Consider the following 1,153,433-nt stretch of genomic DNA (forward strand, 5'->3'; position numbering starts at 1 on the left):
TGCTCACTCCCCACAGTGCCCCCCAACTCACCCACAGCAGCCGACTCAGCCCCAGTTTGCCTCTAACAACCACACACAAAAGCAGCAAGAAATGGCCATGCTGCCTTCTGGGCAGGACACTCCATCCTACAGAAAGGACCTTTAGGCTGACTCCTCTATCTGCAAAGGTGGGGTCCCAGGGGATGGGGCAGGTGGTTGGACTCACCCTGTCCGCCTTCTTCTTCTGTGTAGCGACAGCAGAGAGAGCCCACTGTAACTCTCCTGCAAACTTCCATGAATCATGCAGGCAGCTGACCAGATCCCTGGACTCTCCTGGAATGACAGACATTCAGATGAGGCCCAAAGGACTCCCCCTAAAGGCCTGTCAAGGTGCCAGGCTGAAGGATGATCGGGTGCCAGATTCGCACCTTCCAACTGCCTGGCAGCATGCGGGCTGTAATAGAGTGCCGTCTGAAGCTCAGTTTTCTGACATGTAAGGATTCGTATGGTATGAACCTGGGCCTTTGGGAGAAAAGACAAGCAAGTGCTGAAAGAGAAGCAAATAAACATTCTCCAGAGGACAGGAGGGAACTTCACACCCTCCACTCACCTCTAGCTCCCTCCTTAGGGCTTCCTGATGTTGGTGGCTTGCCTTCTTTTCCTATAGAAAGAGGAAGACAGAGCTCTTACTAGGGGGAGGCAGAGATGGCACAGCAAGAGACATGCCCCCAGAATGGCACCACTGCCCCAGGACAGGCCCACCCATGGGACAAGGTTATCAGCGACCCTGTGGGGATGGGGTGGAATCTGGGGGGTGAGCCTTCTTCCTCAGCCTGGGAGTGGGTGAGACGAGACTGGGGCCTCTACATCTGAGTGCCCCCCAAACCCAGCAGTCATGTCATGAGCAAACAGAAATCACGTTACTTCTTCCAGTTGAGCTCGGTTCTGTTGTTTCTGTGGGGAGACTCAAAAGAATGCGACTGAGGGTGGCCCCCTTGACTCTATTCCCCAGGCCAGGAAGCGGTAGGCAGGGGCCAGGAATGGATTTTAAAGGCAAAGTTCTCAGACCCAGTGGGAACATGAACTGGTAAACTCTCCTCAACTCCCAAAGAAAAAGAATTTGGGTCTTTGTTGGTTTTTGCCCACAGCCACAGAACTGAAAGTCTGAAACTAGATTCTCTAAAAAAGACAGTAACATAAACCTTCAGAGATAGAGTGTGAGAAAAGCCCACCCTTTTGCCAGCTTGTGATTTAGAAAGATGCATTCACTCAACAAACATTGACTGAGCACATACCGGCGAGGGACTCTTCTTCACAGGGGGGATATAGGAGGGAAAATGCAGACAGGAGCACTTGGCCCCAAGGTTTCCATTCTAGTTGGCCTTTAACTCTCAGACTCTCAGAGCTAACAGAAACCTCTGATACTCTCTAACTCTACCTCAGGAAATGCAAGCCCAAGAAGGAGAGTTTACAGCAGGCCTGGGACTAAGGATTAACATAAAAACAACAATGACATATCTCATTTAAATTTCACAAATGTAAGTAAAACAATACCTCTCCTATTTTACAGATGTGAAAAGAGAGGCCCAAAGAGCTCAAGCAATTTGCCCTAAATCATATCCCTAGCAGATGGAGAGGTAGGATTCAAACCCAGAATTCTTAACTGGTACCTGGCAGTTCTTCCACAATCTTAAAAAATATCCTCCACCACCCCTTGGGCCTTCTGTCCCCAGGAGCCTGGCCAGCCAAGACTCACACCCTCAGATGAGTGGCAACCACCAGAAGTGGTTGTCTCAGGGTTAGTGCCATTATTTATTTTCTTCTTTTTGGTGTTGGTTGCTCCTGTACCAACACTAGGGCTGGTCTGGGGAGGATAGTCTCTCAACTGTGGAAAGGAAGAGCAGTGATACTCATGAGAGCTACAAGCTCCTACAGTCACATCCTGCTTTACAGTTTATACAAAATACTATTATAGACCATCTGATTTAATGCCACCAACAACTGTAGGAAGTGTCACAATCACTTAGTGACTGAGAGGGATTGATACCATGGCTGAAAAAAAGGCAATAATGGAATTTAAACTCAGTCTTCTGACTCTGAGCTCCAGGATTTTGCCACAAATCTTCAGCTGTCAGGGACCAAGACCAGAGGCAGAGGTAGAAAAGCAAATATTAAATAGGCAGAAACTGTATACTATGTGGTTTAGAGTCAAACACCCTCACACATCTGTTAGTGTTAAGAAGTGCACCAGTACCTCTCAAACTTTTACATCAATGTATCCTCATGGCAGAAGGCAGCCTTTCTGTTAAATCTGGGAATTTAACAAAAAGAGGACAACCCAACCCTCATTTCAGAGAGAAGTCTTGTATACTCTTATAAATCTATGTGACTGTCATCCCTAAGTACATTAATGTTTTGTCTCTCAATAGAATCAAGGGAAACTGATGCTTCAGAAAGATGCCCCATATTTATCCTGTGGCACTCAAAGTACCCCAGGTTGAGATGAGATGAGCTTAAATCCCTGTCTCTTGAGGGAAATCAGCCCAGTTTTGGGATGTGCAGTATCCAAAACTGCCCCATCTTCCCTTTATTTTTTATTTTTATTTTATTTATTTATTTATTTATTTTGAGATGGAGTCTCGCTCTGTTGCCCAGGCTGGAGTGCAGTGGCACATCTCAGTTCACTGCAACCTCCATCTTCCGAGTTCAAGTGATTCCCCTGCTTCAGCCTCCCGAGTAGCTGGGACTACAGGCATGCACCACCATGCCCAGCTAATTTTTGTATTTTTAGTAGAGAGGGAGTTTTACCATCTTGGACAGGCTGGTCTCGAACTCCTGACCTCAAGTGATCCATCTGCCTTGGCCTCCCAAAGTGCTGGGATTACAGGCATGAGCCACTGTGTCTAGCCTGTCATATTATTTTTAAAAATTTCAGTGACATTTCAATTAAGTTAAATCTAATTCTTACTGAGCTGATCTCTTATCCTCTGTTTAATGATATCTTCCAGTTGAAAGGTGTTTCCTCTGTAATCACAAGTGCTAAAGGAAATACAACATGTATTCATTAGGTACATATCCACTAAACCACTGATTCTCACATTGTAGTCCTTAGACCCTCAGCATCAGCAACATGTGGGAACTTGTTAGACATGCAAATTCCTGGACCAGCCCCACACTTCCTGAATCTGAAAGTGGGGAAAAGGGACAGCTCTCTGTGCTTTAATAAGCCTTGAGATGCTCCCTGAAGTTTGAAAACTACAGAACTAGAACACATATGGTAGTAAGTGCTCATACTTTATCCAAGGTACCTAGGGACTCTTCCCCTCTTTTCCATTCTCTTTTCTGTTGAAGTAAAATGAAAACTTATTTTGACTTAATGGGTATAAAAAAGAAGGCAATGAGATGACCAGGGTTTCAAGTTAAGAGTTCAAAATTTAATCAGAGGACAGTGACAGGATGCAAGCCTTCTAAGCAGATTACTACAAGAAAGCTGATTATAATCTATACATTAGGTATCATTAGTGTATTGATGTTAAATTTTTTGGGTAGATTAATGGTATTGTGATTATATAGGAGAATATCCTGGTTCTTAGAAGATATCTGCAAAAGTACTTAACAGTGAAATGCTATGATACTGGCAACTTACTTTGAAATGATTCAGGGGGAAAAAGGGCAAATATACAATCTTCCATACGTGGAAGAGAGAAAACAAATATGATAAAATGTTAACTAGTGAATCCAGTTGAATAGAATACAGATGTTCACTGTATGACTTTATCAACTTTTCTGGGTTTGCAAGTTTTTAAAATAAAAAGTTGAGGGAAAAGAAACATCACCCCAAATCTTTCTATGAAATGGAACCATAGAAAAAGCATAGAAGTGAACTGTTTGCAGAAGAGGGCACTGTAGCCATCCGGACAGCATGGTTAAAGTGCAGGGTCTCCTCCAGGAAGCTGTTCTCTGGTCTCTTCTGTGTTGTCACTTCCCCCTGACACTGCCAAAGCTTTTTTCTAATAACTCTTTTTCTAAAGATGTAATTTTTTTCATTCATCTAAGAAAGAGACAAAAAAATTAGTGTACATTTAGAAAATAAAATTATACTTGTGTAAAAACAAAAAATACTTTGAAATGTGGGGAAGCAAGAAATGTTCTGTTCTACAATTCTGTTCTGTTCTTACCATCTTTTTATTCTGCCAATGACTTCCTATTCCTGCTGCCGATGGTGGGGTGAGCTGCAAATTATTTCTTTCCCTCATTGATTTAAAATGTCATGTTTATAATATACTAAACTCCCTCAGAAGCATTTGGGGTTATTTCTGGGCTCTATTCTATTCAAGTGATCTATCTGTTCACAAGCCACTATCAATTTTGATTATTAGAGCATCCTAAAGTTAAGTAATTCTTTTTTTTTTTTTTTTAGATGGAGTCTCTCGCCCTGTTGCCCAGGCTGGAGTGCAGTGGCATGATCTCAGCTCACTGCAAGCTCCGCCTCCTGGGTTCAAGCCATTCTCCTGCCTCAGCCTCTGGAGTAGCTGGGACTACAGGTGATCGCCACCATCACGCCTGGCTAATTTTTCATATTTTTAGTAGGGACAGGGTTTTACCATGTTAGCCAGGATGGTCTTGATCTCCTGACCTCGTGATCCACCCACCTCAGCCTCCCAAAGTGCTGAGATTACAGGTGTGAGCCACCATGCCCAGCCAAGTAATTATTTGATTAGGATATGAGTATTTGATGGAGCTTGACCCTTTTGACTCTAAACTCAAATTCTTATTATCTCTAACTTCTAAAAGACAACAATTATGACTTCAGTGTATAAAATGCCAGCTTTTTCAGCTAACTTACAGAATTATCTTATTTTCCTAATATTGATTCAGTTTATCCATTCAGTTTTCTCTCCAAACACTAATGTTTTCATTTTAGTATCCCTAATCTTTTTTTTTTTTTTTTTGAGACAGAGTCTCACTCTGTTGCCCAGGCTGGAGTACAGCTGCATGATCTCAGCTCATTGCAACCTCCGCCTCCCGGGCTCAAGCAGTCCTCTCACTTCAGACTCCCAAGTAGCTGGGACACAGGTGCATGTAACACGCCCAGCTAATTTTGTATTTTTTTGCAGAGATGAGGTCTCACCATGTTGCCCAGGCTGGTCTCAAACTCCTGAGCTCAAGTGCTGAGAGCTCCTTAGCTCCCAAAGTGCTGGGATTACAGGTGTGAACCACTGCTCCTGGCAGTTTTCCTAATCTCTTATTTTTATCTTTTGTAGTTGCACTGGCTTATGTGGCTATTAACTGTTAGTGTTAATTAACAGGGGCAACTGTAATACTGGACACTTTGTCTTATTCCTGATCTTAAAGGGATGTTTGTAGAATTTCACCCATCATGCATGATGGCAGCTTTTGGCTAGATACATTTATAATCCACTAGGAGTGAAAAAAAAAAAATCAGAAATAAATATTGAATTTTATCAGATGTCTTTCTAACATATATGGAGGAAACCATGTATTTTCTCCTTAACATCTTGCAACCAGGAATCATACCAGATCTTCTAACAGTGATTCAGAAGAATAAGGTTCATGTGGCTGTGTGGCATAATTTTTCCATTGTGCTATGTTTGCATCACTAGTCATGAATGAGAGAGTGTGTGTGTTTTAATGCCACATTCGTCAGGTTTGGGTTTTCATGTTCTAACAGTTTCAAAAGAAAAAAGTTTGAAAGTTCTACTTTATTCTTTATCTGTGGAAATTGCAATAAATTATTTGTGATTTACTGAAAACTTCACTTAAAGGTCTGATATAATTTCAAAGCAAAACCAAACCTTTCTTTCTTTTTTGTGGGCTAAGGGTGGGGAGGAGTAGGATGGGAGGACACTAACTCATTGATACTTTATGGGTTTTTTTCCCCCTTTAGAATTTATCTTCTTGGGACAATCTGACAATGATGAATTTAATTTAGATTCACAGATTTTAAAAATAATTCTTTTGATATTCTTGGTATAGTTTATTTGCCTATTCTCCAGCTCTGTTGCCCAGGTGGGAGTGCCTAGTCCAATCATATAGCTCACTGCAGCCTTGAACTCCTGGACTCAAGCGATCAACCCTGATAAGCCTCTTGAGTAGTGGAGACTATAGGCTCACGCTACCATGCCCAGCTAATTTTTTTTAATTTTTAGTGGAGACGGGATTTCACCGTGTTGTCCACACTGGTCTTGACCTCTTGGGCTCAAGCAATCCTCCCTCCTCAGCCTCCCAAAGTGTGGGATTACAAGTGTGAGCTACTGTGCCTGGCACTGTTCTCATTTTTATTTTAATAAAATTTTAAGATTGGATAAATAATATAGCCAAATTATTGGAGTCAGACTACATCTACTAAAATTAAATGAGATTTCACTTGTCTGAAATCATGACATACTTTGAGAAGATATGTTTGTCATGGTATTAATTAAAATTACAGCTCTTTGGCATTCACCAAAATCTGTGGAGCACCTTAAAGACATAGGCGGTATCCTCTAGAGCAGTCAAAACAGTTAAAAGAAGAGGCTCTCAGGACAGCTTTATCAGGAGAGACAGGCCATACACATAAAGACACAAGGGAGAGAGAAAAAAAACAACTATTTTACACGCAGGCCCCAAATTGAAAGCTATAGGCTGGGTAATGCAGGCACTGATTTCTGCAAATCAGATGCTTTCCATATGGCATCTCTATATAGTGTGCTTTTGCTTTAGAGAGTAGCAGCAAGATGTTCGGTTTTCCGTTTGTTTGTTTGTTTGTTTGTTTGAAGACAGGATCTTGCTCCACCACCCAGGCTAGAAAGCAGTGATGTGATCATAGTTCACTGCAGCATCGACCTTCTGGGCTCAAGTGATCCTCCTGCCTCAGCCACCTGAGTCACTGGATTACAGGCATACACCACCATGCCCCACTAATTTTTTTTGTAGAGACAAGGTCTCACTATGTTGCCCAGGCTGGTCTTGAACTCCTGAGATCAAGTGATCCTCCCGCTTCAGACTACCAAAGTGCCAGGAATACAGGCATAAGCCACCACACCTGGCCAAGATATTTGTTTTCAAAGGATGGTTAATAGTTACAACAAGAAAAATAGGGAAGGCTAGGGCACAGTGGCTTACGCCTGTAATCTCAGCACTTTGGGAGGCCAAAGCAGGAGGATCACCTGAGGTCAGGAGTTCAAGATCAGCCTGGCCAACATGGTGAAACCCCATGTCTTCTAAAAATACAAAAATTAGCCAGGCATGGTGGAATGCACCTTTAATCTTAGCTACTCAGGAGGCTGAGGCAGAATCACTTGAACCTGGGAGGTGGAGGCTGCAGTGAGCTGAGATCGCGCCATTGCACTCCAGCATGGGTGACAGAGCAAGACTCCATCTCAAAAAAAAAAAAAAAAAGAAAGAAAAGAAAATAGGGAAGATTTGTTAGTAGTCTGTGAGTTCCACAATCATGTGAAGCATATCAAAAATTCCTTAAATTCCTAATTACCTTTTCCTGTCTTTTTTCAAAAGAGGATTTAACTTCATCAGAGTTTTTCTTTACATTTAAAACACCTGCATCTTCAGTTGCCTCATCAGCTGGCAAGGCAAGCTTTCTTTTCAAGCTTTCTTTACATTGTTTACTGTCTTCATTTTCTTCCAGGTGGCCATCTTCATCCCTACACTACCAAAACTCTTATAAAAAGAAATATACCATTTTCCATTAGAAAAACAAAAGGAAACATATTTTCCCTTAATAAAGTTCTTCTTTTATATGCCTAATGCAACCAAATACTCAGAACTTCCAAAATCATTCAGGTATTAAGGAAGAGAAGGTATCATTTAAGTGAAATGCTATGTAAGAAACAGAACAAAAAGTGTCCAATTATAGAAAATAAATTATTCATCAATCTATAATACAAACCTCTTATCTCACAAAAATAACAGGATTTTGGGGGCACAAAATCAAATCAAAGTTCCTGGTAAGAAAGGTTTGATTGCTACAGCCAGTAATAATTTTCTTCATTAAATGATCTCTAATGTCCCTTTAAATCCAGTGACTTTCCTCTGGCTATCTTGAGAATATCTGATAGGAGAGAATCTAACTTCTTAAAACAAACATATGTGAAAACCACAAGTACAAATACATGATTGGGCAATTCCAGCTCACAATGTAAAGGATGGTTCAAAATACTCACATTTCAGAAATGCTTAGTTCTTCTGCTTCTTCTTCAGCAATTTCATCATCTTGTTTGAACCCAGGTCTGTTGCGGGAAGTCAGGGACCCCGAATGGAGGGACTGGCTGAAGCCATGGCAGAAGAACATAAATTGTGAAGATTTCATGGACATTTATTACTTCCCCAAATTAATACTTTTATGATTTCTTACATCTGTCTTTACTGCAATCTCTGAACATAAATTGTGAAGATTTCATGGACAGTTATCACTTCCCCAGTCAATACCCTTGTGATTTCCTATGCCTGTCTTTACTTTAATCTCTTAATCCCATCATCTTTGTAAGCTGAGGAGGATGTATGTTGCCTGAGGACCCTGTGATGATTGCGTTAACTGCACAAATTGTTTGTAGAGCATGTGTGTTTGAACAATATGAAATCTGGGCACCTTGAAAAAAGAACAGGATAACAATGATGTTCAGGGAATAAGAGAGATAACCTTAAACTCTGACTGCCAGTGAGCCAGGTGGAACAGAGCCATATTTCTCTTCTTTCAAAAGCAAATAGGAGAAATATCACTGAATTCTTTTTCTCAGCAAGGAACATCCCTGAGAAAGAGAATGTGTCCCTGAGGGGAGGCCTCTAAAATGGCCGCTTTGGAGATGGCTGTCTTTTACGGTCATAGCTGTGGGATGAAATAAGCCCTGGTCTCCCATACTGCTCCCAGGTTTATTAGGACGAGGACATTCCCACCTAATAAATTTTGGTCAGACTGGTTGTCTGCTCTCAAACCCTGTCTCCTGATAAGATGTTATCAATGACAATGCATGACCCAAACTTCATTAGCAATTTTAATTTTGCCCTGGTCCTGTGGTCCTGTGATCTCGCCCTGCCTCCATTTGCCTTGTGATATTCTATTACCTTGTGAAGCATGTGCTCTCTGTGACCCACATCCTATTCGTACACTCCCTCCCCTTTTGAAAATCCCTAATAAAAACTTACTGGTTTTGCGGCTTGGGGGGCATCATGGAACCTGCCCACATGCAATGCCTTCTCTGGACACCCAGCTTTAAAATTTCTCTTTTTTGTACCCTGTCCCTTTATTTCTCAGACCAGCTGACACTTAGGGAAAATAGAAAAGAACCTACATGAAATATTGGGGGTGAATTTCGCCTGATACAGCTTATCATCATGATCACTTGCTATGTCTTCATCACTTTCAACTGGATCAAAAAAACTTTGTACTTCACATTTCTGGGACTTTTACCTGACTAAAATAAAAAGATTTTTAAAACTATTAATTAGGAATAGAAAAATACATCATTAACACATGCATATATATACTGTATGTCTACATTACTTTCTAACTTAATAACACTACCAGTCAAAAATAATTACTAGGTGAAATTGGCAACTAAAAACACTACCATAAAACTACTGTAAGAACAACTGGAACATAAACTGAATGGAAGTACAGATTCATTTATAACTGATAAGATAGAGCATAATATTTCTTAGCTCGAAATCTTCTAACTACAGTTACATCTGTCCTAGAAAAACAGAACAAAAGCTAATCTGAGGAGGAGGAAAGTGCTCTCTCCTCTCTCAAAACTTTACCTTAAGTTTTTTACTTGCAAGCAGTCCCCCTTCATCTTCATCAGAATCAATATCTTCAAAAAAAAATCAGTATCTTCCACCTCATCATCATTATCATCTTTTCGTTCCTCTTCTTTTTCTCTGTTTCCTAAATAGGCCTCCATTTCAGAGAGTTGGAAGAATTTCTCATCTACTATGGACTTTTCTCTTGGTTTTTCATGTCCTGTGTTTTGCAGCTTGCTCTGCTGTTCCAATTTGTTGATATCAAAGTCAAGGTCAGAATCCTCATCACTGAAAACTGGGCTTTTCCTCAGAGCAAATTTGGTTGAGTTTTTAGCTTTCTCACCCACTTCAGGATTGTCACCACCCATATCTGACACTTCCTCTTCCTCCTCTAAATCTTCTAGGTCCTCTTGGCCACCAGCCTCTGTCTCTGAACCATCCTCTTCACACTCCTGTTCTTCACTCTCTGGGAGAAGACTGATATCTTCATCTTTGTTTCACTAACTGCATTTGGGAAGCATTGTAAAATTGGTTTATTTTGTAATTCCAGTTGTTGCAAAAGTCTATTCATCATCAAAACTTTCTATCACAAGTTTTTGTAAAGGGCTTCCACAGATCCTACCATTCTCTAATATTTTATTAAAGTCATAAAGCACTTTTGTTAAAGAAGTGAACTTTGATGCCAATCCATCTTGAATCCTATTGGGAGGAATTAAATGAGATTTAGAATTATAGGTAATAATTTCACAGCCCTGTTAATTAAAAGAAAAATAAAAACCCCAACTCTTCCGTAAAATCAAATTTGAATGAAGTGTAAGTATAGATTCTGGACCCAGCAACATACAAGCTGATGAGCCACAACGATATATAAACCTGTCAACCAATTATTTGTGAATCAGCTGTATAGATTTAGGCAGGAAAAGCATTACAAATCTGCTTGCTTAGAGATGCATAGCGAATTAGCCTTAAAATATCAACTGTGCTACATTATACACCACTCCATTCATTCATTCCCTTATTCCTTCAGTGATCAACATTTGCTTTGGCTACAGTGGTCAAGGAAAACCTCTTTTGGATGTGACATCTCAGATGAAACCTACAGATAAGGATAGTCTTATAAAGATTGGGAAACATGTATTCTAGGCAGAAGAAACAGCAAGAACAAGTTCTCTAAGATGCAATTGAGCTTGGTAAGCCTGAGGAATAAAAAAGTGAGCATAGCTAGAGTGTGAAGGAGGCAGAAGGTGAAGTTGGAGAGGCTGATGGGAGCCAAATTCTGCAGGGCTCAAGGGTAAGAGTTTGCCATTTTAAGTGTAATAAGAAAACATGAGAAGATTTTAAGCAGAAGGATGAAATGATGATTTACACAAAGGAAGAAGAAAGGGAGGAAGGAGGAGGAGGAAAGTAGAGTGATTAGAAGGTTGATGCAGCATTCCAGGCAAAGGATGATGGTGATTTAAGCTGGAGTTAGAGCAGTGAATATGCTGAGTACAGTTTGGAGGTAGAACTGACAGGATTGCTAAGGAATTAGATACAGAATAGAGAAAAATGAAGACATCAAAATAGCAGCCTAGTTTTATGTGTGAGCAACTGGAAAGACAGAACTGCCATTTACTGGGATAGGCAAGGCTTGAGTGCTGGAGCATGGGGAAAGGACTTCAGGGGATGGCAGAGTATAGGTGGGTAGAACAACATTCTGCTCTATTTTGGACACAGTGAATTTGCGATGCTGAGAGTACCAAAATTTTAAAAATTGTTAAAAGCCGTACAGTGCAGATATCCCAGTTGTGTGCTACTGAATTCCAACTAAACTCAGTCTGTACTTGCTGTGAGCCAGGAACTCAAGGGAGAGGTTGGAGTTTGAAATATAAATGAGTCATAATTTTATAGATCATATTTGAAGTTCTTCAACAAAATACGCATAAAACTTTTGTGCTGGGAAGAGACATGAAGTTCTAATTCTCAAGAAGCTTAGTTGGGGTAGACAGACAAGTGACAAGTTTGTACTTTCAATAAAGTATGTTGACAGGTAAACACTGAGTGCTTTAGGAGCACATAGGTGCAAGGAGAAACCAACACAGTTTGTGTGTAGGGGGATGGGGGCAGTAATAAGCCTCCAGGGGAGCTTCTAGGCATTAATAACTGAGGTTAGGTGGATTTCAATAACATCCAACTGAGAGAGCCATACTGTAAAAATTTTAACAATTTTGAAAATTTTGATAGCCTAGGAAAGTATAAACTCTGAAATGTGGGGAAAAGCGATTTACATTTCCCCTTACCTTCCCCCAGCTCCACAATTTGCCAGGGGTCTGCAACCTGCGTCCACGTGCGACCCCAGTAGCATCCGAGCCAGGGATCTGCGCACTTATGTGAGGATGCACTGGGGCCAGCCGGTGGCTTTGCCGACCTCTGTCAGACACCGCTCCAGGGTCCGTCAGCGCCAGGCCCGCGGGGCTATGGCTGTCCGCAACTCCCGACACAAGTTGCAAGCAAGGCAAGAAAGCCGCTGGGAAACCGCGCAGCAAGGATGCGCCTAGCTTGGAGCTCAGAGTCGAAAGTTCCACGGCTCACAGGTTCCAGACTCACCCTCAGCTGGAGCCAATGGCAGCGCCAGCGCTTTCGCGTGTGCAGGGGGGCGGGAAACAAAAATTGCCACTGGTCAACCCAAGCGCCTTTGAACTGTCTCCAAACTTCGTTTTGTACTTTTCAGGGGGCCACAGGGGGTAGGCCTCCTGGCTTTAATTTCTGCTTTAGGTAAAGTGGGTGTGCTGTATGCAGTAGGAAATCAGCGGCCTTCGCCACGCCCCCTGCCGGGTCGCCCCGCCCTCCACCGCGCACCTGGCTAGGTCAGCGGCTAGCGCGGACAGACACAGCGGAGATGGCGCGGGTGCTGAAGGCTGCGGCCGCCAACACCTTAGGTGAATACCGGGCTCCAGGAAGGTCGCTGTGGGTAGGGCATGTGTGAAAGGAGGCCAGGGGGAGAAGGAGACCTCAACGTGGCCAAAGCACCTTGATGATGCGCTCTGTCCCCGGAGGCGCGTTCCATGGCCGCTGCCGGCACTTAGGCAGAGGGATACCTTCCAGAAACACCTCAGCTTAGCGCGGGGATGGCCTGCTTGTGAGTGAGTCCCTCTGCGCTCGGGAGCTGTGCGCCCTGGGCTCTGCACCTTCCAGTATGTGGGCCGGAGAGGCGGGGGATCTTGCCCAGCGGGTCCGACAGGGCATGGACGGAAGTAAATGGAAGCCGGTAGGTGTTATTTTACCGCGCACCCATAAAGATGCTGTGGGGAAACCAGAAAGGAGAGCAAGTCTTGTTTAAAAAAAAAAAATTCAGCTGAACTGCAAGCATGACCAGCATCCTGTTGGGAACACTCAAAGGTCAATGTTGTAAGGAATACAGAAGGAGTTACTTTTCCACGTGCCCTAATAAGTTTATCATTGCGTGCATAAATGGAAAGATAAAGCATGTGGATTTAGAAACTTCCTTGATTTCCCTCTTCCTTCATTTTTTTAATTGTCTAGATACAATCAGTTATGACAGAAACTCGCGTTTTCTGAGTCTCACTTTCTATCTTTTTTTTTTTTTTCTCCTTCTCCTTTTATGAGAGGCAAGTGTTTCCCTTAATCTGAGATTAAGTGCCAAGTGGTAAAGCCCCAGAGTTACTCCGGGACATTCGTGATAAATCCTTCTAGCACCAGAGCCCACATTCTTAACCATGAGGCATACTCACTTCTTAGGTGATACACAAAATCGGAAGGTGAAAATATAAATTAAAAAATGAATATTCTAGAAAAGGTATTTTTATATCTGTATTTTTAGAACTGCACCCTTTAATGATTGACGGTCTGGGAAGAGTATGACTTCCAACAGACCATATACTTACTGCAAGAACTAAATACAGATAAAGATGCATTTTTGTTTTGTAACTTACACATCTTGGCATGAAGTAAAGGAAAAATGAAAATAGTGTATTCCAAAGACTGATTTTGATTCGTCCTATTAAGATACTTGAAACTTCATGGCTCCTTTTTTTGTGTGTGTGGTTGAATATATGTAAAGTTAAATTTAGCATTTTAACATTTTTTAGTGTATAATTCAGTGGCTTTAACTACACTCACTTTGGTGTGCAACAGTCACCACCACCCCTTTCCTGAGCTGTTTCATCTCACCAAAACTAAAAACTCTGTACCCATTACACAACACCTGCCCATTCTCTGACCCAGCTCTTGGCAACCGCTGTTCTACCTTCTCTGTGAATCTGACTATTCTAGATGCCTCATATAATGTGGAATCATATACTGTTTTTCTTTTCTGTGTTTGGCTTGTTTCACTTAGCATAATTCCCTCAAGGTTCATCCATATTGTAGCATGTGTCAGAATTTACTCTTTTTTTTTTTTTGAGAATGAGTTTCACTTTTGTTGTCCAGGGTAGAGTGCAATGGCACAATCGCGGCTCATTGCAAACTCTGCATCCCTGGTTCAAGCGATTCTTCTGCCTCAGCCTCCCAAGTAGCTGGGATTACAGGCATGCGCCACCACGCCTGGCTAATTTTGTATTTTTAGTAGAGACGGGGTTTCTCCATGTTGGTCAGGCTGGTCTCGAACTCCCAACCTCAGGTGATCCATCTGCCTTGGCCTCCCAGGTTGCTGGGATTACAGGCGTGAGCAACTGCGTTCAGCCTACACTCCTTTTTTATTAACACTTCTGTTTTTAAGTATCTTGTGCATTTATCCACACATGGTTGTACACTATAGTTTATTCATGCAAAGCAACCTTTATTGGAATAATTGGAATAATCACAAATTATACATTACAGTACTCAAAATAATGCAATTCTGCTGCACCATTCTGAAATGGGAGGCAGAGAGACCTAAAACTGAAGAGTTGTGAATTTCTACCGAGAGCCAACCTGAAATAAAAATATCTTTAAAAAGTTAGCTTGATTGTCAGTAATCATTTCATAATTTATACATATATTAAAGCATACATTGTATACCTTAAAGATACATAATTTCTATGAGTCCTCATACCTCAAGCTGGAAAAAAGTTGCTACAAGTCAAAGGAGAAAATATAATAATCAAGAGTTCAATTCACAACAAACTTTTCAGGCACACACTTTTATCAAATATAAAGCTCTGTTTTGTTTTAACCCCTTTATTCAGGGTTCTCCACCCAGTTTGCTTGGTCTACACAATTTCACCTTTGGATCTTTATTGTTGGATCATCTCTTCTTTTTTTCTTTCTTTTTCTTTTTTTTTTTTTTTAGGTAAAATTTACATAACAAAATTGACCCTTTAAAAATGTACTTTTTTTTTTTTTTTTTTTTTTTTTAGACGAAGTCTCACTCTGTCCGCCCAGGCTGGAGTGCAGTGGCGTGTTCTCGGCTCACTGCAAGCTCTGCCTCCCGGGTTCAGGCCATTCTCCTGCCTTAACCTTCCGAGTAGCGGGGACTACAAGCACCCGCCACCACGCCCCGCTAATTTTTTTTTTTTTTTTTTTTGTATTTTTAGTAGAGACGGGGTTTCATCGTGGTCTTCATCTCCTGACCTCGTGATCTGCCCACTTCGAGCTCCCAAAGTGCTGGGATTACAGGCGTGGTCCACAGCGCCCAGCGAAAAATGTACAATATAACAGCAATGATCACATTCACTGGGTTCATGCGACCATCACCTTTATCTATTTAAAAACATGTTCACTGGCCGAGTGCAGTGGCTCACGCCTGTGGTCCCAGCATTTTGGGAGGCAAAGGCAGGAGGATCACTTGAGGCCAGGAGTTCAAGACAAGACCAGCCTGGGCAACATGGCAAAACCCCGTCTCTAAAAAAATACAAAAATTAGCCAGGTGTGGTGGTGCATGCCTATAGTGCCAGCTATTCAGGAGGCTGAGGTGAGAGGATCACCTGAACCTGGGAGGTCAAAGTGGCAGTGAGCCATCATCGTGCCACTGCACTCCAGCCTGGGTAACAGAACAAGACTCCGTCTCAAAAAAAAAAAAAAAAAAAAGTGTTTTGTGTGATCTTTTCTCTTGAAGACCAGGAAGAGTTTGTCTTTAAATGTCCCATTTTATTTCATGTGCCCTTAACTACACAATTGTAACTTACTCTTCACCTTTTTTTAAATCCTAGTATGTGCATAATTACATCGATATATTTATTTTTAGCCATAGTAAGTTTTGATGTGCATTCTTGTCAATATTGTTTGGTTCAAAAATCTATAAAGGCTAATGATTTTACTAGCTTATCACATAAAGTTTACTGTTTCAGGAGAATTTTCCCAAATACTCAGTTGACTCAAGTTTATTTCAGCATAAATTTCTTGCAACATACTTTTAAATATTATCTCTTATTAGTTTATTCCATTGTTTTATTACTTTTTTCCTGGGACTCCAACTTTGTGAATAGTGCCTTTACTTAACTTTGAGTTCCACCACGTTTCTGTGATCTCTTTTTTCCTTATGTCATTTTCATTCTCCAGGTGGTTTTTCTACCTTTCTTCAATGCTAGTCATTATATTTGCATTTGAGTCTATTCTCTTTTGTGACTTTGTGGTTCTCTTTTTCTTTAGGAGATAACTTTTTCTTTCCTTCATTTCTCTTCCAGCTTTAATTAACTATATTTTCATTTCCTTGTGTTTTTGCCCATTTTTGTTCTTATTTTTTAGATATCTGACTCAACTGGCTTTTCATACCCACAAATGCTTATCTGAATAAATTTTATTCTATTTGAAGTGTCAGCTTAGTATTTTATCCCGATTCATAGTTATTTTATTTGGGGAGATTTGAATTAGTCAAAGTATATTGGATCTGATTTTTTTATAGTAACCTCTAAAACATGGAGTTTTCTTCTTTTCTTTTTTTTGTGGATTTCTTGGGAGTTTTCAAGATTCCCAGTGCAATGGCACCCTATTCTGTCAGTATAGCGAATTCCAGCTATGTAGCAAATTTGTTCAGGGTTTATGAGCAGTGTATGTCCTCTAGTTGGTTTTCTTTAGAATCTTAGGGTGTTAAAATGCCCCCCCCCTTTTTTTAGGACAGAGTCTCGCTCTGTCCCATTTTTTTTCAGGAGAATTAAATCATTTATTAATTACACATGATAATGTATGATACACAAACTTCATTCCCATCTACAATTTTATCTGATACTATTATTTAATTTAGGTATATTGCATAGGATGTGCCAATGACCATTTTTATAATCAATAACTTCACGATTTTGCTTGGGTGATCCCTTTTAATGGTGAACTTCAGGTCACGACAGTACCTATGAGTTCAACTACACCAAGGTTTCTGAAGACAATGGTGTCTCCACCCAAGCAGGTTGTACATAAATTCCAGATAGAATCTGGCATCACCCTGGAGGAATTCTAACTTCACACTCTTGGGGAAATTTACCAAGATGGCTTCAGAGTAAACCAGCTTTACACAGCACATTTGAAAAAAAAAAAAAAAGACATATTATTCAGGGTCATGATCAGACTATTACATTTAGCAACCAACAGCATGGGTGCAAAAAAAAACTACATTAAAACCCTTTGTTGGAATGTTTTACACTTTCCACAGAATAGAAACTAAAATAACCTGTTTTACAATTAGTTGAAAATACAGTCCTGGAGTTTTTTGCCCATACACATGAGTATTTGTCTAAAACATGTCTTAACATGTCTTAACATGGACATAAAACATGTCTTAACATGGACAGCTTAACCTAAAAGCCTGAGTCAAAAGGTGAAAGTTACAGAAGACTCTGGGAGGGAAACGTGCAAAAATAGGTGCAAAATGCCTTTTAAGGTAGGTCAGTGGGGAAAACAAGGGCTTAGGTTACAGGGCGGCTAATGGGCCCAGTGGATTAAAATGTTCACTTTATTCCTGAAACCCAGACTGGCTGCTGTAAGTTGATCTGGTGCCTTGGTCACTCGAAGCTTCTTTCTTCTATGCCAGCTCTGTCTTCTCTACACTTCCTCTGGAGGAGGAGGCCTTGACACAATTACAAGTGAGTTGATTTTTTTCTTTAACTTCTGAAATTCTATCTTAATTACTCAGTTAGCTGATTTGTGCTCCTTTTTAGAAAAGGGAAAATGGATTAGCATTTGATAAGCACCTACTGTTAGGTACTTCTAGACACTTCATCAATTCCTGTATTTATGTCTTAGGGGAATTGTAAAAAGTAGTTAATTATTTCTGTTTTGAAGGTTAGGGAAAATTTACAGATATTCAGTACTCATGGTCACAAGATGTTAAGTTGTAATTAATATGTAATTTGTGGGAAAATGTTTTGAGGATATTTAAATGTCTTTTTATCAAAATGTCAACCACTACCTATATCATTTCTATATAATGATTCCTATATAAGCCGGTTATTACAATGAAGACTGAAAAATGGTGACTTTTAAAATACTATTCTTTCTACATTTGTAATTGTTTCTTCTATGAGTAAGAACTTTCCCTTCTACTTCATTTATTTATTTTTTATATCAGTAGGAACTCATGGATCTTTATTTTATTCAATAGGTTATGACATGTTACTATTATTATTGATTTTAATGCTGAAATTACCCAGATTTCTTCCATGGAAGTCCATTCAAATTGGCTTCTGTATCCTTTTGACATTTACCTATCACTTATTTTCATTGTTTCCTTATTTTTTTTTTTTTTAGCACAAGATATTTTAGGCTTATTTTGTTCTTTCCTATTCCGGCCCTGGAATCTGCCATTTCTCCAAGGAGCTTTGATTCCTTTTTATGGTGAATGGAATTGTCGAAACCAAATCTGGATGCTAGGTGTACACATTGCTACCAGGGTATCATTGCTTATAGACTCTCCCGGGGGCAAATCTGTACAAACATGCATACACACGTACATATGTATACACACATATGTATGTCTGTCTATAAAAAACATTCATTCATACTGAGACTAGTCTAGTACCATGGAGTTCATTCCGCTCCTTCCTGGCTGCATGTGTTAGTCCTTTCTTCAGAATGAAGAACCTGGGTCCCATTATCCTAAATATATTTACTCATTTGCTCAATCGTAGAATCCTAGTTCCCCCCCACCCCCGCCCCATATGCCGGTCTATGGAAAGCAAACCTACTAACTATAATTTAGTATTTGTGTATGATTCTTATCATTTTTTTTTTGAGACGGAATCTCGCTCTGTCATCCAGGCTGGAGTGCAGTGGCGTGATGTCGGCTCACTGCAAGCTCCGCCTCCAGGGTTCATGCCATTCTCCCGCCTCAGCCTCCTGAGTAGCTGGGACTACAGGCGCCCACCACCACACCCGGCTAATTTTTTTATTTTTTGTATTTTTAGTAGAGATGTGGTTTCACCGTGTTAGCCAGGATGGTCTCCATCTCCTGACCTTGTGATCCACCCACCTCAGCCTCCCAAAGTGCTGGGGTTACAGACGTGAGCCACTGCACCCGGCAGATTCTTATCATCTTAAGATTGAAGGTTTATGGTCAAAATGCTAGTTCAGAAGTTACTGGGCTAAGTTATTTTCTTCTCCTTTGCTGTGTATATGTAATTCATTTGAAATATAGTGTTGTTGTTGTTTTTTGAGACAGAGTCTCGCTCTGTTACCAGGCTGGAGTGCAGTGGTGTGATCTCAGCTCACTGCAGCCTACACCTTCTGGGTTCAAGTGATTCTCCTGCCTCAGCCTCCCGGGTAGCTCGGATTACAGGTGCCCGCCACCTCACTCGGCTAGTTTTTGTATTTTTAGTAGACACAGAGTTTCACCATGTTGGCCAGGCTGGTCTTGAACTCCTGACCTCAGGTGATCCACCCGCCTAGGCCTCCCAAAGTGGTAGAATTACAGGTGTGAGCCACTGCACCTGACCTGTAATATAGTTTTGTTCGTATTCTGGTTATGGGCTGGATTGTATCCCCCCAAAATTCATATGTTGAAGCCCTAAATGCTAGTACCTCAAAATGTGACTGTATCTGGAGATAGGATTTTTAATGAGGTAAGTAAATTAAAACGAAGCTGGCAGGGTGGGCCCTAATCCAGTCTGACTAGTATCCTTATAAGAGGAAATTTGAACACAAGACACACACAGAGGCAAGACCATCTGCAAGCCAAGGAGAGACCCCTCAGAAGAAACCAAACCTCCCAACACCCTAGCTGGTACTCCCAGCTTCCAGAACTGTGACACAACTGGGTAGCTGTTATTTAAGCTACCCAGGCTGTGGTGTTCTGTTACAGCAGCAACAGCCCAGGCCAACTAATACAATTCTATTTAGAAATTTCCCTCTGTTCTTCATGATTTTTTAAAATTATATGTGACCTTAATAAGAATCCACAATTCAGAATTATACAAAAATAATTCATATGGAATTATCATTCCCCCTTTCTCCTTCCATTTCTTCATCATCCAATCTGCTCCTATAGGTAATTAGTCTCATTAGATTCAGTTTCATTTTTTTATTTTTCCTTGCAAAAATTAGCTAATACATGTAGTTTTGTTATTGCTTCTTTGTTTCATACAACAGGTAGCATACTGTATTTTTTTTTTGCATTTTACTTATTTCACCTAACTATATCCTAGAAATCACTGCATATCAATTCCATGAAATTTTCTTTGCTTATTCATTTTTATAGTATCGTAGTATGCACTGATTATGATATTAGTTTGCTAGGGCAGCCATAATTAAATACCACAAACTGGGTTGCTTAGCAGAAATTTATTCTTTTATAATTCTGGAGCTAGAAGTCTGAGACCAGGGTGTTAGCAGGGTTGGTTCCTTCTGAGGTCCTTCTGAGAGAGAATGTGTTCTGTGCCTCTGTCCTAGCTTATGGTGGTTTGCTGACAGTACCATTCTTTGGGTTGTAGACACATCACTCCAGTCTTTGCCTTTATCTTCACATGACATTTTTTTCTGTGTGCGTGGCTGTCTGTGTGCCCAGTTTTCCCCTTCTTATAAAGATACCAGTCATACTGGGATAGGGCTCTCCCTGATCACTTCATCTTAACTTAACCATCTGTGAAGACCCTGTTTCCAAACAAGGTCACATTTACAGGTACTGGGTGTAGGACTTCAACATCCTTTTGGAAGACACCGTCTACCCGTAACAAGTATGTACCATACCTTATTCAACCATTCTATAGAAGAGCATTTAGGTTATTTTCAATATTCTGAAATTCTAAACACACTGCATGTTGTCCATATGTATTTTCATATTATTCGATGTGTGCCTTTCTGCTTCTGTACCTTTCAGAAGTGTGTTTAAGTTTTCATCATATAGTTTTTGTGTGTTTCTAATTAACCTTTTTCTTAAATTATTTTTTGCTACTGTAATGGGATTTTTTTGTAGTGTTGTTTTTTCTAACTTATTAATTATATGTTTGAAGACTCTTGATTTTTGTTTGTTAACTCTATATCATTTTACCTTACTGAATTTATTGTTTGAGCTAGTTTTATATTTTTATTGTTAGGCCTTCTAGATATGCTGTCACATCACTTGCAAAAAGGAATTGCTTTATGTTATATTTTTCTTTTCTTCCTTTTTTTTTTTTTTTTTTTGAGATGGAGTCTTGCTCTGTTGCCCAGGCTAGAGTGCAGTGGCTTGATCTTGGCTCACTGCAAACTCCACCTCCCGGGTTCACGCCATTCTCTGGCCTCAGCCTCCTGAGTAGCTGGGACTACAGGTGCCCGCCACCACACCTGGCTTATTTTTTGTATTTTTATTGGAGATGGGGTTTCACAGTGTTAGCCAGGATGGTCTTAATCTCCTGACCTCGTGATCTGCCCTCCTTGGCCTCCCAAAGTGCTGGGATTACAGGCATGAGCCACCACGCCTGGCCTTATGTTGTATTTTTCAATTCATATATGCCTTTAATTGATTTCTCGAATCTGAGTTTATTTCCATGTTGATCTTGTATGCTTGTATTGGTGAAATCACTTATTAGTTGAAGGAATTATTTTGAAGATCCTTTGGGATTTTCCCCATAGTTCCTTATATTATTTCCAAATAGGGACAGTTTTACATCTTCCTTTATAATCTATATGTTTTTTTCTTGACTTACCATGCTTGCTAGAAATTCCAGTACCATATTGAATAATAGTGGTCAAAAGTGGACATCCTTGTGTTTTCCTTATCTTAGGGTGAAGACATACATTCTTGCTTTAAATATTATGTTACCTATAGGTTTGGAGTAGATGTTCTTTATCAAGTTGTGGAAGTTCTACGCTGTTGATAATTTTCTGAGTGTTTTTATCATGAATAAGTATTGAGTTTTATCGAATGCTTTTTCTATATCAATGAGTATGATCATGTGATTTTTCTTTTTTGACATGTTTGTATGGTTAATTACATTGATTTTTAAAATATTGAACCAGCTTTGAATCCATGGAGGGAATCCCCCTTGGTCATACCACTCGATTTTTTATACAGTGTTGAACGATATATATTTGCTTGCATTTTGCTAAGAGATTTTGCATCTAAATATAGAGAGATATTGGTCTGTAGCTTTGTGGGGGTTTTTTGTTTTTTTTTTCTGGTCTTCACTTAATTTTGGTATTAAGGTTACTGGCCTCATTAAATACATGGGAAGCAGTCTCCTTTTCTATTTCCAGGAAGGCATTGTGTAGAATTGGCATTAGTTCTTTAAGCATTTGGTAGGGTTTGGCAGTAAATATGTCTGTGACTGGAGATTTCCTTTTGGGAGTTTTTAAATTAAGAATTTGATCTGCTTTTTTATTTTATTTTTTATTTTTTTGAGATGGAGTCTCTGTCACCCAGGCTGGAGTGCAGTGGCATGATCTCAGCTCACTGCAACCTCTGCCTCCCAGGTTCGAGCGATTCTCCTGCCTCAGCCTCCCCAGTAGCTGGGACTACAGGCATGTGTCACCATGCCCAGCTAATTTTTGTATTTTTCATAGAGATGGGGTTTCCCCATATTGGCCAGTTGGGTCAAGAACTCCTGACCTTAAGTGATCCACCTGCCTCAGCCTCCTGAAGTGCTGGGATTACAGGCATGAACCACCGCACCTGGCCTGGTGTGTTTTTTACAAACAGGGCCTTGCTCTGTGGCCTAGGCTGCAGTGCAGTGGTGTGATTATAGCTCATGGCAGCCTCAAACTCCTGGGCTCAAACGACCCTCTCACCTCAGCCTCTCAAAGTGCTGGGGGATTACAGGCATGAGCCACTGAGCCTGGCCTTGATTTTCTTAATAATTATTTGAGTAGTGCTATTTAAGTTGTTTATTTCCTAATAATAGATGTTTGTGGTTATTTGTGTTTTTTTGAAATTAGCCATTTCATCTTACTTGTCAGGTTTATTATATCTGGAGAATTATTTGTAATATTTCCTTAATATAATTTTTATATCTTCAGGATCTGGGATTATATCCCCTGGTGCATTCCTAATGTTGGTGATTTGTGTCTTCTCTCTTATTATTTCTATTAGTCATATTAGAGGTTAATCAGTTTTACCGGTCTTTTAAAAAATGCTTTTTGTTTCGTTTTTCTCTGTTTTTCTGTTTTCAATTTCATGATTTCATTTGTATTATTTTTTGCTTGCTTTGGTGTTGCGGGAAGTCAGGGACCCTGAACAGAGGGACCAGCTGAAGCCATGGCAGAAGAACATAAATTGTGAAGATTTCATGGACATTTATTAGTTCCCCAAATTAATACTTTTATAATTTCTTACACCTGTCTTTACTGCAATCTCTGAACATAAATTGTGAAGATTTCACGGACATTTATCACTTCCCCAATCAATACTCTTATAATTTCCTATGCCTGTCTTTAATCTCTTAATCCCATCATCTTTGTAAGCTGAGGATGTATGTCGCCTCAGGACCCTGTGATGATTGCATTATCTGCACAAGTTGTTTGTAAAGCATGTGTGTTTGAACAATATGAAGTCTGGGCACCTTGAAAGGAACAGGATAACAGTGATTTTCAGGGAACAAGGGAGATAACCATAAGGTCTGACTGCCTGCAGGGCCGGGCAGAACAGAGTCATATTTCTCTTCTTACAGAAGGCGAATAGGAGAAATATTGCGAATTCTTTTCTCAGCAAGGAATAGCCCTGGGAAAGGAAAGCATTCCCAGGGGGAGGTCTCTAAAATGGCTGCTCTGGGAGTGTCTGCCTTATGTGGTTGAAGATAAGGGATGAAATACACCCTGGACTCCTGCAGCACCCTCAGGCTTGCTAGGATTAGGAAATTCCAGCCTGGCGAATTCTAGTCAGACCAGTTGTCTGCTCTCAAACCCTGTTTCCTGTTAAGATGTTTATCAAGACAATGCGTGCCCAGTGGGACATGGAACCTCATCAATAATTCTAATTTCACCCTGGCCTTGTGATCTTGCTCTGCCCTTCTGCCCTTGTAATCTTTTATTGCCTCTTGAAGCATGTGATCTTCAAGTGTGATTTACTCCCTGTTCATACCCCCTTCCCCTTTTCAAATCCCTAATAAAAACTTGCTGGTTTTGAGGCTCAAGGGGCATCATGGAACCTGCCAATGTGTGATGTCACCCCTGGAGGCCCAGCTGTAAAATTTCTCTCTTTGTACTCTTTCTCTTTATTTCTCAGACTGGCCGACACTTAGGGAAAATAGAAAAGAACCTACATTGAAATATTGGGGGCTGGTTCCCCCAATACTTTGGTTTTATTTTTCTTTTTGTTTATTTTCTGTATGTGAAAGCTTCAAGTATTGATTCGAAATGTTTTCTAATATAAGCATTTAGTGCTATAAATTTCCCTCTCAGCTCTTGGGTATTGGTATACCACACATTTTTATATGCTGTATTTTCATTTGGTTCTGCGTAGATATTTTTGTTATTCTTTGTTTGTTTGTTTCTGTTTCCCATGAGATGAGACTTCTTCTTTGACCCATGGATTATTTAGAAGGGAGTTGTTTAGTTTCTAAGTGTTTGGAAATTTTCCTGTTACCTTTTTCTTATTGATTTCTAATTTGATTCTATTTTGGTTAGAAAGCATATTCTGTATGATTTCAGTTTTTTTAATGTCACAGGACATAATCCCAAAAGTCCCTGTGGACCTATCTCTTCTGTTTTTGTCTCCCTTGTCTCTGTTGGTCAGGGTAGTTTCTCTTTTCAGGTTCACTGGTTCTCTCCTCTCTCCTTTCCACTCTGTTGTAGAGCCTGTCTACTGAGCTATTTATTTCAATTATCTCATTTTGTTTTGAAATTTTATTTGAGATGGAATCTGACTCTGTCGCCCAGGCTGGAGTGCAGTGGCATGATCTCTGCTCACTGCAACCTCCACCTCCCAGGCTCAAGTGATTCTCCTGCCTCAGCCTTCTGAGTAGCTGGAATTGTAGGTGCCTACCACCACACCTGGCTAATTTTTATATTTTTAGTAGAGACAAGGCTTCATTATGTTGGCTAGGCTAGTCTCAAATTCCTGACCTCAAGTGATCTGCCCACCTTGGCCTCTCAAATTGCTGGGATTACAGGCACAATTATTCCATGTTTTTATTCTTTTCTTTTCTTTTTTTTTTTTTTTAGACAGAGTCTCACACTGTCACCCAGGCTGGAATGCAGTGGCGTGGTCTCGGCTCACTGCAAGCTCTGCCTCCTGTGTTCACACCATTCTCCTGCCTCAGCCTCCTGAGCAGCCAGGACTACAGGCACCGGCCACCACGCCTGGCTAATTTTTTTGTATTTTTAGTAGAGACGGGGTTTCACTGTATTAGCCAGAATGGTCTCGATCTCCTGACCTTGTGATCCGCCTGGCTTGACCTCTGAAAGTGCTGGGATTACAGGCATGAGCCACTGTGCCCAGCCTCATGTTTTTATTCTTAAAATTTTTATTTGATTTTTCTGTATGTCTTCTGTTTTACTTCTATTTTTCTACCTTTTCTTTTGATTCAAGCATTTATGTAATTGTTCACTGGGGCCTTTTCATGGGACGTGCTTTAAAAATCTCTTTTTAGAGAGCCCTGGGTGGTGGGGTGAGCATGGAAGTCTGCATCTCTGCCCCCTCCTTAGCTGAAGGTGGTGGGGATGGAGCCACATTTTTTTCCTGTGGTGTTTTCCTAGAGTTGGGTGGTTACTGTCTAAAAGTTTTCTGGCTTGTTAGGCTGATCCTTTAGTGGGGCTTTTTTTTTTTTTTTTCTCTATTTCCATTACCATTTCCAGGTTGATTCTTCAGCTCCAACTATAGAACACATGAGATGACAAAACCACCCAAGTCCCAGCGGCCTTAGCCAGCCTGCCTTTCTCTACCTTTCATATTCATCTTATGTTTGTTTTAAATATAACTTCCAGCATTGTTATCTACACTTAATAGGAGAAGCAAAGAAAGGTGTTTACTCCATTTTGTCTGGAAGTGGAAGTCCATTGTTTTTATTTTTTAAAGTATTTTATTTTACTTAACAATCAGCAGTACATAGTAGTTTGACAAAGCAGAAAGTGCATGCATTTCCCTTTCAGTGTTAACTTTGAACACCCGGCTGTCTCTCTTCATGAATATTGATGGAGATAAGTGTTGGGCATTGTAGTAAGGCAAAAAGAGAGATGAAAAGATGAATGGATGAAGAGACAGAAAGAAAACTGGCATTGTTTAGTAATAAATAGGTTTAATAGCAAAAAAATTAATGTTACTCAAATTTAAAAACAAAAAGTAACTAGAGAACTAAAGAAATTGTTGTTCTTCAAGAGAACTATATTGAACAAGAGAAAATTCTTGTTTTGTAATATTTCTCTATGAGTGAAAGAAAAAAGGTAAGACAGTTATGAGAGATTCACTGTGTTTGTATCCACATGATTAGACATTCAACCTTGCTTACATTTCTTCTCCCTCTCTTTTGTCCTCTATGGACTGTTTTTTAAATTGTTGTAAAATTATTTTTACTTTGTCAAGATTTACTTATTTAAATTTTTGTTCTGGACCCATATTTATTCCTGTAACTGTTTTTCTCAATTTAACATTTAAATTCTCATTATACCATGTGTTCTACATTGATAAATTAAATGGTTCCAACCACCCTCTTACAAGGACAAAAAAGAAAAAAATATGTCTGGTCTTAACAACAATGCAGTAAGCCAAGAAAGAAAAATAAAATGTATAAAGATTGGGGGAAAAAAACAGCCCTCATTACCATTCATCCTGTAGTAATTTTATTCCCTAGTTCTTCACTCTGATCCTTTCTTTTTTCTTAGATGGGGGGGTGGATTTAAGAATCAAGTAGTTAAAATGTTCTCCTCTCAACCTGTATCTTGAATAATGAGAAGAAAAATGTTCTTCTCTTTGTCTTTGCATGTTTGAGAATCCCTACTAAATTTATTAGCTCCATAATACATTTTTGTTCTCAGAGTAATTCATAGCTTTTCATCTCTCTTTGTAAAAAAATCATGTTGGGTGGTGTGTGTATTTCATTAAATTCATGTCCTTATTGAATTACTCTATAGCACAAGCATTTTTAGAAGATTTCTTGTATTCCTTGGATCTTAGTTTTCCCAGAATGTGTTCTTCCTTTGATGTTTTTCGTACCATGTTCTTTCTCTCCTGTATTGGTGTTATTTCTGTGCATAATGATAATGACAGGATCCTTTTTAAAAAATATTATTGATCCTAACGTGGCTGGTTTTAGCCAGACCTCTAATTGTCTGTAATTAGTACAGATGGGTTCCTGTAGACACTCCAAAAATTTTTGTGACATATGTCTTCTAAGCTGCATCTAATGCATTTGATGTTGCATTCTCTGTTCCTTTTTAATAGCAGAGGCCTTGGGGTAGGGGATGGGAGAACCTGTCTAAGAAAACCTTTAGCTCTTTGTTGTAGGCCTGAAGACTGTTCTTTTCCCTCTCAACTTTGAATAAATACTCCTGGGGTCTCATTCTCCCAACTCTACATATTGCCTCAAAAATTGGCAGGCTCCTGGCAGCCCCTCCCAGTGTCTGCAGAAGAGTAATGTATAAGGGCTTCTGCTCTTGATGGTGTATTTCCTTGATTTTTCCTCTCAAGCTGCCTACTCTACCTACATCTCCCCATCTTTTAACAGTGCCTATTAAATGATGGCCTGTCAATATTGTTACTGTCATTCCTAAACTGATTTTCAAAGGATTCTTTTTTTTTCTATCAGAGATAAATCATTTAGGAAGAGATCCATTTGAAGATTCTTGTTTATAAGCCAAAGAAGGGTTTCCAAAGAGGAATAGTTTGAAGATTGACAAAAATGGGGATAATTTGTGAGAGTGAATGCCTGGAGAGTATCAGGGAACACCTGGAACATACAACAAGAGGATGCATGGAAGGGCAACTTTTCCTTTGATACAGGAAGGGAAAGACATATGGATGAAATGAGTGAAATTATACAGCATTGGAATTTCCCGTCGATGGCTTCTTCTTCAGGTAACCACAAAGTCTGAGCACTATGAAAAACACTTCCTGGGCCAGGCAGGGACTCCTAGTGGATTGCCTGAGCTCAGGAGTTCAAGACCAGCCTGGGCAACATGGTGAAGCCCCGTCTCTACTAAAAATACAAAAAAAAAAATTAGCCAGGCATGGTGGCATGTGCCTGTAATGCCATCTATTTGGGAGGCTGAGGCACAAGAACCACTTGAACCTGGGCGGTGGAAGCTGCAGTGAGCTGAGATAGTGCCACTGCACTCCAGCCTGTGTGACAGAGCAAGACTCTGTCTCAAAAAAAAAAAGGGCATGGTGGCCGGTGCTTGTAATCCCAGCAGTTTGGGAGGCTGAGGCAGGTGGATCACCTGAGGTTAGGAGTTCAAGACCATACTGGCTAACATGGTGAAAAGTTGTCTCTACTAAAAATACAAAAAAGTTAGCTGGGTGTGGTGGTGGGCACCTGTAATCCCAGCTACTCAGGAGGCTGAGGCAGGAGAATCGCTTGAACCTGGGAGGTGGAGGTTGCAGTGCCGAGATTACACCACTGCACTCCAGCCTAGGCAACGAGAGTGAAACTCCATCTCAAAAACAAAACAAAACAAAACAAAACAAAAAACCAAAACTTTCTGTACATCTCCTCCACCTTTCCTGTGACTATCAGCTTTACACATTATGTCAGGAACACTTTCTGTATAGCTAAAAGGGGGTGAATATGCTTATATTTTAGGAGCCAGTGACATTCAAGAATGTTGTTATAGACTTTACTGAGGGGGAGTGGAGACAACTGAGCCCCCCACAGAGGAATCTGTACAGAGAAGTGACACTGGAGAACTGTAGGAATCTAATCTATGTGGGTAAGAGCCCTTTTCTTTTGTAACTGAAAATCTTCCTATTTGAGGGTCCTTGCTTCCTCAGTTATTAACAGCCATGAGTCTTCATAGCATTTTACTCTGCTGGGCTTCTATAGTCCCCAAAACCAAAGGTTTTAAAATCTAGTTGGCCCCCAAGACACAAGATGTTCCTAATACATTTTCCCCCAGGTAAATTGTCTTTATTTTTAAAGAGTTGATATTAGGAGCTTTCTATACTACTCTTCCCTTAAACCTCACAGTAGCCATCATTCAGTGAGCCAAATATTAAGGGGTTAGGGCCCAATTTTCAGATATTTGTTATATCTTTCTATCCCCATGGGTGGGCTGTCATCCCTTCAAAGCCAGTGTTATCTCCCAGCTGGAGCTAGAAGAGGAGTTGTGGATGATGGGCTGCACACCCCTAACAGCCACTTGTCCAGCTGAGAAATAGAAGCATGAAGTTCTTGGAATTGGTCAATGAAGAAGGCATTTCTTACAGTGTTGTCTGAGGAATTCATCACATAGTCATATCTGTTTTCACTTATTCTTTATCTTTCTATCCTATTAGTTTCTCCTTCATATTTCTGAGAGGAAGACGTGTTCTTCCTTAACTAAGTTCACATTTCCTTTTGTTTTCAAACTTCCTTCCTTTCTTTTCTCATGCATCTCTTCCCACTCATCTCTCTACTGTGGCTTTGCAGGCATGATGACTCCTTCTCACTCCAGCATTCTCAGCTTTGTCTTTCACAGCCTCCTTTCTTTAGTCATTTAGCTTTTCATGACTCTTTCACCCAATAAATAGAAATACACATACTGTACATTGTCAGATCTCACTGCTTCAGAGCAAGATTTGGTTAAAACTTCCTAGAAAGGAGTTTAGCCACATGTATCAAGAGTTTTAATAATACCCTTTTAGTCATTCTTCTGACAGGACCCCCGTCTAGTAGATATCATAGAGGTCAACAATGAGTCATGAACAGTTCTGTTCCTTTGGCATTGTAAGTAACTGATTTCAATATCATGGCACTGTTTATGCAAATTATGAAATATCTAAACATTAAAAAATTATAATGTTATTAGAAACATATTCACAGAAATTTTCAATGATGCAGATAGTGCATTATGTAAAGAAAGTAAACTATGAAATTTTAACTACACTTACATTTAGCAATAGAGGGAAATTCTTAAATCAAATAACACTTATTACACATTGACTCTCCTCCCACCTTTAAATGCAGTTATTATGATATGCTATTAAGTGTAATTTTTCTCCTTATTTTATACCCAGGCATTTCCTAAGACTTGCTATTTCTGTCTCTCCTTCCTACTTCAGTGTACTGACATCCCTGTGTATTTTGGTTCTTTTGCCCCCATTTGTTCAGCAAACGTTTACTGGGCACCATGCAGGAAAGGATCTAAAGGGAGCACTCCAGGATGTTGAGGGTAGAGATTGCTGGTGTTGAAGCTGCAAGTCATTTTTCTTTCCTTCTTTATTCTCTTTCATTTCTTCTAAACTTTCCACAATGGGCATATTTTCATTTAAAAATCTAACAGAAAGAAACACTCTGTATGATATATACTGTTACCATGTGCATTTTTCCATAATTCCTTCCTGATTAAATTTCTTTTTGCTTCTCAACCATTATTTTGGTTTCTAAATACTGTCCTTCTACTGAAATTACTTATTCAGAGGCAACCATTAGATTTCTTCTAAAAAGTAGGCTAGCCTTTTTCCAGTTTTCTTCATCTTCAGTCTTTATGACATACTTTGCCATTTTGATTATTGACTTTGGGTGTAATTTGTGGAAATTTTAGAAAATAAAAATAAGCAAAAAATAAAATTTGAAATCAGTGATCTCATGTCTTGGAGAGAGATAGCTCATGGGCATATGCTATGTTGTATTTATTATCTAATATCTAGAATAATCATTAGTCATCATATAAAATAACTGATAGGCATTTAATTTTATGGATTTACCATTACTGATTAAATTAGGTACCTGGGATTGAACATTTAGGTTATTGCCAGTTTCTTCCTTTTATAAATGATACAGATTTAAATATCCTTGTAACTGTCATGCACATTTGTTCTGTCAAAGCTTAGTACAAAATTCTTAGAAAATGAACTTTTTGCAGTGAAGATTATGAATAACAATCACTTAAAGCTTTTGTTAACATGTTGTTGATTTTTTTTCAGAAGGGTGATACTAGTTTGTTTACCTATCCCTCAGTCATACCTGCGTGTGACCTGGAACACGTGGCAGTTCATGGTTTTTCATTACATTTTTATTACTGCTGAATTTTTAAATTTTTCAATGTAGTTACTGACCCTTTACTTTTTATATTTTATAAGCTGTCTGATCTTCTCATTAACCCATTTTTTTCATTAATGTGAAAATATGTTTTCAGGATACAGATCTGCACTGTACAGTACTAACGCATTTGGCTTGTAAGGCAACTGAAACATGGCCAGTTCTCATTGGGATATGCTATGAGTATAAAATATATCCCAGATTTTGTAGACTTAGTAAGAAAGACTGTAAAATATCTCAATACCTGTTATGCTGAATCCCTGTTTAAATGATAATATTTTGGATATATTGGGTTGAATAAAATATATTCTTAAATTAATTTTACCTGTATTTTCTTACCTTTTTTAATGTGGCTACTGGAAAACTTAAAAATAAATGTGTGCATCACAGCACTTGTGGCTCTCATTATATTTCTGTTGAAAAGCACTGATACAAATAGTCGATCCCTGTGTATTTTGACTACTTTTGTCTTTTAGCTTTTTTGAGTTCATTATTATTACAAAAATAAAACATGCTTAAAACATTCAAACCACATAGAAATTTTAAAAAATACAAATCTGCTATAAAAAATCTTTCATCCCTCTGCAGTTCCAATGATAGCCAGTATTAAGCCATTGAATACAGAATCTGGGATATGTTTTGCTCATCGTAAGGTTTATGTGTGAAGCCACATTATTCCTAATTTTCTACGCTGCAGAGGACTAAAAACCCAGCCCTATCTTCTGAATTATTCCTTCCCTCCACCTAAGTTGTATAGGCCACTTAGCCCCATGAGGATTTCTAAACTTTGAGAAGTAATGGCCTTGTTTTTTTCAGAAGAAAGTGATTTTATTATAATAGACCATTTTTTAATACAATAATGAAATACTACTTATTTGTGTTAATGATACCAAGTTGAGTCTTCTACTCATCTGGGGCTTTGCTGATGCTAAGCACTGTTATGTGCTGTTAGAAATGAAGCTTCTGTCTTTCCAAGAATTTGTCCTAGGCTCTAGCTAACTGCTACCTCAGTTGAAGTGGTATTCTATTTGGTGGTGACTATATCTTGTGCATTGGTTTGTATATTTAGTTTATTTATTCCACAGGGATCTGTTGTTCAATGTGGTTGATTTAAATTCCAAGCTTTAATTTTGTAATTTGAACAACACACATGCACACGTGTGCTTATAAAGACAGAAGTCTGCTATTGGTCAGAATCATATAGACTGTGTCACAGATAAGGAAGCACCTGCTACTGATGGCTTCATTACTATGGAGAAGACCTTGCCGAGTAAGTGAAACAGGTAACGGATGGGTTTAGGATGCAGATTTACCACTATTGCACAGGAGAAATCCCAGGTTCTATGCGGACGATGGGAATTTGGATTGAGCTGATAAGGGTCAGTCTAAGAAGAGTTCCCCTAACATTCTTCAGATTTTTCTTATTGCATCCTTCACAACTTGTCTCAATTATTGGTCGAATCTATTTTTTTCTTCCTGATTTGAGATCCCATCTTTATCAAGTGCTGTATTTCCATTAATTCATTCAATAAATGTGTAGTGAGTCTTGCATCTGGAGATATAACAGTGAAGAAGACCTAAAAAGTGCTATCTTTCAAAGAGCTTACATTTGATCTGGGGTAAAGGGGTGCAAAAATATGGAGGAGACAAACAATAAATAGTACGTTAGATAATGATGACTGCCTTGGTGAAAACAAAATGGGATATTGTGAGAAAGTGACTACAGTGAGTGACTACTTAAGACTGGGTGGTAAGGGAGGGCTTTTTCAGATGGTATCATTTAAGGTGAAACATGAATGACAGAAGGGACCCAGCCTTTCAAAAACCTGGTATAAGAGTATTTCAGATGCTAAGGCAAGAGTAAGGGTGGTACTAGAGTGCTAAGAAGTGAGATCCGGCCAGGCGCGGTGGCTCACGCCTGTAATCCCAGCACTTTGGGAGTCTGAGGCGGGCGGATCATGAGGTCAGGAGATCAAGACCATCTGGCTAACACAGTGAAACCCCGTCTCTACTAAAAATACAAAAAAAAATTAGCTGGGCGTGGTGGCGGGCGCCTGTAGTCCCAGCTACTGGGGGGTACTGAGGCAGGAGAATGACATGAACCTGGGAGGCGGAGCTTGCAGTGAGCCGAGATCGCGCCACTGCACTCCAGCCTGGGCGGCAAAGCGAGACTCCGTCTCAAAAAAAAAGAAAAGAAAAGAAAAGAAAAGAAAAGAAGTGAGATCCAAGAGATAGAGAGGGATTGGGTCTCATAGAGCTATGGGAATTCAGGTGAGGATTTGAGATAGGAGGGAGACATCTGGATTATGGGGAGGCAAGAAGGTCCTCAGGAGACCTTTTGGGGTAGTCTAAGTGAAAGATGATGAGGGCCAGGGAAGTGAAGACAGAGGTAAATAGATTTAAGACACAACGGGGCAGGATTTGATAAAGTTGACAGGAATCATCAATTATTAAATGTAGGAGATAAGCTAAGAAAGGGATATAATACTTCTAAGGTTTTGGTTTGAGTAACTGTGGGGATAGTAGTGAAATTGACAAATGGGGAAGAACATAAGAACATGTTTTTAGGAGCTGCAAATCAAGAATTCTGTTTTGCACATGTTAAGTGTGAGATGTTCATTGTACATCTATATGAGTGTGTCAGATAAACAGTCGGGTAAAAGGCCAGAGTTCAGGAAAGGAAAAGGCATGGAGATGAATTTGGAAGTCCTAGTGATATAGATGGTAATTACAGCCACAGTACTGGATGCTGAATGAAATAGATAAGAGGGATTCCAGGACAGACCTGTGGGTCAGCCCATTTGCCTGGGCCTTCTGTTATTCTGGGTTACCTATAATCACTAGCTAAATTTCTAGACATTATTTCTTTTGGATCTTTATGCATATATTTACCTTTCACCTGATTAAAACACCTGCAGAAGCTTTGCATGGCACCTCAACATCTCCTGTAATTTCAGGGCTCTTTATAACCTGGCCTTCCATAATCTAGCCCTTTTCCATTTAGCTGATCATCCTGACATCCTCTGTGGATACACTTCCTTGTGTTTGAGCCTGTTATGTGTCCTTCATCTTTTTCTGTTGTCTTAGAGTTGAATTTAGATTCCATTTTCCTCATGAAACATTTGACTTCTTCAGTCCAAACAGACCACTCACATCTCTAAACTATTACTGTAGTTACAGTCTTACATTTAAATACTTATTAGTTTTTATTTTCACAGATTATAATAAACATGCTTTCTTTTCAGTCCAAAAGAAAAGTTATTTGAATAAAATATACATGTGGCTTACAATCATACATAGAAAAGCTCAATATCACTGATCATTAGAGAAATGCAAATCAAAATAACAATGAAAAACTTTGTATCTAAATGGCCTAAGCATCCTTTAAAAAGGCAGAAATGGTTGGAATAGGTTAAAAACAACAAAACTACATGCTGCTTTTAAGAAATGAACTTTAAACATAAATTCACAAATATTATAGACAAACATGTTTGAAAAAGATATGGCATGCTCATCTTAAAAGAAAGCTGGAGCGGCTATGTTAATAACAGGCAAAGTAGATTTCAGAGCAAAGAATATTGCTAGAGGTAAAGAAAGAAAAATGATATAATCATCTCAATCGATGCAGAAAGGCATTTGACAATGTTTAACATCAATTACTGCAAATAGTATTAGCACCTTCCTGAATCTAATCAAGGACATATGAAAATAAAAGCTACAGTTAACAGCAGCTGACATTATTCTTAATAGTCAAAGAATGAATGCATTCCCCCTATGGTTAAAAAAAAATGGATGCCTCTGTTCTATTCAATAGTATTGGAGTTTCTAGCCAATGCAATAAGGAAAGCAGAAGAAATAAAATACATGGAGAATGGCAGGAAGAAGTAAAACTGTCTTTATTTGCAGATTATGTGATTGTTTACATAGAAAATCCCACGGAATTTACAAACAGGCTGCCTAGCTTAGTGTTAAAGGCATGCCCAACACATACCCAGAGGCCCTTGGCAAAAACTGGGAAACTTTGCTTCCCAGTGTTAAGGGAAATCTCTCCAATTGTTTGCTGACCACTAAGCAAACTGATCCAGGACTTCGTTACAACAAGAAATACAGACTTTACAGATTTAGTTCAGAAATATTACTAAAATGATGCTAAATAATCACAGTAACAAAACCTGGGGCAGGTGGGCAAATCTGATTTCCAGAGTTTCCATGTAATTTAAAGTGTCCAGTTTCCAACAAAAGTATATTAAGAAGCATGCAAGTAAATAAGAATATATGGCCCAAAAGGGGAAAAGCAGTCAGTAGAGAACTGTTCTTGAGGAAATCCAGACATTGGACTGCCTAGACAAAGACTAAGTTGGCTATTTTAAATCAGTTATTTCAAAGAGTTAAAGGAAACCATGTCAGAAGAACTATAGGAAAGTCTGAGGGCAGTGTCTCACAAAATAGTAAATATTGGATCAGGAAAAATAATTAATCAGTAGTAGGCCTAATACCTGGGTGATGAAATAATCTGTACAACAAACCCCCATGACATAAGTTTACCTACATAACAAATCTGCACATGTACCCCTGAATTTAAAGTTTAAAAAAAGAAGAAATAGAAAATATTTTTTAAAAAGAATAAAATAGAAAATCCGGAATGGACAAGCACAATAAATGAAATAAAAAATTCACTAGATGGGCTAAATAGCAGAGTTGAACAGTCAGAAAAAGAATTAGGGAACTTAAAGTTAGGTCAATTAAGATTATATAATTAGAGTAACAGAAAGAAAAATATAATGATTGAAAACTTCCAAAATTTGATTTTTTAAAAACACCAAAAGCTCAACAAATTCCAGAGAGGATAAACTCAGAGGTACCTCATGATAAAAAATTTGATAGACCTAACATCATACAAAGTATGTTCTCCAACCACAATGGAATAAAATTAGGAAACAATGACAGAAGAAAGTAGAGAAATTCACAAATATGTAGAAATTAACCAACACACTACTCAAAGGACAGTAGGTCAAAAAAGAAATAACAAAGGAAATTAGAAAATACCTAGAGATGACAAAAAAGAAAACACAACAAAACCTATGGGATGCAGCTAAAGCAGTGCTTAGCATGAAACACACAGCTGTAAGCACCTATATGAGGAATAAATCACCAAAATTTCACTACAAGAAAGTAAAAAAGAAAGGTCAACTAAACTCAAAGCAAATAGAAGGAAATAGTAAAGATTAGCATGGAAGTAAATACATTGGAGAATGGGAAAATGCAGAGAAAATCAACAAAGTAATACTTTGTACTTTGTAAAGATTAGGAGAATTGAGAAACTTATAGTTAGACTCACCAAGAAAAGTAGAGACAGCAAAAAAAGAGAGAGAAGGAAGGGAGACAGAGATGGAGAGAGAGGGACAAAATATTCAATTACTACAACTGGGAATAAAAGGACATTACTGCTGACCTCAGATAAATAAAAGGGTTATGAGGAAATAAAATTAACAATTGTATTACAACAAATTAGATAACATAGATGAAATGGAAAAATTGCTAGAAACACAAACTACCAAAGCTGACTAAAGAAGTAATAGAAATTTGATTCATACATCTATTTTGAAAAAGTTTGGCAGTTTTTTTAAAGAAATATGATCTAATCATTCCATTCTTAAGGATTTAGCTAAGAACAATATATGTTCATACAAAGATTCATATATTAATGTTCATTGCAACTTAATTGTAATAGCCAGAAAGTGAAAACAACCCAAATTTCTATCAACAATTGAATGGATGTGTTATATTCATACTTAATACTAAGCAATAAAAAAGGAATGAATTATTGATCAATGCTACAATATAGATGAATCTGAAAATAATTATGCTGGATGACAGAAGACAGAAAAAAGTACACATAATGCATGATTTCATTTATATACATTTTAAAGAATGCAAAATTTCACAGAAAGCATATCAGCGATTATCAAGTTAAAGAGCGGGACAGGGATGAGTGGGAAGAAGGAATTACAAAGACGCACATGCTAAGTTTTTGGGGTGATTGAAATGTTTTTATTGTCCTGATGGTTTCACAGATATATACATAGACCAATCTATCAAACTGTACACTTTAATTATGTTCACTTTATTGTATTTCTCTTGTGCTTCAATAAAGCTGTTTAAAAATGACATATGCATGATTCAATCAGTAGCTATAGAAATGCTCATTTTTAACTGACCTTTGAGAAACCATCAAATATATGTTGGGTATGGGTGTCTGTGCCTGTTTTAAGGTTTTCCATTTTTCTCTCTCTTTGTTTTTTTTTTTAAGAGGCAGTCTTGCTCTATCACTCAGACTGTAGTGCAGTCGTGTGATCTCGGCTCACTGCAAACTCCACCTCCCAGGTTCAAGGGATTCTCCTGTATCAGCCTCCTGAGCAGCTGGGATTACAGGCGCCCGCCACCACGAAGGCTAATTTTTGTATTTTTAGTAGAGATGGGGTTTCACCATGTTGGCCAGGCTGGTCTTGAACTACTGACCTCAGGTGATCCACTGGCCTTGGCCTCCCAAAGTGCTGGGATTACAGGTGTGAGCCACCGCACCCGGCCTCATTTCTCTTCTTAATAAAGCATTGTGCAAGTAAAATCTCTGTATCATAATATCCATCTATCAGACACTGCCTTCATCCTTTGAATCTTGGAACTTTTATCCTCAATTGGCCTAGATTATTGTACCAATTTCTCAGCTACTTTTCCTATGTTCCTTTGCTTTCGTTTCATATGTATTTTATTTTGGCACTAGAAATGATAAGAAAGCTAGGGCCTCCTGAGGGCAGGATTATATGGGGCTTCAAATAACTTCAATAGAGTTAATGATAAAGGAAAATATAGAAAATAAAGAATTGATAACAAGTAGGGGAATACTGCCACCTTTGGACTAGAGAGAATAGTTATCTTCATTTTTCTTTTGTCATGCCTTTTTATGAATCTTGAACTTAATAAAAATATTTCTCGTGGGCTGATAGCATGCCTTTTTAATATACATTTTAATTTTAAGTTCGGGGTACATGTGGAGGCTTGTTACATGCCTATGTAACATACATACCTATGTAACATGTGTCATGGGGGTTTGTTGTACAGATTATCTCGTCATCCAGGTATTAAGTCTAGTACCCATTAGATATTTTTTTTTATTCTCTCCATGTATTCTCATCATTTAGCTCCCACCTATAAGTGAGAACATGCAGTGTTTCATTTTCTATTCCTGCGTTAGTTTGCTAAAGATAATGGGAAGACTACCTAGGCAATACCATTCAGGACGTAGGCACGGGCAAAGATTTCATGATGAAGATGTCAAAAACAATTGCAACAAAAGCACACATTGACAAATGGGATCTAATTAAACCGAAGAGCTTCTGCACAGCAAAAGAAACTATCAACAGAGTAAATAGATAACCTACAGAATGGGAGACAATTTTTGCAAACTATGCATCTAGCGAAGGTCTAATATCCAGCATCTATACGGAACTTCAAGCTTACAAAAAAAAAAAAAAACCATCCCATTAAAAAGTGGACAAAGGACATGAACAGATACTTCTCAAAAGAAGAGATGTCTTATAAATTATAAGTGAAAATTCTTTGAGGTACTTCATTTTTTTACTTTCATTCCAAAGCTTGACAGATTTACCACTATAATATCTTGCTATAGAATAACTTGTATAATTGCCCATGAAATTCCCAATTTTTTAGTTAACTATATTTAAAAATCCACATAAATATGCATGTAGCAAATGAATTTTTTGGTTATTCAGAAATTTTACAATAATTTTAAATGTAACACCATCTCATGGATGTATTGATATAGGATCAGAAATATCTTTTTGTGTATGTTTCATCTGCGGTTCAATAAGACTTCATATACCTCAGTACTCCAAGACTTTAATAATTTAGTAAGAATGTATAGACATTGTGGCTGTAGGCCATGCTTCTTTTTTGTCCACAGTCACTGACACATTTTCTTATAACTTGTGTACAACGGGTTCCCCCCATTTCCTTAAGAACTCTTATCTTTTAGGGGGGTACACAATGATTATTTACTAATTTCTACACCCTTTATACTTGTGTTTTTGTTGTTTTGTTGTTTTTACAAGTAGTGTCATTATGTTTTAAAAATACTACAGAATGGGAACACACCTGTGTCTCTTGCCCCCTCCTTTGATTCATTCATTTAGTCATGCAGTAAATATTTGAGTGCCACCTGTATGACAGGAACCCTTCAGGAAATATAGTTATGAAGCTACACAGGTAAAGCCACCATCCAGATGAAGCATATTTTCTAATGAGAGAATATACAGTAAGCAAGTAAATAATTGGATATGTGATAGAATTTTTGGTAGTAATAAGTGCAAAGGAGAAAAAGAAAGCAGAGTGAAGAGACTGGGTATGGCAGAGGGGCTTTTTTTTTTTTTTTCTTTGCTAGAGTATTCTAGGAAGTGCTTTTTAAGGAGATACTTCAGCACAGACCAGAATTAAGTAAATGAAGGAACCAAGGGAAAATCTAGGAGAAGAGTAAGCAATGCCAGAAGGCCAGAATAGAGGAGAGTGAGCAGCGCAAGAGGAAATGAGCATCAAAGTGCATAGACACCAGATCCCTGCAAGCATTTGGATTTTGTTCCAAGTGGTATAGAAATTTTGCCATTAGATCTGAGTTCTACATTAAATGATCACATTAGCTGCTGTATGAATAGGCTGCAGGGAGGCAAGAACAGAAGTAAATAAAAACCAATTAAGAAACTATTCTAATTATTCCAGGCAAGTGGTAATTATAGCTTGGTTAAGGATGCGAGTGTCAGAAATAATGAAAAGTGGCAAGATTGGGAATATATATTAAAGTTAGAGCAGATAAGATTTGTTCATGGCTTGGCTATGCAGGGGTATGGGAAAGTGGAAAGAATTGTAATTTTTAAGTATTTTTGTCTCAGCAGCTAGAGGCTGACATCAACTGAGATGGATAGGACTGAAGGAGGAGAATGTTAGTGGAAATGGATTGCTGTAATCAAGAATTTGTTTGGGAGCATATTAAGCATAAGGTTCCAATTAGAGATTTCAGTGGAAATTTTGAGTTTTGGTGGGAATTCAACAATGGAATACAGAGAAGGGAAGATAAATTTGGGGCGTGTTCTGTTCATATGCATGCTATCTAACTAATGCCTGTGACTAGATGGAATCACTTATTAACATGAATATGAATAGCAGAAAGATCATTAACAGGAACTAAAGATTAATGTTTTCTTATGTTAGGAGGTCGGGTGAAAGAAAAACAAGCCCAGCAAAGTGCCTGAGAAGGAAGGTATGAAAACTTGGAAAGTATTATATCTGCCTCCTGTTTCCCCTGTCCTCTTTCCTTCAAATGAAGGATAAAGACACAGGGATGTCTTTGGCCTATGGATGTCCAGTTGCACCATCACCATTTACTGAAAAGACTATCCTTCTTCTGTTGAGTTGCTTTTGCAACTTTGCCATGTCAAGTACTGTCAACAAATTTAAGAGGAAAAGAATTGTCCATTAGATTTCTCAAGGTGGAGGTCACTTGCGACCTTGGCAAAAATGATTTCAGATGAGTTGTGGGGACAAAAATCTTAGAGTAGACTCAAGAGAATTGAGAGATGAGTCATATAATTTTTTCTACAAAGGAAATTAGGGTAAAAAATTGATAACTTGGATGAATACAGAGAGGTGCATATGTATGTGTGTGTTTGTGCATGCACACCTGTGTGTTTTTGGTGGAGACAGTACATACGGCATGCTTGTGGGGTGATTGGAATGGTGCAGGAAGAGAAAAAAATGAAGATGCCAGAGAAAGGGAAACTATTACAGAAACAAAGTATTTGAGTGAGTGAAAGGGGATGGGATCTAGTGCACAAGGAATTATCAAAGGCCTTTAATACTTTGTAGCAGCAAAGGTGGCTGAGAATGTACATACATACACACAAATAAATATGGATATATATACACACACATATATACGTATATTCCCATAAAAGACTAAGAAAAGCTGTATGATCTTATCAACAGATGCAGGAAAAGCTTTGAACAAAATTCAACACCACTTGTAATTAAAATATCTAAAGAAACCCACTCAACTACAAATAGACAGGAACTTCCTGAATAAAGTATGTGTATGATGTCTGTGGCTAATGTTAGAATTAATAGCAAGAGACTTAAGTATTTGCCTTCTAAGATTATTAAGAAGTCAAGGCCGGGTGCGGTGGCTCAAGCCTGTAAGCCCAGCACTTTGGGAGGCTGAGGTGGGTGGATCACGAGGTCAGGAATTCGAGACCAGCCTGACCAACATGGTGAAACCCCGTCTCTACTAAAAAATACAAAAAATTAGCTGGGTGTGGTGGCAGGTGCCTGTAATCCCAGCTACTCAGGAGGCTGAGGCAGGAGAATCCCTTGAATCTGAGAGGCGGAGGTTGCAGTGAGCCGAGATCACGCCACTGCACCCCAGCCTGAGTGACAGAGTGAGACTCCGTCTCAAAAAAAAAAAAAGTCGTCAAATATGTCCTTTCTAACTCCTCATACTCAACATCATACTGGAAGTCTTAGCCAGGGAAATAAGACAAGAAGAAAAATTATATAGATTGGAAACGAAGAAACCAATTTTTATTCACAAATGAAATGATGGTCTATGTAGGAAATTGAAATGAATGTAACTTCTGGACCTAAGTGGGTATATCAAGGTCACTAGATACAAGTATAACATACAAAAGTCAATTGTTGTCATATATAACAAAGAACAATTAAAATTTGAAATTTAATTTAGAAAACATTATTTAAAACAGTACACACACCAAAAAAATGAAGTACTGAGGTATAAAGCTGAAACATTTTTTTACAGTGTCTGTATGCGAAATACTACAAAACACTGATGATGGAAATCAAAGAAGATCCGATTAAATGGAAATGTAGTCAATATTCATATACTGGAGGAATCAATATTGTTAAAATGCCAATTCTTTCAAACTTGTTCTATAGATTCAACACAATCCTAATCAAAATTCAGGACAGCTATTTTGAAGATATTGGCAAACTTACTCTAAATTTTTTTATAGAAAGGCAAAAGACCAATGCAACATTGGAGAAGAACAAAGTTATACGACTTGCATTACCTGACATTAAATACATCACAATGTTCTATAAATCTAAAGCAATCAAGGCAGCATGGTATTGGTGAAAGAACAGACACACAGATCAATGGGACAGAATAGAGAGCCCAGAGACAGACTCACAAATATAGTCAACTGAGATATATATGTCTACATATATGCATACATCACAAAGGAATTCAATGAAGAGAAGATAGTCTTCTCAACAAGTGGTGCTAAAACAATTAGATATACATACGTCCTCTCCCCTAAAAAATGAACCTAGACACACATCTTATACCTTACACAAAATTAACTCAAAATATATTATAAATTAAATGTAAAATGCAAAGCTATACCACTTGTAGAAGAAAACACAGGAGAAAATCTATGTGACCTTGTTGGATATTTGTACCTTGATGAAATTTTAAGTACAACCCCATGAGACAAAAAATTGACAAAAGCTTTATTAAAAGAAAAAAAAACCCTTTTTGCTTTGTGAAATATTATGTTAAGAAGGTCAAATGGCAAGTCATAGACTGAGAATATATTTTCAAATCACAAAAGACTTGGGTTCAAAATATACAAATGACTCTTAAAATTCAACAATAAGAAATTAAGCAACCTAATTATAAATGAGCAAAAACCAGTTGATCTTTGACAAAGTTGCAAAAGCAGCTCAATAGAGGAAGGATAGCCTTTTCAGTAAATGATGATGGTGCAACTGGACATCCATAGGCCAAAAAATTGAACCTCAGCCTGAACCTCACATTTTTACAAAAATTAACTAAAAAATGGATTATGTACTTAAATGCAAAACTAAAACTACCAAAATTCAGAAAAAAACAGGAGAAAAACTGCATCTAGGGCTAAGTAAATAGCCCTCTTATTTTACACCAAAAGCATGAACCATTGAAGGGAAAATGGGGAAAATGGCAAGTTGGACTCCATCAAAATTAAAAGTGTTTGCTCTGTGAAAGACTATGAATAGGAATAAAAATAATTACAGACCACTAAAAATATTTGCAAGCCAATATTCACAAAAGAACTCATGTATAGAACATAAACTCTAAAACCTCAGCAGAAAAATAAATAATCCAATTAGAAAATGTGAAAAAGACATGAAGAGATATTTCACTTAAGAGGATATTCAGATGGCAGGTAACCATGTGAAAAGATGTTTCACATCATTAGCCTTTAGGTAAATGCATTAAAGTGACAATTAGATATCATTACCTATCACAATAAAAAATAGCAACAATAAAATGTTGGCAAGGATGTGGAGAAACTGGATCACCCATACATTATTGATGAGTTTGGCAATTCCCTACAAAGACAAATGTTCTGTACCTTGACTGCATCAACTTAAATATCAAGTTGTGATATTGTACTATAGTTTTACAAGTGTTACCACTGGGGGAAACTCAATAAAGGCTACAGAGGATCTCACTGTACTATTTCCTACAACTTCATGTGAATCTACAAAATTTTATCTCAAAAGAAAAATTTGATTTTTAAAGTGGGCAAAATATCTGAAGAGATACTTCATCAAAAAAGATATACAGACTGGGTGCGGTGGCTCATGCCTGTAATCCCAGTACTTTGGGAGGCCAAGGCTGGCGGATCACGAGGTCAGGAGATCGAGACCATCCTGGCTAACACGGTGAAACCCCGTCTCTACTAAAAATGCAAAAAATTAGCCAGGCGTGGTGGCAGGCGCCTGTAGTCCCAGCTACTTGGGAGGCTGAGGCAGGAGAATGGCGTGAACCTGGGAGGTGGAGCTTGCAGTGAGTCGAGATCGCGCCACTGCACTCCAGCCTGGGCCACAGAGAGAGACTCTGTCTCAAAAAAAAAAAAAAAAAAAAAAAAAATACAACAAATTAGTATATAAATTTTGCTAAATATCATTTTTTTGGGAAATTCAAATTAAATCAACAATGAAGATACCACTACGCACCTATCAAAATTGCTAAAATCCAAAATCAGGAAAATTGCAATTGCTATTAATAGTTAATCTGTGGGGTGCTGGAAACTCTCATGTATTGCTTGTGGGAAAGCAAAATAGTACAACCACTTAGGACAGCAGTTTGGCAGCTTCTTACAAAGTAAAACATGGTCTCATCACGTGATCCAACAGTAGCGCATTCCTAGATATTTGCATACTGATTTGAAAACTTACCTGCACACAAAACCTGTACACAAATGTTTATAGCAGCCATATTTATATTCACCCAAAACTGGAAGCAAATAAGATGTTCTTCAATAAGTGAATGTGTAAACAAACTGCAGTACATTTCTACAAAAGAATACTAGTCATTAACAAAAAGGAGCATCCTGAAAAACTTGGATGAATCTCAAATGCGTATTTCTAGGTAAAACAAGGAAGTTTGAAAAACCTACATACATAAATTGGAATGACTGATTCCATTTATATGATATTCTGGAAAAGGCAAACTATAAAGATCATTGTTGCCAGAGATTTGGAGGAGGAAAGAAAGATAAAGACTGGGTGCAGTGGCTCTCAGTAATCCCAGCACTTTGGGAGGCTGAGGTGGGTGAGTTGTCTGAGGTCGGGAATTCCAGAGCAGCCTTGCCAATATGGCGAGACCCCATCTCTACTGGAAAAAAAAAAAAAATTGGCCGGGCATGGTGGCACACACCTGTAGTCCCAGCTACTCAGGAGGCTGAGGCAAGAGAATTGCTTGAACCTAGGAGGCAGAGGTTGCTGTGAGCCGAGATGGCACCATTGCCCTCCAGCCTGGGCGACAGAGCAAGACTCCATCTGGCCTGGGCAACATGGTGAAACCCGGTCTCTCTCCTGTGTGTGTGTGGCGGGGGGGGGGGCCGAGTTTCGCTCTTGCGAAACTCCAATCTAGCCCAGGCTAGAGTGCAGTAGTGGAGCGGTCTCTGCTTGCCACGGCCTCTGCCTCCCGGGTTTGGGTGGTTCTCCTGCCTCAGCCTCCCAAGTGGCTGGGATTGCAAGCATGAGTCACCATTCCTGGCTAATTTTGTATTTCTTTTTTTTTTGATAGAGACAGGGTTTCTCCTTGTTGGTCAGGCTGGTCTCAAACTTCCAACCTCAGGTGGTCTGCCTGCCTTGGCCTCCCAGAGTGCTTGGATTGCAGGCATGAGCCACCATGCCCTGCTAATTTTTTGTTGTTGTTGTTAGAGACGGGGTTTCTCCATGTTGGTCAGGCTGGTCTCAAACCCCCAACTTCAGGTGATCTGCCCGCCTCGACCTCCCGGGGTCTGGTGAGAGGTGACAACGTGCTAGTAGCCCTCGCTCACTCTCGGCGCTTCCTCTGCCTGGGTGTCTGCTCTGGCCGAGCTGGAGGAGCCCTTCGCCCGACACTGAGCTGTGGGGGCCCCTCTCTGGGGCTGGCCGAGGCCCCAGCCGGCTCCCTCTGCTAGGGAGGAGATGTGGAGGGAAGAGCACTGGCGGGAGCCCGGGCTGCGCTCGGCTGGGCTTGATCCAGGACAAGCTCCCTCTGGGCTGCTGGAGTGCTGGGCTAGGTGCCACAAAGTCCTGTGGTAAGTGCCATTGCGAGGTGAAGCGGCTGGGCTTCTGGGTCTGGTGGGGACCTGGATAACTTTTCTGTCGAGCCAAAGGTTTGTAAACGCACCAATCAGCACTCTGTGTTTAGCTAAAGGTTTGTAAATGCACCAATCAGCACTCTGTGTCTAGGTAATGGCTTGGAGAACTTTTGGGTTTAGCTAAAGGTTTGTAAACGCACCAATCAGCACTCTGCCAAAACAGACCAATCAGCAATCTGTAAAAACGGACCAATCGGCTCTCTGTAAAATGGACCAATCAGTAGGATGTGGGTGGGGCCAGATAAGGGAATAAAAGCAGGCCACCCAGTCAACAGCGGTAACCCTCTTGAGTCCCCTTCCGGGATGTGGAAGTCTGTTCTTTTATGCTCTTTGCCATAAATCTTGCTGCTTCTCCCTCTTTGGGTCCGCACCGCCTGTATGAGCTGTGACACTCACCGGGAAGGTCTGTGGCTTCACTCCTAAAGTCAGTGAGCCCAGGAACCCACCAGAAGGAAGAAACTCCTGACACATCTGAACATCTGAAGGAAGAAACTCCAGACACACCATCTTTAAGAACTGGTAACACTCACCACGAGGGTCCGCGGCTTCATTCTTGAAGTCAGCCAGACCAAGAACCTACCAATTCCGGACACACTGGGATTGCAGGTGAGTCACTGTACCAGGCCTAATTTATTAATCGGAAAGGAATAAATCAGCCTGGCCTGGTGGCTCACGCTTGTGATGCCAGGACTTTGGACGACCAGGCACGGAGGATCACTGGAGCCTAGGAGTTCCAGACTGGCCTGGGCAACATGGTGAAACCCGGTCTCTCTTTTTCTTTTTTTTTCTTTTTTGAGGTGGAGTTTCGCGCTTGTTGCCCAAGATGGAGTGCAGTGGCGCGGTCTCGGCTCACCACGGCCTCCGCCTCCCGGGTTTGGGTGGTTCTCCTGCCTCACCTTCTCCAGTGGCTGGGGGTTAAAGGCCTGAGCCACCATGCTCGGCTAATTTTGTATTTTATTTTATTTTATTTTTTGGTAGTGACGGAGGTTCTCCATGTTGGTTGGGCTGCTCTCTAGCTCTAGACCTCGTGATCCGCCCGCCTCGGCCTCCTGGGGTGCTGTGATTGCAGGCGTGAGCCACCGCGCCCCGCCCATTTATTAGTCGGAAAGGAATAGATCGGCCTGGCATGGTGGCTCATGCTTGTGATCCCAAGACTTTGGATGGCCGAGCGCGACGGATTGCTTGAGCCTAGGAGTTCCAGACCGGCCTGGGAAACATGGTGAAACTCGGTCTCTTTTTTCTTTTCTTTCTTTTTTTTTTTGTTTTTTGTTTTTTGTTTGAGACGGAGTTTCACTTTTGTTGCACAGGCTAGAGTGCAATGGCGCGATCTCGGGTCACCTCAACCTCCGCTTCCCGGGTTTAGGTGATTCTCCTGGCTCAGCCTCCGGAGTAGCTGGGATTACAGGCATGAGCCACCATAACCGGCTAATTTTGTTTTTTTTTTTTTTTTTTTTAGTAGAGACGGGGTTTCTCCATGTTGGTCGGGCTGGTCTGGAGCTCCCTACCTCAGGTGATCCGCCCGCCTCAGCCTCCCAAAGTGCTGGGATTGCAGGCGTGAGTCACGGGGCCTGGCCTGAAACCGGGTCTCTTAAGAGAAAAACAAAAACCACAAAGATTAGCTGGGCGTGGTGGGCTGCACAGGTAGTCCCAGCTACTCTGAAGGCTGATGGAGGAGGATTGCTTGAGCCCCGGGGGGTCGAGGTGGCCGTGAGCTATGATGGTGCTGCTGCAGTCCAGACTGGGCGACAGAGTGGGACTCTGTCTCAGGAAAAGGGAAAAGAAAAAAAGAAAGTGAATAAAATTGCTAAATCAAGGAAAAGCTTGACAGTGTATTATTGAGAGAAATACAGGCAAAGGTTAGCAGACACCAATGTTCACTTAGTGGGAACTGCAGTTGTTCCCCGGACAGGAGGCTGCTACTTTTCCAAAAGAAATCTATTATTGACTACCAATAAAAAAAAAATTATAGGTTTGTTGCAGCATACAAATAGCTAAACTTTGTGTAGCCATGACCCTATTCTAGCACTGCTCTAAGCCTTTTCCTGCTCTGAAATATCTACTATTGTTACCTCTTGTAGGGAAAACAGATTCCAGAGGTTGTTGTGGAAGGACCAGGGAAACTGACTATGAAATTGACTTATTGTAAGTTTCCGACTTAAAGGTTCTTCCTGCCCTGCTCCTTAGTTGCCACATTTTAGTTAACATACCTCTTAAAATACTGGTACTTTCTATATTTGGAGGGACTCCTCTTGCAATTCGAAGTTTTTTTTGTTTTGTTTTTTGTTTTTTGCACTAAGCATTTGGTCATAAGATCACCTGCATTTTATGTCAGTTTAAGTACCTCTTTAGACATTATTCAGTTAGGAATGTAAATAGGAGCTAGCATTGTGTGTAAAAGGAAAGAACAGCTGCTTACAACCACTTTTGTTTCATGATAAAAACATAAATCAATATGTTACTGGAAATGCAGGCTGGGCGGGGAGGGAAAATATGCAGAGAGAAAAGCCCCATCTCTGCTTGGAGTTCAGCACCGGGTCTCTTTTCCCTTCCACTTTCCTTGGCAAGGCTGCCACAGTGACAGAAGCACACAGGGCTGCCTTTTAGTGACACCTGCTGGGACAGACCTGGCAGAAGGGATTGCAGATTTGCATGTTTCCTGGCTGCCTCTGCTAGCCCCTGAGTCAGCAGTCCACTCCAATTCATGCTGAGGTTTGAAAAATTCCCCCTTCCCTTGGAGCAACCGTTTTCCAGCCTCCTCCTCATTCCTGAAGGAGAATGACCTACATGCCAGCATGGCAGATACCCAGAAATTTATAGAAGCTCCATAGTGAGCCTAAATCCTTAACGGGCTCAAACTGCCAACACCGAATGAAGAGAGAGGTTTTGCAGTAAAGCAGGAAGTCATTAAAATAATGAACTGGGTTTTGAGCTCCTTTCCCACTAATTTAATGGAAAGATTTATTGTCTTTACAATGTACAATGCCATCATCAGTTGAAAATAGAAGCCGAAAATGCATTTAAGCCTGGGTACACTGGCTCACACCTATAATCTCAACTCTTTGGGAGGCTGAAGCGGGGTGGTTCACCTGAGGTCGGGAGTTCGAGACCAGCCCAGCCAACATGATGAAACCCCATCTCTACTAAATACAAAAATTAGCTGGGCGTGGTGGCACACACCTGTAATCCCAGCTACTGGGGAGGCTGAAATAAATTCATAAATTCAGCAGCTGTGAGGTAATTGGCCCAATTGCTGTGCTGCTTTCACCACTTGAGGATGAACAGTGCACAGGAGAGTGCAGGTTTACAGGTCTCTGAATAGTGCCATCCAAAAATGGTGAACAACCACCCTGAAAAACAGCTTGGTGTTTTTTTTGTTTTGTTTTGTTTTTTCCACAAATTAGAAACGTGCTTAACTGTTTACCCACTAACTGCACTCCTGGCCACTTGCCCCAGAGAAATAAAAGTTGATATTCATGCAAAAACTTGTGCGTGAGTTTTCACAGAAGCTTTATTTTTAACAACCAAACTATAAACCCAAATGTCCTTCAACAGGTGGATGGCTAAACAAACCGTGGTACAGCCATACAATGGAATAGTACTTAGTAATAAAGAAGGAGTGAACTATTGAATGATTTGCAATGACCTCAAAGGAATTAAATTTTAAAAATCTAATCTCAGGCCGGGCGCAGTGGCTCACGCCTGAAATCCCAGTACTTTGGGAGGCTGAGGTGGGCGGATCACGAGGTCTGGAGTTCGAGATCATCCTGGCCAACATGGCGAAACCTCGCCTCTACTAAAAATACAAAAATTAGCCGGGTGTCGTGGCACCCACCTGTAGTTCCAGTACTTGGGAGGCTGAGGCAGGAGAATTGCTTGAACCTGGGAGGCGGAGATTGCCGTGAGCCCAGATTGTGCCACTGCACTCCAGCCTAGGCAATAGAGCGAGACTCCGTCTCAGAAAAAGAAAGGAGCTGAGAGTGCCTCCTGGGGGCACAAGGAAGGGACAGGCTGATAGCAAGGAGAGAAAGATTTCATCCTGTCTCAGGTAGACGACTTTACATTTTGAATGATGACTGAGGAATCAGTCCTACCAGCATGGTAGATTTAATCTCAGGAGCACAGAATTCAGCTGTGACCTGGAAGTCAGTCAAGCCAGGTGTTTAGCTTCATCAACTATTTAGTTGCTCAACTGTTCTCAGTTCTTGGGAGAGAAGAATGTTACTGCCCTCCTTAGCCTAAAACCTTAAGTGGCTTCTAATCACCTTTGGAATCAAGGCTGATATTTTCCCCAGGCCTTTGACTTCATCTCTACCCACATCTTGTGCCTTTTTCCTTTCACTTTTTACACTTAAACCACATTCACATTCATTTAACTCCCTGAACCAGCCATGCTTTTCCCTGATTCAGGGTCTTTGCATAATAAGCATGTTCCTCTACTGGAAACAAATCCTCCTCCCCTTCCTTTAGCTATAACTTCCAGATTCCTCCCCAGGGAAATGAAGGGCAAGAAAGAAAAACCTTTGTCCCCTCCTACCTACCCAATCACCCCCACCTCACTCCTTCTCTCTCTCTCCCTCTGTCTCTCCAACACACACGTGGTTAAGGTCTTCTGTGATGCACTCCTATAGCTCCCTGAAGTTTCGCTTTTATGATATGTCGTATTCACATTTGCCAATTCTTGTTCTAGGTCTGTTTTCCCCATGAGATCACAGCTGTATAAGGGCAGGGACCATGCTTGTCTCATTTACTACTATATCCTGTGTCTGGCAAAGTATTTGACATATAGTAGGCACTTACTAAACATTTGTTGAATGTTTTAATGGATGGACAGTAGGCTTTCTGGCTAAATGAATGAATAAATGACTAATCAGACTCCAAGAACCAAACCTCTTAAACTCTATCATTAATGTTCATGTCCTCTACTCAAGGCAATGCCCTCACCCGTGGCCTTTTTTTTTTTTTTTTAATCAGGGTCTCCCTGTGTTGCCCAGGCTGGAGTGCAGTGGTGTGATCATAGCTCACTGCAGACTTGAACCCCTGGGCTCAAGCAATCCTCTTGCCTCAGCCTCCCAAGTACCTGGGACCGCAAGCACGCACCAGAACGCTTGGCAAATTTTTAAAATTTTTTGTAGAGATGGGGTCTTGCAATGTCGCCCAGACTGGTTTCAACCTCCTGGACTTGGGTGATCCTCCCACCTCAGCCTCCCAATGTTTTGGGATTACAGGCATGAGCTACTGCACTGGCTACTCATGTCCTATTCATCCTTAACTTGATACATATTCCCAGACACTTTACTTACTCTGTTTGCAAGTAGCCCTCCCGACAATAAAAGATAGAAAAAAAAGTGTTACCAAGAGATCATATGGTGAGCCCAGTGAAAAGAAACATCTTACAGCTTGAATGCAAGAAGGAAGACAACAGTAGGTAAAAGTGTCTGTGTTAGGCCATTCGTGTGTTGCTGTAAAAAAAAAAAAACACCTGAGGCTGGGCAGAGTGGCTCATGCCTGTAATCCCAGCCCTTTGGGAGGCCAAGGCGGCAGATCACTTGAAGTCAGGAGTTCAAGACCAGTCTGGCCAACATGGTAAAACCCCATCTCTACTAAAAATACAAAAAAAATTAGCCAGGTGTGGTGATGCATGCCTGTAATCCCAGCTACTTGGCAGGCTGAGGCAGGAGAATCACTTGAATCCAGGAAGCAGAGGTTGCAGTGAGCCAAGATCGCACCACTGAACTCCAGCCTGGGTGACAGAGCGAGATTCTGTCTCAAAAAACAAAAAAACCAAAAAACAAAAAAACCTGAGACTGAATAAATTGTAAAAAGAGGTTTAGGGCAGGGTACGGTGGCTCACACCTGTAATCCCAGCACTTTGGGAGGCCTAGGCAGGTGGATCACCTGAGGTGAGGAGTTTGAGATCAGCATGACTAACATGGTGAAACCCTGTCTGTACAAAAAAAAAATACAAAAAAAAAAAAAATTAGCCAGCATGGTGGCAGGCACCTGTATTCCCAGCTACTTGGGAGGCTGAGGCAGGAGAATCACTTGAACCCAGGAGGTGGAGGTTGCAATGAGCTGAGATCGTGCCATTGCACTCCAGCCTGGGCAACAGAGCAAGACTCTGTCTCAAAAAAAAAAAAAAAAAAAAAAGAGGTTTAATTGGCTCACAGTTCTGCAGGCTGTACCAGTGCCAGAGGCGTTACAACCAGAGCAACTCCATCTTGAATAGGGGTTGGGTAAAATAAGGCTGAAACCTACTGGGCTGCATTCCCAGGAGGTGAGGCATTCTAAGTCACAGGATGAGATAGGTCAGCAGAAGATACAGGTCACAGAGACCTCGCTGATAAAACATGTTGCAGTAAAGAAGCCAGCCAAAACCCAACAAAACCAAGATGGCTATGAAAATAACCTTTGGTCGTCCTCACTGCTCATTATATGCTAATTATAATGTATTAACATGCTAAAGACACTCCCACCAGTGCCATGACAGTTTACAAATGCCACAGCAATGTCAGGAAGTTACCCTATATAGTCTAAAAAGGGGAGGAACCCTCAGTTCTGGGAATTGTCCACCCCTTTCCCAGAAAACTCATGAATAATCCACCCTTTGTTTAGCATATAATCTGGAAGTAACAATGAGTATAAGTAGCTAAACAGCCCACGCTGTTGCTTTGCCTGTGGAGAAGCCATTCTTTTCTTTTATTCCTTTACTTTCTTTTTTCCTTTTTTTTGCGGGGGACAGAGTCCTGCTGTGTCACCCAGGCTGGAGTGCAGTGGCCCCATCTCGGCTCACTGCAACCTCCACCTCCCAGGTTCAAGTGATTCTCCTGCCTCAGCCACCAGAGTAGCTGGGAGTACAGGCACCCGCCACCACAACTGGCTAATTTTTGTATTTTTAGTAGAGGTGGGGTTTCACCATGTTGGCCAGGCTGGTCTCAAACTCCTGACCTCAGGTGATCTGCCCGTCTCAGCCTCCCAAAGTGCTGGGATTACAGGCGTGAGCTACAGTGCCTGGCCTATTCCTTTACCTTCTTAATAAACCTGCTTTCACTTTACTCCATGGACTCTCCCCAAATTCTTTCTTGTGAGAGATCCTAACAATGGGTTATTTTAGGTAATTTGACTTAGACTGTGAAGTTTAAATTGTATGTCTAAAGGGATCAGAATCCCTTTCCTGTAACACAAGCATGGCGGTGTCTGCTAGGATTCTGGGGAGGCCTCGGGGAACTTAAGCATGGCAGAGGCGAAGTGCAAGCAGGCACATCACATTGCTAGAACAGGAGCAAGAGAGGGGGTGAGGAGCCACGTGCTTTTAATTGACCAGATCTCATGACAACACACTCACCATCTGCAGGACAGCACCAAGCCATGAGGGCTCCGACCTGATCAGACCTCACCTCCCACCCCTAACATTGGGGATTACATTAGACATGAGATTTGGGTGGGGACAAATATTCAGCTATATCAATGTCTAAAACCTCAGTGCTACAAAGCAGTTGAGGGTAGATAATACCATACCATAATACCACACCACTCCAACATCCTTGTAGGCACCATAAGGCAATAATTGTTTTTTGTTTTTGTGTTTGTTTGAGATGGAGTCTTGCTCTGTCACCAGGCTGGAATGCAGTGGTACGATCTTGGCTCACTCTAACCTCCGCCTTCTGGGTTCAAGCGATTCTCATGCCTCAGCCCCCTGAGTAGCTCGGACTACAGGCACGGGCCACCATGCCCAGCTAATTTTTGTATTTTTGGTAGAGACGGGGTTTCACCACAGGATGGTCTCTAACTTGACCTTGTGATCTGCCCGCCTCGGCCTCCCAAAGTGCTAGGATTACAGGCGTGAGCCACCTCACCTGGCCGTAATTGTTCTATTTGTTTGTTTGAGACAGTCTCGCTCCGTCTCCCAGGCTGGAGTGCAGTGACGCGATCTTGGCTCACTGCAACCTCCGCCTCCTGGGTTCAAGCGATTCTCCTTTCTCAGCCTCCAGAGTAGCTGGGATTACAGGCATGCGCCACCACACCCAGCTACTTTTTGTATTTTTAGTAGAGATGGGGTTTCGCCATGTTAGCCAGGCTGGTCTTGAACTCCTGACCTCAAGCGATCCACCCACCTTGACCTCCCAAAGTGTAGGATTATAGGTGTGAGCCACCGCACCCAGCCACAATAATTGTTTATAATGACACCAAGGGCTAAGAGGGCAGTTTTTATTTATTTATTTTTAATTTATTCCTGATTGCCTGCGTTTCCCTGTGTACGAAATTAACAGGTGCTGGCTTGATCGGAGTGCGGGGCCTGCTCAGCCTGCACCCACCAGGAACCCGCGCCGGCCTGTGAGCCCGCGCGCAGCCCCGGCTCCTGCCCACGCCTCTCCCTCCACACCTCCCCACCAGCAGAGGGAGCCGGCTCTTACCTCAGCCAGCCCCAGAGAGGGGCCCCCACAGGGCAGCGACAGGCTGAAGGCCTCCTTGAGTGCGGCCAGAGCGGACGCGGAGACCAAGGAGGCGTGGAGAGCGAGCAAGGGCTGCTAGCATGTTGTCACCTCCCATTATGATAGTAGAAGTCTGGATCCGTGACCTTGGGAAAAGCTGTTCACATCAAGGATGCCATCTTCCTTTGGGGAGAAATTTTGCTAGTTAGTTTTACCTTAAGGGTTCCAATGGGTGTATACTTCTAAGAGTGTGGAGGGACTCTTCTCAGTTGTAAGATTATGAACCCAGGGTTCAAGGTGTCAAAGTTTTGTTGCAATGTGGATAGCAAGGACAGCCTTTCTCTGATGTCCTCAGAAGATCCAGTCTTCAAGTTCTAGATTGTGAAGGGGTTGATTGTCCTCAGTGAACCATAAAAAATCTTTCTTTACCTGATGAAAATATACTGTGGCATAATAATTTTTATAACCTAAAATATGCATTAAAAATGACAACTGAATGAAATTCCTTAATAAATGTTTAAGTGACCCATCAGGTAGCCAAATGTACCTGAAGGTTTTATTGTCTTCCCAGGAATATGGAACCAAACATTGGTTTTAAACTATTTTTGCATTTTATAAGTCACCACGTGAATATATTTAACTGGGATTATTTTATTTTTTCCATCATGAGTCATGGAAGGCAGAACCCTCAATAACAAAAAGCTTTAAGGACTCAGGAAGGACAAGGCAGCCACCCTGGTTCTCCATGAATCCATGCTTAACATTCAACTTATGTCCTCTTGAATACCAGTTGTTTCCCCAAATTAGGTGCATAGCACTGATAACTAATGGGTTATTATAGGTAATTTGACTTAGACTGTGAAGTTTAAATTGTATGTCTAAACAATTTCAGTATCGGCTGGTTTAACATGAAAATCTGGAAAAGTATTTTCTTGGTATTTAATTTTTTTGTTCTATTTAGGTTAGCAGTTTTATACGAGGAAATTTGGTTATTTCTGTGGTGTACAATAACTTTATATAATAATAATTATAATTGATAGCATATACTTAGACATATAGAATTTTAGAAATTTCATACAATTTTGGAACATATGTTAATACCATTTACTAAAATATAACCTGAAGATTAAACATTATTTTTATTTTGACAAAGCTTCCCATGTAACCTAACATGTCAAACAATTCTGTTTACCTCTCTTTTGGATGCTTCAGGGGCCCTCTGTAGCATTCCAAAGTCAAAGGTTAGAAAAGACCATTTTGAAGCTGAAACTTGATTTTGGGAAGTGTATTAAGTATGATAAAGTTTTAAAACACTTGATATTATGAACAAGAATTCCAGGTCACCATAAGTCATTCATTTAGCCAAACTAATGACTCAAAAATTTTTAAAAGGCAAAAACTTTTACTCATTAATAAAGGGAAGGATTAGTTTTGCAAACAATCTGTCCTTTGCTTTCCCTTTTTTTTTTTTTTTTTTTGGGAAGAGCATTTAAAAGGCATTTAAAAGAGCATGTTATATTATCTTTTAATATAACATGAAAATCTTGTTCAAGAGAGAAAGACAAATTTCACATTTGCATTAGTGGACTATTAATGTCAACCCCAATTGTTAGTAAAATTGTATAGACAAATCTAGCCAATCTTAATCAGTTTGACCATAAGGTAAGATTTTCATAAACCTTTTATAACTCTTTACAAATTTTTGTTAAAGAGCAGATTAGTGCTTTAAGAAAACCTTGTTGTACTTTCATTTGGATGTTCAATTTATGGAAAAATCGAATAATACCATTTTAAATTTAGTCAATATTTTCACACATAGAATTTCTTTCTTTTCTTTCTTTCTTTTTTTTTGGGAGACAGAGTTTCACTCTTATCACCCAGGCTGCAGTACAGTGGAATCTCAGCTCAGCAACCTCTGCCTCCTGGGTCCAAGTGATTCTCCTGCCTCAGCCTCCTGAGTAGTTTGGACAACAGGTGTGCACCACCATGCCTAGCTAATTTTTGTATTTTTAGTAGAGACGGGGTTTCACCGTGTTGGCCAGGCTGTTTGTAAACTCCTGACCTCAAGTGATATGCCTGCCGTGGCCTCCCAAAGTGCTGGGATTACAGGCATGAGCCAACACACTCAGCCAGAATTTCCTTTACAAGGTTAATTTTTACAAATCTTCCACAACTTCTTTAAGCCTATAGCTTTATTTTATTTAAAGCAATCCTTTAACCCTCTAAACTAGGAAAAAATTTACATTCCCATGCCTTTTAATAATCTCTTACAAAAAACATTTTATTCTTCTCACACACCTTGCGTGTAAACCTATTTTTTTTTTTTTTTTTTGAGATAGGGTCTCACTCTTTCACCCAGGCTGGAGTGCAGTGGTGCGATCTTGACTCACTGTAACCTCCACCTCCTGGGTTCAAGAGATCCTCCTGCCTCAGCCTCCAGAGTGGCTTGGATTATAGGAGCCCATCACCACACTGGCTAATTTTTGTATTTTTAGTAGAGAGGGGATTTCAGCACGTTGGCCAGGCTGGTCTTGAACTCCTGACCTCAAGTGATCTTCCCACCTCAGCCTCCCAAAGTGCTTGGATTACAGATGTGAGCCACTGCACCTGGCCAACCTATACCTTTAGTAGTCTTAATTACATGTTATAATGGTAATTCTTAGCAACTTTCACTTTTGGTGCATAAATTTTTCTTCTATGAATCCTTTCACGACTTATACAGAACATCTGTGACATGCTTTGACTTTCTGACTTGTCCTAAATATCCCTCTTTTTAAACAACCAGTCATTTTACTTTAGGACAAGAATTTACCATACCAGATCCTTTCTTGTATAAAATTTATTTTCTTTATAACCTTCTTTGCATAGTTAGGGGGTATGGCTAATTTCATATATTCCCAGGCCTTATTTAGAATTTAATATCTCAAAATAAATTGAATTATTTTTTAAAGTTAAAGCAGTTTATGACCTTAAAGCATTTAGCACACCTAATATCTGATCTCCATAATTTAGACTAATGTCCTTATTTTATTAATAATCTTTAAAGCTATTTTTATTTCCTAAAGATTACTAAAGTTACATTAACTAAAAGGCATTAACATTTTTATTTTTCTTTTAAAACATTTAAGTGCTTATTTTTGCTTAAGCCAATTAATTAGCTTTTATATAAACATTACACACACAGTGCATATATAACTACACAGACAGAAGAAGATTGCTACAGTAGTTGTAAGTTTTTGTTTGCCAGTTTTTTAAGTTTTTTAATTGGTTATTGGCTTTAGGATGGAGTCCTTGGAAGAACAGAGCCCAGAAAGGGTCTCTAGTGCCTCCTGTTTTTCCCAAGGTGTCCCAAGCTGTTAGATCTTGAATATCTACTTTTAATTAAGCTGAATTTTAACCATAGCACTATTTAATAAAATTCTTTTAAAAATTTCTTATTACCTGACTTTAGCCAGACAAAATGGCCAGTATTTCTGGCTTTTAAACTTTACCAAAAGTAACCTCATAGTTGCTCTGAGATAGAAAAAATCAAGACAGTTTATGGAGGGGAAGAGAACTAAAAAATGGCAAAGGTCACCCAAATATGAATCAGAAAGTCTTATCCCATAAGCTAGGGATTGAACCAGGCCACTAATGTGAAAAGAGCCCTCCTGGGGGTCCCTAGAAACTCTACTTCAGATCCGACTTCTGGCACCATCTGATGAAAGAAAAACTTAAGCCAAATTAAATTTAAAGGTGTTTAATTCAGCAATGAATGCTTCATGAATCTGGCAGCCTCTGGAATCACAGCAGATTCAGAGACTCCAGCGAAGCCACATGGGGGAAGAAGATTTATAGGTAAAAAAAGGAAAATGATGCACGGAAATGGGAAGTGAGGTACAGAACAGCTGGATTGGTTACAGCTCGGCATTTGCCTTATTTAAACACAGTTTGGGCCAGGCGCCATGGCCATGCCTGTAATCCCAGCACTTTGGGAGGCTGAGGCGGGTGGATCATGAGGACAGGAGATAGAGACCATCCTGGCTAACATGGTGAAACCCCGTCTGTAATACAAATAAAAAAAAAATTAGCTGGGCGTGGTGGTGGGTGCCTGTAGTCCCAGCTACTCGGAAGGCTGAGGCAGGAGATTGGCGTAAACCCGGGAGGTGGAGCTTGCAGTGAGCCGAGATCGCACCACTGCACTCAACAGTTTGAACACTGAGCAGTGTATGAATGATTGAAGTACAGCTGCTGGGATTAGCCAAGACTCAGCTGTTGTTACAGGCACATACTCCTAAATTAGGTTTTCAGTCTTGTCTATCTATTAGTCCAGTTTGCAGTTTGTCCGCAACGACTCAGATATAGAAGTACGGAGTCCTTGTCAGGCCATATTTGGTTCGCTTTAACAAACTACAGTTTATGCTGGTAGCAACCCATCTTTTAAAAAATATATTTGTGGGAGACACATTAAAAAAAAATTGCAAACACAGTTGAAGGCATAGTTTTAATAATAGTTATCTGATAACTCAATCTGAGAGAGAATAACATACAGTTTCATGGTCACAGGGAATGAATTTAAATTTCATGTTGAGTGGGAATGCCAAAAGATAGAGCCACTTTGAAAAAAAAAAAAGTCTGGGGCCAAGCGTGATGTCTCATGCCCGTAGTCCCAGTGCTTTGGGAGGCTGAGGTGAGCAGATCACTTAAGGTCAGGAGTTTAAGACCAGCCTAGCCAACATGGTGAAACCCCGTCTCTACTAAAAATACAAAAAATTAGCCAGATTTGATAGCACACACCTGTAATCCCAGCTACTTGGGAGGCTGAGGCATGGGAATCACTTGAACCCGGAAGGCAGAGGTTGCAGTGACCCGAGATCATGCCACTGCACTCCAGCCTGGGTGACAGAGCAAGACTCTGTCTCAAAAAAAAAGTTTGGCAGTTTTTAAAAAAAGTTTGACATACACTTACCATACAACATGGCAATACTACTCTGTTTTAGTCTTCTTGGCCTGCCACAATAAAATACCATAGACTGGGTGGCTTAAAAAGACATTGTTTTTTCACAGATCTGGAGGTTGGAAAGTCCAAGATTAAGGTGCCAGCCTGGTTTGGTTTCTGGGGAGGCCTCTCTTCTTGCCTTCTCACTGTGCCCTCACATGGCCCTTCCTCTGCACGCGTGTGGAGAAAGAATGAGTTATCACTCTCTTCTTCTTAAAAAGCCACAAATCGGCCAGGTGCGGTGGCTCACACCTGTAATCCCAGAACTTTGGGAGGCCACAGTGGGCGGATCACCTGAGGTCCAGAGTTCAAGACCAGCCTGACTAATATGGTGAAACTCCATTTCTACTAAAAATATAAAAATTAGCCGGACGTGGTGGCACATGCCTGTAATCCCAGCTACTCGGGAAGCCGAGTATTAGAGACGGGGTTTGACGGGTTAGCCAGGATGGTTTTGATCTCCTGACCTCGTGATCCACCCTCCTCAGCCTCCCAAAGTGTTGGGATTACAGGCGTGAGCCACCGTGCCCAGCCAGAAGAGGTTTACTATTAAGGAGCACTAGAAAACTCTTAGGGTGATGAAAATGTTCAATATGTTGATTGTGGTGGTTGTTCCATGACTATATATATTTGTCAACATTCATAAAACTTTGGGTGAATTTTACTGCATAGGAACAATAACTCAATTAAGCTGACAAAAGATAAACAGAAGGAGACTTGAAAAAATTAATTTGAACATACATTTTTGCTGAAGGGAAATCTGAAAGAAGTCAATACATAACTTTGAAACCCAAAATATGTTAAAATTTTGCTGAAATAGAATGAGAATATGAATTAAAGGAGAAAAAGGAATGACATAAAATTTCTAATTATTAAATAAAAGTTTTGTTGATGTATCTTAAAATGGATAATAGTATTAAACTGTTGTGATATTTAGAGTCCATTAGATATATTTAAAGTTTAGGATCAGTTTTGTTTTAGGTTTATAGTTACAATGCTGGATATTGCATCCTTTGCACCTAATTAAACCTTTAATGAAAAATTTTAGATGTTAAAATATGCCAGGAGGTAATTCCATTAGGGAAACATGACCAAAAAGTTTGTAGACCACTTGTTTTATCATATAAAATGTTTATGTGAGGTTTCACAATTAAGCCATATATTTTAAGGTGATATATACAGTCAGCCCTCCATATCTGCAGGTTGCACAACCACAGATTCAACCAATCATGGACCAAAAATATTTGGAAAAAAATTAAATACAATTAAAATATAAAATACAAGCTGGGTGTGGAAGTTCATGCCTGTAATCCTAGCACTTTGGGAGGCCGAGGCAGGCAATCACTGGATCTCAGGGTTTGAGACAATCCTGGCCAACATGGTGAAACCCTATCACTACTAAAAATACACTGGGCTTGGTGGTGGGTGCCTGTAGTCCCAGCTACTTGGGAGGCTGAGGCAGGATAATCGCTTGAACCCAGGAGGCGAAGGTTGCAGTGAGCGGAGATCGCACCATTGCACTCCAGCCTGGGTGACAGAGTAAGACTCTGTCTCAAAAAAAATAAAATGCAAATAAAAAAATACAGCATAACAACTATTTACACAGCAGGTATTACAAGTAATCTAGAAATGATTTAAAGTACATGGGAGGATGTGAGTAGGTTATATGCAAATACTATGCTATTTTATATAAGACTTGAGCAACCTTGGATTTTGGTATCCTTAGGGTCCTGGAACCAATCTCCCACAGATAACAGGGATGTCTTTATAATGTAAAGGAAAAATTTATTTTTAGATGACTGACACATACGTTCTTTGACATTCTGTTGTGCTATCAGATCACAACATGAGTAAGAATTTTACATCCACAAAATCTGAGGCTTCAATAAGAACAAGATATATCTTGATTATAATCAGTCACTTATTCGACAAGTATTATGGAGAGTCAACTCCATGTTTGGCCCCATATTTGGCACTGAAGTTATAGCCCAGAACCAAACAGCCACTTCTCATAATCTCATAGCACTTAAAGCATAGGGAAGAAAATAGACATGAAACAGTCAAACATGTAAATAATTTATTATGGTTATAATAAGTGTCATGAGAATATTCAATAGAAATAACAGAGAGACATTTAAGGTTGTACCTGACTGTTGGAAAAGGGTGCCTGAAAAAGGGGTGGGGGAAGTGTGGGAGGGCAATTTTCAGTGAGGATGAAGGGGCAAGAGGGAGGGAACTCATGGTATGGAAGGGGTAGACTCTGTGCCAAGAGCAGCAAGGAAACCAGCTAAGTAGGGGAAGACATGGTCAGATTTGTGTATTAAGATAGCCATTCCTGCTTCTGGGAGGACAAGGAGGTAAGATAAGGGAAAGAAGTGTTGGGTAAGCATAGTCTAGGATTCTTATTTTGAAACCATCTTGCAAAAATTATGACAGTGAGAAAATGACGACAGTGAAAGAGATCTGACCTAACCATCTCATCTTTTCTTTAAACTCCAAACTGCCCTTGTTCATTCCTGGGCATAGGCCGAGCTAACTGTAAGAGGGATTTAGTTTATAGTTTTATTTGAAACAAAAATAATTACAGCTCTTTCCTGAAACAAACCCCCTCCTTGCCTGGAAACGAGACTGCCTTTGTAGAACTAACAAATTAGCCACAAGATTAGAAATTACAATTTAGGGTCTTGCAGCCAGAGGCTATACAAGATTCCTAACCTCCCCAATTGCTCTTAGGGATAACATAACTATTGTAAAACCTAAGATTGGTGTTTGAGATATTTTTAGACCCTGCATTCTGATGGAGCAGCTGGCACTAACCAGATGGGTAATCTGGCTCCACCAGTTCTGCAATCCCACCCAGGAACAGAAGACAGCAGAAGGAACCTGCTTAGACTCCCTGTGATTTCATCCCCAACTCCACCAGTGTTCCCACTCCCTAGACCCCTGCCCAGCAAATTATCCTTAAAAAACCCTGGTCTCCAAATTTTCAAGGAGACTGATTTGAGTCATACAACTCTGGTCTCCCATTTAGCTGGCTGTGCATGTATTAAACTCTTTCTCTAATGCAATTAATTCCCCTATCTTGATAAATCGGCTCTGTCTGGGCAGCAGGCCAGAAAAACTCACTGGACAGTTACAATTTCAACTGCTAGCATCTTGCTCAAAAACTAAGACAGAATCAGTTAACCTCCACGATCAAAAATAGCTGTGACTTAAAATCTCTTTCTTTGAAGGAACATTAATGTCAAACATCATTTTTTTTGTCCCACAGATTTCAGTTGGGCAGGGCTCAGTGGGAAGGTTCATCTCTGTTGTATACAGTATCAGCTGGGACAATTTGACTGAAGGCTGGAGGATCTGCTTCGGCTTCCAAACTGGCTTATTCAACACAGCTGAGGGCCAGAGGCCTTGGGTCCTATCCACGTGGTGATAACTGCAGAATTCTTGGCACATAAAGACTTCTTCCAAACCTCTGCACTTAAGAGAGGACCATATCTCATGAGCAAAAGAAAAGAAAAAGAGAGAGAGAGAGAGGATCAAATTTTTGCATTGTTTCTGGGAGCTTAGGGTCAATTCTCTGGAATGATCCTGGGCTCCCTGCCCCCACCCTCCCATTGAAATCATCAGGAAGAATAGGGGTTCTGTCTTCCAGTCTGTGTAGGGGACAGCAGCCTGACTTTCATAGTTGCTGGCTAGTAGACACAATTAGCCTAATGACATTAACATTGACCCACCTTTTGTAATTTTTTACTCAAGCTCTGCTCTCTCCCCCTCCTCCTTTACTCTTTCTTTAAAAGGCCCAGTCACATCTAAAAAAATTGGAATGAAGCTCAGCTCTTCCCCTGCTGTCTGTCAGTAGTTACTGAGTAAAATCTGTTTTTCACACTTTAGCTAATGTTCGGCTTTGTTTATCTTTGACAATAGGTGACCTGGTCTTTCCCACAGTATGTTGGCTGGGTACAAAGAGTGAATGAAGGAATGACTGAAAGAATGAGAGACAGAGAGAGCACATGTGCCAGTCAGGTGAAAGACCGCTTGCATTTTATGACTAAGCTTCGTAAGTCAAATAATAACCTCAAGGAAATTTAACTTCCCCATATTAGAGGCATCCAAACCAGAGTGACTCCATCTTGAGTGACGGCTAGGAAAAATGGGGCTGGGACTGGCCGGGCTGCATTCCCAGAAAGTTAGGTATTCCTAGCCTCTAGATGTTTATAGTTGAGGGAACACATTGATAACATTTACTAAACAGACCCAGACTTAGGAGTGTCCTGATATCCTGATATCTTGAGAACAGAAGCATTCCTAATTTTGCTTTAAAGATAATATCAATTCTTGCCAAATATAGTAATTAGGAAGATTAATCCTTTATCACAAACCCTTGTAGCAGAGCACATCTCCTCATGATCTTTTTAAATCCTATATATAAACAAGTATTGTACCTAGGGTGGATGAATTCCTCCTCCTACTTTCGGGAATGTCCTACTCTCTATGGAGTAACTGTTCTCTCATCACTTTACTTTATTAATAAACTTGCTTTTGCTTTGCACTGTGGACTCGCCCTGAATTCTTTCTTACATGAGATCCAAGAACCCACTCTTGGGGTCTGGATCGGGACCTCTTTCAAGTAACACTCACACCTCCATCCCACTCCACCCCCAACCCAAAAGGCTTTGAAAACTGGTATTAACAAGCAAAGGATATTTTAATAAAATACATATTTGATGGTTTATTGCCACCAATTTTGCTTACATTGCAATAATTACTTAAATTACATTAACTTTTACTAAAAACAGTAAAGATAATTTCACATTGTTTAAGTTAAACAGTTTGAAGTTAAACTTTAATTGTTAAAACAATTTAAGTTTTTGTCTTAGTTGCTAAAAGAAAAACTTTGGACAAGTTAACAGTTTAAGCAAAGAACAATTCATGAATTGGGCAGCACTTAAAACAAGAAGATATTCAGAGCGCTTCACCCTGCAGGTAAGCAGTAAGCTTTAATAGAAAAGTAAAACAATTACTTGATTGGCTATAGCTGGGTGTTTGCCTTGTTTGGGTGTGAGGGCTGGGCCCAGTGGCTCATGCCTGTAATCCCAGCACTTTGGAAGGCTGAGGTGGTTGGATCATTTGAGGTCAGGAGTTCAAGACCAGCCTGGCCAATGTGCTGAAACCCCCCTCTACTAAAAATACAAAAATTAGCTGGTGTGGTGGTTGGCTCCTGTAATCCCAGCCACTCTGGAGGCTGAGGCAGGAGAATCGCTTGAACCCGGGAGGCAGAGGTTGCAGTAAGCCAAGATTGCATCATTGCACTCCAGCCTGCGCGACAAGGCAAGACTCTGTCACCAAAAAAAAAAAAAAAAAGGAAAATCCCTAATTAGAGGTTAGTTGGCAGTTTCTGATTGGTTAAGCTTAAGTTTTGTTTTACTGTTGTCTTACTGTTTACACTGAATTCTGGTTTGCTTACATATAAGCTCCAGCTACAGAGACAGACGATATCAGGCTCATGGCCTCTTTATTTGCTTTGACATAGTAAAGTGTTGATAATGATTTCCAAAGGAAGAAATATCATTATTTTAAAATCAATATCCCCTGTGTATATACAGGTAAAATACTAAGATTTTAATACACTTATTATTTATTAATTTATTTATTTATTGAGATGGAGTTGCTCTGTCACCCAGGCTGGAGTGCAGTGGCATGATCCCGGCTAACTGCAGCCTTTGCCTCCTGGGTTCCAGCAATTCTCCTGCCTCAGCCTCCTGAGTAGCTGGGATTACTGGCACCAGCCACCACTCCTGGCTAATTTTTTGTATTTTTAGTAGAAATGGGGTTTCACCATGTTTGCCAGGCTGGTCTTAAACTCCTAACCTTAAGTGATCTGCCCGCCTTGGCCTCCCAAAGTGTAGGGATTACAGGTATGAGCCACCGCCCCTTGCCAAATTATTTATTATTATTTTTTTGAGACAGGGTCTCACTCTGTTGCCCAAGCTGTAGTGGCATGGTCACAGTTCACTGCAGCCTCCCCAGGCTTAGGCGTTCCTCCCACCTCAGTCTCCCAAGTAGCTAGGACTACAGGCGTGTACCACCACTCTGGGTTAATTTTTCTATTTTTTGTAGAGACAGGGTTTCACCATGTCGCCCAGGCTGGTCTTGAACTCCTGTACTGAAGCAGTCCTCCCACCTTGGCCTCCCAAAGTGCTGGGTTTACAGGTGTGATCCACAACGCCCAGCCTATATACTTAAGATACTTCTAAACCATTTGTGTTCAACTTCTGTTCTTGCCCCATAGTCACCTTGAGACTCATCACTTAGCCAACTCCAAAAGCATTGCTGATTACTGTGAATTTTACTAAGGTTTTCTTAAGACGGTTTCATTGTCTCAAAATTGTTCCTGAAATATCCTGTTACCTGTCTACCTGATTTTCTCCTGTCTTCAGGGTTCCATTTCCTGTCCTCCTGCCTGTCATTATACCTTCCATAAGCCCCTGCTTTTGTCCCAGCACTTTTCCCTCTGTCAGTTTACATACCCCACCAAGCAAAACAAAAATAGCAAAACAGTAATGCCTTCTCAATCCTCAAATTGCTCAATCCTCAGATTGCTCCTCAATCTGGAAAATGTTTTATATCAAGCCCATTTATAAATCAAGGATTGGCAATTTTAAAAATTAAAATAAAGGAGAATTGGAAATAAAATGAATTGGCCGGGCACGGTGGTTTACGCCTGTAATCCCAGAACTTTGGGAGGCCGAGGTGGGTGGATCACTTGAGGTCAGGAGTTCGAGACCAGCCTGGCCAACATGGTGAAACCCTGTCTGTACTGAAAATACAAAAATTAACTGGGTGCGGTGGAGCGCACCTGTAATCCCAGATACTCAGGAGTCTGAGGCAGGAGAATCGCTTGAACCCAGGAGGCGGAGGCGGCAGTGAGCCGAGATCGTGCCACTACACTCCAGCCTGGGCGACAGAGCCAGACTCTGTCTCAAAAAAAAAAAAAAAAAAAGAAAAAGAAAAAGTTTAATTCACGCAGAGCCAGCTGAACGGCAGACAGGAGTTTGGTTATTCAAATCAGCCTACCAGAAAATTCGGAGAATGGGGTTTTTAAAGAATGACTTGGCGGGTAGGGGGGCCAGGGATTGGAGAATGCTAATTTGTCAGGAGGGAGGTGAAATCACAGGGGATTGAAGTGGGCTCTTGCTGTCTTCTGTTGCTGAGTGGGATTGCAGAACTGGTTGAGCCAGATTATGGTCTGAGTGGCGCCAGCTCGTGCATCGGAATGCGCGGTCTGAAAAGTCTCCAGCACTAGTCTCAGGTTTTACAATAGTTATGTTATCCCTGAGAGCAATTGGGGAGGTTAGGAATCTTGTAGCCTCTGGCTGCAAGACTCCTAAATCATAATTTCTAATCTTGTGGCTAATTTGTTAGTTCTACAAAGGCAGACTGATCCCCAGGCAAGAATGGGGTTTGTTTTGGGAAAGGGCTGTTACAATCTTTGTTTCAAAGTGAAACTAGAAATTAAATTCCTCCTGTAGTTAGTCCGGTCTTCGCCCAGGAATGAACAAGGGCAGCTCGGAAGTGAGAAGCGTGGAGTGATTTAGGTCAGATCCCTTTCACTGTCGTAACTTTCTCACTGTTAGGATTTTTGCAAAGGCAGTTTCGTGAACGTACACAGACAGGCCCTTGCTATTATCCTTATTTTTTAGATAAGGATATCCAGGCGATGAGGAAGTTTTACTTCTGGGAACAGCCTGGATACGAAACCTTCACACGTCAGTGTCTTTTGGACATTTTCTCGTCAGTACAGCCCTGTTGAATGTTCTCACGATGGGGAGGTACGTGCTTAAAATGCGGGGAAGGTGCTTTCATTTCACCCCTGGTGAAACTAGGCGAGCTAATTTTTTTAAACATGATTTTTGGCCCCCTTGAACCACCGGCCTGGACTACGTTTCCCAGCAGGCTGTGCTCAAGACTACGGGTGCCTGCAGGAGGTCAGCGTCGTTTGCGGCGGCGCAGGCGCGGTGCGGGCGGCGGACGGGCGGGCGCTTCGCGGTTTGAATGGCTGCGGGCACCGGCCCTCACCTCACCTGAGGTCCAGCTGCCCAGGGGTGCGCTATGCCGTCGGGAGGTGACCAGTCGCCACCGCCCCCGCCTCCCCCTCCGGCGGCGGCAGCCTCGGATGAGGAGGAGGAGGACGACGGCGAGGCGGAAGACGCCGCGCCGCCTGCCGAGTCGCCCACCCCTCAGATCCAGCAGCGGTTCGACGAGCTGTGCAGCCGCCTCAACATGGACGAGGCGGCGCGGGCCGAGGCCTGGGACAGCTACCGCAGCATGAGCGAGAGCTACACGCTGGAGGTGCGCTCGTGGGCGGAGGGGCGCTTCCGGCCTAGTTGGCGTGAACCGGTGCCTTCGGAGCCACGTCGCGCGCCCCGAGAGACTCGGGCGGGTTGCGGGCTCCCAGCCCCGAGAGGGGTGGGGACTCCCTCTGCGCTACTCCGAGGCTCTTAGCCGCTGTGACTGCTAACCCGCTCTTGCCGCGCTTCCCTGCGGCTTCCGAATGGGGAACGCGTCTTGCTCTAAAGTAGCACAGCGAGGCTGAGATCGCGCTGGGGTCCCGTTGAGGAAAATGGGTGTGTGTGGCCCATCTGACCCCCCGCCCGCCTTGTTAGTAGAATGAACTAGTGTCGTTGTCAAGACCACACGGAGAAGGGGAGGGGACTTGCCCTTATTTGCATCGCGATTAACCGGGTTGTAGCACCTGGGTCTCCAGCCGTCTCCGTCTGTTCGCTTCCCCCTGTTAACCAAATTGCCTTTGCCCAGGCGTTTCAGTCAACGCGCTGAAGCGTTTTGGGCTGTGTTTACGTCTGTGTGAACAAATTAAGACTCATTTCTCCCCAGGCCAGATGAAATGAGCCCTCCGCCGACCCGGATATAGATACATGCCCCCATTTGTCACTAGGATCAGGACTGTGGCTACCTCGAGGGCTTTTTGGTCACCCCGGGCATTGCACAGGACTCCTGTTGTTGTCGCGATCCGGGTATATTAGGTCGCAGCCTTCGGACAGGGCTTGCAGATGAGAAAAATGGCCATTCTAGCCAGTGAGGGTCAGCTTTGTAGGCACCTCCCCTTCATGGGCCAATGGGAAGTGACACGGAAGTACGGATTGTTTATCAGCTGTTTCACTGTGTGTGTGGCGTTTAAACCTGAGGCCGTTTGATTTCTCAAGTAGTTTTATAATTAGTTTGTAGAAAGAGTAGGGCAAATAGGTCCAGGATGCAAAGCCTAACCAAGGTATTATTTAAATATGATGTTTTTCGCTATGTGTAGTGATGAGTGAGGTTATTTTTAATTTGTATTTGCATTAATAGAATTTTAATTCAATTTCTAGTTCCCTGTTTGAATTGTTAGTCTGCAGAAGAAAGATAGTGTATGGTGGCTTTAGAACCCGACAGACCTGAAACTGCTGGAAAAGTTCAGTATGGTGATCTCTAAACTGGAGATATTTGTGTTTACCTCACAGAGCTGTTCTGAAGATTAAATAAGGCAATAATGTAGTTTCTGGCACATAAAGCACCCATATGGACAGTGCTTTCAAGTTTACTAAGCTCTTTGTATATTTACATGATCTGGCTGAGTAAGCTATGTTCCTATTCCTCTCTCGGTGCCTTTCTGTAGTCTGGCAAAGAGAAGGACTGGTTGGCTTTTGTTTTTTGTTTTTTGGTTTTTTTTTTGGTAAATGGCCTTAAAGGCTTCTAAACAAGCTTTTATTTTACCCTCAGGATAATCCTGTAAATTAGATAGAACAAGCATTATCGCCATTTAGTTGAGGTATTTCAACTCATAGCGGTTAAGTTGTATGAAGTCTAGTGATACACGAGCAAGTATCACGTAATAGCTGGTTAGTAAATTATTTTTGAAAACACGTTTGATTACTCAGTTCTTTTGATTACTGAGACTTTAGTTTCAGCTTCTTAGCCCAGTTTATTCAGTAAATGATTTACTCAGTAAAATATTCATCAGATATTTCTTGAGCACCTATTACTTGCTACACACTGTTCTAAGAGCTGGATATAGAGCAGCAAACCTGCTCTTGTGGGGCTTACAGTGAGGTACACTGTGAGAATGTGGGATGTCATTCTCATGGGAGTGTAAGAGAAAATAAAGTTCTTATGATATTTAATACAGAATACTGGTTATGGAATTTTAACTTGATTTCTTGTATTTTCTGTGCATTTTTAACCTGTAACTCATTCTTACAGTCCTCAGCCAAGAAAATGCAGCCTCTGAGACTGTTAAGTAATTTCCCCACTGTTATAGCTACTGTATGGCAGAGCCGGAATTTGAAACCAGATCTATTTGACCCTATAAGATATGGCCATGAGATGTTAATTTTGAGGATAACTATTTTTTAGTATTATGGAATTTTTCAACATATATTTTTTAGGACCAAAGATAAACTAGGCACAGAGTCTACTCTTTGCATAAATTATTTAAAAGAGCTTCGCGCTCCATTTTGTCATCTAAGCACTGTAAAATTCTCACAAGACTAATTCTTCTTTTTAGGAATGATATAGTTGTACACTTTCTTTTTTTTTTTTCTCCCTCCACCATCCAAGTAGTTGTGAATTTTCTAGAGCCAAAAGAGAACATTATAGATTCTCTTTTAAACCCTTTATTGAAGCACAGGATAATGCTGTGACTGACTTAACTTTATACTAAGAGATATTGATATAGTAGAGAAATGCAGTAGTTATGCATCTAAATTTGCTTTTACATCATAAATCAAGAATATTATGAAACCATCTCCCAGAGACATATGTAATACACAAATCTTGGCTGTTTCTTTTTTTTTTTTTTTACAATAGAACATCTATGCTATTGATACATATAAGTGGGTTTGTAAGACAGTCTATGTGTAAATGTGAAAAATGAAGAATTTCCAGTTCTTCTCATTTTCATTTAGACCAGTAATGAATACATTGAAGCTAAAGGACATCTTCCATCCTTCCTCGCTTTTATAGGGAGAGGAAAGTTGTATCAATTCTTGAATAAAAAGAATTGTGACAATGGTCTTTTACAAACAGTGCCTTAAAAATTATTATTTTTGAATGATATCTGGTAGTGGATCCACAATAGTCTCATTTGGTTATACAAATAATTTTATGTGTTCATGTATGTGTTTTGATTAGGTATAAAATTAGTGGCTGAATATCCATTCAAGCTTAATTTTGTATTTCTATCACTTTTCTAGATTTTGAGCAAGATTAAAAATATAAACAATAGGCCAGGCGTGGGGGCTCACGCCTGTAATCCCACCACTTTGGGAGGCCTAAGTGGACGGGTCACAAGGTCAGGAGATCGAGACCATCCTGGCTAACACATTGAAACCCAGTCTCTACTAAAAATACAAAAAATTAGCCGAGCGTGGTGGTGGGTGCCTGTAGTCCCAGCTACTCAGGAGGCTGAGGCAGGAGAATGGCGTGAACCTGGGGGGGCAGAGCTTGGAGTGAGCCGAGATGGAGCCACTGCACTCCAGCCTGGGTGACAGAGTAAGACTCCATTTAAAAAAAAAAAAAATAAATAAAAAAAAAAAACCAATAATATTGTTTCCATTACTATGGCTATATAACAAATTGCCTTAAAACTTAGGGGCAGAAAACAATTTGTTTTGGTCACAGGTTCTGTGAGTAAGGAATTCAGGCCGGGGACAGTGTGGATGTCATGTTTCTGCATCAAAATGACTGGTACCTCACCTGGAAGACTTGAGAAACTAGGTACTGGCACAGCTGGAGCTCGTTGGGCATCTCTGTATGTTTGTTCCATGTGGTCTCACCAGCATGGTGATCCAGGGTAGCTGAATTCTTACATGTTGGTTCAGGACTCCCAAGGCACATGTCCTAAGAGAGAGAACCAAGTGGAATCTATACTGCCTTGTATAATCTTTTAGAAATACATAGTTTCACTTCTACCTCTGCAATTATTGATAGAGATAGTTAATCAATGTGAGGGAACGCAGACCCTTGCCCAGGTCCAAGGTGAGGGAACCCTCTCTACCTCTCAGTGGAATAATGTCAATGTCACATTATAAGAAGAGCTTACGGGGCTGGGTACAGTGGCTCACACCTGTAATCCCAGCACTTTGGAAGGCCAAGGTGGATGGATCACTTGAGGCCAGGAGTTCAAGACCAACCTGGGCAACATGACAAAACCCTGTCTCTACAAAAAATACAAAAATTAGCCAGGTGTGGTGGTGCGCGTCTGTAGTCCCAGCTACTTGGGAGGCTGAGGTAGGAGGAGTGCTTGAACCTGGGAGGTGGAGGTTGCGGTGAGCCAAGATTGTGCCACTGCACTCCAGCCTGGGTGACAGAGCAAGACTCCATCTCAAAAAAAAAAAAAAAAAAGAGCGTATGAGATCGGGTCATCATTGAAAATAAGTTTCCCACAAAAGTATAAACAACACTTTCAATTTAAACATACTTTTAAAAATATTGAAATATATATGTAGCTTATTAACTAAAAATCAATTTTCTCTTCTTTTACAGGGAAATGATCTTCATTGGTTAGCATGTGCCTTATATGTGGCTTGCAGAAAATCTGTTCCAACTGTAAGCAAAGGGACAGTGGAAGGAAACTATGTATCTTTAACTAGAATCCTGAAATGTTCAGAGCAGAGGTAACTATGTTAGAGTTTGAGAAGTAGAGTATGGCTAATGTAAGTTCATAAATCATAGCGATAGTAAGAATTATCTCTGTATATCATTTTCTGAGCATTTGTACCTGTGGACTGGTGAAATTAGATGCTAAAACTAGCATCTAATGATTTTCCTTTCTTTATATCACAGTTAATATCCATTATATTTTACTTCTTTGGTGAAAATATTTAAATTTTAATGTTTTAGGCACTTGTATGGCAGAATTTATTTTTAAAGGTTAGGACATTGTGTAATATTGGGAGAAATGAAGGATATTAAGAAACTTTAGGAGATACTCCAAGTTGAAAAGGTAAATAAAATATTATTTGCTATTATACTTAGAAATATGTGCACACGACTTGTGGTCTTAATATAAATGGAACATGTAAGTATTTCTCAGTTTCCTGTTTGGAGGATAAATGACATGATTATAATCCATTTTAGAAAGGGTCAAATATATTTAAAAGAAGAGGCAGAAATTATCTGTTGTGTAATTAAATTGATGACATTTATTTGTGCCTTTTAGGTGAATTTTCTTACATGGCTTATTAAAGATAAGTGGAAAAATGATGTTTAGCATTTTGGGGGAAATTACTACTGTCAAAATTTACGGAGTTAATGGTTAAAAAATCACTTACTAAATTAAAAAATTAACTGGGTGTGGTTGTGCATACCTGCAGGCCTAGCTATTTGGGAGGCTGAGATGGGAGGATCACTTGAGCCCTGAATGATGGAGCAGCACTGCACTCCAGCCGGGGCGACAGAGCAAGACCTTGTCTCCAAAAAAAAAGAAGGTTACTATTAAAATAATTAGCAGGCTGGGTGCAGTGGCTCACGCCTGTAATCCCAGCACTTTTGGAGGCCGAGGTGTGTGGATCACTTGAGGTCAGGAATTGGAGATCAGCCTGGCCAATATGGTGAAACCCCGTCTCAACTAAAAATACAAAAATTAGCTGAGTGTGGTGGCGTGGGCCTGTAATCTTAGCTACTGAGGAAGCTGAGGCAGGAAAATCACTTGAGTCCAGGAGGCAGAGGTTGCAGTGAGCACCATTGCACTCCAGCCTGGGTGACAAGAGCGAGACTCCATCTCAAAATAAATAAATAAAATATTTCACAATGTCATGTTTTAGCTGACATTGTGAATTTTAGTAATCTTTTTTTAACGTTTAACTCCATCCTGAGTTACATTGACCAAAGAATCAGTATCTAGAATTATATAAGAAACTACTAACAGGGTTAATAAAATGAATAAAGAATATGACTTCACAAAGGTTATAATTCACATAGCTAATAGATACAGGAAGAGATATTCAGTGTCACTAATAAAGACTTTCAAAGTAGAAAGATAACATTTCATTCTTTTTTTTTTTTGAGATGGAGTCTCACTCTTTCACCCAGGCCAGGGTGCAGGGGTGTGATCTCAGCTCACTGCAGCCTCCGCCTCCCAGGTTCAAACAATTCTCCCGCCGTGGCCTCCCAAGTAACTGGGATTACAGGTGCGTGCCACCACACCTGGCTAATTTTTTGTATTTTTAGTAGAGACGGAGTTTCACCATGTTGGCCAGGCTGATTTCCAACTCCCGACCTCAGGTGATCCACCCGCCTTGGACTCCCAAAGTGCTGGCATTACAGGTGTGAGCCACCGTGCCTGGCCAACATTTTATTCTTATCATTGGGAAAATTGAAGTCTGGTATACCAAGTTTGGTCACTGTACAGGGAAACAGGAACTCTTTTTTTTTTTTATTTTTCAGTTCATGTTTTTTTTTTTTTTTTTGAGATAGAGTCTCATTCTGCTGCCCAGGCTGGAGTGCAGTAGCTCAATCTCTACTCACTGCAACCTCCACTCCCCAGGTTCAAGTGATTCTCATGCTTCAGCCTCCCAGAGTAGCTGGGATAAAGGCACATGCCACTATACCTGACTAATTTTTGTATTTTTTGTGGAGACTGGGTTTCACCATGTTGACCAGGCTAGTCTCGAACTCCTGACCTCAAGTGATCCACCTGCCTCGGTCTCCCAAAGTGCTGGGATTACAGGCATGAGCCACTGCGCTCAGCCAGGAACTCTATATTGCTGGTGTACATTGGTGAGAGTCAGAATTGACACAACTACTTTACTAGGAAATTTGGTGGTATCTAGTAACATTGAAAGTGCACATTCTCTTACTGTACTTCTTGGAGTAGTCCCTAAAGAAACTCCTGCACACATGTATAAGGATGTTTTCATTACATTTTTTGTTATCATGGAATATTAGAAACAACCTAAATTTCCATTGGTTGGGGAGTGAATGCAAAAAGTCATTGTCTGTTCATATGAAAGAATGTTTTTAGCAATTAAAATGAATATATCTTACATATCAACATTAATGTCAGAAACATTATTGAGTGTGAAAAAGCATTGCAGAATACCACTGAAGTATACCATTTATATAAAATGTAAAAACATGTAATAAGTAATAAGATATTGCTTATTGTTTACACATACATGTGTATGTGTAGTAAGTGTGAAAACATAGGAAGGATTAAGACCAACTTTGGAATGGTGTTTATCTTTGGGGTAGAAGGGTAAGGATGGGATTAGGGAGGAGTATAAAATGGTAATTTTGACTGTTTCTTTTTCTTTTTCTTTTTTTTTTTTGAGATAGAGCCTCGCACTGTTGCCAGGCTGGAGTGCAGTGGCGTGATCTCGGCTCAATGCAACCTCTGCCTCCCAGATTTAAGTGATTTTCCTGCCTCAGCCTCCAGAGTAGCTGGGATTACAGGTGCCCGCCACCACGCCCAGCTAATTTTTTGTATTTTTAGTAGAGATCGGGTTTTACTATGTTGGCCAGGCTGGTTTCGAACTCCTGACCTTGTGAATCTCCCACCTCGGCCTCCCAAAGTGCTGGGATTACAGGCGTGAGCCACTGCGCCTAGCTTTGACTGTTTCTATAATGTTGCTAGTTTAAAAAAAAAATCTGAAGTGGCAGGGGGAGGTGGCTCACACCTGTAATCACAGTGTTCTAGGAAGCCAAAGTAGGAGCATCACTCAAGCCCAGGAGTCTGCAAGGAGCTGTGATCTTGCCACTGAACTCCAACATGGGTGATAGAGCGAAATCCTATCTCTTACAAAAACAAAACAAAAAGCAAAAATGACAAAATTTATTTAATGTGTTAACATTTAAAAAATCTGGCAGTGAACCAGCGTGAATGTTGGTTAGGTTACTCTTGTTAATTTTGGTTTGTATTTTCAAATATTTCATAGTTAACAAATACTTTAGGTAACTTAAACAAAATGGATTAGGAGGATCAGAGGAATATACCGATCTGTAAGAAATTAAGCTAGTCAGAGACATGAGTTGTGATTTTATTTCACTGTCTAAAAGTAATATAATTTAATGAGATAATATTGATTTACTTTTGAATATTTACTTTTGTATACTTTACCCTTATGTTAATTATGAAATATCTTGCTTGTCTTTAATGCCAGCTTAATCGAATTTTTTAATAAGATGAAGAAGTGGGAAGACATGGCAAATCTACCCCCACATTTCAGAGAACGTACTGAGAGATTAGAAAGAAACTTCACTGTTTCTGCTGTAATTTTTAAGAAATATGAACCCATTTTTCAGGACATCTTTAAATACCCTCAAGAGGAGCAACCTCGTCAGCAGCGAGGAAGGAAACAGCGGTAGGTTTTCTTGTTGGTTCATCAGGAATACACATTAGTCTGTGCTGCAGTGTTGATATTTTGCTAGTTTTTTTTTTCTAGTTTTAAAAAAGAAATAAGATTTAAAAAATTTTTTTCCCCAGTAGTTTTCTTTTAATGATGCTTTTTTTGCTTTTCATTGTGGGTTAGCCATGAAGAGTTTGGCTTTTTCCGTATTGCTAAATGTATACGGGTCTTTGTTTCTATAAACTTTCATTTTTCTTATTTTATTTTATTATTATTTTTTCCTCAGTGATCCTTGTTCTGAAACCTTCCTTTTTCATTTAAGCAACAAAAAATGCAGACTGTACAAGTCAGGGATTTTCACCCTTTCGCTGCCTTGGAGATGTATCTGTATCTGTATCTAGATATATATATTTTTTATTGCACAGGGGCCAGGCTAATCAATGTATTGTTCCAATTTTAGTATATGTGCTGCCGAAGGGAGCACTGCCCTAGATATAGATCACTATATTAACCACTGTATTTTCTACTAGTGATTGTATAGACTATTTTATGTCAAACTGAGTAATAATCCCCTTTAAATGACTTCTCTATGTATTTTGATGTTTATAATGAATTAAGAATAGAGAGACTGGATTGGGAAAAGACAGGAGAACTGAAACTATTATGAATTTGTGCTTTCCGATCACTTCTGCAAAGTCTATAAGCATGCTCTGACTCAGTGTTTTCTACCTTTCCTGATAGATAAAGGCAGTTATGGAATACACATTTTCCTTCTTTATCATTGAAAGTTTTTTCATAAAGTAGAAATGAAAATTCTAACAATTAGAAAAGTGCTGACAAGAAAAGTAAAGGGAAAGGAGTTAAAATTATTTGGCTAGAATAAATAATGTTTGCTTCTCTTTAAATATAAAAGTTTTCCCAGACTGTGAAGGATGTTTACAGTAAGAGTAACCTTTTAAAAATAAAATGGGGGAATGACAAACCAGGAGGAAAAAAATTTAAAAAAAAACTAGAACTATTTACATTTTAATATAGATGGCACGACTGATATAGAAGCATCTGGTCTAGCTCACTTACAGTTTTGGGGAATTGACTATTTAAAATGAAGTAGTCTGAGCCAGGCAGGGTGGCTCACACCTGTAATCCCAGCACTTTAGGAGGCCGAGGCAGGCGAATCACCTGAGGTCAGGAGTTCAAGACCAGCCTGGCCAACATGGCAAAACCCCGTCTCTACTAAAAATACAAAAATTAGCTGTGCATGGTGGTGCATGCCTATAATCCCAGCTACTCGGGAGGCTGAGTCAGTAGAATCCCTTGAACCGAGAGGCAGAAGTTGCGATGAGCCAAGATCGTACCATTGCACTCCAGCCTGGGCGACAAGAATGAAACTCCATCTCATAAATAAATAAGTAAACAAATAAAAGGAGGTATTCTGGCTGGGTGCCTGTAATCCTAGCACTTTGGGAGGCCAAGGCGGGTGGATCACTTGAGGTCGGGAGTTCGAGATCAGCCTGGCCAATGTGGCGAAACCCTGTCTCTACTAAAAATACAAAAAATTAGCAGGGTGTGGTGGTGAGTGCCTGTAATCCCAGCTACTTGGGAGGGAGAGGTGGAAGAATCACTTGAACCTTGGAGTTGGAGGTTGCAATGAGCCGAGATCACGCCACTGCACTCCAGCCTGGGCGATAGAGCAAGGCTCCGTTTTAATAATAAATAAATAAAATGACATATTCTCCTAGCACTTTGGGAGGCCAAGGCAGGTGGATTGCTTGAGGTCAGGAGTTCAAGACTATCCTGGCCAATGTGCCAAAACCCCATCTCCACTAAAAATAAAAAAATTAGGCAGGTATGGTGGTGTGTGCCTGTTGTCCCAGCTACTTGAGAGGCTGAGGCAGGTGAATCGCTTGAACCCAGGAGGCAGAGGTTTCAGTGAGCTGCGATCACCTCACTGCACTCCAGCCTAGGTGACAGAGTGAGACTTCATCTCCAAATAAATAAATAAAAAATGAAGTATTCTAAAGTTTGAATAGAAGCTTTGTATTGAGTCTGAGTGAGGCCAATGTGATCATTTATGGGAAGATATCTTCTTTCTTTGGAGTATCTGGAAAATAATTTCAGATTGCACTTGTTTTGATATTTCTTAGGATGTATATACTACTTAATTCTAATTAAGAGAATTTTAAAAGGCCGTGTGCAGTGGCTCACACCTGATCCCAGCACTTTGGGAGGCTGAAGTGGACAGATCACTTGAGCCCAGGAGTTTGAGACCAGCCTGGACAGTATGGTGAAACTTCATCTCCACAAAAAATACAAAAATTAGCTTGGAGTGGTGGCGCACACGTGTGGTCCCAGCTACTGGGGAGGCTGAGGTGGGAGGATCACTTGAGCCTGGGAGGTTGAGGCTGCAGTGAGCTGTGCTCATACCACTGTACTCCAGTTTGGGTGACAGAGCAAGACCTTGTCTCAAAAAAAAAAAAAGTAAATCACTTTATTAGAGATTTTACATTTTTAACACTTTGTATACTTTCTGTTAGCTCTTTCTGCTAACTATAGTCATAATGTATAGCACTTACTGAGCATTTACTTTGGGGCAGGGACTCTTTTAAGACTTCAATATGTATTACTTCAGTTAATCCCTCTGACAACCTTGTGATACTCATACTGTTATTACAGATAGAGAAAATAAGCCGCAGAGAGGTTAAGTAATTTGGCCAGGGTCACACAACTAAGTGTGGAGCTCTTATTGAAACTGACTGCAGGAACCCATGTGCTTTACTGTGACTGTATACTGCATCTCTCACACACTATTTGAAAATGTGTCACTATTTGTTAGCACTTATCCACAGGAAATACTGTTAGGTATTATGTAGGACACAGGCATTTTTTAACACACCAAACCCCACAGTTTCTGTCTTCTGAGAGCTTACAGTACAGTCAGCGAGATGAGGCAGGTATGAAGATTCCAGTGCATGCAATGCAGTGTGTTATAAAAGTCCCATGACTACCAGAGGGAATACAGATGTAAAACTTAGCAGGAAAAGAAATCACTCTGGATGAGCCAGTCAGGTAAGTTTACGTGGAATAAGTAGAAATGGGTCTTGAAAGATGGGTACGATTTTGATAGGTGAATTTGAAGATACAGATAGCACCTTCTGTGTAGAGGAAACGAGAAGACACAAAAGCAGTAAAGCAAGAGGAAATGTAGGAGGTTAGTCAAGTTTTTTTTTCTAGAATTCTCAAGTTGTAGAGCCAGAATTAAGAGTAGCTTAAGTGTTAAGCTAAAAAAAATTGAATTTTATTTTGGTAGGCAACCAAAACTAGAAATAGTTTATCATGTGCCTATGGTAGAGAGGCTACTTTTAAAAGCAGAACACTGACATTTAATCCTTGCCATGGACTGGTGAATTAAGTACAGTATTGTACCCAAGTAGAATAATCTTTTGACAGATGAAATGACTAAGGCCCAGGTGAGCAAGTGTACCCTAGCTAATGGCAGTGCTGGAACTAAATCTAATCTAATCTTCTCCATGGAATTTCGTTCTTCTCGGCACCTTGTTAGAATAAGGCTGTTGGGATGTGGAGACCACAGATTTCTTGTCTAAAAGTTGTCAGAGGTTTTGGTAGAAAAGCCAAGCTTAAAGCAGGTCTGAAACTTAAGCAGACAACTTGGCAATATACAACAGGTACTCTTAATGGATGGAAGTATAAGGAATTATAGGAAGCTCATAATTTATATTAAAAAGGCCTTTTGTGATTTGATATAGTCTGGAATATCTTTAAGGAGGAAGGGAGGGATACAGGTCATTAGCTATGATAAAGGAGAAAAAAATGAGGACATATCTGACTGCATATAGTGGTCTTAAAGCAGCATAGCATTGCTGTGTCATCAAAAGAGCTATTTTTATTCATTTTATTTTCCACCTCACCTATCTTGCCCTCAAAAAACTTTAAAAAATTTTTTAAGAATTTTCTTTTCTTTGAGATGGGCTCTTTCCCTGGATCCCAGCTATTTCCTACTGATATTTTGTTGAGGCAGAACGTCCACGTTTTCCATGTGAAGCTGAATCTGATCTCTCTCCCTTTAACTGTGGGTTTTATTTTACACCTAATTTATAGTCATTTGGGATGTTCTTTTTCTGATTCTTCTGTTGTCTAATGACTTTTTTTTTTCTTCCCCCAAAGGCGACAGCCCTGTACTGTGTCTGAAATTTTCCATTTTTCTTGGGTGCTTTTTATATATGCAAAAGGTAAGAAAATAGTAATATTTATTTAGATTTAATATGTCTATTTACATTTTCAGGTATTAATTTTGTCAGCTTCTAATATGTATCAGGAAAAGATTTTCACTGAAAATTTTCTCAAGGGTTTTAATCCTAGATTCTTTTTTAAGTATTGCCTTTTCATCAAAGGATCTATTGGATTTCTTTACAATATCCAAATCTTCTCTTATTAAATGGAAAGTCCTTTAATTTTGTTGTATACAACATCTTTTCTGCCCAAAGCTACTCTTTTAAATTATGAGCTGAAAACACATTATTCTGTATATGCTTGTATTGTGAACTCTATTTTTCATGAGATGTATCTTATTTAGTTGAACGCAATTACTGATCAACCTCAGAACAGTTCAGATTTTTTTTTTGTATCTTGTTCAGATAAGTATACTTACACAAAAGCTTTTATATACTATTTATTTTCTTTCCCTTTTTTCTCATCTCATTTAACCTACCCAAGGTCTGCATTCAGTGAAATATACATCTCTATTATTTTTTGTCCTTTTTGTATTTATTTATTTATTTTTTTGAGATGGAGTCTCACTCTATCTCCCAGGGTAGATTGCAGTGGCACAATCTCGGCTCACTGCCGCCTACACCTCCCGGGTTCAAGTAATTCTCCTGCCTCAGCCTCCTGAATAGCTGTGATTACAGGCGCCCACCACCATGCCCAGCTAATTTTTGTGTTTTCAGTAGAGATGGGGTTTCACCATGTTGGCCAGGCTGGTCTTGAACTCCTGACCTCAGGTGATCTGCCCGCCCTGGCCTCCCAAAGTGCTGGGATTATAGGCATGAGCCACTGCGCCCAGTTCCTTTTTATATTTCTATGTAGAAATAATTCTTTAAAGTAGATAGGAAAGTGCAGTTATATTATTACATAGCTTTCTTCTGTATACTATGTGGAATGCCTTTGCCACAAGATAGCTCAATAAAATGCAAAGTTAACAAAGAATCATAGAGCTGGAAGGAGTTTCGTAAGTATAAGAGAGATTCTCATTATTAGATTAACTAGCTTAACTTACTTTATTTTATTTTTTTTTGAGATGGAGTCTCACTCTGTTGCCCAGGCTAGAGTGCAGTGGTGTGATCTTGGCCCACTGCAACCTCTGCTGCCTGGGTTCAAGCAGTCTCCTGCCTCAGCCTCCCGAGTAGCTGGGATTACAGGTGCCTGCCACTGCGCCCGGCTAATTTTTTCTAGTTTTTAGTAGAGACGGGGTTTCACCATCTTGGCCAGGCTGGCCTTGAACTCCTGACCTCGTGATCCACCCCTCGGCCTCCCAAAGTGCTGGGCTTACAGGCGTGAGCCATCGCACCTGGCCTAGCTTCACTCATTTACTTTATTTTTTATTTTCATTGTTGAGACAGGGTCTTGCTCTGTTGCCCAGGCTGGAGTGCCGTGGTATGATCTCTGCTCACTGCAACCTCTGCCTCTTGTGTTCAGGTGATTCTTGTGGCTCAGCCTCTTGAGTAGCTGGGATTGCAGGCATGCACCATTATACCCGGCTAATTTTTGTATTTTTAGTAGAGTTGGGGTTTTGCCATGTTGGCCAGGGTGGTCTCGAACTCCTGACCTCAAGTGATCCGCCACCTCAGCCTCCCAAAGTGTTGGGATTACAGGTGTGAGCCACCATGCTCAGCCAGCTTAGTTACTTTAAAGATTAGGCAGCTGAGCCCAGAAACTAGCTGCTGGGAACAAAGCTAAGATTTGAACTCAGATCTCCTGGTTCTTAGTTTCATACTGGCTGTGAAGGCCTCTGGGAAGAGTGTGTGATATTGTTGGTCTCCAGGTTTGATTTGTCCTGGTCCCTCTCTAGCTAATTAGGGTGAGAGCCGCCATCCTTCCTTCCCTGAGCTGCATGCTTGATTCAAGAGAAAAATCTTACTTTTGTCATACGTGACACTGGCATGTTTCTTTAGTGATGATAAAGGCGACATGATCAATGGCATGAAATAAAGGTTTTGGAGTATATAAACCATTTTTACAGCGGCTACAAATTTTAGAATGTGTGATTGCTATTATGTATGATGGTAATCTTTTCATATGATTGTATTGGGCAAGTATGTCTGACTTCTAGGATTTTTATCTGTTTTGTTTGTCTCTTATGGCATATGTGTACTTAGAAGTAAATATATTTGGTACTGTATATAATATGTACAATACAATAAAAAATAATTTCATTGTCCTTATTTTGTTCTCACTGGACCCATTGGGGTGGTTTTTTCTCCGTAATTAACTCAGTGTTTGACTTTTATCTCATTAATTCAGTTTATAATAATTCCACCTTAAGAACCTCTGTGGATTAGGCATGGTGGCGTATTCCTGGAATCCTAGCCACTTGAGAGGTTGAGGTGGGAGAATCGCTTGAACCTGGGAGGCGGAGGCTGCAGTGAGCTGAGATTGCACCTCCATTCTGGGCGACTTTGAGACCATGTCTCGAAAAAAAAAAAAAGAACCTTTGTCCTCTCACAGTCCACCACTGTGATCTTTTATAATACACGATGATCTTTTCTAATAGTCATTTAATTGCTTTAATTCGGTTCTTATTTATTTGGGGGAAAGGTGTACTCTTTTATAGCCACCTTTCTAATGACAAATAAGCCAACTCTGGAGATGAAACATTTCTATTTACTTGATATCTTTGTTGATTAAAAGATAAAATATCTCACAAAGTCAGATTTATTTGTAAGGTCAGGATTTGAAATAGAAAATACGTCATGTTGAGAGAGTCCTAGAATTTAATTTAAATTAGATTCTGATCTTTAGGGTCATTTCAGCTTTTTATTAGATGTTACAGTGTTGCGTTTTTTTTTGTTTTGTTTTGTTTTTCTTTTTGCCTTCTATGGCAAGTGCACACCAGTAACAAGTTTAGGCTTGTTGGTGTGATGGGCTTTGTAGCTTGAAAATCAGTAGGTGCTACTTACTTCCTTTTTTACACATGAGGAACCAAGTATATTTTAATATTAAACCTCTTTGTAGCAGAACCAAGCAAGTTGGTTTGGCTGTATCAATGCACAGTTTAATGTGTTGATTATCATTTGCCTCTTTGGCAAAGAAGAATTTTTTTTTCTCTTTAGTTCATTTAAGTTGATTTGTTGAATGTTTCCGTCTATACAAAAAAAGAATTGCTTTGTATATGCTGAGGTAAGTGGTAACTTTCTTTGGAGGAACAGAGAGAAAGAGAAACCTGAAACAAAGCTGCAGGTGTGTGTGTGTGTGTACATATATGCTTGGGTAGGCATTAAGTGTGAAAATGCTGAGGTTTGGAAATAATTCTTCATATGTATGTTAGCTATTTAAATTGAATTTATCTGATGATACAAGAATGTAAAATCACCATGAAGCATACATGTGCAGTGTTTAACTAAAAAAAGAGATGGGCTTGAAGTTATAAAATAACTAGAAATAATTCTTAATTTCTAGGAAATTAAGATAATAATAAAATGATTTAACTACATGTAAAAATGTGTTCAGTGTTAGAGTTCAGCCAGCACTGCAGAAATGACATGTTGCTGTCAGTTTAGGTTTTTGATTTCTTATTTCCTTGTTACCAAGCATCAGCAATTATTCTTGGGATTATTAGCTCTGGAATTGAAAGATATTTAATGGTACTTCTGTTGCATTAATTTGTCTGAGTTTATATAGAAAAGTATTAAAAATGTTACTGTTGGAGTCTGATAAAAAGTTCTGTTTTTTTAAAAATATGTGTATGAGAAATGGCGTGAACCCGGGAGGCAGAGCTTGCAGTGAGCTGAGATCGTGCCACTGCACTCCAGCCTGGGTGACAGTGAGACTCCGTCTCAAAAAAAAAAAAATGTATATGAGAATAATTATATGAATTATTTTTTCGGTTGTCTTCTAAATATTTCTAATAATTTTCATGACAGAAAAATGTTTTCATGCAAAACAATTTCTTACAGTTTGAGATAATTTATAAATGTTTTGTGTTCAGAATTTTCAAAGAAAAGACCAATGATAAAGTTTTAGTCAGCTACTAGGTATTTAATAAACACTTAATGAATGAATGGCATTTTTAGTAAAGTTATAGTTTTCACTAAGCTGTTAGACATTTATTAAAGGCCGGGCATGGTGGTTTACACCTGTAATCCTAGCACTTTGGGAGGCCAAGGCAGGAGGATCACTTGAGTCCAGGAGTTCAAGACCAGCCTGGGCAACATAGCAAGACTCCCCATCTCTAAAAAAAGTTTTTAAATTAGCCATGTGTGGTGGCGTGTGCCTGTAATTTCAGCTGCCCAGGAGGCTGAGACAGGAAGATCCCTTGAGCCCAAGAGGTTGAGGGTGCGGTGAGCCATGATCATACCACTGCACTCCAGCCTGGGTGACCCACCAAGACTCTGTCTCTTAAAAATAAATAAATAAATAAATTTATTAAGATATAAGAGTAATATCTCAAAATGTAAATTTGCCAAAACACTTATTGTAATGAGTCAATTTTGTACAGTTGTTTTGTAATGTCATAATAATTAAAGGAAGAAATTATTTTTAAAATGTTACAAAGTCAATGCTAATTTAACTCTGTAACTGCTTATAATCCTGCAGGTAATTTCCCCATGATTAGTGATGATTTGGTCAATTCTTATCACCTGCTGCTGTGTGCTTTGGACTTAGTTTATGGAAATGCACTTCAGTGTTCTAATCGTAAAGAACTTGTGAACCCTAATTTTAAAGGTAGGTTTGTAAATCAAAGATTTTTGGGCAATCTGCGTTTCTGTGTTATGTTTACCCTTGGAGTTGTACAGGTTTCCTAGCATCAGTATTTTGAAAAGCTCCTGTCATTACGGTTATCCAGGGTACTTATAACTAAGAGTCAAGCTGCCTGTAAAAATATTTTTGGATAAACAGTTGCAGATACCACAAAGTTTAAAGTCTTAAATGACAACTTTAGAAGTTTTTGAAATATATACTCAACAAGGAGAAGGCATTTAGAAACTCAGAGTTGCAAAGATGACATTAAAGCTGATAGTATTTTTCTACATTGGCAAACTTTGTGCCTGACACATTGTAGGAGATCAAAAAGAATTTGCTGAAAGAATCTTATTTCAAATTTTGGTACAGAAGAATAGCTATGGTTCTAAAATAAAGAAAATGAACTTTCATCTTTTAAACTAACAGATATATGGAAATGATGATTTTGGCATTGCATTTAATAGAACTTAGGTATATAATTTCTATGAATGATAAACAGTTACAAGCCCAAATTATGATTTACAAAGCAAATATTAAAAAGTATGTATAGAGTTAAAATAAATATTGCTGCTGCTATTTGAGTAATATTGTAATAGGATTCTGGGTGATTCTCAGTTTTGAGGTGATTTCAATTAAAATTGCAGCTTGTCTATCAAGGTAGATTTTTAAAATTAGTGGAGTTCAGTTGCTCCTGGTATGGTAAATTTAGTGTTCCTCATATTCTGTTCTTTCTCTCATTTCTATCCTAACTCCCTTTTATATTCCCAAAAAGCTACTTCCTTTCACTTTTATCTTTTTTTTTTTTTTTAATTAAAAAGAATTTTTTTTTTTGAGACAGGGTCTCACTCTGTCACCCAGGCTGGGGTGCAGTGGTGCAATCACAATTCACTGCAGCCTCAATCTCCTGGGCTCAGATGATCCTTTCATCTCAGCCTCCCAGGTAGCTGGGACTACAGACATACACCACCACACCCAGCTAATTTTTTGTATTTTTCAGTAGAGATGAGGTTTCGCCATGTTTCCTGGGCTGGTCTCAAACTCCTGGACTCAAGCGATGTACCCACCTTGGCCTCCCAAAGTGGATTATAGGAATGGAGCCACTGTGCCCAACCTTTACCTCTTTTATTTTTATTTGAATTTTTTTCTTTTGTGCTGAGTCTAGGGCAAGAATAAATTGTAAACTAGTATGAAATACATCTAATACATTGAAATTAAAGTATATAATCTCTGAACAGTGTAATTTTTTTAAAGTGGTGTTTTTTGTTTAAAAGTAGACTTACTTGCAAAGTTATATTTTGTGGTTTTTAGATCTTAGTATCCTAAAATTTAAGTTTTAAGTTTCCCTTAACCATCTCTACATAAATAATTGAATAACTGAAATCTTTTGAGTAATGATACACTTTACTTCTATTTGCCATTTTTTGACAAATTCTTAGCCTTAAAATAGGCCCATATATACTGTTTCCTATACATTTGTATGCTAAGTGGTATACTGATTATACTCTATGTTTTACATTTTAGTTTATTACAAATTGGCTTATTGTGTGCTGATATCTCTGTTTTGTGATTCTATATACCATAGGCCTATCTGAAGATTTTCATGCTAAAGATTCTAAACCTTCCTCTGACCCGCCTTGTATCATTGAGAAACTGTGTTCCTTACATGATGGCCTAGTTTTGGAAGCAAAGGGGATAAAGGAACATTTCTGGAAACCCTATATTAGGAAACTTTATGAAAAAAAGGTTTGTAAGTAGCAAAGAAATAACGTGAAAATGTTTTCTGGAGAAAAACTTGATTTGACATGACGACTTAAGGATCTCTTCTTTCATCATAGCTCCTTAAGGGAAAAGAAGAAAATCTCACTGGGTTTCTAGAACCTGGGAACTTTGGAGAGAGTTTGTGAGTACTTCTGTATAAAATGTTTTAATATTTTAAATTGTATACTTAGGAAACTTCAGAAGTTAGTGTTTTTATTGTTTGTATTCTGGAAACTGAGAATATGTTTTGTGAGAGAATACAGGGAAGCAAAAATTCTGTCACCTAAATATAAGCACACTTTTTAAATGTGTTCAAAATTGTATGGCTGTTTTTGAAGTTTCATTAAGCTTCTGGATTATAAATTTTGAAATAAATTCTTTTGGAACTATATGGATGAAAATTGATGATGTGTAAGTGTGGAAGTCTTCAGGGGTGCCTAGAGCAGCTAGACAGATAGTTAAGCTTCTCACCGGAAGCTGCACCTACCAGCAGCTGAAACACTGTCAGCAAAATACTTGTACTGTGTGATGGATGAGCATGGAGATAGCAGGATTACATGTGATACTATCCAGTTTTTGTTTTGTTTTGTTTTTTGAGATGGAGTCTCGCTGTGTTGCCCAGGCTGGAATGCAGTTTTTGAGATGGAGTCTCGCTGTGTTGCCCAGGCTGGAATGCAGTGGCGTGATCTCGGCTCATTGCAACCTCTGCCTCCCGAGTTCAAGCAATTCTTCTGCCTCAGCCTCCTGAGTAGCTGTGAATACAGGCGCGTGCCACCATGCCCAGCTAGTTTTTGTATTTTTAGTAGAGACAGGGTTTCACCATATTGGCCAGGCTGATCTCGAACTCCTGACCTCGTGATCCACCTGCCTCAGCCTCCCAAAGTGCTGGGATTACAGACGGGAGCTACCGCGCCCAGCTATACTATCCAGTTCTTATAACTACAAGTTACCCTACCAAAGTTTAACTTTCAAAAGATTATTAGAACTTTTAGTAAATAAAAAAATGAAATAATTAATTGAAATGGCAGTTCTGTGAGAGAGTACATTTTGTCTGTATTTGTTTTTCCTATAGTAAAGCCATCAATAAGGCCTATGAGGAGTATGTTTTATCTGTTGGGAATTTAGATGAGCGGATATTTCTTGGAGAGGATGCTGAGGAGGAAATTGGGACTCTCTCAAGGTGTCTGAATGCTGGTTCAGGAACAGAGACTGCTGAAAGGGTGCAGATGAAAAACATCTTACAGCAGCATTTTGACAAGGTGAGTTTAGCCATGCCAGAAGAGTAGAAATACAGGAGCAGGTAAGCCAGGGGTTCTTTTTTATTTTGGTAATTTCATGTTTGTGTTTTACTTGCCTACATTATGAAGGAGAAAATTCTCATCATACTTCTCTTAATTGAAAAAGGTATCTCTACGATATTTGCTTTGTTAATATCAACTTTCATTCATTTTAGTGAGGTCTGAGAAAAAGAAATTAATATAAATTTAAACAAATGTGTCATGCTGATAATTGTTGGTTTTAAAAAGATGGGCCAGTAATATATGGTCTTATATGTAGTGAACATAGTGTAGGCATTTAGAAAGTGATAATTGACCTGATTGGGGCCTTCATTTAAGAGACTGGAGAAACTGAGGATCTACAGTCTTTAAGAAAATTATTTTAAACTGAATTTCAGGACCACGTGGTATTATTTCAAACAGACACTTAGGGTGATGCAGGCCAAGAGTTTCCCTTCTGTTATGTGGTGGAACAGAAAACACCAAACTTCTGGCAAGTGCCCCCAGAGAGACACTGGGTAATCCAAGGGCCAATTCACCTGGAAGTGAGCTGCTTCAGACTTGAGACTGGTCTGCTTATTCATTCAACAGATATTCCTAAAGCATTTTATATGTCAGGTTATGTCCTGGACACTGGAGATAAAAAAGCAGTGAACAAAATAACCATGAGAACCCTGTTCTAAAGAAGCTTATATTCCAGTGTGGGGAGATGGACAGGAGATAAACAAGTAAATATATAGTATGTTGGGTGATAATAGATGAAGAAAATAGAGTAGTAATACAAAATATTGAGGGGAGGGGAGAATGGGATGGGTGGGCTGTGGTAGGTAAGGTGGTTGGGAACGGTGTCACACACCAGAAGTAAGTGAGGAAGCAAGCCATATGAATAGCTGGGTAAATGTGTTTGAAGCTGAGAGCATAACAAATGCAAAGCCATGAGGTTGGAACAGGATTAGCTTTTTGGAGGAACAGTGAGAATGCTAGTGTGGTAGGAATAGAGTGAGGGAAAAAGTGGTAAGAAGTGACGGGAGGCCAGGTGTGGTGGCTCATGCTTGTAATCCTAGCACATTGGGAGACTGAGGCAGAGGATTGCTTGAGCCCAGGAGTTCAAGACTAGTCTGGGCAACAAAGCGAGACCCCGTCTCTACATAAAATATTAATACAAAAAATAAGCTGGCCATGGTTGTATCCACCTGTGGGCCCAGCTACTTGCGAGGCTGAGTCAGGAGGATTCCTTGAGCCCAGGAGTTCCAGGCTGCAGTGAGCCGTGATCGCGTCACTGCACTCCAGCCTGGGTGACAGAGCAAGAGCCTGTCTTTAAAAAAAAGAAAAAGAAATGCAGGGAAGAGGGAACAAGAGAGCCAGACAGACCGTGTAGGCTTTGGAAGCCATCGTAAGGACTTTTGCTTCTGCTCTGATTGAGGTGAAAGCTATTAAGAGGGTTATTAAGAAGAGTGACTGATTTACATTTTTAAAGGTCTTCTGGGAAAGTGGGATTAGAGGCAAGGGTGGAAGTAGGGAGTTAAGAAGCTATTGGAATGATTCTGGCAATAGTTTATGGTGGCTTGCTTCAGAGAATGGTTTGTAGCTGGGCCATATTTTGGAGATGGCACCCACAGGATTTACTGAGGGTTTGTATCTAGGGTATGAGAAAAAGAGAACAGTGATGTCTCCAGTTGGGTGAATGATATAAAAGCTAAAATCCTGACAAGTGCCTGTAATGTTGTAAGTTATCTCGCCCTGGCTCTCTCTGAATTCATCTACTTTCCTCCCTCCTCACCCACTTATGCCACATTAACTTCCTTTTTTGTTCTTCAGATATGCCAAGCATGCCTGCAACACAAAGCCTTTGCCTTTGCAATTCCCTCTGCCTAAACCGTATTGCTTCAAGAGATTCATGTGGCTTCCTTCTCACTTCATTCTGGTCTCTGATAACCCAACTGCTATGTCAATAATAACCACAACATCCTCCCCAACCCTCAGGACTTCTTTCCCCCTGACTCTGCTTGCTAGTGTTTCTCTTCGTATTTATCACTGTCTGACAGTAAGTAGGGAGGTAGGTAGAAAGAATTGTTTATTACCTGTCTCCTTGCATTAGAATATAAGCTTCACCAAGGCTGTGACCAGTGTTGTATGCAGCGCTTGGCACATGGTAGACATTTGGGGAACATTTACTACTGAAATTTATTAAGAGGGAAGAGCAAGTCTTGGGGAAGGGGAATTAAGAGTTAGGGTTATTAGCATGTTAAATTAAAGATGTCTTTTAAGCATCCTAGTAGAGAAGTTGAATAGACAGTTGAGGTATACAAGACCGGAGTTCACAGTTCACAGTAGAGGTTAGGGGTTGTGTATATATGTCCTGGGGTCATCAGGGTACAGATAGCTTTTTTTTTTTGAGATGGAGTCTCGCTCTGTCACCCAGGCTGGAGTGCAATGGTGCAATCTCGGCTCACTGTGACCTCTGCCACCTGGGTTCAAGCGATTCTCCTGCCTCAGCCTCCTGAGTAGCTGGGATTACAGGTGCCTGCCACCATGCCCAGCTAATTTTTTGTATTTTTAGTAGAAACGGCATTTCACCATCTTGGCTAGTCTGGTCTTGAACTCCTGACCTCATGATCTTCCCGCCTCGGCTTCCTGAAATGCTGGGATTACAGGCGTGAGCCACCGTGCCCAGCTGTAGATGGCTTTTAAAGCTATAAAATGAGGAGGGATTACTTAGAGGTACGAATTGAGAGAGAATACAAGAGGACTAAGGACAAAGCTCAGAGTCACTCCAAATTTTGTAAGTCTTCATTTGGAGATGGAACATCCTAATATTTTTAAGATACCGACTTAATATTTGCACCCAAGTTAAAGATTCCTCTTGATCAGAATGAACAGGAAGCTTTAAGCTAAGCACAGTGCTACCAAGAAGCACCATGTTGACCTTGAGGACTCTGGCAGGAAGCTGTTTGTGGTTGTCACACCTAGTTTCCTGTGTGAAACTACTGCTGCCTGTGGGTGATGTGGTTATATGCTGCTGGCTGCTGTTGATTCTCCTGTTTGTGTACAAGGTGTTTTTCCCTCCCAGTGCCTCCCAGTGTAGGCATTGGTTTATGCACAGTGAAGTAGTTGGCTGCAAGAAACCTTGTAAGGCAGGGAGCAGCCTTTTGAATGCAATTAATCTACCCAAATCATTTTATTGACTTAATTATAGAATGAATTTCTTTGAAACAAAGTGAAAGTCTTAGTTGTATTACACTTTAAGACATAGAGAAAACATGTAGGTTTGTTTCTGTATACAGTAAATTTCTCTGCTTTTCTGTATCTTATGAAACTTGAATAGTTGGCTCTGTTGCCAGGTGAAAGTTTCGCTAGGTTTTTTAAAAAATTAGAATAAATACATTTAATACACAGGGAAATTTGGTTTATCTTGAATATTAAAAGACATTGTTAAGCTATCTTAACCTTTCAGAGTTTATTTGAAAAATCAGAAAGATGTTTTACTGGCTCCTTTGACACCAAGTCACATCTTCTCCATATTTATTGTCAAGAATGTTGACTTTAACTTATTTCTCTGAAGACCTGTCTACCTTAGGGGGAAAACCTGTGATAGATTCTGGTAACCAAAGGTAGAGGAGAGGCAGGAAGACCAATGAAGGCTGTTCTGCATCAAGTTGCCTTTTTAGGGAATGTTCAATTTATTATGTCTCTGAAGCAAATTTGAATATTTGGATGGTGGGTGTATTAGTTCATTTTAACGCTGCTGATAAAGACATACCCAAAACTGGGAACAAAAAGAGGTTTAATTGGACTTACAGTTCCACATGACTGGGGAGTCCTCAGAATCATGGTGTGAGGCGAAAGGCACTTCTTACGTGGCTGTGGCAAGAGAAAAATGAGGAAGAAGCAAAAGCGGAAACCCCTGATAAGGCCATCAGATCTCGTGAGACATATTCACTATCACAAGAATAGAACGGGAAAGACTGGCCTCCATGATTCAATTACCTCCTACTGGGTGCCTCACACAACACATGGGAATTCTGGGAAATACAATTCAAGTTGAGGCTTCGATGCAGACATAGCCAAACCATATCAGTAGGCTTTTGTTAAATCATGGATTTTTTTTGGAACCAAATTTAATTCACAATTTTCTTTTATCTTTGAGTGTCTGCAAAAATAGCAGTAGATGGGAATTGTGAAATTCTGTTTCTCAGAGCTGAGAATAATAGTCTTAATTTTTTCAGGTGAGCAGAATGCTTATCTTTGCCTCTGAGCATAAGTTTTACAAGAGGAAATGTAGGGAGCTGTACCTTATTTTAGAGTTTTAACTTTTAAGAGACAAACTTTTAGTTAGCTAAAATACAAATTATTCTTTCACACCTTCGTCTTCACATGCATATTGGCGGCTCTTAATGCTGTTATGTTTAAATTCCAAGAATGGTGACATTTGAGTCACTAAAATGTATTGATATTGTAAAGATAAAGTCTTACTGGCTTGAAGTCCCATTTGTGAAGTGAATTAAAGTCTTTCTGGCCTAAAATAATGTTCTTTTTAAATTAATTCTATGTAATTTTTTTTTCTTTAGTCCAAAGCACTTAGAATCTCCACACCACTAACTGGTGTTAGGTACATTAAGGAGAATAGCCCTTGTGTGACCCCAGTTTCTACAGCTACGCATAGCTTGAGTCGTCTTCACACCATGCTGACAGGCCTCAGGAATGCACCAAGTGAGAAATTGGAACAGATTCTCAGGTTAGTTTGAGCCCTGTCTACTTTCTAAGATTTGGCTATTGACCATTTTCCAATTTCCTATTTTTTCATTATTAATGCCTTAATTCACCCATGAATAATTTTTTATCAACTGTATACTCAGTCCTGTTGTGAGTCTATAGAGGACCTAGCAATAAGATGTATAAGTGGAAGATCTTCTTTCCTTAGATTTCTTTAATATAATACAAGACACAGTAACTAATAACACCAGACACTGTAGAATAAAGCACAAAACTGTCTTATTGCCAACTGTTCTTTCAAGATTTCAGGGAGTGGTGGGGTGGGGGCGGGGGGAAGCTCAGTGATGATGGGAATTGTCAAAGGACTTTATGAAGAGGGTTGAACCTGAGGTAACTTCTGAAGGGTGACTCAGATTTGAAAAGATTAATAGAGTTCCACATGCTCATAAAGCAGGACGAAAACCACTGTAACTTTTGTAAGCTCTATGAAACATCCTTATCCTGGAAAGGAAGTTCACTGCATTTAGTTCCTTTGATCTCCCTGAGACTGGTAGGAGTATCATTGAGTTTTAATTAAAAGCTCAGTAGGCTGAATCCCATCATCTTATGCATAACCTTTGGCAAGTTGATTTGAAAAGTTACCTCCAAGGTCTCTCTCAGTCCTAAAACCTTATGATATGATGACGTAGACCAAAAGGACCCCATTTTATTTCTGATGGTGGTATATCAAGAAGACCCTATATGTACACATAAGTAATTTCCCACTCATAGCCAGGCTTCTTAAATGCCAACTACATTTCCTTTACATTTTCATGAAGTCTGCTTTATTCATAAACTTGATTGTGATTTATACTCAACAAGTTATATCTCTGTGGCCTCTTCCTGAGTCATGTTTTTCAGATGCACCTTGTTTGCCTTGAATTTAGAAGCATTTTGTAAATACATTTCAGAAGCCGTCTTAATCTCTGTATCTTCCAGATCGCTTTACAGTTTCTAACTAGGCATAACAGCATTTTAAATCTTAGGTACCATTAGTGGGGTTAAATAAATATTACCAGTAAATACTAGGTAAAATAAAGGGTCCTATTTTTGTTGAAAGGTATGTGTGTGTGTGTTCCTAGAAAAATTCTGCTTGTATATGTATTCAGTAGTTATCTCTAGCAGGACTATAATTGATTTTTATTCTCTTTATAATTTTTTAAACTTGCTTCATTTTCACAAAGAATATGTATATAATTATATATATATTTGTGATCAAGATAAAAACAGTTGTTACAAAAAGCTTACATGGTGATAATTTGTATAATGCTTCTGCATTGAACATATATTGCATTCTAATAATGAAAAGACTAAAATAAACCTCATTCGTGGGAAAAAAATGTAGAATGCCAGGAACAGTTTATATGAGTCTGTAGTATGGGTTTTACACCCCTTCATTCTATTTTCTTCCAGGTGTTCTTAATGGGAGTTTTACTGCCCTCTAGGGAAATAGTTAAGGGCGAGTTTGGGATCATCAGTGACTGGGGATGTGTAGGACAGGTGGGGGACAGTCATAGATATCGAATGGGCCCAGGCCAAGGTTGCTAAACTTCCTGCACTGAAAGGTATAGCCCCGGCCGGGCGAGGTGGCTCATTCCTGTAATCCTAACACTTTGGGAGCCTGAGGCAAGTGGATCACTTGAGGCCAGGAGTTCGAGACCAGCCTGGCCAACATGGTGAAATCCCATCTGTACTAAAAATACAAAAATTAGCTGGGCGTGGTGGCAGGTGCCTGCAGTCCCAGCTACTCGGAGGCTGTGGCAGGAGAATCACTTGAACCTGGGAGGTGGAGGTTGCAGTGAGCCAAGATTGCACCACTGCATTCCATCCTGGGTGACAGAGCGAGACTCTGTCTCAAAAAAATAAAATAAAATAAAAGGTGTAGCTCCCACAAGAAAAGTTTTTTTTTCATTCAAACTGGTAATACCACCACCTTTGAAAAGGAAGTATGGGATCTCTTGGATTAATTTGGGAAGTGTATAGTTTCTGTTCAGAGTGTTTTATATTTACATGTTAGTGAAATTATAGAAACATTTTATCCCCTTGTGACTTGACAAGACCTTTAAATTATGTTATTTCTCATTACCTTTTTTAGGACATGTTCCAGAGATCCAACCCAGGCTATTGCTAACAGACTGAAAGAAATGTTTGAAATATATTCTCAGCATTTCCAGCCAGATGAGGATTTCAGTAATTGTGCTAAAGGTAAGGTTTAATGTTGTTATTCTGCTTTTATGTTTGAAGTTTAACTAAATGGAGTCATTTCTTACTAACTAAGAAAGATGAGGAAAAGATTTATGACTTTAGACTGAAGGCTAGGATATGGCTGTCCAGTTCTTCAGGTCAACCAACTGATTTCTGAGCCCTTCTCAGTAAGATAGAAATTTTAGAGTGGTATCTTTATTATATTGGACTTCTGATGCTTTTTTATCTGCAAATCTTTAGGTTTTTTTTGTAAACTGGAAATTAAATAAAAGTGTAGTGATTCTTCAACATATTGAGAATAAGGACAGAAGATATCACTGCTATGGGCCCAAACCTGGCCTAGGAATTGTTTGATGTCAGCAATTGGAACTAAGTAGGTGTGGAGTAGTAAGCCAATTACATACCTCTTAGCATTGGTCTGTTTTGTTCAAACATAGAGGGGGAAAAAAAGGGTGTAAGTCTTAAATGATATTACAGTTCTTTATGTGCAAATTTCATTTAATAATTTTAGAAAAATGTGACTGTTACCATGAAGAAAATTAAGGTATCTTAGGGATAATTAAAACACCAATCATAAGAAGTGTGCATATCTAAAGTATTGGGTTGGTTTTTAAATTTTATTTTGTGAGTAAAGGAGGAGGAATGGGCCTTTATTTTCTTTGTGTGCCATTTTTGTGGGTTTTTTTTTTTTTATTATTTCTACAGAAATTGCCAGCAAACATTTTCGTTTTGCGGAGATGCTTTACTATAAAGTATTAGAATCTGTTATTGAGCAGGAACAAAAAAGACTAGGAGACATGGATTTATCTGTGAGTAAAATAACCAATGTATTGATCAGCGCAATGAAACATAATTTCCTTCCTGCCCTATTCTGTGGGTTGTTTTTTTAGTTTATTTATAGTCTCCTTTCATGCACAAAAGTTTTTAATTTTGATGAAATCCAATATATTTTTTCACTAGTTGCCTGTGCTTTTGTTTTATGTATGTATGTATTTATGTATGTATGTACGTATTTACCTATTTGAGATGGAGTCTCATGCTGTCGCCAAGGCTGGAGTGTAGTGGCACGATCTCAGCTCAATGCAACCTCCACCTCCTGGGTTCAAGCAATTCTCCTGCCTCAGTCTCCCAAATAGCTGTGATTATAGGCATGCGCCACCATGCCCAGCTCATTTTTGTATTTTTCGTAGAGATGGGGTTTTGCCACGTTAGCCAGGCTGGTCTTGAACTCCAGACATCAGGTGGTCTGCGTGCCTTGGCCTCCCAAAGTGCTAGGATTACAGGCGTGAGCCACCGCACCTGGCCTGTTGCCTGTGCCTTTGGTGCTTCAGTAGCTTTTAACTAAAAAATAATAATTATTGACAATGTTGGAAAATTATAAGCAAAAAGAAGAAAATAAAAATCATCTATGATTAATGTCATCCTGTGATAAACATATTCACTTTTGGTACATGGTCATCTAGCCAGTCACCTGCCTGCCTGCCTTCCTTTCTGTTTTTTTGGGTTTGTTGTTGAGACAGAGTCTCACTCTGTTGCCCAGGCTAGAGTGCAGTGGCGCAATCTCGGCTCACTGCAACCTCTGCCTCCCAGATTCAAGCGATTCTTGAACAGTGTTGCCCAGGCTGGTCTCAAACTCTGGACCTCGGGTGATCTGCCTGCTTCGGCCTTCCAAAGTGCTGGAATTACAGGTATGAGCCACCTGCCTGGCCCCTTTCAATATTTTTTTTCCTTCTTTTTTTTTTTTTTTTTTTTTGAGCCAGTGTTTCGCTCTTGTTGCTCAGGCTGGAGTGCAGTGGTGCAACGTTGGCTCACTGCAACCTCTACCTCCTGGGTTCAATCGCTTCTCCTGCCTCAGCCTCTGAGTAGCTGGGACTACAGGTGTGTGCCACCACACCTGGCTAATTTTCTATTGTTAGTAAAGATGGGGTTTCACCACGTTGGTCAGGCTGGTCTCAAACTCCTGACCTCAGGTGATCCGCCCACCTTGGTCTCCCAAAGTGCTGGGATTACAGGCGTGAGCCACCGCGCCTGGTCCCCCTTTCAGTTTTTTATAGCACTTACTGTAAATACTGTTTTGAAACATCTTTCCCTGTCATTGTTCTTCTAAGCATCAGGGTGTGTGTGTATTTTGGTTAGAGATGTAATCTCTTTTAAGATACATTTTATAATAGGTAAAGTTTTAAAATTCTCATACATTCCTTTTATATATTTCCTCTACTAAAAAATGGGCTTTATTTATATAATTAAGAAAGGTTTTGTAAGAAAATAAGGACACACTTTGCACTCACTCAGAAAATGAGAGTTTCTTTGGTATTTTCACTGAAGTTCACTGAGTATGAAATGACTTTTTAGACTAAGTAAATGTTTCTAAATGCTAATAACTTTATTTTATAGGGTATTCTGGAACAAGATGCGTTCCACAGATCTCTCTTGGCCTGCTGCCTTGAGGTCGTCACTTTTTCTTATAAGCCTCCTGGGAATTTTCCATTTATTACTGAAATATTTGATGTGCCTCTTTATCATTTTTATAAGGTATTTTTAAAAATATGATACTAATGGGGATATTGTAGATGAGACCAACTTCCTGTTGTTAGTCATTTAGTTCAAGTTAACATCTAAGTACATTTATTCTGTTTTTATTTACATAGTTAATCTCTATTTGTGGCGTAGAAAAGAAATAGAATCTTAAGACCTATGTAAATTCTTTTAATATTGTATGAAAGATCTATTTTGGGTAAAAGCTTTGATTCCTCTCTATCTAATAAAAGTTTTTAGAATACTGTGATTTTTATGAGCTGAGGAGGCTTAAAAAAAGTAGCACACATGTCACTAGCTAATCTTGTATAGCAGCCTTTTTTTAATTTATGAAAATTAAATACCATTGAAAATGTCAGAAAAAAATAAAAAGTTCTCTTTCATGTGTTACAGAGAGGCATAGAGTTAAAGCACTGATTTGGTAGCTATTTCTTTTTTTTTTTTTTTGAGGTGGAGTCTTGCTCTGTCGCCCAGGCTGGAGTGCAGTGGCGCCATCTCGGCTCACAGCAAGCTCCACCTCCCAGGTTCACGCCATTCTCCTGCCTCAGCCTGCCGAGTAGCTGGGACTACAGGCGGCCGCCACCACACCCGGCTAATTTTTTGTATTTTTAGTAGAGATGGGGTTTCACCATGTTAGCCAGGGTGGTCTCGATCTCCTGACCTCGTGATCTGCCCACCTCGGCCTCCCAGAGTGCTGGGATTACAGGCTGGTAGCTATTTCTTGATACTGACTTAGCATATGAGTTTACCTTAACTCTCATAAGATAGTCAAAACTAATTTTTATAGTGGCATAGATTAAATGTTTAGAGATTTTTATATGAAATTTTAAGAGTAATGTTTTTCAACCTCAATGTACAAAACATGTATTTTCATTAAAAAATTTTGAAATACATCACAATGTTAAACCATGTTATATAATTTATAGTTTGAACTATAATTATTTACAAAGACAGTAAAAGGAAGAGCAGCTGTTTCAAAATAATACTTCAACTTGTAATTTTGACCAATTTCTTGTCTAAATATTTTAAAATATTTAATAATTATTCAGTGAACCAAGACATTTTTTATTTCAGGTGATAGAAGTATTCATTAGAGCAGAAGATGGCCTTTGTAGAGAGGTGGTAAAACACCTTAATCAGATTGAAGAACAGATCTTAGATCATTTGGCATGGAAACCAGAGTCTCCACTCTGGGAAAAAATTAGAGACAATGAAAACAGAGTTCCTACATGTGAAGAGGTTTGTGAAAATAACATGTTTTTATGAGAAAAATACATCAATAGCTAATCTATTAATAATCCTTTTGGGGATGGGAGGGTGGCAATTAGGTTTAATATGTTATAATTACACCTTGTTATGAGAAAAATCTTGGACTGTAATGTCCCTCTCTACCCACAAATTGGGAAGGTGCCAAGAGACCAAAGAATGACTCAGACAAGTCCAGCTTGGCAAGTAGATAGGTTTATTAAGACTTACATATGGCGGAGGCAGAGGTGGTGGGGAAAAATAAAAGACTTATATACAGGGTACTCCTAGGTAGCAGCAGGACAGCTCTAAAGATCCTCGCCACCTCCCATCGCTAAGCTGTTTTTACGCTAATTTTCTGGCTCTTTGCCTACTATGTGTGTGCACGATGGGACTGTTTTCCTTGGTAGTTTCTCAGATCTTCTCTGGGATGTTGGGGTTCTCAGGGACACCTGTTCCTTGGCTGGGCACCATGGCCTTGGCTCACTGCCCAGCCTTCAGGGTTTAGGCAGCAGACATACACCCTTAAGTAAGGTAGGCAACCTGTCACACTTCACCCCATGTCAAAGAGGAAATGAGTCAGATAATTTGTGGCTGTCCTAAGATTTTGGTGACAGAGTAAAAATTCAGTGTTCTTTCTTGATCTCCTTATCAAGTTTCTTTCCCACAGAGCGGTGGTCCAACCTTTTTGGCACCAAGGACCAGTTTCTGGAAGACAGTTTTTCCATGGACAGGGTTGGGGGTTGGGGAGATTTTGGGATGATTCAACTGCCTTACATTTATTGCACACTTTATTTCTATTATTATTACATGGTAATATATAATGAAATATACAACTCACCAAAATGTAGAGTCAGTGGGAGCCCTGAGCTTGTTTTCCTGCAACTAGATGGTCCTATCTGGGGGTGGTGGGAGACAGTGACAGATCAGCAGGCATTAGATTCTCATAAGGAGCATGCAACCTAGATCCCTTATGTGTGCAGTTCACAATAGGGTTCACACTCCTGTGAGAATCTAATGCCACCACTAATCTGACAGGAGGCCAGCACAGGCGGCAATGTGAGCGATGGGGAGCAGCTGTAAATACAGATGAAGCTTTGCTCGCATGCTCACTCGCCTGCTGCTCACCTCCTGCTATGTTGCCCAGTTCCTAACATGGTCCATGGCCCAGGGGTTGGGGACCCCTGCTTTAGAGTGGTTGATATTCAAACTCTCCAAACCAGTAATGAAGTTTGACTCATATTTAGTATCCAATTACAAGGTTTTGAATTTTTTGACTGCCAAAAGTTTTTTTTTTTTAACTTTATTATGAAAATGGGAAAGACAGCTGATTTTATTGAGATGGAATAATTGTTAAGATACTTTTTCTGCCTTAGATTACTATTGTATTTCTAATTAAAGTGCTTTTTTGGATACTGGCATTCTGTGTAACCAATTCTTCATAGGTCATGCCACCTCAGAACCTGGAAAGGGCAGATGAAATTTGCATTGCTGGCTCCCCTTTGACTCCCAGAAGGGTGACTGAAGTTCGTGCTGATACTGGAGGACTTGGAAGGAGTAAGTTTAAAATACTAGGCGAATATTTTGGGGCTTACTATCTGGAAATTTAAATTTCATCTAACCCTAGAAGTGAAGTTAATAGGGTATACCTAGAAGAAAATATTCCATGCATTTTTGTGCCACATGGATCACTTAAAAGAAGGGCCTTTAAAGACTAAGAACACAGGAAAATGCATGATATAACAGGTATCTTTTAAAAAGGATAAACTGCTTTATTTATTTATTTATGTATTTATTGAGACAGAGTCTTGCTGTGTCACTCAAGCTGGAGTGCAGTGGCCCAATCTCAGCCCACTGCAACCTCTGCCTGCCGGGTTCAAGCGATTCTCATGCCTCAGCCTCCTGAGTAGCTGGGACTACAGGCATGCGCCACCACGCCTAGCTTATTTTTGTATTTTTAGTAGAGAAGGGGTTTTGCCATATTGGCCAGGCTGGCCTCGAACTCCTGACCTCAAGTGATCCGCCTACCTCGTTCTCCCAAATTGCTGGAATTACAGGCATGAGGCACCGTGCCCAGCCGACTGCTGTGTATTTAATATGATCCCTATTTTTAAAGTGTATGTTTATTTATGAGCATACAAAATAGTGGAAATGGAAAAACCAAACTGTTAAGATCATTGTTGGGTGATAGAATTCCTGGTGACTTCTGTAAAATTTTTAAGGCAAATACGTATTACTTTTAAAATCAGGAGAAATAGAAAAGCCTTCTTAAAGATAGAGCTGCATGATCCAGTTAGGTATAGACAAGCCAGTGAGTTAAGACAACTGAGTATGTTCCACTTTGTTGAGCTGTGCTACCCTAGTTAATGTGACGTTAGTGCTGGCCCAAGAAATACAGAAAAGGGCAGTTTTGCTATCCATCTGGTTTATATTTTTTAGGCAGCTGCTAAGGTGCCTTTCATCTGCAAGGTGAAAGGTTTTAGTTTACATATGTGAGATAGAACTACTTTTTAAAGAGCAATTCAGTAAATCCAGAGAGTTCTGAATCCTTGGATCCAATTAAAAGAATATTCTTATTTCTAGATCAGTTTTATAATGTAATTGATAAGAACTGGCGATAGAAGAAATACCAGTTTTAAAGTCAGGAATCACTCTAGGCTGGGCATGGTGGTTCATGCCTGTAACCCCAGCACTGTGGGAGACCTAGTGGGGAGGATCACTTGAACCCAGGAATTCAAGACCATCCTGGGCAACATAGCAAGATGCCATCTCTACCCCCGCCCCCAAAAAAAATCACTCTGAGTGTATACTTAATACACATGGATGATCCTTATGAAAAGTCCTCATTTTTGAAAGATCTGACAGCTGGTCTTTCTTAGTCTATTTTTGTAGAATTTTCCCTTCCCTAATCTACAGATTAGGAAGACTTGACTTTAAACTTCATTTTCTTTGTACTTATCACTTCTCAGTTTTCCTGAGATCTCTTGATATTTTATAAGAAAAAATGATCATAATCTTATTCTTTCTGATTCTGCAGCTTTGTACCAAATACAAATCTAGTAAGTTTATTTACTTTTGTATCATCTGGAAATAGAAATGTTAAGCCACAGTTTGTTAGGATTTACTCCTATCAGTACTTCTTACAAACTTCCTACGTATATTTTAAATTTTAAAAACACTGTGATGCACAGCTCTTAGAAGTGGACACAGAAGAAGGAAGAAATGCTTCTCAAAAATTCAGACATTGGTGTGAATACTTAAAAATAGACTAAGCCATAATGGGTTGTGTACCACTGAATCATACACTTAAAAATGGTTGAATGGTAAATGTTATGTTATATATATATAACCACAATTTTAAAAAACTAGCTTGTAATACCAGCACTTTGGGAGGCCAAGGCGGGTGGATCACCTGAGGTCAGGAGTTCGAGACCAGCCTGGCCAACATGGTGAGACCTCATCTCTACTAAAAATACAAAAATTAGCCATAACTGGTGGCATATGCCTCTAATCCCAGTTACTCGGGAGGCTGAGGCACAAGAATCACTTAAACCCAGGAGGCAGAGATTGTAGTGAGCCGAGATCAGGCTACTGCACTCCAGCCTGGGTGATAGAGTAAGACTCTGTCTCAAAAAATAAAAATAGTAACAATTTGCCTCAAACCATTGAATTGTATAATTTAAATAGATGAAATTTATGGTACATAAACTGTTTTAAAAAAATAAATTATGCTTAACTGAATCCAAATCATGCATGTCCACCTTGCTTAAGAACATTATTGAGTTGTAATAATTTTTTATATGTGGAAAAAGAGATCAAAATTGATAAAACTGGTGGCAGAATGCTCCTAGATGACATACTACCAATCATGTCCCCTTATCAAATAGTGGCTCTGTAGTAAAATCACATCTTACATGAGTGGTAGGTAGAAAATGGATATGATAGAAAATATTATAGAAAAATATAATATAGAAAAATAGGGTAATTCCTTAAATTGCCCCTAAATCATGAAGGTTCTTTAGTAGTGGAAGACAGAGTCAGGTCTGATTTGGGGAAGGGGGAGTGGAGAAAGGAACACTGCAAGACAAAAAATTCCATTTTAAAATTTTGCTGTCAGTAGTGTTCACTGAACACTAATGAAATTTCACTAATGAATATAGGTAAGATATGACTTCTGTAATTCTTGTTTGCTTTTTGAATTATGAAGTATTTCAAACACTGTAGTTATTTTTTAACATAACAGCTTGGACGGAAGTCAGATCTGAGTCTCCTTGAGTTAAATGCTTTGTTTGATTTGTTTTGACCCTAGGCATAACATCTCCAGCCACATTATACGATAGGTACAGCTCCCCACCAGCCAGCACTACCAGAAGGCGGCTATTTGTTGAGAATGATAGCCCCTCTGATGGAGGGACACCTGGGCGCATGCCCCCACAGCCCCTAGTCAATGCTGTCCCTGTGCAGAATGTATCTGGGGAGACTGTTTCTGTCACACCAGTTCCTGGACAGACTTTGGTCACCATGGCAACCGCCACTGTCACAGCCAACAATGGGCAAACGGTAACCATTCCTGTGCAAGGTAAGGAAGGCAGAGTTGGATATTGAGTTCCTTCTCTGTGGCATGTATTGAAAAGTTACCCGAGGTTTGGCTAGAGTGACATAGGGGACAGAGGAGTGATGGGGAGAGAGGGTTTGGGAGAGCAGAAATTGTAAACCTGTGCCCGGAGAACCTCTTATCATCAACATTTTCTTCATGCTTTTTTTCTCTGTCACTAGGTATTGCCAATGAAAATGGAGGGATAACATTCTTCCCTGTCCAAGTCAATGTTGGGGGGCAGGCACAAGCTGTGACAGGCTCCATCCAGCCCCTCAATGCTCAGGCCCTGGCTGGAAGTCTGAGCTCTCAACAGGTGACAGGAACAACTTTGCAAGTCCCTGGTCAAGTGGCAATTCAACAGATTTCCCCAGGTGGCCAACAGCAGAAGCAAGGCCAGTCTGTAACCAGCAGTAGTAATAGACCCAGGAAGACCAGCTCTTTATCGCTTTTCTTTAGAAAGGTAATTTTTCACATACCCTTATCAGAGCATGAGCTTGGGAAATACAAGTGTTAAACAAAGTTTGAAATGTTTTTGTTTATCACCTAGGTATACCATTTAGCAGCTGTCCGCCTTCGGGATCTCTGTGCCAAACTAGATATTTCAGATGAACTGAGGAAAAAAATCTGGACCTGCTTTGAATTCTCCATAATTCAGTGTCCTGAACTTATGATGGACAGACATCTGGACCAGTTATTAATGTGTGCCATTTATGTGATGGCAAAGGTGAGTACCATTTGGAATTGTAAAGGCAAAGATAGGTCTTCATTACTGAGAACATTTTTTAACCGCTTTCTTGAGATACAATTTACATGCTCTATAATTCATCTATTTAAAATGCACAACTAAATAGGTCTTAGTATATTCACAGATACGTGCAATACTCACTACAATTTTAGAACATAATATTCCATTGTATAGTTATATGAGAGTATTTTTATCCATTTATTAGCTAATGTATATTTTAGTTGTTTCTACTTTTGGCATATATGCATAATACTGCTATTAGCATTTGTGTTTGGGTTTTTGTATAGACATGTATTTTCATTTCTCTAGGGTATATACCTAGGAATGGGTGCTGGGTCATACATTAACTATGTTTTAACTATTTAGGGAATTGCCAGATTGTTTTCCAAAGTACTGTACCATTTTACACTTACATGGCAGTATAATAAAGATTTTAGTTTCTCCGCTTTCTCATTAACACTTACTATCTTACTTTGTTTAAATAACTTACTGAGGAGAAATTCACATAACATAAAATTAACTGGGTTTTTCTTTTTTTTTTTTTTGAGATATTGTTTCACTCTTGTCACCCAGGCTGGAGTGCAGTGGTGCATCTCAGCTCACTGCAACCTCTGCCTCCCAGGTTCAAGCAATTCTCCTGTCATAGCCTCCCGAGTAGCTGGGATTGCAGCCATGTGCCACCATGCCTGGCTAATTTTTGCATTTTTAGTAGAGATGGGATTTGACCATGTTGGCCAGGCAGGTCTCAAACTCCTGACCTCAGGTGAGCTGCCCACCTCGGCCTCCCAAAGTGCTGGGATTACAGGCATGAGCCACTGGGCCCAGCCAAATTAACTATTTTAAATTGAACAATTTAGGAGCATTTAGCACATTTACAGTAGTAAGTGTAATAAATGGTTGTATACTCACCACCTCTATCTAGTTCCACAACATTTCCGTATCTGCAAAGTAAAACTCCTTTCCTATTAAGTAGTTTCTCCCCATTCTACCTCCCACAGCACCTGGCAACCAGCAGTTGGCATTCTGGCTGTAGGGATTTACCTGTTCTTAATCGTTTATAGAAATGGTACAATATGTGACCTCTTGTGTATGGCTCCTTTTACTTAGGATAATATTTTCAAGGTTTATCCATGTTGCAGCATGTATCAGTACTTCATTCCTTTTTATGACTGAATGATATTCCATTGTATGGATAGGCACAATTTTTTTCTCCACTCATACACTGATGGATATTTGGGCTGTTTCCACCTGTTGGCTATAGTGAATAGCGCTGTTGTGAACAGGTATATCATGTACCTGTTTGAGTGCCCATTTTCAGTCCTTTTGAGTTTATTCCTAGGAGTGGAACTGCAGGGTCATATGGTGATATTATGTTTAACTTTTTTGAAGAACCACCGTACCGTTTTCCACAGAAGCTGCACCATTTGACACTGCTACCAGTAATGCACAAGAGTTCCGGTTTCTCCACATCCTTGCCAACTTATTATTTTTATTATAGCCATCTTAGCGGGTATTGGGTGATAGATCATTGTGGTTTTGATTTTCATTTGCCTGATAACTAAGGATGTCAAGCATCTTTTCATGTGCTTACTGGCCATTTGTATATCTTATTTGGAGAAATATCTTTAAATCCTTTGCCCATTTTAAAATTGTGTTATTATTGAGTTGTTGGAGTTCTTTATTTTGGATACAACTACCTTCTCAGATGTATGATTTGCAAATATTTTCTCCCATTCAGTGTATCTTTTCACTTACTCGATAGTGTCATTTGAAGCATAAAAGTTTTTAATTTTGATGAAGTCCAGTTACCTGTTTTTTGGTTTGTTACTTGCACTTTGGGTGTCCTAAGAATCCGTTGCCAAACCCAAGGTCTTTTGATTTTTATAGTTTTATCTCATAGTTAGGTCTTTGATCAATTTTGAGTAATTTTTGTGTATGGTATGAGGTAGCAGTCCATTTCCATTCTGATTATGTGGTTGTGCAGTTGTCTCAGCACCATTGTTGAAGATTTTTTTCCTCACTGAATGGCCTTGGTACCCTCCTTGAAAATCAATTGACCGTTGACAACATTTGGGTTTATTTCTGAACTCTAAATTCTGTTCCACTGGACTATATGCCTATCCTTATGCGATACCATATTCTCTAGATTAGAGAGTTGCTTTCTTATAAGTTTTGAAATTGGGAAATATGAGTGCCCTTACTTTTTTTTCTTTTCAAGATTATTTTCAAAGGCCCTTGAAAAATGAATTTTAGAATCAAATTATCAGTTTCACAAAGGAATAAGCTAGGATTCTGATAGGGTTGCACTGAATCTGTAGATCCATTTGGGGAGTATAACAATTTTATATCTTCTGATCCATGAACATAGGGTGTTTTTCCATGTATTTAGATCTTCAGTTTTTTTTCAACAATGTTTTGTACGTTTCAGAGTATGTTTGCAATTCTTTTGTTAAATTTATTCCTATTCTTGTTGATGCTATTCCAAGTGTAGTTGTTTCATTGTTAACGTGTTCATTGCAAGTGTATAGAAAAAGATTTTTGTATATTGATCTAGTATCCAGCAACCTTGCTGAAGTTATTAGTTCTAATAGTTTTCTAGTAGATTCCTTAGGATTACTATGTAGGAAATCATGTGATCTGCTTATAATTTTACTTCTTGTCCAAACTGGATGCCTTTTATTTCTTTTTCTTTCCTAATTATCTTGCTAGAACCTCCAGTATAGTTGAACAGAACTGTCGAAAGCAGAAATCCTTGTCTTGATCTTAGGTGGAAAGCATCTAGTTTTTCACTATTAAAGTATGATATTAGTTATGGTTTTTTTCATAGATGCCCTTTATCAGGTTGAGGAAGTTCCCTTCTTTTCCTAGCTCATTGAGTGTTTTTTATCATGAAAGGGCATTAGATTTTGTCAAATGCTTGTGTGTCCATTGAGATGATCGTGTGTTTATTTTTTTCTATTCTATTAATATAGTATATTACACTGATTAATCTTCCTATGTTAAACCAGCCTTGCATTTCTGGTATAAATCCCTCTCAGTCATGGTGTATAATTCTTATTTTTTTCTTTTTTTGAGACAGTGTCCCGCTCTGTTACCCAGGCTAGAGTGCAGTGGTGAGATCATAGCTCACTACAAGCAGTCCTCCCACCTTCATCTCCTGAGTAGCTGGGACTACAGGTACATGCTGCCATGCCTGGCTAATTTTTTAAATTTTTTGTAGACAGGGTCTACCACGTTGCCCAGGCTGGTCTTGAACTCCTAAGCTCAAGCAGTCCTCATGCCTCAGCCTCCCAATGTGTTGGGATTATAGGTGTGAGCCACTGCACCCGGCTGCTGTAATTCTTTCATTTATTTATTTTGAGATGGAATTTCGCTCTTGTTGCCCAGGCTGGAGTGCAGTGGCACAATCTTGGCTCACCGCAACCTCCGCCTCACAGGTTCAAGCAATTCTCCTGCCTCAGCCTCCCAAGTAGCTGGGATTACAGGCATGTGCCACCACCCCTGGCTAATTTTGTATTTTCAGTAGGGACGGGGTTTCTCCATATTGGTCAGGCTGGTCTCAATCTCCCAACCTCAGGTGATCTACCTGCCTCGGCCTTCCGAAGTGCTGGGATTATAGGCGTGAGCCACGGTGCCCAGCCTAGAATTCTTTTTATATGTTGCTAGGTTTGGTTTGCTGACAGTTTGTTGAGCAATTTTTTTTCAATTAAAAAAATGATTTATTTTTTCAAGTTTCCACATGCAGCAGTGATTGCTAAGGAATTTTATCCTTATGCATAAGAGGCATTGGTCTGTAGTTTTCTTCTTGTGGCTTTGTCTGGTTTTATTATCAGGGTAATACTGGTCATAGAATTGAGTAGGAAGTGTTCTCCCCTCTTCTATATTTAGGTATTATATTTTTTTCCTTTTCCTTTTTTTTTTTAATTTACAGCTGCCTGAAAGACCCATGGATATGAGCTTCTTGGTATTAATGTTTTAAAGTTTGGTAGAATTCAGCAGTGAAGCTGTTGAGACCAGAGATTTTCCTTGTGGGAAGTTTATTGATGAATAATTCCGTCTCTTATTTGTTATAGGTCTATTCAGATCATCTGTTTCTTCTAGAATCAGTTTTGGTAGTGTATGTCTTTCTAAGAATTTGTCTGTTTCCTCTGGGCTAAATTGTTGGCAAATAATTATAATATTTCCTTCTGTTCTTTTTTATTCTTTAAGGTCAGTAGTAATGTCCTCTTCTTTTGTTTTTTGAGACAGAGTCTCACTCTGTTGTCCAGGCTGGAATACAGGGGCATGATCTTGGCTTACTGAAACCTTGGCCTCCTGGTTTCCAGCGATTCTTGTGCCTCGGCCTCCTGAGTAGCTGGGACTACAGGCCTGTGCCACCTCGCCCAGCTAGTTTTTGTATTTTTAGTAGAGATGGAATTTCCCCATGTTGCCTAGGCTGGTCTCGAACTCCTGGCCTCAAGCGATCCATCCACCTTGGCCTCCCAAAGTGCTGGGATTACAGGCATGAGCCACCGTGCCCTGCTTTTTGTAGTAGTTTGAGTCTCCTCCCTTTTGTTCTTGGTCTAGCTAAAGGTTTGTCAATTTTCTTGATCTTTTTCTTTTAAAAACCAGCTTTTTGGTTTCATTTATCTATTTTTGTGTTCTTTATTCATTAGTATATAATGTATTTCCTTCTTTCTGTTTACTTTTTGCCCTTTTCTATTGTTTTAAGATGGATGTTTAGGTAATTCATTTACTATTTCTCTTAATATCTTTTTTCTCCAAATCCTTTACGTAGATCTGAGTATCTTTTATAAGATACCTTTCTAATATCTCAATACCTTTCTTTCTTTTTTTTTTTTTTTTTTTTTTTTTTGAGACAGCATCTTGCTCTGTCGCCTAGGCTGGAGTGTAGTGCTCACGGCAGCCTTCCTCCAGGGCTTAAGTGATCCTCTTCCCTAAGTTTCCTGAGTAACTGGGACCACAGCCATGCACCACCATGCCCTGCTAATTTTTTGTAGATACGAGATTTTGCTATGTTACCCAGGCTGGTCTCGAACTCCTGAGCTCAAGCAGTCCTCCCTCCTTGGCCTCCCAAAGTGCTGGGATTACAGGTGTGAGCCACTGCCCTTGGCCCTTCTTCATTTTCAATGTAAGCATTAACAACTATAAATTTTCCTCCATGCACTGCTTTAGCTGCATGAGTGTTGGTATGGTGTCTTCATTTCAAAAGTATTTTCTGATTTCTTTTTTTGACTTCTGATTGACTCACTGGTTACGTAGCAATATGTTGTTAACTTCGTATTTGTAAGTTTCCCAAATTTGTTACTGATTTCTACTTTCATTGTGATTGAAAACACACTTTGTTTTATTTCAGTTCTTTTAAATATATTAAGAATTGTTTTATAGCCTAGCATATATGCTCTATCCTAGAGAATTTCGAAGTACATTTGAGAACAGTGTGTATTCTGTGGAGGTTGGGGAGAGTGTTCTGTAGATGTCTGTTAGGTCTAATTGTTTTATATTGTTAGTAAAGTGTTCTGTTTCCTTGTTGATCTGCCTAGATCTTCTCTCCATTATTGAAAGTGAGGTACTGAAATCTGTAAATATTATTGCTGAATTGTCTACTTTTCCCTTCACTTCTGTCACTTTTCGCTTTAAGTATTTTTTGTGCTCAGTTATTAGGTATGTGTATAACTGTTACAGATTCCTGATGGCTTGACCCTTTTATCATTATGGAATGTCCCTTTTTAATAACTTTTTTTGTCCTAAAGTCTGATTTATAGTGTGAGAGAGATATATATATATAGTCACCCAGCTTTCTTGTGGTTGCTGTCTGTATCTTTCCATCCTTTCATTTTCCAATATATTTGTATTTTTTTAATCTAAAATATCTCCTGTAGATAAAATACATTTGGATTTCTTTTGCCTTTTGACTATGTATATAATTGGATTTACATCTGCCATTTTACTTTTTGTTTTCATGTCTTTCCCTTTGCCTTTTCAGCTTTGCTTTTGCATTAGGTCAATATTTTCTAAAAGCATTTTAATGTCAGTACTTTTTTTTCATCTTGTGTGTATGTGTGTGTGTGTGTGTGTGTGTGTGTGTAGTGGTTGCCCTAGGGCTTACCATATATCTCTTATCAAAAATCAGCTTCAGATTATACTAACTTAATTCCAGTGAGATATAGAAGTGTTAACTGTTTCGTTACACATATTACATCCATAAATGTACAACTCCACCAATACATTGTTAAAATTATTGATACAATTTTATGACTTCTAAAGTAGCAGAAAGGAAAGGAGTGTAAGTATGTATTTAAAACTTGCTATAGTAACCTTATTAATAATTTCTGGTTTCCTTTCTTTCTTAAGACTGAGTCTCACTCTGTCACCCAGGCTAGAGAGCAGCGGTGCAGTCTCAACTCACTGTAACCTCTGCCTCCCGGGCTCAAATGATCCTTCTGCCTCAGCCTCCCATGTAGCTGGGCCTACAGGGTGCAGGCATGTGCCACCATGCCCGGCTGATTTTTGTATTTTTTTGTAGAGATGGGGTTTTGCCATGTTGCCCAGGCTGGTGTCAAACTCCTGGCCTCAAGCAGTTCACTTGCCTCAGCCTCCCAAAATGCTGGGATTACAGGTGTAGCCAGTACGCCCAGCCTATTTCTGTTTCTCTTATTCATTCCTGTGTATGTGAGTTGCCATCTGGAGTAATTTCCTTTGCTCAATATGGCTTTGCTCCTGTCTACCTCCTTTGTACTGTTTTTGGCAAATATATTAGATTTTTGTATGTTATGGGTACATTATATATATATTATTTTATATAACTGATTTTTTAATCAGTTAAGAAAGGAGAAGAAATATGCAGTTACACTGTATTTACGATTACATAATTCTCTTTACCAGTGCTCTTGGCTTTCTTCATGTGTAGTGTTGTCCAGGGGCATTTGCTTTTGGCTTCTAGAATTTTGTGTAGTACTTCTTGTAAGGGGTTTGCTAGCACCAAATTCTGTTTTTGTTTATCTGAGAGTATATTTATTTCACCTTCATTTCTGAAGGATAACTTGCAAAAATTTTGAATATTGATATTTCACAGATAAAAATCCTGAGTAACTTTTTAATACTAGATTCTTAGTTTAATATTTTTTCTTTCATCACTTTGAATGTTATCCCACTGCCTCCTGGCCTCTGTAGTTTCTGATTAGAAGTCAAATTTTGTTTTATTGGGGTGTCCCTGTAACTGAAAAGTTGTTTTTCTCTTGGTGCTTTCAATATTTTCTCTTTCTTTGGCTTTGAACATTTTTACTGTGATATATCTGGGTATGGATGAGTTTATCCTACTTGGAAGTCACTGAATGTCCTGGATATGTAATTTAATAAATTTGGGAAGTTTTCAGTATTTCTTTGAACATTTTTTTCTGCTTCTTTCTCTCCTCTCCTGATTCTCCCATTACACGTATGTTGATTTCCTTAATGGTGTGCCACATTTCTCTGAGGCTGTTTTTCTTCATTCTTTCTCTGTTCCTCAGATCACACAATCTCTTTCTTCATGTTTGCTAATCCTTTTTTTTTGCTAGTTCAAATCTGTTTTCCCTAGCTTCTAGTGAATTTTTCATTTCAGTTACTGTACTTTTCTACTCCAAGTCTTTTTTTGGGAGTGAGTCTTGCTCTGTCGCCCAGGCTGTACAGTGGCTCAATCTCAGCTCACTGCAACCTCCATCTCCCAGGTTCAAGTGATTCTCCTGCCTCAGCTTCCCCAGTAGCTGGGATTACAGGCATGTGCCACCACGCCCGGCTAATTTTTGTATTTTTAGTAGATACCGGGTTTCACCATGATGGCCAGGCTGGTCTTGAACTCCTGACTTCAAGTGATCCACCCTCCTCAGCCTCCCAAAGTGCTGGGATTACAGGTGTGAACCACTGCACCCGGCTTCTAAGTCTTGATTCACATACTATAGACTCCTATTGTTTTTACTGAATTTTAACAGATATTCTTGAATCAGTGTATCTTCATTTGCTATATGCCGTTAATACCATTTCCAGAGACTTTAAATAGCTTTTATATAATTTTCACCCCTTTTACTGGGCAGCAGGTTCACAGAGCTCCTCACACTATTATGGTGGAAGTTGCTTTCTCTCTCAGAGCACTCTTATTGTTTGCCAGGTCACAAAAGAAGATAAGTCCTTCCAGAACATTATGCGTTGTTACAGGACTCAGCCACAGGCCCGGAGCCAGGTAACTACATTTTCTCTATGGGCTGAAAAATAAAGCTTAAAGTCTGTGATGAATACAAAAAATTAACCATAGTTGACTCTGTGGCCTTTTTTCCAAGATAAACACCTGGGACTCTACTTAAGGGAAGTTTCTACTTTAATCTTTATTCTTGATGTCACATGTTGATTAAGTTCTCTTTTCCTCAGAAGGCAACAATGTTAAATATTTGATTGCCTTCTTAATTCAGAAAAATCACAAGATAGATAGGAATTAAGAAGTTACTTGGTTTCTATGTCACCTTTCATTCTGGTTTAGTAAACATACTGTAGGTTTAACCAAGAGAGTGTCACATGGAAATTTAAAACCCACTTTGCCTTTATTACCATTCATCTCTGAGAGGCAAATCGGCCAGATCTGTGTATCTTACTTAGAATGACTTGACATTATGGTTAGGTGCTGTTACTGCAGTGTAGTACTGCAGGTAGTACTTGGCATGTGATGCTAGACGGGCTCTGATTGAATCCTGGATCTGTTATAATTTGAGTTATGTTTCTCAACCTCTTCTGAGGACAACTATTGCTATACAGGTTATTGTGAAAACCAAGTAACATATATCAAGGTCCTATCACCAAGGGTGTGCTCAACAAATACTAGTTTATGTCCCCTTCTCATTGTTTCTCTAAAGGTGTATAGAAGTGTTTTGATAAAAGGGAAAAGAAAAAGAAGAAATTCTGGCAGCAGTGATAGCAGAAGCCATCAGAATTCTCCAACAGAACTAAACAAAGATAGAAGTAAGTGGGATCTTTGTGAACTACAAGACAAAATTAGGAGCTTTTCTTACTTTTTAGGCCTTGAAGAAGTAACCAAGCATTACTAAATGAAATAACTATAGAACCTATGAAAGTGTTTTATAGATCAGTAAACCATATTCTAGGTGGCAAAATTGTCCATTACATAGCTTTGGGGCACATATTACATAACATTTTTCTCCAGGAGAATTAGAGCTTTCAGGGAGGAATCTGCTTGCCTGAGTTCCACAAAGGTCTGATATGTCAATTGGAACCATGCTATGGAAATACCATCCCCTACCTGTTGCTTTGTACCACTTAGTACAGGGCTTAGGTCCTAGAAAATTTGGTGTAACTTATTAATGGACACTACTCAGAAAGCCCTTGCTATGGTTATGGCATAGGGATAAAGTTAATATCCTAGCTGAGCTTTGCTTTTTGGTGTGAAGAACAGAGTGCCTATTCACTGTTATTAGCAAGTAGTGCAGGTAGCTGTTCCCTTTCTCCTACTTTTTAAAAATTAAAACAGTCTATATTAGCAGCCTTTGTATTGACACCCTTTGTTCTCCTGGCTGCAGCCAGTAGAGACTCCAGTCCAGTCATGAGGTCAAGCAGCACCTTGCCAGTTCCACAGCCCAGCAGTGCTCCTCCCACACCTACTCGCCTCACAGGTGCCAACAGTGACATGGAAGAAGAGGAGAGGGGAGACCTCATTCAGTTCTACAACAACATCTACATCAAACAGATTAAGACATTTGCCATGAAGTACTCACAGGCAAATGTAGTAAGTATGACAGGGATTATTTCATACTTTTCACTCATGAGTGTTGAGGAATCATTTATGATTTATATATGGACCATTCACCTGGTCCGTATATAAACTAGTTTTGGCCAGGTGTGGTGGCTCACACCTGTAATCCCAGCACTTTGGGAGGCTGAAGAGGGCAGATCACTTGAGGTCAGGAGTTCAAGACCAGCCTGGCCAACGTGGTAAAACCCAGTCTCTACTAAAAATAAAAAAATGAGCCGGGCGTGGTGGCACACACGTGTAATCCCAGCTACTCTGGGGGCTGAGGCAGAAGAATTGTTTGAACATGGGAGGCAGTGGTTGCAGTGACCTGAGATTGCGCCATTGCACTCCAGCTTGGGTGACAGAACAAGACTCCGTCTCATAAATAAATAGTTTTACAAATAATTCTATTAAGTAAAACTGAGGAGGTCTATAATTTACCTAACCAGTGTAAGTTCTACGGTTGTTAAGCATTAAACGAGTAAGATTGTATTTGGAGGAGTCCCTACAAAGTATAGTAGTACAAGAGACAGGCTACATGGGTTCAAATTTTCCAGTACTTAACAGTGGTGGTAACCTTGCAAATCATTAAATTTTATCCGTACCTCATTTCCTCATATATAAAATGGGAATATAACTAGTTCCTAGCATATGGGGTTGTTGTAAGGATGAAATGACAATAATGTATAAAAATTGCTTAAAATAATAACTGGCACAAACTAAGCACTTAAGGTTTGCTATTAGAATATTTTTCTTTAGGTTAAGTTATTGCTAATACATCACTCTATCATTCATAAAACTACTGGTTTAGCACACCTCTTCACTCAATAATCATTTTCAATAAAAATACCTAATTATAAATTTTTTTTCTTAGAATTACTGATATATATTTTTTTTAAACAGATGGATGCTCCTCCACTCTCTCCCTATCCATTTGTAAGAACAGGCTCCCCTCGCCGAATACAGTTGTCTCAAAATCATCCTGTCTACATTTCCCCACATAAAAATGAAACAATGCTTTCTCCTCGAGAAAAGATTTTCTATTACTTCAGCAACAGTCCTTCAAAGGTGAGCCTAACATCAATCTTGGCCTTTACTAACCCCAAAATGCTTCAGATGCTAGAAACAGGGTTTGTGCTAAGCCTAGGCACTCATTAGAGTGATGAGAGCTGCCAGGGAGCAGTGATCAGTCAGTCCTCATGAAGCAAAACCCAGGGTTTGTTTTGTTTTTTTGCTTTTTTTGAGGGGGAGGGGGTAGAATTTTAGGGTGGGAAACAGGGTAAGGGATTTGGATTTCTTTTTATTCCCTCTCCTATTTGTACATTTTGCTATAAACCTGAAGTTTGTGTTTATCCCATTTGTAACAATTTTCCACATTTGTTAGGGAAAGAAATTTTGGATTCCTTACCAAAGGCCTGTTTCTGGGACAGGCAGTGTCCTCAGGACTCTGGCTAACGGGAGAAGTTGACATTTTTGACATTGCAGTGCAATAGTCATATTAGCACAGATGTATGTGGCAATAGCCGCCTCATTCTAAGAAGGGGAAGGAAGCTTGAATCAGGCCTTAATGTTGAAAAGTCAGGGAGCTGCTGAGGTATGGAAGGGCATTCAGCAGGAAGCAGGTTAAGGGGAAGAAAACAGTGTCCTTGAGGCAGACAGTGATCCAAAGCTCGATTACGGGCATCATGCTCTGTTAGCGAGGGGAACTGGATTGTGAAGGCCCTTACATAATGAGATTTGTATTGATAAAGGTTGCTTAGAGGCTGGGCGTGGTGGCTAACACCTGTAATCCCAACACTTTGGGAGGCCACAGTGGGCAGATCACCTGAGGTCAGGAGTTCAAGACCAGCCTACTCAACACGGTGAAACCTCATCTCTATTAAAAATACAAAAATTAGCTGGGTGTGGTAGCACACACCTGTAATCCCAGCTACTTGGGAGGCTAAGGCAGGAAAATAGCTTGAACCCAGGAGGTGGAGGTTGCAGTGAGCAGAGATCGCGCCATTGCACTCCAGCCTGGGTGACAAAAGCGAAACTCTGTCTCAAAATAAAAACGATTGCTTAGAACTACACATACATATATATGGCCTGAACTCTTCAAAAAAAGGTCAGTATCATAAGAGGATGGGGAAGGTATCATAGAGGAGACGAGGGAGACCTGACATCCAAATGCAATGCATGATTTTTGATCCTGCATAGGAAAACGTTGCTATAAAGGACATTTTGAGGAAAATTTGAATGTGGCCTTCAGTGTATTTTTTTTTAAAGTTTCTTTGGTGTTGATGATGCCTACTAGATTATGTAGGAGACTGTGCTGAAAGTATTCAGAGGTAAAGTGTCCCAGTGTCTGCAGCTTACTTTCAAACGGGTTGGTTGCAATATATTTAGGTAGGGAGAGAGTGAAAGCAACTCTTAGACATTAATGATTGGTAAGTGGGTGCTCAATGTACTATTTTTTTCAACTCTTTGTAGGCTTGCAATCTTTTAATAAGTTGAGGAAAACAGTCCAGGCACAGTGCCTCACGCCTGTAATCCCAACATTTTGGCAGGCTGGGGTGGGAAGATTGCTTGAGGCCAGGAGTTGGAGACCGGCTCAGGCAACATAGCAAGACCCCATCCCTACAAAAAATAAAAATTAGCTGAGCATGGTGCCATGCACCTGTAGTCGTAGCTACTCAGGAGGCTGAGCCCAAGAGTTCAAGGCTGCAGTGAGCTATGGTCGTGCCACCACACTCCAGCCTGGGCAATAAAGTGAGAAACCCTGTCTCTTTGGAAAAAAAAGTTGAGGAAAACAAGTAAACAGGAATAGCAAAAATCTGATAGAAAATGTAATAATGGGCCAGGCATGGTGGCTCATGCCTGTAATCCCAGCACTTTGGGAGGCCGAGGTGGGTGGATCACCTGAGGTCAGGAGTTGAAGATCAGCTTGGCCAACATGGTGAAACCCCATCTCTGCTAAAAGTACAAAAATTAGCCGGGCATGGTGGTGGACACCTGTAATCCCAGCTACTCAGAATCACTTGAATCCCGGAGGCAAAGTTTGCAGTGAGCTGAGATCGTGCCATTGCACTCCAGCCTGGGGGACAAGAGCAAGACTCCGTCTGCAAAGAAAAACAGAAAATGTAATAATGGAGAAACTTTTCCTATCATAGTAAAAAAAAAAAAAAAAAAAAAAAAAAAAAAGTGTAAAGGTGTCACGTGCTTTGGAATGAATTTATAACTTTCGAAAACTGGAATAAATGAAGACATACCAGTGTTGCTGAATAAGACGACCAAATATTTAAAAGATATACTTTCTCTGTTATATAGGCTTAGTCTAATTCCAGTGATATTCCTAGTAGGACTGGTTATGAAACCTGGAAACATAAATTGGCAGTAACAGCGCCAAAAAGCAAATGGAGTTGGAGGAAATGATTCTGACGGCTTAAATTAGACTCTCATCCTGTAACCTATAAATTCTAAATGGATTAACAGAGTTAAATGGAAAAAAAGAACAGAATAATATCAGGTAATAGACAAAGCAGATGAATTGGAATCATAATACTCAAAAGGCGGCTTAAAAAGGAGGAAAAAAGGAACATACAGGAAAATAGCATTTAAATGTAAATGGTCTAAATGTACCAATTAAAAGTTAGAATGTATCTGACTGGACAAAAAAGCAGGACCAAACTATATGTTGTTTTAAGTTATATACTTTAAATATAAAAATGTATATCCATAAATGGAATATTACTTGACAATAAAAAGGATGAAGTACTGATACATGCTACAATATGAATGGACCTTGAAAACATCGTTAAGTGAAAGAAGCCAGTCACAAAAGAGAACATATTTTATGATTCCATTTATATGAGTTGTCCAGAATGGGCAAATATCTAGAAGCAGAAAGGAGATTCGTGGTTGCCAAGGGTTGTGGGGAATAGAGTTTCTGCTTATGAACAAGAAGTTTCTTTCTGGGGTGATGAAAGAATTCAAAAATAGAATGTAGTGATGGCTGCTCTGGGAACTCTGGGAACATACTAAAAGCCATGGAGCTGTACACTTCAAGTGGTTGAACAATATGGTATAAGAATTATATCTCAAGCTAGAAGGGTGGAAAAGGTTATACCATGCTACCACTCATCAAAAGAAAGTTGGAGTGGCTGTATTAATATCAGAGAAAGTAGATTTCAGAGCAAAAAATATTATCAGGACAAAGAGAGTCGTTTCCTATTATAAAGAGGACATATAACCCTAAATAAAAAAAAAACAAACTGATAGTCAAGAGATTTCAACATAATTGGTACAACAAATAGAGAAAATCACTAAGGATACAGAAGATGTAGACATTATCAACTGACTGACATTTATAGAACATAGAACACTCTCTAACAAATCAAGTGCAGAGAGAACATTTACCAACATAAGACTACATTCTGGACCATAAAACAAGTCTCGATAAATGTTAAAGGGTTGAAATACTGTGTTTTCACTATCACAATGGCATTAAATCAGAAAGCAATAAAAGAAAAGATACCTGGAAAATCCCCCAATTCTTGGAAACTAAATTATATATTTCTATTGGTTAAAGAAAGCACAAGAGAAATTAGAAAATATTTTGAACTAAATGAAAATGAAAACCCAAAATATTAAAATTTGTGGGATGTAGCTAAAACAGTGCTAAGAGAGAAATACATACACCTATGTTCCAAAAGAAAAAAGGTCTCAAATTAGTGACCTAAGATTTCAGCTTAAGAAAGTAGAAAAAGTGTAGGACTCACTGAAATGGAAAACTGGAAAGTAGAGAAAAACCAAGGCAAACAAAAGCTAGGTTTTTTTGGAGGCTGGGTGCCGTGTCTCATGCCTGTAATCTCAGCACTTTGGGAGGCTGAGGCGGGTGGACTGCCTGGGCTCAGGAGTTCAAGACCAGCCTGGGTAACATGGCAAGACCTTGTCTCTACTTTAAAAAAAAAAATTTAACTGGGTGTGGTGCTGTACACCTGTGGTTCCAGCTACTCCGGAGGATAAGGTGGAAGGATGGCTTGAGCCCAGGTGGTTGAGGCTACAGTGAGCCATGCTCACATTACTACACTCCAGCCTGAGTGACAGAATGAGACCATCTCAAAGAAAAAAAAAAAAAAAAAACCACCTAGGTATTTTGGGAGATGATTTTAAAAATTGATTCCTCTATGTACAGAATAATCAGGAAAAAGAAATGACACATTACTAGTATACATTAAAAGTATAATGAAAGATAAAGAACAACTTAATGCCAGCCAGATGTTGTGGCTCATGCCTGTAATCCCAGCACTTTGGGAGACCAAGGCAGAAGGATCCTTGAGCCCAGTAGTTCAAGACCAGCCTGGGCAACATAGCAAGACCTTGTCTCTGGAAAAAAAAACAAAAACCAGGTGTGGTGGGGTTGGTGAGGTGTGCCTATAGTCCCAGTTACTTGGGAGGCTGAGGTGGGAGGGTCACTAGAGCCTGCGCGGTGAAGGCTGCAGTGAGCTGTGATGGCACCTCTGCATTCCATCCTGGGCAACAGAGTGAGACCCTGTTTCAAAACTTTAATGCCAATAAATGTGACGATGCACATGAAACAGACAAATTCTTGAAAGATACAAACTAAAAAAACTCAAGTAGTCGTAGTCTCAGTAGCCCCTGTATCTGCTAAAGAAATTAATTTGTGGTTTAAAAACCTCCTGTCAGAGGAAACCGTAGTAGGCCCAGATGGCTTCATTGGTAAATGATACCAAACATTTAAGGAAGAAATAATGCCAATTCTATGGAAACTCTTCCAAAAAGTGAAGGTGATAAATCATCTTAGTGTTTGAAGGAAAGCATCTGACAAAATCCAACATTCATTAATGTAAAAACTCTCAAGGAACTTCCTCAGCTTGGTAAACATTTACCAAAAGCATCTACAGATATCATACTTAATGGTGTTAGACTGAATGCCTTGCCCCTATGATCAAGAACAAGGCAACACTGTCCACTCTCACTACCCCTGTTCAACATTGTAACTGGGAGTCCTAGCATGTGCAATAAGACAAGAGAAAGAAGCCATACAGCCTGGATTGTCTACATAGGAAAATCACAAAGAATCCACAAAAAGCTACTGGAACTAGTAAGGGAGGTTATGTGATCAATATACAAAAATCAAATGTATTTCTATATGCTAGCAGTGAACAATCAGAAGTAAAATAAAAAACTGAATGCCATAACATTTTAAAATTACTTAGGGGTAAGTATGATAAAAACTATGCAACACATATATCCTGAAAACTATAGAAGCTTGGTGAGAGAAATTAAAGCCTGAGAAAATACAGAAATGTGTTCATGACATTGAATGAAAACGATACCTTAGTTTCCAATTCATGGAAAATAAAACAGCAGTTTTCTCCCAATTGATCTATAATTTCAAACCAATTTCAGTCAAAATCCAAACAGATTTATGTAAAAAACGGATCCTAAAATTTGTCATTTACAAGGCAAAGGAACTCAAATAGCTAAAATAATTCAAAGTTGGAAGATTCACACTAATTATGAAGGTACACAAAATCTCTGTATTATAACACCACAGTAATCAAGACAGTAGTGTTGGTGGAAGTATAGACACAGAGATCAATAGAACAGAACAGAGTCCTGAAATAGACAACACGTATATGGTAAACTGATTTTCAACAAAGGTGCAAAGGCAATTTGGTAGAGAAAGGATAGCCTTTTCAACAGATGGTGCCGGAACAATTGGATGTGCATATAACAAAATAATAGTAAACTTGTTCCCATACCCTGCACTATATACAAAAACTAAAAATGAACCACAGACATAAATGTAAAATCTCAAACTACAAAACCTCTAGAAGACAACAGAAAATCTTAGTGAACATGTTTTATGGGAAAATTTTATATACAACATCAAAAGCAATCCATAAAATACTGTTAAAATGGATTTTATCAAAATGAATAATTTCTGCTCTTTCAGACACTGTTAAGAGAATTAAAAAGCCAGCCATAGACTATTAGAAAATCTGTACACGTTCCATATCTGATGAAGCATTTGTATATCTACAGTATCTAAAGAATTCTCAAAATTCAGTAGGAAAACCACCAAATGTAAAAGTGGGCAAAAGATTTGAACACACTTCACCCATTACATGCCTGTTGGAATGGCTAAAATCCAAAAAGTGACAAATCGTAAGTTCTGACAACAATGTGGAACAATTTTACATATTGCTGGTGTGAACGCAAAATGGCATCACCACTGTGGAAAGTTGTTTCTTAAACATACCATTATACAACCAGCAATCTCATTCCTAGGTATTTACACAAATGAAATGGAAACTTATGTTTAGACAAAATCATGTACATGACTGTTTATAGTGACTTTCTTCCTAATTGCCAAAAAGTGGGAAACAACCCAAACATCCTTCAGCTGGTGAATGCATAAACTGTGGTGCATCCAGACAATCGACTGCTACTTTGCAATAAAAAGGAACTGATACATTCAATGTAGATAAATCTGAAATGCATCAATGCTTAAGTGAAAGACACTGGATTCAGTAGGCTACTTATGATTCCATTTCTGTGATATTCTGGAAAAGGCAAAACTATTGGACAAGAACATCAGTGGTGGTTTGGGATAGGCTGACAAGGGAGTATGAGGGATTTTTTCAGAGGAACAGTTCTATACGACTGTAGGTATTTCTAGCACAGAATTGGGAGTCTGTCCAGTAAAATGATAGCGATTATTAGACTGTTGGTTGGAGAAAGATTTGTCATCTTGATGTAATAGGTGATAGCTGAAACTTAGGGGGAGAATATTACAAAGCAAGAAGGGGGAGAATATTACAAAGCAAGTAGTAGCTTATGTCTAGAACCAATCTATAACGTACTAACATTTAGACTACTATGAGAAAATAATTATCAAATACTATACAAGATCAGTTAAGATGAATACTGATCATTAGTGATACTTGACAGAGCAGTGTCAGTGCATTGGTATGACTTGCTGAAAAATAAATTATGGTAGCATTGCTTATACACAATTAACAATGTATACAGTAAACAGTGTAAGAAATATTCAAGCAAATGGGAGACTGCAGAGATAGCAAATGCAGACCAGACTCTTAGGAAGGCAGAAAGGGGGCCAGAAAAAGAATTGAAGGAAAGCTTTCCTTAGATGCTTAAGATTTTGTGGCCAGGTGCAGTGGCTCATGCCTGTTACCCCAGCACATTAGGAGGCCAAAGCAGGAGGATTGCTTGAGCCCAGGAATTCAAGACCAGCTTGGACAACATAGTGCAACCCCATTTCTATTGTTAATTAAAAAAAAAAAAAGAAAAACACTTGTGAAGGTACATCTGTTGATAATAAAGAACACTGAGTTTCATTAAAACCCCCAAAACATTTATTACTTTAAAGAATAAAAACAAGAAGTGTCATGATAAAATATGTCTGGGATTTGTTTTAAAATAATCTGGGGAATGGAAGTGAATGAGAGTATAAATCAAACAAGGCTGGCCAAACATGCTGAAGTAGAGGAATAGGTATGTGAGGATGCATTATGCTTCTCTACTTTTGTATGTTACAATTTCCTATAATAGATATCTGTGAATTTGCTTAGTATGCTTTCTGTAAGCAACCATGGATGAAGCAGCACATGAAAAAGAATTTTAACCAACAAACTAGCAGAAAATAATGTGACAGACGATTTTTAGAGGCTTTGGAGAAACTGAATGCTAAAGGTGCTGTACAGCCAGCCAGTCTTTCTGGCATTCTGGCAGTATCTTTCTTTCTCAATTGCAGCTCCTCATCTGAGCCACTGTCCAGAAAACAATCTGAGTAACTTTCCTCAATTCTCCCAAGGATAATCCTCAATTCTCCCAAGGATAGTACCATTCTAGGTCTTACTAATTTATTACCTACAATGGATACCTTAGGGAATTAAGGCCTACTTTTCTAGTGAAATCCCAGTCGAGAATGGCTGCTAAAAACTCAGTAACATTAGACTGAAAAAAAGGGAATATTGTATAAAATTGTACTTCAAAAAAGAGAAAAAGATGTGTCTAAGTGACTGATAGCAATGTAATGCTCCATAATTGTAAAAAAAATCACAAATTTGTGAACTCACAAATTATAGAAATGTATAATTGACCTACAGGTCAAAAGTGCCTGTGGAAGAGCTTGTTAAAAATAGAACTACTCAGCCCCTTCTCAAATAGCCATCAGCCTCAGCCAGCTGAAAAGTAAAGTTGGCAGGTTATGTAACTTAGTGTTTCTTTTCTCTGTAGATGTGTTCAAACTCTTCCAGGTAAACTGCTTAACTCATTTGAGATTCTTTGACTTAATACTGAGCTATGTGCATTTGCATTTTAAAATTTTTATATCTTTTTCCCACCATAGAGACTGAGAGAAATTAATAGTATGATACGCACAGGAGAAACTCCTACTAAAAAGAGAGGAATTCTTTTGGAAGATGGAAGTGAATCACCTGCAAAAAGAATTTGCCCAGAAAATCATTCTGCCTTATTACGCCGTCTCCAAGATGTAGCTAATGACCGTGGTTCCCACTGAGGTTAGTCTCTTGTATTGAAACTTTTCACAAAATCTGTTTAGTAGCAGCCTTTAATGCATCTAGATTATGGAGCTTTTTTCCTTAATCCAGCTGATCATTTACAGCCTGTTAGTAACATGAGGGGACATTTTGGTGAGAAATGGGACTTAACTCCTTCCAGTGTCCTTAGAACATTTTAATTCATCCCAACTGTCTTTTTCTCCCCTACCATTCAGTGATTACTGTCAAGGCTGCTTAGAATCCAAACTTGGATTTTTGACTCTGGCAAAGCTTTTAGAAATACTGCAAGAAAATGATGTGTACCCAAACGTGAGCATAGGAGGCTTCTGTTGACGTACTCCAACAGAAGAAGTGTGTTTCAAGTTCAGTCCTACCTGTTTTGTGGTCAGCAATCCTCATAAAAAGCAAAACAAAAATTAGGTATTTCGTCCTAAAACACCTGGTAGGAGTGTGTGATTTTTGCATTCCTGACAAAGGAGAGCGCACCCAGGTTTGGAGGTCCTAGGTCATTAGCCCTCATCTCCCATTCCCTTTGTGCATGTCTTCCCTCTCCCCATTCGGTGTGGTGCAGTGTGAAAAGTCCTTGATTGTTCGGGTGTGCAATGTCTGAGTGAACCTGTATAAGTGGCGGCACTTTAGGGCTGTAAAATGCATGATTTTGTAATCCAGATTTTGCTGTATATTTGTGATAGCACTTTCTACAATGTGAACTTTATTAAGTACAAAACTTCCAGGCTAAACATCCAATATTTTCTTTAATGCTTTTATACTTTTTTAAATTGTTAAAGCCCCTACAGCCACCTTTTGGGAATGTTTTAAATTCTCCAGTTTTTTGTTATATAGGGATCAACCGGCTAAGAAAAGATTTTAAATCAAGTTGAATTGAGGGGATTAATATGAAAACTTATGACCTCTTCCTTTAGGAGGGAGTTATCTAAAAGAAATGTCTATTAAGGTGATATATTTAAAAATATTTTTGAGTGTTCCTGGCAGTTTAAAAAAATTGGTTGGAGAATTTAGGTTTTTATTAGTACCATAGTACCATTTATACAAAATTAGAAAATGTTATTTAACAGCTGTTGAATTATCTATACATATCTTTATTAATCACTATTGTTCCAGCAGTTTTCAAGTCAAATTAATAATCTTATTAGGGAGAAAATGCAATTGTAAATTGAATCAGTATAAACAAAGTTACTAGGTAACTTCATATTGCTCTGAGAGAAATATGGAACTTACACTGTTCAATTAGAATAGTGTTCTGCAAAAATATTTATAAAACCTCTCAAGATACTTACTGCTACTGTAATTTTATATGAAGATAAGTGTATTTTTCAATAAAGCATTTATAAATTAGCCTTTGTTTGGTTATATTGAGAAAAGGGTAGTTTCCTGCATAAATGGCAAAGGACAATCATTTATTGGTTTATTTTGTCTCTACTAAACACACTAGTCATTTATCATTTAAATACCGGACTTCATTAGAAACCGTTGTAACACTTTTTCTCCCTCCTGCCATAAAAATACAGTAAGTAATTTGCTTAAAAAAACAACACAACACTAGGAACAAGTGTTCTGGTTTCTTCTCACTCAACTAAAGACATCTCTCAGTGATTTCAGTTTGTAAATCAATCAGTAAGACAGTGCAGGCTACAAATCAGTGCAGGCTGAAGACTGAGATTCAAATGATCTTCCTCTTAAAAGTGCTGAGCTATGGAACCTGCTCTCTCTATACCTCTCCATTTCCTAACATATATACAACTGAAACCACTGATTTATAAACTATTAAGTAGTGCTGAATTCTCTCTGCTCTTATTAGTTTAAATGAATGCAACTTACCTTTAGCATTATATTCAGAAAAATACTTAAGCCTCAAGGTCCCCAATAATTTGGAGTACTGAACTAAATAACCACCCTAAGACACTTCTGACAGAAGTAATGCATTACTTAGAGACAGGTTTCCAAACCCTGCTGTTAGAACCTATGCATACATGGAAAACACTGGCAGTCAGTCATTGTTCACACAGTTTTACTCTTCAGGCAGTCCTCTGCCATTGGTCAGCTTGAACTAGGCCAGAGTCCAGCAGGAAAGTGCATGGTGCACCAGATTCACCATCTCTTAAGTTGCCACTGTTTTCTCTTCTTTACTGAAAGGCTGTACTGAGCCAGGCTTTACCCATGACAGGCCAGCAACATGAACACTTTTATTGTGCTGTTCTTCAGGCTTCTTCTAGGCACAATCAAAACAGATATTTAAAAAATTACTGGTGAGGAGATTTCAGCACTGTACAAACTTGTTTCCCAAAAAAGTTACTTGTATGTAATGAGCAGTCTCCAAATGAAGACATTTTAGAAGAGAAACAATGAGTTAGCCATTTTATAAGTAGTTATCCACTTACTTTCTGAGTCAGCATCTTTTCTCTGGCTTCATCATGTACAGAAGGATTCCATGGAGAAAAGCTTAAGGAAGAGAAAAGTATTTAAAAACTATTTGTTGGCTCACTAAATTTCTAGAACATTCATTTTGAAGTAATTAAGCTTTAAGCCAATTCCCCTAACTTAATAAAGCACAGTACTTTTTTTTATTGTTGTCGACATGTATGTTTTAGACATTATCTAATTAATTTTCTCACATAACTATCCCTCATACATGAATGATCTCATGTAAGCCTCACACCAACCCTTGAAGTACTATTATTTAAAGATTAAGAAAGCAAAGCAGAATAAAATTAATTGCTCTGGGTTACCAGAGCTAAAAAGTACGAAAGCCACGTAGTCCATCTGCTGAGTCCAAGCTCTTTTTTTGAGACTGAGTCTAGTTCTGTCACCTAGGCTGGAGTGCAGTGGTGCAATCTCGGCTCACTGCAACCTCCGCCTCCTAGATTCAGGCCATTCTCCTGCTTCAGCCTCGCTGGGACTACAGGTACCTGGAGTGCAATGCCAAGATCTTGGCTCACTGAAACTTCTGCCTCCCCAGTTCAAGCGATTCTCCTGCCTCAGCCTTCCCAAGTAGCTGGGATTACAGGCATGCACCACCCACACCCAGCTAATTTTGTATTTTGTATTTTTAATAGAGACGGGGTTTCTCCATGTTGGTCAGGCTGGTCTCAAACTCCCAACCTCGGGTGATCTCCCTGCCTTGGCCTCCCAAAGTGCTGGGATTACAAGTGTGAGCCACTGCACCTGACCAATTTTTGTATTTTTAGTAGAGATGGGGTTTGGCCATGTTGGTCAGGCTGGTCTTGAACTCCTGACCTCTTGATCCACCCACCTCAGCTTCCCAAAGTGCTGGGATTACTGGCATAAGCCACCACGCCTGGCCATGAGTTCAAGCTCTTAACAGCTATACTCCACTGCCTTCCTAAGCAGTACCAATGTTGCCAAAGAGCAAAATCACCAATTCATCCATTCCCAATACTCCTCCAGACACTGTTCCTTAAATCAAATGTCATAGTGCTTCCGGAACCCACCATTCTCACGCTATTCAGTTTCCCTCCTTTTACCACATCTGAATGTCTATGAGGGTTTGGCAGTTTAAGAGGGGCTCCAGCTAAAACTGCCAGCTGAAAAGAAGAGTCCTGACATGTGAATGAATAAATATATCACAAGGATCCCTGGGAAACCAAAGTCACCAGAGAATGTGCTGTAAGCACAGCCTGTCAGATGTGAAGCTTTCTGTTTAAGAGAAGAGCCTCAGAGGCATCAGAAATCGAGTTGGCACCAAGTTATAAAGGCTGTTGGCTAACAGCTTATGCATGTGCCTTTTTAAATCCCTATTCTGAGACCACCTGGAGAAAGGAAGCAGCGTATTGGAAAGGACAGTGGACAGTTCATTTGGGGGATGCACCACTTACCTAATTGCATAGGGGTCTTCTATTTTAGGTTGGTCAAACAAACGAGCAGTGCACACCTGAACACTGTCAACAACTTTACTTTTAAAAAGCTGAATATCTTTTTCATACCTGTGTTAAAAGTTTAAGTCAAAAAGTTACTAACTTAATCTACTTAGCTGCATCTTCAAATTTATTTTAAATAACAAAGCAAAAGTTACATACAGTACTGCAGCCTCTGGGTTCAGGGGGCTTGCTGTATCAATCTTGTAGAAAACTCTCCTTGCATACATTAATACCTGCCAAATATGATTATGGTTCCGCCTAAAGGGAAACACGGCGTGATTACCGAGGCGTCCTCTTGCTGTATTATGTCATTAAAAGAAACACTTTATTTACTTACCTCCATTTTGCAAATGCTCTCTTCACATCCAGCTCACCTGAGGTGGGATCAACTAGCGGGTGAAAGACAGGAATATCGAACACCAAGCGCTGTATTTAAACAGAGAGAGACATGTCCTTTAATGGAAGCAGTGGCGCTTATGAGACCCATAGGAATCGTGATAAAAAGCTTCAGGACAAGGCAGTCACATTATTTAAAGCTAAAGAGCTGCCTCAGGAGGGCTACTTAACTACTTTTACCATTTTCCTGAAAAACTAAATTTTGCAATGAAGCGGGGAAAACTCCCTCTCCTCCACTAGAGCCTGAGGGCCACCATTCACCTGGTGAGTGCTGCAGGATGGCAGGCAGCAGCCTCCCTTGCAGACCCTGAGCAGAGAAACAAAGCTCTGATGGCATGCTGGAAGCTGCTGCAAAGCACAGAAGTCCCCCTGGACAACTACTGGGTAGATAAATCATAAAGGTACCAGGTCAGGAAAAGAACCAGGAAAGCTGTAAGCCCTTTCAGCCCTTCTCGCTGATCCACAAATGAAGCCAGACTGTGTCTCCAACTTACTGGACAGTCACCATCTGGATAGTTATCAGGGATGTAAACTGTAAACTTAAATACGCCATCTTGGTAGAGTCCATGCCGTATGAATATTACTCCAAACCACACTGTAGGAAAAAATAAAAGAGTTAAGGCCTAAATTTGTGTGGGAGGAACTAAATGTGTCCATAAATTAAGAGTGAATCCTCATCTTACTTAATGCAGAGCGATAAGATGGCTGCACATAGACGCCTGGTAGCTTCTGCTTCACAACCAAGGTACTACAACAAAAGCAGAATAACTTGTGTGGATACAAATGACACATGCAGATCAAACCACCCCACATTCACTTTGAGACAATGAATGGCCCCCTCAAGGGGCAGCTGATGCCCAAAACCTGCAAGCCAAGTTCTCACAATCTCTCACCTGACACGACTCAGAGCCCCAGCCCTGACCGCTGCCCACTACCGGCCTCATAGCAGCAGCTCACAGAGAAACCAGCAGGCCAGGCCAGCAGGGGCCCCACAGTGAGAACTAAAGCCAAACAGGAATAAATGAAGAATCAAGTTTCCTCCCAGAAATTCGCTCTTCCAAAACATCATCTTGGAAACCAGCCTATAGGTAATTCTGAATAGTGCAACCTGAGGTAAGTTCTGTACAGCTGAGGCCAATGAAAGTATTTGTAAAATTATGCTTTTGTGACTGGATGATCATTCAAAAACTTTTAAAATACAATGTTAGGTAAATTAAGATTTCTTGGAATTGGGTCACAGAGTTGTCATTTTACATTTTAATCACAAGATCCCACAGCAGAAGGCAATGTTCAGACTCGCAGTACTGCCTGGGGAGGGCAAGCATCCTTGTGTGGCTCTCACACGCCCTGCTCTCAAATGGACACCCTGATGCAGACACCTGAACTCTGTGGGCCTTGCCAGGGAATGGGAAACTGAGTGCTGAAAACTAAGAAACGACAAGCGTATTGACACAAAGGCCACACTGGTTCTTCCAGGACCCAGTTACCCACCCACAGCCATTCTGATCACATTAACCTGCCAATCCTGGATTCTATCAAGAACTAGTTTATCAGGCCTTAAGTTTATCATTTTTATTACCTACTTGCCATTCACTTACTTTTAATCATTTTTGAGTTATTATCTGGTCCATTTTTAAGTTGCTAAAATTCAGCATGTCAATAGCAACATGGCTGGCAGATATCTACTACAGTGAAGTTTGCCAGAAAAGGCAGTTCTAATACAGATTTAATCACCCCAATAGAGGCCTGTCCAACTCACTGCCCAGCCTCAAACACAAGGCCTCCATTATACAGCCAAAGGGGCCATTACTACCAAATCACACCCAGGCTTTGTATACAGTTAAAAAGTTACACTGGGGCCTCAGACCCTCTGACCATTACAACATTAATACATTGAGGGAGGGGTCAAGGATGCTCTTTTTTTTTTTTTTTTTGGTTTAAAAAAAAAAAAAAAGATGAGGTCTCATAGGCTGTCCGCGATGGCTCATGCTGGTAATCTCAGCCTTTTGGGAGGCCGAGGCAGGCAGATCACTTGAGGTCAGGAGTTCGAGACCAGCCTGGCCAACATGGTGAAACCCAGTCTCTACTAAAACTACAAAAATTAGCTGGGCGTGGTGGCGCACACCTGTAGTTCCAGCTACTCCAGAGGCCGAAGCAGGAGAATCAGAGGCAGAGGCTCTGAGGAGGCAGAGGCTGCAGTAAGCTGAGATTGTGCCACTGCACCCCAGCCTGGGTGACACAGTGAGACTCCATCTCAAAAAAAAGAAAAAAAGATGAGGTCTCACTATATGGGCTACACTTGTCTCACATTCCAGAGCTCAAGTGATCCTCCCACCTCAGCCTCCTGAGTAGCTGGGACTATAGGTCTGCAGCTGGGAAATTTTTAATTTTTTTCTTTAGAGACGGGGTCACTCTATTGCCCAGGCCGGTCTTGAACTCCTGGGTTCCAGTGATCCTCCTGCGTCAGTCTCCCAAGTAGCTGGGATTACAGGCATAAGCCACTGTGCCTGGCTCAAGGATGCTTTTAAAATAACTGTATACAAAGGAATTTTTAAATGATGGAAATTAAGAATTCTCCAAACTTTCTGTCCTTTTAACAAATTCTCAAATGAAATGCCATCTGCATCTGTGCAGTGCTGGAGCCCCCGTGTGTGCCAGGCACCACAGGGTCGCTGCCAGCACTCCGCACCCTGCTTGGCTTCCTGCACTCCACAACCAGGTGCAACTGCAGCCCAGCTGCAGACCTCAGTGACCAGTCAGCATCTTCCTTACATGGAGCCCACATATTTGTCTCTTCCCTAGAATTGCTAAGTCCTGCCTTTGGGGGGTCACATAGAATAAGATCCTTCCTTGTGACAGACCTTCAAATATATTAAGACAACTTTAATACGTGCTTAAGCTGTCTCTTCTCCAAGAAAACTTCTCCAGTTCCTTCAAATGTTGATCCCTAAGGTCTGGCCTTCCTGGTCCCTCCCTGCTAGGCCTTCTCCTCCATCTGTCAGGAGGCTGCCTACAAGGCGACAACCAAATGGAGCACCACCCTCCAGATGGGTCTGACCCAAGAAGGCAGAGACAGCCACTCTCCCACTGTCCTACTCTCTAGAAAAACCTCCAGGAGGCAAATTCCTTACTTCACATAAACAAAGCTAAATTTATTAAGTTCCTAATCTACTGTAGGTTCTTTGAGACGGAGTTTTGCTTTGTCGCCCTGGCTGGAGTGCAATGGCGCAATCTCGCCTCACTGCAACCTCCACCTCCCGACTTCAAGCAATTCTCTGCCTCAGCCTCCCGAGTAGCTGGGATTACAGGCGCCTGCCATCAAACCTGGCTAATTTTTGTATTTTTAGTAGAGACGGGGTTTCACCATCTTGGCCAGGCTGGTCTTGAACTCCTGAACCTCATGATCCAACTGCCTGGGCCTCCCAAAGTGCTGGGATTATAGCGTGAGCTGCCATGCCCGGCCAAGCTACTGTAGGTTCTTAATAAACCTTAGTTTCTTCCTTTTGTTACTCTCCAAAACAGACATGGAAATTAAAGTACCCTCTGCCTTTAAATCTTATTCACCGGAGCTCTAAAGAATCTTTAAGAGAGGCTATTTTTATATCTCTACCTAGGTCTTGGTTAAGAAACATTTTATCACCAGCAATAGCCTACAGTTTTATATTTATTAAGTCTGATACTGGAAAGGGACAGGTTTGAGCTTTGAGATTAAATGTCTGCCCTTTACTGCATCCATCAGAATAAATTTCATTCTTCACTTTAAAGGATCATTCCTAATTTAACCAAATAGTTTGTTAAAGACTTACAATTCTGCAAGAAGAGAGTATTCCAGGTAGAAGGGTCCATAGGACGCATGCGTGCCATTTGTTGACTGTGCTGCTGGGGCAGGAGATGTAGGCTTAGTTATGGGCAAAGCATTTTTGGGAATAGAAGGCAGCTGTTTCTTTGGTGCAGTTCGTGGAGGACTGGTTTTCACGTCCCCTGTTAATGTCTTCTCTTCACCTTCAGATCGCTATACAAGATGAAGTTGTAAGAATATCTGTTAGGATGATTGTCAAATCACAAGGGTACATTATTAGCTCCATGGCCTAAACGCTGCAATTACTCCTTTACGAGCACATTCTAACGCCATGACCAAGATGACTAGAAAGTCCTTTGGGCAGGCAGGCCATAGAAAGAGAAGACACACCTGAAGTAAGATCAAAGCATTAGAGAAACTCTTTCATATAGGGAAACTCGTCCTGTAAGGATGATACAATCAGTGTGTACAGGATTAACTGAAACACAGAAAGAAATGTTTTTTCCTAGTGGCCCCAAAAAGAGGGCAAGGGGTTACTAAGCAATTAGACAACTGTACAAGGCTAGAAAAGTCCCCCAGCACTTAGATGCTACAGAAGGTTAGGTGCTAAGAAGCTCAAAATAGTGTGGATAACTGAAATTAGTCACTGCCTGTTAGCACTTGGGTTAGAAACAAAGAATGAAGCTATTCTCTCACTTGCCTGGGTCTGATTTTGATTTGTCCCTACTGGGTATGTTTCAACATTTCAAATATCACCAGCATAAACCGTCATCCTTCGTCAAAGACAAAGGTCCACATGAGTCAGGGACTAAACTACCATCTCATAGGTACTTCCTTGGCGCAAGTACAACCAAGCGCTGTTTAATTAGCTATATAAAAACATGTATATCATATGCATTGCTCCAGTGATGGGGGCATCTAAAGGCCCTGACTTCAGCACAATACAATATGCCAATGTAGCAAAACTAAACTTGTACCCCATTACTATATACAAGTAAGGAAGAGATGTCATGTATACAGAAAAATAGTAATAGTGGTGTTTGTTCTCCTAGAGGTGAGATTATGGTTTTTCTTTTTTTTTTTTTCTTTTTGAGATGGAGTCTCGCTCTGTTGCCCAGGCTGGAGTGCAGTGGCGCGATCTCAGCTCACTGCAAGCAAGCTCTGCCTCCTGGGTTGACGCCACTCTCCTGCCTCAGCCTCCTGAGAAGCTGGGACGACAGGCGCCCACCACCATGCCCAGCTAATTTTTTTGTATATTTAGTAGAGACGGGGTTTCACCGTGTTAGTCAGGATGGTCTCGATCTCCTGACCTCGTGATCTGCCCGCCTCGGCCTCTCAAAGTGCTGGGGATTACAGGCATGAGGCCACCGTGCCCAGCTGGTTTTTATTTTCTTATTGTTTGCCTATTTTAACCTTTCCTAAAATGAAAATATATTTTTTAAAAAATCATTTTATTTAGAAAAATTAAATTAGTGCCCCTCAAGTCTGACTTAATGATATTAGACTAGCCTTTCCCACAGCTGTTCTAACCGTAGAACCTTGAAGTTTAGTAGAAAACTACAATATGTTACAAATTTCATCATGTGTAAATATAACCTAAATCATCTTAGAATTGTGATGACCAGAACGATTTCTATTTGAGATGCAATCCTAGTCTCAGAAACAGACTTCAACCAACAAAATAATTATTTCTCAAGAGTAAACCCTTAACTAGAAAAACCAGGTAATTTTGTCAAGATTACAGGTGACCATGACAGATTATTTTAGCCTTCATTCTGACCCTGTTTTCAGACACAGAAGCAAATGGTTTCCTTACAGAATTTATCAACTATACCTACTTTGCGTACAGAGCTTGTAGACATGCTCCAGAAAGGGTTCATAACGTGTATTCCAAACAAAGAAATTCAGTGGTGTATCATCCAAATCTTCTGTCTTCGGCATTCACTTTACCTTAAAACAAGATGGGAAAACATAGAAACATGCCAACGCCAACAGTTCAGACTTTTTTTTTTTTTTTAGATGGAGTCTCACTCTGTTGCCCAGGCTAGAGTGCAGTGGTGTGATCTCGGCTCACTGCAACCTCCACCTCCTGGGTCAAGCGATTCTCCTGCCTCAGCCTCCTGAGTAGCTGGGATTACAGGTGCCTGCCACCATGCCCAGCTAAGTTTTGTATTTTTAGTAGAGACAGGGTTTCACCATGTTGGCCAGGCTGGTCTCGAACTCCTAACTTCAAGTGATCCACCTGCCTCAGCCTCCCAAAGTGCTGGGATTACAGGCATGAGCCACCACGCCCGGCCAACAGTTAAGACTTCTGAAATGATGAATAACTAATTATGACACCCCGGATATACAATATAATGTTATATAACAAGGGGTTATAAAAACCTAGGAAAGGGTGTTCAGGCATCTTCAGAAATAATTTCCTTCTATACCCACTTCCTTTTCTGGTTCTAATTTCTTTCACACTTAGATGTCTATAAGAATCTGTGCACCAGGTCCCTTGGCCAGGATTCATATTACTCAGTGACACAGATGAGCTTTGGTGCCAGAAATTCAGAAGATACGGACAACAGTTGTTACTAGCATATCTCGGCATTTAACTAACAGGAAAGCCAGACTCAGAATGCACTGTACCCACATACACAAAAGTTGTATCACTGTTCCCAGGGTTATGGGAACAAACAATAGATACAAGGAGGCTGATTTAAGCGCTGCCTCAACTCACTTGAGTACAAAATGATTCCTCCAGCAAAGTATTAGCCAAAGAAATAAGAGAAAACAGGAAGGCAGAGCACAAGTATGTCACTAAGACGACAGAAGTAGTTACCTGAGTCCTGTCAGTGCCACCCCCCAATAAACTGCCTTCTACAACTTCGAAACATATAGAAACTGCAGGATCATGTACTTAAGGAACTGCCAAGCAATCCAGACAAATGCAACAGAGGCACGCAAGAGAGACATTTCACAAGTACAGATCTTCCAGCCGAAGCTTCAAGTCGTGGATTATGAAAGCATGTCTCAAAGGTCATAAAGTCAGTGGGTCATTTACTAAAAATACAAAGAAGCAAAGGAAAAGCAGCCAAGCCCAGCTGTAAGAACAGCAACTTCCCTGCCCTGGTATTTCCCCCCTCCCAGGCTCTGTTACCTTTAAAGCAGAGCTCCTTCTCTGAATTCCTACTTGCACCAATCAAATGGCTGAAAGTGAAAAGCGTCAAAACTAAGCAACGTTTTCCTAATTTCTTAAACACATCATGAGCAAACCCTGTACTAAATGTCCCCAATCAACAATAATTTGTCTTCTCTGACGAGCTTGTGACATCCAGGGACGTACCCAACCCAGGTCATCCATACCTTGCCAGTGCCTATTACTGCTGTTTTGTTTTCCAAGAGAAAATGCCACCCAGTAATTAAATCAGAGGAATGAAGATCCTGGCTCTTCTACTAGCATGGATAACATGCAATAAGTAACAACAGTTCTCTGCAAATCTGCCTTTAAAGGTGAGTATGACACACTGAATATACTTGGGATATCAAAAATGTGCGGGGGCATGTTCCTGTTTGGCTCAAATGAAGACACTGATTTTCAGATCTAGCAGTAATGTGCAGCACCCCAGTGTCCTCTAGGACACACCTAACACGGGACCCGATCCCTTGGGACACAGTGGTGTGCTCCACCACATACATTTAATGGGTTGGTGCAAACCTGTAAAGTCTCTTAAAGGTCTAACGCGTTAGGATTCTCTTTAAGAATCCAATAAATTTTGTCCCCAGTTCTGCCTGTCATTAAACAGGACGTATTGTCTTCTGCTGCCTAACTTTGCTATGGATCTTTTAATCCAATGTTTCCAGCAGCAACATAATCACGAGAAACTGTAACACACTTTTCAGGGTCTAGTCTAGGACAAGCACAGCATACATGTTCTGAGAGGAATGACATAGATGGAAGCAAGACATGTTACATCCTTCTCACTTGGAAACAATTTTAGAATTTCTGCCTGTTTGGCCACGGCTGCATTCCTTTACATCACCCAGCTGAGGAGTCTGGGTCTTCAGCCTGTGCGAATGACAGTGCGTGGCAGAGCTAAAACTAGGCTAAAACATGAGTGCTGCCGTTACTCTACATGCCACAGCGCACTCACATCACCCCGAATCGGACTTAAGAAATTACACGTTAAGAGGAGATAGAGCAGGGGCCAGAAAAAAAAAGATGAAAACGGCCCGGGCCAGGCTCGCTGGGGACAGCCGGGACCCGCGGCGGCCTCGGACCAGCACCCTCACCGCGGGCAGAAACCCGCCTCTGAGCACTCAGGGAATCTGGACAAACCTGTCTCGAGGTGATGCAAGGCGGGCGCCCTGTCCTGGCCTCGCAGCTAGCTCGATGCTGGCCCGGGAGCCGCGGACCCCTCCAGTACGGGGGCTCTGGGGCCCGGCGACGCCCCCTTAACCAGAGCTCGGGGTCGAGACCCGGCCGGGGAGGGCGGGCACGGGCCGGGGCGAGCCAGCTGTGCCCCCCTCTCTCCCTCGGGCCGGGCCGGCCCAGCTCGAGCCGCAGTCCCCAGCAGCGGTCCCGGGCTGCGAGGCGGCCAGGGCAGCAGGTGCCTGCAAACGCGCACAGGTGCCCGGCCCCGCCTCCGTGTCCCACTGCGGCCGCCGTCGCCGAGTCGCGAGCGCCTAGAAAGATGGACAAATGCCGGGCCCGTGGAGGCTGGCGGCCAGATTTACAGACACCTCAGCTCTCGCGTACCCACCAGCCTGCCGGGCAGTAAGCCTCACCCCAGTGCCTTCAATGCAGAGCTCCTGGCTGCCAAGCGCCGTCGCCACCCGACAGCATCTCCGGCCGCAGCGCCAGCCCTGCCCCTGCTTGGTCCCCGCCCCGACCCACCCCACCCTGCCCTGCCCTCGGCAGCGGGCTCCGCCCCCCTGCTGCACGATCCTGGGGCCCGAGGCTTCCGCCTTGCCTCCCGGCGCCAACTGGCTCTCACACCTGCCAGTCAAAGACGTTCTTCCGGGAGCGTTGGGAAGACCACACTTGGTCCTGCAAATCAAATCACCCCGGTTTGGGTGGGACTGCACTTGACCCTCCCCTTACGTAACAGCGCCTGGGACGGCCTGTCAGTTCTGGAAGTATCGGCCCCCCGGGGAGGGATGGGGCAGAGACAAACAAGCGCCGGGTCACAATTGGCCAGGGCGTCTGCCAGTCACCGCGGAGACCTTCCCGGAGGTTTATTCGCGCAGGCCACAGCGCAACCGCCATGCACAGGGGCTGGGGCACAGGCTAGCGTCTGCGAGCCAAGCTTTTGGGGAGGGCCGGGCCGCGCGACTGCCCCGTGGCTCCCAGTGCAGGGTCCTACTGCGTGGGGCGGCGCTGCGAGGCTCGAGGCCGCCACGTCGGGCCCACAGGGTACCAGGGGTCAGAAGGACACTTGGCATGGCGTCAAGAAACGCCCGTTCTCTCCATCAATGCAGGAGCTGAAGGCTGGAGCTGAAGGGAGCTCAGCTCCAAGTCGGCCCTGGGCACTAGAGCAGCCAGAGGAGCTTTGTAAATCTGTACGTGGCGGCCCCGACCTGCAGCATCCGAGTGGGGGCCGGGGGCTGGGGGGAGGGGGGAGGCTGAGGACCAGGAATCCACATTTGCCACAGTTCCTCTGCTGATTCTGGCGCACACTGAAGTTGGAGAACCTCTCCGCATGGCAACATAGTTCCTGGTCATTTTTTTTTTTTTTAACTCACACGCTCTCATTTGGACCTCCCGTCTCCTTTCCCATGGAGGTCTCTCTCTGGCCTAATTTTGTGACCGCTGCCAGCGGCTTTCCAGGCTTGTTCTTACCAACGGTGCCTCCCCGTGGTTAGTCCCTCCAATCTCCGCACTCCACTTCCACACTTGCGCGAAAGCCCTCTCCCCGCAAGCCCCTGCCCCTTTTCTAGACACCAGAGGCACTGACCTGTCTGTGACACCGCCTCAGTGTCTTACACTCAGAAGAGAAGCCGCATTCTCTGGCCGGGTTGTTTGGTCCATTTTTGGTTGCCTCTGAGATTCTGGTAAGTGACTTATTAAAGGTCAGGAAGCCAAATTCTAATGTTAATCCCAAGGGTTGGTTCTGAAACCCAGCTTCCTCCCCCAGCTGAAAACACTTCTGAGCCACTTCCTTTTGTCCACTTAGGACACATTTAGGAATGTTATAATGCCTTTTAATACGAGTCTTAATACAGAAAGGCAGGCAAGCAGGAAATCCTTTTTTCAGGCCACAGGTGGTGTCCTTTGGCACCTCTGTGGCCCATTTCCTCCCAATCTTCTTTGAAGCTCATTATCCTCTGCAAAGCTTTTTTTCTGCTTTCCTCCTTTCCCCAACCTTCAGTTTTCACCGAGGACCCACATAGGTATTTCTCCAGCTCTCATCTATCCACTGAGCTTCCAATGCATGTCATCAACTGCGTACTTGGCACCGGATGCCTCAGACGCACACCAGCATCAACTCAAACCGGCTTACTTAGCAAGGGGATTTCTCTCCCATGGGAGGATTGTCTCCAGAGGTGGTGCCCTGGTCTTCAGGCTCTGCTTTCCTTGCAGCCCCCTGGAATTGCACTTTCAGGTTGGTAGCAAGATGGCTGCGGCACACCCAGGATCTCACAAAATTAAAAGTATCCCTTTCTTCCAGTGGTCCCTTTTGAAATACATGAATACCTTTCCCAGAAGCTCTGCAGAAGAAATGCCTGCAGGTTTCAACGGCCAGAAAAAAGTCTCTGGCCACAACAAAACCAGTCAACAGCAAGTGGAATGAGTCTGCCATCATCAGCTTGGGCTGAGATTTTCCCTGGATCTCTGCCTGGACTTTAGGCAGAGGAGAGCCACGATCAGATTCGTATTTTGAAAACATCACTTCGTGTGGAAAACAGATTGTAGGGGCACAAGGGTCACGGGGCAGTTGAGAAACCTTGGCAGTAGTTCAGGCAACAGACAATCGCATGAATTTGAAGGTAGAGATGGAGAATTGAATGAGTTCCAGAGATGTTTAAGACGGGATGATATAGTTTGGGTATGGTTTGACCCTTCCAAACCTCATGTTGAAATGTGACCCCCAGTGTTGAAAGTGGGACCTGGTGGGAGTACTTGGGGCATGGGGGCTGATACCTCATGAAAGGCTTGGTGCTGTCCTGGCAGTAGTGAGTTCTTGGCAGTAGTGAGTGAGTTCTATTAGTTCCCGAGAGAACTGATTGTTAAAAAGAGCCTGTCACCTTCTCCTCCCCTGAGCCCTGCTTTCTCTCTTGCCAAATGATTCCTGCTGGCCTCTCCCTCTGCCATGAATGGAAGCTTCCTGAGGTCCTTACCAGAAGATGCTGGTGCCATGCTTCTTATACTAATATACTTAGTTGCCTCTGTCTTCCCTTTGACATATATTTATTGCATACTGATGACATCTAGGCTTTAAATGCTGGGGAGGTGATAGAGAACAAAACAGACATTGTTCCTCCTCATGGAGCTAAGGGAGATAGATGCTAATCAAGTCATCTCCCAAATCAATGGCTAATTGCCCCAAGGAAGTGGACAATGAGCCAAATAAACCTCTTTTTAAAAATAAATGACCCAGCCTCAGGTATTCCTTTATAGCAACACTGATGGATTCATACAGGTGGGATGAACAGAGCTTGGCCGTGGACTAGGTATGGGGGATGAAGAGGCAGATATGGCTGACACCTAGATTTTTAGCATGAGCTACAGGATGGAGGGTGAGGCCATTCACTGAGGTGAGAAACAGTGAACCACAAGCAGGTTTGGGACAGTGGGAAATGGGAAAATCTGGGTTCTGTTTTGGGTAGGTATGTTTGGGGTGTTTCTGTAAGCACTGTTGCCTGTGTACCTGATACCCACTTCTCCCTTTTTCATTGCTGACAGAACCTCCATTTTCTTGAGGAATTTAAGCCCTTCAGTGGTTCCCCATTGGGCAAAGACCAAACTCCTCACCATGGCTGTGGTCCAGCCCCAGGTGGCCACAGACTCCAGCCACTCTGACATTCTTCCAGTTCCTTGGAAGGGGGAGATGCTGTCCTACCTGCCCTGCCACAAAAGGGGCCTTTGCAGTGAATGTTCCCTTTGCCTGGCTCATTCTCTTCAAACCCCTACACAGATCTCAGCTCTAACACGACTTCCTTGGGGGCAATTTGCTGTTGATTTGGGAGATTATTGGTGTCTGTCTCCCACACTGTAAGCTCCTGAAGAGGAACCATTTTTTCGCTTTCTATTGTGTCCCCGGCACCCAAAAGCTAGATGTTGTAGGCATGCAATAAATATTTGCCAAATGAAGGACAAGAAACAAAAGTACATTTGAAACACCAACCTGCACGCCCACAGGTCTGCACCAAGAAAGCAACTCATTATGGAAATCAGGATGATTTATTCAAAGGGAAATGAGGAGGTGGCCTCAAGGTACCATTTCTTTAAGACTAAAACAAAGTGCTGAGAAAAATCTCAATGGACCCAAAACCTTACCTATAAAACATTTTCAATCGCTTCATATTACATTTCCTATTCTAAATTTTTGAAGCATATTTGATATATTTGCACCAAAAGGTTCTTTTTGCATCCAGACTTAATAGATATGTGATCTCTGAGTATTCAGGACTTCTGCTCATGTTCTAATCGGCAAAATATTCCCTGAATCATACATCTTTTGGACTCTGGAAAAGTAATTGTACAAAGCTGTTTAGATCACTGACTTACTATTAAAGACCTTCACAGAAAGAAGGAAAGGATAAAATGATGAAGGTTAGTTAAAATGCATATGTTTTATACACAGGCACACATATAAGCCAATGTTTTTAGCGCAATCCATTTGCCCCCAAGTCCTTTTCTGAAAAGTAGATTCCTGCATACATGTCACTGATTACATATACTGTTCAAAATATGGGAGGATGATCTAGCTATGCATATTAATGTCTTTGAAAAAATATGATTAGCACATGAAAGCCATGACTTTATGGGTAATAATGTTTAGGATGAGACCAAAGTAGGCATTTAATGTTTTTTTTTTTTTTAAGTAAATGGATTTAAGGGAGGAGATCAGATAATTGTCCTATAGTTAATAATGATCCTCAGACAAGACAAATCACAAATTTTTAAGAATTAGTGAAGGTTTAGAAATACTGCTATAGACGGATGATGTGGCTTTTTTCCTTTCCATATCCTCATCGAGCGATACAGTTCTTGCTTATAACATCATAAATGTGCTTCCAGTTTTTGGTTGCATCACGTTTTCCTCCCTGCCCCATTACCCATAACTCCCATCCCTGAGTAAGTGGGTGCGTGGGTGGAGGAATGAATTTTACAGACAGACTACAACATTTCAAAATGAAATCAGGGTAGCTGATGGACCACTGCGAATATTTATGTCTTAAGGAAAAGCAACCAATATATGATATTGCTGCTCATTCAGGGCTGAAGAGAACTGATTTCCTTTTATAATCAAACAGCATTTTTAACATGGTCTGACACCGCAAATAACCCCCACTCCCTCAGCACGCTGATGACTATACCCACAGCCATAAGAGCAATGTTCTCTTTGAATCAGTTTATCTTTGGGAAACCACCTCACTCTGTGGTTTCAAAGCATTTGGAATGATGATAAAAGCTTGAGTTAGTTTTATCTAGAGTGGCACACTCAGAAAACCAAAGAGAGAGAAAGCAATACTCATTCAGGGAAGGGTACTATTCCAGGCACAGAAACCTTTTCTTTCTTGCAATAGGTAAATGGTGATTCCGTGAAAGATAGGGAAGCTCAGTGATCTTGAGAGTCACCCACCCAAAGCAAATGACACCGTGACCATCATTTATTCTAATATTTTACTATAAAAATGTTCAGTCATACCGAAAAGTAGAGGACAACAAACTCCCTTACACTCACCGTCTAGATTCAACAACGTTAATGTTTTGCCGTATTTCATCTATTATTTTTCCTCCTGAGTCATTTAATAATAAGTTGCTGTCATCATGCCCTTCACTCCTTAGTGCTTCCCAGGGTGTTTCTCTTCAGAGCAAGGACATTCCCTTACAGAACTACACTGCCACAGCCACCCCTAAAAAAATTCACTCCACATTCCTAGACTTTGTATGCTTTTTTTTTGTTTTTTGAGACACAATCTTGCTCTGTTGCCCTTGCTAGAGTGCAGTGTCTCACTGCAACCTCAGCATACTGGGCTCAAGCAATCCTCCCCCACCTTAGCTTCCCAAGTAACTGGGACTACAGGTGCATACCACCACACCAGGCTGACTTTTGTATTTTTTCGTAGAGACAGGGATGTGCCCTGTTGGCCAGGCTGGTCTCAAAATATGCTGACTTCGGCCTCCCAAAGTGCTGGGATTACAGGCCTGAGCCACTGCACCTAGGCTTCAGACCTATTAAAATTGCCCTAATTGTCACACACCAAGAAAACACTTTTATGGTTAAGGACGGAATGTTTATCTCTTCAAAATTTATATGTTAAAAACGTAATAACTAATGTAATGGTATTTGGAGGTGAAGCCTTTTGGAGATGACTGGGTCATGAGTTAGTCATACATGGGATTTGTGCCCTTATAAAAGGGACCCCAGAGAGCGATCTTCCTTCTTCCACCACATGAGGACACAGTGAGAAGATGCTATCCCTGAAGAAGCAAGAACTCACCAGACTCCTAAACTGCCAGCACCTTGCTCTCAGACTTCCCAGCCTCCAGGACTATGAGAAATAAATTTCTGCTGTTTATAAGCTGCCTAGTTTATGGTATTTTGTTATAGCAGTCCAAACAGACTAAGACAGTTATTTTTCTAAACCAGGATTCAATCAAGATTTAGTCATTGCATTTGGTTATATCCCTTTAATCTCTAGTCTAGAACAGCCCTCCCACCTTTTTCCCCCCAATAATATTGACAATTTGAACCAGTCAACAGATCAGAGCATTCTGCATTTTGGATTTGGCTGTTTTCTTGTGATGTTTAACTTGATCCTCTATCCTTGTATTTCTTATAAACTGTCAGGTGTGAAGGCTTGATTGGATTCGTCATTTTTGGCAGGAGTGCTTCATGGGTGAGAAGCTTATTGTGGCTCCTCGAGCTGTCTACAGGGTCTCCCTTTGTCCTCCAGGATAAAGTGCAGTGTTGCAGTCATAGCTCACTGCAATGTCAAACTCCTGGGCTCAAGCAATCCTCTTGCCACAGCCTTCTGAGTAGCTGGGACCACAGGTGTGTACCACCACCTCACCCAGCTAATTTTTTTTCTTTCTTTTTTTTTTTTTTTTTTTTTTTTTGTAGAGATAGGGGCCTTACCATGTTGCCCAGGTTGGTTTCAAACTCCAGGCCTCAAGCCATCTTCCTGTATTGGCCTCCCAAAGTGCTGGGGTTACAGGTGTGAGCCATCGTGCCTGGCTGGAGCCACTGATTTAGTAAGAATTGCATCCTAATGGTTTTGCATGAACCAACGATTAAAAACAGAAATGTAGTCTGCTAAGAAAAGTTACCTGAATATCTGGAACTGTACAATAATGAGCAAATAATGAGGCTTCCAGGAGAGTATTAGGGTCATTCCTACTTCCCACTTAAAGACTGACTTCCTGTCAATAACTTTGTTATTATGAATGTCGAGTCCATAACAGACTTATTCTCGTGGCCCTTGCTGCCTACTTCATGCTAGCTAAGTCGAATCCAGTTTTAAAATACGCCGGATGCAGTGCAGGAGACACCAAGTGGCGAACTGCGGTTGCAGTGCTGCTGAACTTTAGTGAGGGAAGCCCCGGCCCGGGTGGGTGGTTACACACTCCGCACTCGGTATTTCTGCATCTGACCTCTGGCCAAGTCAGGCCTCGGGTCCCTGATAACTGATGTGCCCTAAACTCGCTCTGCAGAACGTCCTTTTTTTCTTTTCCTCTGATGTGACAAGGTACGAAACATTCCTTAATGTGCCCGAGAAGAGGAAATAAAGACTGCTGGAAAGAATGCTAAAGCCAGGCACACAGCTTTTTCCTCTGGGAATGTGAATAACACAGCAAACGTGACCGCAGAGAGAGAGTGGCTGTACATCCTACTGGGCTCGCATGAGTGTCATTTGTATTTTTCTCAGTCACAGGCGGCGGCTTCTCTTGACACCATTTAGATGGCCCTTTCAGAAGACACTTAGCGGGTCAACCTTCCCTTGTTCTAACTCAGCTCCAGCCTGGGAAGGTGCTGGGTGCGGTTGAGGAATCCACGGGTTAGGGAACTCCGCCTGGCGGGTGCTTGAGTGCCCTCTGGTGGGCAATAGGAAGAATGCAAGTAGCAAAGCCGAAATTATCTTAAGTTGCTCATACAGATTTTAAACAAACTCCTTCCCTTAAAAGAAAAAAAAATCCTAAGTCTACATTGGCATTCCTAAAAATCATTCCTAAAAGTTTTATATTTTCCTTGACCAAAGGGTTGAATAGTCTCAAGCAGGGTAGCATCTCCACCAAAGGTTTGAGTACATGGAGATGAGGGGTGGATTCAAGGAAAACATTTTTACTGAGCCTTCCACCTAAGACGCCTTAAAGATCCTGTAAGAAGCCATTCCGCAGGGCTGCCACACCTGAGGAAATTCAGGCCTTTATCCCCCAGAATCTCTCCATCTACAACTATATCTCTCCCTCCACATCAAAAGCAAACCTTGGAATCTTCATTCCCTAAATATAAATGACTGAGTTTAATCCTTCCACATACATGAGGACTTAAAGCCCTACATTAAAGAGATCAATCAATAATGGTGGAGTTTCCAGTACTGGCCCAGAGCATAATGACAAATTCTCTCCTCCATCACAGATGGTCCGAGGAAATGAGGGGATGGTGAAGGGACCGGGGAGAGTCTAGGGGCTGTGAGTGAGAAGTGGGGATCACTACACCCCTTCCCGAGGCTCCACGCTTACACTATGTAGGAGCATGGTAACATGGCCTAGGTTGAAAGCCAGCCCCAAATTTGCCCACGCAATTAAGGATGAGGTATGTAAATGGGGACACAGCATCTCTGAGCAAGGTGTGTTTAGGTGGAAATCAGGGGTGGAGGTGTCACTGGGGAGGTGCAACATTTCTAGTGATACAAGTCACTGAGGAGCCAGGCCGTCACCCAAGGGTCATGCGACCCAGCTTCTCAGGACAAATATTTATTTAGTCACTGGCCAAATAGAGCCACTGACTGTCGGTATTAGTGCATTCAGGCAGGAAAACAGATGAAGCCAGGTGGTGAGCCCTCTAGGGCCAAAGAGAGTGTGGGAGAGCTCCCTCAGCCCCCAACCACCACCTGTCCACATCCTCATGATGGGCCCCAGTGCTTCCTGGGGTGCCTCTACCTTAAGTCACATGGCATGGGGCATGTTAGGTGACCCCGTTTAGCCTCTGCTTATCTTCCCTTCTGGAACAGCCACAGCCACCCGTGTCGGAGGCAGCCCTTCTAGAAATGTGAGCTGATTAGAGAGTGTGCCGCTATTGCTTCCTGACCAGAAATATTGCTCTTCAGCAAAGGGCAAGGTCACACATGGACAGAGAGCAGCAGGGGGAGCAAAGGTTACCCCACAAAACAGGCAACCCCCAAATCGTTCCCACACCTCCACTGCTACTACCCTGGTTTGAGCAACTGTGCCCTATGCCCCTTGGCCTGGGTGAGGGTGCCAGATTCCTTGCTGGGCTCTGCCTCCTCTCCATCCTTCTCATGTGCCCTCAGCGTGGCCAGCAGAGTGACCACACTGAACCTGGGTCAGGTCAGGTCACTTTCTGCTTAGACCCCTCTGGAGGTTCCCCATCTCCCATGGACTAAAAGCCTATGAGGGGGCCAGGCACAGTGGCTCACGCCTGTAATCTCAGCACTTTGGGAGGCCGAGATGGGAGGATCACTTGAGGCCAGGAGTTCAAGACCAGCCTGGGCAACATAGTGATACTCTACAAAAGAATAAAAAATTAGCCAGGACTGGTGGCACATGCCTGTAGTCCCAGTTGAGGTGGGAGGACCACCTGAGCCCACGGAGGTTGAGGCTGCAGTGAGCTCTGGTTGTGCCACTTGCACTCCAGCCTGGGTGACAGAGCAAGACCCTGTCTCAAAAAAAACAAACAAAAAAAACCCTGAAAAACAACAACAAAAAAACCAACACAAACACCCCCCAAAACAAAATATAAAAACAAAAATATATATTAGGTCCATTTTCACACTGCTGTTAAAGACATAACCAAAACTGGGAACAAAAAGAGGTTTAATTGGACTTACTGTTCTATGTGGCTGGGGAGGCCTCAGAATCACAGTGGGAGGTGAAAGGCACTTCTTACATGGTGGTGGCAAGAGAAAAATGAGGAGGAAGCAAAAGCAGAAACCCTGATAAACCCATCAGATCTCATGAAACTTATTCGCTACCACAAGAACAGCATGGGAAAGACCGGTCCCCATGATTCAGTTACCTCTCCCTGGGTCTCTCCCACAACTTGTGGGAATTCTGGGAGATACAATTCAAGTTGAGATTTTGGCGGGGACACAGCCAAACTATATGATTCTGCCCCTCCAGATTTCATGTCCTCACATTTCAAAGCCAATCCTGCCTTCTCAATAGTTCCCCAAAGTCTTAACTCATTTCAGCATTAACCCAAAAGTCCACAGTCCAAAGTCTCATCTGAGACAAGGCAAGTCCCTCTCGCCTATGAGCCTGTAAATCAAAAGCAAGCTAGTTACTTTCTAGATACAATGGGGGTACAGGTATTGGGTAAGTACAGCTGTTCTAAATGGGAGAAATTGGCCAAAACAAAGTGGTTACAGGGACCACGCAAGTCCGAAATCCAGCAGGACAATCAAATTTTAAAGCTCCAAAATGATCTCCTTTGACTCCAGGTCTCACATCCAGGTCGCACTTTGCAAGAGGTGGGTTCCCATGGCCTTGGGCAGCTCTGCCCCTGTGGCTTTGCAGGGTACAGCCACCCTCCTGGCAGCTTTTATGGGCTGGCATTGAGCGTCTGTGGCTTTTCCAGGCACACGGTGCAAGCTGTTGATGGATCTATCATTCTGGGGTCTGGAGGACGGTGGCCTTCTTCTCACAGTTCCACTAGGCAGTGCCCCAGTAGGGACTCTGTGTGGGGGCTCTGACCCCACATTTCCCTTCCGCACTACCCTAGCAGAGGTTCTCCACTCAGGGCCCCACCCCTGCAGCAAACTTTTGCCTGGGCATCCAGGCGTTTCCATACATCTGAAATCTAAGTGGAGGTTCCCAAACCTCAATTCCTGACTTCTGTGCACTCACAGGCTCAACACCACGTTGAAGCTTCCAAGGCTTGGGGTTTCCACCCTCTGAAGCCACAGCCTGAGCTATACATTGGCCCCTTTCAGCCATGGCTGGAACAGCTAAGACACAGGGCACCAAGTCCCTAGGCTCCACACAGCATGGGGACCCTGGGCCCAGCTCACGAAACCATTTTTTACTCCTGGGCCTCCAGGCCTGTGATGGGAAGGGATGCCTGGAAGTTCTCTGACATGGTCTGGAGACATTTTCACCATGGACTTGGAGATTAACATTAGGCTTCTTGCTACTTATGTAAATTTCTGCAGCTGGCTTGAATTTATCCACAGAAAATGGGTTTTTCTTTTCTATTGTATAGTAAGGCTAGAAATTTTCCAAACTTTTGTGCTCTATTACCCTTTTAAAATGGAATGCTTTTAACAGTACACAAGTCACCTCTTGAATGCTTTTCTGCTTAGAAATTTCTTCCACCAGATACCCTAAATCATCTCTCTCAAGTTCAGAGTTCCACAAATCTCTAGGATGGGGGCAAAATGCCACCAGTCTCTTTGCTAAAACACAACAAAAGTCACCTTTACTCTAGTTACCAACAAGTTCCTCATCTCCATCTGAGACCACCTCACCCTGGACGTTATTGTTCATATCACTATCAGCATTTTTGTCAAAGTCATTCAACAAGTCTCTAGGAGATTCTAAACTTTCCCACATTTTCCTGTCTTTTTCTGAGCCCTCCAATCTGTCCCAACCTTTGCCTGTTACCCAGTTCCAAAGTTGCTTCCACATTTTCAGGTATCTTTTCAGCAACACCCCACTCTACTGGTACCAATTTACTGTATTAGTCTGTTTTCACACTGCTGTTAAAGACATACCTGAAACTGGGTACAAAAAGAGGTTTAGTTGGCCTTACAGTTCCACATGGCTGGGGGACCTCAGAATCATAGTGGGAGGTGAAAGGCACTTCAAAAGGCACTTCTTACATGGTGGCGGCAAGAGAAAAATGAGGAGGAAGCAAAAGCAGAAACCCCTGATAAACCCATCAGATCTTGTGAGACTTATTCACTATCACGAGAGCAGCACGGTAAAAACCATCTCCATGGCCAGGTGCGGTGGCTTATGCCTGTAATCCCAGCACTTTGGGAGGCCAAGGTGGGCGGATCATGAGGTCAGGAGATCGAGACCATCCTGGCTAACATGGTGAAACCCCGTCTCTACTAAAAATACAAAAAAAAATTAGCTGGGCATGGTGGTGGGTACCTGTAGTCCCAGCTACTCGGGAGGCTAAGGCAGGATAATGGTGTGAACCTGGGAGGCGGAGCTTGCAGTGAGCAGAGATCACGCCACTGCACTTCAGTCTGGGTGACAGAGTGAGACTCCATTTCAAAAAACAAACAAAAAAACTGTCTCCATGATTCAATTACCTCCCCCTGGGTCCCTCCCACAACCTGTGGGAATTCTGGAAGATAGAATTCAAGTTGAGATTTTGGTGGGGACACAGCCAAGCCATATCAAAACCCAAAAAGAAATTTAGACACACACAGAGGCACAAGGGACCTGCACTCAAAGAACGATGACCACAGGAAGAGACAGCAAGGGAATGGCCATCTGCAAGCCAGGGACAGAGGCCTTAGGGGAGGAAACCAACCCTGCCAGCACCTTGATCTTGGACTTTCAGCCTCCAGAACTGTGAGAAAATAAGTTTCTGTTGCATGAGCCACCCCATGGGTGGTGCTTTGTTACCATGGCCCTAACAGACCAATAGGGCCCTGTAAGTATTTGTTGACTGGAAAGCTGGAAATGATGGCCTCGCTGCGCATGAGCCTCATTGTTTTTCTTCTTCCTGTATTAAGATGAGCGTCCACTGTGCAGTCCTCACTCCTGAGGAATCTGCTGACCCCAGAAAGAGCCAAACTGTGATTAGGAGGTTTCCCCACAGTCTGTATCAAAGTGTAGACGGGTCACATCAGAGGCTGTCAGGGCATGACTGTACCAAGGTTTTTTTTTGAGACAGAGTCTGGCTCTGTCGCCCAGGCTGGAGTGCAGTGGTGTGATCTTGGCTCACTGCAACCTCCGCCTCCCGGGTTCAAGTGGTTCTCCTGCCTCAGCCTCCCAAGTAGCTGGGATTACAGGTGTGTACCAAGATGCCCGGCTAATTTTTGTATTTTTAATAGAGATGGGGTTTCACCACGTTGGCCAGGCTGGTCTCAAACCCCTGACTTCAAATGATACACCTGCCTCAGCCTCCCAAAGTGCTGGGATTACAGGCATGAACCACCATACCCAGCAAGAGGTGTCTCTTTGATTGTGAAAGACACTCTCCCCAATGATCCTCTTGGCATGGCCCACAGGCACCCATGACCTGTCTCATTTATTCAGGAGAAGGATCACATTTTGTTATTTAGCACTTTGCAAACCCATGGGCAAAGTGCCAGGGTAAGTATTTAAAACACAGCTTATAACAATGAGAAAATAGCCCACTTAGGAATAAGAGGGTCTGTCCACCAGCTGTGGCCTTCTGTGCATTGATGGCCATTTCTGTGCAGTTCTGCCACCTGTACCTGATAGGAGAGAGGCATCTCAGAGCCTGTATTGCAGGGAGTTAATGGAAATATTGTGGCGCATTGGCAAAGCCTTTTTGGGACCCGGGGAGGCCTCCGACTGCCATACATGCCTCTGCTTGCATGGGTCATAGCTCTTAGCTCTGCTCACACACAGGGCATCTGACTGCATGCTGTGAAAAAGGAGCTGGAGAAAGATGGGTTGCAGCACAAAAACAGTCTGCAGAACAATAAACCCCTGGTGACACTGGGTTTAGTTTGACAGCCCTGGGGACAATGTGAAGAGTCTTTGATTACAGCAAATACGTCTGCTTGTCTCTTCTCTTCTGCATACTATCCACCCAGGAAGCACATCCAATAGTGGAGGAAAAGGCAGAGACATGTCAAAAGAGCAGCCTCATCTGAAATAAGATCATGAGGACGGGCATGGTGGCTCACGCCTGTAATCCCAGCACTTTGGGAGGCTGAGGCGGGAGGACTGCTTGAGCCCAGGAGTTTGAGACAAGCATGGGCAACATAGTGAGACCCTGTCTCTTAAAAAAAAAAAAAAAAAAAAGTCTAAGAATTAGCTGGGTGTGTTTCTGTAGTCCCAGTCACCCAGGAGGCTGAAGTGGGAGGATCACTTGAGCCCAGGAGGTCAAGGCGTCAGTGAGACACGATCATGCTACCACATTCCAGCCTGGGTAAAAGAGAGAGACCCTGTCTCTAAAAAAAATAAAAATGAAATAAGATCATGAAACAAAACACACATATTTTGGCTCCAGAGAACCATGAGCTGAAGGATCATGAGCTAGTTCTGCATAATTCAGGCTGGGCCACAAGTCATTAACTTTGCAGCTGGGACTTAGAGAAGAGTGAGGACTCTAGGAACAGGTGTCTACCTCTGAGTTGCAGACCTAGGTTAACCTCGCACTGCTGCTCCACCATACATGTTTTCTTGGTGCCTGATATGGTTCCCAGCATACCTACACCTCTAGGAGCCCAGAAGAGCTGGACTCATGCTTCAGATTCTTTGATGGCCACACCCTTCATGAGAGCACAGGCAGCCACCTGCATCATTCATGTATTATTATTCTCTTTTCTCTTTTTTTTTTTTTTGAGACAGGATCTCACTCTGTCATCTAGGTTAGAGTGCAGTGGCATGATCACGGCTCACTGCAGCCTCAAACTCCTGGGCTAAGCAATCCTTCCATCTCAGCCTCCTGAGTAGCTAGTACTACAGGTGTACACCACCATACCTGGCTAATTTTTATAAATTTATTTATAGAGATGGAGGTCTATGTTGCCCAGGCTGGTCTTGAACTCCTGGCCTCAAGTGATCCTCCTGCCTTGGCCTCTCCAAAGTGCTGAGATTACAGGCATGAGCCACTGCCCTGCCTGGCCTATGTATATTATTTTTCAAGACATTTAAAGACTCCTTCAGGGTCTGTCTACCCAACACATTGCTCCAGCAACAATAGGAAGACACCTTCCAGCATGGCCACTTGCTGGGGTGCCCCAGAGAAAGGCCTCTGGTGCCTTAAAATCTTTCTGCTTTTGGGATAGAGAAAACTAACCCCAGGCTGCAGGGAAGGGAGGTGTAGTCAAGAATGCAGTCACAGTCCTTGTCCCACCATCATTGCCGCTATTAGCCAGGACCTGTCCAGTTGCTGGTGGAAGAGCCTTCTCTTCCAAAACTGAATTGTGGAGACTGAGCTCCCTCATCCCTCCCCAACTCTAAACTCTGATTCTGAAGATCTCAAGTTAGAAAGGACTTTAAAGACAAAATGGTACAAATCTCCAATTTTGCAGAAGAAATGGAGGCCCAGGAAGATGAGAAGTTTTGAGGGTCTCATGGATAATTAGCTGCACTTGGGAGGGTGTGGGACCTGAGTGTGCAGCACGTGCACTTGTGCGTGTGTGGGGAGGGGAGAGAGGGGTGCAGAGAGAATGCCTTTCTTTTTGCAGATCCCTGTAGAGATTTTCTTGACTTTACAGGTGGAGCTGAAGATAAATGGATTAGCTAGGTGAATAAACCTGTATTAAAAACTTTCTGAAAAATCAATTTGAGAGAGAAGATTTGGGAAAATAAAATATGATCAGCTGTGTTGGATAACTTGAATAAATCGATGCCTGCTAGCCTAGTAAACAATTTCTGATCTACGGCTCCCACTGTCTCCTCCCTGGTGATAGTCACCTCAGTAATTGGACTGTGGGATGAGGCCAGGCCAGAATGAAAGCTGTTAAAAATGATGTTTCTTCAAGTGAAAATTAATTTATTTGCTGACCAACAAAGACCAAAGTAATTTCAGAATTTTAAGGATGGTGAGACATCATAAAAGTGTTTACACTTTTTACCCCGTCTTTAAATTAGACATGGAAATGAAAAACAAACAGACCTCTCTGTCCCCACGCATGCTATGCCAAGCACAGGGGCAATCGACTAATAATAAGAGTGCAGTTTCCCGAGCGTCTGACAATTTCAGGAGCAAAAGTGAAGAGAGGTAGGGCAGGATCCTAGGTCGCGCTACACGAACCAATATCTCCATGTATTGCAGGAGGGAAATCAAAACAATGTGGACAGTCAGGAGGGGTTTTCTTCCCTGCTCTGGATTTTCTCCACACAATAGCAGGAGAAGTTAAAGAGAAGTCACTTTTGGCACTGGAATCCATCAGCCTCGAGAAAAGATCAAGTCCATTGTTGAGATCAGATTAAGACCTAAGGCTGTGGTTTGCACCCTAGCAGGAAAGGCAGGCAGGATGTGGGAAGGGAACAGAAGGAAGTGATGCGGTTGGCCCTGTGGTGACGGTAGGGTAGGCACCTTTGATTTGAAGGGCTCAAGAAAGTCCACACGGCAGCCAGATAGTCTTAACAGGAATCAAAGTACACCACTCTCTGGCTTAACCCAGGGGTATGAGGAGCCACTCATCAGCTTGTAATGTTTTGTTTTATAAAATGCCCTTTAAGTGTATAAAGCAGCATACTTTCAATAAAACCAGTCTAAAGGAAGGAGCCATCATTTTCACCCATGGCTGTCTGTGCACATCTCCTTTTAACTCTGAGTTCAGTGAACACTTTGGGAATTTGAAATTGTCCTCATGGAAACATCTACACCATAGAAGTCGGCAAACACTCTCGGTCAGACTCCACGTCCCCACTCCACAGCCAGTTGAGTACTTACCAGCACTCCATCGCTTAAACCCTTCCCCGAGCTTCAAACTGCAACGAAAGACAATCTGATTCTTCACTGTGGCCTTTGGGGTTACTTCTCCATGCTCAGTTGTTATGTCTCCCCCTTTCACCTACCGTGAACCAACTCACAAGCCTTACTTCTGCTCCTTGGACGCCCTCTTGGACAGCCTGTCCGCTCTGCCTGGATGTTCCTTCCCCAGATCTTGCCTGTCTTCTTCTCTTTCACGCCTCAGCTAAAGCGTCACCTCCCCAAGAAGCCTTCTCTGACTCCGTCTTTTTTTTGTCACTGTTACATCATCCTATTTTCCTTACAGCACTTATCTCTCCTTCTTTTATATATATGTATATATTTATGTATAATATATATGTAAATATATATACATTTTTTTTTAAGGTATGGGGTCTTGCTGTGTTGCCCAGGCTGGAGTGCAGTGGTGCAATCAAGGCTCACTGCAGACTTGAACTCCTGGGCTCAAAGGATACTCCCACTTCAGCCGCCTGAGTAGCTGGGACTACAGGCATGCGCCACCACACCTGGCTACCGTTTCATTTTTTTTGTAGAGACAGGGTCTTGCTACATTGCCCAGGCTGCTCCGGAACTCCTAGCCTGAAGCCATCCTCCACCTCAGCCTCCCAGAACACCGGAATTCCAGGCATGAGCCACTGTGCCTGGCCTTTATCCCTCCTTAAAATCCTCATTTGTTTGCTTGATTATTGTATGTTATGCTACAACATAAAACTTCCTTGAGTGTGGGCCTTCAATTTCTCATTTCCTCCAAGCCCAGCTCAGTCCCTGGTACACACTAAACTCTCCGTCAATAGCTGCTGAATTGAATGAATAAATGGTGCAGATCCTCAAATATGATCATGGGTGAGTCAGCCTTCTGAGGTAAGCAGCGTGCCTCCATTTCTGTCCTCTAAGTCAGTAATTTCAGAGAATATCCCACTTCTGGTGACTAAAACCCTCAAGGGAATATGTTTCTCTACTTAGCTCCTCCTGGGTGAAAGGGGCCAGAACAGCCCTGTAGAGGCTGAGCAATGAAAAGGGGCGTTGCATGCAAACCCAGTCCAGTAACTTCTCTGCTGAGTGACACTTCCGGGTGCCCTGTCAAAAACTACAGGCAGGCCAGGCACAGTGGTTCATGCCTGTAATCCCAACACTTTAGAAGGCCAAGGCGGGTGGATCACCTGAGGTCAGGAGTTCGAGACCAGTCTGGCCAACATGGCAAAATCCTGTCTCTACTAAAAATACAAAAATTAGCCAGGCATGTTGGTGCTTGCCTGTAATCCCAGCTGCTCAGAAAGCTGAGGCAGGAGAATCGCTTGAACCCGGGAGGCAGAGGTTACAGGAGGCAGAGGTTGCAGTAAACTGAGATTATGCCACTGCACTCCAGCCTGGGTGATAAGAGATTCTGTCTCAAAACAAAACAAAACAAAACAAACTACAGGCAGCCCCACCAATGGCAAGAGAAGTGCAGACTGAAATTCCATTCTTTAAAACTCTCAGATGAAAGAGAAAGAATTTGGTAACAGACTATGCTGGAAAATGTGTCGAAACATGAACTCTTGTACGTGGCTTGTGGGAGCTTAAACTGTACCACCTTTGGGGATCTCTATTAAAAATGCAAATACACATCCCCCTTGACCTAACAATTCTGCTTCTAGGAATTTATCCAACGGATTTATATTCACACAGGTGCAAAATTACAGGCAAGCAAGGTTATTATTGCAACAAAAGATGGGAAGCGACGTAAAAGTCCCTTGGTAAGGGGCTGGTTAAGCAAATTATGGCACATGCACAAAAGAGAAAAAAGAGAATGAGTAAGTTCTTTATTTGTATATTAGTACACGATCTTCAAGGAATGGTCTTTGAGATGTGTTAAATGAACAGCGTGTATATGCTATCATTTGTGAAATGAAGGGCAAAGGGAGGAGTGTGTGCTCGCACCCCCTGCCACCCCCATGCTTGTACAGGCATGCTGCAGAGATATGGAGGGATTTAGATCCAGACCACTGAGATAAAGCAACTCATCTGCATTTTTTTGGCTTCCCAGTGCATATAAAAGTTACATTTACAGGCCGGGCACGGTGGCTCATGCCTGTAATCCTAGCACTGTGGGAGGCCGAGGCAGGTGGATCACAAGGTCAGGAGTTCGAGACCATCCTGGCCAACATGATGAAACCCTGTCCGTACTAAAAATACAAAAATTAGCTGGGCATGGTGCCAGGCGCCTGTAATCCCAGCTACTTGGGCGGCTGAGGCAGAAGAATCGCTTGAACCCGGGAGGCGGAGGTTGCAGTGAGCCAAGATCTTACCACTGCACTCCAGCCTGGGCAACAGAGGGAGACTCCATCCCCCACCCGCCAAAACAAAAAAGTTACATTTACACTATACAACTGATTTATATTGTCTTTTTTTTTTTTAAGACAGGGTCTCACTCTATCTCCCAAGCTAGAGTGCAGTGGCACAATCAGCTCACTGCAACCTCCACCTCCCAGACTCAAGTGATCCTACTTCAGCCTCCCTAGTAGCTGGGATTAGCCACCACACCCAGCTAATAAATTAATTAAATTAAATTAAATTAAATTAAATTAAAATTAGCCACCACACCCAGCTAATTTCTGTATTTTTTTGTAGAAACGGGGCTGGTCTTGAACTCCTGGACTCAAGCAATCCTCTCGCCTCGGCCTCCCAAAGCACTAGGGTTACAGGCATGAGCCACTGTGTCCAGCCTTATACTGTAACCTTTTAAGTGGAATAGCACTGTCTAAAAAAATGTACATAGCATACGCCAAGAACACTTCTGGAAGACTATAAGAAGTTGTGGACCTGGTTGACTCTGGGTAAGGGGTCCCCTAGGGGGCTGAGGAGCAAGGGGGAGGGGAAGACTGCTGTGCTTTTTGAACGTGAACCATATGGTGAGTATATCTTCTATCCAAAAATTACATTAAAACATTTTAAGCTAGGCCAGGCATGGTGGCTCACGCTTGTAATCCCAGCACTTTGGGAGGCTGAGATGGGTGGAGCACTTGAGGCCAGCCATTCAAGACCAGCCTGGCCAACATGGTGAAACCCCGTCTCTACTAAAAATACAAAAATTAGCGGGGCATGGTGGTGGGCATCTGTAATCCCAGCTACTCGGGAGGCTGAGGCAGGAGAATCACTTGAACCCAGGAGGCAGAGGTTGCAGTTGGCCAAGATCGTGCCACTGCATTCCAGCCTGGGCGACAGAGAAAGACTGTCTCAAAAAAATATATATATATTTTAAAGCTATAAACTTGGCCCCAATCTAGCGTGCCAAAATCCCTTGGGAGACAGGAAATTCTTTATTTTAGTTCAGTTATATAAAGAAGTCAGCAAATTTTTATTTTATTTTTTTTTTGAGACAGGGTTTCACTCTGTCACCCAGGCTGGAGTGCAGTGGCATGATCTCAGCTCACTGCAACCTCCGCCTCCCGGGTTCAAGCGATCCTTCCACCTCAGCCTCCCGAGTAGCTGGAATTATGGGTACAGGCCACCATGCCTGGCTAATTTTTCTATTTATTGTAGAGACAGGGTTTTGTCATGTTGCCCAGGCTGGTCTCGAACTTCTGGGCTCAAGCAATCCTCCCGCCTCAGCCTCCCAAAGTGTTGGGATCACAGGCATGAGCCACCGCGCCCAGCCCCTAGCAAAACTTTTTTACCCACTTTCTTCCCTATGGAAGGTAAACTCGAGAGGAACAACTTCTAACTGACCTGCCGCTCTCTTCACTGACCTGCTGCTGGTGTCTCCAACTGTCCCTGCCTTCTTAATGCTGGTGAGCTCAGGGCTCAGCCTGAGACCTCACCTATGGTCACCTGCTTGGTGACACACCCTGGGCTCCAGCCTGTCTCCTGATCTTCTTACTCCTGAACTCCAGGCTCTTGTAACCAGCTGCTGCCCCCTCATCTTCACTCGAATTTTGTCATCTCAAAGCCAACACATCTCTGTGCCGCAGCGTACCTCACCCCTGAGGGCCTCCCGTTTTGTAAATGGCAATGCTACGCTTCCAGCTGTTCGGGTCCATAACCCTACGGTCATCCTCTCATCTCATGCCCCACACGTCACTCGTCAGCAGATGCAGGAGCCCCATTTTCGTCTGTATCCAGAATCCAGTCACTTCTTGATGCCTTGCCTGCGGCCATCCCTCCTCCCCACTCCCTTCGCTCACCTGGGTGACTGTCAGAGCCTGTGGATTGACTTCACCACCTTCCTCCCACAAACCCGGCCACCGTGATCTGGTTAAAGCCTAACTCAGGCCGCTCTTCTGTTAAGCTCCCAGAGCTTTCCCATCTCAGAGTGAAGTCCAGAGTGCTTGTGCCATACCACCAGGCCCTATGTGAGTTTCTTCCTCCCTCGCCCTCGTCTCCTGCCACTCTCCTCCCGGGCTCCTGCAGTGGCAGCCACAATCCCAGTCCCCTCTGGCTCTGCCTCCGGTGTACCGAGCACAGGGCATTTGCACTTGCTGTTTCCCTCTGCCTGAAATTCTTCCAGACAACTACTTTGCTTGCCTCCCCACTTCCTTCAGGCCTTTACTCAAACAGCACCTTCTCCGAGAGGTCTTCCTCGCCCCTCTATCTACAGCTGCAAGCCTCCCGCCCTCGGCCTCCTTCTCTCTGCCTACCTCACGCCAACACTCCCTCTCCCGCTGGTTCCCTAGCCCTTCTTGCCATACAGCAAACCGTGTGCTTTACTTATTGTGTATATTACCTGGAAAGGGCACTCCACGAGGGCAGGAATGCTCACAGCTGTCCTAGTATCTGGAACAATGCACCTAGTGGGTGCTGAACGAATATCTGTGGAATGAGTGAGTCCTCTGCTCGGCTCCTGGTCGGTGGCTGCTGGCCTGCCTGTGTCCGTGCTCCACAGTGGACCGGCCCCTCCTCGGGGGCTTCTCTGACAGGCTCACACTGCAGGCCTGGGCATCACACCTTGCATGGGCTACCGCCCTGACTGCACTCCCCAGGCAGAGTCCTAATGTCTGCTCTGCCTTTGGAGCTGCTCTGAAGTTACCCTGGAGCACGGACCAGATGTCCAGATGCCCATGGAGGCCAGACAGGGCACAGAAATGAGGGACTCAGGCCAGGCGAGGGAAGGTACAGACCCAGCCCGAGGGACGGCCACTGCTCAGCTCTGGCCAGCGGGTATCAGGCATGGATGTGTTTTACAGTCGTTAAAAGTCTTTGGTTTCTCCAGGGAAAGTGGAAATCTGGAGTTTTTAAAAAATGGGATGGCTGGGTGCCATGGCTCATGCCTGTAATCCCAACGCTTCGGGAGGCTAAGATGAGAGAACTGCTTGAGCCAGGAGTCTGAGGCTAGCCTGGGTAGTACACCGAGACCCTGTCTCTACAAATCACTTTTAAAAAGTTAGTTGCATGTGGCGGCACATGCCAGTGGTACCAGCTACTCAGGAGGCTGAGGTGGGAGGAACATTTGAGCCCAGGCAGTTGAGACTGCAGTGAGCTGTGATTGTGCCACTGCACTCTAGCCTGGGTGACAGAGCTAGACTCCATCTTATAAAGAAATAGATAAATAAGCCAGGCGTGGTGGCTGACACCTATGATCCCAACACTTTGGGAGGCTGAGGCAGGCAGATCACTTGAGGTCAGGAGTTTGAGACCAGCCTAGCCAATACAGCAAAACCCCATCTCTACTAAAAATACAAAAATTAGCTGGGTGTGGTGGTACATGCCTGTAATCCCAGCTACTCAAGAGACTGAGGCACGAGAATCACTTGAAGCTGGGAGGCGGAGGTTGCAGTGAACTGAGATTGTGCCACTGCATTTCAGCCTGGCGGACACAGTGAAATGGTGTCTCAATAAATAAATAGACAATTAAATGGCTCTTAACTTTTAAAAGCAGAAGACTTAAACATTCTCAACGTGAATATATATACCCACTATATATCCACAAAGTTTTTGTTAAATGAAGTTAGAAAAATTTTCAACACTGAGAGTTTAATAAATGATGTACATCTTCAAGGTCTTTAGTCTGTGGCATCTGTATGGACCTTGACCAGAAAGCTGAAATCTTCCGACTGGGTGAAGGGGAGATGTCCTGTGATAGACTTTATCTGCAGTGTAACTTGGTAGCAAAAATTCTATTTTATTATATTCCATAGTTTTCTTTTTTTTTTCTTTGAGATGTAGTCTCGCTCTGTCGCCCAGGCTGGAGTGCAGTGGCATGGTCTCGGTTCACTGCAACCTCCACTTCCTGAGTTCTAGCCATTCTTCTCCTGCCTCAACCTCCTGAGTAGTTGGGACTACAGGCACCCACCACCACGCCTGGCTAATTTTTGTATTTTTAGTAGAGATGGGGTTTCACCATGTTGGCCAGGCTGGTCTCAAACTCCTGACCTTAGGTGATCCACCCGCCTTGGCCTCCCAAAGTGCTGGGATTGCAAGTGTGAGCCACTGTGCCCGGCCTCTCCCATAGTTTTCTAAGGAGGGTGGGTCCCGGGAGAATCTTGTTCATGGAGCTCAGGACCATCTTCTTTGTTGCATGGCCTTCAATGGCCTTTTCTCTGCTTGAAGAAAATGTGAATGAGTCCATGTAGGGAGGCAGGCTTGGAAGACCCAGACTGAGTTTTAGTGCTTTTGTGGAAAGGAACAAAACTTAGGGAGAAGATTGGGAGGCAGGTGGATGATAGGTTGGGGATGCAGGAGGGAAGAGAGACTGAGAATGAGGGAGGTGAAATGGAGTTTTTTATTTACCAAGAACTGCAGGGTGTTCAGCGTCAACCCCTCCCTTGCTCTTCATACAAAATCTTCAGTAAAATATACGCACTTGACTCAATGTTTGTCCTAGTGGAATTCACCTTGGGGGGAACTTGAATGAGGAGGGGAAGCAACCACTGACATGAGCCACTGTGGCAAAAATTAGTTTTAAATATTGATCAGAAGTTAGTAGCACTGACCCAGCAATTCCACTCCTGGACATATATCCAGAATTGACGACAGGTGTTCAAACAAAAACGTGTACCGAATGTTCACAGTAGCCCTATTCACAAGAGCCAAAGGTGGAAAGCACCTAAATGCCCATGAACAAATGAATGGCTAAACAAAGTGATAGACAGTCATGCCTTGGTATGAGTGAGGGCTTGGGTCCAGGATCCCTAAGTTTACCAAAATCCGTGCATACTCAAGTCCTACAGTTGGCCCTGAGGAACTCATAAGAAAAGTTAGCCCTCCATATATACAGGTTTCACATCCCACAAATACTGTACTTTTGATCTGCATTTGGTTAAAAAATATCTGTGTATAAGTGGACCCTCACAGTTCAAACCCACGTTGTTCAAGGGCCAACTGTATTTCTACAACGGAATATTATTTGGCCATAGAAAGGAATGAGATTCTGATAAAGGCTACAAGTGGATGAACCCTGAAAATATCATGCTAAGGGCAAGAAGTCACAAAAGACCACCTATCATGATTCTATTTCTCTGAAATGTCCAGAGTGGGCAAGTCTATAGAAACAGAAAGTCAATTAGTGGTTGCTTGTGGTTGGGTGGCAGCCTATAGGGGTAGTAGCTAGCTACAGGTAAGCGATTTCTTTTTGAGGTCATGAAAATGTTCTAAAATTGACTGTGGTGATGGTTGCACTACTCTGTGAATATACAAAAGTCCATGCATTGTACACTAAATGGGAGAATTAGCCGGGCACCGTGGCTCATGCCTGTAATCCCAGGACTTTGGGAGGCTGAGGAGGGTGGGTCACTTGAAGTCAAGAGTTTGAGACCAGCCTGGGCAACATGGCAAAACCCTGTTTCTACTAAAAATACAAAAATTAGCTGGGGGTGGTGGCACATGCCTGTAATCCCAGCTACTGGGGAGGCTGAGGCAGGAGAAGTGCTTGAACCCAGGAGGTGGAGGTTGCAGTGAGCTGAGATTGCACCACTGCACTCCAGCCTGGGTGACAGAGCGAGACCCTGTCTCAAAAAACAAAAAAAAATTGTGTGGTATGTGAATTATATCTCAATCAAGCTGTTTAAAAATGTCAAAGTTGGTGGTACACCCGTGGGTAATTCACAAAACACCATGTGCCGTGGAGTGCCCACTGGAAACCACAGCCTGAGACACGCTTAGGTGCAGGGAGGGCCTGGACTAGAAGCTTTCAGAAAGGACTCTCTCCCTGACCAGGATTCAGCTCCAACTCTGGGATTCTGCAACCCGTGGATGGAACAACAGCCTCTTCAGCTATGTCAAAGCAAGGAAGGGACAAGAGGAGAGAAGTCCCCAACACCCTCTCCCAGCCAAACAGCCAACAAGGCCTCATCTCAGCCTTCCACAGCCGCTGCGTGCATGCTGTATTTTATAAACTCACGTCAGCACCCAAGACAACATCTGCATGCTTAGAATTAAGTCCTTTTTAATACTAGAGGTGGGGGGAACAGAAATCAGCCAAGAGGAGGAAGAGGAGGGACTTGAGTGTTCCCTGTATGGGAGTGTTCCGGGTGGCTCGAGCCTGTAATCCAGCACTTTGGGAGGCCAAGGTGGGCATATCATCTGAGGTCAGGAGCTTGAGACCAGCCTGGCCAACATGGTGAAACCTTGTCTCTACTAAAAATACAAAAATTAGCCAGGCGTGGTGGTGTGCACCTTTAATCTCAGCTACTCAGGAGGCTGAGGCAGGAGAATAGCTTGAACCCGGGAGGTGGAGGCTGTAGTGAGCTGAGATCATGCCACTGCAACTCCAGCCTGGCGACAGAGTGAGACTCTGTCTCAAAAAACCATCACCACCACCAAACAAACCTGAGGATCTGTGGCAGCGTAACAGCTGCAGCCGTGGGTCTGGCCAGAAACAGCCCAGCTTGGTAGAGACCAATGTGGGTGTGGGCACAGGACTCAGGGATCCTCTGTATCAATTTTTGAGCACTGACACCTTTGAACAAAGTGCATAGGAAGCATTTTGGAGTCCCAGGGCTTGGCTGCAAATGTTAAAGTGCTACTGAGAGGGGCGATGACATGCGTTCCCTTGGGGATGGTCTGTCACTGGCTTCCTTGAATACTGGACCTTCTTGGAAGGCAAAGCAAGCCTAAGTCCTCAGTGACAACCTGGTGACAAGACTGCTGGTGACAAGCAGCGGCCTGAGCTGCTGTGGCCGCTGCCTCTTTTTCCGCATTGCCGTGCTCTCGGGGCCTGCTCCCGGCCACACCCCTTCCTTGTGTCCCCTTATGGGCTCGACCAGCTGCTTCCAGAGCCTTCATCGCCTCAGCCTCCTTAAATCTCAGCATCTTCATTTTTCATCAGCAGGACAAGAATGACACTTATCTGAGACAGTTGTCTTTATGGATGTTTAATGAGCAGATTCACAGGAAGCACCAACCACAGGGGCCTAGTAAGAGGCTGTGATAGGTGGAAAGTTTGTTCCCACCTGAATGTTACGCTGGACGGGAGTATGGTATCCCGATGTGACCAGGCTCTAGCTGAGCTAGCGAGACAAGGTCTTGGGTGCCACTCCCTCCTTCTGAATATCTGGCTGTGCTCCAGGAAGAGCCCTCCCTCTATGAATACCAAAGCATAACCCTTAACCGCTTTAAGGTGGACTGTGGCTTCTCTCCAGCCATGCCCTGGCATTGCCTTGCCTCCTGGAGGGTTACACAGCAGCCCCGGGGCCCCAGATCAAGTCACCCTACAGCTTCCAGCTGGCTGGCCCTTCCTGTCCCTGCAGGCTGGCATCCTGTCTGCAAGCTTGCCTTAGCACACCATGGGGGTGGGCCACATTGGTCTCCACCCTCCTGGCAGGCAACTGACTTTTCCCAAGAAGTAGGCCACGCTCGAGTGCAGGTGCCGAGTGGGCTCTGAGCACAGCCTTGGGCTCTGCAGCCACCTGCACACCCCTCTCTCTCTGAATGCCAACCCGGGTGTCCGGCCACCATCAAGGTGACTGTGAAGTACTAAGGCTGTGTGCTTTCCATTCCACAAAAATCACTGGGAGCCCCTTTGATTTCCAGGGAAATTGGGGCTCCTTGCTATACTTCCTGTCAGGCCGGCCCTTTGAACAAGCTCACTCCATAATTTCGAGTTTGAATCTCGTTTTAAATGGCAGTTAAAAATTGTATGTGGCAGTTCACAATGAAATTTAGCTTGACAGCTTGGACATAAAACTAAAAATAAATGACTTCACATCCAAATAATAAGTAATAACAATGTTAGCCTGCATAAGAATAGCAGGGCTGGATTCAAATACAATATTAATTTTAGGAATATGAGTGACTGGGGAGAGACAGAGGCAAAGAAACAAATCCTTCATATAGCAATCGGCTCCTCTTATCCCCCAGGCAACTGGCTGCCTTTCACCTCCGCGGCACAGCAATTATGTGGTGTAATGGAGGCAGCGCAAATAAGCAGAAAGATTTTATTAAACCAAATGAGCAAATCATCTGCGTATTATTGCGATTTGATTGACACTGACAAGTGTCGAGCAGACGCGGATGTGAATATGATAAAGAAGCTTGCAGCAAAGCTCTTGATAATGTTACTCTTGATAAAGTTGCCTGGCCACCCTCTCTAAGTAAATAAAGGGGAGAGGAATATGACGCATATTAATTCACCCAGTTTGCAGCCTACTGGAGGACGAGAGGGGAAAAAAAAGTTGCAATGGGTTCAGCGCGTGGCATTTTATATGAATACCAAAATTGCATTCATGATTCACATAGACTTTACGATAATATATTAATATTAAAACTAAAGGTCATTCCACATAACAGTTAAGCTGCCTGAGCTTCAACCTTTATACCAATAACAGACTCTAGAAAGTAAGGAAGAAATATTTGAATACTCTAAAAAAAATTTTTTTTTTTTAATTTGGAAGGATTGCTGGCTAACGCTAGCACAGGTGGCCCCTCACCCACCTGCCTTCTCCGGGGACAATTAAAGGGCTACCTTGAGGATGGCTGCATCTGAGACAGCTGGTGCTGCCGAGTGAGGAAAGGTGATTAATTGCCACAGGCCTTCGGGCCCTCGTTCAGGGCTACGTCTCGCTAATGATTCCCTTATGAGCTGGGGGAGCACCTAGCGTCGTCAGAGCTCCATGGAGTCAGCACAAAACTTTACTCAGCTGCTCAGGGAGCTCTGAGCAAATGGCCCAGCACGAGGAAGGCTGTCTAGGACGATTTAGGGGAAGACCTGCCTAGAGGCAGGGGGCTGGCCGCAATGATCTCTGCAGCTCGCTTCAGGGGGTGGTTTGCTCTGATTCTGTCAGTCAGGCTGGCTCACGCAAAAGATTGTCCTGGGTGGGTGGACAGACCCTGATAATTTTCCTGGAAGAGGGGCTTGAAGAAGAAAATGGAGACAAGGGCAGCCTACTTGTCCACAATGAGGTTCTGTTCACGCAAAGCAGAGAGCCATTTCCATAGAGTAAGTGAAACCAGTGTGAGAGAAAGCAGTATTTATGCTGGAAAGTTGATCTGGCCCTCAGACTCATGGGCACATTCAGAAGTCTTGCCTGTTGAGACTGGGTGGCCAGGGAGCCTGGTGGCTAGAGTCAGCTTGTCCAGGCTCAGAGCCCCCTGTGCCTCATTTAAGATAACTCTGCAACCAGTGGTCTCTACAGTAGCTTGAAATTGGTGGGAGTAGTTACACCACGGAAATTGGCCATAGCGGGAGTATTTACACTATGGAAATTGGCAAGCACTATAAATCAGGACTCCTCAAGCTGATTTAACAGCTTGTTTTTAAACATTTTAACAGCACTCCACTGGCTGACTCAGGGCATAGACACATGGCTATTTTACCTAGAACTGAGTCTTTGTGAATGCCAATTTGGTACAAAACAAGAGGGAAGAAAAAGGCTGAACTCACTCCAGCCTATACAATAATACTAACAACTTCTCTAGGTGATTTTCTACCTCTTTTGGGAAAATAATTCGGGTACTCTGGCTTCTAAGCTCCTCTCTGAGGCTCTGATGCCAGCTCCCTTGCTGGCATCCTAAACAGGTGAACTCACGCTCTGGTCTCCCTTGGCCTGGTCACTCTCTGGGCCTGGCTCAGCCTCACCCTCCCCCAGCCTTCTGGCCTCGTTAGGCCTCCCTCATCTGCTGTGGAGTCTCCCGGCCTGTCCTGAGGGGGAAGTGCCTGGGTTGTGTCCACACCTCGAGGGAGGGGAAGGCAGCTCAGAAAGCCCATGCAGCTCCTCTGCCGGACCACGACCACCCACCCTACTTTGCTCATCCAGGTGGATGGAGAGGGAGCAGGGGATCTATTTCCAGGTTTTTAAGGGGAGTTGGGGCAGAGATAACCTCTTCCTTTAGCCTCCTCTTATTCCTTTATCTTACACCTTTCCCAGCCAAGATGTGAAGGAGAGAGCTCAGGACACACATCCAGCTTCACCTCTCGCCCATCTCTGTCTCTCTCACCTTCCTCCTTCTGCATCTGCCAAGGTTTTTCAATGTTTTCATGCTACCAGTCATGACCCATTCCTGGGGGAGTGACTGAAGTCAGGGGGTTATGACCAGCATTAATACAAATTTAAAAAGAATTTTAAAAATGAGAAAATGTCACACATAACAAGGCTAAGAATTGTTTTCTAAAATTTGTTTTGTGTACGTGTCTGTGTGCACACACAAATGTCTTGCTGTGGGTCATGGAAAAAATATGTGACAGCTACTCTTCTGCATGATATTCTATCACAGAGCAACAGGCTGAATATCCCAAGGGACACAGGGCTGTCTTCTCCACATGGGAGATCTCCAAGCACTAAGGCTCCCTAGCCTAGCTCTTGACACGCTAACTGAGGACATTTTTCTTAAAAAAAAAAAAAAAAAAGAGGAAATCTTCAAGACAAGCCTGGTTTGCCATGCAAAATCCAGTTATGAATGTCAAAAGCTGAGCATAATTCTTTCTCTTGCATTTCCACTGTAAACAAGCGTGACCCCTCCCACTCCCCGAAGATGACCAATGCCTCTGGCCAGCTGGGGAGAGGCTCGTTTTCAGAAAGGCCAAAGAAAAAAGGAATATATTTTTTCTAACAATGTCTCTTCTTCCATGCTAATGGTGTAAGAGGCTGTTGGGCTGACCCCCCCCATCTATGGGGCCCTCCTCGCTTCGCCAGCGGCCCATGGGTAGTGATGGACACTAAGCTACATTTTCTCAAGAGGTACTCAGAGCTATACTGATCTGCATCTGAGAAGCCTCCACTGTCCATCCTGTTGCCAATGCCATGAGCCACACTTGGCTTTAACGAGCAAATCTATGCGCGATTGTGCAAAAGCCAAGTTAAGTGGCTCAGAGGTTCCTTCCACCAGGACTAAGCCAGGTTGTTCTTGTAATCACTTTCTGCCACCTCCCCTTCCCTCTAGACTGTCAGTTTTAGGAGGGTAGAGAATATGTCTGCTTAACTCATCCTCACCCTCAGTCCTAGCAGAGCATCCAAGGCATTTGGTAGGCGTTCAATGAAGTTGTGTAGAATAAATGAATGTGGGCCAGACGCAGTTGCTCAAGCCTGTAATCCCAGCACTTTGGGAAGCTGAGGCGGGCAGATCACCTGAGGTCAGGAGCTCGAGACCTGGCTGGCCAACATAGCAAAACCCCATGTCTACTAAAAATACAAAAATTAGCTGGGTTTGGTGGCAGTTGCCTGTAATCCCAGCTACTCGGGGGGCTGCGGCAGGAGAATTGCTTGAACCCAGGAGATGGGGGTTGCAATGAGCAGAGATCGTGCCACTGCACTCCAGCCTGGGCGAAAAGAGCGAGACTCCATCTCAAAAAAAAAAAAAGAATAAAGTGAATGTGAACTTATGTGGGAGAAGTGACAAATCTCATATATTCCTTTAAAGTATTTCTCTAATGCTGGGGTGTCCAATCTTTTGGCTTCCCTGGACCACATTGGAAGAAGAATTGTCTTGGCTCACACATAAAAAATACACTAACACTACCAATAGCTGATGAGCTTTAAAAAAAATTCCCCCAAAATCTCATGATGTTTTAAGAAAGTTTACAGATTTGGGTTGGGCCTCATTCAAAGCCGTCCTAGGCCACATGCAGCCCATGGGCCAAAGGTTGGACAAGCTTGCTCTAATGGGTTCCAGGGAATATGATTAAGTTTGGTGTCTCAACCATGTCACAACAATACGACCAAAACACTTCTTGTGTGTTCTTTTACAAATTTGCAAACAGGCAGAAACCTGAGAGACAAATTAGGTGATTTCTGGTGTGCCAATCTTTTTATAAAACGTTATCACATTTGTTTGTTGTTTCAGAAGAGTATTTTAAGATCCCATCATTTAAAGTAAGTGTATAGCTCACTGTGCACCACAGCAAAGCATTGCATATCCTTTGTGTCTTTAAATACTACCATTACTGCTAGTAAAAGTGAGATACACACCCATCAATATATTTTATGCCCTTCTGTTTAAGAATACATACAACGATAACATCATTCCCTATTTAATTTTGAATACTGGTCTGAGGGGAAAGTAAACAAGGCTATATATTTTTTGGAGTAATAGGTCTTTAAATTCTACAAAATTTCAAGGGATAAAATCAGTCAGATATATCTTAAATGCTAACTGCCATTTCCCTGTGCTCTTAACAGGATTGAAAACCCCAGTGGTAGGATATTCAGTGTCTATAAGATATATGTATTCTAATCCTTGCTTTATGGCCTACAATAACCAAAACTTTATTTTAAATGAACAATTTTCCCAAAGTACCATTTTCAACACTATTTTCCTATTGCCTACACACAGTGCAGACTTTGTAACCTGGCGCTGAAGACACATATAAGCTGAACCTTTGTTACTTCCCCAATCTTATTGACTCATTTGTATTAAGTTCCAGAATACATGTTAGGACTTTGGCAAGACAGACAAGACCTGTACGAAAGGGAAGAAAAAATTCCAGATCATGGTAGGTGCTGTGAAGGAAATATACAGGGTAAAAACGGACAGACAGCCCTTTGGATGGGAGAGGGTGGCTTTGGGTAGAGATGTCAGGAAGGCCCCAGGGAGGAGCTATGGGATCTGAGAGTGAGCTGTGGGAAGGGCCAGGTAGTCCCAAGGCCTTGGGAAGGGGAGTACTTGGCCTATTCAGAGTGAGTGAGTGGAGGGGGAGGGGTGGCCTGAGAAGAGGTATGTGTGATCGGATCACACAGGCCTCCAGAATCACAGTGAGAAATGTCAGTTTTCTGTTAGAGAAATTTGAAGTTAAACATTGCATAGTGGCTTTATTCATCATTGCCAAAAGATAGGGAAAAACTCAAATGTTCCTCACCTGGTGGATGGGTAGGCAAACTCTGCACATCCATTTAAAGGCATACTACTCAGTAATGAAAAGGAACAATGGGTACACGCAACAACATGGGTGAATTTCAGACACGTTATGCCAAGGGACAAAAGCCAGACTTTGTGGGAGTCGTCCATTGCTGCCAACAAAACTATTCCTAAACTTGGCAGGAGCAGAGAAGTACAATCCTACTGTGTATCTGGAAGGAAAACTTGGAGGGCAGCACAACAGCCTGTTGTAGAAGTTGTAACTGCCTACTCGGGAGGCTGAGGCAGGAGAATTGCTTGAACCCAGGAGGTGGAGGTTGTAGTGAGCTGAGATCGCACCACTGCACTCCAGCCTGGGCAACAGAGGGAGTTTCCGTCTCAAAAAAAAAAAAAGTTACAACTGTGTCTCTGTCTTACTTCTAGGGAAAGTCCTGTGATTCTTCACAAATGCACCTCCTCCTTGGTGCTTTGTGAGGTGAAAGAGACAGAAGCATGCCATTCACAGTACTTGTTATTCACATTACTCATTATTCACATTTCTGGAAGCAAAATATACTATTGTATTGAGTCAGCTGCTGAAAGAGAGGTGTCCCGTGACATAGCACAAGCTGTGACAGGCAGGGAGATGGCAGGGACTGGAGTGACCCATGTGGGGTTGCACAGCCACAGAGTCCTGTGCTGGTTCTCCCACTGACACCTGTGTTTCCTCAGACTCTCAACACTTCATTCATTCATTTATTCATTCATTCATTTATTTATTTTTGAGACAGAAACTCACTCTATTACCCAGACTGGAGTGCAGTGGCACCATCTCGGCTCACTGCAACTTCTGCCTCCCAGATTCGAGTGATTCTTGTGCCTCAGCCTCCCAAGTAGCTGAGATTACAGGTGCGCACCACCACACCCGGCTAATTTTTTTTTTTTTTAGTAGAGACTGGGTTTCACCATGTTGGTCAGGCTGGTCTTGAACTCCTGACCTCAGATGATCCGCCCACCTTGGCCTCCCAAAGTGCTGGAATTACAGGCATGAGCCATCGCGCCTGGCCCCAGACCCTCAACACTTCAGAGCCTCAGTTTCCCTCACCTGCTAAAGTTATGCCTAGGATCTCTAAGGTCCCTTCCATCTATAAATTGTTAGTCATCATTCTGTGATTTAATGACACGCCACTTCTTGTGTGACAAGTTGGGAGCTCCCTCAATCCCTGAAGCACATGCCTGTGCCTCTCCCAGGGTCATTTGGATACCACCTGTGTGATTTATGCCACATCTGCTGGCCACCTGCTCTACTGGTTGCTTATCCTGTTCCTTCAAATGAACTCATTTTTTAAAACAAATTTAAATGGGTTTATTTTAAAAGTAAACTTTTGACAGGGCACAGTAGCTCACGCCTATAATCCCAGCACTTTCGGAGGCCAAGGTGGATGGATCACTTGAGCCCAGGAGTGTGAGACCAGCCTGGGAACATAGTGAGACCATGTCCCTACAAAAAATAAACACACACACACACACACACACACACACACACACACACACACACACCCCGCACCAGGGATGGTGGCGCATGCCTGTAGTCCCAGCTACTTGAGGGGGTGGAGATGAGAGGACTGCTTGAGCCTGGAAGGTTGAGGCTGCAGTGAGCTGTGATTGTACCACTGTGCTCCAGCCTGGGTGACAGAGAAGGACTGTGTCTCAAAAATAAATAAACAATAGTAAGCTTTATTTATTTATTTATTTTTCTGAGACAGAGTCTCACTCTGTCACCCAGGCTGGAGTTCAGTGTTGTGATATCAGCTCGCTGAAACCTTGGCCTCCCAAGTTCAAGGGATTATCCATCCTACCCCAGCCTCCCGAGTAGCTGGGATTGCAGGCATACGCCACCATGCCTGGCTAATTTTTTTATTTTTAATAGAGACAGGGTTTCACCATATTGGTCAGGCTGGTCTCAAAGTCCTGGCCTCAAGTGATCCACCTACCTCAGCCTCCCAAAGTGTTAGGATTACAGGCATGAGCCACCCCGCCTGGCCTAGAAGTAAACTTTATATCACAATGATAAATGGGGGAAAAATATCAGTGAGACCAGCCAATTAGAAGCCAACTAAAAAATAAATACCATGAAAGCAAAGCAATTTTGCCATTTTCTGGTTTGATACTATTACAGCTGGAGACTTGAGTCCCTCTGCTTGCTTGCTTTTTTCTTTTTTTTTTTTTTTAAAGGAGGTGTGATTGAAGAGAGATGTTAAAGACCTATTAGCTCCAAATTAAGACTTTCTCCTTGCTTTCTCTGAAGGCTTAAAAGATAATTGAAAAGGGAATAACTTTGTCCTTTGGTGACTCAGTGTTGTTAATGCCCTGTCTACCTGCTACCTAATACAATTTCCCATTACATACAGGTACACCTCCCACACTTTGAGAAACGTTGAATTTGGCGTGCATTGTAATAATTTATATAGGAGCTGGTTCCTTTGCTTCCCCTGACTGAACTCCTGGAGGCCAGGTGCATTCTGGTTTCTCTGTCTCTGCAGCCCTACCAGACGTCCCTTCTGACCTCCTGGCAGAGGCCTTGGCGGCATCTAGAGCAGGTCAAGCCTTAAGGAGGTGTGACAAGAGTGAGTGAGGGAATGAAGCAGGGGCAGCCACCATCACCAGCAAGAGGAGATCTCAGTCCTGATTGCTATTGCACTAAATTAATGAGCTTTGTCTGACGTTCTAAAGAGTGGGGAAAGGCGCACAGCAAAGGAGGAGTCAGGCCTGAGTTCAAGTGCTGTTTTGCGATGATTTTCAGAGATACTCGAGTCTCTCAGTGGGTATAAGTCTACAAAACAGTAATTACAGAACGATTAAAAGTAGTAAACGTTTTAGAGAATTTTTTTAAGTGAAAAAACACGAGGTTTAGGGTCTATTTTTTTCATGAAAAATTAGAGCTGAGCTGCCCCTGCAATGGGACAAATAGAGGCCCTACCTGGACAGCTCATAGCAGATGTCCTGGGGGTGCAGCTGGCCTCCATAGTTTAAAACCTCCCCTGCTGATTCTGACAGGCAGCCAAGGCTGCGAACATCGGATCAGAAAATTCACAAATAAAGAGAAAAACTTGGCCCAGATGAATGTCTTTTCTCGTTACCACATCGGCCCCCTCTGTACCGGATAACTCCTTGTGCCCCAAAACACACATCTCATCTCCATTTTGTGACCTTTGAAAATAAGTCAGCTATACTCTCAACATCATTCACCATTAGGGAAATGCTAATTAAAACCACAATGAGGTGCCACTTCACACCCAGTAGAATGACTATTATCAAAAAACGAGAAATAACAAGTGTTGGCAAAGATGTGAAGAAATTGGAACCCTTGGTGCATTGCTGGTGGGAACATAAATGGTGTAGCTGTGATGGAAAATGTGGTGGTTCCTCAAAAAGCCAAGTGTATAATTAGCATATGACCCTGCAATTTCACACCTACATACATCCAGAAGAATTGAAAACAGGGACCCAGGCAAGTACCTGTACACACACAGTAGCCAAGTGGTAGGAACAATTCAAGTGTCCATCAACAAATGAATGGAGAAACAAAGTGGTGTACACATATACAATTATTCAGCCACAAAAAGGAATTGAGCATTTTTCAGCCATAAAAACAAATGCAATTCTGAGAATCCTACAAATGAGCAAACTTTGAAAACATTATGCTAAGTGAAATAAGCCAGACCCAAAAAGAAAAATATTGTACAATACCACTTACAGGAGATATGTAGAATAAGCAAATTCATAGAGAAGTAGAATAGGTTAGCAGGGGCTGGGGGAGAGGTTGGTGTCTAATGGGTCCAGAGTTTCAGTTTGGAATGATGAAAAAGTTCTGGAAATAGGTAGTGGTGATAGTTACATGAAATCATAAATGTGCTTGTAGGAGTCCATTCTACATTGCTATAAAGAAAAAGCTCTGGAAATGGGTAGTGGTGATAGTTACATGAAATTGTAAATGTGCTTGTATGGGTCCATTCTTGCTTTGCTATAAAGAACTACCTGAGACTGGGTAATTTATAAAGAAAAGAGGTTTAATTGACTCACAGTTCCACAGGCTGTACAGGAAGCATGGCTGGGGAGGCCTCAGGAAACTTACAATCATGGCAGAAGGCAAAGGGGAAGCAGGCACGTCCTACACAGCCAGGGAAGGAGAAAGAGAATGAAGGTGGAGGTACTACACACTTTTAAACAACTAGATCGTGTAAGAATTCACTCACTATCACAGGAACAGCAAGGGGGAGAGCAGCCCCCAATTTCCGATAACTTCCCACCAGGCCCCTCCTCCAACATTGCGGATTACAATTTGACATGAGATTTGGGCGGGGACACAGATCAGACCATATCACTGCTTAATGCCACATAATTGTACACTTAAAAAGATCAAAATGACAAGTCTTATACACATTTTAATCACAATCTTATAAAAAAAATAAACTAATGAACTGGAAAAAAGAAAAGCCAGCTACAATGGGTCTCTCTAGGCATAGGGAAATCTTTCCAAACTCTACAGGGAACAGACCCATAAAGTCAGTGGAGAGACTCATAGAGTCAGTATGCATCTCCTGGGATCAAACCCCATGGATGCAGTCTGCTCTCTTGATCTCTGTACCTCAGTTCTCTTGCTAAAGTGAGGATACCAACATTGTTCACCTATTTGGTATGTAACAAGACTGAGTGAAATATGTGTTCATATTGCATGAACAGGCATACATAAATATGTAAAGCATTCAGCACAGTGGCTGGTATACAGTAAGTGCTCAATGATATTAATAGCTACCGATACCACTATCATCATCACCCATGCCTACAGGAAGTGTCTACCTTGACCCTGATCTCCATTCCAAAGGCAGGATGTATTTTGAGGGTGACGAAAATATTCTGGCATTAGTGGTGATGGTGGCACGACCTTCTGAATATACTAAAACCCACTGGATTGTAGTATGCTTTAAAATGGTGGATTTTATAGTACATAAGTTATATCTTTTTTTCCAAAGGAAGATTATACGGTCACATAAAGTTTTCTGTGATATAGACAGAATTGTGTGTAGGGCTACATATTTGCTAAGCCTCAAAGTCACGGACACCACACTCAAGGGCGATCTGCCAGCATAGAAGAGAAAGGCTTGCGTGCTGCTGATAGTTTGTAAGAGCTCCCCTGGGGGTGTCGGTGAGCAGCCCGGCTCAGACCCTGGGAGGCCCAGTCACCTCTGTTCTCTCAGAAAAACAAGAAGCCGCAGCACGGACCCATCATCTTGCAACACGTGTGATAACCTCCTCTGAACCTCCAGGCCTGGCATGAAAGATGTCACGCCTGTTTAGCCACCTGTGGGGGTCGATACCTGCCACACATGCAATTGGCTGGGAAGGTGGCCAGCCTGAGTCTGAGGTCTCCCCTTGACCAGGCAGCAACATTAGCAGCCACAGCAGTGTCAACACCTGCCTGCCAGCAGGTACCATGCATGATAGGTGGCTTGTTTTCACGGACAAACTCTGAAGACCGGGGACCACTCACCTCCTGCCCTTGCCTGTTTCCACCACAGCCTCGGGGCCAGCCATACCTGGCTCTTTAGTTACCTACTCAAAGGGAGGAGTGGAATCGGACCTTCCGGTGGCAAAATCCAACAAAAACCCCTGGGGTGTGGGGGATCCTGCTGAAATGGAATCAGGCTCACCAACATCCCAAATCCATAATCTCCCTGCCCCTTCCACCTTCACACACACCGCCTCCAGCTTTTGCCCTGCCTTGTCCCTGGAATCCCTTCTTACCTTGGTTCGTAAGATAAACTTGCAGGGCAAGAGGGATGGAGGAAGATCAGCCATGAACCAGCAATCCCAGCATCACTTCTAAGCAGGGGTAACATCGGCCTTGAAAGACAGCTGGAGCAGAAGGTGGGATGATGCCGATCACCTTGGAGAGGTCTCGGCCATCTTGAAGGAAATGCTCAGAAGGGGCATCTGCTTCACGGTGTTAACAAGAATGGGCAGCACCTGCTTCGGCGCCACGGGGTCAGCATCCGCGCGGGCCGCGCCCTGCACCTGGCAGCTGCTGACACAGCACCGGGACGCATTTCCTGCCTGGGTCACTCAGAGGCGCTCAAGCCTAGGATCCAAGCTGGAGGGCTGGGTGCGGAGAGTATTTGGCAGATGTTGTGGGAAGGCGGGAGGTGTGAGCAGGGGACAGATTCAAAGTTTTCTTGTAACCCGGAGACTGGAATTTTGTGAATAAGTTGGAACTATTTCTTTCTGGGGCAGGAGAGACAATTCCTGCTCATACTGTTTGTGTGATAAGGCAGAAATCTAGCAACACTCAACCCCAATCCATCAAGAGAAGAGTTGGAAAATGTGTGGGCTCTCAGGACAGAGGAAGAGCAAACAATAACCAACATTTCAGTCTGGAGGATAATCTCCAAGGCTCAAATATAGGTATTCAGGGAAACATTGCCCCACACACGAAAACTTCAATGCTACTATGATTATTTAGCAAAGATGTCATGCTTAAATATTCACAGTGTATTGTCTGCCAATCATACCTCAATAAAGCACTTGAAAATTTAAAAGATATTAGCCGGGCATGCTGGCTCACGCCTGTAATCCCAGCACTTTGGGAGGCCTAGGCGGGTGGATCACGAGGTCAGGAGTTTGAGACCAGCTTGGCCATCATAGTGAAACTCCATCTCTACTAAAAATACAAAAAATTAGCTGGGTGTGGTGGCAGGTGCCTGTAATCCCAGCTACTCGGGAGGTTGAGGCAGGAGAATCGCTTGAACCCAGGACGTGGAGGTTGCAGTGAGCTGAGATCATGCCACTGCACTCCAGCCTGGGCAACAGAGTGAGACTCTGTCTCAAAAAAAAAAAAAAAGTTAGATATTATTAGCGACCTGCCCCTTGAAGTTTAGGTATCAGGTCTCATTGACTTCTTGAACACGGAGGTAGGGCAGGTGTGACCCACACCGTGGGGCGGAGGCTTCTGGTGTTCAGGTGATTTGTTGGAGGTCGAACAGGCAGAGTGGTGGAGCTGGGCCTCTGCGAAGTTTCCACGAACATTTATGAGCTCGTTGTGGGCTGGTTGGTGGGAAAAGTGTCAGGGAAATATTACAGGGAGTGTTAAGAGAGGGTTCCTATTCGAGAGTTGCCCCTGACTCGCTGTGTAACTGAGTAGCTGATGTCTCTCTGGGCCTCAGTTTCTTTATCTGTAAAAGGGCTGAGAAAGGTCTCTGAGACCCCTTTTTGCTCTGGGAAGCCAAAGGTGATCTGTGAATAGTTTTTCTAACTTAAAAGCCACATGCCAGGTGCAGTGGTTCATGCCTGTAATCCCAGTGCTTTGGGAGGCCAAGGTGGGCAGATCACTTGAGGTCAGGAGTTCGAGACCAGCCTGTCCAACATGGCGAAACCCCGTCTCTACGAAAAATACAAAAAAATTAGCCAGTCATGGTGGCACATGCCTGTAATCCCAGCTACTTGGGAGGCTGAGGCAGGAGAACTGCTTGAACCCGGGAGGTGAGGGTTGCAGTGGGCCGAGATCGCACCACTGCATTCTAGCCTGGGCAACAGAGCAAGACTCTGCCTCAAAAAAAAAAAAAAAAAAAAAAAAAAAAGAAAAAAAAAGCAATGTAACCTCTCCGTCCCACCCAAATATTGAAAAGAAGGACCCATCTCCTTTCCCAAATTAAGCAGCACTTTTCTTTCTAATTATAACTTTGATTCTGCTCTGAAATCGGCAGAGCAGCATCAAACTTTAGGATCTCTCACTGAGGATCCTAAAGTTATGAGTTATCTAACTCCAATGTCTTAGTCATTAAAGTGCCAGCGAATTATGTTTATGTGAATCAAAGCATACTTTTGGGTTTAAGACTAAAAGCTTCGAATATCTGGTGTGTGTGTGTGTGTGTGTGTGTTTAAGAAAAACGACGAATATCAGCCGTTAGAAAAATCAGCTCACTTTGAGACCCCCATGCCATTATTGCCTCCTTTAATATTGCTGACAGTCTCTTGCAAATGTATCACAAGTTGGCATTTATTAGTGCGAGGCACAAGTAAGGGGCATGTTATTTGATTTGAATAACAGCTCGGAGCTACAGTTTGAGTCCAGAAATATATTAGTCAGAAACAATCTCATTTAATAACACAGAAACTAATAAAAGAAAAGTATTCCAACTGATTCAGAATTGAATTTATGAATATTGCTTTAGCAGGATTAATGATCAAAACCCCAACCTGTTTGTCACGTTATAACTGACTTTTCCATTTAAATGCAAAACCAGAAGTCAATGAGTCCAAAAGATTTTATATTGCTTTGAAGAAAACCAGTTCATTTTACATGTAAGCTTCCAAATTGGCAATAAACTTTAATTACAGGGTCAGATAATCAAATTATAATCAAATAGCCTCACATAAAAATCTATGTTTGAAATTAATGAGACACAAGCCTGCCACTTGGTATCATTGCACCTCTGTAACTTACTAACAGACATTTCATTTTCATTTAAAAGTCACCTTAAGGACTTTCTCCTTGATTTCCACCGTGTAGCTTAATTTGATTTAGAAAACATTTCATTCTTAGACCATGCAGTCCTTCAGATTTTCATATTCAGCTCTGCGTTCCCCCGCCTCCTCTCACCTTGGGGAGGTCTGTTTTACAATTGATGATGGGATTTCCAAATTGGGACGATTGTAACCCTTTCCAACTGAGAGCTGTCTATACTGGGAAGAACCGTTGATCTGGTGTCAGGTATCATCGGACAGAGGCAGCATCCACACCCTGGGACTGAGTGGCCTGGAAAATTTTGCCAGAGGAAAAAAATGTGTATAGCAAGCTTGTCCAACCTGTGGCCCAGGATGGCTTTGAATGCAGCCCAAAAGAAATTTGTAAACTTTCTTAAAACATTATGAGACTTTTTTGCGATTTTTTTCTTTCTTTCTTTCTTTTTTTTTTTTTTTTTTTAGCCTATCAACTATTGTTACTGTTAGTGTATTTTATGTGTGGCCCAAGACAATTCTTCCAATGTGGCCCAGGGAAGCCCAAAGATTGGACACCCCTGGTGTATAGCTTAGAAATACTTAAGTTATTTTGAAATCAGCAAATGCATTGGCAAATGAATGGCATACCTGCTTCACTGTCTCATGAGATCTGAACAAGCAGAATGTGAAGTAATGCTTCAAAACCTCTCTTTTTATCTTTAAAAGTGGTTTCTTTGTCTTCTTCAGTAACAGCAGCGTTTTTTGTCGGCATGATGAACCAGCTGCCGAGCTTCCTCTTCCTGGCAAGCAGGCCACGTGAAAAGAATGAGGAGCCGAGCAGCCCATGGAGGGGAATCTAAGAGGCGCACACTTCTACCATGGTACACTTTCTTCCTCTAAGGATTATACTTTTCTCCTAGCTCTCCCATAGAAGAAAATAAATGGAGTGCAAAGCATCCGACAGGGTCACCAGATAAAAATATATTTTTTGTATATCCCAAATATTGCATGGGATATACTAAAAATAAAAATCTTCCTTGTTTATCTGAAATACAAATTTAAATGGACATCCTATATCTTTATTAGCTAAACTGGCAACCCTGGCCTACAATAAGAATGGCAATAAATGCTCCTTTAAGTGTCCAGAGCTTGACACCTTCTGAAACATTAAAGGATTTCATGGTGATTAACTTAACATTTCCCAAACTTGCCAATGATCACCCAATCATAAGAATCGGCTGGGAGCCTTATAAAACTATAGATGCCCAGCCGGCACGCTGGCTTACACCTGTAATCCCAGTACTTTGGGAGGCCGAGGCGGGTGAATCACCTGAGGTCAGGAGTTCGAGACCGGCCTGGCCAACATGATGAAACCCCCATCTCTACTAAAAAAATACAAAAAATTAGCTGGGCATGGTGGCGGGTGCCTGTAATCCCAGCTACTCAGGAGGCTGAGGCAGGAGAATCACTTGAACCTGGGAGGCGGAGGTTGCAGTGAGCCGAGATCGCGCCACTGCACTCCAGCCTGGGCAACAAGAGTGGAACTCCATGTCAAAATAAGTAAATAAAACTACAGATGACAAGACCCATCCTACAATTACTTATTCAGTAAGACCAGGATTTAGGCTGGAAGTCTGTATTTGGACAAGTTTCCCAGGTGCTTCTTGGCATCAGAAAAGTTTGAAAAACACTGCAAATATTGCAAATATCTCTTGTCTTGTCACTACAACCCTGAGAAACAAGTGGTGATGGGGTTTGAGAGGTGAGGCAAAATTATTAACCTTCACTTCCAGCTGGGGAAATTATGGCTTAGAGAAGTGCTCAGCTGTATTTGCAACTTGGGCCGATTGAAATGCCAGCCTCAAAATATTTTATTTCATTGCCACGTAAAGTAAAAGATCATATGGTTAAGAGATGGACAGACAGGAGGCATCTGACCCTGTAAGTTACTTCTATCAGCATAATTATGATCTTTGCTGTTTTGTCTGGTGTGCTCAAGGGTCCCACTGTGAGCTATTAAAGAATGAGGTATTGACTACCTCTGCCTTGGGTTTTTTATCTGCAGTAAGGAGATCCTCCCTGCCTCAAGCTTTCTCCATGTTTTTAACCCTGGAACAAAAAAAATAGAGTGCAGTGGACCAAAAACCCATGAGAAGTTCCATCCATCAGAGCATGGAGGGTGGAGGGAAGGTGCTATGCAGGTGAGCAACTCTGTCCCCTGGCGGCCACTTTAGCCCCTGTCCCATTGAACATCCATGGGCCCCAGTCACACATGGAAGGCGGGGACAAGTAGGAAAAACAGAACTCCCAAGATAGTCATTTGCACTCTCAGCATGACACATGTTCATTAAAGGGAAACTGCAAGGATGTCAGGGTGATGAGAACATTCAATACAAACTGAGAGGCCCCAGGGTTATGTCCACCCTCCCCGGCTCTGCGCAGTTACTGCCAGGGCAGGAAAACTGGGTTTCAAGTCAACTCTCCTTCTCCTGAGAGGTGTTTGCCTGCAGAAAGAGGAATCAGAGAAAAGACTGAGGTCTGATTTCACCCTCCATGTTCTGCCTCACCCTGGCCAAGCACGCAAGGGAACACATGGTGGGAAATTGTTTCCTCCCAAGAGACTCCAGCCTCTAGGAGGAGCCCTGCTGCTGGTTCCCCTTATGCAGTTGAGTGTCTTCTTGCTCTCTAACAACTAAGGCAGTCACATTTTACTTCTGTAGTTAAGTCACCCTCTTTTAAAATGATCACTGAGCCAGTAGGCAGAAAGGCAGCTTACACCCATCTCTTACCATGACCATGACCTTGGGCAGCCCTTGTCTCTGCCTCAACTTCCACTCATGCTAGTTACATTAGGTGCTGACTTTATGGGATTCTCTGCTGACATTCTTCCTTTGTGCGTGACTGACGGGACATTGTCTACTAGGTGGACAGTAAAATCAAAGCTTCTCTTTCCAAAATTAACCCAAAACTAACTTTTGCTGTGCAATCATACTCTTGTAAAATCTGCTTTTCATATCCCTTGAGTTGTTGCCACAACTCTATATGAACATATGGAAAATGTTTCAGTTCCAAAGAAAAAAGCTCAAGTCTTCCCTAAGTCCGTGTATTGAGTTCTTAGACCACATCTCACATCTGAGAGGGGCCAGGGTTTTTTCTAACACCCACTGGATGTAGTTACCACTGCTCTGGGACCTCAGAGGAGCCCAATTTCACCTTATAAGACATGGAGGAGAGGAAAGGGCAAAGTATCTGTGGGCACAAACTGTGGACAGAATGTGGGAACAGGAAAAATAAGCCAGGGGTGATATTAATAATGACAAGTGGTGGGGTTTGGGTGATGAAAATACATTAAAATAATCCTATCTTTCTGAATCTCCTGAGCCCTCGGTAATGCTCTATTGACTAAATACTTACCAGGTTAAAAACATGTCTTGCTTCCTGCTTTCCTGGAGGCACTCCAGTCTAAATCGTCTACAAGGTAAAGAACTTATCAAAAACCATTCTGATAACTTTCACTACCTCCAGCTGGGATGCCCTGCAAAGCTCCCCGAACACCAAGGATCACCACTTACTATCACACTCTTTCTGGAACAGTGAATGCTCTGGGCTCCTGAAGTTAGATTTTGGTTTCAGATGTGATGTTAAATTCTAGGAGGTTGACCCTGGATGGCAACTTGATATATGTCTCAGACGCCTTGAAGGTACATGCCCTCTTTGATCCAGAAGTTCCAGAGCTAAGAGCGTATCCTAAGAAATGTCGTCAGTACAAACCTTATCGTTTAAAAGTCAGTAATCATGTGTGGCATAAATAAATTATGGTATGCTTATATGAAAGAATACTCTGTAGCCATTCAAAATCATATAGAGGAATATGCAGTGACATGAAAGAAAGTTCCTCTCCTATGGGTTAATGAAAATTATAGTACCATGTGAAGTTAACAGTGGTCATCTTTGGTTGATAGGATTATAACTGAGATTTTTAAATTCCTTTTTGTCTTGTTTTCCAAGTTTTCTGAACAAAGCAAATATTATTTATTTATTTTCAGCAACAGGGTCTTGCTCTGTTGCCCAGGCTGGAGTGCAGTGGTGTGATCATAGCTCACTACAATCTTGAACTCCTGGGCTCAAGCAATCCTTCTGCCTCAGCCTCCCAAACAGCTGGGACTACAGGCATGTGCCGCCGCACCCAGCTATTTAAGAATATTTTTTGGTAGAGACAGGGTCTTACTATGTTGCCTGGGCTGATCTCAAACTCCTGGACTAAAGGGATCCTCCCACCCAAACCTCCCAAAGTGTTGGGATTACAGGCATGAGCCACTGCACCCAGGCTGTTGGTGCAGTGGTGTGATCTTGGCTCACTGCAGCCTCAACCTCCCAGGCTCAAGCGATCTGCCCACCTCAGCCTCCCAAGTAGTTGGGACTACAGGTGTGTGCCACCACACATGGCTAATTTTGGTATTTTTGTAGAGATGGGGCTCTCCCGATGTTGCCCAGCATGGTCTTGAACTACTGGGTGCAAGCAATCTGCCCACCTTGATCTCCAAAAATGCTGGGATTACCACACCTGAACTCAGCTGGTAACTTTTTAAGTAGGAAAAAACTAATTCCACTTCTGAGTAGGAAAAAAATAATAGAACAGGATAAAAATCTTACTGGCCTTTATGGGACTGACTTCTAGCTTCCACTTTGTCATGAAAAGATTCTATGTTCCTTTTGTTTCTAACTTGTCCCAAACACTATATTCACGGGTTGTCTTGGTTCTTCCTCTCTCACTATTCCTGTGGAAATGTTCCAGACATAAAGGACAAGTAGCAAAAATACCCTCTGATGAGTAAATAATAGGATGCATTCAGATCTGACTTAATTATTGCACTTAACACAGAGCCAGACACATAGTAGGTGCTAATTAGCTGTTGAATGAATGAAAGAAAATGCAATCTTAGTATTTTAAGGGCTTTTATTTTTTCCATTGTTAAAATAGGGAAAATGTGTTAAAAAAAATTTAACTCAATTCATAACAAACAGTGGTTTAAAATAGAATTCCAAACCAATTTTGGCTAAAAGGATGCTAGTATATTCTGAACAGCTGCTGTTGTAGACACAGTCTGAAATAAATAACTTCCAGTGTGGTTCCAAGTCTGTGTTGAATAAACAGCACAGATACAGGAACGAGCTTTATTAGCGTTAATTGCAATGAGTCTGCGCCGCTCAAAGGCCGGATTCTTGCTCATGGCGAAATCTAGCAGTGATTATCCTTCCTCGGGCTGTAGATGGAGCCATAACATTACTAAATACGATCCCAGCACGTGCGTTGGGGGTTTTGTGCTGTAAAAGCCAGATGTTTAGAACTTTTCTGGCTTTAGTTTCTGAGTGTGAACAACCAGAAAACTCAGACCTCTATTTTCTCTGATGCTGACTGGGCTTGGAGAAGCCAAGAGACTTGCTGGGGTGGCTTCAGCTTTCATTCTCCCAGCAATTATCACCTCCTCTCACCTTCTTCTCTGACAATTTCTCTGCTTGAGGGCATCCTGGGGCTGTCAGTCCTGCCTCAGCTGGTGAATTTGTTTAGAAAAATCAGACCTGAATCCAACTTTTCCTCCCATTCTCTTTTCTTCTTTTCACAAAAGCCACTCACAAGCAAGGCACCTGGGGCTCTCCAGACTTCCTGGGCCAGAGAAGTTCAGGATGGGTTTTCACACCCGCAAATGGGGGCCTCTGCGAGCTGGGCGGGCGCAAACTCCACTGTCTCCCCACATCTGTTCTTTCTCCCCCTTCCTGCTCCATCTCTCCTCTTTCTGCACCACCCAACCTCTCTCACTTCTTTCTTCCCCGTCTCCTCCCTCTTCTCTTCCCCCCTCCTCCACACACACAGCCCTGTAGCCGGAGTCTTGAGACAAAGGCGGTTTCCACATGTGTCTCTGCATGATTCCCCACTGGCCTGCGGCATCTCATCATGTCACTCCTTCCTCCAAAATATTCCACAGCTTTCTTCCTGCCCTCATTCTGGGGAAGTCCAACCTCCTTGGTTGAGGTTCTAGGGTATAGATCTCCCTTCTCCCTTCCCCCATCCCAGGCTGGGGAGATGAGGCCGACCCAGGCTACCCGGATGCTTCATGCCTCGGGTCCCATTCCTTCTCCACCAGCTGAGATTTTACTCATCCCCTGAGGCCAGGTTACATGCCCCTGCCTCCTTCAAGCAGCCCTCTTTGCTTGCCTCCGGTGGGAATTTCTTTCTCTCTCCTGTGGAAGGACTTTGTGACGGCACTTGATGGCGTTCTAGATTCCCCTTGGATTCCGATTACTTGGGTGCACATCTGGGTGATGAGATGACCATTTGAAGGTTTCCCCATATGTCCTTCTGCACTGCAGTCTTTCCCGTTCACTCGGTGCATTCTTGCGAGGCTCATTGTTGCAAGAGAAGGGAGCAAGGAATTTATACCATGGACAAAGGCTTCTCTTCCCTGGCCTTGGAGCTGCCAAAGTGACTCCATATAGCTTTAGGTGACTGTGTGCCTTGAAAGAGGATGTCGGGCCTGGTGCAGTGGCTCACACCTGTAATCCCAGCACTTTGAGAGGCCGAGGCAGGCGGATCACTTGAGGTCAGGAGTTCAAGACCAGCCTGGCCAACATGGTGAAACCCTGTCTCCACTAAAAACACAAAAATTAACCGGGCATGGTGGCATACACCTGTAATCCCAGTTACTGGGGAGGCTGAGGATGGAGAATTGCTTGAACCCGGGAGGCGGAGGTTGTAGTGAGCTGAGATTGTGCCAGTGCACTCCGGCCGGGGCAATAGGGTGAGACCCCATCTCAAAAAAAAAAAAAAAAAAAAAGAAAGAAAGAAAAGAAAAAGAAGAGAAAAGAAAGAACATGTCTTCACATCCTTGGGCTGGCTAGGAGGAGGGCAGGGGGTGAGTTGAAGAGGATAGGAGTGCAGATGCTGCTGGGTCCTTGAGAAGGTTCCCTGTACATGCCCCATAGACCTAAACCTGGGGGCAGTGGGTTGGGAAACCACTGATTCCCAGACAACTTTGTTGGATCTGAGTAGCGAGCTCTGGAGTCTTGCTTCCTGGGCAGGGTTTGGAGAGGTGAACAGAGTCTCGAGGCAACCCAGCTACTGGATGAGTCTGGGTAGAAAAGGCCTTAGCCTCACAGAGTTTCCATCTCCCATGGTAGCACAGAGGGACTCAGGGACACAGAGTCAGGCCTTGTAGTAGAGGCAGGAGGTCCCACCAGCCCCCGTGGCCCTGGGGCTGTGATTTCTCCTTGCTGGCTGGCTTGACATCAGCTGCCAGAACCCAGGTCTGTCTGCCAGAGAGGTTTCTCTAGTTGCCAGGGCCGGCCCTGCCCAAGCATGTGGCAGGCCAAACTGTTGGGAAATTGATGGAACAACGGCCCTAATCTAATGACCGGTGGGAGTTGGTATATAAATACCCCAGCTCTCTCACTCTTCATGTGGGATAACTCTGAGATGCACACATGCTCTGCAGTGTTTTCCAGAGTTCCCGGAAGAGATTATGCTCAGCTGGCCACAGGTAACTTGCTGAATAACACTCTCTCTGCTGGCTCTTCCTTCCCTTCTCTGTCTCACACCCCTGCTCGTTTGGGGGATCACTTCCTTGTAAACTATCTCATGCTATGGTTCAAACTGATACAAACTCAAAAGAGGTTCCTGGAGAGGAACCAAGAATGCTGCCATTGGAACCCATGGGGACTGATGACAGGGTGGGAGCGGAACTCTCTCGGCTGATTTCGTCACAGACAGATAATGATTGGGACCAGCTATGCCCCAGTTCCCAGAGCTTGCATCTGGTAAGCCCTCAAAAAATCTTCAGAACAACCAGAGAGAAAGGGAATGAGGGCATGTGCTTTAAATTAAGTTGACTTGTGGAAAGAGGAAACTTGTGCTTTAAAAAATCGGAGTTTGTGGGTGCCGCCTCCATCCATGGCTCTCTTCATCTCTTTTAGCTGCTTGAGGGCAGGGAATGGGCCTGGCTCAGTCTGTGGCCTCCCATACACCAGTGTCTTCCACGGGAGTTGAGCCAAATTCAGCCCACCTGGCAATGTGACAAGGCAGGCAGATGGTCTTAAGGAGCTGAGAGTCCCCCACCCACCCCCTGCCAGCTGACCACCAGCAAGGAGATGGGACCCCAGCCCTACGCTGGCAAGGAGCTGAAGTCTGCCAGCAACCTGAGTGAGCACAGAGGCGGCTTCTTCCCAGAGTCTCCAGTTAAGAACCCAGGCTGGCCAACACCTCGCTTTTGGCATTGGCGAACCCTACGCAGAGAGGCCAGGCAAGCCCAAACAGCATTCCGACCTACAGGACTGCGAGATCACAAATGTGTGCTCCTTTAAGCCACCGAGTTTGGAGTAACTTGCTATGGCAGCAATAAGAAACTAATAAACAGGTGGTTAGGGCCAGTGAGGGCCACTATTTGTGGCAACTTTCATTAAAACATTGAAATGCAAGCTCTAGAAATGCGTTTTCTATTTCTGTCCATACTAAAAAGCACGTAGGTCAGTTATGGAGAACTTCGTATCAGGACAGCTTACTGAGAGTAACGAATGAGGCCGGGCACAGTGGCTTGAGCCTGTAATCCCAGAGCTTTGGGAGACTGAGGCAGGTGCATCCCTTGAGGCCAGGAGTTTAAGACCAGCTGGGGCAACATGGTAAGACCGTCTCTACAAAAAGTAATAATTAAAAAATTTAGCAGGGCGTGGTGGTGCCTGCCTGTCATCTTAGCTATTCAGGAGACTGAGGCAAGAGGATCACTTGAGTGCTCCAAGATTGGAGGGCTGAAGGGTTAGAGTTTGAGGCTGCAGTGAGCTATGATGGTGCCACTGCACTCTAGCCTGGGCGACAGAGTGAGACTCTGTCTCTAAAGAAACAAATGTAAAGAAGAATGAAGAAAGTTGACTCCTTTTGGATCTTAAGGGGAGAGAGATGGCTACACATCTAAGATGGCTTTAGGTAGGTTTGGTGTGATCTGGAGGTGAGGTGGGGATGAGGTGATCACTGGGATGACTTTTGCATCGCAGAGTTTGATGAATACCACCACGACTGACTACCCAGTGGCTTTTGGCAGATGCGGGCCCTGGGATTTGCCAGGAAGTCTGGTCGTGTGCACACAAGCCGCCTCCCATGAGCATGTTTGACAGTGCCCTGTCCCGTTTGTTTCTCAGTCTGGGTGGTGTGATGGGGCCGAGGTGCAGCTTCAGGCTCACTAATGCTCTTTTGCTCCTCTTCATCCAAGCAAAGGGTACTTGGAACTCAGGGTTGGAATTTGCTTTTCCTCCTCAATAAAACTTTTCTGTTTCAACAGATTTCAAGCTAATGGTAGCTACAGCTGCCAACTGGAGCTGTTCATATGCGTCCTGGGGGTTGTGGTAGGGACAGGAGTTCACACTTTGATCTTTGCAATGAGGATAAATAGCATTTTCCAGTCCCCAAAATGGAGGAAGCGGGAGCTGGTTTCCTGCCCTAATCACAGAGCTCTGTGGAATCTACTTGTCTGGGATGGAAAACGCTTGTACTGAGGCTTGACTTTCATGTCTCTCACTGGTCAGTATAGAAAGATGGTGAACTGGGAAAGTAACCAAATATTCTGCTTTCTGTTGTGGAAAATGTCAACTCTATACAAAGACACAGCATGGAAATAATAACTGCCATGCGCCGGTTACCCAGCCCCAACGATGATCAGCTCATAGCCAGTCTCATTTCGTCTGTATCCCCACCTACTCACCTATCTTCTACATTCTTTTAAAGTGAATCCAAGACATCACATTATTTCATCCACAAATATTCAGTAAAGCATATATCAGTTTTATAGTTAGAAATAAAAAGAATTACCTGACTCATCCCAAAACTGTGTACCCCACATTCTCCTGTAGAAGCACCAGAACAGCCTGGAAATAAAATGTAGCTCTTCATCTTTGGGGGATTTGGAAGAAATGTGTTCTCTGCCCATGTTTGTTAACAATGTTTAGGCCAGGTGCAGTGGCTCATGCCTGTAATCCCAGCAATTTGGGAGGCCGAGCTGGGCAGATCACTTGAGGCCAGGAGTTCAAGACCAGCCTGGCTAACACGGTGAAACCCTGTCTCTACTAAAAATACAAAAAATTAGCTGGGCGTGGTGGCACACGCTTGTAGTTCCAGTTACTCAGGAGGCTGAGGCAGGAGAGTCACTTGAACAGGGGAGGCAGAGGTTGTGGTGAGCTGAGATTGCACCACTGTCCTCCAACCTGGGTGACAGAGCGAGACTCCATCTCAAAAAAAAAACAAAAACAGGCCGGGTGCGGTGGCTCACACCTGTAATCCCAGCATTTTGGGAGGCCGAGGCGGGTGGATCATGAGGTCAGGAGATTGAGACCATCCTGGCTAACACGGTGAAACCCCGTCTCTACTAAAAATACAAAAAATTAGCCAGGCGTGGTGGCAGGCGCCTGTAGTCCCAGATACTCGGGAGGCTGAGGCAGGAGAATGGCGTGAACCCAGGAGGCAGAGCTTGCAGTGAGCCGAGATCAGGCCACTGCACTCCAGCCTGGGAGACAGCGAGACTCTGTCCCAAAAAACCAAAAAACGAAAAACAAAAAAAACCCCACAACAACAACAAAATAAAACAAAAAATTAGTGGGGTGTGGTGGCACACGCCTGTAGTCCCAGCTACTAGGGAGGCTGAGGCACGAGAATCTCTTGAACTCGGGAGGCAGAGGCTGCAGTGAGCCAAGATCATGCTGCTGCACTCCAGCCTGGGTAACAGCGTGAGACTCCATCTCAAAAAAAAAAAAGTTTAATCCAAAGGAAAGAATCTTTAACAGTGGAATTGCCAATCTCTATGGGACGGGCTATATTTTGGAGCGGTGAATAGGGGAATATGGTCAGCTACTCCTCCGGGCAATTCTAGTCCTGGTAGGAAAATTGCAATTCATTTTCTTCCCCCAAGCCTTCTTGTACCTCAAATGCAAAATCCCTTAGTAAGTACTGGGAAAATTATTTCGAATGATCTCTCAGGAGTTCACCAGCCTCTATCCCCTCGTCAAACAGTGGAAAGGTTTGGCATTCCCATGGGTACAGCATGCCATCCCCCTCATCAAATTGTGCTCAGGCAATGTCCACTGGACTCACAGCCCTACCTGTTGCCCACTGGGCTCTCTCTTTGACTTAATATCAGGCCTGAATTGTCCTCCTGCTTTGTCCATTTGGATTAGAAACCCCATGATGTTCAACTGGGCTTACATTTTCCTTTCCCTTTTTGAAACAATAAAAATGTTTTGGAGAGATTCTGGAGTGCATTAGAGAATCATTTTCAATTTTCATGGGAGACATGTGGAAAGACTCACCTTCACTTACAGCTCATCCCCGGAGATGGTCTGGCTGACGTCTGATCACTGCCAAATGGAAAAGACCTTCCTGGCAGTCGGTGTTGAAGTACATCTCCTGCCTTCATCCTGCATTGACCTCAGCACTGTTGGGATTCACAGGAACGTGGGACTTTAGCTGAGGATCCAGGTCATGGAAACTTTCAGGCCTGGGGCGCCCCCTCCTCACTGAGGCTGGTGCTCACAAAAACTCTACAAAATGAGATGGGGCCTGAATTTGGGGGGTGGGGGAGGGCATGGCGATGGTGCAGGTGTTTCTTTTGGTGGACAGAGAAGGACCACCAGGATTTGTTGGATTTGGCTGTGGTACTTCGTTTTTGTCCACTTGAGTTAATGGAAAAAAGCCATTAAATGCTGTCTACCAGGCGCACTATATTTTCCTTGCAAATACAAATGTAAATGACTCTAGCACAGAGAGTTTTAACGGCTGAGTAAATGTTTGACCTTCAGTAAGATTCCAGAGTTGAGGTGTTTGCATCATTAGAAAACATGTGCTTGCACATTGACAGGTGACAGAGGTAAAGACAGACGAGATCATTCACACGGGCGCGGAGTCACAGGGTGGGGAGCTGGAAAATTGGGTGTCTGCTCTTGAGGGGTTCATGAGCCTTTTGTATGGGGATTAGGATTAGCTGCAGAAGGGCCTGCAGTAGAGAGATTTTAAAGGAATTTTTCAAGTGAAGGAAAGAATGGAAGCAGACCCTGCTCTCTGACCAGCGGGTGGGGGTGGTTTGAGAGTGTGCATACAGCAGGGATGTCCAATCTTTGGGCTTCCCTGGACCACATTGGAAGAAGAATTGTCCTGGGCCACACATAAAATACACGAGCACTAACAATAGCTGATGAGCTTAAAAATAATCACAAATAAATCTCATAAATTTTTTTTTTTTTTGAGACGGAGTCTCAGTCTGTTTCCTAGACTGGAGTGCAGAGGCATGATCTCAGCTCACTGCAACCTCCTCCTCCTGGGTTCAAGCAATTCTCCTGCCTCAGCCTCCCGAGTAGCTGGGATTATAGGCACACACCACCACGCCCAGCTAATTTTTGTATTTATAGTAAAGATGGGGTTTTGCCATTTTGGCCAGGCTGGTCTCAAACTCCTGACCTCAAGTGATCCACCCACCTTGGCCTCCCAAAATACTGAGATTACAGGGGCGAACCACTGCGCCCAGCCTGGCCAAATCACATCATGTTTTAAGAAAGTTTACGAATTTGTGTTGGGCTGCATTCAAAGCCGTCCTGGGCTGCATGTGGTCCACGGGCCACGAGTTGGACAAACTTGGTGTAGAGAGAAGATAAAAAAGAGACTTAAGGCTGTCTCGGAGTGTGGGGACTCAGGAGAAGATCGTGGCAGGATGAGAGAGACAGAGGAATGACTGTTAACACATTTTGCTGTAGAAAAGCCTGGAATCTTTGGGTGTCTCCCCAGGGACTCCTGTTGAGACGGGTCTTCTCCATTGCTCGCAGTTGCCATAGTGACACTGACTGACTATGATGCCGATGGAAGCCTGAGGTGGTCCAGATATATTTGGGTTACAGAAGATGTGCTGGCACACCCTTCTTGAAGAAGGGAGGAGAAAAGCAAAATGCAGCCTTGGTAGATTGGAATGGTTTTCACTAAGAGATGAACTGTGGGGCTAGGTGCGGTGGCTCATGCCTGTAAACCCAGCACTTTGGGAGACTGAGGTGGGCAGATCACTTGAGCCCAGGAGTTCGAGACCAGCCTAGGCAACATGGTGAAACCTTAGCTCTACAAAAAAAAAAAAAAAAAAAAACCGGCCGGGCACAGTGGCTTGTGCCTGTAATCCCTGCACTTTGGGAGGCCGAGGCGGGTGGACCACGAGGTCAAGAGATCGAGACCATCCTGGCCAACATGGTGAAACCCCATTTCTACTAAAAATACAAAAAAATTAGCCGGGCGTGGTGGCGGGCGCCTGTATTCCCAGCTACTCGGAAGGCTGAGGCAGGAGAATCACTTGAACCTAGGAGGCAGAGGTTGCAGTGAGCTGAGATTGCACCACTGCACTCCAGTCTGGCGATGGAGTGAGACTCTGTCTCAAAAAAAAAAAAAAAGGCAAAAATGAGCCAGGCATGGTGGTGCACAGCTGTGGTCCCAGCTACTTAGGAGGCTGAGGTGGAAAGATCACTTGAACCTGGGAGATGGAGGCTGCAGTGAACCGAGATTGTGCTGCTGCACTCTAGCCTGGGTGACAGAGCCAGATACTGTCTCCAAAAGAGAAAAGAAGAAAGAAATGAACTGTGGCCTTTGGTTGGAAGAGTAGAGCCCTCTTTCCTTTCTGATGAGGAGTGGGTCACAGGCCCTCTCATCCAGCTCCTGGCACTTGGATCCAGGACCACATAGCACATTCCGAGCAGCCTTTGGAGACCTGGCCCTGTAGGAAAGCACTGGTCCTTTGGAGCTGGTTTGTCCAGCCTAGTGCTGAGCATTGTGTAGATCCAGCCAGCTATGCCGAGACACAGTGTAGCACGCAGGCAGGGAAAGGGAGGTGGAGAGCAGAGCAATGAAGCACGAAGGCACATGTCAGCAAGTCCTCCATCCCTTCAGTCCTGGGGACTTGGCGGGCCAGCCAGAGTTTCCTGGCATTTGGTTCTGAAGTAGGTAAGGCCAGCTGGCTCTGGAGTTTTGTAGAGCTTATGTCAGACTGCATCTTGGGGTCTTGTTTGCTGCCTGGGAGGTGATGATGATGCTGGCTGGCTGAGTCCCAGCAGTTCACTGGGGGGCCCATGTGGAGGCTCTGGACCCTGATAGGTTCTTTCAAGCCAGTAAAGGAAGGGGTACAGGAAGGTAGGTCTGGGGATGGAAAGTAGAGAGGATCTAACAGCCAGAGCTGGGCTTCAGGGCTTAAGCTCGTCATTGGTTGTTGCAAGAAGGAATTCTTACTGACCTGGAGGCTAGACAGGGAACGTTGCTTCTTCCCTTCCTACTGTGAAGGATTCTGCATGCATCTTAGGCCCTTCCTTGGGGGACAGGGCTCTTCCCCATAGGTGTGATGCATGCTTTGAAAAGGCCTTCGTGACCCCAGTAGCCCCACAAAGCCTTCTTCCTGGAAAAAAAAAAAAAAAAAATGCACCAAAGCCCAAGTTTAATGCAAACCCTGAAGCAGGCAGTCTTTCTGCCTCTTTATATTACTATCACTTCAACACACTCCACTCCAGACCCGGCCTCGGGGGAGAGAGCTTGGGGTTTGCCTCTGAAGCCATGGATCTGTTTCCAGCGATGTTTGTGTACACTTGACTCCCATTGCTCAGGCCTTAAAGGTAACTTGCATGTAAAGTTTCTCCTTCTTTGGAGCAAAGAGATCTTTTTCCAGGGGCCTCCAATTCCATTAATGCTACCGGGAATGAAAACACCCAATCAACCAAGAGTGAATCACAGAGCATCCTCAGCCCAGTGTCTCAGACACACTAAGACAATCCGCCACTATGTCTGCCTTCTCTACCCTGAAAGATAAATGCCCCACAGGCCACGAGGAAATGAGAGTGGCTGATGTCCACTGAATGCTTATCATGTGCCAGGCACTCTTCTAAGTGCCTTGCATGTCATATCTAATTTAACCCTCATAACAGTAACCACTGGAGATAGTATTATTTATGATCCTACTCCAGGGAGGAAGAAACTGAGGCCTGGAGAGACTGTCTAACACACAGGGTTGTGCTGCAAGGGAGCACGGATTTTTCTTTTCTTTTCTTTTTCTTTTTAAAACAAAACAAAACAAAACAAAAAACAGGGCCCCAGTCTGTTGCCCAGCCTGGAGTGCAGTGACACCATTACAACTCACTGCAGTCTCAAGCTCCTGGGCTCTGTAAGATTCTCCCCGGGGCCTGAAAGCTTAAGGAGATGAGTAACTCCTCCCTTCTCAGGCCCAGGCCCAAGGCGCAAGGCCACTTGCATCAGCAGCGTGTGTCAGCAAGATAGCAGAAGCAGGAAGGGAGCTGGACAGAAGACACCTACCCCGGCTGGAAGACACGGACCCCTGAAGATCGAGAAAGAGGCCATCCGGGTACAACGTAGCAATTACGTCAGACTAGGGCACTTCCCGTTTACAGAAGACTATAAAACCTTTGCCCCGTCCTCACTTGGGGCGGACGCCATTTTAGGCCTCAACCTGCCAGCACCCAGTGCGTCTGCTCATTAAAACGGCATGTTGCTCCACACCGCCTCGTGTTGTCTGTTGGTGCACTCTTGGGGTTCGAACCGATACAAGAACTGTACAGGCTCAAGCAATCTTCCTTCCTCAGCCTCCTGAGTAGCTGGGATTACAGGTGCACACCACCATGCCTGGCTAATTTTTCCTTTTTTTTTTTTTTTTAATAGAGACAGGGGTCTCACTATGTTGCCCAGGCTGGAAAATCCTGACCTCAAGTGATTCTCCCACCTCAGTCTCCTAGAGTGCTGGCATTATAAGCTTAAGTCACCAAGCCTGGCCAGGGCGCAAGGATTTGTCAGTAGAAAAATCAAATTCTGTAAAATATTTAAAGAGGTTTATTCTGAGCCAGCATGAGTGACCATGGCCTGGAGAACAGTCTCTAGAGGTCCTGAGAAAGTGTGCCCCAGGCGGCTGGGTTAGTTTGGTTTTATAAATTTTAGGGAGACAGAAGTTACAGTAAAGACATAAATCAGTACATATAAGGTATACATTGGTTCAGCTGGAAAGGTGGGACATCTTGAAAGTGAGGGGGAGTTAGGGGGATGGTGTTTACAGGTCATAGGTGGATTCAAGGTTTTTTTTTCTTTTTTCTTTTTTTTGAGACAGAGTCTCGCACTGTTGCCCAGGCTGGAGTGCAGTGGTGCAATCTTGGCTCACTGCAATCTCTGCCTCCTGGGTTCAAGTCATTCTCAGCCTCCCGAGTAGCTGGGATTACAGGTGTGTGCCACCATGCCCATGATTTAAAGATTTTCTGATTGGCAATTGGTTGAAAGAGTTAAGCTTTGTCTGAAGACTTGAAATCGATGGGAAAAAAATGCCTGAGTTAAGATAAGGGGGCATGTGGAGGCGAGGTTCTTGTGATGTAGATGAAGCTTCCAGGTAGCAGCCTTCAGAGAGAATAGATGGCAAATGTCTCTTTTCAGATCTTAAAAGGTGTCAGACTCTTAGGTCATCTCTCTTAGATCCAGGAAAGACCTAGAAAGAAAAGCCATGGCTGCGTTCATGGAGATTTTCTACAGATGCACGTTTCCTCAACAGAAGATAGCTTTGAGGGCCATTTCAAAAGATGTCAAAGGAACAAATTTTGTGGCAAAATATTTTGATTTCCTTCAGGGTCTGCTATCTGTCATGTGATGCTATACCAGAGTCAGGTTGGAATTTGGTATCTTATTGCCACAAAGAGTCTGTTTTGTCAGTCTTAGGATGGCTCTCTATTTTAATGTTAATGCTGGTCAGCTGTGCTTAACCTCCAAAAGGGAGGGAATATATAACAAGGCTTGTCCCATCACAGCCAGGAATTCAGTTTTTCAGGTTTCTCAGGGGTCCTCTTGGCCCACAGGGGGTCCTTTTAGTTGGTTATGGTGCTTAGGATTTTATTTTTGGTTTATAGATTCCAACCCAGGCTCTTCTTGCTTCTCTCCCCACCTCAGCAAACTCAGGGGCTTTGGTTTTGTGCTGTGGAATCGGGAGCATCTTCTGGGGAGGAGTCTCAGTGTGGTGGTTAATGGGGGGTCTGGGGCACCAGCATACTCAGGCAGGATGGAGTAGAACTAGATTCTTCCTGGAAGGCCTTTGGGGCTCTGGAACCAAACAACTCAGAATGAGCCACATCATAGCTGTGTGCCTGTCCATAATCTCCCACTCCATTACCATCCTCTAGGCCACCCCACTGACCCACACCTAGCAATGATGGATGTGGCGGCTTTGAGCATCTTCACCCAGCAATTTCTCTGTGCCAGGCCCAGCTCTCAGGTCTGAGGATGAAGATGAAAAAGACACAGCTCTTACAACTGGTGACCTTAGGACCTGTGCACAGGTGACTAAATCCTGTACGTGATAGGGAGGGAGAAAAGGGTTTGCATTAAACTGCAGCAGTTGCTGACAGTTGGCTTTGTGGCAAAATTCCACAGAAAGAGGGTCTCCTATATTTGGAGAGAGACCTTTTTTTTTTTTTTGAAACAGGATCTCATCTACCACCCAGGCTAGAATATAGTGGTGGAATCATGGCTCACTGTAGCCTTGACCTCCTGGGCTCAGGTGATCCTCCCCCCTCAGCCTACCAAGTAGTTGGGACTACAGGTATGTGCCACCATGCCCAGGTAATTTTTATAATTTTTTTTGTAGAGGCGGGGTTCGCCATGATGCCCAAGCTGGTCTTGAACTCCTGGGCTCAAGTGATCTGCCTACTTTGGTCTCCCAAAATGCGGGGATTATAGATGTGAGCCACCACACACAGCCTGGAGAGACCTTTTTAATGGGCCTGCTTGACTAAGAGAGGCATATGGCCCATGAGCATGACCCAGAGGAAGAAATTTAGATAAAGAGGTGTTCAATTATGCATTATGGAAAAGAGAAAGAACCTTTGGAATTATCTGCATAGGCCTTGAGATGGGGCTTGAGGTCCCGGAAAAAAAAGATAGGAGTGAAGTGTTCCTTAATATTGTCTTATGTTATTAGGATGTTGATGAAAAGAGCCACACTCTGTAAAACATTTAAAGGGATTTATCCTGAGACAAGTATGAGGGACCAATGGCCTGTAACACGGCCCCAGGAGGTTCTGAGAACATGTACCTAGGGTGGTCAAGCTACGGCTTGGTTTTACACATTTCAGGGAGACATAAGTGGGGATTGCTTCCAGGTCATAGGTACATTAAAAGATTTTCTACTCATTTATTTATTTTTGAGAGGGAGTCTTGCTCTGTCCACTCAGGCTGGAGTGCAGTGGTGCAATCTTGGCTCACTGCAACCTCTGCCTCCTGGGCTCAAGCAATTCTCCTCCCTCAGCCTCCCGAGTAACTGGGATTACAGACACCCACCACCACACCTGGCTAATTTTTATATTTTTAGTAGAGACGGGGTTTCATCATGTTGGCCAGGCTGGTCTCAAACTGACCTCAAGTGATCCACCAGTCTTGGCCTCCCAAAGTGCTGGGATTACAGGTGTGAGTCATCATGTCTGGCCCATTGAAATATTTTTCTGATTGGCAATTGGTTGAATGTTCATCGGAAGACCTGGCATCAATAGAAAGGAGTGGTGTCTGGGTTAAGACAAGGGATTGTGGAGACCAAGGTTGTTATTATGCAGATGAAGCCTCCAGGCGGCAAGCTTCAGAAAGAATAGACTGCAAATGTTTCTTATCAGACTGAAAGAGTCTGTTCTATCAGCCGTAATGTCTCTGTTTTAATATCAGTGCTGGTCAACTGTGCCTGAATTCCAAAGGGAGGAGGGTATCATGAGGCGTGTCCAACCCCCACTTCCCATCATGGCCTGAACTCGTGTTTCAGGTTAACTTTAGAATGGTATTGGCTGAGGAGGGTCCATCTGTCAGTTGAAGGGCTTGGAGTTTTATTTTTGGTTTACAAGGAGGGAGCTGTTGGCTAATAAGATCTAGGAGAGGACTAGAAGCTTGCAACTAAAGCTGTTCCCTGCTAGCACAGCAATTATTTACTATAGTCACCCACTGCCTGCCTGATCTCCACCCCGAGGATCTGAAGTACAAGTCAGTCATATGCAGTCATGTGCACTGGAATTGATGGTGAAGTCCAGGCAGTGATGGGCAAAGGAGGCCTGAGACAGGGCCAGGCAAGACGGTTAGGAGATAAATCACAGTAGAGGAAAAGGAACAGTGCCCACAGAGTGAGGAACAGATCTGTAACAAGCCCTGTCTTCCTCCACTGCCCTGGAAAGGTGAATCTTGAAAATGTAGGGTGGGGTGCGGTGGTTCACGCCTGTAATCCCAGCACATTGGGATGCCAAGGCAGGCGGATCATCTGAGGTCAGGAGTTTGAGACCAGCCTGGCCAACATGGTGAAACCCTGTCTCTATGAAAAATACAAAAATTAGCCAGGCATGATGGTGGGTGCCTGTAATCCCAGCTACTCGGGAGGCTGAGGTGGGAGAATCACTTGAACCTGGGAGGCGGAGGTTGCCGTGAGACGAGATCCATTGCACTCCAGCCTGGGCAACAGAGTAAGACACTGTCTTAGGAAAAAAAAACGAAAGAAAGTGTGGGATGGAGGAGGGGAGGCTAGATCCTGTTAGTGCCTAGCGTGTGTTGCGGTGCTGGGACTAGGGTGAGGAAACAAGGCACTTGCCTTGGGCACAACGTTTTGGGGTGTGCCAAAAAACTCATGCAGCAAGATGATCCTATTTTAATGCAATTTTTTTTTAAAAATGCCAAAACAATCTGTGATAAACTATCAAAATGTTAAATAAAGAGAGGACTGGCATGTCAGGCCTCTGAGCCCAAGCCAAGCCATCGCATCCCCTGTGACTTGCACGTATACATCCAGATGGCCTAAAGTAACTAAAGATCCACAAAAGAAGTAAAAACAGCCTTAACTGATGACATTCCACCATTGTGATTTGTTCCTGCCCTACCCTAACTGATAAATGTACTTTGTAATCTCCCCCACCCTTAAGCAGGTACTTTGTAGTCTCCCCCACCCTTAAGAAGGTTCTTTGTAATTCTCCCCACACTTGAGAATGTACTTTGTGAGATCCACCCCTGCCCACCAGAGAACAACCCCCTTTGACGGTAATTTTCCATTACCTTCCCAAATCCTATAAAACGGCCCCACCCCATCTCCCTTCGCTGACTCTCTTTTCGGACTCAGCCCGCCTGCACCCAGGTGAAATAAACAGCCGTGTTGCTGACACAAAGCCTGTTTGGTGGTCTCTTCACACGGACGCGCATGAAATGGCATTAATGATTTTTCCTTTTACCTCAGGTTCCAGTATGGCTGAGCCATGCTCTAAATCCTATCTTTATTTAATATTCTGATAGTTTATGCATTATGGTGTTTTGTGTTAATTTTGGTCTCTAAAATATTGCGGTACAACATGATTTAACTTGATGGCCGAGTTTTGGGCCACACCCCTAAATATCGCGTCTCACTTGTCTCACCCTAGTTCTAGCCCTGCCTTGGGACTCAACACATTTTATTTGACTATAAAGAAAAGAGTAATCTGGGCCGGGAGCAGTGGTTCGCACCTGTAATCCTAGCACTTTGGGAGGCCAAGGTGGGCAGATCACCTGAGATCAGGAGTTTGAGACCAGCCTGACCAACGTCTCTACTAAAAATACAAAAATCAGCTAGGCATGGTGGCACATGCCTGTAATCCCAGCTACCCGGGAGGCTGAGGCAGGAGAAACACTGGAACCTGGGAGGCAGAGGTTGCAGTAAGCCAAGATCATACCGCTGCAGTGAGCTGAGATTGCGCCACTGCGCTCCAGCCTGGGCAACAGACAGAGACTCCGTCTCAAAAAAAAAAAGAAAGAAAGAAAAAGAAAATCCTTGAGCCAGTAGGTTTGTGGGGAGGGGCAGATACCTGAGTGAAGACACTTTCACAGAATACCTTCAGAGACCCTGTATCACCATTGACAAAATATGTCTCTCTTCCTGCCGGTGAGTGCCGTGACTGGGAATAAGCCCTGTGTTCACACATCACTGCAGGCAGCAATGCTGGGGCCTTATTGGGATTCTGGACCCAGATGGTGGGCACAGCGCCAAGGTACCCACTGGTCCAGGAGGGAAGTGTTTGGGGGGTGGTGGGTTGATTTGATTTTGTCTCAATGGGAACTTTCTTTGGATCTCTCTCCCTGACTTCACTGTACATTTCAAAACAACATTCTTTTATGAACAAGCACCAGGACATCAAATACTTCCACACCCTGTGCTAGAAGCGCTTCAGGCCATGTTGTTCTTTTTCTTTTAAAGGCGTCTATGTAAAATCAGATGTTAACTCTCTCTGAATAAACCCGAGTGGAAAGGCTTTTTTTTTCTTTATTAACACCAAAGACAATCAGAACAGGTGGGAAAAATATGTGTCTCCTACCAAACAACGTACAATAGTCTAGAAGGAAAACACTACGTAGTTACATGTGTAACAAACTGTTCTTATTTATTGATGGTGAGAAAAATGAACAACAAAGCTTCAAGGGAAACTAGCAGGAAATATATTAGCAGGGAGAATGATTTATTTCTTTGAATGAGGCCTATTTCTTTTATAAATGAGTTTTGTTTTGCATCTTGGTCAATGTCAGCATCCCCTCTCTTTTTATTTATGAAAGTTTATGTTGGATCCATCATGTATTGCAGTCAGAAAATCACAAAACAGACAAAAGAACTAGCATGTGGGACTTAAATGATGTGCATGGACTCCCTGGAATTCCAAAATTATAGAATGCTGGGGCTGCATGGTGTCTTGGAAGTCGACTGGTCCAATGTTACAATTCCCACCTTGACCACATCTATATCCGTCCCAATTTTGTTGTGAGGAAAATGAGACTCGAGGGAAAAGGATTAAAGCCAGAATCACACAGTTGGCTGGTGGTGAAAATGGATCATTTTTCAAAGAGATGCTTTGTAGGGGGAGACTTAAAACCTAGAGTTCTGGTCTTTGTTCTTTCCTTTAATTTTTTCCTCAAGTACTGCATAAAAGATCAATTTCATTCATTATTATTGATTATAGTATATGTGGCTTACCCAGAAGCAATCAAATGTTTGTCTCCCTCCAAGGATTACCTTATTCAAGTTAGTGTTCTATTATATTTTTCTTTTCTTCTCTTTTTGTTGAGAGAAGGTCTCTGCTCTGTCACCCAGGCTGGAGTGCAGTGGTGTGGTCTTTCATTTTCAAACACTTGAAGTGCACACAGAGGGCTGAAAGGAACCTTAAGACGAACTCTAATTGTTGCTAATCGTGATCCAAGTGGATGATAAAATGCTGCATACTGGCTGGGCGCAGTGGCTCCCAGCACTTTGGGAGGTAGAGCAGGGAGGGTCATGTGCTCATGAGTTATAGACCAGCCTAAGCACGTGCCTGTCCTAACTACTCAGGAGGCTGAGGTGGGAGGATCACTTGTGCCCAGCAGTTGGAGGCTGCAGTAAGCTATAATTGCTCCACTGCACTCCAACCCAGGCAACAGAGCAAGACCCTGTCTCAATTTTTAAAAAATGCTGCATACTGCTAAAAGGCAAGATGAAGTAGGAAGACTATGTTTCTGTCTGCAGCCCTGGGCCTGACAGAGCTCCAAAAATGTTTGTCTTGAATATTGTTGAGTCTTGAAAATTTCACGCTAAGCAACTGCTTCCTGTTGCAATAACACATCTTCTTCTCTGAGTAAATACACAGGACCAGAGGAAAAAAAGTTCCTACTTGTATTCTTAGAATTCTCCCATGCTCTGAGGGGTGGCCTTCAGTGCCCACCAGGTGATTCAGCATATCATGGTTTTCTGCCTTTTTCCTAGATAGTGTTCATTTGATTCCTGCATTTCCAGACTTCTTCCCCTTCCTATCTTTTGTTGTTGGGCTTGTTTTAAAAACTTTTATTTCACAAATAAGATGTATCCATTTTAGAACCAGAAAACACAGAAAAAGGAAGAAAAGAAATAGAAATCAGCCATAATCCTAGAGTAGTCAGTCAACTTTGACATTTTGGAATATTATTTCTAGGCTTTTAGTATTAATTTGTACACACTCAAGGTCTATGTTCTCTTTCTTTCCTTCTCTCTTTCTTTCTTTCTGTTTTTTTTTTTTTTTGAGACAAAGTCTCACTCTTGTCCCCCAGGCTGGAGTGCAATGGTGCAATCTTTGCTCACTGCAACCTCCATCTCCCGGGTTCAAGTGATTCTCCTGCTTCAGCCTCCTGAGTAGCTGGGATTACAGGCAACTGCTACCATGCTTGACTAATTTTTGTATTTTTAGTAGAGACGGGGTTTCACCATGTTAGCCAGGCTGGTCTTGAACTCCTGACCTCAGGTGATCCGCCTGCCTTGGCCTCCTGGGATTACAGGCATGAGCCACGGCGCCTGGCCTCCTTCTGTCTTTCTTTCCCCCCCTTTTTTGTTTTTTGAGACTAAGTTTTGCTCTTGTTGCCCAAGCTAGAGTGCAACGGTGCGATCTCGGCTCACTGCAACCTCTGCCTCCTGGATTCAAGCGATTCTCTTGCCTCAGCCTCCCGAGCAGCTGGGACTACAGTGTGCATCACCATGTCCAGCTAATTTTTTTGTATTTTTAGTAGAGACGGGGTTTTGCCATGTTGGCCAGCCTGGTCTGGAACTCCTGACCTCAAGTGATCTACTCTCCTCTCTTTTCTTTTTCTTTGTTCTTTTCCTTTTTTCTTCTTTTCTTTCTTCAATAGCCCTTGTCCTAATGTAGGGGTGTATCTTTTCAACAACAAAGATGGGATTATCCTGTGCCCACTGTTGTACCGCTATTCTTTTCACAGACTGTATCCTTGTTTCAGAATCTGCCAGTATTGGCAATGGCTCTTCTCTCTGGGCTAGGCTTTTAATTTGCTTCAATACAAACAGAGTGAAGTTTCCACATACAAGAGTCAGGGACCCATCAAGTAGATTTTCTTCTACCCTTTGCCCTTGGTAGGGGCCAAAATAAAATTTTCCCTTTGCCCTCTAAAGTTTCACTGAAAAAATCAACTCACAAAAAGCAGACTCATTGAAGAAAAGGCATGTAAACCTGTTTAATGTGTACACATGGGAGCCTTCAGAATTAAGACCCAAAGATACAGTGTCCATTTTTTTTGCATAGGTTCAACGAAGTCTGGATGGCCATACAGAAATACACTTGGACCAAAGAGCACTAGTCTGTTAGTCTAGTGCTAACAGACCGCGTGGGGAAGCCCAGCAAGGCCTGTCTAAATTCTTCTTGGCCTCTCTGAGCATGCATTTCTTCCTTCTGGGTGTAGGGGAGGACCTTCTCTGGAATGGGGTCTTATGACCTACAGTCAAATAAGGAAGGTCAGATAACATCTTTATGGCCAGTTTTTACATAGAGAGGCAGAGAGAAAGTTAAAGTAGTAATTTTAGGTTTCATGGCTGGCTTTGGGGAAAAGTGTCTCTGGTTTCTATGACCCGCCTTGGAGAAGAGGAATTCCAGTTTCTATGGCTAGCCTCAGGGGAGAATGAGACTGGGAGAGAGCAGAGCAGAAGATGATCACAGAAAAACTTTAGCTTCTGAGGACTTCATTTGGGGTATTGTTTTTTGAGCCCTTAATGCCCTATTTATGACAATGCAAAGCATTGCTTTCAACCTTGTGCTGGAAGTGGGATTATATCCAACCTTGAGCAGCCATAGATAGTCATACAGTCCTGGATCTCCCACTGCCTCCACTCTATCAGTACTAAGGGAAAACACAGTATAGTTTGCCCACCACTCACAGCCACACTCTATGAATGTGACTGGATAAATTGTCAGAGGCATTTGAACCAGAGCAACTTCATCTTGAGTAGGTACTGGGTAAAATAAGGCTAAGACCTGAGGGGCTGTATTCCCAGGAGGTTAAGGCATTCTTAATCACAGGATGAGATAGAAAGTCGGCACAAGATACAGGTCATAAAGATGTTGCTGATAAAACAGTTTGCAGTGAAAAAGCTGGCCAAAACCCAAAAAAACCAAGAGGGCAACGAGAGTGACCTCTGGTCATCCTCACTGCTACACTCCCACCAGTTTACAAATGCCATGGCAATGTCAGGAAGTTACCCTATATGGTCTAGAAAGGGGAGGCATGAATAATCCAGCCCTTGTTTAGCATATAATCAATAAATAACCATAAAAATGGGAAACTAGCAGCCCACAGGGCTGCTTTGTCCATGGAGTAGCCATTCTTTATTCCTTTGCTTTCTTTATTTTTGAGAGATGGAGTTTCATTCTTGTCGCCCAGGCTGAAGTGCAACAGCGTGATCTTGGCTCACTGCAATCTCTGCCTCCGGAGTTCAAGCGATTCTTTTGCCTCAACCTCCCGAGTAGCTGGTTATAGAAGCCCGCCACCACGCCCAGCTAATTTTTGTATTTTTAGTAGAGATGGGGTTCCACCATGTTGGCCAGGCTGGTCTTGAACTCCTGACTTCAGGTGATCTGCCCACCTCAGCCTCCCAAAGTGCTGGGATTACAGGCATGAGCCACTGTGCCTGGCTCCTTTACTTTCTTAATAAACTTGCTTTCACTTTACTCTATGGACTCGTCCTGAATTCTTTCTTGCGCCGAGATCCAAGAACCCTCTCTTGGGGTCTGGATCGGGACCCCTTTCTGGTAACAAAATGACCCAAGGAGGGAGTATTTAGTGCCTCTTTTTGTGGCCAGAATGGTTTGGCTTCTGCTGCAGTAACAAATCTCCAAATCTCAGTGTCTTAAGAAAGGCTTATCCCTCATGTCCATCATGCTGTACATGCTCCGACTTTGGAACACATGTTGGTAGCACGTTCACTATCTTGAACATTGCCTGCTGGATTCCAAGTCAGGAGGAAAAAGAGTTTTCATTGGGTGAATTTTCTGTCTTCCAAATTATCTAGGAGTTATCACCTTCCAAGTTTTACCAAGATTTTCCATTGCAAATCTGGATCATCGACCTTCCAGGAACCAATAGAAGTCTCCATGAAGTTGGATGCCTGCATTTAAGCCTGTGTCATCTATTTTCTTTTCTTGTTATCACCATTTTCTAGGTATTCATCTTGGTATCAGTCAGGATAGCCTAAGTTACGCTGTGGGAAAAAACAAGCCCCCAAACTCACTCAGACTATGTTCATTGAAGGTTGGCTGGGTCTATGCTGGCTCTGTGCTTTCATAATTGTGATGGTTGATCATATGTGTCAATTTCACTAGGCCATAGGGTGCCCAGGTTAAATGTTATTTCTGAATGTGCCTATGAGGGTCATTCTGGATGAGATTAGTATTTGAATCAGTGGGCTCAGTGAAGTAGATGGCCCTACACAAGGTGGGTGGGTATCATCCAATCCTTTGAGGACCTGAATAGAACAAAAGGTGGAAGAAGGAGAAATTTCCCTCACTTTTCCCTGCTTCACTGCTTGAGCTGGGATATCTCATCTCATCCCCTTCTGACCCTGACCTTGGATATGAATTTACACCATTTCCTCTAGGCCTTTAAATTCAGAATGAATTATATCACTGGATTTCTGTGTCTCCAGCTTGCCGATGACGGATTATGGGCCTTCTCAGCCTTCATCATTGCATTAGCCAGTTCCTTATAATATCTCTCTCTCTCTCTCTCTTCTCTCCTCTCTCTCTTTCAGCTTTTTGCCTGAAGTTAGGCTTCAATCAGCCACCACACAGGTGACTGAAGCAGAGAAACCCTTAGCCTAAGAGGCACGAATAAGCAGAGGAGTTTAGGGTGACCACAGCAGCTGGAAAACAAAGGAAGGGGGGAAATATGACAAAAGAGATGCGTAGATGGAGAGCCCTAAATTTGGTGTATATACTGGCTGTCCCCTGACCTACACATTCATAGGGCAGATTTCAAGAAGTCCAACAGAAGGAGAAAAGAACCAAACTGAGATTTTGTTGCTGCCCACCACAGAGGAGATAGAGTTTGGATTTTGACTACACCCAAGTTAACTGCTCATTAAACAAACAAAAAAAGTCAATAATCTTCAAAAAATATAATGAATGAAGAGTCTTACAACATATCATGCCTAGTATCTAGGATATTATCCAAAATTACTAGACATAGAAACACACAGGAAGACAAGATCCATACATAAGAGAGAAGGTCACCAATGGAGACTAACCCCAGGATGACCTGGATGCTGGAACTGGTAGACAGGATTTTTAATACAGCTACTATAACTATGCTCAGTGATGTGAAGAAAATATGCTTGCAATGAATGACCAGATAGGAAATCTCAGCAGAGAAACAGAAACAATTAAAAAGAACCAATTGAAAATTTTAGAACCAAAAAATGGCATGTCTGGAAGATGCATCAAGAGAAACTATCTAACCTAAAGAGTACAGAGAAAAAAAGATTTTTAAAATGAACAGATCCTGAGTGATCGGGGGAAAATACAATAAGGTCTGATATACACGTAATTGGAATTCTAAAAAGAGGAGAGATAGATGGAGCTGGGAAAAAATATTTCAAGAAAGCAAAAAGGGATAAGAACAAAGTAAACCATAGTTAGCCACGTCCCAGTCAACCTGCTGAAAACCAAAGACAAAGAGCAGCCAAAGGGAAATGACGTAGCACATATAGGGAGCACTGCCACAAATGACTTCATCATTAGAAACCACGGAGGCAGGGAGACACTGGAAACATATATTTTAAATTCTGAAAGAAAAAAAAAAAATCTGTCAATGCATAATTCTATACCCAGCAAAAATACCCGTCAAGAGTGAGACAAAATGAAAGCATTTTCTATAAATAAAAGGTAAGAGAATTTGTTGCTGTAAACCTGCGTTACAAAAAGTGCTAAAGAAAGTTCTTCAGGCTGAAGGGAAGCAACACTGGATAGAAACTCCATTAAACCTGCCACTAATAAGGTAAAAGATTTACGAATGAATATCACTGTGGGCCCATTTCTTCGCCTATTCAGGTAGTAAAGTGTGAGGTAATCACTAGTGCTGTTCACCAAAGATGTCTGGTTTTCCTTCTTTCAGGCATATGGTAGAATTGCCACTCCACTTACTGGGGTGGGGCATGGCCACATGATTGCTTTAGTAAATGAGACGTGGCAGAAACTTTATCAGAGGGTGCAATTTGCCTCATTACCCTTTTTTTTTTTTTCTGGCTTTAAAAATCATTGTATTTGGGTTCTCCAGAGAAACAGAACCAATAAGAGAGTTGGGGCTCAGAAACCAATACCCCCAAAATATGGCATTTTGACCTGTTGACCTGAAGAAGAATTCCCCAGGTCTCTCTGACCTCTGCCTACTCCTGTCTCAATTCTCTGTCGCTCCCAAAGTACAGGATGAAATGGTTCTCTGAAGTTCTCTTAACTGCCTAATGTCTGGACATGCCAAAGAAGAAAACAGTTACCTCTGGTCACTTTCCTGATCATTAACTAAAGTCATATCTCAGGAAGAAAGACTGAAGCCTGTCAACACACCTGGACAGACTTGTCACAAATTACTCTCTGTTCTTTTGGCTCAGCAGACTTTGTTTCAGGCCACTGTATGTTCTTCAAGCTCATTGAATTCCCCTAAAAATCATTTACTATCCCTTTAAAATCATCCATACTTCCCTATCTTCCTCTCCCCTAAGAAGAAGGGTATATACCATCTGTACCCCATTGTGTGGTGGGGCAATAGGACTCTGTGATTCTCCCCTGTGCATGTTAACACATTTGTATGCTTTTTTTTCTATCAATCTGCCTTTTGTCAGTTGATTTTCAGTGAACCTTCAGAGGGCAAATGTGAAGTTTTCTTCTATTTTGTAAAAATCTTCACATATCTTTGGTTCTAGCTGTGTCCCTTCAGAATATCCACACCGAATCATTCATCTGAATCTTCCATACAGGGGAGAAATCTGGCCTTGAGAACCTCTCTATGTGAATCACATAGACCTTCCATCAGCTCTGGACCCTTCTTCTGTGAAGGACAGAATACCCCCAAGTTTGCTGCCTAAAGTCTCCTGATTCTGAATACATTTTTTTTGCATAAGTCTCTGGGCCTGCAATATCTTTCTTCCTGTTTATTCAGTTCAAGTCACTACCTGACTTCCAAAGTTATGTTCCCTCTAGCATCGTTGGGTCCACTGTGACAATAGTCTTGAAAACTTACCACTTTATCACTATGGAAATAAAAAATGGAAAATGAAAATAAATGAATCATATTTTCAAGGTGGAGGTGGTCCAATATTCTTATATTCACATTGAGGTGCAAGATCCAAGGAAGCTGGCCTAATTATGGACATGCACTTAGTTAGCAGTGAACCTCAATCAGTGGACTCAGCTGTTTCAAACTCTTTTTATACGGTTTGAATTCACGTTTCTACTGTCACCCAAGAATCTTATATGAAAGAGCTTTTTAACATCCAAACAGCTTCAGTGCTTCAAAGAGGAGGCATGTGAGGACACATGTAAAGCTCTTCTGTTGTTTTTTTGTTTTTGTTTTTGTTTTTAACAGACTTTGTTTTTTACAGCAGTTTTAAGTTTGTAGCCAGGAGTGGTAGCTCACACCTGTAATTCCAGCACACTGGGAGGCCGAGGCAGGTGGATCACCTGAGGTCAGGAGATCAAGACCAGTCTGGGCAACATGGTGAAACCCTATCTTCACAAAAAATACAAAAATTGGCTAGATGTGGTGGCACATGCCTGTAGTCCCAGCTATTCAGGAGGCTGAGGTGGGAGGATGGCTTGAGCCTGGGAGGTCGAGGCTGCGGTGAACCATGATTGCACCACTGCACTCTAGCCTAGGTGAAAGAGCGAGACTTTGCTTCATAAAAAAAGAAAGTACAAAAGTACATAGAATTCCAATAAACTTCCTGCCCCCACCCATGCACAACCTCCCCCACTGTCAACATGCAACACCAGAGTGGTACATTGGTTACAACTGGTGAATCTACACCGACACATCATTATCACTCAAAGTCCATAATTTACATTAGGGTTCACTCTTGGTGTATGTGTACCCACTATGATAGTATCATATGGAATAGTTTCACTGCCTTAAAATGCCCCTTTTCCCCCAACTCCTGGCAACCCCTGATCTTTTAACTGTCTCCATAGTTTTGCCTTTTCCAGAATGTCAAGTAGTTGGAATCATACAATATGTAGCCTTTTCAGATTGTCTTCTTTCACCTGGTAATAGGCATTTAAGGTTTCTCATGTCTTTTCATTGCTGGATAGCTCTTCTCTTTTTGTTTTTATTTATTTATTTTGAGATGCAGTCTCACTTTGTCACCCAGGCTGGTGTGCAGTAGCATGATCTTGGCTTGCTGCAACCTCTGCTTCCCAGGTTCAAGTGATTCTCATGCCTCAGCCTCCCAAGTAGCTGGGATTACAGGCGCCCGCCACCACACCCAGCTAATTTTAGTATTTTTAGTAGAGACAGGGTTTCACCATGTTGGCCAGGCTGATCTCGAACTCCTGGCCTCAAGTGATCCACCCGCCTTAGCCTCCCAAAGTGCTGGGATTACAGGTGTGAGCCACCGTGTCCAACTGCTCTTCTCTTTTTAGTGCTGAATAATATGCCGTTGTCTGGGTATGCCACAGTTTATCCACTTACCCACTGAAGGACATCGTGGTTGCTTCTAAGTAGTGACAATCGTAGATAAAGCTGCTATAAACATTTATGTGCAGGTTTTTGTGCAGACATAATTTTTCACCTTCTTTGGGTAAATATTTAATATCAAGGAGTATGATTGCTAGATCAGATGATAAGAGTATATTAATTTTGCAAACTGTCTTCTATAGTGGCTGTACAATTTTGTATTCACACCAGCAATGAATGAGAGTTCCTGTTGTTCCACATCCTCACCAGCATTTGGGGTTTTAGATTTTCTCCATTTTAAAAGGGGTGTAGTAGTATCTCATTTTTTTTATTTTTTATTTCATTTATTTATGTTTTTGAGATGGAGTCTCACTCTGTTGCCCAGGCTGGAGTGCAGTGGCATAATCTCGGCTCACTGCAACTTCCACCTCCCGGGTTCAACCTATTCTCCCGCCTCAGCCTTCTGAGCAGCTGGGATTACAGGCATGCACCACCATGCCCAGCTAATTTTTGTATTTTTAGTAGACTCGGGGTTTCACCATGTTGGTCAGGCTGGTCTCAAACTCCTGACCTCATGATCTGCCCACCTCAGCCTCCCTAAGTGCTGAGGTTAAGGCATGAGCCACTGCGCCTGGCCTTATTTTTATTTTTTGTAGAGACAGAGTTTCACCATGTTGCCTAGGCTTGTCTCGAACTCCTGGGCTCAAGAGAGCCACCCCCCTTGGTAACCCCAAAGTGCTGGGGTTACAAGCATGAGCCACCATGTTTGGCCTCATTTTTTATTTTTTAATTTGCATTTCCCTGATGACATATGTTTGTTGAGCATCTTTTCATATGCAAGTTTGCCATCTTATATCTTCTTTGGCGAGATGTCTGTTCAGGTCTTTTGCCTATTTTCAGTCAGGTTGTTCATTTTCTTATTGTTGAGTTTTAAGAGTGTTTTGTCTATTTTGGATAATAGCTCTTTATCAGATACCTCTTTTGTAAATGTTTTTTCTCTGTCTATGGCTCATCTTCTCATTCTCTTGACAGTGTCTTTTACAGAGCAGGAGTTTTTAATTTTAATGAAGTTCAGCTTATCAATTATTTCTTTCATGAATCCTGGTTTTGCTGTTGTATAGTTGGTTCCAATAACAAAAACAATGACAATAACAAGACTGACACAAAGTGGGATGTTAATTGCCTCAAAAGCGGTCATTTGGTATCAACCTGAGTTTTGTGGTAATGTTTTATTTGGCATGTAAAGATCCTTTTATGCAAATCATTTCCATGGACCCGTAATATAAAAACATAAGTATTTCCAATTACTTTATCAGTGTAGCTATTCCAAATGAAATGTCTGCAGCAGCAACAGACCAGACTGCATATGTCAGTCCTGACTGGAGACTAGCAGGCAGCAACCACTCCCCAAGCTGCTGCTCCTGACATCTTGCTTGACTCAAAGCCAGGAATGATCAACAAAGGCGTTTTTCCATCCCGTGGGAGTCTAGTAATGATGTTCTATAGAAGAAGCAGTGGAGACTACTGCTGCTAATGACTGTAGACATGTTGAACATTAGAATTTGTAGCAGGAGTTGCCCTGCCATAGCAAGAAATGACAATGAGCGGACCAAGATAGTCATGCTCCAGGCAGGTGGACTCCAGTGAAACATGTCTCAGGAGACCTTTGGGAAAGGCGACTGGCAGTCTTGTTTTAGAGATACCACTTCAGGCTGGGCGCACTGGCTCACATCTGTAATCCCAGCACTTTGGGAGACCAAGGCAGATGGATCACCTGAGGTCAGGAGTTCGAGACCAGCCTGGCCAACATGGCAAAACCCCATCTCTACTAAAAATACAAAAAAAAAAAAAAAAATTAACAGGGTATGGTGGCAGGCACTTGTAATTCCAGCTACTTAGGAGGCTGAGGCATGAGAATTGCTTGAACCCAGGAGGTGGACGTTGCAGTGAGCCAAGATCACGCCATTGCACTCCAGCCTGGGTGACAGAGTGAGCTCTGTCTCAAAAAAATAAAACAACAACAACAAAAAGAGATACCACTTCATTCTGTTGATCTGAGGCCTGTGTGTTTGTCAGCCAATATGCTCAGATGGGCAGGTAACTGCAAAGGAACTGAAAGGAAATGGGGGACTTCTTGAGGGCTATGCCAGGAGTTGTCATAGCATCACTTCCACTGTATTCTCTTGGTCAGCCACATAGCACAGATTCAAGGCGGAGGGAACGTAGATCCCACCTCTTGTCGGGTGCAGTGACAAATAATTTGTGGCCATGTGTAATCCCCTCCCTGCAGAAATTCTTTTATTCTTTTCTTTTTTTACCTATTGCTCCATTGGCGTGAGGAGTCCAATGAACACACACTCATTGTGGCTTTGGTGGCTCTTGGGTGAAATGGCTCTTCTATCAGAGACCAGGACCTTACGGAACCTACGACTGTGGGGACGGGAAGCACATATTCTGCAAGTAACTCACTGGAAGTGGTGGTAAAAGGGGCATTCCTTTCAACTTTTGGTTTCTGGACCCATATATTTTAGTTACTGGAGACAAAGCACCTTACCAGCTATAGACTCAGCACAAAACTTGCATCCTGGTGGCAACTGACCAGTGCCTCAACTTGCTCAGTTGTATCTGAGCAGGCATTTCAACTGAGCCTGTAATGGGCCATTTCACCATTGTCTTTTTTTTTTTTTTTTTTTTTTGAGACAGAGTCTCACTCTGTTGCCCAGGCTGGAGTGCAGTAGGCTTATCACAGCTCACTGCAGTCTTGACTGCCTGGGCTCAAGTGATCCTCCCACTTCAGCCTCCCAAGTAGCTGGGAGTACAGGCGTGTGCCACCATGCCTAGCTGATTTTTAATTTTTTTTTTTTTGTAGCTCACTATTTTGCTCAGGCTGGTCTTGAACTCCTGGTCTCAAGCAATCCTCCTGCCTGGGCCTCCCCAAGTGTTGGGATTACAGGCATTAACCACAATGCCCAGCCCATTTCTTTTCTTTTTTGAGACAGAATCGCTCTGTTACCCAGGCTGGAGTACAATGGTGTGATCTCGGCTCACTGCAGCCTCCGCCTCCCAGGTTCAAGTGATTCTCCTGCCTCAGCCTCCTGAGTGGTTGAGACTCCAGGCACACAACACCACACCCAGCTAATTTTTGTATTTTTAGTAGAGACAGGTTTTCACCGTGTTGACCAGGCTGGCCTCGAACACCTGACCTCAAGTGATCTGCCTGCCTCAGCCTCTCAAAGTGCTGGGATTACAGTCATGAGCCACTGTGCCCACCCAAGCTCATTTCATCATTTTATTAGGGTGGCTGCTTTGGGCATGGCAGTGTAGGGTGGAACCAATCACATGTTCTCTTTCATAACAGGGGTCCAGTGATCTGAGGCAGTGTTACATGGGATCTCATTGCGTAAATCAAGCCTTCGTTATCCCTCTAATGGTGGTATTGCCAGAGGCATTGTGGACCAGGAGGAAAAACATATCCAGAGAAGGTATCAGTTCCGGTAAGAACAAATTACTGCTTTCTACAGAGTAGAAGGAGTCCAGTGTAATTAACTTGGCATCAGATGGCTGGCTGATCTCCTTGAGGAGTGGTACCATAACAAGCAAGGACTCAGTGTTAGTTGAGTTAGGCTGGGCATTCAGCAGTGCAGTAGTTAGGACCAGCCTTGGGAGAGGGAGTCCATCATATTGGGCCATGCATGTCTTCCAGCTGTGCTACCGTGGGCACTCCATTCACAGGCTTGTTGAGTTAGCACTAGAGTGGCCAAAGAAAGAGACAAGTTAGACCAGTCATCCTATCTACTGGGTTGCTGAAGGCCTACTTTATGGTAGATACTTTCTGGTCAGCATGGACACCAGACACAAAAATAGGTGTTCTTTGTGCCCCTTCCCATGCTTCTTCTCCAGACCTCTTTGTCTCCAGTCTGCCTATTTGTTTCCCATTCTGCCTCTTCCAGGTCCTTGACCAATCAATCAGCCATCTGTCACTCTCTAGGAGTCTGTGTACCTCAGGCCACTTCTTCCTCCATCAGAGTGAATGACCAAGGGTGCTACTCACAGATCTGCCCACTGCTCTCCACTCCCTGCCATCACTGTCCTTTGGAGCCATCCTTGAGTGAGGCTGTTGTGTGGTGCAATCCATTTTCAACTTACACCAACAAATCAAGACTATGGATCCATAAACAAAGCCTGAGTTTTTCTTCCTCTGATATTTGGATGTGGGTAATACCTTTCCTTTCCCATGAGACCACAGGTGTGAGCTGAGAAAATGGCATTGGTATAACACAGTCAGGTGGCATGGCAGTGTGAGCCATCTGCTTGTTGATCTTACCAGCGCTCTTTGGATTTCTCTCTGGATTGGGCTGTTGGACCTGATCCTGACTGTTCCATTTCCATCACATAATAGCTGGCTGTGGCATGTGTACAGGCTGAGTAAACTCCTACTGTTGTGCATAGCTTCACAGAAGTCCTAGTGTAGAAAGCAAAGTACACAGTATGCACCTGAGGCAAGATGTTGTTAGAGTGAAGTAAATGGACACTTTTGCAGAACTGGCCACCAAAGCCACAGCAGGAATCTGAGATGTGGCAGAGGGGATGAGGTAGGCCCCTAGCAGTACCTCATATATCCCCCATCTCCTTCGGTTCTATTGTTACAGGATCTTTGGGTGTTGCTTTTCTGGCTGGAAACCTCTGTGGCTGGTGGTGCCTTTGCCCAAGTTCCTGTTTTGTGTCCAGGAAGAATGAAGTATGCAGACAAGTGGAGGTTAAGCAAGACGAAGAGGAGCTTTATTGAGGTTAGAACAGCCCAGAGGAGACCTGCAGTGGGTAGCTCCTCTCTGTAGGCAGGTCGTCCTGTCAAGTGTTCAGCTCTCAGCAGAGAGGAGGTCTGGAGTGGGTGGCTCCTCTCTGCAGACAGGTCATCCCAACAAGTGTTCAGCTCTCAGCAGAGAGGGTAGCTCCTCTCTGTAGCTGGTCATCTTGATGTCTGCTGCTCTCAGCAGAGAGGAGGCCCTGGAGAGGGTAGCTCCTCTCTGCAGCTGGTCATCCCAATGTCTGCTCTGCTCTGGCTGAGTCTGGAATTTTTATGGTCTTCAGAGGAGGGAGGTGCATGCTGCCATGGGTGGGCCCAGGAAAAAGCAACAGAGTTCCCTCTTCAGTCTGCAGGAATGGCAGCCCGTCCCCCAGGCTTCAGGCCTTCCCCCTGAAGGTGGGGCTTCAGTGGGCACCTGCCCCCTTCTGCCCAAGAGCCTGTCTCCCTCCTGCTGTGGTCCATGGTACCTAGGCTGCTTGGGCCAAGAGGCACCTGCAGGCCACCGCTGACCTGCCTTCAGCACTCCCAACCCCCAGCTTCCCTCCCATGCTTGTTGGTACCCAGAGTCCAGACGGGGCTGAGGCAGCAGGGGGCTAGCACGTCAGCACTGCCCTGAGCATGTGTCCACCTGGCCAGGCTGCGACAATACCTGGGCTCAGCCCCACCCTTGCTCCACAATCAGAGCGAGCTCCGTGAGCAGGGAGAGGCCAGGCACTTCTGAGCCCATAGGGGGTAGGGGGACTTTCTGGGGCCCCCAAGAGCACCAACATGCCCTGGTCCACAGCTGGACTTAGGCAGCTGCAGCAGCACCCAGGGAGGGCAGGGATCCTGCCTGCTGTGCTTTGCTCTGTGGTGCAGGAGGCCTGGGCCGCGCCACCCTGCTGCAGCCGGCATCTTGGCAGCAGCCACTCTAGATGGGTTGCTGCTTTCATCACTATTATCCAAAACTGATTTAGATTCTCTGCCCTCATTCTCTTACAGGTTTTGGAGGAAACACAATCATCAGAGTGGGAAGCAAAGCTAGAGACCTTGACAGATCTTTAGGACCACATGACAGTATCTAGACTGCACCCTCTGTTAAAAGACTTGATATTAAGTTTTACTTTGCTGTTTGTGGCTCCCTGCTTTTAAGGCTATTCTTTCTATACATATGCCCAGTTTACCCCTTTCTGTATCCCTATAAAATGATTTCAAAGCTTCAAATTGTACTTTTTAAAGTTCCCATGAATTTTTTTAAATTGAGCAATCTGTTCCATTTAATGTATATCATTATATTTATCAGTATATTATTATATATTATCCAATATAAGCCAATGAATATTCCGAGGGTTCTTGACATCAATGTCCAACTCTCCGATTCCTCATTCTTAAGAAACTGATATCACTGCTGTTTGTTTGGTTGGCTAAAAAACTAAAAAGCACGCTGAGTGCGGTGGCTCACATCTGTAATCCCAGCACTCTGGGAGGCTGAGGAGGGCGGATCACCTGAGGTCAGGAGTTCAAGACCAGCGTGGCCAACATGGTGAAACCCTGTATCTACTAAAAATACAAAAATTAGCCTGGTATGGTGACGGGCGCCTGTCATCTCAGTTACTCGGGAGGCTGAGGCTGGAGAATTGCTTGAATCTGGGAGGCGGAGGTTGCAGTGAGCAGAGATCATGCCACTGCACTCCAGCCTGGGCGACAGAGTGAGACTCTGTCTCAAAAAAAAAAAAAAAAGAAAAGAAATTAAAAGCAAAGAAACCGATAAAAGTCTAAACCTGTGTTACCAGGAGATAGGTTATGCATCTTCCTTTAGTGTGTCTCACATTGGCCTCAGTCTATTCAATGTATGCTAGAATGTGTCCTGCTTTCAGGGCTTAATTGCTGAGTCCTCAGTTGATATTTTAATTAATGCATCACTGTTTTACTTCCTCCCCCCTTACCTGCCCTGTGTGTTCCCTCCACCCTTCCAAACCATTGTTAGCACTCTTATATGCATCCTTCCATACATTTCTCCATGCTCATACAACCATCTTTCATTTATATATACATGGTGTCTGGCAGTCTTCCCGTTCTTCCTTGCTAGCAGAATCCTGATTTGGAATGCAATGTGCTTAGCCCTGGCAATAGGTCATGACTGGTTCAAGTCAATAATGATAATTTGTACCCCATATTTCCTGGCCTATTCTGCATCTAGTGGTAGCCATGTGACCCAGTTTTGGCCAATGAAATATCAGTGGAAGTTAGCTGAGTGGACATTTTTGCTGACTCATTTAGCAGGGTCTCTTGCCCTTCGCTCTTCTTCCTGCCTAGAATGCATAGATGATGCTTAGTTGGCGCTGCAGGCAGCGTGTGACCGTGAAATGACAAACCAATACATTAAGGATGGTGGAGTCAAAATACAAAAAGAATCTGAGTCTTTCAGGGTCCTACTGAGCTGGTGAACCAGTAACAGAAACAGAAATCTTTAGGGTACCAATCATAGGAAAAAACCCCTATTTGTTCATACCACTGTTAGTGTGGTTTACTATTATTTTGTATCCAAAAGCACTTATAACTGATACAAAATGCATGTGAATGCACACACACAAGTTTTCTGGTGTTCAGTTTACAAAAATACAGCCATATTACTCTTATTATATTTTTATATATTTGTCTGTATAGTACCTTGCTTCAGATTATAATTTGTAATGGAAATCTCTCCAAGTCAGTGAGTATAGCTCTAATTTATTATTTAAACAATGTTTTATTGATTTTCTTGGATAGGTAATACCAGAACATGGTTTAAAATTCAAAATGTATAAATGGAAAGTGGTGCAGCCACTTTGGAAAACTGTTTGGCAGCTCCTTAGAAACTTAAACATAGAGTTACCATATAATCCAGAAATTTTATGTGTAGGTATATACCCAAGAGTAATGAAAACACATTACTTACACACAAAAATTTGTACAAAATGTTTATCAGTTTCATTAATAATGCCCAAAAAGTAGAAAAACTTAAAATGTCTATCCACTGATGAATGGATAAACAGGTTGTGGTATATTCATATAATGGAATATTATTAAACAATAAAAAAGAATGAAATACTGATGAATGCTACAGTATAAATGAACAATGAAAACATTATGCTAAGTGTGATGGTTAATATTGAGTGTCAACTGGATTGGATTGATGGATGCCAAATATTGTTCCTGGGTGTGTCTGTGAGGGTGTTGCCAAAGGAGATTAACATTTGAGTTGGTAGACTGGGAGAAGCAGACCCACCCTCAGTCTGGGTGGGCACCATCTAATCAACTGCCAGTGCAGCTAGAATAAAGCAGGCAGAGGAACGTGGAAGGACTAGACTGGCTAAGTCTTCTGGCCTCCATCTTTCTGCCATACTGGATGCTTCCTGCCCTGGAACATTGGGCTCCAAGTTCTTAAGCTTTTGGACTCTTGGAGCTACACCGGTGATTTTCCAGGGGCCCTCAAGCCTTCTGCCACAGACTGAAGGTTGCACTTTCAGCTTCCCTACTTTTGGGTTTTTGGGACTCGGACTCGCTTCCTTGCTCCTCAGCTTGCAGACGGCCTATTGTGGGACTTCACCTTGTGATCGTGTGAGTCAATACTCCTTAATAAACCCCCTTCATATATACATCTATCCTGTTAGTTCTGTCCCTCTAGAGAACCCTGACTAACACACTAAGTACAAGAATTCAGTCACAAAAACCACATACTGTATAATTCTATTCATGTGAAATGTCCAGAATAGGCGAATCCATACAGACAGAAAGATTAGTGGCTACCTGGGGCTGGGGGTTGGGAGTTGGGAATGGAGAATGACTGCTAATGTGTTTGTGGTTTCTTTTTGGATTGTTGAAAATGTTCTAAAATTAGACGTTGGTGATGGTTGCAAAAGTCTGTGAATACATTAAAAACCACCGAACTGTACATTTTAAATGGGTAGATTTTATGGTATGTGAAATATATCTCAATAAAGCTGTAAAAAAGGTTTAAATGGAAATACAGTAAAAAGCAAGTTTCTCTTCTACCTCTTCCCCTACCTACCCAGTTCCCTTTTCCAGAGGCGATCACTTACCAACTTCTTGGTATGCTTTCAGAAGTATTTTATTTATATTCACGGACATGCTCATAGGTGGTTTTACATACTTTCTTACATATACCATTCACCATTTTTTCCCTTACTTTTTTCACTTAAAAATATGTCTTGGAGACACACACAGACAGAGAGGAGAATGCCCTGTGAAGATGGAGGTCGATTGGAGTGATGGCTCTAAATCAAGGAGTGCAAAGGACTTACGAGTAAGCATCAGAGCTGGAAGACAGGCCTGGAACAGATCCTCCCCTCGGCCTTCAGAGGGAACGGCCCCATGACACCTTGATGTTGTACGTCTAGCCTCCAGAATTGTGAGAGAATAAATTTCTGTCATTTAAAGCCAAACAACAAGCAGACAAAAATGTATCTTAAATATTATTCCATATCAGCACATTTAAGGTGGGTATCTTCTTTTCATAGCTGCATAGTTTCATGATTGTTACATAATTTATTTGATGAGTTCCTTATTGGATATTTGGGGTGTTTCCAATGTTTGCTTTTTCAAACAGTGCTGAAATAATAACCTTGTCCATGCATAATTTCTTACCTTGGCAAGTGTACTTTCAGGACAAACTCTTGGAGGTAGAATTGTTGGATTAAAAGATAATTATATTTCTAGGCTGGGCGTGGTGGCTCATGCCTATAATCCCAGCACTTTGGGAGGCTGAGGTGGACAGATCACTTGAGGTCACGAGTTTGAGACCAGCCTGGCCAACATGGTGAAACCCCTTCTCTATTAAAAATACAAAATTTAGCCAGGCGTGGTGGTGCATGCCTGTAATCCCACCCTACTGGGGAGGCTGAGGCAGGAGAATCACTTGAATCTAGGAGGCAGGGGTTGCAGTGAGCTGAGGTTGTGCTACTGCACTATACAGCCTGGGCGAAGAGTGGGACTCTGTCTCAAAAAAAAGAAAAAAAGGTAATTGTATTTATTATTTTAATTGTCAAATTGATCTCCATAGTGTTTGTAGGAAATTACTCTCCCACCAGCAATGTATGAGTATTCCTGTTTGCCCACTGCTGTGCTAATACCATATGTCATATAATTTTTGATCCTGTCAGTCAGGTAGTTGAAAATTCTATATCATTGTGGATTTAATTTGTATTTTTCTTATTAGGAGCATGTTAAGCATCTTTTATATATTTTCATATCATCGATCATTATCATCATACTCAATAGTATTAATGTCGCATTCACTTCATTAAGTCATTTGAATTTTCTTTTCTGAACTTTTTTTCATATCTTTTACCCATTTTTCTGTGAGTTGTTGCTCTTTTTCTTATTGTTTTCTTTAGGAGCTCACTATATATTAAGAAAATTAGGTTTTGTTCCAATTTTAGCAAATATTTTATCAAGCTTTTTGTTTTTTGACTTTATAATTTCTTTTTTTTTTTTGCCATGAAGAAGATTTCATTTTTGTGCAGTCAAATTTAATATTATTTTCCTTTATTGCTTCTGGATTTTGTCTTATACTTAAGTCATCCTCACTTGAGATTGTAAAGAATTATGTTTATTTCTAGGGCTTTTATGGTTTCATTTTTTACATACAAATCTTTATAAAATTTATTTTGCGTTAAGTTATGGGGTAGAGAACCAATTTGTTTTTTTCTAGGTGTCTTTTTAATGGTTCCACCACCATTATTGGGTAGTCTACTTCTCCCCACTAATTTGATATGCCACTTTTCCAATTTCCTGTATGCATTTGCGTCTGTTTCTAGACTTTCTGGGCCACGCTGTTTGCATTCCTAAAATAAACACCTCTTAATCATGATGTATTCTATTTTTAATGAAGTGTTCAATTCTATTTGTTAATATTTTACTTAGGATTTCTACTTCAATATTCACAAATGAGTTTATAGATTTATTTTGTGTATGTATGTGTAGTGTTTATTGGGTTTTCAAATCAAAGATACAGTCATTTTATTAAAAGATTATAGAATCTAGCCTGGACAACATAGTGAGACACTTGTCTCTTAAAAAAATCTATCTGTTGTTTAAAAGCCTGTTAGAATTCCCCTAAAAAATCATCTGGGCCTGGTGCTTTTTTGGGATTATCTCATTGATATCTTTCTATCTTCCATGGAAACTGATCTTTTAGATTTTCTATCTCTTTTAGGGTCAGTTTTGGTAAGCTGTATAGAACTGTATAACTGAGACATATGATATTTTAGAATATCCTCTGATTCAATGGTTACTCTCCCATTACCATGCTTTTTTTTTTGTTTTGTTTTTTGTGACAGAGTCCTACTCTGTCACCCAGACTGGAATGCAGTGGCATGATCTCAGCTCACTGCAAACTCTACCTCCCGGGCTCAAGTGATTCTCATTTCTCAGCCTCCCAAGTAGCTGGGATTACAGGCACATGCCACCACACCCAGCTAATTTTTGAATTTTTTAGTAGAGATGGGTTTCACCGTGTTGGCCAGCTGGTCTTGAACTACTATCCTCAAGTGATCCGCCCGCCTCAGCCTCCCAAAGTGCTGGGATTACAGGCATGAGCCACCACACCAGGCTCCATTATCATGGTTTAATTTGTGTGTGTCCTCTCTTTTATAATGATTAGATTTATTATTTTGATTATTTAAAAGAATTATTTTTTTAGTTATAAGTTCTATTATGTGGTTTTTAACTCAATTAACTTCGCTTTTTTCTTTATTACTTTCTTCTCTCCACTTTCATTGGATTTACTTTTTGTTCTTTTTCTGACTTTTGAGATAGATGCTTAATTCATCTATTGTCACACTTTCATGTTTATTTTTATAAATATTCTATGTATTTTCTTTTAACCTTTGCTTTTTAAAGTTTTAATGTTTAACTTTTTGAGATGGAGTCTCACTGTGTTGCCCAGGCTGGTCTCAAACTCCTGGGCTCAAGTGATCCTCCTGCCTCAGCCTCCTGAGTAGCTGGAATTATAGGCACACACCACCACACTCAGCTTAAACCTATGCTTTAACCATATGTCAAGATTCTGATATGTATAATCATTATCTTTGAAAGAAATTATACAATTTCCCATCTTTGACTAAAGAGTTGCTTAATAATTTAAAAAATTTCCAGATGGAAAAGACTTCTCACCTTTTAACTTAATTTTATTGCATTGTGATAAAATGATGTTTGCTTTATTTCTACTTAATTGAAATTATTAAAGTTTTCTTGATTACCTCATATATGACTAATTTTCATGTATTCGAAAAGCAAATATATTCTCTTTGATAAGGCTGAAGAGTTCAATATATAGCCATAAGATCTACTTTGGGGTTATGTTGCTTATGTTTTTTATTCTTTTTTATTTCCCCATTTGCCCTGTCTTGAACTGAGGGTGGATCTTAGTCTTCCCTAATTAATGTACTTCCATGTGTTTCTCTTCTTATCACCTGTATTTATACTTTATGAAGGTTGCTGCTGTGTTATTTGATGCATAATTATTAATAACTTTTATATTTTCACTATGAATTATGGATTTCAGTAGTATAAAGTATCCTTCTTTGTCTCATTAAGGACTTTTTTTCATCCATGAATATTTCAACTTGTCGGATATCAAGTTCACAATACCTGCTTTCTTTATGTGTTTTTCCCTGGTATAGTTTTATACTTTCTTTTAATTGTATTTATATTTGTTTTGGGAATGTCTCTTAGAGTACAGAGTTGGATTTTGCCTTATAAGCCAATCTGAAAATCTTTTTTCTTCTCATAAGTTGGTTAAGACCATTTACATTTATTGCTACAAATTAAATGCCTGGTCTTAGATATGTTCTATTATTCTATGTTATATTTACTATGCATGTTAAATTTACCATGTGTTTTTCACTCTGTAGTCTGGGTTTTTTTTTCTTTGCTTCTTTTAATTGAAAAAATTTTTGGTGACTAGAATGATTTGTGTTTTTGTCTTAGTAATTATCATTCCACTAATATATTTATATAATGCTGACATTTTCTTTACTTAGGCTCCTATGATATGGTTTGTCTGCTTTAAATGAGACATTTGACTCTCACCTATGGTTTATGTGAAATCAGTGAATATATTCAATTTTCCATTTCTTTTTTCTTTTCCTCTCATTTAAAAATTTATGTTGTTTCTACTTTGTCAGAGTACACAACTACAATCTTTTCTTTCACCCTTACCCCATCTTTGATTTGTTTAAGATCTATAGTTAAAATAGTCAATGCTCGCTACCAGACTAGTCCTTTTAACAGTTTCCTCATTCATCTCTTAGTTGGATGAAGTTCAACCTCTAGCGAATGTTTCAGGAAGGACTTATTAGAACAATATACACTGAAATTTTTCATGTTTCAATTTTTTTAAAAACATTATTTTTCTATGACTAAGCACATGACAAGATGCTCAACATCATTAGTCATTAGGGAACTACAAATCAAAATCACATGAGATACCACTTCACACGCATAACAATGACTATTTTTTAAAAAACAGAAAATAAGTGCTGCAAGCATGTGTTGAAATTGGAACTCTCATACATTGCTAGTGGGAATGTAAGATGGTTTAATTCCTATGAAAAACAGTTTGGTGGTTCCTCAAAAAGTTAAATATAGAATTGTCACGTGACCCAGAAATTCCATTTCTAGATACATACCCCTAAAAGTTGAAAACAGGTACTTAACCAAATCATTGTACTCAAATTTTCATAGCAGCACTATTCATAATAGCCTAAAGGCAGAAACAACCCAAATGTTCATTAGTGTGTGAATAAACAGATTGTGGTATATCCATACAATGGAATATTATTCAGCCATAAAAAGGAATGAAGTGCTATTACATGTTACAATGTGGATGAACTTTGAAAACGCTATGCTAAGTGAAAGAAACCAGAGGTCATATATTGTATGATTCCATGTGTATGAAATTTCTAGAATAGATAAATACAGAAAAACAGGTAACAGGTTGGTAATTACCAAGGGCTAAAGGGAGAGGAGACAGGCAGTACATGCTTAATGTTTATGGGGTTTCATTTTGAAGTAATGAAAATATTTTGGAACTAGATAGATACATGTTAAGGTTGCACAACATTGTGAATGAAGTCGATACCACCAAATTGATTTTAAAAACTGTTTTAAAATAGTTAATTTTATGTTACCTGAACTTCATAACAAAAATTGTTTTTCTATACTCTTGATATTTGAAGGATAGTTGAGTTAGATAAAAAACTCTTCACATTTTTTGACAAGATTGTTTCACTACTGTCTTGCTTTGTAAGTTACTCTTGAGGAATCTAATGCTCACCTGATTTTATTTTCTTTATAAATGTCTTGATCTTTTGTCTGAAGTAGCAGATAATTATTTTTCCTTAAACTGTAATGTCTAGTAGTAGTTTTAATAGGTTGTTTCAGAGTTGATTGCTTTGAAGCAATTTTCCTACATGGTGGGCCTTTTAAATACATAGGTTCAGGTTTTCTTTTATTTCAGGAAAATTTTCTTGAATTATTGTTGTATATATTAGTTGAATTTCAGTGTTTTTTTCTCTTAAGCATCTCCAATTATATTATGTTTTGTCTAACTACTATATCTATCATTTTCTTACTGATTCTTTCTACCTCCTTCTTTAATTTCATTTTCTTGGCTTTTTTTTCCCCCACTTCTATCCACTATCTATCTTCCTTCTTCCTTAGTCTACTTTTGATCATACTTACTTTCTCTTAAGCACCTTACACTTTAATAATTTCAAGGTTATTTATTTATTTATTTTTGAGGCAGAGTCTCACTCTGTTGTCCAGGCTGGAGTGCAATGGTGTGATCTCGGCTCACTGCAACCTCTGCCTCCTGGGTTCAAGTGATTCTCCTGCCTCAGCCTCTCGAGTAGCTGGGATTACAGGCACCCACCACCACATCTGACTAAATTTCTGTATCTTTAGTGGAGAAGCAGTTTCACCATGTTGGTCAGGCTGGTCTCGAGGTCCTGACCTCAGGTGATCCACCCGTGTCGGCCTCCCAAAATGCCGGGATTAAAGGCGTGAGCCACCACGCCAGGCCAAGGTTATTTATTTCTTTTTCTTCAACTTCTTTCCTAAAATCAGTTTCCCACTTTATAAGTTCTAGTTTGTCCATTTCTGTTTTGAGTTTTAAAATCCCTGATGTGTTTTTCCCCAGTGCAACTGCTTAATTTTATTTAGTTCATTTTGGAATGCTGTGTTACATTTTCTTTTCCATAAGGGCTGGTTTTATTTCTTCTGGAGTTTCTTATCTACTGAAAAGTTTATTTTTATTTTTTAGAGACAGGGTCTTGTTCTGTCACCCAGGCTCCATGGAGTGCAATGGCATGATCATAGCTCACTGCAGCCTCAAACTCCTGGGCTCAAGTGACCCACGTCAGCCTCCTGAGTAGCTTGGACTACAGGCATGTGCTGTCATGCCTGGATAATTTTTTTATTCTTATCTTTGTAGAAATGGGGTCTCATTATGATGCCTAGGCTGGTCTTGAACTCCTGGCCTCAAACAATACTCCTGCCTTGGTCTCCCAAAGTGCTGGGATTATAGGTATAAACCACCACAACCTGCCAAGTTTTTTTAAACTTAAAAAAATTGAAGTATAATAAATTCAGAAAAGCAAATAGCTGATAACACAGAGCTTCACTTTCCCCCTGCATTTATTATACCTTACCATTTATTAATCTTCCACCATTAAGAATCTAACACATGACAGGGTTTAATCTCAACACCACTTACCACAAATAATGTCATTCTTTTTTTTTTTTGCCATCTGATTAGTGAGTGACCCAGTTTCGAGTCCCATTTTGATGTCTACTTTCTAGGGCTATTCCTGATTACCTACTCTCTTAGCCTGGGCTTCCTGAAAGCAGAGCCTGAAACAAGAGCTTGCATGCAGATGGCTTATTTGGGAAATGATTCTAGAAAGAGTGAGGGACTGGGAAGAAGAAAACAGAATAGATGGAAAAGCCAACAGGAACCTGTATTACCAAGTTGGTCATCTCTGTGAGTGAGCGTGGCTTAATCCTGCTAGACCCTCTGAATAGCTATACAGAATGCACCTCAATTATCCATTAGAGGATGGAAAGGAAGAGTATTTATCCACTGGCTCCTGGTTTCATGGGTGAAGAGGATCCCTGGGGTGTTTTCTCTGTTGTGTTTGGATAAAGATGGGGAAGGGGGATGTGAGGTAGGGTCCAAGAGGTGTTTCATACTATTTTCTAATGGCTTCCATTGTTGCAGTTAAGAAGTCAGCTCTTGGGCCTGGCACGGTGGCTCATGACTGTAGTCCCAGCACTTTGGGAGGCCGAGGTGGGTGGATCACCTGAGGTCAGGAGTTCAAGACCAGCCTGGCCAACATGGAGAAACTCCGTCTCTACTAAAAAATACAAAAATTAGCTGGGCATGATGGCAGGCGCCTGTAATCCCAGTTACTCAGGAGTTGAGGCACGAGAATTGCTTGAACCTGGGAAGCAGAGGTTGCAGTGAGCCAAGATTGCACCACTGCACTCCAGCCTGGGCGACAGAACAAGATTCCATCTCAAAAAAAAAAAAAAAAAAAAACCCAGAAATTTCCACCTGGATCTTTAAAAAAATAATGTCCAATTTGATGTAAAATTTCTGAAGTTTGTCTTTGAATTCCATAAACATATCAAACATATCAAACAAAACATTGTTATTTTGAAGTTCATAGACAATGACTATTATCTGAATTATTTACGGATGTTTCACTTGTCTGTTATCTTAGTCTTCATTCATGTGATCTTGTCTCCTTATGTGCCTAGTTATAGTTAAAATGTGTAGCAAACATCATACATTAGTGTAGTGAAAATTTGAAGGCCTGGATATCTTCTTCTAGAGGAGATTTGTCTTTGCTTCTGACAGATGGCTAGGCTAGTTGTTCTGGCAATCTCAGATCACCTTAATCCATTCAGAGATTGAGAAGGTTCAGAACAGGGCTTCAGTGTCAGTGAGTGCCTAGTCTATTTCCTATTCACCATTATTCTCATGGTTTAGCCTTTCAAAGTCACAACGTAAAGCCTGGGCGATTTACTGGGGTCTCCATCTTTGGTGTGCCTTAAATTCCAATCTTGTCCCTCAAAGTCCCATGAGTCTGTGGAAAGCTCCATTCAGCTTCTTTCACCCTTACTTTCAGATTGGCAGAGCCTCAAGGGGAAAATCAGCCTAAGTATCTGGCTCACCCTCTGGGCTTTCTTTGTTCCTAGATCTTGTTCCTGCAATTTACTACTGACTTAAATAGCTTGTGGGCATTCATACCCTTCTATATATAATGTGTATTCTGGTTTTTCTAGTTGTTTTCAACAGGAAAGCTCGTTCAAACCATCACATTTACCATTACTGAGGGAGAGCTCCAAACTGCTGAAAATGTTTTTCTTTCTTTTTAAAAAGAAACATGGACTAATTTATTGTAGAAATTGTGAGACATTGGAAACAACAGTACATTTCAAAAACATTATTTTAAAAATTGAGTGAAAAAAGGCCGGGTGTGGTGGCTCATGCCTGTAATCCTAGCACTTTGGGAAGCCAAGGCAGGCAGATCACCTGAGGTCAGAAGTTCAAGACCAGCCTGGGCAAGATGGTGAAACCCTGTCTCTACTAAAAATACAAAAATTAGCTGGGCGTGGTGGTGCATGCTTGTAGTCCCAGTTACCTGGGAAGCCGAGGCGTGAGAATCGCTTGAACCCGGGTGGTGGAGGTTGCAGTGAGCTGAGATTGCGCCGCTGCACTCCGCACTCCAGCCTGGGTGACACAGTGAGATTCTGTCTCAAAAACAAGAATGAAAAAACACAAGTTGTATAAATAATGCCTGCAGCCTGACATTTATATAAATAAAAAACAAAACAATTCTATGCATATTCTGTGGGTACATGTATATACACAGAATGGTAAACTCTTGGTGGGGAGCAGATCTGGATTAAGGGTGGTATTATTCAAGGGGATTTTAACCATCTGCATTATTCTGATTTTTAGTGAAAATAAGGTCATGTATTACTTGCTATTTTCTTTTATTAAAAACATCATTATTATTAGAGACAGAGTCTCACTATGTTGCCCAGAGTGCAATACAATGGTTAGTAACAGGTGTGATCATAGTGCACTACAGCTTTGAACTTCTGGGCTCCAGTGATCTTCCTGCCTTAAACTTCTGGGCTTCAGTGATCTTCCTGCCTCAGCCCCCCAGTAGCTGAGAATACAGGTGCATGTGACTAGCCACTTGTGTTATTTTTAAAAATGTTACTCATACATAAGAAAAAGACAGGAAGCAAGCATGCCAGATGTTAATGGCTAATTCTGGATGGTGGGGTTATGGGGGTCACTTTTTTTTCTTTTCTTTTTCTTTCTTTCTTTCTTTTTTTTTTAAGATGGAGTCTCAGTCTGTCTCCCAGGCTGGAGTGCACTGGTGTGATCTCAGCTCACTACAACCTCTGCCTCCCAAGTTCAAGTGATTCTCCTGCCTCAGCCTCCTGAGTAGCTAGGATTACAGGCATGCGCCACCATGCCTGGCTAATTTTTGTATTTTTACTAGAGATGAGGTTTTACCATGTTGACCAGGTTGGTCTCAAACGCCTGACCTCAAGTGATCCACCTGCCTCAGCCTTCCAAAGTGTTGGGATTACAGGCATGAGCCACTGCACCCAGCCAATTTTCTTACATAGCTTTATTGAAATATAACTGACAACTACTGAAAAGTTTTGACCTTCGTTTTGTTTTCTTACAGAATATGGATGTAGGATTCTCTTTTTTATTGAAACTTATTTGTTTTGGATTTTTCTGGACCAGGTCAGATATCACATGGGTGATGGAGGGATTTGGGTGGCTTACAAGTTTCTTTCTTTCTTTTTTTGACAGAGTCTTGCTGCGTTGCCCAGGCTGGAGTGCAATGGTGCGATCTCCGCTCACTGCAACTTCCACCTCCTGGGTTCAAGCAATTCTCCTGCCTCAGCCTCCCAAGTAGCTGGGATTACGGGTACCCACCACCATGCCCAGCTAATTTTTTGTATTTTTATTGGAAATGGGGTTTTGCTTTGTTGGCCAGGCTGGTCTTGAACTCCTGACCTCAGGTGATCCACCTGCCTCAGCCTCCCAAAGTTCTGGGATTACAGGCATGAGCCACCATGCCCGGTCAAGAGGCCTACAAGTTTTTTTAGCTCAACAGTGTCCTCTGCTGTTGTTAGTAAAGGGCCATTTCCTTTAATAAAAAATTGTATTTATTTTATTATTTATTTACTTTTTTTCAATAGGTTTATGGGAGAACAAGTGGTTTGGTTACTTGAATAAGTTATTTAGTGGTGATTTCTGAGATTTTGGTACACCCATCACCCAAGCATTTTACACTGTGCCCAATGTGTAATCTTTTACCAATCACCCACCTCCCACCCTGATATGGTCTGGCTCTGTGTCCTCACCCAAATCTCATCTTTAATTGTAATCCAAATTGTAATCCCCATGTGTTGAGGGAGGGACCTCGTGAGAGGTGATCAGATTATGCAGACTGTTCCTCCATGCTGTTCTTGTGATAATGTTTGAGTCTCGTGGAATCTGATGGTTTTATAAGGGGCTTTCCCCTCTTCATTCTGCACTTCTATTTCCTGCTGCCACGTGAAGAAGAATGTTTGCTTTCCCTTCCGCCATGATTATAAGTTTCCTGAGGCCTCCCCAGCCATGAGGAACTGTGATTCTATTAAACCTCTTTCCTTTATAAATTACCCAGTCTCAGGTATTTCTTCATAGCAGTGTGATAACTAACATACACCCTTTCTCCTGAGTCCCCAAAGTCCATTACATCATTCTTATGCCTTTACATCCTCATAGCTTAGCTCCCACTTATGAGTGAGAACATACAATGTTGGGTTTTCCATTCCTGAGTTCCTTCAGTTAAAATAATGGTCTCTAATTCCATCCAGGTTGCTGTGAATGGCAATATTTCATTCCTCTTTATGGCTAAATAGTATTCCATGGTGTATACACACAGACACACACACATACACACACACCCCACAATTTCTTTATCCACTCATTAATTGATTGGCATTTGGGCTGGTTCCATATTTTCACAATTGTGAATTGTGCTGCTATCTTGTGAACTGTGCATGTACAAGTATCTTTTTCCTATAATGGGTTCTTTTTCTCTGGGTGGATATCCAGTAGTGCAACTGCTGGATCAAATGGTAGTTCTATTTTTAGTTCTTTAAGGATTCTCCACACTGTTTTCCATAGTGGTCCTTTTCCACCACATCCATAGCAACAGCTATTATTTTTTGATCATGGCCACTCTTGTAGTAGTAAGGTGGCACTGCATTGTGGTTTTGATTTGCATTTCCCTGATTATTAGTGATGTTGAGATTTTTTCATATGTTTGTTGGCCATTTGTATATTTTGAGAATTGTCTATTCATGTCGTTAGCCCACTTTTTGATGGGATTGAGTTTGTCTTGCTGATTTGAGTTCCTTGTAGATTCTGGATATTAGTTCTTTGTTAGATGTATAGATTGCAAAGATTTTCTCCCACTCTAGGGGTTGTCTGTTTACTCTGCTGACTGTTCCTTTTGCCATGCAAAAGCTCTTTAGTATAAGTCTCACCTATTTATCTTTGTTTTTGTTGCGTTTGCTTTTGGGTTCTTGGTCATGAAGTCTTTGCCTAAGCCAACATCTAGAAGGGTTTTTCCCAATGTTATCTTCTAGAATCTTTATGGTTTCAGGTCTTAAAGTCTTTGATCCATCCTGAGTTGATTATTTGTATAAGGTGAGAGATGACGATCCAGTTTAATTCTTCTACATGTGTTTTGCCAATTATCCCAGCACCATTTGTTGAATAGTGTCCTTTCCCCACTGTTTTTGTTTGCGTTGTCGAAGATCAGTTGGCTGTAAGTATTTGGCTTCATTTCTGTGTTCTCTATCCTGTTCCACTGGTCTATGTGCCTATTTTTATACAAGTACCATGCTGTTTTGGTGACTATGGCCTTATAGTATAGTTTGAAGTCATGTAATATGATGCTTCCAGATTTGTTCTTTTTGCTTAGTCTTGCTTTGGCTATGTGGGCTCTTTTTTGGTTCCATATGAATTTTAGGATTGTTTTTTCTACTTCTGTGAAGAATGATGGTGATGTTTTGATGGGAATTGCATTCAATTTGTAGATTGCTTTTAGCAGTATGGTCATTTTCACATTGATTCTGCCCATCCTTGAGCATGGGATGTGTTTCCATTACTTTGTGTTGTCTATGATTTCTTTCACCAGTGTTTTGTAGTTTTCCTTGTAGAGGTCTTTCACTTCCTTGGTTAGGTGTACTCCTAAGTATTTTATATTTTTTTGTAGCTCTTGTAAAAGGGGTTGAGTTCTTGATTTGATTCTCAGTTTGGTCGCTGTTGGTGTATGGCAGACCTACTGATTTGTGTACATCAATTTTGTATCCTAAAACTTGCTGAATTCATTTATCAATTCCAGGAGCTTTTTGGAGAAACCTTTAGGGTTTTCTAGGCCTATGATCATATCATCAACAAATAGTAACAATTTGACTTCCTCTTGACCGATTTGGAGCCCTTTATTTCTTTCTCTTGTCTGATTGCTCTGCCTAGGACCATTTTCTTAATAAATGGCCTTTTATTGACATTGATACCACTTGATATTATCTTGTTGCACTGGGGCCCATAGTTTCGGGTCATTCCGTCTTTCATTTCACTACCATGTCTCCAAGAGATAGATTCACCTTCTAAAATGCCCCCTTTCTCTTCCAGAAGTGCCTTTCCAAAGCTGCCACCTCTGGTCCTAATCTATCTTTCAATCGCCTTCCTTTTACTTCCCCTGTAGCTAATGCTCTGGTCCACCAGCCCTCAGATCAGTTCTCAGTATTTCCCCACTCAGAGTGGCCCTTCTCCTTCTGTGGGCACCTTAGTTGATATTATTTATGTTCTGCCATTACTAGAATGCTGCCACACTCTCCTCTTATGCTCAATCCTTACCTTGCCTCCCCATCTGGTGTGGGCTTCTGAGCTAATGTGTATTTCCCCTACTTACACATAACACTTATAGAATTTTGTCTCCTAGTTATGTTGTAGGAGAGGGTTATTTCTTGTCCTATTAGGACCCAGAATAGTAATAATACATCCATAAATATATATAACTTTTGTCAACTAAAAATATAAAACACAAATATTTTTAACTTTTAGGTAGGATTGTTTTAGCTATCCTTTTGCTATTGATTTCTAACTTTGTTGCATTTTGCTTAGAGAAATATATATTGTAAGATTTCAATTCTTTGGAAATTGAGACTTCCTCTGTGGCTGAATACATAGTTGATTTTTTCTTTCCATGTTCCATGTGCATCCCATATTCGTTTTAGTAATCATGTTAAGCAAATCTAGACTTTTTCTAACATTTTTGATCTGCCACTGACAGTGAAAAGCTATTACTAAAATGGATGTAGCCATAGTATTTTTCCATAGTTCTGTCAGTTGTTGCTTCATGTATTTTGAGGCTATACTGTTCGGTGTATGTAGGTTTACATCCATATATCTTTAACTTGTTCTTCCCTCTAACAGCATAAAATATCCTTCTTTGTCACTTTTTTTGACCTTGAGTTTTATTTTGTCTGATCTTAAAATGGTTACTCTGTCTTAATCTTTACATAGTCAATATGCCTTTGCTTTAAAGCTGTCTTTCCTCTGTTAGTAAAGTCTTCCCAACCTCTAGGTTGTATGTACAGTCTCTTAACATTTTCTTCTAAAATTTCTTTTTTTTCCACCAACCTGATGAACAAAATTAAAAAATAAGTAAAAAATTTCTCTTATTTTCATTGTTGTTAATGATGAAATGTGTAACTATGACAAAACATTTGCACCAAATCAAGCTGGATTTTAATGCCATATATCCTTGAATTTTCAAAAAACTTCCTTATGCTTCAGTTCCTTACCAGTGATTCCTGAGAGCTTTCTGAGTTCCAGCCTCTGTTACTTCACTATAAAAAGGTACAAGAAGCAAAGATACAAAAATTAGCTTGCTGTTTCCTCAGTTTCATAATGGCTAAGAGTGCCCCTGTCATGTTAAATTAAGACAAATCTTAACACAAAGGAACGTTTTGGGAAGGCCACTGGTCACAGATGCCGGTATCTCAAGAAATGGCTGTCTCACCAAGAAAAGAAACAGTAAAGAGAAAGGAAAAAAACAGCAAAGAGGAAGGAAAAAAATGTGCTTTGACTAGCTAAAAATAAGTAGGAGAATAGACAGATGGGAGATGTTCAGTTGAATATAGATGTGAACAAATTAGATAGTAGGAATATAAAAATCAAGATGTTAAATTTTATTTAAAAAGAAAACAAATGGTGCACAGTGAAGACAGAGGTAATGCTGTTTTAGGGATGAAAAAGGTGAATCTCCATAGAGTGAGAAGAGGCAAAAAGCAGTAAAGTCAAACAGCATCTACCTCAGAAAAGAGGTCATGATCGAAGTCTAAGAGTACCAGATTGCACTTCTAAAAGCCTTAAGGAAAAACATAGCTTGATATATTAGTGAATGTCATATGGAAAATGAAAGGGCAAGAACAAAAGGTATAAGAATACCAGTAATATGGGCCCAATTTTCCAGGCGGTCAGGCTGGAAGGTGCAGTCCACTGGTGGCACTTTGAAATGGAAGTGAAAATTCTACCTTGTAAGATAAAAGAGATTAGGATGAGGAGATGTTTTCTAATTTTATATTTTTAGTTTTTAAAACACTTGTTTCTCTTGCTTTGATATTTTCTAGCTTTCTGGTTGACCTAGAGGTTGTTTTTGTTCTGAACAAAGGGGATGTAAATCTGTATTTGCTCCCATTCATGGATTTAATTAGGCATGTTGCCCAATCTCTAATAAATCACGGGTTTAGTTTTTCTTTGTTAAGGTAGTCAGAGGCCTTCAGGCATGAGTGACTTATTAAAATGTACTCTGATCGTTGGGGATGAATTATCATCCTGATATTGTCAATCACTCGATAATTTTTATCCCAAAATCTCTCTCCTGGTTGTTTTGTCCTACACAAAGATGACATTTTATTCTCATATTTGTTCACAGACATGATTCACATTTTTCTATCTAGTGCATAAGGAAATCATTCTACATTCAGCAATAGTGCCAGTTTGACTAAAAAAAAAATTTTCCATATCCACAAAAATGTTAATCAGATTCTTGTTAGAACATGTGTAAGAACTGGTTTTCATTTTCACAGCTCTTGATGTCAGATTACTAAAATAATTTATGTTTTGTTGTGGGAACATGAGTGCACGCAAAACCTCTCAAATCACATGACCACTTCTCAGCCCACACGTCTTCATAACACATAGAAATTATTTGTGTTTTGTGGTAACGAATGAGTGGCAGAAACAGCAGAATTTCAATGTGGCCTTTCTTTATTTGATTAAACATATTCTTTATTTATTCTTAAAAAAACTAATTTAAGTTAAATGGCAGTAAACCATGATAATTTAGAAAACATGGTGAAACTGAGAGTGAAGAGAAATGTTCTTTACGTAAACCACACTGTAAACCATAAAACTTATTTTTGTCAACTGCTTTTCATGACAGTGGCTGGGAATTTGACATTTCTACTACAGTAGGCAAAAATACATGTAAAATACACTCTCCCACATACCACATCACATCTTTATTTATATTTCCAAACTAAAAGCATTACAGCCCAAAAAAGTGCTGAGTGCATTGGTCCAGTTACACCAAGAAGTGTATGTTCACACCAGCAACACCTTAAGCTGGTATCTGTGTGGCAAGGCCACTGCTGGTGGCCCCTGATGCCAAGCCCTCTTCAATGGATCTAGTTTGGCTCACCAAGAGAAATCCACTGCTCTTTAACCTGAAAGGTGGTAAGCTTTTCAATGGCCTCTAGTTACCACAAGATAAAACAAACAAAATTCTCAAACAGATTATGAAACCCAACTGAAGTATCCACATGACAGCATTCAATACTACCTCGCCACTTCAAAATGTGTCAGCAGCAATTAGCTATGAAAATGAGTGTTGTGAAAATTCGCAATAGTTTGAAACTGAATATTTTAAAACCAGAAATCTTTAATATGACAGTAAACAATGTGACAGAAACATGGCTGTTTCTCTCATCTTGTCTGAGATACACATTCCGTACAGGTGACTGGGTCCCAGAAGTTTTCTAAGAAAAACTTTTCCTTTCCACTTAATGATCCTAAGAAGTCAGTGCAATCTGGTTCTTCTCCCTGCAGAAGGGTTATTTAGTTTGGGATGTAACATTTTACAACAATAATACAAACCTCCTGGGAGAATACCACAATAAATGTCTCAAAAACCACTCAGTTAATCCCAGGGTATAATCTGGCTGTTTTAAATTACTGCAGGGAATATTATGGGCCTTAATGACACTGTAACTGCATAAAGCCAAAGAAAGCTAGAAAGAGGGGCCAAAAAAATGAGCTCAGAGCCAGCCGAAGTGACAACAAACATGTGGTTGTTTACTAGGATTGGAGAGGTTTAGTCTGCAGATGTTTGTGGTCTCTAGAAGGTTCCAGAGGAATGAGTTGTTATGAAGATTTGCAGAGCTGGATGAGAGCAAGATTCTTCTCGGAGATGGCAGGCCCCAGGACAGGGAGGCCCAGCGGTATAGACAGAATTTATAGATTTCTGTGGTCAGATCATACTCTACTGGTCCCACAATGTACATCAACAAATTAATATTGTACGGATGTCATTTCAAAGCCTTCTAAAGACGAGAGTCATTATTGAAGCCATTAGAGCACAGATGGTTCAAACTATATGCAGATATTCATACTTGCATTTTTGCATTATAGCTGCTTTTTTTTTCTATTGAACTGTAATGAATTGTCTCATAATCTATTCCATCTTCTTGCCATTAGCAGGCTTTGAATGTTCACAAATAGGAGCAAAGAACTCATTTTCCAGAGCTTTAATCACACAAAGAGGGAATGCCTAATTCTCTAAATGAAATGGTCTGTGATCACTGAAGCAGAGATTTAATATATCACGGCAAATTAGGTAGATTTTAATAAATTACTTATCTCCCTGAATACTTTACATATGCTTAAGAAGGAACATAGCCTGTTTGCAAACAGTGAAAACCCACAGCCTATAAAAATCCTTTGAAGAAAATGACAAATAAAAAAGTAAATTAAAAAATGAAATGCATTATATCCTAGACCTCTAGAGACAATTCCTTTGCAGCATTGATTCACAGCTCCATTAAAAATATCAATTAAATCCTTCAGTGAGATTGGGTAAAAGCTAGAAAATTAACTTTCAGAGCTGCTTTTCGAGGATCTGGTTACCCAGATACACCTCGGCACTGTACTGGCTTGATGTAAATTTAAAAAATGATAAAAAGATACTCCTTTCACGTCTAACTAAGCATATCAGAATTTGAGTTATACTTTTCACAATTTCTTTCTATGTCATATGCCAAGTTTTCAACGTGTAAATTTCACATCTGTCTATATACCTATCTCCTTTTTATATATACATCCCTGGATCCCATATCACCATTACAAATGTATGAAAATAATACAAATAGAACGAACTTTTAAGAAAGACAAAAAACTTGTAGTCATTGAATAAGTTGGTGCTAAGTTTCATTCTTTATATTTAATTGATAGAAACTGCATGCATCAAAGAAAATGCATACTGAGGTTTAATGTGCATAAAATGGATATTAGCATTTTAAAGAGGAAGATTAACACATTAATCCAAGTAATTTTCATATATTGCTTCTAATAAAATCTTCACAGTATAAAACTCTTAATGAGGCTAATCATAGGCATTCCATTTAGTGGGACGATTAGGGATAACATAAAAGTATTTTTTTTCATAGGTTTTCTAAGATTTATGCTTTTACTTATTAAAAATAAAAATGGGAACTGTGTTTCAGTTCTTCCTAAGAAAATGTTGAAAATGCAAACAGACTTTCTCACGCTATCATGTAGGTATAAATTATTGAGAAGGTACTGCCCATTACGGAGAACTTAAGTCCTGAGAGGTGGCAGTTATGAGAAGGAGGGAATAGAGAAATAAATAAATGAAAAAGTATACAAAACTTCAACACTTCAAACCCAGGTCTCCCCGCTCCCAGCTTCCCATGAATTATAGATTATATACACCAGAGTAATTACAAAAATCTCATGTAGGAGCTTTCATGTGAGCATTTACTCAGAAGTAGGAGATGCCTCTGGAGCATTTGCTTTCAAGCCTCCAAGTCATCTCTGTATTGCTTGTAGACAGACTGGAGGGCATGGAGAGCTTCGACTGTTACCCTGAGCTTGCCAATACCTTCACCATCTGCTCGTGCATCAAAAACTAGGGAGAAAAGAGCAGGAACGTGTTAATATCATTCAACAGATTTTTCTTTGGAAAGGCTCGCAGACAGAAACAGTAGTTGAAAAGATGAAAATAGTTCTACAGAAGTCCAAAGTTCACTGGCATCTTGGTATCTAAAGAATAAACCTTGTCACGTGTGCATGGAGATGTGCATTTGAGATGTACTGCATGGACCTGTACATATTGCTTGTGGAGCTAAAACTAATGAGCTAATCCTGAAGTTTACCTAGTGAAAGCCTCTAGGATAATGACCCTCACACACAATCAGAATATTTAAGCTAGTGGACGGGCATGGTGGCTCATGCCTGTAATCTCAGCACTTTGGGAGGCCGAGGTGAGGAGATCACCCAAGGTTGAGATCATGCCACTGCACGCCAGCCTGAGAGTCAAGAGCGAGACTCCTTCTCAAAAAAAAAAAAAAAAAAAAAAAAAGAATTTTTAAGCTAGTAAGGAGTAAGTCTAAAGGGAATTTATGATAATCTATACAGTGTTTCGGAATGGCAAACCACTGTACAGATGTTACAGGATCATAGCTTGAATTAGTTATTTATCTTTCTGAGGAAAACATTCCATTTAAAATAGATTTTATGTGAAATTAGAAAAGATTAAAATGGCAGACCCAAGAATCTTAAGGTCTGTGGGTTTGAGTATATGTGGGATTTTCTTGGAAGAGGGGCCACTACTTTCAGTGGTGTCCCAAAGGTAGACTCTTGGGCTCAAGTGATTCCCCCACTGTGGCCTCCCCAAGTATTAGGATTAGAGGCCTGAGCCACTGCACCCAGCCCCGAAGGTAGACTATTTGACTGGAGCCATGGGCATTCTCTGAGCTCAGTGGTGGAAGCCAAATGGGATGCCGATTCAATATCTGAGACTCCATCCCTCTGTGGACAATGATAATGGCTAGTGACTCAAGGCCAGAAACCTGGATTTTTGTAAGTCTGATAGCACTTATCACTTATGAGTCTTCATATAGTTTCTGCTTTTTCTTTTAGACAGTGTCTGGCTCTGTCACCCAGGCTGGAGTGCAGTGGTGCAGTCTTGGCTCACTGAAACCTCTGCCTCCAAGGGTCAAGCCAACCACCCATCTTAGCCTCCTGAGTAGCTGGGACTACAGTTGGGCACTATCATGCCCAGCTAACTTTTATATTTTTTTGTAGAGATGGGGTTTCACCATGTTGCCCAGGTTGGTCTTAAAAGTCCTGAGCTCAAGCAATCCACCTGCCTTGGTCTCCCAAAGTGCTGGGATTACAGGTGTGAGCCACCACACCTGGCTTAGTTTCCAGTTTATAATTCCTTATGGTTTTCCTTGAACTTTAATATGTGTGTGTGTGTGTGTGTGTGTGTGTGTTTAATTACAAGAAAATTTGTTAGAAAGCCTTAAAACTTGATACACAAAGAGTTAGGTGCAGAAACTGAGCATTGGGGAAGTCAAAGTGGCATGAGTCGTCCCCAGCTCATTCCCTGGAGCTGTCGTCTCTGCTTTGGGACTTCTTACTTCTATGCTTGCCACAGAACAAAGCATTAAAATCCCAACCTCACTTATGCCTAATCTTTTGGCTCTTTCCCAAAACATGGCCACAATAGCTGACTATGTCAGATCAGTGGGTCATATGTGGTCTCTCAGAAGAAGATGGGTTGCTAAACAACCATCTGGAAAAAATACGAAGAATATAAAGCAGAGATAATTTTGGTATTTTTGTCAGACTTTCTTGGTCCTGGTAGTCTTTAAAAGGGTTCAGATTAATATTTCAATCCTCTCATCTTTTTCTCTGTGCCAAAGTTGTGACCAACTGCCACGTGGTTAGAAATGTATAGTTTATAAAGATTTCCCAGAAGAAGTTTCTAATTTGGTTATTTGGTCTAATTTGGTTAATTATTTGGCTTGAGCCTGACTTTTCAGCACTTGACACAAACCTAGGACAAGCAGCTTGACAATGAACCAGGGCTGAACTACAGCGTAAGCAGAATGCCTGGCACATAAGAGGTGCTCACTTCAGTGTTTGTTGAATGCACAAGTGAATATGTAAACAAGTCATGCACATTTTTCCAAAGATGGCTCTGCTAACTGAACAAATGGGACTAGGAATCAGCCTTATTTCTCTATTTACTACATAAAGCCTAGGCCATCCCTGATTATGATTTTGAAAAGTCTGATTAATAAAACAATTTAGCATGTTCTAAATACAGAAGAATAGAGAGTAGAAATTAGGCATTGTTGGGAATCACAACTAGCGAGTTAAAAATCCAGGACAGCACATTTGTCAGGAACAGATCAAATGTCATTACTCCTCACAAAATCCTGGTGGGAAATAAAGGATCAAAACTACTTCCTTGCTTTGACTGTATCACTACATTGCAACACTGCAACACTGAATTAAAGAGAAGCCTTGAGAAAGACATTATCAGGATCACTCAGAATAACATGCTTAAGGTTAAGTACCTTAATAGAAATAAGGTTTCCATAAACATTAACAGAATAACATCCTTAAGGTTAAGTCTTAGCTGAAATGTGGCTTCCATAAACAACCTTAGAAAAACATGTGGCCAGGCGTGGTGGCTCACGCCTGTAGTCCTGGCATTTTGGGAGGCCTAGGTAGGCAGATCACTTGAGCCCAGGAGTTCGAGACCAGCCTGGGCAACATGATGAAACCCTGTCTCTATAAAAAATACCAACAAAATTAGCCGGGCGTGGTGATGCACGCCTGTAGTCCCAGGTACCTGGGAGGCTGAGGTGGGAGAATTGCTTGAGCCTAGGAAGTCGAGGCTGCAGTGAGCCAAGATTGCACTCCAACTTGGGTGACAGAGCAAAACTCTGTCTCAGAAAAAAAAAATCCAATGGCCAACTTTTTTTCACACCTTCACTCAATACTAAAAAATGAATAATTCCTTGTGAAGCTAAATTAATTATTTTACAATTTCTGTTGATTCAAAGGAAAGCAGTGGGGAGGACAGGAAAAGGATATAGGAAGACGCTTCAGCTTCACCAAGGCGTCAACTTGAGTTGTAAAGGATTCAAGTAACATGTGACTCAGCACCCTTGGAGCCAGCAAAAAGGTTTTAATAAAGAGTTTGGAGTTCAGCAATTGTTGGTTGCACAAACTGAGCAACACTTTCACCCATACCATCGATATTTTGCTCAATGAGGTCCCTCCCTTCCTGAAACATGTCGGCGAGGTCAACGTGAGCCACGCCAATGTCCTCACACTCCAGGTCCTGCTCGTCTTCTGGAGGATCACTGACCACGGTGAAGCGAATGCTGGTAAGGCAGAGATCAGAGAAAGTCACCGCCAAGTGAGAAGAAATCACCACGAGACAAAGCTCCCAAAGGGGGTGTTATCACTAGGTATAAGATATTAAAGTTTCCAATTATCCCAATAAAAAGAAAGGTACACTAGGTTAGATAAGTTATTATATGAACTATTAGAATTGTTATAAAACACCCAACCTTCAAATGAACACTAATCCACTTTCTAAGCACTGATTAACATTTATCTCTATAATCTGAGAAAATTACTAGGCAAAGAGAAGGACCAGATGTTCACTCTATTATATACTATCTGATTATATTTTGACACCTCTCTTTTAAGGCTAAAAGGATGAAGTGAATAAAGACCATGGAGGTTAAATGGTCAGCATTTTCCATAGAAACACAACATTTCCTATAGAAACACACAACTCTGGAGCTGCTACTAAGGAATTTAACAAAACTGTATGTGTTCTACAAAATGCAGAGATCATGCTCCCAGGGTAACATTTTGAATCATGTTAGATAAATGTTGTAACTCTGCCCAACAGCTATATCAAATGTTTGTATTACTTGAGCAATCTTTAACTTACAATCATAGCATCCAAGTTTTATTTTACTTTAAGACATATAATTGTAGGGTTCTGATGGAACTGATTTGAGTTAGTGGCTTGTGCAGAGGCCAAATGCACTTGGATTGACCAAATGACAGGAATTTACAGTTAAGTACTCTTTTGATATGTCTTGGCAGCATAGCTTAAACCATAGATGCTTGTAAACTTTACCATTTTCAACTTTTCAAAATGCATCCATCCCAAATCAGAAACAAAACAAGAAACATAAAAATCTACATCTCTCAGAAATCATGCCTTGAAAAACATAAATAAAATCCTTTCCAAATGCTTATAGGTAAACATGACAATACATTTAACCAACTTGCTGAAAGTAAGTATTCTACATTGAATTCCTTTACTAAGTCTCTGTTTTTAGCTAGCAATAAGAATTTTTTTGTTTGTTGTGTTTTTTTTTGAGATGGAGTCTTGCTCTGTCACCCAGCCTGGAGTGAAGTGGTGCAATCTTGGCTCACTGCAACCTCCACCTCCTGGGTTCAAGCAATTCTTCTGCCTCAGCCTCCCAAGTAGCTGGGATTACAGGTGCCTGCCACCATATCTGGCTAATTTTTGTATTTTTAGTAGAGATGAGGTTTCACTATGTTGGCCAGGCTGGTCTCCAACTCCTGATTTCAGGTGATCTGCCCACCTCGGCCTCCCAAAGTAATGGGATTACAGGCGTGAGTCACCGCGCCCGGCCTGCAATAAGTTTTTATTAGAAAATAGAAATCCTTTAGGTCAAAATCAAAGTTAATGCCTACTCACAAAATAATGATAAAGAGTACAGATCTTGGCCTTCAAGGTGGTATGAAGGAATTTTTATAACATGTATAAGATGGAGGGATTAAGATGGAGTGGTTAAGGGCATCCATTCTGGGCTCAAATTCCTGCTTTCCTACTGCTTAGCTGTGTGACCTTAGACGAATTACTTAACCTCTCTCATCTCAGTTTCCTTACCAGTGGAATGGGGATAATTATACTTATCTTAACAGGGCTCTTGTGAGGATCAAATGAGATGATACAAGTGAACAGTTGCCTGGAACACAGTAAGCACTGAGTAAATGTTTGCCCTTTTTTTAGTAGTATTTTTAATATAGATAGAGCTGCTTATGCTTCTACATTTCTAAGGGGAGAGAAAAACTTGGCATCCGAAAAGCTTGTTTCAATTGAAAATTTAGTTAGATTCCCAAATTATACATTGACTATATCATTCAATTAAGTAAGATGAATGATTGTGAAAGAAGTTTTCCTAAAATGAATTAGGAAAAGAGGAAGAATTAAAACTGCTTGGAAGAGGAGGAATTAAAAGTAATATATAATGCACATATTATAACACAAGACTTACAGAAAAGACTGAGGCTATGCAGACTGTAATAATAACGTTAAGTGTTATCTTCATACAGTGTCTCATATCTAAGGATCATGTCTGTATCACTTTACAAATGCAGACAATTACCTCCACTGAATATATGAGAATTCTGTGGCAAAAGAAAGCCTTCTAAATGCCAGAGAAAGAACTAGAAATTTAAAAATGCAATATTTCTGGCTTTAAATTCTATATAGAGAAAAATGAGATGTCAAAAACAAAATTAAGAAACCAGAAAGTTAAGCTGAAAAGGGAGGGAAAGTACACTAAAATCATTTAAGAATTAAAAGTAATTTTAAAAAAATAACGAAAACACACACACACAAATCTTTTACCTTACTTTCAACAATGCCAAAACAAAAAGGCCAACTTTGTCCCATGTCTGGAAGAACACTTACAGTCTAGTCTGAGGACCTGGATTGACACAGGGGGCAGATGTCAAGCACTCAGGTGGAAGGAAGAACAGGAAGTGCTACCTGAGCTACTCCTGCCTCCTCTTCCCACCTCTTTCTCCTGCCACTCTCTACTTCTCAGTGAAACCAGCCTTGCTAACCACCTCTGCCTGGTCCTGGAACACATCTCTCTATACTCCTTCATGCCTGGAGTTCCCTTTGCCCGAAATGATCTTCTCTGAGCTTTTTGTGACTTGACTGAGTCCTCTCATCCTTCATGAACCAGCTTACGTGTCACTTCCTCAGATTCACTGCTGAGGATTCACTGAATTTGATTCAGCTTTCACTGTTACTTTCTATTTTGGCATTTAACTTGTTTGATTTTCTCTTAGTCTTATTGTAGATGTAATTCGCTTATCTGTCTATTATCATAGTTTGTCTTCCTCAGGGGTGGATCTGTTCAACAGAACACTGTTAACAAGAAAAAACTGAATCCAAAAAAGGACCTTAAGTCAGTGTTAAACTATGACTTCAAATAAATACTGTTTGATGGCACATTTCAATATGTTACCTCCCTTTTAAAGTGACACGTTTATATTCGCAAATACAGCATGGGGTGGCATGCAAAGGTACTATATATAATTTATTATACAATGTCTATAACTTTAGACATGTCGGGGAAGATACATCAAACTCCTCTAACTGTCGCTTTGTAGGTTATCACCAATATTCAACAGGGTTGCTGTCTGAGAAAATAGATTCTCATAAACTAGGAGCTACTTTAAATAATGTGACCTCTGAGTATTTAAAAAAGGTGAGAACGTTTGCTGGAATAACAATTGGCTTTTGGCTGTGGAAAAACATACATGTAAACGCCTCTTTCCCTTAGGAGAATGATACTGTTGAGGGAGAACAGTCAGTGGGGCCGTCCTCTCCCGTGGTGGTTCAAGGAGTGCACGGCCAGCACTCAAACACTCATCCATGGTTGGAAGCCCCGAGCCAGTCACTTGGCACCTGCAATACCTCTCCATCTTTCTCAAAAATGACATGAACATTTCCTTCTTTGGGGGTGTTTGCAGAAAACCACCATGGGGGAGTGGGAGTCATTATAGTTACTGTGGACTTTTCTCTTTTTTTGAGACAGGGTCTTGCTCTGTCACCCAGGTTGGAGTACAGCGGCACAACCATTGCTCACTGCAAGCTCGAACTCCCGGGCTCAAGCGGTCCTTCCTCCTCAACCTTCACAGTAGCTGGGACTACCGGTGCATGCCACCATGCCTGGCTAATTTTTTCTTTTTTAATTTTTAGTAGAGATGGGGAGTCTCACTATGTTGCTCAGGCCAGTCTCTAACTTCTGGGCGCCAGGGATCCTTTTGCCTTGGCCTCCCAAAGGGCTGGGATTACAGGTATGAGCCACCATACCTGGCCTTTAAATTTCTTAATCTATTCTGGTACAAATAAGTGGGTCCTCTGAGGAAAGGCAGGTCTAACACAAAAGCAGAACTTGCTTTTAAATTTTTTAAATAAACACTTTTGGGGTAAAAAAATGTTGTCTCCCAATATGTTATAATATGATCTCATATTTCAGAAACAAAGCGAACACAGAGGCAGACAAATAAGACTGAATAGGCTACTGAATTGCAGCCCAGGAATTGTCCATGGGAACTGAGCTCCATCCTAGACAGCCATGGCGCAGCTTGCTGACTGTAGGAAAGCAGATGCCATGGCCAGTGCTGTTTATTCCCTCGTCACTCATGACCTGGGATAACCCTGGGGGACTGGTGGTTTTGAAGGGGGCCCTGAAAGAAGCTGAAGCAAGTCAAACCTGAGTGATTACCACCCTGGGAAAAGTAGAGCCTCAGACTTAACAGGATTTTACCATTCCTCCAGAAATAAAAACTGAGATCCAAAGAAATGATGTATTTCAGAAGCTAGTGAAAGAATAGTGATAAAGCTATATTATCAGATCCCGAGAGCTAAGCATTCCAGTCTCTCTTCTTCAAACAGAAGATAAAATGCTAGTTTGGAAGCTCTTTTGAAAAATATGTCTTTAACATTCACTTTATGGCCCTCTGGAAAGGAAAGAACTTGAGTCTCCTAAGGTGGCAGAGTCAGCACTGTTTTTGAGGCAGTGAGAGGCTGTGTCCTCAGTAGGTCATAAGGCAAGGAGAAGTGGGCAATGGAGACAGAAAAGGTGTACTCAGGCCGAGGAAGGACGGCCAGCAAGGGGCACTGAAGAAATAAGTTCACGGTTAACAAGCAGCACAGAGGTAACTCCTCAAACTCTGCGGCAGAAGCTCACACAGAAGCACTAACTTTTTAAGATCAGTCTTCTTTTCTTTCTTCTGAAAATTATATACATGTATTTTCTCTACTGAAGCAGAAGTGCAAGGTATCCTATTAAAATTAGAAAAAAAATGCCTTCAAAAAATAATAATGAAATGATGGCTTATTAAACAGTGATAGTAAGATACAAATTAGTCTGAAAGGCTGATGAGCCATTACAAACAATAATATTAATGTCACTACTTACAATGATTGCAATTAACACTCACTGTGTGCTATGTGTCAGGTACTATACTATCTGTGTTACATATATTATCTCATTTAATCCTCACACCAACCCTCTATGGTGTTATCATCTCCATTTTAAAGTTGAAGGAGGAGAGGTGCAAGAAGGTTAGGTAACTTGTCTGAGGTCAGTCAGCTAGTAAGCAATAAGACAAGAATTTATACCCAAGGCATGTGACTCCAGAGTGTACCCACCTTTCAACCTGTTACAGTCTTTACAACTACAGGAGTGGCAATAGGATACTTTATACATGTTGTCCAGTCTTTGGTGTTCCAAGTCCTATAGGATCGTTACAACTACTTTGTATAGTAGGAAGGGCCATTAAATTTCTAGGAGGAAGGCGATCTACAGAGATTCCGTACGCATTCGAGGATACAGAGTGAGTCAGAGAACCCCGATGTTCGGCTTCCTCATCTTGTGCCTTTTATTTTAACCACGTCCTGCTACAGAGATCTACTTTATGTAAACCATTAGATTATTTGGACTGCCAAAACATACCTTCTATTAGGCATCTCTTGTTTTTGTAGTATAGCTTTTAAGATGTCTCTCTTTGCTTGGTTGTTTTCTTTATCCACGTAGATCACTATACCAAAACAAAAGAAAAATTCCAAGAAGGAAGTCACTCAGGAATAGGCTACATTAGTACCATTCTGTATTTTTTAAAATACCTGTTTTTAAAGACACAAGTCATGCCACCTCACTTGCATGCCTGGGAAATGAAAACAGCTCCAGAAACCAGAATCAAATCTGAGTAGTCATGTGATCTAATGTCATGTCACTGGCAGGTTTATGTGCACACTGTCAGAAAAGATACAAGCAACATCTAAGAGTGCCACATCACTGTCACTGTCTATTAATGGCACTGGCAGTCATGACAGTAAAAGTCAACGGTCTTTATTGCTTTGTATTTGAGGGATTTACTGCATTTTCTTTCACCCAAGAAGCAAGTGATAATGATAATGTATGGCAGACTGCTTGTCCTTCCTGACAGCCTCAGTAATTTAATCCTCCTCTCCTGCCACAACATGCAATAAAAGAGGCGTCTAGTGTATTGGGTTGAGGAAATCCACAGGCTGACGCCTGCTGGGGAGGGGTATGGGAGAGAAACATGCAGGGAGAGAAAGGCTTTTTAGGGTGTGAGGTTTTTGGTTTTAAAAGCACATGCTGGCATCGAGGAATGTGGCCAGACTTCACTGGGCTGAAGCATGAGATTAGATAACTGACCTCAAGTCTCAACAGAAAGAAGATGGTGAACACTTGACATTGTAAGTAAGCATCTGCACTTTGGGAAAATGGCATTTCAATGTGCGAACACTATAATTTTCATCCTGATTATTTGTTCTCAGTTCGGCAGACTTTCAGCCATGCATCAGCTTCTGAAGACATTTCTTTTTCATATGCCATTTTGGATGTAAAGGCTCCCCTGTGACCAGATCTCAACTTAGAGATTATTCCTGGTCAAAAGCACACAATGGGTGAAAGATATCATGATAATTCTAAAGCCAGTTCTCCTTAGGCTCTGCCAGGAACACACATCTTTTATGTTGAAAATGTTTCCCTGAACAATTTTAGTTCAATTCCAAATTATGGTGCTATCAATGCATTTGTTTGGCTCAGTCTGAGGGCCAAAGGCACTAAGTAGGCACAAGGTTGGAGAGACATAAAGGTACGGGTATGGGGTGGGTTAGTGGTTTCAGAGAAGAATCATCCAAGACATAATAACCAAGTTAATAATCAACTCTGGATAGCCAAAGTCAAACACCAGCTCCTAGCTTACTGCTCTTTGCATGATATCATATTAGTAAATGTGGCTAGTTATATAGGTTACTGAAGTTTATAGAAATCAATACAGATTCAAAGGTTCAGAGTATTTTTTTTTATTTATCAATGCCAAAAAGTCATGCTAACAGATCACTGGAAGATAGTACTTCGTTTTTTAGAGGTTGCCAGTACACAACGCTAAAGGGGAACTTTTTTTCCAAATGGGATTTTTTTTTTTTTTGCTGTTAATTACCAATTCAAGATGTGGCACACCATATTGTTTTTGACTTCAAAGTTGTAAAGCTTTTATGTCATACTGGCTTCCATAGTTTGAAGACAAGGGTAATCTCAGTGGTCAAAAAAAAAAAAGACTGAATTTCAAATGCCAGCATCCAAATAAAGGGTCTTCCAATTAAACCTAGACCAGATTTGATAAATTTCAATGGCTTAAATCATTTTTTTATTGTGGTAAAATATACATAACATAAAATTTACCATCTTAAATTAACAATTAACATTTAAGTATTCAGTTTAGTGGCATTAAATACCTACATATTGTGGTACAACCATCACCACTATCCATTTCCAGAACTTCTTCTTCTTCCCAAACTGAAACTCTATACTCATTAATCAATAACTTTCCATTCTTCCCTCCTCCCAGCCCCTGGTAACCACCATTCCAATTTTTGTCTGTATGAATCTGACTCCCCGAAGTATGTCATGTAAGTGGAATCATACAGTATTTGTCCTTTTGTGTCGTTTATTTCACTTAGCATTGGTGTTCTCAAGGTTCATACATCTTGTAGCATATGTCAAATTTCATTCCCTCTTAAGGCTGTATAATATTTCATCATATGTATATACTACATTTTGTTTATCCACTTATCCTGTGATAGACATTTGGATTGTTTCCACCTTTGACTATTACAGATAATGCTGCTCTAAACATGGGCATACAAATATCTGAGCTCTTGATTTCAATTCTTTTTGGTATATACCCAGAAGTGAAATTGCTAGACCATATGGGTCATTCTAAATTTACCTTTTATTTTTTATTTTTTCTTAGAGATGGGGGGTCTTGTTCTGTCACCCAGGCTGGAGTGCAGTGGTGTGATCATAGCTCACTGCAGCCTTGAACTCCTGGGCTCAACTGATCCTCCCACCTTAGCCCTTAGCCTCCCCCTGGTAGCTGGGACTACAGGTGAGCACCGCTATGTCCACCTAATTTTTAGTTTTTGTAGAGATGGAGTCTCACTATGTTGCCCAGGCTGATCTTGAACTCCTGGCCTCAAGTGATCCTACCGTCTTGGCTTCCCAAAGTGCTGGAATTACAGGAGTAAGCCACCATGACTGGCCTAATCTTTTCTTTTCCTTTTCTTTTTTAAACATCCTTACCATTGAAATTGGTTTTAAAAAGTGGTGACATTGGGGATTCCCTATGCTTCTGCTTTATCCAGTTGGCCAACACGCTATATTTCCTATTCTCTTAATAAAGACAAAAATGATTGGCACTATTTACTGGGTAATATTTATGTGCTAGGTACTATACTCAATACTTTTACTGTCATCATGCAGGTTAAGTACCTGACCCACATTTTACAGATGATTAAATAGATCCAGAGAAGGTTAGGAGTTTGCCCAAGACCACCTAGTTAGAATGCGGCAGAGCCAGAATTTGAATCCAGCAATGTTAGCCTCAAGAGTCTGCTCTCTTAACCTCCATGTTACATAACCTCTCCTCCTTCCATATGAAGCCAAAGTTTTCCTGTTTAAGCTGTAGTCATCTTGTTAACACAAGGCTAGAGGGTAAGAGAATGTTCCATAACAATATCAAGGGAAGTCACCTCATTTTCTTTTGTTTCATAAAGGAATAATTGCTTAGATATACCTAGTCTAGGTGTGTCAAATCATATTTCTTGGCAGAAAACTTTCAAAATACTCTTTTTGAAAATACTTCAGCTACTTACCAATAAGCTTAGTTCTCCAAAAGTGCACCAAGTTGGAACTATGGCTCTCCTGCTTCCACAAACAATGCCTAGTTTGGGCATCTTTATCTAGCCCAGTGGTTCTCAGTCTTTATTGTATATCACAACCCCTTAAAGGGCTTGTTAAAATGCAGATTGTTGAGTTGTATTCCCAGAGTTTCTGGTTCAGTAGGTCTGGGTTAGGGCCTGAGAATTTGTAATTCTAACACGTTTCCAGTTGCTGTTGCTGCTGGTGGTGAGGGTTCTACACATTGAGAAACATTGTTTGGCCCAACATTCATTTGCCAAATTTTTAAATGGGATCAGGAGCTAGTGAACACTTTTGGGTTGAATACCGTGGGAAACAGGAACACTTTGGCTGCCTCTGATTATGTCATGATATCCTATGACTAACCATGGTTCATTTGGTATTCTAAAACCCTAGATGGTTAAAAAAACTTACAATTTAAAAACTTGAAATACATCCTATAAAAAGTGACTCTGGTGATTATTAAAAGTATCAGAACTCTCCAAAAGTTAAGGTATTTACCTTTCATTCTCCTCAGAAATCACATTTGTTTAGGACTTGTATGATTTTGACATAAACTTACTGAAAGCATATGTCTCAAAAAGGATACAAACTGGTAGTCCAAATACTTTAGTTGATCTTCAGTCATCTACCATTAAAAACATATCCTTTACTTCTGCAAGCTGGATAAATCCTTATATTCTGTTATCAATGTCATACGGCAGAAGAAATGCAGATGGCTTAATTACAAGGAGCCGATAACCCTGAATCTCAGATAATGTTTGTATTAAAGAGTAATCATCCGTATCATCCTTATCTTTGCCAAATTTCTCCTCCTATTAGTCACAAAATCTGATGTTTCACATCATCTTCATTTTTTGAATTAAACTTCAATTGTTCCAAAAGACAGACTGTTCCATCCCTAGAGGCTAAGGGTCCAGACCTGTATAAGTCTCATAAAAACTCTGGATGATTTCATTAATCTTTGTCTTTCCACTGTCAATTCCACTGTAGGCTTCATTTGGCCCAGACAACATTCTTCAGACCTACCATTAATCTTATTTTTTCCCAAACTATTTTCTTGCGTTCTCAGCATTCTCTGAGCAAAATTTTCAGGCCCAATAAAATACAAATGTTTTGTTCTTGCTACCACTTGTCTGGCAAGTAAATTCAATTTTAGTTTTTCAGTGTTGGTATTCCTAAAAAAAAAAAAATGTATATATATATACATATATATTTTTTTGAGACGGAGTCTCGCTCTGTCACCCAGGCTGGAGTGCAGTGGCGCGATCTTGGCTCACTGCAACCTCCGCCTCCTGGGTTCAAGCGATTCTCCTGCCTCAGACTCCTGAGTAGCTGGGATTACAGGCGCCTGCCACCATGCCCATCTAATTTTTGTATTTTTAGTAGAGACGGGGTTTCACCATGTTGGTCAGGCTGGTCTCAAACTTGTGATCTGCCCACCTCGGCCTCCCAAAGTGCTGGGATTACCGGTGTGAGCCACCACGCCTAGCCAGGAGATATATATTTTTTTGTGTGTAGGTTATACTGGTTTTAACACCTCTTAATAAAGACTGAATTCAATTATGAATAATCTAGGGGATCACTAGTCTGCATCTCTCATTTTATGTACCTAATTTGGGCCTGAGCATACAAGTCTCTTTTGTACAGATTCAAGTCACAATGCAGGGTAAAATCGTTGCTAGGTTCAGCTAACCTCTCTACTGCATGGTGTTCAAACAGGAGACAGCATGTACTAATTGTCCTCTAAATTATCCATTTGAATTAAAAAGTCAGCTTGGAAATAAAATTACTTCCATTAATATTTAATGAGCTTTGGAAGATGTAAGTCTACATTATATTGACCTTCTGTATCAGGTAACAAGTGAATGGTAAATCATTACAATAATATACATGAGATAGTTACTTATTAACCAAAGACTCAAGGAGATCCCCCTGCAATGGAGATGCAAATATAATAATTTTAAAATAAACATTTTCATTATGTCATACTTAAATGAAAAATGAAGCATTCAACCAGGTTAATATTAATTATTTCTCAAATTTGCTGATGACCTAGGAGCTCATTTTTTCAGATATAACAGATATAAAACAGCATTAGTTTGCTTCTAAGCACGGAGTACATTCCTTTCCCCTCCTCCCAGAAAAATATCCTTAAAATTATTTTCAATTAATCTTGAAAATTCTACACAGTCAAATTCCATTAGATAGGAAAAGAACCTAAAAAAAGGTATAGTAAACACTTACTGAATTCATTTCTAATAGATTACTGGTTTTCTTGCTGCTATCAAATGATTAATTCATTAAAAACATAAGTAACTGTTAACATACCAATTAGACAATAAAATACCCTGCAGTAAAGGGAAAAAACAAACCAAAATGCACAACCAGGCTGGGCATGGTGGCTCGCACCTGTAATACCAGCACTTTGGGAGGCTGAGGCAGGTGGATCACTTGAGGTCAGGAGTTTGAGAGCAGCCTCGGCAACATGGCAAAATCTCATCTCTACCAAAAATACAAAAAGTAGCTGGGTGTGGCTGCATGTCCCTGTAATCCCAGCTACTTGGGGGGCTGAGGTGAAAGGATCGCTTAAACCCAGGAAGTGGAGGTTGCAGTAAGCCAAGATCGTGCCACTGCACTCCAGCCTGGGCAATAGCGCCAGACCCTGCCTCACAAAGAAAAAAAAAAAAAAGCACAACTAACAAAACACCCCAAAAAGACCTAGAGCTAACCATGTGAGAATGCACAAATTTGGGCCATTTGAGCATATATCACAGTTTGAGCTAAAGAAAGATTTGTATTGCTCTTCAAGCAAATGGAAACATCTACTCCTTGACATGGCCAAGTTTCTCAGTACACAATTAATCTCTAAAAAACAATGTTGTTGCCAGTCCAACCAAATATTCTACTCCTGACCTTTACAAAGAATAATACAAAAGCTAAAGAGTTTGTCATTTTTCTTGGGGTATCTTTCTTAAAATTAGTTGAATGCAACTATTAATAATATTTTGATATGGTTTTCTTTTCTGGTACTCTGCAACTGAGGATTTCCGAGAAGCCTGAGAAAATACTTTTGGAAATGTTTTCTTTATATCAAGTGCATGAAATGAAGGAGGAATCAGATTCTTGTCCTGTCCACACTACTTATTTCACATGTGATTTCTTAACACACCTGTTATTGTAGAATTTAAGCTGGAGTAGATCTTAGAAAGCACCTTACTTTTCAAATAAGAAAACAAGGAATCACGAAATTTAAACATCTTGCCTTAGTTCACATAACAGTAAAAATTGGGGATAAAGGGAGGACTAGACCACTAGGCCAGATCTCTGGATACTTAAGATTACTGTCTTGAGTAATGAACATATTTCTAAAAATGCCAGATGGGGAAAAAAAAGGTTAACTGTGAGCATTTGTAATCCTGCTGATACAACAGCATGGTTATACATGTTGATTAAAATGCAATTTCTAAGATTAGTGAGGAAAAAAATAGTAGTGATGAACTAGCACGAGATGGCCCATTTTGCTAAAAATAACACAACACTCCATTTTTATGGTTTGTTTTAATGTAGAGCTCTAGCAGAACATACTAAGCTGTTTTAGCTTAGGGTCATCGTAGCCTGATATTATTTTTTATTCCTCTCCAATTATATACTAATAATCACACAATAAAGTTGATTGATCTCAGAATTTATAGGATGTCTATTGGGTCTGTGCTGGTCCAGTAAACTTACATGTCAACTGGCTGCTAGATCAAGCCCTAAGACAGAAAACCTGCCTGCTGCTATGAATGGATGTGTGTGCTATATGATGAAAGGTGTAGTAAGAACTTAATGCTTCACTCAATTAAAATCTTGAACATCTAGACACTGAGAGAGATATATACACGTATTGTAAAAACATCCAGGTGATGACATTGATCAGAAAGGCAGACAATAAATAGGACATTGAAAGCTTCAAATCATATGATTAAAAAATGACTTCTTTGAAAGATATTTCTTTGAAATATCATATATTTAAATTAAATTCCTAATTATAGACCTAGCTGACATTTTTCTATTGAACTATTACATAGCAGGACCATCTTAGAAATATTTTTTCACATTGTTCTGTTTTCTCTTAGCTTTGGTATTACTTCAACTTTCTTTTCTTTTTTGAGACAGGGTCTCACTCTGTCACTCAAGCAAGAGTGCGGTGGCAAGATCATAGCTCACTGCAGGCTCACCCTCCCAGGCTCAAGCAATCCTCCTGCCTCAGCCTCCTGAGTAGCTGGGACTACAGGGGCGCAACACCATGCCCGGCTAATTTTTGTATTTTTTTTTGTAGAGACGAGGTTTCGCCATGTAGCCCAGGCTGGTCTGGAACTCCAGAGCTCAAGCGATCTACCTGTCTTGGTCTCCCAAAGTGCTAGGATTACAGGTGTGAGCCACTGTGCCTGGCCCAACTTTATTTTCTTAATCTTTATGCTACTGATTTGACTTTTATTAATCAATTCTGACAAGACTTCCATGAATTTATGTGACTATTAGAGAAATAAACTTTCTCTCTGTTCTTTCCGCTTCTTTCATAAATAAAAAAGACAAACATAAAAGTCTATATTACAAATGAATCATACATACCATTGCTATAGTTATAGTAGACCCACTGCCCACTCTTGGGTTTTGGAAGCGACACGGGTGTCTCTTCAGCAGGAAGACTGTAGAATCGGCACTCAACGAACAGCCGTTGGATAGTGTCATCCATGGTTACTTGAGAATCATTAAGGCTTAGAGCTATGATCTCAATCCGAATTTTTTCTGATGGCTGTTTAAAGAGCAAAAACAAAAAACAACAAAGAAATAAAATAATAGAACAAAAAGATCCACTATTACTTTCCACTATCAATTTTAAATAAAACACGAAGGCCAATGGGCTTCTTTTCTTGAATGCAATGTACACTACTGTATGTTACACATGATAGATTATTCATGACAGAGAGACAGAATGAGATTCTAATGCCCCAGGGTTTGAAGTTAACAGTGTCATGGCAATAGTCTCCTGATTTACATTTGAGGCTATAAATACCCCACTAGTAGTCTACCAGGAGTGAAGATTATGAGATCTTCATCTCCGATTGCTTTCAGAATGACAAGTTGGCCTTGTTTCAAACTATGTAATGAAGTACATGTTTATCACTGCCTTTACTTAATCTACAGTACCTGAGAAAGTTTCAGTTATTCGGAGATCAAAGCCTGTTGAGCACTTTATAGGTATTATGCTAATATATGTAGCTATATGAATCAATATTAACTAGAGCAGAAACTACAGTTCATTCTCTCATTCTGTCATAATATATTTTGTTCAATAAATAATACAGTTTCAAGCGAAAGAAACAATTTTATGTCTAATTTGAACGACATTTTCTCATAATTTATCTTTAATTTTATTTTTACAAAATTAACAACTAAAATGGTGTTTGTTTAATTTTCACCTCAATCCTTGCTTAATAGATTTTGGTGTTATAGACATTATCACGGGAATTACAAATGTTTCCTGAGTAATGATTTCAAATAATTAATAGACTAGGATAAGAAACTGTATCACACCAAGATAACTCCTCAGTTAAATCTGTTTTTTACAATTTAAAGTTTGTCCTTTAGTATCAAAATCCTATTTTACTAAATTCAGAGACATGCTATAAATTATATAACTTCAAATAATAATTAGAAAAACCTGAAAATAAGACCTGTTCATATGACCAGCTTTTAGGAATTCATTGTTAAATTTAAATCAGCGTGTAAATTCACCATAGTGGTTACTTAGATATTTCAAAGCATATAATATAATTAATCAAATTGAAAAGCATAAGTATCCTATTGTAAAAATATTCCCATAAAGAACAATTTCCATTGCTGTCAAACCCCTCAATATTTGATGAAGTAATTTTACCCCCTTCTTTCAAAAGACATTTTCTTTTATTATGTATTCTAAGACACTTTAACTAAAAACCCAAATCTGAATATTTCAATAAGGTTATTTTATTATTCAGTAGATTCATGGAAATTTTACTAGGATGACAGAGAAAATTCCACACCATTCTGTCTCCACTAATACAGGTACAAGGCTGCAGCTGGCAATATTACTAGGATTAGCATAGTATGATGAAATATTTAAAGGAAAATTTTTTCTAAAACCTAATAAATCAAATGACTGCCAAATGTCATTAAAGTGATGGTCTTTGACTTGAATATGCTTTTCATATTCAAATTTGAAAAGAAAGAGATGAAAGCCTGGAAAGGTTACTCGGTTTCAACTAATAACCTCAAGCCCTCTCCGTTCACGTGCATAAAAAATGAAGTTGGCTCTATTGTCTAATCTCACTTCAGAAAACCCCTTCTCTGCTCGCTGAAGACTACATGGTAAAGAAAATATTTTAAATGATTTTTTTTTCCTTAAAATGTATCGTGGTGGTGAAAATACTGTAATACATATATTTTATAATTCTGGTCCAAGTGTAGCATAATGTATAGTTAAGTCTTCTACATAAGTTGGAATTTGACAAACTTAGAATTATTATAGCAATAACATCTTATACAACATTTATGTTTCTGCACAAAAGAATTAAAGGAAAATAGCTATAAAAAGAAAAAAAGTGCTATACATACTTATTTCTACTCTGTGAAAAGAGGAATTTAAAATTGTTTATCACAGAACCTAATGAAGAAGTAAATGAACTTGTAAATAGCAGGGGAATCAAATTTATCTAAGTGGTTATTTTATTAATAATATATTAGCTATACAATCCCCATATGAAAACTTGCATTATTGTAAGAGCCAATTTAGACTGTCAAATAAGACTACATGCAACTCTTTAAAGTTTAAAATACAATCCTAGATAAACTATTCACTTGGATCCCAGCCAAAACACAAAAACAAAATAACAAAACCCCAAACACCAAAACAACAAAAAAGAAAACTCACTGTATTATCAAAAAAATAAAAGAACTTTATTGCGTTACTGCACTCCAGCCTGGCAGACAGAGCAAGACTCCGTCTCAAAAAAAAAAAAAAATTCAACTAGATTTTGTATAAAGATCTGAAGATTGGCCTGGCGCAGTGGCTCATGCCTGTAATCCCAGCACTTTGGGAGGCCGAGGTGGGCGGATCATGAGGTCAGGGGTTTGAGACCAGCATGGCCAACATAGTGAAACCCCGTCTCTGCTAAAATTACAAAAAATTAGCTGGGCATGGTGGCGGGCGCCTGTAATCCCATCTACTTGGGAGGCTGAGGCAGGAAAATCGCTGGAACCCGGGAGGCGGAAGTTGCAGTGAGCCGAGGTCGCGCCACTGCACCCCAGCCCGGGCGACAGTGCGAGACTCCGTCTCAAAAAAAAAAAAAATCTGAAGATTAAGAAGCACATTAAATGCATAATAGACAACTTCATCTCAGCATGTCAGAAATGAACTCATTCCCTCTCCTCTTCCCCAATCCTATTCATACTGTGTTATTTCCTATCTCAGCCGATGACATCACCACCCACCTAGTCCCCTACAGCCAGGAGACATAGCAGCATCCTTGCCTTTCCATTTTTTTCACACCCACTATATCCTAAAGGTCACCCATTCCTGCTCATTTTACTTCCTAAATATCTCCACAATTGGCCAGGTGCAGTGGCTCATGCTTGTAAATCCCAGCACTTTGGGAGGCCGAGGAGGGGCAGATCGCTTAAGCCCAGGAGCCCAAGAGCCCAGGAGTTGGAGACCAGCCTGAGCAACACGGTGAAAACACATCTCTCCAAAAAATAAAACAAAACAAAAACCACACACACACACACACACACACACACACACACACGGAGCCAGGCCTTGGAGTGGCATGAGCCTGTGGTCCCAGCTACCTGGGAGGCTGAGGTTGGAGGATCACTTGAGCCTGAGAGGTTGGGGCTGTAGTGAGCCATGATCTTGCCACTGCACTCTATGCACTGTAGCCTGGGTGACAGGGTGAGACCCTGTCTCAAAAAAAAAAACAAAAAAACAAAAAAACAAAAAAACAAAAACAACTTAATGATTCACTGAATTGTTGAAAGCATATATTTCAGACATTGTTTTAACTGTTGGGGATATAAAGAAAAATAAGATGTTTCTTTTCCATTTTTTATCTCTAGAGAAAATACTAAGTTCTCACGGGGTAACTAATACAATAGCTTTCTAGTTATCAGAAGGTAGAAATTTGACAGAACAAGGAGGGAGAAAATAGAAGGAACTGACATAAGAGATTTGAGAGCGAACTGGTAGCCGATTGATGAGCATTATGGGACTGTAAGCTCAGTGACGGTAGGGACTATTAGATTGCTCATTGCGTTATGTAGTACACAATAAATAAGTGGATCTACTCTCATGACAGAGAGAGGTGAGGCACTCATCTCTAATCTCTTGTCTGCAGTCCCAACCATTCTCCTTATTGTAGCAGAATTCTCTTCCTAAAAACCAAATATCATCTTTCCGCCTGAAAATATTCCTATTGCCTTACACTCTAGCCACTCCTTTAAACTCGTGGTGTGCTGTTTTATATTGCTCAGTTTTTGCATCTGTTATTTATTGTGTGAAATGTTTTCCATCAGAATTCCACTCCTGTGAGGCCCTGAACCACACATCCTCTCCTTTATGACAGCAATACTGATCTCCAAGAGCGAGTTGGTTGTTTCCTCCTCTGGGCCCTTACTGCACTTCTCCATCACATTGTACTACATGGAACTGTTCACATATTTGCCTCTGTCTATAGACTCTGGGCTTCAGGAGGGCAGGACCAATATCTTACTCATTTTTTGCTACTTCACATCCTCCCCAAAATAGGCTGTCAATAAATATTTAATGAAATAGTGGAGACTGTATATCTTTTATATATTCAGAATATCTTTTTAAAATTTTTCTTCAGGTTCTTGTTGTCCAGGCTGAAGTGCAGTGGCAAGATGACAACTCACTGCAGCCTCAATCATCCAGGCTCGAGTGATCCTCCCATCTCAGCCCCCTGAGTAGCTGGGACTAGAGGAGCATGCCAACATACCCAGATATTTTTTAAATTTTTTGTAGAGACGGGGTTTCACTATGTTGCCCGGACTGGTCTCAAACTCCTCGCCTCAAGCAATCCTCCCACCTCGACCTCTCAAAGTGCCAGGATCACAGGTGTGAACCACAGTGCCCAGCCTAGAATATCTTTTATTTATTGCCAGAACTATGTGAAGCTGCAGGTATTATTGCCTTCTCATTTAAAAAATATTTATTATGGCTGGGCGCGCTGGCTCATGCCTGTAATCCCAGCACTTTGGGAGGCCGAGGCAGGCAGATCATGAGGTCAGGAGATCGAGACCATCCTGGCTAACACAGTGAAACCCTGTTTCTATTAAAAATACAAAAAATTAGCCGGGTGTGGTGGCACGTGCCTGGTACTCGGGAGGCTGAGGCAGAAGAATCACTTGAACCCGGCAGGTGGAGGTTGCAGTGAGCTGAGATCGTGCCACTGCACTCCAGCCTGGGTGACAGAGCGAGACTCCACCTAAAAAAAAAAAGGAAATTATGTGCTACTATGTTTTGGGGAGTGGTTATTATTAACTGCCGACAAATATATAGAACTCTTGCTGTTATAGATTTTAATGAAATAAGACTATCTCAAGACAGGTGAATATTGTTGAATCTAGGTGGTAGGGTACTATTATTTCTACTTTTCTGCATGTTTGAAATTTTTCATCATAAGAAAATGGGAAGAAGTTTCAATCAGGTGAATTGGAAGAGGTCCTAAATAATATACTGATGCAAATGACAGTAATTGAAGCAAAGGCTTTTAAAGAGATGAATAATAATTGTTGTTCAGAATTACTAGAGCAACATGACAGGTCATTCCTCTGCAGGCTACCAGCATCCTTTGATACAGGAAATTGGCCAGACAGCATAGGCTTTAGACTTTTCCTGTTTTGTTTCCCCTCTACGTGTATGAATTTTTGTTACCAGGTAAGATGCTTCTTCTCAGTTCTTGTTTTCTTGTTCACCAATTACCCTATTAGCATCCTCAGTTAGCAAGATGTCAGTATCAGCATGTAAAAAGAATATTTATAAATTTTGATTGTGGGCTGGCCGTGGGGACTCACGCCTGTAATCCCAGCACTTTGGGAGGCCGAGGCAAGTGGATCACTTGAGACCATGACTTCAAGACCAGCCTGGCCAACATGGTGAAACCCTGTCTCTACTAAAGATACAAAAATTAGCCAGGTGTGGTGGTGCGTGACTGTAATCCCAGCTACTCGGGAGGCTAAGGCAGGAGAATCACTTGAACATGGGAGGCAGAGGTTTCAGTGAGCCGAGACTGCACTACTGCACTCCACCCTGGGTGACAGAGTGAGCCCTGTCTCTCAAAAAAAAAAAAAAAAATTTTTTTATTGTGGTGAACAGAAGTCATTCAAATCAGAACTCCATGCAACTTATTTTTAGTTGTCTGTATAGATGGACACTATATGTTATGTGATTAAATGACCTAGAAATGTGATGACAGCTTGTATTACTCTAAAAAAAATAAATTATAGCTCTTGTGATTTTGGCTCAATTCCACTATTGCTTCCTGACTGATGATAATTCATACTTTGGATCATATTTTTCTATGTGATCTCAAGTGTTTACTTAGGCTTATTAATGGCATGCTTAAAATTTTCACATCCTACTTCACAGGATTCTTCCTCTGGTTTCAGCCACTACAGGCAGCCATACTGGAGTTGAATTGTTGGGCTTCTGAAAACTAATTCAACCTGACAACCCTTAAAAATAGTACTGCATAATTGAGAATGGCCTATGATAAAGGTCTTGCAACTTGTTTCAGTCAGTTATATTTAAATCTAATTATGGTGAGATTACAGGTGAGCTTAATTTTATTCCAAGTTTCTAAAATGAATAGGCATTTCTTTAATTTTTTATTATAAAACATTTCAAACATGAGAAAGTACAGAAAATAATTTGGCATATTCAACTAGTCAGCCATCTCAAACAGATGTTACCATTTTTCTATAACCAACTTAAGTCTTTTTATTGTTGTTTTTGAAGAAATAAAATATTTCAGATACAGGTAAAGCTACCAGCTGCCAAATCCTTTCCCCTCCCTTCCTCATTCCCCCATGGTTACCACTATCTTGAAGTTGGTTGTATCACTCCCAAACATGCCTTTATATTTTCTACTACATGTGTGTATATCTATAAACAACATACATATTATTTTATGTTTTTCGGTTTTATATTAGTGGTATCATATACTCTTATTAATCATTCTGCAATTTCTGTTTTTTTATACTCAATACTATATTTTTGAGATTTATCATATTTATTTTTCAAATCCAATTTATTCATATTAACTGTTGTACAGAATCCTATTTATATTGCATATATAATCTATAGTACATTTATTTACCTGCTGATGAACAATTATGTTGTTTACCATTTTTTGCTATTACAATGTTGCATTAAATATCCTTTTATGTTACGCTGTTTACAATTTTTTGCTATTACAAACAATGTTGCATTAAATATCCTTTTATGTTTTCTTGTATACATGCATGATTCCCTTAGGAGCAGAATTGCTGGGTAATAGGTAAGAGAATTTCAACCATAAAGTATTATCAAATTAATCTCCAGATAATTATAAATTGGTATTATTTATAAAAATACTATGTGTGTGTGTGTGTGTGTGTGTGTGTACACAGATACAAATAAAGCCTACCTGTAGGAGCCACAGTATGTAGAACTTGTTACTTTGTAACAAAACAACAGAGACAAAATGGAAATAGAAGGCCAAGATCTATGTCAATGCTCTTGAAGAGTACAAATTTTAATTGGGGTGAGCTCTAAGACAAGCTCAAAACAGTTGGTTAAAACAATCAGACTCAACCACTGGTATTGACAGAGCCATATGTAAGTAGGGTAGGAATGCATATTAATTAATGGTGATTCTTACAAGTTCCCTTCTTCAGGCTGGGCATGGGCAGCTCTCAAAGACTCAAAAAAGTCCCCTTCAGTCCTTCACATCAGGCTCCAAAGCTTCCTCTTACATTGTGCATCAAATCCACTCCTCATACAAGTTCTGATTAAAGCATTTTGATTGTTTAAAATAATAACTCTTTAACTGTTTATTTTAACAACTGTTGATTATTTAAAATAATAATAATAAGTACATACAAAGGTGATGTCTCCAGAATCTCAAGCTGTCAAGGTAATAAGGTTTTTAACAAACAAAAGAAAACCACCCAGTTTTCATCTGTGGCAGTAATCTATCTTTTCTAACATGTTCTGTTAAAATGTACTATATTAAACAAATAAGGTGAATGTTGCAAACTTCAGTGATGGGGATCAAAACAGTGCTAGCTTTAAGAGTACTTATTTTTAGAACATTGTCACGGTGTCCTTATATGCCCTATAAATTACTATGTCCTTGCAGTGATTCAGATTATTTTTTTTCCTGCCCTAATATCAAATTAATCTCCAAATAATTATGCCAAATAATTATAAATTGGTATTATTTCATCACCATAAAAATGGTGCGTGTGTGTGTATAAATGTGTATAAATAGATACAAACCTGAGGGATATGACACATTGCAGCAATGTGAAGCAAGGAGAATTTTAAAAATCACCCTCAATTTCAGGTGATTTTGATATGCTACTCTCCTTTCACCATCACTGAGAACAGATGTTGTAGTACAGTGGTTCTGGATTTTGGCTGCACACTAGAATCACCAGGGGAGCTATAAACAAAATTCTGACTTAATTTATCTAGGTGGAGCCTGGGCCCTGGCATTTAACAATGCTCCCCAGACGATTCTCATGTGCAGCCAAGCGTGAAAAGTACCACTTTTTTCTAAAGCTATGGTTCTTGCACTTTAGCACACCCCAGAATCATTTGATAAAACATGGATTGGTGGACTCCATAGAACTTCTAATTCATTAGGTCTCTGGTGGGGCCAAGGATTTGCATCTCTTACAAATTCTCAGGTGATGCAGATGCTGATGCTGAACTCTGGGGATCACACTTCGAGAAATATTGCTCTAAACCAAAAAAGATTCATCTTCCATCCATGGAGACTTCTAACATCTTTATAGAAAAGCTTTCACAGTATGCATGTTAAACGGTTCTTTCGCTATTATTCAACATTTTAGTACAGAATTAGCTAACTACTTCCTTTTTTGAGTCAACCCATGCTCACCATTAAAAATAATCCAACAATATAAATTACCAAATGTCAAATATAAAAGTTCCTTGTTTCATTCTACCACCTAACTCAGGAGTTGGCAATTTTTTTTTTCTGTAAAAGGATGAATACAAATGTTTCTGGCATTGCAGCTATATGGTATTCAACTCTGCCCTTGTAGAGTGAAAGCAGCAATAGATAATATGTAAACGAACGGGTGGCTGGGCTCCAATAACAGTAGAGGGCTGGATTTGGCACATGGGCCATTGTTTGCTGACTTCTGCCCTAAAGATATTCACTGCTAATGCTGTCAGATGTACATTTTCCCAAACATTTTCTTTGCTTACATAAACCTAAATGTCATGTCTGTATGTGCAAATAAAAATATATGTATAGACCTTTTTGTATTTCTTTTGTGTGTGTGTGTGTTGCAGAGACAGGTTCTCCTCTGTCACATAGGCTAGAGTGCAGTGGTATGATCTCAGCTCTGCACCCCTGAACTCCTGGGCTCAAGCAATCCTCCAGCCTCAGCCTTCAGAGTAGCTAGGACTACAGGCATGTGTCACCAGGGTTGGCCAATGTAAAAAAATTGTTTTTGTAGAGATGGGGGTCTTGTTACATTGCCCAGGCTGGTCCTGAATTGCTGTCCTGAAACAATCCTCTTGTCTTGGACTTCCTAAAGTGTTAGGATTACAGGTGTCAGCCACCACATCTGGCCCCATTTGTTTCTTTTTAAATGAAATCATCACTGAGGCAAAATTTATTCATTAGTTTGGCAAAGAGTGTAATAGGAGAAAACACGAATTTTCAAACATTGTTATACATAATAATGTTCATTTTAAGCAGATATATTTGTATTAGCAAAAAATGATAGAAACTTAAGGGTCCATCAAAAGGGGCTTATTTAAATAAATATAGTATAGCCATATAATGGAATATTATGGGTATGTTGAAAGAAATAGAGTATACTGTTATGGAAAAATGTTGATAGTATATTAGTAAGAGTTAGTTAAATTGCAAAGCATAAAAAATAGTTTTAAAAGCAATTTCTACCAGGAGAGTATGTCAACATTTCTGGTTTTACATAAAATATATTTTATTTTTATTTATTTATTTTTGTGACAGAGTCTTGCTCTGTTGCCCAGGCTGGAGTGCAGTGGTGCAATCTCGGCTCACTGCAACCTCTGCCTCCCAGGCTCAAGGACTGTCCTGCCTCCCCTCCCGAGTAGCTGGAATTACAGGTGCCCGCCAACACACCCGGCTAATTTTTGTATTTTAGTAGAGACAGGGTTTCACCATGTTGGTTGGGCTGGTCTAGAACTCCTGACCTCAGGTAATCTGCCCACCTCAGCCTCCCAAAGTGCTGGGATTACAGGCGTGAGCCACTGCACCCGGCCAAGTAAAATATATTTTAAAACCTACTCTCTATCTAGCTTAAGCTTCCACATGTAAAACATTGAGAGTGGCTTATTTTATCCACTGATAAGATATCATATTTGATTCCTAAGTGATTTAATAATTTTTCATATGCGAATTCTAAAGCGAGTGAATTGCTTTCTGCATTGTGCCTTTCAAAGTTTTAAACATACTTTGTTGAACATCGTTATTGTAATCACCTGGGAATGCCAGCTCATTGTTCAGAGAACCTAGTTTCCAGGTGGAACTGCAGTTTAGTCCAATTGAATATGGCAGTTTTCACAAAACTGCTAGGAGTAGGAACAGAGAAAGAGAATGATGTAAATATGCACTGCACAGAAGAGTCCATTGCTCTTTCAGCCTGTAATTTCCCATTCTTACCTGTGGGCACATTTTAAGACAGCTGTGAGTTCATGGCAATACATTTTGTTGTGAAAAATGAAAGCTACACTATTGAATGATAAAATTAGAAATAATGCAAAAGACGGATTGTTAATTTTTTTTAATGCCATGGCAGATGCAAATGTTCAGTTTTGATGTCTATTTTGAGGACCTGAAACAAGGCTTTTAATCAATGTATTATACATCAAATTTATACTGTTAACTTCTGATTATTCAAATTAATAAAATATTCATAGAGAAATGTCCAAAGTTTTACATCTCTCAGACTTCTGTCCCCCCACACTCGCCATTAATTATCATGCCCAGAAGCTTTTTAGTAAAAGCAGCAGTTGTCAGGCTGACAGAATCTGACAGGCCAGCAAGGCCCAATTACACTTGCGCTATGTGGCACTTTGATGTCCGGGAAACGAAGAAAGATAGGGGCAAATAGGGTGGCACATTATGTTAATGACTTGATTTAATCCAGCCACTAAACTTTATGTAGCCTGTTAAAAAAGATGCTAACACTAATTACGCCACTTTGGAAAGAAAAGGAGGGGACAAGCATTTCATACTGACAAAGTGAAGCTCATAAATGTTGTAAATGAAATGAAACAAAATGAAGTAATCTATGATTAATTATACATCACAGACATGAAGAAAAGAGAAAGAACCAAGTAATATGTAGAAGTACTGGGAAATCTGTTAGATTCCTTTTAAGGATCAACATTTCTAAGAAATAACTATGAACTGTCAGATTCTGTAACATGAAGAAAAGAAACTGATCTTAAATTGCTTACACAGTATATCAGATAATTCAAATTCACAGTGTAACTGGCATAAATGATACTTATCTAGGACACTACTTCTAGTCCTAATTTTGTGACATTATAAAATAGAGGCAATTTTTTTAAAAAGTAGGGATAACTATAGAGTAGGGTTATCTAATTCCTTTCTAACTGGCTTGTGCCTCTGATCTGTTTTTTACATTATTGACAGCATGATCTTTCAAAATGTGACCTAAGCATGCAAACTCCTTAAGATCAGGAGCTTAATGTTTTGTATTAGTGGATCTATTCCCAGTCCCTAGAACAAGGCTAGGAACACAGCAAATGCTCACTACATATATATCTGTTTAATGAATGAGTGATCTTCTATCCCCATTCCTTAAAAATCTCAGAGGCCTCAATGCTCTGGATTATGCTTCCCTTTTCAGCCTATTCTCCTGGGCTCCCTAAGCATACCATAATAGGCTCGGCCCATCCTGAAACCATTCTGAATTCCAGAACAAGCCATGCACTACGTTCTCTCAGATTCTCATGCTTTTCATTCCTTTGGCCTATGATTTTCTCACTCTTTTCATGAACTCCTAATCATCTTCAACACTGGCTCCAGCTTTACTGACTCTAGGAAGTCATCCTTGATGAAGGGAAGGCCCCTCATGCTGACTTAGGGACCCCTTCTGAATGCTCCCATAGCACCCCATGCATTCCATTCTCCTGGCGCAGACCACTATGCATTTTAATTGTGTTTCCCCTACAGACTATGAATTCTTTGAGGGAAGGAACTGCTTCTTTTATGCCTGCCTGACACACAATGGATGCTAATAAATGAAGAATTGTTGTGAGGAAATATTAACATAGGATGTACTTAGCACATAACAGGCATTCAGTAATACATTCCTTCCTATGAAAGCTATGTTTCACTCTTCTGAGATTTTTACCAGAAGCAGTTCTTAAAGAGAAGACAAAAGAAAAAAACGAAAGAACCACAAGTATTTTTAAGCTTACAAAAGGATTTATGAAACAACACTTCAACCAAAGTTAACACCATCAATAATTAGGCAAAATGACATTTTCTGCCTCCTGATATGATGCAATGAAGAGGACACAGTATCCCTTCTGTATTCCTACCAAAATGCATAACTGGAATCTGATCTTGAGGAAACACCAGACAAATCTAATGAAGAATATGTTACAATGTAAATGGCCTGTATTAAAGAGTATAACTGTTATAAAAGACTACAAGAAAGCCTGAAGAACCATTACAGATTAATGCAGGCTAAAGAGGCATGAAAACGAAATGCAATGTGTGATCTGGATTGGATCTTGGACCACATGAATAAGATGCTATAAATGGTATTACTAGGACAACTGGCAAAATGCTAATGAAAACCGTAGGTTAGAAAACAATATTATATAATTGTTCTGAAGTGTTTAGAATTAAAGGGGCATGATTTCTGCAACACTCAAATGGTTCATAACAACTATGTATGAAAGAATGTATGTTTACAAGTAAATACCTAAGTATGTGCACTATATGCATATATAGGAGAGAGACTAGAAATGATAAAACAAATAAGAGTAAAGACTTAAAATCTGTGAATCCAGGTAAGGAATATACAGAAGTTCTTTGTACCACTTTTGCAGTCTTTAAAGAGAAAGGTTCTATTATTCATATTAAATGATTTGCTAAAGTAGTACACACAAAAACTGGTAAAATCAATAGAAAATCCTGTATTTCACTCTTAGTCCATTTGTGCTGCTACAACAAAGTATCACAGACTGGGTAATTTATGAATAATAGAAATTTATTTCTCAGAGTTCTGGAGACTGGGAAGTCCAAGATCAAGGCGTTAGCAGGTTTGGTGTTTAGTGAGGGCTGCTCTCTGTTTCCAAGATTGTGCCTTGTTGCTGCATCCTCTTCAGAGGAGGAATGCTGTGTTCTTACATGGCAGAAGAGCAAGATAACTTCTCTTCAATATCAAGCCCTTTCAAAAGGGTGCTAATCCCATTCACGAGAGCTCTGTCCTCATGACTTAATCAACTCCTAAAGGCCACATTTCTTAATAATGTTGCATTGGGGATTAAGTTTCAACATAAATTTTGGAGGGGACACCTTCATTCAAATGATATCATTAGCCATTATGATTTCTTGAGTTTTGTTCCCAGGCTTTCAGATGATACCATTTTACTATATTTGGTATATAATTTACCAAAATTAAATTTCACCTGTTAACAATATGCTATGGTATGAATATGGTTTGTTCGTCTCCACTGAAGTCATGTTAAAATTTAATCCGCAGTGTGGCAGTGTGGGGAGGTGGAGTCTATTGGGAGGTGTTTGGGCCATGGGAGCAAATCCCACACAAATAGATTAATGCCCTCGCTCTGTTAGTTCCCTTGAGAGCTGATTATTATAAAGAACCTGGCAACTCTTACCTCTCTCTCTCCTGCTTCCTCTCTTGCCATGTGATCTACACATGCTCTGGCTCCTCTTATCCTTACGCCATGAGTGGAAGCAGCTTGAGGCCCTCACCAAATGCAGATGCCAGTGCCATGCTTCTTGTACAGCCTGCAGAACTGTGAGCCAAATAAACCACTTTTCTTTGTAAATTAACCAGCCTCAGGTATACCTTTATAGTAACACAAAACAAACTAAGGAAACATAGGATGCTGGTCGGTGACTGCTGCTGAAAACAGAATTTTTTAAAGCCCATGGGAGCTGAAGCATGAAGAATTGCTTGCTTTAAATGGTGTTCACATTTGAGATAGCATCTGAAACCATTATAGGAAATCAAATTTTGGAATGGTAGTGAAGACCATATCAGGCTGTAGCAAAGTAAGACAAATTATTTTCCCTTAGGTAATGAGAAAAAAATCCAGTTTATTAGAAAGAAAAAATATATATGTACATTAGAATTATCTGAATATTTAGAGAAATAGTTATTTTGCTAAACTTCTTTGTTAAATTAAAGTTTATTCTACCTTCGTTAAGAGCAATGTACAACTTCACTGAGATGCTAGCCACATTGCCAACATACACATGGTTCTATTGCAGGTCTAAGTAGGAGTTTTCATAGGTTGGATGCTGTTATTGTAATTAATAAATATATAATAATGATAATAAAACTTTGGACAGATAAAATGTTCTATTTGTATTTATCAAGCACAGAAACGATGGATATCTCTATTTCATGGAGGAATCTGTGACAACAACTGAGATGTTCTGTTCTATTGTTTTGTTTTATTTCTTTATTTTTTCAGAGACAGAATCTCACTCTGTCACCCAGACTGCAGTACAGTGGTGCAGTCATAGCTCACTGCAGCCTTGAACTCCTGGGCTCATGTGATTCTCCTGCCTTGGCTTCCCAGAGTGTTGGGATTTCAGGTGTGAAGCACTGTGCCTGGTCTGTGGTTTTGTTTTAAAGAGAGATTAAGCTAAGAATGTGTGAAGGAAGAGTTAAAAGAAATATTCCAATTCTTATCAATAAAGTAAAAATTCTACAAAAGAAGTACAATTAATCACTTAAGAAAAATTAATGTAGATGAACAGAAAAAGCTAGAGCTTTTTACTCTACTTACATTTACTTTATAAAAACTTTTTCCCTCTTACAATAAAAAATGCTCTGTAAACTATACTTCCCATATATATTTTAAAAAATATAATTCTCTTCTCAAAATTTCAATTTACATACTACTTTTCAGCCATGTGCTCTAAGAAAAGCAAAGTATACCAGCACAAGATTAATTGCTTTCTAAGAAGGCTTCATTTGTTTTGGCAGAAATGAAATAACTGTAACATATTATCAGTGGATATGTCTAGGTAAGAGTAGTCTATGAATTCACATAGGCAAACTATTATAGTTTCAAAGAACATCTCACATTTTGAATTCTTTAAAGTTCAAATCTTCTTCAACACATCTTGGTATGCTAGTCTTGAAAAGGAGTCAAGAAGTCAGCTAGTTTTAGCAAGTAACTATTGGAGGTACAGATTTAAGGTACTCTTTGTGAAAATAATACTTACATGTTATAGTCCATTACATAATGAAACCATAAATAAAAACTTCTTGTACTGGATGACTACTTGGTTAAGATTATGATAAACATTAAAGTTTTTCCAGAAATAGTTTTCCTTAAGATTTTTATATATGAAGACTACATATGTACTGTGAATGAAAGGCAGCCTTATTTCAGAACATTTCTAGTTGGCATCAAGTTACTGACCTGTTTGATATTCTTGGAGATAGGACCTGGAATAATACAGTCATCACTGTCAGAAGCTGACATGTCCTCTTCAACTGTTAAAAAATAAAAGGGTAACATTTATACAAGTTAAACCAATTCTACTTACACCTTGTAAAATAGAAACAAGCACACACCAGAAGATAACCTTAAGAAACATGGTAATTATATCTAGATCTTTTTTAGTAGCAAATTTGTTTACAGACACATTACATTTTAGGAAAAAAAAAAGACTAAAAATTTCAAGGTTAATTTTGGTAGAAGCAAAGGAAATGCCAATAAAAATACATCTTATTGTGAAATTTAAGAAAAAAATTTTAAAAAGAGAAGCATAGGGTAATAGATGTTTTTTAACAGTCCGACCAGTAATGTTATGTAAGTCAATGCTATTCTTATTATTTTAAAGTTGTAAAATTTTTATTGCTTTGTTGAAATAAAACTGACAGACAATAAACTACACACAATTAAACTGCAAAATTTGACACACACACACACACACACACACACACACACACTCTTTAATTATTTTTAGAGACAGGGTCTTGCTATGTTACCCAGGCTGGGGTACAGTGGCTATTCACAGGCACCATCATAGCACACTGCAGCCTCGAAGTCCTGGGCTCAAGTAATCTTCCCTTCTCAGCCTCCCAAGTAGCTGGGACCACAGATGTGCAACACTATGCCTGGCTAAAATTAGATGTTTTGCCGTAAGTGTAACTGTGAAACCAACACCACAGTTAAGATAGTGAACATGTCCATCACCTCAAAAAATCTCCTCAGGTCCCTCTGTAATCTCTTCCCTTCTGCCCCTCCCCGTTCCTATTCTTATAGATTGTTTGCTTTCACCAGATTTTAAAAAATACAGTAAGTGGTCATTTTTGGCTGGATTTCAATTTTTAAAAAGTCAAGACCTCTACGCTAATGCAGATAATAATACTGAACTCAAAGAGAACATAAAACTGTTTAAAACATAAATTGGGAACATGGTCAGCAATAACACTTGTATTCTATTGTGGAGCTCCAAGTTGAAATAAGAAGAGATACAACAATTCCACCTAACTACAACTAAGCAGATGGAACTATATTCTATCATTTCTGTCAAGTAACAGGTATTGTGAAGTAGACGCTACCATTAAATGAAGATGTTCTATGACGCATACTCTAACAGACAAAACAAAGCACAGAGTTAACTAAACAACGTTAGTTTAAATAAGAAAGTCACCTTCTGGTTCCAAGTCCTCTGTTATTTCTGTTTCACCTTCAGAAGATGCCAAGCTTTGTTCTGCAAGCTGACCTTCAGATAGTAAAGACACATCATCTTTTCCTTGGTGCATTTTCTCAGTATTCTCTTTTACCTCATCTACACTGCTTTCTTGTGAAACCTGAAGAAATCAAAGCACACTGGTATATTTATTATTGCTTAGATCACATTTGATAGCATTATTGCTGGAACAGTTGAATAATAAAGCATGTAAATTTGAGACTTAAATATACAGATATGTAATATGTATGAGACTCAGAAAACAACCACTTCAATTTGTACACACGAATGATAATATATAGATAAATGGAAATCTGAATATGTACTAAGAATAAAAAATGTATTAATCTCAAAATGAATTTTACATTAAGACTTTAATTCACATATTCATATATTACCTGCCAATAGCAGTATAATTATGGCTGTTACCCTTGTCATATTTTTGACCTTCTATTCCAAGGAAGTCATATATAAAAATAGGGGAAATGCTATGACTTCCTGAGTCATGTCAAAACTTATAAGACAAAGTATTTAAGAGCCAAATTAAACCTTCCAAAATAATTTTAACACAAATGCATACCTTGGGAACATGTGGAACAGTCAGCATATTAATTTCTATTTCTGGTATATGCTCTACCTCTGGTGAAATTTCCTTCATATCTTCAGGAGGAGGAGAAGTCTCCTTATATTAATGTGAAAATACGCATGTATGTTATTTTTTATTTATTACTAAATCCCAAATCATTCTATCACATACATATTGAACTACTAAAAATTGGCAGCAAATATAAGTTACTCATATGACACTGAATTTACTTAGTATATTTCAATAAAATGGTATTTATATTCTTTAAAATATAAATATATATATAATTTAAGAACTGCAAGTTTAGTTCATTGAAGCACTGTTTACAATAGCAAAAAAAAAAAAACAAAAACTGAGAGCAATGCAAATGTCCAACAGGGCATTAGTTAAATAAAATATGCTATATCCAAATACCTGAGTTCTGTGTAACTATGAAAAAAAAGGATATAGATCTGTGTTTATTAACATTACAGAGAACACATAATATAGTGTTGAGTAAAAAAGCTACTTATAGAACAATATATATAGTTGTATTATGTTTGATTAAAATACAAACAAGCAAGCAAACATACATATGTGTGTATTTCCATGGGAAAAAGTATGAAAGGAAATTCATCCAAACAGTATCTCTGAGTTTTAGATTTGGGAACATTAACTTTTATTTTCACTGTTTTTTTTTTTCTTCTTTGTATTTTCTAATATTTCTACGATGATTATAAACTACTCATGTGATTTTAAAAATGTCATATGCTAGCATAGGTGTGTATTCCTTACAATCAATGTCATCTTTTTATTTCATCAAATATGAATTTATAGTTCGCTATTATTCCTGGGTTAACAAACAAATGTTTAGTTTTAAAATACAGCTTATGACTTTTACTATTTTTAAAAGTAAACATGGCCAATATAGGAAATGTAAAAGATAAATATAAAATAAATCAATATAAATCTAGTACTCAATGGTAATACCTATTAAACTTCTTAGATTTCTATTTCTTTAAAACTAATTTTTGATGGAAATAAAAATTTTGGTTACACAGTAATAACTGCATTATAAATACAATATATCCTGTTACATTTAAAAAATTTAATATCATAACATAAATATTTTCTCCCGATATGAAACTTAGAAAAACATAATTTTAAATGACAATAGAATATTATATTGATGGGTGTGCCATGGCTTAATGAACCATTTTACTACTGTTGGACATTTAACTAGTTCAGTTTTTGGGTATTATGACTAACATTGCAACAAACACCTCTATGTTTATGTCTTTTTAATGTTAGTGGTCATTTACTTAGGAATCAGGCTACTGTGTTCAAATCCCAGTTCTAATACTTGGGCCATGAACAAGTTACTTAACCTCTCTAAACATCACTTTCCCTATCTTTAAATGGGAATAATTCTAGTATCAACTACATAGGGTTGTTGTGAGGATTAAATGAGTCCAATGTATATAAAGCACATAATAAGCACTCCATAAATACTAGCGATAAAACATTTACTGAATTATAATTATTGAATTCATTATTTATCACACACATATTAAATGCTCTGTATGTTCCAGGTATTATTTTAAGCTCTGGAGAGACAGAATATTTTGATGTGGGTGGTAGTTACACAGGTGTGTACATATTTAAAAATCCATTGAGCTCTATGCTTAAAAATTGATGTCCTTTACTATGTTAAGTTATATGTGAATTACAAAGAAGATATATTTTCTAAAAAGTCCACCAGAGAGAATGGTAAAAAACTGAATACAGTATATATTTTTAAAGTACAGCTGACACCTTTTGTGGATGACCTGGGTGTGGGGGTGAGACAAAAAGAGGAGTCAAGAGGATGCCTCCAAAATTTCATGCCTGTGCAATCAAGTGAATGATTATGTCATTTACAGAGAATGGGAAACCGTGAAAGAGGCAAAAATTTTGGAAGAGGGTTGGTATAATCAGGAGTTTGGTTTCTGACATGTCAAGTTTAAATTCCTATTAAACATTCATTGCACATTAAATAGGCAGTAAGAAAATGAATATGAAATTCAGCAGTGAGGTCTAGACTAAAGATTATAAATATGAAAGTGTCAGCATATAGATGCTTTTTTAAAGCCATGGGGCTGTATAAGATCTCTTAATGTAGATATGGATTGAGAAGACGTCTGAGGATTGACTGCAGAGGCACATTGACATTTAAACATATGATCAAGGAGCGTGAGAAGTATAACAGTAAAGTTGGAGGAAAGCTAGGAAGGCATGGTATCCCAGAGGCCAAGAGAAGGGAGGCCCATATTCCACTGTGTCAAATGCTCCTGGGAGATGAAGATAGGCACTTAGAATTGACTACTGCATAAGGCAGAGAGAAAGTCGCTGTGACCTTAGTAAGAGTAGTTTTATGAGGATAAAAGCTTGAATGAAGTGAGTCCAAGAAACAATGTGAAGTGAAGGAGACAGAATTTAGACAATTTTTTGAAGACTTAAAAAAAATAGGAGTAGAGGATTGGGGCAGAAGCTAGAGAGAGGTAAGGGCCCAAAAGAGGGTTTAGATAAAAAATTTGAACAGTTAACACTTATATATAGTGCCAAAACACAAAGTGATCATTTTAATGGGAAAAGACATACTTTATTCACCTGTTTCCATTTAAATCAGGTATGGAATAGTATGCCTATATAATTTATTTCAAATATTTGTTATGAAAAAATCAGTATTTTCAGTGTTTACTACTTACATCACTCTGACGTGGCATGATATCCACGAAAGATACCTTCTTATCTACAGGTGTTAAACGTTGTCTTGGTTTAGGTCTTGGTGCCTAAGACAAACCAACCAATGTGTCAGACTGAGTATGATGACCATTAGATTTCACATAAGACTTTAGCTATTATTATTATTATTTTTTGGTGGGGGTGGCAGCTTACTTCTTAAGCCTTATATTCAAAATTTTATACTTGTAAAAAAATTAAAAGTCACTGATACTCACTACAGCTAGTGTGCTAACAGAGGATGCTGGAGGAAATCTTTGAACAACTTCTGGCTCTTCTCTGTGAATGAAATTTCTTAAGTCTTCAGTTGTTATTGATCCACTTGGTGGAAGGTAAGAAAATTTCCATTTCAATATAACATGGATGGTGCCAGCAGGATGCTTTTGATGGTCTGTTAACTCAAATATTCCTGTCAAATTACAACAATTTTAATTAATGCTAGAGTGAAGTTTTATTACTGTAAGAATTAAAGAACAAAGAACTACTCCCTACTTTAAGAGACTCATGCTCTACCGTCTGAACTAGCCAGGTGGTTGTACCCCCTACTTTAAAAATAATTTTGGCTTTCACTCAGAATTCAGATGGCTTAAAGAGTAAAATAAAGACAAAATGATATATGACAGGTTCATCTCTCAAGTAACTTCCTTCAGAAGTTAAGGCCTCAAAGATAATACTGATTCAAAGATGAGAAAATTAATTTATAAATAACAATTCACTGAAATTAAATTCAGACATTATTCAGAATTCTTAGCCTTCCTTCATGAAGGCTCAAGTATCCTCCATTTTGACTTGAAAGTTTTTGTAAGGCTTGTGGCTTGTCTCTAAAGAAAAATATATTAATACTTTAAAATTTCAAATAATTTACACATCTAAAGGAAACTTTATGTTACCATATAATTCTATTATAACTTTAAATATATTTTGTTGGGATTTGTTAAATCACTCCAAATTAATACTGGCATAGAAAAAGCCCATAAAATAAACGGACCATCTACAACAAATAGCAGTAACAAAAGAAACTTGAATCTGTTATACTGAGTCTCAAATTTTTACAGTTGCACTGGATTTTTGGGTATAAAAAAATCTCTGACTTAAACAAAATCTATATATCTTTTTAATTTTTTTTTTCAAATAGACAGGGTCTCACTACATTGCCCAGGCTGGAGTGCAGTGATTATTCACAGATGCGATCACAGCACACCAGCCACCTTGAACTCCTGGCCTCAAGCCATCTGCCTACTCAGCCTCCGGAGTAGCTGGGACTACAGGCACCGGCTCAAACCTAAATTTCAAGCGTTAGCTTTTGCTTAAGAGTATCCTTTACTTTGCTCTCAAGTGTTGATACTCCTTTTAATGGCTGGCTGGAAAAAAAAAAACCTCCCAAACTCTAGACTTTGGGTAGGATAAAAGGGTATAAGTAGAACATGAGGTGATAAACTTTTATAGGCATAGCAAGACTTCCAGAATGGCTAAGTAAAAAGCTCAGCAAATCTTCTCTAAAAAAATGATAAAACTGGACAAAATGGTCAGAAACAACCATTTAAGGAGTCTGGAAATTGATCAAAGATACTGGATAAATCGAGAAGCATTTACTCAAGAAAATCAACTGCACCTCAGTAAGAACAGTAGGAATCTGTGGGACTGCTCTCATCCTACCCTTTCTCCCCCACTCCCCTTTTGGAGAAGTTCTGCCAGGCTAGGATAGGCTAAGAGGACTGGCAGTCTCTGTTGTAGGGTGCTGACTATATGTGGAACAAAATATAGATAATTTCAGGCCCAGAGGAATTGTTAAAAACAACAGCAACCTCAATGGCAAACAATCAGAGAAGGTCAACATCACAGACAGCCTGAGGTCTCAATACTGGTTGGGGCAAGCCAAAGCACCAGAAAGCCAGCCAACAATTTAAAAGGGAAATCCAAGGAATAAGATATCACGAGTGGGCGCTGGCTGGGTGCGGTGGCTTACACCTGTAATCCCAGCACTTTGGGAGCTGAGGCAGGTGGATCACTTGAGGTCAGGAGTTTGAGACCAGCCTGGCCAACATGGTGGTGAAACCTTGTCTCTACTAAAAATACAAAAATTAGCCAGGTGTGGTGGCGGGTTCCTGTAATCCCAGCTACTTGGGAGGCTGAGGCAGGAGAATTGCTAGAACATGGGAAGAGGAGGTTGCCGTGAGCCCAGGTGGCACCACTGCACTCCAGCCTGGGCGACACAACAAGACTCCATCTAAAAAAAAAAGAAGTGGGCCTTGACAAGAGCCTATTTATAGCTCATGATGTGGAAGGCTATGGGCACACACAAAGCTGTGTAAATGCTCAGGAGAAATCAAAGAGGACCCTGGTAAGCTATCTGTCCCTGGTTGAATGAGAGGTCTAGTCAATTCGGAAAGTAAAAACTGAGGCAGGCTTGTAGACTGAACTTTGATTTGAATGCATCCTCCATGCCACACACTGACCCATAGGCAAAAGGTGGAAACCTACTGGCTCAAGGTGTTTAAGCACACCTTTGAACAGTCACTGACTGACCACTAAGCTATGCTGACCTATGGTTAAAACTGAAACAAAAAGAAAAAAAGAAACAAAACTTAGCTGAAACATCAGTGGCTATACACAGCAGAGGAAATAGATTCTACAGAAATAGTCCAGGCAAGTCACCAAACAAAAATAGCAACAATAACCCCCTAGGAAATGACGTTACAATATATTATCCAAAAATGTCCAGTTTTCAACAAAATACTTATGAGACATGCAAAGAAATAGGAAAATGTACTGCATACACAGCAAAAAAAACCATCAATAGACATTTTTTTAGGATGACCATATGTTAGACTTGGCAAAGATCTCAAAGCAGCTATTATCCATATGTTCAAAGAACTAAAAGAAAGTGTGTTTAAATAATTAAAAGGAAAGTATAATGATAATGTTTTATCAAATAGGGAATATAGTAAGAGATTATAATGTTTGGGTGTGGTAGCACGTGCCTGTAGTTTTAGCTGCTCAGGAGGCTGAGGCAGGAGGATCGCTTGAGCCTAGGAGTTGAAGTCCAGCCTGGGCAACATAGCAAGACCCCTAATTCTGGAGTTGAAAAGTATAATTACTGCAGTGAAAAAATTCAATAGAGGGTTCAGTAGGAAATCTGAACTGGTAGAAGAAAGAATTAATGGACTTGCAGGTTGATTAGAACAGATTATTCAATCCGAAGAATGGGAGGAAAAATGAACAAAAATGAATAGAGCCTCAGAGACCTGTGGGGAAACCATCAAACATACCAGCATATGGTACATGTACTGGAAGTTCAAGAAGGAGAAGAAAAAAAGATGAGAAAAAAATAACTGAAAAAATAATGGCAGTAAACTCCCCAAATGTGGTGCATAACATTACACTACACACAGGAAGCTCAATAAATTCTAAGTAGGATAAATGCAAAAGGATCCACATTTAGACACATCAGTAGAACTGTTGAAAGCCAAAACAAATAGAAAAACCTGGAAAACAACATCAAGTATGAGAGAACCACAATAAAATTAACAACTGATTTCTTATCTGAAACAATGGATGCCAGAAGTAAGTGGTCTGATGTACTCAAAGGGCAGAAAGTTAAAAACTAAACTAAACTGTTGACCAAAAATATTATATACAGCAAGACTATCCTTCAAAAAACAAAATCAAAATAAAAACATTCCCAGATAACAGAATCCTCCCAGATTGAGAGAATTCACTGCCAGTAGACCTAACTTACAAGACATATCACAGGAAGTTCTTCAGGCTGAAGGAAAGAGACACGAAATGGTAACTCAAATCCACACAAAGGAATAGAGACCAACAAAGGTAATTACATAGGTAATTACAAAACACAGTATAAATATACATTTTATCTTTTCTCCTCTTAACTGATTTAAAAGATAACTGCATACAACAATAATTGTTGGGCTCATAACATAGGAAAACAAAATATATATGGTGATAGCACAAAGGAGGGGAAGGAAATGGAGCTATATTGGAATAAGAAACTGATATCAGACGGTAATTCAAGTCTACAGGAAGAAATAAAGAATACCAAAAATGCAAATATGTAGGTAAATATCAAAGTCTTCTATAATTATATATTTTCTCCCTTCTCTTACTTAACTTCTTTAAAGAATATAAGATTTTATAAAGCAATGATTATAACATTGTATTGTTGGTATATAACAGAGAGGCATACTATATACATATATATGATAATAATTGCAAAAAGGAGATGAAAGGATGAAATTTTATTAGATTTTCTATATTGTAATTGAATTAAATATTTAATTAAATATCTTAAGTATTTAATTCCATTAAGTTAGTATTAATTTTAAGTAGACTGGGATAAGATGCACATAGGGCAACTAGTAAGAAAATAATTTTTAAAATATAGTAATATAGGCCTAAAGTTTAAAGACTGAGAAGAGGTTAGGATGATTAGTTACAAACAAATCATATCCATAACACTAAGGTATAATTTTGTTTTGTTTTTACAATTTTATAGATTCAAGAACATAGGCTTACCTGAGATACACCTGTCATGTGCCAACGAAATCAGAGGCACATTGACTTTTCCTATGTAAATATTCTCCTGGGTATCATTATCATCAAAAACATAAAAACTCAGAGACTCTGACTTAAGGTATCGATCCAAATCCATATTCATTGGCACGGGGAAATACATATGATCATCAAACTGTGGATCATTGCTACTGGGAATGATAGCTGTATCATGGTCTGCAAAATCAAAAAACTTGTACACAACATATGGGTGTGGCTGCAGGTGGCTTGCTCGGGACTGCAGGTGGTTGCAACATCTTATTGTAATGTGAAGTTCATTTAAGTTGCCATCTGTGGAATTTGTAGAACTGAGTTGAGCAGTTTTGGGTGCTTGCTGACTTAACTGGAAAAACATACATATTTATATTAAGGAAATAATACAATTAAAAGATGAACAGCAGCTGCCAAGCCCCAAATAAGATAATTTTGTCAATGACAAAAGCTGCATATTTTCACTTCATAATTTCTCAGTAAAATAAGCTTTTATTCTAATGGAAAATCAATATTCCCTAGAACATGTGTGAATAGATGATCCTGTTATTAGCAATAAACCTTGGAGACAGAGCATACATGTAGAGATTGGTGCTAAAATCAAATAAAACCAAGAAAAATGTTAATCTGATGTTCTTCAATTCTGTTAGATAACTAAAGACTATAGTGAGCAATGCGTAGACAGACGAATGTCCTAACTAAAAGACATTCACCTGCCCACCCAGAGTAATGATTCTGTTATATTTGGGTTGGCCCTCATCCTGAACTGTTGGGATTTGAGGAAGCAGATACCTGAGGCCAAATTAGCCAGTATAACAAAGTCTAACTGTTATGAGAAAATGAGAACAGTCAGAGATAAACCTTGAAGAGAAAAAGAGCTAGGACCGGAGGATACTTCAGGAGAGAGATGAACAAAAGGAGTTATTAGGTAGAGTTGGAAACTACTCTATGGTTCCTTTGGAACTATTACGGAGATGGACGGCACACAGATATTAAAGAAAAGTATTGTGCTGACTGTTAAATCTTCCATGGTTGATGTGATCTGGAACAAAGAAAATGCTAGTGTTTCTGTGCTTTGTTTGGTTTAGTGCTGGAGTCTCTATGTTCCACAAAGGCATCCCTCTGCATTTCTGAATCTGGATTGAGCATCTGGGACCCTGACTCCATGAGAAGTTTATTGGAGGAGGAAAAAATAAAGCTGTTGTCATAACCTCCTTAGTGGACAAATCTGGTATGTGGAGAGGAGAAATCTAAGAAGTGAATCACAATATTGCTTTCCCAGAGCTAGTTTGCCCTCAGCAATAGAAGGCTGAGAGGAATGACTGAAAAAGTACCTCCACTTCTCCCTTTCAATCTACGCACCAGAGCTGAAATTCCACCAGGAAACAACTTATTCAAGTCAGAATCTGGGAGTCTAAAAAGCTTTAAACTACAAAACCAGTGTGGTTTCCTTATTTCTAACTCCCATCCCCATAACAGCATTTCCCAAAGTGTGTTGTAAGGAATATTGGCCAGAAAGATGGTCTCTGGAAGCAGGTGCACTCTTTCTTAAGTTTGGAAATCAGTGTGATATTAGTCACGCTTCTTTAACTGAAAGTCATAGAAACTAATTCTATCTAGCAAAAACAACAAAAAAGGGACTTTAAGGTTACAGGCATATTTCATGGAATACATAGTAGAAATATGGTTGGGCCTTCGGAAGGTAGTGGCCTAGAAACCAGCAGAATGTCCTTTCCATCTGATCTCCATTTTTTTCCGTATGTTTGTTCATTACTCTTTCTTCAGACCCATTGTGTTACCTTCGCTGTTTAACATGGTAGATGATGGCTGCCTACAGCCCCCAATTTTACGTGTTCCAGATATGTCTTGCTTTCTCCTGATCTCAGAGGGCAGAATCTGATTGGCTCAACTGGGGTCAAGTGGGTATTTCCAAATCATTAGTTATAATAGGGTGGGGAGTGAAAGAAAATGGGATCTGCTAACACAAGGAGCCCGGCTCCATGGATTGGAGGTGAAGGAGTTCCAAATAAAAAAAGAGGTAAGATAATTATGACTTGAACAGACATACCAAATGTTTCTACTATATCTTATCCCTCTGTTACTCAATGTGAGTGCATACTTTACATTGCCTACTAAAATTCATGTTATATAGACTGGCCGCGGTGGCTCATGCCTGTAATCCCAGCACTTTGGAGGCTGAAGCGGGTGGATCACGAGGTCAGGAGATCGAGACCATCCTCGCTAACATAGTGAAACCCCGTCTCTACTAAAAATACAAAAAATTAGCCGGCTGTAGTGGCAGGTGCCTGTAGTCTCAGCTACTTGGGAGGCTGAGGCAGGAGAATGCATGAACCCGGGAGGCGGAGCTTGCAGTGAGCAGAGATCATACCACTGCACTCCAGCCTGGGTGACAGAGCAAGACTCCGTCTCAAAAAAAAAAGATTCATGTTATATATGAGAACTCCTAAAGTAAAGAATCCTATTTAACCTTGCTCAATTCAAGGCCTTCTGCATTTACTGGATCATGGAACTAATATGAAAATATGGTCATTAAGACTCCATGAAAGATTGTTTGGGAAATGCCGCCCTGAGGAATTGCATTTAAATTCCAAGTTCCCAGAAAGAGAATATTAATTTTGTATTCTACTTTGCACTTCAGAAACTTAACATGAGGAAATAATTTGGAAGCACAATAACTGATAGTCCAATAACGGCTGTTTATTTCCTTAACAGTAGAAATTTTTAACAAAAGTCTTTTGATGTGTGACAGCAGTATTGTGATGATTAATTTTTCAAAAGTGTCCTGAATAGCACGGGGGAGTTTGTGGTGATGGAACAGCTCTGTATTTTGGTTGTGGTTATATAAATCTATACATGTGATAAAACTGCAAAGAATAACTGCACACATACGTGCACACACACACACACACACACAAGTGCATGTAAAAACTGATGAAATCTGAGCAAGGTACGTAGCCTAATTAATAGTATTGTCCCGATTTTGAAATTATACTATAGTTATGCAAGACGTTACAATTAGGAGAAATTGCGTTAAGGTTACAGGGGACCTCTTTGTACTATTTTTACCACTTCCTGTGAGTATATGATTACTTCAAAATAAAAGTTAAAAAAAGCCACTTGATGGCTGTGAAAGAAAATGATTTTAGTTTAAAGCACGACACATAAATATTATAAAATTTCTATGTTATAAAAGGGTCTGAAAGCCAAATGGGCTTACCGACTGCATATGCTCTGGCCCCTTAAAATTTGATGTTATATATCCCAAAGCCTTTGCCCTTTCTCGATAAAGTCGAATTGCTTGATCCATGGGAACTCTTAATCGGAACCAGTATTCCACTGTGCCAAAACTTGGGATGTCTCCTTTTGTTCCTACAAATCAGTACATAACCCAAGGTTAAAATAGTTTCATACGTTAAAATATATAGCAGTAAAAATACATCAATGGCATTATGCATTAAAACTACACATTTTATGCTGAGTAAAATAATATGACTTGCACAAATGATGTGAGATTGGCAAATAACAGATGAAGAAAATAGTTACTTCTGAAGTATGAGTTTCATTGTATATTAAATATTATTAAAGAACTACATCAAACTATGTTTGAGATATTCCAATTTGTACTATTTCATTCCTTCTGAAATACATTTTAAAAATCTAAACATTGGATCAAATACTCCACAGATTCTTTTTGATGCTATAGTATAATACTTTTTTTAAACAAGTTGCACTCAATGTTGTCTGACATTTACAATATGAAACCTCAAAAGTATAAATATGACATTCCACATTCTAATTCAAGTTTCAAGACATCTTTGGCATCTTCCCATTTCTAGACTATCCCACAAGCATAAGGGAAAATGTCATAGCTATGCCAAATACATGTCCCATGCAGTACACCCTTGCACGATGTTTGCCCTGCACACCCTCAGTACTCCTCTCAACTCAGGTAGCTCTTCATCTCTCTTCCATGGGGAAGACTTTCTGTGTGACTCCCAGGAGAGTAGAGCCCTGTGCCTCCTTCATGGACATTGTATGTCCTTGTTAGGGCACTGACTGCTTTGGCCCGTCTGTTCACCAGCCTATTTCTCTAATACGCCGTAAGTTTCTTGAGAGCAAGGGCCATAATTTCCACCAATATACTCCTACTAGAGGGTCTAGTATATAAAGGCTACTTAATATTTGTCAAATAGAGAATATTCTATACACAAACTTTCCTGAACACACCAGATTATTACAAATATTACCCCTACTCTCTCCTACTTTATCAATTTTTTCCCTGCTAATGGATCATTCTCATCAGCGTACAAATGTGACTATCTGCCTGCTATAGTTTGAATGTTTGTACCCTCCAAGACTCATGCTGAAATTTAATTATCATTAAGAGTATTATGAGTAGGACCCTTAAGAGGTGATGAGGCCATGAGGGATCCACCCTCATGGGTAGGATTGGTGCCATTATAAAAGGCCGAGATTGACTCCTTCTTGCTCGCTCCCACCCTCTAACCTTCTGTCATGTTGCAGCAAGAAGGCCCTTACCAGATGTGAACACCTTGATATTGGACTTAGGTATTCTGTTACAGCAGCACAAGACACACTATGACAGAAGTCATCATTTAAAAATAAGTCCTAAAAGAAAAATATTAATGTAATATATATTCGCTTGTATATGCATAAAAGATCTTTCAAGCTGGGTGTAGTGGCTCATGCCTGTAATCCCAGCACTTTGGTAGACTGAAGTGGGGGCACTGCTTGAGTCCAGGAGCTCGAGACCAGCCTGGGCAACACAGTGAGACCCTGGCTTAATGAAAAAACACCCCAATCAAACAAACAAAAATCTTTGAAAGAATCTGCAGCCTTTGGTGAGGGGACCCAGGGTGGCTAAGGAAAAGGGGAGGGAGGTAGACATTGAAGTCTTTTTGATTTTTGAGTCATGTGAATATATTACCTATGCAATCAATCACTCAATTAATAAAATAAAATCTGTCCTGAGACCCTAAGTCACCCTCTTTCCTTCTTCAAATATTTTCTTCACTTGGTCCCTGGGGTACCACAGACTCGTTTTCCTCCTACATCACTGGCCACTCCTCAGTTTCTTTTGCTGGCTTTTCCTCCTCTTCCTGAAGCCTTAATTTTGGAGTTTCCCAAGGCTTGGTCCTTGGCCACCTTCTTTCCTTTATCTACATTCACTCTCTATGTGATTTTATCTATGCTCATGGCTTAAAATATATTCTATATGCTAACAACTCCCACTTTTATATCTCTATCCCTTACTTTCAGATTGGTGTGTCCAGCCACCAGCTTGACATCACCACTTGGATGTCTAATAGGCGGGTCAATCTTAACTTGTCCAAACAGAATTCTTGATTTTCTTTATCAGATGTGCTCCTTTCCCAGTTTTCCCTATCTCAGTAAATGGCATCACCATTCTTCTAGCTGCTCATGCCAGCAATTCTTACTTCATCCATTTCCCTCATTATCACACATTCAACTGATAAGCAAGTCTTGAAGGAGAAGTTAATGAAATATGTACTGAATATGACTACTTTTTATCGCCACTTTCATTACCATCTTAATCCAAGCCACCATCGTCTTTCCTTGATCAATGCAATAGCCTGAGAACGGTCCTATTTTCCCTTTTGCCTGCTTCAGACTATTCTTTCCACAGCATTCAGGGTGATTTTTCTAAAAGCTCAGAAAATCCAGACTCCTCACTCTGACCTACAAGGCTCTGCAATATAATCTAGCCCCGCCTATCACTTGAATTCCCCCTTTGCTGCAGTCACTGGGCTTACTGCTGTTCCTCCCATTGTCAGGCTTGCTCCTCCCTCAGGTTTTTGCACTTGCTATTGCCTCTGCCTGAAACATTCTTTCCCTGGATCCTGGCATGGATCTTCATTCTTTACCCCCTCAGAGAAGCCCTTACCTGAATTTGCAACCTGCCATTTCTCCCTTTAGCCTCTTTCTCTGATTAACTGTTCTGTATTGCCGGTATTCCTCTCTAGAAGGTAAGCTACAGGGGGTGGTTTTGTCTGTCTTATTTACCACTGACCACCGTATTCCCAGTGCCTACTAATGGTGATAACATAAGGTCTTAAAAAATTAATAATTTTATAAATAGCTTATATTATTATTTATAATAGTTATAACTATTAAACTATAAATAATTTAAACTATTATTAGGAACTTAAACTATAGTTCAATACATAAATTTATTTATAAATAAATTACATAATTTAGCCAAACAGAGTATCAATACGATAAACATCTGAAGTTACAAGTTTTAAAAAATTAATAGCCATTGTACTGACATCATCAATGACATTTTTTTTTTGAGATGGAGTTTCGCTCTTGTTATCCAGGCTGGAGTGCAGTGGCGCCATCTCAGCTCACTGCAACCTCTGCCTCTTGGGTTCAAGTAATTCTGCCTTAGCCTCCCAAGTAGCTGGGATTACAGGCATGCACCACCACACCTGGCTAATTTTTGTATTTTTACTAGAGACGGGGTTTTGCTGTATTTGTCAGGCTGGTCTTGAACTCCTGGCCTCAAGTGCTTCACCTGTCTCAGCCTCCCAAAGTGCTGGGATTAAAGGAGTGAGCCACTGTGCTCGGCATCAGTGACGTTTAAGATAGTCCAATTAACTGTGGGTAAAGAACGTTGTCCTTGCTCTAAAGGCACCTTTAATATACAAGAAAAGATAGTAATGTAGAGTACCATAATGATATATAAACCAAATTAGTAATTCAAATACCCAAAGCTTATACATTGTACTTACCAACCAAACTTGCTGTACAAAATATTCGGCCGCTTTTTTCAAGAATTTCGTGAAATTTTAATTGACATGCTGCAATTGTTTCATATTCTGTGCTATAAGCTTGGTGGACCTCAAGGGTGATAGTATTCTTCTGAATATATTGCAAAAATAAGTCATTAACATGAACAAGATATTGAGAAGTGAAGTTATATTCGGGATGAAGGCCTCGCACTACAGGAGTTGTCTGTAGTTCAAAATCATAGAAAGCATAGGTACAGAAAGTGACAGGCTCTTTATCTCCAGATGCCTGTAAAACTTCAGAAGAAAAGGTTACTTTGTTGATATGGATTTCAAATAGATTTTCGCCTCGTTCTAAGTGGATGGTTTCATCAAATTCATCAACAGAGTCATCTGGCATGATTTCTGGTTTAAATTTGTACTGCTTGGTGCCATAGGCAATATCCTTTAATTGGGCTGCAAGAGAAGACACACAGTTTAGAGATTTCAAAATATTGACATAAGAAAATGAAAACTGGCTTTTGAAGTGGTAAGAATGAGTACTTCTGGTGAATAGTCTCTATTTTAAATTCTACGACTACACTGTTTTTCTGTAAATAATACTTTATCGTACAAAAATTTATCATTTCTGTTTTGACATCACTTATTAGGCGGCAACAAAATTGCAACTTCAGTTTTAATATAGCCTAAGCCAGGAAAAAGGGGAGAAAAACATCAAAAGAAAAAAAGCCCTCTTAACGAACAGCTGAGGTAACTACCTGGATTTCACCTGCTTCCCTGTCTCTGCTCCACCCATTGTCTTCTTTCCTATAAAGTCAGTCTCTCTTTCTGCTGCCTCCTTTCCTTTAACTTATTAAGATTTATACTTTTCTTCTTTGTGGGGTGATGGATAGGCTTATTATCCTGATCATGATGACGGTTTCACCGTTATATACACAGGCCAACCAAATATCACCAACGTGAATATCTGCCTTGCTTTTCTGTGAAACTGCTCCAGAAAAAGCCACCAATAAGCAATTAATTGCTAGATGCAATGAACGCTGGTCCTTGTATTACTTGATGTCTTTACTACATTTGACACTGATGACAATCTTCCATTAGTGAACTCTGTCTTACCTGGGCTTCCATGTCGTCATCTTCTCTGCTTCTCCTCCTATCCTTCTCATTCTTTTGGGATTTCTCTTCCTCTGCTAGTTTTCTGGGCTTCTGTTTTTAATTATTTTCTTAGTCTACATATTCTCATGAGTGATCTCATCAACTTTTATGACTTTTGTCATTATTAATATGCTAAAGGCTTCCATATTACTATTTTAAATTCATATTTATCTTCTCAACTCCATTCCTGTATTTCTAATGTTTTGTTTAACCCTCTATGTATCTAGATATCCCACACAACATATTCAAAACAGAATGTATCATACTGCCTTGTTTTTTTGCTTGTTTTGAGACAGATTCTCACTCTGTCACCCAGGCTAGAGTGCAGTGGCGGAATCTCGGCTCACTGCAACCTCTGCCTCCCAGGTTCAAACGATTCTCCTGCCTTGGCCTCCCGAGTAGCTGGGATTACAGGCACCTGCCACCACAGTTGGCTAATTTTTAAAATATTTTTAGTAGAGACGGGGCTTTGCCATGTTGGCCATGCTGGTCTTGAACTCCTAGCCTCAAGTAATCCATCCGCCTCGGCCTCCCAAAGTGCTGGGATTAGAGGCTTGAGCCACTGTGCCCAGCCCATATTGTCTTCTAGCTCTTTCTGTACCTTAAATCGCAAGTGATGATTCATTCATTCATTCATCCAGTTGCCCAAGCTAGATCTCATAGAGTCAGCCTCGATTCCCCGTTTTCTTTTTTTGAGACTATCATAAAACAGCAACTCTTTTTCTTTTATTTGCCTCACATCTATAGGGTCACTACTATTCAATACTATTTCCTAACTCTTCAACAAATTTGTTCTTGTTCTATTTCCACTGTACCTAATTTTATATTTCCAGTTTACTACCTAGATTATTAATAGAACTCAAAATGCTTCCTTCCTTCTAATCTTCCTCTTTCTCCTCAATACCTGTAGCATAATCTCCAAAATGCACTTGTGAGTGTATCACTCCCTACTTTAAAATCCCTCTGTGGTTCTTCAGGTTAATAAGGTTCTACCCCATCAATCAGGGTGAAAACAGGGCCTTCACAATTTTGTTCCTTATAGCTTTCTCTCCAGGTTCTCCTCCTTTTTTTGACTTTCCTGAATTCCAGTTGGATGGATCTATAGTGCAGTTTCTCAAATGTACTGCAATACGTCATATTTAGGGCATCTTTCCCTGCTTTGCTTACTGCCTGGAATGCCTTATATTACTTTTACTTAGTAGTGAATTCTGTCATCTTTAAAGACTCCATACCTACTGTGTGAAGTCTTCCCTGAATCTTGAGGTAGAAATAGGCATTCTCTCCTCAGTTTCCTTGATACCTTTAGATTTTCTTAGCTTTATACTCTTCATAGTAAAACATAACCATTTATTTACTTGTCAACATCTTAGGAGTTCCACGAGGGTGGTGCCTCGGTTTTTCCTATTTGTATTCTCCCTGCCCAGCACTTTGCTTAGGATGCATTAGGGGCTTGATCATGTTTATGGAGTGAATCAATGAATTGAGGGGACAGATAAAATATGATGGTTAAAATTTAGTAAGACTTGAAAGGAATGAAAATCACAAACACTGTGACCTCCCTTTTAACCAAGAAAATTCCATTAAACAAATTTTTATTGAGTACTACTTGGAATAAAAGGTACACATTGCTCCTTGACTTTTGGAAAACCCTGCTTCGTCAGATAAAGATATTTATTGAGCTCTTCTACCCAGATCAGAGTTTCTCAAAGTGTGGTTTGGAAACCCCTCACGGTCTCTGAAACCATTTTGGGGATCTGTGAGGTCACAACTATTTTTATAATAATGGTAAAATGTAATCTGCCCTTTTCATTTTTATCCTCTCACAAGTGTATAATGGAGTTTCTTGGAGGTTACATGATGTGTGACATCACAACAGATTAAATGCAGAAGCAGATATAAAAATCCAGCTGTTTTCTATTAAGCCAGTCTCTAAGAAGATTTGCGAAATGCTAAAAATTTAAAAAATTTTAAACAATGTCCCTCTTCTTGAAGTATTTTTTTTGTTTTGGAAAATATAACTTAAAAAAAGTACTTCAATTTACGTTAACATGCAATAAGTTTATTATTTTAACAAATTAAAAATATTTAAACTTTTTTCACTTTTAATTTGTTATGATAAATATCAATTAAGTATAACTCATGAATAAAGGCCTTCTCGAACCTCAATAAGTTTTAAGAATGTAAAATTACTGCTGGCATAGACCACTGAAGTAAGTATGGTACGTAGTGGACATGGACATGAAAGAGAGACAAAGAACTTATCACTGTAGAACTTAGATTGTGGTTATGGAGAATACGCAAAACTCCAACAGCTGAAGAACACTTATATGCCCCCCAAACATACAGCTTTTGAGTGCATGAGAAGAAAACTGGGTTGGTAAGTGCTGAGCTAGTTTTTTTCAACATGTAGTCTTGCACCTGCATCTGAATAGCTTGCAGTTATTTCTAAATACAATATAAAAAAGCATGGGCCCCAGGACCTCTAGGGGTAGGGCCCAGGAAACCACATTTTAAATGAGTTCCTCAAGTGATTTTCCTACTTGTTAAAGTCTAAAAATCACTGTAAGGACATTTCAAGTAGAGGGATCGCTAGGAATAATTAGAACCAGCTTCCTAGTACAGGTGAGTATTGTGTTAGGTTTCAAAGCAGGGAAGTGTGTATCTTGGAATCATGGTAGAAAGAAGGTTTAGGCAGAGCAAACAGCAAGAACAAAGGGCATGGCAGCGGGCCTGAGCATGACATATCTGCAAAGAGCAGGCGGAGGACCTGTTTCGCTGAGGTGCACAGGTTGCTTAGATGAGAAATTAAAAAGTGGTGGTAAAGTTGAGTTTGTAGTAATTTATGAAGTAATCTGAAATCTTGCTTGCAATACTGAATTTAAAAAGCAGTAGGGAATTACTAAAAATTCTTGAGTAGAAAAGAATCAAGGCCAGGTGCAGTGGCTTACGCCTGTAATCGCAATACTTTGAGAGGCCGAGGCGGGAGGACCATTTGAGCCCAGGAGTTTGAGATGAGCCTGGGCAACATAGGCTCTACAAAAAAATAAAAAATTAGGAGTACTGCTTGAACCCAGGAGGCCAAAGCTGCAGTGCGCTAGCTATGAATTAGGGGTAAACACAGCAAAAATACACTGTAAGTGCGATTTGGATGACATTATCAACTGTTATAAAATCCATTCCTCTAGTTACTGTGGACCAAAAAATTGTGTATGTTGTACCTTCTAGTTTATGGATACGTGCAGCCCTGATATCAAGAAGATGAACATACTGTTCCACTTTGAGTTCATAATCTTGCTGCAGATTTTCCATCTTACGGGTCACTGCCTCAACCTCCAACTACAAAATAAGAGATAATAAGTTTTAATACTTATGATTAGTTCTATTTTCATTATTCAAAGCAACTATGATTCAAGCATCTTCTAGATCCTGGAAATAGTAGGAGCTATGAACCATGGTTTCCTGACCTCAAATAGCTTACACTTTAGAAAATTATGCTTGGCAATATTCACAAATCAGAAGAAAGATAAAACTCCAGATTCCCTTTTATGGAGATGTGTTTTCATTTTGTTAAAAGCTAAGACAATACAGTTATGGCATGACTTCAGGATAACTATAACTTACTTGCAGAATGTGCTAAAGCTAACAAAGGGGATTTCATTGCCACTACTCATTCCCTAAAATCAGGGACTTTAAAAACATTATTTGTGGCAGGGCACGGTGGCTCAGGCCTGTAATCCCAGCACTTTGGGAGGCCGAGGTGGGTGGATCACTTGAGGTCAGAGTTAGAGACCAGTCTTGGCTAACATGGTGAAACCCCGTCTCTACTAAAAATATAAAAATTAGCTGGGCGTGGTGGCGGCACCTGTAATCTCAGCTACTCAGGAGGCTGAGGCAAGAGAATCACTTGAACCTGGGAGGCGGAGGTTGCAGTGAGCCATGATTGCACCACTGCATTCCAGCCTAGGCAACAACAGCAAAACTCTGTCTCAAAAAAAAAAAAAAACAAAACAAAAAACCCCCACATTATTTGTTTTAAAACTATTTATTATAACTAAGTACCTAGTTATGAGGCTACATTCCAGAGATGTGATATGTTAGTAGATTACAATAGATGTTAATAGATAACAGGTGATAACATACGGTATTTAGAAAATAAATCATCAGCAGAATATTATAGAAAACTTACTCTCCCCATTTAGTGTATTACATTACCTGATAATCTTTATTAATTTTGTGTTGCATAATTAGCATGTTTCTTGTCTTTTCCAGCTCTTGCACCGTTTCTGCATGAGTTGCTTGCAGCTCTCTCATAGAGCGTTCTAGATCTTTATTAATTTCACTATCTACTTTCACTAAAAAGGAAAGGTCTCCATTTTTTTGTTCTTTTTGAGCCTAAAATAAAAACATATTTTATGACTGAAACAAAAATTTCTAAGATGTGATTTTATGAATTAATATAGATGTATCAATAAATAATTCATTGATTCATCAATTTTCAATTTCATTAATTGAAAACAGATAAAGGAAGTCCTGATATATATATCAGGACTGCTTCATTCCAGATGGAAAAAATGAAAATTACCTGTTAATCAAATTCGAATATTTGGATATACAATTGGAACAGTTATAAATAAATCAAAAAATAGTTACTTTACGACATATAAAAGAATCATGTACATTTATTTTTATTTCTTCATTTGATTAAAATCTACACTGTGATTTAAAAGGAAAGAAGTTTTTTTTTGTGTCTTATAAATAACAGAATATTCTAGAATTAAAAATTATCTTCTTGAGATATTTATAATTCAGTATTTTACTTAACAGGGTGTGCATCAAGGTCTCTTAGGGCAGAAAATTGTTGATGAGTTAAATAGTGAAGCAGATAAAAGTAAAATGTTTGTTATAATTAAAGAAAGTGCTTTAAATGAGAGTTTTTGAGGTCTGGTTTAATGTAACTTTGATGTCATTATGAAATATGTATATGCTATAACTAAATGTCACCTGACCACTTTCCTGAGTCTTAGTAGTGTTGACATGTTACATACATATTTGTAAAGGACGTACTAAGTTTCAGAAGATGCAAGAATAATTCATTCGCCAAATGTAAGGGTTACAGATAAGGGTCATCTTTATGCTGAAACAGTTGTATGCAGACATGAAAATCACGATGAAGTTCAGAACCTTACCTTTATAAGTAGGAGAGCTTCACTCAATTCATCAGCATTAATATCATTCTCCTGCAATAGATTAAGTAAAAGCTCACAATGAGTTATGAATGGAAAATACAAGAGACATTCCAAGTATTCAGATTATCCCCATGAAACATAAACTGACTGATGCCATGAACTAACAAAGTCTACAAGACATTCCAGTACTTCAAAATGTCCCTATGGAACATAAACTACCTGATAGTATGAGTTAATAAACTGAGTAATTAATGTATCTGTATTCTTTCGCTTTGTAGTATAGTGCTTTCTCTATGCATAAAATATTGAGATACAAATTCTGAGTTTTATTTCTGAAATAAGGAAATAATTCACCTGGTTGTACAATTTTATGCGTTTTTTAAGTTCATCAAGTTGTTGCTTTTGTTCCAGATACTGTAACTGTAGTTCTCTATTCTCTTGAACGAGTTTTTCATTTTGATCTTAAAAATAAAGTCCACACAATTGGAAAGGTAAGTAAAAATCAGGTTTAAGAACACATTTCAAATTACTTTAATTCCTGTTACACACCAATCTTGATCTAGTATTGTTCTGGTCAGAAAGGAAACTGAGCTAGCACCTCGACAAAGACAGCAGGGGAATGAGGAATAAATGAACACTATCATGTGTCTACCATATGATTCACTTGCTCATCAAAAACCCAAGACATAAGTTCACAGTATTAATATAAGGAAATTGTGGCCTCTGGGACTTCAAAGGAATGTTCTATTTAAAATACCTGAGAAAATGTGTTTCTAAATCTATGATTTTTTACTTACTTATTAAGGGTCCTGAAAAGCATGTGAAAAAAAATTGTCTTTTAGTTTTTTAATTGACATCTTTGAATTTTATTTTCCCAACTTAGCATATAGTATTTTTATTAAAACAAGGTAATTTCCAGAACATGGTAGGGGTGTGGGATGAGAAATTACCTGTTGGGTATAATGTACATTATTTGAGTGATGGTTACACTGAAAGGCCAGACTTCACCACTATCTAATATACCCATGTGCACTTGTACCCTCTAAATCCATAATAAAAAAATTAAAAAGTAAGGAAATTCTGAATCTGTATTTAGTCAACCATACTTCCAACAGTTCTATTACATTAGGAGGACCGGATTCTTAAGCCATGCATGGTGGTATCAATAATTCATATGGGTTGGGCATGGTGGCTTATGCCTGTAATCTCAGTACTTTGGGAGGCTGAGGCAGGAGGATCCCTTAAGTCCAGGAGTTTGAGATCAGCCTGGGCAACACAGGGAGATCTCATCTCTTAAAAAAAAAAATTAAAACAAAATTAGCTGGGCATGCTTGTAGTCCCATCTACTTGGGAGGCTGAGGTGGGAGGATCAGTTGAGCCTGGGGAGTTGAGGCTGCAGTGAGCCATGATTGTGCCACTGCACTCCAGCCTGGGCAACAGAGCAAGACTCTATTCCCCAAAAATAAATAAATTCTATTCCCCAAAAATAAATAAATTCACTGAGTTCATGCTACTATTCAGTCGGAATGGACTTGGAGCTAGTGCTAAGAAATGGAGTAATGGTTATGCTTGTCTAGGTACTCAGTTGCTATGACCCACAAGCAGGAGGGTACAGTAGAATTTAGAAGACAGCAAATTCATAAGGAGACTAATTTTTCACTCCCCGCATTAAACATGTTTAGCTTTTTTAAAAAAAGCATAATAGTGAACAAATCCACAGTATTTGATAATCTCACGTTCTTAAGTGTACTCTTTGCTAGAGCTCACTGTCACACTCAGGTATCCTCCTTTGTTGACTCCCTGTGGACTAACTCTAAGCCATGTCATCTAAAGTAACTCTACCAATTTCATCCTGCTCTCAACCATTTATGTTTGTCATAAGTCTTCAATTTATGTTGTACATTTTTGTTTCCTTTTCTTAAAAAAAGAACACATTTGCCAAGAATTCTTTGCACAAATGCATTTGCATACTGACTGCATTTTAAACAAAAATATGTTTCTGACTTTTATAAGGCATTGTGTTCTCAAGCTATAAATACTACATATAAATAAAAATGTTAAATTACACAGGAATAAATTTGGATGTTTTTAATGTCATATAATTCTTGGCAGTCTAAAAAGTAAAAAAATAAAAAAATAAAAATATAAAACCTGTGATCCTAGGCAATACAGAGACATTTTAATATCAAGGCTGGCGCAGTGGCTCATGCCTATAATCCCAGCACTTTGGGAGGCTGAGGCAGGTGGATTGCGAGGTCAGGAGTTCGAGACCAGCCTGACCAACATGGTGAACCCCGTCTCTACTAAAAATACAAAAATTAGCTGGGCATGGTGGCACGTGCCTGTAATCCCAGCTACTCAGGAGACTGAGGCAGGAGAATTGCTTGAACCCGGGAGGCAGAGGTTGCTGTGAGCCAAGATCATACCACTGCACTCCAGCCTGGGCGATACAGTGAGACTCCATCTCAAAAAAAAAAAAAATTCAAATATACTGTATAAACACTTTTGTCTTATTGATAGAAGATTAAAACGTTATCCTAGAGTATAAATTCCTCATACCTAGTTTACTAAAGAAAAGAATATCCAGGCCGGGCGCGATGGCTCATGCCTGTAATCCCAGCACTTTGGGAGGCAGAGGTGGGTGGATCACGAGGTCAGGAGTTCAAGACCAGCCTAGTCAACATGGTGAAACCCCATCTCTACTAAAAATACAAGAATTAGCTGGGCATGGTGGTGCATGCCTGTAGTCCCAGCTACTCAGGAGGCTGAGACAGGAGAAGAATTGCTTGAACCCGGAAGGCGGAGGTTGTGGTGAGCCGAGATCACACCACTGCACTCCAGCCTGGGCAACAGAGCAAGACTCCATCTCAAAAAAAAAAAAAAAAAAAAATCCAAATGTGAACAATACTTAAAAATTTTGAAGGTATAGGTTAAACACTTGTCTTTAAATTAAAAATTCAGATGAATAATAAATATGGATTTATATGAGATAAACTTTTTTGTTAGAGAATAGAATAAGTGGGACTCTGTATGTTGATTAAATTAAAACAACATCTAGATAGAATGGTTAGGTTGGTTAGGTAACAAAAAGAAGGCAAATATAGTCCGAAGTACGTAAAAACAAAGGTACTGAGGATAATATAATTTTATTCTCTGGCCAGTAAAACATTTTAGGGTTTCTAAGGGTGAGCTAAAGTGTAAAGGGCATGACTGTTTCATCTTTATCCAGACACACTGTATTTTGATTATCATTTCTATGTTCTAGTTTTCCTTTTCTTTCAATTTTTCAGAGCAGGGTTCCTACATGTTATTAGGTAGAAATAAACTTATTTATTTAAATGTTTCCAGCCTTTCCTAATTTTTGTTTCAACAATGATATCTCCATTCACTGATATTTTTTAAACAAGGGCATTATTAGTGGAAAAATAACTTAGTGGGAGAAGACATTACTGAGTACCTGTAACTTACCTTCTACTGAATTTTATTTAGAATTATCCACTACATTTTTCCTTTCTCAAACCGTTTATTTGGGACATAACTCCTGGGTCTTTAAAAAGTACTGAAATGCTATAGTTCAAAGAGGAAATATACTTGCTGAATTATAATAGGCAAAATCAAAGCATTCTGTACAAGATGAAAAATAACCTCCTTACCTTATGATTTGACAAAAAGCAGGTTAAACTAAACAGCATTTTATTCAAATGAGATAACATTTCACTCTTTTAAAATTATGTTCTTCCAGCACACCATTAATAAGCAGAGTGCAGAGAACAATTCAACTAAACAATTTTCAGAGTGCCTTTGTGCTAATATCTTCAGCTGTGATCAATATAACCACATGCATTATGCTGAATTATGCATTTCAGCTAAAGATAGAAAGGAACTTTCAAAAGCAAGCCCTTAAACACATGCAGTTAATTTAAGCATTAACCAAATGCAAACTGCATTTACATATCCTTCCCCCACATATTCACACAATCTGAAACTAATTTGTACCTTGAATAAAGAGGTGAGTATTCTCTAAAAATAATTTGCCAGTTAGATGAATGACTACAAGAAGCCAGGGAAACATCTTCTGGCAAAGAACACTTGATACATGAGAACGTAAATGTATGAAGACACTTCAAAGTAAAATTAAACAATTTCAAAATCTGTAATACAAAATGGAACTTTCTAAATATTAAAAGATTTTCTTAAATAGACAGTTTCGGTTTTTTTGTGTATTATTTCCTTGGAAGAAATGGTTAAAGGCTGTAATATTTTTCTTATAACCCATTGTAACATACATTTCCACAAAGAAACGAAAACTTAAATCCTTAGACTTGTAAATCTGAGGTATTCAAACAAAAATAACTGGAAAGTAATAGTTGCATTAAAAGTAAATATTCAGTTCTAGCAATTCTTCTTTAGAAAATAATCGGATAAATGTGTAAAAATTTGTGTGGAAAGATACTGTTTATGATACTTAAAAAAACCGAAGCTATTTAAATATTCAATAGAAGATTGTTAAATAATCCATGGTACATACACACACTGGAAAACTGTAACAGCCATTATAAATGATTCTGATGTAGATTTATATTAAGGAATGATTTTACAATATAGCAAAAAAAGCACATTATATGATTTTACAATATAGCAAAAAAAGCACATTATAAAACTATATCTATCATTTAGAAATAACTCTGAAAGGACATAAATCAAATATTAGCAGTGATTATTTTGCTAATATTTTGTGGGTTGTAGGATTGATTTTTCTAATTTACATACTGGACTTTTTCATAATGTACATGAGTTATGTTTATTATTAAAAAAAATTCCCAAATGATAAAAAAGCCACTAAAAAAGATGAAGAATAAATTAGATAAATTAAAATAACTTAAGAACTGTAATACTTAGTAAGAACCCTCAGAATTAATTCAAAGACAATAAACAGGTCTAACAAAAAAACCAAGATTCTACCCCCCTTAAGAAAAGCTTCTTTGCAAAGATCAGTTCAGATATCCAAAAGATAACAGCTTTAGATTTCTTGATATCTAAGTAAACACAGAAAGCACAGAAATAAAAACGGTTTATTTCATTTCCTTTCCCTTTAAGAATGGGCAATTTATCTGCTCTTGGAAAAGAGAGAGGGAATATACAGCACTTCCACATTTTTACCTAAACAATAATTTATCGAGCAATTACTAAGGCAAAGCACTCTGTTAGGTATTTGATACTGCACGTTAAAATCAGGAACTGTATGTATTTCTGACATGAAAACTTAAAAAAAATCCACCAGGTCAGAAAACCTGTCATCACCATTTTATTCCACTCACAGTCTTCTAGAGAAAAAGTCATAAAAAAATCTATCATCAAATGTAGTCACTTGGTGAATAAACATTGCCCTAGTGTGTTTCATTGAAATTAAGACTCCATTGATTATAAGATGTGTTCCAATTTCAGACTTGCAAAAATGTGAAAAAAAGTCACACTGAAAGTTAAAAATGCCATCACTTATAAGATGCAACTCAATATTAGAGATGTTAAAATATGAAAAGATAATGTTCCTTATAGTCAGTGAAATATGGCATTGTGGTCTAAATAAAAACATAAGAATACTAACTAGAAACATAACTGTTTTTTAGTGAGTCTGTATTAAACTTTTAAACATTCTCATGCAACTGAATTGCAAGTGTTCAAAAGCAGCAACCTTCTTAGCACATGACTCGGTTTATCTAGGGCATGAGCAAACAGATAACAACACTTAAAGCAAATAATTCATTTCCCGTATTGTGCATTTGTGTGTACATCTATGTGTGTGTAACACAGTAAAATTCAGACTTCTTTAATTATAATTCTTTTACTTCTATGAGATCTGTTACTTATACTGAAACTTATTAGTGATTATTATTTTAGCATGGGGCACAAAGCTTCCTGGTATTTAAGGTCACTGTCACAGAGCAGAATTAGACATCTCATCAGAGATTTTCCCTATTTGAACTCTCAAAAACGGCAAGCTACTATTTCTGCCACTCTCTGTCATCTTACACTAGTTTTTGTGCCATTACACTTGTCACCACCTCACATATTATATATTTATTTAATTGTTGTTGGTTTCTCCCTATTAAATTCATATTTCATGAGGGAAAGACTTTTGTTTCTATTCATTGCTGTATCCCCAGAAATTAGAACAATACCTAGCACTAACTGGTGCTCAATAAATACTTGTCAACTGTTGAGTAAACAAAGGCTCAGAATTTAGGAAAATCGAACAATTAAAAACAACCTAAATAAGAATAGCTATGAGAAAAAGCAATTCTTTTGGCATATACACTAGGCTGAATATGAGAAATTTTGAGCAACCACTGAATTCATGAGAGTGGATGACTGTGTCTGTCCCTCATACATCTCAGGGATACTGGCAAACAGTAGGCACCAGAGTAAGTACTGACTGATTCAATGAAGAAACATTAGATGTCTGAAATGAGTAAGGCAGTGGTTATTTCAAATGTACCTCTTTCAGTTTTTAATCTGTCAAGGATTTCAGTTTTGTCTGTTAAGTCAGACTTCAAGGCAGTCTCGAGCTGAGCAATCTGTACTTTCAGCTGTTGCTCCTTTAACTTCCATTGCTCTTCATGGGCAGCACTGAAGGCACTGCAAAACACACGTGACATGCAAGGAAAGCTTGGAAATCAGCTTCAACCGAAAATAATAAAAGAGAAAAGCTTTTAGTGGCACAGAGACCACTGTCATCATGTCTTAGGAATTAAGTAAACATATGCTGGTCTGCTGCTGTTGAAACCAAGGCGCCTTTCTCAGGCTGCGGTTACGGAACATGAAAGAGTTTGTGGGATGAGCAAAGGAACTGGCCTTAATTTAGAGCTCTAAAGTCAGAAAAGTTGGCAGTGTGCAGCTTTTGTGGGACTAGTAAAGGAATTCAGATACTGTACATACTCCAGAGGAATCCACAATTCCAAACCTCAGCAATTGACATCGGACAAAACCATTCTCTCCCACATACAAACCTCTTAATACAGAGAAAATGGACTTCCCACCTGATCTTTAATTCTGTGAAACTTTTAAAGACTCTGTGATAATAACATGTTCACAAAATACTGGCCACAAAATGATAGCATATTGAACCACCAGACAATACTTCTGATACTGACTAAGAAGTAGTGATAATATAGTTTTTGTCAAAAAACAAAAAACAATAGGCTAAAAACAGTTTTAGTTGTAACACATGATTGGAATGAAAACCACTGCTCTGTGCCTGATAAGAATGACGAAAATAGAATCACTATTCCTCAATAAAAGTACAGCAGTTTAAACCATGGTTAAAATTTGCTAATAATCATGACCCAGCATATCAGAAGAAAGAACCAGTTGAAAAATAACTAGACAACGCACATAAAGTGTACAATAAACATTTGTTTATGCCAGTGTTTCCTAAATGCTGACCTAAATACTGGTAGTAGGCCAGCTGCAGTAAGGACACTTAGGGAGATTTTAAAATGAAGATCCCAGGGCCCAGGTATTCATATTTTTAGAAAGCTCCCCAGATGATAGCCAGGTTTCGGAAAAACTGATCTTGATCTGAATTTCAGCAGAAAACCATTATCTATAAAGCTTGATATGACTGAATAATCATCAGCAGCTTTGACCATTCTACTTATTTTAAGCCCAGTAAATACAACAAAAACTTATAAAATCTGGTTTTATACTGATGATGAAGTAAATGGAAAAGAAACATATTACTGTAAATTGCGCTTAATGTTGCTCCCAACTAGTCTTCAGTTTTTATCCCAAAAAAGATACTTTTCTGGGAGGCATAGCTTTTCAAAAGAGAAAAATGGTGTATTCATTTCACATTTTGAATATTTTACTGCCTTTAAGATAACATGACCTTGAAAATAAATGGAATTATGGAAGCTTCTCTAAATATGACATCTGTTTCTTCTATTAGTGTTCTCATTTCACTTATGGAACCTTAACAAAATATAGGATCTATATACCAATTATTTAAGTTGATTTTATCAAAGGTACAATGACCTAGACTTAAATGAAATCCAAATAAAATATGTATTTTAAATACTAAATAATATTCCTTTTTATGCTTGTTTTTAAAATAAAGAACAAATATAATTTCTATGCATGGCCAAATTGTATATATCAAACACATCTATAAATATGCATGAATGTGAGTATATCTGTGTGTGTGTGTGTGTGTGTGTGTGTGTGTATATATATATATATGTATGTATATGCATGTGTCTTATTTTATTAAAAACATGTACCACCCAGAAAAAAAATTAGCATGATGAAATAGGCACAACATACATTATATCAGACGCCAAAAATTAGAAACAGTAGTGTTCCAACAGCATTAGTACCAGCAAAAAGATCACCAACAGCTAATCTGGCAGAAACATCAGAAGCTGTATGTGTTTAAATTAAGAACAATTTAGTGGCCTGGGTTTTCCAAACCCACAAAATACTAGTGTAAATCAGCATAAGTCAGTCTGAATTTAGTCCACTGCTATCTTCCCTCTAAATTTAGGATTACATTCCACTAGAGTTTCATGAGGAATTCCTTTTGAATTTACTGTATTCCTCTATGCTTAGAGCCATCTGTGTAACTATAAATGGTGAACCACATCTGGCTCCATTTTCTTTGTAAGGGCTGTATACATGATTAAATCTGCATATGAGAACAGTCTTTGAGAACTTTTTATTCATGAAAATGTTTTTGTATATTGCCTATAGTGACAACTAAAGGGGGATCATAGTTAGTCTTTGTACACATTTCACTGTTACGTGATGTTGCAGGACTGATCAAATGTCAGCTTGCAGTGGAATGCCCATTGCTGCTTGTGGTCACCGGCATGTCCACTGGCAGACATGGGTCAGCAAACTGTAAATACACACCCTTGATCAAAAACATGATAAAGATCTAAATAAAGCCAAAGAGTTCATCTGCTTCCTAAGATCTTTCCTCCTACAGAAGAAACTCCATTTGTTCAATGTTCAAGGGCATACTAATGTGAGAAACAGGAAAGAATAAACTCTAAATCATCTATAAAGAAATCCATAGTGGCTGGGTACAGTGGCTCATGCCTGTAATCCCAATGCTTTTGGAGGCTGAGGCAGGAGGATGGCTTGAGCCCAGGAGTTCAAGACCAGCCTAGGAAACAGAGAGAGATCCCATCTCTATAAAAAATAAAAATAAAGGCCGAGTGTGGTGGCTCGTGCCTGTAATCCTGGCACTTTGGGAGGCCGAGGTGGGCAGATCACTTGAGGTCAGGAGTTCGAGACCAGCCCGGCTAACATGGGGAAACCCCGCCTCTACTAAAAATACAAAAATTAGGCAGGTGTGGTGGCTCACACGTGTAATTCCAGCTACTCAGGAGGCTGAGACAGAAGAATCGCTTGAACCCGGGAGGCAGGGGTTGCAGTGAGCCAAGACCGTGTCACTATACTCCAGCCTGGGTGACAGGGTGAGATTCTGTCTCAAAAAAAATTAAAAAATAATAATAAAATTAAAAATTAGACAGGTGTGGTGGCACATGCCTGTAGTCCTAGCTACTTGGGAGGCTGAGGTGGGAGGATTGCTTGAGTCCAGGAGGTCGAGATTGCAGTGAGCTATGATTGTGCCACTGCCCTCCAGCCTGGACAACAGAGCAAGATCCTGTCTCTCTCTCTCCTTTTTTTTTTTTTTTAAATCATAGGTACTTTATTTAGGGCCTAATGAAAATTAAATTCATATTTACATCAGGATATTTCACTTAGTGAAAGAAGATGATGCCCCAAATGTACTTGGAGTTTGATTTCTGGGAAGTATAAGCTGCTCATATTTGATCACATGAGATTTTATGGTTTCTAGGTTACAGGGCACAGATGCTCACTTTACAGAAACAGAACACAGAGCATCTATGGGTGTCAGTAGTGCTCTTTTACATTTTGAGAAGTAGATGACTATCACATAATAAAAACTTGATCCACCCAATTCTTAAAAAGGTTAATGTCATCTTAAAAACTAGATGAATACCTTTTAAAAACAGACATTATATTAGTGTCTCTCAAGGAGTTAATACCTCAAAATCACATTTAACAGATTTTTTTGGACCCAGTCTCAAATTAACTGAATCAGAGTTGGATGGTATGGGGGCAGAGGGAGGGGTGCAGATGGATAGGCGAAGAAGCTCTGAAGAGGTGGTGAAATCTACATTTTAATAAGTTTTCCAGGTTATTTGCATACATTATAGTTTAGGAATCATTGCATTTATCAGTTACATGGCCCCAACACTAACTAACTTCAAAAGTGAAGCACAGCATTACCAAATTATAGCATAATAATATAATCCTGTATTACATATCACAGTATAGAGTTTCTCTCTGACCCAACAGAAATATATAACTGCAAAAAATGTATTCTCAACTTTTAAATTGAACATTTATTAAAGTTATACTTACTTCTTGGCAGTGTATCAAAAGTGTTTTAGCATATTAAAAAAGGCTCTTACTAAAAAGTAACATGAAGGTTTTATCTTCCCAGATGATTCTCTAATATGTCATATGTCAAGTAATAAACATATTCAAAATTTATTTGAAAAAGAAAGATGAGAATGCAATCTGCAAATCATATTTTTCTCCTGAAAACTAGTCAATTTTGAATAACAAACAAATGCTGTCCTTTTAAAAACATGTTATCATTATGACTAAGCAAACAGGGAGTATGTGCAGTTTTTGATGAACGTTAGTTGTTGGCAATAATGAATAACAGTGTCATGAAACAAAAGAGCTGTAAAGAATCTCAGAGACAATGTAACTTGTCGAATTTCTCCAACTATACTTCTAAAATGTATCATATATTTCAAAAACACTATATTAGAGAATTCTGTAGTTCTGTTGACTATTATGTGTGTTTGCTGGGTTTTGTGCTTATGTTACATTAATTTTTCTTTTGACATTAAATGTTTGACACTCATTACACACATTTACTTCCATATATCTCACATAAACGTCACGTGTGAGCAGCATAATGAAGTCTGCTTTTAGTGTGACAGGAAAAAAATGTTAGTGCAAGCATAAAACACTGAAAAAAAACCCTTCAAATTTATACTCTTAGACCATCTTCTAATGTGGAAAGGTAAAGTTTTATGGTGGGAAAGTAAATATGAGAAAAACATGACTTTCTCAAAATTTCATTTATACATTATTCCTAGCTAAGTTGGATTTTTTTTTATTCCAAGTAAGTATGTTCAGCAAATTTTCAAACTGGGGAGAAGTAGAAAATTTGGAAGTAATGGCCATATGGCACTATTTTCTTCTATTTAGACTATGTAAATTATTTGAAATTACAAGATACTGAAGATATATGTAAATCAGTAAGAATTTCTGGATGTATAACAGTTCTGTCATTCCATGAATGTTTCCCTTCCACATATACAATTTTCCAATGCAATTAAAATCAGATAGTGAAGCATAACAAAAAAAGAATTCAAGTTTTAGAGTTTAAAAAAATCTGGGTTTTTGTTCTAAACTAGAGTCTCAGCAATGCTGTGTAACTCTGCACAAGTCTTAATTTTTCTGGAATCCCAATTTCCTCATTTATAAAAGAGGGATGATATCTTCTCTAATAGGGTACTGTGCAATTGGTATACTGACATTTAAACTTTTCAAACACACATATGATTTTAACTGGTGTCTGAACCTACTGTTGGTAACCCTTAGTATAATCAGTCACTGTACAAAGATAGTCCCCACAAGTAGGTAAATAACATAGATGATACAAACTACTGAAATAATGCCTACGTTAATTTAGGTAACTTTCCAGAAGTAAATCAAAATAAAAGCCTATCCCCACACTCCTTGGGTATAATTTGTTTAATTTACAAAATGTAAATTTAATTTATAAAAAATAAGACAGAGCTAAAAAGTTAAAGATGCACTTGTAGCTCAAATGGTTATTTTCTGAGGTTTCAGCACATGACCAGTAGAAGTAGCTGTTGAATATCAGCTACAACATATGTATTTAAGTATATATTACAATTTGTTTTCATGTAAACCTGTATTTATCATTTATCAGTATCATATACTAAAAAGACTTAAAATTACACACACAGACACACACACACACAGATATCTGTATCACTTAACCAAACTTAGATGTGGAGTATAATTTTGTTTCTAATATTACCAGAAAGGATTAATTTCTAAAATACCGTAATTATGAAGTAGATTAAGAAACAAAATTGAAGCAGCCCTTTAAAATGTATCTTGAGATAAAGATGCTTGTGTTTCTCTTTATAAGGAACAGAGACAATTTTAAGTGAACACCTTTGCTTTTCCCTAACAGAATAACTCTCAGTTAACAAACTGGGGAGTCTAGGAAAGAGACCAAAAGAGGTTCAAATACAAGCTCTATTACTTTACACATTTAAAAGGTATGGGCTGGGCGCAGTGGCTCACCCCTGTAATCTCAGCACTTTCGGAGGCTGAGGCAGGAGGATCACTTGAGCCCAGGAGTTCAAGATCAGCCTGAGCAACATAGAAAGAACTCATCACTACCAAAAAATTAAAAAAATTAGTCTGCCATGGTGGCGTGTGCCTGTGGTCCCAGTTGCTCAGGCTGCTGAGGTGGGAGGATTGTTTGAGCCCAGGAAGTTGAGGCTGCAGTGAACCACGATTGTGCCACTGCACTCCAGCATGGGCGACTGAGACACTGTCTCAAAAAAAAGAGGTGGGAAGTGCCTGTTAATGTTACTTAATTTTGCTTCATCTTCCTTGTCTGCAAAATGGGAATTTATAATACATACATTTCAGGGTGCTGTGAACAATTTATAACAATAAATGCAGAGTATCTAGCACGGTGTCTGTTAGTTTATAGTTAGTGTTCAATAAATGATAGCAGTTTACTGGCAACAAAGTGATATGGTTTTCTTAGTAGTGATAGGCTACTGCTCAGGTTAAACAACTTATTACCAATGCCTTTAAAAAGCTTGTATTTCCTTTATACAGTTTGCATATTTCTTGCTATCATTTGCTGCTAATTCTTTGATCAACATGATCTATTCTGACAACAGCAAATGCTTACATATAAAAGAGCTCAAACAAGACAATGAAAGAACACATGGAATCACGATTTACCTGTCATAAAGTTTATCATAGTTTTCCTTTAAAAGTTCCCGTTCCTTTTCTAAATCATTAATTCTATCCTGCAGCTGAAATGAAAATGAAATTACATATTAAGTAAATATTATATAAAACCACTTGGGGGTAAAAAAAAACACATTAAAAAACTCTACATGAGAGAAGGTTAACATGTTTTAATCTCGATTGCTAAATGGTAGCTACTAACCAGACCACTTATATTGTCTGCATTTAAGTCAACATTGATTTTTTCCAAGTTGTTAAATAAACGTGAAATTAATATTCCTGTTTTAATTTAGTAGAAACGTATGCACTGCTTTATGCAACATGTGCCAGAAGTCATTAAAGAATATGTTAAGAGCTTGCTAAGTCCCGGGAAACATAGTATTTTTTACTTTTCACCATGATAACTTCTGTCATTATATTCATTTTGTATTAATTTACAATTAGCCCATAAAAAATTGAAAGAATTAACTTTTTTTTAGTTTCATGGTTCAAATTGTGTTGTTAATCATAATTTACTCTGAAGATACAATTTCTCACATTATCTGAAATTTATAAATAGCTACTAGCACCTTTTGCAAATAAATGAATAAACAAATAAACTTATATACTGTTTTAGCCCATGAATAGTATTTTCAGGAATAAACGGAGTAATAATTACATCCCTATGGCTAAAATGTAGATTTCTGTACTCTAGTATTTATTTTTAAGTTTTATTCATAAGTATATTTTGCAGTCACAATTTTTCCCTGTGGATCAGAGTACTCTTAAACTTTATTTCCATTTTCAAAATTCTCTTTTGATGCTAGTATGAGACAGTACAAGATTCTCCCAAGATCAGAACAGAATGCAGGCATCTTATTTCACTTCCATTCTCCTTGGGAACAAATTTAACAGGCTACAGAAAATACTACGATAATAGGAAGATGAGTTTTCAAACAATTCTCTAAAAAAAATTAGATAATTTCACAAAATTACTGATAATGCAGAATACAACAGCCATCTCCTCAGAAACAGATACAGTCCTGTTATTTTGTTTTAGTATCTCAAATGATTAATAAGCTATTATGGTTGAGAAAGTTAAGTTCCATAGGTAATCTGGCATCAGTTTCAAAATGTTGGTTTCATTTTACTCAAGGATCTTTAATCCTTTGGGTAAACAGTGGATCTTGCCACATTTGCAAGTACAGTTAAACACTGATTTGCCATTCACATATTAACAACTATATTTTGCTGTGCTCAAAACACCATGTATATAACTTATAATTTTAAATAAGTAAAATTTTGAAATATCTCTATTTTACTTTTTCAAAACAGTTACCAAGAAGTTGTAATGCAACAGATGGCTAAACTCTTTGGGAGCTTACCTCTTCTATTCTTCTTTCAGAAAACTTCATAGAATGTAATTGTTTCTCAAGACTGCAGCATTTTAAACGCTGCTCTTTAAGTTGCATGTTTAACTCATCCCCATTTGCCATCAAAGCATCATGGCTGATTCTGAGAGTTCTTTGCTTCTAAAAGATAAAAAGAACATCTTTTAAACATTATTTTTGACTAAATGATTACAATTTGACTAAATAATTTGACTAAATGATTATTACAATTCTATAAATGAATTTACTCCTGAAGTTCACCTTATACAGATTATTTTTTACATAACAAATGATGTATATATGCTACTTATCCGTAGGAGACACTCTGAACATGTCTGCGACATGAGGAAGAAAATACAGGGTTATCTTAGCATAGAGTCACATATTTTATTTCCTCCTAGTTTTTGACTTATTGATGGTGACCAGCAAGCAAATTCGTTTTAACAATAACTTTTTTTCTTTTTGCAGTGGTTACATTGGTTGGACATGCTGTCTAAAAATGCTGTAGCATGGGTCAAAAATGCTGACCACAGATAATATTTGAACTGAAGGGATTCGCTGCCACATCGTATAAATAGCCTTGGATGGTTAGCTTTTAATTTGTATACAATTAAGTTAAAATTTCCAATTTAGTAAAATAGTTATGAACTTTTCTTAATTTTTAAAAAATGGCCTATTTATGACCATGCTGTAAATTCAATTTTATGTACTTTAATGTCACAGGTTTTTTTTAAAATAAAAAAGGCAAAGTCTTTTCATATAGACCATATAACCATAACATGCAATGCCTCACCTGCTAACTAAAATCTCTTAAGTCCCACTGAAGTTTTTCTTCACTCATTTAAATGAAACATGGCTACTGAGCCATTCAGGTCAATTTTCGTTTATCTTGGTATTATTATAGAACAGTATCTTCAACCACCTTCTTCTAGGCTCCACACTTCACTGAGGCTGTTGGGCTTAACCTCTCAATTTTTTACCCTATGTCAACTTCCAAAAGAGCTGCCTGTACTACAGCAGACACCTGCCATTGTTGGTATTTAAACTAATACCTGGGTTCACTGTTAAATAGAAATCAAAATTGTCAAAGTGATAAGAGAATGTAAAATCATTTTTCATTTCCTTTCTTAATTCTTAATCTTAGAAATGGCTTTCAACCACAGGGATTTTCAAAATTTCCTTCTTCTAACATCTGTAAATAGCACTATCATTCTCACTCTCTAATCAGTCTCCTCTTTTACAAACTCTCATATTTATGCAGAAGTAATTACCACTTGGCATTTAAAGAGGTTCCCGCAGGATGGAAAACAAAATCCCCAGAGCATGGCTGAAAAATATTTAACTATTGAATTCAACAGTGAATTTAGGCTTCAGATGACCCTTTGCTTTGCATCAATCTACTGCTCTCTTGTCTCGGGACGTCAAAGAAAGTATTACTTCACATAAATTCTGTTCAACTGGAATGTCTTGGAGTTCATTAATTCCAGAACCTATGTTAATTATGCAGTGCCAGCAAATAGCCCTCAGATGGCATATTCCTCTGGGGTCATAGTCCTTGTTAAAACCATGGGCATAAAGAATCCCAAGTATTGTCAACCTGAAAGGTTAAGGTTTAAAATAAATACACTGATAGTTGACATTAAGAGTAATCAAATATTTTCAGGTAATGGTAGTGACCAAAAAAGAAAAAAAATTCAAATCAAAGAAAGTTTCAATAGAACATGATTACTGACCTATTCATTACTTTGGTCTATTGCCAATAATTTTATAAATGCTTAAAATTGAAGATACATGCAAATATAGCAAAACTTCAGTGCTATGGGCCCATAATAAATTCAGATAAAAGGAGTTAAAAATAAATTTCCTTGGTAGAAGATAATTTATAATAAATATGGTTATTATTTTAAGATGACACAGATATTTATAAAAAGTCAAGCAGGTATTTCTTTAGTGCTTGAGTTATAAATAATAAACAATATATTAAGGGAAATGATACAGATTTGTGAATACAAAGAACAATCTTTAAAAATTACGTTTTAGTGTTATGATCATTCTATGTTAAAAAAACAACTTGAATACTACTTTTGAATCCTTTGCATCTCTGTAACATCGTAATAAAATAAATTATCACTGTACCTCTTGAAGCTGAATAAATTTTCCTTCCATTGCTGAAAGAGCATTGCTTTTCTCTACTAGCTGTTTATGAAGCTTAATCATTTCTACATTGTCCCGAATATTTGACCTTCAGAGTTGTGTTTAAGAAAAAGAGAGACAGAAGTAAAAAATGCAAGTTAGAAGAAAGAAAATCTATGGTGGAATCACAGTTTTTCAATTAATGTTACATAGAAAATATTTATATACTTGTACATCAGTCAATGAGGTTTTTGGATTATTATAAATGCAGGACAGATTAATTATTTATAACAAACCAATAATCATTCCTGAACTTTCATAACCTTGAACTCACGAAGTTTGAAGGGAGCCCCCCAAACTTCATGACTATGTTACCTCTACAATTGATAATATGGATTTAAAATCATTTTATAGTATCCTGAAAGATGGGACAAAAACACAATAGTTTTTAGTATAGCAATGGTACCATTACCTAACTTGACACTTATTTCAAGGAGGACTATCACGCTACTTTTCCCTAAATGAAAAATATGCAATACAGCCATTCATCTTTCTACAACTCTCTCGACTCAAATGGCATCATAAGATTACCATTTATTGGAGTTTCCTCTTGGAGTTTGAAACTTTTCAAAATATTTGCAAAAAAAGTGACTTAGCATTTTATACTAATAATGCCCAAAGCTGGCATTTAAATACGTTGCAGATGTGCCTTTAGCTGTAAGACAGCATTTGATGTCCACAGGGTATATAGAAACCTTCTATGTTACAACACTATTTTGTATTTTTCCTACTGAGATTAAAGCAAATGTAGAATTTAACAGGAAGATCTTGTTAAAGGTTAATCATAGATCTAAATGAGTACCTGTTTTCAAAAGGCATTTATTTTCTTGACGGAGAAAAGTTCCTTAATTTAATACATTTTATATTAAAAAATATTTTGTTAATTTTGAAGCTTCATTTCAGAGTTCACTTTTAGGAAAAATAAATGTAAAAAATTTAAAATCAGAGAGTTCAATATTTAAAGTAAGAGATTTTACTTTTAAAACTTATCTAGTGTACACATATTGGAAAAATTGTCATAATGCCCTACTGGAACCAGAAAATGGACTACAAAGCTCACACATCTGTAAACCAGCTGAGGACTTGAAATACTTAATTTTCCTCTTTGATATTTGAAAGTTCATTGTATTTTGGCATTGGACAGTTAGTTGTCCTCACACAGAAGATAAACAAGCCCATGAATCTGAATTTTGCCCAGGGTACAGTCTTAACACAATGTTAAAATAATTATACATCTAGAACATGTTATCTAGTAGTTCTGAGCACATATTCAACAATATACTCACTATTATTCACTCAGTATTACCTTTAGCCACTAAAAATACATATATATATATATAATATAAAGAGAAAAATACATCTTAAAGTCTAAAGTAAATATTCTTTTTTTCTTATTTAGAAGCCAAAATATAATTTACTTATTTGCCCCAGAATTACCTGGTTTGACCACTCAGCAGTGAATGACATTTATTGATATGTAAGGACAGAATGTGATTCAAATAATTTAAAATCTTTTCATATATTTCCAGTTGTCTCTGATATTTTATTTTTGTTTTAAAGTATGATAATTTATTATTTATTTATTTATTTATTTTTTAGACGGAGTCTCGCTCTGTCACCCAGGCTAGAGTGTAGTGGTGCGATCTCAGCTACTGCAACCTCTGCCTCCTGGTTTCAAGCGATTCTCCTGCCTCAGCTTCCTGAGTAGCAGGGACTACAGGCACGTGCCACCATGCCCAGCTGAATTTTTTGTATTTTTAGTAGAGACGGGGTTTCACTGTGTTAGCCAGGATGGTTTCGATCTCCTGACCTCATAATCCACCTGCCTCTGCCTCCCAAAATGCTGGGATTACAGGTTTAAGCCACTGTGCCCGGCCACAGTATGTTGATACTTTTAAGAAAATTCAGATATATTTGAATAATAACCATTAATTACAGTAACACAATTAAATCTCTATAATCCATTCGGGCACATAGGGTGATAGAAATAACAGCTTTTAATTTTAAATTTTTTTGTAAGGCAAAAACCAGTAAGCATATGTCAAAAACTTTCAGTGGTTTAATCGGTGGGTGCTTTCCTAAATATTTTCCTAAACTCCTTGGAGTTTAAACTTTTCAAAATACTGCCAAAAACAGTGACAGGGCATTTTAAACTGGTAATGCCCAACAGGTAGGTATAAATACAACTTACGTAGTATTTAGACAACAGCAGTAATGTACTTTAAACAATACCTTAAGTAACAATGTGGTATAATAATGTTGTACTTCAAATAAAAAGTCAGTTTGCTGCAGAGTACACCTTTCCTGGGACAATGCTCAACTTGTAAGTCTTTAATAATTACTTTTATGTATCAGTTTTAGGGGCTTTATTATTATGACTTTATTTTTTTTTTCATGTAACAATGAGAAGAAGAGGATAATCTGTTAAACTAAAAGTGCTAGGTCAGTGATAACATAAAAGTTTAAATCAGCAATGTGATAAATGTGGTCTAGCCTTTAAGAAGGTGTGCAATAAAAATTACCTCAAACCCGACAATCAGCTCAACATTTTTATATAGATGATATATGGTACGAGAATAATGGGAGGAAGTAAGAGAGAAAGAGGGAGGGAGATGTCACAAAAAGATGACAAGAAATGTGAGAAGGATGTTGTAGGCAAGACGGAGCTAGGGTGTATAGCTAAGTGACCAGTCCTAGACCTCCGTGCTTGTGGAGCAAGGCCTCAGGTTGGTCTTTGAAGAATAGACTTAGGGCTAATTTTATGAGTAATATTTTAAGTGACTTCCACACAATATTTTTTTGTCCTCTTCTACACACTATGACAGGAATACCAAATCTTCAGGATGATGACATTCTAACAGAAAGAATGCATGATAAAAACATTCAGACATTCAGATGAACTCTGACAGTCATGTACCAAATCATACATGCTGCACTACACATGGTGAAATGATCTGCAAACAGATATCAAGCATACTAATTAAGTGCTTTGTAAAAATAAATTTCTCAAAATTTTCATCAAGGATTTTGAAAAAGTCAGGAATGATTAAGTTGGAAAATGCAGTTTCTTTTCTCTTTCCTTTTTCTTTTTTTTTAAAAAAACATGATTTTAAATTATGATCAAATCTTATAAAACTATGAGAAGAGTTGCTGGCCCATCTCTAGATTAAAAACAAACTGAAGTAAATTAGATTTCATGTCCAAAAAAAAGTAATCCAGCTCAACAACCTGTGTGCCAAGTTTCTCTCATATAATTTGAAACAGTCAAGCAATAAACTCTGAAAAAGGAATTCCTAATGGAAGCCTTGAAAACACTTGACTCCAGCTTTGCTACTGGGTGCCATAATAAATCCAGAAACCTAAAACCTCAGATATACTGGAGAACTAAAAACTTTCAGTGGAGCTATGTAATGTATAGTCTAATATGAAAGCTTAAGAAGCAAAAACTTTGCTCCAGTGTAAGTTTCATATCTTTATTCCCCAGGCATTCAACTCCCCTCCCCCACCCTTTGCCAACATTTCATTCCTTGCTACCATATTATGAAAGCTAAAAAAAGCTTGAATTTTTGAGATAAAAATGTCATAGTATTTAACGTCATTTAGAAGAGAAGGCTTTAAAACACAAAAGCTAGGCTATGAGATTCTGGGAAGTAGTTAGGTCAAATATTTACGAGATAGAATGGAGAGACTGTTTTGAGTAATAGTCACAGGCTGACCAAATTTGGGGCATAAGGTTGAAAACAACCTTAGGGTTAAAAAAAGCACTCTAGATTTTCTTTTCAAACAGTGGCAGACATTCTGTAGCTGTATTGTTGAAGGAAATGTAGGTCATTCATAGTTTTTATTAGGGATACACAGATAACAATCACCAGCAAGGCTACCCCCTATGACTAGGGCTACAGAAGGCTGCTAGTAAACTGAATAGAATAAGCTTCACTAAAATAGCTGAGGAAAGTCTATTTGAAAGATAATGATTTTGCTCAAAATTGCTACTTGACTTCATAGGTGAAAACAGTGCTCTCTGATTTAAGATTGCTCAAAGGAAAAAAACTGTCTGTGTATGTTTATTTGCCTCTGAATCATTACTTTCCTGTGGTGTTGGGTCAAACTATAAATCAGAACTCAGTATTTTCTTACTCTTACCACCCACAGGAATGGAGGGGACAGTTTTGTCAGCTCTCTACATGCATAAAATCACACTCAGTGGAAGGGCACTCCCAAAGGCTGGTTGGGGACAGGAAGAACTCAAATCCTGGCTCATCTTCTTATAGGGACCATTTTTACAGTCAAGTTTAATGGATTCCAACTTGAGATTTACAGTAAAAGAAATGGTAATCTGATCTTTTTTTTCTTTTTTTTTTAGACGGAGTCTCACTCTGTCACCAAGGCTGGAGTGCAGTGTCACGATCTCAGCTCACTGCACCCTCTGCCTCCCAGTTCAATTGATTCTCCTGCCTCAGCCTCCAGAGTAGCTGGGACTACAGGCATGTACCACCACACCTGGCAGGAATCTAACCTTACAGTGAACATTTCAGAAAGCCCAATAAGAAACACAGATTTACTGGCAATGAAGTTGCAAAACTGAACTAATGGTTTTGTGTTGTTTTCATTTTTTGATAGAATTGTGCCAATCCAGTGTCATAATGCAGGTTATTTAACAATTAGCAGAAGGAGGGATTGGCATGATACAGGTCTCTTTGATGAATACAAACAGCTAATTTAGTAGGCCAAATCTTTCTGAACACAAGGTCCCTAGAGAGAAAAATAGCTGTTGTTTAAAGGCAGGGAACCACTTACCCATTTCAATCTAATCATTTTACAGTTCAGGTGGCTAACTGAGGCTCACAGAAGTAAAGAATTTGGCCAGAGACCTTAAGTAATGGAGACAACACTCAAATCTCGCTCTAAGAGTTAAATTCTTCCCACTCTTCAAAGTTAAATTTTTCCCACTCTTCTAAGTTTTTTCCTCTAAGATCTTCCTAAGTTTTAACTTTCCCTCCACTATCATGCGTACACTCATATACTAGTGACTATTATCTGTGACAATTTCTGTGGTTTGTATAAAGTGGCAGGAGGATATGTTAAGTCACTATCAAGGAAATATCTTAATGTTAATAATAAAAACATGAGGATAAAAGAAATGGTATTTCAGTGTGAAAATTTTCATTGGGTGAATTCTAACCTGTTCAAAATAACAGTCAGAGCATGGTGAATATATTTTAAAAAATGACAGATCACTCCCCTGTGTAATAAGGTCTGCATGGCTATCCCTGGTCCCAGTTACCCCTCCATCAGAGAACCAGATGTGCCCTTTAAATTAGGGGGTTGGGCAATCAGGGAAATCCAAACTGAGGGACATTCTGCATACAACTGTCAATGGGCTCTAAAAGGGTGGGGGACCATTTGAGAATAAAGGATATTTAGAAGACACGATAACTAAATGCAACAACACGTGACCCTCGACTGGATCCTAGATCAAAATAAAATAAAACAAAAACAGCTATTACAAAAAGACCAAGCTGCAAAAGACATTATTGGGACAATTGGGGAAATTTGGATATGGACTGTGTATTAGATGCTGCGGCTGTATCATTCATTGTTAAGTGTTCTGAATGTGATAGCTGTATTGTGGTTATGTAGGAGGATGTCCTTGCTCCTAGAAGATACTTACTTGTAACCATACAGAGGGTGAAGTGATGTATGCACCTAATGGGAGTAAGGAAGGGAGAGACGTGAAGAGAAGGGAAGTAAGGAATGAGTGAAGAGAAGAGAGAGAGAGAGGAAGCAGGAGAAATAGGAGGGAAGAGGAGATGAGAGATGTTGAGAGAAGAAAAGAGGCTGAGTGAAAGAAGGCTTAAGCAAGAGCAGGCCGAGTACAGAAACAGGCTTGTTGTACCATTCAAAAAATATGCTAAGGGGTGAAAGGTTATGTGAGTGCTCACTCAACTATTCTTTCCACTTTTCTGAGGGTTTGCAATTTCTCAAAACGAAAAGTTGGGCATAACCTAGAGTGCTAGAAAGTAATCTTGTATCTGTGCAGAGGGGAAAGAGTGAGCCCTGAAAGCCAAGCTGTTTCTCATAATGCATGGTGCAAAAAGCCTCTCTGTTGCAAGATTTGACAGTCGGCTGTCCGCCAAAGGGAAGAAGGCAAGTCAGAGTGTCTGAGATACTTATGGGTTAAATTTCCTCCACTGGGACATTATGGCAGTTACATGATTTCTAATTAAGAAGGTAAACACCCTAACATTTATTTTAAAAAAACACTTAGTACAAACTAGTTACACATTTGTAAGAGTATAAATATTTTTGGAGTTGAAAAAGGTCAGTAAATGGTAAAATCATTCTGATTTTAATGTTCATGTACATGTGTTCACTGGTTACTGCTTTGAATTTAATTTAAGACGGCCTTTTTAATAAGCAGAAAATGTGCATTTTTATATTGTTTAAATTTAATATGGATTTTTCTTCAAAACAACACAGACATTCAGGCTACTTGTAAATGATACAAGATTTTTTGCTAATGAGGCATTATGTAGAACATATGCAAAAATCACAACTCACTCTTCCAAAATAGACCACAACAACAGGAAAAAACATGATTTTAATAAAAAAGAGCAGCACTGGGCTTTGACTTCAAAGCAATTAAGGGCTTTGGATAACCAAAAGTTTATGTCAAGCTGATGCCAAACCAAACTGGTCTATTAAACACATACTATGAAGAGTTTCTGTAATATTCTATGAAAAGGCTCTTTGCCATAAATATCAAGCACTGCCACTCTGAAGATTACAACTATGTTAGGTTCATGTTTGAGAACAAGGAGTCCAACATCCAGATCAGACTTCTAGAATTTCAAATCTGAAATAATGTATCCGTGAAAGAAAAGTTTAAATATGTTTCCCATTTTGTGATTTTTCTCTACAGTAAATTATACCAAGTTTTATATTCTCCCTAACATTTTTTTCAACAGTTTTCCATTAGTCTCAAAAAAATTGCTTATATATAAAATTATAAGCCTTGTGTAGACATTTAAAAAAGGCATTGAAGATCCTTATTTTAAGCTATTTCCTCAGTTTTAACAACTGTATTTCAAGCAACAATATGCTATTCACTATAGGTATCTTTCCTTCTAAGCAAATAACATGTAAATTTTCAATTTTATAAAATCAAGTGAGGTAGGGTACACACTGATTTATTTCTCTGGTCTCTGCAATAAAAGTTCCTGTGCCTGTAATACTCATTTTGTCTCTGCTTTTAATTCTTGATGTGACAAAAATAGACTGCTACAGAGTAAATAATATAGCCCCCTAAGGAGGGACTTACCTCTTCTATGTATATATGTTGGTGTCTCTTGTTGGTAATGTTTATAGTAGGAAACTATGTATCCTTGTCTATCACTCTATTTCTTCTGTTGCTCTAGTTTCAGGATTGAAGGACTTTTGGGTTTCCCTTTCAGTTAACACTAGCTCCTAAATGATCACATCCCTTTGGAAAAGGGAATGGCCAACACAGTGTCCACCCTACACTACAGGAACTTGAGAAATGTAACAGGGAAAGCAATCCTTGATAACCTTGCACTCAGTGGTTCAGTAAAGATGGGGACTGCCCTAAGCTTGAGCTTGGCCCCTATATGAATTTTTATATTCAGACAATGACTTAAACATGGCTGTTGGCATTTACTAAGATCACCATATTCAGTGTTGAGGTCTGGTCCTTTAGCACTGTTTCTCACAAGGAACCACTGTGGTTTTTAAAGTAGGCCAAATCTAAATCTTCTTCCTACAGAAATATGAATAACTCGTAGGTATTCAAGCTTATGCTTTAGCCAGAGTTCAAATTATATCCCCTAATTTAAATATGATTCTCAAAAATATTCATGTTTCTTTTGTCTTGCACTTAGAAGGGTATATAATGTCACTAGACATATAGGATTTCTCATATAATTTAATTTTACACATAGTTTTTTAGGAATAGAATTTTTAGAGGTAACACTAATCTGATAAATCTATGAAATATAAAGCTTCTTATATATTTTTAGTCCACTTTTTTTTAACAAGTCTGATATTAAGCATCCTTTCTCAGCTTCTTCATACATTACCACATAAGTTTAGTTTGTTAAAAGATGAATAAACTCTGAATCTGAAATGAAAAGCTAGAAAATCTTACTTGGTTTTTCTAATAAGAACCTAGGCATACAAGTATGATATCAAACTTGTTGGAAAGGAGAAAAATAAGTAGAGCAACTAGGTCGGGTTTTAAAAAAAAAAATCCAGGGAAATAAAAGAGACATAATAACCAAATGCTATGTGTAGACCTTATTTGGATTCCAATTCAAATGAACAGTAGAAGGGCATCTTCACAGAAGTTTGAATATAAACCAGTTATTAGACAATATCAAAGAACTACTGTGATTTTTGTTAGGTGTGATAATGGCATGGTAGGTACGTTTTAAAAAATTCCTCTTCAGACAGAAATAGAGGTTGAAGTATTTATCAGTGAGGTGACATGATATCTGGCTGGGGACAATTCGAAAAATAAATGTGAGGGGACAGATGAAACAAGATTGGTTAAGACGTTGATAGTTGTTAAAGCTGAGTGATGTGTATGTGGGGGTTCAATATACTATTCTCTACTTTTGGGTACGTTTAGTTCAAAAGAAAAAAAAAGAAAAGAAAAAAATCCAGAAAGGGAAAAAATAATTCAAGAAAGAATATTTAAAAAGATAAAGTATTGCTGAAAGCACAATGTCAAAGCAGAAAATGAATGAACAGGTACTAGGAACCAAAAAATGGCAAAGGAGGATGGGAAATAAAATATCATATATTATAAAATGTCAGAGATTACAAAAACAAGCAATCCCTATTTAATAAGTGGTGCTGGGAGAACTGGCTAGCCAAATGCAGAAAATTGAAAACGGGCCCCTTTCCTACATCTTATACAAAAATCAACTCAAGATGGATTTAAGGACTTAAATGTAAAACCTGAAACTACAAAAACTCTAGAAGAAAACCTAGGTGATATCCAGTTAGAATGGCAATCATTAAAAAGTCAAGAAACAACAGGTGTTGGAGAGGATGTGGAAAAATAGGAACACTTTTACACTGTTGGTGGGACTGGAAACTAGTTCAAACATTGTGGAAGTCAGTGTGGCGATTCCTCGGGGATGTAGAACTAGAAATACCATTTGACCCAGCCATCCCATTACTGGGTATATACCCAAAGGATTATAAATCATGCTGCTATAAAGACACATGCACACGTATGTTTATTGCGGCACTATTCACAATAGCAAAGACTTGGAATCAACCCAAATGTCCAACAATGATAGACTGGATTAAGAAAATGTGGCACACATACACCATGGAATACTATGCAGCCATAAAAAATGATGAGTTCATGTCCTCTGTAGAGACATGGATGAAGCTGGAAACCATCATTCTCAGCAAACTATCGCAAGGACAAAAAACCAAACACCACATGTTCTCACTCATAGGTGGGAATTGAACAATGAGAACACATGGATGCAGGAAGGGGAACATCACACACCAGGGACTGTTGTGGGGTGGGCGTTGGGGGGAGGGATAGCATTAGGAGATATACCTAATGCTCAATGACGAGTTAACGGGTGCAGCACACCAACATGGCACATGTATAAATGTAACAAACCTGCACATTGTGCACATGTACCCTAAAACTTAAAGTATAATAGTAATAAAATTTAAAAAATAAAAGAAAACCTAGGTGATATCATTCAGGATATAGGCATGGGCAAAGATTTCACAACGAAGATGCCAAAAGCAATTGCAGCAAAAGCAAAATTGACAAATGGGATCTAATTAAACTAAAGAGTTTCTGCACAGCAAAAGAAACTATGAACAGAGTAAACAGACAACCTATAGAATGGGAGCAAGTTTCTGCAATCTATCCATCTGACAAAGGTCTAATATCCAGCATCTAGAAGGAACTTAAACAAATTTACAAGAAAAAAAAAGCAAAACAACCCCATTACAAAGTGGGCAAAGGACATGAACAGACACTTCTCAAAAGAAGACATCATGTGGCCAAAAAAACATAAAAAAAAAAGCTCAACATCACTGATCATTAGAGAAATGCAAGCCAAAACCACGATGAGATACCATCTCACACCAGTGAGACTGGCGAGTCAAAAAACAATAGATGCTGGTAAGGTTATGGAGAAAAAGGAACACTTTTACACTGTTGGTGGGAGTGTAATTTGGTTCAACCATTGTGTAAGACTGTGTGGCGATTCTGCAAAGACCTATAGGCAGAAATACCATTTGACAAGGAAATCCCATTACTGGGTATATACCCAAAGGAATATAAATCGTTCTATTATAAAGACACATGCACATGTATGTTCATTGAGTACCAGTCACAATAGCAAAGCCATGAAATTGACCTAAATGCCCATCAATGATAGGCTAGGTAATGTGGTACATACATACCATGGAATACTATGCAGCCATAAAAAGGAATGAGATCATGGCCTTTGCAGGGACATGGGTGGAGCCAGAGGCCATTATCCTTCACAAACTAATGCAGAAACAGAAAACCAAACACTGCGTGTTCTCACTTTAAGTGAGAGCTAAATGATGAGAACACATGGACACACAGGGTGGGGGGAACAACACACACTGGGGCCTGTCGGAGGGTGAGGGGTGGGAGAAGGGAAAGCATCAGGAAGAATAGCTAGTGGCTGCTGGGCTTAATATCTGGGTGACGGGATTATCTGTGCAGCAAACCACCATGGTGCACATTTACCTATGTAACAAACCTACACATCCTGTACATGTGCCCCTGAACTTAAAAGTTGGAAATTATAAAAAAAAAAAGTTTTTTAATGTCATAGATGAAAAGGCAGCAAGGAGACTATCTACAGGACCAACTGTAATCTTATAACAGCCAACAGATTGCAATCCAAACTTGGAATACTAGGGATCTTTTTGGGATTACAAACTGGTACCATATTATGGAATTTACTATCTTTTAAGGTTGAAAAAAGTAATGCTGGGCTTACGTACAAGATATGCCAACAGCTGAGTTCTTGTTACCCATACTTCTCTCAGTAGTTATAATCAAATGGTATCAGAACTTCCTGCAATCTTAGCAAATGGGGTAAATGAACAAAGAAAACAAGATGAGGGTGATTTCCACCCATCAGAAGCTGCTTAAAAGCACAGCAGGTTAGGGAAAACTGTCTTTAGACTAGAGTTCTTGACAGCAGTTAGTAGGTCGAGCATAGGCTTATATGAAGAATGTTAAGTAAAAACATGATTTTTAAATAGACTAGATAAACTTATCCTTTTATGGCACATGATAAAGTATTTTAAACTAATTTTGACCTTATCAAAGTGATATTTCTGTTTTAACATACCTTTGATCTGTAGCTTGCTGTTCTCGAAGCTGCAGAAGAGATAACTCAATTTCATTTTCTTTTCTCCTCAACTGAGTTTTCAGGATCTCAGCCAAGTGCTCTAACTCCTCTATCTGGCCTCTTTGTGACTGAATAACGTTTTCTCTGAAATAAAGAGCCTCTCTGTAAGAACTTGTAGTTTGAGGAAAAATTTTCAATAGTTAAGATCAGTGCAAAGAAAGTTCTTCATGAAAAAGAGCAAGCAGAAGTTAAAAAATTTAGCTTAAGTGCCTCTGTACACAGTGAAATAGTAGCAGATTAAATGTGATGATTTGGAAATACATATGGAACAATGCAAGATACTGCTTTTTATAAGATAATGTCCTAGGCAATGGATTGGACTTTGGTTTGATTCAATTGAGTAAGTATTTATTGTGGAGTACATCTACTATGTATGCTACAATCTGGTCTTCAGAATATTTATATGCCTTTGTTCTTTCACATACGCACATCTGCTTATAACACCCAAATAACACTTCAGAGAGACGTGGCAGGAAATTTGCCAAATATAACTTAGTGGTCTCTGGCATGCATTTATCTCTATCATGTCCGGCAGCATCATACTGTAATGAGTCTCAGGAACTGGTATAAATGTTGGCTTTTCAGGTGATCATGAGGTAACAAGATTATGTCTAGTCTTTTATTTTCCTGCAGGCTAATCATTACTGTAGCTGCTATTTAAAATATTCAAAAGGAAACATTTGAAGACCATATTATTCTTAAGCAACTATCTTAAGTATGATACTGTGTGCCATGTTTTCTTTTCTCATGAAGTATTGTTACTTTTTGATGATCCACGTGAAGGCTTAAAGTGGAACCTTACCTTCATTTGTGTAACTCACAGACACTGTAACCATGAGACTTGGATTAACTAGAAAAGTAAGCTAAATGTGGCAGAAGTAACTTTTCTGAAACCATGATATGATGAAGAATGCAGTGCCATAGAATCATACGAAAACAAAATCTGAAATCCATATGTATCTGATAACTCCAAACTTTTATGCCACTCCCCAATTCTTTATTTTTTTTTTTAACCAAGGAAACGGCTAATTGATTCAGGATCTAAAAAAATTACCTGTGATTTTCTGGGAATAAAAATGTTGCCTCTAAATCTTACACTATTCTAACTGACTGGACTTTATGCCATTCCTCTGAGGGTAAAATTATAATAAAGAAGACTATTCCATAAATCCTTCCATTGAGGCAGCTGGATAAGTTCTTCATTTTCCTTTTTCTGAGAACATGTTATATAACATCTGTTGTTACCCTACAGAACATAGCTGTATTTCAGTGGAGCAAACTGTTTACATATAGCCCGGTTTGGTTTAAAATAAAGGAAAGGGAAGGATAAAAAAAAAAGACATTATCAATAACCAAAGTTCTCAAATTACCACAAAAAAGAACACATACAAATTTCTTATTTCTCCTCTGGCTTCTTCAAGTAAACTGTTGCCATATTTTGTAAACATGGGATGTAGAGTTTCTGCTACATCTACATCTTGGAATTTTATACCTAAAAACAAAGTAATAAAATATGATTATAGAATTGAAGTTAGAAAAGAAGGATCTTTGATTTGCTATAATAAGGATATCTTTAATAAAATCTCTTATTAAGTATTAAGAGGTATGTGTTTTATAGTACACAGAATTATAAATACATTGCCAAAGGGAATATGTGATCTCAGCCACCAGTAGGCATTAAATAAAACACAGCAGCAAGTATTGCTCATTTTACAAATCTACTGTAGAAATCAAATTACCTAGAAATAATTTTATTCAACTTAAGATTTAGACTCCTGCAGTAATTTCTGAAATAAATCAGTCTTCTATTCAAGTTTTAACAATGTAAATAGGTTATAAAAACTTGATTTTTTCCCCAGTGTTTGTGATAACGGTTTTTTAAATTTTTAAATTACTCATTCATATTCCTTGCCCTTAAATGTTTAAGTAAAAATGTTTTTTGTATTTTGATTTATTCCACCCCAATAAGAAAATCCCTATTTACGTAAAGGTACTTTGAGAATGGATCATCGCAAGAATTCCTTTAAATAAAACATTTCCCTGCTGCACTTAAAATATAATTTTTCTTACAGAAATCTGTAGAATTTTACAAAGACAGTCCCATTGTTTAAAATAAGGCATATTCTTAATTATGTGAGTTATTTTACATTTATAGAATAACTAAATATTAGAGTTTAAGGTAGATAAAGCATCACAGATGATTAAGGTTTTTAAATGGAGAACAAAACAACAAATTTACTCCTTTAGAGAAGTTAACTTCTTAAAAGTGAGATTTCATTGCTCTGCATATTCTCAGTAAAGAGAAAATTTAAAAAAAGGAAAAAAGAGAATTTTAACTAGAATAATGGAACTATTACTCGCTCTTTCCAAAGTAGTCAATATCTATTGCTGTAATCCTGAAGAACAGAAAAGGCTCTGCCTAAAACATTAAAATAGTTTACTGTGTTAGAATTTGCCAATTGTATTATTTTGGCAGTAATGCTAATTCTTACGATTTTCCTACATATATCGTGAAAAAATTCAACATTACTAGTGGAAATAAAAAATAATCAAAACATATCTTAAAACTTACAGTCTCATGGTGATTTGCCAATGGCTATATATATATATATATATATATATATATATGTATATATATATATAACCTTTTAAAGATTGATACATAATATTTGTACATATCATTGGGATACATGTGGTATTTTGATGCACGAATACAATGTGTAATGATCCAATCAGGGTATTTAGGATATCCATCACCTTGACCATTTATCATTTGTGTTGGGAACATTTCAAATCTCTTCTGGATATTTTTAAATATTCAGTATGCTGTTGTTGCCTATAGACACTCTACTGTGCTATAAAACACTAGAACTTTTTCTTATTCTTTCTATCTAACTGTATCTATGTCCCCATTAACCAACCTCCTTTCATCCTCCCCAGCACCCCATACTCTTCCCAGCCTCTAGTAACTATCATTCTACTCTCTACCAATGGTTACATTTCAAAACCTTTGCTTTACAAAAATCTTTGTTCCATTGGTTCCTCACAATAAGTATTGTTTCTATATTACATTGATCACATATTTAGCCAGTGCTTTCCATCCTTTATCCTGGCAAGGCACAAACAGCAAACAGTAGTATTTGTATAGCAGCTTGATGGTAAAGGTTGCTTGTGGCCAGAGAGGGGTTTTAGGGTTCTTAGCCAGCCATCCCAGGCTGAGATATTTTCCTGACAAGTCTGGCCTGTCTCAGCCTCAAAGGTAGTCCTGGAGAGCCTGTTCAGGTGTCAGTTTTGGTAACGATGCTTCAGGTTTACTCATAAAGACGGATTAAGAAAGTATTCATCACTACCTAATGCTGTGTGTCACTTCCATGTCCTGAACTCTATCCTGCACAGTGAGAAAGGTCTGAATCACCAAGAGAGTACAAATGTAAGGAGAAATTAAAGTATGTAGTCATGTTTTTAAGAGTCTGCTGATCTGTGGCTCTTAATTTCGCTATAGGGAGAAAATTCTAGCAAACTCTCCTGTCTGCACAGCAATTTATAGCAGTAGATTAGCTTGCCATTTTAATTAACATTGACAATATTATGATTTTATCAAAGAGAAAGTCAAAACTTATTTTTCTCTTCCTAAAGACACTTAAAAGCATGAATAATACAGAAACAAAACTTTGTTTTTTTGTGTTAAATGAACTAATAAGACTTCAGTTTAGATTTAATGTAAAATCTGGGCATTATAAACTTATTTATTTATTTTTGAGACCAAGTCTCCTCTGTCGTCCAGGATGGAGTGCAATGGTGCAATCTTGGCTCACTGCAACCTCTGCCTCCCAGGTTCGAGTGATTCTCCTGCCTCAGCTTCCCGAGTAGCTGGGATTACAGGTGTGTGCCACCAAGCCCAGCTAAGTTTTTGTATTTTTAGTAGAGATGGGGTTTCACCGTGTTGGCCAGGATGGTCTCGATCTCCTGACCTTGTGATCTGCCCGCCTTGACTTCCCAAAGTGCTGGGATTATAGGCGTGAGTCACTGCGCCCAGCCTAGACTCACTTATTTTTAGAGACAGTGTCTCACTACGTCACCCAGGCTGGACTCAAACTCCTGGGCTCAAGTAATCTTCCCACCTCAGCTTCTCGAGGACTTTAGGCGTACACCATTGTGCCTAGCTTCAACATTATTTTTATTTAGTATAAAAGATCTTGTAGACTTTAGAGATCATCTTGCCCAGTTCCAGTTCCAGATGGCAAAACTAAGGTTCAGAGAGGATAGGTCACTTTAAAGGTAAAATATATTATTGTGGGAGCCACCATCTCCTGATCTCTTACCTAAGCTGGATTATTATCACTCCATTTTATAGATGGGGAAAATGAGGCTGAGGTCAGTATTATCTTCCATGTAAAAACGTTACTCAGTGGCAGAATGTACTTTCTGATTTATAATTCATTATGCTTACTTTAGTTGTATTCAGAGTCTACTGCCAATCTCACATAGCTAGGAGTAGCCAAGCCCTTTCATCCTGCAGCTGCCTCCTGCCTGTGTGGAGGCCTTATTGACTTCAAAGGAACTCTATCTAGGGAAACGATAGTGCTAACATTTTGGCTTCGAGAGCAAACTACAACAAATTTTTCTCCCTTTCTGTTCATAGTGGGTGTTTTTTTTTTTTTTTTTTTTTTTTTAATTCCTCAAAGAATTGAAACTACAGTTTTACATGCTACTTTATATCCCTAAAAATGTTTGGTCTTTATGTAAACTATATTCTAAACAAAAACCAAGTAGAGCTAAAACCTAATTTCCTTTCCTAGTAGTTGAAATTTTAAAAACGTTACTTAAGATATTTATTGAATTGTGGTTCCATTATAATAAAGTTTCTCTGTGGGTGAAGAGAATTGAAAATATTTATTAGAAATATTTATGTTCTATATTGAGTCTTGTCTACACAATTGAACTACTTTGCAACTTGGGTACATTTTAGGTTATTAATTTTTAAAGTGAATAAAGTGATTGGCCTATGATCATTTTTAGAGATGGAAGAGACCTTTATCGTTACTTGTTTCAATCCTTTTACTTTACATGTAAAGAAAACTCAGGGTCAGATTGATTAGGAGACTTGTCTAAGGTCACCAGCTAGTAAGTGTAGAAATAAGGATCCAACTTTTTAAACCCCTGGTTACATGCACATGCCATGTCATGCTACCGCCATCCAATGAGAAAGATTTCAACACTTTTGCAAATTTTCGAAAAGGTCTTTGGATGAAGAACTTAAATGTGATCACTCAATACAGTAAATGTGGTCATATGTAAGCAAACTAGCTAGTTTCCCCACCTGCCTGAGTACAGTGGGTTTAACCCACTCAATTGTGGGTTTAACTCACTCACTCAGTGAGTTTAATCCAAACTCAATTCAACTCATTTTACTTAGTTTCACACGTCTCTTACATTAAGGTTATGTGGAATGTTTTTACTAAACAAATTTGAGACTGATCTAGTGATTCTTAAATAATCTTCACTGACAATATTATTTTATCAAAGAGAAAATCAAAAATTATTTTTCTCTTCCTAAAGACACTTAAAAGCATGAATAATACAGAAGTAAAACTTTGTGGGTTTTTTTGTGTTAAACAATCTAGTAGGACTTCAGTTTAGATTTAACGTAAGCTTTGTTTTACCTTTCCTGGGGCATTCCTGTAAACCAGCATTTTCATTTGCTTTTCTACGCCCAGTGTTAATACGAGATTGTACATTATTGTATGGAGTTTGCCTGTAACCCTGGGTTTGAAGTTGCTGTTTGGCTGAAATCAGTCTGTTTTTGAGGGCTTCATTTTGTTTTTCAAGCTCATGAACTTTCTCTTGCAGCTGCTCAATCATTTCTTCCATTTCCACATCTCGTCCCAGCCGCTTGGGGCCGCCACCAACCCGCTCATATCTTTTCTTGTCATTAACTAGCCGTATTAACTTGGTGGCCATTCTGGGGAAATAATAAAAAGATGAAAAGGAATGTGAGAAGTCAGCATAAAATGCATTCTGTTGAAAGGAACATAATCACTGTGAAGACTTCAGTGCAGAACCTGAATAATAAATTTCAGGTTTTGATGTAACTATTACTGCCTGTGAAGAATCCTTTGATGATAATTGAAACCACTGGGCAACAATCTGCTTTATAGCACTGACAAATAACAGTTTCCTAAGGCTTATCATTTAAGGTTAGTAAAGAGAGGACACATATTTACTCCATATGTTCCTGAAATGCAATTTTTAACGCATGACCTTATATAGGAATGCTGTACGCACTTAAGTGTGGTTACAGATTGTGGATGTGGTGGGTTATATCTGCAATCCACAGTAAGTTAAAACTTTTGAAAAGTGTGTTAAGACTGTGCAGCATTTAGGTAAGATATTGTTTTCAGTTTCTCCAGGATTAAGACACACTATAAATATAAAAATGTTAGAATGCATAAATGCACACATATAAAGCCCAATGAAAAATTCAAAAGAAACCAAAATGCACCAATAAATGTTGCTTAGTGCTCAAGAAACACTTGTGTTTAATGGTAAAAAATAATTAGATGCAAAAGTATCATTTTAATGCTATCTTTAAATTTGGACATAAATTGTGCTTTTGACATCTCAGGAGTTTATACCTTTGATTCTTTTAAGTTTTGATAAAAACTGGTTAGAAAGAACAAAAGACAGAAAGGGCACATGGGGGTGATGTAATATACACGTACGGAAAACATGCCTGACAGTGAATGGAAAAATCTTGGCAGGACAAGAAAGAAAAGGTGGCTTTGATGAGAGACACAAGTTCAAGACTTTACAAAATTGGTCGCACATCTTCAATAGCTGATTCTAGTTTATAGTGAATCTATTTTTATAAAGACCCAGACAGGAGATTGAAAATACAAACACACTTCATTTTTCTTTAAATGGGTTTTGCTTTATTTTAGCGTGGTTATGGACAGAAGCTTTTACTTAAGGGAACAAAAGTGAAATAAAAAAATCCTTAATAGCTTTGGGATGTCATAGAACAACCTTTTTTCTGCCCTAAGCAGAGTCCGCCGTAAATGCGGTAGTAATACATGTCTATCCACACTCTGGCTACTCGGCCTACAGCATGTGGCATCAGGGAGAGCTATGCATAACATAATCAGTTAAGATTGTTTTCTCTTTCCCTTGAGGCACATCCATTAAGCATGCTTTATAAAGGATACAGGATAATAAAAACCAAGATCCAAGAGTACCACAAACACTCTAGTAAAATAATCAATGGATTAGTTCCTTTTCCACCTAATTCCGAGAATGATATATCACTGGGAAATTTGGCCAGGTATCACAGTCCAAGAGGGCCACACACTCTACCTAGCCCTTTAATGAGTTTAGGGACCTAAGCCCCACCCAATGGCCTGTGCACAAAAGTAAGGTTGTCATACGAATGAGATATCAACCTAAATATCTGAATTTTCTGCTACAGAGAGACTTTCACACATAGATATAGATTACATTCAAAAGAAAGACACAGATTTAATATAAAAAGGCAGTTAACACCCAGATAAAAATAAATGACCCTAATTTTTAAGGCAAGGTATCTTCAAATTCTTCAAATGATATTCAAATAAACTTTGTCAAGAAATATGATTGCATCTGTTTGTCTCGTAATAGCCATACATTCCATTTGTTGGATTTGATTATTTTATCATATTAATGAATCATATGTGATCTGGCAAAGTCTGAGTGCTTATTTAAAAAGGTAGTTTTGGCTAGACAAGGTGGCTCATGGCTGTAATCCCAACACTTTGGGAGGCCAAGGCGGGCGGATCACCTGAGGTCTGGAGTTCATTTGAGACCAGCCTGGCCAACATGGTGAAACCCCGTCTCTACTAAAACATAAAAATTAGCCAGGTGTGGTGGCAGGCGCCTGTGATCCCAGCTACTCGGGAGGCTGAGGCAGGACAATCACTTGAACCCGGGAGGCGAAGGTTGCAGTGAGCCGAGATTGTGCCACTGCACTCCAGCCTGGGCAACAGAGACTTCCTCTCAAAAAAAAAAATACATAAATAATTAAAAAATTAAAAAATAAAAAGGTAGTTTATAAAATCTACATTTATAGAAAATAAACTATTTACTTTTTTGTTTTGTTTTGTTTTTTAGACAGAGTTTCACTCTTATTGCCCAAGCTCAGTCCAATGGTGTGATCTCGGCTCTCTGCAACCTCTGCCTCCCGGGTTCAAGCAATTTTCCTGCCTCAGCCTCCGAGTAGCTAGGATTACAGGCTTGTGCCACCATGCCCAGCTAATTTTTTGTATTTTTAGTAGAAATGGGGTTTCATCATGTTAGCCAGGCTGGTCTTGAACTCCTGACCTCAAGTGATCCACCCGCCTCAGCCTCCCAAAGTGCTGGGATTACAGGCATGAGCCGCTGTGCCCAGCCTATTTACTTCTTAAGGATAAATTTAAAGACAGTTCTACTCATGTATCTAGGTCACAGTCAGTGGTGTGAGACTGAGAGGCATTTAGAGCTTTTGGGTCATAGTGTTCATTGGATCATTATTCTCGTAGCTAAGTAAAATAAACTTCCAGGAGGTTAAATGGCTTGAACATACATATCATAGGCTAGTGGCAGAGAGATAACAGAATGCATACATACAACTTGATTCCTAGCTCAGTCCTTTTCCCATTAAACTACATGGCTCATTATTCAGTTGTTTTTTTATTTTCTGGCTATGACAAATTACTAATGAGGTCAAGGATGTGAATTCAATTCTTTTACTTACCAGTTAGGCTTACAAAGAAAAAAATTGTTAGGTGGTCATAGCAGACTACATGCCTCATTCTGACTGGCTGATGTGTGTGGGATAATGGTCAGAAAAGGAATCAGGCAAGTGAGTCACAAATCTTGAAAACAGCCATCATCATGACTAAAACCCAGCTCAAAGTAAAAGGCCTGCACATAGCAGGTCAGTGGGTTGTTAAAGTCCACAGAGTAGAAACTGAACTGGAACTACTTCCTTAGGATGGATTCTAAGCAGAAAAACCCTATTTTCATTCTTCAATGGTTGTCTCACCTTTTCTTTGAACCTAGAACATAAATATGAATACAGACCTGCTCATGATTACACATCTGAACACACTTTGTTTTTAATGCCGTCCCTTCAGAAGATAGGCACAGAATTTCTGAATAAAAAAGAATGAAAGAGTATCTACTCTTCAGAAATCATTTTTGCCAAGATTTTTTGCACATAAATCAAAAGTGACAATACTGTTTCTTCAGAAACAGTAGAGACTCTTTGAAATCAATATAGAATCTAGTATAACCCAAGCAAAGTTAAATATGTTCCAGAGACTGAAGTGATGTTTTCATTAGTAAACCCCAAATCTTAAGGGAACGTGCATTCTAACAAGTTAGAATAGTTAGTTACTTTTTAAAACTTTCATTTTAAAATCAAGACATTTAAAAAACAGATGCTTTGGCCATTTGCTTATTAAACTATAAATATTAAACCAAAAGTTATTTATAGGTATGATATACTAATGGCACTCTTAACTATTAGCTTTTTTCTTTTAAATAGCAAATTCAGACATAATAAACATTCATAATCTTTTTGGTTTATTATTCTAGTTTGCAAGATTTTAGAGCAGGAAATAAGCAGGATGTACTTATTTACATCCTGCCTTGTTCCAAATAAGATTCAAGGTGGGGTTTTCAATTAAGTTTATAAAATACCATACCCGCCAAATTTTACTGAGTCAAGAAAAAAAGCTAAAAGCTTTTTATCATAACCTTTTAATTTTATCCTCCTGCTTGCGGGCATGCTGTTTAAGTAAAATGTTCTCATCATGCAAACGCAAAAATCTGTCTTCCAGTTCCTCACGACTGACACGTGACACTGCCTGGCGAGACTTCATTGTCCGTGTTGTTGAAGTTTCTGCAAAAATGCCAAGATAATTAATTGTGAGGTTACTTAAAATAGTCTCTAAAAACTCTTGATATTAATTTAATCTCTGATGCACTTATCTGAGATTTTTTCCTTTGTGACCTACAATTAAGATTGCTTTAGAAAATGTTGTACCATTGTTTACATTAATTATTTAAGGTGAGAATAAAAATCTTTGCTATTAATACTTTATATACAGTTTTTGGAATTTGAATAGCAATAGTATCCATTCAAAAATTTATTCAAGTGCCATTCTTTAAGAATATAAGATGGAATTCTGATTCAATAAAGACTCTTGAATTTACATGCTGAAAGTTGTGACAACTAAAAGAGTATCCGAAGGTTATTTTTTTACAAAGGTAAGAGTAAGAGTAATTTAGTAAACATAATATAACTAAGATATTTTTCTGCGCTATGGGTGTCTTAGAAAACAAACTATAAAAGTTGTAAGACCAAATAAAAAACCCCCTAAATTTAAAAATTATCATTTAAAAACTTCACAAATAATTTCTCTATATACTACCTTAGATAAATTTTAAGAACGTTTATACTCTTTAGCATGTGTTTATGATTTCTTTTCACAGACGCTTAAATTTGGTATTTTCCATATCATTGTGAAGTAGGTCGATTTTCAACAATTCTCTAGTAGAAACAAAGAACAAACTGATAGAGACTAAGGTCCTGTGATAGGTTACTGAGCACAAGAATGGAACTTATAGAGTATCAAAACCCAATAAATCGCTTTGCACACTTACAAGTTATTTGTATAATACTTGATACTCCCTGAAAGATCTGCAGAGCAAAGCTTACACATACTTTTTACTTTTAACAATAAAATCTGTGTAGCCAAAAATTAGCCGGCGTGGCGGCGAACACCTGTAAACCCAGCTACATGGCAGGCTGAGGCAGGAGAATCCCTTAAACCCGGGAGGCGGAGGTTGTAGTGAGTGGAGATCGCGCCACTGCACTCCAGCCTGGGCGACAGAGCGAGACTTCGTCACAAAAAAAAAAAAAAAAAAAAAAAAAAATTTTCTGTGTAGCCAAATTTTATCTTTTTCAATAAATAATACATTGACCACTTTTCTGGTTTTCACAGTGGCCATTTACACTGCTCTGATTAAAAAGTGTACATAGATTCCTAAATGGAATGTATCTTAAATCCCTAGCCTTCTCAGGCTAGAGGGGGATTTTATGTTTTCTATGAGCTGTTGATAATCGATACATGCATGACAGCATGGCTAACACAATGGACACACAAAGATAAACACAGCTCTCTGTTCTAAATTGTTCTTTAAAGTAGTGCTTTTCTTTCTTAATTTGAAAGTGCTTTTTAGCTCTACAGCAACTACTAAGTGATAAAAGGATAAAGAAAACCTTTAATCCACATTAATTTGATAAAAAAGTCACTGTCATGTGAGATATTCCACTTAAAAGGCAAAACACTTAAAATATGGCCTTTCCTCCCATATAAAATTTAAACACAAAGAAATGTTTTAATACTGAATGTAATTTAAACCAGGCAATTCAGTTTGGAGGCTTGATACTCTCTATGTAGTTTCTACTGATGTGAGGAATTTTAAAAAGATGATTTATGTTAATTCTTTATCAGAACAGAGGGGGGACTGTACATTTTCTATGAGCTGTTGATAATTGATGCATGTAGTAAAATACCATATGTGTTCTAAATGCTCCATCTTTTTGTTTAGTCCAATCAAGGACTATATAGTTACTTAAATGGTTTGGTTTGTATGAGTATCAGAAATACTTTGAATTAAAAGTAAAGAAGTCAGTGATCAAAGTTCATAACTGTAATAAATAACAGCTGGCCATACCTTGTAACCCTCCCATTCCAAAGAGGTTTAGACCTGTATCCTTCACAGGCAAGTCTCCTGCAGTCTCATCAGTTGGACCAGACATGGCCTAGCTGCGGAAAAAAGAAAATTCAAATAAACTCTTTCCAAGTTATTACATTAACTATGCAGTGGAATGAACCAAATAAAATGAAAAAGGGACTAGGACTTTAATGGGCATCTTATTGTCCACATGTGCTGCTTGGAGAAGATGAAAGCTTCTATTCTAAAAGTACTACTACATTCAATCATGGAGACAGTGTTCCTTTCAACAGTGTATTTCCTATAGTTTGCTTAGGAAATGAAGTAAGATTATCATTGAAGAAATACCTCCTCTCCATCCCTTTCCTCTCGCCAGCCTCCAAAAGAAAGCAGATATCTTGGAAAAAACTCAGGTCAGGAACTTGATTCAAATGGTTGCTCTATCATTAACAAATTAGTCAAGCCACCTAAACTCTCTGAGTTTCAGTCTCAGTTTTAAAAATGGAGAAAATAATACCTATCTCAGAGAGTTATTCTAAGAGTAAATGGGATGAGTAAATTAAAAGCACTGATCACATGTGCCTGGGATGTCAATATTACTCAAATATTAATTGTCTGCTTGATGTACAAATGAGTGGGCAGTTCTGTGCATTTTGTGAAAGTTTTGTGAAAGAGGTTTCGTTGCATAAATTTACCAACTGGGTTTGTGTTTTTTTTGTGTGTGTGTCTTGCCTTTGTTGCCATGAGGCCTAGGTCCCACCCAGGGTTCAACTACTTCAACATACAGGCTGTCTAGCTAATTCTGGTATTTTTATAGTTTCTATTCTTTACAGAAATGCACCACAATAACTCTATTTTGAATGTGGATGTAAGTGGTCCACACAATATCTAGTATGCAAAAATAAAGGATTTTATATTTTCATTTCAATCTACCTAGTAAGCTACATGCAAACTGTGAATGAAGATACTCTAAAGGGCAGAGTTCTTAAGCTCTAGGATATTGGTTCTAGAATGTAAAGACCAAGACAGTAGCAAGCTTCATTGTCTTGTTCAGCTCTGTATTCTTGGAGGCTAGCATAGAGCTTGGTGCATTCTGAGAGCAGGCATTCATTAAATAGTTGTTGAGTGAGTGAATGGAGTCCATGGGGTTTCAGGGTCTGTGAACCCAGAGATGGTTTACCAAATTTTGTATGTATATGTATATATGCAATATCTTTTAAAGAGGATTCATAACTCTTATTATAACTCACAAATGGTGGAGAACCATTGCATTTTGCTTTTACAGAAACAGCTAACAGACAAATCCTTGGAAGATCATCTCCTTCTTTTGGAAGTACTCCTATAGAAAAGGTCAATTTTTAGGATCCTGTTGACACATAGGCCCATATATGAAAATGATTAGTTTTCCATGACAGAGTTAAGGTCACTTTAAAAATAATGAGAAAGACGATGATCATGATGATGATGGTGTTAACATTCATTGAACGCTTATTATGTGGCAGGTACTGTTCTAAGTGCTCTGTTATAGGAATTAATGAAGTGTCTCACCATATCCTTGTGAGGTTGTTACTCAAATGATTCCTGCTTTACAGATGAGGAAGCTGAGACACAGATTAGTTAACTCACTTAAGGTGGTAGTTGAAAGTATTAATAGTTGTGTCTGGTGATATTTTTGGTTGTCACAACAAGGAAGCGGGATGCTACTGGCATCTAGTGAGTAGAGGCCAGGGATGATGTTAAATGTCTTACAGTGCTTAGGAGACATAATAATGAATTATCCAGCCCAAAATGTTAATAATAGTGTGGAAGCTGAAAAACCCTGCACAATGCTGCAATGCCTCTCCAACACCATCTCATGTTATCCTTCTTTGCTCACTATGCTTCACCTACATTATTCTTTACTTTCCTCGAACCCCCCCATACCCTTGTCTTGCTCAAGGCCTTTGTATTAGCTGGTTCCTTAATCTTTGGAGCTCAGCTCACTTCCTCAGACAGGCTTTCTCTGACCATCCTATGTTAGAGTAGTCTTCCTTACATTTCTTCACTGTTTATTTCTTTTCTTTTCTTTTTTTTTTTTTGAGACAGGGTCTTGCTCTGTTGCCTGGGCTGGCCTTGAATTCATGGGTTCAAGTGATCCTCCCACCTCAGCCTCCCGAGTAGCTGGAACTACATGTGCGTGCCACCATGCATGGCTTGTATCTCTTATAGCAACTGCCTCTATCTGAAATTATCAGATAAAATTATTGTTTGTCTCCACTAAAAAAGGATAAACATCTTGAGACGGGTATTAGTCTTGCACACAGCTGTTCAGGAACAGTGCCTGGTACAGGGTGGGAACCAACGTTAATATTTATTGAATGACTGGCTGTGCGCGGTGGCTCACACCTGTAATCCCAGTATTTTGCGAGGCCGAGACGGGCGGCTGACTTCAGGCCAGGAGTTCGAGACCAGCCTGGCCAACATGGTGAAACCCCATCTCTACTAAAAATACAAAAATTAGCTGGGTGTGGTGGCACACGCCTGTAATCCCAGCTACTCGGGAGGCTGAGGCAGGAGAATCGCTTGAACCTGGGAGGAGGAGGTTGCAGTAAGCTGAGATCTGACCACTGCACTCCAGCCTGGGCGACGGAGCAAGAACCTGTCACACACACACAAAGAAGAATGAAGAAAAAACATTTATTGAATGAATAAATGAATACCAGGTACTGAGATTAAAATGGCAAGCAAAACCCCCGCCTTTATGAAGCTAGCAAGTTATGGAGGTAATCACATGATAAACAAATAATATATAATAATATATAATATATAATTAAGCAAACAATAGACTACTCAGGAGGTTTAGGGTCTATTAGGTTTACCAACTCCTAATCCAGGGCAAATGAGCAAACTGTGTTAGGGACCTACAACTTGCAGGATCTGGATAGAGATGGCAATTAGCAGCATCAATTCTCACCTTCATGGCTGGGATATAACATTTCAAGTTGGTTCTGGACGTGGGGATAAAGGGCGGGCTGTGATTCAGGCCTGAGGATGTGGAGGTGTCTTGGGCTGGGCTGCTTTCACGCGAGCAGAACTCTGGGGCCAACTCCAGGGCCTTCTCCAGGCCGCAGAGCGGACCCTAGGACCCCGGCCCGCGCTGCAGTGGGGAGGGTCCGCAACCTCCACCCACCCTCATCCTCCCCCATCCTCCCGAGTACTCACCTCGCCACTGGCCCTGCAGCTAGCTACCGTTGCTATAGCGCCGACAGCGTGGCGGGTGGCTGGCCGAGAGGAGCACGGGAGAAACATGGCAGGCCCCCGTAGCCTCCTGGGAAATGTAGTTCTCCTTGGACTCCAGCCTGTTTGCTCGCTGGGTAGCGGACTACGCTCTTCCAGCTGTCGGACCTGGGAAATTGTCCTGTGCTCAACCCCGTGGCGCTCGCGGGCGTCGCCGCCGTGCATCCTGGGAGTTGTAGTTTTCTCCACTCTGAGAGAGAATGGCTCCGGACGGGAGCAGGACGCTGAGAGAACTACATGCAGGAGGCGGGGTCCAGGGCGAGGGATCTACGCAGCTTGCGGTGGCGAAGGCGGCTTTAGTGGCAGCATGAAGCGCACCCCGACTGCCGAGGAACGAGAGCGCGAAGCTAAGGTATGTCGGGCTCCCGGGGCCTGGAGATCTTCGTGCGCTGTGAGCTAGGATCAGGGAACCGGAAGGGCTTGGTTTGATGGCGAGCGGATGCGCGGTGTTAAACTAAGGGATGACAGGGCCTTGTCAGCAAGGGACCTAGAGACATTAGAGGGGGTGTTACAAATTCGTGCTCTTCAGGATGCAGGCCGAGTCTTGTTGGATCGGTTCAAAAATGAGAAGCAAGATACCCATTTCCTTGTCCTTCTTCTGCACCTATTCCTTGGTTAAATTTGTAGCCATCCCTGTGCCTCAGTTTACCGGATTCTCAGATGACTGTGATCATATCAGCTGTGCTTTCTCATAATGGTCTCTGAGGACTGAGATCGGCTTAGATGAAATATCTGTGCAGTCAGCTGTGTTTCTTTGGAACAATTGTCTCAGTGACCGGCTGATAACAGTTTGTGTCTTTTAGCACTGTGGATGTGAATCTTTAACTACATTGCTCCTCTCTACCTTTGGTGTTCAGCTTCTGGTAGTTGCCATTCCATGGGATGACCATAATAATGGCAACAGCGATTTTAAAAAGCATTTATTGTGGGTCAGGCACTGTATTAGGTGCACAATATTTAAATTATTTCATATCATTGTCACAGCAGATTACAAGATAGATATTATACAGATGGAGTATAAATAACAGCACAGCTTCACAGATGAAGAACTGAGGCTCACAAGCATTGAGCGTTTTCCTTTCTCTCATTCCCAAAGTCAGATCCTGTTGAATTGTCTACGTATATTGGGAATCTGCCCACTTTTTTTTTCATCTCCACTACCTTGGACCAAGCTACCATCATCTTTTTAATAGACTGTTGGAATAGCCTATTGATTGGCCTACACTCACTCTACACCCTAACTTAACTCTTCTTCCACCTTCTCTCTCTCCTCTCAACTACCATTCTCTTCTGCACACCATAGAGTAAGATCTTCATGAAATGCGAATCTAATTATGTCCCCTTCCTTTCTCCTTACTCTGCCAATCACCTGTTTAAAAATATTTCATGGCTTTCTGTTGCTCTTAGGATAAAGGCAAAACTTCACATTGCCTACAAGATCCTGCGTGGTCTGGACCCTACCTGCTTTCACAACCCCATTGGATATGACAGTCTGCTCTCTGCCTACCAGTCACTTTGGCCTTCTTAAAAGTCACTCTTCTCTATACTTCATCGGGCTTCAGGGCCTTTGCACATGTTATTTGCTGCCTACTCTATGTTAGGCAAATATTGGCAGTGAATATCAGTGTTAAATAACGTAGACACAGTTCTTGTTTTCATAGAATTTCATCTTACAAGTGAGTCTGTTTTAGGGCAATACAGCTAAGGATTTAAAATATAAAATCTGCTCTATATTGACCTGAGTTATCGCAGTATTTCATAAGGGACCGGAAGTTTTCATCCTTGAGTCTGCATATGATGTGGATAATATATTAAAGATAAGCACAAAGAGGGTGACCCTTCTGCTTTAGTCTACACAGTGCAAAGAAACAAATGTCACCTCATGGTGTTGTGCATGATGTCTTTCTCATCTTTCAGGTTTATTTTTAAAGTAATTCATTTATTCTGTGAAGATTTATTGAGCACCTATTATTTGCCATACGTTGGGATTATAATTTTGGCTGAAATAGAATCACTGCACCAAAGGAGCTCTTACTCTATTGAAACCATAACCATTGCCTGTGAGGTAGTTATTAGTGTCATCCATATTTTAGAGATGTAGAAACTGAGACTTGTAGGTAAATCGTGACTTGCCCAAGGCCACTTGGTTGCTAGGTGAAACTAGTGCTCTGAGCCAGGTCTTCTGACTCCAAATTGAAGGCTTTTTCCATTTTCTGCTTGTGAAACATGTTGAATTAGTAGAGCAAATTGTCTTCCTTTTTTCTTTAAAAAATTTGCTGTTCATTTAAAATTTGTTTGCTTAATATTATTTGTTAGAACAAAGTATAAGTAGTTGTTTTAAATCTTAAATGTAAAGTGCCCAATGGCTCATGAATTATTTTCTCTTTTTCTAATAATTTTATTGAGGTATAATGTACATACAGTCGTTTGCAACCATTTTTGTGTACAATTTGATGCCTTTTGACAAATGTATATACCTGCAAAACCACCACAATTGGCATAGAGAACATTTCTCTCCTAAGTTCCCTCTCGTTAATTTGTGGTTAGTCCGTCCCTCCACCTTGGCCCCCAGGCAACCACTGATATGTTTTTTGTCTCTGTAGATGCATCTGTATTTTCTAGATTTCATATAAGTGGAAGCATACAGTGTATACTTTGGGGTCTTTTTTTCATTCAGCGTAATTATTTTTTTTTTCAAAATAGAGATGGTGTCTTGCTGTGTTGCCCAAGTTGGTCTGGAACTCCTGGGCTGAAGCTGTCCTCCTGCCTCTGCTACCCAAAGTACTGGGATTATAGGCGTGAGCCACTGTGCCTGGCCAGCATAATGATTTTTGAGATTAATCCGTGTTGTTGTATGTATCAATAATTTGTTCCTTTTTATTGCAAATTAGTGGCCCACTCTATGGAGATACCACATGTTGTTTATTCATTCACTTGTTGCTGGACATTAGGAATGTTTCTGGTTTTGTACTCTTATGAAAAAAGCCGCTTTTACCATTCATGTATGAGTCTTTCCATTTTCATTTCTGTCAAAAAAAGCTGCTATGACCATTCACGTAAGTGTCTTTCCATTTTTATTTCTGTCGGGTAATGCCCAGGAGTAGAATTGCTTAGTTATAGGGGAGTTGTTTGTTTAACCTTATGAAGAAATTGCCAGTTTTCCAAAGTGATTTGACCATTTGTTTTAGTTTCTTATGGCTGCTGCAACAAGTTACCACAAACTTCGTGGCTTAAAACAACAGAAATTTATTATCTTACAGTTCTGGAGATGAGGCATTGAAATCAAGGCGTCAGTAGGGCCATACTCCCTTTGAAGGACTCTAGGGGAAACTCCTTCTTTGCCTCTTCCAGCTTCTAGTGTCCCTGGTGTTCCTTGGCTTGTGGTAGCATCACTTCATAACTTCTCTGCTTCCACCTTCACGTGGCCTTCTTCTCTCTGTTTCTGTGTCTCAAATGTCTCTCTCCTTTCTGTTAAAAGGATGCCAGTCATTGGATTAGGACCCATCCGAAATCCAGGATGATCCTGAGATCCTTAAGAGCCTCAACTTAATTACATTTGCAAGGACACTTTTTCCAAATAAGGTTACATTCACACGTGCCGGATTTTTGGATTCGGACATATCTTTTTGGGGAACAATATTCAAATGCACTGCACCCTTTTACATTCCTACCAACTGTTGGTAGGAATGTAAAATGAGAGTTCTGCTTGTTTCATATCTTTTCATCGCTTGTCAGTCTTACATTTTAGCCATTCCAGTAGGTGTGCAGTGATATTTGATTTTAATTTGCATTTCAGTGATGACTAATGAGGTTGCATATCTCTCTTTTTGTAAATTTTTATTGAGGTATAATTTACATACCATAAAATTCACCTGTTTTCAGTGTAGGACTCAATGGTTGGTAGCATATTTGCAGAGTTGTGTAACTATCACCACCGTCTTATTTTAGAACAGTTCCATTCCAGAAGAAACTTTGTATTCATTTGCAGTTATTTCTCAATTCTACTTCATCCCTAGGGAACCACGAATCTACTCTGTTCTTTAGATTTGCCTTTTCTGGACATTTTTGTATAGATGGACTCATACAATATGTGGTCTTCTTTCACCCAGGATGTTTTTGAGGTTCATCCATGTTGTAGCATGTATCGGTACTTTGTTCCTTTTTATTACACAGTAGATAGAATTCCAGTGTCAGGCCGAGCGCTGTGGCTCACGCCTGTAATCCCAGCACTTTGGGAGGCCAAGGCAAGTGGATCACCTGAGGTCAGGATAACTTAGATCAAGACCAGCCTGGCCAACATGGTGAAATCCTGTCTCTACTAAAAATACAAAAATTAGCCGGGAGTGATGGCACATGCCTGTAATTCTAGCTACTCGGGAGGCTGAAGCATGAGAATCACCTAACCCGGAAAGCAGAGGTTGCAGAGAGCCCAGATTGTGCCACTGTATTCCAGCCTGGGTGACAGAGTGAGACTCTGTCTCAAAAAAAAAAAAAAAAAGAATTCCAGTGTCAGGATATACCACATTTTGTTTATCTGTTCACCAGTTGATAGACATTTGATTTGTTTCTACATTTTGACTATTATGGAAAATGCTACTGTGAACATTTGCACCCAGTTTTTGTGTGGACGTGTTTTCATTCCTCTTGGGTAGATACCTAGGAGTGGAATTACAGATCATATGGTAAATCTATGTTTAACATTTTAAGAAACTGACAAACTGTTTACTTGTGTGGCTACACCATTTTACATTTCCCACCAGCCATTTTGAGGGTTACAATTTTGTCACATCCTTGTCAACACTTGTTGTCTGTCTTTTCTATTGTAGCCGTTATAGTGGGTGTGAAGTGGTATCTCATTGTGGTTTGATTTGCATTTCTCTGATGGGTAATAATGTTATATGCATCTTCTCATGTGCTTATTGGACATGTATATATCTTCTTTTGTGAAGTGTCTGTTCAAAATCTTTGCCCATTTTTTTTGTTGGATTGTTTGTGTTCCTATTATTACGTTTTATGAGTTCTTTATATTTTCTAGATATAAATCCTTTGTTTACTATGTGTGTTGCAAACATTATCTTCCATTCATCTAGGTTACTTAATAGTTTTTAAGACAGGTCCATTTTATCAATGTTTATTTTTATGATTCATGCTTTTTGTGTCATATCTATGCAGTCTTTATCCCAAAGTCACAAAGATTTCTTGTTTGCTTTTTAAATTAAACTTTGTCATCCCCATAATGGGTACTTAGTTTTTATTTTTCTTTTCTCTTTGAAATAACTTAGATCATATTTTCTTTCTTGTGATTGCTTATGCTATGGACTTTTATGCTGTTTCCAAGTCTGGAGGGAGAATAAGAAGGTTGGACCAAATAGCTTTCTACGATTAACATTTATTTAATTTGTGTTAAGCACATGAGAATACTATACGGTATTCATGCATTTTTAAAATGAACTTTTCTTCTAAGGCATATAATAGAACAGTCCAGATTAGTATTTGATGGTTTGAGTTAGAACCATGGCGTCTACTATTTCCTTACTGTTGGGATAGGGGATTCATACCCTGTGCCTCAGTTTCTCCAGTCATTAATGAGGTTAAGAATAGCTGCTTCTGTGGGTTGGTGTGAGGACCCAGTGTGATTAGGTCTAGCTACTATTCCAGGAGTAGAGTAGCATGCCCTTGATTGAGTTTGGTGGCCTGAGGGGTCCTCTGCTGGGGTGGGGCTGGCCCTATGCATTTTTTCCCAGATGTTATAATTTATTATTTTGAAATGATTTAAAACTTATTGAAGAGCAAGAGTAGAACCTAGAGCTCTCATAGACCTGTTTGTCCGTATTCACAGGTTAACATCTTGCTGTGTTCACTTTATTGCTCTCTCTCTCGCCATATATATCCACATGAACAATTTTTTTTAATGAACCATTGCAGAGTAAGTTGGAGACATCAGTCCTCTTTACCCCTAAATAGTTCAGCATATATTTCCTAAGAACATGGACATTCTCTTACATACAAATATAAACACAATCAATTGTTAATTTCAGAAAAAGTTAACATTGATATAATGCCATTATTTCATCCAAAGTCCATATTCAAATTTTGCTAATTGTCCTAATAATGAATTTTATAGCATTTTTTTTGCTGGTCCAGGTTCCATCTGGATTGCATATTACCTTTCATTGTCAGGTCCCTTTGGTCTCTTCTCCTTTAATCTGGTGTCCTTTCATGTCCTTTAAATTGGTTCCTCATCCTTTTTCTTTCAAGACATTGACATTTGTGATGTGTGCAAGCTATCTTTTATGTATTTATTTATTTATTTATTTAATTTTTTTGTAGAATGGCCCTGTATTCTTATTTATCTTATGTTTCCTTATGATTAGATTCAGATTTTGCTTTTTTTTTTGAGACCGAGTCTCGCTCTGTCGCCCAGGCTGGTGTGTAGTGGCGCGATCTCAGCTCACTGCAACCTCCACCTCCTGGGTTCAAGCGATTCTTCTGCCTCAGCCTCCCAAGTAGCTCAGACTACAGACATGTGCCACCACACCCAGCTAATTTTTATATTTTTAGTAGAGACGGGGTTTCACCATGTTGGCCAGGCTGGTCTCGAACTCCTGACCTCGTGATTCACCCGCCTTGGCCTCCCAAAGCGTTGGGATTACAGGCGTGAGCCACCGTGCCCAGCCCAGATTTTGCATTTTTGCATGTATATTTTTGAGGAAAGATGGGACCTCCAGAGGTCGCATATTTATAATCCACATATGCATCCTGGCTGAAGGTAAGTTTTATTCGGCCCAAACAAACTAAAAGTTGTTTCAGAGTTATTTTCTAATATTTAAGAGTTGAGAGATTTCACATAAAGATCTGGGTGTCTGACTCTCTTGAAAAACTCGAGTATCTGGTAACAGTGGGCATGCATTTTCCTAACTTGAATTGAATAGTGGCTTCCCTTTTAGGTGGGAAATGTGCTTTCCATTTTGCTGTGATCCAGTTTTTCCCCTTCAGTTACAATATAGTGGTGTAGTGTGGAGCTTTAGACGCAAATTCCTGAAATTGAATTCTGCTCCCTCATTTACCTGAGCAAGCAATGTAACTTCTCTGAGCCTCCATTTCCTCATCTATCAAATAGGAGTGATATAGTTCTGGTAGGGATTGAGATATTATATACACATAAAACATTGCTGGCATACAGTAAAAATAAACGTTGTTATCATCATCATCATTATCACCGTCATCACCACCACCTTCACTACTGCCTATCTGACCCCAGTAGATATATATTCTGTATGTGTGTGTGTATATATATATATATATATATATATATATGTATTCTGATCCCAGGACATTTATTCTGTAAACTTATGTTGAGTGTCTAGTCAAGTGGATTTTCTCAAATGGGGCTCCATTAACTTATTTCCCATGCAGCCAGAATGGTACTAGTTTTGTACCACCTTTCAGAAAATTGAGAATATAGTCACTCAAACCATTTTCTGTGTTCCGTGGTTCAGATAAGGAACATGATTAAGTGTCAAGTAGTGTACTCAGCACCAGGGTAAAGATGGCAGACACAGTCCCATGGAACTGGCTGGCTGTCCATGGAAGGTAAGTAAGTACCAACAGTAGAGTGGTGAGTTTTATCACGGGAGAACATGGTAGCAAAGAGGATCTAACATGGCCTAGTGTCATGGAATTCTTTCCTTAGAAGATCTGTTTAAAGGTATATCCTTATGAGAGGCCTGGGATTCCTTATGGGGTTTTTCAGAAACATTATAACTGTTTCATTAGTCATGGAATAAAAAGCTATGGATGTTGAAATCCAAGTTAGCTTCAAAGACTCTTATGCTGGCTTAGGTTAGATAATCTTTTAAACTATTAAAAATAGAACTAGTTTAAGTTTATTATGGAAATGGTTATATACCTAAGAACATTTAATAATTTTGTTTGAGTAATGTACATTTTTATCAGTGAAGGAAACTATCCAAAATATGTAACCTACCGTTTTAAGTAACATGATTTAAAAACTCTTCTGCTTTTGGTGATAGTTGTCTTATCAACTTTAAATGATAAGGTTTATTGAGTTATAAAAATAATAACTTGGCCAAATGCAGTGGCTTATACCTGTAATCCCAATGCTTTGTGAGGCCAACGTGGAGGAGGCTCACTTGAGACCAGGAGTTGGAGGTTACAGTGAGCTGTGATTGTGCCACTGCACTCCAGCCTGGGTAACAGAGTGAGACCCTGTCTCTAAATAATAATAACAATAACTCAACCAAAGAAAGTTTGTTATTTATGTTTTTACTGACTGGGTATTTTTACCTTATTTTATATTTCAAATTTGGCATTTTATTGAGGTCCTGAGAAGGTTCTTTTGGAGTCTACTTTTATTATGGGGCCATTCTAGATTATGTCACCAGTTTGTCTAAACTGGACACTAAATATGGGACAGTTTTGGTGTTAGGCCAAAGACCAGGGGACTTGAAAAATGAAAACCTCACCTGACAAATTCTACTCTCTGTTTCTTTTCCTTCTTCCTGAAATCCATTATTATTTTTTGCTTAATCTCTCCTTCAATGTATGGGTAAGCCTTTAATCACTGTTTCGGAGGTTTAGTTGACTTCTGTAAATAGAAGAAGAGTTAGTGTATTTGAACATAGTTTCCAAACCACTTTAAATACTGTACCTTACTTGAAAATTAACCAGCTAAACTATTGAGTAACAGTGAGTTCTTGTTGCTTTCTGTTATTTCCGGGCCTGTTTCCTAACCCTCCTAGTATTGGTTTTGAAAATTAAATTAGCCATTCAAAAAAAGTCTTAGACACTTTGAGCAAACAGTAGCTTCCTTGAAGATAGCATTTGTGTCTGATTCATCTTTTCATCTCTCCATTGTACCTGGCAGGATGTCTTCCACAAAGGAGACATTAATAACTATCTGGTGAAGAAAGATTAAGTGGTTGAGAGAGTCCAGCATCTGTTATGTGATACATGTGACCCTTCATAATTATGATTCTGGATCCTTGGCTGCTAATGAGATTTACTGTGGCTGAGTTTAGTGATACAGATTTTGGCATGTAGATGATAGTCTCCAAAAAAGTAGAGATCATGTTTTTTTTTTCAGTTTTGTCATTCACCATTTTATCCCTAGCCCTTAAGATTTTGCCAGACACATGGTAGATATTCCATACTTGTCAAACAATGAATGAATGAATTCCCAAGAGCATCACTTGTTATTGGTCAGTAGACTTTCTAACAGTGAGAGATGGAACCGGAATTTGAAAGAAATAATGGAAAATGGTTAAGTACCTTATGAATTTTAAATTAACATACCATAGGTGTGGTCATTAATTTTGAGAAACAAGACTCTTCTGTTCAACACATACTTTAGCAACTGTCAACACTTGTTTTCAAGTGTTCTCTTCCAATTTTAAAATGCCAGTTTACCTTTCAGATTTAGAGTATTTTGTTGTTGTTAGTTTATTATGGCAGTTTTCTTGCTAAAGTTATATTTAAAGTGTGACTTTCTAACTTCTAGAGGAGAGGAACTTTTGTTAAGGTGGTACTTTTGGAACCTTAATGAAAAACACACCTTAGAGAAGGTGAATTTAGAGTTCTGCTAAGCACATTCATTTACTCTTCTATTATAAACTGGTTTTGTAATATTTTATAAAATTGTCTCACTGGTTGATTTCACAATGTAAACTGGGAGGATTCTTAGGATTCCTTGGGTTGGGTTAGAACAGGTTCAACAGATGAAGATTTGTGTTGGTAGGGGCTTGTTTCCAAACATTTGTCCTTGGCATGCTGTTTGTTAAGCCATCACATGTTTGAAAGTTAAATCTTGAATTGGTGCCATGGTTTGCATTTAAAAAAATGTATTTTATTATGATAAGAACACAACATAAGATCTACTCTCTTACCACATTTTTAAGTGTACAATAAAGTATTGTAAACTGTAGGTACAATGTTGTATAGCAGATCTCTGGCACTGATTCATCTTGTATAATTGAAACTTTATGCCGCTTGATTAGCTCTTTCCCATCCTCCCAGCCCTGGTAATCACCTTTCTACTGTCTGATTCTATGAGTTTGACTATTAGAAGTGCATTTTTGTTTTTGCTATAAGCATCTGTCCTGTTGCTATGCCGATCATTTATTTACTCTGTAGTTTTGGAAATGACCTGCTTACAAGGTGACCATGCCTCCCCTGATGTTAAAAAACTGCCATGTGGATAAAGGGCAGTTAAGACCTTTACAACTGGTAGAAACCAAGTAGAAAATTCAGTTTGAAGGACCAAATTATGTTGCAGCTGCTCTGAGGAGGAGATTTGTTGCCAGAGCATGAGTGTTTTCATAGTTGTTTGTGATCAGAAAATTCAGAGCTCTGATTTCTGTGTTAGCCCTAAGTCTGCCCTTTGGCACCTTCATTTAGTGATTGGATCATTCAAGGCTGAGCCTCAAGGGCCAGCATTTCTCCAGTAATAATATAAAATGGGCTGATGTTGCAACCTTAACTCACTCTGCTGAATTGGGCATGATTAAAGTCTCAAGGCTGCATTAATATGGATTTTCTATTTCTATGTACAGCCGTCCATTATCTCACTATTTTCCAGTTTGCCATTTTTTGAAAACAAAGATGGAAAATTCTGCTGATGAAATTTTTTTTTTTTTGTCTGTCAGCACAACAGCATTTTTTTGGGCTTAAGAATATGAGAATAGCACCGGGCAAATGAATGCAAACATTACAGTTTATGTGGACTCTAGCCTGTTGTCATGTCAATCTTGTTATTTAGGTAAACAGTGTGCAATTTTTCGCCGAATCAGCAGCCAATATGCTGCGAGCCATTTTTGTTTTAGTTACATTATTGGCTGGTAACACTATTAATGAGACAATAATTGGGAAATAGTAGTCATTGTTCTCATAAAACACGATCCTTGTGTTGGAACCACAGCCAGGCGGAGGAGTTGCATATGCAGACTGTGAGGGAGGAAAGGATGAGTAGCCAGTGTTCCCAGCTTTTAAAATCATCAGACCCCTGCTGCTTAAATTGCCCCAGCTGTTAATGCTGGAACCATTACAGTAATGGACTCAGCAAATGAAGGAGAATGAAGACACGCACGCTTTATTACCAGAGGGGCAATTTTCTCTTCATATGTAATAGCAGCGGTGCCTCATATTGATCAGACCATCAAGATACTAATCCTCTGTAAAATTACTTGTTATAACTGAAAATGTGTTAATCCAAATCAGTCTGTGTCCTGACTGTCTACTTACTATTGAATACAGACTATTAGATGCTTTATTTTTCATGATTTGAAGGCTTTGCCCTGAAAATGGTTGGCTTTTCCCTTGCAACACTGAGTGCTTAATCTTAGCTATAGCCCAGGGTTGTCTTTTTGTTTTAAACAGAACATCACCCACTTAATTAAGGAGTGAGTGTCTGTCTTGCTGAGTTATGCTGGTGTTTTATGTTCCTCTGGATTTATTAAGCATCTTGTTTTACATTCAGTCTGTGGTTTGTGCTGTAAATAAAAATAGGCCCATCTTGCGCATATTAGAAATTTGCAGGTAGCAAATGTCAATAAGTACCAGGGATGTAAGGTTCTTTGATTTATACTTCAGGCACCAGGTTGTGGTTTGTCGATTGAACCCATAGGCAGGATGCATCTTGGTGTCTTCTGTGGAGCAGATGTGTTTTTGCATCGTTGTCTGAGAAAGTTTATGTTTATTTCTGCATCCTTGGTTCAGTAGATTGCTTTTTAGACAATGAGGCATATCCGCTCCCCCTCTTATGTCTTGTGAGAAATGACTACAGCTAAACATTATTATGAGAAGACTCATTAAAAACTGATTTCTATCTTCCTGAATATTTGGAATTTTGGGAACTTTGTAAAATTCCCATTTTTTTCATTATAATCTCTTTCCACATACCTTATATGTTTATTTGTATATAGACTCAGATGCTCTCTTGGCAGTATATTTATTCTAGTATGTGTTATAGCTGAAAGCATTTGTGTGACATTCTCTGTAGTGTTCATTCAGAAATACTTAATTAGTACCCTTTGTGTACCAGGACTTGGATTACAGGCTGGAGACCTGAGGACGAGTAAGATATAATCTTTGCCATTGAGGGCCTCAGTTTAGGAGGAAGACAGGCATATAAACAAATAATTGTAATAATGCAGTATAGTAAATACTAGTCTACTGTGATGTGTACTTCTTGGGAGCATGGGCGCAATAGTAAAATCAGCCTCATTGGTTTTTTTTGCTGTGTTATCAAAAGCAGAATTTTGACATCCACTTTGAGACTTGTTTCTGAATGACTCGTAGCTGTTTGAAAGAAATCTCTTCCTTCCTCACTGGAGACATGTTTACCACCCTAGGGGGATAGTCAAAGTAAAGTTTTCCAAAAATGTTTTGATCAATGACCACATCTTTGGATATGTATAGAGTTTCCCAAGGAGGCTACTTGAAAGGAGATAGTGCTTATGTTGTTTATGTTCTGGCATTTACGTATAAATCAGTCTTATTGCTTTAGAGTATAGTTTATGAGGAGAAACTGTAGCCCGTGGTGGTTAAGAATGTGGAATCCTTTAGCTGTATTTACTGGCTGAGTGATCTTGGGCAAGTCACCTAATCTCCTTGAGCATCAATGTTCATCTGTAAAATGGGGATCATAATAGTTGTGAAGATTAAATGATTTAATATATGTAAAGCATTTAGAATATTGTTGGGGTAAGTGCTATATAAGGTTAGTTATTATTATTATGTATGTGACTATTAAAGTAATGAAATTATTTTTCATATGTAGCTTATGAAAGTCAGCTTCGTAAATATAGAACCACACTGTATATATAAGTATATGGTATATGAGATAGAGAAGCATTTCTTAAATTTCTTAATGAAATTTTTTTTCTGATTATATAATAATTTTTTATTTTAGAAAAACTAACAAATATGGAAAAATATGAGGCAGAAAAAAGTCTCATAACTCTTCAGAGATAAATACTGTTACTTTATATTGGTGTATTGCTTAGAATATTGTTATGCTTATTATATATAATATATACAGTATGACTAATTTTATTTAAATATATTTATTATCTATATTTATGTAAGATATATTTTAAACAAAGATTAGAAAGATAATTTGTATATTTTTTACTCTGCTTTTTTTTTTACCATCCAGTATATTATATTTTTTCATATAATTCCAATTGTATAGTATTTTATGAATTTTTTTCTGTCCTATCATAGGTTATCCTTTAGTCAACATTCTTGTACATAAATCTCTGCAAATCTTTGGAATGTTTCATAGGGTAAATTAAAAGGAGAATTGTATGGGCTAACTTTTGTTAAGATTTTTGGTTCTCATTGTCAAGTTGCCACCCAGGGAAGTAATGCCAGTTTCCAATTTAAGAAGCAATATGTGAGAATGCTTATTGGTACATCCACTCTAACACTGGGAATTATCAGAAAACAAAAATGTTTGCTAATTTGGAGGAGAAGTAGGAACTTGTAGAACTAATTTGTATTTTCCTAATTATTATATTTGGTTGAATTTCCTCCCACCATTCATATTGGCCAAATATAGTTCTTTTGTGATTTGTTTATTCATATAGGCTTTGTTCATTTTGCTAACGTGTTTGTCTTTTCTTACTGATTTGGAAAAATATTTTGTAGATTAGGGATGTTATTTACTAATCATGTGATAGAAATATTTTTCCAGTTTGTTTATTGCCTGACTTTTATATTTTTGTTATTCAAAAGTTTTCCTTCGTTTTTAATTAGAAAAACATTTTCCCTCTCAGTATTAGATTAACAGTCACTTATGCATTCTTCTGGTTATTAATATTTTATGTTTTTTTCATATAATTGTTAAAATGTGTCTAGAATTTAGTTGGTGTTATGGTATGGAGTAGATGTGGAAATTTTTCTTCCCCAAGGCCAATCAGATATCGCTGCCTGCATTTATTGACTTATCTTTTACGTACTGATTTGAATGCTTAAATAATCAGATCTGCTTTTTATCCTGTTTGTTTTTACTTTGACACATCATTTTAATTGCCATCGATTTATAGTATCTTTCTATATTTGGCAGCATAAGGCCCCTATAATTAGTCTTTACTTTCAAAAATTCCGTGGCTCATCTCTTTCTTTGAGAAGACAACCTAAATTTTTTCCCAGGTAAATTTAAAAATCACTTTTTCAAGGTCCCCCATGTGCCCCACCAGTCTTTTGGTATTTTAATTGTTATTGCATTAAATTTATACATTAATTTGGAAATAACTGAAATATTTATGGTAAATCATTTTTGTCATTCAATAATTATCTGTCTCTACATTTGTTTAAGTTTTATGATCTTCAGAAAGCTTTGTAATTTTGTTCAGTTGGGCACTATTTATTACTTTATGTAAAATACGGGGGTATTTTATATTTTTGATTACTATTTTTTGGTTACTATTGAAAATGGGATATTTAAAAATTGTGTTTTTTAAATGATACTTAAGAAAGCTTTTTGTGTGTGTGCTATTTTTGTATTTGGCCACAATACAGAATGCATTCTTATTATTCTAATAGTTTTGGATGATTTTCTTGGGTTTTCTGGATATTTACGAGGTAGATAATCTAATTATCTGCAAATATAATTTGTTTTTTCCTCTTTCAGTAATTATACTCTCCTCTCCTTTTCTTTTTTCTTCTATTATTACCTTGTCTAGAACCTCCAGTTGGTAGTGGTTATAGCAGATAGTCATGTCTTCAACAGTTATACTTTGGGATTCTAGTATTAAGTAAAGTGGTAGTTGTTGGCAGTTATCTTTGATTCTTACTTTTTTGTTTTCAGGGACTGAGGTTGAATTTTACTGAATTTTAGGAACATTTTTTGGATATCTGTTTAGATGGTAGTATCTTTACTTCTACTGATAAAATGTAATTTATTAGACTTTCTAATAATGGTTCCTTGGGATAAAGCCTACTTGGTTATATTATATAGGTCTTTTAATATATTGCTGAATTCAACATTTTAGTATATTTCAATTAGGAAAGTAAGATGGGTCAGTATCAGGGATTCTTATGGAAACTGCAGAGTGGTATTCCAGGGGTTGAGGGTATATCAGAATCTTTGAATGGGGCATATATAACATACATGTTGAACATAATTCAAGCTACAGTTTGTAAAGCCTAATAAAGCATTTTTGGCTGATGGGGCTAAGATCACAGTAGAAGAAGGTAAAGTGAGTAAAAATATTGAGAAACTCCTTTTTGTGCTTTCTTTTGTCAAATTTGGTATTGTATTATGCTAGTATCATAAAATGACTTGCAGAGTTTTCCTCTTCCCTCTCTGCTTGGGAACCATTTACAAAGCATTAGGATTATTTGCCTGTTGGAAGTTTGAACTTTACTTCTTCTTCTTCTTTTTTTCTTTTTTTTGTTTGAGCAGCGTCTTGCTGTGTCACCCAGGCTGTAGTCTTGGCTCACTGCAGCCTCTGCCTCCCGGGCTCAAGCAGTTCTCCTGCTTCGGCCCCCCAAGTAGCTGGGATTACAGGCGTGCACCACCACGCCTGGCTATTGTCTATTTAGTTTTCTACTTGAGTAAATTTTGGTCATTATATCTTAGAATGGGAGTTTTACATTTATTGACATGGCATTCAGCATAACATTCTGTGGTTTACTAGGGTAGAATTGTGTATAGTTTTATAATTTAAAAAATTCCATATTCACTTTTTCCATCTTCTTTTAAATTATAACTTTGTACATTCATGTCTTCTCTTTAAAAACTGACTATATTTGCTGGTAGTCTTTTTTTTTTTTTAAACAAGCTCTTGAATTTGTTTATGCTCTAATTCATTAATTTCTACCTTTGTTTTTATTGTTTTCTTTGTCCTGCATTGCCTAAGCTTCTTTTGGCAACATTTTGAGATGAATGCTTACTTAGTTCATTTTTATTCTTTTTTGTTTAATATGGAAAGTATTTCAAAATGTTAAAATAGTTTTATCTTTTCTGTTTCTCTAGCAATTTGTGCATGTTTTTGTAGCACTTATTTAATATTCTAATGATTTTTTTCATTTTCTTTCTCATACCTTAGTTATATAGACTATACCTTATTTTTCTTTATACCCCAATGTCCGCAGAGCCTTGAACACAATAGGCACTGAACTAATGTTTCCTGAATGAATACCCTGAATTCCCCCATTCCCCTTTTACTCCACACAAATAGTAAGTAGCCTGCTATAGTTAGTGGAAGTTTAGCCCTCCAACTACCGGTGCGCATCACTGGTAGTTGGAGGGCTAAACTTGTAGTCTCGCATTCCAACTACCAGTGCACATCACTAGTAGTTGGAAGGCTAAACTTGGAGTCTCACATATGCCACTTACTACGCATTACCTTATATGAGTCCTCCAATCTCTGTGATGTTTCATCTGTAAAATGGGGATAATAACTCCCTTCCCTGCTTCATCTGAGATGTCATCAATAAGATAATAAATGTAAAAGAACTTTGAATACTAACAGTGTTATGTAGATAGATATAAATATGATTTAAACTAGGTTTTTAGCATTCTTATCTCATCCACCACTTCTCCCTCTCTCCACCGTGTAGAAATTATCAAGTTCTTAGGAACAGAAACTTATTTTGAAATAGACAATATTGTACATATTCATGGAGTACATAGTGATGTTTTGATACATACCGTGTACAGTGATCAGATCAGATCAGGATAATTAGCATATTAATCATCTCAAACATTTATTATTTCTTTGTATTAGGAACACAGAAACTTAAAAAGATATGTATATATATATATCTGTGTCTTCTGAAATATCTAGCACAGAACTTTGTTAACAGATACACAGTAAATATTTGTTGATTGGATGTTTTCTGAGATGTACTTTTCTTTTTTTTTTTTTTTCTTTGAGACAGGGTCCTGGGTGCAGCTCTGTCACCCAGGCTGGAGTGCAGTGGCACAGTCATAACTTACTGCAGCCTCGACCTGCTGGGCTCAAGCAATCCTCCCACCCCAGGCTCCTCAGTAGTTGAGACTACAGGTGTGCGCCACCAAGCCTGGCTAATTTTTGTACATTTTATAGAGACTGGGTTTCACTATGTTGCTCAGGCTAGTTTCAAACCCTTGGGCTCAAGCTATCTGCCTGCCTTGGTCTCCCAAAGTCCTAGGATTACAGGTATAAGCCACTGCACCTGGCCTGAGACCTACTTTTCAAACATGAGTTACTAAGTGATCCTCAATTAGCCCCAGACTTAGGAGCCCTGCCCCAATCACGTTGCTTCTCCCAGTTTACTCGGGATGACCTAGACAGCCACATCAACACAGTCTGGTGAAATGCACATGCGTAACTTGAGGATGTCAACCTTTTGGCGCAATCTCATTTCCTCTGCGGAAGAGCAATTAGAGACATTATACTCTGTTCCTGAAGTATAGACTAATAAAATAGTGGAGTTGATTTAGATTGATAAGAAATTATAAAATTGATAAAAAATATTTCCTATTTTTATACAATTTAGGACAGCTATTAATATTTTTTAAATTTTTTTCTCAATTGGACGAAAAATAAGTGTATGATTATTCCTTCCCTTTCAATTGCAGTTACATTACATTTTCATTGTTTCTCTTGCACTGAGATTTATTTTTACTTTTAATTTATTTTATTTGTTACTACGGAAGGGTGATAATTGTATCAAGTAAGTCTCTTTTACTTACCTGAGAGTTCCCATGTTCTTTGGGGAAATAAATGTCATCATGTAAGTCAGTCTTAGGTTAACAGGTTGTTTTAAAATTGCTAACCACTATCCGAATGCAGAGTGATAGTATTTTCTGGGTAGGTATTTCGTACTCTCTTTTCGAATATTGGTCACTGAAGGATTTCACAAACCACTGACATTTCAGCATTATGACAGTGCAATGTGCTCCTGTCATCCTCTGCCCCCATATTTTTTTTAAACCATTCATTTCAATCGGAAAAAGTACAATTTTTTTGAAAAAGCAGAGATACTTACCCTTTACGCTGCTTTTAAAGATTCCTGGGAGACTTCATATCTCAGATAATTGATGGTAAATTCTGCTTGGTTGTTTATAAGCTCAAACTTTGGAGATCTACAAAAAGAGTTTCATCTGAGAAATAAAAACTATTTTAATGATTATATGATCCACCAGACCCTGAGGTCTTTTCTTAAGTCCCTCCTCTTTCATGAAGCGTTTGAGGATTATTCCTTTCATCTCTTTCCTCACCGACTTTATTTCCTGTGTCAAAAAGTATGATACTAATGGTAAGTTTGTGTATGGTACACTTACTGGTGTATGGTACCATATGTGGTTGACATTAGGTCATATTAAATTTTACATTTTGTGATTGCTTATACATAGTAGTGTTTTATACACAGTAATTCTCTTTTCCCTATGGGGATTATAAGATCCCTCTGGCTGACAACACTGCTATAAATTTGTTTTTTGTGTCTAGTAAGATGCTACAAATGTGGTTGACTCTCAGCATTTCTTGTCAAATGGAAACGTGTATAGACTGGAAGTTAAGCTTTTCGTTTTTTGTTGTTTTTTTTTTTACTTTACTGAATAGTTATTTAACCTTAACTCTCAATCTGCTCTCCATCACCAGTAGAAAATATTTTGTTTAGAAAATGTTTTGTGTAGGCTAAGTGTGGTGACTCACGCCTGTAGTCCCAGCACTTTGGGAGGACGAGGCAGGTGGATCACAAGATCACGAGTTTGAGACCAGCCTGGCCAACATGGTGAAACCCCGTCTCTACTAAAGATACAAAAAATTAGCCAGGCGTGGTGGTGTGTGCCTGTAATCCCAGCTACTCGGGAAGCTGAGGCGGGAGAATCGCTTGAACCCGGGAGGCGGAGGTTGTAGTGAGCTGAGGTTGCACCACTGCACTCCAGCCTGGGTGACAGGGTGAGACTCCGCCTCAAAAAGAAAATGTTTTGTGTAAAACCATATGACAGAATAGATCCAAGGAAACTGCATTTGTAGCCATAGGAGAAATCATAGATTTTGGTGGCCCTTTACCTGTCACTGTGTTTTTTAAAAGAGTTATGTCTGAACCACCTATGTGTCCCGATTCATTTTGCCATTTCATCTACTGCTCTTCCTCCTGTTTTTATTTAAGACTATAAAGTTACTTTAGTGTAACTGCTGCTGTCACCTTTGCCCTTAGCTAATCAAATAGTTTACCTTGAGGGAAGCATTTATCTCCCACTTTCATTATTATTATTTTTGTAGCTGTAAAGATATATATTTTATGTCTGCAGAAGGCTGTAACAGTGAAACGAGGTATTGATCTGCTGTATTTAGCAATTTCTTTCCACCTTGCCATCAATAGCATGTCAGCATCTGTCTGTACCGTGGTTGACCTCACAAATAGCTCTTTATGCTCCCATTGGATTCAAATGATATAGTATGCTGAAAACTAAATCAATGAATGATTATAAAGTTTTTAGTATTATTTCATGACCTGGAGGCAACTGGTACTCCTTGCACTGACAGTTCAGTGTACAATGAATATGGTAAAATGAGTGTGTTTGGCCTTTGTTCTACTGAAGGGAGGAAAACGGGTCACCTGGTTGGGTCAGCTCATACTTCTAATGATCTCAAAGCACTTAGGCACTTCAGTTAAGCATCTCACTTTACAGAATCAGGCAGAGAGAAGAGCAAGACTCCTATTTAACTTTATTCCCCATGCCTCATCACAAGTATGTAGCAAATGTTTCTAAAATTATTTGAGCTATAATCATATAGGCTTTTGCCTTCATTTATAAAAGAAAGACAAAAACCCAAAACTAGATGCTTTGTCACTGTCACCAAAGACCTAACAAAAAGGCACATGGTGGAAGGAGGGAGAGTGGTAACCTTGGTTTAGGTCTAAGAGGACTCTTGCTTGCTGTCAGCACCTGGTACAAATACCAGGATAGGGTTGTTGGGGCCACATTTTCCATTTGAGGAAGTTCCTACTCACCTCCACTGATCTGTGGAACACTGAAATAGCAGGAGTCACTAATTTGCCTGCTTTTGGATGTTGCTGAATTCAGCATCATCTTGAAAAGTTCTCGCCGAATCATACATTCAGATGAAAGATGTTTTAGATATTAAACTTGACATTTGGGATATATGGAAAGATAGAACCAGGTGATGGTGGGTGAACAGGGAAACTAGAACCCAGCAGTTGTCATCCTGATCTTTTGAGGATATGAATCAAATCTATTTCTTTCTAAGAAATGCCATCCTGATGTACTCCTTTGTCCATCAGCCCAGTAGAAAGTTTGACAAGGAGTATTGGGGAGTTCACATACTAATTCATTCCCCAGATATTTGTTGGATGAATAATGTCTGAAAAATAGGGTATCTTGGCTTTATTCCTTACAGATGATGGGTTATCTCCTTTCCCCAGGGTCACTTAAGGAAGAGTGGATGATAGTGATCAGAGCTTAAAGGTGTTGGTCTACACCAGTGCTGCCACGAAGTCAGGCGTTTGAGACCAGTCTACAGTGCTGCCACTGGTGTAAACCAACACCTTTATATAATGTTTATTTTCAAGTTCATTTGTACCACTAAAGACCGTCTCTGATGAGGGCCACTAGGGCTCTATTTGTGATTAGAAATCCTATTGTTGATAATTATTACTGTGTCCTGGGTTAGAGAGAACAGATACGAGGGCTAGCTTCTCCTCTTGAATGTTCATGGAAAACTGTCATGCTTGGCTTTAGCAAATCCAGAATGTGTCTACCTGCCTTTTTTCGCCAATTGCCATTATTCCCCCCAGTAAGATATTTGAATAGGGGAAATAATGGGTGGATTTTATGACCATTTCATGTCTGGTCAGTTTCTTCTCCTACATGAAAGGATGAAGTGGGGACTCTTCATGTAAAGCCACAGAGCCAGAAGCCCTGAGGAAGAAATTCAGCTTGGTCCTCTGAATCTGGGATTGAGAACAACAAACTGAGGCACTATACCCTCTATTTCCTGTAGTATAGGAAATTGCTGATAATTTAATAATTTGAGCATTGAACTTATTCAAGTCCAGTAAAATTTTCTTAGGATCTGCTCAGGGATCTGCTTCTCCTAAATTCTTGGGTTACTTTTGTTATTCATTATGGATCTGTGACTGATTAATCAGCTAAGCTGTTTTTGAAGTCATTTTAACTTTTGTTCTGTATTATCCTTTAGGAATATGAGTACCATTAGCACTCTGTGATTATCTACAGGAGTACTTCCTTTTCATTTGTCCTGTGGTGTCTGAAGGAGAACTTTCTTTTATTTTTCCTGTGTTAGTTCACGTTATACTGTGAGGTTTGCAACTCAGGTCTAAATACAGGCTTTGGGAAAGATGTTCCTGTCTCTCAATTCAGTCTTTGTGAGTTTATGTACATATATGCCTGAATATTAGATAAAGAATTTTCCCACTCAGATTATGCTGCTGGAAAGAGAAGTCACTTCATATTCAAATCTTTCTCAAGTCTTTTGTATTGTAGAATGCTCTTCATTGTGAACAGCATTATTTGGTCAGCTATCCAAATAGTATGTGAGTGTGTACTTATGGCTTGGAATATTTTTCTGGATCAAGACTATATATAGTAATCTGGATTTATGCACCGTAATTTCTATTTTTTGCCTAAGAGTGGAAGGTTGATACATGCTCATATAGTACTTAAAATAATTTATGTTTTGCTGTCTGCAGATGTATATTAGAAACTAGCTATATTCTTGTTGGTAGAGAATAGGGCAATTAGTTGACCTTTGTTCATATAAGCTTTGATAGTGGGGTGTCTTGGCTTTGTTCCTTGTAGATGATGGGTTATTTCCTCTCCCCAGGCTCACTTAAGGACGGGCGGGTGGTGGTGATCAGGAATTAAAGAGTGACTAGTGTTGCCTCTGGTGTAGACCCACACCTTTATATGAAATCATTTTCAAGTTCAAACCTCTACAGGCTGTGTCTGATGAGGGGCACTTAAGGCTCTGTTTCTTAGAAATCCTATTGTTGATGAAAAGGCTATAAGAAGACCTGTCCAACTTAATTCTTGATCCTAGCTAGTCACTTAGTGACAATCATATGGCCTGTAAATGAGATAAGACATTTCTTTTTACTCAATTAAGACATTTCTTTTTACTCATATAATTTACAGGTTATATGTTAATGCACACACATCTTAATGCAATCATGTATTTCTACTACATAGAAAAGCAATAAGAGCCCAAACTTAGAATTGTGTGAGGAGGTATTTGTGTCATATGCTGGACTCTGAATCATTTGTGGACTACAATTTTATAAACAGACTCTAAAAAAATATAAAATGTGTCAATAAACTACTGTGTACCTAAAATTACATTATTTTCATTAAATAAAATTCTATATATACACAATAATATTCTTAGTTCTCATAATAGTATGGTCATATTATGATGAAATTAGTCCTTCTTAAAGATTATTTTCTTTTGTAGACATTTAGGAACTTTCCTAGAAAATCTGTATCCAGCTTTTTTCTGTGCCATTTTGAATTAGAAACTCCCTAAAGAAGAATAAATTAACTTTGCATTTTCTTTCATTTTTTTTAGGATCTGAGAATGTGTATGTGTCCGAAGCTACCTCTGTGTCTAAAAGCAGAGCATGCTTAAAACCATGGCTGAGGAGTTATGCTTAACGGTATACTTTGCATGCATTTGTGATTTGAAATAGGAAAAAAAGTCAAATTTGAGACAGCTTGAATGGCATGCTGTCAGTTTGGAGCTTCATGAATTGGCAATGGTCTCATTTAGGACCTTCAGATGTGTCTCTGCCTGGACAGAATGAGAACGTTTTGCATGTTCAGAAGGAGACAGCCACTCCTTGCTGCTTCACAATAGGCAGTGGTGCATGACAGTTGCCCTTCATTGCTGGCTTCTTGGAGCTTAACCTCTGACCTTCCACTTAGTCACTGTGCAGCAGTTGGAGCAGGTTGGAGATGTTGGTGAATGACGGGCATTGGCCTGCAACGTGCTTGTCATTATTTGACTGTCAAAAGGAGCCTGCCATTGGTTTCCATCAAGGTTTGAAACCTCTGTGCAGCAGTCCATATTACTTAACTTCCAAGGCTGTCAACAGGATGATCAAATGTGCATAAAAAAATCAGAGTGCTGAATATATCTTCAATCAGGATATAGAAGTTTCCCCTTTCTTTCTTTCTTTTTCTTTCTTTCCCTTCCTTCCTTCCTTCCTTCCTTCCTTCCTTCCTTCCTTCCTTCCTTCCTTCCTTCCTTCCTTCTTTCTTTCTTTCTTTCTTTCTTTCTTTTCTTTCTTTTTCTCTCTTTCTCTTTTTATTTTTCTTTTGGCTAAATATATTCAGATGACTTTCACAGGGCCAAGAGGTTGAATCTGTTGCCGCGGTGAGAAAAGTGAACTGTTGTCTCAAGTGGTCTAAGTTTCAAATAGCACAATTTAAATCTGAGCAGCTCTGCTGGCTAAATTCTCTGACTTGTCTGGCATATTCCATCAGCTTTCAGCTGTTAGTTTAAGGGACTGGATGCTAGTCCAGTGGTGCCTGGTGTTAGCTCACAGGATAAAACGTTTACTTTGGTCTTTATGTAGTGTTGCAAAGGGATGCAGAGGTCTGTGTATGTGATTGCGAATGAAAGGGATGATTTTGGATGTATGATTACTATCTCATTTAAGACTCTGTTTTCCACATGGTAGAGTTCAAACTGGAATTTTAAGTGATCTGATCAAGTCTTAGAAACTTAACAGGTCAGTCTTATGCAATTTATTTTTTAGACATAGAAAAATATGACAGCAAAAGCCTTTTTTTTTCTTGTAAATTTGAAACTTTGGTTTGAAAAGCATGTTGAAGTGGAAGAGGATGAATCTTAACAGTATTCTGGAAGTGTATGGAAAGTGTTGGTTTGCTTCTAACATTGTGCAGTAGATGGTGTGGGAGTCACGAGACCTGAGTTTTAGTTTTGCTTCTGCCATTTTCCAGCAGTGTCACTGTGTGTAAGTCACTGAACCCCTTAGTCTCAGTTCTTCATATGGAAAAAATAGAGATACTAATACGGTGAGGATGGAAGGAGGTACTGTTTGTAAAGTACTTGCTTTTGTTAAGGACTGTAGTCACTCAGTAGGCATTCCCTGATCTCCTTTTTATCCTTTTCTTTTACATCCAGTGTTAGCAGGAAAGATATCAAACAGTAGTCAGGGGCCAGGTGCAGTTGTTCATGCCTGTAATTCCAGTGCTTTGGGGGGCTGAGGTGGTAGGATTATTTGAGGCTGGAAGTTCTACACCAGCCTGGGCAATATAGTGAGACCCTGTCTCTACATGAAATTAAAAAATTAGCCAAGTGTGGTGGTGTGTGCCTGTAGCCCTAGCTACTTGGGAGGCTGAGGCAGGAGGATCCCTTGAGCCCAGGAGTTTGAGGTTACAGTGAGCTATGATCACGCCATTGCACTCCAGCCTGGGCAACAGAGCTAGACCCTGTCTCTTAAAAAAAAAGTCAGGAGACAATACTTGAGGTGAATAAACATTCCAGAACCTGACACAGTCAGTCTTTGTGTTCCAACTCTTTTTTTCTCCCATATTTCTGATTTTCGCTTATGACATCACGTTTTAGTCAAGCACTCAAACCACCAATCTGAGTAGCCTGCCTGCCTTCCTTTCTTCTCCTTCCCTCCCTTCCATTCATTCATTCACTCAACAGATATTTATTGAGCTCCTACTATGTGCCAGGCCCTAGTCTAAGTTCTAGGATACAGCCATGAACTAGATAGGTATCATTTGGCTATCATTAGGTATCTGGAGAGAGAGACAAAAAATAAACAAACAAATAAATAATGACTTTTTGATAGTTCTAAATACTATAAAAAATTAGTGTAAGAGGATAAAGAGTTATTTTGGTTAGTCACAGAAGAGCTTTCACTGTAGAGTTCTTTCTAGCAGAGAACTGTTTGAAGGAAGGAGAGGGCCCTGGGAAGATGGCGACAGTCTTCCAGACAAAAGGAGGCCATACTTCTTTTTTTTTTTTTTTTTTTTTTTTTGTGAGGGAGTCTCGCTCTGTCACCCAGACTGGAGTGCAGTGGTGTGATCTTGGCTTATAGCAACATCTGCCTCCCGGGTTCAAGCGATTCTCCTGCCTCAGCCTCCAAGTAGCTGGAACTACAGATGCCCGCCATCATACCTGGTTTTTTTTTTTTATTTTTAGTAGAGACAGGGTTTCACCATGTTGGCCAGGCTGGTCTTGAACACCTGACCTCAAGTGATCCGCCTGCCTCGGCCTCCCAAAGTGCTGGGATTACAGGTGTGAGCCACTGCGCCTGGCCAGGAGGCTGTACTTCTGTCTCCTGCTCCTCATCCAGTTAGTCACCTTTGTCCTAATGTCTTTCCTTCTTTCATCCCTTCATCTTCAGGCCACTGCTGTGTTCAGCCCCTTTAGATTTCCGTAGGCTCTTGGCCTGTTTCCTTTCCACCCACTTCTTCCTTGCCATCTTAAAAAATGTAAAATGGGCCAGGCGCCGTGGCTCATGCCTGTAATCCCAGCACTTTGGGAGGCCGAGGTGGGCAGATCACGAGGTCAGGAGATGGAGACCATCCTGGCCAACATGGTGAAACCCTGTCTGTATTAAAATACAAAAAATTAGCCGGGCTTGGTGGTACGTGCCTGTATTCCAGCTACTCGGGAGGCAGAGGCAGGCTTGAACCTGGGAGGCGGAGATTGCAGTGAACTGAGATCTTGCCACTGCACTCCAGCGTGGGTGACAGACTGAGACTCCGTGTCGGGGGGGGAAAAGAAAGTAAAATGACCATGTCACTCCACTGTTCACAATTTCGTAGAGATTTGCCACTGGCTGCATGTTCAAATTCAGACTCCTAGGCTTGCTGTATCGGTTCCTGTTTTTTCAGCCTTATTTATTGTCAGCTGCTAACCATGCCCCCAACCCCAGCTTTCACCCCCATAATTTATACCTTATACACCTACTGTTGGAAAGTGGTGTCCCCTGAACATATGCCTCTGTGCTTTTCTCTCTCCAGACTCTTCTCCTCCCTTCTCATTGGCACCTAGAGAATGATATATCTTTCAACAATGTCCACAAATGCTACCTCTTCTGAGACTTCTGTGATTCCGCCATCCTCAATGTTGTGTACACTTCCTTAGCCTTCACCTCACTGTAGCTGTTTGTCCATTACTTTCTCAGTCCCTGAGCTCTTTGAAGGCAAGAACTGTGCTTTTATTCCTCTCTTGTAATTGCAATATCTGGCTGAGTGTCTGGCATACAACAAGCACTTTATAAACTCTCACCTGTGATGGCCTAATCTTTAGAAATATTTAGGGATAGATTTATCATGGACTTCAAATGTAAATATAATCAGATTGGACAGTATACATTTTGAAGAGCTCTTCAGTCAAAATATTCCATGATTGATAGAGAGACTTCTTTCCTTGAAAGGAGAGTGATGCATGAGAACATTAGAAACTAACAGAAATATTATATATACTAACTTCCCAAGAACACCAGGATATAGTGTCACTGAGCAAGTTAGCTCCAGATAAACTTTTATGTTGCTTTTTTTTCTATAATCCAACATGTGGTGTATCTTTTTTCAAAGAAGATAGTATTAAATTTTGTATTTCAATTCAGTAAGTAAATTTCATATTTTTTCTATCCGTCCATTTGTCTCTACATTTTTCCAATTATATTGTATAGCATTGTCATGATTTTTTTTGTAGTTTTCATTATTTTAGAAGGTTTTTTTTTTTTTTTTTTTTTTTTAGACAGGGTCTCACTCTCCTTGCCTAGGCTGAAGTGCAGTGGCACGATCATGGCTCACTGCAGCCTCAACTTCCCAGGCTCAGGTGATCCTCCCAACGCAGCCTCGTGAGTAGCTGGGACTACAGGTGTGCACCACCATGCCCGGCTAATTTTTCGTATTTTTAGTAGAGACTTGGTTTCGCTATTATTGCCCAGGTTGGTCTCGAACTCCTGGGCTCAAGCGATCTGCCTGCCTTGGCCTCCCAAAGTGCTTGGATTACAAGCATGAGCCACCGAGCCCAGCCTATTAGAAGCAATTTAATGCCAAACCACAGTAGATTTGTCATATGAATAGAATAATTTATTTAAATAGTTTCCTCTATTGTTGACCAATTAGCTTGTTTCATTTATTTTATCAGCATAAATAATGCTGTGTTGAGTCAGTGGGTTTAAACATTTGTATGTGCATTTTTAAATGAATAAATTCCTAGAAACAAAACAACGGAGTTAAAGATAGCGATTTTTTAAGGCTCTTGATGCATATTGCCAAGTTGCCTTATGGAAAGGTGTCCAAATGTTTGCAGAGATAGGTTGTAAAAAGGATCCTGCTTTAGAATGTGTTTCTTAGATTACTTGTATGTGAATTTGGGATCTAACTGGGAATTTTATATTTGAGAGGACATAGGAGAGTTCAGTAATGGGCATAAAGAGAAGAAAGAGATAGAAGGAAAGGAAGAACAAAATCTAGTTTTGAACTTCTCAAATGGTGTGTAGGCTGTGGTTTAGTGATTTTCAGACTGTGTCCTGGCTACCTATAGGGATCTGCTTCTCCAGGTGGGGGCCTGAGAACAGCTTAGCTTCTGTTGATATATTTTAATATATTTTTGGATAAAAGTATATTAATATTTCCAAATTTGAAAAGTTTGAAAGCCACTTGGTAGGTCTCTATGTTTACTACTACCATTTTCAGACACATGATTCAAAAGGGAATTATCTTGTTCATGCCTCTGTTGTTTGAGATGTCAGCCTCCTAGTTCATTGTTACCTTCTTTTTTTAAAATTTAATTTAATTTAATTTAAATTTTTTGACATGAAGTCTCACTCTGTAGCCCAGGCTGGATGGAGTGCGGTGGCATATTGGCTCACTGCAACCTCCGCCTGCCGGGTTCAGGTGATTCTCATGCCTCAGCCTCCCGAGTAGCTGGGACTACAGGACTACAGGCCTGCGCCACCACGCCCAACTAATGTTTGTCCTTTTTTTTGTTTTTTTTTGTTTTTTTTGAGACGGAGTCTCGCTCTTTCGCCCAGGCCGGACTGCAGTGGCACTATCTCGGCTCACTGCAAGCTCCGCCTCCTAGGTTCACGCCATTCTCCTGCCTCAGCCTCCCGAGTGGCTGGGACTACAGGCGCCCGCCACCACGCCCGGCTAATTTCTTTTTGTATTTTTAGTAGAGACAGGGTTTCACAGTGTTAGCCAGGATGGTCTCCATCTCCTGACCTCATGATCCACCTGTCTCGGTCTCCCAAAGTTCTGGGATTACAGGCATGAGCCACCATGCCTGGCCCATTGTGGCCTTCTTAAAGGAACCATGTTGCTAACCCAAATGAGAGAGGAGTAACCTCCTGAATTAGGTGTTGTTACTGCACTTTACAAATATCCTGTTACCTCTTTCACCTCTGTATGGTTAAGGAAATGTGGTATCAAGTCACTTTCCAGTTCTTACTCCAGTGTGGGGACTGTGAAGTATCTTTTACGCAAAGTAGAGGTTAAGGCACCTTAAAGGCAGGAACTTCTTATCTTGCTTTTATTAGCAGTCGTGTCAACATGCACTAAAATGTGATGACCCACTTTCCCTTCTGATAAAAGGAGAATGACCTGCTTGGCATGGATGGAGAGAGGTGCCTGAGGCAGATTACATTGTTACCGCTCATAATAACAGTAGGCATAAAGGAGGGGGGTGGTGGAAAGGCCAGCAGATTTCTGTTTACCCATGGAAATGTTTGACATTTTTGGCTCCTGATGAAATGTGCTAAGAAGAGGGGAAAAAGGAGCATTGTAGCTGGGGAAGGAATGAATGAGTAAGGAAAAAAAGGAATCTGGCATCGGGGAAGGAATGAATGAGTAAGGAAAAAAGAGAATCGGTCATCATATGAGACATGTGAAGCCGCGAAGGGCGTTAAATCCCAGTCCTGTAGCCATCTATTGGCAGAGCCTTAAGACCTCAAACCATAGAGGGAGCCCCCTTTTCTGTCTTTTTAAATTTAACCTATATTTGTTTAGAGCCAAGATCTCTGACATGGCTTGGCTAACTTTTCTAAAGATGAACTGAGGCCGGGCACAGTGGCTCACACCTGTTATCCCAGCACTTTTGGGAGGCCGAGGCGGGAGGATCACCTGAGGTCAGGAGTTTGAGACTAGCCTGCCAAACATGACGAAACCCCTGTCTCTACTAAAGATACAAAAAATTAGCCAGGCGTGGTGGCGGGCGCCTGTAATCTCAGCTACTCAGGAGGCTGAGGCATGAGAATCACTTGAACCTGGGAGGCGGAGGTTGCAGTGAGCCGAGATCGCACAACTGCATTCCAGCCTGGGCGACAAGAGCAAAACTCCGTCTCCAAAAAAAGAAAAAAAAAAAGAAGAAGAAGATGAACTGAATACAGGGCCATCTGTACAGTTGATAGGCTCTGAGGAGATATCAACATGGAAAATTAGGGACATAATTACCCACTCCTCAATGAAGGAGGATTCTTCTCAGTTAAGTTTATTTACTTACTTGGCTTTGAGACCAGAGTCTGATAACTCTGGGAAAAAGTTGTAGTTATTTTGAGATGGTCGATATAATTTAAGGCTTTTTTAAGAGAGTAATTGTGTGGTTTAACCTGTCATCTTGAAATATGAATTATACAGAGATAATATTAAAAAAGGTTATATGTGACATTTCTAGGTGTCTCAGAAAAAGATTTGAGTTTGTCTCATGTCTACCATGGCAACACTCTTGAGTTATTATAAAGAACATTATATAAGGATTTCCTCTAGAATTTTTAAATCTTAAGATGTAACTTACTTTAGCCAGAATAAAAAGAGGTTTAAATTAATGGAAAAGTGACTGGAAGGGAGATATAAAACAAGCAACAATAACACAACAAAACTTCACTAAAGTACACAATTCTACAAATTATGCACACAAGCACACACATTTTACAAATTGAGGGTATTTGTAGAAATTCAACTCTCTCATTTGAATCAACTCATGACAAAACATATTTACAAAGTAAGTAGAATGGAAAAGTACCAAAAAAGCATTTCTTGGGTTAATGGTATTACCCAGGTCAAATCCCGTAAGGAAGTTCTCTGCCAGACCTTTTCTTTTTTCTTAAGACATGAAGTTTTGCACTTGTTAATATAATTTGGGAGTGGTCAAGAAGCTAGGTGATACAACAAGTTCAGATTCTGGATTTTTGGTCTATTATTTGCTTTCCTTATGAATAAGAGATTCACTCTTTTCTTTAAAGGAAGTAATTTAGATTCCTAGCACTGTCATTTCTGTTCTGAATGTTATAAACTCTCTGTACAAAATTTGAAAGGAACAGACATGCTCTGATGATGTACAGAATCTTTAATGTTTCAAAAACGACAGTTCTCTTCACCTAGAATAGAAAAGTATAGCATTCACCTGATTGCAGATCCCAAATGTCTACGTCTGTGGTTGGGTGGCCAATATCACATGAAAGAGTTTTGTGCCTTTTTGCTCAGTATATGAGTTTGAAAAATGTTGGCTGCAAGTAACAGAATTTCTATGTAACAGTGGATTAAACAGTAATGACATGACTTTTCCCTCATCATAAGCTGTCTGGAAGGAGGAAGTCCTCATGGAACAGTGGCTTAATGATATAATCAAATGCAGGTACTTTCTAGTTTTCTGCTCTGCCATTCTTCAGCATGTTGGCTTTTTGGTCTTTTGACTTGTAACCTAGTGATCACTGGATTATAACAGTGCCAGGTATCATGTCCTCATGTAACTGTGTTCAGGGTAGGAAGAAGAGGATGGGAAGATAAAAGAGAGTTTTTATATTAGGAGGGAAATCCTTCCTGTAAGTCCCCTAGCACACTCCTTATTATGTCCTATTGGCCAGATCTGGATTTGTTGGTCATTCCTAGTTGCAAGGGAGACTGGGAAAAGAAGTGTCTGGAAAAGGGAATGAGATTCCTATGCTTGGCTTAGAGAGCTCATGATCCATTCCTTGGAACTGGGCTCACGGCTGCCCCTGTTAGCAGGGAAGCAGAATGAATAGCTGTTGAGTAGGCAGCCAGTGGCTTCTGCCATACTCAATTAATGTATGACTGGAAATGAGATTTTTATCTTTTGTTCCACACTGGCCAAGGGATATGGCCTCTGTTACCATGTAATATAACCTTTTGAGACAAACACATTTAAGACCAGAATTGGAACTTTGAATTATCCATCCAATACATTTAATTAGCACTGACAGTGTTCTAGGTTGCTAGACACAGGAGATATTGCAGTGAATAAGATGGACAGTCTCTGAACTCATAGGGTTGATAGTCTAGTAGGACTGAGAGATTAGGAAATAGTTTCAGTAGATATGGGGAAGGCACAGTTTGCTGTGCGGTGAATGCAAATCAGCTAACATGGACTCGGAGAGTCAGGGAGGGCCTCTTGGAGGAGGCTACATCCTCGCTAACTCCAGAGACACAGGATTCAGCTCATCTCAGAAAATAATGAGTTGGTCACCCTCCTTTTGTTAGGTATTCTTGGAAATCCAAGCAAAAAACAAATCTGCTCTTAATGTGGAAACTGTGGCAACTTGAGAATTTTATGTGCTTCACGGAGTGGGTAATTCCAGCAGCAGCTCAGGAAGCAGCATAGCAGAGAGTAAATAGCATCGTCTTTGAAGCCTAATTGGATAAGGTTTTTGCCTCAATCTATCTGTGTAAGGAACAGGGTTTCTCTGAAAGTATCTTTGAAATACTCTACCATCAATTCATATTTCTACTTTCACCTAAGTCAATATCGAATCCTTTTGGAAATCTTGGGGTCATCCTTCCTTTCTGTCACCTTCTATCTTCAGTCACCAAGTCTTTCTGTCTGTTAGCAGCTCTAAAATCTGACCCTTCCTTCTCTTTCTTACTGCCTCTGCTTTAGTTTCTTACTCTATAAAATGGAGATAATACATCACTGTGTAGGTACAATAACAGAAATAGCAAGCTCTTATGGCACTAATCATTTTTTAATACATGTTAACCATATGAATAGGTCTTATTATTATTATGTCCATTTTATGGATGGAGAGGTTAAGTAATGTGTTCAAACTGCTCCAGCTAGCAGGTGGTAGAGTTGAGGGTTTGAACATAGGCTGAACATCTGGCTCCTGAATCTGTCCTCTGTATTGTACTGAGAACCCTGTATTGTACTGAGGTATGTCATCTGTGTTCTTCTGTACTCTCCTATTTTGGGCTAAACCAGGTCAAAATCCTATCTTAGTGTCTTTGAAATGCTCAAACCTGCACGTTGTGTACGTGCACCCTAGAACTTAAAGTATAATTAAAAAAAAAAAAAAAAAAGAAATGCTCCACCATCAATCTGTAGTTTCTGCCCTCACCCAAGTCAATATCGAGTTCTCTCTGGAAATCTCGGGGCCATCCTTCCTTTCTGTCACCTATCTTCTGTCACTCACCAAGTCTTTCAATCTGTCAGCAGATCTGAAATCTGACCGCTCCTTCTCATTTTCACTGCCTCTGCTTAAGTTTAGGGTGTCTCAAAATACCTCCTTCCAGCACAGTTGCAATAGTCTCAGAACTAATGTTCTTGCCTCTATTTTTCCCTTCTCCCCAACATCCTCTCTTTTTGCCAATTTCTGTTTCACATTGCTGACAAGTGGTTTTTCTTATTATTTAACTCTGGTTTGACTTTGATTCAATGTAGGTCTTAAATGTATCCCTTTTGGCTGTAGGATAAAAGGCCAAGTGCCACAGGTTTCCAGAGCACTATCTGACGTAACCAGCCTCTCCTCCCAGTTCTGACACTTTCCATCTCCCCTCTACCAGCTCCATCTATTTGCTGTGTAGTTTGTCAGGGATGCAGTCTTCCATACTCATTCACCTCCCCCAGATTTATGTGGGGGAACTCCTTTTTAAGATTTAGCTCTAAAGTTTCTGCCTCTGCAAATCCTTCCCTCCCATTGTGCCCATTTATCACTTCAGTTTCTGGTCACTTTGTACTTGGCCATTGCGTTGGTATACTTGGTATCTCTTTGATGGTGAGTCCTTGGAAGGCAGGAACCCTGTGTGCGCCTGTTTCTGCAGAGCACAGTGCAGTTTCTGCTAACAGAGGGCCTATCATAATACTTATGGAAGGATTGATTGATGTCCTGAGAGTATGTTTTTAATTTTGCATGGTGGACACATTTTATCTATTTATCTGTGGGAAGGAGATTCATGAATAAGTACGTATATCTCTCTATATACATACACACATATACAGTCATGCATTGCTTAATGTCAAGGATACATTCTGAGAAATGCATTGTTAGGCAGTTTCAGCATGTGAACATCATACAGTGCACTTACACAAACCTAGATATGGTATAGCCTATTCTCTACTGCATCAGTACAGTTGCTGTTTCGTACAGTAACTTGCTATACAAGTAACTTGCTATACATTACTGTACTGAATACTGTAGGCAATTGTAGCACAATGGTAAGTATTTGTGTATCTAAACATATAAAAGGTGCAGTCAAAATACATTATTGTAATCTTATGGAAGTACTGTTGTATGTGCGGTCCATTGTTGTCTGAAATGCCATTCTGCAATGCAAGACTGTGCATATATGGATGTAAGAAGGATGCTCCTTGTCACCCAGCAGTAATATGAGCCATCACTTATTTTGCCTATATAGTGCCCCCTTGGGAAACATTTTTATTGGCTCCCTTAGATTAACTTTATGACGAAAGAGTATGTACCCTTCACTGTACTCCTCCCCCAGCCTACCTAATTAAAGATGACTAGTCTTTTAAAAATAGCATTATTGAGATATAACTTACATCATATAAATGGAATCATACCATGTGTGGTCTTTGTGACTGGCTTCTTCCACTTAGCATGATGTTTTCAAGGTTCATCTATGTTGTAGAATGTATAAGTTCTTTCTTTCTTTTTTTTTCTTTTTTGAGACAAGGTTTCACTCTGTCACCCAGGTTAGAATGCAGTTGCACAATCATAGCTTTTTTTTTTTTTTTTTTTTTTTTTTTTGTTGAGATGGAGTTTTGCTCTTGTTGCCCAGGCTGGAGTGCAATGGCATGATCTTGGCTCACAGCAACCTCTGCCTCCTGGGTTCAAGCGATTCTCCTGCCTCAGCCTCCCGGGTAGCTGGGATTACAGGCATGCACCACCATGCCCAGCTAATTTTGTATTTTTAGTAGAGATGGACGGGGTTTCTCCATGTTGGTCGGCTGTTCTCAAACTCCCCACCTCAGGTGATCTGCCCACCTCAGCTTCCCAAAGTGTTGGGATTACAGGCATGAATTTCTTTTAACTTTATAGAGATGAGGTCTGGCTATGTTGCCTAGGCTGTTCTTGAACTCCTGGCATCAGGCAATCCTCCCTCCTCAGCCTCCCAAAGTGCAGGGATTACAGGCAATACTTTATTTATTTTTATGGCTGACTAATATTCCATTATATGGATACACACCACGTTATCTCATTCATTAGTTGATGGACATTGGGTTGTTTCCACTTTTTGGCTATTATGAAAAACGCTTCTATAAACATTTGTAAGGAGGTTTTTGTGTGGCCATATGTTTTCATTTCTCTTGAGCATATACCTGGGAGTGGAGTTGCTGGGTCATATGGTAAGTCTATGTTTGGCAGTTTTTGAGGAACTGCCAAACTGTTTTCCAGAGTGACATTCCCACTAGAAATGTATTAGAGTTCCATTTTCTCTACACCCTTGCCAACACTTGTTATTGTCTTTATAACACCGTGTCACATTCCCACTGGCAGTGTATTAGAGTTCCAGTTTCTCTACATCTTTGCCAACACTTGTTATTGCCTATTTAAAAAAAATTTTTATTTTGAGATAGGGTCTCACTCTGTCACCCAGGCTGGAGTGCAGTGGCAAGATCATGATTCACTGGAGCCTCGACCTCCTGGGCTCAAGCAGTCTTTCCACCTCAGCCTCCTGAGTAGCTGTAACCACAGGTGTGCTTTTTAAAAATTTTGTGTAGAGATGGGGTCTCCCCATATGTTTCCCAAACTGGTCTCAAACTCCTGGGCTTAAGTGATCCTCCAGCCTCGGCCTCCCAAACTGCTGGGATTACAAGTGTGAGCCACTGCATCTGGCCCTTGTCTATCTTTTTAATCTCTCTCTCTCTCATTTGATTCTTATAATTCTATTAGCCAAAGAAAAATATTCCTACTATTACTATTACTATTTATTTATTTATCTGAGACAGAGTCTCGCTCTGTCGCCCAGGCTGGAGTGCAATGGCATGATGTCGGCTCACTGCAAGCTCTGCCTCCCGGGTTCACGCCATTCTCTTGCCTCAGCCTCCCCAGTAGCTGGGACTATAGGCGCCCGTCACCACGCTCGGCTGTTTTTTTTTTTTTTCTATTTTTAGTAGAGACGGGGTTTCACCGTGTTAGCCAGGATGGTCTCGATATCCTGACCTTGTGATCTGCCCGCCTTGGCCTCCCAAATTGCTGGGATTACAGGCGTGAGCCACCGCGCCTGGCCTGCTATTACTTTTTAGATGAAAACCCCAAGGCAACAGACAGATTAAATGAGATGCCTCATATATATGCGAATGGAAAGAAAGAAGTGGTGTGGATAATTCAAAGCCACAGATTATCCAAAAGTAATTTAAAAGTTTTTGAATCAAACACTAGAGTATGTTTGATGTTGGAGATCATATTTCCCACTCCCACATTAAAAGACAATTAGTATGATTGTATCTTTTTTGTCTGTGGTTTTTTTTAATCATTGAGGTATAATTCTAATATAAAATGAACCATTTTAAAGTGTTTGAAATGATTACTCTGAGGATGCCTATTTTTTAGTGATTGTAATAGTTATATTGTCTTCAGAAATATTTGCATGTACTTAAAAACACTTAAAAAAAAGAAGCAGTATAAAGTTTGATCTCCCAAGGAGCCATCATAGATCTATAGAGGGAACAAGAATAGAAGTACCACGAGGCAAACTGAAAGTCACTTGTTTTAAAGTAATTAAGATAACCATGTTGACTTTTCTCCATACTTTATGTATAGCCTTTTCAAAATTAGAAGGCTATGTCTTCCTTGTTATTCTGACATGAATATTTAGCAGTGCCATCTGTAACCCTAGGATCATATGGTAAATGTTAACAAGAAGCACCAGAACTTGTGTTTTCCCTGTCCCATTGTTTTTCTACAAGAATGCTGACAGCTAGAATGGCTTTGTGACATTGTGCCTACAAAGCTGAATATTACATGTGTAGTTACCTGGGTAGGTGTAGAGTGTATTTTTTTTAAAGAGCAGGACATAGTGACTGGATGTCATCAGTTACATCTGTTTTATCATACTAAAAATTTTACGTATATTTTGAAAACAGTTGCAAATTAGAATTTTCTAACTTGTATCTTCGTGTTATGTTCCTGCTAAGTGAAGAAAATATTTTCTGAAAATGTGAAACTTGTAATGTGCATACAGGATTGAAGATGTGCTTATAGAATATTTTCTGGTTTTTCTTGCCTTTCTGCTCAGTGTGTCATAATCTTATTTTTTGAGGGAAAACATGCACATTTTACAGTAGGTTCTCCCCATCTGTTTCAATTCTTCATCTTGTAATGCTTCCTTTCAAATAGCTACATGTTTACCTTCCACTTTAGGGGCACTGAAAGTGTTATCTCTGGCTCAGTTGACAGTTTTTATTGATGATCTGGTGGGAACCAGGTCTGTGGCTTTTTCAGTGCATTTCAGTGTCCCAATACCACACAAGAAGCTTTTCTCTCCCCTGCACATCCCAGATGAACACAACTTTACTGTATATTCTAATAATAAAATACATAACCATAAATTAAGGCTGAAAGATTTAAAGAAGAAAGTAAAAGTCAATCTTCATTTTACTTTCCAAACAACATAATCACTGTGGACATTTTGGCCTATAACAGGGGTCGGCAAACTATTGCCTGTGGGCCACATCTGGCCTGCCACTTGTTTTTTTATGGACCTTGAGCTGAGAATGGTATTTACATTTTTGAATAGTTGAAAAACATTAAAGTAACAGTAACATTTTGTGACATGGGAAAATTGATATGAAATTCAAAATTGTTTCCACAAATAAAGTTTTATTGAAACATAGCCATGCTCATTCATTTACATATTATGTAGACTGCTTTCATGCTAAAATGGCAGGTGTAGTAGTTGGTTGTGGGCCTTGAAAGCCTGAAGTGTTTATTATTACTATCTGGACCTTTACAGAAAAAAAATTTGCTGACCCTTGGTCTATACCCTTCAAGACTTTTTCTGTGCATTTGTGTGTGTGTGTTTACATTTTGAAACAATGAGGTTATTCTATGTGCTTTTGTAATTTACCCTTTTTGCTGAATAGTGTTTACAAGTAACTTCTATTGCATTGTTTGTTTATTCCATTGGATTATAATCTATGAACCACTCTGTTGTTCTTTTATTTGTATTGTACAAACCCATTAGATGTTATCTAGGAACAGTAATAATAATAATAGTAGTAGTAGTAGTACTTACTATATGAATTAAAATTGATTTTAATTGTTTAATGAAATAAAACTTTATTTTTTTCACATAATCTGAATCATGACCTAGGTAGTGGTCAAGCTGCCCAAGAAGGTCATTGAGGAACCAGGATCTTTCCAGTGTCCTCTTCTGCCATTCTCAGCATGCAATTTCATAGAAAGATGGTTGGTGACTAAACTCTGTTATTGTTGAGTATCAAGTTACCACAAGTCTTAGCAATCTGAAACGACAAATATTAATTACCTTACAATTTCTATGGGTCATGAATCCAGATACAGCTTAGCTAGTTGTCTCTGGCTCAGGGTCTCACAAAGCTGTTGGCTGGGAATTCACTTATTTCAAGACTTGACTGGGGTGGAGGGGATCTGATTCCAAGCTCACTCATGTAGGTTTTGGGAAGTGACAGACCCATACTGGCCATTGGCTGGAGAATCAATTCCTTGCCACGTTGCTGTCTCCATAGGGCAGCTCACAACATGTTTGTTAGTTTCTTCCAGAGTATCTGGGGAGAGTGGGGGTAGGTTACAGACTTTTTGTAACCTACTCTGGGAAGTAATATTCCACAACTTCTGCAGTATTCTGTTTGTTAGAAGTGAATTTCTAGGTCCAGCCTATACTGAAGGGGAGGAATTCCAGGAGGGTGGGACTATCAGGAGGCAGGGATTATTGAGGGTCTTCTTGGAGGCTGCTTACTATGTGGTTTCATTTAAATGTGGTGGGTAGACCTTCAGGCATTGGCCTGGCAGGAAGGGTCAATACCAGCCCTTCCAGTTTTTCAATTAGAACTATGCCATATGGCCACCCCTAGCTGCAAGAAAGTCTGGGAAAGCAAGTTTTTTTTGGTGGCACATTGTTGCCCAGGTCAAAATCAGGATTTTGTTGATAAGAAAAATTTCGATACTAGACACTGGGCGGACGACAGAAAGTATCTACTATCCCTGCCTTCTAAGGTGGTTATAAAGGTTCAGTGAGGCAATCCAGCACTGGTCTGGCTTATAATATTCACTGAATTAAACAGGAGCTATGATTATTGCTGTTACTTAAAATCACATAATATAGCTTTGTAAATTAGCTTATTGACAAAACAGGATCCCTATGTGTTGATACTAAAAGAAGTAGCATAAAAGGAAGAAAAAAATACATTGATTGGGTACATAGTATGTACCAGGCATTTTATTTACATGCAGTATCTGAGTTAATCTTCATCATAAACCTAACTAGGTATTGTTTGCCACACTCTATAGATAAAGAAAAGAAGCCCCAATAATATTAACTAGGTTGTTGAAGGAGCGCTTTCCACTAGTGTGCCTTGAGTGGGTTATAGTTTGTGGAGATATTGGTTCCCTTAGTTCTTGGAATGGGCAGATGGGGACAGGTGTAACTGGAGCCCCTGGTCTCTTCATCTCTAACTCGGGGCAGCTTCTTCTGATTACTGCAGTGTGGCCTTAAAAATATAATTTTCTGCACGCTCCATGATGTGGAAAAGGTTAGAGTGTATAACTCTATCCATGAGTAAGTGACAGAACTTGAATTTGAATCAAGGTGTGTATAATTCCAGCTGCCTGTCTCCTTTCCACTGTCAGGCTCTCACCAATCTATAGAAGCCTTGAATTTTTCGTTAGCCTAAAATTTGAAATTCCCCTTCATTTGCTACAAAAATATTATATTTCTACATTTTCATGGATTATAAAGTGATTTAAGTTAACATGATTTGAAGCTTCACTGTGGTCTGAATGGAAACTTACTTGGCCACTAGGTGGCTCCTTTTGGTTCTTTCTCCCAATCGATGGTTGTGGCTTTGTCCTATGCCACCGTCTTAGAAGGAACATAAATTGGACATAAGGAAGCCTAGACAACAAGGAGATCTGAAATGAATGGGACATGCACTCTGATGATTGCAGTTGCCTTTTCATCCTTTACCTTCCACTCCTGTTCCTCCTGTGCTCATAGGCTGATGTTTAGGTAACAGATCTAGTCCCTGGAGCCTCAGATGAGTCTTTGATATCTCTTTCTCACTTATAAAAGTGGGAAAGTGGGGGGAAAGAACTTTTGTCCTCATCTAGTATGTTAGGTAATAAAATAATTGTAACATGTTTGCAGATAATTTTAGGCACAATTTTTAATACAGCTTATTATCGTGGGAATACTTGTGTTACTACACAGATAATGATTGCACTATTAATATTAATTTCCCTATTCTTTAATTTAATAATACAAGCTTTAACTTACATGTATTATCTCCTGTAATCCTCATAGGAACCCTGCCTAGTTACCATTTTTTTCCCCTGATTTTAGAGATGAGGCAATTGAAGCTTAGAGAGATAGGTTAATTTGCTCCAAGTTTAATAGAGTTTGGTTGCTTTCAGATTTTTTCCTCTCCGTTTGGAAGTTGTTAATTCATTGTAGTTGTGGGGAGAGTTTTGACGTAAGTCAATATACTTAAAATTCCTATGAAATAATTCAGTAGAAAGTACTTCTGGAACCATAGTTTGGTTGCAAGTACAGACATCATTTTCTCCATTTGTCTTGTAGAAGTGAGCAGTAGCTGGAAGTGGGCTCCCTTCAGGAAGGCTACAGGCTCTTTGCAGAATTACAAATTATATACACTCAGGGATCACTTCCTTTCTCTTGCCTACAAATGCAGCACCCATTATCATAGAAACTGCAGGGCATTTGACAGCTTAGGTTCAGACTCGGAGCTCATAGAATGGAACATTCTTCTCCTTCAATTACAGACACACTAAAAAGATGGGAAGGCACCTAGGCCTAGGGTTTTCTTTGAGACTGCTGACTGATGTGTTCTCTTTTACCCAAATTTAGATTCTGCATTAATTTCCAGATTTCTCTGGTTGCCTTGAAAAAATAAATCAGCTCATGCTAGGTTTTCTTTAGTCACGAATAATTTAACTGTGCTTAGTATCTCTAGTTGACTCCCCAGTTGTGGTGGTGATTTCTGCAGACCATAGGAAAATGTATAACAAATGTGAGATGAGAGAGCCTTGTCAGGCAGGGGGCACTTACTCTGGGAAGTCAGAGCTGGCAGTGGGAGCAGTCCCCAGCACTAACAGGCACACCCACAAGATCTGCCTCCTACACTGTCACTTCTACCTCTTTGTTCCCCTTCCTGACTCACTTCCTGCCAGTGATTTGTGACATATTTCGTAGCTGATCAAATGAGCCCCTGACACCTGATTGCCGAGTACTTCTTGTTTACAGTTGCTTTCCAAGGACACCTAGACAAGATGGAAAGCTTAACGTGAAGTAATTAAATTTGCATCTGCTCTGTGACAGGACTCAAAGGACTTTTCTTCCCCCCTCACATATGAATCTCATTGTAGAGCTCCTACTGTCTTTGACCATACAACATCTAAAAAAGGGAGGATGTGGACAGGTAAACAAACATTGGTTCAGTCTACTGCCTGTCATTATCATGATGAATATTAAATAAGATCACTGATATCCCTTTCTATAAGGCTTTCTACTCTTCACCTCCTTGTTTTGCCAGATTGGTAACTGATTTTCAATATAAGAACTGTAGCTTGGAGGTGATTTAAAAAAATATTTTTGAAGGAAAACAAATATTGCCAAACAATCTGGATTGGTTTAACACCCTTTGGATTGTACATTTCTCACAAATGCTTATGAATAATTCAGCAAAGCCAAATACAATCTGCTGGTGGTATCTAGTGTTATTCACACTTGCTAATGAATAATTCCCTTTGGCTTTTATAGGGCAGCTCTAAGGAATGACTTCTGAGACACAGATGAGTTATTATTGGGCTATTTGTCAGTGTCCTTGGGGCATTGCGAGCCAAAGCCCAACTTGGCTACCCACTCCACATACCTTCTCCAATTCTTCTGGGAAACATGCAGCTCTCTCTGTCCCAGCTTTTTAGCCCCAGAATGTTGCTATGAAAGAGACTTTAACAGAAGAGGAAATAAAAATAACAGAATTCAGCTCCACTGTGATTGCATTGGTTCAGTTCCTTCATTGTTTCATTCATATAAAGAAATATTTATTGAGCACCTTAAAAGCATTGTATGTCCACAAAGATAAGATAGATTTTTATGTGCAACGTCCTCAAATAAAGTAGAAAGTGTAGGGTGTATAGGAGAGGCATAGGATCCTGGAGGAGGATGCTCAGGGTCTTTTGTCAAAATGATCAGTTACCATTTTCTCACCATGTTCTCAGGTATGCACTTAAATGCATATTTGCCATTTGTGGTGTTGGGTGAGGGTTCCGTTGCTTTGGATAAACCTAAGGTTTGACTAATCTTGAAACTGCTTAAAGGATAAGCCCTATAATGTGATCCCAGATATGACTAAGTGGTGCTTGTTCATTTCTGTTGCTTTGAAGTCAGGAATGTGGTATGACCTGGCTTTACTAGCCTGAACAATCTAAGGATGGTGAACGTGGACTTATTTATGCCTGAGTGGTCTATATACTTATACCTTAGCAATCATACTGCATAATGTATAACCCTGAGGTCAGTGAGTGCCTTCAGCCTTGGTGAAGTTGTTTCTGGCAGCCTGTATCCATTTCAGTTTTCTCTATGCAACTCCTAAGTTTTCCTCTAAAGAAGTGTAATCTTCCTCTGAGCACACTGGAAGATTACGGTTCCCAGCTTCCTTGCAGTTAGGTGGGATCATGTGATTAGTTCTAGCCAATGAAGTGGAAGTGATGGATATCATTTCCTGGTCAAGACATTAGGAGCTAGTGTGCCACTTGCATTCTTTCCCTTTCCCTGCCACAGTGACTTTGGGGGCCTTGTGTTTCAGATGGTGGGGTCTCCATTGGGCTGGTCCAGGAATGACTGTGTGGAGTAGAGTCCATTCACTTCCCCCATCAACATATTAGACAGGTAACTTGAGCAAGACAAAGACCTTTGTTGCATTAAGTCCCTGAGATTTGGGGGTTTATTTATTTACCACAGTGTAGCCTGGACCATTGTCACTAATATAGAGGGATTAGTACAGGAATTGCTATGTGCGTGTTATTCAACATGATTTAGCCAGCTTTAGAGAATGTAGTTTCTTTTTTTTAAAATCATTTTTTATTGTAAATTGCCAAATCATAGTTGTAAATATTATGGGACTCTTGGTGATTTTGAAATGTATAATATGTTATTATTTACTATATTCATCACACTGCAGTATATCTTAAAGTAGAAAAAAACCTCCCAAACTTACTCCTCCTGTCTAATTGAGGCTTTTGGCCATCATCTCCCCAATCTTCTAATACTCCTAGCCTTGGGTACCCACTGTTCTATTCTTTGCTTCTTTGAGTTCAGTTGTTTTCGATTCCACATGTAAGTGAGAATATGCAGTATTTGTCTTTCTATGCCTGGCATATTTCACTTAGCATAATGTTCTCTCATTCCATCCAATGTTGCTGCAAATGACAAAATTTCTTTCTTTTTAAGGGCTGAGTAGTATTTACGGGCTGTATATATATGTCACATTTTCTTTGTCCATTCATCTGTTGATGGACACTTTGGTTGATTCCATAACTTGGATAGTGAATAGTGCTGCAGTGAACATGGGAGTGCAGACATCTCTTTGACATACCAATTTCAAGTATCCTGGGTAAATATCCAGAAGTGAAATTGCTGGATCATATGGTAATTCTATTGTTAGTTTTTTTGAGAACTCCATAATTGCTGTACTGATTTACATTCCCACCAACAGATTGCAGGGGTTCCCTTTTCTCAGCATCCTCACTAAAACTTATTTTTATCTTTTTGACAGTAGCCCTTCTGACTGGTGTGAGGGGATATCTCATTGTGGTTTTAATTTGCATTTCTTTAATGATTAGTAATGTTGAGCATTTTTTTCATGTATTTGGTGGCCATTTGTCTTCTTTTGAGAAATGTCTATTCAGGTACCTTCCCCATTTTTTAACTGGGTTATTAAATTTTTAATGTAGAGGTGTTTGAGTTTAGATATTAATCAGATGTGTAGCTTGTAAATATTTTCTCCCAATCTGTAGGTTGTCTCTTTACTTTGTTAATTGTTTCCTTTCTTGTGCAGAAGCTTTTTATTTTGATGTAATCCCATTTGTCTATTTTTGCTTTTGTTGCCTTTGTTTTTAGGGGTCAGATATAAAAATAATTGCTCAAATGTCCTATAGTTTATCCCCTATGTTGTCTTCTAGTAGTTTTATAGTTTCAGGTCTTATGTTTAAGTTTGTAGTCCATTTGAGTTGATTTTAGTATATGGTGTGAGATAAGGGTTCAATTTTATTCTTTTGCATATGGATATCCAGTTTTCTCAACACTGTTTATTGAAGAGACTGTCCTTTTCCCAAAGTATATACTTGGCACGTTTGTCAAACCCACATACATGCATGGGTTCATTTCTGGGCTCTATTCTGTTCATTGGTTGATGAGCCCATTTTTCACTAGTACTGTTTTAATTATTATTGCTTTGTAGTATGGTTGGACATAAGGTAGTGTGATGCCTCCAGCTTTGTTCTTTTTGTGCATGATTGTCTTGGATATTCAGGGTTTTTTCTTGTGTGTGTGGTTCCATATGAATTTTAGGATTATTTTTTCTATTTGTATGAAAAATGACATTGGAACGTTGATAGGGATTGAATTGAATGTGTAGGTTGCTTTGGGTAGTATGGACATTTTAACAATATTAATTCTTCTGGTCTATGACATGGGATATCATTTACTTAGTTGTATCATCTTCATTATCTTTCATTAATATTTTATTGTTTTCAGTGTATAGGTCTTTTACCTCCTTGGTATTAAATTTATTCCTAAGTATTATTTTCCACAACTCACTCTTCATAGAACTATTTTTTATAGCTATTTTATTTATTTATTTATTTATTTAGAGACAGAGTCTTTCTCTGTCACCCAGGCAGGAGTGCAGTGATATGATCTTGGCTCACTGCAGCTTCCACCTCCTAGGTTCAAGCAATTCTCATGCCTCAGCCTCCTGAGTAGCTGGGCCTACAGGTGTGCACCACCATGCCTGGCTAATTTTTTGCATATTTAGTACAGACAGGGTATCGCCATGTTGACCAGGCTGGTCTTGAACTCCTGACCTCAGGTGATCCACCCACCTTGGCTAGGATTACAGGTGTGAGCCACTGTGCCTGGCCTGTAGCTATTTTATTTTATTTTATTTTATTTTTTTGAGATGGATTCTTGCTCTGTTGCCCAGGCTGGAGTGCAGTGGCGCGATTTCAGCTTACTGCAACCTCCGTCTCCTGAGTTCCAGCAATTCTCCAGCCTCAGCCTCCCCAGTAGCTGGGACTACAGGCACATGTCACCATGCCCGACCAACTTTTTTGTATTTTTAGTAGTGGTGAGGTTTCACCATGTGGGCTACGCTGGTCTCGAACTCCTGACCTCAGGTGATCCACCCGCCTCGGCTTCCCAAAGTGCTGGGATTACAGGCGTGAGCCACCGTGCCCAGCCCTGTAGCTATTTTAAATGGGATTGTTTTCTTGATTTCTTTTTTATATAGTTCACTGTTAGCATATAGAAAGACTACTGATTTTTGTGTGTTGATTTTGTATCCTGCAACTTGTGTTCATTTATTAGTTCTAACAGTGTTTTGGTGGAATTTGTAGGGTTTTTTATATGTAGTGTAAGAGCATATCATCAGCAAACAGCAATAGTTTTACTTCTTTCTTTCCTATTTGGATGCTTTTTTTCTCTTTTTCTTGCCTGATTGCTCTGGCAATACTCTAATACTATATTCCACTTCTGTACTGAATAAAAGTGGCAAGAGTGGGTATCTTTGTCTTATTCTGAATCTTGGAGGAAAAGATTTTAATTCTTTACCATTGAGTATAATGGTAGCTGTGGGCTTATGTATGGCCTTTATTGTGTTGAGGCACATTCCTTTTATACTTAAGGTATTGAGTGTTTTTATCATGAGAGGATATTGAATTCTGTCAAATGCTTTTTCTGCATCTATTGAGATGACCATCTGGTTTTTGTCCTTCATGTAGAATGTAATTTCAATTGGGAATCAAATGGCAGATATAATTTAGGGGCAGAAAGAGAGTTTGTTTCATCAGTTATCAAAGAATCTGTGCGAGAAATAACACTGGTGAAAACAGAGTCATGGAAGTAAAAGAATAAGTGGAAAGAAGAGACAGAGTTGAATTGAGGCTATCATAACTGATATTAATGAATTTTAAATTGCATTTGGCATGTTTAATTGGTAAGATTATGAACCTGTAATTTTTCTCTTTGCTTATAACTTATATCAAAGTCTGGCCCTTGAGCTAAGAATGGCTTTTTTCTTTTTCTTTTCTTTTCTTTTTTTTTTTTTTTTTTTGAGACAGAGTCTGTCTGTTTCCCAGGCTGGAGTGCAGTGGTGCGATCTTGGCTCACTGCAACCTCCGCCTCCCAGGTTCAAGCGATTCTCCTGCCTCAGCCTCCCGAGTAACTGGGATTACAGGTGCACGCCACCACACCTGGCTAATTTTTTGTATTTTTAGTAGAGATGGGGTTTTGCCATGTTGGCCAGGCTGTTCTCAAACTCCTAACCTCAGGTCGTCTGCCCGCCTTGGCCTCCCAAAGTGCTGGGATTACAGGCATGAGCCACTGCAGTCGGCCAATAATGGCTTTTAAATTTTTAAAAGATTATAAAGAAAAACAAAGAAGAAGAAGAATATTTAATAGGGGCCATATGTGGCCTGCAAAGCCTAAAATGTTACTATTTAGTCCTTTACAGAAGAAGTTTGCTGACCTTGGATTTATACCCTTACCATCTCTACAAACTATTATCAAAAAGGATCACACTTACCAAAATGTGAGTTCCTGGAGAATTGGGAACTCATTGGTTTTATTAATCTCTGTGGCTTTCAGTCTAGCGTGGTGCATGGCAACACAGTAGAAGATCAGAGCAATTTTACTTGATTGAATTGCACACAGAACACAGGCAACATGGAAGACAGTTCAGAGGATGAAAACCAAAAACAAATTACGAAGGTCGTAGGTCTAAAGAAATAGAACTGTTCTTCCTCTGTGCTTGCGGATGGTGACATTCCTGGTTTGTTTAAACCTAAGTATGGACGTTTATTTAATTTTCATATTCATCTTCAAATAAAAGGAAGGTTTTAAAGCAGAGGTGTCCAATCTTTTGGCTTCCCTGGGCCACAGTGGAAGAATTGTCTTGAGCCACACATAAAATACGCTAACACTGGCCGGGAGTGGTGGCTCACACCTGTAATCCCAGCACTTTGGGAGGCCGAGGTGGGTGGATCACGAGGTCAGGAGATCAAGATCATTCTGGCCAACGTGGTGAAACCCTGTCTCTACTAAAAATACAAAAATTAGCTGGGCGTGGTGGTGCGTGCCTGTAGTCCGAGCTACTCGGGAGGCTGAGGCAGGAGAATTATTTGAACCTGGGAGGTGGAGGCTGCAGTGAGCTGAGATTGCACCATTGCAATCAGTCTGGGTGACAGAGCGAGACTCTATCTCAAAAAAAAAAAAAAATACAGTAACACAATAGCTGATGAGCTAAGAAAAAAAATCTCAAAAAAGTGTCATAATATTTTAAGAAAGTTTATGAATTTGTATTGGGCCACATTCAAAGCTTTCTGAAACCCACATGTGCACACAGTCCACGGGTTGGATGAACTTGTTTTAAAGCTATGAACTTGTAAGTATTGTTAGAGTTTTCTTTAGTTAGTCTATTAGGTGTTGATATTTTGTTTTCTCTTTTTTCTCTGACAACATTTGCTTTTTTTTTTTTAATACCTTATGCAAGTTTCTGTTTGTTTACTTACTCATTTACTGACTTGCAGGTATATACACACAGAAGTGAAAACATATGTTTATACAAAAACTTACACACAAATAGTAGCATTGTTAGCACCCCCACCCCCAAATCCAGAAACAATCCCAAATGTCCATTAACTGATGAGTGAATAAACAAAGTGTGGTATATCCATATAATGGAATATTATTCTGCAGTAAGAAAGAATGAAGAGCTGGGTGCGGTGGCTCACACCTGTAATCCCAGCACTTTGGGAGGCCAAGGCGAGAGGATCACTTGAACCCAGGAGTTCGAGACCAGCCCAGGCAACATAGTGAGACCCTCTCTCTATTAAAAAAAATTCACCATCCTGGCTAACACGGTGAAACCCCGTCTCTACTAAAAATACAAAAAATTATCCGGGCATGGTGGCAGGCGCCTGTAGTCCCAGCTACTTGGGAGGCTGAGGCAGGAGAATGACGTGAACCCGGGAGGTGAAGCTTGCAGTGAGCCGAGATCACGCCACTGCACTCCAGCCTGGGTGACAGAATGAGACTCCATCTCAAAAAAAAAAAAAAAACAAAAAAAAAATTGAAAAGAATGAAGTATTGGCACATGCTACACCATGGGCTAATGTTGAATAACATTATTCTAAGTGAAAGCCAGATATGGAAGACTACATATTATATGATTCCATTTATATAAAATGTCTATAACAGGCAAATCTATGAAGATGGGAAGTAGGTGAGTGATTGCCCAGGGGTGGGGTGGGAATCAGGAGTGAGGGCTGATGGGTGCAGGGGTTTCTTTTTGGAGTGATAACTAACTTCTAAACTTAGAATATGGTGATTGTTGAACAACTCTGTGGATATACTAAAAACCATTGAATCATATACTATAAGTTGGTGAATTTTATGTTACGTGAATTACATCTCAAAGACACTAACAAAAATAATTATGCAGTGGATTGCCTATTTCCTAGTGATGTTGCTGGTTATTTTTCTCTCTGATTCAAGCTACAGTCAGGATTTGAATCGCTTAAATTTTACCTTCTTGAAGTAAGATCTTCTAAAAACAAAATTGACTTATAGTCAAATCCTCTTTGACCCAGCTATATTCTACTTACATGAATTTACTCCATTTTTTGTACTGGCACATGGGCACAAAGACATATGTATAAGAATATTCATTGTGGCATTATTTGTAGTGGCAGGACACGAACAACCTAAGTATCCATCAGTAGGGAACAGTTTAAATACATTAAGGGAGATGAAGCTAGTGAAGATGAAACTGTCTTCAAGACATAAAAGAACAAGGTGTAGAATACTGTTACTATTTGTGTAAAATGCTTGCATATGGACAGAATATGTTGTAAAGACTCAACAGTGGCTACCTCTTTGGGAGGCAAAGATTGGGCCGATCTAGTAATAGGAGAGGGACAGCCTATTGCAGGGTTGCACTTAAAAAAAAATTATACTTTCTTTTCATGGAAGCATTATTCATAATTAAAAAGTGGAACCAATGCAAATGTCCACCAGCTGATGAATGGATAAACCAAATATGGTATAGCCATCCAGTCACATAAGTAGAGTCAAAGGGGATTTGAATATAAATCAATTTCATTTTGAGGAAATCTTAATTCAAAAGGGTAGTTAGTGTTCAAATATTATCTTTAAAATTAAAAAAGTTGACTCCTAGACTATATCTCAGCAATCAATCTTGCATATCTTTTTGCATACTTCTTTTCAATCCATGTGGAATAATTTGTCTTAAGACTCATCCCTTCAATTTACCCTCCAACCACTAATGATGCAGCAATTATGTGGTTCCACTGTAATTTTAACACTGTCTTCTAACCCAGCTGTGTGGCAGCAGTGTATCTGCAGGGCAAGAATGTGGCTTGCAAGGGTCAATATCACACTGCCCACAATTATTTTAATGTCTCCTCTGAAATGATAAATGAACTTTATAGTTATAATAAAAAGTAAACCCATTCCCCCTAAGGTATAAAGGGTGTAAAATTTACATAGTCAGATATGACTGGCTTTTTTTTTTTTAAAGAATCCTTCATTGAGGGCTTTAAAAAGAAACGGGGTTAGGGATAGGAATAGGTGGCTCATGCCTGTAGTCCCAGCACTTTGAGAGGCTGAGGCAAGTGGATCACTTGAGCCCAGGAGTTCGAGACCAGCCTGGGCAACATGGTGAAACCTTGTCTCTACAAAATATTTGCTGTGCATGATGGCGTGCACATGTAGTCCCAGCTACTCAGGAGGCTGAGGTGGGAGGATCACCTGAGCCTAGGGAGTTGAGGTTGCAGTGAGCCATGATCGCATCACTGCACTCCAGCGTGGGCAAAAGAGTGAGACCCTGTCTCAAAAAAAAACAACAACAAAACAAAATGGAAAACCAGAAAAACCAGGGATAGGTTTTCAGTGTGGGCATTTATTTGATCCAGCCCAATAAACATGATTAAAATATGAAAATGTTATAGGATTTATAGCTGCTCCTCTAGGAACTTACACTTTTTTTTTTTTTTTTTGGCTGTTGTTGGTATAATTGGAAGAAATTCTTCCAAGTTTTGCATCTGCGTTGCTTGTCTTATAAGACTAACTTCATGTAACTTACAAAATATTTGCTGGCATCTTTCCTGGCTCTAGGAGGACCCATAATTTATAACTCCTGCTTTTTATTATTTGGTGCCACTTGTGGCTCGTGTCCTTCCTAATTATTGCAAATCCTCTAGCCTGCCCCCACATTCACTCAGTAAGACTGCCACCTTGAGACATGAGCTGTTGGTGTTTGCAGTATTTAACATAGCACCTACTACCATCATTTAGCTATCTCTGACAGAGCTCATTGGGCCCTCTTGCACCATTTCCTCAGCTGGAAAGTGTGGGATTGTAGAAGCTGTTTCCCTTCTCCCCACATCTGAAGCTTTGTCCTATCATATGAAGCTAGGATTTCCACGCTATCTTTCTAGCTGCAGGAGAACTAGCTGCTCGGGGGGGGGCTGCGTTTTCTACCTACTGACCCACAGCCAGAGGCAGCTCCCACTGCACTTTTTCATTTGCATTACATGGCACTTTGCTTTATACAATTGACATCTCCGTTTAATTTTTATATCTTGCCTGTATCATTAGAGAACAGGGTTTGGAGGTGTTCGTGACTTATAGAAGCCCCACAGTTAGCCCTTTTATGATCCCTCTTTTAGCTAGGCCCTATTTACAAATTTGTAAATTTAGATGGCTTCTTATTAAATGATGTAAACCCATCCATTTGTACTGTTAAAGCTGTCATGAATGGTATGGCATTTTTGAGTCAGACCGTCCTATAGCACAGCTGAAGCACACTGGGGCCCAGAGAGTTTATTGGCTTCTTCAAGATTACAAAGCTACTTAATTACGGAGCTGAATTTGGAATTTAGAATTCCAGGTCCAGAGCTTTTTCCATAAACTGAACTGACGTAAAAGCTCCAGGCTGGGTGCGGTGGCTCACGCCTGTAATCCCAGCGCTTTGGGAGGCTAAGGTGGGTGGATCACTTGAGCTTAGGAGTTCAAGATCAGTCTGGCCAACCTGGCGAAACCCCATCTCTACTAAAAATACAAAAATTGGCCGGGCGCGGTGGCAGATGCCTATAATCCCAGCTACTCGGGAGGCTGAGTCAGGAGAATCACTTGAACCCGGAAGGTGGCAGTTGCAGTGAGCTGAGATCGCGCCACTACACTCCAGCCTGGATGACAGAGCGAGACTTTGTCTCAAAAAAAAAAAGCTCCATGATACCTTGAATTTAAGGGAAAATTAGTGGTGAGTTAGGAAAGGCATGATACACAATGCACCAGACAACACTCCATGAAAATACCTCAACAACGAAGTACTTTGGAAAGACATGACGCTGAGGTATTTAAAATTTTATTTACTTTTATTATCATCAAAGAAGTAACAAATCTTTTTTTTAGATTATTTCTGATAGTCTTTAAATGTTCTTCCAGGTACTTCTGTAGCAACTTAACAGACTGTATGACAATATGCTGATAGTGATTCTTCCTTTTGATAACGGTATTAGAGAAGACAGACAGTGCTAGGACAACTGTACAAACACCATTTCTCATCGCTGTAGGCAAGCCAGAAGCCACATCTTTCCTAGGGAAAAGGGCTGACCTGTTACCATTGCTAGTTGTGTGTAAAACATGTGTTAGAAGAAGTAATTATGTTTAGCTGACTGACTATGACCAAGATTAATAGCTCTTGAAAGGGCTGTAATCAAAGGCTGCCCCAACTGGCTTCCACATTATTCTTTATTTATCCCGCTCTCATCCCTGTCACCTTTGGGAACCAGCCAAATGTCATTTATGTGGGATTTGCCCCTTGGATGTGAAAGGCCTCTCTTTCTTAATGATGCGAGGCGATTGGGCTGCAGGGCTGGAGAGCTTGGACGGTTGACATGACCCAGAGGAGATGCTCCAGGTCTGTGGGAGTCAGAGGCCTAGTACTCTCCCTCCTGAGGGAGAAAGAACATGAGGATATTCAGCTGTCTGATCCAGGCCATTGAGGTGTACTTGAGGGATTACAGGGAGTACTTCAAACACTCTGTTGTCAAGTCCATATATTTCAGTGGCTCTTCAGTTTGGAGCACTTGGAAGTTTCTTATTCTGAAGACCATTTGTTTGAATGAAATCATCAACCATTTCTAGTTTCGTAAAACTTGGAAGTCTCCTTGTGGTAGAGACTGCACAGATCCCTTCTTGCTTCCTTGAGTCATGGACTTTTCAGGCTGGACTGCGCCTAAAATGCAGATTGCATTTCCCCAGCCTCCCCTGCAACTGGGTGTGGCCATGTGACTGAGAGAAGGTGTACTATGGGAGTCTCTGTGGTGTTTCTTTAAGAGAAAGCTGGTGTATGCCCTTTGCCCTTTGCTTCTTAGGCCCTTCCTTCTGTCCCGCTGCCTGGAATGTACATTCTGGACTTGGATCTTGAAGGTGAAGCCTAAGCCTTATGGGCTAAAAGGGGCCTGGTCTCTGAGAACTTCAGGAGAACCACTGTCCCAGCCTGGTTAAGCCACTGTTATTTTGGATTTTCTGTCACTTGTAGGCAAATCTAAACTTAGATAATACACTGTTTCTATACTTGCAGAAGACGAAAATGCCAAACCCTTGGATTGCCTTTTCCCGTCCTAAGTATTAATATCAAAACTTAAACAGGTTCCTTTCCCCTTCTTTCAACTCCTCCAAATTAAAACAACCTACAAAAAGATCATGCAGTAATTTATTTAAAAACTAAAGACATGAGAGAGATCGCAGTATGAGAGATATATGAGAGGGAGATTAACAAGAAGGCTAGAACGGAAAATAACACATTTAGGAAAATGATAACGAGGGCTGGTCTTGATGGCCTTCTGTAATAGGTCAGGGAGCTCTCACTCCTTTCCAGTGTTGGTGGCAGCAACAGCTTCTTTTCTTAGATTATTAGAGGCCCTAGGGATTCAATTTCACCTGCTTTGTTAAGGCCATAGGAAGCTTTTTAAAATTTCAGATTTCAAATGTCAAGTCTCTATTCAGTGCTTTTGGGCCCCTTGCCTCAGAGTGTTTATATTTTGCCTGACTCTATGGTTTCCGGCCATAAAGTTTGCATGTCGTCATCTTTTCTCTAACATTATGTGTATTAGATAACACGTACTACAATAGCTATAGTGGGTTACAAAAGATTCTTAACACAACCCTTTCAAAAGAGTTGCAGAGATGTGTAATTATTTTTCATGATTTTCAAAACTTTTGAAAGAGAAAAGCAGCTGTTTGGTTCACTGTTCTCATTAGCATTTATATAGTGAACTAAGAGAGAGGTTTTCTGTGCAGTGTTTTTCCTTGCTGTTTCTTGCCTTTTAATTTGAAGAATAGCAGGATCTTGTCTTTTGTTCACATGAGTAAAAGTCCATTCAGCTGGAAAAAGAACAGTGCACTCTTTGTGTACTCAGAGCATTTGAATGCTTTTGGTCACACACTAGTTGCTGTTTAACTACAATAAAATTGTGACCAAAGGAGATAAACATTTAAAGGATAAATGACAGGCCTGTTAATCTGAAAGCAAGTTTTGTAGCATTGTTGTTTTTAGCTAATAGGTATATAGCCAGGAGTCACGGTGATGACTTTTAAATCTGAAACTGAGTGAAGTCTGTGTTTTCAACCAGTTTAAAAAATGTTGCCACTGAACCTTTTTAAAAAAATATTTTTAAAAAATTGACAAAAATTTTATGTATTTATGGTATATACTATGATGTTTTGACATGTATACATTGTAGAACGGCTAGATCAACCTAACTAACATATGCATTATCTCACATACATTTTTGTGGTGAGAACACTTAAAATCTACTTTCTTAGCAATTTTCGAGTATATAATACATTGTTATTAACTACAGTCACCATGTTGTACAAGAGATCTCTTGAACATCACTGGACATATTTACGGCTGATCATTTTGTGTTTTAACAATCATTTGAACATGTCTAAACTGTCTTTAGAAACTGGTAGGGATTTCCTTGCTGTGTTTGCTAAGCTTGGCCATGTCATCCACATATATATCTGAATATATTCATATATGAATACATACTATATATATTGTGTGTGTATATATGAATACATAATACCTATTTTATATATATAGTATGTGCATATATAAAATGCCCAAGTATATTATCTAAGAAAAGAGCCACTGGGGCTTTTATAAGTCTATGATTTCAGAACTAGGTCCATCTTTACACCTCTAAAGCATTATGATTTACCTGATTTGGTGGAGGAAAGGCATTTTTGGTAATTTTCTGTCCCTATGGGAATTCAAAGGATAAATTTCAATTTCTTTTTCTTTCTTTCTCTCTCTGTCCATCTTATGCAGCTAAAAACTGGCATATGACTCTTTGAGAAGAGCTCAAACAGTTGTGGTAAGGGTGCTTAGATGTTGAGTGCTATCTATTTTCTGGGGTGTGAAACATGCAGGGTTTTACTAGTCTGTTGTTGCAGAGTGCTGGGTGTGTTTTGCTTTAGCTGACTGTTCCATTGGAGTATTCAGCCTTTCTTTAGGATAACAAAAAATAAAATTAATCAAAGGCATAATCAAGGACCTTTTCCTTTTGTACAGTCACATCTCATTATACCACGTTAGTCTTAAGCTTTGCCCACCTGCCAGGTAGGTGTAAGATGATTAATGAAAGCTGAAACTCTCAGTCTAGAGGAGACAGCAGGGACTGGTGGTGCTAGTGGTGAAGTAAGAAGTACATATGCTGCCTAAAGGGACTCTGGTTCAGTGTGTGAATGTCAGCCCAATGTTGCAAATATTCTGATTTTTCAAAAGAAGCAGGACATCTAGATTTTTATTTGAAAGCTCTTTATTTTAATAAGCCATCGACTAATTGAAATTTAAAACCTGTGTAGTCCAAGTAGACCATATCTACAGGCTGGAAGGAATAGAGGGCCTGCCTTTTGTGACCTCTGTTGTTTGGGGAGGTTATGTAACCATTGTAACCAGGGAAGGATACATGAGGATTCCTCTTCAGGGAAGCTGACCAGCCCAGTGAAAAATATGTAGGTTGACATTTGGAGATATCTAAAAAGAAGGCCAGGTTTCCATCATATCATTCTATAGTGAGGCCCACCAGTTGACAAACTAAGCTTCTGCACATTCAGCTTCTGATCTGTTTCATATTCCCTCACTTGAAATTATGAACTGATGGGCAAAGATCATTGAACATCCAGGAATGCCTCAAAGAGGAATGACAAAATACAGAGCACAGAAACAGAAGAAAAGGAACCCAGAGGAATAGGAAAATGTGGAGAGCAGAAGACAATTTCAAAACAAATTATAATTAATATTCCCAGAGAGATGAGAGAAAATACACGAAACAGGAACAAGATGCTAATAAAAAGGAACCTTCACACTGTTAATTTTGTTAGTTGTGATAATGTATTGTTATACATTTTAAAAAATCTTATACATTTAAAAAAAAGTTGTCCTTAGGTATTAGAGATTTATGCTAAATAATCACAATTTGAATATTGTGATGTCTGGGATGTGATTTGAAATAATTCAGAAAAAAGGATAGAGTCGTGTGGGAGATAGATAAAATGAGATTGGCAAAATGTTGGTAATTGTTGAAGCATAGGGGTTTATTTTATTATTATTTGTACTTTTGTGTGTTTGAAATTTTCCACTATACAACCTTAAAAAAAAGATCATTTAGAAAGCAAGAAAGAGCTCACAAATTGAAAATATGATAGCAGGAATTAAATTTTCAACAGAAGTATTAGAAAATACAGTTGAAGACATTTGTCCAGAAATTACCCCAAAACAAAGCAATAGAAAATAAGAAAGGAAAAATGCGAAATTAGAGGATCAGTCCAGGTGGTCCAGTATTTAACTCTGGGAGTTATAGAATGAGAACCAAAATATCAGAAGGAAAGAGATTATCAAAGAAATAATACAGGCTGGGTGCGGTGGCTCATGCCTGTAATCCCAGCACTTTGGGAGGCCCAGACAGGAGGATCACCTGAGGTCAAGAGTTTGAGACCAGCCTGGCCAACATGGCAAAACCCCATCTCTATTAAAAGTACAAAAACTAGCTGGGCATGGTGGTGGGCACCTGTAATCCCAGCTACTTGGGAGGCTGAGGCAGGAGAATCACTTGAACCCAGGAGGCGGAGGTTGCAGTGAGCCGAGATCGTGCCACTGCACTCCAGCCTGGGTGACCGAAAAAGACTCCTTCTCAAAAAAAAAAAAAAAAAAAAAAAAAAAGAAAGAAAAAAGAAATAATACAGGGTCATTTCCTTGACCTAAAAGACATGAGTTTCCAGATCAAAGGAGCCCAGTGACCGCCCAGCACAACAGATGAAAAATGATCCCACTATGGCATTTTATCATGAAATTTGCTAACCCCAGAGGAAAAGAGAAGATTCTAAGAGCTCTCACTTGCGTCCTGAGCTGGCCTAGGTGCTCTAGGATCCAGGGCTTCCTTGGGCCAATGCTTCAGATAGTTAAACTTATCTTTTGCTTGGTCAGGGATGTGATGGTTGCCTGGCTGTTGGGATTGAGAGAAAGAATCTAGGGTCTAACCTCTGCTCTTGACTTCCAACTAGTCTTCCTGTTTTCAGCTTCACTGTTGAAATGCACCTTCCTTCAGAAGTTCTTGGTTATTGTATTCCTGAGCCTTTCTGGAGATGGTGGCATGGAAGCTCCCTTCTTATTGGTCTTCCCCTTTTCTCCCTCAATCCTGTCTACCAGTTAGTCTTCAGCTTTGGGGGTGTGTGTGTGTGTGTGTGTGTGTGTGTGTGTGTGTGTTTTTTGGAGACAGGGTCTCACTTTGTCACCCAGGCTGGTGCAGTGGTGCGATCTTGGGTCACTGCAGCCTCGACCTTTGAGGATCAAGATCCTCCTGCCTCAGCCTCCCAAATAGCTGGGACTACAGGTATGTACCACCATGCCCAGCTGATTTTTGTATTTTTTGTAGGCATGGGGTTTCGCCATGTTGCCCAGGCTGGTCTCAAACTCCTGGACTCAAGCCATCTGCCTGCACTGGCCTCCCAAAGTACTGGGATTACAGGTGTGAGCCACCACACCTGGCTTTAGGATTCAGCTTTTGCTGTTACATTATTTGCCGTTCCTTTTTCATCTTCTAACATCTCTCATCTGCTTTCTTTTTTTTTTTTCTGAGACTGAATCTGGCTCTGTTGCCCAGACTGGAGTGTAGTGGCATGATCTCAGCTCACTGCAACCTCTACCTCCCAGGTTCAAGCGATTCTCCTGCCTCAGCCTCCCAAGTAGCTGGGATTACAGGTATGCACCACTGTGCCCAGCTAGTTTTTGTATTTTTAGTAGAAACAGGGTTTCACCACGTTGGCCAGGCTGGTCTCGAACTCCTGACCTCAAGTGATCTGCCTGCCTTGGCCTCCCAAAGTGCTGGGATTACAGGCGTGAGCCACTGCACCTCATCTGCTCTTATCTTTCACATTGACTTTGATGATTTATTTTTATTGTTGTTACTGTTGTCTCCTTTTCTTTTTTCTTTTCTTTTCTTTCCTTTCTTTCCCTTTCCCTTTCCTTCTCCCTCCCTCCCTCCCTCCCTTCCTTTCTTCCTTCCTTGGTTCCTTTTCTTCCTTTTCTTTCTTTTCTTTTTTTCTGGAGACAGGGTCTTGCTCTGTTGCCCAGTCTGGTGTGCGGTGGCACAATCATAGCTCATTGCAGCATAAAACTCCTGGGCTGAAGGGATCCTCCTGCCTCAGCTTCCCAAGTAGCTGGGACATCAGGTGCACACCACCACAGCCAGCTAATTTTTTTTTTTTAGTTTTGTAGAGATGGCTCCTTATTATGTTTCCCAGGCTTGTTTCCAACTCCTGGGCTCAAGAGATTCTTCCACCTTGGCCTCCCAAAGTGCTGGGATTGCAGGTGTGAACCACTGCACCCAGTATATTGTTTTAATTTCTTTACAGGCATGCCCGTGAGGTTTTGGGAAGGAGCCAAGTGCGTATTTTGAATCCACCATGTTAGAATGGAAGTTAATTTGTTGTGTTAATCATTAATTTGTATGTCAGAGTTTCTTTTCCTGAGGTTTATTTGAAAATCAACGTAAGAAAACAAAATTCAATATGGAGAAAATAATTTCCTCCTTCTTAAAGTCTCCTTTGACCATCCTCACGGAAATCGGTTTGTTTCTACCTTCTCTGAAATACTGTGGCCCTGGGAGACTCCCGCTCAGTTTAGCAAAGAATTCTCTACTGTTTTGGGTCTTACTCTAAGCACTGGATGTGTGCTTTTCACCCAACTAGATTATGGAGTCTCTGTGAACCTAGGGAGATATCTTAGTCTGCTCATTGATTACCTTACGGCTCCTTATGGATATGAATTGAATAAATACTTCGCTGATCAAAGTATACTACTCAAATTTGTATTACTTTGTTTTTATATGTGTTATATGTGATTCTTTTAATGCCTTCTCAGCCTATTGCTCAGAGATTAGTGGGAAGGAATAAATGTAACAAGTAGACTTTAGGGGTAATACTGATAAGTTAAAAATGTCATTGGTTTATAGCTTCAAGGGTATTTTACTGAAATTGCAAATGTTCTATTATATGTAGAAAGAGAAGAAATGGAAACCTGACTAGTCATTATACTGAGGTCGGGAAATCTGGAACTTGAGTTCTGAATCAGTTTTCTGTAGATAGCCTGTTTCACAGTGGCTTTGCTTCATGTTTTACTGGTAAACAGGCACTCCTGTTTATTTTCAGCTCTTGCCGTTCAGCACAGGATAGCTACAATTGTTCAGAGTATGCCTCTCTTGTATAAATAACAATACTGTCATTTTCTCTAAAGTCATCCTTTTTATTAAAGAAACCCTTTAATAGTCCCACATATTCTGTAGTTATGCATTTCTGTGAGTGCTTACTGACCCCAGCACAGTGTTTAATAAATTATTGAACTTTGAAGAACCTTTGAGAAGCAGGGGCTTTATGTGACTGAGCAGCAGACATGAAAAAACGTTATCCTCCAGAGTATCTAACAGACAGAAATAGAGGCTTGATCAGACAATATAAGCACCGAGTGAATGATGGTAATACCATGAAATATTTACACCCATGGAGCATGCTAGGTGGGGAGGAGAGTGTGGGTTTTTATCATTTTGGGTTGAACCTGATGCCATACAACTCACCACTCTATGATCTTAAAAGCGAAACAGAAAGAGAATGAGAGAAAGAAAGGAAGAAAGGAAAAGGAAAATAAAGAAATGATGAATATTGATTTGGTGATATTTTGTTGTTTGCATTATCTTATCACAAAAGCAAGGCTCCTTTTGTAGACAGGAACCTTATCAAGAGTCAAGTTTTAATCAGTCCTTAACAGAAACTGAAGGTATCTGAAGTGATTTCTTGCCACTATGAGTTTAAAGTTTTAATTTCATCAATATGTCATGATTTACCATGCCTCAAAAGCTGTCATTTTATTATCTGTAATAAATAGAGATTTGAAGAGTAAAGAACTGAATAGCCTGATACAATCTTACTTTTAAACAGAATATGCAATTTATTTATTTTTTCATGGAATGCTATTTTAAAGTGACTTGTGATTTCCTTAATAATGATCCACAGAGAAAATTAACATAAAGGAAGAAGTGTCTAATTATTTAGGAAAGGTTTGGAAGATGTTTATCCCAGCTAATACAGATAGAGATTGTCTAATTTCTTACAGCATAGAAAGGGGCTAAAACAAATGTGCCAACCAATTTGTTTTGCCCCTGTGCCCAGTATTTTGTATATCCATTTTTTTAAATAAGGATGAACCTTTTAAGATTTCATGGTGTTATCTAACATTATTAAAAGTAATTATTGTTGATGATAAATAAAGGTTGACAATAATGTGCTTTACTGAATTTAATTTTACTAGTGATTTATTTTAAAAACCCGCAGATTGTGTTTGGGAGATATTTTAATGTAGTGTGTCTGTTTTTTGCTTTTTAGTTGTGGAAGAAAGAATCAAATTATGTATTAATAAGGAGGCTCAGATTGACCATAGACATTGGCCTTTCAAGGGGATCATCTGGTTTTAGAGGCTTTCGTCTCCTTTGAGTACCCTGGATGTTTGCTATGCATTATGCTAAACTAATGCATGATTACATTGACCCGATGATTATAGTGACCTAAATTGGCAAGTTTCTGTCACTTGTAAAGTCAAGGTAGTAATGTTGGAAGGGAAACTGTAGTGAGACTTTCCTTTGCAACTGTAATATTTTGTCTGTAGATTGCAAATGAGGGAATTTTATAAAGGCTTTATTATTTGTAATGTAGGAACCCATTGCATACAAAGAAATTTTTAGTCTAAGGACCCAGTATTAATGAAATGTGACATAGATCTATTTGTGAAAGGGTGAACCCAGTTGAAACAGCAGGAGCAAGATTTTATTTGTATGTTTATTATTTTTGTTACCGAAACGATGCCCTGGAAAAAATCGGGATTTTTGAGTGTGAATGATGTGATGTGGATTTAAATCCTGTCTTTGCCACTTAGTTGTTTCACTTCTAGCAAGTCCTGAACCTAAGACTCAATTTTTTCTCTCAAAATGGGGCTCATGATGATTTACGTCGCAGATTTGTTAAAGCTTGTAAGCATTCAGCACAGCACCCAGAGTGTGGGAGGCACTCAATGAATATTAGCTCCTTTCTCCTTCCTTTTCAGCTAAACCAAAAAGGCTTTATCTAGGAGGTGAGACTTGTAGAAACTCTTGATTGATGGAAGGAATGAGTCAGTGAACTAGAAGGGTATTCGAGGCCTGTGGATAACCATGTGAGAAGGTGAGAAGTGAGTGTGTAGTGATGGGAGAGTGTGGCTGGACAGATGGACAGATAAAGAAAAGAGGGTGTGGCTGGGCGCGGTGGCTCATGCCTGTAATCCCAGCACTTTGGGAGGCCGAGGCGGGCGGATCACGAGGTCAGGAGATCAAAACCATCCTGGCTAACATGGTGAAACCCCGTCTCTACTAAAAATCCAAAAAAAAAAAAAAAAAAAAAATTTAGCTGGGCATGGTAGCGGGTGCCTGTAGTCCCAGCTACTTGGGAGGCTGAGGCAGGAGAATGGCATGAACCTGGGAGGCAGAGCTTGCAGTGAGCTGAGATCCCGCCACTGCACTCCAGCCTGGGCGACAGAGCGAGACTCCGTCTCAAAAAAAAAAAAAAAAAAAGAAAAGAAAGCAGGGGCTGAATTAACTGACTTGTAGAGGCAAATGTGATATTGGTGTTGGGACACATCATCTGAACTTCCACTGTCATTATCTGCTTCTCAAAATTAGAGTTGAGAGCATGTGCAAACTTGAGAATTTATTCTTCTTGTCTACTTGAGCATCTCTCTTTTAAAAAATGCAAAATGTTAGAAATGTTTGATCCAATATAGGGCAAATAAAAATTTGTCTGTTCTTTTTTTTAAAATTTTTTTTTGAGACACAGTTTCACTGTCGCCCAGGCTGGAGTACAGTGGCGTGATCTTGGTTCACTGCAACCTCTGCCTCCAGGGTTCAAGCAATTCTTGTGCCTCAGCCTCCCGAGTAGCTGGGATTACAGGTGCATGTCACCATGCCTGGCTAATTTTTATATTTTTAGTAGAGACAGGGTTTCACCATGTTGGCCAGGCTGGTCTCGAACTCCCGACCTCAAGTGATCTGCCCGCTTCGGCCTCCCAACGTGCTGGGATTACAGGCGTGAGCCACCATGCCCAACCTGTCTGTTCTTAAATTCTGCCTCTGATCGTAATACTTCGATGGAGAATACATTGCTATTACTTGTAGCATGATGGGTACCAATATGAGATTTCCAGTTGCTTCCCACATGTTCATTTTGCAGATTTTAACTGAGGCTTATATATGCTCAGGGCTGTACTGTACTCTGTAGTAACAGACCAGAGTCCCTTTTCTCATGGAGATTAATATTCTATTAGAGGAAGAATGCCAGTAAATAAGTAAACAGTGGCTGGGCATGGTGGCTTACGCCTCTAATCCCAGCACTTTGGAAGGCCAAGGCAGGTGGATCACCTGAGGTCAGGAGTTCGATTCCAGCCTGGGCAATATGGCGAAACCCAGTCTACCAAAAATACAAAAATTAGCTGGGGGTGGTGGCAGGTGCCTGTAATCCCAGCTACTCGGGAGGCTGAAACAGGAGAATCGCTTGATTCTGGGAGGCAGAGGTTGCAGTGAGCCGAGAGATCATGCCATTGCACTCCAGCCTGGGCAACAAGAGCGAAACTCCATCTCAAAAAAAAAAAAAAAAAAAAAAAGAAAGTAAACAGACTTAAGGTAGTAAGTAAGACCATGTCTAATAGTGATAAACAGTATGTTGTGTTAATGACTGAGGGGAGGTGACTGCTTTAGATACAGTGGTCACCTTTGATGTGAACTCCAAAGGATGACAAGGGCATACATTTCAGCCTCAGGGACAAAGCTCTGAGGTGCTAAAGAGCCCAGCGTGTAGAAGGAACAGAGGTGGTCAGTGGCCAGAACTTAAAGAGAAGGAAATGAAAGGGCAAAGGAATGAGGCCAGATCGTGAGGGTAGGGACTTTAGACTGTGGTAGATTTCGATTTTATTCCAAGTCCCATTGGAAATCATTGGAGTGTTTTAAGGTAGGGAGCGTGTGTGTGGAGTGACTTACTCTGATTTGATTTCTATAAAGATCACTGTGGCTCTGCATGGGGAATATTGGAAGGCCAGAGTAGAATTAGGGAGAAATATTGGGAAAGGAATGTTCTGATGGCTTGGCGCAGATGGTGACCGTGCAGGTAGACTGAAGGGGAAGGATTTAAGATACATTTTGTAGGCAAAGCTGCCAGGATTTACTTTTAGACAGGATAAGAAGTTTGAAAGAAAAGAAGAATCAAGGAAGATTTCCAGGCTTTTAGCTTGAGTAACTAGATTGATTTTGTTTGCTTGTTGTTTCTTTTTGGAGATGGGGTCTCACTCTGTTGCCCAGGCCGGAGTGCACTGGTGCGATCGTGGCTCACTGCAGCCTTGACCTCCCAGGCTTCAGCGATCCTCTCACCTTAGTCTCCTGAGTAGCTGTGACTACAGGCGTGCATCACTACTCCTGGCTAATTTTTTTGTTATCCGTGAAGATGCCTCACTGCATTGCCCAGGCCGGTCTCCAACTCCTGGGCTCAAGTAATCTACCCATTTCGGTGCCCCAAAGTGCTGGGATTACAGGTGTGAGTCTCTGCCCTGGCCTGAGCAACTAGATTGTGACCATTTACTGAGATAAGAAAACTGAGGACGAAGCAGGTCTGGGGTGAATCAGGTGCTATCCCTTTGGAGAGTCACATGACTGGTGTCTGTTCAGCACCCAAGGGACCCTCAAAGAGGCTGTTGTGGAGAGGGAATCCGAAGGGCAGGGCCAGAGATAGAAATCTGGGGAGCCTTCCAGTATATAGCTGATGGGTTAAAGCCTTAGAACTCTTCTTTTCATGAATCATTGTTGTTCTTTAGGTTGTAATGAAGTTTTAGGCCTCAGCTTTCCCTGAACTGGAGTGTTTTTCCTTCACCTTTTCCGGTCTCTGGGTTGCATTGCCAGACTGTCTCTAAGCCCAACAAACGCGTTCCTTCCAGGCAAAAGCAGGAGATAACACACACCATGAGCCAGATTTTCCATGGCAGACTTGTAAGGAACAAGATAATCTCATTGTTTCTCCTGCTACTTAAAATAAAGGTAATATTGATTTTATAGTAGCAGTTCAGGTCCTAAGGCATGATATTGATTAAGTGTCTGATGAGAATTTGTAGGGTAGCCTCCCAGACCTGGAGCTACAGGGCATCTCCCCACTGGGTTAGGCCTCTGTGCTGACCTCCACTGTTATAAGTGGTGTTTTTCTCAGGAATCCTTAGCCCTGTTTAGTCTACGCACTGTCCAGAAGCATTTATTTAACCTGATGGATGGCTCAATCCAACCTATCACCTTAATCTGACCTTAAAGATGGGAACCTAATGTTTTTGTTCTTAGTAAATGTGAAGACTAATTTTGACACTGTTTACAATTATTTTCTTATTAGTAGCAGTAGATTTCATGAATTTTCTGCTGTGAAATTTCCTATTAAAATACTATAATCTAATGTTAAATGACGAGTTGATGGGTGCAGCACACCAACATGGCACATGTATACATATGTAACTAACCTGCAGGTTGTGCACATGTACCCTAAAGCTTAAAGTATAATAAAAAATAAATAAATAAAATAATATAATCTGACTTTTTTATTTTTACTTTTTTAATTTGGAGCCTGGCTTTATGAATTTTTTTTTAAACAGGGGAAGGTACCTCTTTTCAAGGTGTCATTATTAAGCCCATGGGACTCTTCAATTTTAATGTTACATTAAAGAGAGTAAATTTCTTGTGATTATTGTGATATGCATTCAACTTGCAGGTCAGGTTTTATATCATTTATAGATCAGATTCTGAAGATGTCTTCAATCAAATTTAATAACAATCAAGGAATATATTATTCACTGGCCTGAAGTATAGAAATAGTTCCCAGAAATCATCTAAAAATAACTGTTTCATATAAAACATTTTGACTTTCTATTGTAATAAGATTAATATATTTTTCTCCCATGTCTAATTCTGGCTGGATTGTTCATGGGGTTGATGTGAGGATTCAGTGAGTTAATATAGGCTAAGGTGCATAATATAATGCCTGACACATAGTAAATGCTCAATTTATGTTAACTACTGTTAGCTGCTTTAGCCTGATGTTAATTGCAAACTCCTTTTACATTATCCAGCACAGGCCTGGGCACAAGTATGATATTTAAGTAGATGCTTAGTGACTGATCGATGCCTCCAAACATTTGGGATTTCCTTCCACATTTGCCATAGCATAACTTGTTTTATGTCTTTTCTAAAATGGTCTAGGTACCTGACATCCTTTGATCCTTCATATGGTTACACTCAAAAGGAGCCGTATGAATTTTGACCATTTGCACATCTGCCTGTCTTTTTGGTTAGCTGCCAGATAGAGCTCAGGTTTTAAATCCTTTGCAGTTAAAAGAGATAATAAATGTTAACATTCCTAGTACAGTGCCTGGCATAGAATGTGTAAATATCATTTGATTTGGAAACATGACTGCTGCTCAATTCGGCCTCCAGAGAGACAAAACTAAGGAGTGGGGTTGTGGCTTTTTTTGAGGTAGGGGATGGAATAGGTATTTCTTACCCGAGTAGAAGATGATGCCAGGGGATCTAATGCTCCTTTTAAATTTCCCTTTTGATGCACAAAGGGGCAACTCCGTGTAGCAGGACCTTGGTGGGATGGATAGGCAGCTTTGTAAGTGGAGAAATGGCCTCTGTTTAGCTTATGAGCACAGAGTCATTTTGGGGGTGGTTTATGAGTCATCTGAAATATGCATTTAATCTAGATTTGTGGCCTGCTTGGTGAGGCTGCTGCTTTTTTATGATCTCAAGTGTCTTGTCCATGTCAAAACTTGCCTTGTTTTTTTGTTTACTTTGAATCAGAAAAATGTTCACAACCACCCTTGGAATTCCTCCTCAAGTGTGCGTTTGGTCACATCACCCCTGGCTACCACCAGTACATGACTGTTTATTTTGGATGTCCTTTTCTGATGTTCAGCTAATTTAACCCACAATGAAGTTAATCCTTGCTTCTTTGGAAAAGTACAGATTTACTTATTAGCTGCTTTCAGAGACATTTGCATTTTCATGAAAGCGAGTATATAATTACATTGACTTTTGGACTCATCTACCCACATATGTGGTGGGCGCCTTTTGAAAGTCAGGATTCAGAGTAAATCAGAACTGTCTTGAGTTAGCTGAAGTTCTCTTTAAGGTTAACAATAAATGTATCTATGACAAACATGGGGAAGTGGTATTGCATATTCGATTATGTCCATTTATCTTTCCTTCTTCTGGGTGACAGGGGAGATGAAAATGAAGCTACCTTGGGATTCATGTTTTCACCTTGTTTCTCCGCATTTATAGCATACTGATTGAAAGCATGGCTGCCAGAACCATATTACTTGGGCTTGAGTACTAGCTCTGTCACTTACTCATTGTTTAACTTTGGGCGGGGTACTTAATTTCTCTGTACCTCAGTTTCATAATCCGTCAAGTGGGGATAATTATGGTAACCACCACTGAGTGTTGTTATGAAGATCAAATAAGTTAATTCATGTGAAGTATTTAGAGGATAACTTAGTACATAGCAACTGCGATACAAGTGTTAGATATCGTTTTTATTAGGGTTTAGTAATTGCATAAATAAAAGAGATGAAAGTCTAAATTATTAATCAGGGCCATTTATCTATGAGACACTACAGGCATTGTGTCTAGCCCTGTGGGTTTACATTAGTTAGAGTAGGTTACTGCTGCAACGTACCCTAACTTGATATGATTTTTGCTGCAAAAATCATATCAAAATAGTCTATAATGGCTTAAACATAATAAAATGCATTTCTTGTTTATGTAACAGTAATGAGTAGGTAAACAGGGTGGTAGGACATTTTCCTCTCTGTATTCATTTAGGGATCTAAGCTGAGGGAGGCTCTGCCATCTTCCACACAAGGCTTCTAAGGTCACCTTAGGTTATCTCTATTCCAGCCAGCAAGAAGGGGAAAAGAGCTGCAGAAATGTGTTTAGGGATTTTTTATGGGCCAGGCCTGGAAGTGGCACTCATCACTTTTGTTCACATTCCATTGGCCAAAACTCAGCAGGAAGAGGAGGAAAACAGCTGCCACTCATCTCAGCCACAGAGTTTTTCAGGGGTCTCTAAAAATGTATGAGACTTGAAAAAAATGTATTGACTCCAAACTCCAAACATAAAATTGCAGAATTGAAATGAATAAATGTTTAACTAAATGCTTATAAAATGGAGCCTTATATCAGCTTCCAAAGTTGTTACATTTTGTATGGAAAAAAATATAATTTCTTCCTAACTAGCCTCCTTGCTTCTTTCCTTGCCTTCTGTACTATATTTGAAAAGATTTTGTAAGTTGGAATTTGGAATTTCCAAGAATTCCCAAGTACTATCCAGTGATTGCTGAGAAATTATAATTAGTAATAATTGAGTTTCTCAAGGCCAAATAAATTCAAACGAAAAATCTTCTCAAATTATTTTGTATTGCAGAGAAACCTTTTAATGTGAAATATGGATACAATTTAATATGTTTATTTTGATGTTGAGTGAGGCCTTCAAAAGTAGCAGGATTATGGCCTACAGAGGTCTTAACATTCCTATTGTATGCAGACACATTTTGATTGCTTTGAAAAGGTGTATGTTGAAGGTAACTAAACACATTTTGCATTTCAAGCACAGAAAATGTCCCCTTTAGATTCCCTTTTCTTTTCTCCTTTTATTTTCTAATAAAATATTTACTGCTGTGATATCCAAGAACATGAATGATACTGCATTGAATAACCCAGGTGCTTGGTCTGGTGGATGCCAGTGCCAGAGAAGAAAAGTGCCCTGTTTTTTCAGTTATCATGTTTGAAGGCTAGGCTTTGGTCTTCCTTCTGAGTCATTCTTGGCTTCTTGGATGATAGATTTCTTAAATTCTTCTATTCTCCTAACTCAAGGCACTTCTGAATGGGTGTTTGCGAGACGTTGTTTGAAAAACCACTTATTATGATGGATTTTTGTTCTTCTGTTTTTTGCTCTGTTTTACACTTTGCTGTTGTCTTGCCAATTGGAATTTGATTTGTTAATTACAAAAGCAAACTATCCAGGATAGCTCTAAAGGGACTCCGCTATAGGTTGGTGCTATGATAGAGACTTTCGCGAGAGGGATTGGCAATTAAGAAATATAGCAACTGCTTCTGATGATTAAACATTTCAAGCATCTCTGAAGGTAGAATGTGGGGAATCTCCAGAGAAGGAAGGAAATAGAGAGGGAACTAATATTTATTGTTACTCCTACAGTCATCTCCATCTCAGTACAGGACATCTTCATCCTTCCAGTTGTTCAGACCAAAAACCCTGGAAACATCCTTGACTCCATCTTTCCCATTCCACATTTCACCCATCAGCAAATTCTGTTGCATCTGTCTTCAGAATATATTAAGAATCCAACCACTTCTTACAACCTCTCCTTCTGCCATCCTTCTCCAAGCCACTAGCATCACTCTCCTGGATCATTGCAATTTCTTCCTATCTAGTCTCCTTGCTTCTTTCCTTGCCTTTCTCTACATAGCAATCAAAGTTTAGTCTTCAAAACACGACAAAAAAAATCTCTTTTCTGTTCAAACTCTTTTATGTTTCCTCAAAATGTTATACGTAGAGTTACCATATAACCCGGCAATTCCACTCCTAGTTACCCAAGAGAAATGAAAATGTATGTCCACACGAAACCTGTGCATGAATGTTCACAGCAGCATTATTCATGATAGCCAAAAGTGGAAAAAACCCAAACGCCCATCAATGATGAATGTACAATTAAAATGTGGCATAACCATACAATGGAATATTATTTGTCAATAAAAAGAATGAAGTACTGGTACCATGCTATAAAATGGTTGAACTTTGAAACCATATGCTCCGTAAAAGAAGCCAGTGACAAAAGGCCACATATTACATGATTCCATATACAGAATAGACAAATCCGTAGAGACTGGAAATAGATTAGTGATTGCCAGGAGCTGGGGAGAGAGGAATGGGGAGTGACTGCTAATGGATACAGGGTTTCTTTTTCTTTTGCGGTAGTGAAAATGTTCTGAAATTAAGTAGTGGTGACGATTGCATAACTCTATGAATATACTTTCTGGCTTGTATACTTTTTTGAAGGGGAAAATTGTGTGGTATGTTAACGATATCTCAATAAAGCTGCTATTACAACAAAAACAACTTCTTTGGCTTTCTTTCTGATCTTTTTCCCTGAATCGTTTCTGACCTCTTCTCCTACTCTTCTTCTCTTTCTTTTTAACCCACCCAGACTGGCCCCTATTTTGTTCCTCTAATAGGGCAAGTGCTTCCTGCCACGGGCCTTTGTATTTTCTCTTCTCTCTTTTTGTAGAACTTTCTTCCCCCAGGTATCTGCGTGGCTGGTTCACTTGCTTCCTTTAGGTCTCTATTTAAACATCCTATTCTCAGGAGACTTTCTCTGATTACCCGAAAATAGCACTCCCTACTTCATGGCCTGCTGGCGTTCTCTGTTTCTTTCATCCTGTTTTATTTTTCTCTGTATCATCAACATGTGATACACTGTTTTCTTGTTTGTTTTTTGTCTGTCTTCCAACATTAAAATGTAAACTCCATGAGGCAGTAACTTGGCTTTGTTCGTGACTGTATCTGCAGTAATACATACCACACCTCTTTTCATTAGACCATTAGCATGAGGAAGACATGGATTTCCTTGGCACTGGTGTTGAATTGGGACTAACTGTATTTGCAGGAGGAATATTCAGTGTGTCTATTAGATGCTACATTAGAAATCATCAGCTTGGAAGCAGTCTCCATGGGAAAAGTAATTTTGATTCAAAGAGTAGAATGGAACTACTCAGGTTATATGGTCTTTTATTGTCATAGAAATCTTTGTACAGAGTTCCTACTTTTTAAACCATTAGCATTATGCTAATATATAAAGTTTGCTACTTTTCATATTTGTCTTACAGATGCAAAGCCTTTAGTTCTTTTCAGTCTTAATTTACCACCTGTCTGCTCTCTCCTTTTCTCCCTTGGAATGTTCTTAAGATTTAATTTTGAAGGAACTTTCTGTCAGATGATTATTGGTAAAGTAAAATGTATTTCTGGGAAGCAGCTGATTACTTGGGCCTTTTTTTTTTGAGTTCATATTGCGATATACCTATTTGGTGGTTATTTAGAACGGCCAAGGTAGGGAGAAAAAGAAAAGAATAAAATATATGTATGCTTTAAAAAAAGCAAGCATTTAGTTTGGGGAGCCCTCAAAATGTGATTTCTTCTACTCCTGTTTTCCTGCTTCCAAGAGTAGGTGGAAGATATTGTCAGTTTCTCTGAACTCCTAAGTTGAAATGTGCAAGTCGCTAGGTGGCACTGAAGTATCATTCTCCACACAGCCACGCCATAGAACACTTTTGTTATCTTGCTCCAGCTGACTGGATTTCTAGGTGTCAGGGAAATTGTTTTATTGGTACAGGGCATAGTGTAATATATTCCTCTCCACCCTAGGCAGCTATTTAACGCCCTGAAACATGCACCTCTTGTGGCCATGGCCTGTTAACTATGCTTATTTGGTGTAATAATTAGCAGAATTTCTCACTAACAGGGGTACTTACCAACACCTCACATCTTCACTGTGTTTTTGTACGTGATGGATTGTACATTCTGTGGAGAAAGTTGGGAAGGTCAAAGCTTAACCTCTGCCTAACAGGACTAGTTTTCACACATTTGTTCAGAATAGGTTTATATTAACTGGCTTTTGAGCTTCTTCAGACCAGAATTGTGTGTAATGTAAACATATTTGAGCTTTTATGTAAGGACCTAGTGAAGGTTTGTAAACACAACACTGTTAATTTTCCAACTCATAGAATGACAGAAAAATAAATGAATAGCTGCTGGAATAATTGGACGACACTTGTTACTCAGAACTGTTAGTGTTGGAAGCGTGTCATTGAAACAGTGGGCCTGCCACAAGCACCACATTTTAGGTTAAAATCGGAGAAGAAAATTACACATGGAATTTTAATTTTTTCCATGGTCGTAAGTTCGGCCCCATTTAATTCTTTGTGGTTTTTACAAGCCCTCTTAGGCTCCTAATATTTCTATAGCAACAATTTCAACGTTTATTTTAGAACGTGGTCAGAATTAACCGACAGAAGACCAAACAGGAGAAAATAGGTTTAAAGCAGGAAATACTTTAGCTGGGCCACTAACTTACCCTCTATGACCTCAGGCAAACTGTTTGCCGTCTCTGTGCTTTTGATTCTCTCATTTCTTAAAATGGAGATTATAATACGCGCCCTTTTGTGTTTCCTCCACCAGGTAAAGGTGAAACAATAACTTCTCAATATACCTTTGCTTATATTCAAAGCTCCAGGTAAATGTAAGATGTTGCTGTAATTACCTAAGAAAGCTAGGAAGATTTTTCTTTGTTGATTCCAAGGTGAATTGTAGAAATTCCAGAGGATGGCTTAATGTAGTCTGAGGGCTCAGACTTCTGCATCTGTGTAGATAGTACCTATTTTCATACACTGTGGCCTGGCTCTGTTTCTGGCCTGGCTCTGTTTCCAAGGTTTAAGTTCCATTCTTTTAACTGTGTATCAACTATTTTCACTTGGTTGTTCTGCTTTTACTTAAACCCTTTATATATGGCTGGATTTAGTTGTAGGAAACAGAAACTATGTGAGATAGGGAAATAGGTTGATATAAAGTCATCAGGAGAACCAGAGAAATGGGCTGAAGGTGGAGCCTCCAGAGATGGGCTTCTGAAACAATATTACAGACTGGCTTGCCAGGGTAGCCATTCATCTATCATACTTGGGAAGGGCTAAGAATCAGGAGTCATTCCTAGAACTGTTGATTTGTAAGAACACACAACCATAGTTGTAGTTGGGATCAGGAAGGTATCACCATTACAACTGGCATTTGAGAACTACAAAGTGAATGGCCAGATTCTGGAATGTTATTGCCTCATGACTATGTTGCCTGCAAAAAAAGTTGAAACAGCAAGGTGATGGCCTCCATTTTATTTTTTACTTCTGATTCTCACATGCCGCCATTAAATTGGTGAAGCTTATTTCTCATCCAGAACTCCTAGCTGCAAAAGGGTCTGAGAAATAATAGTGTTTACCTTTTCATCCTCTGCACCATAGGAAGGCACAATAAGAGGAGATTGGAAGGGTGCTGAGTGCCACCATATCTACCTCTTCCCCCAGCATGTTTAAAATAAAATATCTTTACCTCCAACTCGTATTGCATTTTCTGTCCAGCACAGCAACTAGCTTAGTGGGCCCTCAGTAGATGTGTTAATGACATTGACTTCCTTATTTCTTTGTATGGCCCTACCTTTCCTAGTCACGTGTCTTGGTACCATATGAGATTTCAGATCCACCTACCTACCTGTAACTCTTGATTTCCTTTTCATTTCCATTGCTGTCTCCTTGTTCAGGTCCAGCTCCTGTCTGCCTGGGCTTTTGCAGAAGTCTCCTTACCTGGCTTTTGGTTTCTTTCACAGTAACCATATTATAAGTAGATTGGTGTTTAAAAATCAGAACAACAAATAACAAACATGCTTCCACTGTGCTCCTGTCCTTCTCAAAAGCTTTTTGAGGCTCCTCATTACATGCAGGATAGAATCCAGACTCCTTAGCTTGACTTTCAGGACCTTCCATAATCAGGGTGCAATCTATCATTCCAGCCTTATCTTCCATTTTCCCCCTCCTGGAACTGAATTTTAGCCAAAAGGTCTAATCACTGATGTCTGAGTGTCTTGTCCTTTACTAACTTTTCAGCTCTGCTATCCTTTTGCCTGCTTTTAATAGTCTGTTTTCTTTCTCATTTATTTATTCCTTTGATCGCTCAGGCACAGAGTTTTTTTCTCCTTTCTTCATACTTATAGCATGGTTTACTAAGGGATTTTAGTTTTATTACCTATATCGTTAGTTTTCTTTTTATGACTATATACCCTCCGCTCCTTTTTATGTAGACAATGTAAATATTTGTTGTGGATTGATTTGTTGATTTTTCATGGTTTAGACATCTACTTGCTTGGGAAAAAGGGGATGGTGGAGGGTCAATCTGGGGGCTGAAGCGGTACTCTAGCTGTGTGATTTTGTCCTTTTGATTACTACTGAAAGGACAAATTAACTATTTGCTTTGAGCAAACTAATGCTGAGTTTTGTGGATTTAGTGTTTGAAAAGGGCCCTGGGAGGGAAAACCCTGGAGTTGAGCTCCTTATCCCCGTTTGCCAGGCTGGATGAGCTCCATGTCCATACCACTGCATTACAGTTTGCTGAAGTGTGTGTTGTGAAATAGCCATGGAATTTGTCTGTGGTTTCTTGCCAGCGAGGAGGAGGAAGAAGGATTCTGAGTAAATCAGACATGCAAATTAGTAAGGCCCATGGGCCTTAAGCGAATTACACAATAAAGCCCAAAGAAATTCACTTTGGCTTCTTTCTGCTTTTTGTGTGTGTGAGAAGGCAGCTATTATGTATTTGCTTTAGGCCAGAGGTTCACAAATGTTTTGGCTTCAGGACCCTTTTATACTCCTAAAAATTATTGAGGACTCAAAAAGCTTTTGTTTATATGGGTTATACGTATCAATATTTACTGTACTAGGAACTAAAACAGGAACTTTTAAAAGCCTTTATTGATTTAAAAATAGCAAAACCCCTTCATTACAAGTTAACGTAACATTTTTTATGAAAAATAACTCTTTTCCAATGTAAAAAATTAAAAAGAAGTATGCCATTGTTTTACTTTTCTGCAGATCTCTTTACTGTCTAGCTTGATGCTTGATTCTTATACTTTTTTGTTTAGTCGTTGAAATATGTTGTTTTGGTTGAAGTATATGAACAAAATCTGGCCTCACACAGACATTAATGGAAAAAGGGAGTATTTTAATTGCTTCTTCAGCTATTAAATGTAGATATTCTTCTTTGATATTATTCCAAAACTTGTCAAGTGATAGCTTCTATTTTAAAACATTTTTGTTTTTAATTGACAATAATTATCTATATTTATGGGGCATGCTGTGATGTTCCATGTACACATTGTGGCATGATTAAATCAAGCTAATTAATATATCTATCACCACACATACTTATTATTTCTTTGTGGTGAGAATACTTAAAATCTACTATTTTAGCAAATTTGAAATATACATCACTGTTTACTAGTCAGCATGCTGTGCAACAGATCACTAGAACTTAGGTCTTCTGTCAAACTGAATTTTTTACCCTTTGACTAACATCTCCCCTTTCTCTGCTCTATCCCACCAAACTCTGGCAATTACAGTTCTACTCTCTTCTTCTATGAGTTTGACTTTTTTAGATTCCATATTTTAGGGAGATCTGTACCTGGCTTATTTCACTTAGCATAATGCCCTCTAGATTCAAGATTCATCCATGTTGTCACAGGTGACAGAATTTCCTTTTGTAAGGCTGAATATTATTCCATTTTCTTTAGACAAGTGATAATTTCTTAAAGCTTACTTGCAGTGTGGAATCTGAAGCTATCTCAATTAACTTTTCTTACTTTGTTATATTAAAATCTGTTGATCTCTTTTGCACTTTGAATGCATCTTTTACATTCAAATGATTTTGTAACATTACGTTTTGATCATTTGGAAAATTATCATGTCACTGAGTTATACAGATCTTCCAAATGTTGATGCATTTCATTATACAATGTAAAAAAAGGTCACACTCATCAGTATCACCACTGATCTTATGGTACAAGTCTTTAAGTATTGAGAAGCCCCAAGCTCAAGGTAGCAAATACAAATTTTCTAAATTTCTGATTTTTCTTGACAATCTGAAGTTTATCATTGGCAGCAAATATGGTCAGTCGTTTTTCTTGAAGTGGCAAGCTCATTTTATTAATTGTTGAGAAAAAGTCTGCCAAATACTCAAGTCTGATTAACCAGAAAAATGTCGGTCAGCTATTTTTTTCAAGTAAAAATGGTATTCCATGGGGCAAATTCAGCCCAGAACTCAAATCACACATGTACTTTTCTTTGAGACAACCATTTTACTTTAGTATTTATCAGAAGTACTTTATGTATGTTTCCTATTTTGAAACTAACTTCCTTTTTCTTTCTCTTTTAAATGGAATGCATGGTAAAGAACATAGCGACTAGTAAGTTTTTGAGGTCTATTACAACAGCCTGCTGACTATAGTTAATAATAATGTATATTTCAAAATTGCTAAAATGGTAGACTTTAAATGCTTTCACCACAAAGTATGTGAGGTGATGGATAAGTTAATTAGCTTGATTTAATCATTCCACAATGTATACAAATGTCAAAACATCACATTGTACTCCATAAATATGTATTACTTGTCAATTAAAAATAGATATTAAAAAAACTGAATACTAGTTTAGTTTGGTACCACTGGCTTGATTAGTGACAAGGCACCTGAAGTTTTACCCAGCATTCTTTAAACCATCAGTGGAAATGTCCACACAGTGAAAAAAGCAAATAATAGTATTATTATGAAAATAGTATTGATCTTGTGGAACCTTTGCCAATCTACTGCACTATACCAATTAGGAAGATTTGAGTAGCTAAAAATTCAAAGAGTGGAATAATAGTTTTATTAGTTATATCTTTAAGGCCAGTCTCCTTTTTTACCCTGGAACTTAGGCTAAGTGAGGCAACCTAGAGGAGAAAATTTCTCTCCTGTCCTGAGATTACTGTTAGCCTAGGGTCGGAATTCCTGGGGCCTGATTTTTTGAGTTTAAGAAGCACAGGGAGGATTTTTTTTTACCTGCCTTTGGTGATAATAAATGTTTAACCTAAATCAATGTGATTGTGGATTTTTTTTTTTTTTTGAATTGTTGTTTCTGTTAGAAAAATAATGAATGACAAGTGCCGCAGAGATCAGTTGTTTGTGAGATGACTGAGAAGGTAATAGGACCTCCTATTTGGGACATTAGGGAAAGCCTTCTCTAAAAAAAGAACCCATTTTGAGCAACATGCGAAAATTCTTTGAGTCAGTTGGCCTCATTTGTAAGCCTTTGATTGCTTTATTTGTTTGTTTGCTTGCTTGTTTATTTATTTATATTTGGAAGGCAATCTTTCTGCTTCCTGAATGGCTGTCAGATCTCCCAAATAACATCATCCCTTTGCTGGTGTGAATATAGCCTAGACTTGAGGCAGCAATTAACCGATCATGTAATAGAAGAATCCCAATCTTCCAGTTTCTTTTTTTAACTTCTTGGGTGGTTGGGGCACATCATTGAAACAATTATTACATTTACTCAAGAGTTTGTCTTTTCTATTAAAAAAAAAAAATTCCATCTAAGTGCCTTAACGGTGAAGAGGAGGAGATTGTGTAACTGGAGTCTTCCCTTAACTGGTCTTTATTGTTAAAGAAGAGTGATCCCTTTGTGTTTCAGCTTGGCACACAGAAACGGTTTTAATTTAACAGTCCAGCTCCTTTAATAGATCAATTCTCTATTGTGGTTTGAATTTGGTGCACTCCCAATTTACTCTAAGCTTCTACAGGCTTCCTTGGAGAAATTGGGGCAGAGATGCCGAAGACTCATTTCGGGTACAATTTAGAGTTTGTTTATTTATATAAATGTAAGGGGTACCAGTGCAGTTTTTTTACATGGATATATTGTGTAGTGGTAAAGTCTGGGTCGTCTTTTAGTGTAACCATCATCTGAATAATGCACATTATATCCATTAATTTACAGTTTTATCTCAAACTTCTTATTAATTAATGCTAGCCATGGAAGCTAACTCGCACTTGTAAATGCCTGCTGTGTGTTAGATGCTCTAGTAGGTGTTTTAGACACCCTCATCTAATCTGCATGGTGACTTTCTGATATATCCTGAACCTGTACAGTTTTCTCCACTTCTGTCACTACTACTACGGGCCAAGCCACCATCATTTCTTGCACAGACTTCTGCACCCCCAATTTGGCCTCCCTACTTCAAGTTTTAACAGTCTTCTCCCTCTCATAATCCACTTTCCAGACGTAAGTTGGATTTATTTTAAAAATGTATATCAAATGATGTCACCTCACTGCCTATAAGACTCTTCAGTGACTTAATGACAAACAGAATGAGATCCTTCTCCTGCTCTGGCTGACAAGACCAGAACAACCTGGGTTCTATAGTTCTGAGAGCTCACCAGCCACTCCGTCCTTGCTCGTCCACTGTGCTCCAGACTCGCTGGCTTGCTTTCTGTCCCTGGAAGCCACCAGACTGGTTCTTCCTTAGGGCTTTTGTACCAGCTGTTCTTCCTGCTTGGAACACTCTCTCCCCAGATCTTTAGTCTGGGCCTGGCTTCTTGTGATTTGTGTCTTGCCTAAAATGACACCCACTCAATGTGCCTTCCCTGACCAGCTGAGCTACAGCAGTTTCCCTCCACCGCATCACTAGATTTTACTTTCTTTTTTTATGAGATGGAGTTTTGCTCTTGTTGCCTAGGCTGGAGTGCAGTGGCATGATCTGGGCTCACTGTAACCACCTCCTGGGTTCAAGCGATTCTCCCGCCTGTAGAGACGGGGTTTTGTCATATTGGTCAGGCTGGTCTTGAACTCCTGACCTCAGATGATTCACCCACCTTGGCCTCCCAAAGTGCTAGGATTACAGGCATGAGCCACTGAGCCACTGCACTCAGCCTAGATTTTATTTTCGTTAAGTCACTTGATGCAGTGCAGAGTGAGTTTCTTCTGTTAGATTTCAATCATGGCCTTGTCATTTACTGGCTGTGTGATTTTGGAGAAGTTACTTAACTTTTCAGGACTTTCATCTTCTTCTTTATAAAATGGAAATATTATTATATTCCTCCATTGTAAGAATTGAATAAGGTAGTACTTAGCATCTTTTATGGTTTCTGACACATTGTACATAATTAAGAACTGTTAAATATTACTATTTTAATGTAATGTTATTAAAATCATTGCATATTTTATGGCTTATTTATTTGGCTATTTTTCTGTCTCTTCTACCAGGAATATAAGCTTTATGAGGGAAAGAATCTTATCTGTCACATTCCCAACTGTGCCCCTAGAGCTTAGAACAGTGCTTAGCACATGGTAGGCATTTACTAAATCTTTGCTGATCATTAAAATCTGAGATATAATTATCCCTATTTTTCCAGTTGAGTAATCAGGGTTCAGAGAGGTAAAGTAACTTACCCAAGGCTATGCAGCTACTAAATGCTAGTAGTTTCTGGTATTTGGATGGAATGCTGATTACAAAGACCATGTTCTTTCTGTTATGCCACAATACATAAGTGGATCTTTATTTCAGATTCTGTCATTTATAGCAGATGATTTTCAGGTTGCTTTTTTATGTAAATGTGACATGACTCATGAAATGTAAACAGCCATTTGTGTGAACATGAAAGGTCAGAGCCAAGAGTTAGGCCCACAGGCAGGTTAGGAAAGTGAGATATAGCACACCCACCACATTCAATGGTGGAAGAAAAGTTACCTGATTCCTGCCTTGGAGATGTGTAGAGTAGTGACCTTGGGGTTGGGCTGCCTGAGGAGGTTCCTATGCTTTGACTTCTGAATGGACAGGATCCCTAAAGTCATCGACCCTAGTCTGGGCTCTTGTACTTCTTCTATCGTCTTATTCTAGTTGGTGGAGGCAGAGATTGAAAAATCAAAATGTTGGCTCCTGCGGCCTCTAAAAAATAATAGGCTTGAATTTGCTTTTGTCACTAACGTGATTATGGTGCTTGGTCTATGGGGGCTTCACTGATGCATTCTTTTTAACAGCCCTGTTTGTTTGTTTGTTTTTTCATAAGTGAGCATAGCACAGAGGAAAAAATATAGGTTTTGGAGACTGGCACATCAGGGTTCAGATTTCTGCTGTGCTACTTCTTGGCTGTGTTTCGGCACGTGAACTTCTGTACACCTCAGTTTCTTTGTTTATGTAATGGGGATTCATATGACAATTAAAGAGAGAGCTTGTCTAAAGTGTCTTGTGTAGTAGTATCCCCAGTTTGACCCTTTTGAGAATCTGATGAAAGTTATGGAACCCTCTCCCCAGACAAGTGCCCATATACCCAGAACTTTGTATTTAATTTCATGGGGTTCATGAAGCCTCTGAAACCCAGCTTAAGAGTCCACACCAACCAAGGTCCTTATAGGAAGAGCTTGTGTTTTTGTTTTGTTTTGGCTTTCCGCAGTCTCTTAATAATGTTTATTGAATGAGAAAATTTAACTAATTTCTGGTTTCCATAATCACTTTAAACTCCATATTTGATTTCCTTTTCCCTGGGACCTGTGACAGTGCCAGCTTCATAGCCTAGTCTAGGCATGCCAGTTGCCCACTGTGGCAATAAATATCTGAGCCTGTGGTTTTTGCCTAAGGTAAAACCATGGAATGCTTGGAAAACACTCATAGAATGCTTGGAAAATTTTTCAGTTTATGATAATGTGTAAATGTCGAGAGCCAATTATTGAGGAATGGCACCTCAAAGTATTTGGGTACTCTAGATCGAACATGACCATCTTGGTGTGTGAAATTTTGCTAATGCATCTTTCCTAATAGAATATACAATCTCAGGGCTAGAAAGTCTTAGAGATCATTTAATTTAATTCCTCCAGATTGATTAAGTGGTTTGTCCAGGGTCATTCAACTGGTATAGTGGCAGAGCTCAGGCTGTACAAATCAGGTGAGTATTTTTCAGCTCCTCAGAAGCCAGTAACTTCCACTGACTTCTGTGTGTCTGAAATTCATTAAACTTTCGACGCAAAGTGCAGCCATTTTAATGCTGAATGATATTCATCACTGTCTGAAATGGGCTTATTTATGTATGAATGTTTATTCCTGTCTCTTCCTCCATTCTCCCAAAATATAAACCCCATAAGAACAGGAATCTTGTCTGTCTTAGTCACACTCAGTATCCTTAGAGCCTTGTGTGTAGTAGGTGTGTAATAAACTTTGGTTGAATGAGTGGCAGTTCTAATAATGTCAGAAGAATTGGAATTTCTTTACAGAAATCTTTATCAGTAATTTAACAAACATCGATTGAACCTACTATGTATCAGGCATTATACCAGGCACAGGTACGAATGAGATATGGTGCTCAGCTTCAAGGATTTACCGTCTAAATACCAAAATAACAGAATCAAGAGCAGCAGACTAAATTGGGCCCACTGTATTTTTTAAAAATTTAATTTGACTGCTGGGTGCGGTGGCTCACTCCTGTAATCCCAGCACTTTGGGAGGCTGAGGCGGGCGAATCATGAGGTCAGGAGTCCGAGACCAACCTGGCCAAGTTGGTGAAACCCTGTCTCTACTAAAAAAAAATACAGGCCGGGCGCAGTGGCTCACGCCTATAATCCCAGCACTTTGGGAGGCCGAGGCGGGCGGGTCACGAGGAGATCGAGGCCATCCTGGCTAACACGGTGAAACCCCGTCTCTACTAAAAATACAAAAAATTAGCCAGGGCGTGGTGGCAGGCGCCTGTAGTCCCAGCTACTCGGGAGGCTGAGGCAAGAGAATGGCGTGAACCCGGGAGGCAGAGCTTGCAGTGAAACGAGATTGCGCCACGGCACTCCAGCCTGGGTGACAGAGCAAGACTCCATATCAAAAACAAAAAAAGAAAATTAGCCGGGTGTGGTGGCACGTGCCTGTAATCCCAGCTACTCGGGAGGCTGAGGCAGGAGAATCACTTGAACCCGAAAGGTGGAGGTTGCAGTGAGCTGAGATCGCACCACTGCACTCCGGCCTGGGTGACAGAGTGAGACTTTGTCACGGAAAAAAAGAAAAAATTAATTTGAATGTATGCTCCATTATTTCCTATGTCTTTTACCTTCCTACTTTGCTCATTTAACTGCCTGATTTCTGATGACATTTAAGTTCAGGTCTTAGGTTCTGTAGATCAGTGGTTTCTAAACATGGTTGATCATCACCTCACCTCATTGGCTTTAGAAACAATACAGACCCTACTTCTGGAGATTCTAAACCAGGGCTTAGGTGGGCCCTTGGAAACTGTGTTGTAAAACAGTAACTCTATAATCACTTGTAATGAGCAGCCAAATCTAGCTAGATGCCCCTGCTTTATGGGTGAGTGTTGAGCACGAGGGTTTTGTCTTAAAACCTGGACTTGATATTCTATATTCATAGCATCTTTCATATTCTTAAAGATTCTGTGTACTTTTCAGCACATTGTTCTGTTTCAAGGGGCTTTGCAAAGTATACTTGCTGTCTGTATATTTTCACTGTGAAAACTCCTTGAAATCATGTAGACAAATGAAAGCTAACCGTCAAATAAATAACCTAAACTGGTAATACTCCCATTTGGCTCTCCTTGTGTCTTTTCATGTGGGTTAGCTCTTCCACCAGATTCAGCATATAAATTGAGTATGTATGGTTATATGGTGACTTTCAAGAGTAAATACGTTTTCTGTGGAACAAAAGAGATGGATCTGTGGTTTTCCAGGATTCCTTTTCCCTGACTTGGTAGAAAGATAGCCAGGCATAGCTCAGCAGACCTCAAAATAGGTGAGCTGTCAAGGTGTTGGCAGGTAGAGGCTCCTCTGGGTGGGACTTGGGGCATCCTACCAGCAAAAAAGAGACTAAGTTTAAGTGATTTCACATTTGGGCTTTACTTATTATAATTGCTGAAGTGCTAAATTGAGTGTGACAGATCTAACAGGTAATTGCCAAGTAGGTTTCATTACCAGTCATTGCATAGATAAATGATGTTCCTTGTGTTAAAAAATAAAACCAAACTAAGGAAAAAAAATTGGACTATATTTGGAGTTACAATTCAGATATTGCAGATACGTTCATATACATCAAAGCTGTTTCAATGTGTCAGTGAACTCAGTTCATTTACCTCTGCCAAGGTGGTATAGTGTATGTGGGGGTGCAGAGTGGGGGACAGTGGGGAGGGGTTGTGATTTATGAGAAACTGCAAAAGAGGTTAGAATTGGGAAACAAGTTTTTTTCTTACAGGAGTGGCAAATAGTAAGTAGCATTTGGACCTCACTCAGCTCTAACAGTTAGAGCTAAGCTTTTTGACATTATCATTATATATTAATAATATATGTGTGTGACCAGCCGCAATAGATTTTATTCATTAGTAACTTGGTTGATTTAATGAAAATAGTTTTAAAAGGCATACTGAAGCACAGTAAAACCTAAGGCTCACATCACTGTCTGGGGAGTCAGTGAGGAACAGGGCAGACTGCCGGTGCGTATGAAGAGGGATTTTTTTGCCTCCTTGGCTCACTGCGTATTCCCAGTAATTCGAATAATGCCTTACATGAAGTAGACATAAAATAATTACTGAATGAAAGAGGAAAGGAAAGTATACTTAGTCTCTGCTTTCATAGAGCTTACATGCTAGTGGGAGAGAGACAAAAATTAAATACAAATAAATAAACAGAATATATGATAGCAACTAGGGTGAGAGTGCTGTTTTTGATAGGATGGCGGGGATTGGGCCATTTGGGGAATGAATTGATGAGAAAGAGAAAGTTGTGCAAAGCTGGGAGAGGAAACATCATTTGAAGGACAGAAAGAAGGCCTACATGATTTGAGAATGGTGGAGAGAGAGATTTGAGGGAGAAACTTGCTATGATTAAGAAAGATAGTCAGCTGGGCGCGGTGGCTCACGCCTGTAATCCCAGCACTTTGGGAGGACGAGGTGGGTGGATCATGAGGTCAAGAGATCAAGACCATCCTGACCAACATGGTGAAACCCCATCTCTACTAAAAATACAAAAGTTAGCTGGGCGTGGTGACATGCGCCTGTAGTCCCAGCTACTCGGGAGGCTGAGGCAGGAGAATTGCTTGAACCTGGGAGGCGGAGGTTGCATTAGCCGAGATTGCACCACTGCACTCCAGCCTGGTGACAGAGCGAGACTCCGTCTCAAAAAGAAAAAAAAAAAAAAGAAAGATAGTCATGATAAAGAGTGTGGATTTTATTTTATGCAAAGTGGGAGCTCATTAAGAAGGTAAAAGTTTTTAAGCAAGGGAATGACATGATTTGACTTACTTTTTAAAGGAGGTTACTCTGACTGCTGTAGAGGATAGACAATAGGCAGGGGACAAGAGGGAGACCAGGAGGAGGCTGTTGGAGTGTGGTAGGCGAGAGATGGTGGTGGCTTGCCCCAAGAGGGTAGCAGTAGAGATGGGAAAAGTGGATGGATTTGGAACGTATTTTGACATGGAGAAAACTGTTGAGTGGTTTCAGAGGGTTGCGTGAGAAAGTTGATACACTGCCCCTACCCCATGCAAACACACACATTCTTTTTTTATGATGACCTTTCTTTAAAAGCATTTGTTGGAATATGAGATTATAGGCCATAAGTGAGAAAACAACTCTTTTTGAGCTGTGAGGAATACTAGGAGAGGAGAAAGTGAGCTGTGTGTGCTGCCCATGGTGGTGCGCTGCTATGGTTCTACAGTTCCAGGCATTTTTGACAGCATGGATTCAATGCAAAATGGCAACACACACTCTGTATCTTTTGGCAGATCAGAACGTAATGAAAATAAAATAAAAAAATTCAAAACTGGCTCTTGAATGAAATAGGATTCAGAAGAGATGATCTCAAATCTACTTTATGAGATGATGTCTTTTTAAAAAATAAACACTAACATCAGTTATGCATTTAGAATGTCTGAATTATTATTCTAGATTCCTTGCGACTGCTGTGAATTTAGTGATGCACTTGGATAGTCTCTGTTACTCTAAAGTTTTAGTAGGTAACAGTCAGAAATGGAGTGGGAGAACATAAAAGCAAACTGAAATGCTAATAGCTGGTACCCTGAAGCCATTAACTTTAAGCTGGTTATTCCTGATCTGCTGTTTGGACATAAGATGGTAGAGAGACTGAGTGTGACTTGAACATTGGTTCCTTAGAAACACCACCCTTGGGATGGGCGCAGTGGCTCACGCCTGTATTTCCAGCACTTTGGGAGGCCGAGGCGGGCAGATCATGAGGTCAGTAGATCGAGACCATCCTGGCTAACATGGTGAAATCCCATCTCTACTAAAAATACAAACAATTAGCCGGGTGTGGTTGCGGGCGCCTGTAGTTCCAGCTACTCGGGAGGCTGAGGCCGGAGAATCGCTTGAACCCAGGAGACGGAGGTTGCAGTGAGCCAAGATCGCACCACTGCACTCTAGCTTGGGCAACAGAGCGAGACTCCCTCTCAAAAAAAAAAAAAAAAAGAAAAAGAAAAGGAAAAAGAAACACCGTCCTTGTAAAGAGAGCATACACCTTCAATTTCTAGGGCAGCAGAGTTTGCTTTACAACTTGTATGTCTTGGTGGGAGTAGCACTATCTATCACCTTATGGGCCAAAGGGAAAAAGTCCGGTGAAAATGGCTCTGATGTTGTTGGAAGTGGGAAAGCAGGATAATAAGTTCTTCTTAATGGAAAATGCAGCCAATATTGGCCAACTTACTTTGATTTCGGTAGTCATAACACCACCGTGGAAGGCACCCTAGATAGAGATCACTTGCTACCACTCATTTTACAGATCAGGATACTAAGGATTTTCCTGATTTTAAGCATTAAGTATAGATATCCCTGTTGGTCGAAGTTAAATTGGTCAACTAGAATTTAAAAGCAAAAATTAAAAAAAATTTATTTTGTATTAGGTTTCAAAGGAATTGTTGTCAGTAGGAGAAGCCTGATTGTTCCTTTTACGCCAACTCATACAGTTTCAGCAGATTACATTTGAGGCCTAATGTTGAAATCTCATCTGTAAGTCTGGTATATCTAACTAATCATATAAACATCTTTCATCTTAGACTGTGTAGCATGTCCCTAGTAGACCAGGTGGGCCAAATGACATTATAGTTAAATCAAGCCAATAAATATATGAGAAAGAAGGCAAATGAGCGTAGACTCCATAGTGAATGATGGAGGTTCCAACGAGTCAAAGACACTGAATTATTCATTGCTATTGGTTTATGGAAGAGCAAACCCAGATATGTGTTATGCTGATTCTGTATGATTGGCTACTTCCAGGATTGACCCTGTTTTCCTGTCCTGCTCAAGTCTCCTTCCTTCACTTAACCATATATTGTGGGTACTCAGAAATGCCATGCTTTTGTTTAGAGTAGCAGGATTGGTGTTGAAGATCAACAAGAAAAAAGCAAAATGGGCTTGTCTGTCCCATCAAGTGGTGTGCTGTCAACATTTGTAGAATATGTGCCCTGAATTAGGAGGAAAAAAGTAGAGATTCCTGAGTTTAGGAAATTATAATCTGATGCATCTTCTTCAGACTCAAGCCTTAACTAAAGTTTGTAAATTCTTTCTCTTTAGTCTTTATTGTTTCTCTAGTCTTAACATTTTTTCCCCCACCTCTTTGGCTACATGCTGTTCTGCTTTTGATACAGAATTGACCTTATTTGGTCGGGTAGGGTGGCTCACGCCTGTAATCCCAGCACTTTGGGACGCCGAGGCAGGCGGCTCACTTGAGGTCAGGAGTACAAGACCAGCCTGGCCAACATGGTGAAACTCCGTCTCTATTAAAAATACAAAAATTAGCCTGACATGGTGGTGGGCGCCTGTAATCCCATCTACTAAGGAGGCTGAGGCAGGAGAATCGCTTGAACCCGGGAGGTGGAAATTGCAGTGAGCTGAGATCAGGCCACTGCACTCCAGCCTGGGCGACAGAGCAAGAGTCTGTCCCTCCCCCCCAAAAAAAAAAAAAAAAAAAAATTGACCTTTTTCATGCCCAACCTCTATCTCCATTATCTCCTAGCTTTTTGGAAAATATTTAGTACTGGCATTTCTTCTTCACTGATTTTTCATTCTACCTGTTTCTTTAGTATCATGGGGGTAGTTACCTCAGTGGGGATAGGGAGACCTTGGGTGTCTCTTACTTGTACATATTCTGTCCTCTATAAGTAAGTGTGTAAATACACTGTATTTTCCCATTCAGACATATTGTGTAAGTAATAGGAACCAGGTGTTTGAATAAATTAACCAAGTGCCAAATTTCATTTTGGAAATGAAATATTTTAGTTTAAGACTCTAGGACATTTGTAAAGCTGAAATACATTGCAAAGTGATGAAAGCTTTCTTAAATTCTGTTATAGTCATGCACCTTAAAATTATTCATTATTACTTATAGTTATTATCTATCTGTATATGCTCATCTACATATGTAAAACATGAAGATATTCTCTCAAGTGAGGACTTCATGTGCCAGATTTTTCAGCCTGGATTGAATTTTATGGATGAGAGAGATACCCTGAAAATGAAACCATTGGCATAACCTTGTGTCTAATATAATAACAGAGCTCTAATGAACTGCAACATGAGCTCAGATCTGCAAAATATTCAGAGGATATAGGCAAAGAGCAGTTTTTTCCTCCTTATGAGCTAGGTTGTTCTCCAAAAGCAACAAGTACTACTTGTCTTTTCAGAGAGCTGTCATGGAGCTGTAAGTTTCTTTGTGGTTTAGACTTAATGTGAGTAAGATTCCTCTGCATTCTCAGCCTAGAAAAGCTTGACCGTTCTCTTGGAATTTGATGAAAGTTTCCTCACTTTGAAGCTAGAGAATACTCTCATTTCAGATTAGGCAATTATTAACATTTTTTTCTGTTCTAATTTCACGATGCCAAAAAATCACGTATGGTTGATCTATTTGGAGAACAATATGTAGCCTCAGACGCTTAAGATCATATGAAGTTTAGAAATAATGTCAACTGCATATGAATGTTTTGATTGTTTTCCCCCAGCCTTTCTGAATTTTTTGATTTCTTCAAATTGTACCTGGTTTTTTATTTTTGTTTTTGTTTTTGCTTTTGACTTTCACATAAACTGTTGATAGTGTCTGGAACATACATACATATATATACATGTATATGTATGTATTGTATACATGTATATATGTACATAAACATGTATATGTATGTATATTCCAGACAAATTATATAAATGTGTGTATATATATACACAAATTATATATATACATATATGTATATACACAAAAATTATAACACAAATTTTATATACATATATTTTGTACATATACAAATATATGTTTATGTATGTATAGTTATATATACACATAAATATTTTGTATTTTGTATATATGTATACGTATACGTTTTGTAATATATATGTATATATTACTATATATTTTTAATTGTGGTAAAATACACATAGGATAAAATTTATAATTTTAGTCCTTAGCCATTTTTTTAACCATTTAACAAGTGGTATTAAGTTCATTCTCATTATTGTGGAACCATTACCACTATCCATCTTCAAAACTTTTCCAGCAGCCCATACTGAAACTGTACCAATTAAACAATAACTCCTTGTTTCTACCTTCCTCCAGCCCCTGGCAACCACCGTTGTATTTTCTGTCTCTACAAATTCAACTATTTCAGGTAACACATATAAGTAGAATCATACAGTATTTGTCCTTTTGTGACTGGCTAGTGACGACATTAATTTAAGATTAAAATCAGGAGAAACAGGGTGGGCGTGTTGGCTCACACCTGTAATCCCACCCAGCACTTTGGGAGCCTGAGGCAGGAGGATTGCTTGAGCCTAGGAGTTTGAGACCAGCCTGGGCAACAGAGTAAGACCCGCATCTCTATAAAGAAAACAAAACCAAAATAAAGCAAAAAAAAAAAAAAAAAAAAAAAATAGGAGAAACAGATGAAAGAAAAATACTGACTTTGATTTTGGTCTTATCCAATCTTAGGTGCTGGCAGGTGAGGACTTTCATGTTATAATATCCTGAAGACAGTTTCAAATATAGGTTTGGAATAGAGATGAGGACTTCAGAGTTATCGGTGATGAACTATTTTAAGAAGATGAGATTGCCTAAAGGAAGAATGTTTTGTGGAGTTAGAAGAGTGGGGTTTATCTGATGATCTTAGGAATTCTGGACATTTATCTTAAATTGCTCTTTAGGAAGTTTAGTAGAAAAAGAAAGGATGCAGATAGTGTCTGCTATTAAGGGCAGAGGAAGAAAGACCTGAAACAGAGACAGAGAAGAAGGGAGCTTAGGTTATAGGAATGAAAGGGAGAGGATGTCATAGAAACCAAGGGAAATGAGGATTTTGAGAAAGAGATGCAAGTGACTGTGCCCAGTGTTCCCCTAATGACCAAGAGGATAGTTATGGGTTTTAGCAAGTATGAGTTGGCCATTGGCCTTGGGAAGAATAGTTTCAGCAGAATGGTGGTGGTTGAAGCCAGATCCTCATAGGAGTTAGGGCCAAAAGAAACAGTAGGAATTCTAGGCATTTATCTTAAATTGCTCTTTAGGAAGTTTGGTGGAGAAAGAAAGGATGCAGATAGGGAATCTCGGGCACATAGAGGTTAAGTAACTTGCTCAAGGTCACACAGTAACCTTAAGTAGGCAGGATAAGCTCTGGTTCTGGAGCTGGTGCTCTTCATCATTATTTTAGGCTGTACCCTCCCACCTTTTTTCCTTGTGGTTGTAGGTGGTTGTAGGCTACTTAAAGAGATACCTATACACCTGCAGTTAAAATCCAAATAACTCAGTGGAGAGCCTGGTCCTTCGTTATTATGTCTCAGATTGAAGTTTTATATCTTACAGCATGATGAAATTACATATATGATAGTTAGGTTAGGTTGCAAGTCTTGGAATATATGCAGAAGAATAACTTTATTACCATGACTATTTACTTTTTATAAGACAATCCAGCAATGGTAATTTTTCATTAGTGATATAATTGCAAGAGGAAACTTGAGAACAGAAAATGCACATATTGAAATAAGATTAAATACATGCTGATGAAGTTACAGTTTTATGCAATGTTTCAATCAAGAAAGCATGATAATAAAGCGTGTATACTGACTTTCCAGAATCTTGAGAATGGATAAATGGAAACAAAGAGAAATACCTATTTTGAATAAAGCGGGTATACTGACTTTCCAGAATCTTGAGAATGGATAAATGGAAACAAAGAGAAATACCTATTTTGTATTATAAACCTCTAAAATAGTTACGAAATAAGTTATTCTTTTAGGTATTTTTCTTTCACTTCTCATCACTATTAGGCAAAACTGATAGTCGATGTGGCTGTGTCAGTAGCTAAGGGATTTTTGTTGTTGTTGTTAAAGTAACATGTCATATCTTGTATAATTTAGCTGTGGCTATACAGGGGGAAGTGTTTAATGTCTGATTATACAGCCTGTGCTTTGGAAACAGCTGAAAGCCAGACAGCGACAGTAGAGGGCAAAGGATTATTAAATGGACAGTCACTGAGGTCACTTATGGTGACTTTACTGCAACACCGTGTGCATCTCCTTTCCCATGGTAGTTTGCTTGATCATGGCTTAATGGCTAAAGCTTTGTAAAATTACAAAAAAAAAGCCAGAAATCCTGCCGATCTCAAGTGTTATTATTTACAGTTGGATGCTTGGCAGGAAAGTGCTAAGTCTGATCATACTAACGCTAAGTCAGGCAGAACACGTGGTGAAATCTCATGGAGCTCTATCCTCTGAACCTTGAGAAGACTACCAAAGTATAAGATTTCAAGGTGGAAAATATACTGCAATATGATTGAGAGAATTTGGCTTTTTCATCTGAACGGGTGTGGCCAAGTGGAGGAGTTTCTCCTCTTGGAAATGTCAAGGGGTGTATCATTAGGTCCTTGGAGCTAGAATGTAGGTAGAATGGCAAGGAAGGAATTTTAATTAGTTCTGTTATCTTTCTTTAATGGTTTGGAATGGTATTTTCTTTGGTCATGTATTCACTTACAAAATTATGGACAGTATTTGATTGTGAGGAAGAATCTTGGGTAAGTTGTTATCTTTGTTTTCAGTAGAATTACTTGGAGCTGGCTCAAGGAAATTATATTAGTAGTTTGCAAGTGAGTTACAGCTAATGGAGTCAAAAGAAGTTTGAATAGAGTCAAAAGAAGTTAGAATTGTTCCATCTGAGTCTTTGGCCCTCAGTAAAGGATCCAGCATTTTATTTTGTTTTTACTTATGTCTTTGATATTAATATATTTTTCAGAATATTATAAACCACCCTTCCCCAAAGTTTTATTTCCACAATCACTCCCTGACCTTTATTTCTTTTTTGCTTCTCATCATATACATTTTTCTCTTCAGGAGACCTTCTTTTCCCTTTTGAAACTTGGACTATGTTCTTAAAATTGACGATTATAGGTAAGAACTTAAGACCAAGTTTGTGAGACAAATAGAATTTGATATTCAAATTATCTGAAGAACTGAAGTACATTATTTTGTACTTGTTGTTTTTATTTATTAAAAAAAATTTCCCTTGGAAGAGAAATTGGTGAGATTAAGGAATGCTATAGCTAACTTTGTAGAATATTTGGAAAACTATGAGTTATAGTGAAAGGTGCTGTCTTAGGGAGTACATGTTAAAAATGCTAGAAAATATAATATTACAGCTTGAATCAAGAGAAGTGAACTCTGCTGGGGACTAAGTACTTCGTTAGAAAGGTGCTCAAAATAGAATGGTGTGAACCCGGGAGACGGAGCTTTCAGTGAGCTGAGATCGCGCCACTGCACTCCAGCCTGGGTGACTGAGCGAGACTCCGTTTCAAAATAAACAAACAAACAAACAAACAGAAAGGTGCTCATAATAAAATGAGAAATAAAAAAAATTCTAACTGATCAAATGGGACAAAACCCAGATTCATTGTCTTTATATGCAAATAAAGTATAGATTCTTAGATTCAGAACACCTTTCTAGAATACCTAGAAAACAATAAACAAAAGGCATGAACAGGCATTTCACAAAAGAGCTACTGCAAAGTCACAAACATATTAAAAGTTACTCATCCTAACTAACAATCAAATAAATGTAAATTAGAGCAGGCGAACTTGTTTTTCCATTTATGAACTTGCCAAAGATTTAAAATTTTGATAATAAGGAATGTTTGAGTATATGAAGAGCTGGGTATTATTTGTTGATGGACATGTACCATAGCATTTTTCTGGCGGGTAATTTCACAATGTGAATCAGAAGTCTTAATAGTGCATACGTTTTGACCTAGTGAATCTCCTGCTGAGACTTTTTATCCTAAAGAAGTCATCTGTGCCTTCTTGACAAGATGGTACAGTAAGCTCACAGTTTGTACATACCTTCTGCTCTAAATTCATAGGAATGGCAGATATAACGCATTAAAAGAATTAAAGAAAAAAGTCGTAGCTGGGCTTACGGACAAGATAGTGTTGTAGACCCGAAAGCTAACTAAACATAAAGGGCTAGTAAGCTGGATTGAAGCGATGGTGCTGCAGAGGCTCTGGGTGGAGAAACAGAAAGCTAGATTTAGCTCCCATAGAGTACTAGGACTGAAAGTTTACCACTTGAAATGGGACCATAACTAAGCTCACTGCTTAAAGCCAGGGGCAGGGATGAAGTTGTCCATCCTATAAAAGGAAACTAAATAAAGGCTCCACATGGAGGCTCCAGTTTATATGGAGCTGTGGGTCTTGAGGGGCAGGAGGAGATAGATTCAGTTTCAAGAATAGAAACTGAATCAGGCTGGCTGATTGTGAGGAGACAATGATGAGGAGAAAATGTGGTGTTCCATGTTACAATTATGAGGTTTGGTCCTGGACAGTAGCACAGGGATCCTGGTGGAGGCAGCTGCAGAAACACTATGGAGGGAAAGGTGAGCACAGGTGGAGAGAAAGGGGAGTGAGAGAATCAAAAAATAAAAGGCTTTCACTTAGAATTAGCCTTCAAAATGCGATACCAAAATACTGGAAGAAAATAAATACCAAGAAAGATAGCTAACAAAATCAACAATGAGAACAAAAATTTATCCCAGATGAGATGAATTTTTACAGAAAAGTCAGTCAAAAATTAAAAGAAGCATGTTCAGAATACTCAAGGGGATAAATGAAGGCATTACATTATAAAAAATGATGTTTAAAAATACTCCCAAGATGTGCAGAAATGGAATAGGAACAACGACCTGAAAAAGAACCAGTTACAAATTTTGGAAATGAAAAATATGGTCATAGAAATAATAAACTTAATAGAGGGGATGGACTTTAGACCTCACACAATTAAAAAGAAAATTGATGAATTAGAAGAGAATACTAAGGAATTCACTCAGAATGTATCATAAAGAGACAAAAGATTTTTTAAAAGGCATTTAGGAGATTTGAAGGATAGATGGAGTTCCAACATATGTCTAATAAGAGAACACAGCCTTGAACTTTTGGCCTCAAGTGATCTTCCTGCCTCAGCCTCCTGAGTAGCTGGGACTACAGGCACATGACACCAGACCCTGCTAATACATTTGTGTCTGTGTGTGTGTGTGTGTGTGTGTGTGTGTGTGTGTGTGTATAGAGACCAGATTCTCGCGATGTTGCCCAGGCTGGTCTCAAACTCCTAGGCTCAAGCCATCCACCTGAGGTCTCAGCCTCCCACAAGTGTTGGGATTACAGGCATGAGCCTCTGTACCTGGCCAAGAAGCAAAATGTAAAAATCCAAGAATTGAGAATTTTCCTATTTAAAGAATGATGAGTTTAGATATATTGAGTAGTACCATCATGTTGACATTGTAGAATTTAAGGGATATAGAGGAAAAAACATTTTTGAGATACAAAACAAAAAAATGCCAATTACCTACGAAAGAAAGATTAGCAACAATAGATGCTAGAAGACAGGAGAATAATATACTAATATATTCATAATGCTAAGGGGAAGTTATAGTTAATTTTGATTTTTAAACCCAGTTAGTCTTTGATTCAAAAGTGAAGGAAAAATGCAGATACTTTCAAATATAAAGAAAGACCAAGAGAGTTACCATCCATGGAATCTCACCAGGGAAACTGTTAAATGCTGCTCTTTAGCAAGAAGAAAAGTGAAACCAGAAGTAAGATTTTGTTTTCTTTCTTTCTTTTTTTTTTGGAGACGGAGTCTCACTCTTTTGTGTAGGCTGGAGTGCAATGGTGCGATGCTGACTGCAACCTCCGCCTCCCAGGTTCAAGTGATTCTCCTGCCTCAACCTCCTGAGTAGCTGGGATTACAGACATGTGCCACCACACCTGGCTAATTTTGGATTTTTAGTAGAGATGGGGTTTCGCAATGTTGGCCAGGCTAATCTGGAACTCCTGACCTCAGGTGATCTGCCTGCATTGGCCTCCCAAAGTGCCGGGATTGTAGGCGTGAGCCACTGCTCCTGGCCTGGTTTTTAATTAAAACAAGCAAACAAACAAGGGTGGGCATAGAAACTGATAAAGTGTATTGGAAAATTCACTAAGTTATTGGTTTAAATACTACTTTTTGTTCTAAAATGAATATAAAGCTAAAACTCTGGAGAATGATGAGAATGTAAGAAGAGAGAAGTAAATTATGTGTGATCCAATATTAGGGACACAAAAGGGGACATACTACATGAATTACTAATATCTAAGAAAATACGATACATTTGAGAACTAACTTAGATGAAGTTGATACATACCTAGAAAAATAGGCATTACTTAAATTGCTTTAAGAATTAGAAAATCTGAATAAAACAATGAAAGAAATTGAATGATAATGAAAAGTCCATCTGTCAAATGACAGCAGGCCCAGTTTTATAGGCAAGTTAAACCAAATTTAAGTAATCCTTACTTACTCTTCTTCCCTTTTTAAAGAGTTTTATTGGGGTATAATTGATATAGAATAAACTGCACATATTTAAAGTTTTGACATATGTATATACTGGTTAAACCACCAAAATCAAGATTAGGAGACATGTTCATTATCACTCCTAAGTTGTGTCCCTCAGAAATCCTTTTCTCCTTCTCTCCCCCAGTGGTTCTAGGCAGCTACTAATCTGCTTTCTGTCACTATTGACTAGTTTGCATTTTCTAGAATTTTGCATAAATGGAATCAAACAGTATGTGCTTTTGCACTTGTTCTCTCTTTCTCTTTCCCTTTTTAAAAATAGATTCTGGTTTTTTAGAGTAGGTTTAGGTTCTGGCAAAATTGTGAGACAGACAGAGATTTCCCATATACTCCCTACCTCCACACATGCTCTGTTATACACACTCCACTGTTATTAATATCTGCCATTAGAGTGGTACATCTGTTACACATCATTATCACCTAATGTCCATAAGTTTAATAAACCATTAGGGTTTACTTTTGGTGGTATATATTCTGTTGCTTGGGACAAATGTATAGTGACATGTACTTACCACTGTGTTATAGTATCACACAAAGTAGTTTCACTGCCCCAAAAATTCTCTGCACTGTGTGCTCTGTTTTGGAGGTTTAGGGGGAGGCCTGTCTTACTTCACTCAGCATTGTGATTTTGAGATCCATCATGTTGTTGTATGCTTCACTAATTCATTCCTTTTTGTTGCTGATTGGTGAATTATTGTATGGATATACCATAATTTCTTTTTCTTTTTTTCAATATACTGCGATTTCTTTATCTGTGCACTTGTTGATGGACATTTGGGTTGTTCCCAGTTTTGGGCAATTACAAATAAAGCTGCTGTGAACATTCATGTGCAGATTTTTATGTAGACATGTGCTATCATGTTGTAGGTATTTAATATATATATATTTTAAGAAAGTTCCAGATTGTCTTCCAAAGTAGTTGACCATTTTGTTTTCATGAGAGCAGTGTATAAGAGTTCTAGTTTTGAGAGCAGATTTTCTTAAATTTCATGAAGTTTATCCTTTTTTTTCTTTTATGGATTTTACTTCTGGTTTCATATCTCTGAAATCTCTGCCTTGTGTAACTTAAACACTAAAAGAGTTTCGTATGTTTTCTAATACTAGTTTTATAGTTTTAAGGTTTTATATTTATAGTTAGGTTTTATATTGATGTATTTATTCATTTTGAGATATTTTTGTGTATGCACAAGGTGTAGATTGGAGTTCTTTAAAAGATATAGATATCTAATTCTTCAAGTACTATTTGTTAGGACTGTTCTTTCTCCATTTGAATCTTTGTCAAAAATCAATTAAACATAAATATCTGGGTCTATTGTGGACCTCTATTTTGTTCCATTTATCTGTTTGTTTAGTATTATATCAATACAGCACTGTCTTGATTTCTGTAGTTTTGTTTTGGTAGTTTTTTTTTTTTTGTTTTGTTTTGTTTTTTTTTGTTTGATTTCTGTAGTTTTATACTAAGTCTTGAAGTTAGGTAGTGAAGTCCTTCAACTTTTACTTTTTCAAAGATGTTTCGTCACTTTAAGTCTTTGCATTTCCAAATGAATTTTAGAAATAGATTGTCAATTTTTACAAAAAAACCTGCAGGGATCTTAGTTTGAGATTGCATCAATTTGGGGACAATGAAATATTTTATCGAGTCTTCCAGTCCACTAACATGGCATATCTCTTTGTTTAATTTCGGTAGTGTTTTTTAAATTTTCTTTGTATAAGTCTGGAAAACCTTTTGTCTAGTTTATCTCTGAGTACTTTATAATTTTTGTTAAGGTACATGGTATTTAAAAAAACTTCAATTTCAGATTGTTGGTTGCTAGCATATAAAAATAAACTAATTTTTGTATATTGATCTTGCAGTGTAGCTAAACTTATTAGCTCTAATAGCTGTTTTGCAAATTCTGTAGAATTTTCTACATAGATGCTTATGTCATATTTAAATAATGACATTTTTACCTTTTAAAAACTTATTCTCAATCCGGATACTTTTCACTTCTTTTTCTTGCCTTGTTGCACTGGCTAGAACCTTCAGTACAATCTAGCATACAGATGGTGATGGGAAACATCCTTGGCTTTTTTCCTCATCTTAGGGTAAAATCATTCACTCTTTTACCACTAGGTAGGGTTTCATTGATTCCTTTATTAAGATGAAGAAATTCCGTAGTTTACTGAGTGTGTTTATCAGGGTCATTGTTGGGTATTGTCTAATGCTCTTACCACATCTATTCAGGTGACCCTCTAGTTTTTCTTTCTTAGCCTGATAATGTGATGGATTTATGTAGATTTTTGAATGTTAAACTAACCTGGCGTTCTGGGGGTAACACTTGGTTATTATATATTGTCTTTTTTATGTGTTGTTGGATTCAGTTTGCTAACATTTTGTTAATACTTTTTGCATTTATATGCATGAGGGATATTGGTCTGTGATTTTCTTGTAATATTTCTGCTTGCCTTTGGGATTGAAAGCCATTAATTTTTTGGATTAATTTATGTAGAATTATTATTATTTCTTTCTTAAATGCTTTGTAGACTATCAGTGAAGGCTTTGGATTTGGAGTTTTGTTTGTGGGAAGTTTTTAAAATACAAATTCAATTTCATTAATAGATATGGGACTATCTATGTCTACTAAAAAGGTGCTATCCTTTTCTTTTTCTTTTTTTTCTTTGAGAGCAAGGCCTATGTCTTGATCACCATTTTGTCCCAAGCATATCCCTGGCATATAGTGGGTCAGGAGTAAATGTTAGGTGAATGGATGAATGAATGAGGCAAACTCAGAGAGAGGAAGTGGGGACTGTGTCTGTGCTTGGCCCAGCGTGGGGTTGTTTGTGGATGACATCTCATTCTCATCCTGTAGTAGAGGGATGACACAAAAGTATGGAGTCTCCGGGCTCCAGAGTCCTCATCCTCTGAGCTACATCTCCTACTTAGCCGAGGTCTTTTCACTCTCTGGGCAAGTCTCCTCACTTTGCTGAAATGACAGCATTCCTGGTGCGTGCCTGGTTTAGCCTAGGCTAACCTCTTTTTGAGTGAACCTAGGTAATTTGTGTCTTTCAAGGAATTTGTCTATTTTATCTAAGTTCTAGAATTTATTAGCATAAAGTTTATAACATCCCCTTATTATCCTTTTAATTGGTATGTTAAAACTTCTGTGTGTTTTTTTAAATCATTCTGGCTAGAGATTTTAAATTTTCTATTCTCAAAGAACTACCTTTGGCTTCATTTTTTTTTAACTTCTCTGTTTTCTATTTCATTGATTTCTGTTGTGGTCTTTTATTATTTTCTCCTGTTTATTTTATTTGTTCTTCTTTTTCGAGTTTCTCCAGGTGGAAGCTAAGGTAATTGATTTGTGACCATTTTTCTTTTTTATTATAGGCATTCAGTGCCATAAATTTCCCTCAGTTTACTAGTTTAGGTGCATCCTACAAATTTTGAAATGTTGTATTTTCATTTTTGTTCAACTTAAAATACTTTCTCATTTCTCTATTGTTTTCTTCTTTGACTCATGTATTATTTAGGAATCAATTATTTAGTTTTCAAATATTTGGGGATTTTCTAGATAATAAAATATCTGTTATTATTTTAACTCCATTTTGTCAGAGAATATATTTTTTATGATTTCAATTCTTATAAATGTATTGAGACCCAGAGATGGTCTATCTTAGCAAATGTTCTATGTGTATTTGAAACAAATGTCTATTTTGCTGTTGTTTGGTGGAGTGCTATCTACATGTCCGTTAGTTCAAGCTGGTTGATGGTGTTGTTCAAGTCTCTTAGGGTGTTTTTGTCTACTTGTTCTACCAGTTATTAAGACAAGGATATTGAAATCTTAGACTATTAACTATGGAATTACCTATTTCTTTTTGTTCTTGCAGTTTTTGCTGCATGTTTGAAGACCTGTTATTAGGTGTATATGTGTTTAAGATTTTTATGTTCTTGATGATTTGACTCATTTATCATTGTGAAATGACTTTGTCTCTTGTAATATTTTTTGTTCTGAATTCCATTTTGTCTGATACCAATATAGCCACTTCAACTTTCCTTTAATTAGTATTACTGGGTAAATTTTTTTTCCAACTTTTTACTTCTTTACAAATCTTTTTTTATTGCAGTAGAATATACATAACATATAATTTATCATTTTAACCATTTTAAAGTATACACTTATGTGGCATTAAATACAATTTCACAATGTCCTGTCCATCCTTTTACTTTAAACCAATTTGTTTCTTTATATTTGAAGAATTTTTTTATAGGTAACCTATGGTTGCATACTGCTTTTAAAAAAATCCAATTTGACCGTTTCTCCCCTTTGATTGGGTTATTTAGATCATTTACAGTTATTGTGATTGTTTCTATGGTTGGATTTAATTCTACCATTTTTGTCTATTCTTTGATCCCTTTTTTTCTTGATTTCTGCCTTTTTTTGGATTTTTTTTATAATTCCATTTTATCTCTTTTGTTGGCTTATTACTTGTAATTCTTTGTTTTTTTAATGTTGGTTTTAGGGTTTCTGGTATCCATCTTTATCATATCGGAATCTTTCTTGAAGTATTACGGCGCTTCACATGTAGCGTAAAAATTTTTACCACAATATACTTTTCATATCTCTTTGGCCAGTGTGATGTTGCTATCATACATTTTATTTCTACGTATGTTATGAATCCCACAATGTACTACTCTTGTTTTTGCTTTAGTCAATTATCTTTTATAAAGACTTAGTGAGAAGTCTTTTATATATCCCATATAGTTACCATTTCTGGTACTCTTCATTCTCTTAAGTAGATTCAGATTTACCTTTTCTTTCCACCTGAAGATCTTCCATTGTCGGTTCTTACCTTGAAGGTCTGCTGGTGTTGAATTCTTTCTGCTTTTCTGTATCTGAAGAAATATTTATTTCTCCTTTATTGTTGAAATACATTATAGCATTTCTCCACTATCTTCTGTCTTCCGGCAACCATTTTTTTTTTTACAATGAGCTATTTGGTGTTATTCTTTTTTTTCTTTTTTTGAAACAGAGTCTGACTCAGTCACCCAGGCTGGAGTGCAGTGGTGCGAACTTGGCTCACTGCAACCTCCACCTCCCGGGTTCAAGTGATTATTGTGCCTCAGCCTCCCCAGTAGCTGGGATTACAGGTGTGCGCCAGCACACCCGGCTAATTTTTGTATTTTTAGTATAGGCGAGGTTTCGCCATGTTGGCCAGGCTGGTCTTGAACTCCTGACCTCAAGTGATCCACCCGCCCACCTCGGCCTCCCAAAGTGCTGGGATTACAGGTGTGAGCCACCACACCCAGCCTTATTTGGTGTTATCTTTATAGTTTTTTGTGTGTACATAGTACCTTCATCTCTTGCTATCTGTGGTTCCAGGACCCCTGCAAATATAAAAATTCATGGATTCTCAAGTCCCTTATATAAAATGGCATGTAGCATTTGCATATAACCTATGCACATCTTCCTATGTACTTTAAATCATCTTTAGATTACTTATAGTACCTAATACAATATAAATGCTATATAAATAGTTGTTATATTTCATTGTTTAGGGAATAATGATAAGAAAAAAGTCTGTACATGTTTAGTATAGCTGCAACCATCCATTTTTTTTTTCAGGAATATTTTTTATCTGTCATTGTTTGAATCCATAAATGGGGAACCCATATATATGGAGGGCCAACTGTATTTTCTTTTGTCTGGCTGCTTTTAAGACTTTATCTTTTTCACTGGATTTAAGCAATTTGATTATGTTGCGTTTTAGTGTTATTTCCTCTTGATTTTTGTGATTGAAGTCCTTTGAACATCTTAAATCTGTGGATTGATGGTTTTCATCAAATTTGGAAAATATTTGGCCACTTCTTTTTCTGTCTTCCAATCTCTTTCCTTTCCTTTGGTAACTCCAATTACATGTATTAAGCTGCTTAAAATCATTCCATAGCTCACTGATGCTCTGTTAACTTTTTTCTCCTGTCTTTTTCCTCTCTGTATTTCATTCTGGATAATTTTCCTTGCTGTGTCTTCAGGTTCACTATTCTTTTCTTCTATTGTAACTAATTTGTGTTGAATTATTATTATCCAGTGTATCTTGCCTCTCAGATATTGTGGATTTACTCTAGAAGCTTGATTTAACATTGTTTCTGTTTCTCTGCTTACCATGCTCAATCTTTTCCCAACTTTTTGAACTTGTGAACTACAGCTATACTTACTGTTTCAGTGTACTTGTCTACTCATTTCATCATCTGTTCTGTTTTTGCACCAGTTTCAATTAGTTGATTTTTCTCTTCATTATCAGTCATATTGTCTTGCCTTGTAGTATTCTCTTAGAAACTTCCATGCCTTGTTGCTTTTGATTGGATGATAAACACTGTAAATTTTTAACATTTAAGTGCTGGATTTTGTGCTTGCTGTTCCTTTAAGTAACTCATTTAAGTTACTTGGAAACAGTTGGATCTTTTCAGGTATTGCACAGTGTGACATTGAGTCTAGGGCTATCGCACCACTGCTGAGGTGAAATCCTTCTGAGTATTCTTCCTGATGTTTTCTAAATTATGACATTTCCTATCCAGGCTAGATTTTTTTGTATGCTGTAGTGTTGGCTCCCATTATTGGAAACAGAACAAGACTTGCTAAATATTAATTAAAAAGATCTCTTTTGAAGGCCTTGTAGAGCTACCAAAGCAGCCAGGACTTGAGGGTCCAAGAGCAGTGGCTGTAAGTATTGGTTTTAAAAATTTATAAGTAGGATTGATTTTAATTAAAAACTTTAAAAAAATGTTGTGTTGTGTATGTTGTTTTTCAGTTAAAAATTAAACAATTCTTAAGACAGATGATTTCTCTTGCCTCAGGGATGGTGTGGTGTAATGGGTGTGGCCTTGTACCTGGGAACTAAGAATGTGAGTTGTGATTCTCTCATAAGCAGCAGTATAGTCTCTTGCCAGTCACTTAATAGCTCTGGATGGGCCTTAGTTTCTTTATATGTTCTAAAATTATGCAATTTTGTCATATTAAAAAGTAGGCGATCACCACAACATAGTTAATTGACACATTTTATATATGTAAACTTTTATGGGAAGTTTTTATACATTTCTCCTGTAGATCACTGAGGCTAATTCACATCTGGATTTGTATTAATCCAATAGTATTAATCTTTGGCCTAAAATATAATTTGATGTGGTACACATAGATTCCTGTATAAGTAATTTATAACTAGGAAATAAAACTGTCCTTTCCAGACATGAGTAAATAACAATAACAACGAATGGTTGCCAAAGTGTATTGAGTGGCTGTTTATGTGCTAGACACTGTTCTTAGAGCTTTAGGTATTAATATCATGTACATCTCACAGGGAGATAAGAAACTAGTTCCAAATCATGCACCTAGACTGGTAGAACTGGCATTGGAATTCAAGAGTTTGGCTCCTTAGGCTATATACACATAACAAAGGAGTTTGCTTTGTTATACAGACCCCTGCCTCACTGTTTGAATGCTATTTGCCTAATATCTGCATAGTTTATAGTTTGCAAAATGCACTAATATGTATGAATAATTTTATTTTATCATCACAACTCTATGAAACAGTGTCCTTACAGATGAGGAAATTGAGAATGAGCGAGTTTGCTTCCGATGTGGTACCACATTGAGGAAGTGAAAGAGTCTCCATTCAAAATTCTACTTTCGCCTCCAAATCCAGTTTACTTTTACTGTGCCATATTTTCATGGAGAGGGAAGTTTTTCGTAGGACAAGGAATGCTGAATTTGTTGAAATGGTTGAAATGCTTTTTTTCTTCTTATCTAAAGCAAATATGATGTATGTGAAATATTTATACTTTTTTGGTTTAGCTAGTTCTTATTGATCTTTTCTTTTTTTTTTTTTTTGAGAAAGAATCTTGCTATGTCACCATGCAGTGGTGACTCACTGCAACTTCCACCTGCCAGGTTCAAGCGATTCTCTTGCCTCAGCCACCCTAGAAGCTGGGATTACAGGTGTGAGCCACCATGGCCGGCTAATTTTTGTATTTTTGGTAGAGACGGGGTTCCCTTTGATGGCCAGGCTGGTCTTGAACTCCTGGCCTCAAGTGATCCTTCTTCCTTGGCCTCCCATAGTGCTGGGATTACAGGCATGAGCCACCGCGCCTGGCTGTTAATGATCTTTCTAGTGTTAGTTTAGATATGTCTTCCTTGCCCACCAAGCACCCTGCTTAAGGACTAGGTCATTTTCCCACTTAAAACCCTCATAAGATCATGCAGTTATTTTCACAATGAACATTCATTAGCCGTTATTCATCATTGTATTTTGAAAAGACTCAGGTAACAAAATTAAATTTTTACTGAACTTGACACAATAGGATGCATAGTTGAAGAAGTATTATGTGGAAAATGATAAATGGATAAAGAATAAGTGTCCTTAGCAGCATAATCTTGACATGGCTGAAGAGTCAGGAGTGGACGAAAAATACGCTTCATTTGTAGGTGAGATACACCCTTACATGATGAGTCATAATCCACTTAATCTTTTATGTAATTACTGTAAGACTCTCAAGCCATATCTCTATGTGACAAGATATACAAGTTCAGATACAGCTTAACTTTTTCACAGTAAAGCAGAGGCTTAGGGCTGGTGTAGTTTCTGATATCTAACTTTAAACCCTTATGAGTTTGAGTTGTGGTGTTTTTTTTGTTTGTTTGTTTGTTTTTAGACAAAGAGTCTTACTCTGTCACACAGGCTGGAGTGCAGTGGCGCGATCCTGGCTCACTGCAACCTCTGCCTCTCAGGCTCAAGTGGATCCTCCCACCTCAGCCTCCCAAGTTGCGGGACTGCAGGTGCACACCACCTCGCCCGACTAATTTTTGTATTTTTTCGTAGAGATGGGTTTTTGCCATGTTCCCCAAGCTGGTCTCGAACTCCTGAGCTCAGGTGATTGTCCTGTCTCCACCTCCCAAAGTGCTGGGATTACAGGTGTGAGCCACTGCAACTGGCTGTGGTGTATTTCACATAGGTCTTTTGTCCTCTTTTACTTTGCTAGAGCTGTGGAAATGGGTGGTAGCCTGTGTGCAGGAGTCTTCATCTGCCCCTCCTGCCAGGTAGGAGAGCTGAGGCTTCACGCTCTCTCTGGCTCTCCGTGTGGCATTTGTGAGCAGCTTGATGTATTTGACACAAGTGTGACAGCAAAGAAGTGTGTGAGCAGAGCAGTGTGCTGCAGGGCCCAGCTGTGTGGATTTATCTGTACATCAGGCCGAGGAGCAGCAGTTAGCCAGATCTGACAGTCAAACGTGAGCTCCTTCTACCTGTTTTCCAGAGCGCATTTTAATGTTGTGTGTTTTTACTGTGGTTGGCATTTGACACAAAGAAAATTGTCAGAGCTGTTTTTTTCCTCCCCTCTTTAGTGTGCTAGTCTGCAATAGTTTTCCAAATAAATACTTCGTTGTACATGGACAAAAGTAGGCACTTTCTAAAACAATGCCAAAAATCATGTTGTCTTCATCTTTATACTGAATTTCATGTGAGGAATTAGTAGGTCAGATGTTTGAATTGGTAATAGGTAAGACGTTTACATAGTGCAAAAATCAAAACAATATAAAATAGAATATTTTGAGTAGTCTTGGCTCTCCCTTGTCCCTTTCTAGTCATTTCCCACCTCTATTGACAGATAATCACTTTAATAGTCTGTCATTTATCCTTTGTGTTTCTGTATGCAAATACAAGCAGAGTTTTGTGCATTGCTTTTTACTTCCCAATATCTTCTGGAGAGCTTTTTAGTTCATAAACAGAGAGCATCCTTGTTTTTGTTTACTGTTGCTTTATACTTCATCATGTGGATGTCCTGTAGTTTATTCAACCGTCCCCTGTGGCTGGAGGTTTGCATTGTTTCTAATCTTTTTGTTTTATTGAGATAATAATTTCCATATCATAAAATTCACCATTTTAAAGTGTACAGTTCAGTGGTTTTTAGTGTGATTCCAAACTTTTGTTCTACAAATAATGATGTAATGAGTATCCTCGTGCATATATTCTTCTGAACATGGTACAAGTATATTAGAAGGATAAATCAGAAGTAGGATCGCTGGCTCACATGGTAAATGCATTTGAATTTTGAAAGGAGTTGACTGTTTACCCTCTCTAAGTATGGTTTTGTTTTGCCCTTCTGACAGCAGAGAATGCAAGGGTCTGTTTCTTAGTCTTGCCCATAGTGACATCGCTTTTCATAAAGCAATCTTAATATTTGTTTTTTATAAAGCAGTTAAGAATTTTAAATTTTGATGTTTATGAGCTACCAATTTACTATTGATATCTGATTGATTTCACCGATGTAAACATGACCAAAACTTCTCTTTATGTTTGTAAATATTTTTATTTAATAATTGATCTTGCCAGTTACTTGGTAAAATTGCAAGTAGTGAGTGTTGATGTTCAGAGCAGATTTTTATCTGTAGGGTCTTAAGTTGGATGATTTTCTGGTCCCCATTCTCTGCTGTCATGTAGATACAACAGTGCTCACAGGATTAAAACGAAAATTCCTAGTGGAAGATCAATTATATGCTGCTTGCTCTAGAGTAGGAAAAATCTTGTCAAATTTTACCCTTTTGATACAGCCTTGTAAGTTACAATGTTTTATACCTGTCTGATATTCAGTTCCGAAATGAACTGAGAAGTGGTGGTTGTTACAAGAATTTAGCTGAAGCATTAATTATAAGCAGAGGTTCAGCCTACATTGGCACTTGTCGACCTATGGGACAGGTCTGTTGCTGTTTCATCTGATTTAGGTGGAGTATGTAATTACTTTTGGGAATCCATGCTTTTGTGCTCCTCTTTATATGTAGATTAGCTTTATTGATGGACTCTCATAAAGAGATCTTAAGGTGGTGTTTGCAAGATGGAGACATTTCAAGGTTTGAGAAATGTGCATTTGAATTATTCAAGGCTTACCTTTTTTGGCATTTATAAATATTCTGGCACTTTGTGTCTATAAAAAAGACTAAGAATTGATAAAATATTCATAGGAAAATGGAGGCTTTTCTGAGCTTCAAGTAAAAATTGAGGTATAGATTATGATTAAATTTATGCTGGAGTGGAGAAATGTACAACAAGTATGGCATGGAAATATCATTGGTTCTTTCTATGGCCCAAATAATGGTTAATACTGAAAAATAGATAAATCAATTAACCAATAGTGAATTATCCAAACTGGTTTGTCGATTATGTGTAATGGTGTGTGTTACATTACTATTATAACTATAAAAGTATCATAATTTAGGCCAGGTATGGTAGCTCACTTCTGTAATCCCAGCACTTTGGGAGGCCAAGGCGGGCAGATCATTTGAGCCCAGGAGTTTGAGACCAGCCTGGGGAACATACTGAGGCCTCATCTCTACAAAAAAAGTAAAATAAAACTAGCCAGGCATGGTGGCATTGCACCTTTAGTCCCAGCTACTTGTGAGGCTGAGTTGGGAGAATCATCTGAGCCCAGGAAGTCAAGGCTGCAGTGAGCTGTGATTGGGCCACTACACTTCAGCCTGTGGGACAGAGTGAAACCCTGTCTCCAAAAAAAAAAAAAATTTCTTTGTTTAACTGGTAAGTCAACCTTTTCGTTGTAAATGAGAAAACACCTATAGTCAAAACAAAGGCTTTGACTAAATAAATATAATAGAATTATGCCTAAGAGTAGAATTTGGTTTTGTGTCTCTTAGGTCAATTGGTTGCTATGCTTCTATTCCCTTTCTCTTTCCTCACTTTTAGGTAATGATACAAAAAAGGTCCAGAAAGAATTTGTGTTTTACCCAAAAGGAAGTTTCCTCTGACTACTCTGATTGTGATGGGTTTGTGAGAGAAGGCTGCTATTTGGGGTGGGAGAGGGTAGTACGCAGGGCCGCCACGTCTGGTTGAGTAGGTTGTGCTCTTTATAAAGACATTGGCCATTGGAGCAGGTGGAGCCTGAAATCCAGTTTGTGTTTACCAAGCCATATTCTTATTGAGTGGGACTATATTGGCCCAGAGCAAGGTGTACGGTTATCTAATTTTTATAAATGTGACTTACTGGCTGACAGTAGCTTTGATGATGCATTTAATTGCATTTTTATTTGAAACCCAGTTGTTTCTGCTGTTTTTGCTTTCTTTCTTACAGATAATGTCTGTCATATGTACATGTCTATGTGTATATGTGTCTGTGAGTGTATATGCACATTTATGCCATTTATATGCCACGTACACACAAAAATTCCATATATTTTTGAATGTAAGGTCAGATATTCTTCGAAAAATATCCCTCAGAAGGACGGAGGTGCCCTATATGTATCTGATTTCTTATAAGATACTTTATAATATGAGATCCTCTTTCAGTTACGTTGTTTGAATAGCACAGTACTGTTTGGGGAAAACATAGTCTCTTGAAACAGCCTCGGACAATGCTGGGGCTTTGAGTGCTTAAAAAGGCTGCTTCATGGAATTGGAAAAGAAAAGAAACAAAGATGTTTAACACAGATTTATTAATTATTGTAGAGATGATAGATCACTCTAAAAAAGCAATACCGTAAGTGGATATGATCTCAAATAAATGTTTACAAGATGAATAACTCTTCCACATATCCTGACATTATGCAAATGGATACTTGTGGCTTGGTTTGGTATTTCCAGTGATAGTACCATAAAAGGATTTACAAGCTACTATGTCTCAAGCAGATTATACAGACAGGCGTTTGCTCTGGAAAACTGTATTGGATGACTTGTAAGCTGACTCTAGTGATGAAAAAGACCCGGATGTCAACAATACATGTGAAGAGTGAATCAAATTGTCTCATGAAATGTGAGAGTGAATAAAATTATTTCTAAATTTATGCTTCATACCATGTGTAATTTAGTATATATGTAATTGACTAGGTGCCATGACTCATGCCTGTAATCCCAGCACTGTAGGAGGCCAAGATGGGAGGATTGCTTGAGGCCAGAAGTTTGAGACCAGCCTGGGCAACATAGCGAGACCTTGTTACTACTAAAAATAAAAAAAATTATCCAAGCATGGTGGCACCCCTGTAGTCCCAGCTACTTGGGAGGATGAGACGGGAGGATCACTTGAGCCCAGGAGTTTGATGTTATAGTGAGTTGTGATCACACCACTGTATTCCAGCCAAGGTGACAGAGCGAGACTCTGTCTCTAAAAGAAAAGAAAAAGAAAAGATGGACGTAATTTAATTAATACATTTTATAATTGAGATTTGACTAATTTCTATCTCTAAAAGATTATAAATTCAAAGTTGGCTAAAATTTGTTTGTATTCTCTTATTGGAAAAATAAGAGAGTGTCTTATTTTGGGTCATTGTATATTCACTTATATGTAATTATTATTATTTTCAAACAGAAACTGAGGCTTCTTGAAGAGCTTGAAGACACTTGGCTTCCTTATCTGACCCCCAAAGATGATGAATTCTATCAGCAGGTAAGGTATTTTAATATTTTTATCAGTTTCAGTGATGTGTTCTGATCAACCTTATTTTACCTATGAGGAAGCTGGGCTAGAGAGTTTAAATGACAGGTGAAAAGGTCAAATTAGATCACCCATGACTCCTCATGGCCTACAGAGCATGTACATTTCTTCAGAATCAGCTTTTTGCTGTGAATTTAATGCTTTAGCATAGTGACTGTTTTTATTTCCTTGGACATTCCACACTTCCTTGCCTCTGCTCATGCTGTTTCTTCTGCCTAGCTCCTCCTCCTTCCTTTTGCTCCTTATCCTGTTGCAGATGGCTAATTCTTCAAGAGTTCAGTTAAACATCACCTCCTTTGTGAACATTTTCCCAGCTTACCCTACCTACAAGTCAAGTTGATTGCACTCCTGGTAAATAACTCTATACCACCTAGCACATAGTATTGCAATTATAGAATTCCGTGTCTCTCTCTCTGAATTAGACACCACTGTTTCAATTACAAATGACAAAAACCCAAATCAAACTCACTGTGGCAAAAAATAAGGGCAATTTATTGACTTGCCTTAGAAGTCTAGGAGTACATGGCTAAAGCCAACTTTACAAAAGATGTCACCCGATCACTGTTTTTTCCTGTTTTTCTTGGCTTAGCTTTCTTCAGTGTGATCTCATGCTCAATAGGCTCTCATCTGAGAGCATAGCAGGACTCTGACAGCCCAAGGGGTATGTGGTCTTTGGCATCTGGGATCTTAGAAAAAGGTAGTGAGTTCTTTTTCCCTGGTTCCCTCAAATTCTCCAGGAAGTAATCCTGTTGGCCTGGTTGGAGTCATGTGCTTATCACTGAACTAGTCATCATGTTCAGGAGAGTCAAATGCTCCTGTTTGCGTGGCCTAGTTCATGCACCTACTCTTGGAGTGGGGTTGGAGTGAGAGTACTCCCACCAAACTGTATGCACTATGTGAGTTAGACATGGGTGGCTTTCTCAAAGGAAAATCGGAGTCCTGTTTCCAAAGAAGGAAGAATAGGCCCTCTGGGCATATAAAAATAATAAATTTTCACCTCTTCTTTCCTACTAGAATGTAAAGTCTTGAAGCAGAGGGTTGCCATGAAAATCGGAATAGGAATTAGGTCACAGCATCTTTGTATCTCTAGCACCTGCATGTACATAGCTGACCATCAGTAACCAAGGAAAGAAGAGAGGAAAGAAGGACTTTCTTTTACCCATCTAGAATCCAGGTCAATATGATTTCTGTGACTTCTAGCTCAATATTATTTCTAGGCCACTGTCTCTTATCTGCATTCCCATTTGATTTGCACCATCTTTCCTCTTCACTATCAGTCCTCTTATAGGTCTGTCTAATTTTCCTCTTTGCCCCCCTTCATCCTTGAAGCTGTGGTATTTTCTAACCAAGATATAAATCTGAGCATGGCAACCCTCTGCTTCAAATCCCACATCATTGACTGGCTCCTACATTTTCAGCCTCATCTCCCCCGCTCCTACACCTTTTTCTCCACACTGGATTTTTGCAGTACTTTAAATTCACTATGAGTTTCATCTTTGGGGCTTTCTTGCTACGTCCTCTGCTGACGTACCTCCTTCTCTTTATCTGTCTCTTCTTTTTTTTTATTTTTTGACACAGGATCTCACTCTGTTGCCCAGACTGGAATGCAGTGGTGTGATCTGGGCTCACCGCAACCTCTGCCCCCCGGGCCCATGCCATTCTCCCACCTCAGCCTCCCAAGTAGCTGAGACCATTGGCATGTGCCACCATGCCTGGCTAATTTTTTGTATTTTTATAGAGACAGGGTTTCACCATGCTGCCCAGACTGGTCTTGAACTCCTGAGCTCAAGCGATCCGTACACCTTGGGCTCACAAAGTGCTGGGGTTACAGGCATGAGCCACCATGCCCAGCCTGTCTCTTCTTTCCTTGGTGAACTTCTGTGTTACCTGTTAGTAACAGCTCATATGTCATCTCCTGTAGGAAGCTTCCCTGACATCCCTACAAGCAGAGAGTTGTCTCTGCTTCCTCTCTTATACTTTATCAGCACTTAATCTCAATTTTTTTTTTTTTTGAGACAGAGTCTTGCTGTGTTGTGTCTAGGCTGGAGTGCAGTGGCGCGATCTGAGCTCACTGCAACCTCTGCCTCCTGGGTTCAAGCAAGTGCGTCTGGCTAATTTTTGTATTTTTAGTAGAGACATGGTTTCACCATGTTGGCCAGGCTGGTCTCGAACTCCTGACCTCAAATGATTTGGCGTCCCAAAGTGCTAGGATTACAGGCATGAGCCATCACATCTGGCATTAATCTCACTTAATTGTATGAATTTTTGTGTGTGCTGGCTTCCCTTATCTTCTGTACTTCTTTCAGTGCCGGGCATCTATCAGGTGCTGAATGAGTTTGCTTGAATACATGCACCCAATAGTTAATTTGGAAAACCAGTTATATATAATAATAATGAGTTTAGTATGATTTGAATTTTGCTTCTACACACATACACACTTCCCCAGGTATTTGGCATCTGGAAAGATTTGACAGATGTGTACAGAAATGTCATACCGCATAGTGATAGGGTGGGTGTTCTCTTTTGAACTTTCCCAGTTTTCCAAATTATCTTCAGTGAATGTATATTCTTTTGCAATCAGGGAAAAAAATAATTTTTAAAAGTATCCTTAAGACAGGTAAACCCACAAAAATGCAATTAGTTCTGAAATGCTTACTAAATTTTCATAGCTATAAGCCTTCTGGTGCATGATTACATGCATTGTCACAAAGCAACTGCTGAGCCATTTCAGCTTTTGTCGTGTGAAAATGGTACAGGAAGAATGAGATACAAAAGGTTATCAGCCCACTATGCTCTGAACCAGCCATCCACTGAAGGATAAAAAGAAACCCAAATGCAAACAGAACAACTCTCAAGACTTCTCTGTTATCTTTCCAAGGCCCACAACAAACCCTGATACTAATACGTAATCAATCTAAGTGCACCTTCTTGTTTTCCTTTTCTTTTCTTTTTTTTTTTTTTTTTGAGACAGAGTCTCACTCTGTTGCCCAGGCTGGAGTGCAGTGGTGCGATATCAGCTCACTGCAACCTCTGCCTCCCGGGTTCAAGCGATTCTCCTGCCTCAGCCTCCTGAGTAGCTGGGATTACAGGCACCTGGCACCATGCCTGGCTAATTTTTGTAGTTTCAGTAGAGATGGGGTTTCACCATGTTGGCCAGGCTGGTCTCAAACGCCTGACCTCACGTTATCCACCCACCTCGGCCTCCCAAAGTGCTGGGATTATAGGTGTGAGCCACTGCGCCTGGCCAAAGTACACCTTGTAAGAAGGCTTAGTACTTCAATAAAACGTTAGTAAAAGTAAACCTCTTCTCTTAAAGATGAAGTGAAAATACTTTTTAATGACATGAGTAAATAGAAAGTTCAGACGTGACACTGAGTCCCTTAAACAGGCCCTCACCACAGGAATGCCAATCCAGCTGCCAGTCGTAAACACAGGAGTCTGTGCAGCTTCCACTTGGGGTCTGTTGATTGACCCTTACAGTGTGCTAGGCTTTGTGCTACATGTTTTATGCATGCTCTCACATGCAATCTCCACAACAGCCTCATTCATTCATTCCACAAATAGGTATTCAGCAACTACTCTTCTTCAGACTTGAGGTACTTGAGGTAGGTATTTCTGTTTTAGAAATCAAGAGAGGAACCAGGCACAACTGTAAGTTTCCACCTACTTGGGAGGCTGAGATGGGAGGATCATTTGAGCCCAGGAACTGGAGTTAAGCCTGCCTGTCATAACAAGGTTTAAAAAGGAGGAAATCAGGAGAGACTAAGTTAGCTATCTGAGTGGGAGAGCTGGAGTTAGCCCATATTTGTCTGACTCTGAAGGCCCATGTTCTTTCTGCTATATTGTCCACCTCTTGGTCTACCATGCTCCAATTCAGAACACCTTCAGAGAAGTTTTGCAGTTTCTTTTAACAGGACCATAGAGAAAAGAAGCAAAACCAAACCACCAAAGGTCAAAGCAGAAAAGCAGAGAGAACTTCTGTTAGCTCATCATGGAACACAAGGAAACGAAGAATTACATAGTCAGAAAACAAACTCCGACTTCCAGAAATATGAATGCAGCCCCTCTTATCCAAAGAAAATGAGACTGTCCTCAGTAACCCCCTTGCTGTCACTGATTGTATGCTAGCTATGTGCCAGGTTGTTCTGCTGCTACTTTAAGTGCATTACACGTGTGAGCTCATTGAAATCTTGCTATACGCTTCTGAGACAGGTGTTACTAAAACCCTATTTTAGAGATGAGGAAACCAAGGGACAGAGAGGTTCAAAAATTTGTTCAAAACTTATGTGCAGGATATGTTGGGACTAGGATTTAAGCCCGGGCTGTTGGCTTTTGGGTCTCTACTCTTAAGTCCTATACTGCTTCTCTCTTCCCTTGTGTCTCTTCATCCTTCTGAGATGACTCTGCTCTTATCTCAATGGTTCCAGACCTCTGTCCCCATCCCAGCTCTCCCTGTGACCTCCAGCTTTCCATTTCCAACTGCCTACAGAGCGGCTCTACCTGAAAGTCTTCCAGCTACATCTAACTCAACATGATTCATATTCATTAAGTTACTTATTCCATTAAACAAATGGATTTCACTCCCCGACTCTGTGCCAGGTAATGTTTTAGGCATTAGAAATGAAGTTGTGAAAACTGACAAGAGATTCGTGTCTTCTTTGAGCTTATTTCTTATGGGGCAGGTGGTGTAGGAGCAAGCCATGTAGATACTTGTGGGAAGAATGTTCTGGGCCTATGGAACAGCAAAGCCTCAGGTATACTTGACAGGAAAAGCACCCAAGGCCAACATATCTGGAGCAGAGGGAGACAGCTGGTGAGAGCAGGGGAGACGGTCAGAGAGAGGGAGAGAGAGAGGGGCCCGGTTATTCGAGAACTTATAGTCTGTAAGTTCTGTAAGAAGAGCATTGGCGGTTACTCTGAGATGAGGAGGCATGAGAAGCCTTGGAGCACAAGTGTGACAGGATGTGACTTACATTTTAATAAGGATTCTTTCTACAAGGCTCCTCCCATTCAGCCTCTTCTCTAATGGTATCCCCTAGTCCCATTCTTGAAATTAGAAAGCTCACCACCCTCAACTTCTACCCGTTGCTTTCTTCCCTCAGTCACTGGGCCCCTGGTGGTTTTACCTCTTTAGAATCTCTCAAATTGTTTTTTCTTTTTCCATCCCACAGACACTGCCTCACCTATGTGGGCCACATTGATCACTTTCTGCCTCCGCAGTTTTAGCATCCTCCTGATTAGTGTTCCTCATGCCCTCCCCAGTGCCATCAGAACTGACTTGTACCTCCTTGTTTTATAAATTTTGTTGAGTCGCCTTTGCTTCCAAGGTCAAGTTCAAATTCCTCAGCATATCCACCCTATAAGGCCACTGACTTTCTTGTTTGTTTTTTTTTTTTTTTGAGACAGAGTCTCGCTCTGTCGCCCAGCCTGGAATGTAGTGGTGCGATCTTGGCTCACTGTAACCTCCGCCTCCCGGGTTCAAGCGATTCTCCTGCCTCAGCCTCCCGAATAGCTGGGACTACAGGCATGCGTCACCATGCCTGGCTAATTTTTGTATTTTTAGTAGAGACAGGGTTTCGCCTTGTTGGCCAGGCTGGTCTCAAACTCCTGACCTCAAGTGATCTGCCTGCCTTGGCCTCCCAAAGTGCTGGGATTACAGGTGTGAGCCACTGCACCCAGCTGCCATTGACTTTCTGACCCTAAACTACCTCTCTGGTGTAATCTCATCCCATGGCCTAAAATGGCACCCAACCATAAACTCTCGTCATAGGGAGTTCTTGGTTCCACCCTGACTCTGCTGTGCCCTCTTATCCTTCCCTGCCTTTGTGCCCACTAGTACTCTCTTCCCTTTTCTGTCTGGTGAGCATCTACTTTTAAAGACTTTACTTAAACACTACATGTTCTGTGAAGGCTTCAGAAAATCCCTTTTGTTCTAAAATGTATGAAAAATCTGACTGCTTCTCACCACCTCTGCTGCTTACACCGTGGCCAAAACTGCCATCATCTCTGTTGCAACAGCCTCCTGACTGGTTCTGCCTCCTTCCCCTGGTCTAGTTTAACACAGCATCCGGAATGATCTTTTGAAACCATAAATCAGCTCATTACACTTTCTTGCTCAAAGCCCTTGAATAGCTTCCCATCAGCCCAGGACCTGACATGCACCCACAAAGCTCTACATGCTTGGGTTCCTAAATGCTTCCCTCACCTCATTTCCTGCCCCTGCCCACTCCCCACCCCCCTCACACTTTTCTTCCTATTCTGGCACTTTACTCTTCCTGGAATAAACCAAGCTCACTCCTGCCCCAAGGCCTTTGCACTGAATGTTCCCTCAACCTGGAACTTTCTCATCCCCCCAGGCATCTGCAGAGATTGTATCCTTATTTCTTGCTTTCTTGTGCTCTGATGTCACTGTATCTAGAGGCCTTCCCTTACCACCCTCTGTAAAGTAGGCATACTTACCCCAGCACTCCCTATCCTACTTTCTCAGCTTTATTTTTCCCCATAGACTTATCATCATCTAAAATACCACATATTTTACTTATTTATATGCTTATTGTCTGGCTCACCTTACTAGGACATGAGCTTCTAGAGAGAAAGTAGATGTTTCGCTCTCTTCCATATTCTCAGCACCCAAGTGCTTTGCAAATAGTATGTGCTCAATACATATGTATTCAGTACCTAAGGGTTTTCCAGCTTTTCCTTCCTAATTATTCCCCACTCCCATAGCAGTCTACTCACACTTCTATTGTAGGACATTCTTCTCTTTTGGTTTCCATTTTGGTCTATACTGTTAAATTATGAGATGCTGTCAAATAGGACCTATCTTTTAATCCTTGTATGTCTGGCACTTTATACAGTGCCTGGTACATAGGAAGTATTTGAGAAATGTTAAAGAAACAAAATGAAATGAAGTATTGAATGAATGAATGAGGATCTCTGTGTCATTTTGTAGCAAAGCACATGTTACCTCAAGTCTTGTGATAGCTGTAGCAGAGTCTGAACAGTGACTCCAGAAGTGTATCCCTTCTGGAGCTCTAGTTTGCATCACGCAGACAGAGTCTGGGTCAGACGAGTGTTTAGCCCGTTAGTCATCGGATGGCTGCCAAGTTGCAAGCATTTTACAACAAAAATTATATAGAAAATGAGTGATAGGGTGCAAATTGCTGAGTGCAGAATAGAAAGTGTTAGGAGCAAAAGCTATTAACAGCTAGATTAGAAATACGCTCCTCTAAAATCAGAATATTCTAGTACTTTTAAGTGAAGGGCATTTCCCAAGTTACTTGAATATTTAAATTTTTTTTTTCTCTCTACCCAAGGTTGAGTTCCACTGGGCTTCATTTAAGTGAGCCTCTGGTAAACTGGTATCTTATTTGTTTAAAAACCATGTCTGACTTCCCTGTGTGATGAAATCTTTCAGAAGCATCTCTTGATATGGGAGGAAAAGGTAGAATTTTTATATAATGGCTTAAAATAGACAGAAAATGAAGCCTGATCTCCAGAGAGCTTAGCTTTCCACATCTTTCAGCCATTGACAAAGGCCTGGCATGCTGGCATTTTATATCTAAAATACCTTTCCAAATACTTATTAAACTATATAATCATCATTTATGCCACAGGATCATTTGTGAATCTCAAGAAATACAGTATGTGACCAGACAACTGCTAATATAAATTTCATGACTGCATACTCATTGGAAAAAACTCTAATGGGATTAAATGAAAAAAAGCCTAGCATATTTGAAAATCTGCCAACAGCTGTTCCAAATTATTGTGTGATATCTGATGTTCTACATGTACCTGTCCAAAATGGAAAGTGAACTTATTTGTTTGACAGAATGAATTAATATTAAATTACTTAATGTTCACTTCTTCTCCAAAGTTACTTGTTCTTTTTTTTTTTTTAAAGAAAAATTGAACAAATGCTACATAGTACGTTTATGTGTCAGGCACTAATTTAATTACTTTATAAACAATAAAAGAGGGCATTTAGGTTGGGATTTTTTTCTCTTACATTTTCTTTGAGATAGTGACAAAATTAGCCAGTTATTATTATTTGTTTTCACTGTGATAGCCTGAAAATTCCTCAGTCTCGAACAACAGATTTAAATAGTACCAGAAGTTCTCTTGAAGATTTTTGACCATTTAGAGCCATCAGAAAGAATCTCTTGGCAAATATAAGAAATGTCATGAAAATTAAGAATTTTTTTAGTGCAGCATCTTCGCTCTGATTTTTCTGATTAAAAATATTTTACATTTATTTTGGGAAATTTGAAAATAATATAGATGCCTAAAGAAGAAAATCAAGATGATGCTCAAGTACATTACTCAGGGATAACCACCATAAACTTTTGGCTATCTTTTTCTCCAATTTTTTTTTTTTTCTGTGAGCTGTTACATATGTACTGTTTTTCTTTTAATGAAACTGAGATCCTCTTGTCTGACTATCTTGTTACTAATTTATTCTATGGCTATAGTTTCCTACTGACTTTCAAACAGTTAAGTTTGTTACTTTAATATTCCATCATGTGGTTGTACCATTTTCTCTTCTAATACCTTCTTGGGCATTTTGGTGGTTTTCAGTTTTTAATTATTATCAATAGCAGTATGATGAATATTCTTATAATCTTTGTGTGTTTAATAACTTCCTTATGACAAATTCCTAAAAGTAGAATAACTGCATGAAAAGATAATGGACATATTTAGGTTCTGATAGATCTTGTCCAATTGGCCTTAAGCAACGTTGTAATAATTTGCATTCCTAATTGCACGCTATCAGAATATTGAATTTTGCCATTATCAACAATATGTATTACTATTATAAAACGTTTTAATGCAAATTTGATAGAGAGTAACTAATTTAAGTATAATTTAACATGAATTATATATTTTCCAACTTTGATACAGTTAATATTTATTTATTTATCTGTCTTTGAGATGGGGTCTCACTCTGTGGCCCAAGCTTAGGCTCACTTCAGCTTCCACCTCCTGGGCTGAAGCCATCCTTCCACCTCAGCCCCCCAAGTAGCTGGGACCACAGATGCGTGCCACCACACCTGGCTAATTTTTTTGTGTTGTTAGTAGAGAGGGGTTTCACCTTGTTGCCCAGGCTAGTCTCGAGCTCGTCAGCTCAAGCAATACACCCGCCTGAGCCTCCCAAAGTGCTGGGATTACAGGTGTGAGCCACCACGCCTAGGCAGTTAATTTTTTTATGTGCTAAGAGGCTTCTCTGTTAATATGCTTGTGAATGTATGTGTGTGTGTGTATTTAAATTTTTAATGGTTCTGCATTAATGGTTCTGCATTCCTGCCATATAGGTTGTACTTTTTTTCCAGTTTGTTTGCCTTTTAATTTTATGATTTATTTTATACAAAAATTTAAATTTTCAGATACATCTATCAATCTTCTTTTTCAAAAAGTTTATTGATTAACTGTATATGTGTATAATTTACATACCATAAAATGCACCTTTTAAAATTGTACAATTCAGTGATTTTTGGTAAATTTCCAGAGGTGTGCAACCATCATCACAGTAGTTTTAGAACATTTTTAGCACCCCAAAAAGATCTCTCATGCCTCTTTACATTTAGTTTTCTTTCCTACCCCAGCCAGGATCTCCACTCATCTGCTTCAGTCTTTTAAAGCTTTTATTCTTAGAAAGGAGTCTTGAGCACTTATGTGGAACCAAGTGCTGTGGCTATAACAGGTACTAATGCTATTTTCTTCTTTTTTTTGAGACGGAGTCTTGCTCTGTTGCCCAGGCTGCGGTGCAGTGGTGCGATCTCGGCTCACTGTAACCTCTACCTCCCGGGTTCCGGTGATTCTCCTGCTTCAGCCTCCTAAGTAGTTGGGATTACAGATGCCCGCCACCAGGCCCAGCTAATTTTTGTATTTTTAGTAGAAACGGGGTTTTACCTTGTTGGCCAGGTTGGTCTCGAGCTCCTGACATCAGATGATCCACCTGCCTCGGCCTCCCAAAGTGCTGGGATTACAGGTGTAAGCCACCGCTCCAGGCCACTAGTACTATCTTCTTTTAGGAGCTTGTGATCTTACAGGACAGATTATTAAACCAATAGTAGTTTAAATAAATATAGTTACAGATAGATAAGTGCTATGAAAGAGAAGTAAGGTGTGTGAGTGATAACAGAAGGCACCTATTTGAGGGTGGAGATTCAGGAAATGTTTCTATGAGAAAATGACCCAGGGATGGGAAGGACCATCCAGGTGTGGAGTTGGGGGAGGAGCCTGGGGGAAGTACTTAAGAGCTGTACACTTGACGACTGAAGGAATAGAAGCACATATGGTCAGAGAGAAAAGGGACATGATCTGAGTGGGGAAAAAATGGAATATTTTCCCATGCCATTATTTTCTTTTTATGCTGTTTTTTATGTCAAGGTATTTACAGATGATATTTATGTGGTTATATGGTTTTCCTGGTCCATAGGATTATAATTTTCCTGGATTAAATAGATCTTATATAGTGTTGAGACCTAGTGTATGTTGAACAAGGGCAGCAAGATTTTAATGGGGGGTGGGCAGGCGTTTGTGCATATGAGTGCATTATTTTCAGTATTCCTTTCTTAGTTCCAGAGGGGAGTGTGTTCAGAAGCAGAGTTCTTGGGAATTACCATACTTTTCTTTATTATTTTATACTAAGGACCATTCAGAGAGTACTGGAGGTGTTAAGACAGTGTGAAGAAATTACCTTCTTCATCACTTCTTCATCATTGCTTTGAATATACTGGGGCCTCAGGGACTTGCTTAGAAAATAACCAGTATAGTGATAGAGTTACTGCTCATGGCTTCAGAATATTTGGTCTCTGCCTACAGGATTGCATTGCTTTCTTCATAAGCTATGTAAATAGAAAGTACGATATCACCGTTTCTGTTTTCCAACGGGGATAACTAAAATATGGAAACTCTAAATCCTTAATGGATCCCTGACAATCTCAATGACAGTCCATAGTGGTATGCCACATGACTCCTCACTTTGTCACTTTCAATTCGTGGTCAACACCTCAGATAGGCATTTTGAGAAGCAGGGCAGTCCTACCACACTTACCTAGTAAAGTTATTTTTTCACATTCAGACTTGACTCATTCATTTTTCTTCTGCATACTTCCTCCCACTTTCTGCATGTCTTCTATAATATCTCCTGCACTCTGCCTCAGTCAGAACAGGCTAGATTATGCTATAGTAACTGATAACTCTCAAATCTCAGTGGCTCCACACAATAATATTTCTTGTCCATTTTATGTATCATTTGTGGGTTGGCACAGAGTCATTACCCATTAAAGTAGCTCAGAGATCCAAGTAGCCACCAGCTGGTTGCTGTGGCAGAGGGGTGCAGAGTATGCTGGAGGGTCTTGCAGTGACAATGACATGTTCCAGGCTGGAAGGGATGGCCATCATTTTTCACTGGACAGAAGTAATCCCATGTTTCATCCATCATGAGTGGACCAGGAGGTGTAATTTTACACTGGGCCCAAAAAGCTGGGTGGCAGCGGAGGAATCCAGAACTCTTTGGCAAATAGCTCTAATGACCAGCATAAATTTTTAGCTAGTGATTCACCTGAACTTCACTGAGAAAGTCAGAGCGTTCTCTAACTACCACCCCTCCAAAAGAAACCCTAGAACGTACTCATCTGCCTACTATTATTACGTTTATCATCCTATCTGAATTCATACCTTCTTTCTCCTTCTAGCCTGTTCCAATATAAGAAGTATCTTCTCTCCTATCCAAATATTTTTGATCACATACTCTTATCAGTAGATAAACACATACAGTGACATCCTAGAAAATGTTTAACAAATGGCCTGTAGGGGGAAAGAACCAGCCTTGATTTTTAGTGTTTTTTGATTTGTGCAGTATAAATACTCTCACTGTGGACAGTTTCAAGCCACTGTCATGGTGTTACTGAATGCGCAGTTGGAAAGAGATGTAGACAGTGGGCTCTCATGAGCCAGTGTGGACTGACTCCAGCACACCACGAGTAGTGTGCTGGTGGCAGTACTCATGTACTTGTGTCTGTTTTATAATAATATTCATATTAAACCTATTTGTGTGTATATGTGTATATATATATATATATATATATGCATACATATTTTAATAATGCTTCAGTTCTTTCATTTTATATTAAAAATAAAGCAGTTCTACCTCTCTCCTGTGCCCCACCACTCTACCAGATCACCTTACAAATCCCTGCATACCTGCCTTGGGGGCTACTGCTCTAGACACTCAAGGTCTCGACTTCTTTGGTTATTCACTCTCTCTGCATCATCAGCCTCTTTCTCTTGTATCATTCTCATGATTGTACTGAGAAACTCTGGTGTTCTCTAGCGTCTTCCATCATTAGAGATTGTCCCTTACTCTAGCCTTCTTCTTTATCAAAAGCTCCATTTTTCTACTCCCCTTCATAGCAGAACCATTCAGAGACATCTCTACATGCCATCTCACTTCCTCCTCTTTCATTCCATCTTCGCCTACTCCAATCTGACTTCCACCCCCAGCACTCTACCGAGATTGCTCTTGTCATTGCCATCAGTGATTTCCATGCTGCCAAATCTACTGGATCATCTGTCCTCATCTCACTTGGCCTCTCAGTGTCAGGTGACATAGTTGACTACCCCATCCTTCTAGAAATGCTCTCCTCTTTTAGCTTCTGCATTAATACACTCTGCTGGTTCTCCTTTGTTGAGGCTTCTGCTGCGACTCAGGAAATAGCTTTGGTCTCCTTTTGGTATTTGTACTATTTCCCTAGGTGATCTCATTCATTTCTAGGCCTTTAAAACCAAGCTGTGTGCTGATCACTCCCACATTGCGTTCCTCTGCCCTGCTTTCTCTTCTGAGCTCCAGATGTGTACATCCAATTCCCCTCCCCCCGCCCACCGTATTTTCACCTGGAGGTTTCATAGGTATCTTCAAGGCTGCAGCTCCAGAGTGTACTCTTCATTTCCCCCTTTTCTTCTTTCTACTATTTCTCTTTTGCCTCAGTTTTCCTTATTTCACAAAATAGTAAATTGTTTATTTAGTTGTTAAATCCAGAAATCTGGAATGTATTCTTAACTTCTATTCTGAGCAACAGGGAGAAACCCCGTCTCTACTAAAAATACAAAATTAGCCAGGTGTGGTGGTGCATGCCTGTAATCTCAGCTACTTGGGAGGCTGAGGCAGGAGAATCACTTGAACCCAGGAGGCAGAGGTTGCAGTGAGCCGAGGTCGTGCCATTGCACTCTAGCCTGGGCAACAAGAGCAAAACGCCGTCTCAAAAAAACCCAAAAAACCCCAAAAGACTTCTATCTTTTTTTATCCCTTACATCTAATTCATAAGCACATCCTTTTGTTCTACATACAACGTATGTATTTCATCTGTCCACTTATCTCTGTCTCTATTTTAGTCCAGACCATCATCACTTTTCTTCCAGATGATTGTAATAGCACATTCCATGCTCACATGTGCCTCTTTCCAATCCGTGCCTGATATTGTAACTAAGAGCGATTTGTATAAGATGTAAATCAAGTTATTTTTCTCCCTTCTACATCCTCCAGTGCATCTAGAATTAGCTGCAGATTCCTTACCATGACCTCTAAGGCTGTGTGTGATCTGGCCTCCGCCTTCCTCTGCCTCCTCATCGCATGTCACTCTGTCTTTGGCTCTTGTGTTCTAGTAAAACAAGCCTTTTTTTTGTCCCTAGAATAGGTTGGTCTTTTTCCTGAGTGCCTTTGGCTTCTTTGGTCTGTCTTTCTGGGAAGCACTTTCTCTGGCTTGTCATATTTCTGGTGCCTTATTTTCCTGAAGATCTCAGCTTAAATCCCATCTCCTTAGAGAATTCTTCCTGCTCTAATAAGATTTCCTACTGGTTTGTTTCTGTCTTAGTACTTAACACAATTTGGGGTTGCTTTTCTTTCTTTCTTTACTTGATTTGGTAGAAAGCTTTGTGAGAGCAGGGACCTTATTTCCATCTGGTGGTGGGTACTCAATAAACAGATGTTGCATGAAAAAAAAAATGTGTGGAAGAATACTGGTCTTGCTCTGCCTATCATGTGAATGGTAATTACTAAATGAAGACAGAGAAGGAAGGTATCTCAACAATGGTGGGCAGCACAATACAGGGAGGACAGGTTAATGTGTTGATCATGTCTGACTCTTTCTTTAAGACAGCCTAAAACTAGGGAGGAACAAATCAGATCAAACGTTACAGAGGTAAATGTAAAATCCTGTGATTTGGTTACAGATAAATCAGTTGCATTATGCAGAATCAGGAAACTCCAGCCTGACACCGATTCACATGCCAAGTCCTAAGGAAAGTGGTAGCCGAAAAGCTAATGCAGCCCTGACCTACATTAATCATTCCATGTATTTCTGTATTAGGGGAGGGAATTGGCTAATATTACTCTCCTCCAGTGACACCAGTAGAATTATTAGAACTTTCTAGAATTGCAATGTAATGACACCTCATTCATCCATCCACGAATCATTTATTCATTCTTTTACCATTTACTGAGTAAATTCTGGACACTCGTATTATAGTCATGAGCAAAAGTGCCATGGCTTTTGTGTTCATGGAACTTAATGTCTAACTCCTGAAGAGAAATGGGTTCTCTTTTTGTGAAAGTGTTAAGCAGAAACCAGTTTGTCATTTACTGAGACAATGCATTCTCATGGTTAAGAACTCATGCCCTGGAAGCCAGGGGTTGGTGTCCAGGGGCTTTAAATTCCAGCTCCAATATTTGCCAGCTCTGTGACTTTGGGCAAATTAATGTCTTTGGTCAAATTAATGTCTCTATGTTTCAGTGGTCTCATCTATAAACTGGAGATAATAATGCTATGCATAGAGTTCAAATGAGCTAATGCACACAAATAACTTACAACAGTACCTGGTACGTAGTAAGCACTTAATAAATATTTTAGATAATAAGCAGTTAATAAGATGGTGTTGAGATTTAGGGTGAGAAAAAGTGGTCACAGAGTAATCCTGGTGTATCAGAACCCACATTATTATTTTTCGTTTTTTATTAAAGATTGTTAGTAATTTGAGCTTGAACTTGAAAATCTTGACTGTAGAGTTTGATGACATTTGTTTTATTTGGTTTCCTGTTTTGGGCTAGGAAGATGTGACTCCTGTTTAGAAATAACCACCAGGTAGTCCCCTCACAACTCCCCAAATGCTTACAAAGAAACACACCTTTGGAAATAATACAATTGTAACTATACATCAACGTCTGTTTTTGCTTTGATTTTGTTTTAGTGGCAGCTGAAATATCCTAAACTAATTCTCCGAGAAGCCAGCAGTGTATCTGAGGAGCTCCATAAAGAGGTTCAAGAAGCCTTTCTCACAATGCACAAGCATGGCTGCTTATTTCGGGACCTGGTTAGGATCCAAGGCAAAGATCTGCTCACTCCAGTATCTCGCATCCTCATTGGTAATCCAGGCTGCACCTACAAGTACCTGAACACCAGGCTCTTTACGGTCCCCTGGCCAGTGAAAGGGTCTAATATAAAACACACCGAGGCTGAAATAGCCGCTGCTTGTGAGACCTTCCTCAAGCTCAATGACTACCTGCAGATAGAAACCATCCAGGCTTTGGAAGAACTTGCTGCCAAAGAGAAGGCTAATGAGGATACTGTGCCATTGTGTATGTCTGCAGATTTCCCCAGGGTTGGGATGGGGTCATCCTACAACGGACAAGATGAAGTGGACATTAAGAGCAGAGCAGCATACAACGTAACTTTGCTGAATTTCATGGATCCTCAGAAAATGCCATACCTGAAAGAGGAACCTTATTTTGGCATGGGGAAAATGGCAGTGAGCTGGCATCATGATGAAAATCTGGTGGACAGGTCAGCGGTGGCAGTGTACAGTTATAGCTGTGAAGGTACAGTCCGCTCTTGGAAAAAGCAGCCCTGTATGTAATAACATGACCCGAGTTGTTCAGGCTCTGGAGATACACACGCATATACATGAACATGTTTGCATATGTGCTTGCGTGTATACATGCACATGCGTGTGTGTATCATGTGTCCTTTTTAGTCTTGTCACACCTGTATGTCTGCAGAATATGCCTCTCTTTCTCATCTAGCCATGCTAGCTGGCTCATTGTTATACTGTACTCAGAATATTTTCACACGTAAGCACTACTGTCATTTGTCTCTCGTGTGCCCAGGAGAGCAGCCTCTTGGTTTCATACAGCCAACTGTCTTCTCTACAGCTCAGAGGAGATTGTACAGTTGCTATAATTAACTTGCTGATAAAGAGCTGGGAAAACAAAAATCTGTCAAATCTTTCCAGGTTCCCACAGGTGCACATTTCCAGACCTGCCAAAATATTTTATTATGGTTGACATCACTATCTTGATGGATGTGATTTGTCAAATATGGACTTGTTCTTGGCTTCATATAGTTTATAACTACTGTCCTTTCTTGCCAGAAGCAGTTGAGGTAGGTTTTGTAAGCAGACAGTCCTCTATTTTCAGGAAACTCCCTAGCCCTCTACCCAATTCTGCAGTTTTAGACCTTGTTGGGTGGCTGTGGTAGACTTGTTCTTGCATTTTCTGATGTATAATCCCCTTGAAACAGAGATCATAGGCTACCTCTTAGTAGCCCACCCAAATTTCTCTTCTTCTATTATTGTTTCTGTGTGTTTATGGCCCTCATTTTTCCTTAGAATAGAATTACAAAAATGGTAGTTGAACAGATGGAGGAGAGCATGACCTCTGTTGACTTTCTTTTGTGCCTGATTATTTGGCAAAGGGATACAAGACATAGTATTAGCTCTCCTGTCTGATTTACTGAAAGATGTTTGGAAAACCAGAATTCTGGATATGCCATCAGGGAATGACTGGAACTTTCCAGGGTAATTATTTTCTGACAACTCTAGTTATTTGATTGGATTTTTGTTTGTTGTTGTTATTTGTTTACTAAAATGACTGTTTTGGAAAAGAGATTTAAGAAAAAAAAGATCTTTAAAGTACTCTTTAAATTTCTTACAATTTCCAAGTCTCAAAAATTTCCTCAGAACTACTAATATTTTTTCTAACTTTACCTTATGTCTTCAGTCTGAAACAAGGAACTAGTTTAGCGTTTGGAAATTTCACCACTTTCTCTGGCATCTCAAATAATGATGCTGACCTAAGAAAATCGCTTGAAGGGATTTAATGCTGTCCTAATGGAAAGAACTGAGATCCTCTGATCTTTAATAAGGACTTGCCAGGGATTTAAGAACTATCACATCCAAGAACTCTGATGTGAACGAACAATGGAGTTAGTTTCTTTCTTAAGGAGACAACTCTCCAAACCTGAAGCAGTGGTATGTGATAGTACAAAGCTCTACAAAGATGTCTTTGTGCTCCCAATTACTCTCAGCCCTCCAGTTTAATAGTCCTATTGTACTCCCTTCGCGTGGGTGATCAAGTAGTTTTTGAAACCTAGAATATCTTTCAGAAAGGAATTTAAATGTCTAATGAATAGTTTCTATGCTCAGGAGTAATTAAGACTGACAAAGTATACAAATATAAATTACATATAAATATAGAAATGTTGGTACTTAAAGAGGGAACTGTAGAATTTGAATCTGTAAGAGTGGTGTGCAAACTCCTTTGTTCTCTTAACCGCAGAAATTCTCAGAACTCCATCTAATAATAATAGCAATACTGGGAATGCTCATTTATTGAGCACCTACTATGTGCTACATGCTGTTATAAGCATTTTACATGCATTAACTCATTTTATCTTCCCAACAATTCAAAGAACAAAATAGTAATGAAGTACTATTGCTATCCTCATTTTGCAGATGAGGAAACTGAGTCACAGAAGGTTGATTAACTTGTTCATGGTGATGCAGCAAGTAATTAGCAGAGTTAGGATTTGAGGACAAATATCCAGGCTTCAGAATCTGAACACCTAAGGCTATGTGCATTATGAGCAGCCGTTTCTTATCCCAGCAGTGTAGCCGTCTCAGGGATTTTATTTTATTATTTTACTTTTTTAATGTTTTGAGACAGAGTCTTGCTCTATCTCCCAGGCCGGAGTGCAGTGGCACGATCTCGGCTCACCACAACCTCTGCCTCCTGGGTTCAAGTGATTCTCCTGCCTCAGCTTCCCGAGTAGCTGGGATTACAGGCGCACACCACTACTCCCAGCTAATTTTTTATAATTTTAGTAGAGACGGGGTTTCATCATGCTAGCCAGGCTGGTCTCAAACTCCTGACCTCGTGATCTGCATGCCTCGGTCTCCCAAAGTGCTGAGATTACAGGTGTGAGCCACCGCGCCCGGCCAGGGACTTGGGTTTTTAAAATGTCCACCTTCTGGAAAGGTTAAGGGGACGTTCCACTTGCTTTTTGTTGCAGGTCCTAGTGTCTTCCTTTCTCCAGCTTTACTTCTCACCCACGTCTGCTGTAGCTTTCTAGCACATACTCTCAGATGACTGGAATGCATCAGATTATCTTATTCGATGAAACAGAACCTTTCTGTAGGTGTCTGGCTGTGTGTCAGACAGTGTACAAAGCATGTGCCTTGAAAACTCTGTGGTGGGCGCATGTCTTCTAAGTGACAAGTGATATCTGTTTAGTTTTCTGGTCTTATAATCCTTGGCAGAATGCCAGAACTATGGCAAAGGTGGACTTGAAGAGAATCATTTGGTTTAAAACCTTGGTTGAGGTTGAGAAGGGCTTAAGGAGGTCACAGAGAGTGGACACTTCAGAGAATTGTATTTTTTTCTATGTCCTTGAACTTGTTTGTCAATGAGCTGTTCTAGACAGTATGGGAACTCCAAAGATAAATCAATGGCTTTCTCACTTTGAGGTAATAGGGAGGTAATAGGTGGGCTCTCGTGATTGTAATTATGAAATGACAAAACATTGGGTTTGAAAGAGACTTTTGAAATCACTTGATTCTAGCCTCTCATTTTACAAATGAAAACACCGAGAAGGGAAGTGGCTTGGCCAAGGTCACATTGCTACTTAGTGACAAGAGCAGGGATTTAAGTTGGAAAGTATTCCTTGCCACTGGAGAGGTTCACGTAAAATGCATTGGGAATTCAGATACAGAAGTGATTGCTTCCTGCTGAAATTAAATTCAGTTGAAGCTTAAGATCTTTCAAGACTCTGCTCTCAATACCTTTTCCCAGGGAAATCTTGTAGATTTATAATGAGCCAGTCATCCCTCTTTGGTTTATTTTCATGAGTAGAGGTCATTGAGAAGTAATTTGTATAGGATACGTGTAATTATATACTAAATTCATTGGCTTTCACATGCCATTCTAGTTAATAGATATCTCCAGTAGGAAGATTGAAATGGTACAATTTTTAATCAGGAATGGCTTCGGGGAACCATATGTAAATAGGCAGAATATTTGATTTTCCTATTCCAGCTTTGCTGGCAATTGCTTGTTACTCCTAGCTATAACAAACGAACTTTAGCGGGGAAGGCATTAAAAACCCAATGTTTAATATGGTCCAGCACCTTGTTCTTTGACTGGAACACCTTCAGAAACGTCACTTAGATCAACAGTAACTATTGGCTACCATTTTTGTTTATTTGTTTGGAAGGAAACATTTTCTGTGAAATTGTCTTTCTGGAAAGAAAAGCAATTCTTAAGATTTTAAACTAGTGCCAAGTATTGCATATTCTTGACATTATTTTCCAGACCTTCCACAAAGAGCCAGGAAGGCAGCTGGGCTTGGAGGCTCACGACTGTAATCCCAGCACTTGGGGAGGCCAAGGCAGGTGGATCACGAGGTGAGGAGTTCAAGACCAGCCTGGCCAACATGGTGAAACCCTGTCTCTACTAGAAATACAAAAATTAGCCAGGCGTGGTGGTGCACACCTGTAGTCCCAGCTACTCGGGAGGCTGAGGCAGTAGAATTGCTTGAACCTGGGAGCCACGGGTTGCAGTGAGCTGAGATCACGCCACTGTACTCCAGCCTGGGTGACAGAGTGAGATTCCATCTGAAAACAAACAAACAAACAAACAAAAATCCAAAACCCAGGAAGGTTCACAAAAGGAAGAAACCGATCCATGTTTCCTGTTGAGCATGTGATAGGCTGGAAAGTAGAGATTTCGCAATAATGTTCTTGGAATTCTAGGATTTCCATTCATGTCTTTGATTTGGGAAAAATTGCATCCCCTTAAGGATGGAAATTTGTTCCCGTAATTCTTGAATCTCTATTTTAACATGACTTGCTCTATATTTCTCAGCTCATCACCGAGACCATGAAAAGCTAGTTTATAATTACAGCTTGGAGTTTTGGTGTATTCATAAAAATGCTGTGATGTTTAATGTTATCTTAGCTTCCCAGCATCCCTGTCTAAAATCTCAAAGCTTATTTGACCTAGCTTTGTTTTATTGTATCATGCTATGCCTTGTCAGTGATTTTTGAAATCACTTATACTGCTCAGTAAAACTTGTTTGGTCTTATAAGTCACATTTTTTGGGGTGACCATCCAGTTATTTATCCATTTAACAATGAGGTCTCCCATGAAGAGGCAAGAAGGCTCACAAGAAGACCAAAGGGGGGGAAAAAACTTATTTGATCTACAAAGTTACATTTTTTTTCATGCCTTTGCTATTATTTTTTCATTTAACAATAAGCATCTACTATTTGCTAGTCAGTTGTCTAGATGCTGAGCATGTATCAGTGAACAAAACAGACAAAAATCCCTGCCCTCGTCGAGCTCACATTCTAGCAAGGGAAAACAGAAAATAAAAGTAGATTGTGTAACAAGGGTGAGGGATAATCTTACAATTTTAGATAGGAGAGCCAGGCAAGGCCTTGTTAAGGGGGTAACATTGAAGCAGATTGGAAGGAGAGAATGAGCCACTGAGAAATTTGAAGGGGGAGCACATAGGCGGGAAGATAGAACATGATTGGGATGTTTCAGAAGCGACAAGTGTGGATGGAATAGAGTGAGAGAAGAGGAAACAAAATGAAGACAAAGGGACAAGTAAATGGGTGGCAGAAGATAGGGCCTTTTCATGTTAGAAAACAAAGTAGTAGGTTTGGATTTGGAGTGAGATGGGGAGCCACTGAGGAGTAGAAGAAGGGAAGCAACACCAGAAACAGGAGAGCTCACAGAGGTGACCAAAGTAATCCAGACTAGGGATATGATGGTCTAGATTAGAAGAGGCAGAGCAGGGGAGAAAGGTGTAAATACAGTCCTGTAACTTTTTACCAACAAAGAGAGTGGCAGTGTTTCAGCACCAGTGAGAAAGGATGACCAGCAGTGGCGTCTCCCATTTGTCAAGAGAAGGCTAAGCCTGTAAGAATGGCTACATTTTCTCCCCTCTGTGAATGGCTTTATTCGGGAATAACTGACATACAATAAGCTATACATATTGAACATTTATAGTTTTATAAGTTTCAACACACCTGTGAAACTATCCCCACTATCAAGCTAATGAACATACCCATTATTCCAGAAGCTTCCTTGTGCCCCTTTGCAATTCCTCTTCCTGACAGATCTGTTTTCTTTTTTTATTGTTTTTGATTTGTTTGTAGAGACTGGGTCTCAATATGTTTCCCAGGCTGGTCTTGAAATCCTGGCCTGAAGAGATCCTCCTTGCTCAGCCTCCCAAAGAGCTGGAATTACAGGTGTGAGCCACTGTGTCAGCCTGGATTTGTTTTCTGTCACCAGATGAGTTGGCATTTTCTAGAATTTTAACCAGATGGAATTATATATGTGCATGGTTTTTTTTGTTTGGATTCTTTAACTTAGCATAGTTATTTTGAGATTCATCCATGTTGTTATGTATATCAGTAGCTCATTCCCTTGTATCCTTTTTTATTTCAATAAAATATACACAAAATTAAGCATTATAACCATATAAACTGTACAGTTGAGTGGCATTAAGCATCATCCCACACCGAATCTCTGTACCCATTTAAACAATTACTCCCCATTTCTCCTTCCCCCATTTCCTGGTAACCACTGTTCTGCTTTCTGTCTGTATTATATTTGACTATTCTAGGTACCTCATATAAGTGGAATCATACAATATTTGACCTTTTGTGTCTAGATTATTGATATGGTTCAGCTGCGTCCCTGGCCAAATATCAGCTTGAATTGTATCTCCCAGAATTCCCACATGTTGTGGGAGGGACCAAGGAGGAAGTGGTTGAATCATGAGCCTGGTCTTTCCCATGCTATTCTCATGATAGTGAATAAGTCTCACGAGATCTGGTGGATTCATCAGGGGTTTCCGCTTTTGCTTCCTCCTCATTTTCTCTTGCCACTGCCATGTAAGAAGTGCCTTTTGCCTCCCGCCATGATTCAGAGGCCTCCCAGCCATGTGGTACTGTAAATCTAATTAATCCTCTTTTTGTTTCCAGTTTCGGATATGTCTTTATGAGCAGCATGAAAACGAACTAATACAATCATTTTACTTAACATAGTGTCCTTAAGATTCATCCATGTTTTGGCATGTATCAGAATTTAATTCCTTTTTAAAGATGAATCATATTCCATTGTATGAATATACCACATTTTGCTGATTGATTCATCCATTGGCTATTCATAATAGCCATCTTTTGGCTATGGTGGATAAAGTTGCTGTGAACAAATATCTCTGTATACAAATATCTGTGTGAGTCTCCGCTTTCAGTACTTTTGTGTATATACTTTTTTTGTGTATATACTTTTGTGTATGTACTTTTGTGCAGGATTGCTGGATCAAATGATAGGTCTATGTTGACAGTTTTGAGGAACTGCTATACTGTTTTCTACAGCGACTGAACTGTTTTACATTCTCGCTGAACTGTTTTACATTCTCGCTGGCAATGCACAAGGGTTCTAATTTCTCCACATCTATGCCAACACTTACTGTTCCCTGTTTTTTGATAACAGCCATCATAATGGGTATGAAATGGTATATCCTTGTGGTTTTGATATGCATTTTCCTAATGATTAATGATGTTGAACATCTTTTCATGTTCTTAGCCATTTATATATCTTCTTTGGAGATATGTCTGTTCAAGTTGTTTGCCCATTTTTGAATTTGGCTGTTTTTTAGTTGTTGAGTTTTTGAGATGGAGTCTCGCTCTGTCGCCCAGGCTGGAGTGCAGTGGTGCAATCTCAGCTCACTGCAAGCTCCACCTCCCAGGTTCACGCCATTCTCCTGTCTCAGCCTCCCGAGTAGCTGGGACTACAGGCGCCTGCCACCACGCCCGGCTAATTTTTTGTATTTTTAGTAGAGACAGGGTTTCACCATGTTAGCCAGGATGGTCTTGATCTCCTGACCTTGTGATCCACCCGCCTCGGCCTCCGAAAGTGCTGGGATTATAGGCGTGAGCCACTGCGCCCGGCCTGAACTTTTAATGATATATTAATGTGATGAGCAAGGGATCAGAGAACAGTGGAATAGACTTTACTGTCCATGACATTGATTAGGCACTTAGATTCTATACTACTGAATGACATCATTCGTATTGGTATTAATTAGCTATGGGACCTTAAGCAAGTTACTTAAATTCTTTGTGACTCAGTTTTCTCATCTGTAAAATAGTGATCAGAGCTGTATCCACCTCAAGTTTGTGAGAATTAAACACTTGTAAAGTGCCAAGAACATAACAGCAGTAATTAGCACATAGTAAGCATTCAATACTGTGCTATTTTTAGTTTTTATCAAAATTATTCATTCATATCATGTTTACAAGTCAAATATTTTTATAAGGTTTGTTAAGGAAAAAAAAGCAGGAGTTTTTACACCTTTTCTTCCCATTTTCATTTCCACAGGCAATCATTTCTACTCTTTTCTTTCAGGTAATGCTTTTGGTAGTTGATAACATACTTCCATTGTTTTGAACATTATATATTGGCTTCCTGATATGGAAGGTGAAGATTTCCTTAGCTCTCTTCTTTCTCCCTGCCTGCCTACACATGTACACGCTTCTGATTCGCATTATAGATTTACTGTAATTTTGATTATATCACTATTCAGCCTTTATAGTTATCATATATATACATGAGAATGCCTTCCAGAACCTATGATCTGTTATCCTTTTCTTTTCAACTTTTTTTCTTGCATTAATGGTAGTCTTGCTTTTTGTGTATTTGTATAGTTTTCTATGTAGTTATGACTAATTAAATCCCTTGCTATCTACCACATCTTCTCAAGAGCTTCAGAACCATCAGATATTCTGTCCGTTTCATTTCCTTGGAGCACTGTCTTCCAGAGTCTTCTCATCTGCTCCAATCTGGCGTTCTATGCCTGATGCATGGGGATCCCCTTCTGTGATCTCTTCATTGTAATCCAGCAGATTCCTTTACTTCTGTCTTTTGTGGACTCCTCACATTCCTGCATTCTGGCCTTGCTCTTTCCTGACTGTTTTCTTATTTTGGTGGAGCATGTCCTACAATGTTTTCTTCAGAAAGGATGCTTAGGAGGTAAATTTTTAAGACCTTAAATGTCTTCAATCATCTTTATTCCACCTTGGCATATGTAGGTTCTTCCAGTATGAAAACCTGGTTAGGAAATAATATTTTTTTCAGAATCGTAGTGACATTGCATTACTGTCTTTTATCTTACAGTGTTCCTGTTAAGAGTTCTGAATTTTTCTTCAGCTTTTATGTCGCTTTTTTTGTTGGATCTTTTTTTGAATGTTTTACAATTTCACAGTGATATTTTCACTCATTTTACTGTCATTGTGTAGGGCTTTCAATCATGCCCTTCAGTTGTTGGACATTTTCTTGAATTACTTTGTTAGTTATTTCTTCCTCTCCAGTTTTCTCATCTCTTTGGAATCCATATAATTTAGTTAACCTTCTGGACTCTTCCTCTAGTTTTCTTGTTTATTCCCTTATTTTCAGTCTTTATGTTTGTTTTTTAGTCTGATATCTGGGAGATTTTCTTAACTTCCAACCTGTCTATTGATTTTTTTTTTTTTGAGATGGAGTTTTGCTCTTGTCACCCAGGCTGGTGTGCAATGGCACAATCTCGGTTCACTGCAACCTCCGCCTCCCAGGTTCAAGTGATTCTTCTGCCGCAGTCTCCTGAGTAGCTGGGATTACAGGCGCGGACCACCACGCCCAGCAAATTTTTATATTTTTAGTAGAGACAAGGTTTCACCATGTTGGCCAGGCTGGTCTCGATTTCCTGACTTCAGGTGATCTGCCCGCCTCAGCTTCCCAAAGTGCTGAGATTACAGGCATGAGCCACTGCGCCGGGCCTGTCTGTTGAATTTTCAGTATTGAAATATAACATATATCATAAACATACAGCTTGAAGAATTGCCGTAAACATATCTGTGTACCTAGCACCCTGGTCAAGAAATAAAACATATCAGCATCCTAGAAGTGCTCCCTTCCAGTGTCTGCTTCCCCACAGCAGTAAACACTCTCCTGACTTCTAAGGCCGTAAATAGTTTTATGTGTGTTTGAATTAGACTTGTAAACTTGTAAGCTCCTTAAAGATGTAATTTGTGTCTTCATCCTTCTTTGTATCCGCATATAGTGGCAAATGAGTATTTTTTGCCCCAAATCTGTTAAGTATTTGTTGTTCTTGAGGAGCTTGTGTTATTCAGTTACATTGTGGCCACTGTTCAGTAACTCTTTGATTTCTGCAACTGCAGTCTCTGTTTAGTAATAGGATTCTTTTGATAGCAAATAATAATTCCAGACCTAAAGAGGCTTAATTTAAAAAGGTAAGGAATTCTCTCACTTCATCCTAAGAACAGGAGTCTCACTGGCTTCAAGTGGACCTTGTTCCAACAGTAATGATGTGATCAGTTTCAAATTTCTTCCCCTTCCTCTTTTGGCCACTCTCTCTTTCTTTTTCCTGAGCTTTGGGGAGGAGAGAAACTGGGTATTGGGTGTGTACTTTGAACTCTGGGTCAAGCTTTACCTGAAGCTAGATGAACAAATAATGACCCTCTTTTGATTAACCCAGTTCGGTTCTGGTTTCTGTGTTATTTACAATGTAAGGGTTTCCTGTGAGTCTCCACAACTCTCTTTATACCTTCCTGAGGTTGCCCAAGGAATTGAAACCTCTACTGTTAGAAGCTCTGGTTTGGAGAATATTGTTTGAGAAGTATCTCTGCTTCCTTACCTGATTTCGTATTTTACTTCAGATAATATAGTGATTTTGAAGCTTTAGCTAATGGCCCGCATAGCAGTTTTTCTCTCCTTTTCATGCTTTCAATTTTTCTCCCAAGTCCATGAAACATGATGTAATGAGGTTCTCCTCTGTAATGTAAATATTTTTATCTTAAATTTTTTCCCCAAATGCTTAATCTGAAAGCTGACAGAGCCAGACATGATGTTGAAGGGCTTTAGATTTTTCTGTAAAGAGTTTTCAATATTTTGCCTGAAATCCTAGAAAACTTATAATTAATTTTACAATTTATCTGTGTCAAGGGACTATGTTTGTCTTGAATTGCTTGTTTCGAGGCATCTGAGAGCAGCTTCTTGTTATAGATTCTGAGCTGGGAATGATTAGGTTTTTTTTTTTTTTTCCTCCACCCCTTCAGACTTTTCTAAATTCTCCATTTTTTCAGACCATTCATTGCTCCGTGGCTGAGAAGGAGTATGTGCTGTGTCAGCAGCAAGCTTTTCTTGCAACCCATCAAGGAAAGCATTTCTAAACTCTAGAACTCTGGCAGGGAGGCTTCTCCTTGGCTAACCTTTCTTTCCTAGTGATGTAGTCCATCAGCTGTGTTTCCTAAATGCTCTCTGGCTTATACAGTACCCATTTGTTACTACGTTGGGAACCTGTCTAGAAAAAGTGTAGTAATTATGCACGAAGAAGCTCGTACCTTCTAGAGAGATCATTCTGAAAACAGATCTGATGGGTGAAAAAGGCTTTAGTGTCTGTCAGTAGCCTCAGTGTAAGGTCTAGATTCTTTCCTATGGTTCATAAACCCATGTCCTGGTCTCCACCCACCTCTCCAGGCTCTTCTTTTGCAAGTCCATGTCATTCATGTGACACTCTTGCAGCTGGGAATTGATTGTGCTCTTACACATACACCATGCCATTTCCCTCCTAGAATGTGTCTTCCCTATGTCACACTTTCCCCTTTTGCCTTCTGTCTCCTTTCGTTCTACAAAATGGATTTCCCGTACCAGACGTGGGAATGTCAAAGATCAGCACTGGACAGATAAGGCATCATTAGACTCCATGGTACCAGCTGGCCATCTACAACTTGTGAGTTTCTCCTGCCTCAAGATCTATGACATGGATAGCAAGGGACCAGCCTTTTAAAGCTCCTCTAGGTGTGGAGTTAAGGAAACAGAGGAAGTAATCACAAGGGTGGGAATCTTTTTTTTTTTTTGAGATGGAGTGTTGCTCTGTCACCCAGGCTAGAGTGCAGTGGCACTATCTTGGCTCACTGCAACCTCCACCTCCCAGGTTCAAGCAATTCTCCTGCCTCAGCCTCCCGAGTAGCTGGGATTACAGGCATGTGCCACCACACCCGGCTAATTTTTGTATTTTTAGTAGAGACAGGATTTCACCATGTTGGCCAGGCTGGTCTTGAACTCGTGACTTCAAGTGGTCCGCCTGCCTCAGCCTCCCGAAGTGCTGGGATTACAAGTGTGAACCACCACACCAAACTGAGAATCTTTTGTATCTTAGCTCTTTGCTAAGGAAATAGAAAGTAGAGAATAAGAAATAGGGCTGTTTTTAACAAAAAATTAGCCAGGTGTGGTGGCACATGCCTGTAATCCCCACCACTCAGGAGGCTGAGGCAGGAGAATCACTTGGATCTGGGAGGTGGAGGTTGCAGTGAGCCGAGATCGCGACACTGCACTCCAGCCTGGGCAACAGAGCGAGACTCTAGTCTCAAAAAGAAAGAAAGAAAGCGGGCTATTTAAATGTATGGTGATGATAAATATATACTGAACCTATGAGGGAAGTTCTTGACATACACTATTATGTATGTTATTAAATATGGTACAAAATTTTTTGTGATACATTTTATTCGAGTATCACTGTAGTCTCTACTGTCATACTCTGGCTTCTGTCTTTGTTTCCTATAGAGCCGTGGTTATAATTAGAAATGTAAACAAAATATTTTGTCCTTTATTAAATAGAATTTTTTTCTCAAAAACTAGCCGGCATAAAACATTGAATGGGTTAATTTTGGGGGGAAGTTTTGGACAATTTAAACTTGACTTTTAAACTTAACAGTCTTTTGTATTTTGTCGCATCTTCTACTTATTTAACAGTTTTGTTAGTGGGAGCTGGGAGTGCACCAAACACACTGAGGTACTTAAAATCTTTTTAATTTTATTGAGGCTTAAAGGCAAGTAAGAACCTGTTGCCTCTGCTTGTTGCCAAAATAACATGGGGCAAGAGTAATCAGTTACAGTTGCTATAGGTAATTACAAGTTGATTTCACTGAGAAGTAAGAACACTATATTTAACAATAAAAAGTTTATCACACGTAAAACTTTCCTCCTCCCTACACAGCCTAAGGAGGGGAAAAATTCTCACCAAACTATCGTTTTACTGAGCAGATTTCAAAGGTGTTGGATTTTTGGGAGACATCAAGAAAGACTAATTGCTATTATTGTCTCTAATTGTCTTCATTGATGCCAGCTTGAGAAGAGTACCAGGATGAAAGTTAGAAGGGAAAGTAGTGAAGCAGACTGTTACCTTGTAAAGATTCCCACTTATTAGACTGTCCACACGCAGTGGCGTTAAAACTTCATAAAAACTGTTCCTTATAGTTTGAAAATTTTTTTTTTTGAAGTCATTATAATTGGTTTTCTTTTTATTTATTTATTTATTTATTTTTTGAGATGAAGTCTCACTATGTCACCAGGCTGGAGTGCAGTGGCGCGATCTCGGCTCACTACAACCTCCGCCTCCTGGATTCAAGCGATTCTCCTGCCTCAGCCTCCTGAGTAGCTGGGATTACAGGCACGCGCCACCACACCCAGCTAATTTTTGCATTTTTAGTGGAGATGGGGTTTCACCATGTTGGCCAGGATGGTCTCAATCTCCTGACCTAGTGATCCGCCCGCCTAGGCCTCCCAAAGTGCTGGGATTACAGGTGTGAGCCACCACACCTGGGCCTTTTTATTTCTTTTTAATTTTGTGTGGACTTTAATGGTAGAAGTTATAGTTCATTTGACCAGAAAGGGACATGTGAAAAACCTTCCTAAAATATTTTCTTTTTGTTCTCTTGTGCTGTTTGCTATATCTGTAATCATTAGTGCCCCCCTAGAATGAAGCAGCCAAGTCTTGGGTTATCACAAATATAAACATAATTTTTATATCCTATTCTTTTGCTAAGGTGATCTGGATATCAATTAATTTAGCATTAATTATTATATTGTATGCTGTCATTAGTCATGTTACATTATTAGGTATTAGTCACATTACATCATAATTATTTTATGCAGCCTCAACTTCTTTACTAAAATGTGCAGTAGACATCAGATCACAAATATCAAGACTGTTGAACAGGGGTTGGCAAATGTTTTTTTGTAAAGGGCCAGAAATAAGTACTTTTGGCTTTGTGGGTCTTATAGTCTGTGTCCTATCTACTCAACCTTGCTGTCTGTGTGAAAGCAGCCATTTATGTAAATGAATGGGCACGACTGTGTTCTAGTTAAACTTTATTTTGCAAAAGCAGGTCATGGGACTGATTTGCCTGTGATCTCTGCAACCCAGCTCTTGAGCAAGGGTCACAGACTTTGCTGTGGTTAGACAGGTACCTCAAATGAGTAAAGTGAAGTGGCTGTGGGGACTGGGACTAGCAAATGTCACATCCTTGTCTAAAATGGGCAGCTACTTCTTCCCTATAGCCACTTGTGACTGGCTCAGTGATACCAGATCTTGTAATTCAAGGGTAGCTGGGAATTTGGATTTTTAGGCAAAGTCCTTTTATCAGTTGGCAACTCATTTAGATTTGTTAAGGAAATATGGTTCGGGTTAAGCTTCACACCTTTGTGAGTTTTTTTCTGGTCCACGAAATCTAGTTTAGCAAATTCTGGTATTTTCAAGTGTAACAATGTATTATGTATCAATAAGAAGTGCCTGTAGAATGTCATAAGACATGGATAGCAACTATCTAGTGCTGGTGCTGCCACTCACTAACCCTTGTAGTGCCCATGACAGACATCAGTAATTGATTATAACACTCTTTCCTGCTGAGCTAAGAGAAAGTTTCAGATTTCTTCTCCACTAGGGCTCAAAAAGCCGCAACTAGCCAATCAGTAATGTCCCCTGATATAAAGGTATTTATCATTCCCAATCTAGAAGGTTTATAAAAAAATGTTTTTTTAATTAACCTAGGAAATGGCTTTGGACTTTTATTGTTATTCTTTTAAAAAAACCTAATTAAAAGATGTTCTTAATTAAAAAGTACTTGAGAAAACATGTATTAGAATGGCAGGTATGAAAAAAGGTAAGATACTGTTAATATGGCAGTGTTAGATTTTAGACCAAACTTAGGGGAAAGAGTATCCAAAGTAAGATGTGTCCTTAAAAGTCACTTAGCAGCATTCCTTCCTTGCAGAGAGCATGAACTTGATTTTAGACCAAACTTAGGGGAAAGAGTATCCAAAGTAAGATGTGTCCTTAAAAGTCACTTAGCAGCATTCCTTCCTTGCAGAGACCATGAACTTGGCTTTCTGATTTGTTCATTCTCACCATGCCTAGTGCAAATTAATGTGAATGAATAGTTATAAAGGGGAGTTTCTTTTTTCCTTCCTTTCACTGCCTTTGACCCTTCTGCACAGTTGGCGGTAGAGTATGACATTCAGAATTTAGGGATTCTGTGTGTGCCATCTGGGATGCATGTATTTTTTAAATAGTTTATGTGATATGTACATGATACAGCCCAGGGAAAGCATGCTTTATTGTCCATTTTGAAAGCTTTGCATCTTTTTGTCTTCCTGCATTACTTCTTATTCTACCCTCTGCCAGTCTAAACACTGTTGTCTTTCAGGTTTGACCTTCTCTAAGAGTTCTGCTCTAGTTCTGTCGTTGAACCTCTCTCCTCTCTAAACTTCTTTAGTACTGAGGACTGTACTAGTTTAGTAGCAATGCCATGCTTTCTTATGTCCTTTGGTTTTAAATTTGAGGCATTTTTGTTTTTTTCTTCCAAATTAACATCTTCTTTCCCTGCCATCTAGCACAAGGACTGTGAATGGTGTGAACTAAAAGAACATTTTGTTTAAGCAAGCCATGGTGTTCATTGAATGCCTTCTCTGTGCCAGTCACTAGGGCTATAATTGTGGATGAAATAGAAAAACAGACTCTGCCCTGGAAGATCAGAGTCTAGTACAGCAGTTTAAAGTCTGATGGAATTTCAATGTAAAATGTCCCCTTCATGGTAATCAGTGATGCACATTTACAGCTCCACTAAAAGGAAAAGCTCCAGTGGGGCATAGCTCTTTGTTTCAGTCACTGACATATCCCACATGCCTGGCGCAATGCCCAGTAAATAGTAAGTGCTCAATAAATAATTGTTAAATTAACTTTTAAAAGTTTTTATGTAGAGTTATTCCTGCAGGGCTGTGATTATAGGCAAATCATAGTGTGTATACCTTCTACCTTTTTTAGTGTGTCTCCCATTCTTGTACCCCAGAAAAATTAGTCTTGAGTATCCTTCCAGAAATGTTGTGTTCCAGTCTTGTGTATACTTCCAGAAGTATTATAAATATTATATTATTATCCTTTCAGAAAAATCAGTCTTGAGAATCCTTCCAGAAATATTATATGTGCTTGATATTTATTTATTTATTTATATTTATTTTGAGGCAGGGCCTCACTCTGTTGCCCAGAATGGAGTGCAGTGGTGCTATCACAACTCACTGCAGCCTCGACCTCCCAGGCTCCAGCAATCCTCCCACCTCAGCCTCCTGAGTAGCTGGAGCCACAGGCACGTGCCACCATGCCCCACTAATTTTTTTTTACTTTTTGTAGAGGTAGAGTTTCACCATGTTGTCCTGGCTGGCCTCGAACTTCTGAGCTCAAGCAATCTTCCTGCCTTGGCCTCCCAAAGTGCTGGGATTACAGGTGTGAGCCACTGCGCCCAGCCTGTACTTTGTTTTCTATATGAGTATAGCCTATTTATTTTTTTCTCTGAAAATATATTAGATAGTTCCATATCTGTATATAGTCATATTATTTTTGGTGACTTCATAGTATTTTATTGTCTGGAGAGATCATAATTTATTTAACCAGAAACCTACTGATGAACATTTGAGTAATTTCTGATCTTTTGCTCTTACAAGCAATACTAGAATAAATATACTTGCTCAACAGTCATTTTACAACCCCTGAATGTAGGACTTTTAGTATACATTCCTAAAAGTGTGATTTCTATAAGAGTCAAAGAGCTTATGCATTTGTAATTTTGATAGTATTGTCAAATTGTCCTCTACAGAGAATGTGAGTGTGCCATTTTACTGTACTCTTACTAACACTGTATTGTTTTCAAACTGATGTTTTCTGATTTGATAGGTGAAAAAATTTATCTCTTTTGGCTTTAACATGCATTTCTTTTATGTGAATAAATTGGAACATATTTTTATATGTTTATGAGCTAGTTTTATTTCCTTTTATGTATTGTGTCTTTATAACATGCTCAGTTTTTAATTTGTCTATTGACCTTTATCTTATTGATGTATAGTTGCTCTTTATATATTTAGAAAAACATTCCTTGGCTATTCTTGCTTGTTTATATTTCCATGTGTGTTATAGAAACAGCTTTTCTAGTTACTAACCCCATTCATCTAAAAGACGATCCCTTTGATCTTTTTATTTATATTATGTCCAGTTTCTAGATGAATTTAGAAAGTACTGACATTTCTGTGATGTTTAGTCTTATTTCCTAAGAACATAATTTCTCTTTACATCTGTTTTTTATTTTTAAAAAGTAAATTTTTTTTTTTTTTTAATAGAGATGGGGGTCTTGATTTCTTGCCCAGGCTGGTCTTGAATGCCCGACTTTAAGCAATCCTACTGCCTTGGTCTCCCAAAGTGCTGGGATTATAGGCGTGAGCCTCCACACCTGGCCTATTTAAGGTTTCTTGATGAAAAAATTAATGACATGTTAAAAATAACCTAGAATATCTTTTTAAAAATATGACATAAAGGGAAGATATATTTCATTTAATATTCATATTTTATTAAAATATCAATTCTTTCTAAAATAACAATTATAAAATTCAGAAGCTTAGATTAAACATTTCCTTTCTGGTCATTTTCTTCTCTTTTGGCAGGCCCTGAAGAGGAAAGTGAGGATGACTCTCATCTCGAAGGCAGAGATCCTGATATTTGGCATGTTGGTTTTAAGATCTCATGGGACATAGAGACACCTGGTTTGGCGATACCCCTTCACCAAGGAGACTGCTATTTCATGCTTGGTAATCTTTGGAAAATCAAAATTATATTGAAACTCTAGTGTCTAAATTTAGATTATAGGATTTATATTTTGAATATGTCTTATGAAATAAACTTTTGGAGTATTTTATATTAAGAGGGAAACTTCTTTATAAGAACATGTAACTAGGTTTTTCTTTTTTGAGATATTGCTAGTTTTTTGAGATGGAGCTTCACTCTTGTTGCCCAGGCTGGAGTGCAGTGGCACAATCTCTGCTCATTGCCATTTCCACCTCCTGGTTTCAAGCAATTCTCCTTCCTCAGCCTCCCAAGTAGCTGGGATTACAGGCACACACCACCACACCCAATTAATTTTTGTATTTTTGGTAGAGATGGGATTTTACCACATTGGCCAAGCTGGTCTCAAACTCCTGACCTCAGGTGATCCACCCGCCTGGGTCTCCCAAAGTGCTGACATTACAGGACCATGCCCAGCCCATTTAAAAGTTGTTTTTCTTTTTATTCTACGTAGATGCAGAGTTCCTCAAATATACTAAACAATTTTCTGGATTCTTTATCAGAGATATTAAATCATCCAAGTCAAATTATAACTTTAAAAAATACTTTCCTGTCTGTATTAGTTTTTAATAGTGAGAGGTTTTTTTTTTTTTTTTCCTAGTTTTGAATGTTGTTTCTTCTCAGGAACAGCTGACCTGACAATGGGGCCTTTCTCTCAACTTGTCATTTACTTCTTTGGGAAGCAATATCTCAGCTGTGGTTAGGCCAGCTGAAGCTGTGGAGTTTGTGAGGCTTTGTTTTTTTCTTCTTTGCTGTCAGTTTTTAATTTTATTTTTGGACTTTCTACTTGTTTTCCAATGTGCAATGTGTAAACAGTATCCTTTTTTACTCACAAAGCTTCTCAGGGTTTATTCTCTACTTGGCTCTTGTTCCTGATTATTTGGGGTTTATCTCACTCCTATCTACCTGGAGAAATCTACTCATATGTTGCTTTTGGAGCCAGGAAGAACCAGGACTGAAGCCCAGTATTTATGATAAGAGTTGATTCCCAGTTAACTGGGTATTTTAGAGTCCACTATGTTCTAGGTACAGTGTAAGGTTCCAGGGGAGATACTGGAGGTGGATGAATCTTGGTTCTTGCCTTTTGGGAATTCAGAGTATGGAATAGCTCTTTAGGCCATTTTGACACTAAGCATTTTCCAAATTTTAGCTCATTGCGTATCAACTTCAAGGTTTTGGTCACATTCATGTACTTCTGCCTAAGTAAAGTAACTTTTAATCTTTCACTGAATTGAATTTATTTGAAAAGGAGATTTTACATCACTATCTTAAATGGAAATCCAGTATCACTAGGCATAGTTAGAAGGGCTTTAGAAATACAAATATAGAGAAACCAAAACAGTACTGAGGGCCTGCTACTTTTGTTTGCTGGAGATCCTGAGTCTGAGTCCTATTCTGTGTTTGTTAAAAGAGGAGATTAGTAACAGAGAGGTGTTAACTGTATAGTGGTACCAGTCTGAGACTTTCTCCTTAATGTCTGCAGGAGGATTGGGAAATCATTATGTAGAGACTCTTTCAAATAGTGTGATTTAATGGCACTTAATGCGGTGTCCCTTTACCTCTTAAATTCTTCTCATGGGGAGATTCCTGAATTTCTTGAACACTGATCTAAGTATGCCCTTCATCTCTTGCCTTCCTTGTGAACATTGCTTTGCAGTTTACACATCAGTTTCACACAAGCAGCCCCAATCTCCTGTCAGCTTTGTGAGGGAGATGGCAGAGATTGTTCTTTTTTTAAGTGATCTTCCTAAAGTCACTTAGTTATGAGGTAGAACAGGGACCAGAATGGGTGGCAGGCATCTTATGTAGTGCTTTTCCTACTCTAAATGGGGCTATTTCAACCTGATCCCAATACACTCAAATCTCTATGTGGGAATGTTTTTAGTGTTAAGGTTCTCTCTTCCCCACTGTCTCTCCTGCCTGATCTCAGGAAGTAAGTTTATTTTTTAAAGTCCCTACCCCATCATTGAGTGTCATTTGTAGGTAAACATTATTTCTTTTTTTTTGTACCACCCCAATACAGATATTTGGCCTGAGTCTTATTAGATGTTAGTATCAGCCAGTAAATCACTTTCCTTTGGATACTTTGTTCAGAAGTTTCTATTAGCAATGTATATCTTTCAAAGAAATAAGAGCCAGAATGTTATCTTTTAAAATAGCTTTTACTTTTTGAAAATATAAAAGTGGCTGGGTGCTATGGCTCACACCTGTAATCCCAGCACTTTGGGAGGCCGAGGCAGGTGGATCACCTGAGGTCAGAAGTTCAAGACCAGCCTGGCCAACTTGATGAAACCCCCCCCGTCTCCACTAAAAATAAAAAAATAGCTGGGTGTGGTGGCACGTGCCTGTAATCCTAGCTACTCAGGAGGCTGAGGCACGAGAATTGCTTGAACCCGGGAGGTGGAGGTTGCAGGGAGCTGAGATTGCACCACTGCACTCCGGCTTGAGCAACAGAGCAAGACTCAGTCTCAAAAAAAAAAAAAAAAAAAAAAAAAAAAAAAAAGAGTAAATAAGTACTCTAAAAATTCAGCTATATTCCATATATTTAACAACATCTTGTGTGTTCTTTTCTGATTAAAAAAGCAATATGTGCTTATTTGAGAGAAAAGAAACTCTGGAAAAAAGAGTCTAAAATGAAGAAAGAATATAAAAATCAGGTTAATGCCTGATTTAATATATTTCTTTTCAGTCTTTTTCTGTATATATATGTCTGGAATTATAGTAGTAATATGAATAAAAACCAGATTTACTGGGAATTAATGACAAACATTCTTTTAATCTTCTCAGCAATCCTGAGAAACAAATATTAGCTATACTGCAAAAGAAGAAATTGAGGTTAAATTTATGTAGTTACTTAACCATGGCTGCACAGCTAATAAGAAGCATGGATTGTATCTTGTCATCTTATCCCACTCGGGGTCTGACATCCCATGTCAGGCCACCCCTCCTTCTCCTGTAGGGATGCCCTCCTCACCCTACTCAGCACTGAACCCTGCTCAGGGTTCCCATGCCTTCTTCCCACCTGGCGTGATGCCTCTGCCTCACCTAATGGCTTTAAGACTACATTGTTCAGGAAGGGAAGAAAAGAAGTTAGTGATATTCTGTTTGTTTCTTTTCTATTCTTCTTAAGGTTATGGGTTTCTCAGGGTTTAAGAACTGGATTATAGGCTGGGCGCAGTGGCTCACACCTGTAATCCCCGCTCTTTGGGAGGCTGAGGTGGGCAGATCACCTGAGGTCAAGAGTTTGAGACCAGCCTGGCCAACATGGTGGGACCCCGTCACTACTAAAAGTATAAAAATTAGCCGGGTGTGGTGGTGGATGCCTGTAATCCCAGCTACTCAGGAAGCTGAGGCAGGAGAACTGCTTGAACCCGGGAGGCAGAGGTTGCAATGAACTGAGATCATGCCATTGCACTCCAGTCTGGGCAACAAGAGGGAAACTCCATCTCAAAAAAAAAAAAAAAAAAAAAAAAAAAAAAAAAAAAAGAAAGGGCTGGATTTTAATGAAAATATTAAATAATGACATTATTCATTGGATTTTGGTGTTATAATGAGTATACACTGTAAAATATACATTGGGTCCCTTGAGCTATTGTACATGATAAACAGAAGAAGTTAGCATTATTTTATAGGAGCTGATATCCAAGAAATAATATAAAATCTACTCTTGATTTCCCATGTCTTATTTTTAGATGTAGGTGATATAGTTGGTATCCTACTGAACTGTGCCAAACACAGCGCAATATATCCCAAAGTCTGCACTTAGAATATATATTTTTATTAGGATGTCATATTTGATTTCTGAAATGAATCTTCCTTCATCTCTTTTTTTAAAAAGTCAAAAGTAAAGGCAACCATGGTCTAATGCTGCCTTTTCTCTTTGCTTTTAAATCCAAATAGCACAAGGAGCCCTGTAGAGGGAGGGACTTCGGCCCCGTGCTGATATCTGAAATCTGAACTTCATAGCACTTATGAAAAGGAAACAGTTTAGCTCAATTTATAATAATATATTGGTCTGCAGAGGAAGTGCAGGCTGAACCCTGCTGTCTCAAGTAAATACTCCAGGGGTGTCTGATGGGGAACGTGTCGGGTGCCTGTAATAAATCCGCTGTCCATGGAAGTGAGTGAAGGCCTTGTTGGCAGTGCCTGAGGACATGCTTAACTGAGGTTGTCACGGTTTTACTTTTAAATTGGAATCTTTGCCCTAATCTCAGAGTTAGACATGACCAGATTTGCAAACAGATTTACAATTTTCACTAATTTTCCAACCAGGACTTCAAAACACACTCAGAGAAAAAAAAATACACTCTGGTCTTTCTCAGAGTAGGATGATTTACTTTGCCACAGATGTTTTCCATAGACTGAATGTAACCAGGGAGTTAGGGACTTAAAAGTGGCTTGGAGACAAACCGTGGGTTTGTTTTTTGTGGAATAGATTATACAGTTCAAGGGACATCAACAAAATTATGTTTATTAACCAGGAGCTGGGTGTGGAGGTGGGATGTTTCAGGACAAAGGTGAGTGCTAGGTAAACATTTGGGGCAAAAACCCTCTCTTCCCCCCTTAATTTAATATTGTTATTCTTTACATGTCACCATTCATGACTCTATTCTCTCTGCTCTATTTACTTTTGTTTCTTAAGCCCAATTAAATCTCACTTTCAAGTATTTGTTGTTACTATAACAATCAGCAGTTTCAAAACTTAAGCTGCCAGGTAAAAATTCCGCTGCAAAAAAAGAAAACTGCAATAGAAAAGTAAATGCATAGCCCCTCTTTTTCGGTTTTTCTTTACCTTGTCAACAGTTTGGGGTAGAGTTATGAAAGGACCATAGGATTTCTATCAGGTAACCGGGTCCCAGACTCACTGCATTGTCAATTGCCTGTGTATTGCTAGTGCCTCTCTGAGTCTCTGCCTTCACTGTAAAATGGGAGCTTAATGATACTTCCTTCTCAGAGTTTTTGGGAGTACAAATAAGAAAATGTATGGGAATAGGCTTTGCAAGCTATAATTTGAAAGTGCAGACTTGTGAAGAGTGGGAACTGGACCATGGCATGTTGGAGAACCAATGAGACGACTGGGTGATAGAAGAATGCTGAATGCTGTGTTCATATCCTGCTTCATGCCCAGAGTTTTGTCACCTTCACAAAATACCATTCCATATGTATATTTGCTACATATGGGAACTACAAGAAAGGGAAGTTTTACCAATGGATTCTGGAGGGTGAGAAGAGTTAACATCTGGTCCATTGGTTATCAGAGCCCTGTAGTAATCAGTCTTACTTTGGTGGAGCCCAGCTTTACTTTTAGAGCCTGGCCAGTAGTTTTTTATAGATTAAGTTCACCTTCCTTGAAATACCTATGGCTTAGAGGCAGCAAGACCCAGAGCACAGAAATATTTGATGTGGTCTAAACTGTAAATTGCCATGCTTCTGTTTTTTGACTCAACATGACCACTCTTACTGGAGTCTGTAGCCCTGTGAGCAGGAAGAACAGAGGTCTCCAGAAGTTTAGACTCTTAAGCGGGGGCTCCCTTGGGACTGAACATGGAAACTGTGGTATCTTTGTAAATCCTCCAGGTGTCCCTCAGTTTTGCCCTGATTTAGACATTTTATTCAAAGGAAAAAGCTTTTGTTATTTCTTTCTCAGACCCCATTCCCTTCCTCCCCAACCTCTGAATGACCAACTAAAGTAAAAAGTACACATAATTTATGGCTTAATCATAAATTTAAAATAATTATACTTTATTACCTCTCATGGGTCTTGAAATGTAGGTGCTATGTTCTGCTTTCTGCCGAGGCAAGGGAATAATACAGAAACCAGTAATAAATTATAACTTCAGGCTGCAGTTGGTAAGCTGGAGAATTGCTATTTAAGTGGAAAGTGCTTGAACAGCCAAATGAGCACCTGTCATGTTTATTTTCACTTTGAAAAGTAGAAACATGACAGTATAGTTTCCACTGCTTGTCCAATATGAACTTCTGGCATTCTTGTTATCTTCTCAGGAACTGCACTGTTTGCGTCTTGTGTTCAATTTTTTTTTTTTTTCCAGGGGTGAGGACGTATCTCTCCTCCTGAAACTTTCACTCTAAAATATGCCCCCAAATACTGACATTTTCAAACTTGTGCTTTTTTACTTGATACCTGATTTTTTTTTTTTTTTGTATTTAATAGGGAGAGGGTCATGACTTGTGGAATTTACTCTAAGGACAGGGATCTGAGCAGGTTCCTGAGTACTTGAAAGGCTTTATCTACTTCTTACACTTTTTTGTTACATTCAGGTTTTTGCTCATTTCTCTATCATTTGTGTCTTGAACTTTACCTGAAATGCATGTCTTGAGTGCCTACTAAGGTCCAGGCATTGTGCTGGCAGATTTGATGTATTTTTGTTTATTATTTATTGCAGAGCTATTAAATAGTAGACTCTCATTCTGACACTCACTTTTTTTTTCCAGAAAAAAAAAATTAATGGAGATTGATTGCTAATGGGTACTGGGCTGCTTTTAAGGCTACGAAAATGCTCTAAAATTAGTTTATGGTGATGGTTGCACAACTCTGAACGTACTAAAATACATTGAATTATATACTTTATTTTTTCTTTCTTCTTTTCGCAGCTTTTGCTCAAAGGAGAATTAGATATTTAAAATTAGTGAATTGTATGGTATATGAATTAGATCTCAATAAAACTCTTTTAAAAAAAGAAACTAAAGCTTAGAGAAGTATAATATCTTGTTCAAGATGACACTACCTGGTGAAGCTTTTGTCCAAATTTTTCTGAGACCAAAGCTATTATTTCTTCCACTGACCCATGCTATCTCTACTAATAATATAGCCACGGCATGGTTTTTCTTTAAAAATATGGGAAAAAATGGCCGGGTGCGGTGACTCACACCTGTAATCCCAGCACTTTGGGAGTCTGGGGTGGACGGATCACTTACGGTCAGGAGTTTGAGACCAGCCTGGCCAACATGGTGATACCCTGCCTCTACTAAAAAAAAAAAAAAAAAAAATTAGCCAGGTGTGGTGGCATGCACCTGTAATTCCAGCTACTCAGGAGGCTGAGGCATGATAATTGCTTGAACCTGGGAGGCAGAGATTGCAGCGAGTCAAGATTGCGCTACTGTACTCCAGCCTGGGCAACAGAGTGAGACACTCTGTCTCCAAAAAAAAAAAGGAAAAAAATAATTGAACAAGTAATACATGAACACACATATATTCTCATTCAAACTTTGTGGAACTATATGAAATAAAATGTAGACATTCTCTTTCCCCTTGCTTTCCCATCTGGTCGTTTGTAAGCATTAACATAAATATAGTTATGTTGACGTATTTAAATATATGTTGTTGCTGCTGTATTTTTAAAAAACATAAATGATACTTTATTATAAATATTACTCTGGTGTTTGTTTTTTGTAGGTAATATGTGCTGGAAATTTTTTTATGTCAGTATGTCATTAACATTATTATTGTTATTATAAAAATACTACATGCACAAGGAAATAAAAATTGAAAGATTTAAAATGGAAAGTTGAGGAAGATCTAAAATGGAAAGTGAAAAACTCCACCTATCCCCAAGTTCCGTTCCTTAGAGGCAACTGCTTTTCACTGTATTTGCGTTTTATTCTTTGATTACCTCCCTAACCCTTCAACATATATGTACTTGTACTTTGTACTTTTATTTCTTTAATAACTTTAAGCACTCTTGGTTGTTGACTGGTTAAGAATGACAGAAGCAGGCAGATTGCTGGAGCCCGGAAGTTTGAGACCAGCCTGGGCAACATGGCAAAACTCTGTCTCTACAAAAAATACAAAAAATAAAAATAAATAAATAACCAGGTAAGCCAGGTATGGTGGCAAACACCCATAGTCACAACTACTTGGGAGGTTGAGGTGGGAGGGTCACCTGAGCTCGGGAGGTTGAGACAGAGGAACTGTGATCGCACCACTGCACTCCAGGCTGGGTGACAGAGCAAGACCCTGTCTCAAAAAAAAAAAAAAAAAAAAAAAGAAAAAGAAAAAAGAATTATGAAATTAGTGCTCTCATACTACCTGTCACTGTTGCCAAATTTGGCTAGTTAACCTTTACTTTAGGGGTTTATTTCCTTAATTACTTTCCTTTAGAACCAGTTTATAGATACTTTCTCTTGAATTTTAGTATGTAATATGGGGAATTAAAGTTCTCTTTCAGCCATATCATTACTTTGACATGATTGAGGTTTACAACTTTACGTACAGATCTGTAATTTTGATAAGACAAACATGCTTATAAGTTGATCTGAAATTAGAAAGCCAGTACATAATGATGTTGATGTAAGTGTTGTTTATTGTAAAACCAGATAGAGTGATGGAATTCATAGGTAGAAAATGTAATCTACTGTAACCATCCAACCTGTGGAAATGAATGAGGAATACTGCACATGTCAGGTCAAGATTTTATACTTCATCAAAAGCTCAAAATCATGTACATTTCAGCTTGCCTTGTATTTGAATCATGACTTTGGTGCGTAGTTTCCCTCTCCCTCTGGAATTTATAATCGTCTTTTTTTACTCTTACTGATAGAAGAAGCATGCTCAATGTCACTAGATGTTTTGTCATGTGACTTGTTCAGTGTTTGATAAATACTGGCTTCTTCAGACGCCACCTACCACAGTTATCATACTGGGATTTCTTCTCATTGGACACCTTTGCCAATTCCATTAAAAAATCATTTTAGGCTGGGTGCGGTGGCACACTCCTGTAATCCCAACACTTTGGGAGGCCGACGCGGGCAGATCATCTCAGGTCGGGAGTTTGAGACCAGCCTGGCCAACATGGCGAAACCCCGTCTCTACTAAAAATACAAAAATTAGCCAGGCATCGTGGCAGGCACCTGTAGTCCTAGTGCCTGTTTTAGTTACTGGGGAGGCTGAGGCAGGAGAATCACTTGAAACTGTCAGGCGGTGGTTGCAGTGAGCCAAGATCACACCATTGCACTCTAGCCTGGGTGACAGAGCAGGACTTTGTCTCAAGAAAAAAAAATTATTTTAAATTTCAGTAGCTTTAGGGATATAAGCAGTTTTTGGTTCCATGGATGATTTGTATAGTGTTGAAGTCTGGTATTTTAATGTACCTGTCACCTGAGTAGTATACATCTGGTAAGTGTTTTGTTTTTTTATTCATCCATCACCCCCCTCCTGTCTTCCTCTCTTCTGAATCTCCAATGTCCATCGTACCACTCTCTACACCTTCATGTGCCCATAGCTTAGTGCCCACTTATAAGTGAGAACATGCAATATTTGTTTGTCCATTCCTGAGTTACTTCACTTAGAATAATGGCCTTCAGTTTCATCCACGTTGCTGCAAAAGACATGATTTCATTTTTTTTAATGACTGAGTAGTATTTCATGGTATATATACATACCACATTTTCGTTATCTGCTCAACGGTTGTTGGGCACTTTGGTTGATTCCATATCTTCGCAATTGTGAATGTGCTGCAATAAACATATGCGTGCAGATATCTTTTTGATATAATGACTTCTTTTTTGGGTAGATACCCAGCAGTGGATTGTTGGGTCAAGTGGTAGAGTTACTTTTAGTTCTTTGAGAAATCTCCATACTGTTTTCCGTGGAGGTTGTAGTAATTTACATTTCCACCCCCAGTGTATAAGCACTCCCTTTTCACTGCATTTCTAGCAACATCTACTATTTTTTGACTTTTTAATAATGGTCGTTTTGGCTAGGATAAGGTGGTATCTCATTGTGGTTTTAATTTGCATTTCTTTGATGTTATGTGATATTGAGCATTTTTTCATATGTTTATTGGCCGTTTGTATATTTTCTTTTGAGAAATGTCTATTCATGTCATTTACCCACTTTTTAATTGGATGATTTGGTTTTTTTCTTGCTGATTTGTTTAGATTCCTTATAGGTTCTTTGTCAGATGCATAGCTTGCAAATATTTTCTCCCATTCTGTAGGTTGTCTGTTTACTCTGATAATTATTTATTTTGTTGTGCAGAAGCTTTTTAGTTTAAGTAGGTCCCGTTTATTTATTTTTTGTTGCATTTGCTTTTGGGGTCCTATTCATAAATTCTTGCCTAGCCCAATGTCTAGAAGAGTTTTCTTCTAGAATTTTTATGGGTTCAGGTCTTAGATTTAAGTCTTTAATCCATGTTGAGTTAATTTTTGTATATGATGAGACACAGGGATCCAGTTTCATTCTTCTACATGTGGCTATCCAGTGTTCCCACACTGTTTTGAATAGAGTGTCCCTTTTCCAGTATATGCTTTGTCGAAGATCAGTTAGTTGTAAGTATTTGGCTTTATTTGTGGCTTCTCTATTTTGTTCCATCAGTCTGTGTATCTACTTTTATACCAGTACAATGCTGTTTTAGTTACTACAGCTTTGTGGTATAATTTTAAGACAGATAATGTGATGCCTCCAGATTTGTTCTATTTGTTTAGGATTCATTGGCTATTCAGGCTCTTTCTTGGTTCCGTATGAATTTTAGGATTACTTTTTCTAATTCTGTGACAAATTACATTGGTATTTTGATAGGAATTGCATCAAATCTGTAAATTTGTTTGGGCAGTATAGTCATTTTCATGATATTGATTCTTCCAATCCATGAGTGTGGGATGTATTTCCATTCATTTGTGTCATCTATGATTTCTTCCATCAGTGTTTTATAGTTCTCTTTGTAGAGATCTTTTATTACCTTGGTCAAGTTTATTTCTAGGTACTTTATTTATTTATTTTTTTAGCTATTGTCAAAGGGATTGAGTTCTTGATTTGATTCTCAGCTTGGTCATTGTTAGTGCATTGCAGTGCTACTGATTTGTGTACATTGATTTTGTAACCCAAAACTTTATTGAATTTGTTTTTCAAATCTAGGAGTCCTTGGAAGCGTTGTTGGGATTTTCTACCTATACAATCATATTACTGGCAAACAGAGATAGTTTGACTTCCTCTTTTCAATTTGGATGCCCTTTATTTCTTTCCTTTGCCTGATTGCTCTGGCTGGGACTTCCTGCCAATTCCACTTTTACTTGGATCATTTGTGTTTCTCTTTCTTAGAATTTTCTAAAAATTCTGTTACATTTAAATTTTCTAAAAATTATACCATATTTTAGATTCTTCCAGACAAGGACTGTTTTAGCTTTGTATCCTGTACAGCACCTAACGCAGTACTTTGAATATGGCTGGTGCTTACTAAGTATTTGTTGAACTAATAAGTGAATGAATGAACCAAGGATTGGCTTTTTTTTCATTTCATGGTAGTGTATCTTGGTTATACAAGCAAAAGGAAGTATTAATTCTATCCTTGAAAGCCCCTGCCTGGGACAGGTTTTGAAATTCCTTCTCAAACAGGTGGCCATTCACCTAATGCTTGGAGATTACCAGAGACAGAATTTAGAATCTTCCATGGCAGCCTGTTCTTTTTCACAGTAACTCATGCTTCTTTTCCTTACATCTAGTCTAACTAACCACGTGACATCACAGAACTTTCTAAAGCGACACAGTATCTGGATCCATCTGTACATTCCCTTCTAAATTTTTTTATAAGAAAACCATCAAAGATAAAAATAATGTGTTGGTTTCTTTTAGGCTGAGGAGGAATGAATGTTTTACTGTGCATTTTGAAATTTTTTTGTTCTCTCATATTTCATTCAATTAGAGTCACACTGTTTTGGGGTAATTCTGCATCTGAGTTTGGTGGTGGAATTTTTCCCATTGGCTAACAGTCTTCATAGGCCCTCTTTGGCCACCTGTCTATTGAACATAATTCCCAAAGGCATGAGCTATAGAAAATGTATTTTTTTAGGCCTTTATTTAGGTTGTATATCCTGTATGTGTTATTTGCCACTCCTGTAAAGACAGTGGAAGAATGACTGTGAATGATGCCATTATTTTTTTCAGTCGATCTTTATTGAAGGTTTGAATTTAGGACTAGGCCGGGAATGAGTTTGACTTTCCTCGTCCAGTCAGTCCCGGCAGCACATTTCAAGGTCAGACTATATCTCTCATGCTGGAAGCTTCCTTAGACTTTGTAATCTAAGCCCAATAAACATCTTAAGTTTTCTTTTTTTTTTTTCAGGGATATTTATTTACCAAATAAATAGGACAGCACACAGCCATCGGTGAAGGTGATAAGAGCTTTGGCTAGTTCTGTAAATCTTCCCCTAAATATAATTTTCTATGGGAGTGAAGACTCTTTTATAAAAACAATTGGGAGACCGAGGCAGGTGGATCACTTGAGGTCAGGAGTTCGAGACCAGCCTGGGCAACATGGTGAAACGCTGTCTCTACTAAAAATACAAAAATTAGCTGAGCATGGTGGTGTGTGCCTGTAATCCCAGCTACTCGAGAGGCTGAGGCAGGAGAATCACTTGAACCCAGGAGGCAGAGGTTGCAGTGAGCCGAGATCGTGCCACTGCACTCCAGCCTGGGCGACAGAGCCAGACTCCATCTCAAAAAAAAAAAAAAAAAAAAAACAAGCATGGAGGTGAAGATGATCTCAAGGTACTTAAGATACATACCTAAAGGTACAAAGATATAAATCATAGTCCTTGGTCAATTCATTATAGTGGTTTTGTAGTCTGTCCTACAATTGGTTGGGGTAACAACCTTTTTTCTTATTTTTGTTCACACTGCTCTTTCTACCCCCTCATCTAGGTGTGTGTATAGCTCATTTATTTAGGGGTGATGTTAAAAAATTGAATGCCCTTAATGGCAAGGGAACCAACCAGTCAATGTGGATGCCACAACTTTTTCCCCTGTGGACTGTAGTTACTGGTATAGAAATATTTTTTTTTTCTCCCAGCTTTTATTTCAGGTTCAGGGGATACATATGCAGGTTTGTTACATGGGTAAATTGCATATTGTAGGGGTTTAGTATACAGATTATTTCATCACCCAGGTAATAAGTGTAGTACCTGATAGATAATTTTTCGATCCTTACCCTCCTCCCACCTTCCACCTTCAAGTGGGCCCTAGTGTCTGTTGTTCCATTCTTTGTGTCCATGTTTACTCAGTGTTTAGCTCCCACGTATAAGAGAGAACATGCAGTATTTGGTTTTCTTTTCCTGCATTAATTCACTTAGGATAAGGGCTTCCAGCTGCTTATGTCACCGACTTATGTTACCTACTACTACTAAGCTTTTTGAGAACCTGGTCTCTTTCTCTCTGTCTTTCTCTCTCTGTCTCTCTCTCTCTCTCTCTCTCTCTCTATATATATATATATATATATATATTTTTTTTTTTTGATACACAGTCTTGCTTTGTCACCCAGGCTGGAGTGCAGTGGCATGATCTCAGCTCACTGCAGCCTCCACCTCCGGGGTTCAAGCAGTTCTTTGCCTTAGCCTCCCAAGTAGCTGGGATTACAGGTGCCCACCACCACGCCCGGCTAATTTTTGTATTTTTAGTAGAGATGGGGTTTCACCATCTTGGCCAGGCTGGTCTTGAACTCCTAACCTCATGATCCACCCACATCGGCCTCCCGAAATGCTGGGATTACAGGCGTGAGCCACCATGCCTGGCCTTATATATATATTTTTATACTACACACAGCATGTAGAACCTTGCACATAATAGAAACTTACCACATATTTGGAGAGAACATTCTTTTTCTCTCCCCAGGTATTAGCCAGAAACCATAACTATCTTTCTTAATTGCTAATGGAAAATTGGATATGAGATAGGATGCGTAAAGAAGGAGGTCAGAAGACATAGAAACAGAAATTGGAGGTTGAAGTGGCTTCTTCTGTTTCATTCATTAACTTTGAAAGATTCTGGTCCTCACAGTTTAGTGGAACTGTGGGTAGAAGTGATGGCTCTGCACATACAAAGGGGAAAATGGAGAAAACCATTTAATTATCTTTTCTGTCAATCTAACCTCTCTCCCTTCTTGTCTTTTTTTCTATCAATCTAACCTCTCTCCCTTCTCATCTTTCCTTTTCCCCGACTCGCTATACTTGGCAGTCTCCTGGGAAGAGTTACAACTTGGAAGAATAAAGGAGAAAGGTAGCCCTGGCTAAAGTGGATTAAAGATCTTTTTGCTTATTTAGAAAGCAAAAATCGGCCAGGCAAGGTGGCTCAAGCCTGTAATCCCAGCACTTTGGGAGTCCAAGGTGGGCGGATCACGAGGTCAAGAGATCGAGACAATCCTGGCCAACGTGGTGAAACCCCGTCTCTAGTAAAAATACAAAAATCAGCTGGGCGTGGTGGCACGAGCCTATAGTCCCAGCCGCTTGGGAGATTGAGGCAGGAGAATCATTTGAACCCAGGAGGCGGAGGTTGCAGTGAGCCGAGATCCCACCACTGCACTCCAGCCTGGGTGACAGAGCAAGACTCCATCTCAAAAAAAAAGAAAAAAAAAAAAAGAAAGCAAAAATCAATTATTAACCTCAAGAATCTATTCTCTTCAAAACCCATCAACAAACTAAGCATTCCACAAAAGTTAATTTAAAAAAACGGGGAGAGGGAGAGGGGAAGTTATGTACCTTGAGATTATCTTTATCTCCATACTTGTTTTTTTGAAAGACTTTTCACTTCCATTGAAAAATTTTATTTTGGGGAAGATTTACAAAACTAGCCAAAGCTCTTACCAGTTTCACTGATCACTGTTTACTGTCCTATTTATTTGGTGAATGAATACCTCTTTTCTGAGAATCTCTTTATTGAACATTTCCATTTGAAGCTTTTTAAAGTTTGTATTGCTTAATTTAAAAGTAATAATATATCATCCAGTCAAAGAAGGCATCAGTTTAAGATGGATTCCAATTTCAGAGATGCTAAATATGAAGAAAAAATGTCTACCTTGGAACTGATGAATTAGGGTACATGCTCATTGTAGAGAATTTGAAACTACAGAAAAGTGTAAAGAAGAGAAAATATTGTTTATAATTATTTGGTCTAATTCCTTCTAGTTTTTTTAATACTTAGTAACGTGTTTATCCTTTGTTTATATAAAATTAATGTCATGTTGTATAAACATTTTGCATCTTTTTCCCTGATACTTTTATATTTTGAGCATTTTTTTCTTATCACTAAACAGTTCTTGAAAATGATTGTTAAAAACTGGTTTAAAAATTAATCCCTTACTTTCAGGCAAGATGTCAGAATAGCACTTGTCTCCTTGCAGAAACATCAATTTGAATAATTATCCATGCACAGAATACCTTTATAAGAGCAAAGGAATCCAGGTTAAAGATTACATTGCCTGGGTGGAGCACAGAAAAGACACATTGAAGAGTAGGAAGAACAGTTTCAAATTACCTACGTCACCTCTCCCTGAAGCCTGAGCAGCACAGTGTCAAGAGGGATACCCTTTGTGTGCGGGAAGGAGAATGAAGTGAGTACCCAACTTCTCTGTAAACCAAGCAGAGGCCCACCCCAGTGAACCCCAGTGATAGGGTGGCCTCCAAAGACGAAGGCTCCAAGCCTACTCTAGCACCAAGTCTGCCCTCGTGGACTCAGACTCCAGGTCAGCCCTCGAAGCCCCAGAATCCAGGCCTTCCTGTATAGACCCAGTCTCCAGTGGACTCAGGATCCAGGTCTGCCTCACAGACTTAAGTTTCAGGACTGTGTTAGCACCAGGCTCACCCCTGTGGATGCAATTGCCAGGCCCACCCCAGTGGACCCAAGATCTAGGCGTATAACCACAGACCAACATTCTAGGCCTGCCGTTGGGGATGCAGGGACCACACCCACCCAGGTGGACTTAAGCTCCAGGTCTGCCTTAGTGGACCCAGATTCCAGGCTCCTCCCAATGGACCCAGGTATAAGGGCTGCCTGCCTGCTGATAAAAGCATCAGGCCAACTCGCCTAAGGAGTCTAGCAACAAGCCTGCTCATGGACTCTACTGGATGGCCCACACATAATCTCTGAGTGGGCTGACTGTTGAAAGGATTTCCCAGCTGAAGCTAGCCTGGAAGAGGTTCCTACTTCTTCAGATGTGCAGACATCAACACACGGCCACAAGGATCATGAATAATCAGGGAAACATGACCAAAGAAAAAAATAAAACACTACTTATTGACTCTAAAGAAATGGAGATCTATGAACTACCTGACAAATAATTTAAAATATTGTGTGCTGAAGAACACAATGACTGGACTGAAAAATTCCATAGAGAGCTTCAATAGCAGAATCAATCAAGCAGTAGAAAGAATCAGTGAGTTTTAAGATAGGACATTTGAAATTGCTCAGTCTGAATAACCAAAAAGAAAGAAAACAAAGCCTGTGGGACTTAGGGGACATCATCAAGTAAATTCATATATACATTATGGGAGTTACAAAAGGAGCAGAGAGATAAGTAAGGAGCAGGAACCTTATTTGAAGAAATAGTGACAGAACACTTCCCAAATCTGAAAAGGGAAATGAATATTCAAATCCATGAAGACCAAAGAACCCCAAATAAATTAATAATAAAGTCAAATTCACCAAGACATATTATAATCAAATTTTCCAAGGTCAAAGACAAAGAGAAAATTTGGAAAGCAGTAAGAGAAAAGTGGATTATTATGTATAAGGGAACCCATGTAAGGCAGTCAGTGGATTTCTCAGCCACAACCTTGCAGACCAGAAGTGAATGGGATAATGTATTCAAAATACTGAAAGAAATGAGACTGCCAACCAAGAATACCAACCTGGCAAAGCTATCCTAAAGAAATAAAATGGCAAGATTTTCCCGGACAAACTGAAGCTGTGGGAGTTCATCAAAACTAAACCTGTCTGTAAGAATTGCTAAAGGTAGTTCTTTAAGTTAAAATGAAAAAGTCCTAACTGACATGAAAACATATGAAACTGTAAAATTCACTGTAAAGGTAAAAATATACTCAAACTAAAAATACTCTAATATTGTGATGGTGGTGCATAAATCATTTTTAACTCTCATATCAAAGTAAAAATGGAAAAGTATTAAAAATAGTTACTGCCACAATAATTTTTAATGGATGCACAACATATAAAAGATGTAAGTTATGACATCCATAACATAAAATGTGAGTGGAGAAGTTAAAGTGTAGAGTTTTTATATGCAGTCAGAGTTAAGTTGTTATGAGCATAAAGTAGACTGTTATTACTATGAGATGTTTTATGTGGGCCTCATGGTAACCACAAAGTAAAACACATAGTAGATACACAATAGGTAAAGACAAAGGAATCAAAGCATACCACTGCAAAAAATCGTTAAATCATAAAGGAAGACAGCAAGAGAAGAAAGGAGCAAAGGACTACAAAACAATCAGAAAACAATTAACAAAATGACAATAGTAAGTCTTTACCTACCAGTAATGACTTTAAATGTAAATGGATTAAATTTCCCAATCAAAAGACATAGAGTGGCTAAATGGATTTAAAAAATAAGATTAAGCTATAGAGACTCACTTTGGCTAAAAACACACATAGGCTGAAAATAAAAGGACTGAAAAATATTTTATGCAAATGGTAACCAAAAGATACCAGGGCTGGCTATACTTATATCAGACAAGATAGACTTTAAGTCAGTAACTGTCACAAGATACAAAGAAGTTCATTATGTAATGATAAAGGAGTCAGTTCATCAAGAAAATGTAACAATTGTAAAGACAGTTGGCCCTTGAGAATCATCGGTGTGAACTTTGTGAGTTCACTTATATGCAGATTTTTTTCAACCAAACACTGATAGAAAATGTAACGTTAATGGAATTAGAAACTCACGTGTATGGACAGCCAACTTTCCATATACACAGGTTCGGCAGGGCCAACAGTAGGACCTGAGTATTTGTATCCACCAATTTGTGGATACACGCACAGTCCTGGAACCGATCCCTCCAGTATACCAAGGGATAACTGTATATATGCACTCAACATTGGGACCTAAATATTTAAAGGAAATATTAACAGAACTGAAGGGACAAATAGTAATATAGGAACAGTAGGGGTATTGAGTACCACATTTTCGATAATCAATAGAAATTCCTTCAGAAAATATATAGGGAGCCAGCAGACTTGAAGAGCACTATAGACCAAATGGACCTAACACATATACAAAACATTCCATCCTACAGCAAAAGAATACACATTCTGTTCAAGTGCACATGAAACATTGTCAAATATAGATCATATGTCAGGCCACAAAGTAAGTACTAACAAATTGAAGAAGACTGAAATCATATCAGGCATCTTTTTTGACCACAATGATATAAAACTAGAAATCAATAATAAGAGGAAAATAGGAAAATCCACAGTGATGTGGGAATTTTCCTGAACAACCAATTTGCCAGAAATGAAATAAAGGGGGAAATCAAATAATCTTTTGAGACAAGTGAAAATGGAAAGACAATATCCCAGAACTTATGAGATGCAAAAATATGGAAATGCAAAACTTATGGAAAAGCAAAAGTACACATATGTGATTGCATCAAACTATCAAGCTTCTCCACAACAAATGAAACATCAACAGAGTGAAGAGACAACCTATGCAATGGGAGAAAATATTCGCAAACCATGCATTTGATAAGGAATTCGTATCCAAAATATGTAAATAACTCATAAAACTCAATAGCAGGTTAACAAGTAACCTGACCTAAAAACGAGCAAAGGACTTGAATAGACATTTCTGAAAAGAAGACATATGAATGCTCAACATGTATATGAAAATGTGCTCAACATCTAATCATCAGTGAAATCTAAATCAAAACCTCAATGAGATATTATTTCACACTTGTTAGAATAGCTATTATACAATAGACAATAGATAACAAGTGTTGGTGAGGATGTGGAGAAAAGGGAACCCTTGTACACCATTGGTGGGAGTGTAAATTGGTACAGCCATTGTGGAAAACTGCATGGAGGTTTCTCAAACAGTTAAAAATAGAACTTTCATATGACCCAGCGATTCTACTTTGGGATACATATCCAAAGGAAATGAAATCAGTATCTCAAAGAGATATCTTTATTCCCATGTTCATTGCTGCATTATTCACAAAAGCCATGATTTAGAAACAACCTAAATATCTGTTAACAGATGAATGAATTAAAAAAATGTGGTAGGTATATCTATATCTATATCTACACACACATACCCACACATATCCACACATAATGAAATATTACTCAGTCTTAAAGAAGGAAATCGTGTCATGTGTGACAATGTGGAATATGTTATGCTGAGTGAAATAAGCAAGGCACAGAAAGACAAATACCACATGATCTTACTTATATGTGGAATCTAACAGTGTTATACTCATAAATGCACAGAATTGAATGGTGGTTTCCATGTGTTTGAGGGATGTTGGGTAGATGTTGGTCAAAAGGTACCAAGTTTTGTTTATGCAGAATGAATAAGCTCTAGAGACCTAATGTACAGCATAGTAACTGTATTAGACTGTCACATTGCTGTGAAGAAATACCTGAGACTGGGTAATATATAAAGAAGTTTCATTGGTTCACAGTTCCCCAGGCTGTTCAGGAAGTAGGATGCTGGCATCTGTTTGGCTTCTAGGGAGGCCTCATAAAATTATGTTGGAAAGCAAAAAGGGGGAGCCAGCACTTCATGTGCCCGGAGCAGGAGGAAGACAGAGTGAGGGGGGATGTGCCACACACTTTTAAACCACCTGATCTTGTGAGAACTCACTGTCATGAGAACAGCACTGAGAGAATGGTGCTAAACCATTCATGAGAAACCGCCTCCATGATCCAATCACCTCCCACCAGGACTTATCGCCAACACTGGGGATTACAGTATGACATGAGATTTTGTGGGGACACAGATCCAAACAGTATCAGTAATTATATTTATTAATACTGTATTTCATATGTGAAATTAGCTAAGAGAGTAGATCTTAAATGTTTTTAACACACACACACACTGTTACTGTGAGGTCATGGGTATGTTAATTAGATTGGTTTTAGAAGTCATTTCACAATGTGTATGTATATTAAAACTACATTTTACATTGTAGATATATAAAATGTTTGTCAATTATACTTCAGTAAAGTTCAGAAAATGTTTTAAATCACAAAATAATCTTCTACTTTGGTTATTCAAGTTTTTTGATATTATATATATTGCTACAGTGAATATCTTTGTACATATATCTTTATTTCCATAGGAAAAATTGCTAGAAGTTGAATGCCTTGGTGAGGTATTATGGTGTGGACATTTACACAGTACATACTCTGTTGTCAGACTGTTACTTAGAGAGATTTTCATTTTCATTCCTACCTGCAATGTATGAAATATGATCATCAGTTACTTCCACCAACCTCCTTTACCCTACTCTATACAGTGCTAAGTGTTCCAATTTACAAATATTTTTGCCGATGTGATGGGTGAAAATATGCTATTATTTTAAATTTCATTTATTTATTCATGAGGTTGAACACTTTGTATTTTTGTTGGCCATTCTTTACTTCTTTCTGTTATTCATTGGCTGATCGTATTTTGCTCATTTTTCTGTTGAGGTGTTAGTGTTTTTCTTAACATTTACTTTATCCCTTCTGCCTTTAGCTTTATCCCTTTAACACTTCTGCCCACTTCCCAGATATCTTCTTATACCCTATTTTCAATTTTGTATTTAGATTTTTAATATTTATTTTAGGTGAAACATCTTTCCATTTAAGTCTTAATTGCAATAGTTGCATTAAATTAAATAACAATATTTGAAATTATTTAACTGCGTTTATGCTTACTGCTAGCCTTTTCGTACTGTGATCTAAAAAAAAAAATTCTTGATTTTTCTCTTGGTCAGCCAAAATGTAGTTTCTAATAATATTTATGAAGACTAATGGCAGGGGAGTCGTCGTGGCATGTTCTTTGAGTCTTTGCATTATGTAAGAGTGACTTCCTGTCCTTTCACTTGTGAATATCTCCTTGATTGGCTATAGGATTCTTGAGTATCAAACTTCCCCGTTAAAACTCTATAGAGGCCGGGTACAGTGGCTCATGCTTGTAATCCCAGCACTTTGGGAGGTCGAGGTGGGCGGATCACCTGAGGTCAGGAGTTCAAGACTAGCCTGGCCAACATAGCAAAACACCATCTACTAAAAATACAACAATTAGCCAGGTGTGATGGCACATGCCTGTAATCCCAGCTACTCAGGAGGCTGAGGCAGGAGAATCACTTGAACCCAGCAGGCAGAGGTTGCAGTGAGCCGAGATTATGCCACTGCACTCCAGCCTAGGCGGTTAGTGAGACTTCATCTCAAAAAACAAACAAACAAAAACCACCAACAACAACTCTATAGATATTGTTCTGTGACCTCTGATATTTGATGTCGGGAGATGTCTGAGGCCATCTGCACTATGGTTTCATTTTGGTAAGCTGTATTTTCTATTTGGACATTTGTAGTATTTTATATTTAATTTTTTAACAGAATATGTTTATGTCCTTGCTCAACCATTTTATAGTGCAGACTCTGGTCTTTTCACAACCTTGGAAAACATTCTTCTAGTGTTTCTTTGATTATTCTTATATCTTTCTGTATCTTACTTTTTTTTTTTTAAAGATGGAGTCTCACTCTGTCGCCCAGGCTGGAGTACATTGGTGTGATCTCGGCTCACTGCAACCTCTGCCTCCCAGGTTCAAGCAATTATCCTGCCTCAGCCTCCCGAGTAGTTGGGATTACAGGTGCCTGCCACCACACCCAGCTAATTTTTTTTGTATTTTTAGTAGAGACAGCGTTTCACCGTGTTGGCAGGGCTGATCTTGAACTCCTGACTGCCCTTAAGTAATCCATCTGCCTTGGGCTCCCAAAGTGCTGGGATTACCGGTGTGAGCCACCATGCCCAGCCTGTATGTTACTTCCGTTCTGTGATTCCTGTAAGTACATTTTGATCTCCAGGATCTGTTCCTCGTGTCTTAGGTTTTCCATCACTCATTTCCATCACTCATTTTCCCTGAGTTCTAGGAGAATCTCTTGAGTTCACTCATCCAGCTCAATAATTTGGTTTTTCTGCAGCATGCTTTCTGCTGTTCACTCCATCTATTGCCATGTTAAATGAAGAAATGCTATTAAAAAAATCAATTGCAAGTGGTTTTTTCTGATCTCATACTGTTCCAGCTTCATGTCTGCTTACCTTATTTTCACAGATGCAGTGCCTTCTTGAATCAAGTGTCTTCTTGAAAAACTGAGAATTTTCTAAAATTTTATCATGTCAGTTTGAGTAAACTTTTTTCAGAAAAGACAGTTTTGATCAAAGTGCCTCCATTCCTTTGAACTGTAGTAATTTTGCATAGTTCTGGCAATTACTCCTTACCTCTTTATCCTCATAGAAAGTAGACTAGTACTGGCTTATAGGCAAGTAGCTGAGATTGGTTCTGTGAGAGATTAGTATGGATTCCTGGCCAAATCCTTTACTTGAAGGTGGAAGAAGATGTGTCCCTACACAGCCACGTAGAGATTTTATAAATTGGGGTGTGCTTAAGAAGTTGTTTTTGTCTTTATGTGGATGCTTGTAGTATGAGCAAACCATGGTAGGTTTTGGCCTGCTCCTGTAATTGCTGGTTGCTCCAGTTCCTTGTTTCTGCAATGCCTGGTACTCAAGAGTCATGGCTTATAACAGCAGCACATCCTGGGGTCTGTGAATATCACAGGTTATGTGCACAGAATTCTTGCTACAGTGAGTATCACAGTTTGTGTGCATAGAATGCTCGCTACAGAGGCAAGAGCCTTGCTCTCTGAGTGCCCTGTAAGCTTGTCTTGCCCTCCTGCTCGTTGCTTTCTGAGTTAAGAGGTGAGCATTTTGCTCAGGATTTGATTGGTATATTTATCAGGCTCGCTGCTCTTTTGGAGAGACAATCACGTGTCAGCCTTCTTTGCCCTTCTTTAATCTAATTCCACCTATACTATATTCAGCACAATCATTTGCACTTTTGGCATATTGAGCACCTTTCTCTAATATATAGTGCCAAAAGAGGTTTTGATCCATTTTTATGTTCCATTGATTGTCTCATTGAGAATCTAGGAATGGGAGAGGGCCTGTGTCTATACTGGCATCTTGCCAGGAACCTTCCCCTCCCCCTTTCGTTGGCTATCAAATTCTGAAAATGTTTTCAGCCATGGATGGCCCACATCTAGGAAAAATAAGGTCATAAATATTAAGATTGAGAGATGAGAATGGACAGGTATGTAAGAATGAAAAGCTTCAGTGATTGAAGCTGGGAAGATTGGATTTCAGTATTGGGCTTATTTACTCCAAGAGTGCCTTTAGCAAAAGTCATGATTGTTTCTCTAAGAAATTTGGGTGAAATGGCCCTGGTAACATACGTGACAGCAAACCCAAGGAAGTAAGGGCTGGGATAAATTTAGGGTGACCAACTGTCCTTTTTGTCTGTGGGCAAGGGGATCTCAGGATGCAGGACTTTCAGTATTAAAACCAGGAAAGTCTTGAACGTGAATTGGTTACCCTAGCATAAATTATAGCATTGCTTCTGTGGTCTTTTATATATGAAATGAGATTTCATGCTACAGTGAATGTCCAGAGCTCTCTTCTCCACTGCCAGGGCACGCAGCATTCAGCCAGCAAAGAGTGAGAGCGTCTTTTCTTTTTGTGTGTGTGTTGTCACATCATCTACAAACTCTTACTCCAGTTGGATACAGTGTCAGTCAAGTTTCAGCTGTATTCTGAGATAGCTATGGTAAATAGACATTCTTTAATTTATTTTTTCTAAAAATTATTAGGAATAATCTTTTAAAGCTGGGAGGGTCTTAAGTATATCCTTTCAGATGCACAATCCATGAAGCTTGAATCGCTTTTATAGATGGAGTTTTCGATAAATTAGAAGCTCTTAAATGAAAATTACAAGTTTCTTTTTTTAAAGTCATAAAGGATTAGATACAGTTGGAAGCAATTTCAAAAGAATTGTTTGATTAGAGAGTTGCCAAGGATTTAAATGAAGGTGGAAGCCTCAAAGTATACCTTCTAGTGTTGTGTTTGCCATTTGGCCTGAGTCACTAGTGACTCAGTGTTCCTCTCAGTGGAACAAAAGCACTTAACAAACCTACTCATTAACGTGGTGATTTTTCCCCTAATTATGTCTGTGGGTCCCAGTATTAATAGCATAGGAGTAATAAGGCTTTTATTTGGGTAGATGAGACTGGCATTTATGTATTTCCTAGACATTGTCCCAGTCTTTTATGGGAATCTATCCTGGGGAGCCCCCTTCAAACTCCACTTTTTATTATTTTGCTTGACTCTGAAACCTCCTTTAGGCAACATAGTCAGGATCAACCAAAACTGCTCAGGAGTGTCCTCAGAGATGGCAAACTTAGCCTTCTAAGAGAGAATGGCCACTTAGCCTTCTTCATCAGGCCTTAAAGCCACAGTTCTGCTTTTTATACTCTATATTGTTGTGTTTATATTTGGATTTAAAACTCCAAGTGTATCACTGATGTTTTCATTCTCACCTCTAATTGCATTTTGTAGTTATTATTTTGCAATGTCCTAAGGTTTTGTGACTTAATCACCTTCAATCAGTTGCTGCTGTGAAAACCCCAAGAGTTGCCCTTGAGTTTATGTTTTCCTGACTTGACTCATCCAGTTCATTACCATGTCCTATTGTCTTTTCCCAGACCATTCTGAATCTGTTGTCTGCTCATCATCTCCTCCCCTGTTTCTGTAGTTCAAGTCACTGTTAACTCCTGCATGGCTTACTGCAACAGCTTCCTGACTGACCTTCTGCTTCCATTCTTATTTCCCCCTTAGTTCCTCCTCTTTCCTATAAAGCTGCCAGTCAGATTAGATTATTGATTCTTTTGAATTTGCTACACAGACAATAATATAATCTGTGAACAAACATACTCTAATTGTTTCCTTCTCTATCTATATACCTTTTGTTTTCTTTTCCTGTCTTACTGTGTCAGCCAGGTCTTCCGATATGATACTGAAAAGAAATGTTGAGAGGAGACATCCTTGTCTTATTCTTACTCTGAACAGAAAAGCTTCTAGTTTCACACCGCTAAGTATGATGTTCGCTGCAGGTTTCCTTACACATTCTTTATATGTTGAGGAAGTTCTTCTTTATTTCTAGTTTACTGAGAATTTTTTTATCATGAATGGGTATCACATTTTGTCAAATGTTTTTCTGTACCTATTGGTATGATCATATTTTTTTTTCTTTGTAGCTTGTTGGTGTGATAGATTATATTAGTTGATTTTTGAATGTTGAATCAGTTTTTTATATCTGTGATAAATCTCACTTGGTCGTGGTGTATAATTCTTTTTGTACATTGTTACATTCAATTTGCTGATATTTTGATGTGGATTTTTGCATCTATGCTTATGAGGTAATACTGGTCTTTAGTTTTCCTTTTTGTAATGTCTGGGCAATGCTGGCCCCATAGAGTGAGTTTGGAAGTATTTCCTGTGTTACCTTCTAGTAAAGATTGTTAAGAATTAGTATAATTTCTTCCTTAAATGTTTGGTAGAACTCAACAGTGAACATATTTGGGCCTGGCGCTTTGGAAACATGTTAATTATTGATTCAATTTCTTTAATAGAGATAGGCCTATTCATATTATTCATTTCTTCTTGTAAGAGTGTTGGCAGATTTTGTTTCTCAAAGAATTAGTTCATTTCGTATAGGTTTTCAGATTTTTGAGTAAATAACTGTTCATATCATTTTAAAATTATCCTTTTAATGTCCATGAGATCTGTAGTGATGTCACCTCTTTCATTTCTGACATTAGTAATATGTTTCTTGTCTCTTTTTTCTTAGTCTGGCTAGAAGTTTATCAATTTTATTGATCTTTTAAAAGAACCAGCTTTTGCTTTCATTAAGTTTCTTTATTAGTTTTCTGTTTTTTATCTCATTGAGGTACATTAACTTTTATTGTTTCTTTTCTTCTGCTTACTTTGGATTAATTTGTTCTTTTTCTTTAATTTCACAAAGTAGAAGCTTAGCTTATTGATTTTAGATCTTCTAATATAAGCAGAGTGCTATATTAATGCTATACATTTGTGGCATTTAATGCTATAAATTTTCCTCTAAGCAGTGCTAATGTTGCTTCCAACAAATTTTGAGAAGTTGTGTTTTCACTTTCATTTAGTTCATTTTTCTTAAGATTTTTTGACCCGCAGATTATTAGAAGTATATTGTTCTATCTCCAAGTATTTGGGAATTTTCCAACTATCTTTCTGTTATTATTTTCTAGTTTAATTCCATTCTGGTCTGAGGTCAAATATTTTTTTAAAAAATATTTCAGACAAATAAAAATTCAGGGAACTTGTTGCTAGTAGACTTGTATTGCAAGAAATTTGTCAGAAGAAAAATGATATAGATCAGAAACTCAGATCTACATAAACAAAGGAAGAGATTTTGAGACGGAATAAGTGAAGGTAAAATAAAAACCATTGTGTGTGTGTGTGTGTGTGTGTGTGTGTGTACCTGCGTATGCTTATTTGTAAGTGAAATTAATGATAGCATTCTCTTAAATTTGGTAATATGTGTTTTATGGCCCAGAATGTGGTCTGTTTTGGGGAATGCTCCATGTGAGCTTGATACTAGTGTGTATTCTGCTGTTGTTGAATGAAATAGTCTATGTATGTCAGTTATATTCAATTGACTGATGGTATTGTTGAGTTCAACTATGTCCTTAATGATTTTCTGCCTGCTGTATCTGTCCTTTTCTGATAGAGGGATGTTGACATCTCCAGTTATAGTAGTGGATTTGTCTGTTTTTCCTTGCAGTTCTATCAGTTTTTGCCTTATACATTTTGATGCTCTATTATTAGGTGCATACATGTTAATGACTGTTATATCTTCTGGGAGAATTTACCACTTTATCATTATGTACTACCCCTTTTTCTCTGTGATAATTTATTTTTGCTCTGAAATCTGCTCTGAAATTAATATAGGCACTCCAGCTTTCTTTAGATTAATGTTTGCATAGTATATCTGTCTTCTTCGTTTCTTTAAGTTTAATCTGTGTGTATCTTTATATTTGAATTGAGTTTCTTGTAGACAGCATATGCCTTGTTTTTTATCCATTCTGATAATCTCTTGTTTTTTAATGTGTGTATTTAGACCACGGGCATTTAAAGTGATTATTGATACACTTGGATTAATATCTACCATATTTGTTAATGTTTTCTATATTTTGTCTTGTTTTTTCCCCTGTTTTTGTCTTCCACTCTTTTTCTGCTTTGATAGTTTTGAGTACTCCATGATTTCCTTTCATCTCTTTTCTTAGCATATCAATTACATATATATTTTTTTACTTTTTAAGTAGTGACCTAGAGGTTGCAGTATACATTTATGACTATTCCAAGTCCACTTTCAAATAACACTATACTGTTACACAGATAGTGCAAGTACAGTAAAATAAAATATTCCTAATTTTTTCTCTCATCTCTTATACTCATTGCTATCATTAATTTCACTTACAAATAAGCATACATAGGCACACACACATACATATATATGTGGCATACATAATTGAATACATTGTTGTTATTATTGTGAATAAATTGTTATCTCTTCTATCAATTAAGGGGAAGAAAAATAATGGTTTTTATTTTACGTTCACTTATTCCTTCTCAAAGTCTCTTCCTTTCTTTATGTAGATCTGAGTTTCTGATCTATATCATTTTTCTTCTGACAAATTTCTTGCAATACAAGTCTACTAGCAACAAATTCCCTGAATTTTTATTTGTCTGAAACATTTTTAAAAAAAATCTTTTCTTTCTTTCTTTTTGTTTTTTTGAGACAGAGTCTCACTCTGTCTCCCAGGCTGGAGTGCAGTGGTATGATCTTGGCTCACTGCAACCTCCACCTCCCGGGTTCAAGCGATTTTCCTGCTTCAGCTTCCCAAGTAGTTGGGATTACAGGTGTGCGCCACTGTGCCCACCTGACTTTTTGTATTTTTAGTATAATGGGGTTTTGCCATGTTGGTCAGGCTGGTCTTGAACTCCTGACCTCAAGCGATCCACCTGCCTCGGTCTCCCAAAGTGCTTGGATTACAGACATGAGCCACCACACCTGGTCTGTTTCTCCTTTACTTTTAAAGGGTAGTTTTGTAGGATCCACAATTCTAGGTTGCTGTTTTCTTTTCCTCTCAACACCTTAAGTATTTCACTTCACTTTTGTATTGCTTGCCTGGTTTCTGAGGAAACGTCAGATAGCTTTTTTTTTTTTTTTTGCTCCTTTATAGATGAGCTGTTTTTTCCTTCTGGCTTTTTCAAAATTCCTTATCTTTGACTTTCTGCAGTTTGAATATAATATGCCTAAGTGTAGGTTTTTTTCCTGAGCTTCCCAAGTCGCTAGTTTGGTGTCTAATATTAATTTAAGAATATTCTTAGTTATTATTACTTCTAATTTTCTTCTGTTCCTTTCCCTCTTTCTTCTCCTTCTGTTATCCCCATTATACATATATTACACCTTTTGCAGTTGTCCCATAGTTCTGCTTTTTTTTTTTTTTTTTTTCAGTCTTTTTTCTCTTTGCTTTTCAGTTTTGGAAGTTTCTCTTACTATATCCGCATGCTCAGAGATCTTTCATCTGCCTTTCCCAGTTCTCTAATGAGCGCATTAAAGGCATTCTTCATTTCTGTTATAGTGTTATTGATTTCCAGCATTTTGTTTGTGATTCTTTCTTAGAATTTCCATCCCTTTGCTTACGTTCCCCATCAGTTCTTGCATGTTGTCTACGTTGTCCTTCAGAGTCCTTAGAATAGTAATCACAGTTTAAAAAACATTTCTGATAATTAATTTCTGCCATTTCTGACTCTGGGTCTGATTTTTGCTCAGTTTTTTCAAACTATGTTTTTTTGCCATTTAGAAGACCTTGTACCTTTTTCTTGATAGGCAGATGGGATGCACTGGATAAAAGGAACTGCAGTAATAATGTGGTGGTAAGGTATGTTGGGAGGGGAAGCATTCTATAATCTTATGATTAAGTCTCAGTCTTTTAGTGAGTTTATGCCTGTGAATTGTGAACCTCACAAGTGCTTCTCATTTTCTTTTTTCTCATTCTTAGTTCCGATAGGATGGCTAGCAGGGGCTAGGAGTTCTAGGTGGCATTGAAGTATGTTCATGCCACTACACTCCAGCCTGGATGACAAGTGAGACCCTGTCTCCTGAGAAAATAAATAAATAAATAAAGTTGCTATTTTTTCCCTTCCTTCTGCCAGAAGCATGAGAAGATGTTTTTGGATCTTCACTGTGAGAACCTGTTAGAGCTTTCGGAGATAAAACTCACAAAAGTGTGAGAGTTCCCTAAGACTGAGCTCCCCTGGACTTTTTAACTCTCAGTCCTGTCTACATTGAATCTCCAGAAATTCAGTAGTTACACTTACGGTTTTTATACCCTGGAACTGGTTCCCATGTGTGTTTCTGCTTTTTGTTTTTTACTCTGATAAATTGTCATTCTCTGTTTCCAGTCTGTCTCTCTCTGCAGAGTGAGGAATGTCAAAATTACATCTCATCGAGAGCCACTGCTCTTGGTTTTATAATATCTTTACATCTTTGACTTACCACAATGTAACTTTGAATGTTGCACCACTTTTCCTTCCATCCTCTTTTGTGCTTTTTCATGTGTTTTACGTCTACGTATGTTATAAACCTTACAATACATTGTTATTATTTTGGATTTAAACAGGCATTTATTCTTTTATGATATTTATTACTTATGTTACTTTTTATTCCTTTGAGCAGATCTAAATTCCTTCTGACATTATTTTTCTTTTGCCTGTAGAATTTCATAACAATTCTTATAGTGTAAATCTACTGAATATAAATTGTTTCAGTTTCTTTCTGAAAAGTCTTTATTTCACTTTTATTTTGGAAAGGGTGTTCACTATGTATAGAATATTAGATTGACGGTTTTTTCCTTTAGTATTTTGTCACCCAGTTGTCTTCTGAGTTTTATAGCTTCTGATGAGAAGTCTGCTGTCATTCTAATCTTTGCCCCTCTGTATTTAATGTCTCTTTTTCTGACTGCCTTTAACATTTCCACTTTATTACTGATTTTAAGACATTTCATTATGACATGGTTTAGTTTAGTCTTAAATCGTTTTTTTGCTTAGAATTCATTGAGCTTATTGGATCTCTGGGTTTATAGTTTTCATGAAATTTGGTGAATTTTGGCCATTGTTTCTATAAAAATGTGTATGTTTTTGTCACTCTTCATTCCTTAGAATTCAAATTAAATTTTCATTAAATGGCTTAATATTGTCGTTGAGGTTACTCATGCCCTTTCATATTTTTGTAGTCTTTTTTGTTTAGCCACTTTATTTTGCATAGTTTTTATTTTTCATGTGTTCTAGTTCACTGATCTTTTCTTCTGCAGTTTCTAAATTGCTGTTCATCTCACTTAGTGTGAGTTTTGTTTCAGATACTACATGTTTAACCTTTAGAAGCTTCACTTATATATATATGAAAGGGCAGATATGTACATTTAGAAGAAAAGAGAGATGTGACTACCTCGCATATTGTGTGTGTGTATGTATCTTTCATTTCTCTGTTACTTTTTGAATGGATGTTGGATATTGCACATGGTATTTGTTGCGTGCCTGATTTTGTTATATACTTCTACATACTTTTGGCTTTTGCTCTAATGAATAATTAAATTACTAAGAAGAAGTTGGATCCTTTTTTTTTTAAATTTTGAGATGGAGCTTTGCTCTTGTTTCCCAGGCTGCAGTGCAATGGCATGATCTCAGCTCACTGCAACCTCTCCCTCCTGTGTTCAAGCAATTCTCCTGCCTCAGCCTCCCAAGTAGCTGGGATTACAAGCACCCGCCACCCTGCCCCAGCGAATTTTTGTATTTTTAGTAGAGACAGGGTTTCACCATGTTGGCCAGGCTGGTCTCAAACTCCTGACCTCAGGTAATCCACCCACCTTGGCCTCCCAAAGTACTGAGATTACAGGCATGAGCCACTGCGCCCAGCCAGAAGTTGGATCCTTTTGAGGCTTAGTTTTAAGCCTTGCTAGGTGGGACTAGAGCAGCCTTTAACCTAGGACTCATTTAGACCTACTTCCTCAGTGATGCTTTCCTAAGGATTTTCTAGTATCTCATGCAGTGGGAGCAATTTTGGCTGCGGGGATCATAAAATACTCATGGCTGTATGTGAAATCTGAAATTGGTTCCACCTGCTGCATTCTGGTGCTTCTTTTTTTGGCCCTTGGGAAGTTTTTATTCATACATGCACATGTCAGTGCTCTTCCAAATACTTGAGGGAACCCTTCTGCAGTCTCTGTTTGCTCTCTCTTTGTATAGCTGTTTCTGTTCCAGCATTCTGCCTTTCGAGGCCCTGTGGCCTTGGCCTCCCTATACTCCAATCTTTGTCTTCTCAACTTGGCAAGAAAGAAACAGAGACTCTGGGTTTTGACTTCCTCTTCTCTATTCTGTGGCATTGAAACTGTTTCCATGGAGTAAGTTAGGGCAATTGTAGGCGTCTCTCACCTATTTTGTTTCTCTTCTCCATGGGATTATATCTTTCTGAAACCTTTGATTCATATTTTTGGCTTGTTTTGTAGTTGTTTAAGGCAGAAGGGTAAATCTTGTCACTGTTACTTCACAATATTCATAAGCGGAAATCCTGTCTTAATATTTTGCATTTCTTTTCTATGTTTAGAGATGATATTATAGGTTGTTTTTGCTGACACATAAGGGGCCTGGTGGCATTTGCCTCTTGGTTTAAGTCATTATCTTTTTTGGTACCTTGATAAAAATCTTGTGTTGCCTATATAGGATGTCATTGCTGGAAACATTACAACTCTTTTTTTTTGTAATAGAGGAAGTCATGTCCTAAGCAGAGGTTGTATAGATTTTGCCTGACTTGTGGTATCATTTCTTAGGATATGCAACAACTTGGTAATTGGTTTTTCTCCCACTGCTTGTGGTTTTAGGAATATTCTTCAACTGATGAATTCACCACCTACTTCATTCTTGGGTTGTGAATCCCTAGACTTGAGTTCTGTTCTAAGAGCCAAACATGCAACATGCTGAGTTGGTTGGTTTATTGCCTGGAAAATTGTTAGGGCAAAATTGATACTTTGATTATGGAGGGAAAGAGGCAGATTTTTCAGATGAAAGGTGTTCAACTCCAAATTCTGTTTTATTCTAAAGATAAGGGTAGAAGTAGATGTGTCATGAGAAAGTGAAAGAAGCTCAATCCATACATAGTGAATTTTATAGTGGGTGGGCATTATAGGACCACAAATAAGTAGAGTGACCCTATATCTCATTTGCTGAGGACAGTCCTGGTTTATACCTGTTGTTCTGGAATAATTGTTAATAGCACCCCCTTTCACTCTTCAAAGTGTCATGCTTTGTATGATAGAATATATACATATTTAATTATATACATATGATTATATATATCTACTTATATATACTTGCGTATATATAAGTATATCATATTTATTGTATACTTATATTTATATTATTATACTTGTTATACATCTACATATATATAATGTCTACTTATAAGTAGATACATATATATTGGAATATATAGAGAGAGTCACCTACTTATAAGGGATTGATTAAAGAATAAAGGTAAGTATTGATTCCTTGGTTATTGTTATTTCTTGGAAGATGGATTTACTGTTTACTTTGTGTTTAGTTAAATAATATATTAGTATATGCTGACTAATAAATACGATTTTATACATTTCTGGTGTTTTTCCTGTAGATGATCTCAATGCCACCCACCAACACTGCGTTTTGGCCGGTTCACAACCTCGGTTTAGTTCCACCCACCGAGTGGCAGAGGTAAGTGTAAATAAAAACGTGATTCACACCTAATTGGATGTGACAGAAGTGGTTGAATGAGCAATTTATCATAGAGCTTTGGAAGAGTATTTGATGGGAAAATTGCTTCCATCTAACTTGACTTTCGTCTCTGTTTACTTGCTTTTTGAGCTTTGGATTGTGTTGGATACAATTTTAGAAAGCGTATTCATGCCATGGGATAAGTGTATTTTGCTTCTTGGGGTTATGTTTCTTGGAAAAGGAAAATGCCATTGACAAGTGTTTATAGTTAGAGCTTTATTTAGAGGGTTGTATCTGTCAAGGTCAAGGGCAGGAGATGACCAGAGGAACTGGGGCAGATTTTTGTGCTTGTGCATGTGTTAGCTGTGGCTCGGTTCGGATGTTAAGAATTTTCATTTCCCTTAACTTTTTGGTCAGACTTCTGGGCATGTGAATGTAAATTAAAGAGAAAGTTACAGTGTTGCCAAGGAGTTTCTGAGCTCCACAGTTGTGTTCATAACCCAGACTTTATTGCTAAATTCTGCCACCACTTGCAATGGCCCATGGTTAGCTGTTCAGACTAGTTCAGAATGGAAAACTAAGAAATGAGAAAAACTCATAGTAGTCATGTTGGGGTCCCATGTACTCAGTTAAGAGGGGTTCCAGAGAGCAAGGCATGAAAGGGATTACAAGTAACCTACCTAAGCTTGCTATCCATGCTTTGCTTTATAGCTTGACCTTTCATGGAACTACAGGGGACAAGTGTGAGAAAATTAGGCGGAAGTGGTACAACAAGGTGGGAGGTACAGGTGCAAGTCTTCCAGTGGCAGTACTGTGTGAGTCTATACGGCAGTGTTGTGTCTTTTGGTCATTAAGTAGCTTTACCAGCGGACCGATCATATTGCTGTGTGGCAGAGAGAGAATTAATGAGTATTTAAACCAAGATGCCAGCAAGCCCATCCAGCACCTCTTTCTTCCTTTCTCCCCTTTCTTCTCTTTTCCATTCACTCATTCGTTTAAATATTTGAGTGCCTGTTATGTGTCCAAAACTGTAGGCCTGGGAGATAGAGCTGTCAACATGACCATGATGCCCACCACTTTTGTGAACTTTAGTTGGGTGGGACAAATTTTAAACAAATAAACACAGAAATAATTGTCTTAGAGACCTAAAAGGAGTTCTGTTAGAAAAGAGGGAAGGGAGGGAGGAAGGTAGGTAAGGACGAACAAAGGAAGAAAAGAAGGGAGGGAGGGAGGAAGGAAGAGAGGGAGGGAGGGAGGGAGGAGCAAGTATTTTTAGAACATCTAGTATGTGCCTTGTATTATACACAAGGATTTCATTTCCCCAGTTATAGGCATCTGTCTTTCTAGCTATAACCCTCCTAAGAATCCCTTTCTTGTGGATCACTTGAGTATATGGCTACTTAAGTGCACCCTTCTACGTCTTTCCTAATCTAATCCGGAAGAGTGGACAGTCTTATTAGTGCTGGGTTCAAAGGGCTGTACAAATTGATAAATAAAAAGCTTGGGAAATATGTTCATGGGGATAAGAATCATACCTACTCATAGTGTTCTTATGAGGATTAAATTAGTTAATACATGTAAGTCTTTTTAGAACAGTGACTGGTATACATTCAAAGTTCACCACTACTACTGTTACTAAATTACTTCTACTGCTACTACTGTCTTTTCATTTTATTCTGTTGAAAAACTAATAGGAGATAGGAACGACTAAAGCTCACTGTGTGGAAGGTTATTCTGTCTTCATTTGTACACTAGAGTGTACATAATAAAGCAAGAGAGATTAAATCATCAGCAAGTTTTGATTGTAGGAATTACTATTCAGAAGGGATTTCAGTTTGTTCTTTCTTCAAACTTTTATTGAACTTTATAGTGTTCAAGGTGTTCTTGTAGGGACTTGTGAACGGGAATGGTTATATTCAGTGTCTTCAAGATGCTTATAGTCTAAAAAGTATGTACAGTGCAGAATAGAATGTAGCAGATAGCCCGGCTAATTTTTGTATTTTTAATGGAGATGGGGCTTTACCATATTGGCCAGGCTGGTCTTGAACGCCTGACCTCAGTTGATCCACCCACCTCGGCCTCCCAAAGTGCTAGGATTACAGACGTGAGCCAATGCTCCCAGCCTAGATTTTAGTTTTTGATAATTGTGTCAGAATATTCTTGGGATTCAATACAGAATGTCTTTTTAAAGAAATTTACATTTTATGAATAATTATATTTTGAATAGGTAGTTAATGCAAATAGTTCAAAATTTAAAAAAATATCTAAAGGTATACAGTTAAAGTCTCTTTCTCCTCAGGCCAACCAGCCCCTCATCCCCAGAGGCAACCAATGTTTAAAGGTTCTTGTTACTCTTTTGGTGATATTTAATATATAAGTAAAAATGTATGTAATTTCAAAAATATTTTTAAATATAAATGGTAGCCTGTTATATATATGGTTCTGTAGTTTTGTTTCAGTAAACTTTGGTAATAATTACTCATCAATATATAGCTCTTATCGAGGAGTAGGTAATGGCTTTTTAGATATGACATCAAAAGCATAAACAACTCAAGAAAAAACCGGATAAATTGGACTTCATCAAAGTTAAAAACTTTTGTACTTCAAAGGGTACCATAAAGAAAGTGTAGAGGACCCATAGAATGGGAGAAAATATCTGCAAATCATGTATCTCATAAAGCACTTGTATCTCAAATATTCCAAGAATTCTTAGAACTCAATAATTCAAAAGAGAAATGATCCAATTTAAAATGGTAAAGGAACCAAATTAACATGTCACAGGCTGGGTGCAGCGGCTCATGCCTCTAATCCCAGCACTTTAGGAGGCCGAGGTGAGTGGATCACTTGAGGCCAGGAGTTCAAGACCAGCCTGGCCAACATGGTAAAACCCCATCTTTACTAAAAATTCAAAAATTAGCCAGGTGTGGTGCCACATGCCTGTAATCCCAGCTATTCAGCAGGCTGAGGCAGGAGAATCGCTTAAACCTGGGAGGTGGAGGTTGCAGTGAGGTGAGATTGTACCATGCACTCCAGCCTGGGCAATAGAGCAAGACTCCGTCTCACACACACAAAAAAAGAAGGTATACAAATGGCCAACAGACAAATGAAAAATGCTGAGCATCATTAGTCACTAGGGAAATACAAATCAAAACCACGATGGGATAACATTTCACACTCACTAGGATAGCTAGAATAAAAAAGACAGTGACAAGTGTTGGTAAGGACATGCAGGAAGTGGCACCCGCGTGCACTGCCGGAGGGAATGGACAGTGGTGCAGCCACTTTGGGAAACAGTCTGGCACGTCTTCAGAAGGTTAAATCCAAAGTTACCCTATGACACAGCAATTGCATGCCTAGGTAGTTTCCCAAGAGTGATGGAAACTTCTACAGGAATGTTCATAATCACCAAAAAGTAGAAACAACCCAAAGGTTCGTCACTTAATGAATGGATAAGTAAAACGTGGCATATCCATACAGTTGAATATTATTGGGCATTGAAATGGAATACAGTAATGATGCATGCTACAACATGAATGACTCTGGAAAACATATGAAATGGAAGCAACCAGTCACAAAAGATACATATTATATAATTCATTTATATGAAGTGTCTAGAATAGGTCTCTCTATGGACATAGAAAGTGGATTAGTGGTTGCCTAGAGTTGGAAATGTTGGTGGAAATCAGGCGGGGTTGGGGGTGACTGCTAAATGGCCTGGAGTTTCTTTTTGGGGTGATGAAAATGCTCTAAAATTAATTGTAGTGATATTTGTATAACTCTGTGACTATATGAAACAACATTACATTATATGCTTTAAATGCTTGAATTTTATGACATGTGAATTACAGCTCGATAAAGCTGTTACCAAAAAAAAAACCTATCTCAAACTAGGCCTGATTATAGATTATTTAAATAAAACAAAACACTATACATCCAGAAAAAAATTATTCCACACCCCACCCCTCTCTCTTTTTGTTTTCTGCAACCATACTTCATTAAACTAGTTTTCCTATTGTTAAGAAATTTAGGTTGTTTCCAATCTTCCATGAAAATGCAATTAATAACCCATGTAGCTCACTCTATACTTGGGAAAGTAAAGGTGCAAGCAGGGAAACCTTCTAGATAGAAGTCATTTTAAAAAGGTGTTGTAGGCTGGGTACAGTGGCTCATGCCTGTAATCCCAGCACTTTAGGAGGCTGAGGCGGGTGGATCACTTGAGGTCAGGAGTTCGAGACCAGCCTGTCCAATATGGTAAAACCAGTCTCTACTAAAAATACAAAAATTAGCTGGGCATGGTGGTGCACACCTTTAATCCCATCTACTTGGGAGGCTGAGGCAGGAGAATTGCTTGAGCCTAGGAGGCAGAGGTTGCGGTAAGGCAAGATCACGCCACACCACTGTACTCCGGTCTGGGCCAGAGAGTGAGACCCCATCTCAAAAAAAAAAAAGTGTTGTTGTAGAGGTTGCTGCGGGACAGAAATGAGTGGTCATTCACCTTTATTCTTTGTGGGGTTTTTTTTGGCAGGAAATTGGAGTTGCCTGCCCTTATGCACCCAGCACTCTGGGATCTTCATATTAAAATACATGCTAGTCAAGCTTCTGTTTCTTGGCACAGAAACTTTGTTTTTCCCAGGCTTGTTGATGTCGCATTGTATAAAATGGCAGTAAATGTGCAAGGAAATTTTATACCAGAGGATTAGCCTTCAAGGTTATTTACAAGGGCTCAGTTTAAATTATAAATAATAAAACCAAAATATTTTAGGGATACATTTTCCTCATTGGGACTGAAGGGTATTTATAGCTGACTTTTTATTATTCTAGGAAATCATTTTAATATCAAAACAGGCAGATGCCCTGCCCATGTGCATTGGCCTCTTTTCCAACATATGATCATTTATAAAAAGGAGTTTGTCCATTTGACCTCTGTTTTGCTCCCACGGACTCAGAGAGGGATGAACTAGTTATCTGTGTCCTTGCTGAGGCCCAGGTACTAAGTTATGCCTTTGAATGTGCCTTGAGGGCTTAAGTCAAATATTCTCCATTATTTGAAGAATCTATTCTGCCAAGGACTGCCACTGCCTAGTGTATGCTTTTTGCAGAAAAGAGAAATGAGTTCTTTGCCTTGTGATTATAACTTCATTTTTCCCCTCTGTCATTATAGACTCATTTATTGTGCTTTTGAACCAGCTCTGCAGTCTGGTTACCTTTCTTTCCTATCGTTAGTCTCAGGGCATTTGAGATAAAAAGTCAGTGTCCTTGACTTCTTGGTTAACCAGTTATTTATCCAATAATTATTTATTAAATTTCGTCCAGTTTTCAGACTCAGTTCTAGATGTTGTAGTATATATAGAAAATGTGTTTAACATATATAAATAGGGCGTTAGCCTCAGGGACCCAAATGTTTAGTTAGAGATATGAGGCCCACGTAAAAGAAAACCAGCAAACTAAGTGGCCCAAGTGAGGCCAAACTGGCAGCACAGAGCCCAGTGGAACAGGCCACTCTAGTAATTCTTGAGTTCAGGAGTATAGGCCGGGCACGGTGACTCACGCCTGTAATCCCAGCACTGTTGGAGGCTGAAATGGGAGGACTGCCTGAACCCAGGAGTTTGAGACCAGCTTGGATAATATAGCAAGATCCTGTCTCTCTCTACAGAATAAAAATTTAGAAAAATTAGCTGGGCAGAGTAGTGCCTGCCTGTGGTACCAGCTATTCAGGAAGGTGAGGTGAGAGGATTGCATGAGCCCTGGAGGTTGAGGCTGCAGTGAAACATTATTACACCACTATACTCCAGCCTGGGTGACACAGCAAGACCCTATCTCAAAATTAAAAAACAAACAAAAAAAAGAGTATAGACTGAGCCGTGGGGGCAACAGGTGAATTCACAGCCAGGGACAAATATGAACAATCCCAGGAAGGGTGGCATAGTAAACTTAGATTTTCCCATAATTGTGATTGCTGGTTCTGTCTCAACAGTGCTCAACAGGAACCTTGGATTATATTTTACAACGCTGTCAGTTGGCTCTGCAGAATGTCCGTGACGATGTGGAAAATGATGATGTCTCTTTAAAATCCTTTGAGCCTGCAGTTTTGAAACAAGGAGAAGAAATTCATAATGAGGTAAGGACTTTCTTTTTTTTTTTTTGAGGCAGAGTCTCGCTCTGTCACCCAGGCTGGAGTGCAGCGGCATGACCTTGGCTCCCTACAACCTCCACCTCCGAGGTTCAAGTGATCCTCCTGTCTCAACCTCCTGAATAGGTGGGGCTACAGGTGCATGCGCCACCACTCCTGGCTGATTTTTATATTTTTAGTAGAGACGAGGTTTCACCACTTTGGCCAGGCTGGTCTCGAACTCCTGACCTGAAGTGATCTGCCCGCCTCAGCCTCCCAAAGTGCTGGGATTACAGTCATGAACCACTGTGCCCGGCAAGACTTTCAAGAATTGTGAAAGATCTGAGATTCTACCCTACTTGCAAGCTAACAAGTTAATCTGCCACAGTTTCATATTGGTATAAGACATGAGACTCTTAGGTCAGAGATGGAGGACAGGTTATTACGTACATCAATAGCAGTCACCAGAGTCTCCATATTTTTGTGTTAGTTCATGGACTTATTCTGTTCAGGCTACAGTAACAAAATTGCATAAACCAAGTTGCTTCTAAACAACAGAAATTTATCCTCACTGTTCTGGAGGGTAGCAAGTTCAAGATCAGGTGGCATCAAGTTCAAGATTTGGTGTCTGGTGAGGACTTGTTTCGTGATTCATAGATGGCACCCTCTCACTTTCCTTAGATGGTGCAAGGGCCAGGCAAGCTCCCTGTGGTCTCTTTTATAAGGCTACTAAAGTCTTTTATGAAAGCAGAGCCTTCGTGATCTCTCACCTCTGCAAAGCCCCACCTCTTAATGCCATCACCTCGGATGTTAGGATTTCAACATAAGAATTTTGGAGGCACGTGGCTGGGTGCGGTGGCTCACGCCTATAATCCCAGCACTTTGGGAGGCTGAGGCAGGCAGATCATGGTCAAGAGATCGAGACCATCCTGGCTAACACAGTGAAACCCCATCTCTACTAAAAAAAAAAAAAAAATGCAAAAAATTAGCTGGGTGTGGTGGCGGGCGCCTGTAGTCCCAGCTACTCGGGAGGCTGAGGCAGGAGAATGGCATGAACCTGCGAGGCGGAGCTTGCAGTGAGCCAAGATCACGCGACTGTACTCCAGCCTGGGCAACAGAGTGAGACGCCATCTCAAAATAAATAAATAAATAAATAAATAAAATAAAATAAAAAAGAATTTTGGAGGGACATACACATACAGACCATAGCATTCTCCCAGCTTCTGTTTCTATAGGGCAATGCAAAGTAGGCCAGATAACATGTACACATTGAGGAGTAACATTATAGGAGAGGAACCATGAGCTATGGGAACCTAGTCTTTTTCAAAGGATAGTAAGCATGCCTGTCTTTTGCTGTAGGTCAAGACACTGTCTTTATCTTCCAAGCCTATATGCACACCTGCCCTTTGTTCTGGAGGGAGAAACTCTCTCTGTCAAGGTTGTTGCTATGTAAACATCCTTGCAATGAGAGTCTGTAACACAGGACAGTCATTCTTACTCACAAGACACGCAGAAGCACAAGAGACTCATGAAGAATAGTCTTCTAGCAAAGACTGCTGGGAATTGAGGGTAGGCCCTGGGAGCAAGTGTCAATGCCTTGCTTTTCACTGATGAAATCAGTTGCAATTCTGCAGTCTGTGAGACCGGCAGGTCTGGATCCCATGGGTCAAAGTTTTGCAAACTCTACTTTTCCCACTAATACCCTCTCAATATTTGCTTTATCTTCGGACTACATACATTGTTTAGTTACTTAATATTTTACTTTAAATCAACTCTTTTTTAACATGTATACATTTCTTTAAAAAGGAAGCTTTATATTGCTACTTTAAGTGGAAATCCAGTATCATTAGCCAAAAGAAAAAGTATCCAGAAAAATAGGTCCAATGAAAACAGAGTAATGTTATTACATTCCAGCAGATATTCTTGTCTGGAGGAGGCTCTGAGCCTCAAGTTTCCTTTCTTCATGTTAAGAAGGGAGATTAGTGGTAATGGTTGCACAGCTTTATACATTTTCTAATAATTATTGGATTCTGCACTTACAATGTGTGAATTTTATGGCTGGTAAATTATACCTCAAAGAAAAAAACCATTAAAAGAAAAAAGGAGACACTAAAATGTGGTAGAGAACTGAAGTTCCTTCACCAATCTGAGACTTTCTTTTTGATATAATAAGAAGGATTGATGGGGAATTTGGAGTTAAAAAATGTTCTCATGCATCCTTTCTATAATTACTGAGCATGTGCCAGACACTCTTCTGGGTGCTTTAGACTATATTGGTAAATAAAATAGACATTCTAGTGTAGGGAGATGATGGTAAGTAATAAACATAATACATTGGTAAATTATACAGTATGTTAGAAGTTGATAAGTGCTACAGAAAAAAGAAAAAAGAAAAAAAAAAACAAACAGAGCAAGATGATGGAAATTGAGAGAACTAGAGAACCTCCCTGTTGAAAAGATGTCCTTTGAGCAGAGAATTGAAGGACATGAGAGAGAACCATCTGGATATCTGGGGAATTGCATTTTGGGCATAAGGAACAGCCACTGCAAAGGCTGTGTGGTGGGGGAATACCTGGAGTCCATGGAACAGTCCAGAAACAGTATGTTTGAGTGGAGGGAGTAAGGCTGCTACTTGTAGGAGAAGAGGTCACAGAGGTAGTTCCAGGAGACTGGGGAGCAGCAGATTGTATAGGTCCTTGGAGGCCCTTGTAAGGACAAGGCGTTTCCTTTTTACTCTGCAGGAAATGGGGACCCATTGAAGAGTTTTGAGCAAAGGAGAAATAATGTCGTCTCCCATAGCAACATATAATATCTTTTCAATGTCTTTATAAGTTATTTAATATCTTGTGAGCTGCTCCACATTTTGTGAAACATTGTCATAATCTCCAGAACCACAGGGGAAGCAATTCTGCCTTTCAGGGGACTAGTAACCACTTCTAATGCTGAGCTCAAGTCTGATTTGCTTCCCTTCATTGTGCCTGATGGGTGTTCTACTTTCTCTCTTATTAGTCCCTGCTGGAGACATTGCTGATAGCCAGAACTTAAGGAAAGAAGACATTTATGGGCCTGATGACCTCCCTGAATTAGACCAGGGAGCAAAGTTATGTCTTTCTCCGTATTTATAGTATAGAAATTCTAATCTCAAAATTTAGTTATTTCCTTCTCAAAAAATCTCACAATTTTCAGTGTCAGACTAGCGGAATGGGTGCTTTCTTTAACATGCATATGGGCTGTCGTATTTCCCTATCCTTTCTCATCTCTTGTGACTGACTGTGATGCTTTGTTACCATCAATGGATGGGAGAAATCTGTAAAATCACACTGTGTATATAACAGAATATTGTCATCTAAGTCTATCTGCTTCAGGCTGGGTGCGGTGGCTCACGCCTGTAATCCCAGCACTTTGGGAGGCCGAGGCGGTGGATCACCTGAGGTCAGGAGTTCGAGACCAGCCTGGCCAACATGGTGAAACCCCGTTTCTACTAAAAATACAAAAAGTTAGCCAGGTGTAGTGGCGGGCGCCTGTAATCCCAGCTACTTGGGAGACTGAGGCAGGAGAATCTCTTGAACCCAGGAGGCGGAAGTTGCAGTGAGCCGAGATTGTGCCATTGCACTCCAGCCTGGGCAACAAGGGCGAAACTCTATCTCAAAAAATATAAAAATAAAAAAAAAAACAAATTTGTCTGCTTCAGAAAGTGACTGGCTGCTTTTGACATTATGTGTTAGGGAGGTGGGGCAGAGATGTACTGTATCAGAAACCTTGGCCCCTGGGGTTGAATAGAGAGATTGATCTTGAATTTAAATAGCGTGTGTGCCAGTCTTCACCATCCCCCCAATCTCTGATTCTTCAAGGTCATCTCCTTACTTTCACAATTAATTCCATATGTCAGGGCACATTGTCAGATATTGTTCTTTTGCCATACAAGTTGGTCTGGGATTTAGCAGTTGCATGCCCGCTCTCTACTTTGTCCTGTTGTTCAATGAAAGCCCACGTGTCCGTAAGAGTTCTCCCAGTTTCTTGCTTGCTTGCCTCTTTCTGCAAGGCCATCTGTCTTTGCTGGACAAATCACAGGATGAAGCCCTTGGTTTTACATACTACAAGCTCTCAGTCTGCGTGGGTTGAGAAGTGGTTTGTTTTCCTTGTCTAGGATGATTTCCAACTAAGCAGTTTCAGAAGTTTGGGCATATGTTTTGGAGTACCTTATTGGAGATAGTTTTTCCAATTTAAGATGCTTAGGAAAGATTCTTGTTTAATTATAAGCGCAGTCTTCTTTCATGTTATTAAATGGCCCACTTTCCTTTTTAAAGATAGTAAAATGTGGAATTCAGCCTCTTCTCTTAGTAGATGTCCCCTAGAAGAATGGAATGTTTGATGGTATTGTTTGGCTCTCATTTTCTTCTGATCAGACCTGTGGCTTCCTTATAACTACTGCAAAAGGGCCTTCATAGGGTATCTCTTTGTAGATAGAGCCTTACCGTGTCTTCCTGGTCTAATTTCTTCCTCAGTGAAGTAACTTCTTTCTGTTATTACAGTGAGACATTAATCCCAAGGGGTGCAGTCACACATCTCATGAGGGAGCTCTATGGCTGACTTGGGACCAAATCAAGAGCCTAAACAAACTTGGTAGAAGAAAAGTAGGTGACATTTGCTGACCTGTTGGAATGGTGGATATGATTTACAACTATATGGTGATAAAGTGGCTCAGAAATATTCTTTTGAAGTCTTATTAGCTTTGCTCTCCAATGCCTAAGTGCCCAATGACTGAAGTCCAGATATGTGGGTTGATTCCATTTCTTTCTCCTCTTCTAGACTTATTTCCATTAAGTGCATGTTCAAAATCAGGGAGTTTGGTTTGTAAGTATCAAGAAAACTTTGAGAGAACCCTGAGAGCTCCTACAGGTCGTCTCCCTGCTATTGACGTCTTCAGGGATGTGTCACCCGTGGAATGTTCCTTGGCCCCATGTCAGCATTTGTCCTTCTGACAGCTTGCCTCTTATTTCTGCTATGTTAGCTATGAGCCTCCTTTGACGGCCTACAACTCTGGAGAAGGGAGGAAGACCCAACCCTTGTCATGGTTACCACTTCATCAGTCAGTCAATATGGTTGGACATTGATGTTTATTTGGTTTTTTAGCCCCAAAGTAATAAGGACTCACTGTATTTTGCATCCTGACTCTTTGGTTTTGTGCAGTGTCCATGCTGTAGCTTTCCTTCCTAATTTCCAGAGTTTATTAACTCAGACTCTGAATCAAGCAGGTGGAAATATTTTTTTGCCTTCTTAATTAATTTTAAGGAGAGAGTCAGCTACTTCTTTCTCTTGGCAGTGGGGGAGCTGGTAAAGGTGGCATTTGATTAAAATCCTGTAATAGTTTTTACCCACAATATTGAAATGAAAAAGTCAGGTCATGGAGTTGAATAGAAGGCATGCCAGTGGACTTGATGTCCGCAGAGATTGTATCTCATGGGCAGTACTTCAACTCATGAATAAAATTCTGTTGGGAGAAGGTCTTCAGTGCTGTTGAACGTTTCTGACTGGCATTAGTGGAAAAGGGTGGGCATGAATTGACAAGGACATTAAAACTTTTCCTGGTCAGAAAATTTGTAAGATTGTGAGATGCTTGAGGGCAGGAAGTCCAAAGCCTTGTGGTCTTGTTTAGTATGCATTCTTGACATCTAGCAAGTGCCTAACAGATAGTAGGCAGTAATTGTTTCTGTCTTACAGATGACATAGCTATTCTGTAGTGGTACCCACTTTTGAACTGACTCCAGAACCCATATTCTTTTTTTCTTTTAGAGACATGGCCTCACTGTGTTGCCCGGACTAGAGTGTAGTGGCGCCATCATGGCTCACTGCAGCCTGGACCTCCTGGGCTCAAGTGATCCTCCTGCCTCAGCCATCTAAGTAGCTGGGAACACAGGCGCATGCCATCACAACCATCTAACTTTGTTTATTTGTTTATTTTGTAGAGATGAGGTCTCACTATGTTGCCCAGGATAGTTTCAAACTCCTGGGCTCAAGTGATCCTCCTGCCATGGCCTCTCAAAGTGCTGGGATTATAGGTCAAAGCCCTTATTTTTAACCATGATACTGTCTGCCTCAAAAGATAGTTTGGCATCCAAGGGAAGATGAAGGCATTATTTATTAAAATAGCCAGGGCTCTCTCTTTGCTCTCTTGTTCAATAGCAGAGCCCCTAGATGTAGCCTTTTCCTTGCTTCCAAGTTTTAATTTACTGAAATCCAGTTTCTAGTGTATCCTGATAGACTGAATGAACTAATTACATATGATAATCTATTTCCAGAGTCACCATGGTTGGCAAGCCTTATCCATTCTGTCCTCTTCAACAGGCATAACCAGCCCAAAGACTGGAAAATCTTTTAAAACCTTTTCAACTCTTTCTAACATAGGGCTTGATGTTTTGCTAACAGGCTCTTTCCATAGTGTGACCAAATTTTATGTGAAATCCATCAAAAAGAACTCATTTTTTTTTTGAAGTAAGTATGTTGTTAAACCTGTATCTTCACAGAAGTTGAACCACACTTGTATTAATTCTTCTTTCAAAGTACTCAAGGTTACATATGTTAACCACTGTCTTTTAATAGCACAGATAAGTTTTAGCAACTGTTGTTTTAATATTGTCTACATTCCTTTTTTGTTTTGTTTAAACAGCTTTAACTGAAATCAGTCCTACATAGCAAACAAACATTTAGTTAATGTAAACTAAAACCTTTTCATATGACTTGGTATTCTCAGGTTACTTATTTGAGCCATTTTTCACCATTGTTAAATCTTCACAAGTTGCTTTTGTTTGCCTCATGAAAGTTCAATATGGATAAACACAGAAAAAAATTCTTTGCGGTAACAGGTGAAGATTATAATAGCTCCATGTCTATATATGGAACATGATCACCTTAGCAAAGCCAGGCAACCCAGCCTGAAGCTGTGGTGGCTCCACATTTCTTTAGCGGGCAGTGGTAAAAAGAGTATTTAAGATCAGTAGCATTGTACCTTGATTTTCAAGTCGATGAATGACAGAAGACTTAGAAAATGGATAGAAAACAATTTTTTATATTTCCATAAGTTAACTCAGCCTCTCATCTAAATATGTTGGGATTATTTTAGTTGCAAGGGGCAAAACATTCAACCTGAACTAGCTTAAGTAAAAACAGCTTCAGGAATAGTTCGATCAAGGGTCAGTTGATGTCATCAGGATGTGGTTTTTGTCTTTTCGTCTTGCAGCTACCCCTGCTATGTTGGCTCCATTCTTCCCATTGCTGGCAAAATAGCTGCAGAGTCTTCTTCCTGTAGTTTCTGATAGTCTTGAGATTTACTCTGATTGGACATATTCCTATTCCTCTCAATCCTAGTTCTGTGACTAGAGAATCTAGTGGGCTGATTGGCCTAGACCTGGGTTGCATATTCCACCCCTGGCATTGGAGCTGGAGCCTCCTCAGACCACATGGGCTGTTTGGGGAAGGGATGGGTGGGATTTGGCTGGAATAGGAGGACTGCCAAGGTGGCAAACAGTTGAAGTTTACCATAGTAGATTCATCGGAATGAAAGTAAGTTACTTGAGTATTTCTTATCTGAAAATCTGAAATTTGAGGTGCTCCAATATTCAAAGCTTTTTGTGCATAAACATGATGCTCAAAGGAAATGCTTATTGGAGCATTTCAGATTTTGGATTTGAAATGCTCGGCCAGTGAGTGTGTAACACAAATATTCTAAAATCAGAAATACTTTTGGTCTCAAGCATTTCAGATAAGAGATATTCAACTTGTACTAATATGTTTGCTACTCTTCTTTTTAACCTATTGTCACCTGCCCTGAGTTGACAAGTGAAAATTTGAATGGCTTTGTCGGTTTAGTGTATACCTTCATAATTAGTTTTATATATATAGGTTAAGATTATCACCAGCTCCTCCTGGCCCGTGGGTAAGTTACTTTAATTTATTGTAATTTAAGAAACTTATAATTAATATTTCCTAATATGTATCTGTGTTTTGCTTTTAATACCAGCCTTAAATAAAGACATTTAATAAAAACATATTCAGTTTATGCCTTTCCCATCAAACATAGTACAGCCTGCTTTATAATTAGGATCTCAGTATTTGTTGTTGATTGACTTATAGTTTCCTCACATCTGACTAATAAATGTGATTGAAAACCCCTCTCTGGCATGAGCTGGGTTGCATAAGAGAATTTCAGCTGTTTAATTATTTTATTTTATTTTATTTTGACACAGAGACTCTTGCTCTGTTGCCCAGGCTGGAATGCAGTGGCACAATTATAGCTCACTGCAGCCTCAAACTCCTAGGCTCAAGGAATCCTCTTGCCGCAGCCTCCCAAGCAGCCAGGACGACCAGCACACACCACTGCGCTTGGCCAATTTATTTTTAATTGTTTTGTAGAGACAGCATCTTGCAATGTTGCCCAGGCTGGGCTCAAACTCCTGGCCTCAAGAGATCCTCACGTCTCAGCCTGCCAAACTATTGGGATTATAGGCATGAACCAACACGTCTGGCCAGACCTCAGTTTTAAGATTACTCTTTTCTTAGCTTTGCAGAAATGCTCTGGAGATGCCAGCTTACACTGGGAACTGGTTAAGCTGACCTTTCTCACCTTTTCTCATCCTATGGCCATCAGGTTACTGGAGGAGAATTAAGAGACGAAGTCATTGTCCTCGCTTGTCTATCACAAGGGTATTAAAACCACCATCTTCTCTTTATGGTCCACAGGTCGAGTTTGAGTGGCTGAGGCAGTTTTGGTTTCAAGGCAATCGATACAGAAAGTGCACTGACTGGTGGTGTCAACCCATGGCTCAATTGGAAGCACTGTGGAAGAAGATGGAGGCTGTGGTGAGTCCATGAGACCTGGGACCGTGTTTTCTGGGCTGCTGTGTTATACAAATCCTCCACTGCCTCATTTGCATAGGCAAATGTAGATTTAATTATTCCTAACTATCAAGTTAGATTCTTCTTGGTAAGGTGATGGATATAGCCAGGATTTTGTCAGTACAACCTCAGTTTAGTTCAATAAGCATTTATTGAGTATTTTCTCCTCATAAGGTATGTGCTGGACATATACTATGAAGTGGTGATCAGAGGATAACAATTCGAAAATACTATTTAACATTCATTTGCATTTTTATATGCATCAGGTGCTACTCTGTTTTCTCAGTATTAACTTTAAAAATTTTTACAGCAATGCTAAGAGGTATAGAAACTTTTCCAGGCCTTAATTTGTAGATGTGAAAACTGAGGGGCAGGGAAATGAAGGGCCTCCCCCAGGGTCACTGAGTAAGTGGCACAGCCAGGTGGAAACCCAGGCAGGCTGGCTCCACAGCTTATGCTCTCAACCACTGTGACCCAACAGTTGAACAAGGAGAGGGGCACAAATATCACCAGGTATGACATTAGCTAAATTGAAATCTGGTAATAGATGTGAAATGTTAAAAGAAAATCATAGTTCCAGAGGAGGGAGTATTACATTCAGACCACTTGAGCTGGCTGGGATGGTGGTGAAATGGCAGATGTGGTTTTTGGGGCCCTTGGATGCTGAGGAGTATGATGGGATGGGGGATCTGGGGAAGAACATTAGAATCCAGAAACTAAAAACAAGGCCAGAAGTCAGGTGTGACCAGAGCAAGTAGTGCAGATGATGTGGGAGGAAATGTAGCTGGAAGGCAGGTTGAAGCCACATGGAGGTCTTGCATTAAGTCTTAATTTAAATAATAGTAATAATAATAATAATAGCAAACACTTACATAATACTTATTAAGTACCAGACATTATTCTATGTGTTTTCTATAAAACTTCTTTAACTTTTATGACAACCCACAACATAGATGTAATATATTCCCCATTTTTCTAATGAGGAGACCAAAACACAAAGGGTTTGTGTAACTTCCTCAAGGTCACCCAGCTAATAGGTGAGGGAGCTGGAATTTGAACTCTAGAAGGCTGCCTCTGGGGTCCTTGCCCTTCACCACCTCACTGTTCTGCCTTCAAACAATTGGATTTGGAATGTAGTAGAAAAGTGGTAAAAGCCTGCAAACTCTGGAGATAGTACCTCAGCACAGAATTTGAAATGTGCTGGAAACAATGAACTAATCTGCAAAAATGGATAGCTATTGCTAATCCCTATTTTATTTTTTTAAAGCCATTTTATTGGGGTATGATTGCCCTACAAAAAGCTGTACGTATTTAATGTGTACAACCTGAGTTTAGAGATACATGTACGTTCATGAAACCATCACAGCAGTCTATGCCATAAACCTATCCATCACCTCCAAAAGTTTTCTTCTGTCTTATTTATTATAATTATTATTATTGTGATAAGAACACTTAACATAGGATCTACCCTAATTCCTACTTTATAATAATGAAAATGTCAAGTCACAACTCTGAAGGCCCCAGTTTAAAAGTCTGGATCAGAATCCAAAAGTCCTTGCTTTCCAGACATCTCAAATCTTTAAATCATACCTTTTCATGGATATATGTCTGGGGAAGGAATGTTATAATCCTTTTAATGTATTAATAGTATCACAAAAATTGATTTCTCTAAAGACCTGAATCGATGCAAAACTGAGCATTGTGAAACTGAATTGGAGTTAATGAAAAGTCTGTGCCTAAATCTCCTTAGTCAGTTCTGTTCCTAAACTAAGCCTGTTATGAGTACTCTCCATTTTTATGGGCTGCTTATATAAAGGCAGCTTCAGTTTCAGGGCAACCTTTTTTCTCCCTGCTGTGTAATTCTGATTTTGTCCATTTACATATGAGTTAGAACCTCTTAACTTGATGAACCTTGGCTCTAAGACATCAGCTTGACTTTGAAGTTGTAATTTGACAACTCTGTGAATTTGAGTTGAAGAGCAAATAAGAAAGGAGCTCTTAATGATTTTTTTTTTTTTTTTTTGAGACGGAGTCTTGCTCTGTCGCCCAGGCCAGAGTGCAATGGCGCGATCTCAGCTCACTGCAACCTCCACCTCCTGAGTTCAAGTGATTCTCCTGTCTCAGCCTCCCTAGTAGCTGGGATAACAGGCGCCTGCCACCACGCCTGGCTAATTTTTGTATTTTTTAGTAGAGACGGGGTTTCACCATATTGGCCAGGTTGGTCTCCAACTCCTGACCTCAGGTGATCCACCTGCCTTGGCCTCCCAAAGTGTTGGGATTACAGGCGTGAGCCACCATGCCCAGCCCTTGATTTTATTTTTGTTCAAGAGCTTTTTTTTTTTTTTAAGTAAAATCTGGCCCAGCATGGTGGCTCATTCCTGTCTTCTCAGCACTTTGGGAGGCCAAGTTGGGAGGATTGCTTGAACCCAGGAGTTTGAGACTAGCCTGGGCAACATAGTGAGACTTAGTCTCTACTAAATAAAAAAAAAATTATCCATGTGTGGTGGTGCATGCCTATGGTCTGAGCTACTTGGGAGGCTGAGGTGGGAGGATCACTGGAGCCCAAGAAGTCAAGGCTACAGTGAGCTGTGATCGTGTTACTGCACTCTAGCCTGGGTGACAGAGTGAGACCTTGTCTCACATACACACACACACACAAATAAAAAATAAAATATTTGGTATTGTGAGCTTACAAGTGATATTCATTATGAATTCATTTAAGGAATTTAGTTATATCTATGTAAATTTGTGTATAAATAATTTGAAGGTGGTGGCACATTCGTTAAGAGGAAATATCTTTTATTTGTTTTGTCGCTCTTGTATAAAAATTACTAAAAGGAAAAGCAATTCTGTGAACTCTGGCACCGGTTTCCCAGCAGTTGGCGTGGCATTCCTGTGTTCTGATGGAGATCAGTGGCCTCAGTGTGTCTCCTCCGCATGCCTTGGGGTGATCTTCATCAGCAGAGTGAAGATTTAGGCCCAGATAAAAGGGATGTTTCTTCCAAATTAAATGAAAGCATTGCTTCAAGCCTTTTACAATGACTTTTTACAAATTCATAGTAATTTCTTTTTTCTATTGGAAAAGAAAGAACAGAATAATTGTTGGATGAGTCTACGGTTCTGTGGTTCTGTTCGTTTAGTACTATCTGGTATTTGTATACTCGGGTGGAATTGGCAGTGGCTGGTTAGATTTCTACTTGGCGCCAGCCCACCTCATATTTTCTCAGTTGCAAGCAGTAGGGGGCAATGTTGAGCTACCAGATTGAGGCCCCAAGATGTTAGCCTTTCAGGAAAATGCATACAAAAATACCATTAACTGTCAAGAATTATCCCTGTTGCTTCAAGTTAGCTGTAATCTCCAAGATTCCATAACACAGGATATCAGTTGTGGGTTAACAAATTCAACAGCAATTTAACATAAAAAGTACAGCGTTTGGTGCACATTTGGATTCTGTAGCATTAGACTAATCCAAATGGAATTTCTGAGTGTCCTCACTTTGCTTCCAGGGACTATCTTACTCAAAATTATTATCATTTTAGACAAATGATTCTTTTTTATCTTTATGCTTTTTTTTGAATTGTAAAATCGTGTGTGTTGTGGAAAGATTTCTTTAAATCAATACATTTTGTCTGTTCTGCAAAATAACATCGATCTCTTTTGCTGAGAAAATAAAAAACCTCAGGGAATATGTGCATTACTTTTCCCCTTTTGCTTATGAGTAAAGCAACCTTTATCGGCCCTTGTACCAGGGAAGAGACTTGCGCTGTGATTTCTGTCTTTGTGCTCTTTTTTCACTTTGTGGCTGGAAGGTGTAGTCTCAGGAAGGATATAGAAGAATGGAAAATGAGCTTTGAAATCGCTTTTCTTCCATTAATGGTAATTGCTTCACATGTCATAACCAGTCACATATTTCAAAAAGTTTAGTCAGCTGTCTCTAAAACTCCCCCATCCTCCACTTCCCATTTCCTGTCCCAGAAAACACCATTTTTATCACACTGTTTATTCTTGCCATTTTTTTCTCCCGGCGGATAGTTTTACTCCGTCCATGCTCTTGTGATGTAAATGTTAAACCTTATATTTGAATGACATTCTGATAAAATATCACATTTTCCCTGAATATTACCTCATGAATTGATGAGCCATTAAGCCCAAAGCAACATAACCCTTTCTTATAACCCAGGAATTTAGTCTGGCCTTTCCCCTCCTCTTTGTTCCCTATTGAGGATGGCATTATAAAACTATAATACTATTCAAATATTTGTTTTTTATTTTAATTTTTTTTAAACCCGATGCACTTCCTACCCCCACCGCCCACCATCCAAGATGATTGTATTATGAGAAGACTCTTCAGGATAAGAGAGAGTTACCATTTGAAAGAAACTGTACAACTGCTTTGCTTTCTGGGTAAAGAGAAATATGAAAAGCTGAAGTCTCCTGTGAGGTGGGGAAGTCTTGCTGTAGCCAGAGATTCAATGGATAGGCCATTCGTCTCTCAGGGTCTGGTATCGCACTTTGCAAAACTGACATTTATTTTACCTATAAAAATGTTTTAACACTATCAAATTCACAGTGATACAGAAAAGAATGCTAGGTGCGAAATCCTCTAAATTGATGACATTTATTCATTTCCTATTGACCTTAAAAAAAAAAAGGTCAATTTAGTATAATGCAGTGGAAATATTCGACAATCATTTCCAGAGTAAACATTTTCAAAAGTAGTGATGATTTCGATACTGGAGAGAAATTCTTCTTGCTGTTTTCCTTGTTTTTTTCTTTTAGAAGAAAAAGTAGATCCTGATGGTTTTGAATGTTTTGAATTGCATTTCCTGTTCTGACAATTCCTTGTGCTGTTATAGCAATGCATTTATATGGCAGTTGGCCTTAATAACCTTTATTGACTTTAGTGGGTAGGAGCCAAGACTGGATTATTTTAATGTATCCGTTTTGAAACAGTGTAAAACACAACATATAATTATGTTAGGTAAGCTATAGGCTACATTTAATTCTATCCATTTATGTTAAAATTTGGCACAGGAGAGCAGAGAGATGTGGAAAATGAGTAGGTGTTTTATTTAATAATGTAACCAGTTTCTTGTTGTTAAAGTTTTAAGAGAGAAATGTACTTAAGAAGGTAAAGGTTGTCCCTGACAAGTTAGTTATAATAGTTTAATTTTAAGATGAGTCATGCCTTTTCCCGTTCTATTTTGGCCTATGTAAATCATCTGGGAGGGCCCTTGCCAGGAGCCTGCCCATGGCTGTGTGGATGAGTCTTCCTCAGCATAGGTTACACTTCATGTAGTTTACACAGTCATAGGGAATGATTGAGCCGAGCAGTAGTTTGTTTATTTTTGGAGAGATTAATGAAGTTCTCATCACAGTGCTTTAGATTAAATTCTTTAAAACTGAATACAGGAACAAGGCTGCTTTTTCATTTACTGAAATTTTTACTGAGTATACTGGTATTTGCTATTGTATTATAGTTCAATTAGCTAAGTTTATTTTAAACTCCCTTCTAGGACTGAAGATTTTTGGGGATGTGCAGAAGAAAGTGATGTAAATATAAATATTGAATTTTTTTGTTTGCATTAATGGGAAAGTCACCAATTTGTGTGTGTGTGTGTGTGTGTGTGTGTGTGTATAATTTTTTTCTCCCTTCTTTTCAGTGTTAATGTGCACATTAAGTTACATCAGCCAACATAATCCAGTCTCCCATTTTTCAGGGTTAGCATTTCTGATTTAGGAGCAGAGTATATTATAGTAATTTAGGATCAGATGTGAGATGTCTAGTGGTTTTAAATTAAAATGTAAATTCTCTTTTTTGACTGGGGCAGTGCTGAGTGACTCAAGATAAGCACAGATTAGAGGTGGATAAAGAGTCATAAGCATCCAAAAATTCAGTTTCTGAAACCGGTGTGCAGACACTGAGTTTTGGGACCTTTACGTTTAGCTTTGAAAATTTGGAAAAACGAAAAAATCACTTGCAGCTGGAGCAGCTTAAAATCTTTGGTTTAAATCTTTGGTTTTTGGTTATCTTAAAAGCGTTGAGGGAAGCTCGGTTCTTTCCATTCTCCTTCATACCCACCCCCTCCAATTCCCCACAGCTATATTGTTCTATTAAAAGTAAAACATCTGGGGAGAAATTTTACATGTAATTTAGCAATGAATTTGTTATAAGTTTTTATTCCTTTTTTGATTATTTTATGAATTTCAGAGTTTTCCATTTGTTTCCCTGAGTGTCTGTACCTTTATTAAGGAATTTTACAAGAAAGTGTTGTGTATCCTGTCTTTTTGGGAAAAAAGAATATACAATTCCAAGAGAATTCAGGCTTAAGCCTCAAAAACACAGTGTGCTTCGAAAGCACAAAGGACTGTGTTTATGATTCTCTTTGAAGTGTTTTTGCAACTGGATAAGGAAAATTTTAGAAACAGTCTGATAGTGTTCAGGGTAAATACTTAAACCCCTTTAGAGAATTTCACACACAGATACTGTGCAGCAGAAAAAAGGGATACTTATGTTTCTTAAAGCTGCTACAGCCTACAGCTTTGTACTTAAAGACAGAGGTGTTGAATAGAATTCTACTGAGGATACATCCAGTGACAATATCTCCAGGAACATCAGAGCAAACCAGTGGGTAGGACTTTCTGTTTTTAACCCTTACATGAGCTGTGTGAGAGTTGAGCTTTATTGGTACCAAGTCCTAGGATGTGTCTGGTACATCTCAGGAATGTTAAGAGGATCGTTCCTAGTGCCTCTGCTCTGCACACAATAGGAACAACACTAAAAATGCTGAAGATGCTGAGACAAAGTGACAGGAGCTAGGAAATTCCAAGTGACAGCCTTGCCATCTCTCTTAACTCTTAGTGTGTGGAGAGAAAAACTGGAGTAAACAGCCAGGGATTGTGTTTTAACCTCGTTTCTGTAGGATTTGGCTAAATTTTGACAACCTTCATTACATATACACACGCACATGTGCACACACACACATACACACATTTCACACATTCTATATGTAAAGAAAAAAAAGATGAATTCTGCTGCTTTAAATAGTTTTAACCACCCTGAAATTCAAATTGATGTAAAGGTGTGAAGATCCTGCTATTTTCCCTGGGGTGCTATTTTAGCCTTGGCTGCTAGAATTTAGTTTGGATTGCTTTGACTAGCAGACTATCATGGCATTTCAGATATGAATTAAGAAACCCTGGTGCAAGATTGGAATGTCAGAAATTTCTATTTTTCCTGGAAAAGATATAACATAAAACAAATTATGTACCTTATTTCATCTAGGGTTTTTGTTTTTTTTTTTTTTTTTGCGGGGAGCATGGTAGAGGGATTAGATTCAGCTCTAGTCTGTTATTTACTTTATTATAATTACGTCTGAAATATCCTAGAAGAATCTCAGTCTAGAAGAATGAAGTAGTGTACAAAATAATAATAATAATCACCAGACCTACAGTTTTGAAAGGAAAACAAGATTTCCAAAGGATGTCGTGCCATTTATGTGGAATATTATCAAGATGTTAGAATCTTTTGCCCCCAAGTTGGTTAATGAATAATCGCTAAAACTGTTGCCTTTTGAAGAATATTGTTATGATGATCCAATGAGAAAGTTTGTAAAATATAAAACACACATAAATGCAAGGTATCACCAGTATTGATTTTAAAAGTGTGGACAGTCTTCAACTGAGGAATCCTTACTTCGAAGCCGATTGACCAAGTCTTCCTTATTGACAGCATCCCTTTCCTTTCCTAATTTTCCTTCCTCTGGAGCTGGGGTTCAGTCCAGGAGCTAAAGGGACTCACAACAATTTGGAACTCAGCACTCCTCTTGCAATGTGTCTATCCACTGTGGGTTAAATACTTTGGGAGGCTGGGCTGGGAATCTTTCCATATTGTACAAAAATGTCTCTATGGAGAAATGTGCTCCCAGTGCCAAAAAATGACTTACCAGAGAGCCCCGGGAACACATTAAGTTGGCCCTTCCGTGCCTTATGGGTAACATAACCGCCATCCTGCTCCCTCCTCATTGACATCTGCAAAATAATGACCCTTTTTTAACCAAAGGGAACTGTGATCTGTTTTCTTTCTGTATTCCTGAAAGGATCTCTGTGATTATTTGTAGATGATATTTTTAATAGCATCTTTTCCCTAACAAGTTAAATGTGATTGACATTTTTTTTTGCATTTTCTTTGCATGATCTCAGTCCATCTGGAACCACCTGTGACAGTCTCAATTGTAAACTTTTCCTTCATATGTATAAAAATCTCAGGCAGATCATCTCCTACTTGTTTCTTTTAATACCACTCAATAAATCTCCTACTTGTTTTTGATTGACAAAATTAGCTTTCAACTAAAAATCTGGAGTCTTCGGGTACTATTCATAATTAAATTTTAATGTTTTAGACATATCTGCATAGCCATTTCTGCATTGGTTATAAAGACTTAGAGCTGGTGGTAGCTTGAGCATATATAGCCCTCTTATTAAATATTGTTAATTGAAATGACAAATTATGAAATATCCAGAATTATGCATCAGATGTTCTTTAATAGATGTTGGGGGATTAAGAGGTTTCAAATTTTACCTAATGACATAAACTTTTCATGCAGTTAGCAGTGACATTTTTTAAAGGATGGGAGTGGTGGCATATACCAATGCTTGTAATACATTAATATGTTCTTGATACTGAAGTCTCATGTCCTGGATACCTGAACATTGTTTGGGAAGGGTGGGCAGTATTCAGCCGTCCAGTAATAAATATCTCAAAGGTAACATATCCAAAACCCAAGTTTTTATTTCTGTAATCCCTAGTGTTTCACAGTTCAGTAATTTGAACTGTCCAGTTGCCCAGACTAAAACCTTGGAGTCTTCTTGATGTATCTCTTGATTTATCAGTGAATCCAGTTAGCTCTGCTTTCAAAATATACTCATGACCTGACTACCCTTCACTACCTCCTGTGCTACCACCTTGGTAAAAACTACCATCGTTTATAAAATAGCCTCTCAACCAGCTTTCCTGCTTCCTACCCTATGTCCATCCCAATCAGAATGTTCCTTTGAGATACAAGTCAGGTCGTCATTTCACTCCCCTGTTTCAAACCTGCTATCATATTTAGAAATCCACCTTCCTTGCAATGGCCTAATGCCCTGCAGGATCTGTCCATTCCTTGACCTCCATCAGTGCTCCCCCTCTTTCCCTCCCCTAATGTCTGCCTTACTGTGTCTAGAACATGCCCAGCCCACTCTTGCCCAGGATTTTTGCATGTGCCGCTGCGTTTGTCTGGAATGTCTGTCCTGTAATTTACATGACTCTCTCCCTCATTTCATTCAGATCTCTGCTCATGTCACTTTCTTGGAGAGAGTTGCTCTGACCAAGCACTCTCTCATTGTAGCAGGGCCTTACTCTTTTCTACTGTACTCTTAACACTTTCCACCAACTGCAATTATCCTATATATCCATTTGTTGTCTGCCTCTACCTGAAATAATCTCCATGAGGGCAGCAGGGACTTGGTCTGTTTTAGTCACTCTTATTTCCCCAGCCTCTAGAACAGCATCTACTGCATAGGAGGTACTCGACACATGTTTGTTAAAAGAAAGAGTTCACGTGAGGTCTGTGTTCTAGTCCTGCCTTTTCCTCCCACCCATGTTGATCAGTGTGGTCTTAAATCTTTTTTTTTTTTTTTTTTTTTTTTGGGACGGTCTTATTCTGTCACCTAGGCTAGAGTACAGTGGTGTGATCATAGCTCACTGTAGCCTCAAATTCCTGGGCTCAAGTGATTTACCCACCTCAGCCTCCTGAGTAGCTGGAACTACAAGCCACCATGCCTGACTAATTTATTTTTATTTTTGCAGAGACAGGTTCTTGCTGTGTTAACCAGGCTGGTCTTGAACTCCTGGCCTTAAGTCATCCTCTCACCTTGGCCTCACAAAGTGCTGGGATTACAGGTGTGAATAACACTACCTGGCCAATAAATTCTTTTTAACTTTATAAATTTTCCTAAAATATTACCTCTTATTACCTGCTTCACAGGAATATTTTTGGGTTAGTTTTATTCTTAAACAAACATAACTCTCAAAATAATACCCCAAAACATCTTTAACTTCTTTTTAAAAACAAAATAATATTGAGGGCACAGGGGAAAGTCTTGTTTTATGCCTCTGGCATTTATAGCTGAGAAGATTGAGCAATCACAGGCAAACAACTTATGCAAATATGGAAAATCTTTTTTTTTTTTTAATGAGAGGATTAAGTAGGTTATTAGTTTCCCAGAGTACCAGTGTTGCTAAAAGTTAGAATCATAGTCTTATTTGTCTTATCATTGTCTTATCATTGTCTTATTTGTTATCGTCTTTCATATTTTAGATTTCCCTCTTCTGGAAAAACTTAGTAAATTGTCACAAAATTAAATGACTTCTCCAACAAAGCTTGGACTTTCTTGTTACAAATTTTCAAAATTATATAGAGAAAGCAGCATGGGCTGGACAGGTTTTGGGCACAGAACTAGGGAGGTCCCTGAGGAGTAAACTGACTTGCTCTAGACAAGCTGAAAACTGATTAAAATATTTATCATCCTTTGGGTATGCAATAGCTTTTGATGATGGAAGGCATATTAATATTCATCTTTGCTGCTTGTCTACACTTCAGACAGATCCCAGGAAAGGATGTTCAAATGACCAGTTTTCTTTCCTCACCAGGAATCCTTGAGAAACCAGTACAGCTTGGAACCAAGAAATGCCTTGTGATGTGGATTGAGCTTTTCCTTTGGGGGACGGGAATAGGGGAATACAAACCAGGGGAGACCTTTGGACTGGAAAGCTTTAAAGGATGACTGCTTTCTCACAGGAAGTCTTTTGCTAGAACAAAGGAGAAAGTTTGGTTGTAATTCTATAAGCAGCAGAACTATTATTGCTTATCTGAATACATGAAGCTGACTTCATTCCTTAGGTAAAGTCGGAAGATCGAAGCCTTATAAAAGATTTTGATGTGAATGCCACTGGGGGCTGAAGATTTTTCTTCCTCCCCACCACCCCACCCCACCACTTTGTTGTGGGAGAGAAATCAGTTGTGTTTGTAGCAGATGCTCAGGTCTTCTGACTGGTTCTAGAGTGCCCCATCTCCCTTTTGTCCTGAGACAGAATTTGAATGCATATGGCGTCCAAATAGTCTGGCATAAGTAGCACAGGGTTGCCTTCTGGGATTCTCAGGATCTGTCTTTTAATTTTTTTTTTTCTTTAATGTGAGAAAGAGTCTGGCTTTATTAGTTGAGTTAATTAAGCAGTGTTGTTTTTTGTCTAGATTGAAATAACCTTGATTACATTTTTGGATGCAAATAAGACCTCTGAAAGAACTCAATCTTTATATGAGCGGTCTGAAAAATCTGAAAGTTAAATAGAATATTCTCAAAAAAAGGGCAATGTGTTAAGACTCTTGGTTTCTGTCTTTTAAATCTGAAAATTCAGAATCCTCTTCTCTTGCATTTCAGTTTTTATTATTCCACACTACTGAGATATTTTGATGAAAGGTAGCCTTAAACATTGGATAATAATTATATTTGAAATCTATTTTAATATAGTGACATCAGAAGTGCTCTTTCTTCACCCCAGTCATTTAATCATTCATATGCTCCTTTTTTTTTTTTTTTTTTGCAGATAAGTGTGAAGTTATACAAAGAGCTGGGACTTATGTCTCCCAGGTTGATAAGGCACAAGGCAGGAAGTAATTCAGAGGAAGAAAAAGGAGAAGAGCAGATTCTGACAGAGGCCTTTGGGAATATGAAGGATTTTGATAGATGGAGATGGGTGGAGAATATTCAAAGATGGCAGAAGCAGGGCCATCGCAGTGGGAAAACACAGACCTGCTCGCAAACTTGATTAGACTGGATGGAGTTTGGTTTGTGTGAGTCCAGCAGCTAGAGATAAGATTAGGAAGATTAGCAAGGACCTTTTTTTCTCTAATGCATTTCTTTGCAAGGTATGGCACTTTCACCCCTTAATGACTGGCTTCCTATCAAAGTCATGGGAAGCAAAGGGCTAAACATGTGCAACTAAAAATAAAATGAAAACCGTTTGATTATCTTGCACTTGCAAAGGTTTTACTTTGAAAGCAAGTCAAATTCATTTATTTGCACTACTTTCAAGACCTGTCTGCTTTGTGAGTACAGCAAACAAGCAACACCATACATTTTTAGAATGAGAATTACAAATGAGATTAGGTAATTTTTCTACCAAGGTTCTTTGTTTTTCTCTGATAAATTGAATACCAGCTTAATAATTTTGGACTTTGGTCAGAAGCAAGTCTTCCCATGTATGAACCACTTATGATTCTCTTCCTTGTTAGGAACCCTAAGTGTATTTCATTTGATCTTTTGCTATTAGAGTTGTGGTTTGGAAGAAATGACATCTTCACTGCCCTTGTCCAGGTGACAGTCTTGTGAACTCAATACTTGCATAAAAATTATTTTGAAATACAGCCAAAGTGTCATTCATGAGCTATTTGATTTGGTTCAAGAGAGTGGATGTGGTCATCTCTCACTTCCACTGCTGAAATAGAGTGGTTTCTTTCCCACACATACCTCTCCACTCCTTGGCTAACAGTCCCACGTTGGTGATTGTGCACTCTCTGCTGTCTCTATTTGCCATTGCACTTCAGCTTGTCAGTCACACCATTTGAAAGACTGGATAAATATTCAGAACGTAAATGGCTGTTGTTCACTCTGGTCTTTCCCACCTTTGCACGTAGATTTCTGCTAGACCCTCATGTTTTCCCTCTCTATGTGATGCTGTTATTTTCCAATGACTGGTTTTATTACTTCTAAGGCACAAGATGTTAATTGTTGAGTGATTAATAACTCTCAGTTTGTTCTTCAAACGTGGGCTTTTGAAAGATTGCCTTTACTTTGATTCCTTTTAGGAATCTAAGGTCTTGGGGTAAATTTAGAGGCCACTATTCTCCTTAAATGATAGTGACATAGAGAAATGTTACTATGGGACTACTGTTTCATTTTACCAAAGAAACTGATGAAAGTCACACCAGAGGGTCATTGCTCCCCTAGAGAAGAAATGGGCTTCAGGCTTTTTAGAATGCCTTCTTCTTTGATATCTCATTATTGCTCATAATGCCAGAGAAACAGGTAACGTCGGCATAGTGATATTGGGCATTGCTTAATTTCTTTCAAGGCCTGAAACATTTATCCTCTGTTCTTTATATATTAGGTATTCACCCTAATGGTACTCAAACTGCTAGGCTCTGACAAGCTGAGGTCCAAATGCCATGGCATTCAGGAATGTCAGTGTTGGAAGGGACCCGAGAGGTGATCATCTTCTCTTCCTTTTTGGAAAGGAAGGACTCAGAAGGATGTAGGCTTTTCTGGGGGGCATAGAGCCAGATAATATAGAACCCCAGATTTCCCAGTTCCCAGTTCAGTGGTTTCTACCACTCCCTAAATATCCCGTGGCTGTGCTTGGGATATTTCTCTGATGCATTCACCAACTTTCAACGGTGTGCCAAGAGCAAAATAAGATAAACTGAGTGTTTTTCTGGAACTTTTTCTCTACCCTGTGTTTGGACCTGGCGTATCAAAATGAGGCTATCTGGTGTTGAGATGGACACTATTTTTGCTCACCCAGCATTCATTCCTCCTTCTCTGGCAGCATCCTCATGTTGCCTTGTGGAGCCATTTTCTTCATTGGCTAGAGGGTGAGGTGCATTGTCTTATTCTGGCTCCTCCATGAGCATATGACCTGAGCCAGATCTTTCACATGAGCTTTCTGAGAGCTGTTTGCTTGTAAATATACATACAATATCATAGACACAGGATGCAGAATTCAAAAGTTATCAACGTGGCCGGGCATGGTGGCTCATTCCTGTAATTCTAGCTCTTAGAGAGACTGAGGGGCGAGGATCACTTCAGACTAAGAGTTCAAGACCAGCAACATAGCAAGACCTTGCCTCTACAAAAAATGCAAAAGACTTAGCCAGGCGTAATGGTACATGCCTGTAGTTCCAGCTACTCGGGAGGCTGGGGCAGGAGGATCACTTGAGTCTAGGAGTTGAAGGTTACAGTGAGCTGTGGTAGCACCACTGTGCTCTAGCCTGAGTGACAGAGTGAGACCCTGTCTCTTACAAAATAAAAATAAAAACAAAGTTATAAAAGCCTATCCTGTGAAAAGCTTGTTTCTCTCCCCTCATTCCTCCAGCCACTCATTCCCGTCCCAAGAGGCTAGCACTATTCTTAGTTCTTTCCATACTTTTCTAGGGATATTCTAGTTTTTTTTTTTCCCTTGAGACAGAGTCTTGCTCTGTTGCCCAGGCTGGAGTGCAATGGTGCAATCTAGGCTCATTGCAACCTTCGCCTCCTGGGTTCAAGCGATTCTCCTGCCTCAGCCTCCCGAGTCACTGGGATTCCAGGTGCCCACCACCACACCAAGCTAATTTTTGTTTTTTTAGTATTTTTGTAATTTTTGTATTTTTAGTAGAGACAGTCTAGCCATGTTGGCTAGACTAGTCTCGAACTCCTGACCTCAAGTGATCTGGCCGCCTCAGCCTCCCAAAGTGCTGGGATTACAGAAGTGAGCCACTGCGCCCAGCTGAGATATTCTATATAGTTACAAACGTTTCTGTATTTTTTTCCCTACATGAATAACACTATGTCTTAGAGATTGTTCCAAATTTGTATGTTCTTTTAAATAACTGTGTAGCTTTTTGTTGTATGGTTCCATAACTTATGTAACCAGACTCCTACTGTCTTTAGTCTTCTGCTTTTACAAATACTGTTGTAGTGAGTATCCTAATACATAACATTTTTCACAAGTGAGGTCTGTGGTAATTAATACCTAGGAGTAAAATTGTTGGATCAAAGGATATGTGTACTTTTAATTTTAAGAGAGATGGTCAAATGCCTTCCATAGAGTTTGTAGCAGGGTTTATATGTGTGTGTGTGTGTAAATGTGTGTATTTATAGATGTATATACTATCTATATGTATGTATGTAGAATTTAGATACATATATAAACGTGTATATTTACATATAGATTAGTTTATGTACACATATAAACATAGACAATATACATATATGTTATCTATGTACATGTGTATATGTATCTATATTTACATATAGATATATGTATATACATATATGTACATGTGTACATATGTGTCCATATAGCTCCAGTTTCCCAACATCCTCACCAGTGCAGTGTATCATCAGACTTTTTTGCAGGAATGATTGGTGAAAAATGGTGCCCCATTTCCATTTGCATTTCTCTCGTTCCTGTTTTACTGAGAAAGAAACTAAGGCTCAGATGTATGAAAAGATTTGTCAGGTCATAGGAGCAGGGAGCAACAGAGCTGGGGTTTGCACTGAGGTGGGAGCAACTGTTCTCTTAATCGCTATAATAATCTTTACCCAGGCTCCATTCTGTTACTGCAACTGAAGAATCCCAATACATATAGCGGTTCCCATGAGGAACACTCATCTGTCCTTGACTGGTAAATGTGGGAAGGCTGTTCTCTTTCACCATGGACTTGCGCGTCAAATCAACTGATCAGTCTGGATGATGAGTGCAGTTAGCGTGACATGCAGTGATGTTATTACATGGTGGAATTGAGTTCCACACGGGGTGTAGGTGGCCCTTTATGTACCCTGCTGAGTTCTAGGGCTTTGTGCTATAACTATTTTTGGCAATGGAAGGTGAAGGGAGGGCTCCTCATCCCTGGAAACATGGCACTTTGCCTGATTTTCTGTTTAAAGTTATGTTCCTGTTGGAATCTATTCAGGTCTGAGTTTCAGTTGTCGCCTTCTGATATGATGAGCCTCCTTGGCCTCTCCTGCTCGCCTCATTCTTCCTCCACCTGTCAGTCTTCATTAGGATCATTTAAACACTGACTCATTCTCTGCTCTGGGCCTTTTCCTGCTTGGCTATGGAACTGCAGGTTGAAGCCTTTACCTTGCACTCACAGTTTGTTAGGTAAGAGTTTTATTTCAAGAAGACTTTGCGGGGAACTGTGATGACTGGAGAGTGGTTAGAACAATATTTTCTAATAAAGACAAGGACGAAAAGAGATCTCGGCAGGGGTGGAGAGCTTTCTTTGACCCCTTACTATATTTGAGTGGGTAGACACTAATTCTCAGGAGTTGGGGGCCTTACTAGACCACATCTCTTGCTGTGTTGTCTCATGTTATGTTGTAAAATGAGCATCTGTTGCTGGCTGTATGACCCATGTGATCAGCCACTCCGTCACCTTTGAAGTGGTCAGGCTTAGATACTCTTGGGTTAAGAGCTTTAGCTTTCAAGTTAATCAGACTGGGGTTTGGGCCCTGACTTCATCATTTTGTTGTGTATGACAGTGGCAGTCATATGGAGAGTCTCAAGTTTCTTCATTTGTAAAATGGAGATAATAATAGTACCTCCCTTAGGAGATTGTTGTGAGATTTCCCTGAGATAATACGTGTAGTGTTTTATGCATTGCTTGGCATCTTTTGCATTTTTGCTTTGAATCTGCTTCTTTTATTCCTCCCGCCATCCTGCTAATTCGGTGACCCCTTAACTTTCACCTGAGTTCCTGTTGCTCCCTTAGACTCTCATCTTATGTTTGTGCATATGTATAATCCATGCTTTCCATTCAGTTCTCTGTTCAAAAGTCACCTCACAGTGGCCCTTTCTCTTTTTACCATGTTTTATTTTTTTCCTGAGAGTATTTATCACTGTCCGAAATTATGTTTTATGTGTTCACCTATTACCTGTGCTATTCTATAAGCACCTTGAGAGCAGGGACTCTGTCTCACATACTGCTGTGTTCTTGGTGCCTGAAACAAAGTCATAACACAACACATATTGGTTGAACAAGTGAAGAAGCAAATGCTTCATGGGTGTACGCTGTCTCTGAGGTGTACCCTTTTATGCTAGTGGTGCTTTGTTTGTGATATTTGTTGAATGCCTTGCTGTTCCTTCTTTTTTGGTGTAATCCATTTGAAAAACTCCCTTATTTTAAAAGATTCAATAATTATCCATTACTAACTGCAGAAATCTTATCTTTTTCACTTTCTCTGGAATGTAATTTCTCGGCATTAGACTCTGTCAACATTAGCATTTATATCAAAGACACTTCATGCAACTTTTTAAAGACATAAGCACCAGCTCCAGGCTTTGGGGTTCAGTAGCCATAGCTCTCGATCTTGGCTGCATATTTGAAACACCTAGGACAATTTTTAAAATTTTTTATCAGTTAGGTCCCACCTCCAGAGATACAGATTTAATTGGTCTAAGCTGTGGGTCCCTTTTGATTCTAATGTTTCGCCAAGTTGCAGTATGGTTCAAAACCTCCCAAGTAATCCTGACATGTGTTTAGGGTTGATAATTACTGTTCAACAGGCACCTGACCTCTCACCAAGTTAGATTTGATTGAACGGATGAATATATGAACAGATTAGCGAATGAACAGGAAGGCTCCCTCACTTTAAACCAACAGAGAGGTATTGAGTGCCTGCTGTGTTTCCTTCATTCTGTGGGGGACTTGGGAGGGAAACAGCTATGTTTATGATTCTTATGTAAGGTGGAAGATGATGTTGATAACTATGGTAGAAACAGACTATGAAAGCTTGGAAGATGGTAGGATACATTTAGGTAGATCCGATTTCAAAGCTTCACAGTGAAGCATTTTGAGTTGATTCTTATAGAATGGAGAGAATTTTAACGGGGGGATGGACATGAGAAAAGAGTGGCTAGTTCCTATGGAGAGAATAACGTGTAGAGTGGTAGAAGCAGGAAGATGCAGATTATATAAGGCTTCTAAAGTGGACCAGTGGCTGTCCATCCCCCCAAACTAGCCCCCTTCTAGAGTTCCCTAACTGAAGAAGCAGCACCATTCCACATCCAGGTCTTCATGCCAGAAGGAGAGGAATCCTTCTTGAAACTTCCCTCTCTCCACCCCAGGTACCCAGTGGGAGAACTCTTACCTTTGAAATACCTCTCAAAGTTGTCCGCTTTTCATCTCTCCTGCCACCAGCCTTCCTCTGGGCTACTGCAGTAGCTTACTCTGTGGTTTCCTATACTCTTCACACAGCAGCCAGGATAATATTATCATATGCAAATCTAATCATACCCCTCTCTGTGTAAACTCATTAACGGTTTCCACTTGCTCTTAGGAAAAAGACTAAAATATAGATGCTCCTCAACTTACGATGGGTCTGTGTCCTGATATACCCATTGAAAGTTGAAAATATTGTTAAATTGAAATTGCATTCAATACACCTAACCTACCCAACATCATAGATTAGCCTAGAGTGACTTAAACATGCTCAGAACGCATTAGCCTACCCTTGGCAAGATCATCTAAGACACAGCCTATTTTATGATAAAGTGTTGGATATCTCATGTAATTTATTGAATACAGTACACTGTAGAGTACAGTATTGGTGGTTTGCCCTCATGGTAGCTTGGCTGACGGGGAGCACAAACTCTCTGCCACAGCCCAGCATCATGAGAGAGTATGGGACTGTGTGTCACTAACCTGGCCAATGATAGAAATGCAAAATTCAAAGTATGGTTTCTACTATGTGCATATAGCTTTTGCACCCTAGTAAAGTTGAAAAATTGTAAGTCAGACAAACCATCATAAGTCAAACTGTCATAAGTCAGGGACTGCCTGTCCTTTATCCTCAGCCCATCTTTTCCTCCTCACCTTTCCTCCAACCCCTTCACTCCCTGTATTCCTACCACAATGGCCCTTTCTCAGGCAGTCTAATCACATCACGCTCCCTTCTTCTTCAAGGCCTTTGCACATGTCATTTGTTCTTCCTGGAATGTCTTCTCTCACCAAGAGAGGAATAGAAATTATTTCTACTCATTTTAAAGATACCAGCTCAATTACTCCTTCCTCAGACAAGACTCCCTTGACCTGTCTGACTAGGTCAGGTCCCTGCACTATACTTTACCATGACTCTCATGAAAGCCATGCTTGAGAGCTCAAGCTTTATTCCGGAGGCACTGAGGTTCTATGGCAGATAGAGTTTGAGAGTACTTACCTGTTTCGTGAAGGTCCAGTGCTGCTAGAGACATTAAAGTTGCTGAAGAGGTTTTTGGTCATTAATTTGTGAATCTTATTAACCATCCGTTGACAAAGAACTGAGAATTGTTGATCATATTGTAAAATAGAATGTAAATGGCCATGCAGTTTCTTTGTACAGATTCTCCCAATTATTGGAATATGAGCCAATTCCATAGTATTAGTTTAGGTCCTATTATCTGCAATAAGACATCCCTCGTCAGATTTTCGTTGTAAGGGGCAAGTCTAAAATGTCCAACCATTCCATGCAAACTTGTAGTAAAGCCATTGTCTAGTTATTAACGAATGATGAGCAGGTGAGTGAATTGACAGGAATTATTCTTTTGAGATGTTTCCTCTGGTAGAACCTCAGTTATGGCCTCTGTCATTCTCCCTTCCTAATTTCATTATCTTCCAAATATTATTGACCTCAGATGTTAAGAAAGGTCCAGGTTCCTGGGGGTCGCCACATCGTTCCTTCTTTTGCCAGATATAAGCAACTTTGGGAACCTTGGCTACCAGCCTTTTCCTGTCGGGAAGGTCTGGTGCCATCCTCTTTGATATCGCCCTGTGCCTGTCTAGGTTGGCAGTCTTGTGACAAATCAGGACCTGTCATGGCCCGTGGGTACTTTGGCACTTCAGAGCCATGCAGAATATGGACAGTGGGTTTGGAATTGTCATTGAGATGCCACTTTCTTATTCTTCTTGTGTTGGTGCCTAGAGTCACAATCCAGCCTGAAGGGCCAGGAGGTTTTCTGGCCCAGGGTAGACCCCCTTGGCCCATGTACAAGAATCTTCATGCTGACTGAGTTGGAATCTCCTGGTGAGAAGTGATTTGTTGTCCTGATGAGAATGTAAACACTTGCTAAAGTTGAGTTTCGTCTCTCATGTGAGTTCTATTATAGCCTTCTGTGTTTATAAACATGTCTTGAGCATGAGGGAGAAATGTGGTAACCTTTGAGCCCCCAAGAAAATGTTCATTTGTTCTCTCTATGGGCTGAAATTAAGATAACTCAGCATCCTTCTCTGAGCATCCCATATCCCTCTTGCTTTTCCTAGCAGGTCTGGTATGATGCCCAGTCTGCCATTTCCTAATTGTTCCATCCTCTTCCAGTAGAGTCTGTTGTCTTTTGAAAAAGTACAGTTCATATTCAGCAGGCATCTAACAGCGGGGCTCAAAGTTCAGGGAAGTCCTCAGTCCAGTCTAACAAACTGTTATTAAATTTTTTTAAAGGTGTAAGGTGTCGAACATTTGAGAAAACAGAGTTGCTGCCCTTGTGCTGCTCACATGTGTGTTAGCACATGTAACAGACATATACATGAATAAGGCATGATGTGCAGTGGCAAATGAGGGGGTAGAAAATACATGTTCTGAGGGTGCTGCAGAGAACAGAAGTCAGATTCAGAAAACTGGGCAAGACTTTATGGAAGAGGCGTGCCTTTCAATTGTGCCTTGAAAGGTGAATTAGATTTTAACAGGCAGATATTTGGTGGGTGAAAAAGAGGGACAGAGAGCCCCCCACCTTTTTTTTTTTTTTTTTTTTGAGACAGAGCCTTTTTTTTGAGACAGAGTCTCACTCTGTCACCCAGGCTGGAGTGCAGTGGGGCAGTCATGGCTCACTGCAGCCTCCGCCTCCCAGGTTCAAGCGATTCTCCTGCCTCAGCTTCCCAAGTAGCTGGGATTACAGGCACCCGCCACCATGCTCGGCTAATTTTTGTATTTTTGGTAGAGACAGGGTTTCACCGTGTTGGCCAGGCTGGTCTCGAACTCCTGACCTCAGGTGATCTGCCCGCCTTGGCTTTCCAGAGTGCTGGGATTACAGGTGTGAGCCACCACGGCCAGCTGAGAGCCCCTTTTTTTAAACAATTTTTTTTAAGGGACAGGATCTTGCTCTGTCATTTAGACTAGAGTACAGTGGTATAATCATAGCTCACTGCAGCCTTGAACTCCTGGGCTCAAGCGCTCCTCCTGCCTCAGCCTCCCAAATAGCTGGAAGTATAGCTCTACCACCACATAGTCTAGCTACTATGCCCGGCTAATTTATTATTTGTGGAGATGGGGTCTCATTTTGTTCCCCAGGTTGGGACAGAGCCCATTTTAGACAGTACAAACAATAGGCACAAGAAGGATGGCTCTGTAACATTAGTAGGGCATATTTGCAGAAAAGTATGTGGTGCCTTGTAACCAGTACTTCCAGTACCTAGGTGGGGTGGAACTAGAGAACAAGTAGAGGGGGCAGAATGGGGCCAGCTGATGAAGAGCTTTGAATGATACACTTAGAAATTTGGCCTTTGTTCTGGAGACAGTGGTTGGAGCTGGATTCAAAATTTTTTGAGTAGGAAAGTGATCCAATCGACCCATTCTTCTAAATTAGAACTGGTAGCAGCATTGTTGATAGACTAGAGAGGAGAGGCTGGAGGCATGGGGACCTGCTGCAAAAATTTTGGTGCAAAATTATGAGGTTCTGAACCAGGGCAATAATTGGAGGGAATTAAAAGGGGCGGTAAATTCAGAGTTTTTGTTGATTGTTTGAGATTCAGTCTTACTGTGTCACTCAGGCTGGAGTGCAGTGGTGTGATCTCTGCTCACTGCAACCTCCGCCTCCCAGGTTCAAGTGATCCTCCTGCCTCAGCCTCCCAAGTAGTGGTATTACAGGTGCGCACCACCATGCTCGGCTAATTTTTGTAATTTTAGTAGAGACGAAGTTTCCCATGTTGGCCAGGCTAGTGTCAAACTCCTGACCTCAGGGGATCCTCCTGCCTCGATGTCCCAAAGTGCTGAGATTACAGGTGTGAGCCACTGCACCCAGCCTGTTTTGTTTTTAGATAGGTACATAGAATTCACCATCAGTTTGGATGACAGAGCTGAGAGATGATGAAGTCACAGGCAATTTTACAAGATTTCTTCTAGTCTTAGTTATTAGATGGATGGTGATACCATTTACCAAGCTACACCCAAGACGGAAGTTTAGGGGCAAGTGAGTTTGAGCAGCCGATATACCGAACATCTCAGAAGAGCTGAAAATACCAGTCTGGAACTTGGTAGAGACGTCAGAGCCAAGCGTAGATTTGGGAGTTTGATTTATGTCTGCAGTAGGCATTCCTTTCATGCCTATCATGTGCCTGGCAGTGTTCTCTCATATGTTAACTCAGGCTTGAAAACACTTAGCACATGGCAGGCATCTCCATAGAGACAGTGGCTGAGCGACTGGAGTGAGTAAGAGAGAATGTAGTTTCAAGGGTAAAGGAGAACAAAGTAGGGTGACCTAGTCTGAAGGACATGCACAGAACAGCCAGTGGAACAGCCAGAGATAGCAGCGAGAGAGGTGAGAAGAGGACTAGGAGTAGGTGGCAGAATGGAGTGGAGGAAAGTCAGTGAATTTAATAGTGTTGAACCCTGCAGGGAAGTTAAGAAGTGGCCATACTGTTGCATTCAGCATGGGAAGAATTTCAGTAGAATGGTAAGGACAGGAGGACAAGGTGGGGGAAGATAGGTGAATCTATAGATGCATTTGTGTCATCTGATCTGAGGGGACATTTCTCAAAAACCATTCTGTGTGGCACTGATGTTTACCGGTCAACCTGGAGGTTCCTGAGAGGAAGTGCACTGTAGCCAGACATGGGGTATCCCGGCTAGCTTTACTCTGAGTTCTCCGGAAATCAGCCTGTAGACATTCAGTTGCCTGGTAGCTGACTAAATACAGGCTAACCTAAAGCCTTAAACATTTTAATTTGCAAAACCTTTGTTGTATTAAATCACCAATGGGAGGCAATTTAGCAATGCATCTCTAAAATTGCACTGGGCTCTGGCTGTGGTTTTGCAATTTATGTTGAAAACGAAAATTGAACTCTGTGGCATAAAAACGGATTGTTGATTTTGTGATTAATTTGGTCTCTAAGGCCAAGGAAACTGTTAATGCTGTATATCAGTTATAAAGTTGTGGTAGTATTTGTGGAGCAAAATGAAAAATCAATATCGTGACTACAGGATAGCTCTTTTAAAATCCAAGGTGTGTTTTGTTGCAAATTGCATGGAAGAAACTGTCCCCCAAAGGGACAAACATACCTTCCTTATTTCACAAGTGTGTGTCTGTTGTGGAAAAACAGAGGAAAATGGTTGGGCATTATTACAGTATAGCTGGGGGTACTGGGAGAAGGATCAAATTGTTGCAATTTAGAGTAAAACCTCACTTACAGTTACCTGTGTCCTAAGGCAACCTCCAGGAATAATCTCTGGGAGGGTTGTGAGTCAGAAGTCCAGATACCAGGGTTACACTTTAGCCTCTGCTAATCAGTTGCTGGTATCAGACCAGCCTCTTCCCCTCCCTGGCATGTTTTGTGGTTTTATATGTTAACTTCAGAGATGCACTGACATGCGTCAGTGAAAAAGGAGTGTCTTCCATTAGCATCATTATGAATACTACACCAAAGGGGTTTGTTTATGTTTTCCATTCCTAGAAGTGAATACACTTCTTTTCTATTAAGCCCGTGTATTTAGAGAGGAGTGTGGGGGAAATTCTTTCTTGTTTTGCTTTTTGTTTTGATAAAAGCAAATGGTTCCCACTCACCATAGCAAAGAATCATCATCAACAGATTGCATGGGGAATGTTGAGGTTGGAGCCTCTTCTTAATGGGGGATTTTGAGAACCAGGACATGACTTATTCACCGGTTCATTTCTGCTGGCCACGATGCTTAGATGAGAAGTAGATCTCTCAACATCCAGGCACATTTGTTCTGCGATTCCTACCATTTTCCTGAGTAGTGCTGGGATTAATTAAGTCTGATCCGCCATCCAGTTGAAATTTACTACCAGCTTCTTAGCCTAGTATATATTATCCTTACAAGTCAGGCCTCACCTTGAGGTCAGAAGAAGATGCAGCTTCTTCAAGAAAGAAAGTGTTAGTGGAAATACGAAGAGTTCCTTCCAGTGAACTGTGCCTGAAGTGGCCTTTGTAAACTGCTTCTGTGTGACTTATAATTATTTGAGTGCTGGGGGTTTTGTGGTAGATTTTCTTTGATGTATGGGCAGTGGTGGTAATTTGTTTCTTTCTTCCCCCTTCTATTTTGCTTTGCCTCATTTCAACTTAAGCAATGAATTGTGTGGTCTTTTATAATATAGAGATTAGTGTAGCCATTTTTAGCCAGTTTTTATCATCTCCCTTAGGAGCTGACTCTATGCAAAAGAAACACTTCTGTCTTGTCAGAATGACAGTGATTACCCCACAGTTTGGATCATCTCCAGCAGCTTTGTTCCCTGAAAAGCGAATTTGATTTGATGAATAAAAGTTTGGTGTATTTGATGAGTCAGAGGGCAGGAGAATGTCCTTGTCTCTGATGAGGTTCTTACAGTCAGACACATTGAACATCAGGGATAAAATAAACCTTAATCTCCGAAGGAAAAACCCTGGAGCATGAAACTGTTCCCACTAGAAATGCTGTAAATCTTGCAAACCATGTAGGTTTTCTGTTTGGGGCAACATCAAAGCCCAGTGACTTTAGAGATTAAAGTGTATTTGACAAGCAAAACTTTCCCTGTGCCTTGCTCTTTATGAGATTTGGCCTGTCTCTTGCCTTTGTTTCACCTCGGTATGATTTCCTTTCTTCCTGAGTAGGAAGTATCACCTCAAGTCTGGGGTAGGCAGCCATGATTTGTTCATTTAAAGCTGGTCGTAGACCTGGCGCAGTGGCTCATGCCTGTAATCCTAGCACTTTGGGAGTCCGAGGTGGGTGGATCACCTGAGGTCAGGAGTTCAAGACCAGCTTGGCCAACATGGTGAAACCCTATCTCTACTAAAAATACAAAAATTAGCTGGGCGTGGTGGTGCACTCCTGTAATCCCAGCTACCCAGGAAGCTGAGGCAGGAGAATCGCTGGAACCCTGGGGGGCGGAGGCTGCTGTGAGCCGAGACCACACCACTGCACTCCAGCTTGGGCGACAGAGTGAGACTCTGTCTCAAAAAAAGAAAAAAAAAAAAAAAGCTGGTCATAGGCCCTGGCCACAGTCCCTCGGCCTTCTCGCATTGTCCTGCCCCAGTGGAGGACAGTGTCTTCTCATGATCACTTCCCACGGACTCTCTTATTTGTGGAAGAGTTTCAGAGCCTTTTGGTGACTCAAAGAACATCAGAAGACAGGAAGACAGTGGTTTGCCTCAGCTTCGACTTTAGCATTTCTGTTTCTTTTAAAACCATCTCCTGTGATGTCTTAGAAGAAATACTTCTTCTTTCTTTCTTTTTTCTTTTTTTTTGGCCTGTTTCTAATTCTATTTTGGAGTTCTCAGTGCTTTCTCTTTCGCACATTGGAAATAAATGACTGCATTTTTGTTGAAATAAATTTTTTTTTTGCAGATAAATAATTGTTTAACAGAATAGAAACTTTTCTTCAGTAGCGTCTTTTTTGGAAAGTAAGTTACAAGATTTTGCTTTAAAAATACAAACTATTTTTAAAGAATTGTACTCTCTAAAGTCAAACATTCCTGCCTCCTGTCAAGTCCCTATAAGATCTGGTCTGTGGCTACTTCTCAGGGTGGTCAGATAGCAAGAGGAGGACAGACTGGGAAGGCAAATGGCTTTAAGGGTAAACCCCACAGCGTAAAATCTCATTACTGGAAAAGTGCTTTGTGTTTAAGGATAGGTATTCCCATGTGGAAGGACGGCCATGGCGAATGCTTAAGGGACTCACTAAAATATCTTAAATTGTCTCCGTTAAACATGTAGCATCCTTAGAGGTCAGACAGAGCTGAAACTTGAACAGCTGTACAACAAGCATCTGAGATTGTTTTTAATTGTGTTTCCTTTCTCTAACAGCAGTAATTCTTGTTTATATTGTCAAGAACCTTTCCACTGAGCACAAGCGCACCATACTTGAAGGTCAAATGCTTAACCCTTCTGCATGGTTACAATGAAAATGGACCCTTTTGTTTTCGTTAACGTATACCCCAGCCATGTCTACAGGGAGAATGGGGGCCCCAAGCGTTCACCAAGCTGAAGTAACTTATTGTAAAAGAGCCACAAAGAGAGCATATTTTTGTTTCCATACAACAGTTGTTTAGCTTTTGCCTTGTGCACCCAACCATAAGACGGTATGCTTACTTATCAATGGCCAGAATTTTGGGGGACCATTTTGTTCCTTTGACCTGTGTTACTTTTTACTGACCCAACCAAATTGCTTAAAAAGTTTCCCTTTCTGCTGTCAGTGTTTAAAGCTGCTTAACGTCTCTGAAGTGATCCCCTCTTTCTTTTTAACACTTTACATTCCTGTTTATCACAGCACCTGTTACTGTAGTGAACCATGAAATCACAAATGCTATGCAGCTCTTATTGACCAGTAATACTTTATTAAATATAAATAGAGTATCCTCCCAGCTTCTGTATGGTGTATAAAGGTCTCAGTATATAGAGATAAATGCACATATGTCCATAGGTGCACATGTATTGTTTGCTGGGCAACAATCGGGAAAGGAGGATGTTTTATTTATTTGTCAGGCAAGAAATATTTCTTTTTCTGCTCCTTAAGAGTTAACCAAAACTAAAGGGGCCAGTTCAGCAAACATTAAATATGAGCCTCCAACATGAAGGCTTCTTTGTTACTGAAACAAAAATACCACAGCAGGTGGTAGACTCGAACACAGGAGGGAGGAGGAGGTTCAGTTGTTGCCCATTTTTCTAATCCTTTCAGAATACCCATTGTCTGAACCCCAAAGTTAACATGTTCCTGCTCAGTCTCATGGAGACAATTTCAGCGTGAAAGGGCTGTGCCCATCACTGGTTTTCGACAACAGTTTAATCTGTGGATATGGAATGTATAACCACTCAACAAGGCAGGAGAGGCAATTGTCTGTCTGAGATGAGCCAATAATATCTGCTTATCAAAGCATAAAACTATTCTGGATGTGGCAAGTTAGAGTTAAGTAGGAATTCATGCCAACCGCAGCAGTAGTTTGCAGGTTTTAGACTGTATTAATCAAGACAGAAACATGGCTTTTGTTGTCCTTGGGGCAGCTCAAAGCATCTTTGTGGTAACCACACTGGCTTTCTAAAGCTAAGGCTAAACTCTGCACAGTCTGCATCTATTTATATCAAGGTGCTTCAGTGGGGATATAGCTTTTAAAATGGATTCATAATTGAAGTTGGAATATTGTTTTCATTCCCTAAAACTGAATGAAATGTAGTTTATAACTCTGGACCTCAGAGTGCCCTAAGTGGGAGGCATTAAAAGATGAGTTAAGGGGCAAAGGCGGGCTAGCGGACTGATGCCTATTACTGCTCATGATGAATGGTACCACTATCCTGTTCATATGCTGGGTCCCTCTGTGTTCTCACTGAGCCATCCACAATAGTTTCTTTTATTCTAAATCACAGTTGGAACGATATAAGAAAATGAATGCAGTATAATGAGAATTAAAAAAATAAATTTGTGAGAAGTATAGAGTTGGAAATCTTGTTCCTATAAACGTAAGACACAAATTCTAATGAGCTTATAGATGGTCCGTAAATCATGTTTTGCTCATGTGAACATTGAACATTGAGTATTCTTTCCTAACCAGAGAGAAGCTACGATTCTGCTGCCTATGCCACACTTCAGATGGAATGATGGCCTCTTTTAGTGGCACTAAGTGTATACACAGAGCACTAAACGTATACACAGAGCAGTATCTGCCAACTTAAGCACTTTTGTGATCTTCTGGATAATACTAGCACTCAGAAGTTAACATTTCATCTGACACATTCCTTTCATATGTAGTATTCATAAATGTGAAAATAGCCCTAAATCATTATTTTCACCCTTGACCTGGGACACTATAGCTAGGGAGAATCTCTGGGATATCTGCAGTGGAGCTAAGGCTCGTCAACTATTTGGTGGTTGTCTTTCTGAGTTTAAAAAACGATGCTGTTTACTGTGACCTCAGGTCTCGGTCTGTGCGTCCAAGTGAGACTCTAGTCGGAGAGAGTCCCTGATTGGAGTCTCAGTCACCAGAAGTCCAGTCACCACTTCTTCCACCAGTGGAGACTGTCTCTGAACCCTAGTCTGTCAGTGAAACCATGGTCAAGGGCGTAGCATCATTAACCCCGATTCTGCCAGCCATCCTTACTCTGCTACCCCATGAGAATCTGGGCTACTCATTGAACACTCTGAGCCTGGATTCCTTCACTTGGAAAATGAGTTTGCTGAAGATACCAACCTGCCGTGTCAGTTTGTTAAAGGGAATACATGAGATGCTGCATCCCTGCCTCACGGAAAGTTCCTTATAGTTTGTCATTTCATAGTTTAGTGGGTAAGAGAGTGAACTCTACTACCCTCTGGGTTTAACTCTTGGCCCCACTACTTATCAGCTGTGTGATCTGAGGCAAGTTACTTAATATCTTTGTGCTTTGATTTTCTTTTCTGTAAGTTGGGATGATAATAAAGCCGATTTCACTGAATTGTTATGAGGATTTAAATTGGGATTACATGAAAAGTGATTAGGACAGGGCTTGGCACACGGTAAGTGTAAAATAAGTAATAGTTATTGTTATGTTTTTGTTATTGTTGTTGACACATTTCTGATTATGTATTTTACGTAGTCACTGTGATGGGTTTTTTTTTCATCATTAATACATTAATAAATGCACTGATATTTCCAGTTACTAGGTCCTGAATTCCTATTTGAGAGCCATACCACAAAATTGAGTGAATGTGTGTGTGTGTGTGTCCATCCATCCGTCTGTCCGTCGTCCATCTCCTCTGGGTAAATATGTGCCGAGTAGCAGGTAGTTCTGACGTTGAAGACTCCGTAGACAGTGGCGTTTAGGCAGGGACTGCATTTGTCTTAGGTAGATGTTATCTAAGGACAAGTACGGCAACTCTGCCCGTGTGATTTTCACTGAATTATCTTTTTCTACCAGATTGTTATTTTATTTAAGTTTTAATAGTTACAACGTCAATAGCATGAGCTTAGTGAGACATAGCTTTGACCTCAGGAATCTTAAGAAAAATAAGATTATTCTTATCTTAATAATAATAGAAAAATAAGATTATTAAGGGTGGGCCAGGTTTGTGGTGATATTTGTTAGTTATATCTTTGTTCCTACAGGTCTACATTTTAGTTCCGTTGTCTCAAAATGAAAAGATAATAGCACAGTCATGTGTTGCTTAATGATGGGGATATTTTCCGGGAAATGTCTCATTAGGTGATGTTGTTGTTGTGTGAACATCACAGAGTGTACTTACACAAACCTAGATGGTAGAGACTACTGCACACCTAGGCTATGTGGTGTAGTCTGTTGCCCCCAGCTTACAAACCTGTACAGCGTGTTACTGTACTGCACACTGTAGGCAACTGTAACACAATGATAAGTATTTGTGTATCTAGAGATATCTAAACATAGAAAAGGCAGAGTAAAAATATGGCATGATAATCTTATGAGACCACCGTCATATATGTGATCTGTCATTGACTGGAACATCATTATATGACACACAACTCTATTTAGCGAATCAGTATTAAATGATAACATGAAGATTATGATAGGCAAGGAACAGGACATTCTAGTAGAGCAGAGTAACTGTTTTATAAATCAAAATCAACCCTAAAAGCTTAATCAAATTTAACAGTTATTTTATGTCCCCTTTGGTCATCCTCCACCCTGTGTATATGTTGTATTTCCCAGCATAGATTGTAAGCTCCTAGTGGCCAGGTATTGTGACCTTCTGGATGTCTTCTGTATAGCAGAGACTCAAATGTCATTGATTGGTTTATCACATGGCAGTTTACCTTCAGTATGTTCCATTCCACGTGTTCTGTATAAACCGTGCTGGGCCTGGAGTTAGAACACCTGGTTTCTAGTCTGAGCTCAACTTCTTTATGAATTTTGATATTAAAGAGTTACTTAATTTAGCTGAGCCTCAGTTTCCTTGTCTATAAAAATGTGATTAATACTTGCTCTACCCAACACATATAGTTAGTATGAGGATCAAATAAGATGAAGTTAATGAAAGCACTTTCCAAACTTTGTCAGTTTACATATATGTTAGTTTCGGGCACAGGCGCCTGATGTCTGGGTTAGATTTGGCTCTGTTGCTTACTAATGATATAAAATTTGACAAATTACTTAACCTTTCTGAGTCTCAGTTTTTTCATCTGCAAAATGGAAATGATAATACCTTTATCTTATAGACTTATTTTTAGGATTCAGTAACATAGTATATGTGAGCAGCACCTGGCATATAGAAAGCGCCCAATAATGTTGGCTGCTGTATCATTATCATCATTATCATCAGTCAGAAAGTGTCGAGGTTAAGAGATATCAGCTTACCTGATATCGGTGCACTCTGCTACCCCATGAGACCCTGGGGTAAGACTGAATAGGGGGTGGAAAACAGTGTGGAGATGCCTTAAATAACTAAAAGTAGAACTACCATTTGATCCAGCAATCCCAACTACTGGGTGTCTACCCAAAGGAAAAGAATTCATTATACAAAAAAAGATACTTTCACATGCATGTTTACAGCAGCACAATTCACAATTGCAGCAATACGGAACCAGTCCAAAGGCCCATCAGCCAACGAGTGGATAAAGAAATTATGGTATATATATATATATACCAAATGGAATACTATTCAGCCATAAAAAGAAACAAAATAATGGCATTCACAGCAACCTGGGTGGAATTGGAGACCATTATTCTAACTGAAGTAACTGAGGAATGGAAAACCAACCATTGCATGTTCTCACTCATAAGTGGGAGCTAAGCTGTGAGGAGGCAAAGGCATAAGAATGATACAATGGACTTTGGGGACTTGGGGAAAAGGGTGGGAGGGAGGTGAGGGATAAAAGACTACACATTGGGTACAGTGTACACTGCTTGGGTGATGAGTGCACCAAAATCTCAGGAATCACCACTAAAGAATTTATTCATGTAACCAAATACCACCTGTTCCCCAAAACCTATTGAAATAATAATAATTTTAAAAAGACTAAATGGGGGAAAGAGAGGAATAAAGAAAGGCTTCATTTTTACGACTCATTTTAGTAGATTTAATATGACTCTGAGTGGCCAGTACTTTAGATTTATCCTAAATCTCAGTAGCAAAATTCTAGGGAGAAAAAGGAGCTAACACTTACAGACTGGCTGCCATGTGTCAGGTACTATGGTAAGGGCCTTATGTGTAAAAACTAAATCCTGTGAGCTCTCCGAAGTAGCTGCTATAAATATCCTCATTTTACATATGAGGAAACTGAGGTCCAGAGAGGATAAGTAACTTGCCTGTGGCCAGCTTGGTCGCTAAGGCAGTTGGCCTTCAGGGCCTTGGTTCTTCCTTCCTGTGCTAAAGTCCTCAAGTACAAGGGAGACCTCTTGAATCACCAAAAATAATTTTTTCTTCATTGCAGCCAAAAGCAGAGAAGTTTATGCATCAGCTTTGCTTTAATTTGAGTTTTTGTACTGTCCAGATCCCAGCCTACATAGGGCGACATATAAAGTGTAGAATTTGTATATGTGTATATATAATTTTCCCAAATCTTTCATTTTTAGATATACATTTCTCTCATGTTCCAAAACGCTGTCTGCTTAATGTTCCAAAGCATCTCCAACTCCATGTGTCTAGTATGGAACTCGTCCCTTGTGACTTTACAGTGGCAGGGGTTGGCATGGGGGATATACTGTGTTTGTGCCTCAGTTTTTTCATCTTTAAAATGGAGATGCTTGATATATGGTGATTGCTGGATTAAGTGAGATAATGTTGATGGAATGGTTGTTGGCATGGCAGGTCATAAGCACTAAATAAACATAGCTGTTGTTCTTATTGCCACTCTGGGGGGACCAGTTCTCTTGGCCTGGGGGCAGTAGTAAGGTCTCAGTAGGACCTTCTGGCTTCACTCTCATGAGCAGATAGAATTTCCACTAAGGCTTTGGTTTGGGTATTGCTGAAAGAGGAGTTGGGTGGGTAGGTGGGTGGGGGTAGATATATACAAAGGAGTGAATTATAACAAAGAGCCTTTTCTGCTTCAATTCTTGTGTAGAAAACATATGTTCAGTGATGCAGGCAGCAGTTGGGTTAAAGACACACTGTAGGGCCGCAGACAAAAGGCCTGTGCCCTTCCTGCATTCACAATGTTTCCAAACATATTCACTTGTCTCACTTGTTAGGGACTGAGCTGTCAGCTGGATCCTCTTGCAAGTGTGATTTCTTTTTCCCGTCCCCTTTCAAAGGCCGTCCCTCCCTTCCCCTCTCCCCCAGTGTTTTACACTTCATATAATCCAGTGTGCCCAACAGACCACTTCAGCCTTTGTGCTGCTGACGTTTAGGGGAAGGAGAGAATTGATCTGATGGAGATCTTGGGTAACTTTTCACTTGTCCAAGGATCGGAAAGTGCTAAGCCACTTTTAGGCCAAACATCATCAGTGGCTCAATTATTTCGTACTTGGTGTAGTTAGCCATTCTTCACCTTCAATTAACAGTTAGGACAATGAACAGATTAGTGCAGTGGAATTCTTAGAAGTAGCGGCTGGGAATTAGGGGCATGTGTGTGTTGTGGTGGGGTTGGGAGAGTTCTTGCTTTTATTTATAAAGTTAATAGTTTTTGATAAAAAGATAAAGATAAGGCAAGGCACCGTGGAAGTATTTGGAGAGAAGTCAGCTGTCATTCTAGTATTAATTATGTGAAATGTACAGGTATGTCCATGTTTAATTCTAGATTCAGGTAGTATTGCTATGTGCCATGGCTGCAGTTTGAGCATTTTCATTTTCTTTATTGAAGGTTTTGTGGCCCTGATGGGTTTATTTTCATCAGTGAGACTTTAAAAAGATATATTTATGTATATTACTTTTTGTTATATATATATATATAACATAACAGTATTAGGTATAATACTTTTATGTGTAATCTACTAACACTACTATTGAGGTAACAGTGAGCTAGAGATTTAAAGAATTAGCATGCTCAGTACTTCCATCACTGATTACTCTTGGGCATCTCACCCTCCCAAAAATGGACAAGTGAAAATCTGCAAAATGAGAATTACATGATCATCATACTTTATAAAGCATACCGTAATAAAATAAAAACAGTTTTATAGATGATGGTCAACAACAACAATTGTCTTGTCTTTGTAGAGATCTTGGATTGTGTCTTCATTCCCATATCATTGAGTCAGTTTTAATGCTCTTGTTTCCTTTTTTTCCCCAGGAGTCTTGCTCTTGCTTTCTGTTTCATGCTATTGTTTATTAGTTGGGTTGTTCATCCTGAGAAGCAGCAGCATATCCCGAGGAAGGAGAGGCAGTAGGCAGGCAGAGAATTTCCCATTGGCTTAGAGCTGTGAATGGGTTGTTAGCTCATTTTAGCTGTGGAGCAATTATAATCCTGCTAATGAATAGGCAGGCAAGTGGAGTTTCCCATATATGGTGTCTTCTGGTGTGAGGATAATTTCAACACCTAAAAATCCACAGACAAAAAAAAAGTCATATAAGTATTTTTTCACAGAAAACGCTAACAAAGTCATCCTCCCAATATGTGTCAGAACCAACAAAGGAAACTACTGATGGTGTTATAACTTTTAGTACTGTCATCTGAAAAATCCTTGAAAGGAAAACACTGTGGTAACGCATACATATTCCCCTCAGACTGAAAGTAACAGCCTGCAAAGATCTTAGTAGTGGGTGAAGCTAACAGACTGCAAGTTGGGATGAATTGCACCTAAGGTGGCACCTTTCTCTTGTGCCTGGAGTGGAATGTCACCCAGAACCAACAGTAGAACAACTGGGAAATAAATTGATATTCTTTCCCACATCGAATGGATTCATTTCACAGAGTTGGGGAGGAAGTGAGGATAATAAGAGTGTGTTTCTGAGGCTCTTCCTTCCAGCAGATAGGTTTTGTTTTCTTGGTTGTAAAGGAGGCTAATGCTTCAGAAGCTAGAGTGATTCCTGGGCTCTCTTGGTAAGACTAATTATGCTGTTTCCTGCTCCCGTCTATGAATCAGCTTGGTTACATAGAATGCATATAATAGTGACGAAGAGTAGACTCTACTGAAACAAACCAATCTATTAGGCTGCTTGGAAAACAGAGGGAGAAAGAAGAACAATGATTTTGTAAACTCCATAAAGGCCAAAAAAAGGCCTTCAGTAAGTATGCAGAGACTAGAAATCAAATCCCATTTCCTATCATAAGAAGCCTGTTGTTTCAGCCGTAGTAGTTAATGTACTGTATGTGAAAGATTTAAGACTGGTTGGAAAGCTCTGCTTCTGTTTTATTAGGCTGCTATTGAAAAGCCAACAGCATAACTTCGACTAGGTGCTTTGAGATTTCTTAATGGGCTGTCAGGGGCAAGACACCAGGGCTGTGCTATACTAGCTCTTTCCTGTACATTAAAACAACAGGGGCCAAACGATCACATACAGAAGTATGAATTACTTGATGCTTTCTCTGTTCCATATGGCCAGCCATGTCTTTGGCAATTAATCATGTACAAAATCAGTCGAGTGCTCTCTGAAGCATTGAAGTCAACATTTAGTTGTACCTGTGCCAGTAGGGGCAGTGGGGTTGCAGGCGTAAAATAGCAGGATGAGGGGCTGCTGGCGCCAAGGCCCAAGCAGCTGGCTTCTATAAATAACACTTTTTTTTCCTCTTTACCTTTCTCCCCCACTTTTTCTTTCTTTCTATTTTTTTTTTCTTTCCTTGACAAGTACATGGGGCTGTTTTTCACCATCATCTGAAACACCAGCGTTGCCAACTGGAGCTCTGAGGTCTAGCTTTCGTACACTGCCCCGACATCCGAGCTTAAACGTATGGGGCAGGCCATCTTTTCCCACAGCAGCCTGAACATTCCAGCGGTCGCCCACATGACTGTCCCCGAGAGTTTCTGCAGTGGCAGGCAGGCTGCTGTGGCTCCATGGCTTTTTGTCAAACAGAGGAGGCAGAGTGATTTCTCTACTCGTAGAAGGAGAGAGATGAGAGATATGGTGTAAGTGCTTTGGGGAAAAAACAAAAATAAGTAGTCATTCATAGTCATGGCTGTGATATTTTAGGATTTTGGGTTTTGTAAATCCATATCCATATATTTCTTCTGTGATATTTCCCCCCAAGACTTCATACATATAATGCTGCTGCCAATAGTCCTAATACCATTTTCTAACATTTATCAAGCATTTTGTGTATGCTGAGCACTGTGCTAAGCACTTTACATGGATTATTTCATTTACTCTTCACAAGAGCTTCACGAGTTCGGTGCTATTACTTATACCCCTTTATGGATGAGGAAACTGATCAAAGAAACATTTTCCCTGAATTCTTTCCTCATAGACATTCTTGATTACTCTCAGCTAGCCCCCTTAGCTCAATAGTACATGATGGAAAAACACTAAAATATGTCTTACTGGCACATTTTTGAGGAGTCATGTGGTGAACTCTGCGGAGATGTTCAGTCAAATAAAGTGGATCTTTGAGATGAACTGAACCAAGTGTGTCTTTAAGGTGGGAACAAAAGCCTGCTTTTGTTGGCAGCCTCTTGAAGACTTCTGCCTTTGTGCCTTCCTTTCAAGACAGTGGAGCTTATCTCCTGCTTTCCTGGGTGAGTAGACTATGAAGGGTGGGGGAGGGGAGGGAAGGATGAAGACAGCAGCCTTAAGTAGTCCAGTAGACGTGGCACCCAGTGGTGACTTGGTGTTATCTCTTAGCCGAGGTCATCCAGGATGCGTTTTCTCAAATTCAGGAAACAGGGGAAAGAAAGTTTTAACATTGTGTAAACATTGGCACCCCCAAAACCTCCTGCTCCCGGAGAGGGAGATAAGGTGGGCAGAAGGGCTGGGAGGAATGTTTATTTGTTCTGCCGCACTGTGGATCCAAGCATGCTGGAAATCTTTGGTGGTGCCCAGTCCAGTTTAGAAAATGTGAAGGCATCACTCAGCATTGAGCCAAAGAGGCCTCACAAAAGAGCCATCTTAAACTGACAATCACTAAATGAAGGAAGACCTGAGATCGACCTTTCTTTGATGGGACTAAGGCTATCTCAGTGGGTTCTGTGCCTTTCTTCTTTTTTTCTTTCTTTCTTTTTTTTTTTTTGGTTTTATACATGAAGTTTTTTTTTTAAAAAAAAAAAAGGAAGGAGAGAAAGAAAAAAAAAGTGTTCCTGGACTTTTGAAGAGGGGAGCCCTGGTTGCGGCTTTTGACAGCCTGTGGCAATGTTGATGTGAGGAAATAGCTTTCCCAGCTGATAACATCTTAAACCAAGTTTCTTCACAAGTTGAACCTTTAGCCCTCATTATCAGTCAGAGCATATCTTTGTAATTTGTGTGTGCAGAGGGGAAATACAGCCCTAACATGAGACAGCTATGTATATAAAAAGTGTTGGGGGTGACATTTTTCCCATAATGACAGTATTACTTCTGTGGTGGTAGTGAGGAAGGATAGATGGGGAGGTCAGAAAGGTACACAGTTCTGGGATCCTGGTGTTTAAATGCCTTTTGAAATTGCAAGAACAGTAGTAGATTTTTTTTTTTAATGAACTCTGTGGAGGGATTACCAGCCATATTTGTAGAATGCCATCCTGTTTCCATGCATTTCCTTGGACAACATTCTTTGATTTGTAAGATGGAGAGATTAAGTCTGAATTTTTGAGTTACAGGCCTATCAGAAGCCGTTGCATCATATCAGAGAGGAACCAAAAGGATTAAAGACTTGCATAGAATTATTAGTAAAGAGTAAATGGTGTAAGTCTCCTTTTAAATTTCAGAGTGGTTCCTCTCTGAAAACCCTATGTGCAACGAAGTCTGCTATGATACAGTGGGATTAGGACATACTGAAAGTTACTGACTGTAGCAATATGCCCCACAAGAATTAGGTGAATTGCTGAGTTTTAATTGAATCCATTCAGAATTGGGAGACTTTTTCCAAGAAAGATAGGAAACTTAAGCCTAAAATTCAAGGCTCCTTAGAGTTCTTGGCTTTTCTTTTCTAATTTGCATTCAGTCTCTCTCTCTCTCTCTCTCTCTCTCTCTCTGGCTGTGGATTTTTTGCTTTGGTTTTATACATGAAGTTTTGAGCCAGGAGAAATGAAAGACTGGGAAATTCTTAGGGGTCCTTAATATGCTGTGTGTTGCCAGAATCCAAACTAGTTTTCTCTACTAAAATGGAGAAAGTGGGACTTCTTCCTCCTATACGTACCCTCATATTAGGAGGGTATATTTTTAGACACATCCATCCAAATGAGTATTGTCCTTTTAAGTAGTCACCTACCAAGGGCATATACTCATTTTTCTTGATTCTGTTACTTAAAAATAGTTTTTCCGACCCTGTTCTTAGACTCATCTTCAGGAATAGTTTGAATCAAATCAAAGCTGGTTTCACATACTGTTTTTGACCTTGAATAGTGCTCTCTGGCCTGATCGTTAGCTTCACTCCCCAGACATGTTTCAGCATGTCATTTGGCTTCATTTATTCCAAAGTATCCATCAGGAGTCCACTTTCGCCGCATGTTGCCATACTAGGCACCTTGGAGATTATTAAGAAATGGGTATGGACCCTTCTGGTCTAATGGAGCCCACACTCTGGAAGAGAAAAATTTAAATGAATATGTAAGTGCAATGGAGTACAACATGGTGGTGCATAAAGAGAATGATCAGCTCCATCTAATCTGGTGGAAGGATGTAGTTTGTGGAAGACTTCACAGAGGAGGTGTTTTTGAGATGTTTCTTGAAGAATAAGTAGTTACTGGAAAGTTATATGGCAAAGGTACAAATCGAAGTATAGTATAGAATAGCCATGTGTTTTTAGGGAATTATAGTTTTATATGAAACAGAAGATGATAGAAGATAAAATTGGAGAAGTAAGCAGGACCTGTATCAAAAGGGTTTTTTTCCCCCAGGCTAAGGAATTTGGATTTTAAAAAAAATCATTTTTTGTGTGTGTCCTCCAAATGCCCATAACCGGAGCATATATAAGCAAAGGTGCTCTGGTTTAGGTGAGATTTTGAAGCCGAAGCTCCTTGTCCCCTTGGTGACCCTAAGAAACTTCGTGGAAGCACTGGGGCTTCATGACGAAAGCGTAAAATCCACTATTATACGTGATGCTGAATTATTTAACAGGAAGTAACATGTTTGGACATATACTTTTAAAAGATCACTCTTGAAGCAGGAAAATTCATGAAGGGGGTGAGATGGACACAGATAGATCAGTTTGGAGGCCATTACATGGTCCAGAAGAGAGATGGGCCTGAACTAAGTCTATGGCGGTGGGGAAGGGGTAAGTTTCAGTCATACTGAAGAGAGAAGAATCACAGGATTTTCTATGTTTAGGTATAGGCAGTGCAGGAAAGGAAAGGGAAGAAGATTAGGGTGATTCTTAGGGTTCTAGTTTGGGTTATTGCATTGATAGTAGTGCAGTCACCACTCTAGGGAAATATGGTGGAAGGAGAGCAAAAATAGTTCAGATGTGGACAGGTGAAGGTCAAATCTTATGTTTGAGGCAGCATGTTTAAGGAAGATAGTCAGTTGTTGGCTGCATGGGACCAGAGCTTAGTGGAAAGGTCCGCTTGAAGGTAGAAGCGTAGAGATGTCCACAGTCTACAGGGAACCCTTAAAGCCATTGGAAGGGCAGATCACCCAGAGAGAGAGCAAGCCGAAGAGATGAGAGGAGGATGAAAGGTATGACCTTGGGATAACAAGAGTTCCTCATCCTAGAATGGGGAAAGGCATACAGGGGACTGAGAAGGACCAGCTTAGTGTCGGGCACTGGCCCAGGAGAGAGGGGTGTCCACTAATAGAGAGATCAAGTAAAATCAGAACTTGTTCTAAAAATAAAACCCACCCTCAAAGGATAAAGAGATAAAGATTTTCTACCACTAGGGATACGCAAAAAGATATGCCTCTGGCTTCTGGTACCTAAAAATTTTATGTTTGTGATTGTTCCGTGGTTGCCTGATTTCCTTTAAAGTTTTTCCACTTAAAGTAATAGACATTTTCAGGGATCCCTTTGTTAAACTAGCATAACCTAGCACAAGGTAGATTGGCAGAGTTTAAGATGAAAGTAAATAATCATCTTGATGGCATATGTACCAGGCAACTAATACTTACAAGAACTGTGGAGAGGTTCTGTTATTATCACCATTTGGAGTTATGGGAAAGACCCACAGCTGGGAGGTGACAGCAGGGATTTGAGCAGCCAGCACTCTAAAGAATATATTAATACTTAGTTCTTTCTGATCTGGCCTGCATTTCCGTAGATTTCTATTGAAAAAAAGTACTAATGAAATGAAATTTAGCCTCCAGTGCACGTTTCCTAAACCTGTGGGGGTTTTCTCCTGTATTTTGGGAGGAGGGGAGGAAGAATGTGTTTTTGGTAATAGGAGACTGTTTAAAAATTGTTACCTGTTTGAAGACAGTTCTATGTCACTACTAATGGGAAAATGGTCTATAAACATTTCCTGGGGAAGTCAAACCTTGAAAAGCTGACACTATTATAAGGAGTAAAAATATCACGTTAATTGCCTTGTAAAAAGAATGCTCTTTTGACACTGAAGTTTCCTTTTGTGCAATGATTTCTTTTCACCCTAAATTTTAGAGTTTGAATGTTCAAAGTTCACCCTTCCTTTTCTAATATTAAAATAGTTTTTTTGTAACAGAATTTGTTTTTGTCGTTAAGTTATATTTCTCTTTTTACTACTTATTTGCTAGATGTGTTTACTTGAAACTTGTTTTCTGCGTTCTTTCTTGTTTTAAAAATGTGATGCAAATGAAGTTTTTGAGTTAAATTAAATTTTATAAAATTTACATACAATAAAATTGGCCTTTTTTTGGTATACAATCCTATAGGTTTTTTATGGTTTTTATTTGTTTGTTTGGGTTTTTTTTTGAGATGGAGTCTGCTCTGTTGCCCAGGCTGGAGTGCAGTGGCATGATCCCAGCTCACTACAACCTATGCCTCCTGGGTTCAAGCGATTCTCCTGCCTCAGCCTCCCAAGTAGCTGGGATTACAGAAGTGTGCCACCACACCTGGCTAATTTTTGTATTTTAATAGAGACATGGTTTTGCCGTGTTGGTCAGGCTGATCTCGAACTACTGATCTCAGATGATCTACCTGCCTCGGCCTCCCAAAGTGCTGGGATTACAGGCATGAGCCACATGTCTTATGAGTTTTAACGTTTGTATAAACTCACGTAACCACCACCACAATCAAGGTACAGAATGGTTCCATCATTCTCAAAAATTCCCTTATGCTGCGTCTTGCCCAACCGAATCCCTAGCATCCAATGTTATGTTCTCTGTCCCTACAGTATTGCCTGTTCCAGAATGTCAAACAAGTGGTTTTGTTCACTGAGCATAATGTCTTTGAGATGCTGAGTGATGGCATACATCAGTTGCTCAGCCCTTTTTATTGCTGTAGTGGTGTTCTTTTGTGTGGTTGTACCACCGTGTGTTTATCCATTTACCCTTTGAGGAACATTTAGATTGTTTCCAGTTTTTGGTGATTATGAAGAAAGTTGCTGTAAACATTTGTGTACATGTTTTTGTTTGAACATAAGTTATCATTTCTTTAGATAAATCCCTGTAAATGAAATTGCTAGGTCATATGCTAAATGTATGTTTAACTTTATAAGAAATTGCCAAACCGTTTGTCAGAATGGTAGTACTTTGCATTCCTCCTAGTAGTGTCTCAACTTTTAAAAACTTGAATGCTATTTTAGATGCTCTTGGGTTGGGGTTGGCAAATTGTGTTTCGCAGTGCCTTGGGGCTTTGAGAAGATGCCCCATGACAAAGGGAGGACTTCTAGGTCCTCCACACCAGCTTCAAAGAGAACTGTTCCAGTTTTGTTTGTTGTATATATTGGGAGTTGCATGTAAGGATATATTTGGGGAGAAAAGAGCTTTATCTGCAAAGTGTTTAAAAACCATTGCAGTAGGGAAGTGCACCCACAATGTGAGATGTGGACCACAGGTGATACAGGGTGATGCTAGGTGGCACTTGGGGACTCTGCACATGAGGACCACACTGTGAGGCAGTGATTCTCTCTTCAGCTCCATCTGTTTATGTGATTATGTCAAGGAAGTCTTCATTTAAATCTGCTACATCGTTATTCTCCACAACTTGTTAATATCTTCCTTTACAAAGAGAGAGCATGCTTTAGTCTCAGAGCCTTCAGCAAGCAACAGTATATATCTAGAATGAAATAAATATATAGTTTTGTTTATACTTACTTTTATGATTATCTTCTCTTTTTCTTTTCTTTTTTGAGACAGAGTCTCGCTCCCAGGCTGGAGTGCGGTGGCGCGATCTTGGCTCACTGCAAGCTCCGCCTCCCGGGTTCATGCCATTCTCCTGCCTCAGCCTCCCAAGTAGCTGGGACTACAGGTGCCCGCCACCACACCTGGCTAATTTTTTGTATTTTTAGTAGAGACGGGGTTTCACCATGTTAGCCAGGATGGTCTTGATCTCCTGATCTCGTGATCCATCCACCTGGGCCTCCCAAAGTGCTGGGATTACAGGCCTGAGCCACCGCGCCAGGCCAGTTATCTTCTCATTTATAAGTACCATTGGTTTTTCCATTTGTCTTTTGAAGTGAACTTATATTTTTAAAAAATGAGCCAATTTTCATAGTATTATTTTTTCTTTTTTTACTTTTATCTAGAAATTACTATGAAAAATGAGTCAATTTAAAGAAAAATATGAAATACTGTATTATATAGTTAATATACAAATATGGCAAGAATTATGAGGATGTGCTAGAATAACTGAAGTTTAGGAAACTCTTAAACTTCTAGAGGATCTGGTTATTTAAAGAAACCTTAGAGTGAATCCTTTTGTGAAGTGAAGAGCTCCTTGATAAAGCACATAACTATTTCTTAGTTTATCCATTTTATGAGTTTATAATTTATGTAATAGTTCTTAAACGAAGATAGCCTTCGTTGTTCTTTGTTTTTGTAATACTTATTTTTCAAGTCCCTTCTTTATTCACTGATTTGACAAATATTTTGTGGGCAATGGGGATACGGTGTTGAACTAAACAGGCAACATCCGCTTTCTTTGTGAAACTTTCTTTCTTACATCCTTGTTCCTTCCCCTCTTAGAGGCTGTTCAGAGCCTATGGAAAACAAGGGCCCCTGGATAAACTGTAAATGATATGAAAGGCAAGGAAGAGGTAAATGACTTTAAAAAATAAACATTTTAATAGATTCACAGAGGGAAATAATTTTGTTTTGATCATGTTAGCTAGATGTCTACTTTGTCTTTCATTTGATGCATTTTTGCATTTTGGTAAAATAATATGTACCCACAGATATAACCATAAACTGTGTGACTTTTTTTTTTTTTTTTTTAAAGACAGAGGTTCACTCTTGTTGCCCAGGCTGGAGTGCAGTGGCACGATCTTGGCTCACTGCAACCTCCGCCTCCGGGGTTCAAGCAATTCTCCTGCCTCAGCCTCCCGAGTAGCTGGGTTTATAGACGCCTGCCACCACACCTGGCTAATTTTCTATATTTTCAGTAGAGACAGGGTTTCACCATGTTGGCCAGGCTGGTCTTGAATTACTAACCTCAGGTGATCCACTCACCTTGGTGTCCCAAAGTGCTGGGATTACAGGTGTGAGCCACTGCACCTGGCCGATAAAGTACTTGACTTTTTGAGGTTCCTTTCAACTTTAAGTACATGAAGTAGGGTGTCACAGACAAGGAGTAGTACTGTTGTTAGAATACCCGCTAATGCTCAGACCTCTCTGAAATTAGACATCCTTTAGATTAGAGATCACAGATTGGTAGCTGCCTAAGTTCTATTCAGCCCATTGGTGTTTCTCATTTGACCCACATGGTATTTTTTAAAAAAATTTTAATGAGTTTACAAGATTTACAAAAATCAGTTTTTACATTAAAAACACACACACACACACGTGCGCGCACACACCAGATTTCTTGTTATTTTGAAAATTCATGAATCTAGCATCGGTGAGCCAGCTTTTCTGAATGGCAGAGCTGGCTGGATCTGAATAGTGCTTGCCTTTTTTAGGCAGAACATGTGCTGTCTTTCAGTAACCTCTGCTTAACTCATTCATGTTATGTGCCTGGCCTAGTGAGTATTTGAATTTGCAACCTGTGGATCCTGGGTTTCATGCACTGGAATTACCTAGAGAAGCTGAACGTTCCTCCTTGTGCTGGAGGGCTGAAAATGTTGTTGCCACAGAAGCTGCTTGAGTGTCCAACTGGGCATATCTTCCAGCACAGTAGATGGAATACTGGGATAGGAGGCAGAATCAGGGTCCTTTTCCTGGCTAGTGTCAGGTGGATTATCCAGGCTCCTTCACAATGGAGGTACTATTTTCTGACTTACCTGTTTGTATCAGTTAACATTTTTGATAAGCAACAGAAACAGGTTCTGATGACTTTTTTTTTTTTTTTTTTTTTGAGATGGAGCCTCACTCTGTTGCCCAGGCTAGAGTACAGTGGTGTGATCTCAGCTCACTGCAAACTCCATCTCCCAGATTTCAAGCAATTCTCCTGCCTCAGCCTCCTGAGTAGCTGTTATTATATGTGTGCACCACCACGTCTGGCAAATTTTTGTATTTTTAGTAGAGATGGGGTTTCGCCATGTTAGGGAGGCTGGTTTCAAACTTCTGACCTCAAGCAATCTGCCTGCCTCAGCCTCCCAAAATGCTGGGATTATAGGCATGAATCACTGCACTCAGCCCTGGTGAATTTAAACAAAATGGGACTTTACTGAAAGGATATTGGGTGACTGACACTATCAAAGGAAAAGCGAATGATCTGGCCTCAGAAAGTTCCGGAAACTAGAGATACTCTGAGGACCATGGGTGGAAGGAATTAAGGGAATTGATAAATTGCCTCAGTATTTTCCCCCGTTTCTTTATTATTCCTCTCAAGAGTCTGAAATCCTGGAAAAGAATCAAGTTGGTCTGGCCCACATCCTTCATAGGCGAAGATAGGATACCTTGGTTGACAGTCCCTCTAAGACTTTATACCATGAAAGAAAAGACTTTGTAAGAAGAGATTTAGGTGATGTTGCCAGACAAAGGGGATGAGGTATGGATTTAAGCAATAGAAACAACAAATGTTCACTACGCCTCTTCTCAAGGTTGTCATGAAGATATTAAATATGCACTGTCAAATGCTATCAAAGAGTAAGGGAGTAGTGTTTCAAGTTACAGGAGAACCAGGTTATGGGTATGCTCTTTAAGTAAACAAGTATATTGGCATCTGTTAGATAAGGAATATATTGAATGACTTAGAACACAGACAATTTCATTCCTTTTAGCAATTGCTTTGGTTATAAAATCTCCAAAGAAGCCACACTAACTTTAAATTATAAAACAACATCTATAAAAATCTAAAGATGTTCTTTGAGATACTCATTCAAAGAAATGGTCTTTCTGATTTTTGTGTTCCCATTTTTTTCTTTGCAAGATCTTGATTTGCAACAGGCAAGGAAAATGAGTGAATCTTCCTTCCCCCTTCTTCCCCCACAAAACATTGCTGGCATGGGTAGAAATTTAAAGTAATGATTCAAATAAGAGAGGCAGAGAAAGCCTCAGCTGGGTGGCAGGAAACAGAGAGTGAAAGTCAGAGGCTGCTCTTTTTTAAAAAGGCAAAACAAACAACTCGCAGTGAAGTGTACGTGAAAATCATTTCTAATAATAGCTCATGGTAGGCAATTCCCAGGAAAAAAAAAATCATTGGTGTGCTGAGAAAATTAGAGTAAGAATGCGCAGTATCTTGATGTGTTACTTAAGGCAATGGAGCTTTAGAGTTTACCTTATGTGCCATGTACATTGATTAAATACAAAATATATGCCGGCCATTTTTGGCCATCATTTACTGTATTGATTTGTTAGCAGGGGAACTGTAATAAAAAAGCCATTGATTTACTGTCCTTATTTGCTTATGGGCTTTTTTTATTATTAATTTTTCACTTTTTCTTTCTCTGTTTTGGATCATTTCTTGTAGACAAATGCTGTGCTTCATGAAGTTAAAAGAGAGGGGCTCCCCGTGGAACAAAGGAATGAAATCTTGACTGCCATCCTTGCCTCGCTCACTGCACGCCAGAACCTGAGGAGAGAATGGCATGCCAGGTTAGTTCTGTTGTGAAATGGGATTTGTTGTTCTTGACAAACAAGAACTATATTTGGCCAAGCCCTTCCTTATGGCTGGCCTCATCCTTTTCCTTTGAGGGCCCATGAAAAATAAGCACGTTTAAGATGCTTTCAGCTAAAGTTAGCTTTCCTGCCCACAGCACCTACATTAATTGTAATGATCCATTGACGTCATCAGTATATTTACACAATTTATTCCCGAATATAACATTTAGCATAAATGTTTGCATTTTGAGCATAATGTAATATAAGTACCTGATGCTGAAGAACCCTTTTTAATCAACAGTCTAAAAGACTAGCATTGCTATTTCATTAGAGCGGATGTCTGGGAAATCCATATAGTGCTCCTGTATCACTCTGTGCAGGGCAGATTACTTGAAAGTATAGTCATGCGTCCCTTAATGATGGGGTTAGGTTCTGAGAAATGTGTCCTTAGGTGATTTCGCCATTGTATGAATATCATAGAGTGCACTTACGCAAACCTTGATGACATAGCCTACTATACACCTAGGCTATATGGTGTCGTCTGTTGCTTGGGGGCTACAAACCTGTACAGCATGTTGCTGTACTGAATATTATAGGCAGTTGTAACACAACAATAAGTATTAGTGTATCTAAGCATAGCTAAATATAGAAAAGGTACTATAAAAATATGGTGTTATAATCTTATGGGACGGGACCACTGACATATATAAGGTTCGCTGTTGACCAAAACCTCAAAATGTTGTTATGTGGCGATAACTGTAGCCTATTTATCAACCCGATTTTTAGGGTTGACCAACTAGGAATGACTCTTGTTTCAACCTGGTCTCTTTCCATGGAGTTACCTGTGCTTAGAAGCGGTGTTACTGGTGAAAACTTTCTTTAAATCATCAGTTTTTACAGAACTGATGCTTGCATAGTAAATATCATGTTATCCTGTTCTTTTTTGAAAAGCAGTTGATATGTGGGAGGCTAGAACTAGTTCTCTCAAATGTTAGGATTATCTTTTAGATCTGTAGTTTGTAAAAATTATTGAATTGTCATCCGTCTGTAAGCCAGAGGGAGAGGAATCAGGAAGGGTATGGCATATTTTGTCTCAGAATCTCATTTGGTGCTTAAAAATTCTATGTGCCTGGAAGTCAAGAACATTTATTGATAGACATAATATTCTCCAAATGACTTCATGCAACAGAATTTATAATAATTGATAGCTTTACTGGTAATAATTATCATAAAAATAAGTTTGTCTGAACAAGGCTGAAGATGAGCATTTTCCAAGAAAGGAGACAGTATAAGTATTGATTCTCATTGGATATCAGAAAGCTGCTTTTTCAAATATGTATTATCTTTAAATTCAGACTTGTATTTAAACAGTAATTTTAAAATTCCCAATGATATTCACTCTCCCCTTCCCCCATCTTTTTGGTGGTGTGGTCGGAGTAAATGGCAGACAGTTTCTTTTTTTTCTTTTTAAAAAAAATGTTTATAAAAATAGACATAGGATCTTGTCATGTTGCCCAGGCTGGTCTTAAACTTCTTGCCTCAAGCGATCCTCTTGCCTTGACCTCCGAAAGTGCTGAGATTACAGGTGCCAGCCACCATGCCTGGCCAGTGGCAGGCGGTTTCAACTAAAGTAATGACTAAATGATTTCCAATTTACCTTTCAATAATTAATTTTAAAATTTTCTTTGTATTATAAGTTAAGCATGTATATTCCTTAAAGTATACATAGTAAGGAATGGAATATCAGTTTGTGGACATCTAAGGGGTTTCTTTGTCTCTGTTTGATGTTTTATGTCGTCCTCATGATGATTCCAATTAAATAGAAAGGGAGGAAGAAAGAATTTCCCTGTAATATCTCCCCTGCTTCCCTTCCGTCCAAAGACCGTGTGGTCCAGTGAGAGCACAAATGGATGTCTTTTGCTGAGTGCGTTTGGTTTGTTAACAATAATTTTTTAATACACCAAATCATTAGACAACATGGTCAAAGTGGCCTGTTTAAAAGGAATCTGCTTTCAGCATTTCTGGCCCTTACTGCTAACAATTTAATCAGGAGCTGGAGCCAGTGTTGAAGTTGATGTAGTCTAGCAACTGAAACAAAAATTCTCAAGTCCTTTGTGTTAAGGGAGGAGGAAAGAAAGAGCTTAACAGCTGACACTGTGCAGACCCCCTTAAAACTAAACACCTGAAAGAAAATTTCAAGAGGCTGGTGTCTTGAGATCTCAGAAGGAAAAGTGTCCTCAGAGTATTAAATAACCATAACCTTCTCCCCACCACTTTTCCACCCCCATTTGATGTTTCCCATCTTAGTGACCTATCTACAGACTCATCCATGCGATCCGTATAAACAGACGGTTACCATACACCTTTCTTTTCCTCATCAAAGTGTCATCTGGCTGTCTGGAATTGGGCATTGCCTCGAGTAGCGATCAAATGGGTGGTGGTGAAAGTTATAAAACATCCACTGCAGTGCTTACTGAGCGGCCTGTGTTTTAGAGATTGGCCTATTGTGTACTTCGGAATTACACAAGGAAAAATGTGCTTTGACAGAAAATAATTAGCACTCACCAAAGGCCAAGCAGTAGGTTACAGTATTTTACTTTCATCAAAGCTATCAGGGGATCAGTTAGATTAGATAATAGAAATTTTTTTCCTCTGAAAGTTAAATACAGATGACTCTAATTACCTTATATTGCACATTAGAGAGTGCATTATGAATTGTACAACTTCAAGAAATTTAGGTCAATGGAGCTGCCGCAGCTGGCAATAACTTTACTTTAAGTCTTTTGTAATAAAGGTTTTTACCTTTCTTTAGCAGGTTCATTTGCGATCATATTAGGGAGAATTTTTAAAGTAAAACTTGTAACCTGGTTATAAAATATTTGTCTGTCTCTCAGATCAGGCGCCAAGCCATTGTTTGGGACTCACTGAAGTCTCTTAAACTGAAGCATATGTTCCTTGTAATTTAGCTTTTTGAGGAAAGTGTCAATTTTGCATGACTTGGGGTAACCGAGTTTGTCACAGTGTCACACAGCCCGGCGACTCTAGAGGCACATCTGAGTGCTGTGGGTTTCCTTCTCCAAGCTTCCTAATCCCATAAACAACCCTCTCCAAATAGGCTTATTAGGGCTGTCTATTCACTTCCCCAGAGTTGAATGATCCAAAGGACATCGGGAGAAGCTGTGTGAATGCAGGGTAAGTGTTAACAGAAGTGGGACAGAATTTCTGAAGATTCGCCTTTGTTTATCCAGTCCCCTCTGCCTGATGGACAGCTTGTTATAGCTTTTAAAGAACTGGGCGAGCCCTCTGATCTGACCCCTTCTTGACCTGCGTAGCCCAAAGGTCAGTCTGCAGCTAATAAACTCTGAGGTTCTTAGGGTCTACTGTAGGAAAAGGCAGAAAAAGAGCAGCTGCAAGGACCGGGTGTCCCAGGATAGGCTACTTTAGGGTCACTCTCTGATAATGAAAATGATTACCAAATTATATGGAAGTTTAACTGCAATCGTGAGTGAGAGGAAGGTGGGGCCCGGCGTATTAGGTTTGATAAATGAACTGTGAAGAGGCCCATCTGGCTCTCAACATCTTTTCTCCCCCTCTTTCCCTACCAAGGGGAAACATTTTAAAATAACAGCAGTACATATAGACTCAATGACCCATGCAAGGAGCTGGAATGGATTAAGATTTAATGGTGACAGTGGAAGAAATTATCATTTGAAAAGTGCTCCAAAGAAAAGGTACAGTTCAATGTCCACACCTGAGTTGTCTTTCTAAATAAAATATAATAAAAATCAGTGCCTTGTTTATTTTCTACAAAGCCCTGGCGTCTTTCCTAGATGGCTGAAAGTTTTGAGGGTGTTGTTTATTATGGAATAATTATTCATAGTTTAGCTTCAGGAACGGAATGGGCTTCCTTTGCCTTGAAGAAGTCAGAATGAGAATCAAAGATTTTGTTCTGCCTGCCTGCTTCATTTCAGTGATGTAGGTAAATCAAGTGTTAGAGAAAATGCTTTTCCAAAAAATGTGTGTCCATGTCAGCGTCTGACCACTGATTATTGTGCACTCTTTAGTACTAAATATATGTGTGACTCTTGAACAGAGTCTTATTCCTACTACAACCTGGCAGTTTTTCCGTAAATATAAGAAGAAAGCACATAATGTTAACTGAGTAGTTATGTTTGGTTCTTTCTTTGTTCTTTTTTTCAAAGAAACATCATAGTGATGCTAATTATTGCCAACAATGGATGGGGTCACTATACGCTATTCGTCTATTTATTTATCGCTAATTAATAAGATTAGTCTATTTAAAGCTCTCCCCCACTTTCTCATGAACACAGAGTCTTGATTTCAGACCAGTGATGATGGAGGCCATGTAGCTCTGTGCTTTTGCAGAGATGAGTGGCACATGCCATGAGTCCACTTTCTGAAAGGAGAATGATTTCATTCAGTGAGCATCGTTTTGTATATTTTGTATACCTACTGCATGAGATGCTGTGCGTAATAGAGAGTGAGCTAAGTGGCCAATTTCAGGGTTTATCTGGGGATGAGAATGTAGAAAGTTCCTAGAAAGAGGCTGTGGAAGGCAGTGGCAGGGAAAGCAATGGAACCATCGTTACCACAACAGAGCGGCAAGTTCTCTGACCCACTCAGGAAAGTATTTAATAGTAGATGTCTTGGAAGACTAGAATTGTTGTGTTACTGAAAACCCTTTGGCCGGGCATGGTGGCTCATGCCTGTAATCCCAGCACTTTGGGAGGCCAAGACGGGCGGATCACGAGGTCAGGAGATCGAGACCATCCTGGCTAACACGGTGAAACCTTGTCTGTACTAAAAATACAAAAAAAAAATTAGCCGGGCTTGGTGGCAGGCGCCTGTAGTCCCAGCTACTCGGGAGGCTGAGGCAGGAGAATGGCATGAACCCGGGAGGTGGAGCTTGCAGTGAGCCGAGATCACGCCACTGCACTCCAGCCTGGGAGCGAGACTCCATCTCAAAAAAAAAAAAAAAGAAAACCCTTTATATTGAACTATACTGTCTCATAATACAAGCCTCACCCAGACAATAATTATGTTAAAAAATCAAAACAGAAGGCTTCTAAACATTATCCAAAGTTGACATATTTTTCATCAAGATTTTGGCTTGACTATCTATGTCTGGGGGCATTTCGAGTGAGCAGAAAGCCAGGTAGAGGATAATTCAGGGAGATGGCAAATACTTTGAGAATCAATTGTGCTTTTTAACTTTAAAACCATGGCCCTGATTTTTTGCTAAATGATGTGTAAATACAAAACAAAGCAAACAAAAAAAAAAGAGACAAAAGCAAGGTCATTAGGGTTTTTAAAAAATTGAGGTACAAGTCATATATAACGTAAAATTGCATATAACAAAATTTATCAGTTTAAAGTGTACAGTTAAGTGATTTTTTAGTATATGCCCAAGATTATGCAACCGTTACCACTATCCAGTTCCAGAGCATCTTCCTTCCCCAAAAATGAAACCCTGCATCTGTTAATAGCCACCCTCCATTCCCCCTTCTCCCCACAGTCCTGAGCAACCACCAGTCTACTTTTTATCTCTACAGATTTGCCTGTTTATAACATTTCTTATAAGTGAAATCATACAATACGTGGCCTTTTATGTCTGGCTTCTTTCATTTGGCATACTGATTGTAGGATGCATCCATGTTATAACATTTAAGTACTTCATTCTTTTTTACTGCTGAATAATACTCCACTATATAGATGTGCCACATTTTATTTATCCAGTAATCAACTGATGGGCATTTGGGTTGTTGGACAGTAATCGATTGATGGACATTTGGGTGGGCTGACTTTCTGGCTATCATGAATAATGCTACTGTAAACATTCATGTACAAGTTTTTGAGTGACGTGTTTTCAGTTCTCTTGGGTATATACCTAGGAATGGAATTGCTAGGTCATATGGTAATTCTGTGTCTAACTTTTTGAAGAACTGTCAGGCTGTTTTTCATGTCTGTTACACCATCTTATGTTCCCACCAAGAACGCACAAAGTTTCCAATTTTTCTATGTCCTCGTCATTACCTGTTATTTTCATTTTTTTGGACAATAGATATCCTAGTGGTATATTATTGTGGTTTTGAATTGCATTTCCCTATTGACTAATGGTGTCGAGCATCTTTTCCTGTGCTTTTTGAAAACTATTGCTTCTTCAATCAGACATTTTAAAACATGGCGGACTTAGAGACTTACCCCTCTTGTTGGTGATAAAGAGCTCACAAGCCTGTTAAGAATATTTGGCTTGTAGAAGGGGTGGGGTTCCAAATGAGGCTGTCATTAAATTGCAGCAGTGCACGTTTCTCCGTTACCATGGACAGGCCTGGCTCTTTATATATTTGCATGTGGCCCCACTTATTTTTTTCTAAAGATTACCTACTTATTTCTCCTACCATTCTCTTACATTTCATTCAACATTGCACACTGGATAGGAATGTAGCCTGATTAAATGGAAACTCGGTACATTTATAGCTCTTTAGCTTTTAGGCTCAAACAGGAGTTACTGTACTCCCATAGGAGACAACTTCATTTGGGTCGAAGGAGCCTTAAAAATGGTGCTGAGATTCATTTCAAATAACGTTTATGGAAGTTTCTTAGAAAAGCTTTTAGAACTATTTGCTTCTACTTAAAAGTGACTCTCTTAAGATCCAGATAACTTTATGTAAAAATATCTTCCTCATATTGGTCTAAGTTCCCATTTTTTTCTGGACTGGTAAAACAATGGTCTTATTATTAGTCATCTTTCTATTCTCTGTGACCCCAGCCATCACCACCTACCCCCAGAATGGATCCACTCTGGACATCTTTGTTAAGGCTGTAAAATCTGGTTGTTAGAACCTAGAATGTGTAATGAATAGGATTTACTATTCCAAGCTAATCAGCTTTAGAACTTTGATCAGGGCTCAACAAGTATAACGCTTTGTATAAGTTACTTATATGGATCAACTAGCACACTGAGGTGTTCTCCACCGGTATCTGTCTCTCCTTCTGCCTCCTAGCTAGTCACGGATTATATGCAAAACCGACAAGTTGGCACCCTCCAGTTTAGCAATTAACTATTATTTATTGAGTGTTTATTAGGTGCAAGTAACTGTGCTAGACACTGTGGGGAATATCAAGATGAGTATGACGTGAGTCTCAACTGTGGAATAATTTACTTTAATGTGGAGGTGGTAGTTAATAAGAATACAATGGCTAGCACACACCCTTTAACTCTTTTTTCTATGAGGCCCTGTGAAACCATAAGGTAATTTAGCAATGGGGTCTGCCCTACGGGAACTTATATTTTGATAGAAGCTTAAAAAATGAAGTAACCTGACATTAATTCTATATGGACTTGATTCTGTATTTACATTTTTATCTCTCCTACCAGAATGAAAGTTTTATGAGGATAGGACATTTGTTTGTTTACCAGCCATCAAACATACACCTCAGGCCAGGTGCAGTGGCTCACGCCTGTAATCCCAACTCTTTGGGAGGCTGAGCCGGGCAGATTGCTTGAGCTCAGGAGTTCGATAACAGCCAGGGCAACATGGTAAAACCCCATCTCTGCAAAAAGTGCAAAAAACTAGCCAGGCATGGTGGCGCACACCTGTAGTCCCAGCTACTCGGGAGGCTGAGGTAGGGGAAAGCACTTGAGCCCAGGAGGCGGAGGTTGCAGTGAGCCGATTGCATCACTACACTCCTGCCTGGGTGACAGAGCAAGACCCTGTTTCAAAACAAAAGAACAAATTTGCACCCCAGATCTTTGTAACATTAAGCTATCTCTTCCATTTGAATAATGCCCTCTATCAAAGGACCTCATTGCCTGTTTACCACATATCCCTGGCATCTAGAAGAATGCCTGACACTCAGATTTATGAAATACCTTTCCTCTCAATCTATTCCAGTGTTTATAAGTACTTTGTCTTCTTTATTAATTTTGAAGAGGAATGACCACTTGTGATATTGGCCTGTTGCTTTTTTTGCTCTTTTTCTCAACCTTGCCTGGTGTGGAAATCTTGAAATTGGAAGTCAGGATGGATCTTTGATATTGGAAGTAAGCATTGGTTATTCATCTAACCTTGCCAAGGGGTGGAAGCTTTGAAACTGGAAGTAAGAAGAAATCTCTATTATGCAGTTCTCTGGTGTTTAAGCCCCAAAATGGTACCACAGGCCCTTATTCCAGCATGAGCAAAGAGGGATGCCATGTGCACAGGCTGACTCCAGCGTACTGGAGGAAGAGAACACCATGGGACTGGGCTAAGACCAGGACAAAAAGACATGGTCTCCTCCCTGAGCCACCATTCCCAATTTGTTGCCTTTCCTGGAAGTGAAATGGAGCTGGGTGAGAAGAGGAAGAACTGGCGTGGCGAGGAAGAAGAGAGTTGTAAAGACAGCCCTGGGACATGCCTCTGAATAAAGGGATGGGTTTTAGTTCAGTAGGGATAGGAACAAAGCTGAGGCTAATATGGCTTCCAGTCTATGGGCAGCTGTTTTTTCCCGGTCACCTGCTAATGTCCTGGTCTGCTTTAGTGATATCAGCACAGTTATGAACCTTAGCATTGGTGATTTGGCATGTGGACTAGAACTTGGAGCTGTGTTCACAGAAAGTGGAGCTCCTCACCTTGAAGATGGGCTATGGGATAATGAGACTGATGCAGTTATCTGCTGAGACAACCTGTGATTGTGTCATCGGACCACGTCAGCTGCTATCATTATTCATGCTCAAGAGACTGGCTGCTTACTCCGGCACAGCTGGTTAGTTGGGAACTAGAAGTTGTGGCGTCTGTAGTTCGGTAGCTGTCAGTTGCTACTAGGTAAAGTTGTTTGCAGTGTTGGGGTGGGCACGAGGAATAAATGGAAGAGATTCCAGGGAGAAGCAAGGAGGCACTGGCCTGCTAGTTGCCATCGGGTCTTTTTTAAGACATCTGTCCCTTCTCTTTTAATAATTACAGTCTCTGCTTTTTGCTGCCCTTAGCAGAAGAAAGTTCTTTGTGTTTCTGATCCAGATTACTCCATAAAACCTGATAACTCCATAAAACCTCCTCATAAATGTGTAGGAATTGAAACATTGTATAAATTTAGAGCAAAGATTAAATGAGTCTAGAGATAGGGTTACTTTTTTCCCCCAAGATACAGCAACTTATCTTAAGGAGGCAAGTGTTGTTAATGTTATTACCATTGTTACTGTCATTATTTGAACAGTTTTATGGGGGACAAAAGCCAGTTGACTTCTGTGCATCTTATTTATAAAATCAACACATGGGCTTTAGCATGAACTCTGTTTCTGGCAGGTTTCTGACTGTGATCAGTTGCTGGCTGGCTGTTTCTTAAGGGAAGTGCTTCTTAAACTTTTTGAGAAAACATTGATTCATTTATTTATCCAACATACATTTATTAAGTGTCTATTGTTTTCTAAGCACTGTTCCAGGTTCTGGGAATACAGCAGTGAACAGAACTGAAGACAGTTCTTTCATGGAGCTTATATTCTAGTGGAATGACAGATATGAACTGTTTTCCTAAGCGGAACTCTGAAAATTTCTTTTATAAAATGTACATATAGTTGCTATGCCCTGTATATTCACGAACACTCAACAGTGACCAAAATAAAGTCATTCAGTTGAGATAAAGATATACAGTTCTCTTTTCTGAGCTTTGTCATAAAGTAATCACTTGTTGTAAAATTTGCATTTCTAGTTGCAGTGGGTCATATTTGGGAAGTAGCCGTGAGATGCCAGTTTTCGGAGGAATACCATCCTAGTGAATCCGTAACATAAATTCTCCTTCAGTTATCCGCACCACGGTTCCCATTTGCTTTTCCAAGACCTGTGTCACTTTAAAGGTCTTCATTTGAAGGAAGGCTTAAATTCAGGCCACATTATATTGACAAATCTCTCTGAAGAGAGAATGGGCAAAGCCATACCTATCTCATAGGTGTTGGGGGATTACCTGTGATAATGCACTCAAGTACTTCATAAATGCTGGTTTTTGTTGTTGGAAGTGATCTGTCAGTCATGCGTTGGTTCTGCAAATATTTCTTAAGTGCCTACCTGGTATGAGGCGCTATCTTAGGTCCTGAAGTTGTAGAGATGAGTAACATTTGATTAGGGGAAATGTATTACACAATGTAGAATCATAAATACCATGGAAGAGATTGAGTCATGATTCCATGGAAACCCACATCCCAGGGAAGAAGACAGGCTCTCCTTAATTGTTCTCATAAGATTCTCATTATATGCCCAGCCACAGTGAGAAATACTGCTCCATTCCCCAATTGTATTGGCTACCAGTAGATAGGTAGCTATTTGTCTCAAAGCATGAGTGAGAAATAGGAGAGAAATTTATACGTGAGGATAGGTCATTGTATAAAAGTTGTGCTACCTTCTTTCCATTGTATAAAGTTTGTGGAGGAAAAATGGTTTTCTTTCAGAGTAAATTTAATTAATATGGTTGGGGGCATAGATTCTGAGTCAGATTGCCTGGGTTTGAATCTTGGATCCACTTCTATAACTCCAGGCAAGTTACAATTGTGGATTGTAGCCAGATGAGTTACTTAACCCCTCTGAGCCTCAATTTTCTCATTTGTTATTTGCCTAGGGGATGATAATAATAGAACCCATTTCATAGGGTTAAGTGATTAAATGTAAAACACCCAGAGCAAGTACTTGTAACGTATTAGGTGTTCAATAAAAATGACCTATCATGATCTTCAGATCAAAACAATAAAGCCAGGAATAAACCCAGCCACCCTTATCCAAATTGGCCTCTCCTTTGGGAGAATGCCCCATGTAGTAGATACCCTAGCCTCCTGGTGGGGGCCTGATATTGCAAAATTGGTGCAGGGAAGAACACCAGACAGAGTTGGTGTTCTGCGCTCAGGACTGTCACACAGAATTGACAGGTGGTGGGCTGGACTCCAGTTTGAATCCCATCATTAGTGGCTATAGGACTCTGGGCATGTCATAGACACTCTGCGCCTTAGCAACTTTATGTAAAAAAGAAGCGACTTGATCTCGATCACCCCAAAAGTGGGAGGCATCTTCTAGCTCTCACAAGGAGTGGCTCCATACGTGAGATCCCCGGGAGCAGGGAAAAGCGGATGTTACTCCTGATGGGTTTCACTCCTCTACTTCCACTTTCCCTGAAATCTGCAATTGTACTAATTTTAACAACAATAGCAGCTGACATTTATTGAGAAGTCACTATGTTCCAGACAGAGTTTTAAATGTTTTATATGATGAGAAAACCGAGGCATAGAGGTGCAGAGTAACTTGCCCAAGGCAACAGCTAGTAAGTAGTGAAGACGGAATTTAAGCCAAGACGGCCCAGGTTGGCCAAGAGCAATAACAAAGCTTTAGTTTTTAATCAACCACTCATATGATTCACTTAGTATTTTAGAGACCTTCTAGGATCCTTCTCAGTGTGGAGATAGGCAGGTATGTATCTTTACATATTTATTTCCTCTGGTACCTAATATGTTTTACACTTTTTAGTTGTGGGTGCATCTCTATAAGGAAATAGTATCCAGCTAATGCATTATCAATCTCCCTGCCATGGATCTTTCAAAGGAAAGTTATCACCTTTATATGCTCTGTCATTTCTTTTATATTGGTTACAGCCTTTTAGAAGGTGGGAGAGTAGGGGTGAAAATTAGAACACCAAAGTTTAGCCTCCAAGAATCTGTAAATCTCTGTAAATCCTCTAAGTCAAGTAATTTTGGGGTTGCGTTAGTCAAGGCTGATTTCAGTAGGTGCCCTTAAGGTGAAAGGGTAGCAATTTATCTACTCCATAATGGGTTAATCACCAGCTGTACAGTTTGTTTATATCTAGGAAACAATTTACCGCACATGAAGAGTAGTAATTTTATTCTATCTCAGGGGTATCCCCAGTGTATTTTACAAATTTACTCTGTAATGTTATAGATAAAAGTTTAACTCTGGCTTTCAGTTGAGGAAGTCATGGTGGAGGAGGATGGGGGAAGGGGAAGGAACAGCTCTGCTGGCCTGTAGGGGACACTGTTGCATCATTTATTAGAATTTTCCAGTCTATTGTCCCAGGACAAAAAAACAAAACCAAACAAATCAGAAAACAAAAAAATAGGTTAATCACCTTGAAAATGCTTATTAGAATTCTCTGAATCGTTCCAATGTGTTTAGAATGTTCAGCACTTCTCAGGTATTGGTCAGACTGTTCAGTATCCATGCGTGAAAGGAATAGGTTAGTGCTTCTTTCTGAGACAAGAGTGTTTGACAGGGATCTTCTGATTAGCTTTCTCTCCATAGTCAACTTTGGATAGGGTGCTCAGGACATTACTTTTTAGTTTAATAAACCTTTAGGTTTAGTTAACCCTCTTCATTTTTTATTAAGATATGCTCATATTAAGTTGTTTTGCTTCCAGAATGTATGCTAAATAAATGTCGCAATCCTTGGCAGGGCGTTTTGGAAGTTCCTATTGTCTTCTTTTTATCCTTATTTTTTTTTTCACTGAAAAAGTTGCTGTTTACTGAAAAAATGAAGTCTTATCTACAAGGAAGGCTTATGTAGGGCCTGGTCTGAACTCCAGGAAGCATACGGCCAGATGCTGTGCTATGGCTGTCTTTCCAGACTGTTGACAGCCATTGTATCTGTCCAGGTACCCCATGGCCTGGCCAGCAAAACCTCCACCCCTCTGCCCAGCTCTGGCCTCTTTCCTACCAGAATACGGGCCTGGGAGGCAACTGCAATGAACCCTCAGAAAGCATAGGTTTTGCTAAGGCAGCCTGCACAGTAATGATATTGTTAGCTTGCTTCATTTCCAGTTTCACCATCAATTACGCCATGTGTTTCATCCAGTTGGTGCTACCCTCCCAGTGTTAATTATAACCTACAAGACTGTTACAGTTAATTTTATGGCAAGCATATTGTCTCTTCAAGGCTCCAGAGCAGCTCATAAATTATCTTGAAGGTAAAATGTAACTTGGGGAACTAGTTATGAAAATTCCATCCATCTCGCTTAGGAGCTGCAGCTGCTACTGTCAGCTGCCTTGCCGCTGCACTGTGAAGGAATTATGGTGGGTCAAGTTTAAGAGGGTAGGCCCAGGCTGTCACTGAGGAGAAAGGCTGTCCTGGCCCTGTCAGACAAGTACCTTCTGCCAATCCCTGGTGGTTTCACTTTGCAGGCAGGAAGAGGCAGGCAGCGCAGGTGGATGGTCCCCAAGCTGTCTGTATTCATTACTTTACAGAAACTTGTTGTAGGTAGGCAGGTCCAGAGACCTTTCCTCTTCTCTGTTGTCATGATGTTAGGCATCATCTGCAAAGTGTGAGATAGATAACTCTATAACTAACTCTGGGCTTGGTTCAGGAGAGGAGGAGAATAAGGGGGCGGAAGCTATTAGTGGCAGCACTTCCCAGCCACCCCTTGCTGGTCTCCTACATGGTAATTTCTATCTTGCAAAAGCCCCTGGCTTGAACGAGCATTTTATTTGTGGTGGTGATTTTTCGTATAATCTGATAAAGTGAGATTTCACTGTGAACGAATGTACTCGAAAATTGCCTACTAAATAAATTAACAGGTTATCTTATTGGGATAATAAACACACTCCTTTTCTACTTCCTCACACGAAGTCTAAGCTTTACATTTCAGCCCTCAGGGCTTTAGCATTATTATTTTTAATGACTGAACACAAGTCTTTCATTTAGCTTGTTTGTATAGTTACTGTAAATGATCTTTCTGCTGTTGGTACTTCATTTGAAATTCTGCATGTTACGCTAGCTTTAAAAGCTTTGAGGGGGCCTTGGAGAATTGGGAAGCTGTATTAAGCAAGCATCTTCTAGCAGCATTGGAAACAGGCTGTGGCAGAAAAGTCAGAGAGGGTGTGTTAAGAAAGTATGCCTGCATGTATAAATAAAAGTGTGAGTTTGAGTGAAGCGTACACAAACAGTGCTGGTTTCGGTGACAGGTTGAGAACTCGCCATTGTAAAGTAAGAGAGCCATTCCCTTAGCTGGTGATTTCTCCTTGTGTGTTTCTGAGCACTTTTATCGCATTCACACATCTACTAGTTTTTGTACCAAGGGTGCCTAAGATCATTACACTGCGGCTGTATAAGAGACCTGGTTTGGAGGGATTTGAAGGACACATGGAATGGTGAATTCATGTCCAAAGAGGCACCGGGCTTTCTGAAGGAAGTATTCGTCCGAGCTCTTGATGATGGGGGCATGAGAGTTGGATATTTGTGAGTTTTCTGGTGAATGCTGGTGAACTCAGACCAGGGATGCAGATTCAGATGTCTGTAGGCCCTGGTAATCATGTATGTAGATGAAGCCAGAGAGGTGAGACACTGTTAAGTTCAAGGCAAAACACACGTGTGTGTGTATGCCAGAATCTACATAGAGCAGAACAATGTTACAAGGTCACAGAGGCAATACCCAGATTGTCTTCTGGTCTCCTGGCCAGTGGGCATTCACACTTTGTCTCAAGTGGGCAGCCAGGCAGCTGCTATCCAGCCTTGCGAGGAGGCAGGATCTATGTTAGTAGGTCTTCCACATTTTCAACAGAAGTGGAACATTTATATTGTATGTGTATGCTTCCGAAGTCTCCCAGCGATTTAAATGTTAGCATGAATTCAAATATTTGTAACTGTTAGTCAGGCTAATCAAAACATGCGTGGAGTCTGGACATTGTGGGCAGGATTCTGCTATAGAATGAAAGTCCTGACTGCTTTGAATTAAAAACCTTCTCCATCTTCTCACACTTCTCAAGAATAGAAGGAATGACCCTGGCTGGGAGACCAGGACACAATCTGTGTATTGCCTCTGTGACCTTGTGACCTTGTAACATTGTCTTATTCCATGTAGGTTCTTGCGCATGTGTGTGTGTATGTGTGTACGTGTGTGTTGCCTTGAACTTGGCACTATTTCATCTTTCCTTTTATAAACAAAGTATGTGAGAGTTTCCAAAAGTGAATGAGGTGTATATGGTGCTCATTGTCACCATAAAAAGGTGTCCACAAAAATGTTGGCAGTTTTGAATTTGATAAAGGGTTTAATTCTCAGAAAGGAAGGGCCGGGACTTCATTGCTAGTGAATCACCATTTGTCCTGTTACACCCTTGAGCTCCTGCTTTAGCTCCCAGCTCCTCCATGGGGGAACCCAGCTGTTCTTTCACTGTAGAAGTGAAGCTTGAACAAAGATGTCATGTGGCCAGAATCATCTTTTAGTCTCACCACTCCACACTGATGGTCACATAGAGGTGTGAGTTGGGAAGTTGTTAAATACAAGAGGGTTTGAGCTTTTGGAGAAGAGGAAAATATAAAAACGTTTTTTCCTTTAAGAAAGATAAAAAGGTAAGCCTAAACCTTGGCGGCCACTGAAGTCAGCTGTTACGCATGTGTAGTTAAATTTCACTGTAAATATTTCATAAGGGTTATTAGAATGGAGCCAGGTTGACATCACAGCCCCAACTGTACCAAAGGAACCATTTCATTAAAATAAGCCAACATTTCCAAAGAAACGTGAATGTCTATGGCAAAGTTAACATAAGGTCAGAAAATCCTCTGGAAGAAATTTTGGTATCAATGTTTATAATCTCTGCATTTATGGATTTGCAGTTTGTGCAAAAAAACTCCCAGTGAGACTTTATTTTGGTTAAATAAGACTAGCTTGTGAAATAGTCTGTATATCCAGATCCATCCTAACCCAATGCCTTGGCAGCCTTTTGGATAAATAATGTCTTTTCCAAAATGTGTGTGTTTGAAAAAGGAAGAGGAAAATTAAGTGGCAAACTGTGTCTCTGGGTTGCCATAAACGAACAGAATCCAGAAACAGAAAGCAAAGACTGACAGTTCATTCATTCTTTGAACAAATTACATAGCTGTACGTTTATTTACTGGTGCATGAAGGGTTGCCGTGAAGAGCAAAATGTTTACCCTAACTACTTTCATTTTCTTTTTTTGGGGGGGAATGTAAAGGTTTATTTAAACATGTACTTTTTTTTTTTTTTGATGTGTAGCACAAAGTCTATATTAGGTTTAGAGGCATTTGGCAGGAAAAAAAAAAAGATATTCACATTTGTAAAAAAAAAAAAAAAAAAAAAAAAAAATCCATGCTCACAGATGGTCCTGTTCAGGTGCTATTTTAATTATGAGATAAAAAAACAGCCCCACACAGTAGGAAGTCGTCTTAATAAATGGACTGGAGCTTTTGTCTTCAAGCGTCAAAAAGCCTCGTTACTGAGAAATTTAAATACTTTGTATTATAGGGGAGAGTCTCAAAATGACCAGGATACTTGGAGAAAGCAAAATGATGGATTCTTCTAAAGATCAAATGAGTATACAAGAAATGTTTTACAATTGTATAGCTTTGAACTTCCTTAGTATTGGTCACTTTAGTGATTTTTTTCCAGTGATAAATGTCATAGATATATTCATGCAGCCAGAGGAAAAATAAACAGAACAAATTGCAAATACATTTAAAAAAATGTTAATCCACGTGGAAGTATTTCTTTCCTGTTCTTAAGCGCAAAGGGCTGCTTTGCCCTTCATGTGAGAGAGTGCCCAGAAGAACTAACAGTAATTCAAATGATGCGGTAACTTACAGCTTGCATTAATAACACACAAATAGAACAGTCTTCTTACTAAATATTAGTAATATATTATAATAATGTTTTACTGTCTTTCCCATAGTGGGGAATTATGAGGACCTCATGTTAGGACCTCAGTGTCCTGACATAGTTAATTATCCGTGGATAATGGCTTCAGCCACCAGAGTTCTCAGTGAGGCAGCTTTGTTGTTGAGGGTTTATTAAGTGTTTGCAGACTCAGGTGTGGTGCACCTAGGCACTTTCCTACAGAAGCAAACAGCTGTGTTTGCTTTACCGTATTATACATCACATAGAACATCTCATTTATTATAACGAAGCTAATGATGCTAGTGGAAACCTTTATGTCCCGTTCTATATAGTGATAATATATTTGCTGTAAAGTTGTTAGCTTGTTTTTCGTAAGTAATTAATCTTTTCTTATGCCAAATGTATCACATGAAAATGGGTTAGCACAGGGTCAAAATACATTTAAACCAGTCTACAGAGATTGGATAAGACCTTTGAATAGAGCGTCACTTTTTTTCTTTCACAAGGACCTCACCCCATCTCCAAGCTACCCCCCAACACAATGCTCACATTACTAGGAACTTAGGCTAATGACAGGGAACTGCTTTCAGTTTTTTAGTGCTGAGATAGGATTCAGACCTGAATGTATGCTAAGCCAAGTAAGCTTCGTGACAGTCATCCATGTTCAGTCCCTTAACAAGGCTATGTATTGTCCATGTGGATAATTTTGGTGGTGGGTTTCTGTCTAATCTACAGTGACTTTGAGTTTGTGCATAGGGAGACTCTATTGAAATGTGCCGAGGCCTAGCTCAGAGAGTCTTGAAGTATAGTACGCTATGCGTGGCACACAAGATGATTCTGTGAGACACTGATGAATACTTTTTATTGGAAAATTTATATGTTTTGCTTTTTGTGTATATAGGCAGACATTTGAAATTCACTCTCAGCAATTTTGAAATCATGCACTCTGTTATTAACTATGTTACATTGCTATGCAATATATCTCAAAAACTGATTCCTCCTGTCTAACTGAATATATTTTACGTTAGGTTAGAAAAGCATAATTAGAATATTGGATCCATGGTTTTCAACTAATATTATTGAGGACAAGACTCAAATCAATCTTTTTTTTTTTTTTTTTAAGTTGATTTAAGGAAAAATGCTAGAAATGCAATAATGTGGGTGGTTCATGGATATGGCTAAAATCATGACAGTGGATCACATCATCAAAGTTTATAAAATGCAGGCCTTATAAACTGGAGGGGTCCAGAAACATATGTTTCAATCATAATTATGCTATTGATTATGAAGAAGATGATGATGATGATCATCATCATAATAATAGCAGCTAACCTCCACTAAGTCTTTACTGTATGCCAGGTACTATTCTAAGTGTTTTGCCCATATTCCTTATTTACTCCTCACACCGACCCAGTGAAGTAGTTTTGTTTTGTTTTCTTTCATTTTATAGTTAAGGTGACTAAGACCCAGAGAGGTTAGGGAATTTACTCAGGATAGCACAGGTTGTCAGTGGTCAAGCCAGGATTTGAGCCCAGGCAGTCAGCTTCTGGTGTCTTCTTCTTAATCCACTTCCTTTTTCTGTATTGTGATAGATTAAGAAATATTATTCTCTGTCTGTTCTCTAAAGAGGAAAGGTGGAGAAGCAACATGGAAACATGCAACATAGCGTATGATAATGCCATGATTATCCATGTTTTCTGAAGGGCTCTAACCTGTGCAGCTGACTGGACCCTGCTGAGCCTTTGGCTTCCTTATGTAGCATCCTGGACGTGTACTGGAGCAGATGACAAGGGTCAGTGGAGCAAAAAAAATCTTTGGCAACTTCCCATATTTTCGTACTTAGAAAAGTATCATAATTCTTTTCCCCAGTCACTTTAAATATATGCAAGCAATATCTAATCTTGTGGGAAGCTGAAAGTGAAACTCTCTAGCAAAGAGCATGGTTATATTCCGAGAAAGAAGAGACAGAGTTAACCTATGAAAATTAATCTTGACTGTTAACAAATGTGCTGAAATGGGTGGAAGAATACAGCCCTCAAGACTGAGATGTAGGTGGGAATTGGATCTGCCAGGTCTCAAAGCTAGACCTAATGCACATGTTTGAAGTTCTTCTGGAACTTGATTTAAAGTTCCAGAAAAATGCTCAAGCAGGTGAGAATTCTCATACTGTCTTTCTCATTTGATATTTTTCTGAGCCAAAGTGCCTACTTTTTTTGAGCGGTATTTATGACTAGTTACATTGCACAAGGAAACTTGACTTGGGTGAGGTGTTAAGGTATGAAGAAATGGATAATTGGGAAACTTAGAAAACCTGTCCAATGAACGTTTCCAAGTCACCCTCCCCACGGGCCCAGAGTCATCATGAACAATTACTTGAGAATTGTGAAGGGCTCAAAGAGGAAAACTGCAGAACAAAATGGGTTGAAAGAATTTATACTTTTGTCATTTCGACTTGAAGCCAGGGGCTAAAACTCATGTCTTACACCATTGTAATCTACAACCATTTAATTTGCTAACAAGACTTAACTGATCAGGATCTGCAACCTCCTTCTCCAGTATAATCAAAACAAGAAGCATTTGGCTCTGGAAAGTAAACGTTGTCTATCTTTTATTGTCTGGCCCCACCATTTTCTTTCTGGCAGGCTGAGATGAAACAGAAAGCTGATATTTGGAGCCACTGGAATTGTAGGCCTTGTAATTTAGAAATATCCATTTTATCCCGTGTAATTTCTTCCCTAAGATTCCTCAGTCTAAATCTGATACAGGTAGGAGCCAAGACAAACAGTAACCATTTATAGTCACCCAGACCAGTTTGAATTTCACTCTAATGTAAAGCAAAAAGAGTTTTTGGCTTCATTTCAGGTGTGTAACAGGGGTAGAAAATGCATTTAAAATTTAGCAGCAAATGTTACCATATGTTTCCATAACAACTGCAAACTTTTATGTTAGAAAAGCAATAATATAAACACATAGGAATCTTGGAACAGCAAACTATTAATTTACCAAATATAAAAAAAATCCAGCATGAAGGGGCTTTTGTAGCCACAGAAGCCATGAGGGGCCCAGCATCCTGTGAATTTCTCCATTATGTGGCAGAAAATGCTGCTGGTTCATTTAAATGAGCAAATCTTTTAAAATTATAGGTACAGTGTCTGTTCTCCACAGTGCATTTTTGTGAAACAATGTGTGGTGGTGCCAGCTATGGCTGAATTCTTCTTACCATATTGAACTAGTAAAATACCCTTCAGAAGCTACTCCCAATGTATATCTGTAAAACAACAGCATTTTCTCCCTTCACTCATAGCTTCAAACTTAATGATGAAGGCTAGGGTCCTGCAGAAAGTGTAGTGCCCAGTAGTTGGCCCTAATGCTTGGCAAGGAGTAGATGTTCATAGATGGTTGATAGATATGAACAAGGTTCTCAGTTTTCTCACCTACCCATTTTGAAATATAAAAAGACAAGAGGAAAAGGGGAAAGGTGGATCTATTTAACCACATCTCAAGAATGAGGAGTTAGTAAGAGTTGTTGAAATCAAATTCACTGTTCTTTGATTTCCCTGTGGAACAAAGAAATAATCTTCTTTTAACATGGCTACCTGTGGATGGGCCTTTCATTTAAAAGGAGGCAGAACTTTTTTTTCCCTAAACCTACCTCAGAGGGTACATAGGGTTTTGAATCTTTATCTACAATAAAACCAACAATGTTACCTTGTCATTTAAGGCAGATGGCGTAACTTGACCATTCCTGAAACTTGGGTTCATGATATCGCTATCATTAAACATATACCAATCAATGAAGGGTAAAGTCAAAGACAAAAGAAGGTCAAAGGGAAGTGGCTGACATAAAACTTAGGTGCAGAACTCTGGGGGCACAGGAGATGCATTCAGGAAGGGTGCTGGTGTGGCTACAGGGTAGACAGAAGGGTGAAATCTTCAAAACTTTAGAAGGCAGAGTAAAGAGACGAGGGTTTCAGCTGTGGCAGGGTTTTCACCTTGGCCTCTCTTTAGCCTTCACAATAGAGCCCATGGTCTGTTGAGCCGGAAGTGGTGCAGCAGGGGCATTGGTTAAGAAGGCTCACATCGTTAGTGGGCCAAAGGAGAAGATGGACGCTAATGTTTAAGGAGTCTGAGTGGATCTGAGAAAACGTGGCCAAGCAGAAGCAAGAGTGAGTGGCATGATTTAGAGTAGCAGAGATGGGACTGGCAAAAGAAGAGCTGCTTTGTGAAGACCTGATTCATTCCCAACCCTTTGGTGGACCTCTATTTTTAGAGCAGAAACCTAATTTCACCCAAGTTACCACCGTCTCTAGTTAGACTAGTAAGAAAGTTTCTCATGTTTCTGTCAGTGCTTGACCAGTTCTGGAGTGTTTTATCCCATAAAGCCTTCTTTAAGCATTAGTGCCACTGGAGTCTAGCATTGACCATATGGGTCCTTAATTTGTATCTGAGTATCCAGTTGCATGAAGATGGATGGTTAAGAAAAAAAACAAGAGCTATTCATTTATTCCACAAATATTTATTGAACACCTAACAGTGTCCCCGGAACTGGGTATACAAGAGTGAACAAAAAAACCACAGCCTGTTTCTTGTGCTGGTAGAGCTTACAGTCTAGTGGCAGGAGGCTGACTAAAAATAAGCAAGCAAGTAAAAAAGAGGATGTCAGATAACGACATGCACTATGGAGAAAGGCAACAGGTAGGCAATTGGGGAGGGGAATGGAACTTTTTAGGGAAGCCTCATTTAAGCTGAGATGAGCGGGAAGAGAAGGAACCAGTCAATATGACAGAGGGAGAAGTAAGTGAGATGGGATGAGAGAGGAAGGAGGGGTCACATTTTAGGGTTGGAGGAAAGACTTCATCATGGAGTTTGCTGACAGATGAAACATAAATCCAAATTCTATTTACAAAGTATACGGAAAGTTTCCACTGTGTGGCCAGTGCTGTGTTAGGTGCTGTGGAAAACACAGTTCCTCTAATCAAGGTTATAGTTTAGTTGTTGAGAAAGAGACATAATTGATTGTGAGATAAATGCCAAATTAAATAACATTGACCGTAAGTATGTCATGAGCTCTTTGAAATCAGTAGTCAGTGTGAGTTGGGAAAGTCTTTATGGAAAGAAAGAGGGCATCAAAATTGGAGCTCAAAACTATTGAGGCTGGGCATGATGGCTCATGCTTGTAATCCCAGGGCTTTGGAAGGCCAAGGTGGGAGGATTGCTTGAAACCAGGAGTTCGAGACTGGCCTGGGCAACATAGCCAGATCCTATCTCTACAAAAACATTTTTAAATAAAAATTGAAAAAAAAATCTATTTTTCATCTCCTATGTGTTGATGGTTTGTGTATATCTTTAAATTTTTTCCTTGTAGTAATCAAACAAAGGTGAGTGGTTTCATCCCCATGTTATAGGTGATGAAACTGAATTCAGAGAAAGTTAAAGATAGCTATTGACAAAACTTCAGCTCAAACCATTTAACATCTGAGAACCTAAAAATCACTGACCACTAACTAAAAACATAATGGGCTTTGAGCATCCCTGTGATATTTCTCTCTCTGTCTCTTTCTCTGTTTTGCAGTTGATATGCTAAATGTCAGAACCAGGAGGATCTGTGTGCTTGTTTTTAGGGCTGTGGGGAGGAAAGAGTGCTCTGGGGAGTGGATGGTCTATTATGAAGCCTGTCTTTGGGAGAAAATTCTCTCAAATCGAGCAGGTAGTGGCAGCTACTAAGTGATGAAGAAAACAGATCTAGTCACTGGAGGAGAAGAGGAAAATTAGTGGAAGAAGTGGGTACTTCTTCCTTACCTTGTAAGGTTCAGGAGACCATCAGGATGAAAAGATCATGAAGACTATTGCAATTAGAACACATCTCACCGGTGTATTTCCCAGAGACAAGCAGAAATGCTATAAAAGGAGGCATAATACAGTCATGAAACATCCAAATTTTCCTCTTTTTTTTTTTTTTTTAAGATGGAGTTTCATTCTCGTTGCCCAGGCTGGAGTGCAATGGCACAATCTTGGCTCACTGCAACCTCCGCCTCCCGGGTTCAAGCAATTCTCTTGCCTCAGCCTCCCAGGTAGCTGGGATTACAGGCGTGTGCCACCACGCCAGGCTAATTTTTTGTATTTTTAGTAGAGACGGGGTTTCTCCATGTTGGTCAGGCTGGTCTCGAACTCCTGACGTCAGGTGATCCGCCCGCCTTGGCCTCCCAAAGTGCTGGGATTACAGGCATGAACCACCGCACCTGGTCCCCCTTTGATTTTAGAACGAAGGCAACCCTATTTAAAATGTATTTCTATAATATGTAGGTGTTTGCTTCAGGGATCCTTTCCTTAGATTATCTTTTTAAGGGTTGGCCTGGGCATAGATAGGTCAACTTTAAGATGACCTTTTTTCAATTGAGGGCATATCCCAATAAAATTTTCTTATCCCCTGGCTTCCCCGGGGCTGGCACTTCTGACAGACGTATAAACAGATGCAAGCATTGTTGCTAATGACAGGTGATTATAAGAGGCATGGCGGCCAAGGTAATTAAACCACGATTTGACAGGGACATTTGGCAATGTGATATTTCAGCATTAGAACTCTCTTTGCAATGCACTTCCTCCATTTGGCTTGGTGAATATAATTCATTTTTATTCTTCAGAGTGTGTTGCTTTGAGATCTGAAACTGTCCTCTCTGAATTTCCTCATGGTTCATTGTAGAACACTAGAAAAGGATTACCATTGGACTGTGTGGGGATCTAGTCAGTATCTAAGACCCTATCCAAGGTTCATCCGGTAGTAGTGGAATAGGGTCTGTGACCCTACTGCTGGCATTGTATTTGACATATTATTATGCCCTGTATGATAGTGATAGTGCCTTTGGAGAGAAACATGAGTTATTTTCATACCACTCTGATTTCAGTTTCTCTGTTACCTGGATTTACTTGACATTGCTCTCATGAATCAAAAGATAGCTTATTCAATTCTCTTCTTCCCTAAATTTCCACTACTGGCAGTAGGAGAAATCTCAAATTATCAGTAACCTGGTATTAGGAGGAATGATAGTAGAAATGATCATCAAGACATGGAATTTATTTATTCATTGGAGTTGAATGTAATTTTTTTAAAGTACCTTCTTTTTGCCATCAGTAACAATGCCTCTTTAGGCATTTAGAGACCGCCTCCTGCTAACCGCTAGTGTGGCGAACTTATGAATATATATTTGGGGGAATCCTATCTTCTATTGTATAAATAGCAGACCCTCATGGACTGAATATTTATAGTTTTGATATTGACTAGCTACATGAATTATATTATTTATAGTGAACATGGTAGTGTGGTTTCATCTAATAAAATAACAGCTCACATTTACTATTTATTATGGTCCCGGCACTTGTCTAAAATAGCAACTTTTCCCAAGTAGGTCAATCCATTCCTTGACTGCAAAATCAGCTTTTTAATACTCTTGGTATAGGGCATGCCTGGCCATTTTAAGAGATCGGTGAATCAGCCCACTTAGAGAAGGTTAACCACTAGCTAGTTAGCTGTTACTTTTCCTCGACCAATTTTGATTTTCCCCAGAAACGGATGTAGAGGGAAATGAACTTGTGAGTATAGTTACTTATGGCAGAGGAGTGCTGAGTGATTGTGCCTCTTCCTGGGTTGCCTCCTCCAGCGTGGAAAGCTTGGGAACACTTCGGCAGGCAGCCTGGGAAGCTGGCGGCTGGCTTTTACGTTCTGCTTCAGGCTGCAGTCTGTTTCTAAGCAGAGGCTTTTTTAAAGCTTTGTCAGATAGGTTAAAAGGTGTCTCACCCCCAGTGTATAAAAAAGAGAGAGCGAGATTAAGCTCACTAAGCCTGCCATGTTCCCTGTAAAATATCAAGTCAAAATGATTTTGAAATCCAAAGTTACCAGGCTTAGGGGGTGTGACCTTGAGTGGAAGCAGCCTGGGAACTGGGAAGGAGAGATCTGTGCAAAAGACAATTGGCCACAGGCTGGTGGCCTCGGGAAAGCTGCCGAAGCCAAAGTGAATTGTCTCATTTCTCTGCCTTGCAGCCAACAGAGCACAACCCCAAATAAATACCCAGCCTGACTTCTAGGCCGGTGGATTCACCACGGAGCTCCAGGCAGCCAACCTTTCTCAGAGTGCCTGCTTAAAGCAAAGCCTGGGTTAAGCTCCAGCAGCTGATGGGGGTGAATAAGACGGGGTCTCTGCCCTCAGGAAGCTTAAACTCAGAAGAATACCACTAAAAATTAAAATCCTCATTGAACCCCTACAAAAGCATCCAAATCCTTTGCATGTATTATGAATGTGTTTAATCCTAAATAACAATAATACTAACTAGTACATATTAAATGCCTCTCTGTGCCAAGTACTTTTTAAGTGCTTTATATGAATTAACTGTTACAATGGTAGGTATGTTTATTATCTCTAATTTTAAGAAAAGGGTACCTGGAGCCAAAATATGTCAAGTAACCTTCCCAGGGGCACAAGGCTGGGAGGCAGGGGAGCTGGGATTCCCAAGCAGGAAGTTTGGTTCCGGAGCCCGTGCTCTAGGCCAGTGGTTCTGTAATTTTAGCATCAGAATCACCTGTGGTCTTGTGAAACACAGATTGCAGGCCCTTCCTGAGTGGGGCTTGAATAGTTGCATTCCTAACAAATTCTCAGGTGATGTGGATGCCCACAGCTCTATGCCAAGTGGGAAGAGCACAGTGGAAACCAGTCACTATAAAACAAGGAAAAGTGAAACATCCTGTTACTGATGTAAGCAGAGTGCTTTGAGAATGTCAGTAGTAGCTAATAATAATATTATTTATTATTATCATTATTATTGTCATTATAACTGTCATTTATTGAGTGTTTGTACTGGACACTTTTGTAACCATGTAACCATTATAACTGTTACTGTGGGTGATCTCATTTAATCCACACAACAACCATATGAGGCGTTAACTGTACTTTGCAGCTGAGGAAACTGAGGCACAGAGAGTTTACAAACTTGCCTAAATGACAGGCCAAGGATTCAAACTACCCCAGCCTAATTCTGGAGCCTAAGCTTTTAACCATGAAGAATATAGTGAAAAGAGGGGAATCAAACACCCATCCATAGAGCAGGTAGGGTACAAGCTGGGCCCTGAAGGAGGAAGATGCCCAAAAAAGGCTTCCCAAATGGAATGGATATGTGCAAAGGCCCAGGGGCATGAAGGTGCAAAGTGTGATAGAGAGTGAATAACATGGAGACTCGTGTGTAAACTGCATGGCAAGAAGTGATGAACCATAAGGATGGGAAAGCAGGTTGGTTGAAAACAGCCTTGAAAATGAGGAGTCAACAGTATTCCAGACTGGACTTGGGGATTTTTGAACCTGTCAGGGACACACTCAGCTTCAAAACTCATTTTTTGAGACTTCCAAACAGAATGACAGTCATACTTTGTTAAAGATGCAATGGGGTCATCTCTTCTCTCCCTTACATAGTTTGAGAGTCTCAAAATATGTTCAGAGAAGAGCTGGATGTCTAAGGTTACTAATCCTGTGACAGTGAGTCACACCCTGCCAGGGGAAGGGTATTTTGTACACAGCCACATCAAAAAACCAGTGGGAACACGTGTGCCTGGCTGTGAGTGTATCCGTGTATAAATCCACTCACTACACTTAGAAAATGTCTGCCGTGCATGGCACTGGTGCAATGGTATCATTGGAGCTGCCAACTTGTTTTATTTCTGATAGTGCTTGGCAGCCCCTGAAGGAAGGAAAGTATGAATTTTTATCTCCCGTTTACTAGACTTTCATTATATTGTGCTTACAGACACAGTGTCAGCACATAAAATGTTAAACATCACTGGTCTGAAAGAGGCTCCCATTGTCTTACCTCTGGTGCTGGGGGAATCTTGCTAGCTTTGCTGTAGTGGTTCTGTCAGTGTAATATGACATGAAGCATTTCTCAGTAATGACAGACATTGAATATGAGTGACAGGAACCCTGACCACAAGGAATGGGTTCAATTACCAGAAATGGGAGGGGGGTTACCTGAGATAAAACCAAAGGGCCCAATTGTGCTTGGTTTTGACCCCTTGACTCCCAGATCCAGAGCAAAGACAAATGGCTGATTAACCAGCCCCTAACCCTCTTTTTCAGTGATAAACTTGTTTGGATTTCTCTGTCTGAAAAAAAGGTCTATGGGTGGCATGGTTTCTAAAGGAAATATGATCAGAAACAGGAGGACTGGTGCTCGTCATTTTTGTCTCTTGCAAGCACAAAACTGAAAACTGTCATTCTATCTTGGACTGGATCTAGGACGGGGTCCAGAAATCAATACAAGATAAATGATTGCTCTCTTCACCCCACCTTTCTTCTGCTGCAGTGCCTACATTGCTCCAGTTCACCTGTAGCCAACCTGACGCCGGTGTAAATGAGAGATCCTGCCATCAGAGGCTCTCCTTTTTATTTTTTTTTCCCTCTCCTGCAGGCTGTTCTGCTCTGCATCGAGTGCAGCTTTGTGCTTGTTTATAGTCCACTGCTTACAGCCCCCAGATAGAGTTATAGCGAGCAGACCAATTAAACTGTCGCAGGCTGCCCTCACTTGACTAGCTCTGCAGAGTCATTTAGCCAGCAGACATTCCTGACTATTAAAGCTAGTAGCAGCATGTCTCCAGTGCTGGAGATAAAATGAATGAAATTTGTTATTCTGGGCTGACACTTGATCCTAGCTGTTGAACTAATGCTGTTGCACCTGAAGTTTTTCTTTATGGTAATTGCTGTCTATGTTATTATTTCATATACTAAATTGGAGAAAATTGCAACAAGTATTAAATTCTTTGAGCTAATTCACGAGAGTTCTATTGTGCATTCTTCCAAGGTAGATCCCAACTTCTGTTGGAAGCCTCGGAAGACAGATGTAGCTAGCCAGATGCACTGGCTTGTGTTTCATCATTATCAGAGACATTTCAATTTCAGGTCTGGCCAGGCGTTTATCAGCTTTACCTGAAATCTGTTTTAAAATACACTTTCGCTTCTAATTCAGTCAGCATATGTTGGGATCTACCCTGGGGAATTCAGTTATGATGACCAACATTGACAGTGATTTGCACTAGTCTGGCTGATTCAGTGACAGATACTTGGTGGTATCAGTAAGTCTCTGGCACAGTATACGCGTAGGTAAATGGGCAGTGTGAAATAAGACTTCCCACTGGGCACCTTTGGAATCCACAGCTCTAACTGGGAGTCCTTGAACACCTCAGGTAGTACCACTTCAATGAGAACCCATCAGAACAGGTACACGCAAGGTACACTGCCTCCCAAAGCATCCGAATCACTAGTCCTCACTGCCCTGCCCGCCTCCTAATTTCTGTTAACTCCTTGTACCAGATCTCTTTCCAGAATTAGGGAGATTATTTTAGACTTTTCAATATAAACCATATTCAGAGTTTAGTGAAATCTCTGAGGCCTCTGTTTCTGTGGTAGATTGCATAGAAGATCATTTCTTTTACAGCATTCATTTGTATGCTTAGCTTTTGGTCAGAGCTCATGGTGAAGGCTCCAGACAGGACCCAGAATAAGAATTCAGGCCTGGTTTGTGGTAGAACTACTATACTTGCTTTCATGTTAATGCTTTGGGAAGACACTGACCCCAATCATGACGTTACTTTAATTTCTACCTGAAGACCACACCTGACGGACATAGCAGGGCTCTGTCAATTACAGGGACATACATCTCTAGAATCCCAAGACTTTGTCGCCTCCCTACTAGGAAACAGTAGGCAGGTTGTACTCCATATTTTGATTAGAGGCAAATGTGAGAGGCTTGAACCTCAAAGTACTAGAAGAGAGACATGGGGTTTTGTTATTATGTTTCATCATTCTACCCCCAAATTTAGGGACAGTCCACAGATAATGATGCATCCTGCATAAGTGCTTTCTCTCTTGACATAGACAGACAACTGTAATTTGAATGATAATGGCTAGCATTAGAGTGTCTGTGGTGGAGGATTTAGATTGCAAGTTGAAGTCCATATAGTTTGTGAGGCCCCAAATATACTGAATGTATGTTGGTCTGCCTTATTTTTGATATTCATAAACTTTGTTTGAAGAAGCTCTTTTAACAACTCAGATCTGCTAAAATTGAATTACTGTAATTTGCAGCAAAGTTCAGCATGAGAAATGTATATTTTCTTTCCCCACTGAGAAAATGAAAGAAGCATTAGTCTTTCGTTTATATATGAGATGGGTAGATTATGTATAGAGTATCAAGTATAGAAGATTTATTTTCCCACCCTCAAATCCAATAGGAAGAACTGGCATTTTCCTCAAAACTAAACTAAGACTAATCTTTGTTCTATTTTCTGAAATTGCCAAATGTACGAGTTTTAGGTATTTTAAAACAGTATATTCGCAGGCAAACATTAACTTGTTCCCAGTGGTCCTTTAGATGCACATCATTCTTGTCTTTGGTATTTGAGGATCCTAATGATACCATAATAACACAAGTAAAAGTTGCCGTATAATAGCTGCATGTGTGCATTTCAGACCCAGAACTAATTCTCCATGTTTCTGTCTCTGTATCTCCCAAGCAGGAGTGGTAAGCTCTTCTCTCCAAATCTTACCTGGACTTATTTTTCTGTATATTTTGTGTTATTGTTGGGGCCTAGATTGACCTGTTTTGTGTGGACAGCACAGAAGAACATAGGGGAGACCTCAGCATGCAAGCTGATTGCCATCGTTTGGATCTGTGTCTCTGCCCAGATCTCATGTCAAATTGTAATCCCCAGTGTTGGAGGAGGAGCCTGGTGGGAGGTGTTTGGATCATGGGACAGAGTTCTCCTGAATGGTTTAGCACCATCCACCCTTGGTACTCTGTAGTGAGTTCTTCTGAGATCTGGTTGTTAAAAAGTGTGTACCACCTCTGCCCCGACCCTTGCTCCTGATCTGGCCGTGTGACGTGCCTGCTTCCCCTTTGCCTTCCACCATTGTAAGTTTCCTGAGGCCTCCCCAGAAGCTGAGTGGATGCCAGCATCATGCATCCTGTACAGCATGCAGAACCATGAGCCAATTAAACCTCTTTTCTTTGTAAAGTATCCAGTCTCAGGTATTTCTTTGTAGCAGTGCAAGAATGAACTAATACTACAAGAGCTTCTTTGGAAGCTGGTGATTTTAACAGTATAGAGTTGGCTCTCCATATCTCTGGGTTTTCACATCTGTGGATTCAACTAACTGGGATTCAAAAATATTCAGGAAAAAAAATGGATGGTTGTGTCTGTACTGAACATGTACAGACATTTTTTCTTGTCATTATTTCCTAAACAACACAGTATAACAACTATTAACATAGCATTTACTTTGCATTACAAATTATGAGTAATCTAAAGATGGTTTAAAGTACACAGGAGGATGTGTGTAGGTTATAAGCAAATATTATGCCATTTTATGGAAGGAACTTGAGCATCTATGGATTTTGGTGTCTGAGGAGGGTTCTGGAAGGAATCTCCCACAGATACAAAAGGATAACTGATTTAAAATAATGGCCAGGGCCAGGCACGGTGGCTCACGCCTGTAATCCCAGCATTTTGGGAGGCCGAGGTGGGTGGATCACCTGAAGTCAGGAGTTCAAGACCAGCCTGGCCAACATGGTGAAACCCCATCTGTATTAAAATACAAAAAAATAGCTGGGCATGGTGGCAGGCACCTGTAATCCCAGCTACTCGGGAGACTGAGGCAGGAGAATCACTTGAATCTGGGAGGCAGTGGTTGCAGTGAGCCGAGATTGCGCCATTGCACTCCAGCCTGGGCAATAAAAGTGAAACTCCATCTCAAAAAATGAATAAATAAAATAAAATAAAGGTCAGAATTTGGAAGATTCTTGAAATGTGAGCGTAGTAGAGAGGATGACTGAGTTTGGGGCTGTCACGAGGCCAAGTTAAAGGAAAATAAAGACCCTTCTCCGTGGTACTAAGAATGGAAACATCCATATGTATATAGACAGTTCACTAAAGTAAAAAGAGTCTTAAGATGGCAAATATTAGGGCTGGGCGCAGTGGCTCACACCTGTAATCCCAGCACTTTGGGAGGCTGAGGCAGGCGGATCACAAGGTCAGGAGATCAAGACCATCCTGGCTAACATGTTGAAACCTCGTCTCTACTAAAAATACAAAAAATTAGCCGGGCGTGGTGGCAGGTGCCTGTAGTCCCAGCTACTTGGGAGGCTAAGGCAGGAGAATGGTGTGAACCCGGGAGGCGGAGCTTGCAGTGAGCCGAGATCGTGCCACTGCACTCCAGCCTGGGCGACAGAGCGAGACTACGCCTCAAAAAAAAAAAAAAAAAAAAAAAAAAAAAAGATGGCAAATATTTGGATGAGGTGAGAGTGGTGCATAAAGAAGGGCTCCTGCTCCTGAAAGTTTCTTCTGGAAATCTTGAAATACAGTAATTCCTTTCCTCTTTCATATGCTTACATTTAGAGCGCATCAGACCTTCGCCTTAAGCACCTTGCATTCATTGCAACGTTTCACTCGTTCATTGAGCTAGAATACCCTCACTTTACCGTGAAGAAACTGGGCCTCTGAAAGCTTAAGTAATGATTCCCACTTACCATTTGTTAAGAAATTTTGGAAGGTGGGTGTTGAACCTGGGGTCTGTTGCTTCTAAAGCCCCTTCACCAGTTTTGAGCGGCCAGAACTTTGTGTTTCTGAAATTAATTGCACTTATCTTAGAAAGTAGAAGAACTTCCAGCAGGAAATATGCAGACTGCTTAAAATCCTGGTAGTTGTTCCTGGTAATGGTGCCGACCCAGTGCTGGGCTTTTGGTCACTAAAGCCAAAACTAAACCCAGCCAGGATATAAACCAATGTATTTTATTTATTTTTATTTTTTTATTGCGACGGAGTCTCACTCTGTCTCCCAGGCTGGAGTGCAGTAGCACGATCTTAGCTCACGGCATCCTCCGCCTCCCAGGTTCAAGTGATTCTCCTGCCCAGCCTCCCGAGTAGCTGGGATTACAGGCGCCTGCCACAACGCCTGGCTAATTTTTATATTTTTAGTAGAGACAGGGTTTCACCATGTTGACCAGGCTGGTCTCAAACTCCTGACCTCAGGTCATCCTCCTGCCTTGGCCTCCCAAAGTGCTGGGATTACAGGTGTGAGCCACCGCGCCCAGCCTACCAATGTATTTCTTAAAATTTAAACTTTAAAACTGTTTTCCTAAGTGTGGATAATTTAGAATGGGTTGAGCTGACATGGTCCTTCCCGTGTGAATTATAGGCCTTTGTTCAGGTCAGGGATCAGCAAACTTTTTCTTTAAAAGGCCAGATAGTAAATATCTCAGATTTTGTGAGCCATACAGTTTCTGTCACAACTGTTCTCCTCTGTTGTTGTGGTTCAAAAACAGCCCTGGAAAATATGTAAATGAGTAAGTGTGGCTGTATTCCAGTAAAACTTTATTTACTAAAAGAGGTGGCAGGATTTGGCCGTCAGGCCATAGTTTACCAACCCCTAGCTGAGGCCAGGAGGAAGGGTTACGTTTAAGGGAACCAGAACACAACCAATATGTTGTATTCTTTTTTCATTTGTTGTTCATGTAAATTGCTGGTGAGAGAGATGTTCTCTCAGCAGAACTTGAAACCATTTTCACTGGGTGGGGTTTAATTTTTTTTTTAATCTCTTGTTTAAGCACATATTAAACATGTCCATGTTCTTTCCATTAAATATGTTGGTTGCCTTCCCAGACTTCAAATTGCAGTGAATTTATCCCCAAAGGATGTTTGGTATCAATTCTCAAGATGCAATTTGAATGTAGTCTGCTTCTATAATGGAAACAGTATTCCAAATCTTCATTATTTAAGTTTCATAGAAAATAATGAATCATTGAATTGGTTATTACTCAACACTGTTACGGCATATACTGAATTCTTTGTTTTCTTGTCTTACAGCCTTATATCAGCTCAAAGGATAAAATAGTATGAAGATTTCATTTTATGGATACATATGAGACATTAGATTGTTATTTTCTAGCTAAATTGTGGTAAACACAAATTATATTATAATGAAGCTTTGTTCCCAATAAGCACTTTATAAGAGGAAAACCTGAAAACAAACAACAATCAGCAAAAACAGTTTGAGTCATTTACCCTAACAATTGTAATAGTTTCCTTGTTACTCCATTCCTGTAGTGATGACCACCCCCTCCTTTTTTTTTGAGATGGAGTCTCCCTCTGTTGCCCAGGCTGGAGTGCAGTGGCGTGATCTCGGCTCACTGCAACCTCCGCCTCCTGGGTTCAAGCGATTCTCCTGCCTCAGCCTCCCAAATAGCTGGGACTACAGGCATGCGCCACCACGCCTGGCTTGTTTTTTTGTGTTTTTAGTAGAGATGGGGTTTCACCATATTGGCCAGGTTGGTCTTGAACTCCTGACCTTGTGATCCGCCCACCTTGGCCTCCCAAAGTGCTAGGATGACCCTCTTTTTATAAAACGTCCCATCATGTTAGCTCCATATAGTAGGGATTAGTGACGTCAAATTCTTTTTGGGAATTAATAGTGGCACTAGGGGTAGCAGTATCATTTAACTGTGTGGCATGTTTGGGTAGGTAGCTTTTCTGTTTAAAAGTCATCACCCTTCCCCACCCAAGGGCAACTGTACTGGGGATGGAGGAGAGGTGTCAGCAGAAATTGCATTCTCAACATCTCGACTTCCTTGCTCCCTGCCTAAGTGCCTCCTGAACCATCGGCTTACTATAACTAAAAGTTCTTGTGTTCTCTTGATTTATCTCACGCTGTACCTGTGAAATATTTAGTTACCCTCATTCTCTCTTTTCTCTCTGTTTTCTAGAGCAACGACATAGGGCAGTGGAAAAAGAATGAGTTTTGGAGTAAAACCCCTGTTATCTTGGAAAAGCCATTTAACTTCCTTGATCTTCAGTTTCATCTTGTGTAAAATCAGAATAATAATGCCAGCCTTATAGAGTAATTTTGAAACTTTTTTTTTTTTTTTGAGATAGAGTCTTCCTCTGTCACCCAGGCTGGAGTGCAGTGGCACCATCTCGGCCCACTGCAACCTCTGCCTCCCGGATTCAAGAGATTGTCCTGCCTCAGCCTCCCAAGTAGCTGGGATTACAGGCATACACCACCACGCCTAGCTAATTTTTGTGTTTTTAGTAGAGATGGGGTTTCACCATGTTGGCCAGGCTGATCTCGAACTCCTGGCCTCAAGTGATCCGCCCATCTTGGCCTCCCAAAGTGCTGGGATTACAGGCGTGAGCCACCATGGCAGCTGTAATTTTGAAACTTAATGAGGATGTATATTTAAGTGCTTCACAAATTGTGTTTATAATGTATTTGTTATTTTTACTGTTTAATTGTCTGCCCCTACCCTGTTCTGGAGAATCTTGTATCATCATTAAAATAAGTAAATCCATAGTGCTATTAATCTTGGAACATTCTATGTGGAGTTGCCCATATGAAAAGCAGTTTAATTATGACAGAATGCCAGGCAGCAGTGTTCTCATTGTGGTGAATAAATGGCATCCCCACAATCACAATCTCAAATACCAAAATCAACAAGGAAAATTCCAAGCAGCTGCCTTTATAACTTCTGATTTGTAGGCCACATTTGAAACCACAGTTTGATTTCTCAGTCTACAACATTTTAATTCATAGAGCAGGTCTTTCTCTATTAGCACATTCTCGAGATCTTTTGTTGATCTTGGTTTCAGTTGCTCTGGAGAACAACTGCCTCCCAAAGCTCCCTTTTAAAGTAAATTTTCTTTTTAATAACTAATTCTATTTAGAGGTGGACGAAGCCAGGAATAGCCTCCAAGTTCAGTGACCATCTTTGCAGTCATATACAAGTGATGCAATCACAAAAAGAAAGAAACTTAATTTTATGCCGCTAGATATAAGAGACAGGTAGCTATGAATGCATGGCTCCAGGACCTTCTGCCATGTCAAATGAGCTAAACCCTTCCCCAAAAGCCAGCCAGGAAAACATATGATACCATTTGCAGTGGTAGAATGTTGCATGCTGTTCTTCTGTAATTATAATGGCCTGATCCGTGTGGAGTGGGTGAGTCCTGCTTAACAATTGTTAATCTACTGAGTCTTAGTATCAGCCTCCCATCTTGAGGAGCAGCAGTTCTTGGCTGGATGAGTCGGTCTTTGATTTCATTATAATAAGGATAGCTTTGTTAAAATTCCGCTGCGCAGTGGTGCCTAAGGATTCTGGGAAAAGAAGGTTTTTCTTTTTTCTTTTCCTCTTTTTTTGCACGGTGGGGATGAATTGTTTCTCTCTCTTCCATCCCCTAGGTTACTGTTTGTGCTCTCCCTTGATCTCCTGCTTGTCCCTTTATTTCTCCACGTTGTGAAAGTTTCTTTCTGTGTGACCAGGAGTCTGTTTAGCAGACCATATTGTGAGTGAAGGGCCAGCGTTTGTTGCCTGATTTTGGCAACGCTGGGCAGTCAGCTGGGATGTAATTAAGACTCTGAGAACAGGCTGTCTTCTCCACGGGAAGGGCATGTTAGGTGGTGCTGGGATTTGGGGCTGTCAGTTTGGCCAAGGCTGGAGACAGAGAGCTAGGGACAGAGATATTTCCTTTCATTTATAATCCCTTTATGTACAGTGTGTGCACTTGGCAAAGTTTACATATAACCTAGTGGCTAGAGCTTACAAGCCAACGCAGTGAAATTAGCATATGTTACATGTATTTTTTAGTAATATTTTAAAGCAAGTGTATATTTCCAAAGTGAATTATGCATGGATGACAGCAATAGGGTTGTGTTGCACTGGGTGTCAAATCCCACAACTTTTTGTCGAGACTGTGGGTTTTACACTAAAAAGGCAGAAAGACTAAACGAAGTAAAACAGTTTTAATTTTTAACAGTTTGGTTCGGCCCAAGGAGCCAGGCTGTGACAGATATAACTGACATTTGAATAATTGGATTAATTTAGAGAAGGGCAAATCCGGTTTTGACGGTTGTGCTTGTGTGTACGTCTTTTTTTATTATTATTTGCAGGAATGGAGTTGTGTGGTTTAAATATGCACTTTTTGTGCTGCCAAGCAAATCTTGAGAAAACATCACAAAATTTATGTAATTATCATTTAATTAATTTGTTTTAATTTATATGTATGTATATGTGTGTGTTCACATATTATGCAGCCTTCATATGTATATAAAAGAAATTCACCATGTATACTTGATTCGGCTCTATCAGTGATATACATATATACACATTGCACATACAAGCACATTGTATGTGCACTTAGGAACTTAGTAAATCCAGCTTGAGATAATGTGCATGACTTCATAGGATGTATAGAAAATGTGCAGACAAGGAAGCTCACTGTGACATTGGCAAGCCCCTTTCCTCCCCATATCAATGTGTTGTAAAACATCACAGTGCAGAAGCAGAAAAGCCTAATTTGGTATCTGGGGTATCAGTAGCCAAATTCTACATGGTTGATTCCTCAGTCCTAAGTTCCTTCAGATTCATATGGCTTTTTAAGTTTCATATATGAAGATAATCTTGGCAACGTAAAACCAATACAGCACCATCATTGCCACCCTCCTCCAGAAATTCTGGTGATGAAATACACCATCTAAAAGCAGCAGGCCAAGTCTAGGACTCGTGGCAGGCAGTCTTGAATTGTGGCTGTGGGCTGGCTCTAAGAGCCTTTTCCCCAGCAGGACATTAATAGACATTAACACTCGGACAAGAAGTGTTGATGTGTGGTTTATAATGTTAGCACCCAGTTAGGCAGGTATAACACATGCTGTAGGAATCTTGTACCAACACATGTGTGTGTTGAGTCAGATTAATGAGAACCATAAAAGGAGAGACATTTCACTCGAGCTGGGGACCTCATCCTGTACTTTTACCAAGTAAACCAGTGCTCAGCTGGGTGGCAGTGTCCTGGTGGGATGTTTTCAATATTAGCATAAGGAGGATATTTGAAAGTTTTGTTTTGCTTTGTTATGTGATCATGAAGCCCAAACTGTTAGTCAGTACAGCACATTCAAACTCCTTTTCATCTAGTACTGTTTGGCTCAGAGGAAAGGAAACTTTCACGATATTCAGAACTACACTGTGGGGCAAAAGTTATTATTTTCCTCCCTCAGATTTACCCGACCCTTCTTCAAGTGTTTCTGAATGATTCTGAGACACTTTCTGGTTTATTTTGTAAATGGGGCAATGAAGCATTCTTATCTCCTGACTGGTTCTCCTTAGAGAATTCTCAAAGCCTTTTAAAATTGTGTGTTTTTCTGGGGCAGCCTTGAAAGTCCCAGGAGTGAAGTTGCCATCTGTCCTTTATATTAAAAGAATCTTCTGTATTGTATACCTGATGTGCTTGTCCCAGAGATAGATGTTGTTAATTAAAGGACAGCATTTGTCCTTTATCTGAAATTAATCTCTTGCCTGAATAACAGTTTCCCAAGCCTTAGGAAACAGGTAAGGACATTCGGCCCAGAGCCCTGATGTTTACTAAAGGTCCTTGGTCCAGTAGCTGTCCCTCAGCCTTCACTAGATCAGACATGTAGACTAGAAAATTACTTGCTTATTTTTTTGGGGGGGCTTGTTTTCTATTAATTCATCTACCAACATTATGGCCTTTTGCATGGGTGTAAGTAAATGAACATAATATATACTGTCATTGGTAGTTTGTGCTTTTTTTGTGGCGATTCACAAACAGCGAGTTCCCAGACGTTCTCACCACACTGCATCTTTATGCAATAGATGTGACAGGACCTATATCCTCCAGTGTCACCTCTCTACTACTGCACACTCTCTGTTTCTATACCTTCTGCCCCTGGGAAAAGAAAAATGCAAACATCCGCCCACAGCAAACAGAGCCAGAGTTCTGCCAGATGATAGCTAGAATATGTATAGGGAGAAAGAAAGCCTCGCCCGTAACCTGCTCCATCTCTGTCTCAGGAAACGCAGAAAATAATTTGTCTCTGTAATATCAAAAAGCAGTTAGGGTAACGTGGCTGTGAACTGCTGTCTAAAAGTGTGATCACCTCTGTAGTTGCTAAGCACGGAGGAGGAGGCTAGCCGGGGCCTTGCCACAGACTAACTTCAAGAAAAGAGGAAAAGAGTGCACCAGCAGACTCTGAACTGAGGAACACGTCCAGCGGAGCAGGCGAGGTGTGGCCAATGGTTCTTTTGTTGATAAGAAAGACCCTGAAATTGCCTGTTGCATGGTGAGGAGAGTAGTAGATTGGACCGTAATTTTCTGGTGACCTAACAAACCAAACTAAAGCGCAAGTTTAATAGGCAATGATTCCCATTTAAAAGGGAATTCAAATTATTTACAGTTCTCTATCATCATTTGCCCCCCTTAATCATATGGACTAGGAATTGGGCAGGTGACATACAAGAGGGAAGCCGACGTGGGTGAAAAACAACAGGGGCTGGGCGCGGTAGCTGAAGCCTGTAATCCCAGCACTTTGGGAGGCCGAGGTGGGTGGATCCCCTGAGGTCAGGAGTTCGAGACCAGCTTGGCCGACATGGAGAATCCCCATCTCTACTAAAAATACAAAAGTTAGTCGGTCGTGGTGGCGGGCACCTGTAATCCAAACTACTCGGGAGGCTGAGGCAGGGAGAATTGCTTGAACCTGTGAGGCAGAGGTTGTAGTGAGCCGAGATTGCACCATTGTACTCCAGCCTGGGCAACAGGGCGAGACTCCATCTCAAAAAAAAAAGAAAAGAAAAAAGAAAAAGACAACAGGGATGGTGGTGGGTGTGGCAAACAGGTGGGCACTTATGCTGTCTACAAGGGACAGTTGCTTCCAACTCCAAACAGTTATTACCTTACAGAGGTGTGGGCCCAGGATTGCAAGACTAGATTTTTTGGTGAAAGCCGCAAATGTGACACTTTGAGTTTTCAGTGTTGGCAGATAATTCACTGTTTTGAAACAGGCAGATAAAACTCAACTGTAGTTGGATGTACTTTATGGGTTGCTAATTTGCACACACTTATATACATAATGCAGAACATAAGTGGGAATATTCTAAATAATAGACAGTGTGGAAACTTTTCTTAATAATAGTAAGAAACTGAGCCCCAAACAACTATTAATATGTTTAGATATTTCCCTTTGGGTCTTTATTTACTGCATATACATTTTATATACATGTTTTAAAATAGTTGTAATCATAGGAGCCTGTGATTTTTCACTTACCATTAGATGCAGTTTCTTTATATAATTTATAATGGCTATTGGATATTCCATCTAGAGGATGTATTACAATATGCAAAATCATTTCCTTATTGTTGGACATTTAAGTTGCTTTTGATTTAACATAGTTATAAGTAATGCTGCAATTACATATTTGCTTATACTGCTTTCTCCTTTTTTGGATTAGATCCTTAGAATCTAAAAAGAAGATTACTAAGTCAAAAGATATGAACGTTTTTATGGCTTTCGGTACATATTACCAGATTGCTTTCCAAAAGCGTTGCACCAATTTACACTGCAATCAGCAAAGTATACATTTATCCTTGAAGCATTATTATATTTTAGAGGTTTTTCCTTCTAAATTGGTAGGTGAAAATTGGACTTCATTGATGTTTGAGTTTGCATTTCTTGAGGTTTTCCCGTTAATCTGTCGACTAATTGTATTTGTTCTTATAACATCTGTATTTTCTAGGTTAAATTTTGTGGAGGTTTTGTTTGCTTTGTGTATATGTGTGTATTTTTAAAGTTCTCATTATAACAATTGATAAATAATTTGGAAACAGCCCCCTTGGCAAGGCCTTCCTCTAGGGGACCCCCTTTCTCAGCAGTGCTGCAGCTGCTACTTTTAACTGTGTGTTAACTTGGAGTTGGGCCAGGGCCTAAGCAGGATCCCCTTCCTGAAGAGGGGCTCTTTTGTGTCTGGTGAACCACAAGCTCAGGGCGTATCTGCCAATATGTTTTTGGCAGAAGCCATCTAATAAAATCCCATCCGCGCTGTTCTATGAAATACAGTCACAAATTTGGATGATGATTACCTGATGCCATATTTTGGTAACAGCTAATCACCATGTCTTAGATGGTTTTTGTTCATTGCCTCCCCTCTTCCCTCCTTCACCACTCTGCTTGGTGCATGTTTTAACTACAAATGATGTATAATCTGAGTTTCATGTAGCATGGTCTAATGGAAAGGCACTGAGCCAGTCATATGGAGACGGGGGTCTTATTATTAGCACTGCCCTTTGTTTAATAATAGCTTAACAACCACAACAAATATTTATCCTGTGCTGAAATGCTCTTTCAGCATTCTTCATGTATTCTTGAATCTTCCTAACAGTCCTGTTAGACAATATCATTATCCTCGTTTAGGTGAGGAAACTAAGGCTCGGAGTATTGGAAATTTCCAGTACTTGTATTGGAAAGTATGATATTGGACAGGTATTTTCAATACTTGTGTTGAAGATATTGGAAATACTTGTCCAATATCATCCTTCATCTCTCTGAACTAAAAATGAGTTTTTTATTTCTAGAAATCTGTCTCCCCATCTGCAAAATGGAGTTGCTTCTCTTCAACTCAGAATGGTGGCATGGAACTAAAATGATGCCATGTAGATATTAAGTTGTCTTAGTATTGAAATCCAAGACAATAAATTGGTAATAAAATGTAGTTATTAACTAGTTCACCTCTGTGGCTCTCAGCTTCTTCATTAATTAAATGTAGCGACTGAACCAGATTCATTTCATTGGTTACTTTCAGCTATCACATTTTCCCATCAGCCACAGACTCAAATGTTGGTGGATAAAGCCTGCGTGGTTCCCAGACACTGTGCATACTGCCTGCATTTCAATCAGCTCTACAGTTTAGGTACATCCATCCCTCTCAGCCAGTGTTCTTAGGAAGAAAGTACAAACTTTTGGGAAGGAAAAATGTCACTCTTCAGTGTTTGTGGAGAGTGCAGGGAAATTCTCTTAATGGAATAGTAGAGATAACCATTGTCTGACAGCCACTGTAAAGCCATATGGAGCTGCTTGCTTTTGGCTCTGGAGATATTGTGACCTCTTAAAATATATTTATCTAAAAAAGGAACATGCCTTATTTCTGTTTTTCTTTATACTTCATCCCCAGGTAGGAATTTAACCAAGGTGGTTAACGGAGAAAGTAAGGCATTGACTCAGCTCCACACAAAAATGCATTCTGGTTTGTTTGCATAAATATCACAAAAAAATAGGGGTTCAGGATCCCATATGGCACTTAGCCTCCTAAGCAAAGATCATCAGCCATAGACAAGAAGCAGGTGGCCTGGCACCAACAGCAGAGGTTATTTTTGCTGCTGGGCTCCCGCCATATCAGAGTTTAACAGTGGCAAGTCTACTCAGCAGGAGGCTGACCCCAGATGCTCTCCCCTTGTCGGACATGGAGCCATCCCATGTCCCACCTCCACTGCTGGGAGTAAACCTGATCAAATCTAGGCCACAGTTAGACTCCCAGATAAGTCTCTGTTTAAGCTTATTCCCATTTGCTACTTAAATACCACTTCCAAATCTGATTCATTTGGGGTGAAGTCACAGACTTAATTGTTCACCCATCCTGGGTGGCTCTTGAAAGCCTGTGATAATGATATCTTGGCATTTTCTTTTAGGTGAACCCTAGTGCAACAGGTTGGAAAGGGCTAGTTTTGAGGATAGTGTTAGAGACCAGAGATGTGGAAACCTGGATTCTGCCTCTGGTTCTGCCTCTCCCTAGAGCTTAGTCTCACTGTGTGTAATATGAAGAGATTTGGACCGTGTCTGAGGTTTCAAATTCAGATGCCAACAGGGAAGTGTAAAAATGAATGAGAAGGGAAAAGAAAGGAAGAGGGAGACCCAATGGAAAGGGGCATGAGGGAACTTTGGGGCGAGTGTGAAAATGCATGTCATGATTCGTTGATGGTTATATGGGCATATACATTTTTCAAAACTTGTAGAACTTATACTAAAGATCTATCCACTTTACCATATGTAAAATAAGTGTAAAATGAGTGAAATGGACTAGGTAGTAAACTGCAGAGCATATACCTCATTTAAAGGGGGCGATGATGAGCTCTAGCCAATGGCTTTTCTTCAGAATAGAGGCCCAGTGTTGCTACATTTTCAAGTAAAGCCAGAAATTCACATATTTATATAAAATCTCAGGATATGTAGCCCTGCTTGGTCAAACAAAATGCAAGTTTTTTGATCTCTGAACTTTGGGCTTCTTAATTTTACTCTGAGGATCATTTTAGCTTCAACATTGAATGATGCCGACTTGCGGTGAGACCTCAGACAAAAAGATTAAACTTGCCTACACCTCAGTTTTTTTCACCTGTAAGATATTGATACTCCATGACAGAGGTCTGATGAAGAGCATATGAAGTACCTTGTACAAAGCCACTTTGAAACATGAATAAATAACATAAAAATGCAAGTCACTATTACCTTTTTTATTATTATAAAAAATTATTTCTGTTTTTAGAATTGTTATTGTTCAGAATTGAAGCACTAAACTTAGGAAAGATGGCTAATAAAAACATCAAGATTCACCATGAGTAAATGACTTGCCTGCAAATGATCATGCAAACCTTTCATTATCCTTAGAGGGGAATGTTTCTGTTGTGTGTGACAAAAAGAAAAGGCATTTCATTTGTACAGCTACTCATATAAATTGCAAAAACCATGGGAGCTGAAGTCCAAGGTACAGCAATAGCATATAACGAAATGAACTTGATGCTATATTAAAGATTCTTTGTCACACACACTCACTGCCTAGGAATCGGAATGCTCCAGCCTTGTCACTGACATTTTGTGAACAAGCAGCCTGTATTGGATGGTGATAAATGGATTATCTTAAATGTCATTCTGCACTGTTTTAGAGTTGCAAAGAGAGTTTTGATATTGAGTTGTTGGTTAGTATATTCTATATCAATCCTTTATGATGAAATAATCTCCTCAAGTTACATCCAGAAATGTCAAAGTTGCTTATTTCTTCAATCACCCGTAGCAATGTTTCCATTACAACATATGCAGAGAAGATTGTGTAATAATGTCAAACTATTTATAGAAACATTTCCTAGGAATCTCTACTCTCCTTGAGTTGTTTGTGTATTTAATACTAGAGATTTGTTTTTATATGTATATATATATTTCTATTTCTAAATTGACTTCAGCTGAGGATGTTGTACTTTAGTTTTTATATAGAGCATGTTGAAAACTTGATAATATTAGCATTCAACAACTAAAACTAAAGCCATGTTGACATTCTGTAAATAGAAAGAGTCACGTATTTTGGTTTTAAATATTGTAAGTTTTTTTTTTGTTTTTTTTTTTTTTGGTGTTGCAGTTGCAGCTGTGTCCTAAAGGTTGTAAGGTTGTTATATTCATAACAAATTTAAACCTATTTATTTAGTCTAAAGTAGTATGGAATACTTTGCCCAAAGAAGTTTTCGTATTTATTTTATGTTAATTTCTGCATTATTTTATCTTTAATATTTTTTGACTTTCCAAATTTAATACAATTATTGCTATTACACAGAATTTAGTCATTTGTATAAAGATTTGGTCCGGTGGATTTGTGTGGAAAGAAGCACAAAGTAGATTTTGAAAGCATATCTCACATTTTACTTGGCAAAGTTATTCTAAATATTGGCTTTCTTCCCTAAAGATAAGATCTTTCTAGATACAGATATTGAAAATACTCAATTAGCATATACAGAGTGGCTCCCTTCAGCCTCTCTGTACTCTACTAATCTTACCCTCATCCCCTCATTCTACAGTCCTCAAAAAAAAAGACATGTAATTTATATTTTAAAAATCAAAACAATATAAATAATATTAGATTGGACCATATAAAATTACTATTTTTGTAGATCCAAATAGTCACATATGAGCAATTTTATATGGCTCACCCAAACAATGAAGGTTTATATTGTATTTACTACATGCCAAACATGTGCTGGATGTATATGAATTCATGTACTGATTATAGCAACCCTATGAGTAGTTACTATTATTTCCCCTAACCTACAGATGAAAACTTTGAGGCACAGATTGATTAAGTAAGTATCAGAACCAGGCAGCCTGCCACCAGAGTCTTTGCTCATCATCAGGACTCTGTGCTTACCTCTCCAGAAAAGCAAAGTTCCCTGGCTCTCCCACCCCAGTGTAGTGCTTTTCACTGCAAAAATTTGATGATGTCTTTCATCTTAACATGTCTTAATGTAGTATTCCTTTCAGCTATTCTAATCAAATATATTATTCTTTTCCTTTATAGTTTTTGTGCATTATATCTTTCTTAAGATCAACTTTCTTTAAAAACTATGTTTTTAAAGAAATTCACTTTAATGGTATTCTGATGCTTTCATAGTTTTGTTTTCAGTGTTTACCTATTTAATCCACCTGAACTTTACTTTTGTGACTGGTTGTTGAGTAGGGATTAACTTTATTATTAGGTTTTTCAAATAGACGGGCAATTGGCACAACACCTTTTATGGAATAAACCATTCTTGCCCCCACTGATTTGAAAAGACACTTTTATCATATACTAAATTTGCAGAAATTTATGTGTCAGGTTTTTTTTTTTGCCTAATTACCAAAACTTTGTGTGTTTTTAGATATTATAGGGCCTGTCCCCCTCCATTTTTCTTTTTAGAAAATTTCGTTAACTGTTTTCATGCCCTTTTTGTCAGATGAATCTTAGATTCCGATAGTCAGATTCCATAAAAAATTTTAAATCCTGTTGGCATTTTAATATAAATGCATTGAATTTATAGATATATATGTTGGAGAATTTTTTAAATGTCTCCTCATCTATTAACATGTTTTATTTCCTCATTTATTTATGTCATATTTTGTGTTCTTAAGTGAGTTTTAAAATTTTCTTCACATTCTCCTTTATTTCTAGATATTTGTGTTTATTGCTGTTGTAATGGAATTACAGATATGTCTAGTAGCTGTTGAGTTTTTACATTCATATAGTTACCTTACTAAATTTTATTAGTTCTGGTAGTTTTTCATTTGATTCTTCTGGAATTTCTAAGTAAGGAATTAAATAATCTAAAATAAAATGATGTTGCCTTTTTCTTTCCAATGTACTTTTGTTGGTCTTTTTTTCCTGTCTTGGCTGATATTTTTTTGAATAATGTTAACTAGTAATAGGGATAATAGGCATCCTTTGATTTTATTCCTGTTGTTAATTAGGTATTTCAAAAGTTTTGCAGTTAACCTGGAGATTTGCTGAGATTTCTGATCAATATCCTTTATTAAGTAAAATAATTCTTATTCTCTTTAATTCTCTTTAATGGTTGTTGCATTTAATCAGATACTGTTTTGAGGGGAGGAGGGTATCTACTGAGATGATGACATGGGTTTTCTCCTTTATTCTTTAAATGTGGCATATTACATTATTGGATCTTATATTGTTGACTCATCTTTCCATTTCTGAAATAGAGCTTACTGTATCTTGATGTAATATATGCAGGAACTTAATTTGGTGATATTTTATAAATAATTTTCTATAGGTGATATTTTTCTATAGCAGTATTTTCTGATGCTCTCTGACCCTGGTTAACAGGTCTCAGTAGAACTCATTCATTCCTAACATTTCTGTGATGTTACTGTTTTGAAGCTTATCCAAAGCTTGATTAGCTTTTGATTATTTTAGCAGTAAGGCTTTTGCATGCAATTTCCCTCAGCTCTTTGAAGTTTATTTCTGTTTATAGCTTTCCTTAGGAAAGGCATGAGTTTACTCTTTCAACTTTTTTTGCTCTTGCCTCCTATCTTCTTTATGGGGAGAGAGTATACATATTTCTTTGAAGCATGATGAGTATAAATATTTCTTTGACATCTTTATGAAACCTGGAATTGTCCCTTTTCATTTGGAAGAATAAACTTTTCTTGCTCATCATTCTTTATGCATAAAACTATAGTTTTAGTTAGTCCTGATTTATATGCAGTGTTCCCCTAGAAAGAGATATTTATTTATTTATTTAGAGACAGGGTCTTGCTTTGGTGTTCAGGTTGGAGTGCGGTGCTGCAATCATAGCTCACTGCAACCTCAAACTCCTGGGCTCAGAGGATCCTCCTACCTGTCTCCCAGGTAGCAAGTACTACAGGCATGCACCACCATGACTGGCTAATTTTTTTTAAATTTTTTTTGCGGAGACAGGGGTCTCACTGTATTGCCCAGGCTAGATATTTAGTATTTTATAGTGAGAAACAGTGATGTTAGAGAAGACACTATTGTTTCATTTTATGCATGTATGTCACCCTTGGCAAATATGACTAATCTCGATGCACATTTTCCTTCTAAACTTGTATATAGCCTTCTTAACACAGCACATCAAATAGCTACTACCAATTGATTGGCACTTGCAATTTAAATGAGACCTATTTGCACCCCCTAGTATGGAAACAGCATTCTTTGGAAGCCAGGAGTCCTAAGCTTTCAGTCTCTAATTTGCAGTGTGAAACATCAAGCTATTTCAAAATTTAATCTTAGTTTTTACAGCTATGCAATAAAGAGATTAAAATGGATAATATAATGGATTTTCTGATTCTGTTTACATATGCTCCTTCATTATTTCAGGGCCAAACATCGTTTTAGGATTCATAAATCTCGACTAAACTGTGTATTTGTAACTTTATTATTACTATTTTGTTGTTTTCTCGTTCATTTGTGGTTTTGAGATTGTAAATACATCTGCCGTTTAGCTAATTCTCTTTTGTGGCCAAGCACTTTCTCTTACTTTTAAAATTATTAAAAGCTCATTGTAGAAAATTTGAAAATTGTGGAAAAGCACAAAAGGAAAATAAAAATTACCCATAATCACTGGGTGCGGTGGCTCACACCTGTAATCCCAGCACTTTGGGAGGCCAAGGTGGGTGGATCAGTTGAGGCCAGGAGTTTGAGACCAGCCTGGCCAACATGGTGAAACCCCTTCTCTACTAAAAATACAAAAATTAGCTGGGCATGGTGGCACGTGCCTGTAATCCCAGCTACTCCGGAGGCTGAGGCATGACAATTGCTTGAACTCGGGAGACAGAGGTTGCAGTGAGCTGAGATAATGCCGCTGCACTCCAGCCTGGGCAGTAGAGTGAGACTCTGTCTCAAAAAAAAAAAAAAACCAAAAAAGTACCCATAATCCTACCACCCAGAAGGTTAACATTTGGTGTATGATTAGAAATATTTGTTTTTAAAATTGTTATACTCTTTTTCATAGAATATTATTACATACGTCACTGAAAAATGATTTTCTTCATTATATACAATCATTTATTTTTATCATATCTCTTTAGGGTTTCACTTTTAAATATTATGACAGACATCCTTTTGTAAGAATCTTTGATGCTTTCTTGAAAGATTCCTAGATATGGAATTACTAGGTAAAGGAGAGTGTACATTTTAAGTTCCTAACAAATTACAGGTTCTTGAAAAATATGTCTGGAATGGATGTTTGAATAAAATATTGCCAATTTGGTTTCTAGAAAGTTGGACCAATTTACAGATTCATCAAGAGTTTTTTAGAATGCCTCTCCTATCTCAAGTTTGGCAGCATGGAATATTACAGTTTGAAAACATCTTTTCCAATTTTATGGACTAAAAGTAACAATTTCTTTATCACTACTGTGATTGGGCATTTTTTATGTTTATGACTGTGTGTGTGTGTGTGTGTATGTGTGTGTGTGTGTGTGTGTGAATTTGTTGTCCTCTACATGTTCCCCTTCCTTTTGTGGCATACATGTTAATGTTAACAGCCGCAGTGCCTGTGAGCTCATTATCAAAGTGTTACTCCATAATTTATAATTATACCTAATCTTGGGGGCAAAATCCCAATTTGGAGGTCAAAATGAGACCAAAAAGTCTCTGTACATCTCACATGACTTCACTTGCATTAACTCTGCCTTCCTAAATTACAGTCTATGATTAAGAAGTACTAGTCTCCTGGCCAACTCTTACGGTTATTTTTGAAGCTCCTTGGACGCTTGCACCCTTCCAGAGGGCTGTTACTTTGCCCCCTTTCTGGAAGCTCATTTGCTTCCACAAGAAGCCTTAAGCCAAAGCACGTTGGCTTATTCAATCTGGTGTCTGGATCTTAAAACCTGGCTTCTCAGTTTATGATGCTCACCAGTAAAACACTCATGGCTCTTCTTGCCATGAAGAGAACCAGGCTTGCTTAGCTTAGCTTCATGTGTGGCCTTCGGGAATCAAAATAAGAAGAAGATAGAACTAGTCCCACCCTTAAGTCAAGAAGAACTGGTTAGTCATGAAGTGAAGCCACATGACTTTGCTCCTTTCTATTGTGTCTTCTAATTGTTTCTGACAAGAATCCCGGGATTTCTCCCACACTCTTCTAGCTTGATGCTATTGGGCTCCTTTTACCAAACAATTGTGAAATTAGTAACTAACCTCTGCTTGCTGATGAGATTGTTTGACAGCCTTTTGCTACCTGGAAACCAGAATGGCTGGAAAGAGACCTGTTTATGCATTTTTCATGTTCAGTGCTAGGCAAAGAGGTTATACCCTACATGTGGACTCTAAGCTAAGGAAGCTGACGCGTCGGGAAGGAAAAGGGCTGAAATCCAATGCATATGCCCCTCTTCAATCCTGGGAGATTGTATTTGCCAGTCAGAGGCACCTTTTTCTAATTTGCCCAGAGGTGCTGAAAAGGCAGCTGAGGCCCTGCTCAACTGCCTGAACAATTTACAGAAGCACCTCTCCTTCCAACCAGGTTAGGATCCAAAAAGCTGTATGTAAAACCTCTTGTTTGTAAATCCAAGGTGGCATTAAGCAGCCACTGGGAGTATGATCTGTTAGGGACAGGCTTTTGCTCCAGTATTTAGGCTTGTTCTTATCAGTAAATCCAAATAGAAAGTTCCTAAGTAAAGAAGCTTCCGTATTTAAATAGCTCAAAATACGACAGGCTTATTTTTTTAATAGCAGCATTGTTTCTCTTTCCCAAAGCAACCATAACTGACACAGGATTAGATGCAAAAACCACTTGCTGATACAGTTTGGAATTGCAAAATTCTAAATTCCAACAGATCCATATTATACACAAGTATAAACAGAGTGTAACCAGTTTTCCTCAAAGAGGTAACATGGGTTCTCCACAGTATTTTTGACCCAACAAACCATTATTAAATTTGGAGAGAAATTTTTGCCCGGGAACCTTGGCTCATACCTGTAATCCAGCATTTTGGGAGGCTGAGGCAGGAGGATCACTTGAGGCCAAAAGCATAGCAATGCTCTGTCCATACAACAAATTTAAAAATTAGCTGGGTATGGTGGTGTGTGCCTGTAGGCCCAGCTAATCAGAATTCTGAGGCGGGAGGATCGCGTGAACCCAGGAGGATGAAGCTGCAATAAACCATGGTTGTGCCACTGCATTCCAGCCTAGGCAACAGAGCAAGACCCCATCTCTAAAACAAATGGGGGTAGAGTTCTAATGGCATCCAAAGGTAAAGGCCCATATTCCCTGGTGTTCCCCAAATCATTGCAACAAAAAAGCAAAGTCATTTACCCTTTAAGTAATGTCAGTAAACATGAAGGAAAACCTGAAGCCTTCCTGCTTAAGAGCCATTCTGAGGCCTGGCATGGTGACTCACGCCTGTAATCCCAACACTTTGGGAGGCCAAGACGGGCGAATCACCTGAAGTCAGGAGTTTGAGACTAGCCTGGCCAACATAGTGAAACCCCATCTCTACTAAATATACGAAAATTAGGGCCGGGTGCGGTGGCTCACACCTGTAATCCCAGTACTTTGGGAAGCCGAGGCGTACAGACCACCTGAGGTCAGGAGTTTGAGACCAGTCTGGCCAACATGATGAAACCCTGTCTCTACTAAAAATACAAAAAATTAGCCACACGTGGTGGCAGGCACCTGTAATCTCAGCCTGTCACAAGGCTGAGGCAGAAGAATCACTTGAACCTGGGAGGCGGAGGTTGCAGTGAGCCGAGATTGCACCACTGCACTCTAGCCTGGGCAACAAGAGTGAAACTCCATTTCAAAAAAAAAAACAAACAATTAGCTGGGCATAGTGGCATATGCCTGCAATTCCAGCTACTCAGGAGGCTGAGGCGGTAGAATCATTTGAACCCAGGAGATGAAGTTTGCGGTGAGCCAAGATTGTGCCACTGCACTCCAGCCTGGGCGACAGAGCGAGACTCTGTTAAAAAAAAAAAAAGACATTCTGAGCTTCATTTCAATATCTCCATCCTAGGCCTTAGAGAAAACTTCAGTCCTCACCTCACCACACTCTGTTATTAGAAAGCATTAAGAAGGAGGTGTTCTAAGTTCTTCTCAACCTTATGGAGGATGAAGGTGAAGGGTTGTACCCTTACAATAGGGCATAGTATACCTCCAATACACCTCTTTTCTTTTGTCTGCCCATGTTTGTGACTATGATGTCCTAGAGCACTTTATGTGAGACTTAGATTTTCTTTTTTCCTGGTGTAAGTTAAATATGAAGTAGTCTTGATTAGGCCTTGTGTTCACATAACCAATGAACTGATGAAAACCTTGATGATATTCATGTGTCTAATGTTATCATCGGAGGGGTTTCAGTAAAACAGCTTAACTTTAGGTTCAGAGAGGTTTCATTCTCACACCAGATCCAGAAGTTACTATTATAATACCTGCTTGCATGAACTTGTTCATGGTACTCACTGGTACAAATTTATGGCTTCAAGTAATAGAATGCTCAATAATATTGCCCTCTTGGAAGCTGTGCCCAAGAAACTTAGTTTCCTAACTGGGCTCTGCATCTGTTGAAACTTCATCACCTTTCACCTGAATCTCTACGACGCTTTGCAAATGAGGAGCTGGTAAGAAAAGTATGCAGCTCGAAGCTGGCAAAGTTTTAAGTGGGTAAAGCTTGTAGTGTTAAGATCATAGCCTCAAATTACTTAAGGGCTTCTGCTAACATGAAAATAAGACTCTTGACTGCTGAGAGATTGGATATTCAGATAGATTTTTTTATGAAGGAAATAAATATTTCAACATGCAAACACTACCCAAGCGGGTAGTGATGCTTCAAAACAGGGTCAGAGGTCAGGTTTTTTTCTGTTTGTGTTTTTGGGATGGCTCCAAGTTTAAAGGTATTACACATCACTATCTACCCCGAGCCTCACATGGTAAAGTAATTACTGCTAGCTAGTGGAAAATATGTACATTCATTTTTATTTCCAAAGATCCTGAGATTTCTCTCTGCGCTTTTTGTGGTCCTCATTATAAAAAATATATCATGAAGAATGATGGTTTTTCTCCATCCTAACGGTAAAAGAGTCAAGCTGAAAATGCGTGTCTGATACTCAACTTTTTTAACAAACTTAATTTTGGAGGAATAAATAAGCATAGAATGTATTTATTCTTTAGAGAATAGTAGAGTTCATTTTTATAGTTTGCCTTTAAAACATGCAACAGACCCCTAGGGTATTGGATAATTTTTAGAGGAGATGCTGACCTGGTGGTCAGCCAGTTTGAGGGAATTGGGACCCAGGATGTCTTCAGGCAAGCATAAAGATATGTGGCATACATTGTTCTGAAACTGAAACACTGACTTTCTCGGTGGAGTGGAATTTGGGTGACTGTTGGAATTGCTAAACAGGACTTAGAGTTTCAGAAACCCTTTTCTCTCTGCCGTCAAGTCGGGAAAATAATTATTTGCTGAGCATTTAATTTGAATTCACACACACACACACACACACACACACAATTATTTGCTGAGCATTTAATTTGAATTCACACACACACACACACACACACACACACACCCTGCAGATACGGTAAGCTCAGATCTCTGCAGAAGCCAGCAGGTAATGTCAACAAGTGAAGCAGGGTTGGTGTAATACATTAGGGAGTTGTGGGGACAAGAGAACTAGAAAGCACACCCCCCCCGTCTAAGAGGACAGCCAGCACTCTGCTCCCAGCCAGCTGCTGCCATGAGAGAATATGGGCCCACTGTTGTGTACGGCTCAGGTTTTTTGTTTTCCAAAAGGAGCCAGAAATCCAGATGTTTGTATGAAATGTATTTTTATAAAAATTTTGGCAACTAATATAAAACACTGCTTGAAAATGTATTTGAGGGCTAGCTTTGGCCTACAAGCCACTAGGTTGTAACTTCAGCTTTCAAAAATTGCAAAAGGTAGAGCCAGCTGCTTAGTGGCCATATCTTCTCATTCTCCAAGGGAGGTGTTTGGAGCCTGGTGCCTTTTAAACAATGACTCTTCTGTGGCTTAAAACCCTATTGTGAAGAACACAGAGTTACTCTGAAATTGAGGGCAGCTTGTCTCATTTATATCATTTCTTTTTAGTGACACAGATCCTTCGTTAAGGCCAACTTTTAAAAGGGAGTCAAGTTGCAGAAAAGTTTACAGGGCGTAACCGCCCTCACCTTGCTTTTCTTACTGACTTTTAACCATCACAAAGTAATTACTTTCCCTCCTCTATCCCTCCCTTGGAATGTCTTTTTTTTTTTTTTTTTTGACTCACTCTCTCACCCAGGCTGGAATGCAGTGCAATGATGCCATGACAGCTCACTGCAGACTCGACCTCCCCAGCTCAGGTGATCCTCCCACCTCAGCCTCCTGAGTAGCAGGGTCTACAGCGCCCACCACGATACCTGACTACTTCGTATTTTTTTGTAGAGACAGGGTCTTGCCATGTTGCCTGGCCTGGTCTCAAACTCCTGGGCTCAAGCCATCCTCCTGCCCCAGCCTCCCAAAGTATTGGGATTACTGGCGTGAGCTACTGTGCCCAGCCAGAATATGTTACTCTTTAAAGTACATTGCGAGGCAGGACAATATTTCACATTGCCTTTCCCAGAGCCCCTAAAGCGTCAACTGAAGATGGTGTCCCTACTGCAGTCAAACAGAAATGCTGAGTAATGACTGGTTTAATAATGATCAGATAGACCAGAAAAGGCCTTGACTAAGTCAGTGATATTGGGATATGATTATTTTAATTATTTTAATATTGATTCTTTTGGTGTCTTTTGGATTGTTTAGCTGTCACTTTTTCTCTTGGCTTTTGAGGTTTCAGGACACAGAGTAAAATGATGGAAATGTGTTTGTTTTTCAGGGCGGAGAGGAGTGGTGGTAAGTAGAGAAATTGCATTGTGTCCTCAGCTGCCATTGATGTCCTTCCAAATAGGTGAAGTTTAGTTTAAAACTTGCCGTTAATTCCTGCCCTCTAGCAAGAGTGGTACAAGGTTACCTGTTTGTTCCAGTATGTGTAGGGGGGGCTGGGGGTTGGGGAGAGAGAAGGGTGGCAATTAGTCAATGACATTTATGACCCATTTATAAAATACAAATGAAATAATTGGTTACAAAATCATGACAAGCCTTCACTTGTCTTTTACAAACTTGTTCTCAACACACTATGAAACTTAATGGACACCCTTTGTAGAAAGTGAGGAACAACAGCCATTCTGAAGAGACGGATTCAAAGCATTCAACCTGAGACTAGCTGTGGTGGTGAAGATTCTCCAAGGATGTTTCTCATTCTCATCTGAGAGACCCGCATTATTACTGTAGATCCAGAGGCAGGGAATTTGTAGATTCCTCAGCCAGGGAATTGCCACAGTTTTGGTGTAGGATGACCAGACATGAGAAAGAAAAAAATTTGCCCACAAATCTTTAAATGCATGGGGCCCTTTGGGGTCTTTGCTGAGATTAGAGCACTGTGTGTTTATAAATAAAAGAAGAATAAACAAAGGCAGCATGCACTAGCAGTCCCCTCCTTCCCGCCCTATTAAAATGCTGTGTGAGGTGGCATCGAGAAAATGAACGCCAAGGTTGACACCAAATGTAGGGCCCGGGTGATTTTTCTGTTTTTCAAATCCCCTTTCAGTTCCCCACCTCTGACCCTTAGTCTTTCTCTCCTTCCCCACCTCTAGAGCGAGGACATTTCCTGAATAAAATGAAAATCAAAGCTAGAAGCTAATCATATTTTTAAAGTCAGATATGTTGGGGGTATAACTGGGAGCTCATTTTTAAAAGAATCCTGCCATATCTTTGATAAGGAAGTTCTTGGCTTAAAGAGTGTAACCCCTAGTTTTAGCGGAGATGTTTCCTTTAGTTTTGAAACATTCTTCAACATTTCAGGTTCGTGATCAAAAACGGCTGACTGGATTTAAGTCCTTTATTTTCTACACTCCTGAGCAAAATTCTGAAAAACTGGCTAGTCTAGTTTAGAGAAGAACGCTGATGTGGGAGTATTTTCGCCATGCATTCCTGCTCTAAATCCTTTGCTTCTAGTGATAGACTATTCTACTTTGGAAATAAGTTCACATTGCTCTAACACTTCATAAGTTCAATCTTTTTCTCATTCTGTTTAAAATAACCACCATGACCACCAAACGCCTGAAATTCGTTGTGGTTAAAATTATGATTGAAATAGACAGGGAAAACCTAAGAGTGAACGTTACCCAGCAAATCTGGGTTAAACAGGTTCAAGTTTTTCCAGAGCACACTGTTTAGGATTTCAGCTTCCTGTTCAACCATCTCAGAAACATGGTGTTTCTCTGCTCCTTTGTGAGGACTAACCATGCGTCCCCGCCACTTTGTACCAAAGCTGAATATCATCCCAAACTCTGGATCCTTCTGATGGGCATTTGTGTGGTACACAGGAAGGGGTGCATTATGAATATGCAATCACTGGCATGTAATGTTGTCTTCTGCTAAAAATACAAAAAGGGTACTCTGATCTCAGAGTTGGGAGCTGATTTCTGATTTCAGCCTAGACAGGTCTGCTTAAAACTATAATCAAGCTGATTGTATTGCCCTGGAATTCTAATTTTCAATTTAGGGTTTTGCCATATAATCTCTAGTAGAGTGTGTCTAATCTTTATGAAACCCAGAGTCTTTGTATAAACTCTATGGATTTTCTTCCATGCGTCTAGGCTGAGCTGAGCTGTGTCTTTAGGCTGAGCTGTAGAGACATTAAATTACTGAGTAAATGAAGGTAACGTTGTTATGTCACTCTGTCTTTCTGAAAGACCAACTCAAATTCTGTCTGCTGTAGCTTTGATCCTTTTCATTTAATTCTAAGTACACTTGTTATTATAGTAACTGTTGTTTGTATGTTATTTTAGCTTTTTACTTAAGTAGCTATTTAGCAATTTAAATGAAAATGTAATTAGGTTACATCTGTTTTACATGCATGTAATACCACGCAGATGTAAACTTCTATTAAAGCCATATTTTCTTTTTGGCAAGAAAAGGCAAAAACAAAAAAATCGTACCAGTCACTGGAATACGTCTTGCTCTAAAAAAAAAAAAAAAAAAAAAAAGAATATACAGAGCACCGTGCCATTATTTATATGGTGGTTAGAGTACATCACTTCTATTTTTTGAAAATTAAAAAAAATGTATTAACAAGTAAAAAACAAGCATTCTATTCCATGTTCCCTCTTATAGTTTATCTGGATACGGTGTTTAAAATGACAATACAGCCAGGCGCGGTGGCTCTCGCCTGTAATCCCAGCACTTTGGGAGGCAGAGACAGGTGGATCACCTGAGGTCAGAAATTCAAGACCAGCCTAGCCAATGTGGCAAAACCCCATCTCTACTAAAACTACAAAAAAATTAGCTGGGCATGGTGGCGTGTGCTTGTAATCCCAGCTACTCAGGAGGCTGAGGCAGGAGAATTGCTTGAACCCAGGAGGTGGATGTTACAGTGAACCGAGATTGCACCACTGCACTCAAGCCTGTGCCACAGAGAAAGACTCTGTCTCAAAAAAAAAAAAAGAAAAATGACAATACAGCTTCCCCCCATTCTATGGGTTTGTGCACACAGAAATACACCCATCCTCCCATCATAAACACTGGTTCTTCCAACTCCACAGATAGTGGAAAGAGTCAAGAAGCAGCCGAGATTCTAACCTAGCTCTGCTTTAAACTGACTTTGGTAAAGCCATTTTACTCTTCAGTATTATTTTTTTAAAAAACCAAGAGTAATATTTGCCCAGTTTGCCTCATAGACATGTTGTGAGGCTCAAGGGAGATAATGAATATGTAGGTACTTTGAAAAGTATAAAATGCAATTGTTAGAAAGTATTATTAGTATATTAGTCTGAAAACAGCATAAGCAATAAGCCCCCCAGATACCCCCACATTTTTGTGTGTACAATGGGGATTGAACTTAGAAAATTAATTCTCCTGTTTTGGGAACCATTGCCTCCCTTATAGCCTGTTAATAGGATTTATAAAACATCATTTCAGACAAAGTCATTTATCTTATTTGCTAATGAGACACAAAATTTGGACTGTCTGGAACCAGGTAACATTTTAAGAGTTGCCCATTTGTTTCATACATGTTCAGCTTTCCAGTGCAGTCATTTTTAATGGTGGTTTTTATAGCATCAATAAAAATATTTTCATATAATTCTTCCTTGTAAATATGGTTAAACTTTTAGCTTTCTGCTACTTGGTGACCTGTTAAATAACTTAATGTACTTTGAAATTGATTGTTCAGTGCCAAGACAATAAGAAGCCAGGAGGAGCCAGCTTTATTTTTTACGTTGGGGCCTTAAGTTGGGCTGTGAAGAAAAAATTCTAGCAGGGTTTGCAACATCCAACTTTTAAGAGTTTTTTTAATCTGTAAGAGGGAACATGGACTAGAATGCTTGTTTCTCTTTCCTGTCTGTCTTAGGTAGTATCTTAGATGGCAAGGAAAGGAAATATTCTACCCATGTAATAACATATCTACCATTTATTGAGCACCTACTATGTGCCAAGTTGTATTCTAAATGCTTCATGTATTATCTCATCTGATCCTTAAGGCAGACTCATAGGTAGGTACTACTGTTATCTCCTATTTTATAGGTGAAGAAATTGAAGTCTAGAGAGGTTAGGAATCTTTCTCAAGGTAAGATAGCTAGTAAATGGTAGAGCTAGGGGTTTAACCTTGGCCATCTGGCACCAAGACATAGGTTTGAACCCATTATGCCTCATCATACTTCATAATACCTAGTATTATAAGGGGTTTTGTTGTTTTTTCTTTGTATTGGTTTTGTCATCTGAATCAAATGTCTTTGACCTGGAAAGAATCTTAAAATATGCTTCTGCCCCCTCCCTCTTTTATCCCAATTCAGAAAACCATTTTTGGGAGACCTAGGTGCCATAAAAATGAAAAGAAATGAGGCATGGTGCTCATGGTACTCACAGTTCAGTTAGTGAGGGGGGTTGGTAAATAAAGGGGTATGGCTAAGTAGACCGCCAAGGAGGATGACATGTGTGCTAAGCTGACACTTGGCTGATGTGCTCTGAGAGGCCAGAGCAGGCAGCAGTCGAGGTCAAGCAAAGCTTCATTTGACCTGGGCGTGAAAGAATGTGCAGGACTGTGGTAAGCAAAGGAGACAGGTGGTGTTTCAAGCTTCAGGAGTAGAATGAACAGGGAGTTGGAGGAAAGAAAACACAAAATGACCTGTTACAATAGTTAAGGCAAGAGATGGGGAAACCTTCAACCTAGTCACCGGCAGACGGCATAAAGCAGGAAATAAAATGACATTGCAAAGGCAAGGTGATGGGATTTGGCAATTGATTAGCAGTTGGGAGGGAGAGCATTGGATGCAGGTACTGGGGTCTTGAACCCAGTAGGATAGTAGGAATGTTAATCATAAAAGGCAACTCCGATTTGGGAACACTCATTGTAGCTGGGGAGGTAGAATAGGGTAGATGGCAAGAACTTGGACTCTATATTCAGATGGTCCTGGGTGGCAATCTGTGCTTTCCCACTTACTGGTAGAGTTACTTTCAGCAAGTCACTTGTTTAGACTCCAGTCTCCTCATCTATAAGGTGGGAATAATCTTAATACAGCTGACACTTGAACAACACAGGTTTACGCTGTGCAGGTCCACTTATATGTGGATCTTTCAAAATAAAAGTTGCACCAAGTGTGCCTGCCTCTCCTGCCTCCCCTTCCACCTCTTCTGCCTCTGCCACCTCTGAGACAGCAAGACCCACCCCTCCACTCCCTCCTCCTCCTCCTCCTCTTCAGCCTACTCAAAGTGGAGACAATGAGGATGAAGACCTTTAAGATGATCCACTTCCACTTAATGAATAGTAAATACATTTTCTCTTCTTTGTGGTTTTCTTAACATTTTCTTTCTCTAGCTTACTTTATTGTAAGAATACAGTATAGAATGTGTGTGTACATGTACAAAATATATGCTAATTGACTGTTTATGTTATCAGTAAGCCTGCCGGTCAACAGCAAGCTATTAATAGTTAAATTTGGGAGGAGTCAAAATTTATACATAAATTTTAGCCTGCAGGGGGTCGAGTGCCCCAATCCCTACACTGTTCAAAGGTCACATATAGTGACCTCATAGTGTTATTGGAGCTAAGGTAATACCTGTAGCATGCATAGCATAGTGCCTTATAGCATACATAGCATACATTCGATAAATACCACTTAGTAGCCTCTTGGCTACTACTCACTCATTTGGGTGAGTAGGATTTTATCCCCATTTTATAGATGAGGATACTAAAATTTGAGTAGGTAGAGTAGCTTTCCAGAGTCCTAAAGCCAGTAAAGCCTGGCAGGGGTGAGTAGAGACCCAGGCTCTTGCCTCGTGGTGTAGTCTCTGACTTCAATTGTAGGTCCCTTGCTGCCCTCACACCAGACAGCGGCAGGCCAAGTCTTCTGGTGCTGTTATGTTGACCTTCCTCTCATAGAGGCTGGATGTAGCAGAGGCAGGCACTGTCTCTTCTCTTACCTTCTGTGGCCATTTACTGAGCATGTATGATGTGTTTCACATGCTTTTACATGCTTTGCATACATTTCTTTTTCCTTTTCTTTTTCTTTTTATTTTCTTTTATTTTTATTTTTGAGACAGAGTCTTGCTTTGTTGCCCAGGCTGGAGTGCAGTTGTATGATCTTGGCTCACTGCAACATCCACCTCCAGGGTTCAAGCAATTCTCCTGCCTCCGCCTCCAAAGTAGCTGACATTTCAGGTGCCGGCCACCACACCTGGCTAATTTATGTATTTTTGTAGAGACAGGGTTTCACCATGTTGGCCAGGCTGGTCCCGAACTCTGGACCTCATGTGATCCACCCGCCTTGGCCTCCCAAAGTGCTGGGACTGCAGTGCTTTGCATACATTTCTAATGACTGAGTATAGGTTTTCATTTTCTCCCTTTGCTTTCTTCCTATAAATCAGACAGTCATTTTTTTCTAGAGTCCTTTTGGGCACCCCAGAGGGAGTTGTATCCTTTTGTGTGTGCCCTGTGGAATTTTCTTGGCAACATAAGTTGTATTTCTTCATGACTCACTGCTGTAGGAAGACCACCCAAAACATACCCTCTTCTGTAACCCAAATCTCAGTATGTGTCCTTATTTTCCTTGTTTTCAGCATGTCCAAGTGAAGCCATTAAGTAGGTAATATACTGTTAGACCCAGATCATGGTGCTTGGGAAAACAACACCCAAGCCTCGTGATTAATAAGCACTGTTAATTGTTAAGCTGCTCTTGCTGGTGTCTGACCTCACGGGGTTCGTGCTGTGACAGCTCTTTCACGTTGATGAGGTAAATAAGTCTCTGCCATCATGGCTGGGAGAAGCCAGGACAGAGTATCAGATCGTGTTTCACCAGGAAAACAAGGTTGATTTACTATGTTACATGAGGGTGAAGTGGACCCAGCACCACTGCACCCCGTGCTTTGATTCCCTTGTCTGCTAAGTATGCAAGCACAAAACAGCTTGAACACAATTTTTTACCTAGAAAGGAGCCTGGGGCTGCATCCAAGTACATTTAACATATGAAAATTGAGCTGCTTTGAACTTGTATGTTTTTGATAACTGCTTGGTATGCTTCCTGGAGGATCACCTGTAGGCTTTTCTTTCCAAATCCTAATCCCTTTGATTGAGTGCCAGGACAGATAGCTCTCATTGAATAACTCCAGCCTCATAATTCTTCCTTCACTCAGAGTTGAAAGGGAACAGCTCCAGATTCAATAGGCCCATCCTCAGATTTAGCTAAAGTCATTCAAACACTTTAAAACTGAAATTGTTTTGTTCTCAAATAGGGTTCAGTTGGGCTACTGAATGTTTACACAAGCTAGTTGCTGCCAGGAACTGTAGGATGGGGAAGAAAACCACACTTCTCTCTGCCTCCACCCAGCCCCCTTACCTTTCTTCTCTCTGCCTCTGTAACCAAGAAGGATTACAAGGACGACTTTGAGCGTTGGAAGTTTCAAAGCAACCTGGCAGAATTGTTTGTAAACGTGGGCATAAGAACATGCTTGACTCTTCTTGTTTCTCTCCTCCATGAGACCAGGCTGAACACTCCTCCCCTCTCCTCCCAACCCCCTTTTGGAGGAAGGAAAACAACCATGTTCTTTTTATCTTTACAAATGTGCCTGGTGGGGACTAATCTAAACCAGTTCAAGATGCTTTTGCTTAAGCCTGTTTAGAGGAACGGAAGGTGCTGCAGAATTGGAAATAGAGTGGCATATGGGCCTCTTTGCCACCCCGCTCCTGAGCTCGCTGCCTCTTTTTTGTTTTTGTGGGTTTCTTGGCACCTACCTGGATTTCTGCTGAGATCTCTGTTTCAGGTCTTTTCAGAGATCATGTTTCCTAAAAGATGGTTCCTTTCTGCTGAACATCCTGTCTCTGTCCTATTTGGCCAGATAGTACTTCAGTTGGGAAAAGCCATCTTTCTCTTCGTGCCGGGTGCCCTATTTCAGAAGGAAGCCTGAAAAGTCATTTCCATATTCTGTGTGTGATTGCGCCCTGCCTAGCTTATCACAGTGGTTGTTCCCTCTCGGATGAACAATTCCTACCCTCCTCTTTGCCCAGCAGATGAAGGCAAGGATTGTAACCCATTATTAGAGTATTGAGGACCTGAGTTCCCCACTCATGTTGAACTTGAGGCAAGACTGGGAGGTTTATTCCCCTCTGGCTACTCTCCCACTTGTAAAATGGGGCGACATCACTAATCATTGACACCAAACAAGAACATAGCTTAATAATAAAATGAATGGTGTTATATGGTCATGAAGAAGGTTCAAGACTGGAATCTACTCCATAAGGAAGGACACAAAAAGATTCAACAGTGATTTAGACAAATCTCATCTGAGCACATTTTATAGACGCCTGTTGAACTAAAAGTTCTGTCTAGGACTGTAGTAAGACTTGACCCTGCTTAGCCTGGGAATTTTGACCCATTGATGGTAGAAGTTTATTAGCAGCCCTATTCATTTAGATCCTTCCCTGTTTCTACTTTTCTCTTTGTCTCCCTGGAAGGTTTTTATGACGTTGTAATCATTTATAATTTTAAAATGTCTTCAATCATGCTTAAAAACAGCACTTGATTTTAATGGGTACTGCTTAACCATAGAAAGATTGTGTCTGTATTACTGTCGGTTCTTACAACGATACTTTGGAACGAAAGTAGAAAGTTTATGACACATTTTATTATATTCCTAAATGTGAAAGAGGATTCTAATTTAAAAATAAGTGGCCATACTTTTTAATTCTTATTTAGCCTCTGTAGCTGTTTTAATATCCCTTTTATGGTTGACTGGTCGATGTTTTAAAACAAGTTCTTCAGGGACTCTATGCCCATTAGTCTTTGGCAATAAAATCTGAACTTTACTAAAATAAAACATGATGCCATGGAGCAATTAAGAGGGGAACTTTTCAGAGATGACCGCGAATATGAAATACAGTGATTTATATTATTAATGGATTTGGGGAAAACCAGCCCACCTCTTTTAAGCTCAACTATGTGTATTTGGGGGGTTTTATATTTTTAATTTATTTCTTTGTTTCTCTCAAGGCAGTAGGGGTTCCATCACAAGCTCTTAAGATCTACCAATCCTCCTTTTGTAGCCTGCTGCTTCTGAATATGAGCCTTTCTTTTTTCATTTTATTTGGAAAATGGGGTGATGTCACTTAAGAAAGCATTTTTCCCAAAAGTGATTTCAGGAACCAGAATCTGGTGAAGTGTTATTTAAAAGCGATAACATAGTAAAGCTCTGCTTTGTGCTTTAAATAATTGTGGGATTTACGGGATATATCCCTAACCTGTTCAGTTTTATGGAAAGACAAAATACAGGGATTCATTTTATCATAGTTTCTTAAAAACTTTGAAACCCAGTTGACAGTCATTTCTCTAGCATTATAATAAGCTCTTTGTGTTTATAAACCAAGTTCATAGTAATTTTTGGAGTGCTGCAATTTGGTAGTTATTTAATTTGCAAATGGGATTGGCCTCTCTAACCTCTAAAGGAACTAGTTCCTTTTAATGCTTTAAAACTTTCATTGGCTCTCAATTGCCAACTACAGGAAAAAGTTCAGGTTTTAAAAGTCCTTACATGCGTTGCAGCCTCCTCTCCCTGTTTCCTCTATGAACAGCCCCCTCCCACTCCCTTTCTTTCAATGGTAGGTCTGCTGCAGAACATTCTGCGTCTCTTAAACTTTATATGCACTGTATTTTTCAGTCTCCATTCCTCTGCTCATGTTGTGTTCTCTCCACGGATTCTTTCTTTTTATTATTTAATTTTTTTTAAGGGATAGGGTCTCACTCTGTTGCCCCAGGCTGGAGTACAGTGGCACCATCATAGCTCGCTCGTAGCTCACTGTAGCCTCCAACTCCTGAGCTCTAGTGATCCTCCCATCTCAGCCTCCCAAGTAGCTAGGATACAGGAACGCACCACCATGACAGGCCAATTTTTAAATTATTTTTTGTAGAGACGGGGTTTCACTATATTGCCCAGGCTGGTCTCAAATTCCTAGCCTCAGGCAATCTTTCTGCCTCAGCCTCCCAAAGCGCTGGGACGACAGGTGTGAGCCACCAGGCCTGGCCTCAGGGATTTCTTCTTTACCATGTCTTAGTCTCCAAAATGGTGCCCTTCCTTTCTGTCAACTCAAGTGTTTCCTCCTTTTTTTTTTCTGGTTTTTGTTTTGTTTTGTTTTTTATTTTTGAGACAAGGTCTTGCTCTGTTGTCCGGACTGCAGTACAGTGGCGCGATCTCTGCTCACAGCAATTTCCGTCTCCCAGGTTCAAACAATTCTCGTGCCTCAGCCTCCCGAGTAGCTGGGATTACAGGCGCACAGTACCACTCCCAGCTAATTTTTGTATTTTTTGGTAGAGACGGGTTTCACCATGTTGGCCAGGCTGGTCTCAAACTCCTGACCTCAAGTGATCCACCCGTCTCGGCCTCCTCTTAAGAGGTATTTTTTACTCTGTATCCAGAGCTTCCTCATATACCCATGCAGCATGTGGAAAACAGCCTGTACTGCTGTATGCAGTGGCCCTGTTGGAATCCTTTTCTGCTTCCCAGAGAATTGCCCACACCCCAGACCATGGCACTGTCTCCAGATCTTCAGCATTGCAATTATCATGTTAAACTTAGCTATTTGTGTATATGATTGTCTCGTTCACCAAACAGTGAGCCCATTGAGGGCAGAATTTGTCTTAACTGGCTTTGTGTCCCCAGCTGCCACCAGGGAGATGCATGGTAACTAGCCAATGAATGAATGTTTTCTTCCCTTAAAAAATACCAACAGATGCCTAACATAAGCAGTTAAGTGAGGGAAAGCTTTTTTGCCATTTTAAAAGTCATTCGTCAGCCCACACGATACCACTGAGGAAACCTCATGTGAGAGCTAATGAACATTAAACCCAGACACCATCGGGAGCTCACCAGAAACCCATGGCTGGCTAGTGAGAAACCCGGGGCTAGAAACTTGATATTTTGGTTTCACAGCCAGGTACCCTGGCAGCCACACCAGTGTTATGCTGGCAGGCATGCTTTGTCTGCTATCTGTGGCCTGAACTTTACTAAAATAAAACATGATGCCATGGAGCAATTAAGAGGAAGACTTTCAGAGATGACCGTGAATATGAAACACAGTTCCTACTCTGCCTCCTTCACCCCTGATGAGAGAATCCAAATTTTATTTAACTGGTGCATAGAGGTCTCTTGATTTGGGGGAAGATGGGTCTGTCTGCCAGCCTGAGATGGTAAATCATGCTTGGGTTAAGCCAGTCATCGAATTCCTGTTCCCCTTTGCTGGATGCTCATTTTCCCAGGTTCCCTTGCAAGTCAGGGGCTGTGTGACAAGTTCTGACCTGTGAGACACAAGGGCAAGTCCACTAGGGGAATTCTGGGAAGGATTTTCTTCTTGGTAAAAAGACAGAGCCTCATGTTTGCCAAAAGAGCCTGATTCTCTGCCCTTTCAGAGGCTTCCTGCCTTTGCACACAGTGACAAGACATGATGCTGGGGCTTTAGCAGCCACCACGAGGTGACGGGTAGGAGGACAAAAGTGATTACATTGATGTTGGTGAAGCAGGATAGAAAGAGCCTGGGTCCACAATGACCAACCTTGAAACCTCCCATTTCCAGACTTCTGGTTCAATAAGAAGCATCCCGATGGTTTCATCTTTTGACGGTTGGTTTTTTCCTGCTTGAAACAGGACACATCCTAACTGATTCAGTTACTTTTAGAAGGAAAAATAAAAGTGGAGACAGCATCCTAAGAGGAAAGGTGGTGACTGGATAAACTATATGGAAGTCGTGACAACATCATATTTAAGAAATTTGGTGACTGGCCTCTATTCTTCTATTAGGTGTAGGGAAGACCCACTGAGTAACACTGGAGCATTCATCATTCAAGAAACATTACATTTTAATCTTGGATATTCCTAGCACTATGCAGGATTCTGAGGATGCAGAAATAAAAGGCGGTTTCTATCCTTAAGGAACTTGGAGCCTAGTAAGGGAGATTAGTGAGTAAACAATTACCTGAGAGTATGAGGATCACTCTCTTTTGATAGGGGTATTGTATTAGTTAGCTCTTATGCTGCTGATATATCTGAGACTGGGTAATTTATAAAGAAAAGAGGTTTAATTGACTCACAGTTCCACAGGGCTGGGGAGGCCTCAGGAAACTGACAGTCATGGCAGAAGGAGAAGCAAACACATCCTTCTTCACATGGTGGCAGCAAGGAGAAGTGTCGAGCAAAAGGGGGAAAAGCCCGTTATAAAACCATCAGATCTCAGGCCAGGCACGGTGGCTCACACCTGTAATCCCAGCACTTTGGGAGGCCGAGGCAGGCAGATCACCTGAGGTCAGGAGTTCAAGACCAGCCTGGTCAACATGGTGAAACCCCATCTCTACTAAAAATACAAAAAAATTTAGCCTGGCATGGTGGTGGGTGCCTGTAATCTCAGCTGTTCAGAAGGCTGAGGCAAGAGAATCACTTGAACCCAGGAGACAGAGGTTGCAGTGAGCCGAGATTGTGCCATTGCACTCCAGGCAATGGGGTGGAGCAAGACTCCATCTAAAGAAAAAAAAGAAAGAAAGAAGGAAAGAGAGAGAGAGAAAAGAGAGAGGGAGAAAAAGAAGGAAGGAAGGAAGGAGAAAGAGAGAGAAAGAAAGAAGGAAGGAAGGAGAGAGAAGAAGAAAGAAGGAAGGAAGGAGAGAGAGAGAAAGAAAGAAGGAAAGAAGGAGAGAGAGAGAAAGAAAGAGAGAAAGAAAGAGAAACCATCAGATCTCATGAGAACTCAATCACTATCAGCATGGGAGTAACTGCCCCCATGATTCAATTATCTACCACTGAGTCCCTCCCACAATACATGGGGATTTGGGGAACTACAATTCAAGATGAGATTTGGGTGGGGACACAGCCAAACCATATCAGGTATGTTCAGGGTACTATCGGAGATCAGATCAGGACCACAAAACCTGGATAGGCTGGGGAATAGGAGAAATCAGGAAATGTTTCCTGGCAGAAATAATGGCTAAGTCAAATCTTGAAGAAGGGATAGGATTTTGCCAGACCAAGAAAGACAAGGAAAGAAGGGGCGGGGCGGGGAGGAGGTGCAGTATACAAAAACAGAGGGGACGTGTTATAAGGCAGAGAGGTATGAGAGAAATAGAACATTCAGAAACTGTCCGTCTTAATATTTTTGCCATATTTGATTTGGGTCTTTTTTTTTTAGGAAAAAGCTGCTGGTGGCTACAAATGTGTCTGTTATGTTATTCTCTATACTTGTTATTTTAAAAATATTTTATAAAAATTGGTGAGTGAATAAATGAGAGGGGAGAAAGGAAGGCAATGAGTATGAACCATCATTCTGATATTAAGCATAATAAAAGCAGGAGGTGACTTCCACAGTCAAATACATTTGGGAAATAATAGAAAATTAAATAGTGTTCATTATTGTGAGAATTCCCAGAATCCTTAATATTCCCATGTTGATTGTTACTGTCCAAGATGGGGCCACTGTCTTGCGCACTTCCTAGGATAGATTTGTCCATAGGCCCCTCTTTTATGTAACCATCTGCCGAACTGAGGCCTTGGAAAGGCTTGATGCAGACCACTCCTTCAGAAAACTTGACTGAGAAGGGAAGTACACTTCTAGGGTGGCGTCAGAGCAGAACATGGGGAAAGGGAGACATTTCACAAGAAGGGAGAGTCAAGATCATGTGTATTTATTTGCCAAGGGCAAAAAGCAGTAGTGAGGAAAAGCAAACAAAAACCAGTTGAAGACACAGCAACAGAGGAGAATGATTGACAAAGTAAGCAAGGTGCTTGAGGTTACAAAAGGGATCAGCTATTAAAGGACTTCTGCTAGTGTCTGCTTGTCATCTTCAAGATGGCACAATTTTTACAGTACCGTGTATCTGTGTTGCAGGAGAAGGTAGGCCTCTCGATCAGAGACTTAGCCTATAAACCAGCATCTACTTAGTGAATCTAGGTATCCCTCAGTGTTCTTCTATTTATAAGAAGCAGAAAACCCAACTTAAATTGACTTACGTAAAAAGAGTTTGTTGGTTGGTGTAATTGAAAAGTACATGGTTAACTACCTTCAGGCATAGCTTGATCCAGGTATTAACTATGTCACCAAGATCCATCTCACTGCTCACAAGCTCTCTCAGTTGGTTCCATTCTTATGTTCCTCATGGCTCCTGGAAACTTTAGCCTCTTTTCTTCTGGTTGCAGGACGGTTGTAGCTCCGTAGACATCACATCTACCCTCACACTGCAACTCCTATGAAGAGGAAACACCTTGTTTCTCAGAAGCCCCACCTTCTTACTATTAGTCTGATTGAATTATATGTCCATCCTTGAACCAATTCTTATGACCAGGAATAAGGCATAGTCCCCACGTATGTAACTTCTTTCTCCTGAGTTGTACAAATTATCAAAGGAAAACCAAGAGGATTATATCTCAAGAGTGGATTATGTTAAGAAAGTAACCCTTTCCCTCCAAAAAAGGAAACTTCCATAACAGAGCCCTTAGATTTTTACCCAATGTGATTTTAAACTCTAAATGTTGGAATGTTTAGGGTCCCAGGTCTGACAGCATGAATTAGATCCCTCCATGTGGAGCACCCAAGTAAGTGAAGGGTGTTGACAGCCATCATGGGGAATGCTGATGCTTGCTGAAGAAGTCATGCAATAAATCCTCTTTAGAAATAAACAAAAAGCAGCTTTTGAGAACCCGGCTTTTACCCAAGACCAAAACCTGTCAGCCACAGGCAGAAGTCATTAGACAGGATTTATATGTGCCGGTATCCAACACTGAGTCAAAAGGAGATCTGTAGAGGGGATTTCTCTCTTCCGGAAACCCAGCAGAGGAATGGGGAAGACTTTCCGGGTAAAGTTTCAGAGAACCTAATGCATAAATCCCCGTAACAAACACTGGGATTTGGGTTTGTAACTCATCTCTCCCAGCTTAGGTCCTGTGGAGACAAGCTGTCATAGGGCTGACACAACCAAATCAAGAAAGGAAAGAGTAGAATTTATAGTGAAAATCAGGAAGCTACTTAAAATGGTGGGTTTCTCGGAATGTGGTACTGCACACTTTTTGCTTGGTAGTCCCTGAACAGTTATTAAAGACACCATGGAAGCAGATGGATGCTGGCCAGTAGGCATTGTCCTCTTTTATATTTATAACTTCACTGACCTTCATTTCACCTCTAATAGAGATTGTACCATTAATTGGCTGGATTCTCCCAAGCTCTGTGGCAAGTAAGAATGGAAAAGTGGATTTTCTCCATACTTCATTGCAGAGGATATCATTAATTTGCTAGGTTTCATTCCCACAGGGAAATGTTAAAAACCAGCACAGTTGGTTCTTCGCCATTCTGGATTGACAGACATTCTTTGTGTAGGTGCCTCTGGCTTTGAGAAACGAGGCCAGAGTCTACATGCAGACAGTGAGCAGTGATCTTCCGTTGCCTACTTGTTGCAGTAGACATAAAATCAGGGCAAATGGTGAGTTCCAGAGGAAAGGATCCAGCATGCAGCCTGCTGAATAAGAGAACAGGAATGATCTCAAATGATGATAAATGTTTATACTCTATTAGAGCTTTGGCCATGGGTTTGGCCACCATTCGATTGCCTCTACAGCTGATTTTTTATATGGCTTTTCTTTTCTTTCTTCTGTTTGGTTGCAAACTTATTTTGACTGAGGATTTACTTGTCACCTCATGTTGACATTTCAAGTTATTGCATTGAGAAAAACAGGAGAAAGCAAACAAGCAAGTATATTCCAATGGTCAACAGGCACAGAAGTCATACTCACATTTCAAAGAAAAACAGGAGAGTTGAAATAGAGAATGGAGAACTGATATATTTATGAGGGGGGAGATCTTCTTGGCGTTTGGGCTCAAGTCAGATTCTGGATTCTGGATAGTTTTCTCAGCTAATGGTGATTCCTAGGACCACTAAGCAGGGGACATTCTGGTCCAACCGACGTTGCCATGTAATTCTGTGGAGTCATACTAACATTTTGATTCCTCTGATTATAAGTGACTGCAGCAACAAAGAGAGTAACTCTGTTGTAAGAACTGTTTCCACAGTGTCTCTAGGGACAGTTTTGCTTTAGTCTGTAAATTCTCCAAAGGCAAGCTGAGACTATGTAAATTAAAGAAATAGAGCCAGTGACAACCAACCCTGTGGTTTTATTTGATTTTCCAAAACACATGTCCATCGGTATGTCTTAGACAACACAATATAATTAAAGCACGGTAATAATCACCCATATATTGCATTTTAATTGGTATAATGTGTGATTAATAGTGAAGTTGGAACCATTGGGCATATTTTTACGTTTAAGGTATTTCTTTGATTTATCAGAATTTCTAAGAACATAAAATAGAAGTCAGAAAGTCTGTTTTCTGAGCTGGGACCTGCCACTCATCAGCTGTGTGATCTTAGATATGTTACTTTATTTCTCTGGGCCCCATTTTCCCCAGCTATAAAATGAGGGGTTTAAACTAGATGAGCTCTAAAGAGCTTTTCACTTCAGAGTTTGGCTATTCCAAGACCTTTTCTAATCTTGTGAATTTAATTACTGAATTCTGGGATCTTAAGTCTCTTTATCAGTTGAGTCTCCTCCTTTGTGGTCTTACAGCAAAGATGACTGTTGGCCAAACTTTGGATTTCTGAGACTGATTTCAGTGAATTGCATTATACATATTTTTAACTAGCTTATATTAAATGAGAGAAAGTGCAAGGGAGGAATAGCAACCACAATTTAAATAGTTTTTTCCCTGCCATTCTATTCCGTGAGCACCTGCCTTGGAGTAGGTGTGAAACAGGAGTCAGGAAGTCTGTGCATGCCTCTCAGAGGGTGGTGTCTTCCTGTTCTGAGTATGATTCCATACCATGAATATGTTGGTTACGGATTTTTCTTTTCTGTACAACATGAGGCCCCTAAACATAAGGAAACTACTTCCTTTGGTGCTTAACCTAGGAAGCATCTATTCTAATGATGGAAGAAAACCTAGCTGTATTGCACATACTGAAAGCGATATAGTGGGTTACAAAGTGACAGGTAAATATTTGTGTTCCATTTAAGTGGTTTGTGAGTATAATTTTGATTTTTCCTAACTGTTGCTTTCTCTAATGATTTTAGAACTGGATACCCCCTCCCCTTTCCCCTACTCTCCAAGCATAGGATAGAGCTGATCTATAAAATTCATTGGATTTTGTGTTTTTCCTCTTCTAGTTGGTCTCTGAAATGGTCAGAATGGAGTTGGAAATGGGACAACCTATTAGTCCAATCTACTTCTAAGGCTCCTGAACAGCCTCACAAGACTCCATGCATCCCAGCATCCCTTGGGACCTGGGTGATTAGTTTGCGATCAACAGGTTGTACTCTCAGAAAACGTGCAAGCCACCAGCCTCTCATTCAAACTGTTTATAGGCCCCAGAAGGGGCTTCCTTTGGGCCAGATGATTGGTCACATTTTGTTTCAAACACCCGAGGAAAGGTACAGCAGCTTTCTACTTGAATGCCTGCTTTTACCACCTAAAGGCAATTGGTTGGGAGAAGATTTGGGAGAAGGCGTTGACAGTGTCCAGCAGTCCTTTTATCTGTTATAAAGCTAAATGCATGTTTATCAAGTTTTCAGCAAAGATATACGTTCCACTTTAGCCTCCTTATTCTTATTTTCCACTTAGAGGTAGAGACTGGGTCTCACCATGTTGCCCAGGCTGGTCTTCAACTCCTGGGCTCAGGCTCAAGTGATCCTCTGACCTCGGCCTCCTGAAGTGCTGGGATTACAGGCATGAGCCACTGTGCCTGGCCACAATACACACTTGACTGTCATTTATAAACTCAAATGACTCAGCTATCAAGATGCCAAATTGGATTTTAGAGAGCCTCCTCCTGGGCACCTGATACTTTCATGCTTGGCTTATTGTACAAAGTAATTCCACTTTCTGTTCATCTCAAAAGTGTTGGGAAGTGTTTGCAGGTTACCTTCCTAGCACCTGCGCGACCTTCTAGAGAAGTGGAGAAACCTGTGAGGAAAGCAGCACAGGCGTTGCCACTTAGGGACAGTTTCATGGAAAGAGATCTCTACTTCTTGATGTCACATCACCCTTTAGAATTCCAGAATCACTTCAGATCTTCAAAGCTTTTAATAAGCAGGGATGGCCTTTTACAATTATTTTGTAAAGCAGTGATACTTAAAATTTTATTAAGTGCTCTCCTAGAAACTTGCGTCTACAAAGGACAGATAAAAACAAGTGCTGATGAGGATAGAGAAAAATTGGAGCCCTCATACATTACTAGTGAGGATGTAAAATGGTGCAGCCACTCTGGAAAACAGTGTAGAAGACCCTTTTTAAAAGTTAAATATAGAATCACCCTAAAAAGCACAGGCTTTTGTTGACTTTCCCTGGGGGCCAGGTGGGCTCACCTTGGTGCATCCTCCCCTTAGGGGCTCTGGTGTGGGAAGCCAGCTTTCCTACCATTCTGCATGCAGCCTTGTACTGCGTCCTTGGGGAAAGAGAAAGACTATGAAATAGATGTTTCCCTTTTCCCAGAAATACCAACCCAAGATCCCCAGCAGTGACCCCTTATGGAATTCTGGGAAGAATTAAAGAGATAACAGTATCCTTTCCTGCCTTTTATCAACTCTGGATGACAGCAGGGACTCTGGGGCTTGGGACTGGCTGCCCTTAGGAGTTCGTGGCCTAGTACTGATGCCAAGGGGCAGAAATTTGTGAGAGAGAAGGCCTCCTCCAGGAGCTGTTGGTATGAGCCCCTAATGGGATCATGAGATCCTACATATGCAACTATGGGAAGAAGAAAGGATCTAGCCAACATCTGTTATTATATTTTAAAAAGTAATTTAATTTGTTTACATTACTTGTCATTATTGTCACCCACTTGTATTTGATTATCCTTTAAGCACATATAGAAAGATGAGGTTTATGTTGATTTTTCTGGTATTACATTTCCCTAGGCTACATCTCCATATAGAACTTCCCTTTTTTAAAATCTGTTCTTTATTTTTTATAGAGACAGGGTCTTGCTATGTTGCCCAAGCCAGTCTCAAACTTCTGGCCTCAAGTGATCCTCCAGCCTCGGCCTCCAAAAGCTCTGGGATTACAGGCAAGAGCCACTGTGCCCAACCTCCCCATATAGAATTTTCTATAGCAATCTTGTCCTAGGAAATATCATAGAAATAGTTCAGGTTTTAAAAAGAAGGGCTGTATGTCATCTCAACTCTTATTTAACCTATGGTTGACAGCCTTGCTATTAAAAAAAGATCTTAAGTTGTTTTACATTTTATAGTTTTTTTAAAAAAAGAGGATGAGACATCTCTTTAGTGGTTGCCATGTTTAATGTTGTTACTTCCTAAGAACAAATATAATTTTGTGAGAACATTATATTACTCTGAAACAGAGAACAGTACTCTCTGTCCTTTTAGTCCCTCAATTTTTGATAGGGTAAAATAAGATTATCTTCTATGACTAATGTATACTACCTTATATTTGTATGACACTTCATGTTTTTCAACGACTTTCTTCCAGAGGTTTTGTTGAAACACAAAAGGGTTTGTACCCAAACTGACTTTACTTTCAATTCTGGATAATAGATAATTATTATTGCATTACAACTTTTAAAAATAATTAAGAAATCAGCTTAGAAAATATTTGATGATTTTTACTTAGCATGGTACATCTTTAGGGAAAAGACCGTATTATGAATTTAGGAAGCAAGTTGAGCATGGTGACATCCGCCTGTAATCCCAGCTACTTGAGAGGCTGAGGCGGGAGGATCACTTGGGCCTGGGAGTTCCAGACTACAGTGAGTTATGAAGGGACCCACTGCACTGCAGCCTGGGCAACAGAGCAAGACCCTGCAAATAAATAAATAAATAATTTTTTTTTAAATTTAGCAAGTAAAGTAGCAGAATATCCTATGTTGGATTAGTCAGCGGATAAAAATATCTTTCAAATCGCATTTGATGTTTGCTCACCATTATTATGAACTAAGCTACTCCATGAAACTAGAGCATAGCTGTCAAGTAATTATGAAGCGCCCATGCTAGGGACCACATGCCATTTAATGAGTTTACATCAGTAAAAGGAGAGGACAGATTCAAAAATGGGACATGTCACACATACATATGAGAATTTTTCCATAGGCCAACGGGCCTCTTTCTTGGTTTTGATATCAGGCACCAACTCTAATAGGATGAAGCTATGTAGCTTGATGAAGTAGAAATTCATCGGAGTGGCCGGGCACAGTGGCTCACACCTGTAATCCCAGCACTTCGGGAGACCAAGGTGAGTGGATCATGAGGTGAGGAGATCAAGACCATCCTGGCTAATACAGTGAAACCCCGTCTCTACTAAAAATACAAAAAATTAGCCGGGCGTGGTGGCAGGCGCCTGTAGTCGCAGCTACTCGGGAGGCTGAGGCAGGAGAATGGTGTGAACCTGGGAGGCAGACCTCGCAGTGAGCCAAGATCGTGCCACGGCACTCCAGCCTGGGCCACAGAGCGAGACTCCGTCTCAAAAAAAAAAAAAGAAAGAAATTCATTGGAGTACCTTAGCATTATGGGATATCTCTAGGCAGCACCAGGTTTCTTGTCTTCATAGCTAAGATAGATGTTAAAGGAAGGGGAACCTTTTTCTATCTCATTTTTCCAGTGGCCTTTATAGGACTTGGCTTAATATTTTTATTTTATTTTATATTATTAAATTAATATATTTTTATTTTATAAAATAAAAATATTAAGCCAATTCCTATGAAGGCCAGCAGATTTTATTTTATGTATATAAATTTTGTTAAATATGAAATAAATATATAATACATATATAAATATATTTTTAAAATATGTAATATACATGTATGTATGTGTACACACAGTGTGTGTTCAATTGTTATATTATTACTTATCCTAGTATATTAATGGCTATATAACATAGCTATGTCCCAAATACATGTAATACATATTACTTTTCATCTCATTTAAACCTCACGAGAGTTCTTTGGTGAAGATATGATTACCATTTTACAGATGAGAAAACCTGAGAAGAATAGAAGCTAAGTAGCATGCCAAGCTTACCCAACTAGCTCTCATTCATTCATTCATGATTCATGAAGTATTTATCAAACAACTACTATATACTGTCATTAAAGATACAAAAAGGATCAAACATAATCCTTGCCTTCAAAGAAGCCACAGTCTAAGGTTAGCAAGTGGGCTGGAGCGGAATTTGGTTTTATCATTTCAAAGGCAAAGGAACCCAGATTGGAGAGTTTTCTGGCAACTGCCTTAGGACTTTTTGGCCAAGATTATTGTAATATATAAAGGTAAGCATCAATGTGTTGGTGGGAAGAAGTATCCTAGAAATTTTTTTTTTTTTTTACTGTATCCAGGACTCTTATGAACTACTAATTCATTATTAAGTTATTTGATGACACAGATTATTGTTCAAGAATTTCCTCCCAGAGCAATTGATAAATATCAAATAATTTGTATGATGAGCAGTTCCAGAAAGGGTTAAAGTTAGCTTCTCTGGGACATATGACAGGAAAGTAGCTGAACATGATTTCAAAGGGATTTTTTAGGAGAAAATTCCAATTACAGAGAAGTAATTTCCCTTTCTAGCTTACTAAGCCCTATTTCAGACTAATGCAGTTTCAAGATCATCTCCCTTCTCCCCTTATTTCAACAGATATTTTGAATGTGAAAATCTTATGTCAAAACTTAGCTGAAGCCTTCATCAGGCTTTTGAAAGGCTAAGTAAGAATTCTGTTTCTAGGAATAAAAAGATTTGGATCAGAAAGATTCTTTGCTGGCTAGAGTTCCTTTTCGGATGGTAGTTCAAGCAGTCTTTAATCATATTTTTGTTGATTATTTATTAGTTTCCCTGGGAAATCAAAGACTCAGTAACGTAAAATGTGTTTTCCTTAAGATATTTTATGAATCAGAACCCACAGTAAAGAAATAATGGGAAATACATTTCCTTTGCTGATATGGACTAATTGAGAATTAAAATCCCTTTCTCTAGTCATTATCCCACATGGAAATGCTGAATGACCCAACTGGCCCAATTGCAGCAACCACAGTTTCTGCCTAGACAAAACTCTTATGCCACTAGTAGATAAAGAGAGAGCTTTCTCAGTAAATCAAAACTGCAGAGGACTAGAACTAATTTAAGTGAAAGGATAGGCTCCAAGCCAGCTGTTTGGGTAAATCCACACTGAATCAAGTGAGCGACTGATGAAACTTAATATGTGTGTATTCCAGTCATCAGCCTGGAGTATGTGTAATGCAAGCCCGTGGTGTTTGTCACTGTGAGAAATGCAAAGGCAGACCTTCATTCTCAACTGTGTGGGGCTGCCAGCCTGTGACTGCTTTGGTCAACATCGGGCTTGCTTTTGGGTGAGCCAGACTTTGGCTGGTTTCCTGATGGAGGTTAGGGGAACTGTGAAGTGTGTCTCCTTACACAGATCGTCCTGATCAAATGAAATAAAAAGGTATTTTAAAAATAATTTGCTTAGTGAAATACAAAGGAAATAGGATGCATTTCATACTATTAAGGCCAATATGGTTTTGGGGGATACGAGGTGTACATACGTGAAAAATTTGAAAACAATTCAGAGTAAAAAAGAATGGTCGTATAACCTAATGTAAATGACGAGTTAATGGGTGCAGCACACCAACATGGCACATGTATACATATGTAACAAACCTGCACGTTGTGCACATGTACCCTAAAACTTAAAGTATAATTAAAAAAAAAAAAAAACAAACAAAAAGAATGGTCGTGTAATAGAGACAGTGGTGAAGAGCAGGACTCTGGAGCCACATGTTCTGAGTTCAGAGCCCACTCTGCCACTTACTAGATCTGAGACCTGGAGGAAGTTATTTGCCCTTTCCCTGTTTGGCTCTTTTGTAAAATGGAAATATGAGAGTACCCACCTCCTAAGGTGGGCTTATGAATTAATAGATATAAAAGTATGTAAAATTATTGCTATCATTAGTTACTGTTATTAATAGATCAGAAGTCACAAGCTCCAATGCCTGCAGTGCCCATGAATACCAAAACAGGGATCACTGGCAACAGAGACATGGCCCCAGTGGCGTGGAGATAAAAGAAAGTGGTAGGGACAGTGGCAGACAGCCATCACCCTACTCCCCACTGATTGTGACCTTAAGGGAATGCTGGTCCTGTGTTGCCAGAGCTTCTGATATTGCCAAAGAAGCTTGAAATCTGGACTTGGTCAAAAAATCCCTCAACTTGTAAAGGTGGTTGCTTTATTTTAAAATACTCTACAAGCCAAATAAAACACTGTCTCCAGGCTATTGGCCACCAATGAATGACCTCTTTGGACTAACAATGAAACTCAGCTATGGAAATTCATCTGATTACTTTATTGTCACACTGTGAAACAGGGATTCATTGTCATTCCAGAAACAGCCATTGAGTCCCTGCTTGTGTCCACCCCTGTGCTGGTGCAAAGGATATGCCCAAGAATCAGGCAGACAATCCAAAGAAGCCACCTGCTCTTTTACAAGTTGTTGACAATTAAGAAACACCTAGCACTTAATAGATATTTCATAAATGTGGGTTCCAACTCCTTCCATTATCTTTCATAAGTCTAGACCTGATCCAGTATTTGAGGGCCAATCTCAGTTTCTGAGTAGGAATAGTGATACTGTTGAAAACTAATGAACGCACCGACAATATCACAGAAATACTCCTATACTTCTTCAATGTGAGTTTCCTGCTTTTTGTCTGATTTATCATCCCCTTTTATTTGATGTCTCTACTCAGGACTTATGGACTCGGGCTGTGATATTTTGTATGTTACCTCACAATTTTTTTTCTGTTTTTTTTTTTTTTTCTTTAAGTGTATAAGCTTCCTTTATACTTCCAAAGTATCTTCACTGGAACTCTGCTTCTGTGAGCTAAACCAGTGTCATACTGCAATGAAAACTGCAGGTGATAAACATTGTCTAAATAAAATTTCCAAAAAGTATTTGACCAAGAAATACCTTCCCCTTGCATTCCCCACTTAATGCATCTTAATATGCCAAGTTACTGATATTGTTTGACCTATTTGGGGAAATGCTGGCTTGCCAAATTATTGCCCTTGTTAGGAACTACAGTTTCTTGTAATTTCTTCCCCACTCCAGCATCCACACAGGTATCTTCCAAAGCTCAGACTTTATTTTCAAGAAGTCTATCTGAGACCAGTCTGGGTAACAAAGTGAGACCCTGTCTCCACAAATAATAATAATAATAATAATGATAATAATAATAATAATAATAATAATAATAAATTAGCTGCATGTGGTGGCATGTGCCTGTGGTCCCAGCTACTTGGGAGGCTGAGGTAGGAGGTTTGTTTGGTCTCAGGAGTTCGAGGTTGCAGTGAGCTATGATCATGCCTTTGCACTCCAGCCTGGCTGACAGAGCGAGACCCTGTCCCCTCCTAAAAAAGAAAAGTCTAGCAACTTGAGTGTGGCAGTGGCCAACTTGATGGTACCTAACAATGGGATTGCAAACTCTTTGAGGAAAGGAACTGTCATCCTGAACTCAGCATAGAACCAAGCACTGGGTTGTTACATGGTGGGTGGTAAGCAAATGCCATGGAATGCAACAGAGCCCTTTTTTTGCTGCTGTAAACTGTGGTATTTTAACCTAGTAGTGAATGGCCCAAGGAAAAAAATACTGCAGGAAATATAGTAATAGATGAATTTGGATAAAGGGTATATGAGTGTTTTGGAGTACTATTCTTACAACTTCTCTGCAAGTTTAAAATGATAATCCAAAATTTAAAAACTTATTTTCAGTTCATCAAACTACTCTTAAAATGTGTAAAACTATACCTGAATTTAAAAGCAACAAAACTCATATTGCAAGTCTTGGCAAACTGAGAGATAGGAGCAGAAAACAATAGTGGATGCCTATAAACGGATCAAGAAAATGGAGTGAGAATTTACTGGAAAGAAGGACAAATGAGCATCAAAATCAGCAGGTTTGGGTTTTTCCAGAGATCAGTGCCTGATACTGGTTCCCAGATGATATCTCCCAAGAGCCCGGTTCCCAGGGTGCGTTCCAGCCTCTGTCCGCCAGGCTTCCCACCGAGTCTTGTGCCAATAGTAGTTGCCAGCACATTCTGCCTCACAAGTTGCCGGCTCCACCACTACTATCCTGTCCCACCTACGTCCAAGATACGCATCTGGCTTTTCTGCTTTGAATTCAGCAAGTCATCTCCTCTCCTGTCATGTAACTCCCTCTGTGACTCAGCCTACCCAGCCACACTCCTCAGTGCTTTGTGGCAAAACTCAACCTGACCCCCCCTTCAGAGAAAGAGAAATAAGTGTCAGGGTTGAAGTTTCAGCTGTAAAGTGATGTTTCCCATACTCATAAACTTACGTAGCAATGAGGAACTGGAGTCTATTTTTGACTGTTGTAGTGACCTTTGTGCATACCCCAAAAGACAGAGGAGCATTGAGCTAATGTAGCCATCCCATGAAGCCTCAGTAGCTCTAATAGTCCTTTTAGTTGTTGCTGGGTGCCAGTTCTTGCACTTTAATACAATTCTTGGCTGGGCACCATGGCTCACAACTGTAATCCCAGTACTTTGGGAGGCCAAGGCAGGAGGACCACTGGAGGCCAGGAGTTCAAGACCACCCTGGGCAACATAGCAAGACCTCATCTCTGCAAGGTCAAAAAATTAACTGAGCGTGGTGGTTCATGCCTATAATCCCAGCTACTCAGGCGATGGGAGGATCCCTTAAGCCCAGGAGTTGGAGACTGCAGTGAGCCAAGATTGCGCCACTACCCTCCAGCCTGGGTGACAGAGCAAGACTCTGCCTCAAAAACCAACCAGCCAAACAAACAAAAAATGTAATTCCTCCCATCCTAACTCTTCATATTAGTAAATCTTCAATAAAATGTATATGGGAAATCAATATGGCACCCTCAAACCTAGTTGTAATAGTCAGGAGAAGACCATTCTAGCCTTTAAAATCAGTCCTGTTGACATCAATGTTTTTACCTCCAGTTCCTCTCCACCCTTCTCGACCTCCTGATTTCATGTAGGCGAGCAATTTAGGACAATGAGAGTCACAGGATTTTAAATAACTTAATTCCTAGGTGTGTTTGGTATGAAAACAAAGATAACCCTGTTCAACAGTGAATTTGTGCCCCTGGGTGAACGGCCAGGTGTTCTTTCAACTGAACTGTGAGACTAATTTCTTCCTGGCCTCTGGAAACCAGCTGAAGCAGGGGGCCAGCTGGTCTATCTTCAATCTTGCATACCAACATCTTTTTCTGATTCACAGATTTCCTTTATCCCCAGCACTTCCTCTGGTATGTGCATCCCAGACAGTAAGTGATATCTATTATTGGATTTGGGCGTTTTAAAATCATGAGCCTTCTGGAGGGGAGGGAAGAGGAAGGAGGCTGGACGGTTACATTAGAATATTTCCAGAGAGAACCTCACTTTAATCTCATCCACCTCTGACTTCTGTGCCCCAGATAACCCCCATATTTGGGAGGCATGACATCACGGTAACTGACAATGGAATTATGACCATTGCTCTTTTTAATATTTAAATGATACACAGACTCAGAGAAAACAAGTTTACATATAGTCATAATATCCATAACTAGGAATATAAAACAAGAAGCTATGGAGAGTCTTATCTAGTGAAGAAATCTCTTTTAGAAAGTTTCTGATGACTTTCAGTGGCAAAGCATAGCTCTTTCATAATTTATCAACCCACTTTCAATGATTTGAGATTTGGAGAGGACCCAGCCATAGATTTACCTGGTGAGTCACAGAGTAGAACCTGATATGAGAAAGCAGGACCCTATATCTATCAGCCTAATGGTTCTCAGAATACCAGGTCATAGCCATCATTTCTTTTCCCAAATAGCTGTAACAGGCATACCTCGTTTTACTGGGCTTCACTTTCTTGTGTTTTGGAGATGGTATGTCTTTTACAAACTGAAAGTTTGTAGAAACCTGCATTGAGCAAGTCTACCAGTGCCATTTTTTCCACAACATGTGCTCACTTCATGTCTCTGTCACATTTTAGTAATTCTTGCAATCTTTCAAAAGTGTTTATTAAGATAAAAAACAAAAGAAAGGATATGAAAATAAAGAGAAAAAGGAAGAAAATTTGTTATTATTATACCTGTCATAGTACCTGTGATCCGTGATCTTTCATATTACTATTGTAATTGTTTTGGGGCACCATGAACCTCATCCATATAAGATGGTGAACATAATAAATGTTGTGCGTGTTCTGAGTGTTCCACCAACCTGCCATTCCTTCATCTCTCTCCCTCTCCTCAGGCTTCCCTATTCCTTGAGACACAACAGTATTGAAATTAATTAATAAAGTTATAGCGTCCTCCAAGTGTTCAAGTGAAAGGAAGAGTTGCACATCTCTCACTTTAATTCAAAAGCTAGAAATGATTAAGCTTAGTGAGGAAGGCATATCAAAAGCAAAGACAGTCTGAAAACCAAGACTTTTGTGCCAAACAGCCAAGGTGTGAATGCAGAGAGAAAGATCTTGCACCAAATTAAAATGGTACTCCAGTGAACACATGAATGATAAGAAACGGAAAAACAGCCTTGCTGATACGGAGAGAGTTTGAGTGGTCTGGATAGAAGATCAAACCAGCCACAACATTCCCTAATGTTTGTAAGCCAAAGCCTAATCCAGAGCAAAGCCCTAACTCTTCAATTCTATGAAGGCTGAGAGAGGTGAGAAACTGCAGAAGAAAAGTTGAAAGGTAGCAGAGGATGGTTCATGAGATTTAAGAAAGAAAGCTGTCTCCATAACATAAAAGTGCAAGATGAAGCAGCAAGTGCTGAAACAGAGGCTGCAGCAAGCTATCCAGAAGATCTAGCTAAGATCATTGATGAAATGGTTGCACCAAACAGCAAATTTTCAATGTAAACAACCTTCTATTGGAAGAAGATGCCATGTAGCATTTTCATAGCTAGAGGAGAAGTCAATGCCTGACCTCAAAGCTTCAAAGGACAGGCTGACTTTCTTGTTAGGGGCTAATATAGCTGGTAACTTTAAGTTGAAGCCATTGCTCATTTACCATTCTGAAAATCCTAGGGCACTTAAGAATTATGCTAAATCTTTTCTGCCTGTGCTCTCTAAATGGAGCAACAAAGCCTGAATGATAGCACATCTGTTTATAGTATGGTTTACTGAATATTTTAAGCCCATTGTTGAGACCTGCTTCTCAGAAAAAAAAAAAAAAAAAAGATTCCTTTCAAAATATTACTGCTCATTGACAATGCATGTGGTCACCCAAGAGCTCTGATGGAGATAAATGAGATTAATGTTGTTTTCATGCCTGCTAACACAACACCCATTCTACAGCCCATGGGTCAAGGAGTAATTTCTGCTGTTAAGCCTTATTATTTGAGAAACACATTTTATAAGGCTATAGCTGGCATTCCTCTGATAAATCTGGGAAGGATAATTGAAAACCTTCTGGGAAGAATTCACCATTCTATACACTGTTAAGAAAATTCACGATTCATGGAAAGAAGTCAAAATATCAGCATTAACAAGAGTTTGGGAGAAGTTGATTCCAACCCTCATGGATGACTTTGAGGGGCTTAAGACTTCAGTGGAGGAAGTTACTGCAGATGTGGTGGAAATAGCAAAAGAACTAGACTCGTAAATGGAGCCTGAAGATGTGATTGAATTGCATAATCTCATGATCAAACTTAACAGATAAGTAGTTGCTTCTTATGGATCAGCAAAGTGTTTTTTTTTTTTTTTTGAGATAGAATCTACTCTTGGTGAAGATACTGTGAACAATGTTGAAATAATAACAAAGGATGTTGAATCTTACATAAACTGAGTTGATTAAGCAGTAGCAAGGTTTGAGAGGATTGACTCCAATTTTGCAAGAAGTGAAATTGTGAGTAAAATGCTATCAAACAGCATTGCATGCTACAGAGAAATCTGTCACGAAAGGAAGAGTCAACTGTTGCAGCCACCTTCATTGTCTTGTTTTAAGAAATTGCCACAGCCAGCCCAGCCTTCAACAACCACCACCCCGATCCATCAGCAGCCATCACTGTTAAAGCAAAACAATTGTGACTTGCTAAAGGCTCAGATAATTGTTAGCATTTTTTAGCAATCGAGTATTTTTAAATTAAGTATGCACATCGTTTTTTACCCTATATTGTAGTCTGCTATGCATGCAATAGCATTATGTCTAAAAAACATAATTTTTATATGCACTGGGAAACCAAAAAATTCATGTGAGCTACTTTATTGGTGTATTTATTGTGGTGGTCTGGAACTGAACCTGCAATATCGTCAATGTGTGCCTGTATAAGATTCTCCATGCACTTAAAAGGACATTTGAAAGTCATGAGTAAGTGATAGAGGAACTCTGGTGACTTGAAGCTTGTTTACTTTTAGCAGTATGTACCTGTTGACACTTCTAGTATAATTTATATTCTTTCTCTCATAAGTATTTTACAGGAAATGCGTTTTCCTTTGCTAGTGATATATGCACTTTGGTTTTCAGGAAGCTGCGGTGCTTTGGTTGAAGCTCTCTGTCTGTTTTAGAGAAAAGACTTACAATGACCTCCTGATATAGTTTGGATATTTGTCTGCTCCAAATCTCATATTGAAATTTGATCCCCAATTTTAGAGGTAGGATATAGTGGGAGGTGTGTGGGTTACAGAGGCAGATCCCTCATGGACAACTTGGTTCTGTCCTCTGGGTAATGAGTGACTTCTCACTCTATTAGTTTTTGCAAGAGCTGACTTTTGAAAAGAGCCTGGCACCTTCCTCCCCTCTCTCTCTCTTGCTTCCTTTCTCTCTCTCCGTGTGATGCCTGCTTCTCTTTGCCTTCCACCATGAGTGGAAGCTTCCTGAGGCCCTCAGCAGAAGCTGATGCTGGCATCCTGTTTCTTGTACAGCCTGTAGAACTGTAAGCCAGATAAACTTCTTTTTTTATAAATTACCCAGCCTCAGGTGTTCCTTCATAGCAAGGCAAACAGTCTAGGACACCCCCCAAATGTGAGCTGCACCATAAGGCAAACTGGGAAACCTCCTTTAGTTTTGCGTATGTGAGAATTTTGATTGACTGAACCAAGGAATCACCCTTGTAACCACTGCAGAAGGCCATTCTCATGTCATTTGCACACATTTAGCTTGCCTGAAGTGTGTTCTATAAAATGCACCCAGATTTTCAGGCATTTAAAATTTATTTATTTATTATTATTATTATTTTAAACCTCCTACTTTCTCTCTCTCTCTCTTTTTTTTTTTTTTTTGAGATGGGATCTTGCCCTGTCATCCAATCTGGAGTGCAGTAGTGCAATCACAGCTCGCTTCAGCTTCCAACTCCTAGCCCCAAGCAATCCTCCTGCCTCAGCCTCTCAAGTAGCTAGGACTATAGGTACACACCATTGCACCTGGCTAATTAAAAATTATTTTTTCTTTTTAGAGACAGGGTCTCACTCTAGGTCTTGCCTAGGCTGTTCTCAAATTCCTGGCCTCAAAAGATCCTCCTGCCTCAGCTTCCTAAAGTGCTGGGATTGCAGGCATGAGCCACCATGCCCAGTTGCATGTTTTAATGGAGAGAGATGTCCTGGGCATTTGAACTGCAGATTCCCTTAAACTGGACATTGTCAGCTATTTACGTATTACAAAAACAATTGTGTTTCATGTAAAGTATTAAACATCAACATTACGTCACCACAAGGGTGATTACAGCAACCTTCACTCCTAGGTGTGCGTTGCCTACACAAACAGAGTTGTTTGTCTGCAGCGTTGTTTTCATTTGGTAACAATTGTAAGAGTTGAAGTAGCACCTTAAGGAGCAATTTTCAGAGGTGAAGAAATCAGTTTTCAAAAGTGAATTCCTTATAGTTAATAACTAACCAATAAAAAAATAAAGCTATCCCCATGGCACAAATGCCCATGGCAAAAGGAAATAAGACAAGAGTCGTTTTAAAAAGTAGCTTTGAAAAACAAAAAAGGATTTAAAATTCAAAGACTTTGGGAAAATTCAACTTAACCAATAACATGAGTAACGACTATTACTATTTCCTTAGTGCTTACCATATGCCAAATACCATTGTACCTGCTTCACATAGATTATTTCATCTCATTCTCACAGCATTCTGTGAAGCGCAGGTACTTTATTATCTATCCCTGTTTGCCAGATAAGGAAGCTGAGACTTCATACAGTGACTTACAAGTTCAGACAGCCTCCAGCAAACACAGGAAACAGGATTCGAACCCATGCAGTCTGCCTCAGAGCCAAAGCCCTTGGCCATTTTTCTATCCTGCCTTCCACAGATCATTTCTGCCTACAGCAGAGGTCAGAAACTGACAACCGGCTGGCCTTACCTAGCCTTAGGTAACAGTAATGGCTATTGAGCACTTACTATGTGTCAGGATTGTTTTACACACATTCATTTGTTCCTTCATTTAATCTTCAAAGCAACTCCATGAGATAGGTGGCAGTTATTATCCCCATTTTACAGATGAGAAAACTGAGACCAAGAGGAAGTAGCACTTCCCAAATGTTAGCAGAACTAACATCCAAATCCAGACTGTCTCATTCCAGAATCTCCCCCTCTTCACCATTATGCTAAAAATACAATTGTCTGCCAACATGACAAACCTGGATGTTTCACAAAAAAATTGAAGGCTTCTGACTTGTCATGAAAAAAAAAAACAAAAAACAAAAAACCAGAAGACTTGTCCTCTTGGACCAAGCAACAGTCACTTGTAACAATGGGCAGCTGCCCATTTTAGATGAGGTATCTCCTACCTAGTTGCCACCACCCCTCACTTAGGCTGCTTTGCTCTTTGATTGCCGGCCTGAACTTTGGGGACATTCTATTTTGCAGTCTCAGTCTAAGGTATCCCTGATAGTGGATCTGCCTCACTTAACAAGCTAAATGTCTTGTGTTTTATGTTTTTTATTGTAGCACAAGTTGTTTAACGTTCTCTAAAAAGCACTCCCCACAAATAGCAGTAAATGCCTCTTTCCTATTTTCTTCCCTGTCCCTTGCCCCAAAAGAAAGGCAGCTCTGCAGAACTAGTATTTGTGCCCAACCAAGTGAGAAGATATGAGGCTGATAGCCTTTTCTCTCTCTTCTTGGTTGGTGGCACTCTGGTAGTGCTTGGTTAGCAATAACCAAGCATCTCCCGGCTTTGTTATGTGTCATAGTAGGCTATTGTGTGACATAGAGACACCTGGCTTTTGTACACACCAGAGCAAAATTCAACTACAACATCCAGAATTGAAGAGAAGGATATTGGCAGGTACGTGCCTCCTTCTCAAACCAGAGATTTATATATTTAAAAAGGGCTTTTCTAAGAACTCAGTCTTGATTATTTGTTCCATGTTGGGCCAAACCAGTGCATTATTGGGAAGATAATGAGTGGCATTCACCCAAGGGTAATCCTTTCAGGGATTTTGATGATGCAGTAAATCATGAGTGTAAAGCCTGAGTGGTTTATGCCATTAAAACCTCAAGATAGAATTAGACTTGTAATCACCACTTGCCCATGTTTTGTCATTTATGATAATTATAGTAGTAATAATCCATGTATTGTTGAGAAGTAGCAGTCAGAAGCATCCATCAATTTTTTATCGACACCAAATCAAGTTGATACTTCATCTTTGCTGCAAAAATGTAGATTGCACCAATTAGTCTAAAGAAATTGGGCAGTCATTAGCAATGAAGCAAGCAGTTAATCTACAGAACATTTCTGGCCCCTCTGATGCCAACAATTCCTCTTAATTATGTGGAATATCATGAGCTTCTTTGGGACTCTGTTAACAGTGCCATTGTTGGCTTACATTAGAAGGAGCATCTATGTCCCTGCTTTTATTTAAAAGAATGCAGTGCCTTCCAGCCCCCACCTTGCACTCTTAGGAGCTTCTAGGCAAATTTATTCTGAAGCAGAACACTTGAATCAAAGCAGTTCGCATTTTCTTTCTTATTTAGAAATAAGAATTTTCCCCAATGGGCTTCTTTCGGTGATGGCACGTTAGCTCACCATCCCATATGTGTTAACTATTTTTGTTCACCTTACCCAAATCATGGAATAATCATCTCCTTTAAAAAAAGGAAAGAAAAGAAAAGTCAGAGTTCAAAGAAAAATCCAACTAGTTGTGAAGAAATCCTGGTGCTAATGAGCTTTCTGCATCTGCTTCAAGTCTTTTCCCCAGGCTAGCCCAGTCTCCCTCTCTAGACATTTTCAATCAGCCTCGCCCGCAAATTGTACTAAGCAGCTGAATAATGCAGGGTAGAAATTTCAAATATAAATATTATTTCCTATTTAGGAAATTTGGAAAAGAAAGAGCAGGAAAAAAATAAGTCACCCCCTGGTCCCCCACCGTGACACTACCTCTGTGAACATTTTGGTAGATATTCTTTGGGCTCTGACACATACACATGTTGACTTTTATCATCATCATCATCATCATCATCATTATTCTAGTACTCTCTTTTTCACTTTGCTAACAGTTTGAATCATCTTTTGTAATGGATGCATAATATTCTACCAAATATAGAGTATATATTTGTCCATGTTTTGAATTATTTCCCTAGGATAGCTTGCCCAAAGTAAAATACTTGGTCAAAATTTATAAGCCTCTTCATAGCTCTTGGTACATACTGACAAACTCTCTCCAAAAGGATGGTACCAACTTTTAAAATCTCACCAGTAATATATGCAGATACTGGTTTGATGTTAGTGAGATTTAAATTCAGTTGTGTTGGCATGGTTACAGCTAAGATAGATAGATAGATAGACAGATAGATAGATAGAGAGATACATACATACATACATACATACATACATGTGTTTGTGTGTGTGTATGTGTGTGTTACTCCTCCTTAATGGACAAATGGTGATATGATTTGGCTGTGTCCCCACCCAAATCTCATCTTGAATTGTAGTTCCCATAATCCCCACGTGTGATGGGAGAGACCCAGTGGGAGGTAATTGAATCATGGGGGTGGTTCCCCCGTGCTAGTCTCGTGATAGTGAGTAAGTTCTCGTGAGATCTGATGGTTTTATAAGGGGCTTCCCCCTTTGCTGTGTTCTCATTCTTCTGCTTCCTGCTGTCATGTGAAGAAGAATGTGTTTGCTTCCCCTTCTGCCATGATTGTAAGTTTCCTGAGGCCTCCCAAGTCCTGTGGAACTGTGAGTCAATTAAACCTCTTTCCTTTATAATTTACCCAGTTTTGGCCTTTCTCTATAGCACTGTGAGAATGGACTAATACAATGGGCACAGTATCGAATTGTACCCTGACTCAAATTACTATAAACAATGGCAGTTGTTATCTCACATCACAGGAAGTTTGGAAATAGGACAGCTGTAGGTGTGATATGATCATAGGCTCAATGATGTGACTGGAGACTTGAGTTCTTTTCTTCAGGTTCTGCCATCATCACCACCCTCATGCTGGCCTCCTTTGGGCCTCAAAGGCCTACAGTAGCTCCGGGCACCACATCCAGATGTAGAAACAACAGAGATAGAAAGAAATCAATTCTTCTTGTGTCTCCTTCTCAAGAGTGAGGAGATCCTTCCTAGAAGCTCCCAACTGAAACCCCTAAACCAAGACTGGCAAGGGAAATGGAAGCACCATTATCGACTGATTAACCAAGATTTACTCCTGATCTGGCAATGGAGTCAACTTCCTTTGAGTGCTGAATACCTGAATAAAATAGATTCTGTTAACAAGGAAGAAGGTGGGAATGGTTGTTGAGGCACCAACAGTGCCTCCCATAGGCATCATGATTTTTTTAAGTCTCTGCCATACTCATAGAACCATATAAATTTCTTTAGTAACAGTTGATGCATTTAATGGGCATATACAAAAGTTGTTGGCATATCTACCAAGTACTGGGCTTTGTCCAATGTGGAAGGTCCTCCCAGGTAGTGATCATACTCCACAATTCCTTTACATTTTCCTAAAAACCTATCTCAGTGTTGGGCCCTTCAGGTAGAAACCAGGAATACCTCGGTTTCTAGATTCCTTTGGCATATAGGTTTCCTATGGGAAAGAAATAGGAAAGCTGACTTTCCTCTTTGAGAATCTCCTGTTTGGTGGAGATTTGACATCCAGGATACCATTGTTAGGACTTCCGCTGAGATGAAAGTTTACAGCCTGATGAAACAAATCTCACTTTCCACTTTGAATTACTCAGGCTCTGTGCATCTCTTTCCACTGCACAGCCTAGCATTTTGAACACTTCACTACTCATTAGCACCTCCAGTGAAAGATCAGAAAAGAAGGTGGCTGGGAGGGGAGGATTGAAGAATGCAGATTAGTCAAATTGTTTTTTGTTTTATCTAGTTAGAGAAACAGCTGAAATTACTGCCTCAAAAAAATTTGGAAAATTATCTAGCTTATAGTTTATTTCTATAGTTATTTTCCCACCAATTGTAAAAATTATTAGGAGTATTACATTTTTGAGTAAAATAATAAATAAACAATAACAAAAAATGGCTACAACAGAAGAAAATATGTTCCTGGATTGAAGAAACCAACCTAGAAATTATACTGTATGCCTCAGAAATTTAATACTATTTTGCCTTTCCTGTATAAAGTTGGATTATAGAGTGAAGATATTGTCTCTTTATTAATGCATGATTTATAAATATTATTTGGCACTAGGGATATCAAGGTGATCGTGGACCAAAGCTGCCCATCCCTTCACCCTGGTAGATGAGAACACAAAATATATCCATTTCCTATATACCATGAAGAGTCATTGCTTCCAGTAGGTTTTCTTCCTGGAGACAAAAAGAAAAACAGAAGCACCTACTGTACTCGTGCACTTTCTGTTTTATAGTTTCATAAGGATTTTTACAACATAAGTATGTGCTCTATGATATTATATGCCTTTCCACCACTTATATAATCAAGTGCAATTATACTGACTGCTTGAATAGATGATGGGAAAAATGACTTGAATCAAAAATTACACAACAGAACGCTGTTTCAGAAAGGCTTTTGGAGTGTACATGCCACAGACCCCAAAAAGAGATGGATCAAGATGATTATAATAGCCTTGAATTTTCCTAGGTTGGTTGGGCGTGGTGGCTCATGCCTGTAATCCCAGCACTTTGAGAGGCTGAGGCAGGCGGATTACCTGAGGTCAGGAGTTCAAGACCAGCCTGGCCAACATGGCGAAACCCCATCTCTACTAACAATACAAAAATTAGCTGGGCATGGTGGCACATGCCTGTAATCCCAGCTACTTGGGAGGCTGAGCAGGAGAATCCCTTGAATCTGGGAGACAGAGGTTGCAGTGAGTCGAGATGGCACCATTGCACTCCAGCCTGGGCAACAGAGTGAGACTTTGTCTCAAAAAAAGAAAAAAAAAGAATTTTCCTAGATTATGGCACCAAGAATAACTTGTACCATTCTGGAAGATTCATCTTTTTTCCCACATAACACAATGTAGCATGTAGTATATGTGACACATACCATAGCTACCTGTGCAGGAGCTCGGTGAGTTCTGGTTTTGTCTTTCTTCCCCTCGCTTTCTATCCCTTCTTTTCTTTGTGCTTCTTCCACTCTCCTCTTTCTATTCTTCTACTATCCTCCTTATCTTTTCATTTAGAGGCTTGGAGAAGAGCTTAAAACAATAGGTGATGGGGAGAAATGGAGTTTCTTCATGCAACATAATTTCCCCCTGCAGTAATCCATGGATCAACACATTTGAGGGCAGCTGGTTTAGAAGAGGCCCTTACAATTGTCTTAACTTATTCCTCAGAGGATAGTCTGGGTGTATAGCCAAGGTCTATTAGATTACATGGCCTTGACAAGGAATTTTTGGGTAGTTTTATGCTTTGTTTGTTTGTTTGTTTGTTTTTGAGACAGAGTCTCCCTCTGTCACCCAGGCAGGAGTGCAGTGTCGCAATCTCGGCTCACTGCAACCTCCGCCTCTTGGGTTCAAGCAATTCTCCTGCCTCAGCGTCCTGAGTAGCTGGGACTACAGGAGCACACTACCACACCCAGCTAATTTTTGTATTTTTAGTGGAGACAGGATTTCCACATGTTGGTCAGGCTGGTCTCGAACTCCTGACCTCATGATCCACCTGCCTTGGCCTCCCAAAGTGCCCAGATCACAGGTGTGAGCCACCGCGCCTGGCTTGGGTGGTGTGATTCTTATGTAGGAGAAAAAAGAGGAACATAAATGCAGAACACAATTATGCAAAATTAGGAGCCTTTAAAATGAAATATGATATTGTAGGTAGTTTCTTCAAAACAACATACTAGTTTTTTATACTTGTTTATTCATCACTGAAAATAAAACATATGGAAAAGGCAATTTTTCTCCCAGCCAACCCCTTTTCCTTGGGTATTTTTTCAAGAAAAATTTTACAGCAGATGTTTTCAAATAGATTTCTATTTATTTGTGGGCTACCATTATATCAGTAGGATTTCTCTAGAACCTTTCCATCACTTCACCTGAGTTTTCTTTATTGGAAGAAGAAAAAAAAAAAAAAAGAAATGTTTGATCACCTGCCCTAAGTCTACAATTGAGAGCAGTTTTGGGGACTAGTAAGTCATGTTCTCTTAAGGACAGCGTCTCCTAGGTGAGCGGCTCGTAGTCCATATGGAGCAAATTAGACAGTGAAAGAATGGTGCTGCCACTGTTTCTGATTGGTTATAGTAGTATTAAAAAAGAACAACAACTGACTTGCCCAGCTCTGAGGAAGAAAGATGGATAAAATACTCTTTGAACACACCAGTCTTTTTTTTTTAATGTCTGTACAGAAGGGTTGCATTTATATTTGGCTTTCCAGACCTGTCTCTTGACCTTCTAATTACTTTATTTGAAACAGCAGTGAGGGTATAATAAACCTGGAGGTTGTCTCTCCTTTGCTTTATCATAAATTAAAGCTGCTGGTTTGTTGAGGTGAAAGTGGAGGCTGAATGTTCATTACTGCTCAAGTGACGGCTTGTCAATAGCAGTGCTTTTTAGTTTGTTCTAGTCAGCACTTGCTGTGCATTTTGTTGGACCACTGGGAAATAAATACAACAAGATTATACATTTGGAATACCACAAGAGTTCACAAAAAAAAAACCCACAAATGATAAATTATACACTTGGTAGAAAGTGACATGCTATCTTGTGCTATTAACAACCAAAGATAATTGCAACGAATTGTAATTGCAGTTTGCAACTTACAGTACAGTGTGTCCAACATCAATCTTAATAGTGAACAAAGCAATTTATATTAAAACTTAATTCACTTGGTAACTTTCTGCTGTATACACGGGAGCTAACAGATGTAGCTTTTCAGAAAGTTCAAAGGCATTTGAAACGTGCAGAGAAATGCTAATGCAGTAAGCCTTGGAGAAATATTACATTACTACTTGTAATGAAAACAAATGTATGTCATTATCTCCTAGTTTGTGTTTATTTAATAAAATATGCAGTTTGCACATTGGTGAATTCAGTGTTTCTGAATGGATATGGAATAATGTTCTGTTCAGAATCAAAGGCCAAACAGGACTAGCAATTACGCATCTTCTGTAAATAGTCTGCTGTAGCGTGCACCTTGATGCTTGAGTGGGTTTTGTATGAGGTGTAACAGCAAACCGGGGTAACTTTATTCATGACTTTCCTTAGATTGGATGTCTTTGAAGCAAGAAAGGGAGATCTCCTGGAATTACTTAAGAGAACAAGCATATTTGTTTTGTGAGCTTGACTGATAGCCGGTAGAGCAGTTGAGTGAAATCTCTAAACTGATTAGGGCTTTCGTTCAAATAATCTTCTACCGTTTTCATTAATTTATTCCTTAATGCTATTTTGCTGCTCTTCTACCAAGGATAATAATCTCACACTCGCTGACCTCCATGAGTGGATGACCTGGAGCTCATAACTAATCTTATTTACTCTTCTGACCAGCCCAACTTCATTTACCTTGACTGGATAAAGAGCCTTGCGTTGCTAAGTCTCCCTTACTTCGTAGCATTCTCGTTAATCTACAGTGAAAGGGGAACGATGGGCTTTCCCAATCAAGATCCCAAAGCATGCTGGGGCATTGGGAACTTCGTGCGATTTCTCTTCCTTTCTTGAAAGCATGTTTCCACTTTATTGTCCCCCCTTTTTGATTTGAAAATAATAGAGAAAAATGGGGGAGTGGGACTTCCCCATGGTCCCACTCTCCTAATACAGCTATTTTTACCTTGAAAGTTAATTTCCAGCCATTGACCATAGGAATGTGTGGGTTAATTTAGGTGTTGTTGTTGAGTACATGAAATTTTATATCATGCTTTTTTATTTAATGCTACATTGTTTCCTGTGTTGCTTCATAATTTTATAATTATGCATTTTAAAGACTGATAATGCATTGTTTATATACTATTTTGGATTTAATTGTTCCCCAGTATTGAAGTTAGGTTACTTCTACTTAGTTATGCTATTAGGAATAATGCTGCAATGAAAATCTCTGTTTTCTTCAATTAGATTGTTTCTCTTGAATATAATATTACAAATGGAATTATTAAGTAAAAGGTATAAGTGTTTGTATGGCTTTTACTATACATTACCAAAAAAAAATGTCTAGGCTGGTTTTTTTGTTTGTTTTTTGTTTTTTGAGACAGAGTCTCACTCTGTCACCAGGCTGGAGTGCAGAGGCACGATCTCGGCTCACTGCAACCTCTGCCTTCCAGGTTCAAGAGGTTCTCCTGCCTCAACCTCCCAAGTAGCTGGAATTACAGGTGCATACCACTACGCTCAGCTAATTTTTTTTTCGTATTTTTGGTAGAGACGGGGGTCTCACCATATTGGCCAGGCTGGTCTCGAACTCCTGACCTAGTGATCTGCCTGCCTCAGCCTCCTAAAGTGCTGGGATTACAGGCATGAGCCACTGCACCCGGCCTGGGCTGGTTTTATATTAGTTTATATTGCCACCAGTGATAGAGAAGTATATAATTTTATCACAGTAGCTTTGAGAATTATCCTGACTCTTCCACTTACAAACTACATGGCATTGGGCAAATTACTTAACCATTCTCCCTCGGTTTTCCCATCTGAATAAAGGGAATAATAGCAATGCTTAACTCATAGGTTATTATAGGTATCATATTAGTTTATATATTTAAATATCAGGGAGTAGTGTCTGCCACAAAAGAAACACTCCATAAAGGTAAGCTGTTATTATTCCCCAAATTTAATTTTTCACCCAGTTTAATATTACCTTCTATTTAAGCTGCCGTTTTTAGAGTAAATGTTTTAATAGTCCATTGAAGCTAACTAGTCAATAGATTTTATAATCAGTAACTTCTGTTTTTAATGAAAAATTTAAATCACTTAGGCAATAAGCCATTAGGAAGAACTTCTCAGTAAGAAATGTTCAGTCTGTAAGGTAGAGGCTTTTAGAAATTCCATCTCTTAATTTATAATAAAACAGCTTTTATTCCAGAATCATCTAAATGAGTCTTGAATCCTTAATCAAAGTCTGAAGGAGTTTAGTCTGGATCTTGTACCTGCCCCTCGATTAGAGGAGGCCAGAGCCCCTTGATGACAGTCCCACTAAGACTGCACACTATAGGGGGAAGAAATTTCCCAGAAGAAATTGGAGCACTGTTAATACTAGAAGATAGAGAAATGGAGGCTGGACAGCTAAAAATCACAAAGGTACACCAAACTTCTTAAAGACCTTATCACTACAGTATTCTCAACACTAGTGATTGGGAAAACAACTAAATGATTGTAGACACCTTGAAGTACTTGGGTCACCCAGTAACCACTGCCTATGACATTTATCCTAGAGATAAATGTTACTTATTTTTGGCCAGGTGTGGTGGCTCACACCTATAATCCCAGCACTTTGGGAGGCCAAGAGGGGAGGGTCACTTGAGGTCAGGAGTTCAAGACCAGCCTGGCCAACATGGTGAAATCTTGTCTTTACTAAAAATACAAAAATTAGCTAGGCTTCGTGATGCACGCTTGTAATCTCAGCTACTTGGGAGGCTGAGGTGGGAGGATTACTTCAACCGGGAGGCAGGGGTTGCAGTGAGCTGGGACCGCGCCACTGCATTCCAACCTGGGTGACAGAGTGAGACTCCATCTCAAAAAAAAAAAAAAAAAGGTGGCTGGGTGCAGTGGCTCACGCCTGTAATCCCAGCACTTTGGGAGGCCAAGACAGGCGGATCACCTGAGGTCAGAAGTTTGACACCAGCCTGGCCACCATGGTGAAACCCTGTCTCTACTAAAAATACAAAAATTATCCGGGCGTGGGGGCGGGCACCTGTAATCCCACCTACTCTGGAGGCTGAGGCAGGAGAATTGCTTGAACCTGGGAGATGGAGGTTGCAGTGAGCTGAGATCACGCCACTGCACTCAACCTGGGCAACAGAGCAAGACTGTGGCTCAAAGAAAAAAAAATTACTTGTTTTTATTAGCACAACATTGAGAACTCATATAATTAGGCATTTTGCAGGAGAAATGGTTCATGTTTGGCTGCAAATATCAAAGACTGGAAAAACGGTAACTTAAACAATATCAGGATTTATTTTCCTTCATCTGAAAGAAGTTCACAAAGAATAGGGTTATTCCGGTGGCTCCACAACATCACCAATGTTCATGGCCCCTTTGGTCTTGAGGTTCTGCTATACTTTGACTTGGCTTCTGGCTTCAGGTTTCCCTCATGGTCACAAAAGAACTGCTGTGGCTCCTAATGGCTCACCTACGTTACAGGTAGGAAGAAGGAAGAAAGAGAGGGAAGGGTAAAATATGCCTGGCAGCTGAGCCAAACCTCAACTCCTTTTTAAGGAACTTCCCCAGAAGCCTTGCCCAACAATCTCTACCTAGACTCCATTACCTAAAACCTAATCACTTAGTTATATCTATAGGTAAGAGAAAACTGAGAAGTGCTTTTCAGCTGGGTACATTGCTGCTCTCAACAAAATCAGGCTTGTGTGAGAGAGTAGAAAGGGAAGAATGGATGTTAGGAAGGCAACCTGCAGTTTCTGGCACAGCTCCCTTGTGTGAAGGAGACAGTCTTCAGCTCTGTGAACTCTCCTGGAGGCCCTTGATGTCGGCCAGTATTATAGACGAGAAGCCAGGAGAGTCATAATGAAGCACTTTCTGGGGTAGAGAAAAAAGTAAGTGGAGTGAATGATGAAAACGTTAGGTCATTAAATAAAGTTCCAACATTTTCTTCTTGCCCAAAACATTCACAACAAACTCTGTGGAGTAGGAATTGAAGGAAAATGTGCCATGCCATTTTTCTTTAGTCTTTTTGCAATGCAACGCACAATCAATACAAATCTTTGCAGTAATCATATATTGATTTTCCTAGAATATAACTCCATTTAAAGCACTTTTATCCCCAAGAGTAGAAACATTGGAGGCTATCAAAGGAGGAAGTAGATTTCCTTGACCCCATCTGCAGTGCACAATTGATTAACAGGATAGTTATGAGAGTGCGAGAGAGAGACAGAGAGAGAGAAGAGAGAAGTCACCGAAAGGTTAATACCAGCTAAAGAGAAACATGATTATAGAACATTAGGCTTTTTGTAAAATCATAAGGTCAGGATAAGATAATGATACCATCTAAAATTACACAAGATTTTGAGTACTTAGCATCCTCTGACTGCCCCAGCAACCCAACCCAAACCCCAACAAGCATAGCTGAATTTTTGGGGTTGGCAAAGCCACGAATGGAATGATAGGTTTAGGTTCAGGCCCCATGAGCTGGCTTGATAAGGGAATGAGAAATACTGATTCGATTTATCCTGAGTCATAGCTGTGTACTAAACTAAAACTTCAGCATACACCACATCGAATGTTTCTTTGCTTCAGACAAAGCGAAAAGAAAAAAGGACATTAGGAACCCTCATTTTTATTCCTTTTCTTAGGAAAGTTAAACACTTCCTTTCTTCTACTTTCCCTCTTCCCTATCACTTTACTCCCTAAAAATTGAAAAAAAAAAAAAAAATCTGCTTTCTGAAAATCCCATGAGTTTAGGTCTGCTGGGTATTTCTACGCACAGATGTCTTCATTCCAGAGACAAGAAGAGTAATTGGATGGTAAGTTGCAAAAAGCATGCAAGTTCTGCTCTGCCTCTGGCCTGAGTAACTGGGATGTAGCCAAAATGGAGAATGGTACCCCCTGAAGCAATCCTGAGTTAATGTCTCTTACATACTCCTTGCTGAAAAGGCAGAGGGTGTACTCTTGTTTATAGTGTATTGTTCTCACTGTATTTCTCTCCCTAAGTCCCTCTTGTTTTTTTGTATCAAGACTGAGTTCTCACAAACAAGCTCTTTATTAAATTAAATGGTGCATGTAGCCTCATTATCCTTCTCAATGTGCAATACTTGATAGTATATTTTACTAGCAACTTCCGGAGTTTGTGTTTTTTTTGTTTTGGGGGGCTTACATTTTGGCTTCAGGCAAAGCAACTAGTACACATTGTTAGATAAAGCATCTTATCTGTCAGCAGCACCCTTGTGAATTAATCATAATTCAATAGGATTACTAATCAAGATTTGAGATGAATGTTTTGATAGAGCTATCAGATTTGTCTAATCTATCATTAGTTGACAGTCGCTGCAGGCAGAGTGCAAACTTGGCAATAGTAGACTTGTTTCTGATCCCTTTGGCTTGGCCCACCAGTTGGGTAGCTTCACTGATTATAGCAGTGGACCCAGGCATTGCAACTAATTAAGTTCTGTTTCTCACTCTCCAGGATCCTCCCTCCTCCTCCCACCGTTTTCAGAATATGTCGGGTGGAGTTCAGCTCTCATGAACCTGCCCATGTAATGAACAGATTTGGTAACAAGGTGTTCCTTTTGGTCATTTTCACTTGATAACAAAGATGTGCCAAGCCAAATGACAATCTCAAGGGTGATATGGTGTCACTTGCAAAAAGTGGTCAAAGAAAAAAGAGAAACTTAACCTGTTGTTAAACGATACTACCGATTACAACTCTTTTCATGTCACTAAAATCTGTGTCCCATTTTACCAAGTTGTACATTCTTGGAAGTAATTTATAGCATATCTTGCACATTTATTCAGTTTGATTAGATAAATGAAAGCTTGTGATGTAGATTGGTATTTTATTGTATACACTATATACAGTATTTAAAATTATATTAAATTTTGAAATAATAATACATTATGCTCTGCATATTATGTGGTACTCATTAATACAAAGATGGGATCATTTTATAGAGGAGTCCTTTACCAATTTTTCTTCCTCTCTCTACATTGTTATTAGTATAAAGATATTTCTTCATTATAGAAAACTTGGAAAATTCTAGAAAAATCTAAAAGAAATTTTAATTTATCATAATCTCGTCATCTCAGAATGATCAATATTAACATTGTATCATCCTATTAAAATTAAATAACAGCACAAATACCTTAATTAGTAATTACTTGACAGTATTGTCAATAAAATATGATTCTACCTGGCATGGTGTCCTGGAATCTGTAGGCAACCCAAAGGAATCCAGAAAGATCATACTTTCTCTCAAGGCTTCACTTTCTACATGAAAACCATATGGGAGAACTCATTTAGGCTGTTAGTGTATCCCACATGTTAGAAGTGACAACTTTTTAATTTCACAAGCATGTCACAGGCTTCACTAAACGAATGCTAGCCACACTGAGAGATTTGTAGCTTGGATGATTTAGACAAGGGATAGTTGAGAGTTACCTAATTAGACTCCAGGTGTAATTATGTAAGGCGTTCCAGGCAGCAGTGTGCTGTGTGTTAATTAACTTTCATGCTGAACATGCAGTAGCCCCTGAACAAAGAACAGTTCATGGAGGAAGAAAAGCTTCCTTACTTTGCCCTAGCTTTAGTTATTCTCCTACTAAAGTTAACCTCTCACGCTCCCCGTTTTTTCTAGTTGAGAGATGGGCCATAAACACAAGCCACTTTGCAAAGTGTTCATTAGTCCCTGTAACTGTCTTCCTACCGTCTTCCATTTCCTTAAAACATTCTTTGGAATGATCTTTTAAAAAATAAGATGTGTATGTATTTATTTATGTACAACTCTGTTACTGGTTTTAAAAATCCAAGTGACTTCTAATCCTGATTTTTTTGCTGCCCATTAAACTCCACAAGTATCTTTCTGTGGTGACGGGGAGAATGATATTTACTGAACCACAGGATTAGCTAATATCCCATCAATAACTGAGTGCCACAGACTTCCTCAGTTCATCCCATTCCTGTCTCTAGGTAGCAACAGTGAGAAAAGCACTGATTAAAGAATATTTTTTCTTCTACTAAATTAGTCCATGACTTCATTTGTGCTGGTCTCTGTTTGTCAATTGCTGCCAAAAATTTTTAACTCGTGCAATAAAGTAAGCTTCGTAAATCTATATAATTCAACTCAACACTTGCATGAGAAAATATTTCAGGTAACCAGTTAAGCCCTGTGTATGGATGGTAACTGATTGATTTTCCAGTCCTCTCCCAGTTCTCGAGTGAGAAAATCCCATTTCGAGGTTCTCTCTTCCTCCTAATCCTGTCACCTTGACACCTCCTGCAGGCTTTAGTTTTCTATGAATAACGTCTAGAATGACACACAGGACCACCTTGTTCATATGGAAGATGAATAGTAGTTCTAGAATTCTGTCTACAATAGCATGAAATTAACGTAGATTAAGGATTTGCCTGAAACATTAAGAACAGATAGGATTCAACATTTTTTTCTTTTAGTACCTCTTACCAACTATGAGAAAGAAACTGCTTACTAAAACAGTCTTGATTTTTATTGTCTGTTGGAAGAAAGGTAAAATAAAGACTTTGTTGTGTAAAAAGCATTATCTGGCAGCCCTTATAGCTATATGGGAAATGCCTCAAAGAGATGCATCCTAGTGAAGATGAGGAACATTTGGACAATTTGAGTGTTCTCTTTCAGTTGGATAATTTTCAGTTGGATATCTAGCAACACTTGGTCCTCATTTTTTTTTGTTTGTTTTTCCTCTGATATGCAATGTAGACTACATCAGGCCTTTATAGTCAAAACCAGACCAACCAGTTTTGACCAAGCACTTCCTGTCTTCAAGGTTATGTTTAGTGCATCAGGAATCGAAAGACGTCTAAGACATAAACCCTATCCCCAGAGAGTATACTATCTGTTAGGGAAGATGAGACATTAAAAACATGAAAAGTAAAACTCTAATAAAGGATTTAAAGAACAGTTCAAGATAACAGTAGGAAAGATATGCCACATGACAATACATGATTGTCAAATGCATTTACAGATTTCCTTTAGAACAAAAACTATTCTTGAATCCTTCTAATAGAAGGGGTTCATAGAGACCATTATGAAGCCTTAAAATATTAAGAAACTGAAGTATTATTCCATAAGAATGCCTTTCAATTTAGAAATTTCAGTGCAAAGGAGAAATCTGGTTTATGTAACTGGTAAAGTCATTATTTTAGGTTATCACTGAATTGAAAGTGTAAAATGTGAAAATTCTTATATAACCAGCAGATCTCTGAGAAAATGCCAGTGGACAACCCCACAGAGCCAGGAGAGGTAATCAAATCATTTCTTTAGCAAGTTCCAAATATGATGAGGTTGTTTTAAGCTACATACATAAGATCTTAGGGAAAAAATGGATTTTTTAGTTGTCTAAATGACACTGCAATTTGTTACAGCCCAACGGATACTTCTTGCTTGCTGCACAGAAAAGCCAATGCACTGAAACAGTGGTGTTGCGGCAGAAAAACAGTTTAATAATCTCAGGAACAGCTAAGTGAGGAGATGGGAGATATTTCTCATATTTGCCTTCCCAAGAATTTGGAAGCTAGGGTTATTAAGGAAATTTGGTGGGCATGGGGCTAGGGAATGGATACTGCTGATTGGGTGGGGATGAAATAGCACAGGTGTCAAAACTGTCTTTGTGCCTGAGTCAGTTTCTGGGTGGGGCTTACAGAGCTGGTGAGTCAGTTCCTTGGTGTGGGTCACAGATCTGGGTGGCATCGTTGGCTCATCAGAATGCAAAGTCTGAAAAATACCTCAAACACCAGTCTTAGGTTTTATGATACTGATGTTTTCTATGAAGCAATGGGAGAAGTTACAAATCTGTGACCATGAGCTATGTGACTCCTGAGCTGTAAGCAATTATAGAAAAGCAAAGCAAAGCAAGTTATGAAACAATAACTGGTTATGATTTAACTATGCCCATACCTTAGCAAACCTTAAGTCCTTATCACAATTCTAATCTTGTGGGCTTTTACTAATTTTTTTAAGGTGGTTTCATAAGACATGGGCAGACAGATGGAAAGAGGTCATTCCAGTTAGGTAGAATTCCATATGAGAGTGGGAATAAGGTAGTGTACAGTAGGTTTAGTGTGTTAAGCTATCTGGCTAAAACAGAAAATTCAGGAAACTTAGACCAATATATGGGAGGCATCAAAAGATGGCTCCATTCTGGGAAGCCTTCAAAGGTTTCCAAGGCTAACGGTGACATGATGCTGGTGATATTACAGGCAGATTAATCTAGTGGGCAGTGTCTACAATGGATTTGAGTTGTTCTTGCTTGAGGCAAAGGAATGTACCTAGAGAAAAGCAGTGTTCCTGAAATGAGGTGATGTGAGCATGCATCTGACAGAGCAGTTTTAATAGAAAAGACATGTGAATTTCAGAGGACTTCTAAGTTGACAGAACTTTGTAATCAATTCGTTCGGAGGATGAAGAAGAGGAACGAGCCAAGAGTGATTCTCTGATATCAAACCCAGAAACAAGTGGACATTTGGAGGCTCCAAAACCAATTTGAGTATGGGAAGAGGTTTTAAAGATACAGCCATGTAAATTAGCTATTGGGAAGACCTAAAGTGCACAACATTCTTCTGGCTGTGAAAATTATGAAATTATTCCCCAAAGGACTACTTAGATCATTATGTCAACTCAGTCATCTGAGATATATTGATATCCAAAGTACACATCCAGTAATTAAAAGAAAAAAAAATCCAAACAGTTTGTTGATTTTGATATTTTGTTATGGGTCAGTAATTGCCTTGACTATCTTCTTGCAGAGCTTATAGTTAAAGGCTTGCTTATTTCTTCATCAAGTAACAGCTGAATTTCTTCTTTCTTCCTATTGATATAGTTTAGACACTTGTCCCCCCAAATCTCATGTTGAAGTATGGTCCCCATTGTTGGAGGTAGAGCTTGGTGGGAGGTGTTTGGGTCCTGGGGATGGATCCCTCATGGCTTGGTGCTGTCCATGATCTCATGGACAGTGAGTGAGGTCTCACAAAATCTGGTTGTTTAAAAGTGTGGCATCTCCCTCCCCTCCACTCGATCTCTCTTGTACCTACTCTGGCCATGTGACAGAACTGCTCCCGCTTCACCTTCTGCCATGAGCAAAAGCCCTCTGAGGCCTCCCCAGAAGCCAAGCATATTCCAGTATCAAGCCTCCTGTCCAGCCTGCAGAACCGTGAGCCAATTAAACCTCTTTTCTTTATAAATTACCCAGTCTCAAGTATTCCTTTATAGCAATGCAAGAATGTTGTCACACGCCTACTTAGGTTAAAAGGTTTTCTTATCATCTTGGTTTTCAGAAATGGACAAATTGCCAAGGGCCTGTCAATTCTGGACTGACATTTTTTCACCTGCTTGAAGAGATACTGTTTTCTCTTAAGAACTAGTGATTTTCTTCAGTTGTGCGACTGACTTACATAATACTAGCAGAATTGGCCACTTAGTGTCCAACAGAGAAATGAAGTTGAGACTGTGGGGCTGGGAAGTCTCTGGGGCAATAGCTTCAAGTTTGAAAAGTGAGGAGAAATGAAGCAAAAAAATAAAAACACTGTACCTTTTGTCAAACCCTTTGCTCAGATCGAGGAATCTAGATTTGGCCAAAAGGTTGAATTTAATGCATACAGTTGTGTGGTATAAATTTGTCTTTGTAAAGGTCAGACTTGGCCAGGCACAGTGGTTCATGCCTGTAATCTCAGCACTTTGGGAGGCTGACACAGGAGGACCCTTGAGGCCAGAAGTTCAAGACCAGCCTGGGCAATATAAAGAGACCCTGCCTCTACAAAAAAGAGACAACTTAACAGGGTGTGGTGGTTCATGCCTGTAGTACCAGCTATATGGGAGGCTGAGGTAGGAGTATTGCTTAAGCCCAAAAGTTCAAGGCTGCAGGGAACTATGATCATGCCATGTACTCCAGGCTGGGCCACTGAGCAAGACCCTGTCTCTTAAAATAAATAAATAAAGCTCAGATTCATCCGATTCCAGGGAGTAGGGAAAGTTCCACATTGATCAGAACTGAGTCCTGTAAGCTCCAAACAATATGACTCGCCTTTAAAGTCCTTCTGACTATAACTTTCCGAGTGTCTGACTTATGATGTGTTCCTTGTTGTATAGACTTGTACATACCTGGGCTATGTAAGTATCACTTCTGAGGGTACAGGTAGGAGGGTTGCTGCGAGGGCCCACTGTCACTTCAGGAAAGTGTAGCAGTACTTGCCAAATTTAAAAGCCATTGAAACAACTGAAAATAAAAATTAAAGGTGGTTATTTCCCCCATTACTGAAAGGTATATGTGAAATCTTGCATTTACTTTTTTTTTAATAGACTTTAAACATTGACTTTCCTTTCTCTGGGAAGGCAGATGTTTGTGTAACCAGGAAAGAAAGCTGCTCTCAACAGCAGTTTTCTAATAAAAGGCCTACTTGCTTTTCCATTTTAAAACCAGTGTTTAAGAGCTTTATGATTCTAAAATGAAAAGAATTCCCTTGCTATACAAGGAAAAGGAAGAGTGACGGAATATTTTTGCAAGAAAAACGTACCTTAATTTGCCACCTTACAGTAGCCTGTTGGCATGAGTACATTGGAATGAGGAAGCTTTTATTAGGAAATAATCATTTCCAGTTCTGTTACAGTCATTATCCCAAAAGTTTCCCAAATTTTGTGTACAGTACTGTGTCCTGGAACCTGTTTAGCCACACGTGGGGAATGAACTGAGCTTTTGAGACCAATAGGATGGTGTGAACATAAGACCAGGTAACAGAGCTGTTCTCCTAGTAGTTTTAGGGTCTTAAAAGGGGTCATTAATGCTTTCAAGTCACAAAACAATCTTTAAAGTTCTGGAACTATACTTTCCTACAATCATATTTCACATTTGCACATAAGTTAGCTTGAATGAATGTTTAATAAAAAGCTGGCTACACTCACAATGTTGTGCAAAAATAAAATAAAAAATTAAAGCTGGTCTCTGTAACTACTTATATGAGGTTCTCAGCCCCCACTGACAGTGTGTGTTTTAGGGAAGGAAGCACATTGAGTCACTAGCAAAACATAATTGGGAAAGTGCATCCCTTCCAAACTAATGATGTACGGTCACTACTCTAAATAAATAGGGGTTGGGATTATCCATTTTGATAACCTGTTTTGTGTTGCTGTAACTGTTCAGTTTAGAAAATGCAGAGTTGATTCCAAATTTTTCCTGCTGGTTTGAAAGAATTCATACATCTTTCAAAGTGTGACTGATGCTCAGCAAGGAAGGGCCTCACTAGTTGAACAGGATCTGATTTGTCATTCTTGTTTTTGCTGTAAAGCAAAATCTACTTTTAGTTAAATCAGTAATTTACAGGTATATAAACTAAAGCATCAAGAAAACAGCAAAGAAGTTGTTTCCAAGATCATTGACATCCAGAAATGAAATGAAACCCCTAAGAGGCTCCTTCTTCATTTTGATGGGGCCATTGTGGTTCTGGCCCCTCAATTTGGTTGAGGGCAACATGCGGAGTATCTCAGCTGAACACAGATCCTTCATTTGATGTCCTGTCTAAACGTGACTTCACAAAGATCTTTTAGTCAGACACTGGCTAGCACAGCTCCTCCCCTGGGAGAAAAGGTCTTTAAGGTATTTTGAGGGGAGGAGAAGGGTTAAGAGGTCTAATCCATAACTCTAAATCCCTATGCTTGGAGGAGCTCATTGACATAGTCGGTTTTAAGGGCTCCTTTGGAGCCATTATGGTGTGTCACACTGAGACCCACTGGAGAACACTTAATTGTAGATCATTGTCCCAGTGTGTTTCAAGGCCTTTTCAGGGTTTTGACAAAGCAGCCTCCTCCGCCACTTCCAGGAAACCTTGGGAAAGTTTTGATACTGACAAACCCAAGAATATTCTTCAGGTTTGTGCTTTTAAATTAAATAACTAGAATTAACAGAGGTTTTTCTGTCTTCCTTTCACCCCCTTCCTCTTGAAATGAAACCTCAACTGGACATAGACCCCCTGGCTGCTGGATATGTGTTGGCTACATTTCTTTCCTTTTCTAATTTCTTTGGTTTTGAGGTCGGGATTTTGTTTTTGTTGGTGGCAGAGGTGGTATAATGAGCGAACACAATTATCACATGCAGAGCCTGTAAGCTTTGATTTCAAAATGTAATAGAAATCACATCATTTCATATGGAACCAATTTCTTCTTGCCTCCTTCCCCTGAGGAGTGAAGGAAATATCTCTGGTATATCGCTAAATACCTGATAGATTAGACCTTCAGATAGGTTGGTGGATTAAGGCAAAGCACAAAAAAAGCTCGTGTTTTCAACTGTCTATCCTATTTTAAGGTTCCTATTGGCCCTCAGTATTCTGAATTTACCACATTAGTCCTAATCTAATATTTAGCCCCATAATGTTTTAAACATTTTGGCCAGACTCAGTTCCCAGCTTCCATGTTGCCTATCTCTGTTAACATCTCTGCATGCATAAGAGGGTGTTCATTACGGCTGGATTGAGGGAAAACCACCAAAAAACCAATTCCCCTTTCTTGGGCCTGGGAATCCAGGGCCCTACCAGTGAGATCAGAATGAATTGAGAGAATCCCTCTGGGTCATAAAGGTAGACTCAAAACTCAAAACCTTGAGATTCTTTTTGCTTAAAATTCCAAACTCATTCAAAAATGAGTTCATTTCTAAAAATGCTGCAATGCCTTCTCATGGTTTTTCCACACTGTAAAACAGAAGTTAAACTCTAGGGTCAGAAATAGTTAACAAAGAGAGCCTTTGTGCTAAGCAGGAGTCTGTGGATTGAGTTCTGGCTCAGCCAGTATATTTCTGTGTCATTTGGCTTTTTATAAGCTCATTGCCTCAGTTTCTCTTCTATAAATGGAGGCAATAATATTATTGCTTTTCTATCTTATAAAATTACCAAGAGGTATAGATTTGTAGTAATACAGAGGACACTTATGAAGACTGTTAACCGTGAGTCCTTTTTGCTATGTGAGATATACCAGTAAAATAAGGGACATGATTGTTTTGGTAGAACTCTGTACGGATGCAGGATAGCTCATTGAACCCGATCTCAGGAATTATAGATTAGAAAGTTGTCAGTCTTTGATTTCTGCATCTCCCTATGTGTCCACTTGCTCCTCTCTTTCAGCAAACTGGGCCACGTGACCAAAAAGATGGTTACCAATGGGTTTTGAGTTTTCATGTCTCAGGTCCAACAACCTGGGCAGAGACAGAATCTCTTTAGGATCTCAATTCTAGATTCCCAGGGAGAGAATTCTGATTGTTTCACCCACTTCTGGAACTAACAGCTGTGGCTAGGGAGTTCAGGCCACCCTGAGCAAGCATGGCTGCCTGGAACCTGCTACTTAAATCATATGCATATTGGGGAGGTCAGTTCCCAAAAATGGAGAATGTGGCACACACCCAATGTATTTCCACTGGACCACTCCTTTAAGGAGTAAGTTGAAGTACCCAGAGTTCTTTGTATTCCTCAGAAGAAAGTTGCTTTAAGGAATGAACATAAAACTTTAAGGCAGGAAGGGATTTAAAGTTCACCCAACTCTACCCTCCTTGTCACGTTGATGAAACTAAGGCAAATGAAAGAGATTAGTTTTCCAGAGGTCCTAAAGCTACTTAATAGCATCCAGTGCTCATGCTTTTAGTTAAGAGCATCTAGTGTATCTTTTATTCAGTTTTCTTCTGCCATCTCACAGTTGTGCGTATTTCAGATGTCATTTTTTCTTATTGCCTAGATGTGTTTCAATTATAAGAGATTTATATTTATAGTCTCTCATTTAATAGGTGGTTTAAATTTTATAGACTCTTCTACTTTAGAAAAACATAGATAGTATTTACAAAGACAACATAGAAACATGGAGAAATGCATATGATATACCATTACATGGAAAAAGCAAATGAATGCTTATATGTAGTCATTATGTTAAAAAATATGTAAAAATTACGTATGCATATATCAACTAGGCTTGTTAGAATAGTAGTATTACATGTAACTTTAAATTTTCTTTAACACCATCATTATTTTAGCAGTTGATTTTAGAAAACATATTTAATACAAATACACCCTACACTACTTCTCATCTTAGAGCTACCTGAACCTGTATACCTAATGTTCTTGTGCACGAAGGCGAACTTTCTCTAATGTAAGCCATATATATTTTGGGCACAGCTGGAACCTTTACTCCAGCAGTGAACACATTGAAAATGGAGTCCTCATAGCTGTGGCTAAAGCTGCATTAAATTATGATCTTAGTAGAGACTTAGCCCCAGACAGGATGACCCACTAGAGGCAATAATCAGAGGATAAGATGTTTTCAAGCATGAGTAGAATCAGACTCTAGGAGCTGGGAAGAACCTTACCTCCTGTAACCTGACCCTTGTGGGCTTCAGAACTGGCAGTGGAAGCATAGAATGTTTCCAGTGTTTAGAGGTGGAACTTGGCTAAAGTACAGAGAGAGGACTCTCAGTGAAGTTCCTTCTGCAGCCATAGCAGCTGCCTTGTGATTATGCCCAACCTGGAAAGTGCCTTCCCCACCCATTTGGCTGCCTCCCCCACCTTCCCAGGAGCCTCACTGTCTACCTCTGATGGCCAAACCTGGGGAGAAAATCAGTGTCTCAGATACCATCTGCTATGGTTTGGATGTGTGTCCCCTCCAAATCGCATGTTGAAATGTGACCTCCATTGTTGGAGGGAGGCCTAGTGGAGGCTGTTTGGGTCATCTGGGTGGATCCCTCATGAATGGCTTCACACTGTCCTTGCAGTAATGAGTGAGTTCTCACTCTATTAGTTCATGAGACAGCTTGTTGTTTAAAGAGCCTGGCACCTCTCCCCTCTCTGTCTTGCTCCCTCTTTCGCCATGGGACATGCCTGTACCCCCTTCGCCTTCTGCCATTAAGTAAAAGCTTCCTGCGGCCTCATCAGAAACCAAGTAGATGCTGGTGCCATGTTTGTACAGCCTGTAGAACCATAAGCCAAATTAACCTCTTTTCTTTGTAAATTATCCAGTCTCAGGTATTCCTTTATAACAACACAAAACAAACTAATACATCATCTCACTTTTAATCTGCCCTCATGTAAATACATCTGTTCGCATGTAAAGCAAGACAGGGACACAAGAGCAGCCAGCAGGGCTTGTAGGGGCAGGAGCAACCCGAGAGGTGGGCAGCCTCCTGTTAACACTGCTTTCTTTTTCTCCTTGAAAAAGGCAAACTGGGTTTTCAAGGAGAATGAGAATTTCAGGGAAGGGATCAGAGAGAGCAGGCACTACATGTGCCACATCTGTCAGATGTCTTCAAACCATTAACTCCCAGACCCCAGGAAGCTGCTGCTCTTTCTAGCATTTTCTAGAGCATCTAGCAGAGCACTAAGTGGTAGTGGCTTAATGATGGTAATGTTTTGTGAACTTTGATGAGGAGGGAGATTTTCTCAAGAGCAACTTCAGAGGTGCCTATACTTCTCTGTTTCAGAGTGGATATAGAGGGGTGGAAGAAGGAGGCCAAGATACTTTGCTTTCTGCAAGAAGCTATAGAGATCAAGAAGGAAACATAGGGATGGAGGTAGGATTTCCACCTATGAGGGGTTATCAAGCATTTAAGTCCTACAGGGCCCATGTGGCCCATTCATTCATTGACCAGTTTATTCATCCATTGATGTTTTTCATTCAACAGACTACTACTGTGCATCTTCGACTATGCTAAGTCCTGAGCAGACAGTGAAGAACTAGAAAGACATGGCCCCGCCCTCATGAAGATTACAAGTTAGGCCTATTCTCCACACTTGTTCTAACTCAATCTGCTACATATACCTTGAGTACCCAGTATGTGTTAGGTACTAAAAGGAGCTACAAAGATGAACCAGACACAGTCTTCAAGAACTTCAGGGATCAGGGAAGGTTTATCCTGATTATAATCCCTCCAGAGGTTTTGATCATTTCTCTAATCACTTATTAGGCCTCTTGCTTCCTGTAGGAATTTGTTCTCTATATTGGATTGAAATCTGCCTGTTCTAATTTCAACTTCCTTTCTTCTGGCCCTGGCTAGTCCTCAGTGTACAGAATTGCCATTGGTACCTGCTGGTCAAGGCCAAGTGTTGTGAGCCAAGGTTTCTAACCTTGGCTGCAGTTACACTTAACTGCTCCTCTCCGAAGCTGGATTTAGCAGAGATTTGATGGAAGCCCTGCAAACCTCGATTCAAATCAAAGTTCAAACCTAGTGACTGGTTGAGTGAACTGCTTTAATAATAACAGTGCAAAAATTGAATTTAAAATAATCCTTTTAGGGACGCAAGATGCAGTGGTTTAGCCTTTTATTAATATTCTTTTCTTTCCACTAATAAAGGTTTTAAGTCAACATCTCCTTAAATTTGATTAATTCCATTAGGATCACTCCAAAAAAAGGTTTATCAGTGGCTTTGAAATCCAAATGGGATGAAGAAAAAATCATTTATGTGGCAAAATCTCAGTTACACTAACTAGATTAAAGACCTTCTGCTGAATTAAACAAAAAATCAACACACAGATTATTTGAAACAAATTGTAAATATGCAACTTTTAAGCACATAGAGAAATCTACCCTAAAGTTGATGTTTTTTCAAGTTCTCTTGGAGCTTACATTCCAGTGGGAGAGACCCGTGTTAAACAAATACATAGAAGACAATTTCAGTTTGTGAGCTAGGAAATCAGGGTAGAGGAATGGCTAATATTAGAGAGATCAGGGAGGCTTCTCTGAGAGGTGACATTTGAGCTGAGATCTGAAAGACAAAGCCACAGTCACATGAAGACATGGAGTTAGTGTTACATGCAGAGCAAACGGTTAAGTGCAAAGTCCCTGAGGCTGGAACGGGCTTAATGTCGTGGAGAAACAGGACGAGAGTGGAGGAGTGATGCGAGATGAGAATAGTCAGAGAGGAAGGTAGGGCCGTAGGAAGAAGTTTTGATTTTTATTCCAAGCACAGAGAACACTTTAGAAAGCTAAACACTGACTTTTAAAAGCCATCAACAAAGGAAAAATATGCCTAAGGTGTGTGTTTTATATGGGACTGAAGAAGAAAATACCGAGGCTTCTCCCCATTTTATTCTTCCACATTGAGTGTACAGCTATTAGTAAAATGAAATATTATTTGCAAAAAATGCTTTGAAAATGTTAAAGCACTATTCTCCTTAAATTTAAGAATATTGTCATGGAAAGGTTTAAAATGACTAAGGGTACTATTACTTTATCACAGAAGAATCATGCTGTGTTAGTCCATTCTCACACTGCTATAAAGATGCTATCTGAGACTGAGTAATTTACAAAGGAAAGAGGTTTAATTGAGTCACAGTTCCTCATGGTGGGGACGCCTCAGGAAACTTACATCATGGTGGAAGGCGAAGGGAAAGCAAGACGGCAGGAGAGAGAGCACACGGGGAAATCACCACTTTTAAACCATCAGATCTCATGAGAACTCCCTCATTATCACGAGAACAGCATGGGGGAAACCACCTCCATGATCCAATCACCTCCCACCACTCCCCTCCCTTGACACCTGGGGATTACAATTCGAGACGAGATTTGGGTGGAGACACAGAGCCAAACCATATCACATGTTAAACTTTAAGCAAACTCTCCCTAGTAGACCCACCTAGCGATTCAAAGAAATACATGGCTATGAGGATTCCGTTGCCATTTTCCTTATCTCGTATAGGTCTAAGGAAGGAAGATTTCCACTGTTTAGACCGGAAGACCCTGAGGACAGTATCCTTTCTGGCTGTCCTGCTGTCATATGAGTCCATAGGGGGCAAAGGTGAGGCTTTCCTGGGCTTGTGATTCCCAGGATGTCTCCACTTCTAGGGCCACATTAGCTAAATGGTAATTATGAAAATATCCAGGGCAAGAAGCTAATAAATAAGAACTGACGGGCATTGCATAGTAAGGAATTGTTGTACACACTAGCTCTTCTGCAAGACACACGATGGAGGTTGAGAGTGTCTAACAATCCTCCTGAAACATGCTGCCCGATGTGCTGATGATACAAAAGGAAACCTGCTCAAATAGAAGAGCACGGGAGAAGATTGATGTCCTGCGGATGGCTGTTCCTATTGTCGTGGATCCCTGGGATGTTTCTAAGAGCTTTCTTGTGACCTTCGGTTTCTAAGTGTAGAACCTGGCTGTGATCTCTGGGAAAGAGAAAGGAATATGTCCTAGGTTTGTTCAATGGTATCAGGAATAAAGAAGCTAAGATTTGAGTTGCTTGAGTGGAGTAGGTACAAGATGGTGATTACCATTCAGGTTGGCTGCCATCTGGGTAGGGCTCCCTTCACGGAAGGCCCCAGCAGGGAGGCTGTAATCATGTGCTCAGTGAAGGCAAAAGTCGTTTTGATATCTTTTTACTAAATCATTCCACCAACGCTGTGTGAGCCATAAATGTGGCACAGATTAATTGAGCAAAAAAAGTGACTTGCATACAGTTGGCACTTCTGTTCTTATTAGGATCAGAAAGAACAATTGGGTGAAGATCACTTCAGGAAAAAGAAAAAAGCATATGTTACTTATTGTTTTGGGTGAATGTTTTTATGAGAAACAGGGATGCCGCGTCATTAATAACTCTGGCATGCCATCCCAATTCTGGTCGGCCTGATAGATTAAACATGAGCCCTCTCTCATTATTCCAGCAGCCGTAGAGCATTGACTTTGCCTCCAGCCTGATATGTATTCCATGCACATTCAAGCCTCTGAGTTGACATCTTCTTCTAAAATTGTTTGGCTGTAATAAATATAAAACTTTCACCACTAATGTAAAGCATTGCTGGTTGGCATCATTTCCTACCCCCTTTTAATTATTCCTGACACTGTGGAGAAACATCTAATATAAATCTGTAATGTGCACTGATGACAAACTACACGGTTGAAGGACCATGTAATTTCTCCACAATTAATTAAAGTGCATGGAGATTTTTTTTTTTTTTCTCTTTCATTCTTTCTTTCTTTTTTTCCCCCCAGCAGCCAGATGCCACTGACTGGCTCAAATAACACTGCTGTCAACTGTAAAAAATTAAGATCCAAACCGTAAGAAAGGTACTTAGATAAAGAAACCAGATGCCAGGTTATTTGTGATACTACCACATACATCTTGATGGAAGCCACCATTGTTCAACATCTGTAGTTCCACAGCCTTAATTACGCACTTAACTCAGCAAGCCTGTCAGCAGTTTATTTCCACAAGTACCGTCACTTTTGTAAATCTTCCCTTAAAAATTGAATGCTGCCAATCAGCACAGGGAAGAGAGACAGAGACCCTGGAAGACCTTGTGCAAAAAGAGACGGCCGCCCATTTACGCCGGTAGCGCATGCTGGTGTTTATGGGCACGTGTGTGTGGTCACCCAGAGAGGAAAAAATGCTCTGCTACCATTTCAGGCTGATCTACCACCTGGAATTGATCAAAAGCAAATTAATTTTCATTTTCAATTAGGAATACAATTAAATTCAAAGTGGTGAGGGGGGGAAATGGCCGCGTTTACATATAGCTCCTGCTGGTGGGAGGGCTTGAGGAAATACCAGATGAAATGAAATACTTGTCTTTGTATCTTTGCATTTAACTCATTCAAGTGTTAAGGTGGTGGCTGGGGCTGCTGCTGCTGGGACTGCAGTTTACCTCCCCTGGATCTGCCCCTCCTTCCCTTCAGGCAGAATGTAGGCAAAGGGAAGAGGGAGGGCAGTCAGAAGGTGGGCACTCTGAGATGCCCATTCATGGGCTGTTTTCCCAGGATTTGGCCGTGGATCCAAGATATGGGTGTTTTCATGTAGAGCCTGAATGAGGAAACGGTAGTTTGGCTTTGCATTCTACTGGCTGTCAGCGTCAAAGCATTACCTGGCAAATGGATCCACGTCTGGCCATCGTGAGAGATATTGAGTGATTGTGTGAAAACAATCTGGCTGTTGAATGCCTCATGTCACAGGATCCCGGACGTTTTCACTTGACTTTTCTCTACATTCAACTGCTGCCTTTTGTTGGAGTAACTGAGTGGGGGCCTGTGGGGCAGACAGGATTCCTCCTGGCTGCCTGGGGAACAGTTGACCCAGTGTGTTCATCACCAAGGGTGGTAATTTGGGGAGCTTTGACCCTGATTTTAAGGAAAGTCAATTATTTGTCAATTATGAGTCCCCAGAAATCCTGATATGGGACTCAGATATTAAAGGCCTGGCTCTCTGGTTTCGGGATAGATCACAGTGGATCTGAGAATATGAAGCGGTCATATTCTCCCAGAGCAGTGCATGTTGCTTGCCATAAGCCTTCTGTCATGCTGATGAGATTCTTCTAACTATCCATCTTGGAGATCAGCTTCTTTGAAAATCAGAGTGGGTGATAAATATTTGGTCATATGAATAGCAATGAAGTAGCTTCAGATAATAGCTTACATCTTTATAAAATCCTCTGGGTGATGGATGAAGAGGAAGAGAAGGTTCTGGGTCATGGAAACAGCTGCTTTGGGTGAAAGATTATCCAAAGCAGTGTGGTGACCAGGAATCCTTGCTGCTCCAGTCCACACTTTACCTCCTACCCACACCCCCAACCACCTTCCTTGTCCCAAAGCAAGGGTTTACGTTTCCTCCCTGCATGGTATTTGTGCTTTAAAAGAAGATTTTATTACTTCTGCTACAGTGGAATTTCTCTTTTTACTAGACAGTTGGCATGACCGCAGCCTGAAACCGCAATGGAGTTGTTAACACGCTGGGATCAGTTTTTCCCCCTTTAAAGCTATTCTTTTCTTTTCTTTATTTTTTTAAAGAGAAAAAAACGCTCCAACAAATCAACAGAACTATTAACTTTCTGATTTATTTGCTAGAGAGAGCAAAAAAAGTCAATGTGAAGTGACAGAAACGCCAGAACAGACAGTATGAAAACATTCTATGTGAAAGTTTCCAACTGAAATCGCACCACAAGCAGTTGGTTATCTGGAGATAGACATCTTCAATTTCCTGATTGCATAATAGAAATGGGATTTCTTTTTCCTCTACAAAAAGCGTTATCCATAATGTTGACATAAAGTTTTCTGTGCCTTGAGTTCCAAAGAGTACTCTTCTCAAGAACAGCCCAGCATCTTCTCAACTGCTAACGGTTACTGCCATTTCTCCTCCTTCAAGGGAAAAGGTAAATGTTGCTAACATGACGAAGGCCAGAAGAAGAAATCTTCAAGAGCCTGGGAGATTAACTCTGCCCAGCTGGCCGGTGTCATGGCATCTAGTAAATAGGCCGATCCTCCACTATAAGGAGAAATAGCCCTGAGAAAAATTAATCTGGTTATGGGTTGGCAACCCAATAGCTGCCTAGCCAGTGCACATTTCTCCCTTTGCAAGTACCTCAGGGTTAGAAATGTCTAATGATTTGAGACTGTGATTCTGGGAGGTTCAGGACGGTTGTCCTGGCTGGGCCTGGGCCAGGCTTTGCCATGGATCTGCCCACCTCAAGAACTGGCACAGGTGATAGGTAGTCTTCAAATCTACATGGCATCCCAATACAGTTGGTGAGAATGCACTGTATTTTCCTCACCCCTCAGTTTCTGAGGACCCATTTCTGAGATGGAAAATTCTTGGCCCTGGCTTGTAGCTTACATCACTTTGGTATTTTTAAATGCCCATGATCTCAAAAGCAGTCCTCATTTTAAAATCACCCTTTATGTCAATACTTCATTTTATGTAACATAGTGTTTTAAAATTATATTTAAAAGGCAGCTTCTTTTGTCTTATGTGCCCTTGGCTAGGAAACAAAGGAAGTCTCTTTTAAGAGGTGTTTTACATTTTATGACTACTGAGAGAGAACATAGTTCTTTAATAGGTAGATATGTAAGAGAGTTTCACATTATAGATTTTCAGAGATTAGAAGTTCTGGAACAAGGTTGTTTGATAACATCTCTGAAGGGCAAAGGAGCAAACGGAAACCTCAGAGGACTGGATGCCAAAACAGAACACTCTCTAAACTTGTGGGCAACAGGAGCTTTTCTGAGATCGTATTATTCTCACCGATAATAGCATCCTGCCTTGACTGCGGGTGAGGGTGTGCAAGATGGATCATTCGTGTCTTATACTTCATGGTTATGGGCATGTAATATGTTCTTCATTGAGCCAGGCAATTGACAGAGACGCCAGTGCATTTAAGACTTGAGTCTACTGGAAATGAGACTTGCTCTCTTGCCAGAAATGGATGCTTTTCTGTGTCCACCACTATCACACATCTTGACTTTTTTTTAATCCTGACTCTTAAAACAATAATATCAAACAACTCGAGGGGGAAAAAGTTAAATATTTCCATATGAAGAGCTGATTAAATTTGTATGGTTTTCTTTTCAGTAAAAATTGATATGTGATGAAACACAGTGCAGCTGGATGGCTGGTTTGGGTTGATGCTGTCACATCCTCTGATCTCGCTACCCGGCTGTAAGGGCCAGCACCCGGTGAGCTGCCATGCTGCTCAGAACGCCCATTCCCAGGCACTAAACACTAATCACTGATTACCTGGCTGAAGTCTTTCCCCTTAAGTCTCATCGTTTTTCTGTGTCCCTTCCTTTTCAAGGGCAGGCTGAGTCCATGTGAAGCATTATGGTTGATAGGCATGAAATGCCCATCTAAAATATAATAAGAGGAAAGGGCTTCTCAATTATTGGTGTGGATATGAGAACTTGACTTTTTTTTTTTTTTTTTTTTTTTTTTGAGACAGAGTCTTGCTCTGTTGCCTAGGCTGGAGTGCAGTGGCACCACCTCTGTCTCCTGGGTTCAAGAGATTCTCCTGCCTCGGCCTCCTGAGTAGCTGGGACTACAGGTGCATGCCACCACGCCCAGCTAATTTTTGTATTTTTTAAGTAGAGATAGGGTTTCACCCTGTTGGCCAGGCTGGTCTCAAACTCTTGACCTCAGGAGATCCACCCACCTCAGCCTCCCAAAGTGCTAGGATTACAGGTGTGAGCCACTGCACCCGGCCAAGAACGTCACTTTTGATTTTCCCAGTATTTGGAGTGGGTGGGCTGCTTCTGCTGTTGCCATCGGTGGCCAAAGGTAACAACAGTATGTTTTGCTGTAGCAGATTTTACAGAGATGAAACCATCTTGCCACTTCTATTCTTAATAACTGTGTCCATCTTTCGTCTCTGCAGAGATGAAATTGCCAAAGAGTCAGAAGCTCCTCCAGGCTTAGCCAGCTTTCACCTTTGCTCATCATACATCTTTGGGGCTCCTCTTAACTCGCAGATGGGCTAGCGCCTGTTTTCAGCCTTTATCCTGATCCTTCGTATCTCCATCCCCACTCCATGTCTCTCTCTCCAATGTCCCTTATCTCTGTCCTGCTTAACTGGGACCAGTTCTTCCCCCTCCCTCTTTCAGTTTCCAAAGATCATCTCCTGCCAGATCTTGGCCTTAAGTTAACTTGATTCTCTGGCCTCGCTTACAGAAGCTGAACTGCTCTAAACCACCCTTGGTGGCAGTGACTCCTTCCTGAATGAGGTCAGGCACTCAAAAAATTGATAGGCGACACTCACTCTGGGGCTTCTCCCATATATTCCTCAGTCGGGAATGGCAAAGGTCCCCCCATTCAAGGACTTCAATTTTGTGACAGAGAAAAAGACAAATTTGACTGTCAACATTTGTTGGGCTCCAAGGAAGTCACACGTGTAACTGAGCTATTTCAGATCTCTATTTGTCAAGCCCAGTGTTCACTGTGGGTTTCCTTACATCCCTCCCCTGCCCAAACCCCCACCTAAGAGAAACAGTCTACAAAAAAAGCATTTACCCTCTGAGGATTGCTTTGTAATTAAAATTTTACAAATGCCAAATAAACAAGGGCATTTTTGAAATGTGAATTTGTCATTTTTCGTAAGCAACTTAAATCAACTCCACCTGCCTTGAGACTGGTTTCTCCTTCAGCACAAAGCAATATGCTCCTAGGTTCTCTTTCGGCTCCTGCAGCTCCGATTCCCCATGCACTTAGATCCTGGTGTCGATTTTTTTTTCCTTGAACACTTTCTGCAGTTTAGTTATTTGTTGTAATTATCAAGTTCATTTTTCTCTAATAGATGTGATTAAGTATATTTAGCACTGTGTAATGAGTTTTCTGCCTGGTTGCATCTTAGCTAATAAGGAATTCCTTAGCGGCATCTCTGACAGCTGCTACGAGTCCCAGGTCTGCGATGCCACAAGAGACTCCTTCCATGAACTGCTAGCATTAGAGAAATTAACTCCATTACACTAACCATAAAATTGAGGCTGAAATTTGATTACTAATAGATCCTCAATTCAACTAGAAACTGTAGAAACGGGGTGGTGCCAGTGGGGAGGAAGGTGAATGTGTGTGAAATGCCAGCATCCACATTTTCATCAGTGCGTGTGTTCACCACACTTCCAATTTATTTCCTGGGCAGGAAAGAGAGAATAGAGCCAAGCTGATAGACTTAAAACTGCGTGATTCAGCCGGTATAAGACTGGAAATCTTTGTTACTGCCATGATGGTAATACCTTGTTATTAGTGCCTCTGTCTTCGCTGAGCTGAGAAACCTCCCGGTGTGTTTTTGGCCATCAAAACTACTTGCCATTGTCACCGGCAGTCCAGATTTGTAAGGCTAAAGTGCTGAGGACAATTAGTAATTGGTGACTGGCTGCTATGATGTATAGTTGCTTAGCAACAGTCCCTGAATTAAGTCTCTGGAAGTGGTATACAGGAAGAGACAAGACAGGAAGATGAAATAGGTACCATTTCAATGTGTAGGTGAGTCAGTAATGAAAAAGGAGTGAAAGATATTTGTAATCATAGAGACGGCTGAGTGGAAAATTGGGGCTAAAGGAAAGAAAAGGCGGAACTTAGTTCCTCTCTTGCTAAGTAAAATAAGAGTAAATGGCAGTTGAATCACCCCATTGATACAAGAGCTCATTCTCTTTCTTTGACACTATACTGTGAACCCAATGCTAGCTGAACTCAGGGTGCATTATTTACCCAAAATGCAGCATGAAAATTCATGGAAGGAAGAGATGGAGAATGAAGTTGCACTGGCTTGAAATCTTTAGAACAAGATTAATTCAGCTTCCGTTAGTTCATACCAGTGAACTAGGATTAAGTGGGCGACAGGGCCCAGGTTTGATTCAGCCCTGCTCGCAATACTGGGTGGAATTGCTGCTCTGATATACTGATGTTCAGCCTTGCTCTGTTTGGAGTAGAGAAGTATCTTGAAGAGGCCATGAACAACATATTCATTTCATTAGACTTGGCTGTTTTGAGACTCTCAGCAGACTAAGATATCACCCTAAACTACATGATCTAGTGAGCTGGTTTAGCCTCTGGAAGTCCAGATGAGCAAAAGAAAGTGGAAAAGCAGTACAAGACCTTGATCCAGATACTGAGCCTTGTTAAGGGGCTGCCTTATCTATGGCAACGAGCTATGTCTAGAGGTCTGCAAAGGTGCGGGGGCTCATTACTGTTAGTGAGGGCTGTTTTGCAATTAGTGTTGAAACACTGAGATAAAGAAAGGATATATGGGAATTAAAAACAGATAACGTAAACACTAACAAAGAGTCTTAATCCCCTTGGCTGAGTGTTTTGCATGTTTACCTCTGATCAGAATTCTTAATAATTTTGAGTGTGTTCCAACTCAATAAAGATTCCCTAGGAAGAAACAAGTCGATTCTTGGATTAAAAAACAAAACAGAAACAGAAAAATGTATGCCCATGTCTATTACTTTAAAAATAAAAATTAAGGAAATTAAATGACACAGGAAGGTTTTGTTTGGGTTTAGTTTGGTTCAGCCTACTCATGGGCACAATTCAGTCCCCCATTATCTACTGATTAGCAGGATATCTTTAGGGCTCAGAAAGCAGGTTTTCTGTCTCTACCAATGACTTGTTTTCTGGCTGAAGAATGAAGGTGTTTTGATACAAAGTTATTATTGTTCAATTGAGAAAGTCTTTGCCCTCCTGGCCTGAAGTTCCCCACTGGAGAGAGGAAGCTGATAACCATCTCTGGTTCTTGCCTAGTACCTATAAAGGGCTCATCCTCACTTACAATAGAGCACTGTATTTTCAGGACAATGTATAATTATTTGGGAAGAAGCCAAAATGATGACTAGTGGGTAACAATAGCATGCATGATATCACAATCTGTCTAATGGCTGATGGTTCCAGTTTAAATATCTTAAGCTAAGGGTGCTCCGTACTCTCACATTCATTCCCACAGTCCCACCACTGCTGTCCCTTAGGTACGTAACACTCAAACTCTAGTTGTTTAATACTCAGCTTCCCTGTGACTGTAAACTCTGTGAGGGCGGGGGTCATATGCCTTGCTTCCCACTGACCATTTATTCCCAGCACCCAGCGCAGGGTTTATGGCCCAGAGGGCACCCAATAAACGTTGGTTGAATTAAATTGTTAGAATTTCCAAGATGGTCCTTAGTGAGCCCCACTTCCTGGTATTCACAGCCTTGTGTAATGCCCTCCCTGTCAGTGTGGGCTGACGCTTCTGATGAATTGAGTAAGGGGGAATAAACTAGGTTACAAAAGGCAGCGTGGCCACTTTTGATCTCTTTCTGTCTGGACTACTCACTCTGGGAGAAGCCAGTTCTACATTGTGAGCAACCCTATGGAGAAGCGCTTAAGTTGCTGAAGCCTCCAGCCAACAGTCATGTCGGTGATTTTGGAAGGTGATTTTGGAAGCTTATCTCACAGACCAAATCAAGCCTCAGGTGACTGCAGCCCCAGCTGAAACATTGATTGCATTCTTCTGAGAAACCCTAAAACCAGAGCCACCCAGCTCCCAAATTCCTGACCCACAGAAACTGTAAAATCATAATGTTTGTTGTTTTAACCTGTTCATTTTTGGAGGTAATTTGTTACCCGGCATTAGGTAGTGAATATACTGGCCAGTTACCACATGTATCAATTCATTTATTCATTCAGTAGTCATTGAATGACAACTTTGCCAGGGACTGTGCTAGATGCTGGGGATACCAAGACAAATAAAGCAAGGTCCCTGCCTTCAAAGAACTCACAGTCTAGGAGAGTGAGATGGACACGGAGGCAGAGAACACTGACGGTTGGTTTATGAGTAGCAGGCATATGAAGGAGGAAGCTGGAGTGGAAGGAGCCGTAAAATTGACAAAGTGGTCTCTAATATAACCCTTCCCCGACACACATACAAATACAACACTTTCTTCCTAACTTTCACTTAGCTTAGCTGTAGACAGTTCCAGCAAACCTTGTTTAGCACTGCTCCATGCTACGTTGACTCCTTATGGAGCTGGCTGACCACTGTGGAAGAGAGAGCACTATCCTACATTCTCAGCCCTTGGCTGTGGGCATCCCGTGATCAACGTGACTCAGTTTGAGTGACTCTTGCCAGTCTGTCAGTTTTCTTTCGTCTTCCCTGGTCTCTCTGTCATTAACACCCTGTTACCTGTGGGTGTCTTCATTAGAAGCAAATGTTGTTTTTTGTTTTTTGTTTTGACACGGTCTCATTCTGTCGCCCAGGCTGGAGTGCAGTGGCACGATCTCGGCTCACTGCAACCTCTGCCACCCAGGTTCAAGTTATTCTCCCGCCTCAGCATCCCGAGTAGCTGGGACTATGGGCACAGGCCACCACGCCTGGCTAATTTTTTTTTTTTTCTGTATTTTTGGTAGAGATGGGGTTTCACCATGTTGCCCAGCTGGGCAAATGGTTATTTTTTAAATGACCAAAAAAAATGAGATTATTTTAATGCTTTGTATGCTTGCCCGATATATAAATGCAAGTTTCACTGTGGCTTGACGCTGAACATGGTTGGTAGATGTGAGTCATACCCTGGGCCCAGCTGCGTCCACCAACAGAATACTTCTAAGGAGCACCAGGAAGATAAAGACATCAGACCAAAACGCTCTAATATGTTGCTGGTGAGCAGTAAATCACAGTGGTAAGAACACATCTCCATGGGGACCCTGCTATCACGGCCCCTCTCATGGCTGATTCTTTAGAAGACTCATTCCCACAGCCTCTTCCTGTGGGTGACACAGTGCCCTGGACATGGATGGCACTGTGTAGTTGACATAGGGCCTGAGGGTGAGTGACAGATGCTATGGAGGAGAATTTATTTTATTTTATTTTGTTTTTTGAGGGGGGAGAGAGAGTCTCGCTCTGTCGTCCAGACTGGAGTACAGTGACACAATCTCAGCCCACTGAAACCTCTGCCACCTCCAGGGTTCAAGTGATTCTCCTGCCTCAGCCTCCCAAGTAGCTGGGACTACTGACACACACCACCACGCCCAGCTAATTTTTTGTATTTTTAATAGAGATGGGGTTTTGCCATGTTGGCCAGGCTAGTCTCGAACTCCTGACTTCAGGTGATTCGCCCACCTCAGCCTCCCAAAGTGCTGGGATTACAGGCGTGAGCTACCACGCCTGGCCGGAGGAGAAACTCCAGTGCAGTAAAGAAACAGCCCTGCTGGGACTGGGTCCTTTACCCTCCAGAGTGGGGCTCAGAAAGAAGGAACAGGACCAAGTACCAAAAGCCCCAGTAATACCGTCAAGAGGTGCCCAGGTTTAGAGATGACTTCAAGGAGGAAGAAAGCCTACACACTCTTTTTCCATCTGCTGCAGGCCGCAGTGGCAAAGCAATAAAATGCTGATACCATCCTCCTACAGGTATAACTGATTTAAGTGGGGAAAGGCAGACAATCTGTGAGAGACACCAAAGATTACTTGGCTTTTCCCCGACCTCCTGTGCCTGAACCGGAGAATGATGGAACAATTGGTTGTGTTTGGGGCCTTTATTTGCTTTTTTCCCTCCTCTCTTTAAAAAAAAAAAAAAAAATTCTGCCTTTGTCTGCTGCTACTGTGTCTGTTTTTGTTGTGGTGGTGGTTGTTTTAAATAGGAGAACTTGTGAAATGAGACTGCATAAAAGATGGACTTGTTTTATATATGGGATATTGCCTGTCCTTCAGATCTATGTGTCTCGCTTATGGAATGAACCAAAGTAGGAGAGATAAACTAATATTTTGTATCAGCTCAGCCAGACAATACAGATGATAAAGATGTTTCATCTTCTTATGCATGCAGAAAATATGAAAAATCGTAGTTTACACACATTTGCTCAATTCAAGTGTAAAATTGGGCCCCTCGATTGCCCTGGGCCACAGTGGCTGTGTTAAGGAAGCTCGATTTACCTTGCAGCCGAGTGAAAAATGATCAGAATATTAGACTCATCTAGCCCACATTAAGGAGCCATTGCATTTTCCGACAATTTTATGCTATCTCAATATGAAAACAGAGCAATTTCAACTCATATCAGGTTATGATCGGCAATTACAGTTGCATAATTCACCTAGTCATCTCTTTGCAGGGCCTTTATTTTCCCTCTTGGTGACATTCCTGAGAAAGTGCCTGATAAAAATGTCATATATCATCCCAGCTTTAGAACTCGTGAGGGGGTAATCTGCTATGCCTTGCTGAACCCATATTCATCACTGGATTTTTGACTTGGAGGGGTCATGGCACTCATAATTTCCTGTTTGATATTGTCCTCACCAGCTCTGACAAGGGGCTGTAAAAGCTCGGTTGTAGGCAGTGGTTAAGCGCTGCTCCAGTGGGGCCCATCACCAGCAATAAGAGTGCATTACTGTGGCTCGTGCTGGAGTTGGCCGTTTCGAAGATAATTAGATTTGATGTCAACATTTCTTTATCACCTGCATCCTTTTGTGCATCTGTGTGTCAAGTTGTTCTTTCCGGATTTATTAGCACCCTCAGAGCTACTCTCTATCTGTCAGCTTGTGTGCTGTTTGTGTTGACAGTTGTAAAGTTAATTACTAGTACTAATGAGCATCGGGCTTTTGGTGGACATGGCGTTTTGGACATTTAAAACTATAATTAGTTTTTTTTTTTTTTTCTGTGTGTGGTGCTTCAGTACAAAATAAAACGTGTTTTAAAAAATACCTCCCTTCCATTGCATTTTGACATTCTGTGTGCAGTCAACTTATCTTTTATTCAAAGGCTCCAAAAACTCAGTTCTGTTTCTTTTCAAAATAGACTTCCTTTTCATTGTAACTCCATGAATAATTTCTTTTGTTCCTTACTTCTCTTCCAACTTGATAACGTGACCATTTCATATGCCTTGAGAATTAAGGATAGTGATGGTGGAATGATCAAAAAATGTGCTGAGTAAATGTTCATCTCTGCCCAATCGGTGGACTACAAATTTTCCACTTTTAACTCTCCTCTTTTCAAATCGTACTCTGGGTTTAACCGAACGACTCAATGAATGAAGAAGATTGGATAAAATGAAAAGTGTAATAAATCGTTCTCTGAGTGGCTGGCCCCAAAATAATAGTGATAGCTCATATTGGTGTAATGTTAACTCTCTGCCAAGAATCATGGTAATCTCTTTATACAGATTACCTCATTTAATCCTTGCAACAAACCTAAGAGGTCAATACTATTATCTCCATTTTACAGATGGGGAAACTAAGGTTTAGAAAGGTGAAGGGCCTAACAACTAGGAAGTGGTGCTGGGATTTGAATCCAATCAGTGTAGCTCAGAGCCTGTGCTCTTAAACACTATTCTATAGACACAAAGTATGCTTTCAAGGAAAATTAGCAGACTCCTGGGCATGTATTCTAGAACAACAAAAAACAATCACTTACTAAATCAGATCGGCTCATTTGTATTTCACTCCCAGCCATACCGGGACGCTAGTTTCAGTGTAATGGCAATTATCTATGGCATGTACTTTATGGAGGTATTTTGTTTGGTCTATTGCGGCAGCAAAGCACCACTCCCTTGCTGCTATTCATATTTACTTTCTATTCATCATTATCTGCCATTTTGCTAAATAACTATCCTTCCCAGACATAAATCATCTATAAAAAATACTCTGGCTCAGAGAAAATTTCGCCCTGGCCCTGCAATGATGAGATAACCATTTTCATCTCTTGTTGAAGCATTGAGATTTATTGGCTTTCGATGGGCAACAGACCAGGCATCACTCTCTGCTAAACAGACTCCCACTTGCATTTATTCTTATTGCATTTAGTGATTCAAAATGGAGCTCTCGGAATCCCTCGAGGGTCCATTCCCAGCCTGGGTGGGGTGTTATTACTTTATATTAGATAAGGGAAGGACACACAAAGAAACATGCGGTGATTCGGATGATTTTTTATTTCCGTTTAGCAGTGATGACAGAATGTCATAGTGAAATGACTTCAAAAGTCATTTTTCCCCACTGCCCTGCTTCTGCAGCCTTGTCCCTTGAGGGCTCTTCCATTGTACAGTGTTATTAATTCTGCTAACTTTCAGACTTCATTGCTGACAACAGGCCTCTTGGCTTTCGCAGCCTATTACATTAAATTTCCCATCAAACCATGTCAGCCTCTGAGGTCACAGATTTCGAGAGAAGCTTTAGATATTTTGCCATCTGACTTCACGGGCAGGTGTTTTCTAAATTGCTTTTAGGTTTGTTTTTCCAGTGTCAGAAATCAGATTGAACCTATTTAAAAAAACTCAGACAGTGAGTGCTCATCAGGATAAGAACAAAGCGGAGTTTGAGGCACGCCTGAACTGGTGTGTGTGTTTGTGTGTATGTGTGTGTGTGTACAGCCGCACGCGTGCACTTGTGTTTCAGTTGACCTTTCAAAGGCAGAGCAAAGCCTTCCGACTCAACTTCATCCCCGGCCCCACCTGGTGAGTACAGTGTCTTGTTGACTATCTATTTTTCTAATACTTACTGAAGCCCCAAAATATAGTGTGACTGCCCTGGTGAACAGAGATATGCTCTACTGACCTTGACTTTGGAGGGCTCTGTGAAACTGTTGAGTAGCATTAGAAGGTCACTTTGGGCAGGCCAGTGAAATGACAGAGGACCTGGTCTAGGGCTAGAATGCCTTAACATGGACTCCTCAAGCAAGTTCCTGGCGGCAATAAAATTTCAGTGTGTCCCTTGACGCCTTTATTTTGGTGTGCTGTTGTGGGATCAAAATAAAGGAAAAGCAGAAACCTTCTTTCCAAGTAACATGGCCACAGGCATCACGTTGCTGTCAAAATTACATTCTGAAGGAAGCCTGTACAGGAATGTGGAACTGGGGCTCCATTTAAAAACAGAAAAGAAATGAGATGTTATTTTTGAAGCAGTCAACTCGTGGAGATGATTACAAGTCATTTGGCAGACCCAAAGTCCCCTTGAAATTCTTATTTATTATTAGTTCCAGTTAATATTTCTGCTCTGAAAATGACAACATTCAAATCTTGGCTTGCCGTGATAGTTCAGATTTACAGGCTTGGCCGTTAACAGCTTTTTGGTCTTCTGAACTGGGTATTGTAGTGTGCTCGGCAGGGGGGGTGCGGCAGGAAAGCGACAGACCTTGGAAGCTGAAGAGGAGGGAGGACCCACACGCTGGCTTACTCAGTGGTGGGTATCTAAGCACTACAGTGCCTCACCTAAGAGCAGGTGACAAGAGCTTGGTGGTTTGCAGGAAGCACTGCAGTTAACTCTAGCCCCGCCCCCTTTTTTTCTTTATAATTTTTAGAGACCTCGGAAGCTGCTGTTATCTGAACCCATCATTAGCCAGCTCTACCTGCAGGAGGAGATGCTGAACCAGGCTAGGACCAGAGAAAGATGAGTGAGGCGAGGTAGTGTCACTGTGTTTCCCCCTGCTAGCAGCCATAAGGAGAGAGAATCATTTGTGGCACTCTGGGGACAGTTTTGTCACCCTGACAGTAATGCTGTTATGCGCTGGCTTGACACACAGGATGAATCCATAAAGACAGATAAGTAACTGTGAAAGTGGCTGGGGATCAGGCTGAGTGCCACCACTCACCTGCAGTGACAAATAGATAGTCATGAAGGATTGGAAATCCTGCCCAACACAGAGATCTGTCAGCAGAGAGATGGACTGCAACCCCAGTGACACAGGCAGCTGGAGCAAAGTGTGTGTGTGCACACATGCGCCCCCGCGGGGTGTGCGGGGAGGTTAACTTCAGAGCCTTGTTTCCGAGAGGGCGTGTGTGGTGGTGCAGGTGGGATGAGAAGATTTCAACACTGTTTTCCTTTATGAAGTAGAACTGTGGATGTTGTGTCTTTTTGTTGGTAAGTTCAGGCATATTTCGTTTAGAAGGCTGTGCTTACATTCCGTTTTCCCCGGAATTTTTCTGATACCAATAGGGGTCCCCATCTGCAAATCAAATGAATCCAAGTTATTAGAGCAAAGTACTACTGCTGAACTGTTGATGTCGGTGGCACCAGGCAAGGGACAAGCGGAAGCAGGGGGGCCCTTATTTATCTTTTATGCTGGAAAGGCTTGTTCTTCCTGGTTGGAAATCTGCTTTTTCGTCAATGAAAGAAATTCCAAGGGAATTGTTTGAAAAAACAAGCACAATGCTGGAACTGCTGTTTCCCACTTGGGCTTGAGATCCGAACAGCGCTGCGTTTTACAGTTTTGAAATCTGTTACTGTTATTATGCAGAATAGATCATCTTTGTTGTAATTATCCTTGAGATCACAAATGCCGTATTGTGTTCTATCGTCTTTCTGGAAAGTTATGAAATAGATTTGAGGCGAAAAGTAAACATAAGCGATAAGAGTCAAACCTCATTGGGTCACTGTCAGCCATTTGGACAGAAGCCCTAAATGGCCCAGAGGCACAGCCATTTAGAGCTCTTTTCTTTTTTTTTCAATAGAATATTTTGACCCCCAGAGGTATGCTTAGCTATATCGGGGATCCAAAGGTTTCACACAGGATGGGTCATGTGTCTACGTGCAGCGTAGCAGGAGCTGGGAATGGAAGCAAACCGATATTCCAGCATCTGCTTCTAGAACAGTGATCAGGATTGCTATCGTTAATAAGATCGGTGTATGTGGGACCCAGGACTCATCTATCAAGCCTTTGTTCTGACTGCTTTTAATGTAATATTTTTAAAAAACAAGAAATAATAAGCTTTTTTTTTTAAGTGAGTCTTCTTGTCCTATTCCTTTATTATTTTTGCCACCTACCGTTATCATTGGTGGAATTGTACTTCATCTATTTCAGCTTTACTTATCCTGCTAGTTTTACTTCTAGGAGCTTTACATAGGATACTGGTAATTCTAGAACTGGTTCCTGAAAAATGGTTACATGTAGCTTTAAACTATTATCACCACTGTTGCTTCTGCTGTTACTATTACTACTTCTACTTGAGTGCTATATATTTAAACATTTATTCTTTCTATGTAGGCAAGCCCTTGCAACCAGATATTTCTTTCAAAAGCCCTGGGGTCTATTTGTTAGCTTTAAGATTCTTTATTTTAGTTTATCATTTTGCGAGACTAAGAATATTTTAAAGCAGTTCAGCTGTAATGAAAACATTTTCTTTTTGACCCTAGGTTCTGAGTTTGACATGTTTTGACCCTATCATTCTAGCCATGATTTAAATTCTGAATTTCCAGAAGCCTTATTAAAGATGTCAATTTGTGCACCAGAATGGTAAATGTTCCTGTGAACTTTGACTCCTAAAGGAAACTCTATTTTAAAAGAATAAAAGATATTCCTGATAAATATGTTCCTCATTTTGGGCTAATACTTTCAGTCTGAACTGGGGAATGGGGCAGGGAGAGACCATTGCCTGACCCTACTTGCTCCCTCATTCTGTGATCCAAAGCTATTTTACAACCCACAGCATTCGATTTTTATTTTGCCAAGAACACGTTGGTAATGGGATATAAATCTCCCGGTGCACACCTGATTAAATAGGCCTGTATACGTGAATTTAAAAAGAGGGTGAGCCCCTTGCCATCACGGGGTGACAGGGAAGCACTCCAGATAACCGGAGCTCAGTTGGCTGAAGGGAGCTCGGTGGCTGTTTTTATTAACTTGAGAGCTAAGGTCATGCGGCTTCTTGGGGCCTTGGTGAGGAAATGTAAGTGAGAGGTCTTTCCTTGGCTGCAGATCTCCTCATTCTGATGTGGAAGGATGCTCCTGGAAGTGGTCCGGCCCCCACCCGCCTGACTCATTGGCCACAACGGCCACTGTCAGTTAGGCACCAAGGCAAGTACCACTGAGGCTGGGGACAGCTGAGTGTTAGCGTAACACTTTATTTTATTTTATTTTATTTTATTTATTAATGTACTGATTTTTGACATGGGTTCTTGCTCCATCATCTAGTCTGGAGTGCAGTGGTGCAATCATAGCTCACTGCAGCCTCGGACTCCTAGGCTTGAGCCTTCTCCTGCTTCCGCCTCCCCAGTAGCTGGGACTAGGGACTACAGGTGCACACTATCACACTCAGCTAATTTTTAAACTTTTTGTAGAAATGGGGTCTTACTGTGTTGCCCAGGATGGTCTCAAACTCCTGGACTCACGCGTTCCACTCACCTTGGCCTCCCAAAGAGCTGTGATTACAGGTGTGCGCCACCGCACCCGGCCCACAGTTACTCATTCTGCTGACCTCTATTGCTGCTCTCCTGAGTATATTCCAGCTTTGTAGTCAGGACATCAGATACTAGCATTTGTCAATAAAAAGTGTCAAATGATGTGAACTTCCTCAGTTTTAGCGCCAAACCCTACTTTTCAACGAGAGTGCCTGCAGACAGAAATTTCTTCCGGAGGGTTTGGCTTGCCTTGTCACTTACTGGTTCTCCCTGTCTTCACAAGATCAAACTATTCACAGAGAAAACCGGGCCACCTCTTGGACCTTTCTGGGAATGGAAAAATTATTTTGGTGATAAGATGTTTCCAGCCCACTGTTAGGGATCATGGCACTGTGCCCATCAACACTTGGTATTACCCCAGCCTCCTTGGAGTCGTCCCCATCTCCCTCTGACCTGAGTAACTTTGAGGAACTTTAGTATATTTGGAACCCGTATGCCAGCAGCGCCATTGGAAGCTATCAGTAGGACACCTGGTAACTAACTAACTTACTAGCTAACTTACTAACTTATACAGCTCAACTAACTTATACAGCAGAGCTGTTTAGACTAGCCACTTTTGCACACAGTACTTCTCTTGATCCTCCTAACCCAGTGAGATGAATGAGGTAGATATTATTGGTCCTGCCTTGCCTTGGGGACACTAGCAGCTGAGGAGTTACCACTACTAGTGAGTTTTGGGACTGGGATTCCCCATAGCATTTTTACTGTCCCAGGAGACTTTCATATGTGTTGTTTTCCTGGGTCCTTACGGTAGTCCATGCAGTAGGTGAGACAGGTGATGAAGTCTTGGTCTGCAAATGGGGATGCTGAAACTCAGAGAGGCTGACTGGCTTTCTTGGGGACATGGCAGCTGACAAGTGACACAACTGGAAATGTATCCCAGCCCTTCCAACTTTTAGACCGACACCCTTTCATTACACCAGGATTAACTCCACAATTATGAGAATCTCAAAAACAAAGCTACTCTGAAGTCTCTATATAGCTTCACCCTTCATATGATTCCAAATTCCCATGCCAATGAAGCTGCAGTTCCCGGGAAAATTCCGTGAAAGGAAAGTCTTCTTTGGCTAGCTATTCAGACCAGGCCAGGGAGGGCTTAGCAGAGTGCCTTACACCCAGCACATGTGCTCACCAACCCATTGGCATTGAAGGTGCTGACAGTCTGGACTCAGATCCTGGCACTGCCCACCATTTGCTGACTCATGTCCCAGGTATTTGCAAAGTGTATGGGCTGTCATACAGAAATAGAGTGGATGTTTGGAAGAAGAGTATCAGGTGTAGCTCAGGACCAGTAGGAAAGGTGTCCCTGCTAGTGGGGACAGAGAGCAAAAGCAACCATCCCTCGGGACAAACATTGAAGGCACAATACTGCACTGTAGAAGCCTCCCATCTCTGCAGCCCCAGCTTGGATCACAAGGGAAGTTACCGCACAGCCAAGTATGCTGCATTTGTAAAGGTCAGGCTTTAATTACATGCACAGTTAAATGGAAATACTGTAGAGAAATCACACTCATATTTCTTTGGCTTTCATTAATGTTATTGCTCTGTCACTTTCTCTCTCCTTAGGTTTGTAAATGAAAGTTCCTTTAGTACATTTAAAAGCATTATTTATTTTTAATTGTCTTACCTCTGGAGGGAGAGGTTACTTCTTTTTGTTTTTTTTTTTTGGTTTTTTTTTTTTTTTTTTTTTTGAAGAGACTTAAAAAAAAAATTTTGCCTATGTATTTCTGGTTAATTTATTTCAAACCTTTTGCTTTTTATAGTCTTATCTACTAATGCTTTTGATTAAAACACAAGCAAAAACCAGCCAACACGAACAGGTTGAATGCCACATCTGTGCAGAAGATAGCAGCTCACTTATTTATGGCTCAAAGAAATGGAGCCTAAATTAAGCTAGCTATTGCTGGAGAGTGGATAAGCGGCCATTATGAATTATCCTTAATTATAGCGATTTCCTAAACTAATAAACCTACTAAATCTTTATTGCAAAGGTTAGTTTACGCACTGCATATAAAATCCGCATGTGCTCCGCATCAGCCACCAGCTGTCTGACAGTGTGTTGCTATTGCAGTGAGTGTTCACATAAATTTTATGTTGGTTATATTAACAGTCAGTCCATATCACTACCCACAGATGCCAGTAGACATAAAAATTGCTCTCTAGTGAGCTTAAATATCCCTAGAAGCTAGTTGTGTCTAATGTTCCATGTAGTATTTGTACGTGAAAGCACCAGATTGGAGGGTTATTTACAGATGAATATTTCAATCCAGTTAGTTCATATAGGCCTACTTAGCCTTCTTTGCTGGTTTATTTGTATGCTAAATAATTCACCAAAGGTTCTTGTTTACTTTCTATAGTAGTTTCTATGAAATGCAAACAAGAGAGCCAACTTTAGGTGTTCAAAAGGCTAAGCAGCTCTGTGTTTAAATGCAGGTCAGAGCAGCAAATGCAGTCTTACTGACGGGCTGTCACTCAGTTTTACACATTCCTCTCTCCTCTCTCTTTTTTTTTTCTTCCTCCTCCAGATATAACTGGAGCTTGCTGCTTTCATAGGAATTTTTAGTTGGACTATCTGTATTCTAAATTTGTCTTTTTCAGTACCTGCCTGTGTGCTACCTTCAGCTTGCACAATTAACCACCCAATGCCAGCAGCAAAGAACACATCCCTGGCTTTGAGAAGCTTCCCCACGGTCCTCTGGGCTAACAAGAACAGGTCAATCCTCAGCTCTTGAAATGTCCTTGTTTTCTTCCTTTTTTTCCCTTCTCATTTTCTTATTTTTCTTTTCTTTTTCTTTCATTTCTCTCCCATGATTTTTTCTAGTGCATTTCCAGATCTCAAGATTTGAAAGGACAGCAAATAGGACTTTTTTCCTTGAGAGCCCTGAGCTCGCCCAGCCTCTGTCAACCTGAAAGCCAGAAGGGCAAAGTCTAGCTCTAAAAGATGCAGCCTTGAGAAGCCCTTAGAATATATGTTCACCCAGGGGTGAGAAGGAGCATTGTTTTCTAGCAAGGTAACAGTTACCTGGCCCTATCGTTCACATGTCCCCATGGCTCAGTTTATGAATGGAAAAATACCTATCTGCCCCCACATTTTGCAAATGTTTAAAATCCTAAACATTTGCCCCCAAAGAGATGGGAAAATAGCCTCCTCCATTTTCAGCCAGGCGCTGCCAAGATCATGAGCGAGTTCAATAGCGGTGCTAACTTTTTATTTAATAATATTGATTTTATCATTTTTACTACTTACAATGGGGATTGGTCGGCTGATAGTTATTTGACCTCCCTTTGTGCATGGCTGTGGACTGCTTCGTTAAGGCTATTGACATATATCTCTCTTCCCCACTCTTTTTCCAGCAGCCCATCTCGGCAAATAATATTGAGATGCAGTAACTGTTCCCTGATATTGATTTCAGATTGTGTTCATCACACCCTTCTCGGGGCCAGGCAGAGAGCAGCAGCCCCAGTTCTGCAAATCCTTGATGGCTGCAGGCTGAAGTATCATTTCCATCTTTCAAGCAAGAACATCAACCATATATATTTCCAAAAAATTACCCAAGAAAATGAAAGCATTTTTTGATCATGATTATTTTTTTACATATACATAATTAAACTGATCTCTCCAGTTTTATGTTGGGCTTTTTCTGCACTTTTCTTTTTAAGGAATGCTAGAAGATCCATGGGTCCCTGAGCTGGTAGAAGGAACTCTGATTACATTTTTAAGCTTCTGGGATTCAGGAGTTGGCACACTCGGCCAGACGCAGGGCCTCGTTGACCTTCAGTTCTCAGCCAGCTGGGGCTGTTCGCACCACCTGGGCCTAAAAAGTTCCATGTTTGGCCCCTGTGGAGTCAGTTGAGATGGCAGGGTATTTAAAAGAACCAGAGGTTTAACATTCAGGGAGAGCCTATCTAATCTAGTGATTACAATCAGACGTAGGAAGGACATGATGCAGAGTTTAGGTTTGCATATTTATTTAAAACACCAAACACCAAGCAAATACTAATAATATCGGAAATTATAAGTTCCACGGGGAAAAACAGTAGAATTGCAGGTTATTTATATTTATATTTTTTCTCTCTGGGCATTTCTGTGTTTTCTTAATTTTCTTTTGTAATTAGAAAAAAAGAAACTTATTCATCAGTATTATTTTTTTTTTGATGGAAAGATTAGTAGGATTGGAGCTCCAGAAGATCCCTGTCCACCAAAGTGAATGCATTAGCCAGGGTTGAAATTGACTCACTGGCCATGCTAATCTCTGCCCCAAGGGACGTGGGACAGACATCACTCCTATCATTGTGCACCTGCCAGTTTTCATTTTGTAAATCCAGTGGGGGTTGTGCTAGCCCTTGCCACTGAAGCAGACATACAAAATGGTTAGGAAGAAGGGCCATGGTATCAGATAAGCCTGGGTTTGATTATTGGTTCTTTCTCTTGCCAGCTATGACTTCGGGCAAGTTACTTAACTTTCTCTATGCCTTGGTTTTTTCATCTGGAAAATGGGTTTTTGATAACCCATCTCATTTAACAGGTTATCTCATTAAAAGAGATAGTGTATAGTAAGCTCTTAACCTAGTGCCTGGCATCTAGTAAGCAATCAATAAGTGTTAATTATCATTACTGGCTTCTGTAGAGCAATTTCCTCTTCAAACTAGACTCATAATGAGAATTAGCATAAACACAGTCTACAGAATGGTCATTTTTTTTCTCCCTAAGCACAAATGAGACTGAATTGAGATCTGCCCTAGTGCCTAATACATATAAGATTTTCTAGGACATCCTGATTTTATATAGCATTCTTTGATTAAAGGTAATTCATTTTAAAATGTATATCTAAATGGAAGTTTTTTGAAGATTTTAAAATAAATATATGTACGTATCAGGAGAAAACCTTAGAGGTCTTTATTCACGGTTCTGAACATATGATTACCATACTGATGGCTCTTTGACATAGAAGGTGCTCCTCCCCACAAAACACACACATACACGTACACCTTCTATCCAAAGCAAGTATTATTCCAGAATAATACTGGAAACCTGTCAGGAATCTTTAGAATATCGTCTCATTTTTTTAGAGTCAGTTTTGCTATTCCCATGCATTTCTTACTTGTAGGGTCAAAAACACTTTCTAATACCACGGATGGCATGGAATCCTTCCCTGCAGGCAGCCATCTTCAAGACTGAAAGCAGAATATAAAAAGCAGCTAAATTAGAGACTTTACACAGTTGCTGGATCCTGCTTAATGAGAGACAGCGAACATTTTGCAGGCTACTGAACTTCTGAAATGTGACAATCCAAGCAAATGAAATCATGGTACCTTTCATTGTAGTTTAATTGGACTCAAACTCAGCAAGAGGGGCTGCTGAAAGCTGTATTCAAAGAGACAGACAGGAATTGTACAACAACTAATTCAGCCCACACAACACATCTTACAACTGTCCAAGCTCCACACGTGCTCTCAAGACTGACTCTTTTGGTCGAGAGAGAGATAGACCTGCAGTGAACAGAAGCAGAGATTGTAAGGCAGGCCAAATACTGGCATTGGGAATGGCATAGCTGTCACCCCAAGTTATGCATTTGAAATAGCTCAGCCTTGTGGCAGCCAGTACAGGCCAATTTATTTTAAAAGGAAAAGAGAAGTGAAACAAACTTAGGCCCTCTCTTCTGCCTGTTAGGGTGTCAAGACATCAGTGTCAAGGAGTCCTGTTAACAGAAGGGTGAGGATGAGTTGAGCATAAACACTAACAAGAGAAGAACTTAGCACAGGCCTCCTGTTGAGTGGAGCTAAATGGCAGTCCCAGTTGAGTAACCCAAAAAGCAGAGAATTACCATAGCTGTCAGGAGTGGGCCAAAAATTCTGTCAGGCAGCGGTAAAGGGAATGGGAACAGTTTGAGGGAAAGGTGAGTTTTGTAGGGGAGTGAGGTCAAGAAATAGACTGTTTTAGGGCATGCATGTCTGGACTTAGGAGGCCCTTGGACCATTTAGGAGGGTGTCTTGGCTTCCTTGTTTTGTTCTTGTATCATTTGAGCTCTGTGGCCTGAAACTGATTATATCATCTCAGCCTCTTCTGGTGTAACCATCCCGCCTGACCACTTGAGTCCACGTTTACTGTTATTATGGCTGTAGGTTTAGCCAGTAAGGCTAAAAGAGTGGACAAATTGGGGGCCTGCATGTAACAGGCCATCCTGGACATTGATTTTTGAAGGTTCATTAGATAAATGCTGACATCACAGATTGATGTCTCTTTAAACCAGTACCTAGTGCAGGACCGTCTGGGGAATCAAAAATATTGATGTAACATGTTTGAGTAGAAGGCCCACTGGAGAATTCCACTGCCTAAATGGGATCCATCAATTTAGGCTTTCTTTAATTATTCTAATTGTGTGCATCACGTCGGTAGGGGAGTTTGTCTGCAGAACCGGTTTTTATAGGGGGTGCTGCCCCTACGTTAGGGGCAAAGGAAGGCCAGACAAGGTATCCACATCTATTTTTCATTGTTGTTTTCAGTTGCTGTTTAGTAATTAAAATTTTTGATCATAGACTAATTTTCCCATACCATGTGGCCGTGCGATTGACAAGGGACTGATTAATGGGCTGACCCCAGGGCCAGGAGGCTGCTGGGCTGTTCTCTTGTGGAAGGCATGCCGGCAAAATAAAGTTGATGGTTTTGTTTGTGTTTAACCCTTCACCTTGGCACTATCAATAGATTGAAGACATCATTTGTATCTGCAAGTGTTTCTTTAATTAAGACCTCCTAAAAATCTTTCCTATTGATTCATTCCATTATCCTATTGATTAACTGCAGTGGATCATGTGCTTGGTCTTCAGTGGAAGGCAACAGCCTCAGCCGTCTGTCATGACTACAGATGCAGACCACAGGCAGCCAGCAGTGAGCGCCCAGGGCTGGCAGGAGTGTCTCGCGTTCTAATGAGGCATCAGCGGTGGCTCACTGAACACCACAGAGAAAGCCAGTTGTCTCCTGCTGGAGGGGTGGCCAAGCATAAAGCATTCCTTCCAGTTATTTATACTGCAGCCACTTAGCTAACAGTACGTACGGGGCTACTGGCAGTCTTGAGCTGGGGGAGGGGAAGGATTCTGCTGCGCATCTGAATTTGAAAATCTTGAGCTTTGAAATAAAAGCAGACTCTGAAATCTAGGTGCAAGGTGTGGTTCAGAGGCTGACTGTTCATGTTCCTTTCCCCAGGCTATAGTTTTGTGCCCCACCCCATCCTCACACTGTCCCCCATCCTATCAGCCTCCTCACTAAGCTGGCTAACTAGGAATTACCACAGGGGGCTTCCGTTTTGGAAGGAGCTTCCCTCTGACTCGGTCAGAAAGAAGGGCTGGCCCTTGTTTTTACCATCTGCCACTGGACATACATCTAAATCATCCCCTGCTGTTAACAATGAAGAAACCTGTGGCTGGACTAGTTCTTAAACTTCATGTTTTGTAATATTCCTTAACATTGACAGTTACAAAGAATTATTCTGGTTGGAGTTTAAAGAGAGAAGGACTTTATAAGGCTGTAGTCGGGTATTCTGGGATATGCAAAATCAAGCGAGGTAAAACACTAGGCACATACTAGGTTCTCATTCAATAAACCAATAATTGTTGATCCACCAAAAATTCACCTTTCTTCCTCTACTACGTGTCCCGTTGCATCCCTATTCAAGCATTCTCTGCCTCCCCATCCTTCAAGTAGACTCGAGAAAATGGCCTTCTCAAGGGGTGGGACACCTTTCTTCCCAAATGGAATCCAACAGGAAAGAGAAAATGTAGAAGTAAGGGTGCCAGGCTGGAGGCAGATTAAGTTCAGAGAATCTGATGGCTCTCTTCTCTGACTCTTTAGTAGGCAAATTAATTAAGTTTTATTTTTGGAGTGAAAAATTCTAAGACTTTGAAACATCTCTCCTAAGCAAGTTTATAATGGTCTTCATCTTCAGGATCAGGCTGGCGTGGGTTTTCAGGAATGTGTGTGGCCCTGAGTTAAAGTCGGTGGCTTTTTTAAAATAGTTCCCAAGAAAGGAAGGCAGAAAGTCCCAGCTCCCCCATGTGTATTTTGGGATTAAGAAAGCTGGTGGTTACTGGGAGGAGCTCTCTCTCTTGTCTCTCTCTCACTCTCTCTCCTTCTTTTTTTGTGGGGGGGTTGGGTAGAGACAGTCTCATTGTGTTGGTCTCAAACTCCTAGCCTCAAGCTCTCCTCCCACCTCAGTCTCCCAAAGTGTTGGGATTACAAGCATGTGCATTGCACCCAGCCCAGGAACTCTTCTTTCTAATATGAGTATTTATAGAATACTCATGTACAGAATTTTCACTCTATAAATTTAAAGAATGAAAATTTATAGAATACTCATTTATAGACTCCCATCTATAGAATATTAAAATCAAAATTGAGTGCAAATTCAGGGCTGATTTGTGTTTCTTCTATCAGCAGTTGTTAATAACCAATTGTTTGCACCAAACCCAAGGGCTTGATTTCCCTTGGCACTAAATGTCATGTTTTGGGTGTCTTATAGTCTGTCCTGTGAGTTAACATTGTACAATAAACTGTTTTATCAGGCCTTGGCTGATCATCCTGCCTGCTAGTTCTACCCTCGAAAACTGTTTTTTTAATGCTTATTTCAATACTTCTGTGAAGTTTGACATCATGAAGATATTCTCAAACTCTTCTCCAAAAAAAAGTAGAAATTTACTTAGATCTAAGTGTACTTTTCCTAAGCCAAGTGATTTAGAAACTTCTAGGAAATAATTTTGAGGCTAAATATTTCTGGGTTTGCTTTTTCAGTTAACATGTTTTAAATTAGCATTTAATCTGTCTTCATTAAAGACATGTTTTGAAAATTCAGAGAAGTATAAAACAGAAAGGAAAAGTCTCCTGTAAGCCTACCACCTTGAGTACCACTAGGAATATTTGAGCCTGTTGCCTCCCAGTCTGTTTTTAATGCATATATACTTGTATATATACTTTTTAAAGCAATATTAGGATCATAATATTTTATAACTTGCCTCTTTTCACTTAGTATATCATGAGCAGTTTTTCTTATCTTTAAATATTCCTTGGGAACATGATTATTAAGGGAAACTAGAATTCCCTTGTATGGATATGCCATAATTTATTTAACTTTTCTCCTTATCATTAGACATTTAGGTTGTTTCCTATTTTTTTCCCTATCATATAAAATGCTGGGATGAATATCCTTGTCTAAAAATTTTGTGTGAATCTTTATCACCTAAGGATAGATTCCTAGAAATTGAATTACCGAGCCAAGGATTCACACATTTTTAAGGCTCTAACACATACTGCAAAATGTTCTTCCAAAAAGTGGAACAAGCTATATAGGCTCCCCAAGTAGCCAGTCAGCATACCTGTTTTTCTGTAGCTTTAACCAGAACTGGAAAGAGTGTGTGTGTGTGTGTGTGTGTGTGTGTGTGTGTGTGTGTGTGTGTAAACTGTTTTCATTTGATAGTTTAGAAAACCAGCACGGTATCTGTTTGATTTAATTTGCATTCTTTTGATAATGAATGAGGTAGCAGTATTTTCTTATATTTAATGGCTATTTCTATTTCTTCGTTTGTGAAATACTTGTTCATGCCGTTTGCCATTTTGGGGGAATGCTTGGCTTTTTCTAATTGATTCAAATTTTTTTTTCTTTTTAATTAAGAATTCTGGCCCTTTTTCATAGATGATCACATTAGACTGTTAGAGATCATTAGATTGGATTTTTCATGTAGACATTAAGTTATACTTCGAATATCTGTTGATAATGGCAATATTATTAATGTACTTTTTACTTTTAAAAATGGTTTGGTCGCCTCTGATAAAAAAGATATATGAAAAAGAATCTGACAGTGTCAATCCAGCTCTCGTTAACTATCCCAGGACGCTACCAGCATTTTATTACAGTTGTCAAGAAAAAAGAAAACCAACAATTTTATTGTTTTGATTATTGAGATCCAGCCACAGATCAACTGAGCAATTAAAATCTCTAAATAACATTCTCTGAATTGTCAAACAAAGGATTAGTTCCCGGTGGAAAGGACTTTTTTAAAAGATGATAGTTTTCTCTGTAATGTCTGTGCCAGTAAATGGTTGCACTAATTGGAGTATACAGAAATATTTTACCAGTTTAACAATGCATGACACCCTAATAAGATTGTGATGACAAGCTTTTCTTTTTATGAAAGGTGATGTCACTGCACGCTTCTAATATACATGGACTCATGTGTCTTTTTGTGACATGCTATAAATGAAATTTTTCGATGAAATTAATCTGTTTTACTAAATCTTTACTGTATGTGAAATTATTTTTTAAGCAGGAAAACAGAGTCTTGATGCTTGTTTTTATTTATTATTATAGTATAGAATATACTATAATTTTCTATTATATATATAATATAGAAAATATATTATTCTAAGAACAATATATTTTAAGGAATCTTAGAGTTGAGTAGAAAGGATCACAGTTAAATGCATATTAAAGTGCTTGTCCCAAATCCCATGAATCTGTCACTAGACTGTGTGAGGCCGGATTCCCCATCTTCCCCTAGCTCAGGTGGCTGGCTGAGTGCAGACTTGGTTCGGTTAATGACAATCCTCCAAGACAAGCAGGACTTAACATCAATATCCCTCTTCCTGATAATCTATATACTCTAGAGGTGGTGAGCTCTGGCAGGGTTTTGATGATTTTATGATGGCTTCTGTATATTTATAGTGTGTTTAAAATACTCTTTTTAATTATCATTTGAGTGACAAAACTTAATCTTTCGATCTGTACCTGCACCTCCTGGTGATGTATGTTTGTTAGGTAACTAAAAAGAGGAAATTAAGCAAAGCCAGAGCTTTATGCCAGCAGTAGGACTGAGGAGTCAATAGATGATTAACCTGCCTTTCTCCTCTTCATGAGAATAAAGGAGTCACTTTTTCAGAGCAGCACCCTAGAAACATATAATAGCTATGCAGAAATGGGCAACATTGGAGTTCCACAAATCAAGTATACAGGGAAAAGAATAGCAGGAAATCATTTGAATGCTGTTCTTTAAATACACTGATGTATACCCCCGTTGAAACTGTCTGTGACAGTCAGAGTGTCCTTTGCGCTTTATATGCACATATGTGTTTGTGTGTATATGCATATATATGTGTATACATATATGCTATATGTGTATATATTATGTACATATAAATTATGTGGGTGTAAGCAGCATACGTGATTGGATGCTGATATTTTGTTAGATTTTAGGGACTTAAATAAACAGGATATAATCATTATCTTAGTCTATCAAAGCCACACCTTAAATATGTCCCTGTATCATTTCATTTGAAAAGGCGTGAAAGGCCAGGGTAATTACTCCTTACTGAAGGTGAGTAAAGGCATCTGTGTTAATAATGGGTGCTTAGGATTTCGAATTAAATATTGAACCTCTGGCTTGCTTTTCCCAAATGATGAGGCATAACCACCACTCTTTTTGAAAGCTCTTATTTCTTGTATTATTTGTCAAAATTTTAAGCAAAAGCTGAGGAAAACAACTTCAGTTAATCGGCCTATGTGATTATTTGACATATGTGATTAACTGACCGAGGTAAGGAGCGTTGTTATTATATCATAATCATCATTATATATAAAGGAACTCCGGGCTAAGACTGCCCTCAAAGAATTCTTAAAAATCGTGGATTGATTTGCAGATTTAGTGGGATATGAAAAGCTGATGTTGTGCCTGGATAAGATAAGCATTCTTTATTAGATTGTACTGGAGAAAGCCCTCACGTGGCCACGTGATTTTATTGACAGCTCAGAACCAAAGACCATAAATTCTGTCAGGCAATATACTGTCCTAGGAAATGGACATCACAGATGCCAAAGTGGCCTTTGGGGGCCCAGTAAACGCCGTGTGGAGTCAAGTGAAGAATTAAGCCCCAGACCAAGCCCAATACCTGCATGGTTATCTTTTTTAGCTGGTATTGGTGAGGCTTGGCTGTCGTTTGTAACACATCGGTGCCCCTGGAGCAGTTTTTCTCTGACATCACCTGTGAGTCACAGTAAAGACTCAGTAGTCATCCTGAAGCCACCTCCCCCACCAAGCTACTAACATCAAAATGATGTTTATCATATGATTGCCACTTTAAGATGCAGGCAGCAGTAGGACAATGTGAAGTTTGTGCCGAAAGTTCAACTAGACAGGAAAGGAAGCTTCCTGAGTCCCCTCAGTCAGGCAGGCAAGTGTTCATGTTCAGAGAAATCATCAAATGCAGAGAGGAAAGAATGGTGAGCTGAAAAAATCAGATGGCAAGGGGGCAGGTCAGGGTGGGGAGCTGAGTCAGAAGGAAGAGGCAGGCAAGGCCTAAAGGCCAGAATGGCAGGCAGTTGGATCAAGAATCCAGATTAGTGGATTTGGGAAGAGAAGATCAGAGACTCAAAAGGGGTCAGGAACCCGGACCAGAATGACTTAACCATAAAAAGTAGAAATCTGGTTAAGAGTTTGGCCATTAAGAGAGTGACATACCAAGGATGGGGCAGTGGGGGCAGTCCATTTTAGCTCCCTGGCCCCACCTCCATCCATGCTGGTGACAAGGGGGTGTACTGTCTGTTGAAAAACTTCCAAACAATAATAAAACTAATAGTCAGTCTGCTTTTTATTATCCCCTTTCACCATCAGTTGTGATCAATGTAATAATCCTTCCTAACAAAATCTTCTGTTGGTCTAAATTCTAAACAATGTTCGAAGTTACTTCTAAAGTTTACATATACAAATACACATATATGTATATGTAAACTTATAAACTTTAGTAAAGGATATGTTACTAAAATGTGCTAATTTGAAGTGTGTGTGTGTAAATATATATATTATTTAGTAAAATAGTATATAATTATATATAATATTCTAAATATATATTAGTAAAATAATAAATATAATATAATATATATAAATTATAAATATATATTTGCACACACACACTTCAAATTAGCACATTTTAGTAACATATCCCTTACTAAACACTGTGTTCTTCATGGAGGCAGAGTTGTCAGTTACACAGTCAGCTGCTGACACACACACAGTCAGCTACACATGCTCGTTTCTGGAGTCAATTCATTACCATTTGGATTGTTTGAGTGCACTTCAGATAGAGTTTGTGTCTCCCGTGACTGTAGTGCCACATCTTTCTGCATCTGAACAGTAGATTCAAAATCAATAGTGATTAAGATGAAGAAACAACATTTGGGGTATTTCAGCTCTTTCCTACCATGTGACCACTTGAAGTTTTTCTTTTTGTTTAAACTCTAAAACAGAAAGGCCAGGTATGGTGGCTCATGCCTGGTGGGTCACTTGAGGCCAGAAGTTTGAGACCAGCCTCAGCAACATAGCAAAACCCTGTCTCTACTAAAAATACAAAAAATAAAATTTAAAAATTAAAAAAAATCTAAAACAGAGAAACAGTTTATAAACTACTCAGTGTAATATTTTCATTTGGTAAATGAACATGTTAGTGCTGTACATAAAATATTTAGCTGAATTTTAATAATGTTTTTAAGTTGAAATTTATTTTTCAATAGTTAGAAAATTGTTTTTTAACAATTAATTTGATTGTTAAAACTAAATAATAAGTTTTAGAAAACATTATTACTGATTATTATGTGACAGTTATTGGGAATAATTTGTTATAAAAGACAGATAGGTAAAAAAAAATCTGCTTGAACTGTCAGATATGCTAGGTACGCCCTTAGAGATGGGGTAGTATTTATGAAGATCTAGTGAGTTCAGTGCCTGCTGACATAATCAGTGGTAATAAGGTAATATAAGCACAGGATGGCCAAACCAAGAATGAAGCTTGATTCTGAGCTTTATGAACTGGCATCTTCCTACATTTTCTGGGTCTGAACTGGCCTCAAAGTGAAGCCAGGGCTGAAGCCACAGAAGAAAATACATAAGTAAATTTTACTAGAGTTAGGGAATAGAAACAAACGACGAACAGACTTATTGTTGATGGCAGTCACTACAAGAAAAACACATAGATGCTACCCAAGTAATTGCTGCGGGATTGGGAAATGCATAAGACTATGGTAAAGCAGCTCCAAGGCCCTAAACTAAAACTGCAGGAAGTGCAATAGAGAAGCAACCCACGGGGTGAGGGGCCACACTAAATGGGCTGGCTCTATTACAGCCCAATAGACTGAGCAGGACCTAGTGATAAATAGGAATGAAGCAGGCCACACAGAGAGACATTGGACTAGTTTCAAACTGGAGCATGTACGTCCTATCTAAGGAGGCAGTCGCGACTCAGCTCTGGCCAGTTATTGTCATGGCAGAGTATTGGCCCAGATAAGCAGATCTTCCCATTTTTCAAGCAGAGTCAAAAATCTGGACTTTTTATTAACATCTCTATTTATTTTTCTCTTCTTTTTAGGAACTAATTCACATTTTTTAAATATTGCAAAAGTCATTACTATTTAGGCCAAAATAAATATCTGTAGGCTAAATGTAGCCCCTGAGCCACCATTTTGTCTCCTCTGAGCCAGAGCCTTTACCTGTTCCAGTTGAATCTGTTGGTCGCTCTCCATACCAATCATTAAGATAGTTTTCATGCTTAAGGCTATTAGAGAGGTTTAATAATCTTAAGAAGAGTAGGCCAGGCATGGTGGCTCACGTCTATAATCCCAGCACTTTGGGAGGCTGAAACAGGAGGATTGCTTGAGGCCAGGCATTCAAGACCAGCCTGGGTAACAAAGCAAGACCCTGTCTCTAAAAAAAACAAAGAAGAGTAGAAGCATTCCTGAATATTACAGACAGTAACAGAGTGACTATCACAACAACAGTCGCAGCTTGCAGACACCAAGCTCCTCAGAAAATATTCTACTAATAATAATAGTTGTCATTGGGCTAGTTACTGAGTACCAGGCATTGTGTTATACATTTTGCATTCACGATCGCATTGAGTCCTCACAGTAGCTCTATGAAATGGATACTTGTGTCTGCATTTACAGATAAAGAAACTTAGCAAAGTTTTATAATTTTCCCACGTTCAGTTGTACAGTCAGGACTTCAATCAAAGCCTTTCTTGAAATGAGCCTAAATTGCCAATGGTGAGGGGACTCTGTTAGCTAAACTGAGGAACCACAGGCTGGGTGGCCTTGAATTTCAGGCCGAAGGACCCATCACCCAAGAGTCTTGGCAGCTTCCTCAGCAAAGATGAACGGGCTTGTTAGGTGGTTTTTGTTACCTGATCAGTAATTGTTTCAACACCAGAGTTTGTCGTTACTGTTGTCCTGTTATGAAGAATTCTCTTTAGCAAAACTCATGGGAAAAGGGACTGACTCATGTGCAGTTTGGCCTGAAGGATTTGCGTCAGTATTCTGCTCCTGGAAGAGTATACTTTGACTTATGCATTGCTTGCTTAATAGACCACAAAAGTCAACATCCCTCTGGAAGAACAGCTCGTGCTTGGAGGCGTCACAAGCTCCAAAAGATCCTGTTAAGGCAGGATGTTGTGTGAAACCCACAAGCAAAGCAAAACCCCGTGTCTCCCAATTATAATGTTAATATTTAAGAAAACTTCAGAGGCTGCCTCTGTGCTTTATACCAAAAAAAGGGTTGGGATTTTTTTTCCCCCTTTTGCTTTTCAGACCTGGAATCGCATCAACATTTTTTTTCAACAAAAGAATGTGTCTCTTGTCCCCAGGTATGGCAAGGGTACAAAGAAGCCAACTTGTAGAGGGGAGAGAGAAGAGGTAACTGACAGAGACAGAGCACGTTGGGAAGTGATACGAGAATAGGGGCTTATGGTTACAGCCCTACCCCCTTTCCAAAGAAGGCAATTAGATATTATTTCAGACAGTTTCTCACTGTGTCCTTATTCCATTTTCCGACAACCCTGTGGCAGGTCCCCAGTTTTTCTTGGGCTTATGTGATTAGCTAAACTAGCCATGCAGGTATTGGCATTACACTCACAGATATGAAATCCAGCCTGACACCCAATCAGGATGCATTCTTGAGTGGCTGTGTGGCCCCAGAGTCCCTGTGTGGCCCCAGAGTCTCCCACTGTCTTCCACTTATGCACAGTCTATCTAAATAGACACTGGCCATGTTCAGTCCACCCTAAACCCTTGTGTCAATAGCCAAAGAGGAATCAGATTTGAAGCAAAAATAACAAGCACTATATATAAATTACTAAACGCCCCCAAACACTATGGCATTGTTTGGAGATAGGGCATGTGTAGGAATAGTAGGAGGCACCTAATCAGAAATTCAAAATGAACAGCCTCACCGAACAGATGGGCAGAGTCTGTGGACTTTCCTTCCTTCAGGAGAGGATGGGCCATTATTTAAATTTATATACAGTGGAAGCCACTAGAACCCCATTCTGATGATTAAATCTGGATGATCATAATATCCAGATGCATTAAACAGTGACCTTCTCAAATCATAACGGAACAGAGATGTCACATGGCTCTGGCCAAGGACGTAAGTGAGTTCGTTCAATAGGCATTTTAGTTCTGGTGCCAGGTCATTGGGGACAGAGCAGAGATACAGCCTGATTTTCCTCAGCATCTACCGCCCCTTCAGACAAGGGGCAATAATTCTTCTCCCTTAGTTAAACTCTGCCCCACACGCTGTTTATCTGAAAAATTACTTCAGTCAGATTCTCCTACTTAAATATTCATGAAGACGTTGTGAGAACTATATGAGGTCAAGTAAAGGGACATGGCTTCTGTGAAATTCTATTTGAACTGTTGAAATGAGGGTGGTGTCACTCTCTCCAAACTTTCCAGTTCCCTCCAATAAACCTGTAGAAAGCAGACCACCAGATGTTTCAAACAGTTTGGATCCCAATTCCACTTGATTCTTGCTCCAGAACCTGAGAACTTAGGAGCAACTTCCTGTGGAAACCAACATTCCCACCAATACCAAAGTTTTATAATATGTAGAAAACATGACCTCTAAGAAATGCATGTCAAGTGCAGCCTGGGGCTTGGGGTGTCCAGTCCAGAAATCTGCCTTTGGTTAAGGTATTAGAAGATTAGGGAGTTACTCAAATTGTCCTTAACATTGTTTTCGTATGTGTTATGGGCCACGCATGCTCCACGACTTTTATAACTTATGTACTCTCATAGACTTACAGGAGAGACCTGCTTCCACCTCAGGGTTTGCTGATAGCCTATACGGTAGAATTGCAGTAAGGTTAAACAGATGTAGGGCCTCATGTTGCTTCTCATACAATTTTAAGAATCCTTCAAGTCAGTTTTCGTGGTAAGCAAACTTTAATTTAAAAACTTTGAGATAGGAGGGATCATTCTTCATTCCGTTCATCCAGGTTCAAGGACTCCTTTTGGTTGCAACTGACCCGCCATGCTGCTTCAGAAGAAACCCTTTAAAAACAAACTTTATGAGAAGAGAAAAGGGTTACAATGTAGGGGCTTTTTAAAAATTACCTTTGGATTTTTCCAAGCTCTCATTTTGAGTAGAAAACAGAACATGTCACAGATATGTATTTTCTTAATTGTAAAAAGTAAATACTCTAAAATGTTTTTTTTTTCATTGTGATTATGTTACAGCGGTTTCTATGTACCATAGATTAGATTTTTATTAAGGGTTTTATTAAATAACTGGTGTTTCACCAACATCTAATTAAATCTTCTATCTAAATTGAACAGAAAATTATGGGGGAAAAGAAAGCATTTGTAGCAGACTTTATTACAGATAAGACTATTATTTGTTCATCTTAAGAATTTGAGATCAAATTTACAAGCAGCATCCTCATCGAATTTCTTTTCTGGGCTGCTGAGCCCTGGCCCCCTGAAAGCAGCCCATTATCTCCCCACCTCCCCCCATTTTATTATAGTGTCCTGGTTGTTGGCAACACGCCCGCTGTTTAAGGTTACTTTCATTAATTAACCGAAAGTTAATTTCTTTGCAAGCAAAATCTCTGATCTCATTATGTTGTCTTTAAAGCTGAAAGCTTCAGGTTTTCTGGTCTCCTTTGATGACACAATAAAAAGCATGCTCTTTATCTTAAGGGAAACTGTCTCCAGGGTTTAATTTAATAGTCCTTGAAATGGTTACAGCACAGCCAGGCAGACTACAATAATATGCCAGTTTTAGAAAACCTTGGCTTTGTCATGGTTAGAGAGCCCAGTGACTGATGTGAGCTACGATGGATCCATTTCCAAAGAAGTTCTGCACTTTGCCTGGAGTCCCATTTTTACACACGACACCGCCCTCCCTACCGCCGTTATGGAGCCTATTTCAGAACAGACCAACACCAACACCAGCATCCTTCCAAAGTGCACCACTGCCCAGCCATCTTACTCTCTGGGATTTCAGAAAGTTTGTGGGGGGGCTGGCATTTTGTCTGTTTGCCTTTACTAAGCTGTCTTTTGTTCCTCTGGTGGAAGCAAGGCAACAGTGGGTGGTACAAAGAGTTTGGGGTAGTGCTTTTGGAGCCTGGCAGGCCTGGATTTGAATCCCAGCCTTTCCATGTACAGGTTAAGCATCCCTAATCCGAAATCTGAAATCCGAAATGCTCCCAAATCCAAAACTTTTTGAGCACCAACATGATGCTGAAAGGAAATGCCCCACTGGAGCATTTCAGATTTTGGATTTTGGATTAGTGATGCTCAGCCAGTGAGTATAATGCAAATATTCCAAAATCTGAAAAAGTCTGAAGTCTGAAACTCTTCTTGTCCCAAGCATTTCAGAGAAGGGATATTCAACCTGTACTGGCTCTCTGTCCTTGAACGTATTATTTAACCCCTCTGAGCTTCGGTTTCCTCATTAGTAAACTTTAAATGATTATATAAAGAGAATTAAATGAGATAAAACAAAGTAGCAGGTACTTGACAAATGTTACTCGCCTTCCTTTGACAGTCCTGTTCTAGGCTTTTCCAAGGACAAATGTGTTTCTAGAGATGGAGTTCATCCTGATATTTGGGGGCTGGCCTACATACAGATTGCTATACCAGAAGGAGCAGTTTGGGGGAGAAAGTCAGATTCCACAGAGCATGTTTTGGTGTGGATTGGATGAGTTAGGTTCTGTATTGCCCCAGATGCCCTTTTACAGACATGGGGACTTACACGGTGTATTTTCTTTGTCTCTCTGCGTTAGCTTCATCTTCAGTGATGAAATCTTGTTGCTTCCTGAAGCATTAAATTCAGTGAGTTGAGAGTGGCCAAAATGTCTTTTCAGAGCCACCAGGTGTAGGTCACACAGAGGAGACAGAACTCTTCAGGTGGCTCAAGTCTCAGGAGCAATCTAGATACACGGAGAAGCCATTTGTATCCCACTGAGTCCTGTGATGCTGCACACACAGAGCTGAGATTTACAGAGGCCAGGCAGGGAGGGCTGCTGAGAGGGGGTAATGGCATGACCTACCATGCTGCTTCAGATGCCTGGGAGACTGGGTCTGTGCCATTTGCATATGTCCTCTGTACCCATTCCTGATGAAGGATGCAATTGACTCAACTCAAGCAGGTCAAAATCACTTAGGCAGAAAATCCCAGGTCTTGGGAAGAAAAAGTCATGTGCCTCTTGGGCCCTTGGCAGAAGTCAAAGGTCCAAGGTAATGTATTGGCAAAGATCCTGTCTGCTTTGGTGCCTTACTTACTGCTCCCCAATGCTTTTAGGTGGAAATATTGTCAACGCTATTGATTAGTTGATCTGATAATCCAGCAGGCTCCCTGATGTGTTAAATTTCCTACTTTTAGAGGACTATAAGTATGGGCAGAGTGTATACTTCTGTTGGAAAGAACTCTCAGTGGACCTTGCTAAGACACTGCTTCTACAGCGAGATTGCTACAGGCATGCCAATTCCAATTATTCTTCTGGCTGTGACATTTAACCCTTCCCAAGACAAATTCTCTATAGTTATCCATTTTTTCCAGCCTTCCTTTAGATTTTGGAAAAACAAAATCTAATGCCTACGGGCATTGGGCCCGTAGGGTCTCTTGATTTATTAGCATAGTTTACCTGTACGTTTTTAGAGTTTTATTTTATTTTTTAGTTTATTATGAGTACATTCCATTATCTAGATCTTTCCCTCCTTCACATGCCCTCCATGGCCAAAATCATATTTGCCTTTCTCCTTGTCTTTTACCATCTTTAAACATTCCATCAGCCATGTCCCTCATTTTTAAAGTATATAGCAACTTCATGAAGGATATATAATTCATAATGTGTAGATATCAAAAGAAAAGGTGACCTTAGGCCAAGGCAGTGGAATTTTCTGTAAGTAAGGAGCATAGAGATGATATATAAACATAGTGATGACAAATAAGCATTGAAGTTTGTTTGCAAATTGTTTGTTTAGAGCTTAGTCTGGAATAGCAAGAAATCTACATACCCTCCAACTCGTCTCGCTGTAGTTGTTGGTTATTCACCGCACCCTCTCTCTGGCTTCAGTCTCCAAGCCCTTCAGCCTTGTTGGAAGGGTCTAAAGGCACCCTTGCACATCCAAAGGCCACTTGGACAAATGATGCCTTCAGCTTTTGGGGTCCACAGTGCCATTTCTTCTACATCCCAGCTTACTATGCTTGACTTCAATTACATTCCCCGGTACCAAGAACGCAGGAGGACTACTTTAATCCCCTTTGCAAAATAACGACAACAATAAGGGCTCCAGGCAGAGCACATTGAGCCTAATTCAGATTTTTTTAAAGTGGAAAACAAATCATAAATACCTGAGAAATGAGGTTCATAATGGAAGCCCCACGAAGCCCCTTAACCTGGGCAAAATCCTATAACACAATTATATAAAATTTCACACCTGACTGAAGCTGTTATTGAAACAAAAATAACCATTTTTCTGCTCGTGCTAAATGAACCACAAGACTCATGTATCCAGCCGCAGAAAAACACAGGATTGCCCATTCCGTCTGCATATAATCAGTGTACTTGCTGGCAAGGGCACTGTAGGATCAAAAGAGTTAATAATTGGATCCTGCCCACAGCACCCACACAATTAAGGACAAGATTGGCAGAGATGAGGAATTTATGGTGAAAATGCAATGATAGTCTGAAAAACAAAATGATTTCACTGAGCAGTTGTTCTGTTGCCATAATCCTAATGATCAACTCTATTACACTAATAATAGGAGAAAAACTAATTGCAGTGAGGACAGGACAAATCTTTTTAAATCTGCATTGTCATCCCAACTAAGTCCCAACCCATTTGTATTAACCTTTGCTGACAGAGTCACATGATGGACATAATTTCTTATAATTTACCAGCTATGGATCTAACTTTTCTTCATCAAATATTCATAAAGGCAGGATTCTCAATGATTTTCTGTCTCTCTTCAATTTAGAGCTTGTTGTCTTCTTCCTTTTTACAGTAATTTGGACACAATTGAAGTCAAATGGAATTAAAGTTAAATGCCTTTAGCAACTGAGGTGCCTAAAAGCAAACACTTAGGGGAGGGGTCGTGAACTGAATGGGGAGAGCTTGTATTCCCACGACCCTCCACGTCCCAAAGGAGTTCAGTGGGCTCCCGGCCCCCAAAAGGAAAAAGCAAACTCAGCCAGAGAATGAGATGCCATTGCTTTCTCTTGGCCTTGCTTGGGCTTCTTGTGCTGGGTGCTCTGTAGCTGAGTTAAAACTGAGAGCCCTAGGCCTTCCCCTGTCTTCAGGGCTTGCCAGGAACTTAGGCTGCCATGACCAGGCCCTGTTTGAGCATGTGTGGCCAGCAGGGTGCAAGGAACATACCAGGGGCTGGAATAGTGGACAAGAAAATTTGGTTGGTACAGTTACGTAGAAAACAAGCATGAACACCTAAAACCATTCCTGAAAGCATTTTTGGTTTCTAGAAAAACATCTGTTTCCATTTTGCATCTTTGTTGCTTTGACACTTTTCTTAACAGGGTTGTAGGTAGGAAAAAGTCTTCTAAAGCTTAGATGTTTAAAATAAGTATAGTAAATGATCCTTTACTCTTCCCGTCACAAGGCTTCAGTTTTATTGGAATGACAGAAGTTTGGGGAAGGTGAGATAGACAATCAAAAGAACTCCCTTTTTCTACTCCAATCCTCAGACAACCCTACCTTTACTACAATGACAAGGAATGTTGTAAATTCTCCCTCAAGATGCAAAGGAGGCCGAGCACAGTGGCTCACACCTGTAATCCCAGCATTTTGGGAGGCCAGAGAGGAAAGATCACTGAACCAACAAGTTCGAGACCAGCCTGGAAAACATAGCAAGACCCCATCTCTACAAAAAATTTAAAAATTAGCTGGATGTGGTGGCATGCTCCTGTAGTCCCAGCTACTCAGGAGGCGGAGGCAGGAGGATTGCTTGAGCCCTGGAGTTCACAGTGAGCTATGATCACGCCACTGCGCTCCAGCCTGGGAAACCAAGCGAGACCCTGTCTCTAAAAAGAAAAAGAAAATTACAAAAACAAGATGCAAAAGAATTGTTTCACCTAGTTGACTTCAAAGCCCTGTATTGACCAAGCCAAGAATTTACTTCTTGCTAAGTTCCCAGAATTTTGTTTATTAGAAAGGAAATGAGAATTGAAGGCAGTTATAATCTTTAACAGCTGATTCATGTCCCCAGCTAAGGTATTTAGTTCTAGTCACCACCATTTTTAGCATCTTTATCAATATTTAACTATACAAGTAATGCACAATACATTCACTTTGTAAAAATTAAAACTTTATAGATAAGGGTAAAGTCTTTTGACCACTGCTTCCAAGCATAGACCTTCTTGCCCTTCCAAATATTCTTCTGTGTATTTACAGACATACATGTATCCAACGACAAATATATGTTTTCCTTATTTGTTTTACATAAGTGGTTATTATGCCATACAAATCAATACCCACATTGCGTTTTTACTCAATAATATGCCTTATGTTTAGAAATCTTTCCATGTTAGAACATATCAATCTATTTAATTCTTTCAGAGAAGTCCATATACTGTAATTTAGTATCATTCCTTCAGTGATGGATTTTGCTTCCAGGTTTTCAGATTATAAGCAGTTCTGCAAAATATCATTATCTGGTTGGAACTAAGTTCATATAATTGTCTTAATGGCATGCTTAAGTAGCTTTTGCAAGTACAGTTTTCTTCAGTATGTTTCTACTGACCTGATCATTCAAAACACTCTTTTAATGTTTTCTACCAAGCCACACTTCCTTTTTGATGGTGAGGACAAAAACAATTGTGAGATATTTCGTATTTTAAATGCCCCACAAATAAACAGATATTCCAGATATGGCAGTGAATTAAATGCTTTCAATAGGGGGAAAATGAGAATCTGCTGTCAGAAATGCCCAAGGAAAGGTTGTTATGAAAGGAAAACATCATTATGGCAAGTTTCTTATTACACAAATTCGGTTTTACAGATCAGACCACGTCCCTTGAACTACCACTGCACACTGGGAAAATTCATTCATTCATAGTAGCGTCCTTCCACACAGTATTGAGTTTTCCATTTACCTTGTTTGCTAACACCCATGTTATAAAGAGTTGTCACTGATTACCTAAAGGATGGTTTGCCAGTCAGGATATGCATACATGGCCTCAATAACCATCCCTCAGTCCAATATTAATATCTTACAAATCCAACAGGAGAAGGCAGGAAGTTCTTTTGAAGAATGAGAAGATTTTTCCAAGAAGGTTTGAGGGCGAATTCCATGAGAAGTTTTTCGCTAGGGATCTCAGGTACTGTCATTCCTCTGGACAGGAATTGAATAGGTGCTGAGATACTCACCAGTTAATTGCCTTTGGGTTAGTGGAAGAAGTAAGTTACCTAGCCAGATCTTATGCGTTTGCACAAGTAGAGAATGGAAACTTCCAATCTGAGTGAGTTTAATTAAAGATTCTAGAATATTTTTAAAACAGTTCACACTAATTACTTTTAGTTTAGGGAATAGCTCAAAGTTGGGTTAATTGTGTTGTCAGTAGAGGTTTTGCTTTAGTGAAAACCAACAACTGACTTGAGAATGGCAGAGATAGGGAAACAGTCCTTCCAGAGTGTAAGAGAGACTGGATATCTCATATTCCTTCACCTCCAATTTGTGCTGTCAATTGGCTCAGTCTTTCATTCTATATTGAGCACTCATATCTGCGTCTTATGAAGAGGGAAGTTGGGAGACACGGTTAAGAGTTAATGGAAAAAACAGATAAATTGGACTTCATCAAAATTACAAACTCTTATGCATCAAGAAGATGAAAAAATAGCCTATAGAATGGAAGAAAATATTGCAAGTCATATAATCTGATAAAAGTTTAATGTCCAGAGTATATAAGGAGTGCCTAAAACTCAATAACAGGAAGACAATCTAAGTTTTAAAATGAGCAAAGGATTTCATTAGACATTTCTCCAAAGAAGATATATAAATGGCAAATAAATACATGAAAAGATCCTTAACATCATTAGTCAATAGAGAAATGCAAATCAAAACCTCAAGGAGAGATTACTTCACACCTACTGGGATGGCAATTAAAAAAAAAAAAAAAGAAAATAACAAGGCAAGCATGTGGAGAAATTGGGCTCCTCCATTATTGGTAGGAGTGTAAAATGGTGCAGCACCTTTCAAAAACAGTTTGGTGGGTCCCCCGAAAAATTAAACATAGAATTGCCATATGACCCAGCAATTCCACTCCTAGATGTATACACAAAAGAATTGAAAGCAGGGACTCAAACAGATACTGTACATCAGTGTTCATTGTAGCATTATTCACAGTGGTCTAAAGGTGGAAACAACCCACATAGCCATCAACAGAGGAATGGATAAACAAAATGTGTTATATGCATACAGTGGAATATTATTCAGCCATTCTAAGGAATGAAATTGAAACACGTGCAACAGTGTGAATGAACCTTGAAAATATTATGCTACGTGAAATAAGCCAAACACAAAGGACAAATATTGTATGATTTAACTTACATAAAATATCTAGAATAGGCAAATCCATGGAGACAAAGTAGATGATAGGTTACCAGGGGCTGGGAGAAGGGAAATGGGGAGTTTATTGCCTAACACGTACAGCATTTCTGTTTGGTGTAATGGGAAAGTTTTAGAAATAGATAGTGGTGATGGTTGCACAACATTGTGAATGTAAATGTAATAATGCCACTGAACTGTATACTTAAAAATGATTCAAATGGCATATTTTTGTTATATATATTTTGTCACAAAAAAAAAGTTAATGGAACCAGATACAGAATTAAAGCATATCATCGACAGTTACAAAGGCATCCAATGAAAGATCTCATAATATGGAAAACACTATTTCAGTTATGCATTGCAACATAACAAATCACCCCAAAATGTAGTGAGTTAAAACAACCACAGTTTATTATTCCTCGTCTAAGACTCCGGCCTTCTGGGGTTGACTAGGGCTCAGCTGGACAGCTGGTTCTTCTACTGGGTTCACTGAGGGTCTTACCTGTGACTATAGTCAGGGAGCAGCTGGGACCAAAAAGCTGGTTCTGCTGTGACTCTGAGATTTCTGGGCCTCTCTTTCTCCATGTAGTCTCAGGGCCTCTTTCTCTCCAAGTGGCCTTTCCACGTGGGCTCTCCAGCAGGGCAGCCATGCTTCTTATATGGCAGCTCAAGACTCCTAAGAACACAAAAGCAGAAACTGCCAGGCTCTTTTAAGGAAATGGCCCAGAGTCACCTCTGTCGCGATCTGTTGTTGAAGGCAAGTCACAGAAAGGGCCAGTCCAGGTTGAATGTAGGAGTGAGTGCTGGAGGTGTGGTCCATTGGAGGCCACGTTTGGAGGCTAGTTACCACAAACACCACGTGCATATGCATGGAACAAGTGAGAGCAAAATCCTCATGAAACATTACAGGAAACCAACAGATAATATCTAAAATTAATCAATCAAGAAATGGTATGCCAGTACAGTGGCTCATACCTGTAATCCCAGGACTTTGGGAGGCCAAGGCAGAAGGATTGCTTGAGGCCAGGATTCAAGACCAGCCTGGGCAACACAGTAGGACCCTGTCTCTACAAAAATAAAATAAGCCAGAAATGGTGGTGAACCCCTGTAGTCCTAGCAACTCAGGAGGCTGAGTTGGGAGGATCACTTGAGCTTAGGAGTTCAAGGCTGCAGTGAGCTGTGATCACACCACTGTGCACTCCAGCCTGGTGACAGAGCGAGATCCTGTCTCTTAAAAAGCAAACAAAGAAATCAGGGTACATGCATATTAGTTAGAGATACAGAAGGTAACTACCATATGAAACAAATCTGCGGGTTGGATGGATGGAGTGGAACAGTCTTGTTCTTTCATTGTGAACCCTTCTACGTCATTAGATGTAAACCTGTGAGTGGGCCATGTTTCCATCATATTATAGGGGAGGGGTTTGGAGCATGGGCTCTGGAACCAGACTGTCTGGATTCACATCTTGGCTACATCACTCACAATCTTTGTGACCTTGGGCAAATTACATAACCACTCAGTGCCTCACTGTTTGCATCTGTAAGGTGGGGATAATAATCATAGCAACCTGATGGGGTTACTGGGACTATTACATGAGTAAAGCACTTACGATGCCATCTGGCACATAGTAGATGCTCAGAAAATGTTAGCAATTAATAATTACAACATTAGAAAAAAGAAAAAGGGCTGGGCGCTATAGCTTATGCCTGTAATCCCAGCACTTTGGGAAGCCAAGGTGGGAGGATCCCTTGGGGCCAGGAGTTTGGGACCAGCCTGGGCAGCATAGTGAGACACTGTCTCTACAAAAAGTAATAAAAAAAACAATTACCTGGGCATGATGGCACATGCCTGTTGTCCCAGCTACTTGGGGGGCTGAGTTGGGATGATCACTTGAGCCTGAGAGGTCAAGTCTGCAGTGCACCATGATTGTGCCACTGGACTCCAGCTTGGGCAACAGAGTAAGACCCTGTCTCAAAACAAAACAAAACATTAAGAGGAAAAGGGAAAATTTGCAGGCAGGCCCATAGTGAACTAAGGATCTCAAGACCTGGATTCTAGTCTCCTGACTTGACACAGATGGGTTGAGCAGTCTATTAAACTTGCCTTTAAACTGAGGGGGTAGGAGAGAAGATAAGAACCTCCCAAGAACAGAGGCTCTACCAAATCTGAAGTCTAAAAGAGCAAGTCATGGCTGTCCAAAATTACCTTGCTAAAAAATGAGAATTCCTTCTCTTTGAGGAAAGAGCACTAGATTCTTTACAGTTGAACCTGTTCCTTCATCCTCACACTGTACCCACTATGGAGAAATAATTCACAGACCCACTCGCTGCCTGCCCAAAAGACCTTTCTCCTGGGAAAGAACCTTATAAATCACTTTAAGGTAGCAACCGTAACTCCCAGACGCTTACATGAGACCCATTGAAAAAGGACATTAACTTGGAACCAATTAAATTGCTTCTAGTCTTTATTTGCTGGCCTCCTGTACATCTCTTGCAGAAGGCTATTCACGTGATCAACCCTAGGTGAGACTGTAAGGAAGTTTACCTCTGCTTCTCACCCAGGGACTGCAGAGGTCATGGGATTCTCCCTTCTTCACACCAGGAAGCAGCATGCTCTATCCAAGAGGTGGCTTAAACTATTATCCTCCTTAGAGGTAGTTGCATTGTAAAATACCTTTCCCTCCTTTCCCCATACATTTGAACAAAATGAATTAATGATAGACTTCCTGGCATGAGTTGAAAGCCAGAGCAAGAGTGTTCCTGGAGGGAACACTGTCCTGGGACCTGTCCATTCATGCCACACAGGCAGGCCACTTGCTGATGGCACTTACGCATCCAACCCTGGCCCCGGAACTTTCTGGCGGATGCCTTTGGGCACTAGGACCTTTGCGAGTCAGTCTCCTGCTAGAAAGAACAGTTTAAATTAGGAATAGCAAGTTCTCCAGGTCTCACAGTCTCGCCCATGCTAACCTATCAGCTAGCGCTGCAGAAAACGCATAATGGAGCCTCCGTAAAGTATTCTGTGCCAACTCCCAGGTGGTCTCAGCTGCAGAACTGTTCTTCCAAAAAGTGTAAATTCTAACTTAGCAGTCTGCTGAGAAGCCCGGCTCCCTGGCAGGCCGGGCACGGGGCAGGAGGTCACAGCAGCTAATCAAGTCCTTGCTGTGTTCTCCTGACTCACCGCCGAGCTCTGGCCCAGTCCCAGCTGACCCCACTCCTGTAAGGCTCAGTGAGGAGCTGAACTTCTCCATTAATCGGCCTGTTTGCAGGAGCTGGAAAGGTGACTTGTAACAGGCCTCTTGTTCCCAGACTCCTCTATAATGACATTCTGCACAAGCAGATGTCGTCCTTTGATTCCTTATGACCTTCTGAATTTTGGCAAATGAGAAAGCATCTGGGATCCGCAGTGAGGGCCTAAGGGTGTCTTTTCTACAAAGAGCTACTGTCGTCCTCCACCCCACCCTGCCTTCACCCCCATCTCTACCAGGCACGTGGCAAGGACATGGCCTTGCTTATTTTCCCTGTTGGAAAAAGCCTTCTTCCCGGAGCCAGGGGGCTTTGAGATGAGGTGGCCCAGACCGTCCCATGCTTGAGGATTTACCAGACGTGACTTTGGGTCCCTGTGGCTGTCTCAGCTTGACAGATGAGAAAATGCTGTTGCTAAGTGCCCTTCCCAAGGTCACCCCACAAGCAAACACTGGTGCTGGGAGAATGAGATCACCCCCAGACAGTGAAGGAATGACAGACCCACGCTTTCAAAGGCCCAAAGTGTGACACTCCACCAGCCCGTTGACCAGAGAATACAAGACAGTAAGTAATAAATAGATAATGGCCTGTCTCTCCTCTTGCTTTCTCCTTAAAGATGCCCAGGTGGGAAGCTTGTGGTTGTGATGATTAATTAATAAGTCCGCCCACTTAACCTGAAGTTTGCAGGCCATACTGCAAGCCTAAGGCAGTCTCTTTGGCAAGTCATTCTTCTTTTCCGAGGCTCCAGTGGGGTTTATTCAGTGGTGGCATTGCTAGCAGCACCGCAAAAACTTCAGTCGGAGGACTTCAGAATTTGGCCTGCTCTCTATTGAACTATGATGTTTTAAAACTCCTTTCTAACCAAGTCATTTCAGAAGCAAACCTTGCACTGACTCAGAAGGCCTGTTCAGTCTTCCGTGGCTCTCAGCATATAGGATTACCCTCCTTCCTCAGCCTGAATTCACGGCACCAAAAAGAAAAAGAACAGCATAAATTGGATGTGTGTTGAGTTCTGAAGATACACATCAGGTGGACTTGGGAATACGGGGAGGCTTTGGCGTGATTCCTTCTTTTCTATTCCAGCGCAAAGGCGAACAATACATCAAAGCCTTGAGGGATAAGGTTTACAGCCTTCCCTCCCTCCCAGCCCCAGAGCTGGAGTGGCCTAGGACGCCACCGAAGAGGCGTAAGATATTTTGCTTCATCAAATGAATACTGTGTGTAGGTAGAGCATAGAAGTTTACTCTCATGAGATGACTCCATTCCTAAAGGAATCTAGAGGCTTTCTGTGGAGCACCGTGACATAGATCATATCATCCTCCTGCTTAAAACCCTCCGGCGGTTCCCCATCTCACTTAGAGTAAAATCCAGTCTTCAGAGTGGCTTCCAAGAGCTCAGACTTCACTGACCCCATCCTCTCCATCCCCTCTCTTCGCCCCCTTCCTCCAGCCACAGTGGCCCCCTTGCTGTCCCCTGGGCATGCCTAACTCTTTTTTCTTTCTTTTTTGGCAGAGACAGAGTCTCGCTATGTTACCGAAGGTGGTTTCAAACTCCTAAGCTCAAGCAATCCTCCCACTTCAGCCTCCCAAGTAGCTGAGACTGTAGACTCATGCCACCGTGCCTGGCTAATTTATTTATTTTTTGTAGAGACAGAGTCTCACTCTGTTGCCCAGGCTGGTCTAGAACTCCTGACCTTAAGGGAGCCTTCTGCCTTGGCCTCCCAAAGTGTTGGGATTACAGGCGTGAGCCACTGCACCCAGCCCTAATGCCTAACTCATTCTCACTTACAATACCCTTCCCCAGGACAAGCGTCCATCACAACCACCCTAGCCTAGTCTCTTCCCTCAGCCTCTCTATTCACTCTTTTTTTTTTTTTTTTCCATTTGTCTGCTTGATTTGCTCCAGAACACTTATGTCTAGCAGAAATTATGTTGATATTTATTTGCTTACATTGTGTGGCAGAGAATGTTAGCTTTTCATCCTGTCTCACTTTTTGCTTCTTCCTTGAAGTCTTGGTTTTGACAGGGAAAGGGAGCAACATCCAGCTAAAATCTCACACTTCTCAGTGACTAAGTTCTAATCAGTGAGATTCAGATGGAGGGGGTTACTTGTCCTCCTTTCAAAGAGAAGGTAAGGGGATATTATAGCCCTCTGTCTTTTCTGCTGCCCCCCCGCCTGGGACTCAGATATGGTGGCTGGAGTGCCCTGGCCCCATAGGTGACTTCGGGGATGGCAGCCACGTGCTAAGGATGACAGAGCAGAAAGGTGGATGGAACAGCCTGGGTTGCAGACGTCCATGGTCTGCTTCTCTGTGACGGTCCTTAGACTTCTTTAATGTGAAATAAAAATAAGCTCCCATCTACTTTGACCACTGTTATTTCCAGTCCCCCTTGCTAGCAGCTGAATACAGTTTATAACCGATACATGTGTTTATTACCTGACTTTCCTGCTAGCATGTAAGCGCCACAAAACCTGGGACTTGGTGTAGTTCTCTACTGGATCTCTAGATCCTGGCACCTAGTAAATATTTGTTGAATGAATGGATACTAAAAGCACAAAAGTCACAGAAGTCCTTCTGGACACTTAGCAAGCATCTTCTTGATCACTGACCCAGCGGCATAGATATTTATATGGGACAAAGCAATGTTAGTTTCCAAATGTTAGCTGTAGAAAGAGTGTCATGCATTTCCTAGGTGTATAAAATGCAGACTTGCTTTGGATTTAAGGCCATGACACTATGACATCTTTGGAGTTCAGGGGCTTGTTAACATGACAATCCTGATGCTGCAGTGGCCTGGACTTCTTCTCTTTCTACAAAACAGCTGCACCAACATATAATTGTGCTCCTGTCATAAAACATCCATAGGCGAATGGAGCAGTTTATTATCTGTAACCTTGGAATGAAGCGGCAGCTTAAAGACTCCATAGGTTCTTTGGCAGAGTGAAATACTGCCCAGGAAGTACTGGAGTCAATGACACATATCGCTCAGAGGATTAGAACTTGCCTGCAAAAATAGCTTTTGAATCAGAGTTTAAGAGTGAGTGGCAGTAATTCCAATTTTATGAAGTTCAGTTTAGTTGAAAAGTGTTGGACTAGTGAGTGACCTAAGTTTCAGCCCCAATTAATATGACCTATTATTTATGTGGTTGTGTGACCTGGAACAATGCTTTTACTTAAGGGCACTAATCCCTTTCATAAGGGTACCACCCTCATGACCTAATTACCTCCCAAAGGCTGACCTCCAGATACTGTCACATTAGAGGCTAGGAGTTTAAGATATGACTTTTAGGAGGACACAGACATTTAGTCCATAACAGATGATTATCACTGCTTCAACTAGTGTCAGCTGTGTTGTCCTAGGGCTGGAGGCCCCAAGATGGACTCATGTGTTAAGGCCTTGGCACACATGTGTTAGCTGTGGCCTCATTTTCAAAACTGGGATTACACCTTTCTTTGCTGCCCTAGTAGTGAGGATCACATGGGATAATGCATATGGACATAAGCCATACTGTTTATATATATATAACTACAGTTTTTTTAGAGATGGGAAGACCTTTAGGGATTGTCTAACTCAGGCCCTCATTGTACAGATCTAAGTAATGATGGCCAGAAAGTCACAGTTTTGCCCAAGATCCTAAGGTAAAGTAGTGGCAGAACTGGGTCTTTAACTCTCAGACCAGTATTCTCCCTACTATACCATCCGGCTTGTTATGTTGTTTGTTTGCTCTTTTTTTGTTGTTTTTTTTTGGGGGGGGGGGGAGACAGGGTCTGGCTCTGTTGCCCAGGCTGGAGTGCAGTGGTGTGATTACTGCTCACTGCAACCTCGACCTTCTGGGCTCAAGTGATCCTCCTGCCTCAGCCTCCCAAGTAGCTGGTACTACAGGGTACTATTACTTTTACGTGCCCAGCTATTGCTTCTTCTTATCATTGTTATTAAAGTGCTGTGTAGCAGGGAAATCAGCTCCCTGTTAAGGAGATACAATTCAGATGCAAGATGCTTTCAATCCCTTGTGCACTCCACAGTATTTATTGCTGCTACCATGTGTCAAACTCTGCTCTAGGCTTCGAGGATATAGCAGTGAGCAAAACAGACAGAAATCCCTGCCTTCAGAGAGCTTAGCTCATGTGCGTGTGCACACACAGACACACACACGCACACACACAAATGGCGTCAAGTGCTACAGAGAAAAATAGGACAGTGAAGGAAGATGGGGAGTGCTAGAGTTGGGGGACAGGGAGGGGAGATGTTTGCTGTCCTGAGTAAGGCGGTCAAGGAAGGTCTCCCTGATTGGATTAAGGAGAGACCTGAAGGGGTAGGGGGAGGAAGCCATGTGGATATTTTAGGGGAAGAGTGTTCAAGGGAGAAGGAGCAGCAGGTTCTAATACGCTGAGACTGCTCTTGGCCTCTTCAGGGTGAGCGAATAAGCCGGTCTGACTGGAGCACAGTGAACAATGGGATGAGTGCAAGGAGAGGGCAGAGAATCGGGGTTAGGAAAGGGTCCATCATGGAGGGCCTTGTGGACCACTATAAGAATTTTGACTTTGCCTCAGCTTTTAAATCAGTGCAAAGCATAAATTCATCAGAAGACTGATATGACCTTTATAAATTAGCATTTTTCTTTTGACCCACCATTTTCTCCCTAATCCTGAATTAGAACTGTGTCACACGGTTGGTATTAGATGCTACTGAGTTCCCTACCCTAAGTGACCTGTTAGTGAATGTTTCCAAAGAAGAGAAATCCAGAAGGGCCCAGGAACCTCATGTTCCGAATAAGGTTAAAATGAACTTGTGAGGTGTTTCTTGGCATCCAAAAACCAATTAAGCAGGTTACACGGAAGTATTTCTAAAAACAGCAGTACAGTGGAAGGAGACTGACAGGTGAGCAGATGGAGGAACCATCAACTCAAATTTATTTCACAGCTTACAACTCAAATGAGCATTCCAAAGTCAGAACAGCTGGCCTTTTATTCTGTAAGCCATTGTCCCTTGCTTTGCTTATCTCTCAGGAGTATGAGTGGATTATGGTCACTGGCAGTCTGTCTGTCGGTCTTTGACTTTGCAGGGGAAAATCCTTTGTAGAAAAACAGGCTGTTTGTGTAAATCAGATTTTTCTGTAATGTCTGCCGCTTCCTGCAGATTGCGAAGTTTCTAGATTCTGGAAATCAATGGCATTGGCCTTTTAGCTTTTATTTTCGTAACTGTATTCGTTACTTACATGACTGCTATTATTTATTCAGAATCAAGTTGATTCTGAGTAAATGGAATTGAACCACATAGTCAAAAAGCACAATCTTCCAATTTGCAAGAAGAAATGTTTTTTAAAATGTTGTAGTGCATTTAAAAATCACAGCCACCTTGGATTTCTAATCAGAAGTTATTCTGGAATCTTTCTGAAGTTTGCGACTGTCCCATGCAAACTTTACTTAAATTTCAAGCAACAGGGAAGTCATGAGATTTGGAAAGGGTTATCTTTTGTCAATCATGGTCGTTTGTGGAGTTCTGTGGTGAAAGAGGACAGCAGAGAGACCGTATTCTGTGGCTGAAAGGAGGGCTTGATACTACCTGGTGGGGATTTTGTTCCAGTAATTGCATCAAATTGGACCTGCTGCCATGTCGTAGGTATAGCATGAATATCATTCATTAAGTCATGCACCTATATGCCTTCACTCCCAATGGCTGAGTCACTAGCAGAATATATTTTCTTCCAAAGTGTTTGTTTTCATTGTTGCCCTTTAAAAATAATGAGTTCATTCTATTCCCTTGCAAGGAAAGTTACTCTAGACTGCTTTGAAATTGTATATCTTTTGTTGAGCACATTTCTGCAGTGGTTCCATAGCATTGTGTGCTGGGGAACCCAACCCGGCCTCTCTTAAAGTGTCCAACCAAGCGGCCTCCGACTTGATACATATAATCGTCCAGCCCATTTGACCTTTATATTGTTACCTTTGGGCAGGTAGAAGTCATGCAAGTTTCGGGTGACCCTATCATGTGACCAGGGATCAAAGGTCAGCAGCTCCTAAATGTTCGGCTGTCAAGATAGCCCATTCATCACTATCATTATGTAACTGACAAGCCCACAAATGAACCGGGGAATAAAATTATTCTCAGCCCTCTACCTCCTGGGTTTACACCCCAGTGGTGGGCCAAGCAGTCTCACATATTAAGTGGCTCCAAGGGCCTGCCACAGTCCCTGAAGTAGGGGGAGGACTTCAGGAGACCTGTTTCATGTGCCATACCCTGGGAAGTCACCAGCTGCCTGCCTGGGGAGCCAAGTTGCTGCTCTACAGGACTCTACAGCGGCCTGAGTCTGGTTTCCTCTGAAATGGAGCTGAATTGAATGTTAGTTCTTTCTGGACCCAAAGACACACGTATGTCTCCCCCGCCGCAACCCACTTTTAGCATCTTTGTGGTCCTTTGTGGCAGGTTAACACAGTGCAGTGTTTTCACCAACTGGCCTGATCTTAAGCGTCACCTGTGAAAATGAAGATTCCCAGGACGTTCATCTGGAAAGTCTGACTTAGGACCAGGTGCCATTAGGAAACTCAGTTTCTAATGAGGGCCCAAATGATTCTCGTAATGTCTGTATTTTGGAAGAATACAAAGAGATCTCGAGTCAGACAATTTTGGCTTCAAATCCTGACCCTATCCCTTGTTTGGCTGTGAAATCATGGATGGGTTAGTTAATCTTCTGGGCCTCATTTTCAATTTTGAGGACAAACATTTTAATAGAAGATGTATAGAATCCCAGCACTCATCTTTATTATTGTGGGGTTTTTGTTTGTTTGTTTGTTTGAGACAGGGTCTTGCTCTGCCACCTAGGCTGGAGTGCAGTGGCACAATCACGGCTCACTGTACCCTCGGCGTCCCAGGCTCAAGTGCTCCTCCCACCTCGGCCTCCCAACTAGCTAGGACTGCAGCTGCCTGCTATCATGGCTGACTAGTTTTTTTTAATTTTTTGCACACATGGGGTTTCACTATGTTGCCCAGGCTGGTCTTGAACTCCTGAGCTTACTATCTGCCTGCCTCGGCTTCCCAAAGTGCTGGGATAACAGGCGTGAGCCACTGTGCCAAGCCTTATTGGCTTTTTTAAATGTTGTTATTAGTATTCTTATTATCCCTTTGGTGTGAGAGGAGATGTCATCAAAAGAGCATTGGCATGAGGTACAATGTCTTTATAATCTCTGCCATGTCAACAAAAGTCTCTGATAAACCTACAGGGGTGGTTTTGAGAGGGACAGGAGAAAGGCGATGCTGTGAGGATCACACAGGCTCATCACATGGCTTGGGAGTTGTCCTGGTGGAGCCTGCACGTTGTAGCAGTAAAGGGGAAAAGGCAGGGCACTCCTCTGGACCCCTAAAGAAAGAGTGGAGATGCCTTTGAGCTATTTCATGACCACAAAGTGGCCCTGACTTCCAAACCAGCAAGGGGCTCTTGCATCCCTTATCTCCTCATCTTCTGACCTCCTAGAGGTACGATCTGAGCACTTTTACCCCTCACCCCACAAAGCCTTTACCATAGGCCAGAGGAGCTGGGGTTTTTTCTTTCTTTTTTTTTTTTTTCCACTTTTGTTTTAGGTTTAGAGGTATGTGCGGAGGTTTGTTACTTAAGTAAACATGTGTCATGGGAGTTTGAGGTACAGATTATTTCATCACCCAGTTATTAAGCCCAGTACCCAATAGTTATCTTTTCTGCTCCCCCCTCCTCCCACCCTCCCTGCTCAAGTAGACCCCAGTGTCTCTGGTTTCTTTCTTTGTGTTCATAGGTTCTTATCATTTAACTCCCACTTAAAAGTGAGAACATGCAGTATTTGTTCCTGGGTTAGTTTGCTAAGGATAATAGCCTCCGGCTCCATCCACGTTCCCATAAAAGATATGATCTTGTTGTTTGTTATGGCTGCATTGTATTCCATGGTGTATATGTGGATCTTGTTGTTTTTTATGGCTGTATTGTATTCTTCGGTGTACATATTTTCTTTATTTAATCTTTCATTGATAGGCATTTAGGTTGATTCCATGTCTTTACTATTGTGAATAGTGCTGCAGTGAACATTTGCATGCACGTGTCTTTATGGCAGAATGATTTATATTCCTCTGAGTGTGTATACCCAGTAATGGGATTGCTGGGTGGAATATTAGTTCTGCTTTTAGCTCTTTCAGAAATTGCTATACTGCTTTCCACAATGGCTGAACTAAATTACACTCCCACCAACAGTGTATAAGTGTTCCCTTTTCTCCCCAACCTTGCCAACATCTGTTATTTTTTTACTTTTAATAATAGCCATTCTGACTGGTGTGAGATGGTATCTCATTGTGGTTTTGATTTGCATTTCTCTAATAATCAGGGCTATTGAGCTTTCTTTCATATGCTAGTTAGCTGCATGTATGCTTTTTTTTGAAAAGTGCCTGTTCATGTTCTTTGCCCACTTTTTAATGGGGTGTTTTTCTCTGGTACATTTGTTTAAGTTCTTTATAGGTGCTGGATATTAGACCTTTGTCAGATGCATAATTTGCAAATATTTTCTCCCATTCTGCAGGTCATCTGTTTACTCTGTTGATAGTTTCTTTTGCTGTGCAGAAGCTCTTAAGTTTAATTAGATCCTACTTATTAACTTTTGCTTTTGAAACCCTGGAAGACAAACTAGGCAGTATCATCCTGGACATAGGAATGGACAGAAATTTCATGACAAAGACACCAAAAGTAATCACAACAAAAGCAGGGGAGCTCTTAACCATGATTTACAGTGAGACACTCTGGTTCCATAGCCAGGATGATGGGAAACCTTTACCAAAACAAATCTCTTCTTGGAATCCCAAGTTGGAACTCTAAATGTTCTATCTCATGAAAAATAACAAGCAGCTGGGCATTGTTTTGCGTGCCTGTAATCCCAACTATGTAAGAGGCTGAGAAAGGAGGATCACTTGAGTCCAGGAATTCTAGACCAGTCTGGGCAACCTAGAGAGACCCCATCTCAAAACAAAACAAAAAACCCTGATGTTCATGGCTATTGCACTATATAGTATTATTAATATTATATTTCAGACCAACTGTAGGTCATGTAGGTGCTAAGGGAAAGAATTGGGAACTGTGAAAACCATTGTTTATATAGAAGATGTCTTTTGAGTTCCAAACAAATGTGGAGAACGTAAGATATTGACAGCAGCTGGGTACTGCCTACACTTTCTCCTTCTCCAAGGCAGCGGGATGGCATAGACCCACAGGAAGGACTCTCTAATTATGCTAATTGGCCAAGATTCAGGCAACAGAGTTATCTATGCTAAATGGAAGAAAGATTTCTTATCTGTGCATGGTGGCTCATGCTTGTAATCTCGACCCTTTGAGAGGCCAAGGCAGGAGGATCACTTGAGCCCAGGAGTTTGAGACCGACCTGTGCAACAAAGGGAGACCCTATCTCTACAAAAAACAAAAACAAAAATAGCCAGATGTGGTGATGCCTGCCTGTACTCCCACCTACTCGGGAGGCTGAGGATCACTGGAGCCCAGAAGTTGGAGGCTTCAGTGAGCTATGACTGTGCCACTGTGCTCCAGCCTGGGTGATGGAGTGAGACCCTGTCTCGAAAAAAGAAAAAAAGAAAGAGTTCTTGAAAAATGGATGGTATTTATGTGGCTGAATGGCATTATCTTGGTGTTCAAAAGCACTTCAGGTATATTTGGCAGTCAAAGCGTTTTTAAAGCACCTGAACAACCTGTCTTATATTGGACTTCTCACCTCTTCCCAGAAGCATGAGGCCCAAAAGTAGATGTATATACAACTAGAAGTTAAGCCAAACCGGGTTTCTCAAGTGGTCATGGTTGAAGAACACTAACTACTAAAAAGGTGTATTGACCCAGGGGGGAGAAAAGCTGACCCCTAGGGAAAAGTCTGGCTTTTCCTCACTCTCTGATGTGTGTTGACTTTACTGATCTGGAAACATTAACGTGGGGAACAGAGGCAAGAGGTTAAAAGCCTTTCAAAGAAAAAGTGAACGTGTCTTTTGTCAAAACTCATTTAGGAATTGGTTTGGTTTAGTGGTTCTGCAATAGGTAAACTGAGTTATTTGACATGCTGACTTGATAAAGCCACCTTTGTCCGAGTAGACCGTTATGATAGCTGTAAGTATGACTGGGTGGCTATTTCCTTGTAAAGTTGTCCACAGTCCCATGATAGCAGTGACAAAAGTCCAAGGAGACACATTACAAATTCATTAACTTGTTCTCTTTTCAGAGGATTTAGAGTGTCAAGGGAAAGATTATTATAAACTAGACTGCATACTTTTTTCACCACTCGCTATAACAGATTATTTGGAGCAAAACATGGTGAGACTATGAAAAACAGTGCAATGGAGTGGCCTCTTCCATGAGGTTAGATTTTAAATGTAGCGCTTAAGGTAGGCATCATGGAGGTGAGAATTACACATGGAAATCCCTTCAATTTGTACATCAGGTAACTGGCAGGGATTTAGATACCATGTTAATATGAAAAATACTTATCTTTAAACCCTGGAATCACTCTGTATTGCAAGATGTTTGCCACACAAATACACATTAGAGTGAAACGAACCCTCAAGATACTGAATTGAACAGAGGACATTAGGGTCCCATATTGGTCTCATGCTCCCTTTAAAGCAAAAGGCCACTGAGAGGATTGTTGCCCCATGACATCATTATTTCCTGCTTTTTTCACGCTGATCTGGCAGGTGGGTTTTGCAGGTTCATGTGGACTTGATGTAACACCAATGTTTTCTACCTGAGGCCTCTTTTTTTTTTTTGAGATGGAGTTTCACTGCCACCTAAGCTGGAGTGCAGCGGTGCGATCTCGGCTTGCTGCAATCTCTGCCTCCCGGGTTCAAGTGATTCTCCTGCCTCAGCCTTCTCAGTAGCTGGGATTATAGGCATGCACCACCACACCTGGATAATTTTTATATTTTTAGTAGAGACGGGGTTTCACCATGTTGGTCAGGCTGGTCTCGAACTCCTGACCTCGTGATCTGCCCACCTCAGCCTCCCAAAGTGCTGGGATTACAGGTGTGAACTACCTCGCCTGGCTCCTGAGGCCTCTTAAGCCTTGGTATTGGCTTATGCTATTGCGCATTAGGAGAATGCATTATCATGTAGCTGATGCCCTCAAACAGACTCCTACTCAGCATTTGGCCAAATGACTGTCAACTCCTTAAATTCAAATTCCAGAAAAAACACTGACTTAAAGAAGAGGAGACTTTTAAACATTGGATATTTTCTGATGAAGCTGTCCATTACTGCTTTAGTCTTTAGAAGTGTGATTTCTTTCATTTTTATTTGCGAGCGTTACAAGCCCTTCTGGCCAACGTTGCATGATCACTAGGTTGATCAGCGAGGTTTTAAAAATAGGACTTGTATCACATAAGAAAAGGGATATTGAGGCATAATTATACATTTATATGGTACTTTACATATTTTAGAGTGCTTTTATATGTGTTATTTTATTTTATCTTCACATAACCCGGTAAAGCAGAGAAGCATTAACTTTAGTGTGATAGTTGAGGAAACTAAGAGATTGAGATATTTTTCTCAAGGTCACCCAGGGAATATATTAATAATTAGAGATAGTTTATGCCCTCAGAAGCTGAACATGTACCTTTTATTTCTATAGACTGTAGATACTTATGCTGTAAGAGCCTCACCGTCAAAAGACTGAAAAGAAGAAAACTAGGTTTTGTCAGTCATCTGACATAATAATAGTCCTTCTGGAAACTAGAGGTAAAAACAACATTTGCTTCTTTCCTCTGAAATGATTTGGAATGTCATGAATATCTAAATTTGACAAGAATAGCTGACTAGTCAATGGACAGGATCCATTGTAGTCCAAATGGAAATCCATGAAAAAGATGGAACAGAGTGAAAAGGGCAGCCAGCCAGATGTCCAGGGGTCTGACCCGCCCTGGCTCCCTTGCGCACCATTCCATCAAACCTTGAGTAAGGCAGCCCTCACTCAAACTGGGGATCCAAATACCTACCCCTGCCATCTCTCCTAGATTATTAGGAAAGTAAGAAGCAGTGCTGTGGATTGACATTATTTGGGACATTTAAACATTGTACAAAATGTAATTGTTATTTTAATTAGGAGTTGTTCTCCTCTTTCCCACTGAAGAATTCCCTCTTGGGAGTTCATTTCTGTTATCTCTTGAGTGGCCCATGCTTGGTAATATTTCTCCATCAAGTTCTAGTCTGTGTGTGTGTGTGTGTGTGTGTGTGTGTGTGTGTTACATTTGCTTATTCTGATGAATCTTTCAGCAGAAACCATTTCTCCTGAAATCTTTCTTTATCATTTCATCAAGAGTAATGGAAATGTTACCTGTCCTTTATTTGTTGCAAAATTTAGGGACAAGGAAGAAGACCGTGTATGTTTTCTTAAAATCAATGGCCAGCACATTACTGTAAAACCTATTGATTAAAAACACAAAATATAATGTTAGTCATTTAGTCTGTGAAGTGATGCAATAAGGGAAGAAATTCATCCTTTGACTTTTGCATTAACCTTTTATTGACTGCTTGCATACCCATAATTAACACACACTTTAGCTAAAGTGGTTAATTTTAGCGTGGTGACCAGTGTTCACTAATGTAGCTGCAATCCCGATCATCTAAATGTAAGTGCAGCCCTGGGGGAAATCAGCGGGCAGTGACGCCCTTCATGAGTTACACCTTGGTCAGGGGGACCTCTGGACAATCTGCTAGCAGCCAGCCAATGTGACACCTTTCGGCTGCTTCCTGTTACGTCACTAGGTCATTCAGGGAGAACCACTCCTAAGTAGTTGAGAGTTTTAGGAGGTGGTTTATAGAGTGCTTTGAGTCAAAATAATGTGAATTTAGGAAGGAGAGAGAGAGAAAGTATATATGTAATGTATATACTGTATATACACATATAATATGTAATATAGTATATATTATATATAATTATATGTATTTATTATAAAATTATTTTATATATTATATAATATTAGATATAATTATATTTTATATATTTATTATATAATTATAATTATATAATAGTTATTATATAATTATATAATAAATATATAAATTTATAAATTATATATAGTTATATCATTATATAATAATTATATAATAAATATATAAAATTATATAATTGTTACAGTTATATGTAATAGTTATATAATTATATATTAAATATATAAAATATATAATAATTATATAATAATAAATACATATAATTGTATATTTTAATAAATATATAATTACATATTATATATATTATAGTATATAATTTATTTATGTATATCATATATAATAATTATATATAATAATATAATAAATATTTTGTATAAATATATCAATACATAATATATAATATATTAAAAGTATATGTACATACTATATTATGTATATACTTTATCTCTCTTCTTCCTAAATTTGTATTATAAATTCACATTACATATTATATATTATACATAATATATAATAAAGTATATAGTATAAAATACATATATATAAAATACTTATATTTATTATATTTAAAATATTTATATACAAAATAATAGGTATACATATAAAGCATATGTTTACAATATTTTATGTGTATATACGTATTATTTTCCTTTGCTCTCCTTGAACTGCTTCATGAAAGGGGCAGTATTTTCTGAACAGATCCAAGTTTATTTGCTAACCCAAGAAACATTTTAAAAAATGGGATTTTTCCTTAGGATAGGATTAGGGAGGACAGGATTGAAAGGGGAAACTGTAACTTTCTTATTGTTTAGCTGGGTTCAGTAGGACTTGGGAATGACACCGAGAAGGGAATCTTGTTAACTTTCTTTAGCAACATTATCCAGCTCTAGTCCTGAAAACTGGCTTATTTTCATGCAAAGGCCAGTGTGGATGGACCAGCATTCTCTTGTTTTCTGGGCAGAAATTTGTCCCAAATAGAAATACTATTTGAAACAAAACCAAATGTCAGTGTTTTCATGGGTTCATACCCAGGTATTCTCTGCACACACTACGCTGTATCAACCACAACATCTCAGTTTGGAGATACTATCTGCATTCACTTGGCTAAGGCAATGGATGTTATAAAAGGCAGAAATAACTGACAGAAAGGAAGCATGGCCAGCATATCAGCTAGGATTCTTTACAGAAAAACCTAACTCAGACAATAAAGTCTCATGAAACTGAAACATCTAAGTGAAGCATGACCCAGATACTCAAACAGCATCGTCCAGGACCCACCCCTTGCTGGACGGCAGCAAAATGTTGATGGCAGTTCCACATCACACATCCTAATTGTTCATAGACCAGGAGAGGAGAAAGTCTTTTCCTTTAGCTCCCATACCAGTCCTCTGATTTATTCTCTTGATTTTGCCCCATATTGGGTCATGTGCCTCCTCTTAAACCACTCCCTGTGGCTAGGAAAGCGTGATGTACTGACGTAGCTTAAGCCAATCAAGGCTCTCCCCTGGCTGTAGAGGTGGAGCTAGTCCCACCCACATCAAGTCATGAAGCATGGGGAAGGGACAGGTACCCCACAGGAAAATTAGAATCCTGTTGGTGGAACGGTGGGAGTAAATACAGGACAACAAATTTCCATCACAATCAGTATTCCTCACACATTTCATGAGACAACTTGGGGCCCCTTTATTTTGCAAGAGACTATAGAGTATTGTGTGCTAAGAAACAATCGAACTTTATTTCCTGTAAATGCAAAATCAGTCTGGAACAACCACCATTTAGAAGGCCAGACGACAATGCCTTTTATCAATCCTAGGTTTTCAGGAATAACTGCTGATCCCTTCTGAATCTGAACATTTTAGCCTGACACTGGAAAGTTGTAGCAGCTTGAATACATAAGCCTCAGGGTCTTGGAATGTCACAATGTGATAGGATCCAGCCTTAGGTGCAATTTGATTCAAGCCAGACGGAGCTGCTCCTGTATCCCCAGAGCTTCCCCTAGAAGGAGTCCGTCTAGAGGCTATGCACCCAGTTAGTATGAAGGAAGGAGACCGCCCAAGTATAACAGGCAGCTCTCTCATTGGCATTTCTCATCTGCCACCGGTACCTGGAGTAGAAGTAAAGATAGTCATAATATTTATTTTATAGGTATTCGGTGCTTGCTATGTGCCAGGAAATGTTCTAAACACTGTCTGCGTATAATTCATGTAATCTTCACATCAACCCCATAAGTAAGATACTATTATTACCGTCACCACTTGACAGACAAGAAACTGAGGCTCAGCAAGGTAACAAAACCTGCCCAAGATGTCATGCCCCTGGAGAGCAGCAACTCCGGCAATCCAGAGAACACACTCTTTACCACCATGCCGCAGTCTCCCTGCTTCCCGTCTTTGGAAATTAAGATCCAAGAAGGAAGAATGAGTGACCTGAGCAAAAGAAATGAAACCCTAAAGGGGGACAGATGTGCCTTCAAGTAATTCCCAACCTTCTTTTTATCAGTTCCATAGTCTGGCATGATGCTAAATCACAAAATATCATTTGAGTTGGGAATGTCTGTCCTTTTTCATGGGTGAATACATCACCTCCAATAACGAGCCTTCTGCTGGCCCCTATTACTATCATTTGGAAATTGGCAAAGGAGCACTGGACATTAAAGAAAAAATTTTAAAGTAATCTTGAAATTTCTGAATGAAGGCTCTGAAGAAACCCAACAAAGGGTTCTTTCTATTCCTGGCCCAGATGGATGCAGTGACTATGTACAGCTTGTCTGTCAGAGCTTGCATGCAAAGGAGCCACTTCCCGTTCCAGCCAGTCTTTTTTTCTTCTTCTTCTTCTTTTTCTGGAAACAGAGTCTTGCTCTGTTGCCCAGGCTGGAGGGCTGGAGTGCAGTAGCACGATCTTGGCTCACTGCAACCTCCACCTCCTGGGTTCAAGTGATTCTCGTGCCTCAGCCTCCCAAGTAGCTGGGATTACAGGCGGGCATTACCATGCCCAGCTAACTTTTGTATTTTTTAGTAGAGACAGGGTTTTGCCATGTTGTCCAGGCTGGTTTCTAACTCTTGGCCTCAAGTGATCTGCCTGCCTTGGCCTACCAGGGTGCAAGGGATTACAGGTGTGAGCCACCACGCCTGGCCCCAGCCAGTCCTTTGATGAGAAGAACAACAGCAGAAAACTGTGAAACAGCTTTGCCCAAAAGAAAAGCCATTGGGATTGGGAAGCTTGTACAACACAGCATAAGCAAACCTCTGCAGCAGGCTTCAATATGTTTAATACTTTCTCAAAGTACGGAGGCAAAACCCATTTGACAGGTGAAAAAGCATCTCTATTGACTTTCTACAAACTTTATGGTATTCTAGGTGGATCGACACTTATCATAGCCCTTTAATCTGCCAGCCAGGATAATGTGTGCACGGATAATTTATCCACTGTGAGATTGAAATGCTCAATTTGGAATAACTTTCCCTACCCAGTAAATTGAGCATTACTCTAGGATTCTGAGACAGAGAGAAAGCACAATTTTAAAAGCTTTGCAGAGTTCCTTTGTAATTAGTCGCAGCTTTCCTTGAATATTAATTTCCCCCGCATCCCTTTCAAGTGGTTTAGAGACTGTCTCTAGAACTACAGAGATGCACCCTCAGAACCACGACAGCAAGCGGCATGGTCTCAAACACCTATGATTAAGTAGTCTGCAGAACGCACCCTCTGTTCTTCAGTGCAGTGTGTAGCTTATCAGTGCAAACAGTTTAATATTTATGCTAAGAGGATTGTCAAAAGCAGCTTCTGTTGCTTTAATTCTTGTTTTAAATAAATAATGAGAACATTTAAACACATTACTCTTCTTGGGGCCCCGGGGTCAGCTAATCTTATTATTTATGAAGTGATGTGCTACATAATAGTACTTAGTGCATGTTAACAGATGCTATTATCAGGGCCTGATGCAGAGAGCCGAAGATATATTAGAATGTTATGTGTAATGTACGACGGATTGAGTGCATAGGATGCCGGTGTAGCAATTAACCACACGCGAAAATAGGTGTAAAGTTGAAGTATGTTTTCCCAGGGGGATCCCCTCACCATTAATAATTCCCCAGAGAAGAAGATGTCTTTCCGTTAGGAACCCTCTCTACCATCAGGCTTGGAAATGGAGCCAGGATATTCCATTCTTTGATCTCTTCATAGTCAGTCCTACACAGTCAGAAGACAAATAGTGAGCATGACCACTTTTTAATTGATTTAGACAAAAATGCAGAGAAGGCGGGGGTGGAGGGAGGCACGTGTGCAATGCTCCCAAGTGTCGTCATCGTGTTTGGTTTTGATCCACTCATTTTCACTGCCACGTACTCCAGGAGAGTCGAGAAATTGTTCATTCCGTATTGCAATCTGTTTCCTTCTCTCTGATCCTCATTTTGCAGATAAATAAAGCTAAGGCCACTGAGTTTTCCCAGGTCACTTTTAAATAAGCCAGTCTCTCTGAGAGATAGATGCCTGTCAAGGTGTGAGAACGTTGCCCCAATTTTTTTCCTGTGAGGCTATAATTTAGCTTCATATGATAATTAATTTCTCTACTATTGATGAATAATCCATTCAATAAAAACCATGATTTAAGTGTTTTCCTTAGGGACTAACTCTTGCTGGCCTCTTAATTTAATTTTGTGGAAGTTTTTCCCACCTCTTCATCAGTGGAAATGATTATTAACCTCTATTTGCATATATCCTTATAAATTGGTCTGTCCTTGGAGTGCCTTTTTCTGAGCACAGCAAGCTGGGACACTTGTAAATCTCCAGGATCTCCAAAGTCAATCCCGGCCTGTAATATTGTTTAATCTATTCTTGGACGTTTTAATGCAGTAAGTTCAATTTAATCTTTCCCAGTAATCTAGTAATACATTGAAATCCCACAAACATTTAAATCTGATAATGGCTTAATCACACACTTTAAATAACAGTTGAGATAATGAAAAAATAATTCACCATTTTAAAGGCAGAGTAACTGAATTTCCCTGATGATTGACTTCTACGAAGCCACCTGAGATAATACAAATCTGGGAGTCAAAGCAAAGAAAGCCCCAACACCATCAGGAACAGTCTTCCTTCTTATAAACACCTGCGTTCTGCCTGTAGACTCAGTCGTCACCATGACCTTCACCCCAGAGGACTGTCTTTGGAGCATTGGCCAGTGTTGCTCCAAGCTTCCTGTAGGTTGGGGTCTTCTGGGGGTTTCCTCCCGTGGATTAATTTCCTATTTTTACTCTTCCAGGTGCCAATCGCGAATTGCCCGAACTTTACCTGCTGATCAGAAGCCAGAATGTCGGCCATACTGGGAAAAGGATGACGTTTCAATGCCTCTGCCGTTTGATCTCACAGACATCGTTTCAGAACTCAGAGGTCAGCTTCTGGAAGCAAAACCCTAGAAGGAGCACAAGTCTCAGGCAGAGGAGAAAAAGAGATTGGCTTTCCTCTCCAACACTCTCATGGGCTTAAGCAAGGGCAGTGGAGACTTCTCTTGGCCCCTAGATTGTAGCACCCGGGTCCCAATCCAAAACAGCTAGGAAATGGTGCCCATGAATTTTTAAATGTTTTAAAATGACCCTGTGTTATAGTCTGATTTGGTGTTAAACAGGACCTTCTTCCCCAAAAATTGTTCAGATTATAAAATGTGAGCCATTCAGCCCCCAAGGTCCAGGGCAGGCGACAGGAATGAGCCCAGCATGTGACAAAGCCTAACCTACTTTCCTCTTTCCCAAGCTTTTTCAGAGACTCTGGAGTGGACCCAGCCCTCTGGGGAAAGACAGAACTTAGAGACATCCCAGTTTCTCACCACACCCACAGTGCTGTCCAATATGGTAGCCACTAGCTAGCTGTGGCTACTTCAATTTAAATTCAGTTTTAATTTTAATTAAAAATGCAGCTCTTCAGTTGCCCTGGCCACATTTCAAGTGCTTAATAGCCTCATGTGACTAGTGACTGCTGTATTGGACGGTACAGGTATGGAACATTTTCATCATCGAAGAAAGTCCTATTGGACAATACTTCTATAAAAAGTTTGAGAGCAGGAATTCTCATTTCCATTCCTCTGTAGCCTCTATCCCCAAAGGCAAAGAAACTAAAAAGAGAAGTGACTCATTGAAGATTGGCCTCTTTCCTTTCTCTAAGACAAACCTAAGTAAAAGCCTGAGCTTTGAGTCCTATGCTTAGTGCACAGGAAGGAGATGTTAATAATTAAAATAAAGTTGATATCCTGTCTTTAGGGAGTTCCCCTGATCTCTTGAAAGAGACACAGCCCCATTTACATTATTTTGTGGATTTCACCAGCATAGTATAGTTTTTTCTGTAAGTCCCTCATTCTTATGTAATAACAGGTGGAACTGAGGTTTGAAGAATCTCAGTGGCCCATCCTGATGACATTGGAGACTCAGAAAGACAAGAGAGAGTAGGGTTTAAAACCTGAGCTTTAAGACTCCCACTAGCTTTGTGTCCTTTGGCATGTTAACGTGCCTCAGTTTCCTCATCTATATAATGGGGATATATGAAAGGCACCAGTCCCAAGGTGAATATTAAGTGAGATGATTCTAGTTACAGGCTTAGAACAATTTCCAGCACATAGTTAAATATCCAGGAAATCCTAGTACTGTCATGTGTGGGTGAGCTGACCTGGATGTAGATGTTTTCCTCTCTTTCTGACCCCTCCGCCAGTTTTGTCTTGTGATGCCATTAACACGTCTCCCCCTTTCTGACCTGGCTCCTGCCCATTGGTGTCCCAAGAAATCATGAGAATAGTTAGCCCCCCTCTCCCCAGCCTGTTGCCTTCTCGTGTAGTTGTTCACAGTAGTTGAGAAGTTGAAGAGCTTTTGCCTGTTGAAGGTGCACTGAGAATGAACTCTTTCCTGCCACCAGAATTGCAGTGGTTCACAGCCTGCACTCATTCCCATGCAGTTAATAGCCACAGAAATGTCACGTTGAGCAAAGCGGCCAGGGTCTCATCGTGTTGAGACTCGAGTCTCTCAGATCTTGGATTCATTCCCTGGTGTCTTTGAGCCTCGGTTTCCTCATTGGTAAAAGAGAAGTGAAGCGGTGTCTCACAGGGTCGTTACAGAGATTAAATGAAATAAATGAAATAACGTAGACCAGGAGGGCGTGGTGTTTAAAAGTCACAGGTGGGGCACCCTCGGGCCATCCGGCCCAGTGTTTTCTTTAGCCCCTATGATGTTCATTTTTTGTTATATTCCATTAGGTGCCAAGATTTAAAAAATTGGGAGATTTCACATAAGATTAAAAGCTCTGCATGCATTTTCTTTTTTCTTTTTTTTTTTTTGAGACACAGTCTTACTCTGTCACCAGGCTGGAGTGCAGTGGCACGATCTCAGCTCACTGCAACCGCCGCCTCCCAGGTTCAAGTGATTCTCCTGCCTCAGCCTCCCAAGTAGCTGGGACTATAGGCACGTGCCACCACGCCCAGCTAATTTTTGTATTTTTAGTAGAGATGGGGTTTCACCACATTGGCCAGGATGGTCTCGATCTCAACCTCGTGATCCACCCACCTCGGTCTCCCAAAGTGCTGGGATTACAGGCTTCAGCCACCGCGCCCAGCCAAGGTCTGCATTTTTCTTTAGAACTCAGAACACCCAGTAGTCCTAGGCCCCCATCCTCGCATGGCAACAAGCTAAATAGCATCTTCCCACTGCGAGTTGGGGCATGACCCAGCCTATGGTTTGCCATACTCCCTCTTTTTCTCCGTTTTTTCATTAATTGTGAACCTGACCTGCGTCACCCTTTCATGTCAGCGCTCTCCAAACCTGCTTGCTTGCACCCCTCTAGTCGAAATGTTTTGTGCTCACCCCAATATATGTGTGTGACTATTGAACTCTATTCGTAGACTGCTTGTACTAATGTCATTTGCATCATAAAATATTCATATCCAATAAACATATTAAAAGGATGAGATAAGAAACCAAGAGAGATTCTGCTGTTTTTTTCCTTTTGCATGGATGAGCCAGCTTCACTGGCCTACGTGGGGCCCAGGTGGAATTAGTTCTCAAAGGCCTCCAGGTGGAGTCAGGGAATGTGCAACAGGGTTGGAGAAATCACTACTTTAAGTGAATCCGAAAGGTGAGATCACATTTGCTCTAAAGAAATGGTGATCCCCACACTTTGGGAGGCTGAGGCAGCAGATCACTGGAGGTCAGGAGTTCGAGACCAGCCTGGCCAACACGGTGAAACCCGTCTCTACTAAAAACACAAAAATTAGCTGGGTGTGGTGGTGTGCACCTGTAATCCCAGCTACTCGGGAGGCTGAGGCAGGCAAATCGCTTGGCCCGGGAGGCGGAGGTTGCAGTGAGCCGAGATCACGCCACTGCACTCCAGCCTGGGCCACGGAGCGAGAGAAAAAAGAAATGGTGACTTTCATTGAGCATGTGTTTGAGGATTTCATGTGCTCTCCAGGGAGGTTTCAGATGGGTAGAAGGAGGTGGGCAAGACCCAATAAAAAGGCAGCTGGTACGGGCAATGACAATGAACTCGTATCCTGCAGAGTCAAGGGAAGGCTTGCTTCTGCCCTGTGAATTGGAGAAGGATTTTCCTGGAAGCACAGGCCCAGAAATCGCACCCTTCTCCCCATGTGTGCGGATAAGGGACCACTTCCATCAGCAGCAGCCCCCTCCTGCTTTCCTGCCAGTCCTCCCTGTGGTCCCAGGTCTCTTGAGAAAAGTGATCTAAGAGATCCCTTTGCAATGAGGTGCTACTGACCGCCCTGCCTCCCTCCCTTCCTCCCGCGAACCTTTCTTGGTGCTGACCACAGCCTCAGCAATGAGGCAAGCCTGGGGACCCAAGACAGATCTCTGCCTCCCAGGCTGGTGGATGCCCTGGGATATGTAGTGACCAAAAGAGGAACTCACCCCATAGTGGGGAAATAGATAGTAAGCAGCAAATCAATAACAAGAGTGTTCTAGGTGGTTCTAAGTGCCAGGAAGGGAACCAACTGGGAGAGGGACAGGAGGAGATGGTGACTGACCAAGGTCCCCTTGGTCAGTCTGTGGGGAAGGGAGGTGGTCGGGAAGAGCTTCCCAGGAAAGGGGACGGCGGGCCCAGGCAGGAGAGCCCTGGGAGGGGGTGACCAAGGAAGGAAAAGGGCCCTGAGCCCGAAGCCGAGAAGACCAGGAGGGAAGAAGGGGAGATGTAGGGCAGAGCAGGCAGGAGCCACTCGGGTTTTATTCCACACACCCCAGGAAGCATGAAAGGGTTTCAAGCAGCAAGGGCGTGGAGGTAACTTGGTGAGATATTTTTATGCATTAGACCATCGCTCTATCTGGATTCCAGAGGGTCTCTGAGAGAGCAAATGACTCAATTCAAAGGAGCGGCTTTCCAACTGGGAATGTCCCCCTGGCTGGTTGAGATCTCAGGATGGCCTGCGGCCCCTCTAGGTTGCCCGCCTGCAGAGTTCACTCTAAAAAGCCCCTCCCCTCCGCACCCCAGCAAATCCATTCCTGACGCCCTCACTGGCAGGCTCCAGCCCCACAGAGCTTTCTAGACATAAAAGAGCAGGGTCATGGCATCATTGGTGACACAATTTTAGTAATAAGTTTCAAAATCCATCACTCACTGAATCGAGGGATGCCAGAATTGAGAGTCCACAGGACCCGTTTAATGGACCCCACGTTCAGTAGACGGTTTTTTTGTATGCTTCGAGGGAAGGAAGGTATTTTCAAATGCAACTTCTTTTTTTTTTTTTCTTGCTCTAGTTAGGGCTGATTTTACCACTGGGCAAATTGCATACATTTGGATCCATGCCACGCTAAATACGGTTTATTTTGGAGATCTGTCAGAGGCAAGCACATGGAAGACAAGGGGATTCTGGTTTGAAAAGGCAATTCTCATCCAGACAGATTCAGATGGAGAGGAGCGGTGTGGATTAAAATGCGCCGAAGTAGTAATGCCGTTTATCCCGTTTGCCTTTGTTACTCTGTGATTAAATGGTATTTTTAATTAAGTTTCATTGGGAGCCATAGGTATCGCGGTGGTGAAATCAATTTGACAACCATAAAGGGGAGAGACGGCACAGGCGTGTTGTGATGATTGCGGCTGTAGGGAAAGCCGGGCAGCTTGCAGAGGATGGGTGGGAGGAGGGGAGCTGGCTAAGAATGACCTCTGCAAGACAGCAAGGGCACCCCTGGGCTGTTGCTGTGTTTGGGAGGCAGGTTTTGGGGGTTGTCAGAAGGCATTCACCTGGTTCGCTCACCTGAGACACCCGATAGATTCCTGGAAGCTCCAGGAAAGTATCTGAAGATCTGGTTCTCCATTCTCTCTTATTAACAAGGAGAACCACGAGTGCCCCCCAGATCCCGGCTAGAAGGACCAGACAGCTTTCCACCCTGGTTCCCAGGCAGCCCTGCTCCCATAGTCCTGTGTCCCGGCGACCCAATGCTCCCAGGACGGTCCTAATTCCCACCTCTCAGAACCTTGTCAGCCAAGTCCTTCCTGCTCTCTGGCCCAAATCCTCCTCCTACATTGGAAACGGAGCCTCTCTGCACCCTCTGCTCTTTCTATCCCGCTGTCATTCATCAGATTTTCCAAATCTTTGGATTCCTGAGTGGCAGAAGAGGTTTTCTGAGTTTAAGTTCTGATTCTGTGTGTGATCCTCACTCTACCACCTCTTCAAACCTTTCTTCTCTTGTCTACAAAATAGAATAGTAGTAATCCATCACGTAAGGTTGTTGTGAAGGTTCAATAAGTTAATGTGCATTTAAAATGCCTCCCGCAGTACCTGACATATACTGGTCTTCAGTGAGGTACTAGCTATTATTATTAACCAAGTTTCCTGTGATAACAGTTGTAGCTTTGTGACTGGGCCAAATCACTTAACCCCTCTGTGCTCCAGTCTTTGTTTCTATAATGGGGATGATGATAATGCCTAGCTCATTGGATTGTTCTGTCCCCTGCGATCAGCCATGTTAAGTGATTCATATCATGTCTAGTACTTAAAAATCACTCCACGCATGTACATTATTATGATGAAAAATATGATCAGTGATATCCTGACCAAAATATTAAAGGGACTAAAGATAGCTGTGGCTTGTTCAAGAAGAATATTGTGTCACTATCCCATATATTATTCCATTTGCTCTTCACAGCTTCCATTTTTCGCTAGGCGGATGGCATGAAACTTTTTATAAATGAGATATTATGAAAAATGATGTTTTAGGACTCCCATTTCTTCAGTGGGAGTAGGTCACCCATTGCAATTTTAGATTTGCTTAAAAAAAATTCTTGCCATCGCCTTCTAATGGATGATCTGTGTACAACAATTGTTTATTGACTCTGAATGTCTAAGTACCAGGGTCAGTCTATTTCAAGGGGAGGGAAGCATTAATTAACCTCCAGCATTAGATTCAGTGATTCTTTTCCAATGATGCAGTTCGTGACTTTGCTCGCATTTACTTTTCATCAATCCTGAAAGAATTGAGGTAAAATAGTTCCTCTGCACATGTGTGTCAAGCTAAATGGATAACAGCAGATACAGATCTGTTTGCCTGTCTGCACTTGCCTTTAGACAAAATTCATCAATTTTACAAAAGCCACTGACTAAACATGGCACCAATACAAATGAAGCACTTCTAGCAGGTGGGGTTTCCCTTTGTTTCTGATCTGGTAAATGCAGTAGTTTCCTGCCGAGAGATGGGAAGTGCTGGCCTAGGACAGCAAGGTGCCCTACAGGTGGGGCCAAAAGGGTCAAGACCATTCTACAGGAAGTTTAGGAGAAGTTCAATGGTTCCAGATCCTGTGTGATTTGGGTAATTCTGACCCTCTTCATTAGTGATAATGGCGTGAAGCTCTTTCACACAGTCTTATTTTTTTTTTTTTTTTCAGACAGGGTCTCACTCTGTCACGTAGGCTGGAGTGCAGTGGTGAGATGACAGCTCACTGCAGCCTTGACTTCATGGGCTCAAGCGATCCTCCTGCCTCAGCCTCCTAAGTAGTCGGGATCATAGGCCCTTGCCACCACACCCGGCTAATTTTTTTGTAGAGACAGGGTTTCACCACATTGCCCAGGCTGGTTTCAAACTCCTAGGCTCAAGTGATCTGCCTGCATCGGCCTCCCAAAGCGCTGAGATCACAAGCATGAGCCACTAAACCTTGCCCTCGACACAGCCTTGCTTGGTGTTAAAGATTAAACAAAGACCACAGGTGATCACTCTCTTCATGATGCCAGTTTCAAGGGCACCCTTCTTCCCTTCCCAGCCTCCGAGGGAAGGAGAGAGGTTCCACAAGCCAGATCCATCCCCATCCACACAGGTAAAACTATGGCTGTGCAGCTAGCAGGTAGAGATAACATTTGGAGAAGGGCTTTGTAAATGCTAAAGTCCTACTCAAGTCCAAGGGAGAGAAATTATTATTATTCATTTTGTGAAACCAATTTAGCTTGGGTGGGTGATGGAAGAATTTCTACATACATTCATTACTTCTGATCAGGCAAGACCAGTCTGACACAGGAACAGTATATGGCTCACTCTTAAAGCCACAGCAGGCAGCCAGGGCTTGGAGAAATAGAAACCTCTCTTGCACAAGAATAGTCTCAATGAATCATGTTAAGGCCTCTTTAAGTTTTTCAGACTCCATGCACCCTGTGAAAACTGCCTTTCTTGAGTAGAGGTACGTTCAGCACTTCATAAAATAATCTTGGAGCCTCCAGACACACGGATGGAGGAGCATGATTTCATTTGTTTCTTTGCAAAACTGCTGTCCCCAACTGAAAAACCTGATTATCCTTTCAAATAGGGAATTCGGCTTTCCACGTTGGAACCAGCACAGTTAACCCCCAAACCCCCAAGGCCTGCAAGAGATGAATCAATTTCTCAGACAGCCAAAGCTGTGGCTTATAACTCATCCAACCCAGAAAACTGGACCGCTGGTCACCTTCCTTCCCCCTGCCCCCATCTCTGCAGACAAAGGTTTCCAGTTGATTATGCCTTGATTAGTGTCAGGAGAGAAGCAAACCAGGTATATAGGATTCCCATTATCCTTCCCTCCTCTGCTCCCAACCAGGGTCACGCTGAGAGGGATCTCGGTGAACATGTGAACAATCAAGCCATGTTTACCATGGACGTTTAGTTTTCTTTTCTCAAAATCAAAACAGAGTTTAGTAGGCAGCGTATTTCATACATGCCCCTTGATCAATGGAATGATCTGTCAGAAGCCATTAAAGCCCCCATTAGCTTGAATGCATTCAAAGCTAAACTATTGGATCATTTAAGGGCTGCAGTGATTGTTTTTAATATACCGTACATTGATTTCTCCCTGTGAGCAGCAACATAAGTTTGAAACTAACTGTGTATGACTAAGGCTCCATTTGCTGTCTCCAGCCCTCTGTGAGAAGCATGGTTTCACTTCGACCAGAAATGCCTGTGTATAGTTTTCAAAGAGATGCAGACCCTGTTCGATTTCCCAAGGTTTAGACTGGGTCAGGTTGTTATTTCTTTTTTCCCTGAGCTTTCTCCCATTTCTTTGTGCCCATTAAGTGAGCTGTGTGTGCAGAATGGGAGAGGCATCCCTGCAAGGACTTCAAGTGAAAGGTGGTGGGAGAAATTGTTCTGAAAGCATGAAGCCCAGCTGAGGCCAAAATCAAAGTGAATTTGACAGCCTTGGGCCAGCAAAACTCTGTACCCAGCAGAAAGCAATAGATGTGTGGCTGTGTCAGGGGCGTCCTCACTGGGACATAGCTTGGGAGGCTGAAGGTACCTTGGAAGGGCCAGATGAGGAAGCTAGCCAAGGCCACAGGCCCTCCTCGGACTGCCATATTGCCAGCTCTTCATAGTATTGACTCTTCAGTCTTATTCAGTCTTAGCCAACACACACTTGTTGATTCCTTCTGGAATATCAGACTCTGCTAGCAACACAAGGTCCCTGTCCTCAAAATCTTATTCTTAATCAGCATTTCTGATTTCTGCCCTTTGCTCATTTTAATACAGAGCCTGAGGATAGGAGAGCAGCGTGGTGAAAGAAGCAATAGTTACCACATTTGCAAAGGCACATACCCCAAAGAGAAGTTTTTAATATGTCACACCCATTTTACAGATGGGGCAATGGAAGTCCAGATGGGAGAAGCTATTTCAGGTGAATTATAGAAACTGGATTTCAAGTTTCTGGTATGTATTGAATTTGGGAAGGCAGTGAACATTCTTGAGCCCTCCTCCCAGGTTCACCTTCAACATCCTAAAGCATGTTGAAGAGGAAGGTGGTTCCAGGTCACTTACAAGAACAGGAACGGCCCCTCCCTCCAAATATGAGCCCAGAAAGGAGAACCTTTGTTACTCTAGAAAACAGTGTGTGTGTTATTGTTTTCTCCATAGGTCACAGACATCCACAAGATATTGGTGATTTTACATATTATTAGAGCCACTGAAATTTATGATGCAGGATATTAACGTCAAAGAGGCCAAGATGCATCATTCAGAACACTGGCCAGTCAAGCAGAAACCACCGTAGTAAAATCGAAAGCTGGAGTCAGCAAAGTATAGCCCACAGCCAAATCTGGCCCATCCCCTGTTCTTATAAAGTTTTATTGGAACGCAGCCATGCTCATCAGTTTATGTATTATCTAAGGCTGTTTCCAACTACAGTGGCAGAGTTGAGTGGTTGCAAAGGACCATAGGGCTATCAAAGGCCCAAATAGTCATTGTCTGACCCTTCATAGAAAAATTTTGCTGAACTGTAGTCTAGCTCCAAGGATTGTTGTATCACCTGTGATCGTGCCTATTAAGCAATTAACGTCATGTCTAATACTTAATAATGACTCAGCATGTATCAATTACGATGATAAATATTATCATGGCATCCAAACCAAAATACTCATGCCAACATCTCTCTGTACAGAAACATGGAAAAAAGAGCGATGCTATTAAGGAGGAAAATCGAGCCAGGAGCAAAACCTAAGGCTATTTCTGAACTAAAGAGGCCTGAATAAGGTAGTGAGAGGACCAGGGAAAGCCTTCCCACGGGGATGGAGAGCCACCCCCTCACCGGCTTTCTGGTTCAGATGTCTTGTCTCAACAGAGGGCAGATTCGCAGGGAAGCAGGCCGAGCCTGATCTTTTCTCCGCTAGAACTGCTCAACAGGTGAAGAATCTTTTTCCAGCACTCCTGAGCCCTTCGGGTCGCGGAACAATGCAAAGATTATTCCAGTGCCTCATTAGGAGAGGTGATAATCTGGTCTGTGGTTTCTTTTTCGGTGGGGCATGGTGTGAGGGTGAGTGTCATGCTTTCTAAGGCACAGGGCTGACTAAAGGGTGTCCTATTTATAAGTCAGTAAAACACAGCGGCTTCATACTCTGTGCTTATTACCCAGAAGCCCCGGCTCTTAGAGTTTCTATTAAGATGTACCCCATAAATATATGCGCCTCCTATGTACCCACAAAAATTAAAAATAAAAAAAATTGAAATCACTCATTTATGCTTGGTGTTATGATTGTAACTAAGAATCCTGGAGTGAGGTGGTTACAAAGTGAGCCCGACTTTCCATGGATGCACCATCCCAGAGTGCACCGTGAGCCCGGCTTTCCACTGATGCACCGTCCCAGGGTGCGCCGGGAGCCCCGCTGTCCATGGAGGCACTGTCCCAGGGTGCGCCGGGAGCCCCGCTGTCCATGGAGGCACCGTCCCACGGTGCGCTCCTCCTTAGAGGTCTCTGCACTCTGCCTTTGCTGCCGGCACTCTCCAGGAGCACCTTAGTTGGATCTTTACTTCCTCACTGCCTCTCTCGCCACGCGAATCCTTGAGTCACTTATAGGACACTCCACGTTGATCATTTTCATTTGTCCTGTTACCAGAGTGTTTATGAACACAATTTTACTTGCCAAATTTGGTTTCCGTGTTGGACTAGAGGAACTAGAGGGCAGGACTTGCTGGATCAAATTTTTACTTCCATTTTATGGTATCCCACAGGACTCATAAGACTTCATGTCCCCCAGATTATCTGATCTTCAGCAGCTATCAATCCAGCTAACTTTTATCTGACACATAATAGGTGCTCAATAAACATTTGTTAGCTGACTAGTTGCTAAAGCAAAATTGATCTGATCTCAGCATCCCCTGCTTTAAAATCTCCTCTAGTTTCCCCTTCTCTTTGGGTTTTCTGACCACAGCTTGCAAGGCTGTTTGAAATCTACCCCCACCTCTTACAATTTCACCTCCCAAAACTTGCTTCTAACCTTTGTTCCACCTACACCCAATTTTGTACCACATCCTGAGTTGTTTCTTGTCACTGGTGCTGTGTAAGGTGAGTTGACCATGATCCTAGTGGAAGCTTAGCAACAGGTAAGAGGAGAAAGCTGATAATGGGCAAAGCTGGGGGGAATTTGGTCAGCAAAGTTAGTGTCTCAAAGTGACACTTAATTGAGGAGGTACTGATATGATAGACAGGTATCTGAGCTGGTGCTTGGGGCATGGCAGCCAGTGGGGTCTGTAGAAGGTCTTGGTTCTGTCTTGATTAAAGGGGTACCAAGAAGCACTCCAAGCAAGGCACTGCAAGGCCACAGTGTGGGGGCAGGGCCCAGGCCAGCCCCAGAGAGCAAAATCACAAAAGACAAACTGCTTTGGCCAATGGAGTTGAGGGAACACTGGAAGAGCTTGGTGGACATGGACTTGGGGCATTGGACTGACATCAGATCCCACTGTGCTACTGAGATAGTGGTGTCACTTCATAAACTTTTGTTTTTTTTTAGACAGAATCTCACTCTGTCGCCCAGGCTGGAGTGCAGTGACACGATCTCGGCTCACTGCGACCTTCGCCTCCTGAGCTCAAGCAGTTCTCCTGCCTCAGCCTCCTGAGTAGCTGGGATTACAGGTGCCCACCATGCCTGGCTAATTTTTTGTATTTTTAATAGAGACAGGGTTTCACCTTGTTGGCCAGGCTGGTCTTGAACTCCCAACCTCAAGTGCTCCACCCACCTTGGCCTCCGAAACTGCTGGGATTACAGGCATGAGCCACCGCGCCTGGCCCCATCGTAAACATTTAACTCACGAATTCAGTTATCTGTGCTCAGCAAACATGCACAAAAAGGCAAAAAAGCATAAGGGTTCCATCCCCAAACTGCACTCAGGGATTGCACAGCCTGGAGTGTGGGAAGATGTGAGAACAGAGAATCTCTGTTTTCTCATTTGGGAAGCTACTACATGGCTTCTAACCCAAGCCAGAGACTTCATGTTGTGCTCAACTGAAGAACAATGATCTGTTCCTGCACCTGATGAAGAACTATCCAGACATTTCACTGAAGAGGATAAACAGGTGGCAAATAAGCACATGAAAAGATGATCAACACCCTAAGCCATTAGGAAAATGCAAGTTAAAACCACAATGAGAAATTACCACACACTTCTGAGAATGGCTATCATTTTTCTCTGTTGAGAATGCAGAGACACTGGATCACTCACACATTGCAGGGGGAGAATGTCAAATGATATCGCCACTTGGAAAAAATCATCTGGCAATTTCTTCTAAAACTAAACATGCACTTACCATTTGACCCAGCAACTGTACTCTTAGGCATTTGTCCCCGATAAATGAAACCTGTATCCACGCAAGACCTGTACATGAATGTTCATAGCAGCTTTCATAAGAGCCCCAAACTGTAAACAACCCAAATGATGTCCTTCAGTGAGTCATTAAATTTTGGTACATCCATACCCTGAAATACTACTCAGCAATAAAAAAGGATAAACTATTAGATGGATCTCAAGGGAATTATGCTGAGAAAAAGATCCAATCTCAAACAGGTATATGCTGTGTTATTCCATTTACATAACCTTCTTGAAATAACAAAAATATGGAGCTGGAGAACAGAATCCTGGGTGCCAGGGCTTAGGGAAAGGAGGGAGGGGGTGGGCATGGCTATAAAGAAGCAGCAGCACAGGCCCCTTGTGATGATGAAACAGTTTTGTATCTTGATTGTAGCAGTGGTTGCATGAATCTACATATAGGATAAAGTCATGTAGAATTGTGCATGTGTGCACATGTGCACACACACATATACACCATGTGTGTAAAACTAGTGAAATCTGAATCAGCTCTATGGATGGTCCCAATGTCAGTTTCCTGGTTTGGATATTGCATTATAGTTATAGAAGATGTTACTGTCTGGGGAAACTGGGTGAGAGATACACGGGACCTCCCTATATGTATATTTTTTGCAACTTCCTGTGAATCTGTAATTATTCCAAAATAAAAAGCTAAACAATGAAACTGGCGGGGAGACAGCCTGCTGGCTTCCAACCTGGCAGCTCCCTAGGGGATTCTCATGCGTAGTTTCCACTGTACATAACTTCATGCATGGACCCCTCGTAAGATGGGACTCCTCTCTTGAAGCACAAGTGCATATCCACACTTTGTTCAAGCGGATTGACTTCCCTGGGATGCTGCTGCCATGTCCTCATGCATCCCGCTGGGAGGACACTCATTTTCCCATTCACTGGGAAAAGACTCTTTTGGACGAGGTCGGATGTTTGGTCACAGGGACCTTTGGTAATCTGAAATGTCCTTTTAGTTTATTTTAAAACATTTTGTGCAAACGTAGTATTTAATTTCTTTCTTTTTTTTTTTTTTTTTTTTTTTGAGATGGAATCTCGCTCTGTCACCCAGGCTAGAGTGCAGTGGTGCAATCTCAGCTCACTGCAACCTCCACCTCCTGGGCTCAAGCGATTCTCCTGCCTACAAGCGTGTGAGCTGAGATTGCGCCACTGCACTCTAGCCTGGGTGACAGAGCGAGATTCCATCTCAAAAGAAAAAACCCGGTCACAAGCGTGAGCCACTGCACCTGCCCAGATCTCCTTTTAAAGAACAGCAAAAAGACAGGGTTTCACCATGTTGGTCAGGCTGGTCTTGAACTCTTGACATCATGATCCACCCGCCTCAGCCTCCCAAAGTGCTGGGATTACAGTCATGAGCCACAGCACCCGGCTACATTTAATTTTTTATTGATATGCAACATGCATATACAAATGCACACGGAAAGAGTCACGAAGGCTTGGTGGGATTTACTCATATAACTGAGAAATAGAACTAGCTTCACTCATGCCCAGACGGTAACTTTCTCCTTTCCTTCCCTTCCAAAGGTAACCAAGTTAACATTGTAGGTGAATTGTGTCTATTTATACAAGTATTTTACTGCACAATTTTTAAACATATAAAAATAAAATCATAGAATAGACCTGTCACCCAGCTTCAACAACTGCTAACCCTGTGTGAAATGGCCTTTTAACAAAACATATTTGTAATACGTTGACCTAGGCTATGTTCCTAAGTGTCTTTTGAAACCCAGGGACGGAAACTAGTCTTCCAAATGTTGAGAGCTGTCTAGGTGCCAGGCAAAGTTGTGAGTGCTTCACACTGCTGTCTTACATAACTCTCCCAATAACTGTATGTGGTCATTACTCTTCTTCTCTCTCTTCCAGGTGATGAAATTTAGACACAGAGAGGCTATGTAACCTGCCCCAGGCCACACAGCTAGTATCTGGCAGAGGTGGGTTTCAAACCCAGGCACTCTGGCTCCAGAGCCTGAGCATTTAACCTCTTAACCTTAGCAACGCTTGTAATTTCATCCAAGTGATTGGTTCCATCAAGCACAGAAGATACCAGATGTGGTAGAGGGAGGAGACAGAATTCTTTCCAGCCACTGCCATTTGAGAACAATGCACCATAGCAAAGTGGTTAGATACTTGAGCTTTGGGGTAAATTGCACCTAGATTCTAGTCCCCCACTACACACACACACAGCTGTGTGACCACAGGGAAATTGCTTAACCTCTCTATGCCCCAGTTTCCCTTGTATAAAATGGGGCTACTAACAGCGCCTTTAACATAGGATTGCTTGAGGGTAAAAAAAAAAAAAGTGCACAAAGCTGTTAGCATAAGTGAAATACTTAGCATAGTGCAATACTCATAATGCTCATTGCTCATAAATGTTAACTATTATGATTAATGAATGGACACCTGGCCTTTCGAGAGAGAAACTTTGCTCTTGGGTTCTGGGTGGTAGCCTGGGGAGGGAGGCCGCTTCTGCATGAGCACTGTTGTATAAAAAAGGGCAATTTCTGATCCTTGGTGAAAAACAAAGGTGCCATCTAGGAGTCCCATTGTTTGAAAGTAAGTCCGTGCCCTTCATAGCTTGGAAGCCGTCTGATTAACATGTCACCTCTGAAACCAAGGCGGAGGAGGGGACCGTTTCAAGCATTCTACCCTGGGGAGGACCGCCTGCAAGGATGGCAGAGATGCCGTGGCAAACTCGTTCTTAAACTATCCAAGAAGCTACAAAGGAGGGCTTTGGAGTGAAACTGATGGATAACCCTACTCTCTCCCAGTATTCTTCTTAGGAATATGTTGAAGATTTGGGTTCAGCTTCCTAGAAAACAGAAGGAAACTCTTGTTTTTTCTGGCACCTCTCTGATCTCATCACCTATGACCTACGTGCCCCACCCCCACTTCCTGCCATCTCTGTTGGCACCATTCACTCTGCTTCCCCACCCCAGGCACCACCCGCCCATCTCGGGGCCTTTGCACCTGCTCTTCCCTTGGCCAGAACACTCCTTTCCAGGCAGCCAGGGGTTCGTTGCCTTAGGGCTTTCCTCTGTTACCTCCAAAGTGAGTCTTGCTTGACTGCCCTCTACAAAAGTGAGCATTAGGATTTTTCAACATTAACCCCAACAACACTTTTAATAACACTTTATTGAGATATAGTTCACATACCATAACCAAGAGAACAGTGTTAAGACACCTCATCTAGTTTTATGGACTGTATTTTGTGGATTCTAAAGTGCATTTTTTTCTGTTTTTTTTTAAAGACAGGATTTTGCTCTGTTGCCCAGGCTGTGGTTTAGTGGTGCAATCATAGCTCACTGCAGCCTCTACCTCCTGGGCTCCCCGCTCAGCCTCCTGAGTAGCTGGGACCACAGCCATGCACCATGACACCCGGCTAATTGGTTTATTTTTTGTAGAGATGGGGTCTCACTATTTTTTGCCCAGGCTGGTCTCAAACTCCTGGGCTCAAGTGATCCTCCCACCTTGTTCTCCCAAAATGTTATAGGCGTGAGCCACCATGCCCAGCCTTTTTGCAGTTTTAACATCTCTGACATCAGGATGCAGCTTACAGTGATAACATGTCATAGTCTAAACGGCAGTGTTTTATTTTTTCTTTCTTAGTGATACATAAAATGATGGTGTACCTTAAAATTGAAGGACTCTTTGAATCAATGAAATACGGTATCCAAAGTCTTCATAATCATTTATTCTCAAGAACTCCAAGTACAGATTTCAGCTGGACAGTTAGTAAAGATGTAAAGTACATTCTTGAACCTCCATTTGGGGTTAGATAACATTGGGGTGGGGTGTAAGGTATTGAATCTGCAGTTGCTTCTGAGTTCATGTGTATTGGATGGTGGGAATTTTTTTCATTAATGTATAATTCTTACCATTCTTTTTAGAATCACCTTTCTTCTTTTCTGTTCCTGCTTCTCTAATACTTGCTGGGGGATTTCTTTTCTTTTGAGAATGTTAAAAACAATAATAATGAAAAAACTTCACAGTGACTCCGTCTTTGAAAACTGCTATCAAGGTGAGCATCTAGTGGAAATTTGGGGCTGGCTGGGCTGCCACAGGCAGTTTGCATTTAAACAAACTGTGGCTTTGATTTAAGAATCTGACTTGATGGGTAATATATCTAAAGCAGAAGATAATATATATACTGTTTCTATCAGAATTATCAAGTTCTTTGTGCAATGTGTTTATTTCTCTGAGTGATTATGTATTTATTAAATAATGTGTTTCAATGGGTATTATTTTCATTTCAGTGTTTGTGATACTTCTACAATATGTCTCAGATTCGGGGTTGAATGGCACCTGATAAATTATGAGCTGTTATTAGCTGCTTTCTTGTTGCATCTTAATTATTAGGTTGAAAAGAAAGGGCAGACTTTTATAAGCATTCATATTTTTTGTTTACAAGGCTTTTACTGACGTCTAATAAATTTAATTACCTCTAATAAGAAGAGGAAATGAAGTTCTATTTAGCAAATTCATGGCTTTGAAATGCATCTTGTAGCTTTATGAGCATGGCAAGCTCCAGGAAGGTGAAAGCTATTTAAGGAGCTGTTGCTGGGTTAAACTAACCTCAAAACTGTTAAATTATTTTTGTTTCCATTTTATTGCTTAACCTCTAGGGTAAACTTCGGGCTACCTGATAAAGCAGCCACTCCGGAACTTTAAACTTTACATGCTTTACCCCACAGGGCCGAAGCGGGCTCCTGTATTAAAGGTACATTTTTCAAACATAATTTTAAATTTGGAAATTGATTGTGTCTTGACCTACTTATTTCCAAGAGCTGTTCATTCCTGACTCCTTTGTTTTGCTCACATTATAAATCTATTGTTCTTTCAGGAGGGCTCCCAGCTGCTAAGGGGGTGGAGGGAAGAATCAGTGCAGGGAAGATGAGCTCATTCTGCCAGCACCACCGTCATTTGAATCAGACCCACAATTAACTGGGACTCCGGCTGCAGAAAAAACACCTCGGGTCTGCGAGTGTCCACTTCTGACAGAGGGGCTAGGACAGAAAGAAGACTGCTGGTGTAGAAGAGTTGTGTTTGGGGAAAGAGGGATCCTACAAAATATTTAAAGGCTTATTTTATAGGGCATCAGATAGTTAATTTGGATTTATTTTTTGGTCCAATATCTTCACAGATAATACTTTATAAGTGTCTAGGTTTCCATTTATTATAGTCTACTGGCAGACAGACCCTTGGCAGAAAAACCATGCTACTTAGTGATAGCTCTTTCTTTTCGTGGTCTTTCTTTAAAACCTAAAAACAAGCCAGGTATTAACAGGAAGGTCTTGTGAAAGAATGATCATCTCTGAAAGGTATCCCCAGCCCTGAGGCCTCCTGTCACTGGGACAGCTGCTCTGCTCTGAGGAGCTGCCTGGGGGCTGTCCTCAGCTCCTTCTTGGTCCTCATCACACGCTCCCCGTCCCTCCAGCCGAGGGGTCGCATCCTCCAGGAGTTTAAGACAAGCCTAGGCATCACGGGAAGACCCCCATCTTTAAAGAAAATAAAAATAAAAATTAGCCCAGTGCGGTGGTCCCTGCCTGGAGTCCTAGCTACCCAGGGGGCTGAGATGGGAGGATCACTGGAGCCCAGAAAATAGAGGCTGCAGTGAGCTATGGTCGCACTGCTGCACTCCAGCCTAGGCAACAGGGAGACCTTGAAAAAAAAAAGAAAGAGAAGAAAAAGAAAGAAGAAAGAAAGAAAGAGAGAGAGAGAAGAAAGAAAAAAGAAAAAAGAAAGAAAAGAAGAAAGAAAAAGAGGGAAAGAAGAAAGAAGAAAGAAAGAAAAAGAAAGAAAGAAAAGAAAGAAAAAATATACAGAAAAAAATTTATTTTCTTTAGAGATGGGGTATTGCTTGTTGCCTATAAGCTTCTGGCCTCAAGTAATCCTCCTGCCTTGTGCTGGGAGTACAGGCATGAGCCACTGCACCTGGCCTTTGAGCACATGCATTTTTGCCATTTCAATTTCTTTTATTGAGAATTGCCTGTTCAGATCTTTCAACATTTAAAAAATTTCACTCCTTTTTTTATTGATTTGTGGGAGCGCTTTGTATATGGTGGAGCCACTGCACCTGGCCTTTGAGCATATTTTATATGCATGTTTACCATTTCAATTTCTTTTTTTGAGAACTGCCTGTTCAGATCTTTCAACGTTTAAAAAAAAAATCTCAGTCCTTTTTTTTATTGATTTGTGGGAGCTCTTTGTATGTTGTGGATATTATCCCCCTCTCTGTTGTATGTGTCACAAGTATTGTTTTCCAGTCTATTATTTGTCTTTGAATGCTGTTCATGGTATCTTTTTATATTTATAGTATCTTATATAAGCATTTTTTATATAGTCAAATCTGTTCATGTTTTCTATTATTGCTTCTTGTTTTTCTCTTATAAGATCTTTCCATCACAAATTACTCTTTGTTTTCTCGGGGCATTTTTTTTTTGTTTTATGCCTTTATCTTCAATTTTTTAATTCATCTCACATTGATGAATTAATTGCCTTAACAGATGTATTTAGTTGCCTTAACACCGGTCAATGGAGGATGAGCAAATCTTCTAAAACTGATTTGGAAATTTCTCTCTTTAATATTTTAACTTCTTTTTTTAATTTTTGAGACAGAGTCTTGCTCTGTCACTCAGTCTGGAGTGCAGTGGAGTGATTATGGCTCACTGCAGAATCAATCTCCCAGGCTCAAGTGATCCTCCTGCCTTAGCCTCCTGAGTGGCTCTGTGTACCACCATGCCTAGCTATTTTTTTTAAAAATAATTTTTTGAGAAACAAGGTCTCACTATGTTGCCCAGGCTGGTCTCGAACTCCTGAGCTCAAGTGATCCTCTTGCCTTGGCCTCCTGAAGTGCTGAGATTGCAGGCATGAGCCACTGTGCTGGCCCTAATTCTAATTTTTAAAGGAGACTCATCTTGAGCATGCTTAAAGATCTGGAAGAAGGATCCAGTATATAGCATGAGGTTGAAGAATTCAGGAGAACTCAAAGAATGCTGGAAGAAGTCTTGGTTCTAGAAAATGGGAGGGAATTAGACCAGAGAACAGAGATTCATTTTGAAGGACGCTGGAGGGAAGGAGGTGAGGATGGATGTCCCATGGATAACATGTAGGTGAGATGATGGGAGTTGGAGGAGTTTACGTCTAAAGACTCCATTTTTGCGATGAAGGGGCTTGCGGCCATTTGCTGAGAGCAGCAGTAGAATTGGACATTTGTAGAAAGCAAATGTCCGACTCATCACGGAGGTTTTGGTTAAAGCAAGATGGGGAGGGTCCAGAAGAATGGTGGGGTTTGTCAAATATTTCTAATCTAAGTGTGTTTCATCACCTCCACCAATACACCCCAGTGCATCCTCTTACGTGGATTGCTGCAGTGGTCCCACGCAGGCAGGGACGGGTGTCTGTCTTGTTCACTGCTTTATCTCTGCAATCTAGGACAGTGCTTGGCACATAGGAAACATTTATTAAGCACTTATTGAATACATGAATGGATGCTGGGAAGCTTTTTTGCTATGGAACGAAGGTTCTGGAGGACACAATGGAATGAGTGTGGAGATGAGAAGACAGGCTGGGGAAGATACAGATGAGAAGCATGCTGGGACTTTGGGCAGCTACAAAGCAGAGCTGAGGCGTGATCACAGTCCTGGGGAAGCTACAGATGGGTTGCCCCAATTCAGCATGTGCTCAAGATTCCAAATAAGAGGCTGCCAGAGACAAGTTCTTATTCCTCTTCCAGCAGGGCAGGCAGGGGACTTGCTGGCTCTGGGGGCATTTGTCTTCCCTGGGTTACCAGTAGATCCTCAGAGCCTGGCTGCCCTGGTCATCATGTGAAGTAGCTGAAGAGTGTCTTAGGTGGCAAGTGACCAGGGCCCCAAAGAAGCCCTTGCCTGGGTGGCTGGGGAGAGAGGATTGGATGCCATGGAAGACCACACACCATGGTAGTGGTGGACAGGCAGGGGTGACTTAGTGACTGAACCTTCCCTTGACAGAACCAGAAACCATCTGTGATGTCAAGAAGTGACCGAGCCCACAAGGAAAGCTCTGTCTAGATTGTAAACCTTCAAAAACATTTTTGGAATGAATGAGTGATTAGATGGCTGAATGAACAGTTTTATAGCAGATGGACATTTTCCATTTCAAAGGGAATGGAGTCCAGTGGGATTTCCCCTGGACTATCCCGCTTACTTCTCCAGTAATCATTCCACCTTCTGAGAACATGGTAAGATTGTACTTCCCAGCCTTAGGTAGGACACATGATGAGTTCTGGCCCAAGAATTTTGAGCAGAAGTATTGTGGGTTGTGTTCAAACCAAAGAATTTACTTGCTGGTGCAAAAACTTTGGACATCTTTTTCTCTGTCATGTGCTGCTCTGTCAGCTGGAGTCCCTGGATGAGTAGAAGGAGCCCCTTTGACAACCCATGACGGACCAATAGCATGAGTGAGAAATATGGGGGGTGCTTGTTATCTAGCATAACCTAGTCTAGCCCAACTGACACACCTTCTCATCTAATCTGAACTCCAATTATAACTATTCCTAGAGGAAAGAAAAAGGAAGCCTAGTTTTCAGTTACCAAATTTCTTTTCTTTCCTTTGTAAAAAAATTTTTGTGGTAAAAAATATGTATAACATTTATCATTTGTTTAGGCTGGGTGCAGTGGCTCATGCCTGTAATTCCAGCACTTTGGGAGGCCAAGGCAGGTAGATCACCTGAGGTCAGGAGTTCAAGACCAACCTGGCCAACATGGTGAAACCTCATCTCTACTGAAAAAACAAAAAACACCAAAATTAGCCAGGCATGGTGGTGGGCACCTGTAATCCCAGCTACTCAGGAGGCTGAGGCAGAAGAATTGCTTGAACTTGGGAGGTGGAGGTTACAGTGAACTGAGATCGTGCCATTGCATTCCAGCCTGAGAGACAAGAGTGAAACTCCATCTCAAAAAAAAAAAATCATTATTAATATTTTTAAGTGTACTACTCAATGAAATCAAATACCTTCACATGGTTGTGCACCCATCACCACTATACATCTCCAAAACTGTTTTTATCTTCTCATTCTGAACTTTGTACCCATCAAGGAATAATCCCCATTCCCCCATCCCTCCAACCCCTGGTAAGCACTGTTCTACTTCCTATCTCTGTGAATTTGTCTATTCTAAGCACCTCATGTAAGTGGAATTGAATAGTATTTGTCCTTTTGTGTCTGGCGTATTACACTTAGCACAATATCTTCAAGGTTCCTCTCCATTGCAGCATGTATCAGAATTTCATTCCATTTTAAGGCTGAATCATGTGCTACTGTATATTTTGTTCCATATACTACATTTTGTTTGTCCATTCATCTTCAATGGACATTGAGGGTTGTTTCCATCTTTTGGCTACTGTGAATAATGCTGCTATGAATATGGGTGTACAGAGACTTGTTTGAATCCCTGCTTCCAATTCTTTCGTATATGTAACCAGAAATGGAAGTGCTGGGTCCTATGGGGATTCTATGTTTGATTTCTAAGGGTCCATCGTACTGTTTCCCACAGCAGCCAGGCACGTGGATTCCAATTTCTCCATCCTCACCAACACTTGTTTTCTGTTCTGTTTTGTTTTTTCATAATGTCATCCTGGTTGACATGAAGTGATATCTCACTGTGGACCTGATGGTGTCTTCTCAACCCTTTCTTTGCCAAGTAGGAATGAAGCCATACTTATCCCTGTCTCTGCAGGTCAGAAAAATACATCCAGTTTGACTCTAGGTAGAAAAGCAACCCTTGACAAAATTAGGTCATGAATGAATTCAGGCTTTTCCACCTCTTCTTCCTGTGTCTTACGCCCCTTTCCGAGTGCCCCTTTGAACAATCCCTGTTCCTTACTGAGGACCTCATTTACACTAACAAGAGACTGAGACCTCCCAGAAATGTTTGCTGTTTAAACACAGGGAGGGAGGAATACATTGCCAATGGCGCAAGTTCAAAATTCCATGAGGAAATATTTTGGGGGTGGGAAACCCCTGAAATTGAATGCCATGGACAATAATGCCTCCCAAGAAGGATGCCCCATCCCCACAGGCCACATCCTGAGTCACAGCTCTACCTATTCATCGCGCTGCTGTTTGATTTACTGTATTTGGAGTTAGGCTTTCCTGGATGTGCTATTTAAGTGACAGCATGATTCTATGACTTTACCCAGAAGTTTCCCTGGGAACCCATAAAGCCCAACTATAACATTCAGCATCTTTATTGGAGTTGAGCCTATAATAGGACTGAAATGGAGTTCTAACATTCTGGAATTTTCTTAGGCTCTGCCAAGCAATCGCTGCTTGCAGGATCTCGGAGGCTTGATTTGGGCACTGTGAGGCAAAGGCATCAGGATATAGACTCAGGCTTGGTGTGTCTGGTTTGTCAGGCCTTGTCAGATTCCATCTTCAAATAGGACACCCATTAACCCTGGAAGAACCCCAGAGTGACAGCCAGAGTGGCCCCAGGGCTGCTTAGCTGTGTGCCTTTGCACATGGAACCTGGGGGCTGCCACTTCCTGTCCCCGTAGGAATTCGGGGTGCGGAGCTGTGGCCAGTGAGACTGAGGCTACAGGAAAGTTGGCCTCCCCAGCTCTGGTCAGTGATTTGGTCCTAAGTAGCTCTGCTTGATTGTTACAGGAGATAACTCTGATAGAGCCAAGGGTCTAAGGAGTGGAGATAGTGGAGGTGATTTCTGAAGCAGTTGGCAGCTATCAGGATAGGCAGCGCCCCCTCCTCTTTCCTCTTGGGTACTGTAGGCAACAGCCATGCTGACTGTGCAGCCCCGCTGTCACCTGCTTCTCCTCTCTCTGCTCCACCTTGGATGCCTCTCACTTGGCTCCTGGGCACCTACTGAGGCTCCAGGGCTACATCTTTGCCATGAAGAAGAACCATCATGGGGAAAAGACAATTTCTTTTTGGTCCCTGCTCCAAAAGGAGACAAGACCCCACCCCATAATTCCTCATAAGAAAGCTGAGACCACACAGCAATGATGGCTGAAGGCTGAGCAAGGGTTTGATGACAACTACAGGGACCTAGAGCATCCAAAAAGAAAACCAAATGCTAATACTCAGACTCTCTCCCTAGAAACCAGGGGTCCTTCCACCTCACAAGGGAGGCTACGTCTGCCACCTCTTTGTTTATCCCCCACCTTGCTACCAAATGCAACAACCAGACAAGAAGTCTCTTCCTGATGGTGCTCTCTTTCCTCACTCCTGGTCTGAAGTCCTCACTGTTGAGCTCTGTAAGAAAATGTTTTTTAAAAAATCAGATAACATCATAATAGTTTCTGCAGAGATAAGCATCGTTCTTTGTGAGGCCAGCCTTTGACATGCTTAGCGTCTCATCTGTGACATGTGTCTCTGGATGACTGTACTACCTCAGGACAGTGAGGGAGGGTCTTATCCCAAGTTCAGCATGAATTAACTTGCCCCCCACAAGGGGTCCCTCCCACAGTGGGAGTTACCTCAAAGGCCAGCCCAAAGACCTGTCCTTGGAACTGCCAAGAGTTCAGAAACATTGGAGTCGAGTTGCAAGCCACCCTGCTAATACTTCCTATTTCTCAACTACAGAATGGCCAGTTGCCCCCACAGCTGCAGGGAGATAGCAACCAGATCATTAGATTGGATCCCAAAGAACATTCCAATCCATTCTCCAACAGGCTTTCTTTGAACACCCTCACCTTCTGCTACATCCTGGGAGGACCCTGGCCCAGATAAACCCACTTTAGTAGAAAGAAAGAACACAACAGAAATAACACAATGTGATTCACAATCAAAGACTGACTCAGAAAAGGAGACTTCAGTTAGCAGGAAACGTGTCATAGGGCCATATTTTAGAGTACATTTGCTCTGGGAATTTGTAACACAATCTTAGAATTCCAGAGCTGGAAGGAGCTTGAAAACCAACTATTCTAATTTCTTCATTTTCAAGGAAGGAGGCTGAGATCTCAAACAGTGATATGACTTGCCCAAGGTCAAACAGCTTAGGGAGGTCACAACTGGGCCTGGTGCTTGGGTTTGCTAACGTCTGATTCTTCATGTGTATCACGGCAAAACTGATGCTCTCTGCAGGAGTCGGCACCTGAGGCTTTAAAGGATGGAGAAGGATTCATCTTACCTGAACTCACTGGGGCTTAAGTTGGCTGGAAGCAGCATGAGCTTCTTCTGCCTCTGAAGACCCAGACCTGACTCATTTGTGACTGGATCATTTGCCTGGCAAGCCAGCAGCATCCTGGCTAATCTCCACCCTCTCCCTCTCCCCTTCAGTCCACCAGCAATCTCCCTTACACCCAGCTCTAGTCGGTGCCATGCCTCCACTCAGGTCCTCCCAGTGACTCCCACCACTCTCTTGGGATCTGCTAAAGTTAGTGGATGCACTTTTTTCCTTGACTAAGTCTTTCATTGATCCTTTTTATCACTGCCAAAAAGGTTACTTTCTAAAAATGGAGATATATTTCATACACCAAAAAATTCATCCTCTCAAAGTGTTCAAGTCAGTGATTTTTTTTTTATTTTTTATGGATACACATTTGTACATATTTGTGAGGCATGTGATTTTCTGATACATGCATACAATATGTAATGATCAAATCAGTGTAATTAGGATATCCATCACCTCGAACATTTTTCATTCTTTGTTTTGGGCACATTTCGAATCTTCTCTTCTAGCTATTTTGAAATATACAATCAATTGTTGGCAACTGTAGTCAACCTACTGCACTATCAAACCCTAGAACTCATTCCTTCTACCTAATTCTGTTTGTACCCATTAACCAACCTCTCTTCACCCTACCTTCCACCCTTCCCAGCCTCTTGTAACCATCATTCTACCTCTACCTTCACGAGATCAACTTTTTTAGCTCTCACATATGATGAGAATATGTGATATTTGTCTTCTGTGCCTGGCTTGTTTCAATTCAGTGATTTTAGTACATTCACAAAGCTGTAACACTATCACCGTTATCTAACTTTAGGATATTTTCATCACCTCCAAAACAAATCCCATACCCATTAGAGGTCACTTCCCATACCCACTACCCTACAGCCCCTGGCAACCATTTATCCATTTTCTGTCTCTCTGGACTTTATTATTCTAAACCTTTCATATAAATGGAATCATACAATATGTGGCCTTTTGCATCTGCCTTCTTTCCCTTAGTACAATATTTTTGAGGTTCCTCTATGCTGTAGCATGTATCAGTACTTTGGTGCTTTTTTATGGCTGAATAATATTCTGTTACATGGCTAGACCACATTTTGTTTATTCATCAACTGACGAACACTTGATTGCTTCCACTTTTTGGCTGTTATAAATAATGTTGATGTAAACATTCATGTACAAGTTTTTGTGTGGGCATATGTTTTAAGTTGCCTTGGATGTACACCTAGAAGCGGAATTGCTGGGTTCTATAGTAGCTACATGATTTAACTTTTGCGGGAACTGCCAAACTGTTTTCCAAAGTGGCTGTGCCATTTTACATTCTCAATAGAAGTTTATGAGCGTTCCACTTTCTTTGTATTTTCACCAACACTCATTATTGTCCATCTTTTTTATTGTAACTGTCCTATAACTGGCATAGGAGTTGTATGCCAGGAAATGGGGATGAAGACCAAATTTATATTTCACAGCATGTCTTCATGCACTTATTTGCCATTTGTATATAATCTTTGGAAAAAATGTCTATTTAAATCCTTTGCTTATCTTTTTTTTTTTTTTTTTTTTGACAGTCTCATTCTGTCACCCAGAGTGTAGTGGCGTAATCTTGGCTCACGGCAACCTCCATCTCCTGGGTTCAAGTGATTCTCCTGCCTCAGCCTCTTGAGTAGCTGGGATTACAGATGTGCACCAACACACCCAGCTAATTTTTGTATTTTTAGTAGAGTTGGGGTTTTACCATGTTGGCCTGGCTGGTCTTGAACTCTTGACCTCAAGTGATCTGCCTGCCTTGGCCTCCCAAAGTGCTGGGATTACAGGCATGAGCCACCATGCCTGGCCCTTTGCTTATCTTTTAATTGAGTTGTTTCTCTTTTTATTGTTGAGTTGTAAGAGTTCTTTATATATACTGGATATTAGTCCCTTATCAGCTATAAATATTTACTCTCATTCTGTGGGTTGTGTTTCACTTTCTTTATAGTGTCATTTGAAGCACTAAAGTTTTTAGTTTTGATGAAGTCCAAGGTATCTGTTTTGTTTCCTTTGGTTGCGTGTGCTTTTGGTGTCCCATTTGTCCAAGGGTTTTTAAGAGCCCCCTTTATTTTATTTATGTCCAAGACAATATGGAGTGACATTGCGATGGTAATGGCACATCTCTGTAGGAGTCACCTGTTTTTGGTTGTGCTGATCAGGGCTCCCAAAACGATCTTAAGGGAGGACATAGAGGGGTTACACTATGGGTGCACAGCTGAGCAGCTGCTTCCAAGGGACAGGTGGGAAAGCATTCAAGGAACAAATTGTGGGCTACGATGAGATCCAGTTGCAACTCTCTTTTATTTCATTTGAAAGGAGCAAGTACCTCCTATTTGCTTTAAAACATTCAAAGGATAGATAGACAGAGACAGATGTCAAACTCTCCTCTGGGGGCTTTTTTGCATATTTGGCTGGTCTCTTGGCTTGCATTTGATCAAGGTTTAACCAACTGACATCTTCTTCTCCATGGACAGCAGGCTTTGGGGGCAGAAGCGGCAGAAGGGCCTTCCCACTTGGCCATTGCCTCTAGTCCTGCAGCAGACTCTGCTAATCTTGGTGGCTCAGGGGTATCCCCTCTGTCCTGCTCTCTGCAGGGTAGACTGTCTGAGCCCTTGTGTCAGTGATAGGTTTTGCCCTCCTGATTCTAACAAAGTCCAACTGTAGGTCCTGGTGGATGTCACTCAGAGAATGACTCAGTCCTTACAGGGTCCTCTGGTGAACCTACTCTGTCCCAGAGCAGGAAGGACCCAACGGGAACCCTGATAGATCTTAGCACTCTGGAATTTGGGGGATTTCTGTCACCTGCTCAGGGAAGTCATCTTGCTTTCCCCATTGGACTAAGATCCCTGCATTCTGACATTCTGATGTGTAGGGTTTAAAACTGGATGGTTACTTTCTTCTATGTTTTTTGTTGTTGGTGGGGTTTTTTTTTTTTTTTTTTAGAGTCTCACTCTGTCACCCAGGCTGGAGTGTAGTGGCACAATCTCAGCTCACAGCAACCTCCGCCTCCTGGGTTCCAGCAATTCTCGTGCCTCAGCCTCCAGAGTAGCTGGGACTACAGGCATGCACCACCACACCCAGCTAATTTTTGTATTTTTAATAGAGACAGGGTTTCACCATGTTGCCCAGGCTGGTCTCAAACTTCTGGCCTCAAGCAGTCCACCCACCTTGGCCTCCCAAAGTGCTGAGATTACAGGCTTTTGGTTCTCTCCCTTCGTGGTCCAAGTCCCTCTGCCAGCTTCCAACCGGCAGCCTGGGCACAGCCAGAGTTCCAAATTTGCTATGAAAATAAATGAATAAGGCCTTCGAAGAGGAAAGCCCTGGTGGTTTTTGAGTGAAGCCTTTAAGTCCACGGCCTTGTGGGCTTGGCCAGAGGGACGTGCCATTGAGCAGATCTTAGAAAGAGGAGAACTAAGCAGGGGTTGGCCGAGAAGGCACTTCAAATGGCGAAGGAGGATTTGATGGATTTGCCGCCTAATGCGATGGATCTGTCATGCTCCCAAGCCTCACGCCCACATCCCTAGGATGGATCATGCAGTTGAAAAGTGAGAGTTGAAACACCCTGCCTCCTCATTTATTAGGACTTAGAGAAAACGAATCTGATCTGGAGCTCTCCAGGGTCAGCACTGGACTCATTCCTTTTTAGCTGGGAGGTGGTGGGTCTGGAAAGGTTAGCATCCATCTAGTTCCCCAAAGCTGTTAGCCAGCAAGCTCAGAGGCCCAGGAAGTAGGGCGGGGGAGGTTTTGGGGGAGAGGCGCAGGGAACCACAACATTAGGGAATGAAGTTTGCTGTTTGACCCTCCTGGCCATGAAGGTTAAGGGGCTCGTGACAACTGATGATTTCTCAAGGGCATTTTGTTTGCAGATGGCTTTCTGGTGATTTAGGCAGGTTGTTAGTGGATCAATACTTTTCTTAGGAGTTCCTGAAATCCCTGACTGCTTAATAGTTGCACCTAAGCAGTTATTTCTAGCAATTGTGCCCAATGGTAGAAGAGCCACCTCGCTATTTGTAGCTGCCATCTGACAGCCTGCTATGTGACAGACACTACACTAGATGTTTTGTGAATTTGTATCATTCATTTGTATCATTTTGTAGATGAGTCAACTGAAACTCAGAGGGATTAAGTCTCTTGAGCACTGTCCTATGATCAAACTGCCCAAGCTGGAATAGGCCCCCTGCTTGTGAGCTTATATAGGGCACCCAAACCGGCTAAGCCTCCATTCCCTTATCAGTTAAATGAGATAAGACATGCTAAATCTTTGGCCCTATGCCTGGCATATAGTCAGCACTCAATAAATGGCAGCTAAGGTGCAGTGCAGACCCCCAAGTCTTCTCGCTTGCTTTCTTTCTCTTTTCTCTTCTTTTCTTTTTCCTTTTCCTTTCTTTTCTTTTCTTTTCTTTTCTTTTCTTTTCTACAAGGTCTTGCTTTGTCACCCAGGCTGGAGTGCAGTGGTGCAATCACGGCTCACTGCAGCCCTGAACTCCTGGACTCAAGCCGCCCTCCTGCCTCACCCTCCTGAGTAGCTGGGACCACAGATACGCACCACCACGCCTGGCTAATTTTTTCTTTTTTTATAGAGACAGGGTCTCTTTATATTGTCCAGGTCAGTCTCAAACTCCTGGGTTCAAGTGATCCTCCCGCCTCAACCTCCCAAAGTGTTGGGATTATAGGCATGAACCACTGCACCCAGCTAGAGTCTGTGTTCTTTTCATAATATCACAGGAACATTGAGATAAGAAGGAAGATGTGTGGTTGGATTTTGCAAATGTGTATACTTCTAAGTCACACTCAACCAGAAATACACAACACTAAGCCACTGACCTGCTCAGCAGAACACAGCATGCCCAGGCTCTAGATCCAGGCCAGGCACCCATCCCAGCCCACCACTCCCCAGCTGTGTGACCTTGGCAAGTTAAAGAACAATCCTATGTCTCTGACGCTTCATCTATAAAATGAAGATAATAACAGTACCTACCTCATAGATTGCTGAGAAGATTAAATGAGTTAATATACAGAAACACTCAATGAACATTAGCTGTTATTTTTACCAGCTAATGTGTTATACTTTCACAGGCAGGGAATGGAATCACAGCCATTTCCTGTGCCAGATTTCTGGTAAGTCAATGGTTAAGTTCATGGGGGTATAAGCTGCTGCTTCAAGGCTACAGAGTAGACATTGGGAAGAAGCTTCTGATATCGCTGGATGTTAAACACAGGAATAAATAAAGAAAGGAGACTGAATATCTTAGAAAGAGGGAAGCAGGTGTGAGGCAGTAGAGGAAAGTGTTAGATGGAGTCAGAAGACCTGAGTTCCTGTCCAGGCTCTGCCACTAGCTAACTGGGGTCAGGGGGAGGAGGTCTTGGTTGGGTATAAAATCCTTGGGAATTAATTCCTTCATCCATAAAATGAGAAAGTTAAAGTGAATCTATTTGTTTGGACATTTATTCAACAAATATTTATCAATCACCAATGTTCCAGGCACTGGGGATACATTAGAGAAGACTTCTCTCCTGGGGCTTACCTTCCTGTATAGCTTGTAAGGGGAGGACAGAAAGCAAGTAGACTAGGCACGGTGGCTCACGCTGGTAATCCCGGCACTTCAAGAGGCCAAGGCAGTTAGATTTCTTGAGCCCAGGAGTTCGAGACCAGCCTGGGCAACATAGTGAAACCCCAGCTCTACCAAAAATACAAAAAACAAAAAAAATTAGTGGGGCATAGTGGCACACACCTACAGTCCCAGCTACTCAGGAGGCTGAGGTGGGAGGGTCACCTGAGCCTGGGGAGATTGAGGCTGCAGTGACCTGTGATTGAGCCATGGCACTCCAGCCTGGGTGACAGAGCAAGACTCTGTCAAAAAAAAAAAAAAAAAAAAAAAAAAGAAAGAAAAGAAAGCAAATAAACCACCAAACAAGATAATTATAAATGGTGATAAGTGCCTCTACTGCACTAAAATAGAGAGTTGGAGGAGGAGGGGGTTGGCAGGAGAGGCCTCCTGGAGGAGATGGTGTTTATATTGATCCTAGAAAAATGGCCAGATCTGAGGAAGAACATTCTAGGCAGAGACTTGGGGGTGACAAAAGAATCGGCGTGTTAGGGGAAGAGAAAGGAGGCCTGGGTGGCAGAGACTAGTGAGCGTGGCGGGGAGAAGTGCAAGCTGCAGAGACAAGACGTGCAGGAGAGCTTGGTCAATGGAGGCCGTGCACAGGGCGAGGGGCTGAGATTTTTCTCTTAACAACTATGGGGAGTCTTGGGGGCTTAAGCTGGGGAGTAGCATCATCAGATTTTCCCTGTTTGAAACCCAGTCCAGCTGCTGAGTAGAGAAAAGATAGGAGAGCAGCAGGAAGGTAAACTCGGAGCAGAGTATGGGAGTGGTTCAGGAGCTGGTGGGGACAGCAGGGATGGGAAAGTGGATGGATTCAGATGGAGTTTGGTGGTAGAGATGGAAGGATGGTCTAGACTGGTGTGGAAGCTGAAGGAAAGAAGGTGTGAGGGATGAGCCCCCACTGTGGGGCCCAAATTCTTGATTTGATTAGGTTCTGCTGCAGTAACAAACTCCCTGAGTAGCTTGTAACACAAAGCTTCATTTCTCGCTGAGATCACACGTCAGCTACAATTTGCTGTGGGCTGCATGTGGCAACTGCTCCACGTCTTTTTCATTCCAGGATCCAGCCTGAAGGAGCAGCTTCTATTCTGGATAGACTGAAAGACAGGAAGAGAACCGGCAGAAACATGCAATGGCTCTGAAAGCTTCTGCCAGCCGGGCGTGATGGCTCATACCAGTAATCTCAGTACTTTGGGAGGCTGAAGTGGGAAGATTACTTGAGGCCAGGAGTTTGAGAACAGCCTGAGTGACATAGCAGGACCCCGTCTCTACCAAAATAATAATAAATTAGCCTGGCTTAGTGGTGCATGCCTGCAGTCCCAGCTACTTGGGAGGTTGAGATGAGGGTATTGCTTGAGTCCAGGAGTTCAAAGCTGCAGTGAGCTATGATTGTGCCACTGCACTCCAGCCTGGGCAACAGAGTGAGACAAAAAAAAGATGAAAGAAAGAAAAAAAGAAGACGAAGGAAGAAAGGATGGAAGGAAGGAAGGAAGGAAGAAAGAAAGAGAAAGAAAGAAGGAAGGAAGGAAGAAGGAAAGAAAGAGAAGAAAGAAAGAAGAAGAAGGAAGGAAGGAGGAAAGAAAGAAAGAAAAAGAAAGAAAGAAAGAGAAAGAAAGAAAGAAATAAAGAAAGAAAGAGAAAGAAAGGAAGGAAAGAAGAAAAAGAAAACGCTTCTGCCCACATCATGTCCATTCATATGCCTTTGGCTAAAGCAAAGGCCAAGCCCAATGTCAAGGGGAAGGACTGCAAACTCTTCCCACAGGATGCATGGCAAGTCGCAGGGCAGTGAGCAGAGATGTGGGATCCTCCCACAGGGAGGGCAGTGATTATTTAGGAGCAGCAATAAAATTTACCACAGGGCCTGGGCCACCAGGTGAACAGCGGTAGGGGAAGGGGCTTAATACAGGGCTAATACGGACCTGGGTGGAAGGTAGAGAGAGGAGGTTTGGGGCAGCAAGTTTGTGGGCAATGTCCGTGTCCATAATCATCCCTTCACCTTTTGTCATCTGAGTTCCCAGCAGGGTTTGGATCAAATGTTAATTGAATGCATCAGCCCTGGGCCGGCCTGAGAACAGCGTGCCCCAGAGGGGGTGATCCTATGTGGTTAAACGGTTTCAGAGAACACAGACCAGGTGTTCTAGAGACCAGAGGGTGTCCAGGCTAACCTCCCTCAAGAAAAAGGCAGTTAACCCAAGCCCTTCTGTTTTGTCCATCCACTCATTTCAGTACAACCACCGAGTTCTTGGCAGGAGAACACGGACCCCTTCTTTGTTTTCTCTTCTCAACTCCAGGCTCAGGATCTCAAGGACCTCTGGGAAGGTCAAGCGCTAGTCCCCTGCCTTCCTTTTCAGAGATCAAAAAATGGTTCCCTGATTGAACAATGGCCCGGCCATCTGCGAGATGTTAACTGCATAATGGAATGTAACTCGAAGGGCTTTTAAAAACACGAAGAGAGATTTTATTGTAACTAATCGTGATGGATGGTGAGTGTGGTCACACTAGGAACATAAATCTTGGTGCCAAGCCTGGGACTGAAGAAGCCAACTAACTCCGGAGTTCAGAGAGCCTTGTCCTCAGCCATGGGGATGTCACATGGGAAAGGTTCTGAGACCTCATCCTGAGTAGGGGGGCAGATGCCCTTGTTTCGGTGGCCTTTGCCTGCCCGGTTCTCGGCTCCTCCGCCTGTGAAGTCACTCTGGCTGCCCCTGCTTGAGGCAGCCTGGTGCACCCCCTCTCAGCTCCCTTGAGTGGACAGGGAGTCAGGCTCCCTGGGAAGGGGCTGGATAGAGCTGTGGAAGCTCCGCATCCTCTTCTATTTACTAAAAGAGAAGAATGAGTCAAAGATTAGGGCATGCTCTCAGCAGAAAAGTTCATATGTAATAGCTGCTCCTATTAGCGATGTTCACTCTTTTAGAACCATCTCAGCTCCCATGAACATGGCCAGGACTCTTCCTTCATAAAGTTTGTTAATTAATCAGGTCAAGGTTTTGTGGCTGTTGGTGAAGAGCAAGAACACGGGACCTGGACTCGGAGGTTCTGAACCTGTTTTCCCCTCCGTCATCTGTTAAATGGGTGTAATAATACTCAGGTTACCTAATTAAAAGGGTTCGTATGAGGAGCATACGAGATGCATGTCTCAAAGTGTTTCGTAAAACATTAGAATATATTATTTTTGTTCAATTTGAATTTGGAAAACAACTAAAAAAATCCCCAGATATCATGGTTATTTTTTTTTCCTGAAAAAACACAGAGCAACAAAACACAACAAAACAAAAATGCCAAAAAGGAGATGAGAATACTGGATTAGCCTCTTTTTCAAAATGGAGATGTGACTTGGCTTCCAATTCCCACCTCCTACCTCCAACTTTTAAAGAAAAAATTCCTGAAACTCAGCACGTTGGAATCTGATAATGCTATGGTCTTAAAGTTTGTGTCCTGTCCCTCCCCATCAAATTCATACATTGAAAACCGAATCACCAAGGTGAACTTTGGGAGGTGACTAAATCATGGGGACCACTCTCCTGAATGAGATTTGTCTCCTTATAATAGAGGCCACAGAGAGGTGCCTTGACCCTCCACCCTGTGAGGACTGTATTAGAAGACCCTGTCTATGAGGAAACGAGCTCTTTACCTGATATTGAATCCGTGTTCATCTTGGACTTCCCAGCCTCCAGAGCTGTGAGAAACAAATGTCTCTTGTTTATATGATTATGGTATTTTCGTGACAGCAACCGGAATGGACTAAGAGAATATTTTGCATTTTTCCTATGGAGACTGTGGCAAATCTTGCTCTGAAAAAAATACTTTTTCTAGATAACTTTTCTGTGGGTCTTTGCCACATGATGTTCTAATTTGTATAACACTGTGCTGAGACTAGGCCAGCACTTTCTGACGCTGAGTAATGCACCATCTTCAGGGCAAGGGACCAGTGTCCAGGGGCCACAGAAAGCATCGCGGACCAGGAAGAGCACATGGCTTTCACCCAGGTGACTGTTCCCATCCACTGGTAGTAGCTGGCTTGTCATCTGGAAGAGCCAGGATCAAAGCTGAAGAGGATTATGCCTGAGCACCCTATGAGCTGCCCAGGCCATCTGCACACTAAGCCCTGCTCTTCTGGGATTGGGGGTTCTCCTTGAATTTCCTTGAATTTCCAGATCCTTCTCAGGACTCCTCTATGTCTGGCATTGAAAATGGCCTCTTTGTCACTCCTTGGATTATTTTTCATTTTTATTTCTTCAGCTTCCAGAAGTACTTTAAAATTTGGGGTCCATTAGTTGTAGTCTTTTCAGTCTTCTAGGATAGTTACAGACTGTATTTTATTCTTAGAAGTCTTTTCTATGTAATTTTGAAAATTAGGGGGAGATAGCTGTCGGACTCAATTCTCCATGTTAAAACCACCTCTCTGGAGTTATATAGTTCTTTCTGAATGTATTAAGGTTATCCTTAGAACCTAAAAGATAATTTTTTGGGTAAATATTCTATGAATAATTTTTAAAATATAATCTTCTTTGTATGGGATACAATTTGATACATAAATATTATTATATTATTACCTAATATAATAGCATATTATTATATAATATCATTTTATTATCACAAATTATATATTATAACATATATGATCACAAATATATACATTATATGATCACATATTATATATAATAGCATATTATTATATAATATTATATTATATAATAGCATATTATTATATAATATTATATTATATAATAGCATATTATATAATATAATATTATATATAATATTATATTATATATAATAGCATATTATATAATATAATATTATATATAATATTATATTATATATAATAGCATATTATATAATATAATATTATATATAATATATATTAACATATGACCTTATATTATCCAAATAGCCTATATTCTTATTCTTGAATCCTTTTGTTTTAGGGTTGTCTACCTAAATAGCATTTTTTTTACTTTATTTGAGAATCTCTGAATTTAATAGGGTTAACTCATTTGTATGGGTTTGTATTTAATAGTTAACCTATATATTGTGACAGTAATGTTTGGTTTTCTATTGTTTTGTTTTGGTTTTTAGGTTTATTTGATTTCCCTTCATTCCTTTTTAAAAAATATGAACTATGTTTTGTTCCTTCCTTTTATTAAAAAATAATTTAGAGGGACAGACCCCATTTTTGTTCTGCTAACGACAACACAGTTTTTCACATGTCTGATCATTTTTCTCTATCACTGTAAATCAGTATCTATCAAACTTTCCCATGTGTATAATGGAAAATGTCTTGAATTTGTATTTTACCTCATTAAATTGGTTTTCTGCAGTCTCCAACCTGCTGTTCATATGAGGGTTTTTAATTAATCAATTGTGTTTTCTCTCCATTCACTCTCCCCTTATCTCGGATGGTTTCTTTCTTCCCCTGCTTGCTCTAGTTTCTGGATTCAATGTCTTCTTGAATATTGTTGAAAAGGCAAATCAGAAGTTTCCTAAGGCTGTGTCTATTTCCTGCTGTAAGTCTGTATGGCAAGAGAATGTTTTCTACCACCCATCAGGTGACCTCCTTCTGCAGACCTGCGGACCCTCCTAAGGTGTAGGGAGTTTTTTCTGTCCGTGCAGCAGGAGCCCTGGCTCTTCCTGCCGTCTCCCGCCGAGCAAGGACAGTCCTATGAGCTTTTGTCAAGGTCTTCTCCACTTGCTTCCTGGGTAGGCTGCTCTGAAATTGACAGTGATCGTGACCTGCTCTTCTGCACCCCTCTCTGCCACGCTAAGATCACTCTTAAGAAGAGCAGTGGTATTTGACTGATAGGATGACAATAACCAACCCTTACTGGGTTTTCATTGCCTTGTGGGATACACAAAATAAAACCACATAATGTCACTCAATCGATGTTGGGCCTGTCCCTAGATTATAGGTAGTCTCTGATCTCATACACAGATATTAATAACCAGTTTCTTTCCATGAAAAGTTTGATCTTTTAAAAAAAAAGTACATTAATAGATACAGCAACTCCTGTTCTTACAACTGATCCATCAGCAATAATTGCGGCTGTGTACGGTTGGTCTGTGATGCTGAAGGCAGAGTTGTCTTACATTAACATAAAACTGTATATAGACAAGGGGCCTAAAAATGAAGGATTGATTGATTGATTGATTGATCAACTAAGGCCTTTTCTTGCAGCCCTTAAAAATAATGTAGGAATATTTAATGATGTGGTAATAGTTTCATTGTTTAGCAAATAGAGTCACAAAACCTTGTTTGATCCCATTAAAAAAAATAATATTCATGGCCAGGCACGGTGGCTCACACCTGTAATCCCAGCATTTTGGGAGGCCAAGGTGGGCGGATCATCTGAGATCAGGAGTTCGAGACCAGTTGGCCAACATGGTGAAACCCTGTCTCTACTAAAAATACAAAAATTAGCTGGGTGTGGTGGTGGGCGCCTGTCATCTCAGCTACTCAGGTGGCTGAGGCTGGAGAACCGCTTGAACCAGGGAGGCGAAGGTTGCAGTGAGCTGAGATGGTGCTATTGCACTCCAGCCTGGGTGACAGAGAGAGAGACTACGTCTCAAAAACAGAAACAAAAAAAACCCAAAACAAAACAAAAAACAAACAAAAAATTCATAAGAGTGTATGAGTGTGTGTGTGTGCGTGAGAGAGAGAGAGAGGGAGAGAGAGAGACAGAGAGAGAGAAAGAGAGGAGAGAAAAATAACTGTACAACAATATGCCAATACATTAATATTAATTTCTGGATGAAGTAATTATAGAGATTTAGAAATTTTCCTTTATTTTAGTTTTCTGAATTTGCCTACATTATCTTCAATACACATGTAGTACTTTAATAGTAAGAAAAAAAGTGGTAATTTTTGAAGAAGCAGTTCATTGGAGGAATTCTGGAAACCGTTATAGACATTATCTCCTTATTACATGATTTTCCTATTTTTTTTTCAAGTAACAAAACGAGAAAAAGCTGGATATTCTGGACATGCTATTGATGAGAAATCATATTAATATTCATTTTTATAATCCTGTTACATTGGAAGGTTCTGAAATAACTTCTGAATTACAAAAAAGAGGTGTAATTCTCTTCTGTGTATGTGCATTTAAATTTAAATTTAAATTACATTTATAAACTCATGGAATTCTTGAACCTTGGAGGATCTTAGAGGCAGCGGTCAGCTGGGACTGGTTCAAGGTGGCTTGAGGCATCTCCTCCCAGCTATGCACTGAGTAATGTCAGATTGGTAGCTTGAAATCAATTACAGTCACAGTATTTATACCACGGCAGTCAGCAGATGCTACAAATCAGGACTCCCCTCTCTGGAGCTGGTTGCTAAACATTTACCAGCACACCATTACTTTAGGGGTGATCTAAACCATGAAGAAACTGGGGCTGGGGGAAATGAAGTGATCTGCCCAAGGTCACTTGACAGCTTGGGGACAGAGCTGGCTTGACAGTCAGGCCTCCCTACTCATTCCAACTTCCAAGGGCTCTGCTAAAAGCAGCACAACTCAATTTTTGCCAGTGCTGAAGACAAATGTGTTTATTGCTTTTAGGAGGAGGGAAAACCTCACTTCTCAAGTCTCAAGAAAAATGAGCAGGGTGCTCATAACCATTATTTTGTTTTATGTGAATTCACAGAGAGACTTAGAGTGATAAGTAAAGACAATTAATCTACATGTGAAACTAAGCATTTCCCAGATAATTGTTTTTTTTAAAGCTTAAATCCCTGTATTAGACAACACAATATTCTTAGCATTTGTGCAGTGATTTGTTAATTAAATTGCTGCTAAAACAATCTTTATTTTTCACCTTAAAATCAGCAGAATATCAATCTACAATCAATACAGTGTTGCCTGGAGGCATCTCTTGCTTCAAATTTGCTTCACAAATCTGCTGCAGGTAATTTATACCCAGTCAATAAGACATGTTTCAAAAGCCACTTTTCCCTCCCAACAGGCAACCGTGGTCTAATTTACAATTGGATAAGAACTGGCAAACTATACACACCTGAGTTAAATGTAATTTGTAATAGGATTTTTTTTCTTTAAGCAGTAGTGAAAGATTTGATTTCGTCTGTTCGGTATGCAAGTAATCTTTGGCTATTTCCAGGATGATAACCAGAAAACATAAATTGCTTTGTTTCCCTTTCAGGCATAATTTTTTGTTGTTGTTGTTTAGGTGGGGAGTGAGAGGGAGAACTTCAGGGACACGGAATGTAATGATTGCTGTCTGTGGTACACGTTTTCAGAGTCCACGGGTAATAAGTGGAAAACACATCATGATTGTTTCGGTTTTTGTTTTAAGGAAAGGAATTTTTTAATTCCAAGGCAGGCAGTTCTCTCCCTTGTTCCTTTATATTTTGGAAGCAGCAAGAGCTGTCAAGTTTCAGCTGAATGAATGACTTACAAATTAATCCCAGGGCTTGAAATCTCAACAAAGGTTGAAGTCTATAATTAGTGTTAGAAACTGTAATTAACTTATTAGGAAGCCCCGTGCAGTTTGGGTACCTCGTCCCCCACGGGTGGGTACCATCATTAGAAACATTCTCCAGGAAGTGGGTCTCTTAGCTCTCACCCCTCCATTTCATTCCGCCAGCTGCCAATTTGATTGGTTAAGTAGTTTGAACTGCTCAATCCTCTCCTTTTCTTTTGGATTGATGTGTTTATTACTTTTTGTGACAGTGGTTCCCAAGGCAGATGTTCAATAAAGAAAAGAAAAAAATCTGATACAGACCCAAGTCAAGAGAGAAGCGGTGGAGATTGCAGAAAATTGGGAAAGTTATCATAAGCATGGAGCTGTTATTGGAGATTTTGCTTCCAGCGTTTGTAGCAGTTGTGTTATTTACTCTTCAGCAGACGGAAACCTAGTGGGGAATTATTGAAAGCCGAGTTTCCTGAGTTTTAAATTGCACTCGTTTTGTGCACATCGTGGCAGCAGCTCATCAAAGGGAGGGCTAAATTGAAGCTTGGAGAAACAGGAGCTGTTCAGCCTCTGTCTCTCCCTCTTTTTCCAGAATGAGAGGAATGGACTTAGCTGCTTGATGATTAGGTGGTGTCTATTTGGTGGCATCGCAGAGCAGGGTCGTATTTGGACATGACTGAATATGTAACACAGTCTTTGGAGTTCTCTGGGAGCCCCCGACTCTTCACTCCCCACCCACCTTTGTGGCTTTGCCGGGCCCCAGTGCTCAGTTGTGCTGGCTCCTCTCCTGCTTGTCCTCTGTCCCCACGGCCCTGGATGTCTGCTGCTCTGCTGGGGACCTGGAGACAAACCCGTGCAACTCGACTTCCTCTGGAGCATCTCCTCTGTCTTTTCACACCTTTGTCTTTTCCACCCCTGATGTAACCAAAATGCCTTGACTCGGGTACCTTCTAGAGGCAGGGCCTTCAATCAACAATGGGCTTCAAGATGTCTGGGTTTCCAAAACCTCCAGGTTTCATGTCTGGGCAGCTGCTCCTCAAGTCACCCCAAAGGCCATTTATATCGGGTTTATGCTCCTTCAATTTCCCTTTAGTGTCCTTCAGCACAGAGGATGAAGCTCTTGAATCTATTAAACTACTCTACTGTAGAACAAGACCACCTCAAGCTGCTGGTTAAATGCATTTCGGAATTTCAGATCCAAACAAACACATATGCAGAGCAGTTCCTTTTCTCGACATTTCTTAAAGTGTGTTCATTGACCAAAGCTCTGAGAAAGCCCAAAGTAAGAAAACTGACTTAATTTTGGCTTTTGTCTTGTGTTTCCCAAGCATATCTGGCCATGTAAACCATCATTCTATGTAGATTCATTGAATATACTATGCGGCAGGCCTTGTGCTAGGATCTGGGAAAACAAGGTGTAAAAGAAAGATGTAACTCCTTCCTTCTCTTAAAGAACTCTTCCCACTGCCCCCAAGATATTGATTTATGTGAACCCAACGTTCCTTTGAGCCCACTTTGAGAAGCAGTTCCTTAAGTCAAAGGAGTGGCTTTAATGGCGCCTTTAAAGTCACACAGAGCAAAGGTCAGCTTTCTTTTCTTTTTTTTTTTTTAGAGGTTCTCGCTCTGTCACCCAGGCTGGAGTGCAGTGGTGTGATCATAGCTCACTGCAGCCTCAAACTCCTGGGCTCAAGTGATCCTCCTGCCTCAGCCTCCTGATTAGCTGGGACTACAGGCACATGCCACCATGCCCAGCTTTTATATATATATATATTTCTTCTTTGATTTTTTCAATTTTTAATTTTTTTGATAATTTATTCTATTTTGTTTTTTGTAGAGATGAAGTCTCATTATGTTGCCCAGGCTGGTCTTGAATTCCTGGCCTCAAACTCCTGGCCTCAAGCCATCCTCCTTCCTCAGCCTCCCAAAGCACTGGGATTACAGGTATGAGCCAATGCCCTCAGTTCTGAGATCAGCTTTCTTTTTTTCTTTTTTTTTGAGATGGAGTCTCACTCTGTCGCCCAGGCTGGAATGCAGTGGTGCAGAGATCAGCTTTCTTGACTTACAAAAAGACCTATCCCTGAGAGAAGAAAAGCTCACAATGATAAGAATTCAAAACACTGGAAGATATATGTTGTAGGAACACAAAAACCCACTTTCCTCCAAGCCACCTGTCCTGACAAGGCTACTCCAATCTTTTCATTGAATCCTTCAGAAGGCCGGGAGATGAGTGTCGGAGAGACAGTTGTGCTGACATTACTGCCCGCATTCTCTCCAGATGAGCTGAGACACGTGCAGCCCAGGGCGGGTCGTCTGGCTGGTTTTGGTTATTCATTGCAGGCTGAAGAGTGGCCTTGGAATTTCAGAGCAGAGACTAATGGCTTTTCTCCTGAGAACACGCAATGATGTGACATTTTAGAGAGAAGTCAAAACACCACAAACCACGGGGACTATCAGTGTTTCCACCACTCGTAAGTGGCAGATGAAAATCATAGTTAATCCCGTTACTTCTTTTTCTGTCCAAAGTGGCTTCGTAGGTAGAGAAAGGTGATCCGAGGGAGGTGATGTTTGTGGGCTTTGCGCATACATATGAAATAGGAAACGCATCTCTGAGATAGCAGGGATGACGGGCACGCCTCTTAAACATGATTCACGCATCCTTGGCCCTCTTGTTGAGGTTTAACAACACAAGTCTTCGTGGATCCACTTCTCCACTTAGCAGCATTCCAAACACAGTGAGGGGCATAAAAACCATCTGAAGACACACCCCCTTTGTTAGCAAAAAGCTTAGCATCTAGCCTGGGAGGATGTTAGGGACTGAACTGTGTCCCCTCCCAAATTCCTATATTGAAGCCCTAACCTCCAGCACCTCCAAATGACTCCGAATGAGACTGCATTTGGAAATAAGGTCTTTAAAGACATGATCCAGTGAAAATGAACTCTTTAGGGCTGGTGCTGATCCGGTCACACTGGAGTCTTTATGAGAAGAGGAAATTTAGATGCCAGGCGTGTGCATGCACTAAGATTAAAAAAAATAGCCACACAAAAACACATTGGGAAGGTGGCCGCCTGCAAGCCAGGAGAGAGGCCTCAGAAGAAACCAGCCCCATGGACACCTTGATCTTGGACTTCTGGCCTCCAGAACTGGAAAAATTAAATTTCTGTTGTTTAAGCCACACAGTCTGTGTTCCTTTGTTCAGCCTAAGCAAACGAATACAGAAAGGAGGTCAGATTCAGGTGTGGAAAATGATGATAATTCAATGTCAAACTGTTGCGACAGAAAATAAATGTCTGGACAAAGAGGAAGGAGAGAGAAAAGAGGGAGTGGGCTTAAGCAAGGATCCTGGAGTTGGAAAGGACCTTCACCGATGTCTCCCCACAATCTTCCCTCTACGGATCCTTGCGTGACCGATGCCCCCTCATCCTCATGAGAGGCCCTGGCTGAGCAGAACTGGCCCAGGGACCTCGAGGCAGAGCGTGTGGGGAGCACAGTTTGTTTTTTAAGAGATGGTAGTGGGTTCATTTGATCCTACGCTGCTGAGGTTGGTTTTTGTTTTTTGGGTTTTTTCTTAGGTTAAAAGTGAATTTTTGAATTTGCCGTTAGCATTGCCCATGAACTGTTTCCAGCTATTTCCACCCTCTATGCTTGGCTACTTTAGGGCCTGAAATGGTGATGCTGCTTCCTGTAGAGATGAAATGATGGAAGTGAGATGGGGTAACTTCCATGTACTTATTTCAAAAATTTTTATTTTAAATCAAGAAACTGCCGTGCAGCTGGATGATCAGCAATGGAATGGGTGTTTGATTGAGGCTCAGAAGAAATGTTCTAAATAGCACTGGAAAATGAGCATTAAAAAAAACAACCATAACAAAAAAAAACCAAACCTCTCTTGGAGTCTGCATCATATAAATCTAATAAGACAGAGCGAAAAATATTGGATTTATTTTTACAAGTTAGCTGTGACCTTTCCAACCTTCTGAATGGATTCACTTCGCACGGTTCCTCTTCAGGGCCTTAGGGTTATGAGTAACTCATAAAAATAAATCCAATATTTTCCCCTTAGCCATGTCATAGCCAATGTAGGAATTCAGATGATGGGGCAAGGGAGGTGGGTTTTCATTTCGTCTGACCTCCCATTATGAGAGGTGCTGAGTCCTCAGCCCTGGCCGGGCCTCCCCAGAACCTGTGTACAAAGAAACAGAAACAAGGCATTGATGTCGGGGCCAAGCCCAGGGCAGGGCATGGAGGGGACATGATGGTCAGATGAGATGGCCCATGTGCAGCTGGATAGAGACACGGGACTCCTGGCCTGAAAGGCATGGGGAAGAGGGTTGTTAAAGTGGCATGTTTTCAGTGAGAAGAAAAATCTCAGTGTTGAAGAAGGGTCTTCCCCACGAGAGGGATTTGGTCTCCATGGGGTTTCTATCTGAGATAGCAGGGATGACAGGCACGTCTCATAAACATGATTCACGCATCCTTGGCCCTCTTGTTGAGGTTTAATGACACAAGTCTTCGTGGATCCACTTCTCCACTTAGCAGCATTCTGAACAGGGTGAGGGGCATAAAAACCATCTGAAGACACACCCTCTTTGTTAGCAGAAAGCTTAGCATCTAGCCTGGGAGGATGTTAGGGACTGAACTGTGTCCCCTCCCACATTCCTATATTGAAGCGCTAACCTCTAGCGCCTTCATTGAGCCTTCATTGGGCAGGAAATGCCAGCTGGGTCAGAGTCTCACCTTTGTCACCTGCAGGGACCTCGTTCATGGGACAGATGTCTCTTGATTAGCTACTGCATGCCATGCAGTGAGGGCCCTGAGTATATGGGGTGAACAAAACCAGCACTGTTTCTGTCCCAGAGGAGGCTGTAGGCTAACGCAGTATTCAGACACCAATCAAATAAACAGCAATCCATGTGTAATCATAAGGTAAGTCCTAGGGAGAAGACGCAGGAGTCTTATGGAAGTGAATTGTGATGGGACCGTGGCTGAGTGGGAAGGAGGAACAGTCCCAGGGGGCTTCCTGGAAAAAGTGGCGATTGAGCCGATCGATGACTGGATTCTAACAGGTGGAGGAAGGGGTGGAGGAGAGATTTCCGGAAAGAGGCTTTCGCATTCCTGTAGCAGGCTGGGCTCCCTGGGAGTGACTCTGAGGCAGGAGGGGTTTATCAGGCAGTTCACCAGTTATCAGCATTTGTGGAAGGAAGGAAGGAAGGAAGGAAGGAAGGAAGGAAGGAAGGAAGGAAGGAAGGAAGGAAGGAAGGAAGGAAGGAAGGAAGGAAGCAGAGCTGGACAGAGGGAGAGGTTGAATATGAGTGGATCAAAGGAGGCCTCAGCCAAACCCGGAGAGCTGGGAAGCTGGGATGACCCCTGGTGTATTAGTCCATTCTCACGCTGCTATAAAGAACTGTCCTAGACTGGGTAATTTACAAAGGAAAGAGATTTGATTGACTCATAGTTCAGTGTGGTTGGGGAAGCCTCAGGAAACTTACAATCATAGGGGAAGCAAACATGTCCTTCTTTACATGGCTGCAGGAGAGAGAATGAAGGCCGAGTGAAGGGGGAAGCCCCTTATAAAACCATCAGATCTTGTGAGAACCCACTCACTATCACGAGAACAACATGGGGGAACCATCCCTATGATTCAATTATCCCCACCCTTGACACGTGGGGATTATTGCAATTCGAGATGAGACTTTGGGTGGGGACACAGCCAAACCATATCACCTGGGATGACCACAGTGACTCATCCCTGAATGTAGGCCACTCTGGGGAGGGTGCAGGAGCTTGAACAAGGCAACTCTCTTTCACTGACACAATCTTTGAAGAGGGTTGACTGTGGATGGCCGTCAGCCACTAGATCAGAGGCACATTCCAGCATCCACTACAATATACAAGGGTCTTTCAGCAGGAAGAAATGTGGGGCCTTCTAAAAACTGGAAAGAGGCCACTGGGGAAGAGAATGAGAGTAAGGTGGGCCTGGAACATTCAGGTCTAGGGGCACCACCAGGATGTCAGCTGCAGAAGACTAGAAAAGAGCCCCACAGCACCTGGCTTCCCAGAATGCAAGCATCATGTTGAGCCCACGGGATTGACGAGTACTAATTTTAGGGCTTCTTCTGTGTGCTGAGTACGAGGGAGAAAACTAAGAGAAAGATCCCAGCCCTCCAGCAGCTTGCACTCTTATGGGCGAGAAAAGACACATGTGCATGCATGCACACACACACGTACACACAGGCACACACACATGCGTGCACACACATGCACACACACACATACACACAGGCACATGCACATTCACACATGCATGTACGCACACATGCATGCACACACATAGGCACACACAGGCACATGCACACATGCACACACATGAACCTAAGAAGATAAGTCAAGAAAGGAGCATGACAAGCATTCAGAAGTAGGTAAATTTCCATCTGTACTCTCAATGTCTACAAATTCCTCCCCTCCCACTCCTCCTAAATCCATTCCATTTGGGCCAGTCCACAGCAACTATGCTCACCAAAGACCCAATGACCAGTATGTTGCTCAATCCAGTTCTCAGTCCCCAGTGTCCTTGACCTATCACATCCCACTGGACACATGGGGTCACTTCCTCCTCTGCAGAACACCTGCCCCTGGCTTCCAGGACCCCACACTCCTGGTTTTCTTCCTACCTCCAAGGCTGCTCTTTCTCAGCATCCTTCGTGGGCCCTGCTTCTCCCAATCGCTTCACTTTGTAGGACCCCAGGACTCAATCCTTGCACCCCTTCTCTCTCCCATCCTCATTCTTTCCCTGGGTCATTGAATCCCTTCCCGTGGCTTTAAATTCTTTTTCTTGTTTGCTTGTTTTACAGATGGAGCCTCCCTCTATTGCCCAGGCAGTAGCACAATCTCTGCTCTCTGCAACCTCCACCTCTGGGTTCAAGCTATTCTCCTGTCTCAGCCTCCTGAGTAGCTGGGATTAAGGGTGCCCACCACAATGCCCAGCTAATTTTTTTGTATTTTTAGTAGAGACAGGGTTTCACCAAGTTGGCCAGGCTGGTCTCAAATTCCTGACCTCAAGTGATCTGCACACCTCGGCCTCCCAAAGTGCTGGGATTACAGGCATGAGCCACCACGCCAGGCCCGTGGCTTTAAATTCTATTAGCAGAAGACTCACCGATCTGTGTCTTCTGTCCAAACCTCTCTGCCAGCCTGCAGACCCATCTATCCAACAGCCTCCTCAATGTCCCCATTTAGCTGTCTAATAAACCTTCAGGTCCCACACGGAACTGCAGAGCTCCCCAGTCTGCCAAACTCAGACTTCCCCATCTCAGTGGAGGCAACCCCATCCTTCCAGTTGCTTAGTCTATGAACCTTAGCATCATCCTCAACTTTTTCCTGTCTTTCCTCTCCCACTTCCAACTTATCAGCAAATCCTGCCGGCTCTCAGCTTCACACATGCTCACCAGACAGTCACTCCTCACAACCCCTCTGCTGCCATCCTCGTCTAAACCGTGGCCATCACATTCTTTGTCAACTCAGTAGCTTCAGCAGCCTTATCTTGGGTCTCCCTGCTCCAACCTTTGACCTTGCCAGACGGTCTGATCCTAACACGGATGCCTGACCATGATTCTCTGTTTAAAACCCTCAGTGGCTCCTGTTTCGCTCAGAGTCAAGGCTGAGCTTGCATAGTGGCTCTTGAGGCCCGCTGTGACATGCCTCGGTTCCTCTCTGAGCTTTTCTGCTCTCCTCATCACCCATTCTGCTTCCACCACTAGGGCCTCCCTATGGCTCCTTGCAACACCCAGGCTCACCCCATCCCAGGGCCTCTGCACCTCCCTCCACTATGCCTGCTGCTCTCTTTCTCAACATTGCCTCATGGGTGAGGCTCCCGCCATCTCTAAGACTTTCTTCCAATCCCACCTTCCCTAGGAGGCTCAACTGCCACCCTTCACACTGCAGGCTGCTCCCCCTCCCCGTGCTCCTGGTCCCTTTGCCTCTATCCACTCATCCTCTCTCCTAGCACTTAGCACTTTTCTAACATACTTTTGCCAGGTGCAGTGGTTCACACCTGTAATCCCAGCTATTCAGGAGGCCAAGGTGGGAGGATCACTTGAGGTCAGGAGTTTGAGACCAGCCTGGGCAACACAGTAAGACCCTATCTCTACTCAAAATTTTTTAAAAATTAGCTGGATGTGGTGGTGCACACCTGTAGTCCCAGCTACTCGAGGGGCTGAGGCAAGAGCTTCGATTGAGCCCAGTAGTTCAAGCCTGCAGTGAGCTATGATTGCATTACTGCACTCCAGCCTGGGTGACAGAGCAAGACTCTGTCTCTTAAAAACAACAACGAAAAGCAACCAACCGAACAAACGAAATCCCCACACTATATGATGTTCATATTTGCTGTCTTTGCTGGTCACTATCAGTATCATACTAGAGGTTAGGCTGCGGGGGCAAGAATCTTCATTCACTGATACACCAAGTGCCTAGAATGCCGCTAGGTGCTCAACAAATATTTGTTGAATGAATGAATGCTGAAAACCAGCTTGAACTGTTTCTAATCTATCTTCCCCTTGTAGTTGGCAGCCTTCAAGAAAGTTCTCCATTGTATCTGCTCCAGTTATTCTCACCCTCGTGCAATTCCCTCCACCAGGCTGAACCTAATGACTCACTTTTTATATACTGTAGTAAAATATGCATAATATAAAATTTACTATTTGAATCATTTTAAAGTGTACAATTCAGTAGCATTGAATACATTCACAATATTGTGTAATCATCACCACTATCCATTGCCAAAATTTTTTCATCATCCCAAATAGAGACTCTGTAACCATTAAACACTGACTCCTGTTCTTGAGGCAGAGTCTCACTCTGTTGTCCAGGCTAATTGCAGCCGCAAAGTCCTGACTTCAAGCAATCCTCCTGCCTCAACCTCCCAATAGCTGGGACTACAAGTGAGCACCACCATGCCCAGCTAATTTTTTACTTTTTATTTTTGTAGAGGCAGAGTCTTGCTCCATCACCCAGGCTGGAATGCAGTGGTAGGATCATAGCTCCACTGAAGCCTCAAACTCCTGGGTTCAAGTGATCCTCCTGCCTCAGCCTCCTGAGTGGCTAGGTCTACAGGCATGCACCACCATGCCCAACTAAGTTTTATATTTTTTGTAGAGGTGAGATCTTGCTATGTGGCCCTGGCTGGTCCCAAACTCCTGACCTCAAGCGATCCTCCCACATCGGCCTCCCGAAACACTGGGCATGAACCTCTGCACCTGGCTGATAAACTCACTTCTAATGAATATAATACAATATAAGTGGTGGATGTCACATCTCAAATTAGGTCATAAAAGATGGTGACTCCCGTCTTGCTGGCTGTCTCTTGCTTTTCTCCTGACTCGCTCTGAGGGAAACCAGCAGACCTCTGTGGCGAGCTGCAACAGCAGGCGAGGTTCTGAAAGCTGTCAGCAGCCACGTGAGTGAGTCTGAAAGTGGATCCTCCTTGCGTCGAGCCTTGAGATGGGATCACAGCCCTGGCCAACACCTGAGTGTAGCCTGTGAGATGCTGAGCTGTTGCACCCAGCTAAGCCCTGCCAAGATTCTCGATGTGCAGAAACTGAGATCACACAGGTGTGTTGTTTTAAGTTGCTAGGCTGTGGGGTAATTTGTTTCCCAGCAATAAATAACGACTACATCCTTGTTCCTGGAATTAATATAAAGCAGAGGACTCCGATGCTCAGGCTCCATCCTACTTAAGGCCACATGACCTCCAATGGCCTGGAATGCCTTCTTGTGGGAGAGCACGGGGCTCCTCTGAGCCTAACGTCACATCTGGACAGAGTCCAGCTTCCTGCAAAGCTGTGTATGGTTATGACATTTGGAATCACGCCCATGTCCTCCTTGTACCTGTTTATTTTTTCTGCTACCACCACTCTGGACTTGGGGAGTGTTGGGAGTGTTGGAATTGTGGGTGCTACCTTGTGAAGGAGTGTTTGTTTCTTCTCTGGACTAACCTTTCCTTATTCACCAAGTCCTTGGAGGACTGAGGGTGGAGTGTGCTCTCCGTCTAAGTGGGGCCTGTTGCCTCCCTCTCAACAAGCTCCGGGATGATTGCTGCTGGGGTGGAGACTACTAGAGCATTCCTACCACTGCCTCATGGGCACCAGTAAAGTCTGGGATAGTGATCTTTAACTCCCCGGGGACCTCTTTGGAGTTCTCCGCATAACCAGGGCTCCCTTTACAACCTACGCCTTTTCAGCCTTTTCAACGCAGCTGGGACATATAACAATGCCTTTATTTGGAGAGGTTGTGGCTAAACTCCCCAACACTATCTTGCACAGGTAATGCTTGCTTTTATTTGTCCACAAACAACCTCTTTCAAGCTTCAGGGGCAGCCCTTCCTGTGGTGCTGGCGAGCAGAGTGACTTAGTATTCACACTGCCATGCGTTTTCGGATGTTGCATCCTTTGATCGCGTCTGCTTTCAGACGCATCTCCTGACTGATGACACCTGCTTTTGGGTCTTTCATCCAACAGAAGCTCCTTGACTCCTGGGCCTTCCCTGCATCTTCTCTTGTTTGGCTGTTGTTTTCCTTTTTCTTTTAAAAAATATCTACCCTTTTCCTAATTAGAAAAATAAACCACTTTTTTTTTGGTCTTGGTAAATCTTTAAATAATTCAGGATTGTATAAACAACAAAAATGAAAGTTGATGTCTCTCTTAGGATGAATAATAAGAATTGTATGCAGCCTCTATCTAGGGTGGAAACAAATAAGATTTCCTCCAAGGCGAGGTTGATGAGAGGTGGCGTGGTACAGTGGTCAGTATCCCAGATCTCTATATTCAAATCCTGGCTGTTCCACTGTTCTAGCTCTTTCCATCCTCTCTGAGTTCCACTTAAATGGTGTATTTGGCCGTTTGTGCATTGATACAAAGAAATACCTGAGACTGGGTAATTTTTTTTTTTTTTTTTTTTGAGATGGAATCTCGCTCTGTTGCCAGGCTGGAGTGCAATGGCATGATCTTGGCTCACTGCAACCTCTGCCTCCTGGGTCCAAGTGATTCTCCTGCCTTAGCCTCCCGAGTAGCTGGGACTACAGGCGTGCACCACCACACCCAGCTAATTTCTGTATTTTTAGTACAGATGGGGTTTCACCATGTTGGCTAGGATGGTCTCGAACTCCTGACCTCAGGCAATTCACCCACCTCGGCCTCCCAAAGTGCTAGGATTACAGGCGTGAGCCACCACATCTGGCTGAGACTGGGTAATTTATGGAAGAACAACAGGTTTCATTGGCTCACGGCTCTGCAGGCTGTACAGGAAGCGTAGTGGCATCTGCTTTTGGGGAAGCCTCAGGAAGCTTCCAATCATGGTGGAAGGTGAAGAGGGAGCAGACATCTCACATGGCAGAGTGGGAGCAAGACAGAGAGGGGGAGCTGCCACACAATTTTAATCCACCAGATCTCAAGAGATCCCTCTCATTATCATGAGGACAGAACCAGGAGGATGGTGCTAAAACATCATCCAATTGCCTCCCACCAGGCTCCACCTCCAACATTGGGGATTACAGTTCAACATGAGTTCTGGGCAGAGACACACATTCAAACCAAATCAAATGGCTCAGTGAGGACTAAATGACGTAATGGACTGGGTGCAGTAGCTCACGCCTGTAATCCCAGCACTTTGGGAGGCTGAGGTGGGTGGATCACTTGAGGTTAGGAGTGTAAGACCAGCCTGGCCAACAAAGTGAAACCCCGTCTCTACTAAAAACACAAAAATTAGCTGGCTGTAGTAGTGGGTGCCTATAATCCTAGCTGCTAGGGAGGCTGAGGCAGGAAAATTGCTTGAACCCAGGAGGTGGAAGTTGCAGTGAGCTGAGATCACTCCATTGCACTCCAGCCTGGGCGACAAGAGCAAAACTCCATCTCAAAAAAAAAGAAAGAATGGAGGTCAACCCTGGACAATGGTGCTTGGGACAGGGCGAGCTCTCTGTAAATATTACCATGGCCAGCACCCAACTTATGGGCCAGCCGCAAGCACTGTCCTCTGCAGAATGTCTGCCTCAGGGACTGGTACCACTGTCCACCCAGAAAGCCAGGCACGTCCTTGACACAGCTTTACCCCTCGCTCCCCAGGGTCAATGCATCGGCAAGTCACAGGGATGTCACTGTCTGCTGTGGAAAATTTACCTTTGTCTCCTTAGATCTCTATCTTGCTGATCCCTGCAGGGTGGTGTGCACCTGTAGTCCCACCTACTTGGCAGGCTGAGGCAGGAGGATCGTTTGAGCCTGGGAGGTCGAGGCTGCCGTGGGCCATGATTGTGCCACTGCACTTCAGCCTGGGTGACAGAGCTAGACCCTGTCTTTAAAAAAACAAAGTTAACTGTAGAATTACCATAAGATCCAGCAATTCCACTCCTAGGTATATACTCAAATGTGTCGAAGGCAGGTATTCAAACAAAAACTTATGTGCAAATGTTCATAGCAGCTCTATTCACAATAGTCGAAAGGTGAAAACAACATAATATTCATCAATGGATGAATCAATAAACAAAGTATGGTTATCCATACAATAAGCAAAATATGGTATCCCAAAGACCTCTTGGACGGAAGAGCCATGATGCTGACACTGACCACTGCACCGCCATACCAAGGAATGAAGCACCAATGCAAGCTTCAACATAGATGGACCTCGGAGACATGATACTAAGTGAAAGAAGCCAGACACCAAAGGCCACATACCATGTGATTTCATTGGTATGAAATGTCCAGAATAGGCCAATCCATTCAGACAGAAAGTAAACTCAGGGGAGGGGCAATGGGAAGTGACTGTCTAACGGGTCACTGTTTAAGGTGACAAAGAAAGTTCTGGCTGGGCGCAGTGGCTCACGCCTGTAATCCCAGCACTTTGGGAGGCTGAGGCGGGCGGATCACGAGGTCAGGAGATCGAGACCATCCTGGCTAACACGGTGAAAATCAGTCTCTACTAAAAATAGGGCACCTGTAGTCCTAGCTACTTGGGAGGCTGAGGGAGGAGAATAGTGTGAACCCGGGAGGCAGAGCTTGCAGTGAGCCGAGATCGTGCCACTGCACTTCAGCCTGGGTGACAGAAGACTTCATCTCAAAAAAAAAAGAAAAGAAGTTCTAAAACCAGTTGGTGGTGACGGTTATGCAACATTGTGAATAAACCTAATGCCACTGAATTGTATATTTTTAAATGATTAAAATGATAAATTTTCTAGTATGTGTAAACACATACTACTACAAAAAAATTGTGCTGTTTCTCTGCAATTGAAATTTAACTGAATCCCGTGTATTTTTTCAGACAACCCTGTCCCCAGCACAGCATGGCTCACAGGACTGTTTGAAGGAGCTCTGATGTCTTCTGGCAGGGTCATCTGGATGGGTCCCCTGTTTCCTGGAGGTTCCCCCAGGGCAGGGTGTCCCCTCCTGCTCTACCCCTCCTTGTACCAGCAGCCTGGATAGCATGGGGTGCCTGCCTGAGACTCTGCCCAGCTCTTCCTCTTCTGTTTATGCCCCACCCTTAGCAGTGGCCTTGTTGCATGGTGGCCCAGGCTTTGCCTGCGAGAAGAACCCCAACATCACTGAGAACCTCATGCAATGTCTTTTGGACTGGTTAAATGGTTCATCTTGGTGCACGGGGTTGGGGGAAATTTTGACCTTCCAGAAACCACGGCCCTTCCCTCCACCTCCTGTGTGTCCTTCCAGATCTTCAATAATGGGCTCATCTTTCCTGGCTCTCTGCTCCAGGAGGTCATCTCCAGCTGTACCGCTGCAGGTCAAAGCTGGTTTCTCCCTCCGTTCTGATCTTTAATATAAGCAATATCCTCCCAGCCGGGGCTCCTACCACAGCAGTTTACTTCAAGAGCACAAATTAAAGTGATGTCACCAAGGGCATGAATGGTCTTAGCAGAGTCAACATGGGGAGCATTGCGCATTCCCTGTGTAATATTAAGAATGACTAAGTGGAGGCACTGGCCTTCCAGCCAAGCCTGGTCTGAATACCAAAGAGTCGGGCTGGGAGAAGGGAGGAGGGGGGAGCCCAGGGCTGCCACTCAACTGCAGAGGCCCAGCTCATCTGCTGGCCCCGCGGGGCTGAAGGACAGAAGGTAAAGGTCAGGAACTCTCAACAAATATTTAGAGGGCTGTTCTCATGCCCAGTGGGTTTGGACACAAGGTAATCCTCTCTTGGAAGGGCCCAGTAATCCCTGAGCAAATGCACGGCCTAACTGGCAACTATGGCTGAGCCAGCCCAGTTCCTCTGGGACAGTCAGTGAAGGAGGTGGTGGGCCCAGCACCCAGGCTCAGGTTTATATGGGAGTGGAGGAAGCCTCAGCTCCAAGAAAGAGCCCACCTACTGGCGAATGCTTTGGTGTGAGACCTGTTGCATTGAGGTGTACAATGTTTTGTTATCTATGAAAACATTTATGTAGGTTGGGTGCTGTGGCTCACGCCTGTAATACCAGTGTTTTGGGAGGCTGAAATGGGAGGATTGCTTGTGGCCAGGAGTTAGAGACCAGGCTGGGCAAAATAGCAAGACCCCATCTCTAAAAAAAAAAAAAAAAAAAAAAAGCCAGGCAAGGTGGGGCATTCCTGTAGTCTCTGCAACTCAGGAGGTTGAGGGAGGAGTATCACTTGAGCCCAGGAGTTCCAGGCTGTAGTGAGCTATGATCGAGCCACTGCACTCCAGCCTGGGCAACACAGGGAGACCCTGTCTCTTAAAGAAAAAAAAAAAAGGAAAGAAAAGAATTATGGAGCATGTACTGTATACCAGGCTCTGAGCTAGGGATGAGGCTTCAGAGATGAAAGACATGGTCGCTGTCAGGAGCCCAGCGTCTGACTGCGGAGCCAGTCCATACGCTCTCTGAGGACACTCTTGGATCCCCGGCAGTTAACATTGTGAATAAATGAATAAAGAAATGAGTGGGTGACTTGTAATACGCTGGAGCCCTTTACTTCTCCCATAGGACTCAAGGATGGCTTCCTGGAAATGAACTTAAAGGGAGGTCAAAGAGCTGTGCAGAAAAGTGAAGGAAGGGTGGGCCTAGGCAGAAGGAACAGCATGTGCCAAGACATGAAGGTGCAGGGGGTCCTGGCACAGCTGGGAGCTGCCAGTGTGTCTGCATATCTGGCATGTGGAGCCCGTTGGGTGCGAGACCTAAAGCTGGAGCCACCTGCAGAATCCGGATCTGGAAGAACCGGATCTGGTGAGGAGCTGGAATTCCTTCTTGAAACTCCTGAGGGATTTTACATAGCAAAGCAACAAGATCTGACTTGCATTTTCCATCATCTATACAGTGGATAAGTTTGCTCATTCCATCTATTAATGCATCTTAAAAACAAAGTCTCGCTACTTACCAGTGTTGTGCTGGGTCTAGACTGGTGCAGTCCAGCAGAAGCATAATGTGGGACACGTGTAATTTTATATATTTTATTTTATTTTATTTTTTTCTTGAGACAGAGTCTTGCTGCGTTGCCCAGGCTGGAGTGCAGTGGCGCGATCTCTGCTCACTGCAAGCTCTGCCTTCTGGGTTCAAGCTATTCTCCTTCCTCAGCCTTCCAAGTCGCTGGGACCACAGGCACGTGCCACCATACCCAGCTAATTTTTGTATTTTTTTAGTAGAGACAGGGTTTCACCATGTTGACCAGGCTGGTCTTGAACTCCTGACCTCAAGTGATCCACCCACCCCAACCTCCCAAAGTGCTGGGATTACAGGCATGAGCCACCGTGCCCAGTGTGTAATTTTAAATTTTCTAGTAGACACATTTAAAGAAGTAAGAAAACCCAGGTAATATGCTTTAATGTATTTTATTTAACCCAATATATCCAAAATATCACAATACATTTTACATTATCTTTTTCATTTGAAGTTTCTGAAATCCAGGTGTATTTTACTTTCATAGCACATCTCAATTCACGGCTGCCTCACTTGAGTACCAGGTTGCCACATGTGGCTCATGGCTGCCATTCTGCACAGTGGGTGCAGGTCTAGACAGTGGTGCATGAGGCCAATAGGACCTCGTCCTCACAGTGCTTAGAGCCTAGCAGAGAAGAACCTCAATGAAACGAGCAAACAAAATAGTGCAACGAAAGTCACAGTGGAGAGAAGGGATGGAGGGGGGATCATGACAGCCAGGGGACATGGCAGAGGGACCTAATTTAGGGTAAATTTAAGTTGAGTCTTTAAGGATGAATGTGAGGGGTCAGTAAAGTGAGGGGCAGGCATTCCTGGCAGCAGAATTGAGTGTATGAACGGCTGTGGCCATGCTTGATGAACGACCCTAAGCCCAGGAGAGTTGGCCTGACGCATCCGGCAAGGCTAGCAGGGCCAGATCATGCATGCCTGTAGCCATGGTGGACAAGTTGGGCTTCATTCTAAGAGCAGTTGGAAACCACCAGAGGGTCATAAGTGACCATGGCCAGGTCATTACAAATCTATTACCGTGGGTGGGTGTTGTGTACAGGTGGATCAAAGTGTGCAGGACGGAGCAGAACAGCCAGTTGTCTAGTACAGTTGTTCTAGCACAAGATGCTGGTGGTTTGGACAAGGATGGTGGCCATGGAAACGGGAAGAAGTGGGTGGTTGCAGGAGAATGAAATTACAACCAATAGGCCTTAGTAACGGATTGGAGGGGTGTGCTTGTATGCGTGGCCATGAGGATCCCAGATCTTTTTAAACTTTCTCACTACTATTACGCAGTAAAGGACAGTAAACCTGAACCACCTTTCACCCAGCTTTCCAGGGTTTCGGGTGTGATGGGGATGAGGATTTGGCAATGTACTCCAAGAATGTATTTTCTTTGAAGTCTCCTGGTTTGTCTTAAACATTTAATAAATTTAAAGTCCTAGTCCATAGTGTATCACTTTTCATTTTAATGTAATAATACCATTTTGGCCAGGCGCAGTGGCTCACACCTGTAATCCTACCACTTTGGGAGGCCTAGGCAGGTGGATTGCTTGAGCCCAGGGGTTCGAGACCAGCCTGGCCAACATGGCGAAATCCTGTCTCTACTAAAAACACAAAAACTAGCTGGGCATGGTGACACGCACCTGTAATCCCAGCACTTTGGAAGGCTGAGGCAGGCAGATCACCTGAGGTCAAGAGTTCAAAACCAGCCTGGCCAAAATAGTGAAACCCCATCCCTACTAAAAATACAAAAATTAGCTGGGCGTGGTGGTGGGTACCTATAATCCCAGCTACTCGGGAGGCTGAGGCATGAAAATCACTTGAACCCGGGATGCGGAGGTTGCAGTGAGTAGAGATTGTGCCACTGCACTTCAGCCTGGGTGACAGAGTGAGACTCAGTCTCAAAAAAAAAAAAAAAAAGAAAGAAAGAAAATCATAATACCATTTTATTCTCTTCTAGCTAAATTGTATAGTCTGCCCCTCCCCCACTGGTTTTCCCAAGGCTCCCGTCACACCACCCCCAGGAGATAGGAGTATCTCAGCTTGAGATCAAATCCAACTTGAACGTCATAAACACCCAAATGCTCTTCTTGGGTACCATGTACCCCTTTGACATCTGACAAATTTCTAATGACGTAGGGGATGATAAGCTATGAAGGCAAACAACCACAGAGAACCCAATTGTGGAATAAAGAATTCTCTTGGGAAATGAGAAGATTCCTGAATTCTCCACAGCTTTGAAGATAATTAGATTTTATTTTTCCAGTGTAGAAAAAATGTTTCCAACTGATGTAGGGAATCTATGGAGGGCACTTGACGATATTTATGTTTGGTGATGGTTTGGTCCTCGAAGGTATTGAAGTTGGAGGTGTTTGTTTGCTTACTGTGAAGACATTCATTCTAGACATTCTCTATGTTAGCAGGCATGGTCTAGCAAACTGGCTGTCAGAGCCTCCCAAGAATGATACTGAGAGAAACGGAAAGTCAAAGACAATGTCCTATTCTTTGTCTCTTGAGAAAGAAGTCATCCCAAGACCCTCAGGGAGGGGTGTAGTTGACTTCTCTGACATATTACAGTTAAGTTTGCAGAGATCCCAAACAGGGATTAATGTTCCCTCTAAGAAAAACACTGTCTGCTTATTTTTTGCTCCTGGGAACAAAATGACTCTGAATTTACATAATTAAAATTCTGTTGTCTTTTCAGATCATAACAATGGGTAATTAACATTGTTACTTGTCAGCTGGGAAATACCTTGAGAGGAGGCTATCAGAGCCCAGTCGTTTTATTTTGGGCCACATCTCGTGGACAATCAGGGCTAATTGAATCCCTCCCCATCTCATCGAAAATGAATGAAAGAACATTAAAGGCTGCTGGCCGGGCTCACAATCAACCTAGAAAGGCTGTGTGTTCGCACAAGCTAGCTCGAGATCATGAACCTCAACCCTGCATTGAGGATGGCTGCCTGACAGTCTAATTTAGAAGCGTTGCTTAAAATCTTAATCAGTGCAGTAAAATGAACAGAGGCGAGTTTCGACACCATGTTTGTTGTTTATGGTTATCATTTTAAATAAACGTTAAAATGTTTTCACAGGTGTGGAAAAAGGCACGTCCCTGGGACATCGCTCTGTTAGGTCTGTACTCTCTATCAAGAAAAAAAAAATGTCATCGTCGAGAATGAAGACGTAACGTATTCATCAGAGCCTGCCTGGTTTTTATTTTGTGATTCCCTGAAAGCTATCTGCACTCCTAAGCCTGAGTCCATCTTCCCTGCACAAGTGATATCTTGATTGACACATCTCCAAATAAGCTCCTGAATAGCTTTCCGTATTAGCCTCAGAATAATTCAGATGTCAAATTATGGCTCGCAGACTCCCTGACTCCACTCAAGCCCCAGAATGAATTTTTTAAATATTTGGGAGAAAATATTAAATTTTGTTCAGGTTGGGTCAAAGTTCATATCATTTGGTAATAAAGAGCCACAGAGGGTGTTTGCCTGGGGTGGGCTGCGTTGATTTTATTTTGTGCAACAGCTGCAGGTTGAGCTGACCCTTGGTAGGCGGTTTGGAGTTGGCTTGCGTGCCTGCGGCATCTACGCAGTTTGCTGTGGGTTTCCTTTGGATAGAAAAGGGAACGGGGAAAGGAAGAAAGAAAAAAATGCAACGAGTTTTTCTCTCTGTGCAGGACTCCTGGCTGATGTCATCTCTAAATATGCAGCCTTAATTGCTCTTCTGCAGCAATAAGGGAAGAAGAGATCTTAGTTACTTGTTCTCATCACCGTTGAAACTGCACTGCTGATTCAGCCTGGATTCTTGTCTTGAAACCCATGCAGCAGCATTCCTCACAAGCAAGACGGCACAGCAGTGTTTGCCGGGCTGATAATGACCACTTTTCATAGTATTCGTTGGGTGCTCTGTAACGTGAGGCTGAGAAAACTCTCATTATTACCGGCTGTTTGTGCAGCTGTAAATATTTAACCAGGAATGCTACCTGCTTTGTGGAAAGACTTGCTAATTACACCTGCTTCTCTCTATAATTACATATTGTTGTAAAATTCTATGATAATGACACAACTGTGTCTTCCTCTTGCAAAGGGTAAATTTATACCAAGCTCAGCATCTGAATTTCCATAAGCAATTAGCCTACACATTTACATCCCTGTGTTTTCCTGTGATTTTATTGAAATGAAAGATAATGAATTAAATCCAATTATAGCAGGAAGACATCTAGTAACTTGATGTTTGTTTTGAACCGCAGCTTCACTTCAAAAGCAAAGTGAGGAGAATTACGCTGCTGCTTAATATAGTTGAAGCATCCCGATAAATTAAAAATATCACTCTGATAGCAGGGACCCTGACGAGCAGCCCTTATTGGAGACTGGGGTTCCCTTGACAAAATGCTTCTATAAAAGCTGCATATTTCTAGTCTGATGAATGTGAAGTACTGCTTTTGGCTTGTAGCCTGATTATTGGAGGAACATTGCTATAAAAAATAAGTTTCACTAGATGCCGTAATAAAACCCAGGGCTATCATCCATAGTTCATAGGGTTTGTTGAGAGGCAGGTGGGAGGTAGGGCTTTGGAATTCTGGAACTAGGAGATTAATAATATCTGTATTTTATTATTTTAAAACATGGGCATTCCTATTATTTTGGAAAGCTTGGCTCTCTGGGAGATGCAGAGAAATATAGCCCCTATCTAGGCTATAAAAAAAGGTTCATTTGCTTTAAGCAGGAAACTGCATGTTCAAAAGACGTGGACCCAAAATTCTTGAAAAACAAAAACAAAACGAGTGGCACATACGTACATGTTTCCAAAATGAATATGTCTCTAACATCTTCACTGTTGTTCCTTTTTGCTCTCATTGCAGTCTTTTCTCTCAGCCCTCCTTCTCTCTCTGTACAGATGCAAACATCTCAAAATGTCAAATGCAGAGAAGTGACCCATCTTTTCACAGCACAGGGGACAATTTTGCTCTGATCTCTGTGTGATTTCAGACACAAACACTATTCCCAGATTATAGGCTCTCCAGCACAGTTTTCAACCTGATGATGAATTTACTTACTTTTTAGCAGTCATGACTATTCTAACATTTTGGTAACTATGAGGGTGATGGCGTCATCATGCCATGCGGGGAGAAGAGCCGCAGCCTGGGCTGGGATGATCAGTGACAGCGACCAGGAGCTGACAGGCTGTCCTGCCTGGCCCGGCCGGGGAACTGTTCTCTTCGATTTCCTCTCAGTGGCTGGGCTGGAGTGTGGCTGCCTAATGGTTTGCTGTCGATACAGTAAAAATGCTAACCTGTCTTTACATCTAATCCATTCTGAGAGGCTCTTTACATAAATGGCCTGTTCCATTTCTTCATTTTCAGAAAAGGCAATCAAATAAGATTGAACTGCACAGGCTGTTGGTACAGGATTTGTGTGTGTGCATGTGTGTGTGTTTAAAAAGCATGTTGATTAATTTGGAGGCACAGCATTTTGTGTTGTCTCTATTTTCTTCCCCCCTTTTTTAAAGGGCTCTGAAAATCAATGCTATGCTTCACTCCCATCCATCTTTATATAGTAATAAATTAAGTGGGAGGTATTGATATTTTTGACTGAGCTTTTAAAATTTACATGCTAATGACAATTAGACCCTCGTGACTGTTGATTTCTGTGGCCGTGTACTGTTTGTGACTTGGGAAAAGTCTCGCTTGTTTCGCCTGCTATTCCTGAGTGTCTCAGATCCTAGACTAGTTGGAACTGTAATTCTAACAAGGGGTGAGCTCAGAAAAGCTGGTCCATCTGCTGTCTTTCTCACTCCCAGGAAGAGGCACTGCAGAGGGTCACAGCATGAGAACCCAGGACAGGACAAATGACATCAGGCTGGGGCACCCATGAGGATGTGAGCTAGGGGTAGAGTCAAAATATTTAGCCACTGCTGGCACTGACCACCCCCCCACCCCCACCAATCAGCACTGGGGTCAGGGTGCTGGGAGTTCCTGCTGCCTTAGATGTTAACCCTTTAGGTGCTGAATTAAGGAAAGGGGAGGAAGTTCTGAGGAAAGGCCAGAGCTGTGGGCAGCAGAGGGCTTGGGGAGGGGGGTGATGACTATGTTTCAACTGGTACAAAGCAGACCAATATTTAATAGTGGTGCAGACTGGGTGAGTTTTACCTCTAGATATGAACCCTCCTCCCCCAACTCCTCCCACACAAATTTAGGGATCTTGGAAGTCACAGGAGTATATGTGCCCTTTATATTCCTTAAGAAAAACTAGAATTTTGCAATCTTGACATTGAGTGCCTTGCTTACCCCAAGCTTCCAAACTATTTCTGATAAACTTCAGGGTTTGGGCAGCAAGTAGAAAATCACTGCCCACTTCTCTCTTGCCTCCTGCCTCACTCAAGGTAGGTGAAGGGCAGGCATCTTCTCAGCATTTGGCAAAAGTGTTTGTTCTGAAGCCAGGACAGAGCTCTAGCACTGAGGGAGCTAACGGAGCAAGGTCAGGGCCACTGTATGATTTTATTTTATAAAACCAATTCCCTCTGGACAACCTGAGTGCTACCCACAGGTAGATGACCGGAAAAAATAGCCGCAAACTGGTGAAAAGGCCTCAACTTCATTTACGCAATTATTCCGGGCACTGGGACAGCCTTGAAGGTAACAACAGTTTATTTGCCGAGATTAATTTATTTGTCAGTAATATTGATTGTCGGGGGCCTGTTTCATTCTATTTAAGATTCCACAAGGCACAGACAGCAGCAACTCGTGCGTGATTTTTCCCTCTAGAATTTCCAGGATGTCGAGGAGATGCCGTGCAGCAAGTTCTGTCAAACTAGATCTTGCCAGGCCGATCCCCAGGGCAAGGTGTGTGGGTTCTGTTTACATTTTGCCAAGGCAGCAAAAAATTGTTTGTTTACACAGAAGGATCTTCCCCCCACCCTCGCTTTTTCTCCCCCAAAGCAGGTCACCCAGCAGTCCGGGCACCTAGTATGCATAGAGAAGCTGATAGAGCATTCTGTGACTTAACTCTGAAATCATTATGCAGGATTATCCAAATATTAAGCCTGCTGAAAGTTGGGCTTCTCCGGTTTCCCGTTGCACGGAGATTGCTCAGTTATAACCAACTGTCCAGGAAGTGCCTGAGCAAGAGTGGCTGCAAGGAAAGGACAGAACAGAGGAGAGGTGTGGAGGAGAACTCACTTTCATCAGAGGATCGACTTTCAGGATGGCCAGGGAGCCCAGAGCATTATTGTATTACACATTGCACTGAAATGCGCCTTGTTCTGCTCCCCCCCACCCCGCCCCCTCTTTCTTTCTTTTCTTTGAGTGTTTTCGAAATGAAAGAGTTTCTTCTTCCAAATTGCGCTGGGAGGCAAATTCTTGAACGGTGTAATAGAAAATGTTAGACAATATTCCTTACCGGAGCTATTGACATTTTGGATAGTTGTGACACTTTGATTTTTCTCAAAACATATGGATCAAGCCTGGCTGCATTATTGGACAGGAAGTCCTGATGAAAGGCCTGCCTTTATCTTTCTTTGTATTCCCCCCTCTCTGTTTGCTCATGGCTTTCTCTCTGAATATAATCGTGGATTTCTTAAGCTGTCCAGGGAGTCGTTATTGCCTTACTAAATATTTCATGGTGCACAGCACACCGTACCTGCCAAATGCCTCTTATTTGTTGTCAAAAATAAAGGGTTCGTCCTTCGGAGGGGGAAAGAAAAAAGATAGAAGGTTTCTTCTATTGTTTTTATTTTCAAGTTTCTCGTATGCGCCAAATGCACAGAAACGCTGGAAGCTTAGGAGGGTGTGCCTTTTTATTTGCCGGGGAAAAGGCTGGCCACTTATTTATTTGTGGCTTATTTATTTATTTGCTGCACGCTTTTTTCTATGATTCCCAGCACTTGTTTCCTTGCAGTTTCCCTTCCTATTTGTTCAGAAGGGAAAAGTTCAAAGCGGCTCTGTCAGCAGAGGGAAAAGCTTTGCTGAATACTAACCCTCCAGCGCCCGCCTGCGCTGACCTTGAGCAGCAGTAAACGGTCCCATCGCAAACCGGCATGTGTGTTTGGTTAGGCCAGGTCGGCAGGGGTCAGGGCTCACCTGAGGCCAGCGGTGCGGGGCCGACCTGCCTGAGCGAGGAGTAATGCATTTTTAAAAGGGACATTCTCGCCTTCGAATGGGCCTAATATGGTCTCTGTTTAAAAACCTGTCAGAATCCCAAGCACACACTCCATAAAATATAAATAAGTACTTACTGTTTGCAGATGTTGCTTGTTTTTCATAATGTTTGTATTTGAAGTTTCGAATCCTCACTTCCTGTCAGCCTCCCTAGTGCCTCCCCCTCCTGCGTCTCTAGGAACAAGGGGGAACTTCAGGTGGCAATTTCTCAATGAAGACACTTTCTGTCAAACCTGTCAGCGTCCCTGGCACAATTAGCATTCTCTTTTTCTTTCTTTTTCTTCTCTCCCTCTCTCTCACTCTAACACAGACGTTTATTTCTCACCACGGCTTTACCTGTGCCGGGGGAGAGCCACCTCTCCTGTTAGTTGCATTTGAAAGGGCTTAAGTCTCAGCAAAGTGTGATTTTCTAGGCCCTGAAAAGCGATGCTTTAACTCGAGAGGCCTGTGATCTGAACACTCAGATTAATTGGAAAGAATTAGGAAGGGGACCACGGGGAGCCTCCGACACCATTCCTGGGGACATTCATAGATGGGGTCTCATACATCTTTGCCACCTCCACCCTGGGAGCCCTGTTGATAATCCATGGTGTAGGTGTCTGATTAATTTCGATGTGCCTTTGGCTGCACTGGGCCATTGGGCCCCTGTCTCTGACCTACGATTCCTAAGCTAGGCAGTGGTCTTCCCCCTGTCTCCGCCACACAGCCTGTGACTCACTCCACAGCTCCAATCCGTCTCCAAAGAGGATCATCTGGGGGCCTGGTGGAGAGCCTCATCTCTTTCTGTGTGTCTGGTTTAACTTCTTCCGCCACTCCTTGGCTTCCTTCTTGGTTACTATCTTCTGCCTCGATGGGGATGGTGCGGGATGGCTGGATGGGGCCACATCTTTTTGCATGACAAAGTCAGCAGGTCATTTATTCCAGCGTTCCCATCGGACGATGCGTGGAGAGGACTGTGGAAGTCGGTATTTGTTCCGCAGCCCTCCCACCATCAGCCCGAACATTTTAATAACGCAGTCTCTAGAGCACCCGCCACAGACTGCGTCAGCTCTCCCTGCAAACCTGTGTACTTGCTGAAATCGGCAGCTTATGCTTGTATTTTTTTAATATGCTTATTTCGTACTGCTTATGCAGTCCTCCAGCTAAAAACGCCAGCACAGCCCTTGTTTCTTAGCCCTTGCCACTTCGAAAGTGGTGAGTGATGCTATTCAGGTGCTGGGTTCGCTAGATGCCCAAACTCCAGCATTACACAATACGCCCATGTAACGAACCTGCCCATGCACCCTCTGAATCTATTTTTAAAAAGTGGTGGATTACAGGGGCCCATGTGAGGTCCCCGCTCTGCCTGTGAGGCTCTTATTACATAGTTGTCCTGTTTTGAAGCCAATGGTCACCAAGAACCTCAAGAACTTAGATGACTGCCAAGCATCAAAGACTCCCGTTCGCCCACTGCAGCCAGGAGATCCATGACAAATGTTATTCTCTTGCAATTTGCCATAATACCTATTATTTAAAAAAAAAAAAAAAAAAAAGAGACACACACCAAGCCCTCCCTCATTTCTAGGCGGTTTTAGGAGGATCTGATTATAAACACATGCCCAGGACGGCATGTCTGCATGCCTGAATCAGGTCAGTGGAGTTTGCTTCTTCTTTAAAGCACAGAAACCATAAATCAAGATGAAAATCCGTCAGCCCAAAAGCCTTACCAATTGATACAATTTGAAAATGGGCAGCTGGAGAGGCTGGGGAGAAAGCTGACATGATGACTTTTATAATAGCAGAACGTTTAAGGTTATAGAAATAAAAGGAAGAGGATGAAATCAGGCCCGTTGATCTCTGCCTGCAGGCTCTCTCAGCTCACTGGAAGCTCCAGCAATTATTTCTGCTCCGGCTTTCCCCTCCTTTTTTTCCAGCAGACTGTTTGAAATGAAGCAGAACCAGGCATGGCAGGCTTATCAGTGTCGTTAGCTGACAGGGCGCCCAGCACACCTGCTTTTACTTGCTGCCGTTTCAGGCACTAATGCCACAGAGAATGTTGCTTGGGCCCTTATAATGTGTAAAGATTCATTTATTTCACCTTTTGAACCTGCCTGACCCCCTGGGCTTGTGTTGGGGAGGGGGCGGAGGGCTGCAGAGGGCTTTTTTCCTGGCACTTAGAAGAAGCTGGCAATTAGGGGTCTGGCCCTGGGGCTGTTGCTATGATAGAGGCTTAAAAGAGAGGTAGGAGCTCAGCCAGGGAGGCGCTGGGAGCTGGGACTGGGGGCTGGTGCAGGGCAGAACTCCCTTGGCCACTGCGTCCCTGACTCCACTGTGTCCCGTGTGCAGAGCTGTTTAGAGACCCAGGCACCCTGGCTTTTGGAGACCCTACCCCATATCATCACATCATCACAGAAGTTAAAATGCATCCACCTCTCATTTTCACTGCGATTGATGAAAAGATTTTTAAAAACCATTTTACCTTTGTAGCAATTTGGCTGTGAGTAACTCATTTCATTGATGATGGCTGAGTTTTCTTGGCGATCATTGTGTGAACTTCAGAATTCCTGCGAAGTGGACACTGTCTACACTTCCAATTGTTTTTAATATAATGAGGTTTTTATAAATATTAAATTTAGCCACTAATAAAGTTGATATAGTATTAAGTTTTGCACACATTTAGACATTCAATTACACACCAATTGATTTCAAGTTTATAGCTTGGAGCCAAATATATATATATATATATATATATGTGTCTCAAACATTTTTAATAGACCGCTGGAAAGGAACTGTAGCCAGATATCTGATACCTCAGGTGCCTAATGACACCCTTTTTCCGCTTTCCTTATTTTGGTAAGAGTTTGCTTCAAATATTTTCCCATCTGTAAGTCTTAGTTTAAGGTCTTAGTTTCCTTGGAATATAAAAAGTAGTTTTTATTAGTGGACATTAAACTCTTTCAAGCCTTTGGTTTTAGTTCCTTCAATTTCTTTTCTTTTGTTTTTTTTTTTTTTTTTTTTTGAGACAGGGTTTCACTCTGTCACCCAGCCTCCCAGGCTCAAGTGATTCTCCGGCCTCAGTTTCTCAAGTAGCTGGGACTACAGATGCACACCACCATGCCCAGCTAATTTTTGTATTTTTTGTAGAGATGGGGTTTCACAATATTGCCCAGGTTGGTCTTGAACTTCTGGGCTCAAGTGATCTGCCTGCCTCAGCCTCCCAAATTGCTGGGACTACAGGCCTGGACCACTGCACCCAGACAGTTTCTTCAATGTCATATGTCATGACTAGTACTGGAAAGAGGGGGTCATATTCCTCAACCTCAGCCTGGAAATCTGGAACTTCCTTCATTTCTTAATTTTCCTTTTTTTAAGGTTTTTTTTAAGGTTTACTATATTGGGCTTCTGTTGTTTATGCCTCATTAGCATGTTCTACTGTTCTTCTGTGACTAGAACTCAGATTTCCCTTGGGAAAGCCATTCTTCCTCACTGGTTCAGTCCCTTTGTCTGTAGAAATGGGCACTTGACTCAGGCCTGGCCAAAGGGAGCATCCTATTGCCCTGGCCATGGTTATTGCTTCAGTGACTTCTATACCTATTTGGGAAAAGGAATTTTCTTTTTATACAGAGATTATTAGCTTATAGAGCTTCTAAGGGAACCACCAGGCAGAAAGACCCTGCCTGACAAGTAAGTCAATACAGAGAAAAACAAAGTGGTTGAAGGAGAGAAGCTAAATCTTAATAAATGTCCTGAGGGCCCCTGGATTCAGCCATGCCCAAAGCCATAAACTCATACCACCTCTAATATACTCAGTTACATGAATACTTTGCTTAAGCCAGCTTGACTTCAGTTGCTGTCACTTGCAACCAAAAGCATCCTGGCAAACACATACTCTGGTATCACTAAGGGGCAAGTCCTACTACAGAGATTTCATTTCAGCTGTTCTGTTAAGAAACGATTTGAATTAGAATGTGTGACTGGTGGGTGTAGGAGTGATTGGAAGGAGACCAAGGTTAATAGCAAGGAGGATAATGTCATGGAGAGCGTACCATGCACCAAGCACTGTGTTCACGTTTCCCAGCAGCTCTCAGAGGTTTATTATCCCCACTTTACAAATAGAAAACTGAGGTCCAAAGTTACTTAGCTCATAAGAATACAGCCTAACTGGTTTCAGATTCATCTGATCCTAAAGTGGAGCCCATTGACACCTAGAACAAAGGTTTGGGGTTCACATCTTAATCCTTAGGGCACAAGGACCTGGAGACTCAGAGCCTAATGTTGGTCCTATGGTCTTGGGTTTGATGTTCCATAAAGTTTTTTGTATCCATTATCTCACTTTGTTCTCTCTGCAACCTGTATGGACTTCGAACCATGAAAAATTCCATTCCTTTGAGTTCTGAAAAATTTTACACAACAGTAGTTAGAATCTCTTACTACGGTGCAAATTCCAGTTAATATTTAGGTAATCAGACTGCCTGGAATGTGTGAGGGGAGGTTGGGGAGGATGGGGGGTGGAAGTAGCTATCAAAGGAAACAAACTTGCCTCCGTCACAATTATTTCAAGATTTGGGCCTGTCAAAGAAAAACAGGCCTATGTGTGATACAAAAGAGGTAAGGGTCTGGAATAAGTGGGTTTTGGATTATTTCTGCCAGTTTTGTGTCTCGATGTGAGTAAATTTTATGTACACCCCTTCCCTTTCTCTCCTCCATCGTCCCAGCTGTCCCTCTCTGCTGGGTCTCATGCCTCATCAAAGTGAAAGGATCTCAAAACTTGTCTCAAGAGGTACTTTATTAAAACAGATGGATTGGATTCCTGGGTTCCTCTCTTGCCAAACTCCCAAGAGAACCCCACCAAATCTTTGATCTTGCAGTGTGTACAGGTGTATGTGCGATTAACTCCTGTTTCCCAGGCTACCCAAATGAGGCAGGTACTAAAAGGAGGGTCCAAATAAGAGTAACAACAATCCCATGCCCTAAGTGTGCTTCTCCTGGTTCTGCGGACTCTCGAGCACGTCTTATTGTTTCTGAGACAAGGTCTTGCTCTGTTGCCCAGGCTGGAGTGCAGTGGCATGATCATGGCTCACTGCAGCCTTGATTTCCTGGGCACAAGTGATCCACCTGCCTCGGCCTTCTGAGTAGCTGGGACAACAGACATGAGCCATCATGCTTAGCTAATTTTTTAGTTTTTGTAGAGACAGTGTCTTGCTATGTTGCCCAGGCTGGCCTCAAACTCCTTAATTCAGATGATCCTACTGCCTCAGCCCCACAAAGCACTGGGATTACAAGCAGGAGCCGTGATGCCCTGCCAAGAATTCCCTCCAACTTCTTCTTCTTCTTTTTTTATTTTTTGGGGGGGGACGGAGTCTCGCTCTGTTGCCAGGCTGGAGTGCAGTGGCGCAATCTCAGCTCACTGCAACCTCCACCTCCCGGTTCAAGCAATTCTCCTGCCTCAGCCTCCTGAGAAGCTAGGACTACAGGCATGCACCACCACCCTCAGCTAATTTTTGTATTTTTAGTAGAGACGAGGTTTCATCATGTTGGCCAGGATGGTCTCAATCTCTTGACCTCGTGATCCACCCGCCTTGGCCTCCCAGTGTTGGGATTACAGGCATGAGCCACTGTATCTGGCCATTCCCTCCAACTTTTTAAACTCATTCCAACTCATGCTGGGAGGTGTCTCCTATGTACATACTCTCCAGTCTTCTCAGCTACCATCAAGAGGCCATCATTTTTCTTGTTTCCTACCCTCAATTGTTTTGCAGCCACTGCCACTGCTGAAACCACCCCATGAAGTCCTCTCCCATTTCTCCACCTGGTACGTGGCCTCTTCTGTCTTCTGAGTCCATTTACTGCTCTAATATTAGATACTTCCTGTACTCCCTCACTCTGTGCATCAATTACAGAACAGGTTTGACTTGGGATCTCAGTATTTTACAGAGATACCAGTGAACCAGCTCTTCACTTTTAATTGCTCTTTCTTTTGACTTCTTCCTAGAAGAGGAAGATTCCTGGGCTGGGCAGGCTGGCAATCTGAGCAGTAGACCATCCTCTTCTCTCACACCAGCCCACTGCCCTAGCACTGCAGGTCTGCAGCTGACTTGTCACTTCCTATAGGATGAATTCTTTCCCAGGAAGTCTTAGGGCTCAGTGCAAATTACCCTCCCTGCTCTGCTGGACTCATGTTGGGTTTTCTTTCTTTCTGCTTTTTTTTTTTTGAAACTGAGTTTCCCTCTTGTTGCCCAGGCTGGATGGCAATGGCGTGATCTTGGCTCACTGCAACCTCTGCCTCCCAGGTTCAAGCGATTCTCCTCTCTCAGCCTCCCGAGTAGCTAGGATTACAGGCATATGCCACCACGCCTGGCTACTTTTTTGTATTTGTAGTAGAGATGGGGTTTCACCATGGTGGCCAGGCTAGTCTTGAACTTTTGACCTCAGATGATCCACCTGCCTCAGCCTCCCAAAGTGCTGGGATTACAGGCATGAGCCACCGTGCCCGGCTCATGTTGGGTTTTCTAACTGAGGGCATCAGTATTCTAGATATTGGAGCCCCCTTGAAACTCCAAAGAGTCTATGCCAGAAAAGAGCCTGTTCCTCAAACATAAAATGAACTCCTTTGTCATTCTCCAAGCTAATGATTTTAAGGGTTTAGCATCTTTTGTGAATGCATGACTTTCCAATGGTTCTGTTTTTCTACTCTTGATGGCAAAATATTCCTGGATTTGTGATAAGATTTGTTCTGTTGTTTAAAGTAGCAAATACCAAGTGGAACCATTATATCAGTTGAATTCTATCTGAATCCCTTCCCTGGTGGAATTTCATTCTTGCAGACATTGCACAGTTCAAAGTTCATAGACTTGAAACATGAAGATTCTTCTAGAAGGAAATATCTCAGCTCATAGTCCTCGAAAGTGAGTAGAGCTTCATAGAATCTGGATATGTACGTGGCTGCACTGAGAATTAACACGTCAGACCTTGCTATTGTGAAATAGCTGTGGCGGGTAATGACCATCATTCATTCTATTTTATTACTTTTTAAATGTGATTCCATTTTGGCTTTGGCAGAGGTGAGGGAACTGACTTGTATTTTCTGTTTATGCTTGATATCCAAAAGCCCCTTTGGGGAAAATGACGCTAGCTAAAATCACGTAAATTAAAGAGGAAATTTGCTAAGACATCTTGACAAACTCAAAAGTGAAAATACTGAGCTTTACCTGTTTGGTCATCCTGATTCTTGACTCTTACACTCATAATTAGTGAAGGAGGTGTGGAGAGGTCATGGAGCCGGTGTATTGTTTGTATGAGTGGCTTTTTTACATGCAAGTGAAATGATGGTTAAGGTTTAGTGTCCATAAGCAGAAAAGCTAAGCCTGGCATCGCAGATACTTTAGAATAGGAAGCAACTGAATGATGAAACTTCAACTGAACCTAAAAATCCTCCTTAGATCTGTTAAAGTACCTACAATTATGAGATATGGCACTCAGTGAGGCCCAGTAGTGGGGGGTATTCCCAGGGAAAGAGCCCACTCGTTTTTTTCTTTTTTTTTTTAGACGGAGTCTTGCTCTGTCACCCAGGCTGGAGTGCAGTAGCATGATCTTGGCTCACTGCAACCTCCGCCTCCCAGGTTCAAGTGATTCTCCTGCCTTAGCCTCCCAAGTAGCTAGGATTACGGTGCACGCCACCACACCTGGATAATTCTTTGTATTTGTAGTAGAGATGGGGGTTTCACCATGTTGGCCAGGCTGGTTTCGAGCTCCTGACCTCAGGTGATCCACCCACTCCGGCCTCCCAAAGTGCTGGGATTACAGGTGTGAGCCACCATGCCCGGACAGAAAGAACCCATTCTAAGTGAGGACTTAAGAAGAGACATTTGGTGCTGAGATAGGAGAAAGCATGGATTAATGGGAAGTGCTATGAGTTCAGATCTCATCTGACACTTACTAGGTATGTGACTAATTTTAAAATAGATTGTTTTATCTCTTATTACAAAAGTTTTATAGTTTTTTATAAAAGCAAAAGAAGGGAAAAACACATCCTCAGTCTCATACAGAAAACAATTTACTCTTAATTCTTTCATGATTTTCTTTCTAAATCCTCTTTCATGTACAAACATACCTACTCATTACAAAAATAAGATTGTACACGGCATTTAGTAACCCTCTCTTTTATCTTATATATTCTGTACATTGCCGACATCATTTTTGATGGCTGCACAATGTCCCATCTTATATATGTGTTTTAATTTGATCAATTCTTCTATTGTTGGACACATAGGTTGTTCTAACTCTTCACAATTACAAAATGGCTGTGATAAATAATTGTAGGTAACTGTTCACCCAAGTTCAAGATTGTAGTATTTTCTTAAGAAAAAAATTCCCCAGAAGTCATATTTCTAGATGCATGAGCACATTATAATTTTCCTACTTGGAGTTTGTTGAGATTTTCGAACGTATACATCCATGTTTTTCATCACATTTGGGAAGATTTTGGCCATTATTTCTTCAGATAATCTCTCTGCCTCTTTCTCCCTCTCTCTCTCCCTTCTCTCTAGGGCTCCCATAATGCATATATTAGTCTGCTTAATGGTGAGCCATAGTCCCTTAGGCTCTTTCACTTTTCTTCATTGTTTTTTCTTCTCAGACTTGATAATTTTAAATGACTTCTCATTAAGGTCACGGATTCTTTCTTCTGCCTGTTTGAGTCTGCTCTTGAGTGAATTTTTCAACTCAGTTATTGTTTGTCACCTTAACAATTTGGTTGTTTTTGTTATTTATAATTTATATCTCTTTGTTGATAATTCTGAATTTGTTCATATATTGTTTTCCTGATTTTCTTTAGTTCTTTGTGTTTTCTTTGAGCTCTTTGAGCATGTTTAAGGTACTTGTTTTAAAGTCTTCACCTGCTAAGTCTGATACATGTGTTTCTCAGGGACTGTTCCTGAAGATTTACTTTGTTCTTTTGAATGGGCTATGTTTTCCTGTTTCTTTGTATGCTTTGTGATCTTTTGTTGAAAATTGGGCATTCAAAAAAATCAGCTACCTCTCTCAGTCTTTGGAGATTTGTGGATAAGGCCTTCACTAATTAGCAGGACATGTTCTGAGCTTTGGAATCAGCCTAGCATAAAGGCTTAAAGTCTTCCAAGGCCTTTTCTGAATATATGTCTTACCTGGGCCTGCATGTGTGATTTTTTTCCCACAATTCTCCTGTATACACAGTTGCTTTTAAATATCTTAATTTTCCCAAGAGTCTTACCCGTTTCTTCTCTGGGCCTTAGCTATTTTGTTAGACTTATCCATCAGTCATCTTTGTCTCAATTGTCTGCAGGCCCCGCTTGTCCCCTTGCTGTTTTCATGAGCCATTCTGGCTACTTCCTGCAGCCCTTTCTAGCCTGAGGTCCAGGTTGTACCGTTGTTGGCTTTCTGAGCTCCAAATTAGGTGACACAGACACTGATCCCTCAGGCAGCCCCCAGATGGGTTAGACCATTGCAAATTAGATCCACTCTGCTCTCTGGTTTAAAGAGAGGAACTGGGGATTAAGGTGTCATTTCTCTCAAACCATGCCATGCCACACTAGAGAGGGGGTAAGGAAGGAATGAGTAAAAACACCATGACATTTCCTTCCATCTGAATGTAGATTTTTCTTGATTCAGCATTTGCTTGGTTGTTGTAGATTTTTGTTCATTTCCAGAACTCCTATAAAGTTATTGCAGCCAATCTCTAATTGTTTAATGTTGCTATGTAAGAATAAGTGCCTGGAGGTTGCAAGTCTGCCATCTTGCCAATGTCATTCCTCAGCATACATATTTTTAAGGTTCTTGATAAAATAAGAAGTTTTGAGGACTGTAAGAATCCTGTATCCTTTGAACTAGCATTTGCCAGAGTTTGGAACACAAATTTCTCAAGATGCTCTGGAAAAGAGGTGGGGAGGAGGAGGGTTTCCTAGTAAAACAAGCTTGGGATTTACAGTAGACTATTTTTCCCTCTGTGATATTGCCTGTGGACAGAGGCACATTGAAAGCTCTGGAAAGTCCTGCAATAAAGAACCCCATTCGATTCTATTAAAGCCAGTATTCTCAGACCTGATTGATCATAAAGTACTTTTGTTTTCCAAAGGATCAATCTCCTCCAGAACTCATGTTTCTGAACAGAATGTGGAAAATGCTGCTTAAAGCTTACTGAGAACTCATGAGGGCTCCTAATTTTCATGTAGCCAAGCTGAAACAAATTTCGTGATGTTTTCCCAAATAGTCAAGGGGCTAGGGCAAAGCCATAGTGAAACCCATGTCTAAAATCCTCTTGAGTGCAGCTTGCAGCCCTGCTTCCTTCATTTCACCTGTTTCTAGAAGCCCCTAACCCCCAGTCTCCAGGAGAGGAAGATGTTTTGGACAAGACAGGATTAGACAACACCAGACTTATGACAGTGACTTATTCTGGAACGAGTAAAGAGATTGTCTCAAATATAACATCTGTGCTCTTAGAAAACATTACACTATTTTCTCATTGACTTTTGTGTTTTGATACCAAAAAAAGGATTCTCAGGCAATTGTTTTTGGTTTTTTGATTTTGTGTGTGTATGTGTGTGTGTGTGTGTGTGTTTTAGGCATTAGCTTGCTTCATGGTCTGCACAAATCAGATTGCATGGGTCAGTTTCAGTCCCCAGCATGGGCTCATCATCTTCAACATCTGCCACCAAGATCTGTTTGTCTTCTACTTTGGACTCTCATGAGAATTGGCATGTTGTATGAATTTCACTTTCTTAATTTTGATGACAGCCAATGATATTTTCTTTCGTTGTTTGATGTATCTGTGTCTTTTCTCCTCAATTAAGGGAATAGAATGCTCAAAGACAGGTTACTTAGCCAGGAAAACAAGTCATTCTATGTACTCAAGGTATGGAGGCTTTAATGTTGGGATTCAAGGGGTGCACAATCATTGGAAGAGCTGGGAGAATGAAAGTGAGATCCTCAGCCTGAAGCACTTAAGTGAGTGATTCTCCAACAGCTTGCTAGGAAGGCTGGACAATTCTCAAGAAAGTCTGGGAAGCTCCTAACACCTCCCTCTACAGCACCAAAGTGAGTTATTCTCAAAGTTCTTCAGAAAGCTGCTGAAAACCTCCTGTCATCTTATGCACTTGGCTATAACTGCCTCCAAAGAAAAATGGCACCTTCTCTTTCACTTTCCCAATATCGCACCTGTGCTTTTCATAGGCAAATTCTAACCTAGAGCCACACAGGGAAGAGGCTTCTGGGAAATGTAGCTCCTATCTGCTCCCTGCTACAGGGAGAAGGAGAGCCTTCTCGTGGAAGGAGAATGTGGTGATGGTGAGTTAACAACAGACAGCAATAGTGGAGCTAAAAACCACTCTTGGCACAATAATTGGCACTAACTAATTACCTGATGGAAATGAATGGGTGGAAGTCAAATCATTGTAGGTGTAGTTGGCCAGTTAGATCACTCTCCCTAAACATCACTGTCTTGATTGCTGTCTTAACTTATATTTGAGCACTATATTATTATTTACTTAATGCTTTTAATCTAAATCATTACTCTTTTATTTAAATAAATTATTTCAAGAAACTTTATATCCATTCCACAAATGAAAAAGCAGTATTATTTTTGGCACAGAAAAGATACCTGTTTTACAAAATGAAAACCAAACGATGCTGTAATTTCCCACTAAATACTGCTGTCCTCACCCAATCCTATCCCCTCACCATCACAGTGCCCCACTAACTCCCATTTTGACTGGAGTAGGTTTGTTTTTATGTGATTTATAGCCTAGGGGTTTCCTCCTCAGCTAAAAATCATCCCGCTGTTGACCAATAACTAAAAATATCAGAGACCCAATCACATTGACACATTTGAAGGTGCTTTAATGAGGTGAAAGCAATGAAACGTCTAGCTGGAGCTTCGTTTGACTGGAAGGCCACCATCTCACTTGAAGTAGATGAAGAAAGTGATTCCATGCTGTTCTTAAAAAGGAGATCTAGGGCGAGTGCGGTGGCTCGCGCTTGTAATCCCAGCACTTTGGGAGGCTGAGGTGGGCAGATCACCTGAGGTCAGGAGTTCGAGACCAGCTTGGCCAACATGGTGAAACCCTGTCTCTACTAAAAATACAAAAATTAGCCAGGTATGGTGGTGCACGCTGGTAGTCCCAGCTACTTGGGAGGCTGAGGCAGGAGAATCGCTTGAACCCAGGAGGTGGACATTGCAGTAAGCCGAGATCGCACCACTGTACTCCAGCCTGGGTGACAGAGTCTCTGTCTCAAACAAAAACAGAAAAACCAGGAGATCGCCTTGTGTAGCATCCTCCATGCACAGGTCTTGGGATCTTTTAGGGGAAAGATTTTACGAAAAAAAAAATCTGTCAATGGGAATTTTCCATTTAAGTGAAGCCACAGCTGTGATAGCATTTCAGAGTGGCCAATACGGCCAGCCCATTACTCTCATGATGGTTGTGGGTGGGCAGGGAGGGTGTGATACCCTACACTTGGGCTAGGGAACTTCCTTACCACCCTTGCTTCATACAAACTTGGAAAGGTAAAGCAATATATCCAGTTTGTATGGGTAGCCAAGGGCAGAGCTGGGATGGGAACTCAGGCTGGTCTAACCACTATACCACGTGGGCTCTTGTTGAAGGATTCCAGGAGACAGCGACCATGCTTTGTGGGGTCAGCTCAACTGGAGTGAAGAACATGAAAGGCGAGAACTTCTGGAGCTCTGTGATACACTTCAGGTCATTGAGCAAAGCTGAAAGACTGTGACCTAGATTTGCCAGCCTCTGAAATTGTGCTTTATAAACTGGTTTTAGGAGATACTCTTTGCTCCTGGTGGAATTTAAGCTCCAAGATCTATTCAGCAACTTGTTTCTTCTCAAATAGCTCTAGTTCAGGAATACTTGCTCCTCAGATAACTCCCAAGTCTGCATTTGTTGTGGTCACTCACTTCTTCTTGGGGAGTTCTCAGGAGAGAAAAGAGACCCAGGCCACAGACAGGGACAGAGGTGTAGTCTGTGAGTCACCTGGCATGGAGATGAACAGGCAGGTGATGGAGTTGGTGCTGGTTGACACACTGGAATCTGCCTTTGCGTACACAAAGGAGTCTTTGCTTCTAGAGCCCATGACTGGCCTCCAGTGTCCTTTCCCTTCAGTGATATTGTTATTTGAGCTGAAGCTTTAAGTAATGAAAGTTACAAACATAGATGAGGACGCTACTGTGTTCCAGGCACAAGAATAGGGGCATCAGTATGTATTTCTTTGGCCAATGATGATAACAGCCATAAGAGGATAACATACCCATTAAGATGGTTATTATCCAAACAAAACAAAACACAACAGAAAATAAAAAGTGTTGGCAAGGGTGTGGAGAAATAGGAACCCTTGTCCATTACTAGTGGGAATGCAAAATGTAGTGGCCACTGTGGAAAACATTATGGCCATTCCTCAAAAAATTAAACATGGAATTACCATATGATCCAGCAATTCCACTTTTAGGTATATCCCTAGAAGAATCGAAAGCAGGGACCGAAACCTACATTTGTACGCCAATGTTTATAGCAGCATTATTCACAATAGCCAATAGGTAGAAGCAACCCAAATGGCTATCAATGAATGAATAAACAATATGTGACATATACATATAATGAAATATGATTCAGCCTTAAAGGGAAAGAAATTCTGATACATGCTACAACATGGATGAACCTTGGAAACCTTATGCTAAGTGAAACGAGCCAGACATAAAAGGACAAATATTGTGATTCCAAGTATACGAGGTACACAGGACAGTCAAATTCAGAGAGAAAGACAGCAGCATGGTAGTCCCCATGGACTGGGGGTGGGGAATAGGGGAGTTGTTGTTTGATGGGTATACATTTTCAATATGGGAAAATAAAAGTTTTAGAGATACTTTTGGAGACAGATCATGTTGCACAACAATGTGAATGTGTTTAATGCTACTGAATTGTACACTCAGAAAGGATGAAAATGGTAAATTTTACGTTATGTATATTTTACCACTATTTTAAAAAAGTTATTTACCCTTTTTATAATTGAGGAAACCGGCTCTGAGAAAGGGAGACAGCATAAAAGTTTAACCTTTTGAAGTTTCAGGCATGTCTTCCTTGTCTCTTTGCTTAGTGCCTTATCTAAAAACTTCTTCAACAAGCATTTGTGGATTATCTTATAAATGCAAAACACACTCACCCACACTATGTGCTGTGGGCTTGGGAGAGCCTCGAGGACTCACATTTAGCAGGGGGTGTGTTAGAGAGTGGGGGAGAATGGGGAATGAAGACCTGGGTATGATCGTACCTCGGAAGGCAGAATGTCATCAGGGCTGAGGAGGTGGAAAGAGGGGTTGGGAAAGGCAGGGAAGTGGAGAATAACTTCTAGGTGGGGAGGCAAGGAGATCCAGAAGGGCTTTGCAGAAAGAGTGGGCAGGATGTTCTAAGAGGAGTTAGGGATTCCAGGAGGAGGATAGAGTGTTAACATGGTAACAAGAATGAGAATATGAACAGTGCTTACTCTATGCCAAGTGGTATTCTCAGCGCTTGATACGCATTATCTCATTTTATCCTCATAACCTCTCAGAGAGGCAGGCATTTTTATTATTCTCATTTTACAAAGGAGGAAAGAGAAGCCCAGAAAGGTTAAGACACCTGTCAAAGGTCACACAGCTAGTTTTAGCAAACATGCAGTTGGGTGGGTGGTGTTCAGGGATCTTTAAGTCATTGAGTTCAGCAGGAACATGGGATGATAGAAGGGAAGTGGTAGAAACAATACAGGAAGTTATTAGAGTCATATCCTCTTAAATCTTCAATGCAGAATGATAGGGTGGACAGTGTTTTAATAATTGAATTAACCAGCCAGACACGGTGGCTCATGCCTGTAATCCCAGCACTTTGGGAGGCTGGGGCAGGAGGATCACTTGAGGCCAGGAGTTGGAGATCAGCCTGGGCAAAATAGTGAGATGCCATCTCTACAAAAAAATTAAAAAAAAAATTAGCTGGGTGTGGTGGCACATGCCTGAGGCCCTAGCTATTCAGGAGGCTGAGGTAGGATGGTTGCTTGAGCCTGGGAGGACAAGGCTGCAGTACGCAGTGATTGCGCCACTGCACTCCAGCCTGGGCAACAGAGCAAAACCCTGTCTCAAAAAAGGAACCTGTCAAAGGTCACACAACTGGTTTTAACAAACATGCTGCTGGGGTGGGGGCTGACCTCCATTTTCAGGGATCTTTAGATCACTGAGCTTAGAAGGAACATAGGATGATGGAAGGGAAGTGGTAGAAACAAGACAAGAAGGTATTAGAGCCAGCTTCTCTTGGATCTTCAATGCAGGATGATAGGTTAGACACTGTTTTAATAACTGAATGAACCAAATTACACTCTCTTCTGTTCCAAAAGGAGTTAGGGAAGGAGTAGCAAGTGAGAATCTTTGTGGAACAGGTGAGGGAATGGGAGGCCAGTGGCTAGGAGAATGAGGGTTTAGAGTCAGGAGTGGTGGTGTTCAGTGCTGCTGATTATGAATATTCACCACATAATATCAGGAGGTGGGGCTCACTGGGGCCATCTTGAAGGTGGTAGCCAGCTTTCAAGATGGCCCCAGTGAGTGCTGCCTCCTGACATTCATGCCTTTAAAGACATCCCTCTCATACTGAACAGAGATGATCTGTGTAGCCAATAGGATATGGGGCAAATGATGGCATACAACTTCCAAGGCCAGGGCATACAAGGCATTGTGGCTTCCATCTCACCTCCACTTGGATCACTTGCTCTGGAGCCAGTTGGCTGCCATGTTGTAAGGACACTCAAGCAGCCCTATGTAGAATTCCACCTGGAGAGGAATTGAGGCATCCTGCTCACAAACATAGAAGTTAGCCACCTTGGAAATGGATTCTCCATCCCCAGTTGAGCCTTCAGGTGACTGCAACCCCACTGACATCATGACTGCAACCTCATGAGAAAGCCCTGGACTTACATCACTCCAAATTCCCGCTCTCAAATTCCTGACCTAGAGAAAGTGTGTGAGATAGTTACATGTTGACTGTTTGTTTAAGCCACTACATTTGGGGCTTAAAAATTACCCCAAGGTAATTTTTAATATAATTCTGATGAAATAAATAGCTACTGTAATAGCCAAAATGACTCCTTCTTTGGCCTCTGTCTAGACAATAATGTTTCTTTCAGAATGAAAAAAATGCATGGGTCATTGGTACTTGAACTTTAAGCTTAAGGAATATTTCATTCCGGCAAGGAGTAGAGGAAGCTCACAGAATAATTCCCATATGCTGACACTCCTGATGCTGTACTCTACACTTCTTTAACTCATGGTTTCTCACCCTGGGCTGCTAACTGCCTCACACAGATGTGGCTGTGCTCTCTGGCTGAAGGAAACCTTCAAGGGCCAGAGGAAGGCATCCATGGAGAGAGGATAACATATAATGCTGGATAGAGATGGGATAGCAAAGAAATTCCTTTCTTTTCCAGAACTGCAGGTGCATTCCCACCAGGATCCGTTAGTCCGCCTGCCTGGCCCGCCCCTGTCACTGGCCGGCCCATGAGCTCCTTAGGGGTAGGGGCTGAGCCTCATTTTCTTTATGGCTCCAGACCCTGCTGTGTTGTTTAATCTTGGGTGTTATATGACCGCGGACTCAACCAGACCCTGGTGATGGACCATGGTTTCCAATTGTTTTGCTGTTATGAAGAATGCTGCTAAGAATGTCCACTGAAAAGTTTGTGTATTGTATCCATAGTGTAAAATCCTGTTAATAGACATCTACATAGGGTGCTCTAGTTCTTCACTTTCTGAATTTGAGGAGATACGCCTTAGGGCAGGAGACGCAGGAGTCGTAAGGGGAGGGCAGCAGGAAGATAGACACCTCCTCCAGAGGAGGACAATCGTGCCCTGAGGCAGGGGGATGGCAGAGAGGCTTCCTGGAGTTCCTTCCTCATTGCCAGTGGGTCTCGTTTTAAGTAAACAAAGGCTGTTGGGAGAGGGTGGAGCCAAGTGGAGGGGCCCATGCGGCTTGGGCAAGACTGCCAGCCGCACGCCATTGCCAATCCTGGCTCTAGGGGGTGTGCGGTGGATGCCAGCTTTCAGCCTTCCTCTTCGTCCTCTGCTTCCGGCCTTTCCCTCGGCAGTGCCCCCGAGCGGCCTGATGGTGTCACCAGAGCGCACTTCTTCCTGGAAGCGTCCTCGGCCCTAGAGAAGCGGCCACGGAAGACCTGCGTGGACCGGGCGCCCATGGCACCTGGAAAGGAATCGGAGGCAAGGACACAACGGGGGTGTTCTGAGCCGAGAACACAGGAAGGAGTTCCGGCCCAGGGTCCTGAGACGTCCTTGTCCCCTTTTTTCTCTGTTGGGTTGAGTTTTGAGAAGCCATTCATTGTCAGGAGGGAGTAACATGAGACTCTGAGGCCAAATGTGTAACAATTTGCGGCTGAGTGTTCTCTCTCCCCACTCCCTCCCTCCTACTCTGCCTGTGCTCACGCCCCTTTCAGAATGTGCCTTTGGCCCAGCCATCTGGCCTTCCCAGTCTTCTGGGTGCTGCTGGGCACTGCTGGAGGAATAGGAAGAGGACTTGGGCAGGCGCCAGCCCCATGCAGTATGCGCGAATGTGACTCTAAGGCACACAGCATGTGCCCCCGACAGCCCAGACGGGTGTGGGCAGCCCCGGGCCACACGGGCCATGGCGGAGAGTTGCTGCCCCTCCCTACCCAGCAATTAAGCCGAGGCTGTGACAGCGACGTGGGCCGGGTGCTGTCTGGGGTTTTCTTCCCGGGCCAGTTGTGTGTCCAGGGCCACCGGGGAATCGGATAAGACGCTGGGGGCGCTGCCGTGGGAAAGGCCAAGGGACACCGTCTGGACGGGTTCCCCGAGACCACGTGCTTTATGCCCCGAGTCTGATCCCAGGCAGGGTGCCCCGCCTCTCCCAGCTTCGTCTCTGCTCCCCACGGGACCTGCTGTCTCCAGCAGACCTGGAGGTGAGCCCAGCCCCTGGCCGCGGAACTGGGAGAGAAAGGCCTTCCTGGGGCCTGGGAGGAGCTTTGCGAGTCAAAGCCTCTGCACAGGCGCTGGCTTCCTTCCACTGTCTTTGTGTGGCTCCGATGGGAATGGTATCCTGGGAGAGCTGCGAGTGCGAGTGTGTTTTCAGACGGAATGACAAGGAGGAGGAGGAAGAATGGGAGAAGGAGGAGGGAGAAGAAGAGGGACCGGAAACAAAAGGCAGGAAGGGGCAGCTTTGGGCAGCGTGGGCGTAGGCATAGGAAATACAGCTCCATGCGAGATGACCTTCTGGAAACCATACTACACAGTGTAAAAACGCCTCAGCGCAATGGCAATGGGAGGGAAAGAGCGATCCCTGGGGCAGGCCACAGGGAGGCCTGCTGGGGTCTCAGTGGCCAGAGCTCAGCTGGAGACACCCTGCCTGAGAAGCCAGGCCTCTCTGTCTGGCAAGGAAGAAGAAAAGACTCTCCATCGGCCGGGCACGGTGGCTCACGCCTGTAATCCCAGCACTTTGGGAGGCCGAGGCGGGCGGATCACAAGGTCAGGAGATCGAGACCATCCTGGCTAACACGGTGAAACCCCGTCTCTACTAAAAATATAAAAATTAGCTGGATGTGGCTGCGTACGCCTGTAGTCCCAGCTGCTGGGGAGGCTGAGGCAGGAGAATGGCATGAACCCGGGAGGCGGAGCTTTTAGTGAGCTGAAATCGCTCCACTGCACTCCAGCCTGGGCGACAGAGCAAGACTCCGTCTCAAAAAAAAAAAAAAAAAAAAAAAAAAAGGAAAAGACTCTCCATGATGGTCGTGAGGGCAGAAACATTTGCAGCACGTGCAATCCCTAACCCGCACTGATCTGCCCTGTCTACACCAGGCTCCCCATCCACCCTTACAGCTCACCCAGAGATGTGGGACGGGCGATAGGGCGGCCAGAGGGAGCGGTCCTTCTGTGTTCTTCAGCTGCGAAGGTCTCTCGCGCTGCTTGGAGTGCGCTCAGAGAAGAGGATTTGTTCCCTTAATTGATAATGAATATCAGAAAGGTCATCTTTACATTATGAGCGGGGTGGGAATTGTGTGTGTGCAAAGGGTGGGGAAAAAAATCACAAAAATAAATGACATCCAGCACTCTGTGTTTGCATCTCCAGAAGGGGCAGGGAGATGATTAATCCAGGGGGACTGAGAAGCTCGAAGCAGCAGAAATGAAGGGGAGATGATAGAGGGGGAGCGAGAGAGGCAGAGCAAGAGGGAAAAGTGAGAAGAGAGGGAAGGAGGAAAGACAGGCCTAGGAGAGGAGGTCCAGAGAGGGAGGGAGGCAGGATGGAGGGGAGAGGTGGCCAGGTGGGCTGTTCCCATCACAAAAGCCCATCCTGCCTCCTGGGGCATGAGGGATCATTTCTCAAATACTACAAGCGGCCAAAGTGAAGTGCACATAGAATCATGCCCCTCTCCCTTGTTCAACAGTTGCGTGGGTCCCCATTGACCCCAGGAGTCCAACAACACAGTTCCTCAACATGATTCACTGGACTCTGGATGGTCCAGCTCACCTGGACCTACCCCTGCATTTCCCTGACAAAGCTCCTCCTCCAAAAAGTCTTACCAGATTCCTAAGAACTTCCTCTATGTGCTGGCCTCCCTGTCTGAGACATCGTGCTGTGTTGTAAGTGCCTGTTAGGTGTCTGTGTCTCCCAGGAGACTCCATGCTGCCCGAGAGTGGGGACCCATCTTAGTCACCTTCGCATGCATGCACAGAGCCACCTTTGCATGTATGTTAGTCCATTTTTCATTGCTATAAAGGAACACCTGAGGCTGCGTAGTTCATAAAGAAAAGAGGTTTATTTTGCTCATGGTTCTGCAGGCTGTACAAGAAGCATGGTGTCTGCATCTACTTCTGGTGAGGGCCTCCGGGAGCTTTTACTCAGGGTGGAAGGTAAAGGGGGAGCAGGTGTGTCACATGGAGAGAGAGGAAGCAAGAGAGAGAAAGCAAGAGAGAGAAAGGAGGTCCTAATTTCTTTAACAACCAGATCTCATGTGAACTAACAGAGTGAGTGAGAACTCACTCATCACTAAGGGGATGGCACCAAGCCATGTGTGAAGGATCCACCAGCAGGACCGAAACACCTCCTACTCCAACACTGGGGATCGCATTTCAACAGGAGATTTGGAGGGGACAAACATCCAAATCATATCAGTGTGTATCTGGGCTGGGCATGTAGGACATATTTGTTGAATTGTGTGGAACCATTTAACCTCTTCTAGTAGAATCTCCACAAAAGGGTGTTCTTCCTTTTTCTTATATTTGGGGAAAAGGCCTTAAGGAACAGAGCTTCTAGTTCCTGCTGGAGGTTCAATGTGGGGAGAGGATAAACCAGCTAAGCCTGAGTTTCCCTGAGGGTCATGTTTTGGATGGAAAATAAAACATCCACAGGAGAGGTTCCTTGTGCCCCAGGGCATCAGCAATGGGAGAGTCCAAGGGCCTCCCTCGTCTCTCCCACTGACCTCACTCCTGATCCTGGGCAGGATGGGAGGGCGGGCAGGACGGGAGGGCAGGCAGCTGCACACAGGGATGAGCCTGTCATGCGACCATCACAGAGAGGGCCCTCCACTGAGGCTGACCCGGACACATGTCACCTCAAACAATTTGATGCTTCTTGATGTCTTTGATGACAAAAGGCAAGAGCCAGTGACTTGGGGATATTGCTTCCAGCTGGCCCCCTGACTGGGAAGCCTGGCATGGATGGCATCAGTGGGTAGAGGACTAATGAACATCAGGGGTAACCCAGTTTTCCTCAATATAAGAAGGTGGGAAATTATCAGTGTAGGAAGAGAGCTGTGTATGTGCGGGTGTGGGTGTGTGTATTAGATCTATGTTAAGTTTGAGTGTGTATATGAGTGTGTGATGTGTGTATGCACATGGGTGTGTATGCATGGGTATATGAGTGTGTGTAAGTATATGTGTATATGTGTGCACACCTGTGTGTATGTGAATGTGTGTGAGTGAGAGAGTGAGTGTGTGTGTGTGTGTGTGTGTGTGTGTGTGTGAAAAATGAAGACCCCGGGATGGTGATGGAGGAATATGGGATTCTCAGACTTTGTTGTTCTCCAGACAGAAGAGGGGAATTATTTTTGTTTATTTCTATGAATACTTTTTTCACTTTTCTTACAAAAAATATAATCTAAAAATGATTTTTGTGTGTATTCCTCTCCATGAGTGGTATCATATGATAGCCATTTGTTCCTGTCAAAATAGATTTGGCAGCGGGCGAGGGAGAGAGAGCCACCCCTCTGGCCGTGCCGATTAAGTGGGCCAGTTGAAGGCATGGCGGCGCCCAGCCTGCTCTGCAGGACGGCTTGGGAGGCAGAGACTCTTCCGAGAGCCCAGACAGGGTGGTGGAGTGGAGGGTGTGGGAGATTTGAACCTCCATGTAAGTGACCATGTTTATTCTATGTTCTCATTGCAGAGTCAGGTGGGGAAGGCACGGTGTTCAGAACATTCACTGTGCCATTCTCTGTGCCCGTCATAGCAATTCCTTCTCCATGTTCATGGAACACCTCCTATGGGCAGCACAGTTCCAGGCACTGGGGAGACAGTGATGTATAAAGGAGACAGTCTGCTTATTATATTTTATAACAATATTCTAAAATTATAAACATATATGGATACAATTTGGCTCTGTGTCCCCACCCAAATCTCACCTTGAATTGCAATAATCCCCACAGGTAGTGGGAGGGACCCAGTGGAAGGTAATTGAATCATAGGGGCGGGTTTTTCCCATGCTGTTCTCATGACAGTGAATAAGTCTTATGAGATCTGATGGTTTTATAATGAGGATTTCCCCTCTACAAGCTCTCTTGCCTGCCACCACATAAGACGTCCCATTGCTCTTCCTTTGTCTTCCACCATGATTGTGAGGCCTCCCCGGCCATGTGGAATTGTGAGTCCATTAAACCTCTTTCCTTTATAAATTACCCAGTCTTGGGTATGTCTTTATTAGCCACATGAGAAGTGACTAATACATGTATTGAGTAGTATATTTTATAATAAAATATGATATTGTCTATCATAAGCATTTGTTTATTGTTTTATTTAATGGTAATAATAATAATAACGGCTTTCATTAATGAACCTCTCATTATGTTCAAGGCTTTGCCTCCATCATTTGCTTTAATCCCCATGGTAGCCTTTTATGGGATATTCAATGTCTTCATTTTACACACATGAAAACTGAGGCTCCTGGAAATTAAGTGGCCCAGGCTGAGACTGAGTGTAGGACCAGACTTTCAATCTCAAGAAGTCTAACCACCATGTTTATTATGCGTCAGAGGGTCTCAGAGTGTAAACTCTAGTTCCCACTCTGAGCGTGCTGGCATGCAGGGGCTGACTGCTCTAAAATACCCGAGTCCCAGGGAGGATCAGCGCACACATCAGGGAAGCCCGGTTTCATGCAAGACGCCCTGCAATTAGTCAGTCCCTGCTTTTTGATTTAATTCTTCCCCTAATGTGTGTTCATCATGTAACTCAGGAAAGATTGGTATTCAGGGAAGGTGCGTCAAAGATGGTAATTAAACTGTCTCTGCTGATGCGCTCAGTCTCTGGGAACAGACCTGTTTGATTCCGCAAAGGAAATCATTGGTATTTTAACAGGAGGCAGGAAACTTTTGATTAGCGAGTGATAGATAAACAGATCGATGCCTTTTCTGGCGACATTTTCAGCTTCATTATTGTCACTGGAAAAGAGATGGGGGTGGAGGGAAGATGAGAAAAGTCCTGGTGGGTCCTCCAGGGTCTGAAGGCGGGGAGGGGTGTGCAGGGGAGGGGGCAGTGCCAGGCTGGGCACGGGGCCTGGGGCTGGCAGGCTTGGGGCCTTAGGAAATCAAGGCTGGGCCCCCGTCCCTGAATGGGGGTGGTGGGAGGGGAAGACTGCAAAGGCCACTGCTGCGCGGCTTTAGAGCTGCCCCAGACAGGGGCCTGATGAGATTCTGCTGGCAGCGGAGCTTTTCCGTGATCGTCTAAACCTGGGTTCCCAGCCGCTGCAGCACCCCTCACTTGATTGCTGCTCTCTCAATGTCAGGGGGAGTTAAGACCAGAGATTATGCAGTGTCAGTCGCGCCTTTTTGAAATATGACTCAGTGTAATCTCTTTCCACACCAGAGGAGAGATGCCAAAATAGCACTTCAATCTCTAGCTCGCAATGGGCTTATTGGGATTTTAGTGGGGCTCTGGCTAGATAAGATCGTTTCTTCTCCCAGGGTGCCCTTTTACAAACTTTGGATAAGTGAGGCCATAACTTAGAGAAGGCAGATTTCCAGGTGTCGGGGACCCTGTGCCCAGCTGACAGAGCAGAGGCCAGGCCACCCTGTACCATTGGTCCCAACACCAGGGCAGGAGGGACAAGTGGGCTCTTGCAGTATGTGTCTCCCCCTGACAGCCACACGCTCGCAAAAATCCTAGCTCATCTTCATCTTTCTGACCCTCATTGTCCTCATGTGCAAGATAGAAATCAGCAGGCTCCCCTCTCAAGGTCATTCTGACGTTTAGCAGTGACATAGGAAAAGCCTCTGGTCCCTTTATAGGTGCTAATCAATGGGAAGTCCATTCTGTTTTCCCTGGTTTTGACCTTTGTGTTTTTAGATACCTCGTGGAGGGTGGGGGAAAAGTAAAAGGCAGCCAGAAAGTTCCATGATGGTACCTGGCAATTTGCCAACCCCTACATTCTCCAAGCACATTAGAGACATCCACCTGCAATGCAATCCTCCCCAGAGATATCGAGTCTCTGTGGTTCAGTCACTATACGGTCCATGTGTCTGCTACCTTGACTGATTGGCTAAGCTTGACTCGCTGCCCAATTCCTTGGCCAGGAGAGACAGCGTTCAAACAATTGGAGAATGTCATTGGCTAAGCTTGACTCACTGCCCTACTCATTGGCCAGGAGAGACAGTGTTCAAACAATTGGAGAATCTCATTGGCTAAGCTTGACTCACTGCTCCACACTGGCAGAGCACTTGATTGGTAAAAGGAGAGGGGTTGGGGAGAGCCAGATGGTGAGGAGGTGCTTGCTGGCAGCAAAAGAGACAATGTGTATGTTGTTCTGGTGCCAAGATTCCAGGCTTTGGGTTCCTGCTTCATCATGTTGGTGCCTTGAGTTTTCCCCTAAACTCCTTCTCTTGCTTTTCTCTCTCCTTCCGTGTGTGCTCCCACTCTGCCTTGAGAATCCATGTTGTGGAGAGTTTGCACAGGCCTTGGAGACCAACAGCTCTACAGTCACATCCTGGCTCTGGGAGTCGTGAGCTCAGTGCAGATCCCTTAGCTGAGCCCCACCTACAAAGTCCATCGCCTTGTATGGCTGTTAGGAGGCTGAAATAAGATCATCGGTACAACATGCGTAGTTCACTGCCCAGCACAAGGTGAGGGCTCCATAAATGTAGGTATAGCAGCAGCTGTTCCTACTGACCCATTTCCCTCCTTAGGGCTTGGAGAGATACTTTCTAGTCACTTGATAGGGCATAAGTGGATACAGAGTAAAGTGGGATTCTTAGGAAAATCATCTTTCTTGAGCTCGTTGATGACCCTTGTCATGGCCAGTTATTGTTTGTCCATCCCTTCTGCCTCCCCACTCCATTTATGGTAAGAAAAATGAATGGCCTTTCCACAGTCCTCCTGTTGGTAGGGCTGTGAATCAAGTGCTCTGCCAATGGGCGGGGCAGGGAGTTAAGCTTAGCCAATGGGATTCTCCTATTGTTTGAATGCTGTCTCTTTTGGCCAGTGGGTGGGACCGTGAGTTAATCTTAGCCAGTGAGATTCTTCTATTGTTTGAACCTGTCTCTCCTGGCCAATGGGTGGGGCAGCGAGTCAAGCTTAGCCAATGAGATTCTCCTATTCTTTCAACCTCTCTCTCCTGGCCAGTGGGTGGGGCAGTGAGTCAAGCTCAGCCAATGAGATTCTCTATTGTTTGAGCCTCTGTCTCCTGGCCAATGGGTGGGTACCTGATAAGAGCTCAGCCATTATGATCTGCTGTCTCAGCCAGGCAGTGGCAAATGACTGTAATCCCAGCACTTTGGGAGGCCAAGGCAGGCAGATTGCCTGAGGTCAGGAGTTCGAGACCAGCCTGGCCAACATGGTGAAACCCCGTCTCTACTAAAAATACAAAAATTAGCCAGGCATGGTGGTGGGCACCTATAATCCCAGCTACTTGGGAGTCTAAGGCAGGAGAATCACTTGAACCTAGGAGGTGGAGGTTGCAGTGAGCCAAGATCGTGCCACTGCACTCCAGCCTGGGCAACAGAGCAAGGCTCTATCTAAAAAAAAAAAAAAAAAAAAAAAAAATCCACTGCCTCAAGATGAAAAATGAATGGTTGGAGCTTGGTTCCAATCTCAGCAGACTTTGTACAGGCTCTTGCTCCCCAGGTCCCTCACAGCTGCCCCTTTTGAGCCTAGCACTTTGGCTGATTCTGAGAGCTACCCCACACCTTTCAAGAGAGGTCCCCTCTGTGCCTAGGCCAGCCAGGGTTGGTTTCTGTTGCTTGTCTCCAAAAAGCCCTGACAGGCCCAGCCCGTCTCCCTCAGGTGTTAAAAAAGGGCGGTGGAACCAAGGGCGAGGGAGCACTCCTTGGGTTATCCATGACGAAGAGAGGAAAAACAATCCCCTGACTTCCTCTCCCTCCCCTCAGTCAACGCTCTTCTCTCTCATCCTACAGTGATGGGCTGACGTACAGGAAGTCATCATGGGAAGGGGGTCAGGAACATTGTGTGAGCAACCTCAGACCCCTGAAAGGCTCTTCTAAGAGGGTCCTTAGCTTTGCCCTCTTAACGAATCCCCAATCCGTTACTCAAGCCCTGGTGCTAAGATTCATCTTGGATCTCCTCCTGCCTTCACTTATATTTTGTTATTGTTCTGTTCTCTGTCTTATCTCCCAGTAGCTATTTCCCAAGATTCACAGAATTCAGACATTGGCAACTTCCTGGCAGGAGCTGCCTCTGGTAGGAGGAGGGATGCTGCCATGACCAAGCAGACTTGCTGCGACTTTCCTCTTCTCCCAAAGTTCCCCCAAACCCTCGGGGGCAAGCAGAGTGTATGTAGGTGGGCGGGGCCTCCCACTCCTTTTCCCTTTGGTCTCTGAAGGCTTCCAGATCCTCATGGCACCCAGACCTACTTGGGTCAGCTGCACTAGCCCTGACCCTGGCTCAGAGTGAGGCTTGGGGGTGAGAGGGGGCTGGTCTCCCTTCTGATTGCCTATTGACCCCTGAATCATTAGCTGCTTGGAATCAAACGTTCCTGACTGGCCGGCTCTGGTGGGCACACAGCCATGAGATCAGTCAGGCCTGCCTGGTATATCTGTGGCCCAGCTCATTCAAAATCAATGCCATGTTCCTCTCAAATGGAGGCTCCCTGGGAGGATGCATTGATTTCTGGGCCACAAAGAATCGCGTGCCTCCAAACTGCAATGCTGAAATTCCCATTGTCTTTTTGGCTCCCGCTGGGGGCCAGATGCGATATTTCTCCCCACTTCTTTGAGGAGTGCTCCACTGTTTTTAGAATACGGTGCTGGCTAACACTAGACCACTCCATGAAGGAGAGGGAGAAGGCCATGACTCTGTCATCCCCCACACATGGGACAGGCTGGGCTCCTAAACATCCTCCAACCCTATTTCAGAATTGCTATTATAATGTTTTTTCTCCTTCTCTCTGTTGTAAAAACCGTTTTCAAGTCACCAAACCCAAATCAAGTGGCAAGGAAGGAAATATTTTGGCTTGGGTAACTTGGAATTCTGGCTTTAGGAGCGGCTACATTCAGGAGCTAACACAATGTTGTTTGCCAATGGGTGGGGCAGCAAGTCAATCTTAGCCAATGAGATTCTCCTGTTGTTTAGACCTCTCTCTACTGGCCAGTGGGTGGGCACCTGATCAGAGTTCAGCCATTAAGATCTGCTGACCCCTGTCTCTCTCTCAGCCTCTCAGCTCTGCTCTCCGTTGCTTGGTGCCATTCTCATGGTAGAAAGATGGTGGCCAGCTGCCCCAGGCTAATCTGTACCCTCAGGTTTAAGTTCAGTGAAGAGAATGTCTCTTCCCTGATCATGCTAATGATAATCCTGGAACAGACTCTGTTTTTCTCTGATTTGCCAAGATTTGGACTCGTACCCATCCTTAAATCAACTATGATATCTGGAAAGATGTGATGCTCAGATTGCTCAGACCAAAGTCATATGATTGTTGAGAGTCAGTGCCACCCAAACCATGTGGACCGAGTGTATGGAGGGTGGTTCTTTAAAGCAACACCTGTTGCTTTTCTAGAAAAATGGGATGGATGCCGGGCAGGCAGAGATGTCTGCTGCACACCTTAACTCCAAAGCCTAGCTGTGGAGCAGAGGGGGTTCCCAGTGCTTTCTGATACCATTAGGGCTAGAAGAACCTCTTCTTCTCTTCAGGGGACAGGTGGAGCCCCACTGACAAGGAGCGGTGGCTGTATCTGAGTCCAGCTGGGCTGTGCGCTTTCGTTTTTCCTCATCTGACCCCGTCCTGGCCTCACCTTGCAAGCAGCCAATAATGACAGTTTCTCTCATGCCTGGGGTCGGGGGGTGGCCATTGGTCAAAGAGCGCTCGGGGCGCTTGGCAGAAAATGGAAAATGCCTTTGATCTGGTGGGAAGAGTCGAGCATTTAGCATCAAGTTACAGCCAAGGGCTTTGAAGTTAGGCTAGTCCTGAGTTCAGATCTCACCTCTGCCACTTCCGTGGGCAAGTGTTGTAGCTTCTCTGTGGCTCAACATTCTCACGTGCAAGGGGGTAATGATGGTAATAATGATGGGTAACACAGAATATGCTGTGTGCCTTAAATACTGTGTGTGTGTGTGACCTTATTGAAACTTCACGGTAATCCTATGATATAAGGTACTGTTATTTGCATTTTACAGATTAGTTACAGGAATTTGAGGCCCAGAAAGTCTAAGTCACTTGCCAAAGGCCACACAACTTGAAAGTGGCAGAGCTGAGATTTGAAACCAGGCAGTCTAGCTCTAGAATCCAAGCTCCTACTACTAAACTATACCCACTTGACCGGCCTAGTGTGCAGAATAAATGAGGCACTGTACGCAAACAGCTTATCATGGTGCCTGGCGTTCGAAAGTGCTCAGGGGATGACTGCAATCCCTCCCTCTCTCTGCTGACCTGCAACCTCACAGGCAGGGCTGGCCATCACGCGCCAAGTCCACGTGAGCTGGATTTGCTGCATTGTAGGGTTTCCATGGCAGGCTGGGCAGAGCGGGCAGCACACTGCCCTGCAGCTCCCAGCTCCTGGCCACACACACCAAAGACTCATTGTTGGAGGCTCCTGTTTGCCCATCTCACCCATCACCAAGCAACAGGGGTGCTGCGGGGAGGCTGAATAAGAACGGAAAATGGAAACGGCTTTGGAAACAAAGAGCCGAGTTGAGAGAGGTGTTTATCTACAGGATCTTGTGATTTGTAGGTACCTGGCAGGGTGGGGATAGTTGGCTCTTCGCAGCTCTAGTGGGGAGTTAGCATCAGGCTGGGTATGGAGGCCTCAGGAGGCAATGTCAGGGGTCCGGAAGCTGATGACTGCCCCACCGGCTTGCAGCGGCTGCAACCCTAATGGGGTTGAAGACCACGAAGCAGGTCTTTAAGCACATTCAGATCATGAATTCTCAAAAGGGACAGTCCGATTTCTGAGACCATCTTCTATGACCTGGGGAGGCTCCGAGCTGGAGAGAGACCCTTTTAAGGCCCCCACGCTCTTTTTCCAAGGTGACCCTGGACTTGAATGGAAGCTCTGTCTCCTTCTACCCATGATGGAAGGTGGTTATTAACAAAAGTGGGACTCACTGCTGATTATCTTCCCCACCCCATTAATTTTCATTTTTCCTGAATCCTTTGAGGCAGGCTGTGGGCCGAGGCAGTGGGGACCAGAGTGTGCACGTTACACTGAAATGCACCGTGGTGACTTGCTTCTGATTTCTAAGTTAGAACATCTTACCCTTTGGCCAGGGATTTTTCTGCTCAGTGTTCTGGCCACACACCCACCCTCATTTCTCATCAGCTAATTTTCCTCTTTCCTCCATATAACCAGAGCCCTTAGCTCCAGCCCCTCTGACAGGGGCATTGAGAAACCACAGGTTAGAGTACCTTCTCAAACCTGGCAGACAGAGCTTAGCCATGGGAGAAACCAGCACAGCCCCCAGTCTGAACAGCAGCTGCCTTCTCCTTTGGGCAGTTTGCTCTGGGGGACTGATCAGCAGGGTGTCTCCTGGAACAATATTTCAGCAAGTAAAGGTGTATCCATGGAAATTCTCAGCACTCACATCGCATCAGAGAGCATTTACTGACTTCAGGTTCCTGGGTCCAGTCTTCAGAGGCTAGTTTCCATTATTCCAGACTCTAGAATCTAGAATATGGTCCCGGTATTGGGTATCTTCTAAAAGTATCTCAGATGATTCTAATATGCAGCCAGAGTTGAGAACTCTTTGTCCGTAGCTTCTTCTCCCTTAAGTGGGTGAATGCATGACTTATTCATCTTCCCCCAGGGAAGCTTTTAATACTGTACCTGGACATCACAAAGGAATAAATCCCTAATGGTGAAATATTGGGAAAGTCAAAGTGGTATATTGGACAGAGTGGTGATGGTTTGCTTATCTTTTGAGTGGCATAAGTTCCCCTGCAACTCACAAGGCAAGCCCTTGTTGCCATAATTTGCGTTCCTGCCTGTCTTTAGAAGGCATGTGCACTGATAGGGAGGGATTAGACTGTGATTTTTTCCTTTTCTTCACTGGGAAGAGTTCTCAGGTACATGGACAGACAATCTCCTTGAATTCGTTGAGAGTAGCCTTTACCCTATCTTTCCAAAAGATGCCTAGAATAGAGTCTAGAAAAGAAGAAATTAAGCCAGAGTTGGGTAGTCAGCATGGGGGAAGGAGGGGGACAGTGGGTCTGTGAGGGTAGTTGAGGGAACTGTCCCTGCCTGGGGATCATGGAGCCACATTCCAATTCTGAAGAAGCCAAGTGCTCAGATGGCTGGGTGGACACATGGGAACTTGAGCATCTCCTGATGGGCCTAAGATGGGTGCTTCTCCTGCTTTGCTCTCTTCTGCATGGAGGCTGAGAAAAGATCTCTGATACTGTTTTGAGCCCCTCATCTTTGAGGTCTTATTCTCAAGATCTGGTGGCTGTGAATCTTTGCTTCTGTTTCCTGAGCTTGTTGAGGGCACTCTTTCACGGGTTCTGTCTCTTCTCCCCGCCCCCTGACCTGTGATTGGAAATCAAGACCATGCCTCACCTCCTGGGGACTGCAGAGGGTCTGCAGTGAGCTGTGAAGAAGATTTAGGTACCTGGGCATGCCTGGATTTCAGGGAATGGTCCTTGGGCTGATGGGCCCCAGAAGACATACTTGCTCCTTTGTCTTTTCAGCAAGCTGGGTGCTAGAGAATGTCCGGAAGCAAGAAGACATGGTCCCCACTCTTATGACACTGTGGTCCAGTTTCTCTCTCCATGGGGGCTCTTCCCAGTTCCTCAGGCACCCTTGGTTCCCGTTGGGGTGTTCTCACCGTCATTCCCTCCGCTGGAACACTTTTTCCTCGGCCTTTCTCTTGGCTGAGATTCTTTCACTCCCTTCTTGCTTTGACACAGCCCCACCTGGGGACCCGCCCTGAAGGCTCTGGCTAAGCACCGACCCCCTCCTGACATGGCGCTTCAGTTTCCTTTGTCTCTGTACCCTGCATGTCTCCTTCATGACACACATTCCATTTGTTATCTATTTACTTGTGTGTTTCCTTCACTCGGGTCTGTTTCCCCCGCTGGACTGGAAGCTCCAAGAGGGCAGGACCCACATCTGACCCACACCCCATTGTGTCCTTAGTATCTAACACAGGGCCCACATAAAACAGACCCTTGGGAGATAATTATAATATTAAATAAACAGATGAATAGTTAGAACCACTCAAGAAAAAATTTAAAGATTAAAATACTATAATGCTGAAAGATTGAGAATTTGTAGCTGTGGGGAAGCAGAAGAGTTCTGCTTATACGGGGGCACCAAATATCACAAATCAATGCTAACAGGAGAAAATAACAGAAATCGTGTGTGTGTGTGTGTGTGTGCATGTAAGTGTGTGAGTGTGAATGTGTGTGTGTGTGTCTTCCTTTATACTGAGCAGTATATTGGGTCATTATTTTACAAATACCATGAAAACGAACTTCATTTAAGTGTTAATTATCCCCATTTTAGAGATGGAGAAGTTGAGGCTCGGAATGGTTAAGTAACTTGACCCAGGTCACATGACCAGTAAGTGGGAGCGTTACCTGGGTAGTCCTGGAGAAATAGCTGAGACAGCAGAACAGCTGCAAGAGCTCATTATTTTCTTAAGCAGAAGATAGCTGAGAAAGCTTAATATTGTTTGAGAAACAGTTTCTTTTAGCGTCTTTATCTCTGGATGTGCTAGCTTACAAGGACTGCAGATGGCCCGGGAACCTCAGGACCACTTGCCAATTATCAGAGGAAGATAAGGCCTGCTCAAAACCAGAGCTGCCAGGAACCAGTGACCCCTCATTACCTTTAGATCATTAACATATCATCATAATCCAAAAATCCCCGCCCATAGAAGAAAATCGCTGTTGTTTTCTGAACATGAATCATAAGAAGGGACATGCTAATGATCTGTGCCAGCGCATCTAAAGTTCCTTCTTGCACAAACTTACAAACCTCCCCGCCCCATATCTAACTCCTTAAAACCCTCCAGCTTCCTGTGGCGTGGGGAGGAGGAGGTGTCTTGGGAGCAAGTGCTCACTGTCTTTCTCTGGCCAAACAGTAAATCCTGCTTGCCTTTCCCTGCCACCAACTGGGTGTTCTTCCTTTCTGGCTGATACAAAAGTAGGGAAAGAAAGGAGTCTACCAGTGACAGAAGGGCTGTGATTTGAATTCTGCTTGTTCTCTGATTCCAGAGTCCATGCTCTTAACTGTCATACAATTTAGAAATCAAACACAGAATAACTGATGCTAGAGAAGTGGCTCTCACCCCTTGGGGCCATTTTTGGTTGTTTTGTTATCAGCAGTGGGGACCAGAGATGCCACGTGTGCAGGATGGCCAGAGAGAGCTGAGGATGCCAGAGAGGCTCGCACATACTAGGGCAGTGGGCAGTAGACTATGCAGTGATGACTACGTAAGTAAAGGCAGTGGAAGGACTATACACTACTCTGGAAGCTTTGGGGCCAGGCCTTCTGTAATAGACCAGACACCTTGGTGGTGCAAGTGATATAGGAGGCTGCATAGGTCTCAAGTTCACCTCCAAAGAGCATCAGATTGAAGACAGCAGAATAGAGGTGCGAGCAGGCTGGGCAGGACACAGCAGAAGCGCAGGCCTGGAGGTGAGTGTTCAACACCACCGACATCTCTGCTCAGGGTCGAGGTGCACAGCTCGGGGGTTCCGTAGTAGGACTGACAGTCCAGTGGATAGAGTCAGGACCTAGACAGAGCAGATGGGTGCCCAGCCACAGAGCATCCGTCTTGGAGCTCATTCATTCATTCATTCGCCACATATTTCTTGAGCATGTACTGCATGCCTTGAGCTGCTCTAGATGTGTGGGTAGAGCACTGAGCAAGGGAGATGCATCCCTGCCCTCATGGAGCCAACGTTCTGGTGGGAAGGGGACAATAGCATGAACACAAATGAGATCATGCTATGAAGAAATAAGTCACGGTGATGTGGCAGAGAAGGACTGGGGTGAGATGGAGAGAGAGGCTGGGAAGCAACTTTGGTGGGAAGTCAGGAAAGGCTTCTCTGGCGAGGTGACATCTGAGCTAAGGCAGGCATAAGATAAGATATCTTTAGCTATAGTTATAAATATAGATAGAGATAGAGATATACTTAGTCAGCAATGCAACCGTACATGGGGCTCACAAAGAGCAGTCCAGGCAGAGGAACAGACTTGGCAAACTCCCTGAGGTTAAAATAAGCTTGGCGTGCAGGGAACAAAAAGAACACCCTCTCTAGAGCACATGTGGGTGTGAGAACAGCCTAGGGGACCACGTCCTGCAGAGGCTTGCAATTCCAAGTGCAATGGGAGGGTTTTAAACACAGGTGTAAGAAGACCTGATTTATCACTTGTTTTCTTTTTTTGTAGAGACAGGGGTCTCACTATGTTGCCCAGGTTGGTCTTGAACTCTTGGGCTCAAGTAATCCTCCCACCTGGGCCTCCCAAAGTGCTGAGATTACAGGCATAAGCCACCGTGTCCAGCCTGATTTATAATTTTTAAAAATCACTTGGGGCTGGGCATGGTGGCTCACACCTGTAATCCCAGCACTTTGGGAGGCTGAGGCGGTGGATCACTTGAGGTCAAGAGTTCGAGACCACCCTGGCCAACATGGTGAAAACCCCACCTCTATTAAAAATACAAAAATTAGCTGGGCGTGGTGGCGCATGCCTGTAGTCCCAGCTACTCAGGAGGCTGAGGCACAAGAATCACTTGAAACTGGGAGGTGGAGGTTGCAGTGAGCTGCCATCGCACCATTGCACTCTAGCCTGAGTGACAGAGTAAGACTCCGTCTCAAAAAAAAAAAAAAAAAATCACTTGACTGCCTTGTGGAGAACGGACTGAGGTGGGTGAAAGTAGAAGCAGGGAGACTGACCAGGAGGCTCTCAGGAGGATCTCCTGCGTGTCCAGGCTGAGTGCTGCTGGCTTGGTGTGGCAGTGGTCATCAGAAGTGAGCCAATTCAGGATGTGTTATCAGTGGAGCTGCTGGCTGTTCTGGGATCCTTCCCCTCTAGGGAGACTCGTTAGCAGGAGCAACTCCAAAAGAGTCCCTAAAGGTAACGGCCTCCCCTTCCATGCCAGCCTCCCTGCAGGCTTGGCAACATCCGGAGTTAGCAGCGCCGCCTTTGTCTTCGGTCTGCTCTGGTGTTAGTGATTAAATCGATCTGCACATAATTGATGTTGCTTCTTGCCAACCTGAAAACTGGACCCATATCACTGAGGCTGCGCTGCTCCCCACAGCACAACTGCTCAACAGAATCCTCCCCCTTTCTCTCTCCCAGACCAAGAGGGGGGAAAATACAGCACCCTGTAACAACAACAAAATTCTTGGCCCCTATAATTTTTATGATTTTGAAAGAGTGTCAGCCAGGGTTTCAAGACAGCACATGTTCCCAGAACATAGCCCTGGCTTTCAGATGGTGCAGGCATTATCCTATTCAAATCACAAACAAATAAATCATCACTCCTCACCATCTCCAGTTAGTCGCAATGGAAATTAGAGGAGCTTGCATATTCACTGTAGTCAGGTTCTGTCACATTGGAAATGCTTATGATAATCGCAACGCAGCATAGATGCAAAGTTGTGGTGTGTTAAATAACCAATTATGAGGTTTTTAAAGGAGAAGCTTGTTTAATTCTGAGAGAGAGATTCTCACCAGTGGAACTTGCTTTTGCCTTTGCATAATATGGATGTAATTTAAAGTATCCCTGGGTGCTCTCCTTGTGCTATTTATTTAAGGTATTTATACAAGAATAAACTCTATCGAGATGAGGCAGCGTAGCTTGAGGAGGGCTCCAATAAAGCCAGAGTGATATTGATTACAATTGCAGAAGATTGTGGTGTCAGGTCACCTTCCCACCATTGATTGTTGATTGCTCTGTAACGCACACCCCCTCCCTGCTGCCAGTCACAGACACATTAATTGTGGGGACAAATTTAATCATTGCTCACTTGGAGTACTGTTGCAATTCCAAGCCATTTTTCACACACAGTAAACTTGTGGTCAGGATGTAGAAAGAGAATTGTGAGAGCAGCATGCTACTGCAGAGAGACACAACAGATTTCCATCCTTTAATGAATAGAGCCGGAAGGATAGTTAATTCTCTCTGATTAAGCTATGGCTGTGTCTGAGTGTTGGGCTAGGCAGAAAAATGCAGGATTGACTCTTTTCACTGCTAGGAAAATTCTCCGGTCTTTGTCAAGATCAGCTGCCTTCTACCCTCTGGGTGATGATAGCAGAAAATAAGACAGCCTTGCAGGTGATCTACCTGCTTCCTTGACCATGATTATTAACAGCAGGAGCCAGGCCAGCAATTACCACTGTGGTCGCTGTTAATTTGTTGGGGAAAACACACGCGTGCGCGCGCGCACACACACACACACACACACACACTAACAAAACACTTTTGGACTTCAAAGATTTTAATCTTGCCAATATAGATAGCTAATTGAATTCTTAACTAACTTTGCAATGTAGGATTTAAATCCTGACCAGTTCAAGTTTTCTTACTGTAATGAAAACAGCACCAACATCATGTTGTAAGCAGTCATTCATTTTTGTATAAGTATTTTGGTGCTAGGTCCTGGGAATTTAGGAGTGAACAAGATGTTTAAGATCCCTGCCTTCATAGAGTTTATGTTCTAGAAAGAGCAGTGGTTTTCAAGTTTTAGCCTGTTTCAGAATTACCTGCAGGGCTTGTTAAAAACCCCAGTTTCTCAGCTACAATCCTTGAGTTTCTGATTCAATAGGTCTAGAGTAGGATCAGGACTTCTAGTTTCTAACACGTTTCTAGGTGCTACTGATGCTGCTGGCCCAGGGAACCCCACTTTGAGAACAACCACTCTAGTTTGGACAGTGGATTTCAAGTCTGGTTGCACATTAGAATCCCCTTTGGAAAGCTTTTGAAAAATACCAATTTCTGGAGGCATTTACTTGGTCTGAGCTGGGGTCTGGGCATTGGTGTCTTTATCAAAAGAGCACCTCAGGTGATTCTATTGAGCAACTGGGTTCAAGAGCACATTTCTTAATCTAAAAATGAGGAATAGAGGACAGAGGGATTTAGCATAGGAGCTAAGAGTCTGACAGCTGTCGTTTGGCACTCCAGTTCCATTCCTAGCCCTGGCAATTTTCTTGTTCTTCCTGCACCTCCATGTCCTCATCTATAACAGCAAGAATGTCCAATTCATAAGCTGTTGTAAGGATCAAGTGCAGTAATATATATGCCTGGCATAGAGCAAGCCCTCCGTACATGCTAGCTTTTAGTATTGTTTTTAGAGTGGTGCACACAGCAGGGCTTTGCCAATTTCAATTTAATTGCTTGGTATATTTCCAGCTAAATTCCTTGCCTGTTAAGGTACCAGTAGAGGTTTTTCTCTATTTGTCTTTCTTAGACCTGCCATTTGCCCTGATGAGGAATCCTGCCTGGAGGAATCCCTGCCACCTTCCTTCTCTTTCATTATTCAAACACCATATATAATCAGGTCAGCAGCCTTCTCCAACAGCCCTAACTTCTTCGCAAAAGTGCCTTGTTTGCAGCTGTGGAAACATTCGTCATCCAGTGTAACTAAGCAAAACACCCCGCCCTGGGACGTATCTGATACACACGCTGGCGGTGCAGTGCCAGGAGTGAAAATGGTACCCAAGAATAATTCCCTAAATGAGCTACGGACATGTAGTGAAAGCCATTGGATGCCAGAGGACCCATTTTCAAAACTGTGACTGGCAGTGAAGTTCACTCCTCTCTCCATAGCTTTCTCATGACCCGCTGTGGTTTGTGCTGTGTGAGATTTTAAAAAGTCATTCATTTGGGGGTTGTTAGGGAGTGGGGGTGAGAGTGGCTGGGTATTGGGATTGACAGGACCCTGGGGAAAGGAGCTGTGTGTCTGTGCCCACGAGGGTGGCATGCAAGACAAGGCAGCAACCCTGGCTGGTGCGGGAAGGTGATTTGGGGCAAGTTCAGGGTTCAAGAGGGAGGGGCAGGGAAGAGAATGTGCTCTCTTGAATTAGCCTCATTGGATCTCACATAAGCTAAATATATACATGGCAACAGCCCGGACCAGGAATCCAGGTGACTCTGGGGGTGGGGAAGGCAAGGAAGTGCTTAGAAAGACCAGTTGCCCAGAAGCTCTCATAACACAGATCAACTTGCCTTTGCCTCTGGTTACCTGGGGGACAGGACACCCTCCTGGTGGGTTATCCACTCGTTTAGCCTAGTGGTGGAGAATGCCAGCTCCAGGGTCAGAAATGACTCTGGGCTTGAGTCACTGCCTCCTTTGGATAGGTTGTGTGCCCTTGGGTAAGCGCTTTACCTAGTTGAGTTTGTTTCATTTGTAAAATGGGTACACTGTAATAATTGGATAGCGTTGTCACAAGGAGTCAGTGAGATTCTGTTTGTAAAGTACTTCATGTCCTGCCTGGTGCTTAGTAACTACTATACCTCATCCAAATGGCAACAATTTATTTGTTGAGTATAGCTCAACAAATATGTGCCTATCCCTGCTCTGGGAATTGGACACACAGTTGTGAACAAAGGCAGGCAAGACTTCTGCCTCAAAAAACTTACATTCTGGTACGGAGAAGCTGCATAAACAACAACATAAATAAATAAGGGAAAAAGGTAGCACTAAATGCACTGCTGATCATCACAATCGGGTGCTGTTAAAGGGAATGATGAGGCCCACATTCCATTGGGTGGCAAGATAAGGTTTCTAAGGGGAGGGGACATGGAAGCTGAGCTTCACATCATAAAGAGGCGGCCATGCAAGTAACTGGAGCAATGGCATTCCAGGCAGGGGGACCGCAGTGGAAAGGCTGGAGTCTGGAGTGTGGAGGGACAGAAGGGGGCCAGAGTAGCTGCCACAGAGGGACCTAGGGGAAGAGTGGAGTGATGTGACATGATGGGAAGAGGCAGGAATCTGCTGGTGTAGGGCCCCGTGGGCTCTGGGATGGGCATCGGATGCTCTTTTGAGTGCAGTGGGAAGCCACAGGAGAGTTTGAACAGGGAACAAAGGAGAGAGTGACTTGGTTTGATTTCTATTTTTTTAATTCAAGTTTTAATTTTGAGTAGTTTTAGATTCACATGCAGTTGTGAAGAACAATACAGAGAGATTTTTTTACCCCTTACCCAGTTTCCCCCAATGGAAATATCTTGCAACTAAGTATAACAACTATACTTGCAATTATAGTATAACATTGGGACTAAGATATTGACATTGATACAGTTGAGACACAGAACATTTCTATCACAACCAGGGTCCCTCATGTCTCTTATTCCCACACCCGATTCCCTTCTCCCTTCCTCCTCCCTAACCTCTGACAATGAATCTGTTCTCCATTTTTATAGTTTTATCATTTAAAAATTATTTATTTATTTTTATTTCAATAGGTGTTTAGTTTTATCATTTTAAGATGATCCCTGAGGCTACTGTGGGACAATGGATTGCAGGGGGTGGGAGTGGAACGCGGACTCTAGGGAGAGGGATCCTGCTACCTTCAGAGCGAGGACCTGCTGGCAGCTTGGGCTGCCCCTGTTGACTTCTCCTTCCAGCCCACCCTCACTTAAGGTGAGAAGCAGAGAGCAAAGCATCCCGTTCAATCTCCCCACCATGGGAGTCCTTCTCACTGTGCCTCCTCCTGCTTCAGTGAAGCCAGCTGAGATGCAGCTGGAGGGAAGACCCTCCTGTTCACAGGTGTCCAAAGCCCCTGCTTTCCTTCAGGGAAGCAGGACACCAGCCTTGAACTGCCCAGCCTGGAAAGCAGCTTCCTGAACAAGCAGGTTTGCCTGGGGATGGTGCTGGGGCCAGTTTCCAGGGGTTTTCTGGATCACTTCTGCTCTTGGAAGCAAGCACATTGCCAACATGTGTAGGAAACATGCATGCTTTGCCCGATACCCAGACGTCTGTCCAAGTGTTAGGAAGTTGCTAGGAATGTTTCTCCCATCTTGCTAGGTCCATCTGCTTTGGATACTAGAGGAGCTCAAGCCCAAATGTCTGACTGGCTCTGTCCTCAGCCCTCTGGCCCTCTTGCCGGCTAAGGTCTCTTTAAAGACCAGATCATGGGCCTTTGGGATAGACAGGATTTAGGAAGACATGAGGAGGAATGTGGCCATTGGGAAAGCGTCTCTTGTCCAAGCTGGGTGGCACAAAATTCCCTTGGCAGGTTGTCAGGCTTGGGATTATCAAACCAGGCTTCTGGGAGCCCCCACTCCCTGGCCTGTCTCATGTAACCAGAGAATTTGATCTTCCATTAAAATAAATTTCTGCTCCTCATCTGGTCTCCTACATAAGCGCCCCCTCCTGCAGCTTGAAAAATATCCCTCCCCACTCTGTGCTTTTTTGAGCCAATCTTTGTATTTCTTCAATTTTTATAGCTGACCATTTTGTACGTGAACTAAGTACTAAACAAGCATTATTATCGCTTTGTGCACAGTGCACCAGAGGCATAAATCCCACATTAACCTCATCCTAAAGAGCGGCTGAATGCATTTTAATAAATGTCCCAAATGGTTTCAATGTCTAGTAGCCAAACAGAATAAAAAATGCACACACATTATAGGATGTTATGAACATTTCTATCTAAAGTAATAATAAACAGACTGCTTGTTGGGCTGGGCGATTGGGTTACATTTTTAAACAGTATATTGAGAGACAAATCAAAGTAGAGCTGAGATGATTATGTGATATGATCCAGGGAGGCCCAGCAATTTCCAGGGGTTTGCTGTGAGCAGGTAGACATCTCTCTTGCCTCTTGATATGATTTCATTCTAAGCCCTCATTCTACATGATGCCGAGAGAAAGGAGCAAATTAAGAAATCTTTGCTGCACTCAGATATTTAATATAAGCAGCCGGATAAAGGCAGAGATGCACGTCATTTGTCAGCTGAATAAAAATTCAGATGAGGTATTTTCCTGACGCTGTGCCAGGCACCATTAGGAAAGCATTTTATTTTCATATGTCAGTGACGGCATGCTGCTGAGGCCAAACTTCATCAGCCTACAAGGTGTTACTTGAAGTCAAGCACAGCATGGCCTCCTATTTTGGGCAGCACGTCCGGAAGACTGCCACCGGCATGTCTTTTCCTCCCCTAGATGGGATTTCCACTGTGAGAGTTTCAGAAATCAATTAGCCATTTCAGTTATCAACCCGGAGTAGATAAAAAATAAAAAATAAAAATAAAAAAAATACCATGCCGGTGGCCATTTTGGACGTGCAGATGTTTTGGTTTGGGCACATCTGTAGGCAATCACTCTGTGTTCTGGGCAGGCACGATGTTTTATTATGGGATTATATGTGTAATCTTGGATAAATAGTAGAAATTGGAGGAGTTCAGTTGGAAGACTTGTTTTCTCTCCCAGAGAGCAGTGTAAATAGCAAACCAGAAACCATTCGCTCATTATTGAAGCAATAATCTAACTTGCCAGCCTTTTCCCTTACGGCTGGACATCCAAGGTCAGTGTAAAACTCTTGGCAAGTGAGAGGCTGTGGGGTGTCAAGCCAGGAACAGGGGCCAATGACTGGGGCTTCTGCTGGGTTCTAGCGGCAGCCGTTGACGCAGTTGCCCACCCTGCCATCCCTCATTGTGGTGGAAGCAGTTGCTGGTATTTGGTACCTGGCCACCAGGGAATCTGGACTGTGACTCAGTACCTCTTTGCGTTTGTGGAGGGCAGCTGTCTCCCCAGGCCCGGCCAAATGTCTTCCCCACCAAGTGCGAGGAATGCTGAAAAGTGGAGGTAGCATGGAGGCAGCCCCGGGTGATACTGATACTTTACCCCAATTCTGGTAATACATAAATGATGTTACTCAGTTTTGTTTTTCATTTCCAAAACAGATGTACCAAATCCCTGTAAACTGATCTACAGTAATGCACTTAATTTTAATCTTCAACGTTAAAAGTAAAAACTGATCACTTAAAGCAGAAACATATGTCACTTCACCCTCAGTTGGCAGAGGATGCAGCCTACCCCCTGTGCCTACAGCCTACCCCCTGTGCCACTGAAGGCTCTGGCTCTGCTGCTGGCCTTCTCTTGATTTTGTCCTCCTTATGACTTCTGCTCCTTCTCCTCCACCTTCAGGCTCTTCTCCCTAGGAGTCTCTCAGCCACCCAGTGTCCTCTCTGATGCCCATTACTTGCCTTGGATATTTCCCAGTACTGCTTAGCTTGTGGCTTTGGGCTACAATGAGTGAACTCTGCAAAGCATATATCCAGTGTGGCTTGGAAAGTTAGAAAGACATGTCATCGTAGTGTTGGATTGTGGAGAGCCATTGTACGAGGCTCCCTGACCAAGACATTGGCTAAATATTAAACCAAACGGTGTGATAATGACCACACATCTTTATTCATAAATAAGGACTGGGGTACAACTTCTGAATTTTTATTTCTAGAACATGCATTGTAGCTTTTTTTTTTTTGAGATGAAGTCTTACTCTGTCACTCAGGCTGGAGTGCAATGGCATGATCTCGGCTCACTGCAACCTCAGCCTCCTGGGTTCAAGCGATTCTGTCTCAGCCTCCAGAGTAACTGGGATTACAGGCGCCTGCCACCACACCTGGCTAATTTTTTGTATTTTTAGTAGAGACAGGGTTTCACCATTTTGTCCAGACTGGTCTCGAACTCCAGACCTCAGGTGATCCACCCACCTCGGCCTCCCAAAGTGCTGGGATTACAGGCGTGAGCTACCATGCCCAGCCGCGTTGTAGCTTTTTGATAATGAGGTCAGTGCTACTCAGAGGCTCAACATTGGTGGCAATTAAGAAAGTCAGCCTAGACACAATGAGGGATTTGTTGGGGTATAAAAATAGAGGCAAATGCTAGTGATATATCAGAGCAGCTTGAAATGGCAAGATGCAGGGTAATCATTTTTCTTCTGATATAGACCTCAGACGTCCAGACTTTGCTCATTATCTGCTGAGTGTGCCACACGGTGCCAGGTTTTTTTTCTGAATAGCTCCTGGTGGCAGTCACTGAATGGCATGGAATTGCTGAAACTTTCATTCTTTGACCTTGAGGTTAGGAAGACTCAAAGGCAGATGGACATCTTTTTCACTAGAGTTGGTTGGAGGGGTGGAGTGGATGGAACAGACTGCCGTTGACCCTTGGAGTTGACCTCTTGGAAACAGGTGCCTGGAGACATCCCTGTAGGTGAATAAGCCCAGGCAGTAGGAAGGGCTTATTAACATGGACAAGACCAAATGTGGAGACCAGAGAGAGCAGGTGCAGTGGGGGAACTGGACACTGCCAGTAGGCTTGGGGTGCTCAGCGTTAGGTGGGTGGGGGAGGAGGCTGGGGAAGTAGCAGGGGCCAGGTCATGAAGAGTCTGTGCTAGGCAGTTTTAGACTTTAGCCTGAGGTCAGTGGGGAGCCTCTGAAGGGACTGGTGTAAGTGACCTGTGACTTAGATCTCTTTGACAGCTTTGCAGGCAGAACTGAAGGATCAGAGACTGAGGAAGAGATGTTGGTTGGTTCCTTTCAGTTCTGACATTCTGCCTTTTGCTCACCTGTGAGGATGTATGGTACTGCCGGGTCATCACATTCTGACTCAGTTTCCTCTTTTGCTCCTTGTTCTTCCCATTCCATCCCTACCTTTCTACCTGATTTTCCATCCAAGATTCGGACAACTCCCTTCCCCTTCTTGGATCCCGAATTCCTCATTTGGCCAAAATCAGGGTGCACTCTTTCCTTCAAGAATTTAATTCCATCAAGGAAAACTGCAAAGGCTGGTTCTGGACAAGGCTGGTGACAGCAGGGTCTCCTGGAGGGCTAGAGAAAACACAGATTTCTGGGCTCCACCCCCAGAATTTTGGATTCAGCGGTCTGGGGGTGAGCCTGAGGATGGAAATTTCTAACAAGCCCTCAGGTGTTTTTGATGTTGCTGGTGCAGGACCATACACTGAGTAGCAGTGACGAGACTCTTGGTGTCTTCAGTTCCTCTTTGTCTTCACCGGTGGGTTTGGGAACCTGCAGAGGGGTGGCCAAATGTCCCTGGATGGCACAAGTGGAGACATTTTCCCAAGGGAGCTTCAGAAATTAAATGTAGAGGTCGTGTCCTGTGTGTGAGCTGGGCTCCAGAGAGCCCGTGTACCGCTCTTGAGGACAGACTTATCTCTGCTCTAACCTTACATGGAGGGTCCACTTATTCATCCAAGAACAACACAGCGAACAAGAAATTCAATTTGGCAGGGGCACTGTCTGCTTCAGCATACTTTCTCTTAATTTAATCACCCATGCAAGAGCTTTCCAGACATTTGAATGTAAGTTTTTAGAAATTTGGCTTATTTTCTCAGATATTTTCATTCTTGAACATCTGGTGGGGGATGGAGGGCAAGAGGTGGAGAGAGATGCAGTGAGATGGAGATTATTCAAGTAGGGTTTGGAATGCAGATGGAAGGATTTTTGCAACACAGAGTTGTGGAGAAGACACATGTTCTGGAGCCAGGCCCAATTGGTTGGAATTCCAGCTCTGCTGCTCATTGGTGTGTGGCCCTGAGCAAGTCACCTGACCACCCTGACCCTCAGTTTCTCATCTGGAAAATTTTGTTCTTTCATTCCATTGCTCATGGGTTCTTTCATTTCGTCAACACTCTTGGTGAGTCTACTTGGACCAGGCACTGTTCTAGGAATTAGGGACAGACCATGAGTGAAATGAAAGGAGTCCCAGACCCAGCCTGGTGGAGGTGACAGTGATCAAGGCATCATATGCTGGTGACAACTGCTGTGAACCAACAACTGGCACCAGAGAAGGAACTGATGAGCAGCCGTGCCTGACCTGAATTTGGGGAGTTGTAAGGAAGGCCATTGGGACAGAGGGACAGTCCAGCTTATCCTGGGTAGAGCCCATTCTTGAGAACAGCAAGATAAAACGGAAAATGTCACGTAGCCTGGAGAAAAGTGGACTCTCTCTCCTGCCCTCCCAATGATGGTCTGATCCAATCCATACCCTCTGCAACTGCATTTCTGTCTACTGGGAAGAAAAGGGATGAAAAGGACTTTTCTGCAGTCAGGCAGACCCGTGTCAACTGGGGAGTGATCTTGGGTAGATTGCATGACTTCTCTGTCTTGGTTTTCTTGTCGGGCAGGGAGACAGATGAGATGAATGCAGTAATTATAATCATGGCTCACCTGTGTTGGGCACTTGCTGTGTGCCTGTCACTGATTTACATGCGTCACCTCATTTAATCTTTGAAACAGGCCGGGCGCGGTGGCTCACGCCTGTAATTCCAGCATTTTGGGAGGCCGAGGCAGGTGGATCACTTGAGGTCAGGAGTTGAAGACCAGCCTGGTCAACATGGTGAAAGCCCATGTACTAAAAATACAAAAATTAGCTGGGTGTGATGGTGGGCACCTGTAATCTCAGCTACTGAAGAGGCTGAGGCAAGAGAATTGCTTGAACCTTTGGAGCCAGGAGGCAGAGGTTGCAGTGAGCTGATAATGGCACTGCTGCACTCCAGCCTGGGCAACAGAGTGAGACTCTATCTTAAAATATGTATATATATTTGAAACAACCCCCATGAGATTGGCACTATTCTCTAGGGCTGAGACTGGGGCGAGGTAAGGGAAACATTTGCCCCAAGCCCAAAATCTAAAGAGGCACCCCAAAACTCAATAATGAGGACAGTATTTCATTGTAATTTAAAAAAATCAAAGTTAATGCAAAAAAATTCATGTTGAACAGATTATCAACATTTAAAACAAAGACACCATCCTTCCCTGTACTTGCAGGATCTGACCTCACTCATCTCACCTTAATCCTGGCCCGGCATCACCCCCGATTTGCAGATGCAGAAATTGAGGCTTGGGAGGCTTCCTTCCCTCCACCTTGTACTTCAGGGCCTTCTAACTGCCTTCCTCCTACTCTGGATGTCACTCTGAGGGCCTCTGTTCATCCATCCCTCGCAGGAAGGACAAGAAGAGGGACAGTAAAGGGTAAAAAAGGGGGCAGCTGGCCATTTCTGCTGTGACCTTTGTTACTGTTTAACATGCATTAAGAACCTGCAGTGTACTTTGAAATCGAAAAGTACCAGGAAGTGTCTTGTAAAGTTAGCTCTGTAGTCTTTTGGGGGTACCTGGCTGTACTTCAGAGAGAAATCAGAAAAAGCAAAGACAAGACCATTGTCCATGACCCCAGATGGGAAGAAAAGGGAGAACTGGATACCAGAAAAGAACACGCAGGTGCTTGAAAGAGATCGCCTGGCAGACGGAAGGAGCGGCACATCATGTTTTTCCTTTTTTAAAAATGACTTTCACAAACTTTAGTTCGTTGTCTGTTCATGACAAGATAGATGTGATGGCTTCCATCTTACTACTGAGAAAACTAAAGCAGAGAGAAGATGTGGAATTAACTTACGGTAACACGGCTAGTTTCTCTTTGGGGGATGGAGAAGACTAGAGCGCAGGGCCTCTGCTTTTATTCCTGCCCTGTTTCTGGTATTTTCATTTCATCTGGTACACAGACGATTAAACTCATTATATAGGGCTTGTTTGTATTAAACTCACAAACACAGCACTAAACTCATTACATCTTTCAGTTGGAAGGAAGCAGTGGCTCTCTCACCCAAAATCTATGGGCCACAAGCACACTCGCTGTCCCCTTCCTGTGCAAGTTATTCTTTGAGCCCGTGTTCTGGACTTGGTACTCAAAACCAGTTAAATTTCATTGTACTTCTACCAAGGTCTTTTTGGATGTCCCTGTTGTCATTTGGTTCTGTAGTAGATCTGGACTATAAAATGGCCTCCAGTGAATCAGGTCTTCCTGCATCCTTGTCCCTTAAAATGTGATGTTGCTGCTCCTCTCATCAGTTGATGGAGTCTGTATCACTGACCTCTTGAGTCTGAGCTGGCCTTGGGGCTTGCTTTATCCCATAGCACATGGCAGAAAATGAGGCTGGATTAAAGAACTGAAGTACCCATCAACAGATGAATGGATAAACAAAATGGGCAGTGTGCTTACAGTGGAATATTATCCAGCCGTAAAAAGAAAGGGCATTCTGACACATGCTACAATATGGATGAACCTCAAAGACATTATGCCAAGAGAAATAAGTAAGTCGCAAAAAGACACATACTGGATGATTCCATTTTTATGAGGTATTTAAGAGTCATCAAATCCATAGACAAAAATTACAGTGGTGGGTGTGAGGGGCTGGGGAAATGCGGAATGCGGAGCTAGTGTTTGATGGGAACAGGGGTTCGGTCTGGGAAGATGAAAAAGTCCTGGATGTGGATGCTGGTGATGGTTGCACAACAATGTGAATGAAGTTAATGCCACTGAGTCGCACAATTAAAAATGGTTAAAATGGGCCAGGCAGGGATGGCGGCTCATGCCTGTAATGCCGGCACTTTGAGAGGCCGAGGCAGGAAGATTGCTTGAGCCTAGGAGTTCAGACCAGCTTGGGCAACACAGGGAGACCCTGTCTCTACAAAAAATAAACAAAATTAGCCCCTGTGGTGGCACATACCTATAGTTCCAGCTACTCAGGGGGCTGAGGTGGGAGGATGGCTCAAGCCCAAGGAAGTTGAGGCTGCAGTGAGCTGTGACCATGCCATGGCACTCCAGCCTGAGCCACAAAGTGAGACCCTATCTCTAAAACAAACAAACACACAAAAATGGTTAAAATGGTAAATTTTATGTTCTACATATTTTACCACCATACAAGTAAATTTATAGAAAAAAGTGAGGGCAGGCGAGTTTGGAATGACAGTTTTGAGGCCTTGCAGCTTCTGCCTGGGCCCTTGTGAAAGGCTGCCCTAAGACCAGCAGGTAAAGAAGCCCATCCAGACTTCTAGAGGCTGGGGGACCGCATGGAAGGCATGTGTGAGTGGGGCCATCTGGGACTTCCCAGACCAGCTGATCCTCCAGCTGACTTCAGTGGCAGGACTGAGCCCAGGCAGAAGCCACAGGAGAACTGCCCAGCCAACACACAGAACCAGGAGAAATCATGAACTGTTGTTGTTTTCGGCCAGTCAAGGTGGCTTTCCTTCCAGTTACCCAGACACTCGTCTTCTCCAGTTCTCTCCTGTTGTGTTCATGGATTTCAGGAGGATGTATATTATGCTATTCCAACCAATTCCTTCTCTTTGATATTTTTTTCTTCTAAACACAAAACAGTATCTTCCCTTTCATTGTCAGATCTCAGCCAGGAGTTTGCATCCTACCAAATTTTAGTGATTCACGGAGGATCAGAAAATAAAACCTAGGCTGAGTGTGGTGGTTCACGCCTGTAATCCCAGCACTTTGGGGGGCTGAAACAGGTGTATCACTTGAGACCAGGAGTTCAAGACCAGCCTGGCCAACATGGCGAAACCCTGTCTTTACTAAAAATACAAAGACCATTAGCCAGGCGTGGTGGTGTGGGCCTGTAGTCCCAGCTGCTTGGGAGGCCGAGGCAGGAGAATCACTTGAACTTGGGAGGCAGAGATTGCAGTGAGCCGAGATCACACCACTGCACTCCAGCCTGGGCAACAGAGTGAGACTCCATCTCAAAAAATAAATAAATGAAAATAAAATAAATAAATGAAACCTAAAGATACTAATGTAGGCCTAATATCACCCAAAAGGCTTACAGGTGTCACATGAATATCTCTTCATGAGCTACGGACTCTCTTCCCCCACGAACTCTCCCTAGCTCCTCCATGAACTAAAGGTGCTTTTTTTCCTATTGCCCCAGAAGGGCCCAACCTCCCAGTAAATCCATTGTCTACATTTCTCCTAGACTGGGCAGCAACTAACTTATCAGGGGCTTTTTTCTTTCTTTCTTTTATTTTTCTGATCAAACTTACAGCAAATGAGGTTTTTCCTTAACCAATTAAGTTAGGGCTCAGGTCAGTGAAACATGGAATCTTACACACTGATGATGGGAAGAGGAAGTGGTGCACTCTTTCTAGAGACAATCTGGCAATATTGACCAAAATATTACAAATATTTATATCTCATGACCCCTACATTTCACTTTTTAGGGATTGCCCTAAGTAAGTAATTGTGAATAGGAGCAGATACACAGATGTGCCTTGCAACATTAATTATATTAGTGAAAAATTCAGAACAACCTAAATGTCCAACAAGAGGGGATTGGAAAGTATTTTAAAGTACAGCCAAAGATGGGAATACTATGCAGATGTTAAAATTATGTTATAGAAGACTCTGACATAAAGAGACACTCATAGTCTGTTGTGAACTAATATATCAATGTATTAGTCCGTTCTCACACGGCTATGAAGAAATATACCTGAGACTGGGTAATTTATAAACAAAAGAGGTTTAATTGAGTCAAAGTTCTGCATGGCTGGGGAGGCCTCAGAAAACTTACAATCATAGCAGAAGGTACTGCTTCACAGGGCAGCAGGAGAGAGAGTGAGTGCAAGAAGGGGAAATGCCAGACACTTATAAAACCATCAGATCTTGTGAGACTCATTCATTCTCATGAGAACAGCATGGGGGAAACTGCCCCCATGATCCAATCACTTCCCACTGGGTCCCTCCCTTGACACATGAGGATTGTGGGGATTATTGGGATTACAATTCAAGATGAGATTTTGGGTGGGGACACAGCGAAACTATATCATCAATCAATAAAATAATTGAGTACGCTTTTTCACTTTTATAAAAACATATACAATACATGTTATACATATGATAGTTATATGTATAAACAATGCAGAGGGGTTTATGCCAAAATAGGATAAAGAGAACCATTAAGAATGGTTTCCTCTGTGGGGTGAAATCAAGGTTGATTTAAATTTTCTCTTTTTTTTCAGCTCGTCCATAGTTCCCAAATATTCTACACTCAACTGCTGTTACTTTTGTATCTAGACGAAAACACAATAAAGGAGGTGGTGGCACACCCAGTTAAACATACCTATCCATTAATCCCAGTGCTTTGGCTGGCTTGAGCCCAGGAGTTCGAGGCTGCAGTGAGCTGTGATTATGCCACTGCACTCCAGATTGGGTGATTGAGTGAGACCCTGTCAAAAAAAAAAAAAAAAAAGGCCGTGCTTGATGGCTTATGCCTGTAATCCCAGCATTTTGGGAGGCTGAGGCAGGCGGATCAGTTGAGGTCAGGAGTTTGAGACCAGCCTAGCCAACATGGTGAAACCCTGTCTCTACTAAAAATGCAAAAATTAGCAGGGTGTGGTGGCGGGTGCCTGTAATCCCAGCTACTTGAGAGGCTGAGGCAGGAGAATCACTTGAACCCAGGAGGTGGAGGTTGCAGTGAGCTGAGATCACACCACTGCACTTCAGCCTGGGCAGCTGAGAGAGACTCTGTCTGGAAAAAAAAAATCGTCCAAGAAAACATTTTTTGTTTTGTAATCACAGGAGAGCAGTTTTCAACGTGTATAATTTGGAAGCAGTAAGACCAGGCATCTGAGTCCCTGCTGTGGGGCAAAAGAGTGAACTAAAGACCTGGTCAGAATCACTGAGGGACATTCATTCACTCAGATTCCTGGATATCCTTGTTTAGAGACTATGGCTCATGAAATCGAAATGCAGTCTCTACCTGGATGGCCCAAGGCAACTGGATTAACACTGTGGCTCGTGGAAGCAGATCTGCTGGATTGGAATCCTGCTTTTGCCTGCCAGCAGCTTTGGACCCTGGACAAGAAAGGAGACCCCAGTCTTTTGTTTACAGGGAGCCAGGCTCAGTCACCCTGCTTGCACTGGTCCTTCCATCAGTAGAGCTTTCTGGGCACCTAAGGTTGATGAATATTTGAGGAGAAAGCGCTGGAAGTAATTTAAAAATATCCAGCATCAAAGATTGCTTTCTGGATGAGTTAATGCTTCACTCCTTCCTGCCCTTACTGGAGCCTACTGAAGTTGGCTGTCTGAGATTTCCAGGGTGGAGATGGACAGTGCCCTTGGAACATACCCATTCAGCCTGAGCTCTGTTCTTGAGTCTGTGTCAGATGCTGAAACCTCAAATGGCTTCCCGAGGCGGGGAGGCACTGAGAAATAGCCTATCCACATGGAGAGGCCAGAAGGAAAGACAAATGTTTCCTTCTCAACCACCCAGCCTCCTGTTCTTGATGTTTCCCTAACATATGCTAACATATGCTTTCCTCAAGAACTTCAAAAACATGCTTTTAGCAGCAATGAAAATAGGACCATGCGTCCAATTCAGCTGTAAGCTCCATCGTTTCCCTCTAATACCATTACCTCATGTACAGAGGAAAATGTAAATCTGAAATATGCTGGTGATTATAACCTTTCTTCCTGACAGACATTGTAATATAAATGCACATAAATTGAATTTCTTCTTTAAAGAAATTTGAATACCTTTGGAGCATTTTAGCAAATCATCTGCAGCCCTTATGGCACCACATCAATGCTCTGTGGAAAAGTGATCTCTCTGTAGCATGACTTCTGCAATAGAAGGATGGAGTGGGGCTGGGACATGCCAAGAAAAATAGAATGCACTTTATTGATATTCAAAATTTATTTTATTAACCTTGCACAAAAGACAGAGATGTGGGGAGCTGGTGCTATCAGGGAAGGAGCTTCACATATTAACTCCCTACGTCCTGCTCATGTCATCCACCTGCCAGAATGGGGGAAAAGGAAGAAAGAAGGGTGGTTGTAGATTTGTAGTTTTGCTTCGTTTTGACTTTGCTTGCTGAGGCTACATGTGGAGGCCTTGTGTTCACTATCAAATCAGAAATGGGAATAGCACTGAGTGTTAGTGGGAGGCTGCAATGCATCAGATAAGAGTGCTTGGGCCCAGATGTCCCTTGAGGTCCAGGGAAAGAATGTTGGAGCAATCTTGTGCTCATCAGCTTGCATTTGGATGAACATGAGAACGTGGGAGCTAAGACGTTGCATTAGTTAGAGTTCTTCAGGGAGACAGAATTAATAGTATATAAATATATGTAGTATATACATATATACTGTATATATATTGTGTATATGTACACTGTATATATATAATAATGTATATGTACACACTATATATAATAGTGTATATTTAGTGTATATGTATACTGTATATATGTAATAGTGTATATATATATTCACCATTAGTTAGTATATATACTATTGGTATACATATAGAGTATATGTTGTATATATGTATATTATATATACATATACAGTACACATATAGTATATAGTATATACATATATTATATAATATGTGTATAATATATACGTATAATATATACGTATATATTATATATTATATGTGTAATATATACGTATAATATATACGTATATATTATATATTATATGTGTAATATATACATATAATATATACGTACATATTATACACATATTATATAATATATGTATATACTATATAATATACATATATACAATATATACTACATATGTATACTAATAGTATAGATAGTATATGTATATAGTATGTATATTATATACTATGTATTATATAGTATATACCTGTATATACTATATATGTATACTAATAATATATATACTTAATTATTAGTATATATACTATTAGTAGTATACATATATATTATGTATGCTATATATGCATACTAATAGTATATGTAAATAGTATATTTGTGTGTATTATATACATAGTATATAATATGTAGTATAGAATATATATGTATTGACACACATATGCTCTTCATTTTATTTTTTTATATATATATATTTAATTATCATAAGATATTGGCTTCTGCAATCATGGAAGCTGAAAAGTCCCATAATCTGCTAGTACAAGTGGGAGACCCAGGAAAGCTGATGTCTGGTTTAAAGGCCTGAGAACGAGGGGAACCAATGATGTTGATGCCAGTCCAGGAGTCTGAAGGCTTGAGAACCAGGAACACTGAAAGTAGAAGAAGCAGATGTCTCAGCTCAAGCTGTCAAGCAGAGAGTGAATTCAACTTTCCCCCACTGTTGTGTTCTATGTAGGCCTTCGGTGAATTGGAGGATGCCGACGCACGTTGGAGAGGGCAATCTGCCTTACTCAGTCCACCAATTCAAATACTAATCTCTTTCAGCAACACCCTTGCTGATATACCTAGAAACGCTGTTTAGCCAGCTATCCGGGCACCCCATGGCCCAGTCAAGTTGACACATAAAACTGACCATCATGGACATCTTCTGCATCTCAGAGGCTGAGTGCAGGGCTCCTTGGGGATTGATTGCTGATTGTCATGGCTAAGCTGATAGAGTTAAAAATAAAAATAAAAAGAGCATCCTAACTCTTAAAGCCCTGACTTGACCACCACACAACCTATGCATGTAACAAAATTGCATGTGTACCCCATAAATTTATACAAATAAATAAATTTTTAAAAGAGCATCTGGACCTCAACCTCCCAAGCTTCTACACCCACTGGTAAAGCCCTGGTCCTGTGCCTGGGTTCCTCGCTCACTTCTGGGTGGGCATCTTTGCCAGTGGCGAGTGCACCACGAGTGCACCAGTCCCAGTGCTTCTTTGGTTCTGTGCCCAGTGGGCATCCAAGGACTCTATTGCTGTGGTTTGATGGCTTAACCTTGGCCTGGAGTTACCCACTGTCTAGTAATCTCTGGGGTGTTAGGAAAGAATCTGGCAAATTTCAGCCAGTGGTGATTTTTTTTTTTTTTTTTTTTGAGAGAGAGTCTTGCTCTGTCGCCCAGGCTGGAGTGAGGTGGTGCAATTTTGACTCACTGCAGCCTGGACCTCAAGCAATCCTCCCACCTCCGCCTCCAAAGCAGATGGGACCACAGGTGCATGCCACCATGCCCAGCTAATTTTATTCTTCTTTTGTAAAGATGAGATCTCACTATGTTGCTCAGGTTGGTCTCAAACTCCCAGACTCAACAGATCCTCTACCTAGGCCTCCCAAAGTGCTGGGGTTATAGGCGTGCACCACAATGCTTGGCCAGAAAGTTTAAGCTTGGGTGTCCCTCATCTACAAATGTTGGGAGAACCAGAGAACTACAGAACCCTGCTGTCTTCCAGAAGCAAATGTGGTCCATGCTCCCTTTGGCCACCTGTCCTGAGTGTTCCACCACATAGATAGTGGGTGTATCCACTTCCACCATCACCTCCTGAGTATAATAAATAATTTATTATAAACAAATAAATATATTTATATATAAATTATGATATAATTTATATTATAATGTATAATATAAAAACACAGAAAGCACTTATAATAGTGCAAAGCACATGTACGAGCTCACTAAGTGTTAGCTGTCTGATGTGTACTCCTACATGTCCCTCTCTTGCTTGATGGAGAAATAATCCCTAGAGGGGCTAATTTTCCTGGGGGTTTTCTGGACTCACGGTGAAGAGAGAGGACACAGTTGACACCCCTGTACTCCTAGCTGCTCCCATTTTTCTCACATGCACTTAACGCCAACACCTAACATGGCAGCACTCTGCACTTTTCTAAGATTTGGTCATCTTGCCACAAATGCACACATTCATCCAGCCAGGGCTGAGATCAGGGTAAGACAAACAAGACCAAATTTAAATAGGCACCAAAAATCCTCAGTCATCAGACTAAATAAAATTTTAATGCAGTATTTCAAAAAATCAAAATTAATACTAAAAATCCACACCGATAAAAATATCAACATTTTAGAAAAGACAGCACCCAATATGGTGGGGATTGGCGAGGAGGGGAGTGGGTGAGTGCAGAGTGGGGAAGCAGCAGTCAGCCACGTGGGCTGGGGAGATGCTGCTGGGGGAAGGGCGGCCTCCTCCCATTTCCTCTTGAGCCAATCATTATTGCTATGCCTTCTTTTCCATCTGTTACATTCAGTTGGAACTTTACGTTATTTTATTTTTCATGAATTTTGATGATTTATTTTTGTTTGAAAAACAACAACAACAAATCTAATGAACAACAACAACAAATCTAAACCATCTGATGTGCTGGGTGAGCAGAACAGCCACAGACCCTGGTCTCCCCCTCTGACAGTACTGGTTGTGATCACATAATTACTTGCTAGACTGATCTGTACTGATTTATAGGGGGTCAATCTTTCTGTTCATCTCAGTTCTGCAGGGTCCTATGCCAGGAGCTTGTCAAAGAAGCTCATTTTACTAGAATGCAGAAAACAAAGATGGAGAGCAAGCACACTTGCAGATGTGGAGGCCAAAAAACATTCCACTTCCTATACCTGTAATTATTCAAAAGCCACAGAGCCAGCTGGGTGTGGCGGCTCACCCCTGTAATCCCAGCACTTTGGGAGGCCCAGGTGGATGGATCGCTGGAGCCCGGGAGTTCCAGACCAGCCTGGGCAACATGGAGGAACCCCATCTCTAATACAAAAAAAAAAAAAAATTAGCCAGTTGTGGGGCACACGCCTGTCATTTCAGCTACCCCGGAGGCTGAGATGGGAGGATCGCTTGAGCCCGGGGAGGTCAAGGCTGCAGTGAACCCGTGATTGTGCCACTGCACTCCAACCTGGGTGACAGAGGGAGACTCTGTTTCAAAAAAATAAATAAAAATAAAAGCCACATAGTCACAAGCGAGGATGGGGGATCTTCTGAACAAGTCCAGACTCTTTCCCAGGTCACCCGAGTTTCCACCAAACTCTCCTTTCCTCTGGAACACATAAAAAGATGTTAAATTTTAAAAGTTGCAACTTCCCAGAGCTGTTCATTTGCAGACCCTGGGGAGAGTTAACCAAGAGGGATTTGCAAAGCTCTTAACTTTAGAAGGTTAGGAAGGCTCCTGTGGAGACTGATGAGAGACAGCTGGTCCCAAGGGGGCATGGCAACTTGGAGGCTGAAAATGTGGACTCTGCAGTCAGAAAGCGTCCATGGTAATCCAGGCTCCAAGACTTCCTAGCCATGTGGCCCTGGACTAGTGAGTTAACTTGGCCAAGGCTCAGTTTTCTCATCTGTAAGATGGAACTTTTTCACTGGGCTAGTGTTCGATGGAAAGAATTGACATGTGTAAAGCAGTAAGAAGAGTGTATAGCACATGTTTAATAAAAGCTGATTGATACAGAAAGGTCACAGTGCTGCAGGAAGAATCACATGTTTCTCTCCCCACTTCTACCATTCTTAAGAGTGAACTCTGGGAGACAGGCATGTTTATTCTCTTCTGCGTCCATCACAGTGACTTATATCTGTTGGGCATCAAGAAACAAAGTTAATAATGAAAAGTTGGGATTGGGAGCTGGGAAGTCTGACTTCTAGTCTGAGCTCTGTGGCTTTGGGCAAGTCTCTTCCTCTCTCTGGGACTCAGGGACCTGGGAGATAAAGCCTGGGTTGGAATTAGCATTTCTTGAAGTTTGCCCTGGGACTCTAGGAATACAATCATGTTTTATGTTTCAGGGCAAAGGAAGAGACAAGAAGGGTTCTGTGGTCAAATAGGTTTAGGCAAGGTTAGGATAAACAGCCAAACCAAGTCTCTTTGCAGAGCTTCTCAGAGCCCTTACACAGCCAGCATTTCTGAGATCCTTGAATTTGGAGCCCTTCTTTGGCAGAGCATCTTGTGGAACTTACTTTGGGAAATGCTGGGCTCTATGAGATCTTCTCCAGGGTCTTTCCGCATCTGGATGTTTTATAAGGGTGGCCCAAGAACAGGTCATTCTGCTTTGTTGGGCTTATAGCTCGGTTTCCTAAGAAGGGAGGGAAGTGAGGGAACAGCTGGGAATCCTTCAGGACTGGGAGGCTCTCCAGGGCAAGCAGGAGGTTTTTGCAATCTCCTCCAAGGCAGGGATGGATGGGGGAAATCTTTATTTTTATAGATTTAGGGGGTACAAGTGTCATTTGGTTCCATGGATTTATTGCATAGTGGTGAAATCTGGGCTTTTAGTGTAGCCATCACCCAAAGAATGTTCATTGTACTCATTGCAAAAGAAATCACTATGTAAAAAAGATACCTGCACTGGTGTGTTGATCTCAGCACTATTCATAATAGCAGATATGAAATCAGCCTAAGTGTCCATCAGCGATGCTTAGATAAAGAAAATGTGGTGTGTATACATATACAATGGAATACTACTCAGCCATAGAAAAGAGTGACATCATGTCTTTTGCAGCAACATGGGTGGAATTGGAGGACCTGGGAAGTCTTTGAACCCCTGAGCTCCTGGTCTGAGCATAGGAGTCTTTGTGGAGGACAGCGAGAACGACTCTGAATGCCCAGGAAGTTACTTATGCCAAGGAATGTGCTCAGCCCAGCAGAAAGGCAGGCCTCCCACTATTTAGATGGGAACCCTCTCTGGGAGGCTAATGTCCATGATTTCTCTGAGACTCCAATACTGAGGGGCTTGCTGGGGCATGGCAGAGGCTGCCTGACTAGGAAGGGAGTGGAGGAGATAGGAAGAGGAGATAGGATGAGGAGATCTGGATAGAGTGAGGGAGCCATGTGATTATCCTAGGAAATCCAATTCTGGGAGAGGGAAGGGTAGGTGCAAAGGCCCTGGGGCATGAGTGCATTTGGTGTATTCAAGGAACAGGGAGGAGGCCATAGTGACTTGAGTGGAGTGAGCGAGAGAGAGAGAATGAGAATGAACTGAGAGATGCAGCTATAGAACAGTGTATAAGCCCTTGTAAAATGTGTGAGAACTTGGATTGTATTTCTTAAAAAAAAAAAATATTTTGGCCAGGGATGGTTGCTCATGCCTGTTATCCCAGCACTTTGAGAGGCTAAGGCAGGTGAATCACTTGAGGTCAGGAGTTCGAGACCAGCCTGGCCAACATGGTGAAACCCCATTTCTACTAAAAGTACAAAAATTAGCCTGGCCTGGTGGCATGAACCTGTAGTCCCAGCTATTTGGGAGGCTGAGGCAGGAGAATTGCTTGAACCTGGGAGGCGGAGGTTGCAGTGAGCTGGGATCACACCATTGCACTCCAGGCTGGGCAACAGAGCGAGACTCCATCTCAAAACAAACAAACAAACAAAAAAACAAAAAACTTTATTGAGGCACATATTGCGTATTATGGAATTCACCCTTTTCAAGTGTACAACTCAATGCTTTTTTTTAACTAAATTTACCAAGTTGTAGAACCATCACTCAAAATCCATGTTGGAGCATTTTGATCACCCTGATACGATCCCTTGTGCACATGTACGATTGATCCCCTTTCTCCTCTGCCCCCATCCAGACGGCTGCTAATCTACTTGCTGCCATCTTTGCAGCTTTACCTTTTCTTGATCTTCCCTGGAAATGGAATCATATAATGTGTGGTCTCTTCTGTCCGGCTTCTTTCACTGAGTATAATGTTTTTGAGATTCATCCAGGCTGCGGCACATACCCGTCGTTCATTCCTTTTTATTGCTCAGTGGTATTCTGACTTAGATTGTGTGTTCAGTGGTGGCAGGAATCCAGAGGTGATTCTGGAGCATGAGGGAGACTTATCATGACAGCGCCTGTGCTTTATCACAGGGAAGTGTCATTCCCGGCAAGGTGAGCCCCGGGCTTTGCATGAGTGGGGTCTGGTTCTGCCACTTAAGGGCTGGTGTCCTTGGAAAAGTCCTTTCACCTTGCTGAGTCTTAGTTTTCTCATTTCTTTTCTTTTTAAAATTATTTATTTCTGATTGTGGTAAAATATACAGAACATAAAATTTACCATTTTAATGATGTTTAAAGTGTGCAGTTTTTGCACATTAACATTAAATACATTCACATCGTTGTGCAACCTATCTCCAGAACTCTTTTCGTCTTGCAAAATTGCAACTCTGCACCCATCACACACGAACTCCCTATTCTCTCTTCCCTCAGCCCCCGGCAACCTCCATCCCACTTTCTGTCTCTTGAAAATGACTGCTCTAGGCATCTCACACAGTCTACAAGGGCCTATCTGCTGCCCTAACAGATGAGTCTCTGAGTTGATTCTCATTCTCTTTCACTTGCTTACTCCACTCAAGTCACTATGAGGTATTCCTACAGTATCTGTCACTTTGTGATTGTTTAATTCAGCGTAAATCCTCAAGGTCCACCCACGTCGTAGCATATGTCAGAGCATCCTTCCTTTTCAAGGCTGAGTAATATTCCATTGTATGGATAGACCACATCGTGTTTATCCATTTTCCTATCGATGGCCACTTGGATTGTTTCCACCTTTTGGCTGTTGGGAATACTGCTGCGACATGGTATATATGCATGTTAAAGACAGGGGTGAGAACATTTACCTACTTGATACAACTGTGGTGAGGATTAGGTGAAACAATTCACACAAAGTGCTGAGCACAGGGCCTGGCACACGTAAGTGCTGGGTGAACACCTTTCAACAATGATGCAATGACCATGGAGCCCTTATTATGAATGGGATCTGTAAGCCAAGCATTTGATAGAAAAATGTCACAGGATGGGGAGCTCAAAGACAGGGCAAAGAGAGTTTTGTTTTTTTAATATAAACGGTAATGTGACCCTAATTTTTAAAATTTAGAAAATCGAGAAGAAAAAAACTTCACCCATAATCTGGCCTCTTTAACTGAGTTTCAATTTCCGTCTACTTCAGAAGGATTAACCAGACCTTCTGGTTTCAGAAGAACAGAGGAAAACTGGAAGGACCTGGGGTGTGGGGGCTGACTGAGGGTGATGAGGAAACACTGCAGAAGGCTCTCCTGCCAGAGGAATCATGTCCCTGTTTTGCTTTGGAAACCCCGGGCCCGGACTGGTTCAGCCAAGAGGGGGCTGCATTTTTTGGCTTCAGCACTGAGAGAGAGAGGAATCAAAAAAAGGAAGTATCATTTCCTTAACTACTAGGTATTAATATCCTGTTTAATTTAATTTCGGCTTTCTGCGCCGGTGAGCTCTTTTCCCTCTAACAAACAGTGTCAGCTTGGCAGGGAGTTTCTGACAGTATCAAAAGAGGATTTAGCTCTGAACCCTTGCCATGAAAGTGTCTCTATCTGCACACAGAAGAGAGCATTGTGTCCTGCGAAGACGGTAATTGACTGAATGAGGCCTGGCACCTGGGCCTGCCATGGAGCCCTGATAAGGACATAAAGCCAGGCTTAAAGGGCCTGCTTGCCAGAGGCAGAGACGCTCACACGTCCCTGGAAGGAGGGAAGCCCAGCCATCCCTGCCATCCCAGAGGAGAGCTGAGTGCAGGGGATCAGCCCCTGCAGCCCTGCAGAAAGAGGGTCCTGGGTGGATGCAGGCTGGGAGCATACCTCACTTCAGCATGGTGAACTGGCACTCTTTGTGGGAGATAAGCAGGGGGGAGGTGGGCGGGGCTGGCCCCAGCTGGCTGATGTGCCTATTTGCCTTCTTTCTTTCTTTCTTTCTTTCTTTCTTTCTTTCTTTCTTTCTTTCTTTCTTTCTTTCTTCTTTCTTTCTTTCTTTCTTTCTTTCTTTCTTTCTTTCTTTCTTTCTTTCTTTCTTTCTTTCTTTCTTTCTTTCTCTCTCTCTCTCTCTCTCTTTCTTTCTTTCTTTCCTTCCTTCCTTTCTTTTCTCTTTCTTTCTTTCTTTTCTTCTCTTTCTTTCTTTCTCTCTCTTTCTTTCTTTTTTCTTTTTCTTTCTTTCACTTTTTTTTTTTTTTTTTTTTGCAGGGTCTCACTGTCACCCAGGCTGGAATGCAGTGGTGCAATCACAGCTCTCTGAAGCCTCAAACTTCCAGGCTCAAGCAATCTTCCCACCTCAGCCTCCCAAGTAGCAGGGACTACAGGTGCACGCCACCATGCTTGGCTAATTTTTCTATTATTTGTAGAGGCAGGGTCTCATTATGTTGCCCAGGCCAGTCTTGAATTCCTGGGCCCCAGTGATCTGCCCACCTCAGCCTCTCAAAGTGCTGGGATTACAGGGATGAGCTACCGTGCCTGGCGTTAAGCCCCCTATTTTTTGATAAACACACCCTATTCTTATTTGGCTGGCCCCCATCTAGCAAGATCCAGCCTCCATTGTCTGGACTTGTTTGTCTTTAATCTTCTTGTCTTGAGCTACACAGCCACTGTAGAAATGAATCAGGATCCTTGTGAGTCTGTGTAGTTAATTTCCCTAGTGATTTCAAGATGCTCTGTGCTCTGGGAGGCCCTTGCTCAGGCCTGACAACCTTGAACAGGATTGCCTATCTTTCTGAGAACTCTGGGTTGATCACACTGCTTCTTCCCACCTTCAAGAGAAACAAATACTTTCTGGTTCTTCCTTTGTAAACTGATGGCAATTTCACCCATAAGTGACCACAGGGTCATTGCCCACACACCCATCCATCCATCCATCAATGAATCTATCCATTCACCCATTCATTCATCAATATATTTATCCATTCATCTATCCATCCATTCATTCATCCATTTATCCATTCACCCATTCATTCACCAGTCTATCCAGCCAGCCAGCCAGCCAACTTTGGAGAGCTTATTATACTTCACATAGAGGTGGACAGTATCTTTAATAGACTTTTAATGGTGAGAGCTGTTGAAGCCTGAATTCCTAACTGTGTGACCTTGGCTAAGTCACTGCCTTAGAGTTTGCCATAATTAGAGCCTGCAATAGTCAGAGGCAGGCTAACTTTTAAAAGATAGCTCCTAATATCAGTGGCTTAACATAATATACATTTATTTCTAATTCATGATCCAAAGCAGATGTTTTTGATTAATGCACATCATTACTCCATGCAGTGACTCAGAGATCTAAATTCCTTGATGCTGAAACTCAGCCCTTCTCTAGTCAAAGGAGTCTTTTTCATTCTGCTGGTGCATTGAGTAAAAGTGAGGATAAGCTATGGGAGGCCTAGACATGGTGCACATTCACTTCTGCTCACCTTCCATTGGCCAGAACTCAGTCAGGCCACATATGACTGTAAGGGTGGCTGTGTACCCAGGAAGAGGAGGAGAGTGTGGACATTGGTGGGTAACAGCTGTCTCTGCCACTGGGCTTCCAGGTGGCTTTTAATCACAAAGAAACAGTAAAATGTTAGAGACCAAGAGAAAGACGTTAAAAGGCTTTCAGATATGCTTTATTCCCTAAGCAGAAAGTTAGATGTTATCTACATTACCTCTGACTGCTGCCAATACAGGGAGATTCCTCAACTGTCCAAAAAGCTTGAGGAATCGCAGCTGGTGGAGTCAGGAGTGGATAGCAGAGGAGTTTTTCTGGAACCTGAACCCAGAATACAATATGACCAGAATACTGCTCCAAAATGGAGATAGGGAGGTCGTGTTCTGACCTCTTTAAATTTTTGACATTGGGAAGAAATGAAAGGCCCACAATACAACCTGATCACAATCTTCTGTTATCTTGTGCAGAATTCTGATGGACAAGATTATACCTACTCTTTTCTAGAAACACATAAAAGTGTATATTTCAAAATCACTACCACCACCACCATCATCATCATCACATTTACTGAGTGTTTACTATGTGCCAGGAACTGTTCTAAGAGTTTTATATAATTGTCTCATTTAGGCTGGGCACAGTGGCTCATGCCTGTAATCCCAGCACTTAGGGAGGCTGAGGCGGGTGGATCACTTGAGGTCAGGAGTTCGAGACCAGCCTGGCCAACATGATGAAACTTCGTCTCTACTAAAAACACAAAAATTAGCTGGCATAGTAGTACACATTCGTAATCCCAGCTACCCAGGAGGCTGAAGCAGGAGAATTGCTTGAATCCGGGAAGCAGAAGTTGCAGTGAGCTAAGATCACACCACTGCACTCCAGCCTGGGTGACAGAGGGAGACTCCATCTCAAAAAAAAAAAAATCTCATTTACTCCTTGCAACAACTTTACCAGGCAAGTATAATTATTATTCCATTTAAGGAAATTTGCAACAGGAAGACTCTGCCCTAGGTCCTGCAGCTCCTAAGTGGGAAGACAAGCAAGAAGGATCTTGGTGATCTTACTTGAGCCCAATAGTGTCATGAGTGCCATGGGTACCTCGGGCCCAGTGCTGGAGGTTCCCCTTAGGGTCTTTTTTATGGCCTTTTAAACTGTGTGTCACTCATGTAACAAATCTGCACAAGTACCTCTGAATCTAAAATAAAACCTAAAATTGTTAAGAAAGTAAAATAATAAAAGTATTCAGTTAGAAAAGACAAATTACTTACAAAGAATAACAGGTGGGTTGACAATAGCAATAGCAATAAGCGTTGCATATTGTAGCAATAAGAATAGTAATCAGAATCCAGAAAATAGTGGAATAATATCCTCAAATTTCTGGGAGAAAATAACTGCTCATCTAAACATATAACCAGCTAAATCGTCTTTTAAGAATGAGAATGAAGCAAAGACATTTTTAGGAAAACAAAGAAAATTTTCACCTTTCTCTCAACTAAAAACTTCTAAAGGTTATATTTCAAAAAGTGAGACTATGAGATATGCAGGGAGGGGTGGTTTCAGAAATATTTGAGTTTTTAAATTTGTCCATCTTTTCCAACATATTTATGCATATATGAATTAATACAGTATTTGCCTTTCTTGTTTCACAATTAGCAGCGTACTATATATATTCACCGTCGCCTTGTTTGGTTGCTGTTGCTTATTAACATTACAGCCTGGCAATATTTTCATAGCAGTATAAAAATTGAATTCACAAAAGAAGAAGAAAAAAAAGGCCAGGTATGATGTCACATGCTGTAATCCCAGCATTTTGGGAGGCCAAGGCAGGAGGATTGCTTGAGCTCAGGAAATTGAGACCAGCCTGGGCAACATGGTGAAACCCTGTCTCCACACACATATACTAAATTAGCCCAGCATGGTGGCATGCACCTGTAGTCCCAGCTACTTGGGAGGTTGAGGTGAAAGGATTGCTTGAGACCAGGAGGACAAGGCTGCTGAGAGCTGTGATTCTGCCACTGCACTCCAGCCTGGATGACACAGTGAGATACTGTCTCACAAAAAAAAAAAAAAAAAAAAAGAAAAGAAAAGAAAAAAGAGAAAACTCTGTATGCCAGTTAGTTTTCTCATCCATAAAATGGGGAAATGGGGATGCCGGTCACTGTCCTGTCTTTTGGGGTAGCTCTGTTGAAGGGATCATATGAAAATGGGTTCAGAAGCATTTGTCCCAGTAGATGATGTCCCAAATGTGTAGAATCATTGCTTTGGATTTACTATCATTTGTTTGCAGGACTTCTTCTGCCCCTGGTCTCAAAATTGCTAAAAGGCATCAAGTGAATTATTCAGCAAAGAGCTTATGACAGAACATGGTGTTCAAATGAAGTCCTTGCCCTTGGAATATTAACCTCGGGAGGCTGGGGTGAGCTAGGAAGTTCAGAGCCTTCCCCTCAGTCTTTGGCAGCCTGCTCAGCTATGTGTGTTTTTCCAGCTCGAGGAGAGATGAACCTCATCTCCACACTCCAGATGTTTCCAGCCCTGCAGAGCCGTCATCACCTAAGCCAGCTGTCGGGCCCTGACTCTCCAGGCTACATTCTCCCGTGGGTTCTCTTTAACCCATTTGGTTTCACTGCAGGGGAATGCCGAAGAGACACAAGTGTTTTTGTTTTCTGTCTTAAAAAATACAGAAACTGTAATCTGTTTTACATCTGGGTCTGACTGCAGACAAGCAAGAGTGGGCGGAATGGAGTGATGGGCAATCCAGCTGCAAGAAGAGGTGCATACCCCTCTGTAGACAGCACATCTGTGCAGGTGTCTAACAGCCGCCTCATGGAAGGAGTCATGGAAGACGTTAGGCCCCTCCAGTTGGGGTAAGGGGATGGACTGCTTTTCTTTTTCAGTGATACTGGAACCTTTTCTCTTGGAGCATATCTGGTTCTGTCTAGGTTCTCTGGAAACAGTTAGAAGAAATAGCCGGATGTTTGAGGGAAAATGTCTAATGTGCTTAACATCTTTATAAAGCCGGTTCACATTTAGAGAAATGATTTATCCGAATTGATTCTCCAAAACCAGCTCTATTCTCTCTGTGCAAAGGGGCTTTCTTGAAACTTCCAAATGTTTATAGGATGGATGAAACAAACTTGAGGTCCTAAAGTGCAGCTGCTATTTAAATGTAAGCGTCTAGGGCCCAGGCAGCTGATTATTGCTGGGTGTTGAGTGCCACATTGCAAAGTGAGCAGCCGGCCTGACTTAAATAACTCTAACTAGGCCCAAACAGTCCTGAAGAGGTTTCTAGAATTAGGTCACAGCCTGGCAAAAGCAGAGAAAGTCTGGAAAAATCCCAGGAGGATTTAAATAGTTTTTTTCCTTTTGTTTCAATCTATCAGATCAAGCAACTGATGCAAGCTTTGGACCAAATGAAACATTTCAAGAACTCACAGTAACATTTCTAAAATCACAATCAGCTGGAGGAATTCGGATTTGCAACTGGCCCAGAAGAACATTTTTGAGGATCTTTTGAAAGTATCACCAAGAGCAAGACTGGTGAAGTGAATTACTGCCATTGTTCCCCAAGGAAAGAAGGATTCATTTCATTCCTAACTGCAAGGCATTCAGCAGGTTAACTGGCAAGTGGAAAAGAGCCTAACCAAATTATCCCTTGGGACCATCAAAACATTTAATAAACCAAGACACAAATGCCTCCCAAAAATTCCATCTGCAAGAAACATTTTCTGCATTAAGAAGCACAAAGGAGATAAGTGTTCTATTCATCCACGCAGGCAACGCTGTCACCCAGGAAGAGTCGCTCAGGGGGCCTTACTCCACAGCTGACCTCTGATGTGTAGGCAGGCCTGGAACAGAATCAATTGCAAAAAAAGAAAAAACTAAAAAAAACCAGCATCGTTTGTGGGATTCTCCCTCAATGTCTGTTCCGTGAAAGATGCATTTTGTCCTCTGGAGCCTGGTGTTGGAAATAAACTTGGCTGCACAGGTAAACTCTTAAGAGGCTGGCTAATGCCAGGCGATTCTCTCAGCTTGTGAAATCTCAGCCTTTTACTTGGTCATATTTTCAAAAGAGAAGACAGCTAATGGGAGTAAGTTCCTTACATTAAAAACATACTTCCAGTTAACAGCACCAAACCACTTAAGTTGGAAGCAGACCAATTATTAATTAGATGAATGGCCTTTTATAAATCCCTCTGCAGGCTCAGGACAACTGATGGGTTTATGGTCCATGCATTAGAGAACATGGTTCCTCCGTGGTTATAATTATCTACAGTTGCTGGCAATTGGGGTTATTGCACCAAAATCAGATGCCCCATGAACATGCTGTCCTGAGCTACCATGGGGTGATGGGGAGAAAGCTGAAATAGCAGAGGATGGTTTATTCTATTGTCCTTCTTAAGCTGTTTGATCTTGGGACAATCCCTAGAGGTTTTTTTCTTGGTTTCCTCATCTGAATGTGCATGTAATTGATATCTCTAGTTTTTCTCTGCCCAGCATCCATTCCCCCTTTCTTTTGATAGCAATCTCTTGGTTTCCATGGAGAAACCATCCCTTCTCCACTCCCAGTGTGTTTGGTTTGGGGGAACTGGCTGCACTCTTAGCTCTAGGGATGGGCATGTGGCCCAAGCCTGACCAATCAGAACACTGCATCCTTCTAATCCCAGCGATTGGTTCAGATCTAATCAGAAACAAAGAAAGTCAATTTCCTGGCACCATGTAAACAACCATTGTTCATGGAGAGCAGATCTGACATGTTTTGACTCCGGCGCTCAGCTTCGTTCAAGTCTGTGAATGTTTGTAAGTTGAAAGTTTGGGGAGTTCATATGTTTTCTGTAATTCTTTTAAAAATATTTGGAAGACTGTAAAAGAAATCCCTTGCTTTTATAATGCAAACTACAGAAAGTAGAGCCACACAAGATCTTGGCTGGTGGGGCTGAGAAACACTGATTTAATGGAGAATCCCCTGGACATGGAGACATTAGTCAAGAGTGTAACTACTGCTGGAAAGTATAGTTCACCATGCCCAGTGGCTTTAGTTGCACACAAAGTTTAGTTTCCCTTCATGTCACTGTCCTGCTGACAGTGGGTAGAAGGGACTCTGCTCCCCCAGACATTCAGTGTCAGGTTCCTTCCATCTGGTGGCTCCAGCGTCCCCTGCACCTGCTGAGCTCCCACTGGATCTTTGCATTCTGACAGCAGGTGGCAGGAAGAGAATGCTGGGGTATTGTGCTGAGGTTTGATGGGAAGACTGGCAGTGATGCATTTATTCTGCCTACATGCCATTGGTCAGAACGCAGTCACATGGCCCCCTAACTGCAAGGGATGCTGGGAAATATAGTCTAGCTGGGTGCCCAGGAGGAAAAGGGGAAAACATAGGTGGACAGCAACCAGATCGCCTCTGCCCTGCCATGGTAACACAATTACAACTTGAGCATGCTTTATTTTTGTGAATATGGATATCACAGGTGTGCTTTCTTTTGGGGATAGATGATATAGAAGAAAATAACAAAAACTCAAATCTGGCTGGGCCTGATGGCTCATGCCTGCAATCCCTGCACTTTTGGAGGTCAAGGCGGGAGGATCACTTGAGCCCAGGAGTTTGAGACCAGCCTGGGAAACATGGCAAAACCCTATCTCTACAAAAAGTACAAAAATTAGCCACTCAAGAGGGTCCACTTGTAGCCCCAGCTACTCGGGAGACTGAGGTGGGAGTTTAGGGTTGCAGTGAGCCATGATTACACCACTGCACTCCAGCCTGGGTGACAGTGAGATCCTTTCTCAAAATAAATAAATAAATAAAACTCAAAGCCAGCCATTTCTGGTGTATTCTGCCTCCATAGGATGGAAATTATTTAGACATAACAAGCTTCTTGGTTAACATTTAATGTCACCTTCGTCTTAAGTGATTTATTTGATGTTAGGAAACAGAGTTGAAGGGTCCAGTGTTGCTTTAGTCAGAACTGGGTTTTCCTATAACCAGGCATAAATCTAGTATCCTATCTGGTTATTTGTTTGTGACTGTCTCAAAATCTGGTCCCCAAGAAAGCTGAAATTTTATATATATCAAATCATCTTAAGGCTCCACACTCATCCTATGGGTGACATTATACGTGTTCATGAGAAAATCATTTCAAGGGCTACAAATGAGTCCTTTAGTAATACCCAGGAGTCATAATGTCTGTGACATAATGAACCTTCCTAAATTACAACCTACAATAATTAGATCACTTATTGCTGCATTCCAGGCCCTGAAACAATTTGCTTAAAGTGATAGTTACCTCTAATGAAAAGATACATAACGGAAAATGTCAGCAACCTTTTAAATCCTCCACGACTTATCATGAGAACTGTCTTGTGCAAAGTGCCCATGGAGAAACATCTGTGTCACCATCTCCTCCTAAATTAGGTGAGCATTTTATGACTGCTTGGAAATGGAGAGAATTCCCTAGGGTGGTAAGAAGATTAGGTAAGGGTTAGCTGCCTCTTTCAGCCTTTTTCCTACCCTGTCGCACCTCTGCCTCTCTCTCCCTTCCCCAGCATTCACTGTGGCTGAAATGCCTCCAGAATCTTAACTAAAAAGATCTATGGTTGGGCTGGGTGCTGTGGCTCATGCCTGCAGTCCCAGCACTTTGAGAGGCCAAGGCAGGAGGATTGCTTGAGCCCAGGAGATTGAGGCTGCAGTGAGCTATGATCATGCCACTGCACTGCAGCCTGGGTGACAGAGCAAGACCCTTATCTCTTAAAAAAGAAAAGAAAAGAAAAGAAAAGTAGATGGGATGGTTATCAGCTTCTCGTGAGGTGGGCTTTCCTTGAACTCCTGGAGTCCCTGGCCACGTGGCAGACGGGAGGTTCCTAGTCTCCCTCCAAGCCCTTTCCAAGTGGGCACACTTCATAGCCGCTTCTCTGATGAGGGTGAAGGGGGTGCTCCATTCTGGGGGCTGATGGAGAACGTTGTCTGGAGAGGGCTGGCTATGTCTAGCAGTCATGCCCTCAGCAAGAGACAGGATCATTCGAGGAGGACTTCAAAAGGCACTGTTTACGGAGATGTGGGCAGGAGGCAGGGAAACCAATGACAGTGGAACCGTTGCTCCCCTCTAGACCTAAAGCGACAAGGGGAGGGAGCAGTTATCAGAATCCAGAAGAGACAGGCGGATAGAGGGGGCCACCTAGAGCCATCTGCTAAAGCCACAGCCTGTCCTAGGTGCCCCAGAGGGAGAGAGCCCGGGAATAGACACCATCTGGCTTTCCTCCTTTTTCTCTGCCTCCCTCTACTCTCTTATCAGGGCTCCCTGCTGGCTCTTCTGTAAGCTGTGTGGGGAGATGAGATGGGAGGAGGCATGGGAACTCTGATTCTTTCCAGGGATCAGCCTCCTGGGCCAAGGAGCAGGGGGAGGAGAGGGGAGAGCAGATCTGGGGCAGGGGACACACAGATGTCCTCCAGGTCAGGTTCTGCCTAGAGTCCTTCTGTTTGGGAAACCATCTTCTCTGCCTGCTACAACTGTGACTCCTCCTCCATGCCCTTGGTCCCTGGGCTGTCACGCTCCTCTGGGTGGATGGGAACCAGCCTCTGGGGCCTCCAGCAAGGCCAGCAGCTCACTGACTTGAGGTCCCTGACCCGGGACTATGTTCCCACCCTCAGCTTTGGCTCTTTCTGGAGATCAACGGGGCTGCATGGCAAGGGCATCTGATGACAATTTATGGTGCTCCTCTACCCAGAAGGCAGACAGATTTTGTTTGTTTGTTTTTGTTTTGAGACAGAGTCTTGCTCTGTCGCCCAGGCTGGAGTGCAGTGGCATGATCTCCACTCACTGCAACCTCCATCTCCTGGGTTCACATGATTCTCCTGCGTCAGTCTCCTCAGTAGCTGGGATTGCAGGCATGCACCACCACAACTGGCAAATTTTTGTATTTTTAGTAGAGACAGAGTTTCACCATGTTGTTCAGGCTGGTCTCCAACTCCCGACCTCAGGTGATCCACCCTCCTCAGCCTTCTGAAGTGTTGGGATTACAGGCATGAGCCATGGTGACTGGCGTAGCAGCCAGAATTTGAGGCTTCCTTGACTTTAAGAGCCCACCCTAAAAGTCTGAGGATATACACCCTCGTGAGAATGAAGGAGTTCCACCAGAAAAATAGTTGATAACCACACCCTTCTAGAAAAGGGGTTCACTCGGCTACACTCCTAGTTCTTGAGAAAAAATAGGAACAGAAAGGAAATTATTATTGTTTAGACCTTCTGGCTTCCAGAAAATTTATTTGAAAGCACCTAGGGTGGCGTCTGGCACATGGTGGGTGCTGAGAAATCGTCAGGGGGATCTGAGTTCAGGGCCTAAAAGCTAGTTCTCGGAGCAAAACCTTCCTTGATGCCAGCCATCCAGCAGAAAAGAACAGGATCCATTTTGCAGCTAAAAATCATTTATTTGCCTTCAGGCTTAAGTGTCAATAACAATTGTGCTAATAATAACAACTCATTTTAATGCAATAGGTAATTTATTGATGTGTTCCCATTGTGAGCCTCAGGACAACTCTGTGAAGGAGCTAGAGATGAGGAACAAGCCTCGAGAGCCAGAGGCACCGGGGCACTGGGAGTGCAGCCTGCCCTGCTTGACACGGAAGCTGGTGCTCCAACCACCATCCCTGCTTTGCAAGCCTAGCTGGGGAAAAGAAAAATCCAGAATTATAAGATGTCATCCCTCAAGGGGCCAATGGCCTAGTTGAAGAAACAAGCAAACCTTTAGGGAGGAGTTGCAGGTACTGTAGGACTCAGATGTCAGTGTAAATGTGTGTGCAAGTGTGTGATAGTATGTGTGAGAGTGTGTGTGCGAGTGTGTGTGTGTGAGTGTGAGTGTATCTGTGTGTGTGAGTGTGTGTGAGTGTGTGACTGTGAATGTGTGTGTGAGACAGTGTGAGTGTGAGTATCTGTGTGTGTGAGTGTGTGTGCACACATGTGTGTGTGTACAAGCGGGTGGGAGCAGGCTGCCCCGCTGGGAAGAAACAACTACGTCTGTTCTCTTTTTCTCCCATCCTCTGTGACTTCACTCAAGATTCAAAGTCCCAGGGAAGATTCTGATTGGTTGATCTGGAGTCATGTACACACCCATTAGGCAGGGAAGGGGTGTGGCAACTTGATTGACTGTCCTTCAAGACTACACACAGTGCGGGAGTGTTAGGTAATTCCCCCACACAAATCCAATTACTGTTATGGAAAGAAGATGGAATTTATTAGGGGAGGTTGAAAAATAAGCAAGCATCCACTATGCAAGACATTGTCATGCCTGCAGATGTTTACCCCATCCTCTACGGCTCCACAAGCCAGGCAGAGCAGGTGGCACTGGAGAAGTGGAAGCCGAGAGAGGGAAGTGACTTGCCCAGGTAACACACAGCATCCACCTTACTCCCATGCCACCACCTGCCCCACCTTGCTGTCTCTCAGGCTGCACAGCCTGTGGGTACTTGCTCTGGCCACCCAAGGCCTGCTTGGCAAGGTAGGGGCTGAGGTGAGCCCAAGACAACAAGGGACATGCCTTACCTGCCCCAGGCTGGAGGCAGAGTGGGCCATGGGGTCCAGGCAAGAAGAAGGTGTTCTTTTTAACAGCTTCCTAACAGGGACAGGCAGTCACCTTCTCCCACCTAGAGATCATGGATCTCCGCCCAGCGTGGTACCTGCTGTGACTCTTACTTGCTGGAAGAAGAGTCTGGAGATGAGGGCATGGGTGACAGTGGGCTGGGGCCCCAGGTGAGCAGAGCAGGTTAGGAAGGTCTGGTTCCAGAACCCAGGAGAAGAGCAAAGTTGACCTTGTTCCATCCTGCAAAATTATCAGCAGCTATGAAATGTTGGCTTCCTAAGACGGGGAATAAACTTTCCAAAGTCCCTGCCTATCTAAAGCAAATAGCCCTGAGTCGGAACTTCTTCCTTCTCCTGGCTCCAAGGGTGGGTCAGAGGCCAAGAGAGTTCTGTTCCAATTCTAGTTCCGTCACTGACTAGCCGTAACCTCGCGCTCATCTCCCTGGATCTCATTTGTACAATTGGAAGGTTGAATTAGAAAACAATTACAGTTAAAATAATATTAATATTAATGAGTAACACTGCCCTAAGTGCTTGAGGCAGAGAACAGCTACCTGTCCACCAAAAAGTTGAGCTTTTTCTGCCATAGTGTAGAGTTCACCCTGGGAGGCAGTAACCCAGCCAGGGTCTCCATTTCCCAGGCCCTTGTGTACAGGCGCAAAACAGTAACATTTTCTGGCTTTTGGCTACTATGAACAGTGCTGCTATGGACATTTGTGTACACATTTTTGTTTGCACATCTATTTCCAATTCTTTTGGTTATATATCCAGGAGCGGAATTTCTAGATCATATGATAATTCTTTTTTTGGGGTTGTTTTATTTATTTATTTGTAGTAGTCCATTTTCTTTTCTTTTTTTTAATTGTACTTTAAGTTCTAGGATACATGTGCACAACGTGCAGGTTAGTTACATATGTATACATGTGCCATGTTGGTGTGCTGCACCCATTAACTTGTCATTTACATTAGGTATATCTCCTAATGCTATCCCTCCTCCCTCCCCCAACCCCATGACAGGCCCTGGTGTGTGATGTTCCCCACCCTGTGTCCAAGTGTTCTCATTGTCCAATTCCCACCTATGAGTAAGAACATGCAGTGTTTGGTTTTCTGTCCTTGGGATAGTTTGCTCAGAATGATGGTTTCCAGCTTCATCCATGTCCCTACAAAGGACATGAACTCATCCTTTTTTAGGGCTGCATAGTATTCCATGGTGTATATGTGACACATTTTCTTAATGCAGTCTATCATTGATGGACATTTGGGTTGGTTCCAAGTCTTTGCTATTGTGAGTAGTGCCACAATAAACATACGTGTGCATGTGTCTTTATAGCAGCATGATTTATAATCCTTTGGGTGTACACCCAGTAATGGGATGGCTGGGTCAAATGGTATTTCTAGTTCTAGACCCTTGAGGAATTTCCACACTGTCTTCCACAATGGTTGAACTAGTTTACAGTCCCATCAACAGTGAAAAGTGTTCCTATTTCTCCACATCCTCTCCAGCACCTGTTGTTTCCTGACTTTTTAATAATCATATGGTAATTCTATGTTTAATTTACTGAGGAACCACCAAGTCTGATTACCACTTTGTTCCAAGATGCATACAACTTTATCATAAGACATTCAGAAAATGCATACACACATAACAAAACATTAAACATTTGCAAAAACAGGTAATGGGCTGAGTTTGGTCCACAGGCCACAGTTTGCCTCTGGTATAGGGAATGCCAACAATATTCTTTCTCCAGATTGCCAGGTAGTAACATTTACTAATCACTCATTTAGGAACATTCACTAATCTGTACCTGCCCTGTGGGGGAATGCGGCAGGGTCCTGGATTTTACTGTTTAATTCTTCCAGCCAATATTTATTGAACGTCTCTTGTGTGCCAAGTGCTGAGTTCTTCTCTTCTGTGAAAAACGGAAGTCCAGGCTGTGCCCACAAAATTACATTCCAGGGGCTGTGGCTGATGCAAGTAAGCACAAGGCTATGGCAGCCAGTAAGAGGGCATCTAACTCCAAATGCAAATTTCTGGCGGGTGGGAGGGTACAGACACACAGAGCAAAACAGGTTGTTTCCTTAACTGATCTCTCAAGTTGGGGTAACCTGTGAAATCTTATTCATCTCTACATTCAGAGGACCCAGCCCACTGCCTCTTTCTCCTTCCTGAGACCAGAAGCAGAGACATTTAAACCCTAGGAGATGACAGTCGTGGAATGGAGGGATTCCAAACCACCCAAATAATCACAGGGAGAAAAGTTGCCTGCTGACTAGGAACACCCTCCTTGAATTGTCAGGTGAGGGAGAAAGGTTTATTGTGTTCAGCCACTGAAGTTGTCAGGACTATTTGTTACAGCATCTAGCATTACTCTAACTAATAAAGTGCTTTTTGCACATCATCTCACTGAAGTTTCTCAAAAATCATATGAAAGGGAGGTTTGAATCATCCCAGGTTTACTTACAAGGAAGCTGAGTCTCAGAGAGGTTAAGTGGCATGTCCAAGGTCACACAGCTAGTAAATTCAAGAGCTTGAACTCTAACCTGGAGAAGTCTATCCTCAAAGCCCATGCTTTGGGCGACTCTCTCTGTTAACAAAGGGCTCCACTGGCTCTGATTCTGATCGATATATCATCCAGCCCTGCTGTCCAGCTCAGGCAATGGAATCCAGGAAGAAGAAGGAGGCAGCCCTGTCCTGGAAATTGTATTAATGGGATGAGACAGGATTTCCCCAGGGCAGGGGCCTGAAAGCCAGAGGCCAGGCAGAAAAGGGCAGTCATCCTGGCTTAAAGAGCCAGCTTTTCCAGGGGTTTGGAGAGTGCTGTCTGCAGACCTGGGCAGAACCACACACCCCAGACCCCAAACTCTTCCTTTACAGGCTGTGGGAGAGAGATGGCAGGCAAGCTCCAAGCAGGAGGACTCCCAAGGTACCTTTTCAGTTCCTGCTCCCTTGAAAATGTTTTTCTTTGCAGGTCGGAGAGGTACTTCTCTCTTTGTAGCCAACATGTCCAAGGCTGACAGGCTAAAACTGCTTGCTTGCTTTTAAGTGTCAGGAGATGTAAATAGTTTTAGTCTTCAGTGGTTTCTGATTGAATATCCTTTTGAAGTAATGATAGCTATAATTTAAAGCAACAGTTACCATATTTTCCTTGCTGGCTGGCCGTCTTTGAAGCACTAAGTATAAATCTGCTTAAAATCTTAAAATAGCTGTAGCTCTGTCTCAATATTCTACCAGGAGCCAGAGAGATTCGGCCCCTAATTGCCATCATCTGTAACTAATATCAGCAGCACAGCGGGCTTGTGACAAGGTGGCTGGGAGAATTGCTCTGACATGGACAGGAAGGTGGAGGCAGAGACATGGTCTCCCTTTGGGGATCTTGGCTTCGGTTGGAGTTCGGAAGAAACCCGTTCTGAAATTAGGACCAAATGGGCTCTGGCTGTTGGAGATTTTTCAGGATGATTTTTTCCACCCCCAGCCCCCCGCCCTTCTGGGAGCCTGGGATGGAAATGAGGGGGCCTCCTTGCAAAATCAAACTCAGAAAGCTCAAGAATTGGTGATGACCTTGTTCTAGCCAACAGGATTCCCAGGGACCACATTTATGCCTCAGATAAAGCATTTTGAAAAAGAATGAGGGCCGTGGAGATTCCAGTGCGGATGATCACCAACAGGAAATAATGCACAACCATTTCTACTACACATCGGCAAATGCATTTGAAATTCAGTTTAAATTTTGACTTGGTTGCCTTTTCATTCATTTAAAAGTATTAATTCACTTGACAAATACTTATTGCATCTCTGTGTGCCAGGCATTGCACAAAACAGTCAGCAATCCCAGCATTCGCAGGGTTTATGATAAGCATGATATAGACAAGATGGAGGATGATAAATGCCAGGGAGTAAAATCATACTGGTAAGGAGCAGGAAGTACTGAGGTTTGGTTTTAATCAGGTTTGTCGTTGAGAAGGTGGCATTAAAGTGTGACATTAAATGGCATTTCTATAATCCCACTTTTGTATACACTTTTAATTATATAGTAAATGTATATATTTAGGCATTCTAAACAATTCTAGTAGGAAACATTCAGAACAGTTGACAATGTTTATCTTTGAGTGCCAGGACTATTTGTGATTTTAATGTTTTCTTATGTGTGTATGCATTTTCTAGATGTCTTATGATAAAGGTGTATCCATCTCAGAAAGAAGTGGTAATAGGACTTGGTGGTTCCTCAGTAAGTTAAACATAGAATTAACCATAGGATCCAGCAATTCAACTCCAAAGAGAATTGGAAATAGATGTGCAAACAAAAACGTGTACATAAATGTCCATAGCAGCACTGTTCATATAGCCAAAAGCTAGAAACAATACAAATGTCCGCCAATGAATGAATCAATGACTTGTGGTATATTCATACAATGAAATATTATTTAGCCATAAAAAGGAATGGAGTCCTGATTGTGCTACAACACAGAAGAATCTTGAAAATATTAGGCTAAGTGAAAGAAAGTAGACACAAAAAGTTGCATACTGTGTGATGTGATTTTGTTTCTACAAAATGTCCAGAATAGGCAAGTCCATAGAGACAAAAAGCAGAAGAACAGTTGCCTAGGCTGAGGGTGGGAGTTAGGGGAGGGGGGAATGGGAATGGGGTATGGGATTTCCTTTTGGGGTGATGAAAATATTCTGGAACTTAGGTAGTGGTGATGGCTATATGACATCGTGAATGTGAAAGTAGATGTCACTGAATGATAGACTTGAATGCGAGATAATGGTTATAATGGCACATTTTCTGTCATATATATTTTACTACAATAAAGAAGTGGTCATTGGAGGAGTTACTGGAAAGACTTGGTGACTGTAGATGTCAGGTAACGGTTGCCCAGGAGGTCTTTGCCAGGTGACCAAGTGTCAGGTGCAGGGAGACTTGGCAGAAGCACTGTTAGAAGCATTCATGACTCCATTGAACCAGTATTTACCAACCACCTCCTTGATGCCATGCATGGAGGCCACAGCCTTGGGCACCCATAGGCCTGCTCTGCTGTGATTCCAGTGGGGAGCTCCCCTGGGGACCAAGAAGTCACCCCATGTGGAGGTGTGGAGTTGGAGTGAAGCTATGTGGGGCTGAGCTGTGGACTCGGCAGCTTCCACCCTAGCCCTGACATGCTTCTCTCGGCTGAGAACACACATCTTAGAAGACAGTCCAGACAGACACACTGAGAGGCCACACCAAGTGTAAGATGGGAGCCAGCGGGAAGAGAGCTGGGTGGCTGTGGAGCCCATTCAGGCATGGGTCTCCAACCTCCGGGCCACGTGATCGTGGCCTGTTAGGAACTGGGCCACACAGCAGGAGTGAGCAGTGGGTGAGAGAGCAAAGCTTCATCTGTATTTACAGCTGCTCCTGATCACTCACATTACTGCCTGAGCTCTGCCTCCTGTCAGATCAGCAGGCATTAGATTCTTATACGAGCTTGGACCCTATTGTGAACTGTGCATGTGAGGGATCTAGGTTTCCTGCTCCTTATGAGAATCTAATGCCTGATGATCTGTCACTGTCTCCCATCACACCCAGATGGGACTGTCTAGTTGCAGGGAAACAAGCTCAGTGCTCCTGCTGATTCTACATTATGGTGAGTTGTGTAATTATTTCATTACATATTACAATGTAATCATAATAGAAATAAAGTGCACAATAAATGTAATGCACTTGAATCTTCCTGAAACCATCCCCCCACCCCAGTCTCTGGAAAAATTATCTTCCACAAAACTGGTCCCTGGTGTCAAAAAGGGTGGGGACCACTGCATTAAGGGATTAATGTTTTTCCCAGGTGATTTTCAGAGAGGGCAATCTGGACATCAGTAATTGAGAAAGAGCCTGTGTCCCTAAAACCAGGGCACTCTAGTCTTCCTTAGAAGACGTTTCCAGGCTTTTTAGCATGGTGGCAGTCAAGATGTGTTTTTACATGCAGAGGGAAGGGAGAAGACAGGCCATTTCCTCTCCCCCAGTGCATGTGGCCAAGCCCTCTTTTGATATCTGCCTCCTTACTCTCACCTCCCCAAGAACCTGGACACCAGCCCCTGTGACTCTGCCTCCTCTGTGCACCCTGGGACTTCGCCTGTGCTCCTGGCCCACGAGAGCTTTCTGGGTCCAGCTTATTTCATGCTGAGTCAGGCCAAGATACAACAGAGTGAGGCCCCAGGCAAGCTGAGAGCCCTTGGCCCATTCCTCTGTTGTCAGGACTCCTAGAAGGCCATGGCGCAGAATTCATTTATGCAGGGGCAAAGCACTCAGCTCCAATGAGAAAAGGCAAAGCCTTGCTCCCGTCTGGGTTCCACAGATGTGGGCAGGTGCTGGACTCAGTGGGGGCTTGAAGCCCGCTCTGGCCCCAAGAGAAGTCTCCCTATCCTGGGACGTAGCTGGATGAAGCTGTCCCACCACACTGGGGGTGCTCCCGTGTTGGCCTGTCCCCAGCCAGTGCCTCTCCACACTGCCTTCTGTGTACGTGCTCTGTGCCCCAGCCAAACCCAACTCCACACTGTCCTGGAACAGCCCCTGCCCTTTCCTAGCCCCTGGCCCTTGTACTTCCTGTTCCCTCTTCCTAGCATGCCCTCCCCCAAAGTGCCATCTGTTGAAATCCTAGCTGCTTCTCGTCTCATCTCAAATGCCACCTCCCTGTGTGCTCTTCCTCCCTCCCAGTGTGTTCTTGCTCCTGTGCCCCATCCAGCGCACCTCTTACGGATGCCCCAGCACTCTGCCAAGTACAGACTTCATTTGTGCTATTCTTGGGCCATAAACGAATCCCACAGAGCCCTGTGGGTTAGAGCATAGCTTTAAAGTTGGATGGCCTGGGGTTTAAGTCTGGACCTCAACTTAGGCAAATCAAATCACTTTACCTCTCTGCACCCCAGTTTTCCCATCTGTAAAATGCTAATGATGATAATCACGATACCAGCCTACAACACAGGCTTCTTCTGAGGATTAAATGAGATGATGTGTGCAGAGTGGAGCCACGACTAGGGTGAGGCAAGCGAGGTGCCTACAGTGCAAAATGTAAGGATGCCCTCCATGAAAGCACCACCCGAAGGTGCTTGGCCACCTGAGGGCACATGAGGATGCCCTCCCCCAAAAGCATCCTGGGGATGTGAGAGTGCAGAGTGCCTTCCGAAATTTTGCATCTCAGGTGCCTCACTTGATGCATTTGGGCAGCAATTTCATGACAGTGTTGATGACTGGAGATGGAGAATGGTGCCATATTCTACCGCAGTCGTGGGTCTGGCAAGGTGGAGGCAGCAGGTATGAGCAGGACTATTAGAAGGCCATGGTGCAGAATGCATTTATGTAGGGACCAAGCACTCAGCTTCTGATGCGGTATTTCCAACCTCAAATCCTCCTGCCACCGCTCACGATATATGTGACCTTGGGCAAGTCACGTAGCCTCTCTGTGCCTCAGTTTCTTGATCTTCAAAATGGGAATAATATTAGAATTAGAATTAAGCAAGTGCCTGGACTGGAGCCCATGAGTGACGGAAGCACATATGTGCATTGAGAAATCTTTCTATTTGCAGGGAGTAAGATGAATTATAGAGAAATAAAGGCAGGAAGGTGCCTGGGGGCAAGAGGCCGGGTTAGTCATAGGGAGAAGGAACAGGGTGGGAAGTGTTGAGAGACATAACGGAGATAAGATCTAATGAACTTGGCAATTGATTAGATGGAGAGGCCAAGGCAGTGCAGGGATGGGGTGGGGTGGGGGTCGGGAGGGGTGAGTAGGGGATTAATAAGTGGGGGAGGGAAGAACCTAGGAAAAAAGTGGTGATGTTATCAGAGAGCCGCATTCTGTAATGAAATTGGGCTCAGCATGTTGAGTTTGAGGGACCGTGGGAATTGAGGCTGAAATCCTGGAAATAGGAGGATGTGGCTCTAGTTAAAGGTAATTGGTATAAGCTTGCCTGTCACCTTTAAGATAGGTTTCTGATTTGTACATCCTGAGGTCTTGGAACTGGTTATTAAAATGCAATCTCATATTTTGCAGAGCTGCCTTATCCTAAAGATGAGGTAAAGAATTGTGGTTTCCTCTCTTACAAGTAAAGGTAGTGCTTCCCAAAATATATTCTACAATTGGGTGTTCTAGGAAAAGAATATTTTGTGGCCAAATAAGTTTGGGAGGCATTCAGTCAAACACAAGTAAATATGTTGCTTTAATGCAGGACTTATCAGGGCCTTGAATATGCTAATGTGTTTCGTGCACTCTGGAGAGGAACCTGGCATGTAATAGTTCTCAAACTTTCCTTCTGGCAGAACTATTTATTCATTTGTCAAGGTACTCATTCCTGAAAGCTAAGCTGTCTGGATTTAGGGTGGGGTGTGGGGGAGGGCTCCAGGTCTTCAGATCTTGGAGCAGAGTTTCACAGACATGAATGTGCATGTGTTAAGGTGGAGCCCAAGGCCCTGGGTTTCTAAGTTTCCAGGTGATGTGGATGATGCTGGTGCACAGATCACACTTTGAGAAGGACAGTCTTAGAACGCTGCCTTCCTCAATTGGCCAATGACTGCTCAGGCCAGAGTGGGAAGGTACAGCCCGTTATTAGTGGCGTCCCATCCCTCTTACTCCATTCCCAAGGCCTGAATCTTAGTTACTCACAGGTCGCAATTGCCTTCCTTTATGGAGCATGGGGGAGTCAGAGAGCAATGGAAATCCAAAAAGCTTCCGGCTGGGTGCAGCGGCTCATGCCTGTAATCCTGGCACATTGAGAGGCCGAGGCAGGCAGATTACCTGAGGTCAGGAGTTTGAGACCAGCCTGGCCAACATGGTAAAACCCTGTCTCTACTAAAAATACAAAAATTAGCCAGGCTTGGTGGCGGGTGCCTGTAACCCCAGCTACTTGGGAAGCAGAGGAAGGAGAATGGCTTGAACCCAGGAGGGAGAGGTTGCAGTGAGCCGAGATTGTGCCATTGCACTCCAGGCTGGGAGACAAGTGTGAGACTCTGTCATAAAAAGAAAGAAAGAAAAAAAAAGGTTCCAAAGAGGAGGAGGGAGAAGATAGACGCATGCAACCGACTAACCAAATATTTTGTTTATATTATATTATATTATATTATATTATATTATATTATTATATTATATTTTAAGACAGGGTCTCACTCTGTCTGTCACTCAGGCTGGAGTGCAGTGACACCATCATAGCTCACCATAGCTTTGACCTCCCAGGCTCAAGTAATTCTCTTGTCTCAGCCTCCCGAGTAGCTGGGACTACAGGCATGTGCCACCATGCCAGGCTAATTTTTTAAAAAATTGTTTATTGTGGCCGGGCATGGTGGCTCACACCTGTAATCCCAGCACTTTGGGAGGCCGAGGTGGGCGGATCACGAGGTCAGGAGATCGAGACCATCCTGGCTAACACGGTGAAACCCCGTCTCTACTAAAAATACAAAAAAATTAGCCAGGCGTGGTGGGGGGTGCCTGTAGTCCTAACTACTCGGGAGGCTGAGGCAGGAGAATGGCTTGAACCCGGAAGGCGGAGTTTGCAGTGAGCCGAGATTGCGCCACTGCACTCAAGCCTGGGCGACAGAGTGAGACTCCATCTCAAAAAAAAAAATTGTTTATTGTAAAGATGGAGTCTTGCTATGTTGCCCAGGCTGGGCTTGAACTCCTGGGCTCAAGGGATCCTCCTGCCTCAGCCTCTGAAAATGCTGGGATTATTGGTGTGAGGCACTGTGTTGGCCTTAGCGAACCAAATCTGAATAAGCAGCCTCTGAAATGACGTGCTGACTGCCCACCTGTCCTGTAGATGGATTCACGGTTGTGGGCAGATGTGAGTGTGGCACCGGGTTGATATCGAGCTCAATTCTGGAAATGGTACAGCGGTTCTGCCTAGGGCGGAGGGGTGAGTGTGTGTGTGTGTGTGTGTGTCTGTGTGTCTGTGTGTGTGTAATACTTCTTTCAAAATGCAAAAATCATCTTAATTAGATTTAACAGCCCTCCCATCCCTTATTTAGAGTGGAATGTGGGGCCCAGGCTCTGCTTTCTTCCAACATGGGGAAGCAGGGCAATGAAAATAAACTTTGCTTTTACTGTGGCTGAGAAGCGAAGGGGGAAATCTGCATCTCAACCAGTGGATGCTGTGTGCCAGCAGCTGTCTTTGGACATGATCAAGTCTTTTGTAGGATGAAGACTTCTGGGGACTTGTGGAAGACCCACACCAGAGGACACCCTCCCATCGAAGCCGCACTTTTGAGCTTTTGAAAGACCTTCTGCCAAAGGACCTGACTTTTTTTTTTTTTTTTTTGAGACAGGGTCTCACTCTATTGCCTAAGGTGGACAGTGCAATGCAGTGGTGTAATCATAGCTCACTGTAACCTCGAACTCCTGGCCTCAAGCAGTCCTCCTGCCATGGCATCTCAAAGCGCTAGGATTACAGGTATGAGCCACAGCCTCTGGCCCACACCCAACTTTTTAAGACTAAAGATTTGGGGTCAGACAGCACTATGTTTGGATCCTAAATCTGCTATTTGCTGACTCTGTGACCTTGGGCAAGCCTCATAACCTCTCTGAATCTCATCTACAGCAAAATGGGGATAATAGCTGCTTCCTACACCCATGGAATGGTTGTAAGGGTGAGATGAGAGAAGGCATATAAAGTATAGGAACCTAGTAGGTGTTCAATTAATAGCAGGTTTTTTTTTTGGTCTTATCCAAGAATTTAATGAGTAAGAACTAAGGTGCTTACTCAGACACATTTGTTTTGTCAAACTGACCACTTTCTGATACTTCAAACATCCAGAGAAGAGCTTTTATGGGCGTCTCAGAACACCCCAAGGGGAAAGGGAGGGCAATTTCCAGAGACTGAGACGTGTCCAGGGCTGCACAGCCAGTGGTCACTGGGACAATGCTAAATTATAGGTTGACATCACTGGAGTCCTGAGTGTAAGGAAAGTGATTCCTTAATGAACAGCCCTTTGGGGATAAAACTCCCTTAGACCCAGCATGTTAGGGCACAAAAAATGGAAACTTTCCATATCTTGATGTGCAGTGGCCTCTGTGGGCCCCTGGGCCTGTCATGCTGTCTGGTTCTACCTAACAAACGGTTAGGAGGATCGACCCTAAGAAGCGTGGAAAATCCCTTACCTGTGGTTTTCTACCCTTTCTCCCTGCGGGGGCTGCAGCTCGGCATCTCCCAGGAAGGTGTTTGCCCTCCTCCTTTCTCTAATCATCCATCCAAGTGGGAGAAGGGTCTGGTAACCAGACATGAACATGTAGGGAAGGACTGACTGAGAACTTTCATACTAAACAACATGATAGTAACTATTTTTAAAAAAATTGAGACAGGGTCTTTCTCTGTTGCTCAGGCTGGAGTGCAGTGGCATAATCATGGCTCACTGCAGCCTCAACCTCCCGGGCTCAAGCAATCCTCTCACCTCAGCCTCCTGAGCAGCTGGGATTACAGACGTGCACCACCACACCTGGCTAGTTTTTTTTATTTGTAGAGATGAAGTCTTGCTGTATTGCCCAGGCTGGGCTTGAACTCCGGGGCTCAAGTGATCCTCCAGTCTCAGCCTCCCAAAGTGCTGGGATTATAGGCGTGAGCCACCACACCCAGCCATGGCAGTAAAATCTCTCCTTTAATTCTCCCCACAGCTCCATGCTAGAAAGCAGACTGTGGATGAGAAAGCTGAGGCCCCAGAGGAACAAAGTGACTTTATGGTTGTCACACATAAAGCTGGGGTGTGAACTCAGCTCCATCACGCTCCAAAACCCTAGAACTTTTCACCGAGCCACTGTGAGAGTCCCATTTTCCTTGTTCTGGAGCAGAAATCCAACAGCTCAGTCCCCACTCCTCCTACCCAACTGAACCTCATCCCTCTGCAGCCTCCATTCCCAAACTCACACATAAGCACTTTGCCTTTACTGGAACTCCTGACATCATTCTTTTTGTATGTAATGCCATTTTGTATGACAGCCCCTATTCCCTCTGGGATTAACCTGGGCACTTTTTTAAAGTCTCTTGATACATTTTCTTCTCTAGGTGACATTGAGTACATTGTTACTTTCATCTCTGGTGAAAGACAGTGGCATCTGGCTTTTGGGTTTATCTCCTTTGCTTGTTGAAGGATCATTGCTATGGTTTGGCTGTGTCCTCACCCAAATCTCATCTTGAATTGTAGCTTCCACAATTCTCATGTGTCATGGGAGGGACCCAGTGGGCGGTAATTGAATCATGGGGGTGGGTCTTTCCCATGCCATTCTTGTGATAGCGAATAAGTCTCACGAGATCTGGTGCTTTTATAAAGAGGAGTTTCCCTGTCCAAGGTCACGTCTCTTGTCTGCCTCCACATGAGACATGCCTTTCACTTTCCACCATGATTGTAAGGCCTCCCCAGCCACATGGAACACTGAGTCCATTAAACCTCTTTCTTTTGTAAATTTCCCAGTCTCAGGTATGTCTTTAGCAGCAGCATGAAAACGGACTAATACAATCATTGTATTTTCCCTTCTCGTGAAAACACCTGTCCCTCCTGGTGGCTTGTATAACAGCGTGGCCCAAGTGAATGCATTCTCCTGGACATTTCCCATGGAGCTGGCGGCCATCACTCCAACTGGTCCCCAAGTTGGGAGGGCCCTATACTGGTTCAGAACTATGAGAATGCACCTCAAATTAACCCAAAGTACTCTGGGGAAAGAGGTGACTTTTTAGGTCACCCTCATAAACAAAAGGTATACTGGTTGTATAGTAGTGATGGAAGGAGTGACAATTTAATTGTAGTAACGTGGTAGGGATTGCTAGTTGCCCAACCAACACACATTTTCCCTCTCCTCCTCAACTAAAGAACCCTAATTGCGGTTCACACCTGTAATCCCAGCACTTTGGGAGGCCGAGATGGGCGGATCATGAGGTCAAAAGATCGAGACCATCCTGGTCAACATGGAGAAACTCCGTCTCTACGAAAAATACGAAAATTAGCTGTGTGTGGTGGCATGCACCTGTAGTCCAAGCTACTTGGGAGGCTGAGGCAGGAGATTTGCTTGAACCCGGGAGGCAGAGGTTGCAGTGAGCCAAGATAGCGCCACTGCACTCCAGCCTGGTGACAGAGTGGGACTTCGTCTCAAAAAAAAAAAAAAAAAAACCAAAAACCAAAAAAAACAAAAAAACCCCTAGTCACTGAAGGTAGTGGTGTGACCAGCTACAAGACTATTTTCCCCAACCTCCCTGTAGCTATGTGACTGAATTCTAGAAGATAAGATGTAAGTGAAAGTTGTTGGGAGACACTTTCAGAATGTCTCCATAAAACAGTAACAGCTGAAGAAAGCCCTTTTTGATCTTACATTCGTTTCCTTCCTGGAACACAAATGTGATGGTGGGAGTATCAGCAGCCATTTAGATCATGAGGTAATTAAGTATAGAAATAACATACTAAGAATGGAAGAATAGAATGACAGAAGGAGCCAGGCTCCCTGATGAGCCACAGTGACAACCTGAACTTCTTGCTTCTGGATCTTTTTTTGTATGGCTAGCAGTAACCTATTACATATTTCTGTTATTTTGAGTTTTCTATTACATAAAGTTGGATCTAATCCTTACTGATACGTAACATTCAAAAGTAGCTAACCTTCCCATAATGTGAGAATATGTATGCGCAAGGTATTAATTGCTACATTATTTGTAATTGCAAAACACTGGAGACAATCCAAACACCCACACACGAGAGTAGTTAAGTGATTATAGTGTATTCACACAATGGAGTTCTATGCAGCTGTGAAAAAGAATAAGAATGATATCTATGGACTTACCTGGGATGACTCCAGGGCATACTGTTAAGGTAGGGTGTTACCTTTTGTGTAAGACGGGAGGGGAAATAAGAAAATATACACATATTTCCTCATTTGTGCACGAAAAAAACCCAGTAGAACTAGCAGGATATGACAGAAATAGTGAGATTGGTTAGTTACAGGGGTAGGTGGTAACGAGGCTGAAAGCAGAGAAGTAATGAGAGGGAAAGGACACTACTCTTATTATATTTTTTCATATAGTTCTGACTCTTGGAACCCTGTTAAGATTTCATGCATTCAAAAAGAAGGAAAGAGAGAGAGAGAGAAAGAGAGGAAGGAAGGAAGCAGGAAGGAAGGTATGAAGGAAGGAAGGGAAGGAAAAAAGGAAGGAAAAGACAACAAGGAGGAACAAAAAAAATCTTAAAATGAGATGTAAGTAGAAACAAATGAAGTCAACTGTATTTCAAATGAAACACGCAACCACATTGAAAGGAAGGTGGAGGTGGGAGGGGGACTGAACAAGTGACTGGAACACAGTGCTTGGAATAAGGACTAAAGAACCCTGAGTTTTATTTGTTTGTTTTTGTTTTGTTTTTGTTTTGAGACAGGTTCTCCCTCTGTCACCCAGGCTGGAAGGCAGTGGCGCAATCACAACTCACTGCAGCCTCAACCTCCTGGGCTCGAGACATCTTTCCACCTCAGCTTCCCAAGCACCTGGGACTACAGGCACATGCCACCACACCCAGCTAATTTTTAAATTTTTTTGTAGCGATGGAATCTGGCCATGTTGCCCTGGCTGGTCTCAAACTCCTGGGACTAATGAGTCTTAAATGCTAGATGGGAGGTTTCTTTTTTGCAGATGAATAAATGATGAATTCTGAAAATACTGACTGTATTCTAGGATTAAGCAAAAAGTAAATGTATTGTGCATAGTGGGAGCCAGGTTTCTCACTGATGGGAAGAGAGTTACCAATACGGGAAGAAGAAAGATCTAATAAGCTCTGCAGTGTTGAATAGGAATTGCAGGTACCAGTGGTTTTTAATGTGTATGTGTGCATATATATATATATATAATATATATATATAGAGAGAGAGAGAGAGAGAATGTATGTATACCTGTGTATACATATATTTGTATATATGCATATGTATCTATTTGTAATGCTTGTGTATGTTTATGTACTCGTATATATTTATATCTGTCTATCAGTTGAGAGGGAAAGATGATAAAATGTTTACATTTAGGGCATCTGGGTGAAAGGCTTATAGAAATTTTTTTTTTGTTATTAAACTCTAAGTTCTGGGTTACATATGCAGAATGTGCAGTTTCATTACACAAGTATACATGTGACATAGTGGTTTGCTGCACCCCTCAACCCGTCTCCTACATTAGGTATTTTTCCAAATGTTATCCCTCCCCTAGCCCCCCGACCCCCTGCAGGCCCTGGTGTGTGATGTTCCCCTCCCTATGTCCATGTGTTCTCATTGTTCAACTACCACTTATAAGTGAGAACAAGCAGTATTTGGTTTTCTGATCTTGTGACAGTTTGCTGAGAATGATGGTTTCCAGCTTCATCCGTGTCCCTGCAAAGGACATGAACTCATCCTTTTTTATGGCTGCATAGTATTCCTTGGTGTATATATGCCATATTTTCTTAATCCAGTCTATCACTGATGGACATTTGGGTTGGTTCCAAGTCTTTGCTATTGTGAATAGTGCCACAATAAACATATGTGTGCATGTGTCTTTATCATAGAATGATTTATAATCCTTTGGGTATACACCCAGTAATGGGATTGCTGGGTCAAATGGTATTTCTAGTTTAGATCCTTGAGGAATTTCCACACTGTCTTCCACAATGGTTAGACTAATTTACACTCCAGCCAACAGTGTAAAAGTGTTCCTATTTTTCAACAACCTCTGCAGCATCTGTTGTTTCCTGACTTTTTAATGATCGCTATTCTAACTGGCATAAGATGGTATCTCATTGTGGCTTTGATTTGCATTTCTCTAATGAACAGTGATGATGAGCATTTTTTCATATTTCTGTTGGCTGCATAAATGTCTTCTTTTGAGAAATGTCTGTTCATATCCTTTGCCCATTTTTTGATGGGGTTTTTGTTTTTTTCTTGTAAATTTGTTTAAGTTCTTTGTAGATTCTGGATATTAGCCCTCTTTCAGATGGATAGATTGCAAAAATTTTCTGCCATTCTGTAGGTTTCCTGTTCCCTCTAATCATAGTTTCTTTTGCTGTGCAGAAGCTCTTTAGTTTAACTAGATCCCATTTGTCAATTTTGGCTTTTGTTGCCATTGCTTTTGGTGTTTTAGACATGAAGTCTTTGCCCATGTCTATGTCCTGAATGGTATTGCCCAGGTTTTCTTCTAGGATTTTTATGGTCCTAGGTCTCACATTAAGTCTTTGATCCATCGTGAGTTGATTTTTGTATAAGGTATAAGGAAAGGGTCCAGTTTCAGTTTTCTGCATATGGCTAGCCAGTTTTCCCAACACCATTTATTAAACAGGGAGTCTTTTCCTCATTGCTTGTGTGTGTCAGGTTTGTCAAAGATCAAATGGTTGTAGATGTGCAGTGTTATTTCTGAGTCCTCCATTCTGTTCCATTGGTCTATATCTCTGTTTTGGTATCAGTACCATGCTGTTTTGGTTACTGTAGCCTTGTAGTATAGATTGAAGTCAGGTAGCGTGATGCCTCCAGCTTTGTTCTTCTTACCCAGGATTGTCTTGGCTATGTGGGCTCTTTTTTGGTTCCATATGAACCTTAGTTTTTTCCAATTCCATGAAGAAAGCCAGTGGTAGTTTGATGGGGATAGTACTGAATCTATAAATTACTTTGGGCAGTATGGCCATTTTCACAATATTGATTCTTCCTATCCATGAGCATGGAATGTTTTTCCATTTTTTTGTGTCCTCTCTTATTTCCTTGAGCAGTGGTTTGTAGTTCTCCCTGAAGAGGTCCTTCACATCCCTTGTAAGTTGAATTCCTAGGTATTTTATTCTCTTTGAAGCAATTGTGAATGGGAGTTCACTCATGATTTGTCTCTCTGTTTGTCTGTTATTGGTGTATAGGAATGCTTGTGATGTTTGCACATTGATTTTTTATCCTGAGACTTTTCTGAAGTTGCTTATCAGCTTAAGGAGATTTTGGGCTGAGACGGTGGGGTTTTCTAAATATACAATCATGTCATCTGCAAACAGAGACTATTTGGCTTCCTCTCTTCCTATTCGAATACCCTTTATTGCTTTCTCTTGCCTGATTGCCCTGGCCAGAACTTCCAATACTATGTTGAATAGGAGTGTTGAGAGAGGGTATCCTTGTCTTGTGCCAGTTTTCAAAGGGAATGCTTCCAGTTTTTGCCCATTCAGTATGATATTGGCTGTGGGTTTGTCATAAATAGCTCTTATTATTTTGAGATACATTCCATTGATACCTAGTTTATTGAGAATTTTTAGCATGAAGGGGTGTTGAATTTTATTGAAGGCCTTTTCTGCATCTATTCAGATAATCATGTGGTTTTTGTCATTGGTTCTGTTTATGTGATGGATTATGTTTATTGATTTGTGTATGTTGAACCAGCCTTGCATCCCAGGGATGAAGCCAACTTGATTGTGGTGGATAAGCTTTTTGATGTGCTGCTAGATTCGGTTTGCCAGTATTTTATTGAGGATTTTGGTATCGATGTTCATCAGGGATACTGGCCTGAAATTTTCTTTTTTTGTTGTTTCTCTGCCAAGTTTTGGTATCAGGGTGATGCTGGCCTCATAAAATGAATTAGCAAGGATTCCTTTTTTCTATTGTTTGGAATAGTTTCAGAAGGAATGGTACCAGCTCCTCTTTGTACCTCTGATAGAATTCAGCTGTGAACCTGTCTGGTCCTGGACTTTTTTTGGTTGGTAGGCTATTAATTATTGCCTCAATTTCAGAACTTGTTATTGGTTTATTCAGGGATTCATCTTCTTCCTGTCTTAGACATGTGAGGGTGTATCTGTCCAGGAATGTGTCCATTTCTTCTATATTTTCTAGTTTATTTGCATAGAGGTGTTTATAGTATTCTCTGATGGTAGTTTGTTTTTCTGTGGGGTCAGTGGTGATATCTGCTATATCATTTTTTGTTGCATCTATTTGATTCTTCTCTCTTTTCTTCTTTATTGGTCTGGCTAGCTGCCTATTTTGTTTATTTTTTTCAAAAAACCAGCTCCTGGATTCATTATTTTTTTGAAGGGTTTTTATGTCTCTATGTCCTTCTGATCTTAGTTATTTCATGTGTTCTGCTAGCTTTTGAATTTGTTTGCGTTGCTTCTCTAGTTCTTTTAATTTTGATGTTAGCGTGTCAATTTTAGATCTTTCCTGCTTTCTTTTGTGGGCATTTAATGCTATAAATTTCCCTCTAAACACTGCTTTAAATGTGTCCCAGAGATTCTGGTACATTGTGTCTTTGTTCTCATTGCTTTCAAAGAACATCTTTATTTCTGCCTTCATTTCATTATTTACCCAGTAGTCATTCAGAAGCAGGTTGTTCAGTTTCTATGCAGTTGAGCGGTTTTGAGTGAGTTTCTTAATCCTGAGTTCTAGTTTGATTGCACTGTGGCCTGAGAGACTGTAATGATTTCCATTCTTTTGCATTTGCTGAGGAGTGTTTTACTTTGAATTATGTGGTCAATTTTAGAATAAGTGCAATGAGGTGCTGAGACGAATGTATATTCTCTTGATTTGAGGTGGAGAGTTCTGTAGATGTCTGTTAGGTCCACTTGGTCCAGAGCTGAGTTCAAGTCCTGAATATCCTTGTTAATTTTCTGTCTTGTTGATCTGTGTAATATTGACAGTGGGGTGTTAAATTCTCCCACCATTATTGTGTGGGAGTCTAAGTCTCTTTGTAGATCTCTAAGAACTTGCTTTATGAATCTGGCTGCTCCTGTATTGGGTGCATATATATTCAGGATAGATAGCTCTTCTTGCTGCATTGATCCCTTTACCATTATGTAATGTCCTTCTTTGTCTCTTTCGATCTTTTTTGGTTTAAAGTCTGCTTTATCAGAGATTAGGATTGCAACTCCTGCCTTTTTTCACTTTCCATTTGCTTGGTAAATACTCTTCCATCCCTTTATTTTGAGCCTATATGTGTCTTTGCACATGAGATGAGTCTCCTGAACACAGCACACTGATGGCTCTTGACTCTTTATTCAATTTGCCAGTCTGTGTCTTTTAATTGGGGCATCCTAGAAATTATTTTTACAATTCTTGCAACTTTTCTGTAGATCTGAAATTATGTCAAAATAAAAAAAAAATAAAAGAAAGAAACCAAAGTGGTGGCCCATTAGAGTTGGTGCTGAGACTTGAGCTAGTCCTTCTGGCCCCAGTCAATGTCCTGCTTCTTCTTCTTCTTTTTTTTTTTTTTTTGAGATAGGGTCTTGCTCTGTTGCCCAGGCTGGAGTGCAGAGGTGCAATCACAGCTCACTGCAGCCTCAAACTCCTGGGCTCAAGTGATCCTCCTGACTCAGCCTTTTGAGTAGCTGGGACTACTGGTACACGCCACCATGCCTGGATAATTTTTTAAATTTTACTTTTGTAGAGATGGGATCTTGCTGTGTTGACCAGGCTGGTTTCAAACTCCCAGCCTCAAGTGATCCTCCTGCTTCAGCCTCCCAAAGTGCTGGGATTACAGGTGTGAGCCAACGCACCCAGCCAATGTTCTCCTTCTTGTCCCACAGACTTCTCCTCCTGGCTCAGTGTGGATCTACCAGGAAACTTCAGGTTAAATCTACAGTGGGCAAATGTGTTTTCTAAACCTGTTCTTATTCATCTATGGGTAGGATCCCTGAATGGAGTGCAGGGAGAAGGAAAAGAGAAGGAGGCGGTGCCCTTCACAGGAGGACCTTTCGGTTGCTGCTGGAACATGAGGTGAGGGGTTTCTGTCTGTGTTCTGGAGTAGACTAAGGTAAGGAGACCTGGACCAGTCTTTGAGGGGCATCTCTGTAGTCTTATCTTCCTCACTCACTCCTTTTCTGTCTTCCCTAAACATGTGCAGAGAGGTTTTTTTTTCAGTATGATATATCCCTCCTCCAATTTCTTTTCTCTCTGTATCTTGGATGATGATATTTCTCTCATATGCTTCTCATATTCAGAAATGTTGCTTCTCAAGAATTTCAACAGTAATTCAATGCTATGGCTGAAGAAAACAAGGAACAAGCTTCTCCCCTCCTCTGCCATTCCTCCCCTCTTGGTTTGTAAGCCTGTGTTCAGTCAGAGCTCCTGCTTTTGGAGCATAAGTGATTACAACTTGGCAATGGTGTCAGGCAGAACTGGGTTCAAAACTTCATCTGCCCCCTTGGACCTCAGTTCTTCACCTGCAATGTGGTCGTGATGATGGCATTGACCTCACTGAGTGGTTTTGAGAATGAAATGAGATAAGCGTGTAGGTATTTATCATCGTGCTCAACAAGTGTCAGATGTCAGTAGTGGCAGCACAGTCAAGTGTGGTGACAGTGTGCAGCAGCACAAAAGATGAGTCATCGAGCGGGCCCATTGTTTTCCTGAACCCAAACTCATCTGCCCTGGAATTGTGTTTAACCAGTGAGTGCATTTGTTACTTCAGAGGCCCCTCTGAGAAAGATGGATTTATTCTGCTTGGCAAATACCCTTCCCCCATGTCCCCACACAGTGTATAACTCATGGCTCCCTGCCGTGGCCTGGGTGTGAGCCGCAAGGCCTCCATCTTTCCCAGACGTGGTACTGAATCATTGCATTGTAATTTCCCAGAGAGCATCTTCTTCCACTGCCTCTCATTGGTTGGTGTTAGGCAGAAGCAGTTTGCTGGTGTGGCAGGGAGATTGCCTGCTTTCTGAGGGGGAAACAGCACCAGGATTTTATAAGCTTCATGCAGGTGTCTCTTCAAATATTACCATTGGTAATATTTGAGTCCTATTTCTGTAATAATAGGGATACAGGTACAACTCCTAGAAACTGCCCAAATAATAAAGTTCTAGAACATAACTATTTGAGGGTACAAAAGCTTCTTATTCTTTTGGGGAGGTAAAATTATATGTATTTTCAGCAGGACATCCTATGCCAAAACTATGCAGCAAGAATTCACTCTCCGTGGCCATCCTTGTGAAAAATATTCACAGCCATTCGTATGGATGAGTTTCTCTCAATTTCTTCTTCTCATGTTTGTGTCTGCTTGGGGTGTGTGTGTGCACGCACTCATGCACACTCATGTCTGTATTTTTAAACAGCGTGTTTGTGTATTGGCCAATGTGGCACATCTAATGACTTTCCTGGGATAGAATTCACATATTATGCAATTCACCCATTTAAAGTTTACAATTCTACAGCATGTAGTATATTCACAGAGTTGTGCAACCATCAGCACAGTCAATATTTTGGAACATTTTCATCACTCAAAAGAAACTATGTACCCATTAGCAGTTGCCCTCATTTCCTCCCAGTCCCTGTGACCCTGGGCAACCACTAATCTTCTTTCTGTCTCTATGGATTTGCCTATTCTGGACATTTCACATAAACAGCATCATATAATATGTGATCTTTTGCAAATGGCTTCTTTCACTTAGTATGGTTTCAGAGTTCACTCATGCTGGAGTATGTATTAGTGCTTCATTCCTTTTTATGGTTAAATAGCATTCCACTGGATGGCTATACCAACATTGCTTATCCATTCATCAGTTGATAAACGTATGGGTTGTTTTCATTTTTGGCTACTATGAATAATGCTGCTATAAATATTTATGTACAAGTTTTTTATGTGGACATATTTTTATTCATTTGGATATATACATAGAAGTGGAATTTCTGGGTCATAAGGAAACTATGCTTAATTTTTTTTAATAACTGTGAAACTGCTTTTTAAAGGCATTATATTATTTTGCATTCCCATCAACATTGTATGAGGGTGACAATTTCTCTATATTCTTGCCAACGCTTGTTATTTTTCATTTTAAAAATTATAGCCATCCTAGCGGGTGTGAAGTAGCATCTTATTGTGGTTTTGATTTGCATTTCTCTGATGGCTCCTGTTGTTGGACATCTTTTTATGTGTTTCTTGGCCATTTGTATGTTATCTTTGGAGAAATGTCTATTGAGATCCTTTGCCATTTTCACATTTGTTTGTCTTTTATTTCTGAGCTGTATTAGTTCTTTCTGCGTTCAAGATATGATTCCCGTATCAGATATATAACTTGCCAATATTTCCCTTCCTTCTGTTGGTTATCTTTCTACTTTCTTGGTTCTATCCTTTGCACACAAGTTTTGTATTTTGATCTATTTCTTCTCAGGTTTCTTGTGCTTTTGGTGTCTAAGAAGGCTTTCCTTGGCCCAAGGTTACAAACATTTATATCTATATTTTCTTCTAAGGATTTTATAGTTTTAGCTCTTATCATTAAGTCTATGGTACATTCTGAGTTAATTTTTGCATATGGTGTGAAGGGATGCAACTTCATGGTTTCATATGTGGATATTCAGTTAGCTCTGTTTTTATTTTTAATTTATTTTTATTTTTATTTTTTTGCTTTTGAGACAGAGTATCGCTGTGTCGCCCAGGCTGGAGTGTAGTGGCGAGATCTCGACTCACTGCAATCTCCATCTCCCAGGCTCAAGTGATTATCCTGCCTCAGCCTCCCTAGTAGCTGGGATTACACGTGAGTGCTACCACACCCGGCTAATTTTTGTATTTTTAATAAGACAGGTTTTCACTGTGTTGGCCTGGCTGGTCTCAAACTCCTGACCTCAAGTGATCCGCTTGCCTCAGCCTCCCAAAGTACTGGGATTACAGGCGTGAGCCACCGCGTCTGGCCTCTCTGTTTTTAAAATAAAGAAATAGTTCCATGTCAGTTGGTAAATAGCACTACCCTGAGATCCCCAAGTGTCCCCTCTTCTGCCCTGGCTCTTCCCTGGGACCTCCTGGAGATTCCCATGACTCATAAGCCAACCTGTCAATGCCAGGCACAGGAGAATGTCTCAGAACCTTGCCCCCTTGGTTCTGATTGCTGGTTGGTTGCTGGTTCTGATGCAGTTGAGGCCCCAGTCACTAAATATTTCCAATGTCACGTCTATGCATTGGTGTGTGTTAGGACACATTCTCAGGGTTGGAGATAGTCATAGCAATTCAGAGATGCCCCATAACTTGTCATTAACAGTCATTTATTCTATATTGTACGTTGATGGGGCATTGTTAGAGCAAAGACGAATGCCAGCTTTTCTGTAACTATCACACCAGTGAGGACTGGCACAAGAGTGTCACACAAGCTGAAATGAGCTTAGCAGTTGCACAAAAGCCTCTGGGTCGAAGATCTCAGCAAATATTCCACTGTAGTTTCTCCACAGATGAGCTTGTAGCCCACCTTTTGTTCCCATCCCCTCTGAGGAGCAGGGAGATTAGTTTTGCCTAACACGGATTGGGCAGAGGAGAGCTGTGTGGGTTCCTCCTCTGCTTCTGTTTAGGGAAGATGGCCTGATTCTCCTGTTGCAAAGTGACCATTCACAATTTTGCAGGATGGAAAGGGCTTCCATTCCTTGCAGGATGGAAAGGTTAGAGAGTCAAGCCAACTTCCTTAGAAGCTTCTAGTTTGCAGATCCATCTTCCTTGGTGCCTGGGACCTCTTATTCCCCAGCCGCAGCTCACTGGGCCACTGAGAGGGAATCTATCCGTCCCTCAGAACCAGCCCTACTTCCTCCAGCCTCTCTGTCCCTCCCACACTGTCCCTGCTCAGTCTCCTCTGCTGCATTTTCTCGGTTCCACATTTCTGGGTAATTATATTTTTGGCAGTGGCCCTCGTGCGTGCTGTGAAGAAAGCAGTTGAGTCTGTGGCCTTTTCCCAAGTACTGTGTCCAGCAGGGCCATGCCATCCTGTTCTTCTGCTGTATTCCAGGACACAAAGGTCAGGGGCCCTGCCAGAAGAACAGAGCCTGGTGTGGAGACCTCCTGGCCTGACCGTTATGTAGGCAAAAAAGGAGCATCTTAGGAGAATCAGTGAGAGTATATAACAGGGCACCCCAGTCCCAGCCTTGCTGGCTGACCCCATAAATAGTCTCAATAGTGCCTGGTTTTGTTTGTTTGTTTGTTTGTTTGTTTGTTTCTGAGACGAGTCTTGCTCTGTCGCCTAGACTTGAGTGCAGTGGCGAGATCTCGGCTCACTGCAACCTCCGCCTCCTGTGTTCAAGCAATTGTCCTGCCTCAGCCTCCCGAGTAGCTGGGACTGCAGGCATGCACCACTATGCCTGGCTAATTTTTTTTGTATTTTAGTAGAGATGGGGTTTCACTATGTTACCCAGGCTGGTCTCCAATTCCTGAGCTCAGGTAATCTGCCTGCCTTGGCCTCCAAAAGGCTAGACAATTGTGACTTAATATTTGGGTGGGGGTCAGGAGGAGCTGGATATATATTTAGGGCTCTCAGTTGTGGCAAGGAGATGATATAGGACAATTAAAAATAGAGTGACTGCTGTCTTCAAACCATACTCTCATACTGACCTCGTATAGGAAAACACAATGCCAAGTCTGTCATGGAAAAGCTGAATAAAGGACAACTCTTACTATCTTTTATAATTGCTAAATTTTATAATTGCATATAAACAGTTACAATATTTGATAATTATTAGAATATTTTTACAAAATTATATTTTTTATGAGTGTAGTTGATGATTTATTCTTATTTTATGAAATATTTGCAAAGTGATTTTCGTAAAGACCTAAAAGACATTTTTAGGAAACATCTAACTTTATTGCTGAATTCTGAAGCAGCAATGCATTTGGTGAATATCTATTGAGTGCTTATTAATACTGGGTCCTGGGATGTACCCAGTACCAGGATAGTCTCTCAGCCCCGAGATGCACCCCTCCAGCTCTGGTTCAAGTGTGAATGAAGAACACGGATAGAGGGTCAATGAAGAGAAGGGGGAATGTCAAGCTGGCTTTGGGCAAAGTATGAATCCCCCGGGAGTGTCCCACATCAATGCCATCCTTCTGCCCTTTGCCACACTCCATGCCATTGGGGTCTGGATTTGCCAACCATATGTGCCCAAACTTCTTGAATCAGGGCACCGAGAGCTCTATGGTACCCAGTGGCATCCCAGCAGCTACCAAGGCCACAGGGTGAATATAGGCCCTGAATTAACCATTTTATTTGAAAATCTTTACAGCATAAACTACCTTCATAACAAGACACACAGGAAAATATCATGGAGTGTGATGCAAACTCCTATATGTTTAAGATAAAAAGTGAGACCAAAAAGAACCTTTCTTCCAGTGACGGGCTACTTTGGGTCTGACCTCAGATTCTTCAAGCCAGAAGTTCACCCACCCCTTTTCCTAGGGACAGCTTGAGAAGTTGTGGCATCTTCCATGCCCATTTCTAATACAGGATCAAATGGAGACTGCTAGGTCTGGAGGGCTTGCGAAGGGCTGAGAGGTGGTCCAACCTTGATTTCAGCCTGTGCTCAGTCCCAGCCCTGCAGACTGGCCTTTGGAAAAATGACTGATTGCTTTCCCTTCTTAACTCCTCCCAAACCTCTTCACAGATCTTCTTCCTCTAAATCTCCTGTACTCCCCTCCTTCCGTGATTGTGTCTGCCTGATCTACTCTCCCCCACCCCTTTTTATGGTAGAATCACGCCTAGTGTCTCCAAGGAACTGCCACTTTCTGCCACTCCCTCTGGCCATTGTGGTTGGCCCAGTAATGAACACATGACCGAAGCTGAGCCAATCAGAAGTTTTCCTTGGGATTTTACGACTGAAACTAGGCAAGAGAAACCATTTCTTTCCCTTTGGATCAGCAACTCTCAGGCCATGGCCACTGAGTTAATGACGACTGTGTACCTGCCATCTGAAGGAGTCTAAGAGAAGATCAGCACTGGGACAGAAGTCGAAATGAAAAAAGAAGGTACCAGTGCTTTCAAATCCCTGGATTGCTTCCTGCTTTACATTCAGTACCTACTTCATAAGGTCTTTATAAGGATTAGGTGAGTTAAAACATGTGCTTAGTGTGTAATATGTGCTCAGTAAATGTCAGATATTATTTTTCCACCTCTGTTTTCCTCAGCTACATGAACCAATAAAACCGACAAAAACATCCTTTTAAAAGAAGGGTTTGAATCAGGTTTCTGTCCTGGGCTCTTAGGCACCCCATCTTTTGAAATTCCAGAAGTATGTTTTCCTAGAAAGGAAAGCAGAAGCTAAATTAAGCTACATAGATGTATCAGTGACAAGTAGCCAGCCTCCCAAGATGGCCCCAATGACCCCTGCCTTTTGGCATTAGTGCCCTTGTCTAGTCTTCTCCCATATTGAATAGGGCTGATTTGTGTAACTACAATAGGATATTGCAGAAATGACAGAATGAGACTTCCAAAGCTAGGTCATAAGAGACACTGTGGCTTCTATCTTGTTCTGTCTTGGATCACTGGCTCTGCCATGTTGTGTGGATACTCAAGCAGCTCTGTGGAGAGGTCCACGTGGTAATGATCAGAAACCTCCTTCCCACAACTGTGTGAGTGAGCCATCTTGGAAGTGGATGTCCCAGTCTCAGTCAAGCCTCCAGATGACTGTAACCCTGTGACATCATGACCGCTACCTCATAGAAAGCTCAAGCCAGAACCACCCAGCTAAGCTGCTCCTGAAGTTCTGAGGCACAGGAACTGTGAGATAATAAATGTTTGTTGTTTTATGCTACCAGGCTTTGGGATAATTGGTTATGCAGCAATGGATAATTGATACAGTGCCTTAATGTGTAACTCCCACCAAAGCGGATCAGTGCTTTGCATAGCATCATTTGACTATTTTTTTTTTTTAGTAAACAGTCCTTTGTTAAATAATATCAACTATCGCTTATGGAGCTTACTGATATGGTGTCTGCTGCTATACTAAAGGCTTTGCATACATCATTGCCTCAGTGAAATCGTCCGTAGAAATCCCATGCAACAGGTACTATTGCTGTGTTCATGGCAGTATAGTGATTTTTGTAATAGAGTCTTGGGAGCCAGACTACCTGGGTTCAATTATGCCTCCCCCAACTTCCTGGGGCTGCGGCTTTGGGTGAATTATATCTCCCTAAGCCGCCGTTTCTCCAGCTGCAAAATGGAGGTAATTGTAGTACCTACCTCATAGGACCTTGTAAAGATTGGATACACTGCTATATGTGCTTAACACATGCAAGCTACACAATAAATGCGAGATATGATTATTTACAGAGGACAGCACTGAGGCTTAGTGTGGCTGAGCTAATTTGCTCAAGGTGCCTTAACTGGCAAGCAGTGGTGCTGGAATGTGGACTCCTGCATCTCAGTCTTTTGAGGTCAGTGCTGGCCACTAGAAACGCAACATGTGCCATGTACGTCATTTAAAAATTTCTGGACGGGGGCTGTGGCTCATGCCTGTAATCCCAGTACTCTGAGATAACAAGGCGGGCAGCTTACCTGAGGTCAGGCATTTGAGACCAGCCTGGCCAACATGGTGAAACCGCATCTCTACTAAAAATACAAAAATTAGCTGGGTGTGGTGGCACACACTTGTAATCCCAGCTACTCAAGAGGCTGAGGTAGGAGAATCACTTGAGAGAATCTTGGGAGGTGGAGGTTGCAGTGAGCTGAGATTGTGCCATTGTACTCCAGCCTGGGCAAGAGAGTCTCAAAAAAATTCTAATAATTGCATTTAAAAAGTATAAACAGAAAAAGTTAATTTAAATAATAGTTTCAAACTTACGATGGTTCAACTTACGATTTTTTGGCTTCACAATGGTGCAAAACCATTGCCATGTAATATTTTCCCAGGTTGGAAATATGCAGTATGAGAGATAGTCAATACTTTATTATAAAACAGGTGTTGTGGCCGGGCGTGTTGGCTCACGCCTGTAATCCCAAGATGGGCAGATAACTTGATATCAGGAGTTCGAGACCAGCCTGGCCATCACAGTGAAATCCTATCTCTATTAAAAATATAAGAATTAGCCAGGCATGGCAGTGCATGTCTGTAGTCCCAGCTACTCGGGAGGCTGAGGCAGGAGAATTGCTAGAACCTAGGAGGTGGAGGTTTGCAGTGAGCCAAGATCGTGCCACTGCACTCCAGCCTGGGTAACAGAATGCGACTCTGTCTCAAAAATAAAATAAAATAAATAAAATAAAATAAAATAAATAAAACAGGCTTTGTGTTAGATGATTTTGCCTAACTGTAGGCCAACGCAAGCGTTCTCAGCATGTTGAAGGCAGGCTAGAATGAGCTATGGTTTTCGGTAGCCTAGGTATATTAAATGCATTTTTGACTTATGACATTTTCAATTTATAATGGGTTTATTGGGTCATAACTCCATAGTAAGTTGAGGAGCATCTGTAGATCTTATTTAACCCTGTATGTTCAAAATACTGTCATTTCAATATGTAAAAACACAAAATCATTGTGATGCTTTACATTCTTTTTTCTTTTAATATCCTGAGCCTTTGAATTCCAGAGTGTATTTTGATGGCACAGCTTGGTTAGGACCAGCCGCATTTCCAGTGCTTAGTAGCCATGTGTGGGCAGTGGCTGCCATGCTGGATGGCGCAGGTCCAGGGCCCTCCTCTTCCTCTTTCCCACTGTGCTGCAGGCCTCCTTTGTGTCTCCAGGCCCATGAATGCATAAATCCTTCCCCATCCCAAACTAGGCTAAGTCTTCATCATGCACACTTACAGCATCTTGTTCTTATCCCTCATATTCCAGCAAACACATTATTGCTGTTATTTTTATAAAACTGTTTCCCATAGACTGAAGGCACCAGGAAAGCAGGGACTTTGTTCACATGTTGTCTCCCTGTGTGATATTGTTGAATAAATGAATGAATGAATGAAAAGATGTGAATGAGGCCTGGCACGGTGGTTCACGCCTGGGATCCCAGCTCTTTGGGAGGCCAAGGTGGGAGGATCACCTAAGGTCAGGAGTTCGAGACCAGCCTGGCCATCATGGTGAAACCCCGTCTCTACTAAAAGTACAAAAATTAGCCAGGCATGGTGGTGGATGCCTGTAATCCCAGCTACTCGGGAGGCTGAGGCAGGAGAATTGCTTGAGCTTGAGGGGCGGAGTTTGCAGTGAGCTGAGATCGCAGTACTGCAGTCCAGCCTGGGTGACAGAGTGAGACTGTGTCTCAAAAAGAAAAAGTGAATGACACAGTCCTTGCCCTCAAGGGCTTCTACCTGTTTTGTGCCTATCCAGGATGACCTTCCTTCCTTACTTGTTTCTTTCTTTTCTTCCTTCCTCTCTCTTATTCTCTCTTTTCTTTTCTCTTCATGAGACGTACCCAAGTTTAGTGGGGATCAGCTGTGACCTTGGATGCATAAGAAATCGGCTGCTATTAATAAAGTCCTAAGTTTGTCTAATTAGGTCTCCTCCCTGTCACTATGCTGTGAAGTATCTGGAAGGCCATGTGGGCAGAGGCTGTGGCTATGAAAAGCCCAGTGTTACTCACAGCCAATCACCAACATGTTTAAAGGCAGAGAAAGAGGCCAAATCCATCTTCCATCTTGGTGTAATCAGCCCCGGGTTGGTGCTTGGCTCCTTCGCCTTCGACCTCACTCAGTCTTTCCTTTCCTGCCTCCCTCCTTGGTCTCCCCCACAGCATCCCAGCCCCATTCTGCATTTCCCATGGAGATCCAAGTCTCAGAGGCTGTTCCAGCTCCATCCTGGTGGGGCCCCAGGTTTTACTGAGGAGTATCTAGGCCAGTATTTCTCACCTTTTAATATGCAACACGCAGCAGGGCACAATGGCTCATTCCTGTAATCCCAGCACTTTGGGAAGCTGAGGCTGGAAGATTGCTTGAGGCCAGTAGTTTGAGACCAGCCTGACCCCTTTTCTACAAAAAATTTAGAAAAAAAAATTAGCCAGGTATGGTGCTGTGTGCCTATAGTCCCAGCAACTCAGGAGGCTGAGTGGGGAGGATTGCTTGAGCTCAGGAGTTCCAGGCTGCAGTGAGTTATAATCATATCACTGCATTCCAGTCTGGGTGGCAGAGCGAGACCCTATCTCAAAAAAAAAAAAAAAAGTAGCACTTGCATCACACAGATACTCCTAGGAAAATGCAAATTCTGATTGAGTGGACCTGGAAGGGGTCTGAGAATTCACATTTCTAACCAGCTCCCAGGCCGGTGCTGTGGGTGCTGGTCCAGGGATCACACATTGAGGAGCAAAGATCTAGAAAGAAGGCAAGCCTTTTTCCTGCTAATGTGGATGGCCTCTCACAGCAAAACTTTGATGTGCAATTACCCCCAAAGCCTCCTTCCACCAGGAGTGAAGATGAGAAGGAATTAAAGGAGTGGACAGAGATCTTTGTCCTGTCCTATACCTACTGAAAAAATAAATGAGAGGGCCGGGTGCAGTGGCTCAAGCCTGTAATCCCAGCACTTTGGGAGGCTGAGGCTGAGCAGATCACCTGAGGTCAGGAGTTCAAGACCAGCCTGGCCAACATGGTGAAACCCCATCTCTATTAAAAATACAAAAATTAGCTGGGTATGGTGGCAGGTGCCTGTAATACCAGCTACTCAGGAGGCTGAGGCAGGAGAATTGCTTGAACCAGGGAGGCAGAGGTTGCAGTGAGCCAAGATCATGACCCTGCACTCCAGCCTGGACTATAGAGGGAGACTCTATTTCAAAAAAGAAAAAAAAAAAGAGAGGGAGGACTACAGATTCCAGGTTATTCCTCTGACACAGCTCTCAGATGCCCTTGCATTCTGTCTTCCACAGTGGAGGCAGGTATATGTGATGTGCCAGGGCTGCACATGACCCTGGCCCATCCAAGACAGTGTCATGCCCGTGAACATCAGGTAGGTCAAGTAGAGGGATAGCATGGGATTAAAGTGGGCTCACAGCTGCAGAACACTCCACTCCAAATCTTGATGCATGAACCAGTGTAGATTCTAGCACAGACAAATGCATGCCTGTGCCTTCTGGAGTCAGAAAGGCCTGAATCAGTGCCGACTCCACCCTTGATTGGCCATGGTGAACAAGTGGCTGAGCTTGGATTTACCTATCTATAAAATGGGAACAATTATGCCTATGGCCTAGGGTGGTTGTTATAATTAATAAAAATAACATTTGTAATGTATTAGTTAATGATTATGCATGAGGCCAATCATTATGCCTGATGCATTGCTTTTGGCATGAATTCACTCACTTCATTTTCTCAGCAGCCTATGAGAAAGGTAATATAATTATTATTTCTGTTTTAGGAGGGAGCCAAGCTCAGAGAGGTGCAGTTGGTACCCCAAGGTCCCACAGTTAGAGAGTGATGGAGCTGGGATTTGAACGAAGGCAGTCTGATTCCGGGGCCCATCTTCTGGAGCACCACGCCTAAGGTGCATGTTCCTACATAGGTGCTTTGTGAGTATCTGTGGTGTCCAATGAGTGAGTCATTTTCAACTTCGCTGAGAGATCCGGAGAAGGTGGTTTCTTGCCTTTCTCTTTCTTTCTCTCTCCTCCCCCACATGCATTTTAGTTATTTTAAAACAAACAAAATAGGCCAGGCACGGTGGCTCATGCCTGTAATCACAGCACTTTGGGAGGCCAAGGCGGGAGGATTGCTTGAATCCAGCAGTTAAAGATCAGCCTGGGCAACATGGTGAAATCTCATCTCTACAAAAAATAGAAAATTTAGCCGGGCGTGGTGGTGTGCGTGTGGTTTCGCCATGCTGGCCAGGCTGGTCTCAAACTCCTGACCTCAGGTGATCCGCCCACCTTGGTTTCCCAAAGTGCTGGGATTACAGGCCTGAGCCACCACACTCAGCTCATTTTACTTTTTAAAACAGGCCAAGGAAGTGAGCACTGAAACGGCCTCCACTATGTGCAGGCCACCGGGGCCAACACCAGCTCCTGGAGGTGACAAGACTTCCTGTTGGTGTTTGTCCACAGATAACGAGCCATTCACCCTAAAGAAAGGAAGGGAGGAAGGAAGGGGCAAACAAAAATATGGACAAAGAAAGCTTCAAAGCCACTCTAAGAAATAAGAGACAGAGGCCCCCAGACACCCAGCAGTCCAGGCCAGCTCTCCCCCGCCACGGGCCTCACCAGCACTGAGGTGGACGCCATCTGGCTTGAAACACTTTTCCTCAACACCCCAGCATCAAGCAAAGTGGGGCGGCAGAGAGAAATCAGTGGGGCTGGTTCACATGGAGCCTCCAGATTCCATGGTCCAGTGATAAATAATGTACCAAACCCAGAAAACCCCGCTATGTGGAGCCTGGGCCTCTTATTCCAGAGGTGTGAGGACGGGAGACAAGCACTTCTGCTCAGTTTGTGGAGCTGTGGATTCTAGGGGCACAGCAGGGGCCTCGGGTGGCCAGGGCAGTCCACTGCCATCCTGTGGGCCAGCCAGGCTGCTGCGGGCCTCAGGCTTGACTAGGGTGCACCCACCATCCAGGCAGGAGGAGTCTGTCTCCTACTATTCTGAATCTATTTCTCCCCTCCTGGTCATCAAAGTCCTTTAAAACACACACACACACACACACACACACACACACACTAAAATAATAGTAACATTTTACTCTACATGCATTTTTATCATCATTTAAAAGATTTTTTCACATTACCTCTGGAAACTCTTGCTATCTAATAAATATCAGGAAAAAAAGAGGAAAGGGAGAGGAGAGGAGAGAGAGAGACCAGCAAGAGGCAGGGCTCTGCTTTGTCAGGGAGAAGAAAATAAAGAGAAATCAGCCCAGCTTCAAAGGGCGCATTTCCATAATTGCCCTGTAACTTTGGCAAAATAAATCTGAGCGGCGGGGAAAAGCACAATCTCTCAGATGAGTGCACTCCAAAGGCCCTGCAGGGCTGCGGGCCCACTTGTTAGTGGCCTGGTGCAGTGAGAGAATGCAGGCTCGCCTCCCAGTACAAAAGCTATGAAATCACAGCCTTCCCATCCTGGCCGGCCGGGCCCCAGAGTGTGAACTTACCCTTCCTTTGTCTCCCTCCTGCACCCTGACACGGGACACACACAAACACACACACGCGTGCACACACACACACACGGAAAATAAGCAAGTAAATAAATACACCCGTGCAAGGCAAAAACCACACTAGTTAAGTTTGCATCTGCTAGAATCTTCTAGTAACCTGCACCTGACATTAAGATTCAAGGAAGACAGGCCCCAGCTTTCCAGACACACATCTCATTGGGGGTGACTCCCACTCTTTCACCCCAGAAGGTTTTGCCTCCAGCCGCTCCAGCCTTGGGCACCAGGCTGAGTTGAAATCCACTCTTTTCTTTTCCCCAGGCTCACACAATTTCCTGTTTGCTTTCTCTCTCACCTGACTTCCCCGTTCCAGGGCCAAAAGTTGTTAAAGAACAAAAACGCTCTGCTTAGCACCCTGTTTTAATGTTTCTCTCAACAAAGCTGTGGCTTGTGGGAGAAAATACTTACTGTGGCTGCCTTAGACACCTCTCCCTGCTTCAGCTCTGTGTTTCTCAACCTCAGCACTACTGAAATTTGGGGCTGGATAACTCTTTGTAGTGGAGGATTGTTCTGCAGCACCCCTGACCACTATCTATGAGATGCCAATAGCACCCCTACCCTAGTTCTGATGATCAAAAATCACTCCAGACATTGTCAGATGTCCCCAGGGAGGGGGCAAGGGAAAAACACAATTGCCTGGTTGAGGACAACTGCTCTACTCTTAAGACCCTTTCCAGTCATGCCTTTACCTCGAGAAGAGATGCCTTCGTGGTAGTTTTCCATTCAGACCATTGGGATGGCCTTTGGAGGGGCCAGAGCCCCCTCAGAGGGGAGCGGCAACTGCATCAAAGCTAGGTTGTTCACACACTAGATGGGCTTTTTTTTTTTAAACAAAATCTCACTCTGTCACCAGGCTGGAGTGCAGTGGCACGATCTCGGCTCACTGCAGCCTCCAACTCCCTGGTTCAAGCAATTCTCCTACCTCAGCCTCCCGAGTAGCTGGAATTACAGGCACGTGCCGCCATGCCCAGCTAATTTTTGTATTTTTAGTAGATACGGGGTTTCACCATTTTGGCCAGGATGGTCTCGATCTCTTGACCTCGTGATCTGCCCACCTTGGCCTTCCAAGGTGCTGGGATTACAGATATGAGCCACCACACCAGATGGGCATTTTTAATTGGTCAAGTTGGCTGGCTGAATCCAAGGACAGCAGTGAATTAGGATCAAGAGGCAGTATCCAGAGAGGTCAAAGGCCCCCTCACCCCCACAATTATCTTTGAATTCACAGTTCTTTCCTTTATGCCTAATCCTAGACAACACTGGATTTGGAAGAAAGCTTGGATAAATTCATCTAATCCAAACCATCCATTGCACAGATGTCAAAAGTGGGCCTAGAGAGAGTATGAGACCTGCCCCCACTCAAGCTGGTGTTAGTTCATCACAGATACAATTTTTACAAACAATTGTCCATTTTCACTCGAAGGGGGTGAAAGGTACCTGCAACCAGAAATTGTAGGATCCAGAGGACATTTCTAGAAGGATACAAACAATTAGGCCCAAAGCAAGTCCCCGGCAAAAACTCCCAATCAAACTAAAACAGAAAATGTCTGACATCCAATTCTTACCCAAGCATTCAATCCCTACAGCCGACCTTGCAAAACTCAGGCAGGGCTAAGACAGTGGAGTCTCTGAGCCCAGCTGTCCTCCGGGTGCTCAGAGAACACCCGCCTGGTAGGTGGGACCCTGCCCTGTCCTCATTCCTCACCTGGGACAGGTGAGTGACTTCTGTTGTACCTGCCCTCTGGTCCTTCCATGTTGTTTTCTAGGTAGACCCCACCTCCCCCTTCCTGTATTCTCCTAGAGAGAAATTCAATTGGAAACCATTAATATGCTGGTCCCAGAGGTGGACAATCACTTAGGGAGATAATTTCATTCTCCTCTGGCTCCCTGGCTCCGGGATGCTCCCCCGCTCCCCAGCTCCAGGCAGATAATGAGGGAAGCAGTGCCACACTTTCCCTCCTCTGACCTAATTGATTATCCCCACACACCTTGGAGTGCTTTGCATAACCAGCCCCGACAGCAGGAACCCCTTCCAGGAGGAGTGATTGACATATTTTATTTCTAATTGAAGCTTAATCAGAACCAGGGATGAGTTTCCCATAGTCTCTCTCCTTCTCTCCTTCCTGGTTTCCCTTTAAGATTTTTAAGGACAGACAATAAGGGATGGAGGCATTCCAGGGACCCCTGAGAGGAGGGAGATGAGGGGAGGGCTTAGGGAGGAGGTTCTGGGAGGAAGAGAAGAAATGGGAACTCAGTCAAGTGAAAGAGATGCCAAGAGGACTGTCTCCTCTTCCCTCTTTCAGCTGAGAAACTGAGATTTTTTTGTTTGTTTGTTTTGATTAGGTTATCTTATTGGGGTCAACTTGGGACCAGTTGAGGGCTCATGTGTTCTATGGGATAAGAGAAAATACGGATGCATGGGGACTGCTCCTAGGTTTATGCCAAGTCTCCTCTGGTACCTAAACATACTGCTTTTTCAGTGGAGACAGAAGGTGGCTCATGCAAGGACCATTATCCCTGGGATGTGGCCTGAGAAGCTGACCTTACTCCACGGTCTCCACCAGAGAAAGACTTAGAGACCCACACTCAGGCATCTTCAAGCCCCACCTGCTTCTCCATACCATCTGGCTGTGAGCAGATCCCCTGCCTCCTCTTGGGTGATGTTCAGTGTAGCAAGGCCACCTAACTTCTGCTGTCACCTCCCTCTCTGCTGTGCCCCTGCCTGGGAAGTTCCCTCTCTTGCTTAGCTGAGCTGGAGTTGCAAAGGATCCTGGGATGCCTGAATGCAGACACCTCACTTTTATGACTCATGAAAGGGGTGGAGTGGAATACTGCTGGGAGTTTAAAAAGCGAAGTTGGAGATTCTGAAATGTAATTGTAATAGTAAAATGACCAGGTGCTGAGGATCAAGCCTGTAATCCCAGTGCTTTGGGAGGCCGAGGTGGGAGGATTGCTTGAGGCCAGGAGTTCAAGATCAGCCTGAGCAACATAGAGAGACCCTGTCTCTAAAAAAATTTTTTTAAAAAATAGTTGGGCGTGGTGGTGTGTGCCTGTAGTTCTGACGAATAGAAGGCTGACACGGGAGGGTCATTTGAGCCCAGAAGTTTGAGGCTGCAGTGGGCTGTGATTGTGCCAGCCGGGGCAACAGTCTGGGCAATACTCCAGCCTCGGCAACAGAGTGAGATCCTGTCTCTAAATTAAAGAAAAAAAGAGTAAGATTGCTTCTGCCCACCTACCTCGTGTCAGCCCTGGACATGCTTCCTCTCAGCCTAACAACTGCCCCCTTCGCACTCATTATTCCCATTTTGCAGATGAGGAGATAAGGGCTCAGAGAAGTGAATTGTCTGCCTCGGGTTTCACAGGGGGTAAGTGGGAGCAGAGTCGGTGCCACAGTTAAGCTTGTGAGGCGTGAGCTGTTGAGGTGTCGGAGTGCTCTCCTTGTAAAGTCATTCAACGTGCTAACCAGCCTCTGCCCCGGTCCTGGCGTTCCGGCCTCAGGTCCAAGTCCGCGAGGATGAGCGGGATCCACGTCTGGGGGCGCTGTGAGCAGGGCCAGAGCGAAACCTCAGTCTGAGCTTACGAACTGGGAAGGAGCCTGAATCCCAGAAGCACCGTTAACAAAGAGGGGGAACGCTAGGGAGCCGAGGAGACGTCTCTTTGGCCTCTGGGGAAGGGGCTGGAGGAGCGAGCGAGCTGAGGAGCGGCTTTGCCGGGTGTCCACTAGCGGTTCGCCAGCCCTCTGTGCGCCCGCAGAGTGACACAGAGGCCGATACAGCCCCCTCCCCACTCGCCCCTGGGGCGCCGCCGCACCTTGATCACCCCCTTCGCGGAGGGGACTCCCAAGGCGCGGCGCTGGCCGCTGGGCCAGCATGGCCCAGTCCTGTCGGGCTCCGCTCTGCTGCCGCCGAGCTTTGAAGGTGTGCAGTGTTGAGCCGTGCCTTGTTCCGTGGCTTCGGGGGGTGTGCGCGCTTCCCATACCTCCTCGGAACGCGCGAGATAGTGACACGCGCCACTTTGAGGGTCAAACACCCAGCATCTGGCCACACCGTACCTTTACTAACGTGGGGAGGGGGCAAAAAAATGTCTCTCCTTCTTACCCCGAGGTGTCACTCGCCCAAACACTCCCTACAGCTTCTTCAAGTCAAACTTGAGCAAGGTTGGCTGGCTGACTGCGAGAGGAAAAAGAGGGCGCGGAGGGGGTGCGGCGCGCGGCCGGGTGGAGAGGCCACGGAGGCGAGGCGCCGAGCGTCCCCTTTGTCCTGTAGAGGGAGCTCCAGCCCCAGATTTCCCGGCTGCCTCCCCCGGCCCGCCCACCCCAGGCCCGCCTGGAGCCGGAATCCCGGCTGGAAAGGTGCGGCGGTCTGACACCCCCACAACCCCAGCGCCGGGACCTTAGCAGGATGCCTGTTCTAGGGCACGTGGGAAAACCCACCAGGGTGCCAAGACGCACAGATGCTGCCAGGACCCGGGCTCCCCAACTCTCAACTAGAGCTGGGCAGTCACACATCATCTAGAGGGTTGATATGTACCCCTAGGCTCCCCTCTTCTCCATATCCGCCTCCACCGTGACCCCACACCCTGGCATCTATAAAGAGGGAAGGGGTACAACCGGGTTGGAAGGAGGATGGAATCTGGGCTCGCACAGCCTCTTAGAGGTAACACTGAGAAAGCCTCAATTGTGTCGATCAAAGAATGGGGACGAAGGGAGTGATGAGAACACGCCCCCGCCACCCGCGCAGGCTAACACCGTTGTGTCCAGACCCTTCTCTAAATCTCTTGGCGAGGTCACCAGAGAAGGATCCAAGCCCCCGCGGTTGCTCCCGTAGACCGGCGGGTCGGGCCCAGATTCCCGGCCCTTAGTAAAGAAGCTTGCCGGGGTCTCCCATCTGTCTCCTGCTCCCGTTCTCTCGGCCGCCCCAGGTACTTTTCCAGCCACCTCTCCTGCTGCGGCGCCCCCAGCCCCGCCACTTCTGCGCCTCCTCAGCTATTGCTGTCCTTTGACTACTCGGTCCTGATTCGTCTCTCGTCCTTTCCCGCGAATTCTTCAAACAACCGAAGGGAGAAAAAAACCCAAAAAACAAAAAACCACCAAAACGATCCGTCGAGGGGGCAGACAGGCGGGTTATAGTCAAAGTGGCAGCAGCTCATTTATTTAGCCAAAAATAGATACTTTCTCGTACAATTTGGTTCACACATATGTACATTTCTCTGTATATATATATATATACACACACACACACACACACAAAGGCAGACACGTTTATTCTCACTGAAACTCCACCCCCCAAAATCAACCAGACAAACAAACCTCACAGCGAATGCGGGGTGCCACAGAAGCGATTTGGGGAGGGCTGAGGAGGACTGGTTTTATTTCTTTTTCTTACTTTTTTTGTTTAGTTTTGCTTTTAGGTATTTATACACGGACATGCTTACAAGTTGTAACTATACAGAGCGATTTTTTTTTTTTACAATTATTACAACGATTAAAAAAAGTGTTTTTTTTTTGTTTTTGTTTTTGTTTGTAAAGAACTAGGATGAGGAGAGAGCCGATAAGACCAGGGCGGCGTCCAGATGGTTCTGGGGCCTGGAAGAGAGACAGCAGTAGCAAAAGAGGTGAGATTCAGGAGCGCAGAGGCTGCCTAGGGCGGGGAGATCCTACTTGGATTGGGGCCGATCGTCAGGAAGTTGTCGCAATGTAAAATTATGTCCAGTTGTAGATGTGTGTGTTGGGGTTTAACTGTAGGATGGGTACGAGGCGTCAGGACCCGAGGTCTGGGGCTAGAAAGAGGTGGGCGTCAGAGAGCAGCCACCTGCCCCAGGGGCCTGTGGGCCCAGCCATACAAGGCTTCCCCTAGAAGGTACAGGCGCTGTACCCTCCGGCCGCGCCTGGGATGCCTGGGCTGGACCTGGAGAGCTGTCGCAGGGCCGACAGGGGCAACCGAAAAAGTGACATTCCGTCCCCTTTTACAAAATGCGTCCCAGCAGGGTTCCCCCCTACCCCGGGGCAAAAGGCCGTGCGTGGTGCTCGGCGTTCTCTCCTTTCCCCGCCAGCCAGTCCCCCCGGCCCCCCAACATCGGGGTCTCTTACCGCCTGGGCACGGGCTGGAAAGCTGTCTTGAGTAACTTTTTCTCCACTTCCAAGGCACTACAGCGATCTAAGGGAAGCGGGGGAAGAAAAAGGAGGGCCTTTAGAGAGCTCGGTTCCGGCGCCCAGGGCCGCAGAAAGCAGGAGCGGAGAGGGAAGCGCCCTGCGCCCCCCGGGCCCTGCCCCTCCCGGCCAGCTCCGGCACTACCCGCAGAGCCCGCCCCCGCTCCGCGCCCCGCGCTCAGCAGTCACCTGTTCCGCCTTCGGGCTCCGCGGGCCGAGCGAAGGCGGCGGCGGCAGCCGGGTGGCCCGTGGCTCCGGGAAGTCCCAGCAGGTGCGGAGGGGCAGAGCCCAGCAGGGAGAGCGGGTGCGGGTGGGGGCCAGGCGGTGGGCCTGGAAACGGCCGGTTGGTCCAAGCCGGGAACTTGCCCAGCGGCGCTGAAACCAGTCTGTGAGCGGCGGCGGCGGCGGCCGGAGAGAGCTGCAGGGCGGAAGGCGCGACCGCTGCCCCCGGTGGAGACCCCCCCGCGCCGGGAGGCGAGCGGCGCGGGTTGTCCGGGCTTGTGGCAGTCTCTGCGAGGGACCAGATCTTGGGCTTCTGCAGGGCGGAGGCGGGGGTTGGTGCGGGAGCGCAGGGGTCCAGGCCCACAGGGGGCGAGGGCGGAGACGGCGAGGCCACCGCCACTGGTGGTGGCGCTGGAGCCAGACTCAGGACCGGTAGTGGCCGGTCCTCTAAGCCCTCAGAGCTATCTTCCGAGTCGCTATTTTTGGAGTCCGAAATGGGTCCCAGGCCTAGGTCGCCATCCCTGCGCGCCGCCCCAGCCAGGGACAGCTCAGGCCCGGTGGCCGCGCCGTCTAAGTTCTCCAAATCGATCTCCTCGTCCTCGTCGTCGTCAGCCAGGCCCTCGCCCCCCGTGTCCTCCTCCTCCCCCCCGAGCTCCTCCTCCTCTAGCTCTAGCTCGCGTTTGCCGTCCTCCTCGTCCTCCTCTTCGTCTTCCTCCTCGCGCTCGCTCCCATAAGCGTTTCCCTCCTCGTCAGTGCGGCTGCGAGGCGCCCAAGTCATCTTATTCTCTTTCTTGAGGCGCCGGCGAGCGTTGGCGAACCAGGTGGACACCTGGGTGAGGGTCATCTTGGTGATGATGGCCAGCATGATCTTCTCGCCCTTGGTGGGGTAGGGATTCTTGCGGTGCTCGTTGAGCCAGGCCTTGAGCGTGCTGGTGCTCTCCCTGGTGGCGTTCTTGGGACGGGACGGGTCCCCGAACTGGTACTGGCCATACGGGTAGAAGGCGGGGTGCGGGTGCGGAAACGCAGCAGCCGCGGCCGGATGCTGCACCCCGGGGCTGTCCTTCAACTCATACTGCGCGCCCTGTACGCACATGGAGAAGGAAGGGACACGCGCGGAGAGAGCGCGGGTGAGCCCCAGCCGTCGCTGCCTCCCCCCTCCTGGCCTGCACCCCTCTAGTCCGGCCGCCGCGCGCTCAGCTCGCCCTGCGCCCCAGCGCCAACCCCTCCTTCCCTGGCTCCGCGGGCTCTTACCAGCTGCGGGAAGATGGGCAGCTCCGCGGCGTAGGGCAGGAAGGCGCCGTAGCCTTGGGCGGCGGCGGCCGCAGCGGCCGCGGCGTAGGGCGCCCCGTACACGGACGAGAGCACGTTGGACAGGGACCCCGAGGCGGCCAGCTCTGAGGCTCCGGCACCCGGGCCGCCCCGGGCCCCCGCGCTGCCGCCGCTGCCGCCAGCGACCCCCGGGCGCTCGGACGGGTAAAGCGGGCGGATGTATTGGTATCCCAGCTGGGGGAAGGACATGGTGGCCCGCGGGGCACGGACGGAGAGGGGGCCCGACCCCCGGGCCGCCCAGCTCAGCGCCGCCCGCGGGCTCCGGTGCGCATCGGGGGCTGGGCCGGGCTTGGGGCTGCGCTGCCGCCCGCGCTGCGCTGTGCTCCGCGTTCGCCTATTGATCTGCTCCGCGGCGGCGACGGCGGCGGCGAGGAGCCAGGTCAGGTCCGAACAGATTGGCGGAGATTCCTGGGGCTCCGGGCTCTGATTGACATTTCTACGGGGCGCAAGCCCCTCCTCTCTGCGCCGCGCTCCCTCCTCTCGGCCGCCGGAGCTGCCTCTGCCCGCGCCTCGCTCTTCACTGCCCTCCTCTCCCCAGCAGTGTCGCGCCTCGCTTCCTTCGCCCTCCTCTAGTTTTCACTCCCCCTCCTCGCCCTTCCTCTCCCCTCCCCTCTCCGCACTCCTCTTCCCCACAGGATCGCTTCCGCTCCTTCGGGCTCCTGCACTGCCCTGGACGCTATGAAACTCTCCTTTCTCCTCTCCCCTTCTCTTTCCCTTTCTCACGAGGGCTTTTGCTCTCCGATCCGTTCCCTTCACTTTTTCCTTTCTCACTACTTCTATTTTTTAAATCTCTCTCTTTACTCACACGATACTCCCCCCAACTTTTCCAGCCTCTGAGCTCTGGGCTAAGTAAGGCAGCCAAAAGTTGTGGACGCTTAGGGTGCCGCGCGGGGGGTGTGTGTCCGTGTCTGTGTGTCCATCCCCGCCCTTCCACCCCCTCCCTCGCCCTTCCCCAAATCTCGGGTCTGACGTCGCGCCCTCTTATTCGACTTTTCCCCGCGTCTCTTCCCCGAGTCGCCAATCGCCTGGGCGCCTTACGGGCGAGGCCGCCCACCCCCGCGGATCCCGCGCGCAGGGCGGGGCGGGGCGGGGCAGGGGCGGGAGCCGGAGCGCAGCGAGTTCCCGCCCGCCCCCTCCTGCCCGCGCGGGGCGGGGGAGCGAGAGGCGTGGGGACTGGGTGAGTGCAGGGTCAGCTCGCCCCTCCCGCCTCCCGCCCCTCCGAGCCTGTCCCCAGGCCGAGGCGCGGGACCTGGGCCGAGGCTGGCTCCGGGAGCTACCCTGTGCCCGGGCCCCTTTTACAGCTCGCACCTCTCGACTCCCGGCCACTTTCAGCAGCTTAGGGAGGGAGCTAGCAGCCTGCGTGGGGGTGGGGAGAGAGGAAGTGCGTCCTAATAGTCTTCAGAGGCCACCTCGCTGCCCTGCGGGGGCGAGGCAGCCCCCAACCCAGAAGGACCAAACCCTGAGATTAGCCACTTAACGCTGCCCCCGGGTCCGTGTGCGAATCCCTTACTAAAAATGGCGGGCTGGCTCCGGGGGCTGAAGGCTGGCAGCCCGGAAGCGCTGGAAGGGTAGGGAGCCGCCACAAATCGGTGAAGCAGGCCCGCGCCCCAGGCGGCTGGGAATGGGGGAGGAGCAGGGCGCCGGGGGACGGAGGCCCTAGGAACTTTTGGAGAGCTCTTCGAGAAGTTTCTATATTGGCGTTTTCGTCTGTAGAGATCCTTCCTTGCGCGACCCCTACCCCTTCTCCCGGTCCCGGCGCTAACCTCTTTTCTCTCTGCGAGGATTCTCCCACCGCCTCCGGTGGGGATGGAAAGCAAGAGTTTTGGTTTAATGATGGGATATTTCCTAAATCAAACTTGAAATCCCAGGATCGGGCGCCCACCTTCACGGATTAGGGCGTGCAGTCGACAGCGGCATTGAAATTCCCAGCATTGCCGCGGCTGGGGGCTCAGAGCTTTAGGCCGCGGCGGCGACCCACAAGCCGTCCAGGCCTGCAGTGGGCACGCCCCGGAGACAAAACGGGGGTGGCGACTCTGCCGTGGAGTGGCCAGCCCCGGCTCGGAGGCGGAAACCGTCACCTTGCATGGATGGATCCAGGAATCGAATTCGAATTCCACCAGAGTGGCGGGATCAGAGGAGATCAGAGGGTCTTGGCCCCGGCTGTCTCTGATCACAGCTCTGGGGAGCCCAGCTCTGGAATGAAAGATTCTTCCACCTCCACGGCAGACACCCAGTTTTGATCCCACCTCCACCGCCCACCTCCCACCTCCTATTTCCCACCTCCCACCTCTTTCCGTGGGTCTTGGCACAAGCCCACGGCCCTATTAGGTGTGAATGCCAAAAACCTTGCGGGGGCGGGATGGGGGCGGGGAGGAAACGGGAAAGTTTGGGGAGGACCAGGTTTTGGGAGCAATGAGGGAAAGTGGGGTATTCCCAGACTGCATCTGAGCAGTTTCCCTATCACCTTCTCTTCCGCCTCTGCCTGGTGCTGGGGAGCCTGGTGCCTTCTCAGGAACCTCGCCGGAGGAGGTGTCATCAGGGGCCGCCCTGGCTTTGAAATATCTCCTCGACGCCTGATTTCGTTTCCCGTTAAACCTCTCAGAGAGTGGCATAGGGAATGTTGGGCTCACTTTCACGCGAAGAAACTTGGGGTTACAAAATTGAGAGTAACGTTATTTTCCGGGATGTTTCCTAGGTGTCAGAGCTCGAGCCTCGACGGCCCTGAAGTCATAGTGTTTGTACAAAGTGGTGGCACCAGACCAGGGGGAGCCGAGAGCGAGATTCCGAGGTGGGGGGAATGGGGCTGCCCTATAAGTGACCAAGTGAGACTCCCGATATTTAATTCAGCTTTTTTCAGAAGGAAAAGAAAAAACAATAATGAGCCTCTGAGATGCTCCTCCTGCATTAACCAGCTATCGACCTGGCTGCGTCGGACTGCGGGCGGCGAGAAAGAGGACAGGGAAAGGCCAGGCGGCTCTTAGGGACTCAGTCACGCCGGCGGAGGGTTGGGGGGGGGGCGCCCACAGCCCAGGGGGTGAACCTCCAGACCCAGACGTGGACCCAAGAACCTCGCATATTAGATCCCTCCAGGATCCCCAGGCCTCGAGCAGAAGCGGCCTCCTGGCTACCCTACTTTCCAATTGAGAACAGCCCTGGTCTGTCCCGGCCATCTGCGCGCCACGTCGAGACTCAGCGTCCCAGGCAGCCGCGTCCCAACGTGGCGCTGGTCCCCCAACTCGACAGGGCCAGTGGAGCCTGACTGTGGGTTGAACTCGAGGGTCCGAGGGCAGCTGAACCTTTTCCAGGGATTTTTAATCCAACAGAGTAAATGGTCAGAGTGACACACTCGCGCAGGGAAGAAAAGCAGGTGCACAGAAGTAGATTTGGGAAAGTCGCGCGCACGAACGCGCTTCACGCAGAAGCTTCTCCATCATCTTGCCTTCTTTCAACATTCCCAGCGCACAAAGCGCTTTGGAGACTGACTGCAGGCCCTCTCAATGCGGCCCAGGGAGCGGGGAGTGTTCGGAGAAGGTGTCTGTGCATCGCACACGCTTGGCGCGCGTGCGCCCGATGCGCTCCGGGAGCCGCTGCCCGACGTGTGCCCAGGGCCCGCGGCCCGCCAGGTTCTGGGGGCTGCGCCTCGCACTTTACAAGAGGGGAGTCACCAGGCCCGCTTCCTGCCCCCTCCTCGCCCAGCCTCACGGTGCTCACGCGTCCCCGTCGAGGGGAGCCGCTGCAGCCCTGGGACTCCCAGCCCCGGCCCATCTTCTATCCTTCCCTCCCAGGCCCTAAGTCCCCGGGTTGCGGGGCCGGCCGGCGATCTCTGAGCTTCCTGCAGACGCTGCGGCGCGCGCTCCCACCGTTCCCTCCCCCTCGCGCTCGGGTTACAGGTTAATGAAATGCTCGTTTTCCTCAGTCATTTGTTTTGTTTTCCTGCAAAGTTCTGATAAGTAGCTAACCAACGAAGCTTGTAATTACAATCTTACAGAAACCGGGCCGATCTGTATATAAATCTCACCATCCAATTACAAGATGTAATAATTTTGCACTCAAGCTGGTAATGAGGTCTAATACTCGTGCATGCGATAATCCCCTCTGGATGCTGGCTTGATCAGATGTTGGCTTTGTAATTAGACGGGCAGAAAATCATTATTTCATGTTCAAATAGAAAATGAGGTTGGTGGGAAGTTAATTTCTCTCCGCTCTGTGAAGCGTAGACAAGAATTTAATGATTTAATTACAGTTGTAAGCCCTTTCCATGAGACTTAAATTGAGCTGAGAATATTTTTTTTCCTTCTCTCTCTCTCCCTGTCTCCCACTTTCGCGTTCTCTTTCTCCGCTATTAGCAGCTGCGGACTCCTGAGAGCGTGGCCTGGCGTCCGCACAGGGTGGAATTCGTATTTGGCCAGGAATCCGGACTCCGATCATCCCAGGAGACGCGGACCGGGGGCCTCCAGAGCTCTCCGAAGCGTGCTGCCGCTCCCCAGCAGCCACCAGGGACTCGGAGGCCCTTCCTGGGTCCGGAGAAGCGACGGGGAAACTTAGGGGAAAACTTTGCCAACTTCGCTCTCGGCGCGGGAGAGGCCGCTGGCCGGAATGGTGCAGCAGCGGCGGCGGGCCGCGACGCGCAGGGTGGGCCCCGGGCCAGGGCTGGACACCCGGGAGCGGGTCGGGATGCCCAAGGTGGGGCGTGAGGCCGGTGGGCTCTTTGCTCCTCCGCTCCGCCCCTGCGCCTCCCGCGACCCGGCTCACTTCCCTGCGTCTCTGAGCGGCCCGAGAGGCGCAGCGCCGAGTGGCCTGGATGGAAGAACCTGGCCCTCGGCGGGAACGATTTTCTTTTGCTTTACCTCTTCCGGATCAGCCGTTTTCCACCTGACTTGAGCAGCCCCCTCCCCCATGCCTTTGTTTTTCTCTTTCCCTCCGTCTGTCCTCACAATTTCCTCTATCTTCGATTTCTAGATCATTCACTTTTCTTCTCTTTCCTCCGCCTCCTCATTGTGCGGTTTTTATGCCTTTGCCCCGGACCACTTTTCAGTTCACTTTTCTCCCTTCTGCTCCCTCCCTCACCCCCTTCTTAATGTCTCTTTTTTCCTCTCCCTGAGTCTGTGACTGTGTCCTTTTCCCCCATCTGCAGTTGTCGTTTTTAATTTTCTTTCTTTCCTCCCCACTTCCATCCGGATCCTCTCCTATCTCGTTGGATTTCTCGTTCTGTCTCTCAGGTTATCCTCTCCGTAAATATTCTCTCCTCTCCCTCTCCGGGATCCGTCCCCTCCCCCACGTGTATCTGCCTCCCCGGCGCCCCCTCCTCATTCATCCTGGGAGATGAATTTGTCGCCTTATTGGACGCCGAGGCCAGAGCCGTGTGAGGGGGCTCGGCCAGCGCTGTGCGTTTTCTTCATGCATATTGAGGAGATGGTAATGAGCGCTTTTGCATTGTTGCTTGGAAATGTTGTGTTTCCTGCCGCAGTTCGCAGTTCGGAGTGGGCGAGGGTGGTGCGGGCCCAGGACAGCCCCTCAGTAGGCACCCGGCCTGGCGGCCGCCGCTGACCCTCTCCAGATTCCCGGGCTCTGGGGGCCGGGGGAGGAAGCGACCTTGCCGAGCTCCTGACCCGGCCGCCGCCTCCTCCTCCGGTTTCTCCACAAAGGCTGGCGCGCTCCCCTCATTAAAGCCTCGTTACAGGAACCCCCGGCTGGCTCGCGACGGCTCCTCCGAGCCCCCCTGCCCACCGACCTCTGAGCCCCTCCCCTGATGTTGAGAGGCCTGTGACGGAGCGCCACCAGAAAATTAGTGCCTAACAACGTCGTCTATTGGCAATAAATTGAGATTCCAAGTGACACGTCGCGGGATCAAACACAGCCACATTGTTGTGTACCCTGCTCCGCTCGCTCCTCGTTAATCTTGAAGAGCGCCTTGGCATCGCTTGGCCAGGGAAGGTTGTACGCGGGCCTTTCGGCTGTCAGGACTCCGATCCTGCTTCTGCCCTGGCTGAGCCCACTTCAGTCATTCAGGAGGGACTGACTGCCCCTCCCTGATAAGGTCCAAGGCGCTCAGGAGGCGTGACCCAGGAACGCCTTTCAATAAGCTGAAGGTTTATGAAAGTCAGGAGCTTCGAGGGGGAAACTCTGAGTTAAGCTTGTAGGGAATCGACGTGAGCCTTGTTGGGAATTCAGAACATCAAGGTCTGGCCTTGTCTGGAATTGTCTGGTGTCGAGTTTCCCAAACTTCAAGCTTCCTGCTACCACCTTTATTATTTACTTAACATTTTTCCTTAAATTGACTCATTTTTAAAATCAAAGTACATGTTTTTGGAAAGAAAACCTGATACTACCACTGTAAATTGAAAAGTAGCTGTTACTCACCAGAAAAGGAAATGGTAAAAGATAAACACAGCTAAAACCAAGCAATGTTAATACATTTTAGCCGTTTTGCTGACTTGGAAAGACTCCTAGAGGCTCAGGTGTGTGTGTGTCATTAGCGAGTGTTGGAAGGGTTAAATACCGAATCTTTCTCGGAAGAAATGAGACAATTGAAAAGAGAATGTTTCTGACTATTCAATGTTCATTTAATTCAATGTTAATTTAATTCTCTGACCCAAGACTGCACACTACCTAAAATAATGTTGAGAACCTCAAGAGCTGGACTGTTTTAGGACTGTTGAGGAGCATATAAAAAATTAAGATTAGGCTGGGCGCGCAGTGGCTCACACCTGTAATCCCAGCATTTTGGGAGGCTGAGGCAGGCGGATCACCTGAGATCAGGAGTTCGAGACCAGCCTGGCCAACATGGTGAAACCCCATCTCTACTAAAAATACAAAAATTAGCTGGGCATGGTAGCAGGTGCCTGTAATCCCAGCTTCTCAGGAGGCTGAGGCAGGAGAATTGCTTGAGCCCGGGAGGTGGAGGTTGCAGTGAGCTGAGATTGCGCCATTGCACTCCAGCCTGGGGGACAAGAGCAAGACTTTGTCTCAAAAAAAAAGAAAGAAAGAAAAAAGAAAAAAAAAGATTAAAAACATAACGTTGATTTATTATTATTTACCAAATAATTGTGTTAAGCATTTTCAAACTGTATCATATTTAATTCTCACTATAAGTCTACAAGTGAGAGGCTATCCAGGGTGGCCATGTGTGGTAGTACAGGATGTTCATAGAACAAGGGCACCAAGGGGCCAAAAGGGTGTGTAGTCTGGCCCTGCTGTGTTCACCAATATGTGTACCTTGGCTTGGGGCCACACTGGAGGAACAGTACCTTTCTCTCATGTACACATATTTTATACAAAATTTGCACAAAATTGGGTTATGACCTAACCCTAATCTTAGAGATGGGGAAACTGAGGCTTAAAGAGTTTTGCAAAGCCCAGGCTAGAATCCTGTCTGATATTTTTAACTATGATCCCTTTGGGAGAAAGAGCAGTCCTTTTGGGGGCTTCGGGAGGTGATGCTGAGAGTTTGGGGGAGAGATGCTGAAAGACTAGTCCCTGGTTTGACTGAAGGAAAGGGGCGATCAGGCTGCCCAACTTTACCTCCCCCTGAATCTTCACACTTCCCACAAATATTGGGGAAGATTTGGGCAAAAATACAACTGGGGTCAAGGATCCATTATCCCCGCTAGTGGCTAGGTTGAGGGAGAGGATAAAGGTGTTCTGGTCTGCTTAGGCCTAACTCTGAATGTCTGGAACTGTTTCTTGACTTTGTTGTTTTTGTTCAGCTTACCTGCATGAGTCTATGCACCAGAGTTCTGTCTTGTTCTCATTTACACTGTTTGGAAATTTCAGATTCTTAAAGACAAACTGACGGATTGCAGTGCACCAGCAATTGTGAATCAGAGGTTGCCTCTGATCACAGGCTCTTATTTTTTTTTGGTTTGGCCTCCATAGTGGGCTTTTCCCCCCCCTTTTTGATTGAATTGCTTGCTAACACTTGCTAATTAGGTGATTTCATTTAAAAATCTAGGCCTCAGGGTTTGTTTAAAAAATTGGAAGGCTAAGAAATACAAGACTTCTTTATGAGAACAAATACCTAGAATTCATAGCTGCTGCCCTTCTACCTGGACGTACTCTAGTTTGCTCCAGTCCCCATCTGGCCCACGTCTCTCAATTGCTTTCAGGCAGCTGAGTTTGTTAGCCCTACTTTGTATCATCAGTTGTGATAATGGGACACGCTTGCAAATAGACAGTGTCCTCCAATGTGAGGGACCTAGCACATGCTAAGTCAGCATGGCAAGTGACTCTTCTCTCTGCCATGCTCCTGGTTAGCTGGGCAGCTGCTTTGCCATGGTGGGGTAAGGGTGAGGGTAGGTGTCTAAGAGTGACAGGAATGAATAGTCCTGACTCCCCGGAGACTATCCAGGTATCACAGCTGGGCCTATTCTCAAGCTTCTGGGAAAAGAATGGGGAGAAAGATCCTGCAACAGGAATTAGGAGGAAGCCCCAACTTTTTCTTGATTCCCCCCCACCTTAGGCCCAGCCCTCCCTTGAGTCCCATACACCATCTTAAACATGTCAAGCCAGAAAATCTGCATTTTCCCTTCTTTTCTCCCTCTCTCCTTTTTTCTTTGCAACACATATTTACAGAGTGCCTTCCATGTGCCAAGGAGCAGTGCTAAGTGCTGGGGATAGAGTGGTGAATTAGAGAAGTACCTTGTTGTAATGGAGCTTAGATTTTAGTGGGGCAATCAGATACTGAAAAGGGACACACACAGGACAGCTGAAGATAGTGTTACATTCTACAAAACAAGCAATAACACACCGTGTACTGGCTGGGATAGCGTCCTCCCCAGATTCAAGTCCTTCCCAGAACCTCAGGGTGTGATCTGATTTGAAAACACAGCCATTGCAGATGCTGAAGTTTCATGTCATGCTTGAGTAAGGTGGACTCTTAATCCAATATGACTAGTGTCCTTCTAAGAAGAGAAAAGATACAGAGACTGTGACCCAAGGGAGAAGACAGCCACCTGAAGACAGAGGCAAAGATTGGAGTGATGCAGCTATAATCCAAAGAATGCAAGGGGTTGCTGGCAGCCACCGGAAGCTGACAGGGGGTGAGAAAGGCTTCTCCCCTAGTGGCTTCAGAGGGACCAGAATGCTGTCAATACCTTGATTGCAGATTCTGGCCTCCAGAACTGCTAGATAGTGAACCTCTGTTGTTTTAAGCCACCTAGTTTGTGGTAATTTCTTATAGCAGCTCTGGGAAACAAATGCCCCAGATGACGTGAGAGGAGGCAGGAGGGCTGCACCTTTAGATAAATGGCACAATCACAGGAGGCATTTGTGAGGAGGTAACAATTTAGTGGAAGTGGAACAAGTCATGAAAAACCTGGGGAAAGTGTATTTTAGAGCTGCTATGTCCAGTGCAGTAGCCACTAGCCGTATATGGCCATGGAGCCCTTGAAATGCAACTGGTCCAGACTGAGATATGCCAAACGTGTGAAATACACACCAGATTTCAAAGGCTTGGGAAGAACAGAAATAATGTAAAATATCTTTATTTCATTTCATTTTATTTTTTTGAGACAGAATCTTGCTCTGTTGCCCAGGCTGGAGTGCAGTGGCATGATCTTGGCTCACGGCAATATCCACCTCCCGGGTTCAAGCAATTCTCCTGCCTCAGTCTCTTGAGTGGAGTAGCTGGGACCATAGGCTCCTGCCACCATGCCCAGCTAATTTTTGTATTTTTAGTAGAGATGGGGTTTCACCATGTTGGCCAAGCTGGTCTCGAACTCCTGACATCAAGTGATCCGTCCACGTTGGCTTCCCAAAGTGCTGGGATTACAGGTGTGAGCCACTGTACCTGGCCTCTTTTAATTAATTTTAAAATATTGATTACACGTGGAGATGATTGCATGATGTGTTAGTCTACTTGCATTGCTAGAAAGGAATACCTGAGACTGAGTAATTTATCAAGAAAAGAGGTTTATTTTGGCTCATGGTTCTACAAACTGTACAGAAAGCATGGTGTCAACATCTGCTTCTGATGAGGGCTGCAGGAAGATTAGAATCATGGTGGAAGGCAAAGGGGGAGCAAGCACGTCAGATGGTGAGAGAGGAAGCAGTAAAGCGAGGAAGTTCCAGGCTCTTGTTTTTGTTTTGTTTTTTTCTTTGAGATGGAGTTTCACTCTTGTTGCCCAGGCTGGAGTGCAATGGCACGATCTCGGCTCACTGCAACCTCTGCCTCCTGGGTTCAAGCAATTCTCCTGGCTCAGCCTCCCAAGTAGCTGGGATTACAGGCGCCTGCCACCATGCCTGGCTTTTTGTATTTTTAGTAGAGATGGGGTGTTACTATGTTGACAGGGCTGGTCTCAAACTCCTGACCTCAGGTGATCCACCCACCTGGGCCTCCCAAAGTGTTGAAATTACAGGCATGAGCCACTGTGCCTGGCCTCTGGCTCTTTTAAACAACCAGATCTCGTGTGAACTCATAGAGTGAGAACTCATTTATTACCACAAGGATGGCACCAAGCCATTCATGAGGGATCCACCCCTATGACCCAAACACCTTCTGCCAGGCCCCACTTCTGATATTGGGGATTACATTTCAACATGAGATTTGGTGGGGACAAACATCCGAACAATATTAAGTGAGTCATCTATTGAATGTCACTCTTTGGGGTGGACAAGGGAAGAGGATGTGAAAAGGAACAAGACATAGGTCCCAGCCTCAAGGAGAGGGGCTATCTGGATATATTGGGCTAAATAAAGTATGCTATTAACATTTATTTTACCTTTTACTTTTCTAAATGTGGGAACTAGAAGATTTTGGCCAAGGAAATATGAGCAAATTTTTACATTTATGGCTCATATTATATTTCTACTGCATTGCATTATTCTAAACAGAAGATACAGCATGTGCAAAGGCCCTGTGGTAGGGACCAAGCTTCCTGTGTTTGGTGGTTCTGTACTCAGTCTGCATGTTGATACTTACTTGCTAATGTCACTAGACCTGGAGAGGTGATGTGGGAAGCCCTGTTGAACTTACAAGGGGGAGTCTGTGAGTCTTTGTCCTTTCTTCTCAAGCAGAGAGCAAGGTCATGAAATTCAGCCCTTCAGACTGATGCCTCCTTCTTACTTGCCAATCTCACCTGCTCCTTTAGACCTCAGATGGAGAAAGAAGACAGCCCCAACCTTCCTGCTTAGTATGTCGATTTCACCGTCTCCCTAAGCTTGTCAGTGTGAAGGACATGGAGCTAGGCCTAACTCCAGAAGCCTCCTTGTGTGCTGATGGCTGGCACCAAGGCCATGGTATTACAGTATAGAGCAGAGACTCCCCAAACCCACAGCTTGCAAGGTGAGCTAGAAGGACCAGGTTAGTTCATTTATTAAGCTAGAATTTTGTTCTAAGACAGAGTTTACAAAAGGGCATCTTGGGGCCAACTCCCACGATAATGTTTTCATCATTTTGCATGGTTTCACAGTTCTTTTTAGGTGTGATTGAATTGCTGTATCAGTCACGTTGGGCTGGGCTTTGCTGCAGTAACAAATAAGCCTCGTATCTTCATGGTTGGTAGTCACCCACTCTACATGTTGTTTGCTATGACATTACTCCATGCCTTCTGCACTTCAGGATCCTGGCTGACAGAATAGCTTCTATCTGGAGTGTTGCTGAATGCCATGACCAAGGGCAATAGGGCATGGTGTACCACAGACTGGCTCTTGAAGTTTCTGTTTGGCAGCAACCCACGCTACTTCTGCTGATATTTCATTGGCCAAAGGAATCGTGTAACCATGCTTAAAGTCAAGAGGGCAGGGATGCATATGCCCCCTGCAGGGAGGGGCACTCTATGGGTCACCTCCTGTGCATCCCTTCAAATCCTTTTAGCCCCGCCTTCTATTCCAGCCACTGCTTCAATAAGCCTTGAGCAGGGCTAGCCTGACAGTACCCACTACATACCTCTTACTTTTCTGATGCAGTGCCCTGGGTACCAGCAGGAACCTGTGAACACTCACACACATGCCACCTGCAAGTGCAGAGGAATTAACACCTGTGGGGCCATCTTTGGCCCAAGGGGAGGGCACGGATGAATAACTGCCCCCCTCCATTCTCAGGGCAGGCAGTTAGTTCTGAGATGCATGCAGTTAGTTCTGAGATGCTAGCACCTAGAGCAGCACTCACTCCAATTACCCATCCTTACGCATCCTTACATGGCTTCCCTCTCATCCCTGTCTCACTCCCTGGGCCTGCACTCACTCCCAGGGATCATTTCCCCAGTAAACCACCTGCACGTAAGCCTTTGCCTGGGGACCTACTACAGAGGGAAACCAAGCTGAGACAGACAGGAAATTGGTGGACAGTAACACAATCTATCACTATTGCCTATATTGCAAAGTTAGAAGGTTTAATATAAAATTTCAATGTTAAGCTTTTCTTGATAAATCAGATCTGGCAGCACATAACTGAAATTCTGGCAAGTCCACAAGAGGCTGGATTTGAATAGGGGCAGTGGCTTCCTTGAGATGGGACCCAAGCTCTTTCTTGATAACATTTGCTATCTGAGAAGGAAAGTCTTCACTTTTTCATGCCGTCTACCTGGCTCCAGGAGTCTTTTGGGTTTTTTTGTTGTTGTTGTTTTTGTTGTTGTTTATTTGTTTTAAACCTTTGTTATAGGAACTGTTGCTTGAGCTAGATATCTATGAATCCTTGGAAATGTTTTTTTTTTAATTATATGGAGAATTTTCTCATTTTGGGGGGTTTTATTTACTTATTTTGCTTCTCTTTATCTGTTTGATAACAAAAGGATCAATTAAAAAAAAAACAACTTAGACTGGCACTGGCAGTGCCAGGCTGGCAGGGACAGCCTGTCTGGTCACCACTGTATTCTCAGTGGTGTATAGTAGGTGCATAAAGAATCTTTGCTGAATGAATGACAAGATGAGTGACTGAGGTAGCCTGTTCCCAATATGATCCTGAGCTCCTGACTCTCATGTCCTTGTAGCGCCTACTCTCTTTGAGTACGTGCTAAACTTATTGTTTGCCTCTAATTTAGCAATAGGATGCCACTTCTGAGATTCGGTTATAAAAAAGACTGTGGCTTCTGTCTTGTCCCTCTCTGACTCTCTCTCTAACATCCACAGCTGTGATGCCACGAGAATACTCAGATAGCACATGGACAGGCCCACATGGCAATGAATTGCAACTTGCCAGCAACCATGTGGGTTAGCTTGAAGCGAATTCTCCAGTCCTGTGTCTTCAGGTCACTGTAGCCCTGGCTGACCATGTGACTGAACCTAAAGAGAAGCTGAGCCAAAGGCACACAGATAAGCTGCACCTGGATTCCTGACCTACAGAAACTGTGAAGTAATAAATGTTTGTTGTTCAAAGCCAAGGGTTGGCAAAATATATTCCACTTGTTTTTGTAAATAAAGTTTTATTGGAACACGGTAATGTTCATTAATGTGCCTATTTTTATGGCTGCTTTCATACTCAACAGCAGTAGCTATTGAGTAGTTGCAGCAAAAGACTATATGCCCACAGGCCTAAAATATTTACTATGTGGCCCTTTAAGGAAAAGTTTGTCTATCCCTGTTTTAAGCTGCTAAGTTTGGGAAAAATAGTTACCTAGCAATGGGTGACAAATACAATAGCGTTCAAATCCAAAACATTGGTCCTAACTGGGCTTGCAGGTCTTGAGGTAGGGCATCTAATTTCAGTTTAGCTTCGTTTAATAGATATTAACTGAGCACCTACTGTGTGCCAGGCATGGTCTCAATAATATTCCAGAATGCCACATTCAGTTCTTTCTGCACTGTCCCCCCCAGCATTTTCTTGGTCTATGGCATGATCTGCCAAATATTTGTGGATTTAAGTTGGCTTTTAGAGACTGGAATTAGCAAGACACTCTTTGGAATGCAACAGATAACTCTGTAATCATGGGGAGGTGAGCAGGGAGCAGAAGACATTTAGCTGGTATTTCCATGCAAAGTTCTGATAGTTGTTAAAATATGGAAATATTTCAATCCCTTCCTATGGAAATATAGGGCCCCAAAGGCCCTACTTCCAGTAACCAAAGGGGTGAAGTGTAGCACAGCAGGGGCCACCCACAATTCTGAGGGCCACTCTAATTGGTCAGTTCCCATGCCATGCTAGTGATTAAATATTGGCACACGGTTCCAGGACAAACTTCTGGCTTGTCCAGCAGAGGTGCTCAGTAATGTTGCCTGCATGATGGAATTCATAGACATCAATTGAATATTTGCCCCTTTTTGGAGTGGACAGGGAAGAGGATGCAAAGAGGAACAAGATGTGGGTCCCATCCTCAAGGAGAGGGACCACCTGATCTCTAAGTGTGTCTAATCCTCACTTGGCAGGAGGGTCTGGAGCCAGACCTTCAAAGTTGAAATCCATCCCCACTTCTTACCAGCTGTTTGACCTTGAGCCAGTGATTCAGCACCCTGTGTGCCTTAGTTTCCTCCTCTGTGACAATAATAGTTTCTACCCCACAGCATTTTAGGGATGTGCTAACAGTAATGCCTTGTACCTGGCTAGCACTCAGAAAATGTTAGAAAAAGAATGATCACCATCCAGGAGCCAAAAGAACATGCTCTGAGGGGTCATAATAATATCAAGATGTACATTCAAGAAGAGTTGTCAGTTTTTTTTTTTTTTTTTTTTAATTGAGATGGAGTTTTGCTCTTGTTGCCCAGGCTGGAGTACAATGGTGCGATCTTGGCTCACTGCAACCTCTGTCTCCAAGGTTCAAGAGGTTCTCCTGTCTCGATCTCCCAAGTAGCTGGGATTACAGGCATGCATCACCATGCCCGGCTCATTTTGTATTTTTAGTAGAAATGGAGTTTCACCATGTGGGTCAGGCTGGTCTCGAACTCCTGACCTCAAGTGATCCACCTGCCTTGGCCTCCCAAAGTGCTGGGATTACGGGTGTGAGCCACTGCGCCCAGCCAGGAAGAGTCAATTGATCATGGACTAGATTTCTGGCTCTGGTCTAGGCCCCATGCAGGCAGACAGGGCTGGCTTCATGGGCACGTGGCCTGTGCACAGAGACCTTCCTTTGGTTTAGTGCTCTGCTGTTGCCATCTTGAGATGCTAAAGAATTTTTGAACAAGTGCCTTGCAGTTTTATTTTGCACTGGGTCTCGCAGATTATGTAATCGGTCCTGCTTATAGAGGTGGAAATGGCAAACTTCTGATCATCAGGAGCTTTGCAAGTCTGCCCGGGGGAGCTAATGGGCCCACCCATCTTTACATCACAGAGCTACAGGCATTCTGGTGCAACACTGGGCCTAAGGCTGGCTCCTATGCGTCTTGGTTGGGTTGAAGCAGCCAAAGAGACCTCCCTGAGGCCACAAAGGAAGCCGCATCAAGGGCCTAGCATGTCTTACACCACCATCAAAACCTGGAGAGGAAAACCGATAAGGAGATCAGGTCCCATGATGCATCCGGTTAAGGGAATGCTGCTTGGATTTATTTTCCGCAAGAGGAGTAAGGCCTTGAATTCTGAAATATTTTTGAAACCTTTGGAAAATCCCCCTTTAATCACTGATGACAGGTTGACATTTTTCCAGCTGTTTAGAAGCAGTAGACAAGTCAAGTTGCTCGGCAGGGCACAGGCTGGCATGCTGGGATATGTGTGGGTTCTAACCTCCTTCCGTTTCCCTGGTTCCTTGCAGCTCTGAGGAAAAAGAAGAGAAAAATAAACCAACCAAAACAAAAGCCAGGCTCTTGCAGTGTTCATGCCAGTCTATGCCATCTGCATTTGGGGATTTGCTCCTGAAAGGAAAATCTTAATTGGGTAACTTTTTAACTTTTTCCTTCTTCTTCCCAGCTCATGGATTCACCTTTTCGGCAGCGTCCCACTACGGCAGCTTGTGTATCTCTCTGTCATTAAATCTACTTCTTGGTTGAGAGAATTGTTTTATTGGCTCATCAGGTGCCGGCATGAATCCTTTATTTCCTTCCATCTCCAGTTCCACGTGTGATCAAGACCTGGGTGTGGAGAAGAATCCAGGTTCCACCACGAGCGAACCTGTTGGTTAAGGGTATGTGCCCAAATCCCAGCTCTGCTGCTCAGTCTCTAGGGGGCCTTGGAGAAGTGACTTGGCCTCTCTGTGCTTCTGTTTCTCCATCTGTAAAATCCTATGAGAAGAATGACATGACTTCACACATGTAAAGCTCTTAGAACACATAATTAAGTGCATAGGCACATAATCATATATTTAACATTTTATATATATATAATGGGTGATATATATGTATATAATGGGTGATATAGATATGTAGTGGGTGATATAGATATATACATATATAATGGGTGATATATATATGATATATATATAATGGGTGATATATATATATATGCATCCTGTTAACGGAATGTGTATATAGATATATATATATATCTGTCACCCAGACTGGAGTGCAGTGGCACGATCTTGGCTCACTGCAACCTCCGCCTCCCGAGTTCAAGTGATTCTCCTGCCTTAGCCTACCAAGTAGCTGGGATTACAGGTGTGTGTCACCATGCCTCGCTAATTTTTGTATTTTCGGTAGAGACGGGGTTTCACCATGTTGGCCAGGCTGGTCTCAAACTCCCAACCTCAAATAGTCCTCCCACCTTGGCCTCCCAAAGTGCTGGGATTACAGGCATGAGCCAGTGTGCCTGGACTTAAACATATTTTAAAGGCATCTTTTCCATTTATTATTATGGATGGATATAGTACTACCTCCACCATCCTATTCCCCTATTGATAAAAGCTCACAGGCACATAACACTCACCATGTTCCAGGTGCAATTTTAAGCCTTTTGCAAATATTTCCAAGCTTAAATCTCAAAACAACCTTATGAGGCAGGGACTGTTGTTTCTCCCTTTTTGTAGATGAAGAAAACTGAGGCACAGAGAGGTTAAATAACTTGTCTGAAGTCACGCAGCTAGTAAGTGTCAGAGCCAAAGTTCATACTCAGAAATTCGGCCCTAGAGGCACCCCACTCTTAACCATGGTGCTCTGTTAATATATATAACTTGTGCCTTGCTGAACATTTAGAGTTTTTTCTTTTCAATAAAAATGTAAACTTATTGTTGAAGGATGCATGTGTATCAAAAGTGTAGGATGGGCTGGGCACAGTGGCTCATGTCTAGAACCCCAGTGTTTTAGGAGGCTGAGGCAGGAGGGTAGCTTGAGCCCAGGAGTTAGAGACCAGCCTGGGCAACATAGTGAGACCCTGTCTCTACCGAAAATCAAAAAAATTAGCTGGACATGGTGGCACATGTCTGTCGTCCCAGCTACTTGGGAGGCCGAGGAGAGGGGATCTCTTGAAGCTGGAAAGTCAAGGCTGCAATGAGCTGTGATCACACCACTGCACTTCAGCCTGGGCAGCTAAGCCAGACCCTGTATCCAAAAAAAAAAAAAAAAAAAAAAAATTGTAGAATGCGTTCGTTTTCACAAACTGAGAACAACCATGGAACCATCATGCAGACTTCAACACAGATGATAACACTCTCTCAGAAGCCCCTTGGGTCTCCTTGTAGTCACTCCCTCACCCCCAAAGGTAGCTGCTAGCCCCACCTCCAACAACAGAGATTCGTGTTGCCTATTTTTGTACTTTATGAAAATGGAACCAAGCGGTATGAGTTCTTTCATTTCTGGTGTCTTTGGCTTGACATTATGTTTGTGATTTATCCATATCGTTGCACACGGTTATAGATTGTTTATTCTTATTACCACGTAGTGTTCCACTTACAGTTTATCTATCTATTCTACCATTGAGGGGCATTTGGGTAGTTTTTTTGAGTAACGCTGCTAGGAGCATTCTGGTGCACGACTTTCAGGGGGTGGTGGATGGGTGCATTTCTGATGGGCGTGTCCCTAGGAGTGAAACCACTGGGTCAGAGGGGATACATCTGCCAGTCAGTTTGCTGGAGGCTTTTCAGTGTGTTGAACGATGGGGTAGGGGAATGAAATGGAGGGTTGGGCATTTTGTAAGTGATTTCTCTTGCTTCTGGCCATCGACTGGAAATAAAACATGACATTTGGACCCGGTGGAAGGCGGAGTCATCAAGGCATGCCAGGAGATTATTTACGGGGTTTTGTTGAACATCCCACCTTTCTTTAATTTCTTCAGGATATCCTCTTCCTGTAAAGTGAGCTGAAAGGGCAAACCGTGAGGGTTTCATGGTGTCACTGTTAGAACTGTGAGGCAATGCTGTCAGCTAAAAACAGTGGGGCTGGTGCAGAAACCGTCACCGAGGGAAGCGTGCGGGCATGGCACTAGCGCCTCTCAACAGCCCCAGAATCCACCATGGATGATCAGGTGGATCATCCACTCATTCACTTGCCAAACCCTGATTGAGCACTCTGTGTGTGGCCAGCCATGTGCTGGGCGTTGGGGACAAAGTACCATACAAGGCTGGCCAAGTCCCTGCCCTGTCTGAGCTTACCTTCTCCTGGGGATATAAACATGAACATGAGCAAATTAAAAAAAATATTTTCAGGCTAGGCACAGTGGCTCACACCTGTAATCCCAGCACTTTGGGAGGCCGAGGTGGGTGGATCACCTGAGGTCAGGGGTTCGAGACCAGCCTGACCAACTTGGTGAAACCCCGTCTCTACTAAAAGTATAAAAAATTAGTTGGGCATGGTGGTGGGTGCCTGTAGTCCCAGCGACTTGGGAGGCTGAGGCAGGAGAATCACTTGAACCGGGGAGGCAGAGGTTGCAGTGAGCTGAGATTGCACCAGTGCACTCCAGCCTGGGCAACAATAGTGAAACTCTGTCTCAATTAAAACAAAATTTAAAAAAATTTTTTTTCAGAGCATGATAAGGAAATGAAAAGAATGAAATGAGGAGATGGGAAAATGAGTGCTTGGGGAGGGAGGCAGTACTGGAAACAGCCCAGGGAAAGCCAGTTTGAGGATATCATATTCGTAAGCTTGGAAATAGCGGTTGAGCAGGGCTGGCCTCGTGAGCGTGCACACCTGTGCACATGCTAATGCACTGCTGTTGCTGTCTTAAAGGTCATCATAATTTTTGAACAAGGGGCCCCGCATTTCCATTTCACACCAGGCTCTGCCAATCGCATAACTGGCCCTCTCAGATTGTTCAGGTTTCTAGAGAAGATGAAACCTCCTACCGTCTCTTCTGGGATGGGGAACAAAGCAGCTACCTTGCAAAAACACCCCCAATGGCTAAACAATGAGGATGGCCTCTGTTTCCCCTGCCCCTTCCCCTTCACCCTCATTTCTTTGCATCTTACAAGTTCTCAACCTGGCCTGGGAGCTTCAGTGAGAGCAAATCAGGATCCAAATAGAGCAGTCACTTTTGATGTGGGCTTTTCATGGCTTAGAAATCTTGCAGTTCCCATCCCTGGAGGCCCCTGGGTGATTAATGATAATGGGGCTTTCTCCATTGTGCTAACCAGAAGGAAGGAAGGAAGAGTGCTTTGAAAGGAGAGGGTGTCCAAGTGCTAGGCTCTTGTAATTCAAGGCCCCTGGGGACGAAAGTTTAACCTCTCACACAGGGCCTGGCTGGGTTGCTGGCTGGGGTGACTTTGGGGAGCCGGATGCGCTGGTGACCTGGATCGGGTCATCAGGCTATGACCCCAGGTCATCTCTGTTGTGCTTCGAAGATCAGCCACTGCATCAGGAACAGCTGAGGCCCAGAGACTGCTGCTGAGGATCTGAGACCCCTGCTAAATCCAAATTCTGGACTTGTCCACCAGGATGCTCCCAGCGTCTCAGGGAGCCCTGTGTTCCAGGCACAGCCCCAGAACCCAGGGCACCTGCAGACAGAGGCCCAAATCTTCTACCCATAACACGAGCCTCGTAACACCCGTGTATCCACTTTTTCAATGTGCTTGTCAATGTCAGATACCATAAAGTATGGGGAAAGAATAAAGGGTAGTGAAGTATGGACGCTGGGCTGGCTGATACCTGCCCTAGTGGACACTGACTGTGTGTACTACACAAAGAGCGCTTCCCTTCCCATTTGTGAGCACAGCATCCCCACCTTCTTGAGGAACTAAATCTTTCTCAGCCTCAGGTCTTGTTTTGGATGGCAGGCTCCAGCAGTGAGGGTGTGGCCCAGGCCTTGGTAAGAAGCATACTAAGCATACTTGGTGTCACAAGACACAGTCATGGGTTCAAAATTGAGCACAAGACTCAAATGAGTCCCATGATGATCAACTCTGTTGCTGCTGTTGTGTTTTACTCTGAAACCACTGGGCAAAGGAGACTCCTTTCCTGGTAGGAGTGGCTGAACTGGGGGGATAATACGGCGTGGAGCTGAGGATGGCTATCTCATCACTGCAGGGCAGACATTGAGTGGAGGGTGAAAAGAACACAGAGAAAGGCAAAGAACACATGAGGAGTGGTTGGGGAGGAAAGAATGAGCCTGATGGCATTATTACGCAGTGCTAGAGGGCCTGGATCTAGCCATGCCTGAAATTCACATTGTTTCCTTATTTGCTTCAGTCTGTTTGAGTTGGGTTTCTGTTTTTTTGTGACCAAGAGGCCCAGCAAATATATCTACTCAGATATTAGGGGGTTAATATTTCACTGAATATTTTTAATTCTGTCTCCCTAGCTAGTCCCCAGCTTTGGGGACTGTAAGTTCCCTAAAGGCAGGAACCAGGCTAGCTGTGGTCAGCAGGTTTTGTGGTGTATGCTGATAGGAGACTGAGCAGAATGCTGACAATGATTGGAGCATTGGGGAGGGGAGGAAAGTGCATGGAGACAAGGCAGATTGAAGGCTCCCTCGTTCTCGCATTACTCTGTGCGATCTCTGGGCTGGAGGCTGAGGCTGCAGCAAAGGGCGGTCCACATACTGTGTCTGTCCTAACACTGTGTCTGTCCTCATAGAGTTCACCATGAAGCAGGGCAAACAGGCACCAAACAAGACATCACAGTAATGACGTTTCATAGACACAGATAGGGGTCGTTTATGTTTGTGTGTGTGTGTGTGTGTGTGTGTGTGTGTGTGTATTTATGTTCTCTGTTTCTTTGTCTCTGTCTCTTTCTGTCTCTGTCCATCTCTCTTTCTAAATACACATGCAAGTCATATACATATCTCCCTAAGGTCCTCATAAATAAGCTCGTTAATGTAAAATTGTTGTGGGAAGCATGGGGTCACTCTGGGTAGCCCACGGAGTGCCTGTCCCCAGGAGAAATAGAAGATTGTGTCAGGATACCTGGCAGTGTTCAGAGCAGCCTGGCCATGACACCTCAGCCAGCAGAGGTGCTTTTATGGAAGGATGTGTGCCTGGTGCCTTCGGAGTCATTTGCTTATGACCTGCAATGGCCAGGAGAGCTGCTGTGGTGAGTGCTGAGGCACTTTTCTAAGTTCTGCAAAAGGGAGAAGGCAGAGCCTCATAGCCACCTGTCTTTACAAGTTTCCAGAGTCTTTCCCCTAGACTTGCTCTCTGCCTCTAAGGGAGCTGAGGCTGGGAGAAGACAAATGTGTAAACAGTATCAGCCATTGGGAAATGGCTTTTTCTCGTGTTGCCATGAGGCCTGGGTAGGAGGGGCTCTGTGGGTGAAGACGAGGGAGAGTGTCTCATACCTCTTTGGTGAATGATCATCCAGAGTAGGGGTGTGTTCCCATGAGCTGAGGGCACGTACCCAGTTGCTGTTTTGGTGGACAGCCCTGCCAGATGGAGGCTTCAGCCTGTCTCTCTGTACCTGCTCTATCTGTGCCACACAAGAAACCAGGCCCCAGTGCTTGGAGCACTGGAGAGACAAGAAAGGATGAGGGTATAGAGATGTGCAGAGCAGGGGCTTTGGAATCAGACAGGCCTGGATCCTGGCCCTGCCCCTTTCTATGCCAGTGACACTTGGGAAGTTACTTACCCCTCTGCATGCCAGTTTCCACATCTGTAAAATGGGGATTCTTGCAGGGTTGCACCCCCAGGATGGCGCTAATGATGATGATTCCTGGGCAAAGAGGTTTGAGTGATGGGAATTTTCTTTGTTCTTTTGTGTACTTTCCAATTTTTGTCTGACGTAAATGTAAATATTTTAATTCAGAGAAAAAAATGTGTGCTATTAGAAAATAAAAACATTTTTTGAAAGATTGGAGAGCACCAGGTAAGAGGAAAGATGAGAAGAGAGAGAGTGGAATTTGGAGGCAATCAGCAGTCATTTTGTTGCACGGCTACCATGGATTGATCAGAAGCATGTCTCTTCTGGGGGCAACTTGGGAGCCCAGAGGTCTGCAGTGGGCCAGGAAAGCCTGGACTGGGATGCAAGACTCCTTGTCACACTCTGAGAAGGGACTGATGCTGCACTTTCCATCAGGATCGGAACAGCACAGTGGAAGGACAACAGGAGTGTGAAGGGGTTGGACAAGGAGGGAGAGAGAACCAGGCCCCGTGGAATTTATAAGGGCAGAGGACAGACACCCACACCAAAGGAAGGTCACATGGTTTGTAAAAAGAAAAATAGAAAGAAGCCTGGGTATGGTAACTCACGCCTGTAATCCGAGCACTTTGGGAGGCCAAGGCAGGCAGATCACTTGAGGCCAGGAGTTTGAGACCAGCCTGGCCAACATGGCAAAACCCTGTCTCTAAAAGAAATACAAAAAATTAGCTGGGCGTGATGGTGCACACCTGTAGTCCCAGCCACTCAAGAGGCTGAGGCACGGGAATTGCTTGAACCCGGGAGGCGGAGGATGCAAAGAGCTGAGATGGCACCACTGTACTCCAGCCTGGGTGACAGAGCGAGACTCCATCTCAAAAAAAAAAAAAAAAGAAAAGAAAAAGAAAAATAGAAAGAAATGATAATACCCTCAAAACCCCAAGTATCTGTAATCAGTCCCATTTCCTGTTGTAAGCTTGCCCCTCTGATGGGCTTCTTGGTCTGTGCAGGGGCAGCCCTGATACAGGAACATCTCTGATTCCGGTATTGCCATAAACCAATGCCTGGTGCATAGACAGTGTGCAACAAATCTTGTTCAACTGGTTTAATCCAAATATAACTTGGGGTCCTATGTGGCCCAGTATTACCTCCGTGTTGTATTTAGAGAAAATAGAGTCCACAGTAAAAAATATAATTTTATTGTTTTTGAAACAGGGTCTCACTCTGTCACCCAGGCTGGAGTGCAGTGGCATGATCACCACTCATGGCAGCCTCAACTCCTGGGCTCAAGTGATCCTCCTACCTCAGCCTTCTGAGTAGCTGGGTCTATGTGTGCGCTGCTATGCTCGGGTAACTTTTAATTTTTTTGTAGAGATGGGGTTTCCTTATGTTGCCCAGGTTGGCCTTGAACTCCTGGCCTCAAGTGGTCTTCCCACCTTGGCCTCCCAAAGGGGTAGGATTACAGGTGTGAGCTGCCACCGCACCAGGCCCATTTTCAAAAGATTCTAATCTTTACTCCTGACTTTGAAAGCACTTTATGTAGATCCATTTGTGATTCAGAGAGACACTTCCCCAAGTCCCTCTCTTCTTTCCTTTTCCCACACTCCGTGGTTGCCCCTAAATCTGTTCCTCATCTCCAGCCTGCGTGGCACTTCTACTTCCTCCTTCCCACATGTCACGCTTTACTCTCTCTCTGCCAGAGGTCCCTGGAACGTCTGCTCTGGCCAAAAAAATACAGTAGAAGACTGGAGAGCATGAATGCTCTTTGCCTCCAAGCCTTTCCTCACTCTGTACAGAGAAGTTCAAGCAGAGACGGCTGATGAAGTGAACAAAGGGGGACTTGGCTAACAGAGGATCCGGGTTCAGATCTTGGATCCTTTTCTTGGTCACCATGTGACTTTGGACACGGTATGGAGCCATTTGGAGATTCAGTTTCCTTGTGAGTAAAACAAGGAAAATAGTACACTTACCTGAGAGAGTATTTAGGTTTAAATGAGTTGATTGAGAGAGGAGTTAGATTTAAATGAGTTAATTCATTTAGATGCTCTAACAGGGCCTGATTTGGATTAAGTGCTAATAAGTGTCTGTTTTCCTCCTCCTCCTCTTCATTTGTTGTTACTGTCATTATCATTATCATGGTCGTTATCATCTATGGGCACTGGAACCAGACTGTCTGAATTCAAATCTTGATTCTACCACTTGCTCAAATCCAAGTAAACTGTTTAACTTTCATGCACTTTCTTCCTCTGTAAAATAAGATTAATAATAGTACCTATCTTCTAGAATTGTTGTGAGGATTAACTTCTGCTACTAACATAAGTAAAAGAGGTTAGAAGAACATTTGGCATATGCTAAGTGCCCAACAGGTGTTAATTATTTTGTTCTATGCAGAGTAAGAGGTAGAATCAGGATTCGAAACCAGTTCTGTTTGACTGTAAAATCTGCATCCATAACTACTGTCCTGCCTTCTTCTCTCAGGCTTGTGGTGGGGTCACTTGAAGTTACACAAATGTTTCTTCTGTATATACCTGAAAAAAACTGAAAGTAGAGTCTCAAAGGGACATTTGCGCAACCATGTTTATAGCAGCAAGATTCATAGTGGCTAAAAAGTGGATGCAACCCAGGGGTCCCTCAACAGATGAGTGGATACACAAAATGAGATATTCCATACAATGCAATACTATGTAGCCTAAAAACAGAAGAAAATTCTGACACTTGCTGCAACATGGATGAATGCTAAGTGGAATAAGCCAGACGGAAAAGAACGCATACGGCATAATTCCACTTACATGAGGTTTCTCAGAGTAGTCAAACCCATAGAGACAGAAAGCAGAATGGTGGCCACCAGGGGCTTAGAGGAGAGGGGCATGGGGAGTTAGCGCTCATTAGTTTGGGATCATGAAAACGTTCTGGAGATGGATGGTGGTGACAGACGCACAATGTGAATGGACTTAATATTGTTAAACTGTACACTGAAACATGATGAAGATGATAAATTTTATGTTACGTGTATCTTACCACAGTAAAAATATTGCGGTGGTGCTCATGCCTGTAGTCCCATCTACTTGGGAGGCTGAGATAGGAGGATGGCTTGAGCCCATGAGGTCGAGGCTGCAGTGAGCTGTGATCATGCCACTGAACTCCAGTCTGGGCAACAGAGTGAGACCTTGTCAATAAAAGGAAAAAAATTGAGAAAAAGAGTTTCCTTCTTTCTGCCCCAGGAAAGAGAGGCGATGGGACTCAGTTTCCCTTAAGTCCTTTTGTTGCTTTTCTGGGGACTGCGGTTGCCCCAGTCAGCAGCTCCATCTCTTGCTTATGCCCTGACCTTGTGGTGCAGTGACGATAGCAGTGACCACTGCCTCCTTCTGGGAGTGGGGGGTGAATGACCAAGACCTGTCCTCACTCCCACCCTGAGAAGAAGGTGAGTGTGGAGGGAGTCAGATAGAGCTGGTGGCTTAGGCAGCCAGGAGGTCTTTGAAATTGATTAATTTTGAAAATGTGGGGGAAATGTCTTATTTTATAATTGTCTGTGCAGTGTTGCGGGAAAGGGGAATCCCGTGGTTCGTGACCCATTGGTTCGTGCGTGTGTGTTGCTGTGGAGCCCTGATTCCTTCTTCCCCTGTCATGGAGCTTCCAGCAGATGGCCCGGCCACCTTCTCATTAGGGGCAGGTGGAGATAACTGCACCATTTCTTGTGGATCCTTTTTCTAGCTGACTTGCTAATGTCTGCTGGGGTTCTTTTAGCTAAAGTTTTGAGCTCTTCTCCTGGGTCAGCAGGTGGGAGACCACGTGCTGGCAGAAATTGCTTCCTCTGAAGGAGCCCTGATTGGAATTCTGAGAAAGTGAAGGCAATTTGGAACTTCGAAAGAGAGGCAAGCAGTGAGCTCACTGGCAAATTGAGGTTTTTGTTTTTTTTTCCTCCTCTTCTTTCTCTCTCTTTCAGCTTAATTTTTCTCCCTGTCTTTCCAAGGTTCCTTATCCCATTTCTCTCTGCCAACCTATTTCTATTTCTTACTTAAAAACCTTAGTTCAGACCTCTAGCCCATCTAGAACTCTGAAGATTTCTGATTAAAACCTTGTCTTAGCCTGGACTCCTTCAAAAGCAAATGCCAAGGCAAAGGCTGCTGCTCAGGTAGTTTATTTGGGAAAATCCCAGGGACCAGGAGGGCAGGCTGGGGCGGGAGTGCCGGGGCATGGGCAGGAGGTGCAGCAGAAATGCATCTCAGGCCTGGCCACCCAGGAGATGAAAGTGGAAGCGTTTTCCCATCAGTTTCCACCCCTGCTGGTCAAGGCAGTCCCACAGGCATTAACCCCCTTATATTCTTGGGGTGCACTGGTGAATGCTGAGTGGGTTTCTACAGGCCTGAAAAGTATCATGGTGTCAGAGAAGCCCCAGGGCAGGAAGCAAGAGGAATATGGTGGAATCAATGCAAGAGGGTGTCTACCTGTGGCTCCAAGAAGCTGGTCAAAGCCCATATGGTGATAGTGGTCCCCAAGCTTTAAGCACCAGAGACCAGTTTCATGGAAGACAATTTTTCCATGGACTGGGAATGGGGGATGGTTTGGGGATGATTCAAGCCCATTACATTCATTGTGCACTTTATTTCTGTTATTGTTACCTTGTAATATATAATGAAATAATTATACAGCTTACCATAATGTAGAATCAGTGGGAGCCCTGAGCTTGTTTTCCTGCAACTAGACAGTCCCATCTGGGGGTAATGGGAGACAGTGACAGATCATCAGGCATTAGATTCTTATAAGGAGCATGCAAACTAGATACCTCGCAAGTGCAATTCACAATAGGGTTTATCCTATGGGAATCTCCTGCTGCAGCTGATCTGACAGGAGGTGGAGCTCAAGTGGTAATGCAAGCAATGGGGAGTGTCTGTAAATACAGTGAAGCTTTGCTTGCTAGCCTACCACTCACCTCCTACTGTGCGACCCTCAGTTCCTAACAGGCCATGGACTGGTACTGGTCCCTGGCCCAGGGGTTGGGGACCCCTGCTGTATGGGACTGACCACCCACCACAGCCATGGCTGGAGTAAGAGGTGGGCCAACAGCTGTCCCATATAGATCTTTAGAGGCCCAGCTCTGAGAATAGTGGGTGCCTTAAAACACACAGGAATGCAATTCAGCATACAACTCATATGTAAAGTGTCAGGGGGTTCAGCAAAGGCCTGCATTTTCCCCAAAGGCCTACTTCAGTGACTTTTGAAAGAACGTCTCTCAAATGCTTTAATTTTCCTCTCTAATTCTCAGTGATCCTGGATCCGGCTCTGCTCGGACCCTACATGCGTGCTCAGCCTGCCTGTCAGGTGTGACCAATAGGCAAGACCACAGCCATTGCTGACAGTGTGCACCTCACAGTCAGGATGGAAGGACTGGACTCGCTTCTATATGTAAAGTATTCAGAACATAGCAGCTCCCCAAACGTGGTCATTGGCTTTTTCAATTATATTATTATTATGTCTTTGTTTTGGAGTCCTGGATGTTATTGAGACTTGAGAGAAAGGATTAAAGAAAAGCCTCCTGATGTTTGAGGGGCAGAGGGGAGTTGCTAGTGTAGTTGAAGTGTCTCTATATTATATGTAAATATCTGATATATATTTAGTTGGATTCATGTCATGTTTCCTGGGTCACCAGCATGGTAAAGCACTGCGTGGGACAGGCACGGTAGAATGCAGGAAACGCAAGCTGTTGCAAAGGCACATGTCCTCAGTGTCCACGCCAGAGGTCACCTACTGCCTCTGTAGACAATTGCACAGACAATGGCTTCCTAGTTGGAGCACCCAGCCCAAGGGTTCTTTCTGGCATCTGTTCAGTCTCTGAGGGTCAGGCTGACATGTTGCTAAGACCTCCGGGAGCAACCCCCAACCACTGAGAAATAGGAGATGCTGGAGGAACACCCCAACTTCCTTGCCCCTTGGTGGGGCGCTCTGAGATATGTTCTACACACTGTCTCAGGAGTTCCCCAGTGAGATGGGGACCATTATCCACTTTTCTAGGTTTTCTTCCCTATCTCCCCCGCATTCCTTTGCTACACTTCTTGGGGTCATGGTGTCTACCTAGGAGAGTTAAAAAATAACTCTTAAATGTCATTCTGATTATAGCAGTGATTCTTGCTTATTGTAAACAGTGGTGACATCATGATTTATAATGCAGGAAATGACAGCTCTTTTAGATATAAGGTCCCTGCCCCCTCAGCCATAACCACTGTTAATAGTTTGATGAGCACCTTTCCACACTTTAGCAAAGATAACAATTTTTGGAATCACATTTGATATGGTCTGGCTCTGTGTTCCCACCCAAATCTCATCTTGAATTGTAATCTGAACTGCAGTCCCTAGGTGTTGAGGGAGGGACCTGCTGGGAGGTGATTGGATCACGGGGGCAGTTTTCCCCATGTTGTTTTTGTAATAGTGAGGGAGTTCTCAGGAGGTCTGATGGTTTAAAAATGGCATTTTCTCCTGCTCCCTCTCTCTCTCCTGCTGCCTTGTGAAGATGGTACTTGCTTCTCCTTCACCTTCTGGCATGATTATAAGTTTCCTGAGGCCTCCTCAGTCATGCGGAATTGTGAGTCAAAACTTCTTTTTTTTTTTTTTTTGAGATGGAGTCTTGCTCTGTTGCCCAGGCTGGAGTGCAGTGGCACAATCTCGGCTCACTGCAAGCTCTGCCTCTCGAGTTCAGACCATTCTCCTGCCTCAGCCTCCTGAGTAGCTGGGACTACAGGCACCCACCACCACGCCCGGCTAAATTTTTTGTATTTTTTTAATGTTAGCCAGGATGGTCTTGATCTCCTGACCTTGTGATCCATCCGCCTCGGCCTCCCAAAGTGCTGGGATTACAGGCGTGAGCTACTGCGCCCGGCCCAAAACTCCTTTCTTTATAAATTATCCAGTCTTGGGTATGTTTTTATAGCAGTGTGGAAATGGACTAATATAATGTTATATTAATATTCTGTAACTTTTTTCCATTTAATATGTATTTTCCCATATAGTCCATACAGCTCTACTCCATTTTTCTTAGTGGATGCCCTGTGTGTCAGTAAGAGAACACAAAATGTTTCATATAACTCGGACCCTGTTGATCGACGATTATGTTACGTCTAGTATTTTGCTGCTATAAACAATGGGAAGTAAGTCTGTTTACAAACATTTGTTGTACTCTGCTGCTGGCATGTCCATGGGATAAGTTTTTAGAAAAGAAATCTTGGCTAAAAGAGAACCCACATTAAAAATACTAATAGATATTATCTAATTGTGTTCCAAGATAATTGAACAATTTATACTCACGAGGTTTTCAGATACTGACTATGGCCTAGGAGGCTGGTATAATTGTAGGGCTATCACGAACTGAAGAGAGGAGCAAGTGGGGACAGGCTCTGCCACCCCAAATATGTACCAGCCACCCTTTCCTTACTAATCTAGATCACTGACTCCTACGCTCCAGAAGCCCCATTAGAAACTTACTTTTCCTTGGAGAGAGGAGAGTGCAGCAGTGCAATGTTGTGGAAGGCACAGGGGTGGGAAAAGCATTTTTGTGTTGGTTTATGTGTTTTTGGACAAGCAGGAGGGAAACAGTGTCCAGAGTCAGATAGTCCTGTACTGGAATCCCAGCTGTGCCACATCTGAGTCTATTACTTTGGTAAGTCACTTACCTGTCTGGACTTACTTTTTTCACCTGAAAAACAGAGACCAGAATACTTGCTTTATGCGTGTGTGATATCAGTTAGGCTAATGCTTAGCTGCTGTAATAGAAAGGCCCTCAGTCTCAATGGCTGAACACAATAGAAGCTGTTTCTGGTGAGTGGGTAGCTGTTCTTCATGCAGTGGGTCCAACTTCTTCCATCTCTGGTTCTTCAACACATAAGCTTCTAAGTTCCCCACCTTGCCCACATCTGGCAGAGGAGGCAGAATGAGCATGAGGACCACTCGTGGGAGGTTGCATGGGCCAGGCCTAGAAGGGGTGCACATCAGTCCTCTGCACATTCCATTGGCTGGGCCTCAGCTATGAAAAACCAGCCTCTCAGATCTCCTGCCATGGAGAGTGTGACTGACTGGCAGCCCCAGAGCCATCACCCTGGATTTACCATCACTTTCATGTGAAGGGGGGCCCTGCTTCTCCCCAGCTGCTCCCACCAACAATGGGGACACCTTCAATGGGCAACTCTGGTGCAAAGACTCCCCACTGGGCTGGCAGAAACTTTCTTGGAAGTGTGATGCAGTCTGAGACTTCTGCTACGCAACCCTCTTCTCTCCCTGCTTTGCTCTTCCAGGAGTGAAACTTCAGGTAGCCTGAAAGCTCTCCCTGCTTTCTTCTGCTCTCCCCCCACCCCAATAAAACACTTGCACATCAAATCTTATCTAGGTGTCTCTTTCTCTGTCAGCCTGAACTAAAGCACAGGACCATACTTAACTGCAAGAGACTCTGGGAAATGTAGTTCAGCTGCGCAGCTGGGTGGAAAAGGAAGCGGGTTTGGTGAAGAGTGAGCCAGTCCCTGGCACAGAGAATTATGAGGATTAGATAATATGTAAAGTCCTTAGCTCTGGGCCTGACACACAGCAACACAGTAAATGGCTTGTCACCATTGCCATTTGTACCAAGATAGTGGTCCCTGCAAGCAAGCAGTGTGTCTCCTCATTACACATGTGTCTTGGCCCAGCAGGTAGGCGGACCACTCAACGAGGTTCCTCCAAATCAGAGCAGGGAGAGTCACAGGCACATGCCCCAGTGTTCCAAGGAGGAGACGTTAGCTGGAGAGGAGCTGCCTCCGGGAACATCTCTCTGCCAGCCGCTCTAGCTCACCATCCAGGGCCGCTCTACTTGGCTCCCTCCTCAGATGACAGCACGGTGTGATGTGACCAGCTTAGCCAATGCTGGTCCTCAGGAGAAGCCCACACATCCCAAAGGGAGCATCTTCACCCATCCCCAGCACCTCCCTCCACGCCTGCTTCCAAGCGCTCCCACAGCTTTAAGAGTGCCATAAATGCTGATAATTGCTACATTAAACTTCAGTTTATTATTTTCTCTGGGTGCAGGTATGCGGATGATATGAGGCTTCGCTGCATTTACATACAAATTGAAGATTTTTATTAATCAGTCCAGTACCAGGAATCCAACGTTAACAGTCCATCAGGCCCTTAAATACATTTGGTGACATTTTTACCATGCATTAGCATGATAGGGCAAGGCGAATATAATGTACCAATGATTGCTTTTCCATTGAAAGCACAAACGGTTTCATTTTTCCTGTCATCTCAAATAAGTGTTAAAGAGAGTTTGGAGGCTGTTGTGTCCGCGCCGTATGCTCAGGACTTACAAACACTGATGAGCACATTAAATAACCATTAGCGTCTGGGCCTGGACCACAGCACCGTCCCTTCTCTTCAGAATTTATTCTTTGATTTAAAGTGAAGGCAATCTGTGGTTGCTTTCATAAAGTCCTGCGGCCCCTCCATTCTCCCTCCAACAAAATGCATTACAACAGTAATTTTATGACTGTTAAAATAACTGTCGTTAACAAGCACTTAATTAAAATGTACAATAAATAGCCGACTACAGCCTTATCTGCTCTCTGGAGCGGCCTCAGCCCGAGACTGCAATGCCCAGGCCTGCTGTTGCCCAGCTTGTTTGCAGATTAATTGCTTTTCGAGCTGGCAGGAGCTGCCTCTTCAGCAGCCAGATCATAAATGACCAGATAGGGACTTTATCAATCAGGCGAGTGCGTCTGTGACCACTGGTGGACAGGGAGGCCGGCTGGGGAGCGGTTGGAGGGCAAGTCTTGGATAGGTGGAGGTACTGACCAGGGAGGGGGCCGGAGTGGGCGTCGCTGGAGGTGGGTAAGGGAGAAAGCCTGCAGGAAGGTGTCCCCAGTGGGCTGGCCTGCTCCAGACCTCATTTTGGACATCTCTGGCCTAGTCATTGCTTTGATAATAATAATAGCTAGTCCTCATCATGTACCAGGTGCTTTCTTTTTATCAACTTTTTTTCTTGTTTTGAGACACTGTGTTGTCCAGGCTGGAGTGCAACGGTGCAATCATAGCTTACTGCAGCCTTGAACTCCTGGGCTCAAGCTGTCTTCCTGCCTCAGCCTCCCAAGTAGCTAGGACTACAGGCACGTAAACCATGCCCAGATAATTTTTATTTTTGTAGAGATGGGATCTTGCTATGTTGCCCAGACTGGTCTCCAACTCTTGGCCTCAAGCAATCCTTCCACCTCTGCCTCTCAAAGCACAGGCGTTGAGCACTGTGCCCACATCAACTTCTTTAGTTCTCACAACTATGTCAGGTTGTTATTATCAGGATTCTCATTTATAGATAAGGAATCTGAGGCTCAGAGAGATTAAGTGACCTACCCAGGGCCATACAGCTAATAGTGGCTCAGGTGGAGTTCAAACCCAGGCAGGATTGCTCCTGCGAGGGGCACTTAAGCACTGCACTGTGCTGTCTCTCGGTAGATATGAATTTATCATGTGCCAGTCAAGTGCCTGGAGTTGCGCTAAACTCTTTATGGCAATGTTTATTCCTTTAATAAATACCTGTCTATTAATGCCTACTTTGTGTCAGGCCTGTGCTAGAGGTGACAGGTACAAGGGTGAACCTGAAGGATCTCATTTCTGCCCTTCCACAGCTCAGCAGCCGGTGGGGAAGGCAGCTGTGGCTCAGGGGAAGGGACCTCAGAGCAGAGCACCTTTAAAAGGATGTGTGTGTGTGCGTGTGTGCGTGTGTGTGTGTGTGTGCATGCTTGTGGAAGTGGGGTCCAGAAGAGCTTTCAGGAGGAAATGACTTTTCAGCTGAGGCTGAAACTGAGCAGGGACTAGCCAGGAGAAAGGCAGGGGAGTAAGTGTTCCAGGCAGGGGAATGGCATTTGTGAGGGCATTGAGGAGAGAGAGCATTCAGCAGGGCTATAGTGGCACATGTGAGTGATCAGAGGTGGGGCTCAGGAAGTTGGCTGGTGCTAGACCATGGAGGGTCTTCTGAATAAATCCAGGGCTTCAGCAGGGCACCTGATTTGTGTTTTAGAAGGGGCCTTATCTGGAGAAGATTCTCATCAACAACTTTGTAAAGTGGGTGTTATGATTCCCACTTTTACAGCTGAAGAAACAAAGGCATATAGCAGAGTTAAGTGGCTTGCCAAGGTCACTGGTTCAGAGGCATCAGGGCAGACAGCGGTGAGCTTGAGGCCAGCTTCCCACACAGAGGCCCACAGCTTGCCCACCTGCTTTAAACCCAGGTGACTCATTACAGCCCAGCCTGGGGACTCTTCTGGGTTTTGGAGCTGGTATCTTGGAGCTGGAACTACTGAGTCATGAAAATAATTATCCTAAGAATGTCAATTGTCTTCCATTGCAAGTCTGTATTGCTATGGTTTTTCCTGGAGCCCCAGGCTGGGAAGTAACCATGGCTAAGAATGCTTTGGGCTGCAAGTAGCAGAATAAAATAGAAGACTCCAACAACATGCTGAAGCAATGCAGCCATTTAATCATATTCCAAAACGAGAGGTCTGAGGAAGAGCGCTTTCAGCTTGGCAAAGAGTCCACCCATATCAACGAGGACCCAGGCTTTTTCTATATTCTCTTCTGCTCTCTTCAGTATATTGGCCCTTTATTCTTTGGCATTTGCAGAATGGTCACAAAATGGCTGCCAGATTAAAGGTAGGAAGAGAAGGAGCTTACTGGGAAAGTGTACTTCCTCTTGGGTGCCATTGGTCAAATCTAAGTCACATGACTGTCTTTAGCTGCAGGTCAGGCTGGGAAAGGACTCTTCAGCAGCTGACCTGTGGTGCTGGGCTGAGCACCAGGCACACAGCTACCCTGAACAAAATCAGAGAGCTCTCAGCAAGCAAGAAAGGATGGAGAGACGAGGGAAGGCATCAAACAGCCACTGCCACAGTACATAGCAGTTATTGTGTGTCAGGAACTAAGAAGGGCTTTGCATGGTCTCTCTTGTTCTCTCTCTCTCTCTCTCTCTCTCATTTCTCTCTTTTTAAAGACAGGGACTTCCTTTGTCACCCAGGCTGGAGTGCAGTGGCAAATCATGGCTCACTACAGCCTTGACTTCCTGGGCTCAAGTGATCTTCCTGCCTCAGCCTCCTGAGTAACTGGGGCCACAGGCATGTACCATCATGCCCAGATAATTTTTAAATATTTTTTGTGAGACAGGCTGGTCTCAAACTCCTGGCCTCAAGTGATTCTCCCCTGCTTTAGCACCCCAAAGTGCTGGGGTTACAGGTGTGAGCTGCCTTGCCCTGCTATAGATTCTTTTTCAATTCTTACACCTCTAGAAGGTAGCTGAGATAACTGAGGCTCAGAGAGGCCCCAGAGGGGTATCTCTGATCTGTCCAACCTCAGGATCCCTGCTCTTGACCTCCAGAATATAATTATGTGGCCATCACAGCCCCTGGGGGTGTATGCAAAGGTGGTTCTCCCCAACTCTCAGATGCCTGTAGGCAGTAGCCTGTTGCCCTACCTGTGCCAGGCACCCTGAGCCTTCAGACTTGGGCCTGATTTCTGGTTCTTTCTCCCAAGGGCCACATTCATCCACCCCTGATCGCCTAACAGGTTGACAGAGAGCAAGTCTCTCAACACCTGGTGGTGAGCTCCTTTTGCCCAAATCCTAGATCTCAGACTCATTTTAAAAAGTCAGTTTCATTATAGTAAGGAATGCTCTGTCCCCAAAGAAGATGGAAGGCAATGGTAGATTGTTTTTAAAATAGGAAAATGGTCAAACTCTTTTTTGGGGTGTCTGTGTGTGTGATGACTCTGAGGCCAGCGTGTACAATCTGCCTTTCACTGGGGAAGTGATTGGTGATCAAGTAAATGCAGGCAGCTGAGGGGTCAGGCCAGGGGCTTGGGCTGCATCCCACAGCCGGAGATACATGAGACTCCTACTAATGTGGAAGCTTTATTCATATGGATCCATCCCAGCCTCACAAATAAATGGAGACCAGCCAAAGAACTGATCTGGAGGCCACTGCAAACACACCATCAGCTGTCAGGGAGAGGGGGTGGCATGGAGCAAAATGCTTCCCCATCTTGGCATCTCAGAAGATGTTTAACTAAGGTCTCTACCTGACTGTTATTTAAACAAACACAAAAGATGAAGGTAAGCAGTCCAGGGAGAATGCTTGAAACCCATCAGCAAACAGGGGAGCTCAGCTGGGAGGGAGATGCTCTGTGTGTGTGTCAAATCCATTTGCATCAGAATCCTGCGGGGACAGAAATGCTCAAATGCGGAGTGAGTATGCACAGCCATTTGCCTGTGTGAAGGCCTGGGAAGGAGCTGAGCAGGCCCCTAGGGATGTGCAGAGGGGCACATCCTCGGGTGGCCAGCATCTCCTGTGTGCATTCATTAAAGGGCCAGCTTGGTGGCTCCATGGCTAGAGAGTGACGGCACCATTTATGCACCAGGAAGAGTGTTACCCAGGCATGCGCAGTTTTGATTTATTTTGATTAACTTGTTAGGAGTCTGCTTACTGAGTGTCGCCTGTGCTTGCAGAGCCACAGAGCAGCCTTTTTGCTTAGGGTCCCTGTCGTTCTCCATATCCTCTGGCTTTGCCTCTCCTGTTGCTTGCCCTATGGAGATCAGTAAAGTGGGGTGGGAAGAGCAGAGGATGGTGATTGGATCCATGAGTCCTGGGATGAGCCAATTGTGTCATTTTGGGTAAGTCACTGTCTTGCTGAGCTCTACATTCCTTTTTGGTCAAATAGGAATAGTCCCCATCTCTCAGCATTGTAGGGGGTATTGAATGAAATCCTGGATACTGGGAGGGTTTTCTTGCCTGCTTGCTTCTTCACCATGTTAGATCCAGATGTTAAACCATGTGCTTGCTGCAAGACCACAGACCTAGGAAAGAAACCTAGGGATCCTTTGTGCAATATTTGCAACTTGTGGGATGAATACCAAGGGTTTAGGCCATGCATGGAGAGGCATTGATTGGGTAACATTGTGACATTGAGTCCCAGAGAGTGAACTGTACTTCCTTTCCCACTCTCTTTCAGAGCTAAGTCAAAATGAGTCTCCATTTGGTGCTGATAAGCCTTTAACATCTCTCCAACTCTTTTTAATCTCCCTTTAAAACAAAGATATCATGGGGACAGAAAGTAGAGGGGTGGTTGGCAGGGGCTGGAAGGAGGATGGTGGTGGTGGGGGGGTTATGATTTAATGGATATGGAGTTTCAGTTTGGGAGGATGAAGAAAGTTCTGGAGATGGAGTGGTGCTGGTTGTATAACAATGTAAATGTACTTAATGCCACTGAACTGTACAATTAAAAATAGTTAGAATGGTAAATTTTATATTATGTATATTTTCCACACTAAAAACTAAAATTAGAAACAAAAAACAAAGACAGAACAGGCTGCAGGCACAGAGGCTTTAGTAAGCAATGGTGTCTAACCAGACTTTAATAACATTATTTTAAAAAATTAAATTGACTCTTTAGGTGGCTTCTATTTAGGACAAAGGATACTGGCTTTCTATTTCCAAATATCCACTTGATACAAAGTTTCCTCTTGAAAGACATTTAATTAAGCCAGGAGAAATGGTGAGGAAATAATAGTGCATGAATAGAGCGACATCAGGAAGCTGGAACTTGAATGTCTGAAGTTGGGGAATTGATGCCTACACCTCATTTTCAGGTGGGGCACCTGAACCCTAGAGGGCCAGTGCTGGGCATGGGCCCTCAGCACACTGCTCCTTTGCATCCCTTCTGCTCCCCCTTGATTCTTTGCCTTGGCTACCTTCACCATGCACAACCCAGCCAGGATTGCTTAATCATGGCTGGGGAGATGGCTGAGCAGGCACCTCTCTTGCCCAGCCTGAAGCTTCTGGGGCACTTACTTTGTCCTGAGGTCTGCTGTGGCTGCTCTGAGCTTTGGGGGACAGACCCCAGACATCCTGATAGCAAAATGACAAAGCTACTTAGGTGACAATTGGGTAAGGTCTTCCAAGATTCTTTTTTTGTTTGTTTCTTTCAGAGACAGCATCTCCTCCGTCACCCAGGCTGCAGTGTAGTGGTGTGATCATAGCTTACTGCAGTCTCCTAATTCCTGGGCTCGAGTGATCTTCCTGCCTCAGCCTCTGAGTAGGTGGGACCACAGGCAAGCACCACCACACTGGGGTAGTTAAACATTTTTTGTTTTTGTTTTTTTGTAGAGATGGGAGTGTCGCTATGATGCCCAGGCTGGTCTCAAACTCCTAGCCTCATGACCTTCCTGCCTCAGCCTCCCAAAGTGCTGGGATTACAGTTATGATCCACTATGCCTGGCCTTCTTTCAAGGTTCTGGTTGCAATTTAGGATTAACTGGACCAGGGGTTCCCAAATATGGCTGTACTTTAGAATCATCTAGGCCCTACACCCAGGAAAATTAAATCAGAATCTCTGGAGGGTGAAGTTTGGCTATCCCAAATCTTCAAAGCTTCCCAAGAGATTCTAATGTGTGAAAGATTGAGAACCCGGATCAGAGCCAAAGTGTGATTGCCTATCAATACCTTTATCTTCTGCCTGGAATGGCCTCTTCTTCCTCTTTACAAATTCCAAAATGTGTTTTAAGACTCAGCTGAAATGTTTCCACCTCTAGGAAGGCCTCCATGCTCTTCCCGGCTTTGATATCTGATGGTAACACCTTATTATACTATATTGTAATCCTGATTCTTGGACAGTTTCCACCAGTAGGTGAGATGCTTTTTGAAGGCTGGAGTTATGCATAATTCACTATTGCAGTCTCATGGCCTGGTGTGTAGTGTTCAATACATGTCTTTGCTCATAGAGTAAATGAACATACAAACCCTAAGAAACATATTCACTTGGGCAGGTGAACAGGGTTCCTTTGAGGTCAATGATGGGTTCTGGGGCTGGTCCTGCTTTGGGCCATCATGGATACCTTCCAGACTTATGCGTCTTAAGACTTCTGCCTGATTGGGTCCCCAAGACTTCCCTGGTCTTACCTGCAGTCACTCTCTCCCAACTCTTCTCTCCCTTGCTTTAAATTCTTAGGTGTTTTCTAGTCTCAGAACCTTTGCGCAAGCTGTTCTTTCTTTCTAAAATACTTTTTAGTCCAACATGGCCTGGCTTTCTCCTAAATGTCCTTTCCTTAAGTGACCTTCCTTGACACTTATCCCTAAAGGTGTTTCTCAGTTTTGATTTTTTTTTTTAAGAGTCAGGGTCTCATGCTGTCACTCAGGGTGGAATGCAGTGGCCCAATCATAGCTCATTATGGCCTCTAACTTCTGGGCTCAAGTGATCCTCCCACCTTAGCCTCCTAAATTCATAGGACTATAGGCATGGACTACCATGCCCAGATAATTTTTAAATTTTTTGTAGAGTTGGGAGTTCTCACTATGTTGTCTAGGCTAGTTTTGAACTCCTGGTCTCATAGAATCCTCCTGCCTCAGCCTCCCAAAGTGCTGGGATTGCAGGCATGGACCACTGTGCTTGACTCATTTTTGATTTTTAATTGCAGCACATTTTTTGTTTATTCATAACACTAACATTGGTTTTTAATTATATATTTGTCACCCCCATGTGATTCCTTGATTAACATCAGCCACCCAAACTAGCCTAGTTAGGGGCCAATAGTAAGTGTTCAATAAATATTGGTGAAATGAAGATTTAGGTATCATATATTGATAAATGAAGATTTAGTCATTGTGTTATCCTTGAAAGCAATTATGCCTGGGAGCCAGGCCAACCTTCACAAAAAGCCAGCATCTCCACTATCCTATGGTTTTTGGTTTAGTCTCAGTTTCCTCTTGTTGCCTCTCTTTCAGCTTCATTTACTCTCAGGATGGAATGAGCTGAGTCTCCATTTTCATGCCTAGATAATGCTTGGGGACTGGCGAAACAGTGGTGAGCCAAGGCTAGTAGGGCAGGCTGCCATTAATCAAAGACTCTTGTATGAAACCAAGATGGTGGGAAGGTGGCTATGACTGCTGCCTCCACACCATCTGAAAGACAGCACTGGCCCACACTGTGACCAGTGGTGCATGGATTCTTCAAGGTGTCCTCAGCTCACTGTGCAGGGCCCCACTGGGCACACACAAGCCCATCACAGTGGCTACACTCCCACTTAGTAGTGCTTAGACTTCTCTTAGGCAGATGTTTTCCTGGCCACAAAAATAAAGGGCAGGTCAGGTGCCAGTGATGTGGGAGCCTAAAGCCCAGAGGAAGCCACTGCAGTCTTCAGATGACACCAGCCTTCTTTCCCTTAATTCCACCTGAGGCAGAGCTTAGCTCAAATCCCAGGACTTTGGGAGGCTGAAGCGGGAGAACTGCTTGAGGCCAGGAGTTTGAGATCAGCCTGGGCAACATAGCAAGGCCCTTGTCTCTATGAAATTAAAAGAAATTAGCTAGGTGTAGTGGCACATACCTGTGGTCCCAGCTACTTTGGAGGCTGAAGGTTGAGGCAGGAAGATGGCTCGAGCCTGGGAGTTCAAGGCTGTAGTGAGCCATGATTGTGCCACTGCACTCCAGCCTGGGCAACAGAGTGAGACCCTGTCTCAAAAAAAAAAAAAAAAAAAAAAAAGAAGGAAAGAAAAGAAAAATGAACTGAAATCAGGAAAAGAGCCAGGATCCTGCTCCCTGATCCCAGAAGTGGAGAAGGATTTGGAATAGAGAGGGAGGTGAATGATGAAGAACTGCATGGCCTTGTCTCTGCACTGATTTTCTATTGATGACACTTTTCAGATCTCTCCTCTCTGTATCCTTCCTTCTGTATTTGCAGCCTTCTGGATCAGTCAGTTCCACTGTGGCTCAGCTACTTAGGACCAAATTAACAAACAGCTGATGGCCTAATACTGACCAGAATCTCTTATCAAAACTAATAAATTAGACCAAAATATGACTTCTTTTCAGCTTTTGCAAACTTCCAGGTTTTATTTTTCATGTATGTGTAGTCCTTCAATGGAGAACATTTTCTTAGAGCATCTCCTCTCTTTGGTACCAGCTGTCAGAGCCCCTGGCTATGGTGTGGAAGCAGCAGCTTGGAGGTCTAACCTGGCTGACAGTTGGATGCAGGGGGAAATCTTGGGAGAATAGAGAGTAGGGAGAGAAAATTCATGGCCTTCCTCTCCAGCTAATAAGTTTGAGATAAGCCCTGAAATGGCATCTCCAAACTGATATTAGCAGATCCCAGAATTTGTTAGTTTTTGAAAGGCACAACTTAAAATTTATTGGTAAGGCAGACTTGGTGGACAAAGGAAACCAGATTGTGTTCAGACAACAGTTCTGCTTGCCACAGGGTGGTGGTGAACTAGGAGGTAGGAGTTTATCCTTGTCCCAGCCAGATCAGCTCTGCATTTGAACAGAACATTGCTGCCAACACCTACCTTGGGGGTTAGTAACCATGGAAGCCATGGGGAATTTCTACTTCAACCTGCTCTGATGAGGGATCGTGTTTTGATATTTCTCTCTGCAGATAAGTTTCATTTCTAATTTTAATTTTTAACATTTGGATTGTGTTCTGGCCAGATTGGAAAGGTCTCCCTGCTCATTTGCAGAAAGAACACGCTCTTCCCAGTGAAATCTAAGTAACAATACTCTGCAATTTCCAAGAACCCTTCCCTCCTCCTCACTCCCTACTCCTACTGATTGCCAGAGTGTCAGAGACCTGAAATTGCCTCTTTTCTCACATGACTGACCCACTTGTATGAGTCAGGAGTGCCTGGATTAAAATGTGGTAGCAAAGAGCCCCAAATGTCATATGTCATTGGCTTCAACCAAAGGTTTATTACTCACATGCACTTCATATCCATCAGAGCTTGGTGCAGAATTCGGAGTGTAGGGGCCCCAGGACCTGAGTGACAAATGACTCCTCCATCATTTGTCAATCAGGTCCTGGGGCTGAGGAAGGCTCCTCCATCTCATGCCACTGGCATCTCCACACAAAGCTTCCAGATCCTGGGAATAGATGGCTGGAGAGTCAAGCCGGCTCATACCTTACCGGCCATGACTAGTCAGAGAAACAAGGAATCACGACCCTCCACGTGTCTGGAAGTAGAAGAGAAGTGGCTTCAGGTGACCTGTAGTAACCTGTGCAGACTGAGCCTTTGCTTTTTGATTCTGTTGTGTGATTCCTCCCCAAGTCCAGGTGCTTTTGCTCTTCTTGGGAGCCCCTCAATAGTTCTCAAAGGATTGCTTTTTGAAGAACTCGTCTTTGATTCTCTTGAGAGAGAGTCTAACGTTGTGGTAAAGGGCACAGATTCTACAGCCAGAATTCCAGGGTTTGAATTTGGCTCCCAGCAAACGTTCTAACATCTCTGACCCTCGGTTTCTCATCTGTAGAATGGAGACAATGATAACACCTACCTTCCAGGGGTATTGTCAGTATTACATTGTGAATGTGTGTAACAGGCTGAGGAAAGTTACGGGCACACAGTAAGCTCTATATAATAATTGTGGGCTGGGAGCGGTGGCTCACTCCTGTAATCCCAGCACTTTGGGAGGCTGAGGCAGGTGGATCACTTGAGGTCAGGAGTTGGAGACCAGCCGGGTCAACATGGTGAAACTCCATCTCTACTAAAAATACACAGATTATCTGGGTGTGGTGGTGCATGCCTGTATTTCCAGCTACTCAGGAGGCTGAGGTGGGAGGATCGCTTGAACCTGGGAGGCAGAGGTTGCAGTGAGCTGAAATAATGCCATTGCAATTCCAGCCTGGGCAACAGAGAGAGACTCCATCTCAAAAAAAAAAAAAAAAAAGAATTGTTTAACTTGACTATATTACCTGTAGCACTGAACACCGATTACATATTAGGCTGCAAGCTACACAGAAAAATAAGTCACAGGATAGCCTGGGGTTTGGGTGGGCGTTTGTGGGGTCAACAATGTACTGCCATATCAGCTAGACTGTTGCTTGTCTTTGTGATTGCTCACTAATCTACCAACTTCCTTACACTTTATGGAATGAAACTCCATGACCATGACAAGGATGTTTCTTCATCCTCATGTGCCTTCTAGAGTGAGGCCCAAGTGGGGCCTGGGCCTGAGGCCTGAGGCCAGAGGCAGAGCAGAAAGGAAGTTTCCCTGAGGAGTGGCTAACATCTCTGGAGATGTCGTTCCCCCAGAGCAGCTTGGCTCACGTTAGAGGTGACCGTGGGCTTTCATCCTTTCTCTGTTGCTTATGAGCTAGGTGACCCTGGGCAAGTCACACTTCAGTTTCCTAATCTGTAAATGGGGGGTTACTATATCTATCTTACAAGATGGTTATGAGGATTCAAAGAAAGATATAATGCAAGAAAAATGCTTAGCGTTGGCCTGGCATAGAGTAAGTCCTCTGCATGGGGCCATGATTACTCATATTATTACTGATGTTAATCAATAATTTGTGGGATGGGGGAAGAGGAGGTGGAGAATTAAATAGGAACTTGTTTGGGCATGGCCTCTCTAATCACCTGGGGAATTTAAACTGTCCTGGGGACAATGGGTCACCACTGAAGGCTTTAATCGAAGTGTCACTCCCTCGGGGTCTACACTTTGGAAAGATCCCTCTAGCTTCATTATACAGAGTGGATTAATGGTTGTAAGATGGGGGCAAAAAGCCATCCAGAAAATGCCCTGGATTAGGGGGATGTCTGTGGGGGATAGAGGAAAATGGATTCTTAATGTGTTTATCAGATAGTATATTAATGCAAACTATTTATGCAGCATTAACTCTGTACCAGCTGCTGTTCTAAGCACCTTATACTGTTTACTCATTTAATCATCACAGCATCTCTTCCTGTAGGTTCTTCTGCCATCAGCTCTCATTTTTAGATAAGGAAACTGAGGCACCAAGAGGTTAAATAATTCACCAAAGGTCACATAGCTAGATAGGGGTGGAGATGGATTTTAAACCAGAAAGTCTGGTTCCAACATTGGCCTTTTAACAAGTGTGCTTCAATTTGGTGATTTATTGGGTATGCAGGAATATATCAGTTGTCTGTGACCACAAGGATGCCGTGTAACAATCATGAAAACCTCAGTGGCATATAATAATAAACATTTACTGGTCATCACAAGTCTATGGATTGGCTAGATAGTTCTGCTGCTCTGAGCTCATTGGTGGAGCTCACTCACTTGTCTTCGGTTAGCCATGGGCTAGCAGGTAGCTTTGCCCATCTTGGGTGGCTTGCTCAAGCCTGAGGTGCCAGGTGGACTCAGCACTGCTCCACGTCTCATCCTCCAGGAGGCTAGCTGGGGCATGCTCTCATGGAAATGCAGAGGTGCAAAGGAGTGAGCCAAAACCCGAAAACACAGAAAGAGCAGAACACTGTCACTTAGCCACATGCTATTGGCCAAAGGCAGTCCCATGGCCAGCCCAGATTCAAGGAGTGGGGAAATGGACTCCACCTCTTGTTGGGCCAAGGGTGTGGGTACAGAGAAGGTGAGAGATTTGGGCTGTTTTGGCCATCACTCCACCATGGGGAGTGAATCTTTCATAACTCCCAGAATTTTTGCTTGGGCAGCTCAGAGAATAATATTACAAGTTACCGAGAGGGTGAAGCAGAGGAAAGGCAGTTTATGGGAGAAGTCAAGGAGGCTGAGATTCAGTGAGGCCAGAAGTCTAGCCCAGGGTCCCATAGCTAATACAATCAGGGTCCAGACTCCAGCTGCTCAGAACTGAAAACAACCCTTTGAACAGATAGGTGTGATCGTGTGTCTATAAATTACCTTGCTGTGTGTAAATAATTACTTGGAAGTGCCTGATATGAACACTTCTGCATTTAGAATCCAGGTTTTCTGCCAGTCCAGTTCTGAGAACCCTGCTTTCCTTTTCTATTCTTGGAGTTCTTTCCAATAATGTCCCCGAAGGGGCTTCCTTCTTCACACTGTAGGAATTGAATGTAGGTTTTCACCTCCAGGGAATAGTCTGGAGCTGTTCCTCCAGGTACTGGCCCCCGGGGATTGGAGCAAAGCCTTTCTCTAGGACTCTAGACAGCCACCATGCATGGCCCACGGGGGCTTGGGGCTGCGCCATGGCAGAAGTGGTGGCTGACTTTTTTCCATTATAATCACTGAATGACATTCCCTGCCACTGAAGGGGACTTGACTGGGTGTGTGCAGATGGAGGCCATCTCTGATATGGCTCTTCTGAAATCACCAGCACCTGAATTCCTAAGCCCCTTCCCAACACCCAGAAGCCTTGCAGGCAGTGTCGTTAACTTCCCCAGTCATAAGAAACATCTCCCCTTCCCAGGTTGAACCAGCCCCACCTGCAGAACTCCTTTCCTCCACCTTTCAGGATTCCCAGACTGTAGGTGTTAGCATAGCCAGGATTCAAACCCAAGCTCCCCGCCCCTATACCACATTGACAATGGCCTCTGGAGGTGGGGGAGCTGAGACCCCCCCCTCATCATGTCACTCTCAGGGAAGGCTGAGTGAGTGTGTGTTCCCGGGAGGCAATTGTTTCTTCTGGAAATGCCATGGGTGCGGCCTAGGAGACACCCCAGACAAGGGTAGGCTCAGAAGGGGCCCTCTTCATGAGAACAATTCAAAGTACTCTGAATTCTCAGTGGTGTATATCATCATGTTAGCTCTTGTAGTGGTAACAGTCAATACTCCATGAATGCTTACCGCATACGAAGCCTTGCATCAATGCCCTTGCTTCTCCTACGCCGTCTTTCCTTTCTCTCTTCCTCCTCTGCAGAGGTGGGCTGTGGGCTTACCAGTGAAGGACTCTGGAGTCAGCCAGGCCAAGATTTCGGGCAAGTGACTACTTAACCCACTTTGAACTTCAGTTTCCCCCATGGGAAATTGAATGGGGCTAGCATCCATCTCCTGAAGGGTCACTGAAAGGATTAGAAGTGATGTGTGTAAAGGGCCTGGTACGTAGTAAGTGCTCAATTCCTGGTGGCTGAGCTTGTTATTTTTGCCCTTGTTTGTGAGCCCAGGGTCCCTGTGGCTACCCCGGGGCCCTGCTTTCTTCTCTTCTCAGCCTGATTTCTTCCCTCTGAGGCACTTGGGGGACACTACCTACCCTGCTGAGACAGGGAGAGGGGCTCATGCCTGTGGTCCACTCTGCCATCTGATGGGTAGATTTGAAGTTGGGGATATGGATCCTGGGGATTTTTATCGCCCCTGTAGAAATGACTTATCCATAGGCAATAGGTTGAGTGTGGCCTGAACTGGAGCTCTGGTAGCTGAGGAATGCTGTGCCCAGCAGGGCCTGCCAGGTAACAGGATTGGTGGTGGCACTGGCCAGGCCTCAGCCAGACAACAATCTGCTGGTGGGTCAGCTCTCTTCCCTTCCTTCTTTTCTCCTCCAGGTCCCTCCTCCCTTACCTGGAGTGGCTAACTGGTCTTATTGACTTACGCTGCCATTTCTTCATAAACCCCTGAAGTTTATCCATCAAGCTATATTTCCCATTAAAATGTGGTCACGAGGTGGTATCCAATTCTGCAGAAAAACATGTAGCCACAAGCCTCTCGTTGCCAGTTTATTATCAGTGCCAGGGTCTCTGGGGTCTGGGATGGCCAGGCCTGGCTCTGTGCACAGGATAACAGTGGGAATCCTCCTGTCGCTGCCCCCCTCCTCTGCTTGAGCCTCTGCCTTGGGGAGACCTGCCTGCTAATTCATCTTGGAATGTTTGGGCTTGATGCTTAATTGCTCTGTTTTCTGACTTTCTAACTAGATGAGTGTGAAAAGCAAGTTAACAAATAAACATAAGCTTCTACCAGAAGACCTTGAAACAAAGCAAACAGCTGCCTGCATAACTGAAGCAGAGCAGAGCATCCCTGGTGTCACTCAGTAGGAGACAAATTCCACATGCTGTCTTGGGGCCAGGAAAGACAGAAATGGGGCTTGTGTCATATGGAAACGAGAAGATCTTGGTTCCTCCCCTTACTGGCTGTGGGACCTGAGAAAGTGACTTCCTGTGCTGCAGTTTTCTTGCCTATAAAATGGGGATGATACTGGTGCCAGTCCCATAGGATCATTTTGCAGATTACATGACATAAAACAGGTAAAGCATTTAGAATAATTCCCAATGTGTGGTGTGCCTGATACATGTCAGCTATTTCAGTTACAATTCTTTCTTTCTTTTCTTTTTTTGAGACTAGGTCTTGCTCTGTGGCCCAGGCTGGAGTGCAGTGGTGCAAACATGGCTCACTGCAGCTTTGACCTCCCTGGCTGAAGCGATCCTCCTGCCTTAGCCTCCTGTGTAGCTGGGACCACAGACACATATCACCATGCTTGGCTAATTTATTTGATTTTTTGTAGAGGCAGAGTCTTTGTTCCCCAGGCTGGCCTTGAGCTACTGGGCTTAAGCAGTCCTCCTGCCTTGGCCTCCCAAAGTGCTGGGAATATAGGCCCGAACCACTGTGCCCAGCTTCAGTTACAATGCTAATGGTTATTAATGGAGTGTGAATGGCTCTGTGATCTCAGACAAATTACCCAAATTTTTGATGCTTGTTTCTTCATCTGTAAAAAAAAGAAACAACCATAGCTACATCAAGGAGGTAGCTATAAAAATTATTAAGTGAAATAACATTTATGAAAATGTTAGCCCCGTGGTTAGCACTTAGCAGAATCTGAATAAAATCACTTTCTTTTCTTTTATGTAGGCAGAGCTCCATTATCCAGACAGTTAAACTGATGAGGTTGTTTAAAAAATAAATTTTTTTGCACTTATGCTTAAAACAATTTATTTTTATTTTTAATTGACAAATCAGAATTGTATGTGTTTATTATATACATCATGTTTTGCCGTATGTATACATTGTGAAATGATTAAATCAAGCTAATTAGCATATACCTGACAATGGTACCTTCTTCTTTTGTGATGAGAAAATTTTAAATCTGCTTTCCTAAAAAGTTTCAAGCATACAATATGGCCCAGCACAGTGGTTCATGCCTAGAATCCCAGCACTTTGGGAAGCTGAGGCAGGCAAATCCCTTGAGCTCAGGAGTTCAAGACCAGCCTAGGCAACATGGCAAAACCCCATCTCTACCAACAATACAAAAAATTAGCCAGGGGTGGTGGTAAGCGCCTGTGGGCCAAGCTACTTGGGAGGCCAAGGCAGAAGGATCACTTGAGCCCATGAAGTTGAGGCTGCAGGGAGCTTTGATCACGCCACTGCACTCCAGCTTGGGTGACAGAGTGAGACCTTGTCTCAAAAAAAAAAAAAAAAGCATACAATACATTGTTATTAACAATAGTCACCATGTTGTAAGTTAGTTCTTCTGAATTTATTCCTCAGGTCTAAATGACATTTTGTATCCTTTGACCAATTCTCCCTCACTCACAGTTTGTAATTATAGCACAACACACGTAAAGTACCCAGTATTTAAAGGTAAAACTCAGTGAATTTTTTTTTTTTTTTTGAGGTGGAGTCTCACTCTGTTGTCCAGGCTGCAGTGCAGTGGCATGATCTTAACTTACTACAACCTCCGCCTCCTGGATTCAAGCGATCTCATGCCTCAGCCTCCTGAGTAGCTGGGACTACAGGCACGTATCACCACGTCCAGCTAATTTTTGTATTTTCAGTAGCGATGAGGTTTTGCCACGTTGGCCAGGCTGGTCTCGAACTCCTGACCTCAAGTGATCTCCTGCCTTGATCTCCTAAAGTGCTAGGATTACAGGTGTAAGCCACTGCCCCTGGCACTCAGTGAATTTTTATAAATATATACATGACCCAGATCAAGATAGAGAACATTTCCAAAACTCCAGAAAGTTCTACTGCCCCTTCTCCGCAATACTCGACCCCTTACAGGTAGCCATGATCCTTATCGCTAATACTATAGACTAGTTGTGCATGTTCCTAAACTTTATATAAATGGGAGGGTAGAATATGTACTCTTTTGCATCTGGCTTCTTCAGTTCAGCACCATGCCTTCAGATCCATCGTGTTACTGTGCATGTCCACTGGTGCACAATTTGTTTTGTTTTATTATATTTTATTTTATTTTTTTTTGAGACAGAGTCTCACTCTGTCGCCAGGCTGGAGTGCAGTGGCGTGATCTTGGCTTCCTGCAGTCTCTCCCTCCCAGGTTCAAGCAATTCTCCTGCCTCAGCCTCCTGAGCAGCTGGGACTACAGACATGCACCACCACACCCAGCTAATTTTTGTATTTTTAGTAGAGACAGGGTTCCACCATGTTGGCCAGGCTGGTATCGATCTCCTGACCTTGTGATCCACCTGCCTCGGCCTCCCAAAATGCTGAGATTACAGGCGTGAGCCACCGTGCCTGACCTGTTTTGCTTTTTAGAAAGGATTTGTTGCCCAGACTGGAGGGCAGCGCTGTGATCATAGCTCACTGTAACCTTGAACTCCTGGGCTCAGGCGATCCTCCCACTTCAGCCTCCCAAGTAGCTGAGGCTACGTGTGCATGTCACCACGCCTGGCTAATTTTTAAAAAAACATTTTTTGGTAGAGACAAGGTCTTGCTATATTGCTCAGGGTGTCTTAAACTCCTGGCCTCAAGTGATTCTCCCACCTCGATCTCCCAAAGTGCTGGGATTACAGGAGTGAGCCACTGTGCCCAGCTGGTGCACAACTTTGTTACTTGTGAATAAAGCTGTTGTGAAGGTTCTCATACATGTCTTTTTATGGCTGTAGAAACTTATTTTTGTTAGCTGTGTACTTGAGGAGTTGAATTGCTGTGTCATAAATAGGCGCATGTTTAGCTTTATCAGATCTTGCCAAAAATATATTTAAAGTGGTTATTCTCAGGTTACTTCTTGAATTGTTAAAAAAAAAAAAAAAAAAAAAAAAAAAAGAGGAGGAGTTAAGTCTAGAAGAGATGGAATGTTGTTGAACTTATTTGATTGTAATTGTATTGCATTCTATTTTTCTCTTGTTTTATATTATTTGTAATTCACTGAGAATTGTCCATCTTCTACAGGAACAGTTGCAATTGTAACTAAATATATTGCTACCAAAATATTCATTATTTATAATGGAAAAAAATGAGAACAATCTAAATGTCCATCTATAGAGGAATAGCTCATAAATCACAGCACATGTATATTGTGCAATTATAAGACAATAAAAAAGTGCTAGTCTGGTATGGTGTACAAGCTATAGTAAGAGTTTAAAAAGCATGTTGGAGAATATCAAGCAGAATATGGACTACATATGATGTTTATTATATGTCAGAAAATTTTTATGGTATACTGTTTTGTAACTTGTTTAAAGTTAGAAAATCTCTCTCTCTCTCTCTCTTTCTCTATTGAAACTGGGTAGAGCGTATAAACAGGAAATTCACACAAGAGCAACCTGGAAAGGCTAGTAAACATATAGAAGGTGCTCAATGTCATTAGCACTTATGAAAATGCAATGAAAACAATCATGAAATATCAGTTCACATTCAATAGATTGGCAAAAATTTGAATGCTTGACAGCACTTTGTTGGCAAGGACATAGAGCAACAGGAATTTTCATGTAGTGAAAATTTGAATATTGTCAAATTGTTCTCTAAAGTGGTTGTACTAATTTATATTCGATAGTGGGAATATAAATTAGTACAAGCATTTTAGAGAGCAATTTGGCAATGTTTAGTAAAGTTGAAGATACTCATGCCATGATCCAGACATTCCATCTCTAGCTCTACACTCGAGAGAAACTCCTGCATATGTATTTAAGGAGATGGGTTCACCACAGCACTGTTTGTGTAGTGAAAAATTTGAAACAACTCAAAATACCTCTCAAGAGGAGAAGTGATAAACTGTGGCATCATTACACAATGAAATATGACACAGTGTTCCAATGAATGAAATAATGCTACAGTGTAACAACATGGAAAATCTGGAAACAATGTAGATGGAGAAAAAGCAAGTTGTAGAAGGGTACATACACTATGATACTTGAGGAGGAATAACACATGAAACAAAGTTACATATTGTTATGGATACCAATAGCTCCAGTAGAAGATTAATGGGTATGGAAATGATAACCTCTAGACATAAATTACTTTTGGGAAGGGAAGGAGAATGTGATGCAAGAAAGAAACAGTGGTTTTCAATTTTGTCTGTGATGTTTTATTTCTTAAGCTGAGTGCTGTGTTCTTGGATGTTCATTGAATTAACCCCTGAAATACTTAATATAAAAAGTAAGATTTATCTATCCATTCATCTGGAATGCTATATATCAAAAAGTTAATGGTGGTTATTTCTGAGAAGTAAGATTATGGGGGAGAGTATATTTCATTTCCTACTTTATATATTTCTGTATTGTGGGAATTTTAATGAGTAGATACTCCTCTTAAAAAAAAAAAAAAAATATATATATATATATATAGGCTGGGTGCGGTGGCTCACGCCTGTAATCCCAGCACTTTGGGAGGCCGAGGCGGGTGGATCACTTAAAGTCAGGAGTTTGAGACTAGCCTGGTCAACATACTGAAACCTCATCTCTACTAAAAATACAAAAATTAGTTGGGCATGGTGGTGGGCACCTGTAGTCCCAGCTACTTGGGAAGCTGAGGCATGAGAATCACTTGAATCCAGGAGGCGGAGGTTGCAGTATGCCGAGATCGTGCCACTGCACTCCAGCCTGGGTGAGAGAGCGAGACTCTGTCTCGGGGAAAAAAATTAAAAAAAAAGGAAGGAAAAAAGAACATCAGTAATCCCATGCACACTAGATGTGATAATTTTCATTTAAAGAGAATACCCCCATTTTCTAACCATTTTGGGTAAAGCCCGCCTAGAAATGAGAGTGGCTTCCTCTGTTAGAGTGGGGGTAATTTCCCCTAGGACGGTCAGGGAGATGAATAAGAAGAGCCAGAGACACTAGGGGCAGGTGGGGTCATCTCAGGCCTCAGAGTGGCCCTGAGCTTAGCAGGAGGGCAGGAAGATGGGGGAGGGATGGACTGCTGGTGTTTGAATCCTGTAATTCTCAGATATTCTCCCATTATCACAAAGCCGTGATCCCAGTGGACCATTTTAGGACCAAGACACTCCTTTAATGAAAACTCTTAAAAAGCAGAGACAGACCAATAAAACCCTTCTGGGTTATGGTCCGTTCACTTGGAGCCAAATGGTTTGCTCGTTAATACCTTTCCCCTGTCTGCCTTATGACCAATTAGCAGCTATTAAGACCCGACTCATCCTGGCATGAAGCTTTTCCCCAGCAGCAGCTGCCACAGCAGTAAGGGCTTTGGGGACATGGAGGAGGAGGAGGAGATGGAGGAGAAGGAGGAGGAGGAGGAAGAGAAGGCAGAGGAGGAGGAGAAGGAGGAGAAGAAAGAGGTGGAGGAGGAGGAATAGGTGGAGGAGGAGGAAGAGGATGAGGAGAAGGAAGTAGAGGAGGATGAGGAGAAGGAAGTAGAAGAGGATGAGGAGAAGGAAGTAGAGGAGGAAGAGAAGGTGGAGGTGGAGGAGGAGGAAAAGGTGGAGCAGGAGGAGGAGAAGGAGAAGGATGTAGAGGAGGAGGAGAAGGTGGAGGTGGAGGTAGAGGAGGAGGAGGTGGAGGAAGAGGAGGAGGAGGTGTAGGAGGAGGAGGTGTAGGAGGAGGAGGAGGTGGAGGAGGAAGTGGAGGAGGAAGAAGAGGAGGAGGAGGAGAAGGAGGAGGAGGAGGAGAAGGAGGAGGAGGAGGAGAAGGAGGAGGAGGAGGAGAAGGAGGAGGAGGAGGAGAAGGAGGGAAAGAAGATGGAGGAGGAGAAGGTAGAGGAGGAGGTAGGTAGAGAGACCCAGAGAACTCAGTATCTATGACATCAAAGCCGGGGCTCTTTTTATATCCTTGTGTGGCCTTTGTTCTGAGTCGTTTTCATGGAAAGGACTGGAGAGAGTGAAGGCGGTGTTGGTCAAAGGATCAGGGACAGTTTGCCACCCAAAGTGCTTGGTTCCCTGGGGCAGACCCCAAAGTCTATCCCCTGCCACAGCACCCTGCAATTCTCAGTGGGCTGTGCTCGACACTAGGCATCCCTCCCTGAACCGGTCCCTGCTGTCGTTCCCAGCATCCCAGCAACCCAGAGCTGCATGGAGTCACTGAGATCCCTTGTTCCCTCAACTCCCGGGTCAGGATGCCTGTGCTCAGCATCCTGCTGAGACATCTCACTCCACTCTGAAGAATTTCTGGGGCATAGTGGCTCACACTTTTAACCCCATCTACTCAGGAGGCTGAGGTGGGAGGGTTGCTTGAGGCAGGAGTTTAGGACCAGCCTGGGCAACATGACATAGACCCCATCTCTACCAAAAAATATATATTAAAAACAAAAAAGAACTTTTGGGAAATCCCAAGACATCCTCTGTACAGTAAGAGAATTCTCTGCTCTGCCCCAAGAAAAGCATGAGCTATCAGGCCTTGGGCAAATTATATGACCTCGTTGAGCCTCAGTTTTCTTATCAGTAAAATGGGGGTAATAAATCTCTGCCTCATAAGCGTGTCCTGGGGACAAAATGAGATCATTTGGGTGAAACACAGGGCCCAGCATGAAGAAGCTTCTTGGCTATGATGTGTTTCTTTTTACGAAGGTGAAAGTCACATAAAATTAACCATTTTATACTTTAAAATTCAGCATCATTTAGTACATCCACAATGTTGTGCAGCTATCAAGTCTTTCTAGTCCCAAAACATTTTTTTTTTTTGAGACGGGGTCTCACTCTGTCCATCCGGCTGGAGTGCAGTGGTGTGACCTCGGCTCACTGCAGCACTGCAAGCTTCACCTCCCGGGTTCAAGGAATTCTCCCATCTCAGCCTCCCAAGTAGCTGGGACTACAGGTGCACCACCATGCCCAGCTAATTTTTTTTTGTTTTTTGAGAGGGAGCCTCTCTGTTGGCCCAGGCTGGAGTGCATGAGTCCTCCTTCCTCGTGCATGATCTTGGCTCACTGCAACCTCTCCCTCCTGGGTTCAAGCAGTTCTTCTCCCTCAGCCTCCTGAGTAGCTGGGACTCCCACCACGTCTGGCTAATTTTTGTATTTTTAGTAGAGACAGGGTGTCACCCTATTGGCCAGGCTGATCTCGGATTCCTGACCTCATGATCCACTGCTTCGGCCTCCCAAAGTGCTGGGATTATAGATGTGAGCCACCGTGCCTGGCCAATTTTTGTATTTTTAGTAGAGGTGGGATTTTGCCATGTTGGCCAGGCTGGTCTCCAGCTCCTTAGCTGAAGGGATCCTCTGGCCTCAGCCTCCGAAAGTGCTGGGATTACAGGGGTGAGCCACTGCGCTCGGCCCCAAAACATTTTTATCGCTCCCAAAAGGGAATCTCATATCCATTGAGCAGTCACTCCCCAGCACCCCACTTGCCCACTCCAACCCCTGGCAACCATTAGTCTGCTTCTGTCCCTGTAGATTTACCTATTCTGGATATTTCAGATAAGTGGAAGTATGCAATCTGTGCCCTTTTGTGTCTGACTTCTTTCATTTAGCATAATGTTTTCGAGATTCATCCATGTTGTAGCATGTATGAGAACTTCATTCCTTTATATGGTGAATAAAACCCTAGTCTATGGCTGTATTTCATTTTTAAATCTATTCATCCATTGATGGACATTGGGGTTGTTCCCACCCTTTGGCTATTGTGAGTAGTTCAATTTTCGTTTTTGTTTTCTGAGTCAGGGTCTCACTCTCACTCAGGCTGGAGTGCAGTGACACCTTCATAGCTCACTGCAGCCTCGAATTCCTGGGCTCAAGTGAGGCTTGAATTCGAATTCCTCCCACCTCAGCTTCCTGAGTAACCAGGACTACAGGCATGTGCCAACATGCCCTGCTGTTTTTTAAATTTTGTAGAGATGAGGTCTCACTATGCTGCCCAGGCTGATCTCGAATTCCTGTATTGTGAATATCTCTCTTGGGAATATGCACGCACGTGGACTTGTTTAAGTGCCTGTTTTCAATTCTTTTGGGTCTCTCCGTAGGAGTGGAATTGCTGGTTGATATGTGGTGTTAATAATTCTATGTTTAACGTGTTGAGAACCCACCAAACTTTTCCAAAGGGGCTGCAGCATTTTGCATTGTTACTAGCAGTGTAGGAGGGTTCCAATTTCTCCATATCCTCACAACACTTATTTTTCATTTTTTGTTTATCGTCATCGAAGTAGGTAGGAATCGGTATCTTATGGTTCATTTTTAAGCAGTGGCATGAAGGGAGATGGTTTTAGGGACCTGGGTAGTCCACAGTCCTGAGAAATGGCCCTGTATGCTGGTTAGCTGTAGGCAGGGCTCCCTGCCCCCAGGTGTGGCCTGGACATCCTCTCCACTGCACCCCAAACTCTGGAAGGCAGGTGTGCCTCTCCTCAGCCCCACTCCCTCTTTTCTCCATCAGAGCTGGGACCTCTGAGGGCAGCAGGGGACCACCCTCCCATCCTAGTCTGCCTACCCTTATTCCTGAGCTGGAGAAAAGGCCGACTTTCAAAGCACTTCTATGAGGGAGGCCAGGACTGTCTCCTTTTGGTTTTGTGTTCCCTCCACTGTGTTGCTGTCCCTAAGACGGTATGTGGCCTGGAAGGCCAGGCCAGGCTGGAGCTACCGGGAGTTTGGATATAAAGCTCTTGGGTCTCCTCTCAGTAGCTGCTAAGTTCCTGCCTTGGTGAGTAAGGAGACCCAAGCCATGCTCACCTAGCAAGGGACTTGACCTTCTCTCAGGCCAGCTCCTCCTTCCTCAGCCTTCCTGCAGAGCAGCAGGGCAGGGCCCACTCCTCAGCTCTCCCATCCCACTGGGTTATTCTGCCTCAGGATCAAGCCCAGCCCCACCACTAAGGCAGGTCTGGGTCCAGTCCCAGCTTTGGTCCATGTGTTGCTTCCCTGTCTATGAGAAGACAAACCCTCTGGTCCCATCACTGGATCCATCCTGTGCTGAGTGGAGGCTGGTTTTGGATTTGAGGGCCCTAAGCCCTCTCCTAATCCCTAGGTGCTGCTGCCACACCCTATGTGACCCAGAACACCAGGCTTAATTAAGGAGACTCAGCAGTACCCCACCGACCTACCCTGGCTCTGGGAAGTGGTGGCCCCTGTTTGTGGGGCTGGTGCACTTTTAGCAAATGGGCCAGGCCTGTGGAGCCATAGACTGCGTCTCTGACCTTGTGGGTTCTTCGGACAAGGCGAAGGCCATCAAATCTGGGTTTTCTGTAACTCTCTGGCCTCCATTAGCTCCTGGCAGTTCCCTTTCTCTGGGACACACCGCACTGCCACTCCCCCTAAGCCTCAGGACCAGCATTCAGAGCTCCTCCCCAATTCAGCTCCTCCTTTTACATTGCTGATTAATAACCCCACCCCAGCCCTTTCTTACCCCACCCAGGGCTCTGACACCTAGATCCCAGTGGGGGGTGAGATTGGTGGGGGGGACAGCAAGGGGAGGAGTCAGGCATATCGACCTCGTTTTCCAATAGGCATCCAAGAGAGTCCTGAGCTCTTCGCCCTTCTTGTCTCCTGGGTAGGATCTATCAGAATGCGATCCTCACCTGTTGAGATCACAAACCTCAGCTGAGTGATGCCTTTGATGCGTCCAAATTTCCTTCTTTAAAAGCAACAACTCCCTCCCCATGCCCCAGCAATTTTATCAGCTTCGTAGATTTTTTTTTTTTTTTTTTTTTTTTTTTTTGGTCATAGCAATGGCAGTACCTTCTAGGTAATAGACAAGGAAAAACAACCAAATATTCAAAGAGAAAAAGACCTATAATCCTTTCACCCAGAGTTAATTATTTTTACACAACAATAACAGTAACTACAACAACAAAATCACCATTTATTGAACATTTATTTTATGCTGGGATGATGCTAAGCACGTTACACAGGTAATTTTCTTTAATCTTTGCAACAGCCTCGTGAAGTAGGTATTTTCTGCATTTTAGAGACGAAAAAGCTGAAGTATAGAGAGGTTGTGTAACTTGTACACGGTTACAGGGCTGGGGAGATTCAAACCCCAAACCCATGTGTCTGCCTGCAGATCACACACACTACCTCCGTAGCACTATTCAAGTAAATATATTTATATAAAGTCGTTTAATGGAATTAATTCTAGTTATTGCTTTGTAACCTGCTTTTTCTCCCTCATTTAACAGCAGATGGTTAACATGTTCCCCATGTTACTGTGTGTTCTCCTGCAATATTATTTTAAATCGTTGCCTAGTAGCTGCCTGTCTGCATGCTCCAAAGTTTGTTTAACTAATTCCCTATTGTTGAATAGGTAGGTTGTTTCTAAAGTTTTTGTTATTACAAACAACACTGCCAAACAGACCAATGCTTTTTTTTTTTTTTTTTACCCACAGTTCACAGTAATTTCCTTGGGGGTAAGTTCCCAGAAGGAAGGGATGGGAGGGTGGAGGCCCATGCCCTTTGTTTTTCAAATGTCTGTAACATCTTTGGATCAATTGCCTGTAATTTGTGAATACAAGTTGTGCCATTAACAGAGGGAAGGTTGACACCTTACCTAACTTGTTGGGCTTTGCACAACCTAGAATTACATGAGTTGTAAACAAGGCTTCTAATAGCCCTGGATTATCTGTGGTTATTGTCAGGTCATGTAAAGGAGGTAATTTATTAAACAGATTTTAAAAATGTGTCTAAGTACACCTGGGAGGAGTGGAGCGTGGGCGGGGCTCCTGGGGGAGGAGATGGGGTGTGGTGCTTCGGGGCTGGGGGCATCTAGTTGTTATTGGTTCTGGGAGCCCTCGTACCTGACAAGGGGCTGGCTCAGAGACCCCGCTCCCCACCTTCCCACAGCCCCTCTGCCTGGTGTCAAGGTGCCCAGGAGTGAGCAGCCCTAGGGGTGAGGGGAGAGAAATTTGGGACAACAGAGGTGGAGGCTGCACAGGCACAAACAGGTGACAAGTCATGCCCTGTTCCTACAAGGCCGTGGGTGCTGTTTCAACTGCCAAGAAATACCAGCTGGTGATGGCGAAATATCCCAGAAGAATTTCTTCAGGGAAGTTATTTAGCAGTGAAAACTGCCTCTCATTCCATGAACCCTGTGAGGAAGGAGGATCTCTGTGTGGGGGATGCCCAGCCTCCTGCCAGTCCCAGGCAGCCCTCAGCCATCTGGTCACATTCTTCGGACATCACTTGCTGGACCACATTATGTGGTGGCTTCCAGGCCACCTGGAGGGGTCATGGGATGGGGCTTCATGGGCACGTGTGCCAGCCTTCCGAGGCAGAACCAGTTGGGACTTTAAGCCAATGAGCTGTTCGATGAGGTATATGGCCTGGTTTCTTGTGTAGGCAGGGTGGATGCAGTCCAGAAGCCAGTCCCTTACGGGCAGGGACTGTCATCCCTTCCAGTGGGGTGACACACTCAGAGCTCTGGAGGAGCCTTCCTTAGGCAGAGGTCAGTGTGGTGGGTGCAAACCTGCTGCCTTCTGGGTGTGAAAACTGAACAAACAGAAGCCTGTGGGCAGGTAGTGTTGTGGGAAGGAAGTCCCCTTAAATAACTCAGCATTTTCCAGGGTCACCAGGCTTCTGCGTGTTTCCTGGCCACATACCTTTTCCTTACCCACCATTCCCCCTCTCCCCTTAGTAATTTTTCCAGAGTCAGTGTAGCATCATGTCTCAGATGCCATTTATTGAGAACTTATTGTGTATCAGGCACAGCTGTAAGCATGCTTCATGCATTTTTTAAAATTTTCCCAATAGTTTTACAATGATATAGTCTCTATCTCACAGATGGGTAAACCCAGGCTAGTCATTTGCCCCAAGACACCCAACCAGTTAAGTTGCTGTTCACCCCAAGGTTTGTATAACCCCAGAGTTCAGTTTCTTGACAGCAACAGTCCCGTACTGCTCGCTGAAGCTTTTCCTCACTCCTAGCATGTAGCTGTGTCCCTTGTAAACCCTGAGCGTCCTTCCGGGGCCTTCACCACTGTCGTCTACCACATTGACCTTCCAGGTTCGAGTGATCTTCCTGCCTCAGCCTCTCGGGTAGCTAGGAGTACAGGTGTGCATCACCACACCCAGCTAATTTTTCATATTATTATTTACTTGTTCTTTTGTTTAAGTATCTGTTCATTTGTTACGCTGGTTAGGAAACTCCCTGGTGTCAGGGATTGTTTGTGACCCATATTCATAGCCCAGTGTCTGGCTTAGGACTGGCATATAGTAGGTGCTTAATAAATGTTTGAAGAATGAATGCATCTTAAATTGTAATAACTCAGCTGGATGCCTGGGTATCTGTAGGTTTTATCTTCTAGAAACTTACTCTGGAACATCCAGAGAATAGAGCAAATCCACAAGACAGACAGAGTCTCAGAAGGGCCCAAGTCAACACCAAGGTTTTGTTTTTGTTTTGTTTTGTTTTTACATTTTTCCTCTTGACATTCCTTCTTTTGATTTTCATGGCATTCTGGAACATTCATAGGCTTCCCATTTGTGATATCTCTTGATCTTCACACTTACCCTGTGAGGTGAATAAATCAGGTGTACAAAGAACCTGTCTCATAGATGGGACTCCTTGATGCTGGGAGATTCATTTCCAAAGCCAGCGTCTCACAGGAACTCATGCGGAATAAGTGAGGATTCTGGGCTACCTGATCCCCCAGCCAGGACCCTCTCCCTGGGTGCTGGAGATGCCAGGTGTCAATTAGGTTTCTTTTCTTTTTTTTTTTTTTTTTTTTTGAGACAGAGTCTCAGTGTTACCCCGCTGGAGTTCAGTGGCTCGATTTTAGCTCATTGCTGCCTCCACCTCCTGGGTTCAAGCAATTCTCCTGCCTCAGCCTCCTGAGTATCTGGGATTACAGGTTCCCACCATAACGCCCAGCTAATTTTTGTATTTTCAATAGAGACAGGTTTTGGCATGTTGACCACGCTGGTCTCAAACTCCCGACCTCAAATGTTCCAACTGCCTGGGCCTCCCAAAGTGCTGGGATTACAGGTGTGAGCCACCACACCCGGTGTGATCAGGTTTCTTTACGGAGGCTCTGTGGTGGCCTGGGAAAGTGGCAGGGTCCAAGGCCAACTACATGTCTCTACATGGAGCTGGAGCCCTTTGCTCTCATGGTGCATCCTTTCCCCGATTTGACTGAGTCCCATTTGGGAACAACAGTCTTTGTGCTTAGAGTCCTTCATGGGTCGCTGTCACTTATTCTTGACAGTATCACTTACCAGGTTCAAACACAGCCCTTGCCAATATGGCATTCACCTGCCTTAAGCCTGGGCTCCATTAGACTCTGGGGCTCTACTGTCCTCAGGGAACTGGTCAGTCATTAGAACCGCCCTCTCCACCCCCCAACCTTAGCCACAACACCAGATTCACAGCCTTGAAAGGGCAGGAAGATTCTCACACAAGCCTGAGGGCTGAGCAGTGAAGGGCAGTGGCGCGTTGAAGAGGGAATGAGCAGAGCCATTGCCGTGGAGTACAAAGTCCTTAACCTTGGGAATGTGGGACTGGGCTTTTTTTCTAGCTCCCAGGAGAGCTACAGAATAAAAAACGAAGACGATGCATCTATCAGGAAGGGACAAAATGCTACTTAAAAGCGTTAGTGACGTCCACGGAGGACGGGTCTTGTTAACTGGCTTCCTAGAAAAGTGACCGGCTGAGGACTCCCTGGTGTTTCCATCCCAGTTTTTCTGCATGAAAGAAAATTCCACCTGATCGCTTCTCTAATGACAGCATGATTCACTAGAATAATTTTTAAAAGAAAAGGGAAAGGAACTGACGCTCGACCCCTTGGCGACTCTTCCACGCAGGTGTGATAGCTCTGATGGAGGCAAAGGTCATGATAAAAGTCACCTCCACTGGCCCTGGTGGCTGCTCCGGGCTCTTCTTCTCTCCCCCCTGGGATCACACAGTCAGGCAAAGCTGGTCAGTGACAGGATGCTGCGGAGGCCTCTGCTCCAGTGTCCTTCCCAAGGACATGCCCACTGTCCAACATGGCTCCCTTGTCAGGCAATAAATTCAGGGCAGAGGAAAGTGGAAGGGAAGGTGTTGGTTGCCGGCGGCCAGTCCTCGGTGGGGTGGGCCCTCCCCAGCCCTGGCTGTCAGGGTCTGCAGGAGGCAGGCAGGGCTTTAGCATGCAGCACCAGCCTTCCCAAGGAGTTCGGAGTCTGGGCTGACAGGAAGAGAGACAGGAAGGAAAGAAGTCAGTCACTGCCCCTCCAGCTAAATGCTTGTTTCCTTATTGCAGTCAGAGCTGGGGAGGGTTTTTTATTTTTATTTTTAAATTTTTTTGAGATATAGTTGACACGCTGTAAGATTTATTTATTTATTTATTTTGAGACAGGGTCTCCCTCTGTCGCCCAGGCTGGAGTGCAATGGCACGATCTCAGCTCACTGCAACCTTGGCCTCCCGGGTTCAAGTGATTCTCCGGCCTCAGCCTCCTGAGTAGCTGGGATTACAGGCTCCCGTTGTCATGCCTGCCTAATTTTTGTATTTTTAGTAGAGATGGGGTTTCACCATGTTGGCCAGGCTGGTCTCGAACTCCTGACCTCAGGTGATCCACTCACCTCAGTCTCCTAAAGTGTTGGGATTACAGGTGTGAGCGACCGCGCCCGGCCAGATCTACTCCTTTAAAGCATTTATGGTTTTTAGGAAAGTTACAACTTTATGCAGCCATCACTACTACCAAATTCCATCACTCCAAAAAGAATTTTCATTATCCCCAGAAGAAATCCCACATCCATTAGTGGTTACTCCATACTCCCCTATCCCCTCCGCCTCTGATAACCATGAATCTGCTTTCTGTCTCTGTGGATTTGTCTGCTCTGGACATTTCATTTAAGTGGAATCATACTCTGTGTGGTCTTTTGTGACGGGCTTCTTTCACTTAGCACGATGTTCTCAGGATTCATCTGTGTTGTTGCATGCAGCAGTACTACAATCCTGTCTGTGGCTGAATCATATTCCATGTGTGGATAGAACTCCTTGTGTTTCTCCCTTCATCAGTCCATTGACATTTGGATTGTTTCCACTTTTTGGCTGTGATGAACAATGTTGCTGTTAGCATCTGTATACAAGTTTTTGTGTGAACATATGTTTTCAGTTCTCTCAGGTAGATACCTGAGAATGGAACTGCTGGGTCCTATGATAACTCTATGTTTAACCTCTTGAATAACTTCCAGACTGTTTTCAAGGCAATTGCACCACTTTGCATTCTCGTGCTAGCCATGTACAATGGTTCCAGTTTCTCCACATCCTCGCCAGCATTTGGTATTGTCTGTTGTTTGGATTATAGGCATCCTAGTGCGAGTGAAGTGGGGGACTGGAAATAGACACAGGGCAATTAGGATGACCTGAGTGTGGATTGCGGGGAGGAATTGGGGTGTTGGGAAAGTCCCAAGTAACATCCCTGTGAGATTCGGGGACACATCTCATGCAAGGTAAGGAGAGTTTGGCAGCCTCATGAAGGCTTGCAGCCCCAGCACCTAGCATGAAGCCTACACTAGTAAGCACCCCACTGTATGGTGAGTGAATGATTGACTGAATTAACGCATGAAAGTCTCAGTCACTGGGGTCCTGGTGAGCATGAAGGGAGTAGGAGATGGGCCAGGCCACTCTCTTGTATATTCTAGGAAAGAAGTACCCTCTTTGTGTCACATCCTTAGTCTTTTTGTGGTTGGGATGGATGCAGCTAGTTCATTCGTTCTTTCTCTTTCTTTCTTTGTTTGTTTGTTTGTTTGTTTCTTTCTTTCTTCCTTTCTTCTCTCTTTCTTTCTTTCTTTCCTTCTCTCTCTCTCTTTCTTTCTTCTCCTTCCTTCTTTCATTCCTTCCTTCCTTCCTTCCTTCCTTCCTTCCTTCCTCTCTTTCTCTTGTTCTTTCTTTCTTTTTTTTTTGACGGAGTCACGCTCTGTTGCACAGGTGGGGTGCAGTGGCACCATCTCAGCTCTGCAAACTCCGCCTCCTGGGTTCAAGCAATTCTCCTGCCTCAGCCTCCCGAGTAGCTGGGATTACAGGCATGTGCCACCACACCCAGGTAATTTTTGTATTTTTAATAGAGACAGGGTTTCACCATATTGGCCAGGCTGGTCTTGAACTCTTGACTTCAGGTGATCCACCTGCCTCCACCTCCCAAAGTGCTAGGATTACAGGCATGAGCCACCACTCCTGGCCTCCCCTCTTTCTTATAAATGAGGGAAAGAGGCTGGTGAGAAATGAGGAGTGGGAAGGGCCAGAGCTTGCAGTGCGGAAGCAGCAGGCTGTGAATTGTGGCTAAAACAACCCTGAGCACAACAGCTCCACCCAGGCCTCAGCGCCCTCTGAGCAGTTCTTCTGTTGCACTTGACTTCTCAAATCTACTTTCCATGGTAATTCTCAGTTTCAGATCTCTTCTCTGTTGTCTTCTTCAGATCTCTCTCTGCAGACTGCTGTGACCGTTGCTTTCTGCACCTGGGGAGAGGGCAGCTAGTCTCCTGCTACACATCCTCCCGGGATGAACTAGCTGGCTCTTCCTGGTATGGTTATGTGGGTGCAGGGGAGACACCGAGCTGGAAGCCTGAGGGCTCTGTGTCTTCTGGAAGCTCAGCACTGAGGAGGGAGCGTGTGCTGGAAAAGCCACCCTCTGTGTGAATGGCAGGACATTTAGCTTAGCTTAATCATAAACACACTTCCAGTTACTGAGTATTTTATATGTGCCAGATTCTGCCCAGAGTGCAGAGTGCTTTTTTATTGTTTTGTGAGACAAGGACTCTGTCACTCAGGCTGGAGTGCAGTGGTGTGATCATGACTCACTGCAGCCTCTATCTCCAGGGCTCAAGTAATCCTCCCACCTCAGCCTGTTGAGTAGCTGGGGCTACAGGTGAGCACCACCATGCATGACTAATATTCAATTTTTTTTTGTAGAGATGGGGCCTTGCTATGCTTTCCATCCTGGTCTCAAACTCCTGGGCTAAAGCAATCCTCTTGCCTTGGCCTCCCAAAGTGTTGGGATTACAGGCATGAACCACCACACCTGGCCCCAGAGTGCTTTATATAATTTGGCAACTGCTGTTGGTTGTCTTCCTGGAGGTCATTTTCCTACTTATTCCTCTTAATAGAAGACCAGAGCATAAAGTATAATTGGCTTGCCTTCCTAGCATCCCTTGCAGCTAGGGGTAGTGGTCAAGTGATCTGGTTCTGGCCAATGAAATATAGGGAGAAATGTGCTGGGTGCTCTTTTAACCAGTTTTCCATTTTCCCAGAGAATACTGCACTGGCAGTGAGCTGCACTTTTTTTTTTTTTTTTTTTTCCTAAACAGGAAAGGAGTTTTAAAAATGAGAGAGATGTGGCAATGAAAGGCTCTATACAGAGGGTTCTGCACTTAGGGCTGCCACAGCCACCTTGCAAGCCTAAAGGAAAAGCCACGTTGATGGCAGAGCCACTGAGCTAACCCTGGTACTACCTGCCCCTGACATCTTGTTATTTGAGAAAAATAAATTTCTCTGTGTTTAAGTTGCAGTAAATGGAATTTTCTCTTCTTTACAGCCCCAAATCATAATCGACATGTGTATTTTCTTTTTTTTTTTTCCTGTTGAGACAGAGTCTCGCTCTGTCACCCAGGCTGTAATGCAGTGGCGTGATCTCGGCTCACTGCAACCTCTGCCGCTTGGGTTCAAGCGATTCTCCTGCCTCAGCCTCCCAAGTACCTGGGATTACAGACGTCTGCCACCATACCCAGCTAAGTTTTGTATTTTTAGTAGAGACAGGGTTTCATCACATTGGCCAGGCTGGTCTCAAACTCCTGACCTCCAGTGGTCCACCTGCCTTGGCTTCCCAAAGTGCTGGGATTACAGGTGTGAGCCACCGCACCCGGCTGACACGTGTATTTTCTGATTAATTCTTATTATTGCTGTGGGGGGAGGTGTACTTATTTCCACATTAGATGAGATAATTGATGTTCAGAGAAGGTAAGGTACTTGTCCTAAGTCACACAGCTAGCATAACTGGATGAGTCAGAATATGAACTCAGGTCTGTCTGTCTCCAAAGCCCTTGTTATTTTCATTGTTCCAAGCCTCTGCCCACTCTGGCTTCAGAGTGGAAAAATATGTGACCTACAGCCAGACAGAGGTTTTTACAGAAAGGAAAAACATATCTTGACTTTTTTAACCCCAATACGTGCCCTGGGTGTCCCAGGCTCCTGGGTTTTTTTCTTGCCTTGTGGAATCAGTCTCTGGGCCCTTCCACACAGCAGGTGCACAGCGGTCTCTTGGGAAGGGATCTTGTAGGGGAAAACACACCAGGCTTGGAATGAAAAGGCTGGGGTCTGAATCCCAGCTCTTCCCTATGACTTCATTGGCCCTGTGACCTTGGGTAGATGGCCTAAGGTCTGTGAAACTTGATTCTTCATTTGTAAAATGTATGAGAACTCATTTGGACAGAAAACCCGTGTGACGTATTTTGGATATCTGTCCTCTCCAAATCTCATGTTGAAATGTGATCCCCAGTGTGTTGGAGGTGGGGCCTGGTGGGAGGTCATGGGGGCAAGTACCTCATGAATGGCTTGGTGCCTCCCTGCAGTAATGATTCATGTGAGAGCTGATTGTTAGAGACTGGAACCTCCTCTTTCTCTTGCTTCCACTCTCGCCATGTGACAGGCCTGCTCCTGCTTCACCTTCCACCATGAATAAAAGCTTCCCAAGGCCTCATCAGAAGCTGAGCAGATGCTGGCACCATGATTCCTGTACAGCCTGCAGGATTGTGAGCCAAAGAAACCTCTTTTCTTTATGAATTACCCCGTCTCCGATATTCCTTTGTAGCAAGGCAAAAGGGACTGACACATCGTATCAAGCTATCTTGAGCCAAGCAGGGAATGTGTAGGCTTTTATTTATTGAAAAATTTAAGCAGTGGACCTGGCTTTCCCCTTAGAGGTAGAGGTGTTAGCAGAAAGGGAAAACAGACCCTGCCTTTCCAAATTCCACTGCACAACTTGTTCCCATCTCCCCAGGTGAATGATGTTCCTTCTTCCCCTGCTGGGTAATGTTCAGCCCAGTGGAAAGAGCTTCCTGTCTCCCCGTGGCACTGGCGACAGTTCTACAGTGAATGTCAGTGGCTCTGCCTGGCTTGACTTGTTCACATGCCCTGTCTGGGAGCTGGAGTTGGCCTCACCACAACCTCCCCTGAAAGTGGGGACTGGTTTCCAGTGGAAAAATGGTGGGGAGATGGGGGAAGTTGTCTTGGTCCATTTTGCTGTGCTATAAAGGCATACTTGAGACTGGGTAATTTATAAATCAAAGATTTATTTGGCTCACAATTTTACAGGCTGTACGAGAAGCATGGCGTGAGCATCTGTTTCTGGTGAGGGCTTCAGGAAGCTTCCAATCACGGTGGAAGGAGAAGGGGGAGCAGGTGTGTCATTTGGTGAGAGAGGGAGCAAGAGAGATGTCAGGCTCTTTGTAAACAACCAGCTCTCGGGTGAATGAAGAGAGCGAGAGCTCACTTATTACCTCCAGGCAGGCACCAAACCATTCAAGAAGGATCTGTCCCCATGACCCAAACATCTCCCACCAGGTTCCGTCTCCAACACTGGGGATCACATTTCAATATGGGATTTGGAGAGGACAAGTATCCAAACCATATAAGAGGTCCTATATCCAGAAGTGAGGAATAGACGCTGGGCAGGTCTCCTTCTGCCCCTCAGGAAGCATTCAGTAAGGCAGCTACCTTCTATGTAGGTGCCGACCACAGTCACTGACCATGATAAACCCTTTGTAAGTGCCAGCAGGCCTCTTCCCAGGATGTGGTGGTGCTCTCTCCACCAACAGCCCACCAGGGAGGGGAACCGGGCCCATCTCCATGATGCATCCCCTATCCATCACCCCAGCCTTTGTCCCTGCACCCAACATGACGGTCACAGTGTGGCTTGAGATGAGACTCTCTAATCCTATTACTCATTCATCAACCAGCGGATGAGAGCAGGCGCTGGATCGAACATTGCTGAGGAAGCTGGGAGATGCGTTCTCCACCGCTGTGAAACTGGGCTTAGCTCAGGCACAATAGGTGTGTAATTTAAGGTTTTGTTGAGGCAGAATCCAATCACATACTTGACTGGTGGATCACAGAGACTCACAGGCTAAAAGAATGAGATAATTCCACCTCACACAAACACTGGCATTCAGCTTTGACTTAATGAAAAATGTGTGACCAACCTTACACTGCTCCATTCTCTCTTTTTTGTTTTAATGCATTTCCACCTCCTTCCTCTCTCTCCTCTCTCCTGTATCCTCCTTGGTACACAGAGACAGAGTGAGGCTTGGCAAAGTCCTAGAGCCAGAAAATAAAGGCAGAGAAGCAGGAAGAAGCTTTTTAAATGGCGATCGGCAGGTGGGATTCACCCAGTCCCCACTGCCCCCTGTGGCTTTCCCTTTTACAGCCCACATTACAGTTTATATTCATAGCTTATTTAATGTCTATCCCCACTGGGAAAACAGTGGCTGCATCTTCCCTCGATCCCCAGAGCTGAGCACAAGCACCTAGCACAACCTAGGTGCCCAGCGGATTTTTTGTTGAATGACTGCATGGAGGTGAAAGACAGCTTGCAGGGATGGATTTATAAATCACGCCTCACAGGTGATTTATAAATTACCCAGCCTCAAGTATGCCTTTATAGCACAGCAAAATGGACCAAGACAACTTCCCCCATCCCCCCACCATTTTTCCACTGGAAACCAGTCCCCACTTTCAGGGAAGGTTGTGGTGAGGCCAACTCCAGCTCCCAGACAGGGCATGTGAACAAGTCAAGCCAGGCAGAGCCACTGACATTCACTGTAGAACTATCGCCAGTGCCACAGGGAGACAGGAAGCTCTTTCCACTGGGTTCTTGGTGATCTTGGTTCTTCCATTCCAGGAGTGGTTCAGAATAAGGAAAGGCAGCAGGCAAGAGAGATGCATGGTCATATTCATTAGATGTTTTCTTTATTCATTTCTTGTCTGGTGGGGATTATTCAGTGTGGGACGGGGAAGGGTTGTAAGAAGAAATAGAGTATTTAGTTTCTGATCCCTGTTAAGTGGTGCTATAACTGTTTATACAGGCCGGGCGTGGTGGCCCACCCCTGTAATCCCAGCACTTTGGGAGGCTGAGGCATGCGGATCGCTTGAGGCCGGGAGTTCGAGACCAGCCTGGCCAACATGGCGAAACCCTGTCTCTACTAAAAATACAAAAATTAGCTGGGTGTGGTGGCACGCACCTGTAGTTCCAGCTGCTTGGAAGGCTGAGGCAGGAGAATCGCTTGAACCTGGGAGGTGGAGGTTGCAGTGAGCCGAGATCGCACCATTGTACTCCAGCCTTGGCGACAGAGCAAGACCTCACCTCAAAACAAAACAAAAAAACCCACAAAAAACTCTGTTTATATTATTAGAGAAAACACTATAAATGAGTTCACCCAACTTTGTGAGTTTCTTCAACTTACATTTATTCAATGGCTACCACGTGCCAGGCACTCTGCTAGGAACTGGGTAATGCACTGGTGAAAAAAGGCATTAAATGGAACAGGCAACAAATAATATGTAATGAGGAATAGTGAAGAGTGCTGTTTTAGAAGTGAAAAGGGTGCAGTGGTGTAGAGAATTGCATTGGAAGGCAGTGGTTAGGGAGAAATTCTCTGTGAAAGGGACATTTGAGCTGACACCTGAAAGACGAGAAAGAGACATTTATTTCAAGATTTCAGGGGAGGCCACCAGGAGTCCAAGGCTAGGCCCCAGAGGACAGACAGCAGGGTAAGCGGGGAACCCTGGATTCAAGCTCTGGCCTGCTGTTTCTGTGTGCCACATCTCAGGACAGGTCATGCATCCTTCTGAGTCTCTTCTTAACCTCCTCTGCTAACTTCACAAGGTCTCTGTGAGGTTCTGCTATGATCATAGTGTGTCATTTTGTACAATGATAAGCAGAATAAAATTGCCAGGAATATTATTAGATTCATGTTTCTTTATCTGGTGGGCATATTGGATGTGGGTGTGTAGGAAGGTGTGGTCCCTAGCAATGAAAGTGGTTTGGGACCAATTCTGTGGAATCAGTTTCCATTCAATTTTCTTTCCTGGTACTTCCTTTTATGTCTGCCCCTGGCTGGCATTGTCCATAAAAATGTTTTCCATTGGCAAAGAGCTGAACTGACCTATAAAACCAGAATCCTGGGTAGTAGTAGCCTCTATAAATAATTGGAGATGAACATGACTCTCATCACTCCTGCTCTGGCCTCACAGAGGATGGATTTTGTAGCCAACATTAATTGAACATTTACTAAATGCCAGATACTTATATTATTTCATTTTATGAAAACCCTGTTTTAAAGACAAGGAGGCTGGGCACAGTGGCTCACACCTGTAATCTCAGCACCTTGGGAGGCCAAGGCGGGCAGATCACTTGAGGTCAAGTGTTCGAGACCAGCCTGACTAACATGATGAAGTCTCGCCTCTACTAAAAATACAAAAATCAGCTGGGCATGGTGGTGCATGCCTGTAATCCCAGCTACTCAGGAGGCTGAGACAGGAGAATAGCTTGAACCTGGGAGGCAGAGGTTGCTGTGAGCTGATATCATACCATTGCACTCCAGCCTGAGCAACAAGAGCAAAACTCTGTCTCAAAAAATAAATAAATAAATAAATAAATAAATAAAGACAAGGAAACCAAGGCTTTTAAAAGTTAAGTGACTTACTCCAGGTTCCTCAATAACACAGTGACAGAGCTGATTTGAATACTTCTACTACTATCATTACTGTTACAAGCACTAATAATGACAGTTTCTATTTATGCAATATTCACTGAGTGCCATTACTATATTGTTATTGAGATGTCAGTTATTGTAGTTGCTTTTCCTAAGCAGGCGATTTTTTAAAATTTCTAGATGCTTTTAAGATCTTCTCTTTTCTTTGGTGTTCTTTTACTAAGGTATGTCTAGATGTCAATGTTTATTTATTTATTCAGCTTGGGGTTACTGAATCTCAGGACTGCTGACTTTCATCAATTCTGGAAAATCCTGAACCATTTTTATTGAATATTGTCCCCGCTCCCCACAGTCTCTTTCTGGAACTCAAATTAGATGTATATTAGATGTTTTCCCTCTAACCTCCCTGTTTTTTTTAACCTCTCTTCCAAGTTTTTCACCTCTATTTCTCACTGTGCTACAGGCTGAGAACAGTAGTCCTCCCTTGTTGGTGACACTAATGGAGGATACATTCTAAGACCCCCAGTGGATACCTGAAGCCACGAACAGTACTAAACTTTATATATACTATGTTTTATAGAGCATATACTGAAACCCTGGAAAGCAAACCCGCAGATAGGGAGGAACTACTCTAATTCCTTTAAATCTGTCATCCAGGGCACTAATTTCCCCTCAACTGTGTCTATTTTATCTAACTCATCCATTTCCTCTTTTAAATTGAAGTGTAAATTACATAGAGAAAAGTGTAAAAATCATAGGTTTACAGCTTGATGAATTTTCACAAAATGAACGTACATACAGGACCCTAACCAAGGTGAACAAACAGAACGTGGTCAGCATCTCTGAAATGACACATGCTCCTCCTGTCATCATCCACTTTCTCCACAGAAACCACTCTTCTGGCTTCTAACACCATAGATGGTTTTGCCTGTTTGCAACTTTACATAAATGGAATAACATGATTGCACTTCTTTGTGTCTGACTTTACTCAATAGTATGTTTTTATTTATTTTTATTTTTTATTTTTTTGAGACAGAGTCTGGCTCTATCACCCAGGCTGAGTTGCAATGGTGCGATCTCTGCTTACTGCAACCTCCACCTTCTGGGTTCAAGTGATTCTCCTGTGTCAGCCTCCTGTGTAGCTGGGATTACAGGCATGCACCACCACACTCAGCTAATTTTTGTATTTTTACTAGGAACAGGGTTTCACCATGTTGGCCAAGCTGGTCTTGAACTCCTGACCTCAAGTGATCTGCCCGCCTTGGCCTCCCAAAGTGCTGGGATTACAGGAGTGTGAGCCACCACACCTGGCCAACAGCATGTTTTTGAGATTCATCAATGTTGTGTGTATTATCAACATCTAGGAGTTTCATTTAGTTCTTAAAACATGTGGAACATGCTTGGTTTTGTATTCTGTTTGTGTTTCTTTAAATATCTGCAGACTTTGTAGGTCTTATTCTCATGGTGGTTTGTTCCCTTGTGGTTTTGTGATGTGGGGCTTGTGAAGCCATGTTCTCTGGCTCTTTATCTGTAGAAATTTTTTGAGGTCTAGTTTCTTGGGCATGACTCTAGAGAAAATTTGCATTTGTTCCTGCCAGACTTCCTGATTAGTCACCAGCAAAGGACCAATTTAAAATAGTTAGCTTAGGGCTTTTGATGCCATATACATAGGTATGGTAAATGGATTCTTACCCCAAACCCAAGTTAAGCTTGTGAGTAGGAGTTCACAGTGGGGACTGGCAAAAATCCCATGATCTCACCTATGTGGAATGGTGGCTTTTTGTTTTTGTTCCCTTTATTTTTCTAGTAACATCTTTGTTGAGGCATGGGATGATGTTTTTCATGTTAATTAGCTCAATGAGGGGGTCACGTTTCTGGCTTTATGCAGGGGGTCCCAATCTAAACAGCCACCTTGCTTAGGTCCCCAAGCCTTGTCTTCACCCCTCCACACATCAGAGGGGTGAAGACCTCTGATCTGTTTGTAAGACAGCCTTACAAACAAAGGCTGAAGTCCACCAGGTGTTAGCAGCTGCTCCCCAAGGAAACACTAGTTCATGCTTACCTACTCGCTGCTTTTGAGAGTACTTTCTCATTGTTTCTGGCCTCCAAGGGTTGCACTTGATTTTCCTACCAGCTCATCCCTGCATTTTTTTAAATCTTTCTTAAAAATATTGTATCCAACATGCTTGTGTATGTACGTCTATTATGTAGCAGGAAGGTTTTCCCTGAACATCTATTCTGCTATCATGCTGGACCAGGTAAACAAGCTCTTTATACGCAATATCTCATTTCATCCTGGAAACAAACCCTCAAGGTTAGTAATCAGGAATAGCCCCATTTTACAGATAAGGAAACTGAGACTCTGAGAGGATGAGCAACACATCCAGAGTTGCCCATCTGGTACATGACAGAAGCAGATTTAGATCAGGTCTTGTGGCCCTGGTGCCTATGTCACTTGCTGAAGTCAGTGTCCAAGATGGCTTGGGTTTCACTCCAGGTCTCTGGGCCAATAGAGCAATCACATTATTGAGAGGGCCTGGTCAGTTGGCAAGGCTGGTGCCTGCAGGGCAAAGCAATGGCCAAGCTTTGGAGCTAGGATCCAGGCTGGACACAGGATGAGGCCGTCTCACTGGCTTCTTTGGGAGGTAGAGATGGCCACATGGAAAAGTGTCATTTGCTGAATGGAGCATCTTCAGATATCACAGATGTACCAGTTCAGACGTAGGGAACATCCTAGGGGAAGAAATGTTGGTGGATGGAACATTTCAGGCCATTAGGCTATTACAAAGGGAGGTTCTTTAAGTGTAGCTTCATAACTAGGCTTCCTGAGTCACCCAGGGAATGCTCCCATGGTGTGCCTCCCCTCCTTTGGGTGTCCTGATCCCTCTGTTTTTCTCCCAGCCACACTCCCCAACCTAGTTTGGTCTGGTGGGCTCCATGGTGCAGTCCCCTCTAGCCTTTTCCCGGTTGGGATCTGGACTCCTGGGTTCCAGAGCTGGGTGAACATGAACTGGGGATGGGGATCTGGAGTGCCTTCATCTCTGCGGCATTTGTCCCACTTGCTGGGGAGGAGTGTGCCAGGCTCCTAGTTCTGAGCCACTGCCTTTTCATCCAATGAGTGGTTGGAAAAGAGGTTCAAAGAGTTGGAAGCATAGAAACTAACCCCTGTTGAGCATTTGCTGTGTGCCAAGCACTTGTTTCGCGGTAATGAGACAGGAATTATTCTATTCTGATAATTTTTTTATTCTTATTTTTCTTTTTTTGAATGTCATTAGAGTTCATTTTCATCTTCCGTCATTTTTCATTGCATTGTGTTTGGAGAGTGTGACACAGGACAGGCGGTGGAGCCCACCAAGTCAGAGCCCGAGCTCAAGTCCCAGCTTTTCCACCTTCTACCTGTGTGACTGTGAGTCTCCCTGAGTCTCAGCTTCTCCACCTACAAAATGGGGATACGAAGAATAGCGGCTTCAGAGAGCTTCCTGGAGTGCAGGAGCCATTGTTGGGGTGCTGGCTATAACCCCTGGCCCACAGGAGAGGTCCCCTGTTGTCAGTTCCCCTACTTGCCAATGGCTTTGCATCTCAGGCTCTGCCTGAGAATGTTCTTGAGAACTGCGAGAGGAACAGTTTGGAAAGTTAAAGTTTCAAGAAAGACTCTCACCCGGATAGGGCTGGGAGATAGTGGGTAAATGCCCTAGCTTCTTTGCCCTTGGTGGGACCATTCTGTGTTGTCTTCTGCAGCCTCTCAGAGGGTTGCCAGCAAGATCAAGCCCAGCTGTCCGTCCTGGGAAACTGCTCCTTAACGCACCCTTCAAAGACGTTCTTTCCTCCTTGTCTCACTTCCTTGCCATCTCACTGTGCTTCCCAAGGTCACCTTCCAAATCAACATGTGCACCTGGATTCTTGTCTCAGTCTGAACTGTTGGGGGATAGGCCTAATCTAGGAGGGGAGGGGAAATGAGCTATGATGAGCCCTGTGCCTGGCATGTGTCCACCTCAATACCTGCCCTGTTTGGTTTGCTTCCCATTGCACATCGCCTAGGGGATGCTCCAAGCCCCATTCTGAGATGTTATTTTGTTGCTTGGGGATAACAGGACCCTGGGCTTATTGAGGTAAAGGATGTAGTATTGGAATCACACTGCTTGTTGTGTTTAAATAGCAGAATCCTTGTCTGGCGACATCAGCCCATGTGCCATCATGAAGCTGCCAGCTGGGTGGCAGTGCCTTCTTGACCTGCAGATCTTGCTCTGTGAAATGGCAATGAATTTTAACATTTTCTTCTGCTAAAACACTGAAACTTGCAGCCGGTGTGCTGGTGTCCCCAGATGGCAGGCTTTGGATGGCCTGAGTGGGTGGGAGCGCTTTTCCTCCCATCCACGCAGACATCTAACCCAAGCAGGGGCTCTATGACCTGCCCCTGAAATGGACGGAGGTGGGCCTAGCTCAGCCAGCCGCAGTCAGGACTTAGGCCATTGGTCTTCGGCTGAGCGGTAGCGGCCGATTCTCCATGGCTGGGACTTGGTACAATGTTGGCTTGTCCTCTTCTCTGTGATTTGCCACCACCTACTATTTATCATACTCTGCACGCCACACTAAGCGCTCTGCAATCCACAACAAATTTACCACGTGGATATTCTTACTTCTTCCATTTTACAGATGAGAAAACGGAGGTTCTGGGATCGTGACTTGCCCCGGCCGGGCACGGTGGCTCACGCCTGTAATCCCAGCACTTTGGGAGGCCGAGGCGGGCGGATCACGAGGTCAGGAGATCAAGACCATCCTGGCTAACATGGTGAAACCCTGTCTCTACTAAAAAAAACAAAAACAAAAAATTAGCCGGGCGTTGTGGCGGGCGCCCGTAGTCCCAGCTACTCCGGAGTCTGAGGCAGGAGAATGGCGTGAACCCGGGAGGCGGAGCTTGCAGTGAGCCGAGATCGCGCCACTGCACTCCAGCCTGGGCGACAGAACAAGACTCCGCCTCAAAAAAAAAAAAAAAAAAGAAAAAAAAAAAGAAAATGACTTGCTCCAGTGGACTCTGATGGTAAAGGGAAGGCTGATTCGAAGCCAGCGTGGCTCTGAGGCAAGGAAGGAGATGGGAGTCTCGGGCAGAGCTCTAAGAACTGTGGTGTTGCTCAGGGAGCTTCCTGGTGGAAGTCCTTCTCCTTCCAGTTCCCTTGGAGAGAGACAGCAGGGCTCTTGGGAGCTTGACTTTTTGGGCAGTGGCTGAGTGGGCTTCTCAGGGAACAGTGAGGCTGGGGAGCCAACACAGGGGGGCGTCGTGTCCCCTTCCTTCCTGTGTGGGTAGTTCCTTCAAAGCCGGCAGAGGGGAGAGGAAAGGTAGCCTTCGAAGAGACCTCCAGGCACGCAGGAATCTGTTCCCAGCTGTGCGAGGCTGTTTGAGAGCCTGGGATTTACTGTACTCCAAGCAGTGGCATTCCAAATCTAAAAGGCATGGGGCACACCCCTGCCTCCTCCCATGCTGGGATCATGAGGCCAATCTGTGGAACAGAGAGAATCACCTGGGGCTGGATTGCGCCAGAATCCGCCTCTTACGGGACAGGCCTCGCGATGATGGTGAAATTGGGACATGGATGAAATTGGAAATCATCATTCTCAGTAAACTATCGCAAGAACAAAAAACCAAACATCGCATATTCTCACTCATAGGTGGGAATTGAACAATGAGAACACATGGACACAGGAAGGGGAACATCACACTCTGGGGACTGTTGTGGGGTGGGGGGAGGGGGGAGGGATAGCATTGGGAGATATACCTAATGCTAGATGACGAGTTGGTGGGTGCAGCGCACCAGCATGGCACATGTATACATATGTAACTTACCTGCACATTGTGCACATGTACCCTAAAACCTAAAGTATAATAATAATAATAATAAAAGAAAAAAAAAAAAAAAAAAAAAAGAAATTGAGTGGCAATTGGTGAAAGTGAACAGAGGAATGCTGAAGTCCTTCCTCTGGAGTAGGAACTACATCAGCGGTGTGACATTTCACTGACATATCATCATCATCATCATTATCATTGTTGTCATCATTGTCATCATTAGCATCCTCATGCTAACTTTCTCTGAGCAGTTACCATGTACCAGATGCTACTCTAGTCCTTAGTTTGTAGCGTCCAATTTTAAAGCTCATAGCCTCCTTGAGGTTGGATCAGGCTGCTAGCCACACAGCATCTGAGCGTGAATGAGATGTGGCCAAGTGATACAGACTGTATCTCAGCCCCCACTGGCCTTGGTTGAGCACCTTTGGGCAGCCTACAGACCACACAACTATCGTGACCCTGTATAACAACAAACATGGTACCCATTGTTCAGATGAAGAAACTAAGGCCAAGAAGTACTTGCCTGAGGTCACACAGCCAATGGGTGGCTGAGTCAGGATTTGAATCAAGACCCGCCCGAGTCCAAAGCTGCTGGAATTCACAATGACACCACATTTTATAATCACACCATTTTATAAACACACTTGGGTGTGCTGAGAGGGGGGTGGGGGAACGGGGGTCCATCTATAAAGATACCTTTCATTAAAACCTTGTAATTACCAGACTTGTGTAAAAAGAAGATAATTTGCTATAGTTTTAAAGTCATCACTCGAGGGGAAAAAAACCCCGCAACACATGTAAATAGTATTAGCTGCTCTCCAACTTTGTTGAATTTAGCTGATGTTTTTGGTGTTGACTTTCCCAGCTATCAGCTTAACTATATAAATCCAGTTGACGTGTCTTTATTCAGATAAAACTCTAATACTGCAAGTGTAGCAAATTAGATGCAAATGCTCCTTTTTTATTTTAAGTATACTTAAAGCTGCCTTTCCAATGCAAATTTTATAGGAAATCTCAACCAGCTAGGACAGACGTCCTAGCTGTCAGCAGGCAAATGCTTTCATTTTGGTCTCAGGCAAGGGAGCTGCCTGCTTTTTTTCTTTTTGCCCCTGCAGACTGAGATAATTAAAACTACAGAGAAATAGTTTTAAATATACATGATACACATAGTTCCTTAAATTATGGGATAATGCATAAATTCACCCATTACCATATTTGATAGCGGCCTTGCTGACCAAAGCTGGGAGGTGGGGGCAGCGGGTGAAGCGATTTTCTTCAGCGACTTGCTTCCCTTGTCAACAACCTCGCAGCTCCTATCATTTCACCTGGTGTCCTAAGGAGCCCTGGTAAAAGTTCAAAGAGAGGTTGTGAACACGCTCATTAAAAAGGGATTGCTATGTTTTTTTTTTTTTTTTTTAAGAAATAAAAACGTTAATGGCAACTTTTTTTTTTTTCTTTTTCCCCCAGCAGTTCTCAGTCTCCTTGGAATACATATCCATTTCGGCTTTGATTTGTTGAGCTCCCTGAATGAGTTTATCCAAACAATGTGAATTTACTCAGATCTCTCTCAAATCCCACATCTCTTGTGGTTGATAAAGCTGACTTTAGCTAAGAAGGGCTGGATCAGTGTGATTTGAAATTCACATTGAAAATGATAAGGGCTTTGCTGGAAATAATAAGCACAGTCAAACGCTGTCAGGAGGAAACAGTTGAGCATGCGGGGAGAAATTTGGTAAGGCCCTGCCCTGCCCCCCTTCTCTTTCTAGAATCAAGGTAGAGAAATGGGTGGAAAGGTGACTGGGGCTCTGCTTAGACAGACACTTAAGCTTTGCAGATGATGGGGCTGATAGTTCTAAAGAGCTTTGTGCAGTAGCTTCATTCTTTATAATTAGAAAATGGCAGTCATTTCTTGATAGTGATGGACGGTCCCCTCTCCACATGGGGTTTGGGGTGGCAGTGATCACTGACTACCATGGTGCCTGACACCAGCTGAAATTTCTCCCTCTCTCTCCTTGATTCCTTTTTGAGCACTTAACACATGCCTGGTACTGGGCTAAACGTTTTCTCATTTCCTCCTTCCAACCCTATGCAGCAGCAAAATTTTTACACCCATTTTACAGAGGTGAACATTGAGGCTAACTTTGGGCCCAGGAGCCTAGTCAAAGTTCCATCAGGATTTGCCACTAAGTCCTTGCTGCTGAGTCCTAAACACTCATCCTCTTTCCCTCTAGCTGGCAGACTGAGACCTAATGCCTTAAAGGAAGAAATTGGTTTGGAATGTCACTCTTAAGACATTCTAAGGGAAGATGTTTCTCTGGAAGATGTTAACCAGTGGCACTGAAGGGGAGGAGGGGAAGTGGGGTATGAGGGCGGGAACCGACATTCTGGGGACAGAGTGGAGCAAAGAGTAGGATCTTAACTCGGTAAATGTGATTTGAGTATACCAGGGCTTTTGACCTGGGCACTGCTTACATTTGGAGCTGGATAGTTCTTTGTCGTGTGTGTGTGTGTGTCCGCGTGCGCGCACGTGCGTGCACACTCAGGGAGATGGTGGGGGTGGCAAGGGTGTCCTGTGTATTGTAGGGTTTGCATCATCCTGGCCTCTACCTACCACATGCCAGCAGTACTTCATCCCCAGTAATGACAACCTCAGATGTCCCCTGACATTGCCAGATTTCTCACAGGGGAACAAAATCACCCCGGTGGAGAAACGCTGAAATAGACGTGGATCCTTCAGAGCCTGGATTCCTCATTTTCCTTAAAAGGCAGGTTCCATGTGGGTTATGGCTCCTCCTCCCCGTTTCCCTTTGTCTCAGAAGACCCCACTTTCACACGCCCTCCTAAGCAGCTAAGAGCAACCTTCCTTGGAAATAGGTGGATCAGAGGAGCTTTGCCATTGAAACCTTTTTTCCAATTACAGTAATTATTCCCTCTCGTCTTCACCATCAGGGCAGTCGGATAAGGCGCTGGACTTCTTGCTGCCTTAATCTATACGATTCCAGTTCTGCCTTGATGAATGACTTTTCTGAATGCTTCTGCCTTGCGTGTGTGTGTGTGTGTGTGTGTGTGTGTGTGTGCGCGCTGGGGGGAGTGCTGTGGCCAGGCGGGGGCTGGGGGTGGGGTGCATTAATTCTTCCCAGTCCTTGTCCCTGGGATGCCTCGAAGGCCAGGGCGGCCCCACCACAGCAATCCTTTTCCCACCAAGCCGCGCTCAGAGCTGACCTCTCTCTTCCCCTTAGCTCGGGGCCTCCTCTCTCCCCTCTTCCACCCTCCACCTGGGCCGCCTCTCCTGACCCCATGACTCCGTGTTTCCTAACCAATGCTGCTAATAGCCACTGATCACTGAAGGGCAGTTTAAATTCTATTTAGACTTAAAAAGGGGGTGGGGGAAAGAGCAAAACTTCAAAAGCTGTTTCCTGCAAGCAGGGTGGAAGCCAAGTCCGGCCATCAGCAGCAGAAGCCGGATCGATATTTCAGCACCATCCCCTGGCTGGGGTTTCGAGGAACTTTTATTATGATTGCGGTTAAGCTGTTCTAAAGTGGAGCATCGTTTATAAAACAAACGGATCCCTTCCAAATAGGTTATTTTCCTGGTTAATGACCGATGGTCTGCCCTGGGGTCTGTCTGAGTTGCGATTCCAGATGGGAACAGACACTACCAGCCCAATTATCTTTATTAAGTGTTTTTCCTCCCCCTTTCTGAAAAACGAAATGGCAGCCAGCTCCGCTGTCCCCTCTTCCCCTTGCTCTCACCCTGCGCCATTTCCTGCATTCGCCTCATTATGGACAAGTATGTCCTTTAAGACACAGAGACTAATGAGGCGGTTTTATGAGACTAATACATTTAAAATTTTAACACTGGAGCTAGCATCTTTAATTGTACAATTATACATTAATTTGGCACACACTCTCTCTCACTGTCTTTTTTTTTTGCGTTAAAAGATAACAAAACCACAGGTGACCAAAAGCATGTGAAAAGACTGAATTTATGTCATCCTTTAGGGTACTAAATCATGCAAGAATAAAAATTGTTTTTCTCCTGATAGATTTCTTAAGCAAAAGTAGTTAGCTACTGTTTCAATGAGAATGATTTTTTTTTTTTTTAAACTGGAGCAAGGAAGGATGGGAGAGGGTTAAATTATATCTTATTGCAAACTTCTATCTTTACAGTTGTCTATTTCTACATATAGAGCCTGTAGCTAGAAAGCATTTTGAGAATGAAAGAAATCTTGATATTCTGTGGCCCAGCAGCTGGTGAGAAAGAGAAAGAGAGAGAGAGAGAGAAGCTACATATCCTGTCTCTAACAAAAGCCCTCTACATTCCCTACCTGACAGGACTTTATCGGGGAGTAATAAATAAGGCTGAATTATTGATGATGAGAACTGCTAATATTATTATGACCTCAATTAAGTGCTTTTTTCAGACACATTAGCAACAAAGGGTCTTCCCTCTCCTGGTTGCTGTTTTTCCCCCCCAGGCCCCACTTTACATTAAAATCTAATTGATCAAACCTATTTGCCATTCGCACAAGAGTGATCACCATAAGGGGTCATCTATCAGCATGGACTCTTCATCCGGCGATTAACACCTTTTGTTGCCGGCCTCAGTTCTGTACCAGCTGAGAGGATCAGAAAGGCAGGGCCTCCCATCTGTGTGTGTGAGGTCTGACTTGTGGGACCCTTTAATTACCTCCTTTAACACCCCTGCAAAACACAGAAGACATCCTTGCTTTTGAGGAAGTCCTGCCAGGCAGCCTTGGGGTCACAAGATGGCACCCTCCTTATCTGAAGCAGAGGTGTCCTGGTGGGGACCTTGCTGTCTCCACGCCTTCTGCTCACTGCCCACTCCCCCATCTCCCCACCATCACACGGCCTGCTCCAGCGAGTCTCTGTGTCCTGCCTTCAAGGAGTTTGGAACTTGGTGATGAGTATGGGGGTGGATGAAGAGTGGAAAGAAGCCCTTATCAAAACCCGAGGCTGGGGCTGGGCCGAAAATTGAGACCTGCACCCTCCCACCCCCGGGAGTGGAGCCTCCCCATGAGTTCCCGGTCCATGACCACTCAGGACCATGTACCACCCATAATCCCCTTGAAATGTATATAAATTTATGTTTACATGTATTTTTGTGGGAGAGGGTTAGAGCTTCCATCAGATTCTCAAATTTGTCCATGACCCCAAAGTGGGTTAGAACTATTTTCTCAGGAATATCTTTTTACATTTAATTTTGTTTATTTTATTTTTTAATTTAGACTGGGTCTTGCTGTGTTGCCCAAGCTGAAGTGCAGAGACACAATCGTAGCTCACTGCAGCCTTGAACCCTGGGCTTAAGCAATCTTGCCTCAGCCTTATGAGTAGCTAGGACTATAGGAACGTGCTGGCAAGTCCAGCTAATTTTTGAATTATTTTGTATAGATGGGGTCTCCCTATGTTGCCAAGACTGGTCTTAAACTCCTGGCCTCAAGAGATCAGGAGCTTCTTAAATGGCAGAGGTCTTCCATGGGTTTGACTCTCAGGCAGGATCTTGAGTCTGGTTTTGGGAATGTGAGGAAGCCATTGGGATGAGCTTGGCTCTTGGTGCATGGTGTGATGTTGGGTCAAACTCTCTCACTCTCTTCACTTCCCTCCTGGGTCTTTGTCTTCTCTGCCAATTTGGTCAAAAGAAAAAACGCTCATCAACTTTCTGCTTCCAGTAGTTAGTGTAAGAGAGGGCTTTCTAAATGAGAGCAGCTTGTACAGATCCTGCCACTGGGTGTTGGAAGTAATGAGAACGTAGGCAGTGCCTTGCACAGGCTGTATTGCTGCTGATGAAGAGGAAGCAGGTCCCAATATGGCCCAACAGGAATGCTCTTGGGGTGACCTTGGACAGCTTGGAGCACTATTCAAGGTCATCTTTTTGGCTCACTCAACTCCACCTACCCACCATGAAAATCACATTATCATTTTTTTCCTGATTATAAATCAGTACATTCAGAAATCATTCAGAAAAGATTGAAGGCTGGGCGCATGGTTCACGCCTGTAATCCCAGCACTTTGGGAGACCTAGGTGGCAGATTGTTTGAGCCGGGAGTTCAAGACCAGCCAGGGCAACATGGTAAAAGCCTGTCTCTACAAAAAAATGCAAAAAATTAGCTGGGTGTGGTGGTATGAGCCTATGGTCCCAGCTATTTGGGAGGGTGAGGCAGGAGGATCACTTGAGCCCAGCAGGCAGAGGTTGCAGTGAGCCGAGATCAGTTTGTGCCACTGCAGGTTAGCCTGGATGACAGAGTGACGCCCTGTCTCAAGAAAAAAAAAAAGGTAAAACATTCCCAAATCTTCACATTTTGGCCTATCTCAATTTTTATTCTTTTTCCTATGCAAATAACAATAGAACGGTATCCAGAAAAATTAAAAAAAAATTAAGAAGGGAACTATGTGTATTTTTTTCTTATTTTTCTTACTTACATAGTAACATACATTGTAAATATCTTTCCATGTGAATAAATATTGTTCAGCATCATCATTTTAAATGACCGAATAATATTTAATAGACTAGATTTACCATATTTGCCAATCCCTTCTTGCTAGGTACTTAAGTGGTTTCCACTTTTGTCTATTAGAAACAGCGCTGCAATAAATGTCTTTACAGAAACATGAGGTACGTACCTGATTACGTTCTTAAGATGGATTTGTAAAAGTAGGATTTCTGGGTTAAAGGGTTTGTGTTAATATTTTTTATTTACAGTACAGATTAAAGGATAGGGTGCACCATTTTTGTAACTTTTAAGGTGTTGCAAAAGGGCATTTTCTGTCAAATATTTGTCCAAAGCAGGGAGGTTTGGAAGAGAGGAGAGTGGAGTTACATAAGGGCTGACTCAGTGAGTTTTCTTTCTCCAAGTGCGAGTCTGAAGGGCCTAGAGCAAATAGGCTTAGTCTTCTGCCCAGTGGAGGCTGAAGTAGAGACAGATCTTTCGCCTCTTCTGGAAGTGCTGTTGAACGACACGGCCCCCTTTGATACACAGTTCACCTCCAGGTCAGCAAAGAGGCTTCGAGGCTGGCAGTGGTGATGATCATGCCCTGGCCCACCCTTATCTCAGAGCTCCGATCTGACGCAACCAGTCCCCATGCCAGGCGGCCAGGAGGGGGTCGGTCTGCCCACAGCTCCTCCAGAGAATGGGGCTAGGCAGAAGGCGGCACGGTCATGAGACATTCTGCCACGAAGTGTAGCTTGTCCATTTAGCACTGCCTAGTGGCCTTTTCAGCCTGTGTTGTCTTAATTCAAGTTGTCATTCATAGACAAGTAGAAAACTAAAATCAATAAATGGTGAAAATGGGCTTTAAAGGCAAACTAAAGTCACAGAGGAGGGAGAGAAACAGCATCCATTGCCTCAATGGGTTATGTTTTTCCTTCCTATTTAGAATGACTGGATCTGGGGCCTGTGTTTTTTAAAAAAAAAAAAAAAAGACAAGGAGAAAAAGACAAGTACATATCTCTTTTAAAGATGTACAGAGTGTTCATTGGATAAAATCTCAGGCCTGGAGCATCATTGGATTGGGCTACAGAGAATGATGAGGATGATGGTATTTGGGGATGGGTCTCTATTTTCTCCCAGGACCGTAGCAGGTATATTTGGGGATGTCTGTCTGTCTGATTGCTGTGTTACTTTCCTGAAGTCTGTGCACTTCTCTGGGCCAAGTCTTCTCAGTTGGAAAATGGAGTTGGACAAGGTGCAGTGATTTTGCAGACTGTTCTCTGGTGAGAAACCACAGCAGATGTGCCTCAGGAAGCATCAGGATAGGAGTGAGGGTTAGGTGGAAGGGGCTCTGGTCCTGCAGCTGAACCTTGACAGAACAGCCCTGGGCTCCTGCCAAAGATTTCATTCGAAGTTAGAATTTCATGGCAGAGACAATCATTAGAAAAAAAATCACTGAAAGAGAGGGTTTCCAAGTTTCCTTCCCCTTCTGAGGGTTATAAACATCTGTTGCATGTCTACAAGTTATTTCTGAAAACCCAGCTTGGACTAATTCCACCTTCTTCCTGTGATTAGTATAGAACTGACAAGAGTAGAGACGGTGCCAGGTCCAGGTAGGGGATGGAGTGCTGGTTCCAACTATTCCTGGAAATACTGAAGGACTCCTTTGTGACACATGGGACATCTCAGCCTGGGTTGTCATCTCATTGGCTTGGGTGTCAGAGATGTAACAAGGGAAGACACAAGTCATACCAGGAATAAATTTCAAACCAAGAGACGACAACACAAATATGGTAATACCATTTAGGTGGCACTCTGTGACCCAATCTCTGTGGCAAAATCAGGAAACAATTTCTTGTGTTTCTTTTGAAGAAACCAGACCTTCTGTTTATTGGCACTAAGTGGTGGCCTAGAAGGGGAAGGAGAAAGAAGAGGCTTCATTGGCAATCCCAATCCTTGACATCTTTCTCTCCCAAAGCCACTCCCCACCTCTACCCCCCTAAAAAAATCAAAGTAAGATGTGGGCTTGCCACACAGATCTAGACAGGTCCCCTAGCAGCCTCTTTCTATGAGTTTGTTGCCACTAGGCCCTTCCTATTTAGAAATTCTGGAGTCTCTGAGAGGCAGACTGATTTGCCCAGCTCAAATATAGAAAACCACTAAGGGTTAGTAAAAAAAACTCACTAGCAAGAGGATTGTCAGACATAGAAATTCGAGCTTACCTGTATTTCGAACATACAAAAGGAGCCAACATGTTGGGAAAACTTTCTAAGAAATGTAGTGCTAAAAAGTTGACTCACAGCTAGAGAGCTGTTGCTGGCAGGCAGCTAGTTTCGTGAGGTGGGAATATACTGAGCCTTCTGTTGGGAACAGAGACCTGAAGCTCTGAACAATTGTGGACGATCCCCCTATAACCAGCAGCAGCAGTGTTGAATCTACCTTCCTGTCAAACAGCCAGTATTCCAACGGCCTGGGGCTGCTGTATTCACTTGGCTTCTGAGATAAGTGGACCTATAAGCGCAGAGAAAAATCTCTATCCATGCCCTGGCCTAACTCAGCAACTTTGGGGTGAGGCAGATGCAAAAGTGGTCCCACTTTTCCTTGAGCTCTTCCTACAAGTCAGTTTGATTAGGTGTTACCAAAAGGGGCATCCAGGTTGGGCATGGTGGCTCATGCCTGTAATCCCAGCACTTTGGGAGGCTGAGGCAGGTGGATCATTTGAGGTTAGGAGTTTGAGAACAGCCTGGCCAACATGGTGAAACTTTGTCTGTATTTAAAATAATAATAATAATAATAATGATAATAATAATAATAATTATTATTATTATTAGCCGAGCATGGTGGTGCATGCCTGTAATCCCAACTACTTGAAAGGCTGAGGTGGGAGAATCGCTTGAGCCCTGGAGGCAGAGGTTGCAGTGAGCCACGATCACGCCATTGAACTCCAGCTTGGGCCACAGAGCAAGACTCCATCTCAAAAAAAAAAAAAAAGGTGGGGGGCATCCATCACATGCCCATCATAATATCTTCTTGTTTCATTTTAATTTTTAATTGAATTTTATATATTTTTTTGAGACAGAGTTTTAAGCTGTCACCAGGCTGGAGTGCAGTGGTGTGATCTCAGCTGACTGCAACCTCCGTCCCCCGGGTTCAAACAATTCTCCTGCCTCAGCCTCCCGAGTAGCTGGGAATACAGGCATGCACCACTACGCCCAGCTAATTTTTTTGTATTTTTAGTAGAGATGGGGTTTCACCATGTTGGCCAGGATGGTCTCTATCTCCTGACCTCATGATTCGCCCGCCTCCCAAAGTGCTGGGATTACAGGCGTGAGCCACCACGCCTGGCCCCAAATTTTTTTTTATAGAGATGGGGTCTTGTTGTGTTGCCCAGGCTGGTCCCAAACTCCTGACTTCAGGCAATCCTCCCTCCATGGCCTCCCAAAGTGGAGGGATTACAGATGTGAGCCACTGTGCTCAAGTCATAATAGCTTCTGACATTTAATGAGCGTTTACCCTGGGCCACACACTGTTCGAAGCCTTTGGCATGTACTCATTTCACAGACAAACACACTGAGGCTCAGAGAGGTGAAAGTGGTAGAGCCAGGACTGGATTCTGACTCATGTCTGGGTGTGTAACCCTGAGACTATTTTGTCTTTGAAATCACATCAGTCTACATTTAAAGGATGAGAGAGAAAAAGAGAGAGAAGCCTAAAGGCTGGAAACTTCGATGCTTGATCTTGGCCATGATCAATCCACTATCCCATGGGGTCTCCAGGAACCATGCACTGAAAGCAGGCACAGGGCTGCTGTATTCATAGCTGAGGCTTCAATCCCAGCAGTCTCCAATTCAGTGTTCTGCTGGGACAGGCTGGGCCGCATGGCACACTCCCTTTGCCCAGATTACAAGGAAGGCAAACAAGAGGAATGTTCTCTGTGGCTGAGATACAGGTCCTGTCAGATGGGGACAGTTAAAGGTGCAGAGGGACAGGCCAGCCCCTCTTAGGAAGCCACAGCCCGTGCTCCTGTGACTGGACAGAAACTCCCTATTTGAAGGCCTGGTCTGTGGAGATGTCCTCCAACATGACCAGTGATGGAGAACACCCACGCCTGTCTCCTATGGGAAGAAACCCACCTTCTCTTTTACCCCCACTCTGCCTCTCACAAGCAGTTTCCAAGGTGGCAATGAGGATGGCTGTTCACAAATCAGCAAAGTGCAGAGCTCTTGCTGTGAGATGCTTAATTTTTGTGAGTTGCGGAACCCTATTTATTTTATGTGACAGTCTCTTCCTTCCCCCTACCGTGACAGAGTGTTCTGTGGCGTATGTTATGATCCTTAATTAAAGAGAACTTAATTTGGTTTTGAGGCAGCCTTTGTTGGTGACACCCTAGGGTGTTTTAAAGTCAGGTTTTGGAATCATTGCCTTTGAAGCTTGGAGTCTAAGGCAGACTCACTCCTATGGACCAACTCTTGTTGCCTGGATATCAGGGAATATGTGTCCCCCCTCACCCCCCTCCCGCCCCTCCATGGAGAAGCTGGAACTTTACCAGGCTTTTCCCACTTGCCTTGGGATTTTCTGCCCATTTTCCCAGGAACACCCAGCAGGCCCCATGAATGGACCGTGGGCCAAAATGATGTTTAAGAAGGGGACGGACCATTTAGATGACAAATGGGCTTCAGGGCACTGTCAGAACTTCCAGGCGGTGGGGACTATTAACGGTCACATGGAGGCCGCCGCATCTGTGATGGCAGAGCGGGTCGGTGGGTCCCTACTGCTGTGTTTACTGCTCCTTAATGTGGTATTGTTTACTCACAATTAAACCCTTTACCATTAATTTAACTTTCAGATGCTGAAATTGGTCACACAGCCTCGAGTCCCAAGGCCCGGACAGATGTGTTCTATACACTTGTTTAAACACGGCGCTCATTAGGAGGTAATGCATGTATGGCAAGTTGATTACACCACAAAGCAGGATGCTTTATCATGGGGGCCTCTCAGGAGGCGGCGGGAGGGGCGGTCAGCTGCTGCTGTCACTCATCCCCCCTCGGCTCCTGAGTGACGGCTCGGCCCGACACCTCCTCAGCCGCCTGCTCGGAAGTACACAGCTTCCCGTCAGAGCGCCGCCGAGCTGCCTGGGAGGAGGTATTAATTGTTGTCAGCCTCCATTTCACACCCCAGATAACAAACGAGAGCCACTCTGGCAGTGTTTAAGGAAGATAAACAAGTTGCCTGAGCCCCTGCAATTAAACACGCTTGCATATTTAACTGAGATGTTTCCTGTAAAAACGCAGGGCTGCCCTGAGCACGTTCGCACGGAGCGGCCCTTCCAGATGCCAGCAGCAGCGTCCTATGACCTGGAGGCTGCCCACCCCATGTGGCTCAGAAAGAGGCCCCACATTTGCAGAGTCTCTTAGTAAACCACATTTCTCCATTTTGATTGAAACAGACATCAGAGTTTAGGGAGATGTAGAAAGAGCAGAACCTCTCTTACTATCTAGTAGGAAAAAGGTAGAGTACTGCAGTGTTAAAAGAAAGGATTCCCGGGCTGGGCGTGGTGGCTCATGCCTGTAATACCAGCACTTTGGGAGGCTGAGGCGGGAGGATTGCTTGAGCCCAGGAGTTCGAGATCAGCCTGGGGAATATAGCAAGACCCAGCCTCTACGAGAATGAAAAATAAATTAGTTGGGAGTGGTAGTGCAAGCCAGTAGTTCCAGCTATTCTAGAGGCTGAGGCAGGAGGATCCCTTGAGCCCAGGAGTTCAGGACCAGCCTGGACAGAAGAGCAAGACCTACAAAAAAATACAAAAATTAGCTGGGTGTGGTGACGCACGCCTGTAGTCCCAGCTACTCTGGAGGCTGAGGCAGGAGGATCCCTTGAGCCCAGGAGTTTGAGGCTGCAGTAAGCTAGGATCTTGCCACTGCACTTCAGCCTGGGTGACAGAGCAAGTTCCCATCTCTTTAAAAGAAAATAAAAGAAAAGAAAAAATTCTTGGAACCAGACTACCTGGATACAAATTCCGTATCTGTCTTTCTAAACTGGATTAGTTTGATCAAGTAACCCTTTGAGCCTCAGTTTTCTCATCTATAAAATAGCTATAGTAATAACACATATCTCCTCTTCTGTTGTTATGAGCATTAGAGGCTTACATTGTGGCACTGTGCCTGACCCATGGTAAATGGTGAGAAAATGCTAGTATTGTTAATAATTATGAGACTATAATAACCATCTCATAATAATAATGACGATGTTATCAAATGTTACTTTTACCTTTCAATAAACAAAATTGCTTAGGAATAGATGGTTAAAGGGACTAGTTATAGGTCATCCCTAAACTGAGTGCTCTGACAGCAAGGTTTGACTGTCACATCCCTCTGCTCTGTGGAACCGAGGAGGTGGCATCTGATGAGCTCATGGCTGAAGTTGTTCTTCAGTGCTTTTCCTCAGGGCAGATTCAGCAGGCCCAGGAATTGGACAGACCTTCATCTTCCAGATATTTCTAGATACTTCCAGATATTTCTGCCCCAACTCCTGACAGGATTGAATCTGCTAGACAAACTGGTTTGCTTCTCAAGTTGTTGTTATTGTACTTTTTTTTTTTTAGATGGAGTCTTGCTCTTGTTGCCCAGGCTGGAGTGCAATGGCATGATCTTGGCTCACTCCAACCTCTGCCTCCCGGGTTCAAGAGATTCTCCTGCCCCAGCCTACCGAGTAGCTGGGATTACAGGTGCCTGCCACCACGCCCAGCTAATTTTTGTATTTTTAGTAGAGATAGGGTTTTGCCATGTTGGCCAGGCTGGTTTCGAACTCCTGACCTAGTGATCCACCCGCCTCGATCTCCTAAAGTGCTGGGATTACAGACATGAGCCTCTGCACCCAGCCCATTGTACTTCTTTTAACGTGGCTCTGCAGCAAAGTCCTGAATCCACCATTACATAGTAGCCTGTCCCTCCGTTCCCTGCCTCGGGTGCCTCCCCAACCCCAGCTATGCAAGGGAACTAGGCAGCTGGGATGGACACTCCCTGCTACCCTGTCCTGGTCACATAAAGGAAAGAATAAAAAGGCCACAAGGAAGAATACAGACTTTCCCCTTCTCCAGATTCCCAAGGAAAATGGTCTCATTCTCGTGATCCACTGCAGTGTCACAAACATCTTTTTTTTTTTTTTTTTGAGAAGGAGTTTACTCATGTTGCCCAGGCTGGAGTGCAGTGGTGCCATCTTGGCTCATTGCAACCTCCGCCTCCCGGGTTCAAGCGATTCTCCTGCCTCAGCCTCCTGAGTAGCTGGGATTACAGGCGTGCGCCACCATGCCTGGCTAATTTTTGTATTTTTAGTGGAGATGATGTTTTGCCATGTTGGCCAGGCTAGTCTCAAACTCCTGACCTCAGGTGATCCACCCGCCTTGGCCTCCCAAAGTGCTGGGATTACAGGCATGAGCCACTGTTCCCAGCCATAAACATCTCTTGAGCATCTACATGCAGTGTTCTAGGTGCTGCCATTTGATACTCTGTCCTGGGCATCTTATCCTTGTTGGGTAAGTCCAAGCCATAGCCCTTTTGTCACTGGGCCTTTCCACGTGTCCCTTCTGCTGCAAGAACCACTTCTACTGAGACCTGCACGCTTTCTGCCTCCCGGGCTCCCAGGACTTGGCTTTTCCTGACCTACTTGACTTTCTGTTTTAGGTCCTCAGAGCACTCTCTTTTTTCCTTTGTAGCATCTTTCAAAATACTCATTATTTGAGGAATTATCTGTTTAACTTCCACCTTCCCAGTGAAAATGAGGGCTGTCTGTCTTGTTTACCCCATCACGCCAGCACCTAGGACACCACTTGTAGATGCTCAAGAGATGTTTGTGACACTGTGGTGAATCATGAGAAGGAGTCAGACCATTTTCCTTAGGGATCTGGAGAGAAAGAAAATCCTTACGATTCCTCATGGCCTCTTTATTCTTTCCTTTATTTGGCTCAGTGATGATGACACTGCTCCGTTGCCTCCATTTCCTTGTGGGAGAAGGAGGTAGAGAAGGGTTAAAGTGGACTTGCCCCAGATCAGGCGTTTGCGGTGCCCCTTCTGGAGGTCTGCAAGTCATCACTTTTGCCTTCAGCCGTGCTGACACCACCAACTGCCCAGGAACCCGCGATGATTTGTCCTTGGACAATGCAGAGGATGTGGCTCTGTCTTGTGGGTACATTTCAGGGAGGTGGGACCTTCACTTATTTGTCTCCACAGCTGCTTCCTCTGGGCTTTGTGGTTGCCCGTTTGCCGCCTTCTCATCCGATCGCGTTACCCTTAATAACCATCGCCCTGGCAGGAGAGGGGTGCCGAATTCCGTCTCCTGCGTGCCTGCGTGTGTAATGTGCCGAGCAAGTGATCCTAATGATGCATTCAGCACACCACTCCCCCAAGACCCGGCTTCTAGCTTATCCAAATCCATTTATATTCCCGCTCGGACCTTTGGGATCAAAATTCCTGACCCTTTTGTGAAATGCAAAAACACCTTTTGAAAAAAAACAGAAGAGGGAGGTGAAATTCCCTAAGCTTTCATTTCCCTTCATGGTTGAACTTCGATGACTCAAGTCATTTGCAGTCAATCTATTTCGCTGACTTGTCCTGCTGACTGCCAGGAGGTCAACATTTCTGGCTTTGCCCCTCCAGGGGCAGCATGTGGTCCCAGCTGGTTGTGCTGTGCTGTGGTGGGAATGGGGGCTGGGGGAGGTGTCTGTGTCATCTGGAAGCTACGTTGGGAGCTCTCTTCTTTTGCACTGGAGCTTCACATTCTGCAAAGATGATACTTCTAGGATAGTGCTTTTGTTTGCTGTTTGTGTTGGGTGGGATTAGCTCTGATTACATATTAATAACCTAGAGCACTATCTAGTAATTAGATGTTATCTTCCAGATGTTTAAAAGAAACCTTTAATATTTTAAGCTGCTTGGAGGTCTCTTGGCACTTTATTAAAATGGATGGAATTTAAAATGGGAGTCGGTGATGAAGCTTTTTCTAGATTCTCTTGTTGGTCTAAGGCCCCACGGCCCAGGGTATCTATGAAAGAACCCAAAGCATTTATTGTGGTAGCCCCTATTTGGGAACAATTGGGGCAGCCACCCATTCAATGGGTGGCAGAAAGACGGCCACAGCACTTCTGGCCCCTGTCAATCGGCTGGGGCAGCCCATTGATTTCTTTGAACCACTTGAGTGAATCTCTCAGAAGTTCCCCTCCTCTGAATCCCACACAATCGCCTGTTCTCTCTTTATTAGGCACTTTGAGGGACGGCCTGGTCTACACCTGCCTTTGAAGGGGCCCCCACCATGGTTTTAATGACCTCCATCCGTCAAAGGAAAAGTTCAGAGTTCATTCTTTTGTCCAAGTCCCAGCAACTGAGGAGTTGAGGGTGCTGGCTGGTCCAGGCTCTTTAAGTCACCCGCCGGAAAACTTTCCCTGTGACCCGGCTCATGTCAAAACAGCGAGCTGGCCGCTCTGGCCATTGTCATAGGAATAAGGGCTAAGTGATGCTGCTTGGTCATTACGTGTGCCCTGATTGGCAATCAGGGTACAATAGGGGGTCATTAAAGGCCATAAAACTGCCAAAGCTCTGAAAAGGGGATTTTGAATGGAGCCAGAAGGCTCTGGGAGCCTGCCTTTGCCGTGCCTTCAAGGAGAGGGGGTTTGAGCTGATCTGGGGGGAAAAGTCAGCTTGGTCTGGATTAAGAAGTGTCTTTCCTCTGACATCAGAAAGAACTGATCTCCTGGTGTCATCTTCCTAGTGCTCGTTCCTCCATTCTTAAATGAGATCCACCAGGAGCAACAACCCAATTCACACGTTGTGAAATGAAGGCTGGCGGGATAAGGCTTTATACAAGATGAAAGTTAGTCATAAATATATAAATGCTTATTGGATTAAAGACTCATCATGGCCGGGCACAATGGCTCATGCCTCCAATCCCAGCACTTTGGGAGGCCAAGGCAGTGGATCACTTGAGGTCAGGAGATCGAGACCAGCCTGGCCAAAGTGGTGAAATCCATTCTCTACTAAAAATACAAAAATTAGATGGGCGTGGTGGCGCATGCCTGTAATCTCAGCTACTCAGGAGGCCGAGACAGGAGAATTTCTTGAACCCAGGAAGCAGAGGTTGCAGTGAGTTGAGATCATGCCACTGCACTCCAGCCTGGGTAGCAAAGCAAGACTGTCTCAAAAAAAAAAAAAATAAAATAAAATAATAATCATGCATATATGTAGATATATAGCTCTCTATAATGAAAGAGGTAGCTCTTATGGAGCATTTGTTTTATTTATTTATTTAGAGACAGGGTCTCACTGTGTCACTCAGGCTGGAGTGCAGTGGCATGATCACCGCTCACTGCAGCCTCCAACTCCCGCCTCAGCCTCCTAAGTAGCTGGGACTACAGGCATGTACTACCACGTCCAGCTAATTTTTAAAAAGAATTTTTGTAGAGATGGCGTCTCACTATGTTGCCCAGGCTGGTCTTGAACTTTGGCCTCCAGCAATCCTCCTTCCTTGGCCTCCCAAAGTGCTGTGATGACAGGCATGAGCTACTTTACCTGGCGTGAACACTCATTTTGTATCAGGCCTTGTTCCAGGTTTTTGCAGGTGTTAACTTAGTTAAGCTTCACATCAACCCATGGAGGTAGGTTAGCATGACCTATAACTAGAAAAGGCATTCTTGTAAAACTGCCCCTACATGGCCTGGCTTGAAAAGGAACCATGGAAAGAGAAGGGGTGTCTTTTTTCTTAAGTAAAGATGATGGTAGCATTAAAAGTTTCATTGTCTTGGGTCTACTGTGTGCTAGGCACAAGCAGTATCTCATTTAATCCTCATGCCCATGGAATCGATACTGTTATCATTCCTGTTTTATAAGAATTAATACTATGAAAACTGAAGTGCAAAGAAGGGGGATGTGGATGGCATGCAGGTACCGCCCAACCCCAGGGGGTGCCGGACACATCTATTAACTTGTGAGTGACATCTCCTGCAATTATGCAGCTTTGTGGCCCTGCTGGGGTTCGTGACAGCTCGACTGCCTGTGTCTGCAACCATTATGTCCCATGTGGCATAGGGATCCTAGATTAGGCTTCAGCAGGTGTGGGTCCTAGATCCTACCCTGCTGTGCAGCCTTGGACAAAACACTTTACCTCTCTGTGCCTCAGGCTTCTCAGCTGAAAGTAAGGCTAGGTGGGACTTGGACTAGTTTCGAGTTGCTCAAACTGGGCTCTTCTCTCCCTTGGGATAAAGCTGGGAGATACACATGGGTCATCTTTTGAGAGTGTCTGTTTCATTCCAGGGCAAGTAATTAAAAACATTATTTTTCTGTTTTCTTAGCAACATATTTTGCAGTAGAATACAAAACACCCGTGAATTTTTCAGATTAAAAATGAGCCTTTATGGAAGTTTGTCATTTGCTCTGTATGCCACTGGGCTCTTTCCCCGACCCCCAAGATCTCCCGGGGCTACTGCTCCCTCCCCTCTGCCTACAGGGGGACTTTTGAATAAAAGTGTAGGATCCTCCACATCGCCTGGCGTGAGGACAGCTTGAAATCCTAGCTCAAAAGTATCCAACCTACTGGTTGGATAAGGACAGATAAGGACCAGGGATCCTCTTGGTCTTCCAAATGGAGCTCCCAAACCCTGCTGGGGACATCAATGAGAAAATGCACTGTAAACTGTAAATGTAGGCATAAATGGGGGTGATATGGTTTGAACGTTTGTCCCCTCCAAATCATGTGTTGAAATGTGATCCCCAATGTTAGAGGCGGGGTCTGGTGGGAGGCGTTGGGCCATGGCGGCGGATCCCTCATGAATGGCTTGGTGGTCTCCTTGGGGTAATGCTTGAGTTCTCATTCATTTAGCTCACACAAGGTCTGGTTGTTTAAAAGTGCGTGGCACCTCCCTCCTCTCTCTCTGTCTCTCCCTCTTGCTCCTGCTCTTGCCATGTGACACCACCTGTCCTCCCTTTGCCTTCTATCTGATCAGAAGCTTCCTGAGGTCTTCACCAGAAGCCAAGCCGATGCTGCTATGCTTCCTGTACAGCCTGCAGAACTGTGAGCCAATTAAACCTCTTTTCTTTATAAATTATCCAGCCTCAGGTATTTCTTCATAGTGATGCAAGAATAGACTAACACAGAAGGGTGAGTCCAAGCTGAGATGGCTGGGGATTCCCGAGGTTGTAGCCCCAAGTTCCATTTAGGGTTAGGAGGAGGGGCTCTAGGGACTGGGAGAGATTCTGGCTCCACACAGGACTGGCTCTGGGACCCTGTGCAGAAGATGAGTTCTCTGAACCTCTGTGTCCTTATCTGTACTAGAGGAATAATCAGAGTGCCCACTGCCTAGGGTCACAAGGGTTAAATGAGAAAATCTATGCAAGGCACTTAGAACAGAACTTATATCATAAACGCTCAATAAACATCAGGCATCACGACTATCATCATCATGGTGTTTTATCTCTGCAGTTAAAACCATTCCTTTAAAGAGCTGAACACCTCTCCTCATGTGTGGTCCTTCTGAAGTCTGCCCTCTGACTCAGAAAGATAAAAGAGAAAATAAAAGAAAGAAAAAGAGGAAGAAAGAGAGAAATAATGTGTACTCTTATGTTCTTTTTCCTTTGTTCAAGATTCTTTCTTTCTTTCTTGGTAGAGGTGGGGTCTCTCTATGTTGCCCAGGCTGGTCTCAAACTCCTGGACTCAAGCTGTCTGCCCACCTTGGCCTCTCAAAGTCCTTGGATTACAGGCATAAGCCACTGCAGTCTGCCCTGTTCAAGGTTCTGTTGGAATTAATTTTTCCCCTTTAATTTTACATTTAGAGCCATTGAGATTCGGTCTCACTTTCTATCTCTTTGTTGGGTTATTTAGAGTCTGTGTGTCCATCTGTCTCTCAGACACGATCTTTCCCTCTCTGAGTCTCTTGGAATCTCCCTCCTCCCTCTCTCTTGGTTGCGGAGTGTGTGATTTCCTTTGAATCTCTGGACGCAACCTTTCTTCCTCCTCATTGTAGGGGGTGGGGCCTCAAGGATGGAGAGAGGGGAGGCGTTTTGGGGTGAAGCCATTCTCTGCTGGTGGGGAGCCTGGGGCCTCTGTGCCATGTGAAGTGCCTAGTCTGCCCCACGCTGATTTACCCAGGAGACTTCCGGAATGTGAAGGAATCACACTGGGCCTTCTTTCTCCTGCCTGAGTGAGGCCAGACTTGCCTATGTAGATGGAGATTCCCCATGATGTCCTCCTTCCCTCCGGGAATTCTCCAAAGCACATTTGTCTCCCTCTGTGAGACAAACAGGATTTCCTGCACTCCAGTCCAAGTTATGAATGCCCAGAACATGACACCGTTTAAAATCTTATCAATCTTGCATCCTACTCCCTTGAATAAATGGGGATGGAACCTGGCATGGACATTTGCTTAAGTTTGCATTATCCCAATGATGCCTTTGGGAAAAGGACCAATCGACTTCCTGCTTGGAATAATCTGAAAATGGACTGAGCTTGCCAGTTTGCTCTTGGTCCTATCAGAGGGATGAAGATCTATAGATTCTGATCTGGTCTGGCACCTTTCTTGCTGTGTGACCTTGGGCCTTTCCCTTTCCTTGCCTAAGCCCTAGTTTGGTCGTCTGTAAAATGAAGAAGTTGAACTCTCTAAGGCCTCTTTATAATAGCTTTAATAGTCAATTTTCAATATTCCTTTGTTCATTTATTCAACACATATTTACTTGGCACCTACTATGTGTTAGGCAGTGCAGTCACTGAATGCATCAGTGAATAATAATAATGTTTTAACTCCCATGGAAGTAAGGAAATCTAAAAGTCTCGATGGAAGGAAGGAGAGTTGGGGACAAGGAGAAGGAATGAGGAAAACCAGTGAGGAGAGTTTATAGGAAGGCAGATTTCAAATCAGTTATTAGACTTGCCCACAAAAAGAGCTATCCCAATGAGACGAGATTCCACATGAAGAGCTGAGTTCCCCAGCAGTAGAAGTGTTCAGGGATGTCAGAATGACAACCCACCAGATCTGTGCAGGTAATTCCCCCACTGAGAGGCTAAGAGCTGGCCAGGGGAAGGGCTTGGAAGGGTAGTTTTGGGCACAAGGAACAGCATGTGTGAAAGAAAGCTGGGAGACCATGCGGGACCCTGCACACAGGGTCAGGTTTCATCCCAAGGGTGATGGAGGAGTTTCAAGCAGAGTGGTGAAATGATCAGAGTTCTAGGAAAGATGTGTTGACTGCAGAGAGGTGAGTGGATGAGAAGGAGAAAGCCTGGGGCAGGAAGGCAATCTTTAGGAGGCTGACAGGGTAGTCTGGGTGAGAGATATCACTCTTTGAGCCAAATAGGCATCTGTGTGATTAGAGAGGAGGGACAGGTGCTAGACACAAAGAGGAGGTGAGCACCAGGGTGCTGGGTGACTGACTGATTGGCCAAAGGTTCAAGGAAGAGAGAGAGAGGAGTGAAAGACAATACCTGGGACCAAAAATTCACATGGGTAGATCATTGTGAACTGATTTTGATTTTGAAACAGTCACCTTTGGAAGTTAGCTAGAGGGAAGTGGGTGAGCTCTTTTTATAGGAAAAGGTGCTAGCAGGTGATAAGGAAAGTATTGACGAACTGGTACAAGGCGTGTGAGCCAAACCATCAGAACATCTCAGGCTACTGTTGCGAAATACTATAGACCATGGAGGCTTCAAACATAGAAATTTATTTTCTCATGGTGCTGGAGGCTGGAAGCCAGAGATCAAGGTGCTAGCAGGGTTGGTTTCTGTTGAAGTCTTTTCTTCTCCTCTTGTAGTTGGTGTCTTCTTGCTGTGTCCTCATATGGCAGCCTCTTAAAGACTGGGATTCCTAGGCCAGGTGCAGTGGCTCATGCCTGTAATCCCAGCACTCTGGGAGGCCAAAGCAGAGGTTAGGAGTTCAAGACCAGCCTGGCCAGCATGGTGAAACTCCACCTTTACTAAAACTACAAAAAATTTAGCTAGGTGTAGTGGTGAGTGCCTGCAATCCCAGCTACTCGGGAGGCTGAAGCCAGAGAATCACCTGAACCTGGGGGGTGGAGGTTGCAGTGAGCCAAGATTGCACCACTGCACTCCATCCTGGGCGACCGAGCCAGACTCCATCTCAAACAAAAACAAAAACTGGGCTTCCCACTCCAGGGTTTCTCTTTCCCACCTACTCACCTCTCTGTAGTCAACACAACTTTTCTAGAACTCTGATCATTTCACTATCCTGCCTGCCTTTTCTCTATATGTGGGTAGAAAGAGAGAAAGTACACAATCTGGTGAGTCTTCCTCATGTTATAAGAACACCAGTCTTGTTGGTGTCCCAATAGGACTCATTTATGTGTGACCCCATCCTTTTGACCTCATTTAATTATCTCCCTAACAGTCCTATATCTGGTCATATTGGAGGTGAGGGCTTCAACATACATATCTTGAGGTGGACACAGTTCAGTCCATGTCAGCTTGCCTGTCCCTGGAGTGCTGGGCATTAAGCACTTAGTTGCTGGTATGGGGACATCTGGAGATCCGAGGAAGGGTAGGGTGCCCAGGCAGTGGGCATGGGCATTGAGGGGCCAACATATTTACCAACTGGCATGGAAATATTTTAGCTTCTAACAACTTGGTAAGGCTTCACTTGTACAGACCCCGCAAATTCCAGCCCTGTGTGGGCCACATGGAACAGCATGTGGCAAGTTGTGCCAAGCCACCAGGAACAAGATGTCATAGAGCCAAAAATCAACTGGGGTGGTGGTGATGGTGTTGGGAGTGGCCTTTAAAATGCAGATTAAATATTTGCTTTTAAAAGTACTAAGACTCAGTGCATGGTCCATGGTTGCCTTTTAAGAGAGTAACTTGGTATTTTTTTTCTTCTTGGACTAAATATCTGTCTTGATGAGTGTAAGGGAGTCACCGCATTCAACATCAAAGTCCTCATTACTAACCAGAAGGAAGCATTTCTTTCCCCTCTCACTCTCTCATAAGCCCAACCTTATCTGGAGGGACCTCTGTCCCCAGAGCTGTAAAACAAGCTCTTTTTCTAAGCTAACGGTGCACAATAGTGTCAAATTATGTATAATGATTTTGTAATGTGAACTAATGCCACCAGGGACCTTGCGGAGAGTACCACTTTCATTAAACTTATCCAGACACAGGGTCTGAATATGAATTTAGAGGTGGTGGTAAATTGCAAGGTGCATTTATTTTAAGCATCTGCAGGCTGCTCTCAGATGCAAAGACTCATCGGGCAGAAATCAACAGCTCAGGTGCATCTGGGTTTCTTGGTGCAGCAGTGGGATGAGGCAAGAGTGATTTATTCCCTCCCTTCTCTTCACCCCGGGACCTCAAGCCTTGTGAGATTCTCTGCCAGCAGATGCCGGGGCTGCCGGCCCCTCTTTGTTTGAGACATGCTCACCTCTCCAGGAAAGTTCTCCCACCCTTCCAATGGATCAGAGAGGGCATCTGGGCATGGCCTCGGAATTAATGAGACCTCCAATTACATTTATTTGCTCCAAGGAATTGTACTCAGCACTGACCCCATATATCAGATTTTCCCCACCCCCTTAGTGTTTCTTCAGAAGAAGTAGCTAATTATAAGAAAATCATACCCAGGAAGGACAAATAGAAGAGACCTCAGAAGAAAATACCAGGGAAATGCCACCTCTCCAGCCCAAAGCCTGGTCCACGAACCCCACTCTGGAAGTTGGCCTTGCCTTCCCTGTGACCTGACAGAGCCAAACTCCACGTGTGTTCAGGCCACCACCACCAAGAGATGAGAGAGAAGACAATACTAATCAAAACTAACCCACGCCATTTTTCCGACTCTGCTAATCTTAATTGAATCAATCTCCCAGCCTTTCTTGACAGTGAAAGATTGCTCAAATCTGGGAGGCCAGGCTGGACACGACTCCTAGAAGAAAAAAAATCTTCCTTAATCATTAATTTGTCCATTCCCTCCCATTTGGCCCCATTCTTCACTGTCTTGCCGGTGCACCCCCCACAACCTTCCTCTGTTATAATCACTCCTAAGTGTTCTTCCCAATATGCTCACATAGCCAGAAACCAATTTGCTGGAAAATAATATGGCAGAGCAACCCCAAGCCTCTCTCCTTCTCTCTGGTACGCTCTTTCCCCTTCTTTCTATGAAGTCTAGTTTGGCTTTAAGTAAGTCCAATGAGGTCTCTGGTACTATTTTCTTGACACATTGGTAAATAGGCTTAGGATGGACTTTTCCCCAGGAGCTAGAACTACTGGGCATCAAACTGGCCTTAGGTAAATTATTGGAAGGAATGCTATCATTGTAGGATGCACCTTATCCTAGTGAATGGATCACACGGTGAAAGCAACTGTACTATCCTTGACATGTCTCAAAAGGGGAAGGACTTATTTATATCCTCTGGACTTACAACTTTTCAGAAATTTCACTTTTTCAAAATTATCCAGAGCTCCTGGGCTCTAGGTTTAACTGCGATTTTTGTCTTTCTTAAAATAGGTTCATTGGTTAGTGAGACACTCATGTGGGGTATGCAGAGTGAGTTGAGATTAAAGTAGAGTGAGTGAGGGAATTTGTCATACATTGCCATTAGCTCTGGCTTTGACTATTGCAATAGTATGTTAACTGGTCTCCTAGCTTCTATCCTTGCCTTCCAGAACTGTCCTCCATGAAGAGAGTGAGGCCTTCCAAGCATAGATCACAACTTGTTCCTCCTTGGCTCAACCTTCTTATGCTTCCTAAATCCCCTCCCAAAGCTTACAAGGCTTTATATCAAGCTTGTCCAACCCACGGCCTGTGGGCTCCATGTGCCCCAGCATGGTTTTGAATGTGGCCCAACAAAAATTTGTGAACTTTCTTAAAGGATTATAAAATTTATGCATGATTTTTTTATAGCTCATCAGCTATCATTAGTATTAGTGTATTTTATGCATGGCCCAAGACAATTCTTCTTCCAATGTGGCCCACGTGATATGGTTTGGCTGTGTCCCCACCCAAATCTCATCTTCAGTTATAATCCCCATGTGTCAGGGGAGGGACCTGGTGGGACATCATTGGATCATGGCGACGAATTTCCCCCTTGCTGTTCTTGTGATAGTGAGTGAATTTTCAAGAGATCTAGTTGTTTGATAAGTGTCTGACACTTCCCCTTTTTCTCTCTCTCTCCTCCTGCCACGTAAGATGTGCCTTGCTTACCCTTCATCTTCTGCCATGATTGTAAGTTTTCTGAGGCCTCCCAAGCTATGCAGAATTGTGAGTCAAATAAACCTCTTTCCTTTATACATTACCCAGTCTCAGGTAGTAGCTTTATAGCAGTGTGAATGGACCAATAGACCAGGGAAGCCAAAAGACTGGACACCTCTTCTTTATGGGATCTGGCTCCTGGTTTCCTCTCTGATCTTGTCTCATATGACTCTCTCACTCATTCCACTCCAGTCGCTCCTGTCTCCCTAGCGTTTCTTAAAGACGTCAATCTTCTTCCCACCTCCAGCCTTTGCCCTGGCTGTTCTCCTGCCTTCAATGTTCTTTTTTTTTTTTTTTTTTTTTTTTTGAGACGGAGTCTCGCTCTGTTGCCCAGGCTGGAGTGCAGTGGCGTGATCTCGGCTCACTACGAGCTCCGCCTCCCAGGTTCACACCATTCTTCTGCCTCAGCCTCCCGAGTAGCTGGGACTATAGGCACCCACCACCGCGCCCAGCTAATTTTTTTATTTTTAGTAGAGATGGGGTTTCACCATGTTAGCCAAGATGGTCTTGATCTCCTGACCTCATGATCTGCCTGCCTCAGCCTCCCAAAGTGCTGGGATTACAGGCGTGAGCCACTGTGCCTGGCCGCCTTCGATGTTCTTACTCTCTTGTCTGCATGACTTCTTCCTTCACTCCATTCAGGTCTCTAATTAAATGCCACCTTACCAAAGAGACATTTCCTGACCACCTTGTCTACTAAAGCATCCCCATCACTCTGCTTAATTTTCCTCTGTATCACTTCTTGTTATCTGATCTATTATTTATTTATTTTCTGTCCCCTCCATGAGGTGATGCACCTGCCACATAATAAATGTTCATTAAATATTTGGTTAATCCCCATGACAAGATTCATTGAGAGGGCTTTAATGACAAGAGACTCTTGAAGACACATTTTCACATTTTCAAAATAACTCTTCAGGACAAATTTTCATAATTTCAAAATTCATAAGATGTTCGTAAAAACATTTCATACTGACCTCAAATCTCCAAATACCAACAGTGAAGATGGAAAAAGCCCATAACGTATGCTCTCTAATGCTAATGCTAATGATAATAATAATAATAATAATAAATCAGCAGTGTTTAAAGCTAAGAAAGATGTGGCTGTTGTTACATTGGACTTCTAATTCAACATTATTCCTGATCAGGATAAAGAATCTTCCACCAGACAGAATTACTTTGAGGTTATTTGAGACCAAGTTTTTAACCCAAGGTGGGTTGCCATTCACAGGTGGATTTATTGTAACCTTGTGGATTACTTCCCAACCCTCACAGGCCAACCCCCACAAGGCTTCTCCATGTGTAAATGTCAGGTGGTAAATAAAACACACTGTTCTTCTCTCATGCCTCGCCATAAATCCGTCCCAGCCTTACTTGTGGGGCTAGAGTCAAGTCTGATTTATGCAGTTTGTGAGATTTATAGTGTAGTCATTTAACAAAAACAAAAAATCCTCTCAAACATTAGTTCTTACACATAAATTCCAGAGCTTGCAAATGTTTGGAAACTTTTGTTTTCTTTAGATGATGCTGAACATGCCTGTCTTACCTTGGGAATCATTTAAGGTGGGAAACTTCACTCCTGAAATTTCAGTAGAGAGGAACGGAGGATGTTGAGTGTGACCAGCATCATGCTTTGTGCATAGTAGGTGCCAGATAATGGTCAATTGAGTTGCTGTTCAAACTGGGGTCTAAGCTAAGCATGGCAAAGGGTAACTTCAGCTTGGTCCCCAGTGCCTCAGACCCGCCTTAGTGGAAGATATGCAGATTTTATGTGGACATAGTTGACATCATCAATGGACATTGAATCTTCTTTGGTTGCCCTGGTAAAGTTGGTGGGCAGAAGTGGGAGGTTCTAGAAAGTTCCCTGCATTAGATATAAGGAAATATAGATTTGAATGAGTTTGCTATGTTTAAGTCTCAGTTTCCATATCTCTAAAATAAGAGAATAGACTACAATTGCAGAGTTATTTCACATTCTATTTTATGATTCTATGCTTTAGAGGGGGAGGAATACTCCTCAATTTTTCTTTGTACTGTCACAGGCTTTGACACAAAGAGCAATGCTAATATGTTTTTTGAATAGAATTTGATTTTTCACTCTGTAAGTTTGGGGTAGGGGGTGAAGCTGGGGAAAGAGTGTTTTTTAAAGTTTGGAAATTCCTCATTGGCTCAGGAAAATAAAAATAGTTCTTTATTTGCTTTAGTTTGTGTATGCCATTTGAGAAATGCCTGAGAACTTCAGCTTCAAGAATCTTTAAACTGAAACATAGATCTGCACAAACCTTCCTGCTTAGAACTTAGTAGTATTTTTGGGATAGTTGGCTATCAAAAATTTTTTATTTACTTCTTCGTGGTCAATAATTGTCATTTTGAAAGCAGTTGGGTGTTCGAGTGTTTTCCACCACTCAGAAAATGATAAACCTCTCCATATGCACATTTATATGGAATATGTGTATTTTTTCCTGTTTAGGTGACAGTTTTAGGATTCTTCTAAGCAGTGATAAAAAACTCGCAGTTATAACGTGTGATCATTTTGCCTTTCATTATAATGCAGAATTTCTCCATGCAAAATCAGGTCAAGATATAAGCATAAACCCAGGGGCAAAATCCATTCATTATGCATGTACATTATTTCCCCCAAATATTGATAATACTTTTCATAATAATTATTTTACATATATTAGCTCTTGTTGCTATATTAGTATTAAAGATACCTTTATTAAATAATCTTGAATATTTTGCTGAATAATAAATAGAATCTCAGAGGCTTGAGTTAAAAGCTGCTTTTAGCTAGAATGCAGTAAATCAGTTGTTTTATGAATAAAATTGGCTTTCATATTTTTTTCCTGGGGATTGCTTATTTAAATAATTTTCCTGTTTATTGAATGTGTGTGTGTATTTTTTTTTTTTTTTTTAACTAGTGATAAGTCCTCCTGTTTCCACCCTCCTTCCTGGCTCTCTCTGTTGGAGAAAAATGCAAAATCATATAAGCCTTCTTCTAAACCTCTGTCTGAAAGGGCCAGTGCCCTGCGTTATTTAGCAGGCCATAGGCGTGTTTGTCCCAGCGATGATACTGGCTGAAGCTCTTTTGCAGTAGACGGACTCCGTAGCAAAGGAATTCACTCACAGGGAACCGTCACTGGTGAAACGTGAGACGCACCTTCTTGGATCGAAGCATTTCAACTTGGGCAATAGGAGCAGGTTCTTTTCTCTCAGATCTACCATCCAGAATTGACTCTGTTCTTTCTCCTTTCTCCAATTTTCTTTTTCTTTCTTTCCTTTTTTTTTTTTTTTTTTGAGATGGAGTCTCGCTCTGTCGTCCAGGCTGGAGTGCAGCGGCGCGATCTTGGCTCACTGCAAGCTACCCCTCCTAGTTCACGCCATTCTCCTGCCTCAGCCTCCTGAGTAGCTGGGACTACAGGCGTCTGCCACCACGCTCGGCTAATTTTTTTGTATTTTTAGTAGAGACGGGGTTTCACCGCGTTAGCCAGGATGGTCTCAATCTCCTGACCTCGTGATCCGCCCACCTTGGCCTCCCGAAGTGCTGGGATTACAGGCATGAGCCACCGCGCCCGGCCCTCCAATTTTCTTTAACTGCACATCCTCTCATTCCCTTTCCCCACAACCTTTGGCTATGCAGGACTGGAGAGGGCTGCAGAAAGAAAAGAATAGCATTTATTGAGTATCTACTATGTGCCAGCCACATTTGTGTTTTCTTGTCTTCAGGGTAGGTGGTACACTTATTTAAATAGATAACAACAGCAATAATAATATATGACATTTATTGAGAGTTCTGTGCTGGGCTTTGGAAGTATCAGCTCACTTAGTGCTAACCCTGCCAGCTGAACACTGTCATTTTTTCCATTTTCCACAGGATGAAACTAACGCTTAGAGAGCTCAGGGTCACACAAAGTCAAGATTTGAACTCAAGATGTCCTAACTCCAAAGCCTGTATAGTGCTGCCTCTGTGATGAAAGCTCAGGAGGGGTGCTTGTGTGGTTCTGAGGAAGGTGCTAGGCCATCATGTCTGGCCTTGCGGGTCCTTGAGTCCCCCAACTGGAAAGCCCTGTGCTGCCACTGGTGGGTATGGATGTCCACAGAACAGAGATGTGGCTGTTGAAAGACAAGCTTGGATGTGATGCACACCGCCATATATCAGCCTCTTCCTTTTGTATGCAGTTCAGTCTCTACATCTTTTGATTACACCAATGAACAAAGAAAGCTAATATCTTCTTAGATTTTCATAATTTCATCTGTGTAGAGGCCAAGAGCTAGTCTACTAGCACCTGCTCTGATGGATTGATAGGGTCTGCCTGGAGTTAGACTGAGTCTGAGGCAAGATCTCCATAGACTGGTGATGTCTGCCATGGGAACAGGCCGGAGACTTGACAGTGAGCTTATTGAGCATGTGCTAAACCTGGGCTAGATTGTGTAGCTGTCGGACAACCTGGCTTTCAAAAAATTCCACATTGGGGACTTGGAATTATTGGCCTCATATTCCAAAGAGAAAAAAAGATTCAGCAAAGGTGTGATTTTTTCCAAAGTCATACAGGACAAATAAGGGAAGGGTGGAATACAGGCTCCACAAGTGGCTTTTGTCTTTGAGTTGCTTTTCTGGGAAGCATCTCCTCATTGCTCTGAGAGGGAGAAACAAGACCAGCTCCATTTTCTTCATGGCACTTATGCCTGGCCTAAATGACCTTAGTTATTGTTTGTTTGTTCTGTCTGTTCTCTCTGCTGGGCTGTAAACCTTAGGAGAGCAGGAACTTGGTCTGACCTGTTTACTGCGTGATCCTGACACCTAGAACTGCATCTGACATCCTGTACATGTTTTTTGAATGGATAAATGAAAGAACCAATGAATAGTTCTAATGATTTTCCCCAGGATCTGCTCTCTCCTTTGAGAAATTCGAGCCACTCTCATCTCAGGTTCATCCTTCCCCAAATCCATCTTTTGCATTTGACCACTGTATGGGGTTCTGGATTTTATTTCTCAATTCATCTAGTATCTTCCAATTTTGCCACTTAATCATGACCCACATGTCCTCCTTGGGAGCAGTCTAGGGCATGGAAACGTATTCCAGAAGTAATTTGTATTCTTAAATATGGCCTCTTCAGCTCCCACAGCTAGGGGCAGCCTGGCTGAGTCGGTTTTTAGATATGCATATTATTATGTAAATGTAGTTGAATTGAATATAATTTCCTTAAAAATATTTTCCACTGGAAAATAGATCTCCTTGCAGAGGGAACCTAACCAGGCAGTACCTGAAGAAAGCTTCATTGTTTGCACTAAGCATGCATGAGACATTTCAACAAGCTATTTTTAGAATTAATAATGATAATAACAATAGCTAGAATTTATTAAATACTTGCTGAGTGCCAAGCACTGAACTAATCACATTAAAAATGTTTTCTCATTTAAGTTTTTTAATAACCCTAGAGTGCTTACAATCATCACCCTCAGGTTACAGATGGGTAAACTGAGGCACAGAGGCTTGAAACGTGTCCTAAGGTTATCCAGCTTGGAGCAAGAGCTGGCACGTAATACAGGTCAGGATGACCCCAGGTTCCCTGGTTAACCTCTCTGTGTTCCTGGCTCCAGGCACTAGCACCCCAACTTTGAATCATCATCAAAGGCATCTCAGAGGAAGTGTTTGAGCAAATCTGGAGGATTAAGAAGACAATTGGCAATATCTATCTGTTCCTCATACCTTTTTTTCCCATTATTCCAGCTGATTCCAGTGCCTCTCTCAGGGATAACTTGGAAAAGCCAGATTATTCCCAGTTAATAAACTATGTGAAATAAATCAGGAAATATCCCAACTCCAATACAACACACACACAGAATCAGACCCATTTGGTTTTCTAAATGGAAATTAGATTTGCATTAAAAGACTAAGTGTGTTGTTCTCTCTACAGAGCCTCTGGAGGAGACATTCCAGGGGGGATTCTGCTTCTTTCTTTAAAAGGACATTTGAAATCCCATGCACACATGAGCCCCATAGACTTTTTCTCCACATGACTAATCCAGTCTCCTGCGACCTCTCTTTAGTGATGGGGACGCAGAAACGAAGCCTGCAGCTTCCGCCGACCCCAAACATTTAGTTACATTAATCACAGAGCGTTTTTGGACTTTGAGCATCCAGAATGAAAGACACTTTCTGGGGAGACATTGATCAAACAGTCTACAGGTATCTGTACATCGAGGGACATTAATCATTTCTGCATTATCTCGCTCACCAGTAGAATATGTAAATGTGATTCCTGTCAATGATAAGGGGAAGTGAAATTATTCTTAGAGATTGGTCCATCTGGAGCTGTTGATACAATCTTACCTAAGACAATAGGTTGTAAAGATAAATTTTTTAGCATTACTAATCCAGCCTTGCCAATACCCATGGAGAATGGAGAAATTTAAAACCAAACCAAGAATGTACCGTCAGTGGAAGAAAGGAAAACAAGTCCCAGTTTTGCTGGTTTTTTATTTTTTTTGATTTTTTAGTTCCTATAATATATTAATTGGCAACCTAGCAAGAAAGATGCTTTCAGATGCTTTCTGTTTAATTAAGGAGGGCATTTTTGGAAGGGTCTTGTTAGGCATTTGGAGAGTGTATTCTGAAAGGGTTCACATCCGGCCAAAGGTTTAACTCTTAACACAAATAGGACAAAGACCTTAAAATCCAGGAAGGAATATCCATTATTTCTGCAGATTCTAAGTTCAGGAGTTTCATCTTCATAAGAGGAATCTCCTTAGACTCTTCTGACCCATCAACTATGCTATATAAAATTAATAAAAAAAAATATTCAGTATAGAGAGGAGCAGGAGGAAACAGGTAGACCTGTCTGCTGAAGGAGACCCAGGGTTCTAATCCCAGCCATGCAACTCAATAACTTTGCAACTTTGGGCAAATTCTTCCCTATCTCTGGCTCATTTTTTGCATACATGAAATGGAATGGGTTGGACAAGATATTCTTTTCTCTACGATAGAATGATCAGCTTTCCTACCTGCTCTGTCTTCTCTGTCAAGGTTGAGTAAGTTAACAAGTTCAGTAGAAGGCCTTGGGATGCTGACCTTCAGAGAGGTCTCTTGGTTTGTCAATGTGTGGCCATGATGCCCAGAAACATAGGGCTGTTTGGTGCTGGTGATGGTGTGGGATGTCCTGTCATGAAAGAGGCCTCTGGAGAGGGGACATATATGCTTGAATATCTACTGTTTTAATAGAATTTACAGTACTCAGAAATCATTGAAAACAGAAGGGCATCTTGGAGAGCTGGTAAGAGTGTGAATACTGAGCATGTTTTGCTAAAAGTTCCAAAATTAAATGTTACCCTGGAAGATTACTGAAAATCAACAGTAAGAGTGAGATTCCTTCCCCACATTCCAACTGCCCTCCCCTCTTTTTACATTGATAAATAAAAGAAGAGAAAACTGTAAATTATTATTTTTCAGCTCAGGTGGGAAGGGGAAAAGAAGGGGTTTTGGTGGGCATGAGAGTAATCTTTCTTGGCAATTAATGATGGACCAGCATGAGGTGAGTGATTAAGGGATTGAGGAACTCGCCCTTTGGAGGGGACTAAGTGACGACTTGCTTAGAAAGAAGGAACAAGGTGATTTTCTTCTATGATGTCAGCTTCCAAAAGGTCAGGAATGTTTTCTTCCCCTAGATCCTTAGCTTGCTTCAAATAATCCATTCTGAATCTGACTTCCACAAATTAGCTTAAATGTTCCCTGAACTTTATGGGATAATGAGTTCCTTAACTTTGTTGTGCCCTTGTGAAGGTTAAATGGTGTCCCTCAAGCTCTATGGCTGTCTACTTTATTTCAGGATATGGTAATCACCTTACCCATTGAGTTGTGTCCCCTTCATCTTCCCTCTTTCCAGAATGCGTGATCTTCATTTTCTTTCTTTTTTTTTTCTTTTTTGAGGTGCAGTTTTGCTCTTGTCGCCCAGGCTGGAGTTCAATGGCACGATCTCAGCTCACTGCAACCTCTGCCTCCCGGGTTCAAGTGATTCTCCTGCCTCACCCTCCTGAGTAGCTGTGATTGCAGGCACCCGCCACCAAGCCTGGCTAATTTTTGTATTTTTAGTAGAGATGGGGTTTCACCTTGTTGGCCAGGCTGGTCTCGAACCTCTGACCTCAAGGGATCTGCTTGCCTCAGCCTCCCAAAGTGGGTCTTCATTTTTAAAGCTTGTTCTCATATAAAATTATTGTATTATTTGCTAACAACCTTAATTCCTTTTTTTTTTTAGTTTGTTATGTTTGCCATGCTGTTTAGTAGAAGGATTATTGGATGGGAACACTAAAATTCACAATGATAAGATGATGCTCCTTGGCCATGCATTAGACCAGATTCTCCAAACTTGTTCTGAAGAACTAGTTGGTTGAATCTCGAATAGGCATTACTTGAAGAAAGAATTTGGTTTGGCAAATTCTGGGTTAAAGGCTCAGTGGTTCTAAATGGGATGCAAGTATTTTTAATGCTTTTAACATGTCAGTGAACTCTGGGACTCTCAAAGAAGGGGATGACAGTACTTAGCCATCTCCTACATTTATTTATTTGACCACAGAATCCTCTTTGCTCAGCTCACCTCCTGCAATGAGTGTCCAGAGAGTACATTTTTGGGAAAGGCTAAGCTGAAGGCCACATGCCTGGGATGTGTTTGGGAGAGTTTACTTGACGCGATATTCAAGAAAGAGAGAATAGATTACATTAATGCAGGATATTACTTATGAGTTTAAAAATTCCTGATAACTGGTGAAATTTTCTTATTAAAAAGATCCTTTGTAGAAAAGAGATATTTTCCTAGTCTGCTGGTAGGATTAAATATTGGTATAGCCTTTTTGAAATTGTTTTCACAATGCTGTGAAAAACATAAAAAAAAAGTTAATGCTGAGTTTTACATCTATGTAATAAAATATTTCACAGCTGTTAAAAATAATGTTATTTAAGAATACTCAATAGCATAAATACTGTTTCAATATTAAGTGGGGAAGACAGGCTAAAATTGTATATAGATAACGATTCTGTTTTGGAAATAAAACGTATATGCATGGAGAAAAGATGGGAAAGAAACACACCCACATATTAACATTAGTTATCTTTGGGTGGTAGGATTCCAGGTAATTTTGTTTTCTTCATTTTATTAGTCTATATTCTCCATATTAAGGGTCAGTAAAGCATTGCTTGCAAGCCAAATTTGGACTTCCATTTGTTTTTATAAATAAACTTTTATTCAAACACAGCCAAGCCTATTCATTTATGGTTACTTTTACACTACACCGACAGAATTGAGTAGGTGCAACAGAGATCATATGGCCCACAAAACCTGAAATATTTGCTACAGGAAAAGGTTGCTGGCTCCTGGTCTAGGTTATGTACAAGGAGCACCTTTTACTTGTGTAATGAAAAAGCCTGAAATAGAAAACAATGAACTATTGGGTTTAAATATCAAAACTGCCCCTTTTTAAAGAAGAAAAGGCAAAGAAATAACACTCAAACATTTAGTAATATTTACTTCCAATATTCATGTCTCTATGAAAAGTTTCAAGGGGAGAATGTAACAGAAATCTAACAACCTACTAGATGCCATCTGAGATGGAAATTGAAACACAGAATGTGTAAAGTGTTGAGGTTTTCAGGCAAGAATGTCTTTTAACCAAGACATCAGTAAGATGTATCCCCTCTGCCTATCCATTTTTTTCTTCTCCCTGTTCCCAGTGACTTCCCAGAAGATCACAATAACACATCTGCCACAGACTAAATGTTTGTGTTTCTCTAAATTTTATATGTTGAAATCCTAACCCCCAATGTGACAGTATTTGGAAGAGGGGGTTTTGTGGGGGGGCGGTGAATGGGATTCATGCCCTTCTAAAAGAGGCCCCAGAGAACTCTCCCTCCTTCTGCCATATGAAGACACAGCATAAAGATAGCCATTTGGTGAGCAGGCCCTCACCAGACACTGAATCTACTGGTGTCTTGAACTTGGACTTCTCAGCCTCCAGAACTGTGAGAAATAAATGTTTGTTGTTTAAGCCACTTGGTCTATGATATTTTTTATAGCTGCCCGGACTGACTAAGACATTACATTCAGAATATTCAGTTGTTGAACCTCTCTCATTGCTTAAATTCCCTTTGCTTACTCTCTGACTATTCCTCTGTTTTTTCCCCACTCTTACCCTTCAAGGGATCAGAAGATATTTTTTGGGAGAATAGGAATGTCCCCCAAGGAATGATGACCAGATATTGACTTATGGGGGCTCCCCAAAACAAAATATGGCCTCTGACCAATGATCAAAATACAAAGAACTTCCCATTTGCTTCTCAGCACCTCTGTCTTAAATATAAACAGCCAAGAATCTTCAGACATTTGAGAAATTTTCACCATGAAAAAAAGAGACACTCTGCTCCACAAAAATAATGAAGGCAGGAAATAGAGACAATACAGGATCCAGGTGATTTAAAAAAACCTATAATATCTTTAGAGTTATATTATAATGTATTATAGTTATGAAAAAAGACTATAAAAGTCAACAAATATATAACAAGGAAGAGTTTTGGAGAACTGAAAATTTAACAAAAGTAAAAATAAATTAATAGAGAAGTTGGAAGATAAAGTTGAGAAATATTTCAAAAGATCAAGTTTTAAAAAAGAACAAAATTATGACTGTTAGGAGGAAAAGAGCTTTTAAATATAGAAGTCAAATCCATGTGTTCTTTATCCCACTATCAGGAAGCTTAGAAAGAATGCAAACAGAAAATACAGACAAAGAAATTATCAAAGAAAAACTATAAGAAAATTGCCCAGAAGTCTTCAAGTTAAATGATCCACTGGTTTTTCAGTGCAATGAATGAAAAAAAAATTGACACTAGGCTCATAGTGGTGAAATTTAAGAATGTCAAAGATAAAGAGAAGATCTTTAAAGATTTCAGAGAGAAAAAAATGTCCATACTTGAAGCCTTGGAATAAGAATTACATGAGACGTCTCAATTGCTACAGTGGAAGTGAGAAGACAATGGAGAACCCTGAGAAAACACTGAGACAAGATTTTTCTAATCCTAGAATACTATAACCAGCAAATTTTTTATTCAAGTTTTTTTTAAAGAAGTAGAAAGTTAAAAGATACAATGAACTCCCAGGAAGCCACTCGAAGATTTATTTTAGCAAAATGAGGGTTGTATTGGTCACTTTGGGATTCCATAACAAAAATTATAGACTAGATGGCTTAAACAACATAAATTTACTTTCTTACAATTGTGGAGGATAGAAGTTCTGGATCAAGGGCTGCCAGGGCTGGTTTCCGGTAAGGGCTCTCTGTCTGGCTTACAGATAGCCACCTTCCTGGTGTATCCTCACATAGTGAAGGGACCATGACTTGGTGTTTCTTCCTCTTCTTTTAGGGGCACCAGCCCTATCAGATTAGGGCCCACACCCTTATGACCTAATGTAATCTTTGTCACCTTACAGGCCCTATCTTCAAATACATTTACGTTGAGGATTATGGCTTCAACATATGAATTTTGGGGAGACACAAACATTCATTCTACAACAACGTAAACCAAAACAGAGAAAGATAAGGAATCTAGGAAACCAGAGAGAGAGGCAAAGGGAAGCCCAGGAACATATCTTTGTAGCAGGGCTGCAGAGCATGCAGCCTGGCCTGGACTGCAGGGATGGAGGCTCCAGGAGGGCAGTATTCAGGAAAAATACATGTTTGAGAATGAAAACCTGTATTGAGAGGCTGCTGGGGTTGGGGAGAGGTACAGTGGAGTAAAGAAGGAATATTTAGCATTGCATTTAGAAGACTGAGTAAATAAAAATGTCATAAACTGAGCCATAGCACGTGCCTTAGTTCCTCATTGGAAAACATTTGCGTAATTCAAAATAATGTGAATATTGACTTAATAAAAGATTATACCATATCTCAGATCATACCAATTCCCTGTCCAAAATTTGACAGCTTTTTGTTGCACCTAGCATAAAATCCAACCTCCTTTCCTGCCTCCCAGAATCCTGGGTGAGCCGGGCTGCCCTCTCTTCCTTATTCAGCAATCTCTGGTCACATAGGCTTCATCAGTTGCTCTCAAAACACTGAGCTCTTGTGATCTTGTGATCTGTTCGTGTTCTTCCCTCTTCCTGGAATGTGCATCTCTACTTTCCCATAACTAATTCTCTCTCTGCCTTTGGGGGGGTCACCTACAGTGTTACCTCTTCAGAGAGGCCTTCCCTGAAGGAAGCACCAGACCACCATTTTTTTTTTCTTTTTCTTTTTTTGAGGCAGAGTCTCGCTCTGTCGCCCAGGCTTGAGTGCACTGGTGTGATCTCGGCTCACTGCAAGCTCCGCCTCCCGGGTTCACACCATTCTCCTGCCTCAGCCTCCCGTGTAGCTGGGACTACAGGCGCCCGCCACCACGCCCGGCTAATTTTTTTGTATTTTTAGTAGAGACGGGATTTCACAGTGTTAGCCAGGATGGTCTCGATCTCCTGACCTCGTGATCCGCCCACCTCGGCCTCCCAAAGTGCTGGGATCACCGTGCCCGGCCCCATATATATATTTTTTTCTAGTTCTGTCTCTTGCTGGTTTCCCCCATAACTCTAACGAATAATTTTCAGGAACTTATAAAGGAAAAGCCTCCTCCTCATCCTTCCCTCTTTCTCCCTCTAAATGGAACCCTTGGAAAACTGCAAGTATATACCCCTTTCAGTGGGACCAAATTATATCTCAGCTGGGCTACAGTGCTCTCTCTCTTCAACTCAACTGGCGCTTCAGTGGAGAATGCAGCCTCTGCCTTGTGCTCTTGTATTCATCATCAGCCTAGAGCCTTGGGATAAGGAAGCCTTGGTTTTTCTCTGCAAGGCCCCAGCCTGCCGTCCTCCAGGGAGATAAGAAGTTAAACTCTTCTGACTTCCATGGAAGCCTCCATATGGGACTGATGGGCTTTGGAATCTAACGACTGAGGTGTAGTTTTGCCCCAGTGCTTCCTAGTTCAGTAACATTTCTGAGCCTCCATTGTTCCTTCTGTAAAATGGATAAAATAATAGGACTTGCTTCATAGGGTTGTTCTTAGGATTCAAGAGATAACAGCTCTAAACCACTAAATACACATTCTGGCAGGTAGTGCTTGCTATGTGCTTATTATGGTTATTAGGACTATTGTTGAGGAAGAACATGCTGGAAATAGCGACTGCCTAGTCAGGCTCTTCAGTGTGGGTGGTCTTGGAAGGAAAGGAAACGTAGGACAGAAAAGATATGAATTGTTAGCATTTACTGAGCCAGACCTTTTGCATTCCACTCATTTTCTCATGGTATTGGTGTCCCCATTCTACAGATAAGGAAACTGAGCCCCAGGAAGGTAAAAATCACTCATGCAGCCAGAAGGTGGTAGAGGCAGATGTGGAAGGTAGGTTTTCTGCTCTGGGCTCCAAGAGGTGAGAATTCCGAGGGCTTCCATCCCTGTCCTTTCTCATCACCAAACCCTGCTCCCCGAGTGCCCAGTTCTCCTGCATTTAGCCCTTGGGAGCCACATTGGGGAACTTTCAGGCCAAGTCCAGGGCAGGAAGTGAGATCATCAGCCATCTTTTAAGGGGGTAATTAGCTGACTATGAAAACAGCTTCTTTAACCACAGCAATTTGCCCCACCAGGGAAGAAGGGAAGTCGATGTTTTTATTATAAACGGAATCATAGTGGGGTTTAAGGCTTAGTAGTGTTTGGTTTAGTTTTGTTTTTTAAAGACCTGAGGTGGAACTTGGAATCTCCTGCCCCATCCCAGAAGAAAGGAAGTTTATCTTCTGGGTCAGATTAAAAGACTTTGGCTCCCTTGATTTTTGTTTTCGTGGAAGAGGAGTAACTTGTTGCATTTGCTGAATCTCCCAGATCCCTTTTCTCCTTCTTTGCACTGACCTTCTCCTGATTTTCTAGCCAAATGATGTGGGTCTTGGGCTAAGTGCAACAGATAGGAGAGAGGAAGAGACTTGTAAGGCAGCTCTAAGGTCTTTGGATCCAGTGGGAACAGGGTGGAGCCCAAGGGAAGTGCTTCAGAAGCCACTTACTGCCTGCATGACCTTGACCAAGTTACTTAACCTCTCTGAGCCTAGTCTTCACATCTGTACAATGGGAGGGGTACCTGTGGCTTGTTCAGGAAACAAGTTTCTCAAGCATGATATTGTGGTTTAAGGCATGGACAACCCAGCTTTGGGCAATAGCGCCAGCCTTTACTTTCTGTATGAGCAAGTGCCTTGAGCCTTTGTTTCCTTGTCTATAAAATGGGAATGATATTATTAGAGTTGTGAGGATCAAATGGCAAAAGTGTTTAAAATAAAGTCTGGCACATAATAAGTGTTCAAGAAACACTAGTAATTTATTGCTGTTGTTACTGTTGACATTGTTAATAGGGTCTGTCTGGTTTTTGTAGGTGAGTAATGGATACTAATGTTGAGTTGAAGGTCATATGATGGAAAGATTTAAATGTTGAGCTAAGAAATTTGGATTTAAGGAACCAACTTTTGGGATAAAGAAATCTAAGGGGCCATTTCATTCAACTCACTCAAGCATCGGGTGTAAAACCAGGGTCTCAGGCAGAGAATGTAGGTTGCTCAAGGCCCTACTGTGGCTGATCTATAACCAAGAAGGGGCAACTTGACAGGTACATCAATGGCCACCAGTGGGGAGGCTTTCCTCCAGGAAGGGCCCAGATTAGAGCCTTATTGCTTGTGTCTAGAATCCTTCCCAATGGACCTGGATAAAGGTACTTTTCACATTCCCATGCAAACACATTAAGCCCATTTAGGACCATTCACACTTTAGTATGAATTAGTTTACATGAAGATTTACAGTGTGCTGGCTAGTTGAGGGAAGGGCCCTGCTGGGAAGGTCAAGGGGCAGATGCATCATGATATATGGTAGAGGTTGAACCTGGGGTCTATCTAAATTAGCTCGGTGTGGTGGGGATAGGGCAGCTGAGAAGCCAGAAGGCAGCTTGAGGACTGTCTCTCCTAACTTCTCCAGGACACCAAATAAATGTCTCACACCTCCTCACAGTTCAGCCAAGACATTTATAATTTGGAATCTATTCACTTTTGGGCAGAGATTCCTCATCCTTCCTGATCACTCAGAACCAAAAAATGCTCTACAAATGTGGTCAGTGGGGCCTTAACCTCAGAGGCCCATTTGCAAATAGGCCAGTGCATTGGGTGAAAGCACGTCCCCAACCCGCAGCATCTCTGGGTTACATTATTATTGCATTCATTTGTTCAGCTCTGCCTCCAACCGGAAAGGACTTTGGGCAATTTATAGGGAGAAGTTAAATAAAACAAGATGGTCTCCCTATCTCTCCTCTCTCACCCTCCTTACCTTGAAGAGCAAAGGAAGGGGGGAAAAAATTAGAGTAGGGTAGAATGTTCAATTAGGACTGAGGCCAAAAAGGGCAGTCCATTAATTCACGAAGCTTACCTAACAGTATGCACATCTGACTTGATCCTGGGAACAATTTCAGCCTTTCTGGAAACATTGATGGAATCTGCTTCCCTGACCAATCCTCTAAACACCATCAGTGTTGTTGGTACTAATGAAAAAACAGCTGAAGTGGAGACAGAGGTGTATAGTTGTTTCCTCAGTCAACTCCACCATGATCATTGAACCTCCTTCTCCTAAGAGGAGGCTGCCTCCCAATGGGCTATCTCTTCATTTCATTGCTTTATTCTTTCCATGCATATTTATAGGATGCCTACTGCATGTCTGCATTTCTCTGGGCTTTGGGAATGCAAGGGTTAACAAATCTGTTCCTAGATCCTCACTGGGTAGAGCTTACCATCTAGTGTGTGTGTTTGCATAGCATCTATGAAAAGCTAAATGCTGGCCAGGCATAGCGGCTCATGCCTATAATCCCAGCACTTTGAGAGGCCAAGATGGGGGGATCGCTTGAGGCCAGGAGTTCAAGACCAGCCCAGGCAACATGGTGAGACACCCACCTCTAAAAAAATATTAAAAAGTAGCCATGTGTGGTGGCACATGCCTATAGTTGCCTGTAAGTCCTAACTACTTGGGAGGCTGAGGTGGGAGGATTGCTTGAGCCCAGGAGTTCAAGGCTACAGTGAGCTGTGATTGCATCAGTGAACTCCAGCCTGGGTGACACAGCAAGTCCTTGTCTCAAAAAAAGAAAAAAAAAAAAAAAAGAAAAAGAAAAAATATTAATGCTAAGAAATTCTCCAGGACTTCAGCTTGTATGAATATAAGAAAGGTGCTTTGGAGAGGGAGTGCAGCAGGCAGGAACACGTGAAGGCTTTAAGTATTTTCAACAGAGGGAAATTAACACAGGGATCACTTACAGAGAGAGGAAGAGCTGAGTTGCCAAGCGGGGGACAGTGAAGTCACTTGGAAATCAGTAGCAGCTGGTTGCAGCCGCCACTCCCATCCCTCCAGACTGGCGGGACAAAGGCGTGAGGCTGTATCTCTGAACTCCAGGGATCAGGATCAGCTGGCGGAGGCTGCAGGCATGCCTGGCTCTCTGGAAGGAGCCTGAGCCACAGATGGGATTCAGTTTCTTCTGAAAACCACCCGAGGCAAAGAGAACACTGGGAGAAATACCCTGACTTTTCCCTTCTTTCACCCTGCAGACTCCCACCGAGGCCTCTTATCAGCTAATTCCACTGAGAAGCCAGCCTTTCTGGGAGTCTAGGATCCACAGACAGCTTGCAGGGTCAGCCCCCTCTCTTTTCCCCACTATGGGGTAGAGCAGGAGGATGATCCATAGATCTGTTTACAAAGCAGGCCACTGGCCATGGAAGGAATCACTGGACAAGATGTTATATGAGAGCCCGGTATAGAAACTCACGCTAGGCCAGGCGCGGTGGCTCACACCTGTAATCCCAGCACTTTGGGAGGCTGAGGCAGGAGGATCACCTGAGGTCAGGAGTTTGAGACCAGCCTGACCAACATGGAGAAACCCCGTCTCTATTAAAAACACAAAATTAGCTGGGTGTGGTGGTACATGCCTGTAATCCCAGCTACTCAGGAGGCTGAGGCAGGAGAATCGCTTGAACCTGGGAGGTGGAGGTTGTGGTGAGCCAAGATCACACCACTGCACTCCAGCCTGGGCAATAAGAGTGAAACTCTGTCAAAAAAAGAAAAAAAAAAAAGAAATAAAGAAACTCACCCTAATGGTCAAGGGGAATAGCAAAATTCAATGCCAGGTTCTCCTGGAAGGATAACAACGACAATGGCAATGGTCACCACCACCACCACCACCACCACCATAGAGCGCCTTCCTCGATTATAAATACCTATGTGTGCACACTTACTCAAAGGGCTGTCATTGGGCCATTTTGTAGATGAGGAAACTGAGGCTGAGCAAAGGCAACTCATTTGTCCAAGGTCATAGGGTGAGCAAGAAGCAGGACCAGAGTTTTGAATTGCAGTCTGTTAACCACTGAGCCCTGAACCTTGATGCTCCTAGGGCAATGGACTCTAGAGCAAAGCCAGCCTCTGGCATCGGGCATCCTTGGGAAGAAAAGGCAGCTTTTGCAGGAATTAGGGATGAGATCAAGACCTATAGGAAGAGCCTCTTCTGAACACCAGTCCACACTCCAAGTAGCATCTGAGCATCTGGAGCTGGCCAAAGCCCTGAGGAATGGGCCAATGGGCTATTGGCAAGACCATGGCACGGGTGCCCAGAGGGCTCGAGCCAGTGATTCAAAGGGCAGTGTGTGCTCATTTCAAAATATATAGTGGGTGTCCCCAGTGCTGGGACACCTCTGCTCTGCCTTCAGGCTCTGGGTGGCTGGGTTGGATGGGGCTGGATCCCTCCCTGGGATCTTCCTGGCTGGCCTCTCCTTTGGGGCCTTCAGATGTTGCTCTGAGGCTGTTTGGTGTCAACAGGGGGCCTGGCATTAGGGAGCAGAGAATGGCTCCTTTCCCTGTCCCTGAAACTCTCAGCATCCCACCCAGGTCTGTGAATTATCTAAACTGGGAAGGGAGGGTAGGGGGCAGGCAGCATCCAGCCACAAGGATCAGGCATTTCTTTGAGGACACATCCCCATGTCCCCTGCCTGGAGGTCTTCAGAAATTCCTAGATGCTGAGCGTGAGCCATGCTTTCTTGAGAATACCAGATTGTCAAAAGAAGAAAAGTCAAGTAAAGGTGGGGACCTAGGGGTGGGGTGAGGGCCTCAGAGACTTTCCTTGGAGGGCCATGTCACCAAGTTTCTGCTGTGGCTTTCACACTTTGTAATAGTCAGCCCTCCATATGTTACAGCGTTCTTTGCAGCCTGGGACCCTGGCTTTATCACTCCCTAATCTCAGTTTAATTGCTGTGGTCAATTTACCCCGCACTTAATAACCCACAGCTTTGTGTATTGTTTAATATGGTTGACACACACTTTGCTTAAATGTCAGCACTGGCCAGGTCTGGGGACTTGGCAGGCTCCCTGAGAGAGATGGCAGAGGAGCAGCGTCATTTGCCCAGCGTCTGGGGCACTGGTATGTTGGCTGCAACTTTTCTTGGCTTGAGGGCTCAGCCACTGCCCAGTGCTGAGCTATGGGATGGGAACTGCCATCTCCGCCTGGATCTGGGGCACACTCAGCCCTGATCTGCTTTCCTCTTGCTGCCTCCCACGTGGGGGCCAGTGGAGAAGGGGTGTTGGAAGGCAGCGTCCTCAGCTTGGAAAGTGTGTTGAGTCCAGGCACAGACAGGGAACCCTGAAGCCCCAGAGCTATGTGTGGGCTGCTCCTGGTTGTGTGTTTGTGACAGAGACCCTAGGGGCAGCTGTTGGGTAAATATCACACTCTGCTTGAGGGACTGTAAGTGACATCAATGATGACAGCTGTGCCACAATGCTCTGCTCACCAACCACCCTGCCATGGTTAGCATCAACTGGCAAACTGGATACGTTTTTGCCACTTACTGAACTTCCACTCCTTCTACTTCTGATGGACTAAATGGTCGAAAAGATGCCTATTGAGGTGGCCTCCCAGCACCCTGTGATGCCCCAATGCAACTTTCTATGGAAACTGCCCTTCAATCCGCAGAGCAAGGACACTGGGGAGTGCTGTTGGCCTTGGGTGTTTCTATCTCCCTGGCAGGAGCCCTGACCCAACCTGGGCTGATCGCCTCTCTCCTGGAGATGAGGAATTCAAGTCCAATAGACAGCATGGCAGTATCTATGGGTGCCCATGACAGTATCTACTATGGGGCAGTATCTATGATAACTCATAGACTTGGGAGCTACATTTTGCCACATGGACCAGACTGCAGAGGAAGCTAACTTGCAGAGCACGTGCAAAGAATATGTGCAGAGATAGGCAGGCAAGAGGAAAAGAGAGCGAGAGAGCTACTCTTGGAGGCTGTCTAGTTCTAGGTTCCAGTCTCTCCCAGAGGAGCAGCGTTTTCCTGTCTTTGGCTTCTCTGAGACACTCTGGAGCCTTGTGATAAATTCCCCCTTTTAAGGTAAGCAATTTGGGTTGGGTTTGTCACTTTCAAGCAAAAGCTCTGCCTCAAACAACGATGTTGTCCTCTGCACTGAGCTGGTGGGAGCTGAAGGCTGATCCCAATATTAAGTTGTGTTTGGCATATGATTTTTGGGGAAAATGTGGGAGTCTGTTAAGGGCTGTATTGGCTTTGGGTGAGGAGTTTGTTCCTAGGGCTGGAGTGTTGCTCTGACTGCCTCATCTTGCACGAGTTTCTCCGGCCACCCCTGACATTCAAGCTATTGCAGGAATCCTGTGTCTGTGCCCTAGGCCATAGCCTGGGGAGTTTGCTCTAGTCCCTGGTCTGGTTCCACCATCCAGGTGATGAATGCCAGGTAATGAATGCCCCTTCCAGGCTGTTTTGGAAACTTGGGCTTATCCTGCAGTACCCGAAAGTCAGCTTGGGAGCCTCTTCTCCAAGGACATTTTCTCCTCCGGGCTCAGCGCCTGGGTACAGCCAGGCTGATCCTCTCCACCCTGAGACAGCTCATCCCTCAGGCCTGGTGGGTACAGGGTCTAGGCTTATGGTGCATCTAGGAGTCCAGGAAAATGTCTTAATGTTAATTTATTTTAAAATTAGAAGAAAAAAGACTAAAATAATAATAAAGGTATAATAATGAATCCAGCCTGGAACCTATTTTTCTGTTTGTCTTTATACCAACAGAGTTGTAAAATATGTTTTGTTATTTTTTTTTTTAATGGAGGAAGAGGCTTACAAGGGCAAAAGTGCTTGAGGCCCACAAACAATGTTACAATGTGGCTGTCTACATTCCCCTACTCCTAAGTATATATGGAGAGATCAGCTTCCTGGGGACCCTAGATGGAGCCCGCTACAAAAGCAGGTAGACATGCCCTGGATTGTTTAGGGGGGGGTCTCTAGGAAGGACAGTGCCTCCTGCTGCTCTGGTTGGGGGAGCAGTTGTTGAATAGGGGACCAACCTGCTGATCTGGGGTCATTATTTTTTATCAGCTTGGATTGAGCTCAAAGTTCAACCAAGAAGAGTCTTGAGCCCAAGGCCCGAAGACACTGAATTCTGAATCTGGAGGGACAATCAGCCCAGAGGTGTGACCATCAGTCATAGAAGAGCATCAGGCACTTGACCCCTGCCCTGACCCCTTGCAGGCTGGAACTAGGCACTGCCCTGCTTCCTCTCTATCCCAGCAACCACAGAACTTCATGCGAGCTGTCCAGCGCTGAGCTTGTCATATGCATTCTTGCATTCAGTTACCCCGGGAGCCCCGCAAGGTGGATGGGTGCTCTTAATGGTGCCATTTTATAGACACAGAAGCTGAAGCTCAGAGACAAGAAGAAGTTGGGCCCAGTTCAGAAAGCTGGTAAGTGGCAAGGCCAGGATTTGAATTCAGGTCTGGCTGACCCCAGAGCCTATGCTTTCCTCACACTCCAGCCCCCAACCAGAAGGCTGGCCAGAGATGGAGGGGCAGGACCCCCCACGAAGGAAGCTGCCTGGTGTCAGGTGGCATTTCCAAGGTGAGGTACAAAAGTGGCATCCTGGAGGTTTGCCAAAAGGTGACTTCTGAGGGGTACACAAAGTAAATTTTCTCTTTTCTTCCATATGTAGGCATATAAGGAAACATAGAGACTTTACACACCAAATTTCCTAGGTATTCCTGCTAGAGTATGGTCTATATATATGTTTTTAAACCGATAGATTTAAATGTATGATTTAAATAAAAAGATGAAGAAAATAAAGGTACAGATGACATATAAGTAAAGCAAAAAACCAGAAACCAAACAAAACCAACTGTAAATACTGGTCTATGAGACAGAGGTGTAAACCTTAAATCAGAATCTTTGGGTTTGAGTTATTTTATGAGCTGTATGGCCTTAGTAAGATTCTTCAGCTCTCAGACTCAGCTCCCTCATCTGTAGAATGGGAAGGGTCATTGTAAAGATGCAAAGGAGATCTTTGCATCTTCAGCGTAGATGCTGTGCCAAGCTCTGTTTAGATCCATAGGGAAGTGGGTCAGGGAGTCCCCTGGTAAAGTGTTTCCTGCTGCAACTCTCAGGCAGGCAGTGGGAAAGGCATTTTTGGATGAGAAAGACTGTGGAAGGGCCAGGTTTGGAACTGGGAGTTCTCTGGGCTGGATTCTGCTCAGGACCTACCCCAGACTGCTGGGCCTCCCAAGTAACATGATACACATCTGTTTAATTGGACATGAGTCTTAATGGCCAAAATTACCTGTAACATTAGCTTCTTTCACAGCTGTGCCCTCTGCTGGGGTTGGTGCCAGTTCTGAAGCCAGGCCCTGATGGTGTAGGCTGTCAGCGGGCCCGAGAGCTCAGCACAGAGCCTTGGACAAGGGGCAAGGTGCAAGGGCTGGGAACTCACACATTGGTGCCATGACCTCTCAGCTTGCTCTTCCCAGGATGGTCCTAGCCCCTTGTCTCAGCCACTCCAATTTCTCCCTGAAGAAGACTTCTCTGGTTAAAAATGTTGGAAAAAGCTTCATTTTCGTGAAATCACCTCAGGTCCTGGAAGGCCTCTGCCCTCATTCCTATTATAACCCCCAACCACAGAGGTGGTGAGGAGCAACCAGGGGACCACTCAGCATCTCCTAGGGTTTATGGTGACTGGGGGGACAGGAGGCATGAGATGAATTTTGAGGAAGTGGTGACCACCATTGGGGGTGTGTTTTTACCTCAAATGATCTTCTCTTCATTGAATAACATAAGAAAATAAAAATGGCCAAAAGAAAGTAAGAAAGAAGAGATAAGTGAGACCCACCAGTTATCAGGGAAATGCAAATTAAAATAAAAATTACAATTAGGGAATGGAGGGTGGGAGGAGGGAGAGAAGCAGGAAAAGTAACTAGTGGATCCCAGGCCGAAAACCTGGATGATGAATAAACTGTGCACATGTTTACCTATGTAACAAACCTGCACATCATGCACATGTACTCCTGAACTTAAAAGTTCAAAAAAAATTACATATGTATGTTCACCCATAAGATTACAAATAATTTTAAAGTTTAATCATTTCGATTTTGTGTAACGTGGGAAAATGGACATTTTTTTTTCCAGTGGAAGTATGATGTGAGAACATTTGGCAGTATTTACAAAAATTAATAATATGTATGGGGATCCTCCTTGATCCAGCAATTGCACCTCCAGGTATCACTATCTACCCCCAGGAAAGTCCTTGTACATGAACCAAGGACTCTTGGCACAAAGATGTTCACGGCAGCATTGTTTAGCCAGCAATTGGAAGCAACCTAACTTTCTCTCCAAAGTTCAAAAATGCACAGTCCTGTGGTAGCCATCACTTCCTCCAGTTTGATTGCATGTCCCCAGTCCCCTGTGGTCAACATGAACTTTCAGTGATGACTAAGGGATAGAACGCAATGCACAGACTTGGAAATCTCTCTAAGACTTACCATTTGGTGAAAATAATCAATACATAGAAAGATCCAGTATGAAAGAAACTACGTAAGAGCAACAACACACAACATACAATCAAAACTATAGAACAAACCCAAAGCAATATAATGTATTCCTAAAAGTACATAGATACATAAAAGTCTGTAGAAAAAGGACAGGAAGGGAACCCTCCAAATAATAGTAGTTACCTCTGGCATAGGGTGTGAGACTGGGGGAGGTGGTTAAGAAGATATTGAGCTTTATATCAACTGAAAATAATTTTTACAAATGAACGTAATCTTGTGCTATTTATGAAATTAAAAGTGAATTTACTGACAGAATTGGAGGAAGGATATGTGGAGGTGTGTTATTTTCTGTCAACTTGTGTATTTGTCCACACTCTCTATAAGAAAAATTTAAAATTAAAAAAATACAACTGATATTATAAAAGTGATTATCTCACTGAGATATGGCTTCTTCTGAGAGGTTCATTTGATGTGCCCAGCTCTTCCCTAAGGTGAACTTGGCTGACTTTGGCCCTCTGTATCATGGACAGAGACTGGTGGTCTCATTCACCGAATAAATAAATGAATAGATGGATAGATGGATGGTTCCACTGAAGCAAAGCAAGATCTTGTCCCTTGATGACCCATTTCTGGTATTTCTGGAGGCTTCAGGGTGTGCTGTGACCTCTGGGCCCAGTAGAAAATGTGGCTCACATTCTTCTTCAGGACTAGAGAGGTGGGTATCTTAGAGTGGTGGGTATTTCTGACAGAGAAAAAAAACTTTGCCAACAGACAGCAGAAAACAGGAAACATGTTTCATATGACTTGAACAATAAAAATTATCATTTGTACAGTCTGCAAAATGTTAAGAATATGGAATGTATCCTGCTCCCAACCCCATCTGCAACATGAGATTCCTGGATAGCAGCCCAAGCTGTTCCTTCATCAGGGCTCTGGGCTAAGTCCTGGCATGCAGAAGTGTTTTCAGGGATGGTTACTAGACTACTAAACAGGCTGAGTGAAGGGCCTTGATGTGAAGAGTCCCGGAGAGGATCCATGTGTCTAAAATCCTCCCTAGAGCAGGACTAGGATCCCATCCACATTCTTGTCCCATAGATAACTCCAGGGCAGCTATATTAACGATAAGGTTGAACGTGATAATTAAAATGTATTTGCCGTTCCTGCCTGACGGTATCAGTGAGAATCACCTTTCTTAACATCCAGTGTTTGAAAATGAAAATGGCAGGCCAGGCGCGGTGGCTCACGCCTGTAATCCCAGCACTTTGGGAGGCCGAGACGGGCGGATCACAAGGTCAGGAGATCGAGACCATCCTGGCTAACATGGTGAAATCCTGTCTCTACTAAAAATACAAAAAATTAGCCGGGTGTGGTGGCGGGCGCCTGTAATCCCAGCTACTCAGGAGGCTGAGGCAGGAGAATGGCGTGAACCTGGAAGGCGGAGCTTGCAGTGAGCCGAGATCACGCCACTGCACTCAAGCCTGGGCGACAGAGGGAGACTCCGTCGCAAAAAAGAAAAAAAAACAAAAAAAAGAAAAGAAAAGAAAATGAAAATGGGAGGAAGACGGGAAGGGTGTGTGTAGTTGTCTGTGTTTGTCAGGGTGGTGATGGAGGCATGAGGTTGGAGAAGAGAGAGGTAGGGGACAGATGCAGAAAGAGGAGTACAGGGCGCTGAAGGCACATTTTGGGTGCATGCAGAAGGCACACATGTTCAACTATAAATCAGTCAGTTGTAGGGGCTACAAGAGAGACAGAGGTTCTTGCTGAGTATTCAGTCTTGGAGTCTCTGAAGTCTCAGTTTGTAGGGAGAGGCAAATGTCCTCAGAACACCCCTCCAGGATCTGCAGAAATCTCTTTGTCTTCAGCCCCTTTGTGATTGTCGCATGTTCAAATCAATTGCAAACTGAAATCACCAGTCTTGCCAAAGATGCAGGGTTTCATGAAGCAGATGAAAGCGATATTGCAGGACTGCTTGGAATAGTTCACAAAGCCAGTGTTCAAAGAAGACCTGGCCATGGTAGAGTTGTTGGCAAATGAAAAAGAGGAAAATTATCAGGGATAATGACACAGTAACTGCATGACAAGAGGATGGGTTGAACATCAAGGTATTGAGAGTTTCTTGAGAAAATGAATGAAACTCTCTGATAGGTTCATGAAATGATCTTTCTAAGTAATCCCACTACCAAAGCCAAACATCAAACTGTCATATTGATTTATCACATAATTTTATAGGAATTATAAACAGAGGCCAGGAATTATTCCTTGTTAGTTCTCAAAATTAGCACATAGTTGTGATGGTAACTTAAATATGCTTAAAAATCAGATAAATGTATTCTGAAGTAATTTTCTATTCATTTATCAAGTTGAAATCTTAAGTCAAACCCTTTTTCACTATTAACATGATATTTTGTTCGTAACTTGTTTATTTATTTATTTATTTTTGAGACGCAGTCTTGCTCTGTCATCCAGGCTGGAGTGTAGTGGTGTGATCTTGGCTCATTGCAACCTCTGCCTCCTGGGTTCAAGTGATCCTCCCGCCTCAGTCTCCCAAGTAGCTGGGATTACAAGAATGCACTACCACACCTGGCTAATTATTGTTTTTTTTTTTTTTTTAATAGAGATGGGGCTTCACCACGTTGGCCAGGCTGGTCTTAAACTCCTGACCTCAAGTGATTCACCCTCCTTGGCCTCCCAGTGTTGCAATTACAGGCGTAAGCCACCACGCTTGGCCTCTAATCATTTCGTTCATAATTTTAAAAAATAACCTTGAATTTTACATAGTTTTAGCTTTGCAATTTTAAATGGAGGCACAGGTAGCACATTTCTGCTGTTTCAGTGCCTAACCCCATCCATGGAGGAAGAATCAAGGACGGTATCTTGGGGAACTGATATTTGAAAAAGCCTGGACACAGGAGGAGAAGTTTGCCCATCAATGGACAAGATGAGAGAGAGGCAGGACTGACAGAGGGTTTAGCATGCGACTGCACAGGAGCCTGAATGAACGAGGTGCATCTGGGGGGCAGTCATGAGGCTGGCATTGCAGCGTCATTGAGTACAAATGACAAATGGCAGAGCAAGAAGTTGTAGAAATCGACTGGGGACAGATCACAGAAGCCCCTGGGGCCATTGTGAGAGGTTCAGACTTCCTCATGGGGAGAGTTTACAGCAGAGAAATGACAAGATCGGGGTCAGCTTTTAGAACCATCCCTCCTAGGAGGCGCAGAGAAACCTGGTGCAATAGTCTGGAGTTCCCCAGTGGTGAGGCGGCAACACTGTGCGACACTCACCCTGCTCATTCCAGCAGTAACTCACCTAAACCTCACTGCAACCGTAGGAGGAACAGAGAGGCTAAGGAACTTGCCCAAGGTCACACAGCTAGCCAATTACAGAGCTGGGCTTCAGACTCAGGCTCGAGTCCTCAACCAGCACATCATGTGGCCCTTGTTTTGCCCTATCTGCATGCTACAAGCTGCCTATCTTAACTTTTCAAAATGTAAATGAACTTACTTCTTTTTTTTTTTTTTCCTCAGATGGAGTCTTGCTCTGTCACCCAGGCTGGACTGCAGTGGCACGATGTTGGGTCACTGCAACCTCCACACCCTGGGTTCAAGCAATTCTCCTGCCTCATCCCTCCTAGTAGCTGGGACTACAAGCCAGCTAATTTTTGTATTTTTAGTAGAGATGGGGTTTTGCCATGTTGGCCAGGCTGGTCTCAAACTCCTGACCTCAGGGGATCTGCCTGCCTCGGCCTCCATGCCCGGCGCAATGAACTTACTTCTTTATTTAGATATGTTTATTGGAAAAGATTGCTTTATATTACTACTATAAAATGAAAAAGCAACTTATTTTCTTCCTTTTTTTTTTTTTGAGACAGAGTCTCACTGTGTCACTCAGGCTGGAGTGCATTGGCGCAATCTCAGCCCACTGCAGCCTCGATCTCCTGGGCTCAAGCAATCCTCTCACCTCAGCCTCCCGAGTAACTGGGACCACAGGCATGCACCATGACATTGAACTAATTAAAAACATTTTTTTTTTGTAGTGATAAGGCCTCCCTACTTTGCCCAGGCTGGTCTCAAACTCCTGGGCTCAAGTGATCTATCCATCTCAGCCTCCCAAAGTGCTGAGATTACAGGCATGAGCCACGATGCACCACCCCAATTTATTTTCTATTACCCATTAAAATCAATATCTAACTATAATATTAAAATAAAACATTTGCCCATGCTGGAGTCTAATGAGAGAGGTGAAGGTGGGAAATAAGGTGGCGGTAGCTGCCAGATGAGAGGGCACACTCTGGACACCCGTTTAGAGGGGTTTGGCAAGAGGACAATGTAGTTGCTGGCTGGCATGTGGCAATGGCCTCCTCAGAATGGCTTGGGACCTGCATGATTAGTGACATGGTTCACACAACTGGGTGCAGGCTGTGGGCATCACAAGAGGGCCCACTGTGCATATTCAAGTTAAAATCTTAAATAAAGTGCTTTGAGAGTTAGGTTACACCTGAGCTAGCGGGGCAGGGTGGGGCAGAGGACTTGGTCACTGACTTCCTGGACGTGATAGAAAGGGCTATGGCTCAGGAAGCATGCAATTAACATCATGGGGACATGGAAATTCCCAGCGAGTACAGCAGAAGAGCAGAGAGAAGCCTGGGAGGGCGGCTGTCTACTGGGCTCCTGTGCACAATCCCAACACAGCCTGAAGCTGGAGCACTGAGATCATGAGGAAGGTGACATCAGGGCTATATCCGCGGTGGCGCTGGACAGGAGGGTGGAGCATTTGTTACTTGACTACTTTTCAGCACTGAACCAAGGAAACAGGAGTCTGTGGCATTGGCTCTGCCAGCTCTGCTCCCACGGCACCGGCCTTTTTCCATTTCCCCTTAGCCTATCCTGGCTCCAGGTTAAGCAAGGCCCCTCTCCCCTCCTGTTGTCTTTTGTTTCCGTGGCGGAAAATTTGAAAGCCCAGCGTATTGCGTTTCTTTTCAGCACACCGATAAGGCAGAGGAAACATCTGCGACTAGGGACAAAATGTGTGAAAAATGGGGGTGGGGTGGGGGCAGAAGTTTTCCGTCTTAAAAAATGTTTTATCTCCTCGCTGGACACCTCCTTTATTAAAATGAAATTTATAGGTTGAAATGTTCATGTGAACACAGAGGAGACAGAAGGTTTAAATCCAAGAGGAAGGAATTCAAAATGAATAAAAAGGAAATCCTGGAAACGCACACTTCCAGGACTCAATGCAGACACATTCGTCTCGGTTTCCTACACTTCTCTCAGCCATCAGCTCAGAGAAGTCTACCACCTGTGATACACGCCTCAGATTTATGATCGGTTTCCAGGGACCAGCCGAACAGCCTCACTGCCTGCCTCTTCATAAATCCGGCGCTGAAAGCAGTTCAGATGCGAATTTGACAGAAGAGGCCCACATCTCAGAGAAAGCAAGCTCTTGAGCCCCCAAGTCTGGCCATTTGCCCTTTTGCCTAATCCCAAAGAGGGAGAAGACCTGGTGGAGGATACGATGTGGTGTTTTCTGGAATTAGACCAGGAGTCAGAGACAGCTGCATTTTGTGGCATCTTTCCACCTTGCCCACCGTCCCTGTTTGCTGCCGTTCAGGTCCTGGGTGCTGCGAGTGAATCCAAAGGACCAGGCTGGGCAAAAGAGCTCATGCCTGTAATCCCAGCACTTTGGGAGGTCAGGGTTGGAGGATCACTTGAGCCCGGGAGTTTGAGAGAAGCCTGGGCAACATAGTGAGACCCTGTCTATTAAAAAATTTATAAAATTAGCCAGGCATAATGGTGCACAACTGTAGTCCCAGCTACTTGGGAGGTGGAGGTAGGAGGATCTCTGGAGTCCAGGAGTTTGAGGCTGTGGATTGCACTACTGCACTCCAGTGTGGGTGACAAAACAAGACCCTGTCTCAAAACAGAAAAAAAAAAAAAAAAAAAGCAAAAGACGAGTAACCAAATGGTGCCAGGGTGTTAGATGGGCAGGAGCTGCCAGCATGGTGCCAGGCTGTTAGATGGGTAGGAGCTGCCAGCTTCAGGAGGGGAAAAGCCTTGCTTCAAACTAGCCACAGTACACTCTGTAAGTGGGCCATTTATTGTTTGATGTGTTAGAAGTTCCATCAAACCTCTGGGCATATTTATACAATTAGAGCAGCCGGCAAAAGAAAACAGCACAGTGACAAATTGGGCTCGTGGACTCTGATTAACTTGTTAAGCTAAATAAATTGCATAGGAAATGTGCCCCGTTTGAATTTATGAAATTGCTTCTCATCTAGATAGATGACTGCTGGGCCAGTCTGGGGCAGGCAGCTGGTACACACTCCGGTCGGAATTAGGTGCAAGTCCAGAAGGAGAGGGGAAACCATCCCCCTACTGCAAACAACATGACAAATGCCCTTTACAGTAGCAAGGCAGGGCTGCTGGTTTGTCCAAAGCGTGTAGTGTTGATTTGCTGCAATATTGTCAACTCCTGTTAGGGCAGAACCCAGGCAGCAAGCTGACGCCTGTCACCCAGTATTTGCTAGTTCTTGGTTTTTAAGAACAAGACAAGTAGCAGAAGTATAAGAGGACATCAGGGTTTTAGTTAAAAACCCTACAGGATCCAGCATGCATCTTGTACATCGTCAGCCATTGAGGATCTAGGAGGGTGGCCCCTGTGCCTTGCAGTGTTGAATTCTGTCCAATCCTAACAAATAGAAGCAATCATTTGTCAAGTACTTACTCTGTGCTGAGACAGAGGCTGAAGGCTTTTAAGTCAATTATCTGATTAAGTCCTCACAATGGCCCTAGTATTATTCCCATTTTCCAGATGAGAACAGAGAGGGAATCATGGAAGTGTGCAGGGGAGCCAGAAAGAGGCAGCACCAGGATGTGAACCCACGTGAGCCCGGTTCCAGGTTCTGCAATGTTAACCTCACACGGTGCTGCCCGCATCAGGGACTCCCAGGGGATCCCTGAGCCTTGTCGGGTCTGAAACATCCTTCTGACTCACCAAAGAGGTTGATTCCATTCCCTCCAGCTTGCATGTTATTTTATGATAGTGCATTATTTGAAAATTGATAGGTACAGGGATTGATCGCCCCTTCATCCGGCCCAACCCAGAAAATTGGATTAATCCATTCACCTTATGCCTTGACGATTCCAATGCTTAAGGGGAGATGGGAGATGGTATTTACAGCATGCCAACACCACCAGTAATAGCAATGGCTACACTTGCAGCACTCTTGCTATTTATGTGGCCCCGTTTGAAGTATTTGCCTGTATCAACTCATTTAATCTAATCATCGACCCTAGGAGATAGGAACTTCTTTTCAAAAAGCCCATTTTTCAGATGAGGAAACAAAAGCACTGGAGGTTAAATAAATGCTGAAGGTCACACCATGGCATGGGGACCCACTTAGCCAGAGAATGGAGTCCACGTCCTGACAACTGTGGATATGGGTGAGGCCATGGAAGTCCTGTGTTCCCCCCAACAGGAACTGTCCTGTGCATGAGCCACCGCGCCTGGCCTAAGGTCATCATTTTCATTGGTGATCTAGGACTTTAGCAGGTTGTTCATTCACTAACTCATCCACTCATTCAGCCCGTGTGGAGCAGGCACTCTGCAATGCACTGGGACACGGCAATGAATAGAACAGATGCAGTCTCTCAGGAGCGAATGATCCAGGCAACAGGGAGGCAGTTACAGCAGCACGTCAACAAGGGCAAAATGTGTCCATCTGCCATGAGAACTGGAGAGGAGAGCAACCCAGTGCTTTGGGAGCCTGTAGGGCAAAAATCCCTGGTCAGCAAAGTCAGAAAAGGCTTCCCCAGGAAGGAGACACTGGGGCTGAGAACTGAAGCCTGAGAAGAGCTCACCAGACAAGGGAGCGACGGGAAGAGAACATTCCTGGCAAAGGGAACCGCAAATGCAAAGGATCCGTGGCAGAAAAGAGCATTGCAGACATGAGGGACTGAAGAGGCATGAAGACTTGAGGGGTGGCTGGAGGACAGAGTTAGGGGTGGGTCTGGAGAGGGCTGCTTTGACCACACTAGGCTGGGCCATGTTGACCATGCCAACACCATGTAAAGTGACGAACTTTATCCCAAAAGCAATGGGAAACCATTACATGATTTTAAGCATGTGGGGGTAGGGTGGAGAGTGGAAATGTGGGGAGGGCAGTGACCTACCCATTTGTGTTTGGCAAAGATTACAGCGGCCTAACCTCCTTTTCTCATGGCAGAATTTCAAGCAAGGGCTGGATGTTTCCAACACAGAAACTCAAGAGGCTAAGACTCTGGGTGTTACAATCTGGCATGGAGCCTAGGAGAAGACCCAAGGGCAAAAGGAGTGAATGAGCCAAGCAATGTGGGGAAGACCTCGACTTTTAGGCACAAAAGCTAACATGGGGGAACGTTTAGTGTGTGGTCACCAGCACCACACTCCGTTGTCTTTGGACCAGGTTTTGCTATCCTGCAATAACAGAAGTTTATCCTCATGACCCCAGGGCTAGCCAGAAAAGATAAAATTAGAGTAAGCATTATTTGTTTTAGAAAATACAATACTGGGCCTGGCGCAGTGGCTCATGCCTGTAATCCCAGCACTTTGGGAGGCTGAGGTGGGTGAACCATGAGGTCAGGAGATCGAGACCATCCTGGCCAACATGGTGAAATGCCATCTCTAGTAAAAATACAAAAATTAACTTGGCGTGGTGGTACACACCTGTAGTCTCAGCTACTCGGGAGGCTGAAGCAGGAGAATCGCTTGAACCCGGGAGGTGGAGGCTGCAGTGAGCCGAGATTGTGCCACTGCACTAAGTCTGGGGACAGAGCAAGACTCCATCTCAAAAAAAAAAAAAAAGAAAAAAGAAAATACAATACCGAACAACAGAGTACATTGCAGGTGTATTGCCAGACAAAATGGTTAAGATAAAAAATAAATTGGTGCAAAGAAGGAATACATCCCATAACCTCTAATGACATGGCCCCTGAGCCTGCCAGATAACCAAGTCTGACTGTACGACAAACATCTTATTAACTGATGAGATTTTCAGCTGGCTAAAGGAAGTCAGATGCCCCCATGACACTGGCTGAAAAATGTGGCAGTGGCTTTGGAATTGAAGAATGGATAGAAACAGGAAGAATTTTAAGGTGCATGAGGGAAAAAACCCTAGATTGTCTCAATCAGGCTGTTGGCAGAAGTAATAGACATTCAAGGTGCTTCTGAGGAGGGCTCAGAAGAAGACACACACAGAGATGAGGAGGTGAAGATGGAGGCAGAAACGGGAGCGATGCCGTCACAAGCCAAGGAACGCTGGCAGCCACCAGAGCTGGAGGAGCAAGGGAGGGAAAGCCTCCCCTGGAGTGTGGCCCTGCAGACACTGTAATTTCAGGCTGGGGATACTAATTTTGGACTTCTGGCTTACCAAACTGTAAGAGAAGAAATTTCTGTCATTTCTAAGCCACAAAGTTTCTGGTAGTTTCCAGTAGCCTCAGGAAACAAATCCATTCTGAGCATCATTTCCTTCCTATGCCACAAACACCCACAATCTCACGTGGCTGATGTATTCTGTTTTTAAAAAACATTATTTATTTATTTATATTTACTTGTTTGTTATTTTTTTAGAGACCGGGTCTCACTCTGTTGTCCAGGCTGGAGTGCAGTGGTACAATTATAGTTCACTGCAGCCTCTAACTCCTGGACTCAAGTGATCCTCCTGCCTCAGCCTCTTGAGTAGCTGGGACTACTGGCATGAGCCGCCATGCCTGGCTAATTTTTACTATTTTTGTAGAGACAGGGTCTCTCTATGTTGCCCAGGCTGGCCTCGAACTTCTGGCCTCAAGTGAGATTCCCACCTCTGCCTCCCAAAGTGCTAGGATTATAGGCAAGAGCCATGGAGCCTGGCTGGCTGAGGCAGTCTCATACTCCAGGGCTGAGACTAAATGACACCTCCTCAGAGTGGCCTCACAGACTTCCCTAACCAGAGCAGGTTAACTCCTGTCAACCTCGATTGCAGTATTGAGTTAAACCTAAATTCTTTCTTTAGTTTGTGTACTTGTATTTTGTCTGCCTTCCCCCACTAGAGTAGGAGCTGCAGGTGGTCAGGGACTGTGATATTCTGCTCCCTGCTGCACCCCCAGCACCTAGCAAGCAGACTGGAGGAGAGCGAACACTCCATGAATGTTTGTTGATTGAATAACTGGCCTTTCACAATATTCTGAAGGTCATTTGAGAGTTTGACCAGTATTAATAAGACTAAGTCCTCTAGCTTGCCTTGATCAACAAGTGTTGATGGCTATTTAAATTCTTATTTTGGATCTTTAGTGTGCCCTAGTCAGTGAGGGTGTTTAATATTGAGTCACTCATTCACTCATTCAATAAATATTTATTTATTTGGGGCTTATGATGTCTGCCGCAGTCTGCTGATGATTCCTAATTGGGCTATTTTTTCCCCTGTTGAATTTCAATTGAGTAAGAATAAAGCAATTGCAGCATTTTTCAAGGCAAAACAAGCCATATAACAACCACAGACCACAAGCAACAAAACAATCTTTCATGAGGCTAATTAGTCCTAAGCCTTAAAAAAATAATAATTGCCAAATTCTGGAGTGGTCTTTGAAGGCTTTTTGAGCTGAATAGTAATCAGGAAACTACAGCCTTCACGAAGCAAGCTCTCAGACAAAAACAAGCCACTCTAGAGTTGTGTACTTTTCGTGCCTCTGATTTGGTTGAATTTCCTTCTGATAAGGAAATTTTAAGGACATTGATGGGCAAGGCAAGCACATTTATTGCACACACGAATTCTTTCAACAGACTTCATGATACACAGCCAGTCTCATAATCAGAAGTATTTCTCTCTGTTTAAAACCCAGAAGGGTAGCTGACATCTTTTATCAAAAAGACAGACAATTCTTATCCCCTGACAATTCTAGATTATGGATCTCAGGAGGCTCTCCTTACACTGGTATTTTATCACTGGAATCAGAGAGACTGCTGTTTATTTTCTAAACCTCTGCGTAGTTTTCAAGGTGTTGCCAGCAGGGCCTGGGCTGACAGTGACACGTGTTATTGTCACATTGCTAGATCTGAAAGAAAACAGAAGATAAATAAATATCAGTGTTTTCTTGGATCTCTTTTTGCTATTGTGGGCACCGGAGGCACTGGTATTTGTTAATTCACATATCTGCTCTGTTTGATGGGGCCATTTTCCCTTTCATCTAATGGGGCACGGGGGGAGGGGGAGCACAGGCTGACCGACTGGTATGGACTAGGACAGCCAGTTCATCCAATTCCTAGTCTGGGTGAGGGACGGAGTGTGGAACTCTGGACAAAAAGTTCTATGGAGGATTCAGATTCTGGCTGCAGAATCTTGTTCACCAGTTACTGGGGCCAGAAACCTAAGACCCATCTTGACTCCCTCATTCCTTCACACTCTGTATCTAATCCATCAGCATGTCTGTCACCTCTACCTTCAAAATATGTCCTGTATAGGCCCTCATCTCACCATCTGCACTGTCTCCAGCCAAGTCTAAGCCTCAAACATCTCTTGCCTGGATTCCTGCAACGGCCTCCACATTGGGTTCATCTCCAAATGTGGTTTGTCTTCTGCACAGCAGACAGAGTGATCTTTCTGAAACTCAAATCCAATCACATCCCTCCCTGACTTTAAGAAAAAGATTTCTGTTCCAACCAGAATAAAATACAAACTTCCCTGCATGATCAGGCCTTCCCTTAACCTCTCACCTCTCGCCTATTCTGCTCCTCAAACCTGTGAACTCAGGGCCTTTGTACATGCTGTTCCTTCAGCTTGGAAAACTCAACTCACTCCACCCTTCTCCTTGTGATCCCTGTCTTTTCAAGGCCTCTTTTGATTCTTCATTATCGTTTAGGTCTCAGCTTCAGGATCTTCAGGGAGACCCTTGCTGATATAACCACATATACACCATTTCTTTGTATCAAATTATTCTTGCTGATCATTCTTCTAGCTCTTACTGGGAAGTGAAATTAGCTGATCTATTGTTTGTATGCCTTTTTTTCTGTCTCCCTCTGAGTACAAACTTCATGAAGGGAAGGAGCAGGCCTGTCTTTCCTTTTCCACCACTGGGGATGCAGAGCCTAAGACAGTGTCAGGCCTACAGTAGCTATTTGACAACGGCCATTTGTTGACAGAATGACTCAAAACCTCCTTTGTCCATGGAGCACCTTCTGTACTAGCAGTTTACACTATTATTATAACAACAACGATTACACTTGACATTTGTTCTGCTCCTAGGTGTTTGCCCAAGAGAGGTGAAAGCATATGTCGACACAAAGACACATGCAAATATTCACAGCAATATTATTTATAAATAATAAATGTATTGTTTTAAATTCCCCAAACTGGAAACCCCTTAAATATCCATCAACAGGTGGACAGATAAAGAAATTATGGCATACCCACACGATAGAGAACTACCCAATAATAGAAAATAACAAAATACGAAGGCCCACCACAACATGGATGAATTTCAAAAGTATATGTTAACTTTTGGAGGCTGAGGTGGGCGGATCATGAGGTCAAGAGTTTGAGACCAGCCTGGCCAACATGGCGAAATCCTATCTCTATTAAAAATACAAAAATTAGCTGGGTGTGGTGTGCATGCCTGTAATCCCAGTTACTCAGGAGGCTGAGGCAGGAGAATCACTTCAACCTGGGAGGCGGAGGTTGCAGTGAGCCAAGATTGTGCCATTGCACTCCAGACTGAGCAACAGAGCGAGACTCTGTCTCCAAAAAAAAAAAAGTATATGTTAACTGAGAGAAATTAGAAAAAAAAAGACTGCACACTCCATGATTCCACTTTTATGATCTTCTTAGAATAGGCAAAATGTAGCGACAATAGTTTGCTGGACTCTGGGATGAGTGAGATAAAAGAGCCAAGAAGCACTTTTTGGGGATGATGTAAAAGGCCTCTCCCAATGGCAGAGATGGTTGCATGGGTATATAGGTTTGTCAAAACTCATGGAATTGTGCGCTTAACATGGGTACATTTTATTGTATGTAAAGTACACCCCAATTAAGTTAATTAAAATAAGAATTTAAAGGAAATATAGGTAAATGATAAGGTAGGTATTGAATGAAGAGGCAAAACTCATAAAGGCAGTAAAGGAATGGCCAAGGTTTGGGAAGCCCTGGACTGGAGTTCCACCACCCCGAGCAGGGGGTCTGTCTTTATTCTCCTGTTCTCTTAACTGTCATCAAAACATTCCTTAGCAATCTTTGTCAATCTTAATGCAATTGTGGTTTTAACTCTGTCAACCTTTTCTTTTATGGATTCTGTATTTTATGTTTTGCTTAAGACAACAAAAAGCCCTTTCCCACCCTAAGATTATGACAAAGTAGGATCTCATATTATTCTCTGATGATCATATAATTTTTAAAAATATGACTTTGAGAAATTATTTTTTAAATTGTTGTTAAATACATATAATTCGAAATTTGCCATCTTTACCATTTTTAAGATGGTGAAACCCCGTCTCTACTAAAAATACAAAAGTTAGCCTGGCATGGTGGCGGGCACCTGTAATCCCAGCTACTTGGGAGGCTGAGGCAGAGAATTGCTTGAACCCAGTAGGTGGAGGTTGCAATGAGCCATCATCATGCCACTGCACTCCAGCCTGGGCGACAGAGTGAGACTCAGTCTTAAAAAAAAAAAAGTATAGTTTAATGGCATTAAGGAAAGTCACATTGTTCTGCAACCATCACCACCATCCATCTCTGGAACTCTTTTTCAAAAAACATCTTTTTGACATTGTGATGATGTTTTGATGCATACATACAATGTGTAACAATTGCATCCAGAACACTTTTCCTCTTATAAAACTGAAACTCTGTATTCATTAAACAATAACACCCTGTCTCCATTTCCCCCAGGCCCTGGCAGACATCATGCCACTTTCTGTCTTCATGAATTTGACTACTCTAGGTAACTCATGTAAGTGGAATTTACTTAGTATTTGTCCTTTAGTAACTGACTGCTTTCACTAAATACAACATTCATATAATTTAAAAAACCATTGGATATTGAATCCACCTGGAATTTATTTGTGTGTGTGTGTGTGTGTGTGTGTGTGTGTGTGTATAGCGTAGGTAATAATTTAATTTTAGTCCTCCCGACAAATGATTAACCAGTTTCCCCTGTATTGTTTATTAAAGAGAGAGTGTTTTTCACAATCCTTTAATATCCACCAGTATACTCAGTGTTCCACAGGTAAATGCATCTTGTTTGGGAGCCTCTTTTTTGTTCCCTTGATCTGTTTTATTCATTCCTATGCCAGTTCCACAGTGTTGACCACTTTAGCTAAGACCTCATCTACCTTAAGCAAGGGGCCCTGCTCTGGCTTAGCGCCTTGTCAGTGTTTCTGTTTGTTTGTTTGTTTTGAGATGAAGTCTCCCTCTGTTGCCCAGGCTGGAGTATAGTGGTGCGATCTCGGCTCACTGCAACCTACATCTCCCAGGTTCAGATGATTCTTGTGTCTCAGCCTCCTGAGTAGCTGGGATTACAGGTGCCCACCACCACGCCCAGCTATTTTTTTTTTTTTTTTTTGGTATTTTTAGTAAAGACAGTTTTTCGCCGTGTTGGCCAGGCTGGTCTCACACTCCTGACCTCAAGTGATCCGCCCGTCTTGGCCTCCCAAAGTGCTGGGATTACACGCTTGAGCCACTGTGCCTGGCTCTTGTCAGTTTTTCAACTGTTTACAAGGATACGGGATGCTCCCCAGGCTCCCTAAAACTCTCCCATCTCTCCTTTTCCCAAGGGAGTTTAGCATTCAGGGGTCTCAGTCTGGTGGGTGAGGAAGGCCCGGGCCATGTTTGTCAGATTGCACAGAACACAAGAGTGCTGGGCACCCCCTGCCTGCTGCAGGGCTGGGGTACCAAGAGGCTATTTTACTGTCCTTGCTTCAGAAAGATGTGTTGGGGGTTAAGGTGCCCTGGGATGGTTTGAATTTCTCTGCCGGCTGTGGAACTTTGCCATAACCCAGTTGACTGTGAGGCAGAATTCAAGATAAGGCAAGTTAATCTTGGTTCCCCTCCAAGGACATTTGGTACCGACCTGCAAAACAGGATCCCTTCGAAGTTCATTGCAGCAGGAGACCCCGGAGGCAGTCATAGAGTGTCCTCTGTATTTCTACAAAGGGCATGTGGCTTGCTGCTGGGGCTACCTGTTGCAGGCTGTGACCTGGCATTGAAGGAAGACAGAACAGGCCCATCGGCGCAGGGCTGGCCAGCAGCTTTGTGGGCCCACAGAGTCTCCATGACTATCTGCAAGGCTGTGCTAGGCACACTGGATCTGGGCACTTCAAACTCCTTTCTCAGGGCCAGAGGTGTGGGTAGAGTGGGAAGAGGTGATGTCTCCACAAACCTCTTGCAATTCAACTTCTGATGAGTCAGGTCATGTTCATCAATCAGCTCCCTCTAGGTTTCTGATAGGAGGCAGGAGAGATAAGATGGGCCAAGATGGAGCTGAGACAACATGGGGAGCTTGCTGGAGAATCATGGGCATCCCCTTCCCCCGCCCTGCAAGCCTCCAGTGTCAGGGAGGCCACCTGGAGAGTCTGGCTGCCTTTGGTAAAGGTCCTTGGGCACAAGGTATCACATGGGGATGTGCAGCTCAAGGAGAATCATGCTGGGATTGTGGGCATAGCAGGCAGCGAGGCAGACTGACTAAACCAGTTATGTGATGGTTCAGTGTTTCCCAGATTACAATCAGTTCTATACTACCTGTCCAGGCCTCCCATATCCTCCAGCTTTTGCACTGGCCTTCACATTTTATTTTGTTTTATTTTATTTTTTTGAGACAGAGTCTGGCTCTGTCGCCCAGGCTGGAGTGCAGTCGTGTGATCCTGGCTCACCACACGATCCTGGCTCACCACAACCTCAGCATCGGGGGCTCAAGTGATTCTCCCACCTCAGCCTCCTAAGTAGCTGGGACCGCAGGCACACACTGCCACACCCAGCTACATTTTTTGTAGAGATGGAGTTTTGCTATGTTGCCCAGGCTGGTCTCGAACTCCTGGGTTCAAGCAATCATGGGATTACAGGCATGAGCCACTACGCCAGCCTACATTTTATACACACACACACACACACACACACACACACGAACACACATGCTCATCCAATATACATATACATATATATTTGAACCACTTTTTCAACATAAATTTAGCATTTTTAAAAGCAATAATATCTGTAATAATCACATGTATCACTCAGAGAACACTTATGATATGCCAGGCACTGCTGTAGGTAATCAAATATATTACTTTGGTCAATATGGTCTCCCTTGAGGTGGCTCTATTTTGTGTTATTTCCTCCCATTTAACATATAGGGAAACTGAGGCACAGAGAGGTTACAAATTACCTGCTCAAAGTCTCACTGATTCAAACCCATGCTGTGTCTGGCACCAGACCCTGAAACAGGCTGCCTCTCAAGGAATGAGTCAGATATGGGTTAGGTTGAATTTTTTTTTCCTAAGTCATATTAATAAATCACAAATAATATATATATATATATATCTCAAAGTTTTTTAAGCTCATATGTGTACCATCTGGTTCTTTCTGCACACTGCCCGTTTTGGGCACCCACTTAGGTATTGCTGAGCCCAGGAGGTGTCATGTATGTGCCCAGTCCAATTCTGGAGCCATGACAACTTCCTTCCCCCAAGTGGTGGGACCAGCAAGGCCACTATCCTCCTGACGCACGTGACTTAGCTCCATTAGTTCTCTCTATAATTTATACCTGGCTGCCACCTCCAGCCACTGTGGGGATTTGGTGTGCATGTGCTGGACAGGAGAGTGGGAAGAGAGAAAAGCCATGCAGATTCCTGCAGATCCCAGTGATTCACGCCTCACTGTCATCAAGCACCTTGCCTTACTCACTCCTGAAAGGTTCTCCACGAAATCAGCAAGGAGCAAGTTCAAGGTCCAGCTCCGGAGCCGCCCCCCATGGCCAGGAGGGCATGACCCTCAGCACCAGCCTGTTTTGTGGTTTTCATGAGCAGTTGCAGCATTGTTTGTCGGGTCATGATCACCTCGGGTCGTCTTATGGGAGAGCTGGGCAGCTCTTTGGGAAACCCTGGGGCACATTCCAATTCCCTTAGCTTCAGCCCATACTAGAGTGAGATTTGAGAAAGTATCTTGTCCTCTTTTGAAAGCAACAGGTCACATGGAGAAGGAATGGGCTTTTCCTCCAAGCCCTCGCCTGTGGCCTGCCACCTGTCCATCAGGCTGAGCATCTGGGCCTGAGATTTTAAAGGCCTGGGCTCGTAAGGTCTCCTTTAAAGAATGACTTAGTCCTCCTGTCCTCTGCTCTCAGCTGTGGATAATTACAGCCTTCTGAGCAGGTGGCTCTGGGTCAAATCCTGCTGCTCCTAATGAGCTGGTGGCAGGGCAAGTCATTTAGCCTCAATACAGGCTGGTTTCCTCATTTGTAAAATGGGCATGACATTGCCTATTTTGCAGTGTTGCAGGGAGAGTGGGATGAGTTAATTCATGGAGTCCTTAGCCCCTAAAATCTGCCCAAGAAATGTTGGCTGATGCTACACCAGTGTGGTGCCTGTTGTTGGCTTGCTTGTTTGTTTCCACCCCTACATTCATTGTGTACCTCCTCTGAGCCAGGCTCTGTGTTACATGAAATTCAGTGGCAACTGACAACAATGCAGTTCTAGCCCTCATTGACCAAAATGACTATTTTTCCCTGGTTCTGTATCACTGATTTTTGCATTTCTTAAAGATGAGTCTTTTCTAAATCTTAGTGGGAAGGTCATGAACTCTTACAAAAGTCAGACAAGTGCACATAGGTACAAGGGACATAGATTTGCAAATAAGTTCTTGCTTTTTGCAAAGCAGTCAGGACCTCATCTTGGTGCCAGTTTAAGAAATCCTAAAGATGGAATGGTGATAGGAAAGGTGCCTTCAGCAATTTATGCTCATTCTATTTTCCTCTTCCCAGCCTCCATGGGTGCCCAGGGAATGGTGAAATGCTCTCTTTAAAAGCCAAGTTGTTTACACTGACCATATTTACTCTCAACTTCTAATTATTGAGTAAATATCATTTTTCCTTCTCTCCTTCTGCCCCTTGGCTCACAAAGCAAGCAGCTTTATGAAACCTACCTGACTGTATCTCTTTATTCTATTTTAAATTTCCCCTGCACCAATAATTAAATTACAGAGGCCAGGAGGGTCTAGAAGAGAGCCACTGTCTAGGCTAATGTGTTTGCTTCTTCTGCTAACATTGGTGCCTCCCTCTTCTCTTGACATAGCTTTCAGCCTCCCATGTCTTAGGTGAGCTTTCACTATGCCTCTCTCACGTTGTAAAAATTTTTTCGAAGTTTTCCTCCCTAGCTATGACCTGAGACATTGCTCCAACCAATGTGGGAGGGTGAGAATTTTCTCCACATCTATAACCACCAGGGAGTTTCTGAACATACTGTGATTACAGGAACCAACGCTCTTATCGGCTCTCCCCATCACTTCCCGGGTGAGGCTTTCAGGCTCTGCCCTGCTACTGGGCACCCTGTACCCAGAAGTGAGCTTCCAAGCACTGAGCTGTACTCAGCAAACTGATTTGTTCAGTCTTATCTCAGATGCTATGGGCAGATGAGAGTGATAATACCTCCTCTGTTTTGCAATGGTGGACATGATTGAGATGGGAGATAAGGTGAGGGAGAGGTGTGGCACAACCTTGAACCAACTCCGCGGACAGTACTGAGGCCATACAAACCCTTTTTCTTGTTGAACAACATGTCCTATCTCCATTAGTCGTCTTACCAATCATCCTGTAATTAACCATGCTAATAGCATTCTCTGCGGTGCTAGCACTCAGTGCTCTCCTAGGCCCCCTTAGAAACAATGCCCTGCAATTAGCTGCCGATGGGTGACTCAGATCTCCTGGCTGGATGGTGATGGTCCTCAGATACCATCCCAAGCCCTGCCCGATTCTGCAGAATTTCATCTGGGGCTCTTGCCCATCCTGGAGTGAAGGGAACCTTCTGTTCCCCTTCGAGCAATTCCTCCTCCTGCCAAAAAATGTGGGCTCAGCAAACTGGTTTGTATTTGTACATCTCTCTTTCTCTCCACAACAGAGCTTCTCAAAGCCTCAGTCTGTCTCTGGTCAGTTCACCTCCGGGTCCCCAGAGAGTCTGGTGCTGAGCCCAGCCTACTACTGACCTGTGACAAATGTTGAATGAATAAATTCTAGAGAACAAACACACCCCAGCACTCCCCCGGGATGCCAGTTCATTTCGCAAGTCTACTTTCTATCCTACCTTCTCCTGCCTCCTTCCTTGGCCTAAGGACAAGTTGCAATCTATAAGCTGAAAGGAAGCTGAGCAGTTTAGTCCTGAGGTGTGAGTACAGCTGTTGCTGTGGGTGGATGAGATAAGGCAATAAAGGCTGGTGGCTGTCGTCGCTTCCAGAGAGCTCTGTAGGGCACTGTGCATAGGTGCTCTTAATGAACTGATGTCAGCCATCCACACTGCAGACACGTGGGCACTGCAGTGTTGGTGGAGAGAGAAGTGGGGCAGGGATGAAAGGGGGTGTCATGGGTGAGGGGGTGTCATGGGTGAGGAGCTGCCACGAGTTCAGCCCTGTGGTATTTCCAAATACTAGGAGCTAGCTAGGAGGGAGAGGCAGGGAGTAGATATAAAATGACACACATATGTGTTGGTGTATATCTATATAGATCTATATAAATTATTTCTTTAATATACATGACCATTTTCTGAGCTGTTATTGGATGTGGTTGGTCCACTGATTGGAGTCGCTGCAGGAAATAGATTCCAACTCAGATGGTCCAAAGGTCTTTAAGGAAGGGCCTGCTTTGGGGGATATTAAGGGCATGATCAGGGGATGACAAGAACCCCAGAAACTAGTAGGGTGTTGTGACTACCTCTAGATCTGAAGGGGCACAGGAGGAAGCGGACATCAGGGCTCTACGAGGGTGGAGACCACGGAGCAGCACTGGCCACCTGGAGCTGGAGCCTTGGAGGGATATGGCCACTGCCTGAAAACACCACCTGAAGCAAGAAGAGAGGAACAGCTTGTCCTGTCCTCTTCCTGATTTTTTGTCGGGGCATTCCATTGGCCAACTGGGAAGAGCCCATGGAGGTCTGAGTGTGCTATCCATGGGACCAGCTTCATAGGACACAGAGTTGGGCAAAGCAGGGAAGAGAATGGATGTGGGGTACATGGCTAGTGGGGAGAGCAGCACAGTTGGGGGACAATGACATCATCACCTGGCCCTGGGATGAAAGTCCCCCTTGGCCGTGTGAGTGATGCTGCTGGCTGTCCTCCTGAGTCACCTGCCTAGGAGATGCTAGCAGTACACAATAGGTGCCACATTGGTTCCTTTAACCCATTGTCTATTAACTCTAACGCATTGACTATTACTTAGCTACTTTGATGCATCCTCTCATTTAATTCCAGTACAGTGCCTGGCACTTGGAAGATGCTCACTAAGTACTTCTTAAATAATGAGTGGATGAACAAATTTATACATGAGTAAATAAATGGATGGATGTGAGTCACCTTCGGAGGGGTTACCATGAAACCTGTTTGACACCACTAGAAACTTGGGTTCTGAGAGATTAAAAGAGCAACCCAAGTCCATTTTGTCACTCAATGCATTCCATAAATACAGTTGTCCTTTGGTATCTATGGAGGATTGATTCCAGGACCTCTGCGGATACCAAAATCAGCAGATGCTTAGGTCACTGATATAAAATGACATAGTATTTGCATATAACCTATGCACAGCCTCCTGTATACTTTAAATCACCTTCAGATCTCTTATATACATAATACAATGTAAATCCTATGTAAATAGTTTCTATACTGTACTCTTTAGGGAGTAATGACAAGAAAAAAGTCTGCACATGTTCAGTACAGATATAGCTTTTTTGAATATTTTTGATACCGGTTTGGTTGAATCCACAAATGTGGAACCCATGTACACAGAGAGCCCTGTATCTATTGAGACTATAGACTATCTGTTGAGCACTCACTCTGTACTAGTGGTGTTACATTTGACTGGAGGAGAAAAAAATACACAAACCTATGTATCCTGTATAATATCTAAGTGCTGCAGATGAATAAAGTAGACTAGAGGGTCAGGGAGCCCTGTGCCCGGCTTTTTAGAGTGTTGCCAAGGATGGCCTCTGTCACAAGGGACATTGGAAGTGAGACCTGAGGGAGGTGAGGACATGTCATGTGGCTTTCTGGGACAAGAGCCTTCCTGGAGGAGGAGAGTGAGTGAAGAAGCTTCAAGTAGGAACATGTCTGGGGGATTTGGGAAAATGCAAGAAGACCAGCGTGGCTTGGGCAGGTGTAACTGCCACTGCTCTCTGCCCAGCAGCTGGAGGGATGTCCTGAAATGCCATCTTTCCCCAGTTGGAACCCTCTAATAACTTATCCTTTTACTTGGAATGCAGGCCAGACTCTTACCTGGCCAGGCCTACTTGGCGAGGCATGAACCATTCCACCCAACTCTCTGAAGCTACCTTCCTCTGCGGCTCCCCACCTGACTGCCCCCACTGCCACACTTGCAGCCTGCTTTCCCACCATCAAGCCTTTGCCCTGGCCATTCCTCCTGCTTGGAACACTTGTCCTGGCTCCTTGGCTGCCACTCCTTGGAATGGCATCTTCTGACTCCCACTCCTGAGAATGCTGTCCCCAGGCTCTCGCAGTCTATCGTGGCACCATTTTTGGTTTCTTCTTACTTAACATTATTATCTCCTATTACCTGGTGACAGAGGGAGGAAGGAGTGGGAAGGGAGTGACCCAGAAAATTTGCCCCACGATGATGGGAGTATAGGAGAAAGAAAGAGAGAGAGATGGAGAGAAGAGAGATGTCACTACCAGGTTATTCCACGTCACTCTGCCCCATTGTGAGCGTCTCGAAGGAAGGAACTTCATCAGTCTCATCAGTTTTGTTCTTCACAGGGAACAGTTCTGAGGGACATCTGTAGTCACCTGAGTATCTTCTGTGCCTGGAGCAGTGCTGAGCACATAGCAGCTCTTCAGTAAATATTTATTGAATATTGAGTGACTGGGTGAACCAGCGAGCAACCTTTGTTTGAGATACCAGAATGAGAGGTTTTCTTGTGAGACTTCAGGCTTCCCGGGGAAAAATTAGGCCAAACGTCTACACTCAAATGTCCACATTTGTTGACCAGAAGAGAAAACCTGTGGGGATGCCAGGTGGAGACGTTGGGGGAAAGCTTTCTTTTGCACTCTCCCCATATTTTCATCCAAAAGACGTTTTATGAAAGTTCTCCCCAGTGCCAGGAGCTCCTAGAACCCTGGGCAGCCCTTGAGGGCCGGCTGTTATCAGCACACCACAGAATCTGCTGCCAGCACTCTTGTTGTGACATTTTTCCTTTTAGCTAATGATCAGGAAACCACCCACTTATAGAGCCTAAAGCTGACTATGAGTTTGTGCTTTCTACCTGGGAAGCTTTGACAATTGCAGATTCTCTCACCTCCAGGGTGAGAGGTCCCAGATCCAAACATCTAAGCTTAGATGGGGATGGGCTTGGCATCCTGCCTTTAGAACAAGGTTCCGAGTGACTTTAATATACTTGGTCTGAGCACCATACTCTGAGGGTCATACACTGGGTCTTGGGCCCCAGGCTTGGTTTTGGGTATGAAGAGGTGGTGTATGTGTGTGGTGTGTGTGTATTAGTGTGTGTATGTGTGCAGTCTATATATCTAGGCAAGTTTTTAATGTCTGATAAAGATGTCTGATAAAGTCCCATCAGAACACTGGCATAGAAGTCTGCCATCATCAAACTTATCCTATCACTTTCAATTATAATGCCTTTCCTGTCCTTTAAATTTTCTAATAGGGCTCTGTGGTAGATGGGGCCAGCATGTTTCTTGTCCCCATTCTACAGAGGAGGACACAGTTCTGAAGTTAAATGGCTTCAAGTCTCAGTCTCAGGATCCTCTCACCATGGACTAAGCAGTCCACCAATTTCCCCTATACTCATGGGGGACCATGTCATGACACGCTGGTGAGAGAAGGAGAAAGGACAAGGATGGAGACAACTCAGAAACTCTGTCCCACAATGAAAGTGTAGGAGAGAGACACAGATAGAGGGAGGTGAAGAGAAGAGAGGTGTCGCACATGGGGCTGTCCATCACCTGGAGTCCAGCCTGTGTATTTCAGAGAAAGCAAAACACCAAGAAACCGCATGTGCTGAGAAGAAAGTCCTGGGATCAAGATGAGCCTTGGTCCACCTCTCAGTGCTGTCCCCCAACTCTCTTGTCTTTGGCAGGACATCTCAGCCTGGGGCCAAGCAAATACCCCTGAGGAGGCTGGGCTCCAGAGAAGCCGGTATTTACCCACAATCTCTGTTTTGGAAGTAATTAATCTTCGAATGTATGAGCCCCTTTGTGGTGGAAAGCACATGCTGACACTTTTGTGTAAACACCCAGCTTAGCATATTGACAAACTGGTGGCTGTTACTTTGATCCCGGGCTGCCGGCTCTGAAAAGACAAGCCAGCTTCGGGCTGCCCCACCGGGCACAAAGGCAGCTCTAATCCCCTCTACACTCCTCTGCGATCCATATTTAGAATTCGGAGTCTTTATTTTCTATATCCACTTAAGCTCTGCTTGGAGTTTGTTTAGTAACCTTCTTCCTTCTTCATGCTCGCTGGTGACTCAGAAGTTCGTTTTCTTAGCAAGGCATGCAGCAAAATGCCAAAGTAGCAGATGACCCGAATGAAAACCCTTAAACTCACATAGATTTAATCACTGCAGCAAATTGGAACCATTTGTGGTCAGGTTTTGATGGCGATCTATAAAGATTTCTCCCATTCTCCCCTCTGCTTGCTTTTTAAGTGGCTTAGTTAAGGTTAGTGAGAAAAGGAGGCATTGATGCCAAGGTCCGTGGGGTGGGGAAAAGGGACACTTACATTGTTTGTCATCAGCTCTCAGGACATCTGTAGCCACCTCAGTGTCTTCCAACAGCATGGGGCAAATTTCTGGGGTAGCCAGCAACTCTCCCACGCATCACAGTAGCCAGGACTGTGCAATCCAGAAAACAGGGAGGTTTCATTGCTGGGAGTTTCTGCCGAAGGCTTGGGGCCCTCTTAAGAAAATATTGTGTTTTGTAACTTTTGTCACCTCCAGTTACCCTAATAAGGCAAGGGAAAGGTCGGTGCATTTTTTTTTTTCATGAACAAAGAAGAAATCGAACCCGATCTGTTATGATTTCTCCTTAAGCAAACCAAACAGAGAGAGCTTTAATGAAGACGCCGATATGGGACTGAGGCTGACCCAGGCAGCGCCATGAGAGTGTCAGATCTGTTTCTGATAAAATCGACATTGAGGTTTTGAAGAATGAATCAGAAAGGAAGTTCAATTCTATTTCACGACTGGGCTGAACTAAATAGAAGGGGAAAGCTCATCTGTAATTAAAGGGAAGCTTTTCTTAAAGTTTTTTTTCTGCAACATTTTTAGAAATTTCTAGAATGTGGATTGCTCTCAACAATCAGTTTTCAGGGTTCTGTTTGATTTCTTGAGAGCAGATGGGAAAGCAAATTTGCAAAGACTTCGGCAACAAATTTCACTGAACAAATGATGGAAAAAGTTACCCAATAGGGTCCTTTCCCCAACCTCCTTTTTTTTTCTCCCCATCTCTAGTTTCTATGATTATAGTTGGAGAGAAAATTCAGGCTGAAAGAAATTTGATATTTATTTTCTGTGAACTTTAATAAAGAAAGTGGTGGGTTCAGGACTTTTTTTTAAGGCCCTTTGGACAAGTCAATTTTTAATTTTTGTAAATAGCACCTTTTGGCATAAAGCTGCTGGTGTGTGATTTATGGAACTGTGAAGGGGTTGTGCTGAGAGCTGTTCCCGGCAGGTTGGTGAGAGACTTTGAAGAGGCTTTTGACTCTGGGAACCCACTCTTCATGGGACCAGTGTTCACCCAGGCAGGCCTTTTGAAATGTTTAGTGCTCGAGCCTTCGCTTGAAGTCCATGTTTGTTTGGGTTTGTGGAATCCCTTTCCTTTCTTCAACATTCTCAGATGTCCTTGGTTTAGGCCCAGTGATCAGCCATAATCCACTCCAGCCCTGCCTAGGAATAGTCCACTTTGTTCATAAGCACATAACATAACTTCAGCCCCCAGGGACTCTGTTGTGAAATGGAATCCCAGACGCTCCAAGATGTCTTGGGAGATAAGCGCAGCCCTAATCCCAGGGTCACCCCAGCCCTGAAGGAGCAGGAGTTCACCTATACATCACGACATCGTTATCAGCCGGGGACCCCAAGCAGCCACAACCTGCCACATTTTCCACAGGGTTTGGCGGTGTTAAGAAAATACCCTCTAGCATGGTGTTATTTTAGGCTGAAACAAAAGTCGACATGAATGGCTGGGGGGAACAGAAGGGGCATTGTTCTCCCTGTGGCCGGGTGCTCAGAACTGGCCTGAAACTGGAATCCAACAAACGGAGAAGTAAATGCCATCACGTACAAATGAGCTCTCGAGTGTCCAAGGGATCCATTGAGCACAGAGGGCGGCCGGGCCAAGGATTTTGCCAGGCCCTGGGTCATGGGAAGTTTGGTTTCCAGAAGACAGATGGAAAGTGCCACCTGATTTGCAGTGGTATGACAACTGACTTCTAGGTGGAGCCACCTGCTTGTGAGAAACAGGAGAACCAAATATCAGCGGCTGGCTTTGGGGGGCACTGGCTGGGGCATGCCAGGCACTCTTGTGAGCCCCTCAAACAGATTGTCCCATTCGATCTTCCCAGACACCCTACAAGGCGGGTACTATCGTATGCCCCTTTTACAGATGAGGAAACTGAGGCAGAAGGTGGTAGACTTTCCCAAGGCCACATGACTGCAGTTGGAGGACCCACGATTTAAAGCCGGGCAATCTGGTTCTATAACCCACACCCCTTTGATCTGTGCCTGATCACCTTATTCTCCTTTTCCTTCTGCCTGTGTTTCTTATTCTTGGCACCTGGGTGATATGGCGGGTGCTGTCAGTACCCTGCACAGAAGCCCTCAGCCCTTACTGTGTCAGTGTGAACTGGTGGCCCAACTTTCATCTGCCAGTATCTGCATGCTTTTGCTTGAAGGCTTTTTTTTTTTTTTTTTTTTGCCATGGGAGTCTGCTCTGCCCATTTTTGCAACAGACCAGAAGTGCCAGGAAATGAACACCCTAGAAGTGCCGGGAAATTCACAATCAATGACCGTTGGTGTTTCAATACCACCGTTCCCTTGTCTATCTGGTGGGAAAAATCTGAGGTGGGTGTTCCACGATGGTGCCCAGTGTTCTCTCCTGCGGTTGAGCCCGCAGTGGTGATCTCCTTGAAAATGCATGTTTTAGTGGGCCCCTTTTCTTCCTGGCCTCACATCCTTACCCGCCAGCAGTCATCCTGGGATTCCCGGATTCCCTTCTTAATGTCACCTTGTTTTTCTTTTTTCTTTTTTGACAGAGTCTCGCTCTGTTGCCCAGGCTGGAGTGGAGTGCAGTGGTGTGATCTCGGCTCACTGCAACGTCTGCTTCCCGGGTTCAAGTGATTCTCCTGTGTCAGCCTCCCAAGTAACTGTGCCACCATACCTGGCCTTTTTTTGTATTTTTAGTAGAGACGGTGTTTCATCATGTTGGTCAGGCTGCTCTCAAACTCCTGACCTCAAATGATCCTCCCACCTCGGCCTCCCAAAGTGCTAGGATTACAGGCGTGAGCCACTATGCCCGGCTACCTTCATTTAAATCCTCAACTCTAAAACAGCTTCTGGAGGAACACAAGACAAGCCTGAGGATCGTACCTCTGTGTGATTATTTGATTAATATCTGTCACCTTTATAAACCTACGAGTTTAACGTTGTATTCCTGGGGACCAGCTGAATGCCTGGCTCATAGTAGGTGCCAAGTAAATACCTATTAAATGAAAGGATTTTGAAGTACAAAGTCCCTATCAAACAGAAGTTTATATTTTGATAGTTCTCTTATGACATTATCTTACATTTAAAGCAGACTTATTTATTTATTTATTTATTTATTTATTTATTTATTTATTTAGAGACAGGGTCTCTGCTGCCCAGGCTGGAGTGCAGTGGTACAATCACAGCTCACTGCAGCCTCGACCTTCTGGGCTCAAGTGATCCTCCTGCCTCAGCCTTCTGAGTAGCTTGGACTACAGTAGGATGTTACCATGCCCAACTAATTTTTAAATGAATAAAAATTATTCTTTTAGAGATGTGATCTTGCTATGTTACCCAGGCTCATCTCAAATTCCTGGCCTCAGGCAATCCTTCTGCCTTAGCCTCCTGAGTTACTGGGATTGCAGGCATGAACCACTGCATTTGGCTAAAGTAGTTTTATTTAAAGCAGTTTCATTCTTTATGGAGGAGCTACTTTGTGGGAGATTGGAGACCCCTTCCTATTCCTCTTCTGTCTCGCCTAGAGTTAGGATGAACCAGCTTCTCTATTAGGGTCAGATTAGGACCTTTGGAGGTTGTTTCAGAGACTGGCCAGCTTTTACCAAATCTTTGTCCTCTTCCTAGACCATATTTCCCAGTTTCCTTTGTAATTAGCTGTGCCATGTGACTGAGTTTTAGCCATTGTAATTTGAGCAGATATACACCACTTCCAGCCCAGCCCACAAACATCCCCCACTGGCAGTCTTCTGTGCTTCCCCCTTCTGTGGGCTAAGGCCAATGATTGCCCACATTAAATACAGCAGAGAACACCATACAAAAACCGTAGGTCCTGGAGTCACTGCTTGGAAGAGAGCTGTACATTAACCAGTAACAGTCATTTTGGACTTTACTAGTAAGAAATTTTCTATTATATTTGAAACCTGACACATTTTGGGGCTTGTTTGTTACAGCAGCTGATATGATCCTAATTCTGAAGCTCTAAGTACTAACAAGAGTTAATGTTCTTTGCTTCTTCCCTGCTGTGTATAAAATATGTATTAAGTGTGTCCAACACAATTCCAATTTCCCTATGATAGCTACTCTCATTAAAAAACAAATCAATTAGCAAAGTCTTAATTATTTTCAGTACCAGTAGTGTCTTGCTTTACTGGCACCATAAGTAAATACTTATTTGGCCTCCTAGATAATCCCACAGGCTATTTTTCTGGAAAAGACTTGTCTAATAGGCTGGTCCACAGACACCTGCTCCATCCAATAACCTTGGGTTGAGCAAATGGAATTCAAAGGCACTGCTGTTTTCTATAGCGGTTCAAGGGCATTGCTGTTTTCTATAGGGGTTCAAGGGCATTGCTGTTTTCTACAGAGGTTTAGGCAGCTGTCCCCGCCCTCCTATGGGCTCCAGGACCAAAGTAGGTGGGTCTGAGGATTAAGGGCAGAGACGCGCAGATCCCTCAGACTTGTCTTTCAGCTTCCAGGCTTTGGAAATGTTCTCCTAAGCTTTTATAGAATCCAGAGGGAAACACAGCCATACATCCACCAGAAGGCTCTGTGGGAACTCTTCTCACCAGTTGCTACCTTTCTTGAGAGGAGCTGGGTGTGTTGGGAAGCTGGTGATTCTGGAACCAGGCGGAGATTAGGGTTTAACTGTTTGATCTGTCTTCTCCTTGTCATTATCCCCATTTTACAGATGATAGTCGGGGACAGATTTCTGAACCTACACCTTGACCCCAAATCAAGCCATACTTACATGGTGAGATGTGGCCCATTCTGAGGCAATGGTCTGGGCAGAGAGTGCTATAAGGTGCTTAACAGCGTGGGCCTTCCCAGGCTTGCAGCATGGCTCTGCCTCCATGGGCAAGTTACTCAGCCTTTCTGTGCCAGTGTCTTCATGTGTGAAATGGGATTATGAATAGTATCTATGTCAGGGACCCATTGTGAGGCTGAAATGAAGTGATGCCTGTGCATTTATGACAGTTCCTGCACATAGTATGCTCCTACACTTCTTATTGGAAGTCTGTGGGGATTAGCAGACCCCATCCTTGTGGTTAACAGCCTTATAGCTTCTCCACAGAAGGAGCAGGTAACAGTGGTCTGAAGATATGTTTGGGGCCTGGCCTGTGAAGAGAATGGTCAGTGTGGGGGTACATCTGGAGCCTTTGCAGTCTCAGGAGACCACAGAGCAGCACTCCCTTGACCTACTGTGTAGACACTTGATGCTCTGTCTGAGGGCTGAGCCTCCATCACAGGAAGGTGTGGGTCTTTCACTGGACCCTCCTTCCAAAGGCACAGTGACTGCTGAACAAGAGAGAGGAGCCCTTTGCTGGTTGTTGGGCTTAAAGAGGCTGTTTCTAGGAGGGGGACTGGGGAAAAACCCAGGAGATTCTGGTCTGAGTTGATCACCCATGCCAGAGGAAACGTAGCATTCCTGATGGTCAAGGACTTGGCCTTTAGCCACACATACCTGACTATGCATTCCACACATCCACATAAGCGTGTCTTTAACTGTCTCTTCCCCAGTTTCTTAGCTGTAAAATGGGACTGTTGATAGTACTTCCCTGATAGGACAGACAGCTGTGAGGACTGTGTGGGATGATGACGTCCATATAAACACTTTGCCTCATGGAAGCAGTCAATGTATCCCTGAATACATTTTTTCCCCAAGTGTAAAACTGGCATAAGACTTAAAGGATTCTAGCAGTATAAAAGGTTATGCAGCGAAGGGTAACTCTTTCCTACTCTTGACCCCTTAGTCACAGAGAGTGTCTACAGAGAAGACACTGGTTGTCAATGTCTTGTGTAAAATGCCAAAGATGGCTTCTATGTACCAACATGGAAATTATGTATATATAGCCATTTTTGATCTACAAAAATGGGAGTTTCATATGGTTCAATCTAAGTGGTGTGTGTGTGTATAAACAATGGTAGCCTGCTATATACACTGTTTACATCTTGTTTATTTTTTAACGTAATAATGTATTTTAGAGAACATTCCATGCCACTTCTTACAGACATTTCTCATTCTTTTCAACAGTTGTGAAATCTTCCAGCATGAAGGCATACTTTCCTTTATTTAACTCTTGGTGAATAGTACCTGGGTTTTTTTTGTGTATGACATTTTTGGAGGAGCAAAGGAAAGTCGTGCATTCAGGCATTCTCCATCCCCCAGACCCCAGGCCAGCCCCCAGCCTCCAGCACCTGTTATTTCTTCTCTGTTCAGTGATTCCCTGGAGTGCACATTTTTCTCATTGCAACTGCACTAGACCCAAGTTTTGGGTTCCTGCTCTGTGCCTAAACATGCCTTAGATCTCTTCATAACTCAGCTTGTAAGTTGAGGCCTCTTAATTTGGCCCACAGGACTCTTTAACGCCCTTTAAACCCCGTTAAACCCATGTAATGAGTTTCCCCTTGCTGTGCTCCTGGCCGTGAAAGCTGAGAGCCGGGACTCAGGCCTCCCACCTGTTCCAGAGATTAGGCTGCGCTGCAGAGGCTGTGGGGCCGGAGGGAAGGGACAGGGGTCAGCCATGAAGGGGATTCCTGGTTGCAGTGGGTGTGTGGGTGCCCCGAGGCCATGGGCAGGCATTCATTGGAGGTGTCAGAGCATTAACCTGTGGTGGCTGGGGACAGTTTCAGCACCCATTGTTCCCATGGTGTGCGGAGGTGTGCGGGCCACTTTGCGTGGACCAAGGGAGTTGGGGCCAGAGCTGTCAGGGGTCTGCTGGGATGGGAGGCAGATGCTGGAGGTGGCTTCCTCTCTCTAGAGAATCTGGAGGCTCAGAGACGGCTGTGCAATGAGTCTTCCTAAAATGCTGTCCTCAGCATGTCAGCACTGTTCTAGAATCTTCTTTCCATGGCTATGAGGGATGTCTGCTGGTTTACATGCATGGGGTCCTGCCTACTCCTTTCACTCTCACACACACAGTCTGCGTGAGTAGGGAGGGCTGACTCTATAGTTCCCACGTCCAGCTCTGTGCATGTGACCCAGGACTAGCCAGTCAGAGTATTCAAGGCTGCTGCCCATCATGATTGGTTCAGGGGTAGTCCCTGCCCAGCCTGTGATTGGTTAAGGGGTGGGCCCATGACCCAGGTCTGGCAAATCAGAATATTTAATCCATTGGCAACAGTCACTGTTTTAGAGATAGACGCATAGTTCAATGGTGGTTCGAAGAGATTCAATCCCAGAACGCTCTGTGGAAATAATTAGGAAAGAGATACACTCTTTCCATGGAGGTAACTGGAGGTGAGAATGCCAGCTTAAAGGTTGGAGGCCAGCTTGTCACCATGAGAGAAAGCCTGCTTGACATGGCTTAGACGGAGGAGAACAGGGGCTAGGGAGAGAAAAGGCAAGATTGAGGCTGCTGGTATCCTTGAGCATCTGGATCCACCCATACCTGAAGATGTATATTTACATGAACACGTACACCTCTCTTTTTTACTTAGATCAGCTTGAACTGAGTTTGTGGATTTCTTTTAACTCAGAGTTCTAACTAAGACACCTCATCCACTACAGATACCACACTCTGCAATACGACTTTCAGAGTGACCTCAGCCTACCTCTCCTTCCTTTCCTCTCTGGGCAACCTTCCTTCACACAGCCCCAGAATTTGCCTTTGACACATCCTACTTTCAGTTCATTGCTCAGTCCTTTCTCGCTACATTGTAAGTCATTTCCCACTCCTTCTCAGCAAGTCGTTGCCAGCTAACATTTGGCTCCTAAAGCTCTCAGTCTGGGGAGAGCACAATGTTCTTCTTAACACACAAGAGCTTGTCATCCAGTTGCGGGTAGTTTTGCACAAAATGCATGCTCAATAAAGAACAAATGAAGTAATTGAATGAATGAGGAAGTGGGTCAAAGAGAGAGGAGGTGGGCTCATATTAATAATGTTTATATCCATCCAAGACAGACTTAGTTTCCAAATGAGATGGACAGACAATCCAGGCTTCTGGGAGGGATCAGGAATACAAACGACAGGCACTAGGAAAGATTTGGAGGAAGCTGCCAGTAGAATGTCAAGCTAAAGCTTTTAGATGCTTCTTATGGGCAATGGACGTCCGCTGAAGGTTTAGGAATGTGCGTGTAACATGCAAAACTGTGTTTCAGAGATGCTAAGCAGACAATGGTAAGAGGGCTGGATTGGACAGGAAAAGACCAGTGACAGTTGAACTAATGATGGGGGGATCTGAAATACATCCTCTGAAGGTTGATGTGAGCCTGGCACATGAGGTGATAGAGATAGATCATGGGTGGCTTTGGGGAGCTTCCTACGTTCCACTCTTGAAAGTCTTCTTTAGTAGGTCTGAAGTTGGGCATGATAATCCCCATTCCTAAAAGAGCTCACAGAGGATTCCAGTGCACACTTGTGTCCTAGGGTTTGGGTTCACGGGTACCAGACGGGTGATGGGAGAAAGAGAGACATACAAGAGAGTCACTGGTTTGGAGAGAAAATAGCAAGCCTCCTATTTTAAAAAAATTTTAAAGAAATGACAGCGTTTTGGGAATTGGTAGGGTATTCATGTGTAGGTCCCCAGCACATCCATGAAGAAAGACACATAGCTAGAAGTCAACAACTCTGGAAACCAGATCGGGAGGCTGTTCTTGTAGAGCTGATGGACTCATCAGAAATAGTTGCCAATAGATTAAAATAGGAAAATATCATAAAATGCTGGATTTCTGAATTTAATGGAAAAGTTTGCAAATCTGCCCTGTTGGAGCCACCTTCCCACGTGGTATCCCTAGGTCGAAGCTGAGATGTGGCTGCTCTTCTTAGCAAGAGCCTCTGCTCTCAGCTTGTCACAGTTTCCATCATTCCCTAATACGTCACATCCAACCCATGTGGTTCATTGACATTACCTGCCTGGCATCTGTTGGCATTTATAATAATGACCCTCCATGTCCTCACATGTGGGGATAAGCATGTGAGTGAGAAGGCAGCAAAGGACCTAAAATGTGACTCTAAGAGGTTGAGTAAAACAGAGTCTTGGATGCACTGGAAAAATAAAGGCAGAAGTTAACAGTGTCAAGGGAGCAGCTCTGATCATGAGTAAATGATTACTTCACTGGTCCCAATTTCTTTTCTTCTTCTTCTTCTTCTTCTTCTTCTTCTTCTTCTTCTTCTTCTTCTTCTTCTTCTTCTTCTTCTTCTTCTTCTTCTTCTTCTTCTTCTTCTTCTTCTTCTTCTTCTTCTTCTTCTTCTTCTTCTTCTTCTTCTTCTTCTTCTTCTTCTTCTTCTTCTTCTTCTTCTTCTTCTTCTTCTCTTCTTCTTCTTCTTCTTCTTCTTCTTCTTCTTCTTCTTCTTCTTCTTCTTCTTCTTCTTCTTCTTCTTCTTCTTCTTCTTCTTCTTCTTCTTCTTCTTCTTCTTCTTCTTCTTCTTCTTCTTCTTCTTCTTCTTCTTCTTCCTTCGTCGTCGTCGTCGTCGTCGTCGTCGTCTTCTTCTTCTTCTTCTTCTTCTTCTTCTTCTTCTTCTTCTTCTTTCTTCTTCTTCTTCTTCTTCTTCTTCTTCCTTCTCCTTCTTCTTCTCCCTTCTCCTTCTTCTTCTCCTTCTTCTTCTTCTTCTTCTTCTTCCTTCTTCTTCTTCTTCTTCTTCTTCTTTTCTTCTTCCTTCTTCTTCCTTCTTCTTCTTCTTTCTTCCTCTTCTTCCTCTCCCTCTTCTTCCTTTTCTTCCTCTTCCTCTTCTTCCTCTTCTTCCTCTTCTTCCTCTTCTTCTCCTTCTTCTCCTTCTTCTCCTTCTTCTCCTTCTTCTTCTTCTTCCTTCTTTTTCTTCTTCTCCTCCTCCATCCTCCTTCTCCCCCTCCTCCTCCTCCTTCTTCTTCTTCTTCTTTTTTCTTTTTCTTTCTTTTTTTTTGAGACAGGGTCTCACTCTGTCACCCAGGCTGGAGTGCAGTGGTGTGATCTCGACTCACTGCAAACTCTGCCTCCCAGGTTCAAGTGATTCTCGGATTCTTGTGCCTCCCGAGTAGCTGGGATCACAGGTGTGCACCACTGAACCCAGCTAATATTTGTATTTTTAGTAGAGACAGAGTTTTGCCATGTTGGCGAGGCTGGTTTTGAACTCCCAACCTCAGGTGATCGGCCTGCCTGGGCCTCCCAAAGTGCTGAGATTACAGGCATTCGCCACCATGCCCAGCCTCAATTTCTTATTTATAAAAAGGGCTTAACAATATCTGTTAAAAGGGCTGATAGGTGCTTCAGATGTCTTAATGCTTGTGAGACTTACGGCTTAGAAAGGGCTACAGAGCAGCAAGCTATTGCTGTGAGAGGTGGGGGGGTACCCCAAGGAAGGATGGGTTTGCATCCCACTTCTGCAACTGACCAGCTGTGTGACATTGAACTAGATAGTTGATCTCCCTCAGACTAAACATCCTCCACTGTAAACTGGGACAATGATGGCCACACATCAGGGCCGTTGGTAAGGTAAAATAAGACACAGCAGAATTTCATCTTCTGGATGGGTGTTAGGTTCTGAGAGTCAGCACATAAGCCAAAAATTGTGTACATTTAAAGTTATCATTGCAAATTCTTATTCCTATTCTTATTCTTTTTTTTTTTTTTTTTTGAGACGGAGTCTCACTCTGTCCCCCAGGCTGGAGTGCAGCGGCATGATCTCGGCTTACTGCAAGCTCCGCCTCCCAGGTTCATGCCATTCTCCTGCCTCAGCCTCCCGAGTAGCTGGGACTACAGGTGCTTGCCACCACGCCCGGCTAATTTTTTTTGTATTTTTAGTAGAGACGGGGTTTCTCCATGTTAGCCAGGATGGTCTCGATCTCCTGACCTTGTGATCCGCCCGCCTTGGCCTCCCAAAGTGCTGGGATTACAGACCTGAACCACTGTGCCCGGCCGCAAATTATTAAAAATATTCTTGAGCAGTCAATTTTGAGGATAGACGTAAAATATGTACAATGATGGACATTATATAAATAGTGTAGATACCAAATACACTTATACAGAATGCCAAGTATTTTAAAGTAAAATTATTTAGCTAAGCTCACATCGAAGATTCATGTATGCTTACTAGCAGCTTCCCTATATAGGGGAGCAACACTTGGAAACTTCCTGCAGGACTTTTGGGCTCATGACTGAATACTCTGTGTGCTCTCACTAGGTGACGGTTTTAGGAGGTCATTAGGAGTCTTTGTAGTTGCAAACAAAATCTTTGAAAGCAACTGTTGGGGTTGCATAATGCTTCGTAATAGCTTTGATAGTCAAGAATAGTTGACTTAATTAATGATGTTTTATTTTAGAGAATGTCATTTTAAATGCATAAAGTACAGTTAAATGAAGGGCTTACCATATACCAGATACTTTTCTAAGTGCTTTCGTTGTGTTACTTCACATAATCTTGCAGTGACTCTGTGAAGTAGGGGCTTTAATTATTCCCATGAAGGCATTGAGGCATGCCATATTAAAGTAAGGTCACGCAGCTAGACGAGAGCAGAGCCATACCTGAGCCATCACTGCTGGGTCCCAAATCCTGATTTTAGTCATATACTGAATTGCAGCTTGAAGCAGGTGTGGAGGGAATGGTTTAAATATATGAAGTATTTGGAATGTATTAGATGGAAAAGTGTGTGTTTAAATAGGTGAACGTGATTGCTGCCTCTGTAGACCCTGGGTGTATCATCTGTTGCCAAGGGATAGGGAATGCCTTGGTTTACACATCAAAGCTCCTGCACATAGGAGGGCGTCCTTAGCATGGTGGAGAATTTGGTTACTGTCTCAATGAGAGCTAGTTTAGGGGCCCAAGGAAAAATCCCAGGAGGCTGGAAGTCTCCCTGGAGGTGCAGATGCTCCAGAAAGGACAGTGACCCTGAGTGACAACTTTCTGTTTGTGGCTACTCATTCTCAGGCCATGAACATCACTACCTTGGGGGGAAGGCATCCCTGGGGTTGTGGGACTTGGGAGAAGTACCAGGGAGACACACAAAACCTCTCACTACAGACTGAAGCTGGTGCTTCACCAAAAACAAGGAGAGCAGGAAAGCTGTTGGGTATGTCTTTAGGTCTCTGCATCATGGAAGGGTAAAGTGAGAACAGAGAGGCCTCCATGGAGCTAGGTTACAGAATGGCCCTGCATGCTGGCTCACCACTAGGGAATATGGACATTTTTACAAGCAATGGATGGCTCTCAGATCCCTCCTGAAGATCACTGTTTATGCTGGAAACTTGGTTGTTGTAGCTGAGGTTGCCGAACCTCAAATGAACCACTCTTTTATGAAGTAAAGAGTTGCATTGCCTTTCTTCTAACCCACGGTTCTCAGAAATGAATTGTGCACTCTTCATCCCCCACGATCCCCAGTGCATCCTCTTATCACATCACACATTGGACTTTCTTATCTGAAAGTGCAAGAAGGCCCACGATGCTGATATGACCCTGGAAAAGACAACCTAGTTGAGACCAGTGGCAGTTTTTAAACCATGGTTCCCAGATTCTGTGACTCTCCTCCCATCAAGAGATGGAGTCCCTTAAATCTGGTGAAGCTAGGGACTACTTCATCCAACAGGGGCTGGTGGAAGCTATACCATGTGACTTCTGTGGTGAGGACAGAAAAATGCTATGCAGCTTCCTCCTGGTCCTTGGGACTTTTCTTTTGGGGTAGCCAGACACGTGCAAGGAGTTTGACTACCCTGAAACCACCATGCTGGGGAGGACACATGCAGATGCTGGGATTGCTCAGATTGGTAGTCCAGCTGTGCTTCAACTATAAGCCATGTGGATGAGCCTTTTGGGAGGTTCAGCCCCCTCAAGCCCTCAGATGTGTGCAGCCCCAGATGACAGTTGATTGCAATCTCACAAAAGACCCCCAGTGAGAAGAACCTCCCAGCTGAGCCTTTTCCAAATTCTTGACCCACAAAGTTGTAAGCAAAATAAAATTGTTATTTTAAGCTGCTGTGTACAGTGTGTTGTGTAACAGCGGTAACTGGAACAGGACCAAAGCTTCATGAGAACCTTCTGGAAATCTTGAGATGGAATATAGACAAGGGGAAAGGGCTCCAGGAACAGATAATACCAACATCTTCAGGTGTGTCTGACTTGGAAGGACTAAGTGGACTGAAGTGCATGGAGGAGAGGAAGCTTTTGTCTCATGCATCCTGACTTAGCAGCCTTCCTCAGATTGCACTCAGGGCATCTCTCCAGAGGGAGCCTGAGGCTTCACCAATCTCCTGGCTCACTGGCACACTCAGCACATCAGGCATAGTCTAGGGGTACAAGAGGAAGCCTGGCTCTCCTCCTCACCTAGCAGTCCTCATTAGGTGATATGTCCCTGGTGAGGCAGTATTGACCCATGGCTAGATGACTGACTGACTCTGGCTTCAGACAGATCAGGTTCAAATTCCAGCTCTGCTGACACACCTATGAGCCCATGGTTGCGTAATTTACTCCCTCTATGCTTTACTTTGCTCTCCTATAAAGTGGGACTCATAGATATGCCTACCAAATATATGGCTAGATGGAGAATTAAATCAGATTGTAAATAACAAGAGCTCAGAACATATAATAAACGCTGGACACTATTTGTTATTGTTTAATTCACCATGTTGAATTTAGGGATCTGGTTCTCAATCTTTTAGGATTAGAAGCTCAATTGTATGGGCCAAGGGAGAATGAAATAGACTCACATTAACCAGCATGGAGTCTGTTGTATAAACCTGAATGTTTATAAACTAAATGACAATCAGAAATATGGCTATCCAACAATGTGTTATGGTCACATGGGCAAAGCAGTGTACTCCTTTTACTTGTGGGAGGACTAATTCTAATGGGAAGGTTACTTTGGAGAGTAAACAGTGGGAAGAAATAGGAGTAGAATCAGATCTCAACTAATCTGAGGCCTCTCACCTGTCCAAAGAGAGACTTCTAGAGGGAAATGCAGTGTTCAAGTCTGCCAGGCCCTGATGTCCTTCCTTTGGGACCCACAAATTTTTGACTGCCTAGGTTTTCTTTTTCTGTGATCTAAGCGAGCATGGCCCAGGTTTCAGTCATTTCTGTTGGGAGATAATTCTCCATGGGCCTCTCCCATTTCTGCATCTTGCAAGGGAGGAACTAACTGGCTTTTGTCATCTCTGCGAGGAGAGCAAGAGACGCTGTTTGTACAGCAGACAGCTTTGGAAGATGGAGATAGTGTCTGCCTCCAAAACAAATGGCAGGCATGCTTATTGCCCATTATAAAAGATTCTGGTTCCCTAAGCTATGGGTTTCTCTTCCATGAGGCAACCCCCTACAGGTGCAGAAATCCATCTGGCTATCTGCATCAGTCCTGTGGGTTTTGGAACAACAGGAACTTTTGCAAATATGTGGTACTCACACTATTTGCTGAGCCATAAGTAATCAAACTCTTTGTCTCTGACCCCAAAGTCTTGTGTCTTCTACCAGCATCCTTGAAACTGGCAAGCAAACTTAACTTGCAAGTAGGATGAAATTTCAGATCCTTTCAAGTTCTTGATAATTCCCATCCACTCTTTCTGGTTTTTTTTTTTTTTTTTTTTTTTTGCCATGTCTGCAGAATACCTATGCAATTACTACTTTATATGTCTATAAATCAGACCCCTCTTTGAAATTGTTGATTTATTTAAAAAGAAAACTTTATAGAATGACTGTCTTTCCCCTCTTATCTGTGGTTTTGCTTTCCGAGGTTTCAGTTACCCACAGTCAACCACAGTCTAAAAATAGGTGAGTACAGTATAAGAAGATATTTTGAGAGCAAGACCACATTCATACAACCTTTATTATATATAGTACATTCTTATAAATGTTCTATTTTATTACTGATTATTATTGTTAATTTCTCACAGTGTCTAATTTATAAATTAAACTTTATCATAGGTATATGTATAGGAAAAAAACAGTCTACATAGGTTCAGTACTATCCATGGTTTCAGGCATCCACTGGGGATCTTGGAACATATTCCTCATGGATAAGGAGGAACTACTGTACCTTAAATTAAAAACCAGTTGCTACTTCATAAATCTAAGCTCAAGATAAGTACAAGATAAAAACCAAAAAAAGAGTACATATTGTATGACTCTATTTTTATGGAGTTCTAGAAAACACAAGACTATAGGGACAGAAAACAGATTATTGGGTGCCAGGGGCTAGGGAAGGGAGGAGAACTGACATCAAGGAGCATGGGGGAGGTATTTTGGTGGTGGAAATCTTCTTTATCGTAATTGTGGTTGTGGTTTTTCTACTGCATGTGTTTGTCAAAGCTCATAGAACCATATGATAAAAAGGGTAAATTTTATTGTATGTAAATTTTACTTTGGTAAACTTGACTTGCAGAAGAAATATTAAAACTAAGGTCATTAAATTCTGGTCAGGTGTTGTTGCTCGCCCAAGGCCTGAGCCTAAAGTCTGTTCTTTCTTTGCCAAAAAGGGAGGTGATGATCACGTGTTGAGGTGGTATTAAAGATCTCTTAGCACCAAACTAAGACTTTATCCTTGTCCTCGTCAGATAGACCAATCCCATGAATCATGGGATTCAGTGCTAGGAAAGATGCATCCTCAAAAAACCCCAAACTATCTCTGTACTACCTGGAAAAACTGTGGCATGTTTTGGAAACTGTGCTTCTAAGCTGACATCTCTTCTTAGCTGTCCACTCACTCTCAGGTCTGTCTGCTTGAAATTACTCCCAGGCAACCCAATTCTCCTGCCCCATTGTACACTGACAACGCTTGTTTGCTCCAGAGGGAGCCTTGCATACCTGCTGCCTTAGAATTTATTCACCGCACTCTCTGGGGGAACTTGCCTTGGTCAGTGTCAAGTTCTTGGGATCATTTTGTTGTTGCTTGAATGAACAATTAATGCAATGAAACTGCATATACCTGTGCCTCCATTTCCCCTTCTGCCTCAGTCAACCCCCTCTCCCCACCCCCTGCTCCAGCCACAAATCCAACTGCCAGTCTCAGCAATGCCCCACTGGGCCCACCAGTCAGTCTCCCAGACCACAGTAGGGGAAAATGGTGGCTTCCTTTCACTAGAGGGTGTGATAAATGCCACTGTGTTTTTCTTGACTGCTCCTCTATTTTTCCTGGCATAGGCCTGGAGCAGGGAGTGCTTTGTGGCTGTGTCACTGCCAATTATTAATGTGAACATCATCATCGGTGGCTGTTGCTGCTGCCTGGTGTTGCAAGCTAAGCTCAGCCGGGCTTTGCACGGCTCCGCAATGATCTCTATAATTAACTTAGATGATTCACTGCTGTACACCCATTGTGCTCTTTTCAAGGCCGGCGACATCCATTTACATGAGGAGCTAAAAACAAGTATTGCCTTCTCTTGGAGGAGTTTCCAAGTGCTCACCCACCCGTTCTCTCCCTAATGAAACAACTTGACCTCACCCTGCCCTCGCTGCCTGTCGGAAAATCTAGTACTTGAAACTAGGCCACTGAGGATAAACTAAGTGTTTGGTCCCGCTTTTTTCAAGGCTGGGGGCCACATGCACTCCCGCCACCCCCCTCTTTTTTAGAGACAAGGTCTCATTCTGTCACCCAGGCTGGAGTGCAGTGGTGCAATCATAGCTCACTGCAGCCTCAAACTCCTGGGCTCAAGTGATCCTCCTGCCTCAGACTCACAAGTAGCTAGGACAATAGGCACGAGCCACCACACCCAGCTACCCCTTATTATGGACCATGTTCAATGCTTAGAACAAGGCCCAGCAGAGAGTAGACATACAGGAAATGTCTTATTTGAATTTTTCTCTCCCAAATTTGAGCTGTCCAAGAGGATAGAAGCTTAGAAGCGTGGTCCTCAGCCCAGGGTGATTTCATGCTGCAGGGGACACTTGGCAATATTTGGGGACATTTTTGGTGTAGGGGGTGCTACTAGCGTTAGTGGGTAGAGGTGAGGGATGACGCTTAGACATCTTGCAGTGCACAGACAACTGCCTGCCCCCCTCCATACACCAAAGAATTACCTAGCACCAAATGGCAGTAATGCCAAGGTGGAGAAACGTCAGCTTAGACGGTGTTGCACCAAGCTCATCTTGCCTGGATTTATTCCTGTTGGCATTTGGTTGGGCTCGAGGAAGCCCGGAGAAATTTTTGAAGCTCTGGAATGATTGACATTTTACTGCCTGGATTTTATGTGAACTGCTGCTAATGAACACGGCCTGCCTTGATGACTCTGCAGAGGGCACCATTCAAACGAACCAATTATGAAGGATTTTCTAATGTAAACTTTTAACCAGGTAGCCTGAGGGCTTGCTGAGCATAAAAGTGCAATTTAGAAAACATGAGGTTTCCTGAGGTTCCGGGAGGCCCCGGCAGGATCGATGCTGGTGCAGGAGATTTGGGGTTGAGAACACGGTTCTCTGAAGTCAGTGGGAGGCTCCAGCCACTGTGTTGCCCCCAAACATTCCCCAGCAAAGAGGGGCAGAGGGCTTTTTCTTTGGGAGGAGCTGGGTGCCAGGGCGGATAGGTCTGGAGTGGGGCATCGTCCCTGGCACACACTCCCCAGGCCGCTACCTTGCTCCAGCCCTTGCACTGAAATCACTGATTCCCAGCGCTTTGCTGACCCACTGCTTTCCTGCCTTTAGCCAGAGTGCTGGGGTTTTAAGTAATTTAATGATTTATTCCCTCCCTCCCTTGGCAGTTATCTGCTCTGACACCTTGTGTGTTATCCATCAGAAGCTGGGACTCAGCTCCCCCAAGATGACATGAAGGTCAGGGGCCTCTCTTTGTTTTTCCTGGTTCCTCTTCTCTCTCTAGCCCTGATTCTCTGGTAAACAGGGGATGCTGCCCAGGAAAAGCGCTTCCTTCGGGGAACCTGCTAAGGACCCTCCTGTCTGCCTCTGTTTTCTGCAGTGTTATTTCTTCCGCTGCTCCACGCTTCTGGGCTTTTCCTGCAGAGTCCCTGACTCCTGTCTTCTTCATCCTCCCTTTGCCACTTGGTACTGTGCAGTACTACCCCAGGCCCTTTGCTTGGCAAACTGACATTGGACCTGGTGTGGTGGCTCATGTCTGTAATCCCAGCATTTTGGGAGGCTGAGGCGGGATAATTGCTTGAGCCCAGGAATTCAAGAGTGGTCTGGGCAACATGGTAAAACCCTGTCCCTACAAAAAATACAAAAATTGGCTGAGCACCGTGGCACACGCCTCTGGTCCCAGCTACTCAGGAGGCTGAGGTGGGAGGATTGCTTGAGCCTAAGGATTGCTTGAAATAGAGGCTGCAGTGAGCTGAGATCAAGCCACTGCACTGCAGCCTGGACAATAGAGCAAAACCCTGTGAAAAACAAACAAACAAACAAAAACAAAAATAACTGACATCAACACAAATCACAGAGTGGTGCTGGTGTGACCCAACCACGGATTTTATTTTATTTTATTTATTTATTTTTTCTTGAGACAGTGTCTAACTTTGTCACCCAGGCTGGAGTGCAGTGGCGCAATCTTGGCTCACTGTAACCTCTGCCTCCTGGATTCAAGCGATTCTTATGCCTCAGCCACCTGAATAGCTGGGACTACAGGCATGAGCCACTATGCCCAGCTAATCTTTTGTATTTTTAGTAGAGACGAGATTTCACCATGCTTTGGCCCGGCTAGTATTGAACTCCTGGCCTTAAGTGATCCACCCACCTTGTCCACCCAAAGTGCTATGATTAGCGGCATGAGCCACCACGCCGGGCCCCAACCATGGATTTTAGACCCAGCACTAAACTGGTGGCTTTAGATATTTTATTTTCTAGATCTGTGGCCTTTAAAATGTCTTTTTATTTATTTGTTTTCCCTAGCATGAGAACCTACTCATTCATTCTACAAATATTGAATGAGCATCTGCAGTTTGCCAAGCACTAGTCTAGCCGCAGGGGACAGAGCTGTGAACAAGATGGGCAGGATTCCTGCTCTTCTGAAACTTACATTCTAATGGGGGAAAACCAATGATAAACAAATGAAAAACTATATAGTATATCAGGTGGTGACACATGCATTGAAAAGAAAGAAGCAGGGGAAAGGGTTTGAAAATGACTGTGGGGTGCACATTACTGCGGATGGGGTACACAGGGAAGCCTCTTTGAGGGGAGATCTTACTTGAATGAAATCTTCCTTGAAATTTCAATATTTAAAATAGCTTAAGGCCTTCCTCAGTGGTTCATTCCTGTAATCCCAATACTTTGGGAACCTGAGGCAGGTGGATCGCCTGCAGCCAGGAGTTCGAGAGCAGCCTGGCCAACATGGCGAAACCCCGTCTCTACTAAAAATGCAAAAAATATTAGCCAGGTGTGGTAGCAGGTGCCTGTAATCCAGCTACTCTGGAGTCTGAGGCATAAGAATCACTTGAACCAGGGAGGCAGAGGTTGCAGTGAGCTGAGATCATGCCACTGCACTCCAGCCTGGGCGACAGAGTGAGTCTCAGTCTTAAAAAAAAAAAAATAGCTTAAAAGGGGAGCTACTCTGCAGGGGGAGAGGAAAAACAAGGGTGATTGGCATAGAGTCCTCTAGGAAGGCTGTGCCGAAGACTTTGCATTTCAGCTGAGCACTGAAAGGTGAGAAGGAACCAGGATATGAAAAATAACTTTATTTTAAAATTTAAAATGTAAGAAATAGCATGTTTTTTAAATCTAACAGCACAAAACAGTATACGGGGAAAGTATCCTAATTCCCTGGGATACTGGTCTCCTAGTCTTATTGCCCTCCCCTTCACAAATTTTATGTGTCTCCTTCCAGTAGTATTTTTTATTTACCTAAGCATTTATGTGTCAGTATCTCGGTCTCTAATATCCTTCATTTAAAAACCAGTAATACCATATTACATACAACCTTCTGCACTTTCATTTTTTTCATTTAACATAATACCCTGGAAATTTTCCTGTACTAGCTTGTAAAGTTTTTTTCCATTCTTTTAACAGTTAAATGGTATTCCTCTGTGAAACTGCATTTTCACTTATGCCACCTATCTATTGCTGGTATTAGGTGGTTTCCTGAATGATTTCAACATTGATTTGCAGATGTGCGACACTATATATATTATATATATATGTCATACAGAATATCATATATATGGTATCATATATATCAGACAAATATTGGAAATAATTACATTTATTAAACATATTAGTCGGAGATATCTATATATAGAGAGATAGATAGATACGTGAAATTCTTAGAAGCAGAATTGCTGGGTCAGAGAGGATGTGTGTTTTTCATTTTAATAGGCATTGACAATTTGCCCTACAAAAGGATTATTTATATTCCCTACTGATTTACAAAGGCAGCTTTTACCTCCAATACTTATCAACAGTGTGTTTTTAAATGTTTTGATCTCTCTTGGCTATACCGATTGGTGAAAAAAATCTCACTTTTGTTTTCATTTACATTTTATTGACTCTCAGTGAGGCTGAACACCTTCAGCATGTCTAAAAAGCCTGTTGTATTTCTTGCTCTATGAACTGCCTAGTCATGGAAATGTCAAGTTGAGAGGCCTGCTAGACGTCCAAGAGGTGTCAAGAAGGCAACCAGATATACAAGTTGGAGCTCTAAGCATCTTTCTGGGCTGGGGCTATAATTTGAAAGTCAGTAATACATAGATGGTATTTAAAACCATGGGAATGAAGGAACTCATCTAAAGAAAAAATGAGCCAAGAGTGAGAAGAGGGCTGAGGATTAACCTAGGGACACCCCAATGTCTAGAAGGTGGGGGCAAGGGTGGTCAATGAGAGACTGAGAAGCAGAAGCCAGAGAGAGGAGAGGGCAGGAAAGCAGAAACAAGGAGAAGAGATGCCTCAAGAGGGAACAAGGGGTCCCCTGAGAACATAAAGAAGAAAGATTCTCTTGCACCTGAGGAAATGGAGCTCATTAATAAGCTTGACCGAGAACAGTTTCCATGGCGTGGTGAGGAAGCCAAGTTGGACTTGGTTGAAGAAATAGAGAGAGGACTTGGAGACACTTGTGAGATATTTTGCCAAGATGGCAAATAGCAAAACAGGACTTAATTGGGGAAAGATGAGGGATCAGGGGATAGTTTTTGTTTTGGTTTGGTTTCTTGAGATGGGAGATACTGAAGTATGTGTGATTGCTGGTGAGAAGGATCCAGGACAGAGGGGGTTGTTGATGTGAGTGTGTAACTGGAAGGGTAGAGACTCGTCGAAGGGGAGAAGGTTCCGGATACAAGTGGAGGGTAGCCCATGGTGGGAGGAAGAACATGTCTTTCACTATATCCAGAAAGATGAAGGAGAGTGTGGCGCAGGTGTGGGCAAGTTTGTGGCAAATGAGAGAGTGTGAATCCGATCACTTCCAGTCCCTCCATAAAGAATGAGGCAGGGGTGTCAGCCTAGGGTGAGGGGAGAGGAAGTGACACAAAATCTGAGGAAGGAGGAGAAGGCATGAGACGAGCATCTTGCTGAGCAGGACAGGGACTTCACCAAGGACCCAGCATAGAAGGGCCAGGCAAGTTTCAATGCCCATTGGAGCCCTGCCCTAGGCAGCTCTGCAACCGAGAAATAAGTCTAGCCCAGTAGTAGGAGGCTTTGTGTTGCCGGGAGTGGTTAGTTTTGATGTGTCTGATCTCGACACTGTTCCTGGAATTATTTATGTCTGAAATGATGAAAATTCCCTCCCCACATAAAAAGTGTTGGGGAAGTGGCCAAAATACCAGCCTGCCTCTCTGGGTCGTGCGGATTACTGCTGTCACGGGCATGTTTCGCGCCCCCATCCATCTTCAGCCCAGACTCCCCAGCTCATGCCTGTCAGGACGGGGCACTGACCCCTGCTGTGGCCGAGGTTCCAGGCTTTGTGCACCTTGTGGGCCTGAACACAGCTTGTGAGCAAGTGCTTTTAATAAGCATCAAGTTCCAGAGCCTCTTTTTCTTTCCTGGCCTCCGTCTCAGCATCTCAAGACAGCCGACCTCCAGCTCCCACTGAGTGTGGGATATGGTTTCCTACCTAAGTACACACTTGCCATGGGATGGGGTATGTCCTGAGGCTGTGGGGGTCGTGTACATGTGGGTTTTGTGTTACTGTGTTCTACACTGTCCAGATTCAGGATCCTCATTTTCTGGGAAATCCTATTCAACGAAAAATCTGGGTGGAGGCTTGTCTCAGACCCCACCCCCTGCTGTCTTGAGCATTGCCACGTGCTTCCTAATCTTACTGCATCGGTCCACTCCTCTGTAAAGTGGAATGATAATATCTGCTCTCAATATCTACTGTGTGTTTTTTTAGGGGGGCATATAAAATTCAAATTAAAGAATGAATGCAAATTTGCATTCCATCAAGAATGATGATGATTATGGGAGGCCAAGGTGGGCAGATCACGAGGTCAGGAGATCGAGATCATCCTGGCTAGCATGGTGAAACCCCGTCTCTACTAAAAATACAAACAATTAGCTGGGCGTGGTGGCGGGCGCCTGTAGTCCCAGCTACTCAGGAGGCTGAACCAGGAGAATGGCGTAAACCCGGGAGGCAGAGCTTGCAGTCAGCCAAGATCGCGCCACTGCACTCCAACATGGGCGACAGAGCGAGACGCCATCTCAAAAAAAAAAAAAAAAAGAATGATGATGATGATGATGATGATGATTATTTTTGAGACAGTCTCATTCTGTCACCAATGCTGGAGTGCAGTGGCAAGATCATAGTTCACTGCAGTCTTAAGCTCCTGGGGTCAAGCAATTGTCTGCCCCAGCCTCTCAAGTAGCTGGGACCACAGGCACATGCCATCATGCTCGGCTAACTTACTACAACTATTTTTTGTAGAGATGGGGGTCTCATTATATTGCCCAGGCTGGTCTCAAACTCCTGGCCTCAAGTACCCTCCCACCTTGTCCTCCCAAAGTGAGAGCCCAGGAGTTGAGACCAGCCTGGGCAACATGGAAAAATCCTATCTCTACAAAAAATATTAAAAAATTAGCCAGGCGTGGTGGTGCACGCCTGTAGTCCTAGCTACTTGGAGACTGAGGCAGGAGAATTGCTTGAACCCAGGAGGCAGAGGTTGCAGTGAGCCGAGATTGCACCACTGCACTCCAGCCTGGGTGACAGAGTGAGACTCCATCTCAAACAAAACAAAACAAAACAAACAAACAAAACAAAAAAACAGAGTATCTAATGCAGAGCCAAGCCCATCATAGGTGTTCAGTAAACATTGGGGAATGAGTGAATAAACAGAAGTGTAAATTTTCCTGTTGGTAAATCTATGTATGTAATAATAGCTATAATTAATCAGTACTTACTATGTGCTGGGCACTCTGCTGAGGAGTTTATACAATCACATCATTTATTCCTCACTGGTAGTAAATGGTCCTGTTCCCAGTTTATAGATGACAAAATAGCAGCTCAGTGAGGTGGACTTGCTTACCCAGTGTCTCCTGCTATGTAAGTCCTGGGGATGGGATTCTAACCCAGCCCTTTCTGGTTCCAGAGGCTACATTCTTAACCACTAGAGGAGATACTGTGCATGACAGCAGAGGCGCCAACTTAGAAAGTGACACCAAGGTCCTGTGCTGAAGTCACGTGCTTCTCCCTGGGGCTGGAAGAGTTATTCCCATGAGTCAAAGGCTGGCTCATGAGAGCATCAATATGCGGAGATTGAATGGGTAAATGAGCAGCTCTCTGTTCAGAGGAAGAGGAAAAGGAGTTGTGTGTGGACACGCCGGGGGCCATTGTGCTGGTGTGGACACCCGTCAGCTCAGCCACCGCATGCTCAGAGCTGTCCCAGGTCAACCAGGACACTGAATGTGTTGGATTACAGAATGAAGCAGGATAAACCACAAGAGTTAATTTCTTGGCCTGGCATGGTGGCTCATACCTGTAATCCCAGCACTTTGGGAGGCCGAGGCAGGCGGATCACCTGAGGTCAGGAGTTTGAGACCAGCCTGGGCAACATGGTGAAACCCTGTCTCTACTAAAAATACAAAAATTAGCAAGGCGGGTGGTGCACAATTGTAATCCTAGCTACTTGGGAGGCTGAGGCAGGAGAATCGTTTGAACCCAGGAGGCAGAAGTTGCAGTGAGATGAGATCGCACCACTGCACTCCAGCCTGGGCAACGGTGAGACTCCATCTCCAAAAAAAAAAAAAAAAGGATTAATTTCTTGCTGCCTCTCTAAATCAAGTAGATTTGGATTGAATAGGGCTTGTTGGCTTCTGTATCATTTCCTTCTGCATCTCGGTTAGAAACAGGATGTAGTATGGTAAGGGTGGTGTTTGCATCTCCTCTCCTTTCTACTCTTGGCCTACTGGGGCCATTTGCTACTCAAAGTGGCCCGTCAGACCAGGAGATCCCTCACCAAGCTTTGAGGCAATGGACCCCACAGGCTGAGTGGTCTGGACTCCCACCCTGTGGTCTATTATCAGGAGGATGAAACAGTGGGAGCAGGCAGGGGACAGTGATGATCATTTCAGGGACCTGCCTTCTTCAGCTCTCTTCTGGCCTTTAGAGAATAAAGGGCTTAACCTCAACCTCATGAAGCCAGGGTGTTTACTCCAGAGAGAGCACAAGGAGCTGCGATCTGAACTTGGGTGTTGTGGTGGTGCAGTGGGGCTGGATTCAGAAGGAGACCGGACAGGCTTCTTCCACCCAGGAATGACGGCCCCACTCTGCCGGCGGGCATGCACTCTGTGTACTCTGCTGGCTGGCTGCTGTCTCGTTCTAATAAATTAAATCTGTTATATCATCGCTGTTATATTCCTGAGACAAGCACTTCCAAGGCAGATTAGAAAGGAACTTAAGGGGATTAAAAGCTTCTCTTAGTGAAAAACAATGTTTCAGATGGGAAATCCATTTACCAATATGAATTTCAGCAGAAATGCATGTTTTCTTTAATGCATTGCTACTGCTCAAAGAAACTGGGATTTCCCCCCATGCCGGCTGTCCTCTGTTTTGCATAAGTTATAATGCAGATTCTGTTGAGCGTGGCAAACCTCTCAGGGAGATTGATGGCTTCCATAAAGTTGCACGAAAACATTTCTCCTTTGTTCACAAGGGAAAAGAAAAGTGTCTAATGGATTTAGAGTATTAAAAGAGTGTTGGCTTGTACTGCAAACCAGGGGAAGTCTAGGAGTAAATACCAGACACCAGAGGAAATAGATTAATTGGAAATGGAAACAGTCAATTCTCAGTTATCTGCATGTGGCTTATCTGCAATAAGTTAAAAAATAAATAAAAAGGAAAGAATCCCAGTGTTTCAGCTCCCCTGCCTGGCTGTCTATCATTGTGTGCTCAGGGAATTGAAAGTCATTTTAATAAGCTGGACCCAATATAATTTGGAAGGTAATTCTGCTGCTACAGCTATATTTTTAAAAGTCAAAGAAGGCAGTCCAAAGGATATGTAATTAATTTTTTTTCTATTATTCACAGATTGGGATGCATTAACTTAAGATCATGAGCTAGTTCCCAAAAGCCAATGTGGAGCTCCTACTTAAGAGGGACTTAAAAGTTTGAGAAACTGTTGTCAGCCCCCAACACTCACTTGCAGGGAGTCAGAGAGATGATTTCTCCAGGAGGTGGGTGGTACCCAGAGATCCTCTGTCTAGATCCATTGTAAGTCTGGGCAGAGAGAAAGGCCAGGTGCTGGCTGTTGGGTTTGGCCACTGTTGGTTTGTTCTAGGTGATTCTCAGGAATCCTAGGGGTGCTGTGTGCAAACCCTGCTTCCCACTGCGCTCTGTGGAGCTGGGTGTCTGTGAACATGGGTTCTTTGCCTTGGTCATGCTGTGGAAAACCCCTCCCTGACACTTTATATGACTGCTCAGAGTGGCGGGGACAGCTCTTTTGGTGACCAAGGAACAGAAGCCCACTCATGATAAGTCAAGTCAGAGGAAGGTTTGTGGCAGAGATATGACTCTCACGGGACCCAAAGTAAAGGAGCAGAGATGGGCTAGAATGTCGTGGACTGAAGATGGCTGGCTTCCTTCCTTCCTTCCTCCCTTCCTTCCTCCCTCCCTTCCTTCTTTCCTCCCTTCCTCCCTACTTCCCTTCCTCCCTCCTTCCCTTCCTCCCTCCCTTCCTTCCTTCCTCCCTCCCTTCTTTCCTTCTTTCTTCCCTTCCTCCCTCCTTCCCTTCCTCCCTCCTTCCCTTCCTCCCTCCTTCCCTTCCTCCCTCCTTCCCTTCCTCCCTTCCTTCCTTCCTCCCTTCCTTCCTTCCTCCCTCTCTCCCTTCCTTCCTTCTTTCCTTCTTTCCTCCCTTCCTCCCTCCTTCCCTTCCTCCCTTCCTTCCTTCCACAGGAAAGTTCCCTTGTCCTCCTCACAGGATGTGTGATGGGGGTATGGCTCGCTTCTTCAGTGCTCAGACCTCTAGGGGAGCATGTAGATAGGCAGGTTATAGGGCTCGGACCCCACGGCAGTGTCTGGGGTGAATATTTACAGCTGAAGCCCCAGTGGGCATGCATTACAGGGTGCTCTTTTAGTTTAGCCATCTATAGGCAGCTTATAGTAGTCAGCTCAATTAGACCCCTGCCTTATCGCAAGGGCAGGGGGCTTTCTGTAACCTGGGGCTTCTTGCCTCGGTGTACTGGAAGAATCAGATCACATGTGGGCTTGGAGAATTAGTGCAGGCTTTTATTGAGTGGAAGTAGCTCTCAGCAGATGGGGGAGCCAGAAGGAAGGTGGGTTTTCCCTGGAGTCGGGCTGCTCAGTGGCCTGGGCTCTCCTCCGACGGCCCCGGCCAAACTGAGTCGTTTTGCCAGTCAATGGCCTGCCAGTGTCTGCCGGTGTGCTCTTCCACAGGCGCACTCCTCTCCAAGTCCAGCTGCTTGTGTCTCTGCCTGTTGGGGTCTCGGAGTTTTTATAGGCACAGGATGGGGGCGTGGCAGGCCAGGGGGGTCTTGGGAAATGCAACATTTAGGCAGGAAAACAGAAATGCTTGTCCTCATCTAGGTCCGTGGGCACAGGCCCAGGGTGAAGTCTTAGCCAGGGACCACACCCTTCTCTACTCAGCACTTCTCTACCCCTCTTCCCTATCACTTCCTTCTTTCCCTCTTTTTCCCCTCCCTCCCTCCTCCTCCGTCCCTCCTCCTCCCTCCCTCTCTCCTTTCTTTCCTTCCTTCCTCCCTTTCTCCTCCTAGTTCCTCTCTGCCTTTCTCTTGCCTCCTTTTTTTTTTTTTTTTTTTGACTGAGGGAGGCCAGAACAGAGTCTCTCTAAGTTCCCCGGCCTGCGCTGCACATTTGCCTGCCCCAGCTTCTTTGGGAGGTGAGCATGAGCCCTCATGCCTGAAGCCAAGATGTTCCTTTCGCAAAGCTCCCCAGCCTTGGCTAAGGGGCCCCATATTTCACCACGTAAGAACTTCCATTTTGTCTGCACTGTGTTGCTCCCACATCTGGAAGAGGGCTTTGCCTCTTAAAAGGAGAGGCTGAGCTCCTGGAGTTAACTTTCCTAATTCTCAGCTCTAATAAATAACAATATTTGCCCACAGTTATTGGGTGCAAACTAGGTGCCAGGCCACTGCGTTAAGCGCTTTGCCCAGAACATCTTGTTAAAGACTCTTGGCAACTGTGAGAACAAGGTGCCATCACTGTCCCAGTTCACAGCTGGGAAAACGAGGCTCCCAGAAGTTAAAGAATCTGCCTAAGGTCACACAGCTAGCACACGGAAAAGCAAGATTGGAAGCCAGGTCTGCTGGCTCTAGAGTCCACACTTTTAACTGTCCTATTATATGATCTTCACGATCTTCTAACTGGAGTTCTTGTGCACGACTTTACAAAAGGTTGTTTTTTTAAAAGAATCTTTCAGATTAAAAATGCCAGTCTACAGACCAAGAAGCCAATTTTCTTCATTTATATGGATGGAGGTGAAAATAGTAGATTAAAAAATAAATATTATTAGCTGGTGCCTGGGGATTCTGAATAGCATCTGTGGGATATCCTACCTATGTTGCGGAGAATCCCTACCTCTCCTCACAGACACCATCACCCTCTCTGCCCTCCTCCCCTGGGCCACCTCATGTTTCAGGATTCTACTGGAAAACCTGGTGCTAAAATGTTGCTCAATTTTAATTACACTTTCAAGCGCCTCGCTGTCAGCTGTCCTTCTGAAATTGTTTTAATTGAAGTTCCATGAATCCTGGCGAGTTCAGATGGAGTTCATCTCTGAGCCCATCCTGATTTCATTAAAGATTTGATCTTTCTTTTTTCACCAATAAAACATTTATTATCGTTATCTGTTTTGTAACCATTTTCTTTCACCAAAGTAGGGGAGAAAATCAACCTCATTTTCATGCCAATAAAACTAAGGAATCATCCGTTGATTTTTCTGTATGCGATAACAGTAACATTTTAAAAAACTAATAATTAATTATTTTTCTTTTATATGAAGGCAATCCTCATTCAAGAGGATTTTTTAAGCCTGCATGTGAATATTTATTATTAAACGGCACACAAGGCTTAAGAAAGAATCCCCTTCCTAAACATAGGTGTTTTGTTTGTTTGTTTGTTTGTTTTATTCTAGTTGAGGAGATGTCAGGATTTTTTAACAGCTGAAGCAGAGATGGTTCTCAAACACTCTGCCCCCACCATCTCCACTACCCCCACCACCCTTACCACCCCCACTAGGAAGTAAATTATGGGAAAAATAAGTAAATTATGGGAAAAAATGTTACAGATGAAACAAATAATGCAAAGGTAAAATGTTACCCAAAAGTAGTAGTTTGTTGACCCCTGAGTGTTACTAATTAACAGTTAATTACTATTAAATCATCATTGCCCAGCCTTGGCTGGGATCACAATTTATGCTCAGGAGTCAGGTCTCAATTTGTGTTTGTGATTATCTGCTCTGGGACATTCTCAGCAAACTCGATACCTGTCTCCTGCTTGGTGGATTTGAGTCACAATGTTTTTGTTAAGATTTCAGCTGCAGTTCCTTCTAGATCTTTGTTTCATGTATGTAATATACTTAAAATGCACTAAATGACAGTTTATAATATCATTATCTACAGTTAAAGATATTATAACTTCAAAAATGAAAAGAAAGTGTAGCCATATGTGGAAATGGTCTATTTTGTGCCCTTTTAACCCTCTTCTCTCACAGTTTCAATAGTTTCAACGGGACCAGACAGGCAACAGCACAAAAATCATAAGTCTGCAAAATCATTTTGCTCTTTTAGCCCACAGTTGTCGTGAAAGGAAACTGGGTTATTTAGACAGTAAATAACAACGAGGACTAATTTATTTTTCTTTTCTTTTTTCTTTTTCTGTTATTTTTGTACTGGGTTTCAATATGTTATTACATGGTTTGATAATTCAAGGATGGTTCAGAAACCCATGTTACCCTGCCACCGCCCCTCAACGCCCGCCGACCCAGCCCCCAATAACATGGGAGTTGATTTAAAACTTCACTCTGAACAGCCCTGGGGTTATTAGGAACAGTGTGGACTGAGTATGGATTAGGTTTAAAAGTAATAAAAAAGTAGACCTGTTGGTTAGGTGAAAAATTCACTATCAGATTCTTGAGTGTAGCGTTCCTTTTCATGTGCAAACGGCACTAAATGAGGCATTTAATTCAACAAATCCAAAGTTCTGATCCGCCAGAAATAGAGACTGGGTTAGTTCAATTTGTAACAAACGATCTCCGTATGATCAAAGTCCTGAGCGCTGATTTCAACATGCTGCTTAAATTAGTCTAACACCAAAGTCTTTGGCTCAGAGACAGTATTTGGAATGTCTTACCAGAGGAGAAATTCCTTCTCACACATGGTTCTAATATCATGCCATGCCAGCTTTGCTTTTTAATGGGCTGACAAGGAGGCGCAGTGCTAACTTTCTGACTCCAGAAAGTTCTTGTGCTGTCACCCGCAAACCAGCTAGGATAATTTTTCCTTGGCTTCCTTATTAAAGACTGAATGAAGGGATTGTGCGGCTTTCTTAATGTCACTTGGTCTGTTTGCCATAAATTCAGGCGCTCATGATGAAAGCTGCACTTATATTTCGCTGGGAAATGGAATCAAGGAGAATGCACCCAAGTTCACAATAAATAACTAGGCGTGAGTTATTAAGTGAATTTCATATACCAGGGCCTTATTACATCAGCAGCTTAGATAATGGCTTCTGAAAAACTGCATCTACGTCTTTCGCGGCCAAAGCTTGTGGGGGTGGAGTGGGGTCTCCAGAGGGCGCCCAGGTGGACAGACAGAGCCAGCTGGGGCGAGAATGGAAAAGGTGGTATTTGAAAAATAATATAATATTTACATTTTTGCATGCTGTTTGCCTTTTCAGCTCAGCAGGGAGACTAGCAGGCCTGTTGGCCAACATGACATGCATCACTGCAGGCTTCCTGCCTGCGATTGTTTGTTTTTTTGCAGAAGGAAGACTTGGGGTTGTTTAGACTATGAGCCTAATTTTAGAGGATGATAATTATGTTGCTTCTAAACCACATATTTTCCAGAATTTGCTGCCCCATGAAAATAACTCGCATGTGTGTCCAGCCTGGCTGGCAGCCAGCCTGATGCCCAGGGCCTCAGTCTCTGTCATCCTGGGGTCCTCTCAGTGACTGGGACAGGGTCGTCTGGTGTGACGAAAAGGCCTTAGTTTTAGGAAACAGAAGAGCTAGGTTAGGGCTTCCACTCCACCATCCTTTTAGGTCTTGGGGAGGGTCACGTAACTTCTAGGGCAGTGCTTTTTAGAGGGTGTTGTTCTGCAGAACATCAGTGCTATGAATGCTCTGCAGGATGCCAGGATCAAAAACGCTTGGGAATCTTTGCCGTTACACTCTCTTTTCTTCGTGATTTGCCATGCACATGGATTCATCCTCCATGCTGTCTTTAGCCTAGGCTTAGCCTACCCATCCATCCTCCAGGTCTCTGATTCTCAAATACACTCTTTCATTATGGTATAAATCACAAATGTAGCCAAGGAACCAGTTACTTGAGAAGTAATTTGTGGATGTTGGTGTCCACTCAAGACTAACTCCATGAGATCAGGTGTGATTATCTGTCTTGAGATGAATCCCTAATGCTCGGCACAGTGTCTGCCATGTAGTAGATCGGGGTGTCCAATCTTTTGGCTTCCCTGGGCCACATTGGAAGAAGAAGAATTGTCTTGGGTCACACATAAAATACACTAACACTAATGATAGCTGTTGAGCAAAAAAAAAAAATTCGCAACAAAAAAATCTCACAGGGTTTTAAGAAAGTTTACAAATTTGTGTTGGGCCACATTCAAAGCCAGCTCAGACTGCATGCAGCCCATGGGCCACGGGTTGGACAAACTTGTAGTAGATGCTCAGTAATGATTTGAGAAACCACTGACTTAAGACAAAGTTCCCAAACTTCAGTGAACATTCAAATAAACTGTGGAGGGAGGACTTATTCAAATGCAGGTTCTGATTCAACGGGTATGAACTGGGGGCTAAGAGTTTGCATTTTTAATATGCTCCAATGTGATGCTGATATTTTTTGCATTTTGAATAGCAAGGAATTGAAGAATTTAACTGTGATTAATCCTAAATATATCAAAATCTGTTTGCCTTTTTCTGGTGCAACACCTAGTAACATCCATGAGCTGAATCTCAGTTTATTCATTTGTAAAATGAACTAAATGGTCTTCAAGGACACTTGCAGCTTAAAACATTATAGCCTTTGGGTGCATTGCTTTGAAATTTTTGCTGAGGCAGCTCTGGGATGAGGGGAGCTCCCTCACTGCACATGATCTCATGAGGTACATGGGCAATTTCTGAAGTTTACTGGGGTCCTTGGGGATGTCCAAAAGGGGGTGGGCTCAGTCTGACTGAGCTTTTTCAGGCTCAGCCAGGGCTCTTAGGCAGCTAAGTTGTGGTCACAGCTGGGGAGCTGCTCCTTTTTAATTCTCTGAGCTTTGGTATGCAAGTTTGGGGACATGAAACATTTCATGTATTCTAAACTCAGAATGATTCAGATGCAGGGAGGCAGGGACAACATGAGTGGAGCTGGCCCAAAAAGAATGACAAAGATAAGAAAAAATAATTTATTAAAAATACACAAAGCACTCTTAAAATTGAACCGTGAGAAAACATAATGACTCAATTTAAAAATGAGCAAAAGGTTTGAACAAATACCTTACTAAAAAAAGAGATGCAGATGGCAAATGGGTGTGAGAAAGAATACTTGGCATCATGTGTCATTAAGGAATTGCAAATTAAAATAACAATGGGAAGCCACTATACATCTATGAGGAGGAGTAAAATCCAAAAACTGATGATACCAATGGCTGCTTATGCAGCAACAGGAACTCTTATTCATTGCTGGTGGGAATGCAAATGGTGCAATCCCTTTAGAAGACATTTTGGTAGGTTTTTTTTTTTTTTTTTTTTTGAGACAGTGTCTTGCTTTGTCACCCAGGCTGGAGTACAGTGGTACAAACATGGCTCACAGTAGCCTTGACCTCCTGGGCTCAAGCCATCCTCCTGCCTCAGCCTCAAGTGTAGCTGGAACCACAGGTGTGTGGTGTGATTTTTTGTAGAGCTAGGATCTCCCTTTGTTGCCCAGGCTGGTTTTGAACTCCTGACCCCAAGCAATTCTCCTGCCTTGGCCTCTCAAAGTACTGGGATTACAGGCATGAGTCACTGCACCTGGCCTGGTAGTTTCTTATGAAGCTAAACCTAGTCTGACTATATGATCCAGCAATTCAACCCCTAGGGATTTTCCCAACTGACTTGAAGACACAGCTACACAAAAACCTGCATGTGAATGTTTATAGTAGCTTTATTCATAATTGCCCAAAACTGAAAGCAACCAATATGTCCTTCAGTAGGTGAATGAATAAATTAATTGTGGTATGTTCATACCACAGTTTTATTGTTTTCAGTAATAAAAATAAATGAATTAGCAAGCTTCAAAAAGACAAGGCAAAATGAAAAAAGCCAATCTGAATAAGCTACATATTGTTTGATTTCATCTATATGACATTCTGGAAAAGGTAAAAATAATAGAGACAGTAAAAAGATCAGTGGTTGCCAGGGATTTATGGTGAAGCAGGGGGATGATTGATGAGATGAAGCACAGTATATTTTTTGGGTGAGAGAAACTATTCTGTATGGCACTGTAATGATGAATATGATATTATGCGTTTGTCAAAACCCACAGACCTTTACAGTGCAAAGAGTAAACCTTAATGTCTACAAATTAAAAAATAATAATTTAAGAGGTTGGGGAATCCCAAGATGGAGTGCCGAATGTGAAAAAGGAATCTAACTGTATTACAAATGTATAAACCAACTTCACTGAAATAGATGGGAGAATAAGATGCTGGCTTAAGTAACTGAAAATGAGTGGAGTCTGTAAGACAAGGGAAATGTACATAAGCACTGTACTCTAGTTGATACAGTTGTTTCCTACAAAGGGAGAGGTTAGCAATTTGGAAACCACTAGACATGTGCATTGGAGCTGAACTACTAAGTAAACAATGGCAGAGGGTGGGAGCCAAGGTTTTCGTGGTTGGAGTGGTTGGTTAAAATACCAACCACTGTTGGTGGGTTGGAGGGTCTGAGGTTAAAGTAAAGCCATATAGTAACGGTTTAGAGTTAGAGATGTCACAGTGGACTCATGTTTAGCTTGATATAGATACATATTTACATGTAGACATTTTTATACATATATGTGTATTCATAGGTTAATATACATTCCTATGTCTTGTTGCACTCCCAGCTGAAAGGGCTTAAAAGTAGTGACACCCATATCTAGTTGTGATGTCCATGTCTAGTTCCCTGATCTTGGTTTCTAATTCCATTCTCCAATAAATGGAATCAGGCTTTAGAGAAATGGCTGATTCTAGGACTCTAGGTCTGGGGCAACAAATCTATAAGTTGGAAGCATCTTATAGTGCTAGAAAGTAAGAAAGTGCTAAAAGCAAGACAAAACCAAACCCAAGTCTAGCCATCAGACCAAACCCACAATGATGGGACTATGTCCGAGGGATACAGCAAAGAGCTCCCAATGGCCAGAGCTAGAGCAATTTGAGCAACAAAATAAAGTAGCATTGGGTTATAACATAAAGAATAAAATAAATATTCACAAGTTCATGATGATATGAATAAATAGTTGAGTAAATAAATAAATGGGGAAGAATAGATCAATCTTCTGTGCAGAAGAATGCAAAATAATTTGCGTAGATATTCTGCACTTAAAGAAGTTGAGGATAATTCTCCACTCCTTAAGTGTGGGCTGCACATAGCAACTTTAAGAGTGCTGTATGAAAAGGGAGAAAAGAAAGAATCACTTCATGATGGTACTTGAAGCCGGATGATCAAGGTCAACATCAACAGTGGTAAGTCATGTTGGCAGTGTGGACCCTTGATATGATGTGATGGGAATAACACTTTATCTCTGTCATCTTCCTCCCCCAAACACATTATCCCACTCTAACCATGAAAAAATATCACACAAATTTCAGTTGAGGGACATTCTGCAAAAACCTGACAGGTCCTCTTCAAAACTGCCAAGGTCATCAAAAACGAGGAAAGCCTGAGAAATGGTCACAGCTCAGAGGAGCCCAAGGAGACATGAGTACTAAATGTCATGTGGGGTCCTGGATGGGATCCTGGAACAGAAAAATGACATTAGGAAAAACTGAGAGAATCTGAATACAGTATGAACTTTAGTTAATAATACTATATTACTATTGGCTCATTAATTGTGACACTTGTCCCATATTAATGTTAAAGTGTTAATAATAGAGAAACTGCGTATGGAATATGCAGGAATTCTCTATACTATCATTACCGGTAGAAGGTCTGGACCGCAAGATGTCCAGGTTCTTGGCGTTTTAAACAAAGAATTGGACAAAATGCACAGCAAAGAAAGGAAAGAATGAAGCAATGAAAGCAGAGATTTATTGAAAGTGAAAGTACACTCCACAGTGTGGGAGTGGGCTGAGCAGCAGCTCAAGGGCCCCAGATACAGAATCTTCTTGAATCCAAATACCCCCTAGAGGTTTCCCATTGGCCATGGTGCTTACCTCATGTAAGTGAAGTGGTAGTCTGCAATCAGTATCAGAATCAGTAGCCTCTAATCCTTTTGTTACTTAGGCATGGAAAGTTGGGGTTTCTTTTCAATTTAGTTCTGGGAAGTCAGTGTGAAATGGTATTAGGTTCCCTACCTCCAGACCCTGTTCTCCTGCCTCACTATCTTCATGATAACTCTGCAAATCTAAAAAAAAAGTTTACTTAAAAATGTGTCTTCGTCAAAGAACAAGACTTGCCAGTTGGAATAGACTTGGAAAGAATGACGTTAGCTTAACCTGAGCACCTAGTATGTATCAGGTGCTGTGCAAGATTCGCTTTGCCCTGAGCAAAAGAGCTTTTTAAATCTTTACAAGAGCTTTATAGGAAATGTAGTGTAATCCATGTTTTTCAGATGTGGAAAGGAGTAGAAAGGTAGGAAAATTGTCCAAAGTCAGATAGCTATTATGGGAAGAATAGAATTCTACAAAGTCTAGAGTTTGAAATACACTTCTTGTGCATTTCCACCAAAATACTCAAGGAATTATCATGAACTCTCTGGCCCCCACTCTCTTCACCAATTGTGTGCTGGACTGGGATGGGAGGGTATTTCTGTCCAGTGTCTGGAAGCATTAGCAGTGACTTTCAGCTAAACACCCTTGAGGTGGAGGCCTCGTGGTTGGACATAGAGTGGTGTAGAGTCCCTGGCATAAGTTGAATAGCCAACCTGGAGGTGATTCCCAGATACATAGGAAGGGCCTTTCTGTTTTTATTATTTTGCATGGTCAGCGCAAGGGCACTGCATTAGCAGACTCTTTGGCAGGGGAGACCATTCAAGTACTGCCTACAGATAGGTGTGGCCAGAAAGTCTTAGGTCCCTCTTGCATGGCCACTGTTGCTCATGAACTTTCAGAAATTCTTTAATAGGGTGTTCAAGTCCTTCCTTATTAGAAACCCAAACTCTGCCTTTTGCTATAATTTCTCCCACCAGGTGCTGTGATCCTGCAGAGAGAGGGACTACAGTTATGCCTCTATGGGTGCCCTTCTATGCTGTGTGTTTGTGCAGCTGCCTGGTAACGAACGTGTACTGCTGCTGATCCCAGTGCCCACACAGCCACTCTAGCCTTGCTGGCTTTCCACTAGTAGGAATATCTGCAGTCAGACTGGGTTTTTATCCCTGCTCTGCAGTTTACAGGTTGAGTGACGTAGGGAAAGCTACGTAATCTCTTGGAACCTCAGTTTGCTCATCTGTAAGATGGAGCCAACAACAGTTTCAATCCCATAGGTTGCGGGAGAGTTAGATGACACAGGACACTAGTGCATGGCTAGAACAGGTGCTCAATAAATGCAAACATTACTATAATAGCATGATTATTCCTAAATAACTGTACCTCCTCTATCTGACTCTCTCTCCATTTTGAAGGGCCATTTCTTCTCATCTTCACTCAGCCAAATCCTTCCCTAAGTTGGGCCTTTTTAACTTGTGTTCTCTGCTTTGTCTACACATCGTAGGGGCGTCAGGGACTATGGATGACTCCACTGAGAATAAGGATAAGATGCTGGGCTCCAAATGAGGCAAATGGTAAATGAGGTAAGGGGAGGAATGTTCCCCAGCAGCTTGAGGGAAGGATGGAGGTGTAGTTTTGCTGCTAAGGTAGAGAACTGCTTTCCCCCAGATTTCTAGCCCCAGAGGGGGCTGCCTTGGACATAAGTCACAGCTGTCGGCGTGGGGACAGTTCTTTCCATCATTGGCTGCTGGTGTGAGTCCCTGTCTGTCAGGCTGTCTGCTTGCACTGTAGCACAGAGCCTAAAAGACTTCCTCCTGCTTGCTTGGGGTGACACTCATGAAGCTTTCTCACCCCAGGTCTCTGTCTCATCTTCCCTGTCTTCACAGTGGTGGCTGCTGTCTGAGGGACAGAGGGTTACCCATATGGTATTCCTAGAATTCCACCAGGAGCAACCCTGGAGCCCACTTCTGAAAATGGGCAGGAGCTACTTGGAAGGGGCTGTCCCACTCCATTCAGGCTGCTACACATCCGGCCCATGACCATATCTCTACTTCAAGCCCTGCATTCTGACAACTGCATCATCTTTTGTGAAATAGCCATGACAGGATTTGCTAATTTTCCTTTTCAAAATGTTCTTCTTTAGGAAAAAAAGGTAACTTTAGGGTAATCACCTCAATGAGTGTATGAAAAAAAGTTTAATGGCCAATGAACCTAAAAATCTTAGCCCATTCCCCAGGTCACACAAACCTTTATTCCATGAAATTTACTTAGTGGGTCAGAAACCAGAAGGCCACGACAAGGAGATCTCTGTATTGCTTAACCTACTTGCATTTGGAAATAGATACTTACGTTTCTGTGGCTCTCTTAATAATGATGATGGTAATGATGACAATAATAATAATAAATAATATTAAAGAGTAAATGCCTTCCTTTTTTTTTTTAAATGGAGGGGGAGGATTCCAGAGCAACAGATTTTTGAATGCTTTTCAATCTGCTCTCAGGAGAAAGAGTTCAGAGACACTCTCGGTCAGATAAAGCTTCTCCTCTCCTTAAAACGGCCACTCAGATGGCATTTAAGTGTCTTTGTTCCCTCTACTCAAGTTGCAAGAGATACATGTCATTTCGAGAAGTATGGAACTAATTGAGGAATATGTCCAGCTCTTGTAGAGGTGAACAGGGCAGATAAATAAAAACTCCATTGCACATAAATCTTTGGTCCCAACATCAAAGACGCAGGATCCTGCTAAGTGTATTTGTATAATGCAGTAATTTATGCAAAAATCAGCTTTGATAAATGTCCCCTAATTTATTGTCATGTATCTCAAATCAAAGTCAAGCATTTACAGCCTGAGCCTGAAGGAATCCAGGCCTCAGAGAGCCAAAGGGGTTTGAAGTAGGTAAAGCTCTGTTCGGCAAAAGCTTAAACAGGATCTGGTTTGAATGTTATGAACTTTCTATCAGTATGGTGAAAAAAAGAGGGGACTAGTTTGGCTCCTAAAAACAAAGCGAGGCAGAACTCTCAGATGTTTTTCCTCCCAGTACAGACATGATCCACGCACTGAAATGGTCTTAAGGGAACAGAACAAAGGGATGCCCTATATCCTTTTATAGATGATGATAATAAGACAAATAATAAGAAGAGACAATGTTTATTGGATTCTTAACTATAGGTCAAGCTTCATGCTAAGCATTTTGCATTTATTATCTTATCACTTCTCAACACAACCCAATGAAGGGATAATCTTACCATCCTCATTTTATAGCTGGGGAAACTGAGGCAGCACATGGAATGTGGAGTCAGAAGATCCGGGAGGCTGTGTAGCCATGTGTTACTGAGCACTGAGCCATAGACCCTTTTTTTCTATTGGAGTTACTCATTTCTTTTATGACTATTTGTTCCGAGGGTGCATATTGTTCCATAGATGGATGGGAATCACTATGAGTAGGGAAATATCCCCAAAGGTAAAGGCCTAGGTTTTATCGTTAGGAACACCTTGATTCAAATTCCCTCTCTATCAATTTCCAGGTGTGTAATTCTGGGAGAATCCTTAACATCTCTAAGCCTTAAAATACCCATCTATTGAATGGATCAAATATTGCCTACTTACGCGGTTGTCATGAGGATTAAATGAGACAACACCTGCTAAACTCATGGCAAGCGTTCAATCCATGGATGTTGTCATTGCTGTGCAATTCTCTCTTACTGGCAACAGTTCCTCATTCTGGCCCCAGAGTATAAAAGAGTCTAGGGTTCCCCAAGCTAAACTCCAGGGAGCAGCTACAATCCTAAGATGCTAGGAAGATGAACCAGCTTTTGTAACATGGTCATTTCGATTTTCAGTCTGAAGGGCTCTGTTTGTCTACAATCCCTATAAAATCAACTTACAACTCCAGTAGTGGCATAGCCATAGACAACAGCTGTTTAAAAGATTTTACTGGTGGCTTGGCGTGGCCTTCAGGCTGGTTCCAGGAGAAAGGGCTTTGCTCTCTGATTCCACCAGCTGGTAACTGGTATTGCAAACCCACAGTCAGCTCTCAGCCTTCTGGTTAATAAAACTGAGAAAGGAACGAACTTGTAAAGGGCAGGATTTTTTCCCTACCCAGGGGTTTAGCCTCCGAGGCATGGATCACGATGCTGGGCTGGTTTCTAGCCAAGGCGAGGCCCTTGGCAGTTGCAAATCTCATGGTTCAGGGCATGTGTGGGTTGGGAGGAGGTTAAGGATGTGTTTGCCATCAACTCGTTGGCTTTGCTCAGTTCCGGTTGCCATGGACGGCGTGGGAGGGCAAGGCTCTTCCCACCCAGATGGTGGCTGGGAAGTTTCACCACTTGACTTTTGAAACATGCTAACAAAGAACTTCCTGTCGGCCAGGCACGGTGGCTCACACCTGTAATCCCGGCACTTTGGGAGGCTGAGGTGGGTGGATCATGAGGTCAGGAGATCAAGACCATCCTGGCCAACATGGTGAAACCCCGTCTCTACTAAAAATACAAAAATTAGCTGGGCATGGTGGTGCATGCCTGTAGTCCCAGTTACTTGGGAGGCTGAGGCAGGAGAATCACTTGAACCTGGGAGGCAGAGGTTGCAGTGAGCTGAGATTGTGCCACTGCACTCCAGCCTGGGTGACAGAGTAAGACTCTATCTCAAAAACAAAAAAAAAAGAAAGAAAAAAGAACTTCCTCTTCGTTTACACCCTCATCCAGAGTGGGAAAAAGTTCCCTGTCCTTTCACATGGAATCTGGACCTTTATAGGTTAGCCCAGAACATACGCTCTATAGTGTCCTCACCTTGAGAGAGCAGCAGAATTGAAAGAACCTAGTTCTTGAGTTTGAATCCCAGGAATACCACTTCCTGGTTTTATAAACCTTGAGTCTGTTCCTTGACTGCTCAGAACTCTAGTTTCCTCATCTGTAAAATGGAAATGAATAATAACAGCCATCTCACAGGGTTGGTTAACACATGAGATGAGCAACCTATTGTCTTGCTCAGGGGAGAGTTGACATGAATAATAACAGCCATCTCACAGGGTTGGTTAACACATGAGATGAGCAACCTATTGTCTTGCTCAGGGGAGAGTTGACATGATAAATGTTTCTTTCTTGGCCTCAGTTTCTGTAAAGCACTGGATAGTCGTGCTGTGAGAATTCTTTGATACCATGGTTGCAAAGCACTTAACTCAAACACCAGAGTCTCCCCCCAGTTTCCACGTCATCCCTCTATCCCACTGTACACTGGCGGAACTGGGTACTTCAAAATCAAATATCAAAATCCACATTTCTTCTTTCCCAGTTCTGGCGATCTGGGTAAAAGTCCCATCTTAAAACCAGGGACTTTTTAAAGGCAGTTAAAGAAAGGGCGGTGATATGGTTTGGCTGTGTCCCCACCCAAATCTCATCTTGAATTGTAACTCCCCTAATCCCTACATGTCGTGGGAGGAATCTGGTGGGACGTAATTGAATCATGAGGACAGGCTTTTCCAGTGCTGTTTTTATGATAATGAATAAGTCTCACAAGATCTGATGGTTTTATAAAGGGCAGCTCCTCTGCACATGCTCTCTTGCCTGCCGCTATGTAAGATGTGCCTTTGCTTCTCCCTCGTCTTCTAGCATGATTGTGAGGCCTCCCCGGTCATGTGGAACTGTGAGTCCATTAAACCTCTTTTTCTCCACAAATTACCTAGTCTTGGGTATTTCTTCATAGCAGTGTGAAAATGGACTAATAGAGGTGGCCAGTTCTTTCTTGAAGAGGGATTCAGGCATCACACTTCCATTTTGACCCTCTCCTGGTGGAGAGGATGTAATACTTTATTAAGGGCATTGGATAAGAGTCCCTGGGGCCTCTGTTAGAAGTCAGATGTGCCCTTTGGCACGTCTGGCTGGAATCCTGCCAGTTCCTGGGAAGTTGCCATTGGGCACCAGCTACCATTGTCCACAGAGTCGCCATGCCGGACTTCCAAGGGGAACAGAGAGAGGACTTCCTTCTCTTTGCTAGTGGTCCTGGGAGGTTCCCAGCTGAAAGGAGAGGACAGATCCCTCCCAGCAAGTGCACCAGGGCTCAAAGAATCCTTCAAAGCCACACAAAAGCAAGCGCCAGTGAAACCTGGGTATCAGCTCCCACCCTACAAGCAGCCCAGAAAGCCCCATTTCGATCTCAATCTGTACCAGTGTTCCCTCAGTCTTTCTGGCTCCCAACTCCACCTCCAAATAGATCCCAGAAAATTGCCACCACTGGGCCCTCTGCCAAGGTTTGAAGGAATATGTACCATGTCCTGGGGGCCAGCACGGGGAAATGAGCCACTCCATTTCCAGTTGCACGTCATGTACTGATAGCCACCGTATGTGGATTTCTCCGACGATCTTCATGTTTGTGTCTCCACTTGCCTCTGGGCAGTGAGCAGACCAGTCTAATTAGAAGAAGTGGAAGAGTGTTTGTTTTTTTGCATTGCTTTCTTCCTTTCTTTTTTTGCTTTTGGTTACACTCTTAAGTTCTCTCAGCTGCTTGGAAAGCTTCCTTTGTCTAAACTATACCATGTTTTGTGCAAATTAGAAAATGATGCCCCCCCTCCAGGCAGGCACATAGCTTCTCAAGCGGACAGTGGTGTCCTTTCTCCTGGCAGGTGCCTCCCTGTAATAGCTACACTGCTTGGTAACTGCAGCACAGGCTGGATTTCAGTCCTTGCTCATCCCTCAGAAGGGCGTTTTGCGGTGTGTGACCTATACATCTGTCTGTGGCTGCCCTGTTCCTGGGCTCCCGTCCTCCTCTGCCATCCCAGTGGTTTCAAAGCTGTGGCTTTCTCACTCATTACCCTTCTGAAAGCTCTTCATAATGTGACTATACTCAGAAGTAATACCCTGCAAGGGGTCCTGGAGATGGGAAGAGTCCCACAGAGGAGTTTGGGAGCAGGAGTGGGACCCACTTGGAACCAGTTTTCTGGAGTATCTAGAAGGTAGGGTAAGAGGAGGAAGAGGTGCAGGAAAAAGTGCGGCCTGAACAGTGTCTGCTGAGGCTGGCTGCATGGTGTGATCCCCAGGCCTTGCCCATCTCAAAATAACTCCTCTAGCTGTCTACCATGGCTTTCCGGGTGGAGCTGGCTTCATGGGAGGGAGACCTGTGCGGTTGCATGGAAGGGTCCTGCTCTTGGTCTAATGCTTTGCTGTCATAGTCTTGAAATTTAGAATACTTTTGAAGAAGGGGCCCTGCATTTTCATTTTTCACTGGGCTCTGCCAATTATGTAGCTGGTCCTGTTCTCAGTTCTTGTCAGCCTTTTTGGGGAGTTGTTTTCATGTAGGTGTATTTGTTACCTATGCCTGCATTCAACGTGTCTTTGTGGTGCACTTACTGTGTGGCAGGTGCTTGAGATACAGCAATGAGAAAAGCAAAGAAGGTCCTGGCTCTTAGGAAGCTCATAGGCTGTAGGTGCACAAGGGAAAAAGAATCAATGTCAAATGGGCAAATGGGACAGTGTCAGAGGCTGAGGAGTCAAGAAGGATGAAGAGCGGAATAACCTGGTGGAAAGGGCTTAAAGTGCGGCTCCTTTGGATGAGGCCATCGGAGCAGGCCTCTTTGAGAAATGACATTTGAGCTGACATCCCAATGATGAAATAAGAACCAGCCACGCCCTAGTGGGAGGCAGGGGAAGTGGGACCAGCATCCCAAATGGAAGTAACAGTGAGTGCTAAGGCCCTAAGGTGGGACAGATTTCTGCTGCCTGGGGGCTGAAGGCCCAGAAATGGGTTTGGATTTTAAATACAAGGGAACAGCAGTAAGTAAACAGCACTAGTAAGAGCAGTAAGAACTACCTTTTGTTAAGTGGTTACTCTTTTCCAGGCATTCTACAAACATTCATGCTTCTGATCAGCCATGTAAGATGTAAGATATGTATTATACCCATTTTCCAAATGAGAAAACTGATATCCAATGGCCCAAAGTCAATCAGCCCGTGCATAAGAGAGCTGTGATTAGAACGCAGATCTATCTGATTCCAATGACACTGCCCACCCCTCTACTTGGCAGTCTTTGTCCCACGTTGTAACCTGGCTGCCTGAGGGTGGGGCTCTCCGCTGGGGTGATGGCTCCCTCACTCACTGTCTTATGTCCCATTTTGGGCTGAGGGACTTCTGAACACCAGCCCTGGAGTTGATAGATGAAGCAGTCTTTCGTCACGTTCACTGGTGATTGTGATGAAATTTTATCCCATGATCACTTAAACAAAGCCAGCTGGAAGTAGCTGTTGAGGAGACACAAACAAGAATTTGGTCCAAGATATCTTTGTTTAACACCATATTTTGGCTGTGCCCAGCTTCAAGTCCAGAAGAAAGGGAGAGACCAAAACATTAATTAGTTGTGATGGAAACTCTGTGTTTAAATGCATGCCTTCCTTTAGCCCAGTGGTTTAGAAACGGTAAGTTGACTTCTATTTTATGGACAAGCTCCAAAACCTCTTGATCTATGTATCTATGTTCCTGCCTCAACTGAATTTTAGAACCAACGTGGGCAAAGTGTGATTCTAAGCACTGCTGCAGGTGCAAACAAAGATGCCTTCAAAGGCCTTTTAGTCTGGTAGAAGGGGCTAGATGGGGTGGGATGGGGTGAGTGTGTAAGGCAGAATGCTAGTGCCATAAGGTGTGTAAAAGACAAAGCATGGAGGTTTTAGGGAAGGAAAAGTTGAATCCACAGTGGAATTCATTCATACATGCAATATACATATATACATATCTATATATATTCATCTGTGTATATCTATATACCTATATATACACTGAGCACCTACACTGAGCACTGGGAATTCAACAAAATGGTCAAGGTCAAGGATCCCTGTCCTCACAGATCTCACGTTTCAGAAAGTGAAAAAGACAATAAATAAGTAAACAGATGAAAAACCACCATCATTTCAGACTGGGAAGGAAACAAGGAAGGTGACAGGATGTGACTAGGACGTGGTGGGGAGAAGGTAACTTTGGACTGGGTCAGTAGAGAGGGTCTCCTGACTGGTGACCTTCAAGCTGAGACTCAAAACATGAGCAAAATAAAAAGAGAAATGGCTTCAAAAAGGAAGCAGCCATCACAAGTTGAGGAATCCCAAATAATATTTGTCATTGTTTTTGTATGAGTTTTTGGTTTATCTGTGTAATGTTTTGATGTTTGAGAATACATTCTCATAACAGTTTCTCAGAATTAGAGTGGTACCCAAACCAAGCATGGTGCGTAAGTAGAAGTGGTGTGTGGTTCACCTTATTTCTTTGGCAACACTGACTGCAACATAGCTATTAACATCAAAGTGCTGGTTTTGACGCTGCTGTGGCTTCACTGTGTGACCTCTCGGGTAAATCACTTAGCTTCTCTGGGCTACTACTCCTCTGAAAAAGGTCCAGGCAAAACCTAAAGATCTCAAACTTTAAAGGTCAAGGATTCCACGATCTAATAGATCAAAACAAAACCTCCTGATGGGTCACTGGGAACACATGGATTCCCCCACTTTGGCAGAAAATTACATTACCAGGTTCTGACCTGGGATCACAGCAAAGGTTGTGAGCTAGGGGTGAGCTCTCAGCCTTGATCCCCAGCTTGGGCTGCCCATGAGCTCTGGAGACATGTCCTGGCCAGCACCCACATGTGTCTTGTATTAGTGTTATTTTCTTAATGGCAGCAGCCCTGAAACAGACTTATTTTACTATTGAGTTACTCAGCTTAGTCTTTGTATCACTTACACATAAATACCGGCTCTGGCTGATGAGTCCACTGTTTTGTTTTTACTTTCTCTGCCTCCTCCTTCCTCACACAGGTGTGTGCAGCAGTGATCAAAAATAAAGTGGATCAATCATCTTGCTACTTCTAAACAAACCAAGACATGTTTTTGAAATTTTGCTTTAAGACAGAAGGAAGGAAGGAAGCAAGGAAGGAAGGAAGGAAGGAGGAAAGGAAGGAAAGAAGGAAAGAAGGAGAGCAAGAAAGCACACTTGTTGTGTGCCTTCAGTAATCTGTTCCCTTGTCCACGTGGGATTCATGAAGAAAAACAGAATAGAGGGTGGTGTTTTGGATGAGGGCAGACAAAAACAAGGAAAACGAAAGAGCAGAGGGAACAGCTGCCGTTTTTTAATGGCTGCTTGGTCTGCAGCTGGAGTTCAGATAGATCCTTAATTTCAGCTAAATTATGCCCTTGGCAAGCACCCCTCCTGGAGACCTGTGACAGCAGCCTATGCTGCCCTGCAGGGTGGAAACGCCCACCTTTGGCTTTTTGTGGGAAGAGAGTATTCATTATTAAAACCAGCTTCTTGAAATAGCTTGTCATACTTGAGGATAACAAGAAAATGGACACCACTTGAAAGCCTAACCTAAGTGCCTTGCCTCAGTTTCCCAAATTTTCATTCCTGCATGCTATTTCTACTATGGGTTCCTTAGCTCACACCCTTCCACCTCCCACCAGCCTCCTTACTTAGAAACATTGTCCTAGGTAACCCTACATTAGGGTTTCTCTCAGGTTGTGTTTGCAGAGCTCCAAGTCAACCGTCACTGTGAGCAGAAGAGTGCCCTAGCTAACTGATGAGTTCAGCAGACCATGCCAAATATATTGACCCATTTTTTAAAATTTTGCCAGTTTTTGACGGAAAATACTCTGTACATCACCATCATACTACTCCCAAAGGCCAGTTGAACAGCCCAAGTCAATGGTTTCTTGTTTTTCTTTCTAAACTTACTGTATTTTCAGTTTTCAAAATGATAACATATTCACATAGCTCAATAATTCAACAACATAAAGTATTAAGTGAGAAGCCTCACTCCAGTTCCCTGCCCAATTATCACATACCCTGCCCAGTTCCTTCATGTAAATATAAATACAAACGCATGACCTTGCATCTTCCCTTTGTTTCACTAAGGCAGCAGCTTACACAAGCTATTCACCTACTGCCACGGCTTTGGAAGGAGGGCCCTTGTCTGAAGCTATATCTACAAGGCTTCCAATGTTATTTCTAGGGTCTAATGTCGTAGAAAAAGATTTTGAAAAATGATCAAGAAAGACACACACACTCAGGAGACAGAGGTAGAGGGTGGCTCCACCCTTTGGGGAATTTTAAAATTGGAATACTTATATGTCAGAAAAAAAGGAAAGAAAGAAAGAAAAGAAAGTTCTTGAATCACAGCAATTCAAACTTAGATGGGCCTTTAGACCCAAATCAATGCTGTATTAAGCAATCTCAGACAGTGATTATGAAATTTGAGAGAAAACCAATTAGGAGGTAAGGATAAAGTATTTTTTTCATTAATTTTGTTTTTGAGAGAAAGAAAGGGGAGACAGAAGGAGGGGGGTGAAAGAGAAAGAGAGGGAGAATAGAGAAAGTGGCAGATCCAGGCTTTGCCCACATAAAGAGAGGCCTGTTTGGTGAAGTTGAGCAGCTTGTTGATTTTTTTGATGTTTCTGTATAGAAATAACCACTGTTTCTATCTGAGACTGAATAGAGGAATGATGGAAGATGCAGTCATGTGCCATGCCCAGTGTCACAGTCCTTGAGATGGAAAGCCATGTGTCCATCCACAAGTATTAGTCTGTTCTCATATTGCTATAAATAAATAGCTGAGACTGAGTAGTTTATAAAGAAAGGAGGTTTAATTGACTCACTGTTCCGCATGGCTGGGGAGGCCTCAGGAAACTTACAATCATGGCAGAAGGGGAAGCAGGCACATCTTACATGGCAGCAGGAGAGAGTGAGAGAGAGGAAACTGCAACCTATAAAACCATCAGATCTCGTGAGAACTTACTATCAGGAGAACAGCATGGGGGCAACCACTCTCATGATCCAATCACCTCCTCTCAGGTCCCCTCCTTGACACCTGGGGATTACAATTCAAGATGAGATTTGGGTGGGGACACAGAGCCAAACCATATCACACAACTGTGTATAAAGTGGAGCAGGTTTAACTTAAGGATCCAGGAGTCTTCAGTGTGTATAAGTGCATGCATACACTCCCCTAGACCCTTACCTGCATACAAGCACTCACGGGGCTGAACACCCAGCCCCAAGCATCAGGACACACAGGCATGGCCAGCCAGGGTACAAGTGATCCACCAGTGAGAACCTGAATACCTTCATGCCAGCTCAGAAGAGATGCTCCTTCTCTTTCTGTAAGGGTGGCATCCCAAATTACAGCTTTCCTCTGCTGAAGACACTTGCTGTTTATTATGTCACTAAAGAAAAAATTGGAGAACTATGTAGTAGAAAGTTAGGGTGAATTACTAACAAAATATTTACAGGCAACCTCTTGCTCCCACAGATTTTCCTGTTCGTTTAAGAGCCACAAACTCTGAGAGAGGGAACTAACTATCGGCTTGCTCCAAAATGAAAGAGTATCTCTAACAAAAAAATGAAGGCGATAGAGCCAACTTCTTTGTAGGATGAACAGAACAGTTGGGCAGTTTTTTAAAATGTGATGTTCCAGATCAAGAATATTTGGGCCTGTTAATTACTTGAATGCACCTCTCTTTGTCGCCTGAGTTTCCTTGCAGCTGTTTTTGTTTTGTGATGCAGTTTGACATCCCTGGGGTTTTCTGTCCTGGGATTTGACGTGGAGAAAGCTCCTCTCAGCATCGGGCTGCTTACCCAGTGTTTATTGTGTGCACAGATGAACCCCAGCAGCAGGCGTCCTGGCCACATGGTATTGGCAATGTGTTTCTAATGAGTACGGTGTTTCCGAGCTCTGGTTTTCATATGTTAGAGAGTGGAAAAGACCTCAGAGCTCTGTGCTCCATGGGAACTTGTGACCCAAACTCAGGGCAAAGCAGTAACCTATTTTGGGGGTGATAAATGCTACAAGTTAAGTTCCGCTAACTGGCCTCTTAATATGGATGGAGACTGCTTTTTAATTCTCTCTCTCTCAGAAAAATCAATGGAAAAAGAGTTTCTCTTTGCCTACCCGTTGGTTGCCTCTCAAATTCCACAATCACTTTCTGAGATTGCTTAATACAACATTGATTTGAGTTGTTCAATTGGCAATTGGGAGTTATATGACTGGGAAGTGTAGAATATTTTCAACCCCATATTTCATGTTATATTAGTCGAAAACATATTTTTAAGATGTGTATTATTAATGATACAATAAAATCTCATTAACGGATGGGGTTGATAGATGTGGTTTATCTAACATTAAGCAGAAATTGACATCTTGAGGGGAGTATCAAGATTCTGTGATCCCAGACACTGATATTGAACAAGCAGGGGCCAGGAGCAATCCACTATTGATTAGATGGTGCAAGTAATTATATTTACCGAGCCGTTTTATTGGGTGGGGCAGAAGGTGAGGTGGCTCTTCTTTAGAGTGGAGAGAGAGCAATCAACAAAGATGTTGACGGCAAGAGCCCCAGAGCCAGTGTGATTTTCTTGGGCTTTCCTCTGGCTTTGCCCTGGTCCTAATCATTGTTTAGAACTGCAGCTTATGCTGGAAGGTTCCCAGTGGCTTCCATGGTTCAAACACGTGTGTTTCCCAGCAATTTCCTGGTATGCCTTTGGTAGGGCTAAAACTTGCATTTTATTCACTCCTTATCCCCACTCTCCTCCATACTCTCATTATTGCCATCACCACCATCACCACTACCACTGTGACCGCCATTACCAACACCCACAGCTCCAGCAACATTAACATGACCACTGCCACCATTGGGAATTGTGTCACCACCATCACCACTGCTATAATACCATCATTGCCACTACCATCACCATGGCCATCACTGCCACCAACCTTACAAATGATGCCAACATCAACGCAGATGTCATTAACCACCACCTCCACCACCACTATTACCAATACTACACCGCTGCTTCCACTAGCACCACTAGTATCACCACATCCACAACCACCACCATTGCCACCACCATTATTACCAACATCATCACCACTAATACCAATGGCATTCACACTACCACCACCACCACCACCACCACTCTGCAACCAGTGAGGAAGAAGTAGGCTTTGGGGCTTGACAGTCATGGTTTTGAGCTACTGCACTGTCCCAGAGTCCTCCTCATTTGTTAATTACTACCTGACTCAGAGGATGGTGGTGAATTTTAAATGAGTTAAAGCTGTAAAGTAGCACACAGCAGACATTCAGTATATAAAAGGCATTGTACTACGTCTTTGATGAAATATTATGAATTCTTAGCTTTTTTAAGATGCTCGTTTTCTACCTCAAAGGAGGTTGTGGGCTTTGACCTTCCCTCATTCTCTTCCATCTTCCCTCCCTTCTTTATTTTCTCTAGATTCTTTAGTCCTATGGCTAAGATGTTTGTAAAAATCTTTCATTCATCAGAAATACCATTATCCCAACTAGATGATGAGTTCTTCGAGGCAAGATTCATGTCTACCCTACCAGCATACCCTCACCACAGTGCCTAGTACCCGGTAGGGGGCTTAATACATGTGCTTTGATTAAATAGTCGTGTGTGTGTGTGTGTGTTTATGTGTGTATATAAATGAGGGTTTTACATATATTGGGCCCGAAGGCAGACTTTATTTTTTTCCTATTCAAAGTTAATTCCACAAATGACAAATGCTCAAAGACATGCATAGAAAGAATTTTAGCACAGCATTGTGTATAATAACCACAAAAAAGGGAAATAAGGTAAATGCCCATCAAAATCAGGAATTGGTTAAATGCATTTCTGTTCATCCATATAACTACATACTTTCTAGGTATTTTAAAAGGTAAGCTAAAAATATATTTATTGATAAGAAAATTGTTTGCAATATGTTATTAAATGTAAAATGAAATTACAAAAACAGCAATATTGTAGGGACATTTTTTTTCCTGTTTTGATGGGAAATGCATCAGTGAACAGAGGAGTCTGTAGACAAATAGCACAGAAACAGTCTTGGGGGACAGAGACCAATTCAATAGCACGTTAATCTCTGGTAGGCGCAAGGTGGGATTACAAGCAATTTTCTTCTTTACATTTTTCCGTTCTCCTATGGATTAATTTTGCTAATGAACAATCATTAGTTTAGCAACCACCAGGTAAAGAACTAATGCTACAGTAATTAGGGCTTGACATGGTCCCATTATTCAGATTCTAGGTTTGACTTCTTTGTCACAATCACACATATTCCCAACCTCAGCAGAAGTGTGGTGGTATGCTCTGGGGGTTTCCGAGGAAATTCAAAGGCAAAGAAAGTGCCAGGTGGTCACAGGACTTGGGACTTCCCAGACAGGAGGAGTAGGAGGCATCAGAATTGTTTGCCCCTGCTGGGAATCGCTTGCTGGCTGTCAGAGAACCCACAACATGGAGTTCTAGCTGGGAGGCTGAGTCTGCCACTTGTGAAGTATGTCATTTAAGCTCTCTTAGCACTTCCAACACTTTAAGAAAACAGATGCCAGAATCCTAAGACAAGAACAGGAAATGTCTTCCCGTAGTCTATCACCACCATGTGTGCCAAAAGGCGTCCTCCTCACCTTGGCCTCAGCCGTTTCCTCTTTCCTCACTGACCCCTGAAGCCTGGAGTGAAACATGTTTTTTGGACAAGCTCTTAGCATCAGGTCGTATGAGAAAAATTTTCATGCTCCCACATTTTTTTTTTTTTTTTTTTTGGAGATGGAGTCTCACTCTGTCACCCAGGCTGGAGTGCAATCGTGCAATCTCTGCCCACTGCAACCTCTGCCTCCCAGGTTCAAGTGATTCTCCCGCTTCAGGAGACCCACCTGGCCAACACAGTGAAATCCTGTCTCTACTAAAAATACAAAAAAAAAAAAAAAATTAGCCGGCATGGTGGCACTCACCACCACACCCGGCTAATATTTTTTGTATTTTTAGTAGAAATGGGGTTTCACCATATTGGCCAAGCTGGTCTCAAACTCCTGACCCCTGCCCGCCTCGGCCTTCCAAAGTGCTGGCATTACAGGCGTCAGCCATCTTGCCCAGTCCATGCTCCCACATTTTAATAGTCCATGAGCTCTATTTGATGAATAGAGAGGTTTCCACACCATAGGTTGAATTCGTTTGATTCATCAGAACATTCACTTTAAACCTGCTATGTGGTAGGCACTGTAGCAGGGCTTGAAGGATATAGAATTTTATTCATTCATTCATTCATTCAACAAACATGGATCAGGCACTTTCACGAGCCAGTCTCTGTGCTGGGAATACAAAGATGGACAAGGAGATCCTAAATGAGGAGACAGATTCATGAACAGATCATCTTATTACAATAAACTTTCTCCCCGACATGTAGGAGGGGATCTAGTAAAAGTGACCACGTGACTTCAGGGATAAGAAGTGGGTTCCTTGGTGTAGGACTGCCCTAGCCTCCATGGTGCCTTTTTGTTGATTAGAAAAGGTTCCCAGTCTCAAGATATTTTAGTTCCATCTGTCCAAAAAGTGTCTATACTGATTTTTTTTTTTGAGACTGAGTCTTGTTCTGTCACCCAGGTTGGAGTCCAGTGGCACGATCTCGGCTCACTGCAACCTCTGCTCCTGGGTTCAAGCGATTCTCCTGCCTCAGCCTCCCAAGTAACTGGGACTACAGGCGCATCCCTCCATGCCTGGCTAATTTTTTGAATTTTTAGTAAAAGCAGTTTTCACCACGTTGGCCAGGCTGGTCTCAAACTCCTGACCTCAAGTGACCCACCCGCCTCGGTGTCCCAAAGTGCTGGGATTATGGGTGTGAGCCACCGTGCCCAGCTGATTTTATTAAAACACATTATTGTCATTGTCCAGAAAGTTGTCATAATAAATATAGAAATCTACAAAAGCTATGATGTGAATGGCACCCCTTAAATATGGCCTCGTGGGCAGTGCACAACCTGCACAGCTGGACATATGACGGCTCTGTCTGGGTGGACCCAGGGGCCCGGATTGGAGGTGGGAGCATGTCCTGGCCTGGTTGAAAGTCAGGACTGACCTTGCTCCATGTGCCTTTCCCTCCGCATATGAACTCATGTCAAACGGTTTCTTGTGAAGATATCTTGGTTTTACCTCTGTCCTGAAGCCTGGTCTAAGTAATCTAAACAGATTGCATTGATGAATGTACAGTCCTTTATTTCGTGGTTCAAATAGATGAGCCCATGGCTGGCATAGCAGCCTTGAGAGACAGAATTGGAAGGGGTCCTGGAAAGGGGATTATTATCAAGTTCATGGAGGTGACAGATATTAGAGGAAGCAAGGAATGGATGAGGAGAGAGTAACAATTCAGCTACTTCCGGCCCAAGGAGAAAATCAAAGACATCTAGCTCTTAACAGGTCCACAATTTATGCCCTCCCCAAGCTAATCTAGAAATTACCTCAGCATTGATTAACCCTGACTTACACAGTCAGTAAATCTCCAATGGGCCCCCCAAAAGGTCCTGGGTTGAAAGGCACCTGCCAGGAAGAATGGGGGTGTGATTTAAGCCTTTGGGGGATGTGGCAATGAACAGAAGGCCCTCCTCCGTCTCTCCTCCTGGAGACCCAAACCTTTACCCCACTTCCAGCGGGGCCTGGGAAGGAAATGTTCCCACTTTCTGGGGCAGGGAAGTGTCACACTGAAAACATGTCCTCTCTGAGTCGCCCCTGATGGGAAGGGCGACTCAGATAAAGGAAACAGATACATATCTGTTGTTGGGAAGCTTTGTTTCCACACATGATATATGGCTCCGGAGGAGGAGTTAGAAAACAAATTATTGTGTCTCTTCACCACCGACAGGTCTTTAGTGGTGCCGACCACAGAGAAGAGATGCCAGAGATTAGCAGTTACCTCACAATAGGTCCGCAGTACAGGAAAAGTGTCTGAAGTTTATCTATTGTTAAGTGATATAATTTATCGTCGCCAAGGGTTAAGGAGCAATTCCAGTCCTTTCCTACTTCAGGAACAGAGATTTATAAGATGATGCCCAAATTTAGACATTGAGGCGCTGCCGGCAGAAACGTCCCCAAAGGCTGATGGCTTGTGTGTGCGTTTGAAGCCAAGTCATTCACAGAGCTAATTTGAGGCTCTCCTCGGAAACTATATTTGCTTTCTGAGTGCATGGTGAGTTTTCATTTGGGCCCTGACCAGCTGACAGCTATGCAAGTTTGTAGATACCAGTAATTGAATATAGATAACCTTGATGGTTGACCTCGTCAGAGCCAGGCCTGCCTGTTCCCCATTGTTTCTGGTTTTGCCAGTAGATACTAAACTGCTGCTGGATGAATTTATATATTAAGAATTCGCTGCAGTGAGAATTGCTTATCGTTCCCTGGTCTATCCTGTAAGCTTCTATTTACTTGACGTAGTGAGCTGGGAATAAAAGCCGTGATTTGACTGTTCACTATTTGTGGCAAGGGGCGGTCTGTTGGAAAAGCTCTATTAATTTCTAAAAACAAAGGAGGCAAAGAGATCATGCTTTTGCTTTATCCAAATCGCAAAGAAAGGTTCTTATCTCCCAAAGCTGCTTGCGGCTGTCCGAAGTTGGTTCTCAGCCATCTTTTTAGTGTTCAATTTAGCTTAAAAGCAGAGTTTGAATCAAACACTGTACTGTCACCCGTGTGTAGCTCTTGTGTTTTAAGGAAAGCATTTGGAAGAGGTTCAGAATTTATGTTTAATTCAGAGAGATGCTTTAAGAAGTCTCTAAGTGGGAAAGGTGACCACGATCCCCCTGGAGAGGGGAGAGCAGGTGACAGGGCCACATTCAGAGTGGGGTCCAAGCGAGGTGGAGTGTTAAGCTACTTGGATATCTAGGCATACGTTCACCAGTAGAATATTAACTGAGGGAATCTCTCCAGGAATGGCTCTGTAGCAATCTCTGCTTTCTCCTTTATATCCTTCTGAGTTGTTGAAATGTCAACAGTGAACACAGATCGCTTTTGCAATCAAAAAAAAAAGATGAAGCTGCTGAAAAAAACATTTTTCTGGAAACCATGTTTTCCAGCCTTCTGGAAATGGATGTGATGTGTATTTCTTGAGACTCGCCTTCCACAGGCTTTGAACTTTGCAGCTGGTGCAGAGAGGGGCTTAGGAAAGGACAAGTCTGTGTCCCTGTCAGAGGTGTAGGGGTCAGAGGGTGGCTTCGTAGACAGACAGGGAGGAAGAGGGATAAATGCAAGCTAAGGAATAGCCCAGGTAGCCACGGTCTAGCGAGTGGGATATTGGCCACTAATAACGCAGGGTCGATTCAGAGGGTCTGGGCTTTGGATGCTGGGGGTGGGAGCTCCGGAAGCCTGGCTGCCAAGCGACTGTGTGTCACTGCTCAGCTGAGGGGATCAGCCTTTGATGCTTTCAACATCAGAACATCAGAGCTGTTCTTCATCCTGAGAAGGAAGGTTCGGGTTAGTCAGCCAGGGCAAATAGCTCAAGGGAAATTTCATTTTCCCTTTGTTGGGCCCCCGGCTTTCATCTGCTGGGGATGTACATGTACATTCCCACTACCACACGGAGGGAAGGAGGCTCGCTGGACCCAGGCATGCGCAGCCAATTTGGTGCCTGAGCGGAGCAGGTGACTATCTCAGTGTTGGAGGCCTTGTGAGGAGCCAAGGCGCAGATTGAGCCTGGAGGAAGCCTGAAATTACCTCTCCACAATGTCCCCTGCCGTTACCAGCCAGCAGTGTGGGGACTGGCCGGGGAATTTTTCAACCCTAGCCAGTCCAACCGGTCTGACCTCCCTTCCAGCAAGGACATCCCTGTTTCTGTGTCTGCTGATTAAGGCGCGTTTACCTTGTAAAGAAGGGAATGAAAAGCATGTGAGTGAGCCAATCGTGGGCGCCTTCCATAACTATAGTGTGTGATGCCATATGTTCCGGGTTCAAATCTACACTCTGCCTGTATGAGCTATTTAAACCTAAGCAACTTATTTCATCGTTCTCTGGCTTAGTTTCCTCATCTGTAGAATGGACATGGTATTAGTATCAGCCCGTGAGGCCGTCGTGAAGACACAGTGAGTTAATATGCATACAAAGCTCATTGCTCCACTAAAAAGGGCTCTTCAAGCATCAGTTGTCATGACAAACAGCCATTTGATATTCATTTGAACACAGTCCAGAAATCCTCAATATTTTAAAAGCAGCTTCAAGAGATGACTGCTTTTCCAACCGTGGAAACAATGTTTATAAAACAAAACCAGCCAGGTGCAGTGGCTCACACCTGTAGTCCCAGCACTTTGGGAGACTAAGGCAGGAGGATTCCTTGAGGCCAGGAGTTCGAGACCAACCTGGGCAACATGGTGAGACTCCTCCATCTCTACAAAAGTAAAGATAAATTTAAAAATTAGCTGGGTGTGATGGCACACACCTGTAATCCCAGCTACTCAAGAGGCTGAAGAGGGAGGATTGCTTGAGCCCAGGAGTTCAAGGCTGCAATGAGGGATGATGGCACCACTGCACTCCAGCCTAGACCAGAGAGAGAAACCCTGTCTCTAAAAAAAATCAGTAAATCAATAAAAATGAAAATATAAAGCAAAACGGTGATTAAACAAATGAATACAGCTTAGCAACCCTACCCTCTATTTTTTCATCTCCAAATATGTATTGAGTGCTTTTATTAGAATGACCTACACTGGCACTCAGTTCTTGGGAGCTCAGTACTCCCAAGCTAAGGCAGGGTTTGGAGGGAGGTAGGAGTGGGTGCAAGTGGGACATGACAGTGGGAAGGGCAGGACTAAAGGTGATGGTGAAAATCAAGCCACCGACCGGGAGCCCTGCAGTCCAGGGAGAAAGTGACTGTCACAGATGGGACTTCAGAAAGGCAGGAGGAGCCACCAGATCCTGAGTCCCAGGCAGGCCATAGCCTGAAAGCTTAAGAGGTCTGATGAGGCCAAGTAGAGTGGCTGCTGAGGTGAGCTTGACCGTGGACTGTAGACTATTTTCCCTCTAGCCTGCTTAATGGTGTCCATGAAATTTGGAGGTCCCAGGTATTTTCAGGATGAAAGCAGGTCCCAGGGTGACAGCAGGTGCCCTGAGGCTCCCTGGAGGAGTAGTAGAGGAGACATCACCACATGGGGCCTCTATCTCCTCCTCTTGGGACCCCAGTGTGGCATCAGAATGTAGGCTCTGAGACCCACACTACGTGAACTGTGGCTGAGAGTGTCTGATGAGCCTCCATCTCTTGGGACCATGTGAGTGTAAATATCCTATAACTAATACCTGAGATGCTTAATTTATTCAACCAACAATATTTATTGAATACTATGTGTAAGGAACTATGCCAAGTACTAGAAATAATTTTCTCTAGAGCCAGAATTATCTACAGTCTCACACCCAAGGCCAAAAATGACCAGGGAATGTATTCAAAATGCAGATTCCAGGGCTCCACCCAGGTAATTCTGATCCAGTGAGTTGAGACTGGGGACCGATTATTTGCACTTGGACAAGTGCAAAGTTTGCCTGCTGAGGCCAATGAGCCATGCATGACATGTATGTTTGTCCCTCTATCTGGCTATCATTTACTGAACACTTGCTATGTATCAAAACCTGAGTAGGCACTGGGGATTGGAATGACCCTTGCGCTCAAGTCACTCATGGTTATTGAAAAAGATTGGGCTCAGCAGCTGTAATGGTTCCTGTTATTTCAGATACTACAATCTTTAAAAGGTGCTTTTGCAAAAAATCTAAAGCAAGAGGCAAAAACATATTCACTAACTTATAGGTCCAGTTGTTGTAAAGTTTATAGTGAACAAAAGGTACAAGGCACTTATTATAAGCCAGGCACTTTTCTAAGTGTTATGCCTACTTAATTTAATCATTAGTCTTTGCAGCAATTTTATGAGACTGATGTTATATGAGTATTCCCATTTTACAGGTGAGGACATTGAGATGCAGTAAGGATTAGTTACCAAGGCCTTGCAGCTAAAAAGGTGAGCCTGCTTTTTGAACTCAGTCTAACTTCAGAGCCTTCACACTTATCTATTATACTACTTCCCAACTCAATGTACTATTGCTGCAGTTTTGAGGCTGCAAAATGCTGCTGTAAAACTAGTTATTCTGGAAGTGGATCTATACAACCAAAGGAGAAAAGAACAATTGTTTGGAATTTTTTTTCTTTTTTAACTAAGAGACAGGGTCTTGCTGTGTCACCTAGGCTGGAGTGCAATGGTGCAACAAATCATAGGCCACTGTAACACGGACTCCTGGGCTCAAGCAATTCTCTCGCCTCAGCCTCCCAAGTAGCCGGGATCACAGGTATTTGCCACCACATCCAGCTAATTTAAAACAAAAATTTGTAGATGCAGGGTTTCTTGCTATGCTGCTCAGGTTTATCTCGAGCTCCTGGGCTCAAGCAATCCTCCAGCCTCAGCCTCCCAAAGTGGTGGGATTATAAGCATGAGCCAACGCGCCCAGCTCTTGACCTATATTTTAAAGGACCTAGGGCATCTTTATTTTCTTGGGTGCTGAGGTGGGAGTGAGAATGTGGGGCTAAGAGAAAGGCTTAACTTCACAATGGCAAGTTCAAGGGTTTAATTTTACAAACAGCTGAAAATCTTAACTTTGAAAAGTGCATTTGGATTGGCAAAGCTTAAAGAATTTGATGGTATCAAAATGTTGTCAAAGATGTGAGGAAAGAGCTATTCCCATATGCCATATAAATGCCATATTCCCATATGCCATATGCCTCCAAGTGATCTTGGAGGGCAATTTGGCAATATCTAGAAAAATTTCAAGTGTGTGTGTGTGCCCTGTGATTGTGCAAAATCATGTTTAAATATGTCTGCGTGTGCCCACAGAGATGGGTAAAAGCATATTTATTAAAATATTGAAAAGGCTGGAAACAACCTAAATATCTACCAATAAAAAGGGATGGTTAAAAAAAAAGGTTTCAATCCATGGAACCCTTCTAGCCAGATCTCAGCTTGCTGTGCCAAACCCATGGCTTGAGAAACTCTAACTCTGAGAGACTGTGTTGCCTATTGGTCAGAAACACGAATTCTGGCTTCCACTGCCTGCCATGAATCTTGGCTCCTTTTTTGCTCACAGTGTGATCATGGGCAATTTTCTAGGCCTCTTCGTGCCTTAGTTTCCTCATTTAAGAATTAGAAGTGACAATATTAATATCTTGTTCATAGGTATAACTATTGTTATAAAGTTTAAAGGTATCAGTGCAAGCAAATCTAGGATGGTGTATGTTTCATGGTGTTTGTTGCATAGTATTGCTAAATAGTCTCAATAAATGTGAGATAGGATAAGGTGATGGTGATGATGATGATGGTGATGATTAGCTATGGCTTGGATGCATGTCAGATAGTAATTGAAAAAGTAACAACAAGCAAACAATGACAGAGAACAAAGTTCAGAGAAATTATCTAGGCTGTTACAAACCCAGGCAAAGATTTGATTCTTACTCACAAACTAGAGCAAGAAAATAATCAGTGGTGGCATCTAAAAAAGGGGACATGGGGAGCCTTTCTACAAAAACGAGATTTTAAGGGTTCAACGTGGAGGCACTGATGTTTATGAGGGGTGAATATGGTGGCCATATATACTCACATGACCATGGTGAAACTAACCAAAGCTTAATCCCTTGGGGGCAGAGAGGCTGTTGTGGCAAACACCTCCATTCTAGCTGCAATGCCAATATATTTTTTCATCCTGAGAGTCTGAAATGTTGTTCAGGATTTTCCCACAGTGAGAGAAATGTTTTTATTTCAGTCCCCAGTGAATAATCCCTTGGATCCAACAGAAATCTTGCTGCTTCCGAAAACATCCCTGAATTCCACTATCCAAATGCAAGTTCTTTCTCAGTGACCTGCCTACTTGCAGCCTTGCCTACTGCCTCCTGGGGTTCCTGAGGACTAGCAAAGAGGATTTCTTGATACTTAGCAATGAGCAATCTCTCTCAGAAAACACGGGCACCTGGCATGGAGGAGATCGCAGTTCATCTCGCAGAAATTTGCCCAGTCTTCTTCCTCCAGGATAAGTGACAGATTCTTTGGGGTATTAAGGTAATACTGCATCTCCAGTTCCAGCACCAAGGCTTCTGCCCTGCCATGAAGCAATTTTCATTTCAGTGAAAGATGTAGGAGTCACGTTCCAAATTGCTGCTGAATAATTCTGAGACATCTGCAGAGATTCCAAGGCAGCCACTGTGCTCTGTTTACCAACACAATTAAACCTTGACCATTCCCTGCTGCAGTACAAATATAATCTTATCTACTTCACGTCAGCCGATTAAGTCATCGGAGCTGCAAAATGGTAAACAGATATTAATAACCAACCTATAAGTGAGTCATTTGAGTGAAGTGGAATATCATGGCAAGTTCTTAGGCCTTAAGGTGGAAAAGTTCACACCTTCCTGACACTGCTATAAAACACTGCAACATTACAACTTTTCAACCATATCTAAAAGGCCAATTTAAGTTTATTCCCATCCGCGTTTATGGCTATGGTTCAGCAGGTGTAAACTGGTAATAGCTGCAGTCCAGCTCTGGGTGGATGCCAGCACAGATGTGTTCAGTCAAATGACTAATTGAAAACCTTAGACAAAATCAGCAGCCTGGCCATTTTGCCTGCATAATAAAACAGTGCTGATAAAGGCAGTGGAGAAAAAAAAATCCACCCATCTCATCATCAGTGCCATTAACAATCATGAGTAAAGATGAAAACAACGCATGGTTTATTCTGCAAATGAAGGCATATAACTAGACGGTTTCCCAGGGGCCCATTACCCATTTTAATAATACATCAAGGAGCCTGAGCAAACAGTTTGTATGTGCAAACCAAACAGAACAAACTATTTACAGTTACCGCATACAGAGGCAACTCCCAGCACTCTGGATTTAACAAATTTATAAAGGTACATAACATGATAGCTATTAGCAAAATTAAAAGAGAACCATTATAGACTTAGAGGCTGCCATGCTCACCAGTGAAGAAGGACAGGCAACATCAACTTTCTATTGAGAAGAATCCACCCCCACACTTTTTTTTCTTTCTTCCAAGAGAGCAGCCTGACTTGGACTCAAATTATGTGCATGAATAATAAAATACCATCTAATTAAAAACTGTAGTTAAATATGCAAAAATTAATGGTAATGAGATTGTGCAATACCTTTGAGTATAAGCACTTTATGAATTACTCACAAGAGTTCCTTTGCTTGACCTAAGCAGAGGATAACAGAAGCAACTTGGAACACTCTTGGTCCTGGTGGCCCATGGTACCCATAACACTCATGACCAGGGCAGTCAATGGCCAACCTGGGGTGGAAGGTGGCTTGGCCAAAGACTTCTCTTTTGATTATTGGAGGTGACAAGAACTGGAAGGATTGAGGTAGGCATTGTTCAAAAGGCTGGGTAGGGGTCCAGGCTGGGGCAGTGGCTTTTCACCCTAGAGTAAGAAGGGCCTTCACACAAAATCATGATAGCTGGACAAACAGACCCTCAATAATAAGAAACAGATGAAAATATCTATTTTTGGACTCACTTAAGGGTGTTTTCCTATGAGCTATCCAGAACGTTGTTGCCTTCCCAATCACCAGTGCAAAGTTTTACCCATACTCTGGATTGTACCAGATCATTCTAGGAGAGCATCCCCATGCCAACACTATTGCCCAGGACAAGAGCTGCTTCCAGAACCTTCTTCCCAGTGGGCAACCTGCTTTTCTCCCTTGTAGTCTCTGAAGCCTATGCGACATTGTCAGCACAAGCTCTTGTGCATATTTTCCTTAGCACCATTTGAAGAGGCCACTGGTCTCCTTTTTGCCTTTCAGTCCTTTGGGTACTTGACCATACATTTGTGACCGGCTCAGCCTCCGAGGGCCATCCTGACATTTGCTCTAGAGGCAAGAGACTAGATCTTACCCATTGCCTTTGCTTAGAGCTTCTGAATCTCAGCTTCCCCTGATCTCTAGCTTCCTATTTCTCCACGGCTGGTGATTCTTCTTGAGGAAAGTAGATGACAGACTGAACACGATCTTAGCACAGTAGACAATTTCAGACCTACTCAATATGACTCCAGTTTTTACCTCTTCGTCTGTTGAGATGGAAGCTGACATGCTGAAAAATAAGCATTTCTCTGGGGAAGTATGTCTCATTCAGATGAGGCTGATGGAAAAACTTCTCTCTCAGCACCTTCTTGAATATACCTTGTCATCCTGCTTATGATAAGGGTTTCTTGTCAAGTCAGTAGCATCTGAGCTAATTGATACATTCTCAGCAGCCCTGTATACCAGGCAGGGTCATCAGCTATGCAAAAGAACAGTCATTGTGATGTCAGCAGAGTGATCATTTTGTTCACTGCCAGCTGATCTTAACCAGTTCTGAGATTTGTATTGTATCGTTTGGGGCTTATGAGAAAATGGTGAACTTGATCTACCTTCTTTTTTTTTTTTTCTTTCTCCCGTTGAAAAAGTCAGAATTTTTCCCTTCCTCTCTCATAGGTTCTACCTGACCTTCTCAATAGGTAGCCAAGTTTCAATGGTAGAAGCACAGTGAGCGGTAAGAATTGTTAGTGTCTCATATGGTAAAGGTACAAATTTAAACAGGCTGAGCCTTCTTAAAATCAATAAACAAATCCCGATTTGTTTAGGGATCTTAAAAAGACTTGGTGTCCCAGCCTGGGCAACATGATGAGACCTCGTCTCTTCAAATTAGCTGAGCATGGTGGTACGTGCCTGTAGTCACAGCTGCTGGGGATGCTGAGATGGGAGGATCACTTTAACCCTGAGAGGTCGAGGCTGCAGTAGGCCATGATTGAGCTGCTGCACTCCAGCCCGGGTGATGGAGTAAGACCCTGTATTAAAAAAAAAAAAAGACTTGGTGCCTAATAAATATATTTCTTATTGATATTGATTAGTTGATTGATTTATTATTTACATCTCCCAAATGAGTGGGAGATGTAATAAAGTTTAATTTACAAATTATACACGTAAGAGATCAACAACAATAACTAATAATAAAATAGAACAATTATAACAATATACTGGGCTAAGCATGATAGTTCACAATTGTAATCCCAACACCTTGGGAAGCCAAGTGGGAGGATCACTTAAGGCCTGGAGTTTGAGACCAGCCTGGGCAACATGGCAAGACTCTGTCTCTATAAAAAATTTAAAAATTAGCAAGTGTGGTGGAACGTGCCTGTGGATTCAGCGGCTCAGGAGGCTGAGATGAGAGGATCATTTGAGCCCAGGAGGTCGAGGCTGCAGTAAGCTGAGATCACATTGCTGCACTCCAGCTTCAGAGAGGAGCAAGACCCTATCCCCCAAAATAAAAAATACTCCCCCAACACCAATATAGTGTAATAAAAGTTATGTGAATGTGGTCTTTCTTTCTCTTGCAAAATACAGCAATAATTTTCTACCAGAGTTTGCCAAAGATAACTGAAACTCTGGAAAGCAAAACCAGGGATAAAGGGGGACCACTGTAATTATCATCCTTTTATAGATTTTCAAAGTGTTTTGTTTGTTTGTTTGTTTTTTGAGACAAAGTCTTGCTCTGTTACTCAAGCTGGAGTTCAGTGGTGCCATCTCGGCTCATGCAACCTCTGGCTCCTGGGTTCAAGTGATTCTCCTGCCTCAGCCTCCCAAGTAGCTGGGACTACAAGCATGCGCCACCATGCCTGGCTAATTTTTGTATTTTTAGTAGAAACAGATTTTCGCCATGTTGGCCAGGCTGGTCTCAAACTCCTAAACTCAGGGGATCCTCCCGCCTCAGCCTCCCAAAGTGCTGGGATTACAGGCGTGAGCCACCGTGCTTGGCCTTTCAAAGTGTTTTGATGTACATTATTCAAAGTAACTAACGGTTAACATATTTTTGACTATAAGAAGTAGAATATAAACAGCTTAAAAGTTTAGGATATATTTTTTCCTACATAGCAAGAAGCCCAGAGGTTTCCAGGGGGTGTTTGGCAGTTCCTCGGTTCCAGGGTTGGCTCCCCTGGAAGTGTATTGGCTTCCTATTATAGTTCCAAGATGGCTGCCACAGCTCCAGCCCTAACAGTCCCATAAAAACCTCATCCAAAAGAAGGAAGACTTGGGAGCAGGGGATGGGGCTGATTTTCTCCTTGCTCATCCCTCATGGAAGAAATATCTTCCCAGGCAGCCCAGCAGGCTTCTCTTTATGACTCATTCACCATAACTGGGTCACATGTTTATCCCTACAGCAGTCACAAAGAAAGGAGAATGAGATTCTCATATCTGGCTCATTCACTAGAGGGGCATTTCACTACACTCAGCTGCACAAAGATGTTAGATTAGAAACTTCAAGCTTGCTGGTAGATGGTGTAAAAAGACCAAGAAGATGAATTTGGTGGTTCATTTCCTTATGCTCTGATCAAAAGGAGGCATACATTTATCTAGAGAGGAAAATTTTTCCTGGTGTTACATTCTTGGAGGAATTTATTGCAGGGATTCTTCCATAAGGGACATAATAACATAATGCATAATGTAAAAAAAGAAAATGAAAACAGGCAAATGCTCTGCCATTATGAAAAAGAGCAGTGGTTTTTAACATTTTGTTTTCTGCTGGGATATACATGAATGTCACGAACCCAGGTTTTGACTAACGTTAAAAAATTTGTCAAAGAAGCTAATCTCTATGGTAATGGAATAGATCAGGATGAATAACAGTACACTGGAAACAATCAGTACATTTTTTGGCAAAGGTAAGCTGGGCTTTGGATTATGTGTAATTCTGGTGTATCATAAACCACATCCTCGTCTCTCCCATTCAAACAGGCAAGTGAGTGAGAGTGAGGCTGTTCTATTGATCTCTTTGATTTGGCTTTATTTATATATATAAGAGTCAATCACTTGCAAAACTTCATTGGCTCTTATTAGTTTAACTGTTGTGCTATATTCTATGTACCACAGTCATAAAGTAGAGACAAGCCTCCCAGATTCCAGCTCAATCTTCAGAAGAGTGAACAAATTCACCTTCATGAAGAAAGGTGCATCGTCAAAGAGAACATTCTGGGTCTGGGCGTGGTGGCTTATGCCTGTAATCCCAGCACTTTGGAAGGTCAAGATGGGAGGATCACCTGAAATCAGGAGTTCGAGACCAGCCTGACCAACATGGTGAAGCCCCATCTCTCTACTAAAAATACAAAAACTAGCTGGGTGTGGTGGAGGGTGCCTGTAATCCCAGCTACTCGGGAGGCTGAGGCAAGAGAATCACTTGAACTCAGGAGGCAGAGGTTAAAGTGAGCCGAGATCGCGCCAGTGCACTCCAGCCTGGGCAACAGAGCGAGACTCGGTCTCAAAAAATAAAAATAAAGAGAACATTCTGACATTTCCTGATGTTTGCCAAGTCATTTTTCTTTAAAATTACATTAACTAGATTTGTACACTATCTCAATAGCTGAGACTTATTCTATTGGAAAAGGATGATAGCCCACTTTATCTCTGGCTAATATTTTTTTAAAGCTCTGTAATCATCTGTGGTTATTCCTACTTATCCACATCTTCAAACCTGTATGAGCTTCTATTTATTCATACAGAGAGGAATTGGCTTGCACGGAGCATACACACAGCCCCGAGATCCCTGTAGTCACCATGGAAATACCATCATTGGCCCACATCATTGCTTGGGAGAGCCTCCGGCCACCAGATACAGAGTAATCTCATGATTTGATCATGAGTGAGCACACTTAACTTTTAAGAAAATACTTATACTTATTTATAAGAAAGGAAATACAGCACTTACTGCTGTGGAAGAAAACTTCTGTATCAAAGTATTTGTCAGTCTGGTTCTAGAAACAGTAACTGTTAAAGCCTTTTTCTTTTAAAAAAAATTTTCATTTTTTGTAAACAAGTTTAGGGAGATACCTGATTGATTAAGGGGAATCCCTCATGCTGAGAAATTTCAAATTTTCATAAAAGTACAATATATGAGTTTCAACAGATTGGTAATGAAGTGGGAAAATGCAAGGAACTTTATCCAATTGTTCTATAATTATTTATTGAGCACCTAATGTATGCCTGCTACTGAAGTCGGTCTTGTACGGGATATGGAGAGGAGGAAGGCTTAGTACTTAACACCTTCTCTGAAACAGTTCCGTCTTTCAAAGGCCAGCATAAATGAGTGTTGCAGGCCAGGAGAGGACTGGGCAAATGTGCAATCCCATGCGGTACCTTAAGGGGTGAATGCTACTCAGCTCCCATGATTTCCATCTGGGAATGCTATCCTGACAGAGTTAGATCATTTCATTTTAGAAGAATAATTGGAAATCTAAAATTTAATGTAATCTCTTTCCACTTTTCAATGTTAAGTCATTCATTTAAATAAAATAAAAACTGTGAGGGAAAACTAAAACACACCGTAAGTTTGCTGCTTTTTTCTGAAGGGATTTTTTGTTTGTTTGTTTTGGCAGCATAAAATGCAACTCTTACTGTTATTCATTTTCTGTCCATTTTGTCTTGTGAAGAAATTGATTATACTTATGTCAGCCAAAAATACTTTTGGGCCTTTAAATCACTTTTTTCTTACTTTTTAAAGAAGAGAGTATTTCTATGTAAGTGACCAGCACCTGCCCTTATGAGATGGTGGCCCTCATGAGAGACATTGAGAGATGGTGCAAAGGCTGTCAACACATTTCAGTGTGGTTTTAGCTGCCATTCGAGACTTGCTTTACTTCTTCTTACATGGGAGTGAGACTAATGGTTGAAACCTGATGGCAAAGGGGAAGAATGAGAGAAGAGGAGACAAAAATAGAGACAGACAGACAGAAAGAGAGAGAGAGAGAGAGAGTAGTATTCCTGGAGGACTGGGAATGTGTAAAAGGCTGAAATTAAGTATTCTTAGGTATTTATTGAGCATCTATTATGCAATAATCTTTGTTTCAGGTGTAGAGTATTTGGGTGCTTGGGAGCAAAGTCCCTGCTGTCATGAAACTTACATTCTAGCAGGGGTGTGGAAAGGACAGACATGAATAAGTGAACAAACAGGGTCATTTGAAATGGCAATACAAGTGCTAATGAATGAAATAAGACAGGGTGGTGGGATATGACTGGGAGCTACATTCATAGGAGTGGTCAGGGAGGCCTCTCTGAGAAGGAGAAATTGGAGCCAAAACGTAAACGGTGACAAGAAGCTAGCTATGCAGAGGTGTACAGGGAGGTGGTAAGGAAGAGAGGGCCAAATAACCTGGAGTTATTACACACTGAGTCAGTTATTCCCATTTTCAGTTATTTTTGTAGTCTGTTTAACAAAGGGAAAACATCTCAACGTGGTGTTCATAGGTCTTTTGATTAGCGAGATCTTTCTAATGGCTGTCTCTTTAACATAGACAGAGCAGACCTCAAGCCTAGAACCATCAGCAAGCAGCAATAGCTGGCTAGCATTCATAATATTATTTTATTTGTTCTTTATTTTCATACTTTCATTTTTATTTTCCACTTGCCATCGTGATATCAAAATTCCTTTATGAATAAATGTAGTTAAGTGAAAAAAATGAATCAAAAATAAAGACAAATATTAATTAAACCACAGCATAGGACTTTCCAGAATTAAGACAAGGGAGTGTTTTTCTTTCCCCTTCTCTTCTTGGGAATTACTTCCGAATATTCAGGAGAATAAAAAACCAAAATGCAGCCTTCATCATTGCTGGAACTGGAAGCCATCTGTGGTGCTTAACCATAATATATTAAAATGGAAAGCTAGTAGAGAAGAGGTGGCCAGGTTAGCAGAGTCAGGGTGATAGGCTGCAAAAAATAAAAATAGGTAGATAAGTGAAAGCCTAGGTACATGTACACTAAGATGGCCCAGAGCACTTCGTTTGCCCATTCTCCAGAATGCATCATCAGGCTTATAGCCCATAAATCAGAGGTGGAGGACTTGAGAATTCCTCTCTGGAGAAACTAGAACCAGAGAAAATATGCAGGAACACATTAAAAGGCTGATTTGTCACCTAATTACCCACCAGTCAACAAGCTCTCTCAAGTACGTGGAACCGCCAGTCAATTATTATTTTTTTAAATTATTTATTTATTTATTTATTTTGAGATGGAGTCTCACTGTGTCACCCAGGCTGGAGTTCACTGGCGCGATCCTGGCTCACCACAGCCTCCGCCTCCCGGGTTCTCTTGTCTCAGCCTTCGAGTAGCTGGGATTACAGGCACCTGCCACCACGCCCAGCTAATTTTTGTATTTTTAGTCGAGATCGGGTTCTGCCATGGGGGCCAGGCTGGTCTCAAATTCCCAACTTCAGGTGATTCGCCTGCCTCGGCCTCCCAAAGTGCTGGGATTACACGCATGAGCCACCATGCCCGGACTAAATGTTGCATTCTTAAATAAAAACTGGCTGCAAAGGATTCACAGATATTAAAAGAAAATTCTCAGCAAGATAGACAGAGATCAAACAAGAAATCAGAAGTAAAGAAATTCTGAGGTATCCAAGTTAATGCAAGGGATAGAAGAAAATGTCACAACATTATAATTAATATTTTCAGGGAGATGAAAATGTATTGCATCCATGAAACAAGAACATGATACCATTGCTTTTAAGGTTCATAAAGAACAAACAATTAAAAACTATAAATTCAAAGTAGAGTTGCAGAAATAGCAAATGCAATTTAAGGATTAGAAGGTACAGGTGAATAGATCTCTCAGTTAATGAAACAAAAAGACTAAAAGATGGAAAGAAAATATTTAAAAATTACAAGCTGTAACAGGGAAGTCTGACTTCTGGCTATTGGGCATTCTAAAAGCAAAAACAGAGAGAAAAAATAGAGAGCACACAAAGTGAAAGAGTAAAAATTGTCAAGGAAATAACATTAGAAAAATTTTTAGGACTAAAGAGCATGAGTGTTCTCATGAAAGTTGAAAGAACCCAGAGTTCAGCACAATGAAATTTAAAAGGCCCACCTTAGGCAAATCAGCATAGTATTTCAGAACGCTGAAGATAGATGCCCCCACAACTTTATGAGAGAAAATAAGAAATTATGCCACATGCAAAGGACTGGAGAGAATAATAAAATACGATTGTTAGCAAAACTAGGAGAGAGGAAAAATGATCTTTAACATACTGAATGAAAATGAGTTTTCAACCTAGAATTCTATACCCAGACAAACTATCAAGGGTTGGGGTAGAATCTTACAGACAGAAAATTTATCTCCAATGGGCCCCTTCTCAGGAAGCAACTAGAGGATGTAATTCATCAAAGAAAGGAGCTTGAAACTCAGGAAACAAATTTAGTACATGAAAGTCCTAACAGGCAACCAGCCCAGATTGGAGCAGGAGGGCAGAAGTCTCTGGGAGGAAAGTTGCCGGAAAAAAAAAAAGAGAGAATTAAACCAATAGATGATCTGATATGTTGAACACTTGGATAATTGAATCAAGAAGCTATTGGAGGAAATAGGAAGAATTTTAAGTACATATTTTGAAAACAAAGAAAATGATCACAGCAGCTTGGAGTGCAGGCCGGAGGTATGCATTGGATTCTGCAGGCAGGAGTGGAGCGAAGATCAGTTGGCTTGCTTACACGCTTTTGCATTCATTAAAGCCATCAGATGCCCGCTGTGTAGCTGGAAAGTGGGAGATTCTCTGTGGGCATGTGTTAAGGTCACCTTTCCAGTGGCCTGCTGGGCTCCTTTGCATCCTGGGCTCTGCTGTCCTGGCTGGCCCTGGTAGTAGGATGACTGAGCAGGAACCCTGCACTATTCATTCCCGTACTCCTCCCTAAGGAATTCTATTCCTCTAGGAAATGTTTCCTAACAGATAAATCCTCAGATGGTGCAAGGTCTCATCAAATGCATGTATATAATAAACACATTTTTGTCAGTTTATCACTTTCTCATTTGTGAAATGTTTTATGACTGTTCATATTTTTCTAGGCAGGAGTAACAGGTCTGGAACCAGCTTCTGTGAGGGGCTTTTATTGTCCCCATCGAGGGAAAGGATGTTCCGATCCACCCAGACTTCACTCCATACAGCTGGGACCTGACCTTGGAGCAATTTTAGGGAAGGAAGTGTCTTCCTTCTTGACTGCCAGCTTCCCTCTGGGCAAAGGCTGGTGGTTGGACAGAGGTTTTAATTGCACTTAAAGAATTAAGGAATGACTGGCCGGGAACGGTGGCTCACACCTGTAATCCCATCACTTTGGGAGGCCGAGGTGGGCAGATCACCAGGTCAGGAGTTCGAGACCAGCCTGACCAACATGGTGAGACCCAGTGTCTACTAAAAATACAAAAATTAGCCAGACATGGTGGTGCACACCTGTAATCCCAGCTACTCAGGAGGCTGAGGCAGGAGAATCGCTTGAACCCAAGAGGCAGAGGTTGCAGTGAGCCGAGATTGTGCCACTGCACTCCAGCCTAGGCAACAGAGTGAGGCTCCATTTCAAAAACAAAATAAAAAATAAAATAAAAAGAATTAATGGATGACCTAGGTAGAAAATGACAGAACTGACCCAGAGAATGATTGGTAGTAGTGCCAGAGTAGGGGAGTCATGCTTCTGATTTTGTCAACACCAGACTTGAAGCTTGTCCCAGCTGCAGACAGGGGGACCTCAGACTGAGGTATGTTGATAGCCAGGGAATCCTCGTGTGACCTTGAGTGTAACCAAATTCTTCAAGGGTCCCCTTTTCTTTAATATCCATATAAAAAGGTTTACACACCCACCCACTAAAGAAAGAACAGCCTCTTGGGAAGAAGTCTAAAGATTCCTTAGGTCAGGGCCTGTCTTCTCTCACTCTGAAGTCCTGCACCGTGCTGGAGCTCCATCGGCCATGGTGTCCCCACCACATCCGGCTCAGCACCCTCCTGCCATCTTCAAAGGGCCATAACATGTCTGCTGTAAGATGCAGATCCTACTGAAAATTTCTAATAATGAGGGCAGGCCCACTCTTAACACTTGTACATCCTGGAAGACAAATGAAGGCCCACTCATCAGAAATCTAAGGATTTAAAAGTTTTCCTTGAATTTAGAATTCGTGGACTCCTCAGAGTTAGGCCTGTAGCCCATCCCTCTTCCCTCCACCACGCAGTTCCCTTGCACACTGGGAGGTGCCTCTAGCTCACGGGTGTAGACCCTCACATCAGTCTCTGTCCACACTCCCTAAACACAGCCACCTCTTGGCTGCTTTCAGACCTAGGGCACAGTTAACCATTGGAAAGCAGCCCCAGAAATGGGCTTGGGCAATGTGGCCAGGAAATTCCAGGGTCCTGGGTATGGGCTAGACCAGTGACAGATAAACTATGGCCGATGGGCAAACCCAGCCCACCATCTGTTTTTGTATGGCCTGCCAGCCTCAGATGGTTTTCACATTTTTAAATGATTGGAAATAATCATAGAAGCATAATATTTTGTGACACATAAAATAATGTGAAATTCAACTTTTGGTGTTTGTAAAAAAAAGAGTTATTGGAATTCAACTATGCACATTCATTTACATAGCAATATATCATCTCTAGCTACATTTGTGCTACTACAGCAGACTGGAGCATTTATGACAGAGATAGATGGGTTGGCAGAGCCGAAAATACTTACTATCTGGAGGATAGTAAGTATTTACAGAGAAGAAAAATCTAGAAAAAAGTTTGCTGGCTCAGGTGGACACTGCAATCTCTTTGCCTATGGGGAGGGGCCCCAGGCAAAGAGGGACATTCTAGCACACAGCAGCCAGGACTGGGGCCCCTCTTGCCAGGGTCTGAGGGTACGGAGGTGGTGGAAAGAAGTCCCGTCACAAAGCAGAAAGTGATCATCTTCAGTTAGAGTGTAGACATTGCAGTATAATTGAACACCTGTCTAGAAGTTCATAGGCCAGTCCGTGGCACGCAGAAAAATCCTCCCTGGTTGGGATACTCCTGGGGTCCTAAATTGCTGTTCCCTCCCCACCTGCCCACCCCCCTACCAAGGACAGGATCTATCTCCTCTCACTCCAAAGTCCCGCTGCACCCTGGAGCTCCACTGGCTGTCTGCCATGATGTCCCCATCCCACTCCGTACCTTCTCACCATCCTCCAAACCGATGCTGTGGGACACAGACCCTACTGAAAGCTTCAGAATAATGGGGGCAGGGCCACTGCTCTGAGAGCTTCTCCCATCTCCTCCCAGCCCGAATTCCAAACCCTCTCTCAGGTCACCAGTGCTAGCGAGAAACTCCTAAATACACGTTACTCTATTACACAGAGTCTCGGCCTCTCTCTTTTTCTCACTGGTTTCTCACTAGAGCAGCCCAGATAACTTCACTTTAAAAATTAAAAAAAAATTAAATTGTGGTAAATACACATAATATTAAGTTTACCATCTTAACCCATTTAAGCAAAACATTCAGCAATGTACAGTCAATAAGTACATTGATACTGTCCTGCAACCATCACCACTATCCACCTCCAGACCTCTTCCATCTTCCAAACTGAAATTCTGTCCCCATTAAACAATAACTCCATTCCCTTTCCCTGCCCCCATTCTTGCACTGCTATAAAGAAATACCTGAGGCCGGGTGCAGTGGCTCACACCTGTAATCCCAGCACTTTGGGAGGTCGAGGCGGGTGGATCACCTGAGGTCAGGAGTTCGAGACCAGCCTGGCCAACATGGTGAAACCCCATCTGTACTAGAAATACAAAAAAATTAGCTGGGCATAGTGGTAGGTGCCTGTAATTCCAGCTACTCTGGAGGCTGAGGCAGGAGAATCACTTGAATCTGGGAGGCAGAGGTTGCAGTAAGCCAGGATGGCACTACTGCACTCCAGTCTGGGTGACAGAGAGAGACTCCGTCTGAAAAAAAGAAAGAAAGAAAGGAAGGAAGGAAGAAAGAAAGGAAGGAGAGAGAAAGAGAGAGAGAAAGAAAGACAAAAAGAAAGAAATACCTAAAACTTGGTAATTTATGAAGAAAAGAGGTTTAATTGGTTCATGTTTCTGCAGGCTGTACAAGAATGGCACCGGCACCTGATCTGCTTCCACGGAGGCCTCAGGAAGCTCTTGCTCATGGCAGAAGCGAATAGGGAGCAGGCTCATCACATGGCCAGAGTAGGAACAAGAGAGAGAGTTGGGGGAGGTGGGTGGGGGGAGATGGGTGGAGGCCCACACTTAAACAACCAGATCTCCAGAGAACTCACTATCACGAGAACAGCTTCGAGCTATGAGGGATCTGCCCCACGACCCGAATGCCTCCCACCAGGCCTCACCTCCAACACTGGGGTTACAGTCCAATAAGAGATTTGGCAGGAACAGACGTTCAAACTCAATCTCACCACCTCTTGGCAGCCACCATTCTACTTTCTGTCTATGAATTTGATCACTCTACATACCTCATGTGAGTGGAATCATACAGTATTTTTTTTGTAACTGGCTGATTTCACTTAGCTTCACATCAAGTTTCATTCATGTTGTAGCATGTATGGGAATTTCCTTCATTTTTAAGGCAGAGTAGTATCCCGTTACAGGTCCATACCACGTTTTGTCCATTCATCCGTTGAGGAACACGGAGTTGCTTCCACCTCTTGGCTATTGTGAACAGTACTGCTATGAACACAGGCGTATAAATATCCCTTTAGGACTCTGCTTTCAGTTCTTTCAGGTACATATCTAGAAGTGGAATTGCTGGATTATATGCTAATTCTATTTTTTACTTTTTTAAGGAAGCGCCATACAGTTTTCCATAGGGATCACACTTTAAAATATTCCACCAACAGCAGGCAGCCTTACTTTTTACAACCAAAAAGGCTCATGGAGGTGTTTGCCCGACAAAAGTGTCACCCATCTTTAAAAAAAAAAAAATCCAATCTATTTAAAAGAGTAGTTTTTGATGGTGGCCACATATGAGAATCATCTGGGAAGCTTTTGAAAAAAATACCAATGTGAGTTGGTGTTGTGGGGGAGTACTTCAGGCCAATGAAATTGGAATCCCTGGGGGTGGAGTCGGCACAGGTATTCTTTTCATTCTCGCCATCATTCCCCAAAGCACAGGGTCAAGAGCCCCTGCCCTTGAACAAGCAGCTTGCCCTGCAGCCAGCTTTTAAAATAACTTGTCTTTTCTCTTGTGGAGCAAGAGGACCTTTCTAAGCACCCAGCTCCAGGAAGCAATAGACACGTCCCTGCACTCATGACAGGTGTTGGGCATGGAGGTGGTGACACATGGCTTCCTGGTGTGATAGCGGGTGTGTCAGAGACAGACGCCATCTGGAGTAGAGGGGAGGGGGGCTGAGATTGAGCTGGCCACACCCGGTCCCTTCAGCACCTACTCCCATCCAGGGACACTTCTAGGCCCTCTCTGTCCCAGTCTCCTCAAATCTGTCTTTCTGGGGGGAACACTCCCCCTGACGCTAACACACAAATTAAGCCTTTGAGGGTGAGGTCATCTTGTTGATCCCCAACTAAGCCCAAATTCTGAATCTTCCTCCCTCAAGTAACATTAAAATAAGCTCTCAGGTCACAGTCAAGAGACTGAAAAGAATTATTTTTGCATTTTTCCTTGTGAATCCAAATAGCCATTTTATTCTGCAGTGGTAATTTCAGGAACAGCATGCAGCTTGGATATCTTCCTAGAGAGGTACAGATGCCAAGAGAGATTTTGCAACATTACTTTGGTGAAATAGATTGTGGCAAGGCCACCGTATGCGCTTGAATGGTCTAGAATGATGAACACCACACAGAATTTTTTTGCTTTTCCAAGAGTGGCCCTTGTAGGTTTAATTGTAAAGTATAATTACTTCAAGACATCATAATTTGTTGTGTACAATATAAATCAGTAGAACTCCACGGAATCATGTTTTTAATGTAGACCCCATATAAAATGTTCTTTTATGACAAAGCAGATGTTTCTTAATTCACTAGCGCCATGCATTGGGGTATTAAGATTATTCCTTGGCATTTTATTATGAATAACATACTTGCTCCATCATTAAGTGGGCCATTAAAGACATAAACAAGCTTTTATACCCTGGTTTTCAACAGCTGCTGGTGGTCTACCAAGTGATAATCCAGCTTTCAGCAAATATTCTTCAGCTCCAAGAAATAAATACATTTAATAGGGCAACCTTGGGTCAGTCAGTCCACAGCTTCTTGGATCCCGGCTTTGGGAAATTCTTTACCCAGGAAAATGGACTGAAGGGGTGTGCTTTGGGTGAGCTGTTTTTGAGAGCCCATTTTCTTGAGAATGTTTGTGTGTGTGTGTTCCTTTAAAATAAGAATTAAAACAAATAAAAAGGAAGAGAAATGTCAGAAAAAGACTACGCCTTGGAGAAGGTGCTGGGGCTCTGAATTCTCACAAATCCTGGAACCCGTGCTTTGGAGGAATCAGCTGAGTTGATTTTATGCCACGAACAAAGGGAGGGAAGGACAGTGTAGGTCACAGGCCTACATTCGGCCACTGGCTCAAATCTGAGCGGATGTGACCCCTCTGTGACAATGTTCCCAAGGTGTACAGGGAGGAGCCTCCTGCTTTATAACTAGGATGGGAGCCAGATAAGCTTTCCCTCTTCGCCACCTTGGACTTCCTAAGGATAACAACTCTAGGCAGCCGAGAAGCAGAGCTGGGGAGAGTGCTGAGATAGGAAATGCCGAGGCCTGTATTATCGTTGGCTCCCTGTTTCCGTGTTTCCTGTGTCAGAGGTAGCCCCGAAGGGTGCTCAACTTTACAGCCCTAATGTACACAACAACATCCTCCTACAAGCAGATGTTAGAAGCAGAAAAAGAGCCGGTGGGGGTGCGTGGGGGCGGGGTGTTCGGGAGGGGAACCTGATGAAAATTTGCATTAAGCCTGCATTGCTCCCACCCCAGGAGACACTTGTGACAATGAAGGAAAAAGGGGGAAGGTGGAACTGACTTTCAAGTCTGGTCAATTCCAAATCTATTACAAGATCTGTCATCAACTGGAGGCTGGAGAAAGAGTTATAATTGATACAGTGAATCAGGTAACAGAGACCCACCTTAACAGAGATGCTTCTTGGGTACCTGGGTAAACATGATTACAACACTGTAATTCCATAGGTTACAGGGGAAAGGACAGTTGGGGGAGATATTAAGCACCTCATCCTAAATGATGACAGCTACAGCAGAGAATGCAGAAAGGCCTTTTGTGTTTTGTTTCTTTTCTATAAGTAGGGTTTTAGTAATTTTATTTTCCTTTTTTTTTTTTGGTTGCTGATGAGGGTTTATTTTTCTTTTTGTGTTCTATTTCATTTTGTAGTTGGATGTACCATTGTTCTGGGCTGGCAAAAAAAATAAAAAGGAGAGGGGAGTGGGAGGCAGGAACCACACTGTGAGTGAAGTTGGCAAAAGGAGAATTAGGAGGTCACCTCCCTGTAAGGCGCAGTCTCTGAGGTTTGCAGTGTAGCTCGCACATCAGTTCTTCCATGGGCATATCTAAAATATTCCTGTGCCCTGGTGGAACCATGAATGTACATAGCCTGGCCTTTTTATTTTTATTTTTCTACTCACTTGATTGGAAAGTCAAGTTTGATACTACTTTTCCATTATGTTAATTACAACTCTAATAGGATTTTATGGTGTCCTCGATGACATCACTTTGGAAACATTATTCAATTGGGTGGCCTGATTTCCTCTCGATGATTGTACAAAATAAACACGCAAGCCTTCTGTTCATAGCCACACACTGTGTTTCCAAACACACACACACACACACACACACACACACACACGCATTTTTAACCACGTCAAAAAGGAAACAGGGCTGCCAACTTCTCAACATTCAACATGATTTTGAATTAATATTAGTCTATTAAAAAGAGCTGTAATCAGAAGAAAAAAACTTAGCCCGATTCGCACAGCAAACACATTTCACAGTTGTTTTGGACAAATGCCCTCAGTGAATATGTTTAAAGTCATGTACAACAGGAATATGTTATCACAAGTAACCATGTTTTAATAAACACTTCATCTTTTTGTATTGCTTTCTTTTCATCACAATAATAGAAATATAACACCATATATCACTGTAAAACACATTTCCACATAAATGCTGATAAGCACAAAATATTTTTCATCATTTACATTTTAACTGTAATAATATATGGCAGGATTAAAGCTGCATCCATCATGTGTCTAACTAACCTTGCTGTAATGAATTTTTAAATGTAATGGTTTCTGTCGCAAAGTAAAATCGTACATAATGTCTAGTGACACAGTACGCTGGCGGATGGGTGGGTTTAAAAATGTAAATGCAACTTCATTTTTAATTAGATTTATAAACTTCACCACCTCCCCTCCACCCCCCTTCCCAATTATTTAAAGTAAGAAATACAAGAAGCATGAAGATGTGAGGCACTGCCAAACAGCACACTCCTCAAGTTATTTAAAATCACTTGCTTATTGGAGATTTTGTGAAATCTGTGTGTGTGCGCGCGTGTGTCTTTTAAGAGTGAGGCACCCAATTGAAACAAAAGCTTATGAAAATCATAGCGAGGAAAGATTTCTAGGGCGTCTGGAGGGGCTTCGCTACCAGAGGCATACTCTTTATGACAGTTCTTGGGATCACATTTGGGGTTGGGGGGGCATCAGGGGTGCGAGCTGGAGGGATCTAGGTCAAGGACAAATGCATTCCTCTCTCTGCTTGAAATAACAAATAAGCCGACTCACCAGAGAAGAATCATTAAAAATAATTTGCACAAGCTTTCGGTTGTGTGAGCTTTTTTTTGATACAATATTTCCTTCCATGATTATCACTGTGGACATGTCCCAGCCATATGGAAGTGAGCTGGGCTGGGAGCTTCCACAATACCTGAGTGGTTAATTAAGAGCCGTTGCCCGGCCACAAGAAGCAGGTTTGAAATCCCTCTTCAGTCTCCGACAATGAGTAGCTTTTTTAGCAGCAGAAGTCACCAGGGACAGCCAGAAGCGAGGGTAATTATTTGAGATAACATACAGCTGAAGAGAGTGTGTGTGAGTGCAGAGAGGGGCGGGGGATCTGGGGGGAGCAGTGTGCAGTTGAAAGAAGGGCAACAGTAGAGAAAAGTCTATAATAAAAAGGTCAACATCTCCTATTTTTCTGTACAGTGTCGACAGTCTGTAATGCCTTTTTAGCATGAATGACAACGGATCTGTCTTTTTTTAAAAAAAGGGGGAATATCTTATTTTGTATTCAAACTTTGCAATTGTGAGTTCAGGCCTGCCAGCTCCATGTGAATAAGCTATTCTCACTTTATCAGGGTTTGCTGAACTGACTTTGATTGCATTGTTGCAAATAGCAGTAATTTTTCCATTAACCCATACAAACCCTCAGTGAGCAGGAGAACAAAGAAATATCAGAGGGATGAAAGCCATGGAGTGCCGGGAGGGAAGCCAGGAGTTTCCTAAATGGCTCTAAATGCAGCTGCACACACCAGCTTCGCAGCCCGGTGGCAGGGGGTGCTCATGAGGGATGCCATTTTAGGTTCCCTTTGGGGTCCCTTGGGGTTTGAGTCCCAGTGGGCACATTTCATCCTCTCTGCCAAATTCTATTGTTTCCTCTGTGTTAGGAGGTAAAGAAGGGTCCTGGGAAGCAAGGGGCTGGGTTTCCCTCCCTTCAGAGGGATAATAATTTTATCCTGTGTCTTACCCATGCCAGGGACCTCAGTCTTCATCTAGAACTCAACTCAGGAATACTCAAAGCCCTTTCAGAATCCAGGCTTATATCTGAACACAGAGGGGACTTCCTCTTCTCCAAAGCAGAGGCCAGGAGGCAAGAGCGAGAGCCAGTTCCTTTGGCCCCTGGAAGTGAGCAAAGAACTCCCAAACTCTCCTATCTGACATTCTGGCAGGTTCAGAGTTACCCCCACAGGCTCTTGGGGCAGGTGTGGTTGCTAGATTTCTGGTTCCAAGGTAGCAATGGGAGACTGTTGTTTTGCATAAGTAGAGCCGCACTCAGCACTCATGTACTGTTTTAACGATAGGAGGAAATTGAGGACAAACTGGGTCTTCCATTCTCTTCTCCATTCACATGCAGTGCCTTTGAGAGCCTCAGATAGGGCTGGGATGCTGTGTTTCTGCAGGAAAATCCCAAAGCCAACATATTGATGGTTACGTTGTTCAAATCAAAGCCTGCCTTTAAAAAAAAATGTTGAAATGTCAAGAAGCGAAGCTCATTTTTTTTTGGTATGAGGCCGTCTGCCATGGGACTGGGCAAAGAGCTAAGGTCTACAACAGCTTTTGATCTCCCAGTCCCACAAACAACCCCGCTCACACCGTGGCGGTTTCACCCGGAATCCGCATCTCAGCTTTGTTTAGGAACTGCCCAATATGTTAATTATCTCCTTTACCTCCGCGGCAGGGTACTGTCAAACTGTACACCAGTCTTTAGAAAATAAAAGCGGAGACGGTGCACCCGCTGTACCCTGCTCCCTAATATCCAGTCCCTGACAATGCCTGAGCTGTCAGATGAGAGGCAGCGTCACCGGAATAAAGGTGGGCAGATGTGTGGTAATGAGACAGAAGTGTGCAGATGCTAATAGAACTCCTCGCCAGAACAGGCCTGCCTTAGTTAGACGGGGCAGGCAGCAGCTGCAGACTGTCAGGAAACCCGGATGCTACTTTCTCTTGATTCTCATTTAAGAGCTGCTTGTGCACTGCGCCTGTCAGTGAACTTTTCCCTCTCAGGAGCTCCAACCCCTAGGTGATCAGTCACATTTCGACATAACTAGATGTCAAAAGAAGTTTAAGTTGTATGACGAACTGTGATGCAGTCACTGCCAGCCTCTGGCCTCCAAGGTGGCTTCTTAATGATCCTCCTGGAAACTCTGGCGCCTTTTCCTGCGTTTTGTTTTCTTATTAAAATACTAGTTAAGTCTTTGTCAATACCCATGTCAGCAACTGTGAGCTCCAGACAATATTATCCCAAGCATAATTTAATTTTCAATGCAGAACTCAGACCCAAGCTGGCCGGGTAGCGGGAGGTATGTGTTAAGCAAACAGGAGCTCCCTTCGAACAGCTCATTTTAGCATCATTCATTAAAATGAAGTCGTTTGGGGATGTCTTGTCATCCCAGTTGGGACATTGACCATTACAGAGGGAAACCCAGGACTAAATGAGGGGTGTCACTGTGAGCTCTTCCCCAATCCTGGGTATGAGAGTGAAGCTAAGAATGAAAGATTGGACCCATGAAAAGTGGTTCCAACCTGCAAAAGTCAGGAAACAGAAATAAGCTGAGAATTATCATCTCTCATTCCAGCAAAACCTTTGAACTCGAGTCTGAACTTTATGAGGTCCATACTGGCCCCTGGGAGCACTGGGGTCCCTCGGACGGTGCACTTTGGTGATGGGTTGCAGGGACGTTTACCAGAGGGGGCCTGGGGGCACTCAGGCATAAGTGAGACGTGCCATTGCGGATGCAGTGAAGCCCACCAGCTCTCACCATTCTTTGTGTGGCAGGCATTTTCTTGGAGCGTTTAATTGGTTTGGGTCAGTTTGTTCTCTAAATATTTTCATCTTCTCCAGCCACTGTTTACATTTCCATTGGGAAAATAAATACTGCATGTCGCTTCTGCCTGCTATATTTTCTTAGAGATTTTAATCCCGATTCCTCATGAAAGGTTTACACACACACACACGCGCACGCACGCACGCACACACACACGCGCGCGCATACTCCAACCCTGGTGTGAAGGCACCGCAGTTCATAAAATGCTTTTCTTTCTTCTCTTCAGAGGCTGAAGGGATGTGCTAGGGAAACCTAATGCCGCGTTGACATAATGAAGCGTTGGGAGGAATCTCACATTTGACAGTTCTCAATCAGAGAACCAGCCAGTCTCATCCAGAATGTTCTAAGCCACCAACACTGCCTTTTTCATCTCTCCTTGCCCCCATCCCACACCCGCTGCCTCTCCCCAGTGTAGTTCTTCCATAACATCTCACAGACTGGCTGGTATGTGGCCACAGGCTCTCACATGAAACAAGGCTTCTCCCCTAGATCTGCCATTTAGTAGCCTGAAGCTCATTAGTACTTTGTTCCTTTACCCTGGAGTTTTAAATTTTTAAGCAGCTAGGATTCCTCTAAGAGGTCTTAACCTTATAATTTGTAATAACTTAGAGATCACGTATCTAAAGTGTGGGTTATTAAAAAAATGCTCCTTTTCCTTTGCCAGTCATTGATTTTCTTCCTCTTGCAGTCAGAGTGAGCGCTATTAAATCAGGAGATGGAAAATGCTCATTTATTTCTCCGTAGTAAAACACAAGCAATTATGAGACGTTTCTTAACATAGATTGGTCTTGCTTAAAATGAAAGCCCCAGCTGTCAGAAGCAACTGTAAGGGCAGCAGAGATGAAAGAGGTGAGGAAGAGAAGGACCAGTGAGTCCAAGTCCACTGAATGGGATAAGAATATCTGCGAACTTGAACCTTAGCCTTCCACCAAAATGTGAACAAATACATGCTGATTTCTGACTGTGCCAGGCTCTGTACTAAGCAAGGTGGCATGGTAGAAAGCACATCACGGTTTGAATTTGGACCTATGAGCTGTTTAATCCTGGTCAAGTTGCTTAACCTTTCTGGGCTTCAGAACTTTCTCTCTATTAAATAATAACAGAACCTGCTTCCTAAGTTTGATATGAACATCAAAGGAGATAGTATAAGTATGTCAATTATCCAGTGTCATGCTGGAGGCCTTATAGCTAACAACAGAAAAATCACCCTCCAGGCACAACAGGGAGAGTATATGCATGGTTTTCACTTGGCCCTGGGCCCCAAGAACCTTACAGTCTTGAGGTGGGGCAAATGGGACACACAAAAATAGGCCTCGTTATAATGTACAAGGAACCAACATGAGAAGGCAGATTTCCTTTTACTTTTGCTGCTTAGAACAGGGCTGGGCTCCTGCTACACTGACTAAACTTTGTCTAAAAATTATCTAAGGACCACCTAATGTGTGTCGATGCTGCACATGTCAGATGTGTCAGCCTCTCCCAGTAATGACTCTCTGACATAAACAGTAAGGAAGAAATATTACAATTACCGAGGGGTGCCAAAGCCAGGCATGCATTTTCATGAGAGGCCTTGGTGAACGGCGGCACGGCTCGGCCATCAGCTTTCCCTGCCTGCACAGCCGGCCAGAGAAAGCTTCTGTCCCTGCAAAGACAATTAAAATGAGTTAAATGAATTAAAAGGGCCCTCCCCTGTTAAAGTACAGTCAGAGGTTAGAAACAGTAGTATTTGGATTTATTGAAACGCCACAGCTGCCAAGCCTTAGGAATTGTGGGTCACAGGGGAGTCATTTCAATGGTAACCTAAACAGCTTATGAAATTGAAGGCAATATGCATAATTTTACATTTCTGAGAGGCAGTTTTCATTCCCTTGTTTATTTTGGCTTCTTAAGTCAAGAGAAAAATATTTTCACCTAGAGTCAGATTGAGAGAGAGAGAGAGAGAGAAAAACTGCATTCTTGGATTTATTAAAACAATGCTAAACTGAACAGGAATTTTTCCATTTCGAGACAATGGGAAGACCAGGCCTGGAGACAGGGTAGCAGAGGGAGGGTGTAAGATGCTTTGAAGCCCCATATCACCACTCACTGGTTGTGAATCACTTTCAAGGGACTTAACCACACTGTGCCTTGGTTTCTTCATCAGTAAAATGGGATCAATCATTTCAACCTTACAGCGTGGTTATGGTAACTGAGATAAGGTCCACACAAGGCTTAGCCAGGTGTCTGCTGCAGTCAGAACTCTGCATGTCAGCTTTTATTGTTATTGATGTTATTGTTATCACCCTTGAAGACAGGAAGTTTAACCATGAAGGTATGGGGGAACGAGGGCGTCGGGACCTCCAAACTTTCCCGAGTACCAGATGTTGACAAGCCATGGAGCCCCCAGGAGGCTGAGTATTAAAGGCCTTGCTGCCGTTGTCCCAAACGTCCCCGTCCCCTGCACGTCCAGATCTGATCTCCCGGACCCTTGGCTGATTCCGTCAATTTCATAAGAAATTCTATGGAGGCTTCTGACCGCGGGGGCGTAAGAATGCAGCCTCCCCCGTCCTCCTCCCGCCCCCGAGTTGAGTATGTGTACTCTCTCACCCATTAGAGGCACAAACTCCATCAGAAAGCACTTGTCTACACCCTCTTTATTCACTTTCAAAGGGTTAAACAGCCTATTTACTGGGCTGTCAACAATCCGAGGCCCAAATCGTGAAGAAAGCCCCGTTCAGTTTTGTGCGACCAGAAGCCTTGTCTTTCCTGGCCTGTTCTTGTTACTGTCATGTAATATCCATGACAATCGTGTTGGGCTTTTTTGAGGGGCTCTGTGGGGCTCAATCTGAGGGGCCACTTTAAGCCAGGAAAGGCCTTTATTTATGTGGATTTGAAAGAGCCTGGAGACGGTCCTTCCCCTCAGAACCCTCTTCAGCAGGTCACTGCGGTTTCAAAAGGATTTAAATGCGGAGGCTGCGATCAGTACTTCCATCACGTTCTAATAGACTGACATGAGCGTTTGTGTCTGAAAGACAGGGGAAAAACTGATGCAGATTTTCCCTAAATTGGACTGACGCACAATGCAGGGAGAGCAATTGAGTGCCGAGGTAACCCCTCACACCCTTTTTTACACTTCTAACCAGCGCCGCACAAAGAGAGAGCCGTGGGAAGCTGCCCAGGAGCCGGGCCGGGCCATTTCCATGGGCCATATGGAAATTCTGTTTTGTGTACAGAGAAAGTGTCTGATAACAGTGACCTTAACTGCCATATGTGGGCAGTGAATAGACCAGAAGAAACCACTCAGCAAGCTGACCCTCAACATATGGACTCTCCGCCCAAGGAGATTTTCATTGCCATCTCGTTGGCAACCCGGGGGATTTCATTAGATTTGTTAATGAATTGCTCTATTGACTTATATCTGAGCTTGCCTCATTAGAGGAGAAGAACACAATTTTTTACCTATGTTTTCGCGAAGGGGACCAGAGCGTTCCTTCCTTTGTGGGGCGGTGGGTAATCTTCCGGGCTGTCATCGGCTTTGAACTAATTTATTGTGTCAGTTAAAGAAGGCCCTTCCGTGCTTGTGGAGGCTTGAGCCCGCTCCAAGCCTCTTGAAATCAATGTTTTCCTTGTGCGCGGGATGTTTTCTAGGCTCCTGCTTGGTTTACAAATAGCGGAACATGATGTTGTCCTGGTGTTGTGAGCCTTCAGGGTGCTGGCAGCAAGCTGATTCTGGGGGTCCCTGCAGTATTACCTGTCAGGAAGGGGCTTTTCAAGGCAGCTGTGAGCTTTGGGCAGGGGTTGCCCATCTGCCTTCCCCACCTACCACCAGTGACTCAAGCAATGCGCCTTTGTCAACAAGCAGAGGGACTTTGTGTTGGAGCATGACTGCCTGAAGCGCACACCCCTCTTCCCTGCCAAGTTGAGAATCCCACAAATCTTCCCATATTCGAGCCTTATTAGTAACGGCTTGATTGTTTGGGCTTCTCAGTGTTGGAAAGCTTGGGTTTTAAAGCCATAAGAGCTATCAATTAACATATTATTAGGGGTAAACCAATAAAGAACCCATTATGGCTAATAGTGAATGTGGTATCATGAGGAATTAGCAAAATGAGATTCAATAAAATGGAAACCATAAAGATAAGCTTCTGAAGATTGGATCTGGCTTTTTGAGCTTAAGTCTCAAATAAACAAATGAATGATACCCATCAACATCTCTCATTGCTTCCTCTTTCCCATGCCTGCTAAGGACAAGTGAACTTTCTGAGTGGGAGCTAGGAAGAAAGCCGGTCCACACTGCAACTCAGAGGTGGTTTATCCCACTGGGGAGGAAAGGAGGGAGAAAGCAGGTAATCTGTAGACTGTGCATCTGTTGGGCTCCATACTTTGTAGGACCTCCTGTGACGTGATGTGGCACGGAAGTCCTCAAGCTTGAGCACTGGCCACTCTGACATGTATTCTTGACACATGGAGAACCCCAAAAGTTGGAAAAAGCAATAAAACCTTCTATCAGTGTCACAGTGAAAACCCAGGACTCCCATAGGCCCCGCAGAAGCAGCAATGTCAGGGCAGGGATGCAGGGATGTTGCAGATGAGAGTGTATCTCCTCCAAGGGCTAGTGGGGCTGGGGTCACTGTTTATCTTCTACTGAGTCTCAGGGTGGAAATTAAGTTCTCTGGTTTAGCTAAGCCCCCTTTAAGTGCTTCATAGCAGTGTGGAGATATGCTCTGTTGTGCAGAAAGAAAAGCTCATTAGGAATATTGGTACCCGTGGGAGGCTCAAAGATAGAGGAACTCCCACATTGGGAGAAAAGGGTTCCACATCTGTTCTGGGCAAGACAAATGTCCTTGGAAAGGGGTCCTATAAGATCTGAAAATTTCTATACATGAGGATTGAATCTAGGGGGACTATAAAGGAAGCACTATAAGCTATAAGAGGATGAGGAAGAACGTGGCTAGATTTAGCCAAGCACACTGTCTTTATCAAGACAGGATCATTGGGTTGCTTGCCTTGAGTGCATGCATGCTTGAGGTTGACTTTAGCTTTTATAATTGAAATACCACTTGGCTGTGTCCAAGTCCACTGGGCTTTTTTTCTTTTGTTGATACATAATATATACATATGGGGTGTATCTGAGTGTTTGTTACAAGCACAGAATATTTAATGACCAAAGTATCATTGTAAGGTATTTGGGGTATCTACCACCATGAGCATTTATTGTTTCTATGTGTTGGTATCATTTCAAGTCCTCTCTTCCTGTGACTTTAAAATATACAAAATATTGTTGCTAAGTATAGTCACCCTAATCTGCTATCAAACATTAGAACTTATTTCTTCTAGCTAAGTGTGTGTTTGTACCCATTAATCAACTTCTCTTCATTGCCCACCCACCTTCTCAGTCTCTGGGATCTATGAATCATTCTATTTTCTATGTCCATGAGGTCAAGTTGTCTTTTTTTATTTTAGTTTCTATTCACTTTTAATTCATGGATGCTCACATGAATTATCATGTTATTGTCTCCTACATATTCCCAGACTCTATACACCTCAAAGGAAGAAAAGCTCCTTACCTATCTTTGTTTCCTCAGATCCCAGTACATAACAGATGCTCAATAAGTGACTGTGGCATTATTGTGCACGTGGCCTTGTCTGTTAGAGTTTAAACTCAATTTTAACAGAAGCCCAGAGCGATTGGAGGTTTTTGATATAGGTAGCAGTGGTTAACATGACCTGACATGAACACACATCACTCCCAAGTATGGTGGGTTGGAGGATAAGGTTGGGGCTCCTGTTGAATGGTCGTGGTGCCTGGTGCTGGACAGAGATATGCTGACTTAATAGGAAAAGTAGAGGTGGTGAGCAAACATGAATATTTTACACTCCCCCTAGTAGAAAAATTCAGACTGGCACTTCTGTTGGGAGAGCAGGTGGCTAATGGAAAGGAACATGGCCTTTGATTTCAGGAAAACCATTGGAAAGTTCTGCAGGCTCCTTTCCCCTTGGAGTTTTTTTCTTCTTAGATCTGTGTTTTTTAAGTTGATTCCTGGCACCAAACTCCCCCAAAGATTGGCATATTAAATTTTTTTGGAAAGATTTTTGCATCCATCAGAGTCTTGGCAGTAAACAGATGGCACATTCAGAGGACTTGTTTGAAGAGTTTGGTGATGACATGATGTAGTGAGGTGGGGACGGGGCTTAAGGCACCACCAAGGGATGCAGAAGCACTGGTAGGAAGGTGCTACCATGACTGAGCCTACAGGGACAAGGACAGAGAGTGGTGCTATGGAACCTGTTGAGAGTGTTGGCCATTGAAGAGGGGGCTCCATGGAGGTTCTGTGCCCATGGGCAGAGCCCTGCATTGCTTGGCTACAACACTGACCAGAACTCAGGGAGGCTGGAGCGACATCTCTCCTCCTCCCTGCCTCTGCTTTCCTCTTCATCCCTCCCACAGGCCAAGCTCAGCTAGAAGCCAGAGGCAAGGAGCCCGAGTGATGCAATCATCCACAGACATCAGCCTCCTAGGTCCTGAGCTGAGCAGTCAACAGCAGAGTGTGGATCTGCAGGGCCCTGATCTACTCCAAGGGGAAAATCTTCCTCATCATCAAATAAACCAAATAATTAAAAAAACAAACTATATAAATTCCATCTTTCTTCAATTAGATTTACAAGGATGGAAAAGTTTGAAAACAAATTCTATGGGTGAAGGTGTGTAGAGAAAGAGGCACCCTCATACATCATTGGTGAGAAGGTAACAAGAACAACCTCTAAGAGGGCATATTGACAGCATCCATCAAAATCACAAAGGCACCCCCCCTTTTACAAAGAAACTCCACTTCCAGGAAGCCATCTTCCAGTTATTTTCAAACCTGGACACAATGCTATGCACACAAGGCTATTCATTACTGTATTGTGTGTACTGGCAGAACATTGGCACAAACCCAAACACCCATCAGTGGGGGGCTGGTTAAATAAATCATGGTTCACCCACACAATGGAATACTATGCAGCCATAAAATAAGAATGAGAAGACTCTGTAATGATTTCTCATTAAGCATAAAAAGCAAAGTGCGGTCATTTGGATGAAAGGGTTGGAAGAGAAAATGGAGCTATAGCAATACAATCTCTTTTGGACCATGGATACACACGTGAAACTGAAGACACTGATTGGGTCCAATAAGGGGATTGGGTGGCTGGGGAACAGCGTAGCAGGGAGGTTTCACTGGATGACCTTTGGGGTTTTGTATAATAAAGATATGTTTTACCTACTCAAAAATGAATAAAGTCAATGTGTTAAAAAATCTTATTTAAAAGCTCTTGACCGTCTTTGAGCAGTGAGAAATTTGTATGAAAAACTGGGTGTGCGAAGTGAAGGAGCCTGGGATAAGAAGCTTCCAGACTCCCGGGGGACCTACTGTGAATGCTGCTCCTTAGCTGAGGCTGCTCCTGCTTAGGACGTGAGGATCTATAAAACAGTGAAATATGGAAAGGACCAGATTACACACCCTGGAAGCTTTTTGGCTTTGAAGTAGAATAGAAACAACCAAGGAATCCCTAGCCCACCCTCTCTCCTAGGATGTGTGTCATTGGAGGGGTGATGCTAAAGGTGGGAAAAGCCTCTGGGGGCTGCTGCTGGGAACTTCCCCTCCCCTGTGTCCCCTTAAAATTCACTCATTCGAATCACCAAGTGGTGGTCTCTGTTTTATTCTGCCATGTGCCTTGAGCAACGACTTACATTGCAGAAGCTTCAGTCCCTCCCTGTTACTGACCTTCAGGGTTGCAATCTCCTTATCACTGGATAAGAAAGAAAAGATAGCACGTTTCATCATGGTAGCAAAAATGAGAACACTTGTCTTTCCCCTATTTCATATCCACTGTTATCGCATGCCTCCATCTCCTGCCTTTCCATGCCTGTGTCCTCTTGTCAGAGGCTGTTGCATTCTTGCTGGAGAATAAGAAGCAGACACATCCTAGGAGCACCACCAAGTGTGCCGCGATGGGCCATATTGAATAACCACCGTTGGAGTGCTCACTCCCCTTTGGCCACGCTGGCCTTCTTGCTGTTTGTTCTTTGAGTTCAGCAAGGGGGCATCCTCTGTGATGCCTGGGTCCTGCTTGTTCCCTCTGCTTAGAATGCTCTTCCCTTTGGAAACAACATGTCACCTCCTTCAACCTCCTTCAGGCCTCTGCTTACATGTCACCCCCTTCCCCAACCAACCTAAAATGACAATCCCCCATTCCACAAAACCGATTTTACTTATTTATTTGCCCAATTATCTGCACATTATCTGGAATGTAAACCTCATAAGTGCAGGGATTTTTTTTTCCTGTATAGATTGCTGATGAACCCTCAATACCTGGAAGAGCGCCTGGCACATTACCAGGCTCTGTATTTGTTGAATGACTAACCAAGTGAGGTGTAGACCTAAATCTCACTATTTTTTCTTTTCCCTTTACCTCTGCATCTCGATCTCTGGAAGATGAGCTCCTTCCACGGTTACAATCCCAGAACACACCTTGATGCCTGGTGGCCTGCTGATGCTCTATACATGTTTTTGACTGAATAAATGAATAAAGTCTTTTTGTTTTGCAACCTTAATCCCTGATGATTTTCACTCTGCGGATACAGGACTGGCATCAACCACACTCAAACACAGCAAAGGGTCCTTGGCTAACACTTCCTCTATTTGATGTACCTAGTTTTGGTTTTTTAAACACGTTTCAGTTTAGGATGTGTGAATGAAACGATGAGCACAGTTCTAGGGATTGGGGAATTGTAGGCAGTGTCTAGTTGAAGAAATAGTGTCTGAAATGTTGACTTCAGGGACTTATCCCCTTTGCTTTTGGATTGTGAAGTTTAGTTCTTCTTTGAGAAAAGTGGTTGCTATGAAGGATCTTGTTCATATGAGAAAAAGAAGCCCCCACTTGTTGACTGTGTACCCTTGTCAGGAACTGCACTAAGCACTTAATTATAATACATAAATTAATCTAAACAGCATGGCAACACCATGGGATGGTTATTGCTTTTATACTCCATATGCAGGACAGGTAACTGAGCTTTAGAAAGATGGAGATAGACATAATTTGCTCAAGATCTTAGAGCTAGAAAGTGACAAAACTGGGGTTTAAATTGAAACCTGATCATCTCTAAATCTTCTGCTTAATCTAAAATGTCTCTCTGCCGTCATCTTACAAACAGTAATGCACTGAGTGGGTTTGTAGTAAGGTGATACATTGGTCAGGGTACGCTAACTGCTAAGCTAACAAACAACCCCCATCCCCGACTTCAGGGATATAACACCATAATTATTTATTTCTCATTCATGACATGATCCCCAAAGGGCCTGTGCGCTCTCTCTCTCTCTCTCTCTCTCACTTACACTCTGTGTGTGTGTATATGTGAGTATATTCACTCTGCTCCATGCAGTCATTCAGAGATCCAGGCTCCTTCCTTCTAATGGCTCCCCATACCTTAGGCCTTTGGAGTCCTATACTGAATTCTCTTCATATATCCAGCAGGTGGAGGAACTAAGAGAGAAAAGAACTGGAAGCACTGGGAAAGTTTTATAATCCAGGCCTGGAAATGGTGTGCATCACTTCTGATCACCTTCATTTGGACAGCCCTTGTTACAGGGCTGCCGCTACTACAAGGAAACTGGGAAATGTAGTCTATGTGCCCAGGAGGAAAAAAAGTATGCAATTTGGTGAACACAAAATTGCCTCTGCCACAGAAGAGCATGGACAAAGATGTTCCAGAACTGAGTTGTGTAATTGGGTCTTAGTTTTCCATCAATTTTTTTTTAAGGCAGAGTTATGAGTCAGCCAGAGCAGAAGATAATTAAACAACCACTTATACAGTAGAACCTCACTTGATCAGAATTCTTTGCTCATGTACCATTTTTGTTAACATGATATTTTGGTTAAATGAAGGGTAACCAAGAAGTCTTTGGGTTTCAAATCGTTTTGCTGAAAATCTTTGCAAGATGTGGTGTTGCACGTTTCTGCCTCAGCAGAATATTTTTTCAGTGACTGAGGATCTCCCAGGGCTTCTGGGTTGCCATTCTGAATAAACATCAAGCTTCAAGATGCAGGCTGGAGTGTGTGAAGGGAAGAGGAGGTCACACTGAATCAGCAGTGATTGGAAAATGTCTTCTTTGATTTTCTTGATCCTAATTTTTGTTGTTGTTTGTTTTTTTTAACTTCATTTTTTCTGATTACAGAAATCATTCATAGTCATTGTAGAAATTCTGGAAAATATAGAAAAGCAAAAATTACAAAACAAAATAGCCTCTCACTTTACAACCTAGAACAGCTACGATTAACATTTTTGGTTACATTTTCTTTGTTCATCTTCGTCCCTTTCTTCTCTTTTGCTACCATTGGTATATTTACATAATGGAGTTAATATTGTAAATATAGCTTTATATCCTTTAGTTTGTCTTGTTATTAACTAGACAATGAGACTTTCTCTTTGTTATTAATACTGCTTTGAAAATATAATTTTAGACTCTTCATAATATTCCACCATGAATAACCATGGTTCTGTCAGCATTTTTTTTTTTTTTTTTTTTTTTTTTTTGCAATTGGGCTAGTCTTCTTTTTCTCCTTCAATATTATAAGTAGCACTGCAATAGATATATTTGAACACAAACTTTTATTTGCTTCTCTAATTTTTTAAGGATGCTTTTTCTGAAGCTATACAACCAGGACAATGAGCATAAATATTTTTATGTTTGCAACACTGACCAATATGAAAGGTTTTCATTGCATTCACTTACCATGTAAAAAATTGAGTCTTTTCATTTGAGTTTATATTTCTTTGATTACTGGTAAGACTTTTTATGCTTATTAGCCACTGCGTTTTCTATACCTAATCTATTCCTATCCTTTTCCTGCATTTTCCATAACTCAGTATTTTAAATTGATGTTTAGGGACTGTTTATTCGTTAAGAATAATATCTTTGTCATTCTTGTGGAAAATAGTTTCCCATTTGTTGCCACTGTTTTAAACTTACTGTTATCAGCTTATTAGCTTGCCATTTACCTTTTTTGCTCTACAATGAGTTGTAAAGGAACATGTTTCTGGTTAATTGAAAATTGTAATTAGTTGACTTCTGGTCAATTAACCAACCAAGATTTTTTTTTTTTTTTGCTTTAACTCTGAGACATGTTGCAAAAGCAGATAAATTTGTGAAGTGCAGGGTTGAACAAAGTTAAATAGGTTTCTTTATTGTAGGATTCATGAGAGCCTTTGATAGGCTAATATGCCTATGAATCTCCAAGACAGGATATTCTACATTCTCGCACTTACTTGACCAGAGAGCCTCCTTTTTGAGAAGTATCCTTTGAGAATATGCTTAGGCAGAACAGTCTTTGGAAAAGCGCTACCTTAACCCCAAACAATGATTCTAACTGTGTGTATTTCAGACACTGTAACAAGCTGGTAGGGGAGATATTTTGTGACATAAATAAATAATTAGGTAAGTATACTAACTGCTCACTCATTGTCAAGACCCTTTTTTTTTTTACTTGTCATCTCATCTAAACTTCATAACAGCATTTTGGGATGCCATGTAACTACTGCCTAAGAGGTCTAGGATTGAATTCTGATTCCACTATAACCTGTGTGATCACAGGCAAAGAACATAACCTCTCTGTGCCTTAGCTTCCCCATTTGTATAACTTGGATAATAATTTCACCTACCTTACAGAGTTGCAGTGAAGAAATACTTTTATATGGAGAAATACATAAAATACATTTATATGGAGAAATACATAAAAGAAATATATTTATATGGCACTTAGGACAGTGTACTATATATACTATGTATTCAATTCATACTGGATGTTTTTATTCTCATATCACAGCTAAGTAAGCTGAGGCTCAGAGAGCTGAAATAACCTGAATAATATTGTACCAATAATAAGAGGAGAAGGCTGGCTTTAAACACAGATGGTCTGACTTTAGAATTTTGTTCTCTAACTTTATAATCATTTTTGCTGTTTGTCTGTGAAGAGCTTGGCATTCTGATACACTTTCCATGCAGGCTATAAATAAAGACTGTGTCTTGTGCAGCGGGGCAGGGATGGGCTGGCTTCCTAGTAACATTCTTGCTCTGTCCTCCATCGAGTGATATTATTGAAGTAGGGCAGCTACCGTGCCCAGGACTTAGGACCCCTTGCAACTAACTGGTCGTGGCCATATGACTAATCTTACCAATTGAATGCATTACTCTGGGATAGAGTTTTAAATAAAAGGATGTCCTCTTTTTTCTCTCTTTCTGCATTTGAGAAATGATGGAGATTACTAAGAAGCCCCCAGGCACGGTGGAATTACAAGACAGAAGGGTCTCCTTGGTCTCCAAATCACCACTAAGAAGAAAGATATTCTCTGATCAGGTTCACCTGCACTTGATTAATAGGAAAGCAAAAATAACCCATTGAAATGTGAGGGTTCGTTTGTTACAGCAGCTATCATGAGATCCCCTTACTAGCATAACATTCATTTACTAGTGCAGTGACATCAGTGTAACAAGAGCATGCTTTACAGGTCTTTCTCAAAACTCCTCTGGGCAAACTCAGATACCCCAACTAGTTCTCTTGAAGTTATGGCCTAGTTGGATCATTCTATAATAGTCCTGGGTCAGACCCAAAACACAAATGCTGACAGGGCTGAGCTTGGGGTGGGAGGCTTGCTACCAAATGACCTTGCCTTTGAGAAACCTCTGGATAGAGAGAGAAAGGGACGGGGGGAAGGACACTGGGCCAGCAAGCATTTGAAGATGCTTCTGTTGCCTTTTGATCCTGTTGAGCACAGTTTGAATTTGTCATTTAATGTTTACTGCCAACGTAATAAAGAGTGTTAATAAGAGAAGGGACACCAAACATCTGAGCATAAAAGCCAACACTGGCCATAAAGCTGCATTGACCATTAACTGTGTTTCCCTACTTGGGAGAAACACTTTTCCTGTACAAAAGATATAACTATATATCTTCCGATTTTATGGGCTGCAGATTACTCTAATTATCATAAAAAATTACTACTGCTAATAAAAATTCTATTATAAGTTACTTATAGTAATCTCTAGGGTACTACACTTAGCCAAGAAAAGGTTGTAATTACATTATACTGCAGGAAGAGTTTGTTTCTCAAAAATCCCGAAACATTGGCTGTGTCTTTTAACACCTTCACAGTTTTCCAGCCCCTTGTTCTTTCTCCCACCTCCTCCCCAGTTTTTGGTCAAAGGTCTCCTTGTTGTTTTCATTTTGCAGGATGTGGTTTGAGCCTAGAATAATGACCCATCTTGGACGCAAATGACGCAAATGAACTTTTAGAGCTACAAATATCTGGGTGGATTTCTCCTCCCCTGGGGCCCCCAGTATGTCAATGGAAGGATGTAAAAACAGGGAAGACTTGACAATCCCCGCCCAAAGGGAAATATGCTTTGCAAAATTGGTGGAAGCCACTGGGTGTTCATGCAAAACACAATGGTTAGTTTTTTGTTTGACAAGACAACAATTGGTATTTTCCCTTTTATAACTACTACTTTTTTTTTTTTAATTGTATCTGTGAGGGTTGATGACACTTCAATGACCTTAAAAACTCTTGCCAATGATACCAATTCTAACTGGTGATTTTATTATCCTCCCTGCCCCCACTCCCTGCCTTTGAATTAAATATCAAAATAAGTCATTCTCTTGCCCTTCCCTGAATGACGAAGCAGTAAATAACCTCAAAGTCCAGGGGATGAAGCTAAAGTTGGGCCAGTGGTCATTCTCCTAACTAGGGCTTTCATTGCTTTTGCAAAGGGTGAATCAACATTTTAATGAATGGGCCTAGAAGATGAAATAGCCCATTTCAGTTGCTTTAAAATAAACAACTTATTTTGGCAATGACTTGTGGCACATTAATTGCTATCAGTGAGGGGCAAAGTATGTCTCAGAGCTTTTCTGGCTCATTTTTAAGAGACACTTAGGAGCTTGGCTGTACAGGGAAGCTCTGAGTGAGGATTCCTGTGGTCAGCTAGGGAGTAAAGGTGGGTGCAGGGGGCTTCTTAGGGCTTTCCAAACACTCCTTAGCCACCCCTGACCTCCTGGTGGGGGGCAGAGGGTAAAAATCGTTACCCAGCTGGGCGCGGTGTCTCATGCCTGTAATCCCAGCACTTTGGGAGGCCAAGGTGGGTGTATCACAAGGTCAGGAGTTCAAGACCGGCCTGGCCAACATGGCGAAACCCCATCTCTATTAAAAATACAAAAAAAAAAAAAAAAATTAGCCATGCGTGGTGGCACATGCCTGTAATCCCAGCTACTCAGGAGGCTGAGGCAGGAGAATTGCTTGAACCCAGGAGGCGGAGGTTGCAGTGAGCTGAGATCACACAATTGCACTCCAGCCTGGGCAACAGAGCGAGAATGTCTAAAAAAAAAAAAAAAAAGAAAGAAATCATTACTCATAGAGATTCATCCTAGATTAATTTGTTTCGATTTTCATAAATAGAGTATAGAGGCTGATGGGGAGTTTGCTATTTCCTGCTTCTCCATACAATCTTGGGTGTTTTTCTAATTTGAGGAAAAAAGATATGTTTAAAAGGAAACTACATATGATCTCTGTCTCTCTCCTCCCCTAGAATGGAGATCTCATGAGGGTAGGAATTTTGTGTTGTTTCTCAACGCATCTTGAATGACTACAATGGCACTGAAATGACATGTGTGTTTAGTAAATACTGTCAGATGAGTGAATAAATAAAGGAATTGTCAGGGAAGATTGAAACAGACAAAGAAAGATGATTGGGTATCCTGTCTAGCACACTCCTCCGGGTAATTTGATTATGTAAGATTGCAGAACATCCATTGTTTTCCAGCTAGTTTACATGTCCACACCAACTTTATCTATTGATTCAAAATGCTAGTGGGTCAGATGTAGCTGCTTAGAGCTTTAAGGGCCAACCTCATAAGAACAGAGACAAATAAAAAACGTCTTTGCCAATGAATATGGATACTCAACTTCATTTGGTCATGGAAGTGGTGTCTTGTGATATTATTTCTCTGATAACCAGCTCAAATCTATGGAAAAGGGATGGATCTTGGCCCTGGAAACACCTGGATTTAAGCTTCTGCCCTGCCATTCACTGGCAGAGAGCCAACCTTGGATGAGTACTCAGCTTCTTTTACAGATTTCTCATCTGTAAAATAGAACACATACACCTACTTCCTTGCACAGTGCCAAGCATGAATTAAGTCTCCAATAATTCTTGCTCTTCCTTCTCTATTTAAAAGCACTCTTCTTTCTTCCTGTTGTCATTACGCCTATGCTGTACCTCATCCCTGCCCAGATTCATGACTATCCCAAGCCACACCTTGCTGTTATTTGGCTCTTCAAATATGGAGGTATCTTCTATACAAATTCTATTTCTATTATCAGAGCTTAGTGTGACCAGGAGAAGGTACACAGCCTGAAAAGAGGCACAGAGGTTAACAACCTACTTCTGAAGCTAAAAACCCTGGGTCACTGCCCCAGGTTCTACACTTCCTACTTGAGTGCAACTAAGTCATGTATTTATAGAAGTCTCCATTTTGACATGTGCAAAATGGGAATTCCAAGAGAACCTTCTGTAATGGAAGTGTATTTCATGGGCCTGGCACATAACCATTGGTTAGTAAGTGGTAGCTGAAAAGAAAAATTAACACGATAAACGAATGTGCCTCAGAATTTGGAAATAGGAGAGCACCAGTGTCATTTCCTCCTTTCTCATTCTCCACTCCTCATTTTTCCTTGGAAGTAAAAAGAATAAGATGTCAACTTGGCAAAGGAAGTGCTCTCAGTAGTGCCGTCCGGCTCTCTGGTGAGCTTCCCAGCACACATGTTGGGAGCTGATTCAAGACCTGTCAGGAAGTGAGGCAGCTGATGAGGTGTGATGCTATGAGATGTCATTTCTGACAGCTCTGCTTTGGAATGAACTGAAAGCAATTTCTCCACTTTAAGCCAAGATAGTGCCTAATGAACCCCCTGTTTTAGTTATCTATTGCTGTGTAACAAACCACCCCAAAACTTAGGGGTTTAAAAACAATGACCTTTTATTACTTGCAATTCTATAGGCTAGCAATTTGGGCATGTCTTAATTCAGCAGAGATAGCTCATCTTTACTTCACGTGGAGTTGGCTGAGGTGGATATTCTGGGCTGGAGATACCAGGTTGCCTCATTCATGGGACCTTGGTGCTAGCTGTTACACAGGGCACCTTGGTTCTCCCCCGTGTGACTTCTCTCTCCATGTGGTCTCCTAGCATTCGATAACCTAGACTGAGCTTTCTTTCATGGTGGCAAGAGTGTTCCAGAAGGAGAAACACAGGGTGCAAGACTTCTGAAAGCCTAACTTCAGAAGTTAAACAACGCTACTTCTGCCATATGGCAATGGTCACTGGAAGTCACAGGGCTTTCCAGATTCAAGGGAAGGAGAAAAGGGCTCCATCTCTTGATGGGAGCGGTAGCTAACTCATATTACAAAACAGCATTGAGGATGAGAAGGATTTTTGCAACTATCTTCAAAACCATCTACCAATGTCCTCCCTGTGGTCACAACAATCACATCTCTCTGGCAAAATGTATTCTCTCCTCATGCACAAGTCATATACTATCATAACATCAGGTAGAAGTCCAAGATATAGTCAGATAAATCAGGGCCAGATGCAGATGAAATTCCTCCAAAGAAATTGCTTAGACAGCTGTAAAGTAAAAGTTTTCCGCACCTCTACACCCAACATACAAAGGTAAACATTGACAGAGTTACTGCAATAGATATTTCCTTTCAAAGAAGAGAAAAATGCAAAGTACATGGCACTCACTGGTCCATAGCAATTCTGAAATCCAGCTGGGCACATGCTTCCAAGCTCCATCCTCTGGGAGCATAGAATATTATTTAATCATGACCCAGTACTTTTCCCTAAAATGGGATCTCTAATTGTATTTTCTTCCCAGCTTTTGTATCAGCTCTCTGAGCTCTTGGCTGTGTCCTCTGAGGGCCTTCCTTCTTCGTAAGAATTGGCTCATATTTGCAGTTAAGTATGCTTAACTGTCTCTCTCTCAGCATGCTTACTGTCTATAAAAAGTTAGGGGCCCAGAGACCACTTTTTACTTTGAATGTTTCATGTCCCTTTTGATCCAAGCAGGTGGTACTTTCACCAATATAATTATCTTAAAATTTTTGTGGGTTATCCATGAATCTTAATGGTATTTATTTTATGTCCCCAAAGCTATGCTCATAGTTTTTTCTGAGACATGATTTAGGACAATGTCTTGCAATATCCAATTTTGCAATGTTTAGTTTTATGAGGGTTTACTAGGTTTAAACAGCTTTAACTCTTTCTGAGTTCTTAACAAGAGTCATGGCTATGCCTTGATCTTATTTGTACCCTGGAGCCATTCCTCACTTTGAGAATTTTTTTTTTTTCAGCTGGAGAAAATCTTCTGGGCCTGCTATATTTTATCTAAATTCTTGAAAACTTACTAGTTCCTTCTTCAGCTCTCTTTTCCCATACTTTATCATAAACAGTTATAAGAAGCCAATTGGCACTTTTAACATCCTTCCTGGGGATCTTCTTAGTCAGATTCGCACTATTTCAGTTATCTTTCGTTATGTAAACAAGCCATTCCAAAACAGAGTCACTTAAAACAACCACCACCACCATTTATTCACTCATGGTAAGGCAATCATGTTGGAGTCAGCTGGATAGCTCATCCCTATTCCACATGGTGTCATCTAGGGCAGTTCATATGGAGCTGGAGGATCCAGCCCCAAGTAAGTCAAACTGACCATATTTTAAGAGAGCAAAAATGGAAGATATGGTCTACTTAAAGCTTAGGCTCAGATTGGCACAACATCACCTCTGCTGCATTCCACTGGTCAAAGGAAGTCACAAGGCCATTCAAGGGGAGGGAAAATAGACTCCACTTCTTGTTAGGAAAAGCAGCACATGCACACAAAAATCAGAGAAACTGTTTGCAGCCATCCTTGGAGATGATCTACCATGCCTTCTTAAGCAGGCAGATTGCAGTTTTGAGTAGGTATACCCTACATGTGCTGGGGAGACTGTACACGTGGTAGGCCCTTAGTAAATATCCTTACATGAATAAATAAAGGAATTAATAAGTGAATATGTGAATGAATTAAGGAAATACACAAACGAATGGATGAATGAATATATAAGTAATGAATGAGTGATTCGATAATTTTTTTTTTTTTTTGAGACAGAATCTTGCCCTGTCACCCAGGCTGAAGTGCAGTGGTGCGATCTCGGCTCACTGTGGCCTCTACCTCCTGGGTTCAAGTGATTCTCCTGCCTCAGCCTCCAAAGTAGCTAGAATTACAGGTGCGTGCCACCATATCCAGCTAATTTTTGTATTTTTAGTAGAGACAGGGTTTCACCATGTTGACCAGACTGTTCTTGAACTCCTGGCCTCAAGTGATTCACCCACCTCAGTCTCCCAAAGTGCTAGGATTACAGGTGTGAGCCACCATAGCCAGTTGAATAAATTAATGGGTGAGTGAAAAGAAAGAATGAGTGAATAAATGGTTTGAAGAAGTGCCTCCTAAATAGAGTAGGAAACTCTTCCCTATTTGTGAAAAATATGAGGTGCAATATTTTCCCTAGAAACTAGGCACAATCATTCCAAGAGGCAAAGCCTCCTCCAATTCTCTTCACCTGGTCCCATTCTCCCATCTCAGAAAAGGAGAGGTCTTGGGTTTTCTGTCCTCATCTGAAATAGGCTCCATAGGTGAGATACCTCTCTAGCTCCCTAATTTGGTAAAGCTGACTCATGACAAGATCGTCATCAGGAATCTCAAACCCAGATACCCCAATAGCCAAGGAAATAATATAGATGCATGAAGTGGTCCATGTGGCCACCATGACAAACTGGAGATCAAGTGTCCCTAATATTGCCATGTGGACTAAAAACCCAGAGTCTTTCTAGAATTTCTTATTTACCAAGATAACTGGGAAGTCTAGGTTTTTATATGAAAGCTCCCTATTTTCAAAGATTGGCAAGAGTATTTTTGAGGATAGGCTAGCCATCCTGCTGCTACGCTTGAACAACAAAGAAGACCCAACTATAAGTGGCTTGAAACAATGAAAGTTTATTTTTTGTTCACACTTGGTGTTATCAGAGGCATTCTGGGGATTCAGCTCTGTGACCCCATCACTCAGGGTCCTATGATGAAGATAATGTTCTCTCTCTCTCTCTCTCTCCCTCTCTCTCTGTTTACCAAGGCAGAGAAGTGGAAACATGGTGAGTCATTCTCTGCCTCTTAAAGCATCTTCTTGAAGCAACAGATACTACCTTTGCTCACATTTCATTGGCCATAGCACATCTTCCAGCCACTCCTAACTTTGTGGGGTCAGGGAAAGGCGGCCTTACCATGTGCCAACAAGAATTAGGAGTTTCTCATGAGAAGAACTAATGACTACTGCAACAGCTAACACGCTTTCCAAAAAACATTGTTTGGACCAGAGGTGGTCAGTGACACCCTACTCTCTGAGCCCACGTCAGGAGGGTGAAATATGTATCGGGGCCTGCCCTCTCCACCACCTTCTCTGGCTCCTGTCTCCTTTCCATTGCCCCGAAACTCTATAGGTCAGGACACTTCAACTGG

At 41.9% G+C, this 1,153,433-nt stretch overlaps 6 protein-coding genes, 7 long non-coding RNA genes and 1 pseudogene across 50 annotated transcripts; 6 read left to right on the forward strand and 8 right to left on the reverse strand.

Moving 5' to 3' along the window:
- Positions 1-3,826: 3,826 nt before the first annotated feature.
- MPHOSPH10P1 (U3 small nucleolar ribonucleoprotein protein MPP10) lies at positions 3,827-12,781 on the reverse strand (annotated as a pseudogene). The gene is made up of 7 exons (XR_008514764.1): positions 12,662-12,781; positions 12,099-12,268; positions 9,754-10,434; positions 9,317-9,407; positions 8,160-8,225; positions 7,472-7,640; positions 3,827-4,030 (listed from the first exon to the last, which is right to left on the reverse strand). The product of XR_008514764.1 is annotated as a U3 small nucleolar ribonucleoprotein protein MPP10 (transcript).
- A 33,130-nt stretch (positions 12,782-45,911) lies between these two features.
- On the forward strand, positions 45,912-63,237 carry LOC129050795 (uncharacterized). The gene is made up of 2 exons (XR_008514589.1): positions 45,912-46,546; positions 62,619-63,237. It is a non-coding gene; the product is annotated as an uncharacterized LOC129050795 (long non-coding RNA).
- Positions 63,238-67,456: 4,219 nt separating this feature from the next.
- On the forward strand, positions 67,457-124,459 carry RBL2 (RB transcriptional corepressor like 2). 2 transcript variants are annotated; one of them, XM_054533919.1, is made up of 23 exons: positions 67,457-67,696; positions 71,885-72,015; positions 75,502-75,702; positions 79,870-79,934; positions 84,517-84,645; positions 86,246-86,406; positions 86,499-86,563; positions 87,494-87,680; positions 92,267-92,433; positions 94,546-94,655; positions 95,361-95,464; positions 97,050-97,187; positions 98,265-98,429; positions 99,881-99,992; positions 102,745-103,014; positions 103,212-103,492; positions 103,580-103,756; positions 111,921-111,992; positions 112,657-112,762; positions 113,338-113,543; positions 114,453-114,617; positions 122,932-123,103; positions 123,319-124,459. In XM_054533919.1, the coding sequence occupies exons 1-22, from the start codon at positions 67,457-67,459 to the stop codon at positions 123,100-123,102; spliced, it is 3,423 nt and encodes a 1,140-aa protein (XP_054389894.1). In that variant the 3' UTR covers position 123,103; positions 123,319-124,459. The 2 variants fall into 2 exon arrangements, with proteins under 2 accessions (XP_054389894.1, XP_054389895.1); XM_054533920.2 differs by lacking the exon at positions 67,457-67,696 and adding an exon at positions 70,931-71,116 and having other exon boundaries at positions 122,932-124,459.
- On the reverse strand, positions 124,183-137,289 carry AKTIP (AKT interacting protein). Of its 17 annotated transcripts, none has more exons than XM_063717056.1 (11): positions 135,968-136,097; positions 134,340-134,389; positions 133,033-133,144; positions 131,202-131,407; positions 128,079-128,143; positions 127,890-127,990; positions 127,337-127,425; positions 127,159-127,257; positions 126,958-127,065; positions 125,503-125,563; positions 124,183-125,330 (listed from the first exon to the last, which is right to left on the reverse strand). In XM_063717056.1, the coding sequence occupies exons 3-11, from the start codon at positions 133,072-133,074 to the stop codon at positions 125,223-125,225; spliced, it is 879 nt and encodes a 292-aa protein (XP_063573126.1). In that variant the 5' UTR covers positions 133,075-133,144; positions 134,340-134,389; positions 135,968-136,097; the 3' UTR covers positions 124,183-125,222.
- On the forward strand, positions 136,302-141,884 carry LOC129050794 (uncharacterized). 5 transcript variants are annotated; one of them, XR_008514588.2, is made up of 3 exons: positions 136,314-136,741; positions 137,158-137,233; positions 137,851-138,062. XR_008514588.2 is itself a non-coding variant. In XM_054533921.1 (2 exons), the coding sequence occupies exons 1-2, from the start codon at positions 136,340-136,342 to the stop codon at positions 137,971-137,973; spliced, it is 825 nt and encodes a 274-aa protein (XP_054389896.1). In that variant the 5' UTR covers positions 136,302-136,339. The 5 variants fall into 5 exon arrangements, 1 of the variants encoding a protein (XP_054389896.1); XR_008514586.2 differs by having other exon boundaries at positions 137,551-137,851; XM_054533921.1 differs by lacking the exon at positions 137,158-137,233 and having other exon boundaries at positions 136,302-136,741; positions 137,551-137,973.
- Positions 141,885-231,251: 89,367 nt separating this feature from the next.
- Positions 231,252-331,192, reverse strand: RPGRIP1L (RPGRIP1 like). 5 transcript variants are annotated; one of them, XM_024233405.2, is made up of 26 exons: positions 330,950-331,192; positions 327,749-327,840; positions 325,763-325,907; positions 321,655-321,953; positions 317,381-317,483; positions 315,932-316,075; positions 304,482-304,587; positions 302,340-302,486; positions 300,967-301,040; positions 294,332-294,471; positions 288,190-288,296; positions 287,836-287,886; positions 286,862-287,041; positions 285,868-285,985; positions 281,498-281,950; positions 277,939-278,090; positions 274,674-275,052; positions 270,359-270,549; positions 270,107-270,190; positions 267,375-267,476; positions 266,756-266,915; positions 265,516-265,589; positions 250,134-250,317; positions 242,241-242,325; positions 236,680-236,813; positions 231,252-233,536 (listed from the first exon to the last, which is right to left on the reverse strand). In XM_024233405.2, the coding sequence occupies exons 2-26, from the start codon at positions 327,831-327,833 to the stop codon at positions 233,424-233,426; spliced, it is 3,810 nt and encodes a 1,269-aa protein (XP_024089173.2). In that variant the 5' UTR covers positions 327,834-327,840; positions 330,950-331,192; the 3' UTR covers positions 231,252-233,423. The 5 variants fall into 5 exon arrangements, 4 of the variants coding, with proteins under 4 accessions (XP_024089173.2, XP_054389897.1, XP_063573372.1 ...); XM_054533922.2 differs by having other exon boundaries at positions 330,702-330,975; XR_008514591.2 differs by lacking the exons at positions 231,252-233,536; positions 236,680-236,813; positions 242,241-242,325 and adding an exon at positions 263,731-263,871 and having other exon boundaries at positions 250,182-250,317; positions 330,950-331,102.
- Positions 331,109-739,522, forward strand: FTO (FTO alpha-ketoglutarate dependent dioxygenase). 6 transcript variants are annotated; one of them, XM_063717086.1, is made up of 10 exons: positions 331,109-331,376; positions 437,331-437,408; positions 452,706-453,333; positions 470,629-470,772; positions 503,411-503,490; positions 509,465-509,608; positions 518,336-518,455; positions 563,453-563,577; positions 670,603-670,692; positions 670,804-683,946. In XM_063717086.1, exons 1-9 carry the CDS (start codon positions 331,332-331,334, stop codon positions 670,682-670,684), a joined length of 1,446 nt encoding a protein of 481 aa, XP_063573156.1. In that variant the 5' UTR covers positions 331,109-331,331; the 3' UTR covers positions 670,685-670,692; positions 670,804-683,946.
- LOC129050796 (uncharacterized) lies at positions 657,402-669,620 on the reverse strand. Of its 3 annotated transcripts, none has more exons than XR_008514592.1 (5): positions 669,496-669,540; positions 666,271-666,434; positions 665,262-665,376; positions 657,870-657,996; positions 657,402-657,595 (listed from the first exon to the last, which is right to left on the reverse strand). It is a non-coding gene; the product is annotated as an uncharacterized LOC129050796 (long non-coding RNA). The 3 variants fall into 3 exon arrangements; XR_008514594.2 differs by lacking the exon at positions 669,496-669,540 and adding an exon at positions 660,324-660,400 and having other exon boundaries at positions 666,271-666,569; XR_008514593.1 differs by lacking the exon at positions 666,271-666,434 and having other exon boundaries at positions 669,496-669,620.
- A 6,192-nt stretch (positions 739,523-745,714) lies between the features above and the next one.
- LOC134760395 (uncharacterized) lies at positions 745,715-747,001 on the forward strand. The gene is made up of 2 exons (XR_010137774.1): positions 745,715-746,524; positions 746,596-747,001. It is a non-coding gene; the product is annotated as an uncharacterized LOC134760395 (long non-coding RNA).
- Positions 747,002-867,671: 120,670 nt separating this feature from the next.
- LOC100938374 (uncharacterized) lies at positions 867,672-894,188 on the reverse strand. Its single transcript, XR_151834.3, has 3 exons — positions 893,891-894,188; positions 868,954-869,080; positions 867,672-867,928 (listed from the first exon to the last, which is right to left on the reverse strand). It is a non-coding gene; the product is annotated as an uncharacterized LOC100938374 (long non-coding RNA).
- A 71-nt stretch (positions 894,189-894,259) lies between these two features.
- On the forward strand, positions 894,260-922,335 carry LOC129050798 (uncharacterized). 4 transcript variants are annotated; one of them, XR_010137776.1, is made up of 4 exons: positions 894,260-894,578; positions 899,803-899,953; positions 913,627-913,912; positions 914,961-922,335. It is a non-coding gene; the product is annotated as an uncharacterized LOC129050798 (long non-coding RNA). The 4 variants fall into 4 exon arrangements; XR_008514597.2 differs by lacking the exon at positions 894,260-894,578 and adding an exon at positions 895,206-895,536; XR_010137775.1 differs by lacking the exon at positions 894,260-894,578 and adding an exon at positions 895,206-895,536 and having other exon boundaries at positions 913,630-913,912.
- On the reverse strand, positions 906,928-910,341 carry IRX3 (iroquois homeobox 3). The gene is made up of 4 exons (XM_024234071.3): positions 909,203-910,341; positions 907,919-909,032; positions 907,670-907,736; positions 906,928-907,165 (listed from the first exon to the last, which is right to left on the reverse strand). The coding sequence occupies exons 1-4, from the start codon at positions 909,467-909,469 to the stop codon at positions 907,111-907,113; spliced, it is 1,503 nt and encodes a 500-aa protein (XP_024089839.2). The 5' UTR covers positions 909,470-910,341; the 3' UTR covers positions 906,928-907,110.
- Positions 922,336-1,004,446: 82,111 nt separating the features above from the next.
- LOC129050799 (uncharacterized) lies at positions 1,004,447-1,009,782 on the reverse strand. Its single transcript, XR_008514599.1, has 3 exons — positions 1,009,544-1,009,782; positions 1,006,567-1,006,671; positions 1,004,447-1,004,651 (listed from the first exon to the last, which is right to left on the reverse strand). It is a non-coding gene; the product is annotated as an uncharacterized LOC129050799 (long non-coding RNA).
- A 96,825-nt stretch (positions 1,009,783-1,106,607) lies between these two features.
- Positions 1,106,608-1,117,558, reverse strand: LOC129050800 (uncharacterized). 2 transcript variants are annotated; one of them, XR_008514600.1, is made up of 4 exons: positions 1,117,336-1,117,525; positions 1,115,325-1,116,255; positions 1,113,015-1,113,709; positions 1,106,608-1,108,850 (listed from the first exon to the last, which is right to left on the reverse strand). It is a non-coding gene; the product is annotated as an uncharacterized LOC129050800 (long non-coding RNA). The 2 variants fall into 2 exon arrangements; XR_010137778.1 differs by lacking the exon at positions 1,106,608-1,108,850 and having other exon boundaries at positions 1,112,948-1,113,709; positions 1,117,336-1,117,558.
- Between the last annotated feature and the right edge of the window lie 35,875 nt (positions 1,117,559-1,153,433).

Source organism: Pongo abelii, chromosome 18, assembly GCF_028885655.2.
Source record: "Pongo abelii isolate AG06213 chromosome 18, NHGRI_mPonAbe1-v2.0_pri, whole genome shotgun sequence".
Taxonomy (NCBI): domain Eukaryota; kingdom Metazoa; phylum Chordata; class Mammalia; order Primates; family Hominidae; genus Pongo; species Pongo abelii.

Bases quoted from the DNA above. Each gene is read 5' to 3' on its own strand.
- RBL2 (XM_054533919.1), top strand. From the start codon at position 67,457: ATGCCGTCGGGAGGTGACCAGTCGCCACCGCCCCCGCCTCCCCCTCCG. The intron at 103,493-103,579 runs GTAATTTTTCAC...TTTATCACCTAG, and splicing joins TATCGCTTTTCTTTAGAAAG to GTATACCATTTAGCAGCTGT. The intron at 113,544-114,452 runs GTAAGTATGACA...TTTTTTAAACAG, and splicing joins AGTACTCACAGGCAAATGTA to ATGGATGCTCCTCCACTCTC.
- AKTIP (XM_024233005.3), bottom strand. From the start codon at position 133,074: ATGAACCCTTTCTGGAGCATGTCTACAAGCTCTGTACGCAAA. The intron at 128,144-131,201 runs GTAAGTCTTTAA...CTTTTGTTGTAG, and splicing joins TACTCTCTTCTTGCAGAATT to TACCTTGGTTGTGAAGCAGA. The intron at 127,066-127,158 runs GTATGTAACTTT...CTTTTAACACAG, and splicing joins AACCCAGAGGCTGCAGTACT to GTATGAAAAAGATATTCAGC.
- LOC129050794 (XM_054533921.1), top strand. From the start codon at position 136,340: ATGGGGCAGAGACAAACAAGCGCCGGGTCACAATTGGCCAGGGCGTCT. The intron at 136,742-137,550 runs GTACGTGGCGGC...CCCAACCTTCAG, and splicing joins CAGAGGAGCTTTGTAAATCT to TTTTCACCGAGGACCCACAT.
- RPGRIP1L (XM_024233405.2), bottom strand. From the start codon at position 327,833: ATGTCTGGTCCAACTGATGAGACTGCAGGAGACTTGCCTGTGAAGGAT. The intron at 321,954-325,762 runs GTTATGATAAAA...TTATTTCCCCAG, and splicing joins CAGGAGGATAAAATTAAAAG to AATGGCCACCAAGTTAATAC. The intron at 285,986-286,861 runs GTAATGTAATAC...CTTATTTTGTAG, and splicing joins AAATTAATAAAGATTATCAG to TTGGAGGTTGAGGCAGTGAC.
- FTO (XM_009250721.4), top strand. From the start codon at position 331,332: ATGAAGCGCACCCCGACTGCCGAGGAACGAGAGCGCGAAGCTAAG. The intron at 453,364-470,628 runs GTATGTAATAAC...CTCTTTTGGCAG, and splicing joins CTCTTGGAAAAAGCAGCCCT to GCCCTGAAGAGGAAAGTGAG. The intron at 518,456-563,452 runs GTGAGTCCATGA...CATTTCTTGTAG, and splicing joins GGAAGAAGATGGAGGCTGTG to ACAAATGCTGTGCTTCATGA.
- IRX3 (XM_024234071.3), bottom strand. From the start codon at position 909,469: ATGTCCTTCCCCCAGCTGGGATACCAATACATCCGCCCGCTTTACCCG. The intron at 909,033-909,202 runs GTAAGAGCCCGC...ATGTGCGTACAG, and splicing joins TGCCCATCTTCCCGCAGCTG to GGCGCGCAGTATGAGTTGAA. The intron at 907,166-907,669 runs GTAAGAGACCCC...TCTCTCTTCCAG, and splicing joins TTCCAGCCCGTGCCCAGGCG to GCCCCAGAACCATCTGGACG.